General features: G+C 40.0%; 18 protein-coding genes across 28 annotated transcripts; 10 read left to right on the top strand and 8 right to left on the bottom strand.

Moving 5' to 3' along the window:
* The first annotated feature begins 20,329 nt into the window (after positions 1-20,329).
* Positions 20,330-33,636, top strand: bmi1a (bmi1 polycomb ring finger oncogene 1a). Its single transcript, XM_061713551.1, is given in 18 exon segments — positions 20,330-20,516; positions 21,325-21,436; positions 22,304-22,399; positions 22,401-22,487; positions 22,919-22,979; positions 23,058-23,114; positions 23,197-23,250; positions 23,871-23,926; positions 25,534-25,703; positions 28,758-28,892; positions 28,977-29,073; positions 29,483-29,538; positions 29,990-30,037; positions 30,147-30,255; positions 30,825-30,861; positions 31,221-31,319; positions 31,479-31,559; positions 32,607-33,636. Coding segments are annotated over 18 exon segments (1,872 nt in total). The 5' UTR covers positions 20,330-20,353; the 3' UTR covers positions 32,961-33,636.
* A 2,933-nt stretch (positions 33,637-36,569) lies between these two features.
* On the top strand, positions 36,570-42,270 carry spag6 (sperm associated antigen 6). Its single transcript, XM_061714067.1, has 11 exons — positions 36,570-36,594; positions 36,688-36,783; positions 37,861-38,021; positions 39,321-39,504; positions 39,708-39,913; positions 40,806-40,979; positions 41,079-41,231; positions 41,336-41,527; positions 41,719-41,835; positions 41,915-42,059; positions 42,221-42,270. Exons 1-11 carry the CDS (start codon positions 36,570-36,572, stop codon positions 42,268-42,270), a joined length of 1,503 nt encoding a protein of 500 aa, XP_061570051.1.
* Positions 42,271-48,285: 6,015 nt separating this feature from the next.
* Positions 48,286-82,109, bottom strand: pip4k2aa (phosphatidylinositol-5-phosphate 4-kinase, type II, alpha a). 5 transcript variants are annotated; one of them, XM_061713926.1, is made up of 11 exons: positions 81,406-82,109; positions 67,749-67,846; positions 67,483-67,579; positions 66,017-66,169; positions 64,499-64,645; positions 64,263-64,301; positions 59,415-59,531; positions 55,656-55,769; positions 55,200-55,440; positions 53,255-53,358; positions 48,286-52,220 (listed from the first exon to the last, which is right to left on the bottom strand). In XM_061713926.1, the coding sequence occupies exons 1-11, from the start codon at positions 81,544-81,546 to the stop codon at positions 52,140-52,142; spliced, it is 1,332 nt and encodes a 443-aa protein (XP_061569910.1). In that variant the 5' UTR covers positions 81,547-82,109; the 3' UTR covers positions 48,286-52,139. The 5 variants fall into 5 exon arrangements, with proteins under 5 accessions (XP_061569910.1, XP_061569912.1, XP_061569911.1 ...); XM_061713928.1 differs by having other exon boundaries at positions 59,424-59,531; XM_061713927.1 differs by having other exon boundaries at positions 59,415-59,528.
* A 5,883-nt stretch (positions 82,110-87,992) lies between these two features.
* Positions 87,993-96,095, top strand: armc3 (armadillo repeat containing 3). Its single transcript, XM_061713616.1, is given in 17 exon segments — positions 87,993-88,040; positions 88,150-88,270; positions 88,516-88,641; positions 88,872-88,940; positions 89,219-89,394; positions 89,565-89,759; positions 89,937-89,998; positions 90,000-90,091; positions 90,216-90,368; positions 90,454-90,562; positions 91,307-91,556; positions 91,757-91,893; positions 92,170-92,338; positions 93,889-93,983; positions 95,006-95,185; positions 95,389-95,545; positions 95,745-96,095. Coding segments are annotated over 17 exon segments (2,346 nt in total). The 3' UTR covers positions 95,952-96,095.
* Positions 96,096-96,390: 295 nt separating this feature from the next.
* On the top strand, positions 96,391-98,437 carry msrb2 (methionine sulfoxide reductase B2). Its single transcript, XM_061713397.1, has 5 exons — positions 96,391-96,554; positions 97,076-97,173; positions 97,529-97,605; positions 97,734-97,881; positions 97,981-98,437. The coding sequence occupies exons 1-5, from the start codon at positions 96,440-96,442 to the stop codon at positions 98,110-98,112; spliced, it is 570 nt and encodes a 189-aa protein (XP_061569381.1). The 5' UTR covers positions 96,391-96,439; the 3' UTR covers positions 98,113-98,437.
* Positions 98,438-98,782: 345 nt separating this feature from the next.
* On the top strand, positions 98,783-103,957 carry c8g (complement component 8, gamma polypeptide). Of its 2 annotated transcripts, XM_061713902.1 has the most exons (7): positions 98,783-99,118; positions 101,226-101,371; positions 101,720-101,790; positions 101,892-101,999; positions 102,107-102,211; positions 102,380-102,415; positions 103,835-103,957. In XM_061713902.1, the coding sequence occupies exons 1-7, from the start codon at positions 98,936-98,938 to the stop codon at positions 103,852-103,854; spliced, it is 669 nt and encodes a 222-aa protein (XP_061569886.1). In that variant the 5' UTR covers positions 98,783-98,935; the 3' UTR covers positions 103,855-103,957. The 2 variants fall into 2 exon arrangements, with proteins under 2 accessions (XP_061569886.1, XP_061569887.1); XM_061713903.1 differs by lacking the exons at positions 102,380-102,415; positions 103,835-103,957 and having other exon boundaries at positions 101,892-101,982.
* A 1,034-nt stretch (positions 103,958-104,991) lies between these two features.
* Positions 104,992-106,516, top strand: ptgdsb.1 (prostaglandin D2 synthase b, tandem duplicate 1). Its single transcript, XM_061713904.1, has 6 exons — positions 104,992-105,166; positions 105,381-105,520; positions 105,631-105,710; positions 105,789-105,902; positions 105,989-106,090; positions 106,180-106,516. Exons 1-6 carry the CDS (start codon positions 105,071-105,073, stop codon positions 106,197-106,199), a joined length of 552 nt encoding a protein of 183 aa, XP_061569888.1. The 5' UTR covers positions 104,992-105,070; the 3' UTR covers positions 106,200-106,516.
* A 442-nt stretch (positions 106,517-106,958) lies between these two features.
* cntnap2a (contactin associated protein 2a) lies at positions 106,959-519,694 on the bottom strand. Of its 2 annotated transcripts, XM_061713895.1 has the most exons (27): positions 519,211-519,694; positions 352,103-352,213; positions 326,534-326,727; positions 298,444-298,591; positions 287,054-287,106; positions 286,743-286,893; positions 285,727-285,911; positions 279,680-279,823; positions 274,269-274,530; positions 261,293-261,442; positions 243,022-243,184; positions 236,775-236,881; positions 231,477-231,596; positions 230,473-230,588; positions 227,051-227,138; positions 172,903-173,059; positions 166,637-166,764; positions 155,561-155,731; positions 144,501-144,719; positions 142,474-142,503; positions 139,398-139,634; positions 135,498-135,731; positions 135,231-135,364; positions 123,402-123,495; positions 112,451-112,735; positions 110,776-110,847; positions 106,959-109,804 (listed from the first exon to the last, which is right to left on the bottom strand). In XM_061713895.1, the coding sequence occupies exons 1-27, from the start codon at positions 519,368-519,370 to the stop codon at positions 109,605-109,607; spliced, it is 4,113 nt and encodes a 1,370-aa protein (XP_061569879.1). In that variant the 5' UTR covers positions 519,371-519,694; the 3' UTR covers positions 106,959-109,604. The 2 variants fall into 2 exon arrangements, with proteins under 2 accessions (XP_061569879.1, XP_061569880.1); XM_061713896.1 differs by lacking the exon at positions 142,474-142,503 and having other exon boundaries at positions 106,960-109,804.
* On the top strand, positions 358,325-721,504 carry tpk1 (thiamin pyrophosphokinase 1). 2 transcript variants are annotated; one of them, XM_061713901.1, is made up of 9 exons: positions 358,325-358,336; positions 629,090-629,170; positions 636,024-636,098; positions 649,286-649,355; positions 672,052-672,124; positions 674,489-674,584; positions 681,025-681,171; positions 689,402-689,510; positions 720,735-721,504. In XM_061713901.1, exons 2-9 carry the CDS (start codon positions 629,128-629,130, stop codon positions 720,878-720,880), a joined length of 759 nt encoding a protein of 252 aa, XP_061569885.1. In that variant the 5' UTR covers positions 358,325-358,336; positions 629,090-629,127; the 3' UTR covers positions 720,881-721,504. The 2 variants fall into 2 exon arrangements, with proteins under 2 accessions (XP_061569885.1, XP_061569884.1); XM_061713900.1 differs by lacking the exon at positions 358,325-358,336 and adding an exon at positions 625,799-625,859 and having other exon boundaries at positions 629,089-629,170.
* Positions 721,155-724,308, bottom strand: sec61g (SEC61 translocon subunit gamma). The gene is made up of 4 exons (XM_061713905.1): positions 724,199-724,308; positions 723,857-723,960; positions 722,792-722,894; positions 721,155-721,313 (listed from the first exon to the last, which is right to left on the bottom strand). The coding sequence occupies exons 2-4, from the start codon at positions 723,948-723,950 to the stop codon at positions 721,304-721,306; spliced, it is 207 nt and encodes a 68-aa protein (XP_061569889.1). The 5' UTR covers positions 723,951-723,960; positions 724,199-724,308; the 3' UTR covers positions 721,155-721,303.
* Positions 724,309-724,450: 142 nt separating this feature from the next.
* Positions 724,451-732,111, bottom strand: zgc:112332 (uncharacterized protein LOC553712 homolog). The gene is made up of 7 exons (XM_061713898.1): positions 731,974-732,111; positions 731,355-731,470; positions 729,145-729,300; positions 728,802-728,906; positions 728,004-728,213; positions 727,684-727,876; positions 724,451-727,588 (listed from the first exon to the last, which is right to left on the bottom strand). Exons 1-7 carry the CDS (start codon positions 731,982-731,984, stop codon positions 727,486-727,488), a joined length of 894 nt encoding a protein of 297 aa, XP_061569882.1. The 5' UTR covers positions 731,985-732,111; the 3' UTR covers positions 724,451-727,485.
* A 2,363-nt stretch (positions 732,112-734,474) lies between these two features.
* On the bottom strand, positions 734,475-737,165 carry si:dkey-73n8.3 (uncharacterized protein LOC100150965 homolog). The gene is made up of 7 exons (XM_061713899.1): positions 737,118-737,165; positions 736,837-736,952; positions 736,461-736,616; positions 736,256-736,360; positions 735,873-736,082; positions 735,223-735,415; positions 734,475-734,874 (listed from the first exon to the last, which is right to left on the bottom strand). The coding sequence occupies exons 1-7, from the start codon at positions 737,129-737,131 to the stop codon at positions 734,772-734,774; spliced, it is 897 nt and encodes a 298-aa protein (XP_061569883.1). The 5' UTR covers positions 737,132-737,165; the 3' UTR covers positions 734,475-734,771.
* Positions 737,166-741,472: 4,307 nt separating this feature from the next.
* tnfrsf11a (tumor necrosis factor receptor superfamily, member 11a, NFKB activator) lies at positions 741,473-755,921 on the bottom strand. Its single transcript, XM_061713897.1, has 10 exons — positions 755,632-755,921; positions 751,626-751,704; positions 751,117-751,242; positions 750,682-750,828; positions 750,506-750,596; positions 750,103-750,179; positions 749,784-749,888; positions 749,402-749,451; positions 746,987-747,905; positions 741,473-742,973 (listed from the first exon to the last, which is right to left on the bottom strand). The coding sequence occupies exons 1-10, from the start codon at positions 755,704-755,706 to the stop codon at positions 742,690-742,692; spliced, it is 1,953 nt and encodes a 650-aa protein (XP_061569881.1). The 5' UTR covers positions 755,707-755,921; the 3' UTR covers positions 741,473-742,689.
* A 3,114-nt stretch (positions 755,922-759,035) lies between these two features.
* Positions 759,036-793,992, bottom strand: relch (RAB11 binding and LisH domain, coiled-coil and HEAT repeat containing). Its single transcript, XM_061713831.1, has 31 exons — positions 793,434-793,992; positions 787,790-787,879; positions 784,683-784,754; positions 784,485-784,540; positions 784,237-784,350; positions 783,903-784,088; positions 782,331-782,425; positions 780,811-780,937; positions 780,538-780,695; positions 779,366-779,441; positions 779,185-779,280; positions 778,279-778,302; positions 774,992-775,104; positions 774,741-774,831; positions 774,100-774,171; positions 773,861-774,001; positions 773,596-773,760; positions 773,349-773,496; positions 772,985-773,141; positions 772,227-772,350; positions 771,969-772,017; positions 771,178-771,257; positions 769,874-769,980; positions 769,679-769,778; positions 768,078-768,160; positions 765,791-765,854; positions 765,530-765,668; positions 765,308-765,424; positions 762,657-762,745; positions 761,172-761,242; positions 759,036-760,396 (listed from the first exon to the last, which is right to left on the bottom strand). The coding sequence occupies exons 1-31, from the start codon at positions 793,897-793,899 to the stop codon at positions 760,276-760,278; spliced, it is 3,591 nt and encodes a 1,196-aa protein (XP_061569815.1). The 5' UTR covers positions 793,900-793,992; the 3' UTR covers positions 759,036-760,275.
* Positions 793,993-794,466: 474 nt separating this feature from the next.
* On the top strand, positions 794,467-807,723 carry pign (phosphatidylinositol glycan anchor biosynthesis, class N). Of its 2 annotated transcripts, none has more exons than XM_061713833.1 (29): positions 794,467-795,020; positions 795,351-795,671; positions 795,851-795,972; positions 796,120-796,218; positions 796,504-796,610; positions 796,934-797,058; positions 797,189-797,319; positions 797,423-797,542; positions 797,633-797,673; positions 797,784-797,843; positions 797,998-798,090; positions 798,291-798,346; positions 798,590-798,668; positions 798,905-799,087; positions 799,193-799,332; positions 800,479-800,578; positions 800,733-800,825; positions 802,848-802,939; positions 803,307-803,412; positions 803,596-803,704; positions 803,868-803,970; positions 804,106-804,208; positions 804,531-804,617; positions 804,815-804,870; positions 805,301-805,376; positions 805,672-805,745; positions 806,038-806,080; positions 806,245-806,297; positions 806,453-807,723. In XM_061713833.1, the coding sequence occupies exons 2-29, from the start codon at positions 795,445-795,447 to the stop codon at positions 806,574-806,576; spliced, it is 2,802 nt and encodes a 933-aa protein (XP_061569817.1). In that variant the 5' UTR covers positions 794,467-795,020; positions 795,351-795,444; the 3' UTR covers positions 806,577-807,723. The 2 variants fall into 2 exon arrangements, with proteins under 2 accessions (XP_061569817.1, XP_061569816.1); XM_061713832.1 differs by having other exon boundaries at positions 795,348-795,671.
* Positions 807,724-807,888: 165 nt separating this feature from the next.
* On the top strand, positions 807,889-813,980 carry LOC133423575 (probable G-protein coupled receptor 141). Its single transcript, XM_061713805.1, has 2 exons — positions 807,889-808,087; positions 812,551-813,980. The coding sequence occupies exon 2, from the start codon at positions 812,551-812,553 to the stop codon at positions 813,469-813,471; it is 921 nt and encodes a 306-aa protein (XP_061569789.1). The 5' UTR covers positions 807,889-808,087; the 3' UTR covers positions 813,472-813,980.
* Positions 813,981-814,272: 292 nt separating this feature from the next.
* On the top strand, positions 814,273-830,511 carry hnf4g (hepatocyte nuclear factor 4, gamma). 3 transcript variants are annotated; one of them, XM_061712998.1, is made up of 11 exons: positions 814,273-814,481; positions 820,305-820,466; positions 820,671-820,765; positions 821,492-821,598; positions 821,720-821,869; positions 823,058-823,145; positions 823,502-823,654; positions 825,184-825,233; positions 825,451-825,637; positions 827,293-827,412; positions 827,744-830,511. In XM_061712998.1, the coding sequence occupies exons 2-11, from the start codon at positions 820,306-820,308 to the stop codon at positions 827,863-827,865; spliced, it is 1,233 nt and encodes a 410-aa protein (XP_061568982.1). In that variant the 5' UTR covers positions 814,273-814,481; position 820,305; the 3' UTR covers positions 827,866-830,511. The 3 variants fall into 3 exon arrangements, with proteins under 3 accessions (XP_061568982.1, XP_061568981.1, XP_061568980.1); XM_061712997.1 differs by having other exon boundaries at positions 820,301-820,466; XM_061712996.1 differs by lacking the exon at positions 814,273-814,481 and adding an exon at positions 818,268-818,722 and having other exon boundaries at positions 820,301-820,466.
* A 66,507-nt stretch (positions 830,512-897,018) lies between these two features.
* LOC133423757 (polyamine-modulated factor 1-binding protein 1-like) lies at positions 897,019-936,758 on the bottom strand. The gene is made up of 15 exons (XM_061714066.1): positions 936,712-936,758; positions 931,437-931,587; positions 931,044-931,274; positions 929,518-929,607; positions 929,177-929,253; positions 928,787-928,913; positions 925,854-926,100; positions 919,848-919,932; positions 917,202-917,313; positions 908,180-908,289; positions 907,423-907,497; positions 906,526-906,619; positions 906,383-906,423; positions 901,495-901,597; positions 897,019-898,651 (listed from the first exon to the last, which is right to left on the bottom strand). Exons 1-15 carry the CDS (start codon positions 936,756-936,758, stop codon positions 898,418-898,420), a joined length of 1,824 nt encoding a protein of 607 aa, XP_061570050.1. The 3' UTR covers positions 897,019-898,417.
* Positions 936,759-1,002,749: the final 65,991 nt, after the last annotated feature.

Below are 1,002,749 nucleotides of genomic sequence, written 5' to 3'. Positions count from 1 at the left end.
GTTTAAACAGCTCAGCCTTGAAAGCAGCAGGCGACTGCCACACAGCCAAAGGAAGTAGCCGAAAACAGAAACAAGCTAAATTTAAATAAGAAAAAAAAAAGACTCGCTTATGGTTTAAATGCAGGCTTTTATTTAAAAACTAGCTTCATTAATGTGAAATTTCAAGCCATTTTTTAAAAAGTGTGCCGGCCCAGCAGCGGGGCGGCGCAGCCCCGTCCCTCATGGCGGCTCGGCGGTGCGGAGCTCCGGGGAGTCAGCGGCTCGAGCAGCGGCCGCCTGCCGGCCGGAGTGCAACGCTGCCCGGCCACAGAAGCGCCAATGTACCGCTACACTCCGCTTCAATTATCGCCGAAAAGAAAGGAGCTCCAAAAACCGCCGGGAGGCGAGAGAGACAAGCTGGGGGTGCACAACTGAGCAAACATATTCGGCAGCATATGAAAATGATTTAAATTGGTGGTTTTCTGCTGTCTGCTTTTCCCCTCTGAAGGGGAAATGCAGCTCCGCGGCTGCAGCTCCGCGGCGGGGCGAACCTCCGCGACAATCCGCTCACATTTAAATCATAAACCCCCGTTCAAATTACACAATCACCTTCAGGTTTTGTAACGCAAATTTACTTAAATAAAAATATTTTTACAATCGCTACTAAAATTAAGACAGACATGATTATATTCAACTTCATACGCGACGGCAGCCACATGGACACGTGTCTCTTTATGAATCTGGGCTTCTCACTTCTTGTCCCATATTGTTGTTTTTTGGACATATACATGTACACACATACATAGATACAAACACACGTAGACATATTGTGATGTTCATATCTTTTGTAGAAAGTGCAGGCACCAATGTGGAGACCTCCATTCTGCTGCTTTTGAAGAGCCTCGACCACAACAGTCAGCTGCAGGAAAGCCTCATGACCCACACAGAGATGCACTAAATTATGTATAAATTCAATTAAACTCATTTAGGAACTCCTCTGTTCTGTTCTGTTGCGATTCTTTTTCATTTAGTTTCTGTATGTCACATTTTAAAAGCACCGCTCCCCTGTTAAACTTGGTTTGTTGGGTTGGTGCAGATTTAAAAATCAAACATCTGATTTTGGTTACATGTTCCAGAGAAGTACAGGGTAATATATTGATTTAAAAGGGTGTTCAGAAGGTAATAAATGAATAAATGGAGAAAAAAATGGATACACAGTAGCCTTTCTCCCCAAAATACATCATACTCATATGAAGAAGAAAAAAGAAGCACTAATGCATTTCCCTTGTATTTCCTGCATTCACCTGTTCTGTGAATAGGCTCTGGGTGAGGAATGAAACACCATTATGAGGACAGGTAGTGCTGGCAGAGATGAATGTAATCTTGCAGGGCTATAATGAATGTCACGGGATATAGATCTGAGATGAGATCTGGTTTGATCATCAAGTAAAAATAGATCAGTCACCGGCAGATCATTACTGATAATTACTTTCAAATGGCTGGCTATGTGAGGGGTCTATAGTGTTAAATAATTCCAGCATAGTGGTGGCAGGTTAAGGGAATTTCATGTGTGAGAGTCCATATATGATAATTATATTTAAAAAAGAAAAAAAGATGGAGTGGAGCAAAGGCATGTCATTAATTATTCCTTTTTTGTACTTGTTGTCAGGTGAGAAATTTAATTTTAACATTCACTAAGTGGAAAAAAGCTTCCTCATGCATAACCAATGACCCGCCTGCAGTAACCAAATCCTGTGGTGTTTGTCCCTCAGCTGCATCGTGTATGTGTTTTCACCTTTAACTCATAGATGTGATGTGGGGGGGCCTGCAGAAACCGAGTGGGTTTCTCACATACAAACAGCTGCCTTCATCATGGGAGATGTGCCTTACTCAAGGACACTGCAGCTGATGTTTAAGAGATCCCAGCGGAGATATGAGGCTAATTTTTCAGTACCAAAGTCTGTGCAGCAGAGATTGAAGAGATAGCCCGCAATCAGGATAAACGAGCGAACAACAGCCATGTAAAGAGAGCTGGGATTTCTCCAGTGGCAACAGCTGTTAAGTGGTATAGACCCAAACTGCATAATGGTACGAACCAATGTGTGTATGTGTGTGTGAGAAAGAGAGAGAGAGAAAGAGAGAGAGGGAGAGGGATAAGGGGGGAGGAAGAGAAAGAAAGACCTACCTCATTCCCCTGTTCCTCCACCTATCAGCAAACCTCATGTATTATGCAGACTGGAGACCCTCGGTTAGGCTAGAGGGAAGGCTTGTGCGTGTGTGTGTGTGTGTGTGTGTTTTGGAAACAGAAGGGAGAGGCGGGGGTATGTGTGATGTCACAGGGGGACACACATCCAAACACACATAGCTGATTCAGTTTCTTTGCTTCCGAATACGTGCGGCGTGAGGAAGGTGCCAAGAGAAGCATAAAGACTGCAGAGAGATGCACGTTGGACTTGTTGCTTCAGCTGCGATAACTGTGAAATTCTAGCCCAATAAAAGATGTGTGCCTTGAAAAACACTTAGAAAGGGAACTGCTGTGCATCTGCAGAGAGAGATGGATGCATTTGTGTTGTTGACCCCCGGAGAGAGAGAAATGACCACAAGCTGCTTCGCCAGGCAGTTTTCAACACTTTTATCACAGAAGTGATTAAAAAAACAGCAGCTCAATCAGCTAAATGAGAAGAAATGATATCCAGAGCTGGCTCGTGAGGTCGGTGTAATCTGATAAATAAACACTGACACACATGTGGGGATCCGATCTATTAATCACCAAGAAACATTCCTTAATTAACCCGTTATGTCACACCATGACAAGTGTTGAGGGGACTTAGACCGACTCAGTATCTGATGTAAAATCTTTTCAAGTTTCCTGTTACTGAAATGAACAAAGTTCACACTCACTCGCCGTGTGTGCAGTTTACATTTGCATGCTATCATGTGGTTGCTTTTCTCAGTTGTAGGGTAACTTTAACAGAACGACAGCTCACAAACTAGTTAAACCGTGTTAATCTTGGCTGCGGCGTCTTCAAATGTCTCGGAAGTCCTAGCAGTTTTTACCATTTCACATGGTTTTATTTAAATACCCATCTGGACTCATCCAACATTCCTCCAACTGAGGGAAGGAAAAGAAAAAAATCCTAGACGTGGACGCAAATTTCTGTGGGTGACCTTTGTCTTCTCTCCTTGTGCACTAATCATCTCATGACTCTTCAGATTAATCAGCCTGAACTCTCAGTTTGGCGAAAGCTGTGTGTGTTAATGAGTTCTGACATCCAACAGTTACAACTGAGCGATAAATCTTTCTGAAAACATCTGTATTAACTGGTTTATCATTTTGTTTTGAATATTTCATTTTGCTTTGCAGAGACGTTGACTGGACTTCCACATCTTGTTTGCCATTAGCTGCACAGAAATCCATTAGATCACCGTAGCATAGAAACAGGGCTCAATAATCTGCTTTGATACTCTATGCATAATTACAGGAGTCTAAAATAACTCGAAACTCTTTTCCCACTGCTGGGACATGTATTTTTGATATCGGGAAGTACTTTTTTCAATTAGTCTCCCTTATTCCAAACTGTTAACATGCATTAGTGGCATAATTATAAAAGCTGTGGTCTAATCTTTTAAAAGTCCCAGGGTAATGTTGGAAATGGCCAGAGGAGAAGAGGAGAGGGGGATGAAAGAGGGATAAAGGGAGGAAGGGGAGGAGAGAAACTCAATCTAAAGCACCAGGTGCACCTTTTGTCGACATAATCTCCCAGCCCTTGAGACGGCGTGCACGCTGGCCCGACATATACAGCCCTGCATATGTACCCATGCTGCTTTCTCCACTGGGGGATGTGGACCCTGGTTTGGCTCCGGTCACGTGTGAAAGGGACTCTTAGGTCAGTGCTCTGCCAGAGCGGGCTTTGGCACAATGTGCAACTGCAAAAAACCAACAGCGTGGAACCTTCCACTTTCATTTTCAGTCATGACCATTTTTTTCTTTTTTCAAATAATCATCAAAATTCCACTCAGCAGAGTTTGGATGCATTTAAAGGAAACATACATTTAGAGAAAAACATATTGCACATTCCCATCGCACGGTGACATCACGCATCAGTTTACGATTTAAAAAGACTATTAGTGTTTATCATGTGATATAATGTAACCAACATGCTCCACACATGTAAGTTTATGCACATGTGAGATCATTTATGTTTATTGATATTCTGTCAGCAGCTATAAGTCATCATGCCAACGTCACTAGTGTTAAACATATTTATGAATAGTTTAGGAACCGGTCTGTTAGGGAGGGTTGTGTAGATGTTAATCTCTCCATAGCTGCAATGATTCATCGTTACACGTCCACTGTCGTCCACCATTCAGTAACAGCTTACATAGCTGCTTTTAGCTGGATTACGGGCATTTTAAAGGGAGAGGAAATCCTCCTCTTGCAAATAAGCACTGCATTCATCAGCACCCCTGCTCAGTCTGGTACACTCGGGGGATTTCGCCACCGCAGCGTCACTTGTATTCGCATGACTGGCAGCTCATGGTGGTTAGGATCGTTTCTGAGCAGAGCTTCTGACGTTCTTAACATTACATTAGTAGAGGTTTAAATACTCCTTGAAATGTTTACCTGGTTATTTTTAGGGGAATTTACAGATTGGGAATGAATGAAACAAATTGAAGGATATGAATGAGCTCTTAATGCGAGTTGGAACCACGCAGTCATTAGGAAATGCAGACATGTATTGATGCCTGTCAATCAGCTTATCACATCACCCAGTGGAGCACAAAGGACTGTCTTTCTGCATTGTTGTTGTTGTGCAGCTACATGTCTGAAATGTTGAAAACCCTGGGCTGCGCAAGAACACAGCCTTGAATAACATTACAGGCAGTGTTAATCAATGGCTCTTACCACAGTGGATTTAAGCAGACCGACCGCCCCTCGTCCACAATCCCTCACCCGTCATTCTTTAAGATCGACCCCTAAACTCTGGTAAAGCTTCAAATGGGGATGAAGCCAAGGACGGAGCAGGCTGCTCATTGTGATTTAATCTCTTTGTCTCTCTACAGCGAAAACAAACATCAAATATGGCCTCCTTATCAGGCCAGTCCTGCTCCATCTATCACCAATCGATATCTTCCCTTCTTCCTTGTTGTGTGTGTGTGTGTGTGTGTAAACTCATCCAGCAACTTTAGTGAGGACTACTTTGAGTTTTCAGTCACTGAAGTGAAGGACCTTCCTTTTCCTGGTCAGATTCAGTTGCTGCTTGGCGGGTTCAAACTGAGTTCTTGGGTTAAGATGGAGAATTAGGTTTGGTTTAGCCTCGTGGACGGGGGTTAGGAACTCAGATGTGGTGGTTGGTGGCTTCAGGGAATGCCTTGTTTCAGTGAATGTCCTCGCAAAGATAGTCACGCACACATGTGTGTTTGTGTGAAACAGGTCTCAGGGGCTGTGCTAACTGAGGTCAAAGATCAGGTATAACCCTGCAGCTTGGAGTGACAGATGTGGCCTGAGGAAAACAGAGATAAAAGAAAAGAGAGGCGGGGTGAGGTGAAATGAAGAGATTTATATCCGTTGCATGTGTCCCTAACTACAGATCAGAAAAGTGCAGGAATTGTTATGATTGCTTCTGTCGTTTCTGCAGCACGTATGACTCGGCCTCAGGCGTCTCGGGCTGCACACACCGGTCAGCTCACCTGAACGCCAGCCTTCGGGAGTCAGGGCGTTAATGTGACTTTGCATAGCTAAAACCAAACTTTTACAACCCATATAAAGATGTTAGTCCAGTTGATGTCATATTAAACCTAATTTTCCAAAGTTGAAGTTTGGTAAAGAGTTTAATTACTCCTGTATGTTCATGTTTAACTGGACCCGATAGCTCTCCCCTGACCTGGGAGTAACAGAAGAATGAGCTGGTGTTAGGGGAGAATAATGAAAAGGGATGGCTTGATCTGTTTAAAAATACAATTGTACAAACACATATGACATTTACAAAGCTGTAAAACTGCTTACCACTTGATTTGACACCAATTTACCACCAGCTACCCTTTTTTGTCATTGCTTTTGAGGCGTCAGGCCAAGAGGAAAAGGCCTGACATTAACAAGCTGGAAGGGGCCACATCGCCACCTACCGAAGAGGAGATGGATGAATGTTGGTCAATAAATCGACTCTGTGCTTGTATACTGGGACAAGGTCAGTAGTCCAATTAAATTACCTAGCTGCACCATAGCTTACCTCCAAGTGACCACAATGCAATGAGTGTCTGACCGGCAGAACTGGGTGGTAAAGGATTATATGTAATCTGGATTGGAGGATAACATGATAGTTCGGCATTGTTGAAAAACAAAAAGTAATCACCAGTATTTTAATGCGACTAATTGTAAAAGAAGTGTATGTTCTACTGTCGATCAGCTGTCTGGTGAGTAATATTCAAATTACGGTAACATCTTCAGAAAGTGTCATCCATTTCCTTTCTAGATAAAAACAGCAACAGTAAAGACTCACACACACACACACACACACACACACACACACACACACACACACACACACACACACACACACACACACACACACACACACACACACACACACACACACACACACAGAGCTTCCCCGGTGTTGTAGTAAACTCACAAGAACCTGTTGCATCTGTGTATAGTTTTCAAAGGTGACTTTGAAAGGTGAACAGTTAAATCTTGACGAACAAAATGCAATAATTAACTGATCATTTTTCAAAGTACCTAATGCAGAAAATTAATTGTATCAGTAGTAGCTAAAGTAGCTTTTAATTTATACTTCCCTGAGTCACAGGGGGGGAGGAAAGACAATCAAAGAGCATCGTTGGGTTTCTGTTTTAAAATGAGGGAAGATTTAACTAAATGTTCTGATGTCTTTAGAGATCCTGAAGTCGTTGACCACTGGATGTGACCAACACAAACACATGTAAGGTTGTAATATGGACGGATGTAGAGCTTTTCCTCTATTGGATTAACTTTCATTGGAGCGAGACATATCCTTTAAATGGGGGGTCCTGAGGTGATGTGACACTGTGTGTGCTTCTATTCACCATGACGCAGCTCCAAAGCTGCAAAACTCTGCCAGACCTGGAGCAGGCAGCAATGGCTGTTAGAGACAGATGCAGAAGGTGAGACAGAGAGAGAGAGATAGGGAGAGAGAGGGAGAGAGAGATGGGGTGGGTGGGGGGCTGGGGGGGCAATCCTTTGTTCTGTCAAGGACTTAACACAATCAGAGTGTACAGTGTGTCAGGAGCGCACAGGCATATATCAACTTCAATCTCTTTTTAATGAAAAATCCTGCCCTCTCTAATATGTGCAAATTAACCTCTTCTCCTCCCTCCCTCTCTCCCTCCCTCCTCCCTTCCTGCCATTTCCCCACCTCTTTCACTCCCTCACGGAGGCCCCTCGGCTCCTGCTCATGCTCTCCGCTCTTGTTTCTGTCCCTCTTCTTCCTCCTTTCCGCTTTTTTTTTTTTGTTGCTTCGTTTTCACCAGTTTTTCCATCTCTGCCAAACCACCAATGTGGAGGGCAAGACCACAAGAAAAAGAAGACCGAGACCCCCCCCTCCCGTGCGCTTTCCATTTGCTTGTTGCTTTAATCACCCAGCTCCATACAACACAGCATGTATTTATACACACACACACACACACACACACATATATATATATATATATATATATATATGTGTGTGTGTGTGTGTGTATGTGTGTGTATAAAATACAGGAACAGGAAAAAGAGCTGAAAACACTCAGTCTGTGTCCAGCATTAAAATCCCCTCTGTCCTCCTCCACTCTCTTTGCTTTTCATCTGGCTCTCTGCGGCACACGTGCACGCCGGATCATGCTATTACCCTGATTATCCCGATGAGGTGGTCAGATCTTCGCCTTCTCATTCTGCCCATGCTGATTGTAATTTAGAAATTACACCTAATGAGGAATTTTTAAAAACACGGCGGCCACTCTGAGCCGCCAGCTCTGCACCGTTCCCTGCCCTAATGGATTTCCTGGTATGGAATCCACCCCCCCCACACCCCCCTTTACGCCCTGCAGGGGGTCTGGCTAGCCAGGCCCTCCCTGCCTCCCTCCTCAACTCCCACACTCCCCCTCCATCCAGCCCCCCCTCCTTCCTCTACAACCCACACCAACTCCACTAATTGGGGGTGACTGGTTTTGATGAAAAAGATTCATAATCATCGTTTCTGCTGCTAATTTAAATGCTTAAGTGTACCGAATCAGCTCCCAGAACAAAGATCTGTGTATGATTTAAAGGCCTTTTTTTAAATTATTATTCTTAACAGAACCAATTTAACACCATATGACAGTTAACAAGACAAATGCATGAATGCATGCATATTCTAGTTGTGTATATGATCAATTTTGTTTAATAAAATACATTTGAAAGCACTGATGAGCATCGTTCTGCACAACCATCAATAGAAAAGAGATGTCTTTAAAAAAATATCATAATGAAAGCGTGAGATGACAGCCGTCTCATTTAAATCTTATTTTACCGAAGAATGTTCTCCATCAAACGTCTGAGGAACACAAGTCAACCCCTAGCAGGGTCACAAACACCTGTATCATGTGTTTTTCAGGAGTATTTCGTAGAAACGGTTGGGGAACAAACACTCACACAGGCACACATGCAAATCAAAGCCATCAGCAGCCTGTGATGAAGTGAGATGTCGTGGCATAAACAGAGTGTGTCGTTACCATGGAAGCCACTTTCACCTCACAGGCCGAGAGACAGAAAAACACAAAGAGCCATCGAGACGGGGAGGGAGCGACAGACAGAGAGGGAAACGGTGTGCTACCAGCTCTCCTTCAACGATGTTTAATAGCTTTTCAAACCTTTCTGAGCTGTTTCGCCAGCTTCCTCTCTCTGGGAATAAACACTGCATTTGTACAGTTGAGTGTTCATAAGAAAAAGAAAAGTTAATTGAAGTGTTGTTTGGTGTATGTGAATGCACAAAGAAACTGGGACAAAGATGCGGCAGCTATTGGCTGAAAGGTTTGGGGATTTTAAGAGCCACAATTACCACGTCTCTTTATTTTGATGCTGCTGCAGGTCTCAGTCCTGAAGGCCAGATCATCGCTTTCACTTCTGCATGTGTTCTTATTATAAGGACTTGGATTGCATCGATAGTACAATTCAACATTTCTCTGCATTTACTTGCAGTTGTTTGTTTAAAATGGATTTTCCTACATTTGGTGCTTTATGTGTGTGGAGACACAAATGAAGGAAACTGCTGCCCATTCAACAAATCCAATTTTCCACTTTGCTGGTGTAAATTTTGAAATTAAGTCAAATAAAATGAGTTAAAAACAAAGTAATACGGTTTGAATGTCCTTTTAGCTCGCTGTAATGACATCAGCTGGTGTGTTAATGCACCTTGTCCTCACAGCTGTTCTCGTACCTTCATGGACTCCCATCATCTTTGTAGCCAAGTGACCATATTTGGACAACTAGGTGGATCTGGATGGTGATCCATGAAAGCTGACTCTACAAAGGTTCAAAGGTCTTAAGCAATAATAAAATAACCCCCCCCCCCACCATGCTTATCAGGAGGAGCAAATCTAGCTAATAACACCACAATGATATGTGGGGTAAAAATAATGTATTGCCTTAACACTTCCTAGGAAAAGTTGATATTCCCTCTGTGAGAACGTTTTCAAGCCAGATGTTTTCAAGCCAGATGTTTCTGCAGCGGCGTCTAGAGTCTGGTGGTGGTAATGCACCTCCGTAACAGCGACTTGTCTGACGCTTCTGCAGACTGAGGTTACATCCTGTAACTACCCAGTTTGTTTATACTGAAAGGAAGCTGTCAGCACTGCATTTAAATACCACTTCAGGCACATTACGTGTCTTTTATTCACGTTTTAAGATTTTGCTGTTTCCTCTTACATTAAAAATAACACAGGGAGCTTTTTCAAAATTACATAAACAGTCCTTGACATGTGCACCCTACCCATGAGCGCCAACCAATCTGTTTATTTCATTGTTGTTTTCACAAATATTTAAATGATGAGCTTGTTTTCTGCGCAGCTGCTTTGGTCTTTCATGTGCCTTCAGTGCTCCCAGCATGCACATTTGGTCCTCTATGAAGCCAGGCATAAACAACATTTTAAATTCACTTAGCTACAACGGGGACAAATCACTACCTGCAATTTCTGCATAGCAGTAAATGCCTACTTCGCTCGCCCGTTCATACAAATCCAACCTGTTGCAGGAAATTGAACATTGCAATCTGTCCGGGGGCGGTTTGAGCAGAAGAGCATTCAAGATGTTTCCCTACATTTGGCAGAAAAATTTTAATGATGAAGTTCCGTCTTTTATTCTTTAGAAATGATTCATCTTGGCTTAATGGAATCCATTTAATCCAGCTCAATTTATCTCCTGGAAATGTAACAGGGTTATATAACTTCTTTGAAGAGCAGACAAAAATGTCTGATGTCCAACCCCCATCCTGAATTAAACAAAAATGGAAACATTTCCCCTAATGAAAAATAATTATAATGATAATAATGATGATCTCAAGTCTAATGTCTTTCGGGTCACCGTGTTTGCTTGTCCTTTACTTCGCTCACAATGCATGTTGGGACATGTTGGGGGAAAAAAACTCAATATCTTCTAAGAAAGTTTGAATGAGTGAGACTGTTGTGGCAATGCTAGCGTCGAGTGTTTGCCGGATAGGCTACAGGAGGCAATCAGAGAAAAATATTTCCTCTCTTCATTCTCCTCTTTTAGACCTCCATTAGACCAGCCTGCCACTCTCTGGGAAAATTGATTTTCTCTCTCCTCTCCTGTTTCTCTCCCTCCTTCCCTTTTTTCATTCATTCTCAGGTTCCATTTGGGGTTTGCTCTCGAGCGGTTCTGCGAGACAGAGGATAGGGAGAACAGCAGACCACAGCAGGTTGTTCACACATAGCGGCCTTTACAGCCGCCACCGAGGCTCCAGTCTCGTCTCCGTCATCTGCAGAGGCTCATTGATTTAAAGATGGCTTTTTTTCTCTCTCCCCCCCTAGTTTTCTTTTTATTCATTCTCATCCACGTAATCCTTTCCCTCCTCTGCTGTTCATTCTTTACATCTTTCTCTTGCTGCTACACCAGTCTTTCCACTCCTCTCCCTCCCCTCTTGGAGCCAAGTCTTGGATCAATGCCCCATTGATTTTCCTATCAATGAACATTAGTATGGATCAGACTGCTGCTTGCTCTGTCCTGCCCTGAAAATTGCTCGCACATAGATGCATGCTCGTGCACATACTTTACATGCTTTTTCCTGCTCTGTGATTTTTGTCACTGCAGAAAAAGAAACTGAGCTGGATGCTGCACACAACAAGAAAGAGTCCAAGGAAAACAGCAGCGGGAGTAGGGTGGGGTGGGATTGATAAAGAAGGGTTCTAGTTGAAAGCACAGGAGCCAATCAATGAGAGGCATGAAAGAAAAGGTAGGAAATGAAATCAGACAGAGTGGAGTTAGTGTTCTCCGTAAAGGAAACAAACAGTCATTGGTGAGGGGCCTGCTAGTCGATTCACAGCAGAATAATTCAGCCTGAGTGGCAACCAGTCCTAGCTGTTGATAATAGCTGCTAATCATGACAGTGAATGGATGTGTGCGCTTTATGCACCTTTGGGTGTCTTTCTCTATCTCTCCTCCTCCGACACACACATTGACACACATCCCCGGCTCCTCTCTCGCCCTATAATGGGCTCTGAGTCAGGTGGAGATTGACACTTTTCTTTCTGCTGCGCTCCTTTTGTGTCCGACATTGTATTCATTCCACACAAACCAACGGTGGCCTCTCGGAGAGCACATTTCTGCACACATCAGCTACATTTTGCATTGCCAAACAATGAATGCACGATTACCATCTTCAATTAAGCGCGCATTTGTGATGAAAAAAAAAAAAAACTAAAAGAAGAGAAACAAAATAGTAAATACTTCCTACTTTGAGTATAGCCACTGTGCTGGAATATGGACGTGCACTGTTGCTTTAACACTAATTTGCAGCGCAGATGCTCAATATGTCTCTGCTGTGGATTTACACAGCGTACATGGATCTTTTCTGGAGTTATGCTGTAATTTCAATAATTACATTTCCTCATGTCTTCCACTTGTCAACCTGAAAGAGACGGAGAAGCTGGTCTTGATATAATGTCCTTCTTTTGAAGGTGCTTGCATGAAAGTTGATCCTCAGATAAGACCCCCTGTGTGAGGAAACTGAAAAGCCTCAGGGCCGTCCTTTGCACTGCCTGATTATAGAGCGCCTGCCTGTGTTTGTCTGGTGGACCGACTGCTCGGCCCTGTTTGCTATCATGCATAGGAACACCGATAATTAACACAAAACTCTGACATAATTTGTTTAGTCTGCACAATATTACAATATTGTTGGAGGTTATAGAAACTCCACAATGAGCTGTTTCATAATTTATAATGTTCAAACGTCTTGACATAATCAGAAGCAAAACTATCCCCCGGGGACTCTGCAACAGCTTAAATAAGAAATGTAAATAGTATGTATGTCAGTGCTAGTCTTCTGCTAAACATTATCCATGGAAATATTGGTTCCAGGCATCTTCTTTCTTCTTTTTTAACCATGTATTTTCTATACGAGTCTATGCAGACTGGAAGGATGTTTAGCTAGCGTGATGAATAAGGTTGAGTTTGACTTTTGAGTCACTGTGAGGACAGTTTGAAACGTTATTATTTTTCAGTCCTTTATTCAAAGTTGTTGCTTGTTTCTTTGCCCAACACAGGCCTTCTCATGTTCACTGCAATCCTCTTACACTCAGCTGCTATCATCAGCTTTGGCTTTACATGCCAGTGTTTCCCAGGAACTGCAGCCTAACCGGTGCTGGATAAACTCCTGTGTAACCCCTTCAAGTCCTTTCATTTCTGTTGGACCCAACTCAAATAGCAGTATATTCCTCAAAGCAGCAATTTTACGACTACTATTTTATTACAATAAGAAGCAGCTGGGTAAGAAACTGTTCTCATCTTCATTGTAAGCTTCAGCGAGCACCTACACACACACACCAACCTGTGGGAGGTGATGAGTTTAGGGAGACCCAACAGGATCTACCCAGACTATAACCTTTCTAACCACAAAGTTCAATTACTCACTTAGCTCTCTTTGATCCAGACTTTTCCATCTGATTGATGTTTTATCATATTGGCAGACTAAATTAGTCTTTCAACGAGTTGAGCTTTGGATAAACTGTTCAAGGTAACACACATTTGGGATCTGGCAGATCCTGATTTCATGGAAAAAAAATGACAAACAAGAAACAACGGTGTTGAAAAACCAACAGGATTTATGACGCTGTAAAAACAGATGCCAGCATGAAAGGGTTTTGTTTTGGGGCTTTGCGTGTTCGTATTGCATGACACACTAAAAAAGGAAACTCTTGACACAAGTTTAAGCGGAACATTTCGGAGTCCGCGTGTAAAGTGATCCCCGCAGCCAGTCGACACGCAACATGGCGGGTCTGCCCGTCAGAAACTTGGCTGAAAATTAAAATATAAACATAAACGGGTTTGGTTCGTGTTACAAAGAAGTAATCCCCGGCTGGGTGAGGATTTGAGGTCTAAACCGGACTTCTCGGTCTGCTCGCCCGAGAGCCGAGCGCAGGAAGCGGCAGCTCCGGCCAGCGGGCCGCCGCGGCAGCTGCAGCCGACCGGAGGCTGCTTTTCACCGGCGGGAGGGAGGCGGAACAGCCGCCCCTGCCGGGGCTGCGCGCTCTTTGGAGCAGCGCGCATCATCATCATTTACTGGGAAGCACCACGAATAACAATCATTTTTTTCAAATATGTTGTTACAAAATACAATTCACCACGCATCTTACAGAACCTATTAGATAAAACCTAGTTCGATTATTAATTTAGAATATCAATTTCTGGTCAGTTCAATTTCACAAAGCGGTTAAAGTGCTTGTCAGCCCAAATTGATGATGATGGTGATAATAATAATAATAATAATAATAATAATAATAATAATAATAATAATAATAATAATAATAATAATAATTATTATTATTATTATTATTATTATTATTATTATTATTATTATTATTATTATTATTATTATTATTATTATTATTATATAGATAGATCTGTGACACTATTTCTGTAACTTTTTAAAATGTAATTATAAACCTAGCTTGTTTCATTTGAATGTATTTGCCTATTAAAAGAGTTTTTTTTCCTCATATACCCTCATTGAAAATTTCAGCTGCACTAGTGAGCGGCAAGTTAAGACTCTGATCCCTGGTATTATTGAGGATATTTGCATTTAATATTCCTTCACGCAACACCACCCGTTTGTCTGCCATGTTGGTACTGTGACAGACAGGTTAAGGACCATAAATGCAATCACACTGAGCCCCGGAAGCTGTTTTTGTCTCTCTCTCTCTCTCTCTCTCTCTCTCTCTCTCTCTCTCTCACACACACACACACACACACACACACACACACACACACACACACACACACACACACACACACACACACACACACACACACACACACACGCAGAGCTCCAGAGAGGCAGCCCATCATATTCTCGTGTATATAGATGTAGCTGCTGCAGCCCCAGTCGGAGCAGCACCGCTGAGCTCTAATCGCCGGTGCATCTGTCACGTTTAGGGCTCCTGGCTCCGCGGGTCGGGCCTGGACCCCACAACACCACCGGTCCTGTCGGGGGAGTGGGTGATGGTGCGAACTGTGGGTGCAGAGGGTTTGAATGCGCGCTCTGATGGAGGCGAACGTGAGGCATTCAAATTTCCATATATAACCCCCACCCCAGCACACGCACACACACACACACACACACACACACACACACACACACACACACACACACACACACACACACACACACACACACACACACACACACACACACACACACACACACACACACACACACTGCTCACACCCCCAAGCCAACAGCACACACACAGTCTGCCCCTCTTTCTCCCTCCCTTCTTTGTTCCTCTGATGCCCCCCCCCCCCCCCCCACCACCAGGGCAGGGGAATCAAACCCACCACTGCCACCCAGCGGCCGCGGAGGCGCGCGCCACCCTGCGCGCGTGCCCGTTTTTTGGCCGGACCCCTGACTTTGCATTGAAGGTTTTGGCTTAAGCCTGAATTATGGTTCTGCGTTACATCGACGCAGAGCTTACGGCGAGGGTACGGCGTCGACGCGCACCGTAGCTCTGCGTTGGTGTGACGCGGAACCATAAATCAGCCTTCAACACCCCGCATGCCTGCTGAGGTGTCCTTGGGCAAGACACTGACCCGGTTCCGACCCCGGCGCAGATTAGAGGGCTGCCGGGGAGCGGGGAGGCGATCATATCATCCCCGAACTGCGCCGTCCTCCTCATGTCTTTTCATCACCCCTATCTGACGGATTACACATCAAGATGATTCAATGAAGGGGTGGGGATATACGTCGGGCGTGCAGGGCAATAATTGAATTAGCTCTATACGTAACCCAGTTAATGAGGTACTTAGGAGGGAGACGTTAATTACAGTTTCTATATGCTGCGGCTTATTTCTGCAGGGCATCTTTCCGTCTCAGCTCCAATAAGTGAGACTAATCAATCATATCTTTGCACGCTTAATTGAACCAAGCTGCTGTTGCATTTGTATATGTAAGTATTTGCTGTTGATAACTCCGTCTCTTGTGATGATGAGTGATGCTTTATACAAAAGAAGTCCGAGCATCCACATGAAGATATGAGGGGAGAGGTTATTTTTTCCAACAGGGGGCAGAGTCACTCTACTCCCATCTCAGTCCCCCGCTCCTTTCCGTCTCACGTCTCCGCCGTAGGATCTGTTGTTTTACCCTGCAAACGATTTTCACCTCAGACCCAGCTGCCTTCAGAAATTATCTGCAAACAGAAGCATACAAATCGGAGCCCCGCAGCTTGTGCTGTTTGTTTGTTTAACCAACCAACTCCTGAACCAGATCAGAGGCGACTGCTGGCAGTTTTTTACAGCCTTTACTCTGGTAAAGTGCCGCAGAAAGCTTGCTGGACCTTCACAAAGCTGACAAGGAGCAATAGCAGTTGTTTTCTTCTCCTTGAAGCCATTTACAATTGTGAAAGAGTTTATAAATTAGTTTAAAGTTTTATATTACCGGTGAGATATGATGCACAGTGGAGTTCGTTATTGTTTTTCTCCTGCAGGGGCCTCATTGACACACCGGGGTCCTGACCCCGGAGCCCACTGCCTGGGAGTTGTGGTTTCATGCTTTTCCATGCTTAATTAAGTTTTTATTAAAAGAGAAGCTGGCTGATTTGATCTGGCTAATAAATAACGGAATAAAACAGGAGTGGAAATTGTTTAGGCTGGTAAATATGTTTCCATTCAGTTTTTATAACTGATCTGGTATTTGATTTTTTTTAAAATTTTCTCTGTGTGTCAATCTTGCTGAATTAACATGTTTATAATATTATGAATAAATATATATAAACTTGTAACATTATTTTTCACCAGAAGATAAAAACTGTTACACCCACAAAGAGGATGTTAAATTTACAACAGTAAATATTAACTCATCAAACATAACGAGGACATTATTTTTGTTTTGTTTTGTTTTTAGTATGTGTTTCTCTTTAAAGTCCCTGATGACCACTGGGATGATTAAAGTTAAACCAAAGAATAAGTGTCTCTGACAAATTGAAACATTTAAAACAACTAAAAGCAAAAAAAGAAAAAAAATTGTCTTATTATCTCTCCTTCACTCAGATTTATGAGGAAAAGGTTGGGTTGCTGTCTATATCCTGTCTTTCATTTTCTATACATTGATTAACGTTTATGTTGAGCTGCATAGGAAGTGCATCTCAAAAATAAAGACTAAGCATGTCATCAATTTAGACACAAAGAAGCACTGCTTTTATTTAGAAAAAAAGAATCAAGGCACAGTGACTATTTAGCTTGGAGTGAACTATTTCAGAAAAATGTCTAAGAAAGAACAATTATGGGGGGAAATTGCTTTACATTACAAAAAACATTCAACTCTATTAGATACACTTCTAAAGTGACTTGATAGTGACTCACAAAGACTGAAACTGGACTCCAGAGGTTAGTTCATTTGGGTGGTTTCGTGCACACACATTCAAGGTTTAAAAGAAAGGGATTTTCTTTTTTAAAGTCTCTGTTTAGGCTCTCAGAGAATTGTAGACTGGACAGTGCAATCTATAATGAAGACATATAAAAACAGTAATTACATGCAAGCTGTTGAAAATTTAAAACATCGGGGTCATCCTCTAGAGGATGACCTCGATGTTTTAACTTCTGCAGCTGCAGAAACCCCAACATTTTGGGACACAGCGATCCACCCTTCCCGTCTGGTTTACAGGGGCCATTGGGGAGATTTTTCTGTGACAGCGTTGTGGGAGAAGGCAGAACTGGGCCACAAACCCATCAGAGAGCTCAGAAACAGGCCTGACTGCCATCTGATTGTTATGAGCCTCAGAACCGTCCATGTCCAGCTATTTTTAAACAGGGCGTGCACGTGGAAATGAAATCAGTTGGCCTTTCCAAGTTAAAAAAAAAGAGCTGTAAATTTTAACTTTGGAACAAATCAATGTACAACATGGATGCAACAAAGAAACATATGGACAGGAAAAGAGTGTTTAGGCTGTCAAAAATATTTTCTCTTGCTTCTTCTAAGGTCATGTTACTGTAACTTCTTCTTAAAGGGGATGTTTTCAGACCATTGTATTATCTAAAGACAGTTATTTCATGCAAACATTAAACAACAAAATTACTCATCCATACTACCTTATAATCAACCATAAACTACCCACAACTACAGACAAATCTGACTGTTTTTGTCTTCTATGGGGCTGTGGCTGTAAATACTTGGCCTACAAACCTCCTCAGTAGAGGTACGAAATAATCTTTTTTTTTCACTTTAGGTCAACAGCATGATGCAGTTTTGTTTCCAACACATGAAGCAACACTGATATATTATTTATTTTATTTCATAATTTCTCTAAGAGTTGAGAGATGAGCTGGCACTCTGCAGGATCTCTCTCTCTCTCTCTCCCTTTTTTTGTAATTTCCAGAGCACGGGTCAGCAGCCTGGCTTCACTAAAGCTAGGAGTCTTTTTCATGTAAAGTCTCTCAGACTCTTTAATTATCCAATACATGTACAGTACATAGCCTAACAATAAAGATATCATTGGCAAATGAATAAGTAAACTACATCAGACGGTGACGTGGAGAGTTACTCTAGTCTGCATGAAAATGGAAACTGATTTTTTTTTTTTAACTGAAGTAGAAAGTTTTACTTTATCTGTATTGGGTCTGGATCCCTGTCGATACATGTATTTTTAATATGAGAGAAATCACTGCATGTGAGGATAACCTCCTTCATGGATCTGCGTCATGCGTGCGGAGAGTTTGGTGCATGACGCAGATCTGTAACCATAAAGAAATAAATGTACAGATAGTAGGGGACGTGAAGGGGTCTACGCCTTGCACCAGCAGACATATGTTGGAAGGGGCGGAAAAATGCAGCACAACAGTAAGGAGAGAGTGATGGCTGATCTATTTCACAACCCGGAGCCGAAACGGACTTTGGACGAAGCGCGGAGTCAGAGGTCACTCCGATATCTGCAGCGTGTGTGGTCGCTGAAGGAGGCTGAACTCCTCAATCCCTGATAACCAGGCACAAGATTATCTCACCACAGCGGAAACGGTGGAGTCTGAAGCTGGATGCGTTGCCATTCATAATTATGCATTTATCTTTAAACAGACAGCATAACTGCAGCAGCCTGCAGGTTTCCTCAGGGAGTTGAATCCACATTTGATGCTCGCGGTCATAAAGGCGCACAAAAACGGCACCGAGGCTCATAAAGCTGGAGGACAGCGATGGGAATGCTGACTGCTATTGCATTGTGAATAAAAGTGAAGAACAGCTGCTGAAACATTTGTCTGTTCCAGGTATTTTTCTTGACAGAAAAGTGCGCGCATATACCGTCACCACGTGACCTCAACGATAGCGGTTTTAATTGATCAGCATCTGCATACATAAACAGCTGGTAACCTATTGCAGCCTGTTTATTAAAAAAAAAAGATTTCTTTTTTTGTGATGTTGGTCTCTGCTGCTGTCATGGAGTTACAACTCTTGTATGGGCTCATTATGTTTGTTGTTTTTTTTGGCTGCATAATGGAAATGTAAAAAGTGGAGTACTTACTGTTTACCTCATGACTGCCTTAAGACTCTGGCGGGAAAGTCCCCGCAACGAAAAATAACGGCAGATGACGTGATGAACAATGAGCTGAACATGTTGACTGTTGAGGTTTCAGCGGCTCCTGAGGTGTTAGTCTGACAGCTGCAGAGAAGTCTTCAGAAAAATGACATTTTCTTTTTACATTCTTTCCTTCATCAAGTCCACAATGCATGGGGATTAAATACATATCATGTTTTGCTCATTTCAGGAATACAGGGGAAGTCTGCAGAATAGCCTACGACTGTTTTCCATCAACTCTAAACAAGTTGAAGAAAAGCAAGTGTTAATCCCAGCAGAACTCCACCTGAGCTGGTCTTTCTCTACTAAACCCACATGCACAGATGTGATCAAAATTAAAGATGCATTGCATCTTTGCAGCACGACAAGCCTCGCAGATATTTAAAACACTTTCGTCTTAGATGTTATTCCTAAACTGCCATGAGAGGGGAAATGACAGTTCGGTGACAGGATTGCATTGTTTTTAAACCATCTGATTAAACAAAAAGACACGGTGGTTGAATTACTGCAGCAAAGCACGCTCACATCAACACAAAAGATAGGACACAGAAACTGTTCAGCAGCACGTAGATCAATGCACTGTTGCAAGGACTTCTTTTTCATAATATCTGTGTGGAGATTTATTTGGCTTGTTATCTTTATTGAACTTGCTGAAAAAGTACATGCATTTACGTTTGAGATGTGACTGACAGCTTGCCCATAAACCAAAGGTTCAAACTCGTGACATGGAGTTATGCGTGATTAAATGTGAACGACACAGTTACATCTATTTTTGAATAAATGTTGCGGTGTTAAAACCTCAATTCATTGACCCCTTTTTAAGTCGGCTTATAAAACTACACGTTTTGGTGTGTGTTTCTCTGCAGCCTGTATGCACTGAGCCAAAAGCGGCTGAGAAGTTTATTAATCACACATCGGGGGAAAAAACCTTCCACCTTGGACCACATCCGTGGTTTTCTCGGTATTCCCTGGGATCCCCGGTGATTTATAGCTTCTCCCTCCCTCCCTCCTCGAGTGTGCGTGCAGCAGCTTTTCCTTTGCTCAGCCCACTGCTGCTCCACGCGCTGCATCAGCTGATCCGTCACGTGGCTCCATGTCGTGGGTCACCGTTTGCAAAATGGAGTTGTCTGAGTGCGTGCAGAAAGGGCTGCAGAGCCTGGCAGAGCCGTCCTCCGTGGAGCAGGGCAGCTTCCCGGTGCTGGTGGACGCGTGTTTCCGCAGCGTGCTCTCCTCCCACGGAGACCCGGCGGTGCTCGGTGAGCTGCTGCACCTCCTCTTTCTCCTCTCCCCTCTCTCCTCCTCTCTGCAGACGCTTTTGTTTCCCCCGCTGCTTCCGGGTTCCCTTCTTGTGGACGTGTAACACGGCTGCCGCGATGTTTGCGATATTTCCACAGCGATCGTGAACCGAATTAAAGGTGTTTAAGCCTGAATTATGGTTCTGCGTTAAAGCGACAGACTCGCACCCGCCGCGTTAGAGGCGTCGTTTCTCCCGCTGCTCGCTTTGCATTCAGCGGGGTTGCACAATCTCACGTCAAACTGCTATTATATTCTACTTAGCACATCAGAAAGACTATGTTATACGGTTTAAATCGCTGTTAATGAGTCTGATCATGCATACAGATCCGACCGCTGCCTTTCATCGCCCCTTTTGCAGAATTGGCACCAGCCAACGCCGTGTGTTGCTGATGACCGGGGTTGGATTGGAAAACAAACACGCAGCATTTATAGTAGGTTTCCTGCTCCGTCACAACTGCTTCAGTTGTCTGCACAAAACATGCATCGTCCAACTTCAGCAGAATCCCGGCTCATTTTAGTGTCAGAAGTATTAAGAAAGCGAAGTGTTCACCAGCCCAACAAGACAAAAGACCCCCGGCTGATGCGACCGAGGGGCCCCATTCACATGCAAATCATCATTGATTTCCATTCTGTGCGTCAATCCCAGAACACAAGTATGGATCGCAAACGCACGGATCATTTAGGGGCTGTTTACAGCGCTGTGTTGAGTGTGCTGTATAACTGCAGGGCGCCGTCCTCCCTCATGTCCTCACGCGTTTGTGATTCCAGATCAGCCGGAGCTGCAGCACATCGACAGGATCCTGCTGAAGCAGATCCACGCTGCGGCCACCACCTTCATACTGGAGGCTGTCAAACAAAACGCAGACAAATCCACGATAAGGTGGGTGACATCAGACGGGAGGCTGCTGGGATCTTCTCCAGGCGATTGTGGCGAATTTCTAATGGAAACAGTCTGCAAATAAAATTGTCCGAAATCAGCAATTGGACTCATGTTGAGACACTGACAGTCCACAGAAACCATGACAGTCCTCGGTTAAATATGCGAAAATGCTTTTTGTCTCTGGGGGATGCAAGAATCTACAAAAGAGCAAAACTCGTGTGCAGAAACAATTCAGCAAAGCAAAGTGATCCTCGGGAGGCTGCTGCGTGGTTATTGGAACAAGCTGCGGTTCCGTTGTGCTGCATGTGTGGCCGGCCTGTCCCAGATGTTTTACTGTACCGGTGCTCTGCTGTTCCGCAGCATGCTTGCTGTCAGATTTGGAGTTTAAGTTGTGGAGAAACTTTTAGAATGTTAGTGTGATGAACAGCAAATAAATGGAAAGAGGTTTGAGGTATATGTTTCTTATATTATGGAGGAGTGGTGGCTTTTTTCCCCTCAAGCATCTGCTATGTTTTCAGAATTTTAATCTCAATTTAGCTTTTTTTTTGTGATTTTTTTTTTTTATTGATGAAGAGAAGATGTTACTGTCATCACAAACATGCAGTATGTTCAGAAGAATATTATTCAAGCATGTTGGTTTGCATCCAGCCATCAACATGCAACTTAAAATGATGGGGATTTTGAGAGAATGGTTTTCTTCTTTTGAAAGTGATGCTTTTCTTTTGTTGTCTTAATTTTGAAACTGCCTCTGAAGTGATTGCAAATCACTTGACATCAGTGTCAAGCTTGTGAATTTCCTTGGTAATCTTATCTTTTTAAGACTGTGGAAAGAAAATGAAACCCTCAACTTTTTTTTCTTGTTTGTAGTTCAAGCCTTGAAGAGCTCGCATTCAGTGCTGAAAGAACAGAAATATTCTATAACTCATATCAGGTACAACTCAATCTGTCATATTTTTTTAACAATCTTTCAAGGATTAGGAAAAAAGTTGGGAACTAATGTTTGTTTTGTTTTACAGAGACATAAAAAAGAACTGGAGCATCTTTTAGCAAGGTAACGGTGAAACACATGTTCAGAGAAAGAAATTGAATAAGAAAACTTTTTTTAGGTTGATATGATTTTTATTCTCAGATCTTGTCTTCAAGACAAAAGTGGAATAAGAAGTGGGTTATATTTTTGGTACTGAAGCATTAGCATTGCAGAAGTATCATCTGATTTATTTTGGTCTCAGAGATTTTTCCATGAGAAATAAGGAAGGAAAAAAGTAATCTATCTAAATGGGAGCAAAGGGGGCAAGTTGCTTCATCTCAGCAAACTATGACTTTTCTAAATCAGTTAGTTTCTTTTTTAGTCATTTGCAAAGTTTTATGATACACTCAGCTTTGTGTCACCCGAAACTGAGAGTTTATTCATTACAAAAAAACATACTTTCAAGTTTTATAAAAGAAGCACCAACAACAAGGTCTTTTCTCTTTCTTCTCTAGCATAGGAAGACGTCCAGCTCAGATTAATGACGTTTCCTGGCGTCTACAATACCACATGAAGGTATCTCTGCAACAAAATCTGTGTTTGGGTTGCAAAGTTTTTTATTGTATGAATCTTACCTTTTCATTTCTCCATCAGAATGGACAGCTTGATAAAGTCAACGAGCCTTTCTACATGATATCACTGAACACTGAGGTGACTGCACTGCTTTCCCAATTTTCTTTGAAAATGTGCTGTTTTTAGAGCCCAAAATTAGAAATGTGTCTTTGTTTGTCAGAATCAGGGATCCCCTGAAGACGTCAACTTTACCTGCACGATGGAGCAGCTGCAGGTAAAACTACTCTGGCTGATTGCGACATTGATTGTTGCACCGGAATAAAATAAATTATTAAAAAAAAGTTTTGTTAAGCCGATGACTTCAGATCTGAAAACGTCACATTCCGAAGAAAAAGTCTGTTTTAAATTGGATCCCTACGTGCAAAAAAGTGTGTTTTCATTACTACATCCCATTTCTGCATTTTGGATTAGACTTGGCTGCAGAAAAGCTTAAATATACACTATGGGGAACCTGGACGCCCTGATGTGGTGTTGACACTGACGCATTAAGGTGATTTTACTGAAAAGTGTTCACGTGCGATGATAAACATCACTTGTGACTCTTTAAATGTAGGTCAGCGTGTCAGCGGATGGAGTCAAGTGTAGGTTGACCTGCATTTAAATAAGTTAGATCTGGTTAAAGATCCAGTCCGATGGATGTGGAAAATAAGTGTTCAGTTTTGGTTGTTAGCTTCGGTTTAATGGTCAGAACCGCTGAACTGGTTGCCTTTAATTGTAATAGGGTGGGGGTGAGGGAGAGGGGGAATCCCACATGACATTTTTGCTTATTCCTGACAGTTTTCCCCCCGCTTTTTAAATTCCTACTGAGAATGTCCATGGCTTGCTTCCTTTCAGGATATGGTGGGAAAGTTGAAAGACGCTGCAAAGAGTGTGGAGAAAGCCAGTCAGATGTGATCCTGCTGTGCATCTCCCTCGACAACTTCAAGCGCAAAAGCTCATCTATTTTTTTTGTAATTTTTTTTACTTCTTCTAATGAGTTCTTTTTTATGCATGGAAGAAAAAAAATCTTTAACTTGTGAAAAATAAAATATTCTGTTCTACCACGAGTTTCACAATTTACTGCATTTACGCGCAAAAATGTGATCTGTATTTGTGAAAAATGCCATTTTTGGTTGAAAAGTAACCTCATGAATGTGGTTATTTTGTGTCTGAGAGTTTGTAGAAGAGACTGCTTATTTATATTTGTTTAATCACGGTAGCTCCAACATTGGCAACAACAGCATCAGCCCAATCTCTAAATTAAAAGACTATGAACCAGGAGCCAAGATTTTCTGGATTAAATTGCTTGATATTTTGGTCTCTTTCCTCGACAAAGGCTAAACTCTCTGCGTGCACTTCAGCTCAAACTTCACAGCTCTTCAGCTGGAGCTGCACGGCGGCTCAGATTCCACAAACACCCGAGATGCCTGCACTCTCCACGGAAGAAAGACCCCGATTCATCAACTCAATGTTGTGGCACTTTCTTTTTTTTTTTTTCCTTTTTGCATATGTCAGAACCAGAACACCCCCTGACAAAGGTTTGACACTGGAGCCATTTGTCACGTGGGGGTATCTTACCCAAGTGCGTGCGGGTCCCAAAAAACCGACGATCCCGCAGAGCCCGATGAGGCAGCTGCCTGCAGCCTTCGCACTGAGGACTTTAAGGCTTTTCACCACAAACACGACCGTCCGTGAGACTGTGCTGCTGTTATTTTTAACATTACAGAGACGGAGAGACACCATTAGCATTCCTGGTAGGGTATAAGTCCTTATAGTGGCAGCTGCAGCGCCTCGGCCAGGCGTGCCATAACGCACGTAACCCGTGAGCTTGGTGTTTTGCAAAGTGTTTTCAACTGCGTGAACGTGGATTCGGTTATTTTACATCATGCGTCACAAACTGATCAAGAATGCACCGACAGTAATTTCCAGGCGCCCTTAAGCAACCCCCTGGTGTCAGTACAGCTTGAAGTAAGCACAAACTGCGCATTAGGTCCGATTGTTTATCCGTCAAAAACCCTGCTAAAGTGAACGCTTTTTTTGTTTTTTTGCGTTTTCTTGTAATTTTGCGTGTTATGTGGTACATTTGGTCCGACGCCACGGCTACACCGACAGTAATTCCTAGGCACCCTTAAGCAACCAGACCACGTGACCAAAGCGGGGCGGTCGAACTACAAGCCATTTTGGGGACGGTGTCAGTTTCCACGGAGCAGACGCACACTGCTGCATATCACTGGGGGCAAAGCGGGTATTTTGGAGGCAAAGTTATCCGTGCCGAAGTGGAAAGCCCTCCTCTGCGGAGCTGCGGGAGCGGGATCTGCGGGGCGCGCGGCTCGGACGCGCGGACGGCAACGGCGAGGCGCGGAAACGCGGAGTTTCGTGGACGCACATCTGAAAATGCGCTCCGGTCCGCCGTGCGCTCTCCGCCGCTGACAGCGTCTGCAGCTTCAAGATGGCGGCTCGGCTCCTATTCATTTGCTGCTGATCGCCTCCCAACTTTCATTGTCTATTTCGCCTCCAGACCCGTCGATCCCCAGCCGAGCCTCCAGGTACGTCTCGCTCGATGCCGTCCCTGCCCGCCGGGGGGGAGACGGCCAGCCCGGGGCTGGGATGAGGGTTTTGTGCGCTGCGATCCAGCGGTGGATGTGGAGCTTGGAGCGGCGGCTGCAGCGATCACCGACGTGGACCTCCGTGTGTGTGTCTGCGCACCACTTTTTTTTTTTTTCTTTCTGCAAAAACGCATTCCCCGCTCGGCTATAAACGCGTGTGAGGGGCTTGTTTTGGTCGCCACCGTGTCGCACGGCGTCCAGCAACCCGTCCGTGTAAGTTGATCTCGGTTTAGGTGGGAATTGCGTCGTTTGGATTTATGTAAAGTTGGAGAGCCGAGGCGAGCGAGGCTGGATTGGCGGAGATGTGGAGAGCAGCAAGTGCTCCAAACGGTCCTCCCGGGCTCGGATCTGCACACAGCGTCCTCATTTTATAGAGTTGGGTTCATTAAAGTGTCAGGAACCGAGTTCCGTGTCCAGTTGTGGGCAACACGGATGAATAATAGATTTATTAACTTAACTTGGACGGCTCCCGCGACCGTGTCGTGGAGGCGAGTCATTTACTCTGCGCATAGGCGAAATGTTTCATGGTGGCTGCTTGGTAAATATTAGATAATTGAAAATCAGCCTGTATGTGCATTAATGATTTGATGGGAGACTATCTTAAATTTCAAGGATGGTTCTTTATTTTTTGATAAATTAAAACAAAGACAGAGTGAGTGACACGTCTGCTACAATGGGTTTTTTATGTTGTCAGCAGTCTGGGTTATTTCACTGAAATTCAAACAAGCTGTTGGACTGTTTGTTTTGACGTTAAATCTCATTATGGATGTGAACATTTTCCCTGTTACACTGGCATCCGGTGTGTTTCAGGAACTGCTCACATATGACAGACGGGCAAGGGTTGAGGCTTGTCCCTCTTGAGAGCTAAAAAGACCTTCTAACCAGGGACGCTGTTGGGAACCCTGTGTGTGGTTAATGGGTTTAAATTAGGACATTTTCATTGCTTGACTTTGCACTTTGACAGCCTTTACGTGTGCTTATGTGATAATGTAGACTGTAACAGACTGGCAATAATGTGTAGGCTACAACAAGTCTGCGTTGTGTTGTCTTGAGTGAAGCAGTTTGACAGATGTTGGAAACGTCTTTTTTGTGTGTGTTTTTTTTGTTTTAATGATTGGACAGACAGTTTTATATATTATTTTGTTATAACATTTTCCCAGCGTCAAATCAAATGGGCTTATTTCCCGCTGTCTGATCCAGATGTAAACGGAACCGTTGCTGGTTCTGGTTTCATTTGGAAACAAATAAGAAGAGCACGACTTCTGATCACTCCAAGAACCAAGGGGGACCTTTTATCGGTTCTGCTGGTTTATAGGGGGCATTTAAGATTTCAGGGCTGGCCATAATTAAATGTTGTCATCAAGACCGCTCTAAAATTAAACCAGTGTGTAAAAATATTAAGAGGACACCTTATAACACGAAACACCATGCTTATTTGATCGTAGGTTGGAGTGTCAATTGGAGAGATTCATTCATGGATATTAACCTATTTTTATTTTAAGTGTCAGGGGTCTGAGAGTTTTAAGTGAGCTCCCACATGACGGAGAGGGAGAGCAGTTGTCCAAACACTAGTTAATCGATTAATTTCGCAACAGGCTCCCTTCATAAGTAGACTTAACCAAGAGCGAGGCGAGCCTCGGAGCAGAGCCGCCGCCGGCGGGGCGTGTTCGGGGCTCGGTGGCCGGGGAGGTCGGCTTGACCCTCAGCCAGCCGGGACCTGGGCCGGGACCTGGGCACGGTGCCGACCCAGGCTCTGGGAGCTAACCTGAGGGGTCAGCACGGACCAGGAGGCGGTCAAACACAGTCACGGAAGGAGCCACTGTTTTATTATAAGCAGTATAATTAGGCTGTATGTGACGCGACAGCTGCGGGCGCCCGGATATTGTTTTCATAACCCAACTACCAATATTATGCGTTGGAGTAAGTACAGTTAGGATGTTGTTTTCTAAGCTTAAATGTTATTTAACCTTGTGGCACATTCATTATTGGGGGAAATATGACTGACATCGAAAGACTTTCCCCATTATTGGACATTGGTGGTTAATCTCAGTAGGCTATAGTCAAACACCCGAGGCTCAAGAGGCTGGTGTTTTTTGTGCCTGTGATTATAATTATTATTTTTATTTTATTTTGTAGAGGGTAGATGAATGTCTTGGGGTAAACAGTGTTGCTGGTTCCAGTGTGCGGTTCAACCATGTTGCTGCTGCAGCCGCGGCTGTTCCCGCTGCAGCGGGAGAACACACGGCTATAAAGCCCGGTTAAACACGCACTTCCCTCTGCGGTAACACACGTCCACGGAGCTCGGGTCCGCCTCACGCACGCTCTCCCCGAGCCCGCATTAGCAGGAAACCCCGCAGCCTTTTGAACCGACGAGGGTTTTCTTTTTCCTCCACAAAATGGCAGCCGTGCCGCGGGCAGCCCGGCGGAGCAGCGGCTCTCCGCGGCTCGGAGCCCGGCTCCCGGAGCTCGACTCCCGGGCTCCTGCTCTCTCTCTCCCCGCCGCGGAGCCGCGGCTCCGGTCCGACCTTTTGTCTACAGGCAGAGCGCGTTGCCATAGAAACGGCCAGGTCCCCCCCCCCCCCCCCCCAGCCAGTGTGGCACACCTGACGCCATGAATGGATGCTTGTGTCGTCAGTCCGACCCCCTCTTCACCCGCTCTCACAACCAAACACATGTTAATGGTTGAAGGTTTTAATTCCGCCAGGTTGGGTTTTATTTCACGGGTCACGTGGTCGAGTTTAAGCCAGTTTTAAAGCGTTCTTCGACCAATCTTGAAAAAAAAACTGTTTTCTTTTATTACATTTGCAACTGTGTCTGTCGCTTTGAAATTATCCATATTTAAATATTTAAGATCAAACCAAGGATGCGACAAACGTGCCTCGTCTATCCCCGCGCACGTGATTGATTTATGGCATTTCACTGCTGCCCATCGATCTGCCACCCAACTAATCCGTCGGTTATTTTTAGATTAACATACGCGATTATGTTGCTTTAACACAGTCAAGCAAACAGCAGCTTTGTCCAAATGGTCCTCATAGAGCTCCTGTCAACATCAGCCAATCTTTCGCATCCTTCTGTCTTCTTTTTCTTTTTTCCCAACTTATTTTTCTCCGTCTTCTTTCATTTTCCAACGCAGGATTGTTGTTCAGCTCTCTCAACATGCATAGGACGACCAGGATAAAGATCACAGAGCTCAACCCTCACCTCATCTGCGTCCTGTGTGGAGGCTACTTCATAGATGCAACCACCATCATTGAATGCCTTCATTCATGTGAGCAGCTCTCAGGAGTCTCCTTATGTCACAAAGTCCTGTTCAGATATTTGGTGTATTTATTTTACATTTGTTTCCTTTCAGTTTGCAAAATGTGCATTGTGCGCTATCTGGAAACTAGCAAATACTGTCCCATCTGTGATGTACAAGTTCACAAAACCAAGCCACTGCTTAACATCAGGTGAGATTTGGACTTTTTTTGTCTGGATCTGAGTCATCTATCCAGAAACTTTCTGGCTTCTTCCATTTTCTGTACTGATTTGAATGTAGATTTAATTTTGGGACAGTGTTGAGTGAGACTCGTTTACCATTTGTGATGCAATGTATCTCCATTTTTCCATTTATTCTCCTCTTCTTTTCTATTCTAAAATAATTAATTTGTATATTTTCATGTCTGTCCTGTGGGCTTCTTTCTTTTTTTTTAGTTTAATTTTTTTTTTAACAGGCATCATTTAAGCTTTTCAAGACTATGTTTTATAATATGAAGAATTACTATTCCTCATTCAAAATCTGTAGTTTTTTTCTCTGGTTTATGTGAGCATGTTGATGCATCACAGTGAGTTAACAGAAGTTTTTAATCTTCTCTGCAGGTCTGACAAAACTTTACAGGACATTGTGTACAAACTGGTCCCGGGCCTCTTCAAAAGTAAGAGCGTTGTCATGTTTACAGCTTTTGCAGATGTGCATTTTCTTCTGATTACTTGTTTCTGTTAAACATGATCTGCTGAGGTGACATTTGTGCACTTGTGGTAAGCTGAGCAGTTATCTCGTGTGAATGTCATGATGTGGTTGACTGGTTTCTCCTTAAGTGCTGTAAGTTAATTAAAACCCTTTCAAAATAAGTCCTGAGATGTTCATTGCAAAGGTTGTTGAAATCATACAAAAATGCAGCATTATTCAATTGAGTTAGACAAAAAATAACCCTCAAAAAAACTAAAATCTCTACATCCAGTATTCTGATGCTTGACCCATTTCTCAGACCCCAGATTTATTTCTTTAATGATAAGAAAGCACTTCTAACTGTTTTTCTCTCTGTAAGTGTGTGATTGTGAGAAATGAAAGTGAACTGACTTGATTGTGTCTCTGAATGTCCCCAGATGAAATGAAGAGGAGGAGAGACTTCTATGCGGAGCATCCTGTGGATGGTGAGTCAGAGAGTGTGTAGCAAATCGCGTCTCCCTTTCAACAACTGCAGTTTCTGTTGACTCACCGGGACGTTTGTGGCTTTTTCTCCCCATTTTTATTTTGCTAAAGCTTCCAACGGATCACATGAGGACCGTGGCGAGGTAGCAGACGAGGACAAGAGAATAATAACAGATGATGAAATCATCAGCCTCTCTATTGAGTTCTTTGATCAGAGCAGGTGAGCGTGTTGGATGCATCATTGAGTTGCTTCTTTAAAAAACCTGGAACTGGTTGAATAAACTACCATTTTAATGTAAACTCATGGTGTAGTGGTTATGCGCTCTAAAAGCTTGTGCTTCTCCTATAAATATTTACAGTGTCTGAAATTATGCTGTATTTAAAAAAACAATCAAATCCAGCACTGAAATGTTTATGGAATCAGCAAACACGATCTATTTAGGTAACACTTCTCCCCTCTCAATGTAAAGCGGGAAGGAAAAAAACATTTAATTTTTTTCTGGTATTAATTTATGACTATACGATATATATCCTCTCCATGTCTGATGTAAAATTTGTTTTAGGTCAGATGCACTATTTTTTTTAAAGTTTATGAAATAATTAAGAAAAAGTGTGTGCGCACTGAGTTTATGCGTAAGGGAGTCTAATTTTATCAATGATTGCAAAAAACCAACCTTTAGCTTTCTTGGTAACGATTGAATATTTTACTCATGATTTAAAAAATGTAAATAAATCCAGATTGGTGGATTAGAGGGTTGCTAATACATTTTTATTGTTTACAATGTGCAGACTGGGAGGTGGAGCCGAAGACAAGCAGTCAAAAGAGGTATTACACAGTGATTTAGGCTGAGTCTCTGTCCTGCATGTGTCATTCATTCATTCATTAATTTATTCATTCCTTCAAACATATTAACATACTCATTTTATTGCAAACCTTCTACATTCATCCATAGAAATTAAAACTGATGACACATGGCCAAGCAGTGTTATGTTTTTGTTTTGTGTTTTTTTTTTTTTAAATTCCCAGTGGTAAACGATCACAAGCAAATATTCTTCTCCTTTTTTTTAAGGTCACATCTAGTCTGTGTTCTCTGCAAAAATGTACATTAAAAAAAATGAAATTATAGATGTCCTTTGATACAAATGTATAATTAACATTTTTAAATTTTGTAATTCCATGTGCAGTTGGCTAACAAAAGGTACCTGCAGTGTCCAGCAGCAATGACAGTCATGCATCTGAGAAAGTTTCTGCGCAGTAAAATGGACATCCCAAACGCATACCAGGTATTTTTTTTTCACGTACTAAAATATAATTTTGACACTCTATATATATATAATTTATTATATATAAACTGCAATGATATGACATTTAAATAAATTCATATTTTTGCACCTAAAAGGAGTTTGTTAATAAAAACAAACTTTTTTTTCTTTTCTGCACAGGTTGAAGTCATGTATGAAGATGAGCCTCTTAAAGATTACTACACGTTAATGGATATAGCATACATCTACACTTGGAGAAGGGTAAGATGTCTTTGTCATCACAATAATCCACGAGATTTTTAATATACATATAACATGAATTGCTACATATTTCCATGTTGTCAAATTCAGATAAAATGAATGCGTTACATTTTTTTTTTTCTAATCGTAAAATACAGCTTTTGGTAGCTTGAATTTACAGTGTGATGTAGAATATTGCAATATTTTAGGAATTACACTGAAGACCTTGTTTTTATTAATTTATGTGCATCAGAGAGTCAAGTAGACTGTTGTTAAATATGGTTGGATACATTGTGGGCCTTTTTTTAAAGAAAAAACAACAACAAACAAACATTTCTAAGCTTGTGGACCTAGAGAGAGACCAAATCCTGTTTCCTGTTATTTTGAAGGTTTCCTTTCCTTTATCTTTTTCATCACATATCTTTTTAGGTAATTTACTCTGAAGGAATAATACTTTCTGAAATTTTGTATTTGTATTTGTATTTTATTTTTAAAGGAAAAGAACCAGGGACAGTACATATTAATAACATTTTCATGTAAATATGCTAGATTATAGCCAGTGGCTAATTTGCATCTTTAGTCCCTGGGGCAGGTTGATGTAAAAGAAGGTTCCAGACACACATACATTACATACAGTCCAAGAAATGATGACACACAGCAGTAAAATACACTAATAAATACACAATATAAGAAAACACAATAAAATACACTAAGATATAAGATCAAACATACAATAAAATACACTAAGATGTAATATGAGTGCAGACTTGATTCTCTTTAAGCCATTTAACTGTTAAGTGATGATGCCTAACAACATTATTAGTGAAATACTACTGAAATTAGGTGAAATACTTTTTATAGGATGATGTAGTTGTTGTATTTGAAGCTGACTGTATTGATTTTACAGTGGGGCTAAATGCCCCACTGTAAATCACTGACATCTGGCTGTTAAGCCAGACAGGGTTTTCTTTTCTTTTAAATTATTATGAAATAACTGAACCAAAGCTGCACTTCACGTGATGAAGTGTGAGTTGTGGTTGTTGCTGATGCTGATCCGTGTTCCTGCAGAACGGCCCGCTACCTCTCAAGTACCGGGTCCGGCCCAGCTGTAAGAAGATGAAGGTGAACCAGCAGGAGGGTCCGAGCAGCACCAGCAGGTCTGGGCCGGAGAGCGACTCTGCCAGCGACAAGGCCGGCAGCCCGGCCGGGGCTCCCTCCACGTCGTCGTCGCTGCCGAGCCCGGGCACGCCGTCCCCGCAGCCGCCGCCGCAGACGCACGGCCCCGCGGCCGTCAACGGCGTGGCCGTGGCCGTGGGCCTGGCCGTGGGCGCGCCGCAGACCCCCAGCCGGCCCTTCAGCCACTTCAGCGGCGGCAAGCCGCGGAAAGTCTCCGTGAACGGCTCCACGACCTCGTCCGGATGACGGACGACGCGGGGCTCCGGAGCCGACCAGCCAGCCTCCCGCAGCTGATGCTGTTGCCATGCCAACGTAGTTCCACTGTGTAGACCATCTCTCTCTCTCCATCTCTATCTATCTCCATCTCTCTCTCTGTCCCCGTCTCTCTCCATCTCTCTCTATCTTTTTCTATCTTTCTCTATCTCTCTCTATCTTTCTCTCCATTCGTTGTTCTGAAAATGATGGCATTGTTTGTAAGTTTAAAGTAGTGGAATCAGAGACATTTGAGAACGAACGGAACCGGATCGATGGCTGGGAATTTTAATCCGAAAAAGTGACGTTGAGGGAGAGGGGAAAAAAAAGAAAAGAAAGCTGAAAAGAAGGACATTAATGTATCCCCTTTTTACAAGCTACATCTTTATTTTACAGAAGTGACTGAAAGTGACTTTTGTGGTTTTTTGTTTTGTTTTTTATGTCTTTCAAATTAAACGTATTTCTCATTGTTACTCCATGTGTGTTGGGATATGTTTAAGATCATTTGAAAACATGCATGCTCATTGTGACACACTTCAGTCGTAGATGAGGACCGGCTCTGGAGGCCCGTCCTGTCCTGGAAGCTGTCCGGGCCTCGGAGGTTCGTTCCAGCGCCGCTAACCTGGAGGGGAAAGCCTCAGAGGAAGTTAAACAACCTCTTTTTTTTTTTACTGAAAAACACACAAGAACTTCCTAGCTGCAGTGAAGCCTGGTCATTCATCCTCCACGTCGTTAACGCGTCTAGTAGCCGCTGTAAATAGAGACAAAATGCATATTTAATCAGCGATGATGTTATTCTTTTATGCTCCCTTTGTTTCAAGGGGATGACTCCAGCTTCATTTCATGCTCAAGATGTTTTGATGTTCTTGGTTTCCGTATTTGTATCGCTGGATTGTATGGACAACTTATCGTATTGTTACTGTTGCACAGTATAAAACATCTAAATAAAACATTTTACACTTACGAAGACATTCACTTCCCTTTTTTTACGGATATTTTGCTGCTTTTGTGTGAATTAAACCAAATAAATGATTGGGATGGCAGACGGCGCACAGCAGATGTCCGTCTGAAGCAGCAGAGATGGAGATAACCGAGTTAAGGAGGAGGAGGAGGAGGAGGAGGAGGAGGAGGAAGAGATCTGGCTCGGGACCAAATCATGTTTCTCAGTCAAATTGAAATATGGGCATGTTTATTTGTTCGTTTGTTTTATTTATTTATTTGCGCGACACGTAAAAGTGCAAACGGCTGAGATGAAATGAAGTGCTGAAAAATAGCACAAAATATGCGACTGTATTAAAAATGATCCGAGTTTTAAAGTCACTCCACTGTGGTTTGCGGTTATAAAAAATTGTATTTGACTTTCATGCACTTTTGCTTTTTGAAGGGGGCATACATTGTTTTTCTTTCTTCTGATGGACGCAGAAATGTGAATAAACCTTAAACTAGCGTCATTTTCAAACTTTTATACAGAGTTCTTCTTTTTCCCATTTTGTGTGAATATTTAGGCTATTGATCTGTTTTTCCTCTTTGAAGCAAAGCGAGAACTTCTGTGTGAAGATTAAAGCAGTGAATGTGCGGCAGCAGATTCAAACACCATGACCTCCCGTCCCGTGTTTCGACAATGAAACGCATCGCGCTCTTTATCCGGTTTATATTTTATTTTGACGTACAGAAAAGCGACATCACAGGAAAATAGAGCTCATCTGTATTTAGTGCACGCGTTATTTGGGGCATAATGGAGCGACATTTAACTACATGTGGTAATTAGTGTACCTCATCGGTAAAACTGATCATTTGGGGTTCATTTTGGTGGGAGGAAACATAACATGTTCACAAAAATGATCTCATTTGAAAAGAATAAATCGTTGAAAGTATTTCTGCATTTTGAATTAAACTGATTTTAAAGCTTTGATGTGTGGGTTATTGAGATGCCCTGCGATGGACTGATGACCAGTACGGGGTCTTTCATGAGATAGGCTCAGGAATAAACAGGAATGGATAATTAACGAATGGGTGGATGAAAAAAGAAAAAAAGAAATTTAAGGATAGGGTCTAAAAATACAACCCAAAAAATTTGCCCATTCAGCTGTGAGGTGGCCTAAACTCTGTATTTGAGTCATTTTTCTCATTAAAATACAATGTTTGCGCAAGTTGTTTGCATCATCTTTACGCTTATTTTATTGCACCATGAGCCTTCAAGCCTCCATCCTTTTTTTTATTTTTTATATTGTGACATAATTTGTAAATTTAAAAGAACAGTGTGGCAGGGTGGAGGAGCAGCCACTCAGCAGAAACATAATGTTAATTTCAAACCTTTCTTTCCTCCGCTGTGGCAGTGCGTCAGTAAATCAGTGGGAAATTGACCTTTCTTCACTTTTCCCTATGAGATGGAGCTCTCTCAGGTGATTAGTATGAAAGCAATTTGCAAGCCAACTATAGCTGATCTGATTTTGGTTTTAGTTTCAGCATTCAATAAATAGCCTTTATAGGATAAAATGCACAAGCTCTGTAGGTCGGAAATCTGAAAAATGAATAAAAAGCTGGAGTAAAATTGGCCTTTCCTTCTACTGGCAGAGTTTTGGGTATTTTTCAGGGCTATAGCCTACCGAAACGCAGTGCAAACAGCCAGAGCAAAAAAGAAGAAGTTGAAGGAGACTAAATTATTTTAAGCCTATACAACAAATATGATCTAATGGCTAAATTTTGATATTAATGAAATATGACCAAATAAGCAAAATCCTCTGGGAAGGCACTGACGTTTTGTGTGTGGAAATACTGAAGTTGAGATTTCTGTGTCTCCGACTGTGAAAGAGTTTCTTTTTGGAAAAATTTCTATTTTTCTTTGACATCCAATCTACGCATGTAAAAACAGACTACGTCTATAATTTACCAAATAATCACTATAAACATGTCTCACTTGATTAACAGCTTACAAAGCAGAGCAAACGTGAGTATTGGACTTTCTCTGTCCATCAGAAACAACTAAGTCATAGCCTGTCATGGAAGCACTATTATTAGGGCCTACTAATATGATTTTTAAATAGCATGACATCATGTTTTCCCTCAGGTGTTTCACCTTCACTAAAAGGTAGCCCAGGTCACAATTTGTCAGATTTCATTGGCATCTTAAATGGTGACAATGAAAACTAATATCTAATCACCACGATGGTCCTTACGTTGAAAACGTATAAAAAATGACACACTTTCACCTCCTGCGGTTAGATGCAGGATGTCGCATTTATATCCGTTTTTTCACTTCCCTTTTCTTTTGAAGATGGTTCAGTGACGGCGTTGATCAAACTTGCGACAAGTCCGCCGTTTAAAAGGCAACACGAGAAAAGAGAAGAGGTCTCACTCTGAACGTATTTCCCAAGAACATTATCAAGCTGTCCGCTGATGTGATTTTGAACGAAGTGAGACGTCAATTTTTATATAGACGATCTTTGTCACAGCCCGCAGAACAGTCTCCCTGACGTTGCCACGGCAACAATAACAACAACATCACAAGCCTTGGTGAAACGCTGCGTTAAATCCTGAGCTAAAATCTCCTTAAAAAACAGAACAGTTTATAATTGAGACTCCTTAAAAAAAAACAGGGTCCCAATGAGTCAAGGACGTCTAAATCAAGGTGAGAAGCCTGCAAACTTTTGCTTCACTATGAAGAAAGTTAGTGTTTTACGTTGTGTCTGGTTGTAATGTATGTAATCTGTTTGCTGTGCAGTGTTGGAGCAGTTCCAGAGAGAGAGGCGGCAGTTTGTGCAGTCTATTGCCGACCTGGCATCCAGACCCGAGAATGCAGAGCACCTACAAAATGCAGGTAAAACATTTTCACGGCAAAGTTAGCACCAGTTTGTGACTCCAGTGTTCATGTGTTCACCTCTCCTTACTCCTCCTGATGGATGTGAACCCGAGCATCCAGCACACTGAATACTGCAATATTTTAGACAAGGAATTACACTGAAGACCTTGTTTTTATTAATTTATGTGCAGCAGAGTCAAGTAGACTGTTGTTAAATGGTTGGATACATGGGTGCAGATGGGGGGGACATGCCCCCCCCCCCCCAATTTCTGAAAAACATGAATTGTCCCCCCAATAAAAATACCCTAAATTATTCAAAATTGAACAAACTTAAAGGTTGAATATGTGGAATATTTATTAAAAATATATTTCTAAAAAAATAATACATCCACGGTGTGTTTTGAGGTGTACAGATTGAAAGTATTGCTATGCCATACATTTTTTTTTTTAGTCTGAATTAATATTTTTAAAATTTTTGACGGGCTCTAGTCGAGCTGTTTAGGACAAATAAACAAGAAATAAACAAGAAAGGTAAGCACAATAAATGATTCCCTGTGCAGTATTTTTTGGCGAGCCTTTACCAATTTATGGCATGGTATGATTTGCATATTGGCAAAAAATTAAAAATTAAAATCACGTTGGTGTCTCCCCCAATCCTGACATCGGATCTGCACCCCTGGTTGGATACATTGTGGGCCTTTAAAAAAAAAACCCCCCACAAATAACAAACATTTCTAAGTTTGTGGAGAGACCAAATCCTGTTTCCTGTTATTTTGAAGGTTTCCTTTCCTTTATCTTTTTCATCACATATCTTTTTAGGTCATTTACTCTGAAGAAGAAATACTTTCTGAAATTTTAAGCCATTTAACTGTTAAGTGATGATGCCTTACAACATTATTAGTGAAATACTACTGAAATTAGGTGAGATACTTTTTATAAGATGATGCTGTAGTTGTTGTAGCTGACTGTATTGATTTTAGCTACAGTGGGGCTAAATGCAAAATGAAGCTGTTAAGCCAGACAGGGTTTTATTTTCTTTTAAATTATTATGAAATAACTGAGCCCAGTGTTCATGTGTCTTCACCTCTCCTCCAGAGATTTTGAGCTTTCTCCGCCATCTGACGATGGATGTGGACCCGAGAATCCAGCGAAGTGCACTGCTGGCTGTGGGCCACCTGGCAGAGCAGGGCCTGGCCCAGGGCGTGGTCAAGGAGGACATCCTGCCTCACCTGGTCCAATCTATGGCCTCACAGAATGTAAGCTTTTCATTTTCTGGACATATATGTAATATATTGTAGGAGTTTGGGAACAAAAGAGCTGAAGAACGCTTTTTGTGTACGAAGGAAAAACTTGTGTTGTTTATTTACAACTGCCCGTAACCAACAGTAACAGAACACTAACTGAAAGGTCATCATCGTCGTTAGTAACGGCTAGATTCTTTTGAATTCCAACCCACTGAAACTAAACAGTGTCCTGCTATGGTCACTACAATATATATGTAATGTTGTCTTTTCTGAGGTGCTGTGTGTGAGAGAGGAAAGCGATGACTAAGGGCTGGCTGTCACCCTGCAGGACCTCAGGGGTCAAGCCCCTGAATGTAATCATGTGTGGGGCTTACGCAGCAGTCTGCCTGGGGGATACTTCAAAACTTTAAAGCACTTTACCACGAAGGCAACCAGGCCTTTTGTCTTCTCTTGCAGCCCACTCCCAAGCTCAGACCAGAACTTCTTATTATCAGAGTGGAAGTGCAGTGTTATATCTTACATATGGACACTTTAGGTTTGATGTTTACTGCTTTAATTTAAATTTTATGTGGACAAATGTGCTCTGAAAGCTTGGAAAAAGGCTTTGCTTTGCTCTCACACGCACTCATACAGCCTCTGTTTTATACACCCAATAGATTAAACCTTTCTTTATTCTTTAGCATCTAAAACATTTAATAACTACTTATATGAAGTCTTACAATTTTAAACACTGATGCTCATCTTGAACAACTTTAGCTGAAATTAGTCTTACCTTTTTGTGGACTTCTTTTGATAGCAGCATTTGCGTGTTTCAGCTGACTGAGTCTAATAGCTAATAGGCCTAATTTGCCTTGGTTGATTTGATTATTCATGCCACATCCATCTTTTAGCTTCATCATTGAACCTTTTAAATAACATTACAGGCTATTGAAAGATACAATTAATTTATTTTATATATCCAGAGAGCTAAATTAAATTAATTTAAAAAAAATTGCATCATTTTGATATTTTTAATTCAATCATTTACATTTATAATTGTTGTTTTGTTTCTTTTTTATGTGCATTTGGATTTTGGCAAGGGATTATATAATTTAAACATAAGCATATAAGCCATTTCAGTCATTCAATGCATTTTTATTCATGATAAAACAAAACTTTAGTCTTTATAGTAATTAGCAGCAATTCTTGGTACATGAACTGTTAAGTGAGTTGACTTTTTTAAATGTTTTTTTTAAAAGGGACATTAAGAAATGTAACTGCGGGCTAATGTAGGTCTTTTTTTAAAAATAAATCATTTGTGTTTGTATTCAGAGGTCTTATAAGAAGGCAGCATCGTTTGTGCTGCGTGCGGTGGCCAAACACTCCCCGGAGCTGTCCCAGGCGGTGGTGGGCTGCGGGGGGGTGGAGGCTTTGGTTCTCTGCTTGGAGGGGTTTGACCCCAGGGTGAAGGAGGAGGCCGCCTGGGCTCTGGGCTGCATCGCAAGACACAATGAAAGTAAGCGCGTTCACACGTGTTCTAATTTACATCTGTCTCTTTTGCATCTATATTTTTATAGGCTGCAGATATTTTTTAAATACTTTTTAAAGCAACACTATTCATTCACCATTTGGAACAAAACATTAAGAGGACACAGCTTGCAGGATTTGGAAATATACCTCTTTTGCCTCATTTTTCACAACCCCTCCTTGCCTCGGCAGCGCTGTCTCAGTCAGTGGTGGAGGCTGGAGCGGCCCATCTGCTGGTGCTCTGTCTCCAGGAGCCTGAAATGTCCCTAAAAAGCATCGCAGCCTCCACAATCCGTGACATCTGCAAACACACACGAGAGCTGGCCCAGACCATGGTGGACGCAGGCGTCCTCACACTCCTGGCACGGTGGGCCCTAAGTAGAGACGCCAAACTCAAGGTGAGGCCCCGATGACTGCTGGTGATACTTTATTACACAAAAGCTCATCCAGTTTTATTTTTTTCATTTTTATTTCATTTATATAAGGATTTAACAACACTGTTAGCAGAAAACTGAAAAAAACTCCCTGCTTTAAAATCAATTCTTAACAAATCGTTGGCTAGTTTTCATTTCAGACAAATAATTTAGGTGGAGTGTCACCAGACACTGGTGACACTGATGAAGGCGAACGAAATCGCCGAAACATGTCAGGTAATTAAAAAAACCTAAATTATTTGTCTGAAAAAAAGAACTAGCAAAGTAATTGTAATCAAGAGACAAAATGAACTTTATTAAATCAATTTTAACAGAGGAGAATCTACATACATGTACATTTGAATTATTAAGAGTTTTACACATTTATTCATTTCACTTATGTTAAACATTTCAACAAAATCTTGCCCTGCTCAAACTCTGTTAGAGGAATTTTTATTTGTGGATCAACAGATTTAGAAAAACATTTCTAAAAAGTAATTGGATCCAAAAATATAGAATTAAAGTGTAGAAAATGATTGTAAACATTACTTTGTATTTTTGATTTACACTAAGTCACCTTTTTTTTAATTTTTTTTCTTGAATTATTTTAAAACTTAAGTATGTCTTGGAAAATCCAAAAAAGGAGAGTGAAATCTAAGTGAAAATTAAGTTTTATTTAAGACTAATTAAAAAAAAATGTTTTAAACATTTTTTAAATGTTTCTGTACTCCCATTTTGGCAACCTAAAAAAATAAATAAATCTGAACAATATTTAAAATATATTTGAAGACAGATGCTGCTGTTTCAAGAGGGAAACGTAAAGGAGTAATAAACTTTTCATTTCTTCATCTCTGGAAGTACTGTTGTGTCCGTGCAGAGGCAGGTGTTCTCCGCGCTGAGCAGCATTAGCAAGCACTCGGCCGGCCTGGCAGAAATGGTGATTGAGGCAGAGATCTTCCCTGCAGCCGTGGCCCTCCTCAGAGACCCGGATGAATACGTCCGGAAGAACGTGGCCACCCTCATGCAGGAGGTGGTGAAACACTCGTTGGAGGTACTGCACACTCACACTCGCAGCCACAACTACACTGAGACACAATGAGTGGTGTTCCTGTGTGTGTGTGTGTGTGTGTGTGTGTGTGTGTTTCTCCAGCTGCCGGAGGTCATTGTGAACTCTGGTGCCCTGGCACCAGTGATTTACTACCTGGCTGGCTGTCGTGGAGGCCTGCGGTTGCCGGCGATCGTGATGCTGGGATATCTGGCAACTCACAGTGAAAGCCTCGCTATGGCTGTCATCCGCTCTAAGGTGTTAAAATCTCTTCATGTGACCCCTAAAACCCTCATGGCTGGTATGTAGGTCACATGCACTGAGGCCACCCTTGTTGCGCTGTGTGTCCTCCTGTCCTGCAGGGGGTGTTCCAGCTGGCCCTGTGTCTGTCTGAGGAGTTTGAGCAGAAGATCCAGGCGGCTACAGTGAGGTCCATCGGCCAGATAGGGCAACACACCCCCGACCACGCAGAAGCAGTGGCCACAGCCAACCTGCTGCCCAAACTGCTGCAGCTTTACATGGACGCCAGCAGCTCAAAGGAGCTGCAGGTCCAAGTAAGAGATGCAACACACTTTCCTCTAATGAATGAACAAACAGCCTCATCGCCACAGAAATAAAATCAAAACTGTTTGCAAATGTTGTTTTTTTCCTTTTTATTTATTTTTTTTCTGTAACAGTAAATTGAATGAACATGCTATTCACTTTTATCTGTGATGCACTAAAAGACCACCTTGTGACATTTCAGAGTCAGAAAGCTCTGCAGAGCATCCTGCCCAAGTGCACCTGCGTGGCGGCTCTGGAACCACTGCTTCACGACGCTCCCAGCAACATCCTGAAACTCGTCCTCTGCCAGTTCAGCAAGGTTGTGAGCGACTCTGCAACCTCCACTACACACATTCATGGTGCAGGCAGCCTATTCAGCACAGCTCTGTCTCCATCAGGTGCTGCCTGACGACAGCAAGGCCCGCCGTCTGTTTGTGACCAGTGGGGGATTGAAGAAGGTGCAAGAAATTGAGGCTGAGCCTGACTCTGCTCTGGAGGAGTACATCAACACCATCAAAAACTGCTTTCCTGAAGAAATAGTAAGGTGCAGACTGTCCACCTTCCACACACACATGGCCATGTTTTATTGATGAGGCATGCTCTTATCTCTCTCTCCCACACTGAACCATAACTTCAGGGAGAGATAATAATCTTCAGACTGGAATATGACTATATATTTGTGTGTGCTTTGTTGCAGTTCTACTGGTTCTACTCCCCTAACTACGCAGATGTCTTGTTGCAGCAAGGAGTCTGAGGAGTCTCAGACAGACACAGGGCCAGGACAGTTTCCTCATGGGGAGCCTCCATGCTGGGAGTGACTCTGGCCTGCAGGGGGTCGTCCTGGGGGTGGTTCTGGCCTGGATGGTTGTGGAGCTCTGCACCACGGCTTCACCGCTGTGGTGTGGACTCCTCTATCCGTCCCGGCCGGGATGGTCTCTGTGGCCCCCCCCCCCCCCCTTGTAGCTGCGGGCTATGAGACCTCCTGGTGTGGACGGCTCCCTGTTACCGTTTCCTCACCTGGATCCTCTGTGCTCAGCCATGTCTGCACCGTGTGTCTGCGTGTGTGTTTGTGTATAACTGAATTGTGGTGTGCTTGTGTTTGTCTGTGTGTGTGCGGGGAGGGGGGAGGGGGGCAAGGCATTACAGTTTTTCTCAATCACTTTGGTACATTTTTCCAATCATTCTTGCAATTTGCAGAAGATCAAGTGCATTTCTCAAAACAGTTTGAACAAATAGCAAAACACTGTGGATCACCTGCAAAAGCCAGTCTCTTTCTCAAAATCCTTAGTCCATCCCTCAAAAGCAAGTTTTTGTGTCAATATACTTGTCAGTGCCATCAGAATGTTTAATCATTGTGTCATTGTGTACAGATAAGACAGTCAAATTCATTAGTCATGTTGGCAATTGAAGGCACTTTGAAGGGACATGTTGATGTAAAATGTGGTTTAGGTGTGATGACAAGTGTTGTACATTTGACCTCATATAATGTATACGTGTAAGATTGATTGGAAAAGACAAGATTCACATTTACAGAATGACTTCTTCATTGGCAAACATTGACATTGCAGTCCGTAAAGATAAAAAAAGACAGCACTGCACATAACAAAGGTGAAATACAATACGTAAGTGTAAACATAGGTCAAAAATATAAACATAGGTCATACAGTAGGTAAACAAAAAAATATGAACAACTCCCCAAATTCTAATCTCAATCCTGATCTTCAGCTTCTTCCCGTTCCTGTCTGTTAGGCCACAAATTCTCATCCACGTCACACCTGATGTCCTCCCGTGCAAGGCAGCGTGGATAGTATCTTCTTGCATGCCTAATCCATGCTCTGCAGGAATCTGCAGTAATGTCTTGGCATGCTGCATCCATTGCAGCCAGAAGGGTCACTTGTGTTTGTGGCTCTCGGTCATACACCTTCCACCTCCGGGCTGAGAAAAATTCCTCAATGGGGTTGAGGAATGGGGAGTATGGTGGTAAGAACTCCATCACCATTCTGTTATGGTTTGCGTACCACCGCCTTACTAGGTTTGACTTGTGGAAGCTTACATTGTCCCATATTATGGCATATTTGGGCTGGGCCATATTCTCGGCTGGGCCACCTAGGATATGATCCCTGTACAAAGTGTCTAGGGATGCTATTAGACGTCCAGAGTTGTATGGACCCATCAGTGGAATGTGTGTCAGCACACCGTTATCTGATATTGCGGCACACATAGTTATGTTGCCACCCCTTTGGCCTGGCACATCAATGGTGGCTCGATGTCCAATAAGGTTTCGACCCCGTCTTCTGCGCTTTGTCAGATTGAAGCCAGCCTCGTCCATGTAAATGAAGTGACAGGGTGGATCACTAGCTTCCAGTTCCATCATGCGCTAAATACAGAAGACAAAATGTTATTTTTGGAATTACTGCATTACATGCATTTGCAAAAGAAGTTAGATCAAACGTATATGACATATTGCATCTTCTTTTCTACAGCCATAGCATATGTGCAAATGCCACACTTGCAGTAGTGTAGTGTACATCTTTACATTACATTGCATTTGGCAGACACCTTTTACTGTAAACCCAAAGCGACTTACAAAACGAGGACATATCTATATATGGTTTTGGAATAAAAGTTGTACCTGGACAAAGTGGTAGCGCAGCTCCTTCACCCTCTCACCATTTCTTTCAAATGGGACAGTGTATAGCTGTTTCATGCGCATGTGTTGTTTTTTTAGCACTCTGTCAATGGTAGAGATACTGACTGTTTGGATGTTTGCAAATGTGTCATTGTCCTGCAAAATAGTAGTCTGTATCTCTCTCAGTGTAATGGCGTTGTTTTCAACAACAATGTTGCAGATAGCCATCTCCTGGTGTGGTGTGAAAATCCGCCCTCTACCACCCCTGTGTACTTGTCTTGCAGTCCTATGTGGGAAATAGAAATGTAAACCAAAACAAATTTGAGGAAGACACAATGGCATTGTATAGAGCATCAGTGGAATAGGCTACTGTAATTTTGTATGGGGCATTACTGTATTGACATGTAAATACAGTAAACTCCATGTAATTCAGCACATACTGTTAGATTACACACCTGTTCTCTCTGCGGAAAGTTTGAATAATTGAGGACACAGTTGTTCTGCCAACATTTGGCTGCACCCTTCTCCCCGCTTCAGCCATAGTCAGCCCATGATTCAAAACATGGTCTACAAGTGTTGCTCTGATTTCATCAGGAACACGCATGTGTCCGCCTCTTCTGCCTCTTCCTACTCCTCCACCACGCAGCCTCACCCCTCTTCCTCTCCTTCTTCTTGGCTGTTGTCCTTCCACTGTCAGACATTGTAACTTTCTATTGTGCTCTGGTTACCTATATACTCCCCAGTAGATTGTTCATGAGATGCTCCCTTGAGCTCATTCAGAAAACTGTCGATCATTGGTTGATCAACTCTTTTCATTAGAGAAAGTCTAGATTCACCTGGGAGGAATTTACCAATTTAGATCATATTTACAGACAAATGTCTTATGGAAATGTATATATGCTTGACATGTTATGATGGCTTGGTAAATCATTTTGCATGTGAAGACTTATATGATGAACTATAGCCTAAATGTTTTGGGGAAAGAGACTATTTGATAGATTCATATAACAAAGCATTTTGATTAGCATGACAAAAGCAATTGATAATGTACAAAAAAACTGAGAATTGTACACAATCATTTGCATGGATGGACAAAAGCATTTGCAATTTGTTCAATGCAATGAGAAACTGCCTTTTTCATCTGCACAAATGGCATGATGATGTGAAAACTGAACAAGAACTTTTGAGAATTTCAATTCTGATGTGAGAAATGTACCAAACCAATTGAGAAAAACTGTAATACATTTTATGTTTATGTGTTTTATGAAAAGCACTTTGCTTTACAAATAAAGTTCTATTTGATTTGATTTGATCTGAGTTTCTCCTTAAATTGCACGTCGGCAGCTTCAAATCCAGTTCGTATTTTAGATTTGTGAGACTGAGGCTGAAATAATGATTGACATTTTTGCCAAGCGTCTCTTTCAAATGTTTTTCTACACTTGCACTTGAAGCTGCTAGTGGCCTTATTTATTTTATTTTTATTTTTATTTTATTGGCTTTGTCTCAAACACAACAAAACCCAATCAAATTAAAAACATCAAAATATTAAAAAAAGCAAAACAATTTAACAGTCTCATTCAAAAATAAAACACACAGCAAAACAATGTGTTCGAGAGGGAACAGGAGGAAGCAGAACGCTTATTTAGTCCTGTCCCTTCCTCACAATATCATATCATATATAACCTATAAAAATTAAATAAAATTAAAAGAAAAGAAAGAGAAGAAAAGAAAAGAAAAGAAAAAAAGGAAAAAGACAAAATAACAAAAAATAAATAAATACAACACAAACAACCAATAAGCAATATCAGTAATTATAATCATAATTGAACCGGTCTCCTACAATATCCTAAATTCAAGAGTCCAATCTCCCAGTCACCTCTACAATGATCCACGAACAGCCTTGTCATCACTGTCACTCTTCTACTATAGAAAGGTCAAAGGCCAGGTTCATTGGCAGAGCAGCAGGTGGTTGGGAACATGAAATCTGACTGACTTTTTTGAGTTTTTTATGTGAGAGAAAAAAAAATTTAAATGAACATACACCATGTTGTATTTATTCCTGATCTTTCGTGCTGTAAAAGCAGTAACGTAAACCACCTGCGGGGATGACTCCGGTTCCAGCGACCGCTCTGCCCCCTGGCGGCCGCGCCTGCGCACTGCAGCTCAGCTGCAGGCGTGTGCGTGCAGCAGCTGCAGCGCACATGGCGATCGGCTCTTTGTTTATTGTCTGCCGGGGTGTCTGTGTGTGTTCTCCACATTGTACTCAGAGGACAAATAAGGCACGGCTCCTCGGCGCACAGGAGACGTTAACAAGTAATGGAAACAGCCGCCACCGGCGTCCCGAGATTTAAAAAGAAAAAAAAAATCCCCCAAAACAAAAAAACCCGGCAAAATCTGTATGCAAACGGGATGATGTGCGGTTTTCATCATGAATTGATCAGAGTCAGATCATCAAGGCGGCTTCTTCCTCTGCAGCTTCTGAGTTAATATAGATTAGTGTGCATGGTGCCAAGCAAATAAACAGTGTATATGTAGCCTATATATATATATATATATATATATATATATATATATATATATATATATATATATATATATATATATATATATATATACATATATATATATATATATACATATACATATACACACTACAATATATAGGCTATATATATGCCTATATATATATATCTCGATCGCAGTTTTCTCCCCACGTGATCATGAAGGTTATTTAACAGCTCCGCAACTGAAATAAAGGTAGCATAAAAACAACAGCCCATCTTTTTATCATAGAAAGCAGCCAGGGGCTTAGCTTTAATGTCTGATAGAGACGAGGAGCTATTTCGTTCAAGGGACAAATCAAAAGAATACCAAGACTTTTTTGTGTGTGTAAAGCTGGACCTCAGAGCAGATCTATCAACACATGGAAGCAAGATTCAATAATCACTTCCAGCAGGACGGAATATGTATATATATATATATATATATATATATATATATATATATATATATATATATATATAAACCGTTTATTTAAGCTATCATTTTTTTATTTGTTAAAAATGACATAACTTAATACTATATATCTCTCTATATGTATCAGATTATTTTACAGGTTGCTTGACTAGACTTCTTAAAAGAAAGTGAAGTTTAGAGAAATGAAGGACTTGGAAGACTAACAGAAGAGTCCAGCTGCTCACAAACATTTACTGGAAATGACACGATAAATAAATAAATAAATAATGAAATGATCTAAGATGTAAGAAAAAAAAAAACCTTTACTGTAATCGCATTTACGTTGAAAATCTCATTTAATGTCAAGGGTGATATTTTCATGGCATTAAACACGTTAAATAAATGAACATGGGAACATGTTCATTAGCAGTGACGTTAACACGAGTTACAAGCGCAGCGGCTGTTTTATGACACAACTAAATCTTCTCAAAAATAAATAGATAAAATAAAATCTAGGATTTTCTTAAAATATGTTAGGTCAAGTGGTTCACTGTTAAGATTAGTTAAAAAAAAACAACTTAATATTAAGCCAAAAAAGTCAAATTCCCTGAAAAGTCAATCAGTTATTTAATGTGTTTGGGTGGAGCCGTTTTACCAAACATTTTAAGTAAATCATTTTCCCGTTTGCTTCAGCACGTCACCCTGGATTTTAAATCGGACGCTACCTCTGCTTTGTAAAATCCTGCAATTAGTAGGCTAATACTTGTATTTCACGGGATGAGTATTGGACCGACGTGTCCAAAGGCTTGTGTGAGAACAGCACAATATTTAAGTGCTTTTGGAGGACCAGCCCAAAAGAGAGGAAGGGAGGACAAAAAAAAAAAAAAAATCAGCTTTCATAAATCCAAACCCTCACCTTCCTGGTACACCCGGACAGACAAGCAGGAAATGTCACACACATGACACATTTTATTTGCAGATGTCAGGTATAAAAAAGAAAGAAAAAAAAAGAAAAAAAAGGTTTGATCCCACCTCTTTTTCTTTGGAAAGATCTGCTTTAAAATAATGGCAGTATTAAAGAGTGTGGTGTCCCTCCTCTCATTTCAGTGTCCTTTAAAAAATGAGACAACATACGAATAAATATAAAGCATCCCAGTTTGGAGCAGAAAGAAGAAACATGCCAGGTGGAGTTAAGCAGAACAAGTGCTTTAATTGTTTGTTTGAGTGAACGCTTATGGAATGGAGTGTATTATAATTATCATCATTAAATGTGAAGAACATTAAACATACAAGATCATTTTGGCCTCTGCCACTGAAGGGAAACACTCTCCACCCGTTGTCAGACAGCGATACATGAATGTGCACTCGCGCATACACACAGTAACTCTTCAAGTCTTGTACTCCAAAAGCAATGGAGGCTGTTTTAGTGGAGACCGAAGCCCTCTGCAGATGTGGAAGCGTGTCTCTTGGTGTGATGGGAGGATTTGGATTTCTACATGCAAATTCAACTCAACGATTTGGGAGGAATATAATGTAAACAGAGTTTTTTTTTAACTTTGAGGCCCCGAAAAACGAGCCCCACATCTGCAGAAGAAGCCTGCTCTTCAGTCGTTTGCATTTGTAATCTCATATTTCCCTTTAGTTTGAGAAACCACATCAACACAGGGCTGTTTCCCGTAACTTTGGACACATTCACATAAAAGCACTGCACACCTCACTCCATCTACCACAGAGAAAAAAAATATGTTTAAACAGACACATTATACAATACACTATGTTCTTCAAGCTCGTGTGGGGTATTTCTGACTGCAGAGATGCTTTTGGCAAGTGAAGAGTGGCAGCAGGATGGCTGACGGGGTGACGCTGAAGCCAGGACTTGTTCATTTCAGGGTTCGGCAGCGCGGCCTGCTCGAGTCCGCCTCCACCGTTTCCACTGCTCTGCTTTCTTTACTTGCACCAAACAGAGCCGAACAGAGCAAGGCGGATGAGAGGAGGATTCCCTCATTCCCTGTTTTCTTTATGTACATTTAGGAGCTGCTTGCATGTGGGAACAGGGACAAAACAGACCGTTTGCAGGGAAGGAAAACAGAAATACGAGCCAACTACTGACTGCAGAGGAACTAACGGCTGACAACCTCCTGGACAAAAAAAAAAAAACAAAAACAAAAAATGCACAGAACATAAACCAGTTTCAGATCCGTACATCAAAAGCTGGTGAAATCATGGACAAAACTGGAAACAAAACAAAGAGACCCATCTGACTACATCTGTGGTTGGTGACGGATTTGACAACATGCCGACACACTCTGAAGCTGGTGGAAGCCATCCGTTAAAGAGGAAGAGCACAACGAAGCAGGCATGACACACTCACACACACTCACACACTCACACTCACGGTTAATAAATGTAGGACCAGCATGAACCAACAAAGGGTTAACTGTGAGCAGACGCCACCTCCAGTCTGAGCAGTCAGGATAATCATATTGATGAGTTACATGTACAGGGTCCAAACAAATATCCTCAAATATTCACCTTTTATCTCAGTCTAACACAAAGCTTGGGACAGTTTTACTGAACTGATGACGAGTGACGACAATGAACCTCCGCACAGACGTGCTGAAGTGGAGGAAGGAACGGGGATGAAAGGAAAAAAGTGGAAAATAATTAGTCAAAGTAAATACCCTATTATTAAAATAACCTTTTACATTTGCTTTAAAAAAAGATTACAAAATATAAAATTAAATAATTTGGAGTATAAAGGCACACAACTTGCACAGTGTATACAATGAAAAACAGTTATTTAAAGCATGGTAGGGACTATTAGACGCTGACGGATGTGGTTAAAGCGGAGGGACACACGCGCCTGAACACACAACGACACTAAAGACGGGAACGGAAACTTAGTCCTGCAACATGCATTTTTCTTTTTAATGTTTTAAACGTACATTTATAAATTGTAAAAATTCAAACACCACCATTCTTCATTACCACAGCACCATCACTCACTCCGACGGGTGACTCCTTGTCTTTTTTTTTGTTCGTTTTTTTTTCTGTTTTCCTCAAATACAACTATATTTTCAAGACTAAAATCCAATGTAAAAAATATCAATGTGAATATAATCTATGACATCTAAACAAATATGATGTTACGGAAGCTTTTTGCATGGGTTAGAATAGCCAAGAAGAACAACTTCACTTGTTTTCGTAGGTTAACCAGAGGTGATTCTTAAAAGTCACACACAGAACAGCTTGTCTCACTTTCACATCAGTATATTGCATTTCCCTTGTTATGACCGTATCGACTAAATGGGGTCGTATTCGTGACATTTGGTTCCTTTCCTCTTGTGCAAAATATACAAAAAAACATTAAACAGACCAAAAAAAAAAAAAAAAATATTAGCACAACAATTCAGAACACCACCAAATTCTAACAAAGATATTCCACCTTAAAAAAAAAAAAGTTAACAATAATAACACAAAAACAGATAAGAGTCAGAGGTTAGATAACGATGCCGTTGGTTTTAATGACTTAACACATAATTGTAGCTACTCTTCCCAACCTCCTTCTTCCCTGTTCCAACTTTTGAACACTGACACACACACCCTGGGCCACCGCTGGGTGTGTGCTGGTACGATGCTGGAGGTAAACTGCCTTTTGTTTGCCCTGAAAGCACAAACATAGTCTCACTGATGCCTGGTCCCCCCAAACCCACCGCCACAACTCCACCAGGCGCTTCTTAAAAGGATCGGAGAGGTTACTTTACAAAAGCTCTGAAAACAGAGCTCGTCCACTTCTGCTCCATGAAATATTGCAGTAAATTCTTCCCAAAACGAACCAGATAAGAAGCAGCGACGGGTGAGAAGTTGTGAGGGAGGCGGAGACTTGAGATCAGCCTTCTAAACTCAACTCTTCTTTGTTGCTGCGCATGTAAAAGAGCAACAGCTTCTGACAACAAATGAAAGTGCAACAGTTTTGATTTTACTCATAAGGTGCTGCTGGCAACAGAAAGTTCAGGGCTGCTGATGTTTCCCTAAGTGACTAAACTATAATAAATAGCGACTCGCTGTGATGCAGCCACTCACTCATGACTTCTGGGCCATTCTCTGCAACAGGAACAGGAACCACAACTTCCAACTAATGTTTTCAGAATCAATGACGGTAAAGAAGTTCTCTTCTTTTCATTTTAAGGATACACGTCCTTCCCTTTATCATTAAAAAGAAAACAGTCCGCTGACAGACGCTGAGGTGTAAGCAAACAGTATAATTTAGCAAACGAGAAGTGGTGTAGAGCGAGAATAACCCAGAAGCTTCAAACACTCGTAACAGGAGGGGAAGGGGAAGTGTTTGAGCAATGCAGGATAAACCAAATGGGAAGATTTGTTTGGCTGAGTGCTTGTATAGCTTTTGGGAGTGGGTTCGGCTGTTGGCCTGTTGGAAGACTGCTTCCTACTTCCTGAAATGAAGCAACTGCATTAGTAAAAAGGCTCAACACAACGTTCCTCTTTATGTCCTACCCAAGCCTTGGCTCTGTGCTGTAATCTGACCTCTGCATTTGGCTTGTCCTCACTCTGTACACACATCACACCCTCCACAACCTCCCAATAATCATGAGGAAAATGGTCAACCTCAAATTAAGAAAGCAGGTGACTGATGTGTTAAGGGAAATTACAAAGAAAGGAAGCCAAACCCCCATATTAGTAACAATGACGAAAACAACTCAACGCATGAAAAATGTAATGACTCGGACACTTGCTGTTAAGAACCCAATCATCGGAAGTAACACATGAACAGGACCGAACAGAGGAGAGGTTAAATGTAAACAAACAACGTCTTGTTTAGCTGCAGAATGCGGCACCTCGCTGAAAGAGAGACCCAAACGGTGAGGGATCAGGAGGATGAATGAGGGAGAGCGATACAAAGCCATCACAGCACCTTATTCATTCAGCTTTTCTATGGTTTTCCTCTCCGCGACTTCTCTTCTCCACCCTACTCCCCACTCGCCCCCCTCTTTCCTTTGTGCCTCTGTGGCTCCTGGAGGCTATGACAGGATGGTGGTGATGAAATCATAAAACCTCTTGGAGTACTGTTCTGGGTTCACCGTGGAGATCTCTGCCCCGGCCTGCACGGGGAAACACAAAAGACACTTTACATTCACCACGGGACTCTGAAGGGGTCACCATGTGGCTGCAACCAACATGACATTTTTCCTCCACCAGCTCCCTCTATGTTTTTACTACCCTCGGGAGAAAAATAGCCTTAATTAATTTGCCTTAGGTAATATATGAAAGCTTTCCAAAAGGAAATGAAGCGGCCAGCTTGTGAGGGAAGCCTGGTAAGAACGAGCACAACTTTGGCCCCATCATCTGAATTTCAATAGACTGTCACATTTTACTTCCAGCCGTCTGCATGCTTGCTGGACTGGGTGCTTACGGGAGTTTTCCTACCTGACTGTGGACAGGGATTAAGAGTTTGCAAAGGAAAGTTAGTCAGAGCTAGGGCTGGGCGATATGGACCAAAAGTCATATCTCGATATTTTCTAGCTAAATGGCGATACTCGATATATATCGATATTTTTTCCGTGCCATAATTGGGGTTTCCCTCAAAGCATTATAGCATAGCATCTCTGTTAGCTTCATTTTTTTCTGAGGCAAACCCTTAAAAAAAACAGTCAGTTTTAATACAAAGCCTCGTGCCAAATGTCACACAGGTTCCGTTATTAACAGAGGTCTGCACAATATCAAAATGTATAAAACAAATGAAATAAAAATAAACTGCCTGCATATATAGAATAAAAATGCTTCTTGAATAAGATAAAACAAATATCCCTTTCCTGCATAACAATTAAATTAAAATACACTGTGCAATTAATACAATGTATTGTAATTGCTACATTATAATCTTAAATGCAACATAAATCATATTTTTTATTTCAACTGTCTAAATGTTTTGGTAAAGAATCTAATGCTTATAGGTGATTGATTTACAAAAAGAAAAAAAAAAGCTTTTTGACTTCTTGTAATCAGCAAAGAGCTGATTTTCATTTCTGTAGCTCTGTAATTTATCACCAAAGTATAATAAAAAAATCCTTAACTTAGTGCTGGTGCTTTTATAAAGTTAAAAGGATTAAAACGTGCATTGAACGCAGCAACGTACCCCATGTTTGACCGTCTTGGCGGCGTGAGCAGCTTTCTTCTTGGCATCGTAATGCTGCAGGATATCTATAATAGCCATGAAGTAAACCTCCTTCCGGGGAGCAGCTGAAGTTGGAAACACATGTACTTTAAGTTAGTTAGTTAGTTCATATTTTAAGTGACAATCTGTGATTTAATTTCAATTCAATTTTATTTATATAGCGTCTATTACAACACAAGTTGTCTCTAGGGGCTTTCCAGAGATTCAGAGCAATTTTTACATAAACAATTGCAGCTAAAAACTCCCCTAGTGGGAAAAAAGCCTTAAGCCAAACAGTGGCAAGTAAAAACTCCCCTTTAGGAGGTAAGAAACCTTGAGCAGGACCTGGATCATAAGGTCCCAGGTCCCAAAGGCCTGCCGGGTAGAGCAGGAAAAGGGACACCAGAAAGAGAGGATGAAGTACCGAGAGAGGAGAGACACAGACACACTGTCAAAGGTACAAACGTTATATTAGTATTAACTATCTGTGAGCAGAAGAACTAAGAGTTCTTCGTTCGTATGACTGATACATGGTTAGTTGGTGCACGACAGCGAAGACTGTGTAAACAGATGTAGACAGCAGACACCAAAGTGGTCAGAGGCGGGACGACAGGTCATGATGTCAGCAGATATCCAGCAGACATCTATACAGACAGGTGGAAACACTGGGATGGTTAGAGGGGGGGGCTGCAGGGCAGCATGCCGCTACTGAGCTTCTGGCAAAGAAGATGTGCAGAAGAGAAAAGGACGGGGCAGACCAGCACAACAAACTACAAGAATAATGGAGCGCAATTGTGCTCAAGGGCGTAGGTTTGCATAGGGACGGTAGGGACATAACACTACCAACGAGTGTCAGATATATAGGTAATTTAGATTGTCTTCCCAAATGTTGTAAGGATAGAATTGACCCTATCATTATTAAGTTAATTATTTTCATTATGTTCAGACTTAAATTTACCCCTTTTCACTTGCTGAATTGCCGGCCCATTTTTTTTCCCCTCAAACGCACATTTGATTGGCTGATGACTTTATTTATGTTTGTTTTTTCAGTTATATTTAATTAATTTATTTAGACAGACAATGTTGAATGGTCTTAAGACAAATGTTTATTTTTTGCATTCTGGATAGTTAAGAGATTATTAATATGTTTGTATTTATTGTGTATGTTAATATACTTTAAGTTATGTTCAAATATTGCAATTTAAATTGCTAATAAAATCCTGGAATATTCTGAAAGTTTTCAAAATGTTTCTTTAGTAGTTTTTGAAAACAAAGGTTTGAATCGAACCGTGTATCAGGTGAACCAATACACATGAAAGTTAGTATAAGTCAATACAGATTTATTTTGCATTGATCATTTAGCCTATCAATTAATTAGGTTCATATTTGTGACAAATGTAGCCCTGACCCCCGTTCACCCAATTTGTTTGGTCTTATTAATGTCACGTCCCCAGCAAAAAGTGCATGCAGGTTATGCTGTTATATCGTCCCTACCAAAGTTGAGACCAAACCTACGCCCTTGATTGTGCTTATGAGATACTTATAATTATTGACTGAGGATTGCGATGACGAAAGTAAAGAGAATAAAAGGAGAGGAGGGTGATGGGCACCGCTCAGTGGATCATGATGGCGTCCCCTGCAGCGTAGCTCTATAGCAGCATATCTAGGATGAATCTCTGTTTAAGACGATGCTCCAGTCTCGTCCTGCAGCTGCAGCTATGAGAAAGCAGCTTCTGAGAAAAATCAATAATAAATTGCTGGCTTGTGCTTTTCCAGACAGCAGGTGTCATCTCATCAAGACTTTTGAACTTCCCCCAGTAGGGGGAGCTGTTGGTACAGTTCTTTTTTTTGTTTTTCTCTCACAGTGCAAGGCCTGCACCTCTCATGGTGTTATAAACCTGAAAGGCTCATGCAGATGGGAACTCACCATCGTTGCTTTTGATGGCATAGACATCGATGGTGGGATCAAACTCGCCAGGTCCCAGAGGCTTGGTGCTATCCAGGGTGTTGCTGGGACTGTCAGGGGGCGTCCCGACGCCGCCACCGTCGCTCTCACCCTCATCCTCTGCGTCATTGTCCTCGCTCTCCACCTCTTCTTGCTCTGCACGCTCAACGTCATGGATCCCCACCAACAGACTGTAATCCATGAGCTTCAGCTGGGCCAGGAACTGAGGACGGTGGAGGTCAGGAGGAACGATGACGCCACAGCCAGCGGGGGAACAGACAGAGCATGAATATTTGAAGAGAATGCAGATTGAGGAGAGAAAGTAAAAAAGAAAAACAAGAATTATGGACAATCCTTAGATATTGGAGGAAGAATGATGAATGAAAAGATGAATTACAACAAAGTAAGAAATGCTCTATTCTCATGTCAAGCACATACCTCCACATCTTTCCTAAGCTTCTCCAGGAACATTTTCTTGTTCTCGTCATCAACGTGGATCTTCTGCCCATCGTTAATGAAGTCATTGTCCTTGTAGGTGGGCAGCTCCTTGGCCTGCCCATCATTATCAGAGATTAACAACCAGATAAAAACAGTCAAAACAACAAGACAATCATAGCATCACAGCAGCGTATACAGCAAACCTGGACAGACATGTGGCAGAATTATGGCGTCAAATCTAATGTCAAACCTCTTTTCAGAAGCGGAGAAAGCTTAAGCTTCAATAAATATTATTTCACCTAAAAACAAAAATGTGATATTTCAAAATACATGAAAATTGTTCAAATATATTTGTACAAGAAAAAAAGGGTATTATTTTTTGCTTTAAATAGATAATTAGTGGTGTTTCAAAAGTCGGGACAACAATGATTTAATTGTAATCTCTTTCATGAATCAACGGTGTGTTTAAACTATTATGACAATCCTGCATGTTGAAATTCCTCGATCATGTGTGAGGATTTGTGCCTGTGGTTTGTCAGATACGCCTGTTTGTCTTAACTAAATACAAATAATATTATTGGCAAAAAAGAGTTGGCTGACAGATAGTATGTCCCAACCCCGGCTTACGTTGTGTGAAGATAGAGAGATCTAACTACAAAACCGGCTGCATGAAGGGTGATCATAAAGTGGGTAATGTAGATCCAAGCAATGTAGCAGTTTGTATAATCCTTACATTTTCATCTAAAGTCTAAACACTTGGTGTCATGAAGGGAGAAAAGAAAGACAGAGAAGATGTCTGCCTGAGACAAATAATACTAACAGTTGCTGTAAGATGATTCTCAGAAACCACAATGTGATCTGCTGTAATATAATGAAGCCAGTGCTTTTTTTTTTAACTTTTTTTTCTGCCTCTACACAGCCTGCAAGCAGAATTAAGGAGCTTTGAATGTCCGTCTATTGCAGGGGTGGCCAACCATGGTCCTGGGGAGCTGCAGTCCTGTGTGTTTTACATGTTTCTCTGCTTCAGCACACTGCGATACAAGTAGCTGTGTCAATAACAGAGTGTTGCACACCACGGTAACAAGCGGGTAACAAGCGTTAATCAGAATCAGGTGTGTCAATGCAGGGAAACAACTAAACCATGCAGGATTGCAGCACTCGAGGACCGGGGTTGGCCACCCCTGGTCTATTGAGATTTATGATCCTCTTAGCCATGCTGCTGCAAGGCCTAGCAGCCTGCAGGGGGAGGGGGGGGGGTGTTATGTGGGGAGGGACGGAGTCTAGTCACTGAGGAGAGAAGAGAGCAGGGACTGAGGTAACAGGGAAACAGCAGCAGTTTAGCTACTACAATGTTTCTATGGCAGCAGGAGTAGAGCGGCAACACGTAACAGCACTTTGTAACACTAGAATGAGCTCAGACAGGACACACATACAGATCACGCATAGTATAAACAGCAAAACCCATCGCACATAAACGGGACACTTGAGCACATATATACATACAGACATAGACCTGCAATCTTCAATAAACATGGAATGCTCAACTTCCTTGACTGAATATAAACATGGAAACATGGCATGAAAAAGCAACATGAGACTGACTGCAAAGAGTGAATATAACCTGGAAACATTTTACAGCTCTATTACCGTAAGAAATGTCTCCGATCTAACAATCATCCACGTTTTTTGTGTGTGTTCGCTTCAACTGTCGTATTTCAGCGCCAAAGTCCTTCAAAGAAAATAATCCTGTTCCTCAAACTGATGCAGATGGAGTGTATGTTGGACTGTAGCTAAACGCTTCTGTCAGAACGATAACAACGTGCTACAGTTTTGAATAGCGTACTCCACTGAAGTAAAAAGTGCAAAAAGTGAAGTATATGTCAGTAGTAAGAGGAAGTTGTGGGCTGTTGAAGCTTTCTGAACCGTGTTGCAGCTGAATTGCTTCATGTTCGAAACAAATTCATCTCAATTCCTCCCTGTCTCTTGCTATCTGGATAGAAAGCTAATCTTGGAGTCTTTGATGGCAAAGCTACGGCCTTCTCTGGGATTTGTGGTGTGCTACAACCGGGATGTTCTTGGAGCTTGATAACATAAGTGATGAATATCCACTGACTCAGTGCAACAGTCAGTAACTCTAGTTGTTATCATGATGCAAACAATCACTGTCAGAACTCTGTTTCCCTTCCAGTTTTCAGATGACCTTTTCCTTTTTTGAGCCAACATTGTATCTAATCACAGCCACTCAGACATACAGTACAAGCAACCTGGGCCATGCATTTGATGTGTTAATTCAACACTGCAACGTTACAAAACACTGGGAGCTGTGCTAATCATTTTGTATTAATAACTGTTTGGGTGTGTGTGGAAAAGTGTCTCAGCTGGCCACTGAGCAGGTCCCTGTAATCGCTGAACAATCTCTGCCTCTATCCTGATTCTTGAACCACTATAGCTGCAGGTCAGAGCCGCCTGGGAGATTTGCGAGGCCCCGTGCGAAATGGCCGGGGGGGGCCCTCGCGAAATTTTTTTGGTTTTTCGGGTCGGATCGTGTGTCTATATGCGCAATTTTAACTCTCAAATTAGCAAAATACTGCATACCTTCCCCTGCCTCGATCATCATTTGGCTTGCCTCGACGCAGGGCCCCGCGGCTGCTTGAGACCCGGTCGGATCGGTGATTTTTGTAACAAATTTATCAAACGAGCCTTTCAGAGAGGCATTAAACTCTTCCATTTTTCCATAGTTTTTTTTCTTTTTTCATCCCCTGATGGAAATTTCCTGATTCTGTCTCGTTCTCTCGACATTGTGTGACAGTTTGTTCTAACTCCACCCGTCGGGATCAGAGCAGCTTGTGTCTGCGCTTGGTCAGACGCGAACAACAGACACGCGCATCATTTCACATATTTATTGATATGCACAGACTAGTACACATTTAGGTCTGTAATGGAACGTGACTGTTCATATTTATAAGGGAAAAAACGAAAAAAAATTGGAAAAAAAACACACAAAAAAAACGGCCCATAGCGCGAGGCCCCTTGGGGCGCGAGGCCCCGTGCGGTCGCACGGTTCGCACACCCCTTGCGGCGGCCCTGCTGCAGGTTTTCTAGCTTATATCCTTATCACTTATCCCTGTGTAGTGCTTGTCACTGTAGCGCCGCCAGTAGGCCGGATCCCTGTATACGCTGGTTAACCTACCTATCGTCTAGACAACAATTTTTATTGTTTCATCTGCTTTGTTGTTTTATTTTACTCTAAAAGCTACTCTGCATTGGAGGTCATTAAAATATACAGCTTTTTTTTTTCAACAGATGTGGTTGTGATTAGCACACATAGGTCAGTCTGTGGAAAATACATGGTTCTGGTTAACTCACAGTCACAAGTCAGTTTCAGTTGTAAATGCATCAAATAGGTGAGAAAAGTTTCCCTCCGACACACACACATAAAAAACAACAACAAAAACAAAACAAAAAACTATTTGATACTCTCCAGTGTTTCAGGTAAATGTAGATACCTTTTAGTGGCTGGTGGAAACACAAATCAAGTGTCTGGCAAAACGAAAACTGAATTTACTGGCAAGCTGAGCAAAAGGTGAGAAAATGAATGAAATGTGTGCAAAATATGGCCTTTAAAGTAACAGTGTATCAGCCTGGAGAATACAAGGAAATGACTGTTTTCAGCTGCCATACAAAAAAGAAGACAAAACAATAACATGAGATTTTAGTTTCAATAGATCATGCCTGATATATGAGCCCTGGTTCTCTTACATCTCTTACGTGTTTCATGGCGCAGTAAAAGCGCGTGGCAATCCGCAGTGTTTGCAGCCTTTGCTGAACATTACCAGATTTGGGCCTTGGGGGCACATCCTCTGGTTGGGGTGGCTGCTAGAGAAGGAGGAGTGAGGGAGGGATGGTAGGGGTAGAGGAAAGGAGAGAAGAAAGAAGAAAGGATGGGAGGAAGGAAGTTGGAAGTAAAGGCAAAGTGTTTAAAATGTAACAGACCATAAAAGTTGTTTTTTTTTTGTGTTTCTTTTTTAAGTGGTGGAGAGTTGGAAAGGGCATCAGGCGAAAGATCTGTCCGGTCAGTGTAGAGGTTTATAATTCTTTAGAAAGACGTCAGAAATGATTTGTCAATGTCCAATTGAAGAATGACATTCTTTATAAGAATAACTCCAGTCTGCTGGCGCTGGCATTATGACCATTTCCTGCCTTAAAGGCCTCACAGAGAAAGGAAGCAACCTGGCTGTGTTACTTAAAGGAGCAAGGATCTGAGCCAAAGCAGAGCGCGGAAACAAGTAAATCTGTTTTCTGCTAGATGCCTGATCAAGGGGGGTACTAAATCGAAGCGCTTAAGATATTCTACTCTACAGAAGATTAAATATGCAATAGTATGCTCACACTCACTCTTACGAGCACATTGAAGCCATGTGGTCTCGACGGAGACACCAGTTGGTGCTGAAGTGAAGAGAGAGTGGATAGTATACAAATCTGCTGTTGCTGTGGGCCTCTCAGCAGAAATGGGTTCTCTTCCCAAATCAAGGGCCAGCAGCAGTTTGTGACATGCAAACACAACTGGTACATTTTCCAGGTTAGAAAAGAAATACTGTGATTTGTAATAATCTAAAATCAGTGTTGAAAAATCGCAGATGACTCCATGATACGTCAAGGACAGGATTTCTGCTGTTAACCACAAAAAGTAAAGCAACAGACAACTAATATGATATAATGGGCCTCTCAAAGACAAATAAGACCTAGTTTGTGATCTTCTTAAGATCAATTGAGAGTAAACAGTTAAGCCCTGCAACAACTGACTGAACTCTGTTAACCCTACACATGAAATGTGTCAGGAAAACCAGCTTCTGATTGACAACCAAGATGAGACAGCAGCTACAAGAACCAAAACATTTATTTTACTGAAAACAAAAATACATTTCATTCTGAATGTGGGTAAAACAGAACGAATCGACTATGTGCAAAAAAAGAAAAGGGATGCTGGTGTTCACACACACACATCAGAATGTGTTGGAAATAATGTCACTTTGTAAAAATGCAGAAAAACAGCATATACCATGCAGCATGCACAAAGGGAGTGGGCCATGCAGTCAGTAGAGTACTCTGCTGTGCTTGTTGCTTGTGTGCTTTTTTAAAAAATATTTTAATTTTGAAATAAACCCAAATCGTACACTTTGAACAACATATGATATTCCTCCATCGTACGGCCTGATGCACCAGCTATATCTTACCAAGCATGTGAAGTGTGTGTTGACCAGTGTAAGCTGCTGAATGCAGAGATTGCAAACAGGGCTTGAATGACAGGAAAATTATTTGAAAGAAAGATATTCATTCAAGGCAATCAAGCTCTTGTAGGATTTAAGTTCAGTTTAGTTCAAGAATATTTGTATTCTATTAGATTCAACCGTTCAACTGCTTGGTAATATAAAATATCTGATACGCCAGTCACAGGGCAGCAGCTCAATGCATTCAGACATGTAGACATGGTCAAGGCAGCCAGCCGAAGTTCAAACCAAACACAAGAAGAGGGAAGAAAAAGTGACAATCGCGCTGTGCGTAGCATGACTGTTGCCACCAGACAAGCTGCTCTGAATGGTTTGAAGGAATTTCATGAAACTACAGATCGATACTGATTTTCATGCTGCACCATCTCTTCTGCTGAAAGAGAATGGTCTGGAAAAGAGAAAGAAAGAAAGAAAGATCCAGGAAGTGGCAGTTTTTTGGGTAAAAACGCCTTGTTGACGTCAGAGGAGAATGACCACACTGATTCAAGGTGCTAGGAAGACAAGAGACGCAAATAAGCGCTTGTTACAACCGAGTAGTCAGAAAACCACCTCTGAAGGAGCAATACGTTGAACCTTGACACAGATGGGCTGCAGTAGAAGACCACAACTGGTATCAATCTTGTCAAGCAGCACAAGGTGAAACTGAGGACACAACTGGAATGGGCTCACCAGAGTTGGACAACATAACATTAGAAACAAGTTCCCTGATCTGATAAATAGGGTCAGATTTAAGCATGGACAACATGAGAGAAAGGATTCACCCTGACTTACATGTGAGAAAGCTCAAATCATGTCAAACTGGTCTCTTGAACATCACAATGAGGCCAAAGTCATCAGATCTCATTTCAGCACTTTTGGTTTGTGCTGGAACAAAACGGAAGAGTCACATCATCGATGTGCAGCTGAAAAATCTGCAGCAACTGTGTGATGACATCATGTCAATATGAACCAACATCTCTGCTCACTGTTTCCAATGTTTGTCAAATCCATGCTACAACATTTAAGGCAGTTGTAAAGACAAAAGAGGGTCCTACCCAGTACTCACAAAGTGTATCTAATAAATTGTCTGGCCATTATGAGTGTACAGTATCTATATAAAGGGCTTTTCATGTGGAGAAACAAGTATTACCTTTAGGTCCATACTCTTGACGTCTAGCTGAGAAATGTTGTAAGCTGGGTGTGAACATGTGCAGGGTGGGACCACATGCTGTACTCGGTATTCAACGTGAATAATGTAGTAATAACTACTAATAGCTTTTACTGAAGGTACATCACCCAAAGAAATCAACAAAGGCTGACAGCAACCACTTATGACTTCATGTTTCCATGCGAAACGTGTATCCAGGCACTTCTTAATCTCTACTGCTAGACAGTACGTGTCTAGTGTTTTATTGACAGTTGTGCTGCAGACAAAAAAAAAAAAAAAAGAAATAAGGTCACATAGTGAGCACACATGTGTGTTAAATACTCAGCTGTGTTGTTTTTCCACCCATCTGTTTTAACCTCAGGAATGTTTTGTTTCTTCCTCCATCTGCAGAGTGCTAAAATTACTTCAGGGATTCCCTGATGTGTGCTCCACTTCACTGCCTGGTGACCCACAACTCAACCCCGGCCAAGATAGTGGAAAGTGCATACCACTCACGGTCAAAACTGTGGCAGCCTCCACGCAGTCACACAACATCTAGAGCAAAGTTTGTTGACACACATTGGAAAAAAAAAAAAAAAAGGGAGTGGGGGGTAATGTAACAGCACAATTCCCTACTTATCTTAGCTGACAAACAATCTGGATCTTAAATGAAAAAAAGGAACAATGTCAGCAACCTTCAAATGTCATAGCCCAAGTTCTTGATCTTGTGCGATTGAAAAATGCTTAAATTAAAAACACCATCTAGTGAATAAAATAGCTTCAATTGTTAGCATATCCTTGCAGTCCTTGCAAGTACTGTACTGTGATGAATTTTAATGTGACACATTTCACCAGCTAAAAGCCAAAAACTAAAAATAGGAAGTCTCATATCAAACGGCAACATTTCAATTGCTTTACACACACACACACACACACACACACACACACACACACACACACACACACACACACACACACACACACACACACACACACACACACACACACACACACACACACACACACACACACACACACACACACACACACACACACACACACACACACACACACACACACACACACACACACACACACACATTATATAACATGATGATACAAAAGGACTGCTTGTTCAAGAGCGACAGCTGACTGAATGAATCCCTCCAGCCAACATATACCCAACCAAACATTGACACTTTACACACAACCATCAATCTAACAAACAGGCAGACAGCAAGCAGGGAAACTAATGCAGAAGCAAGGTTAGAAGGGATGAAGCAAATTAAGACACAGATAGCATGCGGTGGGTAGGAAGGAGATGGGGGGGGGATGAGGTGGGTACTAACTGAAGGAGATGGATTTTTGTTTCTGTCATTTTCACCCAAAAGGAAACTAAAGTAAACACCAAAGTTGTGTTGGTCCATTTGGGTGATGACAGTGAGTTTGAAACTATTCAAGTTGTGTTGGTTTTTTTAACTACTGGAAACACAGGTTGGTTTCTCTCTCATTATTCAGTTGTCCACATGCTTTTTGACTGAATGTAGTTCAATCAGAATAAATGAGGCATAATTAGCATTAAACTATTTGAAAGACACTTCTATGTCTAAGACCCTTTTGATTTTTAGTGAATCTGCAAAAAGTTACTGACATTTTTAGCATCTATAATGTTTTCTGCACTTGGGTGAAAACAAATTTTAGAAATTATGGTTGTGCAAGTACTAAGAGTTCACATCAATTCCTTTCTTCATAAACAACTAAATGCTTGCTAAGCAACACTTTTCATACATCTGAAAACAAAACATCAAACACATGTTCGATCTTAACTCTCCCACAGTATGGAAAACTGGGGATTGAATCACACAGCTACTAAGAAGAAACAAAAAACAAAATGAAACATAATATTTCATGGTTTGTATTTATGCTCAAACAAATTAGTGATGGCATGGATTAAAACCAGTTTAGTGAATTAGTTCTGAAAGGCAAATGAGTTGTGAGCAATCCAGATGTCCAAGAAGCCCTTTTAAAACAGGCCGTGGTAGAAACTGTCTGGTTCCTTGTTTCTTGCCGTTTCAAGTTGTAACACTTTGATTTTTAAATATGCATTTGTGTATTATTATCATCTTCAAGGTGAAGAGATTTAAATGTGTGCGCATGTGTAGCCGGACCCTGGCTCTCGACAGGCGACTGTACCTTCTCCTTGTCGCTGGCCTCCCTTGCCACAGTGGAACCCTGAAAAATGCCAGAAACTGATTTTGAACACAAATTACCCCATTGATAAACCACAAAACAACAAGCATTATTCATGAGCTCTGATGAAACATGTGACCACAAGGGTTTATGTTTAAGAGGAAAGAGAAGAAAATCAAAAACAAAGAAGCCACATTTAAATGAGCAAATCTTGCAACACAAGACAACTAGTATGATACCTTGAGGTCATATTTTTTGAAGACGGAAAGGCGATGAGAGAAGACATTGCGTGTAACAATCATGTAGGTCTCATCTCCATCCACTGTGAGCCGGTACATCCCGAGAAACTGAGGCAGCAGCGTGTTCCCATGGCACTCCACAATGAACTACCAAAAGTGAGGAACATAAACTTATAGCGTTTTTGTCAGTGAGTCAACAGATGCTAGCAGCCTGTACAATTGGATAGAGGCAGAAACAGCATGATCCCTTTATGAGTTCTGTTCAGTGGACAACTGTGAGGTAAACAATAGATAAGAGCAATCAAAGGAAACCCTCAGACAATTTATAACGACTTATTATGTACCAAAAATAACCATCTACAGCAGGGATATTCAACTGGCGGCCCGCGGGCCACTTGCGGCCCGCCAGGAGCTTTTATGTGGCCTCTGGTCATATTTTAAAAAAAGGGGGGGAAAGTAGTGTTGTCTCGATCGATCGGCCGCCCGATCCGTGGCGGCCGGCGTCACTTCCGGTCGGCGGGCGAAAGTGACGAAGTAAGCGAAACTAACATGGTTTACATATCACATTTTGTTAATTAATAAAAGTTTAAGATGTTTGGTAGCCTTTTCAGTTGGTTAATGATTCAGTGGACAGTGTTTGTACATGTTAATCTGTGTTGGAGATGTTTTTTACTACTTTGGGATTTTTTGCTAGTGTTGCACAGTGATAATGTTTGTCACATTATTTGTTATTAACCTCTGTTGTAACGAGGACTTGTTTACGTCATTAGACTTCAAGGATTGGCCTGAAATTTTTTTCATTTGAATCTCTAAATGAGGACTTTGCAAGTCAAACTGGCTACTATGGACGGAATGCGTGTGGCGTGCTCAATGCTTAATATAATATTCAGATAAGGAAATCTTGGTGGAAAGTTGTGCTTTGTCATTATGGCGTGTTTTATTAAAAGTAGATCAATATCAACTACATTAAATTGCATAATGCATGGTTTCAAAATGAACTTGCATTTAAAATAATATTTCTTTATCTGAATAATATATTTAACATTCACACTGACTAAATCTGGAGACAATTAACACATAATTCATATGTAAACTAGACAGATATATTCTCCTGCACATCCCTGTGCACAAATGTATTATATATACATCAATCTTCAGCTTTGAGTGCAAAATACATTTTGAAAACCCCCAGATTTTCCAGTGCAGCTCTCTCCATACAGTCCTTTTGCAGATGTGGCCCCCTGCCTAATCTAGTTGAAGACCCCTGATCTACAGTATAAGTGTTGAAAAAAAATGTTAATTATAATATTTATGTTGTCAAATATTTTTAATATTTATAATAAGACTGTGCCACGGGGCACAAAATGCTGTAAAATACTTTTGAGCAGAATAGACTTGTACATCTTGTTAAAATCATGCAGTAATCAATATGAGTATGAAGTCATTTTGAAGAACCCTCCTTCAAACTATGCAAGCAAGAGAGAATGAAATGTCAAATCTATGATATTGTGTTTTCACCTGATGATATTTCTTCAGAATGTTATGCATCTCAGCCACATCCTCGCTGCTGATGGTCTTAATGACGTAGCGCTTGTCGTAGGAGGTATGGAAACGAGCCCCACTTCGTCCCTGGGCCTCACTGTTCAAGGGAGCACTGCGTGTCAGAGAGTTCTGCAAACACGGAGCAAAATAAATAGATAAAAAATAAGTAAAAATAAACTAATACAATTCCTTAATCTGCATCATTTGGAGATGGAACTAATGTGTTAACGGCATTGCTCTTATTTTACCTTTTAAATAGAGTGCCTAACTAAATATAGGACATGGTTCCATAATCCATACTGACCCCACATGACTGACTGAATGAATGATAACATTTCCTCAGCACTGAAATCTCAAATGAGCAGCTCCTCTGGTGCACTGGAGTGAAGCACTCAGAACATGATGTCCTTGATCTACCTCCTTTATGTCTCATCACCTCCTACACTGCAGTCTAAACATTAGGTTCTGACCTGTAATCTAGCTGCCTGCTTCACAGAGACGCAAACAGCTGCTCCACAGACTTTGAAAGACCAAAAGTAACATGATCTAACATACTCTGGCTCAGTGCCTCATTCTTTAAGAATTCTTCGCCCATCAGCTCCTTAACCTTTCTTACATTTTCATCATCTACTGCTTCTGTTGATGAGTTTTTGAGTGTCTGGGTGGAGAATTTGTTGAAGACTTACTTAACAGACAATGTAAAAGAGAGTACTATAGATGGAAAGATATCGAGGTAATATTCAACTGTTTGTTTTGTAGTTTATCATTTACGCATTTTATGTATTCATGAGAATATAGAAGGAAAGGACTAACAAACTGGCTTTGTTGTTCAATTATTTACTCAAAACTTTAATAATACTGCTGGATATGAATATTTCCAATGTAAAGAAAATAAAAAATGCCAGCACAAAAGAGGACATAAACTTGACAATGTGATCAATACCTCAAACAGGAAAACAGTTTAATGTAGCAAGTTTTTCCCTTCTTAGGAGGTTCATGTTCTTAACATCTCAACTATCCGCCTACTACAACCAACTAAACCCAATGTAAACACGTAAAAGACAGCTGCACTGCGTTGGGACACATTGACCTCCAAATACTGCCAACTCACTGACGGTGTTGGGAAATGGGGATTTACTAGGAAAGAGAGGAGGGGCGAAAAGGGAAGAAAAGGAATGGGTTCAAACAAAGGCGGGAAAAGCATGTTAAACAAGTAAAAACTGATCAAATATGTTTTGCATAGCTTTAAATTCACGATGACCACACCACATGATTTAAGTTTGACAAAATATAAGATCCAATTGCACTGTGTATTAAAAACATGCAACATTTGCACTCTCATGATTCTCTCCACACTAAGTGATGTGACGATAACAAAAAAAAGGGTAAAGAAAAAGACATTTGACAGTGTAAAAATACTATCATATGTTTGTGAAAAGTACCGAGAAATCCTGATCATCAATGCCAAACCTCTCCCTGAGGTTTCGAAACACCAGAGGACAGTACTCCTTGAACTTGAAATGGCTGGGCATGTTCTCCCTGTGTGTATACAAAAGTCAGGGAACACTAAATACACATTTTATGAAATGATGTTCATCTGAATGTTTGTAATTTACTCCTTTAAGATTTTGAGAGACAATACACATATTTTGATGCATATTTTATGGTATTAGGATTTATGTGATAAAAATATCTAAACAGATCTTACTTGTTGAAGAGATGGTTGTCCACTTTAATCTTAGAGTAGGCCTTGAAGTCATCTGGCATGAGCATAATGGGAATCTGAACATGGCTTAATTCATTTATCTGTACAGAGAGAAGAAGAAAAATAGAAGAGACATCAATAACATATGAAGGATGTCAAACTAATTGGCTAGCGGACAAAACCTGGTCCACCGCCTCATTGCCCCTGGCCTGCGAGAACATGCAAAGATAATTATGTTATGTACTTTCTTACTATACTGTTGTAAAGACATACTTTAACATTAATAACATGTCATTACATGTACATACAGTATGTTAGTATAGCGCATGCTAGAGGTGTTATGCAACGGGAGGATTACTTTACTATCCCTGAATGAAAAATATGCACATGAAGTACAACAGGGTTATCAAAATAAAGAAAAATGTTCTATGAAATGGTACATAAAAGCTATTGCCCCCCTGGTGATGTCTTCCATATGTTGGGGTTGCTGGGTTACATATTGTAACTTCAATACATGATAACACTGTGCATAAACAGGGTTTTAGCAAATTAGCATTTGCTTCATTTTATTTTTTAGACTAATGTAATAAGCAATGCATATTGGCACCTTAGTGCCAATAATAATAATAGTAATAATAATAATAGTAATAATAATAATAATAATAATAATAATAATAATAATAATAATAATAATAATAATAGTGTGTTTTTATTGTATGGGAAATTGTATTGCTTTTCTTAAGATTTTTTTTCAACATGTAAAAGGATAATGAGCTTGATGGTGGTGCGTTCACTTTTTTAGTTTTGCACATACGAGACCATATGTTTGTTGGAGAAAGATGTATAGTAAAAATAATTACTTCAAAATCTTAATTTGTTTTTAATTGGGTTTCTGATAACATTTGTTGGTGTGCATTTTTAGGATTGACTTAAAAAAGTGACTGGATGGAACAGATCTTGTTGCTATAAAAATGTTTTATATAATTGAGCGAATAGCTAATGCAGCTGAAGTCTCATGTAGTAAATAAGACCATGATAACCTTTTTCTGACTACATATTTATGTAAACAGAATTTCTATTCATGAGTGAAGACACTATTTCGTTATACAAAAATCTGCATCATTTAGGATCAAAAACTTCTCATCCTTGTGATCAGAAGAATTTGCCAGTCCCCAGATCAGAGTACTGTGACATTTCAGCGCCTAAAACTGTGGATATGAACGAATACACATGGCATACTGAGATGAAAAGAATTCCGGAGGACTTCTCCCAGTTTTCCCTTGCATATGGTTGAGACAAATGGTTTCATTTGTGACTTCTCTTTCCTTCAAGGCAAGTATTATGTTGTTTGTTACAACCATGCATAACAACCTACAGTACAATGCAGCCAAATGACATCAACTGGTCTTATCTTTTTTTTTCCCACCTCAAGCAAAATAAAAGAATCCATATCAATAAGCATTTGCTACAAAACTTCATTTGAAAAGTTACATTTTTTTAATTTGATTTAATTCTTGTTTTTTTGGCTTCTATCTGTGTAACCCTGGCTTAATGACGTAGAAAGGATAGATAAATAAATAGTCCATGTGGACTCTATCCCAACATGTGCAAGTAATAAAGGTGTTCTGCAATTGTTACTTGAATATTGCTCTAGACCAAAACACATTTCTAAAATGTGACTCTAACCTGGAACACATAAAACTTATTAAACTGTATAAGTTTGGTGTTTTAACTAATTCAATCTCTTTATGATAACTTTTTTTAATATAATATTATGGAGCAAATTCAAGTGCATTGTTAAACAGAAAAGGCTGCCACTTGTGTATATAAAAAAAAAAATATATATTTTTTTCTTTTTTTCCTCACAAAATCTCACCTAACAATGTATTAACTGACAGAGATAAATCAGTTTGATCTGAACAAACAGCTGTTCGGACCACATTTTCATTACAAACTTTCCTGCACAAAAACACTCGTTCAATGTCTTGTGTGTGACCATGAGATTCTCTGGACTATCTGAGTGAATGAGATTTGACACTCAATGACTGAGCTGCACATTTAGAGTTAAGATTCAACAGATTGCAGCACCGCAAGACACTTCAAATAAATAGCGGGGCTTCTTGCACCTATGGTACATTAAAGGAATTTCCACGCGGAGCTGGCCATGCTTCCCATTGCTGCATTACGTATGCTGGACATTTGTTATGGCTCAGGCACAGCTTGATAAGCATATGATGTGTGCGGGTGTGCGGCACACACACACACACACACACACATAATTATTTTTCATTTCCTGCAGGCACGGGTGCTGTCAGGTTGTTCTATTAATATCCTAGCAGTTCACCCAGCATATTTTTAACATAATGACACTGACTATGGTCCAATTGTCAAAGTTTTATTGAGGAAAGCATTAGTGATACATGTTTGTTACTCCACAGCACAATCCCAAAGTGTAATTTAAGTTTTAAATATTCCACTATTAATAGTCAATCAATCAACTTTATTTCTAGAGCACTTATCAGAGATAAAGATCACAAAGTGCTTTACAATAAAGAGCAGAGCAGGATAAAAGAAGAAGCATTAAATAAACAGGGATTAAGAACATAAAAAATAAATAAAAGACCAAAAAAAATCTGAGTTTAAAAAATGGCAAAGTGAAGGTTATTCAGTCAACTAAAAGTTTGTCCAAATAAAAGGGTCAGTAGTTTTTCTTAAAAGAGTCAGCACTGTTGGTCAGGTATGTACAGGGAGGAAGAGCGTTCCTCCCTGGACTGAAAATCATGATCTCTTATCACGGGATCTTGGGACAGATAATACCTTTGGTTTCTGATGACCTGAGTGAGCGAGCTGGGGCACAAACAGTTAAAAGCTCACAAATATATTTTGGGGCTTGGCCATGAAAAGCTATAAAAGTCAGTACAAGAATTTTAAAATCAATTCGTTGCTTTACTGGCAGCCAATTCATAGAAGATAAAATCGTGGCGATGTGGTTCCATCTATGAGCACCAGTTTAAAGCCTGGCTGCAGCATTATGGACAATCTGCAGTCTCTTTACAGAGCGTCAATAGAGAGTTCCAGAAGTCCAGTCTAGGAGAAATAAAAGTATGTAAAACCATCTCCAAGTCGGCACGCGAAAGAATACTCTTAAATTTAAAAACGTTCCTTAGATAAAAGCAATTTTCTGACACAGCCCATGAGTGTCTATCCAAAGAAAGAGATGAATCAAGCAACACCTCCAGGTTCCCGGTGCTCGACTGGACGGAGGAGCCCACGGTGTTGCTTGATCAATGGAAGCTTTTCATCAGGGGAAAATATCAGGGATTCTGTTTTAGAAGCATTTAGCAGAAGATAGTTGTTTGTTAGCCATTTTTCAATGGAATCTACACAATTTAATAAATCAGCTAGCACCCCAATCCCCAACTCATGAAAGTCGAAGGGTACATGTTTTCTCATAGGACTGATTGATTTGGACCACAATCCATACCTTTACATTTTATACTACTAAACACATCTTCCATTTTTTTTCTTCTTTTTAATGAATTAAAGCTGGTTGATATGTATATCTATTGTATATCTAGCAGGGTCAACTGTACATATCAAAATCACATCAGCATTAAACTGTGTGTCTTGCCGTTAGCTTTAGCAAGCTAATTACCAGTTATAAAACACTGAAAAGGACAGTCCATTCCATTAAGGTCAGAAACCACATTTCCTTAAATAAATGAAGTGTCCTAAATTTACATCAATCACCTGGGATACCAGGCCTTCATAAAAGGTAGTCCTTTATTTACAATAGTCTTTCTCATTGGTATGGCTGGTGTTGTGATATGCCTCTATAAAGCTGTGTTGAGCCATCAAAATAAAGGGTCTAAAACAGTGAACAAACACTTGAACCTTATTTCAACATACCTGTATGTTCATATGCATGTCAGAAGGCCATTAAGTCCCAAAATATCCCATATAAGCTCCAAAAGATGTGGCAAACTCCCTGTTTTGTTTTGCCGTGTTTCCCTTTTGGAATGCAGTTTGAGCATGTCAAAGTTTTAACTATATAGTGGCAGACTTCACAGAGAAAACAAACGCCATGGAGCTGTATAATCGAAGCAGCGAACCGACTATCAAACAAGCTGTAACTACACACTTGACACTTGTACACTGTATCAAATTACACTAATTCTGACATAAATTACAGGTCTTATGCTGTTCTATCATTATTTAGATTATCATTATTTCACTTTCCAACATCAGGGATTCCTAAACTAAACTAAAGTCATTTCATTTGCTGTTGCTCTGACCTGTAAAAATTTGTATGTTAACATACACAGCAAAATTCCAGTGTTTATCCAATTAGGACCTTACTCCGAATACACAAACTACTACGGAAGAAACGTCTTTGGAATCATAACCTATATATGGCTATATACAAAGATAGCAATTATCTAATTTAGCTCTGTAGAGTATGACACTGTTATGTAACTCTTAAACTTTATTTAAAATCCTCTGGTCTGAATCACTTAATGAGTTTGTAAACTTGCAGCATTTTCAATTCCCACTGGCAGCTTCTTTTACAGTTTACGGGCTTTAACCACAGATGTCACCTACTAGGAAAAAATAAAAGTCCTCTGTCTGAGAATCTCAATCTATGTACAGGCTTGCATAAAAGGTCAGATAAAAAAAAGAAGGCAAGAGGCCACCAAGAGCTTTAAAAGTCACTAGTAAGATCTTTAAATTAATTCTAAAACAAATGTGAGGCCATCTGTCCAACAGCAAAAGCTTGGTAGAAATTGGGTCATGCAGCAGGAAAATGAAACCAGCACACTAGCAAATCTACAACTGAATGGCTGAAAAGAAAGAATCAATATATTGCAAAAGTGGTGTAGCGGGACCATATGTGAGCAAATCATCAACAGAAGCCTGCAAGCCTCAATGAACTGATGTGGGGGCGGCTGTGACTCAACAATGGTGCCATAGAATTGCAAAATCATGCAGAAAAAGGATTTCTTTGAAGTCATTGTTACTAAAGGTGATTCTGCAAGGTACTGCATCATCGGATATAGGCTACTTAGTTTTTCCACTCACTACTTCTGCATTTTGGCATAGCTTTTGTGTGTGTGTCCGTGTGTGTGTCCGTGTGTGTATATATATATATATATATATATATATATATATATATATATATATATATATAAAAAATGACATGTTTGATATGGCATGTATTGTTTATTTGAGGTTCTGCCACTACATATCCTGAACTGTTTTATAGTTTAGACTATTCAGGTAAATCATGCATGATGGTCAAAATATACAAATTTTATTTATTTATTTAAATTTGTCCCCCCCTAAAATCAGCTTCAAGAAACATTTTTGCTCATGCCATCATGGAGGTGGAGCTCACTTATTATACGAGCTGATGTTCCATAAGAGTATTGTAGAGTACTTCTACTTATTCTTCAAGGCTCTTGTCATAGTTTTTTTTGAGGGGGAGTGCCTCTTACATTTTGCTTTATCACATGCATGTTTGTATCTGCATATTTTCCTGCAGCTATCAAACCTGCAGAAAAATTTCACACCACCACTTCCTTTTGTTTCCATGGTGATGACGAATGGCTTTCCGGCCGAGAGTGCTCTTGCTCCATTATACAGGAAGTTGGTTAGAAAGCTTGCTCTGTCAGCAGCATTGCATAGTCTTATTTGTTTCTTTAACAATGATCTGAAAACTCCTAAAAGATGATAGTACATGAATACTGTAGAATACTGTAGAATGGTATAGAAAATATTTAAGGGAAGACATTTTTATGCTAGAGGTATAAACAAAAGAAGCAAGATCAACAATATCAGGAAAGTATCAAAATGAATAGTCAGATAAAATCAAACTGAAAATGAAACATAGTGTATGTATATGTACTCACTAGTTTTCATGAGCATGGTATTGGTCAGTAGGATTAGAGATGTTTACAGGCATTCACACATGAACTGTCGAGCTGAAATGCTCTAAAAATGGGGCGTATGTGAGAATTCAACATTTCTGAAAAACGTATGAACCCCTAGCACTGGTAAAATATCTGCCCGAATATGTATTGTATGTGCAGCAAGAGATGCTGTTTCACAATCATTTATTCCAACAAGATGGTTACCACTTGCTAGACTGTGTTGTGTATTTATTAAAATACTGCACATGCTACCGATATCATTGCACAAACAATAAAAGCTGTGTTTCCTCTCACTCTTGTCGTGCTGTTGGACTTGACTTGTTTCACAGCAATCTGTGTAGAGACTATTTGTCCAGTTCACCAGTAGAAAACTAATGTTACAAATATATAAAGTGAATTTTTGGGAAAAAAATGAATTATCCAACAACCTACTAGGATGATAAATTAAGCCAATACCACATTAATGTGAAATTCAGTTTTTGATTTTTGTGTCTCATTAGAATCTTTCTGGTGCAACCACCTATGTTGAGGCACTGGCAGCACCAGGGCCTGGTGACCAGGCTGTCCATTTACTTTGAATGGGGGGACGTCAAGTGTTGGCAAATTGAATTGTCGGTCAGTGTACATTCAATCGAAAGTTGAGGAATTTAAAACCTTTTCACTGTGTGAGCTCACAGTTACTTATTGGATCCTGGTTAAGATTATCTCCAAGAATCATGAATAATCTTTATTGGCCAGGTTTGAATGCACAAACAAGGAATTGGGTAAACTTTCTCTCTGTGAAAGGGGTCAAATGTTAGAATTTATATTAAAAAGATATGTACTAACAAACTACAAGAAGTCTAAAATAGTTGCGCTAAAAAGAAAAAAAACTGTTGAAATCAACTGTTAAAAAAAAAAAGGATTCACAGTATTATTGCACAGATTTACGTGCAAAAAAATGCATGCGGTTGTGTCCCTAATAAGAAAGATGATAGTGGTGCCATCTGCAAACTTAAGGAGCTTCACAGAAGGGTCCTATAAAACAGAATCATTTGTGTAGGTAGATTACAGCACCTTAGGTGTGAATGAAAATGAAGTTAATGTTAGAACAAAGAATATAATTTCAATAATCACGATTAGGATTAAGTTTAGATTGTCCACAGTGCAGGTACATTTTGGCAATATTGTATGGAAAGCTCTTAAAAGCTCTGTGTGTGTGTGTGTGTGTGTGTGTGTGTGTGTGTGTGTGTGTGTGTGTGTGTGAAATCAGATCTCTAGAAACCTTTTAAATATTGGCACATAGTTTTAGGCTTTCTAATTATCTGTTTTTGTTATCATTCAAATTCAGATATTCCCAGTTAGTTCAGGACTGACCATGTGAAGAGTGAACTGTGAATTGTGGGCACGTATTGTATCATAACATTTGGAATTTCATTCATAGATATACTTTCATGTTGGTATAGAACTGGTACATTAAGCATGACTTGCAACATTTTCACGCTATAGCATCTATTCAGTTTCACAAGACTGAATATTGGTCATTTCCATTGTTTTCTGTTGAAAATGTACTGGCTTTTAACTGCCTTTACTACCATCTTCAGAAAACATACCAAAGCTAGCATGGGGACCACCAAGAAATGCAGAATTAAAGAACTCGTTTGTGTCTTACCTTATGAAATAATCTGAAGTAAACACAATCTATATGATATCTAGCAACCAAAATGTATTCAAATTATTTAGCAAAAAACTGCACAATTACTCCAGAGAAATACTCTCCAGAAACCAGTATACACTTGAATGTGGCTTCTATTTAGAAAATAATTAGTTCGTTTTGAATTTGAGCCCAGCAGTATGGACAGGAGCAAAGATTTAACAGTACTTCAAAAATGTCTAATGCTTAAAAAAGAAGAAAAATTGTATGTTATGGTTCATGTAAAAACTATTTGATAACAATGATATGCCATCAAAATAGTATCCAAGAAAAACAGAATCTTGACTGGCCTACCAGGAGCCAGGTCTGTCTCTATGTGAAAATGTATGGCTCATAATGAACAAGAGAATGAGACAAATGCAGTCAGACAACTAGAGTGGCTGATGTTTATTCAGCTTGGAGGGACACAGATCCATCTTGCAAAATTGTTTCCTTCTGTTCCTTAATGTATAAAATGTCTGATTATGTGCTGCTGGCATCAAGTTAATTTTCTAAGTTTAAGAAAGCTTGTCTTTAAAAGAAAAACTGGCCATTTCTTGGTACTTTTGTCAGTTAAAACAGGTCCAAACATAAATCTCTGAACTGTTCTGAAAATTGGATTTTTTCTTTGAAATGCTTGATTACTTCATTTTTTTCTGAGTACATGCATACTTATAAATATGCTTTTTCAAGCTCACACTGCGACTGTGAGTTCCTGCTTCTGTCATTTCCTCAGTTTGCCAAGATGAAAGGTACCAGCTTTGCTGTTTTTTCTTCACCCAAAAATCATCAGATGGAGCTGTAAGTCACTTCACCAGATATTAATAGAATATCCATCTTACACTATCCACAGAACCCCTCTTCTTGTCAGACAGACTGGTGAGATACACAAAAGAAAGAGATGAGAGGAGAGCAGGTAATTAAAGCGTACTATGGGATGATAACGGGATGATGCAAAGAGGCTCCGATAAAAGCAGCTTAAAGAACCCACATAACAGAACATTTAATAGAGGTATAAAAAGAAAGAAGTCACACAGCGTGATTTAAATCTAAATAAAATTTGAAATTAATGCAAAAACAAGAAGAACAAATAAACACAAGTTCACCCTGGAAGACTCAAGTTTATTGTGGAGGACATTAACTATTTTACCCCTGTATTATTCATCCCTGCATCTTCCTATTCAGGGTCACGGGGATCTGCTAGACCAGGGCTCTTCAATTCTGGTCCTCGAGGTCCAGTGTCCTGCATGTTTTATTTGTTTCCCTGCTTCAGCACACTCTGATACAAATGACTGTGTCATTAACAGAATTGTGCAGACCTTGATGAAATGCTGAGGATGACCAGAAATTTGAATCAGGTGTGATAGAGCTGGGAAACATCCAAAACATGCAGGACACCAGACCTCGAGGAGCAGAATTGAAGAACCCTGTGCTAGACCCGATCCCAGCTATTGAACCCTGGGCCACATACAGACATACAACCACACATCTCACACTCACTCCAACTGGCAATTTATAGTCACCAATTAGCCTAGCATGCATGTTTTTGGACTGTGGGAAGAGTACCTGTACCTGCAGAAAACCCACAGAACCACAACCAGAACATGCAACGCCACATGGAAAGACCTCAATGGGATTTGACTTGCATTGGAATAGGCAGTCATAGATAATGGATGTTAAATTAATATTATTGAAACCAGTAAGTCTATCGCTGTCCGGGAATGGTGCCAACCACCAAGCTACCTGGAATGGAAATTAGATATATATCTTGATTTTTGCCAATTTTTTCTCTTCATCTGGTCTTATTATTACAAAAATAAACCGTGTTATCAATTGAGACTATTATTTTAGTTTAAAAAGACAGTAGCACATGACATGCAACATCACATTAGGAACGACTTGACATCTATGATTATGCAATGGCCGTCTTAACCTGTTATTTCTTAGTCTCTGAAGAGGGTCAGAATTGATGTACCACTGACACAGCTCTGAAGAGACAATGCGATGCAGTCACAGAGTCAAACTGGTGTGTGCGTGTCAGATTGAGCCGGCACAGAAGAACACAACACTCTTACAACAATACTGCGGTCATTCAGTTAATTCCGCGACACCAGCCTGTCACTGTTCCCTTCATGACAGCTTTCGTACTTTATGAACAAGAAAGCCACTCATGCTGCCTTCTGTACTTAAAACACAGAGACAGATCCCCTATCTGCACACAACCGTAATGACCTAACAAAAGTGACAATATACACACCCACACACACACACCATTATTTTAGAAAGATAACAGAAATTGATAGGACACACTTTTCAAAAACAAAAACCGAAGGACTACAATCAACCAAGAAACTTGAAATGGACATCTCTACTGAAAATAAAACACAGAGATGTTTATGGGGGTGGGAGCTCCATTAGCAGAATCTGAAGTATTTACATGTTTCCTCTGCAATCTGGTGGGATTCTCAGATCTTTCTTGTTATTTACAGATTGAGGTTACTTTTGCAAACTCTTTATTGCAGTAAGTAACCTCATATCAACATGTTCAAACTTGAGTGTTCAAATCCTTTGGCAGCAACTACAAAACAGACATGACAAAGAATGTAATTTTTATACACCCTTTAGCCTCTGAGGGAGCAGCTTCGCTATCAGTGAGGAAAAACAGCCAAAGAGGTATCCTAAGGCATAAGAAGAGAATGTGCTGGCAGAGTCCTTCCTCCGTGATATGCAATCCTAGAGAATAGTTTGAACATGTAGACTCTCCGAACTTGTCCACCTTTAACAGAGACATCTAAGAAACCACAGTCAAAAGGGGAAATTACTGATATGATCCCCTCGCTGATATATCTTCATTAATGGACACACGCGTATTTAAAAAAAGAAAAGAAAGGGGGAAAAAACATAAACATTTAATTGTGGAATTAAGAAAAAACATTTTGAGTCCTGACTGCATGCATGTAGCTACTCAATTTGGTGGAAAGGTTTTGTGAGTTTGCTAACATACTGGTGCAGCAACACCACTTTTTATCAAACCTATTAAATAATAATATATTTTTTTTTTAAGTCTTCAACTTTCTTTGGAGTTTCAAGGGCCATTTAGTAAATTGTTAATGAGTATGACAAAGCTGTTTGGATGTAAACCTTTCTGTAGCCTACTTTGCCAGCACCCTTCAGCTTAACACCACAACCAGCTCAGTGTAATCCAACCCGAGACAACAGCTTGGATAAAGAATTACACCTTTGGATCTTAGCACTCTTAGATTTACATACATCAGGCTATTTTCAGGTCGTCTAATCCAAACCTAACTGCCCTCGTTAACCCATTCAGACCTAAGGCCTTGTTGAAAATAAAAAAATAAATAAAAGGACCTTTCCGGAAAGCTTAAAATTGTCCTCTCATATTAGAAATGTACTTCTGATTACTAATCTCTGACCAACATCATATAATGAAACAATAAGATTATTAAAAGAAAATGAAGAATTACCTATCAAAATAATCACGCATGAAGAAAATCCAACTAAAACTGAATATTATTACTTACCAGGGCAATTGTGTCGGCACTGGAGAAAATATGTGTTGCCTGTGACTTCTGCACTGGCAACCGACTCATAATGAATCAATTAGTGGATTAATTAGGCATAGAACTCATACAAGTGGCCTATGCCACGTGCACAAACAGTGATTACATTCAACTGTTCAGTATGTTATTCATATACAGAAGCCCTTTCTTTATCTTTAAAAACATGAAACAAACATAATGTCACGGCCTGACGGTTAGGTCAAGGTTCCAGGTTTTGTTGAGTCAGTTTTGTGCTGGCAAAAAACACAAAACAGTTGACTCGACCACCTACCCAAGCATTACATCACTTAGCTATACTGCTGAGATGCAAACAGACAAAAAGCCCTTGGAGGTATGTAACTCTTAAGGAAATTCTCTTGTGCGCAGAACCGGTTGTTATGAAAGTACTTATTTGAAATGTGCAACAATGAGAATAGAAAGTGTCATTTTTACTAAATGTTATTGAACCTGTCCTATTGACTCAATACCAAATTCAACATAATTTGTGCAAAGAACATCCATAATAGACGTATTTAAAGTTATATTTCTCCTGATATGGCAAATTCTAAATATATTTAACGCAAATACAGGCAGAAAACCCCCCCCATCATACTGACTTTTCATAGACACCTAATTATCTCCATCATTGCCTTCCTCCACATGAACTATTTCTCATTTACATAAAGCTATAAATGTCTGTAGTCAATAAATGAATGGGTGGTAAAACTCACCTCCCGGTCAGGTCAGTTGGTTACATGTGGGGAAGTGGTAGATCTAAATCTGGAGCCCCAGATATGAAAGGTTCAGTTTTTAAAGAGTGCCAGCAATGGACTAGTTTAATGACGATCTAAATGAGATACAAGCTCAGCAGACAGTGAAGGGGAGGATGCACGTTAATATTAAGACAGAAAGAACAAAGGAAGTGAAAGAACAGATTTGATGCCTTAATCAGTTGACAAAACAACATTTCTTAGCGTGGAGCGATACTTTGTGGAAGACTTCGGTTAAAAGTTTAATACTTATGATTAGATGCCAGAAATATCCGTCTGCCAAGTTTGCATATAAGAAGGGGCCCAGAGCAGATATTAAGCAAAGGAAGAGAAGGAGAGCAGAGATAAGCTGAGTTGCATGGGGAAGATCTGCTCTCTCATGACACAGAGCACTAGGAGCTTATCCTTCATGTGCACAACAGGAAGCCAAAGAAGAGTTAGCAGTTCAAGCTGCAACTGACACGTGCACGTGCACACACTCACTTCAAGGCATACATCAAAAATGATGGACTAATTTCCATCTATGATATTTCAGTTATAATTTTTTTTATTACTGACTCCATGTGAGATGACAGCACCCTTGCAGCCAGTCACACAGTGACCACGACAGTATACGTAACTGCTGGGGCAGATGTCATCCGCAATTTGTCAACCAGGGGCACCAGCACAAACAGGGTTGCCAACCGTCCCTTGAAAAACGGAAACGTCCCGTATTTATAAACTAAAGTACGCACTTTGTCCAGTATTACTGTGAGAGTCAAAAAATAGTCGCAAAATGCCAATGGAGAATGGCATTGAGCTGTTGAGTTCATAAGTTGTGTTTTTCTGTTTTACTACAACTGTAGCCTACAGTCATGGCCTTTGAGGCACAAATATGATTACAAGTTTTCTACAGACTTTCTGTTTGCACTTTTGTTATTGCACTAACAATGTGCACTATTACAGAATGGATGTTCTGCTTTGCTTTCTTTCTATTGTGTCATATTACGTTATACAATTTTAACATTTATACCATTTTAAGTTAAGCAGGACTAGGGCTGTTCGATTTTGCCCAAAAATAAAATCTCGATTTTTTTCTCTCAAAATCCAATTTTCGATTACGATTATTTTGTGATTTGACAAAAGTCAAAGAAATTATTTCAAATATGCTGTTTTTTTATTGAACATTTGCCCCATTGGGCTTTAAGTACAAACTTTGCTCTTATTAAACCAAAAATGAATGAATAAAGTGCAAAACTCTGTAAAATAAGTCGGAAAAAAAAAAAAGTGAAAAATCGATTTTACGATTTTCACGTTTTAACATCGTTCTAATTACATAATCGCGATTACGATTTAAAATCGATTAATCGAACAGCCCTAAGCAGGACAGGTCTCTGTAATATACTCTGTAATACACCCGTTACATATACTTAATTTATTCAGTTAATTTTATTATTTTGTATTAAAATGAATTGCTGGATAATAATTTATTTCCCATGTGTCCATGGCATTCAAAAATATGCATCTAATTCAATTCAGGCTTGAGTCAAATAGTTAAAAAATCGTTTCACTCACAAAAAAGGGGCTAAAACAATCCCCCCCATCACCAGGAAGGGTGAATGCTGCAGATGTGTCCCTTATTTATCTCTCAGAGAGAGTTGTCAACCCTAACCAGCACAAAGGCTGATTATCTTGACAGCTACTGCAGCCCTAATGTGCCAGGCTGCTTGGAGCCCCGGCCCGACTCACCGAGTGGTTGACTCCCCACATGAGCACGCTGAGCAGCGGGTCGCTGGCCCGGAACAGCTTCACCTTCTGGGCCACGAAGTGCTTCTTCTTGGTCTTGGTTTTGCTCGCAATGTTCGCGGCGATGCTGGCGGCCGAAGCCATGTTTGAGTCCTGCGGTGTGTGTCGGTGATCACCACTGATCCATGTAGAGGAAACCGATCCTGGCCCTTTTTGAGTGCTAGTAGGATGCGGAGCCGCGTCGCTCTCCCCCCCGGCTGGGTGAACCCTCTCCCCGGCTCCGGCTCCTCCGGCTGCTCCGGTCCCCGCAGAGCCCTGCTTAGCTCCACTAGCTGCTACAGGCTACACCACTAGATTATAGGCACAATACACCCACATCAGACCTGCAAACGCGGGGATAAGTCTCCACGTATGAGTGACAGGAAGGGTTACAATGCTAGTGCTCCGTCCTCCACGCCGCCAGATAGAAGACACTCTGCCCGACCTTCGCGCACCGACCGACGGCACGCAGCTCGCCCCGCTCCCGGGAAGCTAACTACCGCCCCTTAGCCCCTCCAGCCAGGCGCTAAAGCCTCCAGCACGGCCGGGGTTTGTTCTGTTGTGCAGCAGGGGAGTATCCCGGCGTGTCCTGGGGATGGGAGGTGGTGTTGCGGCTGCTCCGGCAGCAGCTCGCGGGTGGAGGGAGGTGACAGCCCGGCTCTGCTGCGCCTCTCTCACCGCCTCCAAAATGCACTTCATGGTTCCGCGTTAAATCGACGCAGAGCCCTACGGCGTAGGGTAAGCGTCGCCGCGGTACCCTACGCCGTAAGCTCTGCGTTGGTGTAACGCGGAACCATAAATCAGCCAGGCAAAAGCCCGAGTATCAGCCTCAATATGTGCATTTAGCTGGTTTTAGTTGAACTGGGCGTGCTACGGGTGTAAGTAGAGTCTTGTTGCCGAAATAAACACGGGGGTTTGTTGGTGCCCTTTCTACTGTGGATTTAGAGGATGTTAATCTGTTGGCTCGGTCCAGGAAGCGGAGCGATGATGTCCCTGATGTCTTTTAGAGGTCATTTGGTTTTCTGGTGCATACTGTGCTGTTTCCACTGGCGCATTGCTGTGTCAGTGCCTCAAAGTGCTGATGCTGTATAGACCTCGTTTGTTTTATGAGTCACTCCTGACAACAGTACGTTTATACCTCAATGGTATCCCTGCACCGGGCAGGTCAAGGTCTCTGCTCTTTTAACAAACCTAAATATATATATATAAATACATGTATGTATGTGTATATGTATATATATATATATATATATATGTATGTGTGTGTATGTATGCACATATATATATGCACATATACATACACACACACACACACACACATATATATATATATATATATACATACATACATACATACATACATACATACATACATACATACATACACACATATATGTATATATACACATGTATATACATACATATATACACATGTATATACGTGCATATATATATATATATATATATATATATATATATATATATATATATACACACATACATACATACATACATACATACATACATACATACATACATACATACATACATACATACATACATATATATATATATATATTATTTATATTATTTTACATTATTTATACCCGCTTTATCCTTTGCAGGGTCACGGGGGTCTGCTGGAGCCTATCCCAGCTATTTTCAGGCGAGAGGCAGGACATGACAATATATGTGTGTGTATATATATATATATATATATATATATATATATATATATACACATACATGTATATATACATACACACACACACATATGTATGTATGTATATATATATATATATATATATATATATATATATATATATATATATATATATATATATATACATACAAACATATGTATATATATATGTGTTAGTCTGTATGTATATATATGTATATATACACGTACATATTTTCATAATGTTCAAGAAACATTACGTTGTGTTTAGTTTTGTCTTGTGTCTATGTTGTCTCGTGGTTTCCTGTTTTATTTTGATACTCACCTTCTCCCTCTCGTTTCAGATCCTGACTTCCCCCATTTGTGTGATTTTCCCTCCACTGTGATTGTCAACCCCGCCCCTGATTGACTCCACCTGTGTTCCCCTATCTCATGGCCTTCCAGCAGCTCAAGGCACGGTTCATCACCACCGCCCCCATCCTCACGGTTCCTGATTCCAGCAGGCAGTTCGTGGTGGAGGTGGACGCCTCCAATGTCGGGGTGGGAGCGGTACTCTCCCAGCGCTCCGAAAAGGACAACAAGCTTCACCCCTGTGCCTTCCTGTCTCGGAAGCTTTTGCCGGCTGAGAAGAACTACGATGTTGGGAACCGTGAGCTGTTGGCCGTTAAAATAGCTCTAGAGGAGTGGAGACATTGGTTAGAGGGTGCGCAGCACCCTTTTATTGTATGGACAGATCATAAGAATCTGAAATATATCCGCAAAGCTAAAAGACTGAACTCACTTCAAGCCAGGTGGACATTGTTTTTTAACAGTTTCAATTTTGTGTTGTCTTACAGGCCGGGGTCCCAGAACACTAAGCCCGACGCCTTGTCCCGTCTGTTCGACCCCGAGCCTATTGACAAGGATCCTGAGCCCATCCTACCACTGAACCGTGTGGTAGGATCAGTGACTTGGCACATAGAATCTGAGGTGAAGCGAGCTAATGGTGAGAACCCAACACCTAGTGGTTGCTCGGTGAATCGCTTGTTTGTCCCTGTTGGTATGCATCCACAGGTGATTCATTGGGCTCACACCTCGCGGCTCACCTGCCATCCAGGAGTCAAACGAACCATGCACGCCATTTCCCAGAGGTTTTGGTGGCCCTCCATGGAGCGAGAGGTTCGGGAGTATGTGGAGGCGTGCTCTATCTGCGCCCGCAACAAGACCTCCTCCAGAGCGCAGATGGGGTTGTTGCAGCCACTCCCCACTCCCACTCGTCCTTGGGCTGAGATATCTCTGGACTTTGTCACGGGGCTCCCGGCCTCTCAAGGTAACACCACTTTCCTCACAGTGGTGGACAGATTTTCTAAGATGACTCATTTCATCGCTTTGCCTAAGCTGCCGTCTGCCAAAGAAACGGCTGAAATTATGATGACTCATGTGTTTCGTATCCATGGATTTCCTAAGGATATTGTTTCAGACCGGGGGCCCCAGTGCATCTCCAGATTCTGGAAAGAGTTCTGCAAATTCATCGGAGCCACCGTCAGCCTCAGCTCTGGGTACCACCCGGAATCGAACGGCCAGACGGAACGTCTCAACCAGGAGTTGGAGACATGCCTTCGATGCCTGGTGTCACAGAACCCGGCTTCCTGGAGCAAGAACCTGGTGTGGGTGGAATATGCCCACAACTCGCTCCCCACCTCGGCCACTGGCATGTCACCATTCCAGTGCGTCTTCGGTTACCAGCCCCCTGTCTTCTCAGAGACACAGAAAAAGAGATCACTGTCCCATCAGCTCACGCCATGGTCCGGCGTTGCCACCGCATCTGGGCGGTCGCCCGCAAGGTTCTTCTGCGCAGTGTGGACCGCATGAAGAGGGCTGCAGATCGGAGGCGCCGGCCGGCTCCGGCGTGCCAGCCTGGCCAGAAGGTCTGGCTCTCTACACGGGACTTGCCTCTCCATGTCGTCTCCAGGAAACTGGCTCCGCGGTTCGTGGGTCCGTTTCCGGTGTCCAAGGTCATCGGTCCCTCTGCTGTTCGTCTGCGCCTACCCCGGTCCCTGAGGGTCCACCCCACCTTCCATGTCGTCCGGGTGAAAGCGGTCAAGGAGAGATCCATGGTTCCCGCCGCCCACCCCCCCCCCTGTTATGGACAGGAATCCAGGGGATCCGTTTTGGGAACCACGGGATTTTGTCTCTGCTTTTTGCGGATGACGTTGTCCTGTTGGCTTCATCGGACCGGGACCTTCAGCATGTGCTGGGGCGGTTTGCGGCCGAGTGCGACGCGGCAGGGATGAGAATCAGCACCTCCAAGACCGAGGCCATGGTTCTCCACTGGGAAAGGGTGGCGTGCCTTCTTCGGGTGGGTGGAGAAGTCCTGCCTCAGGTGGAGGAGTTCAAGTATCTCGGGGTCTTGTTCACGAGTGAGGGAACGATGGAGCGGGAGATTGACAGACGGATCGGTGCAGCGTCCGCAGTTATGCGGATGATGTACCGGAGCGTCGTGGTGAAGAAGGAGCTGAGTCGAAAGGCGACGCTCTCGATTTACCGGTCAATCTACGCCCCTACCCTCACCTATGGTCATGAAGTTTGGGTAGTGACCGAAAGGGCAAGATCGCGGATACAAGCGGCCGAGATGAGTTTCCTCCGCAGGGTGGCTGGACGCTCCCTTAGAGATAGGGTGAGGAGTTCGGTCACCCGGGAGGAGCTCGGAGTCAAGCCGCTACTCCTTCATATTGAGAGGAGTCAGCTGAGGTGGGCTGGGCATCTGTACCGGATGCCTCCTGGACGACTCTCTAGGGAGGTGTTCCAGGCATGTCCCACCGGGAGGAGACCCCGGGGAAGACCCAGGACACGCTGGGGAGACTATGTCTCTCGGCTGGCCTGGGAACGCCTCAGACTCCCCTCGGAAGAGCTGGAGGAAGTGTCTGGGGTGAGGGAAGTCTGGGCATCCCTGCTGAGGCTGCTGCCCCGCGACCCGGGAACGGATAAGCGGCGGACAATGGATGGATGGATGGATAGTTTTGTCTTGTGTCTATGTTGTCTCGTGGCTTCCTGTTTTATTTTGATACTCACCTTCTCCCTCTCGTTTCAGATCCTGACTTCCCCCCTTTGTGTGATTTTCCCTCCACTGTCATTTTGGTAACACTTTACTTGAATGTGTTGTCATAAGACTGTCATGAAGCTGTCATAATCATGACATGACACCTTTCATGACACATTATGAATGCTTATGACAGTCGTCATTAAGTGTCATTCGGTAAATGATGTCACTTTTAATGCCAAGTTGACATTGTTTTAGATTAAAAGTGACATCATTTACCAAATGACACTTAATGACATTTACTGACGACTGTCATAAGTATTCATAATGTGTCATGAAAGATGTTATGTCATGATTATGACAGCATCATGACAGTCTTATGACAACACATTCAAGTAAAGTGTTACCGTGATTTTCAACCCCGCCCCTGATTGACTCCACCTGTGTTCCCCTACCTCATGTATAAATAGTCTGTGTCTCCCCTTGTCTTGTTGCCAGTTCGTCTTGTCTGCTACGTCAAGTGTTCTAGGTTCCATGTCAGGCAATTTGTTAAAGCCAGGTCTTGCATTTCTTTGTGTTTTTGCAGTTTGAGAATTTTCCTGTGGAGTGATTTTTGTTGACACTTTGCATTAAAAAGATTGTTTTATTTTGAACTGGTCTCCGGTCGTGCATTTGGGTCCAGATCTTAGTTCTGCCGTGACGTGTGTGTGTGTGTGTGTGTGTGTGTGTGTGTGTGTGTGTGTGTGTGTGTGTGTGTGTGTGTGTGTGTGTGTGTGTGTGTGTGTGTGTGTGTGTATGATTTAAAAAAATGATGTTATATATTAAATTGATTATATATTAAAATGCATACATATGCTTATTAATCATTAATATGTGCCCGTACAATTCAAGCTTTTTTTAAAATGAGATCTGGCCCATGTTTTTGTGCAAATACAAGTTATGTTATTATTTTGTGTTTCGATTAATAAGCGAGCCAAAGAAGCAGCCGCTGTTGCCTAGCAACGTGACGTACGTGTGCAACGGCTCTGCTTTCCAAAACCCCGATCTTCACAAGCTGCTTCCTTTGACGGGTTGGCGTTATTATCATTGTAACTGTTATTTTTTCTTTTTTTTTATCTGGTCAGAAAAGGTGAGTCACAGTTAACATCCAACAAACTGATATATAATGTATGGTTTGTTGTGAGCGCCGTGAAACGGTGGTTATGGTGTCAAGTTAGCTTTATGAACTCAATTCTTAGGCCAAGTTTACACGTAGCAAAAACGGTGGCGATTTCATGCGTTTTGGCCGTTCGTTTACACGAAAACGAAGTTGAAAGTCACCAAAAACGATAATTTCTGAAAACTCCGGCCAAAGTGGAGATGTTCAAAAACTCAATTTTCACGTTTGCTTGTAAACGGAGGGAAACTGACTGCCTGAATTAAGGTTCTGCGTTAAATCGACGCAGGGCTTACGCCGTAAGGTACGGCGTAAGGTACACGTCGACGCACACCGTACGCCGTAGGCTCTGCGTTGGTGTAACGCGGAACCATAAATCAGCCTTTAGGCTTCAGAACGTCACATTATGCCACAGAAACGTCACCAGCGTCATGTGTGCGACCTGTGTTTACAATTTGTTTGGCCACCGTCAATATTTTCTTGTATTTTACCTGTTTTATATTCTAAAGTCACACTTAAAAGTAACTCCACTTCTCTGTCACTTCTCTGTCACAGGCTGATTTATGGTTCCGTCGATTTAACGCGGAACCATATTATTCAGGCTTCACACGTGTCATTAGAGTTGTGTGCATCAAACAGCCAATTAACTGCAATGTGTTTAATTATAACATGTTAGTATCTCTGTAGACCACGGAATGCCAAAGAAATCGAAGAAAGATGCCGGAGCTCCAGGCAAAGAAACGGTGAGAGATAAAGCTTGTGATGAACCTGAACTGCTTCATTTAGCCACGAAAAAAACACCCATTATAAGATATTGCAATATAACTTTCCCCTTTCCCCCCCGACCTTCAGTTTAACCAGCCACTACTTGTTGAGTTCAAAAACCCAGCTACAGTGGTTCTGCTTCTAAACTTACCAGAGGAGGACATACTTTTAAAAGAATGTGAAGCAATCTATGCATATGCAGAGAAAGGTAAAACGACTGTCAGATAGTCCAATATACAGTATTATTACTTATTTTTCTTTGTGAGCTTCTTTACCTCCAAAAAAAAAAATATATTAAGATTGGCACTGTTCTCTTAGTGCCTGTCTTATCTTAACGTTAAAGTCAATTTATTCAATCTCAATATATATATTTTTTGTTATAAAATATACATCTTTGCCTCTACCGTCTCAGCTTGATGAATTTACCAGTCCACTGTCTCCCCCTGTTGTTAGGAGATGAGAACAGGGTTTCCCTGCTGCAATTTGGGGCATTGGATCCTCTCTGCAGACTCATCACTCACAGCAACAAACTTGTCAGATGCAATGCATTCATGGCCCTGGGCATCATGACCACCAATGGTGGGTCATGCAGCCTGCGTCATCATAATTGAATCAACTGCAATGGACTTGACTCTTTACAATACAACCTTTGTAATATTGTGTAATTGGCAGATAAGTTTCATCACCATCTATCTGGCTGTCTGCGGCTGTTAGAATTTACAATTTTATTGGTTTAACACACTGAATGGGCTAATGGGCTTCATCACTGAATAATTTAAATGTAAACTTGTCTCTTGTATAATTCACAGGTGATGTAAAGAGTTCTCTGATGAAATTAAATGTCATTCCAACAATTATTGAGAAACTCTCACTTGAAGGTGAGTAATGTTCATTGTAAGAATATGTAAGAATATACTATGTATATGTATATGTATATGTATGTATATATATATATATATATATATATATATATATATATATATATATATATATATATTTTTTTTTTTTTTTTTTTACAGATGTTACTTAATTGTAGGAATTCTAATGAATGTTAGTCTGTGCAACTTTGAAAGAGCAAATGTTTCTACATTTATTTTCTAATGGTTATGAATCAAATTTTTCTTTCCAAAATATACATTCTTCTCTCCTGTTCAAGACGATACAGTTGTCCAAGAGTTTGCAACACTGTGTCTGAACTCTCTGTCTGTGGATGTAGTCTGCAAAATCCAGATCTTTGACAACAATGGCCTGCCAACCCTAATCCAGCTTCTATCCAGCCCAGATCCAGATGTTAAGAAAAACTCACTGGAGATCATCTTCAACCTTGTTCAGGTGGCTCAAAGTCAATAGTAGAGGATATTTTAGGCCTATACAGTTGCATACCTTTTCAAACAGGTTGAAGTTACATTAATCTCAAACACAACTAAATGGATTAGTGAAAAATAAATAGTTTCAGTGTTCTTGCAGTCCTTTTGTAATCTCTGTGGTTTTGATGTATGCAGGACTATCAAAGTCGCCAGGTGGTACATACATTAGGTGGAATCCCACCACTTTTGGAGCTGCTGAAGTCAGACTTCCCTGTCATTCAGCATCTGGCTTTAAAAACACTGGAATGTGTCACTACTGATAGGGACACACGCGACACCTTCAGGAAAGAGCAGGGATTTGAGAAGCTCATGGATGTTCTCAATAACATGGTATGTGTGTGTGACAGAGAAATGCCTCTTGCACCAATATCTTCACCGTCAGTTCTGTGCTAATCTGGGTTGGTTTTTTTTGTACCATTCAAGGCCTATTCAAGTTCTGTATATCCTTATAATAATAATAATAATAATAATAATAATAATAATATTAATATTATTATCTTTTTACAGGGTTTCTGGGATTTACATGTTGGGACCTTAAAAGTAGTGGCTAACTGTTTGAGGGACAGTGAGTCTGACGAAGTTGATGGAATTTTTGCTCGCTCCCAACATGCCTGAAATCCAGTCCACCACTGTTAAATGCCTCAGCAGTGTGGCTCAGAATTGTAAGGACACAAAGAGATGAAAATACAATTTTTCTTTCAACACAGTAGATTAACATTCATTATAGCTTCGTCTTCTCTTTGATCATGTCCATGTTTGTATACATTTTCACGTGTGCGTGTTCAGCTATGGGTCGCAAACTGCTGCATGAGCAGGAAATAGAGAAAATTCTTGTGGAGTTTCTGTCTGAGGCGGATGTCAGCATAAACACATCTACCTGCCTGGCTGTGGCTGCCATGAGCCTCCACCTAGCCAGCAAAGACAGTTTCCGAGAACTGGGTATCTATGCAGTCATCTGATCAACAAAACATTGGCACACTCAGTCGAATTAAATGTTAACAAATCGAAACTCTCTGTGTTTCAGGTGGTATTCCTGCGGTGGTACAATTGCTGAAAAGTGAGAGCTTGGTCGTGAAAGAGGCAGCAACCCAGGCCCTCTATAGTCTCACACATAGCAGCCAGCTTAATGCCCTGTGAGTGGCGGACAGCCTGCCCGCTGACTTCACATCTAGTGTCACCTCAGTGCTATACTTATGATTATACCCATGGAACAAATAAAGTCTTAGATGTTAAATGTAATAACAATGTAAAATAGAACTAAAAATAAAATGCAATGACCGCCAACTTACTCACACCCTATTTCAGTAAATCGTTAACAAATTCAGAGTATCAAAATTGGAACTTTGAGGCCAAAAAATTGAAAATTAAGGGATTCTTTTTCTCTGCACAGATGAAATAAGGATAACAGCAACTTAAATAATATTTTCCAAATCTCGCAGGTATGCATGAAAATACTTTGAGTACGGTTTTCATTGTAAAGTGTTGTTAAAGCTAAGAATGTTGCAGCAGTAGTAAAAATGCTATTAAAAAGAACTTCCTGGCATCAAATTCAACATGAGCACATATTTTCCCCAAAAATATAGGATTTTGCAACTTTTTTGTAATGAGATTGCATTTTTTACTCTCCAAAAAAAAAAAATAATGTAATGCATCATATGTCTTTGTGGATATTGCTCACTGAGTCTTATGATCTCTCTTTTTAGTCCATCTTTATCATGTGCAATGCTGTGAATATTTTACCTGACTCGTCTGGACAACTCAGATCTGTTAATTATTGCAAAAGAACTATGCTGGATTCAGTTATTAATGCTTGGTACAACTTTTTTCAAGACATACAGTACAGTACACGTCTCATCCTCTTCTACTGTGTTTTCCAGAGCAGTATATGAGGCAGGGGGGCATGAGGTCCTTGTCCAGCTGCTCCATGAAAGCTGTCTGAAAACCGTTGCCAATTCTGCTGCCACACTGTGCAACATGGCGGGACAGGAGATCATCCGATCCAGCCTTTTGTCCCATGGAGTCATACAGGCTCTGGTTGAGCCCTTGAAATCCAAAGATACGGATGTTCTGGTCCACGCGGCCCTCTGTGTGGCCCTACTGGCCTGTGATATTGAAGCAAGGACAGAGGTGTGTGCTTGTCTAATGATTGTTGAAAATGCTGTCTCATGTTTGTTAGAGACAGGAGTTTTATGAAATTTGGTGTTTTGTAGAAGGGAAACCAGAACAAAAAACAAGCGAAGAATTTATAAACATCACTTTGTTTGAATTTGTCACATATTTTATTTGCTTCCCCAGTATACCTAACACCCCCTCCATGTCCTCCATAGTTTCAAAAAGCTGGAGGCCTTGAACCCCTGGCCAGTCTCCTGCATTCAAATTACAAAGACGTTCTGCAAAACGCCTGCTTTGCTGTGAATGTTTGTGCCAGTGATGGACCCACTGCTGTGGAGATGTGCAAATTCGGGTATAACACAGAGACATCATACAATGGCATTGGTGGAATAACTAATGTATGATGAAATGTAGTACTACAGAAGCTTTGTTGAGTAAAAGCACAACAAAGGCTGTTTGTAATGATAGTAATAAGTGTAATTTCCAGAATAGCCAGCAGATGTTAGTATAGAGAGCAATGTTATATGTATTTTACACGTGACGTCCTGATGCGTGTGAGTGTTACTATCATTAGTGTCTCTGTTTTTGTGATTGTCTATTTCTTTTTCTCATTTTATCTCTATCTCAGAGCCCTGGAAAAACTACAGGAAATCAACCAGTCAGTGAATCGTAGGAACCGTTTCAGCGAGTCAGCTATGAAGACCCTGCTTAACTCCAACCTTTCTGTCAAATACAGCCTAATGGGACATTTGGCCTCCACTGACATTTTAACAACTGGCTTCTACGATGCTGGGAAGGTATGATTATCTAAAAATAAGAGAAATGAATCTACTGAATTAATTTATTTAATTTGAAAAGTTATTAAATATGCAGTTCATACAGATTTAAATTGTGCAAATAATGATAATGAATATGCCTGCATTGTAGAAGATGTAGATACTTGTTCAATATTAATAATAAAACGGGAGGAATCAGGCAGTATTGTATGTAATATAATTAAATTATATACCACAGTAACTTGAAGCCCAGAGACACATGTATATCATATGATGATGATGACCTCAGTTATCTGCAATGCTGACAGATATATTACTCAAGTAGTATTTTATTAGTCAGCCAAAGGTTATCTCAAAAATAGTGACAAAAGGCCCCTATTACTATATATATATATATATATATATATATATATATATATATATATATATATATATATATATATATAAATATTCTTAAAACATTTGGATGGTGTGTAAAATGTAAATAAAAACAAAATGTAATGATTTTTACATCTCCCATTTTTATTTAAAATGAAACAGAGAAAACATACTGTATCAAATGGTTAACGTGAGGACGTGCACCATCTCAAGTAAAAGTGAGGTCATTTTGAAATTTATGCCAGCAGCTTGTCTCCAAAAATTGGGAAAAGATTTTTTCAACTGTGTCACATCTCATCTTGTTTTAACAACAATTCATATCTGAGGAGACCAGTTGCTGCTGTTTTGGGTAAGGAATGTTGCCCCATTGTCTTCTGGTGAAGGATTCAAGATGCTCAACAGTTCTGGGTCTACTTTGTTGTATGAAAACATTTGACACATTCACAATGTACCAAATTTGAAAGATCAGGATTGAAGGCAGGCTAGTTCAGACTCTTCCGAAACAAAGCCATGCTTTTGTAATAGATGCAGTATGTGCTTTAGCATTGTCATGCTGAAGGACCCAAAAGTTTTCCTGAAAAAAAAGTCTAGATTGGACCATATGTTTTTCTAAAAGCTATATATATCTTTTAGCTTTGAAATATCCTTTGCAGAGTGTAAGCTTTGTGTAAGTTGTCCATGCCATTACTGCTGTTGCACCTGAATGCCATCAGAGATGCAAGCTTTTGAACTGAGTACTGATAACAACCCAGATGGCCCCATTCCTCCTCACTGAAGAAGATGCAGCATCCATGGTTTTCAAAAAGGATTTCAGATTTTGAATCACTGCACAATAGGACAGTTTTTCACTTTGCCTTAATTTATTTTAAAGGAGTTTTGGCCCTGAGAACACAATGGCGTTTCTGGATCATGTTCACATGGCTTCTTCTTGGGTTGATAGTTTTAACCTCCAATTGTGGATGAAATGCTGATGAGGAACTAAAGAAACAATATAACAAAAACATAAAAAAAAAAATACTAGATATGAAACAGTTTACATCAGGACGGATCTTACTAAAATGTAAATTACTCAAAAAGTGACAACAGATTACTGGGGTTTGCCCTCTTTTCTGTGTTTTTCATGAAGAAAAAATAAATGATTTGACGTACTGCACATTTTAAATGAACATTCATTCATTCTCTCTGCTTTACAGGCTCGTTCAGGACAAAGGATTCTGACTTTGGAAGAACTTTCCAAGCAGCCAGTCAACCAGGACCAACCCATTATTTTTGTCAACACTGAAATAGAGTATGAATCCTACTTCACTGCATGTTTTTATGGATTTAAAGGACCAAAAAGTTTTAAGCAACTCACTTGAGAGATCAATCACTTTTATCACTGTGACTTTTTAAGTTACTTTAAGGCAGAAGTATCCATTAGCCTGGGCACTTAACAGAATATCATGTTTACACCTTTCAATCTTTCTGAACTGTAATTTGATCACAGGAATGTAAATAGTCCTCCCTGGATAAAAACTGGGAATGGGAAAAATATTTGGAGCAGTTTGCATTTGTAAAATCGTACGTATCCTCTTTTAAATTATTACTTGAGAGATATTCACTTAAAGGTTACATAGAACATTATTTCAAGTCATTCATTTTTGTGGGTGTAAGTTTACTATCACCCTCCCCTTGTCTGCTCCAATCCAGTGCTTTACCCCCCACCCACGCTCCTCTTCTTCCTCCTCTTCCTCTCGGCCCTGCTGGCTTGAGTGCACCCCATTAGTGTGGTGTCAATCAATAGGCAAACAATCCCTTCTTTATAATGGCAACACACTCAGATGCTTTGTATTTAAGCTCTTGGTCTTCCAACCTTATACTCACAATAAGACTTGTGCACAAAAGCATAGGCACCTAAGCATGCATACTTATACCTTTTTTTCTAACTAGTATTTAAGATAATAAATTTAAAAATGCATGTCCAATGAAACACACACACTTCCCTCCTGCATGGACTCACTAATGTCCTTGCAAAAGAGAGCAGTGCCCCCTCAGGGTACCTCAGATCCTCATCACCCTTTAGGATGCATGTACACACAGCTTCTCCTGCTCCTTACGTGTTATGCAATCCGTCCATGGTCTCTTCCATGGTTTTGTGTGACTCAAGTTTAACTTGTTAAAAGCTAAATAGAAAATAGAAAAAACAGAAAATAGAAGATAACAACTTTACTTTATTTAAAGGCGATACATTTTGCTTTATTTCATTATGACATTTTAAGTACTGATATTCTTCCACATTTATAACACAAAGTGCTGTCTCTCCCTGTACAGAACGAAGAAGAAAGAAAAACAAATAGATGAGGCACAGTTTGATGCGCCGAAAGAGAAAGATCAGGATCCTCAAGCATGGCACATGATTGAAGATGTCTCGCTGCAGATGTTAGTAAACAAGGCCAAGAGATCCATCCTCCCTTTGCAAGATGAACAAGAGCAGTATGCTGCCTTGGCCAGGTGAGAAATGAATGCACATTACCAGGGTGTTTGGTGTTGTTGGGTGGCTCACTGATTTCCACATCTCTAAATTCATGGAAACCCACTAAAACTTGAAAACAACAAACAGATACATATAGCACAAAACAGAGATACAGTTCTGTGACGCACCTTTCAAATGTTGAACATCTCTACACTGTGATGGATGTTATTGTGATTGCCAGGCTGGTGAGTGAAGCTATGGGTGGAGCAGTAGTGAATTTCCATGAATTTCCATGGATGCTGCACCTCAGTGAGCTCAAGGTTCAGCTCCAGTCTAATATCGTTCCAATTGGTTTGATCGATAGGGGGATCTACTGCCACAGAGCACTTCTGTTCAAGGTATCACTGAACTAGCTGGCACATGTTGTCATTACCTTTCTTTACATATCATGTCCTGCCTCTCTGGTCCACACCATACGTAACTTTGGGTGTCATCAGTTTGTATTTTCCCATTTATGCAATCTTTTTTAAGTTTTATAATTCAACATATCTTGTTTTTAAATAACCACATCCCATGCTCTCTTCTTAAACTTTACAGTGTCTTGCTGACAGCATTGGACTGAGCTGCACTCTTGTTAGGGGGGAGTACAAGCGGGCGTGGAATGAGATTCTTGTCTTCGGTGAAAACCCCTCCAGCAACCGGGGCTTCTCACAACCCCAGCGCTACATAGTTGACCTGATGCACCAGCCTGGAAGCTTACTGCCAGTCAATTCCCGCTCTGCTCTCAAGTATCAGACTATATAAACTTTTTTTTAGTGAAAGACATTGTTTGAATTTTATTACATCTTGCTTGTTCTTGGGTTAGGGTTAGGGTTGCTGTTGTTGAACCCTTTGGCTCTTTGTTGTTTTTGTTGCTGTTCTTGTTGTGTCGTTTGCAGTTTGTTTGTTGTTGCTTTTGATGAGTATCCTCAACCAAGATATTGTTTTATTGAGGTCTTATTGTGTTTACGTTTTGTTGATGTATTGTGTCTTGTGTGATGTTTTGTTGTGTGTGGACCCCAGGAAGAGGGGATCCAATTAAATAAACAAATAAACCAAATCAGTTCCCCCAGATCTCTTCTTCACAAAGCAGGTGCACTGTTATGAAAGAACGCTCTTTGCACATTTCTAGCCATAAAACAGCGATGCCAGTCCACTTTGACCCGGTTAGCTGCTGTGGTTTTTGACCCGGGCCGGCGCGGCCCCGCTGCGGCGGGAGCGCGCATCAGTCTGCACCTGACTCCGGGGGAAACATGTCTCGTCTCGTCGCTCGTCTTCTGCTGGCCGCTTCTCCGCATGCAGCAGTCAGATCTGCGGGGGTGCCGAGCAGGATCCCACCGCTCAGCCGTCCTCTGTTCACCTCTCAAGGTACCGTCAGCAAACTTTCGATTCCTCTGCTGAAACTGCGCTCTTTCTTCGGTTGCGTGGACCTGTCACTGCAAACCCGGACTGCACCTCTTCTATTCCCCGGGTGTTTGAATGTTACACATTTGACTTAATTTACTATTTAATGCCTGTGTTCAAGTGTTAACAACTCTTGGCGGTGGAGTGAGTCGATTAGCAGATGTCAGGCACAATTTTCTTTTCATTAATCTCAATCTAACAGAGAAATCTTTGGGCTTTTTTCAAATGGCATATTATGCTATGATATTAAATTACCTTTCAATGTAAAGTAAAATTAGATTCAAGTCATGTGAGAGATTTCCTCAGTGGTCCCCCAGTCTGTGTTATCTGCAGAAGTGTATGTGTGTTACATTCATAAATGTTAAGGCCATCAACAAATGGTCTTAATGATTTACTAATAGGAAATGTACATTTTCTTGTCATTGTCATGTATCTTTAATATATAATACTGAATACAAACAATCTGCCACTTCTACTTTGTGCAGGCCTGCAATCTCTGACACGTTATAATAAGACTGCAGATTGGCAAAAGAAACTCACTCCAGAACAGTATGTGGTCACCAGAGAGAAAGGAACCGAGGAGGTGAGTCTGATATGTGAAGGAAATTGACAGAGTACAGTTTTCCTTTGTCAGTAAAAAGCTATACGCGTACTATTTTTCAGCGTTACTGACTAACATACATGCTGTACCAGCACGGCACAGTTCCTGATGGACTTTGATCAAGACTGTTGCTGACCTGTGTTAGTTTCAATCCACTCAGATACACGCTTCTCAGGGCAGCTTGTGAAACATCAGTAATAAAGAGAAATGTCCACCTGTAGTAGTTGTAGTTCGCAGAAGTCATTTGAGACCCTGTTATCTTTGACAATCACCCTGCCGTTTCACCTGAGTTCTGCTCCTGATACTATGTTTCCACGTGTGTGTGCTTGTATCCCAGCCTTTTAGTGGGCTCTACCTGAACCATTTTGAAGTAGGGATGTACCACTGCATCTGCTGTGAAGTTCCACTTTTCAGGTAACAGTTTCAATGAAAATGTTAAAGCGATACTTCTTGATTCCAGATTAAACTACAGTTAAAATCATGCAAATCAAATTCTGCCTCAAGGTAGTTGAATGGATTTAATTTCTCTCCTCACCCTGTAGCTCAGAGGCTAAGTATGACTCCGGTACAGGCTGGCCAGCTTTTAAGGAGGCTCATGGGACATGGGAGCGTGATGAAAGTCACGCTTCCATCATCCGTCGTCCTGACAACAGCCTGGGTAGTACTGGGACGGAGGTCATTTGTAAAAATGTGAGTTTAAGCATATTAGAATTAGCATCATGTCTATACTTTTGTGTTTATTTCTTAAAGTTACACACTTTGGATGGCTGATGTGTGTTTGTCCCGCAGTGTGACGCCCACCTTGGCCACGTGTTTGAGGATGGGCCAGACCCCGCAGGTCAGCGGTTCTGCATCAACAGTGCGGCTCTCAAATTTAGACCCAGAGAAAGCGAGGTTCCTGACGAGAACGAGCAGAAGTGATGAACTCCCATCAGCTACGACTTTTTACAACTCGTTTTACTACCTAGCCGGAGCATTTATTTAATTCTCTTGACCTAAACATGCTTTAAAGTGAGAGGCTTTAGCAGCACCCAAGTGTTCTGCTGGTTAAATTTGCTACACTCTGTTAATGAAACCACATGTCCCTTTTTACTCATTGCATTGATGTTTTTACTCATGTTTATTGAGCACAAATGTTTTTCTTTTTTAAGCTAGAATGTAATTTGAAAGATTTTTCATCTTTGTATAAGATATGGACATTTACATTTACTGTATCCATTAATCATAAAGAAAGTCTTAAGCAACACTTTCACGTGTGACTTACTTTTTGCCTAAATTATGTGAAAACAAATTATATATATTTGTATATCATATACATATAATTGGTATATCATATACATAAAACGTTGTTAAACAATCTTGCAAACGCGGCTGATAATTTTCTCATTAAATGCAAATTTTGTTGATGGCAATTTGGAGTTGATGAGCAGTTATTGCTGAAGTTATTGGCATGTTGTTTAGAAACGCTCATCGGAGCACTTCAGAGAGGTCTGATGTTTGCCAGTAAACCACATTAATGTTTAACTGAACAGTCCATCCTCTGATTCACAGTGTTTGTCTCTGCCCTCTTTCTGCATATCTGGAGGTTGACTAGAGCAGATAACAAACAGCAGACAGCAGATAGACACAGAGGTGGACAAAAAACCCAAAGAAAAGAATGAAGAATTAATAAAAAAAAAAAGAAATTAAGGGAAGCAGAATAATCTGACAGGAAGACAGATTCCATATTTTTACCAGCGTTGGGATGACTGGAGCAGGTGGTCGTGTGCTGGCAGTGGTGGTGCTGATGTGTGCGTGTCTCTTGGCTCCCTCTGAGGCCGCAGGGGGGGCAGTGAGTCGACCAAGACCTCAAAGACGACCTCCTAAAAAGCCAAAGGTCAACCCCATTGACCTGACCCCTCCTTCTCAGAATATAGACATACAACAGGTAAGAAACTGGAGTTTCCAGAAAAATTGGGAACATGGTGTACAGCTTACATTTAAAGAATACAATTTATGCATCATTTAAACTTCATATTCAGTTGAAAACATATCAAACATAAATGTTGGCACTAAGAATGTCATATTTATTCGTTCAGGTGGATTAGATTGATCATTCACTTTTGTGTTGCTCATTTACAAACTTTTAAGAGCAGAAGGACCTGATTCCTTAAGTTTTGGAAGTGAAACGTTTTTTTTCTGCATGCTTGATACGGGACTTTTGTTTTAAATAATTCCTTCAGTGTTTTAAGGGTGACATGGCTGCACTGCTGGGGAGTCAGTGTAGCACCTAAACTCTTTTACCTTGGAACCATGCTTTCGTAATATTCACCTTTGGCAACCACTTCCACACCGTCAAAGACAATTGATTTTTAAACATTATACAAATGATACATTAAAAGGCCCTTCTTTGAAGCCCAGAGAATGCTGCATCTCATCACTTTACCATGTCACCTCAGACAATCTCTAATAAGTTCATGCCCCCATGAGATGGCAGTGTTTGAATATTTTTTCTTTGCATGGTTTGCCTGATCATGGTTGTTATAATAATAGTTTTCACCGTTTTCTTGCGTATACAGAGATTTTTCCAGATTTTTAAACTCTCTTTAATAAACATTGATCAATAGATGATGAACTCATCAAACCAACAACTTTAGTTGATGTATTCTCACGTGTAAGAGTCAGGGGTTCAGTTGTGGCGAGGCTTCAGATTGCAACTGTTGCCTTGCAATAGAGTTGTTAGTTTCACATTTCATGTTACTTTTCTTTTAATGTCAAGTAAACTTTGCACTCTCTTCCCACCTTTCTTTATTTCAAAAACATGGTTGTACTATATGTAAGTTTATTTGAAATTCAAGTCATCTTTGACCATTTTACTTGATTGCAAAGTAACTGATAATACTGGTAAAAGGAAGCATGAAAAGTGTGAGCTTCACTGCAGCAAACAGTTCAAAGTGCTGTTACCTGAACTTTGCACACGGTCCCTGATTGCGTCTCTCACTTTTTGTACCACAATCTCTCAAAATCACTCACGAATGGATTTAAAGACAAGTCATTGCAAAACATGGCACAAGTGAATAACCTAAATAAACACAACAAAACAGCAAACGGTTCTTTTTTTGCTTAAAGAAGTAAACACTTTACCCACTGACCCTTGACAGCATTACTGCTTTTAACTTTGAACACTTGAGTTTAATTTTTTTTAAACTTGAGCATCTCTATTGAAATGTTGTGATGAGGTAATACAGGGATTTTTCAGTGGTGGAGTGATTGATCGTGAACAAATAAGAGATGTGTGTGTTTTGTTTGTATAGTTGAGTGATGCTACAGAGTTAACATTCATTTAGACGTGCCTTAGTGGGATGGAGCAAATCCTAGTTAGAGGGGGTTATGGGATTAGGATGCTTGAAGTCTTAAACATCTCTCTCTGACTCACTTTTAATAATCCTCGGGATAATAATAATATACTGTACTTGAAACTGCTGTGTACTTTGTAAAAATACACATCGCTCTCCCTTCGGACCACTCTGAGTTCGTCTTAGCTCGTTCACTTGGAACTAAAATGTGCTAAGCCCCAGGTTGAAATAGTGAAGGAATAGAGCAGCAAGGCAAATCAGGACAACAAGCCTTGAATATTAACCAGCGGAAAGAGGCCTGTCACATATCACACACTGCCTGAGACCATCAGCCCCTGCTGATGGGTTTGAGGACCATCGTCTCCACTAGCAACCCACCAATCTCAAGCTGTAGCATTGATGTGGGCAGATGAGCAGCATCGAGGGGAGAGATGAATGGCTGGTGCCCTTGTGAACCTGAAATTCAACACATTCAAGGTGCAAGCTCCAATGTTTTTCTGTCTGGCGAGCTCTGCAGACGTCTGCATAACCATCCCTATCACGCTCATACATCACAATGCACATTATTACTGCTGTCTGTTTGTAGCGCCCCTCATACTTGCAGTTATGAGGATGCAGTTCTCATAAAAACTCATTGTGATTGTGTTATGTTTTTCCTGCTCACCTACTTATTAATGATATTTGACTTATGTGTTGCAGATGACAGGAACATGGTACCTCCTTAACGTTGGGTCCAAATGCTCTTTCCTGATAAATCATGGCACCAAGGTGGAGCCGACCGTCATGACGCTCACGCGCCCTGCTGCCTCCGACCAAACGCTCTCTGTTAGCACCAAAACTCGACAGTGAGTACTGAAGGTTAGGTAAGGTGAGGTTTCTTCAGTGTGTCGGTTTGTCAGCAGAGGGAGCAAATCTGACACATTCGGCGCTTCAGCAACACGTGGCTGACTTTGTGTATTCTGAAAACAGGAAAGAGAGACAGAACAGTCAAATCCAGCAGCTTTCTCTTCGTCATTTCTTAAAGTCTTCGGTCGAACTGACCTGGCATTTGCAGAGACACTGTTCAAGTTTGAAAACATATGGGTTTGATCTCAGGACTTTAGATTCTTTTCAGCCCAGAATAAAAAGAGCTTTATGTGTTATTTCCTCATGAAACATTAAAAAAAAAACCTCAACCTTCTTTCCTTCCTCAGTAACCATCAGTGTTGGGAGATATTGCAAGTGTACCATCTCACATCAACCCCGGGAAAATTAATACTTAAAGGTCAGCTTGTCTCTTTGAGCCTCCTGTTACATAAGGCTGCATAGATACTGAAGCTTTGCACACTTGGGTCTTTGTGTTGTTTTGTTTTTTTTTTCCACCAGGAGCCCGTCCTGAACTGAACACTGAAATAGTGATCGGGGACACGGACTACACCTCCTACGCTGTCCTTTACTACCAGAAAAAGGGCAAGATGTCAGTGAAACTCTATAGTAGGTTCCACAGCCTTGTGTTTTACTTTATACCTGATCTGTGTGCCATTTGGTGTTGTGTAATTTAGGCTCACAGTAAGTTTTTCTTTTTTTTTTTATGCACACAGGCAGGACCGTGGACGATCTCTCCGAGCCAATGCTAGCCAAGTTTGAGCAGCTTGCTGAAAAACATGGCTTTGGGCTGGCCCACCTCTTCCCCTTCCCAACCTACAGTGGGTTTAAAGAAAAAGCAAAACAGAAAACCTGTGCAGAATTTCAAAACATCACTTTTTTGTAACTGTTTAGGCTTCGACAACCTTATAAAACCCTTCACACACACAATCTGTCATTTTACCACGTAGTAATACGGCTCTCTGTGTATATTTTTCTGCATCTTCAAGGTCATTGTGGTACAGTGGACCAGGATCATATAATCGGTAAGCTCAATGTGCTTTTCAACAAAATCTCATCTCCTAAACCATCTAATCACGAGCAGCTTTGTTCAACTTGAAGAAACATTCATACAAGTGTGAAGGAAAAAAGGTCTGACAAACTGACAAACATCCCTTAGATTCATGCATGTAATCAGAACATATCTAAGGGTTGTTAATTAATCGATGGGTAGGATTTACATGTGCAATTTTCTGACTGACTGTTTGAAAACAACAAAGAGTGATAAGATTGGAGTCAGCGTCAGTGGGGAGGAGATTGTCTCCAGCATTGATTAGGTCATGACGGTACTCACATGAGGGATCACACCAAAGTAAATCAATAAAAAGATAAAGACGAAGAATGTGTCTTACTCATAAACAGATTGCGTGCAGTATTTCAGTGCGTTTCCTGGAGAATATTAGTTATTTTCATCTCTTATATTATAAGTATTACACACATTCCATGCCCTTTCTAGATATTTACGTTCAATTTAGCTGCTGAACTGGTCAGTTTCAAAGCACTGACTTATGAGGATGTGAATAGGATTTTGATCGGTCTTTCTCATCTAAAAAGTTAGAGATAAAAGAGCCTTGCTTCAAGAAAGTTACAAGACTATTTTGCTTACCGGTATTTTAAGAATTCTAATAAAGAAATGTTTCTTGCCTCACTGGCAGACATATTTTTGCTTAAAATAAGACAATTTTGACTAGATTTAGAAATATTTCTTATTTCTAGCAGGGCTGTTTTTGCAGTAGTGATCACACAAGCAGGTTTTAATAACACTTACCTGATCTTACAAGTCCTAACTTTCCATCATATGTTCCTGTAAGCTGCTGGTTTTCTTTTATGATATTAAAAGCTTGTTACCTGGAAACCCCTTCACCTGCTGAAATGTCCCAAAGGTCTTCTTCAGTCAAGCTGGGTTTTGAATTTTTCTTGAACTTTTCTTGCAGCAGGTTTTAATGACACTCACCTGATCTTACAGGCCTCAACTTGACATCCTCTATTCCAGTTAACTGTTCTATTAATTAAAAACCGGAGGAACAGTCACCTTCACTGACTTTAACACTGCTCAGAGACTTTTACCTTTCCAAAACCAAAATGATGCACTCATGTTTTTTAAATATATCTATAAATATCCATATGTATATTTATATTTCTTTGACTTCAGGCCACACGGACTCATTTATACAGATGCACAAAAAGAAACTTTACTCAATGTTTTCATGCCCTTTTTTTCACACGAAGGGCGGGGCTTGCCAGACGCTCTTCACGTTTGCTCCTGCACGCTATGCATGTGTTCAAGCAAACTTATGAAACAATTCTTGAAGCTTTGTCAACAACACATTATCTAACTGTGAGCGCCAGCTGCAAACCTCTGCACGGCTCCCGTGTAATTTTCTGTTTCCCTCCTGGTACCACAGACTGCGTCCCCACATGCTGAGGAGATAGAGCTCCGACGTCCATCCAAGAAAGATGATGCTTTAAAATGCTACTAGCAGATAAATAAAATGAGATGAATTGAAGTCATATGTTGTGAGTTTTGTTTTTTATCTAATGTTTTATCAATTTTTGCTATTATTATTATTATTATTGTTATTATTATTTCTTTATTTTTTTAAATTACAGGGTGACTGCAATTGAGCCTCTGATGTGTGTGTGTAGAGATAAAAAGGTGTATAGATGAAGCCCTCAAAGGGTTCAGAGAATTAAGTCATAAAATGTGTTTACCAAATGTGCTTAACCGTCATTCCTCATGCACCCCCTGCACATCTGGATGCGTGTTATGTAACCGCTGTACTGCACGTCAGTGCCTGTCTGGTCTCCATACAAAGGGAGCTCTGATTCAGCACATTTCAGTAAAATAAGACTTCACAGTGAATCTGCGTTTACGTGCAGATTCTGGAAGTTCACCGGATCAGTGATGGTTTGAGCTACATTGTCTTCAGATAAAATAAAGATTAATGCAACTGTTCATGTGAAATGATAAAATATTAATTCAACTCTCCCTGGAGTCCCAGCTGTGACAAAACCGAGAAAAGTGATATGCAACACCATTAGAATCCTCATGTTTCAAAGCTTTTAACACTCAAAGTGAAAAGTGAAAAAAAAGGTCAAATCACTCGAGAAATCACTGGCAAAGGTCTGCAGGATAAATGGTGAAGCTCTGAGCTCCTGGCAGAGCAAAATTAGCTTCAAATTGGATCCTTATGTGGAGGCTGTTGTCTTATTCATGTGGAGTTTATCAGCCTCCAGAGTTTGTGTTTTTCTCCAGGGGACAAAAACATTTGGCATATTTTGTGGAGACTTTTGCACGCTCCTGCACCAAACCGATGCCCTGATGGGTCAGTCGCCCTTGAGTTTCTGTGGCGAGGGTGGATCAGAGAGGTGGGGCGTTAAAGGAGCTGCATTCTTCTCTCCCCATCTCTCCCTTCTCCCGCACGTGCTGGTTGTGTAACAGCTGTGATTTGTATTCAATTGGGAAAGATCCAACTGCTTTTGTAATAAGAAGGCCAGCACCGGTAGGTCGGTAGGTGGGAGGAGACAAATCAGGAGGAGGCTGCTGCTAACTATAAGAAGCCTGTGCTGGCTGCACCTCCTCACTTCGCCTTGACGCTGCTGATCTTTCCCTGCACGACAAGCTCGGAACAAAGGACACCATGAGGAACGCAGCGCTGAGGATGCTGGCCGCCCTGACCTGCGTGCTGGCCGCATGTGCGGAAGTCATGCCTGTAAAAGACTTCAACCTGGAGAAAGTAAGAACGAGAGAACTGTTTTGACATGAGACTCCTTCCAAAAGACAATGTCAAGTTTTGGAAAGAGTTATTAGTGTCTGTACTTCCATCCAGCAGTGCAATGAACAAATGTCACTTTAAGAAAATGGAAAATGAGAGTGAAGTTGTGCATGTGCTTTCTAGGTTATGTCTGAAGGGACTTTGATTAAGTTGTCATCTTCTGATTGTGTTTCAGATGGCAGGCAAATGGTACATGGTTGGATTTGCTTCCAACGCTGTGTGGTTTGTGAACCACAAAGACTCCATGAAGATGGGAACTGCCGTGTTGGTTCCAACTGAAGGTGGAGACCTGGACTTGTCTTATTCCAACCTCAAGTAAGCAACTCATGTGCACTGTGATACATGTATAACTCCTGATACCCTGCGATGGAAAACCCACCTCTGGTTACAGCAGATAAACGTGCCTCTCCTGTGTTTGTGTGTAGTGGTGATGGTTCCTGCTGGAGGATGACCCACCTGGCTAAGAAAACCGAAACCCCTGGACGCTTCACCTTCCGCAGCCAGGGTGAGCTGAGGTCAGAGCAGAGCGCAGAGACGTAACCCCGGCTGTCTAACCTGATGCAGCTCTCTCCTCTCCCCCCAGTTTGGAACAACGACAACGACATGCGCATCGTTGATGTAGTGTACAACGACTACGCCCTGGTGCACACCATCAAAACCAAGGACGGCAACTCAGAGGTCCTCAACAAGCTGTACAGTAAGTCCGGCCTGTTTGAGCCTTTTGCATCTCTAATAAGGATTTGCTGGAGGATACAAAAAAAAAAACCCATGTTGTGCTTGCAGGGCGCTCCCCCGAAACCAGTGCGGTCCTGCAGGAGAAGTTCACGCAGTTCTCCCTGGGCACCGGCATCCTCGCAGAAAACATCGCCATGCTCCCAAAGAACCGTGCGTTTTCACCACTCTGACGTCATAAAAAAGGTATTGTGGTGCCTAGAACCTTTGTTCATTGGTGTTGTTGTTTGCGTTTTTCACAGCTGAGTGCCCCGAGGCCTGAAGGCCCTGAACCCGCCAACCCCAACCCCGCATCACCCCACGATCCTCATGTCTGCTGCGTCACCAAGCCCCACCTCGGACAATAATACAACCAAAGTCAGCAACGCTGCATGCAAAGCACACCTAGTTCAGACTTTATTCTCTTTAACTTGCATATTAACAGTTGCATTAGAGAAAACAATAACAATAAAAGGTTGACAGTGAGTCAAATGGGAAAGAGCACATGACTGTGACTGTGTTTTGTAACTGCTGAATTCTTTTGTAGTGTTTTTTTCTTTTATTAAAATGAAATAAAAGCCAATAAAAAATTTAAAACAACGCTTTTGAGTGCAGAGTATTTGCATTTCTCAGAATTGTATACGTCTGTAGGCCTGAGGTCATACTAATATTGTAACACACTGCCCTCTAGCGGCCAGCGGTGTAACAGCATGCTCCACACATTTCTGTAGTTGTATGGAGGTGTAGTGATCAATAGCGATTATACTCTTATATGGTAATACACAAGTACTTAACGGGGAAACACATTTGAATATACGTTATATAAAAAAATAAATAAATCATGAGAAATCCTGGAAAAATCTAACTCAGGGCTTCTCGTAGAAATAAAGACATCAACTCAAATGTAGAAGCAGACAAGGAAACGGCATTGGAAACGGTATAATTAATAAATGATAAAATGATAAAACCATTTATTTTCTTTTTATTTCACATTACTGCTTTTATTTTTATGAGTACATGATCTTTTTTTGTATCGTCTCATTTCTTGGTGCATCATTACTTAAAAAAAAAAAAAAAGTTTTGTTCATTTGCTTTGAGTCAATTTTAGACGTTTTTACCGTTTTGATTGAGGCGATCACCAGTCATTTTCCTGCTTGTCCCTTACTGTTGCATGCTTCATATGTTTCCTTAATGTGGTCCATGAGTGGAAACATCCTAATATATTTTCAGGAGGACGTATAATTGTGTTGAAATCACATTTAAACTGGTTTTTGACGCTGGTTTGTCTTTATAATGTCCGATTACAGATGCAACTTATGTCCACAAGAGGGCAGCATCTCCACCTTCAATACGAGACAAACCACATTTTTTACTTAAAAAATATAATATAACTAGAAACAAACACAAAGATAATCAAGTATTGCTTATTTTTTAGGGTTAAACAAATTAAACTAAGGCTGGTGCTAAATGAAGTCATTGTAACAAACCCCACTGGATAAATCTGTATTGGTGATGAATTCACATTGAATGCTGATTTTTCTCTTCACCTTTTCAGACCCTCTCTTTCTTGCTTTTCTTTCCTTCCCTTCTTATATATCTTTTTAAACTCAATTTCATAAAACAGGGCTCATTAATTCAGGTTAGAAGGTGGTGTGACACCGAGTGGAAGTGTATCTGCATTTGAACATGCTCTTCATAAAACTGATGCATTCAAGAAGACGGATTTACTGATCAAACACTTTTTTATTGAACTCAGTAGCACTGAAAGCAAAACATATGGGTTATGGTTTAGTCTGTCAGTGCCGACACTTCATTCGTCATGTTCATGCCACATTTCACGAGTGTGTGCATGTCTATATGGAGAATGAGTATTTTAATCAAGAAAAAAAAGGAAAAGGGAAATAGAGTTGCTCAATATGACACGAGAACAGAGAAAGCTTTCTTTGAGGCCTCAGTAGAAGGCAGGCTGAACTCATCAGCTGTCCTCCGATAGTGATCCATGGTTAACACTCAACCCTGAGGTGACGATGATCACGGTGATGCACCAAACCCGCCCACGCCAGAGATGGAGTTGTTTGACCAAGCAGACGTACAAAAAGAAAATACAAATTCACAAAGAAAATAACGTTATTGTTAACAGTTTTCAGTTGCGACACAGGTAACAGGTAAACATAACTCGCGTGAAAAACATGGTTCAAAATTGCCGCTGCAGAGCCACCGTCACCTCATTCTGAGCATGTGGCTCTTGCAACTGAACAAGAGACGGTGCTTCACGTGTGTCTCACAGGGCAGCTGCTAACTTCTCCAGATGGGAGGAGTTTCTGGTCATTTATTTATTTTATTCCAAGTCAAGGTTTTATGGGGATTCATCGGAAACTGAACAGCACCATTGAGAGCAGGAGTCGGAGGACACCTGGAGAGATTTCACGCAGCAGCCGCCCAGTTTTGGTGACGGGTTTGAGTTAAGTAGAGTGAGGCAAGGCGACATGGCTCAACACCTTGAAGGCACAGCGGGATTGTAAGCCAATCATCATCTCAGCTCGCTGCAGGTGTTTCTCTGATATTTTTTTTTTCCCTTGCTGCTTTTTGAGACATTTGATCTCCTCTGTATGAGCCCCAGCTGCCTCCTCTGGCACTTGTTTCATCCTGGAATTGGCCAACACACACTGATGCATGCTTTGCAAAATGTTAGTCTAAGATGCAAAATAATGATGATAAAAAAAATGCATAAAACTCTGAAACTCAAAGCCAAACATTAAATGCAAAAATCGGTTTTAAGACTTAAGTGTTTGGCAAAGAAACAAATGTTTGAATGCTTTTCTCTGTTTCACCCACTCTAAATTCAAAGAAAGCTGCCGTGAGGATGAACTAAACCAACCATGTGTCTGATTTCCCATCATTCTTTGAGAAATCCCTCTCTGCCCTGCTGCAGGGAGGAACATCTCATACAATCGAATGTCATGAGATTTAAACATAAAACTCTGTATTTCACACACACATTTATAATATCATGAACATATATCACTGTAATATAGATATGACGTTTCTCATCGATGTTTAGACTTTAAATAAATCTTTTGAAGACAAAGTAACATAAAATATTGTATTTACAAAGAAATGTTTGGCATCCATAGTCACCTCTATGCTACCACTATAGAAGTGGTGTATCAGATGATGAACATGTGTTGACAGACTGGTGCAAAGAAAGAAAGAAAGAAAAAAAGGGTTTGGCATGTTGATTTGGTCATTTTTGATATAAGATTTTTGTTAAAATATAAAATCAAAATGCAACAGGGACTGGCGATACATTTTTGCTATTACACCACCCAGTAATTATTTGTCATTTACAGTATTCAAAGGACTCCCAAAAACTCCCAAGCACAATACAAAGAAGGACAAGCTTGTTAGTATGTACACATAAAGTCTCTTACAATTGTGCTCCACCGAATAAGTGTCCCTCTCTTCTTTTTCTAATACTCTAGATATATATGTATAAAAAAAAGAAAGAAACAAACAAAACAAAGCAAAAAATATCTCTGTACACGTGTTTCTTTCCCACATCTCGCCTTTTCTGGGAGTTTGTTGTCCTACTGAATAGCCAATCTTCCATCTCTCCAGTGTTTGGTCTCTTGATTAAACAACTGATGGTCTCACAAACTCCTCTGCGTCTGAGTTCCATCATTAGTCGTTAGATGAACCACTCCTTCTTTGACTCGTCGATGGTCTCTGGGTTGTCGGTGCCGATGATGGCCGTGTCCGCCGACTCCGTGGCAGACTCCCCGCTGCCTTTGGCCTCGTTGGTGTGGTAGGTGCCTTTGTGACGGAACATGTAGCGGATCAGGAACACCAGCGTGCACAAGATGGTGAAGATCACCACCGCGATGATACCTGCAGCAGAAACACACGTCACGTCATGCCTGAGCATCTTCCAGTCCGACATCTATCTCTATGTAGCTCCTACCCTGAGGACCACAAGCCCTCAACCATCTACTCCTAGAGAACATCTGGAGTCCAGATACTGGGCCTAGTTGGTGCTGGACAATAACCAAGACCAAGCAGTTCATCATAGAATAGAGGAGTAAAAAGATGTACACTCCTGTACATCAACAGGGACTGTGATCAGAGGGCGCCTGCAAACGACACGACCTGACCTGGACACCAGGCATCACAGAACGTTAAGTAAGCCCTGAGAATACTCGGGAGGAACCAACCCACACAAAAGCTGCTTGGATCCGTCTCTTGCCGGTCCATAAGAAGCTTATCAATGTGCTCCGTGTTCGTGCTCCAGAGGGTTGTTGCTACAGCTGGGAAGATCACAGGCTGTTCTCCTCTGCCCCTGGAAGAGCTGCGTAGTTTCCACCGCCTCAAAAGATCCCACGCACTCTAAAGGATCATCTTATTCACTTCCTGTTTTAACTGCTTCCCTTCAGCAGATGTTCAGGGCAATGCAAGTACTTTTTTTTATAAGAAGTAGTAATTTGTTTTTTGAGAAACTCTGTTATACATAAAGGATGTTATACCTCTTTATGATTCTTTGCACGGAAAGGATCGTATCTTAATTTCGTTGTAGGTGTTGCATGACAAGAAGTATGTGTTTTGGTGGCAACAGCAGTCTGCAAGGCTGCTTTATAGTGCAAAAGAGACTATAATGATAGGAAAAACTTAGACATAATTTAAAGTTTTTTAGTCGCTATCCCCTCCTTGTCTTTATCTGGCATCAATAGTCAGGTGGAGAGCATCATGAGTCATGTTTCATGTTGAAGTCCCTGGCAGCCCAAACCAACAACAAACATTTTGATACCGGCAGCTAAGGTTTCGTGTTAATCATGTTAATGTAAAGTGATGATGGCATTTAGTACCTCCGATGATGGCCGAGTCCCTGTTGACTCCATCAGGGATGACTCTTTCCTCGTTGAAGGGGAACTCTGCATCTGAGGAACAGACAGAAAGACAAGAGGACTCATGAAGCGACCACAACAGGGTAAGAAATGCAATGTATTTGATGCTGAGTGCATCTCAAGGTCAGTAAAGTATAAACATGTCAAACATCAGGCGCAGATTAAGAGATTTGGGTCTATTCTTAGTGGTAAAATAAAAAAATCACAAGGAACAATTTCATACATAGTTTGTGGTGATAACGATGACATTTTGCCTCGGAGAAGAAACAGGAAGCCACACGGTTCACTGATGAAAGTGGGCAAACAGTTCTTGGTTTCCTCTGTACTCACTCGAGATGGTAAGCTGCAATAAAACACATCACTACTAACTCTCTTCTATCTTTCCCAAAGCGTCGGAGGTAAAGGGTTAACATCTCCTGCTTCTTTATATCCTTCACAAATCATCGACTAATCTCTGTGCTTGAGCAGCCCTGCAGGATGAATGCGTGGAGAGAAATAAGGGACAGAGGAGTGGAAAGGCTGGCGACTCTCAAACTAAAGAAGTTTAAGCATAGCTGAAAGCACCGAATGTTGCCAGCCAGACAGTCTGTGGTGCCAGCCACATGCGCTTCGTTCACAAGACACAGAAAGGATATGAAATATTGAAAGCGATGAAATGGATCATCTTAAGAAAAAAAAAAGGCATGTTGAATTCGCTGGCAGCAAAAAGTCTCAAAAATGTTGGAGCAGGGCAATGTTTCTGGCCGTCTAGGACCCCCTCTTCCTTTAACAACACTACATGCTGTACGTCTGGCAACTAGTGGCTGGAGTTTTGAAGAAGAATGTCGTCACATGCTTGTCTGGAATAACATCTGAACTGTCTCCTTTGTTGTACCTTTTGTGTCATGATGTGCCAAATGTTTTCAGCTGGTGAAAGGTCTGGACTGTAGGCAGCCCAGTTTAGTCGTCTGGCTCAAAGATACAAGAGCCTCCCTGAAAGTAACATGGGGTTGTATGGATCTGGAAGACGCCTGCTCCATAGGCACCAATGCACACTCATGAAGGCGTCTGAAGTGAGCACTGATAAGAAGAATTCACTGTTCCGCCAAACATTTTCATTGGCCCAGAAAAAGATGGTGAAACATCCGGGTTGCTTACCGCTTACTGCATGGCTACTTCCTTGCACAGTAGAGCACTAAGCTGCTTTTGTGGATGGCAGGGGGAACTGTGTTTTGATTTCCAGAGGTGTTCCTGACCCCATGCATGGATTTTCATTAGGAAATCACATCAGGTTTTGATGCACCTGAGGGCCTAAAGATCGTGGGCATCAAATCTTAATTTGTTCTTTGCATTCTGTTTTTATTCAGATTTATTCAGTGTCCTGACATTTTGGGAATTTGTATTTTCATCCTTTAAATTGATAGTCATATATATATTACTTCCACATTTCTTCCTGGACACCCGGGCCTAACAATGACCTTACACACGAGTCACGCGATCCCCCAAACCTATTGTGGACAATCAAAATCACTTAAAACTTGAATTTGTTCCAACAACAGGCTTCTAATAAAATGGATGTGTGCAGTATATACGATATATACGAGGAAGAAAGAGGGCCTGATGTGACCACGTTGAGGCTGATTGGTGCTGTGCTGACCTGTGTTGTCCAGATGCCAGGGATCCGTTGCTGCAGACATTGGTGGGATGGTGAGAGGTGATGCCCCACAGTTGGACTCCACCAGATTGCCCTGGTAAGACGCAGGTGAGGCGGCTGCAGGCTGTTTGTCGGGTTGAGCAGCTGCCGGCGCGGCCTGAGCCCGTGTAGACGTTCGCAGGGCGGACTTGAGCGCAGCGATTCCGTTGAACTGCACCCGTGACAGACAGCCGACGAATCCGGGGGTGTTGTAACGCTCGATGAGGACCGGGTCTATGTGACCAGTTTCTGAAGAGAATTGGAGAGAAGCTTGTTAGACTGTATTTAGGGATTAGTTGTGTTACCCTTTAGTGAAACTGTTGTGGACCCATTTCCATCAATACTACAGAAAAATAGAGAAAAAAAACAGTTAAAGATAAATTATGCATGTATTTTGGTGCTTGCTTAGCATCCACTGAAAGAAACCTTCATGACAGTATGAGCTCAGGTTTAAAACATACACAGATGTTTAAAGAAGATATGACTTAAACTGCATTAGGCAAACAAACAAGTAAAAGGGCCCTCAGCACGAGTAACCCTCTTGAAGCACACGCCTCCAGACACACTCCTTAAAGTACTCGAGTCCTCTCCATGAACTCTGGTCGCGTGTGCACAACAAGGTTTCCATTTTTACATTTCAGGCTGCTCTCCTGCAGCACACTCTTTTCAAAGCTGTTTGGACAATCCTGCAAAGCAATATAAACAGGGGAGAGACACGGGCGTGCTCCCTGTGTGTTTGTTCATGCATTTGCTTATTTAATGAATCCGGTTATCTTGGATGATAGGATTCGGAGTATCTGGACATGGTTTATAATGTAATTCTCTCCCTTTATCCAATTTTGATGCCCCCAATTCAGTGTGTGTGTGTGTGTGTGTTGGTACAATATCGATTTTGCTGCAAGGAATAGAGCCTTTGTGTTCATCTTCTGACCAGATCTTCTACAGACATTTAAACTGTGTGTGTGTGTGTGTGTGTGTGTGTGTGTGTGTGTACAAAATACACACTATGCCGTATCATTTTATAGCAAATGACCGGTGTTTTCATACAATACATGTTTTTTTTCTCGAGGACAAGATAATTACAGCACTCTTGTCTAAAGGTGGACAAACAGAGCAGTAGCTCTCTCCTTCTGCAGCAACACACACACACACACACACACACACACACACACACACACACACACACACACACACTTTACCAGAGACTTCTCACCTTGGAAATGGCGTGGATGCTGCTGATGAGTAACTGTGTGTGATTTGCATATGTGAGGGGGTGCACGACGGGGACGGAGAGACAGACATGCATACAGAGGAGGGAAACAAGCGCCTAACAACATTACAGTAAACACAGGGAACGGATTACTGATAACAGCAGTTTTACGAGTGCACTGTATGAGTGTCTGTGTGTCTCCCCGTATGCCTGAACATGTGTTGATCACTGCAGAGGCTGTGTGTGAATACTAATCGCCTCTCTGCTGGGAGTAGAACAGGCTGCTTTGCATACAAAGCCATATCAAACCACAAACCAATTGTATGGCCACATGTTTAGCAAAAATATGAAATTAGTAGCAACCGCTCACAATTCCCTCATTAGAAACCGCAGTGATTTTAGTAGCATCATCCATTTAATTCAAAAAGAGGAACAGATAGTCAACATAAACACCTTCACTATACAATAAGACTTGGTGACGATTAAAATCTTAATTGTTAGCACTTAGAGGAAGGTTGGGCGACTCTGAATACCAGAATATAATACAATCAAATGGAACCACAACACAAAGGTGCCCATGAAATAAACTTTCAAGACAAAAATGTAACATTTTAAGACTCTGAGGTAGGTTTTCATGAGAATCCTGTTAATTCGCAGCACTTAACAGCACGTTGAAGCTCAAACATAAACAAGTAATTCCACCTTGTCAGAGCCGCCGACCACAAAGCAACCTGCTGGTCTGTAATCCCTTTTATTACTCGCCCTGGTGGCATCTTAAAAGGTTTCCAGACTAATCAATAAAACATTGACAAACACACAAGCCAACAGCTCTTTAGCACACCAATCATAATCAAACAAGCCAGGGAAGTAAAATAAAATAATAAAACCCGCACATGTCACAACAGCAACAAGGGCTGGATGCTGATCAGAGCATCCTCCGGCAGTGTGTCACCAACGTGCAGACGTCACATGAATAATTCAAAAAGGCAGCGCCGAAGAACAGGGAATGTGTAGTTGAGGGGTGTTTTCGCTTTGAAGAGGGGGAGGCAGGCTGGTGAAACTGCAGGGCTAGCTGAGCGGGAGGGTGTGGCTGCCAGGCCGAGAGGGATGAGTGGGGAGTGGATGGAAAGGTGAGAGGAAGATGAGAGGAAAAAGATGAGAAGAAAAAACAGAGCACAATCTCCCTGAGTGGGCGACAAAAAGGTGGGAAAAGTGGGGTGAAGAGAAGGGTCTTCGGAACAGGAGATCAAACACAGTTTCCATGACAACAAATGGAAACTGACTGCGGTTCGAGAGAAGGAGAAAATAAGGTGGCGGTTGGGAAGTAATGAAAGTACGATGCATCTGAGATGCATGAAAAGAATGTTAATACGAGTCCAACCACCTCGCATTTTGTGAAAGCAAATTCTTGACATGCACACATGCGCCTGTGGTGTCTGGCTGCCGGTCACGGGACATGTAGTGCAGACGAGGCCAGACAGAGAGAGGCAGAGCAGCAGAAATGCTGCAGGATATGAATTTAAAAAAGCAAATAAGTGGCTTTGATATTCCAGATTTCATTTCTTGCGTGTCCCACTGCAAAGTTTGACTGTTACAGAAATTAAACGTGGATTGAAGCAACTTCTCCATCATGCACTCTGGTTATGTATGAATTCTTGTCTGTGTTAACAGCACTGAACTGAACAGAAGTGATAGAGGAGGGGTTTTATAATAGAGGGGTAAGAAACTAACTAAAAAGGATGGGAAGCTGAGTTGTAGCTGAGGGTAAACACACCTGTGGTGGAAACATCCACCCATACTAAATACATGCACACAGAGGTGTATTCACCTGTGTTAATCACCTCTAGCTTCCTGATTGATCAGGATGTACAGATTCCTAGCAAGAAACACACACATGCAGGTAACACACTGGAGATATAAACAGATAGAGCAGAGAAATAACAAATATTCAACCCATTTCTGGCTCAAATGATGGGGTTGTGTGACCTCCCTCCATGACATCCAAAGACTGTTGGGTCCAGCAGGTAAATTCACTTCACGAATGTAAAAATACAGAATCAACCCCTGTACCTCGGCGTGCAGTTAACAATGAATTGACACACACTGACCCACAAAAAACCTTGGCACACATACGTAGATGCTGTAACACAGAAGAGGACACACCGACGTACATAAAACCAGTTACCTATAGAGTTTTTTTTCCTGGAGACAATTTTTGGAGACAAATCTTCCCCTCCTCTTCTTTCTCAGGTTCCTCCTCTCTGTAATGCGGACCTCTTAACACAGCACTACACTGACAAGCATCTCCCCTCCTTTTCTGTGTGTTTCTACCTCCCTCTATCCCTCCCTCTTTCTCTGCAGTGCAGTCCCACCCCCACTCTGACCCACTCTGACGCAGCAGCAGGAGAAAACCCGGGTCCTGGATCTACGCTGGCCTGGATTAGGAGCGTCTCAAGTCCATGGCCATGGAGGACGGCATGATGTCATTGTTGTCCCACTTGTGCAAACTCTCTCTCTCTCCCTCTCTCTCTCTTTCACACCCAAAAACTACTAAAAGATACATCCACCTCAATTTGGATGACAGAGGTGAAGGAACAGCCAATCAGAGATACTATGTATGGAGGGAGATAAGAGAGACGAGCCAGTCTGCAATATCAACCTGATCTGATCATCTGGGTTCATCAGAGCTTTAATCAGCCTCACTGCTCTTAAAAACAAAGGTCACGACACAAAGGACAGACATGGTCAGGCTGCCTAGAAGGAAGGAAATACATTTAATTTACAATATACATGACTTGCTATAGAAAATGGTCAGCAAGATATCCAATTTGAGCTTAAAGAATCGAATAAGTGACTATATATAGCTGGATGCTGGCTGTCTGACAAAAATGACGATAAGAAGGACAGAATCATCGTAAAATTATTTTTTTAAATAAAACCGTTCCATGCAAATGTCTTCCTCAGTACACTGCCAACTAACCATCACGCGAATGGTTTCCAATTGTTTATTTAATTATAAAAACAGAAGAAACAGCATGTGAGTCAAACTACTTTTCAGATGGGCTCATATTCAGTTTGATCAGGTTTCATGCGAAGTCGAAGGATTTCCATCAGTTTAAAGGTTTGATATCTGATTCCTGGCCCTTCTGCATACTGACTTTCCTTGGATGTGCCCCCCCCCCCACCCTGCTTTCTTTCCTTGCTGTTTTCCATCATGAACTTTGTCCTGAGGTGCAGATTCTCTGTAATTTGTATCGCCTTTAAATTAGTGGAAGAGTTAAGGAGTTGCAGCGATTCAATATGTAGAATGTCTTTTTCAGGGGACCAAATATAGATGGACAGTTGACCTATCGGTAAGCTGCACCCCATTTAGCAACTGTTGCTAAGTTAAACAATTAGTTTGTGTTTACAGTTTTACACAATGACTGTGTGAAAACCTTGTCCCATATAAGACAATTTTGGACACAATAGGGCCACCTTTCACTGAAGAACATTTGAACAGGACTTAAATATGCCACAGAGGGGTATGAACAACATTTTAAAAAATAGGTGAGGGTTTGCAGATCACAGATCAAGGAGTCACAATCACACATGACTACATGTCAACACTGCTCATGTACCACGGGTAAGATTGAACAAGTTTACTTTAATTCCTTTATTTATTAACTTTAAAAAAAAAAAGGGAATGTCATAATTTCAGGGCTAAAATAGTGTTTTTTCAGGTAATTGTAGTGCTGTTGAATGTCAAAACAGTAAGTAAGTGTTAACATGAGGTAAATGCAGCCTCAGATGATCACCAACACATGCTATATTACTCACAGGGCCACTAAACAAAAACACAGAAGCAATGTGAGAAAAATGAAGTTCATCCCATGACTGCGCCTCTATTTTGACTGCACCGTTGTAGCAACTCGACCCTTTCTTTTCTCAGCCATTCTGTTTGAATTTTATTTTGTGGTGTGCTTGGGATCTTCCTGCTATTGCATGACCCTCATTTTTGGCCAAGCTTTTGCTACTCGAGAGCTGATCTCACGCAATGATCCAAAGACTGCTGGGTGAACAGTCTAGTTTGCAAAAGCGGAAGAAAAAAAAGTAAGTAATTATGGCCCAGGTATCATAGATTAAGGCTCCACCTGAGATTCATCTGTACAACGGTTCATGTCCCAGAGGTGCTGCTTAGAAATGACCTCATAAACCTAAACCGTGCTGTTGGTTCTTTTTAGAGAGATTTTCTCCTAAAACAGCCCCTTTTAATTGTACTTTGATGAACATTAACAGTACCATCCATCCATCCATCCATCCATCCATCCATCCATCCATCCATCCATCCATCCATCCATCCATCCATCCATCCATCCATCCATCCATCCATCCATCCATCCATCCATCCATCCATGATGTTTAACTGATTTAGATTTTTTCCTCTAGTGAATAATCTTTTTCAAATTGGATTGATGGGTCAAAGAGCGTTATAACATTTCCCAGATTGAGCAAAAACAGCTTCTCTAAGTTCATTATTAATTGTCTCTTCCTTTTGGGAATTCAGGTTACATTTAAATGAGTAAACACAGCGTAACATGTCTTGTGTTGTTCACCTGAGGTTGCATTTACTTAATCTTAAGACCCTGTAAGGACAAGATGTTTTTTTCATCATTAAAGAAAATATTAAGTAAAAGTTGAAGTAAAATGTGTGGACAAAGTGAACGTAGGAGGAATGGCGATGTGGAATAAAAAAGTTGGAGAGAAACTTAAATCTCACTGTGTCACTGATGCGCATGTCATTAACAACCGATCCTCGGGGCCACAGTCATTTTTGTCTCTAATAGCATTTTCACAGCGGCACTATTTCTGTCACTCTGTCTCTAGCTTTGGCTCTGAATCTGTTCCCTTTAACGCACACGCGCACACACACACACACACACACACACACACACACACACACACACACACACCCCCCTCACACACACACACACACACAGCAGATTTATGGCCCAGAAGAGCGAGGTGAGAACGCGCCTGCTGCTCAGACTGATGGATGACTCTTCCTCGTCGACTCCGCTGGGATGCAGAGATCGAGGCTCATACACGATACATCACCCGGCATACCTACCGTGCTCATGCACAAACACACACCCATCGACCTGTCACCATCATTTTAGAGGACATTACATCTGCTAGATTAGTTTCCTGGAGAGTTACGCTGATTTTAATCACCAACTTTGGCTTTAGCCTAAACTGAAACTTCAATGACGTCTGCATTGCATTTTTACCCGTTAAACCAAGCTCAAGTTACACAGCACGATTCATGTCTCTGCTTTTGTTAAACGCTGGTGTAAGGATACAATTACATGCATACACAGATATAAAAAGCTTTCCCTTCAGGACACAACTGGAGTACCTGCTGAATCATCTCTGCCGTTTAAGATCAATACCTCTTAAATTAAACCTGAGCAGCAAATACTGCACGTCAGCAGCCTGAACCCAAAATATACACACTGCCCTTCACAACCAAAATGATCATAATTAGACGGACACGGTTTCACAATTACTGCTTTTGCACTCTAAGTTTAACGTACTGCATATCCTCCAATGAGTCACATCAGAACGAGGCAGAAGGTTCTGGATCTAAAACAGTTTTTTGTTTTTTGCATTACAAAAAAGTAAATGGATTATTTGGTCGTCCAAACAGATGATGTTGAAAAAAGACTAAACGAGTTTTCAAGCTGTCACAGTGCTCTCAAATACTGAATTACTGGAACCTCATATTCAAGATCTGGAAAGATACAAGAGCAACAGTGACATCTGTTAAAAGCATGTAATGTGAAGTCAATTTCATATATTTATTTTTCTTGCTAATTCATTTTGTAATGAAAGTGTTTAGATGAAAGAAATTCCATGGTTAGAGGGCAGCTAATGTGTTGTCATGGAGCAGGTATATCCTACTGATGTATTGGATACTAAGAAGGAATTTGCACGGGGGCAGACCACCTGAATGTCTTATTTAAAATAGTATTTCCAATGAACGCCTCTGGTACCGCTGCCACATGACACAGAGATCATTCAAGCCACTTTTAATCATACTGAGAATGACAAAATATACACATAGAGCACACAAAATGAAGGGGAAAAAGGCTCAACTTAAAGATAATAAGGACCATAAACAAAATTCTGACACTAAGCGAGTAAGTGAACATATCGCGAAAAGATGGCACAGAAAACCAGCAGCGGTGAACAGATGCCATATTCCCCAAACAAAGGCTGCAATCAGCTGAGAGCTATGACTCTGAGTCATTTCTGTCACCAGCAGGAACACAAAAGCCCGACTACCGAGAACCATCCTAGAGGAAACAAACCATCTTTTTGTTGATCTGATCGGATTAGGCCTGAAGTGATGAGTGACAAAAGTTATTATCAGACAATGATGACCTGAGTAAATACAAAACGCTGGTTTTAAATGAGGATTCAACTCATTAAGGGAATTAAAAAGTTATCCAAACCAAGGTGGCTCTATGTGAAAAAAGTGACCCTCGTCACATCATGAAGTTGACTAAGCAGTTGACTAAGTTGACTAAGTGATTAACCCTAATTTTCAGAAAGCTGAGCTCAATTTCACCAGCCAGGCCTGCTTGCTGCAGAATGAAGAAACGACTAAAATAAAACCTGTTTGACAACATGGAGGAGACTAAAAATATCTCTCTCAGACATCTATCAGTCTAGAAAGGGTTACGAAGCTATATCTAAGGCTTTGGGACTTTGGGACAGTGATACAGAGTGATACACAGAGAGATAACGTGGAACAGCAGTGAACCTTTCAAGGAGATATGAGTCTATAAAAATGACTCCAAAAGTGCAGCGCTGACTCATCCAGAAGGTCACAAAAGAGCCCAGAACAACATCTAAATCAATGCCGGCCTCTCTTGCCTCCGTTAAAGTCAGTGTACGGGCTTCAACAATAAAGAGGAGGAGGCTGGGCAAGAATGGTATCCATGGGAACGTTTCAAGACGAAAAACCACTGCTGACCAGAAAGAACAAAAGCACATCTCCAATTTGCCAAAATAAGACAACCCCCCCTCTCAAAAAACAACAAAAGATCTTGATTGGAAAATATTTTTGATGGGACAGAAGTGGAACTTTGTGGAAGGCGTAAGTGCTGTGACATCTGCAGTAAAACTAACAGTATTCCAGAAAAAAAGCAGCATCAGCAGTTAGACACGGTGGTGGTAGTGTGATGGATTCGTACTAAAATGAAATTGCCATTTCATACATATTTTTGTTTGGGTGTTTATTGTATTTTTCTTTGTTTCTTTTACCTTTTCTTTTCCTTTCTATTCTTTTTCTATTGATTGATTTGTTTTGGTGATTTTTTATTGAGGGGGAGAATTTTTTATAAGCCCTTTGGGCTTCTTTTCCTCTCCTGCACAAATGATTTGTCCTTGTATGATAAAAAACTTTACTGTTGTCATTGTGCAAATAAATAAATAAATAAATGGTCGGGCTGAAATTAATGGAATCATGAATTCTGCTCTCTACCAGAAAATCCTGAAGGAGGATAACCGTCCATCAGTTTGTGATCTTGAGCTTAAATGAACTTTATTCATCAGGACAGTGATCTAAAGTACACCAACAATCCTCCTTTGAATGCCCCCCCAAAAACAAACCACAACAAAAAACAAAGAGGGTTTTCAAGTGTCCTAGAAAAGATCTGAGATGCTGCGACATGACCTTAAAGAGGCTGTTCATTCTCAGAAAACCCTCCAATGTGGTTGAATTTAAATGAGTCTGCTAAGAAGAGGGGGGTGAAAACTCCCCCAGTGATAGGAAAATCTCATCACCAGTTATCTCAAGCACTTTATTGCAGTTGCACATCTATCTATCTATCTATCTATCTATCTATCTATCTATCTATCTATCTATCTATCTATCTATCTATCTATCTATCTATCTATCTATCTATCTATCTATCTATCTATCTATCTATCTATCTATCTATCAGTAAAAAGTATCTTAAGGTGAAGGGAAATAAAGAAGGATGATGATGATGTTTGACTATCAGTGACCCATATTCCTCCCTACTCCTGAAAGTCTGCTTATTTGATGTGATCCATTGTTTCCTAAACCAACTAATCCCATCGCACAGACTGAGGAGACAGAGGAGATGTCACGCTGATCAGTGTGAGTGTGTGTGTGTGTGTGTGTGTGTGTGTGCCGTATCAAACACAGGGTGTCATTCTCTGATTCTCTCATCTGATAGCTGAGCGGTCTGACAGCCTCTCTTGTCTTTGTGGTTCAAACAGAGAAACAGAACAGATGTGATGAGACGGATCTCTGTCTCAATCGGCCTCATCACCACACTTCCATCCTCAGTCTCTTCCTCCTCAGTTCTATCATTTACTTTATGTTTCCCGTGTGTACGACTCAAAGTTATCATATTTACTACAGAGCCAACTCAACACTTCACACTGCTGGTTGGGTTGAAGTTTAGACTGAAATGTAAGTAAGTAGTCTGGCTACACTTGGAAGGTGACTTTGGCCTGTTTGTGTTGTATTACTTATCCGGATGAGGATGGATTTTTCCGTCCAAGTGCTTTTTTTATCTGGATGTTTGTGTGTCCATGTGAAAGAATATTCCCAGTGCTTCCTGTGAAGTGTTCTGCAGTCGATAATTCTGACTGGTGAAGCCAGCCATTACTGCAACCTCACTGACTTTCTTGTCATTTGAGGTGGAGAGCAAACGAAATGAGGGAAGATGAAGGGAAAAGAGGAGAGTCATTAAAAACAAAAAGAGCCATTTAATCTCGCCACAGTTACCACGAGGAGACTCCAAACAGTGTGAGACTGGCACCAAACGTGAAACGTGTCCTTCCTTCGTTCATTGATGGTTAGCAGTGTCCAACCAGTTTTAAGAAATTCAAATCTAAAAAAAACTATCATCACTTTCTTCCTATTATTTTTGTCAAGGTAGTGTATTTAGGCTGATGCCAACCACACCTTAACTAGTTTATGTGCTGATGAAAAAGCAAGGACACACCTATCTTTCTTTTATTCTGAATGTTGTTGAAATTCACATAAATTGAAGTATCCTGGATGAAAAATATATGCTGATGTTTTGGTGAACGAAACTGTTTAAGAAAGAGTCTCCACTGAAAAATGTGACTGATCACACCAGGATCCTTCTGCAGGCTTCTGATGCCCTCTAGTGGACAAAATATAAAATATGTTTAATCTAACACAATATATGCCACCATTTTTCTTTGTATTTGCATTGTTTTATTTTTTAGAAATATATTCTTTACATTGCTTTCAATGGTTAGTAATATTTATGTATGCATCTCTGATGGATATTAGGACCCGATCACACACAGGATGGTCTCTGTTTAAGGGGTTTTCTTCAATTTGATCGGGCAGAAATACATCTGAATACAATGGTTCTATCAAATATATAGAGTATCTACAGTTTCATGGTCTAAATAATAAAAAAAAGTTTATCTGACAGTCTGACAAAGCGTAGTAATTGACGACAGTCTTCTACAAATCAAAGAAAGAGAAACTCGAACTCATATTATTTAGTACCAAACATCTGCTAAGTGAAAGGACACATATTATACAATCATAGTACAGAGTAACAATATTCACAGTGTAAATGGGGGAAAACGACAAGTGAAAAGGAACTATAATAATAAAATAAAACAGAGTGACACACTCACCATAGACTTTGCCCAAGAAAAGTGTCTTGACCAGGTTGAGCCGTGTGTCTGAAGCATCTGGGAGGTTATAGCTGACAGGAGGATAATGATCCAACTAGAGTTAGAGACATGGAGACATATTAGACTCTGCATTTTAAAGAGAATCTTAAAAAAACAAACTTAAAACTCAGCATTTAAGAAAATACTCAGTGTAAAACCTGCATCAGCACATGAACTGGCGTATACTAGCAGATGATTAAAACATGATTATTAATTGCCCTTAGGCAATGGAAAGCGGAAGATCTGGAGCGTTACCAGCTCAATGTCTCCCCCCTGTGGGAGCTTAGTCAAGTACTTCTCAGGAAATGGATCTTCACTCCACATTTATTTGTTTAAAAACATCTCGTGCAGACTGTGGTTAATGGGTGGTTTGTTAGAAATATACCATCATTTGTCAGGTGAGTCAAGTGTCATATGATATATGATTTAGGACACTGATGTACCAACAAGAGGCTAAAGGAAGAACCCGCTGTTTGATCAAAACCCCCACTCTGAGATGCAAAAGTGACCTTTGCATTTGTGCCCCAATGCAGCGACTGCAGAGAGAGCAACTGCTGCAACATCGTTCTGCAGTGTGAAGCTCACTTATCAATAGAAATTGAGTAAGAGCCTAAAGGCTTCTCTCTGTAAGAAATGCAAAAGAGGGTACTGCAGATGGTAAGGCTGAGCACACTGACTACGTTTACATGCAGTCAATAACCCTTTTCTGACCGGAATATTAGCAATAACCCGGTTTTGCACGGCCACGTAAATACCAATAACCCCTTTGAATAACCGGAATTTGCTCATATTCCGGTTTTTAAAAACCCGAATATGAACCCTGGGTTACTTCTTTTCTAACCCGAGTATTTGGTCATGTATAGCCAAAGATACTCTATACAGAAATAACGCATTACCGTTTCTGCCAATGGTATGAAATGGTATCCACTTCCTGTCTCCTAAGTGGGCGTGGTCGCCCCTCTCCCCACATCGTTTTGGAAGAGTTGTGAACGAGATACAGTACAACTTTAATATTTGCGCCTTATTTTGCCGCTCGTTTTTTTTAATCTGCTACTTTAATGTCTGATATATCAACCCAGTACAAGATCATTGGATCAGTCTAATATTCTTTTTTTCCCTTCCAAAAAGACTTCAATAATAACAATAACAGTATTATTAAGCAAAGAAGCAAGTTTTATTTTAATTTTAAATTTCAGTTTATCCGATGGGAAAACGACTTTGGCAGTTCTGCAGTGACCGACGACTCTGAGCAGAGCTATGTATTATTATTATATTAGATTATTAGCTATGAGAGCCAAATCTCGCGAGAGTGTGTTGCTCAGACAGAGACAGGTCTCAAACAAAGTTAATTTTCTCCTAATCTGTCGGTCTGAAAATCGCCATTTTGGTGTCAGATTGTTCAGAAGGTTTGTGGCTTTTGAAAAATGGGTCCCATATTTACTTAGGTTACTATGGGGCGAAGGAATTGGTAATAATCTGTGCTCACGTTCACTTTTCCCATAGGACTCAATAGACTCAGGACCTGCTGTTAGTCTCCTAAAGGGGCGGGGCAGTGGGGAAACCCACGTGACACAGATACAGGAAACCCAACCGTAGTGGGCTGTCTCGTTTATAGAACGTCTCTGGTATAGCCTAACGGGATATCACCATCAAAAGGAACATGAATTTGTTTTCTGCGCATGTTCTTTTCGCAAGGAATCTTGGTCTTTTGAGTCCAGGAAGACATACGGAAATTCTCACGCCAGTCGGCTTCGGTGAACTCCATCATTGCGACCGGTTCCCACCAGTCCTGACTGCAAACCCTTATCCAAAGTGTCCGGGTGCTCTGGTGGAAACGGGTAGCATGGATATGGATGGCACAGCTCCGGCTCCATTTGCCATTTTCTTCACGTTCTCGCCTTCCATTAATGAAGAAGGTGATGAGGAATAGTGATAAGCACTGGCGGTGGGTCAGTACCAGCACCAAAGTGCAAAAGAAAGTGACTTCTACTGGGCTGTTCATTATCGGCCATGCTGCTGTTATTGTTGTTTTGGATTTAGATACAGGAAGAATGACGTTCTCCGTGCGTCGGTGGTTTGATCCAGATATCCCAAATGATTACAATTACCATGTATACAAGGATAACCCTGTTTGCTCACACATGTAAACAGATTATTCCGAATGTTTCAGTAACCGGAATATTGACCTTAACCAGAATTTTGACTGCATGTAAACGTAGTCAGTGACCTGCATCTTCCCGCATGTGTGGTAGTTGCAGAGAGACATGCAGCGCAGAGGGAAGCACTGTCTGCACTGAGGACCGTCTGTGTAGCGCTTTTAATTCTGTTCTGCGATTATTACAGTCACTACGATCACCACTGCTCATCATTGCTCTTCGTAAATTAAGAGAGGAGCGGTGGCTCTCAGTCTTTTTTCCTGCTCACAACACCTCCATGAAGACATATATCAAATAGATGAGATCTGTACAAAGACCTTTTTACGGCTTCAACATCGCTGCTCGTAGAAGTCCCACCAAAGTGATTAAAGAAATCCTTTTACGTTCAGTGAAGCTTGTCACAGCTAAAATAAATGATTTTTCTCCATGATCTTACAAATGAGCATATGATCGCACTTTAATTAACAATATGACATTTCTTAAGCCTTTGGTGGGTCCAAAGCTTAAAACAAGGAGGGAACAAGAAGCCTGTTTAAGTAGCAGACCATCAGTGGAGAAGTGAAAGCAGAAAGGCTGATGGAGTGAGGGAATACACGACTTTAATATCCCTGCAACATAATTAAGTAGTTATTGCTGTTGGAATGAATTTTCTAATTAGCTTCAAGGCTGCAGCCGGTGCTATTGATGGGAATAATTTCAACCCCACAAATTAGTTTCTCTGCCTTCCAGAAATACAAACAAGATTGTCCTTCTCTGCTTCTCCCTACTCATAGAGGACTGGATCTCAGCCAGTCTGCAGAAAACAAAGCAACACGTAAAGCCAGAGGAAGGGACGGTAGTTAAAAACAAAAGAAGAAAAAACTTTTGTTATCTTGTGTTTTACTGGAGATTTGGTCTAATGATGTGCTGAATAGCTGTCACGTCCTGCTGGCTGGGAACAAACGAGACTGTCTCTAAAGGGCTGAGATTAACGTGTGTGTTTGTCGCAGTTTGTTTTAACAAGGTTTGAATCAGTCGGGTCCTTCCCCGCAGGGAAGTACCCGCAACCCCTTCCAGACCATTTTTCTACCTCTTTCTCTGAACACATGCACGCATGCATGCACGCGCTAGCCCGGTCTCTGTAGAGCATTGTGTGGGTTTTGTTTTCCACAGTGACTGAAGGGTAGGATAATGGGGCACAATTAAATTGCGCTCGGCTTATTTACTTTTATCTGAGAAAACAAATTGGCTTCACGACCAGGGAGGGGGCTTTGATTCCTGAATCCTCACATTAAGGTCCGGGGAGGAAGACAAACAGAAGAAACCTTACTTTACCAAATTCTGTCAATTACAGCAGCAATTATTGGGATTCCTCCCCTTTACGCGGCACCGTTTAAACAGCACACTTCTCTTCTTTAATGCCTCTTAGGGTGCATAAAGCCCACATAAGCAAAGCAATCAGGGGTAGACAAAGAGAAAATTAACAATGGGTGAAATGTATTTTCCCAACTATGTACTTAAAACGAATTTAAAGCAACCAGTGTGCTGTGTATAGTCAAACTAATTTACAGTACGCTAAGAAGCTCTGCTTGGCTTGGTTTATGGGCTTTATTGTGTATTTTGTTTCTTGGTTTTAGTATTACAATAGCTCTTTGGATTTTCATGTTTTGCATACAGTTCTTTATTTCTGCTTCTGAAACCAGGTTTTCCTTTCGTGTCCACGTTTGTTTTCTACAGTTAAGTGTATAGTCAAGCTAGCATTTGAAACTGTCACGAGACAACGGTGACAAACCAGAATGCAATTTTATAGGATTAAAGACGAAAACTACAGTTGTTCAACAAAGTCTGACTTTATTATTTGGACTTTTAAGTTCAAAGGAGGAAAGAAAAAGTCACACAAAGTGCTCGCCCTCATCCTCCTGCCCTAAATTAAAGCCTTTTGTACAATGGCATGAAAAAATGTGAGTGCTGCCTGAAAGTTGCAGCTGCAAGGGATTGTGGGACAGAATTATCATATTTCGTTTCACAAAGGATCATATAAATAATAAAGGACGCTTTGAAGCTCCTCTCCTAAAGATTAGAGTGAATTTGACAATTTCTTATCACGCTGTCACATAAATATTTGAGCCATTTCACTCCTTCCTGAGCAACAAAAGACGACTCGGCTCGGTCCCAAACTCCTTCAGCAGTCTGTTTAGTTTTTCTTCCTGGCTTTGTTTCACACCTGGGTTCTGTCGCTACCACCTGCCGTTCATTTGTTTGGTACCTTCGTGTATATACACCATCAGGTTTCAGCTGTTCAGTGCCAGATTGTCGGCGTTGTTTCCTCCCGTCTTAGTCCGGTCCTAATTTGTCTCTTTTTATATCATGTTTTGGGATTTCAGTTTTGTCTTTCCTGCATCGTTTGGCTCTTGATTTATTTGAATACAAGTTTACTTATTCTCCTCACCTGCCCGCCTTGTAGCTGTGAGTCTGCATTCATGCTTACCTTTGTACACAAAGACCCATAAAACTGCTTTCTTAATGACATCCTAGCTTTTGTTTTCAACTACTCTATTACAGAGGACAAATGAGCCTTTGAATAAGTAGTTTAACATCATTTTAAGGTAAACCACTGAATTACTATCTTTCCCTATCGCAGTTCACACCACTGAAGTAACCACAGACTGGGGGAGAGGAGAGGAGAGGAGGGCACGCAGATGAAATGCCTGCTGCCTGCAGGGAGTCCTCACTTTCATCTCAGAGATGGTGAGATGGGAACCCTTCTTAATCTTGCCTTGGTGGGCCTTTGATAGCGAGCTAACCTAATGAGACCTCGCAGACTGCTTGAAAAGCAAACACTTGCTTTAGTTCACTACACACAACGCTTGCATGTATGTATGCATAAGCAGGGATTTGCACTCACATGCAAATCAATCAATGTCTAGACCAAAGTTTCAGTATTTCAAAAAAGGTAAGATGGGCCAGATTGGCCTGGCCGGCCAAACGCATTCACTCGGAGAACATTCTCTCTCTTGAAACGGGTCTGGCACCCTCCTATTCACTGCCATTTCCACTGGTACAGAACATAATGAGCTAATTGCAGCGAGGCAGGGATGCGGTGACTCTGATACAGGAGCATCCAAGAGCCACTGTCCACAGAAACCAGAACGGCTGCAGAATTGATATCAAAAACTTAAAACAAGCTTTTCCTGCAAATCCAACAGCAGCACTCCGTTTTGGATGATTTTATTGATACGTTTGATACTCGTCTGGTTGTTGCTCTGCCTACATCACAGCCTTTGCTTCCTTGAATGGTTATAAGCCTATTCAATGGTGTTTTTTTTGCAGTTTCTTCTAAGTCTGTTGGTACAATTCCCTGGAAATCAAAGTCTAAGTTAGAGCAACCTGAATAAATCTTTGTATTCAAGAGAAAACGAATAGGGATGGCTGATCCATCCATCCATCTATGTATCTGTAAGTCTGCCCGTGGCAACAATATTTTTACACACATAGCTGGTTCTCTTCTCATGTCAGCTGTCATGTGGTCGAATGGCTACTTCTTCCTGGCATTCACTGAACAGACTGGACACACTGGGAGGTATGCCTGCAGCAGGAAAACAAAAACAAAACAAAAACCCTTCAAACTCCTGCTGCAGTGTTGGCAACTCAGTTGTCCAAAAAGCCAAGCTTGTCCAAGCTGCCGAAGTGGTCTGAAAAGTCACTTACAAAGTCAGTAAATTGGCAGGAATGACTGCACTTAACAACGCTCCCGGCAATAAGCGGCCACTAAAACACTAATTATACAACGACAACCACCTTTAGTGGAACCCCAGCTGTTTGTGTGAGAAGAGCACGGCGTGTAAGCAGGAGACAGCCGCGCCAACAGCTTCTGTATTTCCAGATAAAAGTCAAACTATTCTCAAATTAATTTTGAAATGTTGGAGAAAAAACCCCTGCAAAAGCCTGAGTTGCATAAGCATAAGGTTATGGTTGTAATACTGAAATAAATGCAGTTTATTTGTAATGGATCTGCACTCAAAAAGGGAGAAAAGGAAGAGGTTTTAAATACTATTTTTAATCCCTGGCTCTGAAAGATTCATTACTTAAGTGCCTACTTCTCTCGCGAGTTAGTTCTGCTGCATTTCTCTCACATATCATCACAATTATGTTTTATAATCTAATTTAAGACTTTTCTAAAACCTCTTACACATCCTGAAAAAATATTCTGATATGTGGGTTTCGTCTTAGGTAAAATCCTGTTTTTCTTTCTTGTTTTTAGTTTTAAAATGCTCCACAGGAACTTTCAGCCTTAAGACTGACATTAATACATTTCAACTGTTTGCGTCTTTCAAGGAAAAGCCAGACGACTAGCATTATTATCCCAGAATTATGAGCCAGCCAGTGTTGGCATCTGGAGGAATGATGAAATACTAAATTCAAGTTGTAGTAGTTTATCTTATGGATACAAAAACAGTCTTGTGAACACATTGAACATAGATTCAGATCAGCAAAGAGATCTTTTTTAAATTTATCTTTAATTGCAAATTTAATTGAATAATCTGGACCTATGTATTTTATGTCACTCAGTTTACATGTAAAATATTTCTTTACTGGCATTTGTACTGGCATAACATGCAGTTTGACTATTAACACTAATGTGTACGCAGTATTAGTCACAGACAGTAAATGCCTCTTCGTGCTGCCTACTTACCGCCTGGTCATACTCAGTGTTTTTCAAGTAAGGTACGTCCTGTTTCTTGCATTTCATTCGTCTGAGTGTGACTCACTCATACAGCGTTTAACCTCTGTTGATCAGACAGGATCTCACTTGTGCATAAATGTCTGTTGGTGTCTGTTTATGCGTTGATATTACAGTCGTGTTTGTACCTTAAGAAGCTCCCCGAGGCAGGAAGGAAACATGAAAAAGTTTTACTCATCAAAGTTATCTTTCCCAGCAAACCTTCTGGCTCCGCTTTTCATGCCGTATCTATAAGCAGAATCTTTTTCTCTATGTATCTCCTCTCAACAGCTCCCTTGCTAATGCTGTTAATTTTTTTTTTATTTTAATCTTTCTTTCTTAAAAACAAATTACCACATGCCCACTAGGGAGATTCCTAATTCTTAAAAACATTTAATGTGTTGAATCTATGATGAGCCTTCACTGGATGATCTCACTCACAGACACACAGACAGACACACACACACACACACACACACACACACACACACACACACCATATATGTATCCATATTTATAGGGAAAGGAAATCTAGAAATCTAGAGTTCTTCCAAAGCCATAAAAAGGCCGTAAAAGGGGATGAGATTATTTTGAAGTGTGCCCAGTGGATTAGTCAGCAGCTGATGGATGTTATTTGCTCAGAAAATAAGAATGATTTCCAATGACGGTTTCAGTTTTAATTTTCTTGCTGTCTGAATTTTTCACTGCAGCGTGAGAGTGTTGGTGATGAGATTCCAGGATGGATAGGGTCGTAGCTGGGCAAATCTTCCCAAGCAGTTCGAGACAAAGACATCTAAGGATTCAATATGCAGAGGTGAAGATGTATGGGGGGCACATTTTCAACAATGAGAATGAAACGCTTCCAGCTGAAATGAATTGTGGGTAATTCATTCTCATCTACACGTCGTTTAAGCAACCCGAACAATATAACAAACAACAAATGATGGAAATATGAATTTATTTCTCCATTAAATTAAGGAAGACTGACCTCTTGGCCTCTCCTGAGACTAATTTATTTATCGTGTTTTCTTATACAAATGAAAAACTGAAACCTTACACATTACAAACCCTTGTTTCAGAGATTTATTTCATTTTCACCCATATATTCCACAACAAATGCATTCATTCGAACGGCATGCAAATATTCACAATGCGGGGTGGAAAAAGTGATGAAATTTGAGGTTACAACTTCACAGAAAGCTCCCTCTGGGAAGAAATTCAAATTGACCTATCAGTAAGTCCTGCCCCTCCGTAGTTAATGAACTCAGTAAACAGATTTAAGTTCAGGATCTTCCAGTGTTTTTCTTTTCTTTTTCAGTTTTTCATTTTACATTTTCAGCCACAGAAGAATTCAAAGTTACACAAATATGCTACACGAAAAATTGGTTGTAAGTTGTGAGGAGTATTAATTGAGGTATTCTTTTGATACAGATTAGGGGAAATTACCCTGTGCTTCCTCAAAAAACTGGGTTAGCAAAGAGTAATTATGCAATATGAACGCATCTCCAAGTATCATAAATCTTTGAAAGTCTCCATGTATGCTTTGATTTGCTCTGCTCTGCGTAGATTACTAATGAGCAAATAACACAGTACAATAAACTATGAGGTAATCAAACAGACTATTTTCCTGGTTAAAAAGTCTGGCAATAATTCCCTGTTGGCTGCTTGAGAAAATTCAGAAATAAACACTCTCCCATGATTATGGGAGCTAAACAACATTTTTTGGGGAATTACTCTATATTTCTTGTTAGGTCTTGTTCAAATCAGGTATATTTTTATGAATCCACACAGTCCCATATTCTCCTCTCCCCAATTAAGTCCTCCAGCTCTTCCAGGTGTATACTGAGGTGTTCCCAAGCCAACTGAGAGATATGATCTCTGCAGGGCTCATCCTGACCAGACACCCAAACCTCCTCTTGATGCAGAGGGACAGTGAATCTCTACAGCCCCGTTTTCACTGAGCAGTACAGCTTAGTTTGGGTTGGCACAGTACAGTTTGGATGGTAAGCAAGCATTTCCCCTGCCAGGTATGTAACAGCCCAGCCCAGTACGACAGCTTCTCCAGGCCATAAATTTAAAGAAGAAGACCACAGCGAGGGACATTCAGTCTTTCTACTTGGCAAGAAGACGATGAGTTTTGTCAGAATTTGCGACCTTGTGTTTATCTCCGTGTAACATTGAAGAGAGGATCAACAGCCAGCAGTGACTCCAGCTCCGCCTTAAGGATATCTGGTAGCCTTACAGAAGGGTATCAAAAACCAGTAGGGTATGATTATTTTGGTACAGGCCACATCTTTTGATGATGGAAACAAATAATTGCATACTGTATCAAACTGTGCTGACCTGTTTGGTGGAAACAGGCTATAATGGAGAGCCCAGCCACCCTGCAGAGGAAAGTCATTCCGGCCTCTTCTTTTGGTCTTCAATCAGTTTGTGACCATAGGTGAGGGTATGAACGTAGATCAACCTGTGAGCAGAGAGCCCTGCCTCGTGGCTCAGCTTTCTTTCCACCACCCTTACAGAGACTGCATTACTGCAGATACATCCCCAATCCACACCATGCAAACTGTACGAACCCTCTTTACACATAACTAAAATGTATTTCTCCTGTATTTCATATCTCATTTTAATTACTGGGCAGAGTGGTGGAGCACGGTTGTCAATCATTTTGTGCTATTTTCTGTAGATTTCTTTCAACCAGAGCTGAAAAGCTAGCACCTGACAAGGTATGTAAAGGAACTGGAGCTGTGCATCAATCATCCTTTTGGTAGAGTAAAATCAGCTCTCCCAAACCGCATAAGACACAACCTCCTCGGAGGGCCGCACCACGTGTGAGCAGAAACCTAATCAAGAGACCCAGAAGAAAGTGGAAGAGGAAAAGAAGTGCAAAAAGAATGAAATACAAGAATGCAGGAAGCAAATAAGATGAATGAAGAGGAAAACACAGAATTGGATGTTGAAAGGAAAGAAGAAACTACATGAGGCAATCACACACCTTGACAAGGAAAATAAAAAATTCAACAAGGAGAAAGAAGAAACAGAATGAACTTTTGAAAAAGCTGGATGGGCGGCATGGGCCAGTAAAGGAAGAAAAAAACTTCAGTCTGAAAGATCTGAAAGAGGAGAAGAAAGAATGTGAGGAGGCAAGGGATGAGATGAAGAAGATGAGTAAGAAACCTGCTTGTGGAGAGGAAGGATTTTGAGGAGTGTCAGAAATAGTTTGAAGAAGAAAAGAGAAAAAGGGCAAGAAGAAAAGGAAGGAATGAAGAAAAATGAAGAGGAACATTTGAGGAGCAGAAGACTCAATCAGAAGCAAAAGAGAATGAACTGCAAAATGCTTGAGCTCAGTGTGGGGTTGGCAGAGGGAGAGAAAGGCCCTGGACTAATACTTAGGTAGGAGCACTGGGTGATCAAATGGGAGAAAAATAAGGGGATTAAAAAAAGAACTAACTTCAGGAATTGAAGCAAAACTTAACAAAAAGGCCAGAAAATTACATAAAAGAGAAAAGAAGGTAAGTAAGAGAAAGCAAATGAAAAAGAAGAGAAAAAGAAGCAAAACTGAGAAAGGAAACAAGCCAAAAACAGACACAACGTAAAAGAGGATAGACAGGAACAGTAGACGGGGTTATGGAGTGGCTTTTTGTTTTGCAGCTCCTCTTAAATCTTTCTCCGCCTCCCCTCCATTTCTCTTTCCCCTGACAAGAGCATAATGTGTAATCAACGGATTTAAAATAGAACCCAAAGGTGTCATCCAAACACCTGCAGAAAACTCTTCAACTTGTCAACTTGTGAGCTCACATGGACAGTCTCGGCACAGCGACCTGTCAGTCTGTATCCTCAGCAAACACGGCCCCGCACATCAGAGAAAACAACTCTTCATTTCCCCGTGATTGAAAACCTCATCTGATATCTTTGCAAAAGCTTTAATCATTCATGTTTGGAGCAGCAACTGATATATTTTTCTATGACGTGACAAACTCAGAATGCATATTTATTTTTGCTTAACTTCAAGGTTTTGAAACAAATTAATGCAACGTCTCATTTTGATACCTGTGAGACGTGTGATATGATTAAGTTACTCTTTACATATTCAGGATTTGCACCTAAGATTTATAAATATGCACATTCTATGAAATATGCCCGAGGCAAGAAAAAGTCAATTACATAAATGTTTAATATGAGTCGCTTACGTCCACAAACATAACATTTCAATTTCAAGATGCAGAAGCTGTTGGAGTTTCCATATTTATCTCTTTTTGGTTCTCCCTTTTCATGACAGTCAAAATTTTAACTTATTACTTGCAAACATATCTATTTTTTTTGGATCTCGATGCAATCAATATAGTGACTACAGGTGAGTACCAAACATTTATAGCTCTCCTTAATCCAGCCTCCAGCTGAATCTGAACATCTTTTATCCTAGAGCCCTGAAAATTTAGCTTAGCTGAAACCTCTCTCCATCCTCGACAACTACTGACTACGGCTTAGCCGTATTGATCTCCATTACACTGTTGAACTGCACAAAACCCAATAACACAAATACACACATGCCAACAGGGCATCATTTATACCCACAAGTGTATGCCTGTCTTTAGAGCAGCACGCACACGCGCAGATTTCTCTATGCACGGACGAGTAGATGCCGTCACAATCACACGACAGCCTGCACACTGGTCGATGGATGTTGCTATACTTAGGTTAGAGTGGAAGTAGATTAAATTTGGAAAAGGACAAGCTGTTTCCTCACAGCTCAGGACAGAAAAGCAAACCATCAAGCTAACACCGACTGTGTCGGCGCGTGGGAGTGAGTCTTTTGTGTGCTGGATGACAGTCCTTTGAATCCTCGACTGTAGGAGCTTAAAGAAAGTGGAGCTTTAGTCTTACCTGAGGACAAACTAAAAGCCTGAAAGTGTGTGAGTGTAGTGGGCTCAGTACCTGGATGGTGATGGTTCTGTTATCACGGGTCATGTCAATGCTATGTGGCTGTCCGTTGGCAAGGTTACGCTGATCCACCTCTATTACAAATGGCTCCTTCAGACCGCCCAGGCTATAGCGCACCTGCAGGGAACCTGAGGATTAACAAGACAGAGCTTTTAAACTTGCTTATCATGTTTTTTTTCTAGATGTACATGTAACCGTATTGATTCAGACTGTTCTATCAAGTAAATGCAGATTGCTTGTTCAGGTAGGTACAAATCTCACCATTCTGTCTTAACACCACGGCCAGATAGTCCTGCGTCTTGGAGCTCAAATACATCAGAATAGCAGGAGCGCTGAATGTCCTGAAGCTGAAAGCTACTACCTCCTTAGTTAGATTCACTTCATGTGACATCAGCTGATGTGTTAAGGCTTTTGTGTCTTTACTGGCTCCTGCAAGTGCTTCAGGCAGGAAGTTGTACTTCACCAGTGTTCCTGCCTCAAAGAAACCCCCGACATCTGGGTGAGATGATAGAAGAAAATAGAAAAAAGAAATCACTACATACGTATAAGGCAAAAGCGCACAAAAACAAAACAACAAAATAACCCATCAATTTAAAATAGTGTGTGTCTAAAAAAAGAAAAGTCAGTAAAGAAAAAAGTAAAAAAAAGAAAAAAGGCACCTCCTATCATAACCAAACCACAGGGAGCCACTTGATGACTCACACAAGCACACACAACCGGGTAAATATAATTTATAGCCAGAGGGAAATAAACACACATAAACATGACTGTGTTCAGAAAGTGGGCTTGAACCGCTGTGCTCCTGCATCTGCAACCAAACAGTACACAATTTGCCAGTACATTAACAAACCTAATGGCATATTTCAGTCATTCCAAAGACTTATTGATTTTCACAATCAAATCTTGAGAAGAAGCAACCTTATTTTTTCCAAAACCTATCTCAGTAATGGTCCTTGTTTATACGTGTTTGTGTTCATGCACAATGTCTGCACTGAAAAGGAGATGGGGGAGTTAAGCACATGGGATTAAAGAGAAAAGCTGCACAGAAAGCAGAGAGAAAAGGGTTTTTTGTGTGTAAATACCGTGGAATATGCCGCCACATGTTTGCCTTATCCCTCATGGACACATATTTGCAAGAGAACGTGCTTATATTACATTTCTTAAAACTTCACCTAACTCCTCATGTCAGAACCAGATTGATCAGTAATTAATGTTAAAGTCCTTACATTTAATTGAAAGCTTATTGAAAGAAGCTGGAAAAGTTCTGGGACTGCTAAAGACACCGGATTCATTTTTCCATCTCTGCAGGCTATAAGACGTCAAGAGAGACTCATTCTAAAGAATGTTTTGCATCTACCATGCAAGGATTAAAAAAGATAAAACCAAAATGCCATTTTCACAGCATTCCTTTGAATGTGCCGTTACTGTTCACTGTCAACCGTAATTTAATGTATTTAACGATTTACAGCTCCTACACCTTCGTTATGAGGAGATGGTCGAATAAGCATGAGATTTGATTCATGCAACATGACTTCACTCTAAACCTGTAAACACCAGCCTGTATATCTTCTGCCAGTATCTGCAATCTGTCACTGATTGCTGGAGAGCTTGGGCCAAATGCTAGTTATCTCACTTCCGAGTTGAAGCCGATGCAGAAGTAAGATTCGTTGCAGTTCCCCAACTGGCCACTAGAGGCTGGCTGCAAAGGTGAGTCAATCTCCATTGACTCCCATGTTAAAATGTCCAACCTAAGAGCAGAAATAAATATATTTACAACTATTTTGGTTTGAATCGTTTGATTTCAAACACATGACAAAGCTGATGGGGGTGAATTTTTGGTACCATGCCAGGAATATTTACATTACACATTACATTTGTTTCCAATATGATTGATTGACAGTTGGCTCAGCCAATGGCTAGCTGTTATCACTTCCTTGTCTGTAATTGTCATGCTACTCTGCTTAGCGAAGTAACCACCCAATCAAAGCCAACTTTGATTGACATGTGTGAGTGTTTCTGGTAGCTTCTCAAGCAACATGGATGCGCCCTGTAGGAAGAAACACGGTCTTCAAAACAACTCTTCACAAAGCAACGGGTCACGTGACCTAATGCTTCGTTGATTGTTTTATACAGTCTGTGACTTGAGCAAATTATAAAGGTGAGATACGATGCGTTTTGTCTTTTTTTCAACATGAATCTAAGATTACAGCTATGGGGCTTAGTATATGCGTAACAAGTCTCTGCCTCTGACCTGCTGGGAGAAATAAAGAGCCTCCCGCCAGGTTTTCAGAGCTACCAGAGTGAATGTGAAAAGCATCCCTTTAAAATAGGGCTTGTATTTTATCTCGGTTTGCAGAAGGGTTATCACAGGTAACACAGATGTTTGTGCATGTGTGTTCATTTATGGATGCACATATGCAAACTGAAGCCATGTGGCCCTAAAAGGCAGAAAAAAACAAAAGAATGAGAGCGTATAATAATCTCGCTGCAGGATCCCCTGAGCAGTGTGTAAATATGGATACAATGGAAATGCACTATGCAATTATGATTGACTTCATGCATTTTTCACTTGCTGGGAGGATGGGGAAAGAAAAAAAGAAAAGAGAGAAGGTGAGCAATGTGAAAATAGGGAAGGCGAACGAGCAAAACTGAAATTCAGAGGATGAAAAGTAAAATATGAAGATATAAAAAGGGTGTTTAAAGGAAGCAAAGAGAGTGATAAGAAATGAAGAGACAGAGAGGTGAAAGACATTGAAATGGGCGGTGTGAGAAGAAAGGGGGAAACATGGAAATGAAAGGCAGAACTGAAATGGAGAGTCACATGCCATGCACAAAAACAAACAGACACAAGGGTGTGCTCTCTCCCTTTCACTGAGTATCTCTCTGACATGCACACAGACAGCTACCCTCCACACACACACACACACACACACACACACACACACACACACACACACACACACACACACACACACACACACACACACACACACACACACACACACACACACACACACACACACACACACACACACACACACTCTCCTACAGACAGGAGGCTAATCTTTATACTTCAATCCTGAAATACCTGATTGGTTATGACACAATTCAAAGGAGGTCTTTTCATGTCTTACACTAGCATATCAACACACGCTGTCAGCCTCTTAGGCGTGTGAAAACGCACACGCACATCCGTACCCGCACCAAGATACACACTCTGCTGTTCTGTCATCTTGTCACCCCCTGCCAAGAGCACAGGGGAGGAAAAAAACACCATTCAACTTTGGGAAACAAATTAATTCACGTGTCGCAGATCAGCTCTCTGACTGGGAGCAGGCAAAGCCGGCAGCGCCGCTGACAGCAGCGATGCTCTTTTCCCCGGAGTATTTTATGAAAACTTGTTCTAGGAAGTAGAACTTTAATAGAGTATATAATGAATCCCCATGAAACAAACATGATGTTTTAGCAATGTGGAAGAGTGTAGAAGCAGAGTTGTGGTGACATTTCCTGTCTGTGATCTTGCAATAAAAAAAAAATTAAACTCTCATATATTGAAGTCACATTTTTTTTTTTTTTTTAGTTTGATCTCTCAGCTCCGCCTTTGCACAACATCAGCATTCAGTGAGTGCACCCTCAGGTCAGAGAGAATTGGTGGGTAAGCACAGTATCACTCAATCGATGCCTTTTATCATAAGCCAAAGCACTTTCGACACCGACGGCTCCAAACTGAATGGGAAGTGAAGACAATCATAAAGCACAGCTACATAAATAAATAAACACATACCAGCGAGTGAGGCTCATTGAAACACAACATCAGTAATCCTCGTGCTATTTGATCTTAGTTTTGTGAACTAAACAGGGAGAGCAAATGAAAAGGTGCTTTCATGGACAGGTCTGTAAAAGTCTAAGCTTTCTAAAAGTTCACGTAGTGGCTTTGTGAATCATCCCAAAATGAGGAGGGAGAAGCTGCCTTTAAAGATGAGATAAAACCCTGCAAAGGTAGTAAAAATTGCTTCAAACCCATACAGGGGAAAAAAAAGTGGTCTTGATATTAAAGGTTTTCAAGAAGATGAGCTGCACGATGCACTTTAAGAGTCATTCACCATGTCCCATGACCTTCAATTACAGACTGAAACGGGTTTTTCTGAAAATGCCTCTCACCTCTTGTGCAGAATGGGCCGTCGTAGGCGGTGGCGGAGCAGTCGCATAGATAGCCATTATACTTTTCTACGCACTTTCCTCCATTCCGGCAGTACATCCCAAAACTGGTGCAGTGGCCCTGGCAACCAGGCTTGACCCCAGGAGTTACCTTGGCCCTCTCCTCCAGGTCCAGGGTGATGCCGTTCATTCGTAGGGCTCTGATACATCCCAGAAACCCCCTCTGCCCCCCCGCAGCACCTGAGGGGGAAGATGGAGGATACAAGCACATGCGGCATTGGGAGAAATTAAGACAAAGGAATAAATGGAAGAGGACAAATAGAAGTGAGGGTTAGAGAAGCCATTCTGACTGCAAAAGACTTTGTTTTAATCTGTTTTTAGAAACGTTAATATCCCAACGCCTGGAGGAAGCACTGATGTCATGCTAATCGCTCAGAGAGCGTACTTGAAACAACCTTCAACTTATTTGATTCCTTGAGTAATTAGAACCGCCTAATGAACACCGTTTCTTAATGAACATCTCACAAGCATAGACATGCTCAGCTACATGCTACGGACAAGCACATTTAAAAACACACCACACACCGTGCACCTGATTTGAATGAGTCAATATAAGCATTAATGGTTAGCCTTGGGGTGTCGATAGCCATTTTTGTGAAGTGCTTCCATCGTCATTCTGGCCTTGCATCATTACAGTCTAACTACCCATTAACTTGGACACGGTTGGGATGTTAAATAGATGAATGTGCACCTCAGTGACTAGAGCAATAAACACACTCGTAAACATACACCTACAGGTATAGATTTAAATGAACCCGAGAACATCCACAGACAGTGCATGGATGCTGCGTATTCTCATGGGAGATGTCATTATCTCGTGCCACGGGGCCTTTTTGGTTATCAAAATCTTCAGATTTCATTTTTTTTAAATTACAGAGAAGTGTCTTTCTAAGAAGCCACGTAAGGAAACTTCTCTCATCCGTATTCTCGCGTGGAGAGGAAGCAGGAGGACTTTACGATGCAGGTACAACATAAATATAATACGATTACTTCTACATGAACTTTGATTCTCTCCAGCCAATACGTTATTCATAAATTAGGATGCAGGTGGTTTTTCACCTGCTTTCTCTTCTTCCAAGTCCCACACAGAATTAGACTCTTAGTAGACCTCTTAATTAATCTATTTTGTACCACTGATTGACTGGAGGTTTCTGCCACCTGTTTACCCAGGGCTTAATCAGTCTCTGATTAAACGGACAGCATGCTCTGGAGCCTGCAGAGACCGAGGCAGGCACGTACGCACAGACACATAATGATGCACAGGTGCATACAACTCATGTGCAACTCGGAAAACTTGAGTAGCAGCGTCTGAAGTCAGCACTGGCTTAACACAGGTGCATATCATTTAAAAAAAAATTAAACATTGTCTTATTATTGATAACATCAGTCATTAAAAGTGACATAATAAGCAAAATGTTTAAAACAGTCATTTCTATGTTCAAAAAAGGTGTTGGACATTTATTGCAACATAATCAGGTGCAGATTAACTCTACAATTTGATGCGCAATTATGATTTTTAAAGCGTGTGGTTTCAGTAGATCAAGCTCTTAATAGGTTGATATGGATTTCAGAGGGAAAAAAAAATAATCAAGCCTCCAGATATGCAAGATTCCCCGGCGTGCCAACAGGAAACTCCTGCAGGTGTTGTTGCTCTTGCTGTCTATAGAGAACAATGGAGCGATGAACATACAGGTATAGTCAAGCCTTTTGGAAAAGGTACCCTGGACTAATAAATGAAGCATTTTTGACTATAATAACTCATGATGAACAGCTAGTTTTCAGGATTAGAAACTCATATCAACACAGTGGTTGCAATATTATGGTCTCGAGTTGCATCATTACCTCAGAGACTTATCAGCCTCATTGCTTGAGCTATAAATTGTGCTTTACATCAAAGAAGCTTGAAAACAGAATAAGGGAATCTGTTTAAAAATATAAACTGATCTAAATGAGAATTGTTTAATTGCATAATGACCTTTGTCTTATTGAAAAATCTAAGAAATGTCTCAGACAGGAAATGGAGGGTCGATTGACATGTTGTGTTTAAAACAAGGAGTATGTGCAACAAAGTTCCCTAAAAATTGAAGTGTTTGCCAATTCTGGTGGTCAGTTTTTTTCAATAAATATTTACTTTTTAACCTAGTAATATAACATTTATTACATTTGATAGAATGATTAACTAAAAAACATACTTTTAACTGACTGCTTTGCTGAAAAAAGATCCACTCTTATATTTTGTTGGACCTGCTTTAGCTTTCATCTAAGTATTCACTGTGGTGTTGTTTCAATAAGCCTATGCAATATTTCAACATTTACTTCTATCCAGAGTTGCATTAATTTTTTGAGAAGATCTTGTATTGATGATGGGAGAGTTGGCTCCTGGTGAAAGGTTTTCACCAGCACATCTTAAATAATCTCAAAGAGACTGATGCCTGCGCTCTGTGGAGGCCACTCCATGAGTGTGAAGATGCTCTTTGAACCAGTCTTTAATTATTTGAGCCCTTTGGCCTCGTCACCTTGGAAGATCCATGGGCCATTAGGGAAGAAGAACAGCCACCTTAAAATATTTTTTATATATGTTTCTTCCTCTAAGATGATGGTTTACCTCTATCCTTCCAGGTTTTAAAACACTTTAAAACACAGGTCTTAGCCCAAGATTAGTATGTGTAAAACATTTCTTTTGTTTTGTTTGCTTAATAAGGAGCAGTTATTTCACCCTAATAGAGGAACATTTTCCACCTTTTGTCATTCCGTAAACAAGTTATTTAAAAAGCCACATACCTACCTTTTCATTGTGACTGGAAATTAATTTGGTGAAAATAGTGGCAGACATGCAAATGAAAATGATAAAGGTTGTATTCTGAGGCAGGTCCAAGTTTTATTTATAGAAATATACTATTGTTATGTGTAGATTTACTGCAAGTTCTGACCACAAAGCTTACATTGTGCTTAAATCCAACTGCATTTCTCAAAATACCTGCATAAATAGCTTATACTGCACTGTTTAAATGTTACCTACTGTCTTGGCAGGTGAGCGAAGCCGGTTTCCCTGTGACAGGTGTCGCACACATGCAGTCAAGAACAAGCAAGAGGTGGATCCGAAAAGACGGCGGCATGGAAAAACAAAAGGCGATGTGCAAAAGAGAGACAAAATAATCACAAGAGAACAAAGCAAAAACATGCAAACTTGGAAAATAAAGTTAACAGGATCAAGACGAAAATCAAGAGAACAGATGGTGGTGTAGGATTAATAAAACGCTGCATGATTTATAGTTATGTGCAAGTATGAAGTGAATTGGAAAGCTAAAAGTTAACAGTGTGAAGTAAATGACGACAGGCGGATGGTATAACATTTACTTTCAAGGCAATTAGAGCAAATGAGCCACTGTGCAGTAAACATTGAAGCAATCAAATGCTTGACAGGGAGCATATTGATTGAGAGAGAGAGGAGATGATACGCAGAAAAATATGAGAACAAGGTAAGTCAAATAACTCTTTTTCTGACTTGTATTTTTTTTCTTGCTTGTAACCTCTAAACAGTCACTTCAATGAAAATCAGAGACAACTGGGAAGTGGTACAAAGTGTTTCATCACAAGGTAGAATCAATTGAATCTCGACAAAAATCTTGTTGCCTGCGGGGCTCGCTGTGCTCTTTACAAACATCTTGATCAAACACAAAGAGATCTGTATCTAGGGGCCAAACCTGGAACCCTTTCTGTGTATTATTCGTTACTTTCTCTTCAAGGTAATCCTCATTTCAGGATTAGATATAGATGAGAAAGCAGATATGAGAAGGTGCTTTCACCTTGGTTACAATCCTTACAATCCTCTCCCCGCTGGTTCCAGCGTTTAGAGGTGCGCCGGAAACACGGACCTGACACAGGCCACACGCGTCGGAGAGGTGCTGAAGCTGCATCTGGGAGCTGTTATGTTTGTGATTTCACAGACACTGGTCACACGAAGACAAAACCTCTCTCGCCCTTTTCCATTTCATTAACTACAAATATACGGAGAATTGAAGTGGTGCAAGATAAAGCTGAAGACGTTCAAATCAGCAAAAGCAATGAGTCGGTGGGATTTTATTACAAACGGGGATAAGAAGGTTTAAGGCTATCAGGTTGGGATGCTTGATTGAAATTTGCAACAATCTCCTTTGGGCGGAACTTTTTCCATGACATAGTAGGAAGTCTGTGATCCACCTCAGCACTTTTTCTTCTATCCGCAAATCCCTAAAACTATTTTAGCCCCGGAGTTTGGGCTGTAGAGCACTGACAACTCAGCACAAAAGGGAAAAGGAAACAGAAGTGAAATCATGAGTCGCTGCAGAGATAGTCCGCTATTTAAACCCCTGACGAGCTGGAGGCATTGTGAGAAAACCATTAGGAACAAACCCCACTTTCTATTTTTTAACAAGATTAAGTCATAACTTGGTTTGTTGGATAACTCATACATCATCAAGGAGTAATATTAATCCAAAGAAACATAAATCCAGATTCTAGTATTAGAGGAATCAAAGACATGACCGCCATAATTAAAGTCAGTTCTTAATTTAGTAAAACTCTCATCACTTATATGTATGAGTTTCCAACTGTGTGTGTGTGTGTGTGTGTGCACATACGTGCAAATCATTCATAGTATCTCATTTGTGCATATGAGTGTGTCCTGGATTAATATAATTAAAAGTGACATTGCTGAAGCTGGACAGAAGCCTCTTAAACGCCATGATTTCTATTAACTTGTGAAACAATCAGACATTCCAGCAGTGCTCGTCTGTATCTAAAGGCAGCACTACTGGAAATAAAGTCAATACAAAAAGTTTTAATTAACAGTTGAATCCAATTATGCTTACAAGGTGGGTTATTCGCTTCCACACATAAGCACGAGTAATTACGGTTTGTTTGTCTCTGTGAGTGTCCGTCCTTCACAAAGCTGATATTAAATGTCCAAATTGCAATCAAATGTGTGTATCTGAGTCAGCCAGCCCAACACTTTAGGGTTGTTAATTGTTTGGATTATGTGAGTGTGTGAGTGTGTGTGTGTCTTACCTACGTAGAGCTGGCTGAACAGCTCTAGCCGCGTGTGTCCCTGTGGGGGGGCCAGTCGAGATGCCCGGTAAGTCTGATCCAGCTGGAGGACTGCTTCTTTCACGTTGCGCTCGGCCATCACGCGATGCCATTGGTCGTCATTGAGGGGTGTAGCTGAATGCACCGTTAACTCCACGGGTCCGTTGCCAACGTCAAAGGAGAAGGAGACTACCTTAGGGGCTGCGGGAAGAGAGAAAGACAACTTAGCTGCAGAAGAAGTCTGACACATATTAACAAATCAGCTTTTTATTACCCCAAACTCCCTCTTCCCACATGGTTCACTCTGCAGGCAGACACGCATTGAGGCTCTTCTCTAATGGCTCATTTGGTTTAAGGCCATATATTTGGCTTGTATAGATTTCAATTTTGTAATACATGACCACTCACAGCTTTGGACAGAACTAATCCCACAGCCCATCGATGGGTGTCAGGACCTGTTGGTTTTGCATGAAAGGATCTTCTGTTGCAGATTTCCCTAATTTTGATTGGTTTAGCAAACCCAAACAGTGAGGCAGGAGACAGAGAAGGACAGATAAAGAGTGTTAATAAAGAGGAAAGAGAGAGCATGTTCCCTTTCCTTCTCTTTTATTTTTGTTTTTCTGCAAGATTGATTTTCATTATCTTCAACTGAGTGGATTTGTGAGAGGTTATGTGTGTGTGTGTTTGGGTTGTGTTACAGAGGATTAAATCTGTGGGATGGTCATAAAACTTTACTGCAACTCGTTGTTTAACTAACTAATTTTGTTGTAAACCAAAAGAGGGCAGTGTTATTCCTTTTTAAATCACAAGAAGATAAAATGGTCATAGATATGTCTGAGTTACCTTGTGCTTGTTTGATTGACTTTATCAACTTCTACAGCCATAATGAGGTTACAGTCGGAGGGCTTTTGCCTTTGACCTTCGGTATCTAGTGTTTTAAAACAGAAAACAGCACGAGTGTCTCAGCCTGGTCAAATTAGATAAATCGTCTCCAAAGCCAGACATATTAAGACACATTTTGAAGGAATACAGCTAGGAAGCAGACGTTTTATTTTTCTCCAGCTGCTAGAGAAATTACGAGTTGTTATCTCTCTGGATGCTTGTGAAATGTTAAAGAACTTTTTATGACTTGAGGTAACAAAGCAACTATGACAAAATAAAAAGAGCTTATTTTTGCTGCTGGTCCTTTTTTAAATTCAACAATGAAAACCATTCAGATATTTTTCCCTGACTGTTAGGTAATAGCGTGAGACTGCCGTATAGAAACTTTGCATTCTGGATGAGGCCACATTGTTGCTACTGGCAGCGCTGTGCTGCAGCCATAGTGATGATAAATAGCTTTGTATTTTACTGGTTCATTATGGCTTCATTAGCCACTGTATTTCACTGGATAATTTCATGTAGTATTCATTGGGGAAATGAAACTTTCTTCTTTTGTTTTGCCGAATCAATAATCCTTGCCTTTTCCGTCTATTCGTATGCCTTTCATCTAATTATGTCTTTTATCCAGCTCTTCTTACCGTCTTTGAACTTGAATCCTTTTTACAGCAAACGTAGCTCCTTCATTTCTGTTACATCTGCCTTTTCCTCCACTTCTATCTCTCTGTTTTCAGTTTGCTCTGACTGCTCTGGTCCATGTTTTGACTCCGTTACCTCCTTCATACTCGTGTTTCTTAGCAGTTCTTCAGATTCAAGAACGTCGCTCTTGAAACGCCCAGCCCAAGACATTAATAGAAAGGCTTTTCAATCAATATTCACACCACTTATGTCAGTTTTAATGCACTGGTTACATAAAGACAATTAGTACATTAGTACTTGTTAAACATAATTGGCCGGGTTTCCCAGATCCAACCTCTCTTAAGGATTTAAGAGAGGTTCAAAGAAGGTTTGAACTAAGAGAGAACCCTAAGATACGGGTGTTTCCCAGATGACTTCTTAACACCGTCCTTTAGTTTCGCTCTTTCAGACGCTCTTTGGAGCAGCTGTCCGGTTCTGAAACCAAATGAATCGATGCCAGGCAAATCGATCACCGATCACTATCAGCGCATTTTCACACGCAGCACTGCTACCTAACGCACTAATTCCCTGCTGCCTGTGCGTTATAATAAAAAATTAAGATGATAAATATAATTCAATGACCCTTTTTCATCCAAACGGTGCGTTACTCCGTTATTTCTGGCTACAGTGAGGCTTTTTTTCCCCACACACGGAGACCGGGAGTAAACGGGGTGGGCGTGTGTGTGCGTTCAAAAACATGAGCCAAGAGAAGGCGAGTTTCGCAAATCGCAACGTGGAATTACAGCAAACCCTGGTTTTTCGCAGGGGTTATGTTCCAAAAAGAACCCGTGATAAGTGAAATTCTTTTTACAATTATAGAGGGCTTCAGATTGCAGAGATCATCCCCGCCTCGCACGTATTCCTCCTTTTCTGAATGATGCATCCCGACTCGCGCTGTATACAGCGCGAGTCGGCAGGTGGGTTTTTTCAAGAGAAGAAAATAGTTATGGGTCGTTGTCTTCGCTCTTTTCTCTTCTGGGCAAAAAGATTCTTTAATATAAACCGACACCATTGATTATATTTGAGACTGTAATGAACGATTCATCAAAGGATCCCGTTCTTTCAGCTGCTGCTTCCCTGTCATCACATATAGGTGCTCGGGCAGGAGGATCGGTGTCACGGCTGCCTGACAGCCCGGTCCGACAGCACGTCCAGGGGACTGAAGTGCTGACGCACGAATGCGTTCATAAAAACAGTTCTGCTTCGCGCACGGCGACGCGGTTGATTTGCAGCGAGAACATGCTGTATAGCAGCCAAATTATCAAATAAATGATATTCATGATGATCGTTTTATTTGTGCGTAAAGCATAAAGCATATACAGGAACACACTTGTTATTCCTTATTTTTCTTTTTTTTTTCCTTTGCTGTCACCAATAAATGCTAAACAATATAAATCTAAAGTATAAAATAGATCAAAATTTGTGCGGGGTGCATTGTTTTAATATCTCATTGCTTGGTGTGATATTGATTTGCCTGACGCGGCTGGATCTGTGAGTCTTTGTTCACTAAGATGGTTGTAAAGACTGGGTCAGCAGCATCTTTCATTTCCTTCTTAATGAAAGAGATACTTAAGCTAAGAGCAACTCTGGGAAACGCGATTTTCTTTCACAGGCTCCTTAAGAAGGTTTGAAAGAAGTCTTTCGCTGTTAAGAACTACTTAACTGATCTGGGAAACCCGGCCATTATCATTTTTAATTGTTTTACCTGAAAAAACGAAGCGCCTTGCCAGCCTCGATGAATAATTCATATGCTTGTATGTTTCCAACACTTGTGAACATTTCCCAGCCCCAGTGTCTGTTGAGTCTCTGCTTCTATTGTGTGATGAGGGCTGCTTTTGAGCGATGACACATTTGAACCGTGACAAACTGGGTTAACTCCCTGGTAAAGATGAACTCACAAATGGATTGAAAATTAAATACGAATGGATCTGTTGCAAAGGCATGCCATTTACAAACTTATTTTACATGTACATGAACATAACCAACTATTTGAACACAGCAGGAATTGCAGTACTCATACTGGACAAACGGTACCACATCCCAGCATGATTAATCCCTGAAGTCGGGTTAGTTTGACGAGCACGAGTGCACACTTCCATGCTCAGCGCAGCACGATTCCTGGTCTCTGACACGGCTGGAATAAGAGATGTGCTGGGACCTTGTATCGCTGCACATGTGGAAGCAATAGTTCCCCGTGATAATCACTTCATAAAAATAGCAGCATAGTACAATAATTCTAAAATATATGAGCCTGTGTGCTTCGAGTACACAAACGATTAATACAAAAGTTACACTGTTTGACAATAGTGACACTATATTGCACCTTGACCTCACTAATCTATTCTGTTACTTGGAGATTCGGAAATTATACCCTATTAGAAAGTCCTTCAACATTTAAGCAACCACATTAAGCAGCCAACAGGAACACAAAGAACTATATATATATATATATATATATATATATATATATATATATATATATATATATATATATATATATATATATATATATATATATATACAGACACCAGTTTAAACCCTTTGACAGGCTTTAGTAGGCTGAATTGATGATGTACGTGCACTCAGAACTGCCTGCAGGGAAAGAACAAGAGGCATTTGCTTATTTTAAATGCTGAAAGAAAGCCAACTGCAAATCACAACCCCCCAATAAACACAAAGCCCAACTATTGCTGTGCAATAACACTGAATACAGAGCATTTTGACATGTTTTATTGCCTATGTAAAGCAAAATGTATGTCCTGCAAGTTTCTTTCCATAGGCAGGAATAGAAACTAAAGCCCCCTCAGAGCTCATCTGTTTGGATAGCTGAGATAGATGTCACACGAGTGGAAATGTGTGTGAATGCACTTTTGTTTTAGTGTGTGTGCACGCACTTGCATGTTGACCCGGAGAAAACCCTGTGTAGCTTTTTATTTTTGCTATTTGGTTTTGTATTTATCTTTTCATATGGAGGCAGAAAGAGCCAAGTTCTGAATTATGCGCCAGCACAGCACAACCAAATGATGATAAATAGTGAAAGAGACTGTGAATGTCTTTGTGTGAAAGATCACGGCTAGTGTGAGAGTGCAAAACTGAGTTCTGGGCTTGTATAATGTGAAGTTCAATTTAACTGTTCTTCATCTATTTTCCGACGGCAGGCAGGGTATTATCCATTCGATCTCTTCTCTGTTATTCTTGCCAATTCTTTGTTGTCTGTTTCATTTGCTTTGTTAGCCTTTCACTCTACGCTTTTCTACATGGGGCGCCTGGAACAGACTGGAGTCTTTACGGATGGAAATTCCTTTCAAGCATGAGCCAAGCTCCGAGCGCCACAGCAAACCTGCTGCTATTGAAGCTGAAGGAAGATTTAAACTTCTAAAAAGTTAAGCATTTCAGCAAAAAACTGTATTAAAAAGCATGTCCTGACTATTTCTGTGTTTATTTAAAGCAGATATGGTGAGGTCAAGGGTACCTTTGACTGTAAAATCAGTAAGTTTAAAGTTTTATTTTATTTTTTAAAGTGGCTGGTTGCTTTGTGTCATAGCAAAAGAACAAATATTGATTTCAGAAAGTCATCTGACACAGTTGCAAAGCCTTATGGTAAACTTAAGAAGCAAACTTCGTGCAATTATATAGTTTCAGTCCGACAACTCACGCAGTAAGTTTGAAACACTTTATCTGTAACGCATATTTGGCGTTTAGGCTTCATTCAAGCATAGTTTATTAGAATTACACATAAATACAGGGGTGTAGGACTAAACCCCCCCCTTTGAATCGGAGCCCAAAGGGGGAAGCCGGGGTGTAGGTGGGACTCACAACGAGCTTGGTAGGTGAGACATCAGAAGGCATCTAAGAACTCATACTTCTTGCTCCTTAAATAGGCCAAAGAACAAATTGAGTAATTGGAATGAACCATTCAGAGTATCTCTGGCCGAAAAATCGATTGAATTAATTAATTTTAATGTTTTGTAGCAGGGGATTTAATAAAATAAGGAAATCAAGTTTTTGCTTAACGGTCCATTTATCGCTCCCTGGAGTTTCCATAGTGTTAGTTTCACATAGCAGTATGCTACAACATGGCTACCGGCGAGAGCAGGAACTTCATCTGTTGTTTAGAGCTGGTATGGGTTTGCTGCGATGGACGTGGAGCAAGAGACCCCACGCTGCAACATTGGCCTGAAGCACATCGCAGTCAAAGGCAGCAGCACCACAAACCCATTTTAACACCTGAAACCGAGTATCCAGCCAAATATGAAACATACCAGTTTCTTAGAGACGAACAAAACCGCAGTGACCAACAAACCGTTAGGATTTTATGAAATTGTTAAAAGTATAATGGTTGCTCTCAGCGCAGAACCACCTCCTGTTTTCATGACCAGACTGATTAGCTGAGTTCTTCTTTAGGTGAGGACGGTGAAGAGGAACGGATGTTTAAGATTGACGGGTCCCCTCCTGTTTTTCTCTGGGTTTTTCGTTGTCGTAGATCTTTGCTGGGTTTGAATGTCAGATTAGAGATAGACAACAGAAAATATATGGCTGAAAGTGTGACATGTTTAAGTTTCATTCCCTGCAGTTGGCCTCCCAGATAAGGTTCAACATCGGCTCCTATAACGGACAAAACACCTCCCTTTTTCAGTGTAAATATGACTGGATTGATGACCACAGTGTGCATGTCCTACCTACAGTATGTGGTTTGAGAAAAGTGTATCTCCAGCTGGAAAACATTGTGCATGACATAATAAAAGCTTGTATTAACATTCGATTCTGTTCACTGGTTTTCTTATGGTGCACCAGACAAACGAACACGAGGATCTTTCAAAACCTTAGCTGAAAAACAGCTAACTGTAGCCGAATCCTTTACACAAGGCGCTGTATGACAGGAAAGGGGCGCGGTTTATTAATTTGATTAAAACCTTCGCCCCAGATATGAGCTACAACCCCTGTATGTTGTTGTATTGTTTGGGTTAGACACAATGAAAAATGTAACTGCCTAGTTTTCTTCAGATTTGACTATATTGTTAATACTTTAGAAAATGGTGCTCCTCTAAAGATGAATGTTTGTCTCCCCTTTTAGACTAAAAAGTGTGACTTAAAACACAGACTTTGATTCCAAGAGGGTGTTCACTGATTTATTATGTATACCAGAAATGGGGGTTACATTTGTCTTGCTTTTGATTAAATAAAAGCAAAATTTGCTTTAAGTTGTCTGGCGTTTGTACTTATTGCTTTCCTTAATAAGTAAGGAGGGAATATCGGGAAAAATCATGAATCAAATAAAAAAGCCCTATCGCCCAGCCCTAATTCCGAGGGGTAAGAAGGCGGGCGCACGCACTGCAGAGAAATAACTCCCGGGGGTCGTATCATTTTCACAAACCAAAATCTCCAGTCGGAAAAACAGATTCCTCTGCTGGATATACAGTACCACACTTGAGTATAAATCCTGGCTAAGCCACACACTGACAATGCAGCATCTTAAGGACTCAAAACACAGCATATGACACACACCTTCCCATAAGACACACACAATCCAAACAGTCAAGCCATTGTGCATTTCTGGGACTTTTCTATCTGTCCATGGTCACATCAGCAGTCCATTTCAGGGGGTTCTGAATAAATCTTCAGGGCTGCCTCTCAAAGAAATGTTTATATATTTACATCTTACTATCGCAACTCAGAAAGGGATATGACTTTGAGTCTGCTGGGGTCACAGTAGTGTGCATTTTTTTCCTTTTACAAGATTTCCAGAGTGTATGAGCGAGTGTGCATTTCGGTGCTTTGAGCCCCTGCAATTGCAAAGCCGTGCTATTCCAGCTTAATGCTGTCATTTCATGCCCTGACTTGATTGCACCAGCAAGAGGGCAGAGATTATGTGTGTGTTTATGTGTGCATGCCAGCCATTTTGCGACTGTGTGTCTAAACGTGTGCTGCGGGGCAAAATGCAAGATGATAGCGAGGCAGAGGAGAGAGGAAATCAATGTGGGGGCATTTTGAAAGCCTTGGGTAACTTGTGCACAGACACACACATGCTCACAGCTGTGACAGGATAAATACTTGCTGTCTTTGTCTTTTGTGTGCACATCTGGCAGACAAACAGCAAACCCCTGTAGCAATTTGTTACAGTATTTGCATGTACATAACAGTCTGAGCACAAATTATTTTTCTGCAAGAAGAAATATACGCATGCAAAGGCATATCCTTAAATGTAAACGCAACTGGTATAAGAAATAAAAACCTCATGAAGCTTTTACGACACACGGGCTAAAACCCTGCCAGTCAGTGTAATGGCCCGAGGCTGCAGCCTGGAATCAAAACTCTTGTCAACTACATAAATCTTTTCTCTGGGCGGCGTTTTGACACACCAGCAGGAAATGGTCAGCACGTGGCTCTGACACCAAATGCTCAAATCCCTGTGAAACACAATCAGTAGTAATTAGTCATCAATCGACAGCCACACTGTGCCAGAAGTCCTCCTTCACAATGCAGCTCTGTGATTAATCTGAAGAGATTTTTAAACTCTTGATGAGAACGCTTCCGCTGTGGCAGCAGGGAATTTAATTTGAGCCACTGGAACAGATCACAGGAGCCTGCTGGGTGACGCGTCAATCAAGAGTCTCAGAGAGGACGTGGTGTTTCAAATGTTTGCTGCTTCTCTCCTCTGTTGCCGCATCTTCCATTTAACCTTCTAGTGTTTGACAAGTTTCTTTCAGGATATCTACTTGAATAAACGCATCTCTTTTGGGTGGTGGTATTCTGTTGCCTGAGACAAAGAAATACAGTGGAAGTATTTTAAGGGAAGTCTTTCCACCAAAGGAGCCATGGGTTGAATTGAATTTCAACCGCATCGCTTCACCTCTCGACCTGGGTCGTAATTTCTGAGAGGGACATCACTGAATACTGATTCGTCAAGTGTCCGTGTGATTGTTCTCTGCACTTCAACTGCTGATTTGCTCTTTTCCTTGTAATTTCTGTCCATCGATAGGATGTTGTGACCAAAGTCCCAGTTTTCTTTTCTACTTTTGTAATTTACAAAATTCAGAAAAAAATAACGTGACGTGGGCTGTAAAGGGCAAGAAAAGGCAGCGGCACTAAAACTAAAACCTAGAAAAAAACAGCTGGCAAGTATTAAGGTTAAGTGGCAGCACCACTTCACCAATCCCCAAAAAATGAGTGTTTACAAATGGTGAAAATGTTCTGAGCATAAAATGATGTTGACTTTCATTTCTAATAGTTATCATTCAAAGTTTCAGTGAATTGGAAGAAACCTCTGTGTGCGTGAGACAATGCTAGGAATCAATATTGGATGTTTGTGCTCTTCAGGCTCTCAGGTGCAACTGCATTAAAAGTAGGTATCAGTCTGTACTGGAAATCAGTGCATGGGCTCTGCAACACAAATCACCATCTAAAAACACAGTTCGCCGAGCTACTAAGGCTACGTTCACACTGCAGGTCTTAATGCTCAAATAAGATTATTTTTGAAATCTGATTTTCTTGTGTGGTTATTCACATTATGCAACCTTCATCACATTTAAGTGTGAATAGTTCGCAGCCCTGAAGTGACACGCATGCGAAGAGGAAACACAACCTTCCGCAGTGTGTGGTGTTTACAGAAGTAAATATGGATGCTTCACGTGTTTGTCTAGCCAGTTGGAAGTACTTGCACAGTCAGAAACAACATAATGATGCCCAACTGATGAAGGAAAGAAAGAGATTGAGATAAGGAGAGCACAAATGTTAACGATGGCCTTTTGTGCAGCAGTGGCTGCTACCTCGGTACGGTGTGGATCGCGACGTCGGGGTCTTCACTGACAGAGTTCATCCATAATTTCAGGATTTCGAGGAAGACTTTTTAATATATCTGTCAGCGCCTCTCCTCTAGACTTTCACGACAAAACACTCATCTCCTGTGATGAATCCCGTGATCGGTCTGACTGAGGTCGCGTCGACACTGATCCGATATGTATCCAATTTAGGACCACATATGAAAATGGACTGGGATGGATTTGAAGTAAATCTGATTTACGCTGTTCAAACTGTCATTAAAAAGTCAGATACGAGATACATATGGGAAAGTGAGCTGCAGTGTGAACGTAGCCTAAGAAATGCAGGTTAAAGCGCGACCATGTAAAGAAGAAGGCATATAAATATATATAAATATGATCCAGAGATGCTGCTTTCTTCCCCGGGCCAAAGCTCACTTAAAGTGGACCAAGGACAAGTATTAAACTCTCCTGTTGCTGTAAGAAATGAATTATTTTCGAGACAATCCCTGGATCCCACACCTGTTGAGGAGAGGGACCGTCTAGCTTGTTTTAGAGCAACACTATACTCTCATCCAGACAAGACATTTGTCAGGAAAGCCCTCACATCTGTCATCGAGACAATCCCAGAACACATGCTGCTTCTATTACAACAGCGTGGCTGTAGAGCAGAGGGATCTGGGTGGTGAACCAGCCTGCTTGCAGTCCAAACCTTTCAGCAGTTGAAAACATTTGAAATGCATCTCTCAAACGCTCCATCAGACAGGAATGGGTCAAGATCAGCAACTGGTCTGCTCGTACCCCAGATTTATATGAACTACACGTCATGACAAGGTGTCCCAATTTTTCTGAACATGGAGCATTTCCTCATTTGCAACATTTGATGCATTTAAATGTTCTATTGTGAATAAAATATGAGTTCTTGAGATTTGCATATCATTGTATTCTCTTTTCATTAAAATTGTACCCACTGTACCAAGGTTTTGGGAATTGGTTTGTATAAAACATGACATCCAGTATAGTAAACAAAAAGAGGAGAAAAAATGTGGAAAACAAGTGAATACTTGGCACATAGTTGTTTTGAACTAAATCTGAGAGTGTGTTTGTATACTAAGGATAGTGAAAGAGTTGATATGAAACCGCATGCTCTCTCTAGGGGAAGACTTTTGTCTTTTCATAGTGTGAAGTATGCTTTGAACATTGAAATACAAAGAGTTTACTATTCATTGACAGCACCATACCTCCGTGTCAGAGTGGGTGTACTGTACGTGTTTGCCTGCATGTGATGGAAAACGTTGTGATTTCTCCTCGGAGATTTAAATGCACCTATTCACAAAAATATTTTTCAGAGCAGAGAAGAAAAATGGGAAGAAAGAGAGAGAGAGCTGCCATATGCGAGTTAGAGTTTGAAAAAAGGGGTTATTCGGTTAAACAGAGGTTTATAATGGACATAATTATTGCACACGCCAATTACCTTAAATAAATGATTGCTCTCTCCAGCAATCACACAAGGCGTGCACCATAATCAGGAAGGCAAATGCCTGTCCAAGCCTTTATAAGCAGGCCTGTGTGTGTGACTCAGCGTTCACCCAACACCATCAGATGGACCGCAGGATTAAACCTCACACTTGACTACGTAAAGATTCAAAGTAAGAGAGAGAGAAGAAGAAAGACAAACACAAAGAAATGACTCTCAAGCATTCACGTGGTCTGTTAAAAGGCTCTTACATTTGAGCTCCAGCCGGATGAAGTCGGTGTTGCCCAGGTTTTCCAGGAAGACGCCATAGGGGGCACTTGTCTTGAAATAGAAGGAGATGTCGGCGCTGATCTCACCGTGAAAGGTGGCGAAGTGCAGGTAGGAGGACGGGGTGGTGAACGATGCAGCGTTCCAGTAGTTATCTGTGGGAAAAAAAGAGAAAAAGAAACTATGACAACCCCGAGCTACAACACTTTCCAACACCTGTTGTACCCTCTATTAACACTGTGGCAAACATTTAATAACCCATTCTGATCTGATAAGCTGCTGAATAAATTCAATGTAGAAACGGCTTCATTTCAAATAGCAATGAATGCATTTTCATTTCATTCAAGAGCTGTCAATCTATTCTGGACAAAATGTTATCTCACACCTATTATTTAATGTGCCTCATTTAATACCTTCTCCGTAAGGATGACTTCATCACCCACATTTTCATTTTCCGAAGGTTTTGACATGGACCGTAATATCCTGCAACCTCAATAACATATGATAGAGTTAATCATATAAAAACAGAAGACAAATCATCTCTTTTCTTCCGAATGAGGACTTTAAAGATGACAGTGGGGCATGGACATGATGTTGAAGGGTCTTCTCGAACAATAACATCTGTATAAGGAGGAAACCAGGGTCAGCTAATGACGACAAAGCAGCGGCACGCTAAACAGCTGCTGAAGAACTTTCAGACTGTGGTTTGACAAAGTGACTTCTCTGCTGTCTCTTGTCCCTCTCCACGTCTCTGTCTCTTTCCTTTTATTAACGGAGAGGATGGGGAAACGGGGAATAGAGGGAAGAGAAGAGGACAACCAGCGGAGGAAGCAATAAGAGGCCAGGCACAGGTGAGGGCATCGAATAGTGAAGAATGGTCTAGGAATAAAAGAGGAGAGTCACACAGAGGGCAGATGGCTGGAAAGCAAGCGGAGGCTCGTGGGTACGCGAAGGGCAAGAGGAGGAACAGTGAAGGCTGATGTGGTGTGTCAGTGGGGCGAGATCTCTTTGATGCCTCAGAGGATTGGTTTCAAGCCCACACCTGGTAAACAGCTGTGTAAAGCAGAGTCAAGTGTGTGTGTGTGTGTGTGTGTGTGTGTGTGTGCATAACTCCACTGTGTGAATATGCATGTGGCCGTGAATTTTTAAATGTTTGCATATGCTGATGCGAAAAGTGAAGAATTATTCATATCACACATTTTCTGAGCCATTGATGACATTTGTCCTGCAGTCTAAAACCCCAAAGGTTCTCAACATATCCAGAAAGAAAACAAAGACAAGCATCAAATCCTCAGAAAGGATGCATCTCAAAGCATGGGTGTTTCCAGCCATTCGTGTGAGCAAATGCTTCTAGATTTGTTGAATTTTCTAGTCAGTAAGCGCAGGCATCCAGCAGTTTTTGTGTGTCTCCTGGTTATGTGCGATAAATGTCCCCCGACGACGAGGGATGAGCCCCTCCCCTCTCCTTCCCGCTTCACATCCCCTCACCAGGGGCAAGGGCAGATAGCTGCTAAGTACACACACACACGCACACACGCACACGCACACACACACACACACACACACACACACACACACACACACACACAATAATGCAAAAACAACAGCCTGCTGATGCTGTTTTTGTGACTAACGTGTTTGAAATTGAAACACTATTTATTTTTCTAGTGGAGGCCCAGCCAATTACTAAACAAGGCTAATTCAGGACTAACGGGAGAGCGCTTGCAGAGGCCACAGAAACAAATAATGATGTGTAAACTATGATGTTCCCTCACTAATGAAAGGAAAGGCAGGGCCACATCTTTGGTGCCAGTAAAATGTGCAACCAAGTGTAAGAAGTTACTGGTGACTGCAGAATAATGTAACTCTGAATCACGAATTCAAAGTCAACATGAAAAGTGTCTAGTTTTTGTTTGGTACATATTGATCTTTACCATAGGAACTTCTAGCAAAGGAGAAACAAGAAACAGAAAAGAGACATAGAGCCTAGAAGGACACTTGGACGTAAAATAACAGCTTGGAGGGAAGAAAAGTGACAATTCAGGGAAGAACAGAAAAGTTTAGAAAGGACTTAATGGTGTGGGTACCAGAGAATAAAGAATTAGGCGATTGACAAACACCCAGTGTTGGAGAGAAAACAGTGTTTGAGGAGCAAACATGGCAGCCGAATCATGAACCTCCGATTGCCAGACTCACAGATGCAACTGTTTGTCTCGGCGCTGAGGCACATTTACCCTTCACACACTGAACCATTTAAACAAATGTTCAAAACTCTTTCATAAACTATTTCATAAGTTTCATGTACAAAAGACCTGCACTTCTATTGACATGTATATGTACAGAAGACAGCTTCTTCTGAAGCTGACCTGTCTGTTCATTCATGTTTTAGAATAACATCTTCACTGCAATAAAGCCACTTTTTGTATCTGCATTTATTGTATAAGCACATAAAAAGGGAAAGTGCGTTTCAGGGAAAATGTCTGTTGTTGATCAAGGACACTTTTTTTTTCTGTCTTCAAATCAAAAGAAACCTTCTCATCCAGTTTTCATATCATCCATGCTCACTCCCAGAATCTGTGTGAGGCACAATTGTGGACAATAAGAGTGACCAAGAGGACCTCAGGTGTACTTTGAGTTGGGCTGCAGCACGCGCTGCCTCACAGATCAGATTTTTCAATATTACGTATGTACAGATTCATGTGAAACTTTTCTCTTGTCTTAGAAAGAGCCAAATGTTTTTGGACTTCAAGCATCCTCTTCTGTGTGGCTGTTCCGAGTGTAGTGAGTATGATATAATGAAATAATGATGAAAATCCATGCTGTATGCAAACCCCCCCCCCAAAAAAAAACAACCCATGAATGTTTGAATGATAGAAGCACAAATTATTTACTGCACAATTGAATGAATGAATGAATGAATGAATGAAAACATTTGAATGAATGAATGAATGAAAAAATGTGTTGGTCACCACCAAGCATGTACACTTAGGTCACGACCAAAGGGTCAGGGCTGAAGCCTCGGCTTATGAATGCCCCCCCTTCTTACATTTCAAAATGTCTTTTGTTGGACATGTTTGATACATTTTCCTTGTAATAAATACAACAAATGAATAATAGCTAACAACAACAAAAAACATATGCACATTTACATGCATACCTATCTACTTATGACGTACCTACACATATATCCATACATGTACATACATATATACACATATATCCATACATGTACATACATATACATATATCCATACATGTACATACATATATACACATATATCCATACATGTACATACATATCTACACATATATCCATACATGTACATACATATACATATATCCATACATGTACATACATATATACACATATATCCATACATGTACATACATATCTACACATATATCCATACATGTACATACATATACATATATCTATACATGTACATACATATATACACATATATCCATACATGTACATACATATATACACATATATCCATACATGTACATACATATATAGAAGCACATTATATATCCACATACATATGTACACTACACATGCTTACACTTACAAACATGCATGTATCTGCACACACATATGTTAAAAAAATGATTATTTAAATGTTTATAAAAATAATACTCAATGTACCCACCCCTTTGTTTCCTTTCTTTATGAAATAATTAAATATCTAGTTTCATAGTTTCACCCATATAGAGCTGGGTTACACTCCAGCAGCGCACCGTGACCCTGAGCAGGAAGAGGCTGTATAGATAATGGATAGATATTTTTTATGCTCCAAGCCAGGCAGTGACTATAGCTTCCATATATATACTTTGAGGAGACTTCACATGTTGTACTATCGGGTCGTGATGTGCGACATACTGAAACTCACAATGGTTAAGGTCATTCAATCCTCTTCCTCCAGCAGTGCTGCTGAGGTGGATTCATGGTCTCATTTAACTGAGACACCACGCAAAACCCTGAAAACAGCTGCTGACATCTGCACAGTTACAAAGGGACATGCTAAAAAACAACCAAAGAAGAAAATGAAATAACACAAACAGAAGAAAAAAAGAAAAAAAAAAATCAAGCCCACTGAACTGTGGAGGCTGACATGATGTGAGGTAGAGTTCGCGGGGAAGTGGAGGCCAACTGGATGAGTCATCTGTCTGTACTTGACCAGATGGGGTCACATGCCAGCACCGGCAGATGGTAAGGATGACTGACTGCACAGTCGCAGGTCATTAACACGGACATTTTCAGGCACACAAACAAAGACAAGTGAAAACACCGAGCACAAGGATTCTCATTAGAAACACAAATAATGTACAGGGCTGGAAGGCAGAGGAGGCCACACATATTAGCACACAAACTCTTCTCTCTTTGTATCATGTAGGCTCTGTGACATTTAATATTCCCTAAATTCACCTGATCTCAGGCTTCAAGGACCAAGTTTGTTACAGAAAACACACACTGTGACATGTAATTTAACTTTTCCACTTAGTTCTTACTCTTCCAGCCCACACACTTCAAGTCAGTGTTATCAGGGAGCGCTTTCATAAAAGGGGCACAAATAGCTTTTATACAGAGTTCCCCTAGAGGCATGGCTCAGATATACAGTAACTGTTCGAAACACTTGAACCTTTATAAGGTTGCAAGTTTCTGCTCAGTACTGTATACATGGAAATACATCATCAGGGATGTATTTCTTCCTCATTTATTTCCATTAAGAGCTGTATTTCATCTCATTTGTGTAATTGAAACATCTGTGGCTTGTCATTTCATGGTCTAGGTGTAGTATATGCAGGGTAAATGTAGATTCTGAATATTTGAGTAATTAGTTTGCATCCGTCATTCGAGACCCGTTAAGTCTTTATCAATCTCTCCATGTAATTAAGCTGCTTGTCATACATTTTTAGCACTAGACCATTACAGCCCATAACCGAAGAAATGGAGGTTGGATATTACAGCAGTAGAAATAAGAACCCTTTAATTATTTTCCTTCTAATTATTTCAGTATGCCATCATTAGAAGGAGGCAGCACCTGCACATTTTCACAAATGCAATGTGCTGCTAAAATTGACACATAGGTGGTAGAGGATGCCTCGCTATAGCTGGATGTTCATGTGTAATTATCGGTAATTACTATGCCCTAATGTCGACATTAGCCCTTTGTGAAAAAAAAAATCTCAATGCATATAGAATGCACAAGCAAACGAAGCAATCCACATAAAAACAACAAAAAAATGTCAAAAGAAATGACACAAGCCATTAAAAAGTCAGATAATTAAGCATTAACTGCTAAGGGCAGTAAATTAATTTAGACCGAAGGCATTTTGCAATTACCTCTTTAACAGTGAGTAGTACCTGAAAGCAATTCTAACTAAATTACCATGTGCTCATGGGATATCTAAGGTAGCTATCGACCGCAGTTAAAGGATTTACATTTGGTTGTTTGGCAGCTGTGACAGCACAGCGCTGTAGATCTATACCACGGGTTTATTAAAGAGATAACCTTAACATGACGACTGGCCTGCAATGTCCATCTCATTAGGAATACAATATTATAAACAGGGTTTAGCCGCAAAGTGAGGATGGGGAATGACAGTGCAGAATAACTCTGTAATCAAGTGGTGATATTAAAGTAGTAAAGCAAGATTTTTATAGCCGAGGAAAGACACACACCCCATAACTTTCTAAAGAGGACCAACTTATTAATTTGAGAGTCAAAAGTTGCACATGAATCTTGAATGACAGTTTGCCGTTAAGTCAGACTCCCAAGTGATAACTCGAATGAAAGAGAAGGAGAATGAAGATGAGCTAGCGCCTGGATTGGAGAGAAACCTGGTGTATATAAAATAGTGTAATGAGATAAAGCTTAAAGTCCAGAAGAAAGTTATTTGTATTGGATTAATTTACACAGAATTTATTTTATTTGTATATACCGTGTTTTTATATACATTTTTGTTAGCCTATTGCTTTTAGATGCACTTTGGACTCTTTACAAAAACTGATGAAGATTTGGTACGTAAAGAAATTAATTAATTAATTAATTCATCCATACTTATTCCTATTTAGGGTTACAGCGATCTGCTGGAGACTATCCCAGATTTACTGCTACAACTAACATCAACAGGTTTTATATGTATTTCTGAAATAAAGTAATGGACATGAAACAATATCAAAATGTTATACTCCATATGTGCACTGTGGACTTTTATTTATCATCCAATTTGAGTCAAAAAAAGCAGAATAACCATCAAGTTGAAGACTGGAACGACAAGCAGAGAATGTTTCCTGTTGACACCGTGTATTTACCACCATCTTTGAAACATTAATATAATGTCAGAGCAGTTCAAGACTGCTGCTCAACGCTGATAAAACCCTCAGTTTATAAAGCACAGCATCATCAAAACTAAGTGTATATATGTGTGTATATATATATATACATATGTGTATATACATATGTATACATATATATATATATATCCTGTGATATCCTGTAATTGTCCATGTCTTTTGATCACTCAGGGGAAGTTAGGAGCAACAGAACATGTGAACCAGTCCACAGCCTTTTCATTTAACCCAAGGACATCATCAATGCTGCTGCTGCTGCTGCTCCTTTCAGCTGATAACTGAACACAATAATGTGAGGTTTTCCTGGCGTGGGCTGTTGCAGAAATAGTAATACTGGAAAGGTGTGTCCTAAAAGATACTGAGGCAGTATTTAGGAACCAATTAAGAATTTAGGAACAAAAGTGTCTGCATGATAAGTCAGTCAGTCACGCAGACAGGAAGTCATGGCGGGAAAGTGCAAACGTCTTGTCGAGTCAACAAGAGAAATTCACCCACTCAAAGTATTTTAGATTCTTTGCAATAGGTACATTTTCTTGCCACACATAGTTTCACACATCAATAAAGATGCACACTGAAATGTGCTCATGAACCCCCTCAATAACGGTGCTGCTGCTTTGTCTTTCTCAGTCACATAATCGTAAATCTACAAAATAACAGAAACAGAAATATTAATTTCTTTTCAGTTAAATAAATATTGACGTTTCAGTCCAAATCAATTCATCTAATCCAAACGTTCACATTTAAGGGTTTATTTCAAATGCACATGTATGCATTTATTTGAGGTCTATGTACATCATATTTGATACTGTTTGACAAATCAGTGACAAATTAGTACAGAGCCATTAATTAATTTTGAACTATGATAAGTGACCCCTTGTACGCTTTCATTCATTCCCTCAGGAGGTCCATGACATCATAATAGCAGTAGAAGCATGTAATGCTCTGCTTCATTTGCTATTTTGCATTTTACATCTCCATCAATTAAACTGTCCAAACCCTTTTAACATCAATAAATGGAACTAATTCCTCCTCGTCTGCTTGTGGCTGCGTAAACTGCCATCAAACTAGCCTTGGAAATAGGCTTCATTAATGCTGAGGCACGAATGCTCACACGCCAACACACACACACACACACACACACACACACACACACACACACACACACACACACACACACACACACACACACACACACACACACACACACACTCAAAGTTACTCTCTTAGGCTCTTGTGCCTGCCACAGACAGAGAGAGACAGAAACACACAAACACAGAAGAGTGCATGTGTGCATACACGAACACCTTCCTGAAACTTTCCCTGACTGTTCGAGACACCAGTCATTTGTGTGTAAAAACCCATTATATGGCAGCCAATCGTCATTGCTCTTAATGAGACAGAGCTCCCTCCACTGTATGAAAAGCATCAATCATACACGGAGTACCTATTCACGTGTGAACATTTTAATATACATTTAATATGCCTTAATGGGCCAATGTATAATGCATGCTCTATGTTCCAGTGTATTGGCCAACACTATGGGAGACATACCTCAAAGTCATCTTCATTTTAAACTTTGTTAATTTGGTCACTAAATATTAAAGAGAATGACTCTCTTTGTCTTGAACACAAAGACTCTGGCAGGGATAACAAAGTAAGACAAAGGGAATAAGGCTCCATCTCATAACAGAAAGATCTATCTTTGGTAATTGTGTTTGCTACGCTGCAACATGATAGAACCCAACACACACAAACAGATGTGGTGTCATGGGTCATTAAATTATGGTTTGTTTGTATGTGATGAATCTCTGTGATGGAGGGACATTAGTGACAGTGGCACCAGGTTGTTGATGAAGGGACCATAATCAGCATGACACCAGAGAGGAGGAAGGGCAGGTGTTCTGTCATGTTCGGCACCTTTGACAGAACCAGGCCACTTCCTGTCTGCTGAATGAATGGACGGATGGACCGAGGGAGGTATTCTAGCCCATATATCTTTGTAGCTTTAAATTCGGCCTCTCTGGAAGAAGAGCTCCCTCTTTTACACCTTTTAGTATGAAAAATGAGCAGTCTATAAAGGATGATTAAAATAATGGCTTTGCTGAATTGCACTGAAGATCCATGTTTGTGTTTCCTCTCCCAGGGATATTACTTTCCAAAAAATCTCTTTGGTAGTTGGTTTCCTTGCACATACAAACAGTACTTTTCATCTCTAAACGATTTTAACTTTAGCAGAAGGTCGACGCAAAGGCAAAAACACCTAATCGAGAAAATCCTATTGGCGTGCATCCTTTAATGGGTGATACTTTTTTACAAAGTTGGAATCAAACTGTGCTGGTTTCAAGCCCATGCCAGTTCGGGCATATATAAAGGTCATATTTAATAGGTATACATAGGTTTTAATGGGCCTTACAGTTGCAAAGTTGCAATAGAAAAAAAAAACACACAGTAGCCTTTAACTGTGGTCAGCATTGTAGATAAAATAAAAATAAAAAAAAGCCCACTTGAGGTGTTGTTTCCTCATAAGCCAGCAAGCCCGAGTTATCTTGACGCTGAATTTTACACAGAGGAAAGTTTTGCAGATACTGCTAAACATATTCCTTGCTTGGCTTTACACTTTTAGAGTAACTTATCCAGCTGTCATTTATGTTTATGTCGAAAAGTCCAATGAAATGTAACATTGGCTCAGCTGCCTATTTGTTAAACAAATGTTTTGCATTTGGAAAATGAAGCATGTGAGTTATGCAAACTTTGCATAGGACAAACAGAACAGAAAGTGTACAGATTATGAGCTGTGTGGTCAATATCAGTGTTTTTAGTGTCTTCCAAGTAATCAACTGACTGCACGAGCATAAAAGTGAAGAACCATAAAAGATTTACAGTAACAGTCAGCATGCAAACTGTGTGTTTTAAAGTGCTTAAAATTTGATGTGTGCTTACATGGAAAACAACAGTACAATTTTAGACACATTTACGTGGCCATGCAGACGTATACACAGAAATATAAACCAATGCTTTCCTTTATTTTAACCAACAAACACTGACAAGTGAAGCTATTACAAAAGAAAATCCTAGAAGAGAGGGTGAGCAGAACTAAGAAGCACGAGGGGAAGGTCAAGAGAGAGCACAGGGAAACCTGTGATACAGAATGTCAATGGACTAGCAGGGGAAGAAAGAGAGACAGGACACTAACATACAGTATAAACTGTGAGTAAAATAACCTTAAAGCAAAGAAACTCTACTAAAATAACAATTGGCTGTATACATCAATACTCATGACGGGCCAGTGTGGTTCAAGTGTGAGGCTGTAGGGCAGCAGGGCCCAACTCATTGTAAATTACATTTCATTTCATGTTACTGACTTTTAGAGAGAAGAATCGGTTTTTAACACAAAGCACACAACAGTCAATGTTAAAGACTTTTTGATTGCAGCTAACTGGCTTGCACTGACTCACATCATACTGTAGATGACAGATAATGCAATATTTTCACAGTTATTTTATTCAGTCTTAACTGAATTTGGAAGCAATTCCAGATTGGTTTCAGGCTGATTTCCTTTTAGGAGGCAGAAAACCCAAAGGACAAACAGTAAATGATCTGATCCAGCAAAAAAAAAGAGAGAGCTAATTCAGTGGTGAGCACAGCAGACTTTTATTTTTTCCATCTATTGAAATTGTGCATGGATTAATTCTCTTGTAATAGACAAACCATTTCAAAGGCCTGCTGGAGTACTATTAACAGTTCCCCATAAAATCAAATAAAAGAAGGGTATTTTACCACTCCTGACTGTTCCACAACTACACACGGTGTAAAATGGTGATTTTTAATAGGAGTTGTAATTAAAGACACTTGAGGTGCCCTCTTCATTCAACCTTTGATGAACCCCTTCACAAAGGTTATGCAGTCATACATTTACGACCAGCTGAGAATTAGTTTGAAAATGAAACCACTCCTCTCTGCAGATGACTTGGAGAAGGTCATTAAGGCACATATTGCTTATTAATTAGACCACTTTAGCTGCAGTCCTGCTGCCTTGTTCAGTGGCTGCTGTTATACCTGCAGCATAAATGCTCGCACCACTTTTGCCCATCCTGGTCCAGCTTTTCTAAAGTTCATCCAAAGATCTGGCAGACAATGATAAGCGCAGCGCTATTTAGCTCTGGGTTCATTCTCTAATTCTCTTCTTACACTTCTTTCAACCTCCTTATGCAGCATATAAGGCCATCTGCGATCTTCTTTTTTCTCTTTTACTGTAACTCTCTTGTGAAATGTATTTCTGTTTGTATGGTGCTTTTAAAAAAAAAGTATGTATGAACTATTTAACTTTGTTTTGCAAATTCATTTTCTCAATTAATTAATTTGGCACCAGCGAGATGAAGAAAAAATATTGTGAAATACCAATCACTCTCTGAAAGTGCACAGTGACCTTTTCCCAGCCAGTTTACATTCAAACTATCACACAGGAGGAAGTTTTTTGCATAAAAAAAAGCAAGCACAATTTTTTCAGGACATTCACTAACATCCTGTAGCTCACACACACCTCTTACACACGCACACGTACACGTACACGTACACACGCACACACACACTTATTACTGATTATTGCACCTTTGTGTGTTGGTTCACTTTCTTGACAGGTATAGAAGCCGCTCACTCAATACTCCTGTGGAGAGTATACATGTATCAGTGGCTCATTACTTACCATCTCCTTGGCAACGGAGTGGTCCAACAGTGATCTTGGCCTCAGACCCCGGTCTGTTTGTGTCACCAACGGCAACTTGGCTGACTGGCAGGTGTTCTTTATATATCAGGAGACCAGAATCCTCTCTCCTGTAGGAAGAATGGTTAAGAAAGACATTTGCATTAAAAGCTGTAAGATCTCCTAACTATTCTTGGATTCTTTTGCATTTAAATCTATGTCATACTTTGTGATTTAGAGGTGTTCAAGGCAACAACTAAAACTGATAAAATAACATTTTTAGTTTGTGGCTAACACAATTCATGACTGCCCCAGTATTGATTTTAATGAATAATTCTTTGGTTTTGAGGTGATAAAACTCTGACACTAAATTTGGCTGTAAAATAAAGCATGCTATACTTAACTGGATACAGAGATAGTTTCTAACATGGAAGTCAGAAATGTTGGGTATGTATTCAAATGCAAATAAGAAAATACTTTATGTATGAAAACACATCTGCAGGCACGTGCACAGACTCCAGGTAGACTCCAGCACCTGCCCTTTTGCCCTTTGACTTGATAAGTAAGTTTTCTGCAGGACATTTTTTTTAATGATTTTTTATTTCATATTCTAAACTTTAACAAGATAAACATAGTTTGCTCTTGTTCATAGGTGGCTTTTATAATGTAATTAATTCATTTAATGAATGGAAACAATGTTTACAAAAACTGTATTTGAACGCTATAGCGTCGGCCCCGACCCCTCTCCCTGTGGTCAATCAGTCACCCACCTCTCTGGGGCGGCACCTGAAACAATAGGTTAGTGCGCCCTAAACCAGTAGCTCAACATGAAATAATAATGACAAGAGTGAAAGAGACATTAAGAGAGTTTCCGCATAGGTGAGAGAAAAAGAGAAATCCGGAGAGAGTAGAGAGAGTAGAGCACTCTTTGGCGGTCTCTCAGCTATGTTTACTTCCATAGTGCCTCCACTCCACAGCTACCTATTTGTGTTCACACCTTTTCGTCGTTGAACTCTGTGGCAGCATCGAGACTGACAAGCTGAACTATAAATGCCTTTAGCCTCTGGCAGCAGCTGCTGCAGAGGAGATGAGATGGGTGCAGAAGAACACACGAGCACAGATGTTGCTACATCAGCTTCACAGAGGACAGGAAGTTAGTTTGTTCATTAGAATAAAGTAGCAGATCATTTTCATGAAGTCTGAAAGATTAACCTAGACCTAAAGAATTTAATTGCATAAAAATCACATTTAAATGTATGACCGTTTAAAATGTAAATATTTATGTTAAAGATTAACACAAGCTTGCAGTTTATTTATCTAAACAAAGTCAGAAATAAAGCTGCAACAGCAGATGGTAAATATTTTGTCAGCATTATATCTAAGCTGGCTTTATTGAAGCTAAACCTGCAGTAATCCACATCGCTTTATATGCACATGCACATGCACGCACACGCACACACACACAAACACACAAATACACACATACATATATATGTATATGTACATACAGTTACAGTATGTTCTTTTACAGTGCAAACACCTTTTTACTCAGATAAACATGAAATGTAATGTGTTCAGTTTCACTTTGGGGAGGTTAACGCTCGGCGATCATACACAGCATTGATTTTGCTCCTTTTCCAATTGCAGTAGAGTGTCAGGAAAAGACAAGCTAACAACACAAAGACACACACACACACTCAAACACAGACACACAAATATATTTATGATAAGCCTTGGTGCCCTCCCAGAGGAGCTGGAGAACGTAGTTGGGAGAGGGAGGTCTGGGCCTCTCTACTTAGGCTGCTGTCACTGTGACCTGAATGGCTAAGTGGAACACAATAGATGGATAGAAAAGCTAAACAAACAGAAAGAAAGGCCGCTTCAAGGTGGTAGCTCTCCTCTGTAATGGATCAAGCCATCCAGTGGCTCTGTCAACCCAGAAGGTTGGGACAAATCCATCACCCTTTGGTACCCCCATAAAGAAACATGGTATTGTTGTAGACTGTTCATGTATCAAGTGCTCTGTTGGGCCTGGGATGCTTACGAGTGTATGTATCAGATATGCAACATCAGATGTTGAAGTTATGTAGATCTTCAGATTTGTTGCTAGTCGCAGCTCTGACTTAGCTGCTGTCTAGACATGAATAGTATGTAGGATGTGAAAACATTTAAAACAAGAATGGATGGGGAGTGGTAGTCTAGTGGCTACAGAGGTGGGCTTGGGTCTGGACCCAGGTTCAAGCCCAAGAATGGCATCAAAGATGAACAAAGATAACCCTAATTGCTGCTGTGTTTGTTCTCTCAGATGTACATCACTTTGGATAAAAGTGTCTGCTATAGGGCTGCAACGATTCGTCGATGTTATCGACAAAAATCGATAATCAAAATTGTTGACAATGAATTCCATTGTCGACAATTGTCGCCAGACATGTTTTTCCAATGGAGTAAGGCGTCTCACTTCAATACAATCTCTGCCGAGAGTCGCGCATGAACGATAGCGTCTCAGTGCAGCTGCAGGTAATAAAACTTTTATTACATTTTAGCCTGGATACCCCAAATAAAAAGATGAATTGCAAGGTTTGCAAAGCCGACCTTGCTTATCACGGAGCACGTCGGTAATGCATTTGAAGAAAAAGCACGTCGGAGTGTTGAACGAAACGGACCCGCCTTGGTAAGTTATTAAGCGTATTTTGCCTTTAAAAGAGAGCTTTAACGTTATGCCTGACTGTGCCTGACAAAAATATTTTAAATTAAATAATTTAAAAAGGCTTGTGCGAACATGACAATGATGAATTTGCATCTAACTTTCAGTCAGGTGACCTATGAACTGTCAATTATCCATCAAACTCCACAATGATCATGTTAACATTAGATCAGATAGATTTGTCTGGACATTTCTCTTGCGGGACGGGAGAAAACACTAAAACAATGCATCTCTACTATTGTGCCGTGCAGCATGAATTCTCAGAGTTTTGCGGGAGGGGAGGGAGTGTAACACACGTTGCGGGCGGTAATGGTCAGAAATTCAGCGGGAGCAGGATGAAGAAAACAGTCCCGCTATAGCAGGGCTCTAGTGCCATCTTTCTTGTGTTTATTATCATTTGCCATATAATTAAAGCAACCTCATACTAAATTAAAAAAAAATTACTAATTATCCGATTAGTCGACTAATCGTTTCAATAGTCGGTGACTAGTCGACTATTAAAATAGTCGTTAGATGCAGCCCTAGTCTGCTAATAATAACGTAGAAATGTGTTAAAAGTGTTACTTTAAGACTATGTATATTATACTGTGAATAAATGCCAACAGGTCGATGCGTGTAAAGTAAAACCTTCTTAGCCGTCTTCAGCTTGCGAAGACTAAGACCGGTTAATTCATTAGGCCATTTAAAGATATTTGATCTGTTACTCCTATAGACTCTTTGTTTTGGCTTTATTATTCTTGTCCTCTTGAATCATCATTTTTGATTAATTTGGCTGAACTGGTGGACACATGGTCCGGCCGTACACCTCCGCATAGACCCTTCGGTCTCAGTCTGCAGGGAATTTATCAATCCATGTTGTATTGACGCTTTCCATGCTCAAACTGTGACAGAACCAGATCTATAATTTAAAGACAAGTTGATACAGGTACATTTTTTGTCTCGTCATAATGTACAACCCGTCATTCTGCTCTCAGAGAATCCTCTGAGGTTCTGATCAAGTCTCCTCTTGATTTATTAAAATGAAAAACATTGGTGTTCATACCGGAGAAAATGCCTGACTTGTGCAATGAAAATGTATTTTCCTTTATTCCCTTCCTTTATAAACCTGTTTCAAAGTAGCAACCGTTGATTTGTGCAGACAAATGACTTTTATTAACTCACTGGAATCTTTCATTAAGCCTTGTTAATATCATCTTGACTTCAATGGCAACCTTTTTAATCATAATATTCACTGCTTAGACATGACAGTGAAATGTATTGCCCATTTTTCCGTGATAAATGAATGTATTACAGTGCTGAGCATGAAGAGCGAGTACATGTGGAGACAACACTTCTGATTTTTCCAATGTTGTCGAAAAGTACTTATACATATGTGGGTGAACAGAATTGTAAATCGCGTGGCTTTATAAATTGTTTTAGTAGATGGATGAGGGAATGGATGAGTGACACTGTATAAATACAATTTTTAAAAACCCATCACAGTGAATACCTAACTGGCTGTATTGGTTTGAAACATTAAATATTAAAATAGACACCTTTAAAGCCTTTAATAGATGTAAGTAGGACTGTATTCTAAGCTCTTGATATAAATTTAATAATAATAATAATAAACGGCCATTTGGGAATTAAAGTGTGTATCTACGTATCTTATGTATGTATGGAGGAACGTACATGTGCATCTGAATAATGTGGGTGAGTACAAGAGTTGATGTGCTGCTCAAACAGTTAAAGTGGAAATATTTGAAAAAGCAAAAAATAAGTTGGAGAAAATCACAGTAGAAGAAATATTAATGTTACTAGTTTTAGAGATGAGGAGGGAGACGTCAAAGCAAATAAAATTGCCTCTTCTTGCTAGCAAGCAGTAATTACTCACAAACAAGCAGTATCCACACACACGCACACACTCACAGGCAGCGATGCAATTGGTTTTAATGAGAATATCAATCAGCTGGCTAAAAGGGCTTTGAAACACAAACTGTTGGTTCTGAAGGCAAACATTGCGATTAAATAAACACATAATTCATGGTGGCATTAATCATCCACTCGCATCGGTACTCGAAGTTAGACACCTCATCAGACTTTAACAACTAAGTTGAGATTCTATACTACAGATATGTGCAAATATCAGCATTGGGAGCAGATGATTCTCTAACATTTCTGAGGAAACGTGTGGTTGGATTGACAAAAATGAAAACTTTCGTTGGTTCAATTAATTGGCTCTAGCTTGCTACCTAATTAATTAACTTAATGAGATGGTTGGACATTCCCTTTCCATGAGATACGATGATGCTATGACTCGTTCTCATGTATCTTAGAAAGAAGTAATACATCAGGATTGTATTATTTTACTGAATGTCTGGCTTACTGAGCAAATGCAATCTTTCCGTTGTTTTGCCTGGTTAGTGCTTCAAATGATTAAAAATCGTTATAAAGTTTGGATTAATCAAAATGGTTTCACGCATTGTTTGTGTGTAGACATCATGGGCCTTAAAGCTACAATAGTAGTTGCAACTGTAGTAAAAATATAGTGATGTGACAACCTGTCTCCAAATATCATCCTTTGCGCCCTAAATTGTGCACTGTGACAATTGCAGAGTAAACGATGCAGAAGCTGTATGTAACAGCTCTGTGGAGGTGCAGGTGTACAAAGAAAGAAGTGTTCTTCTGAAATACCAGAAGAACATGTAACTAGAACGGGCAAATATATAATCTCGGCCTTTTTCATCCTGTATTTTGTCTTTTTTATCTTTATACAGTAGATAAGTTGGGTTTCAACAGCAGGAAGATCAGTGAGGAAGCGCCTGCTGCTTTGTACCTCTACACTATTTAAGGCCTTGTAATAGTGACCAGTCATCCACCACAGATTCTGAAAATAAGACATAGGAAACAATTTACCCAAAGTGAAAACCCTATACTGATCGAGCAGGTCCTAACCAAACATCCAACTATTCTTTGTTACATAATTCCTGCATGCAACATCCACCAGGACACTGGTGGATGGTACCTGCTGTCCAGTCCATTAGATTTAATGAGCTTCTTTTCAAAAGACCCATTCCAGCTGATCTGCCCAGTGTACCGTCAGCTCGAACAAAAACTTTTGCTTTGTTGACTTGGACTGAAGGACAGTGTGTGGCCTCTGTAATGTGGCCACAGCAGCTCCCCATCGGCCAAGAACCTCCTCTTCATTTTAGCCAGTGTGTTTCATGAACTGCTATAATATCTAAATAATCTGGCAGAACATTATAAAGTCCAAGAAAGAGCAAATTTGACTGCAAGTTTGGAGGTGATGGGCCAGCACAAATACAAAAACTGGCCAAATACATTTTTGGGTCACTAAATCAAGAATGTCCTTTCTGCATTCACTTTAAAAGATAATATTCTCCTCAGGCTGGTTGCTGCACTCGTTTTTCTTATTTTTCACATTGTGTGTTCCACTCTTCTCTTTGTTTTGCCAACATGCTGTCACATAATAATAGAGAACATTTTGCTGACAGCTGATCCCGAAAAGCGTATTTCAAATAATTGCTTTTTATTCATGTTTTTGCTGTATAATAGTCGGACTTACCATTGTTTGGCATCCGCATCACAGTTGCAGTCGTACTTGGGGTCAGTACAATTTCTGTCGATACCACAGGCGCATTTCTGGATGCCAGGCCCTGAGCCACCCCAGTAGAAGTGCTTTTCGCTGCCTCGGCCCACCCACCACGTGTAGGGGGTCCCATCTGGCAACCAAACACAAACATACACAAACAAACCTGTAAGCTTTGCTCACAAAGGACAACCTCTTTTTATCCTCAATATCCCCACTTGTCTTGGCTGATGACCACAACGTTCACTGCAGAACAGAGACAGAAATACAGACTTATGTGCTGGAAATAAAGTTGTTCAGACTCAATCCCATTATGGGGAGATTAATTATTCAACTTTTCTTTGAGCTTTTATTTCATTAAGGTGAATACACTGACTGCTGACAGCTGCATGGTGAATGTAATTTATTTGCTCCACATGTTTCACACACACACGCTTTGAGACTGGCAGAAACACTTACTCACAGATCCCGCCAGTGACTTTGGAGACGTGAATGTAACTTCAGGGCTGCATTATCATTTATCTTTTATATTGCACGTGTGTGCACATAACTGTCAGTGTCATTAAAGGATCTTAAGAGTGTATCAGCTGACCCACTTGTGCATGTTGGTTTGTGTAAGTTCCTATGCACATTTAAAAAAAAAAAAAAAAGAGCAGATAAAAGGTGAAGGATCACCGCTTTCCAATGAGATATATAATATTGTTTCCCTTGGCCCGGATAATGTATTCTGGCAGGGGAGGGTAACTAGGCAGAGAGATAAGTGTAACTTTATTGGTGGCTGGCAATATATCACAGCAAGAAAGAATGAAACAATATTAGGTTTCCCACTGTATTCCTAGATAATAAGCTGCATTGTCAATATCACTTTGTCAAATTCCATCAGAGCCAATGAAATCTCCTGAGCCACATTGAAGCAGACTTTTGATGCAGCACAATTGCATTGAGTGGATTGATATACAGTATTATTACATTGTGTTGGGCTAAACTTCAAGAGGAAGCTAAAAATATGGCTCTATACTGTATATTGTGGGTATAAGTGCGTGTGGCCTAGGTGACCTATGGGTTTATTGCCTTCATGAAGAGAATTAGCCTCATCTCTCTTCGGGCCACTGTTCAGACAAGTCCCTGTCAGTTGGATTAACAGTGGCGCCTCAAGAGACTTCCCAATGCTTTACCCCTCAGTGCAGGCGCGTCTGTGTGTTGTTGTTGTGAGCATCAAGTTTAAATTTAAGTGACAGTTTCAGTCTCATACTGAGGCCAGTGATGCCATGCCAGAGTACACCTAGATGGATATCTGGAAATGCCACTCACTGGGTTAATGACTGAACAAAGAACACAGACACTGAAAATATTCCTGCTTTAAAGGTTTACAAGTTCATCTTCGATAACGTATAACAGATGTCATACACAGATCAGTCACTGCATGATGTAAAATATCTAAATGGGTCCTTGTGTATCTGGTGTGGGGATGTTGGCAATAGATCCATGGATGGCTGCAGGCTTGAGAGGGAGGTCTGTGCAATTTGGGCTTGGTTCAGAGTTGCCATCAGATATCTCACGGAAAGGACACCCAACAGAAGAGAGGGGTCGAGTGGAGTCTACTGGCTCAATAGAAATACAAATTCAAAAGTGGATCCATCAATACAGTCACGTGCATCCAATAAAGCCAAAAGTTGTTTAAAACATTGTTGGAGATTCAGGTTTGGACATAGAGGTTTTAACAAAATATTCACCTCAGGTTTCTTCATTAAACAACAAAGATGCTGAGTAAGTCACTTACTATCTGTAATGATAACTGTTTTGTCTATATTTTTCTTTTTCAAGTAATTTTCTCTGAAAAACAACTTGTTTAAGATTTGCAATACAAATGAATATGATCAAGACATGAAGAAAATCTGCTTCAAGTCCAGGATCACCAGGAGCGTCTGTACAGTAGAGGGGCCAAGCTGGGGCAGAGCAACTCATTAATGGTCCGTTTAACAAGTCTTTAACTATTTGTCAAGCTGCAATGTTCTTTTGTTGTCCCATTTTTGTGAAACTTGTTAAATTACAGCTAAAACTTTAATCACACCTCAATTGCGTTATTTGACAGCCATTGTTGTGTTGTAAAAACACAAAGACTAAAAAAAAAACAACAAATCAAAATACTGCCATTACCTCTGTATCACCTCTGGACCGAACTGTAAAACCTCCCCCTCTGTACATTTATTGGCATTAAAATGATGTGTCACAAGCCATTAAGACCCCAGTATGAACCTGAGAGATGATCTTAAGATTTAGGTCAAAATGTATCTATTATATTGTGTCATTGGAAGAACATATAAGAGACGGATAAGCTATTACAGAAGGCTGTTAGCTCAGTTGTAGTTTTTCACGTCATATGAGTTATTTTTCTTTTAATCTGGAAAGTTGCATAAAGTTTGTATTGTTGTCCATATCCTGCACCACATTGTTTGAAATCTAGAGGAAATTATTTCCCTTTTATTTTCTCATCTGGTTATGTCTATTTCTTTTCTTGAAAATAATTAAAATCATCATCACATTTATTAGGTGTTTGATTTTATTCAGCGCTCCAATGTCAGTAACATTAATCAAGTTACTGTTTAGTGATTTAACACTCCTATAAAACAAAGGTACTAAACAGGAAAACAGAATTTTTGGAGACATTTAAAAAAAAAAATCCTTTTAGAGGTGCTTTTAGAGTGTACTGTACGTTTTGTGTCAATCAAATGTTTTTTAATGCTGGTTACATAATACATGTTTCAATATACACATTTTTTGATGACAAAGATAATAAGGTTTCACACATCAAAGCTCGACATCATCAGCAAAGTATATAGTTATGTTCAAAACTAGTTTACTCATTCATTCATTTCTTTGTGTCATTTTATTTCAAATTAATGGGAACATCTGTTTATGAGAAGTAACCTATATCTCATTATGAATTCCTCTATAATAATAGTAGTTTCTGATTTTTATGGCTGGCGAGTGATGAGGTCTGCCTTCAGACTCCACAAGGACTTTGACTGGCACTGTGCTGGCCTCCGACAAACAAGCCACACAAACAGTTCCTGCCAGCAGGCTTGCTTTCTATGAACTGTTCTGACTTCTAATGTGTATCAGGAGAGCGCATACCTCCCACAGTCAGGAAGAAAATTGAGGCAGCCTGGGTGTAGTGGTGAGGATCATTTGTATGTTTCTGGCAGACTTGTGAGAAAATGCCAAACAGTCTCTGTGTGTCTGTGCCCGAGAGAAACTCGCCACAAACTATCCACATTCTCTAAGAGGGGTCTAGATAAAAGTTTACACAGCGACTGGCTTGATTCAGACATTTGCGGTCTCACATAGAGCATTTCAGGGCTGTGAGGAATGTGTGAAAATATATAAACTGAAAAACCCCAAACAAACAAGTCCCCTTATCTTACTGTACATCTGAGGGAAAGAGACAAACAAATGAAAAAAAGGAGGAAAAAAAAGCCCAGCAGTCATTTTTGTACTTGGCCTTTTAATTTCACTGCCATATCCACACTTCTCAGGCATGGGAAAAAATAGCACAAAGTATTCTAATACAAAAACACACAGAAAATACACTTGACCATTTTTATAGCTTGTTTTCCGAGATAGGAGCAGAGATGAGAGGAAACAGTAGGAGGAGAGCTGCAGGAGTAACAGCAGGGCATCAGGTGGAATGGGAGCTACGAGTTGTGCCAGTTTAGATCTCCTGTGCAACTCAGTTTGCTCTGCCAAAACAAACAACTCAGAAGTGGTGGAAGAGGATGGCGGGAGCGATGAGAGCACGACAGCATGGATGGATGAAGATTTGAGGGAGGAGAGATAGAATCATGCTGGCACAGAGTTCAAACGGATATCCACCGAGAGAGGGCACTGCCAAGATGAGGCTGAGCTGCTTGTTTTTGTGTGTTAGTGCATCTTTGCCTTCACGACAAGAACAGACTGTTTGTGTGAACAAAAGAGATAGACGTAGGGTTAAAAGCACAAGCGCATGGTCTAAATATACCTCATGGAATCATATCAGAAAGATAATCTGCTCTTTAGCGCAACAATGCCAATAAGCAGGTAATTGTTGAAATCAAAATCAACTGACAAACGATTAATTTTGTAGTAAAGAGGGCGATGTGGTTGAACTCCAGTAGCTGGTAACAATAAAGATGATGAGGTCACATGCAACAATGATGGATAACAAGGACAAATACTTGGTAGACAATGTTCAATGTCCAAGGTGTAGAAGCGCTTAATCTGTTGTTGACAAGCGTTGTGATACAATTTCTTCTACTATTACCACTCTGCTTGGAGTCTTTTTTAGTCCGACTGAAATCCATATAGAGACATGATTGCTGTTGAACATGTCTGGGCGAAACACAATGTGTGTCCTTGTCAGTGATCGAAGCGCGACATTTAATATCTGCCAGTGATCCCACTTTCCCCATGACAATCAAGAGAAGAAGAGTGTTCTCCCAGCTCTCGATTTTATTCCTTCCTTAAGTCCTTGAGACCTTCTTATCAACTCATCTGGATTCGTGGTCTTACTCTGTGTATCAGTTTGCTTTTGGAAAACGTAATCAGCTACTCCCCTCAAGTAAACAACTCGCCTGTTGTTATGGTGATACTGATCACAACAAGTGCCAAGAAGTGCTAAAAATCAACGGCATCTTAATTGGCACAGGAATATGTATTTAAAAACAAAAACCTATTTTAAATTGGCTGGGGGAATTTCAGAGGAAAAGATGTCCAAAATCCAAAGAAAGGCATTATAGTCGCTAAAAATGCCACAATGACCACTGAAGGCCTCACTTATTTGCCTAAACATGTGATGAATATGTTTTTAACAATAATTTAAGTAATTGTTTAATACAACCATGTATATCATCACTCATCTTGTCAATATGCACCCTCATTTAAGCTCATTTACTGTGCTGCTGCTACATTTAAAAAAAAGAATTCACAGGAGAAGCAAAGGCATCTGCAACAGATTGATCTGGCCTGACGTTTCCCTCCTCTGTCCTCAGGACAACCACACAGTAGTACTTGTTGTGATTTATTTGTTACTTAAACAAGACAGAAAACATGCACACACTCAAACGCACAGGCACACTCACCTATCTGTCTTCTCTATTATCCAGAGAGGTTAATGACTACATCTTCATCATGTCTGCTGTGTTTTGTGGAGACTCATACGTCCCCCAGTATAGAGTATAGAGCAGCAGACAGAAAGACAAAGACACACAAAGAAAGCACACACCGTAAAGAGACGGGTGGCGTGGGACCAGTAAGATAATAAAAGACAACGATGAAGATGTTTATAGACTGATAATTAAAAGTGTTCCACCAAAGCGGATTTCAAAACTAAAATAATTAAGCTCTTATATACAGTGGGGCAAAAAAGTATTTACCGGTAGTCAGCCACCAATTGTGCAAGTTCTCCCACTTAAAAAGATGAGAGAGGCCTGTAATTTTCATCATAGGTAAACTTCAACTATGAGAGACAGAATGGGGGAAAAATCCAGGAAATCACATTGTAGGATTTTTACTGAATGAATTGGTGAATTCCTGGGTAAAATAAGTATTTGGTCACCTACAAACAAGCAAGATGTCTGGCTTTCACAGACCTGTAACTTCTTCTTTAAGAGGCTCCTCTGTCCTCCACTTGTTACCTGTATTAATGGCACCTGTTTTAACTGGTTATCAGTATAAAAGACACCTGTCCACAACATCAAACAGTCACACTCCAAACTCCACTATGGCCAAGACCAAAGAGCTGTCAAAGGACGTGAGAAACTAAATTGTAAACCTGCAGAAGGCTGGGAAGACTGAATCTGCAATAGGTAAGCAGCTTGGTGTGAAGAAATCAACTGTGGGAGCAGTTAGTAGAAAATGGAAGACATACAAGACACTGATAATCTCCCTCCATCTGGGGCTCCACGCAAGATCTCACCCCGTGGGGTAAAAATGATCAGAATAACGGTGAGTAAAAATTCTAGAACCACACGGGGGACCTAGTGAATGACAGAGAGCTGGGACCAGAGTAACAAAGCTACCATCAGTAACACACTACGCTGCCAGGGACTTAGACCACGTTTACACATAGGGTATTTACAAAAACGGATATTTCCCCCTCTACGTTTTGAAAAATATCCTCGTTTACACGAACCCACATAAATACGCTGTTACGGTGCTATGAGCAGCCAAACCTGCAGGGGGCAGTGTAAGGAGAAGCGTAAAGTCATTCTAGCAAATCGGAATCCTGGAAAAAAATGTCAACAAATGACACGTGTGAAGCCTGAATAATATGGTTCGGCGTTAAATCGACGGCGTAGCCTACGTACGGTGCGCGTACGCCGTAGGCTCTGCGTTGGTGTAACACGGAACCATAAATCAGCCTCGACTGCCAGTTACTTCCAAGATGGAACGAGAGTCTGTCGTTTGGAGTGACAGAGAAGTGGATTTACTTTTAAGTGTGACTTTAGAATATAAAACAGGTAAAATACAAGAAAATATTGACGGTGGCCAAACAAATTGTAAACACAGGTCGCACAAATGATGCTGGTGACGTTTCTGTAGCATAATGTGACGTTCTGAAGCCTAAATCTCCGTTTCCCTCCGTTTACAAGCAAATGTGAAAACAGAGTTTTTGAAAATCTCCACTTTGGCCGGAGTTTTCAGAAATGATCGTTTTTGGTGACTTTGAGCTTCGTTTTTGTGTAAACGAACGGCCAAAACGCATGAAAACGCCACCGTTTTTGCTCCGTGTAAACGGGGCCTCAGATCCTGCAGTGCCAGACGTTCCCCCTGCTGAAGTCAGTACATGTCCAGGCCCGTCTGAATTTTGCTAGAGAGCATTTGGATGATGCAGAAGAGGATTGGGAGAATGTTATATGGTCAGTGAAACCAAAATAGAACTTTTTGGTAGAAACACAACTTGTCATGTTTGGAGGAGAAAGAAAGCTGAGTTGCATCCAAAGAACACCACACCTACTGTGAAGCACGGGGGTGGAAACATCATGCTTGGGGATGTTTTTCTGCAAACGGACCAGGGCGACCAATATGTGTAAGGCAGTGGTCACCAACCCTGGTCCTCGAGATCTATCTCGTTAATTGGAATCAGGTGTGCTGAGGCCGGGAAACATCCAAAACATGCCGGACAGTAGATCTTGAGGACCAGAGTTGGTGACCACTGGTGTAAGGGAAAGAATGAATGGGGCCATGTATCGTGAGATTCTGAGTGAAAACCTCCTTCCATCAGCAGGACATTGAAGATGAAACGTGGCTGGGTCTTTCAGCATGAAAATGATGCCAAACACATCGCCTGGGCAACAAGGAAGTGGCTTCGTAAGAAACATTTCAAGGTCCTGGAGTGGCTTAACCAGTCTCCACATCTCAACCCCATAGAAAATCTTTGGAGGGAGTTGAGAGTCCGTGTTGACCAGCGACAGCCCCAAAACATCACTGCTCTAGAGGAGATCTGCATGCAGGAACGGACCAAAATACCAGCAACAGTGTGACCTTGTGAAGACTTACAGAAAATGTTTGACCTCTGTCATTGCCAACAAAGGGTATATAACAAAGTATTGAGATGAACTTTTGTTATTGACCAAATACTTATTTTCCACTATAATTTGCAAACATTTAAAAAAAAAAAAAAAAAAACAGACAATGTGATTTTCTGGAATTTGTTTTTTTCATTCTGTCTCTCTAGTTGAGATATACCTGTGATGAAAATTACAGCCCTCTTATCTTTTTAAGCGGGAGAACTTGCACAACTGGTGTCTGACTAAATACTTTTTTGCCCCACTGTAAGCATTACATTTTAATTTGCACTTCTTTGAGGATCAATTGATAGACGTATTATTTATTCTGTGTCTTTGTGACTGAGATGTTTTTTTCTTAGAAAGCAAATGCACAGTGTGTACAAAATCATAGGTGCGGGCATGCAATCTTGAGAAGATGGTGTCATTTTGTATTGTGCACTGATCTATAAGGAGTATGAATGTAAATCAATACTCTTATTCTCCCTCCTCTAACAAGCGCAACTATTGTATGAAAAAAAAAGTAAAGGTAAGTCTTATGTACACTGCAAAACCTTCGTATCTGCTGAAAAACAGCCATCAGGAGACATAACAAAAAGTGCATGCACAAATGCCCTTTTCCTTTTCTCAACGGCTCTGTGCAGAGATAACACACATGTATTTTCAGTCCCTGCAAGGTCCCACACAAAGCCAATGGATCAATTTATCTTTGTAGGGATGGTGTTGGTTTTTGTTCCTTTTTTTTTGTCCTTGTTTGCTAGCATCCCAGTTTGTTGTGCAGAGACCCTGATGTCTCTGCTCTCCACAGGCCGGTCTCTGTTAGGCTCCCATCTCCTTAACATCTCTGGCTTTGTGAAGAGGCTGCAGGGAGACACATTAGCCATGCCCTCCGATGTCTCCCGGGAATTCCAGATAATGCAGTGTGAGTTTATGTGAGTAAGAATGAAAGAATATTTGTATATCTCTCTTTTTGTTTATCTCTAGAAATGCATATGTGCCTGTGTATTTTCCTCTATCCTACTTGTGATATGTCTCAGCGATTTTGTCTTGATCCTTTGTCACTTTCTTTGTCGTAGACCTTCCCCTCCTCCTAACCACCTATCCATCAATTTAGTTTAAGAAACTCCCTCGTCTCCTTGTTCTACCTCAATTTTCCCAATCTCTAAGGCTGTCACATATTTAGGCCCCTCCTTGTGCTTTTCGCTCCACGCTATCCTCTTGCTTTCTCATATCTCGGTCTCAGAAGGCTCCTCTTAATCTCTCTACCTAAAATGTCCTTCTACCTTCTCTTTGCACTGCTGGATCTCCTACTTTGACCCAGCTAATTCCCCCCCTTCATATCTGCCATCCACACATTTTTCTTGCATTCTCATATCAGTTTGTCTCAGTGGCCTTCTTCTCCCTCCGTGCTACATAACTGTCCATATATCTCTTGTCTCCATAATTCTTTCCTGATATCTAATCTCTTTATGTTTTTATTAGTCACGCTGTAATCTTCCTTTTTATCCATGCAAATTGCAAATTCCCCTTGCTCAGATCCTGATCTGAAGATGTATTTGCAACACACACTCCCTTCCCTGTCTATCTCTTTTGGTTTGATCTGCAAAGGGCTACAATTCAGACTAAAATGTCAAATGACTGTGATCAGTGAGTCCAATCCCTTTAGCTCTTTATTGGTTGAGTAAATTGGGGTAAAATAGTGATATGAATATCATCTGGCAACTTTAAGATGCCCTATATTTTTTGACAACTCTTTATTCTATGGACCAGTAACTTTAAGCATAGGTACTTACGGAAAAATACTTCTACAAAAAAAGGCAAACAAGGAACAAAAATGCACATTTATCCTTCAATAAACAGACATACATTTAATGGAAATTATTTTGAGTGTCTTCACTGGCTTCACTGAAAGTGGGGCAAAGAAAGACAAAAATATTTGATGAAAAATGCAGGAAGCACCATTCTAAAAGACTTTTCAATCATCAGAGTAAGTGGTGACAATTGAGTGTCAGAAGTGGATATAAATGGAGCATCCATGGCAGGTGTAGTCTTTACAAACAACGATGTGAATAGTTGGTTCACAACTTTGTGCCAAACTCCATGACAAAATAATCAGTTAAGAAAATATGTTTCAAATTCCTAGATGCTGAGGTACTTCAACATTTGTAGTATGTAACAGAAAAGATTCGAGGAAATGACGTTTCAGCCTTCAGGCAGCACTGGATGAGAGTGTCATGCCACCATAATCAATATAGCAATATGGTCTCACCAGTACCTTATTTCTATATATTTCAGAAAGAATAAAAAAATAAATAAAAACATTGTGACTTAACACAGTACCCTGCTGCATTCAGAGAGGAACACGTAACCTGAATCTTCCTGCAGGAAGTCCCATGTCAAACCTACTTACAAATGCAACAGAGCGTTCTGATTACAAGCTAGTCTCAGGTGGACTCAAGGGTGTTCTGTGTTCAGATGTTTTCACATTTCAGATTGCGTTTTTTAGGAAAAATAGGTCTTGGGTTGCACATACACCCTTTCCACCTTTTGCTCTTGTCAGCGAACAGTGCGAAGGCGTGTCAAGCCCCGCACCCGTTGCTAGGTCGGACAAAACTGTCATCTCTCCCATCCACCCGTCCACTTTTCCATTGACGTGAACGAGAGAGACGTTTAGTCCAACCGGATATTCTAGCCGGAAGTAGCAACGGAGAATGATTTTTCTGATTGGTCAGTCACTAGCTAACTTTAACAAGTTACTTGGTTAAAGTTAGCTACAGATTGACGTACAACCTATTCACTATATGCACACCCACAGTGGAAAATTATGCTGAAGGGTACCAAGTGTTTTACAGAATGATACCAAAGGGATCTTGACAGATTGTAATAAGTTCTGAATGAAAACACACTCATGTTTGAAGTATCTTTCACCTACAGCAACCTGCAAGTGGAACATGGAACTATATTATTAATGCATGCATGCATATCTGCAAGCATGCAATAATGAAAATAATTATTTTATATTGAGCCAGGGATAACTCATAACTCACCCGTTATCCTGAGTGTGTCTTAACACCAATAATGTTTGTGCAATATCTTAATTGAAAATAAAAAACAGATTTGTGAAGCAACCCTGTTTTGTTTTGTTTGTTCTCTGTTTCATAAAACATAATTTCTTTTTTTATCTGCAACATTCATTTCACTGTTGGAGTAAGACAGCCAAAAGTAGCTATATATACGAGTTCCAAACAAAGTGAACAATGATAAATTGAAACATTTGGGATAAGCAGTAAGGGCATCCCTTGAAAAGTAACCATTTCCATGCCGCTTGGTGGCGCAGTGGGTTAAAGAGGCGGCTCATATACTGAGGCTACAGTCCTCCTGCAGCGGTCGCAGGTTTGAATCCCGGCCTGCGCACCTTTGCAGCATGTCATCCCCATTCTCTCTCTCTACCCCCTTCCTGTCTGTATACTTTGAAAAAAGGGCCACTAGAGCAACAAAAAAATCTTAAGAAAGAAAAGTAACCATTCCCCTGTGTGTGATTCAGCCTAATCTTCTCTGCAGTATTTTGTTGAGCCAGTGACATGAGAGGTAAGCAGTATACAGGCCAGCAGAAAACTAGGGGAAGCAGAAACTGTACCACATGCTCTGGAAGCTGTATTTATGCATTAACTCACTCAGATTTTCCAGAGTTACTGCCAATCTGTGCAGAAAGTCCTCTCTGCTAATGTGCAGCCCCTTCCTATGTTCAGCGCTGCAGCGTTGGTGTCAAAGCGGCCTCTCACACTGCTTTGTGGAAGTGAGACCGCATCGTTGAATCAATAATGCTCAACTGTAAGCAACCATCTAGATTTTCCTTCATCATCCTCTTAAGCTAAAAACTACCAGACGAGCCACCACTAGACTGGCTTTCACGAGACAGAGAGCTTCACAGTCTCTTCGTGTGCTCCAACTTGACCCTGTCTGGCGATTTGATGCTGGCTTTGAGGTCCTGATGTTTGGGTGCAACATCCAGAGTCTTTGAATGACATACGGCAACTTTGAAGGGCGACGGCTTGAGTTTGCTCCCGCCTGCAGTTCCAGCAGTGCAAGCTGAGACATCTCTGTTCTCTACTTCAGAACACGCGGCAGACAGACCGGAGGTGGATAATGAGTTACTTCAACAACTTCCAGCTAATGGGATCCACCTCCCTGACAGTTCAGATGACGAGCCTCTTTCCCACTCCCACTGTTCAGCACATCGTTATGCTAGTGTAAATTTCCCTCAGCATACCTCCCATCTACAGCTCTTCATAGGTCATCACCAAGAATATCATCCATTAAATGAAAAACACCTTTGAAAGAGGAGAGAGGAGGAGGAAGGGTAAATTCATATCAATAGTTGTGTCTCTAATTGGCTTGTCTGCTTGATAAAGGGCACAATAACCCGCTTCCTCCCTACTCTCCGTGCACTACAGCTAGCCTGTGTGCACGCAAACCCATACATCTGCAGCTGCCATTGTAGCTGACAAAAATGGAGGCTTATGACTATAAACAACCATAATCATCATTACCACAGGGTAATCTCAATCAGCATGTGTGTGTGTCTGTGCATTTGTGACTATAAGTCACATTTAGTGCCGCGTCCCCTCAGGTCAAGACCAATGGACAGATGCGGCACAAAGAAAATGGCCTCTGCCAAAGCAACACTCATTTTTCACCCCACTTTTTAACTTCCTCCATCCATCTCCTCGCAGATCTGTCAGGCCCGTCATATGGATGGGGGATACAGTGAACAGCACTCATAATTACAGAGGAGGACGGACGGGGCATAAACAACTCCTCGGAGGGCAGACCACGGGAGTGCAGCGGGCAGAGAAAAAGTACATGGGGCTTGAAGAAAGTTTAGAAAACAGACAGCCAGAGATGAGCATAAAAGAGAGCGATCAGCAGAAGAATGCAAACAATAGGAAGGACTCTTGATGAGGACATGACAACTAAGACGGGAGGAGGCTAAATTACTTTTAGGAAATGTTTTTGCAAGCTGATCGGTGAGAGAATGAAGGCAAGTGAAGCCGGGGAGTCCCTCGATGATTTACTGTTATATTTAAAACTTTGAGAGGTGTGAGAAAACTGACAGCTAACGTGGGAAGATTCATGCAAGACTTTGAGGCAAGTTGTTAATTAGATCCTGTTTAATGAAGAAAGGAAATGGGGAAGAAATAGTAGTAGGTGTCATCCAGCTCAGCTCTTAATCAAGACTTAATGGGAAAAATTGCAGTGTAGATCTGATGATTGGTCAACTTTATCATTGAAAAATATTTTCCTTTATGCTCTTTCAACCAGAGACAGGAAAAAAGAGGGAGTTCAGGTCCGATTTGATTTATCGGCAGAGTATGCTCATGATTAAAGTGTCTTTAAGAGGTCATATTTCCTTAGAGGAGTTACAGTTTTTGAGAATTTTCAACAACTCTCACAAGAAGATGAGCATTCAGCCGCGGTCTTTGCCTGGTAAACACAAACCAAAGAGGATTAGGATTATGTAAATCCCAAAGATGAAATGGCATTTATTAGCATTCAGTAAAAGTAAATCCTGACACGACTAGATGGTGCCATGCTGCGCTCAGAAACACTCATTTACAGTTACCCTCTCTGCGTTAAGACCATCATAGGAGGCTAAATAAGAGTCAAAAAGTCCACTGCTCAGTAACACTTTTAGTGAAAGTGATTAACATAAAACCAATTATCAAACACCCTAAACTTTGCAGTTCAGCAATGAGGTATACGTCGGTGAAACAGAGTCCATTTGTGTGAGTGAACCCATACTTTTGAACATAAAGACCACTGTCTGCATACCCACAATGTAAATGTACGTTTCTTTGTCACGAAACAATGGAGAAAGTTTCTCTTGTGTCAGTTAATTCTCAGAGGACCTCTCGCTGGATTTTTGCTTTTGTATTACTCATAAAGGGGACGTGAATCCTGCTGACAACTGGTGCTCATCAAGGCACTACTTTGTTGTCAGAGACATGACATATTTCAGGTTTTTACCCTTAAAGACATCTTTTCTCTTCTCCCTCACTATTTCTCCTTTATGATCCAGCTGTTCTGCAATCTAAACAACAGAAACTTCATATCCATTGCCTTTTTTTCCCCTCTTCTTCTCCTCACTCTCGAGTGGAAAAATCAAGTCACACGCAGAGAAAAATAATTTGAGTGAAGAAAGATGACTTGGAAAGTGAGATGGAGGAAAAACTTGTTGTCAACAACATTTTTGAGGGCGGTTTTCTGCCTGTTTGTGTCACTCTCTCTTTCATGTTGTTTGTGTGAATATTTCTTTAAACATGTGGGAGAGTACGGAGATGTAGCTTTGCTTTTGGCGTATCCCTGGTGATGTGTTACCATCATTCACCAAAAATCACCAACACAACAATATCAAACTATGCCGACCTTGGGAGTCTGAAGTATAAAGCGTAGTTGCTGATAAGACATATCATATTTGGAAGATTTCCTCATCACATCAGCCTTGACATTTTTCTTGCAAGCATTTATTACAGCCTACGAGACCAAGAGCCACACTTTTGTAAAGAGAGCGTTGTGTGGTTTTTGACAGAAGAGGTTTCAGAAGCATACCGTGTATCTTTCAAAGGAGAAAAAGGAATAACCCTCGACGCTCCTTTCTTATCATGCCCGTTTCATTCTTCTCCTCTGCTTTGTTCCTACCCTGCTCTTTGTTTGCAGTCGATTCACAGGTGAAGAGGCTGACCTCAGCAGGCCAGCCACTAACCCACTGGGTTTTTCATTGACAACACAAAGAGTCGACAACCTTCGTCTTCTACCTCTCTTACACACTCAATCTCTGTTTTCAGCTTTGTCTGCCTTCGTCTGCTTTCTCTTCCCTCCCCTCTGGTATTCCCCCTCTCCCCATCCCTCCCCTCCCGCTTCCCTTCTTTCTTTCACTGTCCTGCTGTCTCCATCCTAGCTTAAGATATTGATTTCTGTAAAGGTTGACTGCGACTGCCATTGAATCCAACACTCTTTTTATTTTCACCTTCTCTTTCGTTCATCGGCTATATATCTTTCACGCTAGTTTCCACCCCTTATTGTTTCACTCTGGAGGCTTAATGTAAAACAGAAACTTTGAAACTCGAAGTCTGCCTTTGGATGTGTGATCCTCCAGCTCTCTTCTACCTATTACAGAGGAGAAGAGCATGCAGCTTATTTTATAGCACATAAACCTACATTTTCTGACAAAATGTCAGACAAAATCCCCCTGAGAAAACCTGTAATCTCCTTAAAGTACTTTTTCTGTACGCATATCACTGTGAGTTATGTCTAAAATGACAAAAGAAATTCCTGCTTTTTAAGTGTTTATTGTTTTTTTTGTTTGTTTTGTTTTACATTTTTCCTCAAGATAATAAAGAAGAAATATCTGACACATGAACCCAGGCAATCCCATGTCTTTTTATCATTACACTCTGCATAATATCCCTCATCTTCTATTATGACAGCACATGGGATCTACAGACGCCACGTTAATGACCTCCCATGAATTCACTTTTATCTGATCATGTTGGTGACAAGTTCTGATGAAAAAGTCGGACTCAGAATCCCTGAAGTTGGTTCCCTATAGGTTTCAAATGACTTTGCTGTTAATGACGATAAAAACATTGAAGCTGCTCCGACTCCATGACATCTATGTGTAAATGGAAGCTGAAGCTGAGTATTAATGTTTAATGATATAATGAATGATGAATAAACTATTTCACATGAATTCTGTAGCTAAACATTTTTAAATTTGTAATGAATTAAATAAAGATCCCAAAAGTGAAAAAGTATTTCTGAAGCTCAAGATCATATTTTAGTAGAGTACCAAGAATGGACCACCTGCCCATCATTTGTTAATAAACTGTCCATGATTTCCTGGTAAACATGTTGACCATTTTAGTAATGAGGACAAGGCTGACAGGTGAGGCTGCACCTGGCTTCAGCAAGCTCATTACAGAGTCTTAATGATGTGCCATGTTCCATAATTAGATAACTTCTTAGTTCTTAGTCCAATCTTCTTGTTTGCTGTGTTGGTCTGGGGCAGCACATCTGCTTTGGTTTGACAGCTCAAATACACACTGAAAGATCTGTGAAGAACTCACCGGAGGAGTTTGTGAAGCTTTGGCAAGTTTATATCAGTACACCTTTATTGGATTTAATTCTTTTTTATGTAATATGTACATTCATTAAAAGTTTAAGAATCTGGTTTATTGAATGGAGCATTATGTAACCTATTAACCTCTCAGGGCCACAATATTCCAGGATAACATCCCAGATGATGTCCAGATGTTGGCACTGGATTGTTGGCAGTTCTTGTGCCAAAACTGCCAACGGTCATTTTGATCTCACACCATTGCAGGCTGTTAATATTTTGATTTTTTTTTCATATTAAATGCAAAAATGTATTAAATAACATCACAATTTTGCTGCTGGACACTAAACTAAACCCTAACTATTTGGCTATATAATAATATATCTATATAATTATAAAATATGCAATTTCTCACTCAACTGCAGAATGAAGTTGTGCCTAACAGTTTCTACTTGTGTCCTGCTTCAGTAACGGATGCAATGAATGCATCCATTAAGGCCAACCTGGTCCAGCATGTTGAAGACGGCAATTGGACTTCTGCAGGTGGCAGCTCTTGGGCAGCCTTGTTTGATCATTTAGTCCTAGACATCAACTCCTCCTCTGTTCTTGTCACAATAGTGCACTTAATTTGGCTTTTCCTTCTGGGTTTCCCTTCCCACATTCACTGTCAGGTGAGTGTGTTGTGCATTTTTGCTCCTCTTGCCCTGGTACATTGTTTGATTTCATGCAGTGGTTCTTTCTGATGTACAGAATGTGGAAGTGAACGCCTGTTTTTGTTCAAGCTGGTGTTCCTTGCTCTGAGTTTGTGAGCTGTAGTTAGCAATGTAAAATAGTTGCCTGTTGTGACATTTGCCTAGGTAAGGCTGCGTCAGGTTTATTACTCCCCTGTCTCCTAAGCTCTCAGTTGGTGGCCAGGCATGATGTTCATCCTTCCCCCGAGATGGCCATTGTAGCCATTTGATGCCAAGAAAGAACTTTTGGAGCATTGGTGGCAAAGTGCATCTGTCTGGTTTATTCTGCATGTGCTGGAGAAATTACATATTTGTGTGGGGAACAGCTGCTCATTCACGGTGGCTGACTAACTAACGTACTAACTAACTGACTGGCAAGCTGACTAATTGACTGAATAGTCCTGTGGCGACCAAACTTCATATTAGTAAATCTGACAATCTGACTCTGACATCAACACAATGGCTGCGTCCGAAATCGCATACTTCCACCCTAATGAGTATGCAAAATGAGTATGCAAGATTTTTTAGTGCGTCCGAAACATTAGAACGTACTCAATAGTAGCTCTATCCATACTTATTCTGGAGAAATGTATTAGTGTGGATTGATGGACACTAGCTAAGCAGAAACTTCCCACAATGCAATGCAGCGGTGTTTGTTTGCTAAGTGATACGTATATGTCATAAGTATAATATTAAGTATAATAATATTATTATATAATATTAATATTATAATATTCGTATATAATAATATTATATAATGTCATCTTGTTTCGGCCAGGATGAACGGGAAAGAGCGGAGCGGAGCACTGCCGCTGCTGCCGCTGCTGCCACTGCCGCTACTGCTGCTGCTGTGACACGTCACTTCCTCCCAAGGGCAGGAAGTGCCGTGTGCGCTCTTAATAGTACGTCCGAATTAATGCACACTACTGATATTTACTCAAAAGTGTGCCGAACTTAAGTATACTTTTTAGTATATACTTTTTAGTATGGCATTTCAGACGCACCGCTCGACTAGGAATTCAATATTGTTTATTTCTAACACACAATATTTGGAAATTAACAATAGGTGTTGCTTGGAAACAAAGGTACGGAATGACTGGCTCCTCCTTGCAAATGTAAGTGTCCTCGTTTTGCATTCTGGTTTCCCAGCAACACCTATTGTTTTTTGAATTGTGTGTGTGTGTGTGTGTGTGTGTGTGTGTGTGTTTGTGTGAAGAATGCTGGAATGTACAGCATTACTGTGAAAGGTGGGAGCTGTGTATCTGACTTGGTAATATCATGTATATTGCATAATGACTATAAATGTATCATATTTACATTTTTTGCAGGTCAAATGGAGGTCAAAATGACATCATCGCAGTTTTGAGTAAAAGCACTCTTTCTCCCCCCTTTCTTTTTTATTCAAGAAATTTGAAAATGCATAAGATGATGTATGAAACACAGTTAGGAAAAGTCGTCGACTGGGAGACATAGAGCTTTTATTCAAACAGTTAGGTGCATTTTAATAGGCGGAAGAGATCAAATTGACATCACAGCAGTTTCAAAGTAAAGGAAGCAAGTCCTCAGAGACATGGTGGTTTAAGAGATGCATTTTCTGCTGAACCATATTCACAAGCTGATGGCTTAGGATGGAGTTTTCAAAGGTTTTATGATGAAAAGAAGTAAAATAGACCTTTTTAATGGGTCTGTGATAGATCACTAATGGACACGGGGCGAACTCAAAATCAGGTAACCGCATGCGGGAGGAGTGACAGTGGTGCGGGCTGCTATCGTCAAGGATGAGCCAGCCTGTCCTCCTATTGTGAAAATGGACTGAATATTTCTTCAAGGCAGCCGTGGTTTTTAACAAAAGACAGTGCTCCTGTTTGGGCCCTCCGCCGTAGGTCTTAAAAATTAACAAATAAAGACCAGTCATCCTTCTCCTATGATCGGAAGAACTAAAAAAACTACGAATTTTAGTGGGTGAATAGAATTTTGTAGACAACATTTTGAAGACTGTGGGTGCTACAACAGTAAAAAGCTTGTCATCAACAATAGTCGTGACAGTTGATATGAGCCAATCAATCAATTCATTAATTATGAAGCATACTGTAGATACGTCTGTGAGAAAGCTTCAAAGGACCACTTTGAAAATGCTCTTCACATATACTCATGTATTAGGCAAAGATTTATCACTTTTTTTTTTAAAACTGATGATATTTGTATCGGGCCGTCAGAGCGGCAACGGGTTAAGGCAGATGCATAACGTCTGGTTTGGTCTAAAGCACATCAGCCAAACATTATGCGTTTGTTTTCCTGTAAAGGTATTCAGTAAACCACTTGTAACTGTAATCCTCAGCGATAGGTGGTTTAAGTATTAACAGAGTGTACTTGTGTCTGTTGATGTAAATATTATTACAGTATAAAAACCCCTGCATTGATTTTGTAAGTTTGTATAATTATTCAAATAATATGACAAGTAGTACATTAGGGTTTTTAGTGTGACAATGGAGTGTGTGTGTGTGTGTGTGTGTGTGTGTGTGTGTGTGTGTGTGTGTGTGTGTGTGTGTGTGCGTGATGCTGGGCAAGTTAATGAGTGCCAGAATGATGGAGCTCAAGTTTGCTTGTCCACTCTCACTACAGAGGAGAGTAAATGATGAATACACTTCAATCATTCTGAGACAGGCCTTCATCATTTGTTGGAGCTGTCGGACAGTTATCCGGGCTCACTGTAGGCGCCCAGTGAGAAAGTCTCATACATAATTGAATATTGAGTCTAAAAATGTCACGTAAATGCGTCCATCTAAATTTGTAGTGGGGAAATCCCCACTGGCATACGTGTAGATGCCTGACAGCGCTTATCAATCTAAAGTTCAACAGTCTTGTCAATAGAAATAATCACTAGCGAGGTAGTAGTTCATTTTTAATAAGAGGCATGTTTACCAGCTTCAGTGTACTGTATGCCTACCCTGCAGGCAGATCTCAGTGCTTTAGTAACATCCCCCTCTTTGGAAGTATCATTTAAGCTTTTTTGCATTACTGCCTGTGTAATCAGTTTAAAACTTAGCGTACACGTGCTTGACATGATATCGAGGTGCTTTCACGAGTTTACGAACTAATTTAAACCAGCAGGAGAAACTTTCAGACACTGCAGTTTTTTTCCGTGGGAGCTCCTTTTGAAACCGAAGACAAAGGCTTTAACCTTTAAATTGTCAGCTGAGTAACCTTTATATTTGCCGCGGGACAAAACTGGCATTTTCACAGGAAAGGACTGAGCTTTATCAAGGATAAAAAAGAAATTAATCAGAGTTCGACTACACACGAGGCTAATCCTTTTAACTTTTTCATACAAGCATACCGGTACTTTCTTTGCCACAATCAACACTGAATTCACTGTCTCCTAAATGCTTTTACATTACAGTATGTGCATCCAAGGTGCAATCCCTCTGCAGTGGTTTTGGAAAGAGGGAAAAAGAACGCTAATCTATTCTGGCATAATCATGCTTTGACCTGGTTAATGGAGGCAGTATACCCCAGGGCAAGATGTAATCAGGAAGGCAGTTAATAAAATGAACAAGTCTGCTTTACTGATCTTACTAATGTCCCTGACCTTCCCCAAGGGACAATGGTTGCACACATGCAAAGCTCACACTCGCGCATGCGTGGGCTTACACATCACAGACTCTCTGACTCTTAATTTAATCACAAAAAGAGCTGCAAACATTTTTTGGGAAACATGAATTTCATGCACAATGTTTTAATGCCTCGTCCCTTTGCTCCAAACTGCACCTGAGACAGTTTCAAGGCATCATCTGTTTTTATGTGTGTGTGTGTTTGTGTGTGTGTGTGTACTTTGCTTACAGCTGGATGAGGTCACACAAATCAACACCATAGAGCAGAGTCACGACTCCATAAGTGACTGTCAATCACACACTATAATAACTGACAGAGCGAACACGCATGTCATTTATGCATACAAGAATTATACTTTAGGGATGGATGAGCCAGGTCCTGCTCAAGGTTTCTTCCCTGTTAAAGGGGAGTTATTCCTGACTTAAGGTTTTTATCCCACTATGGGAGTTTTTAACTGCTACTGTTTATGTTATGTTTTTGTAATAATTGTCATGTTCTGGGTCTCTGAGCCTTGAGACAACTTCTGTTGTAATAGACGCTGAATAAATAAAGTTGAATTGAATTTAGTGGATGTATAAGTAAATGTGTGTCGAGAGACCCAAAACACCCAGTGACATCAGTATAGATCACTGATGATGTACCGTGGCTTTGCATCTGAAAATGTATCATTGCAACATACAAATGGATATATTGACACCTCTGTGCAGATAAATGGTGTGCCGTGATGTGTAGAACATACAGGTATCACGAAAAGGGAGAACATGGGAGATATGGTGGTGCTCTGGTTTGATCTCACCAATGCTTATGGCTCAATATAAGATATATAAGATATATAAGATAAGATATATAAGATATATCAGTATATAAACCATATTCTAGCTGCAGTAAGAGACCTCATACTGGACTATTACAGCAGCCTCAGGGACTCAGGCTCCATTAAGAATACGTCTGAGGAGCTAGAGGGTTGAAGAACGTCAACAAGACAGAACGACCAGGCAAGTTCAAGGTGTTACCAGCACGGGATTCAGCCTAGAATACTGTGGCCAATGCTACTATACGAGTTCTTGATCTCCACTACCATAGATATGCAGAGGAGAGTCAGCTGGTACCTGAGGAGGTGGTTGGGTCTTCCAAGTAACATTGCCCTCAATGGAAATGCCTGCAAACTGCAACTCCCCTTTAAATCCAAAGAGAAAGAGCTTAGCTTGAGAGGTACTCAAGCTCCAAGAATTAACAGAAACATCAAGGCTTTTAAATACAGCCCAATATTGGGAGATGACAGCTGACCTAGGCAAGCAACTCAACTTCCCCCAGCATGTTGCCAAGACCACACTGACATCATTTTGCTGTCAGAGGAGACCAAAAATATTATCATGCTGAAGCTCACAGTGCCTTGGGAGGATCAGGGGCCTTTCAGCAGAAGTGGGGGCAGTACCAGGAACTTGTCAGCGACTGCTACAGACAAGGCTGTACGGCTAAGTGTGTTCCTGTTGAAGCAGATGTTCTGCAGGACAGTCCCTTTGCAGAGCCTTCACTATCCTACGGTTCTCCCGCCTTCCTCAGAGTGTCACGTGATGGGAAGTGACAACGTCCTTATCAGCTGTTTTCACTATGAGGGCGTGGCCGACCTGCCAGGTTTGACAGGTCGGCCACGCCCCCCGCTGTCCTCCCGCCGCTCCAAGATGCTGCTCCATGTGTGCGAGAGCATGTACGCTCCCTCATCCCTGTTCATCGTTTGTTGTCCTTGTTTCCTTATTTCTATGGCCTCCAAAATCCAGCGCTGGTGTCTTTCGTCCTCAGTGCGGATGACTCTGGCTTTGTCCCAGTTCATGATATAATCAAATACAATAAACTAAAAGGAAAAAGAATAATATTCAATTATTATAGGTATACAATCAAAAATCTGTTGAAAATCAAAGTAATTGCAATGTACTTTGTTCCCCTATGCTGAACCTTAGTGGGATGATAAATCCCATTCACCCTACAGTCACAGTTGATGATATTACCAGGTTGGGGACACCTTCAACTCTCTCTTCCCTTGTTGATGTGGGATGCAATTCACCTACTTGGTGGATTACAGCAATGCATCAAGCTGCTTGCAGCTAAATGAAAACGTAATTCTGGAGGGCGCTTGAGGGGAATACGAGACAAGCGGTTGGGTATGATATCATGTTGGAACATGATCACCGCCTGCTAAAGTGAAGTTCTGTCTTGTCCTGAAGCTCTGACATTCTCAAATGGCAAAGCCCGTCGTGATTCCTGGAGGTCATTCCCGGGATATCATTTCCATGTAAATTATGGTGATAGGTCGTGTTCAGCGTGCAGAAGTGTCCTTGGGGTGTAAAGCGCCGTTGACGATGCAATATCACTGTCTAACATCTTTTAATCAAGCGCATGAATGCATGCAGGCACAACAAAATGAATGCAGTCATGAGACTGACATCAGGGCACATGATGATGACAGTGATGGAGTTAAACACTATTGGCAGAACAAATAGTTATTGACGTGAGATATTGAGTGTCAGCATATGTAGAAGATGGCTGTAATGGAGAATAAAAATGGGGTTCATTAGAAATAACGATCTGAATGAATTGTCCAGAACTAAGCTAGAAAAAACAACAAGTAGCTGATACTAAAAGCCCTTTTCAGAGGTTCCTAAACGTATTATTCTTTTACATCTCACGTGAACTAATAATTGATTTGGTATACCACTACTAAACAACTAATAAAAAAAGGTATTTCAGGATTATTGTCAAAGTACCTATATTTAAAAAAAGATGGTCCCATGTAACATCCAACTCTCAACACATCATTTTAATTTTTTTAATATTCCGAAGATGTTATTTTACTCCAAAAAAAGCAAAAAAGAGTATCATCTGAACATATGATTCAACTGTGATGACTTTATTATTTATCATCTTCCTACAAGAGTCATTATAGGAGGTTAAGACATTTCACATGTACAATCAGATCTGTTTGTTAATAGATGATGTTATCATTCATCACCATCAGTTGACACTTAATAGCCCCCGTTTTTCTTGAAATTGTATATTCTTTTTGCCATTTTGCTTTGCAACTGTAAATCTGTCCAAAAATAACTATTTTCTCACCAGTTTCAAATTCAACCAGTCTCACACAAGACCAGTAGCAAATTAAAACAAAAACACACATAAAGTGTCTCAGTGGGATGGTAGATTATTGCGGGTCATAACACACGCCTGCCTGCACCAGTAAGAGCTGCCATCTGCATCGTGGTGGGGAAAAATTAATCAGCCCTGTGGCAGTGCAGGCCTGCACATCCACATGTGAGAGAAATTGCAGCACTGTCAGGATTTTTGTTGTTGTTTCAGGCAGGCCGTGGATGTGTATTCACGAGAAACTCTCACGTCTCTTGCTCGGCCACTCTCACCTGACCAGCCTTTCCACTAGCTGATCTCCACTCTTCCACTTTCCCACAAAATGCTGGGTAAGGGCTTTTTTTCTCCCCCCGTTTTGTGAGTGTGGAAGAGGATTTACCCAATAAGTGTTGAATTTTCAATGCTTCTGTTAAATAAACAATTTCCTGCATTTATTCCAAGGCTAGCTATATGCTCAAGTATGATTTCACTCTGCTGTACACCCCCCTTAGTATTTTTTTCATCAATTTCCAGCACTCAGTCTCTAAGCTTGTTCCCAGGTTTCAATAAATCTTTGCCCACACATTTTACACTCCCCCAGTCTGCTTCCTGTATTATGTTTGCCTGTCTGGATGGGGTAATATCGAACCTATTCTTAAGTAAGTAAAGCTCACTTCTATGCCTTCACCACCTGTTAGGTCTTGTTAGGGTTCTCTGAGCTAAACACCAGGGGCTGTGCCGAGTACACAGAGACTTGCACAGTGTGTAGCCGTATGAAAGAAATATGAATCCACATATATCAAACAGAGCGTTTCGTAAGACGGCGAACAGCGGCAAGCAAAGGTGATGGACCATCGTGACCTTCAGGATTGTGGGCAGTAAAACTGCAAAAAAGGAATCAGGAGGCAGAGAGAGACAATGACGGAGAGAGCTTCGGTAATTGGACTGAGGGATGATATAAGAAAAGCAAAACTTTGGCATTAAATCACACTTGAGGGGTATGGGAGCTGAATATAGCAGATTTGTTACTAACAAGGCACAGCAACACACAACTGATGCTAGACAGAAACTTCTCTCTATAATCTCCAGACCAATAAAGGGCTTCTGAAATCAGCTGACAACTGAGCAGCGGGTATTGAAAAACAATCCGGGGAACAGGGAAAAAAATATCAGAGTTGATGCCAATCCCTGTAGTCTGTGTGTTTCTCTCGTGCTCAACCTCTATATCCAACTTTCCCCTCTGCTTCTCTATTCTGTTGTTATAAAGGAAGTAAAATACTGGAGAGAAAGGGTTGCTAAATTGTAAAACGGAGAACACCAACCCAACTAATACACATTATTTCCCTACCTCTTACCCTTGCTTCATTTATAGCGTTTCCTCTCGACTCCTTTTACTTCCCTCTTTAATTGTATTTCCTTTGTCACATTTATTTAAGGCTCCACTCCTCTATTTCTGCTTTCTTTCCACTCCCTCCCATCTTTTATTTTAGTCCATTGGCAGAAAGAAACAAGCCCTCTCGCTTCGGCTTGAATCCCTGATTACATACGTACATCCCTGATGCACGCACACTGTCTGATGTTCGACGGACCCAAAACACCCAGCGACATCAGGACAGATCACTGATGACGTACTCTGGCTTTGCATCTGAAAATGTATCTCACGCACACGCACACGCACACACACACGCACGCACACACACACACACACACACACACACACACACACACACACACACAGACCTGAAATCCTTAATGCTACCTCTAGCCGGGGGCAGGCAGGAGCTTATTGTGATGAAGCACGAGGCCTTGGGGTGACAATGTCGACATAATTGTCTTCTTGGCCAGCATCCTCTCTCTTTAAACTCTATGGATATCAAACACCACAAGCAACGACACCTAACCATCCTGGGAAATCGCAAGAGAAGATTTCCAACTGAAGTCCTTCCTGAAGACAGACATCTGATGAACAGATGAATTAATTGAAACTATGTATTGGTTAATTAAAAGGTGCATAATGGTTCTTAACAGATGGGAGTTGTTGAGATAGCCAACTTTAAAGATGAGAACGTTTTGACAGATAGAAAAACAATCATCTTTTGCATCTGTTTTGTATGCCACAGTGGTTCTTTACGCATCGACTCCTCTTCGACTCGTCTTCACTGAACTTGTCGGTTGCCAAGATCTCAGTTATCAGTAATCAAATAAGTTCTGGCTCAAGCCAACTTCAAACCAGCAGCATTGAACACAACCCTGGTGTTTGTTTTCATCTTTCATTCTGTGAAGGGGTGAGGTCGCTGCAGACAGATACAAGCTGCCATGAATTAGTCTGGCATGGCTCATTGTTTTTTTTTTCTTTTTAAACATAAATATCAGTGTGGCCTCAAATGACAGATTTTAGCTGCATAAGGTGAATATTGCAACCATTTTGAATCTTGATTCATATGAAATGTATTTTCTCAAACTGAGTGCCTAATAGAAAACTATATGAGAATAAAGAATGAGAGGAGAACAAGAGACAAAGACAAAAGCTTGACGTTGACAGAACAAGAAAACAAAGAAAGAGGCGGGTGGAGATAATGAAGCTTTGAGGCTGAAATACAGGAAGGCTGACAATACGGGGAATCCTACTGTTGGTTGCAATAGTCATTTTACAACATGTGATCCTGTTAGCTTGCCTGGGTTATTGTGTGGAAACACTGTGGGGTGGCAAGCACTGAGGAGGCAGTAGGTCTCCCAGAGCCACAGGGATAGAAGGCTAAACGACAGATGATACACAAATTTAAACACCCCAGGATGGCCCAAGGCAAGCTGGGAGCCACAGACAAGTACCCTTTTACGTTAACATAGAACACTGAGTGCACACTCAAACAGATAAACTCTGAGGGACTCTTATTTCAGGCATACACACATGCTGATCTACATGCACACACACTCAGACATGCTTGGTGCCTTTCATTTCAGTGGCTACTTCCTTTGAAATTAGCATTCTTACAATAATGCATCATAGAGACCAGGCAAAGTCATAATACTCTAACCCTTGGTTAGTGCTATGACCAATCAAACCAATGAACAATGTGAAATTCAGTTGCTGAATGATTGTTGCTGTTTTCGCAAGCAGAGACTAAGAGAATAACTGGTGTGCTCAAACACTCAAGCAATATTTTTCACAACAGGGACTGTTGGCAACAACTTACGTTGGACAGGCATAATGACATTCAAACTACTTCTTGAATAGCTTACTTGTAGATAGAGCAAGTTTACCAGATCCTGCTTACCATTTGTAAATGAGATGGGCCTCATCTATCAATATCCAAGACATTGCCATGATGGCCAACATGTCTTGCCATTTCATCTGCAAAGACGAAAAGACCAGGATTTAGGATTGCCGAATATTAGCTGGCACTGCAAATCTCACTTTGGTTGTGAGCTTTGGAAAGTCCAAATTTGTTTGCTTATTTCACTTGGTCCCCCATCAGGGCAATCAACAGGGACACGACGACCACCAGTAGGCATTCACTAAATCCCATTTAGCTGCCACTGGAGCTAGGGGGGAAATCAGACTTCTGGTATCATTTGCAAATATATCAACTGTGCAAAGAAATGATTTGAGTGCCATTTTCCATTTAATTTTCAAGGAAAAAGTCTGAAAATGTCACTGTTGATGCAAAAAACAGATTTAAACAGACGTTAATCCACAGCTGCAGCCATTTACACTGTTTACATCCAGATTATATTGCTGCCCTGCCATCGTCGCGTTAACCCCCCCAGAGACTCTCTACAAGGACAGTGATTTTATCCCCATGACTTTTGAGTATATTTAATGAGCTCCAACTGATAGCAGCTAGAGATATCCACAAAACAAATTTAAATTTGCTACTGCTACATCTGGATTTCTAGACTACTATATGGCTTTATTTTTCTTGAATTTTGAAAACAATTACTATTATTTCTATCATCAGTGGTATGCTTTGTCATGTTGTGCATCAAATGAATAAAAACTGCACTGATACAATATAAGGTTTGATGTTTTACAAACTTACCCTAAAGCTGAAGCGAGTCCTACTAAAGATATGAGGTGCAGGTTCGTGGACAGTATTTTTCTCTCATAGTGCCATATTCCCATATAGTAGACCAGGGACCACAATCTAATTAAAACGTGGGCTCTGTTTACAGTGCAAATCTGTCCATGCGTGGATCGATATTCATGACAAACAGTGAAAAAGGTCACAATATTTTGTGTCAACTTCTTCTCGCTCTTTTTTTTTCTGAGGCATTGATTCCAAGTGGGATCTACCATCACAACCACTGCATTACTGACTTGTCACTGTAGAGAAAGTAATTAGTCCAGTCTTTGATCGCTCTTTTATGTAGTCAACTTAAATGGCAACATAAAGCATAGACTTTATTTTGAATAATAAGAGTAAAGAGTCTCTACCAAAAAGCATTTTTTTGCATCCAGTTCTTGGACCATATTTTTCTACTCATGTGCACTTTAGTCTGGAGTCCTTTCAAGGCTACACTATAACATATCATCATGACCTATAAAGGCCCAGAAAATGAAAATGTATCTATGCACCTTCCCCATTTGCATGTACAGAACTGTCTTATATCACCCTGTGAATCTAATCGCAGCTTACAGAGCACTCTGAAAGTGGATTATGGTAATTCCACAGACAGTTAGAAGATGTTGTGATGAAACATCACCAGCCTCCCCGTTATCCGCAGAGGTGCTCAGCAAGAGCCATCAATCATGAAATCATCATTATAGTTCAAATATCAGCTGCTTTTGCACAAGCTTTTAAGATTTATTTTTCCTTTTTTTTAGTTCTGCATTTATTTATTTTTCTTGTATATCCATTTTCTTCCTGCACTATTTTGATTCTTCCTGCTAATTCCATTCCTATCTGGCTTTTTATGAGACAAACAACCAGAGCACCTTTTGTAGTGAATGAAAGCTTAGTGACGATGTCAAGTCCTTTTGAGGTGCCCCTTTGTACGTGTGCAATGCTGTTGACAGCGAGGACAATAAAAAAAACTCCTGGTTTCACACTGAGGCAGAACGGATGGAGAGTGACATGACATCTAAGAGTCTCTGGTTGTATTATTTCTAAACGTTATGATGGTGTCCTATTTTCCACTCCACAAGTCACAAAAAGCACCATGTAAAAACACTCACTGAGGAGTTGAAGGTCCTTGCTTGTGCTAAAATTCGACTGACTGTGTAAGCATATAAATAAAATAATCTCAGAAGCGGGACCTTGAATCATAAGGGATAGAGACAGTGAAGCATAGAGAACCAAATGATGTTTTTCTTTTCTTTCATTAACATTTTTCTACACTGGTTTAGATGCTCTCCTGCCTAAACGATTCCTCTGATACTTACTGCCATCTGTTATGATGAGTAGCCATGACTACATGAAAGTTGTTTGCATTTGGAAGCAGCTGGTTGAGCTTTCCTAAGGCTAAGCTGTTCCCAGAAAAAGACCCAAACTCCAGATGAGCTGTTGAGGAGCAGGTTTAAACCATTTCTTCTTTTGATCCTCACGGTGACACGAGGATCAAAGCAAGCGCTTCAGTGCTTCAGCTGTGGTGAGCCACATATTCACATTCGCCTCTTTGGCCCCATTTATACGGGCTGTCGATAACTCCATGTAAGTGACATCAAGAAAAGTCAAGATCCATTGTTTGATGGACAAAGTATGAGGGGGCTTCCAACGTACTGCTATCATTTTCTTAGCAGCTGTTAGACCTGCTAATATGACCCGTTTCTGACGTTCAGGGACTGGAAGTGCGTAAAGATCATTCAGTAATAACACTGGTATGGTCACAGGTAATGTCTCTGATATGAGTGTCGTCAGCTCAGCGGCCACGCCCTGCCAAAAACGAGCGACAGGGGGGCACTCCCACACCATGTGGAGAAAAGTGCCTGGAGTTTTTAATGTACACAGGGTGCATGAGGGATCACTGATAACTTTCATAAAATGTAGCCTACGAGGGGTCAGGTAGGTCCTATGCACAAAATTATGATGGATCTGTTGATGGTCAGGATTTCGAGAGGCAAGTTTGATATTGGCCCACACCTCGTCCCAGTCAAAATCCTGAACCAGTCCGGGGACATCACCCCTGCACATCCTGTCTACTGGAAGCGTTTTGTAGGAGGCCTCAAGCATGTACAAATACAAAGTGGATACCATTCCCCTCGAGGGTCTATTAGTAATGATCAACTCGTGAAGTGGATGTGTAGGTAGCGGGTGCTGCCAAGGTACACCGTGTGCTTTAAGAGAAGCTCTCAGCTGCAAATAAAAAAAAAAGGAAGTGCCTGGTAAATTGAAGTTATTCTTAATGTCCTGAAAAGAGCGTAAACCATCTAAGCTGAATATATCACCCAAAAACTGTACACCTCCCCTTTCCCACTGAGAATAGGTGATAGGTCTCCCCCCGATCAGCAAGTCCTTATTATTGAAAATTGGTGATTGTAGGTGCCATCTACAAGATATATTACAAATCCTTTCTACAGAGCGCCAAACCCGAATCAGATGGGACACAATGGGGCCGCAGCGCAGCTGACACTGCCTCACAGAGATATTCGCAAATAAAACATCTGCCAAAGACCAAGGGTGCACCATTCTTTCTTCCATCGTGCGCCAGGAAACCGACGTCTGAGAGTCAAACCATGTGACCAGGGGTCTGAGAGAGAAAGACCAATGATAAAATTTGAAGTTGGGAACTGCTAAACCTCCATCTAATCTCTTGCGCTGGACAGTGGCAGATCTGAGGCGGGGTCTCTTGCCATTCCAGATAAATCTTGAAACAGCCGCCTGCAGTTTACCCCAGTATCCAGTAGGGGGAGGGAGGGGGACCATAGAGCTAACAAAGTTTATTCTGGGCAATACATTCATTTTGACAATAGAAATGCGAGCCTGAAGTAAGTTGGGCAGGCTGGACCATCTCTCCAAATCACTCAAGACCTTATTCAGTACCTCAGTATAATTGTGCTTCACAATAAGGTGTAAAGAGGGAAATATCTCAATGCCCAAATATTTGAAATGTGGAACCGAGGGAATATTAGGAGGTAAAACAGAGTCCCTAGTCACTTTGTTCAATGGCAGCAGAGCCGACTTCGACCAATTAATTTTGAACCCTGATAGCGAGCCAAATTCATCCAACATTGATAAGAGGTGGGGGGCAGACTGTAACGGGTCGCCAAGAAAGATTAAAATATCGTCAGCGTAAAGCGCCAGGTGGTGGAGTGTGTTATGAACAGTTATGGGCTTAATAACCGGTGATAATCGGATCATCTGCGCTAGGGGTTCAAGAGACAGAGCAAACAGCGTCGGGCTCAAAGGACAGCCCTGACGAGATGATCTAGTTACTGGGAACAGAGTGGAGCAAATGTTACCTGTAAGAACCATTGCAGAGGGGTTTGAGTATAATAGCTGTACCATTTTCACAAAATCGTCTCCAAAACCCATCGCCCCCAACACCGACCACAAAAAGGACCACTCAAGGCGATCGAACGCCTTCATCGCGTCAAGGGATAAAACAGCTGCCGGATGTTTGATGTCTGTTGCGGCGTCGATTACGTGCAACAGTCGGCGGACATTGTCAGAGGCTAGACACGATTTCATAAAGCCTGTCTGGTCACAGTGAACCAGTGACGAGATATGCGGTTGCAGACGTCGAGAGAGAGCCTTGGCATAAATTTTTACGTCGGCGTTCAACAGACTAAGGGGCCTGTAATTACCACATTCCGTCGGGTTTTTATCCTTTTTCAGTAGTAAGGTGATTACAGCTGTATTCACATCCCTAGAAAAAGAGCCCTTCTCCACCTCTGTCTCCTCATAAACTACTAAACTAATAGTCTAAATGTTTTGTTCTTGGTCATTCTCGGGTGTTTTTGGTCATGATCTCAAACAACCCATAACCTGTAAATGAAACCAAGCTTCCTGACACTGGGGAGCGCATCCATACCTCGATAGTCTTGAGATTTCCCGCATAACATTGACAGGTACAGTGTTTATTATTTCTATGAGTTCTTCATTTTTGCATGTGTGAACTTATAGTTCATGTTGCAAAAAGCTCCAGCTTTGTCTCATCTAACCAAAGGACATTCTCCCAGAAGCTTTGTGGCTTGTCAATATGGATTTTGATAAATTCCAGTCTGGCTTTCTTATGATGTGTCGTCCTCAGTCGCCTCTAACAGTGATGGATGGTGCTATCGAACCTTGACTTTGGAGTTCATCATGAATCTATAATGAAGTTGTTCTAAACTCTTTGGTTACCTTATGTATTATCTGTCCCTTAAGTTTGTCATCAATATCCTCTTGCATCCATGTCCAGTCTGTCTATAGTCCTGTGGACCCTAAACTAAAGTGACCGGAACATCAAGCTGCTTGGAGAGGATCTTCTAGCCTTTACCTTTGACATTCATGTCTATAATTTTCTTTCCGACCTCTTCAGACGTCATGCTCCTTTGTTTTCTCTGGTCCATAATCAGTGTGGTGAACATGATGAAACCAAGCAGCAAAGCGACGGCTTTTAACCTTTTAAGCTCTCACACTGATTGACTGCAGGATTCAAGACACCTGTGATGATAATTACAGGACAAACCACAACTCAAAACCAATGTCTGATTTTCATTTACCAATTTTCATTACACTGCAAAGAAACTAAAACTAACTTTGTTTCAAGAAAGTTAGAAGACTATTATAGACTTGTTGCTAGTTTTAAGAGTTCCAGTGAAGAAAACTTCTTACACCATTGGTGACTATATTTTTGCTTAAAATAAGACAATTTTGACCAGATTTATGGAAAAATAAGCTTATTTCTAGAGGAGCTGTTTTTGCAGTGTAGACTCACAACATTTAAAAAAAACAAACATACAAAATAAAAAATAAACTCCAATTTATTCTTTTCAAAAGAATAGGGTTCTAATTCCTCCAAGGTTAAGCAGTGTACTTGAATGCCAGAATTCTTCCACGTCTGCTAGATTTATGGAATAATAGGCTTATTTCTAGAGGCGTTGTTTTTGCAGTATAAAACATGTACACAATATAACACATAATATAATGAATATAATTCCCTCCAATTATAGAAACAATATGTTTGTCAGCTACAGACAGATTTGTCACTGCAGAGAAATGTCTTATTTCACATTAACTTTGCATCAAACCGTATTTGCTTCACCTCTTGAATGATTAGTTGAGCTTGAAGACATGACACGAACCATCCCTGTCATGAACTCACAGGGCAAACTAAAATATATACTCAGCTCGAGTTCAGTTAACGTCATGTCTGAAAGATTTTCTTCCAGTATTTCTTTCTTTATTTATTTAACATGCACCATGTAGACATCCAGGACAAGACTACACCTCTTCATATGACGATCCCTGGACTAGGATTTACGGTAACGACTGAGCAGTGGGAGCGTTCAGCCAGCTTGTGATCGACTAGCATTCCTGAACATACACAATCAATCAGTTAGGCAAGTAAAATTTCGATAAAATAAGATAAAATGCCTCACAGTAAAACAGGACAAATCATAAAATATAAAAACAAATAAACCAATAAAAACTAAGCATAAACAAGTTTTATAAAGATGCATTTTTGGTTGCTTTTTAAAAGATATTGCAGAGTCTACAGATCTCCGGCTGAGAGGAAGTGAGCTCCACTGCTGCAAAGGCTTCAGTTTTCAGCCACGTTTGCTTCATAACAAGCAGACCTTGGTCACATGATCTCAGGGACCTGCTTGGGACGTAAGGCTGCAAAGGTCTCTAATGTAAGGTGGTGTCTGATCAGTTAAAGCTTTATGTGTTAAAACCAGAATTTTAAAAGGCAACGAAGTGAATGGGGAGCCAGTGCAGTTGGATTAGTCAGGAGAAATGTTGGGGATTTTGTTATTAGTCTTGCATGATCATATTCATCTCAGATCGTGACACAATTAGACTCAGCTTGGCAATATTTTTTAACTGATAAAACCACAAACGGACAAGTGATTTACAGTTACAATCAAATCTGAGTTTCATTCAGCTTCGTTCCAGTAAGGAGGTCTTTTATATGCAAATGGCCTCAAAGATTCATGTAGATTTCATGAATTTGGCCCCAAGAAAGGGTGGTGTAAGTGTAGATATGTTACTGTGAAGGAGCATCGCTGCCTATTGAAGTGTTGGGGGGGGGGGACTGTGCTTTTGCTACAGTCCTGAGTCCCTTAACTGTACTTGGCTTCAGCTGCCTAATGCAGCTGAAATAACTTAAAGTCCCCATGAAATCAAATTCAGTTTTTGAGAGTTCTTATGCGATCAGGTTCAGCAGTTATCCACCACTTTTAAAGGGCAGTGGCTCAGTTCCTGGCTGCTTCAGTCCACAAGTCAAAGTACTGAACCCCCACGTTGCTCATTGATGTGCGAATGTGTTTATGATAGAGAGGTGTGCTCCGCTGGTAGAAAAAGAAGTGCTGGATGAAAGAGTTGGGTTGAATGCGACTTGTGGTGTCAAGTACTTCCAGTGATCAGTAGTATAAATGCAGTCCGTCTACATGGCAACAATAATGATACATTTTAAATTTCATTATTATATTAGTTCATTATTGCTACACAATGATCCAACTTTTGTAGGGTCTGCCATTTACAAAAACTGTCAAAAAGGTAGGCGTGATATTAAAAATTCCCTTTTCATTGAAAAAAAGCAAAACGATAGAATGGATTATTTTTTAGCCAAACGTTTGCAAGTTAGTCAGTAACCTGGTCAAGATGTCTTACCCAGATTTATGTTTTAAGTATGTTTTTTATTTAATACACTGGATTAGTTCTGAACAATTACAGTGGTGACAAACGTGGTCTTACCAATATTTCACACGCCGCATCAATTTCAGCAGCAGCTGCTGCTGCTGTGTGACTGACTGAGCCAGGGAACTCTGGCACCGCAGAGCATCTGGACGTGCTTTACATAAAGAGTTGAGGCCACTGCAGGGGGCCTTTTAATTTCTGAGCATGAACAAATTTGCTTGGATTAAGCTCCCTGAATTACTCATTTTGTTTTCTCTTTTATTTACTTGTCGAACCATTTATTGCCATGAATTCAGAACCTTTGCTGTCCGCCTTGGATTTATTTTCTGAGGAAGTAATTTGGACATTGGGCGCTTAGCACTGTGACTGAACTCGGCGTATGAACTGAACTGCTGGACTTGGCTGACACAGACTCACACGAGTAAAAGGAATGCTTACAAGGACTTTAAACTCTTTGCTTCTGCAATTTGATGGGATTAGTTTGGGCTGAGAAAAGCATTTCTAAACATGACTAAGCAAGAAAGACAGTTTGCAGAATCCAAAGTTGTTAAGGTTTGCAAGTTTCAAAAATAAATAACCAATAACCTTTCCTTCATTTTGATCGGTTGAGTTTAGGTTAGCAATAAAATAAAAGAAATACTCTCTTGCCAAGCTCTAGCTTTTGTACTTGTTCAGCCTTAAATTTATGTTACTTCAGCTATTTTTCGTCACTTATTGTATTTAATGTATCACATTGGTGGCCTTATTTATGTCATCCATCATGCAGTGGTTTTCGAACTTCATCGTCACTCTCTTTACCATCCTGAACAGCGGAACCAATGTCTATTGTTTGTTGCTGCCATCTTCATAACTGTCTGTTTTTCTCTTTGCAGTCTCATTTTAGACAAGATCCTGGGTGATTCTGGGTGTTTCTTCTCCTCACTGCTGCCAAGTACTTTGCTCTAATAAAAATGTTTTGGTTTCTTTCAGTACTCCGTGGTTGCCTTTTATTTGTATTAGGTGTTGAATAAGTAACATAGTCAATACATTGACAAAAATCACACTAAACTCTTATTTCAGTGAGACAAACATTTGCATTTTTTTCTTTAAGCTCAGATGGTCCCTCCTGTAGGTGTGGCTGGTGAGACCTGGTCACTCACTAGTTTTCTTTTTCCTGTTTATTGTGCTATACGGATCACAGCCTATTTAAATTACAGCTGCAGCTTCACACTTCAACGTGGTAACCATGAAGGTTTCACAGTTGAACCTGCTGAAGAACAGTTTTTATACTGTTCTTCATGGCAGAGCTCTTGACTGAGCTGTCAATCCAATACAGTATTTTGTAAGATGAAAATTCTCCAAACAACCATTTATAAATGTAAATCAAAGGCAAATTCTTAACATGCTGCCATGGACAACATGCAACAGACAAGGTGCACCCTTGACAGGTCACCAGTCTACCGTAGAGATAAACTACCACCACTAAGGGCCAATGCCAATGTTCACCCTACTTTCTACCACTAGCCCTAAAAATGAAGCCACAAGGGGTAGGGCCCTTGTAATCTTCCCTAGGGATTGGGACACCACTTGCTACGTCACTGCGTGGTTTACGTTCGGGTACCTAAGCGACTGCGTAGTTACGTTTGCACATACGTCACACCATATCAGGAAGCCGAGAGCTAAAAGCTGTTTTAATTCCCGCTGTAGTGCTGTTAATATGCCACTTTTTTTTACTTTGCCAAGTTTTAATATTTTTTCAGGCGTAAAAGTAACCGTTAAGATCCCCAACCTGGGCTCAGTTTATCCAAATAACGGCTGTTAAGAAATTTGCTCCGATGTTTTCGGGGATGAGAAGAGCCGCCGGCGATTTATGGTTCTGCGTTAAATCGACGCAGAGCCTACCTCGTAGGGTACGCGGCGATGCACACCGTATGGCGTGCGTCGCCGTGTACCCGACGCTGTAGGTTCTGCGTTTGGTGTAACGCAGAACCATAAATCAGCCTTTATTCTGGCGAGATCTGCAACAACGCAACGAGGAAGCGAGTGATTATGTACATTCACTGAGTGAATATTATGAAAGTAATATATATATTTCTCGCTAGAAATGTAATCAAAAAGCATTTTTATGCAGAAACTAACTCAAAATAGTGAATTTATTCACTAAAAATTAGAAATGTCCGCCATGTTTTTTTGTTTTATTCAGTCTGCAAATGATGACGTAAAGCATTCTGTGAAATTTTCTTTAGCCCTCCGTCGCGAAGTCAGCATCTGAAATCCCTAGCTCTGAAGGGCTAGATTCATACACCCTACCCCTCGTTATGCCCACTATCCCTACCTGTACATGCAAAGAGGAATTGGGACACCACTACCCTCACAGGAATGCGCAGAATTTAGGGGTAGGGCTGAGAAGTAGGGCTAGGGGGTGTATTGGGACTGGCCCTAAACCTAACGTGGATAGTTTTGAACTGTAAAAGGAAGCAGTACCTTTTAGAAAACCCACATTGAGATGGGGAGAACATACAAACGCCAAACAGAAAGACCCCATCTGGGATCCAAAACGCGAAACCTCTTGCTGACAGACAGCAGTGCTAACTAACACAACACTGTGCTGCTCAGCTGAATTCATGTGGCGTTGCTCTAATCTTTAAAAAGGTGTATTGTGAAATCCTTTGTGTTTGAATAGAAAGGAAGTAAACTGTGCTTCCTCAGTTCACAAAGATATTTCACACATTATCCGAAAAGCTTCTTCAATTGTTACTGACATTGATAGTGTTAATCGCCTCTGAAAGTGATAATTGTCCATTGAGCTCTGTGGGGGTCTTAGTCACCTTGATCTAGGCGGCAGTGATGTGAATTTCTTGCAGTAGCAAGGATTAGGTTGAGTGAAAAGTTTGCAAGGAGCAACCACTGCAATGCATCACTCTGGGACCAACAGAATGAAAACCTAAATTGAAAATGGCTCCCACCTTGGTCGGGTCAATGATCTGTGTGTGTGCGCGGGTACATATGTTACAAGTGTGCACAGGGGAGAGAGAAAGAGAGTAAAGTGAAACTGCATGAAGAGCACTTTCTTGAGCAATGGGGTGCAACAGCCTGACAGGCAGGTTGAGATTTTGGAAACTTTTTAGTGCTTTAGATGTATAAGTCGCTTTCCATAGGGCTCTATAAATCAGACGGGACTATGCAAGTGGGGCCTTCCTCCCTCTGTCTCCCTCTTTCTTCTGTCTCCCTTCCAAGAGTACATCCCTTGGTGTGACTGTGTGTGTGTGCCTATATCTTGCTTTCTGACAAAAGCTGCTCTTGACAAGCCAAGCATGCCCCTTCTCAACACCCGTCTTATCTGCTAACATCGTAATCCATCATGCCTTGGTCCACTAGACTCCCCCAATGCCTCGATCTCCTGCTCCCATCCTCACCTACACCCTTCAAGCTGCCTGCCTGACCCGACTCCATCCTTCCCTTCCTTCTCCCATTCGCCTTCCTCTCCTCATCACTCTGTCTCATTTCCCCAGTCCGTGTGCTAGTCTCCCTCAGTCCCACCCATCTCCACTTCATTTCCTCCTCGTTTCCGCCCAAAGATTCTCCCTTACCTACTCTCCCCCATCTCCATCTGCTCCCTCCTCTTGGAGTGTTTATCTCGGTGAATGCGCTCGAGTCATCCAAGCAGTCGGCAGCAAGAAAGAGAGCTCTTTCCCCTGGGTTGCTGACCCTTGTCAAGGGGACAAACTGCCAACCGCCACTTGCCTACACAGCTGGAAAATTAAGAACTTGTGGGGGCGCGAGGGGTTCACAGTGTTTGTGTGTGTGACAAATTGAGGGAGGTGCCCACAGAGATGTGTGTGTATGTGGAAAAGGGAAAAAAAAGGTAGAGATAGGTCTGTTTATTGGGCTATGGAGTCCATGCAGTTCTTGTTTTTGTGTTGATAGGCTTGCGTGAGATTAGGTGGAGCTGTCCTGTTTAGAGAGGAAACATGGTACAGATGGTTGTGGGTGTCCAGCTGTTGCTCCCGCTAATGGGTTAATGAGTACCACAGCATCCTTCCAACTCGCCATCTCATCCTCACTATCTCTCCCCTTCCCGGCTCTCTACCACATTATTCTGGCACACAACACCTCTACTATTTAGTAAGCAGAAATAAAGGAACCCAGAAGAAATAAATATATAAAACCTCAGTTACGTTTGTTTTACATAATTGTTTTTATGTGATACACATCTATATTCAATGCAGGTAAAAACTACAAAGCTAATGCCCAGGTTCTGTTATTATTGCATAACATTACTGCTTTTCTTTGGTCCTAATCCAAATCAAATGCCCTGTGGGATTGTGGACTAAAGATGAGATACTTGGCTTTTTGGATTCTACCTCAAAGGTCTTTGACAAAATGCCTCCAGACGTATGGATGAGTTAAATTGCATCATTGAATCAAAAAGGGAAAAGAAACAACAAACAAATAAAATCCTGTTTAAAACCATGGCATGTAGAAAGTGAATGAATTTAAGTGGGGTGAAAGATGAATCATTAATAAGGACATTTGGAGACAGTTTTGCACAAATAATTTGCTTAATCCCTCAACTATTGCTCCCTCTTTTTAGGTTTATTGACGGATGTTGAAAAGGAACAGAACCATGACGTGTTACTTCTAATAAAGCATATAGAAGTTTGACCTATTTAACAACATTCAAACAAATCTTTGTTTGAAAAAAGATTGCGACGGGCAGATATAAATGTGGCTCTTAGAATACAAATGTGATCAGATGCACGCTGAAAGACTAAAGAATCTTTTTGTCTTGATTCACCAACTTTACTTCCCTCACATCATTGAGACTTTCAATTGTCAGAATGCTTCTGTGTTTTCAAAGAAGGTCTGGTGATAATTTGCATGGAAATTACATTTACACGTAGCAACACTGGGTACGGGAGAATCACTCAGTGCAAACAGCAAGCATTGTTGAATAAAAGTATAGCGACAAATAGATTCTGCTTGATATTTCCAATAAGCTGTATCAAGGAACTTTTATAGACGGGGTGAGTGACTTTAAAGGATAACTTGTTTATATTTCTTATCTCTATACAACAAACAACTATTTTCGGTAAAGGCTTACAACATGCAATGCTATTTAAAGTACCTGCTACAAATTAGGAATGAATTATAAAAAAAAAGGCTTTACTGAAAATAACCCAGAAGACTGAAGGTGCAGGGTGTGACAGAAATTACAGGATTTAATTTGGTGCGACAAAAAAGCAGTTTGACAACATGCTCAAACTCCTGTAACTGATACTGACTGTCGTCGTAGCATTTGTCCCAAAAAAGACAGAACCTGGCAACCCTCCATGGAGTCAGTTTTGACAAAGATGTTAAGAAAAAAGAAAAGTATCTGGGAAGTCAGAGTGATTCCCCTCCATTACACTGGCTCGCTGCGCTCGGATGCATTACTTTTTTCCAAGCGTTCAGATTGAAACGTTGGGTTTAACTGCTGCTGCAGGAGTTATTGTCCAGAGTGTCATGTCAGCTACTGTTGGCTTTTATCAACAATGTTATCTTGAGGTGCTGAGGCCATGTGATACTTGTATTGAGGCTTGGGAACACAATTGTGCGAGAATGTATTTAAGGTCCCGTTATAATCTGATTAAGCCTTCAATGACTTATAAAGAAAGACCGTCGATGTGTGTACACGCTAGTTGATTCAAATGAAATACGGGGCCATATTTATACTTCAGATATCAAGATGATCTCATGTTGATGACAAAGCTGTCACTTTTTGATACCCAACAGACAGTCCTACGGTTGAGTACTCACGAATCAGAGACTGTAGATGCGTGCACCTTGACACAGGAGGAATAGGTACATAAGTACATGCTGGGTGATTAATTGTACATCAGTACTCCATCAGAAAAACGTCATGAATATTCATTTGTTTATTCTCCTCGTTGGGCAGAGGAGACTAAAACTGTCTACTAAGATATGTCACTCAGACAGCAACACAAGAATGAACACAGCCCTACAAACACACGTCCACATGCAGACGAAAAGTTTTCAGCTAACAGCATAGTTATGGGAACACGACATACAGAAATGCAGAGAGGTATACACTGATGGACACGTAAACAGACACCCAAATCCTCCTCCTCCTCTCATCACAGCCCCTGTAAAACTCTGTATTCTCTCAAACTTTTTCTTTATGACTTTCCCTGGGTTCATTTCAAAATGCCTCAAGGTCAAGTTGGATAATTCAACCTTCCTCCCTGTGTTGCTTCATTAGCACCGCTGAGTGATATTTCCGCTGGTTTTTCTCCTGTTGTTTTTCCAGTTGGTCTAATCTCTCTGTGCCCCAATATCCCGCTGTAATCCGAGAGCTGAGTAGAAACTGCCTCCAGTGATCGTCGTATATACAGTCACAGACACCAGCAAAACCCTGCACACCCTAATGCAGGCGCTCTGCTGCATGCATAAAGAATAATGACCCTGGAAGTGTTTCTTGGTACATCATTTAGATGAGTGTGTTTGTGAAGGTTAAAAAAAAAAAAAAAGTGCAGCGAACCATTAGCATGCATATGCAAATAGATGTTTACATGTTTTCTTAACTGAGCTAAATCCCCTTACTTGTGTCATTAATCACTGAAAATGTTATGTTGATAATCAGTTTGTGGTCTTATGCTACATCTCGCTGGCATTCGTTTTCCCCCGGCAACCTTGGGGAGGACAAATAGAAAATGTCGGATCGCTGTAGAACACTTCAAAATTGAGATTAACCTCTCAACTCGTCACAAACAAGAAGGAAATATTATAATTACTCCTCAAGCGAGCTATTTCTGGTTTTCCATTTGCCTTTTATCATTCTGCCAGGCACTGGCCATATGGTATATTGTGTATGTACATCTTTGCGTGTGTTGGTGTATGCGTTTGTATTCATTTGAAAAGAAACAAGCATCTTTGGAAATCCCATTAAGAAGGGGATATGTATTGCTTTGCTGGGTTATTCAAGGCTTTCTGGGACATTAGTAACAACAGAACTTTCAATGTCAGAAAACAAACTAATTTTTCTCGTATCCTGCCTTTTCTCACTCTTTCACACAATTCCTTCTTTTATTCTATATCATTTTCAATCTTCACATTCTTCCCCTTTCTTATTGCCACAATGCAGCGTGCGATATCTCCCCCTCATCCTTCCATCTACCATTTATCATTTCTTCCCCCCAATGGAACTGTTTACTCAATGCTGTATTGTAAATCTAGAAAACTTTGGAAAAACATGAAATAAAGTGGTTATATACGTTCAGCAGCAGCATCAATCATCTTTAGAGTTGGGGATCAAATTGTCACGCTGCATTGCACGCCTAGGAAAGCCACCATGTTGGTAGCTACATGTTCTCTTCTGCCTATTTATCAGAGGTAAAAGGCAGTTACATGTTGCGCTGACTGTTAATCTTACTTGCAATACTTGTGTTTTGATGAATAAATCAGATAAAGTTATGTAGAAATGCTTACCATGATTTAACGAAACAAAAAGAAAAAAATAAGACGATTGAATAATTGATCAAAGCAGTTCACTTTTGTTGTCATTTATAGGACAGTAATTTATTTTACTGCGCTACTGTTGAATTTTCCTATTCATTTAAAGTTTCGATTGTTAACCATTCTAACTACCTTTGTTCGAGTGAGCGTGTTAGAAGAGCTCCGTACTTGAATAAGTGCTGCATTAAGTTCATTAATCATCATGGGAATTTAGGTTTTGTTCAGGTTATTTTGAGCATTTTAAATCCATGTTCACCAGGGTTTGGACTTGGATGCTGTCATAAAATAACATTTCCAAATGGAGGATCGACAACAACACATTCAGAAGAACAAAAAAACAACAGTGTGGTTTACGCTGTGAGAGGGTGGATAAAACCACCGACTGATGTGTTATCTCCACTTGACAATTTTATATGTAGAGCGCAACCATTTCATTTATCTTTATAATATACTGTATTTAGACAACATTCTGCAGCCTGACATTTCAAATATCACACAACAGCGTTGCCCTAACATCTATGCAGACTGTCAACTGTTCTCCGTTTTTTTCCTTCCCGACGCCTACTTGTCATTCGTACAGAATCAGGGACAGATGACATGTTGCCAAAGCAACTGCTTGCCAATCAGCATGCAAAGTTTGCTTTATATGCGGGCAACACCAAGGAATTGGTGCTCTGATTGAAGCAAGAAGATTTGTCAAGAACACTGGCGATCAAATTCAGCCTAAAATACGACTGGGCTACATTGTAGCCACCAATGTGCTGCAATCATGAGTGGTGGGGTAGGACGTTCCCCTGGAATTCCATCCATAAATCCACACATACAAAAGCAACGCTGACTAAACAACACATAAAAACAAAAGACATGGCAGATGAAGGTCTCTGGAGGAAGTATTAAACTGATCAAGTTCAAATAACATGTTTTTCTAAACTGAAATGAAGGTGCTTCCTTTTTTTCCTCAGTTCACAACTTGAAAAAACAAAGTGCCGTCTAAAAACACCACCTGACAAAGTGTCTTGTAAAAGAGCACTATGACTTTTCGTCTACAATGGCTGATATCTGAACCAAGGTTAACAGTAAAAGAGAGTTATTCTTATTATCTTATTGTAGCACCTTGATACAACTGACAGAAAACCAAAACAAACAAACAATTCGCTTTTATCGTGTGAGTTTTTTCAAACAATTTGTAATAGGCCAAATTTCAGAGGAGACGTATAAAAGGCAGCAACAATAAAAAGAGGGTTTCTGACAAACATGTCAAGGTTGTGAGGATGGTGAGATATTTCATTTCACTTTATAATATGTGAATAAAAGAAAAAAAAAAGAGACATAAACCTCAGTACATTATTATCACATTGTGCTAATGAGATTTCACTGCCAGCAGCCTTTCTCTTATCTTAAAAAGTCAGGTTTTCCGAGTGCAGCGAATTACTAAAACAATTCATTAAAAACGTATTTAAACACAGACACACACAGAAAAATGCACAGTGTGTATATTTTATACACTACAGAGATATCACAGACAACTTGATATTCAGTAAATCAATATTTTCCTTTGAGCAAGACAATAAATTCTTGAATCCATAAAATATAAGAATTTCCCATAGGAAATCAATAAGCTTTAAGGTCCATTTCAACATCAGTCATTTTGTGTACAATACACAGTTCAACCATTTTAATGCTAAACATGTAGGGAGCTTCTTTTTTTTCCCTACTTGTCTTTAAAAGATGTAGCTGTCAGACAACATTTTCACCAACAGACGGGCACACTTCTATAACTCGCACAAATAACAACACACGCACAGCATATTCACCGAGTTTAATATAAGCATTAAAGAAGTGCCAGCTCTTCTTTAAACAGACAAAGCCCAGACAACAATACAAGTTGTCAGAGTTGTTGGAAGTTCTCAGTAAATTGACGTGTATTTGTGCATCTCGTATTTGTGTGTGGTACCTTTGTATTTGCGACGCCTTAGGCTCACCTTTCAGCGCAGTGTGTTTCACACTGAAGATGGGTAAAAAAGAAGGATAAAAATATGGAAGGTGGAGAAGAAAATAGATAACAGGGGGAACGCTGCAGCAAGAACACACATAGTGATAATGGAATAAGATAAGGCAAAGTGTATGAGGGTTTATTTATTTTTTAATCAGAGAAGGTAATGTCTACCGCACAAATTTACACTGTTTAAGTTTTGTGTCCTTGTTTTTATAGCCTCTATCTTGTGTGTATTTTCAATGATATATCTGCTGCAGCACACATTTTTAAATAATATATGTGTTTCTGTGAATAGATAGACATGATGGACAGGTGTTTGGGGCATCTGCCGTTTTCTTTTTTACTCACTTTTTACTGAGAATCGTTGTTTTCCAAACAATTTCACCTCCATGTTTTGTTGCAGCTTTGTGAAGCCTAAAATATGTTGCTCAGATGAAATATGAGAAAAAATAAAACTGATTCCTTCCTATAACTCACCTTTACATCTGGCTCAGGAGACTATTGACAAGTTTAATGTCTCATATTGAATTGTAATGCAAACAATGGTGGTAACAAAACCATTAGCAAAGTGTTCACAATACTATGTGCTGAGTGCTCCATTTTGTAAAAGGGTAATGGGTTGCCTTGTAGGCACTTTGTATTGACTGATGTCTAATTTTGGCTGAAGAGCGCAAAGGTAGAAAACATTAGTCTGGATGCACTGTTTCACCCTGCTCTCTAAAAGCCTGTAAGTGTGTGGAAAAGAAAAAGAAAAAGGAAAAAAAAGATACAAGGAGAAGTTAGCACAAGCTCGGTGAAGAAGCAGCTTGATGTGTTTTTAGCAAAGATGGCAGAGCTGGCATGTTCTGCTTGTGGCTGTTCAAGCTCACAACCGGACATTAAACTTTCATGTCTTGTCCAAGGAGGTTTAACTATGACATTGCAGTCTGGTAGTCTGGGGAATCTAAAGTAATTTTGTATTTTATAGTACAGGAAAAAATGTGTTTGACAGTTTGACTTTGTTTGATAATATCTGGCACACAATTATTACTAAAATACAGTTGATAACTTGACTCTCACTGTTATGTATTTGGATCATCGTGTATCGTGTAACCAAAAGCTTGAATCTCAACACCACTGTACATTTTGAAATCTTTACCAGTAATGTCTCCAATAAATGCTGTGATTAGCTTTGAGCTTCCCCACGTGTGCCCAACTAAGTCTTCAGTATTCATGTCTTTATTGTGTATGCATGTGTCTGTCTTATTTTTCATATTGCTTCTTACTTCTTTGTGGGGCTTCTGCATTAGCACCTGGAAATTCAACATTACATCTCACAAGGTGTATTTGCATCTGATGTTTTTACAGTTTTTTTATTAAATTGTTTTCCTTCTCGTAAAATCCAAATGTAGATTTGATGGTGCATTGTAAGCTGTGTCAGTATTAGTCTTGGGACATACATTTGTTTTAATCCCCTGTAACAACAATGACGAGTATACAGTATGTGTCCCTTTCTCCGCTCTGAACGAGGCATCTGGAAAACAGGCTGGTTGCTGAATGTCAAGGGCCACTATGATGACACACGGTTATTGTGTGTCAGATTTCAAGAAGTTCTGTCCGTAAAAGTTATATGGACAGTTGGTATCAGTTCAAGTCACCCTGAAGGCTTAAAGAGAAGGCAACTTGATTACTTTTTCTGGGTTTTTGAAGATATTTCACCTTTCATCTGGTAGGCTTCTTCATTCCTATCTGACTGGTGTAGAGTTTCAGGTTTATAAGTCTGTCAGCCAGTTACAACCAATCAGTCAGAACTGTTGCAATCTTTGGGACGAGAAATGAAACAACTTCAATCATATTAATAATGATAATAACAAAGAGTCACCTTCTCTTCAAGCATATAGGAGGACCATGACCTTGATGATTGAGAATCTGCACCTGATGTATATCGGGCCAAGTGTGCAGAAGATGCTTCAGGATTAGCCTCAAACCTAGTTAAATCTACAGACTCTCTGACTAACTGTGGGGGTTCCACGCCCAAACGTGACCTTCACTCCTCAATCATCACATCTATTGGCTTTTTCTCATGGTATGGAGAGGTCAGTGCCAGCAAACCTGAGCTCCTTATTATATTCCCTGCTGTCTGCCTAAGATCCCCGTGCCTGTGTGAATAATATATCATATACATGCTGCAGAGGGTTTACTCCCTCCTGGAATAGGCATGGCGCATTGTAAGGATTATCCTCAGCCTCTACAGTTTCTTTGATACATTTCAGTTTGCACGGCTTAAGAGGAAGCTAAAAGAGATGCAATTGTCATGACACCTATTTCACACAGCAAATTCACTATAATGATGCAAAATGCACCCCAGGTGTACTGCTACATGGAGCTGGACAGTCTGCGCTTTGACCAGGAGGTGTGAAAAGGACTATCGAGAGGATACACCTCAACTTATGGGGATTAGAGAATTATGTGTCAAAGTTAGCTGTGTGCAGTCAGTGGCTTCTCAGGGAACAGACAATATCCCTTTCCTGGTAACACTTTGAACCTCTCACTCCATGTTTTTTGATGACTGTGAGAATGCAGCAGCCAATTGTCGTGTATGGAGCTTGCACACAGACAACCCCTTGAAATGAATGAAAAACACTGAGGCCGACAAGAAGCCAGAGTGGACTATTTGTGGAGTAGTCTGCAGTGGTATTCTATATATATGTACTCTGAGGGCACTTTTCAGGGCTGTCCTGTTGAGGCCAGGTAATCAAGATGAAATATACCACTTGTATCAAGAATTTTATCAGAAAGGAGAGCTTTGGGTGAGGTTCGCTTTTGGTCTGTGGAAGTGATAATCAGGAAAGAACATTTCTAAACATAAAACTACAGTAGTTCAGGCTCACTATCCTCTATCCTCTCCAAGATTAGTAAGCATCTATAAGGAAACATGACATCTGTCCTGCCTGCAGTAAATACACAATTTCATCTTTGTCACTTTTTAAAAAAAGGTATATTAATGCACCAATAAATCTGCACTTGTGTCATTTAAGTATGTGAATTAGCTATGTTTTCTCAATTTTGGCTGTATTACTTTCCCTCTTATGCTCAGCTCTGTGTTGTGCATCTGTGTGCATGTGTATTTGAGGAACCAAAAACTTATGTGTAAGTGCAATAAAAGCTTCCCAGGTCCTCCAGTGTAAAGCAATATTCTTGATTGATGATACGGTGGAGGCAGACAGGACTTGAATGCTTTGAAAGCAAACACTTGGAAATAATTCAAAAGCATGTACGAGATATAACACATGCTCTATTGTAAAATCAACTTTGGAACAAAGGGATACTTATCATACTTCTACAATTAATGTGACGAGTTTAAGCTAAAAAAAACGTGTCTCATGAAACACAACCAGCTGGAATAGCCGGCTAAGAATTAAGGGGCGCTGTCAACTTGGTGCTACAATTCATGATGAGAATCACCAACCCTGTGGCCACTCCTAAAGATCTACAGCCTTTTTTGGTTTCATGCGCGGCTGAAAAACCGTGAAGCCGGGTTTTAAGCTTACATCATAAACATTTCTTTATAGAAATGAATATACCTGGATGTAACACTTATAATAAAGCCCAAAAATAAAGGACTTAAACATTACTGTGGCTAGCTTATTGTAGTCCAGAGAACTGGGCTAACTCTGTCCATATAGGTACACTCAACTTTTTTTTTTTATAGGACTCTGCTACGTTCAGTCAAAAATGGACAAGAAAACGCCTAAACCTAACTATAACGCCAAAAGAAGCCAACTACGAGAGGCAAAACGCTGGGCCGTGTTATTTTCCTTTTAAGATAATAAAAGATGCACACCAAATTCAGTAATGTGGAGGTAAATATACTCTACACAGACTGAAAGGGTATAAGCCATGCACTCTGCATCGTTGCTGGTTATAGACACACCAATACATGTGACTTGTGGACGAGGCGACAACTGCATGTACAGACTGGGGGAGAGGTCGTCAGTCTGGCACTGAAATTGTCCAACTTTTTTTGAATTGTTATTATTAAAAGATTAAAATTAAAACCAGTTAAGCCGGGAATACACTGTGCGATATTTTAAATCGTATGAGACTGCCCCATCTCACACTGCACGACTAGATCGCGGAGTTCAAAAGTTTAGAGCCCACGATTTATGTTCTCACACTGTACGAGCCAATGCTCGGATGTGACCCGTCTGCTCACACTATACGATCATAATCCTCCCGTCGGACCTCTGTGTACTGGAACTCGAGGCCGGTTTTGGGGCAGGGGTGGGCTGTTCCAACCCAAACGTGCGTCCTGCCCACCTGATCAAAGGTTATGGGATCCTTTATTTTTTTAATAATTTTATATATATATCAAAAAAATATCTGTACCGTTTCTGATTGGGTTTGTGCACTGCGCATCATTTTTTGACACAACAAAGAACGCATACCGCAAAAGTTGTGTCTCGGCGGAGGGATCCGGCCGGCGTCCCAGCAAAGTGAGAAGAGAAAAAAGAGTTCAGCAGACAGCACACACACTAAAGACTGATTTATGGTTCCGCGTTAAACCAACGCAGAGCCTACGGCGCAGGGTACGCGGCGACCCGCACCATACGTGGAAATGCGGTCTTTTTTTGCTATTAAAACATGATTTGTAATGTGAATTTGCAACACTTAAACTACAAATAATAGTTTTTGACGTGACATCAGAGACTGCGCATGCTCTCTGCGAAAGGATGAGGCAAATCGGGTCGTAGCTGCTTCAACTGTGCGATACCTTCACGAGGAGCGACCAGGATTTCAAACATGCTTGATTTTCTTGCGACCTCACGATTTGTGATCGGGAGCTCGTCGTGAGGTGTTAATCTCTCGTTGTTACCCCACGTACACTGCACGAGGCACGAGCAACGATTGGGTCAAAATCGGGCCCGATCAAAAAAAAGTCGCACGACTGGAAAATCGGCTCAAAACGAGCCGATAATCGCACAGTGTATGCCTGGCTTTACGCTGTAATCACCATCCAGCCACACATTGTGGCTGGTAGTTAAGTAGAAGACACTTTAAAAGGTAAAATCATGAACCCAACAGGATCTCTTATGGCTTTGTCTGATTGAGATAGAGTGAGTGGGGGAGATACAAGCACAGTGTGAGACAGAAAAAGAAATAAAGAGGAGGAAAAAGTGATGTCAGAGAAAATAAAAGAGAGGGGTAAAAGAGATGGTGCTCGTCTAAAACACCTTAATGCGTCAGTTTAATGTTGTGTAAAGTGTTAAACTATTTTCCTTTGACACTGGCACCTGTGCGACTGTAAGCTGTAACTGCTGCACTCAGGCAAACAGAGACGGGGTGGGGCTAAGACACACGACTCTGTCAACACAACACATGACAGCATTATCCAAGGCAATGACGCATTACAGAGGCAACAGCAGCCGGAGAGCACACTCTACGCAATGTGGACGATTTGGGCTCCTCCCTGACAGATCACACTTTGTTGCTCTATTTCTTCTGCAGGCTCTCCTATAAAATACCATTTTGTACAAAAATAAGTTTGCTTCCCGACTTACTGACACACACAAGCGTTCTCCTTAACACCAACATCCTAAAGCGCCTTCTCTCCCAACCCAGACGAAAAGCCTGACAGCCGTTTATTTGCTGTGCTATAAAAAGCCTAATTTTGCATGTCAGCCTCAAGATCCTCTTAACAACTGAGAATCCCCGGGTTAACCCACCCCTGCCAATAATGGGTGGCAGACAAAAAAAAAGAAAGCTACAACAGCCCCGGAGGGAGGCAGATTGTCATCACCAGAGTTAAACAAGAAGAAGTTGGACAGAATAATTTAGTGTTAATGAGGAGACTGTCTACGGGGTGCAGGGAAAAGAAAGATGGAAGATATGGATGGCAAGAGAGGTGCCCGAGGACCTGAGTAATAGTTCTTCTTTCCCTCATCTTTCACTTTATCAGTTCTTGTTCTTTTCTTTGCTTCTGGACTTAAGTGATTTCACAAATTAATGATACTTTAACCAGGACATTAGTCAAGTAATGACATAAAAAGCACTGCGTGAGGCAAAACAGACAAAAAACAAACAAACAAAAACTGGAAATTATAAAGCGGCGTTAATAATCTGAACTATCATCATTGTGGAGAGTCACAGAATAGCTAGACAAACACTTAAATGTTAGAAAATATTAGCAGTAACTGACTTCAGGCAACACAATCGATGAGTCAGCAGCACTCATTGTGCAGTTAAGGGCCGCATATTTTCCTACGTAGCATTATAACTGACACTCTCTTTGTAATTTGGCTGGACGCAAGCTCGCCTCGTTCGTCTCACAGCGGTGCACCATTAGCAGGAGCTTTCATATTTGCAGGCATGAGGACTAAAAGCTGGAGTGAAGGGGGAAGGAGGTCGTTCTTTCTCACAGCTGTATTTGTAAAGGTTAATGATGAACATCAGAAGCCACATACGAGAGGGAAAGAAAATAAACCAGTGGTAAACCAGCAGTGCAGGAATAAGTTCATTAGTGTTCAACCAAAGGCCTGGGAGGATTTGAGGTCTGAGTATGTGTGTGGAATATGACAGTAGGTGACTTGACAATTACTTGTGAGGCAATAATTGAGACCAGAGGTGCCCAAGGATTTGACTGTAACAACAGCAGGCATGCACGCTGCCTCATTATCCTCAACCGCACTCATTTCTCATCTCTTGTCACTCCTTCCTTTTTCATCTCCCCCGTGTCCTTGATTCTCCCCTTGTTTGTATCATATATACAACTTCTTGTCTGTGCAAAGTTGTTCCAGGTAAAAGTTTACATCTAAATTAATTGGGTGTGATTCGCTCAGCTCATTGTGTTTACGAAACCTCTCACTGATATGTGCACTAGTTTTATTTAACATACTCTTTGTGCAGAAACATTTCCTGAAGTCTTCTTTACAGAAGTAATCACTTTGTTTGAAAACTTAAAAAAAGGGGATGTGAAAATCATTTATCTGGTGATGACCACAGCAGTCCTTCACTTCCTACGTGATATGTACAGAAAGCTTGTAGAAAAGCCTCTTTTCTTCTCCTCACTATGTAAGATGAGCCCTTTCCACCTACGTGCCGTATAAACCTGCATTCTCATCAACTTTCCCTCATTGCCAGCCTCAAGCATTTTCACAGCTAATAAATTCAACCCTTTACAATGTGATAAAAATCCTAAAACAATAACACTATGTAATAATTGCATTTTTGCTGTCAGCAGGGTGAGAGATTTAGCTCGTGCTTTGTCGTACAAGCAGTAAAATGTGAGAGTATTAGCAATGACTGTAAACTGTACATATATTATCATCTTCTGTCTGTGAACCACAGTTCACTGAGTAAATAAGCTCATTTATTTGATGGAAAACTTTTTCTTCTCATTAGCCTGCGTGCTTTTAATGTGTCTGTCGGTCGCTTCAGGGGAAGTCTGTGTAACTCAGAGTAACAGCGTGGTGTTTCACAAGTTAACAGAGCCTCTTTGAGTTTAAAGGTGTGAGTTTGTGTTTGATCATGTTTGCAAACCTCAAATAAACTGAAATAAATAATAAATTGTTACTGAGGTGGGATACCTGCACCAGATGTTTAGTGATGTGTTCATCCATGTCAATGTTTCTATTAAGAGAGATGAACGATGATTATTCCAGAAATTCATCTCAGAGGCCTTTGTGCAACAATAACAAAGGTATCCTGTGAAAACCTAATCAATACGTTTTCAAAAACGAACAATACTAAGTATCTACTGAGGGACATGTTTTGTTGTTCATGCAGATGAATGCATGTCCTTTTGGTTCCTCTTTTATGAACAGTGGGGAAAAATCATTCCCTCACTTTAATCAGTTGTTATAATAGCTATAACTAAATGTTCATAAACTGTGGCTTTCTTGGCAGATATTACAAAAAGCAGGAACCTTTAAACGCTTCACTTGCTGGAAATCAGCGTGACTGAACTTATTATTTTTGCTGACAAAAAAGATACGCTTGTGCGAGAGTTAAATTGTTTTAGACATCTAAAAGCCAGCAAGTGTAGTTTATTGACTTTAAACAAGCCACACATACAGTGTATATATGAGGCAGTAGTGTTGCTGATAGCTGAGAGAAAATAATAATAATGCTTGTTTTTTTTCATTTTCAGTGTGTGTCAGGTGAACAAAATAATCCTAAATTATAAGTAAAGGGTACTATTGCATCTCTTAAATCTGTGATTCTTGCATTGATGGGAAAAAAAGTGCTCAATTGAGGGAAAAGAATGGTCCAGGGAATAAGAAGGACAGAATAAAGGAGACTTAAGAGGTAGGAAAGAAAACAATGTGAGGCAAAATTGGAGACTTGAGATGGAGAAGGGGATGAAAGGAGAGTACAAAGACAGAATACAAGAAAAAAGTGTGAAATAAGCTGAGATAGAAGATGAATAGAAAGTGAAAATTTTGAGGCTATCGAATATAGGACGCAGTGAAAAGAGCAAGAAATGATGTCTATGAAGTTATAAGGAGGAAGACAAAAAATAAAATGAAGAGTTGTTTTTGTATCATGTTTATTTTTAAGTGTCTGCACATTTCAGCATTTAATTTCCCCATTATTTTATTTTCCCATCCTGTGAATGAGTGAACGTTGGACAGAGTGTCCTTGCAGGTGTCAGATGTGTCTGAAAGAGCGAGGTGATTAAAGAAGGAACAGGATAGAGGAGAAAGGTGAGAAAGGGGTCAGACAATTAGAACAATTACTATCCAAGTTTCAAAATAAGAGTGTCACTACTGGCAGAATATATTTCCTATTTAACGGTTCGCTTGGCTTCAAAATGCCAATCCTTGTCTAATAGATGAGATCTGGATGGAGAGAAAGTGGATGTGGAGGAGTAGCGAGTGTGTAGGGCCACGTGTGCATGTGTGCTCGTGGTTCACGGTGGAAAATGCTGCTGACAATGTAATTTGATGAAAAGTGACAGGTAATTTATGAAGCATATTTTTGGGTAAATGATTTTTCCTGGTCCTGCTTTCTCTGTCATTCTAGATTAGTAATTGGATTTCCCTAACTTGCAAGGCAGTGAATTAAGAGTTAACTAGTTAATGACTGTTTGGCTCAGTGTGTGTGTATGTTTGTGGTTACGTGAGGGGTTGGGTGTGTTCTCACAACGGTCTTTCAAGCTTGAGAATATATATATGATACAGTGGGGTATTTACCTGTGAATGCGTGTGTGCATTTGTGCTCTGTGTTTGTAGATGTACAGTAGGGGCCATCTTTCAGTGCAGTGGAAGTTATTTGCAACGTCTTGGCCCGCTGCACTAATACCCACCTATTACTTACCACCGTTTGCTTCATTCCTATTCAGCCAATCAAGACCCATATATGCAAATAGAGGTGCAAACACTCACACACACATCCCACCACTACCTTTGTGGGTACTCTCCATTCAAATGCAGCAGTCCTGAACTCCTAACTGTTACCATAATAATTGAATGCCTTTAGCCAAACTGAAGCTTTAAGCTTATTATAAATCTCATTTGAAAACAAAGCACTGATCCTAAAACAGTTATTTTAATTTTTTGAGCGGTCAAAACACTAAAATCAGACAGATATAATGGACTCCTGATTTTCAGTCAGTAAAATAAGCCCACCCTTCACACGCACATATCTAACAAATCCACACCTTCTGTAGTCCTCCCTCACTTTCTTCTCACTAAATTTAATTTCAGAGTGTCCTGTCTTTATGAAGCTGCACCCCCAAGGTGGGTCACGGTGTGAATGCGCATATGCAAGTGTGTAATATGTGTGCATATTAGTGTGACTGCATGTGTGTGTGTTGGCAAAGGGGGAAATACAAAATGGAAAGTAGATCTGACAATCACAGCAAGCCTTTTATTCCCAGAGAGGAAAAACACTCAGATCTGGATAATACTGAGCACGCACACACTCACATATAAATTAGTTCAACAAGATATTAAGGGTTATACCAACACAGACTAAAAGGAACTATTGGAAAATGCTGCTGCCTTTGTCTCTTCTGTCACCAGCAGCAGCTGTTCAAATGTGTGCCTTCCTAACCGCTGCAATGAAACTCCTCAAACACTCTGCCTAAAATTTAACAAAGTCTTAACACAAATCCTGCACGTCAAACCTTACATGACCGGACAATTTCACAAACCAGCCGAACAAATGAAAACCTAACTAATGGAAAAACACGACTGGGTCATGATCAAGTGCGTTGCAGCCAAGCTGACTCCCAGTCAGTCTAATGCAAATGAGAGTGATCCAAATTAATCTCATCAGAATGAGCACAATCTGGAAACGACTTGTTGCGGGGCAAAAATCTGAATTATAAATGGACGCTTCAAACATGCAGATAGGAAAAACCATTGTAGGGTGTCTTGCACATCTGTTCGGCCACAGCGAACTACTGGTGTGGATTTAAAGCTCCTTGGCAAAAACTCCCTCTCCCTGCAGCAATTTTTGAAAATAAAAGATGGATGAAGCTGTTGCTTTAGGTCGATCAAATCACAAAACCCCTTCCAGTAGGCCATTCAGTACGGAGCATTTGCATTCTTTGACCTTCTCGGTTCATTTACTATTTACTTTTCTCCCTTACTGTTGACTGTAGAAGATATTGCTTTGCTGTTGGAAAAAAACAACACAATTTCTATCAAATTCTAGGTTACATGAAGCTATCATCCGATTTGCGTCAGCACTAGTTACTTTCATCGGAGACAGTAGTGAAAAAAGATGCCATCTTCAGCCTTTACCTCCTGGAGTGTTGAGCAGTCGGGACATGCGGCAGCTGTAGGCAATTTGCTGTTCACAGTATTCTGCACTGGTGGTGATGGCCGTCACCTGGAAACACAAGCAGGGATGTGCATTTTCACCTCATCTCACTCCAGCAAACGGGTCAATGTCACGTCAGAGCATATTATAAAACCCCAAAATGAAAAAGACATTCTAATTGTGCTTCCTATGACTTTTAAAGGCTGCGAAATGGAACAAGTGAGCCTCACATGTAGTGAGGGGACCTCATTTCAGTAGGGATATTCAACTCAAACCATGCCATGCCATAAAACATAGCGGCCTTGAACATACTGCAGGTAAAAGCTGCTGTCACTCTTTATGGAGGTGTTGAATCCTGTGAAGCTCACACACAGTTTGCTTTTGACTGAGACTGACAACTGCAATCTATAACCACTCAGTAGAAAGATTATGGTATTGACTCTTGAATGTGAGGGAGCAGGCTCAGACAATCTGAGCTGTATGTTGAAGAGCTGCTGCAGACAAGTCATACAGGGATGGGCTAAAATACTCATTGTGTTGATTTATCACAGGGCATTTCCAAGACGGAGTCGCTGCTCAAGATTTGGGTTGCATCGCTTTCCAACGACAACACTGTAAGGTAATCCCAGAATACACAGAGAATGGACGTTCAAGAAAGTTTCAAGCAAACACTTTTTTTTTTTTTTTTTTTACAACTGGGAGAATGTGGCTTTAATTTTTTTTTTTTTACAAGACAAGGGACATTTCTGCTAGATCAAACCAAATGGTTACCAATAAGCTATATTTACCCACAGAAACGATTAAATCATCATTTGTAAAAGCTTAACAAGACACCACAGACTGACTTAAGAGTTTATGCACACTATTGTGCATTGGGAAAAGCAATATTAATTGAGACTTGGTGTCCATCGGGGCCTGGAAGATTAGTTACACTTAAAAAGGCACATGTCCAGCAATTTATGAATACCCGCTTGTGGACGGACAGATGTGACACTACGTCACGTCGTCACTATGACACTACGTGACACTGTCACTGCAGCTTGAGTGAAGATTGTGAAATCAGAGCCTGAATCCAGCCACCATGTTCAGTGAAGTGAAGTAGTACAAGCCAGTGAGAAGCAGTATAGAGCGTGTACCAGCATTTAATCTGTAGTAAGAATCTGATGTTATTCAAACCTAACCATATTAAGGTTTCTTTTGAAGTATGAAAAGAAGTGTCATTTAGTGATTGAAATGCTACAATGGTTAAAATGTTATATATGGCATACACATGATCAAAGCTTGTCCAAAGTGCACAATATATATGTTTAACAGTAATAAGAGGCGTTAATGGAAATACAATAATAGTTCAATTGATTTCCTGGTACACAAGTAATAAAGGCTTTTGCTCGGCAACCAAACCAGAGGCAATGTAACGCCGAAGAAAAAAAAGCTGTGAAGCTTTACCCAAAGAAAACCAACTCCCCAAAAAAAACAACAAAAGGAAAAGAAAAGCAAAAGCACACTGAGTTCAACGTCACTGTTGGTCACAAAAGTGTAACTCCACCACACATTATAAGGTCTATTATTACAGCTTAGGACTCATTTAAAACAATACATGTGCTCATTTGAAATAAAATAACAACTCCAAAAGCTACATGATGATTGCTCAAGATATAATATTCAACAAATATATCATCCACTCACAAGGTGGATATACAGTAGTGTGAGGAAGGTCAAAACTTTCTTTCTTTCTAATAATATAGATCTCCTTTTTTTTCCTGCCCCAATTACTTTTTAATATACACTAAGATGAAACTGAAACTTTACTTTTCACTACTTTTGACTCCAATTTACCTTTCTCCTCAGGCTCAATGAACTGGTGGAAATATAGGACTAGTAAAAGGTGAATGAAAGAAGTCATCTTGTTTCAAACAGGTGATTATGATGATGGTTTGGTACAAAAGCAGCATCCACACAAAGCTCCGAGAAACAAAGATGGGCCGAGGATCTCCACTTTGTAAATTCAATTCAAATTGAGTTCATCAATCCCCAAAGGGGAATTAAATACTATTTAATCATAAATTCTCAATACTATAAATGCATATGAATTTACTTGACATATTTATAAAAATGCTCATATAAAGATTGTGAGGAATTTGGGTATTCTCCCTCTATAGTATGTGATATAATTGAAGAGTTCAAGCAATCTGGATGTGTGATAAGGTGAAAGACGCAAGCCTAAACGGGATTAATCCGAACTCCAATCCCATTACATTAAATTTACAGAGGTGTGCCGACATATCTGGGCTCGGCAGGGTCTGGACCGGACCATCACACAGTGGAGTCATGTATTACGGTAGGATGAATAATATTTCAGAATGTAATTCATCTTTAGGAATAAATGGGCAGCATGTGCTCAGGACCATGAAAAGGACCATGTAGCATGTTATCAGCAACAAGTCTAAAAGTCATGGCCTGCGGTTGTATGAAGCTGTAGGAGTCTGTTTGGCAAAGGAAATTCACACGTGTGGGACGGCAGGATCAAACCAGAAAAGTACGCAGGGATCACACACTTTTCTAGCAGGTCCATACATTTTTTTATTTTTCAAAGTAAAAATACAAATTCTTGCTCTGCACACATTACACAGACATGGCAGATCATGAAAAGGGTACACACCTGTATCTTGTCGCAATTTAAAGAAAAGTCTCTTGGCGCCATGGCCGAAACCAAACAGGAAGTCGGCCATTTTGAATTAATCGTGTAATTTTGGCTCAATTTATGCAATTTTCGGCCGCTTCTTCGCCCGAACCGTAACGTGCACCCAGGTGTGTTATACATCAAAATGTGCGTCTCGATCCTGCGATGATGTGCATTACTTTTCTCAGTCAAAAGCGTTACCGTGGCGATGCTAGATGCCAAAAAGCGTGCCCCCACCCTTCATCGGATTGGCCCATATTTGATAGTTCCTACTTTCTGCTATTACTTTTGAATGGTTTGACATAGAGTCGTGGGTGGTGTCATCTGACTCGTTTTTGAGTACTTGACCTTCATTGGCATGAATTAGCCCCGCCCCTTCTTCTGATTGGTCGATATCTGATAGTCCCTATTTTTTGCCATAACTTTTGAATGGTTTGATATAGAGAGTCGTGGGTGGTGTCATCCGCTAAATGTCCAGCCCTGAAGAATCTACATGCAAGTCATACAAGCACTTCCACTGCAGCCTGAACGTGCACAAGGGTGCGAGGGCCCGTTCATCGCTGCTTGCAGCTTTAATTTGAGGTTGTGCTTTCACAAAGTACAAGAATTACAAGCTGATTTAGGTACTTTATAATATGTTATCTTGGTTCCCCAGAAATTTAAATCTATGCACGTTGTACTCAATGTGAGATTTTGTGTGCTGACTCCATGCAGGTGTGTTACCTGGTCCATAGAGGCGCTGTAGTTGACCTGTAGGACAGTTCGTCTCTCTCTGCTTGAGCCAGTGATTATGGTCTTGGGTGGCAAGTTGTTCACAACTGTTGTCCACACTTTATCTTCTATGAATAAAAAAAACAAGCAAACAAAAGACACAATAATATGAAACATGTTAGAAAGTAAAATGCTACTATGGTAATCTATATATATATATATATGCTGTATATTTCATATGAAAGTGATTGGTTGACTTGTAGACATACTGACACGTGCAACCACAACAGCTAGCTAGCAGTGCAGTTTGTGTGTGTAAAATCAAAGTTACTGTTTCAAAACTAACAATTTAATGGGGACTTGTTAGTTGTTATAGGATGAACCAACCAATAAAACCACCTCCCTGTACATCTTATCTGTCATTCAGGTCTTTGAGGTGTGTGCATGTGTGTCAGAACAGAAAGAGTGTGTGCGTGTGTGTGTGTGTGTGTGTGTGTGTGTGTGTGTGTGTGTGTGTGTGTTATTCAGCTTAACTAAGGGGCTAGCCAGTGGGGTGCAGTGACATTTCATTAAAAGTCTTGCCTTTGCACTGCCTATGTGCTCCGCTATTCCTCACTATCTATTTATTCCACTGCATTTGTGAGTGTGTATATAAGTGTGTGTGTGTGTGTGTGTGTGTGTGTGCATAGAAGTGTGCAAGTGGGTGGCTGTGTGCCACAAGTGTCACTTAGAATGCTGGAGCACTCTCACATTTGCATAACAGCTTTGTTTTATATATGTTTGTGGTGTCTGTGTTGAAGTTTACTTGCATCTAAGCATCTGTATTGGATGCTGACTAAATGTCACTAACTGTGACTGTGCTATGTTGCTATGGAAACCCTGGGTGTAGTAGGTTAAGCCTCCTCCTGTCTCAGGTTAAAAATGAGAGAGGCTGTGGAGTTTACTTCCCTTGCAGGTCACTGGTGATTGACAGAGTAAAAATAGAACAAAAAAACTGTGATGGGACACACACCCACCTGTCATGTTGCAGTTGACTCTGAAGGGGCCAAGTGGTCCACTGCCATCAGGATCAATCCAGTAAGTGTCAGATGATCTACCCATATGCTTATAGGCCTCACATGATGGCTCGTAGATGGCTGTAGCATGAAAGAGAAACAACAAAATGCAAACATGAGCCCTTTTAAAGAAGAATTCACAATAATACTAATTTTACTGCTTGTAAAGATGTCGACCTTGAGAATCTCGAAAGGCACTTTATAGATGATATAAGATTATATAGTAATATTATTATTAGTAATAGTAGCATTCTCCATACAGGGTCACACTATTTCATGTTGGCTGACTTTGAGATAATATGTGTTGTTTTCATTGTGCTTGTTAGTCAATGCTTGATGTGTTTTTTTAAGAGAACAGCAACTGTAACTAGAAAATTTCTGGAAATTTTGATATGGGCATGCCCTACCGCCCATTCGTCCCCTCTCGCTGCTTTGGTTTGGGGCTGTAGTGGTTGTGTTTAGGGTGGTTCTATGTCAGTTTGAGGTGTTTTTACGCTTGATTTCATTCATTCCTGTGCTCCCAATAGTTATTAATGGGGCGCGCTTTTTGGCATCTAGCGTTGCCACGGTAACGCTTTTGACTGAGAATAGTAATGCCCATCGAGGCAAGATGGAGACGCATCTAACAATGTATGACGGATAGGTTTTTTTTTTCACCATGGTACAAAACCCCATCCGAATGAATGGGGCCATTTGGCCTGGATTTTGACATAAAATTTCCTTAAATCCCAGCTTCATGAAATGTGAGTATGTTGAAGTCCACAGCGTGCTGAGTCAGGCGACATTTGTACGATGTCTCTACGATAACCTGTTGCCTAGCAACAAGCGTCCAAATTCAAACAGAAATAAAAAAAAAAATGAAAGGTCAATATCGCGAAAACTGTAGTAATTAGCATAATGAGGTTGTAGGGTCCGTTAGTGCCAATCGGGCCGAGTGTTTGAAAGTTTCAACAATGTCTCTACGATAAAGTTCGGCCGAGCAATAAGCGTCCGAATTTTCGCCTTTTTTTTTGCTTTTTGGCGTCTAGCGTTGCCACGGTAACACTTTTTACTGAGAAAAGTAATGCCCATCAAGGAACGATGGAGACGCATCCAACGATGTATGCCATGTATGGGTGCACGTTCCGGTTCAGGCTACGTTAACGGATAGGTTTTTTTTTCACCATGGTAAAAAACTCCTTCCGAATGAATGGGGCCATGTGGCCTGGATTTTGACATAAAATTTCCTTAAATCCCAGCTTCATGAAATTTGAGTATGTTGAAGTCCACAGCGTGCCGAGTCGGGAAACATTTGTACGATGTCTCTACGATAACCTGTTGCCTAGCAACAAGCGTCCAAAGTCACACGGAAAAAAAAAAAAAAATGAAAGGTCAATATCACAAAAACTGTAATACTTGGCATAATAAGGTTGTACGGTTGGTTAGGGACAGGGTCGGTTTTTGCTTTTTGGCAACTAGCGTTGCCACGGTAACCCCTATTACGGAGAAAAGTAATGCCCATCGAGGCATGATAGAGACGCATCCAACGATGTATGCCATGCATGGGTGCACGTTCCGGTTCGGGCCGCATTAACGGACGAAAAAAAGTGCGGAATAAGAATAAGAAAAGGGAAACCTTTTCTAGATACTAATATATCGCCTTCATTTTCATGTTTTTCCGGCCGTGTTTTAGTTTTTGGGGATTTTTTTTTTCCACATCTGAGCGGGGTCATGCTGTACACCCGCTGGTGCGCAGTGGGACTTTTGCGACTTTAGCTTGTTAGCAAAATGCTAGCAACATTGCCCTTTGGGCCATTCTGGACGATTGCAATATGGTCATGCCACTACTTGGCATGCCCATAATTAAAGCTACAAGCAGCGATGAACGGGCCCTCGCACCCTTTTGCACGTTCAGGCGTGCTGCAGTGGAAGCGCTTGTATGACTTGCATGTAGATTCTTCAGGCCTGGACATTTAGCGGATGACACCAGCCACAACTCTCTATATCAAACCATTCAGAAGTTATGGCAGAAAATAGGAACTATCAAATATGGACCAATCAGAAGAAGGGGCGGGGCTAATTTGCACCAATTATGTTCAAGGACTCAAAACCGAGTCCGATGACACCACCCACGAGTCATTATGTCAAACCATTCAAAAGTTATGGCAGAAAGTAGGAACTATCAAATATGGACCAATCAGATGAAGAGTGGGCACGCTTTTTGGCGTCTATCGTCGCCACGGTAACGCTTTTGACTGAGAAAAGTAATGCGCATCGTCGCAGAATCGAGACGCACATTTTGATGTATGACACACCTGGGTGCACGTTATGGTTCGGGCGGAGAAGCGGCCGAAGAAATGGCATAAATTGCGCCAAAATTACACGATTAATTCAAAATGGCCAACTTCCTGTTCGGTTTCGGCCATGGCGCCAAGAGACTTTTCTTTAAGTTGCGACATGATACAGGTGTGTACCGATTTTCGTGCATGTACGTCAAACCGTATCGTGGGGCTTGAGATACAAAGTTTTCTAGGGGGCGCTGTTGAGCCGTTAGGCCACGCCCATTAATGCAAACCATTAAATATCAAATTTTTCACCAGGCCTGGCTTGCGTGCAAAATTTGGTGACTTTTGAGGCACGTTAAGGGGGGCAAAAAGGCCCTCATTTCGTCGGAAGAAGGGGGGGAAAAAAAAAGGCCCTAATTAACCCATCCTTCAGCAGCAGGTTAAACTGCAGATACTTACAGAATTTAAGAGGTCATGTGACTTTTTTATGTCACTTAACATTTTTACCTTAGGGTAAAACCCGAATCAGCTAATCTAAGAAGATGTGAATCTGGCCCTGGCGGTCCGGGCTCTGTAACTTTCATCCACTACATTGTCATGTCAGAAATTATTATATCTTTGTTACGTAATGGAAGCACCGAATTCCAGGACGGCTCTATCAGAGAATAATGTCAAGCAGCTTCCTCCTTTCCCTCTTTTCAGTGTGCACTTGATATTTTGTGGTTGATTCTGTAACACTTCAGTACCTGTCAAAAGCTTGACATCTTGTCCAATAAACAATATCTGACTCCATGTTGACGTTACTTTTATGCTGAACCACACACACGGAGAAAGGGCTGATGGAGGACACAATGAAGAACCTTTATGGAGTAGTAAATGTAAATGTAAAATAAAATAAAAAAAAAAAAAAATTTACTTCTGGAAACCCCCAAAGTAGATGATTAAAGTACAGCCTAAATACAAGGCAGGTCGTTTTTGGAAGCTAAAAAAGCTTGGTGGCAGATTTGCTCATAATGGTAATTCACATTAAACCTCCTTCCAGTAATAATATGTTTGTTCTCTTTTTTTCAGTAAAACTCAGTTAACTCTGATGTGCCAGATTACACATTATAATATCAAAAACTAACAAATGTGGAATCTATCAAGAAATAAAACATCACCAACAGATGTCAACAAACAAGGATTTGAAAGATTAATTCCTGTCAACATGTGTATCAATTGATCTTCCATCCGTTTGATTTATGTATTTTATCCCTTTCATCCCTTTTAAGCAGCAATACTTAAACCACCACCTTGGATAAAGGTGCTGAGGCTCCATGTTCTAACGCAAAATACAGCCAACCAAGATTTAAACAGCTTCTCTCTCAATGTAAAAGGCTTATTCTGAGCTTTCTTTCCTTCTTGGTTCAAATCTTTCGTCACAGAGGAAAGCTGTGAATACATGATATTTTTAAGCAATGTCCTGTTTCATAGCTGCGCATGACCAGCTCAAAGCAAGCGACTGGCCTCAGACCAGCTCCAACCAGCACCACTGTTTGGAGTTTTATGCCTAAATGAAGGCTTTGAACGAAAGGCGAAGGATTACTTATCCTTTCTCCCACCCACACATTACTGGCTGGCCCCCAGATTTCACCCACTGCCTTTTAGCTCTGAACCAGACGCTCTAGTCTGCCGAGCCTTAAGATGTCTATTATTAAATCATTTCCATTTTTCCCTTCCTAACAGAAGGCGTGCTTAAAATCAGTCCTGTGTTCAATAATTCACTAATAACTTCATATAGTTCCTACCTACTAGCTTCAAACTACCTGGAAATTCGCAATCTGATCTCTTGGCATTCATTTTTATTGTGGATTACAAGTTTAATTTTTAAATATTTAAAATACAGAACATTATCATTCCCTAGATTCACTCAGTACCAGTGAATCATAGTTAAGGTAAATTCAGACTAAAACCGAAGGTAAGTGAAAAAAATAATCCTGTTCAATGAAATAAGAATCTAAACTAAAGATTTTGTTTATAAAACTAGAAACTAAATAAAAACTAAAATTAACAATGCAAACCAACTGAAACTTAAACCTTTTGTTTATTGCCTTTTTTTAATGTTTGGCAGCTTCATTTTTGAAATATTTTTTTCTAGTCTAATTAATCAAGTCTAATTACTCAAAATAAAGCATGAAAGACTTGTTGATAATATTCATTCATTCTGATTTTTTTTGTCAATGTGTAAGTTAATACTAAACTAAAACTAAAACTAAACTAAAACTACTGATGTGCTCGTTCAACTATCTAAAACTAAACTGAAATAATCAAACAAACTGAAAAACTAAAATAAAAAAAACTATTAAAAAATCTAAACTATCATGACTCTGTTCAGTACTCCATGAAATGGATTAAAAGCTCACAAACATGCAGACATTCACAGAAGTGCATCAATTTCAGTCTTGCTGGTATTTTAATGATCTATTCATATTTTCCTCACCCGCTCCCATGTAATCCTGCTGTATATCCTGAATATTGTCTTTTTATTTTCTTCATTTCCCCATCAAACTTTCTCAAACTTCTCTTTTTTATTAAACTTGTTGTTTGGCTTAAATACGCACAATCCTGCTTGAATTTCCCACTCTGCCTCTCCCAAAAGAGAACATAATATAATGCTCGTGGGAGGAGGAATGACATTCTGAAATCTTTAAGCCTCAAAAGAGATTAATTTGCCTCCGTTCTCTTTGCTTGCTTGTGCTTTGCGACTTGGATTCCTTTTTCTCTCCGACGGGTGCAAAACACAATGCAGTCGCGCAAGCCCGGCGTCTGAACACTTCAAAAGTTCATTTGTCTCTGTGCTGAGAATTGTGAGGGAGCTTAATCACTCAAAGGAGAACAGAGGAAAGGCCGAATCAAATGGGCACGCACACAAGGACCGTATTATAGTACTGTTGAATTGACACAACAAAACAAGACGGATTAAAACGCAAATGATTTCATGCAATCGGATACGTACAAGTGTGGCACGTGGCTCCACTGTATCCCGTTCCATCGCAGGTACAGCTGAAGCTGTCCCACGTCTGCTTGCACCGACCTCCATGTTCACAGTGATTAGGCATACACCTGAAGATGAGGACACTGTAATTAGGACAATTATCAAGACACATTGTTCCTGGGAAATAATGTATATAACGAGCATACGTCACAAAACTGACAAGTTCACATGAAGAAACTGCTTACAGTTTTGACATCTAACATGACGCCTGTTGAATATTTTCCAGAGGTATAACTGTATCATATTTGATGCAAGGACTTCTGAGATCTCAGTAACACTCCCATAATGAAATTAATTAATTAAATCAAGTTTTGTATAGTGGAAAAAAAAGAAAAACAAGTAAATGAAAACAACAGCAGCATCAAATGGAGTTATAATGACACAAACAATATTATTTAGAAACTGTTAAAGACAAGATTGGGGATGTTAATTTCAATATATAATAAACATTTCACATAAAAATAAGTGTGTGTGTGTGTGTGTGTGTGTGTGTGTGTGTGTGTGTGTGTGTGTGTGTGTGTGTGTTATTTCATATATCAGGCATTAAAGGGATAAGATATTCAAATGTCTAACAAACGCATTTCAGATGTTGCATTGTAACAGCTGTTTAGGCAGAAGCGCAATAAATTAATTCATTACTATAATTAACTGCTTAGTTAATACCTAGGACAAAGTTTGAAACACCTGCCGTCAGAGTATTTGCATGTTCTGATTAAAAGTAAGAAAAGAAAAGTTTTGATTGAAAGAATTCATTAATGTCATTCCTTCAGAATGTTTCTTGGAAAAACATTGTGATTTTTATCTGATTGTGATGAGATCAGCACAACAGTGTCTCAGCAAGAGATTCTGTTTTAAAAAAGTGTACACTTTACCTAAACTACCCCAAAGAGCTGAAACACCAGCTAACTAGACATTGGTTAACAAAGAGGTTAGGAGTTATAAGTATATATAGGATAAGTATATCTCAACTAATAAAAGGTGCATTCCAATAAAGCTGGTATTAACATGAAAGTAACACTCGTGAGATAACAACAGCAGTGTCAAATGAAGTCTACAAATCAGACAAAAGCAAATGGAGTGCAGCAGAAAAAAACATTTAGTAAATCTCTAACAAATCTTCCACTTGACATTTGTGCATATCTCTTTAAAGCCATGTTGTAAAGACCTGAACACTCTAGAAATCCATTCTACAACTTGACATTTAATGTAACAAAATCCTATTGTGTAACTCAGGTTTTAGTGAGGTTTTAGAGTAGGGGTGTTAAGACAGACTTTTTCAAATTGACCACCTGGCACTTTGTGGTACCTGTATCATTGGGGGTTTCAGGAACACCAAACAACATTTGATATACATCACTAAATGAACTAATTCCATTGAATTGTAACTGTTTTGGACTATCTGGCACCAGGTAGGGCTCTCAGTGACCTAAGGGTTGTATGCTAAAGGCAGTCATTTTCTTATGTACAGTATGTCCATACATTTTTGCACCACCTTACTGTACCTGTCTTTTTATAACATGTCTGTGTTACAGTTTAAACTGTGAGTGTGAATATCTCACTGTACCTTTGGATACAGTGACAAAAGGTGTTATTCAATATCTGCAAAAGAGGGTGTCCCAGGACTTCCATCACCCACTCTTTAAAATAATCGCAGCAAACAACTTCATTATTCTAACATCGCGACTGAAGCCGGACCGGAGGTAAGAACAGTTGCTGGTTTTTGATTAATCACTCGTTGCTGGCTCCAAAAGAAAGTCCATCTCCAGTGACCCCCGTGTCAAAATGAAAAAGTGGTATTCATTTTTTATGAAAGCAACTGTGCGTTTAACAAACTGTAACTACATTGAGGTTTGTTTTCAACGTCCCTTTAGGATTGCAGGATCTGTTCTTTAAAGCAAGAGTGGACTGACATTGAGGACATTAATATTCCTTAGACACTGCAGTGAAGAGCATTATTTTGGCAGTTTGGATTTATTTGTCTTTTTACAATTTCACTGACCTTATGCCCTTCCAACCAACCACGTATAATTAGAATCCAGGGGAAAGTAGCCAGGATCAGAGGGAGCTGAAGAATATAACTGCTTGAGTGAGACCAATAATACGGCTACATTTTTAAGCAGCAGTGACAGAAGCAGCATTATATTTGCTTACTCTGGAAAAAACAAACACATATTTAGGTGTGTTTCCATTTCTATAACCAAAAAGTGTTGCTCTTTGGCTTATTCAAAACTCCCCTTTTATGTGTTAAGCCCAACACCTCTTGTCCAGTTGTGGATCATTAAGAAAACATAGAGCTTTACATTATTCTCAACATTATTGGTTCTTGGCTATATATTACAGTTTTACATCATATTTAATACAGTTCATGTGTTGCATTATTAAGGAATGGGTCACTATGAGTGTCTATATAATTGTTATAAAATGAAAAATACTGCATTTGACTGAAATAAATTACAAGTATATTAGAGTGTAAAACAATGAATAACAATGTATCACAAAGAAAACAGTATGCAGTATGGGCTGGTAAGGAACATAATAGTGTCACGGCGCAGCAGTGTAGGTACTTTCTAATGTGCCGGGGGGCTTAGAAAGTTGAGTTGAGCTATGGGACAAGTGCTGAGTAAGGATGGTCAGAGCTCTACTGCATCAAACTGACCATCTCCGGGACTTTTTGACTCCAGTGTGTTTTGATTCAATTAGTTTTTTTCTGGAGGGTGATTTCAAAAATGTTGAAGACTGAGTTGTAAGCATATTTCTGTTTTTCCAGCAGTTAATGCAGTCCCCAACTTGAGTTAGGCTTAAAGAAGGGGTTAAGTGCCTTGTGACCAAGTCTTTACTCACTGGGGTCCACCGCTCTCAGGAGAGGCATTATGGGTCAGTATAGTGTTCAGGGTGGTTCGTCTGCTACTCTCACAGCTCAAATGTAAACAAAGATGATGGATAGATGGATGGAGGAATTGCATTATACAATTAGGGAGGATTTTTTGTTAGTCAATTGAAGAAGTAAGACATCTTATTTTCTTGTGGATTTTCGTCTGACCAATAAAAAAAAAAAAAAAAAAAAAAGAGGAGAGGTATTTATTAATACAATATTCAAACCCAGAACACACAAATGTTGTAACTTGATCATCTCTGCAGCCCTGGTGGGGTTGGCTCCTGAGGCAATATGAAAAAAACATCCTTATTCATAAGTTGAGTAATTAGAAAATCGAAGTCTTCTTTTTTGAATTAATCAAAGTGGTCTGAGGTACAGAAAAGCCAGCTGGAGGGAAAGACGGGCTCAATAAAGTTTGTAGGATCTCTTTCAAAGATGCATCTATGCTGGGGAGAGGAGAATCAAATAGTACAGAGGCGTGCAGTCTCTGCAGCTACACAAGATGATCTCTGTTGTTACACCTCCTGTCAGGACGAAGCTAAAATAAAACTTTCAGCTGTATAGAGATATATACAAAACGGAGCCTGCAGAATACACCCACAGTGTCCCGATTTTACACAACACGATACAGCGTCAGTGGACTAAGAAGTTGAGATAAAATGTCATTGTGCTTTCACAATAGTTTGCAATTGACAAGCGAAGGCATTCGCAGAAAGAATTATTCTTAGCAAGGCCCTGTGCACTGAGCCATGCCGACTAGACATGCTTGTACAAGAAGAAAAAGGAAAATCTATGGTTTTATGTCCCAACATATAACAGCGACAACAACACCAGCGATATTTTGGAAAATTGCATGTACGTAGTTGTGTGTCTCTGTGAGGGTGTGTCTATGAGGTTGTAGGTGGCTGTTGTTGCTCAGCCTAAACAGAATCCCACAGTGGAACGGCATTGATCAAAAGGAGGTCAGACAGGGCTATTGAACTGCCTTCAAAGACATTCTGATTAGTTAGATGGTAACGCTGCACTCATTCATCTTCCATGGCAGAACAAGGCCCACCTCAATACTGCAGCGCTGGAACACATCATTTGAAGGAGTGCAGAAGGGGAATACTGCCAGCTGCACGGATGGAACTGCCAGTAATCCCAAAAATATAAACAGAAACGAACGAGTTTGCAAAAAGCACAGCATCGTCAAAATTAACATTACAAAAAATTTTAAATAAGAAAACTTCATAGCATTCGATTCCACACTCAATTATGAAGAACTGTATCAGACAGAGACCGTTCCCCAGAGCCAAGGGAAAAACAAAATACCGCTTGTGTTTTCAGTTTTTGTTGGAGTGTAACACTCCTTGTTCAAGTTTCAGTTTTAACCTCTCATTGTGTCTTGCAGAAATATTCAATCAAATAGAGAAAGGCAGTATTGGACTTTGTGCTCTCAGCATTTTATCATAGACTAAAACATTTAGAAGAGAGTTTTTGGTGTGTCTATTTGCATTAGAGTGAGTTTAGGCTTTGTTCTTAAGTTCCCAGCCAACCAGACCACTCATAAGCCAGGTTTGATCTGGATCAAGCAGTGGCTGTTGGTGTCTGCTCTTACTAGTAATGTGATGAGGGTCAATCCACACTAACTGGGGAAAACAAAATAAATACAAACACTGTTATAAGTGATGCATGACCATCACTGAACAAACATTACATAGGCCGAACATACGTCTGCCAAAAAGGTTCAAATGTGTTGGGACAAATGCATCTGTTATCCAATAAACAAGCACATCAACTGAGCTCAAGGCATAGATGATTCCCTATATTGCAACCCCATCATAATATGTTTGTCTGGACCACGACAAGGAAATAAACTGAGATGTCAACACATTGATGTGTTTTCTGCCAGAGAGCCAACACTGGGATGTGTTGTGCAGAATCTCCAACTCTATTATACTTGCCAATAAAAGAGAGAGCAGTTTGGCTCATTTTTAATGCTTGATTAAGATCATGGAGTTATTTCAGAGGATAAAACCTACTTTCTTCTTTCACTTTAAAATGAAAAGAACAGTGTTTACAAGCATACATTCACACAATAAGCCGCCTCATCATTTACATCCATTTATCTGTATGACAAGTGCATATAAATGAGCCACACACAGACATAATCCTTGTAAGGTTACACAAACAATGAATAAAATCCATAACACTAAAATTTACGATGAGAATTCAGATATTTTACATAAGTGTTGTTTACTCTGCAGCTCATTGTATTTAAGACCAGTTGATTTATGACAGCCATTGTTTTGTGTGCTGCACATGCTTGTGTATGTGTATTTTCTTTTATGAATTGTTTGATGGATGCATGTGCATACACAAGTTATTATTCATGTCTAAAATGGCACCGTACTAGTGGCAGCTTGATGCAGTACCCTTGATCACATTTTGTCTTGTTGTCATTTTGAGAGTTTTCTTCCTAACTTTTTTTCCTATCGGGACATTTTTTTATCAGGACGTCTTTTGCCTTGGTTTGGTTTGAACTCTGCATAACAGATTTCTGCAGGCCTTTCGGAGTTCCTTTAATATCCTTTTTGATAAGTAATCATGACAACGAGAAAATGATCTACATGCAGGAGCAGATACATCTAGTTGTTCTGCATTCACAGTCATATTCCAAAGAAAAGATGCCACAGCTGTGGACCACGAAGAAAACAGAAAGCAAGGGAGGGGAAGTTTATACATTTTCTTCTGTTATGGAGGAAGTAGGATCACTGGGAAATAAAATGGATGAGCTTTGAGTGCTGATGAGGGTATAGAACATCAGGGATGCAGTATTCAATGTTTCACAGACAGATAAAATACTATAAATGTAGGAGCATAAACTGGACTCCAACATCTCAACATGGACTACAGCATATTCTATGTTTTATGTCTACAGCGTTCTCAGTACAGGTGGAACAAAAATGAGCAGACGGAGGAGTAAGAATGAAGTCTGTGGTATCAGTACAGGTTACTCAGAAGGAGCGTCTCAGTATCCCGGATATTGAACAGATGGCTGTGATTTTCTGTCCACGTCGTCTACAGAGAAAGTTCTCCTGCATTACCTGCTGACGCATGTCATCGGCTCAGCTGCTGCCAAACTGCAAACATAGCAACCTAACACATTCCTGGAGATCTCTGGAGATTTCAAGCATGCCCCTCTGTCTTCTGAACTTCCAAAGGTTTGTGAGCTGCCCCTGTTTAGTTTTTTTTTGCATTAATTTATGCTGCAACAACAAACATGTTCCTTTGGGTACTAAAAGTATTTTCTGATTCAATTCGGACTCCGAATTCAGTCTCAACTCTTACCTGTCTATAATCGCACACATGTCCAGACTGACGTTCTCAAAGGCTCCCACAGTGCCTTTCTCCAACGCTTGTAAATCAGCAGGTTGGTCATCCACCACGATTGATTGCATGCAGCCCTGAAATGATCGCTGGGATGGTGGGAACAGAGTCTGCAGAAAATACCCTTGAAACGACAAAAAAAGGAACAAAAAAAAAAACATGAAACTTTTAGCACACTGTCAACTTCTGTCACACACATAGTTGGAGATGAAAAAAATGAAACCTGAAAAGAATATGAGACAAAGGAGTGCAGAGCAGCAGCTTGTTTGAACAACAAAGTCAGACAATGCGGGAAGAACAGAGTGGATTCTTCTGATTTTCAACAGAAAAAAACAAAACAAAATCTCATAAATATTAGGCCTTCTGCAGAAATGGACATAAAATGCATAAGATGGTCATATTTGACAAGAAACAACACCATCAACCCATGCATAGCTAATGCCCCCCCCCCCCCCCCCTTTTTTTAATTACACCCATGAACCTTCATCAGTCTTCTTGTTTTAAAGCTTGTCCACAAGGTCCATTGGCCATAATGTGTGTGCTAAGACTGCAATAGACTAGAGGACATATATATTTTATTATATAATGTACTTTTATGAGATACAGGAGTCAATGGCCCATCCAGAATGACCGCTGGGCCTTGACATGTTCTCATACTGGGGACAAGGCTAGGACAAGACTGTGTGCATATTGTGTGGGTTTGTCTGAACACCTGCAACAACTTTAACACTAACAGTCTATGTAAGTCCAATATGCAATATTAACAGCCACAGATACACCTAGATACAATTAAGTTCAAAATGATTATGCCTCCTTTATGAAACAAAAAAAAACTGCTAATGTTTCTATGGAAAAGACCATAACAAGTCCAAGAAAATCAGCTCTAAGACAATCAATAATCAGTAGTGTAATCTTGGTGACTTACAGCTGACCACAATCTTTTATTGTAGTTCCTAACTAAGTTGGCACATTTCTCTTGAGGGATCTTAGCTCATCTTCCAGGCTAGATTGCATGGTTACCAAGCAAGATCATTAATCTTGAGGTTAATTGAGATTCTCAATTAGATTGAATTCTGGACTTGTCATCGTTTCATTTGCATTTGAACAAGGTTCCCTGAGCACCAAAACAGCTACTACCACCATGTTTCAGTGTGGGAACTGTGTTGATTGAGTTCTCTTAGCGGCATCCATGTGCCCGGACAGACTTCCCAAACTCACTCCCAAGATGTAAATGTTCACAGACAAACTTCAGTCTGGCTTTGATGTGCTGCTTTGCTCTTCTTGACCTCAAAGGCCTTCACCAGAAGAGCTCTCACAACATGAAACAAACTCCAGAAGAAGCCAGTTCAGTCACAGTAGTTGTGGCAGAGAACTTTCAATTCTTGTTGATGTCTTTCATCGTTTTCCTCCTCAAAGTTTTGGAAATCTTTCATTTTCAACCTCATCCAGGTTTGTTTCTAAACGACTGTATCTGCTTTTACTTTACAGTGAAGAAGCGTACAGCGGTTCTTGATACAGTGAAACGCTTGTAAATGACATTACAACCCTCCCCCTTCAGACGAGCATCCACTACCTACTCTCTTATTACTTATAACGCTTGGTTGAGAGAGAGATGGCTTTAAATTAAAAAATAAATAAAACATATCACTGATTGATCGCTCAGGTATCTTTTGAATGCAAAAGCCCTTGCAGACTAATGACTTGGACCACCTAAAATTTCACTACATCCTGTTAATAAAAGAAAACTACTTAAATAGTTATTTTACACCCAAAATTATTTTTTATATATATATATATATATATATATATATATATATATATATATATATATATATATATGCTGCATATATATATATATATATATGTGTGATGGGAGCTGATATGTTTGACCTGATATACATTCTTTGTATACAATTATATATACAATTCTAAATATGCAAAATGGATTCTCCATGTACAAATTTGTCATCATTCAGCTGTGCAGAGGAATGCACTGAGGTATACTGCCGAGTATACTGTATATGTGTACTTTTACAGAAGACAGGCAGTGTCTTAAATCCGAGATGAGAACCTGGGATTCAATCACTGCCACAAGCACACAGATAAGTCATAAAACACTGGCACTCAATGACATCTCCATCATTGTGATGTTATAAGCTGTCATTCTCTCTCACTTGCCCATCAGCCTCAAGGCCAAAGCATCAACAAGAGGACGTATGCATTGTGTGTCTGCGTGTGTGTGTGCACACATAATTGAAGTTTATATGGATGGTTGACATAAAGCAAATAAACTGGCATAACTGTTCTACGTGTGCACCTGTGTGTGTGGTTTTTTTTGCCGGATTCATCCCTTCCCTCACATCTTTTGATTTTCATTTCGTCCCCAAAAAGTTTCTCCCGTCATCTTTGCCATCTGTCTCTTCTCCTGCCACACCTGCCTGATGTCTTCTAACAGCAGTGGGAGACAGATAGAGGGAAAGAGAGCGAGAGAGAGAGAGGGGGACACATGGAGAAGGAGAGAGAAGATGGGAAACAGAGCAGACTGCAGCTGTCTGGCGGCACTTTATGTCTTGTATGGCTTATGAATGCGAAGGATATGTGGTCTTTGTGACAGCTGTGTCAGTGCTGCAGTCGGCCACAGTGATAGCTTTCTGTTAAGTAGGTCCAAAAACTTTTCTTTTATACTGCTATGTGGCTGCATGTTAGGATTTAACGACCCCATTTCATTCCTGTGTGCTGTCTGATTCTTAACTCCAAAAGCAACGGCAAATTTGACTGTAGTCTGAAAAGTGAAGTCATGCGGTCATTTATTAGAAAATACAAGTAAATCCGACCCTAAATGCTCACAGTGTACACCATTATTGCATTAAATTAATAGTTTGAGGATAAATAAGAGCTACAGAAAAAAAAAGTATGTTGAAGATGGCAAGCTTTCCTATTTGAAGTATCAGAAAAAAGTGTTTTTCCTTTTCTCTCAAATTGTTTTCCCTCCTGCCAACATTTCTATTTTTCCCCATCAAGTCATGAGATAATTTGTTGTTGTTCATCGTTTTCCAGAATGCGTCATCATATCACTGTAATGCAGATCCACTGACAACCAATGAAGTTGGATAGCAAGATTAATGACAAGGACCCAACAGAAGGCAAAAAACTACACATCTTCTAGGTAGCAGATTTAATCTTAGCAACATTGAGTATATTTATGTATTTAAAATCACTGATTTTCAGTTGTTTGTTAATTTGTACTTGCACACCAGAACTCTCTTTATGATCTGCAGCAACAACAATAATCCCCTGCAGCCTTTCTGGCACTCTTTTACAGCCCCCCTACTGTTGTGCCCAGAGAGCACAATACGCTCTGAAAGAACAACAGCGGCTCTCCTCTTCCTGGGCACAGCTCATGCTGCAACAGATTTAGAGGCGTACTTCCAGAAGAGGCAGACTGGAACTGTGCCAAAGTGCTCCAATGTGAAATATGTTGAAGGCTGAAAAAAAAAAACTGAACCAAAAGACAACAACAACAAAAAAACATCTCATTATCTAGTCTGCCCCTGGAATTAATGACGCATTAGTCAGTCACATAAGAATTTACCTCATGATAAAGTATATTTATCTTTTAACCAAATTCTGCAATTTCTGTCTTTGCTGATTCAGGGAGGTTGAAAAAAATTATTTAAAAAACTTTGCCTTTTCAGAACTATGTCATCACAATATGCATATATGTCAAACATGACTACATTCGGCTAATGTTGCAGGGACAATATTTAATCAAACAGCATTGCAGATGTGCACATAAACAAGACTAAAGCGCACAAATGGCACAATGTGCACACACAGAGCTGTTCTCTGATAAATGTGGGTGTCAAGAATCTCATGTCTAATTCATCACAAGTCTCGGGATGAATAGAAAGAAGGCACTATATGCAGAGGCATGATTGAAAAGGTTGTTGAGTATTACTAGTTAAATCACTTATATTAATACAGATAGATGTGATGGACAGACTTCTGTTTTTATTCAAGTAAAAAAAATAAGTAATGGAAAAATATAGATACTTGAAAGACTAATTGGAGTCCTACAGTTTTCAGAAAGGAACTGCATCATGAAAAAAACATAGTTCAAGGTAAATACCACTGGATTTTAAGGCAAAATGTTAGAAATTAAGGAAAGTTTGCCAAATTAATATAATGGCTCCAATCATGTAACCATTTATCCACAGTTCTTGGTGAGATGAGAGCATGACCTTATGGTCTTGTGCATGTTTGTTTGAGGGTCTGTCTGTCTTGCACCTTGAAAAATTCAATTTGTGGACATTTTGTGTCAGTCACTTACTAATTTCTCTAAGCGCACTGTCAGGAGCGAGAAACTAGTCTCCGTAAAATAGGCTTTAGGGTTCAGGTGACTGCTTCTAAAAACAGGTGCTCCAAGGACAGATGAGCGGAGAAGAGGAGTGAAAAAGATGAGATGAAGGGAGGTAGAGGAAAGAGGGGTGACCTGGTTAAATGGGCAAAAAGGGAGGGCGGAAGACAAGGGCAAAATACGGTGGGGCAAAAAAGTATTTAGTCACACACTAGTTGTGCAAATTCTCCCACTTAAAAAGATAAGAGGCCTGTAATTTTCATCAGAGATATATCTCAACTATGAGAGACAAAATAAAAAAAAAAAAAAAAAAATCCAAAAATTCAATTGTCTGATTTTTAAAGAATGTATTTGCAAATTATAGTGGAAAATAAGTATTTGGTCAATAACAAAAGTTAATCTCAATACTACTGTTATATACCCTTTGTTGAAAATGACAGAGGTCAAACGTTTTCTGTAAGTCTTCACAAGGTGTCTTCACTGTTGCTGGTATTTTGGCCCGTTCCTCCATGCAGATCTCCTCTAGAGCAGTGATGTTTTGGGGCTGTCGCTGGGCAACACGGACTTTTAACTCCCTCCAAAGATTTTCTATGGGGTTGAGATGTGGAGACTGGCTAAGCCACTCCAGGACCTTGAAATGTTCCTTACGAAGCCACTCCTTCGTTGGTGTGTTTGGGATCATTGTCATGCTGAAAGACCCAGCCACATTTCATCTTCAATGTCCTTGCTGATGGAAGGAGGTTTTCACTCAAAATCTCACGATACATGGCCCCATTCATTCTTTCCCTTACACGGATCAGACGTCCTGGTCCCTTTGAAGAAAACCCTCCCCACAGTTGATTTCTTCACACCAAGCTGCTGACCTATTGCAGATTCAGTCTTCCCAGCCTGGTGCAGGTCTACAATTTAGTTTCTCACGTCCTTTGACAGCTCTTTGGTCTTGGCCATAGTGGAGTGTGACTGTTTGAGGTTGTGGACTGGTGTCTTTTATACTGATAACAGTTAAAACAGGTGCCATTAATACAGGTAATTAGTGGAGGACAGAGGAGCCTCTTAAATAAGAAGTTACAGGTCTGTGAAAGCCAGAAATCTTACTTGTTTGTGGGTGACCAAATACTTATTTTACCAAGGAATTTACCAATTAATTCCGTAAAAATCCTAAAATATGATTTCCTGGATTCTTTCCCTAATTCTGTCTCTCATAATTGAAGTTACCTATGATGAAAATTACAGGCCTCTCTCATCTTTTTAAGTGGGAGAACTTGCACAATGTGCGGATGACTAAATACTTTTTTGCCCCACTGTAAGTACAGTAAAAGTACAGTAACAAAAAAAGAGATCATAAACTAAAAGAAAAAATGGTAGTGTAGTCACATAAGAAAAATTAAGGAATTCAGATGAGTTTAAGAGTATATACAGAGAGAACAGAACAAATTAAGAGGAAAGATAAAAGGCTTAGAGCCCAGTCTTTTCCTCCCACTAGAAAATTATATTATGTAACCCTATAATCCAGGGGTTAAGAAGAGAATTTCAATGGTACAGAACCTTGACTGGCCACTTTACCGCTGATGTCAAACATACAGTAAATCTTCTCAATGGGTGAATAATTTCAGTGCACTTTAAAAAAAAACAGTGTCTGTCACACTGAAGTGCTGCTGTAACCCTTAACCTGGCATCTGCATGGGCGACTTCTCTAACTGTATCGCACATTTGGATACTAATGAACAAAAGAAAATAAAGAAGAAAATCATTTTATACCACTTTATCTGTGTTGGTATTACACATCGTTGCCATTGATTTCAATTCATTAAGGAGCTGTGAAAAATGTTAGTTTACTACTAAGAATATTGTATGCATTGCCTTACAGCTGTTGTTTGTGTGTCTCAATGTGACCATGTGACGCACATGCACACTCACTCATTAAATCTCTATTTGATTAAATGTAGATAATAATCTTACATTATGCTTTCCTGTCAGATGCTGTGGTGTTATTTGTGCATGACTGTGCAGGCGCCAAATATCTGTGTGAATTAATAGGAAAAAAAATCAAGCATCATCCAGGTGTCCTGAAGTTTCATAAATCTAATCATATTATGGTGTAAAGGCCAAGTAAAACTTGTGTTTCACACATCTCCTTGAATCTGTATGACACCAAAGCTACAAATGAACATGGATGAATGCTAGACTTAATGCAAAGGTTGTCCACGCTTAACTAATACTTGAAGGGTACGTGATAACAGGAATAGTACAAAAATAGATTCAAATATAAATAGAAGAAACAAATATGCAAAGCCTCATTCCAAGCCAAGATACACTAATAGCACATGTCATTGTCAACTTGCAATTGACTCAAATAATGCCAATTTTCTCTGTTTTTAAATCAATTTTTATTCAGACCAGATTTTTGAATATGTTCGATGTTGGATAGTAGGACAAAAATTCCTTTCCCGTTTTCAGTTGCTGGACTTATTAAAACCCGGTGCCTGACTGATGCCTTGAAGCCCTAGGATTTGAAGCAGATGGCCGAGTGAATAAAAAATCTGGACTGAAATACTCAAAGACTTACATCAAGGCAATAGGCTTCAATTTCACTTCAAATTGAAGAGACACTCTGGATGAGTCTAAACCAGCATGTTGCATGGCACAAAGATTTATAATGGTTATTATTCTGGCACTTTTCAACATATATTATGGGTAACCGTTAACACAGGAAGGTTGTTTACTTGTGGGAAAACTATTAGGTGACTAGCGCAATAAATAGATTAACATGAAGCATAAATGAAGACAAGCAGGTCTGTTGGGAAGTAGGTATGCTGTGTTTCATCCAGACATGGCTGCGAAACATATTTTGCATTCCAAGACCCTTTGCTCAGCACAAAAATGGGCAAACAGAGACTCCAAACAGTGTCATCCTGGACGTATTTGCACCCCAAATGCTGAACTGCTGGTTATGTGTTTCTGTGTATGACGTCTACTAAGAGAGTTCACCGCCTACTAAATGTGCATGTGAAGCCATCTGCTCACAGTTGTTGACAAGGTACAACGCTCTGCATTCAAAGCAATCGCTGGAGAGTTCGAACAAGCCTCTCTCTCTCTGATACATGTCCAACTCTTCCAACTGTTTTGGGCTACATTTAGATTTTTTCTCCTTCTTAGTTTACACTGCAATAATGTAGAGTTCCCATGGGGGATTAATAAAATATTGCTTCAATTCAATTTAATTCAGTGACTGAATTTTCATAAATAACTCAAAAGTACACAGTCCATTCATGATACTGATGAGTCTCAAATGTTTACGGCATGCATAAAGCCCTCAGTCGTATAAGAAGAGCCGGTGCACTACTGTTACAGCGGTTCCGGAAAGCTCAATTTGCTTGGTCCCTCCAATTCATCAAGTTGAGCAATCAGGGAGAATAATTGAGGGCAAGCCACAGGCTAAACTATCCTTTGTTTACCCACTGTATTATTCCGGTAACTCTGTTCTGGGATGCAAATTAGCCCCAGAGGAGGCAGTTTGAGAAAAAAATAAATATTCAAGATATTTTGTTCGAGGAATAAGCATATGTATGTGTTCGTGCGGCGCTTGAAAGTTAGAAGGCATTTGCCCAAAATCACCCACCCATTCTGTTAATACATGCTCCCAGAGATGAATGCCCACACTAAACCACATAAACACATTTAAATGACTTGAGGCTTTTTCTTCTAAGCTGTGTTATTGGGCAGGAAATGCACTGACTGACAAGTAAAAACAAATCTGGGTCAGTAAGTTTCAGGACTGATTAGAAGGCAATATGGTAAGGTTTCTATTCCAATAGGCCAAACCTGGACATCTGGCAAAACAACAATCAGAAATAGCCCAGATGCTTTGTCCATGAAAAAGCGATTAAGTCTGGACTGGTTGAACCAGCTCCAGAAATGTCTTGCTCAAACTTCTTCTTCATAGCCCGTGAATCCATGGCCTAAATATCGCTTTGTACTTCTTGGCGTAGCAATAATCAACAGTTTTGTATCCCCTGCAGCCTTCAAACTTGTGTTTACCACCAGGCTCAGTGCTCCTCAGCATTCATTATGTCATGTAAAATTAACGAGTAAAACCCCATTCACAGCTGCTGCTAATTCAGCCCGCACACCAACTGTGTCGGTGGGGAAAAAAAACTGTGAGAAAAGAAGAAAAAAACAAACTGTTATATTTCTCAGAATATTAGTGATGTATATGTATGTGTATCTGTGTGAAGAAATGTATGCGTGTTGAACATGTTTTTAGTAGGTTCAGCTCACTGCATCCTCCTCTTCTGTTCTCAGCCCCAGACTCCTTACCCTCCCTGAACCTACAGCTTCCCTGTTAAAGCTCCACAGTCTCATCCTCCACCTCGGTCATAGGTTTTAATACAGCTCCATCAAAATCTCTCACCACACCAGGAAATGTTTAAATCTCCTCTGCCTTCCCTTCTTGCCTGTCTGTCTTCAGCAGTAGGGGTGAAGAGGCAGCTGCAGAGCCGGTGGGCCCAGATGCTCTTATCCTCACAATCCTGAAGGCCTGTACAAACCACCTACGTGGAACTCTACAACACCTCTTCAACCTCACCGTTGAGTCAGAAGAAGGTTCCCGTGCTCCAATATGAGAGAAAAATAAAATAAAAGAAGAAAAAAAAATCTTGTCAACAACTACTGTCCAGTTGCCCTAACATGACGAATCAGGAAAGTCCTGGAGACACTTCCTTGGCCCACCAAAATAAGCAAACAAGCACCATTCAGGACTCACTGCAGTTTCCTTTTCATCATGGGGTTGGGGTTGGAGAGACGCCATCATTTTCCTGCTTTAACAAACCCACTGTGACCTGGACAAAGTAGGCAGTGCCGTGAGGATCATGTTCTTCGATTTCTCTAGGGAACTTGTGAGTAATTCCAGAAGACATGTGGATGCTTCCACAATCACCTGGATTACTGACTACCTGACTAACAGACCACAATTTGTAAAAACAGACGGGGTTGTGTGTCTGAGTGGATGGGCAACAGCACAGCAGAGCCACAGGGGAGTGTACTATTCACGAGTCCTGTCATCTGCAGAAATACTCAGATGACTGTGCACTTGAGGGGTCTGTGGATAACAGGATGTGCACATGGTTTAGGGACATTCACCTTATTGTGAAATGTGAACATGACAAAGGAGTTGAATGGGCATTTTAGGAGGATCAATAATAGGCCAAACACTATATTCATTCTCTGAGTACTTAGGTGTTCATCTGACCACAGATTAGACTGGAGGCAACACTGACTATTTTTACATGGACCATGATACTCTGATCATAATCAGATTAAGACAAAACTCTGATTAAGAAACTGATTTGTAAACAGCAACATTTTACATAATTAAAGTTACAAACCAAGTCAACAATAATCACATTAAGGCAGCTAACGCATGTCAATCACAGTCACATTACGAAGAAATGTAAACACCTTAATTGAAATATTTTGCATCAGTAAATTCCATGAAGACACCTCTTTCCAACAAGTCTTTACCTTTTATCCTCATCCAGGACTGCTAAGATCTTTGCGAGGGTGTACAAACATTGCATAATGACAGTACAGCATTGCTGCTGGAAAAAAAAAAGAGTATCTGCCGGAGTCTAACAGCACGTACGTAGAAACTTACCATAAGAAGCTGTGCTTGAAGCTTTAGCATGATCTGAAGCAATAGTACTCAGAACGGTATACAGCATAAATACACTGGCCAACCCCTTTCTTGTGCAATTTAGTTTTCTGGAGCTAACATAAGGTGTAGTGACGAGGGTTGCCAGATCCCTAGAAAAATAAGCAACTCCCTGACAAAAAGATAGGACAATTATTGGCTTATTTATTGTTGTTGTTAATAAATGAATTAACAACTCAAATAGCCTATTCGCTACACAAAACTATATCCAACTCATTGGCCATTAAAATCATGGAATGAATTTCTAAAAATTGAAAGATGAAAGTTCCCATGAAATAGCTTATAGATCTAGTGAACTGACCATGATGAGCCAACACTTAATACTGGACAAAAGCATTTTATTAGGGGTTATACAAATGTGACAAATGAATAAGAATGGCTTCCAGCCAGTCATTTCAATGTTGAAAACACTAGTGTGGAGAAACCTTGTGGTTATTTATCATGAACTGAAAATGTATCAGTAGGAATCTGTGCAGTATCAAACATTACTGTAAGAGTCAAGATGTGTCAGGGCATCAGTTCAGGGATCAGCAAAGGGAGTGTGTGTGTACACACTGGCAGGAGTGAGTGAGAATAATATTTCACTCACAACAGACGGACACTATCCAATGTCAGTTTTTATTTAAAAAGAGGGCTGTGTGGCATGTATATTGTGTGCAGTAGATAGTTTTAAATGTTCCTACGTAATGAGCAGAAATGCACTGGAGTGATTTGCGTACGCTTCCTGCTCCGACCTTTGGTTACATTTTGAGCGTTGTTATATCGGGTGGACGTCGTACATAGAAATTATACTTAGGGCAAAGTAGAGGTGGCAGATGAATGCAGCCCAAAACAGGCTAAAGCCCCAAAAAACAAGTCCTGCAACCTCTGAAATATTGAAATAACTTCACAAAACAGAACTCCAAAGTTGCTCATAGTAAACTTAACTGACATAAGTGACATCCCATTAATCAGACTTTGCTTTTTAACATGTAAACAAAGATTATGAAGTCAGTGTTTTTTTTAAGGAAATGCATTTAAATGTCTTAATCACAGTATTATCTTAATTAGATAAAAGTCAATAATCAGATTATTGTTGTCCATGTAAATATAGCCACTGATACCATTTACTAGAGGGGACACAACATACTGTATGTCTTGCTGAAGAGTGGACCCTAAAACATTTACAGGGAGATATTGCATATATTCTATACATCTGTGGTGGAGGGTGCAGGTTCATCTGCAGCCTTTGTTGGCATAGCAGTTGTAGAGTCAGTGACTCAAAGAAACTTAAAAGAAAAAAAACAAAAATTAATTTTCACCAATAAAGGTCAAGTACTCAAAACTAAGTCCGATGACACCACCCATGACTCTTTATGTCAAACCATTCAAAAGTTATGGCAGAAAATAGGATCTATCAAATATCGACCAATCAGAAGAAGGGGCGGGGCTAATTCAGGCCAATGAAGGTCAAGTACTCAATACGGAGTCTGATGACACCACCCACGACTCTTTATCACAACCCGTTCAAAAATTATGGCAGAGAATAGGGACTATCAAATATCGACCAATCAGCCACTAGTATCACTTCCTGTTTAACATTGAAGTTTGACGCGGCGCCACGCCCACGCCCTTTCACGAAAACTCACGATTTCGATAACTTTTCAGTACGAGACGTGAAAATGGCATAAATTGCGGCAAAATTACACTATTAATTCAAAATGGCCAACTTCTTGTTGCGACATGATACAGGTGTGTACCGATTTTCGTGCATGTACGTCAAACCGTATTGTGGGGCTTGAGGCACGAAGTTTTCTAGGGGGCGCTGTTGATCCATTTTGGCACGCCCATTAATGCAAACCATTAAAATTTGCAAAATTTGGTGACTTTTGGGGCACGTTTAGGGGGGCAAAAAGGCCCTCATTTCGTCAGAAGAAAAAAAAAAAAATTCCTACAGATACTATAGGGCCTTCGCACTGTCAGTGCTGCTCAGGTCCTAAAAAAGCTGGCTGTGTGAATGGCACAGCTTTGGACTCTCTGGAGCTGACCTCCACGATGACAACACTTGAACACACACAGGGTTTATCAGAGACTACCTCCAGAATTTGGGAGTGGAGAGGATTGAATGAGCTGCCAGTAGTCCTGAGCTCAACCCCATTGACCACTTGTGGGATCAGCTTGGTTGCGCTGTTCGTGCCAGAGTGAACAACACAACAGCAGTGTGTGACTAGGCTGGTGACCAGAATGAGGAGAAGGTGCCAGGCTGTTATTGCTGTGTTTGGTTCTTCCACATGCTGCTGAGGCTCCTGTTTGTTAAATGGATAAATTGTAATATTGCAAATATATATGTCGTTTCTTCAAACATCATTCATCCAATCCACCAAACACCTAAAAAGAGTCAATGGCAAATATAAATTGTTTTGGCATTGGCAGAAAAGATTTGGCAAAATTTTCATGGGCGCAACCCACATAACCAGCGCTGCTGCTCATCCCACAAATGTAAGTGCTCGTTCCCTGGTCCCACAATAACTGCCCGGTAACATCCGAGCCATCATGGTATTACTATTATGTCTTTTGTTGATGATTCTGTAGCAGAAGAATGTGGCTGTAGCTTCGCAACAAGCCTGATACAAACCCCCACCAGCGGCTGGATTCAAACCTGGGTCTACCTTGGTATTTTGGAAGAGGAACCATTATGGAAAGAGAAGTCAATACACAGCATGTACTATCGACAGATTGAAGAAGTGGCTGACATGGAGAAATCCTACCAGGCTGGAAAAAGGCTGGTCTGAAGGACAGCATGGAGACATTAATCATGGCAGCACAATAACAGGCCATGAGCACAAGGGCGACAGGATGCATCACACCAGACAAGATCCCAGCTGCAGACTGTGCAACGAAGCCCCAGTAAAAATCCAGTACATAACAGCGGTATGCAAGATGTTAGCAGGTAAAACACACATGGAGCGCCACAACCAGGTAGCGGTTGTAGTGTACAGGGAAATCTGCACTGAGTATGGGTTGGAAGTCCCCAAGTCAAGGTGGGAGATATATCCACAGGTGGTGGAGAATGAAATAGCACATATCCTGTGATGGTGATTGATGGGGATTGATGTAGCAATCCCAAAGGACAGCAATATCAAGAAGGAGGAACATGAAAAAATTGAGAAGTATCAAGGGTTGATAGTGAATATCTGGAGTCTAGCAAATCCCAGGAACATCATAGATCTCAGTCCAGAGCACAGTACTAGTAAGAGCATAAATACTGAACAGAACCCTTAGGCCCAATCCCAATTCTCCTTCACTCGCCCTTCTTTTCTCCACTCGCACTTCTTTTCTTCCCTAAGCCCTAAAAAAGAAGGGGGAGATTTTAGGGCACTTGAGATCTAGGGCACTTGGCCCAGGTGCCTGTCCCAATTCTCCCCCTACCCCTCGTTTTCATCCCTTCCCTGATCAGGAAGCTGAGAGCCAAAAGCTGTTTTAATTTCAGCTGTAGCGCTGTTAATATGGCACTTTATTAAGTTTTAATATTTTTTCAGGTATAATGGTAACCTTAAGATCCCCAACCGGGGCTCAGTTTATCCAAATAACGCCTGTTAAGAAATTTGACCCGATGTTTTCGGAGATGAGAAGAGCCGCCGGCCCCGGGGAGCAGCCTCAGCTCACAGCCCGAGAAGAGACGTGATCGCTGGGTCAGGCTGCTCCGTCAGCCCCGGGAGAGACACTCTCTCCCGGGACGCAGCTCTGTTGAGAATCACGCCGGCTGAAATAAATCATTTAGGAATATGTTGGTTTAATAGATTAAATCTAACAGTTGTAGCTACGCCTGTTAAGAAATTTGCTCCGAAATTTAGAGATTTCTGTCTGCCGGGTCCGGAGCTTGGGTCCGCGTTAAATCGACGCAGACGCGGCGTAGGTTGCGTAACATCCGCCGTAAGATCTGCGTTGGTGTAACGCGGAACCATAAATCCCTTTATTCAGGCGTGATCTTCCGCAACTTTATCTGAAAGTGTGTAAATTACCCAGATAACAGCTGGATTACTTTGTGGTTTCTGAAGACTATTATATCAGAAACATCCAAAACAAATCTGACGAGTCACAGGATTATTTCTCTCTATTTCTCTGAGACCAGTCTGCCTGTTTGCCTTTGGTCGGCGAGTCAAATCGACGCAGAGCCTCTTTTTTTCATACCCCCTCGCTCGCCAAGTCAGCATCTGAAATCCCTCGATTTGAAGGGGCTATTCTCAGCCCCTAGCCCTCGTTATGCCCCCTCCCCCTAGGTGAAAAGAGGAATTGGGACACCACTACCTTCACGGGAACGCGCAAAAGTTAGGGTTAGGGAAGAAAAGGAGGGCGAGGGGGAGTATTGGGACGCACCCTTAAGCTCCCAGGCCTCTAGTAGAGGACCAGAGCTTGAAGAATAGCAACCGCCCACAGAGGCGACTGTGGAGTTGTTGCTTTTTTTCCATTATAGCCTGGAAAAGATTCATACAGTATATTGACCATGGACATATATAAAATAACTAGGTAAGTAAGTGTTTAGCCTCTCTTTAGACTTGCTCTCAGTGAACGAAGCAACTAACTTACAGTCAACATCCAAAACCATCTTCCTCTTCATCTCTTAACTTGTTTACTTCTTTGTCTTTACTATTATTTACTCTGTCTTCCCCTTTGTTTCACTCTTCCTTAATCCATCTCCTTTTTCCCTTTCAAGGAGTAAAGACATTGCAGATATCCTCTCTTCAGTCGCTATTGATTCACAGCTCTGCTTACTAAAATCAATAAATCACCAATTGGATCAAAATTAATGTTGGAAGAGAGAAGAAAGACCAGACAGATGCTGAATAGAACCAGATAAACTAGATCTGTGCATAAAAATCTAGAAAGAGTTAAAGGCTCTGCAAAGCTCGTGACTGAAAGAAATGGACAAAAAACAAGCAAACAGGGAAAGTCTATTGCTATTTCAAAGTTTCAAACACTTTTACAAAATAAAAAGCACAGAGACATTGTGACATTAAGGGATTAACTCGCAGCAGTGAGGATAAAATTAAAACAGACAAGAGTATAAAAGAGCCTGGATGTTTGTGTGTGAAGTGACCTGATCTTTATTGACTGGTCCAAGGAAATGGTTTTTCTTGATTGGGGAGATTGTGCTCTGTTGGAGTGAAGGGACAGAGCCACGATAGAGCCGGCAGAGCCTGACTATCTTTCTGTTACTGTAATTTAAAGCACACTTCTCGACCCCCACCCGCCACACACACACCCACCCACACACACACAGGTCTTTACCATCATTAACCTGGTAGTTTCTAATTCAGACAGATTGAGGCTGCTGTCTTATCCCTGTGGGCTTGTCTATGTGGTGTTCTTGTAATCTCTTGCAACGATAGCAACTTCCTTAACTCTTGAAACTGACATGCACACTTAAAAAAATGCCAACAAAAACTCAAGACGGGAAAGCTCTGGAAACGTGGAATTCATAGCAGATCTGCTGTGTTGGATTCCATTAAATCTCTAATCTCTTAAATCTAATGTCAGTGATATTGGTGTCTCTCACGGGGGAAGGAACGATGTCCGTCAGCAGCACAAGCGCGACAAGAGGCACAGAAACATGCGTCTGTGTAGTCAGTGAATGCCAGAGAGCCAAATGAGTGAAACTGACAAATAAAAAGAAAATGTAAACGTGTAACTTGAAGACAATCAGTGTATAAACTAAAAATATTTAAAATAAATACATCTGCTTTAATTCCCTTTTGTGTTTCATTAAGGCTCTATTATAGGAATTAGAGATGCACCAATCAGGATTTTGAGGGGCCGATCCCCGATCACCAAAGGCAGTATCTGCCGATCACGATATTTCCGATCACCAATCACAGTGTGAAATCCATAAACTCCTCAATATTGTTGTCTCAAGTACTCAACACTGACATTGTATTATTAGGTATAAAATTGAGGATATGAGAAAGTATCATGAATTGACCACTGTTTTATTGCAGGCTGATGTGCAATATTTCCCACTCTAGAGACTCTTAGACTCAGCTCACAAAGAGTAAGTGTAGCTTACTTGCTTAAGCTTTGGTGTAGTGGACCAACACAGGCAACAGTAGACATGTCTCTCTCTTAGAGTTGATACAAGTTGTAAACTATAAACCTTAGTTTTCCTTTGGAAAAAGGAATTTAATCTTAAAATAAAATGAATCATGAAAGCTTTGGGTAAGATTTAGCGATAGCATCCGCCGTGTGTGACCCAGGAAACTCTCTTTGAAGCACAAATCTTCACACTTATACACTCTAATAGGAATTACATACATAGGAATATCCACAACATTTCAGTGTCAACAAAGGTAGACTAATACATAATTGTAATTTGTAAGTGGTTGACAGGTAGTTATTTTAGATTGCTTGTAAACCTTAAAATGTCTTAAAATGTAAGGAATACTGGACCTCGGTTGGGCTGGTGGGAAAGCGGGTGGCAGAAAATTTCCCTTATTTTTAAATCAAAAACTAGACAGGTATGGATTAGTGCACTGCTCCAAATTATAAACACCACCAATGGTAGTGTTCACTTGAAACTCAAACAAAGAACTAAACATGGAAAGCTTTGGAGTAGTAGGTGTTTCACAAATCTTTATTCTTAGAGATTCCAGGGGCCTCATTTATAAAGCTCGCTTGCGCACAAAACAGGGCTTGAAAGATGCGCAAGCCACCTTCTACGCAAAGGTTGGGATTTAAAAAGAAAAAACTAACCGAAAAATGTGTGTATCCATACGCCAACCCTGACCCTCGCGCACGAACAGTCTTAAGACATGGGGAACTGGCGACGCAGGCGGTGAGGTGGTGAAATTAAGCCAGATTCATGTCATACTCTTAATGTCATCACATATCAGACTTATAATATAATAGCGCTGATCGTGTCCCTCTGTGTTTGAAGCACAGCGTCAGTCAGGACTCTGGTGTTGCTGCTGCTGCAGCCGCGGTGCCAGGACACGCCGGGAATCTCCTCGTCACCAACCGCTTCCAACTGTAGAGTGACTGAGGACAGAACAAATGAGTGCCGGGCCACTCTACGGAGCCCCTAAAGGGACTCGGATTTTTTTTAATATATAATGAGTTTTACGCGTGCGTGAAACCTTTACGCGCGCGCGTAAGCCTAAATTATGGTTCCGCGTTAAAACGACGCAGAGCCTACGCCGTAGGGTACGCGGCGACGCGCACCTATGGCGTAGGCTCTGCGTTGGTGTAACGCGGAACCATAAATCAGCCTTAAAGGTTTCACGCGCGCACGTAAAACTCATTATATATATAAAAAAAATCTGTGTCCCTTTAGGGGCTCCGTACCTCTTGGCCTCCACCTTCAAATAACACCACTTCTTTTTTTTTTTTCTGCACCATCTGTCCGTGGCACTCACGGCGTTTAGCGCAGCAAGGGTGTGCTGCCACTCACTCGCTTTATTTTATACTATTTATATACTTTTTCTACTTTTACTGTGACCACCAAATAATGTCGTTTTCCTTGCCTCCACCTCATCCACAACATCTCGATCTCAGTCTTGACACGTCTCATTCATCCTGACGCGAAGCAGAAACAGGCTGCAGGAAGCCGCTGCGCATGCTCAGCAGGCTCATTCATATGCAAAAACAGTCATGAACTACTTTGCATTACCCATTTATGGTATGAAGTGGGCGTGTAGAGGGCGGGATATGAGGCGAATTCACCTGCGCAACCTTCCAGCTGGACTGTGATTTATAAAGCGAACATTGCGTGCGTTTTATAAATCCAGATTTTTTTTTGCGCCCGCCATTTTCGGCTTTTGGGTTTACGTGCACTATGAATCCTACTCACTCTTTTATAAATGAGGCCCCAGATCATTTTAGATTTGCTTCAATTACCAATAACTTTTTTAATACAGCATAAAAAAAAAGTGAAGAGACAATTTAATCCCCTCTTTCTGTATGGATATTTTGAAAGTTGGCCTTGAAATCAAAGCCAACTGAGACACAAGCTGGACTGAAGCAGATAAATGCTACACTGACCCAATTTGAAAACATTCTCACTTCCCTAAAAATAGACAAGATCTTATAGTGTGAAGCCTCCGTGCTGGTTACTGTGGAGGAGTGTGTTGGTGAAAATCAGCAGTGTGCTGCTCCTGTCAGATCTGCTGTGATGGTGTTGCAGTGACCCTTACCTCCCAGGTGATAAGTTCCTCCTGTGGTGATGCTGAGAGGTGAGGTGGAACGCACAGCAGACATTTCCTCCCCATCTATTGTCAGCATGGCAAAGTTTTCTTTGGCAACCAAACGTATTGCATGCCACTGTCCATCATTGAGACCAGAACCTGGAAGTGTCGGAAAAAAGTCAGAGGAAAAAAAATGATTTATTTAGAAAACACACACAAAAGTTTATTTTTGGAAATTAGAGACACTGTCCGTCTGAACCATTAAAACACCTTTGTGATAACTAAATGTTTCAAATGACTAATTAATAGGGCTGTAACAATACACTCAACTCATGATTCTATATGGTTCACAATTTTTTGTTCACAATACGATTTTCTCACGATTTTTTTTTCTTTTTATCAAAATGAGTTACAGACAAATTATGACCGAATACTTGTATTCATTGAAAAACATCTTAGAGCATCTTAGCTTTCTTGAGAAAACTCAGAAACTTTGTAAAACAGTTTGTGTCCTCTTATAAAAACAACTTACATGTTCACCTTAAAAAACAAAATACATAAAAAATGTCTCCTGTCTTAAGAGGCAATCTTACAAGTAAACAGGTGTAATTCAATATCTTAAAATGACAAAATAATATAAAATCTTGACAGAAAAAAGAAGAGGTGTTCTTTCCAGAAACAGTTTACACACTCACTGCCACAAGCATTTTCTTGATTACAGCGATACCTTGTTGTGGCCTCAAATCTTTTCCAATAAAATAACCAATTGTTATGTATGTTAATTTCTTGCGCTTTTGCCCTTTTTTGGGGAAGAGGAGATACCCTCTGGTCAGGGTGGTTTGCCCCCTCGGCTATTTTCGCTCAGGAGATGACGTGTCGTTACTTTGCTTCTCACGGTGGTGGCGGCAAATATGCTGCTGCATGTTGCTCGTGTTGATGGTACATGTTAGCAGTTTCTTGCAATATTTACATGCTGTTTTGGTTTTGTCTGTCCATTTCTCACCGGTTGTATTTGTGTATATGCAGAATCCAAAATGCCGCAACACAGGTGATTTAAAGCCGCTGGATGCATCCCGAATTCAATGTTGTTGCCTAACGTCGTCATGTCTTCCCTCCACCTGTGCCGTAGGTGCGCTACGAAGTGACATCAGTCACGTGACTTGACGTCTGACTTGAACTAATGAATCACAAACAACTTTTTTTTAAGATAAGGTAACAGGTAAGGTAAAAAAAGTAAATGTATTCCACCTCTCTCTCCACCTCTCTCGCATCCGCGAATGTTTTCTGTCAACCGGTGCAATTCGTCACGCATTTGTACCGATTTTTAATAGATTCAACTACACTTTTTTAAATCAGGAACTTTACACTGAAGATCAAGCTTTTGCAGCACACACACACACACACACACACACACACACACACACACACACACACACACACACACACACACACACACACACACACACACACACACACACACACACACACACACACACACACACACACACACACACACACACACACACACACACACACACACACACACACACACACACAGAACACTTCACCTGCAAACAACCTGGTAAAAACAGAAAACGTGGACTGTAACTGCATCCACCAGGATGTGTGACTGATCATGGGTAAGAGTGTCTGGATGGTGATTTCTTTTCAGCCATGTGTGTCTATCGCTCTACGTTTACCTTCTATTTTGATACCCAACACAAGCGGAGGCCCTCCATTGAGCTTGGTGAGAGTTACTTGAACAGGGTCAAGATAAGCTCAGTGGAAGATCAACTTCCTGCATGTCTGGTGTTTATTCTCCCTCACTTATTCACATATCCAATGGAAAATACGCTCATATCGTAAGCCTCTGAGTTCTTCGTTTCTGCTCCCCTTTTTGCCCAGTCCTCCTCGTCGCTGACACCTACAAGTCACAAAGCTCCTGTGTCCATGGATCTGTCAACACATGTCACTGTAGCGTATGTGTAGATGTGTGTGTGTGTGTGGTGCATACAAGCTACACGCTCTCCTTTTCCTCCCTTCCCTTGTAGCTGTGCTCCATTAAATATGAGCGATGTTTTGGAAAGGGGCATTACTGCTGGAGCTGAAAGAGAAGCCAGCTCCCTCTCATCGTCCTCCCCTCTATAAATCACCTCTTACTGACTCCAAGCTCAATTCATTCTTCTTTCCTCCTCCTCTCTATCTTTATTTCCATTTCTGATATCTCTGCATTTAACTTTTTTCTCCTTTTATTAAGTGTCTTTTATGCTTATTCCCTTTTGTGCCCATCTGCTACAGTATCTATCCTTTTCAATTGGGTGTAGTTCACTGCTCCACTGACTGTAATACATCAATACTGAGGACAATGCAGCAAAGTTCAAGGTACGGTCACCTGCAAATCAACTTCGGCAGAGCGCACACACTCATGGATCTGCTTGCCAGTCAATAACATAACTTGGCATGCTATTTGTGTCAATACATTTTAACCATACTGATTGTGAAAGAGCGTTTGCAGGCATCTGTCCATTTGCTTCGTGTGTAACAGTGTTGGTGTGAGACTTCACTGCACTTTCACGTTGTTTTATTTCTTCCCAGAATGTACTTAAATACCCTGTATTTATAGCAGCTGGGAGCCTGCACCAATCAATCTTCATGAGCAGGGTGATTATGTGTGCACGTGTGTGTATTTGTATATGATCAAGGTGGTAACCAAATAAATTAAGGACGAGATCGATGCTTGCTGAGAGTCTGACCACTGTGTGCATGTTCAGGACATTGGAGGTTGGATATACACACCGTCAGTACATGGAATTGCAGCTGTGATAAATAGAAACATGATATGATAATGTTTGACAAAACATTTTTTTGTTGTATTTGGGAGGTTATGAATTCAAAAATAATGCCAGATAATAAAATAATGTTATTTGTTTTCTTTGAATGCCAACGACAACAAAGCAAATAGGCAGCATAGGTAGGAAGCAACTTGATAACCTCCTTCACTGACAATGACATTTCTGCCTGTTTATTATTTTGATGCAACCACCAATCATTGTGCTCCATCCCTCTCTATAACCAGCAGAAAGCAATCGAGAATTGATACTGTATAACCTCCTGTCCCCTCATCTGTTTAACATCACCTGCAATAGCTTTGAGTGATGACAGTGATATCCGTGAACCTTCTGCAGCTCACACAAACAGGCACAAGTCCCTGCTGAAACTAACTCCGCATCACACATGTGCAAATGCGTGATGCCGCTGTCTCTCATTGTCACACATCATGGACACACAGACTCAAACCATGCACGAGCCGGCTGCATGTCACAGATAAAACAAGCTCAAGTAATAACAGACAACTGAGAAGGAGCAAGAGGATTATGTAGATTTAGTCAGATAAGACTGTTTCATGGCTTTCTTTGGTGTTGTCATTCGTATCTCGTCTGATAACGAGATGACATACTGACCAGTAACTTGCCTCGTTTTGAATGAAGAGGAAGAACCTGACTCGTGTGATCATGTCATCTTACATCCACGTTTTGAGTATTTTGAAAAGACCTATATCTCTTTTCACATCAACATTTGGATTTGCATGCAATTTCTTTTATTTTTTTCGCACCAATAGAGTTGACAATAAGGAGCCATTTCCTCCTTCACTAAAAACACTAAGGTTGCTGTCAGTGAAATGGCAACATACAAAACTTTGCTCCTGATTTTTGATCATATTATAGACTGAGGTGGACCACAATTTCTGAAAATAATGGCTGTGAGAGAAAAAATAATTCTTGTTTGATTCGAGCCAACCCTCCACAGCAGGACACAAAGTGTGAGCTGCCACCTGATGTCAAGACTAGCAAAGACTGGGTCTCTCTTCATCGGCAGGTAGGTGTTTCCTTCACCTTGAGTGTTCTTATGAAACGCTGCAGTCAATAAATGTGTTTTTAACACTTATTCCAGGGTTGCTCTCAGTCTTACGACACTGAAAGAAGCACTTGTGGTGCAAATGAGGACTTTTACCTTTTTGTGGGCTTTACGACATTACTGATCAGAGCGTGAGCTGAGAAAAACCTGCACTGCTACAGTCTATATATTTTATCCATTTAAGATCAAATTCAGATGTCAGAGTTCATTTGTCAGTCATTTGAAACAACAAAAGATTTCAATATTGAAAGGTTGAAGATAAATTTGATTGTTAATATCCAGAAAATCCAGAATATTCTTTTGTTGACTAATCAGGTAATATTTTTCAGATATATTGTAATAGACTAGACATTAAACACACAATATATTCAAAACAACAATATGTACCGTATATGCATCATAAATCTAAAGAATTTTTAAAACTGTAATCAGTCTTTTTATCTGACCTGTTGCAATAAATAAATAATACAATTATATTAAGAAGAAATCATGACGTGAAGACAGAGTGAAAATATTATAAGATGAGGTTCGGTCTAACCTCTCCAATGTTGTGACGAGCAAAAAACTCACAAGCACTGAAAAGAAAAATCTGCATTTACAACAGAGCTGGAAGCCTCGAAAACTGAGCAGCAACTCCGGAAACAAAAACTGGATGAGCCTCAGAGACTGATTTCCTGAGGGTAATTACAAAATTATGTTAATTTTAGAACATTTTGGAAATGAAGTTGGGACCTTATTAGCTTCCATACTTGCGGTATAAGCAGCAGAAATGGGCATTCCTGGTTTCCAGACTTGACACCAGTGAGTAGGTGTATGAGCACGTGCGAGCAGCCCTCAGAGAAGGGCCAGATAATTCTAGAGCTGTGCCGAGAGTCAACATTTACAAATCAGTCGAGAGCCAGAGTGATTGTAATTTTTTCAGTATGAACCCCCACAACCACATTGTTGCTTTGAGGTCAGCTTACTTTATATCACTGCATTTCTTCAAGTCTAGATCTATTTTCACTGTGTTCTGTGAAAAAAATACAACAAAAACAAAACCCTTGAAGCTCTCATTTAAATTTCACAACTTTCACATAGATTTTTTTTTTCTTTATAACTTTCATTTCAATCCAATTATTTCACCCAAACTAAGGACACCTGAGATAACCACTGGAGTGGCTGCTGGATACGGAAAGATTTGATGTAAAAAGAACAGATGGATCTGCATACCAAAGAGCTCCCACATAGATTTTATTTGTCATGACGTTTTGAGTACTAAGCTCTTTTTTTTTCTTTTTTTAGACTATTAAGGGTCTGGTGCTTGAAACATCACAGAAAATAAAGTCAATATGGGAGCTCTTTGGTGTGCAAGTCCATCTGTTCTTTTTCAATAGCTTTCAAGTCAACCACAGGTACACATTTCTGCGTAAATCATGTTGTTTCTAGACATGGACTGAGCTGATGTTTGCAGTGATTTGAAAAGGAAACCACACTCTCTTACCAGGACATTACAATAAATATAATAAATCACATCTTTGCCAGGCCTTAAATTAGTTAAATAACCTTGGATGAAGAACAAACATGACATATTACACATGTTACTGTTTACTGAGCAAGAACAACAAAATACAATGCTGAGAGGAACTGCAAATATCCAAAAGCTACATATGAGAGTCAGTAATGATGTTAAATGTTCATGACAGTAGAATAAGAAAAAGACTGTGCCAGTACGGCTTGGTTAGTCTGCCAGTAGAAATCCTCTTTTCCCTCTAAAAACCACATGGCAGCACAGCTTAGCTTTACAGAGAACAATCTAAGTGGAGATGTTTACCAGTTTTGCACCAACTGTGCTGCTACAAGTACAGTGTTGGGATGGTGAGCTGGTTTTCCAGTCACAGGGCCTTGGCATCTCGCTGTCTAGGTGTCAACCACAAATGTATCTGTATTTCAAAGTTTTCCAAAGTGAGAAGTGAGGCCACCTGTCCGACAACTTAGGCTGCGTCCCAATACTCCCCCTCGCCCTCGTTTTCTTCACTAACCCTAACTTTTGCGCGTTCCCGTGAAGGTAGTGGTGTCCCAATTCCTCTTTTCACCTAGGGGGAGGGGGCATAACGAGGGCTAGGGGCTGAGAATTGCCCCTTCAAATCGAGGGTTTGCAGATGCTCACTTGGCGAGCGAGGGGGTATGAAAATTTCCCAGAATGCTTTTCGTCGTCATTTGCGGACTGAATTAAAAAAAAAAACATGGCGGACATTTCTTATTTTTTCTTATTTTTCATAATATTCACTCAGTGAATGTACATAATCCCTTTTTTGTCCGTTGTTCGCTAAGATCGCGCCAGAATATGGTTACGTAACCTACGTAAGCGACGCCGTAGGTTACGTAAGCGATGCCGTAGGTTACGTAAGCTACGCCATAGGCTGCGTCTATTTAACGCGGACCTAAACTCCGGAGCCGGCAGACAGAAATCTCTAAATTTTGGAGCAAATTTCTTAACAGGCGTAGCTACAACTGTTAGATTTCATCTATTAAACCAACATCTTCCTAAATGATTTATTTCAGCCAGCGTGATTCTCAACAGAGCTGCTCCCAGAGAGAGTTTCTCTCCCGGGACGACGCAGCAGCTTGACCCGGCGGACACGTCTGTTTTCGGGCTGTGAGCTGAGGCTGCTCCCCGGGGGCGGCGGCTCTCCTCATCTCCGAAAACATCGAGTCAAATTTCTTAACAGGCGTTATTTGGATAAACTGAGCCCCGGTTGCGGATCTTAAGGTTACCTTTATACCTGAAAAAATATTAAAACTTAATAATGTGCCATATTAACAGCGCTACAGCTGAAATTAAAACAGCTTTTGGCTCTCTGCTTCCTGATCAGGTTAGGGATGAAAACGACGGGGAGTAGGAGAATTGGGACAGGCACCTGGGCCAAGTGCCCTAGATCTCAAGTGCCCTAAAATCTCCCCCTTCTTTTTTAGGGCTTAGGGAAGAAAAGAAGGGCGAGTGGAGAAAAGAAGGGCGAGTGAAGAAAAGTAGGGGGAGTATTGAGATTGGGCCTTACGCTTGGCTGAATGAACTAGCACAAGGAGTCTAAGCACACCATCAAATCAACAAAAGAAAAGCTGATGAAGAAAATAATCAGTGTTGCAATGACTGAAATGAAGTGCTGGGAACTAAAGAGGGCTGTGCATGAAAAAGACTTGCAAACCTCAATGAAATGATGCACTTCTGTTTAGAAGAGAGGGTAAAAAATCATGCATGATAATATGAGGGACTGATGAGGTCTAAAGTAAAGCAGTTGCTTCAAGTTATGGCTTCCACCGCTGGTTCTGCTGAACAAGCTAATGACTTCATGGAAGCACTTCGTTTTTCACCCACAAAAATTAATGACAAGGTTGTAATTACCTGATTTTAAGTCCTGGTAACGACCATATAATATCATTTTTTTTCCTGATAGAGAAAACCACACAATTGAAAAATGGTGTGATTTTTTTTTTTTTTTTTACGTTTGTATATTTTCAGGCATCTTCCCAGCAGTCACTCTATCACTGCCAAATATTGCATTTTCAATGAAAATTGAAAAGGGAAAGGTGTACTGTACCATAAGAGGCAAAGACTTTATTTGGATGTAACTAATGCTCATATTATAATATTTTTTTGCAAAAACATAAATTCTTCAGGGAAGCTTGGTAAAAATATGCCTGAGATGATACAGGCTTTTTTAACAGCTACGGTGCTTTCTTAATGGTCTCGCTCATACTTTCAAATTCTGTTTTATATTTTCACGAAGGCCTTAAAGACAGTGCTTAAACATAAATATCAATAAAAACTGAAATACATCAATTCATCATAGATGTTCATCAAAAATGTTGTCTTTACCCCCCCCAACAGTTTCTTCATACCAGGAAGACTGTGGACAACCCTAACACTGAGTAACTAATTCATTATTATTTAAACTGCTTTTTCCTGCACATGTTTTTTTAGTATCTAGTTTGTATATTGACACAAGGTGGGCAGTGTGCTTGTTACCTTGGTAACAGGTGCAGATATCTCCGACACCTGACATAATTCACACAATGCAGTCCAAAGTGCACCGTCACAGTAAAGTCCTTCAGCTGCAGCAGCCCGAATAAGCTAGTTAAAGATGACTGGAGGACAACCACAAGAGATAACACCAATGTTGCTCCAACAGTCTGCAGTTTGACTTTTACGGAAAACCTACCTGGCCATCAGAGGGGTTCAAAAACAAACTCCTTGACTGCAGGTCCCTCAGGCTGTTACATGGACTCAGAAAGGAAGTGTGTAAAAATAGAAAAAAATAAAAAATTTATTGTTTTATTGTAAAATAATGTGCAGTATGACAAAAGTAGCCTCCAGATCAGGGGTGGGCAACCCTGCTCATCGAAGGCCAGTGACCTGCATTTTAGATGTTTCCCTGCTTTAACACACCTGATTCTAATTAATCGTCATCATCAGCTTGTCATCAAGGTCTGCACAATTCTGTTAACAGCACAGTCACTGGTATCATGGTGCAATGAAGCAGGGAAACATCTAAAACCTGTAGGTCACCGGCCCTGGAGGACCAGGATTGCCCAACCCCTGCGCCAGATAAAACCCTACTTATCTCAAAACAACCAGAATGATTTATTATGCACAAGCAGCGTGTGATTATAAGTCCATGCGTAGAAGTTAAACCTTAATATATCTATTAATTTCAGCTACACGTGTCATCGACTCTAACGACTGAATGCAGATAGTAACATCAAATGATAAAAAAAAAAAAAAAGTTTTCAAAAAATAACACAATCATAGAGTCATCAGTACAAAGAGTCAAGGCACAACCAAGTGAAACACCTACAAAACAAAAGCAAGATCAAATGGAGTTCTTTCTTTTTTATATTGCTTATGCCATCGGGGGCATTCATTTGCAGATGCACACAAGCTCACACTGATGCTCTTCTGCTTTTTAATAGCTACTTTATAAAGTCCAAAATAAATCAGGGAAATGTAGAACAAGCTCAGAGGTGGATGCTGATCACACTGCCCCCCCCCAACATATTATTACATTACACAGAGAAAGAACCATGCCTCTGAATAGTTTGTTTTTTCTTTATCCCACACCCCTGGAGAAAATACTAGCATTATCATGCAGTGCAACGAATGCATATAAAACTGTGGATTGTTGATATTATTTCTATTACATTAAAATTCCGCTCATCTTTCTGGTTTTCTGCTTCTCTATCAAACCTTCTCTTCATCTTTTCCACTTTTTTTTTCCTTCCATCACATTTCTCTTTTCTCAATTATATTGATCATGTGTATACACTAACCATTAGCCTTACCTAGTATACATTTACGGGGCTGTCCTGCATTCATGAATTTTCCATCTCCTCCCCTCCTAAACATTGGGGATTGTGAGGTAATTTTGAGAACTTTCAATGCCTTTAGGGATTGGAGCACGCCAACTACATAAAGCTGCAGTGTATATGTTGTGCATATGTCATCTTAGGACTTGCCCACACACACACGCACGCACGCACGCACGCACGCACGCACGCACGCACGCACGCACGCACGCACGCACGCACGCACGCACGCACGCACGCACACAAATATAAATCCAGAATCACACACACACAGAAGAGAAATGAACAAAATATAACATTGTAATTGGGGGTGGCTGTGCCGTGCTTTTTCCCTCGAATCTGCGCCCCAGGCCTTTTCATTATTGTAATGCCAAATGCTTCCTGTCCGGACTGTGCAAGTAACCTCATGTGTGACTGATAGTAAAGTCTGCGTCTCCAAGAAACTGATCTTATTACTTCAAGCTGAATTGGTGACCGTGAACAAACACACACACATGCATAGTTTTAACATAAGATAATATTTGGGCTTCAGAGGTAGAAACTGTGCTGCCAATGACTCCTTTTCTTGCAATATACCTTACGTCAGACAAAGCCATAGTATTTGCTATAGTATTATTTTTTACTACTAGTACTAATAAAAATAATATAACTTAACAGCAAGCCAGAACAGCAGATGAAAAGGTAATTACATTATAATAAACCTTTTTCATACTACTGAGAAGGGAAAACACTACATTTACAACTGCATGCACATAACATGTTTATCATAAACTTAAAAAGTAAAAAAATGAAATGAGAAAAACAGTGAAACCATGAAAAATATCAGACATTTTAAAGATGAAAGCAAAAACTTGTGAGTGGTGAAGTTAAATGTGTTTAATATCAGTCTGCTGCATCTATGATTATGTTTTTGTCGCTTGTTAATATTGCTATTATGTAAAAGAAAGTGTGCAAGTAAAAGCTAATCTATGCTCTCATCTTTTATGGAAAATGTTGTTGAGTGTTTAATCCATTAAGATTAATTACTGCTACTTACATGTTTTTGTCTTTGTATAAAAGCCCGCACAAAAACATATGAGTTTACTTTGTTGGTTGAGAACCTCTTGAAAACAATATTTCTTGGTTCCTGCAAAAAGCCTGTCAATGGGGAATGTTGTTTCCATGGTAACAATGCTGGTGCCCAATATTCTGATAATTAATCAAGAAGGTAATCAGAGTAAAGCCTCTTAACCACCATTAAAAAAAAAATGAGACTGCGGCTCAGGCTGAGTAGAAAGTGTGTAGAGGTGTGTTTGTCCACATCACCAAACAACTGGCTATTAACAGTGTGGTTGGAACATGTAGAAACCTGAACATGAGAAATGTGCACATTCTCATATCTTTATTGTGAAACTGCAATATTTTAGGGCGCTACAGAGATAACATTAATTCAGAGGTTCATTTTGAGATTTCTGTATCACATACAAGATAATCCATTTTCATTGGCTTTTTCTCTTCAATTTTTGACTTAATCATTTCATGATAGAGTTTATATCTAACAAAGGCAAGATCGAATCGAGTTCTTTTTTTTAAATATTGCTTATGCCATCAAAACACGTTAAAGCCCTACACTGTCAGAGCTGTTGTTAATTCCCCCAAAAATGAGTGATGAAATTTAATAAAAGAGAAGTTGAAAAAATTGTTGAGATAAGGAAAACAGGGGGGAAAATGAGACACAACAATCCCAAATCCCTCATCCCACAGATCACAGCAACACCACCCACAGTCTAATGTAGCTCATCTGCTCATATTCCCCATGTTCCTCTTAGTTTTATTTGTTGGAGAGGAGGAGCTAGGTAGAAACATTTTAGGATAGATGAGCATTATCTCACAAGTCCAAACTATCACGGCAAGTTGTTGCGATAACTTGCAGTGTAATAAATATCTGCAGACACATTTTGAATGTGTTCGTGTGTGTGTGTGTGTGGGGGGGGGGGTACTTTCATTTGAGACATACAAGGTTATTTCTGTTGCACAATCAGGTGGACAGGTGCAACAGTGTCTTACACAAGAAAGTCTCACTGCACACTGAACAACCACCTCTTGGGTACCGCCTGAGCCGCAGCTGCTCCCAAGTGTTTATATGGTGTATTTCTTTCACTCATCGCCCTTTCTTCATCCACTCAACCTTTTCTTTTCCTGGAGCTCTCAATTCATCCAGGTGCTTTTCAAATAGAATACTGAACATTACAATATAATAGTAGATTCTCTGAAACTGCAAACATAAAACACGAAGCACTTTTGATGACTTGCACGGTTGAAAAGTCTAATGTTTTGAAATTTGGAAGATAAAAAGATCCACATTGTGGCATGTATATAGAAATAATTTTACCTCCCAGAAAATGCATGAATGTATACATCTGTGTTAAATTTTTATTCACTAACAGCTAGGAAAAGGAAAATAGATTGTGTAGTTTATGTACGAAACCTGTATTTTCTCTTGCCTTTGGTCTTCCCCTTAGTGGGTGTGCATCTGCACGCCTCTCTCCAGCTTATTTGCCATCAAGTGGCACTAAGCATTTCATTACAAGTCTGCTGAACTCCCACTGTGTTATTGAAGCTAGAAGCCAGTATGCCTTCCTTTCTAAGAGATACTAATAACAGAATCAAAACCGAGGAGTTTGTGGGTCCATGGGCCATAGTGTTCTGATGTAATCGTGGACTCAGTCCCAATTAGCCTCGAGGGTAAGTGTACTAATCCCTACCACTGGGCATAATGGTCTATTAAAGCAACAGTGGACAGAATAAATGAGTGTGTCTGAGGAAAGCCAAAGATTGTGGGATGAAGGAAGGGTAGGGGAAGAAACAAGATCAGAGAGGAAGGGGAAGGGAAAAGGGCAGGACGATACACACAGAGTAATGAAAAGGGCTTTTAAACAGAGTCGTGTTTGAAAATTAAACATTCCTACTTTTATTTTGCTTATTTTTTTGCGTAACTTTAAAACTTTAAATCTAACTTCAAAGTTAGAGCTGAAATTTCAGCCCAGAAAAAGTATCCCACACAAATCAAGTACCAATCAAATACGCACTTTTAGTTAGAACGTCTGTGTTGTTACTCTACCAACAACCTGTCATGTCTATCGAAGTAGAAATACTATTTCTGCAACATAAAAGCATCATTCACTGTGTTTTTCTTGTTTGATGGAAATCCTTTTCTATCGCTGGATCTTCTATCAATGCTGCTGGTGTGCGTTTTATAACTAATGAAAGCAAACAGCAGTGTATTTCAGTTAAATTAGGATTAAAATGGGTCAAAGCAGTCCCTTTAATTCAGCTTTAACCAAACATTAATGATGTGCATCAAATTATGTTGAAAAGTACATCATTCATTGACAATAAATGCATCAATATTAATGAAAATAAAGGACTAAAGATAATCAAAAGAGAATAAATTACTGTAACAGTCGTATTGATTTGCAAGTAATTATCTTTCCATGGAATAAATATAGGATTATTTTGTCTCCGTGGAATTTTAATAAAATTCCAAGTCATAGAAAATGATTTTATGACTTTTGGAGATTATTTTGATGAGCAAACATTAACAGCAGTGGATTCTGTAATTAAGTGCCTTGTTGTTCAGCTTGAGAAGAAATTTGACAAAGATAAGTTGGCATAGCAACACATTTCTTTTTTTCATGTCAAAACACGTGGATGAGTAAAAAAAAAAGTATAAAAAAAACCAACTCACCTGAAGCTAAGTCTGCTCTGTAGTTCTTGGCTGCCTTTGTCACGTTGATATGAACAATAATCTTGCTGTCCTCCAGGGAGATCTCCAGCGTGCCATCGTCAAGGTTACTGAAGAGGAGGAGGCCATCGGGGTTCCACGTACGAAACTGGAAGCCCACTGATACCGTGTTATGATTGGCTCGACCCGGCAGCTGCAGGAAGCTGGTGGCGTTGAAAAAGACTGGGAAAGTGTGGGTCTCCATACAGGAGAAAGACAGGTTACGCTGCACAGATTAAGCAAAAGAGAAGGACAAAGAAAGAAAAAGACAACATGTTGGTGATTGGTCTTCACTCTGTTAACTGGTATGTGGGTTCATTTGTTAGTATGTAATGTAACTTTGAGTGCTTTTGTGGTGGTGGGGTGTGGCTTCAGCTCAGCTGTAGGGGATGCTGTGGAGCAGCGGTTCAGGGAGCAGTGCCATCTGCATCTAATTGGGTTTTTCTTTATGCAGTAGCAGCTGGGACCAAGGGAGAGATAGACCTCATGTACTGACGGTGCATTTACATGAATAAGTTGCATACACCATCTTCAAGGCACACGTTGGGATGCACTCAAATCAACTTTGCATGGATTTGTGTGCACCGCCATGCAATTTATATCATTTGGCAGTGCTGAACTATTGCTTTTATACATCAAAACATGTTTTCCCTAAATTTCCTAAAGTCAAATGGGATTTGAGAACATTATTTTGTTCACATATTTAAGCACTTACTGTAATAATTTACAATCTAACAATGAAGCAAAACCACATGTAACCTAATTGTTCCACATATGTTATGCCTTTATATGATTGCCACGGTCTAAACCTGAAGTAAATTAATACGGTCTCCCTGTTAATGTCACATGCAGATGTGAAAAAACATGGATGAGTAATTATATACAAAGAGTGCAGACATCCACGCGCACGTGAAATGAAATGTACTATCATTCTCACTGAGAAAAAAACTGATGATCATATTTATTAAGAACAAGTCACATGAGATTAGTTTTAAATTTGACAAGCTTAGACAGGTACATGCCTTCTGGATATATGGCTGCGTTAAATTGCACATAATTGTACAACCATGGCAGTTCGGGCACAACTTGAAGACATTGGAGTATTTGGAGGGAGCATGTCTTCAGGGACCATGCTGACCTGCTGGCCCAGGAGGACGACTGTCTCATTAGCTGATTTAGGTTACGAAGAGCAATCTTTCTGGATCTCTGCTGAACTGGTGTCAGCACATACAGAGAGACTAGGGGAAGGCACACCATGCCACCGTCAGTACAAGTCCTCACCACATTTAGGTTCCCAGCCACACAAGACTTTTAGCAGGAGCTGGATGACTGGTCAGGCATCTCTCAGCCATCCCTGAGCCACGCCATGGCAGCCATATAGGACAGACTAATCCAGATAACAGCAAGGTACAAGAAAACTTCCCATAGAGGCTGAGGCTGAACAGGCTTTGAAATGCAATCTGCAGCGAAAAGCTGATTCCCTATTGAAGTCTATTTAATATGAATCTAACGTCTCTAAAAGTTTGGTTGGTATGAATTAATATAATTGATCATTCCTGAGATACTGGAATGCACTGGCAGGATGCCAAAAAGTGTAGCTACTCCGATGCAGGAGGCTGATTTCTTCTCATTGGTCGTTAGCTCCAACATACCTGGACCTCCTACTGTTGCTGCAACACCGATATGCAGCGACTCTTGTTACGTTAACTTTGATGTCGGAACATTTTCTTCTTTATTTTGGCTCTGGTGCAGTTTTACGATCCTACTGCATTGACGGCCTTCACACAGTCCCACTCCTTTAGTACTTACACTAGAGGAAATACCACCAAAGGAAAGATTTTGTCTTGCTTCCAACTCTGGTACATCAGTTTTACATTCGGTGATATTTGTCCTCTTTTATCACATTTCTGTTGTGTTTGTAATTGTTATTTGGAGACAGGTGACAGCTTGTATTTCTGCTCATTTGCATTGTTATTAATGGGAGGTGAGAGGGCAGTCCAAGTGGTATGCTGAATTCCCCAGCAGCTGGGGTGTATCAAGGAAATGTGTGCAGGAACAAGTGTGTGCACTGTTTCATACATCTGAAAATGTATGCGTTGACTGCTCTTCCAGATTCGGTATGAAATCGTATATCTGATATCTTTTAGTATGAAAGTTGAGCAGTTCTTCCTACACGAAACCCCAGGCCTGCCAGTGGGGAACTTTCCCCGTTACTCTGAAAAGAATTAGCAATAGTAGCGGAGCTTTGTCACAGTTTTCAATGCTGGAATCGTTTCTGTTCACCGGGCGTTCGTTGCTCTGGGACTAGCCTCCGCATGTTCAAATCCTTAGGTTTCAGACAGGTTTTTAAAACAAAAGTTGCAGGTTATAAATGAATTCAAATTAAATTCAAATATAACTTATTGAGGGAAATGAATTGCTGCGGTAGTTTTCATGATTTAAGTCTTTTCAAAGATTCATTGAAGAGGTTAACTGCTGTGGACGGGATGAATCTCCTGTTGCGGTTTTTGTTGCAGAAGACCTGAAGAAGCCTCTGACCGAAGTTGCTGAATCAGTGCGTTACGAAGAGAATGCTCAGGGTTGCCCATGATCCTTTACATTATGCGAGAGGCTCCAGAACAGAGCCAGCCTTCTCAGTTTGTCCGGTTTCTTTAGGTCACCGTCTCTGATGGTGCTTCCCCAACAGATGACTGTGTGACTGCACTCTCCATGAAAGACTAATAGTTCATATATCTTGCATCTTGTAGCAAATGCTACAGCACCTAAGTATCCTCATGAAGAACAGTCATCTCCATGCCTAATTATAAACAGCATGAGTGTTATAACTCCAGTCCAGTCTGTTGTCCAGGTGAACATTGAGGTATCTCCTGATGTGGTAGGAGACAACAGTGGAGCAGCACAATTATCCATGGCAGAGGTGGAAGATGAGACAGCTGAAGAGGAACAGGGAAGCTGTGGGTAAAGAGAGGATGGGAGGTCTGTTTGGGTGGAGGCAGGAGAGGAGGATGCTAGGATTGTTTCTAAACCTAACTTGTCAAAGAATGTGTTCAGTTAATTTGCTCTGTCCAGACTTCCATCGAGCTGAGCCTCCTTCTGCATGAAGCGTGTGATCCTCTTCTTCCCTGACCACAAATCCCTTACGTTGTTCTCTAGCTTCCTCCTGTACACCTCCTACTTTCTTGAAAAGTTTGTAGATACAATTTTAATTTTCGATGATCAAATAAACTTCAATGAACTTTATGATCTTTTTTAAAGCACCAATAATTAGATATTTGGGCAGCGAATGACATGACATAGACTCTTTATGCCCCAAACGGCTCTCTATCCCTGGGTGTCCTGGACGAAAACACACTTGACTGTGTAACTCAAGAACTATTACGACTGAGCTCCTTCAACCAGTTGCTCTTAATCGAATCACTAGCAAACACACAATATAGGGCTGCTTCCTGAGCTAGATCATTCCTTATTGTGTTTGTGTGTGTGACTTTCTAAAATCTGAGCGTGGATCTGTTTTGATTAGAATTGAATGCCCATGTGAGTCAAAGCCAATAAGAGCTGCAGCTTTAATGAACTTGATTAGTGCCACAACCCATTTGTTAAATCGGAATAAACGCGGGCGAGACAATAAGCCTGTAATGGGGTGCATGCCTTTTGGTTAAAAAAAGAAAAACAAATAAAAAGCTATCAATTTGAACAGTTTACTTAATAGGAGTAAAATAGGATTCTGTGGAGATGAGCTGATCTTCAGATAACGTAAAGAAGGAGATTTCCTTTTGTGTGTGTGTGTGTGTGTGTGTGTGTGTGTGTGTGTGTGTGTGTGTGTGTGTGTGTGTGTGTGTACAATTCAGGAGTTAAAACAAAACAAGAAAGACAATAGAAATAAGCGCCATCCAAGCATGTGGGCCACAAAAGACTTGAGCTCTGATCTTAATTAATTTGTTAGAACTACGGCCTGAACACGAGGTTGAGAAAATGTTTTGGAGCATAATAAATTATCAGATAACCTAAATCTTTTCCAAACAGTCAGCAGACACTCACGCCCATAAATAACTGAACTTTGAACTTTGAAATAATTAGCAGAAGAACCTAATTGGAAAAAATCGTAAAGTTTTATAAAATATAGGAGAAGGTTCTGGGTTCAAATCCTGGCAGGGGGTGTACCTTCCAACCAACAGCTTTGGATTGGTTCCAGCAGATACAGATGGATGGTTTTTTTTGTGTATATTTGTTTCCTTTGTGTATAATGTGATGGAGAAATGATGACAAAAACGTTGGTGGTCCATATCTTGAGGAGAAATAAATGTTTCACAGAGGAATGTTTGCAGGACTGCCAGGGACACAAATCACAATCCCTGTTTTGAAAAAATAAATCTTCTTAGCTGAAGAGGTAGAAAATAACTTTTTTGGCCACAATGATCTACAAACTTGTTGAAAAAAACGAAGAATTTCACGGAAAAAAAGAGTTCCTCTCTTTTCTTAAGTACTCTATAGAGGGCTTCTGGTGAAGACTTTGGATCTGAAATATTTAACATGGTAAATATCAAGCTATATCATTAAAGATTAAAAGAGGATACCTTATATAATGAGATAGTTATAAATTGACAAGAGACTGATTGTAAAGACATAAGCTAAATTATTTTGTATCCCACAGTAAGCAAGAGTTATAAGAGTCACTTCTTGCTAAGCCACAAGGAGCCTTTACAGCATGTAATACTCGTCAAAGTGGGTTCTTACTGGAAAATACCCCAGAAATTGCTTTGTCCTTAAGGGCTGTTGTCCTGCACGTTTTAGATGTTTCCTTGCGTCAACAAATTTGACTCAAATAAATAGATGAACATCGGCTTGTCACCAAAGTCTGCACAAGTCCGTTCATGACATGTTCATTTGAATCTGGGGTTGAAGCAGGAAAACATCTAAAACATGCAGAACAGTGGCCTTTGAGGACTGCAACTGGACAAGCCTGGGTTATGTATTAGGTATTCATTAGGTAGTCATTCAAAGAAGAATGGATTTGATGAAAAGAAAGAAAGGCATTTAAATATTTACTTTGCCCCGTTCTTTGTAGGTTACAGTGAAATGTCAGGCACCAAAACAACAGGGAGTACAGAGAGCACGCCGCCAGCAAGTAAACACATGGAGGGGTCACCGATGGGTCAGGTATGTCTTATTAATTATGAATCTGTTAAACTGTTTCAGTGCCGTGACTAATTTGCCCCTTCCCCACATTCAGGTCAGGTTAAAGTGACAGAGAGCATGTTAAGTATTCAGCTGTCTTAGTGAATGCGATGTCACTGTGGGGCTTTACCATAGGTGTTGTATCTGTATATTGTTTATTTATGCGTGCATGCAGGGGAGTGAAAGCATGTTTGGCTTACAAAGCTGGAGGTGTCTAGTTTCTTTCTGCGGGCGAGGTCTGTAATGTTGTCTCCATTGTAGTTGATGCTCTCCATGCAGCCTTTGAAGTTTTTCCTCCCACCACCTACTGGCTTCCCACTGTAAGGCATCCCCCCGAAACTCAGCTAGATAGAGACAGAGACAGAACAGAGAGAGAGAGACAGAGGGCAAAAAAAGGTAAAAAGAGAAAACCAACATATTAGGAATTATTTTACATCCAATTAGTCATTTATTCATTTTACATCCAATTTACATTCTATCAGTGAATCCATTAATTATGGTAATGTATTAATTTGTTTGCTAAAGGGTCCTAGAATTACTGAGTAAAATAATTAATTCTACATTAATGTACCGAGGGTGGGCTTTAATTTCGGCACACTTGCTTTAATACTGACAGAACTTATTGCAATATGTTCTTCTTAACTTTTAAGCCGAGTGTTACTACAGTTTTTGTGTGGTACAAACCCTCTTTTGGTGTTAGAAACGGTTTTCAGGGTTTACGGAGACATAAAGCTAAATTACAAAAGGTATGGGCGCAGAGACCTTTGAGCATGGCTCTGTTATGACCTTACTTACGGGGTTTTCCCTTTCAGAGCACTCTACATGGCTGTGACACCTGCTGCGAGGAAGACAGGCGATGTACCTTAAAATGCCCGAATAAGAATGACTGCCAAAGCAAACTATTTTAAACCGTCTCAAAGAAAATGAGGACGAGATGGAGTCTAGTTAAAAGGAGTAATGCAACATGTGCAGCACCAAACACCTTTAGCAGTTACTCATGTTTTCTCTTCACAGTTTTCATTCATTTTACTCTGTTTTAACTGGCAGCTTGTGCAGCTTTCATCAACATTACCACCAAGTGTAGAGGAATATAATATTACTAGATGGCCAAAATGCAGTGACTCACCGCAGGTTTATGTTCACATAAACTCATCTTTCTGGATTAAGAGCACTAAGCCCTCGAGGATGGACTGGTGATAGCTGTCTGTTAGCCAAGTCTGAAAGGTTCCCTTATTATCAGGTTAGGGCTAATTTATGCATCTGACTACATGGTGAGGTGACACAGACTGTAAGGGCGGTGAGTGGTCCGATGTATTACATTTCTGGCACTTTACTACTTTCGTTATTTCCATCGCCATTTTGCTGGAGCCGGGCCGTAAACAGCGGACTAAACAGGAATGGACCAAGATGAAGAACACCTGATTGAAAAAGTATTTTAAAAAAACAGCATTCCACAAGTCCAACATGTCCTTTCACGCCATTGTTCCCTCTGGCCAAATGTGAAATCAGATGAACACTCAACTGAGTTTCACACGTTTTCATGAATGATCCTTCTGAAACTCGACAAACCCTCACATTTTGGCAGTGAATTGCTTTGCGGCACTTCCCAACGCATACGACCTCAATGCAGAACTTCAAAAGGAACACAACGCCACAAGGGGGAACAGCATTCCCTTGGTGCTGAGTTGACTGAGAACCATAAATCAGGCGTAGACTTTGGTGACTTTTTTGTGGACCGTCTAATTTTAAACCACAAAAAACTCTTGAACACAGACAAAATGTGATGATGGTAATGGCGGAGTTAATTTATAAAACTAGACCAGACAAACCGTAAAAGCTGGGCATTATCTTACATATTTCCGCTGATCAGGTAAACAGGTGTCTAGTTATATAACATGATATGTGACGTAACAAGAGATGAGCAGCTGGTGTACTTGTTTATTTTAGATCCCAATGTTTGTAGATGAGTGCAGTTACATGTCACCTGCAAAATTAGACTATTGTTTATGATATGCAACAACAAGATAAACAGAAAAATTATAAAGTAAATGGTCTGAATCTTAGTTGCTAATAGTTTCTCTGTAGATGTTTCTTTGCACCAGAAGAAGAGTATGTGGAAGGGGTCAGAACAGAGGGGGGCACACGCGGGATGCCAGATGTTGCTGATGAGCCCACTGGAGGCGTTATGATTTGATCATTGGAGCAAATCAAAGGGCACCCACCTGATGATCTTACTGAAGCTTTTTTTTAGAGTGCGGTTACAAGTCTCCTGCAGAAGTGATCAGTTTCACTGCCACTCTCTGATATGCAACCACAAGGGGAATGGAAAGTAAGAACATCTTTTGAATCTTAGTTGCTAAAAGTTTCTTGGGCAGGTGTTAAAGGAGAACTATTATGAAAAACACATTTTCTCTTGCTTTAACATATATAAAGTGGTCTCCCCTCAGCCTGCCAACTCAGAGAAGGAGGAAAGCAACCAAATTCTGCAGTGTCTGTACAGCCGCCCGGATGAGCCATCCAGTGTGATGTGGATCTACAAGCCGTTCAGATTCTGCTCCCGTCGTTACGTAACGACGGGAGCAATTTACATAGGTTGGCCTCCGATGCGTGAAACAACACCCGCAACTAACTCCGCCGGCTGGAGCTTCCGCCATTTTCTACGCGTCATTCAGGCAGCCAATCAGCACAGTGCCTCATTATCATAGCCTCCCCGCCCACTCAGAATCCCTCATAGATAATGATGTTAGAGAATGGGATGCTGCAGACATGGCTCAGAGGCTGCATTTCTAATTTATTTAGCAAAAAAAATCAAAAGCTTGTTTTTAAGCTATTCAAGGCCTGTTTAAAATACTGTAGGTATTAGATGCCATAATAGGTCTCCTTTAAAGTGTTTCACTTAAAGATGAAAGTTGATTCTTGGACTAAAGTGAAGTGTTTTGACAGTATTAAATAGAAGAAAGATAACAAATAGGGGGACATTAATACACATTATTAACAAGAAATATATCAATGATAAGAGCTTTGTTTATGATTGTTAAAGCTCTTAGAAACAGATAAACTGAAAAATAGTAAATGACCACCTAGCCCAAAAAGCTCAGGACGATACTGACCATAGGACGCAAACCCCTTTCTGGGTCAAACAATTAAAGAAGTAAGAAACAAAAAGCGAGGAAGTTAGAGAACAGCAACATCTCATGAACCAGAGACCATGCTGGTCTGTCCACAATAGTGCTGGCTCTGTATTGGACTGGAATTTACTGATGATCAAAGCTCATTTAATGACATTTCATAACTCAGCAAGGCATTTCTAGATATATGTCCAAAGCAGCGAATGCTTTTCAAAGTGAGGAGGTGGAATATGTTTGACTGGCTGAGTCAAACAACCGATGTTTATCTGAAAAGTTGTTCACTCGCAGAGTATCAGTCTCCCTGAGGTCTGCAGGGAGGTTGTAGAGTCTGCAATCAAAGCCTGGAGGCTGGGAAAATACAGAGGATCATGACATTTGGTCATAACAGTAAGAAGGCTTCTACAACACAGTGACCTCTTTGAACAGGTGTTTCAAATTTAGCTTGACTTGCATTTTTACATGTTTGTCACAAAGGTCAGATCTCAAGCAACGGTTGTTTTTTGTTTTGCCAATACTGATATAAACCTTGAGATATACAGGCTGAGATTCTTCACATAATGTCTAACAGTCAAGCACGTCTGGCATGGACTTTGTGGTGCCTTGTCCTAAAGTGTAATGACTTCGTTGACAACAAAATGGGAAGACAAGCGCAGTTGGAGAAAGATCAAAACTGCATATATATTGTCTGAAATGTCCTGTTGTTGTGGAACCTTTGAGTTTATGACAAGTACTGTTTGCCAGCTGTTTTATATGTGAAAGCACCAGTGAATATAACCCAAGAATCTATTCTATAGTAATAAACACAAATCTGAAAAAAAAGCATCGTTTGGAGATGACGAATGGCACGAGCTACAGTATGTGTAGCAGATGTAACGTGCGAAAGCCTCAAATTAAGTAGACAATCATTGGAGGAAAGCAAATGTGATGGTTAAAGCATTGAGACGAGGACAGGTAGATTAATGAACAGGTAGTAAACGTCTGGTGCAAAATGCCAAAAGACATCAGACTGATGGAAATATAAACTCCATTTCATATTTTTCAAACAGTTATACCCGTTTCCAGTTTTTTCTTTCAAATGTTATTTTAGTTACAGCTTTGAGCGCTAAAGGAAGCAAAGATGATGGAGGGCTGTGTGCAACTGCCAGGCAATGTGGAGTTGTCTGTCTGTCTGTGTGCAAGTCTGTTGATGTTTGTGCTGTGTATGTGTCTTCGGCGACGCTCCAGTACACTTGGTAATTACCGCCAAGGGTAGACTCAGATGCACCCGGATATTTAGTCTACGAGCTTAAATGGAAGCTGAAGACACACAGATGCATGCAAACAGACACAGAGACACATGCGCACAATGGAGGGTGTGGACCAAATGGAGAAGAGTGATATACTTTGACTAAAAGCCTGTCACAGTTTGGCAGTCTGGGAAAGAGACTGGCAATTCCATTACTAGGATGCATTCAGGATGCACTGCAGAAACATCATACCACACACACACACACACACACACACACACACACACACACACACACACACACACACACACACACACACACACACACACACACACACACACACACACACACACACACACACACACACACACACACACACACACACACACACACACACACACTTCCTGGTACAGTACACCAAGTTGTATAGATTTCCCTGCAGATCCTTTAATTCAACAGCTTCAGTTTTAATTGGACTACGCTTTGTCCTGCCCCATTTCTCAGCATCCCACTTAACACTGGAATAGATCAGTCGTCTCAGCAATATTCTGCAAAGGGCAAACCGATACACGCACATTTATCGACACAAACACATAGCAAACAAACATACGCATGCATTTTGCCACACACAACCCCACTGTGCTTGTGCATGCATGCTCCCATATCCATAACCAGTCCACAATCAATTTCCTCTTTTCAGTATCATCAGCTGAACTCTTTGAATTCCATTACAGAATGGTGTTAATTATGTGAGTTTTATAGATTAGCACCAAACCACGGTCAGAAACCGATATTCAATTTCCTCTGTGGTGGCATTGTACAGTACTGACCACCAACGATGAGATGTTTAAATACAGTCACAAATCAGAGAATCATTTGGTCAAGTGATTAGGATGAAACAGGAATAGTCTGATGAAAGAAGCACATAAAGGTAAAAAGGAGAGACTCAATGATTTTAAATAATCGGACAACCTTGTTTTGACTTCCAGCTGATTCTGAGAGTTCAGATTGCTTCCATCAACAGTATTAACAGCAACAATACAATACAATACAAACGCTTGTAACGCAGGCACAGTCGACAGCTCCTGAAACGGATTTCTGAGTTTTCTAGAAGCCTGAAGCTCAACTCTATTGTCATTTTTCAAAACACAAATAAAAAGCATTGCAATTATCATTGAAGCAAAGCCTTCAAGCCAGTTCAGTTCAAGCAAGCAACTAGAATCCAATTTTTCCAACATGAATACAAATCACCCCCCTTTTTTTTTCTTTTTTTTTTTAAATGGAGGCCTTATGATGTATGTGCAGCACATTCATACATCTAACCCCGAAACCACCCACCAGGAGGACAGCGTATTGTTGAAATGTTTGTCTGTTTCAAAGATTAGAGGCTGTGAACTAATCAGTGCGCTCCAGCCCTGTTTGCCACTCTTGTTCCCCACCCAATGTGATTATTTGCTTGATGAGCAGGGTAATTAAAGAATTGTGTATTGACTGATTAAAAACTTTTGTACTATTAAAAACTATTCTTCTCCTCTTCTTTGTACAGTGGCCAGTCGAGCGAGACATGCAGCTGTTCTTGACTGACAATATGTCACATGCAACGAGGAAATCAGTAACGACTGAAAAAGTCAGCTGAAATTTTAAATTTCACCAAGTCCATCGCCTACCAGTACTTTTTCTTTTCTTTTTTTATTATTAATTAATTAACTTCTTCCATGTCTACATACACATCTGTCAACAAGTACGCTGATATGTATCTTTAAGAGCAGGTGTAGTGAATGCATTATTTAAACATAGAACAAACATGTCCACACCGTCGCCTTTATATTAACTTACCTGCTCAATGTTTGCATGGATTGTGATGTGTGTTGCTCAGTGTGTTTTATTTCTCACCTCGTAGTCCAGATCAAGATGGTCAAACTCTCCGTTGGTCCTGAAGTGCTGAGTGTGTCGGTCTAACGTGAAGTTAACATTGCGACGGTAGCGTTCGATCACCACTGAGTGCCAGTGGTTGTCATCCAAGAGGCTGCCGGTGGTCACAGAGGTGTGGCCCATAATAGATCCATACTGGTTACTGCCTGGAATACACGTGTGAAGGGATGAGTGACAAAATAAAGAACCCAGACGCTGGACACGGTCTAAAACCTATGATTATCATAATTTAACCAATATAGTTGGTAAAATATGTGTAAATCCCTTCAGTCCTCGCAAAATTAAAACTTGTATTTTAAGTGTTTTATAGCTTTTCAGGGGAAAAAAAATAAATACAATTTCCTGATTTCTTTCAGTTCAGAGCAGATGGTCCATTTGCTTAGCAGATTTGTAAATCATGTCCCTTTTACATAAATTACAGCCAAAAATATAACAAGTTTGAACACCAGCTAATCGAATATTTCTGGTACACCCCAAAGTGTTGCCTTCATGCACCTGTAACGTTGTTTGGTACACGAGGTGGCAGGAGGTCTATCAGCAACATTTCTGCCTTATGAGACTAGTTTTAAGGAGTTGTGTTTTTTGTTGTTTTGTGTGTGTGTGAGTTTGAATTCTGATACATTAAGATTGTTGTGAAACCTGAACTGTTTATTCCTCTGATACCTCAAGTTGATGCCATCAGTCGATGCTTGCAAATGGGATACAATTTGAGTTGGGTTTTGTGTATAGCTAACTTCAAATGTATTGATGTACTGTATATTGAATTCCAAGGTTTTAATTTGAGCTGTTCTTACAAATTAACCACAAATATTTCCACTTGCATTTTTTAATATCATAAAAACATGTCTTCAGTTTATCAATACAAAGCCTGCCACATCTGTTGTTGCAGAAGTCACTAAGAGTCAGTAAGAATACAATGTGGGTTTGCATGTAAGTATCTGTGAAAATAAAGAGAGTGACTTGGGTTTACTACTCACCCAGGTTTATCTGCAGCAGTAACTTGGCCATGCGAAGCTCCAGAGTGATGTAGTCACCCTGCTGGCCCTCCCCGTGGAGGATCACACCCTCACTTTCTGAAGTCTTAAACCTCAGTGCAATCACATCCTTAATGATCTTCATCTTCTTCACCTGAACACATTTTAATGGACAAAAATAAATAAAGTAGTTTATTGTACAAAATAAATAATAAATAAAGAAACCAAATGACTTTAAAAACCACTTTCTAACTTTACTGAATGTACAACTTTTATTGAATATCCTCAAAAATATTGACTTAGTGATTCCTTACCTTAAAACGATAAGATATTACACCCTGTCCATCAAAGTTGATGACGTCTGCCCCTACAAGAGGACAACATCAGACATGATAAGTTATAAGTGACATAAATGAATCATAAATGTGTACATATGTAGAGTACGCTTTGAATATATGAGCATGTAAAGAGCCTCTTTAAAATGATTATCTCAGTGTTAATGTACTCGCTAGCTCTATAGATCCAGACAGTTGGATGTAGCAGCATATGTGACAGAAAACCCTGAACTGAAGAATGTACCATCCAGATAAAAAGGAAAGAGGGTTGTTGCTCCAAAAAGACTGTATGGTTTGTTCTAATAAAGTGGATAGTAGTCCTGGACACATAGCTGTGAAGAGCGCCTGGGCACTGATGATGAGCTGTTTTGGCTGTTAAATCTGTGTCCATGCTTTCTTCTGATAAACTTCACCAATGCAGCTGCAAAGCACCGCATGTGACTTCATAAACACATGTGTTGCCAGGTTACAGGCATCAAACTCCAATACAGAAATTTCTTTCATGCCACTCTCTCTGGTACACTTCCCAATTAGTCACATGGTGTTTATTTGAATTAATTTAACATATTTATCTGTTTTTCTTTATAAAATTAAATTCGATCAAGTCAATTCAATTAAAAAACATAAATATAATTACTGTATTTGATTTCATTCTGTGTCAGGAGGTCTGGAGTTTTGTGTAGTTTGAATGTCTTCCCTATGGATGTACAGGCTTTCTCTTATGGAAAGAAAATCGACTCAAAACATTTGTGTGTGCGTACTACTTGATTTGTGCGTACTACTTGATTTGTGTGTGCGTATTATCTGATTTGTCCGCATTATTAAATTTGTGCGTAACTTGCTCGAAAGTACGGACAAAATGATAATTAGGAATTCAAAAAGGCTGCTACACACACATATCGTTAAATACGTATGCACGAATCGCCTGATACACACGCACAGAGCTATAGATACGCACAAATGGTTTTGAGACTCTTTTCACGGCTCCAAGAAGCCTCACAGATTCGTCCGTACATGGTGCATTTAAGTACTGGTGGAAAGCTTGGACATCTGAATTTTCATCTGAGTCAAGCGTTATTTCCCACACACAAATGTCTTGAGTCGATTTTCTCTCCATATTCTCTGAGTATTCCAGATTCCTCTTACAGCACACATTTAAAGGTTTTGTGATTGAGATTTACAATGTGAAGATGTTAAAAGAAAAAAAAAAGAAACAAAATAATCCAGATTATCCAAAAAGCAGTAGGAAGAAGCATAAGCTTATTTAATTCCTACCCCTTCTCCGTTACTCAGCCTTAACCCTTATTTACAGTCCGTAATATACTAATACATCCAATCCCATAATTATTTACATATCTAAAAACGAATACATACATGAATCCTTCTTTCTCCCTGTACCTTGTTCTAACCATGTTTTTGTACTGGTTTTTGAACTTGGTCGTGCTTGGACATAACTTGAGCTACACATAACCTATTCTATACCCTCACGCCAATTGTTGGAAGACAGAAAGATTTCAGCGTGTGTGAGATTTACTACATTTAAAATTTCATGAGGGAGAGATTTGACGTGATTACTTGTCTTGTTCATCTCTGCGTGACCCTGTGATCTGTGAACTAGTGACCTTACCATGGTGTACCCCACCTCTCAGCCAGTAACAGCAGGATTAGACGCCCCCCCAAAACCCAAGCGGACAGAAAACAGATGTATGGATGGATGTTGATAGAGAGCCTTCATTAGTCACATCTGAATGTGTGGAGGGTTGATACATGAAGTTTTTTATATACACCAAAGTATAAAAAGCACAGCTGTATATACTCTAGCCTTGTAATAGCTGCAGTGAATTAACATGCTTCTGCCTGTTCATGTTAGCTTGATGACACATCACCCAGGCTTAAAAGGAAAATTAAATTCAACAATTTGATAGCTAATGTAATTAACCACCTGTGCTTTTTAAGCATTGTCACAGCAAGTTTAATAGCCCTGGGGTTTTTCGATTCATCCTAAAAAGTGCTGCAGCACAAGTGACAGGGCTCAACAGGGAGACGACACAGTGGAGGAGATTTTCAGATCTTCAGAAGAAAAAGAAAGTGCAGTTCTTGAGGCACCTCCTCAATTTTTCTATCATCACCTCCGTTCAAGTGGTTAATGAAGACGGCATGTGAATGTCTGGGTGGTGTGATGGGCTGGAGAAGGGCAGCCAGGCTGTGAAAGGATAACAGCTTGGACAAGATCAGATCATCACACATACAGGCACGCTCATGCACAGACACATTGTTTCTCAATCCAAAGTGCTTCCTTGCTTTCTCATTTATTTAAAAAACAGCAATATCCAGCATGCCTGTCATGACGAATATATTGCATCAAATAGAAATTCCTGTCTTCTTATTTCTTAGGTTGTTTTACTTCAATCTTTTTTTTTCTTGTTTAGTTTCCACTCATCCTCCCATCACTTAATTTGATTTCTTCTTCTGGGTGTGCAGAGAAGGTTTTTTTTAAGTTTGTTTAATGTCAGAAGTGAATTTGAACCACTGGGACGGAGGAAATCGGGAGAAAGCAACATGGACAAAGTTTCAATCTAGCAGTAACTCAGATAACCTTCACGGAAAGTGGTAAACTCAAATGCTACGTTGTAGATATCAATCTCTACTTAGAGATGACAAAATATATAATGTTTAAACACATTTTATTTTATAACATGGACACTAAATGTCCTTAAATTCTTTTTTGATGAATTTAAGAGCATCATGAAGAATATGGCGAGGGAAACGTGGTTGTTTTTCTTAAAAAGTTCATTGTTTTTTGTTGTGAAATGATATGAATTTTAAGCATGATGATTTGAGCATCATTGGTCACCCTTAGCTAAAACCTGTCTTAACTGATAGTTCTTCCCTTTCATCAAGCTGCTTAAAGATGGCTCTCCTTAATGCCAGATCCTTTACCAATAATCCTATTGTTGTTAATGACTTCATAACATCTCATCTGCTTAGCTGTATTCTTCTCACTGACACCTGGCTTGATGAAACTAGCAGCGAAGAGCTGATTAAATCCTAATCATTTATCTATTCTTTGTCACACTGTGCTAGGACAAATAAAGGTGATGGTTTTGCTTCTGTTTTTTTTTTTTATCATGAACAAACAATTATATTTTTTTATGGATACTGAATACATGTTACACTGTTTTTGGACAAGATTACTACTAATACGACTGTCGTTTAACAGATACTTTTATCACAAGCGACTTACATCTAGGAGAACAACACAAGCAACAAAATCACATAGGAGGGTACAGCTGGATCAGTGCTGGTCAGACTGCTGAGGGTCCAGTTGGAAACAGGTGCTGCAATGCCCGTGCTAGAATCTTTTTTTTTTTTTACAACAAGCTTATTATACAAGAAAACTATGTCTGAAAAGACACCATCATAAGATCATATTGTCATAAGCTTACTCAGGACTGAGTCATGCAAAGAGCTGGACAAATCTTATAACTAATTCTGATGAGCAGAGAAGTTTACGAGACGCAAAAATGCTCCTTAAAGAGCTGAGTCTTTAGCTTGCTCTTTAAAGTAGGTACGGAGCCTGTAGATCGGACAGAGTAATTCATTTCACCATCGGGGAACAATGGAGGAGAAGAGTCTAGTTACTGATTTCACACCACGTTGTGGTGGAAGCACCAGGCGTCTTTCACTGGCTGAGCAGAGCTGTCAAGAGGGAGTGTAGTTCTGGATTGAGGAGTGAAGGTAGGCAGTAGTCGTTTGGGTAATTGTTTGGTTTTAAACTAACCAAAAAAAAAAAAGCTATTTGTGAAGGCGGTTTAATTGCTATATGAGCGCATTGTCTTCTTTAAGCCTGTCTTCACCATTTTATGTAATGATCTGGTGAACAATTAATACTCATCAGTGACATGCATATCTGATGATAGTGCATCTGTTTGAACTAAATTAATTTCTGCAAAAAAAACAAACCCTGGAAGAATAAAGAGAGAGTGAGGGCAATAAAAATAACCTGCCACAGATTAGAAGGTAAATGGTGCAAGACCAGGCTGCATGTTGATTATCTTATCTATAAAAATTGCACAGTAAATATGACAACGATATGAAAATATCTAAAAAAAACTTTAGTTTGTCTTTAGTAATTGACAAAACTCGTTAAGCCACCAAAATATATTCCCACTGAATTGCACCTCTGAGAAAACTGTAATACATTTTCCATGTAGTTCTCATCTGAAGTTTACAATATTAGACATTTAATTTTGGCCTCATCTACGGATGTGTGCAACAGTATTTCAATGCCATATTGCCAGTACTTTTTCCAGTTTCCCCCAAAATCAAGCTCAAGAGTTACAGGAGGACACCCTTGATGTTGTTAATAGCTCTTTACCTTTAGGAAGCTTTTCTTCGTGTCTCATGCTGTTTTAACACCAATCTTAAAAAAATAACAATTTTGAGTATTTACTCAGGGCGAAAAAGCAATTCTATGTTCAATCTAACTTCCCTTGTCTGAAAAAAATACTTAAGGTTGTTTACTTACAATTATAACTCATCTTTCAAATAACAGTCAGTTTGTTTATACAACTAACCACAGTACCGAAAGCCTTTGTTACAGATCTTTAAATTGGCATAGATGATCATAAAATCTCTATTTAAGTTTCCTTTGACCTTAAAACACGCAATTCTGCTTCTTCGTCTGGAACAATGTTTAGGTTTTACAGACACTGTTCTTAAATGTTTTCTTCTTACCTTACTCAGGATATATGAATGTTTCTGTAGGTAATTGTACATCTGACAAGGTTGGCCTTTTCTATGGAGTCCTGCAGACGTCAGTTTTAGGTCCTTTTTTTCCCGCCAAACTCAATCTAGCAACTGAACTCATCCAGTGTTTCACTGGTATCATTTTTTGGATGAGCAAATATTTCTTACAGCTCATCCAAGACAAAAGAGAGATTTGATTACTTGGTTCTAAGGCCTTAATGCAAGATGGTCACGGTCTGTGAAAGCATGTGAGTTTGTAAGTACATTTTGTAGACATTGAATGAATTCTGGTCTATTAAAATTTAAGCATCAGCAATTTAAATAAAGTCCAAAATGTTTGAATATATTACTCTGCTCCTATCATTGTTCTACACGCTTCTGGTTGAACAATCTTTTATTCATTTATTTTACCATTTTAAATGTTTTAATGGTCTAATGCTCTCCTATATTTTTAACATACTGAGTGAATAAACTCAGGAGAAATCTCTGAAATAATCAAACCAGAAACTCCTATACAAGAATCAACCTGACGTCATGGTGCTTTCAGTCTCTACGGTCATATTTATCAATAAACTCTACTACATAAACTGTGGCCACTGTCACATCATCCTGTTGTAAAATCAAATAAAAAAAGTAGGAATTATTATATGAAATTATTTTATTTTCTACATCATGTGCAATTGATGTCTTTATTTACATGTTCAGTTTGAACTTAGAAAATGTGCTACACAAATAAACTTAACTTCATAATTAACTTCAAAAGTCTCCCACCCACTTCATGAGACTGTCAGAACCCTGGAGAGCTCCATCAGCGATCGGCTTCGTCACCCGCGATGTGTCACTGAGAGGCATCGCAGGTCCTTCCTCCCCGCTGCCATCAGACTCTACACCCAGACTTGCTCACCGTAGCAACGGACAATAACAACATGTGCAATATCTGTCTACCTCATAAACACCCTACCTTCTTTTTTTTGCACCGTTTCTCTTTCTTTCCCGTACTGCACTACTTTTTATTTTTCATTCCAATGTATATACTGTTTATATTTTGTAATTATATATATTTTTTTTACTTTTTTTACCCTTTCCCTGCATGTGTGTGTTGAGTGTACTGCTGCTGCACAAAGCAAATGTCCCCATTGAGGGAGAAATAAAGGACAATCTAATCTAATCTACTATCATTATTTTTATTTTATCTTCTTAGGTTGGATTTCATCATGTACAACTGCTTTTCTTCGCCAAGTTGATCATGGAGAAGAGAATTCATATGAGATGGCCATTATTAAATAAAGAAAATAAAAATAACCATGTGTTTGCGTAACAGGATATAACATGGGGGAGAAAGAAACTGAATCCTTGTACTGGAACGACTGCAGATCTCTCTGTGGATCCATGGGTGTTACTGAGGTTTCCTGCTCATTATCAGCTGACTGATCTGCTTGTGGAAAGGTATGCCGCAGAGATGCCACCTGCATCATGAGGTGAGTCGGAGGTGCACTTAACTGACATGTACTAGTTATAAGGTGCAAATGTATCCATGGCAATAGGTGTCCGTGCAAGCAGCAAATTAGGAGGCAGTGAAGACAAAAGCAGGCCATCTACATTATAACCTGTGTACATCATGAAAAGAAAGAACTAAAAGGTCAAACGTTACAGGTTAATCACTGGTATGTGTTTTTTTCCAGTTAAACTTAAAAAAAGTGAAAGAGTTTTTATAATTCTAGGTTCGGTTAGGTACGTTTTTGGTTGCATCACTGCACTTTTATTCAATATTTTCTTACTCACCGCACCAGTGAAAGCTACTGATTCACTTTTAAAGCTGTGGATGTGTCTGGCTCCAGTCCTGCTCTAGAAATAGACGCCATCCACAAACAAAATCTACATAAGCACATTTCTTGGACTTGGCAGATGATGATAGTGATACATCATCCTGACAAGAGATTTCGTCTGTTGGCATAAGTAGGCCACAGGTTGAAGTCAGCTGCGATGTGCTCGCTCCTTCTAAAATTGTACTTTCATGGCAGTGACTGAGCTTGGACGAAAATTACATTTGTACTCTGTCTGTGTGTGACTACCCTTTACGGCATATATTGACTAATATTTTCCATCCTATCTATGAAATAATTGATTTTTATGTTGATTTTACGTTAATCAAAATAGAAATGAGCATGACAATCCAACAGCACGGTGGATCACATCTCCTTTATGGCCTCTAGCGTTGGCACAGACATGTGCACAGATGCACACAGATATGTTCCCTCTTATTGCACATTCCTAGATGAGTCATAATATGGCATTGCATTCAAGCATCATACATTTTGAAAACCCAGAATAATCATCTACAACCAACATATTTGGTGATTATGCCAGGAACATTACATCCATCTTTATCAGCCTCCTCCTCCCACTACCTCTCCTTTGTGCTTGCCTCTTTTATTCTATTTTCTTTTGTCATAGCCCAAACACTGTACTTCCGCTCTCTTTCATCTTTTGTTTGGGAGGCAGAAAAACATTTACGGGGGGCTGATTCTCAGAGAACTGAGGAGTCCGGGAGTGAAGGATGAGTAGATGAACAGACAAATGTATGACTTCTCATTTTCTGACTGAACGCTGAAGAAAGGAGCAGTGACAGGGTAATCACGAGGAAGCACTGCAGGCTTCAAAAAACAGCAGACAGACACCTCTGAAATATGATGCACCTGACCAGGGGACTGTGTGTGAAGGAGTAGGTGTATACCTCTCTTTCTGTGTCATTACTGATATCTGAGTTGTAAGTCTAGCTGGCTGATATTTGTCTATTCATAATGCAATGTCAGACGATGGTGGACAACATTTGTATCCGTCAGAAGCAGAAACTCCAAGATATTCTGGCTCCATAAACCTGTTTTTCTTTTAAATTTCATTTCAGTTTACAATGTACAGTGTCTAAAATTGGTACTTATGGTCACTCTTTTACAATTACAGGACACAAAGTGGAAATAAAACTATCTTACAGAGAAATAAATTCACTAAAATGTAAGTTCATCATTTGCTCTTCCACTCTACTTGCCCTGCCCACATTTAGCCAAACTATCTTTTTCTGCTTTAGAACATGTAGGATTGATTTTGGAGAGCAGCTTCTCTTGTACAGTAACTCTTTATGTGTTACGTAGCTGGCAGAGACCTGGCCCGGCTGTATACCGTACCTCTCACGCAATGACAGCTGGGATGGATTCCAGCCCCCGCATGACCCTGAACAGGATGAAGCAGGTATGAAAAGTGGATGGATGGATGGCTGGTGGAAGGACAGCATTTGATGGAGAGATTTATGGTTCCCGCTTCGCAATAAAATGGGTCACTTTGAAATTCAAGCTTTCTTGCTTTTTTTCTTGTAAAGTGTAATTGAGCATGAAATCATTTAAGGTGATAAAACCTTTGATGCATCATGCAATAAAGTAATCCCATAGATATAGATATTAAATGCATAAGTAGACTGCAGACATACACGTTCAAATAGAGATTAATAGACCCTCTGCAGAGAATTTCATCATTCATAATGTCCGTAAGACTATTTGAAGACAAAGTTAATCAGTGAAGAGGGACCGAAGCAGTCTTCTCAACCTTGTGCTTTAGAAACTAAACTGGATACTACTTCAGAAAGTGTTTTGTATACACACAGCATTTATTCTGTCCAGTAGGTTTCTCCCTCTGGCAAATAAGACTCACACAAGTGTGTTTCTTGACAGCCCGCTCAGTGCTGTGTAAGCTGTCACTTGTTGTTTCTTTTGCTAAACTCAAAAATGATATTTGGCTGAACATTACTGATATGAAAGGCTTTATGCTTTAACTGGTAGAGGCAAGTCCTGAAGGCGTAAAACTAAAAAATAAGTAACTGCGTTAGAGCCGAAAACATTTTACAGTTTTTAAATGCATACAACTTTTAATGATAAAGTTGTGTACATTTAAAACACTTAATGAGGTAAATATTCATGAAACTGACATGTTTTTATTGGGGAAAAAAAAGAAGATATTTCCAAATAAAAGTAACTTTGGACATGAAAAGGGGGATTCTGTTAGTTGCCTTTATACACCACCATAATAGATTGGAAATGATGCATTATCATCAAAATGTTGACTTTTAGTTTCCTTTAAGAGCTTTTGCAAAAAATAAAGGATTTACCATTAAGGATTTTTTATCATTTTAAGTAATATACCTTAAATGTAATAGTGAATATAACCATCACTTTTAAAAGCAGAAAAATTAGGAAGTTTTTTAGGGTTTGAGCATGAAAGCTTTGAACACCTTATTATACACTTTTTCCACAAAATGAATGCAATTTTGGGTAAACGAGGTGTCAAATGAGGTTTCACTAATACATAAAAGACCATTCTGAGCTCTCTTCTTGGTGATGCTTTGCCAGACCTTGCAGCCACCTTCAGTTCATACTTCTTTGTGTGTCTTTCTGCCTAAAATTTAGTCTTCATTAACGCAGTGAGACCAGGCAACGTACTTGGCCACTGAAGAATATTCATTTTTTTTCTTCAAAAAGACTTGAGCTGCTTTCTCAGTACATTCAGGATCATCATTCAACTGCACTGTGAATCCTTGTCCCACCAACATGTCTGCCACAGAGGGAGCAGAGTTTGTTGACTCCAAGGTTGGCATCCTCTGTGGCCCATTAGTGGGACTGAGGTCTCTGAGGCCCTTAAACAGCTCCACGTTGGCCGGGCTCCAGAGCTGGATGAAGTCCACCCTGAGTTCATCAAGGCTCCGGGTGTTGTAGGGGTGTCTTGGGCAGCACGTCCCTGCAATCATTATGGGAATATTGTAGGCAGTGCCTCTGGATTGGCATACTGGCGGTAGTGATTGTCTTATTAAGAAGGGCATGTTCATATTACAGGGATACCACAGAGCCACAGCCTCTCTGGTAAGAACTATGCAAGATTACTGGAGAAGAGAGTCCAGTTGTCATACAGTATCTTGAAGAAGCCTGAGGGGTACAGTCTTTTTCTTTTCCATATATATTCTCCTGTTGCTCCAGGAGTATGGGCACAATGTCTGTTGCTATGGTCTACTCATTTACAAAATAAACAGAGAGAGAGTTTGGTCCACATTGTCAGTAGAAAGTCAGATTTGTTTCCAGTAAGCGTGGGAGACCATCAGGGCTGCCCTTTGACACTAATTGTGTTCATAACTTTCATGGACAGCATTTTTTAGGTGCAGCTAAAGAGCAGAGGATGTGGTCAGCTCAGGATTAGATCTCTGCTCTTTGCAGATGAAGTAGTGGGGTTGGCTTTTATCTGTTGACTTTTATTAGACCTTTTATCTACTTCACTTTACTTGAAGTAACAAGGAAATTGATTGCCCTTGGCCAATTAACTTCTTTACAGTCAACTATCTAAATACCTCTGAGCTCCTGAAAACACTTTACTTAACATAGCTATAAGTCCTGAATGGTAAATGCCATCGTTTCTTTTTTTTTTTTTTTTTTTAAGAAACCTTATAAATTAAAGCTGAAAGTGTTAAAACCCTGGCTTTGCAATAAAACTGCCAAGGTTTAAATAGTTCCATATGAAATTCATAAAAAAAGAAACAAAAGAGTAAAGAAGCATAAATGCTGTCACCTCTCTTGTCTACACTATCAAAAGTCTTATTTCCAAGGTGAAGCTTGAAAGTAGGGAAGTATGCAGCTCTTGGATGGCTTTGTTTTTACATCTATTGTGATGTGTAGCTGCAAATTCCCACAAACACATCTGTGTGTGTTTCTTTGTAAGTGCAATTTGTAGCACATCTTGTCATCCTTATCCTGACTGACTTGCTTCTTTTAACATGAGGAGGAAATGAAACAAGGGAAATATAATCAAAGAAGCTGAAGAATGACTAGAATATAATACATGCCCTCGTATGCACACACAGACTAACACACGCTCACAAACATAGCCACACACAGCGTAATCGCATCTTCAGAATGAAAAATGTGCGTGTGTCACTTATAACAGCAATTTATGCAGAGCCTTAATTGAAATTGTTATCAAAATCAATTTGGCAGCCTTTAATAGGATGAGAGCAAAGAGGTTGCAGGAGAGTCAGTTCCCTAGATGATGCATTTGTTAGAAAGCAAGAGGCAGTTGGTGAGAGTGTATCTTCTCTTCGTATGTCAATCAGTCTGAAACAATGGGCTGCAGAAAAAGAGTTTTCTTAATATGCACATGTGTCCAGGTAGCAGGTTTTTATGCAGGCATTGTATGCCAGTACTATTTACATTCAGTGTATGTACAATGTAAGCTCCGATTGGGACTAAAATAAATCTTTTCCACAATCATTATACTCCTTAAACAGATTTGTAATTATATGATATTGTAGCATCCATTATACGAACATCTTCAGAATTCATGTGAGTGAACGTTCGAGGTTTCTGGAATACATTTGTATTTTTACCTCATCTGTCGCGTATCTGTTTTCTCATCACTGACTGAAGCCTGACAAAGTGGCTACAACTCTCCAGATATGCAAATGAAAAACAACTTCTTTCCCTGTTAGATACAGTATGTCTGATATGTGTGAATGAGAAATGCTAGAGAGTCAGTTTGAGTGAAGATATGTGCAAACATGAAGCGTTGCGTCTGTGTCTGTCTACACTCACAGTAGGAGCATCCATAGACTTCTATGCGGAGACCAATCCGTCCCTCCTCACTCCAGGCCAGTGGGATGAGCCGAAGGAAGCGAGCAACGATTCCCTGCTGCAGCTCATGGCGAACCGCGCTCTCTGAGTTGGAGTTTCCAGAGAAGGCCTGTGAACACAAACAGTCATACATGAATGCATGCACACATACAAACATACATGCACATGCAGGTCCTCTGAACCATAGCTGAAAAGAATCACCAGCCTGTTATTAACAAATTCAGAAGTTGGGTACTGTAGGTTCTTATGGTATAGGGCTGAATCAGTGCCCTTAGCATGAATAATTTATACTTCTGCGATGGCAACATTAATGCAAAAAAATACATTGAGACTTTAGAACGACATATGCTGCCTTCAACACCAGACGCAAAGTGCATCTACTCAATCGAATAACAGAATGTGCAATCTGCAAGCATCAGAGCAGAGACAGCGCATCATAGTCAGTGGCTCAGCCTGGTATACGGATCTGCACTATCAATCTTGTTCCTCGGCATTGCAATTTCTGAAAAAAGCAAATTTTCTCTCACTTTTCTCTCTACATCTTTGTCCACTTCCACCAAACTCAAAGATTTGGATGAAAATTGTGGCCAAATAAACCAAAGAAAAGCAGGAAACAATGACAGCTGGTTCCGATAACAAGACAATGTTGGTCCAAATACGGTGCTCCCATCCCAACATGCAGCCTGAGCTGACGTAGCTTTCAGTTACTACTGGTGTGGAATTGAATGTTTAAATGGTGACCTTTTCATACCACCCTTCCATACCACCTTGCCAAAACCTTGATCTACTCCTGCGAAGTATGACTTCAACTGACACTCCTCCAACCTTTCTAGCAGAAAGTTTTCCAAATAGAAATCTTCAAATTGGATCTATCCCTTCCAGGTCCCCTGCGGTTCTAAAACTCAAGAAGTCAATAAACAGGCCTCAAACAAGTCAAACAAATGGATGATCACAGTGGCTATTTCCGTTTTTTATGTATTGCAAATGATCTGGACATGCATAGGCTGTTTTATATTTATCACAGCTTGACAGCATGAGCTATTTTCATGTGTTGTTTCATGCATCGTTGGTGTAAGTGGATTGGATGTCACATTTCAATGACAGCTTGCTGGAGTGAATCTCCTGACAGCATTTTCAATCTTGGTTTTTTCATTTGTACATCCCTTGATTTTTGCTGTGTGTGATGGTTATAAACTAATAGTTGAATGTGCGAATGATGTATTCAAAGCCTATACAAATTTAGTTTTTAAATAGCAGTAAAATACAATTACTCTACCCAACAGCAGAAAATTATCAGGATGTTAAAATTGCCTCTCTCAACTCCTTCTTGTTTACTTTTTTCTGTTTCTTCCTCTCTCCTCTGCTCTTCCTATTGTGCATCTCGTCTTTCACTTGGCCTGGAACATGACCGGGCAAACATGACTCCTGCTCTCCACTAATCCTCCTCACCATAGTCCCTGAACTATTTTCACTCGTGTGCTTTTCGTCCTCTGTGAAATAAACATCCCCCCCGCTCTCTGTATTTTTCATCTCCGCACATATGCTCAGAGCAGTTGGCACAAAACCATTGGGGAGAAGCATCATTAATAACATAGCAGGTAACTAGACGAGAGCAAGACACTAGGCAGCCATGTGTTATTCCAGATAAGACATGGAGTGGGCAGGGCAGAGGATGAGTGTGGAGGTGTTGAAAGGAGTGGGGGGGCACTCAGACAGTCTGCTTGGAGCCGACTCCTCAGTGACCCAAGAATGTATCCATGAAGATATGTTATCTGCAAAGAAGGTCAAGAGTTCACACTGAGCCCAGAGCCACTGAACTTCCACTGTCCCTCACTTTTATTTTTAATCTGTATTTATCCATGAAAGGTTAACTGACAACAAACACTGTTTTGTTGGTGACCAGCTTCATATTTACACAGCTCTATGTGACTCATCAGGAAGCCCTTCAGAAATACTTCAACTACCGCTGCTTCTTCAGTGAGCAGATGCTCACATCCTGGAGAACTGGGTTAAGTGACTTGCTTGATGGTAGTTTGCCATCACTGACGGTTGGTTCAGCACTCAATAAGAGCTGTGTAGGTATCCCACACTGTGAAAGATTACTTTTAACATTAAATCAGGGTGCCTGTGTGAAGGACTGAATAATATTCATTGCAGAGCTGTTAGATCTAGAGATGCAGTATTCGCTGGGTGTATCCTTTCTGTTTCCATAATTATGCCATAATTACCATCTGTAAGAACAGTAACAAGAAGGTTAATGTATATCTACGGCAAAGGGGGTACAATGAATCCTATTTATCTATATGAAATGTTAATATGCACTATGAATAACACTAAGGTGAATATTGAAAGTATGCAAGTATGAATCTGTGTTATTTTTTCCTAACAAAAAAACCCACAGCGTATGCGTATCTATCTTGATTAAATAATACTTTAGCACTTTTTCATTCGGTACATTTCTTAGCCATGAATAAATGGACCCTGGTGAATCCATGGATTTAGGTGAGTCTGTGGACATGAGTCCCAATTAGTCAACCTCGAACCGTACATGTATTTTTTTGCAAGACTTCTGATTATGCAGGTTGTATGCTTTGACGCCACAGGCAGAAAACAACACGGTGCCAATGACAGCACAGCTAACATGGTATCACCTTGAGCTGCAGATGCTGAAAGGTGGTAGTTTTGTTTGTGCATGTTGTAATGTATAACATACAAGGAAAGTGGTAAATAATACATTATCCTCTGTAAACAATTTGTATTTCCTACAGACTCCTGACGTGAGAGGCAGCCCTGGGATTCAATCCCTCAGAGTTTGGGATCCAGGGCGGCCAAGTTTTACTGGCAGAGGATCTGCAGGGATTTGCATAGCTCTGGTAGAGTCATTTATCTGATGATGTTAATGATGTTAGGCCTAAAGCTAACTAACTATTTGCAATAAGATTCACGCATGTAAAGAATTGCCATCACACCCAGTGTTGCTTCCTTTAGTGTGATGTTTGTGGTTAATTTTTAAACTGCTGAATGAGTGCGTTGTTCATTTTGTCTATTTTGGACGCATGACTTGCAGAATGAGGTCAGCCATATGGTATATTTACCATGATTATCCTTTTTAAATGTTTTTGTCTTAAGTTAGTCAATACGAGCTTCAGCAGAGGACAGCTATTTCTGGGTTTCATTAATTAATTAATTAATTATTTCCACTTTTCAGGCCCTGCTTTTTTACACCTGCTGGTTAAGTAGCAGTTATTCCCAAGAAAAATGAGTATTGTAACATCTTTAAAATGACTGATAACTCTTCTTTGTTAGCTCTCCTTTGGCCATTTGAAGCACTCAACAAGACAAGACAAATGCATCCATTCACACAGATGTCCGTAGTGTTTATTTAGCCACACTCACAAAGACTCTCTGATGACACATTAAGAGAAATTCAGGATTCGATATCAGACCCAAGAACAATTCAACATGAAAACCTAAAGAGTTAGAGACCAAAGAACCAACCATGCAATCAGGGAAGAATCCAATCCATTTCCTGAGCTGCAGGCATGTATGGCACAGTGGCAGAAATTATATATTATCCCTTTCAAGAGTAACTACAATTTATTTTCTTTTACTGTTCAAACATTCATGAGCAGCAACTGAGCAAAATTCACCATGTCATCCAGCTGCATGCAGATACATGGAATACCTTCTGGGAGAAGTCTGATGTGTTGATAAGGTTGTGCACAAAGAGGGCAGTGTTCCTTCAATCACCAGAGATTGCAATAATGTGGGACACTTTGTACATTTTGTAGGTTTTTTCTAAAGCTGTTAAAACTTATTCTGTCACTTTTCCCTTCTGTTGTTAAATCATAGCCTTCTTGGTATGCATGTTCGCCCTTCACTGTTCTGTTTTCAAAATACTTGTGGTCCTGTTGAGATTTTGAACCACAGAAGGTGCAAATTAATCAGTTCAGGTCCACACAAGTAGGTAGGTATACTTTCCCTAATGTGTAAGGTTTACTTGATAAAGTGGCCCTTGAGTGTACATATATAGACATGAAAAAATGTGTTTGTATCTTTCCGTTAAAGAAAAAAAAACACAATGGTCACGGAAATAACTTGAAACTGGTAAATAATAATAAATAAAAACTGACTAATGAAAATTAGACTTATGATTCAACAGAATCATAAAAAAAGAAATGAGGAATAATGAAACTGGACCGGAAAAATTATCTGGTACTCTCAACTCAATATTTTGTTGCATAACTTAATGAGGCAATCTCTGCACCCAAGTATTTTGGTCCACTCATCATGAGCAAACTGCTCTGCCCACAGATGTCAAATGGGATTTAGATCAGGGCTTTAAGAGGGCCACCTCAGAATAGTCAGATGTTCTGTTCTTGGCCATTCTTGGGTGTTCTCAGGTGTCTGTTTTTGGTTTTTATCCTGTTGGAGGACTAATGACCTGTGACTGAGACCAATTTTTCTGACACTGGGCAGCTCTTTCAGAAAGATTTGATAGTCTTGAGATTTAATTGTTCCGTTCAGATTCAACACACCATGTGCCACACGCAGCAAAGCAGCTCCAGAACATAACTCGAGTCTGCTCCATGTTTTATAGTAGAAAGTATTCTTTTTTTTCCTTTAATGTTTAATTTTTCCATCTGTGTACACAGCTGATGTCACTTGCAAAAAGAAACGCTTTATCTTATGTGTCCAGAGGACCTCCTGCCAGAAGCTTTGTGGTTTGTCAATATGCATTTTGACAAATTCAAGACTAGCATTTTAATGATTTGCTTTCAACAGTGAAGTCCACCTCAGTCGTCCACTTAGGCTCAAATAGCAGCGGATGGTGCTATCTTACACTCATGAACCTTGGCCCTTGAACCTAGAATCTCACATGAAGTTGTTCTAGACTCTTTGGTTTCCATTTGTTTTATCTGTTTCTCAGGGACTCCTTCCACCCCCGCTCATGGACGGTTTTAGCTGCTGCTGTCTGGTAGATGCTATAGGAGCATCCATGCATGAACCACTAGACTAAAACAAAATCTTTATCCCTCTGCACTCAGACAACTGAGCAAGCAGACATCATTCACTATCCATACAAATGCACAAAAAATTACAAAAAAACGAACAAAACAGACACTTTACACTTACACTCAAATTATTTTTGCACATTTTAATATAAATATGACTTTTTCATATTTTTTTCAGTTTCATATTACATATTATTACTGGAGGTTTTTTTCATTAAATGGAAGGGTACCAACAAATTTGTGAACGTGTGTACTTGTATAAGTGCACCACCTTGAAATGGTAAAATCTGATATTACTGTGAAGCTCATTTTATAGTTCAGAGCAAAATTATAAGGGTCATAAAAATGTGTTTATAGCACATCTACTGAGATTTTGGCTGACTGTTAGGGGAAGATTATGCATCATTCTGCCCAACTGCAGACATTCCTCTTCCGTCCTTGTCAGTTCATAAAAATGAAACCAAGAGAAAGAGAACAAAACCATTTGTGTCTCCACCTAAAAGCTCAATCCAACCATTGCTTTTTTTTTTTTTTTTTTTTTTTTTTTTTTTAATTTTCTCTATTCTGTTCATGGCGCTTCTCTGTACTTATCTGTGCTTGGCTGAATGAACAGCTCAATTCAAAAACATTACAGTGCAGAGTGGAGGGCAGAAAGCAGGAGAGAGAGGGGAGGAGGGGGGGGAATGAGGAGAAAAGCTTAGAAGCTGAACACCTTGCTAAAATCTGTCATGTCAAGCATTTTATTCCCTCTCCTCCAAAGTCAAATCATTAACCACCAAACCATGAGTAATTGGAAATGTATGTCACTGCCTATACTGTAGTGTGTGTGCAGCAGTTGTGTGAGGTTTTGTCAGTGTTTATGCATATTTGTGTCTGTGGGGAGCTTTAAGAGATTAAACCCTTTTGTTTCACAAATAACTAAAGTAATTTATAGTAACTAAGGATGCAAAGTTCTTGAAACAAGATTCTGGTTTTACTCGGTATATATGCACATATATGTTTCTTTTCTTTAGTCCTTAGTTTTAAACTTAAGTAAGTAAATCAAAACAGAATCAAAACCTTTACATTATTTTGAAAATCAATATTAGTGGCACAAAAGGAATACGTACAAATTTGAAGTGGGTAACCAAAATAAGGGAAGCTGAAAGTGAGTCAGTCTCACTGCTGAGTGCTCTGGGCCACCGGGGCTGCTGTCATTCATAAAGGAAAAGGCCAATCACTTCAGTACAGCTGGTCAACAAACACCCCTGTGGTCTGCTCTGTCTCATACACACAAACAGACATCACTCACCGTGTCAACAAGATGTGCTCATACACACACCAGGTCAAACACAAGCACAGACCCATGCATTTTCCACTATTATATTACTTTTCAGCAGCTATTCCTTATTTCTAATCGCCCTTGGTTTAATTATTCTCCTTGGCTGCATGTTTTTAATTTCCTAGATCTGCATCTGTCCTCTCTGTCTGTGACAGGTTTTTTTTTCCTCCCGTGTGCCAGTAAAAATCTGTGTGTGAGAGACTGTGTTTGTGTGTCTCTGTTTTGATGGCCAGAGACAGGCTTTTTCCTGTGGACAGATCTCCAGATACCGAGAAACAACAAGTGAAAGCTATTTTCTGGCATTTACTCGTTGCCGCTGGACCCTTTGTTAGACAAGAGCACAGTCAGGGACATTGTGTGTCTGTTTCCTCTGGACAGGATGGGGAAATCAGTTCAGCCTGGTCTGGTCTTTTGTTTTTATTGACAAGTATACAAAAAAAAGGAAAAAGAAACAGAAAAGCCTTCGAGAAATATGTTTCTGTGAGGCCTTCTGAGTAGTTGGTAGTCATTAACAGGACAAAGCTGTGGCAATGGTTCATTTAAATGAAAAATATTAAAGTGTTTCACAGTGGGTTGTGTGGGTATTACACAGGCCTTTGGATAGAAATTATGACTATCCCAGGCTGACAACTGGTCTTTATTTTCTATTTTCAACAATTTCTTCTGCGGTGAGCTACTTCAGATTGAACATTTTGGTAACAGTTTGCAATCACATACAAGCCTCTTTGTGGTTCATTCCAGTTACCCGAAGCAGATAATTGGTTAAAGGAGCAAAATGTCGATCATCTCTGTCTCACCAAATGAAGCACTTCTGCCAAACGTTGCTGGTGCTCAAAAATCTAATCAAAAATCCCACCACGACCCCAACATCACTGGATCCTCTGAGGACCAGGGCTGCATCCACAACTCTGGGTAGACTGAAAGGTCTGAATAAGGAACTTGACCCTTGTTTTGCACTGATATGCTTTGATATTTTTGTACTCCTCTTTTTTTGCCTGATATTACGCTGTTATCACGGTTCCACTCCTGACCTCGATTCAACTCCTAAAGACTTACACCTGGTCAGCAAAATGACAAATTAAATAGGGCTCGTTTTCATTAAAATAATCCCATAATGTACTATCATGGCTAAGATGTAAGACTACACCTTTGCGTAATTTAGTATGGATAGTTCTATGAATATGGAAATGACCCCCCGCTATCATCATTGCAGCTGGGGCGCACCTGTTCACTTTTTGCTCCGCTCAAACCATGTAAGACGACAGTGTGCTACACAATGGCAGGTTTTCATATTGCACTAATTCAGCAAATGTGGTCAAACATTTAAGTTAATCTAGAGGAAACAGAAATACACGTGAAGTCGATGCATGAGGATGCAGTGTTGTCAACACAGGATTTATTATGCCAGGCAGACTTCCCAGGTATATTAATGCCATAAATTTGGTGACTAATTTGCATATTGGTGAAATATGTCTCTACAGTTTTTATTAGTGTACCGCAGTACAATAATGCTATCTCTCTGTTGTCCTCACTTGCACACAATATAAAACACAACATACATAAAACGTAAAGGATGGATAACACAGTTGCAAACTTCCCACTGCAAACACCAAAAATTGGTGCACTCGAACCTTTAGATTCCCCCATAATATGGAGCTTTTGATTTGACATCAGTCTGTGTTATTATTGCTTCAACTTATTTTGTTTTAATGGCTGAAAGGACATGTAGCAGCAGTAGAGTTTACATCAATTATTTATACATGTGAATGGCTGTGACAGAGGAGCCACGGAAGTAATTCTGAGGAAATCAGAAAGTTGAAGCATTTAGTGGATTCATCTTTACATTATTGAGTTTGGTCATAACATGAGCCTTTGTATGTCAAATACTGGACAAACTTACTTGGCAAGCTGCCTGAATGTTTGTTACGTCTAAAACTGTTTAGCTGTGATGTTAACTACTTACTGCAAGTGATCTGGCATTTCAAACACCTTATCGTCTTATTTTCATTCGGAGGGGTCTTTTTTCAATAATTTTTTCTTCTTTGATAAACTTCACAAGAAACAATCTCCTGATTTCTTTTGTCAAGTCTACTCAACATGATTAATCTAGTCCCTAGAATTAAAATGAAAGATAACTTTTAGCTGATTCACTGTATTTTTTATATATAGTGGGAAATCTTTACTAAATGATCAAGGAATATTCTTGGATGATTAATGAATTCATACAATCATGTTAAAATGAGAGTATGCCCTCTTTTGCATTACATTTTTATGTATAAGAACTTAAATAACTCTTAATATGTCTTTAAATTATGTAAATATAACCTGATATGAACAAACCATGAGATATTTCTTTACCCATAGTAATTTAATGTACTTTTTTTTCCTGAAATAGCATTTTTTCCCAGACTGATGGACAGAAACAAGTGCTTCTCTAAAACAACTGTTGACAAGAACACCCGATTATTCCAGACCAACAACTCATCCTTCAGAGATGGTCATGCCTAACATGCAACAAAAGACACCCAGTTAATTCAGTGCATTTGATAAACAGAACCTGAGTGCTACTTATCCTCCTAACTTATCTATCGGCAAGTCCCGCCACCCCCTTAGTTACTATTACTATAAGTTATCAACTTGGACAAGCAATCAGCATTGATTACAGTATTACGATGGCCCCTGCTTCTGTAAAAACTGAAGAAGTTTCAGACAGATTTTGGACTCTAAAAGATCACCCTTAATATAGGAGCTTTCACATGGGACTTTAATATGCCATGAGGGGTCATGTACAAAATCTTTGAATAGATACAGTTGTACGATTAAATTGGAGGTCTTGGATTGCAGAAGCATCATCTTCTGGCCGCCGCTATCAGAGATGACATTATCAGGAATCCACACTCTTCATTAACCACATTTTCACCATTATACTAATTTACTTTTAATTAGTGTATTTTGAGATCTACAGGTCGATCTGCAGTCGTAGTCCAACATAACTTCAGATTTATTGTTCACTATCTCCCAATGATTAAACGTTATAACTATAGCTAACTTTCCCGAGGTAAAAGTTCTGATGATGATTGCGATCCCATACAGTAAGTTTATGTATTAGCTGAGTTAAGAGCATTTCTGCTTGGACAAATGTATCCATCCTTGTTGATTTTCTGGATGTTAAGTCGGTGAATTAATCCAAAGCAGACATTTAACTTTGTTTTGATAATTTAGAAAATTAAATAAAATATTTTTTAGTGATTGAATCACGGCATTATAGTCATATAAAGCGTTGTTGCTCACCTGAAGTTGTATTTGTCTGATTTTATGACTCGGTAAGGACAAGATGATGTTTCAGTAATTATATCCTGATATGGCTTGATCTATATTTTGCCACAAAATTAAAGATCTTTTAGCAATGTTTTACTTAAAAAGTAGTTTTAGACGTAATCCTCGCTTCTCTTGATGACTTCACATCGTCTGAAGCACCACAGCCTTTGTAGAAGGTGATTGCAATTATTTACTATACCTTTTATCTTCTCCTGTACTTACTCTTGTAGATTGCTGCACAAACTCCCCCATAACTGCTTTCAGCGTTCTTTTTGTTTTTTAATTGGAGCGAGTACAATATTACATCCCTTTATACTCATTAAAGCTTGCCTAGGCTCTCATTAACTCCTCTCACCTGCTAAAGGGGCCGACCAAAGTCTTGCTGACCGTGGGAGATGAATTCTTTTATTTGCTTCAAATTATTAGAGCGAGAAGAAACATGATGGACTATTCCAGAATATTTCATGGTAATACCTTTTCATGCACTGCCATTTTGCCATTAATTACTGCAGCGGAATTGCAAGAAAGGAAGAAAGGGAGTGTTTGACTGAAAGTCAAGAAACATTTCATCATTGCACCCTCATCAGTATTTTCCCCATGAATTCACACATACACGGAAAAGGAGGGAAAGAATAGAGTTTTAAGAGGCCATTACTCAGGCTGTGAACATTTGGCACCTTCTCTCTCCTCAACTCACTAGGGACCAAAACTGATGGAGTGAAGTCTGCACGCCTGCCTCTGCTTATAACTCCCCACTACATGGAAATATGTTTGTGGTCACATACCTATACGCAGTAAATTAACTCTTACTTTGTGTGTTTATTAGTGTTTACACATGATGTTGGAAAGGGGCAACTTTTGTATACTTTTGATGTATGACTTCTAACGTGTATTTACTCAGAAATGTAATTCTAGCAGCCATGAGAAGCAGGTTCGAAAAGCTCCAAAAAGTTGCAAAAGTTTCATTTCACCTCACTTTTCAGTGGCACATATTTTATTATCCGCACATATACAAAATTCACATCCAAGACAGACATATAAAAATGTAACAGCTCCACTTAAGCTAGACTGAGGGAAACTTTCATGAAAAAACATCATCTTTATGTATTTATCATCCTCTTTATTCACAGTGACGTTTTTCATTTCCAGACTCAACTCTTTATCTAGAATGAAGGCAAGTAACATTAAAGAGGCTGATGCTCAAGTCCTGTGAAGTCAGTCAAGATACACAGCTTTTATATAGTCTTTAAATCAATGTAGATGCAAAAATGTCATAAAATGTCATCTCTGTGACTTCAAGCAGGGTTCCCTCTATGGTCTGATTAGTTACACTGGAAGATTTGGGACTTTGATGCTGCTGACAGTTATTATCTAGCAACTTGGAAATGAATGGCTTGTGTGCAATGAATGTTTTTATTTTTTTTATTTTCATATCTAAATAGTGTTTTGCTTTTATGACTGCCGAAGTACATTTGGACACTCCGATTTGATTGTGTAATGATTCATAATGAATATATATACAGGACTGTCTTAGAAAATTAGAATATTGTGATAAAGTTCTTTATTTTCTGCAATAAAATTAAAAAAACAAAAATGTCATACATTCTGGATTCATTACAAATCAACTGAAATATTGCAAGCCTTTTATTATTTTAATATTGCTGATTATGGATTACAGTTTAAGATTAAGATTCCCAGAATATTCCAATTTTTTGAGATAGGATATTTGAGTTTTCTTAAGCTGTAAACCATGATCAGCAATATTAAAATAATAAAAGGCTTGCAATATTTCAGTTGATTTGTAATGAATCCAGAATGTATGACATTTTTGCATTACGGAAAGTAAAGGACTTTATCACAATATTTTCTGAGACAGTCCTGTATATATATATATATATATGTGTGTGTGTGTGTGTGTGTGTGTGTGTGTGGTATGGTTCTGCTATCATCGAAGCTACAGGGACGGAGTGTCGGCGAATTTAATAATCTTTTATATAAGCATGTGTTAATCTTCCCAACATATCGGATGTATAAGGAGGGCTTCTATAGTATATGAGGTTGGCTGAGCAGCAATAAACGTGTCTTATCAAATATGAGGCTATTTGTAGCATGAGCTGCAACACCAGTTTGGTTTTAAAGCTAATTAGAGATAAGAGTTTGCCTACAAACTTTTATCTGTTCCTGATAATATCACAGTCAACACGTCTTTATGCTTCCCACAAACACAAACAGCCACATAAGTGATGATGACAAAAATTATTATACACATAAAATAAGTTAAAGCAATACACAAGCACATTAACATTTTAAAACAATTTTAATCTAGTCTGGAATTATCTGTGCTTATTTGTTTGTCGTGTTTATTGTTTGCTGTTTTATGTTTTACAAGCTATTTCATACTGTATGTACATTTCCTTAACAATTAATACAATATCATTCATTCAATCAGCCAACCACGGACAAAACAATCAATGAGTCAATCAATCAACCAACCTGTCAGTTAGTCAATCTAATACAACATAAATAATGTGCAGGAAGCTTCACATTCCTGCTGAGACATCACACATTCTCATCACTTATTAAAAAAAGAGGCTGATTAGAGTTCAACAAACCCGATAGCTGAATATGCTAGTACCAGGTTGGACACCCTTTTGCCTCAAGAACTGCTTTAATCCTTCGTGGCATAGATTCAACAAGGTCCTGGAAACATTCCTCAGAGAGTTTGGTCCATATTGACATGATAGCATCACGTAGTTGTTGCAGATTTGTCAGCTGCACATCCATGATGTGAATCTCCAGTTCTATCACATCCCAAAGGTGTTGTTTTGGACTGAGATCTGGTGACTGTGGAGGCCGTTTGAGTCCAGTGAACTCATTGTCATGTTCAAGAAACCAGTTTGAGATGATTAACGCTTTATGACATGGTCATTATCCTGCTGGAAGTAGCATCAGAAGATGGTACACTGTGGTCATAAAGGGATGGACATGGTCAGCAACAATACTCAGGTCGGATGTGGCGTTGACACGATGCTCAGTTAGTACTAATGGGCCCAAAGTGTGCCAGGAAAATATCCCCCACACCATTACACCACCACCACCAGCCTGGACTGTTGATACAAGGCAGGATGGATCCATGCTGTCATGTTGTTGATGTCAAATTCTGACCCTGCCATCCGAATGTCGCAGCAGAAATCGAGACTCAGCAGACCAGGGAACATTTTTCCTTCTTCTGTTGTCCAGTTTTGCTGAGCCTGGGCGAACTATAGCCTCAGTTTCCTGTTCTTAGCTGACAGGAGTAGCACTTGGTGTGGTTTTCTGCTGCTGTAGCCCATCCGCCTCAAGGTTCAACGTGTTATGCGTTCAGAGACGCTCTTCTGCAAACCTCGGTTGTAACCAGTAGTTATTTGAGTTACTGTTGCCTTTCTATCAGATCGGACCAGTCTGTTCATTCTCCTCTGGCATCAACAAGGCATTTGCACCCACAGAACTGCAGCTCACTGGATATTTTCTCTTTTTCGGACCATTCTCTGTAAACCCTAGAGATGGTTGTGTGTGAAAATCCCGGTAGATCAGCAGTTTCTGAAACACTCAGACCAGCCCGTCTGGCACCAACAACCATGCCACGTTCAAAGTCACTTAAATCACCTTTCTACCACGTTCTGATGCTCGATTTGAACTGCAGCAGATCGTCTTGACCATGTCTATATGCCTAAATGCATTGAGTTGCTGCCATGTGATTGGCTTTAGAAATGTAGAAATGTGCGTTAATGAGCAGTTGGACTGGTGTACCTAATAAAGTGAGTGTACATTTATGAGTTACAAGTTGCTTATATTATGCCATAGAAAATGTGGCCAGGAGAGATTTATACATGTGGAATAAAAAGAACAAGATTAAAGCTGCAAGCAGTGATGAACGGGCCCTCGCATCCTTGTGCACGTTCAGGTGTGCTGCAGTGGAAGCGCTTGTATGACTTGCATGTAGATTCTTCAGGGCTGGACATTTAGCTGATGACACCACCCACGACTCTATATCAAACCATTCAAAAGTTATGGCAGAAAGTAGGAACTATCAGATATCGACCAATCAAAAGAAGGGGCGGGGCTAATTTGCAGCATTTAGGTGAAGGAGTCAAAACCGAGTCCGATGACGCCACCCACAACTCTGTATATCAAACCATTCAAAAGTTATAGCAGAGAATAGGGACTATCAAATATTGACCAATCAGAAGAAGGGGCGGGGCTAATTTGCACCAATTATGTTCAAGGACTCAAAACCGAGTCAGATGACACCACCCACGAGTCTTTATATCAAACCATTCAAAAGTTATGGCAGAAAGTAGGAACTATCAAATATGGACCAATCAGATGAAGGGTGGGCGCGCTTTTTGGCATCTATCATCACCACGGTAACGCTTTTGAAAAGTGAGAAAAGTAATGTGCGTCGTCGCAGGATGGAGACGCACATTTTGATGTATAACACACCTGGGTGCACGTTACGGTTCGGGCCGTATTAACTGCCGAAGGAATTGCATAAATTGCGCCAAAATTACACAATAAATTCAAAATGTTCAAAATGGCCGACTTCCTGTTTGGTTTCGGCCATGGCGCCAAGAGACTTTTCTTTAAGTTGCGACATGATACAGGTGTGTACCGATTTACGTGCATGTATGTCAAACTGTATTGTGGGGCTTGAGGCACAAAGTTTTCTAGGCGGCGCTGTTGAGCCATTTTGCCACGCCCATTAATGCAAACCATTAAATATCACATTTTTCGCCAGGCCTGGCTTGCGTGCAAAATGTGGTGACTTTTGGGGCACGTTTAGGGGGACAAAAAGGCCCTCATTTCGTCGGAAAAAGAAAGAAAGAAAAAAAAAAAGGATAAGAACGCCTACAGATACAATAGGGCCTTCGCACTGTAAGTGCTCGGGCCCTAATAATAGTAATCTAAGCTGTATGATTCATTGTGCCTAATTTCCCTTCAAACTGAAAGATAGACAAAAAAAATCATCAACCCATTAATGGATGATTGTACGATGCTTCAGCCCTCTTTGTTCCAACCCTCCCAAAGACAGGCATGACATCAGGCTTCTGCATGTAAACTTCATAGCTACAGTGTTACACTATTTATAGTCCTGCAGCCTTCACAAGAGTATGATGCTTTGCAATCAAAAAGAAAAAAAACTCCTAGACAGCAGCTCATGGGAACTTGCAAAAAAAGGAAAACCAAGCACACAGTTAATTACCATATCATAACAGACGTTTCACTGATATTGATTTTTAACCTACCGGTACACTCATCCACATGAGTTTCATGAAATCAGAATATGCTCCTAATGAATAAATGATATAACATCTGCTAAAATAACAAGAAGCCTGGTAAACACACACTTAGGCACAGTGATGAAGCAATTGCTACCCCTATGCTGCCATGGCTGTTGTTAATTCTCCCAATGTCTCTGCAATCATATTTACTGAGCTAATAATGTTCATTTATTTGGCATGAGTGGGCCAGCAGTGTGGAAGTTAGCACTATTAGTATGTTAATTGCATGGGCCTTTCTCAAGATACTTCTGCTTTTGTTTTGATCACCCAGTGCACTCCCTAAAAGCTAATGCTTCCTGATGATGTCCAAGGTTTCCAGAGCTAGTAAAGGAGGCTATAAGTCAAAAGATGCTTTACCATATCAACTTTGAAAGCTTCTACAATAAAAAAAGTATTTATTGTGCATTTCAAACCCTAACAATGATGTTTTACCAACCTCTGGGAGGTCATTTTAACATCCAACCAAATGCTTTCAATGCCTAACCTTAAGCAAGTACTTTTACTGTATAAAAAGGGTAGAAGGATAGAAAGGTAGAGTGAAGAAAGTCAAAATAAAGACTACATTTCAAAATAAAGTTATTTTCAGACATGATTGTCAAGAGTGGGAATCGGGTGTGTATCCTACTCATCCCCTCTGACCTTCTGATGTTGACAAGCTATTGTGTTTTGTGGAGCATTTACAAAGAAAGTAAATGAAAGTAATTTTGCTTGTTTATAGTATGTCAGTTCCTGTCTCATGACTATAACTGGCAATCAAGAGGTATGGCAGAAAGTGATTGTAAAGATGTCCCCATTGCAATTACGACTGCCATCATGGACTCTTGTGCCACATGTAAACAGCTGGGAACGAGAATCCAGATTGTACGCTGCTTATTTCCAGATCTTAGTGGTGGTAGGTTTCAGTCCTCTTATGATCTTGAAAAGGATGAGGCAAGTACAGAAAATTAATCTATCAATAAACTTCTTTGGCTGCATGTCTTTGAATCACGGAGTCTGTGCAATACATTCAATTTTTTTTTTACACGTAATAAAACTGTTCAGAAAGTCTCACAAACTCATTCTACTGTGTCAAAGCAACCAGCATAACTTTATTCATTATTAAGCTACTTCATTTCATTTAATTACTTTGCATTTCACCCACTCAATTTGAATATCAGTGTAACTTTAATTATAAGCATAATAAGATTATTGGTTACAATATGCTATTAAAATGAAGAACTGCTGTTCTGCTAAAAAATGTCTAACTGGGTTAAAGATTGTTCTAAGTTTTGACACACCGAAGGAGCATATCGGATGATTAATCAGTTGACTGGCTTTTTTTTACCCCAAAATATTAACATCATCCTTTAAACTTCTCTTTTGGCCCATCAATATAAAAATTGCTTACTCTAATACCTATTATTATTTTATTCCAGTTCAAGACCCCTTCGGGCAGTGTAGCCCAAGACTTAAGTTCAGCAAAAATTCAAGTATCTTCATATATTTCTATGCTTTATGAGTATAATAATAAGTATATCCAAGATATTTAACAAGATTATAGTGCTCGTTTATCATTTTTGTCTTCAAGACACTTACATTTTAGCCGGCAGTTTTGAAATCCACCAGTGGCTTCAATTGTATTTTTCAGCCTTTTTTCTGCAATGTAAGCCTGTCAGACCGTCTTAATTATAGCCTGTTTGTGAAATAAATGGAAATGTATTCAATACTTTATCTATTATTTAATCAAATGCAAAGATAAACTTTGAAAGATTAACTTACCAAAAAATGTATGTCATTCAAATGAAAAGGGTCTGTTTTTCCCCTTTGTTTCGAGTGATGACTAAAGGCTGAAATATGGTTCTGCGTCAAAACGACGCCGTGCCTACGGCGTGTGGTTTGGGTCGACGCAGACCACACGCCGTCACCTGCGCCGTCACTGACGTGCACCTCCCGAAAATTGTAACTACGCGTCGAGGCGACGCAGACCACACGCAGACGGAGAGGGCTGTGATTGGTTCACTTGGAAGCAACACATTTCCGGTTTGAAGCAGTCGTGAACTTTCAGGGCTCTTTTCTTCGTTTATGTGTGATTTTTTTTGTTTTGGTTTTTTGCACAATAGTCCTCCTTATCTCTTTGATTCACTGTGACCGGAAAAAGTCGGATAAACCATTCAGAAAAAGATTGCTAACTAGCGGTCGCGGGGGGGGACTGCACCGCGACGAAATGGAGTGACGGAGAAGTCCGAAGGGTTCACGACGGCGCCACGGCAACGGCGTGTGCTCTGCGTTGGTTTGACGCAGAAACTTAATTTGTAGAGACAAAATTATGCGCATATGTGCATTTGAAAAGCTACTGATCCACCTGTTTCATGAGATATAAATACAGAAATTGGGATGTACATTTTTAGTAGTTAGTGTAAAGTACAGGCTATCATAAATATTTGAAGTTGTTATACATTTTTTTTTCATCCATGTTGATATGGTCTCTGTATAATTTTGAACTAATTCCAGACTTTTAGGAATTTGCTGACCTCATGGATCTACCTTTCCAGCTTGGTGCATTTAGTGCAGGTGAAGACATGATCAGATCTGATGATGCAGCATAAAACATACGGTACAGTCAAGACAGAGCAGCAACTCTGAGCCTGTCTGTACATCCAGGAGGCAAGTGAAACAATATCTTTTGTAAACAACCACTGGTTCATCAATAAACTGTCTGGAGCCAGATTTATCGGCACTTCATGCCAGCGATCCTGTGGTCTGTAGCTCTTTTCCTGTCTGTTCAAAAGTAGGCATGAGTGTAATGGTAGACTGTATCTCCAAGTTGTCCTTTTGAAGCTTTTCATTTTTATTCAAATACTGTACATGTGTGGCCCTTATTCTGAAGTCATAAGGCTTGGAAAATACTAAAATTAGTTTTGACCTTTTTTTGTCTCATAGTTAGTGACCAAACAACCATTTCAGGCGACGTAATGTTTTTTAAAGGTATTGTGACATAATTTTTAACATGCTTTTAACACTATTAAAAGTCTTGGCCAACATCCCTCAAATGTGTCTAAAAGAGTGTAACAAGAAAAACTTCACTCTTAGTACTCTTTTCCTGGCTTTTTATTACAGTGTTTTTTTGCGCCGTGAAAAATGCTTCCTTTCCCCCCTTTCCTGTCAATCATTGCTCCGCTCCTCCTCCAAACCTCCTCCAGCCCAGCCATACGCTCACAGCGGCGTCGGAGCGACAGGCGAAGCATGCACGGAAGAGCAGCAGGGAGAACCACAGCAAACAATCATAAAAATAAAGGCATGCAAGCAGCACTGTCCCCTTATCTTAAGTCCAGTCAGTGGCCGCGGGTCTTCTTAGCAGTTTTCCTCCGGTGATTAGAACAAAAGACGCTCTAAACAGCTCCGTGTTAAGCCTCATTTATGGTTCCGCGTTAAATCGACGCAGTGCCTACGCCGTAGGGTTCAGCGTATGGTGCTGCGTCGGTGTAACGCGGAACCATAAATCAGCCTTTATGGTGCGCTGGAGAGGAGCGGAGGCAGGGAGCTGGGTGGAGGGGGCGGTGATTTAGCGGGCCGTTACGTAACGGCCCGCCACCAAACCACATGCGCCGTTTTTGCACAGTTATGCGGAAAATCCCAGAAAGCACACAATACACTGAATGTTAAAAGTTCGTTGTTTTTTGGGTGTAATTGATGTCAAGACACCCAACAAAACACAAAAAATCAAGAAAAATTTGTTTTTCATGTCACAATCCCTTTAAAGTGATTTGAAGTATGAAATAGCCTATCTCATAAGATGTATTTCCTGTACTGATGAACTCAGATATTTAGAGCTCCTGAAGCTTTCTTGTTTTTAAAGGCACTTTAAACTTATCTTGGTGAGTGCCAGTGGTTGTTTATTGACTTAATCCAAGAAGCTGGGTGGTATAACGGAGGAAATGTATTAGAATAAAGCCTTTTTGTGATGGAAACATGATAAGCTGTGGCGACCAATAAAGGAAAAAAAATAGATAAAAAGATGAGCTTTCCAAAGCCACTTTCACACAGCAATTTCTCTATAAAAACATCCTAATCATGTCCTGCTTATTTTGCCTCCACTCTCCAGCTGTGCATTCACAATGATCCCAGGACGGCACAATATTCAGCCCCCAGTGTGTGCTTCCACAGAACAGTGAGTCCCTGGTCACTGGCTGTTTTTTTCTGTTAACGTTGAATAAAACATGACAGTGAAAAAAATGCCAATAATAAAAAAAAAGGTTTCTACGTGGTAGTTCCCAGAGAACACACACAGCTGTGCTGGCTCCAGTTTCCCCATCAGGGATGGAGTTTGTGATGTTACTGCAGCTGGAAGAGGAAGGACTGAACGCTGCTGTCAGACAGCACAGCAGGGCAGAAGAAAGGGGCAACAGTGGCAGGATGAACTGGCTGTGTGAATGGGGCTCAATTATACTTCCCTATGTCTTCATATAAACCCCCCCACCCCACCCCACCTCCAACCCCTGCCTCAGAGAGCAATTCTCACTCCAATATTGGCTCAAAAGGTGGCAGCCCGGTCTATATATGGGCCTGTACATGAGGATTGGCAGCGTTAGAGTAGTAAAATATCCCATTCGACAAAGAGAGGAGGTGCAAAGTATACGTTTTTCTTTTCAAAATCTCATATCTTTTTTAATATAATCTCTTGATTTACCTTCTCTCTCTGACACAGTAAAATGTAGTGTTGCTTTGTTATACATTGTGTGAAATGACTAAAAAGCCACCAAATGCTCCTTTGGCACGATGATCTATTTGTTGCCGGGTAATGTTCCAGTATTACAATGTCACCTCTGTTTTCGTTGCTTTCTGATATTGATAGCAAACTTGACCGCAAAAACACCACTATCTGATCGGTACTAGCTTGACAGATCTCTCTCAACATATGTCACCATGAATCATTAATGTGTACAAGATACTAATGTAACAACAGTATATTTAAAAAAAAACCCTGTTCTTACTCCATGTTTCTACACTCGAGTCACTGGGTTTGTTAAACTGAAAACAGCAGTTCAAACAAAGCTGCAAAGCATGGTTAAGAAATACATTGATTTACTCTTAATGAATACAACTTAAGTCCTTACTCTAAATTTGTAGAGGACCTTATTTCACTTGATAGTTGCCCCTAATTCATTTTGCCTGTTTATACATTTTAAATTCCAGGAGGTTCATATTTGAGTATTTCAGCAGTCATTTTACTACAAATTTTACAAGCTGCTTAAAACTTTAATCTGAGGAAAACCCATGTACACACGTATCTAAATACACAAAATGACTGTAGGGACTTTCACTGTAACACTAACTTCACAAATCTACATTTGAGGCATTGACTAGCTTTTTGGCCTTCACACTTGAATATTTGAATCAAAAATCACACTGGCATATGAGAGAGAGAGAGAGAGAGAGAGAGAGAGAGAGAGAGAGAGAGAGAGAGAGAGAGAGAGAGAGAGAGAGAGACAGAGACAGAGAGAGATGATGCAGGCTGCTTGTGTTTAATTCCATGTGCATGATGTTTCAGGTCATGCTCTGCAGACTCTGAAACTGAATTAGATCTTACCACTGAGACACAGAGACTTCACCATCCATTTAGCTGGCAAACCACAGTCTAACGGCCCTGCCCTCTAGAGAACACAAATACACATTTGTTTGAACTTACACAAAAGGTAAGTGCTTAAGTGCACTTGTGAACTGAAAATAACACCTCCACACAGGGTTGCACATGCTTATTTGAACATCATTAGGCACATTTTATACACAACTCAGGGAGGGACCAAACTTGCCTGAACTGTTGTGGTGAGAGAGGATTATTACCTTTTTATTACCATTAGCTGATCTTGTCAAACTTCCTGCTTCTCAGCAAAGTTCAAGATATATTTGATCTCCAACTAATTTAGCACAATATCCGTTATGCATGAAGGGATTCACACATGCGCAAAATAATGAAACTGAGACTCACTGTTAATCCAATAAATCCTTTGTTTACGTTCATACAAAGCAGGCGGTATAAGTTTTTTTTAACTAGTTTTGTTCATTAATTGCTACTTAATCAAAAGACCTGAAAGCTGTATTGCTATTGATGTTCCATGTTTAGACCAGCTCATTATAATCCAGGGATGTTGAATGTTGGATGGAGTTAAATGTTTTCATGTATGGATCTAAAAACCAGATATGTGTGTTATCACAGGAAACCGACACACAAGCATTTTACCTATTTCTTTATTTGTGTATTCTTATTCAACCTGCAAAGAAAAATAAATAAATGAACCTGAGTATTTACTCCCATGGACCATCAGATACCACATCATTTTGAAAAACAGAATCTTAATTCTTCTTAGTTGATCTGAAATCCAGACGTTACACAATACTGTTGCAACTTCCTGTTTCGTCTGCATGTGGGGAAGCAGGGGGACGTAGGTTGTTGGACTGAACTCACTATTTAGCATCAACATGATGTTAGTAATATTTACTTTAGGCTGAAACATCCTGCCAGGAACACTGTGACATGGTCATTATGCAAGGCTTCAGTTTCCCGAGGTGGCACCAATGTTTCCAAAAAATAAGATGAGCAAACGTATTAAACATTTAAAGAGCCGCTACATGAAAAAGCACAAGTTCAATATATCAAAGGGAATGGGAGATGTACCATAGCAGCAAACTATGGCGCTTTCCTTTTAGAAATTAGGAAAAATTCCCCAAAGAAAGCCAAAAGCCAGCGTGATGATGAACAAAAGTATATAATTCATCGTTATAGATCACCAGCAACCATCAGTTGTCGAAAATGTTGGATTTCATTGCACGGTAAAACATATGGAGCCACTATACTTTCCTAGGTTGGAAATACATCTCTGAAACTGCTCTCTCCAGAGAATGTAAATTGACTGGTCATATTTCAGGTCTGCTAAAAAAAAATAAAAAAAAATCGTATTTATTCAAAAGAGATTTTTATAATACTACTGTAATTACAAAAGTTCACTTTTGGTAATTTTCAACGCCATCAACACATCAGCACCAATTAACTTAAAGTAATATCCTTTTTGAATACACAACTAATACACACAAGTTTGGGGCATTTTAGATACTTATTTTAGTATCATAAATGAGGCATCTTATTGGTCCCCAGTTTCATCTGGCACTGTGATAAAGACTAGCCAAAGCATACAGTTAGATATTTTGCATGACTCTTTAGACGCCTTGAACTAAACAAAAGTGTCACAACAACAAAAAAATAAAAAAATAAAGACATTATTGCCTGAAAATGCCAAGAATATGTCTGTGAAGTATTCTTTATTGCATGAGCCAAGAGTATTGGCTCGTGCATTAAAGGGAAACAAGTATAAAGAATGAAAGGCAGTAACTGTCCTTATTTTCTTTCTTTCCTTTCTATTAAATTAAATTTTCTAGCACGACTTAGCAAGCCAGCCCTCATCAGTAGATTTTCCTCTCACCTTCCCCTACACCTGCTCTACTTGCCTCCTGTTCAGGATGTGTCACAACAGTGTTCTGCTCTACAACATATTTTTAATGACAGCATCCAGACCAGCCTCAGTGAACCATATCAAATGGGCAAATCCACCGCAGCTTGTCTGAAATCCAGCCAATAGATTGGTTTGAGAGCAACCGGAGGATCTTGTTAAGAGCAGCGTTTGATGGAGATGATAGAAGTGCAAGATGCAGGGGTGTTTTTTGGCAAGTCTGTGAGCACTAATGAAAAACACTTTTCCACTGGTAAATCTCAAACCATGGAAGGGTGCTTTCTTAAAAATATTATAAGACTGTAAAATATTTTGTTTTGAGGCTACTGCTGTCAGGATATGACAAGGCCTTCTGCGGATACTTTATTTTTCATGGCCACGAAGACAGACAATACAAAGAAGATATATGTTCTTGCAAATACATCTCAGTTAAATATGATCTCTGCACAAATTCAGCTAGTGTGTTCTCATTTTGGTAAGAGTAATTTGTAACTGATGAAGTTAAGTTGCCTATTTTAGCAGTATTTTATTTATCACAGTAATTCATCATCGTCATTATGACTCCTCGGTGACACATTAGTGCAGGACTAAAAGATTTAGCCTTTTTTTTTTTTTTACAAAACCAATACTCCAGGTGCCAAGTGTCCGCTGATCGTCCTCCACAGTGAATTATAGAGTCATGGCGGTCTCTTTAGCTTCGACAAGCTTGCTTTGATTAAAAGTTATCCTCCCGGTTTGGCGGGGAAAGAGTTAAGTCATCAGTGAGGAGTAACGGTAGGTGGTGATTGGTGGCAAAAGGTTCCTGAAAAGAACCTTCATGCATAAAAGCGCAGGACAGGTGATTTTCTCCCCGAGGATCGCTGTGGGAGCCTCATCCAGTGATGAATGGGATTGAGCCGAATGTGATTGGATGGGCTGAAACGGGGCTTGATGTTAGCAGCGTGTGTGTGTGAGAGAAAAATTAAGGTGGCTTATACGCTCCACCAGCCCCACCCAACCCACCCAACCCTTTGATCAATAGCACTGATTGTTCCAATATTATTGCCTCTTACGCACAGAAACACATCACAAAAAGAAGGTTTAAAGCTGTGCAGAGGCCGATCTCAATCATCAGGAAGATCTGGTTGCAGGAGCAGATGTGAGCTTGCATGTGTAAATATATTCTTGTAGACTGAACCTGTCCCAGAGCCTTTTCTAAATGAGACAAGAAGCAAAGTCTTTATCATATGGATATATTTGTATGTGTATATATTCATCATATACATATATATTCCAAGCTAGATATATATCTAGCTTGGAATGAGTGGCTTTGTACTGGTTTACACATCAAACATTGTGAATAATACTGGCAATACATTTAAAAGCAATATATGTTATAAACAGAGGTGACAGAGAAAAGGCTTGCTGTGGTTGAAAAAGCAAAGGAAAGATGAATATATTGTAGAATATTTGCAGAGGTATTAGAGGCAATGAATCAGGGTTAATGGCAGGGCAAAAGCACTTCACAATGAATAATAACTACCAATAATTATGATGCAGCACACAAAAACAACAGTTCAATTCACTTTTGATTGTAAAGGATCCACACAGCACTATGACCAATTCTAACGATACTAAAAAATAAAATAAAACTAACTAAAAGTGGTAACCCCTTTCTCCATCTCTTATCTTATTTCCAGTTCCTGTTTTTTCTATTTCTTGTGTGCGTGTTTTTGTCCCGTCGGTTTTTCAGAGTTGCCACACTACAGTTTTGTCTCAGCATGGCTTCTGTGCTGCTCCTGTGGTTGATCATTCCTCGCACCTGTAGCTTATTACCCTGCTGGATTTCTACGCATGTCTTCTCTACAGTCATGAGCACTTTGCTATGCTACCTCATGTGGTACAAAGCAGGTGTGCCGCATCACTCTGAGCTTGAGTTATTTTTTGATCTGGTTTTGGCACCAACAGTTTTTGATTATAGTTATGTGAATGAGATACCCTCCATCATTGCTAAGGTTTTTTTTTTAATTTATTCTACGATAGCAATCAATCAGTAAACACAATCTTCAAGTTATCACTGCTAAAGGTGGCTGTACAAGCTATCACATGCTTACGATGTTGATCTGAGGATTTTCTTACCTGATATAAAGAACTGGTAAGGGTATGTTTCAATTTTTAAAACCTTCCATTTAAGGACAGGTTATTTTCTTTATAAAATCAATGAATAAGACATTTTTGTGGTAACCAGTAGTATTAATCTAATACATTTTAAACAAGCACCAGCAAGGTTTTTTAATTTGGAGTTGACATTTTGCTAAACCTAGCGCTTGCATGAGCCTAATGCATCTTCTACACCCACCCCATAATGAAAAATAAAATAAATAAGTTGCATTGACTTAAAATACATTTAGAAAAACCATAAAATGATGCAAACTATTCATCATGATTAGAAAAATGACTTAGAAACCATTAAAAAAAAATCAGTTGTACTTGATTCTATTTTTAATTTAAAATAAACACTTCAAATAACAAAAGAAATATAATTTTCTGTGAGTTATTTTATATGTAAGCCTTAATAAAAAACAACACATTTGTTTAATAAATTTGGTTTCCCACGACATTTTATCATCTCTTCTTGTAGAGACATGAAAATAGCTCGATATATACAGTAGGAATAACATCTGGTGGGATTATTTGAAAATATCAGTAAGGTAGTGGAAAATGAGTGGGAGAGGTGGTTTGGTGAAAGAGTAACACACATAACTGTGAATTAAGAGATCCCAGTTTGTCTTCCATCTGCCACAGAACAGTTCAAACATATTTTACACCTCTGATTTCAGTTATCATTTCCACTTTCAAATAGGCATTTACAAAATAAAAAAACTAAAAGAAAAAAAAAAAAAAAAGTGGCTAGCGGTAGGGAAACATTATGGCTGGCTTAAAAAAAAGTCTTTTTTGTAATGTCAACCAGAATATTCCAGAGATAATTAATCAATCAATCAGCACAAATACAATTAATTTTGTATTGTGACTACATTTCATAGTACAGGACAGTATTAGACCAGTGAAACTGTCATGGAGACATTTTCTTGAAGAAAGATTTTCATCATGCAGATACAGTATTTTAACTTGAATTTGAATCTTATAGCTAAAACCATGTGACGATTTAATGCAACCGCTGGATAATGCCATTGGCCCTCTTTTTAATTCTTAGCCAATGAAAAATAGATAATGCAAGCGAAACAAGAAGGTTAACTAATCGTCACCCACCTGTAGATATAAGAATATAAATAAAACCCATTTCCTTTATATCCAGGTTTTCGGTATTATTTGTCCCGTTTGGTACATCATTCATGGCAGAGCTATTTGTGTCCCTTTATCTCACATCTGTTATCACCGGCGGGTATCCTTCTATGCAGGAACAGTGAACAGTTAGGGCCATTAACCCATTAGGTAATGATCACGGTTTGTCAGGTTTCCCACTCAAGTGTTTGCTAACAGGGCAGGGATGGAGAAGTGTTCATTTGGAATAAAAGATGTGGAAATTATAGCCAGAGAGAACATCCATATAATGCGAAGAAATCAAGTGCAGTGGCTTTTCTCTTCTAAATCCATTTAGTGCTGGAATAAGATCTTTATCTGTTAGCTTACATTTGGTAAAAACAGACCTAACAGCCTGATAAATATTTATATGCATCATGCTGTGAAACGGTTTTCCGGTAGAGGTTTACTACTCTCACTTACCTGCAGATATGGATAAGACTGTCACATCCAAATGCAAATAGGTTATTTTGTAATTATAAAATTGTAATATGGTGGAATTTAATTAGATTTCTTTTTCCTGTGTGTTTGAGAGACATGGTGCGTCATTTTTGAAAACAGATAATTGCTTTTGAATTATGGGGCCTCCAACCAATATTATTTGTTCTCTAAGAAATTTGAGTAAAGGTTGTATCAGATAACATTATCAGGACAATTATTTCGAGGCTCATCTATTTAAGCATGAAAACTGACTGAAAACTAACTGAAAATGATTTTGACTTGGACCACAAAGTGTAGAGCAGGGGTCTCCAACCCTGGTCCTGGAGAGCACCTTTCCAGCATGTTTTAGATATTTCCCTGCTTCAGCACACCATGATACAAGGAGCTGTGTCAACAACAGAACTGTTCAGACCTTAATGACGAGTTAATGACGACCATTGATTAGAATCAGGTGTGTTCATGCAGGGAGACACCTAAAACATGCTGGATAGGTGCTCTCCAGGACCAGGGTTGGAGACCGCTGGTGTAGAGAATAAAACTTGGCCAAAGACTTAATTCTGGGTTATCTTAAAGGTATTGTGACATGAAAAACACATTTTTCTTGATTTTTTGTGTTTTGTTGGGTGTCTTGACATCAATTACACCCAAAAAACAATGAACTTTTAACATTCAGTGTATTGTGTGCTTTCTGGGATTTTCCGCATAACTGTGCAAAAATGGCGCACCTGGTTTGGTGGCGGATCGTTACGTAACGACCCGCTAAATCACCGCCCCCTCCACCCAGCTCCCTGCCTCCTCTCCTATCCAGCGCACCATAAAGGCTGATTTATGGTTCCGCGTTACACCGACGCAGAGCCTACGGCATAGGGTTACGCGGCGGCGCGCACCGTACGCTGAACCCTACGGCGTAGGCTCTGCGTCGATTTAACGCGGAACCATAAATCAGGCTTAACACGGAGCTGTTTAGAGCCTCTTTTGTTCTAATAACCGGAGGACAACTGCTAAGAAGACCCGCGGCCACTGACTGGACTTAAGATAAGGGGACCCTGCTGCTTGCATGCCTATATTTTTATGATTGTTTGCTGTGGACTGTCTGCTTCGCCCTGCTGCTTTTCCGTGCATGCTTCGCCTGTCGCTCCCGGCTTAACTCTCCGACGCCGCTGTGAGCGTATTGCTCGCGGGGAGCTGCGGTCCCGGTCCTCTGGTCCCGGTTGGACTTCATCCCCGGGCTGTAGTCTCCCTGTCTGGGCTGTGTGTCGGTGTTTGTGGTTCGGTGTGCGCGCGTGTGTGTGGAGACGCTGGCAGAAGTGTGTAGCGGTTGGTTGGAGGAGGTTTGGAGGAGGAGCGGCGCAATGATTGACAGGAAAGGGGGAAAAAGGAAGCGTTTTTCACGGCGCAAAAAAACACTGTAATAAAAAGCCAGGAATGGAGTACTAGAGTGAAGTTTTTCTTGTTACACTCTTTTAGACACATTTGAGGGATGTTGGCCAAGACTTTTAATAGTGTTAAAAGCATGTTAAAAATGATGTCACAATACCTTTAATATACGCAACAGAATTCTACCATGTTTTCAGGTACAATGAACTAAACCAAAGGTAATTAGAAAGGTAAAACCAAACCTTTCTAATTAATCTAGATGTGTTGTCAGAGTTGCCAAAAACAAGTCTAGCAATTCAGAAATGAAAAATCTTATCTGAAAATGAGATGGAGTCATTGCATGCCAAGTTTTCAGTACACAACTTGAAAAAGTTTTAATAGACCAATCCCTGATACCCTGATGTTTTGCTTTGTGTAGGGTGACTGTACTACCATAATAAACACTTGAAGACACTAAAGCAGTTGTTACTCACTTACCCAAATATTTCCATCTTGGTGGTATGGTTTCCAGTTCCTTCCCTTATCACTGTAGAGGAGACGGTACCGCGTCGTCCAGTCAGAGCTGCTGTAGCGACCCTGCGTTGCTATGCCGCTAACCTGCCTTCTGGAGCCGAGGTCCACCTGGAGCCACTGGTAATGGTCGCTGTCCAGAGGTGACCATCCACCAGCACCTGTGGAGTCAGTAACATTTTATAATGACGGGGACATCAAAGGCATTTATTACATCAGAGAACAATGAAACGGCTTTGTCCCGGAATAAATAAATATATATTGATAAAAAAGAAAATGGAAACTGCTTTTGTTCGAGGCAGACCAGCTCTTGAGCTTAGGATAGGCAGACACAGCATGGTACTCCCATTATCATATTTTTCAAAGGGAATACATAGTTGCAAGGCAATAGTTCATCCTGTTATTAATGGTTAGTGTCCAGCAGAGTAACCCAGACATTTGCTCCAAGACAGCCACTTGTACAGAAGAATCAATCTTTTATTAAACGCGTTTTGTAAAGGGGTGGCCAACCCAGCTGACTATAAAGATGTTTCACAAGAATGACAAGTAATTTCTCCTCATTATGATATAATTATACACTCTCCAAAAGAGCAGACATCTCAACTTAAAGGCAAATGCCATTAGTGTGTATGACATTTCAGGATAGCCTCCCTTTTAATGTCACTATGTGAGACATTAGGTGACATTTTCTAAATGGTGGGGTGTCCGCTACAGCTCATGAGACCACAATTTTAATGCAGGCACAACATTATCTATTCAGAAGCGTATCATGTTGGGGAGAAGAGGGAAAATGACCACCTAGGGCCCAAAGTGAGGATGGTGGGGCTGTTAGGGAACCTTAAAATTATATGAGCAAAAAGCCTAATTTCTCTTTTAACTTGTTATACCCTGAGTTTAAGCTGAAAGCAGCGTCGGTTTAAAGCCGTCAGCCAGAAGTCCAGCTTGGATAAAAGTTTTGCTTTGAGAAGTGCCTAGAGAAATTAAAACAAATAAAAAATAAAGCAACCTGTGCCTGTTAGCAGCTGACATCCCAGGTGCAATTCAAACCACATAAAAGTTATTTGAAAAGTTAACCTCACAGAAAAGATGCACAGGTTTTAAACAATTGTATTCACTTCTCAGCTAGATGTGATATGTGTGTTTTCTAAAGGGATTTATTATGTTTTGTGCAGCTCTATGAGTCTGCAACAAATTAAAATGCCAAGATATAGTTAGCAAGGGGTTTTGGTGAACTGGTAGGAAATGCTCCACCTTTAAGGTTACAGCATCAAGCATCACTTAGAAAGCCTTTGTACTTATAAGTGCATTCAGTTGTAGTATCATTTCAGTGCATTTTATTATATATGTGTCAGCCTTATAGGCTGAATGCTTGTAGGGAGGTCTGTGCTTGTGATATATAGGAATATAGGATTAAGGTTGTAGGGAAAGATCACTGAAAATGAAAGTACTGAGAAGGAAAAAAGGAGAGGGGGACAGAGAAAATAAGAGGACAGTCAACAGATTATATACATATTATATATATATATATATATATATATAATATCTTTATTATTTTTGCTGTAGTGGTGATCATTTTCAACAATTTCCAGAAGCCTAACACAAAGGAAATTTGTATTTAAAGCTTGTGCTGTTATGAAACGGTAGCCCCTTTCACACAGCCAGTTCGAGGCGGGAACGTTGCGCCTTTAAGCCGCCTCGCTTTTCTGTGTGAAAGTCACGGAGGCGGAATGGGGGGGCCAAGTGGCCCCACCAATAAGCCGGCAGCGGAGGTAGTCACAGAGCCGAAACGGGGTCTGTGTGAATGACACAGCCGGCATGCTGGCATGCCACTAGACGCTGACGCTGTCGTCACGCCTCTGATTGCGGAACGCCGGCATGCTGTGTGAATTTACAGACGGGAGCGGCGTTATGCCGGCGTTGTATGGTTCTGTGTGAACCAACAAAGGCGGCGTATTGGCAGGACTTCTTTACACCAATATTGCGGAATCTCTGTGTGAAAGGGGCTGGTTGTTGTTCGGACCCAGATGTAGGAGAGATCAGGAGGCAGGAGTTCCAAAAATGATGATTTATTTTAAACTAACAAAAGGCGCTGCTTTGCAGGATGGCAAAAACTCGAAACAAGAATCCAAAACTACCAAGCAAGGGAAATCACGGAGGGAGCAAACAGTACGGATCAGCAGGGAGCAAGAGAAAGACAAGACCAGATATACACAAGGGTTAACGAGACACAGGTGCAGACAATCAGGGCAGATGGGGAACAGGAAGGTCAAACCAGAACTGAAACACAAAGACACAGGCTTCAAAACAAAACAGGAAGGGCCAAACCCTGATACATGCTATTTCATTTGAGTAATGGTGTTAGTAGTTGTGCAGGGTTTGCGCCGGAGTGGCCCAACAGGATATCTGTTCAGTGCACCCAGTAAAATGGAAATAAGTAAAAATGCAAATACTGTTGTGCACTTCATCTCATTTCACCTGCCTATGGTTATAACTCCCAGCTTAGCTCCGGTTTAATAGTTGCATCCTCGAGTGCAGAGTAAGAACATACATCCAACCATTTACTGTAATATCTATACCCATGTATTCTTATTCAGGGTCACATGGAGCTGGTGGAGCCAATCCCAGCTCTCTTCAGGAGAAAGGCAGGGGTCCACCCTGGAGAGGTCACCAGTCCATCACAGCACCACAAATAGACAAGCAATCAAACACTGACAGTCACTTCTATGGGCAATTTAGAACCAACAATTAACCTGAAATACGTTGTTCAACTGTGGGAGGAGGCTGGTCTACCTGAAGAAAACCCACACAAGCATGGAGGGAACAAACTCCACACCGCTGACGGCAATCAAACCAGGAACTTTCTTGGTGTGAGGCAACAGTGCTTACCACTAAACCACATCTGTATGAACACATTTCATTTTTAGTGCACAAATCCGAGATATAATAAAATAAAATAAAATAAAATAAAATAAAAAAACTGAAAGAAGAAAAAAGTTATTTGGTTGTTTGTCAAATGGAAAATGTGCCCAAGGGAACTTTCTTTTCCTGAAGTTGAAAGTGGAAGTATTTGACATCTTCTGTCCCACTTTGCACAGAAGTAACAAGGTTGTCAGAATCCTGACTTTCCTTGAGCTGAAGGTTATGTCTCCAAGGGTAGACGCACTAAAGTCAGAAAATGTTCCATCAGGGGATATAGTACTTTGAAGAAAATTATCATCTCTAAAGATATCAAAGAAGAGTATTTTAGTGGCACCTTCCCAGGTTACAATGTTGGCAGTACATAGCTGTGTTTATTTCGCTCAGTGGCAATCATCATACTTACAACAGTCTGAAACTTAAAAGCTATGTATTCATTGCCAGAAAAACACTCATGTGACCTCTAAAACCTGCACCCTTCACACCTCGTGTAGTCTACCTGAGGCAGAGCCAAACTCTCCAGGACCTTGTTAAATGAGTCTCAGATTTAATGGTGCTGAGATGAAAGACAAAGGCGACTGTGTAAAAGAGGGAGAGCGGAGATAAGCTGCAAACAATCTCAGTGACACAAATTTCTTTTGAAGAATTTAAAGGGAATGCCACAATTGTAGCAAATAATGACTACTCTTAGGGCAAACAACATGTGATAGGAGAAAATGTCACCGAAATAAATGTGAAGGACAGTCAATTATTTTTCTACACACACACACACACACACACACACACACACACACACACACACACACACACACACACACACACACACACACACACACACACACACACACACACACACACACACACACCTCTTAAAATATACCAATACAAGCCCAAAACAAAGAATGCTATGAACATAAATTGCAAATTAAAAATGAAATAAATAATGCACCAAATATTTAATTTGCTTTGACTTCGTGCTCTGCCATAAAGTCTCACAAAATGTAAAAGGCCTTCTGGCATTGACAATCCCAAGTCAGGTTTCAGTCATTATTTTTTCTTACATGCTTTCTACAAGCATGTCTTCAGATGTGTAGCAGTGTGGGGCGGTGCCACATTTTTCACATCAAAATCCTACAAACATTCTCTGAGAGGGGGCAGGTCAGCGCTGCAAGCAGAGTGCTAACAGGCCAGGCTATTATCCTTGTTATGCCATTATAATGTGTGCAACATGCTTTTTCAACAGTGCTGTTTAACAAAAAGAGACATGGATGCCCCTGCCTCCTGGAAAAGATGTTCTTTTGATAAATATTAACAAATATTACTCTTCGATATACCTTTCTACATTAATATTGCCAACAGAGAAGTTTAAATGACCTTTTGCCAAGTGCACGAGTACAAATCCATACCATATCCATTAAAAACCTGTTATTTGGAGTTTTTGCTGAAAATGATATGGATACATCCCAGATGCCTCTAAATAACTAGAAATGTTCATGCTGCCTCTTGACAAAGCGGACAAAAGTATTTTTTTTCGCAGTTTTGAACCTTTCAGTGGCCTTTGTGAATGTAGCTCCATATTGTCCTGAGAGAAAGGTGAGAAAGGTTTACAAAGTCCTCCCCAGCCCATGAGATTATATTATATCAACTACTGATGTGTGATGGTCATTGAGGTTGAAGTCTTTGAGGAATAGGAGATCATGGGTGTTTAGCTTTGACTTGTAGCCTAGCCCTTTATGCACATATTGATTGAATTGTTTAATGAAACCCTTTCAGATTTCTGAGGCGCATTGCTTCTAAACATTTGAATGTTTTTCAATCAAATTTGTTGAAAAGGCCGATGCCCATCTTTGCTCCTCAAAGACTCATAATTTGGTACAAAAGTAACATCCATGAAAGGCTGATTACAATCACCTGATGACTTCATGTTCTTGCAATAATTCAATTTTCCAATCCCTAAACTGGCTATGAATTAACTTCTTTAGAAACATCTTGACATATGATGTAAAAAGAAATGCAAATAACAAATGACAAAGTTGGTCAGAAAAAACAATTAAATAGCTTGGGTTCATATTGTCTGCAAATAAATAAAAGTAAAAGCTAAAAAGGAAAATTGAATTTAAAAAAAAGTTATTTGCATTTTCCATTTAATGACAACTTTTTCTCATTTAGGATTGTGCAACAAATGGCTGGGACTGTAACCGTACACTCACACAGGAGAATTGCAGGAATACTTGAAAGGGGTGTGACTGATGAAATGATTATCAGGATGAACAGAGCTGGAAGAACTGTGAACTAGTCAGTGTAGCTCTGACTCTGTGAACATGTTTAAAAAGACACTTAGATGAGACACAAATAAGTAGAAAGCACAAGTGAAGGAGAGTGTCATACACAAAATTTGACAATCATATGATAAATTAAAGGATGCTAAAGTGTGCAGTGTAACACCCCCTCTCATAAAAAAGAAGAAAAAATAAATCCTGCATCTCACATAGCCATTAAACTCAAGCTCCAGACTTGGCAGATTACCAGGGTTGTATCAATGGAAACATCAATACCTCAAAAATGCATTGGAGTGAAGCCATCCCCTTAGGGGACAGGACACTATCAAAGGAGAGAAGGCTTGGAGGGTGTGGGCTTCAAAGTGAGGAATTGGGTCTGGGAGATATAGGGATAGTGTGTTAGTGATGAGTAAACAGACAGGAGTATACAAGATCAAGAATGCAAGTTAAGCAGACAATGACCACCACAATGTGCTGCTTTGCACAAGAGGGGAGGATGAGGTGTCAGACAGACTGACAATATGTGGACATGAGAGAGAGGACCAGGCCAGAAAAGGGAAACAGGAGAGACAGATGACAGAATGAAAAAGATAAAGTGATAAGAGGGGATTTCATGGCCTAATACTGGGGAAGCCGGAGATGAGATGAGTGGAGATGGGTTGGAAATGATAAAGAAGATGACAGAAAAGACCAAGAGTGTAAAGAGAGAAGGATATTTAGACTCCAGGTGGCTTCAAATGACAGCGTATATATATCCAGCTTGGGTAACCTACAGCTGCACTGACCACATCATAAAGGATCCCTAGAAAGGGGCAAAAACAGACAATCCCATCCAGCTACTGACCAATAACCTGCGTCTGTCCAACAGGGACCCTCCTGTCAGGCATCATAGTCACCAAGATAAGTACGCACATAAGTGCAGCTCAGAAGGCAACTGAAAGTAACACCAGAGGAGATAAACACCAACTGCTGATCAACAGGACAATTGCCAAAGAATAGGCAAAAAAAAAAAAAAAACGGCCTGGTTCCAAAAATCATTTTGGGCTCTTGTTTGATTTCACATCCATGTGAAATGATACATAAACCAACATTCATTCCTTATATAAAGCATAGCCTTTTGATTGACAGGGGGCTCAGCACATGGTTAGTCATTTCCACTTCCTCATCAGTCATCACCATGCTACAAAGCTAAGCGAAGTAATCGTCAGTTTATTCTAACCCAGCATTGGGTAAACGCTACGCCAAAGCTAACTTTAACTGATCTGTTGTGGCTACAGTATGTTCCCATTGGCTTCCTGGGCGATATAGAGACATGCCTTATGATGAAAAAGAGTCTTCAAAATGGGACATCACAAAACCTATGGGCACGTGACTGATGTGCCATTCATCCTTTCCTACTGTTGATGGTATATAGGTGGGCGATACCTCCAAGAGTGGTGGAGAATGAAAATGATAATATCCTGTCAGACTTCCAAATCCCGACTGATAAGCCGATGAAGAAAAAAGACATCCAGCTCAAAAAGTGTACTTTAATAAAAGAGAAACACACAAGGTTTAATTGGCATGTGTTATCACAGATTGTGAAGCAGAGCTCCACACCTCAGCTATTTCACACTTCCCTCTGGGGAGTTGAGTTTAATGAAACATCACCATGTTGCTGTTAACTGTTTTGGCTGTACTTAGTCTTCCCTACCATACCAAGTCACCTGACCTCAACAACCATTTATATTTCAGCTCCCTCCACATATTGCTGTGTATGAACCCAATTGCATGATGCAAGATGTTGATACCTCAAGTTTTGATACATACTTCTAGAGGTTGGCAAATGCTGGGTAAATCGTCATGGTTTGACGGGGCCGTCAGAGACTCATACTTGAGTGAGTACTACCAAAAGAGCAGTTTTGAGTATTTTGACAAGCACGAATGTGTCAGTTTGTGCACAGATTTTGCTTACACAATATTGTTTAAATCAGTGGTTCTCAAATGGGGGTACGCGTACCCCTGGGGGTACGTGAAGGCACTACAGGGGGTACGTGAGATTTTAAAATATACATATATTTAAAAAGTAGCATCCATGCAAAAATCCATTAAAAATAAATATTTCAGAAATAATTGAGGAAAATATAAGTTTAAATTCATAAAATGAATTTTATCTTCAGGAGTAGGCTATTCAACTTATTATCCTAAAACCGCAGAGTATCCCCCACACCAGGATCGTTCCACCTAACCTGTCAAATGCCACTTGGCTTCACCTGTCAATCACTTGGACCAACGATGGAGTCGTGGTTGAAGGGTAGCAGCAATATTTTTATGTTTAATAAATCAGTTACTGATGGCACAGTGCTCTGTTTTACGTCTTTTTTTTTTACAACCAAAAGTGCTTTGCGCTGGTTAGGGGGTACTTGGCTGAAAAAATATTTCACAGGGGTACATCACTGAAAAAAGGTTGAGGACCACTGGTTTAAATCATACAAAATACAGTTAGAAAATGTAATAGTTTGCAGTAATCTTTTAATCTAAATTCCATTACTAAGGATGAAGAAGGAGGCAGATTAGCATTTAAGGGTTATGAAAAAGATCGGATGAGAAGAAGGAAATTGGACTGAAAGAGAGGAGAAAAACTGTTTTTTAAGAGTGTAAATGTGATGAAAAGCCTCTTGGAAAAATCTCACTGCTTAAAAAAAAACAGAGAAAGAAAGGGAGGAAGAAAAGCATGTTTGTAGAGCTTGGAGCTAAAGGGTTCAATGTTTGGGTCAGGGGAGGTCCGAGGGGCGCAAATTTAAGATGGGGGGAGCAATGGAAAAGCAGAGACAAGAGAAGTAAGGTGGACAAATGCAGTCATAGACTGGAGACAAAAAAGTGTGATCGGGGAGCCAGATGCATACTGTAGAAATCTTCCTCAATCATGTTTAAAATTTTAATTCCATGTCTAAAACTATAAATGCTCATAGATAGAATTGACCATAGAGATTCCTTTCAACAGATTTATAAAGCCATACTTGCCCAGATTTTATAGACCTCAAGTAATTTGAACAAATCGGAGTTCCACAGCCATTTTCAACCAAAGATCTTGTGGTTTTCTAAATCCACACTCCTAAACAGATGCCTTTCATGCAGGTACAAGCTCCGTAGGTTTCATGGATTATGTTCTATATGACAGAAAGGCCACAACATGTGAGGCTACAGGCTTGTGTGCCTGACACTGTGTTGTGTGGTACTGGATCTCTTCAGGGAACAGTCCTGTCACCATTCCTCTTCACCCTGCATTCATCTGACCACAGGTACAACACAGACAGATGTTTGCAGAAATGTTGTATCATGCAAGGGGATTACTTGGAATATAGGATGGCTGTGGAAGTTTTTTGATTGGTGTCAGCTGAGTAAGCCACAGCTCAACATCAACCAAAGAACTAATCGCTCCCCCGTCTTTTAGAGGGGTGGATGTGGAAATTGTTCAGGACTACAAATACCTAGGAGTGCACACTGACAATAAACCTGGCTGGTAAAAGTACTCTATTGCTACCAACAAGTGTGGTCAGATTAGACACTATTGAACTACCGTAATTCCTATGGGGACACCATGTCTTCAGAGCCTGAATAATGTTTTACGAGTCTGTGTTGGCTGGTTTGTTTTTCTATGCGATGGCGTGCTCATTAAGACTCATTAAGATGATCAGAAAAGCAATCTCGGTGGTAGGCGAGGATTTCGACAGCTTAGAGGCTGTAACTCAAATAACATTGTTCAGACATTGATGGGCAATGCAGGTCACCCATCCCACAGTGAGAAAATCCTTCCTCCCCACCGCCATAAGACTTGTTAACTCCTCCCCTATTTTACATAGTAATATCCCATTTACAGTATATATATATATATATATATATATATATATATATATATATATATATATATATACACACACACACACACACTGTAAATGGGATATATATATATATATATATGAATTGCCGTACATATTGTGATAGGAGAAAGAAAGAGGAAAAGTGAGAAAAGGGTTGACAGGATAATGTGAGGATGAAGAGGGAGTGGAGAGGGGATAGAAGGTGAATGAGTGAGAGCAGATGAACAGGCGCTCGGCCCCAAAAAAGAGGAAGAATGGGAGGAGGTAGGCGAGGAAAGCAGCATCGGGGGACTGTCACCATTCTTTTGCCTGTCACACACACAGATGTTCAGGGAGAAGAGAGGAAACAGGAGGACGATAGGTGAGATAGGTGTGATAGGTGTGAGAACAGGGAGCAGAAGGTCAAGACATCACCTCTGAGGAAGAGACAAAGAAAAGGAAAACGTACCAAGACAAAGATCAGGGGATAACGCTCACAATAAAGGAGAACTATCAAAAGTAAACTATAAAAGTAATACAAAAAGAATAAAGCCTTGAAAACAAACCAGGGAAAAATGAAAAGTGCACCACTGAAGCTGATAAAATTCTTCTCACTAGATAACCCACCCTGACAGCAGATCGTCAGATTGTCTGTGTCTCATCAAACATTTCATATCAGCATTGAGACGTTGAGTGACATGATTGAAGTAGTACACAAATATTTTCAGCTAAAAGTCAGCTTAAAACAGATGGAAACTATAAAATATGCCTACAATACCAGTTTTGCCAATCTTATTCAATAGGAACCACTTCATCAATAATTCAGCAGATGGTTCGACTGTTCCAGTCATTTACTCACAGATATGACAATGTCTACTTTTTTTATTTTTATGTTAATTATAGCCCCTATGTTGAACTCTCCTTTCCACTTCTGTTTTATGTTAATTTTTTAATCTTAATCTTTTTTTATTGTAAACATATTAGTATTTTGTTTTAGATGTCCCTGCTGTGTCCGGGTCATCTCCTCATGTATGACTCTTTTATGTTTCCTTTTAATCGTTAATACGTTTTGCTCATTTATAAATAAGCAAGGGTTAGTTATAAGAAATACATGGTGTGGTTTGAAAAAAAAAATACAATAACTTGATTGAGCTTCACTGTCACATCACACCAGTATTGCCAAATACAAAAAATAAGGAGAAAAAATAGGAAGAAAAGTTAAATCCTTATTGTAACATTTCACCTTTGATAGACCATCTAGGTCTGCATGGGACTTTTACACAGTATTGAATAATAGCTATGTAATCCATTGGCCCATCTGCAACATATTAACCCATTAATTGATGAATTATATGCATGCTTTTACCTTTCAGGACCGATGCAATGTGAGTGTTGTGTTAGCATTTCTAAGACACACGAACAATTAAGCTTTATCTATTTATTTTTTTATAAATATCATTTAACATAAAGGGTGGAATCAGTAAATAATATTAAAAGTCATACAGAAAAGCTTTAAAGCTTTTTGGAAAACCTGATTTCAGTCATTTGATGACTTTGATCATGTAGCATTGAAGCAGTCGTGGTCTTACATACAGTAGAAAATGTAATTGTGCATACACATACAGTACATCTAGATTCTGAATTGAAATATTGGTTAGCAGCCTCTAAATCAAGAAAACATTCATATTCAACATAAAACATAAGTCTCTCCAATTTTTCTTGCGAATGTGGGGAGCAAAGAAATGCATCCCACCAACTGTAGTGGACTAAAGGACATGCAGGGGATCAAAATCTGGAGAAAATGAACTCAGTGGCACCCCTGGGACACCGATTGAAAAATATGACTGCTATTGAATGCAATTTAGGTAGATATTTTTTCTTTTAATATATCCATGCATCCCTTCTGTCCATCGCTGGTTGAGCTGTTGTTTTATTTCAACCATTTTATTTTTATTCATACTTTACACTTACTCTTGGGTTAAATCTCTTGTATTAGGATACTCTTTCACAGAAATGGTTTTCGAAAAGTTTGCCGTCTTCTTTTGGCCTACAGCTATCCCCTCAACTTCTTGTCGGCACCATCTGAGAAAAATCACTAGACAGGTGGAGTCAGTATAAATTCTCTTGAGATTTATACATCACAGGTGTGCGAGTTACAAATGAGATCCTCAGTACCCACGAACACAAGGTTTTTTATATTCAGCATATTTAGCAAATTGACAGTTAGGACTCTGTGGGTACTGACATGAGGAGAAGTACACATATAAATCCAAAGATGTTTTAATAAATGGGGCCCCAGGCCTTTGAGAAAGACAAATAGAGACACATCATGATGGTGGATGAGTTCAAGCAGCTGGTGAAAGGCATTACATCCAAACAAACGACTCTGGACAGGCACAGGATTAAAAGACAGAGCTTCACTACTCCAACTGTTGATGTGGGAGAATACTTGGGTGGGTTTGCACATGCTAAAATTTGTTTCTGTACATGCTCGTTTTACATGCTTTGATGGCTAAATATGCCCTTTTATATTTAGAACATGAACATGCAATTATATTAATCACAATTTCCACTTTTGATAACAAAAGCCACATTAACTGAATATAAAAAACCTTAATTTATTTAGATGCTAGGTTGCCAGAAAAAAAAAAGGAGAATTGAGAAAACAGCTGGTTGGCCCTCTGCTAATACTTCATCTTTCTGTCATGGAGCATAGGGAGCGGATGGAGACAGAGTAATTTAATTAGGAGAGGGCCACCATTATCAATGGCTGACTGAAATGACTACAGACATCAACCAACTTGCAAGATGCTTGTGAGTGAAAAGAAACGCATGAAAAGGGAAGTAAAATCTGGTTAATTGTTTGGGAAGTCTTTGCACCATTTTCCTGCAATTGTTCCGTCCTTAGTTTGATTTTTTTTTTTTTAAAAGGACAGAATTAAATGTAAGCCTTAGGGAAAACTTTCAGGTTTAGAATGGAAGAGAAGAGAAGGAAAAAAAAGATGAAAATGAAGGCTGACTAGAAAGAAAAGGAGCAGCCTGGGAAAATAAGAGTTTAAGGCTGAGGAATTTAACTACTGAAAATAAAAGTGTGTGGAGAGAAAATAAGATGGAGTGAAAGAAAGGGGATGCAAGAATGTGATGAAGGGCAGGGAAAGACAAGAGAGAGAAGAAGCGACAGGAAGAAGGAGGATAAGAAGAGAGGGCTGGGATTGAAAGAAAATGAAATGTAAGGATCAGTGGCCACGTGTTTGTGATTAGCAGCCCAATCTCATGCTTGGCCACATCTGCACTGTGAAGCACTGTGTGTACACACACATGCTCACAAGTTCACATGTACGCATGTCTGCACAGATATTCTTGCACACACACTCAGTTTACCGGTTCCTTTGTCACCTTCTTTAAACACAAAGACATGTATCGTTCTTTCAAGCCTCCAGCCACATTGAACTCTTTGTTACTCTCATAATTTAATGAACTTAAAAAAAGACATTGCCATGAATCATCAAGGGGTTTTAGATGGTTGCTGAAATAATACGTGGAGTTTGAGAAATGAAATAAAGTAACACTAATAAGAAGTTATTATACACTTTTTACCTAATTATTTTCTATGCATCCCTCCTCTCCTCCGCCACATCCCGTCTCTGCCTTTTATCTGCGTTTTTTTGTATTCAGGCAGTTTGTCTTCTGACATCACTGATCACAGATCATGTGACCAATACGTGAGTTTTAGAAAAATCTATTTAGAGAAAAATCACAACAATTTTCTTTGGAGTTAAGAATTTCTCACACCTTTTGTGAAATATGGACTTATTTTCAGCTCAGGAATTGTCAATGATCTAACAAATACAGTGCCCTCGGTCAGTGACAAATGTTATTGAACTTCAACTCTAAACTTCCAACAAACAAGGTTAGTTACTACTTTTTCTGTGGAAATGGCAAAATGTACTCAACCGTTTTAGGATAGATTTTTTATAAACAACACAAGGTTAATCACTGACAAAGCCGTCTGTGTGTGTGCACTAATCAGAAAAATAAAAGCCTTCATTTGCTTTGAAAAATATTCTATCACTGTCCTTAAGTTAAGTTTAGGACGTCAGTTTCTTGGACTCAACAAACAAGTTTTACTGAGGTTGTCGATGCAATTCACTAAGTGTTTTTCAGAGTGTAAATGTGATTTTTGAGAGGGAACCAAAGGGATTCAAAGTCAGCTGAGGAAAAGGTCATTAGTTATGTTCAACTTTGAGGCCTTAACTGGTTTAAAAATGGAAAATGCTGCTGATGCTTTATCCTGTAGAATGAGCAGAACCTTCTTGCTTTTATCTTATTAGCACTGCTTGAAAAACGAGTTCTTCATAAACTGGTCAGATATTTTCAAGAGTTTTATTTTTTATTTTTTAACCAATCTTTGACTCAAAGTAGTGATACTAATTCAATCAAAATTCATAGAGGGTCGCAGCTATGGCATGCCTTGACATTGTAGGATATTCATGGTGGTATTAGATTGATGTTTAATGCAGAAATTAGTGTCCTTTGCTCTTCATACTTTTGCGATTCTTTGGATTATTTAAAACAAAATGTTTTACTCTCCAGTACTCACGGCTCATTAGTCTTTGAACATTTTTTTAAAACCATATGGATGTTGTGCTAAATCTGCTTATCACATAAGTCCAAACCTCCATGATTACACAAATCACCTGGGGCCTCATTTATAAAAGAGTTCGCAGGATTCATACTAAAAGTGCACGTAAAGCCAAAAGCCAAAATGGCGGGCACAAAAATAAATCCGGATTTATAAAACCCTGTGCACGCACACTTGCACGCAATGTTCGCTTTATAAATCACAGTCCAGCTGGAAGGTTCCGCAGCTGAATTCGCCTCATATCCCGCCCTCTACACGCCCACTTCATACCATAAATGGGCAATGCAAAGTAGTATTTGCATATGAATGAGCCTGCTGAGCATGCGCAGTGGTTTCCTTCAGCCTGTTTTGGCATGAATGAGACGTGTCGAGCAACCGTGCCACTAAAATTCACGGAGACTGAGATCGAGATGTTGTGGATGAGGTGGAGGACAGGAAAACAACATTATTTGGTGGTCACAGTAAAAGTAGAAAAATTATATATTTACAGTTTAAAAACTAACGGTAGGCTCAGCCTGTAATTGCAAATCATCAAGACACTCTCGGCGAAGGCGATGCGAAGACGGGACGGCAGCCCTGCTTTCCCTCCACCCCTCCCCTCTTCCCTCAGTGCTGCTCAAGGCTGATTTATGGTTCCGCGTTACACCAACGCAGAGCCTACGGCGTAGGTGCGCGTTGCCGCGTACCCTACGGCGTAGGCTCTGCGTCGTTTTAACGCGGAACCATAATTTAGGCTTACGCTGGCGGGTAAAGGTTTCTCGCGCGTGGGTCAGTGTCCCTTTAGGGGCTCCGTAGAGCCCCTAAACGCTCTACGGAGCCCCTCATTTGTTCTGTCCTCAGTCACTCTACGGTTGTCGCGGTGGGTGACTAGGAGGTTCCCGGCGTGTCCGGGCACTGCGGCTCCAGCAGCAGCAGCAGAGTCCTGACTGACGCTGTGCTTCAAACACAGAGGGACACGATCAGCACTATTATATTATAAGTCTGATATGTGATGACATTATTAAGAGAATTACATGAATCTGGCTTCATTTCACCACCTCACCGCCTGCGTCGCCAGTTCCCCATATCTTAAGTATGTTCCTACGGGAGGGTCAGGGTTGGCTTAGGGATACGCAGATTTTTCGGTTAGTTTTTTCTTTTTAAATCCCAACCTTTGCGTAGAAGGTGGCTTGCGCATCTTTCAAGCCCTGTTTTGTGCGCAAGCAAGCTTTATAAATGAGGCCCCTGAACATTATTGAATCCAACAAACCTTTAGCTTTACAAATGGAAAATCATAGTCTCAAAATGCTCATTGACATACCATTTCTTCACTTTTTAGTCACTCTGAAGAAGTGCTTCTAAGTCCAAACAATTATTACAAAGTCATTGCTTCACTCCATGCTGATCTTAGACATTTACCTTGGAACAGAGAGACCGCTTTTTCCACAAAAATTCAAAGATGTGAAGACAGCAGGTGGGAAGAATGGTGAGGACACATTAACAGCCTTAATAAGTATTACTGAAGAAGAGAACGAGTAAAAGGTGGACAATTGAGGAGGTTTTTTTTTTATTCCCGAAAAGAGAAAGAAATATTGAAAAAAGAAAAATCTAATTGTGGCACTGATATGGTTATGGACTATAAGAGATTACAATCAGAAGGAGGTAGTATTGAGTGAAATGTGTGAAATAATTTTTACAATCCATTAAGCATAAACTTAATACATTATGACAAATGCTATTTACCAAAGAAGGAAAAGGGGTGTGTTGAATATTCAAGAGCCAGCCATAAAGCATCAAGTCTTTGAAATAACCACTGAAACAAAGCAGTTCTTATTTAGGCATTATTCACAGGCCCACGGATGCGCCCCCTCCTACAGCTCCCTACGACGAGTCATAAAATCTGTGATTTTGTCCCACTTGCACATGCAAGTACAGAGTAGATGGAAAGCAGAATCTGGATTATTTTACGGACAGCATGAAAAACAAACTTCATTAGAACTGTTTATATATGCAAAAACTAAGGCACACACGCATATCTACAACCTAAAACAGATGTTAGCTTCCACAACTGAATATTTAGTTTAACACGAGTGATGTGTCTCTTTGATTTCATGCCTTTCATAGCACTGGGACATTGGGTAAGATTGTTTTATGCCACAGATGGCAGCCTACATTTAGCTGCCAAATGTGGAGTATTAGTATTATGTGTGTGGACTTGTGTTTGTCAAGCTTTCATCTTTTCTGTGAATGTGTACTTCGTCATACAAGTTGTTTTTACATTCAGTGCATGCTTTGTCAGAAAATATTTCACTGCAGTTCTAAACCTCTGCCAGATTTGCATTTGTTACATCAGCATCTTTGACTGTGCATACATAATATTGCAATCTTGATGAGCAGGTTTGAATGTTATTTTACATGTCAAGACAGAGTTTGGTGGGATAATAAAACATGGCCAGTTTAGATCACTCTGGCAGTTTTTGTAAATAAACTGTTTCTGAAAGTTGATCTGATACAAAACCGAGGTGCGATTCTGCCCACTCATCAACTCAGGGCTGGTTCATTCATATGACAGTGGTGGATACATGCAAGTAGCAGTTTTACCCTTTTGGTTCTTTTTTGATACTCTTGCAATCACTCCAACGTGAGAGATGTTTGGTACGTGAGGTTTTGGGCAGGAGCAACCAAAAAAAAAAAAAAAAGAAAGTTTGATCAAGGTGGTGGACACCGAAGACTTCATGGTATTTAAAATGTATGTATTTGGAATTAGAATTTACTTTATTCTGCAGGTTTCTGCAAACAAACAAGGTATTTGAGTCGGCAGACTATCTCTCAAGGTTCAATAAAATAAATAAATAAGTAAAGATAAAAAGCACAGAAATTAAAACATATGTACACAATATACTAGACAGAGCCAATATTTACAGTCATGAAGATATTGCACAAATATTAAACGCTCTGTGACTACTGAAAGTTCAGCAGAGCAAAAGCCTCAAGGAAGAAACTGTCTCTGTGACGGATGGTTTTGGTGTGCAGTGCTCTGTAGCGCCTACCAGACAGCAGAAGTTTGAAAAGTTTGTGTGCAGGGTATGAAGGGTCTGCAGACATGTTCTTGGCCCGTTTACTACAACAGGTCTTGGATAAAGGTAAGGTTTTTTTCTGCAGGACCTTACTGTCTCTTAAATGCTATGTTTTGTGATACACTAACATGAGCCAATAAAGGAGCTTAAAATACTAAAAAAACCTAAACAAACAAAGAAAAAGATCCTACAATTTGGGAAGTTTTGTGTGTATTTAGGCATGTTTTCTATTCCATCTGGCATCACGGGCCACAAGCAGACAGTGCTGTCAGTCACTGACGGCTGTAAACGTCACCCACACTGTGGAAAGAAGACAACATGCCGAAAGCCTCAACTGTGTACCGACACTTTAAACTGAGCAAGGACAGGACAAAAGGAGTCTGGCAAATATGCAGTTTCAATATGACCATCAGTTTAATGCAGTCAATCACATCGGTAGAAGCTGCTTTTATTGAACTGCAATGGTATAAACAAGTGACTAGTTACTTACACTCCTGCAGTCACCATGAAGCTGTTTTAATCTGTAAACACTTAGTTTTATTGCATGACATAAACTTGACTCTTGACGGTTTAAGTCTAAAATCATCAATATCAATGTATTTATTATTTATTATGAATTGTTATTATTATTATAAAAACAGTTCCTTAGTTACTACAATTTATGTATTTATATATTTACCCAATTTTGGGACTATACATACTTTTATTTTCAAGGTTTCACATATTGGGACATACTATATTATCATCTCATCCTTAAAACACCAAGTTACAAAAAAATAGGAAAATAAGAACTGAGAAAAAGTGTACTTCACCAAGCTGAGTGAAGTATATCCTGTCGGTTTTCCCCAGTCACTAAATTGCTGGCTACAGCGCTTTACAAGGGCAAATCAACAAATTACAATGAAGGGGAAGCTGGTTTTTGGTGATGTAAAACTCTTCTCTCCTGTGCTGCGCCGCAGTCTCAGTGCTGAGAATAACACATACTGTATTCAATCTGAAAGTAATTTTATGCCCAATCATTTGCCACATTTTTTTAAGTGTGAGAAAACCCACTGATCAGTTCAGTGACAGTGAATCAGCGCAGGAGAGAAGTTCACCCCTGCACAAATCACATTCATGTAGGGGTGCTAAGTGACCAGAGAGCTTTGAGGAAGTGGTGAGCAGATGTAGCCAAATGAGGAGTTACAGTATGTCATAGGGGGTATGACATAACAACGATGTTTTCACTCTGTAATCCATCTTGAGAAGATGCTGCCATAATGGAAGGACACGCTTTCCGTTGCCATGGATATATAAAGAGCAAAAATGCAATCAGGGAAGTAAAGATTGTTATTTGACAGTTCCTTTGTCAAAAGGAAACAAAAGGAAAGGGACCCTACAGGGAGAAGCTAAAAACCAGTGCCAGGCAGTGGTGTTTTGAGAAACTGCTTGAGATCAGTAACAAGTTTACAACATCAAAACGACCTGCCAAGTGCAGGACAGAGGAAAAACACAGAGATCCTACCGCCTTCACATTACTTGACATAGTAAATTATCTGGTTTATGGTAGTAGTGGCTACACAATGCAAGAGTTTAAGAGCTGTGAATTATGGGAAGGTTGTGAACAATTCTGCTACTGCTGGGTCTTAAGACTGATAGATCGAGAAACCTTTAAATTGCAGGATCTCAGTCATGGGGTACTAAAGTAAGGCTGCATTCCTCTGCTTTTATTTACGCTTCATATTTTTCTTAGCAATTATGATTAGAAAAATGAAATTATTCTATCCTGCTGAGTCATAGGGTTAATTGGGTGGTTGGTGAGAGCCTCTTCATGTTCTCACAATGTAAATTTAAAGATAAAGTTTAGCATAAGGAATAAATGGAATCTTAAGTCTTGTTTAAATTAACAATAATGGGCAGCTATTCAGCACACTTAAAAGTACATGGTTAGTTCACAGGCTTGAGGTGAAGTATCTATGATTTCTGTGGCTGGCAACCACCGCACATAAACTTTGTGGCTTCATGGAAACATTTTCTTCTTGACTCTCATGCCGGAAGTGCCAAAAAAGTTATCCCATTGATCTGATTTTGAGGTTTATTTTTCCCTAATAACTGCCGTGTGACCTGCTATACCAGTGCTTCACAGAGCAGTGTTGTTCTGCCATATGTATATATTTAAAAAAAGTCATGGCACAAACTCAACCAAACTCATCGCCAACCTTATAATAACAATGAACACCTAGTCCAACTTGAACTTCCAAAGATGGCACAGGCAGATATGTGATGTCACATTCTCATTCTCCATTGAGATGGATGCATGCTTTATCTTTCCATCTGTCAACACAAATATATCTGGCTCCAGATGTGGCATACTGATGAGGAGGAAACGAGCTGCAGCAAAGCAGATAAGGGTGTGGGTCCATGATATCCTCAAAGTCAGGCAGGAGTTGGGAGAGTTTTAAGCTCTTTCAGGAGCTGCAGTTGTACACTGACAGTTTTCAGTTATAATTCAGGCCGAGTTGGGAGCAGTTTGACAGCCTGCTGTGGAGAGAAGCACTGAGACTCACAAAACTGTGGACCATTTAGAGTTGCTGGAGCAGATGATCACTTCAGGAGGACATTTAACTGTGAAAATAGAAAAAAAAAACATGTTTCTACTGCTTTTTAAACATAACCTTGAAGCTCAAAATGTTCCCATTTAGACAACTTTTGAATTCAATGCCTTTATGACTACAGTATCTTTAAAGAGTTGTGTGGGCAGTTTTACCAAACTTTTGTAAACTAAAGGGAGTGTTTTTTTATATATATTTAAACAAATAAGCAGATTGATGTAATTTGGATCTATTTCTTCATTCTGTCTTTCTGGTTTGGTTTTATAAAAGGAAAAACTGAAATACATGTACCGGTATGTCTTTGGCTCTGAGATAAAGCAAAAAATGGACCAAAGAATGCATTTTACTCCAATTAAACAGTGCCTCATTCTCTGCTGTAGTTTTGTTTTGTTTTACTTTTTGGTGTACCACTGTCAGTGAACACAGGGATTTCTTTTTCAAAGCACATCAGTATCAAGGCTTCCAGGGTACTTTGTTATGATGAAGTGTGGCCAGGACCCAAATGCAAGAAATCCAAATGCAGAGGTAATAAGCGGACGTATTCAAATAAAAGAACTGTACTCCAGGTAATCAAAAACAAAAAACAACTATCACAAAAGAAAACTAAACTGGCAAAGCCTTTGTGGAATCCCACAGTGTACAGTACATTGTGTATTTGTGTTTTCTACTAAATTTAAATGTTGTAATCTATATTCACCTATAGTTGCCTTTCCATTACACTTTTTTGCAAAAGAAAAGCAACACTCTTAATTTGCAGTAAAGGTACTGCTGTAGGGGTTCAGTGTTTCCAATGAACAATGTGTTTCTTTTTATGAGCTTCTCTCTCCATAACTCTTGAGTTTGTTGTCCCAAGAGACATTTCTTCAAAACAATGAAAAAGAAGATCTTGACATTGAAGATGGACAAAAACATCTGCGAAAATAGTCAACAGGTGAAGAAGGCAGCGGATGATCATCCAAATGATTACTCAGCCAAGCCCTTATGTAATGCAGTAATCCATGAAGATAAAGTAGTGTTATAGCACAACTACATCATATTGATGAGGCCAAAAACAGCTGTGAACTAGATTTCCATGACTTTTTAATGTGACCAATTACGTCACATCCAGTGCTGTCAGAGATGCGCAAATGTGCCATTTCCATTACATTTTTGCAATACTCTGGATTATCGACACGTCTAGAAAAAAACACCTTGTGAAAGCGTCAAAAGGTTTTTTGAATTAGAGGCGTTTCTATGCATGTTTTTTGTTCCGATATTTAGGTTTTAGGCAGATCATAGGGCAATGGAAACGTGACTTATATCGTCTAAAGTGGCATCCTACTCGTCTACAGAATTGTAATGATTAATTTCAGACTGGTCATGTCATAGATGATGAGAAATTGTCCTTAGATAAACATGCTGACAGTGTTCCTTCCGATAATAATAACACCTTTATCATCTGCTCTGTCTTTAAGTTGAGTAGGGAGATCTATACTTTAAAATATCAGCTAGTTTCACAAATTTGTCTGAATTACACCTCAGCTTTTTAGTTCTAAATCGCAACTTCACACCAACCATTTTCCCCTCTCAACCTGCTCCAACTTTCCTCTCCGACTATAGAAATATAACAAAGAGAAATGTATCTCAAAATGAGCCTGAGTAAGAGTATTTCACAGTGAGAATACATATTTAAACTATTTTCATTTAAGTATTATGAAGCTGCAATTTGCTGAACTAAAACATGGTTTGTCACTGAGGGGACTAAATAGAGAAAAGCCTGGGCAAAGGTTAAAATTAAGTGCTACGCTCAGCCTGGCATTTATAGGCCATCTCTCAATAAGTTTGAGCATGAAATATTAATTTACTCTATTATGGTGAGATTTTGGCACCTATCTGAGCTTTTAAAGCATCAATTACCAAATTTAGTAGGCTGGTAACAATCCAGCACATATTAGAATTTAGGAAAGCTCTTTCATTCGCATTCTCCACTGATTTCAAATTATATTCCTGTAGACCGACTTTTCTAACTATCTACTTCTGGCACCACATACAGTGTATAAAGTAGGAGTTGTTTTAGTCCTCAGGTGATTTGTGATTTGGTTTGCGTTCCATGGGCTTTTTCATATTCATATTCATACCATTCATAATTTGCTAAAAGTAAACTTGAAAATAGCAGAGTAACATAGTACCTCCTACGACTTTAGTAACTCTGAAAAACATCCCGGAAAATGTAAACAGAACTCAACTTTAAAAAGACTGTGCTTCTTTGAACATGCGTGTTTTGTGTTTTCCCCCAGCAAACATCCTGAGGCTGCTTACATCATTTCAGGGAACTTTTCAGGCCAATTTGAAAGGAGCTCTCCCCAAATTTCACCAGCATATCAAGTGCACAACCAAGGGGGGAAAAACACTGGACATGCTGTGCACTAACATCGGGCAGGCCTACAGGGCTTCCTCTTGTTGAGTCTTCATGGAGGTAAGGTTGAGAGCTAGATGACTTCCATCCATTTTTCCAAACATTTTTGTGCGCAGGTGTTGTATTCCGCCAGCTGGACACTGGACTTCCTATCAGGCCACTCCCAGAGGGTCGGGTTGGATCCCCACACCTCCACTGCTATCAGTCTGATCACTGGCTTGTCACAGGGCTGTGTGCTTAGCCCGTGACTCTACACTCTCTACATGTATGAATGTGTCTCCACCCACCTCAACAACAAGATTGTAAAGTATCAGATGACCCAACAGTAGTTGGACTCATTTCCGGTGAGTTGGGATAGCTAACATACAGGGACGAGGTGGAACGGCTAGCAGAATGGTGCACAATCACAGCATGTGAGTTAAATATGAGTGTCACAGCAAAGGGTCTGAAGACTTATGACCATGTGATTTTTCAGTTTTTCTTTTTTAATAAATTTGCTAAAATTCTACATTTCAGTTTTTTCATATCAAGATAGGGTTCTGAGTGTAAATGAATGATAAATAAAATGAACTTTTTTGATTTTAGCAAATGGCTGCAATGACTTTCCATACCCACTGTATATGACACACCTTCAGGTCTGCTGATGGGGCACAAAGTTCTACCAGAGCAAAACTGAGGAGCAACAACAGTGTGGCCAAGGCTACACACAAGAGGAAGATAGAGGAACACACAATCAACAACACAAGGTGTGACAGGTGTGACATAACTATAACAACTTTGGAGCTGCCAAAGTCATCGTCTCACTGGAAGTCACCATGGATAACTGCATCCCACCCCCAACATCCCGCAGCAGCCATAACCTCATTTTGAAGCAGCATGAGTTGCAGCACACACCAGGGGTGTGAACCTGGAGAAAGGTGCTCGACCAGATGGTGTACCTGGATTTATACTAAAATCCAGTGTGGACCAGCTGAGTGATGTATTTCCCAGGATTTTCAACCAGTCCCTGTCCCAATGCATTGTCTAACCTTGCCTGAAGTCCCCTGTTATTGTTTCTCTACCCACAAAGTCATCATAAGTCTGCTGTCCAGTGGCACTTACACCACCGGTCAAGAAGTGCTTTGACACACTGGTTTGGCGTTATCATTTCAAGTCTGCCCCTATGGACTTCACCAGATTGTCTAAAGGCGCAAACGATTCTATTGACGTTGCAAGTTTGCTTTTTGTGGATTATAGCTCCACTTTCAATACCATCCTCGCCCATGGACTGGTGTCTAAACTGGCAGAGCTCGGGACTGTCCCCCTCCATCTGCCTCCATCTCTTGGACGTCTGAATAGAGTGTAAGACTGGACCCCTACACCTCCTCAACCATCAGCCTTAGCACTGGCTCTCATCACGGCTGTGTGTTGAGGCCCCTACTATACACCCTCTACTTGTAATACTGCACCCCTACCTACACCAGGCATATCATTATTAAGTTTGTAGAAGAACACAGTAGTGGGATTTATTTTCAGTGGGCATGAATCAGCATATAGGGAGGAGGTGGTGCAAGGACAATAGTGTGGTCCTTAATACCACCAAGAAGAAGGAACTGACTGATAGCTAAAGTACAAAAAAGAAAAAAAAAGTCACAGATCTAAGCCACTACTTGTTAGCATGACTGTAGAGAAAGTTTTAGGTGTCGAGTTGTCCATACAGATTGAAGAGGACCTGACCTGGAGTGTTTACATCAAGAAAACAATTAAAAAGACTATACTTCATGAGACTCTTCCAAAGGAAATCATCCATCACAAAAACTGCTAGTGTTTTTCTACCTCTGTTCCATAGAGATTGTGGTGAAATTATTTGTGTGTGTGGTATGTCAGATGCACAGCAGTGGAGGGGAAAGTTCTCCAGGGGCTCATCAGCACTGCCCAGGAGATCATTGGTTGCCCTCTCCCCTCCTTGGACGAACTCTAAAAGTCAAGGTGCCTTAAAAAAGCACATAACACCCTCAGGGATCCATCACATCCAGGAAATTGTCAGTTTAAACTGCTGCCCGTCAGGGAGAGGATACAGCACAATAAAAACCAGGGCAAACGGGTGTAAAATTAGATTTCAGCCGAAAGCGATAATTGCACGAAATGCAAGAAAACTAAGGACTATGCAATGGTTTCAATGTTATGTGTGTTTGGTATTTTATTTAGTATTTGTGTTTAGTAATGCCTTTTCATGCCCATTTTACACTGTGAAGGAGTTGCACTTTAATTAGGGCCCGAGCACCTTCAGTGCGAAGGCCCTATTGTATCTGTAGGAATTTTTCTTTCTTTCTTTCTTTCTTTCTTTCTTTCTTTCTTTCTTTCTTTCTTTCTTTCTTTCTTTCTTTCTTTCTTTCTTTCTTTCTTTCTTTCTTTCTTTCTTTCTTTCTTTCTTTCTTTCTTTCTTTCTTTCTTTCTTTCTTTCTTTCTTTCTTTCTTTCTTTCTTTCTTTTTCTTCTGACGAAAGGAGGGCCTTTTTGCCCCCCTAAACATGCCCAAAAAGTCACCAAATTTTGCATGCAAGTCAGGCCTTGCGAAAAATTTGATATTTAAAGGTTTGCATTAATGGGCGTGGCAAAATGGCTCAACAGCACCCCCCGGAAAACTTTGTGCCTCAAGCCCCACAATACGGTTTGACGTACATGCACGAAAATCGGTACACACCTGTATCATGGCACAACTTAAAGAAAAGTCTCTTGGCGCCATGGCCAAAACCGAACAGGAAGTCAGCCATTTTGAATTAGTCGTGTAATTTTGACGAAATTTATGCCATTCCTTCGGCAGTTAATACGGCCCGAACCGTAACGTGCCCCCAAGTGTGTTATACATCAAAATGTGCGTCTCCATCTCCATCTACACGAATTACTTTTCTCAGTCAAAAGTGTTACCGTGGCGACGCTAGACGGCAAAAAGCGCGCCTCCCCTTCATCTGATTGGTCCATATTTTATAGTTCTCCAAAAGTCACCAAATTTTGCATGCATGTGGGTGGTGTCATCAGATTCTGTATGGAGTCCTTGAGCTTCTTTGGCCTTAATTAGCCCCGCCCCTTCTTCTGATTGGTTGTCCCGATTTTCTGCTATAACTTTTGAATGGTTTGAGATAGGAAGTCGTGGGTGGTGTCATTTCTGATATGCTTATGGGGGGGCGGTGGCCGTGAGTGCGAGGGCCCGTTCATCGCTACTTGCAGCTTTAATTTTGTTTTACAATATACAATGGCAATAAAGATCTATTCCTTTATTTTTTTTTAAATTCCTGTTTGTTTTATGTCTTAATTGGATTGGTGTGATTAATCACACCTTGGCTTTATTTGCCAGCTCTGCAACCAGTTGCCTCAGCTGTAGGGTGACTATAATAGATGGAAAAGTATGAATTATTAATTATATAAACATAGAGGGGTGTAATTGTCTGTCCATATCTCTCTTAGTTGTGGACTGATGTGGAAATGAGCTTCTGCCTGAGCCACTGAGATAATGATTAAAGCTGAGACAGGGAGAGAATGACGAAGGAATCTAAAGAAGAACGGAAATAAAGGAGGATAAAGGGGAAAAAGCCATGGAGAAGTGGAGCTGCAAAGCTCCATGACACACATCAGTCTAAAGGGCTTGAACATATATCTCACAGCATGTCATCTGCAAAATAATTCATTATGCCAATGTCCCTGACTGGCGCTATTACTTAATTTTGAGTGTAACTATAGGTGTGTAGACAGATCTTTTCCACAACATTAGTCAGTGAGTGGTTGAAGATTTTCCTTTCCTTCTTTTTTCTGTGAGTGTGAGTGTTTTTCATGCGAGTCTACCTCCTCTCCTGTTGAGCTTGGCATATCCAGGTGCGTATCCATTTGAGAAGACAGACGAGCTGGTGAAGGCCGTGTGAGGCAGAGGAGAGGCTAGAGTCTCATCACATTTCTCTGTGGGGGAGCAAATGAATGCGATGACAGAACAAGATGGGAAAGAGAAAGAACAAAAGAGGAAGTGGGGAAGAGGAGGTAGGAAGGGAAAGATGGAAAGGAATTAAAAAATATGAGTGTCTTTGACAATAAATCTTTGCATAATGTACAGGTGTATTCCTGTACAGAAATGCAAGGCAAGTTTATTTGTACACAAATATTGAACACATTTCAGCAACAAGGTAACTCAAGTTGCTTTAAGGATAAAACATGAAAAGTAAAGAAATTAACATTGTTTACATTGAAATTTAAACATTTCAGTCAGAGGCAGATGTAAAAAAAATTTGTTTTTAACTTTGATTTAAAGGAACTGAGGGTTTCAGCATTCCTTCATTTTTCTGGAAGTTTGTTTCAGATCTGTGGAGCAAATAAAGCTGAATGCTGCTTCTCCATGTCCATGACTACACCCAGATTTCGAGAGATCAGTGGTTTGTAGCTGTAATACCTGAAGCTCTATGACTCTTAAACACTCTTCTTTTGGTCCAACCTATGTTTTGTTTTGAATGGAAATATGTTTTGAATGGTCTAATAATTAATATTACTAACTTTTAAAGTATTAGATTAAATTCTTGAAGCTCTGAAAGCTGCTGATAAATGAAAAAAAAAAAAAAAAAAAAAAACACATGCAGCCAGACAGCCAGCTAAACAAACACTTGGAAAACATTATTGAAGTCACTTGCCATCTCAGTAGAAATAAAGACATGGAAAAACTCATTGTGGAAAGCACTAACATATATTACTCTTGTACACACAGTCATTAAGTGTTGACCCTCATCCTTTTCAACTTGCCCTTTCACTCACTATAGACAGAAATGCACTCGCCTCTTCCAGTACATTAGGTTTCATGCAGAGAAAAATTGTGAATGGTCTGTCAGGCCATGTAGAGGCAGTCAATCTCTCTCTGTCATATCCCACTGTGTAAGTGTGAGTACAGTAAACTGGATGAAAGTAAAAAGCCAGCATCTTAGACATATTACTTTTTCTTATAGGTGGACCAAAGGAAAAGACAGAAACATAATCAAGCCGCAATGATGTGTGTGTGAGTGTGTGGTAACTTTTTTTTGTTTGTGCATTTCTGTTTGGAAGTGAAAATGCTCTTGAAGCTGCCTCAAGGCCTTAGAGACATCCACAATCTCATTTGTTGCATGTTACGTAATAGATATGCACAGTGACACCAAGGTTCTCCTTTTAAAAAGTAATGAGATCGCTGGCACATTCACCTCTCTCCGGAATATTAGTAAGATCCAGGAGCAACCATTTGGCAGCTGACTCACCACGGCATAAATGAGCAGTGATATACACCAGAGGCGGTTGTCCAAGGAAATGGTTTCAGGCAGTGTGATTATCAGTCTCTCTTAACTATTATAAACTGATTGCGATGCAAGAAAGTGCAATTCATTTAGAAGAACTCAGGTAAGCCAGTGTTGATGTTTACAGCTCATGCCAGCACACCAACTAATGTCCTCCGTTTACTGGACATGGACTTCTCATCCAGCAGCATCTCATTGTAAAATGAAGATAAATCTTTCTATCATGTACAAGCATCTCAGCAATGATTACTGCAGCACAATTAATGCAAATGAGATCCCCTGTGCACTAAATTGTCAGTAAAACTTGTGCACGCTCCATACTGCATTGATCCACTTAAAAAAAGAAAACACTTGCAGTGATTCAAATGCAGTATAAAACACATCATGTTGTTTCTCACATGTGCACACACAATGATTTGTGTTGCTATTTTCTCTACAGGATTTCAAAGGTTCACTGCTCGGATTTCTGTATACTTCACGGAAACGTGGTGTGTAAGTCACACACATAAAATAAGGACTGGGAAGGAAGGGATGAAGGGATGGGAAGAGGGAGGGAATTAATGGAGAGCAATTGAATTTTATATGAATTGAGTTTTGAAGAATAATGCTGTGCTGTGCCTCTGGTTATTTCCTCTGGGCCTCCTACCTCAGTTTGTGCTTGGGTGGGTGGGTGTGTATCTCTGGTGGTGAAAGGGCCACTATGCATAATGATTTTTTTGATCAAAATATAAAGAATGATCACCCTGACAAGCAATACATCTTTTAAAAGAAGAGTGTATGAAAACATCCTTGGGCAAAGAGTTGTTTTGCATGTGAAATAGAAAGCTGGAAATATATTTATATCACACACTTGTCTTAAAAGTAACATTTACTGGTCTCTAACTGTAATCATGGGATGGCAACCCACTTAGTAGCAATGATAGTTAAATACCAGCCATGTTTTCAAGGTCCCTCATTAAATTTGAATACATTTTCACTTAGTGAAAGCTGCATTTATTTTACAAAGCACTATATGGACATGACGTCCACTCACTGTGCTATCAGATTCAAACATTTTACTAGATAGTCAGTAATGCTAGCGACTACTTATTAGGGCCCGAGCACTTACAGTGCGAAGGCCCTATTGTATCTGTAGGAATTTTCCTTCTTTTTCTTCTTTCTTTATTTTTCCGATGAAATGAGGGCCTTTTTGCCCCCCTAAACGTGCCCAAAAAGTCACCAAATTGTGCACGCAAGCCAGGCCTGGCTAAAATGTGATATTTAATGGTTTGCATTAATGGGCGTGGCAAAATGGCTCAACAGCGCCCCCTAGAAAACTTTGTGCCTCAAGCCCCACAATACGGTTTGACGTACATGCACGAAAATCGGTACACACCTGTATCATGTCGTAACTTAAAGAAAAGTCTCTCGGCGCCATGGCCGAAACCGAACAGGAAGTCGGCCATTTTAAATTAAGCGTGTAATTTTGGTGCAATTTATGCCATTCCTTCGGCAGGTAATACGGCCCGAACCGTAACGTGCACCCAGGTGTGTTATACATCAAAATGTGCGTCTCCATCCTGTGACGACGCACATTACTTTTCTCAGTCAAAAGCGTTACTGTAGCGACGCTAGACGCCAAAAAGCGCGCCCACCCTTCATCTGATTGGTCCAGACAGAAAAAAACGTTATGCCTCAAGCCCCACAATACGGTTTCACGCACATCCACGACAATGGGTACACACCTGTATCATGTCACAACTTAAAGAAAAGTCTCTTGGCGCCATGGCCGAAACCGAACAGGAAGTCGGCCATTTTGAACATTTTGAATTAATGGTGTAATTTTGGCGCAATTTATGCCATTCCTTCGGCAGTTAATACAGCCCCGAACCGTAACGTGCACCCAGGTGTGTTGTACATCAAAATGTGCGTCTCCATCCTGCGACGACGCGCATTACTTTTCTCAGTCAAAAGCGTTACCGTGGCGATGCTAGACGCCAAAAAGCGCACGCCCCCCTTCATCTGATTGGTCCATATTTGATAGTTCCTGAAAAGTCACCAAATTTTGCACACAAGCCCGGCCTGGCAAAAAATGTGATATTTCATGGTTTGCATTAATGGGCGTGGCCTAATGGCCAGGCATAATTAGTTCTTTTTTTCCTACTCTTATGTGTCCATAACACCTCCCACGGACAGCTCGACCAGTCGCCTAGAGTCTAGGCCCTAGACCACTTTATTTCCAGTAACCACTGCATGATTTTGGACTTTGGCAGCTAACACATAAGTATATTTAATTGAATTACATAAGGTGCTGCCAATAGCCTTCATCATAGCTCCAAATCAGTGGTCCTTTGTCATGTGATGTGAACAGCAATCTTTTTTTTTTCTTTTAAAACATTATTAAAATTCAAAATAATTGTTTAGATATTTTACAACAGGGGGCACGGTGGCGCAGCTGGTAGTGCAGCCATCTCACAGCAAGAAGGTCCTGGGTTAAATTCCCGCCGGGGACGTTGTGGGCGCTGAAGTGCGTGTTAGTTCCCCCATGACTTCAGTGCCCACACCCTGGGTGGGGTTGGCGAAAGGGCCTTTCTGTGTGGAGTTTGCATGTTCTCCCCGTGTTCCCTTGGGTAGCAATGTGAGCTACCCTCACAAAAACATGCACAGAGTCCTGGGCTATACATGCCCCCTCTCGCCAACTGGGGCGCCAGATGGGGTGGGGAGGATCTGGCCGGAATAACGTGATCCTTCCACGCGCTACGTCCGGCCAGAGAAACCCCACCCTGTCTGGTGAAAAGATGCGGCCTGCTCACTCCTCAGGTTAAGGAGGAGACCTGAGCTCAGTGCAGGGCCCTCCCGGGGTTGGTAGAGGATGGCAATGCCCAGGACTGTCACTTAGGTAGGAGCACTGGGTGATATAATGGGAAAAAAATCAGGGATAAAAATATATATATATATATATATATATATATATATATATATATATAAAAAAAAAAAACTCAGTCACAAATACCAATCCTTTGCTTTCTTCTCTCACATTTTGCTGATTGAAACTTGTGGACAATTATTACGAATAAGAACTCTGCAGAAAAGATCATCACTAATTATTTTCCAAGTGATGGTAAGAAAAACATCAAAGCAAATACATCAAACTCAAGCTCATAATCAGTGGATGTAGTACCCAGATTTTGTGTGCATGTAAATTCAGAAATAGGCTAGCACACGGTAAAAATCCTTTGTTAGAAGTCAGGAATTCAAATTTTCACTCGAGGAAAAGACCACAACTGATTGCACGCAAGTATGAACATTTTAATACTCTTTATTCCTCCCCCAAAAAATGTAAGATCATTTTTTTCCTGGATTGTTGATACAGTAATTTGTTAATCTATTTATCTCTTGCGGAGGGTATTCAAGGCCTTTAAACAATCTTGTGTAGTTTGAGTTTGAGACTGTGATTTTCCCTTATGCTTTTTGCTCCTGCTAATTTTGTAAATATGAAGTGGCCACTGTTTCAGTTATGCTTCCTGTGAGTCATCTTTTCATCATTGTTGTGTTGTTTTCATTTGCAGATAACATCTTACATATAAATAAACAGAATATAAGGATTGCTGAGCTGGATCACACCTCTAACAGCTCAGACAACAACAATGGCCATCTTAAAGGTATTGCAACAAGAGACTGCTCAAGAGACATGGACTGTCAAACTCTCTACCACCAGCTCTACATTTAATAGTTTCAGAGGAAGCTTTAAAAAAAAAAAAACAGCTGAAAACAATTTCATTCAGACAGGACTTTAGGGAATGTTTTATATTGTTTTATTCTGCTTCTGTTACTAATCACTTCTGTTTGTTATACTTGACATGTACTCATTCATCCTGTTTGCTATGATGAGTTTTCATGTTGTGTAAAGACAGGTTATTTGGTGGTTGGATGGAATTAGTTAGTTAGATAAAACTGCCCTTTCTGTTGACCTTTCTTTCAGGACAGTCCGACATTGTGCCAATGGCTTTGCACGTGCCCTTTGGCTCTATTAGGAATTGTCCAATTTGCATTCAAGGAGTGCAGTTAGTTTCTTCAGCAAAAAAGCATGCATCATCACAGTGGTGTGAAAACCTTCACACTTGAGACTCTTTCTTGGACGTCTGCCATAGCGATTGTCACTGGCACTTGTTTTGGAAAACTGCTGTGAACAGCTCTCAGGTACCTAACCATAGAGCATTGGTGTCATATAATGCCTCTTTGTCTTGTGCTTCTCTCGTTCAGTCTCAGCCATGGGTGAGCCTATTCTTGTCTTATTTCTCTGCCACTGAGTGTAAACCTTGGATGATTCAGTGTAGAGCATGCTGTTTATTCCCCTGGCTTCTGTTCCTGTACTTTCTCAGTCAGGTAGCCAGAGCTGTGAGTCTGGCAGTTTCTATTGCCTCAGGTATGTAAAATGTGTTCTATTTCTTTTAAAGTTCTTTCTTTGTTACGTTTTTCAGTTGTTTTCATAGCTGGCTTACTCCTCTCCATGTAATCCTGATCTTAGCTTGTAGCCTTCTTCTCATTTTGGGGAAGGCTACTTCTTATGCCTAGGGGTGTTAATCTTATAGCCACACATCTCAAGAATCAATGCAGCAGTGGTGTACATCAGCTTATAGGTTGCTGTGAGGGCTCTTATAAGTATTACACATAGCTAGAGATGCCCCAATGACTGATCCAGAGTCATCTGATTTAGGTTTTGGTCAATAGAGTCACAATCAGATACTTTGGGAATCCACAAAACAGAAAACTGTCTTCCAGTTGCAGCGCACATCAAGTTCAACGCTCTGCTTTTGGCTTACCAAACAATAAGCCATTTTTTTGTTTATGCCCAAAAAAGGAATGTTTTGTTGGACACGAGAATAACTAGTGCCAATTTTTTTGCCTTTAAATATATGTTTAAAAGTTTGAAAAAATTAGAGTTTTCAGATATAATTGCATAAATTGTCTATATTTCATTACTTTATATACTGGTACTGTCTTGGGGTTACATTTGCATAAAATGTTAAAAAGAAAATTTCTGAAAAATGAAAAGCCGAAAATGGAAAAAATTTAAACGGAATGCGGGAAAAAATAAAACCAATTTCATAGGGCCTCTGTTTGCTGCCCTGGATCTGTTTGATAATTATGCCCCACACGGTGTTTCTGAAAGCAGTTATATCAGCATTCTGGGAGGTGATTGGTCCTTACAGCATCATTAGCTGCCAATACTTGCTGTTGAATCTCAATATAATACTAGTAGTAATATGTTGCATAACTACACAGTCATATAATTCATGCAACAGCTCAAAAAACAGTTTTGATAATACTAACCCAAATCGATATCGGAATCGAATCAGATCGAATCATATCATGATAATCAATTCTGAATCTTAAGAATCAGAATCAAATTGATTCTTGAATCGATCCCCAACCCTAAGTACAGTAGTAGTAGTAGTAGTATGAGTAGTAGTAGTAGTAGTAGGGTAACCATACAAACCTTCAAATTAGAGTCTACCAAAGTTTGCAATGACAACTGAAAAAACTATGTTTTGTTGTTTTTAATTCAGCAAGACTATTGCAAACCACATTCTCTACACAATTCAGTAACATTGCTCCATACACAGAAGTAGATTTGTCATTAGTTGTTGTTTTTTTTTTTTCAGTAGGTAGAGGGGTCTGAAAACTCACTAAACTCTAAGACTTACCTGATTAGCAACACTGACATTAGCTCATGAGCTACAACTGCTACTCTAGGTCAAAGGTTACACCTACTCTCCGCGTGAAGACAAACTGTAATTTTTAGCAATGTCACATAATTGAGAATTGGTAATTAATTAAAAAATGTAATTTAGATACCTGGGGCCTCATTTATATAAGAGTGTGTAGGATTCATACTAAAAGTGTACGTGCGCTCAAAAGCCGAAAAGGGCGTGCGCACAAAAAAATGATTTATAAAAGCGTGTGCACGCACATCTGCACGCAATGTTCGCTTTATAAATCACAGTCAGCCTTGTGCAACACAAACGAAGAAGACCCACTCCGGCTATTGTGGTCCTTCACCGCACGTTAATCGCTTTTTAACTTTTTCAGTTTGTCTCGGCACTGCTGAAAAGTCTGTTTGTAGCCTTGAGCAGACATGGAGAAAGCCCCTGGTATATTTTTGAATTCCTCGTGGCCCCATCTAGCTCTCTCTGGATATTTTCCTCAGCCACCAGGTTTAAGAAGGTCTCCACCTCAGAATTTCACCACGGAACAGATTTCTGTGCTGCCTTTGTTCTTCGAAAAAAATGAACCAATAAGCCGCGAGTCGCTCTTGAAATGATGTCACATCCTGACTCAGACATCTGATTGGCCAACCGCCTGACCAATCGGTGGCATGTAATGTGATGACGTCAGATGCAGCCCGACTCAGTACACTTAGTACGCTTAGAACCTCGGCAGAGTAGTTACAGAAAAAGTATCTACTCGGCACGTTAGACCCCTAGTGGAAAGCCAAGTAGAGGCGAGTCGAGTCTAGTCTCGGGTAGGTACTAGTGTAAAAGCTCCATTATTAGTCTGATGAGACATTTCTTCAGTGTATCCCTTGTTCAGTTAACAAAACCGGTACCATTAATTTTGACTTATTTGACTGTGCTTTCAAACTTTAAGTGTGTATCTGTTCTCCTTTAAAAAAAAATAAAATAGTGTAGCTCTTAACAGTTAAAATGTTTAAAATGGGTATATAATGATAATTTTCAGTCATCTTGTATTGATCTCCCATATCTCTAGCTTTGAACGAAGCCTAAATCCAAAAGCCTATAATTATTTCTGAACAACAAACAGCTATAATCACCAGGCCTTTTTGGTTAGGCAAGCAAATTTTTAACATATCAACATGTTAACAAAATATGATGTGAGAAATAGATTTCTTATCTTATGGATTGCTTTTTCACATAGGGTCAGATTGGTTTGGATACCTTTGTTTTAGCACATCAAAGGACTGCTTTTAGATGGTTAAATAGCAGCTCAGGTGATGGGTATGTGTGTCAGAAAGGGCAGCATCTGTGTGTTCCTTGTACTAATTAATCCTTGAGAGAGATGAAGAACCATATCTATAAATTATTCACCTCTATACCCCAATGGAACAGCTGCTGCACACATATTGAAACTCTGTAATGCACAAGAGAATAGATTATAAAGACACATAAAGTAAGAAAAAAATATATAAAAAGCACAAACTGTGTTCATACTGTTGTTTGTGTCCGAAAAACCAGACATGCAGCCTATTAAATGTGTAACCAGAATAAACGCAGTCCACACAGTCCTATGCTTGGGATTCAACTATGGTTCTGTACAAGTGGATATTTTATGGCAATCAAAACACTACAATATCCAACTACAGATGTCAGGCTATTCCCTGGTGATGGAGAGATAGTTTTATGGATAACAGAATGATCTTGAGGTGAAACAAAAAAGGGGAGGAAGGAGTGTAGAAGAGACGTAGATAAGATGAGAAAAGGAATAGGGAAACATAAGAGCAAAGAAAAGCGGCTGCCAACCAAAGTCGCTTCGGTGACATTTCAAGATACAGGGAGGTAAATAATAAAGAAAAGAAGATTAAGAATAAAGATGAATAGTAAAAGTGTCTTTGGGCTGGCACCAGTTGAGACGAGGGCCGTGGCAAGACAGTGTACTGCCAGCTTATTGAAAGGGCTTTCTTTTTTTTCTAGCTGCCATATTGGTCATTTTAGGAAGTCCATCCATCCATCCATCCATCCATCCATTCATTTCCCCTCCGCTTATCTGAGGTCGGGTTTCAGGGCTAGTAACCAAAGCAGAGATGCCCAGACTTCCCTCTCCCCGGCCATTTCATTCAGCTCATCAGGGGACATCCCAAGGGGTTCTCAAGCCAGCTGAGAGACATAGTCCCTCTAGCATGTCCGGGCATGTCTCAGTGGGAGACATGCCCGGAAGACCTCACCAAAGAAGTGTCCATGAGGCATCCTCACCAGATGCCCGAAACACCTCATCTGGCTCCTCTCGATGCAGTGGACCAGCTGCTCTACACTTAGCCCCTCCCAAATGACCAAGCTTCTCACCTAGGCCTGGGCGATAAACCAAAAATTTACCGACAGTGTACTGTGGTGTACGGTGGTCTGTAATCACGTGACTCCACCTATCCAGTCCGAACGAGAAGGGAAACCCAAGAAAATGGCTGATGGTTCAAATGAAGAAGCGGCTGACATAGCAGGGCTGTCTGGTGTGAGGCTCGTGCATTTCAACAAGTTCACACACTCTCACGCCACACATGGCCTTTCTTATGCTCAGAAAATTAACTTCAGCGCACAAACGAGTCACGGCACAATACTGTGCGCTGTTCTCTCAACTCAGAGAAGCTGTCTGGAGTTACCGACCAATCAGCGAATCTGAAAATAGACATTTTTTGTTGCGAGCTAAGGGTTATCGTACATTTATCTTTATCGAGGTAAAACTACCCAATTTATCCTGATATTGATTTGAGGTCATATCGCCCAGCCCTATTCTCACCCTATCTGTAAGGGAGAACCCAGACACCCTACGGAGGAAGCTAACTTTCACAGTTTGTATTCGGAATCCCGTTCTTTCGGTCACGACCCACAGCTCACAACCATTGGTGAGGGTAGGAACAAAGACCGACAGGTTAATCGAGAGCTTTGCCTTTCGACTAAGCTCCTGCTTCACCACAACAGATTATTGCAGAGTCCATTTCACTGCAGATGCCTCCTGATCTCCCGCTCCATTGTTCCCTCACTCGTGAAGAAGACCCCAAGATACTTTAACTCCTCCACTTGGGGTTGACAAAATATTTATCTTTTAAATCATCTCATAAGGAAAAGTATATGACTTGTCATGAAAGTCTATCAGTCATCAAAGTCAGCCAATGAAGAACATTTGTAATATTAGATATGGCTTCCTTAACTGTAAAAAAACAACAACATATGATTTTCTCGTGTGTATGCATCTTTGGTCTTTGTGTGTCTGAAAGCAGAATTAGAGTCATTGTGCTCCATTTTTGGACTGAACTCCTATTTTAGACTGACATCTCTAGAACAAACAAAGAAAAGGTCTCAAACAAATGTATTTTCCTGTTTCAGAAACTTCCACAGATGATTTGATTTATTTTATAAAATGTCCAAAGTCACTATAGTCTGATTATCTGCAAGTGTCCAAGAAAGATCTACAGTACTTCTGCATGAACAGGTAGGGATGAGCCACTGCAGCTGATTGACCTGCTAAAAGCTCTGAAATTGAAAATGAATTTTCTCAAAAAGTGTCAATGACAGCTTAATAAGGCTTTAATATGTTGTAGTCCAAAGCATCCCAAGATTTTGAACATTTGAATGATGTCTTTACGGTAATGTGTAGCCGAGCAACAGGTCTCCAAAATCAGGATGGCAACCATTAGCACTAAAATTGTCATAATGTTAATTTTTGATTTCCCAAAAACTGTAATAGCTAACATAATGAGGCTTCAATATGTTGTAATCCAAAACCTCCTGAGTCTTGTATCATTCGAATGATGTCTATTCGAGAAAGTATGGCCGAGCAACAGGCCTATAAATTAAATGTTAATAAGTTAGCATCAAAATGATCATTTAGTTAAAGTTCAATTTCTCAAAAACTGTAAATGTCAGTCTAACAAGCCTTCAATATGTTCACGGGATGTTTTTTGGTCTTTGGCTTATGCAGAAAAGGCCTTTGCCTGCATTGCAATATGTGCTGCCACTGGCATGCACATATTATATATATATTTTTTTTTTTCTTCCATATCAGGGGCGGTATCATGCAGGGAATGTATTACTACTTTGGCTTGCATGCAAAATGCATGCTTAGGCCCATTTTGTCATTTTACCTTGTAAAAAGGTTTTTTTCCAGGCATTTTTTCCCCTTTTCAATTATTTTCAGGGCATTGTCTTGCCTGGCAATTTGACTTAACAATTTGATAAAATTCTATGAACCTGTTAATTAGGGCTGGGTATTGTTAAGAACCTCATGATTCGATTTCGATTCTTTAGGTTTTGATTTGATATCGAAATATCAATACTGATTTAAATACTTCGATATCGATTCACTAAGACATAGAAATACACAAATACCTGTTGGCAATTTTCCATTATTTTTATTTTCATGCCTATAACACGTGGCATGTTACTTCACATAAAAATGAACTGAGCAATTAAACTTAGCAGCACCATAATGGCTAACTTGTGCATTTGGACTGTAGTGCAAAAGTTCAAATAAAAAAAAACACATGCCAGTTCTGTGTCAACATGATCCGCAGGTTTGTCGTATTGCTGTTGTATTTTAGTTCTGCCTGGCACAACTTAAGCTGCTTTCACATAGAGCGTGGCCTGCGCTGCGCCCACCGCCGCGCCCACCGCCGGGTCGGGCGCAGAGTCGGCCGAGATGTCGACTCAGTGCGGCACGGTGAAATTAAAAAATGTTCCAATTCGGGCAGTTGCGGCGCGCCACCGAGCTCGGCGGAATAGTGGTCCGCTCTTGCGCCGCGGTAGCACATACACAATGAATGGGAAAGCCAGCAGCGGTCTGCGTTTTGCGCTCTATGTGAAAGGGGCTTTACACACCACCCTACTTTTGTCCGTTTCTCGTGTTCCTTCTTTAAATGGGAATTCAAAATGAGTCCAAACATCTGATCTGAAAGATTTTCCGCTTGCCATCGTCGTTGTTTGGTCGCCACCGTCCATAAAACGCGAATCAAAAGAAAATGTTGCGCACAGCGGGGGACTGGCCAGGAGGTGAATCGATTCAGAGGCTTTGCTTAATCGATATTGAATCAGGGCGGGGATACTTGCGATGCATCGATTTTTCGATATTTTTACCCACCCCTACCGTTAATTCAATGCATCTCAACAGTAATTGGGCTTAATTTACTCATTCACACTACACAATTTACTTTAAATACTGACATTATATATAGCAATGCTTACATTTTTACACTCATACCTCACAATGTTCAAAGTGTTCTGCTTAAGGCACCACACGGTGCTTGGAGCTCCACAGTGAATAGAATAATCATGGGCACTTCAGCAAGGCAATGAAATAATTCTGAGAACAAAAAAACAAATGAAAAGAAAATCCTTAAAAGTACATGACAAAGTTAATGACTGCAGCTTTAGCTGACTTAATTCCTTTCATAAGTTAGTGACTTTGAAGCCTAAAAACAGGAATGGACAACAATTTTCATAAAACAGCTTTAAGCTCATTTTTGAAATCAAAGGAATAATACATGATGTAACAGAAATTCATTTATTTTTCGACTCATTCATTTATATATGTCTATTGCTTTTATTTTTAAAGACAAGGACTTTTAAACTCCAAACAGCAGTGAGATCTTTTAAAAAAATAAAAAAAAATGATTAAAATGAGTTTGTGACTGCTGGATTCAGCCCAGATACCCTGCTGCTCCCCAAAATGGATAAGAAATAATTTCCTTTATAATATATTCATTCTGGAAATCACACAGTCTGTATTGAGGTTTTGTGATCATCCAGTGTGTATCTCGTGTATCACAGCCTATCTTCCTGTAAATTCAGCACAAAGTCTCATTATGCACCTTTGTGCTTGGGGCTCCCACAGTCCTGTGGCATAAGATAGCGGGTAGCAGTGGGAGAGAATAACAATCATCTACACCTCAGGGTGGGAAACCATTCAATTTCAATTCACATACCACCACAGTGGGAATTAAAATGACCATTTAACTCTCAATGAAAAAGGGGAAAACTTCTCTAAATGCAAGATTTTCTTGATAAAAAAATAAAACACCTAGAAGTGGGAGTTATGATCTTTTTACAAGAACTTCCAGCTTAATCCCTGCTGTTAGTCTCAAAATGACTAGTTTTTCAAATGAGCCCTTGAAAAAGCAGAAATAAAACTTGTTTCCCTGAATAATCTTTTCAGCCAAATTCCACTGCAAATGTATTATGAATTTAAATGCAAATCACCAAATCTAAATGTGTATTCATGCATGTTATCCTTCTTGATTATTATGGTCAGATTAAGGAGATAAAATGTAAGAGGCACCATATCTCAACACAGGGAAGCAGGAGCACGGATGATAACATAATTAAAAGAGTGCAAATCAAATATCAGAAAGAGGAAACCATTATGGGTAGCCTAATGACAGAGAACACTTTGGACAATTGAAAGTTGAGGTTTTTTTTAACAAATGTGCTTATGAAAGATTTCCGGTAACAGGTTTGTATGCATTTGCAAGTGGTGATTTATTTGCTGGATCTACTCCAGTTAACGTTTGGCTGTTATTACCACTTCAAAGCATGAAAATGTTTTTGCAACAATTTGAGATGTATAATGAAAAGACTGGTGGAAACAACATCTTCAAAACCAACTGAAAATGTGCCAAAAAGAGCAGCAGCTTATTTTAACCATGTTTGTGTGTCATAAAAACATGTAAAGATGTGTATAATCTGATTAACCTTTCCTTTAGTTGGGCCACCTTGTCATTAGATTATTTATCTATTCTTTTCTTACAAAGCTCTTTCTTTCCTTTCGGTTTTTCCTGCCTCACCTGGTATACATGACAGTGCATCTTAAGATGTCATTAGCAACATTTTCTTCTCTCTTTTTCCCCTGCTCATACTGCTCATTTATTCTATACTTATACTATATATATATATATATATATATATATATATATATATATATATATATATATATTATACTATTTCAGTCCTCCCCTGACTTTTCAGACTAGTCTCCAATTATCAGCCACCCCACCTCCAGGCTTGCAGGCTCGCAGGATTTAATCTGAATCTTTTGGTCCAGATTCCTTTTCCATGTCTTGGAACCATCACCAAGCAATTTTTATCAACAGATCTAGTCCCTTCTTCAATGTGAGGACAGACCAAGTGTATAATGAGATGTTTTGGATGAATCAACCACAGGTTACAGACATTCAAACACATGCAGATGCATCTTTAAATCCCCACATAAATGTCATATTTTTAGCTTGGAAGTTTAGGCGAACTAACTACCAACTAACTGATTAACCTAAATTCCAAATCTGGTTTAATTTGAAGACTCAATCTTCATTGTAATGCATTACTGTTATTATTTTTTGATGATGCCAGCTTGCCTTATTAAATATTCTTCCTCTAGTTTTTCTTTGTAGGAGGCACCATAGTGGAACAAATGTTTCCTTTGTTCTCTACCTCCTGCCTTTTTTCCCCTGTCACATCAACCAAGTGCATGTCCTCTTCTACCACATCCAGAAATCTTCTTTGGCCCCCCCCCCCCCCCCCCCCCCCCCCCCAGCAGCTCCATCTCCAGCAACCTTCCACTAATGTATTTACTGTCCCTCTTTATGTGTCCAAACCATCTCAAACTTTGTTTCCAAAGGATCAAACCATGGCTGTTTCTGCAATGTGTTTGTTCTTAATCCTATCTACCCTTGTCACTCCCAAAGAAAAATATGTTCCCTTCCTCTTCCTCAGTGGTGCTGTCTCCAAGCCATAAGTCCTGGTCTCACTACTGTCTTGTAAAGCTTTCCCTTTATTCTCTCCATACACTTCCCTACACACTGTTTAAACTCCTCCGACTTATTTACCGCTAATTCTTGCTCCTAATTGTTCTGTCTGATTCTTTCATTCACCCATATCACATGTTGCCTAACAAATACAACTGGGGGAAAACTGACAACTGCTAACTGTGATGTGCTTCCAACAAACTTTTAAGGTCAAACACCACTTTTCATCACTTTTAAGAAACTGATGAAAAGTGAGATAACAGCGCGTATAATTGGATAGAACATGCTCCATTTGTTTTACATGTCATGGTCTGATTAATGACTTATGCACACAATTTGACCCTCTTGTGATGTGTAAATGCATCCCAAGCCTATTTTTACATCCGCTTTCATCAAATTATACTGAATTAGTCAGAATGCCATCTTTTCACCTTGGAAATCCTGGGCATGGGGCATCCATCGTAAAGCAGATGTGCGTGATGCAAAATGCTCTGAGGAGTCCAGCAGGATGTATTAGTGATATGAAGTGCACACATGTCTGTAATATTACAAAAGACTTTATATTTGACATAGCTTAATATGATTCTTGGTTTATGTTATCACCTGCATGGCAGGGTTTTATCCTTATCCGGGTTAATGTTGGAGTATTACTAAGGATGTAAACATACCCACTTTGACAAACTGAAGTATTTCTAGAAATTAAAGTTTTATTCCTTCTATCCAATTCTCAGCTTTGACCTTACGGTCATTTTTGTGATACACAAGACTGTTTCTGTTTTAGTTTTGTCCAATTTCAGATTGGACAAAATCTGATTGTTTAGCCAGCTCAAAAAGTCCTTGTGGTTCTACAGTGAAGGTTTATCTTTTTTTCATAGCACTAGTTAAAGGGGTGCTCATGGTAACTGATTTTTGGGGTTGGTGGAAATCCATTTGGCCTGAGTGAGTTTATGACATGTTTATGTCTGGGATGGCAAGATGTCCCTCGGCAGAACAGGGCAGTCGGACTAAAGGATGTGTTGTTTTTTTTTTTTTTTTTTTTTTTTTACCTCAATGGTACATTAAAGGAGCTTGAGGCAGGATTGAGGCAGGATTTATGAAAAAAATTAGTATACGTTTTAAGTTTTCTAGTAATAATGTCAGATGAAACGTTCCAAACCAAAACGAATGAGCCCTCTAGTGTATCTCTCCTTTGCCTTGAACAGGCTGTGTGCTGCAAAATGTGCTGCAATTCGGACTCCGAATTTCCCGCACTGTGCGGCGGATGTGACGTCACATGACACTGCATGCACATTCTCCCCGTTCTCCCGTGCCGGCTTCACTGTTGGCTGCAGTACCCCCAACGGCCGTCGTGGTGAAGGGTGGCGCTAGAGAGTCTCATTTCTTAAAAGGAGCCTCAAGCTCCTTTAATTAAGGATCTCTTTTCTAAAATTTGGTTGATCATATAAGACACATTATGGCACTGCTGCTTAATCACCTGGGAATCAACAGTTTCTTGAAGGTATTGATTATTTATACACCAAGTGCCTCAAAAAGAGTTAAAAACAGGAATTGATTGTTTGGTTTTTGGTACCAGAAAATCAGAGTCAGTTTAATCAACTCATATAACGTTCACATATAGTTACGTGTGTGCATGAATGAGCATAGATGGGGGCCAATGGTTCATGGATCAGTGCCAGCAGAGGCTAATTAAAACATATGCGGTAAAAATATAATTTGTTTCTCCCTCTTAATATGCAGTAGTGTGCAGGGACCAGGATGGATCACGCCAGAGCTGTCAGCCTGCAGAGAATTCACATCATCATAGCCATTATACTGCATTCTGTTTTAAAACCTTTTAAAACCTGAAGACAAGAGAAAGATCTTTTGCATCGTAACACATGTCTGATGTGAGAAAGGGACAGAACCTATTGACACAGTAGATGGAATATTATACCCCGATACTTCAATTCTTCAAAGTATTAACAAAATATTAAGCATCAGGTCCATTTCACATAAGATATTGGAATCAAACCACTGACATGATTACCGGAACATTTGTTTTGAAAAACATTGAGAAAAGGGCTGATAAGGTATACTTATCACATTTTAATTGAAGGTAAACCATCCATTCTTCATTTAAGTGACCTAAATTGTGACCACAATGCATTTTTCTGATGCATGTTTGTGGATACAAATGAAAAATGCAAGTTTAAAAAAAGGGATGAATTATAAATAGATGATGAAGATGTTATTTCAGATGTGAGGTGTTGGATTTGTCATTGCTGACATCAAAGACAGTGGCAGGGTGGCACCCTTTTCCAATGGTGCTTACTTGCCACTGTTTTTCAAGTAATATGAGGTTTGTCTAGATTAACTTACCATTGTAAATAATTTCAACTTACCTGTTTTTGTGGAACAGATGACCTAAAGTTTCCCCTGATCTCTGAATTTTCTCTAAACATGCCCTCTGGAATACAACCTTGGCCAGATCATTTATACCTGTCTGACTCTGAGATCTCTGAACCAGAACTGATCTGCCCAAAGCTGCATGAAGCATGACCCTCTGCCTCTCACTGATACACCCTACCTGCAAAAGATTGTGGGATAGTGCGTGTACAGGTGTGTGTAGTTGAAAGTGAGGAATGAACGATTAAGACTTGGTCTAAGAGGCAGAAATGAGGTCTATTGTCATGCATCCCTGTCATGCATGTCCACATGTACAGATGCATGTACAGTACACACTACAAATTCTCAGTGGTAAAATTCAGTGGCTTTGCAAGCTGTTGGTGCAAGGCTGTTACTATCTATTTACTAATGTTCGAGCCTAAATGCAAAATCCTAATTATAGCTGACAATAAGGTTAACTGGCATAGCAGTCGGCAACATGCCGCCAACTTTCACTTCCTCCAAACTTCAATCTAATCTGTTTTGAAAATAATGTAGTGCAAAATGATGCTTTTTAACATGCAGGCACCTGACAGTTTTTTGGCTATTTTTGAGCCAGAATGTTCAAACTGCTACATTTTGCATGCTTGTCCAACATATCAGTTGCACATGCTGGAGTGATATGGTCTTAATTTATGCCCGCATGCCACAAAACATGGCAAGCATGAAAGAAGGTAACTATGTGTGTCATTATGTCCATCTTTTAATCATGCAGAATTCAAGAGATTAAACCTTGAAAGAAAAAAAATATAGTGAATTAATTGATACAACTAACTGACCATTTGATTTGAATGTTTCCAAAGCAGATAGTACCAGTGGTGTAAAGTAACGAATTACAAGTACTTCGTTATTGTACTTAAGTAAGATTTTTGAGAATTTGTACTTTTATTGATACTTTCATTTTTCTGTACTTTTACTTTTACTTCGTTACATTTTCAAGGAAAAAAATCGTACTTTTAATCCGCTATATTTAAAATTGGACACGTCGTTACTCGCTACAAATTAAAGAACAGCACAGCGGGGGCTGATTCATGGTTCCGCGTTACACCGGCGCAGAGCTACGGCGTAGGGTGTGCGTCGATTTAATGCGGAACCATAAAACGGACGGGAAGGAAGGGGGGTGCGTGAATATACCGAGAAGGAGCCGCAGCTCCCGGGAGAGTTGCGCTGCAGCGGCGGGCCGAAAGGCCGGAGGAACCGCCGTCGCGTCGAGTACCGATGAGGACTGAAGCCTGAATTATGGTTCTGCGTTAAATCGACGCAGAGCCTCGCCGTAGGGTACGGGCCCTGCGTTGGTGTAACGCGGAACCATAAATCAGCCTTGAGCGGCAGCCGACGCATGTCCATGCGCACCATTCTTTGATTCCACCCCTTCTAAGGTGGTTTTGGCATTTAAAAGTTCAAAAGTCTCATCCTTTATCAGCTGGGGTTGCTTAATGTTGTCACTGCATACTACAGGATGGGGGTGAACCTGTCAGCGGGGCCAATGGGGTACAGCAGCAGTGATGAGCAAAGGGAGAAATTAAAATGGGGTAATAAACGCTAAAGGGGTCAGAATAATATCACCATTATTTAGAGTTGTAAGCAAATTCTTGGATTCTTCATTTCTTTGCAATCCTTTTGAAAATAATTTTGTACTTTGAATTTTGTACTTTGTACTTTGTACTTTTTACTTTTTACTTTTGTACTTAAGTACATTTTACACCATGTACTTTTGGTACTTTATTATATTTAAGTTGAGGTACTTTTATACTTTTACTTAAGTAATGTTCTTAATGAGTACTTTTTACTTTTACTTAAGTCATTTTCAAGCAGAAAATTTGTACTTTTACTTAAGTACAATATTTTTGTACTTTTTCCACCTCTGGATAGTACCACCTTTAACAATAAACGTGAAGTGCTCGCTTTCTATTTGACCATATCAGTCTAGCATGGTTTTGGAGGAACTTTGGACAACTCTTCTTGAAAATGTAATTTTAAAAGAATTGATCTCAAGAATTGAATTGAGATACTCATTCATTGATGTTTGCAGGTGTTTTATATCCATATCTTTAGGTCCTGACACAACATTTAAATCAGGCTGACTCAGCCATTGCAACACTACAATTATTTTATTTGTCAACTAATCGTTCAAAAATTTGATGCTGTGCTTGGGACCATTGTCCTTTTGCATTACTCATTTTCTGTCAAGCTTTAGCTGTCTGACAGTTGGCTTCACATTTCACCTCAGAATACTTTGGTAAACAGAGGAATTCATGGCTGACAGAGTGTGGCCTGTCCCTGTGGCTGCATAATCAACCCAAAAACATCTTTTTTTAATGTCATGCTTCACAGTTGTTAAGAGAAGTTCTGATATGTGGGAAGGGGGTGGGGGGGGGGGCAAAGCTGCCATGTTCATTTTTAGATAAAATGTGACTTTCCCCAAATAGATTGTATTTATGAAATGTCTTTCCGACATTGTGGCCACAAAGTCATGAACTTTTACATTTAACATGTCAACTGGGGCCTGTAGAGTCAGAGATACAGCTCTAGAGTTTTGTATTTCCTTTTTATTTTCCATTATTTCTCTGAGGACTAGATAGTCTGACCTTGGGGGGAACTAGCTGGGAAGTCCTTTCTTGGGAAAATTGGTAATTGTGTTGGTTGTTTTCCACTTGTAAATAATCACGTTAACGTCCTCCTGAAAGCCCCAGGGCGGCAAACTGCCAAAAATCTCTACGTTTACAGCAGTGACTAGAAGTTTAATTAGCAGGACCTGGTTGCTATATGGAAACTTTTAAAGTATTTATAACGTTTCATATGGCTTTGACAAATTAAAAATGACATGTTGCAATATGTCATGTGTTTATGTTTATCTAAAGTTATTTTTACCTAATTTTATGACCTGGTAGGGACAAAAATGCATACTACAGCAGCAGGGCTGGATTCAGGAATGCTATAGCACTGAAAGACTCTTTGGCTTTTCTTTCCGTGTCAGCTGTAGTTCATCTGATTGTCTATCCTTTTCAAATCCTGGCCATGAAGGTCTGTGCCAATCTATATATGTAAATGCCCTCAATTACATGACTGGATTGCAATTAACAAGAGATCTTAATCAAATGAATGGATTCATTTAAGCTACAGAATACCCATGATATCTAAGACTTAACTGATATAAACAGTTACACAGACTCTGATGTAAAGAAGTAAAATAGAATGACAGGAAAAAGGCTTTTCTCACTTGGAATTATGCATTTACAGTATATCCATTTTTAATCCCAGAGGATTCTCAGAGACCACACACACACACACACACACACACACACACACACACACACACACACACACACACACACACACACACACACACACACACACACACACACACACACACACACACACACACACACAATGAAGATTGTGTGTGTGTAGCTTGTAAATGTGTGTTTGCATGCAGGCAAACACACATTTACAAGCTCATCTCTCCCCATATACACAATGAGAAATTGGATCATGGCATCCCTTGTGTGAACTTGTCTCTGGTACGTCATAAAAATGACTCAACAATCAAATTCAACACAAGTGCTTGTATTTGCCTTTGGGTGTATGTGTAAAAGGTAAAAATGGTCAAACATACATGCAAAACTATATTTAACTAACTATAATGGATGTAATACACTGGTGCATATAACGTATTGTGCGTGTGGCATAAGTGTCAGAAGCTGCAACTTTTTAAGTGACTTTGGCAATTTGTTTCTATTTTCCCACTATGATTAGTTGTACTTTGGGTCTAAATCAGAGCAATCAGGGAATTACTGGCTATCAGTGTGGTCTGGATGGCCATTTCCTCTGCAGAAGTTGGTACCCTCCTGTGTGCTCATAAAGATGATTTGCTGGCAATCTGGCAAACACAGCCCATAATATCACACTCTCCACTGCCTTCCACCCCTTTGTCAGCCCTAAACTCTCTCATGCTGAGAAACAATATGTTCTGACTGGCAATAAAAAATGTGCGCTGTGACGGGGGGGTAAAGGAGAAGAAAAAACAAAAGTTCTGTGTGCCGTGAAAATCTCATGTGTGAGCAGCCGTTTTCACAATACCCACAATCCCAGGTCATTCTGTTGGGAAAAGACAAAAAAAAAAAGATCCCATGCTGGTGTCCACTTTTCCATACAGAGTAAAGCTCGTGGGTGGCAGCACTCGAAATATACAGATGTCAGGCTCAGCATGAAAATGCATTAGTATGGCATAAGTTTAAGGGTTAAAACCTTTTTCTTGATAATCTACATCTGCTATCTAATTTGCTTGTTATCTAATTTTGCTTGCACTATGAAATCCAAATGTATTTATAAATACAATTGAATCAGACATACTAAAAAATAAAAAGACTGGATTTACATTTAAAACTTTAATCTTTTGGGTGAGGATACAAACTTTAAACACGTGCCTCATGATTCATGACATCGTGACTTAACACACAGACTTTTGTTACTCATATCTTTCACTACCTACTTGTTCCAAAGAGGTTGAAGTCTGAAATAAAGAACTTGGACCTTTAAAAGAGTTAAATTACTGATTTGATCTTGGATTTATATAGCACCCAGAGCGCTTTACAGAGATCATTATTCATTCATACACATCCTCACTGGTGGTGGTAGCTACGTTTTGTAGCCACAGCTGCCCTGGGGCAGACTGACGGAAGCGTGGCTGCCATATCGCGCCTAACGGCCCCTCCGACCACCACCAACATTCAAACACATTCATACACATTCACACGGGGCAAGGTGGGTAAGGTGTCTTGCCCAAGGACACTACGACAGCAAACTGGGACAGAGCGGGATTCGAACCGCCGACCTTCCGATCATTGGACGACCCGCTCTTCCACCTGAGCTACTGCCGCCCCAAATATTCAACTTATATTGATTATGAATAAATAAATACATAAATGTGACACAAACAGCAACAAAATTTCACTTAAGAGCATTAACCCTCTGTTGGTTTGATTATTATTTCACAAGAAAGCAAAAAAAAAAGAGAAATGTGATCATGAAAAGTATTAGTTCAAAAAGAGTACAATATTTTGGTCTTGGGAGAGCTTCATAAGGAATATCAATTAGTTACAGCTTTGTTTAGGTAACCTGGGGGATATTTCAAAAAATCTGGTTTTGTGAAAACTAAGTTTTATCCTTAAAAATAAAGCTAACTCAGGTGTGTGCTTTAAATAGAAGTCAACCTGAGGTAACATCCAAACTTATTTATTCACATGATCCTATTATATCACAAGTATCACCAATTATGACCGTTACCTAATTTTAGACCAAACTGATTCAGGGTGCTTGCTCTTTTTCCAAATTAAAATTCCAGACTTTTCCCAGACCTTTTTAAAACTGATATTTTTTTTCCCAAGACCTTAACTTTACGTACTTGTATACTTGTGTGCCTACTGCCTACTTCATTGGTTGAGATTGTACCAATTGTGTTTATTAGAAATGTTTGTTAGAATTTTTTATAGCCTAGTATTCAACGAATGCATTATTCACAGTAAATTATGTTTTTACTGATGAAAACGTTTCAAAACATGAAAATCACAAGTACATGAATTTCACATTTTCACAATGCCTTTGAGCATACTGTAAAATTCTACCATACATTTTTGCCCCATACTTTATTAAGACTTTCACACAAAATTCAAGACTTTTCAAGGTCTGGAAAACAGTGTTTCAAAATTCCATACTTATTAAGACTTTCAAGACTTGCGCAAGCACCCTGTGATTACTTTTTGTTGCTTTATGTTTACTATTTTATTTTCTTTTTTTTATTTGGAGTTCGATGGAATGCCCAAACATGACCATTTTTTTATGTCTCCTCCACATAGGCCTTGGTGTTTCTGTACAGGAGGTTAGATCTGGCAGAGAAAAACAGATGATACTGAAGAAAACAAACAGAATTGAGAGAACAGACTGCCACACGGATGCTTCTAAGGGAGAAAAATGTCATGCTAGAGAATCTGAAATAGTTTGCATCTTTGGGGTATTTCAAAAAGCATTGAGTCTTATTTGTTTGGATTCTATTCCACACTGGTTGAGAACAGTTTTCATTAAAACATACAATGTTGAATGGGTTTGTCGGAGTAAAAAGGCTGGACTGCATTAGAATAGATAAGTGCACTGTGAGTTTCTGAAAAGCAAACAGTCGCTGGAATCCACCCAAACAATTTACCTTAATGTTGAAGATTGTACACAGTTGAGAACAATAGTGGTAATATTATATATATATATATATATATATATATATATATATATATATATATATACACACATATTTTAATTTTGATGTAGGCCCTGTATATATACTGGCTCCAAACCCATCAGATCTATTAAAGAAAAAAAAATGTACACATTCTCTCAATCTGCAACTTCGCCCACGCCAACTCACTTTACTTTGTGTTACTTTTATGTCATAAGGTAAGCTTAAGTTCACTACATGACTATGACTACCATAAAAGCTGTTATTTGAATGATGAAGAGTAAGAGGATATCGTCTGTTCACTTGGGATTTTTATGGTAAATCAGGGTATTGGAGCACCATTGACAATTACATTTTATGATTTAGGTACACACACTTAACTCGGAGTGAGCCGGATATGTCTGTTGTGTCTGTATCTGTTGGTCTCATGAGACAGAGAGGACCCAATTATTGTGCCAAAAATAAAACAAATTGGATTTTGGGATTACGATTTATTATTTTTCTGCATCAGGACTTCCAACAGCTACTACAACTATTTTTAAATCATAAATCAATTCTCAAAGGTGGGAACATGCCGATACACTGTTTTTAAAACTGTGTTTCCAGGCTGAAGCTTCTCAATCATCAATCATCATTCATTGGTTCTACCAACGTACAGGAGCAACAGCCTGCATTTCTGCAAAAGCTTTGTGGAAATGCTCCATATGCCACATATATTATGTTTGTGAAATTAGTGAGATTATATCCTTTTACAATAATTGTTTGATTGGACAATAATAGTTTGTTTTTTTTTCTCTGTTATCTTATCCACAGTTAAAAGCAAACATTTTGGCTACTTTGAAAATGCAAGGTCCAAAGGTTCTGTTAGGACACATTCGACACAACTGCCCAACACACATAGGTGACAAAACCCACAGCCATTTAAGGGTGTTACTCCCCTTAAGGATTATTATAGTATAGTGATCCAAGCCTGGTTTATGACACCTCAACTCACAGAAGCATTCTTCCCAAACTCAGGGAGAGTGAAATTCACATGACCTTTTTTGAATAGGTCAAACCTGGGGAGGGATGTCCGGCTGGCACCCCATAAAGATACACATCTTATTCATAAACAAACCAAAGAAGAATTTGGGAGAGTCCTTAAAGGCAGGATGAGTAGAATCCACATCAACCTTTCCATCAATAAGTTACACCTTGGGAGTAATCGCCTGTCAAGAGCAGAAGGCGAAGACTTCAAGGGGACCCAGGAGGGCCTGCCACAACCAGGAACAAAGGACTCTATAGTCGTAAAAATCATCATTTGAGGAAAAACCAGAACCATTCACATCCTCTCAAGCCTCTCACAGCTCTGAGAGAACATTTTAAGAATGGAATTTGTGAATTAACTTAAAGGGGACCTATTATGGCATCTAATACCTATTTTAAACAGTCCTCGAATGTCTTTAAAAATAAGCTTTTGATTGTTTTTGCTAAATAAATTAGAAATTCAGCCTATGAGCCATGTCTTTATCTTCCCATTCTCTAACCTCATTATCTATGCAGGATTCTGAGTGGGCGGGGAGGCTATGATAATGAGGCTCTGTGCTGATTGGCTGCCTGAATGACGCGATACACCAGTACGAAAAAATGGCAGAAGCTCCGGCCGGCGGAGTTAGTTGTGGGCATGGTTTCACACATCGCTCCCGTCGTTAAGTAACGACGGGAGCAGAATCTGAACGGCTCGTAGAAGCCACATCAGACTGGATGGCTCATCAGGGCGGCTGTACAGACACTGCAGAATTTGGTTGCTTTCCTCCTTCTCCGAGTTGGCAGGCTCAAAGAAGGAGCCTGCCAACTTTATATACTGTATGTTAAAGCAAGAAAACATGTGTTTTTCATAATAGGTCCCCTTTAACAAACCTTCAATGTGATTTCCCATGTGTATGTCTCCAGATGACCACCATGGGTGAACTATTCTGTTGTTGTACGTACTATGCCTTTTTAAATGATATAAGGTCCTTTATTAATACACAGGACCGATGTAACCAGATGCCTTATCTTTATTCGTTAAGGTATAGTATGCATAGGGGCACGGTGGCGCAGCTGGTAGTGCAGCCGTCTCATAGCTAGAAGGTCCTGGTTCAATTCCTGTCGGGGACGCTGGAACACTCAGCACCGAGTGCGTGTTAAGTTCCCCCATGACTTCAGCACCCACATTCTAGGTGGGCTTGGCGAAAATTTCTGGCATGCATGTCTGCTAATCTGAGAAGAACCTACATGGTGAGGCATTGCTTTAAAATGCTTTAAAACAGACGTGATCATGAGACTCCGAAAAAATGGAATAGGGTACAAATCCGTAGGTGACTGAACCAAAAATTATAAATAAAAGATGGATGAACCACCATGAAATCAATAATTTTTGTGTGGAATAATAGCCTTCAGTGTGTCATTTGAATATGACTATTTTTAGTTTTTGCAGTCATAAGTGCTGTGCAGGGAACATATTTGACTGAGGTCCAAGTTCAAATGTTGTGAACAAAAGTGTTTAGAAAAGTAAGGGGTTTATCACAAGAAATAAAAATAAAATGTCCAGCGTTAAAAGTCATAGCAAAACTAATTCAAACAGCAGGGTGAGCAGCAACAAAAGTGTCAATCATCCAGATCTTTATATGTGCGGCAAATTAAAATAATTAGGCCAATGAAGCCAGTGGACTCCCACTGCATGATGCATAACACATCCAAGCCAAGTGCTCTGTCCATAGAATTAGAAGTATTTGGGTCCTAATAGAGTTTTAATGGGTTTTAAATGGGTATATTATCTAAAAACTATAATATGAGTGTTGTATAACAGTTTTAAATCATTTAATAATTTAGTAACATTTCACGCTCAACTTTTTCGTTGTACTGGACTTTGTAATTCTGTAGGTTATTTCTAAGCCAAGCCTTTGACCAAAGCCAGATTCATTCTTTTCCATCTCACTGATGGTGTTGATTTGTAGAGCCTCTCCATTGACACAAACCCCCCTCTTCAGAGCTCTTCTTCAAAATTTTCTGACTATGCATTGATGCAATGCAGACCCAAAGAGCTGTGATTGTTCCACTGCACTGCATCATTGCAGCACTTAGCTTATCTGACTTGTCCCTTCTACCAGACTCGTGGAAAGGGCGTGCAGACCACGTCCTCACACATCTTCATTTATGATGCCACATTTGCAATATAAGCATTAGCTGTTCAAAATCAACTAGCTCCAACTTTAACACTCATCTTGCTTTCATAGAAAAACAAAACTGAAAAGTAAATGTGACCAGCAGGCATAATTGGCTCTACTCGGTTTGCTGTATCCACTGCCTCCTGGTAGCCAATCTGCAATCAGGCAAATGGCTAGCCACTGGAACATATGAAAAGCAGCTCTGCAGTAGACAGCTCCTGTGGCATAGATGGGTAGTGTTGTACAGCTCTGTTTCTGCTATTGAGGTATTGGTCTAATTGGTAAAGAAGGTACTCATATGTAATGTCAGAGTTTTAATCCTGTGGTTTGTCGTTTATGATTGGTGTACTGTATTTTAGCGTGTGGCAACAGTTTTAAACCTTTTTATTGAACAGCGTCAGAAACCAGGTAATGCGTGGATGGGAAGGGGTGTGAGTTTCGGCCCCTTTTAAGATAAACTAAATTCCTATCAAGGTATATTGAATTCCCCATGTTTTACATAAAGCGTGTGTGTGCCTGAGAGCATAGTTGACAGTTCTGATTTTCTTTTTCCTCCCCAAGACAGGCAACAGCCCGCAATTGCGGGTGGGGTTTTCATAGTAAAACAGTATTGCACTGGTGGCAGCCATCACCCTGGTCTAGGTGCCAGGGTCAAGTAATTGTTTTAATTCTTTTTTTGATTTTAGTGTTGAACTTCATAAATCGATTATAGATAGATAATGCTATCTATTTGTAAATGAGTGAACAGTGACATGTTATGCCAATGCAACCCATCAAAAGAACAGAAAAAACTAAGTAGATGACAACATATGACATGGGTACATTAGTGCTATTAGCTGAGAAAGGATGACAATGGGAAAGAGGAGGGAAAAAAAGGCATCTTCACACTGTGTATAAATACACAGTGTGAAAGTGCAAAAAACACCTAGGCACCAGAAAAGCAACATACCCCTGTCGGGAAAGTACATCTCCACTCTTAAGATTCTATTGGTGTGGGTTAAGCCCTGTAAAAACCCCAGCCACAGGTCACATAAACACTCAACCAACAAGTTTCACGCGATTTCACAAAAGATCCTTCCAAGATACACACCACTGTGTTGGCAGCGAATTTTGTCGAAACACTTCCATCTCAACGCAGAACTTCAAAGGCAAACAGCATTGAGGTGTCTGCACTCCCTTTTGTCAAGTTGATGGAAAAGGACAAACAAGGATTGCTTTAAAGTTGTAAAGAAGCGTTTTTGTGAACTGTCTTTTTGAAATTATAATTTCACATGACCGGGTCAAATACAAGCAAACATTTTTAACATAACCCTCCCTCCCCTCTTGCTCTAGTTTCTTACAGTCCTACTGGGTGTCTTTATTCAGAACTGTGGAGGCCCGTCATAGCCGAAGCAGCTCTGATTCATGAGTCCAGAGTAGAACCTTTGGCTTTGTTCATCTGTAAACAGTGATCACATCCTGAAAGTATTCCAGCCATTTCCTAGTGTACAGTTTGTGAGTTTTGTGGCAGCCATCAAGCCAGCCAACCAAACCTTATATTGTTTCTCATTCGGCCACAAATGTGAATCATCATTGAGCAAAAGAAGAATCGGTTCCAGAGTTACAGGCTTATCAATCATATCAGATAAAGTCACTGTTATTTTCCTCCAAAAGCCATATACCTCTGGGCCGTCCCATACTATATGCTTACATTTTCCCTGTGTTTTCAGAGAGCACTAGTGCATATTCTATATCTCTCTCGGCTACCTTTGAGGAGTGGTCCAGCCCTATCTTAAGTGGGCGTAGCAGAAACCCTTATGGTACCTTGTAAAGTGTGGGAAGGCCAGCCCACCGCTTTGCTTTGATCACTGTAAAGGCTGGAATATACCTGCTTTTTGACTCGACATCCTTCCTCGTCTTTCAGCTCACGCCAGCGAGAGAACGCCGGGCCAATGTTTATTCTTGTCCGGGCATTTAGCTTGTTACTCTCCCACTTTCTTTTTTTCGCCTTCTCCGTTAAAACTGGGAATTATTTTCTTCGGATTTTTCGCTGCTTCGGCCATGATAACAACTCCGCGTTTACTGTAGCTCAACACCAACCTGAGCTCTGCGCTCCACGCACCGCCAAGCTTTCGTCTCGACTGCGAATCCGGAAGGAGGGGGAAGTGACGTATGCCGTAAAGCAGTCAAAGCCGTAAAAATGTGTAGTTTTTTAGTGTGGAAGGGTTCCTACCATGCACCTCAAAGTTACATAGTGCCAGTGAAGGCGATACAGACCCCTCAGACCATGACAGAGGTGTCATTAAACCTGTTGTAGTTGATGTACCATCACAATGACTCTGCAAACATTATATTAAGGTGGAAAAGTTACATAGTGCTGCTTTAAGGGCTCCTTGTTACACAATAGTGAGTAGTGTAAGCTGAACAGATCACCAATCTGCCAGCTCTGAAAGCTGTAAAATCTCAAATTGGTTTAAATCTTGTTTTCACAAGATGTACTGCACCTAAAGGAAAGGGAAAAGTAAAAAAAAAGAAAAAAAAAGAAGGTGACGAGGCATGGAGATCATAATGGACCAAAGTCCGCTTAGTTTTATCAGATCAAAAAAAGTGGGAAAAGTTGTCATTTTCACAACAGTTTATATTCTAAAATATAAATAAAAACCACAAAAACGTATGCTGGAGTGATACATTCAGGCTTATTTACCTAGATAAATATGCACGCTCACTCATTCAGAGGGGGGGCACTCCAGCAGTAATTACAGGTGAACCCTCGTTCCTAACAACCTTCAGCTCAAAGACCAACAGCAGGCTGACAAATTAGGGTTCTCCCTTTCAGCCAAGCAGGGGTTCTCAGAGGTTAATAGGAATCAGGGGGTTGAGTGTGTGTGTTTATGTGTGAGACACAATGGATTCGCACATGTGTTTGTGTGTGAGCACAACTGAACTGCCAAACTAATAGCAATCCATGCCGTGCTAAGCCTCTGCAGTACCTCGGGCTTGCTAACAGGGATTTAGCATTGTTCTGTGTCAGTAATACCTGGCAGTGTTAACAGGAATTAGGATTGATCATGGCCAAGCAACACAAAACAAAGCTTATGATGGTATAGTTTTGTTTGTGCTGTGGAAATAAAGGGCTCAGCATGTTTACTTATCATGTATTAACTGATTTTTCTGAAGCAAGAGATGGTAACACCATCCACTGCTCTCAGATGAGATTACTACCTTTGTAGCTAATGGAGAGAATTAGAAATTGGCAACATTTATCTGAAACACAGAACAGCTGAGGTAAAATGGGAAGGCTCTGCAGATTTTCACCCTGATGTCCCACTCTGCTTTTCTCTCTTTCAATCTAGTTCTTCAATTCTCACATGTTCTACTTGCTTATCATTATCCATTTGCCCTCCATCTGTGTTTCCTTCTTTTCTGGACTCTTACATCCTGATTTTCATTGCAGTCGTTCACACTATACCATCACTCTGACTGCCATCAGTGGCCATGTAGTCCCGGCCCATCTGTCTTTCTCCATCTTAGATTTCTTTTTCCAGAAGCAGAATAAGGTGGGCTTGCTTTACTTCTGATTCCAGCTAAAACGAGGTAAAAAAGATTAGACTTGTGATGTGAGTCAGACCAATGAGAATTTTGTCAGCAAAAAAAAAAATACCAAAGAGAAAACAAAAACTTTCACCTCTTATAGAAAACATGCCGTAATAGGGAAGACTATGAAAATTGCAATGAAATAATGAAACTTTATTGTAATGTTGGTTCCAGAAACAAATTACATTAACAAAATGACTTTGGCCCTCAAATGAAGATGTATATAGAAAATTATTCCTACTTTATTCTGGTTTGTGTGTGTGTGTGTGTGTGTGTGTGTGTGTGTGTGTGTGTGTGTGTGTGTGTGTGTGTGTGTGTGTGTGTGTGTGTGTGTGTGTGTGTGTGTGTGTGTGTGTGCTTCTCACTGAGTTTTAGCAGAGGAGACCTCGACTGAGAAACCTATAATACCTGCACAGTGTGACTGCAGGCAGAGGAAACTGTGAATATATCCCATGATGCAAGAACTGTGTGAATCATTTTCCACATGACATGAGGGGCATGGCAGAAGCTGTTGTTTTGGCTTGATTGCACATGTGGAGGAGCCAGAATATAGTCTCTGACAATCAAATGCACATTTTTATTTTGTTTTTCGTTCTTAAAATAGTGAGTACTGATCTACAAAGCAAAGGAACGCAAGATGATCTGGATCTCTTTCGGATTTGGTCAGTAATCGCTAAACTAACTTAGCAGCACACAGGGCCCACAGTGTCAGAGCTGCTGCAGACCAAAAATACAAAAACAAAAAATAGAAGAACTCATTCTGGTGCTCGATTCTAGCAGCTTGGCAGCTTGATAATAAAAAGGGTCACAGACTGGCCTTGGTCTAAGGCAGGTCTATAAAAGTGCAGCTGCATCCAATGACATGACATCATAGTGGGAACCCGTGTACCGTATTTTCGCGACCATACGGCGCGCCGTGTGGAAAGGCGCAGCCTCAGTTATGTGTGTCATTTCGGTATGTCACACACACACACACACACACACACACACACACACACACACACACACACACACACACACACACACACACACACACCGAACGAAAAGGCGCCGTCTACACACACAAATGGCGCGCCGCCTTACAACAACACACACACAAGCATACAAGTGTGCGTATTTAAAGGAGCATGAGGCAGGATTTGTGAAAAAAATGCGTATACGTTTTACGTTTTCTAGTAATAATGTCAGATGAAGCGTTCCAAACCAAAAAGAATGAGCCCTCTAGTGTATCTCTCCATTGCCTTGAACAGGCTGTGTGCTGCAAAATGCCCTGCAAATCTGGGCCCGAATTTCCCGCGCTGTCCTGCGGATGTGACGTCACATGACGCTGCATGCGCGTTCTCCCGTGCCGGCTTCGCTGTTGGCTGCAGTACCCCCGACGGTCGTCGTGGCGCTAATGAGTCTCATTTCTTATTCTTGCCTCATGCTCCTTTAAAAATAGAGCTTGTTTGAACAAGAGCTTTGCACTTATAAAAACCTGCTTCCAAATTGATTTACAGTTACATTTAATGTAAAACTTGTGATAATTCAAGGTAATTTATTCTGAAAGACCAGAAGGGGGAACAAATCTGAAGTGCAGTTTATTTCACAGCTTATTAAGAGAGAAATCATGAAATCAAATAAATAAATGAATGAATGAACAAATAAATACATAAATGAATAGATCAAGGAGCTTGAGTTCTAATAGGGGCAGTCACTAGTCACTAGTCATACATTTTATATATATATATATATATATATATATATATATATATATATATATATATATAAAATGAATAATAAATAATGTATACACTCACACAGCTTTATTAGTGTGTGTGTATCTATAGTAGTGCAAGTAATGTAATGAAAGAAAAAAAATCCCCTCCCTAACCAGGAAATTTATAATTAACTGGAACTGCTGCTGTTATCTTCATTCTGCTGCCTGCCAAGACATGTTGAAATCTCTTAATTTGCATTATGGTATGTCATTAACTGGCAATATTTTCCTGAGAGGTTTTGCTTTTCATGTGAAATTAGTCCCACTATGCAAGAAAAAGCTATTTCTCCCCGGAATTTTTCACATGGAATAGGCATGAAATTAAAGTCTGTTAAGCTATTACGAGTTTAGTTAATGGTCTAAACATCCAATAACTGAAACCATTTTATTTTAACCTCATCCAATGCTCATTCTAGATGCACATATGATGTGTGTGTGTGTGAATGTTGTATACGTATGTATATATATACAGTTGTATGAAAAAGTTTGGGCACCCCTGTTCATTTTCAAGATTTTCCTTTATAAATCATTGGTTGTTGGGATCAGCAATTTCAGTTAAATATATCATATGGCAGACAAAAACAGTGCTATTTGAGAAGTGAAATGAAGTTTATAGGATTTACAGAAAGTGTGCAATAATTACTTAAACAAAAGTAGGCAGGTGCATAAATCTAGGCACCCTTGTTGTTTTATTGATTTGAATACATTTAGCATTAATTATTGGAACACACCAGTTGTTTGTTCAGTTCATTGACCCTTCACCTACATACACAGGTGAAGCCAATCATGACAAAGGGCATTTAAGGTGGCCTGTTGTAAGTTGTTCACCTCTTTGCATCTTCTTAGAAGAGTGGCAACATGGGAGCCGCAAAAACAACTATCAAATGACCTGAAAACAAAGATTGTTCAACATCATGGTTTAGGGGAAGGATACAAAAAGCTAGCTCAGAGATTTCAGCTGACAGTTTCCACTGTAAGGAACATAGTGAGGAAATGGAAGACCACAGGCACAGTTCTAGTTAAAGCCCGGAGTGGCAGGCCAAGAAAAATCTCAGATAGGCAGAGGCGAAGGATGGTGAGAACAGTCCAAGTCAACCCACAGACCAGCTCCAAAGACCTACAACATGATCTTGCTGCAGATGGTGTCACTGTGCATCGTTCAACTATTCAGCGCACTTTGCACAAGGAGATGCTGTATGGGAGAGTAATGCGGCGGAAGCCTTTTCTGCGCACACGCCACAAACAGAGTCGCTTGAGGTTTGCTACAGCACATCTTGACAAGCCAGCTTCATTTTGGAATAAGGTGCTGTGGACTGATGAAACTAAAATTGAGTTATTTGGACATAACAATCGGCGGTATGCATGGCGGAAGAAGAACACAGAATTCCAAGACAAACACTTGCTACCCACAGTCAAATTTGGTGGTGGTTCCATCATGCTGTGGGGCTGTGTGGCCAGTGCAGGTACTGGCAATCTTGTTAAAGTTGAAGGTCGCATGGATTCCAGTCAGTATCAGCAGATTCTTGACAACAATGTTCAAGAATCAGTGACAAAGTTGAAGCTGCGCCGGGGCTGGGTACTTCAACAAGACAACGACCCTAAACACTGCTCAAAGTCTACTAAGGCATTCATGCAGAGGAACAGGTACAACGTTCTGGAATGGCCATCTCAGTCCCCAGACCTGAATATTATTGAAAATCTGTGGTGTGATTTAAAGCGGGCTGTCCATGCTCGGAAACCATCAAACCTGACTGAACTGGAGATGTTTTGTAAAGAAGAATGGTCAAAAATACCTTCAACCAGAATCCAGACCCTCATTGGAAGCTATAGGAAGCGTTTAGAGGCTATTATTTCTGCAAAAGGAGGATCTACTAAATATTGATGTAATTTTTCTGTTGGGGTGCCCAAATTTATGCACCTGCCTACTTTTGTTTAAGTAATTATTTCATACTTTCTGTAAATCCTATAAACTTAATTTCACTTCTCAAATAGCACTGTGTTTGTCTGCCATATGATATATTTAACTGAAATTGCTGATCCCAACAACCAATGATTTATAAAGGAAAATGTTGAAAATGATCAGGGGTGCCCAAACTTTTTCATACAACTGTATATATATGTATATATATATATATATATATATATATATATATATATATATATATATATATATATATATATATATACACACACACACACACACACACACACGCACACACACAGGAGTTTTGTGTAATACCCTTTCAGTGCAGTGAATCTCAAGGACACTATGAATTATTCTTGAACTGTATGAGCTGCCAATTGCTACTTGAGTTTCATGTATGAAAGCACAATGAAGTGGAAAGGACTATTTGTCAGAGACAAAAAATAAACACATTTTTTTATTTTATTTCAAGGCGATTAGGGATGTCCAGTGTTAAAACAACTTAACAGCCAGTGAAGAGATAGTGTTTGTTTGCTTCATCGGCAGTACAAGAAGTTCAATCTCAAATTCCCCATGCTGAAACACATAAATATACACACCCACACACACGCACACGCACAACAAAGATTTTAGAAATGGACTTGGGTGGATCAGTGTGATTACAGAATCAAAGAGATACAGTACCCATGCTGGTTTCTTCTAAATCATTAATTAGGAAGTCTTACATGAACCCACAGCTACGACAACTCAAGATTTAAATAATGTTAACACATCTGAAAACAGTCATTTCCAACTGTGGCTTTCTCAGCTTTATGAATCGACTGAGTAATGCGTTTCAGCATGCATGCACGTTAAGTGTTACGCACTTCTTCTATCTATCACAGAGCCATCTTTGTCTTCACTCTGAATCAGTGTGTGTGTCAGTGTGTGTGCATGGCTGTGATTGATGGTGCTGCAGTGGTAATGCAGAGGAAGAGGCTGTGTCAGATCACAGTGGCGGTAAATGCTGAGTGGTGGCAGAGAGGATAGGAAACCTTTTCTGAAACTTTTTTTTTAAATTTCTTAACAATATATAAACAAAAAAAGCACAAATTACAGACTTCATTAACTATGCCTCTTCTACACATGATTTTCAACACTCAAATAGGAAAAAAGCTTTTAAACATAAGTTAATTTCTTAATTCCTAATTCCCAGCCAGCCAGATATTCATCTTAGTCTGAATTGAAAAAAAAACAAACAAAAAAAAAGTCAGACAAACTCTCCTCTCTCGTGCTACAAAATATTTTAGAACAAGCACAAAAAAGTCTATCCTCAAAAAACTTGTCCTAAACCAGTGAGCCAATATCAATATTTCAACAAATCAAAAAGTAAAGAGCTCCTTGAACACCTTCACCAAAGATAATAGTGTTTCTTTGGCCTGACAAAAGACACAGGGACTCCCTGATCTGTGGATATATATGCCACATGCTGTATCTGTCCAAAGCTCCCTCCATACACTAGCTTCAACTGGATACTCAACAGTACATTTCTCTGTGGGAGGTTTGGACAGACACGTTCAGGATGTTGGCCTGTGCTGCTAGTGAATCAGTCCACTTTGACACATGGATAGCAGTCGATTACATTGTATTGGGGAGCATCATAGATACATTTTCCAAGGTCTTGTTTGAGACCTGAGGGGTCTCTAAAGCTTGAAGGGAATACCGGTGTCCGAAGGGAAATAATAGCCCCATCTCCAATCTCCTGATCTTTTACAGCAGCACAGTGAGGGTATTGTAGAAATTCTGGACCAGGGATGAGCTGATCCCTCACAGAGTCCATCTGGTTTCCTGTTTCTAGATTTATGTCTCATTTGCACAGAATTAAAATTATCAGGGGACCTGCGGTTATTTGTAATAATCATGGAAGACGTCTAGGATTTTAATCCCATCTGAATGCACCAAGTCTGTAATTTGTAAATGAAAAATTACACCGCTAATCACCTTTCCTATTCCAGCAAATATGGAGGTAACAAGATCATTTTAATCCCATCCGAATGCACATGCCAGTATTTCGGTGATGCGGGCTGGAATCTTTTTTTAAAAGAACAATCCTCTTGTCGTCTTTTCTGCCTCTTTCCAGGCGTAATTTTGGCAAATGTGGTACATTGTGTGATACCATATAACAATTTCAGCCTATATCCACCCTATAAAGACTAATGATCGGATAAGTTTAGATAATAAACATACAGGAATTAGGCAACATTAAGCTGCACATAGAGAGTTTTCTTGTCAAGATCAGCAACGACAACAAGATGACGTGCGGCTGCATCACACATCTCATAAGAAACTTAATCTTTCATCAAGCTCATAGGCCCTCTGACAGCCTAAAACCTTTAGGGCTTCAACGGAAACTCCAGACCCGGTTACGTTAGCCGTTAGGTTTACTGTTACCATGGAAACTTAAAACAATCCGATACCCCATTTTCCGACTTTGTCACTTGTGAAAATGTGATGTGTTATCACTGAAATCTAACCCCCGAGTGTCTGATCTGATGCTTTTAAATCAATATTCAAATGTAATGTTAAATAAAAGGTAATCGTTTAATAAAATGCAAGGACTCAAAAGTAATTTCTGGGGTTGATGTCTGTAAATAACGATGAAAACAGACTTTACATGTGAATGCGCAAAACTAAATACAGGTGTCAGGGTACAATTTTAGTATTACTGCAGGTCCAGAGGTAATTTTAGTCCAGTGCGAATAGTACATTAGTCTGGCAGCAGACCCATATTGCCCAGTTGATCTCCAATATGAACAGTTTGTCAGTTGGGCTTATGATTGCCATGATTGCCCGGGACACAGCAAAAGTAAGACTCCCGTCCAACATTCCGGTTTCTGCATATTAGACCCCGTCCACACGTAGCCGGGTATTTTTAAAAACGAATATTTCCCTCCTCCGTTTATAAAAAAATTTGCATCCACACGTAACCGAAGATCTGCGTTTTCGACCACTTCATAAGCATTCTAACCTGTAGATCATCTGCACCTCCGCGGCTCTGCGGGCTCCGCGGCTCTGCGGGCTCTGCGGGCTCCGCGGCTCTGCGGGCTCTGCGGGCTCTGCGGGCGCGTCGCCGCGTACCCTACGGTGTAGGGTACGGCGGAGCCTCTGTGTCGGTGTAACGCAGTAAGTGGTGGTCAAGAGCAGAGACCATTTATTTAATAAATAGCTTGGAGAACAGATGCTGGATCATCTGTAGTAAACAAAAGGCGCACGTCAGAGCAGATTTGTTGTTGTTTTGGCGCATAATGTGACGTTCGAAAACGCAAATCTCCGGTTATGTGTGTCCACACGCATCTACATAAACGGAGTTTTCAAAAATCTCAAAAGTTTTTTTAAACCTTCGTTTATTTGCGTTTTCGTGTGGATGACAGGTCAAAACGGAGGAAAATATCTCCGGTTTAGCAGATATCCGCAGATATCCGGCTACGTGTGGACGGGGTCTTAGTAAAACAGTTAGACCCCGTCCACACGTAGCCGGGTATTTTTAAAACCGAATATTTCCCCCCTCCGTTTATAAAAAAATTTGCATCCACATTACATCGTTTAAAAAAAAAACCCCTTCCACACGTAACCGAAGATCTGCGTTTTCGACCACATTCATAAGCATTCTAACCTGTAGATCATCTGGAGCTCCCGGGGAAGCTGCGGCTCCGCGGCTCCGCGGCTCCGCGGCTCCGGCAGCCGCGGCTCCCTCTCGGCCCCACGGAGCTGCCGCGTTATCGACGCAGCCCTACGCCGTAGCCTACGCCGTAGCCTACGCCGTGGGGTACGACGTAGGTTGCGCGTCGCCGCGTACCCTACGGCGTAGCTTCTGTGTCGGTGTAACGCAGTAAGTGGTGGTCAAGACCAGAGACCATTTATTTAATAAATAGCTTGGAGAACAGATGCTGGATCATCTGTAGTTCTGTAGTAAACAAAAGGCGCACGTCAGAGCAGATTTGTTGTTGTTTTGGCGCATAATGTGACGTTCGAAAACGCAAAACTCCGGTTGTGTGTGTCTACACGCATCTACATAAACGGAGTTTTCAAAAATCTTCACTTTGCCCGGAGTTTTTTTAAACCTTCGTTTATTTGCGTTTTCGTGTGGATGACAGGTCAAAACGGAGGAAAATATCTCCGGTTTAGCAGATATCCGCAGATATCCGGCTACGTGTGGACGGGGTCTTAATCATGTATTTATGCCTGTTGTATCAAAAAGAAAGAGGTGTTCATCATAAGCTATAAGCCCTTCACTGTAAAAAGATGTTCCTGTGCAGAGCTGTTGCCATATGAAGAGCTGTACAATGTGGCGAAAAAAGCTGAAATATAACTGCAGAGGTCAATCAGTCCTTAGGCTCCCTTCAACACAGGCAGGAACAGGACTGCCGAGTGTGGTCCAATGAAAAGCTTTCCACACGCATTCATTTTACTTAGGTATAATTCAAGTGTGTTTTTTTCTGTAAGGGGAAGCTGATGATACAGCAATTTTTCAAAAAGGCCAAAGTCAGATTCCAAAGCTATAACCGATATGAACAAATTTTGTAAAAATGAATGTTTAAAGATAGATTTGGACAAATCTGCTTCTTTTCAGTTAGTTGTATATCATCCACTGAAAACAATAATTCATCATTTGCGATTTACAATAGTATAAAGTCAATGTTTTGAATAAGTTTGTGTTTAAAAAGAGAATCAAAGAATAACATTTTCCTTATACTGGCTAGATATGCAATCTTTAATTAATATAAAACTTTTATATATATATATATATATATATATATATATATATATATATAAAAGAAAAACCAAACCAATAAAACCAAGTTAAGCGTACACAAAAATAGATGAAGGAAAGTGCTCTGACCTATTGTAAGGAAATAAAGATTGAAAGACTGAAAAATCATTATCTGCAAAAAAAAAAACTGTCAAAATGTCCATAACACACACACACACATCCACTTTCCACCATCACACACTTTCTCACGCAAGCTCCCAGCAGGCAGTACTGAGGAGAAGAGAGGACCGCAGGGGGATGCTGGCAAAGCCCAACATACTTGTTATACATTTAAATACTTGAAAACTTGATGGATAATTCCCAGAACACATCTGTAGCTCATAAATGGTAACAACACTGCTTATTTGGCGGTGCATCAAATTAGGCACATTGCCAGAATAGCTGGAATTTATTTGGGGCAGACAAGCAAATGTAAATTATGTGATCCAGTGTGAAGCATTTGTCTGGGAAATAACAGTATTATTATCTCAAACCTGCTATCTTAATCACTCAAGGTTCACCCTTCACAAATCAATTGCAAGAGAATTTAAGTGTTTCTTTATGAAAAAAAAGATGTTGAAATTTTTGTAACCATTATTTCCATAACAGTGGATACTAGGAATTACCTTAACTTTCTTTTGTTTCTTCACAATAATAATACAAATGTATAAATTCTTAAATTTCATGACCCCCCCCCACACACACACACACACACACACACAATATTAATGTATTTTTCATATTTTGTTCCAGACATCTTACTCACCAAGCTCTCCAGTTTTGTTTCCATTGATAGAGGACTGTTGATGCTTAATTTATACCCTAAACTGTTAAAGCTTCTTATTTATCCTGCTTATTTGTTAACAGATTAAAGCCCATAAATGGTACCCTGTAATCAATAAACCTTTCAGTAATAAATAGTCAAGTATTGTAAATAGTGACATATTACTACCAAACCAATCCAGTAAATAATTAGGTATGATAAGTGATCCTCATAAGGGGAAGCCGGAGACCATGCTGAAAACAGTGAACTACATATGTATATGAAACCATCTGATCTCTGTTGTGTCATGAAAAATTGAGAATAATGAAAAAAATATATATATATTTTGGGAACAAATTGAATTATATTCATGTGTTTAATTGATCAAACCTTATATACCGTATTTTATTTTAAAGTACAATTAAAGCTGCAAGCAGCGTTGATCGGGCCCTCGCACTCCTGGCCAACGCCCCTCCCTCCAGGTCCCCCCAAAAAGAGAATTTTCAAAATACGATAAATGTAAAAAAATAAATAAATAAACAAGATTTATCTTCTCGTTACAAGCAAAAAAATCTTGTTCCACTGGCAGATTTCTCTACTTATTTTAAGTGAAAATCTACTTGAAACAGGTGAAAATTGTTTGTGCCTCTTTATGAGGTGTTGATGACAGAGTTTTGTGTTAAAAATAAAAACAAAACAAAAATCAGGAACAACTGGGATTGATAAGAACCTCACAGCACCCATTCTGTTTTTAAATAGACACAGCGGGGAAGAAAAGCAAGAGATCAATGAGATCAATGTTATCAGCATGAATTAACATCTCAATCAATTACAGAAAATTACATTTTTGCAAAGAAATATTACGGAATGCATATTTGATATTAGATATCTTCTCAGTGCAAGAAAAATAAAGTAAAATAAAGCACCCTTAAATTGTCAAGTGCAGCTTTGTCTTTCCCTTCGAGTACTTTAAGGGTGTTTTCACAGCTGTCCCGATTGGAGCAGTTGTTCCATAACAGGGAGCGTTTCTCCCTAAAGATCGGTTCGCTTGGTATATCTGAACACAGCAATCGCGCTCGGATGCGGCACAAAACAAGCGAAGAAGTGGTCTCAGCCCGATTCCATTCGAGCCGTCGAGCGGTGCGTTTGCAGTGCACAGCAACCGACACAACTCACTCATAACTCGCTTACGATGCTCCATAGTTGTTGTTTTTCCCGGGGTACAGAAGAGGAAACTCCTTCCGCGTTCATTTCTGACCAATGAGAGAAAAGTTGGTTCAAGCATGGCATTTGTTACCAGATTTGAACCGCTACAGATGGTTGCCTTGTGAACACAAACACCACAAATGAAAAAGAAACCACTGTATCGATATATCCACTGAATCAGAACAAAACAAACGGGCCACCGGTCTGAAAGCACCCTAAGTTGAAACCAGTTTCTGTAAGACCTCTTCTTGACTTAAGCATGCAAATCTTTATGTCAGGGGTGTCCAGGCTACTGTCCTGCATATTTTAGATGTTACCCCGCTTTAACACACCTGCCTGAAATCAGTGGACCATATGCAGACTTGTGTAGGTCTTGATGACAAGCGGATGGTTATCCAATCAGGTGTGCTTGAGCAGGAATCATCTAAAACATGCAGGATAGCAACCCTCGAGGACCGGAACTTTAAACCCCTGCTTCGTGCATTGATCACACAAAATCTTTCACCCTGCATTGGATGGGACTGACAGATCAATCCCTTTGTGCCAGCATCAATAAAGCTTTATGCACTCTGTTTTTGTAGATTTTCCAGCACTTTAGAATTAGAACTGGCAATATGTAGTTGTGGCACTGTTTCTTGTTTGCTGGAAAGTGAAAGTACTGTGGTATTATGTTAAAACCTTAAGTGAAAGGTTCTCGATGAAAGGTCAGTGTGTGATGAGTTGAGAGTGGGAACATGCTTGCAGTACATCTTAAAGATCTCTACAAGGTATGAAGCTGTGTAAGTTCTCTGAATCTTTTTTCCCCTCTTCTCGTCCCTCACCCTGTTCCCCCCAAACCAGACCTAACCTCATTTACTATTCACAACACGATATGACAGTTACAGTGGAAGATGAGCAGAGCGTGACTGAGCGAGGGAAGAGGAGAGCAACAAAGGTAAAGCTATTGTAAACTCGAGTGAGCCTTTGGGAACTCAGTGCTCAGACAGATAAGATTCAACTCTAAGAGGTGAAATTATCATTTAACACTGGATTTTTCTTTTCGCACTGAGCATGACACATGATAATATTAATAGAGAGAAACTTTAGAATATAAAAAAGGGAAATGAAATGTTCCTTACATCTGAACGAATCTGAACCAGAAAATATTTACTGGCAGCTGGGTGATTGTAGCTGTCCTTTTTGTGTAAATGTAATTTTCAAAATCTGACTGTATTCTTTGCCAGTTCTGCATAATGATGAGGTTCCTATTGTTATAAATCCCTACAGGCCAGCAAACTGGAAATGGGCATGTCAGCTGGTTTGGAAGACCATAACAATAAACTATCTCCACTGGAATGTCATTCAATTTGTGCATCACGGGTGTGTTTCCACTTTTTCTAGTGCTTGAGTGCATTTAATGTGCACAAGAGCACACATGTGTATGTTAGAATATGTGGATCACATCCTTGTAATAAACATCTGTCATGGGAATATAGCCGGTGGTGAGAGTTTTAGGATCATCAGCCTGCAGAGAGGGAAATAGGGGGGAATGCTTTAAACGTGCCTTGTTTTTTATATTAGTGTAGACTAGAAAAATAGAAATTTACATACCCTTCAACTATATGGCTACATAGCACGTTATTTAGGAGGAAAAAAAAGGATGAATATTTTCAGTATAGGAAGAAAGAAAGTTGTTTTTATTCTCCACTTATTACGAATCATTGACTTTTATTTCCACAAATAAATCTATTAATTCCATCCAAAAGATATCAAAAGGTTAAAAAAAAGAGCACAAAAATCAGCATGTGTTCATGAGACCTCCCGCTGTGGAGAGTAGGTGTGCTATGAAGGAGAAGGTATGTTCAGAGAGTAAACAACAGCCCTTTGGTTACTTGTTTTGTAGTGACAAAAACAATCAATGGCATTTTAAGAGGTGACATCGGGAATGCTTTCACTTCTTATCAACTAAACATGATAACACAGATCCAGCAAGTGTTACCTGAACAGTTTCCCCACTCAGGGACTTTGTTTAATAAGACACCTAATTAGTAGAGAGGGAGAGGCACTCATGTGTCTAAAGCAGATGCAAACAAAACTGAACTGTGGGATTCTCTGAAGTCCTGAAAAGAGGTTGGAGCAACCGGGAACAAAATAAAATACGTACACACAAAATGCAACACTATATCAGAAGTTAGAATGGTAAAAGGCACATCTTGTGTTTTATTTATTTAGTTTGTTAGTCAGTTTGTTTCTCACTGGCTTCTTTAAAATTGTTAATGTAGCAAGATTGTTCTTATTTAAATTTATTTTAATTAAGTCCTTTAACACATTCTTAAAAGATATGTAGAAGTGTACTTTAGTGCAAATAGAAAGGTGAATGAACAAAAAGGATCTTATTTCCAAGAGGTGATGTAAACAAGTGATTTTAATGATTATTTTCTTTAATAGGTAGTATCCCTCATAATCTTTAGCCTTGGAGGAGCAAATATGAGCAGATAATCTCTGTTTTGTCAACAAATATATGCAAAAACCACTTTAATGTTCCTTAAAGAAAGACTGGAAAATATTTTCAGTGCACAAATTATTCAGTGAATCTGGGGAAATTTCACTGAGGAAGGCATTGCATCCTTCGTCAATAGATGATATGGGCAAGGGATTAATTTTCTGGAGCACAACATGACAGAGCTTCAGCCAAAATGTGACTTAAAACTTGACAATGCAAAAAGGAAGCGATATGTTCCCTTTGTCAAGAGGCAGTGTGGAAGTCTCTGGGCTCAGAGGAATATGAGTTGGACCATATATGTAGACATCATTAATTTGATAATCACATACGTATTGCAGATGTTTTATGGAAGAAATAGATGTTGTCTGCCCCAACATATATTTATGTCAAATACATCAGACCATAGCTCAAAGTAGTGAATAGTAAAAAATAAATAAATCAACATAAAAAGCAAGAATATCTCTAGAACGTTAACGTTTGTCCACAAAGCAAAAACATTGTTTGTCACAATAAGAGCTCAAAAAATGGGTATATTGCACATTTTATTTTCCCTTTTGCTTTGCATGAGACAGCATGGCTTGACAAATAATGATTAAACAGAAGTACTGTTTATGCTATAAACCGGGCCTGTTTTTTTTCATTTCTATGCCTTTATTTGTAGATTTTTATAAATAAGCCTAGCTGTATATTTTCAGTAACAAACATAACCGAGAACATCAAGAAAATGTTGCGTCAGTTCGAGCCTCAAGCTGTTTGTCAGATTAACAACACTAGAAGTCTCCTCCTCTCTCTTTACATGGGTTTGTGGTGATATTAAAAGTTTAATTCAATAAAACTGGACATTCAGGAAATCACTTGCAGTTTTAATCAAATAGATAAATGCCTATATATACAATAAGGTTAATCTGTACCATTTTAATGGCCGTGCTTTTTGTTAAACACATATCTCAGAATGGTGACAAATGTGAAGTGGTGCTGCTCTCATGCTGATATTCAGCAGATATGACACCAGATAAGTTTTTATATTTATAAAGTTCATCCTAAAAAGGTATCAGCATGCAAACAGTAAGTAAATATATTATATATAAGCTCAAGATTCAGAGTGGTCCATGGCTACTCAGAATCTGATAAGGAAAGTCAGCCATTAGATATAATTTAATACATTCAGTATCGAAGCCTCAGCGGCAGAATAGAAAGTTACTGGTTCAACACTTTCTTTAATGTGGTTCTAAATAATTAATGAAATCTAATAATGAAGGTTTACAAATGAAATCGGTTTTACGACAAACTAAATTATGTAACAAAAAAAAGTTTATGTAAACATGAACAAAGCTTGGGTGTAAAAACATGTTAAATTTTCCTATGAACAGTTCAGATCCAGCAAAGACGATGGGAAGAGTTAACCCCTTGATTTCAACAGGTCAGATGAGGCACGACAAATGTAAATAACCACTTTAAGGACAATATATTTAAAAGGTTTAGCTGTAACTTCTACATATGGTCTGTTTCCTTGCTATTTCTTTAAATATCAATCTTCCTTAGTCGTCAGTTTTCACAGTTTTAGTGCAGCGGATGAAAAGACTGATCTTGAAGCTGACGGATGGACGGCCAACAAAAATCCTCCTGGAAAACATTATTTGCCTTACATATTGTATAGGAACTTGATTAGCAGTTGACTTTACTTACTGGCCAAACAGAAACTTTATTGGCCATGCGAACGCAGTTCAATTTTAGAAACTATTGTTCTGCTTTATCGCAATGCTGCAGAATTTAAAAGCAGCCCTAAATTAGTCCTGCTGCAAATATGAAAGGATAGTTTGGCTTATGTCCTTCCGTCTATTCCTACCACACATTACATGTACCCATTCACATTCATGTGTGAAATCATTTGAACCTGACGAGGCCTGATTTCCTCCAGAAACACATCCTCAACCTGACAGTTTTCACAGTTTAGCACACTACTGGCTTCACTTTCACTCAGTGTCAAAGCTCAACACCTCCAAGAGTCACTGGCCAGTGCTACTCATGCCCCTGCCAACCTGTTGTCACTTTAAGGATTGGAATGTCATATGGGATATCAACTGCTCATTTTGATATCAGTGCATTAGGCAAATGGGTTGGTGTGTTTAGAAAGTGTGGGGTTGGTTGTAGCCTTTAGAGTACACAAATCTCCCACGCTAGCTGTTTAACTGACGCTGGAGCAGATTGTTTATGACAGCTTTCTGGCTACAGACACCAGACATCGTGCTGCAGGACAGCTTCTATTACTGCAGCTCACATCCGCACAGGCATATGTAAACACACACGGGAACACAGAACAACCTAGATGAAGAAAAACACTGATGACACAAAGACTCAGACATCAGAACAGATCCTGATAATCTTTTGCCTAACCACTTACCCTAATCTCTTCTGCCCCAAAAAAAAAGATGTACACGGTCTTACCAATTTCATACTAACTACAGTATATCATTAACGTTATTTTAATTCTCTCCTTTTGATTTTTAATTTGAAGACTTCTGCTCTTCTTCTGAGGTCACCATCATCCTACTTTTCCTCATCTGTATGGGCATCAAAGAAAGTGAATGATGGCCGGTTTCAAAGTGAGATAATGCCCCCTTTGAATAGAGAAGAGGAGACTAATGGACAACAGAAAATGAACCATTTTAGATGTAGTTCTAACAGCTCTCTTTGTTTTCACTTGTTCTGCTCTTCCGCTCTAAGACCCTCCCTGAGATTCCCCTTCTCTCCCCCTTTTTTTCCTTGATCTCTCTCTCTGGCTTTGCATTTGTCAGTGCATTTCTCTTGTTATGGCAGTGTGACAGAGGAAGATGCAAGGCTGTTCCCCTCGGCAGTGTGAAAGAACAGTTTACCCTGCGCTGGTGACTGCTGGCTGAAAGCAAGATCCTTTTCTTTGTGGCACTGTGGATGCAAGAGTACACTGTGTACCCCTGTGCACTTTTAAATACTCATGCTCAGTGCAGAATCCAGATGAGGAGGTGATGCTATAAAGAGGACACTTTGTACTGTCCAACAGGATGTTTGATATAACGCAGGCAAGAAAGAAAAAGCAATGTGGCAAAGCAGTTGTAACTTTGTCAGTCATTCTGAAGTTTAACCGGAACCCCTTGGGAGCCTCATTAACCGACGTGCTCGTGTGCATAGCAAGCAAGTGAGCTGCTGGACACAGATTCACAAGTTCTATTACTGCTACTATTATAGCAATATTTTTATATGGTTCTAGGCTTAATAAGGACAAAAATATTGGGAAATGGAAAGAACGTGACATATAAGATCGTAAATATTGTATTTGCTTTTTTAATACATATGCTTATTTTTTATAGAAAGCAGGAGCGCCTTAAATGTGAAAAGAAAATGGGAGCGAGAGTGAAAACACCGTGGTCTTACGTTCAGTACAAAAACTACTATATTAAAGTACAGAAAAAGCTGTTTTTCAGCATATGACGAGGTGGGTTTCTTCAGCTCAGATAATTTGAAATGACATGCATCAGATTAAGGTCATATCTTCTGATTACAAGGTTGATATGGATGAGAAAAGTGAAAACATGCGGGGTGAGAGAAGTTTAATTAGAGTCACTCTGAGCAGAGCAGAACTTTGCTTGGTTAAACACGTCTGTGCTTGATTTTAGGCTTTTATTAGTCGGACATGGGGAAAGTAAAATAATGTTCCAGGGTGTAAAAGTTGTTTAACAACAGTTTTATTGAGCATAATTTGCAGAGGGAACAGCCATTATTCACTTTTGACATGTTTTTGTAGTTCATCTAGACATAAATTTACAGCACTCTAATTTTATCGAATAATTTCACCAAAATCTGGTAAGATTTGAGGAGTGTTGATACAATAAGTCATCGAAAGCTTAGTGTTTCTTTAACATTTGCCCTCAGTGCATAATGCAACAAACATTTGATGCAAAAAAATATTTTTAATCAAAAGAGTAATTGCTGCTAAAAAATAATCTTGTTTTGCAATTTGACCATTTTCTTGTTTTAACATGCCCTCTGAATCGAATCGTCACCTTATTGTGGTGGAGGGAATTTTGCATGCCCAAATGATGACAGGGGATATGTTGTCTGGTGCACTGGTCCGACTTTCAAAGGCAAATAAGTCCTGGAGGATGGGCGTGACTGAGGGGGATTCAGCAGAATCACTTGGATAATGGAAAAAACGAGGAAATCAATGTCTGTCACCCAGACAAGCGAGTCCCATCATGAAGTGTGGCCTGGAGGACAGACTCGTCGACGAGCACCTGGTGGCTGAGCCTTTACTAATGGGGTCAAACTAGGCCCAGGCAAAAGGAGTGATATAGGTTCGCCTCCTGTGGTGCTAACCACCAGCAGGAGGACCCATATGGGTCAGGTTCAGTGCAGTTTAGGTAACAGCTATTCTGAGCCTAAGGGACACCAGAGCTGCCCATGGCTGCCGCCCCTGTGACCCAATTTCAGGTAAGTGAAAGTTAACCGGTAGATGGGTAGATGGATGGATGCCATTTTTGATTTATTTGCCAAGGTACAAGCTGTTTTATAGTCTCACGATAAGAAGTTATTATGGAGAACTAACTATATGAGCTTGGGAACAGTGTCACGTGACTCGGGCTGTAATCAACCAAAGAAATGCTTGGTCCACTGAAGCCCTCGTTGTCCATTTTCTTAATATATATTAATTATATTATATATATATATATTATATATTATATATTATATATTAATTTTTAATATATTTAATATAGATCTATATAAAACAATTGTTTTGTCATGTTTTAATAATTGACGACACTTTCATCCTGCACTGCACACGGTGGTGGCGAGTATTTTTTTCTGGTTCAACTACAGTGGAGCTAACCCATAGTTTGGTGAGGCTCAAATAAATGCCAGAATTCATATTTAATAAAACAACGCACTCCCACCACAGCTAGAAACAGGCAGGCAGGCAGGCAGGCTGGCGTGCATGCGCACACACACAGCGCTAGTTCCATTAACAGCACACAAGTGGGTCGGAGTGAGGGGCTAAACAACCAGCCGCCATTGTTGCGGGCGGGTGTGCCCTCAGTTACAAATTATTAGAGTAAAACATTGAATTATGTCAATTCTGAAATGTTCATATTGTCATGTTTGATGTGGAGTTGTGATATCCAAATCCTGTTGCTTGCAAAGTTTGCGTTCAACTTTTTTCCATTGTCTATTTTTATGAAATTCCGCCACACTGCAGATGTCTGAGATGATAGAGTTCAACAAATCACCGGACCTCGTCATATACACTACAATCTGTCCGTCAATGGTCAGTGGGTTGGGCTAATCCATAATAGCAGAAACAAGGGGGTGTCCAAAGATAGACTGTTACCTGTGAAAGAGGTGTACTCTTAAAAACACCCCTCAGAACTTGGTACTTTTTCCTGATTAAATTAAATTAATTTAAAGAATCGACCAATCAGAATTTTGGACGAGCAAGGCCTCATTGACTAATAAATCGACTGGGAGATTACAGCCCTACATGTGACTTAGATGAAGTTAAGAGTACATCCCATGCCACCAGCTGCTATTTTCAGAATTCATAAATAAAAGTGTTTTTTTCTTTCCTAGAAAATGTATGTAAAAGGAACAGGTATCAAAGTTGTCAACCATTCTCTCCAAACTCTACCAATTAAATTGTAACACTGTATTGATGTTACTAGTCTCTCTGTTCATTTTCCAAACTCACCTTCCTTATACTGAGAGTAATTATCATACAGCCAAATTGCTTTCCGCCAGAGAGACTGCATGACAGAAATGACTTAAAGTGGATCATTTGAAGCACATTGGCTTTGTGAAAATTAACCCTCTACTGAAGTGCAGGAAGCTCACAAACAATCTTTTTTTTTTTTTTTTTCTCAGTGACTTCCTCACCTTGCTTCATCAGTTACTGGCAGCAGCTGCTCAGTTTTCTCATATTATCTTGGTTGTCTCATCCAACACTGCTCCATAAAAAGGTAAACTTCTTTGTATTTGATGATAGAGGAGGCTGAAGAAGCACTGAATGAACAGAATGTGAACTGTAGACATGTCTTTAAGCTGTGTGTTTATTTTATCACAATGTCTCCCTCTTTCATAAATGGTTCAGTTCAGTCCTTTTCACTATAGCCAAACCTTCAGGCATGTTCCGGAGCAACATTTAAAAAGAGAAACAATCAGCTTCTCTTCTTTGTTTTACTTTATTTCATTTTTTATTCCGAGTCTAATTTCTGATTCTATTTCTCTATCCATTTCTTCCTTTCCTATCTGCAACTGTACAATTATCCTCCAGCATTCTTTGAATTTGATTATATGTTCTCTATCTCTTCCTCTTAATCTGAAAATATAACTTTTGTTCTGTCCTCAAGCCTTTTTTGCTGCTTAAGGAAACTTGACCGTTATTATGGGACTACTGCTTTGAAGCTGCAGTAAGCTGGAGGCACACATACTTATTAAAATCATTCTCAACGTCTATTTTGTATTTCTAGTTAAAGTATGTAATGAAGATAGTTTTGCATATAATGTAGTAGCTTCTCTCTTCTTTAGAATTGTCTTTTGCATTCATTTATGTGTTGGCGTGCAGTGCAGGACATAATAGTGGAATTTTTAACAAGGAAAAAAGAAACAAATTATGAGGAGGACAACTATCAGAGAAAAACCGGTCACTGATAAACATTCATGTTGACTATTGATTTATCACTTGCTCTTTTGGGTTAGAAAATAAAGTTGTTCCAAAATGTTTAATGTAATTTTGCAATATGGAAAATGATCAGACACGCTCACATTTGCAGTGTTCTTATGATCAGTATGCATGTTTCTGACTTTAGGAAGAAGCTGGTATATGAGGAGAACCCCACGTGGGTACAAGGCGAACATGGAAACTAGCGGGATATATAATTGAACCAGGAACCTTTTTGGTGTGAGGCTACAGCGAAAACTTCTTGCAATGTAAGTTGTTGTATTTCAGCCCATCTAAGAGGTTTGCAACATCCATTGCACCGCCTGGGGTAAATATTACCTGCATTTTACTCATCTGCAAGTAGAAAAAAGCTAAATGAAGTGAGCTATGTAGAATTATTGGTAGGACCAGGGTCAAAAACGTTTATCAGCTCTTAGCAATGCAATTAAAATTTTTGAAAGCTCTATGACTGCTAAACTTTGAGAGTTTTATTAAGTTTGACTGATCGGTTTGTACCACTCTGTGAGAACATACAATATTACCTCACATGTGTACAGTATGTATGCTGGAGACACTATATATCTCAGCTGACCAGGAAATGACCTGAGGAGCTAGTGGATTTTGCTGAGAGGAGGGAGGTATGGGACTCATTGCCCTGATTGCTGCCCCCTATGACCCAATATTGGATAAGCACAAGTTATGAGATGGATGGATGGATGAATGAATGGATGGGACATCCGTGTATTTGGAGATTAATAAAAAAAATAGCTAATTCATGCAAAGACAATTTATTTCAATAAGGACAAATATAAAGTGTGTTCAAGTACATCTGATTGAAGGGAACATGTGTAATATAGTCCTTTTTCATGGCTTTGACTTTACTGTCCAAAACTAATGGACAGCAATGCAACCCATAACTGAAGGTAAGTGTACAAGTATGGGTGTGCATATATAGTACTTCATGAGAAACCTGTTTTGTAATCACTGATCTTTTGGGAACCAGTAATCTTCTAGGGGACAAAATAATGGTCCTAATGAGGCAGAATGTCATGACTGAGGGCTTAGTATGAGTTAAGTATAAACTGGTAATGGTGAAAGTCAGGGTTATGGTTATTCTGTACACAATAGATGGAAATTGACGCAATGTCTTTGTAAGGATAGCTGCACAAATTTGTGTGTTTATCTATAGCCGTGTGTATGTGTGTAGTCCTGGCATTCCTGCTGTTCTCCAGTAATGGAGAACGTGTGGTAATAACAGTGATCTATCACGCCAATGGTCTGGCTCTGTCAAATGCAGTGAAAGCAGAATCTACAAAAGTTCAGGAGGGCAGTGATGACAGAGGGACCAGGAATAAAAAAGCCCTAAGATGAGCCGAACAAGTGGACAGACCTCATTCTTCACTTTTTTCAAAAATACAGTCAGTATGCACACATATACTTAGTTTCCTCAGGTTTGAGAGTACCCTTAAATGGTATGTAACCTACATCATATTCATAGAACTGACCTGTTCTCTTGAACAATGGAACATTTTATCTACAATAAAAAATGTTAAGAACTGTATCTGAGTCAAACTGCAGTGAACCAACCCAAATCAACACATTTAGAGAATTCATCCTCTATTAACTGTAACATACTCCGTGTACCTACTGAATCATCATATTAAGGAGAAATACACCCGCCTACGAAACAGCACGGCTTAAATACACATAGTCTAATAAGAAATCAGGAGAGAACATGAGGCTGTTGATGAATTAAGGCTTCCCATTCTCTAAAGTTAATAAAGTGAAGCTTAAGGCAGTAAAACACAAGGTCAAATAATCCAATCTCACAAGAAATAGTCAAGATGTGAGCAGTTTAAATTTAGCATATCATCACTGCAACTTCATCAGAATATAACACTACTTTAAGACAGTGACAGGATGATGGACTTTTACATGCATCATGTTCCTTTAGCCTGACCTTCCCTTTCAAAATGCTTTGAAAGAGAAACTGGTGGAGAGGAAAGTTCAATCTCACGAATTTGGTATTTGTATTTCAAAAAATTAAATTAAGCAGAATCATATTTTTGAGTTTAACTTAAATCATATAGGTAGACAGGTTAAAACAAGCAACATATGCATTTGCGTCAGTCCAACGGGATCACGAAGGAAGCTTGTATCTATCCAGCTATCTATTATGTCCCTGAAGCCTATATACAGGTATTGAAAACCAGCAGATGGTAGTCTACATATGCTTGTATGAATTGCCTTTATATTCTCTCCCACCTTAGCCATTTCTCATTTTTCACCTCTTCTTTTAGAGCTCATCACCCGTCTCCCTTCTCTCTTATTTCATTTTTTCCCTTCTCTCACTTATACATCGTTCAGCTACAGTCATTTTCCCCCTCATATCCTTGCTATCGCTCCTATTTCCTGTCATCACCTCGACTTAACACCTCAACTTCTATCTCACCCCTGGAACTACTTATTTGTTGTATCAATGGTCCTTCATCGTGTTCTTTTCTACTAAGCATTACTTCATATTCCACTTTTTCGTGCAGATTTAAAAGAAATAAAAGACAAAACCCTTTTGTTGGGAAAAGCCAAACAATATCACACTATAAAAGAAGTGAATGACAGGCTCTACATTGTTGACAAATGTTGACAGAATAATTGGGAAGCCTTGGATGTAATTATACTTTCTCTGGTAGCAGAGTGTTCGCTCAAGCGTTTGAGTTTTATTGTAATTTGTGTGGATCTGCATGGTCGCGATGTTCAAAAAGTTGTTCATGATGTTCTGAACATCTTTTAAACATTGTGCCACGGCTAATATTGAAAATGTTCTTGTCTCTGATATACAGGTAATGAAGCTTTCCAACTAACTTGACATATATGGGACAATTTATATCTAAACCTGGTGTGCTCATCATTTGCCACACAAGCTTTTCCCAAAAATAATAAAACACACCATCAAATAAAATTGAATCCGAAGAAGAAAAAAACTCTTATACAGTGTTTATTGATCAGATATATTAAATTAGATATGTTGTTAATGTTTCCAGCAGTCACATTATGTCAAGCCTTCTTTAGCACTGATGAACCACAAGACTGAATTGGTGAAGAAATCAACTCCACAGACTCAAGTCTGTAATAAAAATTTCCAATAAAAATAAACTCTGTGACCTAAAAAGAGAATAAGATATGTATTCTGAAAACATTTGCCTCACAAAATCAATGCTGTGAACTCCTCCTTGAAAGGCAGTAAACATATTTAATTCCAAATTATTACAACAAACACATAATTTAGTTTTATTGATCAACTTCTAAGTAAACAAATAATTAAAAAATTAAACAGACGGAGATATCTGGTTCTGATTCAGATGATGACTATATAAATGTTTATATACACACACATAATAGTGCTGTTAATGGACAATTTTTAATTCTTTTTAATCATGTGGCTCTTTCTAAACAATGATTTTTTTTTAACCGTGATTCATTTAACTGCAAATATATATTTTAATAGTGGTAGTGCTGTTGACCAAGTCTTACAAAAGTTTCACTGTGTATAAAATTGATGTGATATTGGGAAGTGATATGGCACAGCGAGAGCGGCGTAATAAATGCAGACAGATGGCTCACAATCACACATTGAGTGTTGAGATGAGTCCAGGTTCCTAAATAGCTGGTATCTAAGTGTTGAAAATGTTCAGTGTCTCAGAAGATGAAATAAAGACTGATGCAAATATTCAAGGTTGTGACTCTCTTCCTCTTCTATGCTCCAGTTAATCCAGACATTAAAAAGCAAGTTAGCAGCTGGGCTACACGCCAAGCTCCAGTGAAAATATACATAACAAAGAGCCAAAGTTGCTGGAAGTGATTACAGTAATTGTAATTCATAGTATTATGGTTAGCAACCTGGAGGAGTCTCCACCAGCTGAAGCCAGGCGGCCTGACATCTCCCTCCAGCTAAAGCTCCCTCCTACAGCTACATTGACACAAGCTGTTATGGGAAAATGAGGCTGCATGTTCTTTGGGAACAACCAGGTTTTTTTTTCTCTCCTCATTGGTGTTTTTTGGGGTACTGTGACTAATTTATAAGGCAGTGACTACAGACATTAAGGACTTGTTCCTGACTGTGGACCACAAAGTAGAGGCAAGTATTGTCTTCAGATCTGAGGAACACCATAATGCTTCATGAAAGCACTGGGGAAGGAAGATTACCTGTATGCCTTCGTGGGATTACTATGAATCTGTGACAGAGGATTTACGTTCTCACATTTCTAGTTTCCATTATGAAAATTACAGATTATAGAGGTGCAATGAATTTGAACGTTTTCAGAAAGTTCTTTGACTCAAATATAATCTGTTAATATGTATGAACAATAATGTCTAAGACACTATATGTTGCAGGTATCTGATGTTTAGGCAAATTAATACCATCCTCCAAAAGGCTTGTTAAGACATTAACTCGCCTCCTACTACACATTTACAGCCAATTCCTTCTTCTCTCTTTACCAAACCTTAGTCTTTCTCCGCTGCTTTAAGTTTAAAATCTCTCTCCCAATCCTCTGCCTCTGTCCTTTTACAGCATCTTGTACACTGCAAATGATCGCAACATCCTCGAGTAGAGATCCGAATGGCAGAATTAATGAGACGACTGCTGGAATGTCAGGATTAATGTCACCATCTCATTTTATATTTATGTGAGCTGGATTGGCCTTTTGCAGGACAAGATCATGTTTTTGTGATTTACATTTTCTTCTTTCTTCTGCCCTTCATTCCCAAACAAGGTGATGTGTCCCATAAAGGACGTGCATTGCCCAAGGAACAGGATGACCATCACCCGCTTTACTCCGCATCTCTCTCTCTTTCTCTCTCTCTCCCTCTCCTTCCTTCACTCCTTCAGCCTGCCATTCTTTCTCTCATCGCCCCATCCCTGATTCCACCTTCCACCAGCTGTTGCCGTCTCCTAATAGCTGTCATGTTGATGTGGATAGACTAGGAAATTTTTCCTCTCACACCTTGCAAATGTGGCTCATTAAAGTGGAGGTTAAGATTAAGGTGGAGAAGGTGTCAGGAATCAACATCAAGCTGCTCCATTTGCCTAATAAGTTGCTGACAAGTCGATGCCCGGAATGTCCCCCTCAACGTGGTTATAAGTGTATATATAATGATATTAAGAAGGGCTTGATGGCGACAAACTCCATGTTTCATGGTACATGGTGGATCATCAGCTGGGAGTAATTAAAAACTTGAGGAAGATGAGTCAAATCTGAGCCACTTATAGCCTCTAATGAACATTAAACAGTTACAATGAAAGCAATCAGTAAATTAAAGCTGACAGTCACAGAAAGATATGTAAAATACTGTGATCTCCAGTTAAACTTAAGGCTATCCGCTTCACTATTTACTTCACTACAACGCTAAATTCAAAAAGAAACTTAAAATTCACCATCGAAACACCCAAAATAAATAAGACAGCAGACAACTAGAATGACAAACAGATAAAATGACACACAATGGGACTCTAGTTATTGAAATGGCAATATAACACGATTTTGTCTATTATGCCATACATGCAGGATTCATTACTGAAAATAATGCATGCTACACAGTGACATCTTCAAACCAATAAAAATCACAGAGCTATGCAACAAATAAACCTGAATGGAGAAAAATGAAGACCGGATGAAACATTAAAAGGGAAGCAAGAAAGAATATGACCATGAACATGTTCGAAACTTAACCAGCTGCCCACTCCCTCACCGCACCAGCTAAAAAGATGAAAGGGCCGGGAAAAAGCAGCAGACACAGTGTCATCTATTCAAAGATTTACATATTTCCTCCATTTTAAAACATTTTTGACGTGGGTGGCAGAACAAACGCAGTGGGAGACTTATTAGAAATATGCCACTCAGCAGATACAGATGTGGAATCCAAACCACAACAATACATTCATGTCCTCTTAAAGTGCTTAACCTAAGCTTGGCTGAGACAGACAGACATACTGATGTCATCGTTATTTAGGCTGCGAAGACAAGATAATATGACTACAATTTTCTCTAAAAGGGGTTATTAAGCAACTGCTCTAAAATCATAATTAGTCTTCATTTTCCAAGTCGAAAGCAATTTAAAGTTTCGAGTCAAGATAAAAATGCAATAAATTGCATTATAACAGAAAAATTGTTCACCTAGATAAAGAAAAACAAGACAGGTTTTATAAACACCGACCCACACACACACACACAGTCAGGCTGTGCAGCTGATCATATTTTTTTTTCAGTTACATTTTTGACTTTTAAAGTAGCTGTATGTAAGAGCAATAATAAAACGAATCATAAAATGACCCCTATATGTCAACAGACATTTAAAAATCATGTTCATTTCAAATACTCACTGACAACAGCACTCAAGCCAGGATATTCCAGTTTAAAAAGAGGAGTTGCAGCCCTCAACTGATGTTTATGTTGTCATTTTTTGTTTTGGCCTGAAGCTCCACCCTCCACCTATCTCCCAATCACCAAGTCAGTATTGTTTTGGCATCCGGGTTGCCAGCTCGGCTCTAATTATCGCAGCCATGGCAGCCTACGTTCCTGCTGCATTCTGCAGCCTACCTGGCAACCTCTGGTCGGGGGGAGGAGGGGGAGGGTACACGCCGCTCAACAATATTTTGAAAGTGACTGCAGTACCAGTTTTGGCCATTTCTTACAGACGGCTCCTTTAATATAAAGTATTAATACGGCCGATAGTTGAACCTCGGATTCAGGAGGAACAATGCTGTTTTCATCCCGGTCGCGGAACACTGGACCAGCTCTATACCCTCTGCAGGGTGCTCGAGGGTTCATGGGAGTTTGCCCAACTAGTATACATGTGCTTTGTGGATCTGGAGAAGGCATTTGACCGTGTCCCTCGTGCCATTCTGAGGGGGGTCAGTGAGTATGGAGTCCGGGCCCCTCTATTAAGGGCTGTCCGGTCTCTGTATGATCGGAGCAGGAGTCTGGTTCGCATTGCCGGCAGTAAGTCAGACTTGTTCTCGGTGCATGTTGGACTCCGGCAGGGCTGCCCTTTGTCACCGGTCCTGTTCATAATTTTTATGGACAGGATTTCTAGGTGTATCCAGGGGCCGGAGGGGATCCGGTTTGGGGACCACAGGATTTCGTCTCTGCTTTTTGCGAATTACGTTGTCCTGTTGGCCTCATCGGACCGGGACCTTCAGCATGTGCTAGGGGTGTAACGATACACTAATCTCACGATACGGTACGATACACGATATTGAGGTCACGATAACGATACGATACGATATTATAGCAGTATTTTTTTAACAACCTTGAATGAGGAACATATGACTGCAAAAAATGGTCTTTTATTTGAAAGACACAAAATACAAAACAATGCTGTACGTTTGCCATATTGTTACAGTTTGTAATGCTTTATAACTGTTTAAGTTTTAAAGAGAAAGCCAGGCCAACCATTTTCCACAAACTGAACTAAAAGTAAATGTCAGGTTTGCATTATGATCTTCAGTTTCATACAAGTACAAATATTTAGCCACAAACTGAATAGTTTCTCTCATGTATGATTTGACTTTTTTCTTTTCCAGAAATTTAACAACTAAAATTAAATAAATAAATAAAAGTAAATAAATACATACAATTTTACATCATAAAAAAGATTGATTCATGCTCACCTTATAAGTGTAAGAGGAGATTTATTTTTGTTAAGAAGGTTATTTTGGTAATTCAGGGTTCATTATTTTATAAATATATTCTTTATATTCTGACGTAAATCAGGGACTATAATGACACTAGTCAGTTTATCTGTAGAGCTTAGTCTGTTTTAGATTGGGCGGAGTGATACAGCACTAGGTGCTGTGTTTATGTTCTAAAATCCTACACTGTTGAGGGACATTAAAGTACACTGGAACTCAGCAGAAGTTGTCCCCGTGTTTATCTACTCACGACCAGAAAAAGGTTTAATTTAATAAGGTATACACCAGACTTACATAAGTAAAGGTTCAGAGCTCAAAACGGGACTGCAAAACGGTACTAGTTTCTTCTGAGCGGAGGAAGATTTTGGTCAGCGCGGCCGCGGTCGGATGCGCGTTACTAGTAAAAACAATAGATTAATATTAATAACCCAATATCGCAATACAGTTTGTGACCTCCACGACACGTATCGTGACGTTTTTGTATCGCGAAATTTCGTGGCACGATATATTGTTACACCCCTAGCATGTGCTGGGGCGGTTTGCGGCCGAGTGCGACGCGGCAGGGATGAGAATCAGCACCTCCAAGACCGAGGCCGTGGCGTGCCTTCTCCGGGTGGGTGGAGAAGTCCTGCCTCAGGTGGAGGAGTTCAAGTATCTCGGGGCCTTGTTCACGAGTGAGGGAACGATGGAGCGTGAGATTGACAGACGGATCGGTGCAGCGTCCGCAGTTATGCGGTCGATGTACCGGACCGTCGTGGTGAAGAAGGAGCTGAGTCGAAAGGCGAAGCTCTCGATTTACCGGTCAATCTACGCACCTACCCTCACCTATGGTCATGAACTTTGGGTAGTGACCGAAAGGACAAGATCGCGGATACAAGCGGCCGAGATGAGTTTCCTCCGCAAGATGGCCGGACGCTCCCTTAGAGATAGGGTGAGGAGTTCAGTTACCCGGGAGGAGCTCGGAGTCGAGCCGCTGCTCCTTCACATTGAGAGGAGTCAGCTGAGGTGGCTTGGGCATCTGTATCGGATGCCTCCTGGACGGCATGTCCCAACGGGAGGAGACCCCGGGGAAGACCCAGGACACGCTGGAGAGACTATGTCTCTCGGCTGGCCTGGGAACGCCTCGGACTCCCCTCGGAAGAGCTGAAGGAAGAGCTGGAGGAAGTGTCTGGGGTGAAGGAAGTCTGGGCATCTCTGCTGAGGCTGCTGCCCCCGCGACCCGGGAACGGATAAGCGGCGGACGATGGATGGATGGATGGATTTTTGACTTTTAAGGTTTGTGTTGTGTTTTGCCATGATGCTCTCATCAGGTGTTTAACTTTTGCTCGCATCCCTTTACTTCACAGCCAAACTGTGAGCCATGATGGAAAAGGGGTTTTTATTTGACTTTGATATCAAAAAGTCCATCCAAGAAGAACAAACTTATTTTGTGTCTTAAAGATAAATAAAAATGTAATGTTTCCATGTACTTTGCGTAAGTACCAACTGTTCACATTCTCCTTATTTTGGCCTTAATTGAGCCGTATTAAAATACACTTACACACACATATTACATATAAGAATACACTTACCTATAATCACCAGTGAGGAGGATCACCAAGGGAGCATGCAGAAAAAGACAAAGAAATGCCCTTTAGTTTAAAAAGTCATACCTACAATCACATAATTTGAAATCATTTTACAACAGGAACTAAAGCCGTGTTATATTATCAGTCGTAATCCAATATATTTTGAGTTTTCCTTTTTTTGCAAGACATCAGTGTTTTGAAGCAGGAAGGAAATTAGAAAGAAAATTAAAGGAAATTCAGTTTATCATTGCATATATTTACCCTAAGAGTCCTCCCGCCTGTACTTTATTTGATGTATTATACTAAGGACATCAATACTGTAGCCTAATGATGTTAAGCTGTGAACTCCAAATCCCTCCTCTCCTGTTTCAGGTTAATAGATATTTTATCTAATGCAATTACAAGCTAATCAAAAATTGATTTCTAAGAGACAGATCCTGGTTCAAAGTTTGACCGCAGCGGCCAGTGGGTGTTCATACTGCTCTCTAAAAGCTGTTGATTGCTCATTGAACAGAAAATGTATTATAACCTGCAATTAAGGCATCCTCTTCAGCTGCTTAATATCCCAGTTAAGTTGGAACATTACTCCACATTTTTTTACAAAGGCAGGTCAAGTTTTTATTCGCCCTGTTAATTGGTCAGTAGGTGAACAAAGAATGTAATGTAATGTGAGCAACCTTTACAGGTTGGTGTTTAATGTAAACCAGGGCAGGACAGTGGCCCCCCGAGGTCCTGGGCTGAGGAATTTAGGATACAATGGTGTCCCTGTGATTTGAAAAACAACAACTTTTTCTGTAAAACTTCAGTGTAGTATAAGTTTTCTTGTCACCATGGAAATCTGCTTATCAACAGCTGCTAAGCTTCATTTCTTTCTGATCACAAGCCTTGTGACACTGATCCCACTCGGTGAAAGAAGTACATAGTCATAATTCATTCCCACACACACACACACACACACACACACACACACACACACACACACACACACACACACACACACACACACACACACACACACACCTGACACATGGCAATCTGTCTACATCATTCAAAAAGTGTTTACGTGGCAACAGAAGCAGTATGGACTTGGTGGTTTTCAACACATCAACACATTCCTTTAATGAGAAGCACAGCCATCTTTGTCATTCCTCACAGAGAAAACACACCCATGCAGAACACAGAGGAACGAGCAAGAGGTTGTAAGAAGTCACAGAAGCCATGTGACCTGCAGTTACCTGGTTACCATAATACCATATATAATCAATACTCATATTCATGCAATTCTTACTGCCTTATTTAACAGATGTTTAATCTATTCCAACCTTTGGAAAACTTGAAATGTCATAAATAGAAGTGTTAAGGTGGTGTTTGTATTTACAGTCTCCGACAAAAATAAATGCACAGAGAAACACAAAGTGTTTTACATTTAATTCAACTTATTGTATATAAATATTATTTTATTTCAGACATGAAAGTGGCCAAAATATCAAATAATTTACCAGATCAGTTTCATTTTTGGCCACACTGGGGCAATATGAGACATGTATTGTTAATTCTCCTTCCTATTGATTATTAAAAGATAAAGATTATTATATAATTATAAATAATGATAATAATACTGTAATAATAATATCTTAAACAAGTGGTGAAAATAGGTGATCATGATTGAACACAAATATTTCTATAAAGATGGTACAATGTTTAAGGACAGAACAAACAAAGGACATCCAGTCTGCAAAATAAAAGACAAGAAATTTCCATAATTTTCCCCTCTACAGTACCTATCATAAAGAAGACACGTTTAAAAATCTGGATACATTTCAGAGCATGAAGGGTGAGGGTGCAATCTTAATCTGGGCACCTGTGATCTCCGATCCATCAGACTGCACTGTATCAAGAACTATCATTCATCAATGGTTATATTATGAGTAACAGATTACGCAGAAAAACTGCTTTCAAGCACTACAATATGGAGTTTGAAACCCGTCAGACAAATCATTATTAAAAATGCATCTTGGAAGAAACAGGGTCTACAGTATGTTGTCTGGACCAGGAGCATTAAAAGATTAATTTGATTTTCAGAAGACGATGATAAAGTAATTCAAGAGTAAAATGAATAAACTGCATTGTACCAAATAGTTGCAAGGCATTGCTTTTACAACAGTTTTCTGAGTTGTCATTTTTATTTTACCATATTGTTAGCTTGGAGTAAAATGAAGAAAAAAGAAAATAAAGCCTTGAACTTTGATGACATCCAGGCTAGGTCATGTGTTACTAATGCTGTTGAATTGTTGTTGTTTCTGCATTTACCATCTCATGCCTAAAAGTTTGAGCTTTCAAACTACGACAAACTGTTTTAACTTTAAGCACTTTCATCCAGTACAAAAGCGAGGCTGGAGAAGAAGGACGTTAACCACTGGGCTGCGCTGCCTGCAGTTATGACCTGTCCCCATTTCAATATGCGTGACAACTTTTTAGATGAAAAATGTGACAATGACCCTGCACTGTTGAACTTCTATTTGCAGGAAAATGGACTTCTGTTGAACCAAAATTCAAAAGCGGCGTTTGACTTTCATAAATCAATTTTGCAGGATTTAATATTGCTGTACTTGTTTTTTTTAAGCTATTTCAGTGACCACTGTGGGTGTTTCTTTCCTGAATGGAAGGATACTTCCATTGCCAACTCCTGCCAACTTAATGTGAAAAATGTGTTGGTATCCTTTCATTAATATATAAAACGTGTATATAACGTTGTCGTTTGCTACATTTGGGCGAGGGTAACAGCCTCTAACTGAGGTTGTGTGGGGACTGCGTGTGTTCTTAGTGACTCATCCATAATAAAGAAGAGCCAACTGCACAAAGGAGGCTTGAAGGCTATGACCCTACTCAGAGAACTGAAGTTGCAGCAGTGTTTGCTGCCTAAACTTGCCCAATTTTCACCAGAGACTTGTATATCATTTCACCAGTGAGTGCAGTTTATAATACCCCGAGTGACACTTTCCCTCCCATGCCAGTGTGCTCAAGGACATTGCAACTGAATCAACTGTGGATATCATCCACCGTGAGAGTGTAAGCTGCACAATTTAACAATGCTGTTAACTTATTCCACAGCGTACAGTTGTGATTTCTCACAAAGGCAGTTTGGGTCAGTTGGAATGAACCCTGTTTACCCTGCTAAAGCTTCTGACATTGAACTGGACAGGATCTGTCATTAGCTGTGCATTTCATAATGGTTTTGAAACCTATTTGTTGATTATTTTAATAATCAGTGGATGACTGGTTCATACATATTTCTGTGATGTCAGAATGCCTTTTTTGTCTACATAACTGCCACATCAACATTTAAATGCTTTATTTATTATTGAGCGTTCAGACAGGATTCAGTTTGGTGCTTGAATCAGATGTGATAAAACCTGATATTGAATCTCAACTGTAATGAAAGTGTAATGCAGCTTCTGAGCATTGCCTCATGAATGTGATCAGCTCTCTGTGTATGGTCATAACAGAATTTCTCAGCACTAAAATTTGGACTTCTCTTGGATGGTTAAGGATAGTGTATTCCTTCTGAATGTGTCTTATTATTTTTCTTGACTGCATGCCCTCAGGCTCAAAAGGAGTCTGACAAAGGCCGTGTCATCTGGGAAAAAGCTTGGGAGATAGAAGAGCAGTGAAGTCAGATTCTTCTGGACCGTTTCTTCCAGAAAGAAAATGATGCAGCATCTCCCTTGCAACAGTACATGATGGATCAGCTCTGCTTTCAGACAGCTATTGGGGGTATCTGTCTGCAACACAACACACTGAAACCCCCAATTTACGGCAGAAAAGGGTCAAGGATCAAAGTACGCATTTTGTCACAGCTGCTGACTTGTTGGAGAATAAACTGGTAGGTCAAGCAATCAAACTGGAGGACTATTTCTTTTATACCTGAGGCACCGATCAGTGCAACATCATCATCCCCCTTAGTATACTTAATACATTCAAACTCAAAGCTAAATTTTGTTCACAAATGGAAAAAGATTACTGCTCAAAATGTGAAGAGTTGAGTCAGGCTTGCAGTTTGCAGTTTAATACATTTGATGCTCATTTCTTAAAAGTCAGTTAAACATATCCTTCTAACTCAAATGCAGCAAACTTACTATCCTTTCTATTCAGAGCGCAATTAGGAGCTCATCAGTACCTTCACCCTTCCACCCAACCACCCAGTGTTTATTTCAGGTTGCAAATGTGATCGGACTTTTGATTCCAGTAATCAAGAAAAAATGTTTTCCAACAGCTGGATGATGTTTTATTTATTTATTTGTTTTTGAGTGAATCCTTTTTTTTTTTTCTTAAATATGTGCATTCGATTCCTAAAGCTTACCAAGACTTTTATTTCTGTTTGATTTCAAATAAGTGAAATCGACGTAAAGTATAAGAATAGAACCAACTAAAAACAGAATGTTATTCATTGATCCCTTTGAAACTAGAAATACTCCCATATCCGATATTTTTCTGCAGTCCATGTGTGAAAAAAAAATCTCCAAGAACATGAATCAATAGCTCATTTCGATGGACAATCTCACAAACTGCTGTGAGAGTGTTGTACGTTTGGTCAACATTCAAAGACAGCAGCGCCCCGTCTCCGCCATATCTGTCTCTGTCATGGGAAGTAGGAGCTATGTTTGACAGGTGATATATAGTAGGCGTAGGTAGTTTGATGGAAAGAGGACTGAAGAGAAGGACAGAAGGATAAGCAGAGGGCTGGCCTCATAGTCCCAATGCTGTGTCAGCTTTGCCATCAACTTATCAAAACTGCTGACACGCTGCTGACATTCCTCTATTTTCCATCTCTGTCCATACACTTCTGTAGTCCCTAATGTCCATCCATCCATCCATCCAGCCATCCATCCGTGGCATTGTCTGTATGGCTGACTATCTATCCAAGTATCCATGTATCGATCCATCTGCCCATATGTCCTCATGTCCATCTATTCATCTCCTGAATGTATTATTTATACATCTAAACAGGCATGGAATAGAAGATAAATGTTGGCTTGAAAAAATGGGTCAGGAATAAGTAGGAAGGAGAGGAGGGAGAGACACAGATGACACTTACACTCACGCTTGGAGAGTCAGTGGGATGCACTCACTGTCAGATGCCACACACACATGCATTATGGATCTGTGGCTGTCCCCCCGAGATGGATTATTGTACTACTTCATTGAGAGTGATAAAGAGAGCGTTAGGCCTGCAGATACAAGCAGACAAAGCAGAGGAGAATCTATGCCTCAAACTACAAATGAGACAGATGCAGAACATCAAGTGCTGGTACAAAAAAAAAAAGAAACACTCGAGGCGACAAGTTTAAGTGCTGTCTAAAGTCCAAAACAAGAGCAATGTGAAATGAGTCATTCCAGACGTGTGCTCTGTGCTGGCTCGCATTACTGTATCTCAAGGTGAAACAAGCAGGACAACGTGCAAAAAACTGACATTTTCAGCACTCGGGAATAAGAAGCAAAACCGTCTGCAATTCTCACCGTTCTGCTAGTTGAACTTTACAGTCTCGGGGCTTGGCTCTTACAACTTTGAAGCATCTGGTTTGCTAATACCTGTCCTTCCTTCCATTCTTTCTGCCTACTTGCACATTAGTATTGTTCACTATTATTTTGAGTTAGTCAGACAGTCTTAAAGTCTGCCTTAGGAATTAAAATATAAGGTTGGGACTTCCCCAAACATGGATGAAAATAAAACAAAACACAGATATACTATATGAATACAGTCTTTTCATACATACAAACTAGATTCATGTTTAATTACCCTTTAAGAGAACTCCACAATGTCATTTACATCTGTTTGCTTCTTTTAATTAGCTCAGAGACTGCAACAAAACAGCTCTGCAAGTTCACTAATTATGCAGTGCATTAGAAAATAACAAAGTTGACTGACAAAATATGAGGTTGGGAATTGTTTACAGGTGGAGGCTTTTACACACAGATTGAAACCCCATTTTCTATTGTGAAACACACACACACACACACACACACACACACACACACACACACACACACACACACACACACACACACACGCACACGCGCACACACACACACACACAAAAATCAACTATTTTACACTGAGCGTTTCACAAATGTCTGAAATATGAAGCTGAAAGTTGTCCAACATATGCAAATACTGTTGATCCTCTCTATACTTTAAACTCCAGTTTCACTATCAGAAATATTCAATACAAAAGCTTTGCAATCAGCTCCATCTGTGTCTTCACTCCCTTCTCTTGTCTAATGACTTATGTTATGAAGTGCAAACTTTGCAGAATTATTAAAATCACAACACAGATCTGGCTCACTTCCTGTTCACTGGGCGTTATCAGATTTCCAACTGGTTGCCAGGCCTCAGTATTTGAACTAACAACCTTTAGGTGAGGCACTGTTGTGTTAGCTTGGGGTAACGGTGTGTCAGGCCAGTGAAGTTTTTGCAGCAGGCAGCACACTAATCAGACTGGAAGGCGCCCAAGGGCTCACCTCAGGCACGGGCCAGTATTCACATATAATGATGCCAGCAGCATAAATATGGCAACAAAGACACATGATGGTCTCTACACACGTAGCAACACAAGTGCAGTGTGAGATGACATACAGGTGGCATGATCCATGAATCTAGAGCCTTAGTAATCCTTTAGTTAGAACCTTGAATATGTTTAACACCTCTCTCTCACATGAAAACACAAATTAATACACACACCCCTGGGTAGATGTAGACAAGCATACCAATTCAAGCTGTAAACCACTCAGAACACAAATGCGCCCACCCACACAACAACACGCACAAACAAAGGCGCCAATGCCTGTTTAGCAGTCAGTCCAAACTGTGCTGGGAGTCTCTTACTTTCCATATGACCTTTTGTCACTTTGTCAGTGACATTTTAAATATGCTCTCGATCGTCAGTGTCAGCAGCCTTGTCGGCTGGGTGCTAAACAAAGCTGATCTGCTAAGAGAAAAACAGACGACAGAACACATGAAAAAGACACACAATGGAGAAACAGAAAGCCGTCAATAAAAACGCATGCAAAGGAGAGGACCGGGTCATGGCTCAGAGTGTGAACACATAAAGTCAGCTGGAAAGCAGAAGATGACAGAAAGTGAGCTCAGGTAGCGTTTCAGGAGACAGAAATAAACACATGCTGAGTTAAAGATGAGCTAGAGCACCAAACTTTAAAGAAAACTTAAAAGTGAGATATTAATGTTAAAGAAGGGCTGAAAATAAGAGATGAGATGCCAGAAAAAAGAGCAAAGTGGCAAAATGTGGGGAAAATTAAAAGATGAATGGGAAGATGCAGGAGAGACTGATAACAGGGAAGTAGCCAAGAGCAGAAACTCAGAAAAGGGCAAGGGTAGAAAGAAGTGTGGTGAATATGAGAAAAAAGGAAAAAAAAAAAGATAAGAGGGTAAAAATAAAAGAGCAAGGGATGGGATGTGTCGCTCTGGAAATTACAGCCGTCTTTGGTGGAAATGTCACAGACATGTGAAGGCCCATTTTGGAGTTGTGATAATATGTGAGAGCCATTCATCTCCAGCCAGAGGCTCTGGTAGAATCAATAAAGTCTCAGTATTAATAGGGAATACTCTCCTGCATTAATAAGACAAACTAGTGCCAGCAGCACTCACTGCCATAAAAGAAAATGTATCTTTTCTCCTTTCTTACATGCCTGAAAGACCACCGCGTTGATAGTAGGGTACGGGGGACACTGTTCTTTAAACTAAAGGCCAGAGATCATTGGATTTCTCTTTCATTGCTGGTTGTGACTCCCTGTTGAGCGGTGGCTTGTAAAAAAAAAAAAAAAAAAGGAGATGTCATATCAGGACATAGAGGATCACAAAATAACTGTGTTTGTCTGTAGATTCACAGTTATCCAGGTCACAGTAATCCTTACAGCTTAAAGAAAAGGCAACTGGCTTAGTTTTTTTTTACTTGGTTCTCAAGAAATGATAAGAGAAACAACAATTATAAAATAATGTAATAACTCACATTCTGGCCTTCAAAAGCACAATGTCTTTAAGACAGACGATGGGAATGAGGGTCAGTGGGGATCAAATCATACTTCATTGTCATTATATGTAAATATAACAAAATTATATGTTTCCATCACAGCTGCTAAACACCCCCCCCCCCCCCAAAAAAAAAGAAAGATACTGTGTAGGAGTAAAAGAAAAAAGCTGAATGATAAAAAAGCTATTTTTAACAACACTCTTATAATAATTAGTGCAATTAAAGACAATAATAATGGATAGCAGAGGCAGCGGTGTGGTACAGTTAAAGACCTTACAAGTCGGGAACATAAGTTGTGAGCACGAATCGTGAGTACAAGTCGCGAGCAGTCGTGCGCTCTGTTTTGTCACTCACAGATTAAAAGGTCATTCAGTCCTTTTATATGAACCACAGTCACACACAGTCCTGCCAGTTTGAAAGTCATAAAGCTCATAAAGTCAGATTACTGCTCACTGCTATTGTTTGATTCATATTTCAAATCTATTAATGAAACACTGATATGAACCCCTTTTTGTACTTTGGCAAGGATAATCTTTTTTTCATACCAAATCATTTCATACCAATTGAAATTTCTGACATTTTTGGAAACATTTCTCACTTTTCTGAACAAATAAATCCCGTAATCCCAATACTGTGGTTGGTTTGGCACTATGAGCAGGTATTTTTCAGGCATGCTGATTGATGGAGTCTTTCTGACATGTCCTGAGTTTGCCCTGTGGTGCCTGCCATGTGACAGTCTGTTACACTTCCAGAGGGAGGGTCTGAAGGGCACGTATCTGCCATATCCCTGCAACCTTTTTACCTTGTCAGAGTTCAAATTAACATGGACTTGAGTAATCCGATTATTTCCTCATTTTGGCAGTAATCTTATTTCTGGAATGTCAGTTCAACACATACCCGAGTTCCCTGTAATGTCTTAAGTGCACCCTATCATGTATAAAGCATATTCACGAATATGAACATGTCAGATAATCTGATTTCACCCTTGCATATTAATGAATGTGCTGTAGCATGCATGCAGCACATAACAATTTGTATTCTTCAGGGCAAAACCCGCACACACACACAAAATAGATACAGTAGACTTTACATATGCTAGATACGGCAGTGACTTGTCAATAAATAAAAAAATAAAAAAGATTGTTCCACATATCAGCTGGCATCAAGTCCCAACACTGTCCACTGTGTCCCTGCAGATGAATAAGGCTTTGATACATCAAAACTTAACACAAGTTCTCTTAACTGAAAGGATTCAGGGGCTTTGATCCCTTAGCTCTGAAACTGTCATCATATCAGCATCGAATCTCTTACTGTTTCATGAATCAAAGTGACATCTCAGGTCTCTTGTGACCATTTTTAAAGCTGAAATCCACCAGATTAAAAGACAAAATTCCAGAGATAAGGCACATCTCCATGCATGCATTTATTACAATAACACACCCCTCATTCACACTAATTCATTTGGGGACACACATCAAGCAGTGATATTCATGGACTCAAAGAGATTTATTATCCGCAGCATAAGTTGATAATCAAGCTTAAGACCAAGTAAAGGTAAGCTTTATATGCCCTAATGAAGCAACACAGCAGGAAAGTTAATCCTAAGAGCATGATTGGATGATTGCACACAGTCATACAACACATGCTTGTGAATATGAAGATGTGAACAGAGACAGTGACTAACTTGCATGAGGACACACACATTCAGATGTGTACACACACAGTTACAGCGCTCTGAAAAAGACCTTAGGCAGTCCGGAGGGGTAGGCCGTAATGACAGAGGGAGCAGGGGACCAAAGTTTGGAGTGTGTGAAGAAAGGAAAGAAAGTTCTAACTTCTGAAGCTGCAGAGCCCACATGGGGAAGGAGACTGTGTCATGTGCAGCGGGGTTCTGAAGGAAATGTCACATCGCTGGCGTTTGAAGCAAGAAACTTTGTGCCCAAATGAGTGCGTGTGTGTTTTTGAGTATTTTTGTGAGAACTACAGTTAAACAGAAATAAATCAGAGTATTGCAGGCCCAACTTTTTGTGGAGATTTATAAATGCGTGTGTTTACGTGGGTGTGAGTGTGTACGTTCTTGTGCTGGTGCATGAGTTGGGCCTACAGCACACATTTGAGAGTGTGAGTGGGTGATCTGTGGGCATGGTTTGATCAAAGGCACTTTGATCACGTAAAGACTTAGTCCAGTACTAAATACTATATATGAATATGCCTCTTGGGCCTCGTGCGCACACGCACATGTGCATGCGCGGAAAAGCAATGGGATAATGGGAGAGCAATAACACTGGGGGCCTCGTGTAATGGCAGCTAAATCTAATCCCATGACAGCGCCCAACTTGAGTGGAAAAAATCAATCAATGCAAATGAAGGCTTGGATTGCCACACTCAAATATGAGATGACTGGCAGAGAGATGTGAAACTGCAGCTGGATGGTGACGTCTGCCTCTGTCTTTCAGTTGCATTCTGTTTGCAGATACTTCCTGTTTCAAATTCCATATTATTGGATTTATCCGGAGTGCCTAAATTATTATGTTCATCCTGTTAAAAATAAACATCAATGACCTCACAAGCTTGACAATCATTGTGACAATGAGACTTTTTAAAAGTCTATTCTTTTCACAACATCTTCTTTATTTTTCTTTGCAGTTATGGTGAATGTTTATTCTCAGGCTACGTGCAATATCCACCACGGTGAAATGTTCCCCTCGGTACCTCATTTCTAAGAAATGCTTTTTCATTGCAGCTCGCATCTCACTACATTCTTATTGCCATCACACGCATTTCAGGCTTTATTGCTCTCCAGCTTTCTCCCCTTTTCTTTCTCAACTGTAACACAAAGGGAATGATCTTTGTCGATTATCTCCACAAAAAAACTTTTGCACGGAAATGTCGGGTCCATTTTATTTATTTATTTTCTTTTCGAGCCATCTCTGTTAGGAGTTGTTTGTTGTGGTTGTTAGTGGCTTATGAGTTAGATTACATAACCATGAACTATCAGGTGATGCAGAAAACCACAATGTTCCCATGTGAATGAAAAAGGAAACAAAGATGATATATTTTATCGTGACCGTCAGAAAAGAGAAATTACTTCCTGCTTTTTTTCTGGACATCTGTCTTTCTTTTGTATTTGGAGCCAGCATAACTTAAGAACTTAAAAAGTTGGAACAAGAGAAATGTTGGAATTCATCTCCAGTATTTAGTATATAGAGTAATAGAGTATATAGAGTAATGTTTGCTGGAACAAAGTAAATTAATTGGAAAAGGTCAGTGACAGAATTTGGTACATAAAGGGAATCCCAGAGGCACCGACTTGTTCATAAGCCAGGATGGGGAAGAGTTCAACGTTCAGAAAGACTGCATAGAGAAGTACTTTCCAAATGTTTTCTGAAAAAGTTGTAAGTAATTTGGCTATTTCACATGAACTGTGTACAATATGCTTAAAAAACAAAAATAAAAGCCAGAGAAGAGTCAGTGCAAAAGAGAAGACAATAACAAGCATCAGTGAAGCGAATTAAAAATGCATTTCTGTCACGGAAATCACTTAAGAAACTCAGGAAAAGAGTTTGACCGATTCACCATTTTAGCCAATTAATGACCACAGATGGGACCTTTAGCAAACTATTGAATGCTTGGCCGTTGGTTCGGTCTTTAAACATGACAGCTTTCAACAGATTTTCACTGTTGGCAATTGAGGCATAAAAAAGGCTTTTTGCAAGTCAATATGAAAAATGAAAAGAAGGGCTAAAAATGTGTCTAATTAGCATATACATTCATGCTCACATCGCAAACCTGTGTTCACACTCTTTGCACCAACTAAAATGCTGCTACTGATAATCAAAAGGTCAAAACCGACTGGCAGGTGTAATGCAGTAATACCTGCATCTCTCCATATAAACCTGTTACATAAATAACCTTGTCTGTTTTCATTCACATTCAGAGTTGTTGTGTGTCTGTGTTTATGATGACCTACGCAGTGCAGTTGCAGTTAATTTTTCTCATTTCTCCTCGGCTGCAGCACCATAAACCACTGACCTTGTGTAATATTTCATAGGCGCGGCCTTGGCTCTGAGGTCTGTGATTCAAAGTGCCATTGCCCCTGATGTCCTCATTGATGTACTGTACAATTGTAAAGACAAGAGAACTACAAACTCTGAGCACCCAAGACATTTTGTTTTATACCATCCATATTTATTTTTCATGCTCTTTATTAAAAGGTATAAATAGAAAATCATGGGATGCTCTTAAGTAGACTTATTAATTGGTTGGTCAATTATTGGCTGATACTTCAAAAGTATCAGCCATAGAAAAGCTCATATCACCCTATATCAAGATAACATGTACACAAAATAAAACCACACAATGACTACAAGGAAAATTAATTATTTGGTGTGACCACTTAGACTCAACACCAGACTTAAAGAAATAAGTCACTTTTTAATATATTTATCATTCCAAGTTAAGTCAGGTAAAAGGACCTCTTTATTATTTATTTTTTTGGGTACATGTGTTTGTTGGTTAGAATGGGATCATTATTGCATTTGACAGGAACTTCGGCTCTGCTGAAAGCCATTTTCTAGTCAAATCTTAAATGAATCATTATCAGTTTTTTCCCCCTTCTCAAAAGATATAATAATTGTGTCAGCCATTAAAATTCAGCATCAGCCAACCTCTGTTTAAGACCACTTAAGAAAACCAGTGTCAGTGATGGTGAACAGTGCTTTGCCTCATTCAAAAATGCATAATTATACACTCTGTAGATGAAAAGTAAAAATCAGTGCCCTCTTCTTTACTAGAAAGCATTGGAAAAATGTCTTCTTATCAGAACACAGTTCAAAAGTCAAAACCTTTCGATGGTGGGTGAGTTAGTGCCCATAGCCCAGGAAACGTTGCTCAGTGAAAGCCCCATCAATACTTAATAAAACACAGATATTATGGAGCCAACTGGCAATGAAACATAGTGCTAATCATGCCCAAGTCCGAACCCTTGTGAAGTATTTCTGCTATTAAAAAAAAAAAGTCAATATTAGGATATACATTTCAAAAAAAGCTATGTCTCATCTGATATTTTGTCTTTGAACATTTCTTTAGTTAAATATAGGTTTATATGATTTTCATCCTGCTCAATTCTGTTTTATTTACATCTCACAAAGCAGGCAGACTTATTTAAAGACAGGATTTTACTAAAGCCGCATTCAGACCGGATTAATGCTCCAGGGGGATTTGGATAATAAAATATTTTCTATGTTCCTCTGAAAAAACGTACGAGTTCTGGGTGTGCGACATCGGTGCCTTAGACATTGTGTTTGTTTCCAGATTCAGCTGAAAAATCTCCCAAAAAAGAAAAAAGAAAAAGATTCAACTAGTGGAATGTAGTGTTGGCAAGGTGAGAATGAGAGCATGAATGTGTGAAGGCAGTGGTTCAACATGCTTTTATGATGTGGGGACCACTCAGCATCATAGAACAAGCACAGCTTTCATCTGTAAAGTGAGACAAACCACAGGAGGACATGATCCATGCAGAAACATAACTGAAAAAAAACATGACCACATTCGTAGACATATGCCTTCTGCTTAAGCTTTTTGCAAACTATAGACTAAGATATTCACAAAAGAAATGACTACTCATAATCATGAGTATTAATTTTCCCACATTTGGAAGTGATATGTTGTATCAAATTTTTGCATTTCTTATCCAGCCTTGATTCCCACTGCCCCACTGAACAACACATCCTGAGACAAGGACTCCTGACATGGCCGCATGTTTAGTCATACGTGACTTTCTCCTCCTCACTTTGGCTAGCATGTGCGTGTAAGCTTTTAAATGAGGTGCATTGTGCAGCGCCAAAACAAGGGCATATCCATTGTCTGCGAAATCATCTTATCCTCTGAGTTCCCTTTAGAAAGGCACTCTAAGCAATTTAAATAATTTGTCTAAAGAAATGTCGCGCGAGCCTGACAAACCGATTTGCTGAGGTTCGGTGATTCATGTACATGACTAGCATTAGGATTTTTCACGCCTTACATCAAAGCACTTTGATCCTTCCTTTGACTTATATATTATAACCCTGCCCTTTGTTTAAAGGAAGGAGGTATGGGGTAATTGCTTTCATATGGATATGAGCTTATCCCATACTGTTTGCATGTCTGTATACTGCATAATATGCCACGACATATTTCTAAAAAAAATCATTTAAACAGCATTACTGGCTGAGGGAGTGTGGGAAGACTCAGGTCATGCTGTTGTTATCAGTGTGTGTGGAAGTGGAAGTGAGTGAATAAGACTTTTACAATCTTCACAACTGAGATCAGTCTCAATGGATAAATACAGTAATTCACATGCAAAGTCGTGAACATCAACTTGTCCGGGACACATTTTAAAAGAATTATGAGGACTTCTTAATTATGTGCAGGACTGATTCTGACATACATATTAAAGACTCAATTTACTTTTTTTTCTTTCACTCGTTTCTTCTTGTTGAATTCCGGCAGCAACTTCCCAGCTTCAACCCAGAGATCACATCTTGGATAACATTTTCAGCTTTCACGCACAAGCACAATGGCCACTTTCTATGTATGTTTACTGCAGCTGCAATATTTGGCAACATCATCATTATGCAAACATGGTCCGTGGTAGCTAGTGGGTATATTTACGACTCAGAAGAAACAGATCTGAAGCTAACGATAGCACTGGATCTGCAGGGAGAAGCTCTGAGAGGATGATCAAGAAGCTGCAATGGTCCTCCCCCACCCCCCACCCCTGTTTGTTTAAGTTAAGATTTACTCTATTATAGTCTGATCACGGAACGTAAAAGGAAGGAACGCAAGGAAAGAAAATAAAAAAACTAGTTGCACACCAATTTTTCTTGGTTTCCAATGTGAGTCACTAATCAAGACTTTGTGTAAAAACTAATGGAAAGTGTCAGCACACACTGTAAAAAGCCACCAAGGAAGGAATGTATGCATTACAGCACGTGGCTATTACCTCTCTCATTGATCCCCACGTTTGCACATTTAACAGAGGTATTGATTACGAATTGAGACTTGCTCTGGTTGAGCTGTACCTGTCTGCCTCTTATCAATACAGGTCAAGAGTTCAGTGCATCATTCTTATTATGGAGCACAGGTCACCTCCCTGGATTTATATTGCTTTATTTTCTCTACCTGTTTAACACAAAGCAGCTATGGTGCTCCATACATGTAAGAATGCTGAAGGATATCGGCACTGGATCAAAGTCTTGAGAAAATAGAAAAACAATTATTTCAGACACTGATATCAAAACAGAAAGTTCAAATTAACATGGACTTGAGTAATCCGATTATTGCCTCACTTTGGCAGTAATCTTATTTCTTAAACGTCAGTTCAACACATACCCGAGTTCCCTGTAATGTCTTAAGTGCACCTTAATATCATGTATGAAGCATATTCCGTTTTTTGTACTCAAAAGTTGACACTTATATTTAAAATGTTACTTTGCATGGAAACATTGAGTTATAGATAACTTTTTAAACAGTCTGAGATTTGGGGATATAAAGATTCACATCCGTCCAAAAAAATGTACTAGTTGATGGAACCCAAATGACTTAAATAACTGCGCTAGACTATAACTGAACTTTAAAAATAAACATTGACTCATTTCATGAGAGGTAAGGAAGTTCAACCATTCCAGCACCTTGAACGCTGTACAGTAATCCCTGGTTTTTTGCGGGGCTTCCAAAAAGAACCCGTGATAAGTGAAATCTGCAAAGTAGCAATCTTTGTTTTTTCTCATCAGCACCGCCCCACCGCGACCTGAGTAATTGGATTTGAACAGGAGAAAATGAAAAATTATTATGAAAAAAAAATACAATAAGTACAGTAGGACAAATTGTGACTCGTGCGTATTTCACTGCTCTTCTGACTGCTGCTGCATCCTGGCTCACTCTGTAGCGTCTTTTTGTGTGTTTTTTCGAGAGAAGAACATAGTTATGGGTAGTTGTTGTTCTTTTTTCTTCTGGGCTAAAAGATTCTTATAAACCTACATGCCACCATCGATTATATTTGATAATTGTAATGAACGATTCATCAAAGGGTCCCGTTCTTGAGCTGCTCGCTGAAGCTCATTGGCCGTTCTCAGCATTGTTGCTAAGCGACCAACGTTATTGACCCAGGAAGTGAAGAAGCGGGGAGACTATTTAGCCAATCAGAATGCAGAACAGCGAGGTAATAGTGAGGGCTTACTGTATTGACACTCAGAAGCTATAGCTGCAAAACTGTGTGATACACTTTATACGCGAAACTGGTATCTTTAGGTGAATAAGCTTAATCTTTCTATCTTGCAGATGGGAAAGCAGTCTAAATCTATGCTGAATTAAATACAACATATTTTATATTTCAAATGGCTCAAACACATCTCCACCATAAATGTTGGTTTTCTCTGTGGCTGAATAAACCACCTCAGTATTTGCATGGCTTCCTGCCTGCAAAGCTTAGATGAATTGCCTCAGTGTCCCATACAGCAAAATGCTCCTCTTCCACTGCAGTGGAAGTAGGTAATTGAGTGCCAATTGACCGTATCTTTGGAAAAAAGAGCATCATAACCAAGTTAGAGCCCAAAACAAAACCTGGAAGCCTGTTTTGTTTTTAGCATATGGAGTTTATCAGCATATGACTGCGAGTGTCCATCACAGGGACCTCAGTGTCTCTTGCCAAAGCAGAAATGACGTGGCCGCTTTACTGCTGTCATTCACTTGTTATTCTTTCTCTCTGTTTTCTTCTCTAGACTCTTATCAACTCATTCTTCTCTGTGTGTGTTTTTTCTCTCTCTATTATTCTCTTTCAAACTTCTGGTTCAGATTCTTTCTCAAGTTTCCTCTGTCACATCATGCCTGTCTCTTTTCCCACAACCTTTCATGTAAGTACATATGCATATATGCATCTATGTCACCATGCAGCAGCATATCAGAAAAAGGGAGAGCCAAAAAGAACGGGACACAATGCTACAGTGAAGGAAGAAAAGCAGGAAACATACTTCTACTACTATGCACAAAATGTATGCACACCCACAGAGTTGTTCTGAAGCACAAGGCCGAGGAGGCAAACACAGAAGGAGACGGATGAAGTGAGGGATACAGAGGAGGTCGGTGCAATGAGCGGACACATGAGTCAGGGTTCAGTTCATTTACAGTTACTACAAAATTAGTTTTTCTGAGGGGAACATTCACTCTTCCACTGCCTTACTTATTTTGCCCTTTGTACTTTACTCCATCCATCACACACACACACACACACACACACACACACACACACACACACACACACACACACACACACACACACACACACACACACACACACACACACACACACACACACACACACACACACACACACCTCATCAACATTAAAGTACAATAGCAATTGCTAAGGGGAATGCACCAGAGGGATTTCATCTACCCTTTATAAGGGCACCTCCAGAGTGAGTTGCCATGCAAAAATTATAGCCTACTCATGCTGGAGGCGGCACATTGTGGAGAATGTGATCCTGACCAAAAATCAGCTTGACAGAGATAACGAACTTGTAAAACATCAAGGGACCACCATTCAAGTACAGTGTAATATTTTTTACTCCCAGAAGACAATCAAATCTTGTACTGCTGGAAACGGTTGCATGAGATATCTTAGTCGTCCAGACAGTTATATTAACCCACTGTCTCAACGACAAATACGCTCTTTGATCAGCTAGTATAGGTAAAAAAAAACAACATTTTTTTTTAGAGTATAGGCAATAGTCCCACCAGAGCTGAAAGAGACATCAATCTCCTTATTGAATAACTGTGAAATGATCAAAGGGCTTAATTTTGTTTCTTTCAGGAGAAATCTATGAAATGCAGAAACGCTTGAGTTTGATTCATAATTTTGAAGCGTCTCATCTGATTTACTACAACCTTTATAGACTCATCAAAAGTAAAAGTAGATCTGAAAATTCTTTAGAAAACAATTTTTCATTGTCAACAGTTCACATTAATAGTCCTCAATCTATTTGAAGAAGATGAAGAATTCACAAAAGAGAAATCCCAACGACATGTTTCATCTATTATAGTGGCTGTGCAGGGCTAATTAAGTATTAATGACTGGAGACCTGCTAAACCTACAGTTGTAAGGTTTAAAAGTTGTTCACACAAGTCTGTGTGTGCCTAAAACAGACAGGATTTTAATAAAATACACACATATAGAAAGCAGCTGCAGCCAGAAGCTGCCAGGGCAGACTAGTACATTTCGTATGCAAATGTTTGACTCAGTTGCTGGAGTTTGTCCAAATTCAGAAAACTTGAAAACGTGTTTCAGACTATTTCAAAAATGTATTTCATTGACAACTTTTGAGTTGATATTAAACCAAAAGTATATTTTTGTTTTTTTTAAGCTCAAGTAAAAATAAATGATTTAATCTACCCATGATCTGTCACTCATTGATTTATAGTTGCCAGGAATGACGTACAGTCAAGACAAATGATATTCTGGCTCACACAGGGAGGCAGGGTGGGAGAAAAAAAACCTTAAAAATGGGTCTGAGTTTGAGCAAAGATTATCTTAATACTGATAAGTACTTAATAGGACATAATATCCTTTCAGCAATGTCAACCAAGGAAACAAAAGGTATGTACAATCTGAAGTACTTTTTACAAAGTAAAAAAATAAATAAAGCAAACAAACAGAAATAACAGGGAAAAAAAGACGCTGTAGAGCAAGGAATAAAGGCCAGCACTGGATGAATACAGAACAGGAGATCTACAAATGCAATTAACATAAAAAGAATACATATAAAAAAGGATAAAAACAAAAGCAGAAAATCCCCCAAAAATACAAGACCTGAACCATAAACCGCATCTCCAGATTCATAGAGATGATTAAGGCATTTAAGCTGAAACTTAACCCAGAATGTACACGTGGACCTCTTTCAAGGAACTAATAGATTATTTTATGTTTCCACTGATGTATAAGGTTCAGGGTAGATTATGTAAAAACTGATGGGGACTTTCCTTGTTGGAGTAAGGGCACTCTTACTCTGGTTAAAGCAGCTAATATTCACAGTTACACCAGAAAGTCCCCTTGGGGAACCCTAACTAAAAAATGTTTACGGTACTCATGTGGCTCACACTTGTGCAAGGTTGGGGTGGTTTTTTGTTTTTACTTTTAGTAATTGGATTTGGACCACTGTGAAGCAATCATAAATGAATGTTTTATTGCTTTGATTTCCCTGCTTTGATAAAATGATCACTGCTTTCTCTGTGTCAGTTTCCACAGGGCAGTTAAATGAGAAAGCAAACTTCACCCAAAATCTATTAATTTTACACATTTGTATTGGTTTTGGTTGTTTTTATTTGTGCCTTCGAGCATAACTGCTGTGAAACAATCAGAGATTAATGTTTTATTGCTCTGATTCCACTGCTTTCTTGAAACAATCAGCTCTCTCTCTCTCCTCGTTTATTTTAGTGCTCACTCCCCCCCACCACAACCACTGCATGCTGCCTTCTCCTCTGATTGAAGCTGCATGAATGTTCAACTTTAAATGTGTTTACAAACAGTAATAGCTATTCCTGTGGCACAACTTGCAGGTTTAACAGATTTTATGGGCTACTGTGGATATTAAATTAAGAGACTGAAACAGAAATTTAAAAGCAACACAATGGGAATACTTTATTAAAAAGAGTTTCAGTGCTGAAAACCCCACCTTGAAGGCTCTGGGTGATCTCAAAAGTACTATATATATAAATATATAATGTATGTACAGACACACATATACATATATTCACATGTGTGTGTCTTTCTTTCTACGTGGAAAATACACTTCCAAACATACCCGTACATATGAACAAACTTGAATATTTAGAATAACAAGGTTGCACGGAAAGACTCTTGAAATAATCGGGCCAAGAGCCCTCCACATAAATGACTGTTAGAGATGTTAACAACACAACCATAGTTGAGGGGTGGGGACAACTCAAACAGTCTCTGGGGAAATGGGGGAACACTTTGTCTGATCAAACTTCTTTTTAGTGATATGTATGAACTTAAATGGCCCTTTAATTTCAAAAATCATTCCATTCAAACGTCTGCCATGCTTTTACCAGTGACATTTGCTGTAAACGTATGAGTAGGAGTAAAAATTAGGTAAGATTTGTATATTTGAGAACATCCTTGGGAGAGTGGTTTTTAGCTACGGTAGCATGTGTTCAGTGTTTATCTGTGTGTCTTTGTACAGTCTCCAGCCCTGGGCTTACAGTCAATCGTACTTTAGCAGAGTAATGGCGTAGGTCCTGATTGAAGTTACCCTTCATTAGTAGGAGAACAACGTTAATGCAGGGATACTTAGGATGAAAGTAATACACTGCAATTTGAAGGGGCCAAGTTTTTTTTATCAACTCGGATATGATAGGGAAAGGGCCTAATGGCGCCAATTGCCAGAAAATTACAGCTGCGACTAACACTTCAAAAGACTTTGATATTCCCTTGGCCTTTCTGCTTAGATGTGCTGAACTCTCTTTAGACTGAGGTTGTACATCCGAGATACACTTTCCAACCTCCGATCCTTCTCATCTTGACCTCTGCGCTCTTGGGAAAATCTTAACAGATTGATAAAAATAGCTTGATACTCTGAAAGTGGAAGTTAACTTCAAATCCTTTAAAGAGCGTAAAAGTTTTTTAAGCATTCATGAACGAATGTATCCCACATTTTATCCAATCATATTCTCTTGAACTCAGTTTTTGGGGATTTTAGGCCTCAGCAACAAGACTTTGAAGCGTTGTTTAAAAAGGAGCACTAAAATCTAAAAGTGCAATATATATATATATGTATTTTTTTTTAGCTGCAAAAGAGATTTTGAATAGAGTGCAATGGATCAAACTATAGAGCGCTACATTCTGTAACTCTGTGCATGCTGCCCTGGAGGATAAAGAAAAGAGGGATATATATATATATATATATATATATATATATATATATATATATATGCGCAAGCTTTTTTGAAAGAGCAATTAGAGTACAGATGTCACACTGAGGCTGAGTAGGACACAGATGCAGGAGAGACGAGGAGGCAGGAGTTCCAGAAAATGTGATTTCTTTTTACTCAAAAAAGCAAAAACACTGCTGAGCAGGAATGACAAAAAACACAAGAGCTTAAGAGAAAAATCCAAAAACCTGACATGACACGCAAGGGTAAGACACAGTTCAGACCAGCTGGGAGCAAGGGAAAGACAAGACAAGATATACACAGAAGACACAGGTCCACACAATCAGGGCAGATGGGAACAAGGGAAGTCCAGACAAAACTTAAACAAGGACAAAATAAAACAGGAACCTAAATCCCAAAACTTGGAAAAAGCCCCAAAACCGTGACATAAACTCTGACCCGTCATGGGGAAAATATTAAAATACCCCATCAGCAAAATCTGTAATAATATGGAAAACGAAGGACGTGCTGTGATCGTTTCAGGTGTGTTGACTTTCTTTTACTCATGCAGACAGTATGAACCCAAAATATACTCATTAATTGTTCATGTAATCCCATGAGCAATAGATGACTTTGGGAAACCTTTGTCAACCAGTAAAATACAGAGCTACATTTACAAATGCCAATTACAATTTTACCATGCTAATTTGTGTGAGGATCCCATTGGCAAAGGCCATTTACACTTCTGTGAAGACATCTTTAATGAAGAAAAGTGCATTGAGATTTTAGACCAATACACGCCACCTTGAAGATGACATCTTTTCCAACTAAGACATGGCCGAGGAATAAATGGGAGCAGTGGATTCTCTGGCATGAAAAGTCCAGTGGGGCAAAACGGACTTTACAGTTTTACGTACTGTAGCCTCTAATTTTTCCATGATGCTGCCTACAACGTAAATTTTCTCAGTATTAAATACAGTGTTCCGCTACATATAAATTAATGTGGCGCATCACCGCACCTAAATAAAAGCTGCCATGCTTTCAGAATTCTTCTCTTTTTTTCCCTTTCAGATGTTACAAATGTAAATTACATTCTATAAAAGTATTCATATAAACATAATGTCTATATTTGTACACATTTACAACCATAAATATGATAATTTCTACCTACTCCGTACTGGCTTGGACCCACTGGCCCCAAATGCTTGTGAATAGAAACAGGTTGCATAATGCATTAGCCTGAACCCTTTTCTCTTGAATGAAATTGTGAAAAACCACAGTCTCAAGCCAGACACAATTTTTTGATTACTTCCCCAACAAGTCTTATAAGTGTTAACTATTCCAATTAGACAGTTTTCTTCCCAGTAACCAAATATCTCTAACTTCAGGATGTGCTCATCAAGGCTCTGCCCCTGGTGTGAAACTGGTGCTGTAAAGACCTTAGGTTACAAAAAGCAAGACATGATGCAAGCCCCCTGCAAATGGATACTTAGTTCCAATTCCCAGTGCCTTGTGGCGATGAAGAGCAGTGTGCTGTTAGAAAAGGCAGGTATAACTGCAAGAATGTGTGGGAGATTGTGTCTGTGTGGCTATACAGACTAGAGAAAAGTGTGGGAATAAAGAGGGCAAGTGAAAGAAAATGACAAACCAAAACAAAGAGTCAGAAACAAACAGGGGAAAAAACAGGCAAGTACATTTGCAGGGAACCTCGAAGGCAAAGGGAGAAAAAAACAGAAAGCCAGCCCTGCTTTCAACATGACACCTTTTAGCTGCTGTCGGCATTTTTCTCGACTCATCCCATCTTCCACCTTTCTCTCAACCAGCTCTCAGTCTCTTAGCATTTCTCTGTCTTCTCTTCAATCTCTGCTTCTGTCCATCTTAATCTTTTCATCTCCCTCTGTGTGTCCAACTTTGTGTGTCCAAGTTACCCCCTTTCATCTTTAGTGTGTGTTTCTTTATCTCTGATTTTCAACCTTGACATCTGTTCACATCCCCTAAACCAATTAAGTGCTGTCTGCAATTACCCGTCTCACTTTGCCTCTCCTAGTCTCAAAAGAGCTTTGTGTGTATGTGTGTTCTGTGTGTACCAGTTGTTCTTGTGTTTTCTTCCTGACCACAGATGTATTATTTTACACTTTACTGATCATGGCTCTCTGTAAAAAAAAAATATACATACATAATTCAAGTATGGCAACATATGCTAGGGATCTGTAAACTGTACAGGTTGTGAAGCTGTCAACGAAATGGTTTTGCCAATTTTAATGGATTCTATTTTTCTTACCTTGGAACATTTTTATTGTTGCTGAATGCGAAACTGAAAGTGACAGCCTTTCCTGGGGGCATATATAATGAACTTTGCTCATGCTTTAACAATGCTCCAAATAGGCCTACCCTTTTCCTCAAAGGTCCTATAGAGTAAAAATGTTTGTAGAGTATATTAACTGTTTTGTGTGGTATTGCAGGTATTTAAATCGGTCCTGGTATTTTAGCATTCCATTGCATCACCCTCTTATGCTGTCTTAAGAAACTTAACAGCAAACCCGCATACTAAAAAAGTTCTGCAATGTTGATCGCTGGTAGATATCCAGACCGCTGAAGTGTGAATTTTAACTGGATGCCTCTGTAACCACTCCTGTGCTGACGTTGCGCTGTTTTCGAATGCTGCACCACCACCCTGAGCCCCTTTGGGAAGCATAGTGAAATGTGTAGAAGGGGAAGAGAGGAAGTTGAATCAATGAGGAGGAACAGGAGGTGTGAGAATGTAATTATGAGAGGAAAGTATCACAGAGGGGGTTAAGAGCGCGTCTGAATGAGCCTTTAGTGAACAACTAAGGAGCTCCCCATGGTGATGAACTCCAAAATGTGTAACGCAACTGGGAGAGGAGCTGTCCTTCTGCAGCTGTATGGCATCAATTCAACGCCAAATGTACTGCAAATCAAACCCCAAAATCTGAGAATTAAAATCCAAAAATGGTCATGAAAATAAGCAACTAGAGGTAAATAGTTAATGTATGTCTCTTCCTTATCATATAATAAAGTTGTGAATGTCATTAAAGACATTTACAACTTGCCGCCGTGGACATAAGGCTTAAGGCACTAAGTTATTCACTAGTCAATGACCTGCTAGATCTCGGCTATGTTTCACGGTCCCAGCTTTAGATTTATGTGGCGCTGATTCTACACTCAATTAAAAATGCAAAAAGAAAAAGTGAAACTAAGAAAGATGATTGCACTCTCGTTTGAAGATCCTAATTTGTTGGTTATGGATTCTATTTTTTGGTTCTCCAGTTTTGGATTTGGATTTTAAGATATTGAGTTCTGATTCACAATATATTTAGCATTGAACTGACACCACCTGCTCAAATAAAAGTAAAAGTTGAAGTAAATTTGTTTTGCTACAGATGGTAGGGCAGTAAGTTTATGATATCGGCAGACTGGCAAATATGTAGTAGGAAGGTTATAGAAGTTATTTAGTAACCCCAGCAACTAATACAGGACAATTCACTTCCAAATATTTGGATGATCTAACAATCAGAAAAAATACTTCTAAAATATGCTCTTCTTAACACAGTAAACTGACAACATCTTTATAATTTCAAAGGTTTGTCGAAGCAAAAAGAAATAATGCATAAAGTTTTCATCAGGTCAGGATTTAGCTTTAGAGATAAGAAATGAAAACCCTGGACTTTCAATGTGTCTATTGCCTATTGATCAATTGTGACCAGCCCTGCTTCACAGAACATTAAAAAAAAAAGCGACAACTATTTTTATCAGTCAGCATTTCCTTGTTATTGATTTGTGTGTCCGTATCAAGTTGGAAGCAGTGTATGTTGTATATTCAGACGTGATGAAAATAATAAAGACAGATGAATGTTATAGAGATGCATATGACAGAAATATGGTAAGGAATTCAAAGAGGTGTTGACACAGGACTGTGTAATGTACATGACCTTTAGCCTTGGATATCATAGTGTGTTGTCAATTATCAGTCTCTTTTGTAACCCAGTTTTTAACTTCATTCTTCATCTCTTTGACCAACTTTCCACCTTGTTTATCTCTTAATAAGTTCACTTTCACTCACTGATCACTGTTCTTGCTTGTCCACACGTAGTATCTTCTTCATCTTATACATATCTTATAATAATTAAAATGTGAAGATGGTAGTAGTGGGATCTCTGTGACTCTTGTATTTGTTAAAACTAATATTTAACTGCTCATCTGACTAGTCAAATATGTGAAACAACATGTTTGTGTATGTGCTGCTGAAGATGTGTTGGCTTTCCAGGAGAGGTGTTAAGCAGAGAGTCTCTGCTAAAGAGGGTATCCAAGCAGCAAATTAAAACTGGCCTTTTTCACTTCAAACTGTCACTCAAAAAGCATTAAGAAAAATAATCTATTTAAAAAAACAGGAGGGAAACACTCCCACATGTATGAGATCACACACTTAAGACATTAGAGTTACTAATGCTGTCTTCCAAACACACCCACGTACACAATCACAATTTGTCACATGTCATTAGGTGCAGAACGCCGTCAATAACCAATCTCTGCTCTGGGTAATTAGTCCCTATGGATTCAGGCCACAATGGCTCAAAAGCTGATGTCAGCAGTAAAGTAATGTCTGCTGATCAATTGTATGCTGATGTGAACTACTGTAGACAGTAGCACATTTCTGTAAATAAGTAGGCACAACACTGTTTCTTGCAGATTTCATTTACACAAATTATGTAGTTTTACAGTTACACCAGGGAAATCTGCAGAGGTTGATTCCTAAAGAATTTGTGTTTCCCTCTTTGAGATAGATTCAGTATGCTGGCCAAAATGTATCTCAGCAAACCACATATGGCCAAAAATAAAGAAATAAAAAGTTCCCAGGATTTAACCAAACACGTAGGCCCCTGGCCCCGGCCCTCGGGGCAAATATGTTTAGCCGGCAGGAGATCATTTAACAGTAACTGATGCAGACGTATATCGCCATTCCATCAACGACCACTAAAAAGGCTGTTATCATGGAAACGATGTTACTGTGTTGCTGAAAGGTCAAATTTTGCTGGTCTGTATCAAGTAAACAAGAGACGAATGCCGTAGGCACTAAAATCAGGTTAAGAGCTGTCCAACACGTTATTAAAACCTGGAAGGAGAGTGGTGAATAATTATTTTCAAGTATGAAATGGTGACAAGATATAATCGAATGACTGTGATCAAAAGAGATTTTAATATTGAAATCATGAACTAAATTAAAGAAAATCGACTGTAAAAAAGGCCTGCAATTTTTAGAAGTGAAAGTAAGAGCATTTCCACACAGTATTTCAATAAAATTCAAGCTATTGGGACCAAACAGCTGCCTAGCCTTAAGAAAACTCCTAATCAGAGAAGCTAATGGAAAAAAGGCTTCAGCTTGCCAGGGAGCATAGAAATTGGATTCTGTAAATCAGCTACATGGTTTGATGGTTGGCTAGAGATTCTGGAAAATGCCAGTTCAATGAGTGTCACTCTGTGATCAGTAGTGACTGTTTATTACAAATACATTTTGTTTTTTGAAGGTGCGTGAATAAAAAAATATCAATTAACACTCAAATGTGATTAGACTATGACAAATACTTGTATCTTATTGAGAAATTTATTTTGAGACCCCTTGTCATCACAAGATCCATATGGTGTTAGGTTAAAATCCTCAAGTAATGAACGTAGTTGCTAAACTAAACTGTTGTTAGATAATCTGCATGCAGATTAAAGCCCCCCAGAACTGATGATAATTCAAAAAATCTGCCAAATCTGGCAAACTCACCAAGAAATGTCTCGGCCAATGTTTTGGAGGCATGTAAATAATTAGAATATTAGTACACCAATTAATAACAGCACCCAGATATTAGAGTAATGTGGAGCCAACAAAGAGCCTGTATTCATTAAGCGGTTCTCCTTAATGTGGTTATGCCCTCTCTCCACTGTTTATCCCAGTTGTTCTCATATACAACTGCAGTTTGGGGACTCTGTTAGATATGATTAATTAAATATTGATATTTAATAAAGGAAAAGTAACATTTGATCATTGACAACATATTTTTTCTCTTATTGGTACGACAATACTGGACCAAATTAACTTATCCCTAAGTTTAGGATATGTACCACAGGTTTTCAAAGTCGCAGTAATTAAACCTTTACTTAAAAAACCTTCTCTTGACCCAGACACCTTAGCTAATTATAGACCAATTTCCAACCTTCCATTTGTGTCTAAAATTCTGGAAAAGGCAGTTTCAAGCCAGTTATGTGACTATTTGTATAGAAATGATCTGTTTGAAGTCTTTCAGTCAGGGTTCAGAATGCATCATAGCACAGAGACAGCACTTGTTCGAGTCACGAATTACCTCCTTATGGCCTCAGATAAGGGATTAGTGTCCATACTGGTTCTACTGGACCTCAGTGCTGCTTTTGACACTATAGATCATGGCATTTTACTGCACAGGTTAGAGCATGTTGTTGGGATTAAAGGGACAGCTCTATGTTGGTTTAAATCATACCTATCTGACAGGTTCCAATTTGTTCATGTACATGAGGTTTCTTCAGAACAGTCAAGGGTCTGTTATGGTGTTCCGCAGGGTTCAGTGCTAGGGCCAATCTTGTTCAGTTTATACATGCAGCCGTTGGGAAGTATAATCCAGAATCACGGCATACACTTTCATTGTTATGCTGATGATACGCAGCTCTATTTGTCTATGAAGCCGGATGAAACAGAACCGTTAGTTAAACTTCAGGCATGTCTTAGGGACATCAAGGATTGGATGTCCAGAAATTTCCTGCTTCTAAATTCAGATAAAACAGAGGTTATCATTCTTGGTCCAGAGCATCTTAGGAAGGGATTAGATGGTGTTGCGATGGCTTCCAGTGCAACTGTGAGAAATCTTGGTGTTATTTTCGATCAGGATTTTTCGTTTAAACCATATGTCAATCAGGTTTGTAAAATAGCCTTTTTCCATCTCCGTAATATTGCAAAGATTAGGAAAATCCTCTCACAGAGTGATGCAGAAAAACTAGTTCATGCGTTTGTATCTTCTAGACTAGATTACTGTAATGTGTTGTTAGCAGGATGTCCAAGTAATTTGCTGAATAGGCTCCAGCTGATCCAAAATGCAGCAGCACGAGTACTGACAGGAATTAGCAGGAGAGACCACGTCTCTCCAGTGTTAGCGTCGCTCCATTGGTTACCCGTAAAATTCAGAATCCAATTTAAAATTGTATTACTTGTGTATAAAGCCCAAAACGGCTTAGCTCCGCATTATTTGCAAGACCTGATAGTGCCTTATGTTCCTGTCAGAGCTCTCCGTTCTCAGAGTGCAGGTTTACTTGTAGTTCCTAGAGTATCTAAATGTAGATTTGGAGGGCGGGCGTTCTGCTATCAGGCGCCACTACTATGGAACCAACTTCCAATCTGGGTTAAGGGGGCTGACACCACCTCCACCTTTAAAACTAAACTTAAAACATTTCTGTTTAGTAAAGCCTATAGTTAGTGTTTAGTAAACCTCTAGCTGGTGTTGGTAAATCTCTAGGTAGTGTAAACTTTAGTGTGTCAGAGTCGCTCCTGTGGTTTCTTGTGCTGGCCCCCCCCTTCTCCTCCCTTTTCTCTCTTTTGTCCATGTTGCAGCATCCTTTGCCGGACACCGGAACCTGCAGGTGGTCGTGGGTGGCTTGTAGCTTGCATTACGGAGCACAAGTCTTTCCCCGACCCTGCACCCCAACCTGGGACTTGCTGATTGGGCCGGAGCTTCGGGAGCTGCGTGCTGGCCTGCGGTCCCCACCCCTGGTCATCCCGTTGCTGCCCCCCCCTTCTCCTCCCTTTTCTCTCTTTTGTCCTGCAGGTGGCCATGGGTGGCTTGTAGCTTGCATTACGGAGCACAAGTCTTTTCCTGACCCTGCACCCCAACCTGGGACTTGCTGATTGGGCCGGAGCTTCGGGAGCTGTGTGCTGGCCTGCGGTCCCCACCCCCGGTCATCCCGTTGCTGCTTCCACCTGCCTGCTGTGCTGTTGCCGTCCCTGACCCACCAGTCTGGCCCTCGACAGGAGGGTCCCCCCTGATGAGCCTGGTCCTGCTCAAGGTTTCTTCCCTCCTAAAGGGGAGTTTTTCCTTGCCACTGTTTGGCTTAAGGTTTTTCTCCCACTAGGGGAGTTTTTACCTGCCATTGTTTATGTAATAATTGCTCGGGGGTCATGTTCTGGGTATGGGTCTCTGTAAAGCGTCTAGAGACAGCTCTGTTATATTGGACGCTATATAAATAAAATTGAATTGAATTGAATTGAATTGACAAGTATTATGACGATATTAGTTTATTGGTTTTTTGTTCATAGCAACTCTACATTGATAATATATACATTTAAAAAAATGTTCAGGAGTTATTGAACTCTTTAAAGTTCTCCTCTTTCATGACATCTATACGTTAGCTTACTCTACTTGCTCAGATTTAAAGATTTTTTACAGGTTTCATGTCCATGTGAGCTTGCTTTTCATTCATTTATACTGAGGTGAACAGGTAAGGTAAAGCAGGGCAAGCCAAGGCAAGTTTATTAGTACTGTAGAGCACATGTCAGCAACATGGCAATTCAAGGTGCTTTAAGGTAGAGATGTCCTGGCAGTGTGGAGAAGTAGAGGTTTGTTTGGTGCTCTGCAGTGACCCATGAGCATTATGCCTAGCTCTTAAAATGTAAATGAAAGGTTCTCTAATCTCTGCCGCCTTGACCAAATCCAGTCCTTTTTTTTCAGATTTGCAAGATTCTGAACTCACATAAATGATCCCTGTGACCAAACTTGCATCAACAACATCACCACTATACATAGCATTCCTTCTATTATACTTTGGTGCAATACGAGGCCACCACTCTCTTCTTTCCCACCATACTCATTTCCTCTGTACTTATCTTTGTATGAGTGGTAGTGGGTCAATTATGGAGTGATGACAAAGATGAGGAATATAAATATAAGTGAGAGATGGCGTAGGGGGCCGAGGGTGGGATCAGAAATCCCACTGGGCAGCAAAATCAAGAGCGACAGAAGCTTGGCCTGGTTTCCCCTCTCTGGTGTCGCTATAATTCACCTTACGTCACCTCTATCTCATCCTAAACTACACTTTACTTCAATCTGCCACTGTGCCTCTTCCTCCTTTTCCACCTCTCATTTCTCAATGTCTCACTCGCTTCTCCTCCTCCTCCCTTTCTGTCTCCTTCCCCATCACACATTTCTCAATAGTAATTCATGTTTAAATTATGCTTAAAACAATTATCTAACCTCATAAGGTAGGATAAGGTAAGTCTGTGCAGGGAGATTTTGGAGTCTGTGTGTATATATGGGTGTTTGTGATCAATCAAGAAGCAATGCCAGGCAAAGGTTTGGTTTGTGCGCTTGCTGGTTTACATGTAGAGTATATCCTCACAAGACATTAATTTGTCTTTCTACTTATCTGTGCCTGTCTCACACAAATTCACATGTCGCCAGTTGTTCCACTTTCTATCTTCCCCCCCATCAGTTTTCTCTCCATCTCTCCATCCCACTATCTGTGGGAGGGATGAGTTGACCATCTGTTGTTCAGAGAAGGCTTGAGAGGGATTGAGGGAAGGAGAGGAAGTCAGACAGAGTGGGGGAGATATTAAATAGCAGTCAACGTAGAATTGAAATAAAACCCGGACAGTGCAACTGCAGCTGGTAGGTAGAGACGGATTAACAGGAACTGAAAGAAACACTGAGAAAGAAAAACAGAGGGAGAGAAAGGTGGCATGATACCGTCGTTGTGGTGAGGCAGGCACTTGCAGGTTCTTAGTGTTTGATTTATGTCTCCTTTGCAGCTTGTTTGTGTGAGTGTGTGTACATGACATGTGATTTATTGTTCGTTAACACTGAGGAATTAAACCTTGTATGCCACTGAGCTCCTTTCATCAATTACCATCCCGCAAACGGCTGGGCTTTGCCTCAGTTCACCTTTAATGAGGAGAGGTGGCAACTGACACACACACAAACACGTCCATTACTGCATTAATTTCCTACAGAATTAGTTTATCCTTTAAAATAATTTAAATACAGCTTACCTTGAACTAAATCCAATCTAACCTATCTAGTGTAACATATCTAAACTTTTTTTTAATTATTTTTAATGAATGGGGCTAGTTCAGGATTTATCTGAGAATCAATTAAACACACACAAGGAGATCATGTAATTAAGTGTTATTACCAAGATGTCTTTATCTTATCTGCATCAAAAACAGCTGCACAGGTTTCAGAAAGAAACATCTGCAAACAAGATTAATATCCTGTTAATTAAAACTGACTTATAGGCAAATTGTTTATGAATGAAGTACAAAGTAGAAGTGCATTAAATCTAGAAATCAGTATTCATAAACAGAAAATAATGGTGTTAATGAGACTGGGAGAAGTGGTGACATATGTGAGAGACACTTCAGTTTTATAGGAGTGTGTATTATTGGACATTAATTATTTACCTTTTCGGTCTGGGAAAATATTTCAGGCAGAGTCAGAGGTTTTTGTTTAGTATCTTTGCTGCCATGGTTGCCAATGTGAAAAAGAAAAGTCAAGTTTTTTTCTATGACAGGAACGTACAAGTACTATTATGCCTTTTTTAAGAAGGCTAGAACTAGTAAAAGTACTGACTTCCACATTATATTTTTTAATTGCAACAACAGTTGAAAACACTTTTGTGTTGATGCATCTCCTACTTTTTAAGAGACTACCTGACTATATGCCTTCCCTCATCCATCCATTTTCTATACCTGTTTAATCCTGTGCAGGGTCACAGGGGTCTGCTGGAAGCCTATCCCAGCTCATTACAGTTATAGTACAGACAGGTCGCCAGTCCATCACAGGACCACATATATAAGCTGTGTCCCAATTCAGGGGCTGGGTCCTTCTGAGGACGCGGTCTTCGTAGGCTACGCCTTCGAAGACCGCGAAGGCTATACCGAAGGCTGGACGGACGCTAGTGAAATGAGACGGTCTAGCCTGTGGGGGATTTCCTGGTTGCGTCACCAGCTGTTCCCGCCCTTGGCCTACGTCACTAAACAAAGTAGAAAGAAAGAAAGATAGACAGATAGCAAGATAGACAGAAAGAAAGAAAGAAAACACGATAGAAAAGAAAGAAAGAAAGAAAGAAAAAAATGGAGCCAGAAGTTTTGTTTTTGGTTTTTTTGTTTTTCATGTTGTTGGAGGAGGAAGAGAGGTGTGTCCGCCGGCGCCGGCGGGTGCTGTATGTGCGGCTGAGGGAGGACCAAAGACAGGTAAAGCTGTGTTCAATTTTAACCAAGGTAACAGTTACGGGTAATTAGCATATCTATACATTACGTTAATCACTGTGAAATCACTTGTTAAATATTTTTCTGACTGTGCGCAATGAATCTTGGGATATGGTGGGCCGCGGAGGATACAACCGATGGATCCTTCAAACAGCGGGAAACGAAGGCTGCATTTGTGGGCTGCATTTGAAGGAGCCTTCAAAATGGGACAGCCTTCGGCGCGCCGCTGTGACGTAATCGGCCTTCAAATCCAGCCCTCGAAGGATGCAGCCCCTGAATTGGGACACAGCTATAGACAGACAACCATGCATGCATGCACTGACACCTATGGACAATTTAGAATCATCAATCAAATTAGCATGCATGATTTTGGACTGTGGGGGGAGGCCAGAGTAACTGGAGGGAACCCACACAACCACGGGGAGAACATGCAAACTCCACACAGAACCAGAAACCTTCTTGCTGTGAGGCAACAGTGCTAACCACTAAACCACTATGTTGCCCTGACTACATAATGTTCTATTTCTATTTTCATTAAAGTTTTTTCTTCATTTTATTTTATTTTTTTTACTAGTTACTGATTCATTTACATTAGTCTTACAGGGGAAATGATCACACAACCAATGTTGCATTACACCTCAGGAAATTCGTTGACATTAAATTGTAAATTTAGCAATAAACCATCTTTTTATCTAAATCCCTCCTCTCAGTGCTGTCTTTTGGCTTTTTCTTTATCTGTAAGCATGATGGTGTTATGCGCCAGATGCATCCTAGATCAGTGAACAGGCCATTAGGACAGTAGGGATATGGGTCACTAAGCTTGGAGAACATGGCTTAACATACATATTAAGGTGAAAGTGAATAGGAAAAGTGGAAGATACAAAGGAACATTTTTTTTAAATGACGAGAACAACCATAAAAATATAGGCATGAGAAAAAATTAATTATTTTGTGAGAAAGTTGTTTTCAATATCCTCCCTCTAAAGTGCATAAAGTTGTTCTCTGTTCCAACATTACACCTGTCTATCTTTGTTCGATAGTTTGTTTTTTTCCCTCCTTTAGGCAGCTAATTATACTGTATGTGTCACTTTTGAAACTATGTTGTCAAAAACAAGACATCTGTGCAACTGTTAAGAGCTCATTTGCCACTTTTGCTGTAAAATATGCATAGCAGTCACTCTCATGGTGGAATACAGTAACACTTTTATGTGCAGTTGCACAAAAAGTGTAAAACAATTACCATCTTCTTGCAGCGTTAATGAAAAGATAGAATGCATGAAAATAAAGAGACAAAAAAGGAAATAAGCAAATACATTTAAAAAAAAGTCTGAATCAAAACTACTGTAGTGAAAAATAGTGGAATTTGAGGGGTGTATTTATGGCCAAATGAGCCACAGTCAAGGCAGACCATAAAACGTGGATGAAATGGTGTAAAAGGGGATTTGTAATGATACCATCACGAGAAATAATAAATCTGAATTTTTGCCTCTTCAATTGTACTGGGAATAAGATCTGAAATTGCCAGAGCTAGGTGGAAACACAGGGGTATAATAATTCAATGTTTGAATCAATTTTATTTGTGCATTGTAGAAGAGCTCTGCTTTCTTTTTATTTGTTTGTGTATGTCGCTTATACAGAGCTAGCTTTATGAGAACTTGGTTTTGAGATATTGACAACATTTTGGAATATTCTAATTGGTGGTTGTGTTGTATAAGTTAATATTTTTTTCTGAGTAATAGGGAATATTCTAATTGCATGTCTTCTGTGTATACACTGAAACCTTTATATCACATAATCCTGAAACATTTCAGAAGAGATTGTTTCTCTTTTGCACAGAAGCGTAAAATTAGCCCTGATTAAATAAGACCATAAAAATATTAATAATTTTGAACATCCATCTTTTAAATAATAAAAGCTTTTCAAAACAATCTCATATCACATACACTGTCTTTGTAATTGAATTTAACATGTATTTTATTGCATTTACACAACTGTATATAGTGTCAGAAAGATATTGAGATGTCACTTTCTCAACTGCAATGTAACAGGATTGAGTTTTTCATCTTGTGATCAACTAACAACCCCCAAATAGATGAGGCAGACGACCGCCCTTCCTGAATCTGATTCTGCCAGAGGTTTCTGTTGTTTTGTTGACATGCCTTGAGACAACGGATACGGAAGTCCCATACAATATTTGCTCATCCATTCTCTATCACTTTCGGATGTATCTCCCATCTTCACGTTGGCACTTACAACCCATACTCAACACAATAAGCTGTTGGTTGTTGTGTCTCATCTATGCCTTACCTGCCAGCATGTTGCATCCCGCTATTATGTGCTGGATTGTCTCCAGGGCATCTTTTCACAATCTGCAGCTGACGTCTTGTCTTGTGTGGTACACCCTGGACTCTGTCCCTCAAGGCCTGCTCTTGTGCCACAATGATTATTGCCACAGTGCTATCCTTAAGACCAGCCTTTTCTAGCCACTGGTAAGATTTCTCACTTTTTCAGACCATCAGTGGTACATGTTGTGCCTTGGCTTCTCTTTCCATATTGGATTCTCTTCCATCTCTTCTTCCTCCGCACTTGGTTTCTGCTGCATTTCTGGATCTTTGTTGTTTTATCCTGGAGGGTGGCATTTACACTCACTAATCGCTACCATCCTTCGTTCCACTTTGTCCCATGGAATCTCATGCTGTTGGACTTGGTGTAAAACCCCTCGTATATCATGAGGAGTGTTCATTTTTATATCAGTAGCTTCCATCTTGTCTTGTGGCCACACCTCTATAGCATTCAATTAAAAAAGACTGTATTCATCCATAAAAGGACGATTTATAAGTATATTAATAATAATATCATACAGTATGTGCAGTGTCCTGTTAATGAAATACAGCTACAAGCATCCCAATTGGCAGTATTGAGTAAAAAGCTTTCTTATCACTGATTCAGGCAGTGCCTTTTGCAACTGTTCTGCCAACCAGTAGTTTATGGTTTGCAACCCTGGTGTGACTTCCAATTCCCTTCTGGGCTGTGATCATTTGTGGGCCACAGTTTGTGCCTATCTTAGCTGCTATGACACATGACAGGAGCTTCCAGTGTGTGCAGAGGCTATCGGCCAGTATATATATGGGATTGCCCCTTTCAGGGAAACCTTCATGATGAGAACAATGCAGCCTTGGGTTAACCATGCTGGGTGGGTCACATCTGTTAGCAGCTGGTTCATTTGAGCTGCTAGGCCTAGATGGAGTGTAGTTTGTTTCTTTAGCCTGTAGGTATGTTTCATATCCAATCCTGGTGCTATCCAACTCCTTATATTTGAGACACTTTTATTTGGATGTCTGCCATTACGATATTAACTGTTTTTTGTTGTGGGGGAGTGCTGTGGCCGGATCTCAGGTTCACCAGCCATGTAGCATTGGTATTATGCAATGCTTCTTACTCCCATGAATTGCCCCAATACTGTTAAGTCTCAGCCTACGTTGTGTCCATGCTCATGTTGTTGCCTTTCCAGTTTGGATGTTTAGTGGGGAACAACCTGTTTATTGTCTTAGCTTCTGCCTCTGTTGTGTAACTTCTTAGTTGGGTAGTCAAAGCTATGAGTCCTTGCACCTTTCAACTGTTTGGACAACTGGCTTAACTCTCTCTGTGCAGTCTTAATCTTGGTTTATAGTTTTCTCTGCCATGGAGTACTTATTATCTGTGGTGTTAATCTTGTAGCCAAGCATCTTTAGGATCACTGCTGTTCCAAGTATACAGTATAATGATAAACCACAGTAAGCGCTGTTTGCAGCACGACATTCACATCCTCTGGCACACTGGTAAAAAGTACTTTATTGCTTAGCCTTGGTAAGGAGTCACACTATCCAGCTTAGTTATGAGGTCTGGATACGTCAGCTGCCCTTGCGTTCAGGTCACCAGGGCATGTTAATGGGGCTTTGTACAAAGTCTACATGGTGGGGATGATGATATATCCCTTCGACCTATTGTTGTGGCTCCCCCATGTTGTAGTATGTTTTGTACCTCATCAATCGTAGCTGTGTGAAATTCCACTTGTAAACACTGAGTTGGTGTGTCTTGGTAAACATAGATTTTGTGTTTGGAGATATAGCAGGCTCATTTTAACCTCATTCAGTTCCAATAATAAAGCTGAAAAGAATGCTTTATGTTTGACAAACAAACTTTATGTTCTTTACTAAATATTTGGAAGATGTGAAAACAGCTTAAGTCAAACACTTTTTAAATATTCATGCCACACCTCTCTTGTCTGCTTTTGAAAGTGCTATAAACTAGAATACATTTGACATATTAAAGTAAAGGCTACAAGTTGAAGAAACCTTGAGCCATTAATCATAGGCTGTTTCCGATGGGCTGGAGATGTGCTCCAATGTGTTTGGCGCGACACAGTGGTAGAATAAAGCTGGGCAGACTAATGGAGCAGTCCAGACAAACCCTCAGGGTAACACTATTATATGCCATTGTGGACTATTGCTGATCACCTCTGAGCACAGACAGGAGGGAATACAATTACACAGAGCCAAAACTGGTAATGCATTCCCTTTAGACAGCCCATCTGATGTCAAGTTTTTGACAATAAATTGACCAAAAATTCAGTCATCTATACATACTTTGAATCTTCCTTGAATTAAAACAGTACCCAGATTAAAGCTCTCCAAATAGTGTCACACACATGGGCTCTAATTGTAGCGTTCCCTTAGCTACTTGCAGTGCAGTGAAATTCACTGCCATGCCGAAGGCTGTCAGGTCAAAGTCAATTGAAATTCCAAACACATGTTGGAGTTTGACAACCAACACTATGCACACAAATCTTCTGTGAGGCAGAAACAAACTTAGCTTAGACTGCAGAGGTATGTCCACTGAAAGATCATAGCACACAGAAACACACATAACCAAGGTGTTAACCACCAGCTTGAAGAAGCTACAGTATACGTGTTCATTTGAAAACTTAATAAAGGAATAAGAACAACCTTTAATGAGATCAGAAAACTCATATGTAATATTCCTAAAGATCAGAAAACAACCTAAGAAGTGTTTACAGGCTGGGTTTACCCAAATACATCATTGACAAAGTTTGGGCAGAAGTGAACATTTCCTTTAATGTATTTTAAGCATTGTTTGTGTGCGTGTTTGCTTTAAACTTTGTGTGCGTTATCTCATGATTTGCTTCAGGCTACAGGCAAACACAGAACTCTTGTTCCTGTGGGGCCTCCCACTCTGCCTCTCACAGATGCATGCTCATGGCAGTGATAGCCTTACTTTGACATCCATACTACAAGGTTACACAGGCTGTCAGTCGTCTTGGTGCAGAATGCACACAAATGCACTTTCCGAAGAGGAATGCAGGAAAACAAGCAAATTAATTCTGTAACATTTCTGGCCTTCAGCTGACACAAGACAACAGTCAGTGGATTAAAACTGTTTTAGCACTTGGCTAGTTGTTTGTTTGTATAGCAACCACATACACAGGTCTAGAATCATATGGCACCATAATTACAATGCAAATGTACAACCCTGCAACAGACGGACACAAATAAGAATAAAATATACCATGTAGATGTGTGCCAATTACACAAGGATGTATTTGGGATCCATGATATGTATTTAAGTGTCTGTGTGATTATGTTTACTTGTTTGTGATCCTGGTGTTCCCTTCAATAATGCCACTTTCTTGTATTTAAGTTGAATTTAGAGTGCATTTAAATAGAGATGCACCAATCGATCGGCCCCTGATCGGGATCGGGCCGATAATGGCCCTATCGGTTTTGCCCACGCGGGCGTTCCCGCATCTCAGACCGAGCGGTCCTGAGGAGGCGTCGGTCTCGCCGGTGCGGGAGTTTTACAATTTCTGAAAAGGACAACAAATTTGCAGTTTGCAAAGTGTGTCCAAAGGAGATACCACGAGGAGGAATGTAACAAAAGAATTTCAACACAACGAAGCTGATAAGACATTTGAAAGTTTTTCACACGGAGTATATTGAGTTTTCAAAGTTGGCTGCAGCTAAGGCACAGAAAGAACAGGAGCGCGCGGCAACGGCACTAACTCAGCTGTAACACCTGTAACAGAGACATATAAACGACAGGAAGAAAAATAAAGAACTACATCGTAAGGTAATGAATTAATATGCTTTGCTCATCAGCCGCTTTCTGTTGTAGAAGAGATCGGGTTTAAACACGTTTGCAGCTTGGATCCGCGGTACGCGCCGCCGCTGTGCGCGTGCTGCCGTGTCGTAAATATTTCACTGATGAAATTCTGCCGGAGTTTTACCAGACTATATACAGTCCAAAGCCTCATGCAGGATGACAGTCGTGTCAGTTGCTTTACAAGTGACATGTGGAGCTGTAGTGTGAAGAGTTTTGCTTCACTCACAAGAGTTTCCTCACACGCGGCTGATGCTACCGCTAAAGCTTTCACAAAGCTTAATAATTCATAATTAATTTTTATTTTAAGATTTAATTCCTCTTTCCACAGGAAAACTAAGGTTTATAGTTTGTAACTTGTATCAACTTTTAGAGAGTGACATGCCTGCTGTTGTCTATGTTGGTGCACATAATTATTACCACAGGAAAGCTGAAGCTAGTGAGCTACACTTACTCTTTGTAAGCCGAGTCTTATACCTAATCTCCTAATTTTTATACCTAATAATACAATGTCAGTGTTGTGTACATGAGACAACAATATTGACGAATTTATGGATTTCACGCTGTGATCGGTGATCGGGATCGGCCGATACTGGTTTTCGAGATCGGTGATCGGCCCTCGAAATCCTGATCGGTGCATCTCTACATTTAAAAACAGGCCTAAAAGTTCAGTTTCAGTCATAATTTACAATTACAGTCCACTAAACCTATTTAATTCCCCAGTTTCAGGGGGAAGGCTTTTACTTTTTCAAAAAGATATGTCAATGCTGGGGAAACCTTTTTGTCACCATTCTCTACACAGTAAATGAAGTATAAAGCACAGTAATAAACAGAGAAAAATACTATTGCAACCTTGGGAAAGCATCTCCAAATTCTGAATGCATTCTCTTGACTCATCATGTAGATGTCGATATTAAAAATTGGGTTGCTGCTTAAAGGCCATTCCAAATCCATTTAGAGTGTTTTCTGAAATTATGAATTTCAGCATTATTCCCATCTTGATATTGTAACCAAATCTAATTTGTGACATTTTATGTAATGGTTTTCATTACCCATTGATCACAATCACATTTAGTATGCAAGTGTGTCTGTTTGTGAATAAGTGTGCTTTAGGCTATGAGGGGTAAATGAATGCTTGAGTGAAAGCAGGAGGCCATGTGCTAATCTGTTCTGCTATTCGTCAGCGTTTGACAATTTTTCATACTCTCTTATGTTGTTCCAGATTTCTGTGGACTCTAAAGGCTGCCCCAATTTCCTCTGTTGCCCCAGAGGGGAATCAAACATATAAATGCCTCATTCAAATATGAGCATGACACTATATTTAAATATAATAACCATTTAAAGCTTAAACAATAGATACATATTTAAGGAATAGCATTTAAAAAGTGCATAGAGTAAGATATTTACACGGCTGAGAGCAGGAGAGAATCCATTCAATTAAGTTTTATTGTTCAATTGCCGTAACTAATACATTATGATTATCAGAAAATAATTATTGTTATCTATTTTTATTACAGTATTCCCTTGATATTCACAGATACACTCCCTCAAATTCTAGACTAAACATCCATGCTATATTCGGCTCTCTTTTTGATTACCTTTTACAGATTGAACGATAAGGTCAACCATACAGAGGTTCCATAAATACCAATACATCTAAGAAAGACTGAAGACACACAGATTGATGTTGCTGGCTGGAGATAGGCACAATATGAGGGAATGCATGTCAAATCAGAAAGAGTAAGGTGAAGAGGAAATGCCATTGAGACCTTGGTGTGAAGACACCACCTACCTGTCCATTATACACACGGCCTTGTCAAAAACAACGTACACCCTCTTATAGCCAAGTTTAACAAACTGAAAAAGAAGAATCTGAGTTTAGGTGTTGAGACTTCGCAAACATCATCTTATCTTCAATGAGTATTAAAACTACATTTTACAAACTCATATAAAACAACAATAAATGGCATACTGCACTATGCCATTTTTAGAATGAAAAACTAAGCACAGCCTGTGATTCAGTAGATTGTAAATCACCTTTAACAGCAAAAAACCCAGAGCAATCGAATTCTGTATGTTATCAGTCATTTATCTCATTGCAGAGGGCTTTTTACCGCTTTACTCCAGGTCACTTATGTTTAGATCAAAAGACAGAACACAGATCGGACCAGTCCCTTGGATCCCTTGATTATATAAACACACCTTGAAACCCTGCCATTGAAACAGAAGTTGATCCTTCACATGTATCTGTGAAGAGTGTAATTCATTCTCATGTAATTGATAAAAATGGTTTTGTTTTATTATCAAATCCAAATCTTAAGACGGATACCCGCTTTGTATAGAAAAAAATCTTTACTGTTTAATTGAAATATTAAAACAAAGTTAAGTTGCTTTGTCTTGTATTTTTGTCATCTAAGTATAGGACACCAAAGTACAAAAAAGCAAAGTTAGAAGAAGTCCATCCACAGATCTGAGTTAAAGGAGCATGAGGCAGGATTGAGGCAGGATTTATGAAAAAAATTCGTATACGTCTTAAGTTTTCTAGTAATAATGTCAGATGAAGCGTTCCTAACCAAAACGAATGAGCCCTCTAGTCTAGTGTATCTCTCCATTGCCTTGAACAGGCTGTGTGCTGCAAAATGTGCTGCAATTGTGGGGCCGAATTTCCTGCGCTGTCCTGCGGATGTGACGTAAAATGACGCTGCATGCGCGTTCTCCCCGTTCTCCCCGTTCTCCCGTGCCGGCTTTGGTGTTGGCTGCAGTACCCCCGACGGCCGTCGTGGCGAAGGATGGCGCTAATGAGTCTCATTTCTTAAAAGGAGCCTCATGCTCCTTTAATCACTAAGAAAAAAGTGATTTGAAAAACTCTTCTGAGCATGAATTTATATTAATTTGTCTTAAGTTCTAGTCACAGCACTTCAGTCAGGTTTAAATACTGTATGGACTTTGGGTCCTGGCAAGGTATTCAGTTTTTCCTTTTTCAGCTATTTACTTGTAGATTTGTTGGTATGTTTGAGGTCATTGTTTTGTTCCATGACCTGTTTCAGCCTAGTCTCTGCTGTTGGACAGATGGCTTTCCATGTGACTATAATACTGGTATACCAGGGTGTTCAATGGTTGACGAAGTGAAAAGAAAGTGAAAATTTTGCTGACATAAAAGTTCAAATTATCACACCGCCATATCTGTTTGACAGTTCATATTAGGCGTTTTGATATTTGATGTTTGGTTTAAGCAAGATGTGGCAAATATCATGGCCAAATACCTTTACTTTCTCTTTGCAAACCCTTCCTACAAGTTGATCCCTACAGTGGCCTCTTGATATACTCAGAAGATGCCAAGTACTGTACATCAAGAAGATGGCTTGCTTCACTTTTGCTACAGCAAAGCACATGACTTCCCTTACTTTTACTGCTGACTTATATGGCTTCACTTCTTTTTCAGTTCGTAAAAATTTCAAGACATCAAAACAAAATTGCTTTCAAAAAGGCTCTAGTTTACTGTGGTGAAGAACATGGAAGTCCCACTGCCCTAAACTCAATCAGGACAGAAATGTGAAGCCAGAGCACCCAATCTTGTTACTAAATGCTAGTATACAGATTTTCAGAACATAGCTTTGAGATTTAGAAAGAAAACCAATAATCCGCTCACTTTCTTCACTGATTGCCATGAGATTTCTATAAAACATTACTCATAATAAAATAAGAAAATATAATATTCACCCAAATCTTCTCATTATGCAGCAGACCATCAGTTGGCTCTGTCATACTTTCATGTTGTAAATGGAAGGATTAATTCATTCATCTGGTTCATTCGACCATGCCGTGCAATTATATGTCAACCTACCAGCTTGATCGAACAAAAAATGAATTACTCATTAACTTGAGTCCCTGAATTGACAGAGCACTGCACACTTTTCAGTACTACTTTAAATGCATGAATAGTTTTAAAAAAAATAATTTATTTGTTTTTGTACATGAAGTCCTGTTTGAATTAATTTGTGCCTTCTTTTCTAATGCTCCCCGTCTCAACACACACACACACAGTGTGTGTGTGACACACACACACACACACACACACACACACACACACACACACACACACACACACACACACACACACACACACACACACACACACACACACACACACACACACACAATCATGTGACAATGACTTAGTATGCCCAAACATCTGGAGCCTCCAGGGGAATCCCAATTCAAGCTAAACCCAACCAGAGCTCATTCACAAGCATGATCATGGTTGTGATAAAAATAAATCTATTGGATTATCAAATTCCAGCACTACAGAGAACAGAGATATAACTGTACTACACATTTGGACCCCAAAAAGCCTTAGCAGACGCAGACGCACGCGCACACGCACACGCACGCGCACGTGCACACGCACACGCACACGCACACGCACACAAAAGAAGTTGTGTTCGTCCACAGCATAAAATGATGCAGTTTGACAATAAAGGCTTAAAAATCCTTCTCTTAGGTTCACTTGTTTTTGTTACTTTGGTCAATACACAGATGCAACTAATGTTTGGATTTGTCACCATTGTGACAGTCTCTACACATCCATATTTCTAGCTAATAATGCAAAACGTATCACATTGCACTGGTTTTAATGTGAGCCAAAATGCTTATAAGGTGAAAGGAAGGGACAGTGGAAGATGCTAATCCACATACCTTCATGGAAGAGCTCTCTAGCTCAAAGCATGTTGTGCACAATATTTTGTGTAAGACATGCTTCAACTTGGCACATTACACAGTTGTTACCATTTTCTACTTCCCTTTCACATGTAGTCCTTTACTTTTGTACTGTAGTTTCACAGAAAGCCAGTTACAGTTAAGATCAATGTGGTAAGGTCTACACATTTTTGTTACAAACATTCATTTTGTGGCTTTTCATTTATATAGTCATACTAATATCTAAGAAGTTTTCTTTATCACATATATAAACAAATCACTTTTACATCTAACAAAACATTATTTGCGCACTCTTGGATTTCAGAAAAGTAAAAATAAATAAATAAATAAATAGTGTATCAAACAGCAGCAGGAATGCTGGCTTTGAAATGAAACCTCAACCCGAGAACACACACTCAGAAAGGCAACCACGGAGACAAATAGTGAAAGACCAAAGGTAAAATAACTCTCTGGATTAAAAGAGCAAACTTCAATGACACTGAGAATCTTTACCTATCTCTTTCTCTTCAAAGTTGCTCTCCTGTCCTCTCATAAGTGCAGGTGTAACCTTTTTTTTCCACCCTGCCAAACAGCCTATTCCACTTCTATGTCAACTTTCATCACACCTTCTACTCCTCCTTACTCCCTTTAAATCCTTCTGTACCTTTCCTTCTCTCTTCCCATTCTCCTTGTCACTCCCACACTTGAAACCGATCTGCCACTGCACTTCTAAACAAAGCTCTGTTTTATTCCCCACCCTCTACCTCCCACAAGGCGCACACAGGGTTGATTCTTCCCCAGTTACTACACCATCAGAGCTCCTACTGAACTGCTGACAGAAGCAATTCACCGAATGTACTCTAAATTCACTCCTCAGTATTTACACTGGGAGACAAGAGAATATGTGATTGCCCTTTTACAGATTTTAACTCTCCTGCTGCTGCACCTCTAATCACAAATTTGAGTTGCAGCAATACTTAATGTCAAAAAGAAAAGAAACAAAAAAGGTAAGATCATATCTTCCCAACACTGCTGGAATACATGTTCTTTGATCCAATTAAGAAACAACTCCTGGGAGGACTGCAGTAATCTTTAGTAAGAACCACCCCACTGATGTTGCCAAAGTATAACCATTAACCCTTTCATGGTTATCATTTAAAAAGGTACAACAATGTACACCAATCAAAGCAGTGGTCAAAAATCGCCCGATGGGGGTAGTGTGTCACTAGAAAAGTTCAGTGTCGGATAGTGAATTTACTTTGATTTCCAAGGGGAAATACCATCAGGGGCAGTGGAACCTGCCTCTTCACCCCACACGACAGACATACAACCAGTCACAAAAACTGTCAGGATCTGTATTCATTGTATAGCCATTTTGTGTTTTATTTTGTAGCCTTGTTTCTGTTCTGTTGCTGTTTGGTTTTACTTCTTGGTTTTTCCCTCCTTTTTTGATTACTGTCTCCGCCCGCATAATGTCTGTGTCTTGTTTCCTGTGTATTTAAACCCCACCTCATTCCCCATGGCTTTGCCAGATTGTCTTTGTAAACTCCTGTGTGCTTAGCTCTCTCACTCACCTTTTGTTTGCTCCTTGTGTATGACCGGATTGTCTTTTTGACTTTGGATTTGCCTGCTTGCTCCTTGCCTGTTCGTCTGCCTGATCCTGCCTGCCTTTTTGTGTATTACCGATTACCTCCATTTTGGATCAAAGTTCTTGCCTTGCTGAACTCGGTACCTCTGCCTCGCTTCCCCTTTTTTGCACCTGGGTTCACCTCATCAGCCCCGACATAAACAAAGCATGTGATGTTGACGTAGCGTGGCGCCAAGAGACTTTTCTTTAAGTTGCGACATGATACAGGTGTGTACCGGTTTTCGTGCATGTACGTCAAACCGTATTGTGGGGCTTGAAGCACGAAGTTTTCTTGGGGGCTCTGTTAAGCGATTAGGCCACGCCCATTAATGCAAACCATTAAATATCACATTTTTCGCCAGGTCTGGCTTGCGTGCAAAATTTGGTGACTTTTGGGGCACATTTAGGGGGGCAAAAAGGCCCTCATTTCGTCGGAAAAATAAAAACAAGAAAAAAAACGAGAAAAATTCCTACAAATACAATAGGGCCTTCGCACTGTCAGTGCTCGGGCCCTAATGATAATATTAAGGGGATTTAAGTACGGATGGTGCCACTGAATCGGTGAAGTGTTCTAAAAAAGGCCCCCACACCTTATGAAATTTTTCTTTAAAGTTATGGATGGAATAGTATATTTTTTCCAGATTTAGGCAGGACATAATATCCATCACCCACTGAGCGTGGGTGGGCGGAGCAGCATCCTTCCACCTCAACAGAATTGCCCGTCTGGCAAGCAGAGAAGCAAATGACAAAGTTCGACGTTTAGCCAGGCTCAAACGTGAATCAGCCTCGCCTCCCATCGTACCAAAGAGAGAAACTAAAGGGTTGGGCTCTATGTCCAAACCAACAATGAGAAATAAAGTTTGGAAGACTTCCCTCCAGAACTTCTCCAGACTGGGAAAAGTCCAGAACATGTGGATAAGGGAAGCCTCCTCTGTCTTACATTTGTCACAACATAGATCTACATCTGGGTAAAAACTGGATAATTTAGTCTTGGATATATGCGAGTTCTGTGAACCACTTTAAATTGTAGCAAAGAGTGACGAGCACAACGAGATGGTCCATTTATTAACGCGTCAACAGTATTTTAAGTGGTTATTTCATGAATGGTGCAACTCTATATTCAAAACAGTTATTCTTGCATGAAGCAGTTTAAAGAATATCTTAATCATATTTAACTTTCATAAATTATCACAACTGCACAATGTCAGTTTTTCTGCAAATGGGGACATACGTACACACAAACACAAGCTTATATACTCTCATGAAAGCAATGTCAAACATTTGTTCAAATTAGCATTTCCCTCAGCAGCTGCTCTTTTGGATGCTGACATTTACAGCATGAACACAATCATGCACATACAGAGGCATGCAGTTTATCCTCACATAGCTACAAATCCTAATACACAGTCTTGGGAAGTACGGTACATGGCTATTGAGCAAATAAACATTAAAAATAAAGAAAATGAGAGAAAACTGAAGGGAAGAGAGAACATGCTATGTGAAGATAAACAACCACTATGGAATAAAGGAATAAAACTCAAGCCAAATATTTTGAAATATCACAAAATATGGATTTGTTAAGGTAAAAATAGGAAAAGGACACTTTCCAGCTGTACACATTTTACTTCTTTTCTTAAGTTAAAAAGACTTTAGCCTTTAAAGAGACTTTAGCCCCTTTAACTCCTCTCCAGACTCGACTTGTCACCATCACACCCATTTCAGCTGCATCACCTGTAATTTCCCCATGGCAGGATGTGCCACACATGAGCTGAGTCAGCACAGTTTCATGTTTGAACAACTTTCAGATGCTGCAGTGACTATCAACCGATGGGACTCCAGTGCAAATCTATGGGTGTGTGTGTGTGTGTGTATATATATATAAATATATATATATATATATATATATATATATATATATATATATATATATATATATATATATATATATATATATATATATATATTCACTTTTAGGCTAAACACTAAATAAAGCCCTCCAAAATTACAACCCTGTTTGTCTAAAATGGGTGTATATATAGAATAATCTAGAAAAAAAGGGAAAATTTTTTTTTAAAAGGTGTGGTCAAATGGCTATGCCCTCCTTAGAAGGGAAAAGAAAATCTGACTGGCAACTTTTCTGCAATCTTTTATGTAAAAATGTAAACCATTGGATTTATTGGCAGTTCTTAGTGTCATCATTTGCTTAGTGAAACCAAATTATGTCAACAACAACAAAAATAACTAATTGAAAAGCAAAAAATACAATGCTCAATTTCAAGGTTCTTGATTTTATTTGGAAAAATGCCTGAAAGAAATCTGTTTAGACAAGAGGGTGAGACATGGAAGAGGAATTAGAGAAACAACTACCTATGGGAATGCATCTAATCAAGTAACAGTTCTCTGCACAAGTCAGTGGTTTGGCATTCATTTACTATTAAAGCATCGTGGGCATCACCATTAGGGACAGATACAGTTAAGTGCAAATGGATAAAAGACTTGCAAAGTAGAAACCCTTTTGATAATTAGTAAGAAGAATATTCAGAAAAAAGACCACGGTGTAGTAAGATGTTTAATGCCGTTCTTGCAGACAAAAGGTGTAATTTCTGGAGCTAAGATCCAGGTCATCCATAATACCTCCAGGTTAAGTGTGGGCTTAATAAAATGAACTGTATTACTTAAAAGTGGGGCAATGGCGCATTGATTAGCAGCCAGCTCTGATGAAACTTTCTTTGTGGGCTTCTCCTTGACCCTGTGTGACTGCAGCTTTTTCCTCATTTTTTTCTTTTAGGCTTACTGTGCTGGCATGCAGAATAAAATGTAAACGTATGCGAGGAGCAACAGTCCCATGAGTTAACCGAGTTGACATAGGCATAATTTTGTTTATCTAAAGCAATTCACACAAACCCAAATGCCCACAAGATGATCAGTGACAGCAACAAAGCATCCATGCTCAGTCTCACTTCAAGGCAAACCCCAGTGCCTGGAGATGGAGATCAGAGTTAATGTCTAATCTAGCTCCAAGGCACTGCTACTAATATTTTACATACTGACACACCGCCACAAACATTTCTCTCCCTCTATCTCCCTTGTTGTCTCGTTGATTTGCCTTACATGTCCATCCCCTGCTGCTCATCTCACATTGATGTTGATGACCAATTCTGCAACTGCCTGGCAGGCTTTGGCAATGCTGTCAACTGGCAGACTTACAAAAAAAAACAAAATTGCACTGCACCTCGGTTTCTAAAGTGAAACTTCATCCTCTCTTTTTTCCGAAAAATAATCTATATATTCTTTTTCTATGTTATGTGTTTGACTGTTTTGTTTTTTACACAAGTGGATTCTCACTCTTACATTACATACATCTCCATGATCCATACAGGAATCAGACAATAAGATCTTAACATTATGAACTCAATTAAGTTGTAAGTTGGAACATCCAAGGGATTAATTCACATGTAAAAAGAACACAAATATTTGAATATTTTAATAAATTGCAGGCTGACATGTCTTTCACAAGAAACACATACTTTTAAATCAGACCTCCAAAAATGAATGACTCCACAATTCACTCACATATTAACTGCTAATTTTAATTCAAAGCAAAGAGGAAGAGCAATTTTAATTCATAAAAACATTTCCTTTACTTCCTAACGATTATACAGTTGCAGATTCTGAGGGGCGATTCATAATTATTAATTACGCCTTTCCGATTCTAAATCGATTCTCATATTAATTCCTAAAAATCGATTTGTATGTCTAAAGATCGATTTTTTTCATCATTACATTTTCGTCCGATGAACTTTAATAGTCACGTCATTTGATTCACACATGCGCGTGGTGTGAAACTATCAAATAAAGAACATGGCGTTGAAGAAATATCTGCAGCGTTAACAAAGCGCTGGTTTTGAAAACTTCTGAAAGGCTTAAAAATGTGCATAAAAGTTTTTTTTTTTCCTTGGACTAAATTAACTTTTCCTTTAAGAAAATGCTGCAAGAGGGGTCACTAAAAGCTGGGGACACTGCGCGCTTCTCTGCCCCTCCCGCCCCTGCTGTCCTCATGAACAAAACAAACATGTCAAAGCGGCCGCCTGAAAAACCAGCGCAGAAGCTACAGAACGACCGGTTTACTCCCAGGTACAGAGCAGCTTCCACAGGACTGTTACTCCCAGGTACGGGGCAGAGCAGCTTCCACAGGACTGTTAAGGCTGGAATATTCTGCTGTTTGAGCATGCGTTTGCGTCCGCTCGCACAGACAACCAGCTGCGTTAAGAAATGGACCTTGCTCGCGCATCACGTGAGGAGACTGCATTGTACTGTAATACAAAATTACAATTCAGCCTATTACAGACGTCGCCGTTAAATTACATGATCGTCAGCCTCTTTGTGTTGTAAAGTTCATGCTTTTTCACTTTGTAAGTGTGCTGGGAAAACTTGCAGATCATTGAATCTTCAGCCACGTTACACACAGACACACTCATACACACGCCCACCCGTGCACAACCAGTGTTCAGTGCTTTGGATATTTCAGCTTAAATTTCTAAATGTTATATTAGTAGAGATGCACCGATCGATCGGCAACCGATCGGTATCGGCCCGATAGTGCCCCTATCGGTTTTGATCGGAGATCGGAAAATAATAGTTCCAAAGCGGGCCGATCAGATGACGTTTACAACAACAAACCGCCGCAGGAAAGCTGAAGCTAGTAAGCTACACTTACTCTTTGTAAGCCGAGTCTAAGTCGTCTCTAAGAGTCTCTCGAGGGTGAAATATTGCCTCAGCCTGCAATAAAAAAGACAATTCATGATACTTTCTCATCTCCTAATTTTTATACCTAATAATGCAATGTCAGTGTTGTCTACATGAAACAACAATATTGATGAATGTATGGATTTCACGCTGTGATCGGTGATCGGCAGATACTGCTTTTGGAGATTGGTTATCGGCCCTCAAAATCCTGATCGGTGCATCTTTATATATTAGTTCAAAGAAATTCATATTATCTATATTTACTATAGCTTGTTTGGTTTCTTCTATTATCGGACACACGGTTTGTCATGACATACCTGAAAAATGCCGTGTGCTTCATGGCACTGTGTGTGTCTGGTGACAGAATATATTAGACAAGCTAAAATTATTTCTTTACTTCATTTCTTCTTTTTTTGGCACTTTAAATCATAAACTTCATAAATCATAAAGTGCCAATACTTGCTGTTGAATCTCAATGTAATACTAGTATTAATATGTTGCACAACTATACAGTCATATAATTCATGCAACAGCTCAAAAAACTGTTTTAATAACACTAACCCAAATCGAATCAAGATAATCGATTCTGAATCTTAAGAATCTGAATCGAATCGATTCTTGACATTTGAATTGATCCCCAGCCCTATTATTAATAAAACATTAGACAACAACCCAATAACTATAGCCAGTATTTATGGACCAAACAACGATTATTCATCATGCTTCAGAAACAAACATTTCAAAGCAGATTGTGGTCTTGGAGATGGCTGGATGCTTAAACAACCCAAAGACAAAGAATTCTCTTATTTCTTACAAGTCCATCAATCTTATTCGCGTATCGACTATTACCTTATTAGTAATTCCATTATCTCTAAAGTGACTGACATTGTAATACATCCTATCATTATTAGTGAGTATGCATAGATCACTCTTACCTTGAATGAAAGCAGAGCTGTCAAAATCAGCAACAGGTGGCGCTTTAAAACATCTCTACCTGAAGATTTTATGATTATATTAAGAGAAACTGGGCATCCTTCCTTGAAATAAATGATTCACCATAAATAGTTCCATCACTTCTTTGGGAAACAGACAAAGCTGTGCTAAGAGGACAAATCATTTCATATACCTCCCATAAGAAAAAGGAACAGCAAGAAAAAAGAAGCCTGGAAAATAAAAATAAAATAATTACAAAATATGCATGTTACCAACTCTTCAAATTCAATCTGATCTGCAAAAGTATAAACTACAGTTGAATGATTACTTAAACAAAAAGACTAGATTTCTCATCTAAAGACAGACATGAAACGTTTTGAATTCAACAACAAGTCCTGCAAGTATTTGACCAATCAGGTTAAGAAAAAATATGGAAAAATCAACAATCAAGAACCCAAATAAATCAATCAATAATTCAGGAAGTTTTATATAAACCTGTATTCATCTAGAAACAAACCAAACATACTAGTTATTGAAAAACATTCTCAACAGTATCAACCTCCCTCCGCTTACAGAAGATCAAGCAAGAGAACTTGATAAGCCGTTAACTCCAACAGAGCTCCATAAAGCGCTCGAACTTATGCCCAATAACAAATCACCAGGTCCAGATGCCTTCCCTGCAGAATTTTATAAGCACTTCTGAAATATTCTAGCACCCATATTTATAAGATTAATAGCAGAAATTAAGGAAAAGTCTAAGCTCCCTTAGAAATGAACATAGCTATGATTTATTTAATATTAAAACCTGGAAAAGATCCTAAACTTCCAGCAAGTTATCGTCCATTGTCTTTCATTACTTCAGACACTAAAATTATCAGTAAAGCGCTAGTGCTATGAATAGTAAAAGTAGCGCCACTTATTATCCACCAAGATCAAACAGGCTTCATTAAAGGCAGACACTCTGCTAATAACTATTCAATTTAATTCATTATTCATTGCAAACAAATGCTCCAGCAGCCATATTTTCATTGGATGCTGAAATAGCATTTGATAAAGTTAATTGGGAATTTCTATTTCAAGTGCTTCAAAAAAATTGGCTTTGGTGAATCATTTATCCATTGGATAAAGATTCTTTACACATCACTAATGGCAACCAGCACCACAAATAGTTTAATATCAAAGCGCTTCATGCTACACAGGGGTACAAGGCAAGGATATCCACTTTCCCCATCTTTATTTGCCATCTTTATAGAAGCTTTTGCAGCAGCCAAACTGCAAAATAGTAACATTTTAGGAATCAAGACTAGAGATACAACCCACAAGATTAGCTTATATGCCGACGATATCCTCAGGTACTTACAAACTCGTCAACATCGCTTCACCATCAACCTTATTAATTCCTTTTCTGATATTTCAGATTACACTTTTAACTGGTCTAACTCCACCATACTACCACTGAACTCTAACAGTTAGGATGTGTCAACTGACACTGCACCGCTCTCACCCAATACAGGCAATATAAAATATTTGGGCATTAACATCTCTCCTAAGCTTTCATAGTTACTTAGCCTTAACTACAACCCACTTTTAAAAACATAGAAGGAAACCTAAAACGTTGAATGAACTTACCAATAAACCTTATTGGTAGAATTGCCACATTAAAAATGACAATATTTACCATGGTAAATTATCTTTTGTCGATGATCCCCATCAAGTCTCCACCCTCATTGTTTAAAACCCTAGACTCAATGATCTCATACTATTTTTGGAAAAACAAAAGGGTAGAATTAAATTATACACACACTACAAAAACTAATATTAAATGGTGGTTTGGAAAACCCAAACTTCCTTCATTACTTTCTTGAAATAAACTCCAATATGTTTATAAATGGATAAAACCAAATCAATGTGATCTTTATTGGATAGAGTTAGAACTGTTATTTATTTATATTTATTATATTTATCTCAGATTTGCCATTTATAAGCCATTCTATGCTTCAAAAACCGAATAATTGCCACAATTCTGACATCCTGGTGGGAATTTTACCAAATGGCCAACTCCACAGTTTCCCCAAAAAACAGACTCCCAATTTGAATTTTCAGGGCTTCCTGATAAACAGGAAAACATTAAATCTGTCATCATGGACCACTAAGGTTATCACACACCTTAAAGATATCTATGAAAACAACACTCTGGTTCGTTTCTCTCACCTTGTACAGAACTACGGAATTGGAGGAAATCAATTTCTAGAATACCTTCAGATCAAATAATCTGTTCCTGCAAAAATAAATACCAAAACACCCAACATCAACCTTATACTGGGATGTTTTCATCCCAGACTGTTGTCCAGCCAGCTCTCATTGTGGGCTGTGGTCTACCGATGCCCTGCTTGGGTTTCAGGTACTGATGCTGGCAGTGCTCTTCGTAAGAGTAGTTAAAGATACTTGTATGTATATTATGTATGTCAATATTGTGTCATTTATATACGTCAATACTGCCCCCTCACCTTCAACGATGCATGCAGGCTCACAGGTCTACATGCATCCCAAACACACAGCAAACGCACTATACACACACACCAAAATTACGTTAAAAATTATACAATTTGCAACAACTGCTGACAAGGAAACTGGGAAAGAAAATCAAAATGGTTTTGTTTCATTCTTGTTATTTTAATTGTCTCATCAATCCAGCGTATATTATTAGCTAACATTTTAAAGTAACATCTCGAGTTAGTGTTTACTCATGGGAAAAAGCAAAATTATTCTATTATATTTAAACAAACAATCACAAATTTCAGGCTAATTGCTACACTGTCAACAAATAGAAGTAATACAAAAATACAACAAACAAGAAATATTTGCAGGAGGGATTTTGATTGACTGATTTCTGAATTTTTTACAAGTCATTATCCAAGTTTCTTTCAATTTCAAGATGATTGAGACTTTATGTAACATGTTTTATCTGTATAAAATCTATTTATTTTTACCTCCGCATTTTCAGACAATGTAGCAATGTCTGTATATTCCAGGACCATTTGATATAATATGATAAAAGTTACACTAGCTATATATACATTCATGCATGCATCTCCTGTCAACCATTTCTAGCTGTTAATTAATGTTTACCCATCTATCTTTGTTCTTACTTGCTGTTTTTTATTACCTGAAAATGACAAAGAGAGGTGTTCTTACACGCTCATACTTTCACTTTGCAGGTATGCTCAAAGGTTTAAATAACAAATTGCTTATTTTTTCTTCAGCTTCTCAATGACACAAATAGCATTTAAAATGAGATTTCAACAATCTGTGTCGAATGTGTTCTCCGCTCATTACCAGTTTTTCCAAGCATACCAAAACAAGATAATCTTATTTAAATACCACTCATATACATTTATTCATTCATTCATTCATTTTTACTTTTTCTCCATTCACTCTCATGTCCTCTGTTGCATTAATATTCCTTGTGCATGAAAACTACATTTTCTGCAACCCAGTGAAATGTTCACACCTAATTCAATCCCTCTTTTACATTCTGCAGGTTTCCAGGTGGCAGATTAATTTCTTTGAGGCGATAACCTTTTTGACTCTTTGCTCCTGACCTTGTGAGGCCAAAGGCCTTCAGCAGTTGACCTTTGAACTTTGAACTGAGCACAGTGATGGATACAGGTCAATTTCAGCATTTGCCTTGAGAAATAACCATTCAGTTGGTGGCTCGATTTTAGGATGCTTGCATCCACACTCTTGTCTGCACAGGGACTGTTTGTTCTGGTTTTCATTATGTCTGTGATTAAATCCAAACTGAATGGTCTTTGAAGTACATTTCCTGATGGAATTTGAACACAAATTGTCTACATAAAAAAGTAACTAAAGTCTAGATGAAGTCAATCCTGGTCCTTAAAGCCCAATGTCCTGCATGTTTTAAATTTTTCCCTCCTTGAGCACACCTAATAAAAAATGAATAGTTCTTGTCAGAGTCTAAACAAGTCTATAAATGACAAGCAATTTGTTAAAGAGGACATCTTTAATAAAGAGAAGCAGTAAGGGAGATCATTACCCCTAAAACTCAAATGCAGGTTTTCTTCAATACATCCACAATCTACTGTACTCTATGTCTGATTCAGTCCTATTTGCAGTCCTTTGTTTGTCTGTAATTACAAATAATGTATGTCAGATGTATTCAACATCTATCCATCCATCAGGATGTATTAAACATTTTACATTAAATGTATTTAAATAAATACATTAAACATATTAAATAAGCTTTTAGAGAAACAAGACCAATGTTCATGCTCTTGCCCATACTGTAACCCTTTCGCTCCTAACAGAGTTAAATGTCAGCAAAGGTTTGACTATCACAGACTTATGATACAACAGCACTATGATGCGTTGTTGTTATTCTCCACAAGATTAATTTTTATACTTCTAAAAATATTAGTGTCTAGTGTGTTTTGTTTGACTGAATTTACTCTAAGAATTCTGACTACTGTAGTGATCCAGGACTACTTAAAGGGGACCTATTATGAAAAACACGTTTTTTCTTGTTTTAACATGTATAAAGTGGTCTCCCCCCACCCTGCCAGCACAGGGGAGACAAAATACCATGAATTTCTGCAAGCTCTCTGACCCCCGCCTTACAGAGTCCCCCAGTGTCACGTGGTTTTTTTTGAGCCGATTAGAATCTGCTCCTGTCGTTACGTAACGACAGGAGCAGATTTCCATAGGTTCAGCCTCCGCTGCTGAAACCACGCCCACAACCAGCTCTCTCCGCTGCTGGAGCAGTGCTTCCTTCAGCCAGTCGGACGCGGCGCCGCGGATCCGGGTTAAATCATCCAGGTTCCCGGTTGGTTTGGGAGCTGGGTCCTTGGGGGTCTGTCCCAGGCTGGACCAGCTTCACCCTCCGAGATTTTCAGGCAAATCTGTCGGTTTGATCACCGGTAACCGACGATGCGCACAGGATGCGCTCCGGAGCCGATCTGTGCGCCGGCCGTGGGGTTGCAGCGCCCGTCGCGCAGCATCCGCCGCGTAGATCCGGCTGAAATTCCGCTGGTCGGTCCCCGGGAGTCCCTGCTATCAGTCCAGGCCGGTTCCTGCGGTCCCGGCCGGTCGGAACCGGTCAGATTCCCCCGTTAAAGCCGCTGTGATGCGCGCTGCTCCAGCAGCGCTGCTCCCGGGCGCCCGGCGTGTCTCCGGGACCAGCGTTCAGCATCCGCCGGGTAGATCCGGCTTAAATAGTGCATAAATGTTATTTATATACAACTCATATTTTATTTTTTTAACAATAAAGTTTCCATTTGTGAAAATTCAGTGTTGATTTATTTACAGGCTCGGGCTGCTCTGGCGGAGCGAGGGTTTATTCTCCTCCCCTGCTACACGTCATTCAGGGAGCCAATCAGCACAGAGCCTCATTATCATACCCCCCCCTTCCCTAAAAATGAGGCGCAGAAAAAGAGGTTAGAAGCGGTAAAACTAGTGACAGGGCCCACAGGCTGGATTTATGATTTATGTAAAAAAAACAAGCTTTAGATTGTTTTTAAGACATTCAAGGCCTGTTTAAAATATAAATTAAATGCCATAATAGGTCACCTTTAAAGCAGCACAACGCAACTTTCAGCTTTTGTTGAGTTTGGCGGCATCTTTTGGACAAAAGCGGTTGTGCTTTACCAGAAAGAACACTACGTTTCCCATGAGCACCAGCGCGTACTGCCGGAAAACTCCTGTCCCGTCGCGTACATTTTTTTTTGATAGCGAATGAAGACGGGGCGGACTTTTCTGTTTCACCAAGTGAACAGACGGAACGCAAAAAAAAAGATGTTAAACTGCTGGAAAGGAACTGGAATTTACCGGGATACCTTAAACAAGGAAGCCAGGGAGCGGTATATGGAGAAAATAATGATTATTAATGGTTTGGATTAGGGCTGAACGATTAATTGCATTTGCGATAATATCGCGATGTGATAAAACGAGATTTTCTAACCGCAAAGGCTGCGATTTGACCAGTCACGTGATCTGGTCACGTGATCTGGTCACGTTGCCGGCAGAGAAAAAAAGTCAACAGTGCCGCGTGTCCGCCTGTAACCTACTGTATCTACCGTGGCCTCAGGGTTAGGGCTCGACCAGGCAGGGCTTTATAAATATATGGGCTTTATAAATGTATTAAATATATGAACGCGGAGTCGGCGTGGCGAGGAGCTGCGCGCGGCGCCGAGCACGAGCCGGGCGGACAGTTGCGCTGTGAAGCCTGATTTATGGTTCCGCGTTAAATCGACGCAGGGCTTACGCCGTAAGTTACGCGGCGACGCGCACCGTACAATGCGCGTACCGCGTACCTTACGGCGTAGGCTCTGCGTTGGTGTAACGCTGAACCATAAATCAGCCTTAAACCAGCTGCAGCCCTTTCAGCTCATCAGGAGAAGTTAAAGAGCGGCTGTGAGTTGTTCATTTCTGGTTCGTTTTGTTAACTCTGTGAGCTTTATTGGTTTGTTTGTTAGTTTGCTGGTGGTTTTTTTTCTCTCTGTGATTTTTGAGTTATTTATGAAGAAGTTCTGAGTTCCCTGTGAGCAGTACTAAAGTTGAGGAGGGATGAAATAAAAAACGGTCAAAATCACCCCCCCCCTGAAATAAAAACGGTCCAAATCATCCCCCCCTGAAATAAAAACGGTCCAAATCGTCCCCCCTGTAAAACTGCCATCCCTCCTTTCCATCCATTATGTAATTTCATCAATGAATGTGGTTTTACTGCTATTTCAACATTTAGAGTCATCGCCAAAAAAATAACACCAGAAAAATTACTTATTTGACAATTTTCACCTGTTTCAAGTAAATTTTCACTAGAAATAAGTAGGAAAATCTGCCAGTGAGACAAGATTTATCTTCTCATTACAAGCAAAAAAATCTTGTTCCCCTGGCCGATTTTTCTACTTATTTCAAGTGAAAATCTACTTGAAACGGGTGAAAATATTTGTTTTTTCCAGTGATGAGTCTTGTTGTGTAATGAGATTTCTTTTTACTAAAATGAGACATTTTAACCAAAAATAAGACAAATATTCTTGTTAAGATTTAGAGTTTTTGCAGTGATCCATTTTACTTATCCTGTGAAGGACAGAGTCATATTGATAAGTTCAGAAAAGTGTTTTTTATTGTTTAGTGTTTTGATGTATTTGATGTAAGCCCAGTGGATATTTAAAGCTTACAGAAGGCTGCATTTAACTGCTGCTATGTCATTCCTGCAGTATTTCTGCAGGTCAGTGCTATTATTTGTTATATATTTTATTATTTGTAATCAGCACAAATTATCTGTCCCCATATGATAAAATCCACCATCCCCCCTGATTTTTTTTTTTTACAACTCGAGTACTGCCTGTGAGGAAGGTTTTTTGTTCCCTGTGGGAGTTTTTCTGTGTTTTTCTATTAAACTACGCCTCGTTTTGGCTAAAGTTTAACCCGGATTGGGTTCAGAGAGAACGACCCATGTGTAGACGTGTTAAAGAGGTAAAGGCACAAATTTGTTTTCTTTATTGTTGTAATCTGTGCTTTAAATAAATCTGGCATTGTTTATTATAAAACAGACTGATTTATTGCTTGTGTAGTTGAAGAATACATGAGAACAGGACCTTGAAAAAAATAATCGCATATTAAATCGCAATCGCAATATTGAGGAAAAAAATCGCAATTAGATTATTTTCAAAAATCGTTCAGCCCTAGTTTGGATCCATATGAAATCCCTACTAAAGAATGGAGCTCCTCGTCGAAGCTCCACTCTTTAGAAGGGATTTATTGCCGCAGTTCTGCAGAACCCACGTCTCCGGCTACCTTGTTTAGGAGTGTTTGGCAGCTGCTTTGGTAAATGTTTGACTCGCCATGGGTTTCAATAAATTAGTATAATAGTACAACATACAGTACATGTTTTGTATTACTCTTACTTGTCTTTTCTTTTTTTTTTTTGACTGCTATATTATGCGGAAGAGGCTCCGAGGCGTGATTATTTTTGTTTTCCTCGTGAGATAATTTTTTTCCTCTGCAGCTACAAATGGAGTTAATATTATTTCCTCAACAAACTAGTTTTATCTGAAGATTGGGGTTAATCGCAGCGCAGAGAGCTGGCCAGAACCTTCGTTTAGCTGGAGTAGTGGGGAATAAAACCCGTATGAATGTTCCGACCCCGGTCTGTGTGTTTGTTTGTCTTTTAATAAACCTGTGTTTTAATCTGACCCCCGTCTGTGTGCGTGTTAATTTGTTTATTGTGGAACGTTATGTTTGGTCGTTACAGCCGCGATCCAAGCGAGCCGACGACTCTTTCACTCTTTTACTGTGTTATATCAGATACTTGGCCTCCGTGGTTCTGCCTCCAAGCAGGAAAGCGGTGAAAAGTTAAACCATTAGCGATCTTTTCCCCACGTCTGTTGTGTGGAGCTGCTGCAGCTACAACACAACAACGGGTTACCAGCTTCTGCGGAGCTCTGCGCTCCAAGCCCCGCCCATTTTCGTCTCAACTACGAATCGGGAAGGAGGGGGAAGTGACGTATGCCGTAAAGCAGTCAAAGCCGTAAAAAATTGTAGTTTTTTAGTGTGGCAGGGTTCCTACCATGCTCCTCAAAGTTACATAGTGCCAGTGAAGGCGATACAGACCCCTCAGACCATGACAGAGGTTCATTAAACCTGTTGTAAGTTGATGTACCATCACAATGACTCTGGAAATATGATATTAAGGTGGAAAGGTTACATAGTGCTGCTTTAAGTGGAACAAAAGGCTACCAATTACAAAACACAGTTGGAGAGCAGAGTGGTGTCACTGTTCTTTTCAGGAATTGCTGAAAACTATGAATATTTGACTGCATGCATTTCAAACCTCAAGTGGGCGTTTGTCTCCTCTCCAAAAAAAAAAAAAAAAATCTAATTTTGTGGCCACCAGAGTGTCAGTGACATGAAAAAAGGAAACTTTAGCTCCAGGCTGTATAATAAAAACAAATAAAAGAAAGACATAGTTGACTTGACTCTGCAAAACATCATCTGAAACATGATAACTCAGGAATGCTTATTAAGTGCAATGATTCACTTCCTGTAAAAGATCCGGCAGCACGAGGAATGTCAGCAAGAGAGTTACGCTGAGAGAGAGAACAGACTGCTGACTCAGGTCTTGTGGCTTCATGAGGGAGAAAAAGGGATAGAGACACAAACTGGGAGGAATGCTACATTGACTTAGGTTATGGGATGGATAGGGGTGAGATGGAGAGAGGCAGACACTGTAATTTCGAAAATTATGAAATTGATACAGGAATACAGAGATAAAAAGATAAAAAACTGAAAAAACAAGTGAAAGAAGAAGAAGAAGAAGAGCAAACTAGAAAATTTCTGGAAATTTTGATATGGGCATGCCCTACCGCCCATTCGTCCCCTCTCGCTGCTTTGGTTTGGGGCTGTAGTGGTTGTGTTGGGGGTGGTTCTATGTCAGTTTGAGGTGTTTTTACGCTTGTATTTCATTCATTCCTGTGCTCCCAATAGTTATTAATGGGGCGCGCTTTTTGGCATCTAGCGTTGCCATGGTAACGCTTTTGACTGAGAATAGTAATGCCCATCGAGGCAAGATGGAGACGCATGTAACAATGTATGCCATGCATGAGTGCACGTTCTGGTTCAGGCTACGTTAACGGATAGGTTTTTTTTTTCACCATGGTACAAAACCCCATCCGAATGAATGGGGCCATTTGGCCTGGATTTTGACATAAAATTTCCTTAAATCCCAGCTTCACTGAGATTTGAGTATGTTGAAGTCCACAGCGTGCCGAGTCAGGGGACATTTGTACGATGTCTCTACGATAATCTGTTGCCTAGCAACAAGCGTCCAAAGTCAAATGGAAATAAAAAAGAAAAATGAAAGGTCAATATCGCAAAAATTTTAATAATTGGCATAATGAGCTTGTAGGGTCCGTTAGTGCCAATCGGGCCGAGTGTTTGAAAGTTTGAACGATGTCTCTACGATAATGTTCGACCGAGCAATAAGCGTCTGAATTTTCGCCTTTTTTTTTGCTTTTTGGCGTCTAGCGTTGCCACGGTAACACTTTTGACTGAGAAAAGTAATGCTCATCGAGGCACGATGGAGACGCATCCAACGATGTATGCCATGCATGGGTGCACATTCTGGTTCGACCAGTATTAACAGATTGTTTATTCACATGCTCTCCCATACAAATGCATAGGTTTTTGTTGCCATGGTAACAAGCCCCATAGGATAGAATGGGACAATTTGGCTTCAATATCTCAAAAGCTGTAAACGACAGCGTAATGAGACCTCAGTATGTTGTAGTCCACATCAAGCTGAGTATTTTAACGTTGAATCAAAGTCTCTACGATATCGCGTTGCCGCGCAACAAGCGTCCAAAATTCCGTTAGCGTCAAAATGAGCAACGTGGAATATCTCAAAAACCGTAATAGCTAGCTTGACGAGACTAAAATATGTTGCAGTACAAAGCGTCCCGGGTTTGTCAATGTTGTAATGATGTCTGTACGATAAACCGTTGCCTAGCAACAAACGTCCAAAATAAAAGAGATTTTTTTTTAAAATTGAAAGTTAAATATCGCAAAAACCGTAATAACTAGAATGATGTAGTTGTATGGTCCTTTAAAGACTATCGGGCCGAGTGTTTCAAAGTTTGAACGATGTCTCTACGATAAAGTTCGGCCGAGCAATAAGCGCGGGAATTTTCGCCTTTTTTTTTGCTTTTTGGCAACTAGCGTTGCCACGGTAACCCCTATTACTGAGAAAAGTAATACCCATCGAATCACGATGGAGACGCATCCAACGATGTATGCCATGCATGGGTGCACGTTGCGGTTCGGGCCGTATTAACGGACGAAAAAAAGTGCGGAATAATAAGAATAATAAAAACTAGAAAATTTCTGGAAATTTTGATATGGGCATGCCCTACCGCCCATTCGTCCCCTCTTGCTGCTTTGGTTTGGGGCTGTAGTGGTTGTGTTTAGGGTGGTTCTATGTCAGTTTGAGGTGTTTTTACGCTTGTATTTCATTCATTCCTGTGCTCCCAATAGTTATTAATGGGGCGCGCTTTTTGGCATCTAGCGTTGCCACGGTAACGCTTTTGACTGAGAAAAGTAATGCCCATCGAGGCAAGATGGAGACGCATCTAACGATGTATGCCGTGCATGGGTGCACGTTCCGGTTCAGGCTACGTTAACGGATAGGTTTTTTTTTTCACCATGGTACAAAACCCCATCCGAATGAATGGGGCCATTTGGCCTGGATTTTGACATAAAATTTCCTTAAATCCCAGCTTCATAAAATTTGAGTATGTTGAATTCCACAGCGTGCCGAGTCAGGGGACATTTGTACGATGTCTCTACGATAACCTGTTGCCTGGCAACAAGCGTCCAAATTCAAACAGAAATAAAAAAAAAAATGAAAGGTCAATATCGCGAAAACTGTAGTAATTAGCATAATGAGGTTGTAGGGGCCGTTACTGCCAATCGGGCCGAGTGTTTGAAAGTTACAACCATGTCTCTACGATAAAGTTCGGCCGAGCAATAAGCGTCCGAATTTTCGCCTTTTTTTTTGCTTTTTGGCATCTAGCGTTGCCACGGTAACACTTTTTACTGAGAAAAGTAATGCCCATCGAGGAACCATGGAGACGCATCCAACGATGTATGCCATGTATGGGTGCATGTTCCGGTTCAGGCTATGTTAACGGATAGGTTTATTTTTCACCATGGTAAAAAACTCCATCCGAATGAATGGGGCCATGTGGCCTGGATTTTGACATAAAATTTCCTTAAATCCCAGCTTCATGAAATTTGAGTATGTTGAAGTCCACAGCGTGCCGAGTCGGGAAACATTTGTACGATGTCTCTACGATAACCTGTTGCCTAGCAACAAGCGTCCAAATTCAAATGGAAAAAAAAAAAAAAAAGAAAGGTCAATATCACAAAAACTGTAATACTTGGCATAATGAGCTTGTACGTACCTTTAGGGACAATCAGGCCGAGTGTTTGAAAGTTTGAACGATGTCTCTACGACAAAGTTCGGTCGAGCAATAAGCGTGGGAATTTTCGCCTTTTTTTTTGCTTTTTGGCAACTAGCGTTGCCACGGTAACCCCTATTACGGAGAAAAGTAATGCCCATCGAGGCATGATGGAGACGCATCCAACGATGTATGCCATGCATGGGTGCACGTTCCGGTTCGGGCCGCATTAACGGACGAAAAAAAGTGCGGAATAAGAATAATAATAAAAAGAAAAGGGAAACCTTTTCTAGATACTAATATATCGCCTTCATTTTCATGTTTTTCCTCGTTTTTCCGGCCGTGTTTTAGTTTTTGGGGATTTTTTTTTTCCACATCAGAGCGGGGTCATGCTGTACACCCGCTGGTGCGCAGTGGGACTTTTGCGACTTTAGCTTGTTAGCAAAATGCTAGCAACATTGCCCTTTGGGCCATTCTGGACGATTGCAATATGGTCATGCCATTACTTGGCATGCCCATAATAACTAGAAAATTTCTGGAAATTTTGATATGGGCATGCCCTACGGCCCATTCGACCCCTCTCGCTGCTTTGGTTTGGGGCTGTAGTGTTTGTGTTCGGGGTGGTTCTATGTCAGTTTGAGGTGTTTGCAGTTGTATTGCATTCATTCCTGTGCTCCCAATAGTTATTAAAGGTGTGCGCTTTTTGGCGTCTAGCGCCCCCCACGGTGACACTTTTGACTGAAAAAAGTAATGCCCATCAAGGCAACATGGAGACGCATCTAACGATGTATGCCATGCATGGGTGCACGTTGCGGTTCAGGCTACATTAATGGATAGGTTTTTGTTTCAACGTGGTAAAAAAACCCATCCGAATGAATGGGGCCATTTTGCATGGATTTTGACATAAAATTTCCTTAAATAACAGCTTCATGAAATTTGAATATGTTGAAGTCCACAGCGTGCCGAGTCGGGGAACATTTGTAGGATGTCTCTATGATAATCTGTTGCCTAGCAACAAGCGTCCAAAGTCAAACGGAAATAAAGAAAAAAATGAAAGGTCATTATCGCAAAAAGTGTAATAATTGGCATAATGAGCTTGTACGGTCCTTTAGTGCCAATCGGGCCGAGTGTTTGAAAGTTTGAACGATGTCTCTACGATAAAGTCTGGCCGAGCAATAAACGTTCGAATTTTTGCCTTTTTTTTTTGCTTTTTGGCATCTAGCGTTGCCACGGTAACACTTTCGACTGAGAAAAGTAATGCCCATCGAGGCACGATCGAGACGCATCCAACGATGTATGCCATGCATGGGTGCACGTTCCGGTCTGGGCAGCATTAACAGATGTTTTATTCACATGCTCCCCCATACAAATGCATAGGTTTTTGTTGCCATGGTAACAAGCTCCATAGGATAGAATGGGACAATTAGGCTTCAATATCTCAAAAGCTGTAAACGACAGCGTAATGAGACCTTAGTATGTTGTAGTCCACAGCAACCCGAGTCTTTTAACGTTAAATTAAAGTCTCTACGATATTGTGTTGCCGCGCAACAACCGTCCGAAATTCCGTTAGCATCAAAATGAGCAAAGTGGAATATCTCAAAAACCGTAAAAGCAAGCATGACGAGACTACAATATGTTGCAGTACAAAGCGTCCCGGGTTTGTCAATGTTGTAATGATGTCTGTACGATAAACTGTTGCCTAGCAACAAACGTCCAAAATAAAAGGGATTTTTTTTTTAAATTGAAAGTTAAATATCGCAAAAACCGTAATAACTAGCATGATGAAGTTGTATGGTCCTTTAAAGACTATCGGGCCGAGTGTTTCAAAGTTTGAACGATGTCTCTACGATAAAGTTCGGCCGAGCAATAAGCGCTGGAATTTTCGCCTTTTTTTTTGCTTTTGGGCAACTAGCGTTGCCACGGTAACCCCTATTACTGAGAAAAGTAATACCCATCGAATCACGATGGAGACGCATCCAACGATGTATGCCATGCATGGGTGCACGTTGCGGTTCGGGCCGTATTAACGGACGAAAAAAAGTGCGGAATAAGAATAATAAGAAAAGGGAAACCTTTTCTGTATACCAATATATCGCCTTCATTTTCATGTTTTTCCTCATTTTTTCGGGCGTGTTTTAGTTTTTGGGGATTTTTTTTTTTCCACATCCGAGCAGGGTCATGCTGTACACCCGCTGGTGTGACGTGGGACTTTTGCGACTTTAGCTTGTTAGCAAAACGCTAGCAACATTGCCCTTTGGGCCATTCTGGACGATTGCAATATGGTCATGCCACTACTTGGCATGCCCATAACTAGAAGGACAAGATGAAGATAACCAGTCAGCACCGAGTATACATCATACCCTTCCTGCAGTTTTTCAGAATTTTCTTCAAAGTACAAACAGAAAATACAGAAATCTGTCTCTCTGAAACCTTGATAGATTTGAAGTAACTTTGCAAAAATCTATGTAGGATATTTTATTTAAACAAGATCAAATATTTGCTTGGGTCAAGCAGAATACAATATCATATTGACGTTTGCCTGTTGAGTCATTTTATTCTGATAGTCATGTGCTTTTATTTTGAAAACACAATATCATTAAACTTTGTGTTTGTATCTTAATAAACATTTACAGTTACATTCAAAAGTAAATTAACACTATCTGCACCTTTTGTAAGCTGCGAGTGTCTGAGCTTAAATTCAAAATTTGCCAAGAGACATTTGTCAATAAATATGAATGATTTCAAAACTTTGATTGAACACAAAACCAGAGGTGGCTTAAGCCTGCAAAAAACTAAAGACATCAACACAGTATTACATCTCTGAGAGGCAAACCTGGTGCAACACCTTTGGGTTCTCTCAATCTTTTATGTACTATGTAAACATCTTGGGATATTTGGGTCATTTGCAGGCAGGAATAAGAAAAACTATATATTTTTTAAAGGCTCTTATCTGTACTGTACATGCAGCCATATTTTTACCTTGCATATTCACATTCGATTCACATTCACCTCCATCAACACAGCTAGACCACCGTATAGAGAAATAGTTACTTTTCTGAATGCCGACTTGTCTACAACAACACAGAACTGTATTCCCTGCACAGAATAAGCAGGGAATACAAGTAACACAAGGAAAGGAAAATGCCCCTAAAGACATCATTACACCATTAAGGTGCACATTTATTAAGCCGGGTAGATGACCCTGCAGTAGCAAATGATAAACAACAGCCACTGCAGCATCCAGCCCTGTGAACGAGCTGCTAAAACAGTGCTGATCTGCAAACCAAAAAAAAAAGCAAAAACACACACCTGCTCATTTCAGTAATGACCAAAGCAGTCTACCAGGAGCAGCACAGATTCGAGTTGCAAAAGAGCAGACCTGTTGTCAACCAGAACCCTGTATTTCACCAACAACCGAGGATTTTTGAGTCAATGAGAGTCGAGTCACGGTTCAAGATCAGACTGCAGACGTAAGTATTTAAAAGTGCATCATATCCTCTTTGTCTTTTAGTGACATTATATCCATCAGCGCTCAGGGGCAATGCACATAAGGCACAAGTTTCATCTGATGACATTTTTTTACACAAAGAGCTAATATGCAAGTTTTAGCTGCTATAGATGAGGTTCAAATAAAACATACAGACAAAATAAAGAGCCAAACATGAAAAGCAGCTAAAAACATTGATGCACTGTATTGCGTGATGTATTCAAGCGAGATTCCAGTTTGTTTAAGATTTCCTCTGGTCAATTAAGAACTCTCCAGATTGGTTTTTGTTTTCTTTCATTTGGCATTCCTTATAAATGACAAGAGTTGAATTAAATTACACTTTTTTACACGTGTCGCACAACCCCTATGCATCTTCCATGCTGCAAACCCTCTATATCAGTCATGTAAAGTGTAAAACAAGCATGCTTTTATTTGGTGACAAATAATGGTGAAATCTGCAGCGAACTGCAAGTTCAAAGCTCAATAACTCACTGTGTGGGTTTTATTTGATAGTCCCCAGTCTGAATTTTGCACTCTATAAGGAAACTTCCATAAATACATAAGCTACAATGCCATTAAATATCCACAGAACTTTTTTCTTTTAAACTCTGAAACAGTTTTTACACAAGCTGCACCAGTAAAGGTTTAAAGTAAACTTGGCCTAAGTCTTCCTATCCTAAGAAGTTGTTTACCATTACATTCATGTTTGAAATATAGTACACTGAACTTTAAAGTAGTTTGGTGTACTTCAAAGTAGTTTGTGGCACTGTAAAGTTGTGAAAGCATCTCTGTAATAGGAGACACATTCTATCATCTTTCACCCGTTAAAAGGTAAAGGGAAATATTTGTGATGACGCTACCAAGGAGAACGGAATGTATGAAAAAAACAGTTCTCCAAGCAGAGGAGCAACTAAATTATGGGGCGACAGTGGCTCAGGTGGTAGAGCGGGTCATCCAATAATTAAAGGATTGCGGTTCAAACCCCTCTCCTCCCAGTCATCTGTCGTTGTGTCCTTGGGCAAGACACTTCACCCTCCTTGCCTCCAGTGAGGGTGCATGAATGCTCGGGTCATGGTTGGAGAGGCCATTGGCGTGGATTGCCTGCCCCAGCACAGCTCTGGCTACATGTAGTTTACTATCACCAAGTATGAATGAAAAATGTGAATGCTTTGAGTGTCTTGAATAGTGCAATATAAGTCTAATTCATTATTATCAATAAGTGCTTGAACTTGTGCAGAAGTCAGTTTTGGATTTAATAAGCTTTTACTGTAGGAACTTTGTTGTACGAGGGTAGAAAATTGTGTTGCCAGAATATTTATAAAGATATCACAATGCTGCTGCCTGCCTCATTTGTTTGGCATTTGGATAATAGCCAGTATTTTCACAACCAGTCTATTCTCATGACCACCCACAAACCAACTGCACTGCCTCCTCCATCACTCCCTCATTGCTCTTCTTCTGTACAACACTATAGAACAAGAACCTCTAATAATAGTCTTTGTGGTTTCCTTTAGCTGCTATATGGGGTTTTTCTTCCAAATTTTACTTAAGCATGCATATATATACACACATATACACACACACACACACACACACATATATATATATATATATATATATATATATACAGAGCTGTCTGGGAGATTTGCGAGGCCCTGTGCGAAATGGCTCGGGGGGGCCCTCGCGCGCGAAATTTTTGGGTTTTTTGGGTCGGATCGGGTGTCTATATGCGCAATTTTAACTCTCCAATTAGCAAAATACTGGATACCTTCCCCTGCCTCATCATCATTTGACTTGCCTCGACGCGGGGCCCCACGGCTGCTGGAGACCCGGTCGGATTGGTGATTTTTGTGACAAATTTATCAAACGAGCCTTTCAGAGAGGCATTAAACTCTTCCATTTTCTTTAGTTTTTTTCTTTTTTCATCCCCTGATGGAAATTTCCTGAATCTGTCTCGTTCTCTCGACATTGTGTGACAGTTTGTTCCAACTCCACCCGTCTGGATCAGAGCAGCTTGTGTCAATGCGCTTGGTCTGATCAGTTGTATTGAACAACAGACACGCGTCATCATTGCACATATATTTTATTGATATGCACAGACTAGTACACATTTAGGTCTGTAATGGAATGTGACTGTTGATATTTATAAGGGAAAAAACGAAAACAAAAAACGAAAAAAAAAAAAATAATTTTTTTTTTTTTTTTTTTTTTCCAAAAACGGCCCATAGCGCGAGGCCCCTTGGGGCGCGAGGCCCCGTGCGGTCGCACGGTTCGCACACCCCTTGCGGCGGCTCTGTATATATATATATATATATATATATATATATATATATATATATATATATATATATATATATATATATTATACACACACACACACACACACACACACACACACACACACACACAAGAAAAAAACGATTTTTGCTGACTGAGCTGACAGCAGTCACTGGCAAAACTTGTATTTTATCATGCAAAAACAGATTATGCTTAATCAGTATCACATTACAAGGCAGATATTTTATCAAACAGGCTCAGTTTTCTCAGCTTGCAGAGTAAAAACATCTTCTGCTCCAGACTTCCTTTCATGTGTCATATTCTGATCGTAACTCGGGCAGAGATACAAGTATTTACCACATAACAAAAAAATAAAAAATACTGATTGTGATAAAAATCCAGCTTTCGTGTCGCACATGAAATAAGTAGTGTGTATGTGGATCTCACACCCTTTCCACAAGTCTCTCCCACCCTCTGGCTCATTATGTCTCCTCTCTTGGATCCTTGGCTCCTTCAGTCTGCACCCCTGAGGGCTGCAGGACACGCTTTTGTCCTTCATTTGACACATTACACTCCAGTGATTTATACCTCTGCACCTCTGGCTCCTTCTTTCTCTTTTTGCCCCATTCATTTCTACCTCATTGTTACAACTTGTTAATTGCCCCCTTTTTTTTTAGCATGTTGCTATCGACACGTGCACAAACGCATGCACACAGAAATGCCCTCAAGCCACACTGAGTGTAGGGGAGGGGGGTCACTAATCTGGTCCCAATGAGTGTTAGCCTGCTGGGAGATTAGAATGGGACTGTGGGTGGCTGAAAGGACAGAGGTATAGCAGGGCAGACAGCTAGACAGAGGGTTGGGAAATGAGTAATAACTCTTTTAGATATCCACAGTGGTACAGGGAAATTCTGAGGTGTAAAAAGTAAATGTAAATCAACTGAACTGACTTTTTAACTTTTCTTCCTACCTGTACAAAACAAAGGTCATCCTCTAAAAAAGCTTTTTTTAGAGATCTGTAAAGCAGAGAATTCAAATTTGATAAAAGAGTTTGGCTGTTTGATGCTACCTGATTGAATGTATTGATTTCCAAGCTCGTCCCCACAGGAAAAGAGCAACAGGAGTGCATATCGGGGCATGTGAAAGTGAACAACAATGCAGAAACAGCTGAAAGTGAAGCTCACCTCCGAATGCAAGCTGGAGATTTTCTACTATGAATGTAGCCAATGAAATAAGATTATTAACTTTAGCATTATTCATTAGACATCATCATCAGTCATTGTTTGATCTAACAGAAGGACTGTTAATCTTAGTGCACCATCAAGTTCCCACACTACAAACTGACACACTGACAGTGTCAAGATTACAAATTATAACTGTCGTAGCAACAAGATATCCCTAAGGAAACTGGTGTGTCATAAATCCACAAGTTATACAAATGACTTGAAAGGTTGAGGGTCCATCAAGCAGCATGAATAATAACAAATGGGATTTCAAGTTACAAGTCATGACTAGATATGATTCAATGTTAGGTCTGTCATCACTAATAATTATGACTAAGGTGTGCACAAGCCAAACCTATAAATGAAACCACTCCACACACACATGTCCAGTATGCTGCTATGGAAAAATGCATCTGTTGTTTTTTAAAGTAAAAAAAACAAAGTAATTAATTTGCTGTTTTGTCCTTTTCTTTTCCTCCCATTGTCATCCCCCCCCCCTTGCCAGCACTAGTATGTGACAGGAACAGCGTGTGTGCCAGCCCTCCCTTTGATATGAAGCATCACGAATGATTAAATTGCACCGCCAAACACAAGAGCATCTGAACAGCATTCAAAGGAGATTTAGACTGCATTGCTTACGTGACTATTACACCTTCAGACGTCCATGCCAGGTGCATAAAGAGACACATGTAAAAACAGAATGTCCAGCAGCACATGTAAACCTATAATCCCTGGCTGCTGTCAGAATATCTAAGATACTATGCTGATATGTACAGCATCATGAGAATATACTGCCTGAAGCTATTTCTGATGTTTTGAGATATCTTTTGGAAATCAATTTGTTGCATGTGTTGTCTTACCACTTCATCAAATCACTTCAGGCTTCGGCATGATGTTCCTTTCCTGTAGCTAAGCAATAAAAATATTTTATCAAAATGAAACTGGTAGAAAAAGTGACTAATAAATGTCAATCATCCATCTGTTTTGGAATGATTATGTGTGCAGTTGATGTATTGTGACATGCAATCCAACATTAACAATAACTATTCTCACAAAAATTGTTCTGTGCATTCAATGGACATCACCTTGATTCGGTAGCCCACGGTAATTACAGTTTTCATTGCCACTGCCTTAGGCAGATTTTTTGACTCAATTACAGTACACTTTTAGAATAAATTTGGAGTAAGTTGATGGTTTGACTACCATTAACTTTTCACAGCATGGGCATTTTTGTAAAATCTAAATCATGATAGCATTCATTCAAAATGGTTTAAACAGGTTCACCCAGGATAACCATTTTGATGTTGTGTGCATAGATTTGATGTTGGAGGAGGGGGTGACAGCTGGCTGTGTCATGTGTGTGTGTGCTGTTTGTGTGTGCGTGAATCAGTGAGAAGACCTAAATCCCAACAGAGTGCATATTGGGTTTAATCTCATCCTTTAGTGGGGAGCATTATGTGGGTAGCTGTGTTGTACATCCATCCATAGCTGCATTTTTGTTTGCACATTTCAACTAGACACATGTGAGGGTGTAAGCAGGCTAGCCCTGTGCCAACGCTCTCCTCCTCATCCCTTTGTAAGGTGCAGGACGTGATTTTGAGATGAAAAATGCAGATGAAAAATGCATGAACACCTCTGGAAAATGATGTTAGATGTTGCCTTGGAAATTGTGCATGTTGCTCTCAAACTGTAATTTACTTTCCTGCATTAATGTTGTAATCACAGAAGTGTGAATTACTTTTTTCCCCCAAAAGGTACTGATGCAACTCCATAATATCAGAGACCCTATAGCTTTAGGAATGTTTGTTGTTGATCTTCTTGGATAATCCTTTCATCTTTGCTCCAGAGCACATGGTGCCATTTTTTTTATTTATTTTTAAAGATCAGGAATACTGATCTGTCTGAACACAATACATGTTTCCACAACAAGTTTCCCAAAGTAATCCTTCATCCAAGTGGTCATATCAGTTCGTGATAAATGATGGTTCTTGATGCAGTAACTCATGAAGGATCAGAGACCAAGGGTGTCCAGCTGAGGTTTGCAACCATGTCCCTTACACACTGAAATTCCTTGATTTCTAATTTTAATTAAATAATACACATAGAAGCACAAATGTGCAAATTATTTTTCAATCTATTTAGAGCCAAATTATCTTTAAAACATTTAAATGACCTTGTCAAACATTTTCTGAAAAAGTGCCCATCTTTGTTTCTCAAAGACTCTTTCACAGACGCTAATTTTGTATTAAAAAAATCTTAGAATCGCTTGCTGATGTCACGTCTTTTAAAAATAAAGTATTTTTTTCTTTCACGTCCTTACAAGCACTAAAATGCCACATGACATTTTTTGGAAGCTATTGCAGACTTGGAATGTAAATAGGAAAATAAGGCTGTAAATTAACAAAATAAATTGCGATGCCTGAATTTCCACTTTTTGTTTTTTCTCTTTTTAAAATTGGCATTTTCCATTTGCACTTTCTGATTTCATCTTGTATCTATCTCTCATATGACACGGGTGCCTGTATGCATTGTACACCTGAAACCACGAGACAATTTTAACTTAAACGCATGTTTGCTGGAGAGAATAGAAACTGAACCAACAGGAAAAAATAGATCCTACAGAAAAAGAACGAAAAGAGAAAGGCAGAAAAAATGAAACAGGCAGAAGAGTTGGGAAAGAGTTTTCGAAAGCAAGGCAGAAAGACACACATGCGCGCACACACACAAAGAAGGTAAAAGTAAGTGTTCTGTATCTGACCCCTGTTACACCAGTCGCACAGCAACACCAGAAACCTGTTAACAACAGGAGTCCATTTAGCTTGGAGTGGCTACACCAGGGAATCAGAAAAGGACTTCTTACTGTTCTGCCCTCTCTGTGAGACCACAAAAGAATGCTCACACGATATGGAGAAGTGTACACAAGTACAGTATGTGTACGTGTGTGTTCTTGTGTACAAACAAAGACTATAAAATAAACAGTTACACAAAATACATTCTCTGAAAAAAAGGTTTTTGCAGCCTTTTTTCAGGAGTCATAAATGTTCATCCTCTTCTTTAGCTGCAGAGGTCCCACTGCAAAGTTCAAAAGGTGTGACCAGCATGACTCAGATCCTCAGAGGATATCAGTGCTACGGGCAAGAAGCCACAGGAACGTAAATAGGATCCAGAGCGAGGATAGACAACATAATAATCAGAAAGTTGATGTGATGTAATGTTTGAAAAATACATTAAGAAATAACTTTTGTGATTGTCTCTCTTTTCTTTCTTTTTTGGAAAAATCCCATAAAATAACCAAAAACAACAACACACAGTACTCCAACCATCAGATATTGTGAATGTACAAAACCCCTCACTTAGATTATTTGAGAGATTAACTGAAGTTCAAATGCTTTTAAAAATGCGTCATTGACGCACACCATTGCAATTGGTGTTTCTGCACTAGTAAAACACACAAAATACAGCTCCACAGATTAATATAATTTTACTCTCTTCGGTGTGATGTTTCTGTGAGGCAGGAAATAGGTTGCTCTTTGAAGAATTTTTCAAACCCCTGGGCAGAGTGTGATATAATAATGAACATAAGGGAACATAAAGTATAACTTAGATTCAAGAAAACTGTTAAATGAGAGCAGGTTTTAAAGCAAAAACATTTTAACATATAAATGACTTAGGATACTTGATGCTGGTGTCAATTCAATGATCATTTAAGGTTTTTCCATGAAATTTGTTGGCAGCAAAAAAAAAAAAAATCTTTAATGTTTTTCAGTTAATTTTAAACTGCCATTGTACTAAGTTGATATGATACTTTTTTTTTGTCTTCCAAAATAAAATGAGGAAATTAATAAAAATTCAATGTTTTGCATTCACATATTGATAAAAAAAAGGAGTCTTTCATCTCTAAAAACTCACTTAAAGGGCTCAATGTTTTAATTCAAAAGGCATTTCATTGACATGTTAGTACTAGTCCTTCATTATTATTTCAACAGTACATAAAACGGTTTGCAGTCAATTTCAAGTGTAGCGTTTGTACTCTCACAAAAGAAGCTCTTTCGAAAAAAAGAATGAGAACATAACTCCACCAGAAATAAACAAACAAACTTCCCCTTAAGATGCAGGTACTTACTTATAAGCGTAAGGAATAGAAAGGTCAAATTAAACTTTCCCAGTATACATCTTGAAATCCAGACCTTTTCAAACACACAGGAAATTACTATCAACCTGTTCCAGCACGAGGGGGGGTGGGGTGGGGTGGGAATGGGGGCTTTGAGTGGCTAATGACTGAATCAAAATCGAATAGTGCTTTGCTTCCAATGTCACTGTGTCGCGAGTGTTTATTGATGATGTGTCAGAGGAGTGAAGCAAATGGATGAATTCTGAAGTCCATGAATTATCTGCATCTATTCAGCCACATGCAGCGGTGTTGAGTGCTGCCTTATAGTCCCAATGACAGGAGAATGACCCAAAACATTCTGCAAAAACAAACCTAAACTTTCTGGAAGGAAAACAAGTGGAAATATTGTGAAATGGCAGGTGATGACAGTTGGGTGAAAGGCTGGTACAGCATCACAAGAAAGTAAGCTCATTTTTGGGATTTTTCATTGATTTATAACTTACTAAAGTTGATTATCTATAGGTTATGTATGCTTAGTGACCAATTACTGTTTATGCTCCTGAATGAAGATAGGTATATTGACTGTTGGACTGCATTTGTATGCTGTTGCCACTGTCATCACATGCATCATGTGATGCGCATAGGGCACCAGGTGCCGGAGAGGCACCACAATAACCGCATAATGGTCACCAGGGCCACCGCCACCGTAATGCAGAACATGCCCTTGGCATGGGGCCTCATGATACTGCACAGGCCTCATTTTATATATAAATGCATCATGTTTATGTGTACTACTGTGTCACCAGAACAAGCAGCAGTGATGCTTTCAAGGTATTGCTGCTTAGCCAGACCTGCTGAGTGAAATCAGTTGTATGAAAAAGAGGAGAGGAGTGAAAATCTATGATACCGCATGCAATGCTGCTATGATTGGCAATCATCAACTGACCAGTCACTGTTCAGGCAGAGTACTCGTGCAGATGAGAAGAAGGCAAGTAAGAAGCAGTAAGATGCACTTTAGCTGTATTTCACAACAAGACAGAAGTCCAGTTTCAGTGGAGGACATAGACAACTGAAAAATCCTGATATTTTGACCTTTGAAGCTGGGGAAACAGAGATTCACTCTGTCATGTCTTGTGCTGAAAGAAACACATTCATACATTCTGATTTGTTTTTGTTTATTCACCTACATTTTCTTTGCTGCTGTTTGCTGTACTACTAAGATCTGCTCGGTTATGGCAACACACTAACTTTGTAACAGTCCAATTTGACCAGAAGTAGTCTGAAACCCTGACATCAAAGTCAGAATGATATCAATAATAGGTTGCGAGTCTAAACACAATTTTTTGATCTTCTGGCAGTTTAGAAAACTACAGACAGACAACTACATTCATGTGTTAATAGGTAATTAAAAAATGGACAAATGTATTTCATGTTTTTCTACAATTGGTACTTTGAAGACAGGCAAACATATACTGAGTGTGTCTGATGGCCAATTTTGTATTCCAGAGTGATAACCTAAATAATTGATCTGAATCTGAATCCAGTGTTCTCCTAAACATGGGGTACGTCAGTGATATTTTTCCCCCACAATTATCTTCCTGAATGTGGTTTACGTTTTTAAACTTATGAATTTAGCCCTTTCACTCACTTCAGACGATGGGAATAATAAGTATAATTTTTCTTAAACTTTACAAGGAGGATAAAAAGGATAAAAGTGCACGGCCATTACGTAACAATTTCACTACCGTACATGCAGAATGTGCGTTTTGATTTTGAGTCTTTTCTCTCTTTCTGTTGTACATAATGTTGGTAATATTATCTCCACAAAAGAGCTGAAGAGAAATAACTGTTATGAAATCAAAGATGAAATGATATGCGTCTCAGTCACAGAGTTTTCCAAAAGGAACGGGGAACGAGAGACAACTTAGTTGGCGTGAGCATTCAGAGGCGACACAAACCCTAAAAGCTACAAGCAATAAGACTGCGTTTGCTTTCAATTTGTCACAAGCAAATGGAAATAATTGGTAATACTCAAAGCCCACACTCACATTTTACACACCAAGATAACAAATGTGTTCATAAATATTGCAATACCATTTCTACAGTTAATAGGATTGCTTTGAACAAATCCCATATTGTTATTGTTTTAATAAATGTCCCAATTTTTTTGATTCACTACTAGTCCTGCAATCTAGTAACATGGTTGTAAAAGTAAAAATTGACAATTTTTGTGAGATAAATTCTACAACTTCTAGTGTTAATAACTTTAACATTTTTGTTTGATTTTATATTTTTATTATTTTTAAATTTACTAGGGATGCAAACATGAGCTACAGGAGATTACAGCTCTGCAATATCTGCAGCCATTCAAGCTTAAAAATAGTCCAGAGGCATTAATCTTTTAATGTTATATCCTACATTACCTAAAAATGTTTAGTTAAGGAGATTTGTGCATCCAGAGTGAAGGGTTTTATAGTTTTTGCTGATGTTATCAGTCTATAATATGAGCAAGCAGAATGTACAGGGCATACGTTTTTAAACTATATTAATTATATTGATACTGTCATCTGAAGGGCTTAAAGTCCCAAATATCAATGGACCAGTCCCAGCTTGTAGCAGTTTAGTGTCTGTAACATTGCCAGTTGTATCACAACAGCACTAAATCAGAGCCCACACAATGTGTAAGCACTCAAAAAGTCTTGAAACAGTTCACATTTACTGATTCAGTCACTTTCAAATTCACATTAAAAGCACTGGTGTAAAATGTACTCGTACATTCTAAATGCAGGGTAAATTTATTGCGTCTGAGCAAATTTGAAAGCCTTATTGCCACATCTGTCCTAGAAATGTATTAGATTAACAGCAGTGGATGGCTGATTGGACAGTGGTCTGCTATTGTGTGAAATAATTTATTTTATTTTAAATCATTACTATAAGTCATGTTTAGTTTAAATCTTGGTGGTTGATTTTTGATATTGTTTACCAGCAAAATAACGCTGAGGTTTCTGATTCCATGACTCATGTTAGACAAGTATCCAAACGATCTGTCCACTCTGAGAGGAATGTAATGGCGCTTTTACACGAGTACCTACTCAGCGCGACTCGACTCGCCACGCCCCTTGGCGCTTTTACACTACGGGTGGAGGCGTGCCGAGTAGATACTTTTTCTGTAACTACTCTACCGACGTTCTAAGCGTGCTGAGGCGGCCTGCATCACATCAGGCCACCGATTGGTCGGGGGGCCGTCAGACGTTTGAATCAGGAAGCGGGAGTCAGCACAAGAGCGGCTCACGGCTTCTTAATTTTATTCAAAAGGCAATGGCAGCGCAAACGTCTGTTTGGTGATCCAACTCTGAGGTGCAGATGTTCATAAACCTGGTGGCTGAGGAGAGAATTAAAAGGGGATCTAGACGGGCGATAAGGAACGACCAGATCTACCAGGCGCTCGGTCACTCGCGGCTCTCAGCTGATTTCTCAGCAGCGCCGACACTAACAAAATTTTTTTTTAAAGCGTTGCCGCTTTAAACTTCTTTCACTCTCATTTTTTTACTTGATATCAAACACAAGTCACAGACCAAGCAGCACATATATCATCTTCTCCATGTTCTACATCTTTAGTGTTGTTGTGTTCTCCGTTTAGATCACACAATCAAATACGTCACAGCAGCTTCGCTCCAACCCGCCCACTTCTCATCTGGGTGTTTAAAAACAAACGAGGGCGAGGCGAGTCGCGCGGAGTAGGTACTAGTTTAAAAGAGCCATAAATCTAGTCTTCTACCTGGCGGCAGCAGCAAGCTGGAAGAATATGCAGCAGTGCCACCTCAAACGTACCGTATTTTCGCGACCATAAGGCGCAACTTTTTTTTTTTTTTTTTTTTTTAAATGTGCCGGGCGCCTTAAGAAACGGTGCGCCGTGTCTATTACCTGAATTACGGTAATGTAAGGCCATGAGAACGGTAAAGGGAGAAGGGGGCGGGTGAAGCTGAATGAGACCATCCACTGAGCTGTTTAATGCGAAACAGAAGATGAAAACTTTTAAGGATTTGCTTGATGTGTAAAGTGAAATAAAATACAATCAAACTAAGTTTTGCTCCCGCTCTATTTAAATAAGCACACTTGTTCTGCAGCGCGCGTGTGTTTTGCATGTCGGAACCGTCCACTTTCCCCGGTTAAAGCCGCGTGATGCGCGCTGCTGCAGCCGACTTCCTGGTTCCCAAAGCGGTCCGATCGACCTGGTTCCCGGCCGCTTTAAGAGCAGAGATTTCTGGGGTCTGTCTCAGGTCTGATCAGCTTCCCCCTCCGAAATTTGCAGCCAAATCTGTCGGTTACAAACCCGGTACCGGATCCCGACATGCGCGGGTGTGTATTCGCGGCGCGACACACACTTACTGGTTTATGTGGTGCTGGCCGGGCGCAGCTGATGGACAGAAACCTATGGGGATTTTTAAAAGAAAAACTTTGCATAAGACGTTTCCAGCCGGAGTCATTATAAGGACGAATGGAAAGGGGGGGCTGGATGAAGGGATGATGATGATCAGGTGGCTGAGACAGGTCTGGAAATTCGGACTGGAGCTCCTGTCGGATACAAACCCCGGTACCGGCTCCCCGACAGCGCGTGTGTGAGCGGGTCCAGCGCGAGGGAGCGGAGCGGGGAGCGGACCCGGTCCAGCGCGGAGCGGGTCCAGCGCGGAGCGGGACGCGGGACCCGGGACGCGGGACCCGGGACGCGGGACCCGGGACCCGGGACGCGGGACCCGGGACGCCCAGGAGCCGCCAGGCTCCCGCACCGCGGGTTTGCCGGGTGGCTTCGGTCCCAGCCGGTCCGAACAGGTCACATTCCCGGTTAAAGCCGCTGTGACGCGCGCTGCTCCACCCCGCTGGGGAGAGACGGGCTCTGCGCGGTGGAGGATCCGCACAACGGGGTATGAAAAGTTTATTTACTGTTGTGCAGAAAGTGTCTGACACCGAGGAAATTCGGACTGGCGCAGCTGAATTAGCGGAGCTCTTTAATGCAGAAACAGAGGTTTTGCTCCCGCTCTATTTTTTAAATAAGAACTTGTGTGCTTGTGTGTGCGTTCTGCATGTGTGTGCGTTCTGCAGCGGGTGTGTGTGTTTTCCGGCCGGCGTGTTTTGCGGCACGCGTGTGTGCAGCTCTGCTCTGTAGACTGCGCCTTTTGGGTCGGTGCGCCATATGTATGTTTTAAATCTAAAAATGACACACAAAAATGAGGGTGCGCCTTTCCACACGGTGCGCCGAATGGTCGCGAAAATACGGTATGCTAAAAGTCAGTGATTCTACTGCTCTTTGCTGCTTGTTATCGCCTCTTTCATGCTTAATTGCCAGTGAGAAGAACAGGAACATCAATGATGTTTATTCAGAAATAAGACGTTCCTTTAAAAAGTCGTTTTTCTGCATCATGCAGCTTACTCGACTGACATGCCCCTCTAACAGACCAGCAGCTAGTCATAATAGTCAACACAGATTTTCAATCAATTCATTGACCTCTCATTGACCAAATATCAGACCTTTCTTATCTATCATCTTCAAAACATTCTGCACATGGATATTTTTCAGATAAATACATTAAAAAAAAACAACAATAAGTAAATGAAAATGTTTACTCTACATGGGAATTTAAATATTTACTAATTTTATATTAAACTCTTTACAACAGGAGGCCAACAGTCTTCTCTATGCAAATGACTGCTTCTATTGTAGTCAAAAAGGATATCATTATGTTTCAGATTTAAAATGCTGTCTCAATCAAAGCCGTTTAATTTGCAGCCAGTGCAAAATAGTGTAAATATAAAACATACAAGCTGCAACAGCAAGAACTTTTGCAATTTGTTCAACAGTTGCACACTACTGTTGTTCTTTGTGGTTTTCTTTGGAAATTGGATTGATGAAACAAAAGCAATTATGAGATGTGTATTTTTATAGATGGAACATATAGCGTATAGACTGTAATTGGGCCCGAAAGTTAAAAAAAAAGTACTGGAGTCAGACAATAGAGGGAAGGATGCACAGACAGCATGTAATTGATGAGACAGCCAATGAGTGACAGAACGCCAAGAAAAGTAGAGGGAATATAGACAGAGAAAAGAAAGGTTTGGCTTAATGTTTTTCCAAGCTTCAATCACCACTCGCTCTTCCCTGCTCTCACACAGTCTTCTTGGCAACACACTCATGCACACACACTCACGCATGCACACATAGAAGTATCTTTCTGTCCATCAACCTTGCCCTGACAGTCTGAGTACCATGGCAACTGTTCACAAAGGAAAGTAAAAGAGAAACTAGAATTGGGGAAAATAATAAATGCGAATTATACTTCACTCATAAAAACAGAGAAAAGCTATTAAAGTAATTAAGATGTGGTAAGTGAAGCTGTGCCCTTCAAAAACAGGACTTACAGGGGGAAGAAAAAGCATTTAAAGAGGTGGTGCTGATGCAGGATGTCCAGTAGTTACGGCACAAGACAGACATGAAATAAAAGTAATAAAGCCGGGGTTTAGACAGGTCTTTATGCGTTCACAGACATAGACACCCTTTGAAGTTACGAGGAGATTTTGGGCTTACAATTCCGCCAAGAATGACCGAAGAGAGACAGAAAAGATTAAAGTTGATTTACGAAATGCACATTATGAGATACCAGAAATCAAGGGAACCAGATAACATCAAGGATGGATTATGGGAAAAGAAAAAAAGATGGGCTACAAATAGCGGTGTACAGTATGTCATCATCTCTAATAATGCAGGAATTTTCTTTCAAAGTGGTCAATGAAACCTTCTCAATGTACTTATATATAAAACAAGAGTTGCTGTAGTGAACAAAACAGAATATCTCAGTCTATCCATGATCCTTTTTGCCCAGTAATATCTTCAAAGAGATCATCAAATACCTCCATATAAGATTGGCACTATTTATTCTGTGACCTTTTAAAGTTAGAGTCAGACAACAGTCTCCAAAACACACCACTCTTATTTCACTTACGTAGTGCAGTTCATTATTCCCCAGCCTATCAGGCATGAATTTGTCTCACAGCAACCTTGGGCTTTATTTGAATAAAATCGATCTACTCTTGATTACTCTGCTGAAAATTGCATCCACGCATGACAGCATTGCACCCTCAATTTGCCCTAACAAGCAATAAGATGAGAGTACAACCAAAACTCCTGATTCTAGGTAACTAAAAACAAATAAACACACAAAAAACGGATGCAAGCTCTGCAAATACACATTCACACAGACAAAAAAAATGAAGACGTACAGTGATGCTGCAAAATGTGGACAGATAAACATAAATGCCTGAAAGCCCGAAAGCGCACACACACACACGCGCGCACACACACACACACACAAAAGGAAGATGCTTGAAACTCAGTCTCATTGAACAACCAAAAGGGGAAGGAGAGATTTAGGAGTTTTCAAATTTTAAAAAGTTTGGATATTGTATTCATAACATTGTATTTTTTTACACTCAAGACAACAAAAGATTTCAGTTGCAACTAAATTTAAAACGGAAAAGGGTATCCTGAAGTGTTAGACTTCTACTTAAGGTCCATACACAATAAGGACCATAAAACACATCAAAAAGACCACTGGTGAAAAAGCTTTGACAGCATCAAGTCCACTAATCTGTGAGGGTTAACATAACTCCATACTTTCGAGAAATTAATGACGTTTTCAAATCTGTGTCCAAAATTCCTTCTTCAGCTCACAAAGTCGTTTCAACCGACACTAAAGAGGGATTTGGAGAAATAAAACTCAGTATCTGGAGATACTGCGAGCTCCGTGAAAGAGATGGAGTCTTTCAAAAAATATTTCCTCATCTAGTATGTTTATTGTACTTGTGGAAGAACTGGTTACTGACTGTAGATCAAAGCAGGTAATAAAAAAGACACTTTTCATTAAAACAAAAACCATATTGTACATTAACTGTTCAGCTATCCTTCCACTAGTCATTTTACAACTTTCTTTTCAACTTTTCTATAGTGGCCAGTGTTACATCCCACAGCCACTAACTACAACTCCCATTCAGGCCGTTGGATAGCTGTGTGGGTGATTGGTGATTGGCTGTGCTGCTCTGTTCCTGGTTGGCTGACTGTACCATCCCCGGACCAGGATTGGCCCCTTCCTCTTCTTCTGCAGCTGGTGTCTGATTGCCAGCTCTATATGAGGAGCTGCCTGACAATGACTCAGGGCAGCTGTGTGTAACCTGCCCAGCTGGCCACTGTTTGTTTGTGTGTGTGTCTGGACATACACTGTGCAATATTTTAAATCGTTTGATTCCGCCCCATCTCAAACTGCACGACTAGATCGCTGAGTTCAAAAGTTCGCAGCCCACGAATAATGGTCTCACACTGTCTGCTCACACTATACATTCATAATACTCACATCGGACTTCTGTTACTGGAACTGCAACGTCAAAAAGAAGTGGAAGAGGAGGAACCCTGAAGTGGGAGACACCAAAGATGCTCAGCAAAAACAAACGCGCTAACTGCAATTTGTGCCATTCTGTGTGGCGATAAATGAAAAAAGATTAGACAACATCGTGATTGGACAAGGAATCTTTTTTTCTGCTATTAAAACATGATTTGTAATGTGAATTTGCAACACTTTAAACTACAAATAATAGTTTTTGACGTTACATCAGAGATTGTGCATGCTCTCTGCAAAAGGATGAAGCCAATCGGGTCGTAGCTGCTTCAACTGCGCGATACCTTCACGAGGAGTGACCAGGATTTCAAACAAGTTTGATTTTCTTGCAAGCACACGATTTGTGAAATAGTCGCGCGAGTAGAAAATCGGTTCAAAACGAGCCGACAATCGCACAGTGTATGCCCGGCTTTAGGTGAATTGATTTAGCTATATAGGACTTTTAAACCTCCACTAATTTGGATTGTAGTTTTCTGATTGGTATGTCTTTGCTTAAGCTATATTACTTTGTGAGAGGTTGGCTTCAGTTACCTTTTTTCATTTTGTTCACTTATCACACGAAAACAAACTAAAATACTTTGAGTATTTTAAAGGATTTGTTTTTGTATTAATGCTTGCAAACCCCTTTCCCCTGACGAGCTGGGCTTTGTAACACCAGCCAAAATAATTTACAATGATGAATTCCCTTTCGTAAAATGGAAAATGATACCCCTCCTATACACAGCCATTTCCAATAGTGGTGCAACGGATCATCATTGATCCGTGATCTGTTGGGATCAATATCGGTTCGGGACACACGTGATCCACCGATTGATTCATGAAAATAACCATAATAAAGTTTGTGCGCATGTTCAGTCCTAACACAGTGGCGATGGCGAGGAACAGCGGAGCCTGAACGCCCCGCGCCATTTAAATCCCCTGTATGGGTGCATGTTGGCTTCCCTGTCTAATATAATGATGAAGGAAAGTTGGTGGATAAAACCGTTGACGGTGCGTAGGCACTGTGGCACAAGAAAGCCATATGACAGTCAAGCATGGCCACACATTTGAAGCGACATCGCCCCGGTGTTTCACTGGCGGGAGTGAAAACAACGTGCGGTGAGGTTCATGACTGACTTCCTCACTATCACATCTAAGACAGGAACCCTGCAGAGTAGCTTATTTAAAATCTCTTTACACATACAAACTGTAGCTCCCAAAAATGCACATTTAATTCAAAGACATGTTATTATGGTATTACCTTTACTTAATGAGCTGCTCCATGAGCTGCTCCAGGTGGAAAAAATAGCTCGCTGTTACTTATTCTGTGGGTGAGGAGTGGCACGAAGAATCACTGGGATCGCGACCGCCCCCTACCGTCAGGCAGGAGAACTGCGTGCCTCACTTACTGCCTCCAAAACTGTACATTATATCGATCAACTAAACTATGGAAATGTAGCTCATATAGCAAACGTATTTGAACATTTTAATAGCAGCGACATACGTAGAGCTAGCAATTACCTTCTCACTGCATAGCACCGTTATTGCGCAATCCATGGTGATGAGGCTCATCTGGCCGCTGCATTACAGCACTGTTCTCAGTATTTGAACAGTAAACGTGAAAGTTCAGCAATTTTGAATAAAAAAATAATATTAAACTGGTGAACTTAGATGGAAAATAACATTATAATGCAAATCACTGGATAAATATAACCATTTTCTTTTTTTTCTTTTTTTCATTTAAAATTTTTTCTTTCCCTGATGATGGGTGACCACACGTTATGCAGCCCCTTGATGCACAATCTGACCGGGCTAAAGAGGTCCACACTCTCCCCAGACAATGTAGACATCCTTGTCTTTTTGAAAAAGATTTTAAAATTATAAGATCAGTATGCTTTGCTTTCTTTGTTTTATTCTTCTTTGATGATGTGGACATAGGCTTTATTTCACTATCCATGTTTCACAGAAGATGACTTGCCTTCTTAAGGTACATTTCAAGTTGTTTTTCATTAATTATGTTAAAAAGAAGATATTATGCCTTGTGCACTTTTGGTTTATTTCATATATTTCAATTTAATAATTTAAAAGGTATTAACAAACAAAAAGACAAAGCTTCCCTGCTTCACTACATGCCATTTAGGATGTATTTTATCGATACTTGCCTCCTCTGGTTTGTTTCTTTGATTGCTTGTATGCCTATTTATGTCTATCTAATGGTAGTTTCTTCTTGGTACTGCTCTTCTGAAAAGTGATATCTGCATCAAAGAATTTCTATGGCTGGCTTGAGTACAACTTTTCTGGAAATGGCGCTTGTGTATCACTGAGAACTACTTCTATCTTTATAGGCTCATATTTTTTCTGATGTACTATCATTTATTAAGAATGTGTAAGCATTTAAACATCTATGGAAATCAATATCATCTTGGATGAATACTTGTGAGTGATATTACTTGTTTTTCAGTATAATTACAAAACTGCATACTTATACTGGGGATTTTATTTTTCACAGTTCTCGCCACTTTCCCTTTGTTGCCAGAAACTAATTAAACCTGCAACAGGTGTGTCTGTATGTGATGGAGGGACAATGCAGTTTGTCTACGGGAAGTTATATTTTGTCTGTGCATGTGGGGGAAAAAAAAAAAAAAATCACAGATGAATTTTTTTTTGTGAGTTTGGTAGAGGTGACTGTGTCCCGGCGACAAGGAATTACAGGGACCAGAATGGGAGATTGAAATAAGATGAACAGGGCAGAATAATCAAGGACAAATTAGAGAAAAGAGTGTGTTCTCTTGGGGAATACGGAGGCAGTGTCATGCAGCTACGAGTGGGTTGTTTAAAAGAAGAAAAAAAAGGAAAAGCTAAGATAGAAAAGGATTTTAAAGAGAAATTCACAGTGACTGACTAACGAGGCCAAGAAATAATGGTAAAGACAATGATGCAATGAAAATCTCACATCTAAAATGCTTTCAACACTATGACAGGTGGATATTGTGGTGAAGTGCCCATGATCTATCTTGAAAAGAACTGATATTCAGTCTGAAGCGAGCACAACCAGGGCAAAGAACAAAAGTGGGTTACAAGGTGGCAGAAGAACAAGTGGTGTTGAAAACTGCATAGTGAAATACCAAAGTGGTGATTGGTGGAACATTGCAAGGTGAAGTGAAGCATATGGAACATCAAGGCAGAGTAGTACATTATTTATAATTACTCACCATGGTGCATTATTTAACTAATGGTCCCTCAGTGAAAAGGTGTTATCTGCAGCCACGTGCCTGCCATTAACAGGAATCTACCAGATCTGTCCTTCAACTACAGCAACAAAACATGTTGTACAAAGACAAACCCTTTCACAAACCCACGTACATGGCATTCGACATGCAACAAAGTAAATCTCACAAGTAGTAAAAAGCTCAGGAGGACTAATTCAGGGTTCGTGTTATCCTCATCCGTCAGCGCCGCAGGTTCGTCTTTTGTTAGCATATATAATTCCCAAGGCATTAGTATTACCATCAAAATAAAACATTGTTCCAAGCTCTCGGAGGAGTGAAAAGAAAACCTTTTAAACACCTGACTTTGGACAAAACATAGCTTTTATGGCTTGGATTGCAAATGCTTTCTTAGGATTACGAACAAAGCATGAATGCGGACTCGTGCTTTTAAAGAAAACTCAAAACGTGGGGGTGGGTTCTGCTTAAGACTTTTTATAAAGTAGGAGGTGAAAGGATATTGTAGACATATCCAGATTTATCTTTCATGGTTGAGGTTCAGGGCTGAGAGGCAACTGCAACTTTTATGCTGCTCTTAAAATGATAATCACTGAAACAGTTTAAAAAAAGGCAGCGTGGGTTCTTATTGTATTTTGACGATTTGAATAGAACAGAATTATATCTATTGATCTAGCTTCCACCAGAAAGAGGCATCTTGAAGGGTTACGTTTTATTCAGATCACAAAAGAGCAAAAAGTGTTTGTAATCTGACTTGATTTTGTGAAGACTATATAACAAAGTGAGAAAAGGTACAAAGATTGCACCAATGAATTGAATTGAGCTGAGCTGAATTCAATCAAAACAAATCAATGATTTTCAGATTGTGGTAAAACTACTACTTCTTTAAAATTACTACACCCTTAAAGCCAGCAGCACTTGATATCAGTTAATAACATTATCCATTTTATGACGTCATCATTTTGAGTGTTACACAAAGAACTGTTGAATATGAATTGAAAAAATAACACTTTATCTAAATAAATGGAGGCACCATTTATTTAGACAAGGTTTACATCTGTGTGATTGATCATTTTATTATGTTAATCTTTAACATCTACTTCTTGGCTTCTCCAAGCAGTTTATTCATCTAAAAAATGTTTCACTCAGTTGTCTGCGTTTATGCAAATATTTTAACTCTTACTGTTAAAATGTATTCATTTGGAAGCAATCTTTGTTCTGTCAGGTTAACGCTAGCAAAGTTTAAGAAAAAGTTTCTGCTAACAAAACCACCACTTTTGCTGTTTGCCCATAATTTACATGAACTGATTGCACATTTTCTCTCCATCTTTGAACCCTGCACTCTCTATTCAGCACTCTCTATTCTCTATCCAAAATGACGCTCACACGAATAAAGCAAATTATAAAGTAAAAAGAGATATAAACAGCTTGGGCCCTGCTTTCATTAGTTATTGCAATATTGACTCTGTAAGATTGTAGATCCAATTAGTTTAGCATGTTAGCTTAAAATTTTTTGTTTACTGTGACAAAAACACACATTGAACTTAAGTATAACTTAAGTATAACTGGCTTTTATTAAAAACAAATTTAACTTGTGCAAACAGAGGCATTTACCAATATGAATGACACTAGCTGTATTTTTCAATTCTCTTTGTATTACTCCAGCAGCAATAAGCCAGACAGCAATCCTTAAAAACATGGTTCAGTGCATTCAGTGCTCTGCAGTCTGTTCAGATATTTCCCGAGCCATTAATATCAACTTCTCTTAAAAAGTATGACTAGGACCTTTGCATGGATGAAAGGTTATACTTTAACATATATGTTTTATACTTAACTGTTAATCAAAGATTTCAACTGACGATTTCTATCCAGCAATCTATATTCATAGCTATCTATCATCATTGTGGGGGATTTGCTCACTGAACCTCACATACTTGTATTTCTGGCTACACAACAAGGATGCAAAGAGGTCTGAAACCTTTCCTATTCGAAAACACAGACAAAAAAACAAAACAAAACATGTTTACCACATTAGGATGGTTTCACAAGATCATCCATTACCACCCTTTGTTGTGTGTGAGTTGCTAATGGTTTTGGATCCCATCCAGGGGAGTATCTGTGAGCCCATCAGGCAGCTGACTCAGTCTGCTGACTAAACACAACACTTTTTTTCTGCCCTTGGCCTCTCTTTTTCCTTTCCATTCCATTATTTGAGAAATTAAAGGAGCCCCCATTTGGTACTTTTGGGTAGACTAAACTTCAAGGCTTACCAACTAACCAACTATATGTAAACATTTGATGTGATGTAAACCACTCAATGGATGTTTATTCCCAATTTGTGGCACGAAAACATATGTTTTATTTTGTACATACTTTGCTAGGTAAATGAACACGACGGGGGTCATATCGTAATGATTTCACTATCTTAAACATGTCAACAGTGATTTAAACATTTACCAAAACATATTGGTGATATCAATGGGGACTGTGGACTCTAAATACAAAGACTGATTTAATTTAAGACCATACCCCGTCCCCCAGATCTTAAGGGCCACTTCCCTGGAGGTTTTAGATGAATCCCTGCTCCAGTAAACCTGATTTAAATCAATAAATCACTATCAGTCTGTCATCAAGGTCTGCATATCTGTTAATGACACATTTATTAGACTCTGAACTGTTGGAGCAGGAAGCATTTAGGACATGGAGGATGCTAGCCTTCCAGGACCGGAAGTAGGGAATATTGTTCGAGGGCATTCAAGTCCAAAGTGGAGAGTCTCAAATGTTCTTTGGTGGTTCTAAATGCCTGGAACCCATGGACATGACAAAAAAATGAATGAATAACTAAATAATGGGTTTCCTCCTTCATTATTCTTTACAGAAGCTGTTTTTGGTATCTCCTCTACTTAGTTTTGCCAGCAACAGTTTGCTACATTCAGCTGAATCTAAACAGACAGTATTTCCCTTTATACATCACAATCAATCTGCCTGCTTCAATCCTCTGTCCTATCATCAATAAACACTAGTGACATAGTGTTATTGGAAGCCATGCATGTCAGTGTCATCACAGTGTGTCCACGAGTTTCACAGACGTGTTTTCCGGATCATGAGTTTTTCCAAACCTCCTTCTGACTTTATCTTCCCTGTCCTTCAGTTTCAGATTAATCTTAGTTTCAGCTGTCCAAAATCTGCTGTTCCGGAGCAGGTCTGGTTTTGTAAGAATGTCCTGTATCCTTTCTGATGCTTACAAATAAATCCTAATTGGATCCTAATTTACTTTATATACTGTATTGTTGTCTACATATTTTTATATTTGACAGCATTATTTAGCTTTAACACAGTATTTTGGGAGTGTGTGGTTTTTAAAGTGTAATTTGGATACAACTTTGTAAACACACTGATTGGGGTATCTGTAATATAAATTGGATATGCCTTTATTAGCAACTGTGCTGGATCATGCATTTTCATGGATTGTGGACTAAGATGACAATTCTGTCAGTAGTTAGTTGTCCAATGAAGGGTTCTGTAGTGCTCAGCCAATTCAGTGTGAACAGTCGGTATGGATGCCAGGTCCAAAGTGAAGCAATCTTTGGTCATCTTCTCTACATAGGTGACATCAAACTGTATGCCATTAACTATCGAGACATCATTTCACTGATCCAGTGATATACACAGCAAAAAAATATAAATACTGGTGAATTGATCAGTTTATTTCCAAAAAAGAGCAACTCCAAGTATACTTACCACGTCTACTTTATACCACAGTCATTAAATGAAGGCTGGAGAACGGCTGATCAAATGAACAACCTGATGGAGGAGAAACTGCTTTAAACTAAAAATAAATAACAAACCAACAAAACAAATCATTTTTTAGCTGTCCTAGTAACTGTCATCTACAGGCAGAATGCCTGCCGCCCACAGCCAGACACAGCACATCTCTGTACATAGATGCTACTGACATCACTTTCAAAGAATGAGACATGCTAAGCTTTTAGGGCAGCACTTTGTACTGTATCTCTCAGAGAATGCCAGAAAGCATTTTCCTCTGCTCTACTCTCTTTAATCAGAACACTGGTACATTTTTCTCCCTCTGAAGTAAAAAGCAATGACACTGCAATGCAGGCATGTGTATATGTGTTGCTGTGTGAGTGCTTGTGTGAGCAAGTGGTGTGTTTTAAGCCCTTTGCAGGCATATGATTTTTAACATTAATGACTTCATCAACCTGCTAAGGCAACAGTATTCAATCATTCACTCAGTCACTTTTCCGTAAATCTTCCTCCTACTTCGTCATGCACCAAATCGCTGTCCTCCTTACCACATGGTTTTCCATAAGGATCCATATCAAGCCTTCCCCTTACAGGCATGCTGCATTCCCTTAAACACAATGGCAGTGGATGGTGGACTGGGTGAAAATGCAGGCAGGGAGCAGAAGTTTCAGGTGCAGATGAAATATTTTGGAATAGTTTTCTCTCATTTATGTGGCTCAGAAACTAAGAAAAAAAAGTGATACCACAGCTAATCTCTTAGTTAAAGTAATGCAGGTGATAACTCTGAACATTATTGTTATTTATTTATCACTGCAAGCTGCTGAATTTCTCTAACAAGATTATCATGCATTAAACTTAAATTAACCGGCAGATTAGATTGCATCTAGTAGAAGAAAAAAGGCAAGTTAAGAAAGTTAAGAAAAAACACCAACGGGGTCATTGCCACCACATTAATGGAAAGCAGTGCATATCTGAAAGTGTCTTATATGAGGGAAGCAGTGCAGGAAAAAAACATTATATGTGCACATGTAGGCTTACACATTTACAGAGACGCAGTAATGAATTCCTGCTCAGAGATACACACTGCTAGGAATCAAAATTCTTCAAATATTTACTCAACCCGCTGAAATACAGGCGCATAGTAGGGTGCAGGCTGAGTAGATAAATCTATAAATCAGATCAGATGTTTTCTATCTGCCCATCTGTGTGTGGGTTAGTGTCTACCATTAACTAAGTACACATCTCTGCTCGTCCCAGACACAGATTAAAATGCTGAAACTGATCTGAGATCAGCCAGGGATCTAAACCTCTCCAAAAGGACTCTAAAGAATCACAAGAGAGCTTTTATTGAGCAATCTTTGTAAAGACTAGCTCGAGAAATATCCCCCTTTGAACTCACAAATAGGAAAACATACTGTGAATTCAAATTATAGGCATCCATTAGAGAAAGTTATTTAATGAAAGAATTAATTAAATTCCAAATTGAGTCAACTGAGTTGTTAAATGATTGACCTAGCTCAATCTATGGCTGGCCTGATGTCTTAAATATTGTCTGTGTGGCACTTTCAGAAGCTCTATGTTGAGCTCATTGTTAGTAAACTCACACAGCATATATTAATTAGTCATTTCACCTCTTTCTGCAAAGGTCAAGATTAACAAGAATGATTCCTGAGGAGCATCAACAGATTTTGGCAAGAAGGATGGTGACAGAAAAATTAATATTATCAATTTTAGTCCATGCAAATGTTATATTCTGAAACAACCTAAATGTTTCCCAGAATTAACTGGCTAACCAACCAAATTTGTGATGTTTCTTTGTTTTAACTGTCTTGTTTTCACAACAATGCAATCCAGCTGGGCACTGGATCTTTCTGGGGTGACAATTGCTCTTGACAGGAAAATCCTCTATTTTACACTTTCTTGATAGTATGCCAAATTATTGGAGATATATTTTACACATTTTGAAAATCCTGGAAGTTTCAAACAATCTAATTATCCTATGCTTTGTCAGATTTCAAGTTTGTCTCAGCAAACATATCTCATATTACTATTTTGCAGCCTGGTGCCTCACTACATCATGAACTGAGCAGATAGTTAACAACTGTTGATGATTTCCTGGGAACATTTACACATTTCCTTTATGTAGAAAAGACTATAGAATGTATGTGATGGAATGAATATATATATATATATATATATATATATATATATATATATATATATATATATACACACACACACATACACACATACATATATATACATGCGCACACACGCTTACTTTGAAAATAACTTTAAGAAAGACATGAGTCAGTGAGAGAAACAATGACTTCATATCAGCACAGTTAGACAAGGGACAAAAGAAAAAGCAAAGCAAGACAGCCACACAGAGAGAAAATGACAGAAGACAGCAGGTGAAAGAACAGTATAAAGAGGAAGCAGTGACTCTTGTCACTAATCCCAGCTAGGAGTTTAACAGCACCTTTGTAGCTCATGAATAACCCTTGTGTGCACTCAACACTCTTTTTCCTCTGTCATACACACACATAGCTATCTCTTCTATCAAACAAACAGCACACAAATGCTGTCATTCCCTTCAGGAGATACTGTACAGACACTGGCAAATACAGGCACACTCACTTGAAGTAACACTTTCCTTCGCATGACACATAAAACTCTGAAGGCCAAGTCGTGCTGTCTGCAGAGCAGACTAAACAGGCTGGACCTGAAAATTCATCTATTCTCATATTTGTTTGTTTGGGAGGTTTTCCATTGCAGGATTTGGCTATTCATTTAATTTTAATGTCAAAATAAATGCAATTTCAACTGGTGCGCCTGGAATCCCTCTCAATTATATTTCTATATGTCATGCTTCAGTTAACCTTAATGTTACAAGCCAAGAATGAGATTTTGCAACTTTTATACCTCTCCAGGCCCTCGATCACCTAGCAACAAATATAGTGCCTTTTCTTCTTCTCAAACTTTTGCCACTGCTGCATGTGTGTGTAGACTCTCCTATGCAGCTGGCACATATCTTTGTTTCTGCTGTTTGTGTTTTATCAGTAGCACCATGCAGCAGCACTCTTGAATGAGTTGTTTTCATTTGCTCTGTTATTTTGAGTTGTTGGTAACTGTGCACGGTGTGAAAGAAACATGAGAAAGGTTCTCTATTGCTTTTCGCTTCTCCCTGATGCTTCAGTTGATCTGTAAATATTGCACACTGTAGCCGAAATAACAGCACTGATGTTGCTTTCCACTCAAGCACATGGTAAATTTGTCAGGTGAGTAGGCCCATCCCTCATGTAATTGTATATGACACATGCAGTCATATTTGCTGCCTATCACAAGCAGATATTCATTATTCAAAATAAACGTACATAAAATAATTTATTTTTGCATTCTCCTCTGCATTTGAGCACACACACATGAGCCAAATTACACAAGCAAGCGTGCATCACACATTGTAGATGGACAGATTTGTCCATCTACACCACAGGCCAGTGGACACACAAATACACTGGTATGGTTTTACCTCAACTTCTGTTCTAGTCAAACAAGGCAGACAACTCCACTTTGGTTTTTCCCGTTGTATATGTTTTTTTTCTTCATCATTTTTTATATTGGCTTTTTTTTGCCAAATAAACATATACACACACCTCTGTAGAACACACAGAAAGCATATCATCCACACCTTTCAGACACGTAAAGATTTACTGGACTGTATAGCCACCATAACGAAATGAAGAGACGCTCAGACAGTTGCTTTCTCTCTCCCTCTCTCACACACACAGAGCCACAGGAGCACATATCTCTGTTTTCCAAGTGTCCAGCTGGCCATATTCCCGTTCTATGTCTAAGCTTTTCTTCTGAAAGAGAAAAGAAGGAGTGTTTCTTCAATTAATGCAGTAGTAGGAAGATTAATTCACTTAATCTTGGCCTGTAAATGGGGTATTCAAGCAGCTTAAAAAACAAATTGAATGCAAAGGCTGGGAGTAATAACATTTGTCTTAGCTGCAGCACAATGCCCTTTTCCACAGCACTCTTCCACATGAGCTGGTGGATATATATCCAACATACATCATGACTGAACTAGATACATGCATTCACGCCTTCATGGTCTGTCAAAAGCCCAAACTCACGCTCTCATGTTAATATCTATACAATTTAACTGTGATACTAACTGAACTTACTGTAAAGTACTGATGAAAAAGAAGAGTGGAAAACTAGACATCACAAATTAGAAACTGCCTCGTACTTGAGAGCAAGCATGAGAGCAAGTTACACAGCTGAACAGATGTTGTGCTCTGGATTTCAGTGCATAATCCCAGGATTCGTTACCCATCAGGCATGTGCAGATCAAAGAGTCAATGTTGCTGAATACAGGCTGAACTAAAAACAAGAAGCAACACTATAACTTTAAACCAACAAAACATTCAGTACCACCATTATTCAAAAACATTGGAGAACCACAGTCCCAACTGATGAACTCGTAATGTATGCTTAACATTTTCATTTTTTTTTTCATTTTCATATGAGCAATAACTAATTAGTCAATGTTATTAACTCACAGCCTCATTAAATCATTCTACCCTCGATGTAATATACCATTACTAAATAATGTGTGTAGGATTAATCATCAGTTTTCCATGCCATGTATCAGCAGCTCAGCACGGCTGTCACCAGAGTCCTGGGAGAGACATTACCCCTTCTGTCATGTTCGAAGTTGCAATAAATCAAAACTATGGTCTCTAACAAGTTGAATCTATGTTCCGACCGTCACTTATGGTGAAGAACTGTGGGTAGTGACTAATAAAAGTGGATGATATGAGATTACTCCACAGAGTGGCTGGACTCTCCCTTAGAGATACAGTAGGGGGAGAACTTCAGATACTCAAGAGGAACTTGGGGTCTCTGCACATCCCCACTGAGAGGAACACGTTGAGGGGGTTTGGCTAGTTGGTTAGGATGCCTCCCTGGGGAGGTGTTTGGGGATTTTCCAACTGACCCAGGACCTTCTGGCCTCTGAACACCCTGGTATTACATGCTGACCGATTAATTGATTGGCCAATCAATGTGTTGGCGGAAATAATGGTAAGCATTATCCAGAGTCTGAGGATTTGTCGGCAATTACCAAGCAGGCTCACTGCCTGTGTTTTGACACCCTTGGGTTGTACGAGGGGACCCCAGTAAATAAATAAGAACTTTAGAAAAATGTGATAATATTATTGACGAAGTGAAAAAGTCTTAAAGGGGACCTATTATGAAAAACACGTTTTTTCTTGTTTTAACATATATAAAGTGGTCTCCCCTCACCCTGCCAGCACAGGGGAGACAAAATACCATGAATTTCTGCAAGCTCTCTGACCCCCGCCGGACAGAGTCCCCCAGTGTCACGTGGTTTTTTTTGAGCCGATTAGAATCTGCTCCCGTCGTTACGTAACGACAGGAGCAGATTTCCATAGGTTCAGCCTCCGCTGCTGAAACCACGCCCACCACCAGCTCTCTCCGCTGCTGGAGCGGTCCTTCCTTCAGCCAGTCGGACGCGGCGCCGCGGCGGAGCGGATCCGGGTTAAATCATCCAGGTTCCCGGGTGGTTTGGGAGCTGGGTCCTCGGGGGTCTGTCCCAGGCTGGACCAGCTTCACCCTCCGAGATTTTCAGGCAAATCTGTCGGTTTGATCACCGGTAACGGGCGATGCGCCGCGGATGCGCTCCGGAGCCGATCTGTGCGCCTGCCGTGGAGTTGCGGCGCCCGTCGCGCAGCATCCGCCGGGCAGATCCGGCTGAAATTCCGCTGGTCGGTCCCCGGGAGTCCCTGCTACCAGTCCAGGCAGGTTCCTGCGGTCCCGGCCGGTCGGAACCGGTCAGATTTCCCGGTTAAAGCCGCAGTGATGCGCGATGCGCCCCGGAGCCATGCTGGGCGCCCGGCGTGGCTCCGGGGCCAGCTTTCAGCATCCGCCGGGTAGATCCGGCTTAAATTGTGCATAAATGTTATTTATATACAACTCATATTTTATTTTTTTAACAATAAAGTTTCCATTTGTGAAAATTCAGTGTTGTGATAATTTACAGGCTTGGGCTGCTCTGGCGGAGCAGGTTTATGCTCCTCCCCTGCTACACGTCATTCAGGGAGCCAATCAGCACAGAGCCTCATTATCATACCCCCCCCCTTCCCTAAAAATGAGGCGCAGAAAAAGGGGTTAGAAGCGGTAAAACTAGTGACAGGGCCCACAGGCTGGATTTATGATTTATGTAGAAAAAACAAGCTTTAGATTGTTTTTAAGACATTCAAGGCCTGTTTAAAATATACATTAAATGCCATAATAGGTCACCTTTAAATCTTCTTCATAAATCCAACAAGTTACACTTGTAACTTGTTGGATAAGAGATGTTATTTTTACAGATGAAATGCAAAAAATCATCCACTGCTTAATTTGTCTTGACAGCGAGCTTTAGACAAAGCTGTAGCTTGTGTGCAGTGGTGGCGGTGAAACCCTGTAACTGCAGTGGGGATAAATGAATGAATAGCACTGCTGGATGCTTCAGCGTTCTCAGTTGTGTTTTTGGAGGCAGAAAGTGTCTCTCATGCTGCGTGCAGACAGAAGGACTCTGACACAAATGCTGCAGGGTCGTGTCGTGACACACAGCTTCTGCTCTCAACATGATAAAACTTTTCACTTTGTCAGAAGTACAAGTCTATAGCGTGTGTGTGCCAAAATACTAGTAGAAGTTTTCCACTTGCTCAAATGCCTTTTCTTTTATTCTATTGTGAGTAAACAATGGCACAATTTTTGGGGGCTAAAACAAAGTGTTGTAGAGCGTTGGTTGTTTTAGTCGGGTTGCAACCTCTCCTGCCTGTCCAATGTAGCAACAATACTTTCTGAGGTAATAAAATGAAGTTTTAATTGCTTTGACAACAATTACACTTTTTAGTATACGTGAAATAAAGTCTTCAACAATTTCCCCATTCCTGTCAGATAGTAAACTTTTAACAGCATAATGGTATAGTAAACAGCTCTAATCATCTCATAATTTTGTTTTTAAAATATCTAGGCAGACATATTTGTTATGACTTTTAGACTTCACTCTTGCTGTTTAACTTAGATTAGCTCAAAAGGTCACAATAATCATTATGAAAATTGTTATTACTTTATTGCATGAGTTAATTAGCAGTATGAGCATGGCTGAAGAACAAAATCCAGTTGTATCTGAAGCAAATGGTCTTAATATGAACCCAATTGCTCACTAATTAGATCCTATGCTTTAAAATAACAGTTATAGGGTAATATGTTGCATGTACCTTAGCACTTACATCAAACATCCTGAAACTTTTCAAAAACAGTGTTACATTTTTCATTAATAAAATCAAAACAAAACAGAAATACACTGACAGCATCACTCAAGTTCAGAAACGTGTTGCTTCTGGTATAATTTCAATTATGAACTGGATTTTGCATGGCCAAATATTGGTATTTATTAGAGATTTTACAGACTGATGGTAATTTGACAAAAAGCAAAAAGAAATATTCAACAAAACAGCCATTTTTCAACCCATTTTTCTTTTCTTAGGGAAATGGGGGATTTGCCTCTACCAGCACACTGTCACTGAATATGGTCCTTAGCAGCAGATTGTCCACTTAAATCCAACATCCTGTTCTGGGTTACTACTCCTCATTCACCAGTAACCATTTCTTGGTTGGACACAAGGCAGTCGATTACTGTGATGATGTGCCGTGCATTAGGGACTGCTGTTACCACTATGTCTACACCTTTTCCTGCTGCTCAGAGTGGTGATAGCTCTGTCCTACTTTGAGGTGATTTTCACAGTGATTCAAGTGAGTTTCACTTACTGAGCAATACTTTTAACTTTCTACATCCTGGTACAGCTCAATTACTGCCATTTCCCCAAGATTAATTCAGGCAAACATTAAGTTTCAAATTAAATCTGTTAGGATCCGCGATGGGCCGGATCCACTAGCAGAGACAGAAAAGTTTTTAAAAAACAGGGCAGGGGAAGAAAACACATGAAAAAAGCAACAACAGAAAATCACTGCAAAGCAGGAGAGAGAAACGGGTTAACATTAAAAACTGCAGGCAACTCCGGGATAAAAACTATGGAGATCGGAAAAGTAATCAAAGTACAAACAAAATATTAACAAGATGGGTTATTCTAAAGAGACTTCAGAAAAAAGTGATGGGCACTGGCTCAGACCGAACATGCAGAGTTATCTGACAAAGAACAGATGCCTAGGTAGTCTTTTAACATTCCCTGAAGACAAGCTGCAGGTGTGGGAATCAAGCCACACCTACCAGCTGCCTTCAGGGAACACAACAAAGAAAGGAAAAAGGAAGGACTTCCAACCCAAAAGGAGAACCAACAAAATCTAACCTAAAAAGCAGATACAGTTGAGTCTTACTCTACTCATCTCAAGCCTAATTTCGTTCATGATCTGTGTGCTGTTTCGGTCTTGTAATAATGGGAATCAATCAGAAAACCCCAGTTGACATACAGATAATACACCACATAAAACTAAATAATTTTCTGATCAAGATGTCTCTACAAGCACATGTGTGTATTATTGACCTCACAGATTTAATGCTTTTTTTAAAAGGGACTGTCCTAAACTTATGTTTGCAAACAATTTAACAAGGATCTCTTTCTGTATAGCTTCTTTTCAGCAATAGAGAGCTAAGTACGGTAGTTTATGTGTCTTTCTTAAAGAAGCTGGAAAATAGATATAGATCTTTAACTTTCTATAAAAGAACAAGACTACAAGGATAAATGATGTTTGTACAGTGCTGTATTTGTTTGCATTTGTTTAGGACTTTGTAATTCTTCATGCCGCAGCTGACCCCTGTATTCTGCATTCTGTTCTACATCCAGCTTCAAACAAGGTAAATTCTCCTCACCTCAAATTAAAACCTGTTAAATATGAAAGTCAAATTAAATCTCAGTGCAGTAAATTTGATGTACAGATTCATTAAAGCGGAAGCAGGTAACGCGATTGAGCAAATTCATTTTCGTTCATCAGGATAAAGTCTTAATGAGATTCCAAAATTTTAAAAGCTTGAAAAGTTTTTTTTTTTTTGTGAACTTCTGCAGATGTGTCCTTGCTCCTATCAAACATCTGAGAGGAATCATCTAGCAACAAAAATCAAGGTCCTCAGACTTCAGCTGGCTTTGCAAAACGAGTGTTTTACAGTCGAGAAAAGATTCTCGTCCCAAATCGCAGTTCTTTAATGAGGCTATATTTGCTTTGTCAGATGGCTTTAGCTGCTGTTTTTTCCCCTTTCATTTATTCTAATTTTGTTATTACCTTCTGTGTACCCTTAACAATGTGAAGCATCATTTTGACTCTATGTAGGAAACAAAGGTGTACAATAACAGAAGTCGAAGGGAGATGCTTGCATCAATAAAGAGAGTTTATCAATTCTGTTTGATCAGTCGAGTTCTTAAATGAAGATATCTCCAAAGGGAAGTTCAGATTAAGGCAATGGCTGTACTTTGATGCAGTTATAGATTATTATAACAATGATAATGTTGAACGACAAGGTTGTCAGAAAAAATCTTCACTCTCTGACCATCTTCACTTGAGATGCCTCTGCTCATCATTTGTGATGAATATTGCCTCCTCACTTGTCCTCCTCTTCACTTCCCTCCATCTCACCAGTCCGTTCACAGACTCAGACCGTTCTCCAGTGAGGTCGACAGATTCTGACAGGTTCTAACAAGAACACATTCCAGTAAACTAACTCACTGATCATTTGCCATTAATACAGGCACACGCACGTGCACTTACACTGTCACAAGCAGTTAAACATGAATGTTGCTATTGTACCCTCAGATGAATAATTATACAATAAGTGTACAACACTTACTAATGCTGGTTTTGTCTGGAATTAATACATCTGTAGTCAATAAAATTCAATGATTCTGACATGTTTGCGTGTACATGAGCCTGTGGAGGACGCAGCAAAACAGTGAAACAGGAGACTGTGTGCATGAGAGCTCCATGATGTACTGTATGCCTCTGTGAATGTGGGAGTCCACAAGCCACGTTACTGACATTGTTAAAGGAATTATGCTGTATGGCTTGTCAGTGTACATTTACATCACTGAAGCTTTGCTCCCATGGTGAAAAACTGATAGCCTCCCAGTTCTATTCAATATCTAAAAAGAAACGTCAATTCTTCAACAAAAATGACCAACAAGTTTGACTCTAAAGTGAACAGTCACTGTGCTTTTTACTGTTACCTGTGTTTTTAACACAAGTTTGACCAAAAAAAGAAAATCATATTTCAACAGGAGCCATCATAGCTTCAGGATGTAGACATGGATTCATGTATTTAGAAAAAAAAAGAAAATTAATAACATTTTTGGATTTTGCAACATCTGTATGTAAATGAAATTAAAATTTGTGACTTGGTGTACGTGGACAAATTTTGTCCGTGTACAACAACTTGCAGACATTCAGTGAAATAAAAAAATAAACAGGATTCAACTCAGGCCACGTTTACACGTAGCCGGGTATTTACAAAAACGGATATTTTCCCCTTTACGTTTTCAAAAAAATCCTCGTTTACACGGACCCGCATGAAAACGCTCTTAACGTCATGCAAGCCAATCAGAATCCTGGAAAAACATCAACAAATGACACGTGTGTAACTTCCAGTTAAGGGCTGATTTATGGTTCCGCGTTACATTGACGCAGAGCCTACGGCGTAGGGTACGCGGCGACGCGCACGTACCTTGCGCGTCGCCGCGTATCTACGCCGTCGATTTAACGCGGAACCATAATTCAGGCTTCATGCTGCTGGCTGACGCGCTCACAGGCTTGAATGAGCAGGAGGCTGGACGGGGGGGGGAGAGTTACTTTTAAGTGTGACTTTAGAATATTAAACAGGTAAAATACAAGAAAATATTGACGGTGGCCAAACTAATTGTAAACACAGGTCGCACACATGACGCTGGTGAGTTTCTGGTGCATAATGTGACGTTCTGAAGCTTAAATCTCCGTTTTCCTCCGTTTAGACGCAAACGGGAAAACGGAGTTTTTGAAAATCTCCACTTTGGCCGGAGTTTTCAGAAATGATCGTTTTTGGCGACTTTGACCTCCGTTTCCGTGTAAACGGACGGCCAAAACGCATGAAAACGCCTCCGTTTTTGTAAATACCCGGCTACGTGTAAACGGGGCCTCAGAGCCAGGCCTCTTGTGAAATAGAATCAAATGATGAAAATAATTCTGTTGTTTAAAAGGATTTTTGTGTACTGTACTGGATTAAGATTTTTGTAAAAATGATGTATTGTCTTACAGCAGTTATTTCGATTCATTCATTCTGAAACACACAAATAAGTCTGTTCTGCTGCAGAATATGGCGTTATCGAATGAATGCACGTCTAAATAAATAATTTTCAGAAGTGACATTAATTTAACATGGTGGCAGAAGAAAATATAAAATTGTAGAAAAAATACATTATGAAAATGTCTACACTAATAACTAGTATTTGCCTACTTTCTTAATCCAACTTCCTCGCACACAGCACTGTCTCTTCCTGAAACCCACCATAAGGAAGGACTTTTATCAATGCAATCAGAGCAAATTCCAAAGGAGAAAACAAGAAAGAATGTTTTGTACATCTGTGAGAGGTTACAGTATTCCCACAGGAAAGAATGGATCCCATGTGAATGCATTACACATGAACACATGTTGAAACAAGGTGCAAGTGTGCGCACTGCTCCAAAATTGGTTTCCAGGTGTCAAAGTAATGCATTGCGGGACAATAAGATGAATCCAACTAGTAAGGTTGAGAAATAATGTCCCAAATAAATTCTTGGTACACTATGTAGCTGTAGTAAATAAAAGTGTTGGCCTTTCTTTGAGGAAATATTGTATAAAGCTTCTTATGGGCCATTTGCTTACCAAATAAAACAGTTAAGGTATGAAGAAAGGCTTTAAAACAGATATCAGCAGAATCAGATTGTTTCCTGAAGCAAAGATGTTCTAACTCATTTACAAGTCTCATACATAGTCTCATGTTTAGACGTAATTTGAGACATTGAGAAATTTGTAGAATAATAAAAAAAAAAATGCTTAAAAGTAGTCTACTATCAAAAGATGGCTGACTCGTACTGGTCTGAGAGAGTTAGTAGCATCTCTAGACCCTTTTTCAGCAAGGGAAACAATGCCAGGTGCTTGAGGTCCCCTAATATCCTACTGACATTTCACAGTGAATGATGAAAGAAAAAATAAAATCCAATTTACCGAATAATCTGAGTCTGAGATTTATAACAGAACAGGAGGAAGTACAATAAGTAAGGTGACAGTTGAGAGACAGAATGGTACTGCAGTTCATCACATCCATGATGAAGCACGGTGGCGAGAATATTCCAGTCTGGGGATGTGTTGTCGCTGAGGAGTTGAACACCTGCACGGAATCGATTCCACAGGGATCAAAGAGAAATAGCACTCTGTTCTCTGAAATGCAACTTTGTGGAAAAGGATTGATACTGCAGCGATGACTGTTATGGAGTCTTGTCTACAGTCATCTGACCGCAATCCTGCTGAACGTAGAAGAGACCTTGATGGAAAGCCAATCACACCAGGATCATGTCAGGCTGGGAACATTTTAGGATCATACTGTTCTTGTTCAGTAAAAACCAGGCATACAACACACTGACCAATTTGTGCAATTTTAAATATTTGTCAGAATTTTTCTTTTTTATCATTTGGTATAAAAAAAAGCAATTTCACTACAGTGCATTTTTGTTTACTATAGTATTCATATTGCACAGAATGCAAATTATTCAAATATTATTAAATATTAAACTCATATCCATTTTCGCCAGACAGTTCTGTCACTCTAGGACTGAGGTTTTTGAGGGATAAAATATTTATAAGTAGAAAATTTAAGAGCTCAGGAAGTCTGAAGGAGGACACTGTTGGGTGACTGTGCCTGTTGAACTAAACCCATGTGGATGGACACAAACACACATAGCAGAGTTTCAGCTTTGAAAGTTTGCATGAGCACAGGCAGAAGCATCACATTACTCCTTTGAAGAAAACCAAGCAGGGACTTTTTTTCATTTTAAATCATGCATATTTGTAATCAGGAGTGGAGACCAAGAGGCAGGCTGTGAGAACAGAAACTCAGTGGATAGAAAACTGGAAATGCAGAACACAAGTAAGAAGAAAAATAATTAGGGTCAGATGAGGAGAACCAGACCGACAGAATTAGAAATACACAGCGACAAAGAAAAGGCAAGAGGGGTAAGATGTGGCAAAAATGAGAATGATGAGAGAAACTCAGAGGACTGAATGAACTGAGAGTGGAAAGAGATGGAGGGAAAGATGAATCATTGAAAAAGAGAAGTGCATGAGTTAATTTTTTTAAAGGAGGTGGAAAGACATGCAAAAAGAACAAGGAAAAGTTGGAGACTGAGGCAATGACTTTGCACCGTCTCTTGAAAATAGAGGAAGCCCAAAGGAGGGTTAGATTTTAAAGGAGAAGGCAAGTCACTTAGATAGAGGAGGACAGACAGGAAGAGAAGCTTGGCAGACCAATTAAAAACTGGACTGCTTTGATTCACTAGTCTCAACACACACACACACACACACACACACACACACACACACACACACACACACACACACACACACACACACACACACACATCCCTAAAACACAGGCAGGTGCACATGCAAACAGCCAAACATAGCAACAAACCAAGCACAGAGTTACTCTAATCTGAGCCAAACCAGTCTGCTTCCTCCTGTCTTAATCCTATCATTATCACCCCCTAATGGGAGGCAACTGTGAAACACATGCACTCAACTAGAGACAAGACACAAGATTGATAGGTTTACCTGCACATTGGTTAATGTGTTGGCTTTTGCAAAATTACTAATCCAATTTTCGTCCCTCCATCATGGGCTGATGATATTATAATGACAGTGATTTATTGGTCGACAGTGAAAACACTCAGCAGTATGGCTTGACAGTGTCAAGAAAAAGGGGGGAAAAAAGCACTATGTGGATCTTTCCTTTTGATCATTCACAACTTACAAAATCCTCAAAAATCAGACCTCCTGCCCCACTCACCAACACTGTAGGGGCTTTTTAGTAACACTTCTGTGTGACTAAGTACAACAAGAAAAAAAATGAAACATTCAGAATCAGAGATCATTTGTGTTGGACACAGGATTTGACTATTGTAATTTGGTTCCACGTGGTATAAAGGATAAATCCCACTGAGGTACAGAAAACCCTTGTGGCCGTGGAGGTGAAATCAGATTGATGTTTATGTCAAACGGCGTGGTAAGCTTAAATAGAGCAGGCTAATCTCATTCTATATCAGACACACTCTGAGGGCATCCCAATTAGTCTCCGTCACTACCATGCCGATTTAAAGGTCCATCCTTTACTTTTCACGTGCCATTACAAGGACCGTTAAAAATGGAAACCCTGTATTTTAACCAGCCAGTCAGAAATATCTGTGAAGCTGAGCTACAGAGTTAAAGGCTAAACAATAAATAAAATTGCTTTTCGGGCAGTTATCTTAATCTCAATTCTTCTCATTAAGGAATTCTGTAAAACCATAGCAGATAACTGTGCGTGCAAAATATATTTCAATTACAGTATGTGACAAACTTTAAGCATTGAGTAAAAATCCTGCCTTAATCTTAAAAATGTCTTTATTTGAATTGCAAATGGCAAAGATGAAGTCACACTGATTATGAAACATCATAGTAGGTGGTGGGGGCCCTGCCTTGATTCACAACAACAACAAATGTACATAAAAAACCGAGACAACTGCTGAAGGAGGAGGACAGTCCTGCCCCGTCTTTTACAGCTGTGTGCAATGTGCACCCTGTTTGAATTAATATGTCTTGTGTTCTTAACATTTCAGAAAACACTTTTCATTGTTCTTGTAACTCATAGAAGATGTACTATCTCTCTTTTTTTGCACATAATAAAGGATGTGAAGGCTATCGTAGTTCGTATAAACCACTTCTTGGGATGCTTTCCACACATCAAAGTTCCTGTCTACACTGAGAAAACTGCATATTTTCAAACAGTGCTAATGGGATGAAATGGTAGACTCGCCACCTCCCAAGTGGGCAGGGTTGAAGGTTTGAGAATGTTGTTTGTCAAGCCTTCTTTTATGTTTTCATCAGTATATAATTGGTTTGTAAACATTGAGAACCATGCAAAGTTACATTTGGGGCATATATCCAGCTTTTATTGTGTAAAAGTATTACTGTTGCCAAATATCTCACGTATGGGTCACTAACACAGACATGTCTCAACCAATTAACTTTCTTTTAAGCGGTTTGTCTAAAAAGTGGGAACTTTTTAGACAAAAGTGGGAACTTTTTAGACACCAAGAGTTATGGCTTAATATCTGTGCTCATACAATGTGATCATACACTTCTCACATTTAAATGAAAAGACTCAGAACTGGTATACATAAGGACGGCATCAATCAGGGAAAATTATTAAAAAGACACAATAATTGATTCCTATGGAACGTGTTTGGTGATTGGCTTTACACATTACTGCAACTGTAACATCCAATGATTACAGAAACAGAAACATGTGTATGCATCTGCAAAATGTGGCTCGTAAAGAAAAGGGTTTTTGAATTATCCTGGTAAAAAATAAAATAAAATAAAGAAAAACAGAGAGAGAGAGAGAGAGAGATTCCTGAATTCACCAAACCGATACGGAGCAGAGGAATTTCACACTTTTCAAAGCCACCGGGTTGTTATATGACTTCATTCCTTTTAGCTGTCCAAATGTAAACATGTTTGGGTAGCTTTTTGTTTCCTCAGCAAGTTGATGGAACATTTTGGTCCAGAATAGCCTCTTGCTTCATTGAGCCATACAATAGAACATTGTTCCTCAACAGGAATTCTGTTTTCGTACCATTCAGTTCTCTTCAGAACATATTTCATCCCTTACTGAAAATTCTTCCAACAATTAGGATGCAACATAGAGAACTGGGATGATCCCAGAATGAAAAAGAACAAGAAACGAGCTCTTGTGTACCCCTGTTAACATCCCTATCTGACTCAGTCAGTCTGTAAATCCAACTGAGTTTGAAATTCATCTTTAATTTTATCATTGAAATTCATCTTTTGAGTGTGACCTTCAGCTGCTTTCTTGATGATCTTAGACATTATACCAGTAATAGTAATTTATTGTCCGATTTAAATACTGTAATATTTGTGTAGTGCAGTCAATTAAAAGTACTCTCTGTTTTCTGAATACGCTTATATGTTAATAAAGTGGTTACTGACACTTTTCTTCCTATTGGTCCATCATTTGGCCACAACTCTCTCTCCCCAGGCTGCCTGTTTCACATCCCAGATAACTTGCATTTGAATTTATGTCCTCAGGGGGACACAGCTCCCCCTATACCAAAAGCACAAATCCATGTCTCTCTCCCACGCGTGTGATTTAAGTGGTTGCATACCTAAAACTGACTTAACCTGACTGGACTTATAAAGCTGAAAGATGCTCAAGGTCCAGCTTTTATCAGAAAAATCTCTGTATTAGAAAATAGAGAAATAAAAAAGAAACATTTTGATTCACATAAATCAATGAACCAAAGAATAATTTAATAAAAGAAAGATTTCTCTTATCCATTGTTTTTCTTTCTTACATGGTCTAGACTAGAGTAAGGAGACTCCCCACAGTCATTGGTTCAACCAGCCAATTGACCTTCCCTGTGTGAATGTGTTCACCACATTGAGAGGGAAATGCTATTATAATAGTCCGTGCCTTAGAGCACTGGGCAGGATGCATCAGAGGTTAACGGCACACACAATATAGCGCCTTTAAATGATCACTTGTGATGACAGTCATACAGAAGAATTAAACATTAAGAACTGATCATCTGATCAATAAGATTGAGATTAAAACACCAATCAGAAGAGAAAAAGGACATGCGATTAACTTAGAAGATCCATGTGAGAGAAATCCATGAGCTGAATTTATCTTGTCAATAATAACTGAGATGACTCTACACCATTGAGTGCTGGTATTTTATGTGTTTCATTAGCAATATGCAGCAGTCTGGTCCCAGGTGTGGTTCACTTTTCCTTACTGAAGAGGGACTGATGTTCCAATTCAGTGTAACTTTAGGTGACTCTCCCTCTTGCTTTCGCTCTCAATCTGCCGCACGCGCGCACGCACGCACGCGCGTACGCACACACACACACACACACACACACACACACACACACACACACACACACACACACATACACACACACACACACACAGATAATCACTTGCCAACTTTGAAATCACTGATTTGATAAATTGCTGTCTTTTTTTAATAGAACATCTAATCAAAAGCCTTCTGATAAATATGAGGTTATTAAACTGCATGAAGTAAACTCTGCTCTACCGCGTATAGCGCTCTCTCTCTCTATCTCATTTCTGCACGTTAAGCTCATTTTGAAATTCCTATGGGGATTATAACATTACAAAGCAAGCTAAAATGTAACCAGAAGCTGAATGTCCTGCTCTGGAAGTATGCTCCCTCAGTCAGACCCGCCTAATAAGTGGAAAGAAAAAGAAGCTCCACAAAGTAATCAGCTGGGTTTGATAGTCTGGTGCCATTTTTCTGTGAGGTCGATGATAAAAATCCCTGTGCGAGAAAATTAATAGTCCCCCCCCACACACACACACACTGGCTATCTCTCTCTCGCACACACACACACACACACAAACAGGATCCACTTCAACTTTTCCTGTCTTTTGTTACACTTACGGACGCACGCACACGTTTGCTGCTGCGCGTAAACGCGGTCCAGTCCCTGTCCGCCTGTCAGGTGTCATGATGGATGTCCGAGCATCCACATCCAGAAGGACCACAGACCTGCGCACCGCTCCGAGTGTAGGCATCCACTAAAGCCTGAATTATGGTTCTGCGTTAAATAGACGCCGTAGGCTCTGCGTTGGTGTAACGCGGGACCATAAATCAGCCTTAAGCCGCCGTCAGCAGCACATAACACCACGGAACGAAGCACGATGGATGCGAGTGGAAATCAACCACACATAATGGAAACTATTAACAGTAATTGTACAGTCTGTCTCGAGGTAATCAGGCAGCCACTCACTTGGGGGAATCACTGGTAGAAAAATCCCGAACGGAATTATTTAGCTTGGTCTAGACTCTAGGAGATACAGGGGCACACTGATTTATTTTGAGTAACAACAGTCATCCCCAAATAATATTCCAATAATAATATTTTAAAAACGTAAAAGGTGGTACAAATCATAGCCAATTTAATCAGTAGGCTAGTAACGAAATATAAAATGCAATCAGCCTAATGTGAACCCTACTGAAATCCTTAAATGTTCACATGCCTCTTACTGGCATTGAAAACTTGGCTTGAATGAAGTCCTTCAGACCAAAACTCCCTTCTAGAGAAATTTAGATCCACCAAAATGTCCGTGCTGGATTTCCTTGGACAGGTGCAATGTAGTCTGACAAAAAATCTAATTTTATATACCATGAATACCCAAATACAGGCTTTTTTTCATTAATTTGTCAAATAACGTTAGTCTCTCCATTGCACTTTTACGCGAGCACTTAAGTTGCGTACAAAAAAAAAAACACACTCACTTGTGACATGTCAACAAGTAATCCAGTCCATTCTGGAAACCCCTGTACAAAATACCTAACCATCAAAGAATATGTGCGCTAAAACCCCTGAGCAGAGATGCCGGACAGCCGTCAGGTGCAGGACTAAAGGCTGATTTATGGTTCCGCGTTACACCAACGCAGAGCCCACGGCGTAGGGTACGCGTAACCATAATTCAGGCTGAAAGGCTTCCCCGGCTGCAGCCATGGCACCATCACCAGCGCGCAGACGCTGCCAGAGCCAGACTGTCTGCTTCCGAGCCCCAAATCAAGTCAGCCAGCGCAGGAAGACAAGTCCAAACATGAACAACTTACGGGTTGTTGGCAGAGCTCCGTGCACACCGTTGACTTGGCAGAAAATCCACAAAAAGACGGAGGACAGGAGGAGTGTGAGCGTCTGGGCAGAGCGGAGTCGGCGCATCTTCGGGGCTGGTGCGGGACCTCGGTGGAGGAGACGCGGAGCGGAGAGACGCATCTGTGAGGACCGGCAGCCTCGCTTCTCAGTGGAGGACTGACTGAGAGGAGTCTGCTGTAAGTGATCTCACTCTCCCGCTCTCTCCCTCTCTCCCTCTATCTTTCTCTCTCTTTCTGCCTCTCGATGATGTAAGGACCGCGCCGTCAAACCGGCTCACATGTGCTTGAAAACGGAAAGCAATTATCCCTGCTGCTATCTTGCCTTATTATTCAGCGGCTCAGTTATTCAGCGACTGATTTAAGAAAAAAAAAAAAAAATACGGCCAAGTTCCTACTAGAAAACGCGAGAATGACTGTGTGCCATAAACAGTTGAGGTCCGATGGTTCAGGGTTCATGGCAGTGCTGTTCTCTGCTGAACTGCTCTCTGCTGTCCAGCACTACAGTGCACTGACCGTGGTGCTGAACTTATCCCACTCTTTCAATACTCCTCCCTCCCTCCCTCCCTCTCTCTCTCTCATCCCTCTCCTCCCTCTCTCTCTCTAAACGTCTTTCCATTTCTCATAGCCAGACAGTGCCCCCCTCCTTCTTTATGTGGAGGTGGCATTGTACTTTGCACTTGTCTACAAACATTGCTGGATGCATGTAGGTACTTGTTTTATCTACTCACACCAAAACGCCTGGCAGAATTACCACACAGCCTTCTGACACTTAGTCCATGGGCCAGAGCCCAAAATTTCACTTGTCAGTACCACTCAAGATGAGAAAACTTAATTAGGATTTTTGAAAAGATCCATGTCTATAGATGATATTTTGGTATGATAACCCTTCCTGAGTGGCAGCTGTATCATAGTTATCAGCTCATGAAGTTACCCACCCCCTTCAGAAAATTACATTTTAGATGCTGGTGAATATCCTGGTTTAGACTCAGGTACATGATATCTGTCAATGTTTCACAATATTGTCTTTGGTATCATTTTAAAGGGGACCTTTTAAGTAAGATGTGAATCTTTCTGACCAACATAGAGGTCAGTGCAGCTCTTTAAACTAGAAACAGCAAACATTTTTACACAATTTTCACCTAAATGATATACTATCTTTTAGCCCTGACACAAAATACAAAAACTGGAATGCTCACAGGACCCCTTTAAAATGATACCAAAGACAATATTGTGAAACATTGACAGATATCCTGTCGTGAGTCTAAACCAGGATATGCACCAGCATCTAAAATGTAATTTTCTGAAGGGCTAGGTAACTTCATGAGCTGATAACTATGATACAGCTGGCACTCAGGAAGGGTTATCATACCAAAATATCATCTACAGACATGGATCTTTTCAAAAATTATAAGCTAGTTTGTTACCTTGAATGGTATCTGGTCTGGCCCATGGACTAACTGTGCTCTTCTACAATTTTACCACAAAACACGCACTAACAAGCCCTAAAGATTTCTGCTTGGCACCTAAAATCCCCAACTTCCTGACAACTGATAAAATGTATGAAAGTTGGCTGAATGTAGTGAGTGATATGCTATATTAAAACATTTTTGTTGTTGTTCGTAATAAATTTCAGACACAAGTGAAATCATTTTAAATAAATAAATGACAAATTACAATCTGCGTCTGGTCATCAACATTTCATAGTACGTCTCAGTCACAACTTTACAGACCATAATGTGGTGATTTTTACTGCAAGGAGACTTTAAATTGAAGGAAATGATTAACAAAAGATAAATGATTGTTTTTGTTGTTGGTTGTTGTTGTAAAGACAGCACAAAAAGTAGGAATGTCTAATTTAATCCACAAAAATGAAGGACATGTGATAACAGATGGCATGCTTATCATGCCTGTTGATCCATGGATCAAAACTATGTGATTTATGTTAGCATAACACCAACAGAAGGAGTTACATCTTTTTTCAGGGGTATGGATCGTACAATGCTTATTAGTATGGAATTTTCCTCTTAAGTATAAATGAGTTTTAAATAGAAAAGATGCAGAATGATCATATTACATATTGTGTGACTATTAAATCTAAAGAACAGCAATGGCTAAACATTTACTGTTAAAAACAGCATAGCTAATCCTGGGTTTATAAAGTGTATCCGAATTAGAAGGTTGGTAACTACGCCAGTCAGCCATAACATTAAAATCATTTAAAACTAAAGTGAGTAAAACTGCTCGTCCTGTTGTAAATGCTGTGTTCTGCTTCAATTTACACTGAATAGTCAAGTCAAGTCAAATTTATTTATAAAGCACATTTCACATTGAGCATGGAGTATATGTGCATATAATAATGTTTAAAACAGTCTTTCTCTCTCTCTCTCCACTGTGAAAAAAGTCTTGCAACAGGTTTAGAAAACAGCAAGGAGACTTCTGACAAATGCTTTTGATTGTGTATTTTTTTCCCCCTATATTTGACAAGATATCTACTTCACACCCAGCTACATTAAACAGAACATATACCAACTGTAAAGACAAAACTATACAAGAGACAAGTGAAAGCATGGATTACGTAATTAAGTTAAAGTGTGTTAATTATGTTGATAAATCCATTATAAAAAGGATGACAAACTACCAGATACTAAAACTATTTGTTATAATGAATAGAAAGACATTTCCAAGTGAGTAATGCATGGCCTAATGTCCATGTAACTGTAAAGCTCAGTGTTGACTCAAAGGAAGATCTGAATTCACAGAAGCATAAACAGAGCATATAATTACATTATCTGTATAGCTACAAGAAACATGAAGGGGATGTGGATTCCTTTAGTGCTTTTTAGACTTGTCGGACCCCAGTTAACCTTCCTCCTGGCCTAGATTCACATTTTCATCTGGATTTGGCAAAGGATTGTGATCACCTTGAAATAATACAAATTTCCATCAATCTTTTTTGGAGCTTTGTGCCGCTTTCTGTCCCCTAGTTTTGCCTCTTTGATGACGCTAACACAAACCTGTCCATCACTATAGCACAAAACATAGTTGGTATTTGAGAAAATGGAAACCAAATTTATTACAATTAACTGTGTCAGGACAAAAATACATCTTGTAAAAGACAAACATAAGCTATATGATTGTATATTAGGAGGTCAAGAGTTATTAGGATATATCTTTAGGGAACAACGATCACTTGTGTAAAGGGTATCAATCAATCTAATTCAGGGATATTGTATGCATTTTCGGACACTGGTTTAATTTAAAAGCCAATATATAACCAATTTCTAAAGTATTAATTTTCTGGGTGCAAAAATTGTGATTTTTGTTGCATGAAAAAATTGACATTCTCATCCAGCCACAGAGCTGTGTCTTAATATTTCTGGACAGGGATATGCCAAAGAAAATGATGTGCTTCTTTATATCACTTTCTTCTCTTTCTTGCTGGCTGTTTCTGTCATTTACCCCATTTCTCCCTCCTGGTTCTGTCTCTTGATTACTCCATCCACCCACTTTATTGTGCTTTTTGCTGTGTGACAGTGTTCCTTCTCCACAAGCACTCCAAATGGGCTTGTCAATATGTCATGCATAGTAATTTACAGCCATCATTGAGCCTGTAAAAAAAAGTCGTGATGACTGATGGCCCATAGATTTTGAATAAAAAACGTTGATGACAGTGTTGATGAATCTTTCCAGGAAGTTTTCTTTGAAGTAAAATGTTCATGAGAAGGGAGAGATTTTCACACTCTGCAGCTAGCCTGGCCGCCTCACTGCTGCTCTCTCCCCACTGTGCGACACAGAAAATAAAGCGCTTAAATGCTGTCACCTTGTGTTTGTGGGATCATTAGGAAAGTTGTTGCTTTTATCTCTCAAACAATTGAAAGAGAACTATGTTGTACTATACAACATACTAGGTCTTAAAGTTCACAAACTTTTCAAGAAAGACTTTAACAACTTACATTTTTTCCTGTAGAGAAGTATTTACTGTGATAATATGCAATCTAACAGTTTACGTAATGAAAATAAAATAAAATGACTGGACTGCAGTTAATATTTCAAGAGAGAAAATGACTGAACAATGCAAATGGTCCAAGTTGAAGAGGGAATTTGTTGTTGCAAAAGCTTAGCACTCGCAAAGAAGGAATATTATGCAACCAAATTACTACCACAGGGAGAAATTCAAGAGTGTTTTATTGAACCGAGTGTAAAAAGAAATAGAAATAAGACAAGAATTCCTCCTCCTTAGTTTAATCATGAATTACTGTTTCTGGGTTAATTTGACAAATAGAACCTCAAAGGATAAAACTACCCACGCTATTTGATGCACAAGCTTAATGTTTTAAACATTTAAAGTGAAGAAGGCCTCGTGGCAAGAAAAATTTACAGAGGGAATATATTGTAAGTAAAAGCACTACGCTCTCTGATCACGTATGATGCATCCATCTCCATATGACATGAAGCTCTACTTTTCTGATGTGCAAGGGGTAAATCTTTGACATTGGTGGTCATGTGGTGTATTCAGAATAATAAACCATAAACAGCATGTCCTGCCACAGTTAAGGTCAAAATTATTAGTCCCCAAGGAACTGTATAACATTTCTCTAAAATACCAACCAGCTATTGTATTATTTATAAAACTTTACATGGTGAAACCTTCCACAGTGTCAAGGTAAGGGATATTTACCTTAACATGCTATTTGTAAGGTATTTGCTTCAGCTTTGGATGTAAAAGAAATATTTATGTTTCTCTCTACAAATAATTAGGTGGTAAAAACTTCCAAGAACAGCTCACAAAGCAGTATGTTTAAATCATGAGAGGTGCCATATTGTCAAGTGATGTAAAGAAAACCGAGGATCACAGTGGAAACCCACCCTTCTTTAGGTATAACAAGGCTTACATAACATTTTGTAAAAAGGTCTTGCGATATTTCAGAGCACCCAGCAGCAAGAGCATGGCACCATTTTACTGGAGGGTGCTTTTAACAGTTACTTTATTTATCAAACTCAAATATTTTCATGAGATAGTATAAGTGTCTGTTACATGGGATTACAATAAGCTGTTTTCTTTTTCTGTTTGTTTCGTTATACCAAACCTAATGAGGACAATGCTTACTATAACGCCCCTGACCTATTTTAATGTACTGAAGTTCTGGCTTGCATAATTTCCAAATACATTTGCACATATTTCTGGGATTTTTTTTTGTGTGCCTTTACTCTGGTACATTTGGTAAATAACAAAATCTACTTTACAGTGGAATTAGTCTTCCACTAGTGGTGTAACGATCCATCAAACATAATTGATGACATCAATTTATGAATGAACCAATAGCATTGATGCAAAATACATAATGCATCTACTCATTAATACAAGATATCAAGCTGCCTTTTGTAGTGTCTAATTATTATTACAGGGACAAATTATTACTTGAATGTAAAACATAGATTTGACATGAATGGAAGTGATTGTGTTAATTCAGTACATGCCACTGTCTAATATCGATTGCTAGCTCCTGAACTGATTCAAATTAAAATCTTATTGTGACTGACTTTGTGATATTGGCAAACATCAAATCATCATCCAGTTAATCAATGTGATAACATGCCATGAATGAGCTTGTGATTTAAAGCCTACCTCCCACCCCATTATATCCCCATCAGCAAACCAATTCGCCAGTGCAATAATGTGATTAATCTGACAGTTTAAGAAGAAGAAAAAAAAAAAAAAAACTACAGCTTTCAAGTCCTGTTGTTGTGATACTGAAGTTTTGTTTTCTATAGGTGACTAATTGTGTCCTTCCAGTCGGCAGAATGTAGAGCTGCTTTCTAGATGTAATTGATGTAGACAACATCACTGTTGAGCAGATAACCCCAGACTGTGGAGAAATACTAGTGAAGTCAAATGCTTCTCTGTTCCTGTACATATAGTTTGAAGTTAATGTGACAAATATATTCCTGTAAAAAAGGTCTATTAATGACTTCTATGTCTAAGAGATGTAAATATTCCATATTTTGTAGAGACCGGTTTTAAGAATATTTAGTCAGCTGATATTAATGACAAGTTTGTACTACAGTTAGCACCCTTAGCCAAAGGAAATTCAAAAATCTTGACGCATTTCTTCAACAACACACTCTTAACTTTTTAACTACACTGACTTAAATCAATGCAAAAGGGAAACGCTAAAATCTCAACACTGAGTAGACTCAATATTGTTTTTCTAATTTACACAAAGGCATACGTTCTGCAGTATCCAAGTTAAATGGCCGTATACATTGTATACTCAGGAATTTTTAACAACATATTTCTACTGATTTTTGTGATTGTTTTTATTTAAGAAGAGATGTACGTAGGAGTCTTTTATGTTTCCGGGGCTTTCTGTTGCCCATGTGGGCTCTAAACCTATATAACATACATTTTAGAACTTACGGTAACCAATAAAGCAAACAATGTATTGTTTGATCTATTTAAAAAGAAAAATACAAAAGCAGGTCTCTTTTCAAGAAGATATTGTAGCCCTTCAAACAACGTGATGTGTGTTAATCCTTCACACAAAAGGAAAGGTTGCATGTTCTTCAATTACCAGTGTAATGTAAGAATTAAAGTCTGAATACACCAGGAAAGACCAACAGGCTTAGCTTGAATGAGAAAATAAATTGGAATAGGAGAACGAAATATAAGCACAGCAGAGATGAAAAAGGAAAGAACAAAAGGGAAGAAAGAAGTCAGGAAGAGCAGATAGGAACACAAAAGAGCGGGTGTGAGAAATGTGATGTCTTAAATTAATGATGATTCTTACAGGACTTGGACAGAGAGGTTTGCTTGATATGTAAAGTCTTCACTCTTTTTACTTTAACCTGCATATTGTCCAGAAAAAAAGTTATCTTTCCTTGCTCATTATAGCATTGGACTACCAAAATACACAGAAAATAGCTATCACAAGATTATTAAGCACTCCATATTAAACACTCATTATTAGGTGTTAAAATTACTGTCTTGCAGTATTTCTCTATCCTCAGCAACTGAAAGCATTACCAGATCCTGCTCAAGGTTTCTTCCCTCATAAATGGGAGTTTTTCTTGCCACCGTTTGGCTTAAGGTTTTTCTCCCACTAGGGAGTTTGCACCTACCATTGTTTATGTAATAATTGCTCGAGGGTCATGTTCTGGGTCTGTGGAAAGCACCTAGAGAAAACTTCTGTAGACGCTATATAAATAAAATGTACCGGTAATTGAATTGAATTGGAACAGGCTCTAAATTTTGGGAATGTGCTTTTCAATGAGCATGTATTATGTATAAATGGGATATTAAAATAATTTGCAATAGATGGATGTGCTGTGAAGGTACAAGAGATAGAGTCTTGATCCATGTGTAATAAAACACACATAAATAGTACTTTTAAATACATTAAGTGCTTATACCACCTTATTTTACATGTTGTGATGCAAGAGCAAACAAACTGTGATTGTGGAAATGTTTAGCAATATTCAGTTGAGACTCGACCCCATAATTATTTGGAGAGATGCCCATTTTGTTGTTTTGTTGAATACGTAAGGGACTAAGCATTTAACTGTATTGTTTTGGCTCTAAATGTAGCAGAACTCCATCCTTGAACTAACCTAGTAGGAGACACAGCTGTATAAGTCTTACCTGAAACGTTGCCTAGTGATGCCCTCCAAGGGTCTCACTGCAGTGGGATTCAGGTATTGAGGTATCAATATAGAGAGATCTATATAAGCAGGTATTTGATCAGTGTCCGATTTTTGACTTCTTCAGTCTGGAAAGCTTTCCGTGGCTTGGACCGCATCTTTGGAACCTGAGTCTTGGTCAATGATGAGGCAGTCTTCAATAAATGGGGATGCATTTGACTAACTCTGAGCATGCACAATTCACTTTTATACTGCTTTCCCACTGCTGCTTCCATCTACAGCGGAATCATCAATAAATGCCAAAGTACCTGTTCCCTTGAGAGCACGCATACCCGAGCCATAACAGAAGCACCATGATGTTTGACAGATGAGACAGTACGCGTTGGCTCATCAGCTGTTCATTTTTTCCCCTGCGCTTTCCCTGTTCCATCATTTTGATAATGGGTTTTCTTTTTTTAAGCACAGAAAGCTTTGAGCCAGGTTCTACCTTGTTTTTTTTATGCCTGTTCATAATGCTTTTTCTGTTTCAGGCTTTATTTTACTTTTTATTTAGTACATTGCTATACATCCTATAAGACTAGATAGATAAGATAGATAAGATAGATAGATAGATAGATAGATAGATAGATAGATAGATAGATAGATAGATAGATAGATAGATAGATAGATAGATAGATAGATAGATAGATAGATAGATAGATAGATAGATAGATAGATAGATAGATAGATAGATAGATAGATAGATAGATAGATAGATAAATAGATAGATAGATAGATAAAACTCCTACCGTAAACAGTGCAGGTCCCCAATAAATATAAAAACTGAATAAATACAATTTCGAAATAGTAATTACTTTCACATGCTACCCACACTTACTGTGAGGTCTGTAAATGTCAAGCTTACTATATCCCCTAAAAGCAACTACTTACACAAATAACAGGAGATGACAACTTTAACCCACTCTGATTAGGTTATTTTGTTGCTCACCTTCTGATTTAAATCCATCCACGGTGTTCCAAGCTTCCCGCCTGACAACAGCCCAGGCACACTCCAAATTCCATACGACCCTGAACAGGATGAAGCGGGTTTAAAAAAATGTAGGTATGAAAAGACCTTTTAATACGATGGAGTATTAGGGCCAAACAAAAAAAAAAACAAAAAAAGGAAATTACGAGAATAAAGTCATAATGTAATGAGAATAAAGTCGTAAAATTATGAGAATAAAGTCATAATATTACGAGAATAAATTCGTAATATTACGAGAATAAAGTTGTAATATATTATAAATATATAAATATAACTTCACAAGATGCTCAATATTCTTCATTTTAACACAGGGAGAAGACTGCTCTTCCTGTTAGGGTTCCCATAAATTACCACTTTATTTTCATAATATTACAACTTTATTCTCAGAATTTTACGACTTTATTCTCGTAATATTACGACTTTATTCTATTACGACTTTATTTTCGCAACATTACGACTTTATTCTCGTAATGTTACGACTTTATTCTCGTAGTTTTACGACTTTATTCTCGTAATATTACGACTTTATTCTCATAATATTACGACTTTATTCTTATAATATTACGACTTTATTCTATTACGACTTTATTCTCACAACATTACGACTTTATTCTCGTAATTTTACGACTTTATTCTCATTATATTATGACTTTATTCTCGTAATTTCCAAAAAAATTTTGTCTTAGTTTGGCCCTAATACTCCGTCGTACTTTAAAGTAGTTCTATCAAATATTTTATCTAGCATTAGACAAATTGTCACTCACTGTCACTGAGGAAGGAAAAAAAAAACAAATAAACTCAGGCATTCTGAGGACATGCCAAATTTCGTAATATTTTACTTCAATGACAAAAGTTATTTAGTTTTATTTCAGTTATAACTGTTATAACTCATTTGTAGACATAATTTTGCCAAAAAGTAAATCTTAATCTTAGTTTAGACATGCTAAAATCATACGACAGTAAAGACAACATGCAATAAAAGTCCACTGAGTTTACCTTTTGGGTAAGCTCTCGAAGCCTCCTAATTACTTGTAACTAAACCTTCCTGACAGTCAGGTTCCTCACGGAAAATAATAAGGCACGACATACCAGGAGAAGAACAGCTGTAACTAATAACAAACATGGGATTCCTACCACTTAACTTTGCCAGTGAGGGATGCCGGCGAGTTAACGTTCAACATACTGACACTCAACTGCCACAGATGAAAGCCCTAATTAATGTGATTACTTACACCTGTGCGTTACGAGTTTAGCTGTGCATGCCGTTAAACCTTTTCAAAAAGCCTGCTAACATTTCCAACGTGATATCTCACTGAAAGATTTTGTTCATGTCTAAAAAAAATGACATAATAAATGTTGTATAATAAACAAAAACTCTCAGTACTAAAAACGTCCTGTAAAAGCACTTAAAGCTGATAAAGTGGTCCGAGGATGTTTAAACCTGCACTCTGCTTAATTCTGCAAAGCTTCGTTGTATTCATCTTTTAAACTCTCGCCTTTAGTGATGTTCTCGTGTTTGCACTTACCTGTTCGCACTTGTCCTCGAGTTTGAGCCTCGTCTCTTCATGGGCTGCCGGTGTTTGTCATCCCACTGGCACTGGTGCAGCTGAGGACTACAATCTGGCTCTGTCAAAATCATACTGTAAGTGGCCTAAGAGGGTCATGTGACCTCTTAAACCACTTTAGTGCTCACTCACCTGTCTCTAACTTGTCTCACATTTTTTATTTTTGGAGCTGTCCCGCTTTGTGTAGTGTTTTCGGTTTCATAGGACTTTGTTATACCTCGCTCAACTCCTGATTTCCCGCATTTGGATCGCTGCATTTCTGACAGATGCAGCTGAATAATGAAGAGTGGCTCTTTGTGTTCTTTGTGTACTGGCCAGAGTCCGCTCTGGGCGCTCCTGTCTTAAAGGTGCATCTAAGAAGGAAGTGGTTGTCAACTTTTCATGTTGGGAGCTTAATGGCCTATTTTCATGTCCCACGTTGCACAGAAGAAGTTTAGTTTGCCCTTCTTTGTTGTTGAACAAGGACACTTCGTAAGAGAATTATGATGCCACCCCCTCCCTATCCCTGGATTTTTTTGCTGTATTAATACATTTGTGTATTGTTTTCATGTTGATTTTAAAGTTCTTTTATTAGTTTATAAAGCGCTACATGGGCTTGCGCCAGAGTATATTTCAGAGATGTTTTTATTCTATGAACCTGGAAGGCCCCTCAGATCCTCTGGCTCTTCCTTTCTAGCTGTTCCACAGAGTAGAACTACAGTAAAACATTTTGTGATACTGCTTATAAATACTATGCTCCAAAACTGTGGACAGCCTGCCGGAGGATCTGAGAGGAGCTGAAAATGTGGACATTTTTAAACGTAGACTAAAAACTCATCTCTTTGGTCTGGCTTCTATGTAGCATCACATTTTTATAGTTTTATTCTGTTTAACATTTTTTAAAGGTATCTGTTTTATTTATTTATCTATCTCTTATAATGTTTTTATTATTATTTTTTTTATTGTTGTGGACTGATTATTTTTTAGCCTTAATCCTTGAACTTTTATCTTTTTATAAATTTTATATATTGTATGTCAGGGTGTATTGGTATCCCAGTTTTTTTTTATTTTTTGGTCTCCCAGTTTTTATTTATTTGTTTATTATGCTTATTTTTCAATCAAAATGTCAAAGCACCTTGTATTTCATGTACCTGGATGAAAGGTGCTATATAAATAAAATTTGATTGATTGATTGATTGATACCTTTTCTGTTGCAAACACTGGTTAGGAAGCCTCAGAAATGACCAGGATGAGGTTGTTACAGCTAATACGAAGAGCAGTGTGACTAGCAGAAGCAGTAGTGGGAATGGTAGCATGTCAGATCAGAGTAAAACCACAGCCTAGGCTAAGACGGGGGCTCTTAACTCCTACTATGGATGTTAAGACCAGCTGGCATGTTACCAATCCTTAATGTGTTTACAACCAAGTTTAAAGAGAGGGATTCAGAGATTAGTCTGGAAGATTCCCACAGATCCCAGCAGGGTTGTTTCGAAGGTGAAAAGGAAAGGGAGATTTTAAGTTTTCCACTAGACAAACTTAATACTGCCCAGCTGCTTTATTTTTTCCTGCACTCTCCTTTCTTCAGTGCTTGTTAAGGAGGACATCAGCTCCTTCTTACTGAGATTACAGTTGCACGTTCTCAGACTCAAGAAACCTGATTAAAGAAATATTAATGACACTAATTTACTTATACATCACTAGACTGAGGGGCTAGGATACTTTGTGCTTAAGGGTGAATGTAGAAGCAAGATGAATGAAAGTCTGACATTTATTACAGTTAATAAGAACCTTATATAGCCTAGTAGTACAATATATTGAGAAAACATTTGAGCACCTTCAGTGCTTTTACTAGAGGAAAGAGATTTTGGATAATGGCAGTTGTAAAGATTTGAAATTTAGCAAATTTGGTCCAATCACAGGACTGGGAAGAAATGATTTTATTACTATCCATTAGAAAATGTTTGCAAAAACAGGTCAGATATCCACTGTAAGAAACGGTCTATTGCATTTTCCTCACTGAAGAGTTGCTGAGACTGCATTGTTACAGTAGTTTCTGCTTCTCCACAAATGTTAGGTTTGCTGACTTTACTTCTCCCTTTGTCCTGTTTACAAATGCCAGTGATCATGGATTGGGAGCTGTGCTTGCTTGACCTCATGATGGGGAAGGGAATGTCATTGTCTTGGCACACTGGAACTTTAACTCTTCGTAGACAATACTCTTTTCCATTTAAATCGTCCTCCACTGTTTTACACGTGTGAACAATAATCCAGACATGCACTTGTGCATAGGTTAAAGGGAAAGTTCGGTTTTTTACAACCTGGACCTTATTTCTGGCCTTTTTTATGGTCGTATACTCACCCAGAGGTGTTTGGTGTCATTTGGAGTCCTTCGGAAGATATTAGGAGTTTTTTGCGAGCCGCTTCTCCATATAACGGTAGCGCATGAGGGCACAGCGGGACACAGACGATGCAGCGTCTAAATAACACATGATTGCTGCGAAACTCTTCATTTCTTTTATGAATCACTAGATCTGCTTCGAGGACCTGTTGTAACATTGCGGGGCTGTCTGTGTAATAAATAAATCCGTTTGTAAACAAGACCTCTGAACTCATGACGTCATCGCTGTGCCCCCATGCGCCACCATTATATGGAGAAGTGGCTCGCAAAAAACTCCTAATATCTTCCGAAGGACTCCAAATGGACACCAAACACCTCTGGGTGAGTATACAACCATAAAAAATGCCAGAAATAAGGTCCAGGTTGTAAAAAAACGAACTTTCCCTTTAAATACAGTTTTCTAGAGCAGAGATGGGCAACATGCCTGGCAATGTTCCAACCTGAGATGAAGTTTATGTCAGGACTTACTAACAAGAATGCATACGTATTATCCACGTGTAGCAGGATTCAGCTAGCAGGGGTTATAATCATCACACAACATGTAATATCTTGAGTCAACACAGTTTATTGTATAACTCATACAGAGTGCAGGACCATTCCTGGACTGCTAGCCCTGCTCTCCCCCTCCAGTCCGGTCCCAGCTGTTATGCCCAAGTAGGAGCTGGTTGATGAGCAGAGTGGATGCAGCTGGTTCATTCTCCACTGCTAAGCTAAACCGTTTCCGCACCTCCCACAGTGGAACCAAAACCACCACAGCATGATTCCATCGATGCAGCAGCCTCTGAATGTGGAAATGATATCCTTCACAGCAACACGTGGCCAAAGTGATGTTTTTGGCAGCTGGCTAATCAGGAGCCTGCAAATGCAATAGATGGCATGCCATGTAACCCGAGCATGCAACATCAAAGCAGTTTATTCACAAGGACAGTCCCTTTTTATATGCCTAGAAGCTTTGTACCTAACAAGAGTCTATCAGTGTCACAAACATAAAACTAGTGTAAATCTAAACCGGTTCTGTGCTTAGTACAACAGTGGGAAAGGCTTTAATTGATGAGAGTAGCGTTGTTCCGGATAATATAGGATTCAAAAGAGTCTATCTAGTCTCCTGTATGGCAGTTAAAGTATATCATGAATATGCTAGTTATCAGGGCACAGAAAATAGAAAAACACCTTCTTCATGAAATGCTTTTCTGCTTGTTCTCGATGCATCATCTGGGCAGCACTTTTTTCTTGTGTGGTGTCTGAGAACTGTTGTGTGTTTGGTCTGGCATGTAAAGTTGCGAAGAAGCAGGAATGCCATCCCTTCTTTTCTGCACCACAAGTCTTTTGTCCATCTCCTCGAGAATGGCGAATAGTAACAACAAATATTCCTCTTCCTCCTCCTTTATCAACTCAAAGTCTGTCACCTCAGTCATTGTCACCATGCTGTTGCTGTTTTGCTGTTTCAGTATTTTTACGTGTGCTGGGCTTCCAATTCCACTCATCAAAAGTGAATTAGAGTTTGTTATTTTAAAATATCAGACTTCACTGGTTGCTGGGTTTTATGGTCTTGTTTTTCAGAGCTGTAGCTTGTTTTAAGGCCTATACATAACTGCTGCCTCTCATTTTTTGCTATGTCGAATCTTTATGCACAACATCAATCCAACGCGACTACAGTTGAAATCTACAGTAACCAAAGTTTAGAAGCGGGAAGCAGAAATCACTGGATCTTGGCTTGCAGTAATGTTTGAAACACTGATTCATAGTGATGCATAGATATTTTTTCCATGATATATAACAACATGATTTCTCCACACTAGTTTTTTATTGACTTATTTTTCTCACATGATCTGGCAACCTTGTACGTGAGCTTCCAGGAGTTCTGCACTTGAGTTTTTCGTCCAGTATGAACGTCCGGACCAGAACAAACTGTATTCTTGTTTTTGCCACCTTGAGAAAATGAACAAATGTTTCTGTTCTTGTGGAGTATGTATCAACCTTAAGCAATGTAAACCATAGAACTGTTATCGGCGGACTACCTCGTCCAAACGTTATCGTCCAGGTGGGAATGGAGTCTTTTGGAGACTTAATCAGACTTTCATAGGAGTTTTGGGAAAACTGAGAAGAAACTGAGAAACTGGCATGACTAGCTGCCTGAAGTGAATCAGGTACTGAATTAAACAATACTGTGCATAATTCCACTAGATATTCACATTATTTGATGCTTGGCTCTGGCCAGTCCCTCATTGATTGGCCTTTCTAAAAATGTGGGATGCTCTATCGCCGGTAACCAGGTTGCCATCAGGGACTGTTTTAGTATGCCTATGAGAAACCTTGGCAAACAATTATTTGAAATGGACATGCAAAAACAATAAGGCTTTAGAGAAACCATTGAGAAACCATTGTATCCAGGGTGTTCGATCATTATACTACATTCATTCAAATAATCTTTAAAATGTCAACGTATAATCTGCTCTAAATAAAGTTTGATCAGTCTGGGGGATTTATTTGGATTTCACCTGTCCAATAAAACCTGTCACACAACTGGTGTGGACTTTTATCCCTATATTTATCTCTTTCACTTAGCTTGGGGTTGTGAGGGGACCCTGCATCCACCATTGTTGTTTTCATTGGAGGTCCAGCCAATCTGTCTGGCCAAGCTCATCAGTGAATTCATTTTATCTCAGGATGTATCAGACTAATTATTTGGCCGCTTTTAATGTTCCTCCCCATCTTGCTGGATTATTTTTGTTTTGAAGTGCAAATATTAGCCAGTTTCTCTAGTAGAGATGATTCATTTGAAGGTATGTTGTGAGATTGTGGAATCAGATTCCAAATACAAAATGCAACACTTGGAATAGACATGGAAGTATGGAGAACATTAGCCAGCAATTCCAGTGAGATTGTTTGGGCCCATTATTTACAGTATATTTATTTCTAACATCAGCATGGACTTGAATAGTGGAGGTCAATCACCATGTGGTTCAGCATTCAGCCTGTCCGTCCCTTAATGAACACTGTAAAAAGTTAAGGCTTTCCATGATGTAAAATTGTATAAACAGTTTTTAAGATGAAAACATTGATTAATAATCAAGGTTATGGCCATATGGCCAGTCACCTCAGGGACAGCTGATTTGAAAGAAGAAAAAAAAGAAGAAACTGTGTGAAACATGCTTTCCCTGCCACTCTCATCTTTGAACACTTGCTGCATATTGTATGAGTCTGCCTTTCATTTGCACTGTACTGTGAGAGAAGACTGAATGCGGCTACATTTCTCTCCCAAAAGAAGCACAGTGGAATTGACTTATGTTAATTAACGACCTTCGGTGTCAATCGTTCCAGGGATTATTTGCATATCCTCAAAATAGCACTCAAAGTATGAAAATCAACATCTGCACTTCTGTGAAAACTCTCCTTGCTCTTTTCCCTTCATAAATAACATTGCAATACAAATCACTATGCATGTTGAACAAATCCCTGTAACTTTATGCAATATGTTGATTAGATGATTAAATTCCCTTAGTCATCCCTGTCTTCCCCTGATGTTTGTTGTCTTCCTTTGTGCAGCAAAAGTAAATGAAATAACAAACAAACATGTTCAGTATTTGACGGGGAGAAAAACAGTATGTTTTTTGGTTTTTAGGAGAATTTTTCACAAACAAGCAAAAGGAAAGAAGTCTTCACAGGAGTTAAAGTTTCTCAGGAAACTAACTGTGGGTTTAGTTACGTTTTATTTTTGTATATATATATGAAAAAAAAAATCCATATTTAAATGTTTAAGGAGGCCGTATCCCCAAGAAATTCCAGTTCAGAGGAAAGTCTACAAACTTCTTGGACAGCAAAGGCCCGGCAAATGAATAATAAAAGAAAATGTGGATCTACAAGTAAAGTGGAAAAAGTGGACAATGGGAATCGCTGATGCCGTGTTTCTATGGATGAATCCATACTCTTTTTCAGTGGCTGCTCAGGTCAGATAAGTTTTTTTTTTCTCTTGGAAAAGTGTCAGAGGCAATCTGCACTTACAAGGAAGGTTGGTCTTTTAATAATGTCACAGCATAATTGGTTTCTGAAACATTTCATGGCCTTAATTAACTAAATGAGCCTAAAGGGATCAGTGAGAGGCAGGGGAAGAGAGGAGGAAGGGGGGAGAAAAAAAAGGGCAACGCAAAGAGTAATACAACCGATTGAGATCAGTAACTTATCTCTTAAGTTCACAAGTCTGGTAATCATTTGCGGACCTCCTCTCCACCCTTATTCTTGTCTGAGCTCAAATGAATCTGTTTCACATTCATAAACTGTCTGCACCACATGCTTGGTAAATCTGTAGATGACTACTTAGTCATTTCTTTTCCCTTTTTCATTGAATGTTTTGAATGCTCTTTGTATTAAATGACACAAAATGGAGATTGCTGAAATTTAGCCGAGAATGGATTACCAAAGGGATTTATCATTATTTATTTATTTTTTGTAAAGATATGTGTTAGTGCGTGGTTTTCATGTTATAAATACCATTATTGTGAATGTGTTTGGGTGCGCAGAGGCTGATTTCTACTCCCATTTTAACAACAAAAGCATAAAGACACTTCCCTTGCATTTTAAAACATATTTGGCATCGCATCTAAATAAACAAAATAAACATGAAAACAGTAGCCGCAAAGAAAAAGAGCAGTCTTCCCAATTAAAATAAGGTGCTTTTTGCTAAAGCAGCTTCATTTCAATTCAATTCAGCTTCATCAATACAGAGCCAAATCATGATAAATGTCATCTCAAGGCAGTTATCAGTTTTATTTAGTAGCTTAATTAAACAAAAGAGAAACTGGTTAATGAAGAAGAGACAGTTGCAGTAAACACGGGTAGGAACGCTGAGACGTGCCTTGAGTTGCTAACCATGACACATATCATCTAACCCTCCTGCAAGTGGTGATTCCATAAGAGGGCGAACCCACATTGCTTGCTCATGAATAAAGGGTTGTCCGCCAGACACGAGCTAATGAACCCCCATCCCAGTCCTCCCTCCAGGGTTAGGCCCCAGTGACCCATGTCCACATGAGGGACATTGTGTTTCATTATCTTCTTTGTCCATATGTGTGCTACTGAATTGCTCTTAGTCTTGGATCAGTTTGCCTCAGGACACCCCTGGGACAATTGCTGCTGACAACATAGCTCTTCGGATCATTTGGGCACGCAAACCTGTCTTCTGAGATAAATTGGCGATTTAACGAAGAGATTTTCTTGGCGGGACTCTCCCTTAGAGGTGGGACGGGAGGTTCATTCATCCAGGACCATCTGGTAGAGTTCCTGCTCATCCATTTGGAAAGGGGCCCGAGGCTGAGGTGGATGCCTCCTGGACACCTCCATGGGGAGGTGTTTGAGACATGTCCAACTGGGAGGAAGCTCGAGGTAAATCCAGGGCATGCCATTGGTATCCTCCTGGCAGAGCTAGAAGATGTTACTTTACTACTGCTTTGGCTGGAGTTCCCATGATCTGAACCTGGATAAACAAAAGTTAATGAAAGGCATTAGTGAATTATACGGATAAACAGCTTCTTTAACTGCAACTAATGAGGTAATTGCTCGTATAACTGGATCATATTGCTTGGGTATCCTACGGATAGAGCATAGTTGGCCATTTGAACACGGACCTTGAAAACTTAAAGCAACTGATGAACCAGCGTCAAAAGAACTGAATAACCTCCAAAGATTTGCACTCCTCTTAAAAACACATTAATAACACTACCAGAGCGGTCATCCACAACCATTTTCAATTTCCACTCCACCACATCAGGGCACTCCAAAAATGTGCATGGTCTGAACAATGTTTTAGCTGCGCACGCTCAAAGGATTTATTTTCCTTTATAAATATCCATTTTTATGCACCAAAAGGCATGCTCGTGGTTTTCATGTGAATATAAAGTTTATGGCTCCACGTCTTCAGCAGTTGTCACTTGTATGTTGGTGTTAAAGTAAATTGGGTAATTTAACTATTAGAAAGATTTATTTTTGTGTTAACTGATTTCCTGCTTGGTACTTCTGAATGAACAGTATGTGTATGTGTGTGTATTTATGTCAAAATTAAAGACATTAGCTTTAATATTACATCCTGCATGTTGAGAAAAATAAATCATATCCAGTTCAGTCCAGGTGCTGTTTTGCCATTATAGGAATAATGGTGTGCTTATCCTGCTGAAAACATTAAAGCGTAATGCATTTTAATAATACAGCTGACATCTGTGGATAGAATATGAAGATCATACCATGGTTAGACATCATTCTTTCTTCCAAGTCACTTGCAGTGAGAACTAAATAAAATTCTTGAGAGAAGTTTGTACTGTGATCAAGTGAACTCCTGAAAGCATAAAACCATTTTCGTAATGCAGGCTAAATGATACAAATGTAAGGAATTAACACTTTCTCAGAACAATATCACTTGGGTGCAAAAAAATAGAAATAAAAAAATCCTTCAGTTTCAAGATAGTATACCGGGGAAAGTTTTTTTTTTTCCTGCACAGCAGCTGCTTTAAGCTACCATTTGGTAGGTGCTAGTTATATGGTTGGACAGGCATGTGCACCGAGGTGAGTATAATTAGCAAGTGGGAATAGAAAAAAAGTCACTGCAAAGACAAACTCAGCCTGGATATTCACTCTACAGGAAGAAAAGGGACCAGGAGATGGTGTGAGGCATGAGTAAACCAGTAACAGAGCTTTACTTTCTTGCTTACACGTGCAAACTGATGACTACAAGGTTCTTGCTGTGTATTTTATTGTCGATTAAAGGAAAAGCAAATATTGAACAGATCAATTGCAATACACTGTTTCATGTACATTATGTCTTAAAAACTGATTAATTGTCAGAAGTAGCAGGCTTTCATGTTTTACTATCTGTATTCATGTAAAGAAATTCTTTGTTATTTGTGAAAGCAAGTGTTTAGTTGTATTACTAAAGTGACATCTTTGGACATTGTTTGGTTGAACTCTGCTTGAAGAAGCAATACCATGTATAAAAAAGCTGTTCATCAACTTTCCCTCCATCCACGCTTTAGTTTTTCTCTCCTTTTTCTGCTTCCATATACAGTAGTCGAGTTGAGGGGGGATGAGGGGGGATGGCATCCCCCCTGAAATAAAAACGGTCCAAATCATCCCCCCTGTAAAACTGCCATCCCCCCTTTCCATCCCTTATGTCATTTCATCAATGAATGAAGAGTTATCACCAGAAAAATAACATTACAAAAATAACTTATTTCACAATTTTCACCTGTTTCAAGTACATTTTCACTTGAAATAATTAGATCTGCCAGTGGGACAAGATTTATCTTCTTATTACAAGCAAAAAAATCTTGTTCCACTGGCAGATTTTTCTACTTGTTTCAAGTGAAAATCTACTTGAAACAGGTGAAAATTGTTGTTTTTTCCAGTGATGAGTCTTGTTTTAAGTGTAATGAGATTTTTTTTACTAAAATGAGACATTTTAACTAGAAATAAGACAAATATTCTTGTTAAGATTTCGAGTTTTTGCAGTGATCCATTTTAGTTATCCTGTGAAGGACAGAGTCATATTGATAAGTTCAGAAAACTGTTTTTTATTTTTGTGTTTTGATGTATTTGATGTAAGCCCAGTGGATATTTAAAGCTTACAGAAGGCTGCATTTAACTGCTGCTATGTCATTCCTGCAGTATTTCTGCAGGTGTTTTGGTCAGTGCTATTATTTGTAATATATTACATTATTTGTAATCAACACAAATTATCTGTTCCCATATGATAAAATCCACCATCCCCCCTGATTTTTTTTTACAACTCGAGTACTGTCCATATACTCTCCTTTCCTTGGTCCCCCTTTCAAATACTTTTCTCTTACATGACTTTGAATATTAAAGTCACCTCGTTCAACTCGTTTCACTTTCTTCTGCCATGAGATTCTAATAACGCATGTTTCATCTGAGTCGCTGACTATTAAATCCTAATGACTGATCACATTAGCCATATCTTTTATCATCTGAAGAGTCTAAGCGACCCCAAACTCTGCCAATCCCATCTCCATGTAACTAATGAGTGTATCATAAAACGATCTCATGCATACACTCAACTGACTGATGGACTGTTTTGGGAATCTGTTGCATGGTGACTGGCTATTGAGCATCTCTTTAATGATGGAATGCACCCCCTCTGCTGTGGAGGCGGGGTTATGGTGCATCTCCAAGCTCCAGGACGTGGGTAATCAAGATGAAATGAATAGGCTGATTGCCATCAGGCCTGATTGAGGACACGTCTTGGTCACTAGTTCTCTCTTAAATGCTTTGACGTGGAAAAAAAATCATGGTGTAAGGTTTACAAATAAAAGCAGCCACACCTTAACTACTGTAAAAAATATTTGTCTTTCATATCTCAACAACTCTGGTCCACACTCATTTTTATTTCAACCACAAGATTAAAGAAAATTTTTTTTTTCCCAGTTTCAAATTATAATGTGTTGGATTTACATGTCATTTAACATATTTGCATCAGATTTTTGGTTTCTTCCCTGTCAATGTCAGTCTTAGAAGCTTGAGACCCAGAGCTATGGAAAATTTTACATTTACATGGTTGCAAATTCATAGTCCTTTCTGAATATTTGCATGGTCTTTCCTACCTTGACATGAGGGTAAAGTGGAACCAAACATGTATACACAGCATGCATTGATTCAAGGTTGTCCTGGTTTCGCTTATGCATCACATGCTTCATTCGACTTCTTCTTCTCTCCTTCTCTCCACTCTCTTCTCTCATGGGCCCATATTTACAATTCTCCTGTAAAGTACAAGACTACCATAAACCTTAGGTTTGTAGTTGCAAACCAGAGGATTTATTTTTGTTTTGTTTAGTTTGTCTATGGTTTCAACAAATGTTTGTGTGGGAGCATGTGCCTCTGTGTGAGCATGTGAGCATGTGAGCACAATTTGTTCAGGGATTTTTCTCCTCAGCAGAGCCTGAATAGCTGAGATGGCTCCTAATCCACGGTGATTGGTTGGGTTGATGGCTACCTTTAAATATGGACAGCCACCCTTTTGCCCTTGTGCTGCAGCAGTTATTGAGTCTAAAATCCCTTACCCCACTCCCACTTCTTCTTGTAGCCTCCCCCCAGTAAGCACAAACCCTTAGACATGTCTTATCTCCTTCCTGCCTCCTGTCAAATCTGTTTCCTAGTGCCTTAAATTTTCCACATAATGCACACAGGATTTGAGGTATCAATCTTACTGGATACTGGATTGACCTGCACCAAAATGTGCAAATATGTTTTTTTTTTCAATTTTTTTTAAATAATCAATGCGGGTTTGAACTCAAATGATGACTTTGTTTCTTAATTATCTTTAAGAATAATCCTTAAGAATCTGTAAAGATGAATGAAAAATACTCAGAATGTTTATTGGTATAAGAATTTAAATATACACCAAGTAAAATATATAGCACACACATCAACATATTTTGATTAGTTTTTTGATATAAATTATTTCAATTTTCAAATGTATTTCGATATTTTATCTCCTGGAATTAAACTTGAACCCTTATGAAAGTTGTTGCCTTTTTCTATACTACGTGAGAATAGTTTCATTACTTAATAGCATAGAATCTTCTCAATATTACAGCAATGTTTTAACAGTTAGCAAACCATCTGACATTTTCATATATGCATAGATTTAGTGGATAGAAAAGGCTACATTTCACATTTGCAAATTTACATCCCCAGCCCAAAAATATTAACACACCTGACACCCTCATTATTTCAACCATGAACTCGGTCTCACCTCACACTATACACCTCATATCATTATCACCTTACTCACCTCCACTACCACCTTGCCCACACTCTATTTCTTATTATTAAAACCGTGACAATGTAATATTTCCAGCAATGGTGGTAATTTCTTGTCCCAGGTAATTCCAGTTGGGAAGCCTGACGACTCATTTCAGAACGGAGTTTGATGATAATGGGAAAGTGACCGTGTCTGAAGAAAGATGGAGGCCTTTTCATTTACTTTGGAAGTGAAAGGACAGACCGTTCGGTCATATATAGAATAGGACAGGCAATAACACTGTAATGATGGAGGAAGCTGGGAAGACAACATAATTTCACAGTCATATTTGCCATTTTTGTTAATACAAATGCCAGGGGGACTTAGAGGTAAAGCTGGAGGGTCGGAATTTGTATCAACAGAAAAATCTGTACTGAACGTGCACAGTATATAATTGGGGAATGTGAAACTTGCAATATTTAACTTATTTTTCAATGCAAATGAATATTTAATTTTTGCCATTTAATCAGAATCCGTTTGTTTTTCTCTCTGTGTGACTGAAACACTCAGCAAAAACTAGGCTGAATCTCATGAGACTTGATATAAACCGGGAGCTAAGGCAGATCTTGATCGGTTGCTGTAAAATTGAGATGGGATATTAGTCCTGGCAGAGGACATGTTTTCTGAGTGCCCCTCTGCCAAGCAGCGAGATCCAGTTTTCCCCCTTTAAGTAAACGAGCTAGGTAGGTCCTTGAATGACCACAAGAGATCCAACTTTTCAGCCCAATACAAAGAATAAAGGTTTTATACTAGATTTCACATAGATAACATCCATAGGAGACATGCATTTTTATGAATTATCCACTAACTCTTCAGAAAACATCTGAAGACAGTTTGTCATGTTCTTTGTTACATCGCCTATGACTTATACTTACGTGTTTGCAGAATTTTACCTGAAAGCTCAAGGTACAAAAAAAAATAAATATGAAGCTGATGTCAGTGTTATTTTGAGGATTTGTAACATCTGCTTTACAAATATAATGTTGTCTGATAAAAATCTTCAGGGAGCAGCAATATATTCGTCAGAAAAGTGCCATTTTACTTGAACATTCTGCTTCACTTACTTCTCAAGGTGTTGTTTTTCTCAGGCTGTTGACTTCTCATTTTTGAACACATTAACTCAGTTTGACTCAGTGTATGTGGTGGCGCCGTGTTGCTTAATGCTCCATTTTAGTTTTTGATACCACACCACTGTGCAAATCCAGGTGTAGCTGCTTGCAGATGTCACTTGTTAGCAATCTGATGGCAGGCGGTTAAGCTTTAATATCAACTGTGTTTACCTGATGAGCCAATGCTGTGTCATCTTCCCCCATGAGAGTGAATGCCCTCATCTGTGTGCTCAGATGAGCATTAGTCATTAGGACACTATTGTAGGATGAAGTCAACCAAAATGCAGCAATTTGCTCTTTTCATTTGTATTTTCCAGAAACATTCATTGTTCACATTTGATCACATCATTCAGTTTTACCCTCACGCACAAATTCAACTGGGGTAATTTTGTTTCCCTTTGTTTATCATTAATAACTGAACTCTCATGTTGGAGCAAGAGGAGCATTAAACGTCCTGTAAAATTTCAGTCTTAGAGACTCATCAGCATGTGGCGTAATTGAACCGAACTTGTGTGTTATCTGAGGTTAGTGGAGTGTGAATAACACTGCAAATGCCTGATGACTGGGGTTCAGCGACAAACAAAAGGTTTGTTATCTTGGGTCGGATAGCTCTGCTTGTGTCTGAGCCCACTTGTCCCAAAATGGCTTCATTAGAAAATACAATTTCAGCTTTTACAGACAACTGGAAGGCTATCAGAAGGATGCACACATTGCAAACAAACAGAGATGGACGCAAACACCTGAGGTGGACGTGCATTCAAATACACAACATGATCAAATACACGGAAACACAAACAGGTGGACTGCAGTATTGTCTCTCCGAAATGGCTTGATCTGCTGCCAGATCTTCAAAGCATCTTATTGAATACAAGAGAAAAATGCCATGGTTGCATTACAGGAAGATTCTGCTATCAGGGAAGGGAAATGCACTCCTGTTTATTTTTTCTGAATGTGAGCTTTCCTTTGTGACTGCAAAGGAGAAATGCATGAGGATAATGGAAATAAGAAGAACATGGAGTGGGAGAGAGCAAAATGTTGGAAATATGAAAATGAAAGGGTAAACATACAAGGAAAAAAGGAAAGGATGAAAAGGGAGAGTTATGAAGAGAGAGAGATTATGCATTGTTGGAGGATATTCTCTTTCTACTCTGTGTTATGTTGTTGTGTTAACTAAAATGTATCCTTGGCTGAGCATAAAAGTATTTGTCTTGGTTGCTGGAAGAGGATTTGTGGTGGTGTGTGGCAGGAGCTTAAGTAAACCTTCGCCATCATTACTGTGTGCTGTTTTATTCTTAAATGTTGGCGACATTTCAAAGAAAAATCCTGGGATGGGTTTTAAAGAAACATGGAAGTTTCTTGGCAATGGTGAAAATTTCCCAGTCAACAAGGTTTCACTAGGATACCAATGAGCACCAACGTTATGTGCTTCAACTGACATTCATGCTGAATATGCTGACCTCAACTACTGACCACAAATGTAGGCTTATGTCCATAGTAACAGAGTTTTGGTTGCTTTAGGGCAGCATTCATAGTCATTAAGACCATTTTTACACTAATATTCAAACTAAACTGTTCAGTAAAAACGCTACGGCAGAAAATCAACACTTTAAAGTGGTCGTTCCCAAAAAATATATAAAATTCCCATTCCACTCTTGGTATTACAAATAACAGTTTTTGCAAAGAGGCCATTAAATGTTCCTTTGGATTTGTGAGAAAAAAATTAAATAGATGGTAATGAGCTTGTGAATTAATCATGTGAACATACATTGGATAGCAGTGAACATCATTTCAACCCTGTGGTGAAGGCATAATGATAAAACAGAAATAAGGGAGGCCTTTACAGACGACTGCAGAAAAACTAAACGATTAGCTTAATTAGAATCATTTACCTGGATTTGTTTACTTAAACGAAATGGAGCGGTTATGCTTCAACACAGTGGGCAAATGACATGAATCCCCCGCTTTCACCTAATTAACAGGTGGGTTACACCTTGGAGAAGTCAGCAGTTCATCACTGAACTCATAAAGAGCTTTTGTAAATTTACTTTTCAACAGTTGTTGGCACTATAGCCTCACCGCAAGGACGCTCAGGGGTTGAACCCACCAGCTGGTCTGTTTGCTGATGGGCCTGTGTGGGTTTTCTCCAGGTGATCTGGGTTCCTTCAGACTTCAAAGATACAAGTGCATGTAGTACCGGTGACTCTAAACGCTCAATTGTTCTGAGCATTCATGGTCATTTGTGTCTCAGCACTAGCCTTGGGATGAACTGGCAACCTATCCTGGTTGTGCCCTTTAGCACTGCCATCTGGGACACTCTCCTGTAACTCACAGCAGCAAGATAAAAGGGATGGTTGATTCACCGTGTGTTGATCGTGTTTACAGCATTTGGACTCAAACTCTGTTGCTAAGTGGTTGGATATATTTTTTGTGTTTAATTGAGACACATGGGGGGGAGTTATGAAGGGAGGATCTCACCTTGACTTGCTCTTTAAAGTATTTTCTGTACCTGCTGTATGTGTTTAAATCACCTTCGCTTCACGCTCTATACTTTTGGTATAATGGAAAGATTCTGGTGGATTTGAATAGCTTAACTACTCTGTGTTCGGCTACAAGATGAATTCAGACACTTTTCTCTGCCTTTTCACTGGTGACGGTGAGTCTGTGTGCATGTGTGTGTCGATATGATTAATTGTGTTTGACAGCTTGTGTTTTATTATCTCCCCAAGTGGATACATCTGTTTTTCTTAGATTATTATTATTATCATTTTTATTCTATTTTAACCAGCCTTAGGGAACATTCACATGCACATGTGCTGCTAATCCCAAATGCACCTGATTAATTGATCACCAGCAAGAGTGAACGCATTTGTCAGAGCTGATGTTTCAGCGGTTTGCTGGTCTGGAGCGTTAAAGCTTTTGTTAACACAATGCCAAGAAGAAAACACACCGGGAATGGTCTTAGAGTCGCAATTGTTGCTGCCCATCAATCTGGGAATGATTATAAGCCCATTTCCATGCAATTTAGAGTCAATCATTCTTCAGTGATTGAGATTATTCACAAGTGGAAAACATTCAACATGGCTGTCAATCTCCCCAGGAGTGCATATCCCAGTAGGTTTAGCCCAAGGTCAGACTGTGCAATGATCAGAGCAAAACCTCAAGAGCAATAATCCTGTACAAATAGGGCTTGTTTGGAAGGGTTGCTAGGTGAGAGCTGCTTCCCTGCAAGAATATGACAGTACAGAATAGCTTTGCAGTCTTACATATGAGCAAAATGCAACGCTTCTGGATAAATGTCCTTTGGGCACAAGAGACAAAACTATAGCTGTTTGTCCATAATTTAGTGTGGTATTTGTAAAAAAAAAATACTATTTTGAATCCAATAGTCACTTCCATGGTTTTCATTTTGATGCTAATCCATGCTAATCCCATGAATCTCTATTACATACGCGTTCAACGGTAATAAAGAAAGTATACTTTTCCCTTTTGAAACTGCTAGACTTAAAAATATGGCCAATATCTTCTGTAGTGTTTCAAAGTTAATAAACAATCCCTATAAATATATAGATGAATGAACTATTGCTAACTTCTCTTTGTAATGTTAATGTTGTTGCCACTTATTTTTATTTTAGGACTAAACTTTATTTACTTACTAATAAACATAGTCTTTGAGGATAGGATACTGAAAGAAGACCAAAATGCAAACTCTGAATAACTGGCAAAACTGGAACAGAGCATGAAATAGAGCAGGAACAATCGCAGAGCAATGATAACAGGTGAGACAAGGCTCTGGCAATGAACAAAGGAAATTTATTGGAAGAAATAAAAGGGAAAGTAATGACTAATGACTGAAGTGGATGCAAAACTCAATGCAACACAGACAGAGAAAACCCTTTCAAAGTAGCCTATAACAAGAAGTGAAAAGTCCCCAAAAAATCAAGACAAACCTAAATAATAAAATCAAAGCTAAGAGAAACAAAGAAACAAGCCAAAATGCAAAGCCAGTGGCGGCCTTTATTGTGGAAATGAACAGGGGTAACAGTTATTATTCATCTATTGAAGTTGTTCATTTATTTAGATTTGCTCTCCCGGATACATCAAAGCCTGCTACTTAAAAATTAAAGGTCGACCTCTATATGCCTCGACTTCTTTCTTTAGATCTCATTGTGTAATTAGTTAAAAGAAACAAGCTGATATTTGCCCGTGTGAAATTAACAGGTACAGGGTTAACAATATTTAGGTAGGCCTACCATCCACGACTGATCCTTACACACGTACGTTGGCATTTCCCCAAAAGGGATCACAGAAATTAGGTAATACAAAGTACAGATTACTGATGCGTGTTTTTCTTTGTATCACCAGGGCTCTCGAGTTTGCTTGGAGTGAGATTTTCTTTTTTTTCCCTCCCTCCCTCCTTCTCTCTCTCCCTCCCTCCCAGTGTCCCAAAGACCCAGCTTCTTCAGAAACAACAAATTAGACTATATCAAATACACAGCCTTATTTATTCTATACCAAAGGAAAACACTGTAGTGGTCATTGTCTCTTCATAATATTCATGCTATATTAAATAATCTGTTTTAGCGATGTGTGATAATAATAAAAAATTTAAATAATAACAAAACCACACTCAACAAACAAATAAAAACATTAAATAAAGAAAAACACATTTAGCCCAAAATGTATTCTGTATGCCTGTGTGTGTGTGTGTGTGTGTGCGTATGCGTGTGTTGTAATTTAGGTAACTATTCATGGAACGCTTAACGCTGAAACTCAGACCTTACCCGGTAACAAAAGATTCTATTTTCTGATTGGCTGAAAAATTCCATTTTTTTTTCTTTTTTTTACCTTGTCTGCACACATATTAATGGTTGATACCATGCTGGTAAAAACCTAAGGCATATATGTGTGCATTATATATATATATATATATATATATATATATATATATATATACGCATACAGACAGCTGCTCTGAGCTGAGAACACAGTGTTAGTTTGGGGAATGTTCCATTGTAAGAAAACCCGCCTCCACTATTGTACACGAATGGTACGTCCCAGAAGCCGCTAAGCTGCGTCATCTTCATGTTCTGCAGTTCATTCCTAATGAATACTTAACAGAGCAAACACAAACGAGTCTCCTGACTCTTATTTCACACAAACATTCTGCGCAGAGCAGCATAGTCTACCTTGGACTCGTTAATAAGATGGGCTGTTGGAATTACTGTGCAGTAAAGTTCATTTCTCAGTGTGAGAAATGTCATGTGTGGCGTGAGAGCGGGTGAACTTGTTGAAATGCCTGAGTCTCATGCTCAATGCATGAGACTTGAGAGCCAGATATCATCATGACACTCTCAGCTATAAGTGAATGTCACCATAAATACTGTTTAATTTTCCACATGATTTGCTATGAATCCATGGCTAACTGAATTTGATGATGATAGATACGATTGAGCCCTTCAAGCAACTTTTAACCAACAACACCTTAGATTCTGGTCCTATGTCTTTTGTTAACTTCAATTTAAAGTTGTTTTGGACATCGTATGCACATTTCTAATGCTTTGGCAAGAATAATGGTGTAATATCTTCAGCTACTGAGGGTTCACTACCAACACACAGATTGGCACATGCAAAAAGAAAAAAATCTAAAGTCTCATGGCACTGTTCCCAAGACTGGAAAACCCTACACCACCACTCTCATCTTAACTTGATTTTTAACACCATTTTCTGGGCTTATTATTCTTCGTACTTGCATTTACAGTATGTTTAAGTTTAGTTTGGTTTTCCTAACAAATGGCTAAAAAGCAAAAAAGTAAACCCAAATTTCCCAAAAAGTTGGGACCCTTTGCACTCTGTAAATAAAAACAACATTTTGCAGATTTATAAATCTCATAAATCCATACTTTTCCTCACAAAAAAAAAGAAAACATATCTAATATAGACACATTTTAACATTTAATGAAAAATATTGGCTAATGTGACTGCAGCAGCACAGCTGAAAAAAAAGTTGGGACAAGGTCAGCAAAAAGCTGGGAAAATAAGTGGTATTGCAAAGAAACACTTGGAGAAACATCCAGCTTCCAATTTAATTGGTAAAAGGACATTGATATTACTGGGAATACGAGCGTCTTAGGAAGGCAAGTTGTTGGAAGTAAAGATGGGCAGATGATCACAACATTGTAAAAAATGTATATTGAAACTGCTTCAGAATAATGTTCCAGAGCATAAAATTGTAAAGACCTTGAATATCTCATCATCTAGAATAATATCATCAAAGCATTCCCAGAATCGTCAAGGAGGAAGGTACTGCATTAATAAAAAAAGACAAGATTGTGTAATGACAGACGGAGTCACTAAGATCTAGGGGTGAAAGTAGATTTCTTTTCTTCTACCACAAGCACTTCTCTGTAAGCGTTATGTGTCAATTTAAAAAAAATAACACATTGCAATGGGTAGTCTGTCTGTTACAGTGTAAGCTTGAAATCATTACTCGCCGTAGTTCTATGTGTAATATGTTCCTGGTATTAATTCCTTAATATCATTAATTAATTAATCATCATTAATATTCATTGTTGTTTAAACAATTTAAACTGCTCTTTCCTGCCGCTAACATGTTTGATGTAGGTGAAGATTGGATTGTATCCTGAATGAAAAGTGGATATTTAATAAGTAAATTTAAAGAAAGGACCAGAGCAAACAACATTTTGCTGGACTGATAGGGAGCAGGGACAATGTGTAGTTGTGGTGATTCTTGGAGTGCAGAGACCGTGTTGCCATTAGTGAAGCCTTGATGACAAGGCCTCTTGAACTGGGGCTAAATCAAACTGGTCTTAATTTTGTATAGCTGTAAGGAAAGATCATGACACAGACCTGCAGAGCGGAACTGCAGAGCGGTAATGTAGACCGACTCGGAAGCAAATAAAAGAAATTAAATCAAATTTATTTCCGCCTCATGCATGATAATAGCCTTGCAAGGAGCTCATTCAATTTGATTAACAACAGATTCCATATCTTGGCCATATGTTGTTATATTAAGTCATGGTCACACTTTAGTCATGATGTTCCAGGGTCTTATTAATGGGAAGCCATGACCCATTATATAGTCTCATCTTTGTGCTTTACCAGCTTGTGGCCATGCAATGATATTCTTCCCACGAGTGTCACCAGAAAGGTTCCTGATGAAATATTTGATATCTGGTTTGGTTCATCGGGTTTAAACAGGTATTTCACATTGACCTCAGAAAACATTTAGCCGCCACTAACTGTAAATACAATCCTTGAACATGCATGAAAATTAAACTTTCAAAGACAGTAGAAGTCTTCTTAGTTTACTTTATTACAGCCGATGACACTGGAACAGAATGATAAGCAGTTGCTCTGCAGGACAAATGTAACAGACATCTTTTTGAAGAAGATTTCAACCATTTATTAAACTTTTTACCCTTTAGTTTTTACTCTTTTTTTGACACAATGTATAATGCCATAATTTAAGTGCAACATGGCACCCAATGCCTTTTTTAAAACACAATTGACAGTGTGTATGAATAATCAACTTTGCCTTCAGATTTGGGTGAACCCTGAATGAATGAATATGGGCACTTGTGTAAACCTCTTTTTCAAATTGTTGTAAGAAGTTCAGCAGTATAGAAATACGTCAAATAAGAACATTTTTCCAATTTATTGAAATTAACATCCAAAGACACACTTGCACACACTTTAATGAGCATTAACGTCTGCTAGGGTGGAGGTTATGTACATGCAGTGATATTTCCTCCCCCTTACTGCAGCACATCTAAAGTATTCAAATGTCCAGTGATTAGCAGTTAAGTTCAAAATATGGACATTGTTTGACTCGTGTGCAATAACTCTGGAAATGTCCGTGGGAATTTTTTAAGAAGATAATACAGTTATTACAGTTATTTCATCTCCAGTTAACCTTCCAAAGTTAAGTGGCTCATACAATAAACTATCTTGTATAATAGCTCCGATTTGGACATGCTTTATGGCAGATTTTTAAGATCTGTGTAGCTGACAGCCCCTGGTGCAGTAGGGAAACTGAAAACTCAAGATTAAAAATGGGATATTTTGTCATTTTGATTTGAATGCTTGTTTGGTCTTTGAAGTTGGTTATTTTCTCTGCAGCATTTACAGCTGCGATGGCGGCAGTGCTTAACATTAATCCATACATTAATCATGTCATAGCGCTGGTTCTGTCTTTTTCCCACAGCCGTAACATGAGAGAAGAAGTAAAGTTTTAATCCATGCATGAAAGCTTATAGTTTTGTTACTGGAGGATTATTGCCCCTTTTCCACCAGCACCTTTGATCTTGTCATAACTGCACATTCACAGAGACACATTTTTGTCCAACAATTTGAAGCAGAATCAATCAGATCAATGCATGTGCAGACCCAGAACAAAGTCTGTTCATGTGTTCACGAGTCTTTCTGTGTATACCAGTGTGTAAATGTTGGTATGACTTGGTTCTTTATTTTCCTATTTAGTTTTTCCATTACCAATACTTTCCCTTACATATTACATTTCCCCATTAGAAATTATTCTATTTCGTAAATGTCAGCATAAAAATTAACAATTTAACACCACAGACTTTGACGAACTCCAACGTGCCCCAGAGACAACATTTAACTTGTTCAGTTGATAAATCCTGTTTTTAAATAAGTAAACTGTGAATTGTCTACTATGTCACAGTGTTTCACAGTAAATCCCCTCACAGCAGCAAATTGAATATTTGTCTCTCTGTTAGCGCCTCTTTTTTACTAATTGCCTCCACACAGAGCAGGTTCTTTGTACAAATAGTCAAGAACTTTACAGAGAGCAGGAGAGGATAATTATGGGTCAATTTATGCCTTTTAATAATGCTGCAAATGAGTTCTACCGTGGGTTTGGCTTTTTATTGGCATCCTAATAAAAGCCTTTATTAGTGTGGATAAGCTCCAGTTATCCCATTGCTGTAGTCCTTGTTCCGCACTTATTATGTTATTGGGTTCATCAGAACCTTTTCAAAATGAATTGACCACTGGCCAGTGAGAAGCACAGACAAATACAAACCTAGTATAGAGTACATCTCTGACCACGAAAGAGCAGTATGAGTGCTTTTAAATCAAATGTTATCATTTCAAACGATTAAGCGACATTCCCCTAATGGAAGAAGTTGAGCTTCTTAAATATACAAATGTCAGTATAAACATTTCCATTTTGATAGCCTCTGCACTTTTATATGTATGAGACTGATTTATGTATGTTTGGTGAATGTTTAAGGCAGTAAGTTTTTCAGAGCTGGCGTGCCTCCGTTTTTGTCGAGAAGGAAAACATTATTCAGAAGTCAATAACTAATTTTCCTGTTTTGCCAGGTAGAACAAATAGGAGAAAATATTCTTTCAGTCTTCCTCACGATCAGCATGTTTTCTTTCTCTCCCTTTAACCTTTTACTATATTTTCTTATCCCTGCTGTCATGATACATCTACTATCTCTTATAGCACATATGTGTTTGCGCAGGGATAGACAAACACCTCTGCTGGAACATACTGAGCATCTTAAACGTAACAATGAATCCTTTTATCTCCTAACTGATAAGATGTCTGAGTCATGCTTATTAATTCTGGCACTTAACAGATTCTAACCTTTGCGAGGTAACTGTGAAGGAGGTCAGATCGGCCAGGGGTTTAAAAGCACTTCATTAACGCACATGAATATGTACCGTCTGTTTTCTGTATCCATTGTCAGGCTTCTTTTATTCAGAGTCCCTGGAACAGGTTTTGGTAGCATGTGCATAAACATTGTGTGGAAAGAAAAAGACACGAAACACATTTGCAGAGAGGGAGGCTTATCTCTGCCAGCGACACTTGAAGCCCCCGAAATATTGCCTGATGCTCCAAGAAGCATAGTTATTAGACTGCAGCCGATGGGTTCCCAGATTGATAAGATGAAAGGAATACAGACACATTATACATGCATACCATAGCTTAAGTGTTTAAGAGAAATGAATAAAGTTTCATGGAAATTGCTTTATATTTAAAGGCTACAAATCAATCCACTGTATTCTATGGGGCATAAATGCAACATTCCTGAAGGGAAAATAAGCATTCTGATCAGTATTCCTAAACGAAAGCCCCTGCTTCTCACCAGTGTCATTTTGGGTATGAAGGGAGAATGAACCTGCTTCAGTGCTGCGTGCAGTGAAGGTGAGACAGGGTTTAATTGGTCTTTATTTGACAGTTTTCATCATTGCGATTATTGCATTAAAGCAGGCTTTCAGGGCGGTGATTTAAATGTTGTTGTTTTTTTCCCTGAACTAAAGAAGCTTTCGGGCCTGTGTGCATTTTATTCAGGTGGAGACAGGGGCTTACTAATGCTTCTGTGACAACAAATGCTAGGAGTTTGCAATAAGATGCTGAAGCCAGAAACATGTTGCTTATTCAAATTCAAATTCTGTTAACGGGTCACTTGATACAACTGATTTTAATGTCTCCATTGGTATCAAGGTGCCATGACACCAGTGGACGAGACCAGTGGATTGACTGATGGATTTCTGTGAGACATAGTTGGGCAGAAAAGTGAGTTGCACACTTGAAGTCTCATTATCAGTAGTTTGTCTTTCTCCCTCCCTCACCTGCCCTGACCTATTTGACATTAAAATAAACCATTGCTTATGCAATATGTGATGTGACTGAAAACCACCAAGTCAGTCCTTATACTCTGATATATGCCAGCGTCATTTACAGTAGTAGGAAAACAACGTTAGCGCTTGCTAGATAATTCAACAGCACACAGTTAGCTGCTGCTTCTCCACCACAAATTGGTTTCTGTCATGTGGATGATAGTTCTCTTAGTCCTGTCCTTTCCTGCACTCTCATAACTATAAAACTGTGGTCTGTTATACGCTATATATGAGCAATAACATTTTGTGATCTGTACAGCATCATGATTCAACATTAATGAACTCTTCCTAACCTGACAACAGTCACTCATGCTGCGTAACTACTAAGCTGCATGTTTTTTTCTTCAGACCAATGCTAAGAAATGTTTGTATTGTATTGCAATACATACAGTATAAAGATAGGTATATTTTAAAAAGTAAGTATCTTGTACACATGTAAGTATATTTCACACCTACATATTACCTAAGGCTAACTCAAATAAATAAGCAACAGCTGTAGATTTTAACAGAAATACTCATGTTTCACATGTCATGACTTTTATAATAATAAAGTTAATATTATGAAAATTGTATACACACAATCATCAATCTTATTGACCAGTTTAGCATGTTTAGCTCACCGGCAGTCCATTTGATTTAAGTCCTTTTCCCATGCGTTTCAGTTTTCTTAAAGTTTGTCTTTGTCTGTTCCCACTGCTGTCTTCAGCTCAGTTGCACATCCTGTGAACTGAAGGTTTATTTCCCTGTCCACGCCACTGATTAGAAAATTGCACTCACCTGCTGCCACGGAGCAGCCCAGCCCCCGTCACATGCACAGGCACCCGCACATACGGGCGGCTCACCGCAACAGATACGATGTGCCAAATACACTGGTCAGTTAAATGCTGTAGCTTTTGTGGAAGTAGGCTACAGTAGCACACTTTCTGAGCAGTTATAGCCTACTGCAAAATGTGCAGTTGCCTGCATCCAGCTCACTGTGCACCACAAAATCACTAGACACTAGTGGTGTGACATGGATTAAACCATCTTATTTCCTTAATATCTGGCTTTGCAGCCATTTCTACTGAGTTTGTTTCTTATCATGATTGGTCCTTGTGACTGCATGTACAGAGCTTGGAAAATAAGTCTGCATGAGCCTTTACATATCCCCCTCGCCAGCTTTTGCTCTCTGAAAGGTAATTTCCCATAATACATATGCAGCAGGGCCTGGCAGAAAAAACTAAATGCAAAAAAAACCCAACATATATCTGTGTATCCTTAGTAAATAACAAAAAAAAAAGTTTAAAGCTAAAATGGAGTTTCCTCCAGGCACAGAGCAAAAATAAATCTCTCACTTTGTCTATTTGTCTGTTTTTGTTTAAAAAAAAGAAAGAATCATTTTAATATAAATGTAAAATACAAAAAAAAGCAGTTAAACTGTGTGTGTGATATAAACTTATCAAAAGAGCTGACTTAAACTGATAATAAAACCGCCGTTGAGGAACTGCAGCCTGTACTTACGACACAATAACTACACGACAAATAACACTGAAGCGCATAAAGATTGGCGACCTGCACTCTCTTTATACAGGTCTTCAGAACAGCACTGAACCCTTGACTTTTGATCTGAAGTGACAGAAAGCAGTGGCAGACAAATGCTAGACTTTCATTGTGCACCTTTCTTGTTGGGCTGAGAAACTAAAGTACGGTTTTAAGTTTGATCTTGTCAGTGCAGTTGACGGCTAAAGGGTACTCTATAGAGGCTTTATTTCAACTGTGAATCAGTTGTCTGCGGGATGTTTCTTTAAAAGCTGAGGGAAAGCCAGAGAAAGTGAGTGTCTGTGGTTTGATCGCAATTCTTTTTCTCGCTGGCAGAAACGGGACATCAATTCTTGTGTGATTCCTGTTTTATGGTGTTTGGATAACAGCAACAAAAGACACCGCACACCTGCTGCATACAATTTGTGAATATCTTAAGGCTTGCACACAAATTTACATACTCATACCAACATACAACATATTGTGTTTATCTAGAATTTTTTGTTCTCCCTTGAAGTGTTTTTTGTTCTATATTTGCAAAACTTTAAGGATCAACATCTCTTTATAACTTGTCCAATGAAATGTTTGACGGTATGTGCTCACATTAAGCTTCGTTAGTTGAAGGCATTACCGCCTCACTAACAGATGGTCCATACAAGTGCTTTTATCAAGCTAGGGGGAAAAAAGTAGGACAAAAATACTAATGTCATGCCTCAGTGATCCCTTCCACCTCAATAATATATATTTTTTGGCACTCCATAATTTATTAGGTGATATTCTAACATCTCTCAGAAAATGTCCACACACCAGTGTGCACGTACAATCCCCACAACAATGTGAGCTTCAGGTCAAGGATGGCTGTAGGGACACATAAAGAGACAGTAAATTACTAGTCTTCTCTCTTTTTTGTAATTTTCACATTAGTAGTGACAAAGTAAATGCTCAGAGGCCAAGGGACACAATAACTGCTTTTTTTTAAAAAAAAGAAAAAGGCTAGTATATATGTATACCGGTACTTACTTTGACGCTGCATTTTTATTTACATTGGATTTGTTTTGTGAATCTAAAGTTGTTTTTTTTACCTATTCATTCTTCTTCACTCAGTCTATGTCAAATAAACTTGGAGAATGAGTGAAGTCCAGAATCTGTCAAGTCCTTCCCTTTCAAGTGTGGAAGCCATGCAGTTGTGAATACACTTGATAGTATCCCATAATGCAATGCAACTCTACTGCAGAAGCTGGAGCATTTCTCAGTTCCCAAGAAAGCAAGTCCCTACTTGCTATCTCGGGAAGTCTGTACTTGGCAAGTACGAGTCTGGATAACGTGCTTTGGAGGATATGAGAACGCATGTTTCTTTGTGCAATTGGAACAGCAGCGTACTTCTATTCTTGATATCATACCTCAAATGACAGGCTAACGCATATAGCAATGTACATGTACCCTCAACAGTTTAATTAATGGGACATATTTTGCTCTCGCTTAAGTTTTTATAATCATTACTTCATACAATGTGGTTTTAATGGATGTTATGTAGTTCAGTGGAAGTGGAAAGAAAAAACTAACAGCAGAGGAAATTTTAAAATGTATTCCCTTTATAAAATTACCACAAATATAACGTTTTAATAAATACATTCTTGCATAAAAACATCTTAAAACTACTTTCTGTCAAACAAAAGTAAAGTTCTAACTTTATTTTTACTCCTCTCGCATTTAGGGATGCTATGCCGTCTCAATTCTACACAAGCCTCCACTTGATGCATCCTATAATAAAGTTGGCAGAGTGAGAATACTGTACATCTGGGTATTTCTTTTGTTCTTGGTCATATATGTTCTTGAGAATTTGAACAGCACTTCGGCTGCAGATGAAGACGGTTCACAAGAATACAGTATGCAATACAGAATAAGTATGCAAAAGAAAGCATATTGAGAAACAGCCCTGGTCCCATACAAAAGCGAACCATGGAACTTTGGGTTTGACAACGATGTAGTCTATATGACAAAATACATTTATTTCTAATATGATTGACAGTTGGTTCAGCCAATGGCTAGCCATTATCACCACTTCATCTGTAATCGCCATGCTACCATGCTTATCTACGCACCCAGTGGTTTGTAGTAACCCCCAACCCATGTGTATTTATTGCTGTAAATATCTGAAGGCAGATATTTCGGTGCGGATGGACTGAAGGAACTGGTGGCCATGGTTAACTTTGACATATGATGGGCATGTTGCCGTAGGCTTCCCGAGCAACATGGCTGTTCTCACTAAAAAGAAAAAGAGGCTGTTTTTTTTTACAGTCTGTGGTCACAGTGACAACTGTGATTGTGCAGGTTGGTTTTTAAGGTGGTATAGTACACACCATCAACAACCAGCAGATCAGTATGCTCTACATACTATTCTGTGTGTATGTGGTCTTAAAAATGGACAAAAGTCAAGGAAGGAACAGTTCCTTGGATTTCATTGGAGGTTGGCAAATGGCTGATTTGTGCATTACTGCCTCCTACTGGACCACTAACAGCTGATAGGCTTTTTGCTTCCTTGCTTCTAACTCTTTAAAGTACCAAACTACAGCTCTGCTACAGCCAAATAAGGTTTTTAACATGAAATGCCATCTTTTCTTTTGAATTTAAGAAATTATGCCTTACATTTGCTTTATTGGTTTGCGGCCAAGTGCGACGCGGCAGGGATGAGAATCAGCACCTCCAAGACCGAGGCCATGGTTCTCGACCGGAAAAGGGTGGCATGCCTTCTCCGGGTGGGTGGAGAAGTCCTGCCTCAGGTGGAGGAGTTCAAGTATCTCGGGATCTTGTTCACGAGTGAGGGAACGATGGAGCGTGAGATTGACAGACGGATCGGTGCAGCGTCCGCAGTAATGCGGTCGATGTACTGGACCGTCGTGGTGAAGAGGGAGCTGAGTCGAAAGGCGAAGCTCTCGATTTACCGGTCAATCTACGCCCCTACCCTCACCTATGGTCATGAACTTTGGGTAATGACCGAAAGGACAAGATCGCGGATACAAGCGGCCGAGATGAGTTTCCTCCGCAGGGTGGCTGGACGCTCCCTTAGAGATAGGGTGAGGAGTTCGGTCACCCGGGAGGAGCTCGGAGTCGAGCCGCTGCTCCTTCACATTGAGAGGAGTCAGCTGAGGTGGCTTGGGCATCTGTATCGGATCCTCCTGGACGCCTCCCTAGGGAGGTGTTCCAGGCATGTCCCACCGGGAGGAGACCCCGGGGAAGACCCAGGACACGCTGGAGAGACTATGTCTCTCGGCTGGCCTGGGAACGCCTCGGACTCCCCTTGGAGGAGCTGGAGGAAGTGTCTGGGGTGAGGGAAGTCTGGGCATCCCTGCTGAGGCTGCTGCCCCCGCGACCCGGTAACGGATAAAGCGGGAGAAGATGAGTGAGTGAGATTTGCTTTATTCTTTACATCCCATTTAAACATATTTAACTGTCTCTGATTAGTTAGAGTGCAGACAAAGACCTGTCAGATAGGTACCTTTTTAGTAAAGAGTTCTGGGCCCTGTGTTGCTGTACCTAGGCACGATGTAATTTCCTCCCTTTGTTTCCCACCCTCTGCAAACTTGAATTTGAAGGCTACAAAGATGTCTCCCTTCATCACTGACGTCCAAATATTCCTGCCAGGTATTGTGCATAGCCTATGCCTTTTTATTCAAATTTTACTTCAGCTTTACTTAATGGAAATATTGTGTTAACATTGGATGATTTCAATTATTATTAAGCAAGATTATCCATGAGGACTTTATATGCATCTAGTATTAACTCTCATACTGCTTCCAAGTCTCGGAAGAAAAAAAGGAATATATATATACATATATATATATATATATATATATATATATATATATATATATATATATATATATATATATATATATATATATATATATATATATATATATATATATATATATATATATATATATACTGTATATATATATTGGGTCTGTGAAAGCCAGAAATCCTGCTTGTTTGTTTACCGAGGAATTCACCAATTAATTCAGTAAAAATCCTAAAATGTGATTTCCTGGACTCTTTCCTCCCATTCTATCTCTCATAGTTGGAGTGTACCTTAAATTACAGGCCTCTCTCTCACTTTTTAAGTGGGAGAACTTGCAAAACTGGTGTCTGACTAAATACTTTTTTGCCTCACTGTATAGGCTATATAAAACTATAAGGAAAAAATACCTAAAAAAAAATTCAAAAAAGAAAAAAACCACAACACTCCTCACCCCTCCATCTCAACAGCAATCAAGATAAAGATAATGAGTGCTCTCAAATGCCAGAGGTAAAAGGAGATGGTACTTTTTCATTGGATATTGAGATTTTTGGATCAAAACAACCTCTGTGAAGTAGAGCTGAGTGAAACAGGGACCCATGGGGTTTCAAATGAAGATGGAAAAAGCAGAAAGAAACTGTCAATCATATTAAACTCGTCCTCTGGTCCACTAATGAAAGACTAATCATGATAAATGCTTCTTAAGTATCTCTCATTTTGGATTGTAATGCACAATCATGGTAACACAGACGTATGAGATCATTTTACAAACCAGTAATTCAGCTATTTATGAATAAAACCAGTTCAAGCTCTGGCTTTTGGTGGAAAAAGTGCACAAGAAACAAATGGGAAGCTGAAACTAGTTTTAAAAGATGACACCACTGGGCATTTTACTCCCATATCAATCATTTATTATACTACAAATCACTAATGGCTCCGTGTGAATGTAATGAAGTGCATGCATCAAAACAGAGTTTACAGCAAACATGGGCTCATTTAATATTTTTCGAGATGTTTATGCTGCTATCTTTCTCCAATAGCATAAAATCATGAGAGAGCAGATCTGAATTTGAAAGCAAATGGAAATTATTTTTGGCACATGTTGACATCTGCAGCGGTTTAACTATCTTCATGTTTATTTTAAAAGACTGGATGTTGAAGTCTGTGTACTGAAGTACTTCCTGTCCCATGTGTTGAGTGTGTATATGTTGTCTGTGTCTTTGCATGGAAATCAACTGAACTAAACTCTGTGAATTCACTCATATCACATCAGATGGAAATCTTTCCACCAACAGCAACACAACTCTGCGCTGCACCGCGGCGGAAGCAAAATGCAGCTCGTGGCATTCATGATTTAAGGCTTGGATTCAAATAACTGCTGCAAATTAAAGCTCAATGTACTGTTTTCCACAAGTGCACGGGCACACACACAAGGCTACAGTGAATGCATGTGTACAAGGACATTTACAAGCACACACACACTCAGGGTGCCTGCCAAAAGACACAGACAGACAATCAGGCACCAGTGAGTTTTCATTTTGCACATTCAGCTCAGTAAGGGAGTTGGATTCTCTTCCCATCTTTTCTTCTCTGTGCTGTAGTTAATGACTTCTGCCTAATGTCTCCATAAGCTCTATTGAGAGGAATGAATGCAAGGTAAGACTGCAGGATACATCACTTTTCTGTCTCTCTTTTTGCTAAACTACACAGTCTGGCTTCAGCAATTATCGCTACATGGGGAAGATTTTCAGTAGTTGTATGTTGCAGCATGAGTAAGTAGGCCTGAATGTTTGAGGACCACTACCTTTACTCAGATTTATCCCTGCAATTTCTGTGTATACAGTATTTATATATATTATTAAGCCACCCTGGATTCAGTATGAATGTAAACAAAAAGAAAAAAAAAGAGTGCCAGGAGGTTTAAAATATATACATTATTGAAAGGGTGCATATTTTTATTATTTGTCATTCTTAGGACTTAGAACATAAGATGTCAAATAATTGATTATAAATTTTAAACAAATAATATTGCCATAGAAAAACCAAGACTTATTGAATTCTTGAATATAAAAACCCTATTTGTGTCATGCCTTTTATTGTTTCCATGTCCCATTTTTCCTCTCAATTATTTATTTCATGTGGCCCATGGCAATTATGATAAACTGCACCATTTTGAACAAATACACAAGTTAAATTACTTCAAACCCTGTGGTGTCAGTTTGACTGATGGGCACAGCAGACAAGGTATTAGCAGTTCAAGGCTGCTGTATTTTTGCTGCTGTAAACTGTTGGAGCTCTCACACGGGGCTGACTGTTGGCCATCGGATGCCGCAGGGCCGCCATTCATGTTAAACTATTACTGTTTTTGGGCTTGTGTGCACATGTATCTGGCACAAATGAGATTTTATTTTGTCATTGTCGGCTGAGAGAATACGTTGAATAACCAGTTGAAAGACAAAAGGTTCTATGTTTTAATCACAAATAGTGGGATGCAGATGTATGGGTGCCTCTACTGAAACTTTCTGGTACGTTGATCAGGTAAAAAAAAAGATTAGTTGACGTCTCCAGGCAAATAATAAAAATGTCTTCTTTTTTACATTTTTAGTAGTGCTATTTGTATTATTTAGTGTCTTATTTCTATTTTGCATAAATTCAGAGTGGAAAAAAGGTAGAAGCAGCATACAAAGGTTTGGGCCCTTTTGGGGCATTATTTTTTCTCTTTCTAATCAGGGTTTCCTATTTAAGAGGCTTTTTTTCTTTTTTTTGGCTGGTTTACTGTCAAAGTGGTGTCGTCAAGGATAAAGAGATATAACACAAATGTTCAACAAAGCCGAGCTTTCTTTGCTAGAGCTCTCTGTAGAACTGGGAAAGCTGGTTTCAGAGAAACTATTACAGTAATTATGAAATGAATTACTAAAATATTCCTGCGTCATGCTGTGTCTATTGAGATAGTATACACAGTCTGAATTATTAGAAACTGATTTTTTTCAGCATAAAAATCTGACACTTTATCACAGGTTATGTGATTGGGAAAAAGGGAAAAACCATAAATCCATTGGTTGCGCAAATAAGTTAGTTTATATGTTCCATTTAGTGTGAAACAATCAACTGTCAATGCTGCCATTTAAGTAAGACAGCTGCACAAATTGATCTCGAACTTTCAGTTTGATTCTAAAAAAGACCATGTTTCTGTCTGACAGTCTTTTTATTGTTTATTGAGCCAATATACCCTGTTACCATAATAGTCTGTCGGCCTGTCTGGAAGTAACTGGTTTGGAGTTACCCTGTCTGGAGGTATCCGGTCTCTGACCTGGGTCAAAGTTCTGCAAAGTTGTGTTAAATTTGGGAAAAAGTATGAAATTGTATTCTATTCTGTCGTTGTGGTTCTCAATGTAACATGATACACATGTTTTACAATTTAATTTGATATAAGAAGCTCCTGCGAAGGCCATGCAGCTCAGTATCCTGCAAAAAGTGTTGATTTACTTTTTTGGTCAAAATACTATCTAATAGATTCAATGCTGAAAAGAATGATTCGAGGTTGCTTCTTGATTCAAATTAGCAAATACAATTAGTGTGTAAATGTAATGACTGACTTAGGATGACAGCTGAATTATTGAATGTCTGCCAGTCAGTCCGCATTTGATGTTTATTCAGAATCAAGCACATTTGGTTTGGTTAACATGGACATTCACGAATGTTTCAGCATGATTTGATCTTAGTTATCATCATGGAAATTATGTGTGAAAGATTTTACAGTGAATGTAACCAATTGCTTTATATAACCTCCAGATCAGACAGAGAGTTTAATGTAAATTGCAATAGTGATCTTACCAGAGACACTGGAAATCCTGAATTTTAACTTCACAGAATTCATTAACCCAGTTATCTGTTTTTCTGGTACAATCCTCAGGTAGGGAGGAGTTGTATCACAGTGCTTTACTGAGCAAAAGGCCTCCCACAGTAGGATATTTCCAATCTAATTTCAAAGTGTTATAAACACCCTAAATATTGTTCTGACAGTCAGCAGCCTACCTCTCAGTCAAACAGCTACCTGAAAAATGATATTATCTGAAGCCAGAATAAAAAGGAAGGCTGGGACAAAACCACCGAATCAGATACCCTCTTCTTAAGTTTATAATATAAACCATCTTCAGTGTTTTAGAAACAAGTCTTGAGGACTAATGGAGCTCAGATAGAACATTGTGAATGCAATTGGCATTAGTAAGTCTGGAGAATAAAGTGTGCATTATTTCATAAGAAAGCATCTCTCCTGGTTATCTATCGTGTTTACTTGTCTTTCTTTTACATTACATTACATAAAGCAGATGCTTTTATCCACAGCGACTTACAAGAGAGGAATACATTCAAGCCACAGTGACCTTGTAAATGTACAGTTAAGTCAGCAGTTAAATAAACGCAGCTAAGACAATATTCAAATCCAGTTCATGACAGAAGGTGTTCTTGGAAGAGCAAAGTTTTTTAATACCTTTTCGGATGTAGAGGGACTACTTTGCTCTCGTGGCCTCTGGTAACTTGTTCCACCACTGAGGAACGATATGGGAGAAGGGTCTCGACTGTGATCGGCTGATGTGAAGAGAGGGCGAGGCCAGCCGGCGCTCTGGTGATGAACCCAGTGCTCATGAAGGGGGTGTAAGCCTTTACCGCCACGTTCATATAAACAGGTGCCTACAAGATCACCCTGTAGGTACGTGTCAGCAGGCGCGTCATTTCTGCCGGGGACGGTGGGGACGCGTCCCTACCACTTTGTCTGACGAGCAGATTTGTCCCCACCACTTAAAAAAAAAAAAAAAAAAAAAAAAAAATTAAGTAGAGAAAGTGCAAACGCCGCTTTTGGTGCAGAAGCTGAATTTTGGTTCAGAAGCTGCTCAAGAACGCCCCTCCCCTAGCCAGGCCTCGCCCTCCTAGTGACGCAACACCTTCAGCAAGTCTCGAACTTGCTGAAGTCGAACGCTCCCTCACACTGCGCTTGCGGTCTGCAGTCTGTTACAGTGTAACGAGCGATGAAAGAAGTCGCTGGTGTTGCAGGTGAAGATTCATCAGTGTTCATGATGCATATCAGGCGAGATAGACAAAAAAGACAATTAATGAAAACCTATTTCACAGAGGGGTTGCTGCTCGTTCACTCTTGCCCGACGTTTCATAGCCTGGCAATGTTTGAAAACTTTGTAAGGGCAAGGGCTGTTTGCCAGGCTACGTCTCCTGATGCGCTCTTGCTTGGTCGAGGTTTGTCTGAGATTTGTTGGTGTGTCAAGGGCTGTGCAATTACCGAAATCGTGTCTTGTACTGAAATGCGGATTTTGAAATACGAATAGGGCCTACCCATGACGAATTGTCCCAACCCATGATGTTTCCGACGACCTAAATAAGACCGCGCAGATGGCTTTTAATATGGGGACAATATCGCGTCAATACGCATCATCTAATGCAATGCCTATTATTTATCATGAAACCTCAATTCGGAAGTAATGGGCCTAGCTCGTACCCAGCACTTTTCAAACCTTACTCAGGTTTATGGTAAATGTCCCCAGCACTTCTGAAATCAAACTGACGCCCATGCGTGTCAGGGACCTATGTTTTATTCAAGCAGCCAAAGGTAGGCAGTAAAGCTCAATGAACCGAGGTGTGATGTATGTCTGTCTAGGTTGATTGAAGACCAGATGCATTCTGGACCTTTTGTCGTGGTTTGATCGCACAATCTGGAAAGCCAGTAGAGAACATTGTTGTGATTGAGACAGGATGTAACCATGTCCTGTACCAGGATTTGAGTTGCACATTGACGCAGGTATGGTCCTATTTTCTGCATAATAAAATAACTATCCATTTTATTTATAGGCACCTTTTATAACACTCAAGGACACCTTACAGAGAACATCAATTATACAAATAACAAAAGACCAACAGGTAAAATCATTAGTATTTTATTTTGTATTGTTTTTATTTTTATAGCATTTTGCTAAACTAATAAAACAACGGGGAGTAGGGTGAGGACTGTCCAATCACTGACATTCAAGCAGATTGACCAATAAGCGCCGTTCGGGCCGAATGGCGCCTATTGGTTGACTTCTTTGCAGGATTACAGCAGATAGAAGAAATATTTTCTTTTGGTTCTTTTTGCTAATCATATTTCATAGGTAACACTATTGGGCCATAACAACCTTTTAAAGGTATTGTGACATCATTTTTAACATGCTTTTAACACTATTAAAAGTCTTGGCCAACATCCCTCAAATGTGTCTAAAAGAGTGTAACAAGAAAAACTTCACTCTAGTACTCCATTCCTGGCTTTTTATTACAGTGTTTTTTTGCGCCGTGAAAAATGCTTCCTTTTCCCCCTTTCCTGTCAATCATTGCGCCGCTCCTCCTCCCAACCTCCTCCTCCTCCAGCCATACGCTCACAGCGGCGTCGGAGAAGCCGGGAGCGACAGGCGAAGCATGCACGGAAAAGCAGCAGGTCGAACCACAGCAAACAATCATAAAAATAAAGGCATGCAAGCAGCACTGTCCCCTTATCTTAAGTCCAGTCAGTGGCCGCAGGTCTTCTTAGCAGTTTTCCTCCGGTGATTAGAACAAAAGAGGCTCTAAACAGCTCCGTGTTAAGCCTGATTTATGGTTCCGCGTTAAATCGACGCAGAGCTTACGCCGTAGGGTTCAGCGTATGGTGCGCTTCGCCGCGTAACCCATCGCCGTAGGGTCTGCGTCGGTGTAACGCGGAACCATAAATCAGCCTTTATGGTGCGCTGGAGAGGAGAGGAGGCAGGGAGCTGGGTGGAGGGGGCGGTGATTTAGCGGGCCGTTACGTAACGGCCCGCCACCAAACCACATGCGCCGTTTTTGCATAGTTATGCGGAAAATCCCAGAAAGCACACAATACACTGAATGTTAAAAGTTCGTTGTTTTTTGGGTGTAATTGATGTCAAGACACCCAACAAAACACAAAAAATCAAGAAAAATGTGTTTTTCATGTCACAATCCCTTTAAAGGATTTTGATAAAAATGTACAATATGTAAAATCGTAGACCCTAGCTTTAAGGAAGCAAAAGGTCTGAGATGTATGAAGAAGTTATGGAGGACTTTGAAAGTGAGTAGCAGAATTTTGAAATCAATTCGAGAGTAAACCGGGAGCAATGAAGCTGCTTGAAGATGGGAATGATGTGTTCTGATGAAGAAGAACTGGAGATCATACGAGCAGCTCAATTCTGAACAAGCTGTCGCTTATGTAGGGACTCATGTGGTAAACCAACAAGAAGAGAATTAGAGTGATCAATGCAGGATGTTACGACAGCATGAACAAGAACTGCAGTGCTGTTGGGTGTGAGTCATGGACGGAGATAGCTGATGTTTCGTAGGTGGAAGTAAGCAGACCATGTAACATTATTATTGTGAGCAATGAACCTGTGATGAACCTGTGTTGCAACATTTTTTTTTCCAGGATCTTTGAAAGAAACCGTAGATTGGAAAACTGGTTTAAGCATTAATAACAATGGCAGTTATGATGGATAACAGTTAAGACAGACATGCTTTTACTTGATGGGTGTGGGGTCAAGTGGGCAGGTGGACAACTTAGCTTTCTGAACAAGGCAGGTGATTTCAGAAGGAGATGGAAGTTCGAAGGTGGAGAGTCTAAAAGAAGGAGGTGAGTATGTAGGCGAACAGAGTGAGCGGTTGACTCAGTTACACAGAGCGTGCAGTTGCTGATGAAACATGACCCCCAGGTTCTCTTTAACCTTTGAGGGAGTAACAGCTGCAGATGCAATATTCATGTCAATACTGGGGCTGAATGAATCATGGGCAGGCATAACCAGCACTTCAGTCTGAACTTCCAGCCAGTGGCACTGGAAAAATGTCACTGGTTGACTTAGGAATGCTTGAATATAATCAAAAACCATGCATTTCACAAGAAAATATCACATCACTTTTTTAAAAGACAAAAAAGATTGATTATGACAAAATTGTGATAGTTTAAACACCTCAAAACTCCCATGGATTTTCTCATAAAGCTCAAGATGAAGCTTATGCTTTAAACTTGACAGACTTGCAGCTTAAAAATAATGAAAATCTTTGGATAAGCCTTAAAAGCATAGTGCAAAAAATACCCCAAACATTTTACATAACTAGAAGAGTTCTGGAAGCATGAACGTGCAAATTGGAGATCCAAAATACTTTCATCTGTCTATGAAAACTGGTTACATGTGATGATATTTGCTGACAGGGAGGAATTATGGAGTTATACGAGGAAGTTCAGAGTGGCACAAAAGTGTGGAAGAGTGGTACGGGATATGTTTGATGGCAGCATGACAGTAGAACGCTGTAGAGTAACAGATGGGTTTCATTTACTATTTACAACGTGGCACTATAGAGGAATAAAGTCTCATAGCCCAAGGAGTGATGGCAAGAGGAAAAGAGCTTGTCCGAATCTGTCCAAAGTTAACAAAGAAAAAAAAACTCTATATAGAACCACTACTTTCTCCTACCTGAAGTTCTTCCATTAAAGTGCCATTGACATCTGTCTTGGACTGTTGTTTCATGTTTAGCTTGAAGTAAACGCTTTACTTTTAACAGAAGAAAAGGTTTTACTTTTCTTCTGTTGTTTTTTTTAAGTAGAGAATAAGTAGTAGTTTTTTTTAGTAGTTAAGAGACAGACTTTCTAAAATAATTACTTGTGTAATCCTCCGTGTACACAATTTTGACAGTGACATTGTGACAAAGAGGAAGCAGAATCTGACTGGAATGACATTAACTATACCCATTAATTCATCCACCCACTGATGAGATCCAGCAGAGATCCAGGGACACAGAAAGAGAGGAGAAAGTGACTGTTGGTTATTCGCCCATGATTTACCACTCATATTAAAATGGGAATATATTAAATCTCAAATTCAATTTAGTAAGGGGGCAGTGTCAGCATTTTCTCTGTCATTTCCAGTGATGGGGCGAGACTTGGATGGATGTGAAGGCCTTCTTTTATCTAACTCTGTCTGGTTCTCCTGTGGCATGAGCAACCCTACACAGTGACAATACTGTACTTTAAACCTGATGCTGACAGTGGGATTCTTAACCTAATCCCAGTTAGCATTTGGGAAATAAGCTGCCCTGCATGCTATACTGTGGAGGGAAGCCACTGCATGAGGCATAGGACAAAAAAATCCATCAACTGAAAGACAAAAATAAAGGAAAAGCACCTCAGATTCCAGCCACGGTTTCATGACCCTCAGTAACTTTAAATCTTGATTGCTACATATAATTAATAATAATCATAATAACACAACCACAATTCAAAATGGTATGAAACTGTGCAGTACATATATAAAACAATACAATGTGGCAACAAAACTCATAAAGTTATCTACATCAGAAAAAGAAAAATCAAAAAAAGAGGAGAAAGAAGAACGTGAACTTGAATTTAATTGAAGAAACATGTCTTAAACCATTGGGACTGTCTGATTTGTACCACTCTGCAGAGTGGTACATGTATCTTTCCCTCTTCTTTTAAAAATGGATACATATGTTGGACAGCTGAAGGACCATTTTGCTGGAGTTTCGGGTGAAAATCTTGCTGTCACATATAGGACTCAAGCTGCTCATCAAGTCTTCTCTGTCATATTTCTCATTTCATGATGCATCAAATGTTTCCAGATGATGAAAGGTCTGGCCTGCAGACAGGCCAGTTAGGCATTCAGACTCTTCTTATACAAAGCCATGATTTTCTAGGGAATGCAATATGCAGTGAAGCATTATATTGATGAAAGGTTCAAGGCCTTTCCTGAAAAATACTTTGGACCTCATTCATGAAATCTTCATAAATGTTTGATTAGATTTGCACATACATCTTCTCCTCCCTAAAAACCTACTTTGGATTTAATCAAAAGACCCTAATGTATGTTCATGAATGCCAGTGAGTTGAAAACAAGAATTACTGCTCATGAATATGCGTAAATTACCTCCCAGAAACCACTATATAATTAGGTGATGATTATCATGTGAATGTGCATCCTAATCCTGCATGTCTACCTGTGGACATTGTGCACGTCTGCAGCAGACAAACGCATTCCCTCCATAAGTGGAGAGGCCTGTTTATCAGGAAACATATCTGGTGGAAAAAATGCCTCGACACGAGTCAACAGCAACCCCTGAAGGTTTTGCTCATACTTGTTATAATACGTGTTACATCACAATGCACAGTGGCAGCCAGAGAGTGTATTGGTTTAACACACATTTTAAGAAACAGAATCTGATCCACATTACAATGCACAAAATCCTGGCTATCTTGAACAATGCCAGCCACCCTCTGCACACTGTCATCAGCAGCTGGAGAAGCGAGTTCAGTGAGAGGCTGCTCCTCCCAAAGTGCAGGACTGAGGAACTCCTTCGTCCCCCGTGCCATCAAACTGTTCAACTCCTCACTGGGGGGGAGGAGGGTCAAGAACAACTGAAGAACAGAGGGACTGTGGGGGGTCAGTCAGTGTGCAATAACTGTGCAATAACCAGGACACTGCAATAACTTTGTGCAATATTACATGACACTTATTTCTTTTCTCTCCATATAATTCTATTTTATGGCACTGCACTTTTTATTTTTATTTTTTATTTTTTTAAATTCTTTATCTTTTTATTTTTATATGGGTGTTTGATTTGTATATGCCAGTGCTGTGTGTGTGAGATGGAGATGTCAATTTCCCCGAGGGAACCTCTCAAAGGGATGAATAAAGTCGTCTGAATCTGAATCTGAATCTGATCCTGAAATATGAAAAGTGCCCATAAATTACAATGCACCTCTCATGTGCATTCTTTATTTACTTTTGCACTAAGCATGGAGCAGAGGTTGGAGTAGATTCTCATACCTACAAAGAATCCTGAACCACTAACATTTTAAGTAATGCCAAAACAGGTGTAGATTTCACTCTGTGGACAGTTTATGCACAAATTTGTTCTGGTCACATTTCATGAATTAGTGCCATTGTCTGAAGAGGAGCATATACTGCTTCAAAAACTGTATATAGCATTCAGCAGTTCTCTTTGCATTCCTAGATGCACAAGTTGCCACTTAAGCCCTAAACCACCAGAGATGCAGGCTTTTGAATCCAGAACATGCCAACACATGTTGGCATTCATGGATGGCACAGGGCACTGTGAGTGAGTGCCCTGTCAACGACAGTGATTGGCAGATCTGTTCCTGAGCCCATGCAAATATGTCTATTACAAAAACATGCTGTTTTTAATGCAGTGCCACAAAAATGATCTGCATCCTGTACTGATTTTCAGTCTTGTTCCAACCACTCAGATTTCCTCGTCTTCTTAGAACCTGTAAATTGTGATATATTCAAATGCAAATCATAACATTCTGTTTTACATTTTACTCAGCTTCCCAATTCAGAGTTTGCATTGTACATAATAATCAGGCTGACACATCAGATACATAAATAAACATTTATGTATCTGATGTCTCAGATACATATGAGAGATGTATATCATATATGTATATGATACAATTTGTGTAACTACCCACCAGCATATACATCATTTAACAATGATCAAATAACACACCAGGCTTATGGTGCATTATGTAACTCCTTGTGCATGTACATGGGAATCCTGCTGCCAGCTTCAGAATTCCCAAACTTCATTTATGGGATAGATATTTGGCAGTGAGGCAAAGTGTGTGTTATTGTGACCTCATGAGTTCAGACTTTACCAACAATTGCATTTCAGGCTTATTTCTGCTCTGTTAATTTACAACAATTCAACAGTCAAATACAATAGGGGACAACAGAAAGGCATCAAAATTGTCAATGTAGTCCAGGACTATTATTAAAAAGGGGGGGGGGGCTGGATAGTCTGGGATGACGTGTAGCCTGAAGTTTTCATTATACAGTCGATGATAAGGTGTGATTCTTCTGTCTTGCAGCTGACAGAAAGATCATTTTTGTCTCCGAGGTCCCGGGAGAGGGAGAAGTCCAGACAGAGCAAAGTGATATCCTAGCCGCTACGGGGAACAGAATGCTTAGCACCTTTTAACTACAGAGAGTAAAACTGGAATATAAGGTTGCCTGGAGGTACGGGATACAGTTCCTGTCAGATCCTTTATATTGTTGTCAGCACTAAGGTGACTTGGAGGAATTTAGGGAAGGTGGATTGTGATGTAATGGGTGAATTACACAGCACAGGCAGCTGAGCTGACAGGAGGTCTTGTGAGAAAATGAGTTGGGCTTGGACAAGGACTTGAGCTGAATCCCTGGTGAGAAAGGGCCGGATTTGACAGATGTCATAAATCTTCTGAATTGCATTGTGGCAAAGAGAGGTTTAAAAGGTTGCTGGTGATCACATTTTGATCCTCAACAGCGATGGACCGGGGTCAGGGGAGGGGTATTACTGAAGTTGTCGAGGTTGCGGGTTGGAGGCAGAAGAAAATACAGCATAATATTATGAAGGAGCTTGAGTTGTAGAAAAAAACGGCTCAGAAAAAGACACTAAAGCTTTATTTATTTATTCAGTTTCTTTTTTTAGAAAAGTAATTCTGATACAAATTAGGTTACAAAATACTAAAAAATCAGGGAGAGAGGCCACAAGCAAAGTTAGTCAAGAAACTTAGAATGTAACTGAACATTTGTCACAGCGTTAAAGGGGACATATTATGGCATTTAATGTATATTTTAAACAGGCCTTGAATGTCTTAAAAACAATCTAAAGCTTGTTTTTTCTACATAAATCAGAAATTCAGCCTGTGGGCCATGTCTTTAGTTTTACCGCTTGTAAAGCCTTTTTCTGTGCTTCATTCTGAGGGGAGGCGAGGCTATGATAATGAGGCTCTGCGCTGATTGGCTGCTTGAATGACGTGTAGCAGGGGAGGAGACAAAGCGTCGCTCCGGGGAGAAGAGCAGCGGCTGCGTAGCAAAGCGTGTCCACGGTTCTGCGTTAAATCGACGCGTACCCTACGCCGTAGGCTCTGCGTTGGTGTAACGCAGAACCATAAATCAGCCTTTAGTCACCTCGTCTTCAAACAGGAAGATTGAATTTAATTCTAAACAGGTACACCACGGTTATTTACTCCGATTCCTCATCATTTCACTTCTTATGTTACAAGACAAATGAATCCTGTTAACTGTAAAGAAATCACAACACTGAATTTTCACAAATAGCAACTTTATTGTTAAAATATATAAATAAAATGTATGCACTATTGCTGGCTCAAGGAAGGACCGTGCGTCTTCTGAATGTGTCGTTGAACAGCTCCAGGTGCATTGCTTGGAAAATCTGAAACCACAGAAGAAAAATGTATTACGGTATTGAGCTGCCGGCCCCCCGGAGCCCCCGGGTTCGGAGCTCCGGGCCCGGGGGCTCCTCGACGGTCCGGTCCGTGAGCAGCTCCGGCAGGTCCGTATGCGGCCCCGGTGCTCCGGAGCTAAGCTAAATACTTAGCCCATGCAAAGATCATACAAATATAAATAACATTAAAAAAAAACGTAACTTACCGCTGGCTCGTGTGCAGTTGCCGGGTCCGTGCTGTTGGAACTGATCCTTTTATGAGGGTAAATGTCGATGCAAAACCTCATTTTAACTGTCCCTCGCTGTTGAAACCGGTGAAAAACAGTCACTGCTTCTAAACAATGGTGGAGCTCCAGCCGGCGGAGAGAACTGGTTGTGGGCGTGGTTTCAGCAGCGGAGGCCGGCCTATGGAAATCTGCTCCCGTCGTGACTCGCGACGGGAGCAGATTCTAAACGGCTCCAAAAAATCACGTGACACTGGGGGATTCTGTCGGGCGGGGGTCACAGACCTTGCAGAAATTCATGGGATTTCATCTCCCCTCTGCTGGCAGGGTGAGGGGAGACCACTTTATATATGTTAAAACAAGAAAAAACATGTTTTTCATAATAGGTCCCCTTTAAGTCAAAAGGAAATCACGCAGAGGGTGTACAAAAAAAAAGGATTACCGGTACTAGGAATTTTCTGTTCACTGTATAGATTTTGTTTCACACAATACATTCTGAAAATTTTGTCCCAAAAGAGTGATTTGGTTATAAGATGCAGCAATGATTGTCCGTGAGTATCTTTCAATAATAAGCATCTACTAGATGTACTGGGCTGAGTTTATAAAGTTTTTAAAAGTCTAAACTTTAAGTGGCAAAAGTGTTTCCATTCTACTTATCTCTCTAAATCTTCAAGCCATTTATTTGATTCCCATTTGAAAGCAAACCAACTGGACACCAGCAGTAAAACTTATAAAAAAGACCTATTTTTCAATGTCGAATCAGCATAGATGGCTGTTTGTGATTACAGCATTATGATATGCTGCAAATTCCTCTCAGATTGTAAAGTGTAGTGCAAGTGGCGCGGTGCAGAGACTCAGTTCCCCTCCAACCGGAAGGTCGCTGTGAGAAAACATCCCTGGTCAGGACACTGAACGCCTGCTTTGCCCCAGGCACTTAAAGTGGCGGTGACAAGCCCAGATAAATGAGGAAGACTGTGTCAGGAAGGGCATCCGGTATAAAACCCAATCCTATATAGCTGCATGCAGAACACAATAATCCTCTCTGGTGACAACGACAAGGAAAAAAAGCAGTAGAAAGGACACAAATAATCATGAGTAGTTTCCTGCTTTCAAATGAACGTCACATTTTAGATAAATCCAGTTGAGTGAGTGCATGCTTTATTGGTAATTTTGTTGGAAGATTTACTGATCAAATACTCCAGCAATGACTGTTTTTTTATTGGACTTTCATATCAGTTAATATGAAAAATATACGTTCCATTTAATCTTTGAGTTAGATAAAGTGGAAAAAAAGGCCTTTTGACTTAACTCTATCTGTACAGTTATTGTATTTTCTATTTACAAAATAACATTTGGGAAATCACAGGCTTTAAACCTCAAGAGGAGCTATTAAATTCACCTTGAAATATTGATAACTATAAAAGTTATAGATAATTAAATAACCATAAGGTCCAAAAGGAAATGTTGCTACTGCTTCTCCTGAAAATCAAGTTCATCCATTTTTATGTCTCTTTGAAGCTGCTTTAAATGAAAAATAAGCATTCAACACCATAGCTGAGAATGTCCACCTTGGGATTCATGTGTAGCAATTCTTTGAACTTTAAATGCATCTTTAGTTTATTTTTTCTATTACATTGGACAGCCTATTTATGTGCATCTGCCTCGTTTCACTCCTTGGAAGAGTCTCTATTGTTGCTTTGCTACTTGTCGCTGTGCACTGCTCAGCATTTTGTTCAGTAAAGGACATAGGGCTATAGCCTCTGCAGAGCTGCTGGGTGTTTCTTCTTACCTCTGAGTGACGTGAAGCGGAGCACATACACAGTTGAAAAGAGGAGAGGAGAGAGAGGAGAGGAAGGGCAGTTCAGACGAAGATTGGTACCTTTGCATTGGCATGTTGACTGTTTTGCAATTAAACTTCCCAACAAGTTCTAACGCAGGAACAAATTCTAGCCTGTGCTCTGCAACCTTCGGTGTAACAAATTAATGATGAGGTTCTGATTTCCTTGTTAAAGAATACAATTTTTTGTCTTTATCCAAGCAGCAATGCTAAAGAGTAACTGTGACGAAGGACCAGTGAAACAGGTTTGATGGATTAGGGTCAGGGTAAAACGATCAGTCTGATTTGTATCAGAATATCAACCAATTTGAGGCAGAGCCAGGTGGGTCATGCCTTCAATGCTGTGCACAAATTTTTAATCTGGCTGTATGTACAGAGCGGAAGTGGGCAGGCAAGTGGCATGAGATCGGTGTCATTTGCATATTCACTGATCCTCGAATGCTTAATGAGGCAAAGGTGCAGAGGTAAAACTGTCAGTTTATGACATGAAGATACTACTTTGGTGTGAAACGATAATGTGTTCACAACAGCAATTATGTCTTCTGTTCAAGGTTTACTGGCAAACTTGCTCTTATACATAGCTACACATTTTTAGATTTAAAGATGCTGCTCACATTTACCTTTCAGCGATGCCAGTCATAAGTCTGCCTAAGAGCACTCAGTGAAGTCTGAGCCTGGGAAATAGACTCATACCTATGCAACATTTTAGAGTGTGGGCCTCATCTGAATCACCAAACACATCAAATTTCACCCTTGTCAAGACAATAAGCTCAGGCGAGTCCCAACAGAGAGTCTGTGGTCAGAGCTGGTGGAAGGACGAGCCACTTTGTGTTTAAGCAGCAGCTAAGCTTAGCGCTCATCATGTTATCTGGCCCTGAAAAAAATATGCCAGAATAACATGAACTATTTGGTGATACAGCTGCAAGGCTAAACTTTTGTGACCAATCGAACGGCATGCTGCATCAAGTCTGTGGTGGTAGCAATTACATGAACTTTAGTAGCCATCCCAACTTCTGTATCCTTGCCTTTGATATCAGTACATTTAAGTTCAACTTTAATTAATGACAGTGTAACTGAAAATCCCTTTTTAACTGTCACACAGTTTTCAAAGCATAGATAAAGCATGATGAGTTTATTTATGGATCATCTTAATTCTGTGTGCACTTGAATTGGTGCACTTTATCGTCACGATTTTTGGTTCATGTCTACCCTGCAAAGCCACCCCAACTTTCACTAATCCTCATAAGATAGCTGAACTGTATGTAAACTTTCATTTCTTATCACTTCCAATTCCCACTCAGGCTCTTTTTAATACTTGGCAATTCTCTTGTGAAGAGCTACATGCTGTCTCAGCACTGGACACACAAAAGGAGCGAGGGACACAGAGCGAGATTTGGGGGCTTAGTGTCTATGGGAGGGTGACCTCACATTGTTCCAAATGCATTGGGGACCAAAAAGGAAAACCCGTGGATGAGGAGTCTCGGCTTAGCAGTGCTTAATGCATAAAATGAATTTCTTACCCACATCCATTAATTTGCCACTCACTCAATTTCCTCCAGTTTCTCCTCACTCTCCCTTCACCTTCTGCTGTTGCTATTCATTTTGCAGTTACAGCTCATAAAACTGATGTCAAAGCAAGATCCTGTGTACGTACATGTGATGAAAGTGGTGATAAATTGAAAATTGGATAAAGCTGATTGCAATAAAGCAGTTCAAGAGTGGAGAGAGAAAAAACATAAGTGTGCGAGAGAGTAATTGATTGTGTGCCACATCTTTGTATGTGACAGAAAGAGATGGCGTTCCAGGTTTTAAAGTCGGGTACGGCTGCAGAACGCTGAGCGCAGTTAGCTGCTCTCCTGGTAATTGCTCCTCGCCATAAATGCTAATTTGGTGTCATGACTGCTTGGTTGAGTCCCAGATGGGATTTTAAAAGTAGCCAGCCTCTGTCTAATTTCATTCTGTTTAACCCGCCCATCTCTCCGTCCGTGCAGTAATGAGTGTATGTGCTTGTGAACTTCAGCTTATACAATGCATTCTGTTTGCGATTAAACAGTTTGTAAAACGCCAGTGGTCCCCTATAGTTTTCTATACTTTAATTATTATAAGGAATGTTGGATACCTTATATTTATAAAATGTACATTGTAAATTGGAAAAAAAAAGTGCTTTAAGTACCAGAACTTTGTTGAATGTCTTTCTTTGAAAGTATGGAAGTCTCTTGTCTCAGAAGAAAAGGTTGCATAATGTGATTTCTGCTGTGTTATGCTTACATTGATCCCTCAAAGCAGTGCAATTTAAATGAGTTACAGACTTGAATCAAAAAGAGAAATAGTTTCTGCTCTCAAAAGGGACTGAATGAGTCAACAGCTTAAATGCTTATTCTGGGTTTAACCTGAAGATCGTAGACTTTTTTTAATGTACATATATATTATTTTAAAGTGACTTGTGCTTGTGTGTGTATTTGTTAAATGTATTTATTTATTTATTAAAAGCATTGTTGTTCTTCTTATCAATATAACGATTACTCCATTGACTTTGTGTTTATTTGTGTAGGTTTCAGACTTTATGCTGAAATCCATCCACTGCCTCCAACTGGTTCCGAACAGCGCTGCAAGATTGCTCACCGGTACCAGAAAGTCAGCACACATAACCCCTGCTCTGGCCGAACTCCACTGGCTCCCGGTCCACTACAGGATCCAGTTCAAGGTCCTCCTCCTGACCTTCAAGGCCATCCATCAAAAAAGCCCCAGCTACCTAAGTGATCTAATCACTGTCCATAAACCGGCACGCACCCTTCGCTCCAGCCACGCCACTCTCCTTCATGTCCCCTCTCCACGGCTCGTGACGATGGGACACCGTTCCTTCTCTGCCTCCGCCCCACGCCTATGGAACTCTCTACCTGACGACCTCAGGAATGCACCTTCTGTGGAGTCCTTTAAAACGGGCCTTCTAACACTCTTCTACAAGCATGCTTTCCCCTGAACTCTTCCCTTGATCCCTTTTATTCATTGCTATATAAATTGAAATTATTATTATTATTATTATTAACACAGTCATTCTGTTCTGCAAATTGAAAATTCAGAACTTTAAGCTGTTAATGTTTGCATTTTTATGATTGAAACTGAATCCCTGTCTTATTTTTGACCCATAATCAACCTTAATTCATATTCACAAGGGGTTATTCAGGGCTGGAAGCCATTATAGCATGTCACTGATGGGGAAAAAGCACCCTTTTGGTTTTGGTTTTATTAAAAAGGTTGTTTTTTTTTAAACAAACAAACAAACAAAAAACAACCCCTACCAAATATGGACCGTTTTATGTATAAGAAATCATTATTAAAGGAATACTCTTGTCCAAGAAAGAAATTATTGAATTTAACATTACTAATCTGGTTGCAGTAATGTTTACATGTCAAATCTAATTCTAAGGGGATGGTAAAAGGTAACTAATGTAAATCAGGATTTAAAGCCTTTACATCAACCATTACCAATTTGATGTGAATCAGATTTTTCTGGCTCTGTGCTGCTTTTTTTCCTTTCTTTTAGGTATATCTTAATCAACTTTTAAGATACTTTTAAAATCAGCCCTAAACCCAGGTGTACCGTAGTTAAAGCTGTTTTCAATGTCTGACTCTCAGCTTGGCTCACCCAGTGGTCTGCCTGTTCCTTACTCTGAGTTTCTATCTGAATCTTCAGACTTTTCCTTTTAAATCTCACTTAATGTGAGTATAATGAGTATAAATAAAGTCATTGTCTTTTGTTTGATCTAGATAAATCCACTATTTGAAAAAAGGACGTGGTTTCTTGGTCTAAGTCAGAGGTGCAGACTTTACAGCAGATTTTGAAAAACTGGGAAGGATCTGCCATTCCCCTGATTTAGAATAATTACAGTTTACAAAGTTAGTCAAAGAGAGAGAACTATTACTAAACTAAAACTAAAGCTGCAATTATTCAGTATTAATGCAGGTAAACAAGAAAAAAAACGAAGGGTTTTTTTTTCAGCATGGTGTTGCCAGGCTAACAGAGTAATACTTCTGTTGATCTACATATTCCTTTAGCTTTCAGTGGTGATGATTTCATTAACTTCTTCAAAATTAAAATTCAACTGTTAGAGGTGGGATTATTTGTCCATTCTGTTGTATTCCATTGAACAGACAGCATGTGTAGAGGCTGATTTGTGTCTGGACCTTTTCTGTCTTGTTCAACTCTTTAAGCTAGCAATGACAATAGCTTCTTCCAAAACATTATCAGGTTCCATAGACCCTATCTAAGCCAGATTGTTTGACAAGGCCTTTTGCTTTCTCTGAAAACACTGTTTCAATGGAAAAGGTTGGAAATGGAAGGAAATTCATCCATGTAATGGCTCAATGTTGACAAAAGTCTGCTCTAGCATCACAAAGCATGTCAATATTCCCAGACATTCTTAACTACTCTGTCAAACTGCCAAAATTTCAGCCCATGTTATCTTCGTAGTACTTTCTGTCATTCAAACTACTCTCTCTAACAAGTTTCTATCACTCTTCCAAATCCCATGTAATTGCAGCCTTTCAGGATGTTCCCAACCCACAGTCATTTTACGTCTGCTGAGACAAAAATCCTCCTGACTTCTTACTGACATGGGATATCTCATTAAGATTGGCATTAGTGGTTTCCAAAGACATCATTTGTTTCCACAGTGAAGGAACTGGTAGTCAATGTCATTATCACAGGGATCACAAACTGTACACATGTACACATTTCGAGGTGTGAGTGACTTTCTGGAAAAAACTGTGGTGAGAAGAGGCATTGATAACTGGTGTAAAATCTTTTTTTTCTCTCTGCATATACACAATTCGAGCATGATATATGTATTGCAATTTTTTTTCACGCTAACATAATTCATGCCCCAGCTCTAGATATAAAACTTGCATATTGCATATTTTCCTTCTTTTCTTGCATACAGCCTATGTTTTCTCCATGTGTTGAGTCTGAAGAGGAAAACTACTCTTTGCCTCTGTTTTTCCATCTTCCCTGTGGTCTAATGATCCACCGCTTATTTTCCTCTTGGGAGATGCTGATAGTGCATATCAAGTTTAGAACTTTACAAATATGCAAATCCCCAAGTGAAATATAAGGCGGAGTAGAAATTATCAATTCTTTGGTGTAGGTCTATGGGGAGATAATATCCCAGGAGCGCTGGGAAATAAGCAAACTGTACAATCGTAGAAAGACTAAAATGAGATAGCATCAGTTTCAGAAATATTGGTCTTTTCAATTGAAGCCATGGAATCTAACTCTTTCTTTTTCTATGTAATTTCCTCTCCCCCTGTCTCTTGGCATTGGTCTGTGTGCAAAGCAAACTAAAAAAACAACATAAAAAGTAAAGGTTAACACTCACTTGCTTTCACTTACTTGTTTTAGCCTTTGCTGCCACCTTTCTCCTTAAGTGGAAAGAATATATAAAACTGGTGGCTTGCAGATGTTCAAGCAGACTCACTAAGGGATGCTGACAATAAGGCCAAAATGTCAGTGGTCTGCAATAATCTCCACTGACCACTCGGCATGTTTATCCAACCAAAACATCTGCATTGTTCTTCTTTCTCCAAACAAAAAGACAAGAGGAAGAAAAACTGTCTTTTTTAATGGAAAAAAAACTTTGCCTTTGTGGTTGCTGACTGAGAGTTCCCCTCAGGGGGGAAAGGTTTCTGACTCCTGGCATTAAGGTTTGAGGTGGAGGAAAAAAAATAAAATCAAGGTTTCTCTCTGAATGAATATGTTCATTTGTCACATAAGTCACCTCTGAGATTTGAGCTCAATTTCATACGATTGAAACTTCAGTTTCTTACATTAATGCCTCTAGACTAAACGTGCTCAAAATATGATTACATGTAATTAGTACCTGCTACTTACCATCGACTAATGTAATACATTCTTGCCTACTATAGTTTACAAAGTAGGCACTTAGAAAGGTTTTCTTTATCCAAGTTACATTCTACAAGAATACAGCCTTTAAACGCTTCTATAGTGACACAAGTACAAAAATGGAAAAAACAGTAGATTGATAATACAGTTTACTGTAGTGCTAGTGGAAGAACTAAGAAAACACATTTATTTTTGTTCTTGTAAGAATAAATATAAAAACATATCTACTGCAATTATTCACATACATCAGTGTAGCGCAGTTAGTACTCTAAAGTGACAGAACAGGAGTATGTCCCCCTCAGTTCACATAAGATCTACTGTATGCTTACCTGATCTCATAACAACAAGCCTATCTGCCATTATGACTTAATTTCTTCTCTTACCACCAACATTTTATTTCATGTGTTCTGGTTTGAATTGAGAATGTAAGCTTATTGTTGTCGATTCCAGTTGCACTGGCATTTTTGAATTTAGAGAGTGCAATTTTATTGTGAATGTTTTTTTTTGTTTGAGACTGTCTTTGGCAGCTTCTCCACCTCAGTCCCTATGAATCAGAATCAGAATACTTTATTCATCCCGAAGAGAAATTATGTTTGTAACATTACTCCATTCAACCAACACTTTAAGATAAATAAAATAAATACAAAAAGAACAGGCTGCAAACATAGTGGAAATTTAGCAATTGTTTAGCAAACAATCGGTAAACTGTAAAATAGATTGTATACCCGTTAGAATGGAAATGACTGTATATGATAAAACAGTGGTTTCACAGTGAGTTGTAGTACAGTTTTATTGCCACAGAAATGGAAGACCTACTGTGTTTTTGAAGGGTGTGAGTCTTTTAGTCCGTGTTCTCCTGTTGTTGGACCCGGAGCTGAAGGATGAATGGGTGGTGTCACCCAGGTGCATCTCTAGTTAGACTAGAGGCAGTGGGCTGACGTTTTTACAGCGCCCGGGGAGCAGTAAGGGTGAAGGGCCTTGCTCAGGAGCCCAAAGTGGTTCACGTCGGTTGTATTCCGGGAACTTGAACCTGGGTCCTCCAGACCAAAGCCCAACTCTGTAACCATAAGACATTCTGAGGTGCGATGTGGGGGGTGGGTAGATGAGTTATGTAGTGAAGTGGTGGTGTGAGGCCCTCACAGGTGGAGGGAGGAACGGAGGTGTCAGGAGTTCACAAGGAATATGTTGGGGGCCGACACCCACAGAGACTGATGGGGGTTGAACTGGTGCCGCTGTGTCAAATCTGTTGAAAAACAGATTGAGTTCATTGACCCTGTCTACACTGCATTCGACGCCACTGCTGCCTTTGTTGCCCCTGTTGCCCTTTGGTCTGTAGCCGATAGATACCGATAGATCTACCAATAGATACCTCTACTAGCTGGAACTCAGACAAATGTGGCCTGACTCCCCTTAATGGCTGTCTGTAAATGTACTGTTGTTATCTCTCATATCAAGTCTTGGATAAGCACAGAAACAGTCATTACTAATGAGCCCCCTGCCTGCTTTTTTTCGTTACTACTGCACTGTTTTGTAGAAAGGCCAAATAGTTGCTTGACCTGCTCATCTGTATATTCAGGGACAGATATTGCTGAACCCTTGCTGTTTCTCCCTGGATCTTTGATCAGTGTGGACCTGGACATATTTAAAATATCTCTCCAAGTTGATAGAATTTACTCTTAAACACTGATTTTATTTGTTTTAATTTTCAGTGACTGCAAATTTATATTGGAACCAAGTAGGATTAACATCCTTGTCATCTATTACCATTATTCCTGCCACTTTGCTCCCATTCCAACCAAAAGCGGATTATTATATTATCTCCAAATCTCAGTGCATATCTAGTACGTTTTTTTTCTAGGGTGTAAAAAGTAATTTGTTAACAGCAGTCTTCTGCGTATACAGTGCAGTTCCTCTGTTTTGACTTAAAGCAGAGATCTTGCAGCTCCCATATTTGTTTTTATAGTTTTGTCCAAGATATCACAGAATCTTGCAAATCCTATTACAGTACAGATATGTAATGAACATATCCATAATCCACGATAGATCTTATGAGTACTTTAAAAGGTGAAATACTACACTAATCCACTTCTACAAGATATATGATTATTCCACGTCAACCTGGGATCAAAATGTAGTCCGCCCCCAAATAATAAAGAGTTTACAGATAACAGGAATGTGTTGATAATGGAGATAATGCAGTAGCAGGCTTATGGGTAGGCTGATGATTATTGTTTTCTTCCAACACATGGAAAAAAAATAAATCTTAAGGCAAACAAATATGAGGATCAGGCATGGAGTAAAGGACACCTTTGAGAATAAAGTCTGATATACTAAGGGACATGATGAACGACACAATGTAGGTGTGATAATCAATATCAGAATCCATGTGTGTGATTCAGATTCAGATTCAAATTAATCCGAGGGCACTGCTTCAAAATACGACGTATATAATATGAAAATTCAAAGTAACAAAGGTTGACACTAATGCTTAGGTTTTTCTTTTTTTCCTTGTTTTGTCTTAACATACAACCAAGCTGAAGTGAGAGGGTAAATCAAAGTAACCTGATCCATTTACAACAACAACCCGGCAACAGGTCAATTAGCAAGACAAAGCAAGTGAAAAGGTCATGAACTGTCTTGTTTGTGCATTTAGATGGCTCCATATATCTGGCAAAGGTGCACAATGAGGAGAGACCAAAGGGCGAACTGCAGTTTTCCTTTCTGAGGGAAAGGCAGCAGTGCAGCTTTTTGATTAGCCCCTACGGGCTTTCTCCAAAAGTTGGTTCATTTTCTAAAGACCCTCATATTAAAATGTCCAAATATACAGCTGAATAAATTATACTTACACATTTTTGCTGAATAAAAAAAATACATAAATAGCATAGCTATATTTTATATCCTTGACCCCTGTGCAGGGACTGAAATGTTATGTTCCAAGATAGTTCAAATTATATTAAAGCACAAATGTATGTATGTTGTTTTTTTTTTTTTTTTTTTTTTGCGAGGTGGGCTCAAGGTATTTTCAGCTTATGGTGTCAAACAGCCCGCTATCCTCACTTTAGATTATTTCGCACTTTTGCCTTTGAACTGTTAATTAACAGTTCACTAACAGTCTATGGGGTTTCTAACCCACAACACCTTGTATCACATACAGTGAAGGTCTCCTCACTATCTGCTTGCTGTCCCACATGTGGGTCCACTGTAGCCCTGTCTCTGTTGACTAAAAATGTTTAAAGCACACAAACAAAATTTTTTATATTTCATGGTTTGCATGAATGGGCGTGGCCTAACAGCTCAACAGCGCCCCCTAGAAAACTTCGTGCCTCAAGCCCCACAATATGGTTTGAAGTACATGCACGAAAATCGGTACACACCTGTATCATGTCGCAACTTAAAGAAAAGTCTCTTGGCGCCATGGCCGAAACCGAACAAGACGTTGGCCATTTTGAATTAATCGTGTAATTTTGGCGCAATTTATGCCATTTCTTCGGCCGCTTCTTCGCCCGAACCATAACGTGCACCCAGGTGTGTTATACATCAAAATGCGCGCCTCCATCCTGCGACGATGCGCATTACTTTTCTCATTCAAAAGCGTTACCGTGGCGACGATAGACGCCAAAAAGCACGCCCCCCCTTCATCTGATTGGTCCATATTTGATAGTTCCTACTTTCTGCCATAACTTTTGAATGGTTTGACATAAAGACTCGTGGGTGGTGTTATCGGACTCGGTTTTGACTACTTGACCTTCATTGGCCTGAATTAGCCCCGCCCAGTCTTCTGATTGGTCGATATCTGATAGTTCCTACTTTCTGCCATAGCTTTTGAATGATTTGATATAGAGAGTTGTGGGTAGTGTCATCCGCATATGGCACTTTTGCACTAGTCCCGGATCAGCCCGGTTCTACCCCGTTTTGCGCATTTGCACTAGGGGCTGAGACGGGTAGAGCCGCTCCAAGCCGATACTATTTCTGTAACCATTCTGGCGAAGTTCTATCCGGGCTGAGCCGGGACTATTTCTGACGTCACCACCCTCCACTCCTCTGATTGGTCAGGGGGCCGGCAGACGTTTGAATCAGGGAGCGGGAGTCAGCGCGAGGGCGAGGGCGACTGGCGGCTCACAGCGATTTTATTATAAAGCGCAAACGTCTGTTTCGTGATCCAACTCTGAGGTGCAGATGTTCATAAACCCGGGGGCTGACGAGAGAATTAAAAAAGGGATGTAGACGGGCTGTTTTACTCTCAGCCGCTCGCGGCTCCAGCTGATTTCTCATCAGCGCCGACACGAACAAAGGTGTTGCGCAATCGAGTACGTCACAGCCGCTTCACCCAAACCCCCCCACTTCTCACCTGGCTGTGGAAAAACAAACGGGGACAAACGGGTGGAGCCGCAACAAACAGTGCCGAGCCGAGCCGGGCTGATCCGGGACTAGTGCAAAAGTGCCATAAATGTCCAGGCCTGAAAAATCTACATGCAAGTCATACAAGCGCTTCCACTACAGCCTGAACGTGTACAAGGATGCGAGGGCCCGTTCATCACTGCTTGCAGCTTTAATGATTCTTATCTTTTTTTCCAAGTAATATGGATTGGTGTGCTTTAAATTGACAGACTGTCCCCCTCTGGGTTGTCGTGGAGGGGTCCAGGTGCGTAGGTGGCTCGGCTAGAGCACTGGCTGGAGGCAGTGTGTAATGGCGATACCCACGGCCAGTGCTTTTGCTGGAGCTGGCAGTCATTTGCTGGGCAATGTAAATGCAGGGCATGGTATTGCCTCCCTGGCGGTGCCTGAAGCCAAGTTGAGAGGTGGTAAGATGACTCTGGAGGCTTTACGTATTGTAGGATTTGCGTAGCGACTTCCCCCTAATAGTGTTGCAGCAGCACAAATATGTCAATCCTGCTACTGTTTTTGTTCTAAGGCTCTTTAATTTTTTAATGAGTTTCGTTTCTTGCAAAGCCGCAGTCTGTCATTTTAGTAGCCAGCTGCAGATTACGGTTCTGGAATTTGCAGATTCATGGCATCCACGGCTCTGAGGAAAATGAGCTCCATTTTGTTATCAGCTAATCCCCCCCACGACCAGCCACCCCCGCGTCAGTTCTGTTTACCTAACGCCTGACTTATGACTAAGTGTACCCTAAGAGGTGTGTTATTATTGTTATTGACACACAACCCTGTGTCAGTTAATGTAAAAAGCACAGGCGACATGCTAGATTTGGGTGTTTAACGCGGGGTATCCATCAATATAAAAAGGGCTTTTGTTTCAGATCTGGTGTTGGTAGTAACATATGAAACAATATGGATGGATGGATACACTCAGAATGAATGTAAAGTAATGCCAGTTAGCACTGTAAGCTAACAAATTAGTTAGCTGTGTTAACTGACCTAATGTGGGGATATTGCAACCAATATGAGGCTACTTCATTCTGCCCTGTCCCCCATTTTATTGATTAACTGGGGACTGGGCATATAGCCCTACTGCCAAAATAATTGAGCTCCAAATCCACTCTTCAGAAGCCTATGGGTGATATGGGTGTCACAAAAGGGTCTGCTCTTTGTATAATTAATCATATTCCTATAAGCCGCATTAAAAACCTATTTGCAAAATTTTGACTCTTTGTCTTTTTTTGGCAAATGTGAAGTATTACTTTTAGTAGTAAAACAAAAGTTCAGGCATCAATAATTTATTGCACATTCACAAGCAGCAGGCTTTTCTGAATAAGACACCCCTTGATGGCTATCCCCATGCTTACTCCTGCCAAGCACTTTGCTTTAATCCCACATCACCACCATCCCATGGTACCCTGCTCACATAGTTTGTTTTAAATAAAATCGTAAGTAAAACATGATTTAAAATAAATTACTGTCCAAAAAGCTGTTTTATTTACACTTTTTTGATGCTACTTTTTCTCTACAAACGTTTTTACTTACTTTTAAGTCACCTCAGCTGTCAGCAATTCAGGAAAGTCAGTCATTCAAGACAATCTGACATCCAACATAACTTCTGTCCTGCCAGCCAGTCAGTCAGTAGCTAGCAGATAAGGAAAAGAAAAAACTGTCACTCACTAAGATAAATATTTTCTTGTGTCATCATTTTCCTGATTAAAATATAACTTATAAGCAGACAGTGAACAGCATCTGGTGATGGTGCACTACTGAAGATAAAACATACCGTCTGGGTTATTTGTGTTAATCACAGACTATTGGATGTTGCCCTAATTACATCTAGGGCAAATCGTGGTTTTCAGCCAGTAACGCTGATCCCACATCGCATCACATTTAACAACACAATGCCACGTTTTTATTTGATCCTATTTTGACAAGTAGGAAGCAAGTACTTAAGAACATTTTAAATTACTTTTTCCTTTCATGTGGATAACACACAAAAGGGAATTGTCCATAAAGACTTGCATGTGTTCTTAATTTTCCTAGATGACTGTATTAAAGGAAAAAAAAGCCTGCAGTATAATAGTTTCATGTGGTATCACTGTAGATTTTTTTTTCCTCATTCAACTTTATACTCACCGTACAAGGCCGCAGAGCAAAATACTAGTAAAAAATGGATGGGTGAATACAGCGCTCAGTTTGGTTAACAAAAAAATCTATGAGTGTCACATTTCTTTTATCTACAGAATATAAAAACAGCTCTCCAACCACACAAGTGGAAAAAATAGGGAAGAATTATGTCCCTCTTTGACTTGCAGCTCGAGGTAAAGGTCTAAATATCATGCTCAGGGACACAAAGAACATGTTTACTGACAAGGGAAACCCGTCCTGTTAAATGAACATAGTATTATGTAAGGTGTTTTATGTTATTGATTTGCAAAGAAAAATGGCCTGATATTCCGATTTTATCACATGAATTCATTCAGGCATTTTTATGTTTCTGCTGGAACATGACAGTGCAAACTAAATATATGGGTAACAAGGTTTTAAAGATGATTTAGTATACAAATGTACTTATAGTGACACATATCAATTTTTAACCCATTTTCTTTTCAATTTTTTATTTTTTTTAATGTTTGTTGAAAACTGGAAAAAACCTACAAGGCTGGAAGTGTGACAGCGTGGACCTGCTGCTCAAACCTTTCAGCTGTTATGTCTACATGACAGTGATGGGACTGGTAGGATCCATTGACTTAGGAAAATACCACACCATGCCAGGGGTAGTGCATCGGTTTCAGTGTTTGATAATGACCGCTAACTGGAACAAAAATATTAACATTGAGGGAGCTGTGATAGTTTGGTGCATTTCTGTTTGCTGTGTTTGCATACACGGTAATGGTGGCAATGAATGAAAAGAGAAAACATAAATGATTGAATAAGGTGGTTCCCTGCCTACAGCATCCCCACTCAGTACTGGGTCTTGTTGGTCTCGCGGGAGCTTTTTTCTACCATGTACAACTTCCTAAAAACCTTTGCTGCGGTCTGTTCCCAGTTGGTCACACAAATGACCAGTTGTGTGTGATCATGTTTTTTGGGTGGGTTTTTTGTAGCTGAGTCACAAATGGACTTTAAGAAGAAGACTCAACCGTACAGTCACTTCCCCACTAATGCAGGAAGTGCCAAAAATGGTCTTCATTGTTCCACAGAATGCATTGTGTCTATTTGTAATAAATATAAAAAGAAACAAGTTACACTTACGTAGGAACCACAGGAAGTTATTGTGCACTTTCTTGTTTTGCATTTGACATACAAGAGAGAAAAGAGGAAGCAGGAGACTTTGAGTGGTATGTTGTGCTGCAAAGTAAAAGTGCATCCCCAAGAGACAGCAAAGTAGTGTTCAACATGCACACAGACACTCTCAAGTAAGATGGCTTATAGGTTAAATCTTGCCCCAACAGCAGCTTTCACGGGGTAATCTATTCCACTCTGGGTCTATTCCATCCCCTCTTTTCTTCCTTCGCTTCTTCCATTCTTATTGTCTTGTATTTTCTTCATGCTTGGCTGATTTTTCCCCTCTCTTCAATATATCTGACACTTTGAAGCCTAAGAAAAACAGTATTTCCAAATCTCATAAAAAAAAAAGCATTCCTAACGTAAAAAAAGAGGACAGTAACGATGAATCTATAGTGCTACCAAAACACCTGACCTGGATAATTTAAAGGCTTCTTGAGTTGACATCCAATTGTAAATACTGATTTTCTTCAGGGGTATCCTATTTTGTCTGTTCCTTGAATCATTTATTGTCTTTTGCAACATGGAAGAGTCTTAAAACAAATTCAATATCAACTTAAAACATTTTTGAAGAATCAAAAAGGGACCTATTGTTTCTGGTATGACTTAAGGATTCTGCAACTTTTTACACCCATTCTCTCTACCTACGTGTGCACCCACTCGCTGGGCAAACACACAGCACAACAGAACCTACCAAGCATTTACACGCTATTGCAGAAATGTAAAAGGCTTGTCCAACAGTCTGAAACAGTCTAGACCATACTACTCAACAACATAACCTTTCAGTTGTGTATGTTTAGGGGATGGGTTTCCCACTTGTGCAGGTCGCTGATGACAACACTCAGAGCATGTAAATTGACAAAAAGGAATTTTGATAAGTCCATTTTCATTCATGTCTCATGGCCATGCATCAGATATATATCTCATCATACCACATACTAATATGATACAATTTGCTTCTTGAATCTTTGCATTGACAACTGACTTTTTACATCCACACAGCCCTGAAAAAATAGGACATTCGTCACATCCACTAGAAAGGAACAACCCTCCATGCAGGTACTGTGGATGTCTGCAAATTGCCTGTTGAGGACAAAAGAGGTAAGTATGGCATCACTCCAATGACACTTGTTCCATCTGGGAAAAGCCTTGTAGTGATTATTCTTTGTTCCTGCCTTCCCCAATCACAATTTCACTTCATCCATTATCTATATCAGTGTATCCCTACTCGAGCTCACAGTGATCTTCTCGGTACGCCCTGGACAGGTTGCCAGTCTATTGCAGGGCCACATGTAGACAGACAATCACACACACTAAGACACATTAAGAATGACCAATCAACCTAACATACATGTTTTTGGTGTGTAATAGAAAACCAGAGTACCTGGAACTCAACACAGAAAGACACCTGACAAGATACGAACTATGAACCTTCTTGCTGTTAGGCAACATTGCTCACCTCCAAGCCACAGTGCTGCACTAACTTTAATCAAATCAACATGCCACTGTCTGCTCTTGTATTATGTAATAAGAATAATCTTCCATTTTTGCACGTATAACCTCCAACTTCTTACAAAACGGCATCAACAGGAACAACTCATCACTTTCATCCTCTTTGTTACCCTTTAAGCAGTATTCTTCTTACAGACAGACATAAATGGGTCACTCTAAGGTAAAGGATAAAAAAAAGAAGCTATTGCAAAAACCAACATTAAGCTCCAACCTTTGAAATCTAATAGAAGCGAATCAGAGTTTTTGCTTGTCAAATGACTGCAACAGTCACAGCTCAAGGTAAGGTTACGAGGGATAAAAATTCCTCTTAACCATAACAGTTCACTGAGCAAAAGAGTTTTTGATGTTATAATTAATGTGTTTTTTTTTTCTCATGGATCTTTATTGTTATATAATGTGACTAAAAATTAAAAAGAATAAAACCAAAATCTAAAAAAAAATCTCTTTTTAGAGAAGGAAATTAATAGTTTGCGCTGGGAATGGCACTTCATTTATTAGGTAAATTAAATTTTTGTAAGTGACTTAAACTCAGAACACCACTGTTATTATCAAATAAGTCAAACATTATTTAGAAACAGTGTAAAAATATTTGTGTGCATGAGTTAGACAGAGTGAGGTGCTTGGTGAACTCCAAATTAAAATGTTTGGATGTCAGATAAAATACAATCATATTATCTGCATCCTTTATTTCAAAGCTTGAATTCAATGGTTTACTGTATGTAGATGTCTGATTTGAGACTTGAGCCACGTTTCTGAGGTGTTTCAGTATGCCTGTTTATATTGATGTTGGAACTGATGTTAAATAATTTTTTTTAGAAAGAGGTGGAGTGTTGGTGAATTTGGAGGAGATGCAGATTCAATGCTGCAGGTTAAAGATGAAATACAAACCCACATAATCACAAGCGTCTCCTATACTCAGGTGAAAAAGGCTCCGATTGTACATTTCTTTGTCTGAAGATGAACCTCTGTGAGCGCATACACGCTGACGATTTAAACCATGGCCCAAGGACATATTTTATGAAGAGAACCTATTACATTACTGTTCTGTCGCGAGTTCTCCACTGCGGCTGAGATGAGTGGACTCTTCAGGGCCTTGCTCTTTAGCTTGACACGCTAGGCGCATAAATTCGGGCAGCACTAACCAGAAGATTAGAGAACCGAGCTCAGGACCAAAAGCTTACTGGTTTGAATTCATTGACAAGCTGTGAAAATTTTGCAAAGGGCAAAGAGCAAAAAAGAAAAAAAAAGAAGCGTTTTTTTCATCCTACCTTGAGAAGTATTATTTAAAGGCCGTCTTTGAGCAAGGCAAGACCTTCATGTACCCTAATACTAAAATTCAGCTCAGTATTTATGCTCAGCAGCTTTTTGGTATGACTGGAGGAAGGAAGTGTGCAGACTCAGAAGACCCTCTGTCTGGTGATAAAACCTTTAATAGACACATTTTCAGCTAAGAGACTAACTGATTTTCATCTGTACCATGTTGATAAATGTTAAACAATAAGCTATCTGGATGATCTGGATGACTTTTTTATTTTCTGCAACTAAACACAGATAAGACTGAGATTGCTGTCCCTGGGCCTGAGCACTTCAGAAATAGTCTAGTCATTTAGATGCCATTGCTTTTGTATATTGTACTAATGTGAGGAATGTTGGAGTTATTTTGAAATCACACATTCAACTTGTGTCTAGACATTGCTTCTTCCAACTTCAGAATTTAGCAAAAATAAGGAAAGTCCCATTTCAGAGTCATGCTGAAAGACTATTCTATGTGGTTTTTACTTGAAGATTGAATTACTTAGATTCCTTATTAGACGAATGTCCTAAAAAATTCTCTGAACAGCCTCCAGCTGATGTAAAATGCTGCACCAAGAGTTCTAGCCTACTGAGGATTAGCATGAGATATCATATTTATCTGGTGGTAGCTTCACTGGCTTCTAGTTAAATGTAGACTGAAATTTGAAATTCTTCTTCTCACATATGAAGCCTTCAAGGCACCTCAAGGGCTAGTTCCTTCTTACGTTTAAGACTCAAAGTTCCATAACATCCCAACAGACAACTCTGCTCTCTGGAGGTTCGATTGTGGCTCCGAGAGGCTCCAGAAGGAGAACGGGAAGCAGAGCAAAGCCTTCAGTTATCAAGCTCCTCTCTTGTGGAACCAGCTCACAGATACTGTAGGCTTATCAGATTTTTTTTTTTCCTTTCCAGATTTTTTATTTCCTTTCACCTTTTAAACGTAACCTACAGTATATCTGATATCTGCAGTTACACTGGTTGACTACTTGGCTACCGAGCTGTTAAAATGTTGGCAGGAAAGGTCAAAACTGCTATTTTCAATTAACACAGGTGAAATAGAAGATATAGCATATTGATGAATTTCCATTTGTTCATTGACATGCCTCCTCAGAGTGCTACAGTATGTGCACATTTATTGTATGTTGTCAGCTTGATCACTAAAGGTGAATTGCTAAAACGGTGGACCTGATCCACCCTCATTATCTTCCAAATTTTGAAAGACACAACAGAGCATTTCATCAAAGATGCTCTTTCTGAAGCATTCTTGGAGGTCAGCAAAGGATTAGGCATATCTGAAAATAGAAAAGAAGGAGAACCTGTCCACTTGTTAACATCACTCACCAGCATCACATTCTCAAGGATGTCTTAGGGTGCTTTCACACCTGTCCCGTTTGGAGCAGTTGTTCCATAACAGGGAGCGTTTCCCCCTAAACATCGGTTTGTTTGGTATATGTGAACGCAGCAATCGCGCTCGGATGCGGCACAAAACAAGTGAGCCGAGATCACCTAGGAGAGGTGGTCTCGGCTCACTTCCATTCCAGACCTGGAGCGGTTTGTTTGGAGTGAGAACATAATCCGCACAGCAAACGACACAACTCCATACATTGTGTATGTGCTACCGGCGCAAGGAGAAGTCGGTGCAGCCTCCACCACCTTCTCTCCTATTGGACACAACTTTCTCTCTTCTCCCTTCTCTCCTATTGGACGTGCTGAGATGTTGTCACAGCGCGGCACTGTGAAATAAAAAAAATATTTAATTCGGGCAGGCAGGCGTGGCGCAAACCCCGCGGCAGGCGGCGCAGGGCTCGGCAGCAGAGCGGTCCGCTCTTGGGCCGCGGTTGCACATACACAATAAATGGGATTGCTGGCGGCGGTCAGCTCTTTGCTCCCTCTATGTGAAAGGGGTTATAACCATTGTTGTTTTTTCCAGGGTACGGAAGAGGAAACTCCTTCCACGTTCATTTCTGACCAATGAAAGAACAGTTGGTTTGCGCATGGCATTTGTTAACAGCTTTGAACTGCTACAGACAGTTGCCTTGTGAACACAAACGCCACAAACCAAAAACGAAACAACTGTATCGATTTAGCCCCTGAATCGGAACAAAACAAACGGGCCACAGGTCTGAAAGCACCCTTACTCACATCTGTCTGCTTAGATGCACGTATCCGATTCATATCATCATTTATTTCCACATTTGAAAAATGCTTGGAAAATCATCTGAAAATATATGATTGTTGGTGCTTTTTTAGTATTTACATGTCCACTGGTAATATCTGATTTGTTACACATGAGAAGAAAAAAAATCAAAGGTGAGTCAAGCTAAACCTACAGTGTAAATCCAGGGTGCAAGACACTCTAGCTACTTGGCGAAAGGATCTTTCTGTGTGGAGTTTGTATGTTCTCCCCGTGTCCCCCTGGGTAGCTAATGGGAGCTACCCTCACAAAAACATGCACACAGTTCTGGGCTATACATGCCCCCTCTGGCCAACCGGGGCGCCAGATGGGGTGGGGAGGATCTGGCCGGAATAACGTGATCCTTCCACGCGCTACGTCCGGCCGGAGAAACCCCACCCTGTCTGGTGAAAAGATGCGGCCTGCTCACTCCTCAGGTTAAGGAGGAGACCTGAGCTCAGTGCAGGACCTCCCTAGGTTGGTAGAGGATGGCAATGCCCAGGACTGTCACTTAGGTAGGAGCACGGGGTGGTAAAAAAAATGGGAAAAAAACCGGGATAAAAATATAATTAAAAAATTAAAGCTGCAAGCAGCGATGAACGGGCCCTCGCACTCACGGCCACCGCCCCCCATAAGCATATCAGACATGACACCACCCACGACTTCCTATGTCAAACCATTCAAAAGTTATAGCAGAAAAAAGGGACAACCAATCAGAAGAAGGGGCGGGGCTAATTCAAGCCAATGAAGGTCAAGGACTCCATACAGAGTCTGATGACACCACCCACAACTCTCTATGTCAAACCATTCAAAAGTTATAGCAGGAAATAGGGACAACCAATCAAAAGAAGGGGTGGGGCTAATTTTCACTAATTATGGTCAAGGACTCAATACCAAGTCCCATGACACCACCCACGACTCTTTATGTCATACCATTCAAAAGTTATGGCAGAGAAAAGTTTTCCAGGTGGCGCTGTTGAGCCATTTTGCCACGCCCATTAATGCAAACCATGAAATATCAAATTTATTGCCAGGCCTGGCTTGCATGCACAATTTGATGACTTTTGGAGAACTATCAAATATGGAACAATCAGATGAAGGGGGGCGCGCTTTTTGGCGTCTAGCGTCGCCACGGTAACACTTTTGAAAGAGAAAAGTAATGCGTGTAGTCGCTGGGTGGAGACGCACATTTTGATGTCTAACACACCTGGGTGCACGTTACGGTTTGGGCGGTATTAATTGCCGAAGGAATGGCATAAATTGCGCCAAAATTACACAATTATGTCAAAATGGCCGACATCCTGTTCGGTTTCGGCCATGGCGCCAAGAGACTTTTCTTTAAGTTGCGACATGATACAGGTGTGTACCGATTTTCGTGCATGTACGTCAAACCGTATTGTGGGGCTTGAGGCACAAAGTTTTCCAGGTGGCGCTGTTGAGCCATTTTGCCACGCCCATTAATGCAAACCATTAAATATCAAATTTATCGCCAGGCCTGGCTTGCATGCCAAATTTGGTGCCTTTTGGGGAACTATCAAATATGGACCAATCAGATGAAAGGGGGGCGCGCTTTTTGGCGTCTAGCGTCGCCACGGTAACACTTTTGAAAGAGAAAAGTAATGCGCGTAGTCGCAGGATTGAGACGCATATTTTGATGTATAACACACCTGGGTGCACGTTACGGTTCGGGCCGTATTAATTCTCGAAGGAATGGCATATATTGCTCCAAAATTACGTGATTAATTCAGAATGTTCAAAATGGCCGACTTCCTGTTCGGTTTCGGCCATAGCGCCAAGAGACTTTTCTTTAAGTTGCGACATGATACAGGTGTGTACCGATTTTCGTTCATGTACGTCAAACCGCATTATGGGGCTTGAGGCGCAAAGTTTTTTCTGTCTGAACGAATCAGATGAAGGGTGGGCGCGCTTTTTGGCGTCTAGCGTCGCCACGGTAACGCTTTTGAAAGAGAAAAGTAATGCGTGTTGTCGCAGGATGGAGACGCACATTTTGATGTATAACACACTTGGGGGCACGTTACGGTTCGGGCCGTATTAACTGCCGAAGGAATGGCATAAATTGCGCCAAAGTGACACGATTAATTCAAAATGGCCGACTTCCTGTTCGGTTTCAGCCATGTCGCCAAGAGACTTTTCTTTAAGTTGTGTACTGATACAGGTGTGTAGCGATTTTCGTGCATGTACGTCAAACCGTATTGTGGGGCTTGAGGCACAAAGTTTTCCGGGGGGCGCTGTTGAGCCATTTTGGCACGCCCATTAATGTAAACCATTAAATATCAAATTTTTCGCCAGGCCTGACTTGCATGCAAAATTTGGTGACTTTTTGGGCACGTTTAGGGGGGCAAAAAGGCCCTCCTTTCGTCAGAAGAAAGAAAGAAAGAAAGAAAGAAAGAAAGAAAGAAAGAAAAATTCCTACAGATACAATAGGGCCTTCGCACTGAAGGTGCTCGGGCCCTAAAAAAAAAGATTAGGCTTAAAAGTTAACTTTTTTTAATTAGGTTTAATTAGGTTTATAGTTAGGACCCTCACTCTGTCTTTGCTCTTCTTTTCTATATATAAATATTGCAAATAATTAGGGCCCGAGCACTTGCAGTGCGAAGGCCCTATTGTATCTGTAGGAATTATTATGGGCATGCCAAGTAGTGGCATGACCATATTGCAATCGTCCAGAATGGCCCAAAGGGCAATGCTGCTAGCATGCTAAAGTCGCAAAAGTCCCACTGCGCACCAGCGGGTGTACAGCATGACCCCGCACTGATGTGGAAAAAAAAAATCCCCAAAAAGTAAAACACGGCCGAAAAAATGATGAAAAACATGAAAATGAAGGCGATATATTAGTATCTAGAAAAGGTTTCCCTTTTCTTATTATGGGCATGCCAAGTAGTGGCATGACCATATTGCAATCGTCCAGAATGGCCCAAAGGGCAATGCTGCTAGCATGCTAAAGTCGCAAAAGTCCCACTGCGCACCAGCGGGTGTACAGCATGACCCCGCACTGATGTGGGAAAAAAAAATCCCCAAAAAGTAAAAGACGGCCGAAAAAATGAGGAAAAACATGAAAATGAAGGCGTAAATTAGTACCCAGAAAAGGTTTCCCTTTTCTTATTATGGGCATGCCAAGTAATGGCATGACCATATTGCAATCGTCCAGAATGGCCCAAAGGGCAATGTTGCTAACAAGCTAAAGTCGCAAAAGTCCCACGTCACACCAGCGTGTGTACAGCATGACCCCGCTCGGATGTGGAAAAAAAAAATCCCCAAAAAATAAAACACGCCCGAAAAAATGAGGAAAAACATGAAAAAATGAAGGCGATATATTAGTATCTAGAAAAGGTTTCCCTTTTCTTATTATGGGCATGCCAAGTAATGGCATGACCATATTGCAATCGTCCAGAATGGCCCAAAGTGCAATGTTGCTAACAAGCTAAAGTCGCAAAAGTCCCACGTCACACCAGCGGGTGTACAGCATGACCCCGCACTGATGTGGAAAAAAAAAATCCCCAAAAACTAAAACACGCCCGAAAAAATGAGGAAAAACATGAAAATGAAGGCGATATATTGGTATACAGAAAAGTTTCCCTTTTCTTATTATTCTTATTATTCCGCACTTTTTTTCGTCCGTTAATACGGCCCGAACCGCAACGTGCACCCATGCATGGCATACATTGTTGGATGCGTCTCCATCGTGATTCGATGGGTATTACTTTTCTCAGTAATAGGGGTTACCGTGGCAACGCTAGATGCCAAAAAGCAAAAAAAAAGGCGAAAATTCCCGCGCTTCTTGCTCGGCCGAACTTTATCGTAGAGACATCGTTCAAACTTTGAAACACTCGGCCCGAGAGTCTTTAAAGGACCATACAACTTCATCATGCTAGTTATTACGGTTTTTGCGATATTTAACTTTCAATTAAAAAAAAAAATCACTTTTATTTTGGACGCTTGTTGCTAGGCAACGGTTTATCGTACAGACATCATTACAACATTGACTAACCCGGGACGCTTTGTACTGCAACATATTTTAGTCTCGTCAAGCTAGCTATTACGGTTTTTGAGATATTCCACGTTGCTCATTTTGACGCTAACGGAATTTTGGACGCTTGTTGCGCGGCAACGCGATATCGTAGAGACTTTGATTCAACGTTAAAATACTCAGCTTGATGTGGACTACAACATACTGAGGTCTCATGACGCTGTCGTTTACAGCTTTTGAGATATTGAAGCCAAATTGTCCCATTCTATCCTATGGGGCTTGTTACGATGGCAACAAAAACCAATGCATTTGTATGGGGGACCATGTGAATAAACAATCTGTTAATGCTGCCCGAACCGGAATGTGCACCCATGCATGGCATATATCGTTGGATACGTCTCCATCGTGCCTCGATGGGCATTACTTTTCTCAGTCAAAAGTGTTACCGTGGCAACGCTAGATGCCATAAAGCAAAAAAAAAGGCAAAAATTCAGACGCTTATTGCTCGGTCGAACTTTATCGTAGAGACATCGTTCAAACTTTCAAACAATCGGCCCGATTGGCACTAACAGGCCGTACAAGCTCATTATGCCAATTATTAAAATTTTTGCGATATTGACCTTTCATTTTTTTTTTTAATTTCCATTTGACTTTGGACGCTTGTTGCTAGGCGACAGATTATCGTAGAGACATCGTACAAATGTTCCCCGACTCGGCACGCTGTGGCCGTCAACATATTCAAATTTCATGAAGCTGGGATTTAAGGAAATTTTATGTCAAAATCCAGGCCAAATGGCCCCATTCATTCGGATGGGATTTTTTACCACGGTGAAAAAAAAAACCTATCCGTTAACGTAGCCTGAACCGGAACATGCACCCATGCATGGCGTACATCGTTAGATGCGTCTCCATCTTGCCTCGATGGGCATTACTATTCTCAGTCAAAAGCGTTACCGTGGCAACGCTAGATGCCAAAAAGTGCGCCCCATTAATAACTATTGGGAGCACAGGAATGAATGAAATACAAGCGTAAAAACACCTCAAACTGACATAGAACCCCCCCGAACACAAACACTACAGCCCCAAACCAAAGCAGCGAGAGGGGACGAATGGGCGGTAGGGCATGCCCATATCAAAATTTCCAGAAATTTTCTAGTTATTATTATTCTTATTATTCCGCACTTTTTTTTGTCCGTTAATACGGCCCGAACCGCAACGTGCACCCATGCATGGCATACATCGTTGGATGCGTCTCCATCGTGATTCGATGGGTATTACTTTTCTCAGTAATAGGGGTTACCGTGGCAACGCTAGTTGCCAAAAAGCAAAAAAAAAGGCGAAAATTCCCGCGCTTATTGCTCGGCCGAACTTTATCGTAGCGACATCGTTCAAACTTTGAAACACTCGGCCCGATAGTCTTTAAAGGACCATACAACTTCATCATGCTAGTTATTACGGTTTTTGCGATATTTAACTTTCAATTTAAAAAAAAAATCACTTTTATTTTGGACGCTTGTTGCTAGGCAACGGTTTATCGTACAGACATCATTACAACATTGACCAACCCAGGACGCTTTGTACTGCAACATATTTTAGTCTCGTCATGCTAGCTATTACGGTTTTTGAGATATTTCACTCTTCTCATTTTGATGCTAACGGAACTTCGGATGCTTGTTGCGCGGCAACGCAGTATCGTAGAGACTTGGTTCCAACGTTAAAAGACTCAGCTTGATGTGGACTACAACATACTGAGGTCTCATTACGCTGTTGTCCCATTCTATCCTATGGGGCTTGTTACCATGGCAACAAAAACCTATGCATTTGTATGGGGGACCATGTGAATAAACAATCTGTTAATGCTGCTCGGACCGCAATGTACACCCATGCATGGCATATATCGTTGGATGCGTCTCCATCGTGCCTCAATGGGCATTACTTTTCTCAGTCAAAAGTGTTACCGTGGCAACGCTAGATGCCAAAAAGCAAAAAAAAAGGCGAAAATTCAGACGCTTATTGCTCGGCCGGACTTTATCGTAGAGACATCGTTCAAACTTTCAAACACTCGGCCTGATTGGCACTAACAGACCCTAGAACCTCATTATGCCAACTTTTAAAGTTTTTGCGATATTGACCTTTCTTTTTTTTTTAAATTTCCGTTTGACTTTGGATGCTTGTTGCTAGGCAACAGATTATCGTAGAGACATGATACAAATGTTCCCCGACTCGGCAAGCTGTGATCTTCAACATATTCAAATTTCATGAAGCTGTGATTTAAGGAAGCTTTAATGTAAAATCCATGCCAAATGGCCCCATTCATTCGGATGGGTTTTTTTTACCATGGTGGAAAAAAACCCTATCCGTTAACGTAGTCTGAACCGGAACGTGCACCCATGCACGGCATACACCGTTAGATGCTTCTCCATCGTGCCTCGATGGGCATTACTTTTCTCAGTCAAAAGCGTTACAGTGGGGACGCTAGACGGCAAAAAGCGCGCCCCATTAATAGCTATTGGGAGCACAGGAATGAATGCAATACAACCGTAAACACCTGAAACTGACATAGAACCGCCCCGAACACAAACACTACAGCCCCAAACCAAAGCGGCGAGAGGGGACGAATGGGCAGTAGGGCATGCCCATATCAAAATTTCCAGAAATTTTCTAGTTATTATGGGCATGCCAAGTAGTGGCATGACCATATTGCAATCGTCCAGAATGGCCCAAAGGGCAATGTTGCTAGCATTTTGCTAACAAGCTAAAGTCACAAAAGTCCCACTGCGCACCAGCGGGTGTACAGCATGACCCCGCTCGGATGTGGAAAAAAAAAATCCCCAAAAACTAAAACACGGCCGGAAAAACGAGGAAAAACATGAAAATGAAGGCGATATATTAGTATCTAGAAAAGGTTTCCCTTTTCTTATTATTCCGCACTTTTTTTCGTCCGTTAATACGGCCCGAACCGGAACGTGCACCCATGCATGGCATACATCGTTGGATGCGTCTCCATCATGCCTCGATGGGCATTACTTTTCTCCGTAATAGGGGTTACCGTGGCAACGCTAGTTGCCAAAAAGCAAAAAAAAAGGCGAAAATTCCCGCGCTTATTGCTCGGCCGAACTTTATCGTAGAGACATCGTTCAAACTTTCAAACACTCGGTCCGATTGTCCCTAACCGACCGTACAACCTTATTATGCCAAGTATTACAGTTTTTGTGATATTGACCTTTAATTTTTTTTTTTTTTTCCGTTTGACTTTGGACGCTTGTTGCTAGGCAACAGGTTATCGTAGAGACATCGTACAAATGTTTCCCGACTCGGCACGCAGTGGACTTCAACATACTCAAATTTCATGAAGCTGGGATTTAAGGAAATTTTATGTCAAAATCCCCCATTCATTCGGATGGAGTTTTTTACCATGGTGAAAAAAAAACCTATCCGTTAACATAGCCTGAACGGAACATGCACCCATACATGGCATACATCGTTGGATGCGTCTCCATCGTTCCTCGATGGGCATTACTTTTCTCAGTAAAAAGTGTTACCGTGGCAACGCTAGATGCCAAAAAGCAAAAAAAAAGGCGAAAATTCGGACGCTTATTGCTCGGCCGAACTTTATCGTAGAAACCTTGTTGAAACTTTCAAACACTCGGCCCGATTGGCACTAACGGACCCTACAACCTCATTATGCTGATTACTACAGTTTTCGCGATATTGACCTTTCATTTTCTTTTTTATTTCTGTTTGAATTTGGACGCTTGTTGCTAGGCAACAGGTTATCGTAGAGACATCGTACAAATGTCCCCTGACTCGGCACGCTGTGGACTTCAACATACTCAAATTTCATGAAGCTGGGATTTAAGCAAATTTTATGTCAAAATCCAGGCCAAATGGCCCCATTCATTCGGATGGGGTTTTGTACCACGGTGAAAAAAAAACCTATCCGTTAACGTAGCCTGAACCGGAACATGCACCCATGCACGGCATACATCGTTAGATGCGTCTCCATCTTGCCTCGATGGGCATTACTATTCTCAGTCAAAAGCGTTACCGTGGCAACACTAGATGCCAAAAAGCGCGCCCCATTAATTAACTATTGGGAGCACAGGAATGAATGAAATACAAGCGTAAAAACACCTCAAACTGACATAGAACCACCCTAAACACAACCACTACAGCCCCAAACCAAAGCAGCAAGTGGGGACGAATGGACGGTAGGGCATGCCCATATCAAAATTTCCAGAAATTTTCTAGTTATTATTATTCTTATTCCGCACTTTTTTTCGTCCGTTAATACGGCCCGAACCGCAACGTGCGCCCATGCATGGCATACATCGTTGGATGCGTCTCCATCGTGATTCGATGGGCATTACTTTTCTCCGTAATAGGGGTTACCGTGGCAACGCTAGTTGCCAAAAAGCAAAAAAAAAGGCGAAAATTCCCGCGCTTATCACTCGGCCGAACTTTATCGTAGAGACATCGTTCAAACTTTGAAACACTCGGCCTGATAGTCTTTAAAGGACCATACAACTTCATCATGCTAGTTATTACGGTTTTTGCGATATTTAACTTTCAATTTAAAAAAAAAATCACTTTTATTTTGGATGCTTGTTGCTAGGCAACGGTTTATCGTACAGACATCATTACAACATTGACCAACCCGGGACGCTTTGTACTGCAACATATTTTAGTCTTGTCATGCTTGCTATTACGGTTTTTGAGATATTCCACATTGTTCATTTTGATGCTAACGGAACTTCGGATGCTTGTTGCGCGGCAACGCGGTATCGCAGGGACTTGGTTCCAACGTTAAAAGACTCAGCTTCATGTGGACTACAACATACTGAGGTCTCATTACGCTGTCGTTTACAGCTTTTGAGATATTAAAGCCAAATTGTCCCATTCTATCCTATGGGGCTTGTTACCATGGCAACAAAAACCAATGCATTTGTATGGGGGACCATGTGAATAAACAATCTGTTAATGCTGCCCGAACCGGAATGTGCACCCATGCATGGCATATATCGTTGGATGCGTCTCCATCGTGCCTCGATGGGCATTACTTTTCTCAGTCAAAAGTGTTACCGTGGCAACGCTAGATGCCATAAAGCAAAAAAAAAGGCAAAAATTCAGACGCTTATTGCTCGGTCGAACTTTATCGTAGAGACATCGTTCAAACTTTCAAACACTCGGCCCGATTGTCCCTAACGCTACGTACAACCTCATTATGCTAATTATTACAGTTTTTTGAGATATTGGCCTTTCATTTTTTTCTTTATTTCCGTTTGACTTTGGACGCTTGTTGCTAGGCAACAGATTATCGTAGAGACATCCTACAAATGTTCCCCGACTCGGCACGCTGTGGACTTCAACATATTCAAATTTCATGAAGCTGTTATTTAAGGAAATTTTATGTCAAAATCCATGCCAAATGGCCCCATTCATTTGGATGGGTTTTTTTTACCACGGTGAAACAAAAACCTATCCGTTAATGTAGCCTGAACCGCAACGTGCACCCATGCATGGCATACATCGTTAGATGCGTCTCCATGTTGCCTCGATGGGCATTACTTTTTTCAGTCAAAAGTGTCACCGTGGGGGGCGCTAGACGCCAAAAAGCGCACACCTTTAATAACTATTGGGAGCACAGGAATGAATGCAATACAACTTTAAACACCTCAAACTGACATAGAACCACCCCGAACACAACCACTACAGCCCCAAACCAAAGCGGCGAGAGGGGTCGAATGGGCGGTAGGGCATGCCCATATCAAAATTTCCTGAAATTTTCTAGTTATTATTATTAGTGCCACGGCTGCGCCACGTGGCACGCCTCCTCCATTGAGCTGCGCAAGCTCAATGGAGGAGGAGTGCCTCGTGCGCAGCACGAGGCACTCATACTATTGCTCAGGCTTATTATTATTTATATATTCTTCCGTAAAAACTTTGTCCGGCTACTCCTCCTACAGCTTTGAGAAAACGCGAAAAGTAAAAACGTAGAAACGTGCGCCTTAATCGGGAATCGATGGGTATGACTTTTATTAGCGATTGGCGTGCACGTTTTTGCGCAACGTGCACAAACGTGCGCTTTTTGCCCCATCCGGAACGCATTGCGTGAAGTTTGGGGCCTCACCACTCGCACACCGTTACTCGAAAAATTATGAACCGATTTAGAAAGTTGTAGGCCCTGAATTTAACTACAGTCCTGTGGATTTTCAGAACGATGGCACGAATAGTTTTTGCACGAAGTGCAAAAACATTTCCAAATTTCCAAACTAATGGGGAAGATTTTCCCATGCATTTCAATGGCGCCATTATAAGCGGATGGGAAAATGTTGAGAAAAAAAAGACAAAATTCACCTTTTTTCCGAGTCACGTATCTTTCTCATACTTGCACGTAGAAACGTCATTCAAACTTCAAAACGGAGGAAAAGTTCTCTTCTCTCTCCAAACCCCGGACAGTTTTTTCCTAAAATGTACACTTTTCAAGATATGAGCCCTCAAGCGAGGACTGGAAATCACTTTTTTTCAAATCTAGAGCACGGGAGTCAGTTTGCTAGAGTGTAGTTACACTGAAAAAAAAACATGATTTCTTATTTGTAACTCGAGGTCACGGCCAAACCGTAAAAGGTAGACAGATAATTTTTGGTCAGAATATAGACATAGGTGTTGTGATTTATAAAATGTGACTATGACAGGCGTGGTGTGCACAAAATTTTAACGGGGGAGCCAACAGACACGCCAGTTCCTGTCTCTCTCTTCATTGACTCCCATGTTAAATGAAGTTTTCTTAAAAAAAATCTCATTTTTGTTTTCGAATTGCCGTTACTAACACATTTTAAGGAATATCTGTATGAAAATAACATTTAGATAATCTGGTAGGTTCTCTGTTTCTCAAAATGTTTTTGTTTTTCTGCTAAGAGCTACGGTTTGAGCGCAAAGTGGAGTGATTTCAGGTTTGTCACAACCAAAAATCCAGCTGAGTCATTCCTGCTCCCTCTGTATCAGGTTCTTGTTGCCCCTAGCAACCAGAGCTCAGCTGTTGACTGATTAGACTGACCCAGAACTGGTCACATGACTCACTCAGTACAGAATTCATAGTATAACCTGGAAAATGGAGAAATCTGAACCCTGACCTTTTAACCTTAGATGAACACACACACACACACACACACACACACACACACACACACACACACACACACACACGATAGGTGTTATTATGGGATGTCAGGTGTTTTTATAGGATGTTAGTGTTATTATGGGATGTCAGGTGTTTTTATAGGATGTTAGTGTTATTATGGGATGACAGGTGTTTTTATAGGATGTTAGTGTTATTATGGGATGGCAGGTGTTTTTATAGGATGTTAGTGTTATTATGGGATGTTAGTGTTATTATGGGATGGTAGGTGTTTATTATGGGATGGTAGTGTTATTGGTGTTAGCGGTCCCGTTAGCGGTTCTGTTAGCGGTCCTGTTAGCGATCCCGTTAGCGGTCCCGTTAGCGGTCCAGTTAGCGATCCCATTAGCGGTCCAGTTAGCGACCCCGTTAGCGGTCCCGTTAGCAATCCCGTTAGCGGTCCCGTTAGCGGTTGTTAGCGATCCCGTTAGCGATCCCGTTAGCGGCTTGGTTAGCGATCCCGTTAGCGGCTCGGTTAGCGGTCCCGTTAGCGGTTCAGTTAGCGGTCCAGTTAGCGATCCCATTAGCGGTCCAGTTAGCGACCCCGTTAGCGGTCCCGTTAGCAATCCCGTTAGCGGTCCCGTTAGCGGTTGTTAGCGATCCCGTTAGCGATCCCGTTAGCGGCTTGGTTAGCGATCCCGTTAGCGGCTCGGTTAGCGGTCCCGTTAGCGGTTCAGTTAGCGATTCCGTTAGCGATCCCGTTAGCGGTCCCGTTAGCGGTCCAGTTAGCGATCCCGTTAGCGGTCCAGTTAGCGACCCCGTTAGCGGTCCCGTTAGCGGTTCCGCTAGCGGTTGTTAGCGATCCCGTTAGCGGTCCCGTTAGCGGTTCAGTTAGCGATTCCGTTAGCGATCCCGTTAGCGGTCCCGTTAGCGGTCCAGTTAGCGATCCCGTTAGCGGTCCAGTTAGCGACCCCGTTAGCGGTCCCGTTAGCGGTTCCGCTAGCGGTTGTTAGCGGTCCCGTTAGCGATCCCATTAGCGGCTCGGTTAGCAATCCCGTTAGCGGCTCGGTTAGCGGTCCCGTTAGCGGTTCAGTTAGCGATTCCGTTAGCGATCCCGTTAGCGGTACCGTTAGCGGTCCAGTTAGCGATCCCGTTAGCGGTCCAGTTAGCGACCCCGTTAGCGGTCCCGTTAGCAATCCCATTAGCGGTCCCGTTAGCGGTTCCGCTAGCGGTTGTTAGCGATCCCGTTAGCGGTTCTGTTAGCGGTTCTGTTAGCGGTCCCGTTAGCGGTTCTGTTAGCGGTTGTTAGCGGTCCCGTTAGCGATCCCATTAGCGGCTCGGTTAGCGGTCCCGTTAGCGATCCCGTTAGCGATCCCGTTAGCGATCCCGTTAGCGATCCCGTTAGCGATCCCGTTAGCGGTCCCTTTAGCGGTTCCGTTAGCGATCCCATTAGCGGTCCCGTTAGCGGTTCCGTTAGCGGTTGTTAGCGGCTCGGTTAGCGATCCCATTAGCGGCTCGGTTAGCGGCCCCGTTAGCGGTCCCGTTAGCGATCCCGTTAGCGGTTCAGTTAGCGGTTCTATATTTTCTGTAATAACTTTTGAATGGTTTGACATAGAGAGTCATGGGTGGTGTCATTGGAATCTGTATCGAGTCCTTGACCTTCATGGGTGCAAATAAGCCCCGCGATCATCCGGCAGTAGTCCGTGGCACTTCAAAATTTCCCGGGAATTTTGTCTAGTTTATTTATTTATTCTTCCGTAAAAACTTCGGCGCGTAACTCGTCCCACAGCTTTGACAAAACGCGAAAAGTAAAAACGTAGAAACGTGCGCCTTAATCGGGAATCGATGGGTATGACTTTTATTAGCGATTGGCGTGCACGTTTTTGCGCAACGTGCACAAACGTGCGCTTTTTGCCCCATCCGGAACGCATTGCGTGAAGTTTGGGGCCTCACCACTCGCACACCGTTACTCGAAAAATTCTGAACCGATTTAGAAAGTTGTAGGCCCTGAATTTAACTACAGTCCTGTGGATTTTCAGAACCATGGCACGAATAGTTTTTGCACGAAGTGCAAAAACATTTCCAAATTTCCAAACTAATGGGGAGATTTTCCCATGTATTTGTATGGGGCAGCATTTCACACTTTGGGTGGGAGGAGGTTAAAAAAAAAAAAAAAATCACCTTTTTTCTGAGTCACGTATCTTTCTCATACTTGCACGTAGAAACGTCATTCAAACTTCAAAACGGAGGAAAACTTCTCTTCTCTCTCCAAACCCGAAACAGTTTTTTCCTAAAATGTACACTTTTCAAGATATGAGCCCTCAAGCGAGGACTGGAAATCACTTTTTTTCAAATCTAGAGCACGGGAGTCAGTTTGCTAGAGTGTAGTTACACTGAAAAAAAAACATGATTTCTTATTTGTAACTCGAGGTCACGGCCAAACCGTAAAAGGTAGACAGATAATTTTTGGTCAGAATATAGACATAAGTGTTGTGATTTATAAAATGTGACTTTGACAGGCGTGGTGTGCACAAAATTTTAACGGGGGAGCCAACAGACACGCCAGTTCCTGTCTGTCTCTTCATTGACTCCCATGTTAAATGAAGTTTTCTTAAAAAAAATCTCATTTTTGTTTTCGAATTGCCGTTACTAACACATTTTAAGGAATATCTGTATGAAAATAACATTTAGATAATCTGGTAGGTTCTCTGTTTCTCAAAATGTTTTCGTTTTTCTGCTAAGAGCTACGGTTTGAGCGCAAAGTGGAGTGATTTCAGGTTTGTCACAACCAAAAATCCAGCTGAGTCATTCCCGCTCCCTCTGTATCAGGTTCTTGTTGCCCCTAGCAACCAGAGCTCAGCTGTTGACTGATTAGACTGACCCAGAACTGGTCACATGACTCACTCAGTACAGACTTCATAGTATAACCTGGAAAATGGAGAAATCTGAACCCTGACCTTTTAACCTTAGATGAACACACACACACACACACACACACACACACACACACACACACACACACACACACACACACACACACACATGATAGGTGTTATTATGGGATGGCAGGTGTTTTTATAGGATGTTAGTGTTATTATGGGATGTCAGGTGTTTTTATAGGATGTTAGTGTTATTATGGGATGGCAGGTGTTTTTATAGGATGTTAGTGTTATTATGGGATGGCAGGTGTTTTTATAGGATGTTAGTGTTATTATGGGATGTTAGTGTTTTTATAGGATGTTAGTGTTATTATGGGATGGTAGGTGTTTATTATGGGATGGTAGTGTTATTGGTGTTAGCGGTCCCGTTAGCGGTTCTGTTAGCGGTCCTGTTAGCGATCCCGTTAGCGGTCCCATTAGCGGTCCAGTTAGCGATCCCGTTAGCGGTCCAGTTAGCGACCCCGTTAGCGGTCCCGTTAGCAATCCCGTTAGCGGTCCCGTTAGCGGTTGTTAGCGATCCCGTTAGCGATCCCGTTAGCGGCTCGGTTAGCGATCCCGTTAGCGGCTCGGTTAGCGGTCCCGTTAGCGGTCCCGTTAGCGGTTCAGTTAGCGATTCCGTTAGCGATCCCGTTAGCGGTCCCGTTAGCAGTCCAGTTAGCGATCCCGTTAGCGGTCCAGTTAGCGGCCCCGTTAGCGGTCCCGTTAGCAATCCCATTAGCGGTCCCGTTAGCGGTTCCGCTAGCGGTTGTTAGCGATCTCGTTAGCGGTCCCGTTAGCGGTTCTTTTAGCGGTTCTGTTAGCGGTTCCGTTAGCGGTTGTTAGCGGTCCCGTTAGCGACCCCATTAGCGGCTCGGTTAGCGGTCCCGTTAGCGGTCCCGTTAGCGGTCCCGTTAGCGGTTCCGTTAGCGATCCCATTAGCGGTCCCGTTAGCGGTCCCGTTAGCGGTCCCGTTAGCGGTTGTTAGCGGCTCGGTTAGCGATTCCGTTAGCGGCTCGGTTAGCGGTCCCGTTAGCGGTCCCGTTAGCGATCCCTTTAGCGATCCCGTTAGCGGTTCAGTTAGTGGTTCTGTTAGCGGTCCCGTTAGCGGTCCCGTTAGCGGTTCCGTTAGCGGTTCCGTTAGCGGTTGTTAGCGGCTCGGTTAGCGATTCCGTTAGCGGCTCGGTTAGCGGTCCCGTTAGCGGTCCCGTTAGTGATCCCTTTAGCGATCCCGTTAGCGGTTCAGTTAGCGGTTCTGTTAGCGGTCCCGTTAGCGGTTCCGTTAGCGGTTGTTAGCGGTCCCGTTAGCGACCCCATTAGCGGCTCGGTTAGCGGTCCCGTTAGCGATCCCGTTAGCGGTCCCGTTAGCGGTTCCGTTAGCGGTTCCGTTAGCGGTTCCGTTAGCGGCTCGGTTAGCGATTCCGTTAGCGGCTCGGTTAGCGGTCCCGTTAGCGGTTCTGTTAGCGATCCCTTTAACGATCCCGTTAGCGGTTCAGTTAGCGATCCCATTAGCGGTCCCGTTAGCGGTCTTGTTAGCGGTTCTATTAGCCTATTACATATTTTCTGTAATAACTTTTGAATGGTTTGACATAGAGAGTCATGGGTGGTGTCAAATGACTAAGTATCGAGTCCTTGACCTTCATGGGTGCAAATAAGCCCCGCCCCTTCTTCTGATTGGCTGATACGTTAAAGTCCAATATCTTTTGAATGGTTTGACATAGAGAGTAATGGGTGGTGTCAAATGACTAAGTATCGAGTCCCTGACCCTCATTGGTGCAAATTAGCCCCGCCCCTTCTTGTGATTGGCCGATACGTTTTAGTCCAATATCTTTTGAATGGTTTGACATAGAGAGTCATGGGTGGTGTCAAATGACTAAGTATCGAGTCCTTGACCTTCATGGGTGCATCCCGCGATCATCCGGCAGTAGTCCGTGGCACTTCAAAATTTCCCGGGAATTTTGGTCTAGTTATTCTTATTATTCCGCACTTTTTTTCGTCCATTAATACGGCCCGAACCGCAACGTGCACCCATGCATGGCATACATCGTTGGATGCGTCTCCATCGTGATTCGATGGGCATTACTTTTCTCAGTAATAGGGGTTACCATGGCAACGCTAGTTGCTAAAAAGCAAAAAAAAAGGCGAAAATTCCCGCGCTTATTGCTCGGCCGAACTTTATCGTAGAGACATCGTTCAAACTTTGAAACACTCGGCCCGATAGTCTTTAAAGGACCATACAACTTCATCATTCTAGTTATTACGGTTTTTGCGATATTTAACTTTCAATTTAAAAAAAAAATCACTTTTATTTTGGACGCTTGTTGCTAGGCAACGGTTTATCGTACAGACATCATTACAACATTGACCAACCCGGGACGCTTTGTACTGCAACATATTTTAGTCTCGTCATGCTTGCTATTACGGTTTTTGAGATATTCCACATTGTTCATTTTGATGCTAACGGAACTTCGGATGCTTGTTGCGCGGCAACGCGGTATCGCAGAGACTTGGTTCCAACGTTAAAAGACTCAGGTTGATGTGGACTACAACATACTGAGGTCTCATTACGCTGTCGTTTACAGCTTTTGAGATATTAAAGCCAAATTGTCCCATTCTATCCTATGGGGCTTGTTACCATGGCAACAAAAACCAATGCATTTGTATGGGGGACCATGTGAATAAACAATCTGTTAATGCTGCCCGAACCGGAATGTGCACCCATGCATGGCATATATCGTTGGATGCGTCTCCATCGTGCCTCGATGGGCATTACTTTTCTCAGTCAAAAGTGTTACCGTGGCAACGCTAGATGCCATAAAGCAAAAAAAAAGGCAAAAATTCAGACGCTTATTGCTCGGTCGAACTTTATCGTAGAGACATCGTTCAAACTTTCAAACACTCGGCCCGATTGGCACTAACGGGCCGTACAAGCTCATTATGCCAATTATTAAAATTTTTGCGATATTGACCTTTCATTTTTTTTTTTAATTTCCATTTGACTTTGGACGCTTGTTGCTAGGCGACAGATTATCGTAGAGACATCGTACAAATGTTCCCCGACTCGGCACGCTGTGGCCGTCAACATATTCAAATTTCATGAAGCTGGGATTTAAGGAAATTTTATGTCAAAATCCATGCCAAATGGCCCCATTCATTCGGATGGGATTTTTTTACCACGGTGAAACAAAAACCTATCCATTAATGTAGCCTGAACCGCAACGTGCACCCATGCATGGCATACATCGTTAGATGCGTCTCCATGTTGCCTCGATGGGCATTACTTTTTTCAGTCAAAAGTGTCACCGTGGGGGGCGCTAGACGCCAAAAAGCGCACACCTTTAATAACTATTGGGAGCACAGGAATGAATGCAATACAACTGTAAACACCTCAAACTGACATAGAACCACCCCGAACACAACCACTACAGCCCTAAACCAAAGCAGCTGGAGGGGTCGAATGGGCCGTAGGGCATGCCCATGTCAAAATTTCGTGAAATTTTCTAGTTAGGGCCCGAGCACTTGCAGTGCGAAGGCCCTATTGTATTTGCAGGAATTCTTTGTATTATTTTTTTTTTTTTTATTATTATTATTTTTCTGACAAAAGGAAGGCCTTTTTGCCCCCCTAAACATGCCCAAAAAGTCACCAAATTTTGCATGCAAGTCAGGCCTGGCGAAAAATTTGATATTTCATGGTTTGCATTAATGGGCGTGGCAAAATGGCTCAACAGCGCCCCCCGGAAAACTTTGTGCCTCAAGCCCCACGATACGATTTGACGTACATGCACGAAAATTGGTACACACCTGTATCATGGCACAACTTAAAGAAAAGTCTCTTGGCGTCATGCCCGAAACCGAACAGGATGTCGGCCATTTTGAATTAGTTGTGTCATTTTGGCGCAATTTATGCCATTCCTTCGGCAGTTAATACGGCCCGAACCTTAACGTGCACCCAGGTGTGTTATACATCAAAATGTGCGTCTCCATCCTCCGACACCACGCATTACTTTTCTCTTTCAAAAGCGTTACCGTGGCGACGCTAGATGCCAAAAAGCGCACCCCCCCTTGATCTGATTGGTTCAGACAGAAAAAACTTTGCGCCTCAAGCCCCACAATACGGTTTGACGTACATGCACGAAAATCGGTACACATCTTTATCATGTTGCTACTTAAAGAAAAGTCTCTTGGCGCCATGGCCGAAACCGAACAAGAAGTCGGCCATTTTGAACATTCTGAATGAATCGCGTAATTTTGGAGCAATATGAGCCATTCCTTTGAGAATTAATACGGCCCGAACCGTAACGTGCACCCAGGTGTGTTATACATCAAAATGTGCGTCTCTATCCTGCGACTACGCGCATTACTTTTCTCTTTCAAAAGTGTTACCGTGGCGACGCTAGATGCCATAAGGGGCGCCCCCCCTTCATCTGATTGATCCATATTTGATAGTTCCCCAAAAGTCACCAAATTTTGCATGCAAGGCAGGCCTGGCGATAAATTTGATATTTCATGGTTTGTATTAATGGGCGTGGCAAAACGGCTCAACAGCGCCCCCCGGAAAACTTTGTGCCTCAAGCCCCACAATACGGTTTGACGTACATGCACGAAAATCGGTACACACCTGGATCATGTCGCAACTTAAAGAAAAGTCTCTTGGAGCCATGGCCGAAACCGAACAGGAAGTCAGCTATTTTGAATTAATTGTGTAATTTTGGGGCAATTTATGCCATTCCTTCGGCAATTAATACGGCCCGAACCGTAACGTGCACCCAGGTGTGTTATACCTCAAAATGTGCGTCTCCATCTTGCGACTACACGCATTACTTTTCTCTTTCAAAAGTGTTACCGTGGCGACGCTAGACGTGAAAAAGCGCGCGCTTCATCTGATTGGTCCATATTTGATAGTTCTCCAAAAGTCACCATTTTTTGCATGCAAGCCAGACTTGGCGATAAATTTGATATTTCATGGTTTGCATTAATGGGCGTGGCCTAACGGCTCAACAGCGCCCCCTAGAATACTTTTATCTGCCATAACTTTTGAATGGTTTGACATAGGAAGTTGTGGGTGATGTCATGGGACTCTGTAATGAGTCCTCAAGCTTCGTTGGCCTTAATTAGCCCCGCCCCTTCTTCTGATTGGTTGTCCTTTTTTTAATGATAAAATCGCCGCGAGCCGCCAGTCGCTCTCGCGCTGACTCCCGCTTCCTGATTCAAACGTCTGCCGGCCCCGCCCCCCGACCAATCAGTGGCGAGTAGGGTGATGACGGCCCCGCCCCCCTACCAATCAGTGGCGAGTAGGGTGATGACGGCCCCGCCCCCCGACCAATCGGTGGCGAGTAGGGTGATGACGCTAGACGCGAAAAAGCGCTCGTCCCCTTCATCTGATTGGTCCATATTTGATAGTGCTCAAAAAGTCACCAAATTTTGCATGCAAGCCAGACTTGGTGATAAATTTGATATTTCATGGTTTACATTAATGGGCGTGGCCTAACGGCTCAACAGCGCCCCCTAGAAAACTTTTCTCTGCCATAACTTTTGAATGGTTTGACATAAAGAGTCGTGGGTGGTGTCATCAGATTCTGTATGGAGTCCTTGACCTTCATTGGCCTGAATTAGCCCCACCCCTTCTTCTGATTGGTTGTCCCGATTTTCTGCTATAACTTTGGAATGGTTTGACATAGAGAGTCGTGGGTGGTGTCATCAGATTCTGTATGGAGTCCTTGACCTTCATTGGCCTGAATTAGCCCCCCCCTTCTTCTGATTGGTTGTCCCTTTTTTCTGCTATAACTTTTGAATGGTTTGACATAGGAAGTCGTGGCTGGTGTCGTTTCTGATATGCTTATGGGGGGCGGTGGCCGTGAGTGCGAGGGCCCATTCATCGCTGCTTGCAGCTTTAATTCTTCTTCTTCTTCTTCTTCTTCTTCTTCTTCTTATTGTTCTGACAAAAGGAAGGCCTTTTTGCCCCCCTAAACGTTCCCAAAAAGTCACCAAATTTTGCATGCAAGTCAGGCCTGGCGAAAAATTTGATATTTAATGGTTTACATTAATGGGCGTGGCAAAATGGCTCAACAGCGCCCCCCGGAAAACTTTGTGCATCAAGCCCCACAATGCGGTTTGTCGTACATGCACGAAAATCGGTACACACCTGTATCATGGCCCAACTTAAAAAAAAGTCTCTGGGCGTCATGTCGAGAAACCGAACAGGAAGTCGGCCATTTTGAATTAATCGTGTCATTTTGGCGAAATTTATGCCTTCCTTCGGCAGTTAATACGGCCCGAACCGTAACGTGCACCCAGGTGTGTTATACATCAAAATGTGCGTCTCCATCCTCCGACACCACGCATTACTTTTCTCTTTCAAAAGCGTTACCGTGGCGAAGCTAGACGCCGAAAAGCGCGCCCACCCTTCATCTGATTGGTTCAGACAGAAAAAACTTTGCGCCTCAAGCCCCTCAATACGGTTTGACGTACATGAACAAAAATCGCTACACACCTGTATCATGTCGCAACTTAAAGAAAAGTCTCTTGGCGCCACGGCCGAAACCGAACAGGAAGTCGGCCATTTTGAACATTCTGAATTAATCGCGTAATTTTGGAGCAATATATGCCATTCCTTCAAGAATTAATACGGCCCGAACCGTATCGTGAACCCAGATGTGTTATACATCAAAATGTGCGTCTCCATCCTGCGACTACACGCATTACTTTTCTCTTTCAAAAGTGTTACCGTGGCGACGCTAGACGCCAACAAGCGCACCCCCCCTTCATCTGATTGGTCCATATTTGATAGTTCCCCAAAAGGCACCAAATTTGGCACGCGAGCCAGGACTGGCGATAAATGTGATATTTCATGGTTTGCATTAATGGGCGTGGCCTAACGGCTCAACAGCGCCCCCTAGAATACTTTTCTCTGCCATAACTTTTGAATGGTTTGACATAGGAAGACGTGGGTGGTGTCATGGGACTCTGTAATGAGTCCTTGAGCTTCGTTGGCCTTAATTAGCCCCGCCCCTTCTTCTGATTGGTTGTCCCGATTTTCTGCTATAACTTTTGAATGGTTTGACATAGAGAGTCGTGGGTGGTGTCATCAGATTCTTTATGGAGTCCTTGACCTTCATTAGGCTGAATTAGCCCCGCCCCTTCTTCTGATTGGTTGTCCCTTTTTTCTGCTATAACTTTTGAATGGTTTGACATAGGAGGTCGTGGGTGGTATTATGGGACTCTGTAATGAGTTCTTAAGCTTCGTTGGCCTTAATTAGCCCTGCCCCTTCTTCTGATTGGTTGTCCCTTTTTTCTGCTATAACTTTTGAATGGTTTGACATAGGAAGTTGTGGGTGATGTCATGGGACTCTGTAATGAGTCCTTGAGCTTCGTTGGCCTTAATTAGCCCCGCCCCTTCTTCTGATTGGTTGTCCCGATTTTCTGCTATAACTTTTGAATGGTTTGACATAGAGAGTCGTGGGTGGTGTCATCAGATTCTTTATGGAGTCCTTGACCTTCATTGGGCTGAATTAGCCCCGCCCCTTCTTCTGATTGGTTGTCCCTTTTTTCTGCTATAACTTTTGAATGGTTTGACATAGGAGGTCGTGGGTGGTATTATGGGACTCTGTAATGAGTTCTTAAGCTTCGTTGGCCTTAATTAGCCCTGCCCCTTCTTCTGATTGGTTGTCCCTTTTTTCTGCTATAACTTTTGAATGGTTTGACATAGGAAGTTGTGGGTGATGTCATCAGATTATTTATGGAGTCCTTGACCTTCATTGGCTTAAATTAGCCCAGCCCCTTCTTCTGATTGGTTGTCCCTTTTTTCTGCTATAACTTTTGAATGGTTTGACATAGGAAGTCGTGGGTGGTGTCATGGGACTCTGTAATGAGTCCTTAAGCTTCGTTGGCCTTAATTAGCCCCGCCCCTTCTTCTGATTGGTTGTCCCGATTTTCTGCTATAACTTTGGAATGGTTTGACATAGAGAGTCGTGGGTGGTGTCATCAGATTCTGTATGGAGTCCTTGACCTTCATTGGCCTGAATTAGCCCCGCCCCTTCTTCTGATTGGTTGTCCCTTTTTTCTGCTATAACTTTTCAATGGTTTAACATAGGAAGTCGTGGGTGGTGTCATTTCTGATACTTATGGGGGGCGGTGGCCGTGAGTGCGAGGGCCCGTTCATTGCTGCTTGCAGCTTTAATGTTGTCTTTTGTGTCTCCTAGACAGATATCCCTGGACCAATCTCTCAGTGGTCTTCCTTTCCTATGATCTCAGATTCCAACCAGTTGAGGCAGGTGCTCACCCTCTTTGGTTCTGGTTCTGCAGGAGGACTTTACTCTTAATAGTTGTTGCTTGGGATGGGGCATATGGCATCAAAATGAAGATTCAAAGCAATCTGTTCTATTAGATAAGTTGCTTGCATCCCTTTCCCAACTGGCCATGAGAAAGAATCTGTCCTCTTCATTCGGAATTGAATCATAATTGAAATAAATTAAATTGTCTTATGTCCCATTCTTAGCGGATTAAGAAGATCTGGGGACCTGTGCTAATTTGTAATAATCACAGAGGATGTCTGTCGTTTTAATCCCATCCAAATGCACATCAGTAATTCAGTGCTGTGTGGGCTGGAATCTTTTTTTTCTTAAGGAAATCCTCTTGTCACCTTTTCTGCCTCTTTCTCAGCATAATTTTGGGAATTGCAGTACATATTGTAATATTATATTACAAATTCAGCCTATATCCACCCCATAAAGTGTAATGATCTGATATTTTTAGATGATAAACATACAGAGATGATTCAACATTAAGCCTTACACAGAGTCCACACAAGTCCACATCAACGGAACAACGACAACAAGATGATGTGTGGCTGCATCATGCAGTAAGAAACTTTTTATACTTCATCAAGCTCAAAGCCTCTCTGACAGCACAAAACCTTTAAGGCTTCAATTAAAGCTTAGGAGCCAGCTATGTTTACCATTGATTTTACTGTTACCATGCCAACTTAGAACAGACCATTTCCATTTTTGTCACTTGAAAATATGACGTGTGTTCATTGAAATCTAACTATTGAGTGTCTGATCAGATGCTTTTAACTACATTTTCAAATTTGATGCAAAATAAAAGGTAATAGCTAAATAAAATGCGGGGCCTCAACGTCTGGGTTTAATGTCCCTAAAACACTGACAGCGAAGCAAAATGTGATGTAAGTTCACTGAGAGTTCTCAAACGTAAAGACAAATAACCTCAGGAAGACCTTGTCCTGAAGGTGCAGTGTTTACCTCAGTGTAAGAAAAAAAATAAAGAAATAATAAGGATCTTTTAAGTTTTGAACACTCAGTAAATAAGTAATAGATAAATAAAAATATGTCCTTTAAACATAGAGGACAGAGTTGAGTTTTTCTTTTTGCGGTTCATTGTTGGTGTTGTGATAAACTCAATCCCATTTGCGGAAATTACTGTGAATAATAACATTCGTAGGTTTTGTTGAGCGTGGCTGCTGAAATTGACTTACTCGGCATACCCAGATTGTATCAAATACAAATGAGATCAAAGCAGTTAGTTTGATCTAAGATGGGATTGAAAACATCTGTAGATAAGCCTCTTACGTGTTGGACTGCGTGTTTTTCTGGGTTTCTGAGGTTGATGTCAACTTGAAAACTAAGACTTGAGACAACTCTGCCACTTTGTTTGAGGTCAGAAAATGTGTAAGTCAGTGACGCCGACACTGACACCTCAGCTTGTACCTCATGATACCATGGAGACAGTTTACCAAAGTCTGGACAAACACATTTACACTGATCACTTGTAAATACCAGTGCAGCCTAATTGGTCTGTAAAACATACATGTCTAGGTGGCAAAGGTTTACAAAGCATTGATATGAATGTCATCATGCTTTTTTTCCCAGAAGAAAATTGCATTATGACAAGATTAATCAATTTAATGCTTCACAACAACTGCGATGGACTGGTGACCTGTCCAGGATGTGCCAGCTCTATCAACAGAAGACAGCTGGGATTGGCTCCGTGACACTCAGTAGGGAGAAATGGATAAAGATGGATATAGATGCATGCTTGGATAGATGGATAGATGGCAGGATGGATGCTACATAATGAGATGTTGAAGGCTAAACATCTGGTAGGATTTTTAATCCTAAAATCAATAAGAAATCATGTGTACCAACAGCACATGCCAGTCATGTATTGTATTCTGTTCAATACAATTCAGTTTAAATTTTTTACATCTGTAGGAATCAAAAGAGTGCAAAAAAGAAAAAGACAAGACTAGAGCAGGGGGCTCTGCAAATAGTCCTTCAGAAGAATGGCAACTGAAAGACACAAGACACTTTATTCTTTAAACCGATTGATTTATTGTCAGACTTTCTGTTGATCTGTTGGTTTAGACAACGCCGAAACCGCAGAGACTGAGCAGGCGAGGGAGAGAAAGATCAATGGTACCTTGACAGAGGAGTGAAATGGGTAGGGAAAGAGAGAAATATCACCATCAAAAATGACACTGTGAATTTTAGAGTGAAATGAACTAAAGGCTTACACGCAGAAATTGCCCTGATGCCGATCAATGAATACCGGCTACCAGGAGAAGAAAAAGGCTTGGTTTACTTGCTATTTTTTGCTATTCTTGTAGAATTCACCAAAAATATTTGTGTTAATACATGCCAAAATTAAAAAATTCCCTAGTATCAAATTTGATTACACAAAGGTTCGAGATCAATATTGGCAGGAAGCAGGTATGGCTGACATGTCCTTGCATAATCTCGCTCAGCCAATCAAATTCTTGGAGGTCTTGGAAGATGTGATAGCACATATCAGAAAATTATACTTTGTCTCAAAGACCGTGTAAAAGTGTTAATGCTTATATATTGGTTCTGAAACCATATACTGTAATATGCAGGTGTCTACTTTCCATACCTACACCCTTGGTAGGTATTTAGTATGATATTGTGTAAAGACACAATATCGTACTGCTGTTTGTCCACAGAAAGTGAGGATTATTTATGAAATTTTTTCCACAATCCTACCGTGAGAGACGTTTTGAACAGGTTCGAGAGTATAAAACACTGTTTTATAGTGATCTAACAGCCAGCCACATAGCAGGTGAAAAACATGGCATGGCATAACTGTTTATAAATATAAATAATGACCAAGTGGCTTCCATCACAAAACAACTTAATAACTCGCAGTCATCATTGCAGAGCAATTTTTGTGTTGTTCATTTGTAAATAAAGGTTGTTTTTTTTTATTTTTGTAAAGCATTTTTAAGCATTCTCCATATCTAAATGTAATCAAAAATCACACCTGAACAACTCAAAACATCTATAAATCCATCCATTTTTCTGTACCCTCCTCCCCCTTTTTACCCTGTTCAAGGATTTTTGTTTGTTTGCTCTTAACTAAGACAGTAATCCCACAAAAACATGGAGAAAACCCGCAGACAGAAGTGTCCCAGCCTAGAAACAGGAATGTTTTTAGTTTGGTGATAACCCTGCCAACTACCACACCAACGTGCTGCTAGCAACAGGGTTTCAGAAATTGTGTTTTGCTTCATAAAGACCAGGCTTTAGTCCCCATAGGGATTGCTAGTCCTGACAAGGTCAACATTAAAACAAACAAGGCCATAGGGATCGAAAAAGATCCCAAGGATGGAACAAAAATGAGTACATGCCTACGTACACACCAATCCACAAGAGTACAAAAGCATCATGCTCGTTTTCTCAGCATATATTACATTTCACCCGGCCAAATATATTAACCAATTGGAATACAATTTTAAATGTATTCAAATCCTAAGGCATGATCAGACAGTGTTATTCAGCAGTATCCTGGACTTATCCGCTCATCCTTATCATGCATATCCCACATGAGGCTTGCATGGCCTTGAAACACAAAATCCAGTGGCGCTCTTTAACACTTTGCAGGTATTTTAACACAATGCGTGCACTCAGCGCCACCCACCCGAGTCCTTCCTCTGAACAGTAAAACTAAGCAATAAGCTAGTTCACACATTCAAAGCCTTTGGGCAGTCAAGCTACTCTGCAAAATCTGCAGCACTTTTTGGTTATTTTCTCACCGTGCTACCACCCACAAGTTATTTAACCTCGAAAGTAGAGCTTGCACCCTCCTGCCTCTGGTGATTTCCACAAGCTGATGAAGTTTGACATACTGAAAAGTATTAACATACATCAACATTTTAGTTGTGTAAAAGATGATTTGCTTTTGACACTTTAATGTTTAACTATGATGTCAAAACTTCCCCACTTTGATTTCAGCTAAGGATTTTTTAATCGGCGTTCATGACCAGCTAAGCAACATTAAAATGTTTCCTGACCCTCACACATGCTGTGTTGAGGCCCTTCCCCAACATAGGTCCAAAATAAACATTGAAACTTTGCCTCCATTCCCTTATACCAAGCCCCAGTTCATTCGCACCGCAGGGAGCTCAGAAACATCCTCCCCTGCGGCATCACCAGGCACCATCTGCAGCATCCCTCACATGGTTGGCAGGACCCACAGTAGCTCCCCTATGAACCCTTCCAACCGTTTCTGGCAGGTCAGTTTATCCAGTTCTCCTCTTTCTGCCCTGAGGTGACAGAAAATGTGTTAGAGCTATGTGATGCCCGGCCTTGCGCAGATCTGCATAACACGCACCAGTGGCAATACTCATTTTTCAGATGAAAGACTTATATCACAGCCCCATATGTACACATAAAACCCTATGGTTTATTACACCATCTGGTAATATATACCTCAGAGCGTGCCAGGCCCTCCGGGACAGATGTGCAGAATCAGGGGCATGAGTAATTAATAATGAGTAGAGTACATTATTAGCTTCTTTTTTTTTTTTTTTTTTGCAAAAATTAAAAAGAAAAAGTTACAACTGACCAGCAGTAGCCTGCCAGCTACAATACCCCATCAGCACATTTGTTGGACTCAACTAATAGAGGCTGCTGGAACAGCTCCATCCTCACAGGCAATCCTCAAGCCTGACTCTGCACAGGCTTGTGAGGAAAAACAACCTTAAGCCCCCCCCCCAAAAAAAAAAACAGTCACCTCACAAATTATTTGAATTAAAAGAGCAAAAAGATCAAAATTGTTTAGTTTTTTTGTGAATAATACCTTGCAGGTCAGACTTAGTTTCAGTACCATAAATCCTGTCTCCTTCCAGTTAGCGGTGAGGAAGAAATCACACTGCAGCAAACACTGTCTCTGTGTTGTTTGTATATTGGCTGGCCATAGCGTAAAAATCCACTTCAAACACAATATGTGAAACAGGCTGCCCTGCATTGCTCCTGTGCCTTGTTGTCTCCTATGAAAAAGAAAAAAAAATAGGTCATTACCCCTGGCAGATAAAAGTGGCCTACTTAGTCCCATTTCATATATTCAGACCTCCTGCAACTTCATCGACACCAGTCAGTGTGAGGAGTTGACCCCAAACTGAACAAAACTCCCTGGAGCCACCTGAATTGGGCTGTTTGGGTTGTTATCTTCCATAAGAGAGAAGCAAAAAGAAATTTTACATGACTACAAAGACGTGTAGCATGGGCAAAATTAAGTGAAGCAATGCTTGAAGCAAAGGAAGCAACTAAAGGGAGCCAAGGCAAAGAAAATGACAGCTGGGACATGAGGTTAAGGCAGATAAAAGGGAATAAAGGAGACAAAGAGAAAGCATATTAGTAAGGGGGGGATTGGTGGGGGAGAAATGACTACACAGAGTTGAGGTAATGACAGGTAGTATTAAAGGTAGAGAGAATACATGAGAGGGAGAGACAGTTTGAATTTTCATGCCAGTTAGTGCTTCTTTTTCTGTCATTATCTGCCACAACAACAGGTGTTTTCTGTAGGCGTTAGAAAGATAATAATGCGACGCATGTATCCACTGATAGGGAATATTTAATTGAAGTCAGGACAAACAGACTCAATTCATTGTTTTATGTCCTGAACATAAAAAATAAAATAAAATAAAAAATGAAATAAAGCTGTCCACAGCTGTAGTTTTATACAGGCAGGTTGTAATTCAACAGAAAAAAGGGCATTAGTGCATCAGTTAAAGACGCTAACTGATGTTTTCCACCTTTTATTTCATGCAGGTAATAAACTGGGTCAGAAGAAATATTATCTGAACAGTTTCCCCTTTTATTCATTGCTGTCAATTGCGGATGGTTTGGAGTTTGGGTTTGGAATATTGACTATGTGGCTATGGTTAGATATTAGATTGTAATGTCTCAGGTTTGCATCACATTGCTTGAACAATACCTTTTCCAAAGTGACAGGTTAAGTGATGCATTTAATGTGACATATGTTGTTTTGGAGACTAACCAGCCTAGACTTTTTCCTGGTTTCTACTGCGTGTGCTACTTGGTTACATTTTCTTGATGTTGGTTTCATTTCACAGTCTTTCCTCAAAAAATTAAGCTTGTTAATTTGGTATAATTGGTAACTCTCAGAACTGGATAAAAGTATTGATTGGCTTATTTCTGCACAAAAAGAGTTTGTATTAACTTAAAATTATGGTATTCGTGGTTAAATATTCTACATATTCAGTCAATTAATCTCAAGCAATGTAAGTCTCCTGTGACAAAAAGAAGTCTGCATCTTCATCTTAATGTCTTTCTTCTTTGCCTCTGTAACATCCTTCTTTTTTAACGCAGCTATTGACTTGTGCAAATAGTCCCCAATGAAATGAGTTTGGGAATTCTAAACAGAAGAGCTGACAAAAAGACAGGTAGAGCAAATGATAGGAGAATGACAGAAAAACAATAATCAAATGCACACAAAAAAAATTTAAGACGGGATAAGACCTAAACTTGGGAAGACAGTGGCTAAGAAAGGGTGATGAAAATGGACAGATTCAGTGAGAAAGCGAGATCTGATCATTCATACGGCGGGTCTCATAAAATGAAAAAATTGCCAATGAAGAATGCGCTCAGTCTGGAATTTATTCATAGGTGTATTTATAATGCATGCTCGCAGAAAGAATGACTTCCTTTGGCACGTGTGTGTGTGTGTGTGTGTGTGTGTGTGTGTGTGTGTGTGTGTGTGTGTGTGTGTGTGTGTGTGTGTGTGTGTGTGTGTGTGTGTGTGTGTGTGTGTGCGTGCGCAGCCTGTATTTGTCTGTGCCAAATTGTATGTTGGATGGGTACATGTGCAGTAAGGCAGCGAGACAAAACAGGTGCTGATTGATGAGAGAGCTTTGTTTTCACGAGCCTCCCAAGTGATTTCACCTTGAGAGAGATTTGGTTTCTCACTTTACACTGCTTCTTCTGCTGTCTGATGAAGCATGCGCCATCAGTCTACGGCTTGTGTGTGTGCACCTGTGATCTTTGTTTACCTGCGTTCCTTCCTGCATTCTTAGAGTTTACGTGTATTAGTGTAGCAGAGAATGAAGTGAGTTAAATACTTCAATACTTGGTTTCTTTAAAGTGGTTGTTAACGGTTAATTACCCCAGCCACAACCTCAGAACAGATGCAGATTAGACACGGTGGTGCAAAGTAAGTGTGGGCGAGGTGTTTTTGAAGACTAAAGTTGTTAGGACAAGAGGTGTTTTTTTGAGAGGAAATTAGTTTGAAAAAGATTGTTCAAGGTACTGTTGAATAGTCCCGCTTTAACAGCATTTTGTGGCTCATTTGAACGCTGTGGAATCTCAGCTGGAAACTGACGAGATGTCAGTACCAGATGACGCTCCTCAGGGAAAGGCTGACAGAGTTTAGATAGCTGCTTGCAGATCCTGCACTCCCTCTTTATGCATACATAAGTGACTTGAATTTGACCGAGCTCGGCTCGGTAAATAGGTGCAGCTCTGAGCGGTGGAGTCACATGCAGTTTACTGTCAAACTGCAGACACTGCGTGCAGCAGACACATTCTGGACCCTCTGTGGTGACTGCGCATGTTGGAAGACCTCAGAGACCTCTGCAATGTTCAATACATCTAATAACCAGAGCCTGCAAAGAGAGTCGAATGGCATCCTTAATAAGATACAGACTTTTTAATTTCATGTTAAATAGTTCATGCAACGGAGAAGACAACTGGTGATAAATCGTGATGTTTTTTCTTGAGGAGAGAGTTGAAGAGGCATTACTTCTGCTGAGGTGTTTAATTCATGATGAACCTATTGGCTGTGATGACTGTTAGATTTGTCTAAGCCCATTGAGGTATGGGGGACTATTTTATTGGTAATACTCAGCTGGATTAAAAAAAAAACATGAAAGCTGAAAGTCGTTGCTGTAACAATGATCAAAGTTTGTGAGTCTGAACTACAAGTGGAAGGTAAACTGTGTTGTGTTGGCAACCTGCATCTATGCATTTTAATTCTTCAGTCCAGTGACTATAGTTGCTTAGTCTTGTACTTCTACACTCTGTGAAAAAAAAAAATCTATTAATTTAAATGCATTGCATGCAAAGCAGAAGTCAGTTTTACTGATTACTATGGCAAGACAGGCTCGAGTGTTGGCAACTATGGTGTCGAAGCAGTTTTGCGCCAGCATCATTAGTTTTTCTAAGTCATATCTTCCCAAAGATGACATAATTACAAATAATAAGCATATTTACCTTAGACTGTATAAGCAGAACTGGACAAATGGCCTGTGAGGGTGTCGTTTGTTAAAACATTTAGATACCCCAACAAAACATATTCTCTTTATAATAAGAAAGACTATAATCTGTTAGCTGTTTATTTCAAAGCTCAAAAGCTCTACTCAGATGTCAGGGTGGCAAAGGTGATGTCAGCTAAACACTGACTATGCAGACTGTCAATCAAAGGACCATGCCCCTTATACATACATTTCCTCCTAGAGTATTTACAGGATTTTGGAACTACTCCAGAGGGACCACAGTTTAAAATTAGATGGGTGAAAATGAAAATAATAATGAGTTCAAATGAAATCAGAAATGTGCCCAAGGCCAGCAGAGCATCTATTAAATGTTTGAACTCTGGTACAATGGAAGGAGGAGCGACCTGAAGAAAATGAGTGCCAGCGGGGTCTGGCTGAGATGTAGACGGAGGGCTGCACGTCAGGAGTTTTGATGCTTCGCTGTCAGTGAGAGAGGGTGAATGATGGAAATGGTGCTCCATCGACATGGGGTAACAAAGGCCGTGTTGTAGGCATGTTTGGAAGCTGGCCTGGGAGGGTGATATGCATTCAACTAAAGAAGAGCGATTAGAGATGAATCAGAGAATTCACGACAGGTTTTTATAGAAACTGATAAAAAATGTGGTTCGTTTAAGGCAATTTAATCTCACCTTTATAGAGCAAGATATCAGGTTGAGAAATATTTTATGGTTCATCCACCCTGCTTTAAGCAAGACAGCACCTAGTAGATCTCCCTCTGTAGGAGGATCAATGAAGCAGCTAATTGTCTGAGTGTTAACGCTCCATTAAACTCAATTAGGATTTCACATAAAAAGAGAAGCGTTTTTGTGTGCGATTGTTAACTGATGTTAATACAGATTTGTTTATGGGTTTCTTCATATTTTACCATTTGACATAATCCAGCATGTGCAGGAATATTAAATGGATAATGATTTTACAATAGAATCAATAGGGGCAGCAATAACCAGTCATTCTCCCTGGGATGTGTGAGAATTCATGTGAAGTTTAACATCAGGATCAGAATCAGCTTTATTGGCCAGGTTTGCAAACAAGGAGTTTGGAGGCTGTGGTTGTTTTTTGAGCGCAGGGGACAACTTCTGAATATGGATTAAAACAATATGTACACAAATCTACACTATTATGTTTAAGAACAATGTAAATCCTTGTGCAACAAAAAATGGATTCAAAAAGTGTATACAACAGTAACTAATTAATTACAGTGCATACCAAAGTTGCATTGTGTGTGTGTACATGTGCATGGTCTGGATCTACCCACTGCTCTGTCTGCAGGAGTTCAGCAGAGTGACCGGTGTCTACTTGTTTTTGTGCACAGTGCTCTGTATAATTTAACAGAGGGGATGAGGTCAAATAGTTTGTGTTTGCAATGATGTTGCCTCCTCTGTCCTTTTAAAAAAAATGTTTTGTAATAAACTCAGAGGTACCAGCAACAACAGGGAAGAAGCCTATAGAGTCAGTTTCCTCATCAGTGTATGAATCTCTTTTTATGTATTTATTTTTTTAATATTTGTTTTCTGTTCTTGACCCTGCTGGATGGAAGGTAGGTCATTTCAGTTGACTGTTTGATGCAACAACAATAATAATATTAATAATGATGATGATGATGATGATGATGATGATAATAATCTTAAATATTACATAAATATACAACTTAAATACAGTGGTGGACAGTAACGGAGTAAATTTACTTGAGTACTGTACTTAAGTACATATCCAGAGGATTTGTACTTTACTTATTAGATTTCTTTGGTACTAATTACTCTTACTTGAATACATTTCCAAGACAAATATTTTTACTTTTACTCGAGTAAATTTCTAGGAAGGCTGAAAAGTACGCGTTACTTTCAGGTCTGCTCTTTTTTCTTCTTCCCTAAAATCCTATTGGACACAAGCTGTTTTTCCTTCCTGTAAAGTTAAGTGACTTCAACATTGAGTTATTGAAAGCAGAGCTGTAGTTTTTTGTAAAGCAGTGGTCTTTGAGGGGGATCCAGACTTAGTTGGATGGTGCAGGTTCATTTGGTTTCAGCTCATGATTGTTAATAAACTCTGCATCATCAGCTGTCCTCTTATGATCCCATTCATTTGATTTGTTTTTGGTGTTTCTGCAGGTTTTATATAACATTGTGGCTCTAAAAGCAGCACATCAGTGCAGTTGGTTTCAAAGAGTTAATTCTCAGAAACAAGAGTTAAAAGATCCTTAAATTAATTTAGAAAAAATATACTAATTTACTGATGTGGAAAATAAGAAATTTACTCTTACTCTTAATTTAAATTTAAAATAATTTACTTTTGGATACTTAAGTACCTTTAAAAGCAAGTACTTTTCTACTCTTACTCGAGTAATATTTTGAGTAAAATTTTGACCAGTAGTAATTGTACTCTTACTCAAGTACTGGGGTCGAGTACTCTGTCCACCTCTGCTTAAATATTAACAAAAACCTGGAACTGCTATAGTTTTAGTCCAAGCATCACGGTGTAACCAGGTCTGGCCTGTCGGTGTCGCTATAGCAACCAGAAGCCGCAGTTTCCTCCGCTGCTTCCTTCTCTCTGAACTCTGCCTGCACTCGTTGAGTCTCTCCGGAGAGCAGCGCACAGTAAGTGCTCACTCAAATATTACAAGTCGTTTCTAAGAGTCTTATACCTTTATATTTAACTTAAAACGTGCAATTACTACGCGTGTTGTGTTTAGGGATGTATTTAGGTCAGAAGCCGTGTTTCTCTTCTCCTCACTGCGTTTGCATTGATGAGAGAGAGGAGTGATGGAAATAGAAAGCGAAACCATAACCGCTAGTTAAGCACAGTGAAGTCTGAATATCTGAAAAAAAGACCTTATGAAGGACATTAAATTGATCTGAACACGTGGCTTGATAAATTATAGACGTGTCATACAAAACTGCTGAACATTTTCGTTTTGCAGAAACGGACGTGTTCAGCTGAAACACATGGAGTTTCTCAGTGAATCACGTCCTTTCAGTGATAAACTGTTTCATGTTGAAAACTATAAATGTGTGAATGTCAATGTCAGGAAATCATACATAACTACATAACTCATCGATTGCTTTCACCTTTCCTGGCGTGGTGAATTTATTTATTTTTGTGAGTTAAACGATTTTTTAACTATTTGACTCGAACATGAATTGAATTGCATATTTTTGAATGCCATGGACACATGGAAAACAAATTATTATCCAGCAATTCACTTTAATACAAAATAACAAAATGAACTGAATAAAATAAGTATCTTTCTTAAACAGAAACCTGTCCTGCTTAACTTAAAATTTTATAAATGTATATAAAACAATAGAAAGAAAGCAGAACATCCACTTTGTAATAGTGCACATTTTTGTGCAATAAATACTTTTCTGTAGAAAACATATTTGTGCCTCAAAGGCCATGACTAGGCTACAGTTGTAGTAAAACAGAAAAAATAACTTATGAACTCAACAGCTCAATGCCATTTTCCATTGGCATTTTATGACTATTTTTTTTACTCTCAGTAATACGGGACAAAGTGCTTTAGTACTTTAGTTTATAAATAGGGGACGATTCAGTTTTTCAAGGGACAGATGGCAACCCTATACATAACTATCATGCATAACTACTACTATCATAGTAGTAGTATCATATAATATATATATGTGAAATATGCATGATAAATATAAAAGAGGAAGGGCTGCTGGTCCTCATCAAAAGGTGAGGAGGGGATTTATCATTTGGTCAGGGTACTTTCCTCCCAGGGGAGAGGCCTCTTGGACATTTCCCACTGGGAGGAGGCCTCAGGACAGACCCAGGACCCCTGGAGAGATTATATCTCCCTACTGGTTTGGGAATATTTCCGTATCGCCCCTGGAAGGTGGAGGGTTGAGGAGAGAGGGGTCTGGGGACCTCTGCTCAGACTGTTTTCTCTATGTGGCAGCCTCAGGTAAATGGCAGGATATTGACTGATGCATAATTATAGAAAGGTCAGAGCTGATTTATTTTTTAATTTTTAATTTTTAGTTGTCTTGAGACCGTTAGAGGAGGTGCAGGAAGCATAGTCAAAGTCAGATGTTCTGATTTATTTTAGGATTTTATGAGAAGCTTTTAAGCCTGTAATCATTGTTACGTCCATCACATCATAACTTTATTTAAATCCTAAAAAAAAGTGTTTTTGTTTTTTTTTTCCATGTGACTGAACATGTGGTGTGATTCAAGGGTGTCTCATGATAGAGGTGAAGGAGCTATTTTGGTAACCAATATATTTATTTTATTTTATGCTTTCATTGATTACAAAAAAGTTCACATTTGTTGCTGTTCATACACCCATTGCAGGTAGTATACCCTCAAGTTTTAATGACATAAATCTAATTACAGTTCAAATGATCAAAAAAGTCATTGCTTTTAAAGATGTTTCAGGTTAACATAACAGGCCATTTCCATCCCCTAGACTCCACTGGTCCTTTACCACGACCCCCTTTCAAGTTGAAGGATATGCTGGTTTAAATGTTAACCAGTCCTTATAGCTTGATGAGAAAGGTACGCCTGTTAGTAGGTGAGAGAAGAGAGATAAGTTATCGATAATCAATGGGCCGTATAACCTGTCCAAAGCTTGGCTGAGGTTGACTGCTGATCATTAACTGAATACTGATGTCTTTGCTTTGGAAATCATTATTTGCTCTAGTTTAGGAAGAACATGTAGAATATATTAAGCACAGCTATGCGACTTATTGGCGGTGGAAACCTGATTTTGTGAGAATGTAGATAGTGAAAGTTGTTAAGTATGTTTTATTTATCAGCATAAATCAGCACTCGGGGTGTTCTGTTCAATAAGATGGGTTTGTGGATGATGTTACAAAATCGTTAAAACTTTGTGCAGACTGTAGGTGGAAGTTATCCACTGGAGGAGTAAGTGAATGCTTGGTGCTCTTCACAATGAAACTTGTTTGGCTCTGCTTGATTCTGCTTTTTAGGGTTTCAGCTAAAGATGAGCTTTTGCTGCATTTTCTTTTACTCTGAATTTGAAGTGGACTTAACTAAGACTTTATTTTTGAAAAGCTTAAAATGAAAGATTCTTCAACATATTTATTCAATATATGCATGTGTTACTGTCAGAGTAGCATAGTTGTGTTTTTGTAGTCAAACATCCTTTCTGTTATTCTTTCCAACTGTCCTGTGAATGGTTTTTAATACAGATTGTACAGTATACCTTTTATTCCCTCTTTTTGAGTGTCACATACTTTCATGAGGTATTTGCAGTTGATTGTGAGTAAAAGATTCATGGAGTCAAAGCATTTATAAAGCTTTAAAACTATATATCAGCTCATCTTTATCTAATAGTGGCTGTGAATATGCAGTGGAAATAACTTTCAAAATCCTATCTGATATTTCAGTAAATGTTTTCTAGAGCCTCAAATCTCCTGGCGTGCCCAAAATTACACGGTGCTTTTTAAAAAAAGTGTTATCTCATAAGATGTTTTGTCTGTAATTTTGTTCCTTTTTGAACACAGAAGTCTAAATATTCTTCCTTTTTTGACTGAAAATGTGCACGCCATCGTAAAGTCTATAAAGCAGGTAATTAATAAAGAATAATCAGCAGATTTATCAGTAATGAGCAGTGGCCTCTATTGAATGCTAAGGTACCAGTCTCAATGTTGTCATCCTCTAATAGTGTTTACATTCACTTAACAGAAAATAGAGCAAAGCAAGTGATGAACTGTGAATAGAGAGAGGCTGAAAAATGAAATAGTTTCCTTTTTAATGAGTTTACAATAAAAGGACAAAATACAATACAAGTGAAATGAGAAAAAACAGAGAGGTTACTATTTTTACCTTGTTCTCCCCCAGTTGATCTGATCGGATTGATTGAAGACGTGCTGCGTGGTCATGGATGGAGAGTTCACACCTTTGGACTGCCTGCTGCCCTCAGGTACTGCCTTTCAAACAACACTCATGCTCACAGTCAGACTAAAACACTGTCTGCACATTAATTGTCATATTATTTTCCAGGTTCTTAACTAAATGCTCTAACAACATGCTCAGGGTTATTCGCATGTGGCTCATTTGTGTATGCTGACTTTTCTGCGCGTGATCAAAATGCACACTTCCTCATGTCGCTGTTCTCCCCGTCTTCCTCTCTCTACTTCAAACACTCAGAAAACTTGATTTCCAAAACAAATCACAAGGACTTTTGACACAAGTGTATATGTATGAAATGTGTCTTTTTGATGTGTTTGATTTGAGGATGTGGTTTGGTTATTAAAACCTTATTAATATTAATAGTCAAGCTCGCTCCTGTGAGTGGAATCCTGGTTGTTTGAATGCACTTTTTGCCACTGTGACATTTACAAGCAAGGTGTTTTTGCAGAATAATTTGTTTCCTTTATTTATTATTCTTCCATGATGCATTTCTTTTTACAACATAAAATATAAGCATAGCTATCTATAAATGTAGAAGTTGCAGCATTTAAAATGGTACTTTTTTTTGACAGAGTAGTCCTCACCCCGTGTAGAAGGAGGCATTATGGGAATATTATCTCTGGATTGTATGATGATGGGTTTGGATATTGTTTTTTTTTTTTCTTTTTTAAATGAGTCAGTTGCGTGTGATGATACTTTGCCTGGGTGTAATTGCTTATGTAGATGAGAGAAGTGTCCCAGAATCCATTTAACATTAATGAGTGGCAGTAATGGTGCAGAAGAAAGTTCACAATTGCGAGCATGAATTATTACTGTTATGTAAATGCCTACTTTTTAGGATGTTTCCATGCAAGAATGTAGTTCTTTTGACTTCAGTTTTGTGGTTGATTGCTGAACATAGAAAAATGTGTCTGTGGGCCCGATGGCTCAGCTGTGATGTCATCAAGTACGTTGCTGTTTTGACCAAACTCATACCAAAGTTCTCCCAAATCAAACTTTCCAAATATGAACTGCCGTGTTTTAAAGTCCCAACTTGGTTCTAAGAAACAGCCACCATCTCTACTGACTTTTGTTTTGTTTCTTTGTTTTTCTTTTCATTTTGAATTACCACAAAGCATTGCTTCATCCACTGGCGTTGACTTTTTCTCTAACATGTAAAAGTCAAACAAAACTATCTTATACTTCTTTCAGACACAGAGGGGAAGCTGGCAATGTAGGAAAAAGGTGTTCTGTGTGAGCGTCTCCAAAGCATTGGACCGGGACCTAAATGTTAATCTTTTAATGTGTTTTGAGTCTGAAATAAAACAGATTTAGAGAATGTTGTGACTGGATGGTGTAATGTATCCTCATCCAGGAGCGAAATCCTTTGAAAGAAGAAGGTTGCAGGAATCAGGAATGAAAGTATGATGGAGGAACTGCTGCTTGCCTGGGTCAAGGACGATATTTCTTTGTAGACTGGTGACGCTATACAGAGTGCAGTCATCTCTGATTAAACCATTGAAACACTGCAAAAAATGCATTTACATAAGAACATTTTAAAATGATTGAGTCACAATCACATTTTTTCATGTGCAGTTCAATATGGGATAACAACCAGCTGACAAGTACCTGGCTCTCGTCAGGAGTTTGATTATGCAATCAGGAATTCAAGAGAGGTGACAGGAGCAGCGAGCTGGCCTCCTCTGTGAATGAAGAAGGGACTAAAGGTACTGGAATATTCTGTTTAGTACAGATTAATATTAATGGTAACTACTGTAATTTTAGTGGTATTTAAAGGTCTGCGAAAGTCAATTTTTCTCTCCTGATGTTTTGTGAATCAATAAATAAAGGCAAGGCAAGTTGTTTTTGTCTAGCACATTTCAGCAACAAGGCAGTTCAAAGTGCTTTACATAATAAAAATATGAAAAGTAAAGAGATGAAAAAGAAAGATTTAGTTACAGTGCAAAGGCATAATAAAGAAAAGTTAGACTTATAGAGTTATAGTGTAGTACCCAAATTGACATTGTTTAAATTTAAATTCAGACTGAGGGTTGCAGTGTTCCTCTAGTTTTCTGGAAGTTTGTTTCAGATCTGTGGAGCAAAAAAAGCTGAATGCTGCTTCTCCATGTTTCGTCCTCATTCTGGGGACACAGAGCAGAACTGAACCTGGAGACCTGAGAGGTCTGGATGGTTGCTATGACAGCAACACGTCTCCGATGTATTTTGGTCGTAAACCATTCAGTGATTTATAAATTAACAGACATTTATGGTCATAAAGTCCATTCTCTGACATACAGGGAGCCAGTGTAAGGACCTCAGAACCGGAGTGATATGGTCCACTTTACTAGATGAAGTGAGAAGCATTCTGGATTAACTGTGGCTGTCTGATTGATTGACACTCTTGCAGTTATCAAGGTCTGAGTCCATGGCTACACCCAGATTTCGGGCCTCATCAGTGGTTTGTAGCAGTAATAACTGAAGCTGTGTGCTGACTCTTTATCCCTCTTCTTTTGGTCTAAAAACAACTACTTTAATTTTGTTTTTGTGTAGCTCGAGAAAATTATGGCACATCCACTCATTGATTAGTTCTATGCATCTACTCCACACTTGTATGGGCTCAATGTCACCTGGTGAAAAATTGGAACCATGTAGATGTTAAAGGGGACCTATTATGGCGTCTAATACCTATTTTAAACAGGCCTTGAATGTCTTTAAAAACAATCTTTTGATTGTTTTTGCTAAATAAATGAGAAATTCAGCCTCTGAGCTATGTCTTTATCTTCCCATTCTCTAACCTCATTATCTATGCAGGATTATGAGTGGTCAGGGCTATGATAATGAGGCTCTGTGCTGATTGGCTGCTGAATGACGCCATACACCGCTACGGAATGGCGGAAGCTCCGGCCGGCGGAGTTAAGTGTGGGCGTGGTTTCATGCATCGGATCATCTGGGCGGCTGTACAGACACTGCAGAATTTGGTTGCTTTCCTCCTTCTCTGAGTTGGCAGGCTGAGGGGAGACCACTTTATATACCGTATGTTAAAGCAAGAAAAAATGTGTTTTTCATAATAGGTCCCCTTTAAATAGGAGGGGGCCTTGGATAGAACCTTGGAGAACCAATCATGTCATCTATTGACACAAAATAGTCCCCGTCCTTTGACTAAGACTCAAACAAGTCAATTACTGTGCCAGAAACCCGACCCAATTCTCCAATCGCTCTAGCAATATACTACGGTCAACAGTGTCAAATGCTGGCTACACGTACAATAACACCACCACTGTGGTTCTTCCACAGTCTGCTTTTATGTGGATGTCATTGAACACCTTGACAAGGTCAGTGTCAGTGCTGTGCTGAGCACCAACACCGGACTGGAAGACCTCAAAGCGGTTGCTCAGAGTTAAGAAGGTAAACCACTTTTTCAGTAGCCTTGATGAACGGATTTGAGATGGGTTTGTAATTTTGCATTAGCACCTTTCCCGATGGTTGTTTTTCAACAGTGGTTTGATGACTGCGGTCTTCAAGTTCTGGGGGAAAACACTTGACAAAAGGGATGAGTTTAGTTTTAAATAAAGAGGATTTGTGTCTGTAAGCAGCTTTATATTTCAGGTTTTTCCCCATATGTTTGACACTGACCTCGAATTGCAGCAAACGCATAGAGTGCTGCATGCATGAGAAGCACCAAAGCTGAATTATTTTAGTGTTATTATGAAACATTCAATGAGTTGAAGAAATAAACGCTCCCAAATGCCAGCACTGTGTGCCCTGCAGACCTGAGGAGGCATCTGAGCTCCCTGGTGGTTTGTGAGTGCAGAGAAAGCAAGGCTGATGCCGCATAAAGCTGAGCAGAGGCTTTACCCAGACCTGGAAAGGTCAAGGAGATCGTACTGGAATTTGGCCTCCGGAGCAGACAGAGGCCATATGAAGCCATCTGTTTTAGTACAAGCATGTTTATTGCATGGACTTTCAGTTCTGTCCATTTCTGTTCATTTCACAGGGAGGAACAGTTTATCACTTGGATATTTGTGCCTGCCAAACAAGGTTATTTGGATTTGTTATTTGTAAAATAAATACAACAAGCCACAGTGATAATCATAAATTAAAGACTCACTTCACTGTCATCAGATGAAATGATGGTGCAGTGTTCTTGTACCAGCCAGGAGAATGGTTGACCCGGGATAAGACATAAATAAAGAGATTTTAGGATTGAAAACCATGTTATATGCCCATGCTCAGCACCGTCTGAGCCTGTCTGATCCTTTATGGATTCTTTGAAGCACCAATAACTGGTTTTCATCCAAGTAAGTATACTGTCTGACAAGAAGAATCTTAGGTCAGAGTCATATAAAGATGCACTTTTTACTATATCTCATTGGTAACGTTGTAAAACTGCAATTTCTGTGGTTTCCAGAGTTTGGCACTTAAATCTTACTGGAAATTTTATTTGTGAGACAAAAACAAATTCTGTTAATAGCCGTCCATCAATCTTGCCCTTTTTCTATTTTTTTTATTATTCGTGCCTGGTTTCAATTCACAGTAATCATTTTGATCAACTACAAAGGTTGCTGTACATGTGCCTCAAACTTGTGGACATGCATCTAGAAACGTTACGCTTGTTTGTGCAGAAACAAATGCAGAATTTCTATTGATTTTCTGTTTGTATTCAGCAGTAAATTTGGTAGCATGCAGGGGAACATCATACAGGACACACCCACTTCTGCAAGGAATCTATCAGCAATTTTGAAGCATCTGTTGAATGAACCGAATTACACGTTTACTTGAACACATTTGCTCAGTAGATGTAGTCTGAAGATCCCACAGGAAAGCAGATAATTCCCTAAACAAACGTTATCACACATCCTCACATGTTAGTCACTTGCCATCAAAGATAAAGACAATTTTGCAGTTCCCCATATTTAAAAAAAATGTCCTCCCGAGACTCTTTTTGAAACCCATTTCAAAAATTTGCCGTATGTTCCTTCACTTCCTCTGTTTAATTTCTTGCAAGAAATGCTTATCTAGACTCTCGGAGGGGAATATAAAAACAGCCCCTGGATGTCTGCATTTTAAAATCCCTGGTGCGCACAGTTAGCCTTTTAAATTTCACTATTTTAATTTAAAATGCCTATTCCTAGAAGATATGCGTGTTAGCTTCGGTGCTCGGAGTTATTGTGTGAGCGTATTTGTTTTTGCAGCATTTATGTTCTCTGGCTCTTTTAGAAGAATCCCAAGGTGACATTTCTTTGAAGAAAGTGCACGAAAGGCCAGGCACCTCCTTGTGTGTGCGTTTCTGTTTGTGGGGAGATCAGTGTTTGTGTGACAAAAGGTTATCCGAAAAGTCACGGCTGGTTGAGTTTGCCTTTTGTTCTCTGTACATTTCCACCCAATTAAGAGACAAGACTGACAAATCTGCTCCTCCTCTTTCTCCTTCTCACTCACCCTTTCCCGTGTCCTTCCTTCTTTTCTTCCTCCTTCGCCTTTATATCCCTTTTTCTCCGTTATCCACTGTCTTTATCCATACTTGGATGGAACTGGCTTTCAAATTTGATGTGACCTCCTAGTGACGTGAACATCAAGCCACTGTTGCGACAAAGACACGGACCCAGAGGACGTTTCTTTTCTTTTTTCTTTTTTTTTTTTTTAAATTCTAGTCTCCCAGCCAAGTCAAGACTCTTTAAACCTCATGGTTTGAAGCCAGAATTGTGTGTGTGTCTATTTTATTTATTTTTCTCTGAGATAATTTCACTGTAAGCAATTCATGAGAGCTAAAAGTAACTTGGTTTCCATGGCGTCCCAGACAACATATAGTGTATCAGCGGACATTCTATGTGTCGTGTGGAATTTGCATGATGACAGTTTAGGGGAAAGCAGCTCTAACATGTTGCTCTCACTTGGATTTGGCATTTTGACTTTTTCAATTGAAGACGGCTTTAAAAATGGATGAGAGATCCCTCATAAGGGCAGACTTGAGAGGGAAAGAAAAATGAAAAAGCAACACAAAGTTTGACAGAAAGGCTGAAAAAAGATTGCACTTTCATATTTGGTCCATTAAGGCTTTTCAAGCATCTCTGCTCTTATGTTGTGAATAAATGCAGACTTCTCTCTTTTTTTTCTTTTCCACCGTCTTCTACAGATAGAATAATGACAATTCTTAAGTATTACGCAGAGGATCTGCATTAGCAGGAGAAAAACGCCCCAACTAAAATGCAGATTGAAGGGGTTGAAGGAATAAAAAGGTTTATAAAATGCAGCATTAGGAGGCTAAGAGGTTTAAACGATGAGGAAGAAAAGAGGATGACAGGTCCTGTTCCTATTACGACTTTGGAGGTGTATTGGCTTGCCATGTAGCAACAGCAGGTGCGTAACCAAGGGCCAAGTATTCAGATATGAAATGTGTGTGCAGGTTTTTCTTATTTTTGACAAATGATAAATACTTGGACGTTGATTGTGACCATTATTATGGAGAGACTGTACTGTAGTCCCAGATAATATTACCTCGAGCTGGATACACATGTACTGTTTTTTTTTTGTTTTTTGTTTTTTACCCTCTCATAAACCACTGAGAGCTTGAATGGATCAAATGAGGAACATTTTGAACCCTCATGAAATCAAGACTTGCTTGGAATGGTTTCTATTTTTGATCCCCTCCTTTGTTTTCCCATCTCCATGTGGAGGATGATAATGACCTCATTACTGCGGCTTTGTTCTAATTTTCTCTGTGCCGGGCTTCTCCATGAACAACAGCCCCCAGTATGTATTTAAAGGGTATTGTTTTGAACATGTGTGTAATAATATGTTCCGTTTTTTCAGCTTTGCTGCTCGGCTATTATGCTCCATCTATTGATTGTGTCTCTGATATTATCCTCTTTTCTTGTCTTCCTCTATAGGCACTCAGAGGATCTGTCTGATCATCCTGAACCAGCCTCTTGATAAGCCCTACCTACACACCCTCTGGAGTAAAGGTAGATACCTCGCATATCATAAAAATAGATCAGACTATAGCTCTTTTTTTTCCATATGTACATCACTTATATCCGCTTTGCATTGATTTGCTCTCAACATAAATTCCCTAGGTGCTTTCTGTGGGAATGTGCTCTCGAGCTTGCACAGCCCACACTCTGCAAAACTTTAATTCGATGCCATGTTTTTGAAAATGGCCCTTTTCCCTCCTCTTCTCCACCTATCCCGTGATATTTGCAGAAAACAGTTCTCTGCTCTGCAGGTATGCATTTCTGTTTAGTTTTATGACGTGTGGCTCCATTACCCAAACAATTACTACTTTCAAAGCCAAAAGAATTGTTAAACAGTGTAAAGATGTACAACATATTGGTTAGGAAGTGCTACTGATAGATTAAGAGCAAAACAGACTTTAAGTTTCTATCTCGTTACAGCAGACGACAGCAGTGCTCATTGTCCTTAATTGCTATACTGTCCATCATTTCTCAAACACTTGTTGAACAAGCCGAACATAACATTTCAGACTTGTGATTTGTTTAACCACTTCATTTAAAGACAACCAACCAACAACCATATGGTGCTTGTTATAATAGAAAATTGCTATGAACAAGCTTCAAATGAATGCTAATTATACAGAATATAATGACTGAGCTGAGTGAAGAGGATGAATGATGATGCTTTTAAAAAAGTACAAGCTTATTCATTCATTCAGAGCATAGAATCCAAACTGCACACGCTCAAAGGTGAATGCTTTTTCTTACCTGGGTGGCTGGATAATTTTTCCTTTTTTAAAACATAATATAACAATGAGTCCTCTTGAAAGGTCTCTGCTCGTGATTGTAATGCTGTAATGAGGTGCATCGTCACTGTAGATATCTGATGAATAATGTGAGCACTTTATTGGCTCGTATCAAAACCCCTCTAAACGGCGATAGTGAATCACATCTGCGCGGTTCTTGCAGCCTGTTGTCAGAGGAGCAAATGGTTGTAATAGTCCAGAGCGCGGGGACTTAAGGTAACGACAAATCAGAGCTTACATTGTATCTCACTATAACGGCCTTCTCGCTGATGTGCAAGTCTTGACAAAAAGATAGCGAATACCTCATAGCTGTTATGAAAAGGGAAGAAAGTAAATTCCTTGCTGGATTGGGACCTAACAGCCACGTTCCATCTGGTGCGGGATAATCTCACTGAATGGCTCCATTTCTGCAGTTGTGCCCTCTCCCATTGTGGTGATTGTTATTGAAGCGCCCCGTCTCTTTCCTATCAGCACTTTGCTGGCCCCACATCTGCTGGTAGCTAATTGGATCTTTTTAGAGGGGATATATTTATGAATTTCAGCTGGATTATGCCTAGCATTACACCTATGACTCCTAAATCCCTTTTTTAAGTAGTGGCATAACAGAGGATAAAACATTATTAAAAAAGAAAAAGAAAAAAATTTTAGACCTTCAGCTGTATCATTTATGAGGTAGATTGATGGATATGTTTTACCGTTTGTTTTAATTTGACATTTTATTATTATTGTGATGGCTGCTGGGGTGCAATGTGTTTAATATGCAAACCAAACAGTGCCATATCAGCCTGCCCTTGAAATGAGCTCGACACAGTCTTACACACCACACACAACTTCCTTCAAACTGGGTTTGCCTTTATTAAGTAATTTGTTTTATCGAGGACAAAGCAAAAATAAGTGACCCAGATCACAGGTCCTTTTTTTCCCCCTTTTTTCTTCTTTTTTTTTAATGCAGAGATCACGGAGAAACAGCAAAACTGTACACACCACTTTATGAAAAATATAACCAATAAAATAATGCAATGTGGCAAGAATTTATGCAAACGAAATAGCTTTGAAGGCAAACTTAGATTAAAACCAATTAAAACTTCAGATTGAATTTTAATGAACAGGCCTTTGATATTCTTATCAGCAGAGCCAAAGCCCCAGAGGTACCTGAGCTCTTTCTACCTCACAGCAGTCGTGGAGTTCAACATTGCTCTCTTGGTTTTTGTCATTACACCAGCGGACCTCTAAAAAATGTTTAAGGGCACTTGACAAAGCAAATCTCTGCATCCAATTTCTCACTGAAGGTTGTTTCTCCCCGAGTTAGAGATTCTCTCAGTCTGATAAGGGACAAGATTATGGATATATTGAAGAAAAATGGTAGGAAGGAAAAAACACATCAGCCTAATTAAATAAAGTGTGTGTGTGTGTGTGTGTGTGTGTGTGTGTGTGTGTGTGTGTGTGTGTGTGTGTGTGTGTGTGTGTGTGTGTGTGTGTGTGTGTGTGTGTGTGTGTGTGTGTGTGTGTGTGTGTGTGTGTGTGTGTGTGTGTGTGTGTGTGTGTTACTGTATATAACCTATTGTAATGAAATACTGTTAAGTCAAGGGTGTCATGTTCAGGTGAGAAGAATATAAGAATTTTTTTTTCTAAATATTAAAATTAAATTTACTTGTGGATGCCATTATGATAACCTAATAAACTGTTTAAAGTTTTTTTTAGTTTTTTCTACTGCTGTTTTGTTAATTACAGTTCACCACAACTGGAAGGAGGTGCCACCTGAAAACACTTCTATTTTAAAGCCTTCTCCTGATGTTTTGCCATCAATTATTGTGATTTTTAGGGCCCGATTTACTAAAGGTTTGCGTGTGTAAAAAAGTGTGCAAACTTGACAGCACCCGCAAACCAAAGTGCCAGCTGATCTACTAACAGCGTGCAAAGAGGACTGCGCCTCTCAAATGCGCAAAATAGCACACGCAATCCATTTAGTACTTTTGCCCTGATGAATAATCAATATGGGGCGTACCCGCCAGACATCGCTAAATACTGGGAGGGAAAGATGCAAATTGGTCCATTTACCACGCGCAATGAGATTTACCAAGCCTGAAAGTTTTTGCGTGGATTGTGATTGCGTCTGTATTTAATACGTTCGAAAGGAAGGTGCTAATCTCCACATGCAAAAGGAGAAATATTTTATTTGAATGTTAAATCGAGTATTATTCAGCAAAAGGTTGCCACAGGAGGCACATTCATTTTTTTATTTGTGTTAATAAATAAATCACGTGTTTTCATGGAGAAAAAAGTGTTTCTTATTGTGCGCCTATACTTGTTCTGCAGTTGTCATACCCCGGTGTTGTGCCGTATTCAGCACCCCTGCCGTGAAAAGCACCCCCCCGTCTGACAAAAATGATATTCTCATTCCGTGTCACGTTCTGTTTAGCGTCCAGTTTTGTGTTAATGATTCATGTTTAAATGCGCTCATGGATTCAAACTTTTTCAGTGCACACGCAATTTAGTATTCTTTATTTAGGATCTTAGTAAATCGGGCCCTTAGAGCGCTGAAGAGCTGCCTAATCATCCGGGGGCAACTGAGCGATGGAACAGGGTTTTAGGAGTCGAAGCATCTATACATTTTTGAAAGTAGTTTTTTTTCCCTTACCAAAGAACCACTAAATAGAAGTTTGGTATGTTACAATGTTATGGGATGGTTGTGAAAGCTGTGTGTGAAGTCAAACTGTTTTACCTTCGCTCATTTTAAAATTCTACAAAACAAAAATAATTAGCAACAAACACTGAAAAGTGGAAAGTAATGTTTCACATTCATTTGCAGGCCAGTTTGGACAGCAGCTCATATTTGACTTAACTATTGAGAATAATCCTGAAGCAGTAGTGGGCTGTTGCGGATCCGTTTGATGGTTGTTTTTTCTCAGATTTTGTTTTCAGACTCATTAGACAGCTGTATTTGAGACACAGGAAGTATCAGGCTAAGGATTGCATCGAATCATTAAACCTACCAAGTGAACCAGTTTGCAGCCACTGTGCATTAGATACTTATCCTTATCATAAGCATGCTTTGGGCATTTGCTTCCTTTTAGATATTATTACTCAAAAGAAAAAAGTGCTTAAGAGCGGCTTTGGGTGGTTTCTGAAGTGTCACAAGTGATGCTGTGTTCTGGATATCAGAAAATGGAAGTTCTTCTTTATAAATTTTGCTCTTGGCAGCAATGCACATGGGACTTGAGCAAGTTTTGACAAGCTGGTAATTGTCTGTGATGGGCGGTTCTTAGATCTGCTACAGTTCGATGGTAAACATGCTCGAAAGTTTATCATTTCATACTTGAAATCTCATATATTTTTAAAGTTGTGTGTGATAAGCAGATGTCGGCTTGCGCATCAGCGTGTCTCGGTGTGTGTATGTCTCCAGATGGTTGTTCACCTGGAGGCATCATAAGTAGGCTCCCGCCTTTTATGGAAGCACACGTCCTCAGTCTCTCACAAACATACACACTCCACTCTCAGGTCCTCTGATGTGCTGCCCCTGGGCCCCCTCTTCCTCACCTGTGGGAGAGGTAAGGCAGCAGGAAGCACAGGAGCAGTTGAGGCTACAAGAGCGCCGACCTGATCAAAGGGAAGCTCATTTACTGATGCCTAGTGTGATGTTGTTAAGTTGGATCAAGCTGCTTATCTCAGTCACGCACCTTCTCACTCATCTAGTTCATCAGTCAGCCGTTCACTCACTCACTCCCTCACTCAGTCACTCATTTACTTACTTTGAGATTCTTCACCAGCTCGTTGTGCAGCACCCCAAACAAGAATCACAAAGAACAAAATCACTGGAGGGGATTTCTCACGGAAAAATAAACAAAAAAGAAAATGTGCCTGGGTTGATTGCAAGTGCCCCACCTCATCAAATATTGACGCTGAGAAGCTTGCTGAAGTTGAAGTTGGAGAACTTTCACCCACCTGCAAGTCAAGTAAAAGTGTTGCTCATCAGACAATGGAGCTGAAAAAAGTTAGCATTGCACACATAATCTTCATGCTCTAAGAGCACGTCTTTTAGGGTTAATAGGTGGGTGGGGAATTAAGAGGAAAGATAATTAGCTAAGATTGATATGGGATGCAAATACCAGCAAAGCCTGACGAAGGATGTAAAAAAGGAGAATGACCTGTTGAAATAGATGCTCTCACAATAACAAAGAGGGTTAGAGTGGCTATGCAGTAAGGATCTGAATTTTAAGCAAATATAACAGTTTAGGAACAAAAACATACACACAAATCAAGTAGCAGTCATTTACACTTTCCTCAGTGTGTGTTTATTTTTGGATTTGAGTTTTGTTATTGATGCAGTGCACACATTTTTATCAGCATATAACAACCTGCTTCCTACATCAGGGAGGAATGTGCATATATCATAATTGAGGCATACATACATCATTTTGAGCTTAAGAAAGTTTGTGGCTGAATGTGTACAAAGCATAGTGGTTCAAATTTGTCTAAGTGACCTGCAGTCATCTCTTCCACCTCCCCCCAGCTTCTTGAGAGGATATCATGTACTTTTTCTTGCACAGCAAGATTTACATAATCACTTATGAACCCCGTGTTTGTGCTTCGGATCCACAAATGTGGGGCACCTCCACTGCTGACATTTGGAGTACTTGAGATTCAAATGATGCATAACTTACGATATGCTGACTTTAGCTGGCCGTTTGCACTTGACCTCATTTTTGTTTATCTTCTTCTAAAAGAGCTGTACACAAACCTTGTTGATGACCGTGGTCTTTGGCTTTACACGTTTCTCTCATTTGGACAGCATTTACATGTAAGCTCACAGCACCAAAGCAGATTGTACTACAACCCGGCGGCGGGACAGTGCTGTTCTTTTGTCCTTTCATGGCAGTTGGCCAGTGGTGCTACTAGCTGCATGAACTCTGATTTTTTATTTTTTTTTTTACTTTTGTTTTTCATAATTAAGTAGTTATTTGAATGTTTGTATAACATTGCTAACGTCCTAACTTAGAGAAAACCAGAGTGCAGCTGGAGGGGAACGGAAGTAAGATATTTGTGCTGGCGATCAATCACGATTGATGAAAGGGTTTCAAAATCATGTATCTGCAGAGAGGTTGACAGGTATCTGGGGGAGGTTCTTGATGGATGAAGGGAGGGCGTAAGGCATCATAAGGATTGTAAACTTTTCACTGCTGTATGTGACCTTTTTGCCCTTTTGCCGTTCTGCACAAAGACCCAACTTGACAGATATTAATCCTCCCCACAAATCTCGTCAGTGCAGGCCTCCCTTTTAATAAACTCCTGCCGCCTGTGTGTGTGTGTGTGTGTGTGTGTGTATATGGGTGTGTGTTTGTCAACATCAGTTCATACACTCACCTTTTTGACATTAAACTCAATGGCAGCTGAAACAAAAGCCCTTGCAGAGTTGAGCATTGTGTAAGGAGGTATCTTGTCTGCAACACAGCAAAGTGACTAGAAACGTTGGTAATGAAGGCTACAGAGAGGATTACGATGTCTAGTTCACTGACAAGGTGAACATTCATAACTGCAACGAGGTCATGTTGTGTTGTCACGGATGATGAAGCAACTACATTCGATATAACATTAAATACATTCAGTGTAATGATATTTAAATCCCCCATAATGCTACAAACAGAGTTTGAACCTCTGAGGATTCCCTGCCGTGTCTGGCAGCCACCGGTCGGTACTTGGCATCAGAGCTTCTGGGTCCTTTGGATTGCTGGGTCAGACATCTAGGGATCGATTCATCACTTGACATATCTGGATGTTTATTTGGTTTGAAAGTCATTTACGTAGCCTTTTAAACTTGAAATAGTCAATATGGAGTAATCATATTTCATTAGCAACCTCCCCAGGCTTTAAAATAAAAAGAAAAGCTTCCATTGATCAAACTTTCACATTATTTGAATGAATTCAGTGCCACCTTCTTCTAGTGTGTGTGAAGGTTATTGAGTCAGATGAATCGATGGTTGGCAGGACCAACAAGCTCAAGTCTGATTCTGCCACATTAACTTTTTAGCACTTTGAGTAGTTTTTAGTCTCCACATCATTTTTTTTCTACAGATAAATGTGAAACTTGTGTATTCCTCTCCTCCTCAGTGACCCAAACACACACAGTAAGTCAGGGACTGAGAACATCTTCAAAAATAAAAATCCTTGAGCCTTGTTTCCTGCCAGGAGTTTCTCAAAATAACCCACAACAACTGCTATTTCTAATGGAAAGAGTTCTTCTAGCTTAGTTCCTTACACAAATGCCAGGATATGTCAAGCCACACTAATCCTGATACGTATCACTTATTTTTCACCAAAAGAACGACAGGATTACAATGGAAACGTGATAAAGTCAAACATGTGATACCTTAAAAAAATACAATGCAGCAATTATTAATGAACCAAGAGAGTCCAGATGGCTGACAGAATGTGTAGTAGTTCAGTATCGCCTACGCACATCCTTGTTTTTTTTTCCAGATATCCTCGTTACAAAGCTTGTTTGCAAAAAAACGTCTTACTGTTAGTTACAGCAATCAAACTGAAGTTGGATCTAAAGTTAAGATTTAATTTAAAGGAATTAAACTTTGAACATGATAGAACTCTTTCACGGCTATTAAGAAAGTGGTTTACTATATTGAAGGTAATTTCAAAAGCCTCCACGCTTCTGTGCTGTGCAATATTGAATTCTGTTTGAGTAGTCTGCACAATTGATCCAATAACCATCTATATAGAATATTACTTTGCCGGCCTTCATCAATAACAACACATCTAACAAGAATCTCAGAAACCTTGTGTCGAGAGAAACTGCCTTAACCATCCCCCATTTATTTTTTCCCTTGAAAAATATAGTGGACATAAAAAATCTATACATGGTTATGAAATTGCAGGTTTTTAAAATGTAAAGATAGCAATAACAGCAACATAAATGTCAGCTTGTTTGAAAAGGTTTGTATTCTCCTCCCAATTAATACTTTAATTAATACTACCTTTCATCTTTACTACAGCTTTTGAATTTGGTGGGGGGTCTTGCATAGACCATCTGTCTTTCCCTTTTTTTGCGCTTTTTGGTCTATCTCAGGAGGCGGAAAAAAGAGGTGATCAGATTTAACACCATTCCAGAAAGCGGCTCTTACATACAGGCACCGTGACTGGCAAAAGAGGGAAATGCTCCGCAAAGAGATGCCAGCATGTCGGTGTCTTAAGACTGGGTTGATGTTTATGTCTCCTTTTTCTTTTCTTTTTTTTCATTGCTATGCTGGAAATTCTTCTTGATTTTCATCTTTTTTGCAAAGGACAGAAAGTTTTGTGCAAAAATATCTTGGTATTTGGAAGTATTTCTTGACCTTCTAACTTGACGAATGCTCCTGGGCCAGCTGAAGAGAAGCAGCTCCAACGCACAATGCTGCCCTCACGATGCTTCACTGTCAGTATTTGCTTTGTGCCAAACAGGCTAATAGAATTAAAGCCAAAAAGTTTAAGTTAATGGTTTGGGATGACTGAATGAATCTTTTGGCATACTTCCAATAGACTTGGTTGTTTTTTTGTTTGTACCCCACAACCCAGACTTGTGCAGAATATGAAGAGATGGTAGTAACATCTGAGTGACCAGTACCTGGCAGAATAAGTTGATTCACTTATTGATTGTGATTTTGATAATTCCAGTGCTTTTAATATTGTTTTATATCACTGTGCTGTTTGTTATTTTTGAAATAATAAAGTCTCACAGTTCCTTTGCCAACTCTTTGTAGCCCAGACCTCTCAGTAGAATGCAGCTCCAAATATTAAAGCAAACACTACAGCAACAGCTGACTTTTATCTAATTTTTATTTACTTTATTTAATCAGAATAGCTGAAATTGATGGTAGGTGTGTGTCATTTAAAGATCTGGAGGCTGATGCACACCTAAAAAAAACTTGAAAAACAGGTGCGTTGGAGTAGGTAGGAGTGAACAAAGGAAAAAAGGGGTCTATAAAAAAATATATAAATATATAAAGCAAATTTTGTTTGCTTTAAAGTCTTTTGCAAGTGACTTGACAGTGTGCCGGAGACCCCTTTTTTCCAGGTGTGTGTCATTTACCTACAGGCCTAAATCTGAATGGGACTGATTACAGTTAAAGCCCTCATTATAAAAAAGTGTACAAACTTATGCAGTCGTCATAGCTGACTTATCATGACTTAATCTCTTCTCTTGGTTTTGTGCAACAGCTCGCTGGTGATGAAATCAGTGATGCAATAAAAATATGTTGGTAGGCTAACAACATTATTTTTGCATCAACATTATTTTGCATCAAGCATGAGTCTGTAAGGTTTTACCAAACTGTGGTACCATTTATTTATATGCACGCAGTTGTTTAAAAAAAAAAAAAAAAAGCTTTATTCAGTACAAATCTTGTGACATTTTCTTTTCTATATTATTATTTTGGCATTTTGGTATAAACTGGTATATGTATATATTACATTTTCTGGGGAGATTGTTGCAGGAAAAAAGGTTTTGAGGAGAAAATTGGTTGTACAAGTGACTCATTTCAAACAGCCAACAATTTATCGTTTCCAGTGGGAGAATGACAGTAATTGCATCTCCACCGTCTGTGGATCGAGTGCAGATGGAGAGATGATATTTCTCAAGTTCAGATTACCCAGTTTAGCCATTTAGTGTGATGAAGATAAATAGGATGTTGTGAGAAGGTGAACATGTCCACTTCTCCCCCCTCATGAACTTGCAGACTTATATTTTAGCAATATGTGCTCGTCACTGTCTTGGTTGAGATTCTGTTTGGAAGTTTTGTCAGTACGGTGTGGTACCCACTACTTTGCATAATCTATCTTTTATTCATCATAAAATGGTTTGTACATCTAGTTACCTTGACGTTCCTCGTTGTTTGACTCTTTGCCATGTTGCAGAAGCACGCGCTGCAGTGGGACAGGGCTTTTATGTCATCCCCACTAGGGGAACGGGCCGCGGTTAGAGACGTAACAGGGGGAGATGTGTAGCTAATTCTTATTAATTTATTGTCATTTAGCACTTTGGGGATTATCTTGGTTTGTATTATTTAGGTTTTGAGTAGTCATAGGCATTTGTATTAGGTTGTCCCGTTTTGCTGATTGGCTGATTGTTTTGCACTGAGAAACTATTTTTGAACTCGAAACCACCTCGCTGTCATCTTTTTTCCACCTAGAATTCCAAGCCCACATTTAACTTAGTGGCCAGTCTTCGCGATATCTCACAGATGTGAAGAGATTTAGAAGTACAGATGTGCCCAGAAGTGTTTTGGAAACCTTGAGATGAAGCAGCTGTGTGTCTTCTGCAAGTCCAAACAATTTGTGTGTAAGATTTGTGTCTATAACACTAATGTTAGAATCACAGCTTTGACTTTTTGATCTGCATATGAGAGGAGAAAAATAACGATTTTGACACACTATATTAGATATCATGCATGTCCATCTGGTGGTTATTGGATATGAATGCCAGTCAAAAGTCTAGACTTTCCTCCTCATTTAAAATTAATAGTTGTGTTCAAACATTTAACTGATCAACTTGCAGTCAGTTGTATTTCTCGCTTTTGTTGTCCAACTCTAACACCACATTCTGATTACAGTTTTACAATATTGTGGAGGTAACATACAAATTAGGTGATTATTTCCACAATAAGTGGGTAAAAAGGTACAATTGTAGATAGAGAGGATACCTCCTTGGCTCACCTGCAGGTGTCTGTACTCCATGCATAGCTGTGTCCCTGCCACTGATGGTCTGGGCTCAAGTTTGACCCTAGTCAACTGAACATATAAAACATTTTTACATAAAATGCAGCAGCTACAGAACACAGTCCCTTTATTTTAATTTTTTTTACTTTCCTAAACTTCAATTTACAGAGTAAAAAAAAATTAAAAAAATTAAAAGCAGCAACACCAATCAGCAACACCTCCTCTCAACACATATTTGAAATAAGGCTGGTGAAAATTACACGATAACTTGCATCTTTTGAAAGAATCCACATTTTAGTTTTAAGTAAGAATCACGTTCTTAAATAGTAGAAAATAATTAACTGAATGCACGCATAGCATCTCTTGCCTATAGAGAACATACAACATGCCATGACAACGGAGCTGGCCAAAAGCATTGCACACACCCTCCGTCATACGTTACCACAATGCTGCTGTGTGGAGATGTGATTGTGTAGCAAGTGTTGAAATAAGTTGGTCATTTCAACTTTACTTACTGAAGCTTTTTATGTCTTTTTGTCTGCGTCATCTTCAGTAAATTCAAAATGGATCCAAATGACAGGCACTGCATTTTTCTTTGGTAGAAGATCTTCTTCACTTCTCCACGACTGAGCTATCCTCCATGTTGTACCCTCAATGTTGCCTCCAAGTTGGACAGGGTGTAGTCATGTGATTAATAGGATTTTGTTTAAAATCTCTCAATACCGATACCAAAACTGATACCTAACTTTAGATACTAATTTCTGAACAATAATTTTTTTGATACCAGCATAATAAAATCTACTTCTCCATATAAGAAGTTTTAACGATAAGTTATAGATAACACATTTATGTTCTTGGGGAACATTTGACTTAACTGAGAAGATACGTGCTGTACTTTCACACATAAAGCTGTCCTTGGTGTTATCGGATGAAGAAGATGTGGTGATGAAGATGATGACAGATGAGCTGAATGTGAGGCGGTAAAATGTTGCTTGTCAAATGCTACAGCTCTCTGCTCTTATATTAACCAAGTGTTTTGCTCGGTTGGTCGTGTTGCACGTCTTAGTGGATGTGTCTTTTTGGCATTTGTTGCACTGTTATCCTTTCTGTTGAATGTGCCTTTGTGGTTCACTGATGGATGCTGTTATATTTTAGTGTGAATGCAGTGATTAAGTGATGACTTTAAGGCAGTATCAAATTAAGAAAGCAAGCACATATTATTCAGTCATGCACTTTCCATATTTCGTTGTGCTTCCATATTGATAAATTAATTCTGTTCAATTGAAAAAAAACTTAAATCATGCCATTTCTCATATTAACTGTATTTTTGTTCTTAAAAGCCAAGTCAAGCACACAGAGCTGAGAAAATGATTGACAGACTTAGATATAGTCTGGAACTCCAAGTGTAGCTCTAAATTATTCAGGGTGTGTATGTGTGTATTTGTGTACACTCATTCACAGATAATGACAGTCCACAACAGATTTAAAGTAAAAGTTCTGTTTTTCAAGAAGTTATTTCAAAAGTTTCCCAGCCTTGCCTCTCGGTTACAGATAATGAATCATTTGCATTCCAATCAGTCTTTGATGCCAATCACAAGACAGCAGGTGGTTGAGGTTAGGAATAAAAACACTACCTTCAGTACAAGTTGCTTATTTATATCAGTGGAAATACTTCTGCATTCTCAAAGTTATGAAGAGCAGGATGAATGCTGCAAGATTGAGAAGTTCTGTTAAAAATGTCATTCCTCTCCTTTAACCCACTAACCAGGTCCAGATTACTATGTTCACCTAAAAGTATGTGACATGCTGTCACATTCTTATTTTTCAGCAACATTTTACTATTGTTATGCAGTAATATTATATTATATTATTTGTATATATTATATAATGTATCATATTATAAAAGTTTAGTAGCAAACTGCACCTTTTTCTTTAATTTCACAGCTTGTTCAGTAGTTAATTGGTTAATGTTATATTTCCCCCCTGAAGTGTGAAGTTTGGTGTCGCAAAGCAACATCTTCACACTGTTGTTTTAGTGATAATTAAGTACACTAACTAGAGCTCACTTCATTAAAAACTTCTGAATACAAAGTGATTTTCATACAATGCTGGTGACACTTGCGCCGTGGGTTTAAAAGCATAGACTATAATCAATATTAAAAACCTTTTTTCAAAACATGTCTATGTTTGAAAGGAAGACGCATCCTGCTTAAGAGATGAGTTTAGGGAATGGGCCCAAATGGCAAAAATAAAACAAACACACAAGTGTTGCCTGTCTCTTTGGTGCATGCTTGAGTTAGTTTTGAACAAGGTGCAAGTACAAAACATCAGCTGATCCTTTGAAGTTTTCCCTCTTGTGCACGCCCCAAACAGAAAGAGGGCTTTAGAAAAAAGGCTGCCTATTCAGTTTGAATAAAATAGATGCTAAGAAAGAGCATGCATTTGCAAATAGTTTGCATCTTATTTATCACAATGTGAAAAATAATTAAAAAATTGTGAATAATGGCATCCCTGGATGTTTTTTAACCAAATGGTGTACTGTCACTGAAACTAATTTGGGCCTTATTCAAACTTTGTAGATCTCATCAATGGGATTGAACTAAGGGTTTGCTGATGCAGGTGTCTGACATGCTTTGAAAACATCCCTCTACGTAACACCGGCTAAACTCAATTATGCCTGTCTGTCTTTTTCAGCTCTCTTGAAGGCATGTGCTGATGGAGGTGCCAACCGGCTCTATGGGATCACTGGCGAATGTCGTGACAGGTGAGTCGATCTTTCATTAGTTAATTTGTGTTTTGACTTACTTACTGTAATTGCTTTATGTTCGTGCAGCAAGATGTGTGATCTGGATGCCGATAATTAAACAAAGTGCATTGCATTGGAGAAAAACTGTTTTTATGTTTTTTATCTTAATTTAATCTATTTTTTAATTTAATCTTTTTTTTTACACCTCTTTCTCTCAATGCAGATTGCTTTTGAACCACATTGTACATCCTGAGACCGTTTTAGTAGTTTCATGAGTGTCATTTTTCTATGAATGATTATGTTCACTGGAGGTGAGAAATTTCACCCTTTTAAAATCTGAGGGGTGTGTGTGTGTGTGTGTGTGTGTGTGTGTGTGTGTGTGTGTGTGTGTGTGTGTGTGTGTGTGTGTGTGTGTGTGTGTGTGTGTGTGTGTGTGTGTGTGTGTGTGTGTGTGTGTGTGTGTGTGTGTGTGTGTGTGTGTGTGTGTGTGTGTGTGTGTGTGTGTGTGTGTGTGTGTGTGTGTGTGTGTGTGTGTGTGTCCAATAAAGTGACGTAGGTGTGCAATTTGCTGCAGCCTTTTCTTTTTGGATAATGGAAGACAGCTGTCAGGACACCGACCGATCTGGGGATCAATCAGTCCCTGAAGTGTCGAGGCTTTCACATTAGCACCTAGAGTGTGAACACGAGTTTGTATTTCACCTGAGTGCGAATGGGATGTCATACATGTCTGTGTTTATCTGTCTGCGGGCTTGTTCATGCAGTTCCTTTGCTGTTATAACCAGGGTTTTTCCTGCATAGAGAAATATGAGGTGGCCGTTGTGGCCTTCCGAGACCAAAAGTGTATATTTTTCTACATTTTAACCTCATCTGACTTCTGATATAATTCATCGAAAATGGGAGAATGTGAAATCCTTTTACTGTTAAAATGTGGTTAATTTATCAAGAATGAAAGTACGATACAGTCACAAGCTGCTTGTGAAAGAGAGACTCGGAGAGACTCATTTTTACCTGTTTGAAATGAAAAATAAAAGGCTGAGAAGCTTTGAATATTTAGACATGAATTTCCTCCCAGATTCCAAAACATGAATGTCAGGCTAACTGGTGATTCTGCATATCCTATATAGCAGGGATATTCAATTGGCGGCCCGCGGGCCACACGCAGCCCGCCAGGAGCTTTTATGTGGACCCTGGTCATATTTCAAAAAAGGGGGTGTTTGTTGAAAAAAATATATATATATTTTAAATTTTTTTTAAAATATTTTTATAACTGGCTACTATGGACTAAAATGGTTGTGCTCAATGCTTAATAAAATAGTCAAATAAGGAAATCTTGGTGGAAAGTGGTGCTTTGTCATTATGGCGTGTTTTATTAAAAGTAGGTCAATATCAACTTCATTAAGTTTGCACAATGCATGGTTTCAAAATGAATTTGCATTTAAAATAATATTTCTTTATCTGAATATTATATTTAACATTCACAATTACTAAATCTGGACACAATTAATACATAATTCATATGTAAACTAGATATATTCAAATGTATAATACAAATGTATTATATATACATAAGTCTTCGTCTTTGAGTGCAAAATACATTTTGAAAACCCCCACATTTTCAAATTGTGCGGCCCTCTCCATACAGTCCTTTTGCAGATGTGGCCCCCGGCCGAATCTAGTTGAATACCCCTGCTATTTAGGAATGAATGTGAGTGTGTACTGCAGTTGTTGGTCTCTCTGTGGGCCTGTGATGGCCTGGTGACCAGTCCGGGGTGTGGGATAGGCTCTAGCAGATAAGAAGAGGCGGCGATAGATAGGGGATGGATGTTTTATGGAAGCAACAATGAGCATATATCCTTTTCACAGTGTTTAAAAGATAAAAATTAACAAGCCGTGACAAACACAGTGCAGGTGTGAGTTTTAGTCTTGATAGCAGAGGCCTTGCTCATGGCACCATGTGTTTGTTTGACCCTCCAGTCTGGTCTCTGCCAGCAACCTGCACAGTGGAGTTGACAGTCAAGGCCATCCAACTGACTGTTAACGATGCGAGCACCATCTGTCCAAAAAAGTTATACGTTACACAGTGAGAGCCGGGGTTAGGGAGGATAAAGCAGAGGACACATTTAGGGGAGGGGATGTGTAAATTAATCACCAACAAGTTAAGTTGTGTTTAACCCAACATTACCATACTAATGGACTACGGAGAAGGAGAGGAGGTAGGAAAAGAGCGATATGAAGGTAATCAATCAAAGCCATTTGATGAGATTTTAACAACAGCCACGGTATCCTGTAAAAAAATTTGTTAAAGGAAGTTTTAGAGTGATGAATAAGAGGGGAAAGTGTGAGTTCATCCTGGTCAGGTTGACGGTCCATCCCAGTTTCAGTGTAAGAATCTTCTAAACCTTAAAGGTTGTACACACATGACATAAACGCATCCTTATGATAATGACCCTGATGGGTATCAAGCAGAACAGAACAGGAAAGGAGTAATATTAGCTGTCATAGTTAAGAGATTGTTAAGAGAACCATAATTTAATTTCATGTTGTTCATTGCATGTTGTTCATTTTGAAAGTTAAGATCCCATTTAGACTAAGAGAGTTGATTAAAGTAGGACATACTTGGGACCACATTATGAATGAATGCTGTCACCTGAGTAGGATATATACTTTCCGCTTTAAAGAAACACGACAATGATGACATCTCAAATGCTGAATTCCAGGATGTAAAAAGAGGATCTAAAAACTAGTGGTTGACATCACAATGGCTGCATCTGTCACTTATATGCAGTCTGTATTGGATAATCAGCATGGGAATAGGTGGGATGTAGTCCCTTGGTTGCAATTTGTGATTCATACCATTGCTACTTCCTACCCATTGGATTTTTCATTCCTAGAAAAATTGCCACACATGTACACCCATTCTTCTTGCCAAATGATCTTGCAATGAAGATGTTAGTTACGTCAGATGTCTCATGAGCATATCCAGTTATTTTACGCATCTGCAGGAGGTCTGTGTCAAGGTTGGTTGTTTTTACAGGCAGATGAGATTTGAAAGGTACTGCTTAGCCGTTTTCTCAAGCTTTTGTTCATAAAAAATAAACTGATGTCAAAGCTTTTGGGAAAAATTAGGCCTGTGAATGAAGTGTAGGCTAGTGTGTATTTGTTCACGTTTGTTTTTGTCTATATGTTCCCATCGACAGTCTCGGTGCTGTCACAAGAACAGAGTGGGAGGATGGCTTTCTGTTGTTAAAGAAAGGTGCCACGTAATTTCCTGTCAAAACGGCCTTAATGGTAGACATTAGATATGTAGAGTGGAGTGGGCGCTTTGGGCTAGGGCTTTCTGCTTGTCACGATAAGTCAAGTGACGCTGATTCCTCTTTACTGTGTGTGTTTGAAGAACTGCTGAATTTTTCTTCAAACCGAATGAAGCTAGCATCCAGTTTTAAGAAGGTCTTTCAATTTTTAAGGCTGAAGCATGCTCACATTGTACATAACTGACTGCATTTGTGGTTCTGCTGTTATCATGTATGTATTCCACCATTGCCACTCGTTTTAGATCTCAATAAATTCAATGGATTTCATTATTTTATGATTCAGTACAACTGACATGGAAGCCGATCATCCTTTTTCTCAGCAGCTTGTGAATCAACTATTGTTTTTGAGGTACCATTTTTCTTTCTTACATATGGAGTGGCGGTGGTGTAGTGGTTTGTTGTTCTCCAAGGTCGGTTACCCCGATTGATCCCCAGCCCTGTTATGTGCCAAAGTAAACCTGGGCAAGACACTGAACTCTGCATTGCCCCCATTACCCCGACCACTCATTATGACACTCCCCAGCACGGATAAATAGGAAGGGTTGTGACAGGAAGGGCACCTGATGTAAAGTCTTGGTTAAATCAATATGCAGAACACAATGATCCACTGTGGTGACCCCTGCAAAGTAAAAATGCTGGGGGGAAAAAAGGATCTTTTTTTTTTTTTTTTTACATTAAGTGTGCTTAAATCCCATTATTGTGCTCATTAATCATGCTCACACTTATTTTTTTCTATTTCATTTATCTTTTTTTTTCTCCATTAACATTACTCTGAGTCTTCAACTTGCTCTCTAACCTCAAGCAAGAAACTGTAATTTGCAACGGCTTGTATTAAATTAGACTTGGTTAGTGCACTTGTAATTGTATTCTTCTAAATTAGTGCAAAATCAGTAACTAAACAGAAGTGAAGTGGGTTTCAAGCAATGCAGATACTGAAGTACTCTTTCTTCCAGGACCCATGGCTCAGGGATTTTTATTCAAGTGTGAATGTATTATTGTCAGTCTGCTTTCCTTCCATATGCTGCACAAATGCAAGCATGTTGACCTATTTAACGGCCATAGTGGGTGTTGTCAGCAAGGCTCTGAAGAATTTGAAAACTCCATTTATATTAAGTAAGCCTAAGAACTGTACCCCGTGCTTTATACATTATTAAGAGGATTATTTTAATTATTTTGAAATTTTGAGCAGGATCAGTGGGCAACAATCAGCAAAGTAAAGCCTATCATCTCATTTATCTCAATCAGGGAATTATTATTATTTACCAAACCTGAGCTATAATTGCTTTCTTTGGGACTGGTATTATGTTTTATCAGAGCTGACCCCCTCTGGCTCTCCTTTAGGTTTAACCTGGTTTCGAATGAAAATTGCATTTAGTCTTATTTGTGTATCTACTCAAATCCTCTGAGAAGAAGTTTGGAGGTGGATGAGAAGGGAGGAGAATAAATGTGGGAGGAAGTAACTTTATACAAGCAGAGTTTCTAGCATTTGCAACTTTGTGTGCAGTTTCGGGGTGATGCAAACATAAGCAAATGTGATTGTGACGGCGTTTGACTAAGCGCGGGTATATTCTATGTAGAAGAAATTTTCAGAGCATAGTTGTGTCAGCATATTACTGCCTGTTCGGGAGAAGATAATGCTGTCAACCTCAGCGAATGAAGTTGTCAAGAGCTAAGGCTTCTTATTTTGTTAGATTTAAATGGTAAAGAGAAATCTCTGACAGTCTCTTTATTTGTTTGTCATTTCTCTGTATTTGCTGTTCTACTGATATCTTACAGATTTGATTCTCTATTTTTACCACATCAGCAAACACTCGCTTATATGATGAAGACTATTTCATTTTTTTTACAGTTGATACCCCTTTTTAAGTTAAATTATACAGATAAAGTAACTCAGTGAGGATCTGAGACACGTGTGGTGATACATGTGGTATTTTTTTGTGGGACTTGGATCATACAGGTCTTCTGTTGCATCTGAAGTCTTATCTCCTCACATGCAGCTCCAGCTTGCCCCAGATGGAGTTTTGTCTATTAGAAAGTGATTAAAAATCCCCCAATTCTTTATTGCTCTGTGTTGTAAATTGACAGGCTGAGTTGAGTTGGGTTGATGAGTATGGGGAGCTGGGGTTTGCCTTTTAACACGAGAGCTCTGCACTTCTCGAGTTTACTCAAAGTGTATCGCAAGTTTTTGTTAGCTTTGCCGTGTTAAAACTGTAGCAATTAATGATAATTAGGGCCCGAGCACCTGCAGTGCGAAGGCCCTATTGTATTTGCAGGAATTTTTATTATTATTATTAGGGCCCGAGCACCTTCAGAGCGAAGGCCCTATTGTATTTGCAGGAATTTTTATTAGGGCCCGAGCACTTGCAGTGCGAAGGCCCTATTGTATTTGCAGGAATTTTTATTATTATTATTTTTCTTCTGACAAAGTGATGGCCTTTTTGCCCCCCTTAACATGCCCAAAAAGTCACCAAATTTTGCACCCAAGTCAGGCCTGGCGAAAAATTTGATATTTAATGGTTTGCATTAATGGGCGTGGCAAAATGGCTCAACAGCGCCCCCTTGAAAACTTTGTGCCTCAAGCCCCACGATACGGTTTGGCGTACATGCACGAAAATCGGTACACACCTGTATCATGCGACAACTTAAAGAAAAGTCTCTTGGCGTCATGCCCGAAACCGAACAGGAAGTCGGCCATTTTGAATTAATCGTGTCACTTTGGCGCAATTTATGCCATTCCTTCGAGAGTTAATTCAGCCCGAACCGTATCGTGAACCCAGGTGTGTTATACATCAAAATGTGCGTCTCCATCCTGCGACTACACGCATTACTTTTCTCTTTCAAAAGTGTTACTGTGGCGACGCTAGACGCCAACAAGCGCACCCCCCCTTCATCTGATTGGTCCATATTTGATAGTTCCCCAAAAGGCACCAAATTTTGCATGCAAGCCAGGCCTGGCGATAAATTTGATATTTCATGGTTTGCATTAATGGGCGTGGCAAAATGGCTCAACAGCGCCCCCCGGAAAACTTTGTGCCTCAAGCCCCACAATACGGTTTGGCGTACATGCACGAAAATCGCTACACACCTCTATCATGGCACAACCTAAAGAAAAGTCTCTTGGAGCCATGGCCGAAACCGAACAGGATGTCGGCCATTTTGAATAAATTGTGTCATTTTGGCGAAATTTATGCCATTCCTTCGGCAGTTAATTCAGCCCGAACCGTAACGTGCACCCAGGTGTGTTATACATCAAAATGTGCGTCTCCATCCTGCAACAACACGCATTACTTTTCTCTTTTAAAAGTGTTACCGTGGCGACGCTAGACGCCAAAAGGCGCGCCCCCCCTTCATGTGATTGGTCCATATTTGATAGTTCTCCAAAAGTCACCAAATTTTGCATGCAAGCCAGGCCTTGTGATAAATTTGATATTTCATGGTTTGCATTAATGGGCGTGGTCTAACGGCTCAACAGCGCCCCCTAGAATATTTTTATCTGCCATAACTTTTGAATGGTTTGACATAGGAAGTTGTGGGTGGTGTCATGGGACTCTGTAATGAGTCCTTAAGCTTCGTTGGCCTTAATTAGCCCTGCCCCTTCTTCTGATTGGTTGTCCCGATTTTCTGCTATAACTTTGGAATGGTTTAACATAGAGAGTCCTGGGTGGTGTCATCAGATGCTTTATGGAGTCCTTGACCTTCATTGGCCAGAATTAGCCCCGCCTCTTCTTCTGATTGGTTGTTCCGATTTTCTGCTATAACTTTGTAATGGTTTTACATAGAGAGTCCTGGGTGGTGTCATCAGATTCTTCATGGACTCCTTGAGCTTCTTTGGCCTTAATTAGCCCCGCCCCTTCTTCTGATTCGTTGCCCCGATTTTCTGCTATAACTTTTGAATGGTTTGACATAGAAAGTCGTGGGTGGTGTCGTTTCTGATATGCTTAAGGGGGGCGGTGGCCGTGAGTGCGAGGGCCCGTTCATCGCTGCTTGCAGCTTTAATTAGGGCCCGAGCACTTGCAGTGCGAAGGCCCTATTGTATTTGCAGGAATTTTTATTATTATTATTATTATTATTTTTTTTTTTCTTCTGACAAAGTGATGGCCTTTTTGCCCCCCTTAACGTGCCCAAAAAGTCACCAAATTTTGCACCCAAGTCAGGCCTGGCGAAAAATTTGATATTTAATGGTTTGCATTAATGGGCGTGGCAAAATGGCTCAACAGCGCCCCCTTGAAAACTTTGTGCCTCAAGCCCCACGATACGGTTTGACGTACATGCACGAAAATCGGTACACACCTGTATCATGGGACAACTTAAAGAAAAGTCTCTTGGCGTCATGCCCGAAACCGAACAGGAAGTCGGCCATTTTGAATGAATCTTGTCACTTTGGCGCAATTTATGCCATTCCTTCGGCAGTTAATTCAGCCCGAACCGTAACGTGCACCCAGGTGTGTTATACATCAAAATGTGCGTCTCCCTCCTGCGACCACACGCATTACTTTTCTCTTTCGAAAGCGTTACCGTGGCGACGCTAGACGCCAACAAGCGCACCCCCCCTTCATCTGATTGGTCCATATTTGATAGTTCTCCAAAAGTCACCAAATTTTGCATGCAAGCCAGACTTGGCGATAAATTTGATATTTTATGGTTTGCATTAATGGGCGTGGCCTAACGGCTCAACAGCGCCCCCCGGAAAACTTTTATCTGCCATAACTTTTGAATGGTTTGACATAGGAAGTTGTGGGTGGTGTCATGGGACTCTGTAATGAGTTCTTAAGCTTCGTTGGCCTTAATTAGCCCCGCCCCTTCTTCTGATTGGTTGTCCCTTTTTTCTGATATAACTTTTGAATGGTTTGACATAGAGAGTCGTGGGTGGTGTCATTTCTGATATGCTTATGGGGGCGGTGGACGTGAGTGCGAGGGCCCGTTCATCGCTGCTTGCAGCTTTAATTATTATTATTATTATTATTATTATTATTTTCCTGACAAAGTGATGGCCTTTTTGCCCCCCTTAACATGCCCAAAAAGTCACCAAATTTTGCACCCAAGTCAGGCCTGGCGAAAAATTTGATATTTAATGGTTTGCATTATTGGGTGTGGCAAAATGGCTCAACAGCGCCCCCTTGAAAACTTTGTGCCTCAAGCCCCACAATACGGTTTGACGTACATGCACGAAAATCGGTACACACCTGTATCATGGGACAACTTAAAGAAAAGTCTCTTGCCGTCATGCCCGAAACCAAACAGGAAGTCGGCCATTTTGAATTAATCATGTCATTTTGGCGAAATTTATGCCATTCCTTCGAAAGTTAATTCAGCCCGAACCGTAACGTGCACCCAGGTGTGTTATACATCAAAATGTGCGTCTCCATCCTGCGACAACACGCATTACTTTTCTCTTTCAAAAGCGTTACCGTGGCGACGCTAGACGCCAAAAAGCGCGCCCACCCTTCATCTGATTGGTTCGACAGAAAAAACTTTGTGCCTCAAGCCCCATAATACGGTGTGACGTACATGAAGGAAAATCGGTACACACCTGTATCATGTCACAACTTAAAGAAAAGTCTCTTGGCGCCATGGCCTAAACCGAACAGGAAGTCGGCCATTTTGAACATTCTGAATTAATCGCGTAATTTTGGAGCAATATATGCCATTCCTTCGAGAGTTAATTCAGCCCGAACCGTATCGTGAACCCAGATGTGTTATACATCAAAATGTGCGTCTCCATCCTGCATCCTACACGCATTACTTTTCTCTTTCAAAAGTGTTACCGTGGCAACGCTAGACGCCAACAAGCGCACCCCCCCTTCATCTGATTGGTCCATATTTGATAGTTCCCGAAAAGGCACCAAATTTGGCATGCAAGCCAGGCCTGGCGATAAATTTGATATTTCATGGTTTGCATTAATGGGCGTGGCAAAATGGCTCAACAGCGCCCCCCGGAAAACTTTGTGCCTCAAGCCCCACAATACGGTTTGACGTACATGCACGAAAATCGCTACACACCTGTAGCATGGCACAACTTAAAGAAAAGTCTCTTGGAGCCATGGCCGAAACCGAACAGGACGTCGGCCATTTTGAATAAATTGTGTCATTTTGGCGAAATTGATGCCATTCCTTCGGCAGTTAATTCAGCCCGAACCGTAACGTGCACCCAGGTGTGTTATACATCAAAATGTGCGTCTACATCCTGCGACACCACGCATTACTTTTCTCTTTCAAAAGTGTTACCGTGGCGACGCTAGACGCCAAAAGGCGCGCCCCCCCTTCATGTGATTGGTCCATATTTGATAGTTCTCCAAAAGTCACCAAATTTTGCATGCAAGCCAGACTTGGCGATAAATGTGATATTTCATGGTTTGCATTAATGGGCGTGGCCTAACGGCTCAACAGCGCCCCCTAGAAAACTTTTCTCTACCATAACTTTTGAATGGTTTGACATAGAGAGTTGTGGGTGGTGTCATGGGACTCTGTAATGAGTCCTTAAGCTTCGTTGGCCTTAATTAGCCCCGCCCCTTCTTCTGATTGGTTGTCCCTTTTTTCTGTGTAACTTTTTAATGGTTTGACTCCCGCTTCCTGATTCAAACGTCTGCCGGCCCCGCCCCCCGACCAATCAGTGGCGAGTAGGGTGATGACGGCCCCGCCCCCCGACCAATCAGTGGCGAGTAGGGTGATGACGGCCCCGCCCCCCGACCGATCAGCTGTTGTAATGTGGTGACGTCAGAAATAGTCCCGTGCTCAGCCCGGTTAGAACCTCGGTGGAATGGTTACAGAAAGAGTAATAAATAAAATAGTAGTGTTTTACTAATATTTATACCTTACAAATATTTAAAAAATTAGGAAAAAAAGTTCCAAACATTTTATTGCTATGTTGGTCTCTCCTAAGCCAGTAAGTCAAAGCAAAAGCAATGGCTGAGACGTAGCTCAGCCAGATCATATCGGTCTTTGGTGCCAGAGGTCGGGAGTTCGAGCCTGGCTTCCCGAAATTTTTGTCAGCAATTTTTGTGTTTTTTTTTTACATCAAAATGTGCCTCTCTGTCCTGCAACGACGCACATTACTTTTCTCTTTCAAAAGTGTTACCGTGGCGACGCTAGACGCGAAAAAGCGCTCGTCCCCTTCATCTGATTGGTCCATATTTGATAGATCTCCAAATGTCACCAAATTTTGCATGCAAGCCAGGCCTGGTGATAAATTTGATATTTCATGGTTTGCATTAATGGGCGTTGCCTAACGGCTCAACAGCGCCCCCTAGAATACTTTTCTCTGCCATAACCTTTGAAAGGTTTGACATAAAGAGTCGTGGGTGGTGTCATGGGACTCAGTATTGAGTCCTTGACCATAATTGGTGAAAATTAGCCCCGCCCCTTCTTCTGATTGGTCGTCCCGATTTTCTGCTATAACTTTTGAATGGTTTGACATAGAGAGTCGTGGGTGGTGTCATCAGATTCTGTATGGAGTCCTTGACCTTCATTGGCCTGAATTAGCCCCGCCCCTTCTTTTGATTGGTTGTCCCTTTTTTCTGCGATATCTTTTGAATGGTTTGACATAGGAAGTCGTGGGTGGTGTCATTTCTGATATGCTTATGGGGGCGGTGGACGTGAGTGCGAGGGCCCGTTCATCGCTGCTTGCAGCTTTAATTATTATTATTATTTTCCTGACAAAGTGAAGGCCTTTTTGCCCCCCTTAACATGCCCAAAAAGTCACCAAATTTTGCACCCTAGTCAGGCCTGGCGAAAAATTTGATATTTAAAGGTTTGCATTAATGGGCGTGGCAAAATGGCTCAACAGCGCCCCCCTGAAAACTTTGTGCCTCAAGCCCCACGATACGGTTTGACGTACATGCACGAAAATCGGTACACACCTGTATCATGGGACAACTTAAACAAAAGTCTCTTGGGGTCATGCCCGAAACCCAACAGGATGTCGGCCATTTTGAATTAGTCGTGTCATTTTGGCGAAATTTATGCCATTCCTTCGAAAGTTAATTCAGCCCGAACCGTAACGTGCCCCCAAGTGTGTTATACATCAAAATGTCCGTCTCCATCGTGCGACACCACGCATTACTTTTCTCTTTCAAAAGCGTTACCGTGGCGACGCTAGACGCCAAAAAGCGCGCCCACCCTTCATCTGATTGGTTCGACAGAAAAAACTTTGTGCCTCAAGCCCCATAATACGCTTTGACGTACATGAACGAAAATCGGTACACACCTGTATCATGTCGCAACTAAAAGAAAAGTCTCTTGGCGCCATGGCCGAAACCGAACAGGAAGTCGGCCATTTTGAACATTCTGAATTAATTGCGTAATTTTGGAGCAATATATGCCATTCCTTCGAGAGTTAATTCAGCCCGAACCGTATCATGAAACCAGGTGTGTTATACATCAAAATGTGCGTCTCCATCCTGCCACTACACGCATTACTTTTCTCTTTCAAAAGTGTTACCGTGGCGACGCTAGACGCCAACAAGCGCACCCCCCCTTCATCTGATTGGTCCATATTTGATAGTTCCCCAAAAGGCACCAAATTTGGCATGCAAGCCAGGCCTGGCGATAAATTTGATATTTCATGGTTTGCATTAATGGGCGTGGCAAAATGGCTCAACAGCGCCCCCCGGAAAACTTTGTGCCTCAAGCCCCACAATACGGTTTGACGTACATGCACGAAAATCGCTACACACCTGTATCATGGCACAACTTAAAGAAAAGTCTCTTGGAGCCATGGCCGAAACCGAACAGGATGTCGGCCATTTTGAATACATTGTGTCATTTTGGCGAAATTTATGCCATTCCTTCGGCAGTTAATTCAGCCCGAACCGTAACGTGCCCCCAGGTGTGTTATACATCAAAATGTGCGTTTACATCCTGCGACACCACGCATTACTTTTCTCTTTCAAAAGTGTTACCGTGGCGACGCTAGACGCCAAAAGGCGCGCCCCCCCTTCATGTGATTGGTCCATATTTGATAGTTCTCCAAAAGTCACCAAATTTTACATGCAAGCCAGGCTTGGCGATAAATTTGATATTTCATGGCTTGCATTAATGGGCGTGGCCTAACGGCTCAACAGCGCCCCCTAGAATACTTTTCTCTGCCATAACTTTTGAATGGTTTGACATAGAGAGTCGTGGGTGGTGTCATGGGCCTCTGTAAGGAGTCCTCAAGCTTCGTTGGCCTTAATTAGCCCCGCCCCTTCTTCTGATTGGTTGTCCCGATTTTCTGCTATAACTTTGGAATGGTTTGACATAGAGAGTCGTGGGTCATGTCATCAGATTCTTTATGGAGCCCTTGACCTTCATTGGCCTGAATTAGCCCCGCCCCTTCTTCTGATTGTTTGTCCCTTTTTTCTGCTAAAACTTTTGAATGGTTTGACATAGGAAGTCGTGGGTGGTGTCATTTCTGATATGCTTATGGGGGGCGGTGGCCGTGAGTGCGAGGGCCCGTTCATCGCTGCTTGCAGCTTTAATTATTATTATTATTATTATTTTCCTGACAAAGTGAAGGCCTTTTTGCCCCCCTTAACATGCCCAAAAAGTCACCAAATTTTGCACCCAAGTCAGGCCTGGCGAAAAATTTGATATTTAAAGGTTTGCATTAATGGGCGTGGCAAAATGGCTCAACAGCGCCCCCTTGAAAACTTTGTGCCTCAAGCCCCACGATACGGTTTGACGTACATGCACGAAAATCGGTACACACCTGTATCATGGCGCAACTGAAAGAAAAGTCTCTTGGGGTCATGCCCGAAACCGAACAGGATGTCGGCCATTTTGAATTAGTCGTGTCATTTTGGCGAAATTTATGCCATTCCTTCGAAAGTTAATTCAGCCCGAACCGTAACGTGCACCCAGGTGTGTTATACATCAAAATGTGCGTCTCCATCCTGCGACAACACGCATTACTTTTCTCTTTCAAAAGCGTTACCGTGGCGACGCTAGACGCCAAAAAGCGCGCCCACCCTTCATCTGATTGGTTTGACAGAAAAAACTTTGTGCCTCAAGCCCCATAATACGGTGTGACGTACATGAAGGAAAATCGGTACACACCTGTATCATGTCACAACTTAAAGAAAAGTCTCTTGGCGCCATGGCCTAAACCGAACAGGAAGTCGGCCATTTTGAACATTCTGAATTAATCGCGTAATTTTGGAGCAATATATGCCATTCCTTCGAGAGTTAATTCAGCCCGAACCGTATCGTGAACCCAGATGTGTTATACATCAAAATGTGCGTCTCCATCCTGCGACTACACGCATTACTTTTCTCTTTCAAAAGTGTTACCGTGGCGACGCTAGACGCCAACAAGCGCACCCCCCCTTCATCTGATTGGTCCATATTTGATAGTTCCCCAAAAGGCACCAAATTTGGCATGCAAGCCAGGCCTGGCGATAAATTTGATATTTCATGGTTTGCATTAATGGGCGTGGCAAAATGGCTCAACAGCGCCCCCCGGAAAACTTTGTGCCTCAAGCCCCACAATACGGTTTGACGTACATGCGCGAAAATCGCTACACACCTGTATCATGGCACAACTTAAAGAAAAGTCTCTTGGAGCCATGGCCGAAACCGAACAGGACGTCGGCCATTTTGAATAAATTGTGTCATTTTGGCGAAATTTATGCCATTCCTTCGGCAGTTAATTCAGCCCGAACCGTAACGTGCACCCAGGTGTGTTATACATCAAAATGTGCGTCTCCATCCTGCGACACCACGCATTACTTTTCTCTTTCAAAAGCGTTACCGTGGCGACGCTAGACGCCAAAAGGCGCGCCCCCCCTTCATGTGATTGGTCCATATTTGATAGTTCTCCAAAAGTCACCAAATTTTGCATGCAAGCCAGGCCTGGCGATACATTTGATATTTCATGGTTTGCAATTAATGGGCGTGGCTAATGGTTCAACAGCGCACCCTAGAATACTTTTCTCTGCCATAACTTTTGTATGGTTTGACATAGAGAGTTGTGGGTGGTGTCATGGGACTCTGTAATGAGTCCTTAAGCTTCGTTGGCCTTAATTAGCCCCGCCCCTTCTTCTGATTGGTTGGCCCGATTTTCTGCTATAACATTGGAATGGTTTGACATAGAGAGTCCTGGGTGGTGTCATCAGATTCTTTATGGAGTCCTTGACCTTCATTGGCCAGAATTAGCCCCCCTTCTCTTCTGATTGGTTGTCCCTTTTTTCTGCCATAACTTTTGAATGGTTTAACATAGAGAGTCGTGGGTGGTGTCATGGGACTCTGTAATGAGTTCTTTTGCTTCGTTGGCCTTAATTAGCCCCGCCCCTTCTTCTGATTGGTTGTCCCAATTTTCTGCTATAACTTTGGAATGGTTTGACATAGAGAGTCCCGCTTCCTGATTCAAACATCTGCCGGCCCCGCCCCCCGACCAATCAGTGGCGAGTAGGGTGATGACGGCCCCGCCCCCCGACCAATCAGTGGCGAGTATGGTGATGACGGCCCCGCCCCCCAACCAATCAGTGGCGAGTAGGGTGATGACGGCCCCGCCCCCCGACCAATCAGTTCCCTGTAATGTGGTGACCTCAGAAATATTCCCGGCTCAGCCCGGTTACAACCTTGGCAGAATGGTTACAGAAAAAGTAATAATTAAAATAGTAGGGTTTTACTAATATTTATAACTTACAAATATCTAAAAAATTTGGAAAAAAAAGTTCCAGACATTTTATCGCTATGTTGATCTGGCCTAATCCAGTAGGTCAAATGAAAGGAATAGCTGAGACTTAGCTCAGCCAGATTATTGCGGTCTTTGGTGCCAGAGGTTGGGAGTTCAAGCCTGGCAATATGCCCGAAACTTTTGTCAGCAATTTTTGTGTTTTTTTTACATCAAAATGTTCGTCTCTGTCCTGTGACGACGCACATTACTTCTCTCTTTCAAAAGTGTTACCGTGGCGACGCTAGACACGAAAAAGCGCTCGTCCCATTCATCTGATTGGTCCATATTTGATAGTTCTCCAAAAGTCACCAAATTTTGCATGCAAGCCAGGCCTGGCGATACATTTGATATTTCATGGTTTGCATTAATGGGCGTGGCCTAACGGCTCAACAGCGCCCCCTAGAATACTTTTCTCTGCCATAACTTTTGAATGGTTTGACATAAAGAGTCGTGGGTGGTGTCATGGGACTCGGTATTGAGTCCTTGACCTTCATTGGCCTGAATTAGCCCCGCCCCTTCTTCTGATTGGTTGTCCCGATTTTCTGCCATAACTTTTGAATGGTTTGACATAGAGAGTCGTGGGTGGTGTCATCAGACTCTGTATGGAGTCCTTGACCTTCATTGGCCTGAATTAGCCCCGCCCCTTCTTCTGATTGGTTGTTCCTTTTTTCTGCTATAACTTTTGAATGGTTTGACATAGAGAGTCGTGGGTGGTGTCATTTCTGATATGCTTATGGGGGGCGGTGGACGTGAGTGCGAGGGCCCGTTCATCGCTGCTTGCAGCTTTAATTAAAATTGCAATCATGTTTCTTTTCCCTGGGTCTCTGTAGTGCTCCTGGTAAACCTTAGAGTTCTATAGAGACTTAATAAACTCGGTGTATGTGAATTAGCTGTGGGGTGTGTGTGTGGAGTATTGGCTACAAGAATCTTTTTGATTAAGTGGAGGGATTAAACACTGGACCACACATGACGTGATCCAGTTACTAAACAGTAGACAAAGACTCATAAGCCCTACAATAAGAAAGATTTATTTATTCTTACGTCAGCCATGGATAGCAAAACTAACTCCTAACAATGCGGTATGCCGTGTTTAGCACTTACAAGCAGGGTAGCAACATGACCACTCATGGAAAATGATGGAAGTTTATAACCTGAGTTGATGTTTCTGAAATAACAGAAATCCAGTAAACAGTAATACTAGTAAAGTATCTTATTGATGCCATGTTGGATTCTGAAGTCAGGGTGGGCAATGTTTCACTGACTCTGAGTTGGAATTTTGGCTTTTGAGGGCGTTCCAGTTGAAATGTCCAACTTGAACTTGGAAATTCTGACTTTCATGTATAAATAGAATATATTATTAGTAATGATGAGAATTATCACTGATGGCTCTGTTTAACCTACTGGTGTGGTTACCGGTAATCTGATTTGGTTGACATTTTCTTAAGACATTCATAGATGGATACTAGGGCTGGGCGATATGGACCAAAAGTCATATCTCGATATTTTCTAGCTAAATGGCGATACTCGATATATATCTCGATATTTTTTCTGTGCCTTAATTGGGGTTTCCCCCAAAGCATTATAGCATCTCTGTTAGCTTCATTTTTTTCTGAGGCAAACCCTTAAAAAAACAGTCAGTTTTAATACAAAGCCTCGTGCCAAATGTCACACAGGTACATTTATTAACAGAGGTCTGCACAATATCAAAATGTATAAAACAAATGAAATAAAAATAAACTGCCTGCATATATAGAATAAAAATGCTTCTTGAATAAAATAAAACAAATATCCCTTTCCTGCATAACAATTAAATTAAAATACACTGCAATTAATACAATGTAGACAGTAACAGGCAGACTTTTCCACTGAGGTTGCCAGTTGTGCAAATAACAAAACATTTGTGCAAATCTCAAATAAAACATTCAAGTCAATTTGTCACAAAATAAGTATATCAAATATATCAAAATCATTAAAAAAAAAAAAACATTATTTTATTTTATTTTTTTTTTAATCGATATAAACGATATTGTCTCGTACCATATCGTGTTTGAAAATATATCGATATATATTAAAATCTCGATATATCGCCCAGCCCTAATGGATACCTCATCCCGTCACCTGCCCTCATTTGGCGCAGGGTTTTATTGCAGGGGGAAAAAACCTGCAGGGTCCATTTGCAAGTCAGACATTTCAAATGGAACCCCCACCCTAAAGTTCAGAAAGTTTGGGAAACCTCATGTATCCCAACTTCAGAATATAACTAGACTGCTATTTGCATCAGCAACATTCATTTTACTTGTTATAACAGTTCTGTCTAACTCTAGCACTGTTTTAGTTTTCCTTCAGTGAGGAGACCCTTTCTAATTTACTGTATGTGTCAGTGGTAACATGTAAAGTCCTACATTTTAAACTATCTAGATATTGCAAAGTGTTGATTCTAATTTAAAACTGAAATAAATAATCTCTTTGTCAACTTAGAAACCATCCTGTTACATGGAATAATTTGAAGATGCACTCTGTAATCATTTTGTGTTGGGGCTCAACACCCCAGTGAGGTCAGTTGCAGGGAGTGGCGTGGGGAGACGTCCCCACAAAGCCACTGCCCCCCCACCGGGAGGTGTCCTGGCTAGGGGGCGAAACATCAGTGAACGGTGGCACCAGCTGAAGACCCTGCAGCTGACCTCAAAGTGCACCGGAGGAGGTGCGGCAGGCAGAGATGCCAAGCAGTTAAACCTGTACTAGCTAAATAAAAGACAAGTTTTGTTGCGCAGGAGTATAGTTAATTTTTTTAAGATAATATTCATCCAAAATTACATCATTTAGTGTGGTAACTTAAAGCATCTCAAACCATGTGTCTAAATACAGAAGACATTTAGTCACATTACAAAATAACTCAACAATTTTTGCAGAAAACAGAATGCAAAATGGACCTGAAGTGGATATGAATGTACCATCCATCTGAGCCTGTTTCCCTAAGAAAACTGTGGAAATGACACATGGAGGGCTTTTCATTTTACCAACTTATGCTTCCCCATATCCTCCTAACAACCCGAACATCTTTCCTCCCCTGCAATAGTGAAGGTTATTTCAGTCCTTTAAATGCACCTCTGGAGCATGAGGAGAGGGCAGGTCTCAAGAGGAGCTTAGAGCGAGCAAAAACAGCTGCATCCTTCCCTGCCTGAAGTGAGGAGGCATGTCAGCATAATGAAAAGCGTTATTTGCATTTGTCATTTTTTTTTTTTTGACTATCGCCTGTCTCCCCACGTCCCTCTGATGAACTGGCGACCTATCTGAGATGTACCCCACATATTGCTTGATGACAGCTGGGATAGGCTCCCACATGACTCTGAGCAGGATAAAGTGGGTTTAAAAATATGGATGGATTATTTGAGAGACCACATGTGGTTGCATTTGAAAAACAGGCTAATTATGTTGGAATTTTTAATTTCTCTTTGTGCCTACATTTCACACCAACTCGCATGAGTCAGATGGATAAACTTGTCGAAGTACTTTGCTTGAGGTTATTTATGCACCAGAGCTTTAATAATGTTATCCTCAATACTTCAACCACCTCTCTATTGACTCCTCTGATTGGAAAAGGAACAAGATGATTGAAATAATCAGAGCTACATCTCTTCAAGTAATAAAAATACCAGAAAAAACTACTTAAAGTTTAAATGCATTTATGTGACGCAGGAAATGTCATGTATTACATGGTTGGAATTAAGTGGCCATGTTGAAGTGTGTAATCTTTTATTTGAGAGAAAACTCTGATTGAAAAGAAATATTAAGAAAACATAGAGCCTATATGGAACAAACACAGTTTCATCTCTCTTAATGGTATTCTGAGATAAAAGGAAGTTGAGTTGGTTCGATAGAAAAGCAGATATGTGAAGAAACTGGAGAAGGCTGCAAAGGAGAAACCAGGGACAAAATGCTGTGGATTGGGTGGAGAATGGGGAGCAAACAGAGAGGATGGAAAGAGAAAGAGATGTGTAGACCAGATAGACAGATAGACAAACACATGCACACATACATACACATACAATCACAGGTAAAGGTCACACTGCCTGCCCTGGACCTGGTGCACAGGCAAACCGGTAGTAAAATGCTCTATTTCCCATCCAAATTAAAGTGTCAGTTAATATTAATGTGGAAGTGAGGACTGTCAGACACACAAACACACGCGAAACAGAATTCACACCACAACACAAACACACACACATACACAGGCAGACGAAAGAAGGAATTTGGAATCTCACTTGGTGAATTACTTGAAGCCAAAAGTGTCGTGGACACAGGTCACAAAGAGCTGTGAGTGTGTTTGTGTGTGTGTACACAGATAGCTTTGAACAAGCCCACTGACACATTTTGTCCCGTCTGTCACATGAAGGTTACTTCTGGATTGCAATGCAATTTAAGTATCTATTCTTTAGTATTTATAAAAAAAAAAAAAAAAAACAGGAGTTAAGATGTTCCAGTGCTGACACACAGTCACCGTTTGTGCATATTGTATAAACGTATGACATTGCATGTGCACGGACAAGGATCATTTTGTAACTTGGTCACGTTTCTTGTCCACCTCAGGAGGAGTTGTGCTTATTTGTCTTAAAGCGTGCGTGTGTGTGTGTGTGTGTGTGTGTGTGTGTGTGTGTGTGTGTGTGTGTGTGTGTGTGTGTGTGTGTGTGTGTGTGTGTGTGTGTGTGTGTGTGTGTGTGTGTGTGTGTGTGTGTGTGTGTGTGTGTGTGTGTGTGTGTGTGTGTGTGTGTGTGTGTGTGTGTGTACACAGATTATGTACAATTGCTGTTCCGTTTGTCTTGGTGTATCTTGTTGGTGCAAATCAGAATGAATAGGAAGGGGGAGAGAATAATCCTTATGTATCTCTTTCTTCACCCGACCGGAACACAGCCCTTGCTGCGAAGCACACAAACACAGTACCTAGCCAGCCATAAAATAGTAATGTCAGACCTGTTAATGCCTCTAGATAGGAGCAACTACGCCCCTACATGGCCTTGGCCCTCACACATGAGCGCATGCACACACACAATCACACAAACATAAATAAATGGAATAAACAGGGACTCATCTTTGTCTTTTTGACGAAAGGTTCCCGTCAATAGTAGTTTGTAGATTTCTAGCATCTAATATATGCAGAGCCTGAAAGCACCAAGACTTCCAAACCTTCTTCACAGTTCAAATTTACAACTGTGAAAGTGTTGATGAGATATATATTAACTAAGTATTTTATTCCAGTTTATGCAGGAAATAACTATTACTTTGCTTTGTGATAAATGTGTCTGATGTCTGTGTGGAAATTCATGGTTATATGAGTCTTTAACCATAAGAAACTAGGGTTTAGTGAATTGAACTTAATGCCTTTGTGAGTTTTGATTTTACAAGCAGTAATCCCCATCCTTAATGGTAAGCTCAGGCCCCCTAAGTTTCTCGCATTTGGCTGTGAAATACTGATAAAAAAGAAAAGAGAAAGAAAGATGAAAAAAAAAGTAAGTCTGAGCTTAGTTCTCAGATGTAAATTCATGCACTTGACTTTGCTGGTGTTTATATCCGATTAGCACTTGTTGTCCTTGGCATCGCTGTCCCACCTGTAAAGAGTCCCGTGGAAATACTTATTTTATAATATTTTACGAATGCAAGAAAAAACAAGGCTTATGTTAAAAAATCTAATTTCTTAGAAGTAAAAGCCCATTAACTTGAATCTTAGCAAACCAGACTTCAACCTATAAATATATATAATCTCTAGTATTTATGGTTCTACCGTCATTGGCAAAAGTTGCTGCTCCCTCGTTTAATAGTCATAGTTTCGTTCAAATTTTTTAATGAACAATAAATTATACCTTTTTTTTCCTGACTGCCCCCCTTTTTTTTTTTTTTTAAACAATATTGAATTCAAATGGAAAAACAAAACTGTGCTGATTAGGTGCCCCATGATCATCAGTGGCCTAGAAATAGATATATTAGCAATTAGCAATGACATGAAGTAGTTCTATGTATGGCTTTATTTCATTTCATTTCATTCATTTCATTATTGTCATTTTTGGATATTCACTCATTCACAGCTTTTCAGTTGTATTGAGGTCCAAACTTAGATCTACCGGTGTGACTTGGATCATTTTCCTGTTGCATGACCCAATTTTGACTAGTGTTTAGCGGTTGGACAGATGGCGTCACGGCCTCTAGAATATTTTGGTACACAGAGGTGTTTCTGGTTGACTTAATGACTGCAAGGTACCTGGGTCCTTTGGCTGCAAAACAACCCACATCTTCAGCTCTCCATAGCTTTGTTTTACAGTGGATACGATATGTTTCTGCTGAAATGCTGTATTTGGTGTTTGACAAATTCTGGGCATAGTTTTGCAAACATTAGTTCTGCTTATATGTTCTTTTTCGACAAGAGAGCCTTTTCCTGACAACCGCATTACTTGTTCAGTTTTTCTTTTTGTTTGTCATGGACTTTTAACAGGCTATGTGAAGGATAAAAGATCAGAGATGCAGCTCTTGGTTTTCTTTATATATCATTCTCAGAGCATTAGATGGTCTGACCTTGTGGTAAATTGTCTAGGATGTCCACTCCTGGGAAGATTGGCATCTCTCTTAGATGCTTTCCCCTTGTGAATACTCTCTCAGTGCCGAATGTTGAACTCAGAATATTTCTAAATGCTTTTATAACCCTTTCCAGGTTGATGCACATCACCAATTGCCTCTCTGAGACCATTTTTTATGCTTTTCCCAGCTGGCATTAACACACTGAGCACTCCAGACCGGCAAACTGCCAAAAAAAGCTGCTTTTCTTCAGATCTTCTTACCTGCTGAGGATAAGATCATTAAGGGATTATGATTAACGGCACTGGGCTGCAACTTAATATTGCAATTAAATTTATTGACACCACAAAGGGGTCCTTAGTATTGGCCAAATTATTTATTTTTGGGTGGCTTTATTTTTGCTAAGTATAATGGCACAGTGAAAGGGGTTTTTCCCCATGTATGTTTGTATTTGTGTAAAATTAAGACCCATTACAATTAGGTTATTTCTTTGTCTTTTTACACACCAAAAAAAGGATTAAAAAGAGGGACACCAACACTAGGATATGACGGTCTGCTTTCCTGAATGTGTCGCATTACTCTTGCAACGTGCTGACTGATCATAGATGGCAAACATTTATGAAAACATTCATTTCCACTGGTCACAGTGTCATCAATCTGATGAGTTTACTAATTTGAAGTGATGGAACAGTGTCTGATCAACAGCAGGTACATGGAGCTGTATTTGTTTGTGTGAGAGAAACAGCAACTGTCAGAGATCTGTTTATTACGTTGCATATGACTAATCAGCAAGTTTGCCCTCAGGCCTGTAATTACTCTCCCGTGTTGATGTGGCTCGGTTCATCATGCTGTATGTACCTAATTATCAGAGCATAAATATGAACTTTTGCTTCCACGTGCTGCTATGTTTGCGCTGGTGCACTTTCCCATCAATCTTTGTATATCTTCAGTCCGCCATGTGAGTGTGGCGGGGCCAGGATCAGCACCACAGAGAATCACCCTGTCAGTTTCCATGTCTCTTCGTCTTCCCCGGCGGCGTCACTCTTCTCCCTCGCTGCACAGATCAAAGAGCTGACACATGCCCTAATGTCGTCTCGCTCCGTCTTTCCTCTATCTCTGGCTCACGCTCTTCTTCAATCTTAACCCTCTCCCTCTGTCACTCACCATTTCTTTCTATCCTCACTTGCAGCTTTCTCCCCGACTATATCAGCGGGGATTTTGATTCCATTACCGCAGAGGTCAAAGCTTTCTATGCAGACAAGGTGAGTGGAATAAAGCTCGCTCACACAGGTGTACACTCAGACGCAATATGGCTGGCAAAAACAATATGACACTCAGAACAAAAGAACTCCGGATGTTTTGTCTGATTTTGTGGGAAATCAGTATTGGGATCCTAAGCCTTCACCTGTGCTGCACAATGGTCTCAGCATATAGGAAGGTCTATTAAACCATTGACTCCCCCAAAGTAGGTTCTCTTCTGGCAAGGTATGTCAAAAAGGGCTTATACTTTTGCCTTTTGAACGCCTTTTGAACGAGGTCTATTCTAGTTTTTTACACAACCCTTTTTTCTGTGATGTACTTGTCATATAATATAATCACACAATGTGTGAAGGACTTAGTAGTTAGTGTTTTACCTGCTGTAGACGGCATGGAACGCACTCAGTTTAGAGAGGAAGTCTGATGAGAAGCTATGAAACAGCTATTCAGAATGATGGCCATAGAGGAGCCAATCTGAAACAGCTGATGCCTCAGAAAGGCAACATCTGTTTGTTTGTTTTTTTGTTTTTGTTTTTTTTACATCAGCTAATCTATTACTATCCAGTGCAAAAATTAGGGGGGAGGAATTCATGATGAAATTCATATTTATTCATTCAAAACTCCCTGCTTCTTGGTCTGTGTGGGCAGTTGCCCTCTTGGCCGCCTTGGCGCTGAGGGATGTACACAGTATCTCAGCTGTTATACAACTGTGCTGCTCTTGTTCATGACATTATTAGTATTATTTGATTATTTTGTTTTCAGGAATTGACAAATCATCCCTTTTTTAAAAACATCTTTTTTCTGCTTGTGAAACCACACATATTACATTATATGAAATATACAGTTCAAGATGTGATATGGGAGTTAATTTCATAGGAAGTTAGCAAATAAATGCAGTGTTTGAAAATAAAGGTTTGTGATCCTGAAGGGTCCATTTAGAAACAACTGCAAGTAGAAGTAAAAAAAAAAACTGTCAAATAAAATTTGTGTTGCACAAGATTGTGAAATAAAGCAACCCGTCTTTTCAAGTGATGTTTTTTTCTCTTTAGGAAAGTATAAAAAATGTTATATTTTGATAGCCTTGTTTAGCTGAAGTTCTCCGAACTGTAGCTTTTTCACTACTTCAGCCAACCTCTCTATAACCCCATCGCAAAAAGTAAAATAAACTGGAATATCCTGTGTCAGAAGGCTGTATAAGCAGTGAAATGAATCCAGAAAAATAAAATGCATAGATGTGATGGTTTAGTAGGCTCATTCAGTAGGGCGTTATATTGATCCGAGCACCTGAGGTATCGCAACCTTTGTAAATTAAACATAGCAGGAATGAAGCAGAACCCATTCATAGTCTGCTGGTTACATTATACATCACAGTATTTACTGCCTGTATCCTTTAATGTCCAAAAGTGAGTTCACGGCTGAAATATCTATGGTTATTAGAAGAAAGTGCTAATTAACTGATGAGGGGGTTTTTCCATTGTTTTGGGGGCACAATGTCAAACTGTAGGCTCATTTGAATAATTATTGATGTCACTAGTAACCGGTCTTGTATGCACAAGATCCAAAGCTTAATCGTGCATGCACTCCACCTTTCAACATATGGACTTTCCTGCAATAAACATGTCATTCTTCTTTGCCTGTTCTCCATTTTCCCTTCTCTGTCGGTACCTCAAATACTAGACTCCTTTCACAAATTATCACACAGGTTGTGTGGGAAAAAAAAAAGAGAAATGTCTTTATTCCTTGAGAGAACACACTGTTATGGTAATACACCTGAAGCGGAACAATGGGGAAAGTTTGATGCGTTCCTTCAGAGATTTGCTGCAAATGGTGAATAATTCTGCATAAATGGAAAATGGAGAGAACAGAAAAGCATTCACAGGGGAGGGGGAAAGACAAAGAGATGCAGGGATGGAGAGATGATGATGGAGGAGGAGGGGAGCGAAGGGAGGATGATGCGATCAAACAGAGCGAACAAGTTTTGTGTGAACTCGCTGTTCTGTGTGTGCGCTAGCGATACGGGGGAGTCACAGTGTTTTAGGAAGAAAGTGACACTGAAGGAGAGAGAGAGAGAGAGAGAGACAGAGAGAGAGAAAGAAAGCCAGGGCATGGTTGTTTACCTAGATTTTGTAAGGTTAGGGCCACTCACCGGAACCTTTACATTATTCAACAACACAACCCGCAGGCAGCCAGACAGCACTAAAATACTGATTCATACCCTTCTTTATGTCTCCATCCCTTCCTGCTTTCGTTTTTGTCCTCACATTCCTTATCTGTTCCTGGGTATTGGCTTTGCTATCTAGTGTGTGCACAAATATCGGATTTTGTTTTGTTGCTGTTGTATGTGTTTTAATCTCTCTTTATGTGTACAGGGGTGCAAGCTGATAACGACAGCTGACCAGGATCTAACAGACTTCACAAAGTGCCTGGCAATCATGGTGGAGGAGATTAAAAAACGCCAGTTACAGGTACAGTAGGTGATGCGCACATCATATTCATGCACACATTAAGTTATGCACTTTTGCAATTCAATATATTTCATTAAGGTAAGAGTGCGGCATTTTTAGAACTACATTGTCTAAAAAAAATGGCTGAGACGTTTATACTTTCATAGCACTTGTTTCTATGTGTAACGGCGGTTAAACACCTGATTAAACTAGTTAAGCTAACTTATTTAAAGGGGACATTACATGTTTTGTTTTTTTTCTAACTTATTTAAAGTGCTGCAACAATTGATTCTTACCTTAGACATCATTCTAAGCTCCCAAAAGAGCTGTGCAGGGTCTTATTTACTTTGAATGCAAACTAACCATGATGCACCCGTGTCTTGTGACCTCTACGATGCAAGACTTTATTTAGAGACTTTTACTAACTGCGTCATTCATGGGGCAGTAGGGATTGCATTAATTTGTCAGCTTTTGGTCACGTAATGGGAAGGACATCTTCTGACTCTGCCTTCTGACATCACCATCCCAGCCAAAGGGGAACAGAAATATAATCGGTATAGCATTAAGATATATGTGGACACCGTGTTCATCTTTGGTTGTGAGGACGCAGGGGACATTTTCCAGCTGGAAAAACAAGGACATGTAAGACGGAATCATCTCATTTAAGGAAATGGCTTCTTCTAAAGTAATTACACACTCTGTGATGCTATGATGGGCCATCTAATGCCTGGTCCCCGGGCCACTGTCCTGCATGTTTTAGATGTCTCTTTGCATCAACACACCTGATTCAAACAGTCGTCACCAGCTTCATCATCAAGTTCTGTACAACTCTGTGACACAGCCATTTGTATCACGGTGTGCTGAACCCGGGTCGCAAATAAAACATGCAGGACAGTGTATCCTGATGACCAGGGTTGGGAAACACTGATCTAATGTCCACTTTAACCTTTTACAAAGGTTATCTAACGAGGATGCTCACTCCTGATAACTAATTTCTCCCCCATTAGCCCACAAACTAAATAAAGTTGCTTGCCAAGTTTCCTCCCTTCATGGCGTGGGCCTTTTTTGAAGAACTCTTGCCCTTCGGAGACACTTTCTTCAAAACGGTTGCTTCACATTAGCATACTAATGTCATGAGAAATCTTTATTTCCTACATTGTTAGGGTTATTATTAGAATAACCAACAGCAGGTGTAGCTCTGGGTAAGTTCTCATCTACAGTCTGCTGATCGTTTAGCCCTTAAGTAAGGAATTCAATCCTCAGGTACTTGAAAGGAGTTGCTCAGAGGTCGGTAGAGTCCAACTGTGTTTCACTGCCGACAGTTCCCTGGTGCCAGTATGTGGGTGTGTGGATATGAAACATGCTCTCTGCTGGAAAGAAACATCCATGTTCACTTAAAGTTTCCTGAAGAAATAAATGTTGAAAAGCATCCTTGGAATAACATTAGCCACTTTCACACCTACATACAATATGCAAAGTGTGATTTGCCTGTTTCGAAATTAAATATTTAAGTTTTTTTTTCATATTTGTTTAGCCATAACAACCTGATGTCCAAGGCTCTGGGATGAATAACTAGCCCAGCAGCTTTGGCTCATGCCCAGCTTGGGCAAATATACGCAATGATCTGATCCGGATCAGTTTATACTTTTATACTTCCACGCTATGTCACCTGACGGCCCCAGAAAATCTTCGTTGAGGGGATCAGTTATGTATCTGTCTTCACTTACTTTCTTATTGGTCGCTTTTGTGTGTTTTGTCCTCTGTGTTAGAATTTTTACGCTTCATCCTGAGTGCGGCTCCAGTCACTACCGAGTCTTCCAGTCACCCCCCAAGGATAAAGCCTGATAAATAAACAAAGAGAAAATGCACAAGTTAATGAAACACCATCAACAACACACTAAAAAACTGGCAAATACACACCTCATCTCATATGTACACATGCTGCCGACTTGTGCATTTTCCCTGTTTATTTGGCAGGCTTTATCCTTCACACCCATGAATCTTTTTTTTTTTCTCAGCTTGGCTAATAATCTGCCTTTGTGCTGTGGCTGAGTGTTTGTCAGGCTCTTATCGTGCACAGGCAGACAGTCAATCAGTTTTCAACCTTTTATAGCAGTTTCTGACGAGTGCTCTTGTTTCTTTGCCAGGATCTTTCCTTTTTTTTTCCTTTCTTTACCTACTATTACTCATCCCCAAACTTTTGCTTCCTTGGGTGCTTATAATAGGGCTAGATTATATAAAAAAAACCTCACATTTTTACACTAACATATTGTTGTAATTCCTTTTATTCGGCGTCACTAACTTCCGTTTGCTAAGCAAGTTTAAGTGAAAAAAATTAGATTTTTACTGAGCATCAGGTTTTTTTGAGTGCGTAATATTCTTCATATTTGCCATCGGTGCTGTACTGCTGTTCAATATGCAAACCCCAAGTTCAAAGTGGAGCAGTTCTTGGCTGTTTTGCCTTGCATCAAGATGCTAGCCTGTTCAAATTGTATTTTTTTTTTTTTACATGGATGTTGTGTGTGTTAATGACAATGCATTGGTGCTTGTGTCGTATGATGTGTGTAATTAAGTGTGTGGTGTTTTGTGGTTACGTTGGATGCAACCGCCCGATTTGTACAAGAGCTGAAACAGTCAGAGGTGAAGAGACGCATAACGCGAGTTCAGCAACAACTCGTGGTTGCAACCAAAACTTGGTGCTGGTGTGTTGGGTCAGTGTTGTTCAGCAGACCTCCACCAGTCCACTGGATTCACTCTTCAGCCCATCAGGAACCATCCAGCCCACCAGCCCCCCATGGATACTGATAATCCCATAATAGGGAATATGCTCCCTACTCCCAGACTTCACATCTGCTTCCAGCACCTACAGGGTGCGTCCTCCCACAGTTCAGAAACCATGGCAGGCGCCACCCCCTTTGACCCTGAAGAGGATGCAGGAACTGAGTAGGTGGATTGGTGTGTGTGTTTGTGTGTGTGTGTGTGTGTGTGTTGTGTCCTATAAGAGGGTTTCTGTGTGTCCACTATATATTGTGTCTGTGGGGGGGTTGGGGGCTGTTTTTCTGTGCACTTGCTGTTGTGCTTTATGAATCGGTACCAACAGCTGGTGTTTGTGTCTGTTTGTGTAACTAGTTTGTTTCTCTGAGCTTCATCATTAGAAAGCAGTGCCACTGTTTTTATTTTCTTCAGTTCATATCTAGTTTTACTTTTTGGCATCCTGAGTGAAAGGATGTCAGTTGTTTGCGTGGATCTCAAAGTCATTGCTTCGTGCCCGACTCCCGAAGCCAATCAGAAGCGAGGACAGCTGGTTCTGTAGCGCCAGCTTGTTAAATTTTCCTCATTCAGGCATGAGATTCTTCTTGGCCCGCTCTTTGGTTTGTTTTCAACAAACAAACATGAAATATGAGCAAGTGAAACCTTATACAGGTATACGATGTTTGATATGCGTAGCTGATAGAACAGAAGTGTTGATGGAAAGTGAAGATTGAGCAAGCTGGTGTATCATTGAAGGCTGAAAATACTAGTCTTTTTTTCTGTTTTCATTGTTTCTTGATCTATTTCATCATTCTTTTTACTTTTCTTGAGAATTGTGTCCTTGAGTTATATCACCTTGCTTTCAATTTTGACCTTAAGTTTGCTCTTCTGTGATGCTGCTCACCATCAGTTTGGTCCCAACACAAACGTTTCTTTCCGGCACAGCTTTAATGCAGGGCCAGGCTTCCAGCACAGGTCTGTATATGTATGTGTTGCGTCAGGTTCAACGGTTAACAGAGCCAGTCCCACTTAAATTAAATAGAAAAAAATAGAAGAAAATAACTCACACTGAGATTATTGTCCTCATCGTCTCAGGCCCTCATGAGACATTGATGGGCCCATTAAAGGACACGGTTCCGGGGCTGCAAGTGGATGCTGTCTGGAAGTTTGTATATGGCTCAAAATAATCACGAATGCATTATTTACCTCAGTCTCTATAATGTTTTTGTAAAGGCTATAACTCCCAGCAGTTTTTAAAGTCACTAAGCATTTTTTAAGTGTTAAAGAAGAGCTACATTTTTACCTAGAAATACATGATTTGGGGGTTTTAGATACAAAGACGTGTAGCATGTGAAGAGTTCAAAAGCAGATTAAGACTTTGTTGGTATTGGTCTTTTCATTGGATTTAAAGGTATTAAGGTGAAGGATGTAAACAATTAGAGGTCTTATGATATTAAAATCAGGCGAAGAAAAGTAAACATTTAGAAATATCCTCTAATGTTTACAGTTACCCTTGGATACTAGAACTTTGTAAATGAATCCAGTAAAATTTAGATTACGTTTTGTCTTAATTTTCATCAAATCATCGAGATGTATCTGGCAGCAAGATTTGCATCTTCACTACTTAACAGCCTCTCTTATCTCCATCACTTTCTCTCTGGCAGAGCCGAGTTTGTTTACCACGTGTTGTTTACAGTTTAGACAACGTCTCCACATGTAGGCACGCCAGCCAGATGCTGAAATAACCTCAGTCTCAGCTCTCACTTTTGCTTTAACTCCATCTCCTGAGCCAGGAAATTAGTTATGACACATTTAGTGTGGTAAATTTCTTCCTGTTATGAGCTCAAGCACAAGTTTGATCCGAGCTCTTTCATGTGCTGAAAGACATTTAATACACTGAAGTAATAGCTCAGTGCTGTCAAGCCAGCGGGAAATTAAAATTAATTTCTGAGTGGCAAAATGACAAGCAGACACTTCAGGAGGTTCCTGTGCAGTAATTTAAAATGAGTTAATGCATGCATACTGACAAGAAGAAAAAAATGCATATCTGTCATTTTAACAAATGGCTGTAGCTCTTCTGATAGCAGTTGTACACTTGTGTGAGCAATTTATGAAGAATATGCCAGAAAAATTATTTATTTTGTTAATATAAGGAAGCGATAAAACTCCATCCACTTTGTCGGCTCGTAAAGATGACGGTACAAACAATCACATACATCTGTCACACCCTCTAATTTATAAAATGAGAATTGAAAGAGAAACATTAATTGGTTGTGAGTAGAAAAATCATAGCTAGCATTCTAGCATCTTCAGCAGATATGACGTCATCATACCAAGCTGATCACATGACCTGCACTTGATGTTGCCAAAGTATGTGAGGAGAATACGCAAATGTTATCTTTATGCCAGAAAAAGAAAAAACTAATTTGCTTTTGAATAACTTTATGGCAACGCTACAGTCACCACATGAATCTACAAGCAAAGACCAGGTTTTTTTTGGAATAACATACTACTACTTTGGAGAGACAAACGGTAATCATGTGCGTTTGGTCGTGATCAAACACAGCGCTTCAGGAGTAGAGCCTCATATCCTCTGTGAACCTTGCTAGTGGTATAATGTTTTCTTTGTTGCCTCAGGGTCTGGGCAGCTCAATTGATTCAATCATAAATTCTGCATCTGCATTCTGCATAAACTTTAGCTGTAAATGGGCCTTTAAACAGAGTAATGATCCTTTGTAAACACACAAATCAACCAAGGAGTAACTAAGAAAGAAGTCATTGAGGGTTGTGGGATGAAGACAATGTCCTGATCTGAATCCTATATAAATGTTGCGGACGGACTTAAAACAGTCCGTACATGAGGGGGAAAAAAACAACCTTAAATTTAAGGCAGCTGAAAGGATTTTTTCATCTTTTGATATTTTTGCTGAATAAGTAATTTAATGAATTGTTGCTCATGTGTGCCACCTTTATCTTTTGGCACATTTATAAAGAGCATCAAAAGCTTGTTTGTTAAAATGCGCTAGAAAAGTGTTCACATTTCTGTGGGATATGCTCATTCTTTCAGACTCTAAAGTCTGACATTGTTGATATTGTTTTGGTCTTTTCGTGGGATTTGAAGGTATTAAGGGAAAGCTTTGGATGCTGCTCAGAAAAAAAAGAGGTAATAAAAATATTTTCTCTTCTTAAGTTCTTTATTTTCTATTTATTTTTAGAGGCCTTGAGGTGAAAACATTGAAGTGTGTGCAACTGATGAAGCCTGTGACAGCACTTCTGCTTTGCGGACTCTGTTGGGTTTTAAGGCTGTCAGCACTGGTGCTCCTCTACTTGGGGACTTAGTCTAAGAATGTAACTGCTGAGAGCTGTAAATATCGTAGCGGATAATGTGTGGATGAACCCTATTTCATCTCTGAGGTTGCAGAAAATACTTTCATTTTATTTTAAGTTATCCACTTAGTTTGTTTTGAATTACATTTCAAGTGTTCTGCTCTTAACTAATCAAGTGGGTGTATAAAATGTCTATCACAATCTGTTTTGCTTTGATCCAATTTCAGCACAACTATTTTTAATGTTTTTTTCTGTTCAGTTTTTTATTTTCCAACAGCCACCTCTGCCACATTGTCATGCATTTACCGCAAGTTATTCAAGCAAAGAAAGCAGCAGCCTCCTGTCAGAGGGCCACAGCACTGAGGTCATCTTTGTGTTTCCAGGTGGACACCATAGTGATGCTGGGCGGCCTGGGAGGCAGGATTGACCAGACCATGGCGTCGGTTGAGACCCTTTACCATGCTATGTCCATGACTCAACTCCCAACTTTGATCATACAGGAAACAAGCCTGGCGTATCTACTTAGACCCGTAAGTGATTACATCTACAACTACAAATCAGAAGTATCTGGGACAAAAATGCTATTTAAAAGCATTTGTTAAAGGTAAAAAAGACAATAAAAAACAAACAAATCACTTTTTTTTTTTTTTTTTTTTTTTTTTAAATACAAGAACTTGATGTTGTTAACATAAATCCATTGCTGCTTTTCAATCTTTCACCATTTCTGAAAAAAAGTTATTTTACCACTTTATGACATCATTCCTTCTCACGACATTTAACAGAGGTTCTGTCATTGAAAATATTGAGCAATGAGGTGACTGAAGGGACATTTTATGAAATAAAAAGTATGTCTTAGATTGCCACAGTCCAGGGTCATTGCTGTCACGGAAATAAGGGGGTTTGTTTGCATCCGTTTACGCAGTCTCTGTTGGGGTCAGGTCAGAACTGCAGACATGTCGGCTTTAAACCCAAAACCTCTTCTTTGGACGTACATTTTGTCTGTAACGTGCAGAATGTTGTTCTGTATTGTCTTGTGCATTGAATGTGTGGACATCCCTGGAAAAGATGCTATCTGGAAGCCAGCATATGTTGCTGAAGTCTCTTCAGCCCGTCCTCCTGTTGGCGATTGGCTGAAGCAGTGTTTATGGTTTGGGGATAGGCTGCACTCACTCTGTTTAAATTTTATGGAGCGATGGCTGTTTCTCTTTGGCAGTGTACTCACAAGATGGGCAGCTAGGGTAATGGTGATGACATATTCACTAAATGTGAACATGTTCTGAGTTTTGCTCAGAACTGCTTACCCTACCTTTAACTCTGCTGTCACAGAAGTGTAAATGAACTTTAACGAGAGCAGTGATAAAACCCCCTACCATCACCAACGCCAGCTTTTGGGGCTGTTGCTAGCAGTCTGAGTGTTCCTGCTGGTCTTTAGTTCAGAGCACACCGATAGTTCTTGTGGGAAAAAAAACCCCTTGAATATTGATCACGAATATTGATTGATCTGACCACAGTGCATGTTTCCACTGTGAGATGGGGCATCCTAGATGCCTCTTAGCACCAGCAGTGTGCAGAAGGTTAATATAAGAGGGTCATTTCTGTACAGTAAAGTTGAAAGTAACATTTGTGAATTGAACTTTATATTCTATTGCACAACAGAGGTTTCCCTAGGCAATTTCTCACGTTAAAGTTTTACACAGCCTCGTTCGCAGATCCAGCAAATGCAGCTTGGTGTGAAGCTGCGTCCGGGAAAAGATTGGCACGCTGTAGAATTATACTCCGATCTGAATCTGTGATATCACGTAACCTTGCAGATCTGAATGGTTCACTGCATGATACATTTTCAGACAATTGTGTGAGAGGGTTGTTGTGTTGGAGTTTTCTGTTTGGTAGACACTCCAGACACTTCAAAATCTGCTCTCAAACACAGCAAAAGTTTTGTTTCATAATATCTCCCCTTTAATTCAACTTTTGTCCACTTTTGTGCATTTCTAACTCAAAACTAAGTATAAGGTATACAACCAGTAAAATATCTACTGCCATTAATTCCTTTAATGACGACATGTGAACTTGAGGAACAAAATTCTAAACTTTCAAAGTACATAATACCAAATCTGAGCAGAAGCAAACAAACCCCTCATTTTGGTTGCTTTCTGACCAACCTTCACATAATGTGACGTCCTGAATTAATTTTCCTTGGAGTCTCAGGTCTTGTCTTTGTCGCTGTGGCTGAAGTTAACTGAGTACATGAACCGATGCCACTGCAGAAATTTAATTGGAATTTATTTCCTTTTAATGTTGCCACACATGACGAGACCTGGAGATATGCGTCAGGTTTTACAGGACTTGTGGAATGTGTGTCTCAGTGCATCTCTACCCTAAATGACTGCTGTCCCAAATGTCCTTGGAATGAACTGCAAACTTGAAATAAAGGAATAATTGTATATTAACAAAGATGAAAGAAAGATGAGATGAAATTGACGAGTAGAAACGAGTAGAAATAAAGTTTTGTTTTTTTTTAATTAACATACAGTGCAAACAACAACAAAAGACAACATCTGTGTGTGTGTGTGTGTGTGTGTGTGTGTGTGTGTGTGTGTGTGTGTAAATAAGATGATGAAAATAGATACATAAATTGAGAATATTAATTCGAGAGTAAACAAATAAATAATTATCATATAGAGTGGTGTAGCATGATATCATATAAATATAGCATAATATATATTGTAATATTCTAATATAACATATTTTTTATAAAATATTATAACATATAACCAAATTGTATCACCATACTATTATATATAACAATATAATACTATAGTTTAACATCCCATGAGATTTCATAACTTAATATAATAATATGAAACAATATATCATGATAATGCCAGAAATAATTACCGTATTAGAGTTAGAATTGGTCATTTATGTTTTGCAATGGGGGGTGAGGTCAGACCGGGGCGTCAGGGAAGCGAGCACGAGGCCCCCACCAGACTCCAGTTGCCCGACCGGGAGCCCCAGCAGGAGGCAAGTAGGACGGCAGTGAAAGGAAAGCCCCCCTCCCTTTTTTTTTTTTTAAGTATATATATATAGAAATAAAGTATTAGTAACTCTGCAGTTCAATAAAAGTCAGAGTAAATGTAAGAATAACTTTTCCTCTTTTCAATGAGGATTTTTCCAACTTTTTTTTTGAGGTTTTGCTTGCTTAATATACAAACAGTACACACAGCGCGAGACCTTGAATGTTTTTTTTCTTCCCAAAACTGTTAAATGACTGCTGGAAATCAAATTATTATTTTTTTTCTTTTTTAGTTTTTTCCCCTTCTGATTTCTGATTCCATCTTTAATGGTGAATACTTTGTTTAATACGGAGCACACACATACTCCCGCTTCCCTGCTCTTAATAAAGTCCCAGCTATGCTGTTGTGAATGAAGAAGAATCTCTTAAGATGCTACCACACAGATGTGCTCTCATTCTTTCCCTTTCTTAAGTTATTTCTTTTCGAGGTCCTCTCATTACGCTCTGATGACACCATGGTATACCTAAAGCAAACTTCTCCCTCATCCACTCTCCATACATCTCGTCATTATTCCAAAAGCCCGTTGTCAATTGCTGCTTCATACTTCGACACCTCCAATTAATCTTACTTCACTGAAGGTAAATTAGCCTCGTTTGTCAGCGCAGCTTCAATTCGCCAGCGCCTGATGAACACAGACGTCTGTACATGAAGGTGAGCGTAACCTTCGAAAGGCCCAGCTCTATTTGTTCCAGTTACATCCGTAATTGAAGTGTTTACAATTTTTGCCAAACTTCCTTTCCGCATATATTCCGTTTGTATGTTTGGCTTCAGGATTTAGTGGTACAATAATTATACTCAGAGTTTATTTTCTGTGTGGAATCTAGATATACCCCTATAACTAATAGACAAGTGTAACTGCTGTGCTCATCCATTTAGCAAACTTGACAACTGTGAAATATACCAACCAAAACACAGAGAAAAAGTTGGAAAGCTGTGCAAAATGTAGATGAAAACAGAATGCAATGATTTGCAAAACTAAAAAAAAAACATTTTATTTACATTAGACATTGAAAGTGAAACATTTTTCTATTTCACGAAAAATGGTAGCCGATATTAAGAATTTTCTGACAGCAGCATGTTTCCAAAAAGGTTGAACATTAGTAACAAAAGGCTGGAAGGGGATGTAGTCCTAAAGAGAACACCTGGAGAAACACCAGCTAACAGATTATATCCATTGTTAACAGACCATGACATGATTAGGTACTGAAAGAGTGTCGGTAGGATTGGCTTGCATTTCTAAAGTACATTTTTAATCGTGTTTCTCATTAAGCCATTCACACAAACACACTCGCACAACAGCGTTTGTTACACGACTGCACACAGCACACTTTTTTCTCCCTGCTCTCCGCCAGTGAGCCCATTGCGGGGCAATCGGGGCTTCAATGTCTTTCCCGAGAACATGTGACGGGATCGAGATCGATTCCCCGGCCGTCTGGTTAAACAACAACTGACACCACACCGATTCACAGTTAGACGGTAAAAGACACATTTTAGAGGTTAAGTCTTTCAGCATTAATGAAAGACAAAGGCTTTCTCCTTTCAACATCTATTGTGAGAAAAATATGAGTTTATGAGCATTACAGATCATTGCAATCTGTTGTTAATTACATTTCATAAAGCATCTCAAAATTTTTGCATTTGTAGATGTATAATATCCTTTTAAAGCATTTAATTAAATGAATGCAATGTGGGTCTTGATTAAATCAGAGCATGTCAGAGTCACAGATATGCTCTAATTTAATCAGGGTTGCTCCTATTTGTCTCAGTTTTTCATTCACATATAAGGTGTGCAAGTGCTACTATGCTATTTCTGGGAAGCATACAGAAGACATACAAGTGTTTTTTTAAGCTGGCTCAGGACTCAGGATAATTCTCATGTTATTTATTATGCAATGTGCTGTGACATATTGGGCTGCGAGCTTTTTTTATTTGGAGTCCCTGCACAACAACAGGATGTTTTAATCAATCCAAGTCCCGAGGTAGTGCTAAATTTATGTAATTTGGATCTGAAAAAATGCAAGAAAGAAGGTGCATAGAGTTCAACAGCTTAATTTATTTTTTTTCCTCTTGTTGTCGACTCGATTGAATTTCACTTAGACGGCCGAGCAGAGACACATTTAGAAGCAAATCAGTTTGTGGAGACATCTGACACAGCCTTCTGTCTGTGTGGTAAGACACACAGTACACAAAGCTGCATCAGCCTAATGCATACTGTAAAATCTTTCAGGCAGACAGACCCCAGCTCTAAACGGAAACTTTGTTTACCCGATCCTGTTTTGAAGCGTGAAACTTATCCGTGCACTCTTTCATTTTTAATGACAAATTGTGATCCAGACCTCCAGACCAGACCTCTGTGCCAGAACAGCCTACCAAAGATGTAGCACTTAGACATAAAGTATAAATGAGGTAAGGAATTCAGCCAGGTGGTGGTCTGTGCCAAAGTGAATAATTTAGTGTAATATGTGCAGCAGTAAATAAAAAGGAGATTTTTTATTTTTTCTTCCGACGAAACGACGGCCTTTTTTCCCCCTAAACGTGCCCCAAAAGTCACCAAATTTTGTACGCAAGCCAAGCCTGGCGAAAAATGTGATATTTAATGGTTTGCATTAATGGGCGTGGTAAAATGGTTCAACAGCGCCCCCTAGAAAACTTTGTGCCTCAAGCTTCACAATACGGTTTGACGTACATGCACGAAAATCGGTACACACCTGTATCATGTCCCAACTTAAAGAAAAGTCTCTTGGAGCCATGGCCGATACCGAACAGGAAGTCGGCCATTTTCAATGAATTGTGTAATTTTGGCGCAATTTATGCCATTTTCATGTGTCGTACTTTAAAGGAGCTTGAGGCTCCTTTTAAGAAATGAGACTCTCTAGCGCCACCCTTCACCACGATGGCCGTTGGGGGTACTGCAGCCAACAGTGAAGCCGGCACGGGAGAACGGGGAGAAGGTGCATGCAGTGTCATGTGACGTCACATCCGCAGGACAGCGCGGGAAATTCAGGACCGAATTGCAGCACATTTTGCAGCACACAGCCTGTTCAAGGCAACGGAGAGATACACTAGAGGAATCATTCTTTTGGGTTTGGAACACTTCATCTGACATTATTACTAGAAAACTTAAAATGTATACGGATTTTTTTCATAAATCCTGCCACAATCCGGTCTCAAGCTCCTTTAACAAACTTTAGTTTTTAACAGTTATATAGACATAAAACTCGCTCAGGAGACACAAAAGATGTTAACCATGAAAAGTTATCAAAATATAAAACTTCAACGTTAAACAGGAAGTGATGAGAGTAGTTGATTGGTCGATAATTGATAGATCACATTTTCTGCCATAACTTTTAAATGGTTTGACATAAAGACTCGTGGGTGGTTTCATCTGACTTGGTTTTGAGTCCTTGACCATAATTGGTGTAAATTAGCCCCGCCCCTTCTTCTGATTGGTCGATATTTGATAGTCCCTATTCTCTGCCATAACTTTTGAACGAGTTGTGATAAAGACATGTGGGTGGTGTCATCGGACTCGGTATTGAGTACTTGACCCTCATTGGCCTGAATTAGCCCCGCCCCTTCTTCTGATTGGTCGATATTTCATAGTTCCTATTTTCTGCAATAACTTTTGAATGGTTTGACATAAAGAGTCATGGGTGGTGTCATCGGACTTAGTTTTGAGTCCTTGACCTTTATTGGTGAAAATTGGTGAAAAATTAATGTGCTGATCGAGCTAGAGTATGCCTTTTTTGTCATGTTTGTCACTTAAGCTTGAGTTATGGTTCTGCGTCAAAACGACGCCATGCCTACGGCGTGTGGTACGCGTCGACGCGTACCACACGCCGTCACTGACGTGCACCTCCCGAAAATTGTAACTACGCGTCGAGGCGACGCAGACCACACGGAGACCAAGAGGGCTGTGATTGGTTGGCTTGGTAGCAACGCATTTCCGGTTTGAAGCAGTCGTGAACTTTCAGCGCTCTTTTCTTCGTGTATGTGTGATTTTTTTTTTTTTTTTTTTTGTTTCGGTTTTTTGCACAGTGGTTGTCCTTATGTTTTTGATTCACTGTGACCGGAAAAAGTCTGATAAACCATTCAGGAAAAGATCGCAAATTAGTGGTCACGGGGGGTACTGCACCGTGGAGAAATGGAGTGACGGAGAAGTCCGAAGGGTTCACGACGGTCACGGTGACGGCGTGTGCTCTGCGTTGGTTTGACGCAGAACCATAATTCAGGCTTTACTCTTTTTGGGTAATTTTACTGTAATCTTTTTCTGTGAAACTGATTTATTATGTCATGCCCAAACCTTTTTTTTTGTTATTTTAGTCTTAATCATGATTGTTCTTATTATCTGTGGGGAATTAAAGTAATGAAATGCTTTTTTACTTTTGTAAATATACAGTAACAATTTAGTAGATAAAGTTATCCCACTTTAACAATTGTATTCCAGTATTCAGTATTGTAGTGTTTTTTTTTTCCCAATTACTCTTAAGTGAAGTTGACATTCACATGTTTTTATTCTGACACTCTTTTATTCTGACACCACATAGACACTGAGGTTATGTTTAGAAAACAACCTCAGGATTGTTTCTTGAACACCAAAAGCTCCAAAGCTTAGCTGTTGCCTATTATTCCTTCCTTGTGGCTCTGCAGCTCCAGGAAGCCCATCAAAGAAAACTCTATTTGAAACACATCACACTTTAAAGTTTTCAAACTCCTAATTGGCTTTTCCTGTCCTTGCAGTATTTATGTCACTATGATTCATTCAGTTGACTGACAGAGTAGCATATAGCTGCAAACATTTTGTATTGGTGACTTAAGCATAGATGTAACATTATTATCACATTTCAAGCTTTTTTACCCCCTTTTTATTTCCTGCAACAGCCACAGGCTTCCCTTACCAAATGTGAGCACTTTAATGAGGTTGGGTTGTGTCTTTTCTTTTCTATTTTTATTGTTCTTCTCTGTAAACTTTGCTTTGACCTTTTTATGTTCCAGCTGTATTCTAACCGGTGCTTTCAGAGCAAAGCCATTTCTCAACCTGAAGAGTGGGACACTACCTTGAAACTACTTTGTGTGGTCCTTTTACTTTTTTGTCTCCCAGTCCTAGTTTCTCAGAGCGTTATGGTGGCATTTCAAAATGCCGTCATTGTTTTTCTAAGTAGAGCATGTCTTGAAATATGTCTCTGTCCCTCAAGAGGATCTCATTGTCTCTCTTTCAGACACCATTAAGAATTACTTATTGACACTGCCAGCTAGCCTCTCCACCTTTAGTAGATATCATTCTTTGTAATACACTGAAATATATTACAGTGTGCTCTACCTATTAGGTTAAAGTGAAATATTTATTACAGTGCTCTTCAGGTTTAAAGGTGGTTGCTTGTATAGATACCGGTGTCAGTAAATTCTTTCGAATCTCCGTGACACACTGTACAACAGACTGTAATTCAAAATGGCAAAGTTGTTTTTAGGGAATTGAAAATGGGCTAGAGTTTTGACAAGTGTAATCATTTATTTTAATGAGTTTTGGACCCTAGGTGTGCAAGCTGAGTTTCTCAGTCAGGGCCAAAAAAGTTTAAGAAGTTTTCCTCCTCATTTTGTTTTTTGTTTTTCTTTTCGTTTGTCACATTGCGTTTTTATGCATTTGTCCACATTAATCCATTTCCACATTCATGCTTTGTGCTACCAGGGCAACCATAGACTGGGGGTGAACACAGGTCTGGAGGGGGAATGGTGCAGCCTTGTTCCTGTTGGTGGACCCTGCCACACCATCACCACGGGACTCAAATGGAACCTGGGTGAGTCCTGTTTACACCCAGCTATTAGTCTCTGTCACGCTTTTTACTACATTTCTTTACATGGTCAGTATGAAAAAGGGGGCACATGGCAACATATTACGAAACCCCTGCTGATGGTGTGAGTAGCTGCTTATTTCTTTAATAAAAACATATAGGAAGCTGTTGCTGATGTAACAGATGTTACCATCAATCTTCATCTTTAAGGAAGTTATGGTTAGAAGGAAGTCGTGAGTGACTCTGATTAGAGGTCATTTTAAAAGTCACCAATTATGCAATTTTGATGCCTATTCATTTTGATCAAACACCACAATACAGTCATTTTTCTCTGACTGCATCTCTAATGAAGATAAGTCCAGGTATTGGGACTACTTAGTAGGCATGGGACGATATGAAAATTTCATATCACGATATTAGTGGACAAAAATATCACGATTACGATATTATCACGATATTAGCGTGTCGCTTATAAAATTCTTAAAATGCAAGGAAAAACACTAACCGTGGATCCACTGGTTCCTTCAGAACATTTATTCTCAAATCATTCTCAACACAGTGACACTTGAGGTAGAGAACAAATAGTGTACTGTAAATGTTATGCATTACAAAGTGTAAACTATAGTACTGCTACCGGTACTTATTTGAACTTTCTTTTTTTGTAAGAAAATACTTCCCTGAGAGTCGAAAGAAATAAGTGACAAATAGAAATAAAGTGACAAAGTAGAGCCAAATGCACACTGATTGTATTACTCTCTGAAACTTTAACAGTGGCTGGCTGCCTGCTACTTAGTACGGCTCTCTGGAAAAATAATAAAATAAAGGCACTGCTCTGTAGTATACAAAATAAAAGCTGCATGGCCAACACAAAGATTGAGTGAAAATAAAGTGCCACAGTAGTCAAATGCACACGGATTGTACTACTCTCTGAAAAAATATTAAATAAATAATAATAATTAAAGCTGCAAGCAGCGATGAACGGGCCCTCGCACTCACGTCCACCGCCCCCATAAGCATATCAGAAATGACACCACCCACGACTCTCTATGTCAAACCATTCAAAAGTTATATCAGAAAAAAGGGACAACCAATCAGAAGAAGGGGCGGGGCTAATTAAGGCCAACGAAGCTTAAGAACTCATTACAGAGTCCCATGACACCACCCACAACTTCCTATGTCAAACCATTCAAAAGTTATGGCAGATAAAAGTTTTCCGGGGGGCGCTGTTGAGCCGTTAGGCCACGCCCATTAATGCAAACCATAAAATATCAAATTTATCGCCAAGTCTGGCTTGCATGCAAAATTTGGTGACTTTTGGAGAACTATCAAATATGGACCAATCAGATGAAGGGGGGGTGCGCTTGTTGGCGTCTAGCGTCGCCACGGTAACGCTTTCGAAAGAGAAAAGTAATGCGTGTGGTCGCAGGAGGGAGACGCACATTTTGATGTATAACACACCTGGGTGCACGTTACGGTTCGGGCTGAATTAACTGCCGAAGGAATGGCATAAATTGCGCCAAAGTGACAAGATTCATTCAAAATGGCCGACTTCCTGTTCGGTTTCGGGCATGACGCCAAGAGACTTTTCTTTAAGTTGTCCCATGATACAGGTGTGTACCGATTTTCGTGCATGTACGTCAAACCGTATCGTGGGGCTTGAGGCACAAAGTTTTCAAGGGGGCGCTGTTGAGCCATTTTGCCACGCCCATTAATGCAAACCATTAAATATCAAATTTTTCGCCAGGCCTGACTTGGGTGCAAAATTTGGTGACTTTTTGGGCACGTTAAGGGGGGCAAAAAGGCCATCACTTTGTCAGAAGAAAAAAAAAAATAATAATAATAATAATAATAAAAATTCCTGCAAATACAATAGGGCCTTCGCACTGCAAGTGCTCGGGCCCTAATAAATAATATTAATAAAATACATGAAAAAAAATAACACTGGCTTCTACCTGGCTGGTAGCCTTGTGTGACCAAAAAAAAAAAATTAAAAAAAAAAAAAAATTGGCGATAATTACAGTACCCCACGATAACGTTATCGCGGCCGTTTTTTATCGCGATATACGATAATATCGTATATCGCCCCATGCCTACTACTTAGCTGTGTAGCCTTTAGAAAGCTACAAAACAGTGAGGGAGGGTTGATGAGAGGGGAGAAGGGGAGGAAGGCCTCAGTTTGCTTGGAAGCACACAGATAGGACTCTAGAGGAATAGAAAAAGGTCATGTGGTATGATGAGCCAAGATTGACCCTGTCCCAGGGTGACTATAGAGGATGTGAGGCGTGTTGGGTGAAGTGATGCCTCGTGCCAAGCGCACGAGCCCGTGGGAGCAGTGATCCGGGGTTGTTCATCTGGTCATACCTTGGTACAGCAGCATTATGGGCCAAAGAAAGAGGTGAGCTGTCTAGTTGGACATCCTAAATGACCAGGTTTTTCCATCAGTAGCCATGTTTCTTCATTGATGGAATATTTCTAGATGATGATGAAAGGATTTAATGGTCTCAAAGAATGATTCAGAGAGCTTTGTGAATAATTTTCACACATGCATTGAACGCAACAGCCCAGACTGTAGCATCTTGAAGCAGCCATTTCCCATTACTACAAGATCTGGGTGAGAAAATAATACAATTCTGCCTGGGAATAAATATTGTGATGTTACATAAGCTTTTCAAAACGAATTAATGAATGAATGAATACCTTTATTGTCCCCATAGGGAGATTCAGTTTTTCAGCCAGCAACAGAACAGTTAAGAAGAGTTAAAATAAGTTAAAAAGAGTTAAGTTAAAAAGGAGAGTAGATTAGTTAGCAATAAAAACAGTTTAAGAGAATAAGGTCTCTGCATTTGACCCATCTCTAATTAGACTAGAGAGCAGTGGTCTGCCATATAAACAGCGCCTGGGGAGCTGTTGGGGTTGAGGGCCTTGCTCAGGGGCCCAGGGTGGTTGACCTGGGTTGCATTCTGGGAGCTTGAACCTGGTCCTCCAGACTCCAGTCCACTTCTGTAACCACTAGGCTGCCACTCCCCGCAGAGTATGTGCCACAATCAAAGCTAACGCTGGGCCGACAGAATATAGGTGTGACTATACTGCAGTAGCCAACGACGCAATACAATATTTCAAGTCTACTGAGAGTGCAAAAGTGATTTGAGCATCCTTTCTAATAAGAAAACCAAGATGTTTACTGTATATTGTTAAGGAAACGTAAGATTTCATGCAGAATTTTCCATTTACGGTAACTGAGATAATTTGAGTTTAATTTACCTGAGTCAAATAAAGTTTCAGTTTGAGCAAGTTTTCTTTGTTGAAGATATAAAACATGCCCTTAAGTGATTTACGTATCCTTGAGCATTATCTGAAAATCCAGTCAGACACTAATCTGAGGGCCCCTCTGGTTTTTCCCCACTCCAACCCGTATGGCCAGCTGCGCTCTTAATGAGTTGGCACAGACCAAACTGCCACCCATAAGAGGGGGACCTGGACCTTCTGTCAGTGGGGTTGCATCATCTGTGTCTTCTTCTCTCCGTTTCTGTATGTGCATATGCACATACACTTGAGCGAGCACATGTCTGCTTGTTTGAACATGTTGCTATGCGTGTTTGAATATGCATGCGTATAACTGATCTCCCACCCCTGTTTATCAACTTGTTCTGAGTGTGTTGTTGTTCCGCTACAGAGTGTTGTACAGTATATTTACTTGGCCCACCTGTGAGATGGCCTTCTGAATAGTAATGAGATGGACTTGATACATGAGAGTCCTATGCAGATTAGCCTGCGATAACAAGATGCATAATAAACCACATGCATATTTAGCAGGCAAGAAGTAATGGTTTCTCTCTGGGGTTGGGAGAAAGAAGCAGAATAAGAAACAAAAAATTAGGAACACCATTTGTTACTCTTCATGTTTGCTGCATGTGCAGCGATACAGGAATGTACCTCGCAATACCTTCTTCCTCTGATGTGTGTTTTTTTGACTGTATGAATTTGTATGTACAGGAATCTAAATGCAGCCTGCTTGGGGAAGCCCATGTCAGAGAAGTGCCATTCTCACATGACTGGATGGTTCTTTAGAAGTTCATTGAAATGATGCCCCACACTTGCGTTCAAAGCTTTTCTAGGATAAAAAATTCATGAAATTCCTACAAAAAATGAGTTTTAGGATGACAGCCATTACAGCCTTGCTGGCTCGAAGGAGATTTCTCTTTTGCTTAGATTGAGAGGTTGTTTTTTCTTGTGGTTTCAAGAGTAAATTTCTGCTGCGATTCAAGTTGTTTTGATCTCGAGTGTACGTTTGAATGAATGTATCTGCTTATAGTATTCTACCGTGTTTTAGCAACATTGGCCAGTTCAGCTTGCGTTAGCGTGACTTCTCAAAGTATCTTCTATGTGTTTTTTCCCAAATGTATGTTTCCATTGAAGTGTAAAGTTGTACGATTGATCTCAGAAAAGGCAAATCTCCTGAAGAGAGAGGTAAAGCGTAATTGTGTGGCTCATTACATCCTCAAGAAAAAAACAGATGCTATGAGCACATTTTCAAGGACATTGTCAAGAAGGTAGCTGTTGTCCTGTGTCTCAGTGGTATCTTAATCAAACGTGTTACCAGGATTTCAGAACGACTTCAGGAAACGATCAACTCATGTAAAAAGAGCTCATCATGTCTCTTTGAAAAAGATGTGTAACATGCATGATGAGAATCAATTTCAAAAGAAGGTTTGGTGGGCCAGAAATAGTTGATGGGGATGAGCTCGAGAACAAGTTGATTGTCAGAAGCAACCAACACCAGGGCAGTTAAGTAACCTCATTTTGCTCGTGTTGATTTCTCTTAGTGCGCTCTACCAATAAAGCATACCTAATTACAATTCCAACACTCTGACCACCCTTAACCTGACACTTTATGTCCGCTCTGGTGTAAAAGCAATTAGGCAAAACATGCCAGGAATTTAATGAGATGACAAACTAAGAAGAGTTTGTTGGTTTTTTTTAGCTCACCATGTGATTCTCAACTTGTACTGTAGCTGTGTTAAAAAAGTGGATTTACCTTTTCGTGAACTCAACACTTTTAAGATCCCATCCACTTAATGGATATGAAATGCAAGCTATACCAGCATCCAAGCCTTCTGTCTGGTAAACAAAATTATTCATAGTTGAAAATGATGTCTCTTTCTCTCTGATGCAAAATAAACATAATTAGAAATGTCAAAACTAATGCTAAAATAATGAGTTAATGCAATGTCTCTTTGATGTTATTAAAATTTGTAAAAAAACAAACAAAAAGAGAGAAAATGTGTGATGAGATTCCTGATCCACAGATTGTAGTGGAAATGCATCCACAACCACAGCTGTTCAACAAGCGCCATATAAGTCAAAATCTGTCTGTGCTCTTTAGATCAGTGAGATTAGCTCTCACCAGGGTTCCTCTGTCCTGCTGTACCACATGTCAGCGAAGGACAAGTCTAGCACAAACAGTGTGATTCTTGCTGATTTGTACAAGACTCTGTTCAGGGCTAATTTGTAAAAAAAACAACAATGCAACCTTCATCAAATGAATGGTAGTGTTCCACTTAGCCAGTCATGCTAAGTAAGACGTTGGGACGGTAGAGGGAATGACTAAGTGTTATACTGCCGGGATAGCACTCTGGGAATAATCAATATGTGGAGCTGAGTGTTGAAGGTAAGGTAGGGACACCTGATGGAAAAGCATTACAGTAATCCAGTCTGAATGCAATAAAAGCATGAACCAGTAGCTCTGTATTGAAAGAGAAATGGTCTACTCTGGAAATGTTCTCGTGATAGTTTTGATGTGAGACTCAAAACTAAGGTTTGAGTCAAGGATGACATTGCAGATTGCTATGACTTTTTCTGATTTTTAGAACTGATCATCAAAGCATTTTTTTCCTCTAGAAAGTATTTTATCAGTCATAGTTTGATGCATAAAATATGGTCATAAAAGGTTTTGGACTCATCTCATCTGGAGACACGGCAATCTAAAGGTTTATCATCTGATGCCCCGTCTCCTTTTGACGTCTCCAAGAGAAAGCATTTAAATTTGAAATGTAATTGGTCCTAAAACTGGCATCACTGTTAATTTTAGGCCTCCTAGATGTATATTGTGCCATACTGACAAGGAATTCTCTGTTAGTAAGATTTTAAAATATAGATAGAAAATATAGATTTTAAAACAGACTGCAATGTATGCCTAAAAGCATGGTGTGGTCTGCTTTATCAAATGCTGCAACAGTAGCAACTTTTGAAGAAACATACCGTATTTTGCAGACCATTAGGCGCACCGAATTATAAGTATTACTGTAACCATCATAGAAATGGACAAAGTTGAAGAAAATGTGGGGTTTTTTTCCTACTCAGTCCTTGTCTGTTCAGTGAATATCAAAAAAACAAATTATTGTTTGGGTAAAATCAGAAAAAGTATTAGTACAGCAAAAAAAAAACATAGCAGGCAACTTCTCCCGACAAGTGTATTTTTAGTCTATGGGAGACCGTGCCTCTTTGTCCCCTTGTGTCTTCATTGTTCTGAGCCACTTTATTTTACAGACCCAGGACAGTTTTTTGTTTTGTTTTTTTCTCCCAGCGGATACAGAGAACTGACCATTTGGGGATTATGAGGATATTTGCTGAATTGGATTAAAAAGAGTGGGATGGGGCTCAAAAAAATAGTTGAGACTGAGTCAAAGTAGAAAAAGGCTGAATTTCAAGGTTTTATATATAGAAACTTCCTCCGTGTCATAAGCCTCCTGTTCAGTGAAGAAGCCAGGACAACGGGGGGTGCAGCCATGTCTGATTGCAGTGGGTAGAGATGTATGTTAAAAATAATCTTGTGACTCTGGTGTGTTGTAAAAGAAACTATTTTTTGGGTGTTGTAACTTCAGTAATTAGTGTATGTTGTGCACAGTGGCTGGAAAAATAGATGCAGCTTCATTGGCATGAATCTTGTGTGCGTTAACACTGTTATCAGTCATTTTGTTCAAATTAAAACAGCCTCGACTGTTATTTGCCTTTTTCTCTATCACTCAATTTATACTCATTCCCTCGTCTTCCTCTCCTCTCACGCTCCTGCGATCACTTCCTCCTCATTAGGAGATACTGTGACAGCTGTGCCACTTATTACCTTCTGTATGCTATTATTTTCAGTTATCATTATCGAACTGTCATTAAACACTGTCACTATGCGTGCACGTGCACACGGTGCTGTGCTGTGTGGTGGTTCTGTCTTACTGTATGCAAGTTTGAATTTTTGCATATATTGAAGTGGATTGAGAGATTTATTTGCTTGCTCAAGGAAACGTTCCTTGATAGTATCAATTCTAGTGGATTTTTTTTTCAATGGGTTTATGTCGCGTAAGTACATTAATTTATATCACTTATTGGTTTAAGTTATAGGCAGATACTGATGTCTATGTAATATTCCTCATTTTAGTGTTTAAAAATCCAAATATAGAGCAAAGCACATGAAACAATGTAGCTTCTTCTTTATGTCATGTAAATTGACATATATTGAACATGCTTAGGCTAATATCTTAATTGACCTTCGATGATGCTCAGTTTGCTATCAAGAAACCTGCAATCTTGGGTTAAAAATAACAAAAACTGATTTGTGTTTCATGCATGTAGGATAACATTTTAAAGTAATGATGTAAAGTAATGATTAAAGTAATCAATTTTAATTAATGGTGAAAATGTATTTCAAAAGGGGGGAAAAAAGCCTTTCCCAGTGCTTCCATATCCGGGTACTGCACCTGCATGAAGTGTTCATTACTGGCACAAAGTTGTTGAACGCTCAGAGAAATGATCAAAGCGTGGAAGGCTGAAACATGTCAAGATCAGGCCGATAAATATTCCCGCTGAAGCCCGTAGAGACCACAGCATTGGCCTCCGGGCCATACCACTCCCTGATAGCAAAATATGAGTGAATCAACTTTGAAATATGGTTAGGCAAAAACATTGAATCCACATTGAATAATAAAAATTCTAGCACTGGCATGGCAGCACCTGTCTGGCCAGCACTGATCCAGCTGGACGCTCCTGTGTGAAATCATGCTTGTGTTGTTCTCTCAGATGTAAGTCACTTTGGATAAAAGTATCTGCTAAATGACAATGACAGTACTAGTATTAAAGCCATGTTGAAGCCTGGTCCGTGACGAACAGAAAAAGTTGATTCAACATTGATTACATGTTGGCATTAGAATTGGATGATTGATTGATTGATTGTTGATCCCACATCAATTGTCGGACCTTAACCAAAAATCAACCTTTTTTTTTTTTTTTTTTTTTTCTGTCTGGGCTGGAAGTGGTGCTCTACATCCAAAGATTTAGTTCTCTCCAAGTTTTTTTTTTTGTTTTTTTTTAACTTTCTCTTAATGTTTGGAGGAGTAGAGTTAAGTGGAGCTTATTCATATGGTTGCAATCTAAAATTGTATGACTCTATCCCACTATCCTACACTCTCCACCTTTAAGAATGATCTCTGGGAGCTTTTCTGGTTGAAGATGGACAGAAAATCAACTCAGAACGAGTGCCAGCTTTCTGGAAGGACAGTGAAAATCCACAGGATTCAATAAGGTTATGATCTTTACGCTCATTGCTTGAGCACATGCCTTCGAGGTACTCCACTGCTTAACTTGCCAACAGAGGCCATAAAGATGACCAAGTAATGACCCCGCCTGACTTTTCACTTGATTTATATTCCATTGAGAACTTGTGAGTCCTGAAATGTGAGATATATAGAGAGAGGGAATATAATATACCACCTTAAACGGCATTTGTGAGACTGTGCTTGCTGCCTCAGCAGAAGTTGATTGTGAATGCATTCATACACGGATGGAGGACTCACAGTACTTACTGAGAAGAAGGTTGTTTATATGTGAAAATATTTTTTAAAAGGCCAAAAATTGAATCTTTTTGCTTTTTATTTATTTATTTATTGTCATTTTGATTGAGAATATCCCATATAATGCACTTTTCCATTGTCATACATTCGCATATGAGGTTCAGTAATATTCCATTTGTTTGGTCAAATTGATTCTGATAAATGTGTTTCACCTTATAAATATGTACATTGTGTACATGAAGCAATTGAAGTTGACACCTGCCCAAAGCTTTAAACGTGACGCGCTGTACTTTGTCTGATAATCCAGTATCGCTCCCTCAGCAAAGACCGTTCACGGCCTATTTTCATTCATAAAAATGCAGACCACAAAGCACTCTGAGATTAACTGTAAAAAGGATGTGGCAGGAAACGAGACAAACGGAGAGGTGACAGCAGAAGAGCAGCTGAGTCAGAAGAAATGTGAGGAGATTAAAAAAAAAAGGATTTGGGGAAAGAACTCGAGCAAGATGATGAAAAAGAGGCCGCGATGGGATGACATAGGAGAAGGAGAGAATGAGATCTGCCGGGCATTTCCTTCATTTGATGTTTTTCTGGATGCTAACACAGCAAGAGATGACAGTTTATGAAAACTATTGGGAAGTGTGCTGCAAAACTGAAGTTTGCACTTGTTCACAATTACAAACCCAAAATGTTGAGTTTCAGCTCTAATGGAGTCATTTAGAAAGTAATCTCTGCTTTTTGTATCTTATTGCACAAGATGCTCTTAATGTCCCTCCTCCCCTTTTTTTTTTCTTCTAAATATTTGATTTTAGATGAGAGAACATACCGCAGGCAGTGGGTTTTTAGTGGTTGAATGGATTTGCACAGCTGTGGCCCTTTTTAATATCTGCTTTTCCGTCTGCAGTTTATGCTTATGTCTTTATACCGTATGCTATCCATTCTGAATTTTTAACTGTTCTCGGTGCATGATTGTATTTCTGGGCATGTCCAAAAGTAAATCCTTGAAGGTTTGCAGCATAATCTTGAGTTGTGTTTTCTCCTCCACACTCAACATAGTTTTTGTGCTGTGTCAGCCTCAGCTTTAAATTTCTTGAGAAAGTTTTACGGTTAATGTAAATCTTTCATGATTACCAAGGTAAGGTTGAAAATTTCTCAAATGAGAGAGAAGGGTTTTTGCTTTTTAGCGAGTCCCTGAACTGGCATCTTCTCTCCAACGAGACAAATGAGACGATTACTTGCGGTCAGGGATGGTTTCTTTTCAGTGCTGCCCCTCCTGCACTGGTTTCATTTATGGCGGCAGCTTTCTCGTGGCCTGTGACATCTGCCCGGACACGCTCCCGTGATTCTGTTTCTGGCTTTGCCCCGTCGACCATGGTTTGGAGCTCTGTCCAGGCCTTATCTAATAAGGCAAACTGGAGGTTGAGACATGGGTTGCTCTTTACCCTTTCTACCATGTCTCTTCCCTGTCTCTTCCCTATACCTCTCCATCTACTTTTCATTAGTTTTATTTCATTACAAGAGACTTTTCAACATTGAGGTGCTGTGTTCTTGTGTATTCTTATGTCTTTGCTCTTTAGCTGTTTTGATCTACTGCCTCTGCAGTTTTGCTTATTATCAACACAGCTCTCTTCTCTCTCACTTTTTTTTCTTTTGCATTTCTTAATATTGCCCCCATTCTAAATGTCAGACACTTCATCTGTTCTTGCTTGTGCAAAATCCTTGGAACCATCTCTGGATGGTTTCCTGAGGTTTGTTTTTAGCTTGATGTGCTTTTTCCACCCATATAAAATTCAGTTCTACAGATCCATTAATTAGATTTAGAATGTAGAGGCATGACATAAAGCACATTAGGAATCTCAATGTTCAGATCTCAAAGTGTTTCACAAAAAGTACGAGTTTAATTTGTTTTAAAGAGATTTGGGTTATGCCTGATAATATATGCACATGAAATCGTTTAGTTCTCCCGGGAGGTTGAAGGTGTGAAAAGTGTGAAACCCTTGAAAGTTTTTTTAGGTATTGTGCACTTAGCCACAGCCTTCGATCACAGGCTTAATTTTATATGCAAAGGTAAGTGCATTCCATTACTGCTTAAGTCGAGGGAATAAGAGCAGCTAAAAGGCAGATAAAACAAAGTGTATGAGACAAAATAATGCAAACCAACTTGTTTTACTGTAGATGTTTTTTGTCTAATTTATTTGACAAATAGGTACTAAAAGATTTTATTTGTTTTAGATTCCATGCCCTTTCTCTAGTCAGAGAGAATAAAAAGCTTACTCACAGAAAACTAGCTTTTTGCCTGCCCCCACTGGGATTTTGGTCACGTCAGTTTTTGGTGACGACTCCAGTTCTTTCAGGTTGGAAAGCTCTGCTCTGTTGGTCTTTAGATTCCGGATGGATTCTGGTCAGGTCCAAAACCCCAGTGAAGGTATAAAGAAAACTCGTCAGCATTTCTACAAACTGCTATGATCATCGTCTTTTGAGATTTGTTTATCTCATTTTCAGCTAGAAAAAAAAAGGTTGAATTAAATTTGTTATAACAAGTTCTGCAATCGTTTGCACTTTTCCAAAAGCTTAAATATTTGTTGCATAAGCAATGACAGAAGAAGACCAATTTTTGTATCCTTTACTTAGCTCAGACTGGGTAGTTGATACCGGTGCTTATTCAAATGTCTTTGCAGTATTAGCACTTTGTACTCTTTTTTTTTTTTTGTCATAGCCCAGCACATGAACACAGACCCAGCCCACGCTAGTCTCTGAGTTTTGATGTCATTGCTTGCAGGTATACTTTCAATAACCCCATCAATTTATTTGCAATAGGTAGCCCTAGTCTGTGTTTTTCTCACCTCATTTTCTTTGCGGGATTGCATTCCTTTGCCTTTGCTTTACCCCACAGAAAATGAGAGGGACTGCAAATAAGCACTATAACATTGATCTGGCACAGTGGCGTATCACTGGGCCTCAAAGGCCATGGTAGCAGGAGGCGAGCTGCCCACTGGAAACCACTGACAGGCTCCACTCTTCCACAGCGACCTTGAGATCACACTTAAGTGAATATGCAGGTTCAAACACAATAATTCCTGAAGTTGTTAGGAGAACGGGCATTGCTCCACACGCTGTCTAGCATTATGGATGCATTGACATTGATTATAATGTTCAGCAGTGTCTGAGGGCTGGAGACACATTCAGCCTGCTGATGTTGCATATTCCAGCCACCCTGTTATCCCTGAAGTTGGGATAATAATGAACTGTTTTGTTTTCTGTATTTTTCATCTGGTCTAGTTACCAGGGGGAAACGACTGTGGTAAAACACTTAAGTCAGAGTCATTATGTTCCTTGACAGAGCTTTACGTCGCTCCATTATTTTTCTCCTCATAGTTTACACACCTTTTATACCGAACACAGGAAACCGCATGTGCAGTAAACAAGCTTAAATTGTCCTCTCACTAATACAGAATGCTCATATCAACTAATACTTATTCCAAATATGCATGCAAAGCCAAATATCACTGTGAGTAGATCACATCAGGAAATATATTTTCTCGGTTTAACTGGTTGTTAATCTTATAGATGCATTATTTTTGATTTTTTTTGTTTTTATTCTAGGTTAAAGGAATGTTTATATGCCCATGACATCCCATAATACATCACTAATCAACTCACTTTGCATTTGTCATTTGAGCTGATCATTAAACAGCGTCAGAAAAGTGCCTGCTCCAATGTTTTTCTCTTCAGAAATGATAATAATCCTACATCAGGAAATCTCATTTAACTCCACCTGCCATAAGAATCAGAAATCCTCCCATAATCTGCAGCATTCATTAGAATAATGGCTGACCAAATACGGTCAGAATTGTCACCTTTGGAGGAACAGAAATAGAACAGATCTGCCCTGCCCTACATGAATGTATGTTTCCTTTAACAGGATAAAAGTAAAACCATCATGTTGAAGTTGTTTTTGTTTGTTTTTTAATTTGGCAGGAGTGGGGGATTTATGAGTGTAAAATGTGGCTTTATGTTTCATTTCCTCCTCTTATTACAAAATGGGACGATGGTCGTGTAGATTGTTCGTTGTACTCCCTGTAATGGGAGCCTATTTGTTAAGATTAACCTTTTTTTTATTCATCATTAAAAGGATTAAAGTCTCACAAAAATGATCGAGCCAGGCAGAGCCTTCTTCTCCTGGGAACCACATTTAAATGGCTGACACATGTCAGTGTGCTTCAGTTAAACCAGCTCTGTTCATCCCCACCCGTGTAAGGATGCTGGAGGGAGCCACTTGAAGAAACCCCTTTTTCTGCTGGATGCCCCCCTGTGGAAGTTGGTCTTTCAGTTTTGCATTAGCCACTTTCCTGTGAAAGAGGGGAGAAATATATAATTTAACCCTAAATTGGGTCTATGATGTCACGGTACACCACAAAGCTGAACGGCTCACTGAACTACATATGTTAACACCTTTTGAAACCACATCATTTTGTTAAGTTGGAATTTTCCCTTTGAGACACTAAAATATATTCTCTCAAGCACAGAGCATTTACATTGTACATATGTCCCTTTTAAACTGAAAATTACATTTTGAAATACCGACATTTAGCATTTACAGTTGCATTACATAGTTTTTGATTAAAGGCAAATATGCAACCCTATAAATACCACCTCACTAGTTTTGAAATGGCAAATGAAGCTCAAAAATGATGGCAGCGTCCATGCCTCAGGTTCTCTTTAATACTCATTATGCTTTTTTATTGGTATCCATTTCCTATGTCCCTGAAGTTGAAAATAGGGGTCGAGAGCTATTGTCAGTGATTGAATATTTCTCAAAATGGGTATTCAGAGAAGGACTTTCAAATCACCACAAAACTTAATTTTAGCAACTTAAAAGCCGAGCACTGGTACTCATGGATGTGGTTACTTGGGTCACGGAGAGAATTAGTCTTCATTTGTGACCGACTGTTATTGTGTGCTGTGTGTGTGCATCTGAGTGTGTGTTATGTGACTCAGTCATCTCCAATCTGACAGTTTAATAATGAAAAGCTATCATCCTGCAGCAACACAGGCATGAGTTATGGCTTCTGGCAGAGTTTATGTGTGATTGTGTGCGTTAAAACCTGCTTCGTCATGATGTTTTTGGCTTAGCCTGGATCATAATGAGTAAGAAATTTGAATAGCTGTCATCCACAAATCATCTCATCCCCCCACAGTGTGTGGGTGGGTAAGAATGTATCTATAATGGGCTTATGTTTGCATCAGTTTTGGTTCATGTTTGCAAATGCACTCCTCAGTGTACCCTGGCTTATATTTCATGGTATATTTGCATCCTTTTAATGCATGGGTATGTATATAAATAAAGGTCATTAGTGCATACGCTTATGTGTTATTAATGCAAAATCAGCTACTTTATAACTTCTGAGGCTAAACGGTCCATTCAGTTTCATCAGCTGCTCGTACCTCATAGAGTTCGCTCCTAATGTGATTTTTATTGTTGATTATTTTAACTGCAATGGCTGACTTCAGCAAACTGAAGTCAGCCATTGATGCTGCAGCTCCATTTAAAACTAAAACAGTAAAAGTAAAAACTATACCACCATGGAGAAATGAAAGAATCAAACAAATGAAAAAGAACCGCAGTAAAACAGGAAGAAAATGGAGGAAAACAAAATTAACCACCCACTTGGATAGTTTTAAGGACGACTAAACATTTACAACAACACAGTAAAACAGGCAAGAACCCTCCATTTTTTCAAACTTCATCACACAAAACAAAAATAATCCTAAATTAATTTCATCCAAAACAATATATCTTTTAATAAACACTGATTTTAACATTTCCCCCATCAGATGCTGCATGAGAGAACTTTGCAGACCACTTCAGAAGTAAAATCAATGCTATTAGATCCAGCCAAATCCCAACAAACAAACAAAAAAATGTTGATTTTAACAGATCTGAAGTATTGTTTTTTGCCTGAGGAAACACTGGAGAGTTTTGTCCTGGTAGATGCAAAGATGTTTGGTCGAGTTTTCTCCCAACTAAACCCAACAACCTGCCTTTTAGATCCCATTCCCACGTCACTGTTAAATTCATTTTATGGTTTCTTTGAGTGTGAGCTTTTAAACATAGTAAATTGCTCTCTTCAGACGGGTGTTTTCCCTGCTGCAGTTCTGAAGAAGAGCAGTTTAGATTACAACATCCTTGATAACTACCGACCTGTATCCAACTTACCATTCTTAAATAAAATCATAGAAAAATGTGTTTTTATACAATTAAATAAGTCACTATTTTTGAGAAATATCAGTCTAGTTTTTGGACAAACCACAGTACAGAGACAGCCCTTTTTAAAGATTGTTAATGATCTCAGATGCAACATGGACTCACAGAAGCTTTCCATCCTGGTGCTACTGGATCTAAGCGCAGCTCTTTATACAGTAGATTATCACATTTTATTAAATAGACTTAGAAGTCTGGTGGGTGTCTCTGGCACTGTTTTAGAATGGTTTTACTCCTATCTCACTGATCAGTGATCAAGTATGGATACATACTCCTTAAGTCAATCAATTTTAGGCCAATAACTTTTTAATCTATACATGTTGGGGGGATGTCATCAGGGGACATGGTGTTGGTTTTCACTGCTATGCTGATAATACACAACTTTACATCACCGTGTCTCCTGATGACATAGAACCAGTTAACGTTCTTTTAGACTGTATTTTGGAGATTAAGTCATGGATGGCAGATCATTTCATACAGTTTAACCAGGACAAAACTGAAGTTTTAATTATCGGTCCTGAAAACAAGAGAAGAGATCATTTCACCAAAACTGCAAAATCTAAATCTTCTAAGTGTGAGAAATCTGGACATCCTTTTGACTCTGAGCTGGATTGTGTTCCACATGATACCCACATTGTTCCACATGTGGGTATCAATGTGAGGATGTGTGTGAAAATGACCTGATGTGTGTTTTTAACCATGAGTGTGTGAGTTTTTACATGTTGATTTTATTATGTAAAGCGTTTTGCACTACCATTGTATCAAAAGTGCTATATAAATAAAGTTTGATTTGATTTGAATAACTGCCAAATCATCAGGCTCAGTAGCTGGGCTCTTACTGTACTTGAGCCACCAAACTTTGTGAGCATTAATCCAACAAAACCATAAACTCTTAATCCTAAAGAAAAATCCCCTTCAGGATGGAATTTACCTTTAGCGGAATGAATAGGTTAAGATTCAAAGTCGAATGTATTATGAATCAAAGCCCAAAATATGAGAATCGAAACAATAAAATGAGACAAAGATGTAAAAATCTAATTTTTTCTCAGTCTCTGTTTTCTCTTCTCACCATCACTTCTAAAAGCATCTCTGTTTCTGACTGTCTGACTCAGTTGCACTTGTTTTTGTGCTTGCAATTCTGAAACGAGTGAAATGAGGCCTGATCTGGGATCAATAGTTGGGATCAATACATTTGGCATTGAATTAACCCCATAGTAACTTGCCTTACTCTACAATCAAGAATAATTAGCGAAACAACAATCAGCAGCAGCAACCAATCTAAAAGGAACGTTGCAAGTTCCACATCAAACTTCATCTGTTTTCTGTCCCATGAGCTGGGACTACTGATATTGACTCTGGTTTTAACTCTGTTTTTTAACTTTGAAACAAAGCTTTTTCCTGTACCGGGTGGTTGTGGTGGTGGCAAAATTCTCATCCCGAGAGATTTAGCCATCCTTCGTGTTTCTGTTTACTTATCCTGAAATGGTAAATTAGGGGCAATACATACAGTACATGACAGGTTCAAGTACACCCTCAAACGGTTTCTTCATACCATTATGTTTTACTGTACTGAGGCTGCTATGTTGCTTGCTTCCGCCACACATGGCAGAAACTGGTATTACAAGACTGGACGGAGCAAAGCCAGCTAATAAACACACCAGCTCGGTAGATATCTCACCAGCCAAATACAAAGTCATAATTTATGTTCTTCTCATTCTCTTCCTGTGTCAGTTATTTTGGTGATTTTTTTTTTTTTTTTTTTTTTTTTTTAAAGATTTTTTGGGCCCTAGTGGCCCTTTATTCAAGCGGCAGACAGGAAGGGGTGATATTTTTTTTTAACCTACAAACTTACACATTGCTCCTTTTAAGTACCTAAATTCAGCGTCAACTTGACATGTGAACTGTAAATTAAGATCTATGAGAACATAATGACTTTTATTGTAAAGATAAGATGGCTTGTTGTGGTGTTAATTGTACCAATAGAGTGCTGCGACTGGCTTTGGGTTGGCGTAGAAGGGTGCAGGGCCGAAAGTGGCTCCTTCCAGATCCAAAGACTAGCCTCGGCTTTCAGCTGGCGGAGCTGGTGGCCTTTGACTACCAGCTCCGCCACCTTTCTCCTATGAGTGAAGGTTCATTTGCCTTTAGCCCAGGGCTGAACCAGTAACCGGGGGCCGATCTGGCTTCCGAACCAGCATGTGTCAAGGACAAAGACCACCAACCATCTGTTGTTGCCCTCTGCTCCAGCAGAACCACCTTGCTAAACCATCACTATACTCGGCCGTCCAACTAGGGGCTGAGATAAAATATCTGGCTTGTGGTAACTGAGGTAAGATGAAGATGTTCCAACTGATGGGCCACCCATCCACCTATTTGCCTTTTCATCGATTAATTGACAGCATCATCTTCAAAAACACTATTCAGAAACCTGTAGGTGGCGTCACAGAGGATTAGCCCATCCACTTGAGTTTTACTGTGTTCGCACTTGACAAAATGAACCACACTGAGTGAGCTCGGGTGCAATGAAGCCTGTAGGTGTGAAAGGACCCTGAGAGAGGAGGCAGCAGCCAGGTAGTATTAATCAAATGCATTTGATTAGCTGACGAGGTGAAAACAAATCTGTAAACGCAGGGATTTTCATGGTGCAGTGTTTGGGAGCATTCTGTTGTGTGTTAACAAGGAGGAAAAACATCAGTTAGCAAGGAGGGGAAGACATCAGCAATGATCTTACAGGACTGATTCTTGTTGCACATCAATTTGGGAGGGGTTAAAAGCCATTTCCAAATCATTTGGAGTTCTTCATTCAGCCATCATAATGATGATTCTTTGTGGAGGACATTCAAAAACGTTTCCAGTCTTCCAAGGAGAAGTAAAATACAAATAACTAGTTTAGAGTACCTAAGAGTAATTTAAGATATGTATGAACTTCAGTGTACTAACACAGGCAAAACAGAAAACATACATTTACAATCCACGTAGATCCACATCAGGCATGTTCAAAGAAACGTACATTCGTCACGTCATTCCACTTAACAGGAAGATAAATCTCAAAACGGGTTTACACGTTACCAAAGACAATGCATGATTCAATTTGAAAGTGATCTGAATGGTAAAGGATTCCTAATTGATCCGCCGTGTGGTGTTTCTTATGTCACAAGCTGAACGGATACCCACTGGTACCTTGGAAACAAATGAAGAGACCGACACCTGTAAACACGGACTTGCAACAAAAAAATAAATAAATACAAAATAACTAGCATACCACAGGATATATAGATACACATTATGAGACACACAAATCCAAAACAGACAGGTGCAGACTTTGATCAAAAATAAACACATGAACACAGATGGATTTCTGGAGCAAAGTCTCTCCGAGAGCCAAAGCAATTGAGAAATCTTAATTAAAAGTAAACTTTGGGTAAGATTAGAAAGTTTGCCCTCGCAGTTAATGAGAGCATGGTGTTTATGAAATGTAAGCCTTCAAAACACATTGGAATGCAAATGAGACAGTGTTTTAATAAGGACTTCATTACACGTTCCACATTTTCAGTCACACGCTGAACATCAAGAATTAGTTTGAGGCACAAATATGCAGTATTTTGACAATTTTTATATGGAGAATGAGTTGCATAAAGCGTAATTGCTGTAATTAATAGTCATTGGAGAGGAAGAAGGTCACATTTATTCTAACGAGTCGTTTGCTCTTTCTCTTTAATGGTGGCCATCTTTGAACTTTGAAAAGTGGTAGTGACACTCACTTTACACTGGATTGGCTTCTTTGCTCTCAGAAAAAAAAAACTGAACCAACATTAATTCTACAAAAGCACAGATGATTTAGTTTTTGATAGGACATCAGGTGTAGATGGCTAAAAACCTTCAACATCCTTAATAAGACACAAAGAAAAGACTGGATTCGATATATATATATATATATATATATATATATATATATATATATATATATATATATATATATATATATGCAGGGCCGCCGCAAGGGGTGTGCGAACCGTGCGACCGCACGGGGCCGTTTTTTTTTTTTTTTTTTTTTCCCCAATTTTTTTCATTTTTTTTTTTTTTTCATTTTTTCCCTTATAAATATCAACAGTCACGTTCCATTACAGACCTAAATGTGTACTAGTCTGTGCATATCAATAAATATATGTGCAATGATGCGCGTGTCTGTTGTTCAATACAACTGCGTCAGACCAAGCGCAGACACAAGGTGCTCTGATCCAGACGGGTGGAGTTGGAACAAACTGTCACACAATGTCGAGAGAACGAGACAGAATCGGGAAATTTCCATCAGGGGATGAAAAAAGAAAAAAAATAAAGAAAATGGAAGAGTTTAATGCCTCTCTGAAAGGCTTGTTTGATAAATTTGTTACAAAAATCACCGATCCGACCGGGTCTCAAGGAGCCGTGGGGCCCCGCGTCGAGGCAAGCCAAATGATGATGAGGCAGAGGAAGGTATCCAGTATTTTGCTAATTGGAGAGTTAAAATTGCGCACATAGACACCCGATCCGACCCGAAAAACCCAAAAAATTTTGCGAGGGCCCCCCCCAGCCATTTCGCACAGGGCCTCGCAAATCTCCCAGGCGGCTCTGTATATATGTGTGTGTATATATATATATATATATATATATATATATATATATATATATATATATATATATATAAATAAATAATGTGTGTGAAGTTGCAAGGGGGGGCATTTAGCTGTGAATTCAGAAGCTACACGTTTAAAAATGCATGGTTTTTGACCATGCAGATTAAGTCTGTAGCATTGTGTGCTGCCTGGTAATTTCAGTATTCAGGAAGCATTGTAAATAAGGGAAAGGTTTGCTTTTAAAGAAGGCGCAGCAGTGTATGCTATCTTGTTCTGAAGCAAACTGAGTTGAGTCAGTGAGGTCTCACCCGGTGTCCCTGCCGGAGGCAGACATCGCTACTATAGGATCTCTCTCCTTGTCGCCGCCTCATGATGCAAACATGCACCCTGACCTTCTATTTTTTTTCATCACATATCTCCTTTTCGTCCTGTGTGGTATTTATTTTTTGTTGTACTTTTTAATGAGTTTTTTTTTCCTCTTTCTTTCTTTCATTCTTTCAGAGATTCAGTCTCAGGATATTATTTTGTTCTCCCTTTATCTCTCTTTCTGCTGCTTTTTCCCCCCACACATCCTACCCATGATTTCTTCGCAATCTTCTTCTGCTATAACTTTCTACATAAATCTACCCCCCGTCTGCCTTTGTACTCCCCCATCGCACCTTTTTCACAATATCTTCCCCTTCATTTCCTCCCTTTCCCCTACATACCTGCTCACCAGGGCCCTGGACATAGGAAATGGAAAACGTATGCATCCCGGAGCAGCGTAGCAGGACAGCAGGAGGGAAAAGTTATGTTTTCTGGCTTTATTTATGGATCTGTAGATTTCTCACACTGTGAAAATCACAAACATTGGCAAAGGAGGAAATGAAGAGCAGACTGATATGAACCAGTGCTAGGTGTAGAAGAGCAACAAGGTGCACACACCCAGTGGATATTTTAGTCCGAAAATGTATACCAGTAACCTTCTGCTTAGGCATAACCTTCTGTCATACACGTCCACAGCATGGAAATGCATGAACTCCAACCCTTCCATCCAGAAAAACACAGAGTCAGTGACTTGTCTTCAACAATGACCTTCAATCATCCAAATACAGTATATAACCTGCTCAGTCTATTTGCACGTGTCTTCTGGCTCAACGTGACCACACTCCCTGCAGGGACGAGTCTTCTCATCTGACGGTAAACTTAAGTCAGGACAAGTTTTATTAACTCCTGCTCTTTAAACCCAATAGGATGTAATTTAAATCAGCCATCATTGCGCAGCATATGAAGCTGACACTTCCAGATTGCATTTTGATTCGCGTCAGATCCAATAAAAACAGGACGTCAGACAGATGAAATGAATGACACCACTGCACTGAAATCACTGGATGATGGACTGTGATATCCAGTGCCTTATTTCTTGTGAGGACCCATATTTTTTACATTATTAATGTTTAAAATCCTTCTTTATTCATGCCGCTACAAGTTAAAGGGTTTTTTAAGTATGTGAAGACTATTTGGCGGCTCTTAACTAATATAAGACTTTGTCTTTGTTCCCTGTAATGTCTTTTAATGGTCCTGATTTGGCCAAAAACTGGCATACTGGTTCTGTATTCTTAGTTATTGTGAAATAATGACACTTTGTCATGTGCTGTGTGTTGTTGTTCATCCAAGCGTGTATTTACTGACGGGAGAGTGAACACAAAACACATTCAGAAGTAAAAGTCAGAATTTGGCGTAAACAATATAAAAGATTGTACCTGTCCTGCCTGATATCATTATTTCAGGCGAGTGGTGTTGAGGATGTTTTATTCCGGGCACCTTCGTACCAGTGTTATTGTTTCTGACCCTGTCCATCCCTTTATGGCCACAGTGTACGCATCTGAACTACTTTCCTCCTCCATACCGAGAATTAGTCTGGTTCCTTTGGGTTCGACTTTGATTTCCATGGGACGATATCAGTGAACGCAGAAGAGACAGCCATTGGATTTGCATACAACCAATCAAAGAAGCAAGGATTGTAGTCATAGCAGCAACTAGACTCGGCAACAGACAACAAAAAACTTCCAAAATGGTGGTCAGTGTAGTAGGAACGCCAGTCGGTTTGGAGTAAAAACTTGTTGAGAAGATGTTATTCGTAGGTCTGCAGCCATATTGGTTGTTTTGAATTGTGGCTCTTGGGCACTTCTGTATCCTTGCATAAAGCCCATCCCCCACTCCACTGTGATTGGTTTGGCACATTCTGTACTGGTTGAAATGTCTGTGAATGGGTAGCAGACCCGTTTCATGAGAAACTTCCACAGAACTTGCACAAAGTGAATGGGCATCGCTGGCCAGGCTAACTTCCAACAGGATCATCTCAAACTGGTCTCGTAAGCACGGTACTGACATCACTGCGCTAAAATGCCTTCCACAGTCACCAGGGGCCTCATGATCAAAACGTACGTGGATTTCAACGTGAGTCCGTGCATGGAATTTTCACGTACGCAAAAAAAATTCAGATGTTCAAAACTGTGCGTACGCCTGAATCCACGCACGTTTCTTTGAACATCACAATCAGCGTGGATTTGAGCGCACATGCGGGAGCACAACACTCCGCCCTGTCTCCTCCCTCAAGTAGATATATTTGAATATGATAATGAAGATAATTATCCATTAAAAACCGCTCATCCTAACAAGGAACTTGCAAAAACAAGTAAAACAAATTAAAAAAAAAACATCAGCTGTGAGCTGGAGACAGTCCTGTCAAAAGTTGAGGCCTGGAAAAAAATAATTTATTTGGGGCATTTCTTCCGATTTAAACTGCATTGCATTATGGGTAATGCTGTTCTTTGCTTTGCGTTGCGTTCCGTGAAGAGTTTTGGTTTTATTATCGTACGGGTTTGTGAATGTTTATGGGCAGCGTTAGTGCATCATTACACTCTGCTTTTCTTGTTTGTATTTTAAGAACCGACACCAGAACTGAAGTTGGTGGATGAAAAACGGCTCCTCGTTCCGCTTTATTGTCACGCATATTATATACTGACGGATTAAGACCAATGTACACGTTTATTGAGTTTTACACATTGTGGATGTCCGCGATCACCTCTCTTATAAGAAATATGAACAATATAAACTCATATTTAAAATATGAAGCATCACGATCTGATTCCTCCGCTGCAGAAAGACAATTTGTGCCGACGGGATTATCGAGGTGCAAACGTGAGAAATAAAGAGCAAAGTTGCTGTAACTCGGAGTGTTGCATCCGCAGGAGGAGAGACCGGTCTTTGTCCCGGTCCATCACCGGAGAAACACTTTCTGGATCCTGCAGCACCTGCAACTGACCCGATATCAGACTCTGAAAGTCGCCTAAACATTCAATAAAAACTTCTTTCATTCAACTTCATTCATTCATTTCTGAGTCACATCAGTTCGTACCAACCAACCTTTCCGTGACATCTTAGTTTTAATTTAAAAGACAACTTTACAGAACCGGTATTTCGCTGCAAAATGTATTTTAATGTTTTTCTGTCCAGACACAGTTATGGGATGTTTTAGGATCTGGCTTTAATCTCCAGTACTCGTCCCATACGGTCGTCATGGTGACAGAGATGTCCGACCTGTAGCAGCTCCAGCTGAAAGCATCATGTTGGTCTGAACCGGAGCAGCTGGTCCAGTTGAGGACAGAGATCCAGAAGGATCCTCTTGGTACCTGAACCAGCTGATGGTTCAGTCTTAGTCCTGGACCAGCAGGTCGGTGTGATCTGATGCATCCGCAGGTTCCTCTAATGGAGCCAAAGCTCCATCGGGATTTGCTGGTTCCATCGTTGAGCTCCTGCCTTTAGTTGTTTGTTCAGATCATGTGGTTGATTGTGAGATTGTTGCAGCTTCACTCGTGTGTAATTTATCTGGTGGTGTCGGGACTGTCGTGTCCTTCACGTGGTCGTGAACCTATTGTTGATGTCACGTTTCCTCATATTCTGCATCACCAGTGAGTGTCACCAACAGACAAAACATCAGAAAAGTGCGTACGCCAGCCTTGGTGTGTGCGTGAAAGGCCACAAATTTCTACGTTCAAATCAATTTTCGATCATACGCACGTTTTTTGTGCGCCGCACGTTTTGATTATGAGGTCCCAGATCTGTTAAACAGAGGGGTTGGAATGGGAAACCCACGTCAGTGACTGTCAGCTGATATTTTTGATGGACCAATATATCAATGAGGATCAAAATCTCTGAGGAAAAATCCCCACACCTTTTTGAATCCATGCCACAAAAAACCCAGGCTTCCAACCCAGTTCTGGCTACGTGTTCCTGATGAAGTAGGCAGCATGACTGTGTATGTATGTATGCAATTTGTTTTCTCTTTGATGAGAGGATTGTTTGGAAACATTCACTTTATTCACCTAATTTTTAGTCATTTGGATGTCTCGGTATACAATATAACAAACATGATTTATAGAAAATGATTTTCTCTCTTACACAGTGAGGCGTGATGAATGCTGATAGTGCAGCGTTCTGAAGGAGACTCTACCATCTGATAAGAGTTTAATTTGCTTCTTTATCACAAGTCATATTAAAGGGGGACACGGGCCTGTGTAAACATGCTCACGTATAATGAGAAGGAAAATGATCTTTCCCTTTATATGTGTGAGATTGTTTTAAATGTTGTGGTTTTTATGTGAAGCTGTTCTGATGCCGGCTCTTGTAGTTACACTGTGAAACACATCAAATTTGAAATAATTTAAAGCTTGCCGCCTGACTGGAGGTGAGATATGGCAGAGTGACAGGAGGGGATAGTATGAAGTAACAAGGACTCAAGATCCACAAATGAGATATGCAGGTCCCATCCGATGCTGTTTTATTCAATTCAGTGCACAGAACAGAATAAACGAGCTGCCTCAACATCAAATAAACAGAATCTATACCTTTTTGGAAATTCACCTCGGAGATGTTCACCGGCTCTGATTAAACTCGGAGCAGACTTAGCGACAAGACTCAATGTTCCAAATTTAATGACGGATATTCTTTCCTAGAGATACCACAGTCCTGCTCTAGTCGGGCATCCAGCACTGAACTTCTCATCTGATATGACTCGCAGGTTCTTACCACCCGAACGCAACGCTGACTAGGGCTGGATATTGGGAGGGACCTCACGATACGATACGCATCACGATACTTGAGCCACGATACGATACACATTGCGATATCCCGATTATGCGATATCCCGATTATTATATTCTACATAGTTCACCGAAAATTTTAAAAATGCATTACACATCTTAAAATCCAAGTTGTATATATGTACATCAGATGATAGTGATGGATCTTAAAATCCTAGTTGCACGTTCATCAGATTATAGTGACAATTCATGGGACAAACTGAGTCAAAACAATGTTTTATTATAACTATACAAGCTAAAGTTACAACATATTTGTATATGTTTTTCATATTATTTACATCATATGAAATTAACATTAAATTTAGTATGAGGTTGCTTTAATTATGTGGCAAATGATAATAAACACAAGAAAGATGGTACTAAAACCAAGGACAGGCACAGTGATCAGTCAGTATAGATATAAATCCATAAATAAATAAACCTCTGTCCATTATTTTTCATTTTTTAAGGACAGGCAATTGTGTTATATAAAAAATAAATTATAAAATGAAATAAAACGTGAAATAAAACCTGAGCCTCAGTGCAGGGCCCTCCCAGGGTTGGTAGAGAGTGGCAATGCCCAGGACTGTCACTTAGGTAGGAGCAATGGGTGATATAATGGGAAAAAGATCGGGGATAAAAAAAAATAAATAAAAAAAATAAAATCGATATTCAAATTTTGAATATCGATATTGAATCGGCTGGAAAAGTATCGCGATATATTGCCATATCGATATTTTTGCCCACCCCTAACGCTGACGGGGGTCCCAGAGGGGGGACCATGTTGACCCTGCTTTATTTGACAAGTTCTTCATTGTTTATCTGGTTCTTGTATGCTTGTGCGTCACCTCCAGAGTGAGCTCAGGAAACAATCATCACAATACATAACTGTCTATATTTTATTTTCCTTGTTTACATTCGATATGAATAGTCCCTTCAAACAAACAGCAGTTACCTCAACTGTTTGTTTCTCTTGTTTGAGTGTTTCAAAATGCTTTGGTCGCACCTTTAACGTGTCCTCCAAAGAGCCTCTTTACAGAACACTGTGAGGAGGCAAAAATAGAGCAGTAACAGTCCCCCCTCCACCTTTCAGAAATGGTCCTGAACGTCCATAATTCCCCTCTGGGCTTGTCCACTGCAGTGTTGGTCTGTGCGAGTCTCTCCTCTGCTCCTCGCCCCCCTCTCTTCTGGGTAATTTGTTGTGTAAATACGGTCCTACTTACAGCTGACGGGCCCTTTCGGCTGTGGCGCTGGAAATGCAATTACAGGCTGCAAACATCTCCATTGTTATCACTGAAGGGTGCGACGTTCATTGTGGTCTCTTCTGGAGTGCAGGGTGGGGGGGGCTGTTATTGATCGCTATCAGCTTTGAGAAGAGGATTACTAATGAAGCTATCTGGAAGCCTTTTGTGATCAGTAAAGTTACCAAGCATGTGAGTGTAGGTTAGTAAACGGATGTGGAGGCAGAACCAGAGTATGTGTGCTAGTAAAAGTAGGTACAAACAGCTCCTTCTTGCATCTCTGTTGTTTTTTCTTTGAATTACACCTCCCAACACTACTTTACGTGTATAATAGCCTCCGTTTTGATACTTCTACAACTGTGTGGAGCCTTACAGTCTCTGAGGAAGCTCATGATGGACACACTGGGGTTTCCTTCCTGCAGGGAAAACAGAACAGAGAAAGCAGAGATGCAGAAATAATATGTAACAAATGTGTTTCACCTTCGTCAGAAAATTGCATGTTTCTTTAGGACCACATTCCTCATAATAAGAAGCTGAGGAAGAAAATTGGTTTTCGAGGGTTTAAATTTCACATTTTTATGAGTCAATACAGAAATCCTTGCTTATATCGCCTTTCCTATCCAGAACTATTGACCTTAACAAATAAAGCTTAAAAAAATGCTTGTTCTCACTCACATATATTGCAGAGCACCGCAGTACTTGCCTTTAGTACTCTATGTTTTCCCAGCTATTAGAAGACTTCATGCTGATAAAAACATGTTGAAAACACATTAGGCTGCCAAGAGAAAACTCCAAGCCAGCAATTCATCCCTGTCAGAGGATATTCTCATACTCCCATGGCATCCAGCGACTGCACTCACTGTTATTAAGCAACCCAACTTCACATAAGGCTTATTCTCCTCCCAATGCCGAGTGGAGCTTCTTTAATACCTTGCTTGTTTCAAAGTCTCTGAACAAAAACTGGATTTTTCTTCGTCCCTGTTTGGTGTGTATGCGAGCGCCTGTGGACAAATGACTCACTTCATTTCTTCTCGTCTTTATTCTTCTGTGTTTTCCACCCTTGTGTGATATTATTGCTCCAACGGCATTTGCATATTCATAAAACTCTTATTTTTTAACCTTCATATTTGTGTTTTGAAGACAATGCTAAAATAATGGGAGGTGTTAGGTTTGTATTAGTTTGTCTTCATGGTTGGAGGAGTAATTAGGCTCTTTCTTCCTCACAAGAGAACTGGAATGACCTTTACATAGAAAGTCTGAGTAAGTTTGTGCCAAGGAAAGATCACTAAAGTTTATGTATCCAAAATAAATAGAGCTTGCAAAAAAACCCAGATGTTTTACATTGAATATTGATATTAATATGAAATATTTCCAGACCTGAAATAAAGTGAAATACTATGACAGGCTGTTCAAACAATGATGAATTGGTGTTGGAGTGGGAGTAAAACTAGTCCCCACACCGTGGTGCTCTCACCAAGTCTTAGGAGCTCAGTCATTCAAGACCTCAGACTAGAGTCAAAAATCCTCCACGTGTAAAATAAGCAGTTTCAGTGGTACTGACATCTTCAGCAAAATGCATGTGAACGTACAAAAACTTGGCTCCTTCCAAACGCTGATGATGATAGAGAGCAAATGTGCGTTAACAATGTGTTTTTCTATCCATGTATGCACATTTTCTTGAAGCAATTCAAGCCTTAAATGCAGAAGTAGGAGCAGAAACACTAACGGTTCGACTGAGATTGCTTCATGCTCTGATATCTTTTTCCTGAGTTTATTTCTTTTGAGTTCTTGTTTAATTGTGCGTTATAAATAACTTTCTGTGGATAGCTCATCTGGCACTGTTGCACTAACTTGTTAATGTGATTGTAATGAAGGTTTTACAAATAAAATGTTAGGTATAATTTGATGACGGGTTATCTAAGACTTTTCTTTGTGTAGTTTATGAAGAACTTGCTCCACTGCAGTCCTGATTTGCTCCTTTTTTCCGCCTCATTTGTAATTTGGCCATTTCCTTTATCTCAACTGTACTGGGTCATTGACACTGTTGTGCCTTTTTTTCTGATTTCAAATTCACTGTTAAACAATTTCACTTGGTGACATTGTTTTTTCTTCTTCTCTATGTTGTCACGGTTGTTGGGTTGTGGTGCAAATGATGTTTGTTTGTTTTTATTCTTTATTTGAAAGTGGCTTGACAGGAAACACACGCACAGCAAAGCGTCACAGGCCGGGATACGAACCTGGACTACCTGCACATGCTTTGCCCGCTTTCTTTTGTTCAAGCAAAGGTATAGATTTGGTTTTTACCTTGACATGTTTCGGCTACCTGCTGCTGCCTTCATCCGAAGTGTCATCCAATGACATACGAAAAAGGAACATCGCTGCAACTCACGAGATGCGCAAAAGAACAAACAGACCGCGAGAACTTAAATCGGCCATATCAGACCATTGCAAAAGTCGACCACTGCCCCTCGTAACAGCTGAACAAAAACACGACACACCCGCCATCGGCTGACACTTCTGAGGAAGGCAGCAGCAGGTAGCCGATACACGCCAAGGTAAAAACCAAATCTATACCTTTTTATTTGGGGAAAAAAAAGGAACCATTAGTGATGCCAATGATTTATTAGTGGAAAGCAGGCCATCCATGTCTACAGCATTTCTGAAGGATTTAGGTTCATTAAAAGAGAAACACATGCATCCAAAGCTTGATAATTAAATCAAGCAGAATGCATATTCATATCCCTGCTTGCGTGTGGACACGCAAAGTTTTAGTTTGACCTGGAGGAGACTATAAGCCAGACTGAAGACATGTTGGAAAGGTTTGACTTTCCTTCTCTGACCTTCACGGATCAACAAAGTTGTAAAACTCCAACTTAGCGCGCGTTGATGAGTTCTTCGCTCCTCTCCAGGGGACTTTTAGAGAGTGACTGATTTGAGCAGTACTCAGACAATCATGGCACAATCAAAGCAACTGAAACATGTTTCTTTTTTTTCCTTCCACGTATTTCATATCTGATGGGAACCTTCCATCAGATATAGCTTTTGTAAACCAGACTTTAAGCTCTGCACTGATTCTTCTGTAATTCTTAGACGGGTTGTTGAATATAAAATGAGCGTATTTACTGTGGCTAGGTGCTCTGCTACCGACACCTGATCGGACGAGAGGAGACAAAAAACAAGAACATCTTTTGAGTGACCTTTACAAATGCACTACTTTATGAACACGCTGACGTGTCTGTTGATGTGTTTGAAAGATTACGGACTGGAACTTGAGTGTCACTGGTCAATGCAGGGTTTTCAGAGTAGTGCTGTTGTTTCCTCTCTAGAGGAGAGCTTTGAATGAGGAGGAAATGATTGGCAAATAGCAACAAAACCTCCCCTGGCCTTTTGTTCCTGCTGTGGTTGGTGGTGCTCAGAGTACTAATCCTCCAACACAATTTCAAAGACTGCTCGTGGCCCGCTGACACCAAGCTGGCAAACCTGATAATTGCATCAAGATGGCTTTTAAAAAAAAAAAGAAAGAAAATGGAGAGAAAGTGCTTTAGAGGCTATAAAAGTGGAAGGGGGGAAAAAAAAGCTATTGAATCTTTGTTTATTAAAGTGCTGAAACATAAATAGGTGACAGGCTTCTAGATAACCCTCCTTGAATAAGAACCACAGCAAATATCTCCACACCTTTAAAGCAGCCTTTCCCAAATGTGCTGACTTGTGCAGTCAGAAGTTAAAAGTGAATTTGCTACTGATGGTAATGACATAGCGTTGGGTTAAAAGTGAGCAATTAACAGTGAACTCTGCTGTAAATGTAACTGGTGAGTTTGGCCCTTTCATATTAGTCATGATTCACCAGCTGCAGTCTCGGGGAGCTTGTCAGCTCCGCTTGCTCAGAATCCACTAAATAAATGGAACTGGCAGCCAAATAACCGTGGTTCCCCAAGTTTACATTTCTTCCGTTTTTAATGACCCTAAACATACTTTGAAGTAACTGGAGACATTTTGAATGTAAAGACTTTTTCAATGTCCAAGTCAGTCGCCTTATCTCAACCCAATAGAGGAGGATTTTCAGATACTGAAGGCAAAGCTAAAGGTAGAGCGACTCTCTCCAGCCCGGCCTCTTTAAGAAAAGCATGACCTCTGCTGGGGATTTAAAACTTTTTGAGCCTCACATGGAATTCGTAAAGGCTTAAAAAGACATGTGTAACAGCAGAGAGTGGGGACATTGAGTTTTTTAAGGTTTTTTCCCCACTAGGGGAGTTTTTACCTGCCATTTTTTATGTTTATGTAATAAATAATTGCTCGGGGGTCATGTTCTGGGTCTCTGGAAAGCGCCTAGAGACAACTTCTGTTGTAATAGATGCTATATAAATAAAATTAAAAGGAATTGATCAAATACACATTAAAGATCTTCTCTCAAACATACGGTGAGTGATTGATAATGGCTACAGCTTGGAGATCCTCCACAGGCAGCCTGACTTGTTCCTGTAAGGAGCCAGCAGAGGGCAGTTACCGAGTGAGAACTGAAAATACTCAGTTGGATATTTTGACCACTGGAGGTCAGTGTTGGCCCGCTGTTTCCTTCAGGTTTTGATCATTCCACTCAAGACTATTGCAGATTAATTCTCCACAGTACTATATTTATAGTCATAAACATAAAGCTGGGAGTTTTGACACTTAGGGTATCACGTATTAAACTTGGAAATTAAAAAAAGAATTTAAGGATCCATGTAAAATGAAGACAGAAGGTGCACCAGCCACCGTTATGGTTCAACCTTTGAAGAATAAGGCCCAGAATCTTAAGCCATTTTTACTTGTAGTCAATTACATTTTTAACGTTGGTTATAGAGGTGAAAATGCATCTCAGTTACAATCTAGGCTTGAATAATTCACTTAACTTTTCACAGCTTTGCCTGACTTTTACAGCTCACTGGTTCCTGTTCTTGTTAGTGGAGAAGATTTGCTCTTTATTAACCAGAAAGTGAGAATATTCTCAGTAGTCTTAAGATAATAGACTGAGTATTTCTGAGGTTACTCAGGGACACAAGCTGCCCCAGACTACATCCTCACAAATGAAGCTTTATTATACAGCTACATTCTGGTTATTAAAATACAATTAGACGTCTGTGCGAGTTGTATCACTAATTTATTGTCTGTTCTTTCCAGATAACGACACCCTGCAGTTTGGGAAACTGGTGAGCACCTCCAACACCTATGAGGACCCTGGTGATGGAAATCCTAGGAAAGCCGTCACCGTGACAACAGACCAACCTCTGCTTTGGAGCATGGGCATACGCACGAAGAAAGAATAAAAGATGTTCCCCGAAAACAGACCATGAAACTGATTAAAAAGCTTACGATTTGCAATCCATCCTTGCACTTCATGTAGTGCAAGAGTTAGCTTTGCAGTTTTTACTATGTGCCTTAATTATGATGCTGCTGCTCAGTCTGTTACTGTAAATTAAATGCAAGAAGAAAATGGTGCCTGATTTCAAACTTAATTGTGCCTTTTGAAAGCTGAAGATCAAAAAAATGTATTCTATGCTGTGAAGATAAGACAATTTGTGAAGAAAAACAAAATCAGGATTTGGGTTTCCACTTGATTTATTTACATGTCACAATATAAACGTTGAGAACAGACTATAAAAATGCCGTCCCTTCAGTCCCCATCAAACCACTCCAATAACATCCGCCAGCATCTCCCCGCAGATGGTGTGTTTTTGCTCGAACAAGATTTAACCACCACTAAAGAAAAAAGAAAACACAGTTAGAAACCAGTTTTACAGTAACTGTCTGAATGACAACACAATTACTGCTAAAAAAGCTCTTCAAATACAGAAAGATTAATACAGTTTCTGGAGGGAACTTTGTAGCAGGCCTACACAGTATTTCTATGTTTTGTAAGTGCTCAAAAATAAAAATGGCTGCCTTTTTAACTCTTTACTGTGTGTGCATTTTTTGTTCCTCCCTCATTTGTTAAAATTCATACTCGTGCAAGAAAAAAACTTGATCAGATACAATTGTATCAAATGTTTGTAGTCATATCTAAGCATTGTGTTAGTTAAGTGACTTGATTATATAATACATTTTAAAATCTCACAACTGAACTTATGGAGTTTGGCATGTAAAGCATCAGTTTGGGAACACTAATACATATAGTATAACAGACTTATTCAAGTCTGACTTAAGCCCCAAGTTAAAAAGAACTTATGACTTTAACACTGGATTTGGACTTTTGCATTAACTGCATTCAAATTTCTAAGCAAGTTTTTTATTTTATGCAATATGGTATCATTTTCAATAAGATAACATGAAATCCACTGTTAATTTCAATTGTATTATCTATTACATTTCCACATGCCAGTTAATGTAATACATGTGCCACGTTAAGGACCAAACTAATAGCATTAAAATGCCAGAAAAAAAAATCCTTAGGATTATCTGTATAGTGGTAAGAAGTGCTCCAAGTAATAGTATGTAGAACAACGACTGATGAGACGATAGGAACAATTTTTAACTATAGCCATCATCTGGCAACATTTCACACAGAAGTGCTACAATGTATTTTGCTCAGTGTATAGCAACGGTAGAGTGGTAGAGATTTCACTGCAAGTAAAATAATTTAAAAAAAAGAGTATTCAATGCAACAAGAATACAAATGCTCTGAGGTTATTTAAATGTTTCAAAACTGCATGTCCTGAAGAAGCTGACAGCTCTGGACTTGGATTGGACCTTACCCGGGCTCAAACTCCAACATTGGTATAATCTTTTGATAAAATTAATAGTTTTGATGAATGAAGTTTTTTTTTTTTATATATTAAGATCTGTTGCCAGTCTGCTATTATACAAAACAGCATGTCATTTTGATGCCGAGTGCCAGTGATTTTAACATGCTATTATGAATATTTTAATATTATGATTATTTTTTTTTTTTTACCTGCCATTGTTGATGTTATGTTTATGTAATAATTGCTCGGGGGTCATGTTCTGGTCTCTGGAAAGACCCTAGAGACAACTTCTGTTGTGATAGACGCTATATAAATAAAATTTAATTGAATTGATTCGCACAAACTTAATCGTGGTAGGTTTCTGCTTCACCAATTTGTCTCAAAGGTCATTTGATAATGTTTGTTGCAAGCAGAAAGTAGCACTAACAGTGTTTTGGTCAGTCAATGTGTTTTACATCAGACACTGTGCTGAAATATGAAGACACTTGCACTCACACAATGATGTTGTTGATGGGGATGTGAATGAGCTTCACGAAGAAACCAATGAAACCCATGATGGCAAACCCAATGGCTGTTGCCATGGCAATCTTCTGGAACTCTGGAAGAAGACACACCCGAAGAAAACAACATTTAATTCAATTACTTATTTAGGTCTCAGTATAGCTAATTAACTAACACCCACATGGAAGTGCCATACTGAACCTGTCTGTAAAAAAACTATGAGGTCAATCGGTATTTTGAGTAGAATACGATCACTGGTGAATCAATCATGTATTTTAACTTGTTATTATAGTTTAATTTATCCATATATTGTGTATTGTAATTCTGTATGGGCAGCTACATGTCCTACCTTTCTCAATAAGATCCTGCTAGCCCAAAAGACATTTTTGAGAATGGTTACTTTTGCCAAAAAAACAGAATCTTTCATTTTTCTTTTTAAAAATGTAATTTGTTATCTGTCTTCAATGTGAACACCTATCAAACCTGTGTGTTTATGTATAAGTTTGTATATTCATCTCATGACCTGCCACTCAGCTTCAAGATTTTTTTTTAAGTTTTCCTCAGACATCCATTCATATCAGACACGACACTCAAAGAACTTTCACCTTCCTTTATGCCGGACAATCAACGCACTTTAAAATACATCTATGGAACAATTTACCTACATCACTAAAATCAATATCTTCACTGGCTTTGTTCAAAAAACACTTGAAAAAAATCATTTTTTAGTTAAGATCAGAAACACATCTGGAGTTTTTAATGCATGCAATTATACTATATTTCCTTCATTTTTTTCCCATCTTTCAATAATTCAGTAGTGTTTTTCTTTTTCATGTTAAATTTTCTTTTTCTGTCTTATATTATCTATTTCTGTATTGTGTTTTTGCTTTTGCATTTGTTATATAAAGGGGAGGCATTTTCATAAGCCTTTTTGGCTTCCACCTCTCCTGCACAATGCTTCATTTGACCTTTGTTTTTTACCATTATGTTTTATGTGCAAAATAAACTAAACTAAACCCAACCCCCCCTGATCGATCGACGATAGGAAGATAAACCTACCTTTTCTGTCGGGTTTTGTACACCTCTTTACAAGCCTTATGGAGTCTTTGACGAACTGCCGACTAGGCTCCACGAACTGCATCACCTGGTCCATGATTAAAGCACTGGGGAAGATAAAATACAGAACAGTTTCAAGTGAGGTCGGTGTTAAAGCTGATCAACTCCACTGCTGACGTCAACGACAGCAGCATCAAAACGACGATAATTACCAAACTAACGTAACATTGTGTTTTCAGTTCGACCTAAACAACTAAACAAAGCTTAAAATATCCCTCAATCACAAAAAATGCGTCTCCTTTACATCTAATTATAATAATATCGTAAGGAAATCGTTGGCGTTACCAGTTTGAGCTGCTCGACACGAAGAGAAAAGACACGTCGCTTCAGCTGAAGGAAACAGAGCTGACGTAGACTTAAATGGCGCATGCGCGGCATGTCGCCTCCTCTTCCGTGTTCACTGTTTTGTGGTTCGTGTTCACTGCCACCTGGAGGCTGGGAGGTGAACATTCAGAGTGGCGTCACCGCAGGTTTTACTGTTTTGATTGATTTAGTGGAAATAATGGCTGGAATAAAATAACATAGGAAGAAAAAAATAATAGTATGTTTATGCTTAAACCTTAAGGTAAGGCTTTAACATTTCCATTATTGTCATACGTGTTTTTTCTCTGAATTGCCTTAAACCTTTTTTTTAATCTTTGTACCAAATGACCACATTCGTCACAGTTTTCTCTTTTTTTTGCAAAAAATAGTCAATTTATTTGCCTAGAAAGGTATTTCTTCAACATCTGATGCAATAAAACGATCCATCCATTTCTATACCCGCTTTATCCTTCACAGGGTCACGGGGGTCTGCTGGAGCCTATCTCAGCTCATTACGGGAGAGAGGCAGGGGTTCACCCTGGACAGGTCACCAGTCCATCACAGGGCCACATAGATATACAAACAACCAGACATACTCACACTCACACCTACGGGCAATTTAGAGTCACCAATTAACCGCCCCGCAATAAGAACAGTGATTATTTAACTTACAATTGATTACAATGACATCATTATGAATTGAGTGAGAGGGTCAGGTGATTATACATTTGTTTTTTTGCTGTTGATTTTTTTTTTATGTTTTTATCCCTGATTTTTTCCAATTTTTTCACCCAGTGCTCCTACCTAAGTCAGTCCTGGGCATTGCTCACCCTCAGCCAACCCCAGGAGGGCCTACACTGAGCTCAGGTCTCCTCCTTAACCTGAGGAGTGAGCAGCCGCTTCTTCTCACCAGACAGGGTGGGGCTTCTCTGGCCGGACGTAGCGCGTGGAAGGAATCACGTTATTCCAGCCAGATCCTCCCCACCCCATCTGGCACCCAGAGGGGACCATGTATAGCCCAGGTTTTTGTGAGGGTAGCTCACATTAGCTACCCAAGGCAATAAGGGAAGAACATGCAAACTCCACACAGAAAGGCCTTTCACCAACCCCACCCAGGGTGTGGGCACTGAAGTCATGGGGGAAGTAAACACGCACTCAGCACCCACAGCGTCCCCAGCAGGAATTGAACCCAGGACCCTCTAGCTTCGAGGCGGCTGCACTACCAGCTGATTATACAGTTTTCAGGAAACTACTTTGAAAGGATTTATTTTATACACAACTCAACATCCAACCAGTCCTCTACTTTGAAACAGCATATATACATTTATAAGCATATATAAGCATAGCATCATATCAAAAAATCTGTTAAAAAAAAAACTGAAATAGAAGTTTAAATGCAATCTTGTTATTGAGGAAACAACATAAGGAAATGCCTCAAAATTAGAAAAAAAAACATAATGAGATGGACAAAAAAACAATATGCCAAACGTTAGCCTTGACAAACTTTTTAAAATGGAAGAGGCAACAAAATGTCAGAAATCCAATATCATGCTGGTGAACAAGACACTTAGTTAGATCTTGTTGTTTAAAAAGATGCATTTTTTGGGGTATTTTTCAGCGTGAACCTACATGTACTTATAGGCATAATTAGAAATAGGATAAAGTTCAATTCATGTAGCCATTCCTCTTGCTAATCCCACATTCCTTAGGGTCCCAAGGGTCCCTCATGTGATTCAGTTTATCATTAGCCGTTGTAAGTCTGTCATTTTCATTTCATTGTCGTCCTTTAAAATAATACCTGGTGCCTCCACAGCAAGATTCCAGTGTTACCTTTCATGTTCGTCACTGTAGTAAATCAACCATGAGGTAGGTCACACAATTCAGCCATCTATGTCGGTGCCACTGGCTTCCTTAACTGTGTTTAATTTATTCCAAATGATACGTTGTTTAACTAAAGCAATCAAAATGAGAACAGCAAGTGATAATGGGACAAACAAGCAGAGCTCTAATGTCATGCTGTTACATATTTCACATCTCCGACAAAGGCTCAGCATGCTGGAGCTTTCTAACCTTATGTTGATCACAGCCATCAACCTTGGTGTGTTGCAGTCATTTGCAGTGTATTACTTTAATCCAGCTGCATCAGAGAATTTTAAGAGGAATTACATGTGAAACTGGAGAATGTGTGACACAACTAAATTCAATGTAACCGATCAATGACAACATTGAACTTTGAAGTTTTTTACAGATCAACAAGTGTACACTGTGATTCAATAAGTTGCAAAAAGTGCTGAGTTAATCAATGGAGGGTTTTGACCTAAACCCTCTCTACAATCGAGGATCTACTTAATCAGAATCCACTAGATATCATCTGTTGTCTTTAACCCTGTAATCCACCATGAAACATCCTAAGACTCAGTCAATCACAACTCCACAGCTGTGCGGCCAAACTGAACTGGCTTGACCTCTGTGGAGAGGAGACAGTCATGAGAAATCTTAAACCCAGAAGACGTGTCCTTAGTCTCATCACCAAGCCAGAGGGGAATCTGAAACTGTTTTGTTTTCTTTTTATTGGAAAATTACATTTGTATCAATTTTATTTAGTTCCGCTGACTTTCAGCCTCAAAACAATGATAAGGAACTTTCTGAACCAGTTTTAAAAAATTGCCAGCTGCAAAAATTTACCCCAAAAACATAAAACATCTATTTTAGTCGTGACAGTATAAGGGAGCCTCTTTAGTGAATTTCACGCTGGGAAACTGACTGCATTTTTTATAAAAACACTGATACGAGGGACTCTACCCAGACTGAATCAAATGCAGTCTGCTCTGACTGAGAACGTGTCAAGTGAAAGTCTATGGCAGTTATGACATAATTTTGACACCTCGGTTTATTTTCACCGAGTGTGAGATTATGCTAATTAACGTACCTTCACAAAGGAGCTCCATCTGCTCTCGACAAAAAAACAACTAAACAGAAAATGCCCTCATCGGTTAGTACAAATACAGTGAAAAGATAATACTCATAAACTATTCCTTTGACATAATGAAATATGTCTAATACTGAATCCTAAAGAAAAAAAAACATATGGTTTGTTTTAATATGTATAAAAAAGGATGAAGTTTGGAGTAGTCCAGTTACTTTCGGACCCTACCGCACTTCAAGTGATAAAACAGACCATATTCACAATGTTAATGGCTCTAGAGAAAGTGCTGGAGAGTGCTTTAGATCGGTGGTGTTTACACGGAGAGTACAGCTTGATCCTTCATTCACTGCCAGGTGATGCCGAGCATGGTGCAGCTGACCTCCCACAGCTTATGGGCCAAGTCATCATCAGCAGCAGCCCTCGAGCAGCGAGCCGGAGCACAGTCACTGGACACAAACAGAGACACAGATGTTAGCAAGTGGAAACCCTGAACGTCATGAAGCTGGAGCTGTAAAAGCTCTGTCTCTGCTCGGATGGTCACCTGAAGTAACCGCCGCTCAGGCGCTCCAGGCCGGGCTCCACCGCACAGTAGATGGTGGTCTGCGCCCCCTCCACTGTCGTCTTGGTGAAAACCCTGAAGATTTTCACTGCCACCTGGATGCACTGGTGTTGGTGCCTCCACAGGTCAGACTGCACCACCCCCGGGTGGAGGGAGAACACGCTGACCCCTGTATCTGTACAACACACACAGGTCCAGATACTCCAGTTGCAGTTTTCTTTGCTGATTCTGAACTGCACACGGTAGCAAAGTGAAAGCAGAGACTGCTTATCCACTCTATTTCTGAAAACACTTCCCCTCACCTTGTAACTGGCGAGCAAGATGGCGTGCAAAGAGGACGTTCGCTAGTTTGCTCTGTCCGTAGGCCTTCATGGTATCGTAACTAGTTTCACTGTTAATGTCATCCAGCTGCAGCCCAGTCCAGGTGTGAGCCACTGACGCCACCACGACGATACGAGCCGGAGCCGACCGCTTGATGAGGTCCAACAGCAGGTGGGTCAAGAGGAAATGACCTGAGGAAAGTCATCACACACAAACTTTCATTCTACCGTTGCAATATTCAAACAGCTTAGCTATACAGAGAATATTAATAAATGTATGCAAGTACTCATACGTGTCTACATGTGGCATCTGCGTCTCCATATGCATGTGGGCGACCGTGTTCAGGCACACATTTCGTACAAACAGCTTATGAATAAAGCTAGTAGGAAGCCATCACTGCCAAAGGAGAAACTTATTTATATCAGGGCTGATGTGTTTGTCATCTTATTGCTACAGTTTTGGCTTCCTGATTATGAGCGGGGGAGCATTGACAAATGGATTTAGACATGCCTCTGCAGTAATGTGGACTTTGTGTCGGTCCTTTGTGGTCACGGTCATGAACTGTGTGTAGTGACCAAAAGATCAAAACTGCAAACACAAGCATCTAAAATGACTTTCCGCTCCCTTAAAAATAGGACAAATGGAAGGATGTTAATCAGACTCTCAAGACTAAATTCCTCCGCTTAATCTTTCACCCATATTTTTTCACTTGCTTCTGACAAGGAAGCAAAATTCCAGAAAAGAAAAGACACAAACCACAAAAATGCAGAACCACTTACCCAAATGGTTGACTCCCAGCTGCATTTCAAACCCATCGGCTGTCTTGGAGTAGGGACACATCATAATGCCTGCATTGTTTATAAGGATATTCACTTGTTTCTCTTCTGAAAGGAAAAAACATCAAAAGGAAGAACTGATTATTTTAAATAAATGATTAATATTTGGTAAATAGATGGCTTCTACAGCATTACAGTGACACGCCAGTGACCCGACAGTTAAAGCACATTTACAACCTATTGTCCCTGTTGTCTTCCTTACAAATATATAAGCTTTAACTGTGCCATTTGGTGCGGTAATCTGTCAAGAAGGCTATCAATCATGTATTGACAGGCAGCTGCCTACCTTTGTTGATAATCTCAGCAAAGGCCCTGATGGACTTGGTATCAGACAGATCCAGTTTCCTGATGGCCAGATTCTCATTTCCCGTGTCCTCCATAATATCGTTCCGTGCCTCCTCCGCCCTCTCCAGGTCTCTGCACGCCATGATGACACGTGCACCTACAAAAACAAAGGTCGGCAGCGACAGGTGGATGAGAGGAAAACCTTACTGTCTCCCAGTTCCACCTCACTGTCATCCCAGCTGTCCAGTTGAGTTCAACCGGGTTAAGCATCGGCTAAGGGACTACATTATCCTTGGGTATGGGTTGTTGCAGTCGTTGTCTTTTGGCAGCAAAAAGACTTAAAAGAATACAAATTGCAGTGTATTACAATAACAAATGACTAGGAAGTCAAAAGGCGGCACAGTAAAATAAACGATTTAACAAAGAGGGGGCTGAAATCTGTCAAGTTTTTACTAGCGTGTAGGCAAACAGAGCTACCAAGTAAGTAATGAAGCTCCTAAATGTCACAGTACTTTCAAACGTCCTCTAATGATTTGTAAGCTTCCACTCAGGATCTCATTTAGCCAGCTGCTCCACTTGCAGGAACACAAGGTCCTCTCAACTGTGTCATTCTTGCTCGCTTCTGAAACAAATCACCACGCATTCTTCTTAATGAGCACAGAAAGGGGTTTTGAGGACACATGTCCCACCCCCCACCCAGCCCCACCCACATTACAGACATGCACGCAAGTCTGTGCAGCTCCCATACAGAGAGACAGTCCCGCCCCCCCTCACCACCAACCAGCACCACAGACTCTCTCACACACACTCACACACATATTCAAAATAGCTGCTGCACCCAGCAATTAAGGAAAGGATGAGTTATTAATGCCATTAATCAGTCGGAGAATAGCATCTGTGTCCCATCACTGCGTCTTTGTTTTCTGTCTCAATGTTCCCATGTTGTAAAAATTAATTGTTCCCACTTTTCAGAGGAGCAAATTTTCTTTTTTAATTCAATAATTATATAGAAAATAAACAGTGAGGCTACAGGGGTTGTATCATGTTACTGTAAATATAAACCCGCCGATGATGACACAGCATTAGGATAATCAATCACAGTGTCCTCAGACTTCCCAGCGTTCATATGTGGATAAATACCATGTACATTTCACTTTATCAAGATAGTGAATGGGCCAAAACATGTGGGGTTAATTCAGAGAAATAGATGATAGAAAATGTTGTGATTCGGTTTGATTTTCCCCATCCAGGATGTGGATGCCCCACAGTGTCACTGCCGGTTATAAATCTGTGGAAATCGAATCATGTTGTCATCGTGTCATTGCATAATCTCATTTACTGAAATATGATACCATCTATCGAAGGTTAATTCTCCAGAAGCAAGAAACGCAGTGTGACTATTGCATTTCAGAGATTATTTCTTCATATCCTGCCTGTTTTTCCACTTTTCATCAGTCACTTCATACGTATATTCATTCACTTTCCTTCCCACAAGAACAGATTATATTTTGTAAAACATCATCAAATAAGAAACTATTCCTACTTGCTCGCTCATGAACATAATAACAGCCATCTAAAAAGGACGGTGGTTGCTTTCAATAAACGGGAGGGCTATAACTCATGCTGTGCTTGAACAAACAAACTGAATCATGCATGCGGTACTAGTTTTGATACTATGTGTGTGTGCATGCGTGCATGTCTGCACCCTCCCAACTCTCTTTGTTGGTTGTCTGGCTCGGGATGGGAGCAGACCCTCACAATGCTCTCTCTGTGCCCCTGACTCTCATCTTCTTGTATCGCTGCCATCTGTCTTTCACGTAGTCTGTAAAATGTTAGGCAAGGTGGAGGCAATGAAACTTTCCAGATTGCTTTTGTCTTCAAAAGATATTAAGGTGTGCTAAGATTACTCTTGATGTAGCTGAGCTGAGTATTCCCATATGCTCTATAACATACACATATATATATATATATATATATATATATATATATATATATATATATATATATATATTAAAGTTGAAGTTAGTGAACAGATCAGGCGTGATTTAGAGTGAAAGATTATCCATCACAGTTCTCAGTTATGCAGGCATTAGAGGTGCTTATATCCAGGAAAGAAAAGAGAGGAATGCTGTACTACAAGGCGCAATGTACACGTCAGAGACGGAGAAAGGAGACAGACTCATCAGAAACAGAAACGCAGCTGGACTTTACCTCTCCTCGCCAGGTCTCGGGCAGTTTCTTTGCCAATCCCAGTGTTGGCTCCAGTGATGAGGACAGTTTTCCCATCCAGCCTCTCCTCGGATGACCAGCGGTGACAGCACACACTCCTGGAGACAAAAACTCAGAAGTGAGGAAGCATTCCTGTCGTGCTGTCGTTTCCAAGTGCGCATAATGACCCCAAGTTTACTTCAGATTCAGATAATTGCAGGACTAAATGCAATTCACGGATATTACTTTATTACTTCACAGCAAGTAACTACTGCATGTATTAACTTTTATTTAAACAGACCTGTTGATGGATCTCAGGGGCCCCTGGGCGTATTTTTGTTTTATACTAGACATAACAACGATGATTATATGAATGATTATAGTCCAACAATAATGCCAAATCTGGGAGCCCCTTGTAGCTTAATCTTCTTAAAATGTCATACATTCTTGTTGCAAATGCAGCCAGCGGTCTATAAAGGCTGATTTATGCTTCCGCGTTACACCAACGCAAAGCCTACGGCGCGCGTCGCCGCGTAACCTACGGCGTAGGGTCTGCGTCGATTTAACGCGGACCCATAATTCAGGCTTAACTTGTAACCTTTCAGTAACGTTTCACTCCTACCTGCAGTGCATGTTTCCGGGAGAGCAACTGGTTTCCACTTGTGGGCCGGTGAGCGTCAGGAACGGCACCTCGCAACTCCTCCAGTCCTCTCCTCCACTTCATCAGCGGGGCCGTCATCCTCCTCCCTCCCCGCGGCCGCCGCTCCGCCAATCAGCAGCGAGCTGCCGCAACATTGATTCCCAACTTCCAGAGTGGAGAGGAGAGCAGCAGGCGGCCCCCCCGCCGCGCCCCCTGCTGTCTGAGGACCCAGCATCCCCGAGACACACAAATGTCACGCATTCTGCTCTCAGATGGAGGGACTGGTCGTTATTCAGCAGATAGGAGCATCATCATAGGGGGTGGGGGGGCAGTTAAAACACCAGCTTTGAGCAAGAATCTCAGGAATGTCTCATTTATTATGATAGATAGATAGATAGATAGATAGATAGATAGATAGATAGATAGATAGATAGATAGATAGATAGATAGATAGATAGATAGATAGATAGATAGATAGATAGATAGATAGATAGATAGATAGATAGATAGATAGATAGATAGATAGATAGATAGATAGATAGATAGATAGATAGATAGATAGATAGATAGATAGATAGATGGTGCCTGATGGACACAAAGAAACAAAACCGTGGAAGCCAGAACGATCCTCTTGAAATCTTTAATACTGATTTACAGTTTAGAAGTTGATTATTTTATAACTGTTAGTCTAAGAGATGTAATTTGAGGGATATATGGCCAAGTTCAATAGTTACCACAGTACGTTTACATGCAGCAGGGTTACTGATCGTATAAGACATCGTTCAGACTTTTAAACTGCATGTAAACACCTGAACCCGATCCAGTTCGGACCTATGTCGGACATTTAGTAATCGGGTTGGAGCACCTAGATAACCCATTCGCAATCGGGTTGTTAACGCCATGTATACGGGGACATCGGATATTGCAGTCTGCGCATGCTGGAGAATTTACTCTGGGGGGGGGTTCACTCTGGCCAGTTATCTGATCTCTGAACAGCATGTATACTCAGACAAGTGATCCGATCTTCTGCATGTCGTTATCTGATACGATCAGAAATCCGATCTCTTTGCTGCATGTAAACGTACTGACCATTTATAGCAAGTGAAGCCTGATGTGGTCTTCTCTCTGATTACCTTCTCAAAGGTGTTCCACAAGGATCTATATTGGGTCCAGTGCTTTTTAATGTTAATATTGCACACAGGTCACTGGTCCCTCTAGATACATCTATACACATGATGACACTATGATTTATACATCTAGTCCCTTCCCGACTACTGTATTGTCTTCACTGAAAGCTACTTTCAACAATGTCTCCGGTGCCTTTTCTAGTCATCATTTAGATGTAATTACAAACAGAAAATGTTTTTTAATATAAATCTACCAGGGGTTATGTGTTCCTGTAAAATGTCTTCCTTGGATGACTCTGAGTTTGATCATGTCAAAAGCTATGAGCACCTCCATGTCTTGACAGCACATTATTTTGGAGCACGTAAACATTTTGCTCACAAAGGTCAAATCTCAAATAGTGTTTCTTTACTGTGATAAATCCTTGTTAATACATTCTGGAAAACAACTTTTGGTTGAAATGACCATGTCCCATATTTTGATTTTGGTGATGTAATCTACAGAGCTGCCTCAAAAATCCCTCCTTCACCAATTGAATGTTATTTGCCATACTGCAATCAGCTTCGTGACTGTGGCTCCATCTGGCTGAATTTCCTGAGAAGGTCATGAACCCCCGGATGTGCATTTCCTATGTCAGAAGACGCTTGAACACATTTAACTCAGCTAAGAATGTCTGGGTTGTGTCTGCACCAGAATCCTCAAGTGTCTTTGGCACCTCATGAGCTACCAGACATTTAAATAAGCTGGAATTTAGCATATGTCAACTTCAAGATGAAATTGCCAGAAAGCAAATGGGGACTTGCTGTTGTCTTTGGGAACCGCTCAACCTCTCATCTGTGCCTACTACAAATGAGCAGTATAATATTCTCTGCTAACTGAAAAAAAGGCTATGCTTGTGTAACTTTAACGTCTTGTCATGGATTCTCCCAAAAAGTCATGGCAGACATCTTGAGAAATCAGTTTCAGGTTCTCCGTGACAATTCCCGTACCTCGTCAAAAACCAATCAAATGGTTGTCAAAAAGAACAAACTCTGTTATCGCATGACTACAATAAATCAGCTTGATAAGCGTTGAAAAAGGCACTCCCAATCTAGACTTCTCCAGAAAACTTAAAAAATACACAGAAAGATGCAAAGCGACTTTAGAGACATGTAAAAAGTTTAAAACAACTACAGCAACAGTAAATACCTGGAAGAGATGCTTAATGACAGAAACCCAAAACAACTACAGCAACGACAATATGACAAAAATAACTAAAACACCAACATACAACTACTAGAAAGTGTACTATGACTAAAAAAGATACTAAATTGTGATAAAAGGGAAAAGAAATGATTCATAATGCTGAAAACAATTGAAATGAATAAATAATTAACCACAATTAAACAAACAAGAGCAGGTGGTGAGCTTTTTATTGCAAGCAGCTATCGTTATGTCTTTTAGCTGCACATTTAAGTATCAGCCTTCTTACACTTTCCAATTCCACCGAACAATAACTGTCATCTAATTTTAGGCCTGGATCAGCATGTCTCTTGTCTGCCTACACAGTATCTGTCTATCACACGCATGACATTCAGTAAAACTAGGAAGCTTCAGCATAAAGCAGCATCTCTGAAGCGGCCTGTCTGTTGCTGCACAGCATGCAGGAGAGTTGTTCATCTCCAGCGGATGCCGAGCATGTGGCAGCTCACAGCCCACAGCTTCAACGCAGTGCCGTCATCCTGGCCTGCTCTGCAGCTGTCTGCACTGGCACAGTCCCTGTACAGAGAGGGAAAACAAGGGAATGACACGATAGACGAGAAGGTGTCACATCCTTTTATGAAGCAATCAAATTCCTCTACGATATGATATTAAAACTGTCCACAGCCAAAGTCTAAGCATGCAGGAGATGTTTATGGTGTAGTTTCGAAGAATACATTGAGAACAACTACATACGCTATCATTACTATCAATACTATCAATACTGCATATTGTCAAGGGAGACATTATTTTGTTGGGCGTTATATTGCTTGTGTCTGATTTTATTACGTAAGAGGCCTGGTTTGACTAGTTTTCACTTTCGCCACCAAAAATAAGAAAATTGTCCCAATTATATTTCAAACTGACCTATAAAATCCTCCGGTGACCATTTGGCTGTCGGGAGTGACGACACAGTAGATGTTGGTGTAAGCTCCCTCTGCAGGGGTCCTGATCATGAAAGACAAAATCTTGATTATGTCCACAAGAGGGCGCCTTAAATGTCTTGTAATTTCAGTGTTCACCATGCCGGGGTCCACTGAGAAAGCCGTCACACCAAGAGCTGGGTAGGAAAATGATACAGAGAGATTAGATACAGAGATGGCCGTCAGGTGGATGGATTTGGAAATCCTCTTTTCACATTGACAAGAAAAAGGAAAAACCTTGATAACTTTCACAATGTCTCAAATCAATGCATGTTTTAATAGAAAAAGCATAAGAACCCAAAGAAGCCCTAAAACATGTGTTGTGGTTATTGTTTTTTTTAAACTGGTCAGATTAAAAGTAAAACTGACAAACAGTATGTTATTGGCGGAGGGATGGTTGTATTTTCCATAAAATTGTTTGTACTTGCTCTGTCTGTAGCCCAGAGCGATTGCGGTTGAGGCATGAGACTCTCACATTGGCAAGAGATGCAGATCGTTTTTTAATGCTCAAGCAGAGAGAAAGAGAGGCACAGAGAGATGCATACAGTCAAAAACATATTGTTAGTCCTGCTGTCTCCTGGCCACACACCCTACCCTCTGTCCTTTTAGCCAGCTCTCGAGTGAACAGCACATTAGCCAGCTTGCTCTGGGCATAGGCCTTGACAGGGTGGTAGTTTTTATCCCCGTTCAGGTCATCAAACTGGATCTTGCCCATGGCGTGAGCTGCTGATGACACATTGATAACCCGGGATGGCGCCGAGTGCTTTAGCAAGTCCAGCAGCAGAAAAGTCAAGAAGAAATGGCCTGAGGAGGAATGAAAACAGTGGAAGTGGTGCAGAAGACGGTGAAAATTCGTCATGGGATAAGGAAATAAAAGCTGCATTCTTCCACACAATGAAATGCAACATCACTGTCATTGACTGAGAACACAAACAAGCTCTCCTCTCTCTTTTTTTCTTAACACTTTCAGCTCCTACCCAAGTGATTGACTCCAAATTGCATTTCAAATTCATCCACAGTCCTGGCATGAGGACACATAGCCACACCTGCATTGTTGATCAGGTAGTGAAGATACTTCTCCGCTGGAAGACAGAATATTGTCATGGATATTACAGTTTTTATGGGACATGCACAACTATGTGTGTGAAAGAGAGAAGAAGAGAGAGAGAGAGAGAGCCTTACTGTTGTAAACGTTTTCAGCAAACAGGCATATCGATTTGGTGTTAGCCAGATCCAGTTGCTTGACAACTACCTTCCCTCCCTCCAACTCCCGCATGATTTCAGAAGCAGCTTGTTCTCCTTTTGCCGTGTCTCTGCACGCCAAAATCACCCGGGCACCTGAACACAAGGGAGACTCATTCTTCCACATGGCAAAGGGGTTTGCATGTACATGCATGCTGAAATCTGAATCAGGTTTTCTTGGTTTAAACCGGTATTGTCCTTTTTTCTTATGAATGAGGTTATTTCATTAATTAAGCTTTAAATATTTCCCATATAGGTACTCTGAGAAATGAAAGACAAGAATGTGGTCTTTAGATATATAGCTGTGCTTGCTTGCCTCTTGCAGCAAGGTCTTTGGCTGTTTCTTTGCCTATTCCAGTGTTGCCTCCTGTTACTACAGCCGTCTTCCCGTCCAGCCGCACATCCGAAGAACACTTGCGGATGAACAGAGACCTGACGAATCAGATATGAGAATTTTGAAAGATCATTGAAGAAAATGGCTTAGAAAGAAAAATCAAAAATGGAAAAATCGCATTCCAACCTAGAAAAACACTTAATTGACAAGATTTATCTTCCCATATGTTTTTTTCTGCTGTGGATTTGATCAAAACAGCTTACCTGATAGCTTGCATCTCTGGAGTTTGTAGCAAAAAGGCCAAATCTCTCCCAAAGTTTTTCACTGATGTTGCTTCAAGAGTCAAGTCCAGCGATATGGTGGAGAGGAGAGGTGCAACTTGGGAAAGTTAGGGAACAACCACTTTGTTTTCCCCCTTTAAATAGCTTAAAGTTCTTAAGCAATCGTCATTAAACACAAACACTCTTCTGTTCAAAGTCGGTTAATGCAACTAATCAATTCCAGCTGAATTTCAGATTGGGAATCTGATGAGCAGTCACATGATGAGGGATGGCATACATCCTTTCAATGAGACTAACTGAGAAGGGTTTTTGTATCTTGTTCCAGTCCACAGACTACAAGTTCAGAGCCAGCAAACTAAAAGTTTGACAAAAAAGTATTGTGATGTAACACAGCTCTTTCCCTTCATAACCTGCTGTGAAATTACCACTACATGTGTCCACGATGTTGATTAATTGATTAAAGAAATACATAAAAAGCTATTCTAGCTGTGACAGATCAGGGTTGTTGTTGTTGTTCCTGAAGTCTTACAGGAACATGAGCACCTTAAAGTAACACAATTGTCCAGGTGTTGTCAAGTCAAGTAAATTTGCCCCCAAGTTTGAGAATTAATCTCGAGCGATCATTCACATTTACTCCGTAAGACTATCAAAGCACCTGAGAGTAAAATCATTATCTGTGATGTAACCAGAACTTGAGTCACCCAATTGATCGTATCTGTCTACCGTGTTCTGCAAGGCTGCAGGTGAAATTCAAAACCTGCTTCCACAGGTGAGACGACTATAATTTCAGCATTTCATCAATGTGGATTTTTTGGTGCTTTCCGGGCTGCACTATCCTGTTCACTGAACATGCTAGACTGCGGTTCCATTAGCTGATTGGGGTGAGGGTGCCCGTTAATTCAGCCCCTAAACGTGCAAGATTACTCAAGAGTGACTACCTCCTCCTTCAGAGACTCTTTAATGCCTTTTAAACTGTTATAAATAGAAATTTAAATAGTGTTTGTAAGTATTTGGCAGCTACTGTATACATATTTAGAAACATCTTAGGCTGTCAGACCTTTTACCATATTGATTCAGTCCCCAGAAGCATCAAAACCAATGCAAAAAAAAATATATATATTAATGTACGAGTTGTTGAATGATCTAAGGGAAGAACACTGTTCAGTGAGGATGGTGGGCGTTTCTTTGAGTAATCTGTAGTGCCGGTCTAATGGGAACAGTTCAAATGAAGAGTTCACTGTTTCTTTTCATGGTATTAGTTCAGGAGAGGTAGCAGCTGTTACTAATATCCTCCAGGGAGAGAAAAGAGCAGCCAAATAATTTTTGTGTTTTGTTGATCTGGAGGGTCTTTTTGTCTGCTGCTAATGGCTGATATATGCGGTATGTCCTGATGCCTTGTCTGGTGGACCTTTAGAAGGCCACCAACAGCTTTCCTCCATCTGTCCATCTTCTTCCACTTAGTCAGTTACCACTTATCCAGGGTCAGGTTGCAAGGGGAAAATTCTAAGCAGAGAAGCCCAGACTTTCCTCTTCCCATCCACTTGGGCTCATCTAGGGAGATCCCAAGGAGTTCCCAAGCCAGGATACATAGTCCCTCCAGCATGTTCTGAGTCTTCCCCGGGGTCTCCTCCCAGTGGGACGTGCTTAGAAAACCTGGTCTGTCAGGCGTCCAGGAGGCCTCCTAACCAGATTCCTGACCCACCTCATCTGGCTCCTCTCCACTCGGAAGAGCAGCAGCTCTACTCTGAGCCCCTCCCGGATGACCGAGCTTCTCACCCTATGATTAAGGGAGAACCCAGACACCCTGCGGAGGAAAGTCATTTCGGCCATTTGTATCCATGATCTCGGTCCCTACCCACAGGCCATGACCATAGGTGTGGGTGGGAACGCATAATGACAGGAAATGAGAGTTTCGACCTTTAGCTCAATTCCTTCTTAACTATGACAGACCGATGCAGTGTCAACAACGCTGCTTACGCCACACCGATCTGCCTGTCAACTTCCCACTCCATTCTTCCCTCACTCGCAAACAAGACTCTGAGATACTTGAACTCTTCATTTTGGGGAAGGAACTGATGTCCAAACCAAAGAGTCCACCCACTCCACCCTTTTCCTACTGAGGATCATGGTCTCAGATTTGGAGGTGAGTCTCATCCTGCCCACTTTACATTTGGCTGCAAAACTCTCCAGTGAGAGTTACAGGTCATTGCCTGATGAAGCCAACAGAACCATATCATCTGCAAAAAGCAGATGATTTCATAAGTCACCAAACTGGACCCCCTCCAACCCTCAGCTGTGCCTAGAAATTCTGTCCCAGAAAAAAATGAACATAATCTGTGACAAAGGGCAGCCATGGCAGATTCCAACCCTCATGAGGAACTAATCTGACTTGCTGTTGGCAGTGCAGACCAAACCCTGACACTGGATGTATTGGGACCGGACAGCCCGTATAAGGTTGTGGCACCTCATATTCCTGGAGTATTCCTGACCGGAGTCCTGGAGGGACACAGTTGAATGTCCTACAAAACACATGTAGACTACCTGGGAAAACCTTCATGCACCCTCCAAAACTCTACTGGGGGTGTGGAGGTGGTCCACAGTTCCAGAGCCAGGACAAAAACCCCACTGCTCCAGCAGCTTTTTCAGTCATTTAGTTTTTTTTAATGAATATTCTCAGAAAATTGTAAGTAACTGTATGTATAAGTAACTTTTATGATTGTTTGGCTCTAATGGTTTTTGTTGAAAGTGTTCAGACAAGAAATGGGGTCAGAGAGGAGCGAAGACACATAGCAGGACTTGAACCGGGACGGGACACACACGGACTGTAGCATCTGTATATCTGGCCCCTCGGTCTTTCAGAATATCACCAATGTAAATATTGAATTGCAGAATCACTTACAGCCCACTCCAAATAGTTTTTAAAGTTGGATGCTGATTGTTTTGCTCAACCATTTACATATCTTTTTAATCTTTCTTTGTTTACAGATGAGAACTCCATCCAAGTCTTCTTTTATTTCTCTGTTGTTCAAATAAGGCGATCCTTCAGACTTCATAACCTTAGACCAACCTCCAAACTATATATTCTGTTCAGGATTGTTAAATCTCTTGTGGTTTAGCAATTGAAATAATATGTATATGTTACTATGAAGATTTCAAGCATTAAATTATATTATTGAATCTTTTTCAAGAAGTAACTTTGTGCTGCTCTTTTTACTGATTCATCAAAACCTTTTGATTCTGCTATGGATTTTGCTGAGGAGACTCTTTCTGTTCCCCAGGGATCCATTGCGGGGCCTCTTTTAATTATGTTTGGCAACATGACAAATCTTTTGAATCGTAACAAAACAAAACCAATTCTTCAATGCAAAAAAAAATAAGGCCGACAAACTTCCAAATGGTATCATGCATAGGCTGCTTCTATTTTTAAATTTCATGCCTTCTGTGTTTAGATAAGTATCAAGGGTCCCAGAAAAGTATCGTCTGGATTGGCACTGCTGTTTACAAATGGCTCTGAATTTGGTATGTAAAGACTGAAAAATTGTTGTTTTTCCATAAGTGGGATCTGAAACCTTTTAAAAATCACTCCTGAATTATAATGTGTAGTTATTTAAGTGATAATACTATTCTAAGGAGTTTCTACAATAAATATCACAACAAATACATTTTGTAAATATATTATCCCACATTGCTTTATTCAACAGTTGTTGGTTTGTTTATCTTAACATGAACTTTCCTCTAGGGGGTAGACTACAGCAACTAGCAACGTTTTAACACGTCCTATGTATCTTCAGCCTGTTTTGTCACACATTAAAAGCTAAAAAAAGCTGAAATCATTTAACTCTGCAGTCAGATTGTGTGTTGGCTAGCCAGCCATTTCTCATGTAAACCATATGAAAGCTAGTCATAACTTCCTGTTTTCACAAACAACCATAAAATAAGCTGAGATGAGACACACACGTACACACATGCACACACACAAGACACACACATATAAACACACTCCTGCTGACCCAAACCAGGCCTAAATGAGCACTGCCAGTTCCTCTCATGTGGTCTCTCTGTGACGCTAGCTGGTCTGACTGCTGGTGCAGTTTCTCCTCACAGCTGCTCGCCATCCCCTGGCCTGATGAAAGGCTGTCTGTCTGTCAACAACTGGGAAAAAGACAGAGAGGCCTTGCCACATATGTAATTAGCATTGCTTCACAGAGATTATAGATCATCACGAGAGAACGACTCTTTCATTGTAATTTGTCCATCTCAAAATAGTAAAGTTGACAGAGAGAAACCACACGGTACAGGACGCCAGCTGCGCATGAAAGAATCAAATACAAAATGTATTTATTGCAATCAAAATAGTCTTTCATTTATTCATTGCAACAGGTTTCATTGATATGTACATGATTTTTGAAGAGCTGCATAGACATGGAAGGTTGTGATTGTAAAAGAACACGTGCGTGTCGCCTCCTTTAACACATCCACACCATATATACTGTTTATATATATATATAAAATGAAAGAATATTCATTTCTCTTTCAAAAATGCATTATGCTTCTTTGAAATATATACAAACATTGATCACATATGCAACTTCTGAAATTATACGTTAAAAATTTACTTAGCAAATTTATTTAAAACAATTACAAACATTTTACTTTTCTTCATCAAAGCTTGTACATTAAAATATAATGAAACAACACAAACCAGTAATAAAATAGCTTATCAAATGCATAGCATTTTTTTTCTCTTAAACCCAGACTGCACTTGTGGTGCAATAAGAAAAAGGATAAACAAAGTCTACACACAAGCTAAACAGGCCTCATACCAAAACTGTATGTGTCCCATTAATGTAAAATAGCTTCTGTTAGATCCTGACACCAGAAAAATAAAACATTTACTCAGTGAAACTTTTACATTTCGTCACCACTTTTGTACAAACTTTGATTCCATCCAGCCAGAACGTATTATCTCAAGTAAATTGAATTTTCTTCCATCAAAAATGTAAGTTTATTTCAACATGGTAAAAGTCTTAAAGTCATCCAGATGTCAAATTTAGAAACGAGGAGTGCATAGCCTCAAACATGGGTTCTTAAGTGATCAGATATGAGGAATTAAATACGTAGGCGCTCTATGGATCAAGATCCAGTTGAAATTGCCACACACCATTAAAGATATTATGTTTTTCCAATTGGAACTCTCGTTCCACATCCAATTCCCAACAAAATTCCCCATCTTTGCATGGAAAGAAGGGAATTTCCGTTTGAAAAGGTGCAGCTTTCCACTGGAAATAAATGTCAGGAAAGATTCAGTCACTAATGCATGAAAGGAAACAAGTAACAGAGAAGGCTGTGAATTCTGGAGACATATTTTTTTCCCTTTTCTTAATTTTGTATGGAAAACTGAAATGGTGTGACAAATTGCATTTTAAGTACTGATATAACTTTACTGAAAGCCGCTAAGGTGACGTACTCAACACAGACCATCAGAATTCAGCTGTACAAGGTCCAACTGATGGCTATGGAGATGATTGCTGTCCTGACAGCCACTAGTCCCTTTTTATTTTCCCACTAGCTGCTCTTCCATCACTTCCTGGACTGGCAACGTCTCTTCTGCCAAGGTGCTGTGGGAAATGGAGTTCCCTTGTGATCGCAGGCTGTTCTGGAAAAAAGGTGCCGTCTCACTGGCCTCTTCCTGGACGGGGCTCCCAAAAGCATCGCCCTGCATCCCCTCGTCGCTGTCGTGGGACATCTGGCTGACGTAGACAACGATAACATCGCTGCTGAAGTTCATTACTTGTCCACTAGAGATGAAGGTAGTGTTGTGGTTCCCAGACACCAGGCCTGAAGGAAAACAGAGAGGATCATGAGCAGAAGAACGTGCCTGTAGGCAGAGGCTGATAGGAGGAACAGAAACAGGGTTTGAAACAAGTACCGGTTGTAGGAAAAATTCCAAATAATTCTGAAAACTACGCCCATGAAATAAGACCTCATATGGACATGGGAGGAAATACAGATACGCCGTTGTTACGGAAAACTTCCACTTCTCCCTAAGCACAGGCCAATAGAGTTTCCCCTGTTGATGACGAAAGTAGAGACAGAATAAAATCTTGGCCAACCTTGGGTGACTAATGGACAGTGGGTGCAATGACAATGCAGGACGGCCACAGACAGACCGCAGCTACACTGTCCACCATATCATTTCCTTCCAGCCACACTGGTTTGTCCGGAACTTTATAGCATGAGAAACTTAAGACTTATGGAGACAAGCAATTGTGTTTTTGGTGTTTTACACGTGACATTGTGACATTTTGCTGCTACTCCGCCGGTCTTCCAACCAATAACCTCTAAAATACGAGTTCTCTGGCTAAAAAAAATCTGCGAAATCTCGTGTCTTAGCGAAAAATAAGAATCGTGATTCTTATTTTCTACGCATTAAGTCAGAAATTAGAAAAAATTGTTAATAAGCTTTACACTTGAGGAAACACCAGCGTAAATGTTAGTTAAAATATTATCCAAAGACTGCTGGTTTCTGAGACTACTGTGGGGGCTGGGGTGGGGGGGGCAGGGGCGTGCCATCATCTACAGTTGAAACAAGTTGAGCAATTTAAGCGTAAAGCTGCTGACCTTGCAAATTGTGGCACGTTACTAAACTCCAAATGGGCAGAAAAAATTGCTCGTCCAACCGTTTCATCCTAAGATTTATGCGTGGACAGTTGAGTCGACAAGGAAGGGCTGCGTTTTAAATACAGACACTTGCCTCAGAGTACATAATCATAATCCATGCAAAAACTATAGCAGATACATAAGTACAAGAGATAACCTCACACACACATCTTTAAGTATGTTGTAGACATGAATACAAATCAGACACATTATGTTTTATTTTTCAAGAGGAGTGTGGTAATGCATGTTATGTTTTTTATTCCTTAAATGAAAGAACCTGTATTACTACTAATGGAGAGCTCAGCCCTACTATCACAGAGTTAAATCAACCTATTGATGGCAATAGGTTTGAATTTTCATTAGTGACCAAAACGGTGTAAATCAAAGTAGTGTTAATTAGAAAATATTATATGTCTGCAGCATAATAGTCATTAACCTAGTTCTGATATTGCCAGTAGCAACAAATCCATTGTAACCATCTTATGGGACTCAAATAAGTCACTCCAGTTTAGGGACAGTGAAAATAGAGAGCCTAGAAACAAATCAATGTAATTCTAACTTTGTGTGTGTACAAAAAGTGTATTAAAGAGGACTGTTTGTACAAGGCGATTACTGATAATGTTTAATGTTCTGTCAATAGAGGCAAAAAAAATGTACCTCTGCTTCCAAATCTTGCTTATTTTGTCAAAAATATAGACGTACTAATCCAATTCTATGACAGCAGAAGCCATTAACTCTCCTCCTTTTGCATCTGCTGATAGTACTTAACGCAATGTTGGTAATCAACCCGTACAGGATTATGACACTGTAGCAGCAAACTGGAACTGAACAAACACTCCTTTTTATACACTTTTGTATACTAACAAACATTTAACTAAAGTTACAATAATGGACCTAGCATTGACCTACTTCAAGCTTGGATAGGACATTTCAACCCAGAGGTATTGCCAGACTTTCTTACTTTTGCAAAAACGTTTATATATTTTTTTCATGTTTTGCATGGCTGCTAAAGTCACCAGTGATGGTAATTTGCTCATTAAAGGGTGATGATTCAGGGCCCTTGGTAGTAAAAGTCAGTGCTCATATATTATTCCCTGTGATTTAAGTCAAACTGGGAGTTAAACTTTGTATGTTGTTGCAATTCATTTCACCACATTAAGCCTCTGGTTCCTATTTTAATCCCACCCTCTGTCTGACTTTCCAGCCGACAGAACAGGCCGACCCTCCATGACTCACTGCTCATGTCTCGTCTGTTCACACATACGTGCCTGTGCGCATACGCACACAAACACAAACACACACACACACACACACACAGCCGCAGTAAAAGTAAGCAAACACATTGTAGTGGACATGTTTACACCTACACACAGACACACCAACACAGACACTCACTGAAAATCACACAAAGCCCTATAAATTTGGAAAAAAATAGGCAAACACCATCACATCCTCAAAGAAAGTATGTTTCTGTGTTCTCCGTAGCAGGGCCCTTCCCGGAATACCAGTCCACAAGGTCTCGCTAGCAAATATGTCATTTCACCACAGCTTTGAAAACAAAGCTCATTGGAATCCGTTTGACTTCTTTTGTTTATCCTTTCTTAATCCCGCTCTGATTTTTCTGGATACCCAACAACTTCAGCGTTTCACTTCTCTGAAAGGGATTGAGTTGAACTGTAGCAGAACACCTCTGCTGATCGCTGTCCAAGAAAACCACACTCGGACCCAGTTTTCCAAAAATCTTTAGCCTTTCTCACAGAAAGCTGCCAGTTTCAGTGGGAAGACAAGACGGGAGTCATTAGTGCTGTTCAGATCCTCCTGATCACACGAGGCAAAAGATGAACCTGATGTGCTCCAGCGGTCAGCTTCTGTGTAGGAACTCTGCCCGCCTGGAGGATAATAAGCACTTCGGTTGGAGAGGCAAAACCTCTGACCCCTGCTTAACTTTTAAAGAAACAGCATGTGCTGGAAGGGCGTTCAATCAGTGGCATGATGGGAAATCTAAGCCGGCAAGTATAATTAAAATACCCAGTAATAAGTGAGAGTCAAAAAAAGCCTTCACAGGATGGTTTGTGTGTGTTTTTGTTGGGAGAGAAAGCTTATAAAAGTATTACTCAAGTTGTGCACATCTTGTTTCAATTAAAGTTGTGGTCACTTTGCGCAACCCTAAGGAACTCTGGGTAAACAGGAGCTTTGTGCTGTAGATGGCATAGTTCACGCTGAAACACACACACACACACACACACACACACACACACACACACACACACACACACACACACACACACACACACACACACACACACACACACACACACACTGAGCAATATTTATTCAAGTGTGGTTCTGGTGGTTCACAAATGCATCAAACACATATCTTTTTCTTGCGCTCTGTGTGGTCCCAAGAGTTCAGTGTCCAGATATCAATGCTCGCTTTAATAAAACATATTTCTTGGAAATAATCCCGCAGACCTCAGATTGTTGTGCTGAAACCAATCCTCTGTCATGTATTCGGCACGTTCACCTGCTTTCATAATGAACCGTCACCACTCAGTTCTCGGGGTACATTATGTAAATACTCTTCCCGCAGGTTTTTCTCTTTGGCATCACATGAAGGCCGTTGTGAGAAAAACACAAGTCCAAACATGTGACAGGAAAACTTTCCATTAAAACCAATCTATATTTCATTGTGTCATTGGTGCTGGCCGGGCCCATCTACTCTGCAGAAGGAAGTGAATGGAGTCATGCGTGGGTATGACCCTGCAGAACGGCCCAGCAGACAAACACACCCATGGTCTCCGAGTTGTTGTAATGAACCATTATCCACAATACATTCTTTTATATTTTTATATAAAGAATGTATATTTTATATTTATATTTTTAGCCGGGGGACTGCCAATGGAAACTAGCTCTGTAGTTAAAATTGGGTGCATTTGCATTTTTAATTCTAAATGTATATGAATGTACACTGTCCCTTCCCAAATAAACGGAATTGAATTGAATTGAATACAAACCATTTTGGCTGTAGTTTACCAAAAAAAGACAGAAAATATACCATGATAAAGTTTTATTATAATGTTAATTCTTAGTTATTTCATATTTAGTTCTAAAATATTACAGAAATTCATTTCATTGACTTTGGAAATGGCCCTTCTGCATAGATGAGCTGAGATTGGTGAGGTGGGACCTACCTGAGGTGGGTGTTGGCTCTGCCAGTTGACTGTGCAGGCTCTCTGGTTGGCACTCCAGTTCTGACTCTCCCAAAGGGAGCTTGTTCTCCCTTCTATCCTCCCAGGTAATTCCCTGGCCTCGCTCCGGGCTCGAGGCCTCAGGGGGCTTGTCCAGGTAGAGATGACCCACCGACAGGGAAGTCATCAGGGGGCTGACCGAAGTCAGGGGGGAGGTTGTGCGAGTGTCTGTCAAGGGGGAGTCTGTGCTCGTCAGTCTATGTAATCCCTCCTGTTTCACCGGGGATCTGTCAGTCCCGTCCGAGCTGAGCTGCAGCTTCACCTGTGCCTGGGACAGTGGCAGGCAGAAGTCGGAGGAAGGACTGATGGGAGGGACGACAGAGGAGGGGTGGACGAGAGGAGAAGAGAGAGACACAAGCGATGCGGCGTATGTCTCAGTCGTAGACAGACCCATGTTTTCTTGACTTCCAGCTCTTTTACTGTCACTCTTGTCCTCTCTCCCGGTCTCGTCTCCATCCTTCTGTCCTTCTAGACCACCACATGAACAGGTTCCTGACATCCCTGAGCTCACTGCCTGTGTGCAATCTTCATTTTCCCCTACTTCCAGGGGCTCGTGGATGGGAATGACACACATGCAAGAGCCTGCCAGTAGCGGAGAGACACTGAAAAGCTCTTCTTCTGACACCTCCTGTGGCTCTCCAGATCCTTCACTCTGATCCTCTGTCGCTGTTCGTCCCTGAACCCTTCCTTTGTCTGTCATCTCCTCTGTGAAGGGGAAGGTGTTTGAGGGCTCATTTTCAGGACTGCAGGGTGTTTGACAGATGAGTTTTGTTATCTCACACGGTGAACCTCTGAGGCCTCCAGGGCCTCCTCCAATCCCTCCTCCTGCAGCTCCACTTGGGTAAAGAGGGGCCAAAGTCTCCTAGAAGGATAGAAACAATGAAAGAAAACGTTGGAAACCACAACTATTACAGTCATCCGATGGGTTTTTTTTGCATGTAAAAACATGATAAAAATCAATCATAGTAGGTCTTAGTATTTAGCAAATCCAACCTCAGATGAACTACCGCACCTTACTTTATTTCACTGTGCCATTATTTATTTAACCAAAAGTTGAGCCAAAAAAAGAAAGAAAAACAAATGGGCAAGCCATTTAGGCAATTTTATGTTCTGGAGCACTCAGTACGTTAACACAACGCCAAGAGGGAGTGATATAAGCAAGGGTCTCAGAAAAGCAATTGTTGCTGCATACCAATCTAGAAAAGGTTAGAAAGCCTTTTTCAAACAATGACACATGGAGAAACATAATCTACATTGTAATTCACAGTGCTCAAGACAGTTGCCAATCTTCTCAGTAGAGGACATCCCAGTAAATCTACCACACTGTATCAGACTGTGCAATGCTGGGAGAGATATGAAAAGAAAAAGGCACATCTAAGGCCCCTCATGCCCTACAGAGCTTATTGAGCACAATACATGTCAAAGTCTTTGAAAAGAACAATAAAAACTGTATTAAAAAAAAACTTCCTGTCAAGCATGGCAGCGGAGGGGGATGATTTTGGATTATGTTGCAGCCAACAGACTCCTCCCTACTACAGAGACAGGAATGATGGCATTTGTCTGATAACTGAAGCTCGGTTGAAACTGGGTCATTTAACAAGAATAGCAGGAAAATATGAATGACTATAAAGTGCTGTACATAAGTGAATGCCTAAAGACCTCAATGAACAGGCTTCAGCCCGCATTTGTAAATCAGAACCTGTTGCTTGCTTGATGAACTAAAGGTTTAATAAAATAATAATAATAAAAGCTGAAGGAAGGAATGGGACAAAATTCCTCAACAGGATTGTGAGAGAGATGTGAGCACTTATCACTGCCACCGTGGATCTACAAGCTATTGAGTCATGGAGATACTTAGTGTTGCCCATGTGATTTTTTATTTTTAGGCTTCATTCTTGTTCAATTCTTTTAATCTATTCTTTGCATGCATAAAAGCCCTTCTTTGAACTTCCCACTGCACATACTTGCGCCAAATCTCTGTAAATGAGTAAACTCTTCCATTCATGTTTTTTCTGCACTGTGGATGTGAGGAAATGATATTTTAATCATCTGTATGTCTTAGTACGGAAGTATATGGCAGGATTGACAATAAAACTGACATGGAATCAAATAATGGGACAGTGAAGAGTCATATATTTGTCTGAGCTTGTACTTTTCTGATAGACACAATACTATCAGATGATGCCTATCATATCTTTACACACAAAAAAGACAGGACTGAAAAAAAAACTGCCAACTTTTGCCCATCACTGAATTAGCTGTAAGAAGGGTTCTCCACATTTATACCGTACTGTATCTGCCTGGAATAAATGGAGTCCCCTGTATTTCTTTATGTTTTGAACTGACATTTCCCAGTACCTGCTGTATCCTGGTCCTCTTCAGATTCTGCACACAGGATCGCAGATTAACTACCAAAATAAACAACATTGTGTAAATACAGGGAATACATTTGCTTGTGCAGCTAAATACATGCAAATTTTCAACCAGTTGCATGTTGATGGTTTATAAGCCTGACAGCGTGGCACTTTATTAGTTGTGGATAATTTTCTTGGATTTTTTTTTCTTTTGACATAGATTTGTAAAACATCTGTCCGTGTTACCGATTTGATAATAATATTGTGACACAAAGATTTTTTTTCCATAATATTGCATTACAGTATAATAAACAGTGTCAAATGAGAACAATAATGAGAACACACTGAGAGGAGGAGCTGACTGCGGGTGCAAGAGATCGACCTACCAGAGAGCAGCTTCAGCTTGTCCTTGTAGCAGAAGAGCAGCAGAATGAGGAGACACAGGACAGTAATGACTGAAAGCACTGAAACTATAACCCAGGGGGCCGTACCTGTAAAATAAACACTTCATTAATGTCCCCCAAATATTTAAAATGTCATACACGCCATAGAGTTACTGTTTATGGTGAGTCAAGAGTGTTGACTCATTGATTTTCTGTGACATTTAAGCTTTGCTTTGCCGTTAATCAGATTTGAGTAGTTGCTCAACATGTATTGACATGAGTTAGTTCATGACTGCCTGCAACGAGCGTGTCCAAGTCTTACCAGAGAAAATCACTCCACACTTGGCATCTGCCCGGGCGCTGCCTGGCTGCAATTCATTCCTTCCCTCGGCGTTACAACTGGGAAACGAAATCAAATAACAGTTAGGAGGAATATTTGTACAAGAACATGTACCACTTTTTTTTCTTTTAAATGTCTGTGCGGTCTGATACAACAATGACAGAAACAAAGAAGAATGTATTGAGAGTAAAGGTGATATTGTTTTTCCTCTCCATCGTCATGGCCATCATTACAGCCGGCTGTGGTCCAGCCAGGTTCCAGTGGAGGTGGTGAACATATTACTCATGATAGCTGAACGAGGGAGCTACCCAGCTGCATTTTCCCTCCACAATATGTCAAAACATTTACCTTCAAATCATTTGTTTCTGCGTGTGAGTCTACTTACTTGGTCCATTGTTTGCATGGTTCAGAATTAAAGTCAGCAGAGTAGAAGCCTTTATGACACGGGATGCAGATCTTCCTTTCATTCGTTGAGCCTGGAAGTAAGCACACAGATTGTCATACATTTCCTCTGCAATTGTTTCACGTAGAGGACGTTAAGGTGTTTGATGGATGTTTCACCTGGATCCACTTCGAGACCAAAACCAGGGCGGCACGTGGGTATCTTCTCACAGAATTCACAGTTGATGGGATGACACTGGAGGTCGGCCCGGCAGCGACACGGCTCCTCTGCCAGGAGGTTCTCAGGGCTCTTAATAAACCCCTTACCTGGACGACAAATAAGGGACGTCATGTGTGTTGTATCCAAAACTGCATGCCCCACTTGTTATGCTGGAGTATTTATGAGCAGAGGTCTGAAATCGCTCTCTTATGAAGTAATGATGTTAATAATAGATCATGAAAACCACATTTTTACGTCTTCAGTGAGAGAATTTTTACGCACATGAAAAGTCATTGTGACAATCAGAGTGTGGATAAAGAAAAGTCTGACATCGGTTTTGTACACATAGTTAATTCTTTTTGGATTTTGTTTTTGTTTAAGCTGCAGGTACTGACCTATATCACAGTACTTCTGCTGGAGACAGCGCTCGTCTTCGGTCCAGCCAGGCTGATATTCACCCTTAGAACATTTAATACATTTCGTCCTCTGGGAATCAGTGCAGCGAGAAAACACACGGAAACCTGTTAAAAAACAGATCAGCGGGGGAGAGAAAAGGACAGACAGGTGGATTTAACAACATACATGGATATTTGATCAGAGTAACAAGTTAAACACCAGGAAAGAACAGAGAAAAGGAAAGAAAATCGAACTAACGCCTTGAAATGTTCAGTAAAATGCCCTTGAGTGGATTTGTGAACATGCGCACGTCTATCTATTTTTGTCCAGAATGTTCCGTTTTAAACATCCTTCCTCTTTTGCTTATGTTTGTGAATGGAAATGTATTTTTGTCCTGATCCGTGTGAGTAAACCCGATGTGTAATATTCTACCCCATGCATGTGTCTAGCGTTTATGAGTGTGTGTGTAAGCATGTGTGTGTGTGTGTGTTTGTGTGACTGTTATTACCTGGTCCACACTTCTCGCAGCATCTGGACTTTCTTAAATATTGTGTTTCCTCACACTGGAGAGATTTAGAAGCCGTAATCTAAAAAAATATAAAGACAAAGGACAAGTGTTGTGCATATTAATGTTTTTTCATTCATTTTATACATTTCCAAGAACATCTTTATCCTGTTTCATCTTCTTAGTCAATAAGTCACGTCTGTGATGAGGGGAAGATGATGGTTGAAATATTTCCAGGACATGCCCAGGAGTTTTTTCCACACTCTCAGAAACACCTGACCACAGTGCTGTGTGGCCTCCAAAAGCAGCACACCAAACTTACATTGTCCAGTTTCATAAACAAAGAGAAACCAACATGAATTAGAGAAGAAATTTAGCTCCTGGTGGGTTTCAGATACATTCGCCTGGTGCACATTAGCACTCTGTTACAAATGTGATGCTCAGATTTTAAGTTTGCACATTCCATAGTATTGAAACATTGTTTTTTTTTTTATAAATGGGAAATCTAGTCAAAAGGCTGCAAACCCACACCATGCACATCTGCATCCTGTGCATACCCTCCACTCACCCTAAATTTGTGGCTGGTTACCTCCTCGCCACTTTGCTGAATTACAGAATCTGGCTGTTATGACAGAGCTGTTGCCAAAGCCACAAAGTCTATATATAAGTGTAAGAAAATACAACCTAAAGGCCTGACTGCACTCTGACCCCGGACCAACCTCTTTTATTTTTTAATTCAGCCCTTTCCAGTTTCTTTTTCCCATGAAATTCTACACTGGCTCAGCCAGTGCTGCTGTATTTTCTACTGAAAGAAATGCTGAGCTTCAGCTTTTACCCCGCACAACATTCAGATGTAGTCCAGTCGAATTTGCTCACCTGTCATCAAGTCCAGCCTCATGGCTTTCTCTTCTTTCCCACAGTGCAACCGTGTGTCCACAGCATGCAACATTACTTTATGCCTTCATTGAAAGGTTTAATGTGCTATATTTCTTTGTTACATGAAGACGTTGACTCCTCGAGTTTTAATTTCTGAAATCTTGCTTTCTCACCATTAAACTTATAGACTCTAGTCCTTTCTTCCTGTGTCTCTCATCTCTCCGCGTTGAACTTTGTTTAGCCCACATGTCAGTTTTTGTGGCTTCAGGCAACAACAGCACAACAGGAATACTGGCTCGCATTTAACTACCTCCAACCAAGAGTCGCACATCAGCCAGCCTTTGTTTCATAATCTAACCAGAGGGATAATGATGCACTGCGCTCACAGCTCACACCACAACTCTAACGAGGACCATGTGCTGCAGCAGATCCAAGTGACAGAAGCATGAAAGATTCCCATGCAAAGAGGAGGCAGGGACGGATGGACTGACAGACACAGAGACACATAGCTTTTAGTCTGCACAGCTGATCCAAACTGAGCAGGAAACCAGAGGAATGATGGAAACTGTGCTTTTGTTACTGCCAAATCTAAACTTTGAGAGGTCTGAAGCGGTTTCACTCACTAAATATATATATGTAAAAGGGTAAACCGGTTGATCCGCCTCATGAGATTATAGGTTATCATAGTGTAAAAATAAAACATCCAGGCTCAACTAACTTGATCCATTTGAACTCAAACACACACTTACGGATGCAGAAACTGTAGACGTTTGCTGAGGATGGAAACGTAGAAAAATAAAGAAGCTCTGACCTCTACCAGTCACATTCAGATACAACTTGTTCACTAGAGTTGTTTTGATTTTGTAAAAAGGAAAGGAAAAAGAAAAACCCTTCACCTTCAAACATGACCGTGACGCAGAAGCATTCCAGTTGCAGAGATGGAGAGAGAATTTGCATAACGGCCGCAGCAGCTGTAGGCGCAGCGCCAGGAGACGCACGGCCGCCTTTTAAGCCTGTGGTGGGGGTTGGAGGGACTGATTGGGGATAAGGTGCTGTAAAAGCATATTGCACAACAAGCAAATCTTTGTCTGGTGTTTGCACCTGCGGTTAATCCTTTAAAGCTATTAAAAAGGCCATCTTTAGTGTCACCTGCAGGTACTCTAGATTACATCTGACGCTCCTCATTTTGCATTAAGAATTGATTCTTAATAAAGCATTGTGGGTTTTTTTCTTTTCCACTCCTGGAAACAAATCCGGAGGACAAAGCGAGGGTAAGACTGAGAAAACTGTCAGTCTTTGAGGATATGATTTAAACTCATCTTATTGACCAGGGAAGAAAAGATGATTGTTATTAGTTAGAGCTGACAACAGCCCATAGGTGCGGCAAACAAATCCACCTTGCTCCACACAAAGCTCTTCTGTCCTGACTGGAGCTTTGTTGTCTCCCCTCAACTGTTTCAGGTGGCTGCAATCAAATCAAGTTTGGATCTGCAGGTCTGAGGCAATGCAACTTGCTGAAAATGAGATAGACACAACAGTAATTACTGTTATGATGGTGGGTGGATCGATCGACAAGCAAGAGTTTAGAAGAGAGAGCGCACTTTGGGTAAACTGAAGAGAAAAGGAGTCGCTTGGATGAAAAGAAATTGCATCAGAGGCAGTGACGTGGTGCTGACTGATGTTTGAAAGAGAAAACTGACAGATGGATGAGAGCGCAAATGTTTGGGATGAGTATACTTGGATGGGTGGAGGAGCCGGCCAAAGAAAACACACGGGAGCCACGATGGGACCCGGCGAGTAAATGAATCCGCAGAGGAACGGCGTTTTCTTGATTTACTCGTCTCTTAAGCTTTAAACATCTTGAAGTAATTCTGCATTGCTCAATGTCTTAAGCACTGCTTGAGATGAATTTGGAGAGAATTGGACAAAGTGGTTAAAAACCAGCACAATGAAGGGGAATTCTTTGGGGATATTGTGAGTCAGTGATGGTGAGAGAAAACCAGAGTCAAAGGTTCGCACTGTCACCTTAAAAGAAGAAAAAAAAAAGTTCCTTTCCTCTGACTTCTTTTCCAGGCATCAAATTGGTGTTTGCTCATTTCACATCCTGTGAAAAACATTTTTCCGATCTTTGCAGTGCCAGAGACTCTCTGGACCGCCGCGCAAGCGAACGCAGTGCCATCTTAAGGCTGATTTATGGTTCCGCGTTACACCAACGCAGAGCCTACGCCGTAGGGTACGCGGGGACGCGCACCGTAAGTCGTACCCCACGGCGTAGGCTCTGCGTCGATTTAACGCGGGACCATAATTCAGGCTGTCAGGCTCGTCCTGTTTCAACACATCTTGGTGGAGCTCACAGGGGAAAAAAACACTGGGAAAGAAGGCCGTCCGTTCCAGTCAAAGTCATAACTGCCTTACGGTAATCCAGGCAGTGATAGAGCTGGTGCCCAGCAGTCCCACCACCACAACCACATCTTATAAACCACTCCACCTGGACGCCGTTAACTGCTGGACTAAACAACATGGACAAGAACTCATAGCATCCATGCAGTTTTTGAAATAAAGGCTGAACTGAGACATTTTAGTGAAGGATCATTAGAAGTGGGGGCCTAATTGGCACCAATAAATCTCTAGACAGAAAGTTAAACGCACTGATCATCATTTAAACTCATTGAACCCTCATATATAGCCTATAAATAGATATCACCTCTATCTGTCCAAAGTTAACTGAGGTTTCCTGATGAGCCATTTGTGGACTCCCTCCAGACCAAGCGGGATGCTTTTTGGAGGGAGGGAGGCATCCGTCAGCCAGCTGTGGTCAAAACTGGAGTAAGATGTGGACTCGTCCCAAATAAAACTGTTTCCAGTTAATGTGAGCGCAAAAAAAGCACCCCTCCTTCCTTCTTTTCCAGTAATTCCCAATCAAATCAACGCATGCAAATAACACGATATTTGATTTGTTTTTTTCTGATTTAGAAAACCAAATCATTCAGAATCCCAATGTTTTGCATAAACACAATCCTGGCTCACTTGAATGAAACATTACAGCTTCAAGAGTTTTGTGCTTGAATGTTGAGTATTAACTGTGTCCGGACACTCCGCAACTTTATTATGTTATAAAGAGCGCATAGTTTACCTGTGCGTAAAAGGTGAAAACGACGCACATTATCCAGCCCCGGGATATCCATCTGGTGTCAAAATGCATCCCCATCTTTGGCGGTTTGTGGAAGACTGCTTCTGAGGCAAACTTTTTCTCTCTTTGTCAATGAGATACGCTAAGTTCACTTTTTCTTCTCATATATTCACAGCAGTTCACTTCTTCTGGTGCGTAAAGAGCTTCCGCACATGTCCAGGGTCAGTGCGGGGTCTTCATCCAGGCAGCTGCGGATCCCTCACCTCCTCCCACCGGCCCTGTGTGTGCGCTCACCCACGCGCTCTGGGGAGAGCTGCGAGACACCGCTTGTAAAAACTGAGAGAGGGAGAGAGGGAGGGTGGGAAGATAGAGGGAACTCCTCCCATCTTCTTTCATTTTTCTATGTATGACCAACCCAACCCTCCTTATCTCAATTATGCCTGATGTTTCATTGAAATCTTTATTTTGAGCATACATAAAAAGAACAATTACACAAAACAACAAAAAAAAGAATATCAATAAACAGTCATTTAAACAAAATCAAAGGGAAATAAACCGTCATGCCCGAAAAGGAGTAGGAGGAAGTAGAAAAACTTATGAGGTCCTACCCCTTGTTTCTATTTCAATTTTGCTTTAAAATAAAAATAGAAAAAAAAACAGCAAGCTTTACTTTATCAAATAAATGATACCTGTTATTACCTTATAAAATAGTACAGCACTATAAATATAAATAATATACATATACCTAGGCCTATATATATATATATATATATATATATATATATATATATATATATATATATATATATATATATATATATATATATATATATATATATATATATATATATATATATATACACACACACACATCTTATCATAAACAATATAATCATTATTATATATACCATTTTATATACACATTATGTTCCTGTTATGCCTGATGTTCACATCTTTATCAAAAGATGTGTTCACCTTTTATCCACATGCAGACTTTTATCACAAAGAGATGCGAGAAAGAGTTTATTTTGTCTTTTATGACCAGATGTTCAAATTGCAATTCGCCACAACTGCGCGCGCACCGTACGCCGTAGGCTCTGCGTTGGTGCAACGCGGAACCATAAATCAGCCTTTAGAGTTGAGTTCACATATACGGAGCGCATGTGAGCATCATTTTGGCACAAAAGACTCGCGCTTTCATAGAGTTCACCTCCCACTCGAAAAGTGTAGGCTACTCTGTTCCTGGAGCGTGCATGGGCCCCATTACCAGGTGGTTGTCTCTGCAGGCAGCGCACAAACGCAGCGTGGATGCCTCCAGGAAATGCTGCAGCAGTGGGGAAAAAAAACAATGACCCCCCCCACCACCCACAACCCAACCCTTTGGATTTGCATAACCCATCCCATCTTGGCAAGTGAAGAGAGGGAATGTGGGAAAGAGTGAGCATCTTCCCTTAAGGTGACAGTTATGCAAATCTTAAATTGTCCAGAACACCCTGGACGGCTCGGTGAGCTGGGAGGTGGAGGGAGGTGTGGGGGCAAAGTGATGAGATTCCATTTAAAAAGGAAGAAAATATGTTATTTGGAATATTAGGATGGATGTGCAGCACTTGCCCAAGATAATTACAAAGTGTTGTGCAGAAGTCTTAGGCAAGTCTTGTTTTAGTGGCACCCTTTTAACTCTCCAATTTCTCTAAGATGCAAATAGAAACAAATACAGTATCCCAGCTCTATCTATCACTATCCCCTTTCTGCTGGCATCTTAATAAAAAAAAGACTAAACAAGACGGCTAGGGGTACATAAACTTTTTCACAATCTTTTCAAAACATAACAAATGACCATAAAAACCAGTAAAACTCACAATGAATAACTTTCATCTAAGCGTATTCACTCTTCAAGAGCCAAGAGTGGAGAAAATAAGAATAGAGAGTTAAATGTTGCCAGCACTTAAGCCCGAAGAGTATCTTCCCTCTCTTCCTGTTCCTGTAGAAACATGCTGAGAGAAGCTGTTTTGCGGTGGGGCCCTGGCAGTTTGCATAGCAGCAATTAAGTTTTAACCCTTTTCGCAATCAGAGGCCACAGTTAAACTCTGAATGTACTGCAAGAGTCCAGATCAGACCACATCCTGTCCGCAAAAAGATGGCATCGATGTACAGAGGGCAACGTCAGGCCTCAACTCAAACCCTCATATGAGGAGCAGCCGGTTCTGACGTACGAAAATGTGACTTTGGCAGGTTTACGAGTGTTAAACTTCTAGTAGCTTGAACACAAACTTTGCTGCTCGGCATTACAAGTCAGCCAGTCCATGTTCAGGAATTAGGCTTTCAGCTCAAAAATGCACACACTTCCTATAACTCAGCGAATGGTTTTGATTAGTACAAAACACCCTCATTCCATACAACAAAGCAGCCGCAGCTTGTTTTAGTACAAAGACATTCTGGAGGAAGCTTTAAGGGATAGGCCTGGTTTCCCATGAACACTGTGAAAAAAACACTGGCCAGAAAAACATGCACATTAGGCCTCAAATACACTCAGAGCCGAGTGGAATAATGACACGCAGTCAGAGCCGGTCTGTTCCGGTGGTTTTAGGATTGGATCTGCGCTGCCTCGGCTGGCTTCGGGAGGCAGATGTGATGAGTGAGTCACCGATGTAAAAGCTCACTGTCGACATTGTTCTCATGCATAAACAAAATGCCAGGAGAACTTTTATTACATACAAGGAAAAACCGGTTTACACCCGGCAGTGCAAACAAGAGTATTGTTGAATTGTTTTTACACATTAAGAACCAAACTTCAAGTTCTCACTATAGATAGAAATCACACATATTTGAGATCTACCTCTGCAAATACACATCTGCAGATACGCGACCACACTCATGTAGCTCATGTAACCTCTCCACCCCATCGTGTATGAAGTATTTGCCCACCCGGTCACTTATCAGTGATGGTGGTTGAATATTACCCTGATTATGCAAATGATGTCCTTTATCACAGAGGTCACCATGAGATGTGTTCAAGCACCTCGTAAGTGTGACCGCTTTTGTAAAATTTTAACACAACTTGGTGTACGGGACTGTACTGCAGGTTAGCTGGGAATGTTTAAAGCCTGTTACTTCTTGGGCCGTGGTGTTTATTAATTTCTTTGTATTCTGTTTGAGTGGGAGTAAGGTGTGAGGAATGTCCCGTCGCATGGACTTTGGCTTGCTGTGCTGAGCAGACTGTAGGCCACATCAAAGGAGAAGACAGACAGTAGGAGTGTGTGTTGTTCCGTTAGATGCCTTTGTTTTACAGCGTTCAACAGTCGCTGACATCTGCAGTCTCGAGTCATAGTTACACTTTGTAACGCTCCGAGAAAAGTGTCTAAAAGTGTGCGGGGTCAGTCAGTGAAGCTCCGAGGAGGACATCGAAGTAACACAACTGATCTCCATCTTTTATTACACCAGGACACAAATTTCAGAAATACACAATGAGTACCTTCCTCCGGAATTCAGTGAATCATACACTCATTTACTGTTTCTATTCAAGCATAACCTCCAGAAAAAAACAAAATAAAAATAAATAAAACAGAACCAAATACCCACTTAAAAAGAACAAATAAAACAATTAACAGACACTGCAACACAGAGATGATGCAACATAGGAGGAATAATTAATACCAGTGTCTCCTTTCACTTCACGCTGCCAAAAACAAATGAACAAAAAAAGCATTAACAGTAGTGATAATCATGTATAAGACTTAATTAAAACAAATTAAAACAAAAACAAATACAGGATACAAACAAAACAGTAAAGTGAAGTGCAAATTTCTTTGGAAGTTGGAATAAAGAATGTTTTTTTTTCCTTCATTAAGACATAAATAAGTTATAAAATAGAAGCTATCAAAACAGAAACCAGAAAGAGACTTGAAAGAAATAAAGGCAAGACCACTATTTATAGTTTCAAGTAGGCAATACTTCTGAGCCGCACAGACGCACTGTACGAGGCGTTCTGAGTGGACGCGCTGCGATATTGTGGTTCCAACTGTCACTTTAATTTCCCTTCCAGCTTCAAGTTTATATTTCACCACCTTTTGAACCAAAATGCTGGGCAATAAAAAAAAAATGTACTTGAAATCCAGCGGGCTAAGCTCAGAGTTTTGTTTCCTAGACACGAGAGAATCTCTTCTGAAATGAGAGCGTGTGCGGCGCCGAGTCCAGTGACGTCCGGATAACAAGACCTCGTCATGACTTTGGGTGAATGTCGATAGTGTTTTTCTTTTTTTTCCCTCTTTCCCTCTCCTTCTGTCTTCTCTCTCTGAACTGACGACGTGAACACGGACTCATGAAAGCAATCCCCTCTCCTTGATGACGCTTTTGTCGTGGTGATGGATTAAGGAAAGGAAAAGCAGAAGAAAAAAAAACAAAAAACCCACTTCATAGGCTTTCACTGCAAAATACATCCCTCTTCTCTTAAAAGTAGCAGGTAAATCTGCTGCCTCAAATATGTCTAATTATTCAAATTTCCAGCGAAGCCTCATATTTGAACTCAATTAAACTTTACATTGGAATTTCCTTCACTTTACGCTGACCCAATGCCTCCTCCAGTACAATGAAATACTCCCGAAGACGGTGTGAGCTTGTGACTTCATCGCGATGACCGTTCAGGCAATATTATTTCTTCCTCTGGAAGACGTTGGCCAACATGGCCCCAGAGGTGGTCAGCTGTCCCATCTTGCTCAGAAACTTGGTCTTGGCATCCTCACCCACCAAACTGGACGCAATGGACATGGATCTAGCAACAGAAAAGAAGACACAAAGACACAAAGCTTCAATTAAACTCAACGCTCTGCGATCAGAGCAGACCTCACCCTTTACCTTTGTTTTTTTTTTTAGAGGGGTAGCTGTTTGCTAATCCAACCCCCTCCTGCTTTTTACAGTCTAACGGCTCTGCAAGTTCCTCTTTTGAGTTAGTTAGCACTGTGAGTGATACAGCAGAGAAAGGACACCACCCTACTGAGGTGCTTTATTGCTCCCTAGAAGGACAAACATCATATATCGTAGCAGAAACACTTAAGTAGAAACAATTAATCTAGGGAACCGAGAGCCCTCTGAATGGTGAGCAATGAATGCCTTTACATCAAATCAATAATACGTTTTAAATGCCACACTATATTGTATAGTCTTCTTGTGAGTGGGGTTTGCATAGTTTGGTGTGTCACTTGTGTTTATATAATTATCTGTGACGTCTAAACAGAACTTAAACACTTCCAGTGCTTTTTTTCCCCTGATAGTTTTTAAGCATTGATGGAAGCAGAGATCTCTGAGTGAAACATCAGCACACGCAGACCTATATTTACATCTCATTTTCATACGCACACATTTACACCGTCACCTTTCCTGGAAGGAATAAATCCATAATAATGAGGGATTCCTACAGGTAACGCTGACGTGAAACTGCTACATTACATCACTCAAGCAATATATATATTTATATATATAAAAAAAATAAAATAATATATATATATTTATCTTTCCACAGGAGGTGATGTGTGAATGACATTTCTCACCCTTGTGCATCTGACATGCCTCTGTTTTCCACCTTGATTTCACACTCCTTGATCATGGAACTGAGAATCACCTGCAAACAAGAAAGAGCTTAATCAGAAACTGTACAAACCTGTAACGTTTAAAGAAATAATACACCTCAGATTAAAAAAAAAAAAAGAAAAATGTAAACAATTTGCAAATCTCAGAAACAGAAAGCATATCAGATGTTAGGTGAGGATATTAAAACAAAGGTCATTTTGAATTTGATGGCAGCTACAACCCACAAAGAAGTTGGGACAAGGTGATGTTTACTACTGTGTAGCATCTGCTCTTTAAACAACAGTGCGTATAAGTCTGGGATCTGAGGAGACAAGCAGTTGGAGTTTTGGGACTTGTCTCATATGGGATTTGAACAGCTCAACAGTCCGGGGTCGTCTTTTGTTATATCTTTGTGTTTCATAATATGCCAAATGTTTTCAACGGATGAAAGGTCTGGACTGAACTTACTACAAAGCTATGCCTTTGAAATTGATGCAGTAAACTGTTTAACACTGTGTTGCTGAAAGTTGCAAGGGCTTCTCTGAAAAAGCTTCAACCTTTCAGCATAGCTGCTTCCTTGGTCGATGTACAAGCTGCACTTTCCGCAGGCCCCAATGCAGCTCCTGTAGACGGTGAGTTTCCACGTAGCGATCCCTTTCACAGAATGGTGTCTGCTTTAAGCCAAACTGCATGAAGGCCCGGAGATCACGGGCATCAAATATGTTTTAGGCCTCATCAGTTGAAATATTTCAGAATCTCTTGATGATAGTTTGTACTGTAGATGATGGGCTATTTAATGACTGGGCAGTTTTACACTGAGGAACGTTATTCTGATGCTTTTTCACAGTTTGGAGACAGTTTTTTTTCGCAGATCGGGGAAGCAACCCAATTATTTGTGAGATGTCCCTCCAGGAGTTTCATTTTAGTATCACTTACTTTTCCAGCCTTCTGCTACTCAACATTTTTTGAGATGTGTCGCTCCAAGACCCCAAGACTATCCCACATGTAAAACATATTTTAACAGGATACTCTGAAGCACTGAAGCGGAGCAAAGCAGGAGGAGCGGCCCCACTTCTGTACCAACAGTGATAAAATAAAGCCTTGGCATGTATTTGTGCTTCTGAGCATACAGACAGGCTGGAAGTGAGCTGAGGAAAAGAGTCAGGTGATTGTTAGTCACCTCCGGAAAATGCACATATGAAATGGATCGCGTGAGACTAAGGGACACAAATAAATATGCTAGGTTGTGCGTCTGAGTGTGTGCATGAAAGAGGAAAAGAAGAATCAGACTCTGTGAAGTCATTACACAAGATATTCTGGAAATAATTGGACAGAAGACGGCAGTTGACCTGGTGCAGCAGCGCGTAAGCATGCGCATGTGATAATGTAATTGTGCACACATGTGAGTATCTGAAGATAAGCATGGGAAATACTTTCAACAGGAACGTCTCTGTGCGTCTGCTGACCTCATGCTCTGGAGATAGCTGCTCCATGTCGGCGTGCAGACACCTGAGCCCCGGCAGGAAATGGTTGACCATCACCTCTTCTGAAATGACTGCGCAGGTAGTTAAGGGCTAAGAGGAAAAAACTGTACAGCAATAACACCAACTGAAGCAAAAGCACCACGCAGCTCAATTAAATAAATGTCAAATGATGCACAAACTTTTCAGAGCCTTTAAAGGTTTCCAAAGAATTCTACTTCCACCAGGAAAAGATGCAGCAGAGCTCACCAGGAAGCTTTGACTTATTTTCCCACCGTCTGGTCGCAAAGCTGATGACATTCAATAACAGAAATGTGTGGAGAACTTTGAAATCCACAACTAATAGGGAGGCTTGTCACTTTTATTTTTTTTAAAAAGGAAAACAATCTAAAGCTTTTCCCATTATCACACTTTCCCTTACATTATCATGGAAACTTGCAAAGTTGGGAGACAACAACACACACTTTGATCTGATATGCCAAGTAAAAAGGGAGTAATTTGAAAAGGCTTTGGTGAAGCCAGTAACTAGCAAGCCAGTGGTTGTGAGATCCAGCGATCCTTGATGGAGGCAGGATAGGATTACAGAAGGATAACCGTCAGGGAAGCTTCCCACTGTTCATGCCCATGCAGCGGTCAGACTGAAATGATCCCTCACTAAGAGGAAGCCAAATGATCATTTTGCCAACAAGAACCCGAAGGAGTAAAATCCTCTGATTAGACGAAGCAAGCAGTGAAGTCTTTAGGCCACAATACCAAACAACATGTACTGAGGAAAGCTGGCACAGGCCATCGCATCCCTACAGTCAGACATGGTTTTGGAAACATCGTTTTGTGGGGATGCTTATCCCCGTGACCCTAAATAGGAATAAGCGGGCATAGATAATGAATGGATGGCCATCTGCAAAAAATAACTGATGGATTAGTCAGGAAAGAGGTGAAGTGGATGCAGAGAACAGCAGAGGAGGGAAAACAGTTCCCCAGGTGGTCAGCATCCGAGACTGGGATGAAGACAATTCAAGGAAACTTTGACCTGAAACATTCTGCCGAGAAAAAAAAGGGAAGGGAGCTAATGCTTGCTTTTTTGTAAAAAAAAAAAAAAAAAACAGTAGAAGAAACTTCCAATGGAAAGGTTTTCTCGGCTCATAGGAACATTCCCAGGATGTTATTGGACCTTCAGTCCGACTTAGGGTGCTTTAACCAAGCGCTTGGCGGAAGGTCTGAATGCTTTCACATAACTTACTATTCTTGTTTTGCCATTGTGGTGAAGTGCATATTACTGTATTAAAAAATAAAAAAGATGCATCTTTGACCTTCTATTGTTCAGAAGTTGAGATAGTATAGTTTAGCATGTCATTAACGGAGGCAACAAACAAATACAGAGACCTGACCCTACGGAGACAGCTGCACAGTCATAATATTTCTGCCAAAGCGTCACCTGGTCGCTGCATTAAAACCTCAGGAAAGTCTCAAGTTTTAAAAAAGGGGCACAAGGTGTCTGCTGTAAACATTTGATCATCATCATAAAATATCATAATATATATAAATGTAGAAAAGTACAAGAGGACACTTTTATAATATTTAATTTCATTCGTACGCTGTACACCCTGTTCTGCTAAAAAGATCAAATCTGGCAACCATCTGCCCCAAATAAGGGCAGTTTGGCGGGACTTTGTCCGTGGCTGCATGTGCTCTGCCACATGTTCAAATCAGCGCAAAGCCAGTGGAGGAAAAAAAAAATTATATATATATATACATATGTATGGAGAGAGAGATGGAAATGTACTGTTTCAGAGCTGGTCACGGATTACATGAAAAAAAAAATGCAGTGGGAGGTAAAGCCTTTGAGGTCAGGGCTATACCTCCTGGACACTAGTGCGCTGGGAAATGACAGCCTGACAAAAATCCACAGGAATGAACCTCAGCCCAGCTGTCCTCTGCATCTGTGTGTGTGTGTGTGTGTGTGTGTGTGTGTGTGTGTGTGTGTGTGTGTGTGTGTGTGTGTGTGTGTGTGTGTGTGTGTGTGTGTGTGTTGGACCTGGGTGGGGCACACTCGTCTAAGGAAAGCCAAAGTAGAGAGAAGAGAAGGAATCACAGAAGAGAAAGATGACAGAGATGAGTAGAAGTAACAAAAAAAAAAAAAAGCAGCAAGCCCTATCCTGGAAGCCGTCCTCAAGGGTTGGCGTTGACGTTCCGTCTTTCCTGCTCTCACACGCTCTCTCCCGTTCTTGTCCTTTCTTTTGCTCAACCAACCATGTAATTACATGTAGCCCCAAAATGGAGACAGCCTATTTTTCCTTTCTCTTACTGCCAATTGAAAGACAAACGATGCCAACGCACACAGTGAGCTGTACTCTCAGGCAGTGGGGCCTCACCGATACGTAGCATCACGCGCTAAACTACTGGCACTTGGGAGCAAATCAGGGCAATTGACCAGTAATATTATAGTCCGACACCCACTGCCTCAAAACATCACCCTGAATCCTTCCAGCTGTGTACATGAAGTAGTTACAAAAGAGAGAGATGACTCTTTGAGGACATGTTTAACTTAGTTTGGGTATAGGGATACGGAAGGGTAGAACTACAATATGCCTCCGTTTAAACAATTAAACATCACAAAAAAAAAAGAAGAAGGATACAGCAGCAAGAGAGGGCGCTGTAGGCCTCAAACAGCTGGGTGGCGATGTCGATCCTCTTGCTTTCCACCGCCTGGCTGTTGTTAGCTAGAGCAAGCTTGTGAAGGTGCGGGAGGACAACTTGACAAATAGGGGAAAAACGCAAAGGAGAAAAATATCAGACAGGGTATGTTGTGGTGTTAAGAAGTGTTTTTGATAATATATTGTATAGTGTTTTGTACGTACACTCATCTCTGAAGCGTGGCTCGGCATTAGGTCCAACCCTTCCGAACGTCCTGATAATCTCTATATGCAAAGAGTGCTGATCTTGGTACTGAGGGTCTTCCAGGAATGATGCCAGCTGCATTTTTACACGTTCCAGCAGCTAAAACACACACAGAAAAGGCATTTACGTGAAATCTAACAGATTAGTGAACTGATCCTCAATTAAATGTCAACTGCGCATTAGACAGACTGGATTTCAGCTGTAAACAGCAGGGTCCGTACCTCTTTCTGTGTGACGGTCTCCATGATGGTACCAAACGCTGGAATAGTGGAGATCCTCACTGAGCTAAAAACAGCAGGAAAGCAAGTCAACACTGGAACCACGTTCTGCCGCTGTATTCCTCTTTCAGGTCAATTCTTCATCGCGTGTCTTAAAGTCAGAATCAGAATGACTCTAATATTATCTGCAAAAAGATACGTCGCTATACTTTTGTAACGAATGTTGTTACAGTCAAACTGTATTAAAAGAACTCAGATGACAGCTGACACGTCATCAGCACCCAGGGGTCTTCAAACTGGGAAGAAAACTGCTCCCAATATTGAGGTTAACTATGTATTTTTGCACATTTTCTATTCCAGCGGCTCATCGAGACGGCAGTGAATATTTACGCTAAAACCACAAAGGAGGGCTACTTTGGTTAGCACATGTTCAACATTTTGCCCAAATATAGTGAGTGCACAGTAATAACACACTGGCGGCCACAGTTATGACAGAGTTGGTAATTTTATTGCCAGTTCGAGCTCTGCAATCTGTCCAACGTTTTACACGACCAAGGACGTTTAAACTAAATTGACTGTAAGTGCAAACTACACAACCCTTCACAGGGACAGATATTCCACTGCTCCCCTGGCCTATAGTAGCAAATGTATCTAGACCTGAGTGTTTGCAGCAGTGATAATCTGATCAGTCACAGTTTTTACTCAGAGCTGTATGCAATGATCAATCAGCGACGTGACCTGAAACAAACTGCAGTGACTTTCCACCAATCAAGAGGCAGAAACTGCAACCTTTTGCAGATAATATGCGACCCAAATCATCATTTGACATGTTATTTTTATATATCTCTGCCATTTTCCAATAAATAAATAATAATATACATGATTAAATTGTTGAGCTTATCAAACAAATGGATTAACAACTACTTTCTAAAAAGATATTTTAATTCCTAGTTCTGTTAAGCAGATACTGAACAGGTGATGAAAGCAACCGATAATGATCAATGACTGAAATTAATGGCGTTAAGCACGGTTAATGTGGTGTTAGGGGGATGTTAGATAATCATTCTGATGTGAGTAGGACCAGACAGACCATAAAAATACACACCAGTAACTGGGGATTGTTAGACTAAAAGACTATTTTTGATAATGTGCTTTTTTAACTCTAATCATTTTTGAGTTCACAACACGTGCTGATTGTGAACAGAGCCAGATGTGAGATGCATCAAGTCAAGAATTTAATAGGTTACACAAAGCCCCACACACAACTGCATGTAACACTAACATGTTTATTTAAAGAAGGATTGAATTAAAAGGGCTGCATCCCAACAGTGATGTTTCTTATTATGTCATTAGTCGTCCTCCTCTGCTGAGGTTTTGAGTAGCGTGAATATTACAACGCAAGTGTCCTGCATCACTGCGGTTTCTTCCACTGAAGCTCGCGCTGTATTTATCACTGTTGGGATGCAGCCCACAAGGTCACAATGTTTTCAGAGGTTTTCTTGTGTCGATTGACTCACAATTCAGGCCCACTGCACAGAGTTATAAGGGCTGGAGCCGCCCGGCGATCTACTAATGCTTCACTCATGCCGCGGAGAACCAACTGCAAACCCACCACACAGCAGGATGAGAGTGGGAGAGGTACGGTGGGAGACGGAGGAGAGGGAGAGGTGAAAGTGAGAGGTAAAGATTGAGGGGGGGTAGAAGAGATAGAGCGAAAGGGGAGGGGGGTGTCATAGGGTCACAGGATAACTGGAGAGAAATGGGGTAAAGATAACCAACCAGTAGTAGATGAGTTCGTCAGAGGAAGTGGCCCTGCTCCAACAAGGAGGGATGGGGGAGGGAGGAGGAGGAGGAGGGGATGGGTTACAGATAAACATGCAGGGATTGTGCTGTTGTCAGATGAGAATAATGCGCATTCAACAATCTGGTCAGTGTTGTGGACCGATGAGGCGATGACAGCTGGCAGTTAGTCAGTTACTGTTGCAGGCTGATGATGCAGACATGCACAGTCAGTATTAGTGTGAACGATGCTTGTACACAAGAACCATCCCAGCACAGCCGAAACCTAGGAGCCAAACTACTAAAACAAAGCCAATCAGACGCAACAAGAAACCAGAATTTTCAAGCGAGCGATTATAATCATGTCAGTTATGATTTGTCTGGAGAGTCTGTTTTGCAGACGGTAGGTAGACGGCAGGTTCAGATTTGTTCTTGTGTGATAGTTCTCAGGCGGCAAAGAGAAGGGGGAGAGAGACGCGGCGCGGTTTGTTGTTGTCGTCGTTCCACTTACATTTCAGGGTCGGAGGAAAGTGTGATGAGAGCCGGCACCACTCTCTGAGCTACCAGCGTCTCATTCACCCCCTTCACCAGCAGCTGATCGGATTGGACAGAGCCAGCCGTGATGTCACATACGTGGGCGGGGCATTGGGACAAGAGCGAGCAACATCGCCAATAGACGGAGAGAAAAGAAAACAATAAAAAAGCAAAACAAAGAGAAAAGGGGGAAAAAGGAAAGACAAACACAAAAAAGATAGAAAGAAAGTGATACACTATGAAAATAGCTGCAAGACAAAACGGTACTGCATGTATCGAGCACGCGTGTGTACACACTAACTCACTGATATACACACACAAACACACGCACACATGGGAACAAACACACACATGCACTCGCAGCTAAGACAAGGCAAAGCCAGCGTGGCTTGACTGCACAAGTATCTCTACTGTAGGGTTAACATCCAGCTGAGGCCTCAGTCCACAGACTCCAGATCAGATCATTTCATGGAGTTGAAACCCAGAAATAGTTGTGAGACAGCCAATATGATCTGGTATTTGTGGTCGAGGGCTCCCTTTTCCATCCACATTCTTCTAAATAGTGGACAAGTATACACTATGGAATGGTGACAGTGAGGTGGTTTTTGGGGGAAGGAAAAGTACTTCACAAAACAGAGGGACACGAACAACAGCCCACCGCTCCTCCTCCCCTGTGCGTACGTGAACATAGGCCAGCCCCCACTGCGTTGCCTACATCCTGATTGAACATCTGACCTGAAGTGTGCACGGATCTCGCACCTCTGGCAGCCTCAATCAGGACTTCTGCCTCCAGAGGTTAAACTGTTACAATCAGCTGAATGAAATTACACGGAAGACAGGAGAGCCATTGTCTTCCTTTTAAAACTATAGTAATTTAATGTTTTTAAAAAGCCTGAAATACTGAAAGAATACCAAATACTCAAAAAGAAAACATTTCAGATTAAATTAGACTTTCCGGGAATGTTAAAAAGTGAGAAGCTTTCCCCTCTTGCCGACTCCAGCCTCTCTTTGACACGTGGCAGATTTACGTGGTCGTTTCTGAGACGAGTGCACAGTAAAGGTCTGAAGTTCCCTCAATGAGGGTTTAGCCACACAGCTGAAACCAGAGGGCTGATAAACTATAGTTCAAATCATTTCCAACAGTCAAGAAACAAAACAGCATAGTCTTAAATGCATTTTAAACAACAGCAGCAGCAGCAAGCAAGCAGCGCTGGCACATGTACAGCATTTAGTTACACATGGAAATAGTATGTGGGATGTGCTATAAAAATAAAGTAGTAGGTATAACTGCGGAAGACAATTTCAACTTATTAAAACAGGAGAGAATTAAAATTAGAGCAAAATGAATTAAAACTACTTGGAAAAAAATGTAAGCTTAAATAAGCTATCAAAAATAAGATAATATACTGTAGAACAAAATGAACCTTTATCATACTTGTACAGCATATAATGGCTAGGATGCACTCTGGTGCAGAATTAGATTTAACTCTCCATGAGTCTGGCCACGAATGTAAATATAAGAAAACATTTATCAGCCATGCAGCAGTCGGATGTATTAGTGTGTGTGTGTTTTCGTACCTCGAACATCCGTGCAGCGGTACACCGGACCAGAGCAGACGTGTGGACCACGCCGTACCACAGAACGGTGAGCAGCATTTCATGGTAAACTGGGTTTGCTCTGACAAGGACAAGAGACAAGGAGAATACGGCCTCAGCAACAAGACAACCCCACGGGTAAATGTAACCATCAGTGGGTCTGTGTGCATGTCTCACCCCAACTCCACAAACGAGGCCTTCAGGCTGTCGAGAGGCGCGTGGGACAGAGACAGGGTCGTCATAACATCCTCCAGGAAACCCACCAACAGCTTGCGATCCTCCTCCTTCACAGATTTCACAGCACGTCTACATCATCATCTCAATCTCACAATCGTCTCTCATGAACTACAAGTGAATGTATGTTCGTAGTCTTCCGTGACTTGTGTTAGGAAACTTTTTAAATGATTTTGACATGAGAACAAGTCAGCTGGCCTGAACATTTTTTTGTTGATACATTGTGTTTAAAGTTTACAATAAAGCATTCCTGAGCTCCACCATGTTTTGCAAGTGCTGCATTATTTAGCAAACCTAAACTGAAAACAAAGCTGTGTGGCAAGTTGACTTGTTTTCATTTGGACTTTCCCCGACAGTAATAAACAAAAACCCAAAATGTAATGTTATTCACTTCTGCAGTACAAAAGAGAGTAGTCCAATTTAACGCCTCCTCCTCACTCATTTCTTGGAAAATGTATCATTTGGTAAAACATCAGTGGATATTTATCTAATAATTACATATTTCCAAGACAGTTATTGTGCAATTTGGTTTTAATTATGAGCACGGAGGGAGAGACATTTGAAACTGTTTTTGTAATACACACCACCTTTGTCAATTTGAACTTAAAAACATAATATTAAGAAAAACAATTATTTTGCAGTAGGAAAGAGGAAATAGCTTTTATAACCATGCCAAACATATCACCCTGTCTTCTAATTAATTGTTTTTTGGGGTAAATACACAACAAATATCTCATCATAGTGGGTCTTGGTATTAGGCAGATGCATCCTCAGAAGAACGTCAACACATCTTCTTCACGATGCCATTATTTATGTAATAAAATGAAGCCATAAAGAGAAGATGATGTGGGCATTACTAAGTGCCCTCTTACTGCTTCCATAACATTAAAGGCAATAATTGATGCTTTTGTTTGCCATAGGTTTGATTTGCTAAGTACTAAGACCCACTTAGATGAGATCTTTATTATGCTTTTACACTACAAAATAAAACAAAACTTACAAACGAAGAAACATAAAAAAAACACAGGTTACAAGAGAAGGTACTAACTTTCGCACAACTGCAGCCGATGGTGACTAACATGTTATCCCAGAAGGATAAATAATGATTTATTATTAATATAAATATTGAATACATTTCTAGTTAAATACTGTGTAAAACAATCTCTGGACATTATGGGACATGAAAATAATTACATTTCCGAGAGTGACTTGAACACTGAATTCACACATGCTGTTGGTGAAGTTACCTGGTTGTAACATGTCAGCACTCCAGTAGCATATATGGGCACCGTAGCTTTAGTGAGAATCCCGTTCCCTGCTAAAGCATCTGACGTAAGAATAAAACCAGAACGAAACAGATTTAGACTTTATAACGAAACCTAGGAACACTGCAGAAAACAGAGAATGAAGACTATAGAGGTGAATAAAAAAAGTATATACATAGAAAATCCAGCACCAATAAACATTTAATGATTTAATGATTTTTTTTTACTACATGCATAAAAATTGCAATTTAACATAATCTTTTTATCTGTTAATCAATGAGATATTTAAAAAAAAAACCCTACATATACAAATATGGAGGGACATTAGGAGAGGCGTAGCAGTATATCCTTTAATACCCTGCATTTACTCAACATGACCATTTCTCCACAAGTGTGGCATCTATATACATTATGTTGTGGTATTTTTATAGAAAACAAGTGAATTGGGCAATTTTTATATTAAGATCGCAATCACTTAAACTCCGACAGGAGCTCAGTACTAAACATTTCATGAATGGCCACAATGCCAAAAACTAAATCACTTGGCAGCAAAGGCAGACCAAGCACCCCTTTATAACTGCAGAAACATGTCTGGAATTGGGAAAGAAAAGGAAAAAAAAAACAGAAAGACAAAGAAGGGGAACACCCACAACTGACTACAAATAGCTTGTTTACATCCATGGTGTCTGTGTCTGAGCTCCACCTATCAACATTCTCTTGGGAGAGAGCTGAGAAAATCGTCTGCATGTGTGCGTAAATAAGGCTGCTCTTACCAACATTCTCTTCAGAGAGTCGGAGAATCTCCTGGAACTGTGGTTTAACCTGGAAAAGGTCACGCGGATAAACAAAACATCAGAACTTCCTCTTGATACGTATATCAATGACATCACCTTTGAAAACGTCAAACACTTTGTTTAAGTATATATAAATATACAAATGTGAATCAGTGGGAAACATCTCTGACTTTAGCGGTGGAGCTGTTGCGGCAGTTTCAGCCCAATATTTCATCTTGACAGCTGACGTGGCTGTACCTTAGTGTTGGTGAAGATCTTGCCGAATGTGCGACAGAACCTCCAGAAGAAGCGAGAGAATTCGTGAACGCAGGTTGATGACGTCACATTAATGCGACCCACTATCTCTATGAGCTGAGGAAGGCTGCAATACAAGCATGCAAATAGGAGTCAGTGTCTGACACCACATCAGGTATACCTGCCTTTATCCACTTAAGTTAAAGGCTTAATCACTTCATATTTAGCTTACTATATTCATATTAGTGGGAATTACTGTGCGGGTGAATGCTAGTATTACTCATGATTTCGGGATCTAAAGCATTTTGTAATTTCTTTAGAAAATGATGCAGAGGGAAACCTGCTTCCCTACACAACACAACAACACGTCAAAGTGTGAATCGCGCGTAATTGACTAAATCTGAGCCTGAGAACTTAGTTTAAAGTTGGCATTAAAAAAAAAAAATAAATAAATAAATAAATAATATATATATATATATATATATATATATATATATATATATATATTTTAAGAGGACCATTCAGAATCTGCAATAAGAAAACAACACATTTTAATGTATAAATATATTAAAGTGTTAAAATATAAATCAGACTATAGTTAAGGCACGGTGGTAGTCCACTACTACTACTAATGTAGTGAGTGAAAGTAAGGTTTAGTGTTGTCTGTAATCAAAGTGAAAGGATGTAGAAAGTGAAAATGTCCCATTGATCATAAATCAATGTGATGGAAAAACAACTTTGTGTGTGTAAGCATGTCTTACAGCTGGTTGACCACCCACAGCAGGCTGTCCCAGCCTGTGGTTCCTTCGTGCTCTAGCTGGTGGTCATAGAGCAGGAGCAGGGAACTTAGCATCTCTCTGCTGCCGATGATGGTCGCCAAGTCCTGGAGGGGAGAAGCAGGCCTGGGGAACCGGGTTACTCCAGGACCGAGATGAAAGACCACAGAGGAAGTTAAATGTAAATGTGTTTCTAAAAAAAAAAACCTCCCACAATAATAAGACAGGAAACCACCGCTCGAACAATAATTGTGCATTTCTGCAGAAAGATAATAAAAGTCTCTGCTCCTGCTGAGGTGTCTGCTATCTTGAGAAAATCTGGGCGTGGTAGCGTGGACAACCAAGGTACCTTCTATTGCAGGTATGTCTCCGTGCAGCTTGGCTCTACTGGTGAAAGGTGCATTCTGCAGCACCACAGCAAACAGGGGAGAGATGAGAGACTGAAGGGCCGACAGAAATATATGTAGCTTGTGTTCATCCAGACCATGTTCTCCCTGCTGCAAGAAGAAGGTATCAGTTAGTATGGAAAGAAAACTCGAGCAGTCTTTACCAATTATCAAGTACCAAGAGTATTTAAAGTCGACACAGTAACTCACCACAAGTAATTTCTCTATTCGCACCAACAGAGAAGGGATGAGTGCAGTCTGAAGGGTGCCTAGCTCAGTGGTCCAAGCGGCAAAGGCAGGAATGAAGACCTGGTGGACTGCATTGACCACCCGCTCCGATGGGTCTCCAAGTGACAGCAGCATGAGCTCAAAGCCCTGCAAAGGACCAGCATGTAGAGTCACTAACAAATATATGCTAAGACAGTATGGTTTAAAAACTAAAGGAAGCTGTTAAAATACAGAATCAGATGCATACCAAAGAGTATTTATCAGAGTCATCAATATAACCCATGATAATGCCCAGACTCTTGACCACAGCCTCCCTGACCATGTCAGCCTTGTCCTCTGTAAGCATCTGCTGCAACATGGACAACACCAGGGAGCTGCGGATTTCTTTCTACAAAGACAAGAAGCAAACAGATAATTATTGGTCTTTTAAATTCATTTAGATGAACAGAAAATCCCTTTTTTATTCTGTGCACAACAGCTTCTTACAGGCAGGTAAGGCGCTAAGGCTCCACAGGCCTCCGCCACCAACAACCGCCTCTCGGGATACTTGTGGTTGATCTGCGAAGGACAGATTTGGACAAAGACTGTAGAAGAGGAACAGAAACTAAAAGGAAGGGAGACATTGACGGGAGTGCAGTCACCAAGGAATGGAAACAACTTGAGTATCATCAACATGTTGACCCTGTGGAAACCGCAATTTGTCTTTCTGTGCAGATTCTCAGCCTCCAAACCTCCGGCAGCTGCTGTTACCATGGCAGCAGATTTTTGTTTATCATTAATGTGGTGATACAGGTGGCAATAAAAACAAAACTGCTATCAAATTTATGTCAGGGACACTCACGAGATGTTGACAACACTGAAAGAGTTTCTCACTAAGTCTGTTTCATTTTCTTTTCATGTGGTTCAGATTTTCGCATCAGAGCTTTAGTTGTTTCAAACAAAATGTTATTTAATTTTATCAACTACATTATTTTATTAATTTTACAACTAAACCTGGGGCTCAGGGAGTAGTAAAGCAAATATAGAGTTGCCTGATGATATACTATCGATACATTTGTAATAGGACTTTGCAGATGTGAAAGTCCGAGGAAGCAGAAGAACTGCGTCCTGCAGTGTTGGCATCGTACCTGTTCCCAGCACTGAGGAAGGAGCTCGGCCTCCACGCGAGTGGGACCAACGTGCCTCGCAAATGCAACACAGCCCGTCAAGATCATTTGTCTTTGGAAAAGAAAAACACACAAACGCACATATTGCTGGATAGACACATTCTTCCTCTTTTTCCCAATCCCCTTATCCTGGTAAGATGGCAAAATGGGCTCAAATGTCAATCAGCAAGTATTTGCATATACAAATGGCAGAATCAAACAAACATACAGACCTTTGTTCATCATCTGGTCTCTTGATTAGATTAAAGAGGATATGGAGGAGCTGGTCCCTCTCTTTAGGCTCCGGGTGAAGGCATGCAGTACACAAGATGAGTGGAATCAACTCCTGATGATGAGAGGGAGACAACACAATCGGCTGGCATCAGATGAGGTAACTTTGCAAGAGCAAGATGAGGTAAAGAACGCCTGACAGGAGTCAGTTAGGCCCGTCAATCTATGGACTAGCAGAAACAGGATAAAGAGATGCTTATTAAAAAAAAGAGGATAAAAATAGAAACATCACAGGGGAAAGCAAACACGAGGGGCCACCTCTGAAAAACCAGCAGGAGTTCGTCAACACCTCTGAAAACAAAGCCTTACCTTGATGACCTTGTTGATGCTACACATCAGCTTATTTGGCTTTGGAGATGTACACAATTAAAGCCACATACTGTAAAGCTTATGAAGTGCATGCACACACCCAGACACGAATAAATACCGACAGACATACACATGCCTAATGCACAAGTCCCCCTCCTAAAAGTGTGCTCTGTGCCAGAGTTCAGTCAGAGTTCGTGGGCCCTCCAGCCAGAAGGGGGAGAGCTCAGCCGCCCTTGATACAGGGCCTCCACGGCCAAATTGTGGTCAGCCCGACATTCCCGCCACACATACCGAAATTAGAGAGTGCACACAGAGTTAAAAATATGTTCTTTTTCAATTTTTTTTTTTTTCCAGTAAGATATCTTTTCTTCCTGCCAAGTGTTGGAAGAACAAGCAAAACCCCAACACTGGATGGACAAATGGGCCTAACAGAGAGTTGGGTAAAGATAGGCTGTGATGAGTCACCCGCTTTAATGCTGGACAAGTACTCTGAAGCCAGCGCCAGGTTGGCAAAATGTTGAAAAAGAAAAATACAACATAATTATATCAAAAGGTCATTTCTAGTCTTAAATGACAAGTTCAATATGGCTGAAATGACTTAAAGTGTATAAAAAACCTGCAAATAACAGAGTTCAATCAAATGTTGCTGTCACATTCACTAATCTTTCCCCCTGGTCTCTGAAAATATGATGAAACTTCACAAGAGTCACGTTTTATTTTTTTTAAAGAGTCAGAATCGCTGGCCTGATAAAACAAATGAAGGAATTCATAAAGAGCACACATCTAAAACGCCTGAAACAGTGCCGACCCTGTTCTACTTCAGCGTGAACCCCGGCGTTTCTGATGTGAAGACTCACTCAGGAAGTTAAACATCTGACGGGTCCTGGGTAAACTTTGTGGCCAGGTAGAGCGGACAGAACGACGCCAGGATGCAGGGCCGGCGGCCTCCGTGAGCTGCTGCTCACTGACAAAGTTCTCGCTTAAAATGTGAACTATTTCATATAAAGTTAAATGTGCTTCAGTTGCCCATGCCATTTATTGTTTGGAGGAATTTGTCAAAACTTATTGCACAATTATTGCAATCCTAGATGCCTCAGCTTGAATGATTGATAGCTCATATATTCAAACTTTCCAAAACCAAACGTCTGCACCACTAATGGCATTCCCGGTAAAACTCCCCAAGATCTGGCCTGTCGTAACATCTCAGGCACTAAATTCTCTGTCCATTCTTCGCAGGTAAACGGATTTGGACGTATGCTGCCTTTATCACCTTGAAGCCTCCAAAGTGCTTCCCAGTGTTGTATCATCAAACACACGTGCAGGTAGTGCAGCTCCCAAACAGGCACCGGCATGTCTTTGGAGGGAACGCGGAGGTTCACCCTTTACCTGGGAACACTTTCTGGTGTCCACCTCCTGAGCCACAGCAACTCCATGGTTTATGTTTGAATTCACTCATCCATTTAAACAAGGCATTCTTTAATGCAAAACTAAACTTTATCTCTTGTGACTCAACAGTTCTAATAAAAGTATCAGTGTTCCTTTTTTCTTTGCCAATAATTAATTAAACAGTGAAAAGTGATCAGTTACTACAAGATGTACTTATTCTATGCAATTTAAAACATCTCTCAGAGCCTCAACATACTTTCTATGGATTTACGACAATATCACTGTAGCAAATAATTTCTTTTTTTCAAGAAATACCCAGAATTCAAGAGTAATTATAGAACAACAGTGCAGTCCTGTGTCTTGAAGAAACCCATGTTTAATGATTTACAGGCTCTGATAATACAACCAGGTGGCAGCCAGTCTTAATCTGCGGTTCTACCGTTTCAAGTCAAACACCTTTTGTTTTTAAGTGGGTGTCAAATTCAGACCACTAAAAAGGTGCGTCTCCGGGCTTGCCGTGTTTAGAAAGCTTTAAACTGTGAGATGGAAGTGAAAGCAGCTGCATGTGTACGGGTATACAGTGTCATGGGTCTCTGAATCTAACGGACGTCGTGCAAAGTCCACAGCAAATCGAGAGAGAGACCCCAAAGCCTTGGGGGGGCTGCTGCTGCTGCTGCAGTTTGTTTACTTTGATTCAGCGAAGAGATTAAGTTCTCCATAACGGCCTGCGGGTGATTACGACTATAAAACCATGGCGATATGCAAAGCAGCCCAACTGAGGGTTCGTCCAAACACACGTACCAGTCAATTTTGTGTGTTATCCCGTTTCAACACTTCACAAAATTCAGGCACATTGTGTTTGTGTACACACGGACACACCCACACAACACAAATCGCATGCAAGCAGTTAGTGTTGACAGACCACCTGTGCAGGTGTCTACATTATAGCTCAGAGGGAGCAATAGCTTGTTAATGCTTAATCTGTTGCAACACCTCATCCCTTTTCTCCTTCTCCCTCCCTTTCTCTCTTTCTTTCTCAGAAGGGATTAACATACAACTCTTGAAAACAAGAAATGAACTGTTAATGCAAAAAAGCTGGTTTACATTTAGTCATGTTAACAGAAATGATAACAGTCTAAATCAGCAGCTTAAAAATATGTTTCTCCAGTTTTCGAAAGGTTGCATTATCCTGGTTGTAAACTGGTTTCATGGACTTTATCAGATTAACTAAAACCACACTAAAATCCCTGCCATTTAGTGGGGCAGCAAATAAAACAGGCATGGGTACAATCAGCAAAGGAGAGAAAAGATCGGATTAACTGGCATACAAAACACCCTGAACCATGTGAAGCTAAAACTGCTTAACTGAGGCTTATATTGAATGTTGTTTCAACTTTTGATGACATTTTTTTCAGATTTTCCTTCCAGAAATGCCCACGTCAGCAGTTGTAGCTCTCGCAGCTGGTCGTTGGTTACTCATTTCTGATCTAAAGCTCATGTCAGAACCATGCAGATGAGTGCGTGAAAGACTCACCTGGCAAAGATGCGCAACCATTCTCTAGAAGAGAGGCATGCATGAGAGTGAGAGAATGAGTGAGACGAAAAGAGAGGAATAAAATAAAACCAGTGAAGGCATAAGGGCAGAAAATGTGAGTGGGTGATTAAAAAAAAATAAATGGGAGAGGAGAAACAAGGTTGGAAGGTGGAAATGAATGCCAGCGTTAAAAGAAGGTTAAATTTCTCAGAAATAGATAAGACACAAGTCAGCAGGGGATTTGCAGGTTAAAACAAGTTTGGTGACTCTTGTTACTGCAAATTTCTCAACTCGGGTATCAAGTCTATGCAGATTTTCAGACAGAGGACCCAATTTTCGAAAGGCAGTAAAGATAAAGGTGCTTTGTGCAGCTTTACGAGGTTTACGCCAGTTGGGACTCCACACGAGAAAGCAGTGTGTCTTAACACTTCCCTTTACAAATAGGTTCTGGCAGCACCTTAAGGCCAAATGAAGAAAAGGGTGTTGATCTTTATAAAGGAAAAGGTTTCTGACAAAATCAGTAGATGAAATGGGCGACAGAGATGCGTTCATCACGGTTAAACAAGTAAAGCCTAGCTAAAGTTTATGAATTAAGGTGGGATTTGATATTAAAATGACAATATGGGATGTGAGAAATATATTAACAATTTGCAAAGAATTACATAAACAGACACATAACAAATCTGCACATACTACCCTTATCCCAAAAATGCTGTATGTAAAGCTGGTTTAGAAATGGTTCACGGTGTTCTTTGTCCCTCTTACCAAATTCTCACCCTGCGTTGCCCTGCTGCTTTGTGTGTATCTATCAGACATTTAGACAAGATGTCTGTGATGACGACATTAATGAAGGAGGTACAGGGAAGAGAGGAAGAGGAGCAGGAAAGGCAGCAGAAGTGGGGTTACCTCTCGTTTAGCAAGAAGGACATTGGGGACAATGTGAGGGAGGCAACGGCCCAGCATGAGCATCACACTCTCCTCGCTGTCTGCTATGCGCGACACCTGGAGTCAAGAGGGATATTATTTAATGCCGCTGTTGCCGTCCTTACATCCACAGGTCTCATTCTGGTCAATTAGTAGTGCTGACCTCTGCCCCAAGGCGACTGTCCGAGCACATTCTGCAGAAGGAGAGTAAGGCTTGCTGGAAGGCTGGAGACAACTTCCTGGAACACCAAAACCAAAGACGGGAAGCAGTCATTACTCTGAACTCCACAAGAACTTTGGAGATTGCCCTAACCACTGAATGACAGAGGATTGGACTGATCACGCTCCCACAGAGCTCAACAAAGCTATTGTAATTACATTGCATTCCAGAGTATTGAATATAGGGTCTATCTCGATTCAGAGTACACAAAATTATTATAGTTCTACATTTATATTTTATAACTGCAAATGAATCTGAAATCTCAAAATGATAAATATACAATATAAAGCAGAGGACACATTACAAAAGCACAGAACTCAGTTTATCAGCAGTCACTGGTAGGTGGAGCACTAAACTTACACAGCATTGGTCAGATGCATGTAAGAAAAGTTGAAAAGTGAAAAAAAAACTAAAAGCCAATTATTGTTTATACTAACAGAATAAAGTTACAAAACAAGTCTGAAAACCTACAGTTTAACTCAGGAAGACAGTTTTTGTGCGTAATGGATTTTATGACGCATAACTACCGCCATCTAGTGGTTATTTCTCGAAACTGCAGTGTGAAGGCAGAATTGATAGTTATTTGGAACCCTTAACTTTACATGTATATTGCCTCAAAATAATCAGAGCAAATACTCTCACAAACCAAAGCAACACAAAGATTAATCATCATTTGTGGGCATTTTTTTCTTTACTTAACTTACAATACTTTGCCAAGCCATAACTATCCTGTTTCCAATCTACCAGTGTTGGGTACTGCATGTATACTGACGATTACAACTATATAAAACAGAATGATGGAAAAAAGGTAGTTGAAAAGTGAGTTTCCATTGAAATTTGCAACAAACTGCCAAAAAAAAGAAAAGATTTAAAGCAGCTAAAACTTTTTTGTGATGGAAACTGAAAACCAGCACACGCTGGGAAAGAACTTAGTACTGATTGGTTATCATGAAACATGAAAAATTAAAATCCAAGTCATGAAACATGAAACATTAAAATCCAAGTCACAAACTATCGCCTCATGAGGGATGTGCAAACACGGGGTAGTGTGATATTCATTAAATGTTTTCACTGAACACTGAGTTATTCTGTTTTATGCCTGGATTTCCACTCACCTGTTCGGCTGATCAAAATGGGCACGTGGCTGACTCTTTATCATGTTGCAGGACTGTAGGTGGGACTGTGATGCGTTCTGAGCAGAGGGAGGGTCTACATCATTTTTAGCCTCTGAAACCCCTCGGATGTCTATATACTGGCCGTTATCTACAGGAGGCTGAAGGTAAAACCAGATAAAGTAAGTTAAATACACGTACAATCCTATTAATATTGTCTATTACTGTTGTATAGTAACATCATCAGTGCACCACATATTCAAAGTGACCACATACTACAGAGGGAGGGTCAGCAGCACATGCAGTGGTGGAGGAGGAGGAGTGGTTGGGGGAATTCTGGGAGCCCGGGTCCAGTGAAGCCAGAGCTGGAGATGAAACCGTCCTCTTCAGAGTCTGAATCTCACTGCAAGACAGATGAAATGAAAGTCTCTTATTAGAAATGAGACATTAAAAAAAAACCTGGCAAAATCTGTATCAGCGCAGGGTTTCTCGTGTAACTTCATGCAGTAGTGGTACTTCACAATGTAGATTATTATATTTTTGTAAAACTAATGCTCAGAATTTGGAATAGGGGGCAGAACTTAAAGGGGACATATTATGAAAAACACGTTTTTTCTTGTTTTAACATATATAAAGTGGTCTCCCTTAACCCTGCCAGCACAGGAGAGACAAAATACCATGAATTTCTGCAAGGTCTGTGACCCCCGCCTTACAGAATCCCCCAGTGTCACATGATTTTTTTTGAGCCGATGAGAATCTGCGCCTAGGGTGACGTCACCCGAGGCGCAGAGGTTCGGCCTCCGCTGCTGAAACCACGCCCACAACCAGCTCTCTCCGTCGGCTCGAGCGTCATTGTTCAGCAGCGGTGGCTGTTTGAACAGTGAGGGAGAGTAGAAATGAGATTTTGCATCGACATTTACCCTCATAAAAGGATCAGTTCCCACAGCATAGACCCGGTAACTGCACACGAGTCAGCGGTATGTTCCTTTTTTTTTTTAATGTTATTTATATTTGTATGATCTTTGCATGGGCTAAGTATTTAGCTTAGCTCCGGAGCATTTTTCTTCTGTGGTTTCAGATCTTTCAAGCACCTGGAGCTGTTCACATTCAGAAGACGCGCGGTCCTTCCTTGAGCCAGCAATAGTGCATACATTTTATTTATATATTTTAACAATAAAGTTGCCATTTGTGAAAATTCAGTGTTGTGATTTCTTTACAGTTAACATGATTCATTTGTCTTGTAACATAAGAAGTGAAATGATGAGGAATCGGAGTAAATAACTGTGGTGTAACTGTTTAGAATTAAATTCAATCTTCCTGTTTGAAGACGAGGTGACTAAAGGCTGATTTATGGTTCCGCGTTACACCAACGCAGAGCCTACGGCGTAGGGTACGTGTCGATTTAACGCAGAACTGTGGACACGCTTTGCTACGCAGCCGCTGCTCTTCTCCCCTGGGGGACGCTTTGTCTCCTCCCCTACACGTCATTCAAGCAGCCAATCAGCGCAGAGCCTCATTATCATAGCCCCCCCCGCCCTGAAAATGAATCTCAGAAAAAGGCTTTAGAAGCGGAAAAAATAAAAACATGGCCCAGAGACTGAATTTCTGATTTATGTAGAAAAAACAAGCTTTAGATTGTTTTTAAGACATTCAAGGCCTGTTTAAAATATACATTAAATGCCATAATATGTCCCCTTTAAGTCAAGGAACCCTTGTCAGCATGATGGTATGTTGTGCTTCAGCAAGTCTGACGTTCAGGTGAGTTTAGGTACAAAAGCATGCACTCGTGCACCTACCTCTGCAGTTTCTTGATCTGCTCTGCGAGGCTCTGCTTCTCACTGCTGAGGAGCTGGAGCTGGTACTCCAGCTCTTGCACCACTTCTGTTTGTTGCTGTTGAACACAGAAAATGATGCAAATGGGTTCAAAAAGTTAAAACTCCACACCAGTCATTTTAGATTGTCCAAATAATTATTTAGTCCTTTTTTGTGTGAATAAAGAGTTAGCAGTAAACTACTACTACTACCTACTACCAACTAGTCTGGAGTCAAATCTTGTTCGGATTATAATTATTCGAAAAAATTCAATAACTATGTACTAACGGCAATAACTTAAATTTCGCAAAGGTTTTAATCAGTGCTTTTCATATTTTTACAGCATATTCTCCAAAATGTTGCAGTAAATACACTTTTAAGCCTTTTTGACAAGCTTACAAAATAAATGCAAAAGAATACAGTATTTTCTCATCTCTTTTTAAAGTCTGTTCAAAATGTAAGTTCTACAGTAATTTATGCCTTAGATGTGCATGAATAATTGCATCGGAGTCAGTCAAATATTTTTGAAGCTCAAGATGAAAAGGAAAACAGCAAGTACCATTTTAAAAGTAATGATGAACTGAGAACACTGACAGATGTCAATAACAGTCAAATCATCACAAAACTGAAATAAAACACCAGGCTCCTTCTAAAGCTCAACTATATCAATAAGAATATATTCACACTAAAACTCAGTGAAGGGTTGAGCGTGTTTCCTGAGCACACTTCAGTGAGTGGCCTGCAGGTACAAATGATCTTCTCCATGAAACTGAAAAAGGGTTCTTGGATGAATTATGTTAGACAAGAGCAGAGGTGATATCTTGTCTTGTTAAATCATACAGAAATAATATCAAGACTGATTCAGAAGTTCAAAATAACCCGCTCCAGCTTTTGCACAATATGAACCATTTCAGTCCAATCCAAAAAAAAACAAACTGAAAAAAGGTAAATGAAAGTGCTAACTCTAAAGATACAACTACAGTTTAAATATTAACCTGTGAAAAAGTAAAAAAGGGTTTAGAGCCACAGTTCCAGTCAGCGAGAGTGAGAAGCAGCTCTTCCAAAACAGAGGAAATCCGATAAGGAAACGCACACTCCACTACTGGATGTCTCCACCAAGACGGACACAAAACACTGTGCACGTGTTTGTGCGTGGCAGGATGACGTTAGGAGTCATCTTTGAGGTAGGTGTAAAGCTTTCCCCTCCTCTGACCTGACAATGGCTGCACTCAGATTACTGTTATAGTCACTCACAGACTGGACTCCAGCTGGGTGATATGAGTAGTTGGAGGGTTGTGACAGTGTCTGTGAGGAGCTGAAGGATATTTCACCAGGAAAGCACTGATATTATCACAGGCATGTTACTAAAAACAACACTTATATGCTGGAAAGTGGGGCAGCTTGGACAAAACTGCAAAACGGATATTCATTTCCAGGTATTGTATGATTTGTGTTGATATTATAAAATCTTGAATGGACAGTAGGTCATGGTCTTAGATGTGTTTTTTTTTAGTGACACAAGAGATGCAGTTTATACAAAAAAGGATGACACACACCTGCTGTGACAGATCCGGCTTCAATGGAGTGACGCAGTTTCCTGGAACGTCGCTGAAGTCGACTCCCACAGACACGTCGGCCACGTCCCGCGGTGAAGAGAGGCCGCTGCTGCAGTTCCGGTAGAGCTGCAGCAGGTCGGGGGGCTTCGGGATGTTGAGGCCAACATCATCCCACAACTCGAAGTCCTACAAATCAACACAACAGAGCAGTACAGCTCATCTAAAGTGCAGAATTTGTTCAAGAACACCATCATTTTTTCACATAACTCTGAATGACATCTAGATATTTTTGCACTCTATCCGTAAACACAAGACAGCAAGAAAAATAATTTACCTGATCGTCATTTTCATCAGAGAAGGTGATGGATGAGAGTTTGTATTCATTTTTTAATAAATATTCATTCACAAGGAAATTTAAGGCTCTTTTTTCCAGTGGACGTATAGACTCCTAGGATTGAAAGAAAACATAAATAAAATAAGACAGGATGTTGAAGCGTTCACTGAAGCCTGACAGATCTAATATGGGAGCTGAAGGAATACATCTAATCTCTTCATTCATTATAACAACAGAAGTTTTCCCACCTGAATTTCAAGGTTTGACTTGAAGTTTTTTCTCTCCTGGGATGGCACTTCGCTCTCTGAGAAATTCAGAATGTATTAGATCTCTGAGCATAAGCTGAGCATTATTAATCTAAAGTGTTCTCATAGTAACAAAAAGAAAAGAGAGAAAGCTACAACAAAAAGGGTTCAGGTGGAGAAGAAGTTAAAAGTACGCCACACCTGCTGCCTGAGTCAAGTTGGCGCGCAGAGCCTGAATGGTCTCCTTTGCTTTCCGTAGCTCAAACTCCAGCACTGGACAGGAAATGACAACACACACAGGAAGTGGATCCAACCAAAGACAGGGAACAAACAAAACAAAGATGGCTGTGAAAAACTACAAAAAAAAAAGATGACAGTAGAGATCAAAAGTATTAAAGGAAAACAAAAAAGGTTTCATGCAAATAATGGGTTTAAAAAAAACACATGCAGCAGAGGACCTCAACGTTTTTTTGACAGGTGTGCGTGATGCATTCAGACACATCACCTGCCCTCGTTTAACTCCCATTTAGAGGCACTGATACGCCTCGATTGATAAATGGGGGTCAAAATTGACCTATACTGTAGCTGAGGTATGCAGATCAATTCACACTACTGAGATTCATCCCTGATAATCTAAGAGCTGTCTGACACAGGTTTTGTTTTCCCAGCAAATGTATTTCTAATAAGTAAGAAATAATTTAGTTTCAAGCCACTCGATGGACAGCCACTGCTCAGACAAAACCATTCAGTTCTTAGCTGCAACATAAGGACAAGTTTTCGTTTTAGATCTGTTCTCCTAAAAGATGGATCATGGTAACACAAGCAAGCCGTTTCTGACATTTTATACAATCAGAAGCAGCAGCTGCTTGAAGAAAAACCATCAGTTTGCTAATTGAAATTTGATTTCCCAAAATTTGGAGACACAAGAGAGTAAAAAGACACGCAAGAAGTAATAAGCGATGGAGCTGGGGAACAATGTTGCATAGCTGTGCACTGAAAATCTGCTTCCAAGCTCTGACTATGTCACAAAGACTGTTATCTAAGATGCAGGGTTACGGTTGAACAGGTGCTGTCATTTTGTGTTTTCTGTTGTAATTTTGGCACAAAAAGCCCAAAATGACAGAAATCTTCATGCTGTTTGATAATAGTGCAAGGTACATCTTACTTCATTCACAGGGCCATTTTTTTCAATACTTTAATTCAAAAATGCTATATTTCTGCCCAAGAAGACATCAGCGCCCATTCTCGCGCTACAACCTTTCCAGCAGATCAAGAGTGCACAGGTTGCAATTGCAACAAAATGGAAAACCAAGAACTGAGTAAAGGGAGAAAAAACAAAACAAAAAACAAATTAAAAAAAAAGAAGAAAAACAGCAAAAAGCTAGTCTGGATGGAGAGTGACTTGTCCAGAATTTCACTGGGGTTTGATCAACGTCAGGAGAAAGCCAGAAAACCCAGAGTCAGACAGCTGGGGGGGCAGGCGTCTTGGCGACAATAACAGTGGGAGGGATGAGAATAGGGATGGTTGAAAAGTGACGGGGGGAGGGGGGTCTGGTGCCAATTTGGTAGACGGAAAAATGCATGTGAACAGAAGACATTTTAATAAGATGCATATTTTACAGTTAACAGTTGTCAGGGGAAAACAAACATCTCTGCTGCATGGTTTCAACCGAGCCCTGATGATGCAATAATGTCTGTTTATAATCAACTGATAAAAGCCAAAAAAGCATATGCAAACCATTATGTCCACATAGCAGGTGTTTCTGCATACATAACTCAAGATTTAGACCTCTGTCATGCTTTTGTTATCACAAAGTTCACAAAGATTACATTTAATCACAGTTTGAATTTGTGCAAAACTCCATAAATCCATGCTGGAGATATGGATCAGAGTTTTTCAGGGTTCAGTGGCTATCGCTGAACAACCAAATGTGTGAATAGCTGCAAAAAAAGGACAGACTACTTTGTCTTCCTTTACCCAAAGGCCTTAAAATACTCATCGCACAACAACTAAAAAATAACCAACATGCTCACATTTAAGTGGTAAAGCCAGCACTGTGTGATGATGAGTCATTAGTGTCAGACAAAAATGATAAGGTATCTGGCTAAGCTCATTGGATGGTGCATCACGACAGAGCCACGGGGGAAAGGAAGAGTGATTTTGAAGAACGCTGAGACAGATGCTGCACCAAAAATACCACTGCCTGACTCCACAGTGTGACAGCTGATAGGAGGCACCATCACCTCCAATCAAGGTGACAAAGCATATCTGTAAGTGGAATATTTTAATGGAACACTGTTAGCGTCCTATGTGAACTTGAATATTTGTTTCATGGGGCTTATTTGTTGAATTAAATAACTATTGATATGGAAACCTACAATAACTGGCTGCAGCACCGGGTCATTTTTTTCCCTGATGTCTGAGCCACAGGATTTGGAGCAAACTTTGCTTAACTGTGTTTAAGCAGCAGCTTAGGCCCTCACATAACACAGCTATATTTTCAAATGCTCCAATCCATAAACATTTTATTGAGAAAATCCACCACGGTTGATTATAATTTTCATTACAAGCAAAAAAAAAAAAAAAAAAAAAACTATAATAACCATAAACAGGCGGGAAAGTGATATTTTAGTTGTTTACATCCACCACTGTTTTATACAACCACTGCACACTTGGTAAAATCAATTGTCACAAATCGTCTGCATTATTTACACTATTCTAGTCTTCATGACCTTTTAATTTTAATGGCTTTTAATTTACAAACCACAGTCAGTGATTCCAACACACATTAATATATCACTTTCTTAGTCTGTACAGTTTTGCTTTAAGACTATTGGGTGGTTTTTCCTCCATCATATACCCACACACAGATTAGTGCTTTATAGGCAACATGGGGCTTGCTTACTTCTTAATTTATCTTGATTAAACACAATTATGTGTTATGAGAAAAGTGATATATTTCCCTTGATTAGCTGCACTATTTATGTGAATGGAAACATGCAGCTATGGGTTTGTCCGTCACTTTATTACGGTAGGCCTTTCTGCATAACAGTGTAAAGAACCATCAATGATATGTCAATCATGTCTGAAAAAGGTTTATGTGTTAGGAAAATATCTCAAAACAAGTTTGTTAAAGCAGTTGCAGCTTGACTGAATAAAACTTTGCCATCCTTACTTCACTGTTAATGCAACTTTGCAACTTGTTTCTATGGAAGTCTCTCCTTCAGGCATCATCTTTTCTCCTGATCTTATATTTCCCCAAGGTAAGCTCTCTGGCTTGGAGCCCTGACTGTACACTTTACTTTACCTGCCACCCGTTCGTCTGACTCTCGGTTGCCGTCATCCGAGTACCGTGCAAAGTCTAGAGAGTCCAAGGTGCTGATGCTGCCTGCTCGGTCTAAACAGAGACACAGACAGAGGAGCAGCGGTGAGACATGAATAGATTCACATGCAGTAATAAACCAAATGGTCAAATCACAGAGCTTACAAATGTCACGAAGCACGAACTTTGACAAATGGAGCTTTAGTTTGAGTACAGATAGCTGCATCTGTGTGCTTAATTAATTTCTTATTCATTCATTCACACTCAAAAGGCGCCACCGTGAAGAGGTTCTGTATTAGGGATTTTGCATTTGGATTATTGATTAGTTAAAAGAGGGCAATGATGATTACTATCCTTTACTAAAACCTAATTAAAATAAACTTAGCTTACATCTTCATAAATTGAGTGATAGAATAATACTTTAGGCAATGCAACATGTTTTTTTTTCTCCACTTTCTCAATCGTGGAAATCAATTTAAATCAACCTCAAGGAAGCAAACTAAACATAGAAAGTGAAAAGCCTAATTTCATTCATCTCTAGATAAATAACCAAACTCATGCTCATGTGGAAAAAAAAGAGGTTATTTACCTGTTAAAGTCAGTGCTGTTACTACTTATCAGAAAAATTAGTTCTCATCGTATAAACTTATATCATCAATGTTCATTTACTTGATGCCAAAGTAAAAAGTATTGGGAAAAAAGTGTTTGTCTCATCACATTTTTTTTTTAATTTACCATGTGTGTGTATCTGCATCACATGTTCAAATGAATGAGCATACAGTGTCAGACAGAACACACCCCTCAGTCCTGTGACCATGGAGTGAGTGTTGTGGTTGTGCCTGTGGGCCCGCGTTGTTCTGTCACGCTGGTTTCAACTTAACCGGGTTATCTGTGGAGGATCATCATGTTTCGTTTCCTCTAAATGTCCGAGCACATTTTTTTCTTTTCTTCGGGGGGTACATTAAAAAGAATATATTAAAAAAAGTTCCATAAACACTTCAGGTACAGGTGTCGTTTGTGTAACGTGAATCTGACCCTTCATTTCTCTACAAACAGAAGCACACGCACAAGAGTTACAATCTGTTCTTTGTTATAGTGAGTACAAAAAGCTCATTTTAAGATCACGGTAGGTAAATTGATACAGACCTGGATCAAAATGAAATATTACAAAACACTGGGCACAAATACAAGAAAATGGTTTACCGGGAACGAGCTCTTTAATTAAAGTCAAGAGAGGTTTTGGCAAAACCACGTCCAGTTTCTGATGTGTTATGAAAACACGAGGGTGGAACCTAAATTATGATGACAGAAGCTGAATTTGTGTTTAATTTGTGTCTCAGTGTCAGAATTTGGAAATATATTTGTTAGGATAACATTTAATCCTATAACTCATGTGTGGTACTTTACTGCTACAACAGCAGTAATACTTCATGTTGCAATAGTTCACTCCTGCTAAAATGCACATAAAACCCAGCTTAACCTGCACAAAACCACCTGCATTTCTGACACACACTCATTAAAAGGCAGAGTTGTGGACACGCAGCCAGTCAGAGGCGGTACAAGATTACATAGAGCTTTGCCGGTCCTCCAACAACATCATTAATCACCTCCTCACACAATATCAGCTCCCTTCTTCCTTCCCTAGGCACAAAAAAGAAAAGGAAGCCCTGAGAGAGCGTTAAAGATACGCCAAAGGCATAACTTGACAGAGGATTCAGCAAATATACGTTAAAATAACCAGGCCATTTCACACACATTTCAGTCAAACATAAATGGGTGATTTGGTCTAAAAGCAAATATGATATGCTGAGGAATAACAAAATGTATATATATATGTGCTAGTTTGTTTGTTTTTTGATTAACAAAATACAAATGAATGCACATTTTCTACAAAGTCAGTAAGAAATGGTGTTTAATAATCGTTATTTTCCAATACTGACTAAGATAATCAATCAACAAATGAACATTCATTTCTTTCCCTGAAACAAACAACAACAAAAAATATATAAATATGGTAGTTTACTGTCAATGCAAATAGTTAAAAATACTGCCACAACATGCGTCATTTCACCCAGTAGCTGCTTCACTGCCCAGTGAACAAGGATGTGAGTGCCTCCCTGCTGCAAATTAGCAAAGTGGTGGGAGATGTCTGGCTCCGTCATGTGCCCCAGAGCAACAGTTGCAGCACGGTGATTACACACGCTGATCCTCGCTGAAATCAAGCGCTTACAGCAAACACGCACAGCTTCTGTATTAAAAATGATCCATCACACACATGTATGGTTTGCTAGGAGAGGATTTCTGCTTACCGGTATATATTCATTTTGTGAGTGGAAGACGATACAAGGAGTTCTCATTTTATTTGAAGAATCAAAACCCTTAAGATTCATGAATAATGCTACTCATAGCATTATATGGATTACTCATAGACAGACCAAGCAAATCATCAAAAGGCGGATATTTTTCTTGTTTAGCCTTGTTAATGACTGAGTTATTACAGTGTGTCATGTCACAAAGTGTTATACTTTCAGCAGTTTCTGAGGTTATAATACCCCTCTCCTGTCAGGCTTCTTTAAGAGGCTTGGCTACATAAATTCCTGAACACATGGGCAACAACATCAAAAACTGGGCTGACCCAAAAGGAATGTTTCCTTCTTTGCATGTGTGCAAATAAAGTGTCTCTTTGTAAAATAAAACAGAACAGGTGTCATTAAAGCCAGGAGACTGAAGCTTTCCCTCCATTTTTCCTAGCTTCAGCTCCATCCCAAAAACTCTCCCATCGAGACACCTGTAAATTCCTCACCAGTAATCTCACTGTGATCAGGGGGAACAATGAGACAGAAGAACGGTTTGCTGTTGCACAACTGCACCAACTTACTTGTCATAGCGGACACACAGACTCCCACCTTTGGAAAGTATTATTCACTCACTCCAAAATGTATAATTATAAGGCTGATTATTTTTTAATAAAATTAACATGAAATAAACTCATCTGAAGGATCAGTAGGTTAGATAAGTTTTGAAATACTCTATTTTCTACTAGTGATCCTTGCTCTATTAAGTTTCTTTTTAAAAGGTCAGCTTAAATTAGAGGACTTGTCAGGCTTTTTTGTTCTTCTTTCCTTTTTTTGTCCCTTCCATTATGGGAGACACATTCTGCCCTTTACACAAGTGGCTACAAAGGATCCTAATGAGATGCTTTGGTCAAAATGCCACAGAAAAAACAGTACAACAACTTTCTTTTCAACAGCAAATTGACATACCTTTTCTTAGCAACTGGTTTTACAGTGTGGAGTAAACCACTCAACTCCTTTCCAATCTACCCATGTCTTTAGATGAGTCTACCTTATTTGATATGTATCCACAGAAACAAGCTGTACAGAGGATTGCATGAAATTAATGAGCATAATGAGCCTGCACAGCAACTACAAAGTCCCTACCTTATTGCCAATTAAAAATACTTTAATATAACATCTGCAGTGAAAGATTTTTTTTAAAGATTAGTTATTTCAATCTCTAAAAAACAGACAGAAAAGAATTACCATAAGAAAATCATTAGGTCTGTTTTTTTTGTTTGTTTATGTGTAAAAATAACTATATAATAACTTTTCTTCATAATAATAATAATAATAATAATAATAATAGGGAGTATTTCCTTATCAAATCTCTTCTGTTAATTTAGTTGACTTATTTCATTATAGGTGCAAGCAAGTTCAGCGAGACTAATTTTAATTTACTTGAAATAGAGCCACTTGTCCAGTTTCACCACTCATATTCCCTTCTGTCAAAATAATAAACACATGCTCATTAATGCTGAGATCAAGTTCATGCAACTTCTTGAACTCGCCAGCAAGCTTTATTGATGGGTTGAACCGTAGCCATGGTTACCATTTACATGACAAGTCTGTTAATGCGCCTATAGACTCTTTCTAGTCATCATGTGCTATTTATTCTGTAAAAACATTTGTTAGAAATGAATAGAGACAGACAACTGCAACCAAAATGGTTATTATGTTATGTTACAATGTACCTACGGTATCTTACAAACTCCAAAGCCAGAAAATGAAGCTTGACAAACCATTCAGAAGATCTAATGCCTTTTGTATCCAACAGCAACGATTATGTTAACTACGGTCTCCTCTTCATAGTCAAACGACTTTTTTAGGGGATTACTGTTATGAACTGAATAATTATAATAAATAAAAAATTGGCTGTTCAATTATTACCTGCCATGTATCTCCCTGTAGCTAGAACGACTGACCTCTCTGTGGCCTGAAGAGAGGGGTGTTTCCTACCAGAGCTCCATTTCATTATCAGAATCACAATCAGGTTTATTTGGCCAAGTCGGGTCAAACAAGACAGGGAATTTGACTCGGTTATTTTCACTCACTGTACAGTAAATAGACAAATGACAGCTCTTATTAACATATATAAAATTTAAAAAAAAGTGAAAGGTGCAGCAGTATGTGCAATATCATATGTGCAATATCTGCCAGTCTACCTCACACACACTCTACCTGCTTTTTTTGCACTATTTCTTTTCTTTCAATCTACTGTATATACTGCTCATATTTCTGTAATTATATTTTTTTTTTCACTTTTTAGTCTCTTTTTACCCCTCCCTGTACTGCTGCCAACAAAATAAGTTTCCCCACTGAGGGAGAAAATAAAGGATTATCTTATCTTATCTTATAAGGTAGAAATGGTTATTGAAAGGTGCATTGTTACAGCATATGATTGTGGCTATTATTATTATTGCACAGTGATTATTACCGAAGTACTACTGATCACAATTCATCTAATCCCAGCAAGTGCATTGTATGTTATGTCTAAAGGCTGATTTATGGTTCCGCGTAGAGCCTACGGCGTAGGTGTACGCCTACGCCGTAGGCTACGCCGTAGGCTCTGCATCGATTTAACGCAGAACCATAATTCAGGCTTAAGTCACATATTTGTGATTGTGCTGTGTTCTGTTTCTGCCATGACAAATGAGCAACAAACCCTGTTTGATAATTGCGGCCCTCGAGCTGCAAACTGATACCTGGAGATCAGGGGTGCAGATCCGATGTCAGGATTGGGGGGGACACCAACATGATTTTAATTTTACATTTTTTGCCAATATGCAACTCATACCATGCCATAAATTGGTCCATTGATCCACCAATTGATTATTGAAAAGGCTTAGTTGAAAACAGACGCATACGACCGGGAGGAGGCAGGAAAACAGCGGAGAAGTGAGCCACATGTTGGTACGAATGTAAACAGAACGTTGACAAAAAGTCATTGTTGAGCCAGTCAAAAATTTTAAAAATATTAATTCAGACTAAAAAAAAAAAATGTATGGAGTAGCAATACTTTCATTCTGTACACCTCAAAACGCACCGTGGATGTATTATTTTCTTTTAGAAATCTATTTTTAATAAATATTCTACATACTCAACCTTTAAGTCTGAAAATACATTTGTTCAATTTTGAATAATTTAGGGTATTTTTATTGGGGGGGACAATTTTCAGAAATTGGGGGGGACATGTCCCCCCCGTCCCCCCCGGGATCTGCACCCATGCTGGAGATCAATAATTGACTCCCCTAAAAACAGCGTTATAAGGAAGCTGTATGTGCAGCACTCACTGAGCGGTCCTCCGGGGGCCAGAGCCTGGTCCCGGGCGGGCGGCGTGCCGCTCTGCCGCTCGAAGTTGCCCGGGTTGGAGAAGTAGTCCCGGAGCCGCGGCAGCTCCCTGCCCGCCTCCAGCAGCTCCGTGTGCAGCTCCAGGGCCGTGAGGATGTACTGGTCCCGCAGCAGCTGGGCGGCCACGGCGTCCACGGACAGCCGCGGCTCCCCTGCGCCCCCCGCCCCGGGGCTGAGCAGGGCGGCGGGGCCGGCTCCAGCCGCAGCAGCCCCGGGGCTGGTGCGGCTGGAGCCGGCCCCGCCGCCCTCCCCTCCTCCGCCGCTGCTGCTGCTGCGGGGCTCGGCTCCTGCAGGCGGCGGCCCCGGAGCCCCCCCGCTCGGGCTGCTCTCCCCGCAAACCGCCTCGTTCACCCGCCGCTCGGCTTCCTCTTCAGAGTCGCTGAGATTAAACGGGTTCACCGACGCCATTTTTACACTATAATGATTTTTTTTTTAGCAACCTACAGTAAAGCGGCTGAGCTAATCAGAGCCACTTCTTCCTGAATGGATAGTGGTGGTTTCGATGGCTTTTACCAGGGAAAGTAATGCGAGGTTGTGATTGGCTGCGTTCGGCGGAAGTTATTCCAAAGCCCGCCCCTTTCGTGGGATAGAAGAAAATGATTGGATATTTCTGAGGTTTGACAGCTGACAGGTCATCTTAGCTGTTGCCGCGTTCCATTTGTCCTCGGAAGTGGGGAATTCCCAGTTCCCAGTCGGAATTTTCAACTGGAATGCCCCTCGAAGTGGGATTTCCCACTGGGAAAGTGGGAGAGTCTTCACCACCCCCGAGTTCACATTCCAAGATGGCTGCCCCGGTTGTAAACAGTAGAAGAGAGCTCTTTAAAAATTCGTAGCACTTCATTCTAGTTTTGGTCACACTAAATCAGTCGTATACAAGTATTGTTCGGCATATATATGCTGCTATAGTGTAATTTACATTTTTCATGTGGTATATGCGAACTACAAACTTGTTTACCTACTTTGTAACTGGAACGCTGATAACTCGGCTGTGACGTAATTCCCAGTTCCTAGTTCCGACTTCCGAGGTAAATGGAACGCAGCACATGTTAGCTGTGTTTTGGGAAAAAAAATGAATAATACAAATATCAAATGAAACTGTAATACAAATATATAAAAAACTATTAAGTAGAAAAACGTCAGGTTATTTATTTTCTAACATCGGCAGAGAAGCCGCTGAGGAAAAACATTGTAGTTTAACTACATTACCCACAATGCAATTCTACAGCATCAAATGCGTCAAGTCACAACAAGGAAGTAAATGCTCGTGCTGCCTGTATTTCTTGTAGTAATCTTATTAGAAAGAAGGCAGTTGATTTTGTAAAACCACCCACGTATAGAGAAGATGATCTCGTTTCGAGCAACCGAGCCTCATTAACTCTGGATCTGTTTGTGTACATAGTGGTCCATGTACAAATTTACATTGGACAGTTAAATAGAAGAAATGCTACACACAGAAGTAACAGATACTTTTGCCCTGCCATTCTTTGACAAGCCAGCATGCCACCTTTGTAAACTTACTCTACAAGCAGGTAAGACCACTTTTTTTTTTCCTCTTCGCATTATGTCTCACATATGACATATGCTGACAGTATGATAACACATGAGGTAAAATCAAAATGATTTATTTATTTATTTATTTTGGTGCACAGGCTAATGGCATATGGTGTACGGATTAGTTCTGTCCTTAAGCAGCCTTTCCACTGCATACTTTAGCTTAACTAATGCTATTCTTAAGCTAATATCAATTTAATTTGATCCAACTTCTTACTCTTATGTCTAAAGTCAGACTCTTACAATGTTAGTATTTACATCCATGCTTTTCTTTTTCTCTTTATGTCTTTGTCTTCTTATTATAGCAGGAATCTTCCTCCATTCTTCTTCTTTTCTTTTCTCTTTTCTTCAAAAACCTTCTTGTGGCTGTTCTTCAAAGGCAGTTCAGTGTGGATACTCAGAATGAGGACGATCACGTTTTTCCTGATTGGACTGACAGTCCATGTGGTTTTCTTCCTGTCCATCTTTGACATCTACTTCACATCACCATTGGTCCATGGCATGACCCCCCAGTCGACGCCACTGGAGTCCCCAGCCTCCAGACTGGTGCTGTTTGTGGCAGACGGCCTCCGAGCAGACAGTCTTTTCACACTACTACCAAATGGCTCATCTAGAACTCCATACCTGAGGTTAGGACGTGCATCCAGAGAAGTGAGCTTAGATGTGCATTCTTTAGATGTGTATTTAATAGGACAGCAACAGAAGCAGTATTACATTTATTGTGATGATTATTATGTTAGTATGTGTGTTCTGCAGGGTCTTTTTTGTCACATCTGTTAATGTACACATTTCTATTTTCCAACATCAGGACAGTAATAGAGGGGACTGGTACCTGGGGCGTGTCCCATACGCGTGTGCCTACTGAGTCTCGGCCTGGTCATGTTGCTCTGATCGCAGGCTTCTATGAAGATGTCAGTGCTGTCGCTAAAGGTAGGTGCAATTTCTTGATTTTTCACTATTGGATTGATCAAAATGAGTTGGTGTTTTACTCTTATTTGGTTTTTATCAGTCTTTGTTCTATATTACCATTGTGGCTCTTTGTGGTGACATTTGAACTTTTTTTTTGCACGTTTTCAGGCTGGAAGGAGAATCCTGTTGAATTTGATTCAGTCTTTAATGAGAGCAGATACACCTGGTGCTGGGGAAGCCCAGACATTCTGCCAATGTTTGCCAAAGGTACACAAGCGCATACGCTCTCACCAGTCTTTACAAACTGAAGCGCTACACTATTTAATCCAGAGGAAAAGTATCACAGATATCATCTTGTATTTTGTTATCCATTTGATTAAGATTTGATCTCTTTAAATGTTTCTACCTTTTGAAAATGTTGTGATTATATCACTCAGACCATCATTGCACTAAATAGGATTGAAAACATTTTAGAAAACGTATGGACAGATACAATTATATCAGACTAGCATTTTTGAACAGCAATTGATCTCAAGTCTTTGGTGCTTCCAGGTGCTAGTGGGGATCATGTGTATACCCACACATATCCAGCAGAGCAGGAGGACTTTGCTTCCACAGATGCCTCCAGGCTGGATAGCTGGGTCTTCTCTCAAGTCAAAGTATGTTTATGGAAATAACAACACTAAAGATGACTGTTTTGATTAAACTATTGATTGATTAGGCTTCCATGAAATATTATAAGCCATTTGCATTGCAGATATTATCTTTGTCATGTTCAATGTATGATGTTTTAAAAAAAAAAGATTCTCTCATGGTAAATTGTCAAATCTCTTCGAGTTATTACTAAAACTATGACTTCTATAAATCTTTTTGGAAAATAAAGGACTTGTGTGCAATAGCACTGGTTTCTGTTGTTGTAATGAGTGAAGTTTTGCATGCTTATCCCTAACTTCAAGCCAACAACACCTCTTCTTTGTAACAGTCTTTCTTTGGGTCAGCAAAGTCTAACTCCACTCTAAAAGCCCATCTACTTGAGGATAAGAACATCTTATTCCTGCATCTGTTGGGAATAGACACAAACGGTCATGCTCACAGGCCAATGTCGCAGTGAGTTGGTTACTTTGAATTTTTCTATACCTGTCTGGCCTCTGGTAATAATTTTGTTTGCATTTGCTCATATTGTACTTCTTTGAACAACGTCTTGTATTTTGTCTTTTCTTTCTTTCTTTTTTTGCAGGGAATACCTGGACAATATTGGTCTGGTAGACAGTGGTGTTGCTGAGCTCGTGTCTGTTGTAGAGGAGTTCTTTGGGCATGATGGCAGAACAGCTTATGTTTTTACCTCTGATCATGGCATGACAAGCTGGGGTAAGACTTTTTTCTGTGTTGGTAAGCTTGGAAAAAAAACAAACAAATGTATAAAATTAACTGCAGTTATTGCATTTTCTTTTTCTTTTTCAAATACCTCTAGGTTCCCACGGTGCAGGCCATCCCTCTGAGACACTCACCCCTTTAGTTGTGTGGGGAGCTGGGGTTAATAATGCCCAGAGAGTCACAGAACCCCAACCATATGAAGATAGCTACCTACAAGGTACGCCTAAAGTATTTATTTCACACCCAGCTTTTCCACTATGTGTCTTATTGAGTTAACACTTCACATCTGTCCTCCTGTTTCTGTCAGAGTGGAATTTGGAGCACATTCGTCGAGTTGACGTCAATCAGGTAATGATCACAACAAAGGAACTATGTATAAGTGAGCATCACTAAGTGCTACATGTGTACAATTTTTGGTTCTTGTGAAGCTTTAATATTTATGCTTTTCTATTTTTCAGGCAGACATTGCTCCACTCATGGCTTCTCTTGTTGGTTTACCCTTTCCTGTTAATTCTGTGGTGAGTCAGAATGAATAAAAGACAGATGAAACCTTCCAATTGTTTTTAATACATGAAGTTCTATGTCACCATCCAAAAATCGATCATGCAAGCACACTTAAGTTCTGTTTGTTTTACAATCCATGTGTCTGTATGTGTATTTGTGTCTGTTCAGGGTGTGCTACCTCTCCTCTACCTTAACAACACTGACCAGTTCAGGGCAGAGAGCATGTACACCAATGCTATTGAAGTGCTGGAGCAGTTCAAGGTATCAGAGCTCTCAGTTTCTACCGTCAGCAGCTGCTGTGTTTGCCAGTAACTGTCCTGAGCAGAGGAATATGAGCCAGGCTTAGATTTGCTTTGGAAACTTTGTTGTTAACCTCTTAGTTTTGATAGGTAATTATCTCATTTATTACACGGTGTGATTGAACAGTGATGAAGCTACATGTATATCTATATTTTCTATAGATGAAAATGAGCCAGAAAAAGGATACAACCTTGTCTTTTCTCTTCACGCCGTACCAGTAAGTGCAGAAAGGGAAGCAATGCTTTCTACTATTAGCAAATAAGCTGGGAACACTTTAGTGGGAATAGCTTTTAAAAATCTCTGAAAAAAGCCCATAGAATATTTTCAACGAGGGTTAATCAGGTCAGTTGGAGTAACTCGTGTGATTTGTGTATGTTTAAAGGCAAAGCGTGCCCTGTTTCTGTCTGCATAATAAAGAAAACGTTTCCAGGGGTGTTGATTTGTTTCTCTGTTTTCTCAGACTCCTGACTGAATCAAAACAAGCGGAATTTACCCACAAGGCCCGAATACTGATTCAACTAGAAAAGTACCATGACGCTGTAAGTATCAGCCTGCATCTAATTGGTAAATGAACACAGAAACAGCAGAGCTGAAGCCAAATGTGGATTTGTTTTACTGACTCTTAAGGAATCAAGCTCATTTTTTAACACACTGCTTACAGTGGCAGCAAACCAGAGTATAAATAAAGTCCAATTTCATCTGTTTTGTTTCTATTTCCTCTGTTATATTTGCTTTTACTGAAGCATGTGGTCTTCCCTATTGCGTCCCTCAACAGATTTCGCTGTGCCGGTCGCTGATATCCCGTTCCCTGGAAGGCCTGGTTTACTACCACACCTACGACAGGTTCTTTCTGGGCTGCAGTGTGGTGCTGGGGTTCGTAGGCTGGACCTCATATGTCATCTTAGTCATATTGAAGACTCACGCCAGCCTCAACAGACACCCGAATCTCACTAAACAGGTTGGGACAGTAGAGAATTACCCCCCAGTGTCTTTCTTTTCACCAAAACAACCCTCTGAAACTTGAATGTCTTGCTCAGTGGGAATCGCTCCTCTGTGTGTGCAGATTCCCAGCCCGAGCGTGGCATGGCTGTGCATAGGTGTGACAGCGGTGATCACAGCGTTCCTGCTTATCCAGAGAAGCCCCATTACCTACTACATTTACTGCCTGCTGCCCGTCCCTGTATGGTACTCTGTTTTTAAAGAGTGAGTAACAAACAAATATAAACAAATGTGAATTAGATAACAAGACGATGCGTATCTGCAAGGCATGTACAATAATGTAACTATAAAATATGCTAAGTTTCTGCACCAAGTTCTTTGAGAATGCTGGAACAATGAGAAATGCGTGCTAGCAGTCACAACTAGGGTTGCCACCTTTCAGAAATAGAAATAAGGGACGCCCTGATTTCAGCAGCGCAGGAGCCAAAAAAAAAAAGCCCTAAAACTTCTAAACTGAATAAAAATTTGTTTATTTTATATGAAAAACAAAATGCTTTGATTTAAAGTTTAAAATGCTTTAATAGCATTGAACTTTCATGACTGTAGAGACAGACAACCATATAGCAACTGAAATAGCCTCCTATGCTACGTATGTCCACATCAGCCCAGATGTATAATATACATACAGGTGAAGAATATGGTGTAAAAGTTAATTTATTTCAATAATTCAACTAGAATATGGTGGTAAAAGTTAATTTATTTCAATAATTCAACTAGAATATGGTGTAAAAGTTAATTTATTTCAATAATTCAACTAGAATATGGTGTAAAAGTTAATTTATTTCAATAATTCAACTAGAATATGGTGTAAAAGTTAACTTATTTCAATAATTCAACTAGAATATGGTGTAAAAGCTAATTTATTTCAATAATTCAACTAGAATATGGTGTAAAAGTTAATTTATTTCAATAATTCAACTAGAATATGGTGTAAAAGTTAACTTATTTCAATAATTCAACTAGAATATGGTGTAAAAGTTAATTTATTTCAATAATTCAATTAGAATATGGTGTAAAAGTTAATTTATTTCAATAATTCAACTAGAATATGGTGTAAAAATTAATGAAAATACGGGACAAATCGCGTCCCATATTAGTTCAATACGGGACGCAACATTTTTTTCTCAAATAAAGGACAATTCCGTATTTTACGGGACGGGTGGCAACCCTAGTCACAACAGCTAATGAAACTATGCAGATACAGATCTATGTCTGGCACAGGAGGACTGAGAAGTTAATTACATCTTTTAAAGTGACATTTCTCTTATGTACATGGATAAGGATGGACTTGCATGTTGTTGTTTTTTTGTAAATCACAGGAAAAGTAATATGATTCATGATCTATTTTAGGTCTGGAGCTCTAACAGATTTGATTCGTTCAGCACCCTCTCTGCCGCTGTTGAAATGTTTGGGCTATTTTGTGCTGGTGGCGTTTGGGATCGAGCTGCTGGTAGGAATCTTTTGATCTCTTGTCTGTGTTTGTGTACAGTCAAAGACACACAGTCTAACTGTTTCAGTTTAGAGCAACAAAATCAGTCATCCAGGGGTGTTGGTTAGCCTTCAGGGCATCTGTCACCTGCACTGTTTGCCTCTGCTGCCCCCAGGTGGTGAGTTTCTTCAACCGCGCCGTGCTGACTGTGGGGCTGACGGTTCTCTCTCTGTGGCCTTTCCTGTCGGGACTTGTTGCTAAAGCCAAGGTAAGTTTGTGCTTTTCCCCAATCATCTTGAAAACAGGTTAGGTTGAGTTTAGTATTCATTCATGATTTTGATCTCTTAATTTGCCTGCACCTACACGTTATTGGTCTTCTCACTGAAAGGGGATTTTTTTTCTTAAAAGAATAAAAACTGTTTAAGCCTTTGCAGCCTTACTGTCCTATTCAGGCGGTTCCACGACTGTTTTCACCATGATTCATGTGACCAAAACATATCACAATCAGTTTATGAACTCGGTGTCTGATGGATAAACTTCAGGATGCTTTTTTAAAATTTCTACCTGTTGGCTTTGGTGTTCCTCTCTGCACTAGTGTGCATTCTAGGATAGTTCAGCCCATTACTAACAACTACATTGTGCTTGAAAGCATTCAGCCAAACCAACGATTGAGAATAAAAGTAACTGATGATATCAGTTTACTTCAGTGTGCTGTAGTTGAAGCTTGATTTGTTGCATGTGCTTGTCCAATCCTTTCATATACTCAGTTCTCACTAATATTATTTATGGCTCAAGGCTAAGACTTTATAACATTTAGTATGAAATAGTTTAGGGACACATGTAAAACTGACACACAGCTCAGTTAGATACATTTCTCAAATTTTAACCATAAATCTGACAATTGTCTTGATGGCAGACGAGACTATCATTCAATTTTATGCCATTTCCTTTAGACAGTTCTCTGTATCTCTTTGGGTTCATGAATGGCAATACTTCCTTTTGTAAGAAAATACGTTGTGTTGAATTTAGCTTTCATTTCGGGCTCTTCTGAAGACAGAGTGGTAGTTTCCTGCTTACGAAATGCTCTGTGGAGAAGTGATGCGTTTTTCATTATTCATTACCTGGCATAGTTTTTGTGTTACACTGGTTTTCTTTGTTTGGTTTTTGTTTTTTTAATGTTTAACTATGAATTTATTTTCTTAACTGAGAGCAACCGGTTTTCTTTATCAAACTTGGTTTTTCCTGCGTTTTTGGCTCCAGAGCAAGAGCAGAAATCACAAGTCATTCACTTGATGCACCGGTGGAATGACGTTAATATCTTTTAGAATGCAAACACCTTGACTAAATAGTGGATAATTCCCTAAAGTCATCCCAGCTCAGGCATCTGTCTCTTAATGTTTTTCAACACGAAAATAAAAGTCTGGCTCAAATCAGCCTGGAGCCCTGCAGTCTGCGTAATGTGTTGCACAGAGTGTACTTTGTGTGCAAATTTGCATTTAAATATTTGTACAAAGTTCTATGACAAATTTCCTATTAAAAGCGTGGGGCGCGTGGGTGTGGCGTCAAGGGACGTTTTGAACTTCCCAAAAACACTTGGTGTGAACAGGTGCTGATAAGACAGGCTTGTAATCATCTGGCATTTTTGCTAAGTCATGTCAGAGATATTTCACTACAACCTCAGGAAATTGTGTCAGAGTTTGAAAAAAACAAATTTTGTGATGGGAATTTCAACATCTGTGTCCATTTTGAGTATAGCACTTAATACATCTTTATAAATATGGCTATTTTTTTTACAAGAAAATTGCAATGACTTATGAAGGTATGCAGATATAATGACTCGATGGGGGGCGATCACTAAATATATGTTTCATTTCATCTGTGAGATGGGTCACAAACTAGTTATTAATATATGTGTAGAAAAATCTAACAAAAAATTACATTTTCAGCATCTTTTACCCTCCAAAGTTGCTTCTTAGGGATGTCTTTGGATACTGATATATGTATCAGATGGTGTTTGGATATGTTAAATGGTAAGTCATCGACTGTCTGCTCTGTGTTTTCTTGATAAATATCAATCCATCACTAAAATATTAGTACACACAAAACCTAAAAAATTATATCAGCTTCTCTAAGGGAACAAAAGTCCAGACCTGTAGTCTCCTAGAGTCCAAAAATTTTACTTGCAAACTGGTTTATGTACATGTTAATTTTCACACGCTCACTGAGTTAAACAAATGCTCACAGTCAGTCAGTCCCACTTGCACTCATATGTGCTTCTGTTTCTGTGTAGTTCCGGTCATTGAGCTGGTTTCTGGGATGTCTGTGTTTGGCTGCCTTCCCCTTGATGCCGGTTGTGGGTAGAGAGCCAAACTTACATCTTGTGTGAGTACTTCCTTCATTTGATTACATTTGACACAATAGCCGTCACAGTTCCACATTATAAAAATACTCGGAAAATAGATTTATGTGAAGTCAGTTACAAAGAACTATTTCACTTCGCTATAAGTGTGACACATAAGAACGAAGCAGCAACCAATTACCAATGCAGACTGGGGGAAATTACCAAAGATGTTTTTTTTCCACCTAATTGGAAACTAAAGATTTCATCTCTACTACAGTGGAGAATATTGAACAACAAACTAGCAGCTTTTTAAAAATGTAGCTTTAAACAACACCCATGCAGACACACCAAAGCGATGCTCCTAACATCTCTTTGAAAATGACTAACGTGCAACGTTTGTGTGTTCAGTACCTGTGCAGGTCTGCTCACGCTTTTTACTTCAGCCTGTTACCTCTGGTCGTCATGGAGAAGGACACCGCTGCACCGTGGAGACCGGCCACAGTTTTTTATCCAGGTAACTTCTACGCCGCGTCGTGATTGGTTTGTGTTTTTGCGTGGGTGGATATATGAATGATTTTTCTTCTTCTTCGTTCAGTATTGTGTGTGGGTGGATATGTGAATGAATGTGCGATTCCTTTTTTTTTTCCCCTTCATCAGCACTTGATATAAATCATTTCTCTCCTGTCACACCCTCCAGATGCTCCTTGCGTGTGTTTGTGCATTCGTGCCGTCTCTCACACACTCCAGCCTGCAGCAGAAGCAGGGCCTGCCTCTTCTTAATCAGATCATCAGCTGGAGCACATTAGGTAGGCAGGTGGAACTTTGTGTTCAATTAAGCATGAATTCAACTGAATTCATGTTAGGCTTTTGTTAATCAGATACATAAAAAAGTTTAAATGCATCATGCAGTCTTAGTTGACCTCCTGGCTCCAAGGTCCAACCTCACTGCCGTCTCTTCTCTTTTCTCAGCATCTTCTATCTTTGTTCCTCTGCTGAGCTCGACCCGCCTGTTCCATCGGCTCCTCAGCATATTCTTGTCTCTCACGTCTACGTTCCTACTGCTGAGCACCGGGTAAGACGAGACGCAACATTTCACACATTTACCCATCAGCGCTTCAAATTCAGTCTTTTATTGAGTTTTACCACCAGAGCATATTTATAGAAAGTCACCCAACTTTCCTGTTTTTTGTTTCGTTTTATCACCTAGGTCAGAGGCTTTGTTTCCTCCAGTGTTGTCTTGGTTAATGTTTGTGTGGATCAACATTGAGCAGGAAGCCTTGCTCGCTCAAGGTGTCTCTGGCAGGCAAGAGGTAAAATGGGAGGATGGTACATTTTGAAAAGTGATGCAAATGTCACGTGTGTTTGTTTATTATAGGATCCAGACACATGTCTATTTATTCTACTTTTTAATATATATTATTTATATATATTTCTGGCCTGCTTTCTTTTAGTCATAAGGCTTTTCCTGCCAGCTGTTTTAGCGACCAAACAAACAGGGTTGACTTCACATCCTGAATGCTTTCACAATGATCTGCATGTAGCCACACTGATCACTTTCTTGTGTTTCTGTGTGTGTGAATTGACTTTGTGGCATGATTTTATATGCTTTTTCTGTCTTTTTTTTTTTGTCAGCTGTCAACAATTGATTTTTCAGCAAACATTGACATCACCAAGATCCGACAACTGAAGTTGGATGATATCAGAAGATCGTATTTTTTTGTATCCTTCATACATTGCAACAATGGAAGTAGCTGAAGCACAAAAACATCCAGACAAACGGGCACAGGGGAAGTGCTTTAGTCCCAGTGGTGTCCACATGTGTCTCTACCCAGATGGCTTCTTTAAACGTTTTCAAAAAATAATTTTGAAGAGTATAATTACAAAAAAACCTTCCCTTGACTGTACATCTTTCCCAGGTATTTTTTATAATAACAGCTTTCTTTGGGACTGGGAACATAGCTTCCATTAACAGGTATGAAATATATGTATCGTCTCTACCTATATAACAGTCTGCGTCTGTTAATGTGTGAGAGAGCCAGGAGCTTCTGATTTATGGGGACATTTTGTTTTTTTCGGTTACAGTCAGCAAGAAATTAATGTTTGTTATGCATCATTTGAAGATGTATTCTGCTCCTTTTCCTCTCTTTTTTCATAAGCAATCCATCATTTGACTACAGGAAGGAGAGAAGTGAACTGTGAAAAATTAGCATCTACTCTACAGAGTGTTATTTGCATTGTTTAGACAAACTTGCTCTAGTTTGTGTATTGACATCAGGCAGACCTGTCCACCCACCACGTACTGATTCTAGGCCTCAGTATCAGATTACCACTCATGACAGATATTTTGATCTGGTTTTGTCCAAATCTACTCACTCTGCCTTTTCTTCTTCTTTTTTTTCTAGTTTTGACCCAGCCTCTGTTTATTGTTTCCTCACCGTTTTCAACCCCTTTATCATGGGAGGGCTTATGATGTGGAAGGTACTGAATTTTAAGTGATTTCTTTTTATATAGTATGCTGTGTTTCTGGGAAGAACACTTGGTTCTACAGAGCTTACTCAGTCATATTTACATATTACTTACATATTTATCGTGGTCTTATATATTTGTACAGCTTTCATTCGTATGATCTTTGTTGAAACCTTTAACCAAAACCTAACCTCCCTCATCTCCTTCTCATCATAATTTAAAAAAGGCTGAAATGTTTGCATCATTATTGTCACCTAATTAGATTTATTTAGGGTTATTTGTCAAATCCATTGTTTTTCTCCTCCAGGTTATTATTCCATTCATTATTGTAATGTGCACGTTTGAGACCATCCAAGTTACGACACAGCTATCATCCAGAAGGTAAACTCTTAGATGCTGCAATCAAAATAAGGATGTTTTATTTTTATTGGTCTGATGGATGCAGAGCTGCTTATTGTTCTAAATTTGAGTTATACATGAATCTTAAACTGTTCCGACTCAGATAACAACAGTAAATGAGCCGATGTGAACAAAGTTTCTATATAATGAATGTCAAGATAAATGTGTTTTCCATACTGAGCCTGAAGTATACAAGCATCATAGTGGATTTCAGATCTTAAATTTTTAATGCTTTCAATGAATGAATTTCTTGTTTCTTATGATTCCTTTTCAGTTTGTTCCTCATCGTCCTGGTTATCTCTGATGTGATGGCTTTGGTAAGGTCTTTCTTGTCAGTTTGAACAGTTTTGGTTTGATGCTACATTAAAGGTGCACTGCAATCTTTATTCCTTGTGGATTTTCTTCTCTCCACCCCTTTTCTGTTAATATGACTGAGAGCTTTACACAATAAATGTATAACTTCCCTGTTCCTTCTCCTTAGCATTTTTTCTTCATGGTTCAGGACTACGGTAGCTGGTTGGACATTGGAACAAGGTGAGTTGACTGGGAAGCACATGCTTTCCAAGTATTTATTAATCACTCATTTATAGTTTAACCGTCACCATCTCTCCTTTGTGTCCTGGCGCTGTTACTCGTGGGATCTGGAGCACGCACACAGGTTAACCTAACATTCTTTATCTTTTTTCCAGCATCAGCCACTATGTGATAGTGATGTCGATGACAATCTTCTTAATGGTGCTCAGTTTGGTCACCCACATTCTCACCTCAAAAAGACTAATCCTGTGGAGAACATCCAAGATGCACTTTCCCTAAACAATGTATAAATAATGTACTAGAGCTTTTGTTCCTATTTTAAATATTTTTAAAATGCGTTTTTTAGGTAAAGATGCAGGATTTTGCACAGTGCAGTGTATTACTTACTGGGACAATTATCATTGCACATTGTGGTGTTTACTGATGTCTTTGGTGCAAACATGCTTAGTCTCAGCTTTTTTCATTAATCATTGATGAATTTTATTAAAGTTTACTTGAATAATTCACTGTGAATAAAGCCTTTGCCAAGACTGTTGAAGGGTGACCTGTTAACCCTTTAAGTGTAACACTGTTCCCTGTAAATGCATCCCTGTTTACTGTAGAAACAAACAGCAGAGTTTCGACTTATTGTAACTATATATTTACCAAAAAATTAAGGTTTCAAAAGGACATGTTGTTTAGTTATCAATCATTTTATCTGAAATGTAAATGCAGTTTTCCAACAATATTTACAAAACCTCTGACCTTCTAACGTCAAATCAGACTATTGCATCAATTTTTGATCAATTCTAGATCATATATACAACTTGTGAGAAAAAAATTAATAATTAATTTGCTGTAACAGCAAATTTGTGGTTACAGCCTACTGGTTACAGAGGTGGGCTGGGATCTGGAGGACCCAGGTTCAAGCCCCTGGATTGCAACTAAAATTAACCACTTTGGACCCCTGAGCAACACATGTACAAATGGCAGCCCACTGCTCCTAGTTTAACTAGAGATGGTTTAAATGCAGAGACCCATTGTGGGACTAATAAAGTTATTATTATAAAAAGCATATTTAAAAGTCTAAATGAATACAGGTATGGATGCAACGCAGAAAGCTGCTGGAAATGGCATGATAAATGTATGTCTTTACATGTACACCGGTTCTAATTAAACAAGAGTTGAAGTGCATGGCTTAATTTTGACAGGTCATTCAATAATTGACACATATGTCAACATCACAGCTCATAACACCACATCCTGATTTGGGCTACTTCTTCTCTTTTGACGTTAGCACTTTTTTCTATTGAGTGTACACTCTTCTGTTACAAAGGTGTGACGGGGTAGAACATACTCTCTGCAGGGTCACTTTCTTGAAATACAGCATTTATAATGTTTAGATATTTTTGTTTTCCTCTTATAAAGTCAGCCTCTATAATTGTAACGTGTTGCATCCTTGTGTCTTCATTTTTCTTTAAGATGGGGTGTTTGTGTTGCAAAAAATAAAAGAGGAAGCAGCCAACTCTGTGGTTATACTGACATGTGTGTATGTAAGCCGTCATCCCTCGTGAGAGCACAGTCGATATGCAAAAATTGGATGGTTGGGTTCTGACTGAGACAGTTCATTTTTATAGCTTTAATCCTCATCTACCACTGACACAGCCAATGCTAGTGTGTGGTGGTGTGTTTTCCCCATGCTGACTGACATCGTGAAACTGCTGTGGATGCAATAGAGTGAATTGAAGCGCAGACGCTTCGTGCTTTTGAAAAATTTGAGCCGGCAACAAACAGCTGCATCTGACGAAAAGGTAAGCAAAGACGAAGGGTAACCTCTTCATTTTTGACTTTGGGTTCATAACTTGTACAATTTTAGTTCTGTTTTTTTTTTTTTTTTTTCCTCCCCAATAATAATTTTGATTAATACCATACACTGCTGTGTAAGTCAACTTACATTTAATATACAATAAAAAATAAAATTCATAGTAATAATTTAAATTGAACCTTTGAAGATGCAACTTTTTTTTTTTAAATCAAATGTTTCCGAATATTTAAACAAAATCAAACCTAGGTTTCAAAGAATCAAAAGTAAATAAAATGTAGAAATAGAAACTAAACATGACCAGAAAATGTTGAATAAGCTACAGTTCCTCTTGTTGGAGGTGCAGCTCCCACAGGGACTTTGAGCACAGTGGTGCTGCTACTTAGTGCAGCTCAGAAGGTGTGAGGGACCACACACATGCCATCTATATATATCTTCCTGCAAAACCACTGCTTGATTTTTCGCACAAACCGATAACTATAGTTAGAGAGCAGACACAGAAGCCTGCTGAACATTGTCAGCTCATTCTGTGGTTTGATAAAGCAGAGGTAAATCCGTTTGGTTCAGTTGGGGCCACCGTGTTTAGTGTAGATCAGAGCAGGGCTACAAGGATTAGTTCAATCACAGGCCACATAGCAAAGAAAGTTTGACCCAACCTTGGTCCATAAATGCATCTTCATCAGTCCACATTTTGGCTTTGATGGCTTTTAAGTAAAAGTGGGTGCGGCTGCCTAAACTGGGCCACATTTTGACATGATATGGCAAAATTCTAGATTTTATTTGAGCTTTATAGGGCAAGTTTGGCCCTAATAATACTTGCATTATCTGATATCAGAACTAGCTCATACAATTTGTGCTGCATCTGCCTCATGTAACATATACAGAAACTCAGTTTTGGTCAAGTTATTGATCTTTTCTACACATCTGGCCCACATATCACTTATTTTTTGCTGTAAATGAGCTACAGGTGCTAAAAGTAGCTTCAATTAGGCACCCATGTATCTATCTAGGAGGTCTTGCACGGTGTTTAGGACTAAGGGACGAGAGTTTGGGACCAGTCTGGCCTGGGACTTTCTTTTTGATCACTGCTCATTTTGGATCCACTCACTCTTCCCTTCTCTGCTTGGTCAGGGCAGCACAAGTTGTGATTAAGATGTAGACATCACAAACAGCTACTCAGGCTAGGGCTGGGCGATTTTGGACAAAAATAAAATCCAGATTTTTTTTCTCTGAAAACCCGATTTTCGATTTCGATTTCGATTTTTTTTGGTAAAACTACAAAAGACAATGGAATAAATTGTTTCAAACATTTTATCTTTATTTTTAAAGAAAAATAACAAACAAATTTCCCTATTGGGAATGAAGTGCAATTGAAAGATACTGTAAATCCTCTTTGAGTTTAGTAAAGTGACAACATTTACAATTTTCTTGACCAAACAAAGATGACTAGACGAGCTCTGTCTGTAATGCAGCCAGCTGCAAAAAAGGAAAATCGATTTTCCGATTTTCCTTTTTTTAACATCGATTGTGATTAATAAATCCGATTTAGATTTAAAATCGATTAATCGCACAGCCCTAACTCAGGCTCATGAAAGGATTGTTGTTTGGTTTAAAACACAGCACTTTACAACCTAATCTGGTGCATTAGATGGTTATGCTAAACATTTGCTCACACCGCTCCACAAAAACTACTGCTAAATGGTTCTCTCTTTACTTATTTATTTGTTCTACTCCAAATGAAGTGATGTTGTGTTTGCTGTGTAAAAAGTTGCTGGTAAATGTTATTCCCGACCATGAAGCACTGCAGGGGCTTAGTGATCGTATAGATCGTAAAGACTTCCTTGTTAGACGATAGGAAGACAATGAGATGATAAAGATTGAATGAGCACAGTCAAAACAAAGGTTCCTTAAAGTAGATCAAACAGAACATCTTGGGCTGTTTTAAAAGGAAAGGGAAAACAAAAAAACCCTCCAGCAAAGGAGGGATGAACAAAGCTGAAAAACTGCAGTTGAAAATATAAGAATCACTCTTATCTTGGATGACTGAGTATGACATATAAACTACAATCAAATGTGTGCTGACTTTTGTTCAGTAAAATAAATACAGATCTACACAAGAATTGATTTTGAAGAGATTTTAAATGAATATGTGTAAAAAGAACTGGTTGGGAATGTTGCCAGTCTGGTGATGATCTAGCAATGTTAACTAAGATTAACTATGTTTGCACAGTATCATAATAAGTTGCTACGGCATAGGCTACCAGCGTTTTATGTTGCCAAATATGTTGACATGAGAGAGGGAGGGTAAGTCAAAAGAAGAAGAAAGAAATGAAAGACAAATTATTGAATAGTGTCAAGATAAACCATCTTAATCCTTTGGCATTAGCTGTTTTCTCCATTAATTTACCATAAAATGTGATCTGATCTCAATCTAGGTTTTACTATGGAAAAAAAAACACAAAAAACAAAGCGCTTAAGCTGCTAAAACAAAATTCTTATTTCTCTTGTTTTTTTTCCACACTCATTAAGCATTAACAGTGGTGGGGGAAGAAAATCATGAATCCTTGAAGCTAAAAGCTGTTTAAACTTCCTTTGGCAGCAGTGACATTGAGCAAGTTCTTTTAGTGGTTCTGGATCAGCTTTGCACAGTATTGAGGAAGAGTTTTTTACCATTCCCCTTTGCAGGATTGCTTCACACACTTTTATGGGATGTCTGGCATGAATGGCTATCTTCAGGTCATGCCAGACCATCTTTACAGGGCTAAGGTCTCACTGAGCCACTTCAAAAAGACTCATTCTTTTATCTGAAGCCATTCTGTTTTGGATTAGCTGCTTAGGGTCATTGTCATCCAGCCAACTAGTAGATTCTGCTAATTTCTACTAAGCTTCAGCTGGTGAACAGCCACCCTGTAGGATATTTTTTTTTATTTGGCAACTAGTTTTTCCTCTGATGAAAGCAATTTGTTCAGGCCCTGAGGTGATGCAAGCCTCAATTACTAATGTGTCTCTCCACCATACTTCATAGTTGGAATGATGTTTTGGATCTTGTTAGCTGCACCTTTTTGTATCCAACACAGAGCTGCACTGTTCCAAACAATTCAAATGGTCAAATCCATCCACATAACATTTTCCTAGTAACATCGTGGATTGCCAAGGTGCTCTTGGAAAACTTCAGGTGCTCAAAAATGTAAAAATGTGAGAAAATAAGAGGTATCATCTGGCTCAACCGGCTCCTCTCAGTGTGGCGGCGCATACTCCACTCCGAGTTCCTGGATGTCCAGGATGAGTGAACTTTTCCCTCTATCTTACAAGGAAGGGTTAGAATAATGCTGCCCTGAAGGAAACTCATTTCAGCCGCTAGTAATAGTATTTTGGTCCCTACCCACAGTCCGTGTACCTCTAAAGAACCGCACCTCACAAATATTTTTCATTAATTGGACTCCAAATGTGCAAACTACTGACTCCAATTAGCATTTGTTGAAGTAATAAGTCTAAAGTTTCACTTACTTGTCCCATCAGCATTCTATATCTTTGATGCATGTGTTCAATAAAGACGCAAGAAATTATAATTAGGTGTTATGGGCTTAAGTGCTTTGTGTTTGTCTATTATGGTGACTAAGATGAAGATCGGATTGTGTTTTATTAAATAATAGACCAACAAAACAACAAAAATGTTCATTCTTATCAGTCTAATGCCTCAACACGTTTAGCACCTTTCAATGCCTCATATTTGACATTTATTAATGATAGTAAATCTCATCAGCTGAGGTGTTCATAAAAACAGAGTTTAGCATGACATTGCATATATGCGCGACTGTGGTTCAGGAGATAAAGCAGCTGCCTACAAGTTGTATGGTGAGTAATTTACTCAGATGATGCTTTATTTTGTGCTTAAGTGTAAATACCTAACTTTATAACAGCTACAGAAACTCACTATTATACATATTGTACAGAGCAGTGAAGCAGAGCCACTCTTTACATTATTTAATATGGCAGTGCTCTTTTATAATATATTATTTGAATAACACAAGCTGCAAGTGTTTGTAAAGTTTTGTTTTTGTAATGTAAGTACGCTTTTATTAAGCCTGGAACGAAGCATCAACATTTCATCAGCGTTGCATCAACATTATCACGACAGTTGCAATTGATTTTATTTAATGTTTTTACTCCCCTCAGTGGCTGGAAATGAAATGTTTAGTGCAGCTTTAAGGCTCAAGAAAATTTTAAAAAGCTTTTTAAAAAATAATTCATAGATCTGAATGAGTTAAAGGGACGTGTGTTAAATCATTGTTGACATTTTCTATTTCTCTCCCATTTTCCAATTTCTGTTTCTTTTATTTCCTTTTTACTTCTTCCTGACCAATTCCACCTTCGTCATCTGTCCATTCCCCTCCTCCCACTGTCTTCCTACATCCCTTTTGTCTTTCTCTTATTTTTTCTCAATATTTGGAGATGAATTCCACAACATCCCAGACCACATTATCCACCGCCGCCATGACGACCAAGAACTCCTCAGTGACAGCTTCAAAAGAATACCACACTTCCCTCCTGACCATCTATTCTGTGGTTCTGCTCTGCGGGACCGTCAGCCTCAGCCTGATGATGCACATCCTGAAATCCAGCACAGTATCCACCACCTCCATAGCCGTGTTCAACCTGATGTTTGCCCATTTCATCTTCCTCCTCACGGTGCCCTTCAGGATTTACTACTATGCAAATCAAACCTGGAACTTGAGCTATGAATGGTGCAAAATGGTGAGCGCCATGATCCACATCCATATGTACATGTCCTATGTTCTCTATGTGATTGTTCTGGTCTCACGTCTTTTGACGTTCTACAACAGAGCTAGACAAGTTGCATCCATCCAGAGGATGCACGCACTCATTGGCAGTGTTTTGGTGTGGATTATCGTGCTCGTCACCACCACTTTAGTCATCCATAATCATTATGGCAACAACAAAAATGGAACTGACCACCAGAACATCACCACACAGAACATTTGCTTCAAGTTCGGCAAAAACATAAAGGAGTTCACGGCGTTCAACTACATTCTCAGTACATTGGTCATAGTGGTGGCTCTGGTGCTGACGGCCCTCCAAGCCAACGTCCTACGGGTTTTATACAGGAAGTATCATCAGACGTGCACCTCTCAGCAGGAGTTTGTGGCTCAGGTGAAGAGCCTCTTCTTTGCCCTGATCATGGTGGTCTGCTTCGTTCCCTACCACATTTTTCGGATCTATTACTTAACCAACGTAAATTTGGAGAACCTCAATGAGCTGTTTCTGAGTCTGACCACTTTTAATTGCTTGGACATGCTCACATTCCTGGGTAGAAGAACCTGCACCAGGTGCTTCCCAGGAAGAGCTGTTTGAGAGCTTTTACATCTACTGAGTGCATGTAAACATCAGTTGTGATCACTGTGTATTTGCTGTATTGTATTTGGTATATTGAATGTAAAAAACAAATGATGGGACTTGTTACAATTTTTTTGTATTATTTTGTTGTTATTGGTATTTAAGTTGTGTTGATAGTTAAGTTAAAAGTGATGGGGCATCTAGAGACGGAGATGATGTTGGCTGCAGTGGATATCTGCATCAAAAGTAAAAGGACTGAGCATGTACCGTTAACTGTATTTCTTTTGAGCAAAATACTGAACAAATTATTATTTAAAAAAAAGCACCAGGAGGACATTTTCATTTGTGTCTGAGCTGAAGTAGATGTTTTCACGCCATCTTCTGGTCTGTGTTTGCACAACATGTGGTTCAAACTTGGATTTTGTGACTTCACATGAGTGAATTTGATGTCTAGATTAACCATGAATTTAACCCTAAATATTTATGTGAAATAGTGAAAAGTAACTGGAAATGTGAATGGAAATAAAAGGACAAAAATGACATTCCCTGTTTTTACAAAGAAGACATTTCAGTTTCATACCTGAAGAAGAAAAAAAATAATTGTGTAAAATGATTACTTTCCCCTCCAATATTTTGTGAAACATTAGCTCAGTCCTCTTGGATCTCCCGTCTTGTTTCCTCGGTGGTGGCGTCACAAGCCCGGCCAAACATTCACATACACCCATACACACACCTGGTAATCTTTCCCTTTTGGTTTTTATGGAGCTGGGTTACTGTTTAACATCCCCACCCTAGTTTGAGTTTGTTTTGTAAATCGATCTAATGACAGGGCTATGGTGGCGCCGACCAATGCGTTGCTTCATGAATTATGGGCTGCTCAGCTCTCCCTGTTAACGTTGTTGAACACCTTAACTATTTTCCAATGCTCAGTGTCCCTTAGGCCGATGGCTCAGTGAGGGCTGATCGCTGTCGGAGGATACAGGTTACACCTGAGTAAATGCACATACCAGACGGAGACAGATTCTCAGGTAAGTCAGACACTTCTTTTCACACACACCCTTTTTGAAATGAAGAACATTTACGATAAAATAGGAAGAAATAACAACATTATGAGGCTTTCATAGAGGATGTTTAAGGTTTACCTTAATGAGTTTTCAAGTTTGCTAGCAGCTTCTCTTAAATCACGTGATTGTGTATTTTGGTGGTAATAGAGGAACTCCTCGTTCACACACAGGGGAGTTTCCGTTTCAAGAGTTATCTTGTTACATAGAAAAAGACTTGCAAAAGCAGATAAGAAAGACACACTTTGTCAAAAATACATTGTTGTAAAGATCATCCGATAACCTCTCTCAGTTGCACAAGAACACCAACAAGAGCAACAGACGACCAAATATGCCAAATAATGGCCCATAAAATGATATACTTGCGATTACTGTAACAGTCCTTAAGCGAAAGAGGCTTAAGAGCATGTTTTTTTTTTTTTGTCTTATCTGGAAAGACACTCCTGTTTGGATAATGTGTCCCCAAGACCTGACTTTAAATAAATGACAATGATACTGATGGGTAGAAAACCTGCTGAGCTTTAAATATGTAGGTAAAATCAACTGTTTAGATGCTGGTTACAGCCTAAAGATGAATTTATGTCATCTGAAGAAATTACATTTGATATCCATCGTTGTTATACTGCATGTTATTCTACAATTTAAATGTGTGGTTTTGCAGGAAGGAAATAGGCAGTTTAAACTGATAATATTTCGATCTAACTCATTTGTAGAAAACAGTTTGAAAGCAAATGTGCAGGCAGTGATGTAACGCTTCGGGGAGAATACGATTCTACTGAACCGTGTACATTTTACTGTTGCCTGGGTTTCAGGAAGTACTACAGGGGGTTTACAATAGTGACTTGGGTGGCTGATCATCCTCTGAAACTATTAAACCGTCCAGTATAAATAGAGGTGGCGGTATTATGGCCAGGTCACGCACACAGATTGCCTCTTAACATTGGGTTTTATGGCTGCAGAGAGCTTTTGGTTGGCAAGTACAAGAAACATTTCTCAGTTATGTCCGGGAAGAGGCCATAACGCCTGCTGCTATGAGTGCTATAGCACTGTTTATATATAAAAGTATTTTGAATTGATCTACAAAACGCTTATTTTTTTAGAAGTTACTTTCTACTTCTCTCTTGAATATTCTTTGGAGACGTGCCTCACTTCGGGATTTTATAACTTCAGTCACACAGGTCAAGTGGTGCTTTTGTTTTGTATTTATGGTATGATGACCGAGGCAGCTTTTATATCAGCTTCATCACATGACCTCTTACAAAACATCCAAACATGGCCTCACACTAACTCTTGTGTACTTGTAATGACAAGCCCGTTTTATACCTTCTGATTCAATTTGAATGCTGCCACAGAGTCTGAATGTTGGCTTGAGAGCGTGATTGTAAAGAGTGCATTTTTCCTTTCTTTGCAAACTTGATGAGTCAGGAAGCCTAACCCTACTGCCTGGTTAAAATGTAATCTTTCTATCACTTCACTCACCCCACACTCCCCCAACCTCCTCTCTTGTGTTTGTCTCTTAACCCCATTATTCCAGCCTTCATTATTAACTAATATCTGCAATACTAATTGCTTTTCCACTTCATGCTTCGTCAGTCATTGTTGATAATGTGCATTCTGGTGTACTGTTCCCTCAGTGGCAATATAACATCAATGCGCCTGCTCAAATAATCTTCTGCTTTTCTGACTGGCGCCCACTCATCACTGATGTAGCTCATCAACCCCACCATAATACTGTCTCTTATCATTTATAGCTTTGTCTAACACAATGGACCAAACTGATTGTCTTTAAACCGCACGATGGTGTAAGATGGGTGGGGGGGGATGTTTCACCATACTATTGAGCTAATTTAGAGTGTGTTATAGCCTCCCTGCTCCAAGGTGGGAGGGAGTTGAGGGTAAGTCATCTTATGTTCAATTTCTACTTTGGAAATTGTTTTTCACATCGCTTGTTTCTCATTAAATTTGAGTTCTCTCTTCAATAAGATCTGAGATATGTTTACAACTTTATAAACAGCTCTGAAAATCTTCAGTAATTGGGTTAGTTTATGCCCTTGTTATATATAAAATAATACAGTATACAATTAAATGCATGCTGGGAAGTCAATTGTATCTTGTCGCTTTCCCTCCAGTCTTGACATGTGCAGAGGAGTCGACGGGCAGGACACCGACCCCCACCTTGTTCTCCCCTGGGCTGGTCAGGGGTCACAGCATAGCCTGTATAAAACAATGGCTGAAGCATTAAGTCACGTGACCCATTTGGTTTCTGGAGGGAGATTTTGAAGCTCTTTTTCTTTGTATGGGGTGCAGCCATGTTGCTCGAGAAGCTGACAGGAACACGTCCACCATAAGTCAGTCTAAGTTAGCTTTACTCCCAGCTCCTTCAGGGGATCCCCGTCAAAATACAGTAGGATATACCGTTTAACTTGTCAACTCGACGGCGAAATGAAAAATGACAGTGAAGCCGACGCTGGGTTCATAAAAACAGCTGGTCGCTTTGCTAAGCACAGTAGCAAGACGATTCGGGATGAGGAAGTGACAGTGGCTAGCCATTGGCTGAGCAGACTGTTAGTCAATCATATTAGAAATAAATGTAATGCTTTATTAACTCTTCTGGCACGGTATGAAAAACAATCACCCCTCAGAGTTGTAATGGGTGTTGAATCAAATGATAAAGACCAACACATTTTTTTTAACCAGACTGTAAATGTGTTTATTTCTGCTCTAAAGTTGGACGTTTTAACATTGGAGTCAATGGAGGTTGACTCGTTTTTGGAGCCAGCCTCTAGTGGTCAGTTGCAGAACTGCAACGAATCTCAGTTCTACATGAGCCTCAGCGAGGAAGTTAGATGGTTGGTGCTTGGATCACAGGGGCCTCCAAGCAGTAGTCCCACACTCTGATGAACGGCAAAGTTTGTCGCAAAGGACACCCAATGTAATAACTTATGCAAAATCTATATGTGGAGCACAGTATCCTATTTCGACAACCCCTAAGAAGGGAAAAGCCAAAAGAAGGTGCTTGATTTTGCTTCAGTTTTATTGTCAGCCAATTAAAAGCAGCAGCAAGAAACCTTTGCAGTTTATAGCTCACAGGGTCCCCTTACAGGCCTGGAGGTCAAGTCTCTGCTACCACGCTGTCTGAGATTATTCTGTTTGGACTCTTGATTTGTCACTTTCTCATTTTGTCTTCATTTAGTAGTCACTTCTGACACGATGTCCACTGTAAGTCTATGTTTTCTCCTAGTTTTGTCACTGATGTGTGACATAGCATCTTAAAACTGTATGCAGTTGTCACATGAGCTAAATAACACTTCCTAAAAGTAATGTAATAGTCCTTTAAATTAAATTGAAACTGATATTTCATCATAGAAAAAAAACTGCTGCTTTACAAGAATGTAGAATGACCAGTGGAAAAGAGAGGGAGGGATGTGAAATCAAGATGTGTATGTGTGTTTAAGACTTAAAGGAAGTTATCAGTGTTCCCTGCTTTACTTTGTTTCTTTATAGACGTTATCTGAGGTGGTAAGGCTATTACTCTAGTATTGATTAGATTAGGAATCTGGACAATACCTACACACACACCTATAAACACACACACACACACACACACACACACACACACACACACACACACACACACACACACACACATACACACACATGCATAAATCACTTCTTTTTTTGCAGGGATATAGGTACATGCACAAAAAACACTTGCAGGTGTAAGTGTACCAACTGTCCTATTAAACTGTCCTATTAAAATAGAAATAAAATTAGGACTTATAGATACGAGTAGAAAAAAGGGAAAATGGCATGGGGAAATCACTCCTTCATCACTATCTTTTCATTCGTATGATAATGTGAGGGAGAAGGACAGATAAGTAAAGTGTAATAAGGTGAGAAGTCTTGGCTTCAACTCCACCCTTCTCCTGGTTCATGGCCCAATCAAATCTGATTATAGATCTTTTATGCCAAGGATCTCCCTTGTCATATCTGTCACAGTAAGATGAAACCGAGACAAGAAGGCACAAAAACAAAGAAAGAGTGACAGAGAAGAGAGGAGAAGAGAAGAGAAGGGTCAGTAATGAAGTTTGCTCCAGCTTCTCAGAGTAAATCCCTGTTAGATATGGAGGTAGCCAACTACTGTGAAGGTCTGGATCCATCATACAGCACACTGGGCTTTGAGAACGCAGACGTCCATTATGGAGGAGGTAAGTGAATGCTCATGAAGAAAGCAACACAACAACACATATGACATTCAGGGAAGGAAGAACAAAGATGAGTTACCATGACAAGACATAGCACTGAAGGGAAGTGAGAGCTGCTGAAGGCAAATTAACTGTTATTTACAGATTGGGGGGAGATTTTTTTTTTTTAAGAATATATATTTAACATATATTTAACAAGTTACGTGATTCAGTGACTCACAGCATTTTCATATCTGCCAGTAATGCATGCATCCTGTTGTGGTATTAAACAAAAATGATTTCCACCACTTATGTGCTTCTCAAAAAAATTAAATTAAATCAAATACATTCTAATATATGTGTATTCTTCTTCTTTTTTAATGTTAAAATAAGGAAACAAAAAAGATTAAAATATGAAAAAAAGTTATCTTCAAGGTCTTTACTCATGCAGAGAAGAAAAAATGGAAAAATGAACAGAACATTATCTAATGTTATATTAATACTCAAATTAAATAATACCTATTTAAGTAAACTTAATTCCACATAAATAATGTCATGAGTTGATGGAGTTGTAATGCATGGATGATCTGGTTGGTGTATCTTTTTACACATGTTCATTCTTTAAAATTGAGGATCTATCAAAGGATATCAAAGGAATATTATCCCATTTTATTTCATACCGGCGTACGCTGTTTTGACCAAATAGCTAGAACTGTGATCTTAGCAGTTGCTTGTTGGACAAATACTGGAGTCTTTGTCCCTGGGATGCAGCAGAGTAAAAGTATGGAGAAGTTGGAGACATGTGTCATAAAGATATTTACTCAAGGGCAAGCACCAACGTCAGTGATACAATGATGTCACATCAGCACTTGAACGGAGTTAGTCAAACATTAACTGGTTTCTCAGTACAGCGTGGTGTGGCTCAGATGGAGACGTGCTTTACTGTGGGGATGTTGGTGTGTCGGTGTTGAGGCATTTGCAGCTTCCAAATTTGCAGTTTGACGATGCTTTGCTCAGTTTAATAGGCTTTGACAGAACAATAAATATTCAGACAGTGATCATGATCAGTTTCAATTACTGTGGCCGGACGTGATGATGATAGTGATTATGATGGGATAACAACACAGTGGTAAAAATGAACTCCTTGGCAGTAAAGATGCACATTCCTGGGGATTTTTCCAGATTTGAAGGTGTATAAATTTATCCCACACACAAATGGTTTTATAGTTATGCAGACCCCACCAACACAAAGATACATTTACAAAAAATGGCTCTAATAAGAGGATATAGCTGTTAACAACTGCATTTTTATCAATTGGTTATTGAAACATGCAGCTATAAGAACTACTGTATCATCTAAAACGTCACTGGTAATTGATATTATGTAGCGCTGTTAAGATCTGATCCAAGAAAATATTGATAACTTGAGACTTATAGGATCACTTTCATTTCAAAGTTAGATAACATTGATATGTAGCTTTTTGTACAGGTGATCATGTTTACTCATGGATAGACACCGAAATACACACCTCCTTTTTGTGTGTCCCTTTGTGTGAATATGCAAGTTTTATTTACGAGTGCAAGTGTCTCTCTGTGTTTCAGACAGCATGCCGACAGAGCCGAGCCACTCGGGTCCAGATGGACTCAGCAGTAACTGTGCGATCTGTGGAGACAAAGCTACGGGGAAACACTACGGGGCCTCCAGCTGTGATGGTTGTAAAGGCTTCTTCAGACGCTCCATACGCAAGAGCCATGTGTACACATGCAGGTGCAGATAACCAAAATACTGTATATCGTGTGAGCAAAGATGCACACTCTTAAAAAAAGGGGGACAAAAGTCCACCATATATATGAAAATATGCCATCCAGACATTATGGTTTGCCACATGTCAGTATATTGCAGCATATCACTGTGCATTAAGTCTTGCTCTGCAAAGCTATACACTATAATTGTGTGTTTTTCATGTTGAAGGTTCAGCAGACAGTGCATTGTGGATAAAGATAAGAGGAACCAGTGTCGTTTCTGCAGACTCAACAAATGCTTCCGGGCTGGCATGAAAAAAGAAGGTAAAAAATATAAATAAATACAAATCTTTACACCTCATCGGGAATAGTAACAATCTTCTAACTGGCAGTTTATAAGAGATAGAGATATTAACATATTAACATAGAGAGGGATTGTTTTTAGTAGCACATCCTTTATGTTAAAAAACTCCCTGACACACATGAAGTCCAGATAGCAGTCAGTGCATTTATGCTTCTGTAAAGCTTAGTTTGAGTGTTGCTATCGAGAAGGACCAAGTTATAACTGGCGACTCGAAAGGAAAGACTGTCCTCATATAATCTCAAAGCTTGTGAGATAGTTGAAATAGTCTTAACCATAAAACAAGTGATTGCTTTGTGTGTGTGTGTGTGTGTGTGCATTTATGAGGGGTACAACCTTGGCGTGTTTTATGACACCTCATCATGAACTATTCAAACATGTTGTTCTGGATTGCAACTGGTTAACGTTTGACTTCTCCTTGCTGATGCCAGCCTGTATGGCTATTTTCTTAAATATTAACTGTTCTGGTGTCTGTTGTTATCTTTACTATTTGGGGGTCATTCAGCACTTAGTATTGATTAATATCATTTTAAATTGTATCCTTTAAATGTTAAAAGCAATAGTAGTGCGTTCAGGGATATTCTTCCTTTTTGTTGTCCTTTACTGCAGATTTTGTTTCAAAAACACGAAATCACGAAAAAAAAAAAAAAACACGAAATCACATAATAGCTTTGGGTTTCATATCTTAGCTGTGCAGAATGAAAGAGATCGTATCAGCTCCCGAAGGAGTATTCCTGACACCCAAGACCTGCCACCCATCACTGTCCTGGCACAGGCAGAATCATTATCCCAACAGGTAATGATCCCCCTTAGTCTAATATTTATGTTGTAAGTCCACGTTAGTGTGTTTTGTTAGCTGATGTCAGCACATCATACTGCATCTTTTAATGCACTTCAGTTTTCTTCTTTTCCTCCAGATCACTACGCCAATACCACTAGCTGACATATCGGAGCTGAAATCGGCCACTGTTGGGGATGTTTGTGATTCTATGCGGCAACAGCTGCTGGTGTTGGTGGAGTGGGCCAAATACATCCCTGCCTTCGGAGAGCTGCAGCTGGACGACCAGGTAACCAGTCCTGACATATGTGACATGGGGCTTCTGTGATGGCGCTTTTACTTTGCGTCTAGTCAAACTCATGTACTGATTGCATGTTAGATTTTTAAAATCAAGTGAAAACCAGAACTTTCTGGTCTGTGACACTTTGCAGTGTGTCTTCCCCTTTTCTCTGCACTAACGTTTCCTGTTGAGCTTCTTTGATGAAAAGACCACATCACTCATGGGTTTTCTGAGAATTAGTTTGAATACTTTTTTTTCTTTTTGGATCTCTGGGCTGCATCATGTTGGCAGGTGATGACTCCATTCAACCCTGGTTAATACCAAAATGGGCAAATTAGCAGAGTGAATAAACCTGGCAACAAACACGTTTTTAAGCTTGGGTTAGCTCATGCTAAGCTATGATACTAACTAGTGTTATCTTTCATTGACCCTGATTGAACATGACCATTTGTCATCATTTTTAACTACTTAAACAATACTTAGAATAAGTACTGCCAGGTCAAAAATGCTAAGTGTTAAGTAGCTAAAGTAAAGATTCAATGCAGCTTTACATAAAAAAGGCACACCTCTATTTATACAAACATTTGTGGCCTCATATAATTTTAACTGATGAGTTACATAAAAATTCAACCTCCATATAGTTGTCATGGATGTGAAACTCAGCTATGGCGACTAAAACCTTTTTCCTGAACCAGGCTGTAAACCTGATTATTTCTGCTGCTAAAGTGAACATTTAAGATGGAGCTCAGTGGAAATGGACTCACTTCTGGATTCAGCCCCTAGTGGTCAGTCGAGGAACTATAATGTTCCCTACTTCCAGGATCATCAGACAAGCGAGCCAGCGGTAGCCCCTTGGTGTAGCTGCACTTGCTGTACTAAAACACCATATTTAAATATAGCAACTGACCTAGTCTGCATTGAAAAAGATTCTTCTTGGGGACGACAACCACAAAGACAGCCGTGAATTAATGGGTAGAGTCCGTTCTCTTACATATATGATAGAACCACTGTATAAATGTGTCTGGGTAAATAAGATAAATAAATTGTAAGTTGTCTGTAGAACCTACTAGGTTAAAAATGTGCAGACCGTTTACCAGCTTTTATGTGATTTTAAACAAAATTTGTATGAAATACACCACACTGTGATGTGTTCCTTTTTAAATAGTCATCTTTGTTTAACTGTGTATGTGTCCCCAGGTAAGCTTGCTCCGGGCTCATGCAGGGGAACACCTCTTGCTCGGGGTCGCCAAAAGGTCGATGCAGTTCAAGGACTTCCTACTTTTAGGTAGAAACCGACCACCCGAATGGCATTTTATTTATGTGTGATGTTATCATGTGGGTCTGCATTGATGTGTGAAGACTGGGAATGATTAACTAAAGCTTTTAAAATCCTTTGTGACTTCAAAGTTGTCTTTTGTAAATGACAGCATTCAATTCTGTGACATGTACCAACGTCAAACTGTAAACAAAAGTGTCAGTTACAAATATTCAAGTATTCGTTTTGTATAACTTCACAATAAGTCCTCCATGACTGTTTACCGTAGCCTTGAATACCCTTCAAGTAGGAACTCTGGGCTATAACTGGTGCCCCACCTCACACACACGCACCTTTCTCTTTAACTATGTTCACTGTGTCTGCAGGAAACGGCTGTGTGATACACAGGAACAGCCCTGAGACTGAGATCTGCAGGGTAGCCAACAGAGTCCTCGATGAGCTTGTTCAGCCCTTCCAAGATATTCAAATAGATGATAACGAGTACTCAGCTCTCAAAGCGATCGTCTTCTTCGACCCAGGTAATAAATAACAAGTAAAAGTACATCAAGTAGTTTTTATGTAGGTGAATCTTTTTAAATACATGCTGGAAATCATTGTAGCCTTCACTGGGAATGAGAGAACCAGTTTTTCCAAGGTACAATCACAAAAAAAATCATTTTGTACATTTCTATGCGTTTCCACATAAAGCAGAAGATTCTTTCTTTTTTTGTTTAGTAAAAAAAGAACTGGTTAAAGAAAAGAGCCACAGGGACACTTTGCATTGATTAGTTGCTTTTATGATGTTTTTACAAATTTCAAGCAATAAAACAACTCAGAATTTGATGTTACATCACTTTGAGAGCAAAGATGGTTTAATCAAGTCTATACGGAGATAAAAGGAACATAGCGAAAGTTGTAGGAAAATGTAAGAAAATAAAATGTGAATATACTGAAGTAAAGCATATTCCTGAAAGGTATATGCTGTATACATTTTAATGTTTGTTTACTGCATGAAGAGGGGAAACTCACTTAAAAAAAAAAAAAAAATGTTTTTGTTGTTTTTACAATACTTTAAAAATATACAAATATAACACACCATGTAAGGACTTTATAGTTACCCGCATTTTTTACAATAAATTATTTCTATATTAAAATATGATTCATAGGCAAAGTTCCAGTGTTCAATATTCAGGAGGATCTAATCACACAACTGCAATAACATACTTATAACTCCATTTTCATTTGAGAAGAATCCTGTTAAAATAAATGTAGGACGTTTTATTATGTAAAAAAAGAGCAGTTTATTGAATGGATAATCCAGATGTGTGCAATAGAGAAGATGTTCATGGTTTTCAGATAAGAGTAGATGACTGCAAATTTGCAATTTGCACCATTAGATTACAATAAATCCTAAATGCTAAACCTTTTAAATCAGGGTTAGATTATGGAGATAGGCATTTATTACAACCTAGTCCAAAATGTAGTGGTTATTTATCTGTTTGGATACAGATTTTCTGAAATTGATTGCATAGAAAAATTAAGAAATGTATTTCTTTTTATGTTGATAATGCAAACAGCTGATTTGATGTCATGATTCAAGTTGTGTCTCACGTTACATGGAAAAGGGCAAAAAAATATAAAGGGGAAAGAGGGATTGAGAAGATCTGGAGAAGAAAATATAAATACTATACATAAAGAGTAATAGCTTTGGTGTAATGATACTGAGAGTAAAACTCGAGGAAAATAAAAGCCAGTGTTTACAAATGCTGCAAAAAAAATGCAGGGTATTGTTAAACTTTTAGGACAATGCTCTCGTTCTTAAATAGTCCCACCTACACTTTGCTTCATAACTCCAGCTAATCTCAGGCTTCATGTTTTTACGTCTCCTTATTCTAATCAGACCACAATTCCTGCCTCAGTTTGACCAAAATAATGTTCTTTTCAATTCCATGTCTCAGATTTTATATTCATTTACCTCATTTTAATCCTGTCCTATCCTTAAATCCTGTCCTCCCTGCCTCTACTTTAATGCGCCCACCTCTCCCATGCTTTGCCTTCCAATCTGCAGATGCCAAGTCTTTGCGGAACCCCTCAAAGATTAAGGCCACGCGTCTGCAGGTAGGTCACACGTTTAATATTCAGAAAAAATCCATTTCATTTTCACAGCAATTTCAGCGACAGCTTTTAATTCCTGATTTTTGAAGACAACCCCCTTTTTACCCTCACTACGTGTTTCATTATACAACCTCACACATTTTTCATCTAAATCAACAAGCCTAAATGTGAAGTTTGCTGACAGTGAAAAGTGTTTGGCCTTGTGTTTGTGTGTGCATAGGTTCAGATGAGTCTGGAAGACTATATTAATGATCGTCAGTATGACTCCAGGGGTCGTTTTGGAGAGCTCTTACTCCTGCTGCCCACCCTGCAGAGCATCACCTGGCAGATGATTGAACAGCTACAGTTCATTAAGCTCTGCGGCCTAGCCAAAATAGACAACCTGCTGCACGAGATGCTGCTGGGAGGTGAGATTGAACAACTTCTGAATCTGCAATTCTGTACACTAATAGTTGACTGTCAGCTGCACAAGTGCTCTAGGGACACTGATAGGTGAATATGGTGAACCGTATGAGGCACTGAAGCTGGCAAAAACTGTACATGTCTGGTAAAGTTTATGTGGAAGTGGAAGGACAGTAGGCTATATATATGTGTATACAGTACTCGAGTTGTAAAAGAAAATCAGGGTGGATGGTGGATTTTATCATATGGGGACAGATAATTTGTGCTGATTACAAATAATATAATATATTACAAATAATAGCACTGACCAAAACACCTGCAGAAATACTGCAGGAATGACATAGCAGCAGTTAAATATCCACTGGGCTTACATCAAATACATAAAAACAACAATAAAAAACAGTTTTCTGTCTCATTTTAGTAAAAAAAAATCTCATTACACTTAAAACAAGACTCATCACTGGAAAAAACAACAATTTTCACCTGTTTCAAGTAGATTTTCACTTAAAATAAGATTTTTTTGCTTGTAATGAGAAGATAAATCTTGTCCCACTGGCAGATTTTCCTACTTATTTCAAGTGAAAATTTACTTGAAACAGGGGAGAATTGTCACATTTTTCTGGTGTTATTTTTCTGGTGATGTTTCTAAATGTTGAAATAGCAGTAAAACCACATTCATTGATGAAATGACATAAGGGATGGAAAGGGGGGATGGCAGTTTTACAGGGGGGATGATTTTGACCGTTTTTATTTCAGGGGGGATGCCATCCCCCCTCATCCCCCCTCATCCCCCCTCAACTCGAGTACTGTGTGTATATATATATAAATATATGTATGTATATATATATATATATATATATATATATATATATATATATATATATGTATATATATATATATATATATATATATATATATATATATATATATATATATATATATATATATATATATATATGTATATATATGTATATATATGTGTATATATATATATATATATATATATATATATATATATATATATATATATATATATATATATATATATATATATATATATATATATATATATATATATGTGTGTACATTTACTACACAATGTCCTGGTAGGAGCATCTGTTCACAAATTTGAACGAGCATAAATAATATAGTCGGAGTTCAGGCTAGAAAGCATCAACTATATACTCAGGGGTTCCATGGCAGACAATTGAAGCTTAAGATGATGTGAGGAAAAAAGTAAAAGTCATCTCCAAACATATCCCCCAGGTTTCACCATACATGCTTACTAAAAAAAATAAAATCCTGGATATGACAACTTGACAGCGTACAGAAAGAGCAGCATTTTTTTTTTTAGCATCTGTCAGAATGCGGGATGAGTACACACAAAACAGCAACAACAATAAAACCCTCTGCCATTCAAATATTGCTGGGACAATCTTATATTTAGTACAGTTTTGTGGGTATGGGGCTGATAGCAGTGCAGTTTGTTCTCAACAATTTTCAACCAAGCAAGCATAGTTGACGAAGCTGCTGACCATCCGCACTAAAATGCTATCCACATTAATTAGTTCAAACTTTTTGCTGTGGTTACACTTCTACGAGCTGCTTCTTAAGCTGACTTACATGAGTGTGTGTGTGTGTGTGTGTGTTATGTGTTCAGGGCTAGCAGCGGAGCCCACGCACCTGCACCACCCAGCACACACCCAGCTGGCCCAGGACCCTGTGACTGGACACACACTGGTCATCAGCACTATGCCTGCCACACACACTCCACAAATAGGTAAGATCGCTGGCAAAAAAAAACAAGCAAAAAAGATGAATAAATAAAATAACACCAGAAACTGCAGTCTGTAAGGCAACATTTGCCTAATACAAGAAACATCAAGGTGTGTGTAAGGTTTATCTAGCTGTGCATGGTGTTGAAATAAATCAATATCAATGCTCAAGAAATATTGGCTTTATTAAAAAAAAACAGATTACATATAGAGTCTATTTTACACCATTTAAAAACTATCCCTGCACATACCTGTCATGTATGTTTGTGTATTTATCAATATACAAATAGATGTGGAGAATTAATGAAATGATTTCCCTGCTTTATCTTCCTGCAGCCTCCCCAGACACTCCCATCCCTTCGCCCCCTCAGGGTCCTGCCCCGGAAATGTACAAGCACTTTTCCCAGCCTCTCTGTCCTGCAACCAGCCCATCACCTTCCACGAAGACAGACCCCTGAGTCCTCCCCGCACTACGTTAAGGAGCCTGACACGGGAGCAGTTTCCTCAGCTCAGTTTAAAATCACAAAAACACTTCAGTATACTGTACATGGATAGATTTTAGCCTACTTTGTCCCTGTGCTGCTGCAACGAACAATTTTTCGTCAGCCAACGAACAATTTTTGGAGCCGAGTGCAGCATTTGCAGGGCTTTCTTCAACAGGAACACATCCAAACTAAGCTTTTTCTTCAGTTTTCAATTGGCACATGTCTTGGAAGCAGAGATGGTGCCGTGCAGCTGGGGCCCGTGGTGTTCTGATAAGATGGGGGAGTGCAATCTAGGGGGCTGTTTTTGACTCTAAATTGCATTATTGCCTGCTCAGACCACATCTTCCTGCCGTCGTCACACAGCAGTAAGAATGATGTGTGTTTTACCGGATGTGTAATTTGCAACGGTGGCTCACCGGTAGCTTCAGTGTATGACAGCAGGATCAGTCATCTGAAAGCACATTATGTGTTTTCTTCTGAGTTTAACAGTGAACTCATCTGGAGTGATGCAGCTGTCCCCAGGATGAGTCCTGAGCTCCATCAAACACATGCAGGTATTAGGAACAAAGTAAAAACTGTGTGAAAGAGAGCTGTTCTTTACAATCTTGTCATTCATTTTACACTTCATATAGCTAGTGTTATGAATTTGCCACTCCAAGTTAGTCAAAGAAATATTCCTTTTTATCCCTAAATGAGTATTCTCAGAACAAATATAACACACTGGAGCATGAGGTCTGGCAGTCGCTTTGATAATATGAAAAACAGAGAAAAACATCAGCACTGGCACGCTGATCTGTTACCTTCAATAATCTCCAAATCAAAATAAATATTGGCTTCGCTTCCCGTTGGTCTGACTTGACCCGACTCTAGCTAAAATAAGGCCTCAGCGTTGCATGTAGGGAAGTAAGACCAAAAGCTTGCAGTACAACACGGCAAATAAATGCGGAGTAGTACGTGCTATGTACCTACTGTTGGTCTCGGTGGATTTGCATCTTCTAACTATGTGGACAGCAAAGAATAGAGCAAACACCTCTGCGTACTGTCAGCACAGCTGGGACAGGGTTGACCTCTTGATGGTTTCTAACCGTGCAGAGAAACAAACTGGTGTCTCTTTCTGAATGTGATCTTTCGCCACGTTCGCCAAATAGCAATAGATATTTCTTCTATGAATAAAGACTGATTCAAGGCAAAAAGACGCGTTGATTACATGTTTCGGATATATAAATGTCTCAGATGAAGGAAAAAAGAAGCACCATTAAAGTGTAGATATATCAATTAGCCTTTGTTAAATACACATCTATAAGCAGCTGCACTTGTAGCTGGGGCTGCCTCATCGTTCTGACACTTACAGTCGAGTTGTTATTTAATTATATGGGGGGGGGGTACGTTGTCGTTCACAACGTCTACATTCCATAATTAAACCTCTCTCAGCTTCCATCTCTCCATCGGATCTACTGCTGTTTATAAAAGGGGACAAAATGAGCATAAATCATGAGCTGTTTTCGACGCTGACCTGTTCCGACCTGCTGATGCTTTATGCACTCATTAATGATGCATTTAGCTGCACCCAATTTGCGCCGTGACCTGAGCTCACCAAAACTGCACGCCCATTGGTCTTGGCATCCATAGCTCTTGATTGGCTTTGCGTCTCTACCTGTTGCAGGAATTTAAAATCATCAATGTTCAAAAAAACACCCCTCAAAGTGAAGTCAAGCTAGAGAACCCCAAACTAGGTTTTTTCAGTAAACATGCTGTGAATCTTTATGGTCACTTAAAACTAACTAATAATACTAATGCCGGTTGTCTATCTAGTGTTCAGGTTTTTATGTTAGGAATATTATAATAAACGTGGATTTTTGCTTAAAACCCTTTTTATTTGAACAGTAGATTAGTTGTTTTAACACTGTATTTGTGTTTTTAGACCTTTATGATTATGTTATTTACAGTTTATCAAATGCAAAATTTTGAAAATATTAAAATTTACAAAAATATTATCTAATCATGTTTCAGAGGAACCTCCTCGGTAAGAAGTTACAGCTGAAACCGAGTGCTCCATTTCCTGTAAACCTCAATGATGTATGAGTAGGATCAAAAACATTTGCACACTATTTCAAGATCAGGAAACATGCTTTTACACTACAAGTGCTTTACAGGTGGACTCTCCTGATACGTAGCTATGAATACGTTCGTCTTTCACAGCGACATATGAATATTCTGATTCTGCATGTCTGTAGGAACGTAGACATGTGTATATACATTTGATTGGGTTTGGCAATTTAGGGCAAAAATCAGGATCACAATTTTGAAAGTAGCACGGAAACCTCAGCTTCAGAGCAAAAATTGTTATATTTAACTTGCATAATGCAAAATGCATAATTGGAAATACTCTGGGCATCAACATGTTTTCATTTTCTTGAATCATATATATATATATATTTGTCTTTGTTTTGTGTTGATAATGTGTATATTTCTTAATTTATGTTCAATGATTAAAACCCTTTTATACCACAGTATGGTATGGTCTAGTTTCTCTCTCTTGATGTGTCATATAGATGTAATAGGTAATATCTGTTTGCCATAATAAAGCAAGATGAAGTATAGAAAGTCTAAGATGGAAAACAGATTGTTTTCCTATATATATATATATATATATATATATATATATATACAGTATATATATATATACAGTATATATATATATATATATATATATATATATATATATATATATATATATATATATATATATATATATATATATATATATTGTTGTTGTTTTAATTGGACAAAAGCAGACATAACTTTTTCATATCTGATCTGAAAGGAGAAACAATCTTTAGAGAAAGATGATGACCAGAAATGTGGTTCAGAATGGTTTACTTTCACGAAGTGATACTGTGTCGCTTGTGTATTGTCATTTTCTCCCACCATGATTCCCTTCATTCCAGATATACATTTTTTTTTATTATTTTCCCAGTTTTCCTTATTTTCCATATCAGAAAACACACTTTCTGGAAAAAGGCCGTACCTAAACTAGAACGTGAACTGGTAGTTTACACTGAAACTGAGCTACAATTGAGGCCAACTGTACGTTTGAATAAAATATTTTGTTAATGTCCATCCCTTCACGGTCATTTCCTTTGTATTTATGTGTGTGTGTGTGAGCGTTTGCGTGCAGTGGATGAGATTGGGAGATAAAGCTTGGTGCTCTTTTTCTCTGTGTATTGTTGTGTGACTCAGAGAAAGCAGTCAGGTTATTTATGGCGGAGGAGATGATGTTGTCTAGAATCAACATGGTCAAATCCTTCTATCAACTCTATAATGGACAAGCTACCAGCCTTAGGTCAAAACACCACCACCTACATGGGAACACGTGTGTAGGTGCATATACAGTGTGTGTGTGTGTGTGTGTGTGTTCCTACCTGCAATTTATTTATAATCCGAGGGGCTGCATGTGCGTACACTCTCGTATGTGTGTTTTTGGAAGTGCATGTGTGTGTGCCCAGGGAGCTTTAATCAAAGGCCTATAGTGGGGAGACGAGGAGGCCCTGTCTCTCGCTTTCCTCAGATAAAACTGAGTGTTAGCATGCCAGTCACATATCTCATCTGAGACGCACCACTCTCCCCTGCACACCTCACCGCGGCCCACACTGACAGCACGCTATTACACACCAGTATGATGCTCGCTCCACCTGAGGAGGATGACAAGGGGGAGAGGTAGAGGGATGGAGGAACAAAGGATGGACAGGAAAATGAAAAGTTGTTGGGTTTTTTTCTGTGCGAGTTGCAAATCTGTTTGACTAAATGAGGGTTACATTTCCCTAAATAATCAAAGCCTCAGCCCTGGCTAATTTTGAGATGCGCCTTTGTGAGGCAACACTTCACAGAAATGATTTACCCTCAACACAGCTTGAGGAATTAGATATTGAGGAAACTAACTTCCATGGAGATTTAACTGAATTATATAAGTTATTAAGTAACATCTGTTTCATCACAGAATGCAAGGTGTATTATTCATTTAAGTATTTAAGAATTTATTTCTTTTTATTTCCACCTGTAATTGACGCAAAAATTCATCCATCGTCCAGCCTGTTTCTCTCATGACCACTAGATGGCAGTATAAGTCTGTGTTTTCCAAAGCGCTGTCAACCGCGAACAATGCCCTTTCTCTGTCATAATTATCTAAAAGGATATTAAAAACAACAATTAAACGAATAACTAAATGTGTTTATAATTTAATAAAAAACAGCATGGGTTGACTTTGGCATATGACTGCAAGATTTAAGATGGTATAACATGCTGCCTATAAGGCACAAACAGATATATGTGGCATGTTTTACTTGCTGTTCATTTCATCAAGCTGTTCAAATCTGCTGTTTAATATGACAATAAATGATTAAAGCCTAAACAAAATAAATATCTAACAAAAAGAAATATTGTTTTGTTACCAAGTTTGTTTCAATTATAAAAATGTAACTTTGGGGGATTTTGTCCTGATGTACACAGAAGAGACTTCAAAAATGGTTAGAAATGGTTAACAAGTCAAATACATGACTCTTCACCGTGCAGCGGAACATTAATAGAGTCTGAAACGTACGGCATGCTGCAACCTCAGATTACAGCCAGAGACTGCAGACTATCATTCCTCACCAGTGCATTTACCCATAATTCCCCTCTGTCTCTAACACATCCGATGATTCCTGCTCTAGGACATAAGGTTTAGGCAGTATGAATCTCTGCCCCTAACTCTGGAATGAATTTAAAACCTCTCCTGAGTGATTTTCTGTGTCTCTGTCCTGTACGCGCGTGCGTGCGTGTGTGTGTGTGTGTTGGATGCAAGTGTGGTTTCCGATTAAACCACAGGATTGGTGAAGGCAAGGAAAATACAGCGACAGCTTCATTTCCAAAGCTGAGTTCACATAAATGAGGGATTAAAGCAAGCAGGAGGGTGAGGGTTCACCTCAGCCTTCAATGACAGCTTTCCCTCCTTTAAAATCACTCTTTTTCCCTCCTCTACCTCTGCCTGTCTCTTTCCTCTTTCTGTCTCTATAAAAATTTTGTCTTCCACTTTTACCATCTCATTCCCCATTTGGGTTATCTATTTGGCCTTGTTACTGTTCATATCGCCTGCAGAGATAATCCACACGGATAAATAAATAAATGCACACAAAGCTGTTGGCTACATGCACAGTTTCAGTGATTTACTTAGTTTCATCAAGCTGGGGTGCACTCTACATCATGCTGATGGGGAACAGGTGAGAGCAATGAAATTAGGGGTTAGGGCCATGCAAGGATGTTTGTTTGTTAGGGTACATTAGGGAGATGAAAAAGGGGTGGACCACTGATGGGTTCAGAGATGCAGACTTGTTAGAATAAAGGAATAAAAAAAAGTACAAGGGACAGATGAGATGACAGGGTGGATGATAAGATGAGTAGAACAGTAATGAAAATGGTCCTGCATACCCCGAGATTACACAGGGAATGAGATTGGATGAAGGGGGGAGAAACAGAGAGATGAGGGGTACACTGTACAGGAGGGAATGGGTATTCACAGACTTTGAAGAGGGGTGGAGAAGAAAATAGAGAAATATGGAGACTCTGAACCATGGTGAAAGTCAGCTGGAACAGATGTGGTGTGTTGGCTTGAAAGGAAAAAAAGATTGAAAAGAAGGGAGAAGAGGAGAAGAGGAGAAGAGAAGAGGAGAGGCATTACAACTCAGGACGATGCAGCTCCACTCTGAATGATAAGTGTCTCACACACTCCGGGTTATGGGAAGTTCACACAAACAAATGACTCCTATTTGCCAGAGGCAATGGACACAATTGAGAAAGAAGGAGCGCGATGAAAAAAAGAAGGAGAGGAGAGAAGGAAGATGGAGGAAGAGGGCTGAATGCGAGAGCCATGATTTCAGATAACTCCATCTGCATTGAGGAAATTCTAACCCTTTTGCTCATCTAATGTTGTCCCGAGCTTGCAGCAACACTAAAGCACCTTCAATCCGAAGGATATTAGGAATCATGTTGTGAGGCACAGCGGAAGTCTGTGCTTGCTATCTTAAATTATAAGGGGCCTATAGACCTGGTCAATAACACTAAATGTATTGCAAATTGGAGCAAGTAGGTGGGCTATCTTTTGCACAATGAGAGGTGATATGATAGTAATACCGGTGCATGAATACTACCCTTAGTTATATACCAGGTGGCAAGGCATCAAAGCCAAGCATGGCTGGATGCCTCTCTTTGAAAATGCTTTCACTGCAGTTGTTTTAACCCCGGAGAACCTCCACGTTTTTATTCTAATCAAACAGGAAGATGTTTTTGCTTCTTCGTCCCTCTGATTCGGTGAATGGTGCTTTCACTCAGGTTTGGCTTGTAATGGCTGCCACAATAAGAAGACGTCCAGCATGTGACGTCATTTCGTCACAACAGAGACGCTTAGCAAGAACCATATTTACTTCTCGTCTAAACTGAACCCATCAGCATGCTTGCAGTTACTAATTCAGCATTTTACACGTTATAAAATCACCTGATTGTAATTTTGTATTGGCTTATTGATTGTAAAACATATCTGATAATAAGATAAATTAATAATTGATAAATAAATCTTCAGCATCAGCATCAATTTTAAAAACTTCAACTTTAAATTTGTATTTTAGGCCAGGAGATGCAGGTATGAAGGGCTTTTGACGGATTGATCTATATGGTTTATAATATGATATTACAATCTTGTTTTTTGAGTTGTCGGTGACTCCTACTTCTGCCTCAGTTGGGAAAGAGTGGGTTCTTTTTCTCTGTGTTTAATGTCCCAAAACAGGTGAATTCAACAGGTTCAAAAATTCATCCTTTCAAGGAACATTTAAAAAAATGCAAGAAGTTGCTACCAGATTATTGTAGATCACACAGCTTTCATACAACACTGTGGGAAATATCTAAATATATATATCTAAAAACCTTAAATGCTTCCTTCAACAGTGCCACTCTGCGGTAAATGAAAGTATTTCTGAGTAAATGAAGCTTAATCGTAAAAAATGATCTAAATGTGCCTCGGGAAGTTCAATAAAACTAGACAATACTCACCTTTATCTGCAGCTCACAAAACTGTTGGGTCTTCATTTTGAATTTCATCATCAGAAACAAACCAAGTGTAAATAATTTGTCTTTCATGGGAGAGGCGAGGCGTTTCATTTCCAAAACAGCTCCGGATCTAATTATTTTACCTCAAAATTAGACCCGAGCCCACTTTAAAAGGTACAAAGGAATTCACTGTAAGCGTGTAATTAATTTTATATTACTATTTACTTTTGCGTTAGTTAATTATGGTTTCTATAGACGTGTGCTCCACACACATATACACACCTTACCTTCACCATGCGTAGAAAGAGGGTGATGGTAAAAAGGGAAAAGTGTGAATTTTACACACATGACTTCCTGTCCTAATCAAGAGCTTTCTAAGCTCCTATCTGAAAGATACACATGACTGACTCCTTCAGTGGGCTACCTAGCCAGCATGGATGTGTAATGAGACAGTAAGTGTATGTGTGTATGCAGACTCACAGAAGCCAACCCCGCAGTGGAGTGGTAAAGGATATTAGGCCGCAATTGCAAAAAGATTGCAAAAAGTGACATCCTTAATATAGAAAGATTACTGTGTGCAACATCACTTTGATTTGAACTGAATACATTTTCCTCACACAGACAGGCGCCTGGACAGCTCTGAGCGCTCCAGAATGGATGAGAAAGCCTTTGTTTGAATGTGTACAAATGCAGGAATTTGTTAACATGAATGTATATTGAGTATATTTGAAAGCAGTGAGTGAAACACAAATGTCATTTCTGACAATTTCTTTTGACAGATGCATTTGTTACACCTGCCGTGTCCCACGGAACTGAACGATGCTTTTAGTTTTTCTTCATGTCGGACAGAAAAAAACTCAGCAGAAAATACCAACTGTTGATCTGCTCTTGATCATCTATTTGCTGGTCAATCAACACAGACAGTAAAGAAAACTGTGCAAAGTGAAGTGTAAAAAAAAAAAAGAAAAGAAAAGTCTGCTCCTCACACAAAGGATTGCTTGTTGTGCAGCGGGCCTTTATCGCAATGATTTGCACAGGGTGTAGAATTAACTGGAAAAGGGCAACAACTGTCATTTTTTTAAGTTTTGAGGGTCCATCAATCCACAAAAAGACAAGGTGCTGAAAGAGAATTTGGGAAAATTGCAACTCTTTCTTGGAAAAGGCATCCTGTGAAAATCACAGCAAGAGCGCAGCCAAGAATTCCAAAAGAAGTGAAAAAGAACATACAGTATAAGCAACAGCAAATACCTGAAATCTACAACTTAATAAAATCCTTATGGAACATAAGACGAGCACACAAATACCACTAACAAAACTGCTTCAAACTAAATATTGTTGCATATCTATAGAAAATGGTTGGAGGTTGGATTAAATTATAGCAACACTGAAACCTCATCCAAACTATGATGCACGGTGGTGGGTGTGTCATGATTTTGGGTTAATTTGCCCACAAGAAGAAGCCACAAATGTCATGCAGTCTTTGAGGGAACAATGAATCACTAAACTGCATCGGGGCATTTTCAAGAGAATCTCAGGGTTCCAACTCATGACTTGAAGTTCAGGAGAGTTTTGGGACTCTTGACGGTCGACCAGACTGAAGCGTGAATGCGACAGTGAACCAGTGGAGGGATTAGGTCAGAGAGGAGTTGTAAAAATATCAAGATTGCAATATAATGAGGCCAAGGGAAAGGAAAGACACTGACTGCTCCAGAAGGAAATCTAAACGGGAGTGTAGGATGGGTGGGTATTGACAATGAACTGGATGGACAAGATGGGAACAGGCAATGAACTGGAAAATCTCATGGTCAAATCGGAGCAAAACTGAGCCACACAGTGTCCTGATCCAGCTGGTCTACAATGTCCTCCCAAACCCAACCAACCTCTCATCTTCTTTTTTTTTTTTTTATTTATCTCATCTTCAAGCCTCGTAGTAACCCCCACATGCCTGCTGTGCCACAGAAGAGGATCCCTGGAGCATATTCTAAGTCGGTACCAAAAGCCCTGGGAGAGCATTGCTATTTCTGGTGCCATGACCAAAAAACAGCAAGACATGCTATTACCTTTGTCAAGCCTGGAGAGAAGCCACAACATCGCACAAGCCCAGCGAGGGGTTTCAGGTTACAGCCTGACAGTCAACTGGGGAGACAGCTTTAATACTCTGACACCATCGAGGCAGGCGGTCCTGCAGGAACTGAATGTTCCCCAGGAAGACCAGATGGCAGAGACATATGAAAACAAAGGCCAGATATCAAGAACTCACAACTGAGAGCCAGCGCAGGACATTGGAGACCCAGTGCCAACCAGTTGAGGTCGGCTGTAGAGGATTTTGCCAGTTCCTTTGCAGAACCCTCAAGCTGCTCAGGAGACCGATCAAGAACATCATAGATGCTGCTGGGAATGCATCAATATGGATGTGGATTCAAAAAGATGAGACATGGGTGACGAAAGCTAAACAAAAGTAGGGGACTGATCAACCCTGGATGTGTCACCTGGATGAACGTGTCTGATGCTGAAAGACCCAAAGCACCAAGACTGGAAGCTACAAGTAAAAGAATCGATGGAACATTTGTACATATGTTTTGGGAATGTGATCTTTTAATAAGTTTCTGGAAATCAATTCATTCCTTCACACAATCAGTATTAGAAATTTATTTTGAGTTAAGCTCCAATTTGTATTTATTAAATGACACACTGGATCTTCAGTTAGACCGGAAAAAAGCAGGATATTAATTATGATCACATACTTCGCTAAGAAATGCATACTTTTACTTTGGAAAGATGATTCCCCTCCAACTTTCAAGTTTTTTTTGGATCAAATTTCAGTTTTTTTACCATTGGAAAAATTTACTTTAGAAAAATACAACCGTGCTCATATTTTTCAAGAATTTTGGTTCCCATTATTCTCAAAACTGGATAATTTTTCCAAAGGGGACCAATGAGTATCTTTATTTTCGAACTTGTGCCTTATATGTGTGTATGTTTGTATGTATGTATGGATATATATATAGTTTGATATCGCTGTTGCTGCCATTATATATTTCTTTATTTATTTTTTTTTATATTTATTTAATTTTGTTCTCCCTTAATGTATGTTTTTTTTTTTTTTTTCCCTAGGGTAATTATGGGGAGGGTAGGAATGTGGGTATAATAGAAATCATGCATGTGAAAATGTGAATTGTGAAAATTATTGTGAAATAAAAAGATATATAAAAAAAAAAAAAAAGACTGGACACCACAGATGGTGTGTCGAGGTTGTACCGTAAGGTGGCTGTTAGATTAGATTGTATAAGAAGACTGTGACCTAACGAACACAAGCAAATCAACAACACAATATATATTTTTTTAAACCACAGAATTCCTGCAATTTCAACCTTACGGACATACTCACCCGGAGATGGCTGCCTAGCGAAGACATCTCTTGTATGTTTGGAGGAATAGTCCAAGGTTTCTCACCATCATTAAACAAGCCCCATAAGCAGCAAAAAGAATCATCGGATGAAAGCTGTTGGTGACAAAAGGAGATTTTAGATTGTGTCTACTTTTAGGGCATTAAATGATTATGGAAACATTAGGTAAAAGTATAACCTCTGTTCATTTGTATGACATTACTGCATACACTGTATCCCAGTGGGTTTTTCAACAGATAAAGCTAAGTAGTCATATCTTAGAGAGAATCAGTCAAAAGTTGGTGTAGCCTTATAAAAACGAAAGAACATTTTCTTTGATACCTTAAAATAAACCGTGTTGTCAGACTTGTGTAGTATGCAATGTATGAATTGTCAGTAGCCAACTCTATAGGCCAAATCATTTGATTAAACAGAAAACACTTCCTTGAAGGTTTACATGTCATTTCCACCTCATTAAAATAACAAACCCAGCCACAACAGCCTTCATTACAGTTGGTGTCAAGTGCTGTATAAAATCTGGGATTGTGCCGAGGGAAAAGATGTCAAAATAAAAGTCCCTCGCCTCGGGTCAAAATATTCTCAAATCCCTGCGGTGGACCTTCATAATCAATCAGAAATAAAGTTTTTTTAGTGCCAAGTCTGGTATGTGAGCAGCGAAAAAGCACCAGGGAGGTCCTTTATTTAGCTAATTCTATTTTTTTTTTTAGATGTACATATTTCTGCAGTGCTTTGATAAGGCCTGGGGGACGTGCATGTTTTAATTAGACCTGAGCATCCTGGTTGAACAGTTCATAGAAAACTTTGAACATTTCTACTGAAAGCCTCTCTCTCTTTGTGACAGGCATTGTGTAATTAGTGGCATATGTGCATTTGCATATATGCACCCTGTGACATATTGCATCTTATTTGAATAAGTAGACATGTCTCGATGTGATATCCCCGAAGTGAATACATGAATATGAGCCGCTAATTATACCAATCTTGCAAATGATCTGTTTAAATTTTAATATCCTTTCACAATGCATCGCTTGATCGTCGCTTTTTCAGTCAGTGAGTTGTGCATGCTTGTTTGTGTCACTTCCACCTGGGCTGCAGCGGTTTCTGTCCTCTGTGTGTACAGTGTACGTGCCTCTCCGAGTGTTGCCTCATGTGTGAAGGCATGTACTAACTGAATGCACCTATATGGTCTCTAGTAGAGGCAACAATGTGAACTTTTGATTTCTACAAATACATTTAAAGCCAAAAAGCAAGGCCATGGTGAAGGGGAAGTGGTGGAAAAGTCAGGTAAAGTCTGATTTAAACCCAAGTGTAAAGCTTTTACAAGCCCAACAAGCTCTTGAAACTAAACTATCCCAAGAATGTGTTTTGCAACAGACTTTCTTTTTCCAATTTTGTTTTTCACTCGAATTAAATGAACATTAACATTAATGCTTGCCATGTTGCAAGCATTCCTATTGAGTACATTCAGAATCTTCAAAGAGCTTCGAAAAGCTTTTTCTTCACTGACTTTTAAAGCTGTTTAAGTGTCTGGGGGGTGTCTTTGACCATGTTCATACTTCTCACTTGGCTATTTCAGGAACTATTCACAATTACACAACTTGGTCATTGTTCTTGCATACACGAATACCACCACTGAAAACATATTTGGACATAACTGCAAAGCATAGGACAAATAACCCATCTATATCCACACGTCATGTATCTGTGAGCTTGATTTAGGAATGCTGGAGGTCATTTCTAAGTATAAGCATTCATAGACTGCCTTTCTCTGCTGACTGAAGGTGACTTCTGAAGAGCACAGTTGTCCTGCTTGCTCTAAATAGATGAGAAATACTTCTGTTTTCAGAGCAGGTTACAAACCCAAACAATACAATGACCACTCTACACTCACAATGAAGTTTTGTGTCCTCTCTGTGTGTCGCCATAGCTCCACACGGCACCACAACTACAAACAAGCTATTCATCCTGAAATGTAAAATGAAGCAAAGAGAAGCTCAGAAAAGTTGCAACTCAAAAACACCATGCAGAAGAAAACTCTCACCGAGGAGTGGAATTTTTCTGGCATTCAGAATATTTGTGAAAAACATCTGCTCAGCTTTTCACTTAATTACTATTTTTTTTTATAAGTATCTGATGCAGTCTTAAAAAGGAGGAATAGCACTGATGACGTCAACAACATCAAAAGGTCTGGAAGACCAGAGAAGACAACTGAAGTGGATGATCCCAGAATCCTATTGTCGTGAGGACGAACCCTTCATAACGTCCGCAGAAGTCAAGAATACTCTGGAGAAGGCAGGCATATCACTGTTAATATCTACAATCAATGAAAACGCAGAAGGTTTTTAACTAGGTGTAAACCACTGCTAACATTTAAGAGCTGTGAAGCCAGAAAAGACACTTCATCTATGAAATATCCCATTTTCTGCAATCGTGTTCTTTGAACAGATGAAATTACCATAAACTTGTATGAGAATAACGGGAGGGGAAAAGTACTGAGAAGGAAAACAACATCTCATGACCCGAGTACTGCATCACGGTGGAGGCAGTGTTATGGTATGGGTATTTATGTTTGCCAATAGAGCGGGCTCACTGGTGTTTATTGATGATATAACTGATGACAGAAGTAGCAAGATGATGTGTATAAGGCCAAGTTTACACATATCCTTACAAAAATGGATATTTCCCCCTCTACGTTTTGAAAAATACCATCATTTACACCAGGGGTCTCCAACCTTGGTCCTGGAGAGCACCTATCCAGCATGTTTTAGATGTTTCCCTGCTTCAGCACACCATGATACAAGGAGCTGTGTCAACAACAGAAGTGTTCAGACCTTAATGACGAGTCAATGACGACCATTGAATCAGGTGTGTTCATGCAGGGAGACACCTAAAACATGCTGGATAGGTGCTCTCCAGGACCAGGGTTGGAGACCCCTGATTTACAAGAATCTGCATAAATACGCTGTTAAGGGAGCTATGAGCAGCCAAACCTACAAGCGGCAGTGTAACGAGAAGCATAGAGTCATGCTAACCAATCGGAATCCTGGAAAAAATGACACGTGTAAATTCCAGTTACTTCCAAGTTGGAGTAACAGAGAAGTGGAGTTACTTTTAAGTGTGACTGTGGCAACCTCGTTCCACTTGGGGTCACCAGACAGGACAGAGGACACGGGGTTTCATGGAGAATTGTGAGCTTTTATTTCAGCCAGACACAGACGAGTACGAGTACGAGTACCAGCACACAGCATCTCTGTCATCCCTGTAGAGCAGAGAACCCTCTGCTGGTGTGCAGCCGCTGTTTAAATAGCCAGGCAGGGTGGAGAGATTGATTGGGCACAGGTGTGCCCAATCAGCTGAACCAGGCACCACCTGTGTGCTGCTCCCCGCAGACCACGCCCAGTCCTCCACCCAGCCACAGTGACTTTAGAATATAAAACAGGTAAAATACAAGAAAATATTGATGGTGGCCAAACAAATTGTAAACACAGGTCGCACACATGACGCTGGTGACGTTTCTGTTGCTTCTGTCGCATAAGCCGCTTTTGCATTAGTACCACCTTAGCCCGGCTCGGCTCGTCGTGGCTCTTCCCGTTTGTCCCCGTGTGTTTTCGCACTGCCAGGGGAGAAGTGGGCAGGTTGGGGTGAAGCTGCTGTGACGTACTCGATTGCGCAATCGCTTTGTTCATGTCGGCGCTGATCAGAAATCAGCTGGAGCGGCGAGCGGCTGAGAGTAAAACAGCCCGTCTACATCGCTTTTTAAATTTTTTCTCGACAGTCACCAGGTTTATGAACATCTGCACCTCAGAGTTGGATCACCAAACAGACGTTTTGCGCTTTATAATAAAATCGCAGCGAGCCGCGAGTCGCCTCGCGCTGACTCCCGCTTCCTGATTCAAACGTTTGACGGCCCCGCCCCCCGACCAATCAGTGGCGAGGAGGGTGGTGACGGCCCCGCCCCGTTACAGAAAAAGGTATCGGCTTGGAGCGGCTCTACCCGTCTCAGCCCTAATGCAAAAGCGCAAAACGGGTAGAACCGAGCTGAAGTGATACTAGTGCAAAAGGGGCATTAATGTGACGTTCTGAAGCCTAAATGTCCATTTCTCTCTGTTTACAAGTAAACGTGAAGACGGGGTATTTGCAAATCTCCACTTTGGCTGGAGTTTTCAGAACTGATTGTTTTTGGTGACTTTGAGCTTTGTTTTCATGTAAACGAATGGCCAAAACGCATGAAAACACCACCGTTTTTGCTACGTGTAAATGGGGCCTAAGTTTATATTCTCTGTTCACATTCAGCTAAATGCTGCAAAACTGGTGGGCCAAAGCTTTACAGTGCAGAAGGACAATGATCCTGAACATACCGTGAAAGTAACTAAAGACTTTATGAAGGAAAACAAATGGAATATTGTTCAATGACGAGTCAGTTGATGAATCTCAGCTTTATAGAGCATGCTTTTCTGTTACTTAAGAAACAACTAAATGCAGAAAGTCCCACAAACCAACAGCAACTGATACTCTACACTTCAGGCAGTCAAAACAGCGACATATTTTTAAAAATATGGTTATATTTACAATTCGGTCTCTTCGTCCAAATACTTTTGAGCCACTAAGAAGTTTTTCTGATTGAAATGGCTATCGTTCCTAAATGGCGAATACCATATGTTTCTGAAACCTCTTAAATTAATGCTTAAATTCTGGACTTTGATCGCATCTTGTTTCATTTATTTCACATCCATTGTTGTGGTGTATAAATTCAAAATCATGAACAAAGTCTGCCATTGCCCAAATAGTTCTAGATGTGACTGTAGTTAAACTGTCATGGTAAATAAAAATAAATCTTATCTTATAGACCTTTTTGATAAAAGCAGTATGTTTGTGTGAGAAAAACACAGTTTAAGGCACTGTTTGTAATGCATAATGCAACATGTTTACACATCAACAACACGTTCATGGTGAGTTAAATCTACTTGCGATATATCCGTCAGTGCAAAGAACAAATGTACAAATATGAATCATGTAAGTCAACTTGCATATCTAAAAATCACATTTTCTTTTTATTTAAGGGTTACAGGCTTTCCCCCCCCTCTCAGTCTGGTGATATGTAATTGCACTCATCTTTAAATCTTTGTCTGATGTTTGCTGCCAAGTGGACTGGACAATGAAAAGCCTCTGGACAAAGCGAGGCCAGGCTGATGAACACTATACTCAGCCCTAATTACATGCTACTTTTGATGTAAGGCAATCACGAGGTCATCTGTTTGAAGTGGATAGGTTTGTTTGATCCATCTTTGCATGAGTCTGTGCATGTGGGCGCTTGAATGTCTTATCATCAGCTACCTGGTGTGATTAGGCCTTTCATAAGAAACAACAATACATTTCGTTTTGTACATGTATTTGTAAGCAGGTCAAAGTGTGTACGTCTGCACATACGTGTTGAAGTTTAATAGGGGTCTGATCCTGCATCGTATGACTGCAGCAGTCAATCAATCAGCAGCGCAAACTACCCAACACTTCGGCCTTCAAACTCATTAAAATGAGCAAGGCGTAACTGAGAAATATACCCTTTGCAAATTAAGTTGTGTGTCCTAATTGTTTTCATGTTTGTGGGCCTTTCGACAACTTCAGAAGGCATTTGTTGTTGCTTGATGTATGCTTGCTGTGCCCGAGGCAGTGTTTTTTATGACCATTATTATTCAAATGAGCTAGAAATGTGTTTTGAAAGTCCTAAATCATTGAGCGTGAATGGCTACCCTTGGCGTTTATAAATGACTTTCCACACAAGCAAACCTCCGCCTGCATGGCTTACTCCACTGAGCTCATTTGGGTATTTGAGGTCTGTCAACAGAATTTGTGTCAGTCGTCCACTGGCATGACAAGTTGCATTAAAAAGTTTGATGAGATTTTTCAGTACTGTTTTTGACTTTCTGAGTGAAAAACAGTGTGGTTTGGTAAATAAAAATTTGTGGCTTTGGTTGGTGATCAGCAGGTGGAAAACTGAGGAGGTTTTTTAAGACATTTCACATAAAATATTATACGAGGAGGCCGTGTTGTTTTGGTGTGCTACAAAGCCCCACAAATAATGTTATATATAGCGATGCTGCTCATCTATTTTGTACTATTGTTCTTAACATAGAAAACTAGCTTTGTAAGATGATTAATATTTTGATCACATCTTTTAGCCATCAACTGCTATGTAAAAGTATAAAAACTTGGGTGGAAAGGTCATCACAGAATCTGGAGTTTATAGTGGGTCACTGGTTCACATTGCTTGTTTGTTAAACAAAAGGTTTGAAATATTATGATCACTGTGGGAATAAAAACTATGAAACGTTAAAAAAAAGAACATTTTCCTGTGGAATTTCTTGGCGAATTAGTTGAACATTTCATCGCATATTTACAATTCTTGTTTCATATTTTTTCAAAATGTTTTTAATTCAGTCCAGTTGAATTCAGTTCAAATAAATATATTTTGATTCACTTCAATTCTAATTAGCTGTTTTCCAAAGGGAAATTGTATTTTTGCAGTTTTAACCAAGTCAGTAAGAATTCAAGTGCCTATAAAGAGTCATTTTGGGATGTTATGTCATTTGAGCAAATGCCTGTTTAGCAAATGCCTGTTTACTTCTTTGGAAGTAATTATTCCAAAGAATAATACTCATCACTGTTTCATCACTGTTGTGAAGAGATCGTGCAGTCTTGTCCAATATGTTTCGGACAACCTGTGCAATCAACAAATAATAGTTGTAATGGTTGTTAACACTTATTATATTAAGGGTTGATATAAATTGAAAGAGACAAAACTCAAGATTTAAGATGACGTCAAACTTGTTGGATTTTGTTATAATGCCAAAATGCAGAAAAGGCTGCCTCTGATTACTTTTAATTGCCACCTTACAGCTAACACTCAAGATCAACTCAAACAAGACCTTGTGTGTTTTATTTCAAAACTGTGCACAGGGATGCAGGAAAAAATAATCTACCTCTGAAATGCAAATTAAATTGTGAAAAAGTTCAAAAATGGAAGTTGAAGAATGGTTACTTTTGTCTTTTTCTTTTTAAAAACTATTGTTCTTCTTATTGCTTCCATGCCCAAATGTAGCCTTCTCTGCAACCTTGTGAAGACCCTATGCAGCCTAGATTAACCATTCATTAATTGGCTTCAAGTATGCTCAACAACTAAATGGAAACACTGTTTACATTTAAGCCATAGGCTATATATAATTCTGTATGGCTGAAAAATGCTTTAATGATGAGAATGTCTTTGACATCAATCTCTTGTTGAAATACTGTATATGTATCTGTCATTTCTAAAACCATGGCACAGTACTTTGTCAACTTGGTAAAATGGTCGGATTAAAAATTGTTTTGACAATAATCTATTCAGAGAAGTTGACAACATCTGAGCATAGAAGTCTATTGTGATTTCGTAAAAGTAACAGTGCAGCAAGTATGTTTAAAACATCAATTTTTCAAAACAAACTTGATTTGCCTCCATTTTTGATAAAGCAATTGATTGGGTTATACAGTATGGAGGGTCCAGCCACAATGCAGTGGAAAGTTGTTTCGACCACTTGTATCCACAACAGTGCTTTTTTCTGTGACTACCCACAATGCATAGGTGAGTGTAGGAACATAAATTGGTAAGCAGAGACCCATGGCCGCAGATTTGGATACTAAGTTTCTCAACAGTGTCATAGGTTATGAATCATTCCAGTGGAAGTGGCAGGTTGTGGCTTGATGAAACCAACAGGGCCACATCATCTGCAAAAAGCCAAACTGGAATCCTGAGATCACTACAGAAATTTACAGAAGCAAGTGCAGCCCTGATGAAGTCTACCTCTCACCTACCTCACATTATAGAATGCCAATTTCAAGTTTGCAAAGCACATGGGTGGAGAACTTCAATGGAAGAACTTCAATGTCCCCTCCAGAGCCCTAGAGAGGGGAATAGAGCTGGCCCACCTCTATACTCGACAGCCCACAACGCCCCTCCTAAATCTGAGGTTCAGTTGTGAGACATCCTGACATACAGCCTGACCCTCTGACCACCTCAGTGTCTGCTGTCCAGTGTCTGTAGTGCACCAACTTACAATTGTGTCTGTATCTTTCTGTTCTTCATTCTCTCTGTCTGGTCTCTCTTTTCCTGCTCTGCCCAGCTGGCCTCTGATACCCCTTTTACACCAAGCTGGTTCCAGGGCTGGTTCTGGGCTAGAGCCAGACTTAGCACCAGTTCTTTGGTTTTACACAGCCTAAGCACCGGCTCCTGGCTCTCAAAACTGGTGCTACAGGAGAACCAGGTCTTTGCTGGGCCAGGTCTAGAACCACTTTACGTTGGGGGCTACGTGCTCACGTCAAGGGCTGGGGGCAGGGCTGGGGGCGGGGTTACTGAACAGCCAAAGCAGAATAAACACAGAAGAGCACCGTTTTTAAACAACGGGGCGTTGAAGACGGCGGTTAAGTTAGCAGACTCTTTTATTATTACATCCATTTATTTAATAATGGATGTAAAACAGAAGCAGCAGTGGTCTACGGTACAATCCATCAACAGTAACATCGGCGGGCTCCGTGCCCGCCGATGAAGCGCAGCCTCGCGTCCGAGCCCACGGGGGAGCGTTCCAGCCCTGGGACGCCTCCCAGCCTGCTCCCAGCCCGCATCCCAGCCCGCGGGGACGCGTCCCCGCCGCTCGATCCGTGGTTCCTCCAGCCTTCAGCCCGCTTCCGCATCGCAGCTCCCCGGGAGCATATTCAGACTTGAGTTTCTGCATAAAAATGCATTTTGATTACATTTCTAGAGAGAAATACATATTTTACTTTCATAATATTCACTCAGTGAATGTACATAATCACTAGTTTTCCCGTTTGCCGAAGATCACGTCAGAATAAAGGGATTTATGGTTCCGCGTTACACCAACGCAGAGGCTACGGCGTAGGTTACGTAACCTACGCCGTAGGCTCTGCGTCGATGTACGCGGCGATGCGCGCCGTAATTCCTTAACAGGCGTAGCTACAACTGATAGATTTCATCTATTAAACCAATATTTATCTTCCTAAATGATTTATTTCATCCAGCGTAATTCTCAACAAAGCTGCAGTCTTCTCCCCCGGGAAGACGGCGCAGGGTGAGCCGGCTGAGGAGCTGCTGTGCCCCGGGGCTGCCGGCTCTCGAGTCAAATTTCTTAACAGGCGTTATTTGGATAAACTGAGCCCAGGTAGGGGATCTTAAAGGTTACTTTTAAGCCTGAAAAAATATTAAAACTTAATAAAGTGCCATATTAACAGCGCTACAGCTGAAATTAAAACAGCTTTTGGCTCTCAGCTTCCTGATCAGGGTAGGGATGAAAACGAGGGGGAGTGGTGGTGACGTATACAGTAACGTAATGACGTGGCTCTCTGGCCAGCTGCTGGCCAGCACCAGCTGGTGTAAAAGCAAACGGTTCTCAACCGGTTCTTACTAGAACCAACCGCGAACCGGCTCTAGCACCAGCACTAGCACCAGCCCTGGAACCAGCTTGGTGTAAAAGGGGTATGACAGGAGGGTCCCCCCCTTATGAGCCTGGTCCTATTCAAGGCTTCTTCCCTCCTAAAGGGGAGTTTTTGTCCTCAAAAAGTTGCTAAGGTGTGTCAACCAAGACACCCCCACCATATCCACAGTCGGAAGTAGCTGAAGGCGGACACTGATCTGTTTGTTATTTGGGTAAATCAATTTCTGGCCAATCAAACTAATCTCTTGTGCTCTTGATAAAAATTAAAGCCTTAAGCTTTGGAAATTAACTTTGATGACTTTAAAGTACAACTGCTGCCAATTTGCTTGCATTTTATATTACGACCACAGCAGCATGATGAAAAGTAGTCAGTCAGTCATTTTTTTTAAATTAAAAGGATATCCCTCCTCTGTTACAGCTAACACAGAACTAAAATCTTTTGCTAGTGATAAGATGTTTTATTTTGATATATTTCTTATCTGTATCACTAGTTATGATCAGTTAAAAATACACTTCTTACACTAAGACAGAAGCTACGCAAACAACACATTGGAGTACAAATGAACAAGTACACACTTGAACTCCATGTCTCTCATCTCATGTCCAGACACATCCACCAACTTGCACGGACACACACACACACACACACACACACACACACACACACACACACACACACACACACACACACACACACACACACACACACAAAATTACACACATGGACCACATCTTGATTAGGTTTTCATAAAGTCTGGAACTATGCTGAGTCTGTAATTGACTTTGACAGCAGAAGCCTCCATGTCCTATGGCTATGTTAAACGAACAATTTACATCTTCATTTCAAATTCTACATGGATAAAAAGCTATTAATTACATTAGTCTACGGAGAGTCATTCCAGCTGTGTAGAACGCGCGTGTGTGTGTGTGTGTATCTGCCTGTGTCTATTCTCTTCTTTACATATATTCACTTTTGCTCATTTGTATATTAATGCTGTCTTGCGGCCAAACAATGCCTGGTGAGTGCTTCTCCAGAGATGAGTTTATGAGCGTGGAAAGGACTTTTTACTCCCGTGTATTGCTTTGCAAAGCAAACAGACAGCTCCTCCTATATGAGAATTTTATGGACAGGGGAACATTTATTAAATCTATTGACTTGGCACCGATTGCACAGGTGTTGGGCTTCACGCCGCTTTCAATTCATTGCTCGTAATGCTGTTAGATAGGACTTTCAGAATACTGTGCTTTGTGAAACACGATCACCATGTAAAGTCGATAGATAGATAGATAGATAGATAGATAGATAGATAGATAGATAGATAGATAGATAGATAGATAGATAGATAGATAGATAGATAGATAGATAGATAGATAGATAGATAGATAGATAGATAGATAGATAGATAGATAGATAGATAGATAGATAGATAGATAGATAGATAGATAGATAGATAGATAGATAGATAGATAGATAGATAGATAGATAGATAGATAGAGTGCTTCTTTTCAGCTTCAAAGAGGCTGCAAAAGTGGCTCTCTGAACAACAGTGAGAACAGACGCATCTCTGCCATCATCTCTCAGCAATCTGCATGATGGGGAGAACAACACAGCGCTCCGTGTTTGCTTTGGAGATAGAACGATCAAAGAACAACACTAACCATATAATGAAGGGCCAGATGGACCTCGTATGAAGTGAGGAGAGAACTATGGTGAAACAGAGAACGAGAGAGGTGTGGACAAAAATCAAACTGCAAATGCAACAATCTTTTTAGCGGTGGAGAGCGAGAGAGAAAGAAAGAAAGAAAGAAAAAGAGAGAGAGGGGTGGGGGGGGTATTTGGTGAAAAAGTGCGAGCCATCTCGTCGCATGCAGGCTGCCTGCGCTGAATGAGAAAGCTAAAAGGTAATTTCACGGATAAAGAGGAGGCCTAATGCATAGAGGTAATGTAGCAGGGGATGGAACAAAGGCAAACTTTCATCTCTTTAAGCTTGGATGGAGAGAGAGTGAGAGAAAGCCAGAGAGAAAGCTTTGATGCTTTGAAAATGATAATAACAATCTCAAAGTCAGGCTCAGAAGAGAATGTGCCCCCCCTCTTCTCTCTTTCTGCCCCATCCCCTTCTCTTCTACCCCCCTGCCACTTAATACAACCACTCAATGGCCGTCTAGGACAAGGTAGGCTGTGGGTGTGCAAATGAAGGGACAGGGGGCAAATTGTGACACTTAAGGCCTCCAAAATCACAAGTGAACTCAAAGACAGTAAGAATAATGGAGCTCATTACTATCATAGACATTAGAGAACATCGGTGGGGACAAAAACGGCTGATTTTTTGAAAAGATAAAATAATTTTTACATGAAATCATCATCATATTTGCAGAGAAAGGGTATACTAAAGCATGGATATTGTTTAAAGATTAATGTATTGCAGTTGTCCTTTTTTTTCTTCACTCTATATTAGAGAAGACAGAAGACAGAAATATTTCAAATACCTTTTTCTCAGAAGGAAAAAAAACCCAAACATCAGAGCCTGAATATCACACTTTCTTAATCCATGCAACCAGAGGAGATGATGGGCATCATGCTCCATCTGCCCATCCATGAGATGAGGAATGGCATCAGTTGAGAGTGAGGATGGTTATTATTTAGAAAAAATAGAATAAAATGAAGAAGGTTGGGGAATAACTACAACATACAATTCTGATTAGACATTTGAAATAAAACCTTTTTTTCAAATCAAACCATGCCCTCTTAAAATAACTGTGAAAATCACATAGAATGAAATCACAGTTTCATTATGTGTTTTGTGAGAATAAATGGATGATTACTAATCACATTTGTTGTATATTGAGATGTTTGGATGTATAATCACGTATTTGCTTGGTGTAATATAATAAATCTATCCAGCTCGCCTTTACAAACATTTCTTAAAAGCATGACAGAAAAATCTATCATGGTGGGGTTTTTTTCCAGCCATTTGATGAGGATAAGCACAACTATTCAAAAGAAGGGTTTTGTCTCAAAAGAAAAGCTTTAAAATCAAGAGTAGCGTGGTACAATTTTCCCAATTATCAGTGAGGTATGGACCATTTTGATTGCATGTTATTGTCTTTAAATTGAACAGATGATGCATCTAAGTGCGTCAAACCGATTGAGTGCTTGAGCTCATGATCTTTGACCCTCGGTGCTGCGGGGATAAACCATTAGCTGACTATGTTCAGTCACTTTGTGTGTATTGTGTGTCTATCAAGTGGATCACCTCCCCCACTTTTCTTTCATGGAAAAACACAATTTAGCACCCAATCTTCAATTATTCAAACCATTTGCTTCAAATGCAATCTGACCCACTAACATTATCACACATCTCCAGAGTGGATCTTGGATGGCTTTAACGCTATAAACGTATAATATTCATACATTTTGCTAAATGAATGCATGTAAATGTGTAGTTTAAGTCAACAAATGGATATGCTTGTCAGACGTTCCAATGTCGCTCCGAATCTTAAGCAATCAAAACACTCATTCCTTTATTTATTATTTTCTTTAAGGTGTTGCTTTCTCTTGTTGATGGAGAAAATTTAATCTATCGCAGATTGAATTCCTGCACGAAATGTCCTTGTGTTTTACCTCAATGGCTATTCTGTGCTGGTTAGCACCATTTGCACGTAGAGAAAAGACCTTTTTTATCCTCCCTCCCTCATTTCGCTTTTTCTCTCCTGACCCCTCAGAGTATCACCAGACCTCAAAATTGCATTGAATATATAAATGCTAATGCTAATAACTGCTAGCCGGAGAAGATAATGTCCTTGACTGGTACAAGAAAAGAACCTTTTCTCTTACATGACTCACTGCCTCTGAATAACATTAGGAGAGTTCAAATTCCTGCCTCTTATTTCTCTCCCACTCTTTCTCATTCACTTTCCTTTTTTCCTAATTTACTTGACATCCCCCTACAACTCCAGCCTTCTTGTAACAGAGAAAAAAAAATCCAGCTGAAGTGTAAAATATTAATTCATTTATCTGAGTGATAAGATCTTGCAAGCTCGCTCGAAAATTCCAATGACATCCATTTGCCATTAAGTCAACGTTACACACAAGCAACGAGGCCTCTGGAGCTCGTCTGTCTGTGCACCCTCCTCCACACCACGGCCCCATTTTAATGCCTCTGGAAGCTTTTCATGGTAGGAATTAAACTATAATACTTGTTTCAGTGGCATGCATGTTAATGGCCGCAGCAAAGCTGTCACTTAAGAGACAAGAGGAAACAGCGAACAAAATGGCCTCTCGTGGAAACACCCAGGATGTCTTCAGGACTTCTGATTGCATCTTTAAAGATGGAGATCATCCTGATACCAAAATCCCTGCCGTTCTGGAATGAACGTTCCTTTGTTATCGCACATTCCAACTGGTTTAATGTTTAAGAGTGTCCAGTAGGGTCCAAAAAAGCCTCTTAGGCCTTCCCAGTGGGGTCTGTCAGTAACAATAGAGGAATTAAGGGACCTTGAGTTGGTATGATGAAAAATAAAATAAAACTGAATTTAAAAAAAGCCCCTTGACACTAGTATGAAGCTAAATATCACATTGTTTCACAGGAACTTGCTTCCCTTTGAAAGCCGATGCAAAGAGTGCTACACGGCACAATTTTCCCTCGCCTAAGTTTCTTAAAAAATGAATTATTCGCCGTCTGGCAGGCAGCTCTCCGGAGGTGAGAGGCTGCCTCTTAACATGAGCAGGTATCATTCTTAAAACAGCTCAAAGTAATTGTACCTTTGAAGTCACACACATCACACATGGCACAGTCAATATTGCAACTTGTCTGGGTATTTTTCTCCCCGGTCTCTTTTCTTTTTTTTTTTTTCCTGTGACGAAAAATACATTATTTGTCACAAACGTTTTATCAAAAGAGGCCAACCATCAATCAATCCTGCAATCACTCATGCAATCACATTAATCATTCTTCTATGCCTTTTTTTTTTTGCGTCATTTGGTATAAGAACATTCAGTCCCCCAGAGAAATGTACTTCACAGCTCCCTCTCGTTCTGCATAGTCTTTTGACAGCATAGTCCTCGTATCATGTCGGCAATGTTCAGTGAGAGCAATAGTCACTGATAACTGCCATTAGATTTCTCAGAATCTCAAATGAGGCAACTTTTCAAGGCTGTTTTTCCTTTTGTTCCACCAACTTTACAGAACCCGCAATTGGGATAACTAAACTGAGACGGAGTAGTTTAAACTCTAACACTATACAGAATAGCTAAAAGTTAAGCTCAAAGGCTTCATGTGTAAAACTGAATTTCATAATTTAGTTGTCAAAATGATATTCATTTTAAGACGGTCATACATTCATGCCATGCCATAAATCTTTTCATGAAAAGGTTATATGAAGAGGGATATTTTAGTCAGTTTTTTTACTTCTGCATAGTTATTGGACACTGGTCACATCAGTCACAATAAAGGGTGTGATGGGAGCTAGGATGACAGTAATGCAGAATGAGGTCTGTAGGGAAGCCAATTTTCACCATCTAAAACAGCTCAAACCTCATGCATTTATAGTGGTTTGAGTAAACGCTACATCGTGAATTTGTACACAGGATCTCTTTTGCATCAAACAGTGCTATGGACTAGGCCCATGTCATACTGACTGAGTTTGTGTTAACAGCTACCTGTTAGGCTAGCTCTCCATCAGAATTAATTCCTGATTCTCCAAACTACACCCCTGTTGACACTGGGTTTTAAAATCCATCCGATTACAAGTGGACAGCCTTAAGTATAGGTGGGAGGGTATGAAGGTTGTGTTTGAGGGACATGTTGGGATCATATCACTAAAATAACATTCATCGGTGGTCCGGGACACTTATAATAATGTAAACCCTGATGCACTGACAACTTCTAGAGGTGGAGGGACATCTTCATTCGTGTATCAACAGCACCTGTTTTGTTTTGATTTGCCTTTAATAGTTCTTTTTCTTTGTCATTGTTTTAATCAGTATGGTTGAATTGAAAGGATCGCCATCAGCTTGTCCTCTAAGTCCAACACAAGCTCATTTAAATCAGATGTGTTGAAGCACAAATACATGTAAAACATACAGGACAATGGCTCACAAGGATCAAAACTCGGGAACTCTGTTGTACATATATGGTTAATTAGGGATTTACGATGGTGTCCACTCTGCTGCAGGTAAGACATTAAGGCCCAATCCCAATACTCCCCCTACTTTCTTTCACTAGCCCTACTTTCTTTCACTAGCTCTACTTTCTACCACTAGCCCTCCCTCACTATCACTACCCCTAAAAAAGAAGGGACAGATTTTAGGGCACTTGAAATCTTCCCAGGTCTGTCCCAATACTCCCACTACTCCTACTTTCAGCACCACCACTAAAATCAGGAAGCTGAGAGCCAAAAGCTGTTTTAATTTCAGCTGTAGCGCTGTTAATATGCCACTTTATTAAGTTTTAATATTTTTTGTCTGTTTTTTTGCCTGTTAAGAAATTTGAGGAGCTGATTTATGGGTCCGCGTTAAATCACCGCGTAGGGTACGGCGTACGGTGCGCGTCGCCGCGTAACATCGACGCAGAGTCTACGGCATAGCCTAGGTTACGTAACCTACGCCGTAGGCTCTGCGTTAGTGTAACGCGGACCCATAAATCAGCCTTCATTCTGGCGTGATCTTCGGCAAACGGGAAAACGAGTGATTATGTACATTCACTGAGTGAATATTATGAAAGTAAAATATATATTTCTCGCTAGAAATGTAATCAAAATGCATTTTTATGCAGAAACTAACTCAAAATATTGATTTTATTCACTAAAAAATAAGAAATGTCCGCCAAGTTTTTTTTTTTTTGGATTCAGTCCGCAAATGACGACAAAAAGCATTCTGGGAAATGTTTCTGTCCCTAGATCAAACTAGTGAGCATCGGAAATCCCTCGATCCGTAGGGACAGATTCATAGCCACTACACTAGTTTTCTTCACTCCCCCTAGGTGGAAAGAGGAATTGGGACACCACTACCCTCACGGGAACGCGCAAAATTTAGGGGTAGGGATGAAAACTAGGGGTAGTGATAGTATTGGGACAGGGCCTAACTCATCATACAAACTTCAACCAGCGTTAAAAAAAATCCCCAAAAGACAAACAAATAAAACAAACAAAGAGTTTTCCCTTTAAGCTGTAGTCAGTGCTGGCATGGATCACCACAGCGTAGGTGAAAAAGTGCAAACAGGCAAAGCACTTCCAAGTCGAGGAAGTTGTTAAACCAGATCATTGTAAAAGGAAGCCAAGATTTATATAAAACCTGGGCTCTACCAGGTACTGCCAGCATGACACAAAAATCCCATTGTAAAATACCACAAAGTAAGTCTAATAAGCACAGAATAGTAAAAAAGCCACAGGTACCCAAAAACGCTTCCATCACATTCGACCACAAAATACTGTAACAAAGCACAACATTGCTCAAAACACCATAAACAACAAAGTTTAAAGGAAAGAAGAGGAACCAGGCATCTATCCATCTGTTTCTCTGTAATGAGAAGATGAATAAGATTAATCGCAGAGACACAGGAGTTCTTGGGTCTCTGCAGGGATAATGCTGTAAATCATTACCACCTTTCAGAGTCACTGCTTGAAGAGGTGTTGTTTTGAAATCCCCGTGCAGCTTTCTGATCTTCTCAGAGACATAATTTATCAGCAAAAGCATGTGAGTTAGAGAGACTGTAAGGGTAGGCACCGTCAGCCCAGAAAACAGTGAGGGGGGAAACAAAAAGGCGAACAACACAAGCAGAAAAGAGCATTGAGAGAAGAAGCAGGGAGCACAGGAAGACAGCGGGTTGGAGTCAAGCTCGAGAGGTTACACAACTTTCCTTCCTTGATTAATAAAGTCTGGCTGGAGCTCAGGTCAGCTCGCTGCTCCAACCTCACAAGCTTTCAGATGCTTCTGCCCGCTGTGTTGACTGACAGGCCCTGGCCCCTTTTAATTGTTTTTCAGAGGGAGCTGAATCCGTAAAAAAGAAATACAAATCCAGTTACTGCCATGGCCATTTGTGTGTCTGGATTCAGTATGTGTATGTGCATAATTCTGATATTTGATATACTCGGATAGTGCATTTTTCTGTGTCAGACAGCAGGTAAAAGTATGCGTGTGTGTGTGTGTGTGTGTGTGTGAGTGTGTCTGCTGGCCAGTCAGTGCATCCAATAGTAACACAATAAAAAGGTCATATCAGTATTCTTCTGACAGGCCAGAACAGGGTGGAGTGTTGATAGAAATTATATTAGCCCATCCAAGATTAAGCACATTTACTCAAATACATACTCAGGTACTTTAAGCCTAACCCCTTATAATGGGTCCATTCGGCTACTGCATAATGGAGATCCTATTTCAAACTGCATTTAAAAGAATCAAATAAAACATGTCATTTTGATCAAAAAGTAAGAAACACTCACCAAAATGCATCATTAGGACAGCCTTTGCCCACAGTTTAAGACATTAGGGGCGTTTAGCCGTAAGGAGTGGTGAACATAATGGGCTGGGTGTGGGTTCATCGGGTTGTCTGCTAACATTTTTATTGCCTTTTTGCTCCATACTTTAGCCATTAAAGAGTTGGAAATGTACAAAAATTGTGTGCCAATTTACCAGTTATTTGCCCGCTAAATGTTGAAGCACTTTGCTGTCATTTGAGGTGATCAATGCTTAATGAATTAGTCTGTTTTTCACCTCCGTTAAAGGCAGACGGGTTTAGCACCTTCCATATCCCTTTGAGACTCTGTCTGATGGAAGCCTTCCACCCCTAATTTATGAAAAGTGAGGAGCTAAGCAGTTCATGCATCTAGAAGTGCTAGCTTTTTGGTAAATTGCTTTTTGTGAATTCACTGGAGTCCAAAACGGAACTCAACCTCAACTTTCATTAAACGGAGGATGAAAGAATGTCTTGAGAAGTGGCGGAAATAAAGGGGAAACAGAGACAGAGAGACTCGAAGATAAATGGCAAGAGCTCAGAGCAATGTTTACATGATGGGAATGAGCGTCCTAATGCAGTGATGATTGCAGAGTGTTTCCACTGATTCCATTTAGCCTATTGAATTAGCCGGAGCTGGAGTCAGCACGCTGGCCACAGAGCTCCAGAAACAGACACCCAGCCATCAAAATCTAATTAAATACATTTGTTAAATAATGTAATGATTGCCTGACCATGCATTTCAGTCGGACTCCATTCATTCTGAGCCATAAAAATGCCATTGTTTTCTGAGCTTTGGGAAAGGTTATGCAGATTGATAGAATTAATTGTCTGGCAGGCAAAAAATGTCATTAGAACACTTAGATGGCCATGATGGCCCATTAATATCCCCAGTCTGTTAGCGGCCAGGCATTTTAATTTGTAACTTGACATGATAATGTGGCTGGTCCCCAGCTCACAGACACAAATATTACATTGATTAAAAGCGACCATTCCTTCCTCCTTCCCAGTCACTGGACATGGAGAATCCATACTCTGTTAACTTTATCAGGCTAACATTTAGCTTCCCGTGTAATGACATCAATCAGTAATGTGCATATTTAAAGTCATGCAGCTAAGCGTAAATGGTCATTAGTGCAGATGGTCGTGACGAAGCTGACCATGTTCTGAAATACATCAGTCCAGCTGGAGGACAGCTATGGGTAAAACCTGATGATGGGCAGCAGTGTGGATTAGAAAGGCTAATATTGACATTTTCACTTGAAATACTCACTTTAAAAACTGTATGTTGTTCACACTCATGAGATATACCTTTCAGGATGATTCTCTTTTAAATAAGGAAGACAGGTAAATCTTTTAATTTGTGATTCAAGTGTTTAGCATACATTTCATAGAAGATTAAGACTTTATTTTGTGCATTAATTCTTAATTCTTAATTTTTATGTTTTCAGATGGAGTTTATGTTTTTGCGAGGTGTACAGGAAGCACGTGCCAAAAATATTAAAACTCCAAAGAACAGCTGGTGCATCTGTGACTGCAGTATACTGACCAGACAGACATTTCAGCTGAGGTCTAAGACTTGCCTCAAGACTGAATTAGACCCAGATTAAAAAGAAAAGAAAAGAAAACTCTCCTGCATTATTAGTTGGGGGAGAAAAAGACGGTGTTTCCACAGAAACAAATTCCAGGGTGGGAAAGCACTGGATCATTAAGCCCGACTGGAGACTTCAAGGTGAAAGGTCAGAAGCTCTGCTGCCCAACGGGAGCGGCTTGTGAACCCATCCCTCCTCCAGGCTCATAAACATGAGGCATGCAGCACAACCCTCCACGCAGGTGAAGCAGTACATGCACACAAATTTCAGAGCAGCTTTTCATTCCGGTCAATTAAAGAAAAGAGATTCCTCCTCCGAAGCACCTCATCTAGGTCCCGTTCTGCATCTGATTTTCTCCCCTCAATCTTTGTCTCTCACAACTCAAACTAAAATAAACACATTCGAATTTTGCACATCTGTGCAAATATTTTAGTAAAATGTAAAATCGTTGGTTGTAGATATCATATGTCTTAGTCCTACAACATCACAGCTCATCAGTCCAACTAATCCTCTGAAGGCATTTTGTGTGAAACAGCAGGATTTAATCCTTCAACGGATGCAACAATTTCATTTATATCACAACATGCCAGAAGAAGACAGTAAACAGAAATGTGCACACACTTGGCTTGCTTAGTAATGCTGAGCTCATCAGCTTGTGATTTGCAATACTTTAATAATGTATGGAAGATATGTTGATTTAGTCTTGTTTTTGTTGTAAATTAGCTGCAAATCGATGATATTGCTTTCTTTTAGAACACAAATTCACAATGAAACTTATCTGACAGAGGTCAACCTTTACAAATTGTGTTCACTTCGTAAAAGCGGTGGATCAGCTGCAATAAGCCACAAGCAGCACAAAGAACGAGAGCACACACAGGCATGTTTGGTCCTTAACAACAATGAACACCTTCACGGAAGCTCTATCTTTTCTCTCCCAAGTGCCACGATTGCCTCGCTCCTGTAACTCTTTTTTTTTTTTGTTCAATATCGTCTTTGAAACTGATAAAGCACAATGATCAAAATAGTATGAGACAAATGGAGAGAGCCTTTGGTTTGGAGTTTTGATCCATCACAGTGGAAGATGCTACAAAAAGGAAAAGAAAATGCTGACAGATCCTGCTGTCGTCCTGTGCATCATTGTCAGCCCTTATCAACTTTTTTTTTCTTTTTTTTTAAACAGCCAGATGTGTTACGTGTCCTCATTTTGTTCTGAGTGTCTTCCAGCTGGATGAAAACACAGCTGGTGTCTTGTAAGATGATGTATGGGTGCAGACAGTTAAAATTAGGATCTCACCTCGGCTAATAAACAAAGTGTGCAAAATATTAGGAATGGCACTTTAATAACGAGCCGCATTCGACTTCATGCCATCTGCATGTCAGTTTACAAACCTTTTTTTTTTCAGCCTGTGTCTTTTGCATAATCTGAATCTTGCTCTCAGGAATTATGCAGTTTCAAAAACGGCAAATCAATAAAGAATCGAACCTTTCATGTGGACTCCCTTGATCAGCCCATTTCTGGGAAAAAAAAGCACACATTCCCAATATTTTGCACAGTTGGTTTCCACTGAATTTTTTGACAGGCCAGAGAAACAGGCAAAACCATCTTGAAAGATGACTATCAATGACTCAAAAATCAGTACAACTAATGCATTATTTAGTGTACACAGACCTAGATGTACTCGCTTTGCTTTTCATGTATCGTAAACAACTATCTATGAACTACTTTTAGATTCTTTTTGACCTCTATACAAAAACAAAATGTACAAAAAAATGTTATTTAGAATTACAAAACAGGCCTTCCAGTGCTGAAGGAGAACTGGGGGGAAAACAAAAACAAAATAACAAAACTTTATTTCTTCTAGTAAAGGCAGAATAGGTGCACAGGAAATATTATTCTGTTACCTGAGCCGGATTGATGTAATATGGCTTTACCACACCAAGCAGTGTTGGTTGTTAAATATCACATACTAATCCCTGAAGGATTACACGGATGGATGAACAAATACACCTCACAGCGGACGGAGATTTTTAACATGCACACTTTATTGTTTGGCAAGATAATTTCCTCTGAACTGCTTATGAAATCAAATGTTTCAACATTTCAAAGTAGATGGGACGAGATGCTAATTGATTGTTCTTGTACCTGCACGAGAACAATCACAGATTTTGTTGTCTGGTTTGACTCAGTCCCTGCCTCTCCCCTGTAAAGAGCTGGGATAGGCTTCAGCAGACACCCGTGACCCTGCAAAGGATAAAGCGGGTATAGAAAATGGATTGGATGCTATGATTCTGACATTTTCATATGTATTGACTTTATTTACTGACATTAAGGTCCTAAGATAGTTAAAGTAGGATTTCATCAAAAAAGTGACGAAGGAGAGGCTTTTTAAACGGTTTAACAGTCGTCAATCTCCATGGTTTCCGGTCATGCGTACTTCAGATGTGGATGCATACAGCTATGGTCACAGATGGAAGTCTGGAGAGTCTCAGACTTCATACATCATATCCATTTAATCTTACTGTTCATGAAAGTTGTTTACTAGCTGTTTTACTGATATTTTACATGAGAAATCTGTTCCAAAAGCGTTCCTTACTTTCAGCTCTTTTGGCACCTTGATGCGGTTGCTATGCTGAACCGCGGCCATAGAAAGGAGTGTAGAACGAGCCCCATCACGTTCGAGGGCGACTGGATAACAAGTGTGAGGTGGTGAGAGAGGGGTGGAGAAAATAACCTCAATTTACACTCATTTTCACATTTCTTTGGCAAATGTTGCAACATATTGGGTTTTTGCTGTAGCAGAGTCTGCCTTCCGTCCTGAGCGTGTGCATGTGTGTGGCGTGTTTGGACAATGGACAGACTCTCCTGGTCTGCTAGTTGTCCTAACCCCCCGTGGAGAGGCTGAATAACACACCTCATCCTTGGGCTTCTTTTCTCCCGCTCACTCATTTTCACACTCGTCTTTTCTACTCTTCCAAAAGGCTGAGACAAAGGAGACCTGTGTTATTGCCATTTTGTTTGAGTGTGCGTGTGTTTCACTGTATGTGTGCATGCAAAAGTCTTGTCTTGCCCTTTCAAAAAATAAAAAAGTAAAAACACAGTGCATCACTTTGTACTTCTTTATGAACAACAACGAAGGAACAACTATATGTTCCTGTTGTTGTATGTTATGATGGAAGATGCCATATAATACATTTGACATATTTTCATTTAGCATTATCTATTGTTCCTTATTCCTATTCAGGGCCATGGGCGCCTGCTGGAGCATATCCCAGCTCTCTTTGCAGAGGTAATAACTAGTCACCTGATTATTTTGCTAGTTTTTTTTGTTTTACAAATGAATTAATTTCATAGACAAATGCAAAGATGCCATATTGAACATCCAAACCTGCAAACTAGCAACACATTTAAGGAAAAGCTGGGACAGGGGCATGTTTACCAAGTGTTGAGGGAACTGAGGAGGCCAACTGCTGTCGTTCTGAGAGGGAAATGTTTTCCCATTCCTACATGATATTGGATTTCAGCTCCTCAACAGTTGCTGGCCTCCTTTGCACATTTTTCATTTTTACACTGCACTGAATGTTTTAGGGGCGACAGGTCTGGACTCCAGGAAGGTCACTTCAGAACCTGGACTCTTCCACTGCTGATCCATTCTTGTTTTTGTTGTTATGCATCGGGCTTGTGGTTTGGCATCTTACTAAAATGAGCAGGGCGTTTCCAAAGACAACAAAGGAAAGAAAAAGAAAAAGTAAGACAGACGTCTTAATGACAGTAAATGGTACTCTGAAACCACTCAATATTATTAATTGTTTCCTGGGTAAGATCTACATGTAATGTGGACCCTCAGACTCATACCATAATGGGTGCGGATGTTTTTCTACTTGTCCACTTCTCAAATGCTGGATGGTCTCCTTTCGCCTGAAAGTTGTTGCATCCAAAACTTCCACACAGGAATTTTTACAAGTTTTTGTAAGTCTGAAAAGCTTTGCCATCGCTGCGCTCAGTCCCAAGGACGCCAGCTGCACAAATGCTCGTGACAGTTAAACCGTGTACTCAACACAGCCTTATGGAATAATATTACACGTTAAAAAGATATGATCTACGGATTTGTGTCTTGGGAGAAGGCTTTCTTTTTTATGTACACAAACTTAACAATAACAGTATGTTAAATACAGTCTCACAGTGAAATGGGGAGTGTTTACCAATTAAAGCACCAAGGTTTGCATAAGAGGGTCAGAGGGATTATACGTATGAGCGTCAGCCACGAGATCCAACTTGGTCTCTGATCATTCTCACTAACTAATACTTTCATTTAAAGGAGCATGAGGCTCCTTTTAAGAAATGAGACTCTCTAGCGCCACCCTTCACCACGACGGCCGTTGGGGGTACTGCAGCCAACAGTGAAGCCGGCACGGGAGAACAGGGAGAACGAGCATGCAGCGTCATGTGACGTCACATCCGCAGCCCAGCACGGGAAATTCGGGACCGAATTGCAGCACATTTTGCAGCACACAGCCTGTTCAAGGCAACGGAGAGATACACTAGAGGGCTCATTCTTTTGGGTTTGGAACGCTTCACCTGACATTATTACTAGAAAACTTAAAATGTATACGGATTTTTTTCATAAATCTTGCCACAATCCGGCCTCAAGCTCCTTTAACACTAAACTTCAGTTTTCAGTAAGGCAATTGGGCATTAAAAACTACTTGGTTAGCGTTGAATTTACCTTAAAATAAACCATCTAACAACATTTACTGGATATTACAAATCCCTTTTCAATCTTGCTGGTCCAAGCCATACAGGAAAGAAACTTTCAACTGACATAAATAACTTTGTAATTCTTGCTAGTTGTCATGAAAATAGAAGAAAGGATGAGAAATGCACAATATATACTGATAAGCATGAACATAGCAATTTTATTCCTATATTTTTATTCTATATTACAATACTATTCAGTATATTCCTTGTGACCTGTAATTTATTTTTCTTTTAATGGCTGAGCTTTAACTTGCAATTGTGGATGGAGCAAAGCACTTTCTTCATTTACAGTTGTTTCTGGAAAAGTAGGTTGGACCTTTAGGACAAAAAATGTCATAGCCTTTCAAGGTTCACAACTTTTACAATTGAAAATGTGACATACAATGGAGGTAAAATAAACCTGGAGTTGAGCAGTAATGATGGTGACTATCATCTAATCAAACCTGAGTATTGTGCTGCAATCTGTACCATCAGAACGGTTCTCTAAACCTGTTATTGATAACTTGATATCTATTGTAAAACTATTTTATGAATTCTATGAAAATAGGACATTTTTAATAAAGCTATCCTGTGTTGACCCAGAAATGGCTGCTACTTTCACAAGCTCACCAGCGACTATAAACAGCTCCTGGTTTACACACCTGTCAGTTCATCGTTCTGTCAAATTACCTCTCACATATTACATCTCTACGCAGCCATTACATCTGATTACTTGGCAATAAGTGCAAATCATCACGAGTTTTTAAATCTTAATTTACCTCCACATTCGACAATTAATCCTGCACTTCCACCAATCTCTGCAATCTTGATACCTGTCTTTAAGAACCATTTTAGCCCAGTTCATTTTTTTTCCCAGGACTTGTGATGAAGTACAATATTAAATCAGGTGGAATGCTCATTTTCTACTCATCAACAGGCTCAGCATGTGAATGTGAGATTCCTGTGGCGTAGTAGAAAAGGAAACGGATCACTGAGTCTCCCTGAGGTCCTGTAGAGTGATTAGGCTTTAGATAGGAGATCATCAATTCATACTGGGATCTTTACTGGCTGTGATGATGGGGGAGTTTGTGTCTATGCACTGTATTTGTGTGTGTGTGTGTGTGTGTGTGTGTGTGTGGGGGGGGGGGGGGGGGGGGGGGGGGGGTTGCAGGTAGGAGATAGTCAATTAAAATGTGAGACAGGCTAAAGAGAGTGATTATGTGCTGACCTTTCCAGAAGTTTTAGACACCCTGACCGTGAAAGGGTTATAAGGGAGTCTAAATGGAACGAGGCACACGCATGCATGCACACACACAAACACACACACACACACACACACAAACACATAGAGATGCAGACACTACATACACTCACTGCACGCCCTATGGATTGAAATTAATTAAACTTCTAGGTGATTTAGCGGAGGCTGATTGGAAGCTAATGTCCTTCTGACTGTTTACCTGCCCAGAGCTGAAACAACACCAACCATATATAATGGGCTGAGGAGGAGGTGGAAGAGCGTGCAGCCATATGTGGCTCAGAGAAACTCTCCCACACACTACTGGGCAATTAAGGATCCTCCTTAACTGAAACTGTGGAAGTTGCAAGTACAATTGTTATTTTGTTCAGGCGAATTTCTGCGTATTTATGTTCCTGCATTGTTTAACGGGAGTTAAACGTTGCGGGAATGCAGCAAAACATCCAGACCTTTGGATCCTAAAACCATATGTAATTGGATTTGTGCTTCTTTAATGAAATATATTCTCAAAGTAATGTACATTGTAGTGAAACAGTTCGGTGCATGTGGAAAAAGTTTTTTTTATATCATTAAAGATAGAACTTATATAAGTCAAACACATAGTGGGTGATAAAAAGTAAGCTAAATTATTAAGCAGATTCACTGAATAGTTTGTATTTCATTCTGAGAGAATGATCTCTATGACAGTGCAAGATGACATTACAAGAGCTGATATGCAACGCTAGGCATAAAACCAAAGCGGCAAGCTGATTCGGGGCCACTATTCTGCTGATATGACAAAAATGAAATCACATCATTTGTGTCCAGATTGTCATAAAGTGGGAAAATATGCATGCTCAAACTGTTAAGACATTGTTGTTGTTGAATCAAATACGAAGCTGAGTGATGGGATTATTCACAAAAAGAAAACATCTAAGACTGATTCCAATCTTCTTAGAGATGGACATCTGCAGCCAGCCGAGTCTCACAAGAAAACATGCAAGATCAAACGACAAAACAGAGCTGTCATGCAATTTAGGGTTTAAAAGATGGTCATGTGTTTGTTGGCAGCCGTTTTTTGTGAGGGAAGATCCAAGGATGATGATTGTAACTGTGACCCTAAACATAACAATCGGCGTGGTTGAAGTATAAAGGTGAATAGATCCGTCCTGCAGCATGTGAACATGTGCATTGTCCTGTTGAGACATGTCGCTGGTGACGGTTGCCATGCTGAACATATATGTCATCGCTGAGCTGCTTGTAAAAGGTCAGTGTAGTCCAGAAACAGCATCTTCATATTTAGAAAGTGGAAGGAGTGAGAAAAAGGTAGTACATTGTTCATTAATTGTGAAACTCTACTGTTTTGCTCCAATGTAGCTGTTATATGTGTTATCAGGGTGCGATTTGCCGGTGGGGATGGTGGGGATTTTCCCCCCCTCTGGTTTACACGTCCTACCCTCTGCTGAATTATTTTGAACCTCGGTGGGGACAAAATGTACCCCCCCCACCCAAAGTATTTTCACCATTATATTGTAATTATTAACAAGTAATAACAACCAACAAAATACACAGAGTCCATGTTCATTCTGCTTGTGTGTGATTTTGATACCGGGAGCGAGTCGCGCAGAAAGCAGTTTTATTTTGAAAACCAACCAGATTTTCTTGCATTCCAAAAGTCCGACTTCCGGCCCGCCAAAATAAAAGATACAGTCGGTCAAATGAATGAAAAAAATGAAAAGAATCCCGAGCAGCATATCCTCATATTTTACAGGATCACAACCAAAAATCTCGAGAAAAAATGCGACAGAAGATGAAACAAGATCTGACATTGCTGATGGGATGGTGGACAGCAGCATCTCCCCGGCTGAGGAGAGCTCCCATATTTTCTGTTAAACTGATATTGAGAAAGAATTAAAAAAATATTAATTTCGTTTATTTATTTTTATTTGGCACATATAAAAACCATATTAGGAGAAAATATTTCTTCAAATGCAGTGGTTCAGTTCATGTTCAAAATAGGCCTACCGCCTACGTTATGTAGCTTAAGTGTAAGGTTTACACAAGAAACAAGTTTTCATATAGCCTATACTGTTGGCCCGCTGTTGTGTGGTAATTTTTCTGAATAAAAATATTTCTCAAAATTATCCCCCCCTCTGGTTTTTTCACAAATCGCACCCTGTGTGTTATGTTACTTAGTCCTGGGTCATTCAACGGGACAACAATCCCAAGCAGGTCAGTAAAAAAAAACAAAGCAAGAAAAAGAAAAGAATCAAAGTACAGACTCCAACCTGATGGGATGCTTTATTTGAACTTCAAGAGAGTTTTACATGAACAAATGACCACAAACCGTAACGGAGTAAATAAACAGTGTTAAGAAGATCAGTGTTACTAGAAAGGGGTTCGATAAACTATGATGGTGATAATCTATAACATAATGATATTATGACAGTAATGGGTAACGTAAATAAATACTACTCACCCTGAAGTGTTCATTTGGTCTCCAAAGACACCAATCAGACGGGACGGAGGTCTGTGGGGAGCGAACACAGACCCTCCATCCCAGCACCAGGCCATGTTAGAGAACCTCATCAATTCAGAAATAATTGTTTCACGTCTTATATAGAGTATAAATGACTAGCCTCATCTTTCATGAACAAAAAATTAAATAAAACACTTAAAGATGTAGTGAAATTCAACATTACAATCATTCAAGAATTGAGCCAAAGGAAAAAAAAAAAACGTGAACAAATGAATCCTCTCAGTTAATCAATATGAAAAAGATCCCTGGCTACAGCTCAGCATTAGTACAAGTAATTGATGCCTTTGAAATGCCATCTCCCGTTGAATTTTTCTTTAAAACACTTTCTACTCCTGTAATTATTTATGAGATAATTTTAACACAAGGGCAATGGCATGCCATCCGTCGTGATCTCAGGCACCACGCCAATATTCATTTCCACAAATGACATCATCACCAGTCGGACAGCAGCCATCTTCAATGAGCCGAGCAGTCATGACCAGTCAAGAAAGCTGATTTTAAAGCACTCTGCGCTCGCTCTAATACTGCAAGGGGAACATTACATAGAGCATAACAAAAGGTAGAAAAGACACTAGATAGTGATAAATAGAAGAACTGAGAGACGGGACAGTGATAAAGGGAATAATAGCAGCAGACAGAGGAGGTGGACGTCCTGTGTGGGAGACAATCAGCGCGCAGGTTGGCTGTCCTTTACGACTCTCAGGGCTCATAATAACCCAGCTAAACGTTTATATTAACACTGCATATCAGCCTTGCCATCAGAGCAGTCAATGATAGAGAGAAAAAGCACACGTAATTATACTCGGGCCTGGAAATGAACTGTCGTTAGTTTCATACACATACAGAGGGAGGGAGGGGAAACGTGAGAAAAGCAGCGAGAGAAGCAAAATCTAATTTACCCCTTCAAATCACATTCATAGGCTGGGACTGCCACAGACCTCCTGAGAGGAAAAGATGACAGAGAGACAGAGAGAGAAAGACTTAGCAGGTTGAAAAGGTCAGGGGACCTCAGCTTATGGGAGATAGCCAAATATTATGTTAATATGGACTCCATTTTACATACAGAGCTAATCAGCATGGCCCAGAATAAAGGGGGCAGATAATTAATTCTAGAGTAAGGGGTTATCCAGCTTGCTTATTGTCTTGCTAGGAAAAGAGGAGGGCAGAGTGAGAGAGAAGACGAAGAAAGGGAGAAGAGTCCCTCGGCCTGTGTCGAACATGCAGCGATAAGGGACGAGCCGGGACGTGGACAGGCGAGGTCCGGGAGGAAAGAAGTGACAGAACAGAAGAAGAGAGGAGCAACTCAAAGGAGGAAAGTGCAAAAGTATGTCGGATGGAAGTTGCTCACAAAGGCAAATAATACAAAGGCTCTCAGTGTGAGAATGATGTCTGCAAGCGTGACATTTATTTGCACCTTCTTCACATCTATTCACTGAAATAAAAAAAAGAGAGGAAAAAAACATATGGGACAGGATGAACTGGCTTGTTTGGACAGGCTGGGCGACCAATGCATCTAAAGGTGTGATAATGGTGTTTCATAAGTGTGCTTGATATATATCCTGTCAGCAGCATTGTGAAGTTATAGGGTAAAGGTGTTCAACTCGGAGGTAACATGTCTTAACATATAGTAAAAGTCAGTAAATCAAACTGAGAACTAAATACAAATGATTTACAGGAGGGTGAGATGACTTGATTTATTCGTGTTCCAGTTTTTGATACGGTTGCTTCTTTTGTCTAAGGATTTTGTCTCCTGTTGCGCCAGAATTATTATATTCATATTTGTCTACGAGTCATTTCCATTCCATTAGTGGACGAGTCCATTAGTTTTCCATTTGATGGACAAAAACAGCTCCAAAGGACAGCACTGAGACGCTAATCATGACAGCACAGGAGCAGGCCCTGAGCACAGGAATAATAGAGGTAGGAGTCTACCAAACCACACAAGACCCCAGGTGCAGGCTATGCAGAGATGTCCCTGAGACGATCCAACACATAATGAGACAGGCACAACTTACATTGAATGCTAACCAAGCAGCTGGGAAGGTGTTTGTGCGGAGTATGGATTTGAAAGTCACAAAGTTGAGGTGAAAGATACGTCCAAGGGCGGAAGAGAAAGGAGGAACAAAGATCCCGGGGGGGCTTCAAAAGTCAGACTGATAAACTAGTGATGGCTAACCAACCAGGCATCTTGGTGGTCTACAAACTCCAGGAGAAAAGAGCGGTGGCAAGAACATCACGGACAAAGAGAAGCTGGGATAAAAACTGTGGAGTGGTTCGAGCAGATTCTAGGAACTACATGAGAGGTTTTCCATCCGGAAACAGCTTAGAAACAGCCACAAGATGTGTGTGGAGCCCTCAAGCCCATAGACCACTGGTAGAGGATTGAAGATGGAAGGGAGCAACTCCTCACACAATTTTAGAATATATATATTTCGTTTTTTTCCTTTATTTAATTCAGAAATTCAGTTGGGATTTAAAATTTCTTTTTTCAGCAAGTGCAAACCAAGACCTTTAATGAGCTACAACCACAGAGACATGTGACTATTACTTGAAATGGAGATTCAACAACATTTATTAAAGGGACAAATGGAAAAAAAAACCTTTATTCTTCACTTTTTATTATTATATTTCTTTATTTGGTATGGACATCACAATAACATAGGACAAACCAAATGCACTGTTTGAGTGTTTTAGCATACATGCTAATTTGCAACACTTGTCCACACTTTAGAGAAAACTATATATTTGGATATCTGAAGACACTACCAACTCAAAAATTCAACCCCATAACTTTGTTTGGGGCTGCTCAGGTGTGAAAATATATTATTCAGATTGCTGATCAGTTTTTCAAGTGATTGATACATATCCACCTTTGCTCAGAGAACACTTATCCAGCCTGTAATCTTCACACCATGCTGCATCAACTACACCTCAGAATTTGCAAGTTAAAATGTATTTAGATTTTTTTAATTTTGCTTTTAATATTCATATTTTTTAACTTAAAGAAAGAAGGAGATGATGATGCTCCACCAATACTTTATCTGATAATTCATATCCTGATCAGGAAACCCAACTTTCTTGCTTGATTAAATTGAATTGATTAGATTAGATTATTTTTCCCCTGTTCAGCTGTTGGGACTGCCCAGCAGGGAAACAGGCTCTACTGACGCAGTTCAATACAGAGGAATTATTCGTTTTTTGACTTGTGTGTTAACCGCTGGCTGCTACTTAAGCTTTACTATGTTCATGCCAAGATTATTCCAAAAAGAAAAGGAAAAAGAAAATCAGATCAGAGATCAATACCACCAGGTATTTGACCAAACAGCCGACTAATGAAATGTTAGAAACGCGTTTCTACTGTTTGGCGTGTGGGAGTGTGAGCTGGGTTTGGTGTGTGCACTAACAAGCTCTCATAGGTAGCGTATGCTTTGTCTTGCTGTACTACTGTACTTCAAGAGTGTGACCACATTTGCGTTTACATATCATGCAAATTTGTACACTGATCAAAGAAGAAGCCCTGTAACACCCCCAAACCTTAAAAAGTGGCTGCTGCTTGTGAGCAGGAATTCTAAGACATGGGTGGTGTTTTGACCAAAGCGTTCTGTTCGTCTGTTCCTCAAATGCTCAAGTCCTCAGCAAATTGTATCAACTTGGAAAAAAAGGAGCAAAATTTGTGTCCTTTAAATATTTTTTTCTTCACATGAAACTCATACTGCATCAGAAAGCTTCACCTCAGAAACACAAGCATGAGACATTTACACATTTTCTATAACATTCAAAATTAATTTGGAAAAAATAATTATATAAAATGTAAAATTTCCTTCCTAAACATACAGTACGGCTTTATTGGTGACTTTTTTGTGTTTGATATTTTTTTTATCTGATGTCCAACACAAATAAGGATAAAAAAATATGAAATATTCATGGTTTTTACCTTCTTTTAGAAAAGTAAGGTATTGACATCCATCCAGCTGAACTTCTCACCCTATCTCTAAGGGAGAGTCCAGCCACCCTGTGAAGGAAACGCATGTCAGGCACTTGCATCCTCCATCTCGTTCTGTCAGTCAGTTGTAATGCATAAACCTTCATGTAAGTAACCAATGCACATTTTATAGTCACATCTGTTGAGTCGAAATTTCACCTGTCACAAGCAAGTGATGTGAAAGCGCCGCTCACCGCCCGCTAAGCCCCATACTGCTCCTGGATCACCACATTCTCTACTAAAAGGGCTGCTAGATATAAATGCAGTGGTGATGAATTGTTGAACATACTAGGTAGCAAAGTCCTTTATTCCCTGCTGCCCACTCAGACGTCGTCCCTCTTGCTTCAGTGAAACACAAACACACACCGTATTTTAGAGTGTAGAAGGCACAATACAATGAGGCGACATATCTTATGGTAGTCATGTGTGGCCTTTTTGGCCTCAGATAAGCCTCAAATCCTGGCAGGAGCCAGAGCATCAGAGCCTATGCAAAAAAAAAACATCTCTTTTATGAAACTCCATGCTTTGTGCACTCCAGTGCAGGCTATATAAAACTGTGTAAAATGAATCCATGCAAGGATGTAAAAATGCATCTTTTTTAACCACAGGGCTTTCCTCGCGGTAAAATGTAGCAAACTGTTACACAGCTGGAAGCTCAGTCCCTCTTTATTTCTCTGCCTCGAGAAACTGAACTGATTCTCTCGGTTCCTCCATCTTTCCATGCTCATGTATAAACCATAAGGGAGACGGCCTCATTACATGTGACTCCCTCACCTGCCACTACAGAGGCAAAATGACATGCAAAACACAGCACACACACTTTTACACACACTCACACGTTTGTGTGAACATGCTGACTTGTCCAGAATAGCATAGCATACTGTAGTTTTACACACACACACACACACAAAAGAATATTGTATTTATAATTACATAAATATGTCATTGTACCTTCATGTGCGTGTAAAAACGACATACAATTAGTGCACGCACACATATATAGTACTACACACCCAGCTTAGGTGAGTACACCCTGTTTACATGGACTAGTGTCTGTTCTCAGGTACTTACTTTGAAGTATCATCCTCCATGCCTGTAGAGCAAGCTCAGATTATATTGAGGCTGTCACTAAAGGGTATAAACAGAGGCCTGCACACACACTCGTATAGCCACACTCAGTCATGCACGTCAAAACCACACACTCAAACATAAACACTAAGAGCTTACATTGTATCAGTCCCCCCCTAAGCAGTCTAAACGCCTAGCAGGCCTCAGAAGGTGTGCATCACCATTCTGATTTACATACATGAAGTGCAGCGAATAACGCCTCATGTTTTCACCTTTGCAAAAAAAAAAAAAGATTACACCGGCTGCTGCTTTGCTACATGAAACGTTCCAGCTAAAATGCAATTTTTACCCCCATTGTGTGGGGGATGAAACCAGGCAAATGCTACGATAGATGGGATACGGCATGAAGGAAAAGATAAGGTAGAGGAAAAGAAGAACAAAAGACTGGATAAAGTCAGGAAAGGAGGATGAAAGAAAGAAAATCCAAGTCTCTGACCAGGAACTGGTGCTCGGCGGGTAAGGAAACTAGTTGGCAACATAGGATTATACTAACTTGACCTACGATGAACAAGGACAAAATAAAAATAAAGAAGACCCCTTCCAAGTTTCATGTAAACCTCTTCTCTTTTTCCTCCTCCTCTGTTCTCTTTATCCAAACTTCAGTGTTTAAGAGTGTATTTAACACTAATCCGCAACTGTGCTGAATTCATTGAGCTGAAAGTGTCATTCGACTCAGCTCTGTTCACTATCTTTTCATTGACACTCACCCAAATGGGACTAATATATCCTCAACAGACTCACTTAATTTCCATCTGCTCAATTTAGTAGTGGATAAGTATTAATAGAGGGAGAAACAGCTTGGATTCAACTTTGTTTCTCTTTTTCCGGCTCAAATGGAAGCTTTACATCTGTGTTAGATTTACAAAGGGTGTTTTGACGTTATAAGTTCTTGTAGTGTGACAAAAAAGGAAAGCTTTAAAGTAGTTAAAGCATGAAAAAACACTTTGGAAACTGCTGGTTTCCTTTGCTCGGGTCTGGAGGGTTAGTGTCTTTATGAATTTTAGCCAATGCATTTCATGGAAGCAGTGTTTCGCTGGTTAAATCTGAGCCCTGTTCAATGGTAATGCAATCATCGAACTATTACTCCATTTTCTGTCTCTTCTAGCTGAAAGATCAGAGTGTACAGCTCAGACAGGGTCCCATGAATACAGGAATACTTACACACACAAAAATACACTTACTCCTTTATTCACGTGCATATATATACACACTATTCCGGTCATTTCCTGGAGTGTGTTGTTGAAAAATACTTCTTATCCTGGCAAACCGCTGTGCCACATGGAGCTGAGGTGTGGGAGAAGGACACGCAGGAAGACAGAAGAGGAAAAGGCGTGGAAAAGAGAGGCAAAAAAAAAAAAGATAAAGCAAAAGGAGATGTGGTCAGTCATGAAGATAATATTCTGGTGGCATCATAACCATGATATGGACAAAATGAGTATTTGAAGTTTCATCTCATTTTATAGTTATCCTGGAATTTAATGAACATAACAAGCTGCAGTTCTATCACAGCACCAACCATTACGAGATGCCTTTACTTTATTTCACCCTTTCTGGAAATCACAACGAGTGCAATCGACAGATAGGGTAGCGTTTTAGCCTGCTGAACCAACCCAGAGATCATTTGTGCTTTTGGATTTATCAAAGCATCATTAGTAGTTTAACTTGATGTCATTAGGATATTGTGTTAGCGGTCTAAACAGCACACAATTGTGTATATGGTTTTTTGTCAGGGGAATAGTATTAGCAATTTGCCCTCAGTTTGCATATCTCCTCATCAAAACAAGCTCCTCGTGGTTCATTGGTTCTAATGAATCAGGACTGAAGAAAGACTTAGTCAGAAACATAGCTTTGGTTGTTGGCAATAACAGCAGTCTGGCCCAAATCAAGCCCAGCTACATAATTGTAAGGGATTTTTTTTGTTGTCAGTGAGAAGCATTTTTGTACAATTATTCCCATTTCCACTGTCAGATATACACGCATAAGCCATTGGAAGGGGCAAACTGTGTGATGGTTATCATAACTGAGAAATGCATTAAAAAATAACCAAACTGCTGCTGTCAAAGACAATTGCATTTACACGCACGCACATATTCACACATGAGTGAGCACTTAGGTGTGCGCACGCACAGATGCAAATGTACCGAGGCAAACATGCGCACACATTTAAGTGCACACATACAGAGCGAGGTGTTCCCACAGATAGTGGAGTCGATGTTCTTAATCCAAAGCAGACCGCATATGTCTCCCATTATAAAGCCTTAGCCCCAAGAATGTCTACATTTCATAAATATTATCTGGGCCTGGCAAAGCTGGCCAGACAAAAGCCAGAGCGCAGAACATTTCTCAGGGCCACATCAGGGCATAATTAGCAATCATAACATCATCCCTACATGCCATGCAGTCTTATTTTCTGGAAACCTCTTAATTGCCTTGAGGTACGATGAAAAAAAATAGTAGAAATATACGCTTCCTCAACCTGGAAAGTAACTAGAAGCAATAACGGCTTAAAAATGGGTCAACCATTCCTCAATAAACTAAAAAGGGCTAATGAAATGACTGCACTGATCGTGACGGATGGCTCTTTGCTTTCCCCAAACTGTGTCTTGTTACGCAGACTAAACTGATTGCTATTTAGGAAAATCAGGTCCCTGGTCAAATTTGAGCCACTGCGTTAAGAAAAAAATAAATAAAAGAATAATAATAGTAAAAGTATATCCAGATACATATAAATTGGTCATTTTTTTTTCTTTCTGCACAGCTTTAAATATCCTACCTGCAGGAGAGGGGAAACTGTGTACGGAGGGAAGAAGAAGAAAAAAAAGATGTAAGCTCATTACTGAGACAAGTTTTAAAACCAGAGAGTAAGAAAGGAGAAAAGTAAAAGTTAAGCACTTCCTGAAACTTTAGCTTCCTTCCTTTCTATCTTTCTTGAAGAGTTCACCCCCCCACCCCATCACCACCATACCACCTGTACTCCCCCACGCTCCCACCCCTCTCTCTTGCTCATTCTCTCTCTTCACTCTCTTTGAGTTAAGGAAGGTAAGGTAATCGTAATGAAATGACCCCGTGAGGCACGATGGCAGCCCTCGCCTGATAAGTTATTCCTGACTGGCTTTTAAGCTGCTGTCAAGCAATTTCCCTTGAAACCTTGCTTTGTTTTTTAAGGATGGTGTGTGTAGTTGTGGTGGTGGTGTTGGTGGTGTGTCTGCGTGATGATGGCGCTGGTACTGGGGTGGAGGGAGGGGTGCTTTGACACCCCTGCTTGTCTCCCATGAGAGGTACAGATGACAACCTCAAGGTATAGGCATGTGTGTGGATGTGCGCACACGTGGGTGTGTCTACGTATCAGTGCAGCGGGAGACATTTCACAGATGACAATTCCACTAATTGAAATGACAGATTATTCTAATGTGCAGAAAGTCATTAAAAACCCAGCCGTCGTTTTTCTTCCTTTTTAGTTCCCTTTTTCTGCTTCTCCTTGCAGAGAATATTTCTGACTCTAAGTCTGAGCTGGAAAATCTGCACTTAAAGGGGATGTTAGCTTTCCTTCCTTCAAGCTCATGATTATCATCAGGATCACCTGCCACACAGATAACATCCAGGAGACACTTTTCTAACTTTCCCTCAAATTAATAACACTTCTTGGAGACAAAATGTGCAGGGTTGGACGGTAAACTTTCAGTTTCAATGGGGTATCTAATGTGGGGTAAATACTGGAGTGATAATTCATAATTTGCGTGATTATCCAGGGCAACAACTGCATGTACAGCTGGATTATATGAGCTTACCAGTGGCTCTGAAAGCATAGACACATTCCCATTACTCCCTGTCTTATCTCGCTGAACGCAGTGCACATGCTGCAATGCATTATTAGTAGTTCTCTACATGTGACAGCCCTGAAGAAAGCTAAAACTAACCATAAACCCAGATGTATCTGAGCTCAGGATCATCCTGTGTGCTTGGAAATTAAGGTCAGGTCCCAAACGTTTATTTTTGTTCTCATCCCCGCAGTGTTGAAAACTCGGTTTGCTTTCCAGACTAAGCAGCTGGGTATGGCACATTACATCCCCGAATAGATGGGAGACAAAAATAAAGACAAAAGTAAGTTAAAAGAAGCAAGGTTAGCGGCTAAAAACATCAAATGTAAAGCCTGATCCCAACCCACAACAATCTTTTTTAGTTACCGCCGATAAGTTTTGCCCAGACACTCTGCAGGGGGCCCACTGTTCATTTGAGTCAAAGGCTTGCCAGTATATAGAGTTCTGGCACTTTGCATGTGGCTTGAAGATCATGAATAAAAGGTAGACAGCCCTGGTAAATTTGTGTGCATCCAAATGCATCCTCTTTCCTCTACTTTCCTGTGTGAAGCACAAATATCCAACTATTTTTCAATTTCCATTCCTCGCCTTTTTTGCTCCCCACTCGTGCGAGCAGACTACACCGATATGGCGTCACAATATCCTTAACATTCTGCTGGCTGATATGGAATTTCTCCATGCAACAGATCCAGACAGCTAAAACACCAGCCGGGGACACATTTTTCCATTTCTCTCCTCTCCACCTACTCCTCCTCCACTGACATTCAGCAGAGGTAAATATTTAACAGCATGCTATTGAGTGCCGTGTGCAGTGTGGCACAGACCGGGCTGTGGTAGAGATATGTATATAGACAAGACTGTTTTATTAAGAGTCGCTGCAGACATATTAAGGTAAAGTATGCCTGACACCTGGGGAGGAAATTGCCAGTATATGACACTATTCCTCAATACTGTGGCAGCTCGCTTCAGTGCAATTTTGCACCAGGCGAGTGACAGAGAATGACATGCAGAGAGGGAGGGAGAGGGTATGAGAGAAAGATGAAATAGTGAGCGTGCGCTAGGTGGTTTGGAACTGAGGGGTGTGTCTCCAGGTGTGTGCATAGATGTGTGTGTGTGTGTAGGTGGCATGCAGAGTTTGTAATTGCCTTACTCCCCATGTAAAGGATCGGCCCAGAGATAGTGCTGTTTACCTGTGCTCTGCTATGACTGCTGTTTGTGGGTATGATGGAGGAAAAAGGTGTGCACCAAATGATAAGTTGGTGACATTTGTGTGGAACATGTAGGCAAATACCTACGTGTACAGAGATGGAGATATTAAGAGGGTGGAGGTCAGAGTACATCAGTCAAAAACAGCAGAAATAGGGAAACATTTTATTTGCAGTGTCGGCACTAAAAGCAATTAGGCATGTACTAGTATCGTTTCACTTTATCTTAACAGAAATGTGTTATTTCATTGATTTCCCATGGATGAAAACTTAAAAAGGAGCAGGGCTTTGGCTTAACTGCTCAGGCTTATTTCACAGAGGATGAAGTAGATAAACGAGAGCCAAGTTCCTGTTTCTAGAAAATAAATATGGATGTTCAAACTTAAAATAAAATAACAACAAAACTGAGGGTGGCTTAAGACTTTTGCACAGTTCAGTATAATCAATAACTTGATTGACGCAGTGGGTTGTGAAAACCCTGCCCTTTCTGCTTCTCTGCGTAAAGTACCGGTGGATTATGCTGTTGTATAGTCTCAGTCATTCTCAAAGGCTTGAATCTTGGCTATTGGACTTCCTTTTCTTGGTTCTTGGAGATGTTTTACCTTCCATCCAGAACTGAAGAAGGTGAAACGTTGTCCGTACACGGACTTCAAAAGAGGCACACCCTACTGTCTAGCTTGGACCTGCCCTGCCTTAAGCCGTATAAAACCCTGAACATGCCTCCTGGTGTTCAGAGCAAGGAGTTACTAATAGAAAGATTGGCTCTACACAGATGCTAACAATGCTAACATTGATAACGCCTACTCACTGCTGTCATGGGAGCAACCTGATCTCACAAAAATCTGTGAAATGCCCACGACCTCTCACCACTATTTGAAATGGTATAATTCCGTGTGAGCACCACGGATATTGTACTATGCGAAGTCAATGGGCTCCGTTGTCGTGATATATACACGGATTATTACATTATTATTATGTATATATTATTCTCTATTATAGTGGCTAAGTTATGAGTTTTTGACGCGCAAGTTACTGTTTGTTACTGTCAGTTTGTAAAAGCATGTTTTTAAACGCTGTTTTAACAGTGTTTTAATGGTGTTTTTATGTTTTTTAACAGTATTTTGATGGCGAGTATTAAACCGTGTTTTCTAGTATTTAACGTAAATTCGAGTATTTAACCATGTTGTAAATAAATAAACATATTTACAATTCCTTAACATACATTATCTCTATAAAATGTAGTTACTATTTCACATGCACTACATAATAGATATATTCAATTGATATATGTTTTTAAAAACGTTTTTATACGTTAGGGTTAACCAAACCAATGTGACTACAAATATGGCGCTGATTAACATAAAGCTGTATAGCATGACTCTAGGGAAATATCGTCATGGCGACAGCAAACAACATGGTTAAATACTATAATAAAGAATAATATATACATAATAATAAAGTAATAATCTGTGTATATATCACGACAACGGAGCCCATTGACTTCGCATAGTACAATATCCGTGGTGCTCACACGGAATTATACCATTTCCGTGTTGTTGCCACGGAAAATAGTGGGGAGAGGTCGTGGGCATTTCACTGATTTTTGTGAGATCAGGTTGCACGGGAGAGAAATATTCTCGATTTGCGAGTCATTCATGTGCCAGCTAGCACTATATGCTAGTGCAGTGTTCCACGACCAGGACGAAAACCGCATTGTTCCTCCTGAATCCGAGGTTCAACTATCGGCTGTATTCTCCTCTCCAGTCCGCCCTCCCGATCCGGTTTGGCAACCACGGGATTTCGTCTCTGCTTTTTGCGGATGACGTTGTCCTGTTGGCTTCATTGGACCGGGACCTTCAGCATGTGCTGGGGCGGTTTCCGGCAGAGTGCGACGCGGCAGGGATGAGAATCAGCACCTCCAAGATCGAGGCCATGGTTCTCCCCCGGGAAAGGGTGGCGTGCCTTCTCCGGGTGGGTGGAGAAGTCCTGCCTCAGGTGGAGGAGTTCAAGTATCTCGGGGTCTTGTTCACGAGTAAGGGAACGATGGAGCGTGAGATTGACAGACGGATCGGTGAGCGTCCGCAGTTATGCGGTCGATGTACCGGACCGTCGTGGTGAAGAAGGAGCTGAGTCGAAAGGCGAAGCTCTCGATTTACCGGTCAATCTACGCACCTACTGTACCCTCACCTATGGTCATGAACTTTGGGTAGTGACCGAAAGGACAAGATCGCGGATACAAGCGGCCGAGATGAGTTTCCTCCGCAGGGTGGCTGGACGCTCCCTTAGAGATAGGGTGAGGAGTTCGGTCACCCGGGAGGAGCTCGGAGTCGAGCCGCTACTCCTTCACATTGAGAGGAGTCAGCTGAGGTGGCTAGGGCATCTGTATCGAATGCCTCCTGGACGCCTCCCTAGGGAGGTGTTCCAGGCATGTCCCACCGGGAGGAGACCCCGGGGAAGACCCAGGACACGCTGGAGAGACTATGTCTCTCGGCTGGCCTGGGAACGCCTCAGACTCCCCTTGGAGGAGCTGGAGGAAGTGTCTGGGGTGAAGGAAGTCTGGGCATCTCTGCTGAGGCTGCTGCCCCCGCGACCCGGGAACGGATAAGCGGCGGACGATGGATGGATGGATGGATGGATGGGCTAGTGCAGTGCATATATATATTTTCAGACATGCTAGAGATTAAAGAGGTTCTAACAAGAATGAAAGGATTAATGCATGTATCACACACTTTCCTGGGAAGCAAGTGAAAACCAGGAGTAAAAGAGACAGGTGGACAGGAGTCGAGTAGCGTCTCCCATCCTCATCAATCACCTACTAGGAAAAGAGATGTAAAGGCATTCATGCTTTTGTAATCCCTGCAGTAATTTGACCAAAACATGTCACAGACATTTTATTATGGAATTTCAGGGAATGACGTCACCATTTGGCGGAATATGTCTTCCATTATTGCAATGGTAACTAATTTCTAGTTCATCACCTACCTGTTGTTGTGGTTTCCAGCTTCTGCCTTCTTTATAGTTTCCACGGCATGTGTTTATATCAAGAGTAGCTGTATTGCTAAATACAGGAGAACCTTTAAAGAGGACCTATTATGAAAAACACGTTTTTTCTTGCTTTAACATATATAAAGTGGTCTTCCCTCACCCTGACAACTCAGAGAAGGAGGAATGCAACTGAATTCTGCAGGGTCTGTACACCCCGCCCGGAGGATCCTTCCAGTGTCATGTGACTTCTACAAGCCGTTCAGAATCAGCGCCTGTCGTTATGTAACGATAGGCGCTGATTTCCATAGGTCGGCTGCTGAAGCCACGCCCACAACCAACTCAGCCGGCTGGAGCTTCCGCCATTGTTCAGCAGCGGTGGCTGCTGAACAGCGAGGGACAGTTAAAATGAGGTTTTGCATCGACATTTACCCTCATAAAAGGATCAGTTCCAACAGCACGGACCCGGCAACTGCACAAGAGTCAGCGGTAAGTAACATTATTTTTTTATGTTATTTATATTTGTTTACAAGTATGATCTTTGCATGGGCTAAGTATTTAGCTTAGCTCCGGTGTTACTCTGTGTTACGGAGCTCTATTAGTACCGTAATACATTTATTTCTGTTTATGGTTTCAGATCTTCCAAGCAAAGCACCTGAAGCTGTTCAACGACACCTTCAGAAGACGCACGGTCCTTCCTTGAGCCAGCAATAGTGCATACATGTTATTTATATACAACTTGTGTTTTATTTTTTTTAACAATAAAGTTGCCATTTGTGAAAATTCAGTGTTGTGATTTCTTTACAGTTAACATGATTCATTTGTCTTGTAACATAAGAAATGGTGTCCCTGTTTAGAATTCAATTAAATTTTCCTGTGTGAAGACGAGGTGACTAAAGGCTGATTTATGGTTCCGCGTTACACCAACGCAGAGCCTACGGCGTAGGGTACGCGTCGATTTAACGCAGAACCGTAATTCAGGCTTAAGATCCCAGCGTCCGACTATCGCGTCGAACTGCGTGACATCGGACGCTCTCTGTCCACACTGATTTTGTCACTGAAGTTCGATCGCATCGCATGGGACACGCTTTAATAGTGTAAGGAGCCGCTGCTCTTCACCCCGGAGAGGCTTTGTTCCCTCCCCTGCTACACGTCATTCAAGCAGCCAATCAGCACAGAGCCTCATTATCATAGCCCCGCCCCTCAGAATCATCCATAGAAAAGGAGGCTAGAAGCAGTAAAAATAAAGACATTGCCCACAGGCTGAATTTCTGATTTATGTAGAATAAACAAGCTTTTGATTGTTTTTAAGACATTCAAGGCCTGTTTAAAATATACATTACATGCCATAACAGGTCCCCTTTAATGTGTCTTATATGAATAAAGACAAATAATTACATAAATAAATAACTGAAAAAGTACAAAAACATGGTTAACGGTCACTGTATAACATTATAAAAAAATGCATTCCCTATCTTATGTATGGTACAATATGTGTTATTTGAACGCTGTGAAAGTTTTGCCATCGCTCTCTTCAAATTATCACTGAAAGTACCAATTTATAACAGCAACATTTACATTCACAACATTTACATGTTCTTGTGCTTGCAGGGGGACTGTATAGGACAACTCACTTTAGTTCAGTTAGAATCAAAAATAGTACAGATGCCTCTTCTTACATCATCAAAAACACAGATGAACAGAAACAAAGAAAAAAACTAACTCTTTAAACCAAACTGTTTTACATTGGCAACAGTTGACGCAGAAATGTATATACGTCTCATTAGGATGTCACATCAGATTCCCACCACATGATTATAGTCACCCAAAGAGTTCAGAATAACAATATTATTGTAATATATGTGGCAATTAGTAAATAAATAGATACTATCAGTTAATTGTTTCTTTGACTTTAATTGAAAAATGTCATTTTGTTTGTCAGATTAATTGCACTGTTAACAAAGCTGATCACTGAACAAAAGTACAAAAGTAAGAATATGGAGGGGGAAAAAAAGGATGCTAAACAACCAACTGCTCTTAGACACCATTGTAAATCCAAATGTTTCCAGTTGAGCTAGCGTAGTCACCCAAAAAAAAAGCTTTTTCCCCATTTCATGTCTGGTGTCTTGGCGATCTTCACAACATATCATACATCAAATTCAGAGCGCAGAATTGTAATGCAGGAGAGCTGTGTATAATCCGCAGCAGCATCACAAAGTTATTTTGCATTGAAAAATTGACTCATTGAACAAAGAATAAATATCTATGAGTAAATGATGGATTTCAAGTTTTGAGCTACCATTTTATTTATGTTTTCTGTGAATTTCAATACAGTTCATGAGTATGTTTCTATTTTTTCTTTTTTTTTACCTGACAGTTCAGAAATACACGTTCGGATTCTTTTCTTGCACAAGGTCTCAGACTGTACTCCAAGTTATCATATCAGATATGAAAACTCCTGCATTTACAAACATAATTAACTTTACAGCATTGTGCTATGACAAAGCTTTACACAAAAGTGGTTGTCATTCTGAAACATCAGTTTGAGGGTAAAGAAAAAAAGCAAAATACAAAATAAATCTCTTATCTAACATCATAAGTATGTCCAAATATAAAAGGCTTGAAAACAGATTCTTCCATAAGTGCTCACTTTAATATATGATTTACTGATGAATCATTAAAGTGGACCATTTCTCATAAAAGTGTTTTTCCACGCAGCTCTAGTATGCACACACATTCAGACAAAAACTGACACACAAACCACCTCAACAATGGGTGTAGTTCCAAGTTTTATGTCTAGAGAGCACTGTTGGCCAGTGTCAGCTGCGCCAGCAGACTGAGCCGTCTTCTGATGGCCCGTCTTTCCCCTTGAAAAGACACCAATTCACACAATTAAATTCTAATTAAAAAGAACAACCTACTTAACCCAGGGAACGTGTTCCATAATTCGGTGATATTAACATGATCATCCTTGTGCTTGTAAATGATTGGTGATAAAAGCAAAAGCAGAAATTAATGCCACTTACTAATTAAAATGAGGAGATAAACATGGGCTCATGAAAATGAGGGAATTGGGGGAGACTTTATAGTTTTAAGTAGTTGTATTATTACCGTGTCAAATATGAATTTGAGTCATGATATTTTATTTGAAGGCTCAAAGCTGTGATTGGGATGAGAAGAGCATCACACAGCATGCTCTGCTCTTTGCCAACTCCCCAAAGAGACAGATATTCAAGAGCTGCACTGTATCTTAAACATGCAGAACAAGAGCTGAGCTGAAAGTGATGCACCAGATCAAATTGCTATCATGAATTCTTCATAATTCAATAAAAACAGAGCTCAGACTTTGTGTTGCTAATACATTTCCAATGTCTTCTTTTAGATTTCCGAGGCACGTCGCTGAGCGCCGGAATGGCAGCACTTGACTGCTCCTGACTTGTGATTCGAAAATTGAACCAAAGGACAAAGAGGTGAAGTGACAATGAAGTGGAGAGACACAGGGAGAGAATGAAAGCGCAGAATAGCGGCACACTTCTGTGGCTCATCATCATCTCCCATTCCCGCTCTGCAATATATCTGTCAAAGCCCTCATCACCATCACAAGGTAGAGTCTTCCCTTGATAATGACCCATTTAAAGTAAATAGCTCTGATCATCAGCATGGTAACCATTATCATAGATATATGGAAAAGCATGGGACTACTGAGGTGTCACCATCAAACTGAATGCTTGTAATTTGTATATGTATATGAGGACGTATGTGTGTGTGAGCACACATGCTCTGCTCAACACCCAGTTAAGCATCATTAACATTCAGCTATACGTTTTGACACAGTATCTATAAAGTGATGCATTTGGCAAATAGTTTTAACATTCAAAAAACAATTTCTGTTATTGTAACATGAATGTGATTCATTTGTTAAACTAATTGAAATGTGAGAAGTAAGTATCTAAATTGCCTTGAGGCTCACTGGTAAAAATCTCACTGGAGGTGACTGAGGCTGCAATACTCAGATTTACATCACATCTATTGCAAGAACAAAAACCAGCATATTGGAATACTTGACTAGCTCAGAACATATTAAAAGTCTCTGCAGAGTTGAGTTTCAGCTCCAATATTGTGTCTCAGCAAATAAATACAAATGGGGTGTGCTTTTGCAATGGCACATGTTCCAATGATTGCATCTGATTCTCAGCTCTCTCAACTCATGTGGACATCCAAACAAACCTGAAGTGATGAAGTACTAATGCATATGTGTGACTTTTAAACCAGACCTTTATTTCCATGTGATTTTAGTCTCATCAGCAAAGTGCAATCAGAAGAAAGTTGCAAGAGTGTATTTCCAATTTGTGTACAGAAGTCCACACTTTACTAAATTTAAGATAAGAAATCAGACATATCCATATGTAGATGTATATAAATGTAAGTGTTCTGCATTAGCATTATTCCATGCATATTTCATGTGTAAGTATTGCATCTTTTAGTGCTGGTCACAATCAATTGAGGGATCGCATAAAATGGAGCACTTGTTTTGATAAATTATTCTGTTGAAAAACTACCACCAGAGAGCTGTTTCAAATGTGTATTAGCCAAATGTGATGTCCAGGAATTATGTGGGATGTGATGTGTGGAGTGTGCATAATTCCCTGTCCTTCCTTGGAAGGGTAATAAATTATGCAAATGTAGCATGTCAGTGATTACTATTAATAAAGCTGCATAATTAAAAGTGTGGCTTTAAAGATGTGTTTTGTATTGAGAGACGGAGTCGTACACAAAGACACACATACACGTACACGCAGCAGAAGTAGAGGTGGTGTGTGGCACAGCCCGAGGCTACCTGTCTGCTGCAGTGACTCTTGATGCCCTCCTGCCACCATCACACTGTCAGTCATAGAAAGACTAATAAATATGCCCAGGGACAAAAAAGAAAAAAAAGAAAGAAAGGAAAAAAAAAAAATCATACAGGTCCCCAACTGTGAGGACCTCTGGTTTGTTTTAATGACCCGGGTTCCAAGGGTGTGAATAAACGTCCTCTTCTTCTAGCAGCCAAAATATGTTAGAATATAAAAAAAACGCCCCTCTGAAACACCCAAACAGCGGTAGCCTTAGAAATATCTGCAACCACTGAGAACGTCAGAAGTTTCAAAGTTGCAGCTTTGACTGCATACACCATACTCGCTAATATGTGGTAAATAATGAATGAATGTTTATGTTTGATCCTATCCAAGACTTGTGTACTACATGACCCTGCCAGATTAGCAATGTTCATCTGTTTTTAATTATACTTACCGCATGTGAAATTGCAAGTGTTACACAAGGGTCTGCAGGCGGTTTAGAGAAGGTTTTCCCACTCGCTCTCTTGTATATAATCTACTGTGCATCAGCATAAGTATAAATACAAAACTCCATGAATCATGCACCAGTACAGGCATTGCTCTGTCTTCCGTTTCTCTCGTGCTTCGTTTAGTCCAGAATGGACCAGTTTTCTCCGGAAGACCACATGATTTTGTAGGTTTAAGAAATGTATCTCAGGTAGCGTTATTATTAATTCACAATATTGCCAAGCTACAGTTTTGTATTGCTGTGCATATTCCCTTTATTATGCACACACTGTACAGTCTGAGGTTTGGATAATGAAGATTTACTGTATATCGCGTAGATAGGGGCCCATTTTCCTTCAAAACAGCCAATATAAACTCACTTCAACTCATTCTGTGACGGGGTACATTCAAAAAATGAATGCTATAAAAGCACACATATGTCCTTATAAAAGTTAATGAATATAAATAAAAACAGTGAGACAACAACATCATTGCATACAGTGTTCTCTGAATGGGGGCTCAGGTAGTTTGGTCTGGTCTGCGCTGGCAGCAGCGAGTGCTGGAGAGGAGCTAGTTAGGGTCTGGTGTTCTGCCAAGCCAAACTCCTGAAGCATGCAGAAGCCTAATGCTCGGCCTCTGATGTGTGGCACTGAAAAACCACAGGACCACTCACAGGGTCCACTAAAACTCCATCACTCACTCACACCCCTGGCAGAGACGGAGAGATGGAGGAGAGAGAGGTGAGGTGTGTTGAGGGATAAGGCAGGGTTAAGAGAGCAATGGAAGCAAAGGAGAAAAAGGACGGGGAAGAATGGGGGCGGGCACAGTCCAAATGTTACAACTGCATGATTGACGAATAGTTGCATGTGAAAAAGGGGAAAAAAAGGGAGGAAAGAAAGGTGGAAAAGTCACTTTATGGTTTGGGTAATGCATATTCCATTCATCTTCTCTCCTCTAAAATTTCTCATTCCTCAGGGGTATGGGTAAATCAGATAGCCCATATCAGATGGAAACCAGCGGGAGATTCAGGAGTAGATCAAAGGTGTGGCTGCGGTTTAGATAAGTCTACCCACCATCTGCTCACAGTTCATCTGTCTTAAATGGCTGCTCATTTCTCTTGTCAGATAGGAAAACGGCTATATATAGCTGTGATTAAGATGTCTGGAGCAACTCACTCAGTCTTTAGTCAACAGGAAGCTTCCAAGGCCTTCGCTGCCGTTGTAACTCTGCTGAAGAGTACACATACACCCAACTGATATCATTATTCACAAATACTGTACTGGCTGAGAGGCGTCATCCTGTTCAGTATCACGGGGTTGCTGAAGGCCATCCGAGTTTTCACTGGGTAGGAAGTGGGGGACACCCGGAGAGGTCACCAGTCCAGCACAGGGTCAAACAGAGGCAAACAAAACAAACCAAGTACACTCAGATACTTCTGCATTTATATACCTAAGATTCGTGTTGTTCTGACAGTTGGAGGAAGCTTGAATGTCTTAAAAAATCTTGGTGTGTGAAGCAACAGTGTTAACCACCACACACCACACACTGTGTGCTGCCCTGCTACGCTTCTAATTTAGCTTTCCAATAAAAATGTAGTAGAGAAAGAAAGCAATTCTGGCTTTAAAGCTGCACCTAAGATATTTATTTGATATTCCTCAGGTCTAGAGGAGCATGGCCACAGTAGTTTACTGAAGGCCAGTTGGATCTGCAGAAAGGTGACTCCTCTTCAGCTGGATCTAGCAGGAACACAGTTTCTTAAATGGGTACCATACATCGAGTACATACTTATTTTGCCAGAATGCAGCCATGTCCTGCTTCGAGCAACATGTCCTGTAGGGACCTGGCGGATTTTATCTGCATGCTGTATCCCATAATGTGTTATGTACAGATTAGTCTATGCTATGATCTACTTGTACTTTCTAAACAGGAACACATTCTGTAGCATGCAGAAGACAGTACCCTGTATGGAACATGGCCAAAGCAAATGACCTGGCACTTGTAATTCTTTTCCCGCAAAAATTCGAAGACATACTCTCCTGCTGGGGTCCGTGTCTAAATAACTGCTGCTGTTGACTAGTTCAAACAAATATCCAACGCTAATCCTGGCGTTGTGGTGACAGAGGGAGAAGAAGCCAAGCTGGAGTGAAAAGTGAAAAAGGCAGAAAACAAACCAGTAGGGAAGACAAAAGACGTGTATATATATATATATATATATATATATATATATATATATATATATATATATATATATATATATATATATATATATATATATACTGGCTGAGAGGCGTCATCCTGTTCAGTATCAGGGGGTTGCTGAAGGCCATCCGAGTTTTCACTGGGTAGGAAGTGGGGGACACCCGGAGAGGTCACCAGTCCATCACAGGGTCAAACAGAGACAAACAAAACAAACCAAGTACACTCAGATACTTCTGCATTTATATACCTAAGATTCGTGTTGTTTTGACAGTTGGAGGAAGCTTGAATGTCTTAAAAAATCTTGGTGTGAAGCAACAGTGTTAACCACCACACCACACACTGTGTGCTGCCCTGCTACGCTTCTAATTTAGCTTTCCAATAAAAATGTAGTAGAGAAAGAAAGCAATTCTGGCTAAATAACATATATATATATATGTTATTTAGCCAGAATGTTATTTAGAATATATATATATATATATATATATATATATATATATATATATATATATATATATATATATATATATATATATATATATATATATATATATATATATATATATATATATATATATATGTGTATAGAGGTAACAAATGACTTGTTACAGGGGTGTAATCCAGGAACAGAATCCAGGTGTGAGACCTAGACATGAAGCAAAATTAAACAGACAGAATAAAGATGAAACAATCCAAATTAAAATATAAAATAACGATTGAAAATGAAACATGGAAAAATTCTATTGAAAAGACAAAAACAATGAAGCAACAAACATGACAATGCCAATTAACCATAACATCTATTCTAAAAGCCTATGAAACTTCTATAATAGACCCAATAAAAGTTTGTAAAAGAGTATGATAAAGGTTCAGAAATCTAAAGTTTAATGTAAAAAAACCCAACTAAACCAGCTACCATATGGTAAGACAGTTTGTAACAGGATCAAAAAGCCTACGGTTGGCCTCACTATAATATGCCATCATGTCGTTTCTGAAAACGGCAAGTCACTCCTGGTATATCTTGCATGCAATTTCTACACATATTAAGCTTTTTATGTGTTATTTTGCTGCGGCGAATGGTTCAAGTTGAGGACAAAAATCCAGGGAAGGGTGCCCTCCATCCAAAGACCATATCATAAAATAGCCCGCAATACATTAAAAATCAAAAACAATATAAAAAGGCCTTTAATAATGCACCAAAAGCAGCTGAGGAAACCTTTGCTTTCCTCTTTTCAGTAACAGTTTACGATGCCTACGACGTCTTCTGCAGTCTCTGTGGCCCCTTTGCCAGTTTAATAGGCCACAAACAGAGCTCACACTTCAGACGTGGAGTCTCTCGCTCCAGCTCCATGATGTCACTGGCAAACACTCGACGTGGGGAACACACGGCCAAACAGCGAAACAATTTGTTTAATCATAAAGTGCATTTACATAAGGCAACGACTGCATAAATGAATGCATAATTGAACAGGTTAATGCATAATGTAGTGCTCCCCAGGGACAATAAATAAAGTGCCTTTTGAAAATGTGCGAGACAGAAAAAGATGGAGTATGAGGCAGAGAGAGAGAGGGAGAGAGAGAGAGACAACAGTGCTAACCAAACGGCAACAAAACATGAAGCGCGTTCAATGAGACAATGCCAAGGCCACCAAGGTAGAGAGAAAAAGGGAGGAAGAAAGAAAGGAGTATGGCAGGAAATAAATAAATAAAAAGGTGAAGCCTTTGCTAAGAGGATTCCAGGACATGCTTCGTTTCTTTCCATAATCTGTCTATTAGCACCAAAGTATTTCCAGCTCCCATAACCAGGGCAGGAACACTATTAGTGACAAGCTCACACACCAATACAACTTAACACAGTCTCCCGGGAATTTATCCTTCACTTTGTGTTTGCCCTCTCTTTCTTTTTCTCTTCTCTCTCTTCCTCCATGGTTACCACACCTTATACTGTAACCGTCCCTTTTTAACAGTTTTCCCTTTCCTTTCTTCCTCTTCCAACTTGTTATTCACGAACACTCTTCCTCTCAGACTCGGAGCCCAGTGTGATTTATTTTGTTGAGACACAGTTGGCTTGTCAAGCAAGAGCAGATATTAATAAGTGTACCATTTCTAATCAAGATCAGAGGAGGAGGCCATCAGCTGGTCAGCACACGTACATGAATTTAGTTCTGCTGCCCTGTCATGGTACACTGCAGTTTCTCCCTTGGTGAAGGAAAAAAAAAAACCTGACAGGATGTGTAAATGGGAGTCACGGCATCTGTGAAGGTCAGATGGTGAATTTAGTTCTATCTCTACTTACGCTCCCGCTTTAACGGCTAACCAGTTTAAAAGTAAATTATGCAGTGATAGCCTTTTACAGGGAAAAATGAAGATGCGTTAGTTGAGAATTTTTCTTCAACCAGGAATAAAAAAAGAAAAAAATCATAACAGCAATAATCCTGCTGCATTGACGTGACATGACAGTCAGAAATCTTACGAATATTTGCTGACTACACTTTAAATACATTCACCTTTTCTTTAAGCTAATTCTGACAATGATCTCTCATGAGAAGATGTTAAAACAAGATTTTTTACTGTCAACATGTCACAAGCCACTGATTATTAGCCAGGTTGCTTTAGCCAAGGGCTGACTGTACACACACATGTGGCGCTACCTACCAACATTCCATGGAGTCTACCAAATTAATCCCAAGTGGTTTGTTTCATTCTTCCCTTATTGCTCTTCCCTCAGTCAGCCAGACTCTGCACAACATCGCTGATTGACAATGGACCAAAACTTAAAAGTGAAACGCCCAACTACACTTCTTAAAACTGTCCGTTTATGGCCAATATGGAAATACTTGTTGTCCTATCAGGCCTTATGTATCAGTTTTCACTTTTGTCTAAATGATGGTCAACTATGGTTCTGGAAAGCCAAGTGTTGGCTTCAAAGCAACATTTCAAGTGCTATCTGGTGATTCCCCCATGGCCATTTCCTCTCATTTGTACAGGTTGCTAAAGCTTCAGGTAGCAGCGGTTTTTAAATCCTGTTTTAACGTTTAGTACCTTTATCCTCTTTGTGCCACTTGGTTGCTGGTGCTGCTGTTATTTTTTTTTTTTTACCTTGTCTGCACACATATTAATGGTTAATACCATGCCGGTAAAAACCTAAGGCAAAGTTTTATTTTTTTTCTTGGGGGGGTGGGGTGACATACGCTGCTAAACCAGGAAGCAAGAACACACATGGAGGCACATGTCAACCACTGGAAATCTGCAACAAAAACCAAAAAAAAAAAAAAAAAAGAAAAACAGAACAGACACAAAACCGACGTGCTGGTGCTGCTTTAAGCTTCATAAACATGTTGAGCAATTTCAAAATCAGAGACACAAAAAAAGTAAAAGATTTATTTTTGGATGACAGTATATCAAAACTAAGAAAACTACCAAGTTAAATGGAGAAATATAAAGTGTTTTAATGCTGCTGAAGTAATAAAACTAGGGACTAGCAGTCCATCTAACTCAACACAGGTCTCAACATCTACATCCTTTCAAACCCCGATGAATCCAACAATTGGAGAAGACCAAGAACACAACAAACCAGCTGTATTCATTAAAGCAGTGGTTATGTGCATCTCAGAGCGTACTCAGATACCTGTCAGGGTCTGTTTGTGTCTTGGTGGCCCACCACGCAGACCCTGCACGTGTGTGCGTGGCTGTCAGGTGAGATCGCAGCATTTACACTGTGATGTGTCACACCTGATTACAGATACATGTTTTCCTCTTTCACTCCCGTGCGCTGCAAAAACGTGTGATGCGCGCGTGAGCGGGAGCAGATGACAGGCAGGTATCGTCGGAAGGTTTGCCGGCTGATGACAGCGCTGCGACCTCTGATGACGCCCTCCATTTTGTCACCGGCGAATCACGCAGATTACCCCCAGCGCCATCTTCTTACTCTCTATGCTAATGGATCAGAGTGCGGGAGTAATGAGAAAAGAGTGACAGATAAAAGGAAGGAGGAAGAGAAGGAAGGGATAGGAAACAGTGTAAAGCTAGAAAGAACAGGTGAGAGACACAGAAAATGAACCAAAAGCGTTTTTAGAAAAAAAACAGGTGAAAATACAAATTGACGGTACGTCTGCGGCTACAGACAGGACGGGGGGCTCCTTTGGATAGCAAATTTAAAGAGAGAGGTAGGGGTGGCTGCTGCGAGTACAATAAATACTATTAGAGGTGTGAGTATGTGACAGTAATGAATTCAAGGTGCGGGATATTGGAAGATGACCAACGGAGCCACAGCTGTCTTGGATATAGGTTTCTGGGAGAGCGGCGTTTCAATGAGGGACACGACTGGCGACTGATTGGTGTGTCTGTGAGGGGGTTTCCTCGTGTAGGGGAGTAGGTGTGTGTGAGTGTGAGTTTTTGTGATGAGGTAGTGTGTGTACGGCAAAGTCCAGCTTGCTGTAATTCCTGCAAAAACAACGTCATTAGATAAAGGAACATTTGATTATTTTGTTAATATGGTGTCTCTTCCTCCTTTTTCATCCGACTAACTGCTTGCTTGCTCTTCCACCCCAGTCCCCCCCCACATACTGTACACACACCCACCCCACTGCCTTTTTACCCCCCCCCCCCCCCCCACAAATACTTCCGCTCGACCATTCAGAGGATCTCCTTTATTCAGAGCAGCCGTTCCTTTCAAGGTTGAGGCAAGTGGCCATGTGTCTGTGTCTGTGTGTGTGTGTGTGTGTGTGTGTGTGTGTGCAGAAAGTGAGGGATTTCCATTCATGGTCCTGTAGAAGGAGGTGATGGCGACTCACCTTCGGCCCACAACCGCATACACATACACTCCCTCCTCTCCTCTCTGCCTTTGATGTATGTTTGAGTCCCTGGCTAATCAGCTAGCATCAGGCCTAGTCCTCATTTCGCCTTCACACCAGCCCCATTAGGGAGCGGGCTTTCTGGAGTGGTCCGATAAGGACAATATGCTCTTCTCCCGCACTCTCTCTTCCATATATACCCTAAATCTTGCACGACTCTCTCATTCTTTCTTTTTCCTTTTTCGCTCTTCCATCTTTCCCTTGCCAACGTCTCCACATTCCTCCATCTGTCATTCTCCCCCGTCACAGACTTCTCTCACCTTTAACTTTTCTCTCCATCTCATCAAAATTTCCTAAATGTCCCATTACTCCTTCTCCTTCGCTTCCTTTCTCTCCTCCTTTCCCGCCTTAACCTCCCTACTCTCTAAATCACACTCCAAGCCTCCGTCCATTCACGCTTTTGTCTGTCTCCATCTGCATCCATCTCTCACTCCGCCTGTCTCCTTATTGCCAAACTTATTCCCCAAATCCCCATTAACATTCTTTTGGTTTCTTCCCTTTTTCAGTACCTCTCTTCCTCTTTCCCTGTAGTCCTCAGCTCTTCCTCTCCTTCAAATTGACTCATAATATCATGCTCCCACTGGGTTTGTCACCGTCTTAAATGGTACCATTTTCAACTTGCTTCCTCTTAACGCTATCTTTACCTCCAGAGAAAACTTTTTTGGGAGCAGAAAAGGAGTCACATGGTCACCTTACCCATTAAGAGATGGGAATACAGACAAAAAAACCCATTATAAGTCTATTGTAAACTACCATACTCCATGTTAAAACATTTAAATACAAATGGACAGGAGTACCTTTATTCTTAGACAGTAAACCAACATTTATGATAAAAAGTTGGTGCCGTTGCATATCTCTGAATGAAAAGCAGCTTTCAGTGGATGAAAAGAAGCTTTCAGTGTAAATATGCCGCAGTCAAAATATTGTTAGTCGTCCTCAGCAGTCACTTATGTGCTCAGAAAAGCAGCCTTTTTTTGTTCTTCCCTTTCATTTTGATTGCATGGCAATATGTTTAGAAGCCTCGCATTTATGAAGTAAATGAATGACTTTTAAGAATAAGATTTCTTTTCTCCAGGCATGAAAAAGAAGGTAAAAAAAAAAATCAGATCACATTTAGAGAAGTACCCTCTGAAAGCTCAAAACATGTTTGTATTATGAATTGTATTTGTTTTAAATGGCCTCTTATTTTTCATAATGCTATGACTTTACATGAACACATGGATGCTTTTTTCATATAGGAGTAGAACATTTTGAAATGAGCTGTTGTGCATTCATTAGTTGAATTTGCTTATGCTGGTTCTGCAGTCATGACCTTAAATGGTTACATACACTTTTAGGATATATTTTCCAAGCTTCGTTGGGCAAAATGAGTTTGCACTATAGTCTCATACTGTATAAAAATAATTCTGTGCAAGACCGGTGCAAAGTCGCATAAGGGAAGGTAGATGATCCCATGAGTCCTGCATCCTGGGGACATCCATGTTTGGGGTTCCTTCTCATCTACAGGAGAGAGTTCACTTGCAATCTGGCCCAAAAAGACACATAAATAAAGAATGGTATCTAAATGTTCTCAAAGAGGAGCTTCTAAGAACAATCCAGGAGCGGTTTAGATATTATATTTGGATTTTCTAACATGATGGAGCACTATGCCACAAGGCAAAGGTGATAAGAAAGTGGCTCAGAGATTATAGCATCAACATTTGGGATCTCTATCTATCCTTCCATTAACTTCCACTTATTTGGGTTTGGGCGGCAGGTATGGTACCCAAAGAAGAAAAACCACCTCTTGGAGCTCTTCCAGAAGACACACCGAGGTGGTCAAAGACTAGCCGCAAGATATAATCTCTCCAGCATGTCCTGGGTCTTCCTCAGGGGCCCATCCCCGTTTGACATAGCCACAATACCAGCATGGGACGTGTCCAGGAGACAAACTAACCAGATGTGGGAACAACCTCATCAGGCTCCTCTCAATGTGGGAGAGTGGCATCTTTACTCAAAGTTCCTCTCAATTGACTTAGTTTATCATCCCATGCCTCAGGAAGAGTTACAACCACTCTGCAGGGAAAGCTAATTTCAGCTGATTCTACTGTAACTATGATCTTGTTCTTACGGTCTTTACCAACAGTTCGTGCCTGTACGTGAGAGTAGGGACAGCCTCCTGTTTATAACCAGACGGCTTCTTCCGAGACATTTTGTCACAGTGAAATTGTCTCCGCCCACATCTTAAATTCTACAACTGTCAGCATTTTACTGTATAGTCTATGAAAAGTAACTGCAAAAATGATAACTGACTCCTTTTCTTTGTTTATCGTATTTTCTGGACTATAAGCCGCTACTTTTTTCATAGGTTTTGAACCATGCGGCTTATACAAAGGTGCGGCTATTCTGTGGATTTTTCTTCCACCACTAGGGGGAGTGCTAACCGGAATTATAAAAAAAACTAAGACAAAATAAATGCAAACAAGAATACACTACTCCTTCTTTAGCAGATAGAAGTAGGTAGAAGCAGATTTCAAACAGATAAATAGATAAATAAATACTGGTTATTTTCTCTTGGTTCTGTCCCGTTTTAATCAGCAAAGTTGCTGCCGTGTTAAAAGACACTGTTAGAAAAGGATCTATTTAGGTACAAACATGTACATCATTTACAGTTCAAAATAATTCTGTACATGTAGTAAATATCTAATCTAACAACATAAATATCTGCAGCTTGCATATCTTTTTTTTTTTAAATAAAATGGATGCGGCTTATATACAGGTGCAGCTTGTATATCTTTTTTTAATTGTTTTTTTTTAAAAATAGAGCGGATGCGGCTTATATACAGGTGCGGCTTATGGTCCAGAAAATACGGTACTTTTTCTTTTGAGCTGGCATTCCAAGAAGTTTTATTTCTTTATCACTCTCTATACTATCATTTTTTCAGGGTCCAAACAGTAAAGCTACTTATTGTCATCACTATTATTATTATTAGTAGTAGTAGTAGTAAAACTGGTACCTAGTATTGCTGTGAAGGAATGTTGTATCACTTTCCTTTGCTACATTGCATCACTTCACTGAGGTCTGCAGCCATTTGCTTGTGTACAGTTATCTTATGGCCCTGCCAAAACCTTTCAGCCAGAATGAAGTCTGGCCTCTGGCTAGACTATTGTAAGGCCTTAATTCTTTTCTTTCAAGCCATTCTGTTGCACACTTGTGTTGTGTGCTGGGATATTTGTCCAGTTGCATGAGTCACTTTTGGCCAGGCTTCAACTGTTGGGCAGGTTGGCCTCATGATTGACTCTAAAATACTTTGGTCTACAGTGGAGTTCATGGTCGAATCAATGATTGCAAGGTGCCAGCAAGGTCCCGCTGCAGAGAAACCTACCCAGATCAGCTCGCTTTAGGCTTGTCTGTCCAAAAGATATCATTTCAGAAGTCTTGTGGTTGGTTCAGATGCATCTTAGCAAACCTAAGCTGTGTTGAAATGTTCTTTTTAGAGAAATGAGGTTTTCTCCTGGCATCCCTTTCAAACCACTTGTCCAGACTTTTCTTCCCTGTACTGTCATGAACTTTAACATTTTAAACCCAATTTGTGGCCAGCAGAGTTTGAAGTGTTGCTGTTGGATTTTTTTTGTTTTTTTCTGAGCATGGCACAGTCTGACCTTGGGATGAGTTTGCTGGAACATCCACTGCTGGGATGATTGATTACTGTTGTGAAGATTTTCCTCTTGTAAAAAATGTTGTAATTAAACATTGATGGATTATTTATTTGACTATTGTGTTTAATGTTTGGATTTGTAAAAAAGATAGAACTAAGAAGCGTACGGTCTATTAGATACTAATCCTTGTCAGTTTTTTCAAACGTAACTATATTTGTATAAGCCTTGACAAATTGGTAATTAATGACAATTTGGTAAATATTTTTATGGCTTTGAAGTTTAGTTCTTTCATTGCTTTACCAAAGTAATCAAACATTATCAGAGTATAGATGTTGCTTACTCAAGAATGACGATAGTTCATTACATTTTTTTTAAGGAAATGACTTTTTGCAAAATCGTACAGCTAGAAATAAGTGTATCAAATTACCTAGACAGTACATTTGCAATTAATTCTTGCGTATTCATGCGTAAACTAATTGCTCTGGCATGGTGTCTCTCCACCTATGTGGTGCTAAAACCTGGTTAAAACAAACACAAAATCAAAAATGTAACACTATTTGTTGCAGAGCTGCTAACATCATCATAAAAATAGGCCTTGTGTATGATTATTAGCTTTGGCAACCACACTAATACACCAAAACAGAGCTCAAACTGGAGCCAGTAATACACACAAAAACACATCATGGACACAAGCACCCAATTATTTATATTTTGAAATGGGGATTAAATAATGCCTCATAAATGCAGTAATGAGAGCTGTGATGATCTGCAACTTCCCTGTCTCCGTCTCTTCGTGCTTTCTGTGGTTGAGAGCCCATACTGTTCACAAACAGCCAAACGCTAATTTGGGATTAAAAGAAATACTGACTTGCAATATTTTTCTGGTTTACCACAGATTTCCAAGGGACCACACATATAGGAGCAAAGTACCACACATGCTCATTTGATGAAATTAGGTTAGAAAGAAGTCTGTTCTGTGCTTTCCGTCTTTGTGAGAGAAGAGCTCATGGTAGGGAAATTAAGAGCCTGCATGTCCATATGTGTATGCGCGCGTGTTGAATGTGTGTGTTTGTGCATGTGAGAGGCTGACTAATCCCTCTACAGAGCTGAAACGAGTTAAAAACACATCAAAGGGAAGCTTAACCTCTGTGAAACCTCACCGGGTTTTCAAGAACAACAAATGATCATTCTCCTCATTGTTTCCAGGGGGACTCTTTTCACCGCTGCGCCGCTGACTTTTCCCTTGGTGCATGGAGTTTCAAAAAAGCCTGTGGTTTCATTTTTAATGACTATGCCATTTGTGTAAATGTGTGTGAAAGAATATATGTGCGGATGCATGAGTAGGTGCCTTTGTGCATGTGTTGGCACAAAAAGAAGGGTATTTTTGACATCTGTGACATGGCAAATGAGGAGAACCAAGCTAACAAGGATATGCAGCTCTGCTCGAAATCATTAAAATGTCCCAGATCCTGACCAGCTATACAACAGCTTTCTATGTACAGAACCAATAAAGGATTAAAAAAAGGGGGTTTAGAAGACGAGTGGGGGTAAGAGTGATAGAGAAAGGCAAGATGAAGAGGCCGACAGTGTCCTGAGACGAGCTTTCCCCAAAATTCTCATTATCACAGTATAATAGTTCCATCTCTGTAAAATTCAAATATTTGCATGCCTCTTCTCCTGATCCTTACTTGTGTGAATGTGCACCACTTGTATTCTTTAAGAAGAAGGTTTGAAACACCTGTAGCTGTACATGGAAAGATACGATGCAGATTTGGAGTTTGTCGGATTCAAAATGACACTTTGGGGCTTTCAGTGTAACGATTTGCCGGCCGTGCAACGTGTTACATATGTTAGATCTTTGTTTGACAAAGCAATTTAATAAAGCCTTATTATGCAACGCTTATAGCTATTGTTGCAGTAGAAGCTGGCAGAAATGAGATATTATTGGCAGACTGAAATATGAATGGAGAAACTATAAAGGCAGTTTAAAAAACGTATCTGTGAATAATTTTCTGCCATGACAACACAGCACTAAAAATACAACAAATATGAAATGAAATAACAGTTATGGAAAACATTAAAAAAAAGATCTAAAACATTTAACACCTAATATACTCAATCGCACACCCCGTCAGAGGCTCTCCCAGAGAAACTGAAGCACAGACGTATCCACACGTGAAGGCCACATGGAGCACAGCTGCAGCTGATCCGTCGCTGCGGCGCAGCCACTCACAGACATATGTGCCATGTCTGTGGATGCTGATGATCTGCCGCACCTCATTTATCCAGACTACATATCCAGGGCTGGACACATTTACTCTTTCAAGATTTTGCGTTAAGTCACTTGCTATGTGAAGGTCATTTGCCATGAAAATTTAAAATATTCTTTGAAATTAGAGTGCAGACATAAAAAAAAAAGAAATGCTTCAGCGCTTGGTGTTATATATTTGCTGTAAGACTATTTCCTATCCTACTGCTAATCCTATTTGCTATATTCTGAGATATATTCAAGTCACGAACACTTTTCAGATCTATGAAGCAAAATCTAAATCTGGGGAAAATATCTTTATGCCACATTAGAATGAAATTCAATCACATTTTGTCGTGCCTAGTCCCCTGCGCTGAGGCAAAAAGCATAGACTTGGAGCTTGATTTTGACCTGCAGGACATTAGCTTTATACTGTTTGTATTCTTTTGAACCTGAGAGACAAAAAGGCATGGGACGTTCAGGTCTTGAGTGGACTTCATTTGGTAAGATGCCTACTTGTCACCCATGACCAAGCACCTTCCAAATATGCAGACACAGTCTTCAGTTGGTTTATCCCAGAATCCTTCACCTGAAGCCTGGGAGTCACTTCATCACCTCAATGTCAACACTTGATCCACTCGGATTAGTCGGAGCTGGTGTCTCCCGTCTCTGGCTGGTTGCTCGGATGGCAAGTAAAGGAGGAAAGGGAGGTGGACCCCGGAGGAGGGCAGGTACAGAGGGAGAGGGGGGGGTGATGGTGGGAGCAGTGATGGGAGGAGGGAGGAAGTGAGAGCTGTTGTTCCACTTGTCTCCGAATGGACCTCTCCTCCTCAAGCTGCCTACGCAACCACTCGTTCTCTCTGCAGAGGACATTTAACTGGGGAGAAAAAGAAAGTAGATGCACAGAGAACGACATGTACAGAAGGAGAGCTTTTCAATGTTTTTGAAAAACTTTGAGAGAATGTTCACGGGACTTAAATATCGCTGTTCTTCAAATAAAGTGATCAAGTTACAGGGCGTCATTCAAAGGTACAAAATACAATAATACGTCAAGCTCTCGCGTTCATCAGGTACCCAGCATTCCATTATTCACCTAATGCAGCTTTTACAGTTGCTTTCATGCACGTTGAAACAGGAATGGAAATTGCAAGAGGCTTTCAGGAATGTATTGAGTCCACAGCTTGACGTGGTTGCAGTTCATGCGATGGAGGAAATTTCTACATGAAAACAACCAATTTGAGCGATCATTAGAGGCCGATTTGACACAAAATCACCCGTGACGCAAAACAAATCGCACATCGTCAGAACATGATTGGACTCCCAGAAACACAATTACAGACTGGCTAAATTGAGGGTGCTCCATTTTTTTTATTTATTTATTTTTTTTGACAAGGACGTTCGGATAAAAGTAGGATGGAGCGCAAGTTAAAATGTAAACATAACAGCATTTGGTATTAGCTGTAATTCATGGCAATCATTTTCAAAATGTGACAGTGGAAATAAAAATATTGTAAATAATGTTTGTTTTATAGGAAGATGAAAAGTAAAATCAGAAATAAAGGATGCAAAGACAAAGAGAAACATCGGGGAATGACAGCTACACATCTGTTTTTGTGTCTGTGTGTGCATGTGTGTGTGAAAGCTGTGGTTAAAGAATGATGTCACGCTGACATGTCTGGCCATGTGCGAGTGTATAACTGTGTGTGTTTTTGTATGTCTGTGTTTGTGCGAGAGCGGTGGAGAGTGAAAAACACAAACGGAGATGAGACAGACACATTTCCGGATACTTCCACTAACATTAACTGTCCAGACACCGCACATGCACACACGCACACACACACACACACACACACAGAGACACAGACAGAGACACACACAGAGACACAGACACACACACACACATGCTAAATAAATCTGAGCAACAGCATTACATCTGATGACTAGAAATAGCTGCGTCTTAGATAGGCTTAACCCTTGACAAGCCCCCCCCCCCCTCAAAAAAAATTTAAAAAAGTGTCTAAACCGCCGTAAGTCGCTTAAAAGGTATTTACTGCCTTCACCAGGCAAACATCCCACAGTGTGTTAATTTTATGTTATGCCAAAAGCAATGGCAGTGCTAGATGAAAAACACTGAGGTTGACATTTATAATTAACTGCATATTCCAGGGGACCCATTTAATTTTCCTCGTCTTTGGTGGCTCTTGATACTTTTCTAATTGCAAGAGAGGGGGGTTAAATTAAAAATCACAGCTTGTCTCCTCAACCTTCACATACTACAGTTGAAATGGCGTGCGTGAATTCGGATTAAAAGGAGGTGTATAAGTGAGGGTGAAAGAAAGAGAGACAAAGACACGGTAGTCGGGGATTGTGTTCATTTTTGATACATTTCAATAGCTCACTTTGAAAAAAAAGTTTTGATGCACTTTTATGAAAATGGCCAGGCGGCAAATAACACACTCACCTCTGCCGCGTCGCAGTTATTCATCTCACGATGAATCAACCTGCACATTAGCTAAAGAACAATGGCCTAATGCTAATCAAGGCTTGAAAGGATTTTTTTCCCCCTTTCTGATGTTCATCTTCATCTCAGTTAATTTCGTGTGACATCTCAAAAGTTTTGCATGAAATTACCTTGACAGTCTGATTGAAATCATGCACGTGCCCTGCGTCGTGTCTCTGGGTGAGTGAGCGAGCCACTTTGTGATGAGTAAATAAGATCGATGCAAAGAGACACTCGTATGATTTATAACCAAAGTGCTCGGCACACAGATAAACGGAGCAAATTCATCTGACTTTTTATAACAGATACATGTGTGTGCACGTGCAGGTCTGTATCCGTCTGGGTGCTGGATTATGTGGCCGGAGGACAGCGGAGTGCTTTCCACCCTGCTTGCATGTTTGTATGTGAGTAGACTGTCCGTGTTGGATCGATGTGTGTAATGATTCACAGTGGAGATTAAGCGATGCTATTACACACCTGACCTGTTAAACAACACCCCTCGCTTTCTCTCTGCCTGTCGCTTCCTCTGCTCCGCGCTCCTCTGTCTCAAACCTACAACTAATGTCAACACTGAAACTTCAACAAGTACCAGCCTTCCTCGCAGCCCGTCAATCACCGGGCCACTCCGCAAACTAACAAAAGTGGGGTGAGCCGCGCTGCAGGCCCGAGAGGCCTTTTGGAGAACTGAGGGGGCTGAGGAATACTTTTGATTTGTCTCTCCTTTGGTGATTTGTTGACTCTTGTGAAGTTCAACACAGTAAAAAATGTCAGCGTTTCCCGAGAAAATTCCTCTGTGTTTTTTCCCCTCACATTGTTTTATCACAGCGGGCCATTTCCCTACGCTGTCACGGAGAGATCAGCGCGGCTGTATTGATATACATCTTTCTCTGAGTTTCATGAAAGGGAAATCATTTACCAGTGGGAAGAAACGTCACTGCTTTTCCCGATACGATTTGTCCCCCCCTTCCACACGGCGCATACACATCCCCCCTACACCCCACTGCAGACTTCACTTTCATCGCAGGAAGAGGAAATGGATGTCTGCATGTGCTTCTGTGTAAGTGTGCTTTTGTGTTTGAAGTTGGACGCATGAAAGCTTCCTCTTCTGTGTGAGCTCAACAGCAGGTGGGCCGGCGTGTGGGTTTGGGTTTGCATCTGTCGGCTAAAAGGACTGTCAGGATCCGGTGCGTGTGTTTGTGTATGCGTGTGCACGGCCTTACTTGTTGATTTAGCATGCTGATGGCCTGCAGGTTGCTTTGCAGTTTGCAATGCATGTCCTCGATTTTGTCGAGGTTTCGAGTAATGGAAGCCCGCTTTCCAGTGCTGTGAGACAAGTGCAAGCATGCACGCAAACAAACACACAAACAAAATTATGTTAAAAACTTTGATGTCTTTAGTTATAGGAGACAGGCAAATAAAATATAAAAAAAAGCAGAAAAATAAAAACTTTACTTTCCAGCAGCTGCAAAGTGAGACTGGCTTCTGTGGAGTTTAGCCTCAGAAGCACATTAAGTTTACACTTTCTTTTACCTATTTTTCCTACAATGATGTGCATTTAAAAATTAGTTTCAGTCAAATGTTGTAGGAAATGTAGGGCATAAAAAAGTTGGCATACATCCTGTTCATTATAACCATCTTCATTATAACTTATTACTAAACTCAAAGATGAGTGAGCAAATGGGTTCCAGAAATCATTAAATCATATAAGAAAGTGCATATAAAACGAAGAAGAAAAAAAAAAAACCCAAACAAATGCAAGCGCAGCCAGGGAACATTAAGAGTACAAGAAGCCATTTAAGATTTTAACTGTTTATTAAAACTGTTTTGGGAAATGACAAACAAATGTTAGGGTCTCGTATCTTCAGACCCAGGGCTGACTAAAGAATGACTATTAAATTAACGACAGTGGATAATGGTGCTCTGTGCGAGCTGAAGAGCTTGCTGCCCCCGCTTTGCATTCTTCCTTTCATGCCCCAGTGAACCTGTCCAGTTAGTATTCTGGGGAAAAAAAAACAAAAACAAAACCTTCTAAATACTTTATTGAAGACTTCTTAGCCCATTAAAGTACCACTGTACCTCCCCTATGTTAATTTTCTTGTAAAAGAGCAAGCTGGGATTTTCTATCAGAGCAGCGGATGGGAAGACAGCCCTGTTTTGCTTCAGTTGAGAAGATGCATGCGCTCATGGAAACGCTAATACATGGCATGATGGTTCCTGTAGATACGTGTGTGTCTGTGGGTGAGATGCACACACAACCTCTTGGGCCTATTAGACTTAAATCATTAAAGACGAACCATTGCAGAGATGTTATAAGAAATGACACTTTTGTGAGGAAAGTTCAAGAGATCCATTAGCTCCCATGTATATGTAGCCGTCTATAGTGAACCAGACAAAGGCTGCACCACCACTGCATCTATAATAGTCCAAAAAACTCTTATTTTTATTTTTTCTTATAGTGTATTATCTTTTGAGTCACCTGAAAAGCCTCTATTTTTCTATTTTATATTCTACATCAATATTTTTCAGAAATATGCAGTACCATTTGGATATTTTTGGTTATTTTCTCCAAATGAGTATAAACAGAATACAGAATATTAAAAATCCATACTTACACCAAGTGACAGCCCATAATCCGAATCCCTGTCAATTAGCAAACTAATTTATCATTGCCGATGTAAGCAATTTTTTTAAAGAAATCTCATTTCCCGAAAATGACATTTACAAACTGAAGATAATTGCAGCTGACCCTTGCAGATCTTTTAATTTCACACCATAATGATGATTCAAAGAACATTAATAAGAAAAAAGCAGCAACTTCCTTTGATCTCCTAAATTGTAAATGGCATTTAAAAGATGAGTTTCCATTCCGACGACGACGGACAAACAGGAGGCACAAACTTTAAACACACGCCAGCCCCATAAAATCTGAAGCACCACATCTCCACGGATTCTTCAAATGATTTAAACTCTTTTCTGGATGGTAATGTGGTCTTCAGCAGATCATGAATCATCACCACCGCTGAGACAACTCTGAGATTTATGCACTAGATGTGAGGGAGCAGCGATGTGCTGAGCACTTGGCGTGACGCCTGTGTAAACATATGTTCCCGTGTTTACACGCAAACACGGATGAGTGTAATTAGCAGCCTAACCCAATCAGTGTGTGTATAATTACAGTCATTAGTGTCAAAGGCAAGCGACCATGCTCTCTAAACCGGGCAATAAACTACACAGTTTCTCTCTTGCTCCAGTCTCACTCATCTTTCTTATTTACTGCTCTCATTTTGTTGTAAATTTTATGCAAGACTTGACTCTCTTCTTACATGGTCTCCTCCTTATTGCCTCTCTCTGTTTCTCTGTCACTTTGGTTCTCTGTGTTTGTACAAATCCTCCGCTGTGATCACTGGGTGCTCTTAATTGGAAGCACATCGTTAGCGCTGCGACTGATGAAGCCTGATGTTTTATGAGTGCTTCCCACAGATGGGCTGTGTCAGACAGTCACTGAGTTGCCAGAAGCAAACAGCATCAATCTCTGCTTCCATCACTCACAGGCGTTCGGTATGCTCTCTGTTTTCCTCATGTTTTCAGAGTATTTATATATTTATACTGAAATGTGAACAGCTCTTTTTAAATAAATCACTCAACTATTATCATTATTATTATTATTATTATTATTATTATTATTATTATTATTATTATTATTATTATTATTATTATTATTATTATTTATTGGACTATAACAGCTTGAAAGATTTTCTCTTTTTTGTAGACTTTATGTCTACATACGGGTTTCCAGCACAAATAGGAACCATTTTTTGCAATGCAGGGCTTATCACGACTCATCAAATGGACACTTTGTCCAGCATGGTCGTGATATGTCAGTGCAATACAGTCACAACTCACAACCATTACATTAAGATTACTTTTCCCTATATTTACAATAATAACTGCCCTACATGTTTTGCAGTTTGAGCCATCAGCACTACTAAATGGAACGTGTGGTAAATACGCAGCACTTCTACTTTAATGATGAAAATTGCTACACACCTAGTACAGTGGAGCTGCTGTGCAAGGCATTACGGATAGTATTCCGTTCAGAGCGATCGGGAATCGACTACCCTGAGATGATCTGCTCCACCTGCTGAGCCACTTACTCACCGTGACATTCTGTCTCTTACAACTATTTCCAAGGTGCACGTAGATCTTTCCGTCCTGTATATATAGTCGAGTCTGATCCTCTTCCTGTCGTTGCGAGTACTTTTAGCCAAAGAACGTAGTGTACTGAGTTGTCTAAAACTCCCATATGCTCTGCTCTCTATGTCAGTACTCAATAAAATGACATGATGATAATAATAATAATAATAATTTAATAAAAACATGTTAAGATCTGATGATTCACATCGACTTTGGCAACATGTGTCCTCCTCTTAGCCTCTGCTCTAACCAGCTTTTTCACTAAACTAGCCGTGAGGCGGTCATTACGTGTTACATGATGATAAGTAACATAAGAAGAAGCTGGACTGCCAACATGGGAGGAGCAACATCTTCTGTGAAAGTGTAAACACCTGTTGATCTTGAGTTTTGCAACTTTATTTTATGTAGAAAACATAAAAAAAACTCAGGAAAGGAAAGAGAAAACATGAATACAGTATTGATAGGTATTACTGTGACCTTTGACCAGCCAGTGTAATCTACTGTTATTTTCATCCTCTTTGTCTTCATCTTTTTGTGGGTTTTATTTGTAAAAAGTGCTTTTCTGCACTGTAACGTCTGGCTCCTCAAGAGAGGTAGGTAATCAGTAAATGGCTTTCATGCAGGCATATATAATGACAAAATCTATATGTCTTTTGGACTGCTGTTAGTTACAGTGACCGTGGAAAGACTACGTTCAGATATACCCTTCTCCCCCAGAAATGGAGTTTACACAATAAACAGATGTGATGGCTGCCATGCAAATATTATAATCTATTTTCTTGTAGATCTATGATTTTAATATATATATATGGAATTCGGGGTGGGTGAGTGTGTCTGTGGGTGTATAATATTGAAATGAAATAAATAACATTTCTCATAATAAAGAAAGAGAGAAGAGGAAAAAGGAAAACAAAGAAAATGGATAGGAAGACACTATAGAAGATGCTTTCATTCACCATTTGTAGCTTGTTCAATGTTATTATATTCGCTCAATCAAAACCCCTCTTTATGCGTACATCTATATGAACTGCCTCTCTCGCTCTGCTCCACTCTCTTGCTCAATCGCAATTATGAGGGAAAGACAAAGAAAAGCGATTCATCTTTCTGCCGCGGCCCCTTAATGATATCATTAAAATGACTGACAGCTTTGAAAAGCAGGGGGAACCTACCCCAGTCAAAACAAATCTGATCCGTTTTGGAAACAGAGTCTGGTGGTTTGTTAGGGGAGTGTGGGGGGGGGACACGAGAAGGTGCGAGTGTATAAAATGGGGTGAGGTTGGGGAGGTGTGTTAATGAGGGATACCTTTTTGAGGGAGGAGGGGGTCAAAGTGGCGGTACAGGGGAGTGTTGCCGCCGTCAGGTGCCCGTGCACATGCCGCCTCTCCCACGCACACACACACACCCGCCTCTCTCTCTCTCACTTCCTTCCTACACCCAATCCCATCTGTGCCACATTCATTTTCATTGCCTTAATGAACATAATAAATATATCTCCTCTCTATTGATGAATGCTATTTGACAGCCGTGGGGGTGGCAAGCAGGGCAAGGAAGGCGGTTGATTGGAGTGTAATTATTGTTAAAGGCCCAGCATGAATAACGTATTCAGATTGAAGAAGCAGCAAACCACACACACACACAAACTCACACAAGAACGCACAGGTGGCCCGGGCCCACAGGGGTGTTTCATTCACAACTTGGCACTCCTGCTGTTATTATCATCATCAGCTTTGTTCGGGCTCGACTGCGTGTGGAAGAGTAAAACATGGTGGGCTATGCTTTTGTTGGACGTTGAATGCTTAACTTTGATCAGCTGGTGAGTAAACGCAAATGCATTCACTTATTTGTTCTCTCTCTCTCTCTCTCTCTCTTTTTCTCTGTCACATTTCACAAACAACACGCACGTAGATGACTCACGTTTTCCCGCCTTGCCGGATGCCCCCGTCGCGGATCTGGGCCTGCAAACAATTAGAAAATGAAAAACAAACCCGTTTGTGATCGACTCGCTTCTGTCCCTGACTATTTGTAGTTCGCTGCTTTCCCACTCTGCACTTGTTCACCTTCAATCGCTGAGTGTCTCTCTCCTTCTCATCCAGCACTCCTTTCAGTCTCTTTACCTCCACCTTCAACGTGTCATTAGCCTCCTGAAGATGCCTGACAAAGGGAGGAAGATGCAGAGACGGAGTTAAACAGAGATATACATAGAGAGGCAGACTACGACAGACACCTATTATCATCAAGAGGCTCTTGTTAACATGGCAGACAAAATGTTCTGCCGCACAACAGCGCTGGTGCCTGCATTTCTCTCTTTACAAAGCAGCTTTTAACTAGCAGTTCAGACATTCTGTCAGACACGCAGGCACATTCACACATCATAGTTTACTATAATGAAATTCTTTTTCCGCAGATATTCAACACTTGTGGCTATTTATTCCAGTGTTTTATTATGCCGACAACACTCAGACTGCAAAACTATTAATAATTCTGAAATTGTTTCATATACGGGACGGGAAGAATTTCACGAATTTCCAGTTTGTGACAATCAATTGTCCAATGAGACACTAAGAGATGTGATAGTTAGTAAGTGTATGAAGTCGGGTCCGTCTGTGACATTTTAAGAAAAATCACAAAAGCAAAACACGGTGAAAGCAGATGCGTGCGATCAGGGTTGCGGTGGTTGGAGACTCGTGGCACAGTAGGGAGATGGGATAACAGAAGATGGCTAGACTGCTTTGATCTCTGGGAAGAGGGAGGTGTCACGCCCATGTCTGTGTGTGTGTCTGCACACACGGCGCACAGTCGACCTGAATTTACTTAAACAGACGCAGACAATACATGATCACACATGCACTGTAATCACAAACTGACCCCCCACCTCCTCTTTCATCTCCCCTGAAGTGAAACGCCGTGGAGATGGAGGCACACGAGTTCAGCACCGCCTGATGAACAACACTTACGCTTTCTCTCCGGTGGTGATGAGCAGCACCTTGTTTTGGGCCTTTGTCTGAGCAGCGAGGCTCTCGCTGGCAGCCCTGCAAGAGGAACACCATCTCCTGAACTTTGATGTTACACGACTTCACATGCTTTTGAAGAAAACCTGGTGGTTTTCCTCTGCTTTACATAGTGTACTTTTTAGATTTATTTTTCAGATTTTGACCCCAATGATTAAAACAAAAACCCACACCCACAAAACACTGATGTGTCTTAATGATCGTCATGTTCCTTAAAGGAGACCTGTTATGAAAAACAAGTTTTTTCTTGCTTTAACATATAGAGAAGGAGGAAAGCAACCAAATTCTGCAGTGTCTGTACAGCCGCCTGAATGAGCCGTCCAGTGTGATGTGGCTTCTACGAGCCGTTCAGATTCTGTGATCCGATGCGTGAAACGCGCCCACAACTAACTCCACCGGCCGGAGCTTCCACCATTTTTTCGTAGCGGTGTATCGCGTCATTCAGGCAGCCAATCAGCACAGAGCCTCATTATCATAGCCCCGCCCACTCAGAATCCCGCATAGAGAATGAGGTTAGAGACTGGGAAGATAAAGACATGGCTCAGAGGCTGAATTTCTAATTTATTTAGCAAAAAAAATCAAAAGCTTGTTTTTAAGACATTCAAGGCCTGTTTAAAATAGGTATTAGATGCCATAATAGGTCCCCTTTAAATACAAATGATTGAGAAAAAAACTAAATATAGTCTTTGAGGTGTAATCTTACATTTGTTCTCTGATCCAAAGTTTGACATTTGTCAAGACTTCTTGGCTCTTGTGGCGAAGATTTGCGTTATCCAACCTGGTCCCCTCCAGCTCAGTCTGGAGAGTCTCAACCTACAATCAGTCAAATATTATTTATCGAAAGGCAAATTTTGCATTGGATTGCAGGTTTTATGGTCTTTCCACCGTTTACTGATTTTGTGGAGTACATTAACAGACTTAAAATAGATTAAGGGCCTCACATCTATTATTCTATTAGTCGCGGACATGCATGCATACATATCATATTCAGCATACATGTGGATTAAAGCGGCCAAATGTGTGATTAAAGAAAGGTTAAAAAGTGATATATGTGAAGCCCTAATAGTGGGGAAGCAAAGAAAAGGTGGAAATGGATGTAAAAAAAAAACCACTAAGAAAACAAGGTAGAACAGAAACATTAGCAGAAAATGGGTAAATGGAGAATAATGGGAAATAAAAGAGATGCCATTTGCAGACACTGAGGGATTAAACATGATGGAGGAAAGATGGAGGATGGAAGAGAGCAGCAGCTCAAGCCCAAGAAGAGCTTTCTAGAAAGTAACGGGTGGGTGGTGAACACCACAACTGGGTGGCCCTTGCCAAACTGCTGACTTTTTCATTCTGCTTATCAGCCAGGACTTTTCCAGGACTAAACTCAAGGGACAGCAACATATTACCCTTATCGGCATAGAAACACCTTGATATACCGTCCCATCTTCCTACAAAAACTTGGACAAACATGGGAAAACTTTCCAACATGTGGAGCATAATTTAAGCACGTAAAAATGTCAAATGATCAACCCGAAATATCAAAATATCAACCGTTGCTGTGAGACGAATGAACACTCGTGTTGCATGTCTGTGTTTTTTGAATATCGTGAAAATATCCAAATATTTTACTGCTGAGGCGTATATGGAAAACGACACGGAGTTTGATGTGTCGCACACATAAAAGACAAAAAGAAAAGCTCTGTTTCTGTTGATGCAGACCTGAATTAAAAAACAGAAGGCTTGAATAAATCAAAAAGTATTATGGCAAGCAATGGCTACAGGGAAACAAACCAGAGGATGTGCAAATGACAACCAAAACATTAGGGATGAAATTACCATCATTGAGCATGGTTCTGGTTACTTGAGATTAGAAAAAAAAGTTCTGCATAAATATCTAGAAGTAGTCTATGTTTATTTCCTGACCAACATCCAATTTGAGCAGACAGTTTAAAAAGAAAGAATGACACAATAAGAGGAATGCATTCATACGACACATCTGGTTCTCTTGTGTTGCTCTGCAGCCAAATGTGAACACAAACTCATACAGCTAAATGATACAATACCTCGTGCATGTGTGAAATGAAGTTCTGAAATAAGACATAGTGCTTAAAAAAAATTCAAATGTCAAAACACCGTGAATAATTACACTTTAAATTACATTTGGACTGAGGAAGGGTTGCATTTCAGCAAACAAGCGGTGGCAATAAACTGTGGGAACAATGAAATTACATCAAGAAAATAATTCGGTTTTGGAGGATAAACTGAGTCAGGGTATCAATTGTAATTACATTTTTTTCTGCAACAGAATAAATATTGTGAATCGTCCTCTGTTTGTGATTTCATTTCTGCTTCGTCTCATGCACTGACACATCTTTATGTAAAGGACGTTAAGCTGAGAATTCGATGAGCAGTACACAAATAGACAAACGTATCAAAAACAAAACCACACACACTCATTTGACATCTGCACACACACACACAAACACACACACGTACAGCTACGAGAACCGAGCGCACGCACACATACTGTGTGAATCTGTGGCATGCTGTAATGACAGTAATTACCTGTGGTCTCACATTAACATCTCCCTCCTGACTGTCTGACTGGCTCGGCTGGTGGAGGGATGTAAATCGCAGCACAAGTCTGATGTCGTGATTAGAACTAAATTACACATCATCGCTCTGTTTCCACTGGTGTCAGGGGAGGCAGTGAAAGGGTGTGTGAGAAAGAGGGGGCGAGTGTGTGACAGAGACAGAGGGACATTTAGAGAAAAAAGGGAACAGGACAAGGAGGCGAAACTGCAAGAAGGGGGGGAGTAAGGTAGCATACCTGCTTAACATTTAGATTGGTTTTGTTGCACAAATATTTTAGCAGATGATGGGGGGCTAAAAGGGGCAACAAAATGCATTTATAACTACGTTTGGTGATACCACTTGTCCTCAGCTTTATGCTGCTGAATATGAGTTGACTACAGCGGCGCTGGTGCAGGATTTGGAATGTTTACAGCTGCTGCACTGCTATTTATCATTTTGATTTATTCTATCAAGATCAGTCTGAGTTGTCCCGTCCACAGCTCACACTCTTCAAAGCCAACAGATACAAGATGGACCTTTTGGACTCTGAGACTTTTTTTCTCTTTTCTGTACTTATATATGTGAATAAACCATTATGGTGGGTCATAAAAGCACACCTGCAGACAGAAGAAAAAGAAAATGTGGAGGACTTCTGCAGTTAAATGATTTTCCAGATCTTCTATTCTCCGTGGAGCTGTGCAGTGGTATCGCATTGCACATTAACCAGAGAGGAGAAAAGTGCATTTTCACTAAAACAGACCAAACTGACCAAGGCCATGGGATAAACATCATTCACAGATGACTTTTCCTGGGTAAAGAGAGGGAAATGAAAATGAGTATAAAATCAGAAACAGATAGCCTCGTTGTTGCGTCTCCCACCATCAAATCACCAGAGCTGCATACGAACCATTACTCTGTTCCACTCAGCTCATCAGAGCACATCCTCTCATCAAATTAATGAACACATTTATTGTTAAACACGTTTTTATAAAACATTCATTCATTCTGTCTAATTAAAAGACCCAACAGGCCTGACATCACTTAAATATGCATACTTATCACTCACATGGCCTGAATTAAAGATCTTCAAGCGTGTGTGTGTGTGTGTTCTTTACGTGTGCAAGTGCATGTGCGAATGCAAAAGAGAATGCAGCTTCCTAAGCAGGCCTTCTCACTCTGGGCTTAATGGTGGTAATCATGGCGTGACCCAACATTAAGACAGTATGTGTGTGTGTGTGTGTGTGTGTGTGTGTGTGTGTGTGTGTTTATGTGTGTCCTACTCTCCCTAATGGTGACGATGATGACATGTTCTCCATTAGACTAGTCAGTGGGCCACAGCAGATCTAGCATATTAATGATGCTGATGATGGCTTCTTTAATTACCTTCGTCTGCTGCTGCATGGCCTGACTCCTTTACCCGATTCCTTTCATCACAGACTCTCCTACGCATGCTGCTGGCTTGTTTATCAGAGGCTCCTATTACTGAAATCCCCAATCTTGCAGCCAGGGTGCAAGAGCGCAGCCACATTGTGAGCTGTGGTAGAAGTTTGTTAAGGATGACGACCCTCGTCTGCAGTAGAAGATGTTTTAATTTGTTCAGGTGTTTTTAAGAAAAAGAAAAAAACTCTTGTTAGATACAAAAGTATTGCATCGTATCCCTTTAAGATGCAGCGCTAAAATAATTTAGATATTGTTGTAAAGAGGAACCAAGTAACCAATGGAAAGTTTTTTTTAAAGTTTTTAAAAAAGTTTTTTTTTTTAAATTTATTTAAAAAACTAAATTAAACTATGTACTATGTAAGAGGTTGTGGTAACAATATTGTTCATGTTCAATTTTCTGAAAAATTGTTATGAAACTTTAAACCATATAAAAAAATGTGCCCTTTCAACCACGTGTAAAAATGTTTAGATTTTGTTATTTTTACTCCAATGATCACCCACCAGCTCATTGTTAAGTCTGGAGGAGATGAACGTCTAAGACATGCCCCTGCATTAAAGAGCACTGGTGTAGTGCATAAAAAAACGTTTAACAGAAACACAATAGCAGCTAATTCTATATTAGCCCAAAAGGTCACATCCTTCTCTACATCCATCACAGCCTATGTTTGTTACCACAGCTGATGCTTAGTTTAAGAACTGTTATATCAGCTTTGAATTGTATTGATATTGCTCAGTAATGAGTGGATGCAGAGTTTGGACAAACAGCATCAACCCTGCAGCAACAGTACATGCATTAACTCTCCTAAACAGTTGACTTTGCTATCACTTTGTTTAGTTCCGCGAGGCAGTTTTCAAGTAAATATTTTCCCACGTAATCAACTTATAGGAAACAAATACACAAAGGGATTTTACAGGTGTTCTTTTGATGGATTTTCCGTTTACAATGGATAGCCTTACCAAAACTTAAATCTTGGATTAATTCATACCTAACCCCAGGTTAACTTAATCCCAAATCACATGCTACTTCAAACCTTAGCCACAACCTCAGAAATTACGTTTTATCTCATTAGGAGGTCTGATTGTCATGACAACTGATGGTCAATGTTTATACTAGAAAAGGTCCATCTGAAGTTACAAAACCAGGTGCACACACATGCACGCACGCACGCACGCACGCACGCACGCACGCACGCACGCACGCACGCGCGCGCGCAAGCAAAATCGGCTGGGTGATCGCTGAGTATGGAGGCAAACATTTTCTCAGGGATTCAGTCACAATGTGATATGATGATGGCTTTGAAGAGGTGTGCGAACTGGAATCTATGAAAGAATGTTTCCACTTTTATTCAATGTTTTTTCCAGCCTTTCGTGTTTATGTCATTAACATTTCTCTCAGATTGTAACTGACTTTGAATGGGGATGTGACAGTAACTCTTGTCATTTTTAACAAGGGAATTTTGAAGGAAAAGGAAACACTTATGCTGTGAGATGCTTGGAGGTCAACCTTGGATAATTACAAATTACAGCAGCTGTGCTCACTTTTATGAATACGATATTGTTCAACAAGTAGCATTTGTGAGTCTTGAATACTCATTTTTCAAATGTTAAACCTCATCCTTGCTCACAAAGACACTTGTTATGCGAGTCTGAATTCTGACTAATATAAGTTTATCTCGGTAAAACAAACAATGTAAATGCACATGTGAAGCACCCGGAGAACAAAAGGTTACTGTGATTCAAGACTTTATCCGTAAAATGAAACTAAACGTGAGACCTGAGAGACAATGGCTGTCATCTGTTCTGACATTGTCCTTGTGCAAATTAAATTAATATTGTTACATGCCACGTCCTTTAATATTTGCACTTCCTGGCTGTGCAACAGTGCACAGCAACACAGCGCATTTTATGAAGAAGAAAGACAGCCTGTGATAGTTAAGAGGGGCCAAGAAAGTTATAGAGACAACAGGAGAAAACACGGTTTGTTTGTCTGCCTGACTGTCCGTTCCATCTCCCAAATGAATTACAGAGCAGTCGCTTAATGAGCCGTGCGGGATGGAGATGGCACACGTGCACCCACTGAACAAATTCAAAGGCCATTCCATGGTTTAATAGTCAGACAATTGGAGCACTTCTCTTTATTCATCTAAACAAATGAGTTTCATTTGTCTGTCCTCATTTCATCATCACACACGTGTGTGTGTGTGTGTGTGTGTGTGTGTGTGTTTGTGAGTGTAACAGTGATCTAGTGCAGGTCATCCTAAGCTAATTAGTCCAGGCTTGAGGTTTTTGTCAGGTATTATGAGCGAGATTAATTAATAACTACGACCATTTCCGAAACTAGTGAAGCTCTATTTCCATTTGCTTTTATCTCTTCACATTGTAGCACCATTCATTTAAAAATCTGGCACACCTTCAAAAGATTTTGCGCATTCTGAGGTGAATCGAGACTTACGTTTCATTAAATCCATCCTGCACTGTGTGAAACATTTTCAATGCAAATAAAACATGGTTTGCTGAGTCTACAGGTGCTTTTACAGGTGAAGATGTGCGTATTACCTAAAAATGATCACCAAAGAGCCATGTTAGGCAGGGAAATCTGTGTCTATTCTTGCTTGAGCGCTGAGGAAAATGGAAAAAGCAGGGGCGGATAAAATTTGGCTTGCCCATCTCAATGTCCAACCACTGTGAAGAATAAAACAGTGTATTGGGGCTTTTTGTAATTCTCCATTTTCTCAAGGATATTAGCCAGGCACCAGGCTTGCCTTTGTATTGCTACAGGATGATGTCAGTAGTTGTAAACATTTTTGGGCAACTAAAACAAGTTTTTTGAACATAAAAAACATGCCCATAAACTTTTGCCGTCTAAAAACTTCACTGCAAATTCTCATTAATTCTGTTTTGAAATATTTTACTCCGTGCAAAAAGAAGTTGAGGTAAACACACTAATGAGTATGATTGTGTGAGTGTGTGTGGCAGAGTGAGAGCGAGGGGAAGAGAGAGATGATATGATCAGTCACAAAAACATGCCTCATGTTTACCATGACTTATATTTGAACTGGACACATGCCGAGGGATGGCACTGGGGTGTGTGTGTGTCTGTGTGCTTCTGTCTTCATGTACCAACTGTCATAGAAACAAACACACACACACCAAGGAACCACTATGCATACAAAGACATAGATACAGAAGAGACAGAGCTATCTGAGGTTCAGCTTCTGTGCACCAAGGCAATTTGTAATATAGATTTCCTCTATAGGCCACCGTAGTGTACCATTTACCATTTCAAGTCTTTGATTTTTTTTTTTTTTCTTACCAGTGGATAATTCATCTTCAGCGGGTCAATAATAGAGATTGGGACCTAATGAAGGAGTTATAGTCACAACGGCCATCACACTGCTGTTTAAACACTGTTTGGAGTCAAATTCATTGAAAAGCTCATCTGTTGTTGACATGATGGAGGGCAGCCAGGCTGCAGCAAGGAAATGGAGGGACTTGTGTTCAGGTGCAGGAGGCAGTGACTGCATGCATCTACTGTTCTCGTCGACATTGGCTCCGCTGACTTCCACAGTCTGGCGATGCCTTCCCCATACTCACGGAAAGTCAACCAATGGAACTAACCTTAAAGAAAATTCTTCAATTTGAAAGACTTTTAGTTTCACCAATACCACCAGCAGCTGCTCCAAGTATTTACTCTGGTCTCCATTGATCACTTCCTGTCATCTGTTACTGCTGCTGTTGTAACTTTACAGTTAGGTGCAAAAATACAATGTCCTCAGTACTCTCCTCTTATGATCAAGTCCTAATAATCTTTTTTGTACAATACCATTATTTATTTAAAAAAATAAATCATATGGGCAACACTACGTACTGTACTCCATACTGCATACATAGGACTACCATATAAATTCCACTCTGGTGCTGCTGACCATCATACCTTGCTGAAGTGATCATCAGCAGGTGTGAAGACCCGTATAAAAGCAGATGTTTTGGCACTTTGTCTGTCTGGCGGATTAAGTTGTGTATTAACAAAATGCCAAGCACGGAAGACATTAGCAATGGTCTTAGAGATGTAATTGTTGCTGCACATCAATACAGAAGGGCTTGTGAAGTCATTTCCAAACAATTTGCAGTTCAAAGTTCTACAGTGAGAAAGATAATAAAAAGTGTAATGCTCATAAAACGCAAAAAACCTACGAGTACTACGTCTCAGACCCTACTTGCAGCCACAGTCTTTATAAAGATAATAAAGTGTGCAGTAATTTGAGGGGTGTAACCGTCCAGAATCTAAGAAAAGAGGTGAATGCATGTTGGCAGGCACACTGTAATGTGTACCCCAAGCAGACAATAAAGGTGTATAATAAGAGAAACATTATAGAAACATAATGGAGTCAAGACTTTACATCTTCGCGTTGTTCTTTCCATCTCTCTTTGCAGGAAATCCTGAAGGGATTTGTAAATGCCACACAGAGCAGCACATCAAGCCATAATCTTCTTACGAAGATGCAAGTGCTAACCGCAGTCTCGCTGCCTTTTACTTTATGGCAAAAAAGTGCCCATTAACAATGTACAACAATGTGATTTTCAGCCACACCCAAAATAAAAAAACAGTTAATCCATTTTTGCATATTCGAGATCCAAGCCGCTTTATTTTATTGATGATAATCTACACACGAGTAGCCTTTGCTTGCCTTTTCTTAGTCCTCTGGCATGAGACACTCCTGACAAACTCTGACATTTCTGATCACAGGCAACAGAAAAAAAGAGGGCCAATCACTCTGCAAAGGCAGAGATGAAAGCATTTTTAACAGTCGTGAAATAGTTGAAGAAGTCTTTGTGAGCACTGGCTTGACTACTGACTGACCAATCTGTCCTGAGGTTTGCTACAGGCCCTGGGCAATCACAGCTGTTAAACCCTGACGCACTAAACAAAAAAAAAAAGGAGCGCCATGGCACCCGGCTTGCATTATTCACAAGGACAGAGTAGAAAAATATTAACGTGAGGCAACATGCAGGAGAGACGAAGACGCCAGGAAAAGAAACCAGGAGTGATAGAGTAAGTGGGAAAACAGAAACATTTGCAGAATATGGAAGAAAGAAATTAACACAATGCTAAATCAAGATCTGAGAGACCGTCACAGACTAAAAAAGATTAAGACAGAATTCAAAGTTTTTGAAATGTAAGTGAGCATCACTTTCTCATACTGCCTTTAACCTTAATTATCTATTCTGCCTTTGTACAGCAGCAGCTCAGCTCTGACAACCGCCCTCCCCTGAGACCCCCCCCCACGCTACCTACCAGAACATTAGGGAATATCAGGGAATATTACACTCAGGAATTAATGCTCCAAATCACCTTGGTTTAGGTTCCACACACACCCCTCCCTCTCTTAGACAAGATAATCCAGGCTCTAGCACCGGATATATGCCACTAATCATCAAAAAGGTAAGAAAAAAAAGGAGGGGTGCAGGAAGGGAAGGAACGGTACGGAAAACGTTAGGCGGAATGGAAGGAGGGGATAAAAAGGAGAGCATGTGCATTAGTATTTATGATTAAGCTGAATGGTACAGTAAACCTGGCTCAAATGTTTGACCTAAAATGGTTCAGGTCAGGAGCTAAAGTGCAAAAATCAATAGACTCACCGACTGAAGGATTCAATAATTACATTTAAAAATAATAAGTATTGATGGTGATAAAGTTTTCTCAAAGTCAAATTATTTACCAGCTCCTGTGCATCTTTGTTTTGTCTCTCAGCCTTGAGTTTGTGATCAACAGCCTGCTGAAGATTCTCTCTGAGCTCTCCTACCTCCTTCTCCAGCCTCATGGCCATTGACCTGCATAAACAAACACAATAACTGAGCTGATTATCACTCTTACACACAGCTTTCGCTGTGGTGAAAAAAAACAAGCAGTAATATTAAACATAAACTTTCAAGTAGGTGTTCAGTTTCTTTGCCATATAAATTTTAGCATGAATATATACTTAATGTCTATTCATGTTCCTAAAACCCAACACAAGCATGTCCCTCAGCTATTAAGTGTTAAAGTATCATCATGAATGTGTGAGTATATTTGTGTGTGAGAGTGTGCGTGTGTGGCACTCGAGCTAAGGGAATGTGAAGGGGATCAATACGGAGGGGTCTATTTCTGCCACGCAACTGCGCGCCTGTGTAAGTGAGTCGGTTGGTGTCTATGAGTGTGTGTGCGCACGTGTGCGAGCAGGTCTGTGCGTGCCGGCTGCCCTGGCTACAGCGGAATCAATACGACAAATGATTACCATTTCCACAAACCTCCCTCCACAGCCTCGCTTCGACCGCTCTTGAGCCTCAAAACCCCCACCAGCCCTCTGCGTGCACAAAGAAACCAAAACAAACCGTCCTCACCCTTGACCCATACATTACCTCATAAGCCGATAGAAAGATGGCAAATTACAGTTCATGAATAGTGAAAATAGTTTGGCCTTCCAAGGCAGAACTCTATTCGATTTTATTTGTGTTTGGAATAATTGACATTAGATATACCTATATATACCTATATATATATATATATATATATATATATATATATATATATATATATATATATATATATATATATATATGCAAAAACAGGCTTTTACCAGTAGATTCTACCTGTGTCATTGTTTACTCCACCTGCAACTAATTACCGAGTTCATTACTGAGTGATTTGCTGATTATTTTCTCAAAGAATAATTAAAGATATCCATTGCAGTGGTTGTTTGAAATTACATGGCGTGATTTGAGAGAGTGTTTTTAAGCATTGCTTAAAAACTAAATAAATATATGAAAATATTACAACTGCCAAATGTGTGAAGTAGAGGAAAACAAACAGTTATCAGTAATAACAAAGAAAGACACGTTTGTGGAAAGCCAGTATTTACCATGATCATACATTTTTACCTTTTAAAACAAAATAATGACGGAAATTATTGATAAAATTAGGCAAACGTTATTCTTGGTATTCATGATGGCATAATTACCATGACTTTTTAAAAATGATTAGAATAGAAGTGTTATTCATATATATATATATATATATATATATATATATATATATATATATATATATATATATATATATATATACATATACATATATATATATATATATATATATATATATATATATGTTTAGAGGTAACGTATTTACATACACACACAAACATTTCTCGGGGAGTAAGTCTGTAGTAGTAAAAGCAGTAATTCCGTAGTAGTAAAGGCTTAATCTTAACCAAACAGCCAAAACAAAAAGGAAAGAAAGTGCCTGATAGATTGGCCCATTGAGAGAACATATGATAGGATGAACAGAGTGGGAGAGAAAAAGGATAGAAAGCGAGGAGGCATCCTGTGGAGAAAGGGGGGGATTTCCCACAGCACAGATGGAAGCCATTAGTATGGTGTTGTTGCTTAAAACCTTTCATGTCTTCACACTTATTAGATAATACTCGGTTAACAGTAAACAGTATGATTCTGCAAATGGGTCTAATATGCAGACACAGCGATTGTTTTACCATACGGTACCTAAAATTGGTTTAAATGTAATAAAATGCAATAATTCAGAATGTAGCCCATAAAGTCTCCATACTGAGTTTTAAATTGTCGGTTTAGGATGAAAATGTTCCATGGCTCAACTTAACCGAGAAACTCCCTGAGACGGAGACTGTTGCAGTGAGGTCATGTCAAAGCCAAAGCCGCAACCACAGCTATGTGTGCACAAACAGGCGCGCACAACACACACACACACACACACACACACACACACACACACACACACACACACACACACACACACACACACACACACACACACACACACACACACACACACACACACACACACACACACACACTGGGTGATGCATGCTTGCTGATGTCATCATTGCAGCTCTGGTAACACGGAGGGGTCAACCCGGGGTCTCACCTCTGAACTCTGAACTCTATGAACTAACATCTGTTTTCCTACCATATTTTGATATTTCTTCTGGATTAGTTAAGAACTAGACATGCAGAAAGCACAAATGAACCTAGTTCTTAGCTGACTAGTTGAGAAAGGATGATTTGATATGTAACTGACCAATAAGTTTATTTATTTACTTTTTTCCTCTCTTGTAGACTCTCTGAAATCACGTACATGCACTGAGAGCTTAGGGCTGTTCTGTTCAACACATGTTCAGTTAAAAAGCCTACTGTATGCTGCACGTAAAAAAAATCTAAATGTTTTTGATTACTGAGCTTACACAGGGGAGCATGGGAAATGTGATGGGAGAGGACGTTTTCTCTCTCTCACTCTCTCTCTCTCTCTCTCTCTCTCTCTCTCTCTCTCTCTCTCTCCTTCACTTCCTTTTTACCTTATTTTCTCCTCTGCTAGCTTTCCTTCAGTCAGGCACCCCTCCATCCGCCTTGCCTCCTCTGCACGAGCTGCCAACTCCTCCACTGAGCAGGAGACGGAGAGAGACGACAGACGGAGGAAGAAAATGTGAGATAAAGAGAAACAGTTCACCCCACATGCTCTTGGTTAAAATTCATTAGAGACTAGCCCTAATTCAAATGACCGAATGCCTGAATAGAAGACATTCGCATTAACATAATATTAATAAAATAGTCCCGAGTGGCTCTAAACGGGGAGGTTGGTTGTGAATTTTTTAATTCATCTAAAGAAACAAACATGCAACACGGCTTTGGAGTCACACAGTGTGTCACATCTTCCAGTACGCCACGTTTGAATGATTTACAAAATATGCGTGTACAGAGGTGATTATTGATTTTCGTCAAGTTCAGCATGAGAAGGGAAAACATGAGTCACCTTCAAAGCAAACGGCGAACTCCTCCACAGAAGAGGCGCTGAATGCCTTTCAGAGGCGGAGACGGAAGGAATGAACACATTGCACTGCTTACACTTGGACATGGAAGCAGCCCTTTTGTTGGGAGACAAAAGAAATTATCCCCGATTTGGTCAATAGATGGCACTCTTTACCTTGAGCAGGGCATCCGAGCTCCCAGTCCTGACTGCAGCCTTTCAATCACGTTCCCTTTTTCAGCCGTCTCTTCCGTCTACATGCAATAAAACCCCATTGTCCTGCACTTGGTAATTTAGCACATTGAGTGGATACATAAACCACTAAGTCAGTTTTTCTGGTTAAGTTTACTTTGCAGACCCCTCTGAGTTTGAATTAAAATTGTCTGATTTACTACCGTCTCCCTTTTTGTTCTCTGTGCTGTTTTGAGTGTGCTTCTTCATAGCTCCTAAAACCTTTTCACTAAATTCAGTATTCATTGAATTTAACATAAACTGTCAGCCATCGGTGGCCAAGGCTAGTGAATATTGAGAGGGCGTGCTCACTGAATATGAAGAGGTGTGTTGGGGGATATGTCTACGTAAATGTGTGTGTGTGTGTGTTGAATATTTACTGGACGGACCTTGAGTTTGTGTGCATGCATGTGTATTTGACTGAGAAAAATAGAAAAAGAGAAAATATGAAGTGAATGTCTGAAATACTTTTAAAGCGACACACTGGGCTGTGACAGTAGCAGTGAGACAAACTGATCAAAAGCATATAAGATATACAATAAAGGACAAACTATGACATATGATCTGCATTTAATGCATCCAGCAATAATGTATGCTTTCGTAGCACCTGAACTGTTTAAAAACCGAAGCCCGAGGAAAACTGAAGCTGCTAAATATTTCATGACGCACAAACACTTTTTACTGGCGCGTGTTTTAGATATGTGTGCGTATATGTGCCCAACCTTGGCTATTTTACTGAACCTCAAGGTGAAAGTTTGCTATGAATTTCAATAATCAATAAAGCAGAGATGTGAAAACTTGAGTTGGGGGATCATATTCATATTCAAGGCGTTAGTCTCGCGGTGACCTCTGCGACACTTTCCGCCAGGGGAGGCCACAGAGAGAGCAATTAGTTGCACGGAACAATCGTTTCCACAAACTCTCTACTATTTGCATGCATAAGCAAACGGTACATACACAGAAAAATTAACAATTTTCTCTGTTACTTACGTTTTCTAGAAACAGAAAAAAGTTGGATACACCAAAAACTGGAGGAAAGACACAGACCAAGTGCTGACTTTAGACAAGCAGATGTGATGTGACATTTTGCACGGGTAGTAGAATCAAGATTCTCAAAAGGGCCGAGGATTTCTTGACACTTCTTACTTTCTTAAGGGAGAACATCAGTCCGCTATCTGAGGTCTGAGGTGCTTTACGACCTGTTTTGAGTGGCTTCACAAGTTAAGTTAGGACCAAAGTCTACAATCTAATATCTTTAGTCCCCCAAGGTAAGACTTTCATGACCCTTTTATTCTGTCTTTTACAATTTATGGCATGATAATAATCCATAATCGAACTCCGTCTCAATCTCGCCCTCTCAGTGCCATCGCGGGCGCTTCAAAGCCCATCATACAGCATCAGTTTATAATCACAGATCTACCGTCAGATTATCCCGCTCTCACAACTAGCCTTTAACATGAGAAGGAAGAAAACCTGGCTAACCCTGAATCAGTGGTTGGGGCTGGGCTGGGCCCTGCCTGGCCCTCATAAAAGCTTCATAAGGCTTCATGGGAGCTTCCTTTGGCTTTGTTGGAGGATTCGTAGCCGGCTAAGGTGCTCCCGAGAGACGTCCCAAAGCCTCCCATGACTCTTTCTCGCTCTTTCTGAAGTTTCATAGGTTTGCAACACTGCTTTTGGGTATAAGCCAAAAGGTGCAGGCCCACAAATACACTACAAGTAAAAAAAAAAAAAAAAGGAAAAAAAGAAAAAACACTAATATGCACACAACAGTGACTCACAAAGACTAACACACTCAGACACAAACACGCAGACTCTTGAACTCACACACACTTACACCCCAACACACTCCCCTCTTGCTCTCTCCTCTCCGCTTTATTTACAATCCTCTGGCAGCGGTACAAGGGCCCGGGGCTATAACACACGGCACCTAATGCTCAAACTGCCAGGTAATCTCATGTCTGACATCCCCCTTTGATAGAAACTGATCAATAGACTCTTGTAAAGGAGTCATTTTCTCTGATGTTTCTACCAACCACTACTCTCTATCTCTAACTCTCTCCCCTTTTCTCGCTCTCTTTCCCCCCTTCTCTTTTATTAGCCATACATTTATAATTCATATTTCAGCTGGGCTGAGTTAGCTCTAAGACAGGGGTAGGGTTTGGGGGGCTGGGGGGTGGGGGGGGCAGCTTCTTTGTGTAATAAAGAACAATAGTGGTAAAATGATGGGGAGAAATGCCAGTGTTTGCTGCTGGTTCCGGTGAACAACAGTTTTGGGGATCGATAGAGTGTGAAATGGGATTATAGCTAGTAATAGAGGTGAATTGGAGGAGAGAGGCCCGTGCACGTGTGTGTCCAGGGATCCAGATTGGATATCAACACACACGCACTCACGCACGCACAGACGCACACACACACGCGCACACACACATTTGCACACATAATGATTCCATCATTTTTAGGCAGATGCACACTAGCTGCACAGTGGGGTGGTAATATCACATTTCTGTTTTTGTGCAAGTGTGGAAATAAGGATATAGAGTTTTGTTGATGCCGTTGTTTCATTTACTGCCAGACAGCACCAGCCTCACAACACTTCTTAATAAACATGAAAGATGACACTATTAGTCATATTTAAACATGTCGGATCCTTCTCTACTTCAATTTCATGAGCACATTCTGGTAGATATACTGTAAAACATATGCATTTCTGATAAGAAAAAAATAACACACACACATTTGTATAATTTCCTATAAACACTAGATGGTCTGTACGGTGCACAGCAGTATCCCGTATGCACCTCACACAAGCAAGCAAAGCACAAGAGCCATATGTGACTGACAGATAATTTGACACATATTAAAGAACTTTTTTTCTGTCTTTTTTAATCACTCCTAGTCTCTCTAGCCGGCTCTGACACAGTATGATTGAGTCCAGCTGCCGTCAGACACTTCAATCTCATCCATGTGACACTTTCCTGGTTCTAAACTTTTCTTCTCCTCTCTTTGTGTCCTTTTATCTAGCTACAGAAGCCCTTTCATGTAACATCCATTACATCCAAACCTCTCTGCAGAACCAAACCACTAAACAACCCACTTTTATTGTTACTGCTTTATAAATCAGACATTGGTTGGTTACTGTATTTATTCTTTATTGCCATAAAAATAATTTCCATAAGGTGTGGTTGAACCTTGTCACCATAGTATGATAATTGAGCAGGCTAATAAAATTAATTAAGTAATGTACAAATATCTAAAGGATGACACATTTGTGGTGGTGAGAGTCCTCTCTGAAATGCTTTCCTCTCACTTTTTTTACACCATGTCAATATTCCTATGACAATCTGCCATCTAATCTGTTGTTTTCACAGTCCCCACCATCCTTGACCAGATCTTTTATCAATCATCATTGCCATCACCACTCAATACAACATTTTCATTACACAGACAGAACAACAAGGTAGCATGTTATTAAAAAAAGCCCTTTGTTCATGGCAGTAATTTCTCAAGATGACTCCATTCCCATTTTATTCAGACTACTGCTATATCCAGGTAAACAATGCCCCCTTTGTTGTAATAAGGCCTCTTTATTCTTCTTAAGTTATTACAATAGGCTCGGCATTGGTGGACTGCATTTGCTGAAGGTAAAAGCTGAATAATATGTGGTTTTGTGTGGAGAAGAGAGTTGAGGGAATGCGTTTTGATCGCAGACAAAGGCCAAGCTGCACAGCGTTGTCCTTCTGTCTCTATCTTGTTAATGAGCAATGTTCACTGAGCAAGCCAGGCACTGTCTGCCTCAGAGAGAGACCTCAGATTCATCTCTCTGCGGACAATAGGTGATTGTGTGCGTGTGTGTTTGTACCTCGGAGAACCACCGTGTCTGTGCTAATTAAAGCAGTGGGAGTTGGAAGAAATGACTGTGAGCGCGCGTGTGCGGGGTGTTTGCATGGCGTGACCACAGATATGTACGTTAATTCTTAATGAGACTTTTCTGTGCCCAGTGAGACACAAGCATCACCATTCCTGCACTGACATGTTACAACAAAGGCCACTGTAGGACACACGCATACACACACACGCGCACACGCGCACGCGCACGCGCACGCACACACAAGCCAGATCATTACCATACAGCTAAAGCAGCGCACCATTAAATCAAACCTCCATCTACATCGTGTGTGTAGGTCGGAGAGAGCGTTACATCCAGACAGCCAGTGACTGAATCACTACAATCCTGGCTCATTTGAGAAAACTGAAAAAGTAAACAAGACTGTGGCTGGTTTTGCCACAAACGGCAGAGTAGGCCGCCTGCTTTAGCTCCTTCTGAATAGAGTGGTGTAAAAAAGAAAGCATGCATAAGTATGTATGAGGTCATGTTAAAAAAACGTGTTTCTCCCATAACCTTCTAATGATATAGATAAAACCCATGAAGAACAACATGACACAGTGCATTTACACCATGTCATGATTTACGATACACCCTGTGATTCAGTGCCGTTCTGGACATTCTGAAATGATCATTATATCATTTCCCTTCAGGCATTAATAAAGCATTATTGAATGTAACTTAATTTAAATCAGGTACGGGTCTTGGCTTTGATAGGCCATTGCAACACGCTGTTGTAGATCTACTAAGGTGCTTGGAGTCACTGTTCATGTGCATGACCCAGTCACCAGACAGACGGCATGACGTTTGATCCTGGAATATTTTAGGAGTTCATGCTCAATTCAACGGTTTCTAGGTGTCCAAACTAGCCCAGGTCATTAACCCTCCTCCACTGTGCTTGAAAGTAGGTATGAGATTTGTGCTGATATGGATTATGTGGTTTTCACCAAATTTTGTACCGTCCAGTATACAACTCTGTTTTGGTCCTTTGTGTCCAAATGACAAATCTCCAGGAGTCTTTTGGTTTGTTGAGATAAAACTTTGCAAACTTAAAACATGCTGCTATTATTTTTGAGAGAAGTAACCTTTTCCTAGCAATTTTTCCAAACAATCCATACTTGGGCAGTCTTTGCAGTTTCTCCAAGTATTACATGGTCTGATCTTGGGATGAACCTGCTGGGAATTCAGCTGTTAGGAAGACTGGCAACTGTTCTGAGAGTTTTTCACACGAGAAAGTTTTTCACATGGGCTGGATTGTTTTTTATGATGTCCTTGCTTGTAAAACCTTGGAATTGGAAGACGTTTTGTTTAGTTCTTCACATGGCCAAAAGGGTTTGTAGCACGGAAATGTGGACGACGAAAAAAGAAGAGAAGACATGTTGATAACATAATTTTGACGATGTTTGACATGAGTAAATAAGGGCTTTTTGGGCTGATTACTACCTGTCACTTTGTATTTGTTGCGTATCTCGTCCAGTTCTTTCTTTAGCTGTCTGCTATATGTGCTCAGGCGCTGGTTCTCTCTGATGGCACTCTTCTTCTCCTCCTCTTCCTTCAGAAACTTCTCTTGAAGTCTCTGCACTTGCCCTCTTTGTGCATCCACGTCCCCATCCCTTCTTGCAGACTCTTGTTTGGCCTCTTTCAGCTGCTGCTCCTCCTCCTCCTCCTGCGCGAAGATTGTCATGTGTACCTGCAGGACGGGTAAGTAAGGATAAGATGGGTAAACAAGTGACTCGTCCATGTGTTGTGTGTGTAGCCTTGTTCAGATCAAATACCTTGAAAAACTGTTTAAAATGCACTTAAAATATGGCCTCAAATGGACTCCAAAGTATATGTATTGACCAATCATTTATCATTTGACTATTTTAAAGCTTGAATTTGCTTTTATCAACGAGAATCCCTGAACAAAAACCTCATTACATATTTACCTTGGACTTAAGAACTCACAAAAGGAAAGGCAGTCGCTGTGGAGTTGGATGTTAAGTAGCTCACCCTAGAAGTACATTTCAAAATGTGGTTGGAATTGTTTGTCATGGGCACTGCAGATTGCATTTTGTTTGTATCTGATGGTTCAGAAATGGCAATGTAGTCAAGTCTACATATTGCGCTTTCCTGCAAATTAAATTGTGTTGATATTCAAAGTACTGTCGAGTTATGTTGCTGTCTTTGAGAATACAGCTCGAGTCCATATACGTCTGTTAAGGATAGCTGCTCGTTGCCTTTCTGAGTTCATCCAACATTCTTTTTAAGGGTACCTTAATATCTAATACAAGGAAAAAGCATTTATTTTGAAACCAAAATTAATAAATAGTTTAAATAATTTTTTTAATTACATTTCCTTCCAGTTTCCCTGAAAACTCTTCAAGTGTCAATTGCCCCGAACTGAGACAAATATACATGACCAAGCATCCATGTGCATCATTAATTATCGTATAATTATGTGTATTTGCATAATGCTAATGATTAATAATGTGTATATGCATAACCCATGTGATGAATGCAGATGAAACCATCAACGTATATGTCACTACATGACACAGACTCATTAAGCGTCCTTCCACAAGGAAGATGGCCACATGTATTAAACAAGACTTGACAGCAAGAAAAATACTACAGTCGCTGACATTTGTGTTTCGGAGATTACATTTATATGTGCACGGATATGATCTTGGAAGGAATGACATGCAGCGCGCAAATTATTGTGCAAAATTAAGTGTTACCACATCCACTTATGCATAAATGGCTACAGACACACACACGCACACAATACGTCCAAGACTGCCAGAAATGTTGGCACTCTGCCAGGCTACAGTCACCACTTTGAGTAATTTGAATATTTAGTGTCCCATTGAGCTCTTAATTGGAGTCAATTTTACCAGCTTTGGTACCGTTTGGTGCTATAATTAATGGCAAGGCTATTTGTTGCTGCCAGGCAATCACGGGACAATTGCATGAGTGGTTGTGTGGTGCCACTGGCAGACGCTGAAGTACTCCTATTTAGAAACTCCAACGTGATCTTCAGCTCATGGTCTCAGCATGCATAGGCAATATTTACAACATATCCATCTACAGTCTGAAATACTTTAGTTTACACCCACTACAGGTCACAGTTTTTTAGGTTATGCCCACACACAGTTTGTAACAAAAAAATGAAAAAAAAAAAAAACCCTAAAGGAAAAAAAAAATAAAAAATACTATCAACTTTCCAGTTTTTAAACAAGAATTGTTTCAGTTGCACGATTTCAGTAGCCATTATCCCGATAAAGACTCTCCAGGAGGGATCAGCCTGTCTCTGGTTCTGCTTAGTACTTCCAAGTCAGCATTATAACAATTGTGGACAGCGCTGGACACGTGGAAAACATTGAGAACACTAGATAATCTTCCAAGGAGTGGCCATAGCAGCAAGTTCACGCCAATATGAGACCCTGCAACACTCAGAGAAATAGCAGAAAAACCCAAGGGGTGCATGTCATACTCTACAGGCTTCAGTTAACTTGTAAAATGTTAAAGTTCATGGCAGTGAAACTAGAAAAAACACCCAAGTATGGCTTGTTTGAAAGGGTTGTCAAGAAAGTCTCTTCTTTCTTGAAAATATCCACTTCTGTAGTGTAGTGTAGCTGTATAATAAATACTGCAGCTTTTGGTGAGGTTATTTACCTAATTGTAAGACCTGATAAGGACAAGAAGATTTGTATTTATTGAAATGTAAAACCTTAGAAATGAAAAATAGAGCCCTTTCTTGTTCAGTATGGCTGTACTTGCACAACCACATGTCGCTGTGCAATCTATTCTCTGTACGAGAACCACGTGAATAAAAATCATTATTATGAGATATGTTTTTCTTTCTATGTGACGCCCTTGAGCTGCCAGTTGCTGCATATAACATTTATAGGTCCAAAGTCAGTACAATTAATTTCACTTTGTGGTCCAAGATCTTCTTTTTTTTTCTTTAGAAATAACTTTTACATTAAAACTAACAAAACAATCTCCATAATCGTACTGTAGATAATGTTATCAGATATTTTAAAAGAGAGAAAACAGCTGCTAACATAAAGTTATCTTTCTCACTCGTCTCCAACTTCCCTACGTGACCTGCCATTTCTACAGCTCACTTTATTATCTCGTGATTTGGCACAATTTTAGTTCAACGCCCTCCAGTTAAAGTCTGCAGACAGACACCCTCAAATATTTTAACACAACACAGACTTTTCATTGTCACATTGTGATGGTTTCTCTATAAATTAGAAGACAGGTTGGTTGATTACAATATACAGTATACACATATATATATATATATATATATATATATATATATATATATATATATATATATATATATATATATATATATATATATATATGTATATCTTAAATACCTTTTGTGCATCAGCCAGCTTAAGTTGTAAGCGTGTAACTACTTTGTGTCCCAGCTGGCTGCGATTGCTGAGGCGTCTACAGTGAGACGCAGCAGGTCTGTGCCTCAGATCCTCTTCCTCCTGACTTCTATAGGGAGGAGAGCCAACCGTCAGGTAAGGAATGGATCATCACAATTAACAACTAGGAAATAATTATACTAGAAAAAACTGTCTTCATTGCAGGAATTATTTGCATACAGTGTCTAACATTTCCCCCATACATCTTACTGTTAAGTGAATTACAGAGAGCAGAGAGGGGTGGAAGCAGATGAGAAGGGCACGAGAGGCGAGACAAGGACAGACAAAGGGATCAACACAGGGGGATGAGAGTTTTATGGACTCCGTTATTACCGTCTCGCCAGCTCTGACTTCATCTCAAAAAGAGCCTTTTCACACTCTGCAAGGCGTTCAACTTGCTCAGCGCAGCACTGAAACATACAAATACCAACATACACATGGACGTAAACTGTTGCTGCTGGAATTAAGCTGTTTTTTTTGTTTGTTTTTTTCCCCTTTTTCTTTATTGGTTAAAAATATAAAACTAACTGTGAGTTACATCTATATTATCTTTGATCAACTAGCTAGAAATCACTGAACAAACATTTAAATGTTGTAAATGCAGCAACAGTACCTCAATGTTTTCTGGTAATGATAATGAGCAAATAATGTAAGCATACCAGTCCAAACCCTACCTTGTGTTGCTGCTCTGTGGCTCTTGACAGACTGACATACTCCTCCTCAGAATGATTCTGCTGACAGAAGTCACGCTCCACAACCAGTTTCTATATGTAAAGACAAAACGAGTGAAACCATCATTTAAATAACTCAAAGCCTAAACTCAAACTCAAAACCTAAATGTAATTATTTTGGTCTGATTTGAAACAATTTAACCACTAGTACAGATGCAAAAAAGCAAAATGCCAAATATATATATGTAATGAACTATGTTTCAGGAGGTTAGATCTACTTTGGATTACTAACAAATGACAATGACATTGATGTGTCATTAAGAGACACATTATTATGTGTTATAGTGATTTGTGTATGGATTGGCACAGACCCACATGGCCTTGGTGTTCCAGGCACAGCAGACGAACAAAAATACAATAAGTTCAGCATTAACAATGAATACGGTTAAGAAAATTCAACAAGCAAATGTGTATAAAGAACTTCGTTATCTCTTCATAACTAATGGATATATCCTTGAAAAACAGAAGAGTACCTTTTTCTTTTTTTTTTGGTTGAAGAATTGCTTGCTGTAACACTCCACACCGTCTTAGTCTATTAACAACTGCAATATATGCAATATATGCAACTGCAATTGTATGACTAATTCAAAAGCAAGCATCTTTTCAGTAAGCTAAAATATTTTTTACTTGTCCTCTGGTGATTACCTTCATTCTTGTGATTTTTTTCCCCTCTGCAGAATATAAAAGGACCAAAAAAGCAATGAATTAAGATCCATTTACATTGTACAGAGTTTTATTGTGATGTTTTAAAATATAGAAAGTATTGCTTCTTCATTTAGATTTTATTGTAAATAGGGAATGAAAGCACCACTGATTTTAGGGTTAACTGAGCCCAGCAGTGACATGAGGTAGCGAATTAGCAGGACGTGAAGCTCCATAAGAACTCCTAACCTCTTGATAGGCGCCTCACAATCAAAGTCATTAGCCGGTGTAATAAAGGGCCTGAGATACAGCCATTCTTCAACAGTCTAACTCTTTTATAACCAACAGATTAAAGTTGATTGGATTAAAATGACATTCTGCCCGTCTGACCTTGGCGGCAGCAGTTAAGTTCATCCAAATTAAATTTCTCTGTAATAAAGATGATTAATTTGTTGTCTAACGTGGTAAATATAAAACAGAAAGAAAAAGGAGAACAGATGAAGTGACGCATGCCAAGGCCCCCATGCACACAAGCACACAGATACACACACATATATGCATGCATGCACAAACAAACAAAGGAGTATGCTCAGGGATGCACTCGTACAGCGTTGTTGCCACTGGTGAGCTCCTGGTTGCGTATGCAAGAACATATAGGAAAACAAGCAATTTGATCTAAACACACTCATAGATGTAAGATGTGAACTCAGGAACTATTCAGCATGATGAGGTCTGTAACAATTTCCTAATAGAAGATCTATGCTAATGTCAGGATTTATGTGTCTCATATGTAAATGGTGTAGTTGGGACTACATGTTTGTCCTAACCTGCTGGATGAGTGTGTCCATCTGCTCCTGGAGGGATCGCGCAAGGTTTTTGAAATGGTCCCCTCTTTGTTGAGTCTCTCTCAGTATGTTCTGACTGGTCTGGAGGTCGTCCGTCAAAAGGGCAAAAGCCTCCTGGGAGATCTCCCACTGGCCGACCTTCTCCTGGTGCCTCCGCTCCAGCTCAGCTAACTCCTTCTTCAGTGAACGAGTCGCTGATTCTGACTCGCCTTGCTACCAATCGGAGGTGATGAATAAGCAGAATTTCAGAATGCAGATCAACTCAAGATTAAAGTGACAGTTTGCTATAAACTACGCACATCTCAATCAACTCTCATCCACCTGCTGCTGTGAAAATCGTAGATCCTCCTCCAGAAGTTCCACCTGTCCTTGTACCTTGTGAACCTTTTCTATTGCTGTGAAGTACTTTTGTTTAAAAATTGCAGCAGTTTCTTTCTCTTGCTGAATTTTCAAACTGGCCTCTTCCAGCTCCTGCCGAAGGACGTCCATCTCAGTGTCCTGCTCTGTCAGCTTCACTGACTTTAACCTAAACGTGACAGAACATGAATGCTTTTTATGTCAAGGGCGCTTATTTACAAGTTCATAGTTTATTTTTGAAATTCTAGAAAAACAGGTCAATATAGTTTAATGTTAAAACAACATATTCATTTGTATCCAACTAGTGTTCAACCTATTGTAAAGAAAAAAAAATCCCTGCCTTGTAAGAGTACAACCATGCCAATATAATGTATACAATGATTATTCTTTTTTTTTTCATTAAAGGAAAATCCAAAGTTTAATATGGTGAGGGGACTTTTATTTTCTAGTAACAGATTCATATCCAGGGCTTTTCCTTATTTTCAAATGAACGGCCATATGGCTGAGTCAGTCAGCCGAAGCGACTGCAACAAAAGAAAGGTTGGGTCAGAAACCAGAACTGATCCTTTGAAAAAACCAAATCATGAATGCACTTTACATTAAAATCTACGTTCATCATTGCTTCTACGTATCATGGGAATATTCTTATAAAACATGCAGCTCAGTGAGAGCACTGGGGCAATGTGGGTTTTCAATACCCAAGGAGACCAAAGAAACCAACCCCATTGCTTCTGAATATAATATATGGAAATGAAATGAGCTGATAAACAATTGTGTGATGGAAAATTTAAGTCTCGAAAGAAATTAATCCGGACCTATGAAGTTACGTTGAGTTAATCAGGAAAGGCTACATAAAAATCGCTTGAAATGGATTTAGACAGACTTAACTAAGCGATAGCTTGGTCATATCCATCCATGACATCTGCAGTGTGTCTATAGTCCAATATAATGCTTAACTCAATGGGATTGTTGTTTTTCTTAATTTTGTCTGTTGTCCAATGGTGATATGATGATTTTAAACTAACAATGTGAAGCTTTGAAGGCAGCTGCAGGTGAGGAACTGCTGTGCCCTGTGAGGGGTTAAAACATCTTGGGCAATCCTTCACTCCAAAAAGAAGAACTTCTGTTTTAGTAGAGGAAAAGAATATAAGCAAATGAAATAATAGTAATAATAGTAATATGGTGTGATGTAAATCTCATACTAATGCAGGTAGTTACAGTAGCAGCACTTTTTGCCCATTGTTTCATAGACTTTACTATAAAAATATACATGAATGACTGGGTTTTCATTTTCTCAGATGCTGGAAGCCCTTGTGCTCTCACATGCACCTTGCAACAGAGCATTTGGCATGCTTTGTTCATGGATGAGAAATTTTAGAGCTAGAGTTAGTAAGTAAATAAAGTTGATAGACTGTGAGGCAGCTGCAAAATTTATGCTTTAGTGCCAGGCTGCCTGCTTGGCAGGCACAATGCAAATGTCTTACATGGATTAAAAAGTGAGGAAAAAGACGGCATTGCGAGTAGTTTGGGAAATACTTTTTCTTTCTTAACAATGGTTAACTTCCTTTGATGTAAACTTTGACTCATATGACTTTGCAAAGAGTTTAAATGGAGAAAAAAAGGTTTATAACAGGAAAGAAATGGGTAAACATCATAACTATATATCTGTTTACTTAGTGGAATAATAGTAATTAAAGCTGCAAGCAGCGATGAACGGGCCCTCGCACTCACGGCCACCGCCCCCCATAAGCATATCAGAAATGACACCACCCACGACTTCCTATGTCAAACCATTCAAAAGTTATAGCAGAAAAAAGGGACAACCAATCAGAAGAAGGGGCGGGGCTAATTCAGGCCAATGAAGCTTAAGAACTCATTACAGAGTCCCATGACACCACCCACGACTTCCTATGTCTAACCATTAAAAAGTTATAGCAGAAAAAAGGGACAACCAATCAGAAGAAGGGGCGGGGCTAATTCAGGCCAATGAAGGTCAAGGACTCCATAAAGAATCTGATGACACCAGACACGACTCTCTATGTCAAACCATTCCAAAGTTATAGCAGAAAATCGGGACAACCAATCAGAAGAAGGGGCGGGGCTAATTAAGGCCGACGAAGCTCAAGGACTCCATACAGAATCTGATGACACCACCCACGACTCTCTATGTCAAACCATTCAAAAGTTATAGCAGAAAATCGGGACAACCAATCAGAAGAAGGGGCGGGGCTAACTAAGGCCAACGAAGCTCAAGGACTCCATACAGAGTCCCATGACACCACCCACAACTTCCTATGTCAAACCATTCAAAAGTTATGGCAGAGAAAAGTATTCTAGGGGGCGCTGTTGAGCCGTTAGGCCACGCCCATTAATGCAAACCATGAAATATCAAATTTATCGCCAAGTCTGTATTGCATGCCAAATTTGGTGACTTTTGGAGAACTATCAAATATGGACCAATCAGATTTCAAAATGGGCGACTTCCTGTTCGGTTTCGGCCATGGCTCCAAGAGACTTTTCTTTAAGTTGTGCCATGATACAGGTGTGTAGCGATTTTCGTGCATGTACGTCAAACCGTATTGTAGGGCTTGAGGCACAAAGTTTTCCGGGGGGCGCTGTTGAGCCATTTTGCCACGCCCATTAATGCAAACCATGAAATATCAAATTTATCGCCAGGCCTGGCTTGCATGCCAAATTTGGTGCCTTTTGGGGAACTATCAAATATGGACCAATCAGATGAAGGGGGGGTGCGCTTGTTGGCGTCTAGCGTCGCCACGGTAACACTTTTGAAAGAGAAGAGTAATGCGTGTAGTCGCAGGATGGAGACGCACATTTGTACGTATAACACATCTGGGTTCACGATACGGTTCGGGCCGTATTAATTCTTGAAGGAATGGCTCATATTGCTCCAAAATTACGCGATTAATTCAGAATGTTCAAAATGGCCGACTTCCTGTTCGGTTTCGGCCATGGCGCCAAGAGACTTTTCCTTAAGTTGCGACATGATACAGGTGTGTACCGATTTTCGTTCATGTACGTCACACCGTATTCTGGGGCTTGAGGCGCAAAGTTTTTTCGGTCTGAACCAACCAGATGAAGGGTGGGCGCGCTTTTTGGCGTCTAGCGTCGCCACGGTAACGCTTTTGAAAGAGAAAAGTAATGCGTGTTGTCGCAGGATGGAGACGCACATTTTGATGTATAACACACTTGGGGGCACGTTACGGTTCGGGCCGTATTAACTGCCGAAGGAATGGCATAAATTGCGCCAAAGTGACACGATTAATTCAAAATGGCCGACTTCCTGTTCGGTTTCGGGCATGACTCCAAGAGACTTTTCTTTAAGTTGCCCCATGATACAGGTGTGTCCCGATTTTCGTGCATGTACGACAAACCGTATCGTGGGGCTTGAGGCACAAAGTTTTCCGGGGGGCGCTGTTGAGCCATTTTGCCACTCCCATTAATGCAAACCCTAAAATATCAAATTTTTCGCCAGGCCTGGTTTGCATGCAAAATTTGGTGACTTTTTGGGCACGTTTAGGGGGGCAAAAAGGCCTTCCTTTTGTCAGAAAAATAATAATAATAAAAAAAAAAAAAATAATACAAAGAATTCCTGCAAATACAATAGGGCCTTCGCACTGAAGGTGCTCGGGCCCTAATTATAATAAAAAAGTATCTCATGCTGTCAAACTATTGAGATTTTTAATTGCATTCAATCTCATAACTTTAAATGATAATGATGAACAACATATAAATCACAATTTATTTTATATTGTAATTTTCTGAAATAATATCCAAATTAAAGCTGCAAGCAGCGATGAACGGCCCTCGCACCCTTGTGCACGTTCAGGCTGCAGTGGAAGCGCTTGTATGACTTGCATGTAGATTCTTCAGGCCTGGACATTTAGCGGATGACACCACCCACGACTCTCTATATCAAGTTATGGCAGAAAGTAGGAACTATCAGATATCGACCAATCAGATGAAGTGGCGGGGCTAATTCAGGCCAATGAAGGTCAAGTAACTCAAAACCATGTCCGATGACACCACCCACGACTCTTTATCACAGCCTGTTCAAAAGTTATGGCAGAGAATAGGGACTATCAAATATCGACCAATCAGAAGAAGGGGCGGGGCTAATTTGCACCAATTATGTTCAAGGACTCAAGATTGACTGAGAAAAGTAACGCGCATATTCGCAGGATGGAGACGCTCATTTTGATGTACAGTATAACACACCTGGGTGCACGTTACGGTTCGGGCGAAGAAGCGGCCGAAGAAATGGCATAAATTGCGGCAAAATTACACGATTAATTAAAAATGGCCGACTTCCTGTTTGGTTTCCACCATGGCGCCAAGAGACTTTTCTTTAAGTTGCGACATGATACCGGTGTGTACCGATTTTGGTGCATGTAAGTCAAACTGTAGTGTGAGGCTTGAGGCACAAAGGTTTCTAGGGGGCGCTGTTGAGTCATTAGGCCACGCCCATTAATGCAAACCATTACATATAAAATCTTTCACCAGGCCTGGCTGGTGTGCAAAATTTGGTGACTTTTGGGGCACGTTTAGGGGGGAAAATAGGCCCTCCTTTCGTCGGAAAAATAAAAATGAAAAAAAAAATTCCTACAGATACAATAGGGCCTTCACACTGTAAGTGCTCAGGTCCTAATAATATATTTTTTTATGTCAATGTTCTTTTATTTAACCCTTTTTAAGCCCTTTATCTAATAAAAATGTATTTTATCCAATGGATATTTTATCAATTTTATCCAACTCATTTAAAAAAATACATGCTCACTCACAAACACAACTGGAGAGAAAAACGCCACCCAGACGCCTACAGCAGCTTCTATCAGTGTAAATGCTGTGTAAATGCCGTCCACTGAGTCGGTGTCATGAACGAAGAAAACAACCCAACTGGAAGTTATGAGTCACTATTTTGAAAAAAATAAATAAAAGCAGCTTAACCTTCTGAAAATACTACAGAATTTAAAACTATAAGTTACCTGAAGTCCAGCCAAGGTGGTTCCTTGAAAAAAGCCATTGCAACGGCTCTTGAGACTTGTTATGTTTCAGATCTGGTCATTCATTTTGCAGTGTTTTACTCATAAGGAAGCAGCTTTATGTTAAAAGTGTGTTGTGATGCTTTCCTGGATAAATAATGTGCTACCATGATAGACTTTCCTGTTGCAATTTTGACTCTTGCCCATATTAAAACATGCGTTTACTTTAGTTAAATTGTTTCTCTGAAACTGAGTGTTTCCTGAAGTCGGGGATTCGGGCTTCATTAAAATACCTTGCGTGGTCAGCGATCACCTTTTCTAACACCATTGACGTCCCCATGCATGAAGGCATCAACTTTGACAGTGCATCTTACTTTGATTGTTACCTAATAACATATGCAAAAGCCACCATCACCTTTTTTCATGCTGTTAAAAAATAAAACATAAAAACAGATCAAAATGCTACGCATAAAATTGCATGACTAAATGTCCCTGACAAAACACAAAAATACACTCATATTCTGCTGCGCTACAGTAACCTCTGTCATTATGACAGGGGGACCAAGGAAGTGAAACCAGCCTTAATCCTGGCGTTACACTTGGAATCCCACCATAGCTCACCTCTCAAGGGGAGAGGTTGAGAAAGTTAAACCCACTCTAACACTCAGCTTGAGTTCATCCACGTTAATCCCGTTGTAATCTGTCTCAGAACACGAGGGTTTACGACTAATGACAGCCAACTAGTTAGATTTCAGCGGTTCACCGCAGCTTGGTTTAACCGTGGATTAACTGGGCCTATCTAGGACTAACACTGGATACAAGGTAGCATGACTGAGTGGAGAACTTGCTCATGCAAAGGGAAAAAGAGACAAAAATCAAACAGGAGAGGAGAGGAGAGGAGAGGAGAGGAGAGGACACGGGAGGAAACGAGAGGAGAGGAGTCATCATCTGTACTTCTCCATCTCTGAGTCAAAAACTGAGCTACCTGTGCACATGTATGGTTATGTGTGGGTTGGTTAAAATCATTGATCCAGCTTGTGTGTGTGTGTGTGTGTGGCATGGTGGCGAACTGTTTTTTTTTGTCTGTTTTTGTTTTTTCCAAGGTGAGGTCACACTATTCCATGTAATGCATCGTATACTGGTTGCCTAATTAATCCGTTGTTCTGCCCTTTGATCCACCTGTGCCACAGTATTTTTCCCTGTTATGAACCCACTTGCGTACGATCATTAGTTGATTTTGCATCTCATATCTGTGTCTGAATTAAAGACCTCGTAACCAGACTTAATATGGACACTGTGGCTTTCTTGTGACCATAATTAGGATCTTGTGGTCTGGGAAATAAACAAGTCTCATTAGAATTGATGGAAAACACATTTGACTCTCATGACAAACAAACCTCACTCAGCCCATCATTTGAGCGTTTGTGGCTGCCCCATGACAACCCAAGATGCCCCTTAGCTAATAATAAGTTTACTCTTATCTTAATCTTCTCTTTCTTTCAATCTCTGGGTCTTAATTTTTGCCAGTGTGTATTCATTCAGTTTCCTCATCTGAGTCATTAAGTCTCAAATAATTTAGATGATGGTGAAGGGCAATAACGTAAGATGACGGCAAAATTAAGATTTATGATTTAGTTTGCACAAATGTACGCAGTTTCTCTTTTCAAGTTTTTTACTGGACTGTCAAAGGTTTTGCAGCGGGCTCATGGCCCATCTGCTGCAGCGCTGAATGCACAAAAGAGCTTCCTTCTCCCTGGCTTATTGTGACTAACTTAAATAATCCTTGAGCTTTATGACCTCCAATTTTCAAAAGTTCATCCTGCCATGTGTTTGGCTGAGCTCCGAGTCGTTCTGCTTCAGTCGGCTGTGAAGCAGGAAGCTGGTTCTCATCAACGTTCCCACTTCAGTTTCATGAGCCTGTTTCACAGCTTCCAGGTCAGGGTTCAACTTTTCCATACAAACCCTCCAGAGCTATCACCTGCTGGAGGGCGAGATGAACACAAGCTCTCCTTTACCTTCTTTTTGTCCTTCTTTACCTGTAGCTGCCTTATATGAAGCTGCTCGTGTAGCTCCCGTTGTTTCTTATCCTTTTGGTCCTGGAGATGCTTGATCTCATTGGCCTGCAGACGTTTTCCTCATGAACTTTGTCCTTTCACTTTAAGCCTCTGACCTCTTCCTCCTCCTCCAGCGCTGTCACCTAAACAAGAAGTGAAAGAAACTGAAAAGGATGGAGGAAAACATTTAGAAATGTCTGCATATGATAATGGTAAGAGTTACACTCTGAAAGTTTCACAGTTTAGTTTTACATGATGAGAAACAATTCCTTTTTCCTATTCCTCAGATACAGCTGTTGTGGAGCCTGTGAGTGAGCTGCGCTGCCTGCCGGTGCGCTAATGAAGCTGCTGAGTAGCCAACGGTAGAAAGCTGTTTTTGGATTGAGCCGGTCTCCTACCAGTAAGTGAATGTGTGCAACTCTGTGGATGTTTGGAGTTAAAAGGGGGTTCACTGAAATTATCCTTATATATATATATATATATATATATATATATATATATATATACAACTGTATATATATATATATATATATATATATATATATATATATATATATATATATATATATATATATATATATATATACATACTGTATATATATATATATATATATACTGTATATATATATATATATATATATATATATATATATATATATATACTGTATATATATATATATATATATATATATATATATATATATATATATATACTGTATATATATATGAAAAGGGCAAGTTATTGGTGCATGAACATAAATTGCAGTCAAAAATATTATTCATAAACTCTACCAACTCAATTAAAGCTGCCACACGTTTGCATGTTCCTCGATGCTTTTGTTCAGCTGTTTTATTTCAGCTGTCATCTGAATAATTAATCCTTTGAGGCTAAAGAAGAAAGAATAACAGACACAAAAAAATTGAAAATTACTCTGTAAATTACTCTTCAAATGAAATGATATTAATAAGAGGACAAAAAAACTCAAAACATGTAACCCACAACATAACATGGTTTCAACATAAAACTGGTTGATTCAATTTGTTTCATGTTTTCACATAGTAATCAAATTAATTTAACTTTACCATGAATCAGTTGCAATTAATTAAAAAAATAATAAGTGTTTTTTCTCTCGTCCTGACAATGGAAGTGCTGCTTCTTTATTTCAGCAGCATACATATTGTTAATCTCCTTCTGCTGTACCTGGATGCTGAAAACAATTGTCAGAAATGTGTTATTGTAAAGTATTTTTTAAATTATTTTTCATTAAAATACCAACAAGCATGATAAAAAATATTATAAAGCTGATATCTTGTTGATCCACTAGAAGATAAATAACTACCTTACTAAAGAAGCAAACACTGATCATCCGATCGAGGATAAAACATTCCAGTCTTGTTTTCGTATTTCTGTTAGGTAACGACGGCGGTGGGTGGATGAGAGCATGGATACAGAAACAGTTGGTTAATGTGCTCTTAAGTATAAAGTATTACTGACAGTCACTAGTCTTTGTTTCTCCGATGACCTTCCCTAATTACCGGCTCAGCGGTGCCAAGCGAGTGTGTGCATGTTTAAATGTGCATGTCTGCTCTCATGTGGGTGTCTTGTTCACAAGTTCGCCTCAGGATATGTTTTGGACTTTTTATCTGTTTTGTCTTCGTCACCGAGTCTGCATCTTATCAGGGTGTCTGTGTTTGAGGTCAGTGAAACTGGGAAGGTCTGGTTTTGAAGCCGGTTTCTAACCCTGCCACTGCTCACCACAGTGGCCAGACACTCCTTCTGTACTCACAAGCACGGCTTTAGATGCACATTGGCCACTTCAAAGGATATCAGGGAGTTTAATTGTTGGAAGCAAACAGGTTTCCACTCTTAGTTTATGACCGTCCTACATGTTCGCCCTGCCTTTTACCCATCCCTCCCCAACGTCTGTCCTGTATGATCCACAGATTGTTTTGACCAGAACTGAGGGCTCATTTGTAACTGTCCTGGAGAATTGATGGAGTTAACTTGGCTCTTTGACCTCTCACCTCTAGCTGTCGGCGGCCAGAGTCACTAAACCTGAGCTATGGCAAGGGGAAGCGAAGAAAAGAAAAAGAAAAGCGTATTCACATAAACACAAAGATGCATAGAAACAGGCAGTGTCATGCACAAATATGGCTTGTGTTTTGTATTCCATACACATCAGATAAATAACATAAATGCATTCTATCTATCTCTCTCTCTTTCACACACACACACACACACACACACACACACACACTTAGAAAAAATGACCAAAGCTTTTATTCATGTTAAAATTGCATGTCATTCATCCTAACCCAGAGCAGAAACAGCACTAACTTCCAGCCAATTTTTCAATCTTAGTTTGATTTATCTTTTCTGTGTGTGTGTGTGTGCATGCATGTCTGTGTGTGTGCATGCATGTCTGTGTGTGTGTGTGTGTGTGTGTGTGTGTGTGTGTGTGTGTGTGTGTGTGTGTGTGTGTGTGTGTGTGTGTGTGTGTGTGTGTGTGTGTGTGAATTCCCAATGTGAGCGCGTGATAGGCAGAATGGATGTTGATAAACACCAGAGGATGTCGTGTCAAAACAGACAAGTTGTCAAAACGACACACTAACTAGGTCAATCACAAAGTTTAAGGAGAAACTTTGGAGTGGAGCTTTGGTGTATGCATATCTCCGCGTGGATGTCTATGTGTGAGCGCGTGATAAGCTCCTCAACGAATCTGCAGGAGGGGACCTCCAATATCGAAGGTATTTTTAAATCAATGAGCTCTTAAGTGTATCTCAGTCTCAAACACACGCACACAACCCTCAGCATACACGGAATCCCAACTGACAGGCAATGACAAGATAAAGAGAGAGAGAAAAAAGGAGGGACAGGACGACAGGAGGGGGGAAAATAATATTTGAACAGTCGGGGGGGTGGCAGTGGGGAGGGAGGGGAGGGGGAGGATGAAAGGGAGACGATGAAAAGGCGAGAAAAAGAAATAAGCAATAAGTGAGATAAAGAAAAACAGAAAGTAAAAATCAGTAAACTATTCTGATGGCTGTTGAGCGTTTTGTTCAGGACCAACGTCTATCCATGTCGCACACTGACGGCTCGTACAACCTCTCTCCACTGTGCTTACCTTCCACGGCCCCCTCTACCTCCTCCCAGTTCAGCTCCTTCTGTTCTGCTTCTTTCTTATGCACTTCAACCCTCGTGTCCCTTTCAAAATATTCCATTCCAATTCTTTTATCCATTGTACTTTATACAAGAACTCTGGGTCCACTAGGGAAGATGGAGACCCTCAGATGTAGCGTTATCAGTAGAAAAAAAAAAAAAGAGGACATCACACATGAGACTGACATACACAGACTTTTTTTTCCTTTTCCCCATATAGTGCATAGTATTGTTTGTTCAGAGTCAACAGCTCATTTGAAAATATATAGTAACTTATAGTGGTTAACTACGACGGAGTATTAGGGCCAAACTAAGACAAAAAAAATTGGAAATTACGAGAATAAAGTCATAATATAATGAGAATAAAGTCGTAAAATTACGAGAATAAAGTCGTAATGTTGTGAGAATAAAGTCGTAATAGAATAAAGTCGTAATATTACGAGAATAAAGTCGTAATATTATGAGAATAAAGTCGTAATATTACAAGAATAAAGTCGTAAAATTACGAGAATAAAGTCGTAACATTACGAGAATAAAGTCGTAATGTTGCGAGAATAAAGTCGTAACATTACGAGAATAAAGTCGTAATGTTGTGAGAATAAAGTCGTAATAGAATAAAGTCGTAACATTACGAGAATAAAGTCGTAATATTATGAGAATAAAGTCGTAATATTATGAGAATAAAGTCGTAATATTATGAGAATAAAGTCGTAATATTACGAGAATAAAGTCGTAATATTACGAGAATAAAGTCGTAATGAATAAAGTGGTAATTTGTGGTAATTTATGAGAACTCTAACAGGAAGAGCAGTTTTCTCCCTGTGTTAAAATGAAGAATATTGAGCATCTTGTGAAGTTATATTTATATATTTATAATATATTACAACTTTATTCTCGTAATATTATGACTTTATTCTCGTAATATTATGACTTTATTCTCATAATTTTACGACTTTATTCTCATTACATTATGACTTTATTCTCGTAATTTCTTTTTTTTGTTTTTTTGTTTGGCCCTAATACTCCGTCGTAGTTAACAGAAATCGACCAAAAAAAAAAAATGAAAATAAACAATTTATCCAGTGGTTTCCATCTAATCAGTGTTTACGTAATCTCTTCAGAAGGAGGTTCTAACCTCTGACTTCCTCGTTCCTTTGAGCAAAAGAGCCTAAGTAAGAAAGAGTGTGGGTATAATTGAGACCGAATCAGTGAAATGCGTTTAAGATTAAGGAGAATGTGTTGACAGTATTTGTTCAGCTGTGCTAATGTTAGGACATTTAGAGCGGTGGAGGAAAATAATTAATCCAAAGTACTCAGCTTCTTTTACATTTGAGAGGGTGCAGACGCACCGAAAAGCACCGCTGTGCACACAGTGATGGAGTGAAGTGTGCGTGTACAGCTGTGAGTGTGTGTGGGTCTCGTGTGGGTGTGTAAGCGAGACCTTGCAATACATCACAGAGAAAAAATAAAAAGAAGGAATTTTAGTGCATAAAGCAAGGCCAGATGTGGAGCAGAAACCAGATCTCTGGATAGCGTAATGATCCATCCGTTGACTTAAATCAAAACACGAGAGACAACCTTACACTCAAATACATGCACATGTGCACACAGCCATACAGATGTTGACCACAGGTAACTGAAAACTGTAAATCTGCAAAAGGCAAACTAAAAAAACTTACTTCTGACTTGGAATATAGTATAGTCTGTAAATTTAAATAATGACTCATGTACATGACTATTAGCGCTAATCAAATTTAGGTTCACCCCTTGAAATTGAATAAAACATTTCAATTTAACATCATATATAATCATGTGGATATTGTCATCCAGGCAGCTAAAATCTTTTTTTTTTTTTTTTTTTTAAGAATTCATCCAAATTTTCTTTTTTTCAAGCTGGTCTTTATCAGGCTCTAAATATCAGAACATCCCATTAACAATTATCTTCTTATTAGCGTCTTTATAGAAACAGACAATACCTGTCGCAGTGAGTATTTTATTTGAAAATGTCATATTTAAACAAATCCCCGACCTGTGTAACCTCATTAGTCCCATTGTAGGAGGACACAAAGCATTACAAATAAAGGGAATATTTTATTCAATCCCTTGGAACCATTTGGAGTTTTAACCTTTAGATTTTTTGGGCTTAGTTTCTTTTTGTTTCCTGATATAGTCACTTATATACGTTTAAAAGCAAACTCACTTGACTCTTAACAATGTAAACAAATCACTGAAAAAACTCAAGCATCAAATAAGGTTGATTCACTTTGTATTTTTGCAACATGTACATCTACCAAACAAACCAAACACCAAATTATACCAGAATTAATTTGACATGTAATATGGTTGCCATCATAAACAAAAGCTTGTATCAGATTTTACACAAGATGGGGTTTTGTGGGTGATACTGAGCGTTACTTGATATTGATTCTTGTGCGTATTTGAATGAAGACATCACAAGTTGCGGCAAAAGGACGATTCCGATATGAAGTCTGATGTGTTTGATTTTATCGATGCTGCATTGAGTAGAAACTAGAGAACACTTTGCATTATTGAGTCACTGTCATGGCAGAGGAGAAAGCTCGCAATAGAAGGCAGTTTTAAATTATTCTAATGCGAGAATGTCAGGTTTTTTTACCTTCAAATTTGTGGTTAATTTATCAAGATTGCCAATTAGAAGCTTCTGTAATGTTTTGGGCTTTGCATGAGCCCACTAGCTGAGCTGGAACATCACCAAATACACTGCCAGACAGAACTGCATCGTCCTATCCTCAACCACATTTTCCCAGGTCAAGCTTGCCAAGTATGAACTTCTAAATACACAAGTCATCACAAGTCCAAACTAGGTATTTTTGATATTGAGAGTGCAAAAAAGGGGTGGCCAAGCCTATGCAGCATGAACAAAGAAGACAAGATGGTAGACCATATTATCAAGAGGAGTGAAGCTAAACCATGTGGCTGCACTGCTGGTCCCTGAAAATGGTGGGATGCATGAGTGTGTGTGTGTGTGTGTGTGTGTGTGTGTGTGTATGTGTGTGCGGGGGGGGTGCTCATTTGAAGCTTGAGTGATTTCTACCAACTGTATACGCAGCAGTCCTGCTTCCCCACACAGAAACTCGGTGCGTGGACACAGCCACATTGTAATCAAGACTAAGATCAAATACAGTACATCACAAACATTAAATAAAAACCATCAATAAGTTAACCTGCAGCAACAATTATGGTACTTTGGTGGTCGACACTAGGGACATAGAGCAAAAGACATAAGACAACGATCATGTTGATACACCCTCTAAACTAGATTACCTCTAGCTAGGCACAAAAGCCTATCACTCAATACTGCTTGTATAAAAAAAGAAAAAAAAGAGAGATGGATTTCCTAAGGAAAAAAGAAATGCTGTTCCTGGCAGCTCCGACAAAAGTGGTCCTACACAGGCCGAATACGGGAGAGTGTGAGCCTCCTAATTGAAGATCAGGATTAGCATCTTCTTGTAAGAGGTTAGTTATAGCTTACTGTGTTTTTTTGCCTTTGAAGAGCATCTTTCTCACCCGTTGAGCTTGATTTAACAAGAGGTCATTTTGTTTTCAAATGCGTGTCTTCTTCCGCACTACAGGTTGAATAAAAACAGCAAGAATCAATGGTACGAGCGGTGTTTATAAGCTGGCTGACAACAGTGTCACGTCAGGGGGACTCTGTAGTTATCGTTTAAACAAAATTTGCAGAAAGGTGTGAACTGTAATATCTGCTGAGGCTTTCTACTTTATATGCAGGTTTGACTGCGTACCCACACGGCTGACCCACAACACAAGCAACTTTGATAACCAATCCATCATTTATATTGGAATCAAAGAACAAAATAGTTACCTTCTTTTCAGACGTACTGTATGACGCACACAAGTAAGCTCCTGCTGCAGACCGTCTAGCTCCTTGCTGGCTTTGTGCAGCTGGTGTTTTGACTGGTTCTGGTCTTGCGATAAAGTTCATACTCTCTTACAGGTTGGTCTTGTTTACGGTCCTTTTTTCAGACAGGTTTCAGTTTCTGGTCTGACGCATGGTCTCACTGACATCACTCAAGATGCACTCATTTGTTTTCTAACTGCAGGGAGCGCAGAGACACAAAGAAGGGCATAAAGATGAAGAAGCCGCTCAGCATGTAAGTCATCTATGGCTTGAGGCCGTGACAGGGACGAGCAGACGGCAGCTGTAAAGAGAACTGGGGAGAAGAGTGGGAGCGCCGTCGCAAGACAAAGCAACACAAAGAGGCGATGATAGCAGACCTGAGTGATCTTTGTTTCCACTTTGTCTCCATAGTAGTGAAGGGAAACATCATAAAGGCTTTGTAGAAGACTAGGAAACCTCACTGTTACCGCTTTGACTTTGGCCCAATAAAGCTGCTTGACTAACATTAGGCAGTAGGACACCGGGTTTAAAGGATTGGTTTTGAAACTGGAGCCGGGCTGGCAGAGCCGCGGCCCTCTTTCTATCAGCTCCCCATAACACAACAACAAATGAACATATTTTCTAAAAGGTATGAAATTGTTGACTGCTATTTAATGTTGCATAGAAAATAATAGTTTCAGTTCCTTTTGAAGGAAAACAAGTCAAAGTAGCTTTTAGTGGTCGTCTCTTGCAATCAGCGCATACAGATCAGCACTATCCCACACATCAACAACAATGACATTGTGGCAGAAGCAAATAAACAAAAGTAATCTTAGACAGTTTATGAAAGTGTCTTAACCTCCACGGCTACAGGGGGCCCACTGAACTAAAAATGACAAAAGTTCCTTTGTGCTGCTATAAACTCAACAATCAAACTTGGCCCTGAGATCATTATACAAGAAAGAGAAAGAAATGCTGTATTTGAAGAGCTAAGTGACAGTAAGAGATGAAAGCAGTGAATTAGGAAAAACAATTTTTTGTTTAAATTCCTATGAGTGGCACCATGTGGAGGGAAAGTGCTGCATGTCAAGTCTTTTCTGGGTTCATTTCAGACCTGCCGGGTCAGACACACAGTACAGATTGTTACTTTAATCTGACCGATATCGAATTTTTAAAAGCCCTGTATACACCATAGCCAGGCTGTAGTCGAACCGAGCTTTTAGTGCCAGATAATGTGGTCTTAATCAGAGTTATTCTGGCATGTATACGCAACCCACGCTTAGTTGAGCTACTGACTGCCCCGGGACTCCCCCTTCTGGAAGTGACAACACCGCGAAAGCCAGAATATCAACACAGTAGGAGAAGAAGAAGATGAACAACAAAGAACAAACCAGAAGAACAGCAATGCAAAAGTGCGTGTTGCGCCACCTAGCATCACCTAGTTGAACGCACCTCACTCAATAATCGATTATTTTTCGTGCATGTATACTTGGATTTCTCTGAAACTCCAGTTTAAACCTTAGCTAGTTTGTTGCCAATAGCTTAATTTAGATTTGCAGGTAACTGCACTGAGTGACTTGCAGATCTTTGATAAAGACAGATCAGCTCAGAGAGAAATTTAAAAAAAAAGGAGACAAATAACTAGTTCTTAACATTTTAATGATCCTCTCAACCCTACAAATGAGGGGAAATTCAGACTGGGCGTAGGATCTCTGTCGATAAAAACAGTGCCACACATTTCTAGTGTCAAAAGTAATGATTTGGAAAATATACTTTCAACAACATTTAAAAAGAGCTTTTACAGAGTATAGTATAATTCTTAACATGGACACACAATCATGCAAGTACTGTAAGTCACATGCACGTAAGTTTCAAACTATTATTAAACAAAAAGATTAAAAAAAAAAACACAGTGGCACGGCTCTTTTTCAAAATATGTCCCAAAAAATTGAGACAGCAAAAAATACAGCACAACCCCTATGTGAAATAAGGTAAACGTATAACTGAGTGTTGGAAAACTATGGACCTTACGATGGCATCAGAGAGCGTATTGCTTTTATTTTAAATGAAATGCATTTCATTCATTCGTCTGGCTGGCGCCAGCACTGCTATAACACAAGAAGCAGACAAATGACACAGTTTGGTCAAGGACACAGCAAATGGGTTAATTTAAGCCTAAAACACATCACTGCCACGTGTCACACTGACATACCTGGAGGGGTGAGAGGAGCAAGAAAAGCAGAGAGAAAGAAAAGCAGAGGGAATGAGACGGAGAGAGGCAGAGAATAATAAGAAAGAGAGAGAAAGGACAATGTAAGAAAGCTAAAGGGCATTGCATTCATCATATGTACGACTCTTTAATGTTCACATTCATTACTGCTGGTTCTTATTGGGCCAAGAACGAAGCTGGACAAGGAAGACGAGAGAGAATAAAAGAAAAGAAAGAGGGAAAAAAACAGAATGACATGAAGAAAATAATGAAGTGAAGAAAAAAAATCTAATTATTTAACCCCTCCCTGAGTTTTGTTCCCTTCAATTGTCAATTGATAGTCGCATAAACGTGGTTCTTGTAAGACTAGCCTACCCTCAGTGGAGCTAAGATGGTGGCGATGAGTTATTAAATATGGAGAGAGGGCAAGAGAGGGAAGGCGGAGGAGGAGGGGAAAAAGGACAGATGATTAACTGTGAAGGAAGTAAAAAATGAGGAGAATTCCCTAATGTACCACACTGGATTTGCTGCCCAATTCTGTTCCTTATTTAAAAACTCCCCTCCTCTGTGCCTGCTTGTGTGTGTGTGTGTGTGTGTGTGTGCGTGTGTGTGTGTGTGTGTGTGTGTTACCTACTTTTCCTGCAGTGTGATACGGTTGTCTTTGAACTCTGCGTTGCACTGGGCCAGCTGTGGAGTGTGTTTCTCTAACAAAGCTAATGCTCTCTTCAGAGGGGCTTCTGCAGTTCGCAAAGTGACCGCATGCTGGGCCAGGTGCTTCACATGATTGTCTTTTGACTTCACCAAACACACACAAACAGTCTGCACTGTATGCACGCTCATTAGAATCATGCATAAGAACAACATACACCAGAGAGGAACGCCATCGTCTTAGGTTTTGTTGTTTTGGTGCCTCTACAGTTTGCATATTTGACCTACAGCATCTGCACAGAGACTGAATGAAGACATTAAAGAGCAACGCTGGGAGGCAACCTTTCATCCAGCATCAATTTTGTGTCTGCACTGGGAAGGGGCTGAGAATCCAATTAAAAAAGATAAATAAATCCTAAATGTTGAAAAAAAAATACACTTTTTCTATATACTGTAGTTTGCTTGAAATGTCCTGACTCTAAAATACAGGAAATAATTCTCACGTCCAAGTGAGATGAGTACCCTTCTGTGCTTTGTTGCTCATTGTGGTCACCCCTCTACAAAGGTCAAATCTTCTTTTTGTGCACATCAGAAATCGTTAAAATATGTCTACTTCCATATACCTACTGTGCAGGACTGGCGGACATACAGTAGTAGGGGTGACATCAAATAAAGTCCTATTGTGTCTTACCGTGTGTGCCGTCCATTATTCTGGCCTACTGTCGAAAAAATATGTTCAATCTTTAATAGTTTAACCCTCATAGTGTTTGTGCAAAAAAGAACAATTTCTAATCTTAACATCAAAATGGAAAATGTACATCATCATCTATGGCAAACATGGTAAAAGTGAACTAATTGTGTCTAAAAAAACAAAAACAAAATGACTATTAATGTGTAACACACTTACAAATACTTGTCAAATGTTATCATGATAAAGGAGTAAAAACTACATGCATATGACAATGGCTCTGGATAGCAAGAAAGGCAACATCCCTCTTTAACGGACCATAGGATGGAAAAACTGTTTGCTGCATGAGAGCACATTTTTGGGGTGTCTAATGTGAACAATTTTAAATTCTGACATAACACAACCCTGTAATTTTGTCTGGCGCCATCTATGTTTGAAAGGAATCAACAAAACAGTAAAGGCCAGGTTTCATCAAGCCAGTAAAAGAAATTAATGACACAATTTTGACTTTTCAATTCTTTGCTGGATGGACAATAAGTTGTTTGTGTTATTAACAATCTGGGCAGGTCCAGCCCATCATTGGCAGAGAAGTTCCGACTAAAATAGGGACAGGGATCAGTTTCCACTGATGGCTGAATTACAGATGGGTGGGATGCAAGTATTCCAGAAAAAAGAAAAAAAGGTTTGTATCAGGGACAGTTAGGTGTGCAGTTATGTGTTTGCTGGTGTGTGCACTTTTATTTCCCCTCATACAGTAAGATTTTGTTCAAAGGGTTATTGAGTGTAATTCTTATCTAAAAGTGTATTTTCGTAAACTAGTGTTTTATTCTGTCCCCTAAAACCAGATACTGCGAACAGAGCTGTAAACATATGCTTAAAAGGGCAGCCGTTGTATTGTATCTGCCAAAGCAGGAAATAAACAAGAAACACAAGAAATTGTGTTGCCTTGTATTTAAAACCATAATAGTCCTTTTAAGCTTTTTCTCCCAAACTCTTTTGTGATTTCTGAAACTGGATTATTGCTCCAAACTTGTGTTTTACGACCGGCAGAGCCTAGTTTTGCCTGCTTGTTAGGGCTTCAGACACACCCCCACTTCCATCGCAGAACTTCATCTAACAGTAAGTTAGATTTTGTCTATGATGCAGCTGAATTACAACATTGCTAATAGATGGCGACAATTTTAAATAATGGGTCAGTCAGCTCTGCGATACAAAATTAAGTTACCCCTTTATCTGGATATTACAGACATTTTAGTGTGACTATTGGGAAATTAAAAAGTTTCTCAAAACTGAAACAATTCTAGTAATTTGCGAATTTTAGTGCATTTGTACTGTTCAAGTTCAGCATATTACACAAGTAGGCAAAAGTTTATCTTCTTTATGTTAATCACTCTATAGGGATTTCAGATGAAAAAGGAACCTGAAGTCAGAGAGCACACTTTCTACACATTTTCAATATTATCACCATTAATTTAAAACCAAGTTAAAGCAATCTAATCTCGTAAACTTCAGCTACTGTAACTCTTTCACTTTACTTATGTGACTACAATCTACAGTTTTATTTCCTCATTTATTTTCCATGGCTGCTTGAGGGTGGATGGAGGTGCTGAGGGAGTGGTTGTTCTCAAACTCATGACCATAGTTGAAAGCTGGAAAGGAGATTGACTGATAAATTGACAGCTTTTGCTTTTGACTTAGCTTTCTCTCCATCAAGGCAGACGGCCGCTCCAATCTGCCCATCCATCAATCTCCCGCTCCTCCTTTCCACCCTCGTGAACAAGATCACAAGATGCTCAAACTCCTCAACTTGAGGCAGCAGCAACTCATTCACAAACTCGGGTGGACATTTCCTCTCTTTCTGATTGAGGACCATAACCTGAAACTTGAGGGCACAAATCTAAACTGCCCTAGTGTCTGTTGGAGGTCTGAGCTCAAAGCTATCAGGAACTCATCATTCACAAAACTCAAAATACAATCATAAGTCGACCGAGCTAGAAACCCTCCCACTCCTGGCTGCATCACAAAAGTCTCCATGGAGGATATAAACAGAACCAATGACAAAACACTGCTCTAGCCAAATGAAAATCTTTATTACCTACAGCACTGAAAACCGTACACTCTGGTTGTGCAGGGACTGAACGGCCCACAGCTTTCCCAGAATGCAGCGAGGGACAGGTTACAGGACAGCCTGTTGTCTGTCTTTCACTGGCAATCAAAGAAAATCATGTATTTGTTCATTATCCAACACAGAAAGAATGACGGTATATTCCCCCATGTATAAAGGCCTAACATTAAATAAAGAAAAAAAGAAAAAAATTGAAAAGAGTTGAACGATATATGGCTTAAAATCGAAATGTATTTGACGTCAAACGTGGATATGCCTGCTCTAAAACCTGCAGAGCAACTTTAAATCAGCAATTTTTGTGTAATAGCATGAAATGAGACTAAAAGGTTGTGTTAATGTTTTCCTTCTTGGCATTGTGCATTTAAGGCTCAGGGGATGAATCAAACTCCTGAAACCTTTAAAATGACTGTAAAGGGTTGATCATCCAACATCTGGATTTCCATGAATTTCTTCATCAAAGCTTTATTTCTTTTAAATGTTTTTAATTTCTGAGTGTCCCAGTGTTGTGTACATGACTGACAAAACATAAATGTATCAGTAATTGATAAGAATCATTCGAGGTGATAACTGTCTGATTGTGTGTTGGAGAAGCAAGGACAGGTAGAGGGTCTCCTGTCAGGATTGATGTGTGCCGATCCCATAGAAGAAGAATAATAATAGTGAAAATAATGTTCTTTGATTTAACCAATGACGGAAGAGGAAAAACTCGAAGTAAATGGAAGAATCACTGCAATTTTTTTCATGTTAAGTATTTCATGCCATCCAAACCTTTTTCTGATTGGGGGTCTCACAAACAAGGTCTAAAAAAATCCATCAACATAATCTTTACAATGGTATGTTGACATTTCTATAATCCCACCTACTGTCGGTAAATCCCCTCTATTCAGCGGCGGCAGTTAAAGATCACAGTGTCTATCAAAACTCCTCCTATAGCTCAAGGTCTTTGAAGCACTGACTTTGAAACTACGTAATATTGTTACATAATTAATATATTACTGCCATTTTTTTTTTCTCATCCTCAAATCTGCCACCATCAGAGATGATTAAAAGTTCCCATTTGGTCTGTGTGAAGACTTAATTCTCCTGTGGGGGAGTATAGGACCTTGGCTGGAAGTCTGCAAGAAAGACTATCAGATTTGTGATTTTATTTCAAATGAGTGCTTAAGTCTTGGACTTTCATATTAGTGGAGCTCCTATTGAGAGAAGATCCTCAATCTGATCAAGTCTCATTACATTAGCAATCAAAGTTTCGCCCCTGGGGTTTTCCCCTTTACTCCTGCCTTCCGCCTCCCCCCATCACTCCTTTCTCTTTTCTCCTCCGAGCCATCATACAGTATGTTTTCGCTTCCACGGCAGAGAAGAAGCGAAAGGGAGAGTGGCTTGTGCAAATCCTTGATTGGTCAAAGTCTATCTTCCTTCTAGGATTAAGAACAGAAATGGAACATTTGAGGACAAAGGAAGGAGGAATGAAATGGGAAGAGACAGAGTGAAAAGGAGCGAGTGTGTTAAAGATAGATGTGAGCGGGAGAGTTATGGGCGCAGGATGAGAGAGAGAGGGTGGCTAATATAATTGAATTAAAAAGATGGAGCGCGGCTATTTCTAAGCAGGTGGGAGTGTGGAGTGAGAAAGAGCGGGTGTGATATTAACTTCTAATAAAAGAGAGATTAGAAAGTGGCTATGAGGACTGCTCTGTCTTTACCTGTGGGAGTGACGGCCCCCACATAACCTTTCAATGCAATATGCACACCGATATTGGCCATCGTGCTCATATCACGCCACACAGATAAATACATATACGCACGTTCATGGGCCTGCTGGTTTGCGCCTCCCAAAAAAAGACGTTTACAAAAAATATACAAGCATATGAGATTTGAGGAGACTTATAAAAACACAAATAGTAGATTACCAACTCTCGTTCCGATCAAAATGGCAGCAGTCATCAGATAATGAAGATAGCGCTCTCTGGGAAGCGACTGCTATACAGACAATTAATTAGCTAATTGGTCTAATGAGCTTGTTAATGCCAGGCTTTTTTGGCAGCCTGTGTGAATACATTAACAAGGCTAATTCAATTAAACAGGTGCAGCTTTCACAGCTGCCTCTCCCATGGGCACATGCACGGACTCATGCATGCAAACACACACACGCACACGAATCCTACAGGTGTCTTGTACACATTCGCTCCATTTGACTCTGATGTCTTTCTCGGCGAAACCTTGGCATTCGATCAAAAGCATAATGATATGCAGATCAAGTGGTGTGCGATCATGCATTTGTGTACGTATCGCTGTCAGTGCCGGTGTCTCAATGGGCCCATGTGCCTTTGAATCAAAAATACAGCTCAATAAGCTCTACCAGCAATGGTAATCTGTGTAATTGAAAGGGTATAAAATAAGTGGGTGGAAAACTGATTGAAGCGCTATAATAGCGGAGAGAAAAACAGCAAACCAAATCCATGGAGGGTCAGCTGGTAGTGTCAGCCAAGTGTTCACAATGTGGAGCAGTCATTTCACTCAAATGGTTTCAATACATGCGATGTGTTTGAAAAACATCTGCAACCTACAGGTAAAAATCTATTGAGGGTATCTTGTTATGAAGGTATTGATCTTTATACCCAGTGTCCTACATTCATGAACTTCATTAGTGGCCATGCAAAAGAGACACATAACAATAGAAATTAATAATAATGCAATGCTTTCTATAAAGGACGCACATCAACAACGGACAGCATGTGTTTCTGTAGATACACTGCGATTATCTTACCTTATGTCTAAGTGTATTAAGCCTTTCGGTTGGTTAATCGCTGCTTCTTTCTCTTCCATCTGCTTTTTAAAGAAGGCACTGAGCTCGTCCTTCAGGCGCACTACTTCAGCCTTAGCCTGGAAAAAGACAGCTCTTTCTCCGTCCCTCGTCTCCAACTCTTTTCAGAGCTGTGTCATTTTCAGTCGCTACTTTATTTTCCTCGACTGTGGAAAGCACTGAGTTTAAAAAGGAAAAGATCTTTACAGGTTTGATATAATAAAACATCACAATGAGCTCTAAACAGACAACAAGAGTATGGCTGTACACTGACTATCTGCTTGAGATGAAGTAGGAAGTTTCCCTGTAAATCCCTGTGTTTTTTCTAACTAACATGTAACCGGATACATAGAACAGACTATCTGTCTTCAGCTGGGGTCTGCGTAGGTCTTTGTCTTTTTCGTTTTGTCTCTCAACACAACTCGGGTTCTTGATGTGGACACAGAGCATTTTTCATCCTTGCGATCATACACTCACATTTTGCTTCAATTTTGGGCCGTCTTCCACCTGAACTGAGAAGTGCCATATATTAAGCTTTACAGCATTCGTCTGGATCTGAGCACATTGTTCCATCTCTCTGCTCCTCTGAATATTATACAGCTGCCTCTGTCTTATGTTACATTATCAGTTTCATGTTATCAGTTTTATCTGTTGATGGGTTCAGCTTGTTTTGGCAGGAGCCTCGGTAGAATCTCCCTCACACGCTGGCAGAAGTGTTCAGGTTGGTGGTTAGTTAAACGCCCCTGGAGATGATAGCACTGATTAATTTCCTTCATCTTCATCGTCTCCACACCTTCCCCCATCCATGGGTCTGCTTTCTCTCCCGCCCCCCATCCCCTTCAGCCACTGCTGAATATTAAATCAGGCCCCCACTTTTTTTTAATTTCCAGATAACCACTGTTCATTTTTCTCTTAGTGTCATATAGCCGTGACATGCTGTAGCAGCCTATACATTATGGGTGGCTGATGTGAGTTATTGTTATCTTTTTTCCATTTGCTGCTTGTGTGTTCTACCGCACAAAATGCACGGTTAAATCATTACCAGTGCATGTGCTACAAGTACGCAGCTGCAGAACACCATCAGTAATTTGCAGCAGAAGTTCCTTTTTGACATGTTTGTGTTTTTGAGATCAAGGACCAAGGACCAGGATCTTTGGGTCACAATAGGATAAAAACCGCCAGTAACGTTGTGTAGTATTTGATCCTTAAGCCCAGTTTGTGTAAATATATATATATATATATATATATATATATATATATATATATATATATATATATATATATATATATATATATATATATATATATATATATACAACATTTACATATAATATTGTGCTGGTGTTGACTTATGTTCAGACAGACTGGCTTGATAGGAAATCTAAGCTATTTCTCCATCTCATGCTTCTCTACCATCTTTCATTTTACGAATCTTCACAAAATCAAACCCTATGTTTTCTTTCACAATACGCTCAACAGTTAAATGTACGTTTCTAAAACATCTGTGTCTCTGTCAACTCGGTGGCACGTTTATTTTGGCCTTACATTTTCAACCAAAATGCTTAATTCTCTCTACCATCATTAAACTTTGGCCTCATGTTGCAAAATTAGCTGCTCTCTGGTTTTTAACATTTCTTCACTTGCACCGCCGTGTGCCTTCCTATCATCATATTACTTCACATCACCTTTCTTGCATAGCCTGGAACCTTGCCCTGGAAACTGGGGAAGTGGGAAATGATTTGGAAAAATGAGGGCAATAAAGAAAAACACACATACACACACACGCAGGGATGAAGGGAGAGATGTGATATAAGGTAATATGCTAACCCAATCAGCATCCTGCTGTTTGCTGACAGTATAATCAACATATCGGCCTAATGTCATTACAGCTATATGAGAAATAATATTGCGTGAAATGATACTTCATGGTGCGTGTGCGCCTGTGTGGTTCACACATGAAGAAGCTCACATGTCCAGATGTATGCATCAACCACTTCTGAGGGACAACAAACCTGCAAATACACAAAAACACTCAAAGACGTAAAAGATTTACCCTACTTAATCATTTATTTGTGTTCTTGTAATGGAAATAAAAAACCGACAAGATAGAAAAAAGGTCAAGAGGCTTAACTTATTGGTTGCTTGATGACTGTTGCGGTTCAGGTTCATATTTGACAATTATTCTCATTTATTTCAATATAAAAAGATAAGAAAGAGTTAGATCGCTTGTAACCTATATTTTTTACTTCATATAGAGACATAGTTTATCGTGGATTTGTATATTCATGCACAGATTGCCCAGTGGCGCTGACACAAGAGGATATTAGTTAGTGTGTGGCTTCCATATCCTGAATGCATGAAGCCACTGATGGCCTCTATTGATGGACACTGGCGTGAAGCCATCACTCAAGTTATGGAGCTTTAATTGAAGACAGCATAAAACGATAAACCAAGAAACATGCATGGCTGAACAGCCCAATGTAAACCATTAATCATAGCATAGCCAAAGACAAGAGGCCGCCACACACACACACACACACACACACACAGCTGCAGAGGGATACACATAGTGCTCGAGCCCCACACACCTTGCATGTGCGCATGACCCACACACACATAACACCCACTCGCACAGGGCATGGCAGAGACAAGAGTCCCAGTCACATATTCTCATGATAGATGACCCATTTAACTTTGATTTCTGAGAGAAATGAGCTTGCCAGCGATACAGGGTTACCACACAAGTACACCCACACACGTGCACACATGCCTACTCACTCATTTATAATATACATAGTATACACAGCCTACATATATAAACTCACTCAGTGCGTTTACTGTATGTAAATACCTATTTTATTTTGAAAATCTAAATTCAAGCTTGCTTCTTCTCTCTCTCTCTCACACACACACAGCCACTTATTTGCATGAGGAGGCTTATAATAAGGGGATGATTTGTGATGTAACCAATCAGAGGTGAAGTGATTCATCAGTAGCAGTGTCTAGCGCACACCTCCACCGGTTATAAATACAAATCTACAAACACACACATAAAAGAAATACATACACTTATACTGGCTTGTAAAATCTAAACAATCCCACAGAGAAGAAAATAAATCAGAGGCACGAAAAGTTGGCATGAGGGAAAAGCTGTTAATAATGCAAAAACACACAAATGTTCTCACTCACAAACGCACAGCACTCTCCAACAACACGTTCAAGGAAATGACAGATGTATGGTATGTCTTTGGCAAGTGGGATGTATGTGGATGTCTTTGCAGCAGTCAAGCCTACAAGATACTTCATGGGTATTGTCATTGTTGTTCTTTTACAAAACATACAAAGTGACTCTAAAATTCGTAGTTCAACTACAGTATGTCATCTAATAACACAAACTATTTCAGAACCCATATGGCTAACTGTGATGACTGTGAAACATGGCTAGATTACTTGTACATTCTGTCAGTAAAATAAAAATAAGCACATTCAGTATATGCATATAAGAAGATGAGTCACAGGGAGAAAAGAGCACTGTTAATTACAAACTAACTGGAGTAGATTTGTGCTTAATGCCCATATCTGCATTAAAAAGCAAGGAACTAGTGCTTAAACTGGGAGTGAGAGGATTATTTATCTCATGGAAAGAGAACAGAAGCAGTGAAAAAGCACAAGGTCTCAGTGTCAGTGTCTACTCAAAGGGCTGATATGGTACTAGAACAAAACAGAAATTACAAGTATTTCTATTAGTGCCCTCTGTGTTATTTTCAAATATTATGGGGAAACAAGTGTGTGTGTGTGTGTGTGTGTGTGTGTGTGTGTGTGTGTGTGTGTGTGTGTGTGTGTGTGTGTGCAGCTCAAGCAATTCTGATCCAAATCTGCCTCCATAACCACGTATTTATGCCAGATACTGATGTTGTAATCCGGTCATTTTAACATATGGAATGTGTACCGAGAGCTACTCACAACCGAGTGCTCCCCACCCCAACAGCCGTCAAATGAGACAGTGCTGATGTAATCATTTAAATAGACCAATGGTCAATTGGAAGGATAAAAATGTTCAAAATACACACATGTTCTATGCAGCACTTGAAGCCCCTCAGCACTCCTCTGTCCTCACATGCTTGGTTTCCCCAACTAATTGCTGCCATTCATCACTGCGTTTGTGTGTGTGTCTGTATCTCATGTAACTTTTTTGTTTTTGTCCTTATTTTGTTTTTGTATTAATGAGCATTTATGAAATGGATAAAAAGTGGTGAAAAGGGAGAAAGCAGCAAATAACAGTCAGGTAAGAATGGGAAAGAAATGTAGGATGAAAACTGGTGAACGCATAATTTTGTGCATTTTCTGCATTGGAAATAATATATTTGGGACATACAAAACCTGTCAGCATTTAACCCCCCTGGCCTGTACTTTGTCTTGCCAATTGGAATTAGTCCTGCATCATATGCATCTCCAAAGCGAGACAGCCCTGTTCAAGAAGGATCCCAAACAGTCAATAACCTGCGTCTGCTGAACATGGAGGATTCTGTCAGCCTGAGAAGGACCTACATGAGTAGGTACCTGACTCCAAGTATGAGCAAGGCGCAGAAAGGAAGTAACACCTGAGGAGTCAAGTACCAGCTACTGCTTAACAGAACACAAACTCAAGACTGGAAGACCAGACACACAAATCTGTGCACTATTTAGATTGTTTACAAGAAAGCTGATGATGTAAAGCCACACACATGAACGCTGCAATGCTTGGAACTGGACATCTATCAAGAACTAAATGGGATTTTGGAAGACATTATCCAGAAATCAATTAAAACCCAATTGCAAAGGTTACCATTAAGTATGGTATATACACAAGTGATATTTTTCTCCACACTGTTTCTCAACATAGCCTTGAACTTCCTCAGTCAGATCATTCCACAGAGTGGCTATTGATAACAATTCTAAAGTTAAGCTGTCGTCAGCCATCTCATCTACATTAACATCAAGATGAAATGCCAAAACTGAGCAAGCATCAAAGATCCACCCAGGATATAAATACATAATAATGCAACTTTATGTGGACTGTTTAAATGCACTCCAATGGTATCAAAGTAAAATGATCGCAACTGAAGGGGTGTCAGTAATCAGACTCACCTCTGGTATAATAACCTGGCCAGGAGAGGAGATGGACACGTCCACAAGGTCCCCACAATGCATGGGGAGGGTTTACCAAGTCCAGTATCCTGAGACTATACAGAACACATTTATTTACTTATCTTCCTCTTGTGGGCATTTTTTTTAATAGAAAAAGTTGGGTTGTGGAGCTGGTTGTGTTCAATTTTTACCACGTTATATTGGTGGATCAGGTCATGGGAAAGATACATTAAAGGATATGTTTGGTTTGGTTTCATATATATATATATATATATATATATATATATATATATATATACACACACAAATATATATAAACATATAAAATGTGCTGATGTGTACATCTTTCTATGTTCTTTATGGTCGGTGTCAATTAATGAAAGTATACGAGAGTGTCTGTGTACACTTGATAGGACGGACCAAGTTATTACTTTTTTTACGCTTTAACATAATTGTGTGTGTGTGTGTGTGTGTGTGTGTGTGTGTGTCTAGGTTTTGTGCACGTGTGTGTGTGTTCAACATGATAATTTGTCAGCTTATGTTGAGGTGGGGGGGGGGTAAACAGATAAGCAATCCACGGCCCAATCCTTCATCCTGCTCTGATTGTAAATCAGCTGGAGCTCTCAGAAGCAATCAGCAAGAGCAATCTGCAGGCGGCACAGACACCTTATCAATCAGAGGAGACCATCACACTGTCTCACACAGGCGCACGCACACAAACACAAACACACACACACACACACACACACACACACACACACACACACACACACACACACACACACACACACACACACACACACACACACACACACACACACACACACACACACACACACAGACACACACCACAAAAATACACTCTCACATGTTGTATGGTCCTGCAACTGCAGCCACATACACACACACGCCCTGGACATGATAGCAGGCATGCTGCTGTTCTGTATCTATACCACCATGCAGTCCATTTCCTCCTCCCAAAATGTCTTTCCCTTTTCTTCATTTTTTTGCTTTTCTTTTCTTTCTCTTGTCTTGTGAAACAGGATCACTGCAAGTGAGTTGCAACACGGGTTTCATCCAGCTGCCTGGCGGCCAAGGAACAGTGGCAAAGCGAGACACATCACTCCTAATTATAGTCAGATATTAATAATAGAGAAAAATATTAATCTTGGAGGTAAACACTAAGCCGCTTAAAGGAAAATTGTAAATAAATCAGATTATCTTATAGGAATATCCTCCAAATAGGCCAGGGGGGTAATGAGAAACCTGGGCCCAACATCTTTCTCCCTCCTTCTCGGTCTGTCATTTCCCACCCCCTATTCTCCTGCCAGATTGGAAAAGGTGTGACTGTGTGTACATGGCTGACTGTGTGTTTGTGACTACGTCTGCATATTTATAAAGCTGCAGTGCAACCCCCCCCCCCCCCCCCACCGCTCTCTTTCTCTACTGTTGTATTCATTTTTCACCTCCAATTTCTTTTTTTTTTTTTTTTCATCAGTCGGGGGTGCCGCCGAGCAGATTCAATTAGGTTCTGTGATTGGGTCGCTGGCATTCAAAGGGGTCATGGAAAGGTTAAAGAATTCAGTGGCACAAACATGATTATGGCTCTGTAGCATTTGATCAGAGGTAAGGTTTATCACAGTAAAGTGGAACTGCTCTCTTTCTTGAACTGGGACCACCAGGTTCGCCCCATGTGTCACGCAAGTTTTTTTGTGAGATCAAATTTTTGTGTAATTGCTTCTACTTAATGATAATGACATGCTGAAGAGTCCAAATATACTGCAGGCTTGAATCAATATGCATAGCCCAAATCTTCACCTAAATTATAAAGATAAAGTAATGCAAAAAAGAGAGATCTCAGACAACACACAATCAATAACTGATTGATTTGTGCAAAGCTGAAGAAGGGTTACAGATTAATCATACGATGATGACAAATCTCTATATTTTTGAGCTGCAAATGTGAGCTTTTATCACCCTAATATTCATTAGGTCATACTGTGGGGAATTATTGGCACCACTTGCATTAAAAATATAAATATTCTTAGAAATAAATGTAATTTTGTACAGCCAGAGTATTGAGTGATTAGAATGTTTAAACTTACTGAACAACAAAACTTCAACTTCTAATAAAAAATTACATTCACAAAATGTATGCTATACCAGATTCCCCGGGAAAAATAAAAGACAAAAAACGCATTTTAAAAGAATACACTTGTAGTTCAGTTTTAGCATTCACCTAACCTGAATTTACACAGATGTAATGATACAACTGCATGAAAAGGGGCTGATCATTTGCAGTTTATTTTTCTCTAGATGATACTTGAGAGTATTAGAAATGCTTTTGAAAGAAACAGTTTCAAGGGTACAAGGCCTTCTCTGTGAAAGAAATGTTTAAATAGTTAATAACGTTATCAACAAGGTTCACTGTCACAGAACTTTAAAGATGTTTCAAGGAAATTGGGCCAATAGAAACTCAATGAGCAAAGATTTGTGAAGAGTGGTATAGGGATTATGAAAAAATCCAAAGAAAGACTGTAGCTGTAGAGCTTCAGGCAGATGTAAGGAAATGGTTTCGCTCCGTATAACATAGATTCACATTTAACCAAGTAGGATCCTATTGACAAGTTCTAAAAATGACATATCTATTGAAAAAGAGGTACCAAAAGGAAAAGCAAAAGTTTATAAAAACCTGCAAAAATAAGGCAGCATCGTTCTTGAATAATGGACCATGGACAGAGGAAACTACCATATTTCTCTGGAAATGCTGTGAAAAAATAAAATAAAATAAAATAACTAACACATTGTGGCGCTTCTATCATACTGTGGCCTTGTTTTACTGTCCTTGTTACAATAGGTATGAATGTATCAAAGGAATTGTTAAACAATAAGGTTTTACCGATCAAGCTATTGTAAATTGTTTGGGAAGAACTGATAACAATGTATGTGTGGCATTCAAAGCATTGATTGAGGCTATTTCCCGGCATAAGAAAATAAACCAGAGCTTAATAGGGGGGGAAAAAAATCACTTAATCATTACTTTCAACCACTGGTCTGTAGACAAACTGACAAAGTAAAATGTACAAACGAGGTTCCCACTGAAAAAATTTAAAATATTAACCAAAATAAATCTTAAGTCTTATCTAGACAAAATACAGTAGGTATTTTTTGTTAAACTGGCCTTCTGATTCATTTGTGTGCATCCTTGCATGCAAATATGATGAACAAGATGATTAAACTGTAAGCCAGAGGTTTTTCATGTATTTACATTCCAAGTTAATGGTCTTCTGCCATGGTTGTTGTGGAACTGTACATGCAATGTCAGCTTGAGTTATACACTTGTGAAGACCCAGTGCTGCACCTTTGGCGTAAGGACGTACCAACCTGAAGAGGGCTGGCAGGGACATAGCTGAGGAGGCACAGCAAGGACGTTTCTGGGTCTGGCTCTGCAGGAGGGACAAACTGTGATGGAAGCAAGGATCTTAGGACCAGAATCAGGGGTCAGAAGGGAGGCATCCTTATCGTTGCTCCACTACCCAGGATTAAAGGGGTGAAAGCTTGGTGACAGGTGGTTCCCTTGAGATGACCCTGTAGCAGGATGAAGGGCATGTCAGGCAGAGATGCCAAGCAGATGGTCCGTCCTACCTGTGCTAAAAACTGCTTGGTCACTTTAAATAATAATAGCAACCACTTCAGAACACTGATCCATGTTTTATCTGTACCACTGCATTGCAAAATATGTCTTAATGTCTAATTTGAACATTAACTAATAACTGGAGTTAAATATTTCACCCTTCACCATCTTTCAACATCTACTTCTCTGGGTTGGAGTTGCAGAGGCAGCAGCCAAAGCAGAGGCCCAGGCCTCCATCTCTCTGGCCCCCTCATCCAGCAATTCTGTGAGGATACTTCTTCCAGGCTAAGATAGACCTATAATCTCTCCAACATGTCCTGGGGTTGCCTTGAAGCTTCCTCCAAGTTGGAAATGGCCAAAACACCTCCCTGAGGAGACATGCAAGAGGCATCCTAACCAGATGTCAAAACCACCTCAGCCAGCTCTTCTTAATGTGGAGGAGGAGCAACTTTACGCCAATGGTCCTCACATTATCTCTAAGGAACAGCTAACCTGCAGAGGAAACTTATTTCAGCCTCTTGTATCTGCAGTCTTGTTCATTTGATGACTACTCATAGCTCATGACCATAGGAGAGACAACACAGCTTCCATCTTCCAATGTCTTGGTCCACAAGACCCCAAGATACATATTAAGGAGGACAAAAGGAGAGTGGAAAGTGTTTCCTAAAAGCTGACTGGGAATTTAAAAAAATCAATTGCGGTGTCATTATGGACAAATTATTATTTTCAGAAGAAGCAACAGCACAATGAAGGAGGAGCGAATCAGACTGGAGACATCACAATGATGCATGGGAAAAAATACTAAAACTTAGACTGTATAGGGAGAAGGTAAAGTAAAAGTACAACAAAATGACTTAATCCAAAAAAGAAGAAAGAAGAATGCATCTTTTGGTGTAGACCCAGGCAGAAAACACATGAAAATACTGTGGAATGACCTCAAAGGAGAAATCCACAGAAATCCACACTTAAAAAAAATGACTGAACAGGAGCTCCTTGGTAGGAAAGAACAGCCAAGATGTCTTCTTTAATGTTTTCTAGGAAGCATTATTTGGTTAAAGTCAAGGTTGGGCTTCTTTCTTCCACCAAGACTGCAAATGTGTAATAGCTGTGTTCAAAAGTTTGCAATTGTTTATGTTATTATTGAAACGCATTGTGCTTGTGTCGTAGCAACTAAGATGAAATTGGTGTTGCATTGTATGCCAATTCAATGCACAAAACCATTTTTGTTAGTGTGTACAAGTGTATTTGAGCACAGGTGTGTTGTGGTGCTTCACAGCCAAGCACAAAAATCCACAAATGTGTCCACAGAAATATAATTTCTTTCTCTATCTCTCCCTCACACACACACAAACACACACATTCATAGAGTAGCAGAGTAATAAAGCCCACCCTTGCAGTAAAATTAAAGCTAGTCAATGACACTGCCTGCTGAGTACAAACTAAATCATTTTTATACCCAGATGAAACAGCCAACATAATACCAACTTGGCACATGTATCCAATATCACCTGGAGACTATAAAAACAAACAAACAAAAAAAAGCAACTAATCAAATATCATATTGGATGTGTTAGATTCATGTCAGTACAAGAGATTAATACTAAATAAAGGAAATATGGCACAATGAGAGTATGAGATCTTTTTACATTCAAAATGACCATACAGAGAGCACATTATGAGATACTGGATTGATAACAGGCTGTGATGCTGTTGTTCACTGAACATAATAGAACAATGACGCCGCTCCTGGGTAAGCAACGAATGCAATATGATTCTAATGTGTTTTATAGACACGAGCCCTTCACTGAGAGGAAATTGTCCCAATAAATAAGCAGACTCAAATTTAAAAACAAAGGGAATCATAGTAAATGAAAAAAATTGGTGGCGATATGTACTGTAATGGCGTTTTGTTACAAACAAATATCTTATACAGCATGGTCATTCATCTTCTCACATACTGCAGGATTATAAAAGCCTAAGGTTATGGGTGGCTTCTTTGAAAAAAGAAAAAAACTGTTTTATGAGCAAACATTTGGTTTAGGTATTACCAGTATCATATGCAAGATGTTTCAAAATCAAGTCACGTTTTAAGAATATAATACAATAAATATTGTGTCTTTAAGCAGGTGATGTGTAAAATCACTGATGTTCAGTCAGTTTGTTAACAGGATGCTAGAAAAATATCAAATTATTGCATTAGTGCAACTGAAATCATAGTTTTAAAATGCATGTAAACATCTTGGTCCGACTGAAGTCGAAATAGTCCCAACGTCTCACAGTCGGACTAATAAACCCAGATAATGCAGTTGAAGTCAAGCTAATACCTGCGTGCAAACACTGAACTGGGCTTGTAGTGGCCTATAAGCTCTGTGTGTGCTGCACACTTCCTCCATCACGATTTGACCCGGATAAAAACCAGAAGTTACGGTATATAGAAGAAAGTATAAACTAGAGCATCCAAGACGTACTGCATGTAAGGAGCTGCAAGTCTGTCCAAATTTGACACTTTTCCAATTTGCTTCCACCATTTAAACCAAACATGTATGAGTAGTGTAATAGGTCAGCATGAAAAGCCCAATGCTAACAAGCTGAAAGTACTTTGGTCTGTAATTTTCTTTTTTCCCTTCACCTAAATCTATATCAGGACAATGAAACAGCCTTGTCAAGCTATAGCCGTAGTTTGACTACACTGTGCATAAAGGACTATAATACACAGTTGTTACATTTACCCGTAACCCATAACCATGTTTCTTTACATTCAGTCATTCCTTTGCCAATAAGTAGATTTTCTCTGGCAGTGCATGTCAGTCATCTCATTTTGAAAGTGCGTGCCAATCATCTCCTTCCTTGAATTCAGGAGACAACGCAGTCATCTGGGAGCGTCTCCATTTCTTATCTTCCACTCCAGCAGTGAAACACTAGCCAGACGCAACCAGTCAATAGAGCTGCTTGGTACCTATGTCCCTTGCTGGGCCCTAATTGCCAGCGAAACCCTCATATATGCCCAACGCTCCTCTGTCCTTATGAATCCCCACCCCCCACTTAGCAATCCCCACTCCATACTCAAGATGGGTATTTACATGCCCCACACCGTGGAGAGCAAACAAGCTCATTTAAAAGTTCACATGCTAATGTGTGACATTTAATCCAAACTTTACACGGGGAAAAGGACACGCTACAATAGATTTTGATTCTTTTCTTGTCTGTGAATCTCATCATCTTTTGACTTCCATATTTATGAGTTGAAAAGGCGGGACACCTTAGAGGAGAGTGAGACGAGGGAGCAGGGAGTTTACTGTTTGAAAACTGGGCAAGCTTATGATATGCACCTCAGAAAGCTCTATTCTTTGTTAACACTGCTTACATGCACATTTCATTGATTGTTCTTTGTGTTTGAAGCCTGCTGCAGAAGGGCAATAAATAGCCCTGAAGTAGCTGCCTCATTGTGTATGAGATGTTTATTAACAACTGCTTTTTTTAAATCTATTATTAACTTTACATGCAGGCTGATTTTTTTTTACCGTAGTTTGCTGGCTACTGCTTGGCTGCCCTGGGTGACATGACAGCTGCCACCAGTATCTGCTGTGGCAAATTAACACAGTTATTTTCATCAGCTGGCCAAGTCGCAAAAGTGAAACTCTTAGCAGTTGTCTGATATATGAACTCTGAAAGACAGACTCTGTACACTCAGCCAAAGACAATTTTTGTAGAGATACACCGCTCTGTGTTGTTTTGCAGTCTAAAAACTGTGGAAAGAATGGAAAGTGGAAAACCCAAAAAGCCAGCCAAAGGGGATGTGGTTGGGAAGGGCCGCTGGGTCCTCATGTGAGTGTGTGTGCTGCGTTTCTTTATTTTTTGCTTGACACACAGCCTCATGTACTACATCTTATATTCCCATGAAGATTTTTTTTGTCTCAGAGATTCTATTTGTAGATACAATGTAGTTTTAGTTTTTGAATCTTAAATCCTCAGGTATTATGTACGTGTATGAATCTAAAGGAGTTAAATTCGAAAGGGAGTCAAGATGTTCTTGAATTTTCTGTAATTGCCCCACCTATACGGTTTTGAAATGCAGCACGATTTTGTCTCGTTTGGAGAATTTAAGATCTAGTCAGAGCCTGTTCTATTGCAAAATGTAAAAGAATAGCAAACATAGTTTAAATAATCAGCATTGGCTCAAAATAAATCATAATAAAACAGAGACAGTGGAACAGCAGTCATTTAGAAAGCATTTATACCGTGTTTCTGTCTGTCGGTGAACATGATTAGTGGGCAAGATACTTTACCTTAAACGAGTGAAACTGAGATAAAAATGAAATAACCCTTTGAAGGTGGAGGTAGTCAGACTAAGAGAGGTGCAGGAGTGGTCCTTTTAAAAAAAAAAAATGTATTTTCTAATATGTCCAAGCACGGTATTTCAGTGGTTAGTACTTCTGCGTATCTAGCAAGAAGGTTCAAGGCTATAATGTGTCTAGTGAAAACAAAAACAAAAAATAATACGTTTTATGTTTTATCTAGTGCATAAGAAAGTAATAGCACCCGTGTTGTTCTCACCTTTTAAGTATTTTCTCCGTGCATGTCATCATGACAAACTATAGTCTTTGGAGGCACCTGTTGTGGTGTGAACTATCACACGGTCTGTGGAGAATGAAAGCCGACTTTGAAAACGAGAGTAGCCCGAGCATTCACAGGTGTCGCAGCTGGTGTGATGTCATCACAAAATGATGTCCAGAAGTGAGTGCTGAGGCGAAATCTTTGTGACATTTGAAAAATGTGATTCTTTTAGCCTCCCTCTCCCCACCTCTCTCTCTTTCAGTCTCTCAAACACACGCACGCAGACTAACACACACATACGCACCGCAGATCGACCAGGACAGGCCAGGGATGAACACACCCCATCTGATCTGTGGCCCGTTCATTCATTAGACCCATGCTCCCCCTTATTGATTTCAGCTTAAGTAATGAGAAAGCTTATCCAAAAATCTTTAGCATTTGGGCTCCAACTTAAGGGAATCGATGGGGCCATTTCCCATTTTGAACAGCACATACGCAGGGGTTTTATGTATGGTGAACGGGACAAATCCAGATGCTGATAAATCAATAGACCTTTTTGTCAATAGATGGGCATGCTTGCGCACACATGCATGCATACATGAACACACTTAGCTGATAAATTGTATTTTTGAGGCAATTAAAGTGAGCTGTAAACATATGAAGGCCAATCAATTGGTCAGTGAGGTCTATTATCAAGGCTTTAACACTGATTTAGAAGGGGCTTTATGTGAGGCACAGTCACTTATGCAGATCAGCAGAAGCCAGAGACCAACACAGATAAGTGCTGCTCTGGGCTGAGCTGCTCCCGCGAGATAACACACTGTACATGCCACCACTACAGACCCAAAACCTGCTGTCCTGCAGAGAAAGGGAGTAGACTTTGTCACTGTTGACACTTTAGTGACAAGCAAACGTGTTTCATGGAAGTGACCTCAAAGACCTTTTAATAAAATGCAAAACAAATATGACTTTAATTTTTGACTTTAAAGGGAAAGTTCGGTTTTTTACAACCTGGACCTTATTTCTGGCATTTTTTATGGTTGTATACTCACCCAGAGGTGTTTGGTGTCATTTGGAGTCCTTCGGAAGATATTAGGAGTTTTTTGCGAGCCGCTTCTCCATATAATGGTAGCGCATGGGGGCACAGCGGGACACAGACGATGCAGCGTCTAAATAACACATGATTGCCGCGAAACTCTTCATTTCTTTTATGAATCACTAGATCTGCTTCCAGGACCTGTTGTCTTCATCCGGGGTTGTCTGTGTAACAAATAAATCAGTTTGTAAACAAGACCTCTGAACTCATGACGTCATCTCTGTGCGCGCACTCTGTCCTCCGTTCAGTGAGCTCTTCAGCCGTATACTCTGGCTCAAAACGGTAAGGACGTCCATCATATTCAAAGTCGTCGTCCACAACCTCAGAATTTGACAAATATTCAGACATGTTTCAAATAACTAACAGTAAACTAACAGTAGCGAACTCCAGCTGTACACGGAGCTGTGTCTGCGATGCGCGCACAGAGATGACGTCATGAGTTCAGAGGTCTTGTTTACAAACTGATTTATTTGTTACACAGACAACCCCGGATGAAGACAACAGGTCCTGGAAGCAGATCTAGTGATTCATAAAAGAAATGAAGAGTTTCGCGGCAATCATGTGTTATTTAGACGCTGCATCGCCTGTGTCCCGCGGTGCCCTCATGCGCTACCGTTATATGGAGAAGCGGCTCGCAAAAAACTCCTAATATCTTCCGAAGGACTCCAAATGACACCAAACACCTCTGGGTGAGTATACAACCATAAAAAATGCCAGAAATAAGGTCCAGGTTGTAAAAAACCGAACTTTCCCTTTAATACTAAATTTCAGTTGGCCACAGGTGCTGTTCAAAAGTAAAAAAAAACTGTTTTCATCAAGGTAAAGTGAGTGGACAAAAGGGGCTGTGTGCTGGACAATTCTATTTTAGGGTAAATCAAATAGTTTGTTATGAAATAAACAAATATTTTACCATTTGCTTCAACTTTCCTCAAGGTGAGGCATATGTGTTAGAAAACCAACCAACTGGATACTTTTACCCTGAGGTAACTGGTTTGCATTCAGAGCCTGTAATTATCCTTTCTGCTTTAATGCACCGTGTCTGCATCCCTTAGTCCACTAAGGGACCTAGAAACTAGCCTGTTGCCTGGATTTCAGATGAACACAGACCCCCCCCCCCGCTCTGAAACAAAACAGTGCTTTAAAGCATAATCAAATTCCTTATCATGCGTTGGTCCATTGCTTTTCCCTCTGGTTTCATGTGTTTAACATATTCTGTTCTTTTATCCCTCTTTCAGTCCAGTAGATCAGGTGCATGTGCATGTGTTTTGCTGAGGCATGACATTTCAACCGTGCCTCCAATCAAACTGGTTGAGCGGCAGAGAGGAAGGTTGGGGAGTGATGAAGGGTGTGAGGCTGTGCTGAGGGTTTTAGTCCTACTGTTACCATGGTGAATCATCTCTGTCAAAACCACCAAGGTCAGAACTGCTGACCTGCAGTGTTATGGGACTTCGGATTAGCAAACTGTACATGGACATAAGTAATTCTTCTTTTCCTTCCTTGGTCCTTATATTTATATTTCCCCTCAAACATTTCTTTCAGTCCGTAATTTGTCATGTTTCAATTTGTTTTTCACCTTTCTTTCTCTTCTTACCTCTAGTTATAAGTGTTTCCTTGCCCTGTTTGCATATCCACATATCCCATATTTAGCCCTTCTTTCTTCCTTTCATATTTAAGACTGACTAAATGCGCCATTATGAGACCTGTAGTGTTTCTGAATTCATTATGTATGACCTGTGCTGTCAGAGGGTCTGAACACTGCCTGCTTTGAGTTATTACAATTCAGTTGGCTAACGCAGAGCCATTGTGCTAGTGTGGGGTTAGGGGAGATGCTATAATAAAATATTGAGAGCGAGCAAGGCAGCTGCAGATGCTAGCTGTCATGTGTGAGCGAATGAATGTTATGACAAGCGTGTTTAAACATTCATGTGGGGAGGATAGTTTAGGAGGGCTTTTCATTAACACCAATATGTCTTCGTCTCCCTAGTGGAGATATTGCTGGTGGAAGCATGGCAACAACAGGGAGGAGAGGAATTAACATCTCAGGTGGAAACTGTCAGACACACACACTGTGAGAGGTTGAAACACTCGGTCCTGTGCAGGAGCACACACAAGCGTACACATTTTTACAAGGGCTGACTAACTCAAACAGACACCAAAACAACTGTCTCTTATTTACCAGGACAACTGTGTCAAATTGTAACAACATGTTCTGAGCTGATCAAACAGCTTACGGCAAGAAGTGAGCAACACATTCAAATGAGAAGAAAAAACGAGTGCAATGGGTTCTCACACGAAGCACGGCATTGATATGAAACAAATTATTTTTTTAAACGGCAAATAGGCACGTAAGAGGTTGGAATGGCAAACGTACACCCGCCCCTCCATGCTGTTAGGCTGTCAGATCTGACCTGGTAGCAAAAGAGGAAAGGATATTTGCGGCTTTCTTGGGAGCAGAGCAATGTCTACTCTGATTGCGTAGCCCTGACAAGACTAGATTAAAAGGCACTTACATGTAAATGTTAAGGGTTGGAAATGTGATAAATGGCTTGGCATCACGTCCGTTCTTTTGTTATTAAACCTCTTCTTATTTGCATATCTGAAGCCTGCCTGTAGCTTGTGATGAAAACGGCATGGCATGGGAATTAGAAGTGCTTGAAAACAGCTCAACATCATGCTTTTGCTACTGTGCCACAAGCGAAATACATAGTAGTTCACTAAAACGCCATCCAACAAAGTAGAAAATCAATACCCAAGTTAATGATCTCATAGAGTCAAATCAAAGCGAAGAAGTAAAAAAAAAAAAAGGAGCATCACATATTCTCAACATAAGTGGCTTTGACTTGCAAAATGTGTTTGCATAACATGAGCTATAGTTAATGTCATAAATGGCTTTAAATGCTGCAAGGTGCATTAAAAATATGCAAAGTCATGGCTTTTTCCTACACCTTGATGCAAACATTTTGAATTAATCTAGTTTTCACTGGTCAAGCAATTCCATTTTGATATTCAAATTTCCGTGTAAGTGTGCCAGTGTATGCTCTTGCAAGACTGATCTAATCAGTCTTAAATCAGTTAATAAGCCAAGGACACAGAGGAGATGACTCAGCTGATGTGAGCATGAGCTAATATTAGCATCTCACCCCCATTCGAGACCTGTGCTGCAGGGAGCAGCATCTCCAGTTTAGTCTTCCACCTGTAAAGTGCAGGCTTTGGACATTAAGACCTGCAGTTAAGCTCAGCAGAGTAAATTCATCAGCACATTAGTGAAAGAGCCATGACCTAATGCTAATGTTGCATAATGTTGCAGTACTTAGTACCGTATGAACCCCCGGGGCTGTGAAACTTAAGACTCTTGTCTGAGCTTCAACATGCAAATCGATTCCAATCCTCATTTAAATAATTTTGAAGTCTTTGTTTAAACTACAAGTCTCATATTATCACACATGAGCATTACTCCTAACTCCTATTCATACAACTACTGTCAAAATGATCAAAATTGTATTTTAATTACGAATCCGCTATGCATCCAGTATTAAAAACACAAGCACATGCCACAGAGGCCATTCAATAAACAAATGGGAACACTTATGCAAACAAACAAGTTCACCCAAAGAAGCATAAACTGTACACTAATTAAAAGCCAGAGCATGAGTTTGACTTGGAGCAAGCTGCTTGCAACACCAAAAATATGAGGGACTTCCTGTAAGAACCAAAAAAAAAAAAAGTCAGTAGCATTCTCACTGCTATCTCTCCTGCATGAGCTCAACAAAGACAGTTTTGTCTGGGTGTCCCCCTCCCCTCTTTCTCCTCACTCATTAGACGCAAAAGCAGCTGTAGTCAGGTTCAAAGACAATCCAGTTTCTCTCTCTTTCAGTCACGCATTAGTCTTTTCCTTTCTGGTTTCCTCTCATTTTTAATCATTCTCTCACTCTTCGTCCTCGTCCAAGTCTCTCTCCCGCTCCTCTCTAAACATTGTCTCCCTCGCATGGCCCGGATAATGAGTGTTGGAGCTAAACGAGAGGAAACACAGCTCACTATTAGGACGGGGGAACGCTGACTGAAGGCTTTAAATAAACGGAGAGAACTTGAGGCCAAATTGTATTTTCAAGGACATAAACTAATGGAACAGCAGACATTCTCTGAACAAATACACACTCTGTTTAAACTACCATAACAGTTGTAAAAATATACGTCCATGTGGATCTAACTGAGACAGACCGTCAGAGGGTAAACGCGGCTATCCATACAGCTCCCCATACATGTGCGGGAGGAAAAACAAACAGCGCCTTCAATGCATCTTATATCCTCCGCTGTGGAAATCCTATTACCCCACATTCAAAGCCAGAACAATAAGTAGATTAAAAAAATGCTTATGTCATTGAAAACTAATTAGGTAAACATGTTTTTCTTAAGTGTCTGATATGCTTTCAGGCATGGCAATCCTCACCCCCTCATAAACAGAGAGGAGACCTCCCTGATGCTCTCTATGGGGTTAATTGGGTTATCTGGGCTGATTTGCATAGCTAATTAGGATCCTTATTAACGCATAAAAGATATTTATTCAATTAGCTCCCTGTGCATATTATGAGCTGCGCATAGATTTCCGTCACCACTGGCAAAGGTTCAAATGAAAATGAAGCAAAGCTAAGTAGGTCTGAAGTGAGGGGCCGTGGGTGTCTACGTGTGTTTTAATTCATCATTTGTCTATCCGACACAGCTGCTCACCATCAGGTGCCAGACACCCACCCCCAACACACACACACATACGTAAACACACTTGGCAAGCTCGCCATGGTGCAACGCTTAAACCCCTCGTGATGATCATTAGGCTTCTGATTATCATAAGTAGCATTGTTAACCAGCTGCATCCAGGGTTGACACGTGTCAAGCTGCCACCTTCGTTCCAGAGCCAGGAGACGGATCCTCGCTCCCATCAGGTAGCTTAGTGGAACATTTGAAGGTTCTCACTGATTGCACGCTGATAATGAAGCAAAAAGGGCAGGGCAAAATGAACATAAACGTCTAAAGGGATGAGTCTTTTGTGAAGGCAAACAGCCTGCGAAGTGGCACTGCTCTTGAAACTATATCAGTTAACGGAACAATACTGGATTTATTCCACCAATTTATTCATTTATGTTTGAGAACGCAGACGCCACATTTTGTTTGCGATGCTTAACGTGCGCTTAAAGCCCGTCAGTAAACACGAAAAAGCATATCAACGACAGCCCGGCTTACAAGTGAAAACTCACAAACATGCTCCAACACAGCCAAATAACCAGAGACGGAAAATGAAAGAGAGGGAAAAAGAGAAGGAGCGCTACATTTACTGAAATTAAACATTTTCTCATCAGCCTGAGGGTGCAGCAGGCCCACTAATGTATTATTCATCCCCACTTCACAAAGGAACATTAATCAATTATGAAGATATGAGGATCTTAAAGTATAGAGGAGAGAGGAAAAGCGGCTCGTTCGTATTAATATGCGGCCGCAATCGTGTACCCCCCACCCCCCCACACACCCTTGGTCCTCAAATCAATATTTTGCAGATTAATTTGGAGCGGTTGTGGCGAGATGGCAGGATGGAAGGAAGTAGGAGTGTGTAGGTGGAGAAGAGGAGAGTGTCTGAGGTCTGAATTAAGGTGAAGGGCTTTTTTTTGTTTTTTTAAGACTCCTAAGCGTGTGTATGTGCATTTGTGTAAATATATTAACTTAAGTACTACTGTGGGTAAATATTCTGAGTTTTTCTCAATTAAGGAACCTTAACCAGGCATAAATATGCCATTTACTCGGCTCCCAAAATTAAGATCTTGTCAGACACAAATATTCCAAAACTAGATCCTCAAAAGTAGAAACTCTGTTTCAAGCATCTAAATGATATTGACAAATAAATGACTCCATCATCTTGTACTAGTGGGTGAAAATGTATTGCTGTGTAATATCCTGACTCGGGTTCATGATACATTTCTAGTTATTGCAAGTCTTTAATATGTACGTGTAGAATACGGAAGTAGAAAAAAGAAGTGAATCATCTCACTATACAATTAAAATAGGTATCTAAAAATGAAAAACCACTTGCTCACTTGCAGTCCTGTTTGGACCATTTCATGCACTGCTCTGTAGTTTGGAGAGTAAATTAGTTACCAACAGCAGTACTTACCTCAGGACTCAAAATCACTACCTTCTTATCTCAGTTTTTGTCAGCTTGAGTAAAGTCCTTCTTATCCTTCTCAATTCCCTTCTTCCATTCTTTCCCTACCACTCTATCCCCCCACCCTCTTCATTTATTCTTTTTTCTTCCATTCCTCCTGCCTTCTCCTCTCCTCTGCTTTTTTATCCTCTTCACATCTTTCATTTTTATGTTCTCTCTTGCTTTGCCTTCATTCCTCTCTTTTCCTGTTCGACTGGTAATGTAGGTCATTTGTTCTTAAATTCAGATGTGAAAAGCTTGTGTGAGAGATGAAAACAGCAGAAGTGTACAAGTGGTCATAGCCTGGAAATCTGTGGAGTAAATGTGGCTCCAATGGTATTCATCATGTTATGTGTTTTTTTCTTCAAATATGCGAAACTCGTATTTTCATCAAAAATTACAGTTTACTACACTGACTCCATCTTGTATGCCGTCAGTTTTCCCTATAAGACACCCAATTTAGTATAGAAATACAAACAAATACAAGACAAACGATGATAATGACCTGGATTGTGTAAAATGAATTTAATGGAACAACTGTAAATACACATGCTGTTATGCATTCCCTTTAATTTGGCCTCACAAAGTCATGTGAAAAAGAGTAAACCATCTCCAAATTCAGGAGATAATCAAAACTAATCTAATATTCACCAAGTCTTTAAATTATGAAAAACAACATATGACAGAATACACTGTGTCATCATTTATGAACACAAATTAAGTAAAGAAATTAGAAGCAGTGTGTGACAAACTACTGTGTGTGTACGCCTGATGATTCAGTAGCATGTTGAACCATTTTAAGCAGCAATGACTTGAAGTAATGAGCTGTAGAACATTTTGTGCAGCTCTTCTTTACTTCAGTTTAGGAAGGTGTGCAGGTATTCATTTATGCACAGCACTTCTAAGATACTGCCAGGACACCGCGATCAGACCGAGTCTGAGCCACTGAATAACTTGATTCTTTCTGATTTCAGCCGTTCTCTTGTAGATTTTCTGGTGTTCTTGGATCATTGTCTTATAAAATGATTTGGGTCTCATCGGTCAGAGAAGATGCCCACAGCTCTGACTTTAGAATACGTTGGTGTTAAAGTTCAACTCCTGTTTATGCAGTCATCACCCTTGGTAGCTGGTATGAGGTGTCGTGCTCATTTGTTGGGTTTGGTTTTTGCCAAATGTTCATTATGGCCACTTTGATCTTGTTGGACCAAAAGGACATTGTCAGAAGTCCTCTCAAGAGGTTTGAATAAACTTTACAAAACTGTCCTGCTCTATTCTTCAATAGAATGAACTTGCTCCTGTCAACCCCTCCAATACTTATGCAGTCTGTTTTATAAGTAATGCCAATGACATTTAACATTTAGCATGTTAACTAAGGCTTGTCGGGTCCGAAATGAGACTCTTGCGTCGTTTGCCGTTTCTGTGGGGATTGAACAACTCTGGGTTGAACATCTGGTCCTGAAGAGATCAGCAGCAGGCGTGAAAGTTTCCCATTTTTACATACATTTTTTTTTTTTCACTGTAGAATAATAATAAACTCCAAATTGCTTCTCTAAGATCATTGCTGATGTCTTTCTTCCTTGGCATTGTTTGAACACACTACACCTGGCTGCAACTTATTTGCTTGATTCCAGCAGGAAGACTGAACCTTTTTTCTTCTTTTTTTTTTGCAAACACTGCTTATAATTGTTGTACATTTTTCAAAATTAAATCAGTAATTTAATAGTATTAAATATCATGTGTTGTTGTTATTCTGAGACTGTCTTTACATGATTTTCAGACATGGCTATTTTATTATGCTCTAATACATTAACCATAAAAGTCAAGAGATTCTTTTTCACATAGCTTTAAGTGTCAGACTCCAGAAATCGAATGTCCTAATGCTCACTACCACATTATGAAGCTGACATGATATACTGTATACCATTTGTAATAAGCACCTAAGAGTGTGTGTGATACTCAATCAGTAGATCCAAATGTGTATCTGCAGTGCAGACCTACCAGCTAAACTGAAACACAAGTAGAAATAAAATACACACATGCACACACATGCATGCATGAACACATGCAAACATTTGTCGAGGAGAAATGAACAAGCACCAATTACTTCACTTGTTGCTCTAAGACTGTAATAACACAAACCACTCATTAGCTGCAAAGCAAATGAGTCAGCTCACAGGCAACTTAAACAAACAGTAACCAGGAACACAGACATAAACAGCTAACAAGCCTGGGTTTACCACAACTACAAACGCATGTGTGTGTTTATTTCTGCAAGCCTGTGAGAGAGTTTGTGTGTGCTTTAACCATAAGCCACAGAAGACAGTAAAACAGCAGTGGGTATAATTTAGTGACACCCAGTAAGGAGGTGTGGGAAGGCCGTAAAAATTCTCCCTTTTAATCCCAGCCGGCGATACCATGTTTGTTACCCAGGGCTATGAGATATCCCGGTAATTCATCACACACACCACGGCTTCCTGTTAAACCTGGCTGCAAATGGAGCGCTTGAAGCACAGCTGCCAAACCAATATCGTAAAAAAAAGACTTTGCCACTTCTTAGGCGAGCTTCAAAACAAGGAGCTTACTGTGAAAAAAAAAAGCTAAACAAAAACAAGACTCTTTAACTAGTCATTTATTAGTGTGGTTAGTCTTGGAGCAGTGGTGAAAAATTCTGTCTGGATAACACATACATATTTTAACTTATTTAAGGAATTACATTGAAACACATTTAACAAAATCTTACAAAACATTGAAGGGACAAATATATACAAATGGATCAGTGCCTATAATGAATTCAATTAAATTCTGGAAAAAGAAGATTGCCTTTCATATACAAGAAAAACCTCATCCATTATACAGACCTTTGACAAGAACATTTAAGGCTGAGACCAAGACAGGGTCTAATGATTACAGTTCTGTGATGTGATCAAGGGTAGTTTTATTTTAAGGAAACCGCAAGACATTTGCGTTTCCCTTGCGCTGTAAATTCTCTCTGAGCTCGCCCTCCGAATCATGATTTATTAGGTTTGCAACTGAATCTTCAGGTATTTTACCTCAGATCCTGTCTGGACTAAAGAATTAGGTTTTTTTTGTTTTTTTTTTTAAGAGCGACAAACAATTTTCTGCAAAAATAAGCGAAACAACCCGAATAAAGTTAAGTTTGACTACCTTTTTACAGAGGTATGCATGCTGCATCTGTAGATGCATGAGGCTACTGTAATGTACCACTGCATAGGCCTCTGAATATATTACCACAGCATTTGACAGAGCAAAGCCTTATCATAGTCATGTAAATAGAGTATGTGCTTTTCAAAAAGATAACTTAAAAAAAAGAAAGGATGCAGAAGTGCTGCATTGTTTTCATGGCCGGTTTGTTAGACTTATAGAAATAATACACAAGAGAACCTTGACAGTTAAACAAAAATGCTGAATTAACACAACTAATTCTCTGGAATTTTTGAAAAAAGAAAAGTAATAAATGAGAACCATGTGAACAGAATGTAGTAACTGTGTAAACTACAATTACAAAAATTAAGTTTCAAAGCGGCAATGACAGACTGAGCCTGGAGAAATTAGTGCTGGGCGACAGCAACCAGACATGATGATACATGCCTATCTGCGAGTATTTGGGCGGGTCTGTGCCTTTCCCAGGGCTGGAAATATGCTAGCTCTGCCCAGACACCTTTCTGAGTCACTCGTGACAGCTGTCACACATCCGAGATGGAAAAAGACAGGGAAAAAAAACATCACACGGTAGTGTGTAGTACTGCACACACACACAGCATCGTATTTACCAGCCTCATGAGAGCAGCTATGCTGATGAAACCGAGTAGATTAAAAATGTTAAACTCACATTTGATCAAGCGTGTCTGCATTGTCGCACCAAGCAGGGGAGGTACGGCAAGGTTTTAGAAAAGTGACATGTGACTGTATAGAGAGTGCTGAGAGTTAAATCTTTCACTCCACAAAAAAGAAAAAAAAATTCAGTGAAATGAAGCAAACGCCACAGAGGACAGTGTGAAAACTGACTTTAAATTATAGTCTGTTTTTTCGTTTTCTTTTTATATCTATATGAGAACAGGAAAGTGATTGCAGCACTCAGTGTATTTTAATGTGCACCACAAATGAGTCCCTCCACTAGCATCCAGTGCTAAAAATAAAACCTAACGTTCACAACTGATTTTTTATTTTTATTTTATTTGGATTATCTGCATTTTTTGTAAAAGACCAAAAGCTTCATCTAAATGTTTATAATTTCAAGTTATTTTCTTGTCAGTTTGGTGTAGATATATAACATCCTTGAACTTAAGAGGGAAATGGCCTTCAATCGGAAGGAGTTGGAAATTGAAAGAGGGTGTTGAATGAAAAGCAATTGCAGGCAAATTCATAACCATTTTCACCCACAAAGTGGGACACTGGGCTTAACGCACTGTGTGTGTGTGTGCATGTGTGTGTCTTTGTGGATATTGTAGATGTATTTTCTGTACCGCAAAAAACAATAATCATCAGAAGTGGGAGCACAGTATTATCATAACTAAGGACCCATACAAACAGACAACGGCACACACTCCAAGTTAACTTGTAGTTGAATCATTTTACAAGAAAGTACATTATTTCAATTAATGAATGAAAAAATATCCTTGTTTTATGCATTATTATGTTTGGAAAGCAGACCGTTAACAAGAGCAGGAAGTTTTACTTGAAATACTTGAAACTTCTAAGGGAAGGGAAATATTAAAACATGCAGCAGAGGTTAGTTCGTCACGTGTCAAAATGCAAATGTATTCATGCCTTGGTAACTGTATGTGTGTGCATTATTATAGTTAATGATTATGCGTGTAATAAATGAGTTTATAGAACTTACAATATTGTTATATACCATAATGAGTTGCCTGAAACAAATGACACAATGTCAAACCAACAGATGAACAAAGCAGTCCCATCCAGCGCCATAAGTGTTGTTATGATTACTGTGTGGACGGAGGGAGCAGGGTGAGTAAATTTGACTGAAGACTGTGTGTGTGTGTGTGTGTGTGTGTGTGTGTGTGTGTGTGTGTGTGTGTGTGTGTGTGTGTGTGTGTGTGTGTGTGTGTGTGTGTGTGTGTGTGTGTGTGTGTGTGTCACTGTGAGCTTGTGTGATATGAAAGCAGGCTCTCGATTTCTCAAGCTGTCACTCAGGCCTATTAAGCAAGGCTAACAAAATTAGTCATGAATATGCAGTAATAACATGCAAATTGCCACCACTTCCCCCCACCCCGTGTGCATGCGGGTGTGTGTGAGCGTGTATATGTGTTTGCCCTCAGGGCTATAGACATTGGCTCCGTACACTTGATTCTTTCTACATCATTACAGCAACAAGGTATAATTCATGAGAATGATATAAACATGTATGCAGAATCGCATGCACATGCATGTTCGCCTTCATACGGGACAAAAGTAGCCCCCTCACAACCCCCACTCCTCCCCCCTCACTTCACTTGACAAGGCTGCCTAATATTAAGAGATAAGTTTTGGGGCTCCCCAATCTACATGCGGGCGCGTGTGCAGACACCAACATGTAGATAGTCTGTTGCCGCGAGTCCCCAGGGTGATGTTTGACACAGCCTGGGTGCTGCCACAGCAATTAACCTCTTTGTTAATGAGAAGAGTCCTGTCAAGCAGCCAGATGGCACTGCCTGGCACACTGCCATGCACACACATGGACGCACATATGCCCCTCACCAGCACACTCACAGATGCACAATCTCACGCAGTGACATGTAGAGACATTTATTAACGCGCACGCACGCACGCACGCACGCACGCACGCACGCACGCACGCACGCACGCACGCACGCACGCACGCACGCACGCACGCACGCACGCACGCACGCACGCCGCCGTCCGCCCTTGCTGAACATCTAACTGTTGCTGCTTGTCAGCGTCTCTCAACAATCCCTCAGAAAATCCCTCCTCCATCACTCTTCTACATTGTCTTCTCCTCACCGATCCCCTCTTCCCTCCCCAACGCCGTATCTGGCAGCTGCGTATCCATGTCGCAGCACTGCAGATGTCACAACTCACCAGCTGGGGGAACAGCAGGGGGGGGGGAGGAGAGGAGGAGCTCCTTGCATTCATGTATCTGACAAAGAGGCAAGTGGCTGGATGAAGATTTAGAGATTCGCATGACTGACTAATCCACTTATTCAGGAGATTAGTTTTGTGAAGATTTGTAACTTTTTCAGATATGTTTGACAGAGTTTCTATGGTTAGTTTTATCATTCTGAATGTGGTATTATGAGATATCTATATTAATGAGAGTAGGCAAATGCCCAGATACGTGTTATATAGATGTTCTTGGTTTATGTGTGTTTGTTAATGAGTGTGGCAGGTGGCCAGGCCACCGTCCGCCGTGTGTGTCTGTCTGCATGTTCATATAGCAGCCCACCAGGCCCGTGTATTGATCAGTTAGCTTGGCCTGATAGAAGAAGAGGAGGCTGACCTGGGAAAGTCAATATGGAGAAAAAGAGACATATCCTCCTCCTGTCCTGAGAGAGAGAGGTGAGGAGAGAAAGAAACTGAGTGGAGAGATAGAAACAGAGGAAGGTAGTAATGTGAAACTACAGCTCTGAAGTCAGTGCAAAGGAGAAAAAGGGGAGTCCAGAAAGTGTTGGAAGAAGAATCGGACAACAAGGAAAATAATAAAGTATCAACCTTGAGTCCCTTGCACCTTAAATATCTGATCACGTCTGTTAAAAGAGAGAAGTTTTGGTTTGAATAGGAACGGTTACACTAAGGGATGCTGCCTGTGAGGGAAAGAAGTTAAGGTCTTTCCCACATGACAATCAGGATATTCTGTCAAAGCTTCTTTTTTTTTCTAACTAACTTTCAGCATTTCACTGCTTTTGGCAAACGAAAACAGCATTCAAGTTAACTCAAGTGCACAAAACTCTGCAGGAGATTATACTTAAAGTAAATAATTAAAAAATTGGGGAAGATAGAAAAAAAAAACTGACACCCACTCATACATGAATACATCGATAGATCAATGTATGTGTGTCTGTGTTCTGTATGCCATTTCACCAGAAATATATAAATAAATTTGTGGATAAACAAAAAAGGATAGAAAAAAGAGGGAATGCAAAAGTAGATAAAAGACTTAGGTTTCACCACACACACTCATGCTCACACTCGCACAGCCACACACACACATACCTGGCTGAGTGATGCTACCCTGGAGGGTGGATTCAATCTGATGTGTTTAATGTTGACGCTGGTGGCAAGAAACACACATACTAACCCACTGTTTAAACCTGCCTGTCATTTCATTTCATGAGACATGATTTATTCATTTTATTTATTTCATTTTTTTTATTATTATTATTATTATATCTGCAGCCACTTAAAACGCTCAAGGTGTGATGCAAATCCCCGCATCTCTGACAGCGGTACACTGACTGAGGATCCATCACGCCCTTTAGTGGCTTTTACACAAATGCCAAAAAAAAAAAGAAAACATTTTACAGCCACAAACTCAACTGTGCCACATTGTGCAAGACCACTCATTCCTGCTTGGCTGGGCGCTTTAATTGGCTGCACTGCAGGCTGTCAAACTGACTGTTACTTTTGACTATATTGGGATGTGGTTTTGGTTTCAAATGACAGCTTCTAGGAAATACCAGCTGACTGCAATAATATCCCTGTGTATGAAATTAAGCGATTTAACTGACACTAAAAAATACGATATCAGCTTCAAGCGTGAAGAATTTACTTTTCAGCTCAAGACATCAATAGAAAGTTACTGAAAAAAGAATGATAAGAAAAACATGATAGTTACAAAATACAGTTAAATGTCTTAATTTCAGTTTCTGAATAGTTTCCATGCCAAAAAAATACGGTACTTCAATAGTTTTTTCATCAAATTTCCCTCTTCTCTGCTCAGTCAGTGTCAGGCAAACGATGGAAAAATCTGAAGTAGGAGTTAAAGTCAGGAACTTTGATTAGTTTTGTTGTGAAACCTAGAAAAAAAAACCCTCACTTTTCAGAAAGGTCTACGTATATTAAAAACAGAAGTCTTTAGGGGCTTTGGAGAACTGCATGGTGTGAAATATCACAGAGTGATTTGCATATTGCCATGGGGACAGTGGTGTTGCCACCATTCCCCACAGAGCTCAACCTCCCTCAGGATAGACAGAGTCCCTGAGGCCAAGCATGTTACCTCTCTCTGTAGGGGAGTGGGGCTGCATATCTCTATGTGCACGTGTGGTTGATTAGTAAAGTAACTAGTATTTTTGTTTCTTTAAGTCGAGTATGAACTTTTCCTAAGAACAAATTAGCTTGATGATAAGGAGGGATGATAAGTACTTTATGCCAATCAGGATTCATTCATAGTGAGTGTAGGGATGTGCACACCTACCTGTGTGGGACAGGAAGAACAGATCCAGAGAGCTCATCTAGAACAAAGTCCTCATATCAACGTAATATACCTAGAACAGAGACCAAACGACATCCATATTATTTAGTTACATCCACATTTGAATCAACAATTACTAAGCTCTTACTCGAACTGTGCAGCATGCAGCTTGGAATAAATCTTTATAACTACATAGGCTACACAACAGAGAAAGGTTCATTACAAGATCTGCACTTCCTTTGACACCTTGTGCTTCTGAACTAACTCTGACACATTCACATAAAGTTCAATTCTGTCTCTTATGTGGGTTTAACTTGTCCTTATTATCTATTGTCTGACAATTAAGGACAATTGTTTTGTAAAGGACATGATTTTCTCAGGTGCTGTAAACCGTGATTACGTTTGACAGCTCCCAGGAGGAAGAAGTGTGAAGAATGTCACCCCTGACTAATTGCTAAGAATTAGCATCTTGTTAACACAGCAGCGTGATGATATTATCAGTAAAGAGGTGGCTACGTTAAAGTGTAAAATGAAACAATTGTGTTTCAGTATAGGGTAAGAGGCAAAAAAGAGGTACAATTTGTGCTGATACGGATTAAAAATATTATAAAAACTAACAATATCACAAAATAAAAAAGGAAATCAGAGGTCAAATTAGAGACACTATTATTATCAGTCATATGCAGTACAGATGTCCTCTTTGGAAATGGAAAAAGAATTGCTATAGAATATGAAGGAGCTGCAGTGTAGAAATGTACTTGATCTGAAAGAGCGGCAATGACAAAGACAGATATTGCATATGAAAGGATATAAAAACAGTAAAGGCAGACACGTAAAGCACACGCACTCAGCTCCAAAAACCCTTGGCATTATCCTGTCTGGCTGTCTTTGCACGTCTCTTCTTGTGACTGAACGTTCATGAGGGAGACTGAAATAAAGGTGTCGACACAGTTACTGTGAGGTCAATTCAACATGAGGGAAAAAAAATTGAAATGAGCAGAGCTCAAAAGATGAATCAAAAAAAGACTGTTTATTAAAAAAAAGCGACAAAGAGCAGGTTTTGACAGAGGGAGAGCGGGAGAGAGAGACACAGCAGTACTGCTGAAATTGTAGTCAATCTATAGCTGCGGTGACAGGGGTCACTCTTAGAAAAGGAAATCAATGGTGACAGCAGTGACTCACAGGTCAACACGTAGCTCTGTGTGTGAGTATGTGTGTGTCTGAGCGAGCTTTGAGTAAGAGCTTTTGTGTGGGTTTCAATTATGCATCTGCTTAGTGCGTGTACGTTTATGAACACCGCGCACACGAAGCAGCGGCGCTCTCGTACCCACATCAACGCGGCAAAACATCTAAAGGTGAGATGGCGCGCATGTAGACCTGAGATTTAGTCTGGAAGACGTGATATAATATTATTGTGCACTGGGTGAAAAAGATTTATGTCAGAACTCAAATTTCAAACAAAGTAAATAAAAACTAAACACCCCACACTCCCAACTCACTCTGTTCTTGAACCCAGTGTACAATGAGCAAGGTTAAACTAATACAAATTATATCTAAGTGTGGTTAATATAAAATAATGACAATAGACAGAGACCATTTTGTTTTTTTGGCATCAGTGGTCTATCTGTAAGTTATGCAAAGTGTGGCCCTCTAAATCTTCTTTTGGACCAAAATACTGTCAATGGTTCTCAAACTGGTTCCTTTCTGTGTTCTTGGAAACATAGTTGCACAAAATGTCACTACTTTTAAGTGGCATTATCCAAAATCAAGGATGCATCATCAGTAGAGGGCACTGCACGTCTTCTCCTCACAACCTGTAGAATATGGCACATCCACCGATGCGGTTAAAGCCTCATACTGGAAAAGTACGCTTCATTTTTGCTCCACGTTAGAAGCAATCTTTCGGGTTGTAACCCGGACTGTTTGTCAAAATGCTCCAAACAGTTCAAAATCAGGTGAACATGCAGGACAGAAACAAATTCCACGTTGGTCAAAACAGGCGTCTCAATGTCAGTCTGGTCAATAAGCTGTCTACATTAAGACAGAATATTTTCTCCTCCTTCATAAAACATTCATATTGCATGTGCCTGCAATGTGACAATGAGAAGACCTGGCAATTGTAGAGGTCAGTGGCTAATATAGGTAGGCTGTGTGTTTGGGAGTGTGGATGTGTGTGTGTCTGTGTATGCATGCCTTATATACCCTTGGGTTAGCAGGAGTTACGACCTGCTTACATTATTAAGGTGAGTAGTAGGCTGTGTTATGTATGCCTAAAAAGCCAGTCAATTCATTACAGATGCAATCCCCTAAGTACATGAATAAGCACATGGCTTTCTCCCGTTCTTTGCTTCCCTGAACTGTAAAGGAGACAAAATATTGGTGTGATGCAGGGAGCTTTAGATAAATCAGAAAAAGGAACAAATTAATAATAAGGAATAAAACAACATTAGCTGATTAAGTATGTATAGTAGAGTGGTGGCTGTAATTTACAGGCAGCCAGGCTGGGTGTCTGGAATAATGTCTCATTACAGATCACAGTGTGTGTTGTGTTGTGTTGGTGTGTGTGTGTGTGTGTGTGTGTGTGTGTGTGTGTGTGTGTGTGTGTGTGTGTGTGTGTGTGTGTGTGTGTGTGTGTGTGTGTGTGTGTGTGTGTGTGTGTGTGTGTGTGTGTGTGTGTGTGTGTGCGTGTTGGTCCGTCCCATTAGTAATCAGTCACTAGTGGTCTCAGCTTTATGAAAAGGCGTGCAATCTATGATAATGAGGCCTGTGAAGGTTATGACTACGGTAAATGCATATGTTAGTGGGAGTGGTAACGTATGTGTTTGTGTGTGTACGTGAGTGTGTGTCTGTGTGTTTTACGTGTAATAACATGATACTATTTGTGTGTGGCAAGTATTAAAAGTTTAGTAGATTATTCTGGTCTACCACACTTTTGTCAAATTCAGCTGCCAGTTCTTTACATCTATTAAAAAAGAGAAAAAGGAAAAAAAAAAAGAAAACAAAAATGATCTGTACAAATCCCTGGCTCGGCTCTGTTAATGGGACAAACACAAAGTGGGTCAAGGCAATCTACGAAACTGTTTGAGTGAACCAGCAGCAGAGGCACTTGTGCTAAAGCACAAACAAATACTGAGCCCCATGGATCCCTGCAGAATTTTCACATTTTTCCATGAGGATGAAGTCAGATTATTTCTGTCCATCCCACTTTGTTTCTATGAACGTGGATGGCTTTTGTGCACAGACAGCCAGGATTGTATAATCAGAAACAATGGCAAGGATTCATCTCTGCTATAGCTCTATCTTAATCTCTACTACTTGTAATTAAATCACAATTTGATTTTATTTTGTAATCTTTTCAAATTTATCCACTTCACATGTTTTTAATTCATAAATGTTCTGTATAAATATTAACCTATTAAGACTGTTGGGGGGGTAAACAACAAAGGCTTTCTGACAGATGTTACATGATCTAAATGGGGAAAAAGGTCCAGAATAATTGTTATCTTAATGTTGGACACAGTGTTCTGTTTCATAGAAGAGGATTTCAAGACAATTTTGATGCTAATTAATTACATTAATTTTGTATGCTGCAGTTAGTTCAAATAGTCAAAGAAAGTTGAAGCAGCCGTGCTTTAGTGAGGGATCGCTGTACCTGGAACCACCCCACTTGTACTAGAGGCGTTACATGTTGCTCTTATTCACAAAGTGGTGTAGAAAACGTCCTGCTGTATCACCTGAAATAAAACCGTTCATGTTAGACGGGTACTTGGCTGGCACGTGATATTGTCAGCTTTGTGTGCTCCTCGGTAACTAATAACAATCATTCAAAGAGTCGTGATTTCTTTGATCTGATTAGTATGGTGGTCAGCAATGAAAGAAAAAAGAAAAAGGAAAAGGAGAAGTAGAAAAAAACCTTTCAATTTTCACTGACTTGGACTGGTGCAGCGAAGCACAGGGGTAGTCTCTTGGACTTCATTGGTTTTGGAGTCAGTGATGCAAAGGTTCATGAGACGGCACTAATATAGACTATACAATCTGATTTGATTTTGCCAAGAAAGGACATGAACCCTGCTGGCTATCAGACAGAGTGGTGGCTTCACTTTCACTAGCTGTACTTAACAGTACCAGATGATACTTGCATTTCGGGTATGTAGAATAAAGGTTTTACATGATAGCTGAAACTTGTTATACCAATATGATGGGAAATATTAAAAGCAGAAATGTCTGCAGGACTTCATCAGTAAAAAAGAAAAAAAAAAGGAACCGCTATGCAAATAATCTATTCTCTCTCCGTCTCCACTGTCACTGCTGCACTTTCTGCTAACATTTACTTCTTTTTATTTCGTTCCAGTGTGAGACCTCGTCTCTCAGTCATTTGCCCCTCATCCATACCTCCAGTGTACAGATATTAATTTATTCATTCATTCATTCATTCATTAATTCATTCATTCATACTGCTTTAAATTTCAGTGTTGCGTGTAAGTCATCTGTATGCGAAGCTTTTGGTTTTGCTCTTAAAACACCTGAAATAAAACAATTACCATAAAGATCAGAGATCCACAGTCACCTCCGTGTTTCAGATGAACTGGTTACAGTTCCATCCTGCGTCTGATATATTAACAAAGGTTTACAAGGGCAGAGCTTTACATATGTAAGTTTGGCCTTATGGCTGACCTTACAATGCACTTAGTATCCAGTACAGGGAGTAATGCTGCAACCACTCCTACAAGCCATTTATTCCAGCTAACGACCGTCAAGCACTCATAAATCAGCATTAGGAACCTTTTTCGTCCTCTCTCCCTTTCTCTCTCTCTATCGTTTAGTCTCCCTTCTCTTTGGCTCCCTCCATTCCTGTGATCTTTTCCATCTCTTTCTCTCATCCTTTACTGTCTTCACTGTTATTTAAACTTAATAAGTCTTACATTTTACCATTTAAATTCAGGAAACTTCACTCCAGGGCTCTCATTTTAACTTACTTTTTCTTTTCCTCTCCTTCTTCCTTCTACTTGGTCCCAATGTTGGTCTATTTGCACCAACCCCCTGAGCTTCCTCCTGTTCCCTGTCTCTTTTCACCTTTTCTGTTGTTTATGAATCACTTCTCTAAATGCTACCATTCATTCTGTATTACAGTCTCATTATAAAAAACTTGTTTCCCCCCATCTGTGGATAGAGATGACATAGCTGAAAAATCTAACCCAGTATTGGCATTTCTATTGATTTTAATTAAGCTAATTAGTTCATTATTCTAACAGATCCAACAGGGGCATCTCTTACAGCAAGGGGGGGCAGTGGGGACTGGGCAGTGGAGTTAATATGGTAATGAAGACGATCAATTATCACTCACAGCAAAGTCATTAACAACAGCATTAGCATAGTCAACCATCGCAACCCCTTGACCTCCCATGCTCTGTCTTCTTCGCTCTCTAAGATGCTGCAGCAACAGCAAATACTTAAGTGTGTGAGAGGAGGTGGGGGGTGGGTGAGGATAGACAGTGATGAAGGTCACACAGTTCAGAGACTGTTTTTAATGCAGACCTAAATTGAGTTTCCACATTCTGTCATTGACTTAAGCAAAGCAATCACACAGGGTTGCCTAGATCTATCCATATCTCTCCTGTACGATGCGTGCGTGCGTGCGTGCGTGCGTGCGTGTGTAGAAAACATACATAATTTCCATACATAAGTTCCAGTTCAAAAGTCCAGTTCTGTGATTCATAGGAATGTCATAGTAACTCTGTGAAGGAAACAAAAACTATAGGACTCTCGTATAACTGGAGATATAATGAATATTTACTTGTTGTAACTAATTTGTGGTCAACACAGTCCCTATCTTGTGGGTCTTTTGAGTTGACTGAAATGACAGTAATTCCAGAAGTGTGCATAAATGGGGAGATGACAGGATGAGAAGATGAAAAGAAGGCTACTGATTCCAAATGATTTTATCCAACCTCATCACACTGCTCAGCCAGTCCCTCGTGTTACAGGCTACTGCAGAGCAGCAGTTAAATTGTACTAATTACTAGGGCTGAAAGTAACAACTGTTTGAGAGACGAGGGCGCAGAGGAATAGGGTTAGATGGAGCCAGATGATTCGCTATGGCTAACCAATAAACGGAACAGCCGACATGCAGGAAAGGACTGGAAAGCAGAGAAATAGAGGTCTGCATGCATATATGAGTCTTTCCAGTGCCCCCAGGACTTCTAAAGTATAACCACAGACAATCACAGTAAGATTCACCAGCGTGTCCTAGCCAACAATTAACTTCTATGAAGTCTTGATGAGCAATTTCTGAGATATTTGGGCCTTAGGGCGGATGTCCAATGCACACGACAACCCCACGCATTCCATTCATTTTCTATGGTCAGCTACAAGGCGTGTTTGTCGCCTCAGCAAGGAAACTCCGGAAGGCGGCGTGTCAAAGAGTTGATCTTTGCATGACTTTATGCAAATGAGGGGGTCCAGCACGAGGCAGTTATCCGATCAAAGTCCACACCGCTCTCTGCGTCATTGCAGTCTGGAAGGTTCAGGTCCGCTGGTCGAGTGCTTGTGCCCAAGTGCAGATGAAACACTTTGGAGGAAAAGTTAATTGTGGCTGCAGCAGGTTTCCTGTTCCATGATCCTTCACTGCCTGCCTGCCTGGTCAGCGAGTGAATGGATACAGCTTGGAGGAAGGTGGAGTAGGTTGTTGATGTTTTCCCTTCAAAACAATAAATCCAAGTGGGATTATTCTTTGTTGGTCACAGTTACCAACCACAGTAACCTATCAATTCCAAGACATTTTATCTTTTACGTACTTGTTTGATTTATCCTGGGTCACATATTTCAGTGTGATTAAAAGTTTAATATTTTTCTATGGCTTTCTGGTTGAATTGGATCTTTTTGTATTGATCCATCATATCAACATACTAAAGGTATGTTATATATTAAATTGATTATATATTAAAATGCATATATATGATTTAGGTTTTCACCAACTTGGTATTAACCATTAATATGTATAGAGACAAAAAAAAAACGAACTAAAAGGTGAAACCAGGATACAGCTGACGTATTAAAGTACACGCCTCCACGCGACCAAATAGGTAGAAGAGATGCGAATGCACGTGAAATCTCTTGTGTACACTGGACAAGCGACCTCAATCCCGTGATAAAAACATGTTTTTGGGCGTGCATTTACAGCATTCTTTCCTCTCTGTATTGCTTGTGGCATGTTGGAAAATATGTTGTGTCAACCACGTGAAACAGAGACAAAAATATCTTGTTTTTTTTGTTCTTTTTTAAACTGTTATATTGAGAGAAAAAAAGAAAACCACCATTCCTTTAAGAAGTGTTTTAAGTTCACACACATGTGATGACATAATCAACTAACAATTGATTATAAAATTCATTCACAACTAATTTTCTCATTGATTTTTGTCGACTGTACGTCAATTATTCATTGCAGCTCCACTGTGTACTTTACAAATATGTTGATTCTAACGAGCACACATAAAACAAAAGTCACATATTGGCTATTGTAACTATATAAACGGATTAATGCTAAAAGCAGTCATTGTATTTAGTATTTTTTACTTTTTATTTATGTTTTTAGCGAAACTCTAATCTATACACGCAGGCAAGTTTGAGCTGAATTATTTCTATTTTATTCATCATATATCTTATGACTAATTTCTTTATTCATCCTTTACCCATTTGTCATTTTAATCCGAGGCTGGAAACCACCCAGCTACTGGAAGTGTATTTAAATTAATGCGGGTTGCTTAGAGGATGTGCTGTAACTGTCTTTGTGTGTCTTGGTATAAATGTAAAGGGGACATAATTCTACAGATATCTAATTTTGTATTTTATTAACGTATACAGTTAATATTGAAGTCCCTGAATGATTCTCAGAACACAGCGTAACTAAGACAAAGGAAGTTCAAAGAGTTTCCTCATGAAGACATCATCTTCTGTCAGAAACTCCAATAAAGGCAATTTATCTCCTGGAAAAGTGAACTTAACATTAATGCTGATACTGGCAAGATTGCTGAAATGCTTATAAATTGACATAGTATCTACAATACAAATTCTCCAGAACCACTTTCACAGTGCAATTATACTATAGAGACCTGCTGGTGATGTCCACGCTAGAGCCTCCACACTATCTGTGCATTCACAGTGATTCCAAGAAGGTGCAATATTGCTTCCCCAGTGTATGCTTTCATAAAGCATTACAGTGTTCTGCAATTTACACTCATTTCAAACCCATTATGGCCCTGTTACTACCTCCCGAGGCAGTAAATCCACAGAACCAACTGTTCTACCTGCTGTGCCATTCACACAATACAGCGAGGTGGAATAAAGGTACTACAGAGCAGAATGAAGTGGTTGTGTGACGACGACTTCAATGACACAAACTTGTTCAAGTGTGTAGCCATGCAGCAACACATTATCAAACTTCAAAATTCAGATTGACCTGTGTCAGTGTGTACTATTCTAGTTGACAGGAAGATATATTTGAGTGTTAGAGCTTCTTGATTGACGCTCAACATAAAAACAGCCATTTTTGCCTGGATGTAGAGGTTTTCCAGCTAATGCTTAACAAGTCAAGAGCTAACCTGTCTAACCCAAACGACTTTGAGTAGAAAAGAAAAAGGCTTCCCATGCAGTCAACTTAAAAATTACGTATAGTGGTTACTGGCCTATATGGCTATTACTACACCACAGACTAATTGTAGCAGTCTTAAACAGAGAATACAAGCCTTTGATTTCATAATAATATGACCACAAAATGAACTCTTTTTAGTGCCCATTAGAGTTTAGTCCTTTTGTGCATCAACAAGACCATACACTACGATTCAATCAGACGTTAGCCAAGCTCCTATTACCAAGCTCATTGCATCGTTTACATGGTGGAATGACCCATAAGTAGCTCTAAATGCTCCTCATTTGATCAGATTTCACATTATGGGCATCAGTGCAGAAACACACTATTGTCCCCTGACTATCCTAATAGACTGTTGAGTAAGGCACTCCATTTGTTTGTATTTGTATACCAATATAGATCCTGGAAACATTCAAAGGAACAGTAAACAGACATTGAGGGCTTCATTTAAGACGGGTGAAAATGGAGCCTCAAAAGCTCTTAAGTAGGGTCAATAACAGCAACGGACGACTATCACATGTTCCCACACACTCTGTCTTTTTGGTTCCTAAAAGGAATTGCCATTGTCACTTCCAATAGTAAAAACTACACTACTAGGAAACTGTCTCTTCAATAAGTTCACCAAACTGTCACAGAACTATTCTTGGTTAGGTGCTGGTCTTTTATTCAGCAGGACAGACACACCTGGTGGGTTGGGACCCATCGGTGGGATGCAGGCTCATCTTCAGTGGGTCCCAGACCTTTGCTTCAGGTAAAGCTTTCAGGCATTATTGAGTCGTTTGAGTCATTTTGGGATATTTTGATATTTTGAGTCTTTCTGGAAGTATTTCTCAGTGGTTGTACTCTTTATCCCATGCATTTTGCAAGAAAGCATCATTAATAATGGTTGTTGCAGAAATAATTTGATTGTTCTATACGCTTGATGAAGTGACTTAAGTGACTTGATTAGGTGACCGAATTTAATGTCAGTTCATGTTGCATGAACACACTATATATTCTACTACTACTACTACTAGTACTGTCATTTAGCAGACGCTTTTATTCAAAGTGATCAAAGAGATCTGAAAGAACACAAGCAGGAAATCACATAGGACGATACAGCATGGATAAGTGCTGGTCAGACTGAGTCCAGTTCTGTAAAACTTGAGGCTTAAACTGCACCATATACATATACATATACATATATATATATATTCTTCTTTTTTGCTAAAGCAATGTCATTGAAAGAAAGTAAGTTTTATATTGACAAAAAATTTGAAAATTGGACAGCTTTGGAAGCTAAGAAATGCAGAGGATTGAAGTTTTACAGATGCAGTGGAGACACCACACTACTCCCCTGACCTTCTTCATAATAGCAGATAAGTACTTTGATGTAGAATAGGACATAATTACTTTCTGCATGCAAATTCCACTCAGAAGATTTAATATTGATAGAAGTCTAACCATAAATGAATGGAACAATAGCTTAAGGTCACTACATTTAGTGGTGATGATGTCTTTAGTCCTGCCTTGTGTTGATGAACTTTTGAAAAGAAAATCGCATTATTAGCGGTGGATTTCTGCGCAGCTTCCCACCAACAGTTTACAAAAATGAGTTATAATTTGTAGTTATCCCAGGAAAATGGTTTAAGTTGCAACCTTTAAAAGGTTATTATTCTTAACCTTCTGGACTGGACTTTTAGTTAAGTTTAGTTTGACTGAATGTAAGATTTAAATGTTTGACAAAAAATGCTTGCTATTGTATGTAATGGTCAAAAAAGTTTTGAAAAGCCCCTTGCTTTTCAATACTGCCACAATTGAACAAAGTAAGGTTTCTCGCCCAAACCTGAAGGGCTTTAACAGACCGTATTTTTAAACGTATTCAGGTTGATCACCACTGATGGGATTCTAAAAAATAATAAACCATCAGATTTTCTCTCATTTTTTCAGTTTCCTTCTTACAAATAAATTCCTTTCCCCCATCAGTCATACAGTACACGCGTCATGTCACAGTAAACTTCTCTTGTCATTGACCTATTCATCGCTCCTGACTGCAGAATGAATAAATGTCCCTGATCAGAAAGATAGTTTCTGTTAACGTGTAAGGGAATTCATCCTAATACAGCTGGGTCCGTAAAATACAAAACACTGCAGCCCGGCTTGATTATTCTTAAATTTATGTTGAAATTAATGGCTAATTTCGTTTCGTTTGCGTAAATGTGCAGGCATGCACATGGGTAGCTATGGTTACTATTGAGCTATTGGAGTTATAAACCTCACATCATAAATATTTGTTGAAATATATTTATAAAATGTCCTCCATCTACAGAAACAATGTAATAGCCTATTTGTCCTTTTAATAATGGGTCTTCTAGAAATGTTAATAAGATACATACCACAAAACCATGTTGAAGATGTTTGAAGTTAATAAATATCAAAAGTCAATAGACACAACTCTATCAAGCTGAATATATTTGTAAAATCTTACATCTATAACAGATTTGCAACTTCATTCCCAGGTTGGTGACTTTGCGTCCAGTTACCTTTTCCAAATCCTTAAAGGTCTGAGCAAACATCTGGTTCTGGTCTGTCAGCTCATTCATATCTGACAGCAGAAAATCCATTTTCTTCTGCAAAAAAACAACGAAAATTATCAGACAGTGAAATAAGTACATCATATCAAATATTCCTAAAACCTTTCCCAAAAGTCAATATCACACTGTATTCTGCACCGAGACCAAAATGTTGTAGCAAAATTAGCAATAACAATAGTAAAAAAAAGTAATAATAATTATTTCAAAAAATCTATTTCTAGATTTATTTTATAAAATACAACAAAAATAGAAATATTTAATTTCTTAATTAAATTAAGGTGTAAACTTTCATTTGACAGATACACCTAAAAATATAACTCCAGTTTTACTGACACGCTTCATGTTTTTAGGAATCAAAAGAAGAACTTGAATCTGAGGCCAGTATCACCATTAAAAAAAAAGTGAGTGAGTTAAAGAAATTAAAATATATGTTGTTGGGTTTTTATTGTTTTAGTTTTTTTATTAATTTAATTCAACACTGTAAGTTATATTAATTGGAATTTTGGGTATCCAAGATAATGTTGGATCCAAATCACTTCTGAACCCTCAGACAGCAGTGCAAGACAAAACCATCATGCTAGGATCAACATAGGGGTTCAGGAATACCTTTCAAAAAACTATTGTCCCTCAACGCAGCTCACTTCTGCAGCAATACAACCAGAAACAGGATTACAGAAAAAGGAATCTAAGGAAGTCAACTAAGTTCTTGTGTTTTCAATTAATCTCAGATGGACAGAAAAACACTGGACATACACTGGGGCAAAAAAGTATTTAGTAAGCCACCAATTGTGCAAGTTCTCCCACTTAAAAAGATAAGAGAGGCCTGTAATTTTCATCACAGATATATCTCAACTATGAGAGACAAAATGAGAAAAAAAAAAAAAAAAAAATCCAGAAAAATCACATTATCTTATTTTTAAAGAATATATTTGCAAATTATAGTGGAAAATAAGTATTTGGTCATGAGCCTACGTTTCAGCTTGTATTCGGTAAAAATGAACATCAGATTCAATGTGCTGAAGATGGTAAAGAGCATCCAGGCAGCTTTTGTGAAAAGCCCAAAAGTCTGTGATGGGCGTGCATCAGTGCCAATGGCATAGGTGAGCTATGTGCATATGTGAGGATACCAGTGATTTAGACAAGTATATCAGAATTTTCTTAAGACATATATTCTACCATTAAGGTGAATTTATTTTTTCAGAAGGTTAGTAATCATTTCAACAGGAAAATGCTTGATCTCATTCTACATAACTTACAAAAGCATGGTTTCTTAGGCCCAGAGCGCATGCTTAATTGGGCTGTTTGCAGTCCATGTCTGTCTCCTATTAAAAATTGAAGAGTTAGAATAACGTCAATAACGACCATGGACCTTTGAGCAGCTTAAATCTTGTTATTCAACCAGAACAGACAGACATTCCTCTTGAAAAAGCTCTAACTGTTACCATCCTCAGTTGCCAAACAGTTTAAAAAGTGTAATTAAAAGGGAGGTTGATGTACTACAGTCATAAATATGCCTCATGAATATGTCTCTCTTCCAACTTCTTTTACATTTTACACACACACATATTATATATATATATATATATATATATATATACGTACATACATATTTTTTTATTTTTAAACTTACCATTTTTTTCTGAAAATAGGGATTGCAAATTAACACTGTAAATTAGCTTCAGTTTAAAAGTAGATAGAATTCCTGAGAGACAAATATGTAGAGAAAAAATGTAATCTTTTCCACCATATAAACCTGGAAACAAATCATGGGTGAATAAATGAAGGACGCAAAAGGGAAACAATAAAAGCTACAATAACAGAATCCCAAAATAAACATATTGTCCATTTTGTTTTGCCATCACATCACGTCTTTAGGGCAGTTCATTAAGTTGGAGAATCTGATGCAACACCAAAACACATTGGACAGGGAGTCAATTGTCTCTAACTGTGACAAACTGAAACACAAACCTAAAGACAACTAGCGAAAATGTGTTAGTGGCATTATCTACAACTAATGGCCCCGGGCTCTAATTCCACTCCAACAAGCAGCTTATGCATTTTTAACATATAAAGAGAGCTATGCAATACTAACGCTTATAAGGAAGGCAGAGCTATACTGAACATCTAAAGCCTACAGTGAGTTGACTTGGGTGGTTTATTGCCAATATTTACAGAGGTTTGCGTTTAAATTTGCGTGCAATGCATGGCGTTCCTTGAGAAGTCCCAGCCTTCTACACACCATTTTAAGCTCAAAATGTATATGAGTGCTCATAATTACTGTTTAAAGCAGATAAGTGACATGCCTAAACACCGAAATTGAGCCATCTATAGTATTTTCAGACAAACAAGTCAAATGGATTTAAAATCAAGGACAACTCTGGTTGCAGTGTCCATGAACAAACCGCTGGGAATGACATTTGCTAACTACATTGGGTGTCAGAAAAGTCTCAGAAAGTCTTTAATTTCTGTTGCTGTTCTTTGTCTGAAGGACAACATTCATATAATATTTTCAACCAAAAATATGTTACATGAACATATATATTCCTTAGCTGACATATTTAAGTGTCACAGCAAACAAAACAGTTATCCACACCTCCCTCATGTCTGAAAATGTAATTGCTGGAGTCTTCAAGAACTTGTTTATATTTTGTAGTACACACGGAGTACTGTGAAAAAGTCTTAGCACCCCTACTCTTGCTGGTATTTCAAAGTATAATACAAAAAATGCAGTGTTAATATTAGAGATACCGATCAATCATTTGGTCATTGTGAGTCTTTTTTTTTCAATCATTGGTCTCGACCATAAAAAAGCCTGTATCAGTTGACATAAAGATAATATACCGGTAGACACAAAATAAAATCACAGTGTTCAGAACAAAATTAATCTTCAAGTAAGAGTCAGTATTTAGTGTGACAGCCTTGCCATTCAGTATAATGGTTACAACTCCGATGAAAAAGAATACCACAAATGTATTATAACTACCTTTGAAGTACACTATACCATTTGCTTCAAACACACTGTATCTGCCCCCCGAATGGCAAAAGGTTTAAACTATTCCCTGATCCATAACATTACACTGATACACGCTCTGGTATGTTTCCGTCCTTGGAATAGTCATTTGTGAAGAGAATATTAATTCTATAATTGTCAGGTAGCTGACTTATCTTACATTCAGGAAAACATCACAAACCTGCAAGGCTTCATAGAAAAATGGATGTTGTATTTGCAGTGGGCAAGCCTTATGATTAACTGTCCACATCAAGCTTTAAGACTTGGTCGCTCCTGGGTTCTAAACACATAACCTTGTTAAGTAGGCCTTGGCTGGGGCCGGCTAACCGAAAGCCATCTCTGAAACCTTGTTATTCTTGCTTTGATGCACAGTCCACCTCACACAGGCTACATTCTGCAGCTAAATGATGTCACATGACAATCCCGATGATTAGAAACCTTTCTTTTTTAAATATGAGTGTGGATCTTTGTTCCTGATCTCTGCCGCTCAGATGGAAACATAATGCAATTTGCCACCTGTTACAAGTGCTGTGGCTTTATGAAAGCACCGCCGCACTTCCTCCTGTCATTTGTCTGGAGGACAGAGGTCATTTTCTGATGTTTGAGTCAAAGTGGACAGGATAGTCCTTGATTTCTGGATTTGAAAATGGATGTAAATTCACCATATGACAAAAAATGTACCTTAAAATGACACATCTATACACTGCACAGATACCCTTGGGGAGAGGGGGGCTGTATTGACACTGACATGCTACTGCCCTATGAGTGCAGTCAGTGGTCCAAAACACTGTGGAGTTCAGGATGACTGCCTTGTGTCCAAATAAAAAAAGAAAGGAGAAAAGAGAAAAAAAGAAAAAAAAAATCACACAGATGCCAAACCTGGTTTAAAGATTCAGAACCCCAAAAACATCTCAGACCACTATACCTTCCTTGTCACAAAGCTAGGTGGCACTATATTAAGATTTACGTTTCAGTATTTCGAGAACAATTATTTTTTATCACTGATCCCTTTTGAACTCCAACCAAACTGACTTATTCGTACAAATTTCTTTCATCAAAATGTTGAAACACTTTGAAAACAGAGTGCAATTTAGGAAAATTAATAAACAAATAGTCGATTGATTCTAATCAATGTGCGAAAGTCCACTCCTACATGCTGTTAAAGAAAGAAAAATCATTTAAAACCCACACTAAATTTCATGCAGTTTCATCCATCGGGCAGCCACAGTTGATATGTCATTATCTTATTAACCAATGGAGCTAAAACCACTTAAGTTCAGCATACAATTTAGTATAAAACGCTTCAGTTGTTGCCAATACCTAAAGTGCACACTGGCTGACTTATAATAATAGTCGTCAAACAGTAATTTACAGGCAAATATTTATAAATCTGAATTACCAATTTTCATGAAACTTCATTGGCACTTTCATGATGGCAACAGAAAGAATCTATCAAATTAGGAACAAGCTGGCTACTAGGGAATGCTATTATTGGCAAATGTAGGATTTTCCCCACATCTTGGGAGTTATAGATATAGTTATACGTATACTGTAGTTATAAAGTTCTAAACTCAAGGTTACTATCAGACAGAACAACATGAATTCCTCTATACGATCAAATATAAAGCTAATGTATACGCCGTTTTACAATTAAAACAAACCATGCCAGTAATTGACAATGAAATGGAAATTAATTACAATGACATAACAAAAGACAATTAAATTAAATTAGGAACAAGACTTGAAGCATACACGAAATAAATTCACTGATGGATAGAAAATTAGTAGCCAAAAATCACTTAAAATCCACACAAAACAATCCAAAAAAGGGTTGATATTCAGTTCCTCCTTAAAAACATCAACGCTTTCTACTGCCCTCTGGGTTTCAGGGAGGCTGCTCCACAGATGTGGGTCATATTAGGAGCAGGATGTTTCACCACGGGTTTTAGTTATAACTTTGAGTAAACTTCAAATGCATATTCCAGAAGACCTGGGATCTCGGAGGGTTCATGGGATAAAAGCAAATTTGATAAATAGGCAGAACCAAGACCATTAAGAGTTTTATAAACCAATAAAAGAACCTTAAAATCGATTCTAAAGCAGACTGTTAACCAATACAGAGACTTTAAAATCAGTGTAACATGAGCTCTCTTTCTGGTCTTAGTCTGCATTGGTGCTGTTGAGTGTTGAATTAGTTGTAGCCATGATATGCTCCTCTTGGGGATACGAGAGAGCTGAGCTTTGCAGTAGTTAATTCTGCGGGTGCTTAAAGAATACAATCGAGTCTCCATACAAGTATGAGAAACTCACTTTGGTCTGCATAATATAAACCTCATTCTTGTTTCATTTCAAGGACCTAAAACTAAGCCTTTTGGCACTCCATAATTCACTTTATGGTTTTAGATGAAAATTGAACAATAATCAATAAGTGTTAAGGCGTTTTTTTTTGGGGGGGAGGGTTGAGTGTTCGTTTATTTGTCTCATCTAAGGTTACTCGAAAGACTGACTTGGGCTGTTTCTGCAATACGTTTGGTCCTTGATTGGTAGTGTACAACTGGGAGTGAATAAAAAAAAAAAATATATATATATATATATATATATATATATATATATATATATATATATATATATATATACAACATACACTCACCGGCCACTTTATTAGGTACACCCAGCATACGTATATTCAACCAGGTACTGGAAACATTCCTCAGAGAGTTTGGTCCATATTGACATGATAGCATCACGCAGTTGCTGCAGATTTGTCGGCTGCACATCCATGAATCCACCACATCCCAAAGGTGCTCTATTGCAGGGGTTCCCAACCTTTTTTGAGCCAAGGACCAGCAGAAGTATAAACAAAAAGCTCAGGGACCGGTTGACAATTTATGTCAATTTTAATAAACATTTTAGAAAAAAACTATGCATTTTAAAATGCAGGCTATCATCAGCGACGTTAGCTGATGTTGTGGCCTTTAAAACTTGCTTCTGCAAATGTAACTCACGTTTTTTCCTTTCGAAAAAATCCACTGGTTTGTCTTTGAGAGAAGGATGTTTTGTATTTAAGTGTCTTTGAAGCTTGGATGGCTTCATTGCTTCGTTGGCGAGCGTTTCTCCACATAAAATACATAGTGGGTTTGGCGCCTCCAAATCGCCCGTTGCAACAAATCCGTATTTTATATACATAATGTCGTACTTGCGATTAAAGCTTTTGCTTTTCTTTTTGGTAGGATTTTCTACTTGTTCATCACCATTTCTTTTACTCGAACAACCAGTAAAGAAACGGCTCATGGAGGTTTGCTGAGGTCCACTCATCTCTGCAGCAGACTGTACCTAACCTGCATACAGCACCTGTGCATGGCGCTGTTCAGTCCGGTCGGGTACCAGAACTTATTGTCCGCCAAGCCATGACAGGGCTGCCACTCAAAGAAACACATTTCGATTTATACAAGTTTTGGATGAAATTATATGACAAAAAAATGCAAAAATTGTTTTCTTAAATTTAGTATGAGGTTGCTTTAATTATGTGGCAAATGATAATAAACACGAGAAAGATGGGTACTTCAATGAAAAATAGATATTTTATTCAACTTTGCTGCTGTTCATACAAAAAGTAAATAAAAAACAACAATTTTTTTTCAAAGATTTTCACTTGAAATAAGTAGAAAAATCTGAGATTTTTTTGCTTGTAATGAGAAGATAAATCTTGTTCCACTGGCAGATTTTTCTACTTATTTCAAGTGAAAATTGACTTGAAACAGGTAAAAATTGTCAAACGAGTTATTTTTCTGGTGTTATTTTTCTGGTGTTATTTTTCTGGTGATGACTCCAAATGTTGAAATAGCAGTAAAACCACATTCATTGATGAAATGACATAAGGGATGGAAAGGAGGGATGGCAGTTTTACAGGGGGATGATTTGGACTTTTTTTATTTCAGGGGGGATGATTCTGACCGTTTTTATTTCGGGGGGGGGGGATGATTTGGACCGTTTTTATTTCAGGGGGGGGATGATTCTGACCGTTTTTATTTCAGGGGGGGATGATTCTGACCGTTTTTATTTCAGGGGGGGATGATTTGGACCGTTTTTAATTTGGGGGGGGGGATGATTTGGACCGTTTTTATTTCGGGGGGGGGGGATGATTCTGACCGTTTTTATTTCAGGGGGGGATGATTTGGACCGTTTTTATTTCGGGGGGGGGGGATGATTTGGACCGTTTTTATTTCAGGGGGGGGATGATTCTGACCGTTTTTATTTCAGGGGGGGGTGATTTGGACCGTTTTTATTTCAGGGGGGATGATTTGGACCGTTTTTATTTCAGGGGGATGCTGGCTTTAGTTCTTCTGAGGAGGAGACGAGCAGCAGCAGCAAGGAGGGTCCATGAAATCCTCATGAGAAGACTTGAGAAGATTTGGGGGAATCCAGGCTCGTTGGAGCTACAGCTCCATGATGACCAGGTCTACTTCAGATTGAACAGGGAGCAGTTTGACAGCCTGTTTTGGAGTGGGTCCTCAGCAGGATCACAACCACCTTCTCTCCTATTGGTCGCACCGAGATGCCCTCACAGCGCGATGAAATTAAAAAATGTTCAATTCAGGCGCAGGCAGGTGAAACGCCCGTGGCAGGTGGCCTCTCTCGCGCCGCCAAGCTCGCCAGCAGAGCGGTCCACTCTTGCGCTGCGGCAGCACATACACAATGAATCGGAAAGCCGGCGGCGGTCCCGCTTTGCGCCCTCTATGTGAAAGGGGCTTAATACTGTTGGCCCCTGAAGGTTATATTTGGCCCCATAATGGCCCCTGTTTCAGAAAAATCCTAGAACCCCCAGTGCCAAGTTTTGTTACCCGCAACTGCGCTGACACGCAAAAAAAAAGAAAAGCTGCTGAGACCCTGTCGTGCAGCGCTGCTCTCGGCAGAGATTGTATGAGGTGAAGTGAAGTGAGATGCCTCACTCCATTGGGAAAAAAACGTCTGGTGACAATTTTGATTATCGCTTTTTTGTCGACAACGTCGGCGAATCATTGCAGCCCTAATTATGATCGGAACACAAGCCATTCCACGGCCCGGTAGTAACGGCTCTACGGACCGGTACCGGTCCGGGGACCGGGGGTTGGGAATCACGGCTCTATTGGACTGAGATCTGGTGACTGTTGTCGAGCCACATTGTCATGGGAAGCTCCAGCCCCTACCCCCTACAGGGCTTTGAACTGGACTCAAGAACTTTTGTTGAGACTCCAATTTCCTACCCCATGTGAAGGTCCCGACACCTCGGAAGTTGGCTCAAACAGACAACTGGACTCAACAACTTTTGTTGAGACTCCAATTTCCTACCCCATGTGAAGGTCCCGACACCTCGGAAGTTGGCTCAAACAGACAACTGGACTCAACAACTTTTGTTGAGACTCCAATTTCCTACCCCATGTGAAGGTCCCGACACCTCAGAAGTTGGTTCAAACAGATTTGAATCAACGAGAGCACCCTATGGGGTGATTTGGAGGTCTGTGACAGTCATGACAAATGTCTGATAATGACATTTGGCCCGAGTCACATCCGACTGTA

This window comes from Cololabis saira, chromosome 22 (assembly GCF_033807715.1).
Source record: "Cololabis saira isolate AMF1-May2022 chromosome 22, fColSai1.1, whole genome shotgun sequence".
Lineage (NCBI taxonomy): Eukaryota > Metazoa > Chordata > Actinopteri > Beloniformes > Belonidae > Cololabis > Cololabis saira.
The sequence above is the reverse complement of the archived record's forward strand: the minus strand, read 5'-3'. Positions and strand labels throughout refer to the sequence as shown.

Excerpts from the sequence above, each read along its gene's own strand:
- spag6 (XM_061714067.1), top strand. The coding sequence starts at position 36,570 with ATGAGTCAAGGACGTCTAAATCAAG. Across the intron at positions 41,232-41,335 it reads TGGCTGTCATCCGCTCTAAG|GGGGTGTTCCAGCTGGCCCT; the intron begins GTGTTAAAATCT and ends CCTGTCCTGCAG. Across the intron at positions 41,528-41,718 it reads CAAAGGAGCTGCAGGTCCAA|AGTCAGAAAGCTCTGCAGAG; the intron begins GTAAGAGATGCA and ends GTGACATTTCAG.
- pip4k2aa (XM_061713926.1), bottom strand. The coding sequence starts at position 81,546 with ATGGCTTCGGCCGCCAGCATCGCCGCGAACATTGCGAGCAAAACCAAG. Across the intron at positions 55,770-59,414 it reads CCATGAAACACGTAAGAGAT|GCCAAGGAGCTGCCCACCTA; the intron begins GTAAGAGAACCA and ends AATGATGGGCAG. Across the intron at positions 55,441-55,655 it reads AGCTTAGGAAAGATGTGGAG|TTCCTGGCCCAGCTGAAGCT; the intron begins GTATGTGCTTGA and ends CACCGTCCTCAG.
- msrb2 (XM_061713397.1), top strand. The coding sequence starts at position 96,440 with ATGTCTCGTCTCGTCGCTCGTCTTCTGCTGGCCGCTTCTCCGCATGCA. Across the intron at positions 97,606-97,733 it reads TGTGAAGTTCCACTTTTCAG|CTCAGAGGCTAAGTATGACT; the intron begins GTAACAGTTTCA and ends CTCACCCTGTAG. Across the intron at positions 97,882-97,980 it reads CGGAGGTCATTTGTAAAAAT|TGTGACGCCCACCTTGGCCA; the intron begins GTGAGTTTAAGC and ends TTTGTCCCGCAG.
- c8g (XM_061713902.1), top strand. The coding sequence starts at position 98,936 with ATGACTGGAGCAGGTGGTCGTGTGCTGGCAGTGGTGGTGCTGATGTGT. Across the intron at positions 99,119-101,225 it reads AGAATATAGACATACAACAG|ATGACAGGAACATGGTACCT; the intron begins GTAAGAAACTGG and ends TATGTGTTGCAG. Across the intron at positions 102,000-102,106 it reads GATGTCAGTGAAACTCTATA|GCAGGACCGTGGACGATCTC; the intron begins GTAGGTTCCACA and ends TTATGCACACAG.
- ptgdsb.1 (XM_061713904.1), top strand. The coding sequence starts at position 105,071 with ATGAGGAACGCAGCGCTGAGGATGCTGGCCGCCCTGACCTGCGTGCTG. Across the intron at positions 105,167-105,380 it reads AAGACTTCAACCTGGAGAAA|ATGGCAGGCAAATGGTACAT; the intron begins GTAAGAACGAGA and ends ATTGTGTTTCAG. Across the intron at positions 105,903-105,988 it reads GGTCCTCAACAAGCTGTACA|GGCGCTCCCCCGAAACCAGT; the intron begins GTAAGTCCGGCC and ends TTGTGCTTGCAG.
- cntnap2a (XM_061713895.1), bottom strand. The coding sequence starts at position 519,370 with ATGCGTCTCTCCGCTCCGCGTCTCCTCCACCGAGGTCCCGCACCAGCC. Across the intron at positions 166,765-172,902 it reads GATGCGGATGCCAAACAATG|GAGAGAGGATTCTGGTCTCC; the intron begins GTAAGTCCGACT and ends TTCTTCCTACAG. Across the intron at positions 112,736-123,401 it reads TTTCTTGGGCAAAGTCTATG|AAACTGGTCACATAGACCCG; the intron begins GTGAGTGTGTCA and ends AATTCTCTTCAG.
- tpk1 (XM_061713901.1), top strand. The coding sequence starts at position 629,128 with ATGGATGGAGAGTTCACACCTTTGGACTGCCTGCTGCCCTCAG. Across the intron at positions 649,356-672,051 it reads ACTGGCGAATGTCGTGACAG|CTTTCTCCCCGACTATATCA; the intron begins GTGAGTCGATCT and ends CCTCACTTGCAG. Across the intron at positions 672,125-674,488 it reads AAGCTTTCTATGCAGACAAG|GGGTGCAAGCTGATAACGAC; the intron begins GTGAGTGGAATA and ends TTATGTGTACAG.
- sec61g (XM_061713905.1), bottom strand. The coding sequence starts at position 723,950 with ATGGACCAGGTGATGCAGTTCGTGGAGCCTAGTCGGCAGTTCGTCAAA. Across the intron at positions 722,895-723,856 it reads TACAAAACCCGACAGAAAAG|AGTTCCAGAAGATTGCCATG; the intron begins GTAGGTTTATCT and ends GTCTTCTTCCAG.
- zgc:112332 (XM_061713898.1), bottom strand. Across the intron at positions 729,301-731,354 it reads CCGAGACCTGGCGAGGAGAG|GTGCACGTGTCATCATGGCG; the intron begins GTAAAGTCCAGC and ends TTGTTTTTGTAG. Across the intron at positions 728,214-728,801 it reads GCTGGGAGTCAACCATTTGG|GTCATTTCCTCTTGACCCAC; the intron begins GTAAGTGGTTCT and ends GACTTTCCTCAG.
- si:dkey-73n8.3 (XM_061713899.1), bottom strand. Across the intron at positions 736,617-736,836 it reads CAAAGACCTTGCTGCAAGAG|GTGCCCGGGTGATTTTGGCG; the intron begins GCAAGCAAGCAC and ends CCTTGTGTTCAG. Across the intron at positions 736,083-736,255 it reads ATTTGGAGTCAATCACTTGG|GCCATTTCTTCTTGACTTTT; the intron begins GTAGGAGCTGAA and ends ATTCCTCCTCAG.
- tnfrsf11a (XM_061713897.1), bottom strand. The coding sequence starts at position 755,706 with ATGGGGATGCATTTTGACACCAGATGGATATCCCGGGGCTGGATAATG. Across the intron at positions 750,829-751,116 it reads GCAGAAGTACTGTGATATAG|GTAAGGGGTTTATTAAGAGC; the intron begins GTCAGTACCTGC and ends TTTGTCGTCCAG. Across the intron at positions 747,906-749,401 it reads AGAGGACCAGGATACAGCAG|GAGACTTTGGCCCCTCTTTA; the intron begins GTACTGGGAAAT and ends CTATCCTTCTAG.
- relch (XM_061713831.1), bottom strand. The coding sequence starts at position 793,899 with ATGGCGTCGGTGAACCCGTTTAATCTCAGCGACTCTGAAGAGGAAGCC. Across the intron at positions 784,755-787,789 it reads GTCAGACGAACGGGTGGCAG|TGCTGGAGTTTGAGCTACGG; the intron begins GTAAAGTAAAGT and ends TTTCCTGTCCAG. Across the intron at positions 769,981-771,177 it reads TGCTGACATGTTACAACCAG|GAGGAGGATCGCAAGCTGTT; the intron begins GTAACTTCACCA and ends AAATCTGTGAAG.
- pign (XM_061713833.1), top strand. The coding sequence starts at position 795,445 with ATGAGGACGATCACGTTTTTCCTGATTGGACTGACAGTCCATGTGGTT. Across the intron at positions 796,219-796,503 it reads TCTGCCAATGTTTGCCAAAG|GTGCTAGTGGGGATCATGTG; the intron begins GTACACAAGCGC and ends TGGTGCTTCCAG. Across the intron at positions 804,209-804,530 it reads GTGTCTCTGGCAGGCAAGAG|CTGTCAACAATTGATTTTTC; the intron begins GTAAAATGGGAG and ends TTTTTTTGTCAG.
- LOC133423575 (XM_061713805.1), top strand. The coding sequence starts at position 812,551 with ATGAATTCCACAACATCCCAGACCACATTATCCACCGCCGCCATGACG.
- hnf4g (XM_061712996.1), top strand. The coding sequence starts at position 818,596 with ATGAAGTTTGCTCCAGCTTCTCAGAGTAAATCCCTGTTAGATATGGAG. Across the intron at positions 820,467-820,670 it reads AGCCATGTGTACACATGCAG|GTTCAGCAGACAGTGCATTG; the intron begins GTGCAGATAACC and ends TTCATGTTGAAG. Across the intron at positions 821,599-821,719 it reads CAGAATCATTATCCCAACAG|ATCACTACGCCAATACCACT; the intron begins GTAATGATCCCC and ends CTTTTCCTCCAG.
- LOC133423757 (XM_061714066.1), bottom strand. The coding sequence starts at position 936,758 with ATGGGGACGTCAATGGTGTTAGAAAAGGTGATCGCTGACCACGCAAG. Across the intron at positions 926,101-928,786 it reads AGCTGGCTGATGCACAAAAG|GTACACATGACAATCTTCGC; the intron begins GTATTTAAGATA and ends CCCGTCCTGCAG. Across the intron at positions 917,314-919,847 it reads CTAGCAGAGGAGAAAATAAG|GTCAATGGCCATGAGGCTGG; the intron begins GTAAAAAGGAAG and ends TTGTTTATGCAG.